The 1,080,500-nt window shown below is 40.9% G+C and overlaps 10 protein-coding genes and 1 pseudogene across 21 annotated transcripts; 6 read left to right on the top strand and 5 right to left on the bottom strand.

Moving 5' to 3' along the window:
• The first annotated feature begins 27,969 nt into the window (after positions 1–27,969).
• On the top strand, positions 27,970–68,608 carry NT5C3A (5'-nucleotidase, cytosolic IIIA). Of its 3 annotated transcripts, none has more exons than XM_082846821.1 (10): positions 28,085–28,147; positions 53,151–53,205; positions 59,271–59,369; positions 60,691–60,760; positions 61,753–61,799; positions 63,030–63,115; positions 64,576–64,665; positions 66,027–66,189; positions 66,783–66,983; positions 67,898–68,608. In XM_082846821.1, the coding sequence occupies exons 2-10, from the start codon at positions 53,170–53,172 to the stop codon at positions 67,997–67,999; spliced, it is 894 nt and encodes a 297-aa protein (XP_082702947.1). In that variant the 5' UTR covers positions 28,085–28,147; positions 53,151–53,169; the 3' UTR covers positions 68,000–68,608. The 3 variants fall into 3 exon arrangements, with proteins under 3 accessions (XP_082702945.1, XP_082702947.1, XP_082702946.1); XM_082846820.1 differs by lacking the exon at positions 28,085–28,147 and adding an exon at positions 48,969–48,984; XM_082846819.1 differs by lacking the exon at positions 53,151–53,205 and having other exon boundaries at positions 27,970–28,147.
• A 3,598-nt stretch (positions 68,609–72,206) lies between these two features.
• FKBP9 (FKBP prolyl isomerase 9) lies at positions 72,207–122,754 on the bottom strand. Its single transcript, XM_082846636.1, has 10 exons — positions 122,498–122,754; positions 108,500–108,645; positions 107,765–107,954; positions 107,353–107,498; positions 96,507–96,696; positions 91,705–91,850; positions 83,043–83,229; positions 78,263–78,408; positions 76,462–76,625; positions 72,207–73,587 (listed from the first exon to the last, which is right to left on the bottom strand). Exons 1-10 carry the CDS (start codon positions 122,728–122,730, stop codon positions 73,411–73,413), a joined length of 1,725 nt encoding a protein of 574 aa, XP_082702762.1. The 5' UTR covers positions 122,731–122,754; the 3' UTR covers positions 72,207–73,410.
• A 7,385-nt stretch (positions 122,755–130,139) lies between these two features.
• LOC309966234 (retinitis pigmentosa 9 protein) lies at positions 130,140–140,697 on the top strand. Its single transcript, XM_082846210.1, has 4 exons — positions 130,140–130,318; positions 132,725–132,755; positions 133,895–134,024; positions 140,572–140,697. Exons 1-4 carry the CDS (start codon positions 130,167–130,169, stop codon positions 140,574–140,576), a joined length of 318 nt encoding a protein of 105 aa, XP_082702336.1. The 5' UTR covers positions 130,140–130,166; the 3' UTR covers positions 140,577–140,697.
• A 33,873-nt stretch (positions 140,698–174,570) lies between these two features.
• On the top strand, positions 174,571–197,347 carry KBTBD2 (kelch repeat and BTB domain containing 2). Of its 4 annotated transcripts, none has more exons than XM_082846479.1 (5): positions 174,571–174,872; positions 175,947–176,021; positions 186,693–187,205; positions 192,268–192,433; positions 194,646–197,347. In XM_082846479.1, the coding sequence occupies exons 3-5, from the start codon at positions 187,036–187,038 to the stop codon at positions 196,179–196,181; spliced, it is 1,872 nt and encodes a 623-aa protein (XP_082702605.1). In that variant the 5' UTR covers positions 174,571–174,872; positions 175,947–176,021; positions 186,693–187,035; the 3' UTR covers positions 196,182–197,347. The 4 variants fall into 4 exon arrangements, with proteins under 4 accessions (XP_082702605.1, XP_082702603.1, XP_082702604.1 ...); XM_082846477.1 differs by having other exon boundaries at positions 175,947–176,049; XM_082846478.1 differs by lacking the exon at positions 175,947–176,021.
• Positions 197,348–208,522: 11,175 nt separating this feature from the next.
• Positions 208,523–211,856, bottom strand: LOC309966126 (V-type proton ATPase 21 kDa proteolipid subunit c''-like; annotated as a pseudogene). The gene has a single exon. The product of its transcript is annotated as a V-type proton ATPase 21 kDa proteolipid subunit c''-like (transcript).
• Positions 211,857–222,544: 10,688 nt separating this feature from the next.
• On the bottom strand, positions 222,545–291,434 carry AVL9 (AVL9 cell migration associated). The gene is made up of 18 exons (XM_082846116.1): positions 291,187–291,434; positions 272,736–272,856; positions 270,213–270,298; positions 267,531–267,602; positions 264,511–264,600; positions 263,747–263,813; positions 262,546–262,586; positions 261,393–261,431; positions 256,915–256,984; positions 249,356–249,894; positions 242,257–242,391; positions 240,411–240,630; positions 238,040–238,157; positions 235,596–235,649; positions 235,009–235,097; positions 232,357–232,687; positions 226,592–227,596; positions 222,545–223,168 (listed from the first exon to the last, which is right to left on the bottom strand). The coding sequence occupies exons 1-16, from the start codon at positions 291,277–291,279 to the stop codon at positions 232,572–232,574; spliced, it is 1,950 nt and encodes a 649-aa protein (XP_082702242.1). The 5' UTR covers positions 291,280–291,434; the 3' UTR covers positions 222,545–223,168; positions 226,592–227,596; positions 232,357–232,571.
• Positions 291,435–299,110: 7,676 nt separating this feature from the next.
• LSM5 (LSM5 homolog, U6 small nuclear RNA and mRNA degradation associated) lies at positions 299,111–302,738 on the top strand. Its single transcript, XM_082846209.1, has 5 exons — positions 299,111–299,164; positions 300,668–300,763; positions 301,040–301,067; positions 301,785–301,857; positions 302,476–302,738. Exons 1-5 carry the CDS (start codon positions 299,119–299,121, stop codon positions 302,506–302,508), a joined length of 276 nt encoding a protein of 91 aa, XP_082702335.1. The 5' UTR covers positions 299,111–299,118; the 3' UTR covers positions 302,509–302,738.
• Positions 302,739–344,216: 41,478 nt separating this feature from the next.
• On the top strand, positions 344,217–898,301 carry PDE1C (phosphodiesterase 1C; the record flags this gene model as incomplete). 5 transcript variants are annotated; one of them, XM_082846112.1, is made up of 20 exons in its annotated part: positions 344,217–344,526; positions 406,114–406,200; positions 512,651–512,701; positions 545,178–545,349; positions 790,706–790,819; positions 792,626–792,808; positions 793,741–793,807; positions 798,762–798,878; positions 800,810–800,950; positions 811,112–811,212; positions 813,721–813,849; positions 821,218–821,319; positions 823,023–823,143; positions 833,093–833,174; positions 836,863–836,983; positions 839,062–839,237; positions 847,255–847,485; positions 854,274–854,351; positions 880,595–880,663; positions 888,005–888,076. In XM_082846112.1, the coding sequence occupies 20 exons, from the start codon at positions 344,217–344,219 to the stop codon at positions 888,016–888,018; spliced, it is 2,466 nt and encodes an 821-aa protein (XP_082702238.1). The 5 variants fall into 5 exon arrangements, with proteins under 5 accessions (XP_082702238.1, XP_082702237.1, XP_082702240.1 ...); XM_082846111.1 differs by lacking the exons at positions 406,114–406,200; positions 888,005–888,076 and adding an exon at positions 898,132–898,301; XM_082846114.1 differs by lacking the exons at positions 344,217–344,526; positions 406,114–406,200; positions 888,005–888,076 and adding exons at positions 422,262–422,346; positions 898,132–898,301 and having other exon boundaries at positions 800,810–800,944.
• A 20,740-nt stretch (positions 898,302–919,041) lies between these two features.
• On the bottom strand, positions 919,042–930,906 carry PPP1R17 (protein phosphatase 1 regulatory subunit 17; the record flags this gene model as incomplete). 2 transcript variants are annotated; one of them, XM_082846041.1, is made up of 4 exons in its annotated part: positions 919,042–919,112; positions 925,300–925,452; positions 926,752–926,904; positions 930,825–930,906. In XM_082846041.1, the coding sequence occupies 4 exons, from the start codon at positions 930,904–930,906 to the stop codon at positions 919,042–919,044; spliced, it is 459 nt and encodes a 152-aa protein (XP_082702167.1). The 2 variants fall into 2 exon arrangements, with proteins under 2 accessions (XP_082702167.1, XP_082702168.1); XM_082846042.1 differs by lacking the exon at positions 926,752–926,904.
• Positions 930,907–947,231: 16,325 nt separating this feature from the next.
• On the top strand, positions 947,232–947,857 carry LOC309965987 (large ribosomal subunit protein uL22-like). Its single transcript, XM_082845861.1, has one exon. The coding sequence runs from the start codon at positions 947,254–947,256 to the stop codon at positions 947,806–947,808; it is 555 nt and encodes a 184-aa protein (XP_082701987.1). The 5' UTR covers positions 947,232–947,253; the 3' UTR covers positions 947,809–947,857.
• Positions 947,858–978,071: 30,214 nt separating this feature from the next.
• ITPRID1 (ITPR interacting domain containing 1) lies at positions 978,072–1,047,544 on the bottom strand (the record flags this gene model as incomplete). Its single annotated transcript, XM_082846832.1, is given in 23 exon segments — positions 978,072–978,334; positions 978,337–978,367; positions 978,840–978,902; positions 978,906–978,951; positions 979,725–979,852; positions 984,535–984,669; positions 984,673–984,840; positions 984,842–985,017; positions 985,020–985,131; positions 985,135–985,230; positions 985,232–985,484; positions 988,226–988,328; positions 1,020,875–1,020,926; positions 1,025,730–1,026,014; positions 1,026,017–1,026,133; positions 1,026,135–1,026,293; positions 1,026,297–1,026,304; positions 1,029,464–1,029,666; positions 1,031,084–1,031,170; positions 1,033,319–1,033,370; positions 1,045,445–1,045,488; positions 1,046,041–1,046,089; positions 1,047,390–1,047,544. Coding segments are annotated over 23 exon segments (2,772 nt in total). The 5' UTR covers positions 1,047,532–1,047,544.
• Between the last annotated feature and the right edge of the window lie 32,956 nt (positions 1,047,545–1,080,500).

Genomic DNA, 1,080,500 nt, shown 5'->3' with positions numbered 1-1,080,500 from the left:
TGGCCCCAGGATTTTCCCCTATTCTCCGGGAGTGCTAAGTATGATGAATTTTACTCTGATGATTAGATTATTTTACAAGCACAAAGAAAGGGAAATTATGTAGGTGTTCCTAACCAAATCATAAGAGCCCTTTAAAATTCCAGTGTTTTCTCTAACTGGTCACAGTATAGGGACTCAGATTTCAAGCCTGTGAGAGATTCCACATGCCACTGCTGACTTTACAGACAGATACAGATGAAATCAGGATTACAAGGTGAGGAGTGCAGCAAACTAATTAGAGGCCTCTAATAGCCAGCAAGGAAATGGGGAACTCAGTCCCAGTGCCAAAAAAAACTCAATATTGCCAACGCCAATGACCTTGGAGGCATAATCGTCACTAGAGCCTCAGGTGTGAGCCCAACCCTGCTGACATCTTGATTTTGGTCTTGTGAGATGCTGAGAACCCAGTTAAGCTTGCCCACACTTATGACCTACAGAATGTGAGATAGTAAATGGTCGTTTTCTTAAGCCGTTAAATGTTTGTGGTAATTTGTTATGCAACAACAGAAAACTAACAGCTCAGTCAGGTTTCTCTCTTCCTCAACCTGTGCTCTGGACCCCACCTGGCAGCCAGCAGTAGAGGTCAGTGATTAAAAGCACTGCCTCTGAATTCAGACCGCCTGGTTTTGAATCCCAGCTGCACCATTCGTGAACTCTCAGATTGGGCAAGGTGCGTGACCTCTCTATGCCTTCATTTCCTTGACTGATAACATTTACCCCATAGAATCAAGTGACTTGGTATTGTAAAGCATTTAGGACACATTTTGGCACATTTCAGTTGCTAAATGAATACTAGCTACTCCTGCTACTTCTTATGCTATCATCAACATCTCTTCCTGCTTTCTCAGGCATCTTCCTCCTTTCATTATCACATTTCCCATCTTCAGACTCTTTTTGACTGCTATGTTGCCCTCAGCATTTAAAAATTATTTTAAAATTATAAAATTAATACATGCTCATAAAAAGTTCCCCATTCAGGGCCATTATAAAAAGTGAGAGTCTACTTATAATGGTTTGATATAGCCTTCCAGATCTTTTAAAAAATGCATTACCGGGCTTCCCTGGTGGCGCAGTGGTTGAGAGTCTGCCTGCCGATGCAGGGGACACGGGTTCGTGCCCCGGTTTGGGAAGATCCCACATGCCGCGGAGCGGCTGGGCCCGTCGGCCATGGCCGCTGAGCCTGCGTGTCCGGAGCCTGTGCTCCGCAACGGGAGAGGCCACAACAGTGAGAGGCCCGCGTACTGCAAAAAAAAAAAAAAAAAAAAAAAAAATGCATTACCAAACACATAGGCACAGGGTTATTTTATTAGTTGAAAAAACTGAAGAACACTATGAATATTGTTCTATGATTTGGTTTCACTTACTATACCTTGGCAAACTGCTTACCACAAGCTGTATTTTTTTTAATTTTTATTTTATATTGGAGTATAGTTGATTGACAATGTTATGTTAGTTTCAGGTGTACAGCAAAGTGATTCAATTAGACATATACCTATTCTTTTTCAGGTTCTTTCCCCATTTAGGTTGTTACAGAATATTAAGTAGAGTCCCCCGTGCTATACAGTAGGTCCTTGTTGATTATCTATTTTATATGTAATAGTGTGTATATGTTAATCCCAAACACCTAATTTACCGCTCCCCCCCACCTTTCCCCTTTGGTAACCGTAAGTTTTTTTTAAGTCTGTTTCTGCTTTGTAAATAAGTTCATTTGTATCATTTTTTTTTAGATTCCACATATAAGTGATATCATATGATATTTGTCTTTCTCTAACTTAGTATGATAATCTCTAGGTTCTTCCATGTTACTACAAATGGCATTATTTCATTCTTTTTAATGGCTGAGTAATAGTCCATTGTATATATGTACCACATCTTCTTTATCCATCATCTGTGGATGGATATTTAGGTTGCTTTCATGTCTTGGTTACTGTAAATAGTGCTGCAATGAAACATTGGGGTGCATGTATCTTTTGTAATTACAGTTTACTCCAGATATATGCCCAGGAGTGGGATTGCTGGATCATATGGTAGTCTTATTTTTAGTTTTTAAAGGAACCTTCATATTGTTCTCCATGGTGGCTGTACCAATTTACATTCCCGCCAACAGTGTAGGAGGGTTTCCTTTTCTCCACGCCCCCTCCAGCATTTGTTTGTACACTCTTTTTTTTAACATCTTTATTGGGGTATAATTGCTTTACAATGGTGTGTTAGTTTCTGCTTTATAACAAAGTGAATCAGTTATACATATACATATGTTCCCATCTCTCTTCCCTCTTGCATCTCCCTCCCTCCCTCCCTCCCTATCCCACCCCTCCAGGCTGTCACAAAGCACCGAGCTGATCTCCCTGTGCCATGCGGCTGCTTCCCACTAGCTATCTACCTTACGTTTGTTAGTGTGTATATGTCCATGACTCTCTCTCGCCCTGTCACAGCTCACCATTCCCCCTCCCCATATCCTCAAGTCCATTCTCCAGTAGGTCTGTGTCTTTATTCCTGTCTTACCCCTAGGTTCTTCATGACATTTTTTTTTCTTAAATTCCATATATATGTGTTAGCATACGGTATTTGTCTTTTTCTTTCTGACTTACTTCACTCTGTATGACAGACTCTAGGTCTATCCACCTCATTACAAATAGCTCAATTTCGTTTCTTTTTATGGCTGAGTAATATTCCATTGTATATATGTGCCACATCTTCTTTATCCATTCATCCGATGATGGACACTTAGGTTGTTTCCATCTCGGGCTATTGTAAATAGAGCAGCAATGAACATTTTGGTACATGACTCTTTTTGAATTATGGTTTTCTCAGGGTATATGCCCAGTAGTGGGATTGCTGGGTCATATGGTAGTTCTATTTGTAGTTTTTTAAGGGACCTCCATACTGTTCTCCATAGTGGCTGAACCAATTCACATTCCCACCAGCAGTGTAAGAGTGTTCCCTTTTCTCCACACCCTCTCCAGCATTTATTGTTTCTAGATTTTTTGATGATGGCCATTCTGACTGGTGTGAGATGATATCTCATTGTAGTTTTGATTTGCATTTCTCTAATGATTAATGATGTTGAGCACTCTTTCATGTGTTTGTTGGCAGTCTGTATATCTTCTTTGGAGAAATGTCTATTCTGACTGGTGTGAGGTAATACCTCATTGTAGTTTTGATTTTCATTTCTGCAATAATTAGTAACGTTGAGCATCTTTTCATGTGCTTTTTGGCTATCTGTGTGTCTTCTTTGGAGGAATGTCTATTTAGATCTTCAACCCATTTTTTGATTGGGCTGTTTTTTGATATTGAGCTGCATGAGCTGTCTGTATATACCATATATACCACAAGATTTCTTTTTTTTTTAGATGTTGGGGGTAGGAGTTTATTTATTTATTTTTTTTGCTGTGTTGGGTCCCCGTTTCCGTGCGAGGGATTTCTCTAGTTGTAGCAAGCGGGGGCCACTTTTCATCGCGGTGCGCGGGCCTCTCACCGTCGCGGCTTCTCCTGTTGCGGAGCACAGGCTCCGGACGCGCAGGCTCAGCAGTTGTGGCCCACGGGCCCAGTTGCTCTGCGGCATGCGGGATCCTCCCAGACCAGGGCTCAAACCCGTGTCCCCTGCATTAGCAGGCAGACTCTCAACCACTGCGCCACCAGGGAAGCCCCTATACCACAAGCTTTAAATGGCCACAGAATTCCTTGGTTTGAAGGTGTTATGACTCATTTAACCATTCCTCTATCGCAATTCAGTTATTTCCTATTTCTCATTCTTCAATACTGTGATTTATAATATATATTTGATCACTCATATGACCAAAATATGTTTCTCAGATATACTTAGTCTTTGTCCACAGTTTCTGGCCCACAGCTCCCAAAACCCTTGGAATGTCATGCGTGGCAAGAGCAATGGGAGCATCTTTTGTTATATTTGGTCTCTTGTCCTCAGTTCATGACAGAGCCTGAAAGGTGAAATGGGTGTCTTGTTATTCATAACAAACTCCTTTCCACCACAACTAGGTTTATGTTCATAAGGTGACTTCTGAAAAGTACCTAAAGATGGGGGGAGGGGATGGTTGCCAGGAAAACTTAACTGAATAGAGTTGGAAATTTCAGTCCCACCCCCTGACTGGGGAAAGAGGAGAGGGACTGGAGGTTGAAACAATCACCAATGGCCGATGATTTAATCAATCATGCCCATGTGATGGAGCCTCCATAAAAACCCAAGGTGGGGTTCAGAGAGCTTCTGGGTTGGTGAACACATGGAGGTGCTGGGAGAGCGCTCCACAAGCAGAGGGTGCAGAAGCTCTGTGCCCCTTCCCACCTACTTTGCCCTATGCATCTCTTCCATCAGGCCGTTCCTGAGTTACAGCCTTTTATAATAAACCAGTAATACAGCAAATTAATCCAACCCAAACAGGGGGTTCCGAGACCTCCGATCTATAGCCAGTGTGTCAAAAGCACAGGTGAAACCTGGCTTTTGAGTAGAATCTGAAGCTGGGGGGTGCGGTGGCACAGCCCTTATATGATTGAGCTCTTACCATGTAGAATCTGATGCTATTTCCAGGCAGAGAGTGTCAGAATTGAGTTAAATCGTAAGACACACTGCTGGTGTCAGGATCTGCAAAGGAAGCTTACCGTACCCTTCCTACCCAATCCTTCGTTACCCCAAACGTTGCATTCCTATCTCCAAGATTCCTATCTTGAACTACCTCTGTAGTTCAATTGTCTTCTGATGGGCTTGGAATGCTAGTGGAGACAGGGACTACAGTACAAAATGGGTTAATCTTAAGTTAAAACTAAGCTATCCATTAAATACTGTACACTAAATGACAGTCTCTGTACAACTACTTAATGAGGATATTATTGATTATACAGCAAATCAGGATCAGCCAGAAATGTACAGTATGGTCAGGAGACTGACAGCTACTGCATTTCATTTGTCACGTTATGAAAGTGGTAACAGTACACTGATGACACATGAGGGTCACCTTATCCAGCCATGGGTGGGGATACAGGCCAGAACCACTTTCCAGATGTTACTTAAAGCAGGTCTGAAGTAGGAGTTAGTCAGGCAGTCATAGACCTAATAAGACCAGCTTTGCAAACACCATCTTTTGCTTGTCTCTGCTCATTGCTATCACTTTTTATAATCTCATTACACCAGCCAGAAGTACTGGGTTAGTAATAGGGAGTTATAAGCACAGCAAGGACATGCGCATACAGCTTAGCTCAGAGGGAACATTGGCCGGTCCCATCCATGTATCCCCATAATGACCAGACATTCCTGGTGGCACTCTCGTTGTCTCCCACACCTGGAAAACCATGAATTCTGCCATGCCACCTTCTTTCAAAAAACCTGTCTTCAACCACACAAACCTTTTGGGTACCTAGTCAGACCTAATCTGCACCATTTATTGGGAGATTGGTTCCACACATTGACCATCCAGGTCCTAGGGTCTGCGTATAAAGAAGTTTTACTTGCCTAAAGCTTCCTTTGTTTCTAGGAGTAGACACTAGATGCTAGTAAAGAACATGTGACAACCTACCCTTCCACATATCTATCAGGGACCAGGTATGTGCCTGGCCTGCGTTAATAAACAATGAGTCAGCATCCTCTCTATCCCCAGGATAGTTCCTCTTTATGGGGAATGCTTAAATCTTTTTATTCTGTCCTCAACTCCACCATCCTTTTCTCCTTATCCCAAAGTCCCTGGAGATGACAAGACAGAACTATTCATGAATGATCCAATTCTACTGGTGTCGTGAGTGTTGTGGCCACTTTGAGAGGGGAAGAAAATGCTTCAGAATCACACACTTTTGCAATTCAACTTACTTGCTGTTTTACAATTTTTAATTCCAAAGGCTTTACAATGTCACATTTTCTTGTTTGTTGGTATAACTTTAGTAGTTCAAATCAAGAAAGAGATCACATGTTCTAATCCATCATGATGATGCAATATTTAGCTCTTCTTTGAAGCTGGAACTCAGCAATTTGTTTCCTATGAAGTAACAATGTAATAATACAGTCATGTAACAGATGTGATATAGAGAATCATTACCAATATCTTGTTTCCATTTTTAGGATAAAGCCAAAGGTCTTGACATTTCGCCTGAGCTTAGTTATCATTCTTCCCTTTATGACCACTGCAGGGCAGAAGTGACATTTAAAAGGCCATTAGGGACTTCCCTGGTGGTGCAGTGGTTAAGAATCCACTTGCCAATGCAGGGGACACGGGTTCGAGCCCTGGTCTGGGAAGATCCCACATGCCGCGGAGCAACTAAGCCTGTGCGCCACAACTACTGAACCTGTGCTCTAGAGCCCGCAAGCCACAACTACAGAGCCCGCGTGCCACAACTACTGAAGGCCGTGCGCCTAGAACCCGTGCTCCGCAACAAGAGAAGCCACCGCAATGAGAAGCCCATGCACCGCAACTACAGAAAGCCCATGCACAGCACCTAAGTCCCAATGCAGACAAAAATAAATAATAAATAAATTTATTTAAAAAATAAAAATAAAAAGGCCATCAATCCACTGCTCCAGGACTAGGGGTTGAGGTGAGGCAGGGTTACCCAATGCCAACACTCAGTGTGAAGGGAAGCCTGTCAAGCTACTGGCTCCTAAAGGGAGATGCTAAGATTCCATTACCCAGCTCTAAACTAGTACACTAAGGGTGAAGCCACCAGGAAACTTACAAAATCCCATATAATCCACAATATATTACCATTACCAGCATTAGGAATTAAATGTGAAAACTAGGATAAAAATAATTCCACAGGGCTCAAGGATGTATTGTACAACATGGAATATAGCCAATATTTTGTAATAACTGTAAATGGAAAGTAACCTTTAAAATTCTATAAAAATAAATTATAAATTAAATAATAACAACTTCCACAGAATAGAAAAGCTTTGGTTCCAGTCTTCTTGTAAGCTAGGGTCTTACAAGGTATGTCTGTTACCCAGTTAGAACACTGCCATTTGTCATCTACCATAAGCAGTGTTAGCTTTGGAGGGCAGAACAGGCACCAAGTAGGAAACCCCAAACAAAATCCAAAAAGCAAATCATAAGACAAACTGGACACAGGACACATAACCAACCTCTAGAGCTGCTGGGTATTTCCTAAACTTTATAGCATCTGCCTCAAATCTCTGATACTTTGTAAGGTACCTTGGTTTTAGCTCTCTCATAGTTACCTGAAGGAAGGGATTCATACATTAAACAATCCAAGTGGCTTCAAAACCAAAGGGAAAAAACAATTCAAAAACACATCGTTCAAGAAAATGACCTATTTTTCACGATACAATTCTATGCCATTCTATTGTTCCTGGCAGTAAAAAATACATTTGGCAAAAATAATAGATAATCTAGAGAAGAGAGCCTTCAGCATGAAAATTAAAATCTTGACTGTGTAACCTGGAGCAAACTGAAGTTCCCATTAACTTCTTCACAGGAAGACTCAGTGAGACGTTCTTTCAGACGTGGTCAAAGGAGAAAGTGCTGAAAACTACTAAGCTACAGTATTAAAGGGGGAGGGGTGGGGAGGGGAGTAAATTTATAACTAGTGTCATTTCCCAAGATAGGAAAAGATTCACACACGCTCTGATGGGCAATGACATGACATGGGAATACAGAGGCAAATAAGACTGAGAAGACCAACGGTATTACGGCTGGTGTTTTAATTTAACTATTGATTTTACAATGTTAGACGTTATAAACGAGGGCTCACATCTGGAATGCTCACATTCATTCTGAAGTTTACAAAATGCTGCCATTTCTTATGCACGAGGGGTCTCTAAGCACAGTGGCCCAGATCATTTCTTGCCGTTTTGTAAGCAAGGACTAACTTATCAAAGCCAAAAAACCCTGCTTATATTGTAAAGGCAACGTGTTTTTTACAAAATCCCCTCCAAATCACTGAGCATGAATCAAAGTGACAACAGCCAAGAGTTTAAAATCTAACAATACCCTGACTTTTAAGTAGAAGTGGTAGGCTTAAGTATTTCTTGAGTCTAAAGGTTCTGGGACTAAGACTGGAACTTATTTAAACTTCTCTGGGGCTCTTATGCATCCCATTCTTCACTTACCTGCTTTGCTTCATTCTTTGCACCCCAGAGGTAATCATCTCCCAAAGCTCTCCTTTGGGCCCACCCTCCCTCCCCACTCCTGTCAGCTGTGCCCCCGCCAGTCACAGGATGGTCCAAACTCAAGCTTCAACCAGGTGTGGGGAGGCTGCTAGTCCAGTCCCTCAATCTCACCACTTCATGCCCCTCCCACCATAACCCACACAGCAAAGCAAAACAACTTCTCTTCCCAAGTTAACTCTTTTCCATGGATATTGCCATTTTTTTTGATGTACTCAAGTTCAAATTACAGTTTTGTTTTGTTTGTTTGTTTTTAAGATTGTGCTAGCCCTCTTACATGTCTATCTATTTATTCCCATGTGAGTTGGGATCCTCACCACTTGGTTTTGTTGAATTACAATACTTTTTATTGAGTAAAACTAACTTTATGGCTTTCATCCATATAGGCACTCTCCACTCTAATTCCTACTATAAAATACTACCGGTTGAAGACAAAGCACATTTTTGTCTCATTTCTCTACTCAGTCTGGATTAGCCCCTTTTTGCCTACAGGATAAAAATCTACAAGTGAAGAGAAACACTACTACTTTACCCCATTCTCCTTGGCCTATTTCCCAATTCCTCACAAGTCTTCCCTCTGGCAGGATAGTCTCGAGAGAAATCCTGCCTGAGCTCATGCTACTGTCTCCATTCCCACTCCAAACTTCCTCTTTTGTCTCCAAACCACAGCACCTAAAACTGTGTCGAAATTCTCTGCCTCCACATGGACTGCCCATTCTCAGCAATCCAGCTAGACTGATGTCCTATCTCAGCCCAACTCTCCTTACCACTATCACCCAGCTTTCTATCATCTTCTACTAGAGAACTTTGTTTCAAATTACACTGCAATTTCCTAGAATGCAGGAATTCTAACTTGGGATTCCCTTTGCAAATCCTATGAATGTGAGCAGTACAGTTTAAGTGACAACATACTTTCAAAATGAAGAGGTGCTATTGATTCACCTGGTAGGAAACCACAACAGACAACCAAATAGTAATATGAACCCCCTAGTCACTTACATTCCAATGATTTGTGAGAGGCTCTCCTGGACTGCAGTCCCTCTTCCTTGGCCATGGCGTATTTCCTTTGGAGCCTGACACCAGTGCTTTCATAGCCATCCTGTCGTTTCAGCTGGTAAACCACAGGGACGACGTGCTCATATTCACCACCAGCTTGTAATAACCTGTACTTATTTCTGGTGGGCCAGACCATAAGTTGGGGAGGGACAGAGCACTCAGGTGGCATCCTGATTATCCTTCCAGCCTTCAGATAAGACCTTCCTTTGGAAGATGTCAGAGGGCCCTGTGGACTCACTTCTTCAAGGAGGCATTCTACCTCATGCATTACATCTTCAGCTTCCAACTCAGAGTCTTCTGAATCCTCAGGAAGCACGATGGTCAAGGCAGCGCTTTTCTGCAGCAAATAGGCTGTCTTAACATTTGAGACGCTGCTCAGGTCTTTCAGCTTCCTGCCTTTCACAGTCTTTTTAGTCTCTGCACACCTTTTCAAGTTCTCTTTATGCACCTCCCCAATCTCATCATTCACCATCACTTCATCTTTGTCTGCACTTAATTTCCTATTTGTGACTGGCTTTCTCCATGACCCCTTGGTTTTGCAGTCTGGTGAGGTCCCTTCATCTCTGCAGGGCATTTGCTGGGGGGATTTCTCTACCTGTGCTTCATACCAACTCATGTCGCACTGGATGCCCTCTTCTACTTTGGTAAACTGGGCTGACCAGGTAGGGGAGGGAACGCGCCCCTCGCAGCCATTGTTCTCTACCTCACCAACTTCATCTTGGTTCCTGCTCCCCACTGACAGCTGCTCTGCTCCCTTTCTCCCACTTCCTGGTGAAGACTCAGGGGAATTCTCAGACTGTACCTCATACCACCAACTCATATCGCATTGGGTGGCCTGACCTACTTTGTTGAACTGGGCCAACCAGGTAGCGGATGGAACACCCCCCTCAGGGTAGCTATTGCTCTCTACCTCTTCCTCTGCACGCACATTCTCGGGGGAGCCATGGCTCCCACGACTGTTCTCTGGCATGCTTTCCCCTGCAGTAAGGAGCTCCTGAGATGCTGAATGTAGGCTCGGGTCTTTTACTGCTTCCATGCTGGCACAGGGTGGCCCTTCCTGATGCAGCTTGTTGATGTCTCCAGAAGACGGGTACGGTTTTGAGTTCAGGCTATTCTGGATCTCATCCCTGCCAGGTGGAGGTGGTGGGTTTTGGGAAACAGCTGCATATCCCTTCTTTTCTTCACTCAAGTTCATGTGGTCACTACCCTCACAAGGGTTACAGAGCACACCTCTACTTTCACAGGAACTCTGTGAAATCCCATTGTGCTGCGCCTCGTTCCCTGGCATGGCTTTACCATAAGCCACATCATACAATGGCATAGTTTCTTTTGATGTAATTGTAGGGATACTGGTCACCCTTCCTACATCAGGGCTGTCGCCTTCTGAGTGCACGTCTTGTTTTTCATTCAAGTTTTCAGCCTGCTGAGGTTCAGTGTCTGTTTGTGTGTCCTTTGTTTTCATTTTTTCCCAATAGCCACCATATTGTCGGTATTGTGCCGTGTTATAAAACACAGGGACTATGGGTCGTCGGTTAAGAGAAGTGGGCAACGGGGATTGAGGGACGAGGAAACCAGGATACTCATTGAGCACCACAGGATATGAAAAATACAGACTTCCACTTGTGAAACCTAGAAAAAGAAAGGGATAGCCGTTTTGTCTCCTGCAGCTGGTCACAACATTCAGCCAGTACACACCACACCTGTACAGCCACAACTGTTCAAATCCACCACAGGACTACCACTTAGTCTTCTGTTACCAAAGCCAAGGTCTTAAAGTCGTCCCAAGTCCTTACATGAATAACTACTAACTTTCTTAACCCATCTCCCACATATCTCACAGGTCTGTAATCCATTTTGCTTCCAGAACAATCTTTCTGAACAATCTGTGATCCTCACTTCAGTTACAGTATTTGAATGGCTTATCATGGCCTGTCAGGATAATAAGGGACAATGACCTTAGGATGGCATAAAGCACCTCATTATCTAGTTTCTCACTGTATCATCTCATTACATCCATTAAAATGTAGGTGGTCCACCAAGGCTCTAGCCATAGGTGCATTCCTCCACTAAGCCAACTTTGAAAACTTCTCTTTCGTTTTCTGGAACACCCTCCCTTCCCCTAATCATTTTTTTTAAAATCTTTAATGGAGTATAATTGCTTTACAATGTTGTGTTAGTTTCTGCTGTACAACAAAGTGAATCACCTATATGTATACATATATCCCCATATCCCCTCCCCCCAAAACATTTTAAAAATGGAATCCTGCCATTTTCAACAACTGCTGGACCTTGAGGCATTTTGCCAAGAGAAATCAGTTGGACAGAGAAAGGCAGATGCTGTATGATTACTTTTATGTAAAATCTAGAAAAGACGGCATCACAGAAACAGTAGAACGGTGGTTGGCATGGTAGTTGCTAGAGGGTGGGGAAATGGGGAGATGTTGGCCAACGGCAAAAAGAAACCTCTAATTCCACTTATTATAGAAAAGACGAAATGGAGGCAAAGAAAAGAGACAAATTTACCCCAAAAAAGAACTAATTCAGCTATTTTAATTCCACAGCACGGTGTACTGCATGTCCAATTAATATTTAAAAGATGGTAGGCTTCATAATTCTGGATATTCTAGAAGCTTGGAAGTCACTCAGTCCTACCAAAGTAAAAAGCTGAACAAGAACCAAGAATTCTCAGATCATTCACAGCAATGTAGTTACAGGGAAAACTGCTACCACAACACAGAGAGACATGTGAATACATTCACAGCTTACAGGAGCACAAACTCAAAATATCAAAACTCCATGGGAGGGACTTCCCTGGTGGAGCAGTAGTTAAAACTCCGCACTCCCGATGCACGGGGCCCAGGTTCCATCTCTGGTCATGGAACTAGATCCCACATGCATGCCACAACTGAGTGTTCATATGCCACAACTAAGGAGCCCTCCTGCTGCAACTAAGACCCAGCGCAACCAAATAAATAAATAAATATTTTTTTAAAAAAAACCTCCATGGAAACTCAGTGGGGCACGGAAATCTGAACTGTTATTGACAGAATGCAAGATCAGGTTGGATGGAGAAGTCTGAGTTCAAATCCTCAGAGGAACCCATTCATAAGGGGACTGCCCCACAGACTTTGTAAAGTTCTACATGCAGTAGTTCAACCAGTTTCTCACAGTAAATCTAGGAGAAAAATCCCCTGTCTGTCCTGCAGGGAGAGAGGAAAGGGAATCACTGTAACATACACCAAAAGCACTGTTCTGAACAAGGCTCATCTTCAAAATAAACTTTAACCAGAGCCTGACTGATGCAGGGGAATGAATACTTTTATCCAGCCCACTCTAGCCACCCTTCCCAACCCAATGGGAGGGGGAAGGTGAAGCATGTGTATTTTGCTGTCCAAAGGCACAATCACACTAAAAGACTGAGACCTAATCATAGTCCTTTCACAAACAGGACTATGATCCCTTCCCCACCTCCACAAGGAACACCCCATTACTAAAAGCCTATTCAGATCAGTTCCTTTTATCCAGTACAGAATGGCTGACAATCAAAAAGACATTATAAGGCATAAGTAAAAGCAAAAACTGTCTACAAAAAAAAAACTCACTTTAAATATAAAAACCGGGATTATACGGAAATGGAAGGAGAAAGGTGTACCATGCTAACAATACTATTCAAAAGAAAGTGAGAGAAGCTGTATTTATTTCAGACAGATTTCAGAGCAAGGAAAGTGGCCAGGGATATAAAGTGGGGCATTACAAGAAAAAGTCAGTTCTTCATTGAGACATAACAATCCCTAATGTGTATGTCCTTAACAGTGGATGAAACTATGTGAAGTAAAAGTCACAGAACTGCAAGAAAAATAGATGAATCCATTGTTGGAAACTTTAACACACCTATAGCAGAAATGGATAGATGCAGCCAGGTAAAAAAATCAGTAAGGACTGCTGAACTCCACAGCACCATCAACCAACTGGACATAACTGACCCCTACACATCCCCTCATCCAACGGAATATTCTTCTCACACTCACATAGAACATTCACCAAGATAGACCACATTGTGGGCCACAAAAAACACAAATTTAAAAGTATACTAATCATAACATGTCTGCTTAGACCACAACTGAATGAATGTAGAAAACAAAACAGAAGACACAAATTCCTAATATCAGAAATGAAAGAGGGTCCATTACTACAGATCCCATGGACATTGAAAAGAAATGAATATTATGAACCATATTCCCACAATATTTATTACATAGATAAAAAGGACCAATTCCTTAAGAGACAATTTGCCAAAACTCACACAATTAGAAATTGACAATCTGAACGGACTTCTACCCATTAGGTCCAAGATGTCTACCTTCCAGATATTTTCAAGACTTGCTTGTCATCTTCCTCCAACATACTTTTCTGACATCACCATAATAGCTTTTAGAATCTTTCAGGCCATGTCGAAAAATTACAGGGACTAGGAGCACTAAGGCACCTCTGGCCTCACACACGGGGGGACTTTGGTTGGATTACTCTGTGACCCTGGGCCAGTCACTGACTGGGAACCTCAGCTCCCTCATTTGGGGAGCAAGGATAGCAACAGTACCTAGCTCATGGGCTGCTGAGGTCAATGAGAGAACCTATTTCTAGCATTTAGCAGAGTAACTGGCATATAGCTAGAATTCGAATGTTTCCTATTAACCTGAACAACAAACGCTGCCCCATGCGCTGCTACAGTCTCTCTGGTGTGAGCACAGGGTGAGGAAAGGGCGGTAATGGACGCAGGTGTTAGAAACCTTCAGGCTTTGGCTCAGGGAGGGTCCCTAATCCCACTGAACCTCTGTGGGGATTCAGATTCCTTACCTGCCCCAGGAATGGAGAATGGATTATAGACAGCATTCTGGTACCAGGGACCCAGGTGAAGCTGCTGGGCCACGGGGTGCACATAAAAGAAAGGTCTGGAGTTACTGCCCTCAAAACTGTCGTTGTTTCCTGAAGAGTTCATTTCCCAGGCTGAAAAGCAGGTGTTTGTAGTTAGGAAAGGACAGCCGCACTCTGCCCTGTAAAGTGCTGTGAAGGAAGAAAGTCGTCCTCGTCCCCCATCAGAACTGGGAGCCTGGGTGGAGGTCCCTTACCTTCTCTTCCCGCTCGCCTGGGATGGGGACACGCGGGGGCTGCCCTGCGTGCGTTTCGACCAGGGGAGCAGCGCCCAGAGGCCCGGGCCCGCGTCGTGCTGAGCAAGTCTGGCTCCCCAGGCAGGAGCACCGTGGGGAGATGAGGCCTTGGAGGCGCGGGGTACCTAGTGCCGGGCGCCAAACGCCAGGGGCCGCGCCCCGCGGCTGCACTGGGAGATGCGGCCTAGGCCTCGGCTGCACCGCCCTTGTCCACAGCCTCTCCAGCCTGCCCCCCAGCCTCCACCCGGGCCGAACCCCTCCTCAGTCCGGGAGTCCAGGCCCCCGGCTCCGCGTCTCCTACCACCCCCCTCCCCACAGGCCTGTCTGTTCCCGCGACCTCCACACCCTGCACCCCCGCGCCCTGCAGGACCCGCGCTCGCGTTCGGGACACCAACCTGCTCTAGCTCGACGTCTGCGACTGGCAGCCTCTACGGTGGCACACGCGACCCGCGCCGACCCGACCTCTGTAGCCAGGTGAATCTACGCTGCCGGTGGCCGAGGCTCCAGCCTTTATCTGGGCGGCTGGAAGGCAGCGTGCTGCCTCTTCCGCAGGCACCGCCCCTGGCGCATTCCCTCCCGCGCATGCGCCCTGTCAGAGCTCGTAGGCCAGGTGGGTCGGATCGAAGGCGTTGGTGGAAGCCGGGGCTGAGACTTGGTGGAGGGGAGCGGCCCTGTGCACGCTGCTCCTCGGTGAACCCCAGTCCTCCCTTCTGCCCACCCTTGTGTGTGTGGGTGCCCTGGCCTTGACTCTTCTAGAGGACAGAGCCCTTCCCGTTCCCTTCGCTCTCCACGACTGTCCCCTCCTCTGAGTGTGTTGAGTGAGGTCGGGTCAGGCCGCTCCTCTGAGCTCCTCGTCTCCTCCTTCCTTGGGCCTAAAGCCGCCCGCTGACACTTAAGGAAGAGGAGGCTACCGAGGAGAAGGAGAGAGGAAGGAGGCCAACGTGGACGGAGGACAGACCTGAGAGGAGGAAGATTCACACAGGAGAGGTAAACAAGCGTGCTTAATGCTGCTGAGAGCAGCATCTCGCGGGGGCAGGGGCTTCGGCAATTAGGACGCTAGTGGTGGGGGGAAGTGGTGGGACAGGAAGGCGCTGGAAGTCTGTGGGGTGATGGATGGGCAGTTAGAAGGGGGAAGCTGGCAAGTACAGAGTACTCTTTGTACATGAGAGAAAGGAAAGACATAGGACAGTGGTAAAGTGGGCAGGAATAGTACTTCTAAGGAGCATTGAAAGTTTGGAATGACTGTGTTACCAGGTCACAATCGTGTTTGGCCAGAAATTGCAGTTGGTGAGACAGAGTAAAGGTTTTCTTTGTCATAAAAAGACTCTGGAGGTAGACTGCCTGAAGGCTGGCCTGGTGGCTTCTTGGTCTCACAAAGGAGTCCATCTAGTTCACTCTTTACCCAACATCCTTAGAACTGGCTTCTTTCTTCAACTTGCCTCTTTATCCAAATGCTTGTTCCAAGCAGAAAGCAGGAGGAAAACAAGGGAAATTGGAGGGGGGAGGAGGCACAAAGGACACACAGCAGCTGCTCGTCAGTCATCAGTCGTGTTCTTAAAGAGTTATAATAGAAAACACATGCAGCTTCAGATTATATCTCTTTGGTTACCCCCAGTTGAAAGGATGTGTGGGAGCTCTTGTCTTTGAGCTGGGCATATTGCCACTTGGAAGAAACTGGGATGCCGTGACTAAGAGTGGAGAATAGATATTAATTGGGCAGCTAACAGTGTCTGTTATAAGGATTCAGGTAATGAAAGAAACATTCTTCTTCCACTTCCCTTTACTCTTATTGTCCCCAATCATCATCCTACCTTCTTCCCTTCACAGCTAAATTTCTCTATAAAGGACCATAAACACTCAGCCTTCTCCACCGCCTGTTCCTCTACTCACCGCAAATCCAGATTTTGTTACCATTATGCCCACTCATTCACCCTCACCAAGGACACTAATGAACCATTTGCTGCTAGATGGCATGGAAACTTTCCAGTTCATATCACTAAACCTCACCTCCCAGGTACCAGCCTAATTGATTGACTCTCTACCTACCCTTCTTAAAGTCTTTTACTGGCTCTCTTCCCAAATTTCTCTCTTTAATGTTCATATTCTCCAGGTATGGTCTTAAGTTTTTCTCCATCTTATTCCACTGTCTCTGCATTTTCACCCATTCTCAGGGCTTACAATACAACCAGCATACTGCTCACACCCAAATCTCTCATCTCCAGTCTCTCGACTAGACATGTATATCTCAACAGAAGACTTGTGCTGTTGTTAGGACATGTGAAAATGATGTCTTTTGTTATTCATAATAAGCCCCTTTCCACCACTGCAGAATTTATGCTAATAAGGTGAGTAGGGTGGGGCCCCTAATTAACTGGAGGAAGGAGGCTGGTCACCAGAAAGACCAAACTTGTGATTAGAGTGGGAACTTTTAGTCCCACCCCTCAACCTCTGGGGGGGTGGGGGCGGCAGGGAGCTGGAGGTTGAGTTCAATAAAAGTCTTGAAATTGACACTGTTTATTAAGTACCCAAGAAATGTTAGTCATTGATGCTGTTTCCTTTTCGTGGTTTTCAAAAAGCAACATTCAAGGAAAAACACAAATATTCTTCAATGTGTAATGTGTAAAATGGTTAAACAGACTGTTATATCCATATCATGGAAAACAATTCAGCAATAGAAAAAAATGAAGTATTGATGCACAAAACAACTTAGATGAATCTCAAGGATATTATGCATAGATCAGTGGTTTCCAGTGGTTAAGTTTGGGGTGAGACTGTGACTATAAAGTGGTCATACAAGGGAATTCCCTGGCAGTCCAGTGGTTAGGACTCAACCTTTTCACTGCCAGGCAGGGTTTGATCCCTGGTTGGGGAACTAAGATCCCACAAGCCACAGCTGCTCGGCCAGAAAAAAAAAAAAAGAGGTCATAGGGCTTCCCGGGTGGCGCAGTGGTTGAGAGTCCGCCTGCCAATGCAGGGGACACGGGTTCGTGCCCCGGTCCGGGAAGATCCCACATGCCACGGAGTGGCTAGGCCCGTGAGCCATGGACACTGAGCCTGCGCGTCCGGAGCCTGTGCTCCGCAATGGGAGAGGCCACAACAGTGAGAGGCCCGCGTACCGCAAAAAAAAAAAAAAAAAAAGGTCATAACATGGGAACTTCTTTGGGGTAAAGGATCCTGTTCTGTATCCTTAAACTGATTTCACCTGACAAAATTTCTTAGAACTATATACCTACCACAAAAATAGTTCTTGTGAAAACTGATGAAATTCAAGAAAGATATATAATGGACTTTCTATATTGTACCAATGTCAACTTCTTTGTTTTGTAATCGTACTATGGTTATAAGATAGAGTTGTAAGATGGTACCTTTGGGGGCTGTGTGAAAGGTACATGGGAATTCTCTGTACTATTTTTGCAACTTCTATGGGAATCTAAAATTATTTCAAAATGAAAATTAAAAAAAGAAAAAAAAACACTGGAAAGAAAAGAATACAGGAAGGAGAGAGGGAGGGAAGGAAGGAAGGAAAAAGAAAGATGCCTCCAACCAAGGTATCTTGCTAAGAAGAAAGAAATTAGTCAGATTAAAAACAAAAGTTACTTCTGGAACTGAAGAAAAAAATACACAGCAGATAAATAAATTTATAATGAATTTAATATATGTGGAAGAGCTTATAGAAAAAAAATTTGCATCACTCATTATTACCAATTGCATTATATAACCTTACAAATCAGCCTATGATTACACTTCAAATCTGGCAGCCAGACTTAAATGCAATAAACCCTTTTATTGTACTTTTATTGCTTTTGTTTCATTTGAGAGGGAAGTTACAGTATTTAATAAATGACATATATTCTCATTTATGTACTCCAGAAGCATAGGAATACTATAATATGCCATACTATTGGACAACCAAAGATACATCATTCTCTTGCAGCCCAGATCAGAATGTTCCCCAGCTTCCCAGCCTGAAATACCACCTAGTCACTCTGAATGCTCTGAAGACCCAGAATCAATGTAGATATTCTCATAGTTTTCCTGGACCTTCTTCAAATCACCTAGGCTTTTTAGTATAGCTTCAAAGTGGAACAAGTTTCCAAACAAGGTTTCAGAATCTTGTGGCAACCAAGCTGCCAGTTCAAATGTATTCCATGACAGTAGCAAGTGTAGATATAAAAATAATAATAAATTGAGAGCCATTAGTTAAAGTAAATAAGGCAAGGCAGAAGTGAACTGAAGTTTAAAAAAAAAAGTAAATGAGATGAAAATTTAAGCCCACATGCCTTTTGATCCTACTTAAATCTGCATCCATATTCCATCAGGTTATTTTTTAGTGTACTGTTGAGTTACTATTGGTTTCTTTCAGATACAAGAAACTAATTCTCTAACCCATAAAAGACTACAATGGTAATTTGTATTCAAAAGAAAGATGAAGGGGAATTATGATCCCTACCTTTCATCCATCCATTCAGACCCAATTCCTGGCAATTGCTAAAATGTACCAATATGCTTTCTTCATTCAGTCAACAAATATTTATTGAACACCTGCTATGTGCCAGGTACAATTCTTTGTGTATGTACGTGTAGAAACTTTTTATTAAATTCAGGATCTTGGTCATGAGGGCTTAAAATACAAAGCAGTCGACACATACACATTTGGAAATATATTAAATGCTGTAGCTACACACACTCTACCACCTTCTGTTGTTGTTGTTATAGTTACTAGCTTTTTTTTTATTTTTTAGATTCCTCATATAAGTGATATCATACAGTATTTGTCTTTCTGTGTCTGACTTATTTCACTAAGCATTAGTACCCTCCAAATCCTCACATGTTGTTGCAAATGTCAATGTTGATGGACACCTGGATTGCTTCCATATCTTGGCTATTGTAAATAATGCTGCTATGAATGTTGGGGTGCCTGTATCTTTTTGAATTAGTGTTTTTCTTTTCTTCAGATATATACCCAGTAGTGGAACTGCCGGATCATATGGTAGTTCTAGTTTTATTTTCTTAAGGAACCTCCATACTGTTTTCCACAGCGGCTACATCTATTTACATTTCCACCAACAGTATACAGAGGTACCCTTTTCTCCACATCCTTGCCTACACCTAAAGAAACTAGAAAAAGAACAAACAAAACCCAAAGTTAGTAGAAGGAAAGAAATCATAAAGATCAAAGCAGAAATAAACGAAATAGAGACAAAAAAAAGTAGAAAAGATCAATGAAACTAAGAGCTGGTGCTTTGAAAAGATAAATGAAATTGATAAATCTTTAGCCAGACTCATCACAAAAAAAAGAGAGAGGGCCCAAATCAATAAAATCAGAAATGAAAAAGGAGAAGTTATGGGCTTCCCTGGTGGTGCAGTGGTTGAGAATCTGCCTGCTGATGCAGGGGACACGGGTTCGAGCCCTGGTCTGGGAAGATCCCACATGCCGCGGAGCAACTAGGCCCGTGAGCCACAACTACTGAGCCTGCGCGTCTGGAGCCTGTGCTCCGCAACGAGAGGCCACGATAGTGAGAGGCCCGTGCACCGCGATGAAGAGTGGACCCCGCTTGCCACAACTAGAGAAAGCCCTCGCACAGAAATGAAGACCCAACACAGCTAAAAGTAAATAAATAAATTTTAAAAAAAAAAGGAGAAGTTACAACCAAACCACAGAAATACAAAGATCATAAGAGATTAGTACAAACAACTCTATGCCAATAAAATGGACCATCTGGAAGAAATGGACAAAGTCCTAGAAATGTACAATCCCCCAAGACTGAACCAGGAAGAAATAGAAAATATGAACAGATTAATTACCAGTAATGAAATTGAATCAGTAATTAAAAAAAAAAAAACTCCCCCCAAAAACATCCAGGACTAGGTGGCTTCATAGGTGAATTCTACCAAATATTTAGAGAAGATTTAATGCCTATCATTCTCAAACTATTCCAAAAAAATTGCAGAGGAAGGAATGCTTCCAAACTCAATATGTGAGGCCAGCATCACTCTGATAACAAAACTAGACAAAGATGTCATACAAAAAAGAAAATTACAGGCCAATATCATGATGAACATAGATGAAACATTGTTGAAATTCTCAACAAAATATTAGCAAGCCAAATCCAACAATACATTAAAAGGATCATATATCTTTTAATGAATCTAAAAGGATAAAGTGAGATTTACACAGGGATGCAAGGATTTTTTCAATATCCACAAATCAATCAATGTGATACACCACATTAACAAATGAAGAATAAAAAAACACATGATCATCTCAAAAGCTTTTGACAAAATTCAACATCCGTTTATGATAAAAAAAAAGTCTCCAGAAATTTTGTATAGAAGGAACATACTGCAACATAATAAAGGCCATATATTATAAGCCCACAGCTAACATCATACTCAATGGTGAAAAGCTAAAAGTATTTCCTCTAAGATCAGGAACAAGACAAAGATGCCCACTGTCACCACTTTTATTCAGCATAGTATTGGAATTCCTAGCCACAGCAGTCAGACAAGAAAAAAAAAGGAAAGAAAAGGAATCCAAATTGGAAAGAAGAAGTAAAACTTCATTGTTTGCAGATGACATGATACTACACATAGAAAATCCTAAAGGTGCCACCAAAAATCATCAATGAATTCAGTAAAGTTGAAGGATACAAAAATACAGAAATCTGTTGCTTTTCTATACACTAACAAGGAACTATCTGAAAGAGAAATTAAGGAAACAATCCCATTTACAATTGCATCAAAAAGAATAAAATACCTAGGAATAAACCTACCTAAGGAGGTAAAAGACCTGTACTTGGAAAAGTAGAAGACACTGATGAAAGAAGTTGAAGACAACACAAACAGATAGAAATACATACCATGTTCATGGATTGGAAGAATTAATATTGTTAAAATGACCATACTACCCAAGGCAATCTACAGATTCAATGCAATCCCTATCAAAATATCAATGGAATTTTTTACAGAAATAGAATAAATAATTTAAAAATTTGTATGGAAATGCAAAAGACCCCACATAGCCAAAACAGTCTTGAGGAAGAAGAAGAGAGCTAGAAGTATCATGCTCCCTGACTTTAGACTATACTACAGAGCTACAGTAATCAAAACAGTATGGTACTGGCACAAAAACAGATACATAAATCAATGGAACAGAATAGAGAGCCCAGAAATAAACCCACGCATCTATGGTCAGTCTATGATAAAGGAGGCAAGAATATACAATGAAGAAAAGATAGTCTCTTCAATAAGTGATGCTGGGAAAACTGGGCAGCTACATGTAAAAAAAATGAAATTAGAACATTTTCTACCAACATATACAAAAATAAGCTCACAGTGCAGTAAAGACCTAAATGTAAGACTGGAAACCATAAAACTCCTAGAAGAAAACACTTTTGACATAAATCATAGCAATGTTTTTTTGGATCTGTCTCCTAAGGCAAAAGAAACAAAATCCAAAATAAACAAATGGGACCTAATTAAACTTAAAGCATTTGCACAGCAAAGGAAACCATTGACAAAATGAAAAGACAACCTACTGAATGGGAGAAAATATTTGCAAGTGCAATGACCAATAAGGGGTTAATATCCAAAATATATAAACAGCTCATACAACTCAACATCAATAAAACAAACAACCCCCCCCCCAAAAAAAAAACCCAGGACTTCCTGGTGGTGCTGTGGTTAACAATCTGCCTGCCAGTGCAGGGGACATGGATTCGATCCCTGGTCTGGGAAGATCCCACACGCCGCAGAGCAACTAAGCCTGTGCACCAAAACTATGGAGCCTGTGCTCTAGAGCCCGCGAGCCACAACTACTGAGCCCGTGTGTGCTGCAACTACTGAAGCCCGCGCTCCTAGAGCCTGTGCTCCACAACAAGAGAAGCCACCGCAATGAGAAGCCTGCACACAGCAATGAAGACCCAATGCAGCCAACAATAAATAAATAAATTTATAAAGAAAAACAACCCAATTAAAAAATTGTCAGAAGACCTGAATAGACATTTTTCCAAAGAAGGCATACAGATGGCCAACAGGCACATGAAAAGATGCTCAAATCATTAATCATCGGAGAAATGCAATCAAAAACACAATGAGGGCTTCCCTGGTGGCGCAGTGGTTGAGAGTCTGCCTGCCGATACAGGAGACACGGGTTCGTGCACCAATCCGGGAGGATGCTGCAGAGCGGCTGGGCCCGTGAGCCATGGCCACTGAGCCTGCGCGTCCAGAGCCTGTGTTCCGCAACGGGAGAGGCCGCAACGGTGAGAGGCCCATGTACCGCAAAAAAAAAAAAAAAAAACACACAATGAGATATCACCTCACAACTATCAGAATGGCTATCTTCAAAAAGACCACAAATAAGAAATGTTGAGGATGTGGAGGTAAGGGAGCCCTTGTACACTGTTAATGGGAATGTAATTTGCTACTTTTTTTTTTTTTTTTTTTGCGGTACGTGGGCCTCTCACCGTTGTGGCCTCTCCCGCTGCGGAGCAGAGGCTCAGCGGCCATGGCTCACGGTCCCAGCCGCTCCGTGGCATGTGGGATCCTCCCAGACCGGGGCACGAACCCGTGTCCCCTGCATCGGCAGGTGGACTCTCAACCACTGCGCCACCAGGGAAGCCCAGTACAGCCACTTTTTTTTTAATGTGTGTGTAATAAGGACACTTAACATGAGATCTATCCTCTAAATTTTTTAAAGTATACAATACAGTATTATTAATTATAGACACATGTGGCACAGCAAATCTGTAGAACTTATTCATCCTGCATAACTAAAATTTTATAGCTGTTGCACAGCAACTCCCCATGTCTCTGTCCCCTGGACCCTAGTAACCACATTCTATTCTGTTTCTTTCTATGAGTTTGTCTGTTTTTGACACCTCATTTAAGTGAAATCATGCAGTATTTGTTCTTCTTTGAAGCTGGCATATTTCACTTAGCATACTATCTTCCAGATTTATCCTTATTTTCACATATGATATAATTTCTTTCTTGTTTCTAGGTACAGTTCTAAAGCCAAAAATACATCAGAAAACAAAAATCTCTGCCATTAAGGAGGTTATTGTATCAGGAAGAGAGACACAATAAACATAATGAATGAATTCTATACTAGTCTGTCAGTCTGTTAGAGACAGTAAGTGCTATGGTAAGAGTGATGGGGATCAGAATTGCCCAAGGTGGAAGGACTGAAATTACATATAGTGTGGCCAGGGTAATGATCACTGAGAAAGTAACTTTTGAGCAAATATTAAAAGAAGATAAAGGAGACTATAGTAATACATATACTTACAGCCCATTGTGAGGACTTTAGCTTTTACTATGAGTGGACTGGGGAACCATTGGAGGGTTTTGAGCAAAGGGGTGATATGATTTGATGTACTGTGCAAAGGATCACTATGGATACCATGTATGGAACAGACTGTGAAGGAGCATGGATAGATTTTGGAGGGAAAATTTTTTAGAAGGCTACTGCAGTAATCCAGTCGAGAGATGATGGTAGAATAGACCAAAATGGTCGAAGTGGAGGTGAGAAGTTGTCTGATTCTGGATGTATTTTTGGATCCAGATGGTGTGTTTGAGAGAGAGGTCAAGGATGACTCCAAAGTTTTTTTTTTTTTTTTTTTTTGTGTGTGTTACGTGGGCCTCTCATTGTCGTGGCCTCTCCCGTTGCGGAGCACAGGCTCCGGACGCCCAGGCTCAGTGGCCATGGCTCACGGGCCCAGCCGCTCCGCGGCATGTGGGATCTTCCTGGACCGGGGCACGAACCCGTGTCCCCTGCATTGGCAGGCGGACTCTCAACCACTGCACCACCAGGGAAGCCCGACTCCAAAGTTTTGACTCGAGTAACTGTACAGATGAAATTCTATTATTGAGACCGAGAATACAGTGAGTAGCAGAAGTTAGGAAGGAAGGTATAATGAGTTCAGCTTTGTACACATTAAGTGTGGATGTCAATTAGACATCTCAGTGGAGGTTCCAAATAAAAAATTGGATATACCTGTGCAGGATGCAGCTCTGGGAAAGAGAGTAATCAGAATATACATGATACTTAAAGTCATAAAAACAGAAGGAGATCTCTTAATGACTGAGGTATAGAGAAATGAAGAGGCAAAAGGACTGGGCTCTAGGGTACTGTAGAGGTCAGGGAGAAGAGGAGTCACCAGAAAACTGAACAGGGGCATCTAAGGAGATCAAAGGAAAACCAGGAATGTTATCTGGAAGGAAGTGGGAAAAAAAAGTGTATCTAGGGAATTCCCTAGCAGTCCAGTGGTTAGGACTTTGCACTTTCACTGCCGAGGGCACAGGTTCAATCCCTGGTCAGGAAACTAAGATCCCGCAAGTGGTGCGGCCAAGAAAAAAAAAAAATAATACAAAATAAAAATAATACCATTGTGACCTATTTTTTTTAAGTGTATCTAGAAAGAGGGAGTAACCAGCTATATCAAATGCTGCTGATCCACCATAAATAATGAAGACTTGGGGGCACAAGCTCCATTTGGAGTCACAGCCAAGGACAGAAATCAATAGGCTAACCAACAAGTAAGTGATCCTTTGCACACAGTCTGCAGGAGCCAGTTCAAAAAGAGTCTCAAGGAGATAAAATAGGAAGGGAAGATCTGCCCAACATCTGAAGAGGTCTTACTGTCCGCTTATGCGGACAGAAGAGAAAACCTCATGCGCCCTGCCTAGAGAACATATAAAACACCCAAGCATTGGTGCAAGAGAATTTTTCTGCTTCATTCAAGGCTATTGAATGATATATACAAAATCAAAATGCTTAGATAAGAGACATGGCTTCTGTTTGAATTTAAATAACTTCAAACAAGAAGTAATTGTATCAGGTAAAAATAGCTGTAATGTGACAAAGGCCTTGAACACCTTCGTTAGTAAAAAAATTCCGTCAAGTTGCTAGAATGAAGAGAAAAATGTCTCCATTAAGCAAAACTAACTTTCCAACATTGTCTATATCAAACTGTAATTTCCCATGGACTTCAAACATAAAACTTGGGCTTCCTTGGTGGCGCAGTGGTTAAGAGTCCGCCTGCCGATGCAGGGGACGCAGGTTCGTGCCCCAGTCCGGGAAGATCCTACATGCCGCGGAGCGGCTGGGCCCATGAGCCATGGCCGCTGAGCCTGCGCATCTGGAGCCTGCGCGTCTGGAGCCTGTGCTCCGCAGCGGGAGAGGCCGCAACAGTGAGAGGCCCAGTACCGAAAAAGAAAAAACAAAAAAAACTGAAGATCTATTTCTGTTAACAAAATAACATTGGCAAAATTTAATTCCTTCTTGTTTCTCCTGTTCTATCAATTCTCTTTAGCCACCCCTCCCTCCATTTGTGAGCTCCTTAAAGTCTCTTAAAGCCCCCCAATCACAACTTAGTTCCTTGCTACTGAAAGTGTAGTGCCCAGACGAGGAGCATCAGCAACACCCAAGAGCTTGTTAGAAATGTGGAATCTTGGCCTCACCCCAAACAACATCCCCAGGTGGTTCACATTCACCCCAACATTTGAGAAGCACTGGTTGAAGTGACACTTGATTGCCTTAGGTGGATGTTTCTTTATAGCAGGACTTCCCTTTTCTTTTTCCTAGGACCTCTGCCAAGTTCCAGGGCATGAAAAAGACCATTACTTTCTAATCAAAGAGCTTTAATAGCTAAGAGGTGTCCAAAATCATTTGGTTTTTTCCTTTTGCAGGATAAGAAAGCAAAGCCTAGAGATATGACATTACTCCTCTAAGCACAGCTAATGGCAGAAGCTAGCTTCTGCCTGCTTTCTTCCTGCTCTTTAGTTTCTTGTATGCTGTCACCATCCCACAACTTAATATCCAAAGAAATGAGAGAGCAGGTGTCAGTGGTGTATTTTTAGTTTTGCTTTCTGTTGTTTTAATTTTTAACAGGAGTGTTAGTGTGAGGAGATCTTAAACCCACATCCAACAAATGGCTCTTCCTCACAAGAACACTACTTAACTACTTCAAACCAAGGCCAAGCCAATTATCCTATCAGAGCAAAGTGTAAGGTCATGCATAGCAAAATTCATAAATTTACATCAAATTCCTGCATCTTTTTCCCATGGTTCCTGCTGTCCCAAGTGGCATCATGTATCACTGTAGACAATAATTTACTGAAAAACAAAGATTTACATACTTAAAAAGTTAAAAACAACAAGAGAGAAACCAAACATATGGACTGATATTAGCCACCATGTGTTTCCCAGTTCTGCAAAAGACATTCATGCACCCAGTGGTTAATTCCAGACTTGTTTTCTTACCAGATGCCTGCTCAGGTGAGCTCTATCCCACCTTTCTACAAACTCTCCACAAATTTCCCTTTAAGCAGAACACCTGCCAGGGTCCCTGGGCTGGAATAACTAGAGCAAGAGCAGAGGATGCAGAGAAAACAACCCTTACTGCTCCCTCTTATTCTCCTGCTCCAACTTCTTCCATGTCCCGGGCAAAGAGAGCACCTCACCAAGTAGCATCACAGAGTTGGCGTGATTCCCCCCCACAAGTAGTTCCACTGCATCCCCTTCCTGTCATCCCCAGAGAAAAGCAGAGGAAACTGCATCCGTCCCTTGAAAGAGACCAGGAAGGTGAGAACAAGTCCTGCTACTCACAAAGAGAAAATGATGGAAGAGGTGATGACTGACTGAGATGTAGGAGAAAAAGGACGAACACCTACTTGTTCCAGCCTAACTTCAAGCCACCTTTGTTGTGTTGTCATAGCAAGTTTTTATGTGTGTGGCATAAAACGCATAACGTAAAATTTACCAACATAATAATTTTTAAAGGTACAATACAGTAGTATATAGGCACATAGTTTTGCAGCGGATAGGGTTCCAATTCTCCACATCCTCACCAACACTTTTAATTTTGTTTTTTTGACAATGGTTGTCCTAACTTGTGTGAGGTGATATGTCACTGTGGGTTTGATTCGCATTTTCCTGATTTGTGATATCGAGTATCTTTTCGTAAGCTTCTTGACCAATTGTCTATTTGAGGCTTTTGCCTATTTTTTAATAGGGTTGTTTTTTGTTATTGACATAATTTTTTAACATAATCTGGATACTAACCCCTTATCAGATAAACGGTTTGCAAATATTTTCTCACATTCTGTAGGTCACCTTTTTACTCCTTTGTTTTCTTAGCTGCACCCTGCAGTCTGTCACAGCACTTTACAGCCAAGCTACTGCGCAAGTCAGATAGCTGAGCCCGGATGCCTTCTGGGGGTTGTAGTCCTGAGCGTCAGAGGCGGGTGGAAGGCAAAGGATATTTTCTGAGTGATGGTTAGAATCAGATTTCTACTGGGCGGGGCTGGAATGAACCACTGCCTGCTCCTCATTAGCAGAGAGAGAGAGAGAATTAATTCCAAGTCCCCTTTTCTGTCCTCAGTCTCTCGGACCCAGGTTCTGAGAAGATCCGCTTCCCCACCTTCGCCGCCCACGCAGGCTAGTCCCTCCTCCTCCCTCCGGCTTCCCGCCGCTGGGCGCTCGTGGGTGGGGCTTTCCTGGGGGCGGGGCTCATGCAAGCAGGGCGGGGCGTCGGGGCTTCTTCACTAGCTGGCGTTTCCGAGGCCCGCAGCCACCTAGCGACCTCTTTTCTTGGAACGCGAGGCGCGGGAGGTCCCGTTCATGGACCGATCCGCGGTGGCGAGGGTGGGCGCGGTAGCGAGCGCCAGCGTGTGCGCCGTCGTGGCGGGGGCGGTGTTGGCCCAGTACATTTTCACCTTGAAGAGAAAGACGGGCCGGAAGACCAAGATCATCGAGATGGTGAGTATGGGGGTTCGTCGCTACGGAGCGCTTAGGGGGCCGCGGGTGGTCCGTCCGGCCTCGCCTTCACATGCCGACCGCTGCTGGAATGAGAGGGGCCCACAGGGGAGCCGTTCGCCCCGCGTGCGGCCACCCCGCGGCCAGGTGACCTGGTTTGGACCCTCGACGGTGGCGCTTGGCTTCCCATGGGCTTTGTTATGTCTCCATTTGAAACAAAAAGGCAGCAAAATAGGTGATTCGGAAACAAGCTGCCTCCCGCTGCAAAAACCCGTTTTTTCGAGAAATAAACGGACGTTTCTGGGCAGATTTCTCCTTCCCTCATCCCGCGTCAAACTGTTGCAACAATCCCATTCTGATGAGGGGTTTTTTTTTTTTGCATCGTGGGTAGGATGAGTTCGATTATGACAAGGTGTAACTTCTCAGTGGTTAATTAAAGGAATGCCAGTTAACCCAGCTGGAGTTCAAAGTAGTTTATTTTGTATTTGAATGTTATTCCTTCTTGTCTCAAACTGCTGGGATGTACCTTCGTGTTCATTTTTTCCCCGCAAGCCTCTTACATAACGTTTTAGAAATTTATTTCCAATTTTATTGTAAGACAGTGTTTGAAGAATTCCTCTTGAGGTACATTATAAGCAATATTTTCTCCAAAGTTGGGGATGATTTTAGGGTTTTGTTTTTTAATTAGAGCCCACTCGTCAAGACAGTTTTCTCAGTGAGTTGCATTCTAATATACTTCCTGGAGTGAAGAATCCCGTGTATACTCCGGATGAGGTACTACACGCGTGAACTTCTGGGGTCAAGTATTTTTGACAAGTCAGTTGACAGTTTACCGCTGTACTAAATAATATCATTTTAGGTTCATGTTAGAATACTTAGCCCAATCATATGTTCTAATTGATCAAAGAAACTTTTTGTCCCGTTGTTTGCTATTGGCCCTAGGTTGAATACTGAAATATTTTTCCATAATTAAAAGTAAAAAAAAAAAAAATGTTAATTCCCACATATCTCATATGCCAATAGTTTTGTTTATCGGTAGGGTTAAATTAGTCTTAGATTATTATTACATAGTCTTTCTCCATCTCTGTACTCATAGCAGCAAATGTTTTCATCTCAAAAATTTCATTTTGTTTATGTTGCTGTCCTGCATAGAAAACTTTGGTGGCTTCCTTTTGTTCCAAACCAAAAATGTATAATACAAATGTGGGGAAAAAAACCACATTGCCATACCTTCTTGTATGTACTTATACTGTGGATTAGTCTATCACTTCTCCTCGAAACCAGGTAGAGGTAAAAATCAATGCTTTCACAAAATCCACAATGAAGCCATTATAAGAACAGTTTGCCATCTTTGTGAAAATAATTAAGGCTCATTGTTTGTAGTATAGAAATCAGTCAGTCTTTATATATACATAATGTTATATTAATTCAGGCATAGGGACAAGTAGTCTTGTGGCTACAGCATAATATACAGATGCGTATTTGTTTTTGTTTTTTAATTTATTTATTTTTGGCTGCATTGGGTCTTCATTGCTGCGCGCGGGCTTTCTCTAGTTGCGGTGAGCAGGGGCTACTCTTGGTTGTGGTGCCCAGGCTTCTCATTGTGGTGGCTTCTCTTGTTGCGGAGCATGGGCTCTAGGGAGGGTGGGCTTCAGTAGTTGTGGCACGTGGGCTCAGTAGTTGTGGCTCACAAGCTCTAGGGCGCAGGCTCAGTAGTTGTGGCGCACGGGGTTAGTTGCTCCGCAGCATGTGGGATCTTCCTGGACCAGGGATCGAGCCCCTGTCCCCTGCATTGGTAGGCGGATTCTTAAATTTATTTATTTTATATTTATTTTTGGCTGTGTTGGGTCTTCGTTTCTGTGCGAGGGCTTTCTCCAGTTGCGGAGAGCAGGGGCCATTCTTCATCGCGGTGCGCGGGCCTCTCACTGTCGCGGCCTCTCCCATTGCGGAACACAGGCTCCAGACGTGCAGGCTCAGTAGTTGTGGCTCATGGGCCTAGCCACTCCACGACATGTGGGATCTTCCCGGACCGGGGCACGAACCCTGGTCCCCTGCATTGGCAGGCGGATTCTTAACTACTGCACCACCAGGGAAGCCCGGTAGGGGGATTCTTAAGTACTGTGACACCAGGAAGCCACAGATGTGTATTTGGAAGGAAGAGATGGGGAATGTGGGCAAAGAGGCCAAATTGTAAAGGAATCTTGTAAAGCCATTCTAAAGGCTTTGCCTATAGGGGGCCATGAAAGGTTTTTAAACAGGATAGTTGCATGTTCAAAACTATATTTTATACAGATCACTTAGACAAGATAGGGTGAAAGCGGAGAGCCTGGAAAGAAGGAAATAATTTAGGAGGTTGTTGGCAGTATTCATTGTGAAAGATGATTAGGGTCTAGACTAGGAGACGAGCGATCAGAGGATAAACATTTCAGAGGTAAAATCAGCAGGACTTAGTGGCACTACAAACTCTGGACTCATACAAACCTAGCTTTGAATGTAGGCTTTCTCATTTATCAAGCTGTGTGATCTTGGGCAAGTTATTTAACTCCTCTGAGTCTGTTTCTTCATCTATTAATTGGAAGATGGTAATACTACCTATTTCATGGGATAGTTGTGAAGATTACATGAAATAACACAGTGGACATAATTGCTATCATTTGTGAGCTTATCATTATTTATGATCATTAAATAAAGAGATTAATCACAGGGGTGGGGGGGATTACAAGCTAAATGGTGATACTGGCTACATTATTAGCCAAGATAGAAAGGGAGAAAGAAAGAGGAGGCAGGGACAATGTGGAACAATAAGTTCACTTTGTCCTGTTTAGCCAAGTAGAAATGTCCATAAATTAGTTAAAATAAGTAAAATGCTTAGAAAAGCATTTGTTGCCATATATTGGCCCATAGTAATATATAGTATATACATTACCTGTTATTATTAACAACAGCAACTGAAAATGTAGTGCTGGAGTTGCGAAGATAAACTGGGACTAGAAACTACTTTCTCAAGTGTCTAGCCTCTTGGCAGTAAATAGTGGAAATGATAATAATTTCTCACCCATAACTTTGCAGCAAAATGAAAAAAGAAAACTTGAGAATACTGACATATAGTGGATGTTCAGTAAAGAAAACAGAGATCTCAGAGATGGGGTAACAGGACATGTTTCCAAAAGAAGGGGCAGAGGCAGAAGTGTCAGTCTGCACAGATCAAAAATTAACTGAAAGCCTTGTGGGTTGGACAGCCACTAGAAGAACAATGGAGTGAAGAAGACCAGAAAGTGATTGTTGAGTACAAAAATACTTGTGCCGTCAGTGTACGTTTGGTTTGGTTTTGGTTCTGAATGGTTGGCACGTGACCATGTTGGCAGGCAGGATGGCAGTGAAAAACGAGTGCTTAAAGAAGTGAGAGAGGAGGAAGGGAGTTCCCTGGTGGTTCAGTGGTTAGCACTCGGCTGCCATGGTCTAGGTTCAGTACCTGGTTGGGGAAATAAGATCTCCCAAGCCCCACAGCTTGGCCAAAAAAAATGAGAGAGGGGGAGAGGGAAAATCAAGCTGAGTTCTAGAGGAGATAGGAAGGTAGAGGATAGAGAACACAGGTGGACAGATGCCTTTTTAAAGGAATAAGGAACATCCCTCTCTCTAAGAGTGAATAGTAGCCCCTCGCTATCCATGGGGGATTGGTTCCAGGACCCGCTTGGATACCAAAGTCCAAGGATGCTCAAGACCCTTTTATAAAATGCTGTAGTATTTACTTATAACCTATACACAACCTCCTATATACTTTAAATCATCTCTAGATTATCTCTAATACCTAATACAATGTAAATAGTTGTAAATACAATGTAAGTGCTATGTAAATTGTTGCCAGTAAGCAGCAAATTCAAGTTTTGCTTTTTGGAACTTTCTGGAATTTTTTCCCCCACATATTTTCAGTCCTTTGTTGGTTGAATCGCTGATGTGGAACTGACAGATATGAATGGCCGACTGTACTACTCACTGATTTATAGCATCCACTTATTTCTGCATATTTTAATTTACATTATGTCTTATTTTCAGCCCTGCACTGTCTCTACTTACTTTGTTCTTCTGTCCAGTTGACTTAATTTCTCCTACTAAATGGCACCTCTTTCCAATTTTTATATATCAACTGTTTTCTTTTTTGTTTCTTTTGTATTACCAGAATATATTCTGGTTTTACTTTTTACCAGCAGATTACCTATTTTTCTCCAGTAGAAAACTAATGACAAAAAAAGATGAGATGGTTTAATCTTATTCGGTTCTTCTCATATCCTTTATTAAAGGTACAAACTTTGTTATAAAATAAATAAGTACTAGGGTTATAATGTACAACGTAATGACTGTAGCTAATACTGCTGTAGGATATATAGGAAGGCTGCTAAGAGATTAAATCCTAAAAGTTCTCATCACAAACAGAGACTTTTTTTTTTGGCTTTCTTATTGTATCTATATGAGATGATGGATGCTAAGTAAACTTACTGCAAAATCATTTCACAATATATGTATGTAAAATCATTATGCTGTATACCTTAAATTTATACAGTGACATATGTATATGTATATATTGTATAAATACAATTTATGTATATTTATAGAGTTATATCTCTATAAATTTAGGGGTGGGGAATTCTCCCAAGGTGGAAGTATCTAACAAATGAAATAAAATGGAAGCACAAAACCAGAACAAATGTATAGTCTCAACACTATTCCCTAAAGAGCAACAAAGAGGGTGGAAATTATTTGGACAGCAGGAATAGGAGGGATGGAACTGTCACTGGAAGTTCCCCAACCAGTTAAAATTGTCATTTTTAATTTAAACACATGTCAAGTACTTATGGCTTCCTTGTGAACATCAGGAGTTATTCCTTAAATAGCTGGTGCTGTTTTTGAAACTTCAGTGTGTTTCCTTCCTGGAGATAAACTTCTAACAAAAACTTCTTCCTTTCTTCTAAGGATAATATCAAACGTTTTCTGGGTACTATTCTAAGTGGAAAGCCGACTATTGAGTCTATATTTAGATATATTTAGAAAAGGGAGGGGGAGAAACCAAGATTCAAACAGCTGCTTTAGTGGATCAGCACTATCACATAGGCTTTTAAAATATTTCTATAACTCAACTTTCATCTAATTTATATCAGTACAGAAATTTATGACCTTTTAGCACCTGTTTTGAGTTCTTGATTTGTTCTGTGAAGCATATTCCCTGAACTTCTGGCATTTCCTGATGATTTCTCATAATTTAGCAATTTATGTACTCTTATATTGTTTACTGTAATGTATATTCTTGAAGAGTCTGGATTGGTGCATAGTTCTTTGTCACCCTTTTTTATTAATTGTACTTGACTAAGAGAAACAGAGACCCCAAATCAGTGGCTTTATTAAACGGTTCAGATTTTATTTTTTTATTGTAACGAGAAGTCCAAAAAATAGGCAGTTGCTGGTGTTAATTAGAGGGTACAAGGATATGAAGAGGTCTTTGAAATGTCCTTGGCTTTTCTCATGGTCACAAGATGGCTATTGTAGTCCTGGCCAACATCTCCATCTTCCAGGCAGCAGAAAGGAGGAGGCAGGGAGGAGAATACTTATTTAATAAGCAAAACTTTCTTCTTGCATGTCACTGGAGGGAACAGTATCGTATGGTCATCCTAACTGTAAATGAAGCTGAGGAATTTTTTTTTTTTTTTTGATTGAGCAACTTGCCACCCTCTGACAAAATTGAGATTCTATTAGTAAGAAGAAGAGGAGGGTGTGTATTAGGTAATTACCGGTCTACCATACCACAGCACAGTGCCCGTTCTTTTTTCGTATCATTGACTATTCAGTAAATATTCAATATTTAATCAAATGAAAACACCTGTATATAATATAATATTACCAGTGGTCAGTAGGCTGGTAGAAAAATAGGGCATTCCAACTATTCCAAGTATTTGGTAATACAGCAGTAGAGAATACAAATTCTGAATAGCTTTGATCTTCTGTCCACCCCAAGAGTAAAGATTTATTCATTCACACCTGAAATATCTAGATCTTAAACAACTCCTGCACATGACCACTGCCATCATACATGCTAATGAGATTTAGAAGCTAATCTCCCAAATATGTCACAACTCGCTTAAAAGCTAAAGTCCTAACAGTACTTCTAGAATGAATGAATATAAATGTCTTGAGAGAGATCAACAGAAGGCTTTGTGGAGTTCAAAGGAACAGGAGATGACATTGGGTAATGTTCGATGGATGTGGTGGTATTTGAGGGGTAGCAATCATGATTAGTCCAATCTGAATAAAATATATTGTCAAATAAGGAAAATACATTAAAATCTTAACTTTGGCAAAGAAAATATCCAAGGTTATCTTGAATCTCCAAATTTGGAAGTATGGAAATGTTTCTACCAGGCATATGACTTTGTCTTTTCAAAGCACATTTGTCATGTTTCCTGTGTGTTATCCTCAAGCAGCAAGTTAACCACATTTTCAACTTCAGTGAAAAGTGTGATCTCTTATCTAGTGAGGCATTTTTATATTAGCTATAATAGTTCCTGAAAAAGTTTTAGCTTTACAAATTTTTTTTTGCTTATTGCTTTTGTTGTGAATTCATTTACATGACAGACAGCCACCCTTGAACCAGATACTAATATTTTTAATTTATTCAAGAATTTTGTTTTCTGGCTAAAAGCTGTCATATCCTTAGATCCTTTTACTTTCTTCATTTAACAAGCTCCCCCCCCACCCTACCCCACCCCATGATTCTGAGGCTTGCAAAAGTTTGAGAACCATTGAAGTAAACAATTCAAATACTTGCCTTCAGCAAAATTACAAATTTTACAAGTCACAAGACTTCCAAGTCTTGTGCTCACAAATAGTGAAAATTGGGGCTGCCAGAAATTACTGTGTGAAGAAGAGAAAGCAGAGTGATGAGGATGTAGAAAAATGGGCACTTTCATTTACTCTGGAGGTGGTATTCATTGGTTAAATAAATAACAGTGCATGGTTAAATTATGGTGCATTTGTATAATAAAATATTGTGCAGCTTTGGAAACAAAAAAGTAAATCTGCATGAGTTAACATTTTAAAAAGCTCAAACGAGTTGGCCAAGAGGCACATGAAAAGCTGCTCAACATCACTAATTATTAGAGAAATGCAAATCAAAACTACAATGAGGTATCACCTCGCACCAGTTAGAACGGGCATCATCAGAAAATCTACAAACAACAAATGCTGGAGAGGAAGTGGAGAAAAGGGAACCCTCTTGTGCTGTTGGTAGGAATGTAAATTGATACAGCCACTATGAAGAACAGTATGGACTCCTTAAAAAACTAAAAATAGAATTACCATATTACCCAGCAATCCCACTACTGGGCATATACCCAGAGAAAACCATAATTCAAAAAGACACATGCACCCCAATGTTCATTGCAGCACTATTTACAATAGCCAGGTCATGGAAGCAACCTAAATGCCCATCAACAGACAAATAGATAAAGAAGATGTGGTGCATATATACAGTGGAATATTACTCAGCCATAAAAAGGAACGAAATTGGGTCATTTGTAGAGACATGGGTTGATCTAGAGATTGTCATACCGAGTGAAGGAAGTCAGAGAAAAACAAATATTGTATATTAATGCATATATGTGGAATCTAGAAAAATGGTACAGATGAACCAGTTTGCAGGGCATAAATAGAGACACAGATGTAGAGAACAAACGTATGGACACCAAGGGGGGAAAGCGGTTGGGGGGGGGTGGGGGTGGTGTGATGAATTGGGCGATTGGGACTGACGTGTATATACTGATGTGTATAAAATGGATGACTAATAAGAACCTGCTGTATAAAAACTAAATAAATAAAATAAAATTTTAAAAAAACAGAGGCTCAAATGAGGGGGAAAATAGCAAGTTGGAGGACAGTTGTGGTTCCAAAAGAGATACATGTATATGCTTGTTATTGGAAATTCTTGAAAAACTATATTAGAAGCTGTTTATAGTTGTTGCTGGTGAGAGTCAAACTTGGGAGAATGAGACTGTGGAGGAAGCCTTCAACTTTTTCATCCTTTAACGTTTCATACTGTTTGAAAGAACATGAGCATGTATTTTATATATTTTTAAAAACTGGTTAGTTAAAAGAAATAACATTATAAAAAGTGTGTTGGGACCACATTGTAGAAGCATCTTTATTATCAGGTGTTTGTAATTAATTTGCTAAAGAGCCTTTGAGTTTGTTTTTCTAAAATAAATAAGATCTGGAATGTATTTTAGTATGAATAACCTGGTAGCTGAGGTACACTGAATTAGCATTACTAGGACCAGGAGGAGAGAAGTATAGGGGAGGAGAAAATAATTTTCCCTCCACCTTTCTAAATTCTCCACTGGGGACCCCATAACAAGACAAACTAACAAGAGAAAAACAAACGGAAGTTCATTAACCTGTACACATGGGCGATACCAGGGGAAAATGAGTAACTTCTGGATGCCTTAGAATTATACCATCTAAAGCTAAAGACAAAAGAACTGTGTGGGAGCCTGTTAAGAGTTGCGACAGAAGAGGAGTATGGCAAGCCTGACCTAGGGTTGATACACAAATTTAAGTGCATTCTCCATTAATATGTTTCTTGTGCTTACTCATCTTCTCTTCCTGGTACAAAGGGAGACACACAAATGGAGATGTCCTTCATAAATGTAAATTTCCATTACAAAAAGGTAATTTCTACTCTGTTTTCAGAGCTTCTCTTGTATCTGCTGTTTCTTTGAGATAATCATCTCGAAATAATCTTTATGCCAAAGAGGTACACCTTGGGGTGGCAAACCTGCCACTCTGGATGAGCAGGAATTAAAATAAGCCTGAAGTAAAGAGAATGACTATGCTCTCTAGACTGCTGTGGGAGCAGTTCAAAGAGGAGGACAGAAAGAGGATTGCAGAGGTGAAATCTACAGGATTTGAAAGGGAGCAGAATTTGTAACTCCAAAATATGCCTCCGTGGCATTAAGGATTATTTTAGGCTGATTATTTTTTTAAAAAAAACAGCTGACACAAGAGAAACTCTGAAAAGCAAGTTACCCTTTGATAAGAACAATTTACACTTATAAGGAAAATCTCCATTTGTAGGGGTGTCTACCTCTCTCTGTCAGAAAGAGGGCAACAACTGAATATATATATATTATATAAGACCTCTTAAAGGTCTTAACTCCACATGACAACCGTACCCTTATTTACTGAGCTTTGCCTGAAAACCTGGCTTTCCCCTGCCCAGCATCTTTTGTCTTTAGCTAGAGATGGTATTTAAGGCGATGGCTTGGGCCATTTTGAGAGTTAACTCAGTTTTCCTGGGTATCTCTCATGTATACAGGAAGTATACTGTATATGTTATTCAACTTGTTTTTCTCAATCTGTCTTTTATTACAGCAGAGTCTCAGCCAGGAACCTAGAAGGATAGAGGGAAAATCACTTTCCCTCCCCCACAGATTTTATAATTTTGCCAAGTGTTTTGAGTTATCCTTAATTTTTCACAGCAGTTTGAATGTTCCCTATAATTTATGTTAAATCATTTCCATATATTCCTATTTTACTTGTTTTTAAAATAATTATTAAATTAATAATTATTAATATTAATAATTATTATTAAATTAATAAGCATACAGAGGGACTTCCCTGGTGGTGCAGTGGTTAAGAATCCTCCTGCCAATTCAGGGGACACGGGTTCGAGCCCTGGTCCAGGAAGATCCCACAAGCCGTGGAGCAGCTAAGCCCGTGTGCCACAACTATTGAGCCTGCGCACCACAACTACTGAAGCCCACGTGCCTAGAGCCCGTGCTCCGCCACAAGGGAAGCCACTGCAAGGAGAAGCCCGCGCACCGCAACGAAGAGTAGCCCCCGCTCGCCGCAACTAGAGAAAACCCGCGCACAGCAACAAAGACCCAACACAGCCAAAAATAAATAAATAAATATATTTAAAAAAAATACAGAGAATCTGAAATCCTATTTTAATCTTTATTCTTCTTTTAATTATAGGTTGTAATTTATATCTTCATGTAATAACTAATTTGAAATCTAATGTCATGAACCTTTCCTGATAGGTTTTCACCCTTTAAAAAAACAGCCATCAGGGAAATTATACAATCCTGTTTTTCTGTCAGCAGGTGGCAGACTTCTCCCTCTGCTATGGCACGGTGCTACATTTCTAAACTATTTACCTTCCTTATTAATGCACTTTTATGTTTACCATCTATTTCTTAAACCTGAAGGGGAGCAGAATATGCCACCCCGAAATGTGCCATTTTGGCATGTGGATTATTTGGTGCTGAAGGCAGTCAAGACTCAGCAGACTCATGAAAGGCTTTTTGCCTCCTCCTGAACTGCCTAAAAATTTAGAAAGGGGTCCTGTACCAGGAAGAGAGCTATTACCAGAGATCACATTTTTCATCTGAGAGACTTATCTGCATAGCAGGACAAATATTTGTTTACCAAACGTTTGCTCTTCCCCTCTTCTGTGAATTGCCTTCCTCCCCTTTAAAGCCCCAGACTCCTACCTCTTTCTCCTTAGCTCAGTATGGTATGTAAGCCTCAATTGCCTGGTTGTCTTTGGGTCTCATATCTTCGTGGGAGCTCTTGTAGGTATGAAGAAATTTTTTTCTGTTAATCTGTCTTTTTAGTACGGGGGATCTCAGGCAAGAATCTAGAAGGATAGAGAGAAAATTTTTTTCCTCTCCTAAAAACCATTAACCTATGAAATTTAAACCAAGTATGACAGTATTCTGCCATTATAGATGTAAATGCCATTTGTCTACTTTTTTTCAACATATGTTCTTCATTTTCAAGGTGCTAATAGATTACAAAGTTGTTTAGCAGTTGATTGGAGGGTTACTTAATTTGTTTGGCAAGTTCCTGCTTATAATTAGGTGGAAGTAGACGGTCAGAGGTTTAACATGATGTGGGTTCCTGCAACATCCTTCCTGCCTCTGTTGTATCTCCTCTGAAGCCCTGTCGTGGCACAGCCCTTTCATTTACCTTACCTCAAATGTCCCACTCAGAGTCTGGGTTCCGAATACACCATCAAAAAAAATCATCATGTTATTATACAGTCAGTCTTCCCCCATGAACAGTTTGTCAGTTTATCTTGATTTCTCTGTCAGTCACACCATTAGCGTTCTAGCGTTCTCGCGTTCTCATTCTCTAAGGGAATGAGACACTTTGATAGAGGAAGATAGGAAAAGTTTGAGAACCTAACCTAGCTTTAAAGCATAGTGAAATGTTACAAAAAAGAAACCCACTGAAGTTCCCTAAGATAAAAGGGGGCTACACTGCATTAGAACTAGAAAACAATTAGAAACAGATTTGCATTTGGGTTAATTTGGCACTGCCTTGTTATCTTGTAACCAGGGAAAAGGAACTAAAACATTGAGGTATCTACTTATGTCCAAGTGTGCCCTGCATGCTTACCTAATTTAATCATTAAAACACAGTACAGCTGGTAGTTATTGTAATTTTCTATCAACTTGGTTAGGAACTTAGCTAATAAATAGCAGAGCCAGCATTCAGTCTGATTATAGCTCTCTCTGAAGCTTTTGAGTAAAGCATGCTTCCAGTTGGGAATGAGAATTACTTCTTTAGTAAGGTGTTGTGTTGCTGATATTTAAAAATTTTGTCTTTCTAAGCTAATTAAATAATTTATTCTATTTTGTCTTTTGTGCACAACTGTGTACCATGCATGATATTGTCATGTGTTCCTAGTTTTGGCAGGAGAAGGAACTCGATATCTACTGATCCATAATTATTGTTCTGTTTTTCTCTGCATAATATAAATATTGTGGTTTATCTAGTAAAGATACACAGTATTTTCTTTCTTTAACAAGTTATGTTAATCTGTGATCTGACCACTAGACAATCTTGTAAGGGAATGGGGTCGTGTAATAGATGTTTGAGTTTAGTAGTTGGTAAATCCTTGGTTCAGATCTCAGCACTGCCACATTCTAATGGTTTAGCCCTGGACAAATTTCACTTTTGTAAGCCTTAGTTTCCAGTTCTCTAGAGTGGAGAAGATTCACCTAAAAACTCTCCTGCCCCCTGTTTCCTTCAGGGTATCATATTAGAATATGTTCTGTTTTTGTGTTTTTATTTTTCATTTCACTTGTTTTAAATAATTACACTTTGGGAGAATTCCAACAGTATACTATTCTAATATCCACCTGGGTTATTAAGATTAAAAAAGAAATTATATACATTCAGTGTATATAATAAACAAAGCTATTCTTTTCCCAACTTTATTTTAGACATGATGTTCTCATATAGTATATTATTCATTTTAAGTAATACATTTAAAAATGATCTCTAAACAGTATTCCATTTGAGCCCTCAGATTTGGAGATAAAAACTGAATGACTAGTTTTATCATATATCTTTCTTAAAGTTAAAAAGAGAATGAGAAATGTCCAGCATTATGCCAAATTCTGAGCAACAGTTTTTAACCTGAGTACCTAGCACTCTAGAAAACAGTACCCAGCCCAATCCCTGCATGCCTGCTGTCATAATTGTAGATGGTTCAGCTGACCTGGGTAGCACACTTGGAGGCTTGGCATATATCATTTACAATTACTGAGATTTAATTTCACTAAAATTGTATGAGAAACATGAGTTATTGTAAAGGATAAAGCTGTATCTGTTTGACTCACTTTTGAGTCCCCTCTAGTATACTTAGAACAAGCACAGATCATGTGATTCATTATATATTTCAAAATTAACTCACGGGGTCCACAGGTGTGGATTTCCAATCATTTGATTTAGCTTTAGGGGAGTTTTGAAGATTAAGGACTCATGAGTACCTGAATTAAGATCCAGCTTTTTACAAGGGATTTCTCCATTTTTAATTATTTACCTATCTTAAACTTAATTTTCCCTTTGATTCTTTCTCTTTTTATTTCTGGTATAGTATATGCTGATATAAAATTAGAAAATCTAGATAAGCAAAAAAAAGTAATCTGCAATTTTCACCACCTAAAAAACCCCATATTTTAGTAAATGTACTCCTTTCTCCTTCTGTACGTATGACTATTAAGTATCATTTTTCCCAAAATGAGACCATACTATAACATTGTTCTTAACTTGTTAAAACAATGTTTAACTTGTTAATTTATTTCTTAATAATAAACTTATACTTATTTTAATGACTATATTGTCTTTGGTATTATATACGGATATCATTAATTATTTAGCAAGTTCTTCATTGGTGAACATTTAGATTGCTTTTCACTTTCTGTTATGATAAATAATGGATCAGTGAACATTCTTGTAGCATCTGTGCGTGTCCATGATTGTTTAAATGGAATTGCTTGATCAAAGCCTTTTGAATGTGCTGCCAGAGGTTACCCTCTGAAAAGGTTGTACCAATTTATATTTTCACCAACAGTATATTTAAGTACCTAATTCTGTATTTTCCTGGGAGTAGATATCTTTTTTTTTCTGATCTTTGCCAAATGATAGCTTTTTAAAAAAGTATTAATATTTCTATTACTTTTGAAGTTGAACTTTTTAAAAACTTGGTCACTTATTTTCTTCTTTTCTGAACCATCTGAGTTCTTTTTCTTGATTTGCAAGGGCTTTTATAAAATGACTTTCAGCCATGAGAGTATGTTAGAAATATATTTTTCCAAGTTTTTTTGTTTCACTTCCATTTTTGAGTAGTCTAAATTGACCCTCCTTTTCAAACCTTTAAATGGCTCATTAAGCCAATGACTAATTCTTTAGAATGTTTTACTAACCTTGATTTGCACATGACTCATTTATACATTATGACTTCATTCGATAGCCGGAGTAGGAGGAGAATATAGCATTAAATAGTTTGTATAACTTACTCACTAGTTTACCCTCCCAGCCATAGAATGAGGAAGGCTAACTACAGAAAAAAATAGGAAGGCATTATGATTTTGCTCCAATAGATAATTTTCATTTTACCTTCATAAATATTACTTAATATATGCCATGTTCATTTCTTCTAAAGATGTAGTAGCATTATACACACTTTCACTTTCTTTTATTTTGGGACATGTAACTTTTAAAAAATAATCTTTGTTTTCTTCTAGGTATAAGATATTATTCATTATAGAAAATTGAGAAAGTACCAAAGAGTATGGAGAAGAGAATACAATCACCTGTGATCCTATCATTTCCCTTTGATAACTATTACTTGATCTTTGGAATATATTTGATTCAGTCATGTCAGATGATTATTATACTATTGAATTTAGTTTGTTACTGGGTTGTTGTTGCTTTTTTCTGCTTTATAACAAAGTGGATCAGCTATACATATACATATATCCCCATATCTCCTCCCTCTTGCATCTCCCTCCCACCCTTCCTATCCCACCCTGTCACTGGTTTATTATTTAAAACTTTTGTTATGTGTATTCATAAGTGAAATTAGGTATCTTTTCTCTTTTTGTCTCTTTTTGAGAGACATTTGTTTCAGGGTTTTGTACTAGTTAGTTCATAAATGGGATTGGGTAGTTAACTTCTTTTTATGTGTTATAGTTTATCTAGCATGGGAGCTGTTAAAGTTTGAAAGAGCTCACAAGTATAAAACCTGACCACAAAGCTTTTTGAAGGTCATTTTCTAATAAACTTATTTTTATGAGTTCTGTTCTAATGAGCACACATTCCATTGTTGGTTTTGGTTTGGTTTATTGAAGTATAATTGATTTACAATGTTGTGTTAGTTTCTTGTGTACAGCACAGTGATTCAGATATATTTATTTATGGATAGATAGATAGATAAAGATATTCTTTTTCAGATTCTTTTCCATTATAGTTTATTACAAGATATTGAATATAGTTCCCTGTGCTATACAGTAGGACCTCGTTTATTTTATATGTAGTAGTTTGCTGATCCCAAACTTCTAATTTACTCCTCCCCCCCAAGCCCTTTCCCCTTTGGTAACCATAAATTTGGTTTCTGTGTCACACATTCCATTATGGAATGTACTATATGTTATCAAAACTTTTCTAAGATTAAATTAATTACTTTGGTTTACTATGTTGAGTTTATTAATATTCAGAGAGGTTTCGAAAGGGTTATATTTTGTGTTTTCTTCTACTTATATACTTTAAAAACTCAAGTTATCAACCGCTGATATCATCCATATAATTTCAAATAATTCTTTGCTACAAGTTATTAGTTTATGAACTTGAATCTCAGTAATTTTCTTCATTGTTTTCTTACCTTATTACTTTTTAAATGAGTTTATTTAGCATAGCAAGAAGAAGGGATAGTACGTTCTCTTTGTACTCTCCTTTTAGATATACTGGATATAATACATCAATAATAAAAGCCACTAATAACATAAAACTTTTTTACCATTTTTATTATAACCCATATCAAAATAGCAATCCTAAACAATACTGTTTCTTTTCAACATATAGAATGCCTACTTTATGATGTGGAAGGAGTCCAGAATTAAAACAAAAGTTTTTCTTCTTGTTGCATTTCAGGCACAGAAATCCAGATATAATAAAACAGGAACAATAATTTCAGTGCTAAGCATCTTGAAAGATCAGAACATAGTACATTTGAGAGTTAGGAAAGACTTCCTTCGTTTATGGTACTGTCTTACATCGGATTTTCTTGAACTTGACCAACTTATTGCAACACAAATGTCACTTCCTCTAAAGGAGTTTACAGAATTTATTACTTTTTAAATAAGAAAGTAAAAAGATATAGACTGTGTTCAAGAACTTCATTTGAGTTTCTGAAAATTAAGTTATTCAATCCTAGATTTTTGCGTAGAGTTTTTTTTAATGTATACATATCAACAAAGATGTATTTTTTTAAATATATACATTTATTTTATTTATTTTTGGCTGCATTGGGTCTTTGGGCAAGCAGGGACTACTCTTTGTTGCAGTGCCCATGGGCCTTCCACTGCTGTGGCCTCTCTCGTTGCAGAGCTCCGGCTCTAGAGCACAGGCTCAGCGGTTGTGGCATGTGGGCTTAGTTGCTCCAAGGCATGCGGGATCCTCCCAGACCAGGGCTTGAACCTGTGTCCCCTGCATTGGCAGGCAGATTCCTAACCACTGCACCACCAGGGAAGCCCTGCATAGAGTTTTTAAGAAATGTATTGAGATTAGAACCATAGGTTTTCCTCAGTTTATATATATGTGTGTAAATTCATAAATGCAGCAATCAACTTTGCTAACAGTCACCTAATAGGATAAGTCTTTGGAATTATTTTAAATGAGAGAAAAACTTATGAGAAAATCTTTACTTGCTGTTCATTTCCCCAACATATAATAATTAATTGTTTTCATCTCTGTTTTTGCTCCTTAAACATTTTAAACCGTATTCATATAAACATTTATATCACCTTGTTTCAATTTTATTTTGAACAGTCACACTTTTAAAGTTAGTTGACTGTTGTCTTTTTCCGAGAAGTTTTGAGAGAAGTCAAATGCCTAGACAGGTGTTTTGTATGATTAAATAAATGGTCTTTCTATTTACATCGTGCAACAATTAGCAGGAACAAATTTGGCAAGAGTCCTTATAGAGAGTATTACATCTCACCTCCTACTGAATTGTCTTCCTTTTATGACTTTATTGTTTGGTTTGGAATAACTTCCTAGGGTGTCAAGCAAGTTCAGAATGAAGTTTAAAAATACATTCCACAGAGAAATGGTAATTGGATTATGGTAAATTAACTGTGAGTTAGTAGTTAAGTCATAGATTGGATTATTGAGAAATAACTACATACCACAGGTGTTATGTGGGATTATGAAATTATTTTTTTCATATATAACAATTAATATAATACCTTTATTCCCTTTACTCCCTGCCCAAAGATTAAAGGCAAAATCAATTAATAAGTTATTAAGATTTAAACTGATAGATTTTCTGTGGACTTTTTTGTTTTTTCATTATTTCAAAATTTTGAGAAACTTTTTTGATGGCAAAATATGAAGTGATCATTTTTAGCTTTTCAAGTTAATTGAAAATTGACGGTATCTAAAAGTTCTAACAAGTTACTCTGAAGTACAAATGAGTATCCCTTTCTCCGTTGGTAAAGACAGGCAGTTTCAGTGTTATAAGGGGAGAAAAATCTGCCAAATATTTGAGTCCTGTATGATTCTTTGCTCTTGGCATATCAATTTCAGGTTTAGAGTTTGCATCAGGAGTGATATGAGTAATTTTTGTTTCTATGACAGTAAATAAAGAAACTCCAAGGCAACAAGGCCCAGTCATTGTGTCCAGAGATGAAAGTCCACTGTGCTGCTAAAGAGACTGCCTTTATGACTTCTTTTATTCCTGGATCCTTTATGTCTCCTCTCAAAAAAAAAAAAAAAGAGGATCCTAGAGCTATTTGAAACAAAATTCATTATCTTTCATTCAGTACTTGTGTCCTTGTTCCTTTTCTGTGGCACAGTTTCAAAACATTACTCTTATCATACACATCTTTAGCCCTCTCATGTAAGTGTTATGTTTATAATATTGCTGATCAAGTAAGAAAAAAAGTCTTCCAGCTCATGTATGTAAGTAACAAGTGACTTCTCCCAGACATTAGATTCCTTACCTATAATGAAGGGGGAAGTATTATCTTTCTCTTAAGGTTTTACTGATTAGATTACACAGGCATACCTCGTTTTATTGCACTTTGCAGATATTGCATTTTTTTACAAATCGAAGGTTTGTGGCAAACATGCATCAAGCAAGTCTATCGGGACCATTTTTCCTACAGCATTTGCTCACTTCATGTCTCTTTGTCACATTTTGGTAATTCCCGCAATAGTTCAAACTTTTTCATTGCTATCATATTTGTTATGGTGGTCTGTAATCAGTGTTCTTTAATGTTACTATTGCAAAAAGCTTTTGACTTGCTGGAGGCTCAGGTGATCATTAGCACTTTTTAGTAATACATTATTTTTAAATTAAGGTATGCGCGGTTTTTTAGACATAGAGGGACACCCCACGAGACACACAATCCCACCCCCACCACGTATACCCACCTACTAGATGGAATTGAAAGGCCGAAGAAGTCCCCTATATGTGGTCAGGAAACAATGCTCACATTTCCTCTCTTCTCCACTCTCCTTAGAGTAGCTGGACAGAGCACTATCAAAGCCAAAGTCATCTATCCCTTAGAGACCAAAACATCCCTCTTGATAAGAAACTAGCCATCTTGGTTTTCATGCTGTAAAGTATTTTGTTTTGTTTTTAGGGTAAACTGGCTGAATTCCTTGCTTCTGTCTCTACTTTAGAAATATTATTTAAAATAATCCATCCGTATGATGTTGACTGGTTCTGATTTTTTCTTAAACTTTCTTTTCCGATTATGGACATGATCGGTTCTACTACTATATCATTTTTAACAAGCCATTTTTTCCCCAAGGAACTCATTTATTTTATGAAGCTCAGAAAATAAAAGTGGCCCCTTAATCCCATTACTGACACTGTCTTATGTATTCTACTTTAGACTTTCCTGTGCTTATATAAAGATTTCTCCCCCAAAATTGGACTCTTGCTATAGATACTCTCATAACTCTTTTCACTCAATAGTAGATCATGTATGTCTCAGTATATATGTAAATATTAATCTCACAGAGCAGTACTGTATAGTGCTTTTTTTTTTTTTTTCGCGGTACGTGGGCCTCTCACTGTTGTGGCCTCTCCCGCTGCGGAGCACAGGCTCCGGACGCGCAGGGTCAGCGGCCATGGCTCACGGGCCCAGCCGCTCCACGGCACGTGGGATCTTCCCAGACCGGGGCACTAACCCGCGTCCCCTGCATCAGCAGGCAGACTCTCAACCACTGCGCCACCAGGGAAGCCCTGTATAGTGATTTATAGGCATGGATTCTGAAGTCACAGAGACCTGAATTTGAATCCATTTCTGCCACTTGCCAGCTACAAGCCTTAATTTATTCACCTTTAAAATGAGGATAATAATAGCACAAACCTTCTAGGGTTATGAAGATGAGATGAGATGAGATGAGGTATGTCAAGTGCTTAAAAGTATCTGGCACACAGTAAGCATACAATAAATTTTAGCTATTTAGAATAATCATGTTTGAGAACTGTGTAATTTTTTATGTGTTTACCCCAATTTATTCACCTCTCCAGTATTAATAAACATTTAGATACTGGGCATTTAGGCTGTTTACAGTTTCCCAGTATTACAAAGCAACCCTGCAATATACACCCTTGCAACTAAATCTTTGTGTACTGTCTTATTTCCTTAGGACATAAAATTGGTGTGCCAAAGGGAATGTATATTTCTAAAGCTTTTAATAGTATTTCTAAATACCCCTCCAAAAAGGTTATGGAACTCTAACTCCAGCATTCTTTGTTGTTTTTGTTGAAGATGATTTATCTGGAGTCATGTTTCAAAGAGATATCTTTAAAATTCTTATCATTGCTAACCATATTAATATATTAAAGGACAGTTAAGTCGTCACATTCATGCATAATACAGAGGTGTTTTCAAAATGGATCACCTGGTTGCCCTTGAGCCTCCATTACTAGAATATAAAAGATTTTCCTCTAAGAAATGTTATGTTGGCAATCTTCTCATCTTATTAAGACGGCAATGCCAATTTTTAACATTTGGTAGGATACCAAGTTTGGTTAATTTGTTAGTGGCCTTTTTTAAAAGCTATTTAAAAATTTTTTGTGTTGTTTGTAATAGAGAATGCCACTTCGCAAAGTTTGATTACTGAAATGTTTTGTGGGTTTGATTTCTCTTGAGCGTAGAAGAGAGAAGGCTGATATAAAAATTTATTTACGTAAGTGTAGCATAGCCATGTTTAGAAACATGTATAAGCATGATAAACATGATAAAGCTTCCCAGAGCCCGTAGCATAACTTACGTATCAGGACCTGCCACATGGTATTAGCATATTTAATCCTACTACTCAGGTTGGAAACAAGACTGATTTTTCTTTAAAGGTTAAAAATATTTTTCTTCACAACAGTTTGCTTTCATTTCCAGCAGGAAGGGAACTGTTTTCAATTTTTTTAACCATAAAAATTAGTTTTCATTGTGTTCAGATTTTTTAGTAGATCTATGCATGGTCTTGTTGAAATTTACAGTGTAGGAAAATATGAAGAAAAACATAAAAGTCACTTTAAATCCCACTGCCCTGCAATAAAGACTGTTAACATCTTACTGACCACACTTTTATGCATCATGTTTTTTTCACATGTCTTAAATGAACTAATCTTTTTAAAACTGTGAAACATACATAACAAAGTTTACCGCTTTAACTGTTTTTGAGTGTACAGTTCGATGGCATTAAGTACATTGACATAGTTGTGAAACCACCAGCACCATCCATCTCCAGAACTCTTTTTATCTTCCAGACTGAAACTCTGTACACGTTGAGCAATAGCTCCCCGCTCTCCCCTCCTCCAGCCCCTGGCAACCATGACCTACTCTTTTTCACTTTGAATTGAAATATAATATTCATACAGAAAAGTACACATACTACAAGTACGCTGATAGCCAAAAAACACATGAGGAAGAGAGTGTTTCAAAGTGTTACTGTTGAGGTTCCTTTTTTCTTTGCAGAGCAAGTTGGCAGTGCTCTACTAGTACAGATTTACGTTCTCTTAACTGCCACATTATTTTATTTGATCATGTTCTGTAGACTGACTGGTGACTAACTCAGAGCTAGCAAGCCTGTCACCCAGAGCATAATAAAGCACTGTGTAGTGATGCGTCACAAGACTGTTTTTGCATAGAGCTTATTAGCCAAGGCTTTTGGAAACGCCCTCAGCTGCACCTTGTTCTATATTAGTACTCCTCAGACAGGAAGAATTTTCTTTTGCTGCGGTAGCTTGTCCGGTTACCTTCAGGGTAAGTGTGTACAGTTCGTGTAAAAATGAGTTTCTCTTGTTTAACTTTATCTGATTCTTATTTGATTCTGTATCTTTTGAAATTTTAAGCATTTAAGCATCCAAATTAAGGAAATAAAAACAGAATGATCCTGTATAATGTAAAACTTCTTTATAGTTTGCAAAGATATGAATATGTAAAACTTTGCAGTGTCTTGAGTCTCAGAAATTATAATTTGTAGGATCTAATTTTAAGAGCTTATTGTTTAAAAAAAAAGAGCTTATTGTTTCACACATACATGTTAAAGAAAAGCAAAGTACCCTCAGAAATCTCTTTTCAAGGGGAAAAAAGATCCAATTTTGTTGTTCATTAGTTGTTGTGTGACTCAGTTTTGCTGATAGCCACATGCTTTGTGTAGCTAGGGTTAGGAACTATTTATTATGGCTAATAATAAAGATAATTAATTTTTATTTTGTGCCCATAAGCCTTATCCAGGATATCTTGGAATGGGTTTATACCGGTATGTTTTATAAATTAATAAAAGCTGGATTACTGTCTGTAAGGATTATAACACATTGTGTATTGAAAATTAAGATTCAAACATATATATCACCATAATAGCCTAGAATGTTGTAGTTAACTTAGATTTAAATACTTGAATTTACTTTATTTTTTATAGTTAGCTGATGCAGCAGACCATTTCGTAAAGTAGTTTACTTGGTTTTTATTGGCAGCCTATATCCAAGCCCTGCATCTTGGGATGCTGCTTACTACCTGTGCTGTTCTAGGACATATTCAAGGACAGAGGAACTCAGAGTACTCTAAGGGTGATCAGTATAAATTGCCTACTTTCTGTGTGCCTTGGTTTACTCACCTTGAAAAACACTATTAGCTATTAGGTTAGTGGAGATGGGGAGGATAGATGAATAAATTCTAAGCTTTGAAATTGTGTATTTTCATAAGTATCTACAAAATTCTGACTGAGAAGCCACATTTTACTATTTAAGAAAATTGGTATAAATTGCCAATTTTTAAATAACTGGCCTTTGAAATCTATTTTCTTTTCTTCTACCACCTTCTCTTACCATCCCACCTTTTGCTCTTCAGTTTCATTTTTGTTTTCTCTCTGTATCAAGAGAAAGTTTCATTTTCCAGTTTGTGTATTTTTTTTTCACTGCTGCCTTGAAAATCTAATTAGGGAGAACTCTTTAAATGCCCCCAAGAAATTGATTTTATAATGTTATACAAATGAGGAACTTATAGTTTGATTTTCCATGTGCTAATCACCCTAAAAAAGTGTCATTATTAAAAACCCAAGCTTAGGACAAGTAATATATGTTGCTGAAGATGTGCAGTAAGATATTTAGGACTGTTGCTGATACACTGTCCATACTATAGTAATGCATACCTTTTCTTATGTAAGTAGTATACAGTTTACCATTCAAAATTGCCTTAATTTATTGTGTAATTTAAATGTTTCTAAAAGTATCAAGCTTAAAGCAGAATCACAACTTTTTAAGCTAAGAATATCAATGAATTTAATCTTTTTTCACTTTCCCATAAGACAGTCAAGTGGGCCTTTAAAAGTATTCAATTTGCATTCAAATAGATACTTTAAAACTTGTATAAAGGCAAGTAAATTTTTTTCATGTAGATATAGAAATTTTCAGTCATTTTGATTTGTAAATAACTTCAAGGTGTAAAGAGAATCATCTCAATGAAATACCACGATAGCTAAAATCAGTTATCAAGTTTGTGCTATGCAAGTGAAGTTCTTACCTCTTGCTTCAGTCTTTAGCTTGGTCCTACATGTTCCTTGTAATGAACACTGTTACAGTAGAGACCTTAACCTCACAGTGAAAGAACACAAAGTAATTATTTTCCAGTTTCCACATTTTCCAGTCCACATATAAAGGTTCCAAATACTTAAAACTTCAGAACTTTCTTAGTAGAGAGTTCATAGTTCAAGGGTAATATTTTCTATTTTTGAACATGTCTTCTACACTTGATGTGTTTTTTTCAGCAGCTTTTCTCTTGAAGCATCTGCAACAGATGACTGCTGGCAAAGTAAGCCAGAAGTTTATATACCAAGTATAGGTTTACAAGCCTATTGGTTTAAAAATATCCTGCCCTAATTTTCAATGTCTTCCTTAGAATAGCGCCAGAATGCTGACATTTATACCTTAGTCTTTACACTTCTATAATGATAGTGATTCTATTAGGACTGCAGTGTCACTTCATGTGAGATTATCTTTGAGTAAGGATAAATTCTGGTCAGATTGCCAGTGAGGATTAGGAAGAATGAAATATCGTCATTGAAATTTGCAGAGTATCTAGTAAACTATTAGGTTTACTTATTAAAAAGAACGTCCTAAAGTTGGCCATTAGCAGATTTCTGATCACTCTTTGTTTTCTTTTGTATAAATAAAATAATGAAGAGACCATGAGAAAGATGATTAACTCCTTTACCTACTAACACTGGCTTGTTTTTTTTTTTTTTCCTTCTTCTTTCCTTTTCTACTAAACATGAATGAATGCTCCAAAAAGAGCCATACTTGGGGGCAGAGAGTGGAGAGGAATTGGGCCACTTGGCTATGTGTAACAAAAGACTTTAGATTCCCAGATATTAAAACGTATTCTTCACTACTTGAATTGTTTTCCTTTGAGCTTTTCAAGTGTTTCAGAGTATGTGATATTTTTGTAAACTCCACTGTACTTTTTCACATCCTCCTTCCTTTTTTTCAAGCTAATAAAATGGTTTTATTTAAATAGTGCCTTCTGAGAAATCTAGAAATCCTTTTCAGATATTAAATATTGAAGAAAAGCCATAAGCATTTAATATTTTACTCTTTGGATTCTATAAATGAAGAAACAGACTTGCCAGGCAGTTTTGATGACAGTATTTTTCAGATGTGAAAAAATGGAGGTATCTTACTATTTGGAAATACTGTTTATTCAAATCTAAGATACCATCAGTTATAAGATCATCAACTTAACTAACAGCCTTTCTGAGAGGGGTGGGAAATACTTTTTTAAGTAAGATATTTCCCAATTTTATATATGTACTTTAAGTGGAAGGGGGGATGGATTTTAGAATTTGAGAATTTTTTTTTATGTCTGCTACACACATTTTAATTATAAAGAACACAGATCTAATGTTCAACTTCTATTACTAGAGTTTAAGAAAAAGTCAGTTTTTCCCTCTCAACTAACTTACCCTTTTTAAACAGTGCTTTTATTATAAAATTTTGCTTACCTGGAATAAAGTAAAAGTAAAGTCATTGGGCTTCCCTGGTGGCGCAGTGGTTGAGAGTCCGCCTGCCGATGCAGGGGACACGGGTTCGTGCCCTAGTCCGGGAAGATCCCACATGCCGCGGAGCGGCTAGGCCCGTGAGCCATGGCCGCTGAACCTGCGCGTCCGGAGCCTGTGCTCCGCAACGGGAGAGGCCACAACAGGGAGATGCCCGCGTACCGCAAAAAAAAAAAAAAAAAAAAAGTCAAGTCATTGAGGAACAAAAATAAATAATTTTCCCTAAGATTTATACTGCAAAAATGAAACTTAGTATAATGATAGGGTATTTTTAAAACTTTTGGTTTAACAAATAGATGCATATAAATTTCACCCAAAACCCTTAAATGATCATTCAATTACATACCTATTTTGTGCCAGACACTATGCTAGATTCAAACACAAGTCAGATCTTAGTCACGTCATTTCACAAAATTAAAGATTTTAAAATGAGAAAATTGAAGAATAAATTTGACTTGTGTGGATTATGCTTCTCCTTACATTCTTATTCAGTAATAATAATGCATAATTTTCCCACAAACTTCACCCTTACATGTAGAGATGTTGATAAAGTGTTCTTGCAATAAAGCATTTTCTTGCAAATATACACTTCACTTTAATTCTATTCAAATCTTATTAACACCATATAAATTCTTATAGGAGAGCTGCAACTTCTCCATACACAATTTTAACCCAAAACTTTGTGAGATAGAGTAAAATCTTTGCTGAGCTTCTTAGGAAAGAAAAAAAAAAATGCCTTCAGTAACTCGGTATTTCAGTCAAACCAAAAGCACCTTCCAGATATGTCATTAACATAAAGGAAGAGACTAAAATGTATGTATGTCACTTGTACTTTTTTTCTCTCTCTTTCACTGTGACATCACCTGGGAAAATCCAGAAGATTGGATAACCGAGAAATGCCTAATCAAGATTCTGCTGTACATGTGAAAATGGTGGGTATTTGAATATTTCCAGTTCCATTTATTAATGGTGAATCTTCACCACTTTTACCTCTGTCTCTAACCAGATAATTAATTATGGGACTGTAACTGTATACAGATCTTTCTTCCCAATGTTAGACACACAGTAGAACTTCAAATGTTTGTTGAATTGAATTTCTTTGGAATTCTTTTTGCTTGAAATATAATGTGCATTAAAGTGTTTCTTGGCATATAAAATGATTACCCCGTTCCTTTTTGTGCTAAATTTTCCTTGCTCAGCAACAGCACACTTAAATCATACAACGTGAGATCTTTTCTCTTAGGCCTCTGAATTAAAATGACCAGCATTTAAGAATTTTTAAAAACTTCTTGAACAGCAGTAGCTTTCATCGCATTATAGAAATTAGGATGAAGTAGGGAAAATATAGGCTTTGGCATCAGAACTGGCTTCAGATCTTAACTCAGTCCTTGATAGCTGTGATACCCTTGAATGAAGGCAACCATCTCACCTTTAAGAAATGGGTGTGAAAGCACCAACCTTGTGTTGTTTTCATTCATATCTTTTCCCAGCTTTTTAAAGATATAATTGACAAATAAAATTACAAGATATTTAAAGTGTACAGTGTGATGATTTGATATGCATGTACATTGTGAAAGTTTACCCCATCTAGTTAACACATCCATGACCTCACAAATTTACCTTTTTTTTTTTTTTTGAGAACATTTGAGTTCTACTCTCTTAGTAAATTTCAATTTTGTGGTAGTGTTAAACATTATGATCACCATGTTATACATTATATCCTCAGACCTTATTCATCTTATAATTGAAATGTTCTTATACATATTTAATGAAAAAGTATATATAAAGTACCTCATAGCACATAGTAAGCACTCAGTGAATGTGAATCTCCTATATTATGTTAGTGTTTTAGCTCTGTAAGTAGCATTTATTTGTATGTGTGGGGAAAATTATGTCCATCCTCCTTATTCATAAAAATTTTTTAAATCACAGTTTCCGTCTTTTAAAGAAGACAACTGCCCCATGATCTCTTTCGTATTTTCTCTTTCTGTCCTTTTTGTTGTTCTTCCTCTTCTCTATTTTTTCATCCTTTTTCTTTCTAGTTTTCTTTTTCTGGTTTGAGCCTATAAACCAGAACATAGCATGCAAACAGCTTTATGTCACAATTAGTAAATCTCTCATTTAACTTTCCTCATCCAATATGTGATGGGAGGTTAAAGTTGACTCAAAGTGCTGATTACGCTTGTCATCAGTATACTTAGAGCTGTTAGGATAAAGCATGAAATTGCTGATTTTTTTAATACATCAAATATAGTCCAATATTGGCAGTTTTGTATGGTTCAGCCTAATACTTGGACATGATCTTTGCATCCATTGCATGATTGACATTTGATTCATTGGTACTGAGCGTGAACATCACTGACTTAAATCATTCTAAACTCATTTTCTTTCTTGAGTTGATTTTCTTTTTCTTTTTTTAACCAAAATGAATACAAGAGACATAGGAAAGTCTTACCATATAATTTGTTGTTACCTGGATCCTAGAACCTTCTAACATGTGTCTCCTTTAGAAGCAAGTAGCAATGTAGTTAACCCACAATAACACTATTGAAGGAAAACAAGCCAAAAGATGATATATACTTAAATACTTTTTACTGTCATTGCGTGAATTTACACAATTTTTACCTTGGGTTTGCTTTTCTAAAAACATTGATACATCTTTTAAGTTGATATCTCCTTAGGATGTTATTCTTAACTTCTCATGATCTGAGTCGAAATCTCTCCTTCCAGACTTTGCACATACTCACACTCTTCTCCATGTACACTTAAGTTCTAGAAAAACAGAGCTATTTATCTTTTTCCCACATTAGACCCTGTACTTTGACCCCTCCCCAGTCTCAGCATACCCAAATCCTGCTTCACTCTGAAATCCTAGCTCCATCGGCCCTCCCTCCTTTGACCCCAGCAGAAGTAATCTCAATTTCTTCTGTTTCTCTGGTATTGTACTTGGACATCTTGGCAATGTATTAGTTATTTGGGTTCCTGTATTATAATCCATGTTAGAGAACATGCATTTGAGTATAAGATGTATATCTTACTAAAACTTCTGTATCTTTTACAGAGCTGCTTAACAGAATGCCTTACAGTTAAAGACTATATGGTAAATGAAGGAAAGAATTTGGCCTACACTCCCTTAATGTGGAGACAGGCCAGATATGTGGTAGGCAGGAGAGACGGCTATCAATAAAATTTAGCAGTGCATAATCTTCAAAGTAAATCATAGAATCATCCAGGTATGTGAGTGAGTAAATGTACCAGTCTGAATAGGTGGTTTTAAAAATCTATACTTTTTATGTCATCACATAAAAATTGTAGTGCCCACTCCTTTGTACCAGTAATGAAGACTTTTGCTTGTACCATATCTGAACATTGGAAAACAAAGAAAAAATATTTTCCCTGAGAGCTTCAGACAAAGATTCTTAAGTAATTCAAACTAATTTTGATGTGGCCGTGTTTAGGAAAATTACAGGTAGACATCCTTAGGACAATTTTGTGACTACTATGCAGATATTCATTTATATCATCTCAGTGTATCCATAAGATAATATCAAACACTGTAATATTGCTATAGGGTTGTGAACAAAACTATATAACTTTGCAATCAATTTCTTTAGAAATCATGCATTCTGAATATGTAAGTAGACTAATAATTAGGAATTCATTTCATCTGTACAAATACGATATATTAAAGATCAGCCAGAATAAGTATATTTTAGGTTTTCCATAGTTATCTTTAGCATTGCTTCAGATTAGGCTCCAGTCAACCAGAATACCCTGATTCTTGTCAGGAAAGCTTCGCTCCCTCCCTAACATTTTATATTATAGCCTTAGAAAATGAATTGGTTTTCTTTTGCTCACAAATGATGGAAATTTTTAGCCCCTTATTTTTCATAAAATTGTATTATCAAATTGGAAAGTTTTCAAAAAATTTAAAATAACTTGCCCTTCAAATTTCAAGTATCATTATTTTATGTACCACCAAAGAGGAAGGTGTATTTTGTCCAAGAGGAATATGAGGAAGGGATTTGAGGAGGTAACAAAAGTATGTGACATATGATGAAATGCATACTCCTGTAGTGTGCTTCATCATGTTCTGATATTCTGATATTCATTGACAAATTTCATACATAAAATTGTATTTCTTAGGCTGTATTCTAAAATATTTGAGTAAAATGTCCAATATCTCAAGTTCCTGAGAAGTATTTATCATATACTTTAGTAATATTGTATGTGTATTGTGGAAAGGGGTGTGTGTGGTGTATTACCATATAGTCCAAGGCAAGTATAATTATAATTTTTTTTTATTTCTTACGCCGGTGTCCTCCATCCAGTCGTGTTCTCTGGAGAAAGTAGCTGCCCTTCCATCTGTTTTAATCACTGGTATTTCGCCCTAGTACTGTTTGAGTATTCGCTACTCATTTATCTGAAAACGAATGGTTATATTTTGTGCAGAAGCAGGGATATGAATGCCTCTAGCCACTGGTTCTCTTTATTTTCACTGTCAAATAAACCAATCTAATAGTTGTTTAGCCTAGCAGAAACCAGCCTACTTTGAAGTCCTGTTTAAACATGGCTTTTTAAAATTAAATGTATTGGGGCTTCCCTGGTGGCGCAATGGTTGGGAGTCCACCTGCCGATGCAGCGGACGCGGGTTCGTGTCCCGGTCCGGGAAGATCCCACATGCCGCAGAGCGGCTGGGCCCGTGAGCCATGGCCGCTGAGCCTGCGCGCCCAGAGCCTGTGCTCCGCAATGGGAGAGGCCACAACAGTGAGAGGCCCGCGTACCGCAAAAAAAAAAAAAAAAATTAAATGTAATATGTAACTTGCTTGAGGCAGGACATCTTCCTCAGTATCGACACACTGAAACAAAATGTCTAATTTTCTTGGCGAAAATACAGTAGGTGACATATACCCTCTATTGCTTTCATCAACGGGTTAGTTATCGAATCAAGCATATGCTGGTTGTTATGCATCTGCCAGTTAAGGCAGAAGTAAGAGCAGACTTTAGTCAGGGGATCATTTACTAGCTAAGGTATTTGTAAGGGAACAACAAAAGTGATATTCCAAAACAGCAGTGATTCCTAAAACTCAACAAGAAAACGGTATAAGCATCATGTCATCATATCTCTAGCTTCTCCTGTCTGACACAAAGTAGACACATGGTAAGTATTTATAAAACAAGTGAATGGATATTAATGAATGAAAAAAAGGAATGTAGGGACAAATGCCTATTGGTTTTTCTCATCTATTAAAAAATCACAATAAAATAGTGATGTATTTAGATGATTTAAATAACCTTCTTTATTCTTTTGAAACCCTTTAAAGTCCATTTAAATTAAAAAGATCACTGTGTGAAGGTTCGTTGCATTGCAGGTTATCCTATCCTATTTAAATACGGCTTTTTAAAATTAAGTGTATTATAAGTCCAGGTCTTTCATTCATGAAGAAAAATTTAATGTTCCCACTTCTCTTTCCTGTACTCTCTGTATTCATCCTCCAGTCTTAGGAAAACATTTTAGCTTTTTTTCTGATTTTCCAATTTTGTCCATTATGTAGCGACAACATGGGACCTAATAGACTTAACTGATCAGACTCTCTTGTAGCAGAGATACAAGGTCTGGGGAATTTTTCATAACTGTGTCCATAACACACATGAAATATGTTAATATTGGTGATAACACACCCATAATAATAGGATATAAAGTAAATAAATATTATCTGATACAAACCACTATAGAATCTTGATTTGAGGTTCACTTTCGTGTTATACTGTGAGCTGACTATTAAATGATTCATAGTTTCCTTCCCCCAGTCTTCTTGTACAGCTGTAAGAGCACTGTGCTGGTGCTGATTTTACTCTGATCAAACTCTGATCAATTTCATTATATCTGTGATATAGTAGAAAAGAGAAACAATATTTATATAACATTAAATTGTTGAGCAAAGTAAAGCCTGCATAAACCAGCCTAGTGGCAGCTTCTAAGCCCAGGTGGTCTAATACCTAGTAGGGTCTTAACTTGAAATAAGTCCATTGTAAAATTGATGCCAAGAACAATGAAGTTTGGGGGGATATAGTACAGTAAAGAAGCAAAGATCTTGAAGCAACTTTTCAAATTAAATACATTAATATTAATTTCAAAAAGCCATATGCAAGGACTTCCCTGGTGGTGCAGTCGTTAAGAATCCGCCTGCCAGTGCAGGGGACACGGGTTCAAGCCCTGGTCCAGGGAGATTCCCACATGCTGTGGAGCAAACTAAACCCATGTGCCACAACTACTGAGCCTGCGCTCTAGAGCCCGCAAGCCACAACTACTGAGCCCACGTGCCACAACTACTGAAGCCTGCGTGCCTAGAGCCCGTGCTCCAGAACAAGAGAAGCCACTGCAATGAGAAGCCCGTGCACCGCATTGATGAGTGGCCCCTGCTCACCTCAACTAGAGAAAGCCCGCGCACAGCAATGAAGACCCAACACAGCCAAAAATAAATAAAATATTTTTTTTTAAAAAAGTACTGTTAGAACTAAGGTATTTACTTAAAAAAAAAAAAAGCCAGGTGCAAAAGTGTGTAATGAGAATGAGATAAATTATGTGCATATACATGCATGATTGCAGTCATAAAAATGAAAATAATGGAAAATTGATTTAAATGTTTACTTGTTTATCCTTGGGCAGTAGAATTACAGGCAATTTTTATTTCTTTATACTTTGTTTTTTTTCTGTGGTAAACATGCATGACTTTTATAATTAGAAAAATTGCATTTTCTGATAATGTATTACAAATGTAGTTTTGCCTTAATCTTCTAGATGGAAACTACTGATGTGCTTTAAAATTTTTTGTATAAATGGCAACTTGATATGGTGGTTTGCTTTTTTAAAAATAATGCCCCAACATTTTTACATCTTTAAAGAATATAAGCTTTTTATATTATTCTGCTTAGTATCAAAGGAACCTGGGGAAAAAGGAATTAAAAATAGTTAATTAATTTCTTTGATTTTTAGATGCCAGAATTCCAGAAAAATTCAGTTCGCATCAAGAATCCTACAAGAGTAGAAGAAATTATCTGTGGTCTTATCAAAGGAGGAGCTGCCAAACTTCAGGTGAATAATTATCAAGAAGCCTTAAGTATTAAACCTTTATTTTTCATGTTCAAGCAGACTCATTCATCCTATGTGTTGCTACAATCTAAGTAAAGAAAGTTTCGATAGCAAGCTTCGCCCATCCTTTTGGAATGTAAAATCTAAGAGATATATCTAGAATTGGTCTAAAATACTCAGAATGACCCACTGGAAACAAACAAAATTAGTAGCCTTGAGATAAATTTAGCTTTTCTTTAATATTAAGTGCTAAGCTAACTAGTGATATGCATAAGTATTAAACCATCTTAAGTAAAATATTAATATTAATAATATAATATTCTTTAAAATGTGTACAGTTTCAAGTTGTTCTTTTAATTTAATTAATCACAGTAGTTCAGGACTTTCCTGGTGGCACTGTGGTTAAGAATCTGCCTGCCAATGCAGGGGACACAGGTTTGAGCTCTGGTCCGGGAAGATCCCACATGCTGCAGAGCAGCTAAGCCCGTGCGCCACAACTACTGAGCCCGCGCACCGCAACTACTCAAGTCTGCACGCCCTAGAACCCATGCTACACAACAAGAGAAGTCACCGCAATGAGGAGGCCGCGCACCGCAATGAAGAGTAGCCCGTGTGCCGCAACTAGAGAAAGGCTGCGTGCAGCAACGAAGACCCACTGCAGCCAAAAAAATTTTTTAAATAAAATAAATCATAGTAGTTCAAAGTAAAATGTAACTTTATTAGGAGATATATAACTTTTTTTTTAATTCTTTCCTTTTTTTTTAAAGGAATGTTTTATGTGTAAATTAAATCAACAGTCTGGATATTCAGTAAAAACTTACTCTTTTTTTTAAACATTTCTGAAAAAATATTTAGCCCAGTCTCCTAAGTTTCAAGAGTTGGTAAACTGTTGCTACGTATCATTCATTCATTGGTAGAGTTTACCTAAATAGACAAGTTAACTCAAGAATGTAACAGTTTCAATAACGAAAATCTTCATATAGTTTGCTTCCACTGCATTTTTGTACATTGACCAAGTAGGTTGAAATTGTGCAATGTTTTATTGCTGTCAGGAATAGTAACCATATTACCTGTGAGTGCAAATTCCTATACCGATTAGTCAGATTTTATTTGGCGACAGTGCTGGGGCACTTAAGGTTCACCTTGTAGTTATGGAAATTCTCAGGACTTGATATATGAACTGCATTAGAAATCTCAGTGTAGACCGAATAACCTACAGTGGAAGGCAGGGACGGAACACAGTCTTATGCCTCTAGGAAATGTGCATTAAGTGTCTGGCCTTGGTGGCTGTAATTTCATAATGCCTTTTTCCCTTTTCTTACAGATAATAACAGACTTTGATATGACACTGAGTCGATTTTCCTACAGAGGGAAAAGATGCCCATCATGTCATAGTAAGTGTGGCATTCATAAACAAATTTATGAAATTAATCATTATTTTAAATTCCTTTTCTACCTGTATTATCTATGAGATTGCTTGGGTTTTTTTCTTCTTTATGAACATTGAAAGTGAGGGAGCCTTATTATTTTATTATTATATTTTTAGGATTTGATTTCCCCATGTTACGTAAATGGCTGTTTTCCTGTATGGTTTTGGTTGCAAGAGGAATGAAGACTTCTGAAATTTTTCTCCCAAAGGTGGTCTACTCAGGAAATATTTAAATGAATTTAAACTTTGAATTAGCCTAAAGAAACAGATTTATCAAATGCTTTGTGTTTTCTAGGAGTGTTACTAAATTTTTGTGTCATTGATAAACTAAGTAAAAGAGTGAGTTACTAAATAAATATCCAGTTAAAATCTGTTGTTAGGATAATATACCTTTTTTGGTTTCCAAACTTGGCAGTGAGTTTTTAAAATAATACTCTTTAACCTGATATAAGCCCTCTCACTAACTGTTGGAACATGTGTAATTTGACAAATCATTGATAATTTATTTTTAAAAACTACTAAAAATTGTACCCTTTGGCCCAGTAATTCCTCTCTGGAGAATTTCTAATCAAGTAATCCCAAATGTAGGAAAAAAGCTTTAGATCCAAGGTTTAGATTTTAAAACGATTAGATTCTCTAGGAATGCCATGTGAATTACAGCACTAACACCAAAAGTTGTAATGACCATGCTACTTGACTTGGCAGTTAAGTTAAAAGTAATAAGTTATTTATAGAACTAGTAGCATCAGAGTATTTCTTTTCTTTTTTTAAATTTATTTTTTAATTGAAGTATAGTTGGTTTACAATGTTTAGTTAATTTCTGTTGTACACCAAAGTGACTCAGTTATACATATATATACATTCTTTTTTATATTATTTTCCATTATGGTTTTTCCCAGGATATTGAATATAGTTCAGAGTATTTTTTTTAATGCCTAGTTTGCTTTCTTTCTTTAGATGTCATTGACAACTGTAAGCTAATTACAGATGAATGTCGAGAAAAGGTAAACACTAACTATAATCCAGAGTTACTCAAAAACTTCATTACCCTTTTTGCTGAGAGTTTTTTCAGGTTCATTCATACAAACAAGAATGGTTGCAAAGTGTTTATAGCCATATCTGGCACATAGTAAACACTCACAGATCTTAGGTTTATTGTATGGACTATGTGCTCCCAACTTATTTTAATGAAAAAATTAACAGTAACTTTTTAACAATAACAATAAAACTTACATGAGAAACTTTTAATAGATTACCAAAATATTCTGGTGTCCTTACATTAACTGGAGAATTAAAACAAAAATACTGTGATGGGAATTCCCTGGCCATCCAGAGGTTGGAATTCCGAGCTTCCAATGCAGGGGGCACAGGTTCGATCTCTGGTTGGGGAACTAAGATCCCACAAGCCTTGCAGCCAAAAAAAAGTACTGTCGTTTTATGTATTTTGTCCCCTTAAATTGATCAGGAAACTGGCTCAGTTCTCTACTTCCTTGAGTAAGTGTCTATCTGTGTCTATTTTAACAAATAAGACTCCAAATATGAATCAAATTGAATACTTTCATAGGAGAACAAGAGTTTTTTGGTAGTGATAATTTGATTACTGGTTTCACCGAATTACTGACCTGAAAGTACTTTAAAAAAGCAAGGTAACTTTTTTTAAAATTATTATTTATTTTATTTATTTATTTTTGTCTATGTTGGGTCTTAGCTGCTGCACGCAGGTTTTCTCTAGTTGCGGCGAGTGGGGGCTACTCTTTGTTGCGGTGCGCGGGCTTCTCATTGAGGTGGCTTCTCTTGTTGCAGAGCCCAGGCTCTAGGCACATGGACTTAAGTATCTGTGGCACACGGGCTCAGTAGTTGTGGCTTACGGGCTCTAGAGTGCAGGCTCAGTAGTTGTGGCGCACGGACTTAGTTGCTCCGCGATATGGGGGATCTTCCCAGACCAGGGCTCGAACCTGTGTCCCCTGCATTGGCAGGCGGATTCTTAACCACTGCGCCACCAGGGAAGCCCCCGAAAAAGCAAGGTAACTTTTTGCAGGTATATTTAGTTATATGTAAACTAAGACCAACAAAGATGTCTTCAGTGGATCTATGCATTAGTTAGGCATGATCTAATCTTTACCATATAAAGCAGTTTGTGGAAAACACTTGCTTACATTGTTTTGCTTTCTGTAAAACTAAGCAGCTTAATGACAACTTTGTAGTCTTAATGATTGTTACTCACTTATTTCTAGTTACTGCAACTAAAGGAAAAGTATTATGCTATTGAAATTGATCCTGTTCTTACTGTAGAAGAGAAGTACCCTTATATAGTAGAGTGGTAAGTGTGTATTGGGTGATGGGAGGTTTAAAAATATAAAATAACATTACAGTTACAACTAATGGTTTTCCCCTGTACTGTATATAAATAGATTCATAGATTATCCAGTGAGTTAGAGCAGTGATTAAATATGACAAAATGAACTCAAATTCTCTAATCACTGCAACAGTCTAGAATTTGTTTTGTTACTATGAAGATCAGTGGGAATAAATTTAAATCCTGCACTCAAGCCTTAAATTAAAAAGAAGAAAAATTTTTTAAGTATATGGACAGATGTGGCTGAATGTATAAAGAAAAAGAATTAGGATTTAAGTTGACTCTGAACTTAGTTGGAGCCAGCAGGTGACATAGTTACTGAGAAATGAGCCTCTGATGTTGGTCGCATTAATCAAAATGCAGCATTCCAAGCAGACCACAGTGGAAGCATTGTGTTGAGTCCTGGGAGAATGCTATTAAGAGAAATGTTGACAAACTCAGTCTGTGTCAAAGGAGTCCACTAAGATAATCACAGGAATTGGAGCCATCCCATTTGAGGAAGATTTCAAGGAATAGAGAGGATGCTTTGATTTGAGAAGCAACAACTTGTGGTTTTAGTCTCAAGAGACTAGGAATGATGTTACTGGTTTTCATTATCCCATTACCTAACCTGAATACGTTGCACACTTAATTAGTGTTTATGGTATGAAACACTGAAAAGAGGTTAGACTTTACATGCCTCTCGAAACAGAACTAGACTTGGAAGGCTTAAGCCAACTGATTTCAACATGATGAAAGAAAGGACTGTCCAGCAATTAGAATTTTCTAGCAATGGTATAAACTTCCCTGGGAGAATGAGCTCACTAACATGATGGGAGCTGACTCAGAGAGGAGGGTCACTTAGGATTATAGGTGGATTTTTAGATATCAGCTAGAGAGGTTCTAAAGGCCTATTATACTGAGATGCTATAATTATAGGTGGTTTTATGTAATTACAAAGCACCTATATATAAAAATTTCCATAGCAAGAATTTTCTCCGGCTCACTAGGCAACATCTTCAGTACTTCGGCTCTTCATGAAAATTCAGACCACAAACAGGTGGGAAAAATGGCTTAGCTCTAATTCTCACTGCAATCAGAGAAATGATTTTGCCTCCCTAGCTTCAATTCAGTTTTATCTATAGACTGAGGACAGAGTTACACCTTGTATCCTTTCATTATCTTATTAACACATTTAAATTAAACCAGACTTTGAGAACTGGGAAATACAGTAAGAACATGCATATCACATTTCGAGACACGTGGGGTATAACATTCATTAGTGATGAATTTAAATCTCTAAAATTTAAATTCAAAATTACGATAAATGAAATGCTCATTTTCTCATACTGAAGAATGCTTTTTAATAAGGATAATAATCTTAATTTGCTTTAATTGATATTCTCTTTTTCTTTGATAATTGATATTCTCTTTATACTTTCCAGGTATACTAAATCACATGGTTTGCTTGTTGAACAGGCTTTACCAAAAGCCAAACTTAAAGAAATTGTGGAAGAATCTGACATTATGCTCAAGTAAGTTTCTCGGATGTTTTTTTTGTTGTTGTTAATTGTCTATGGACTTGAACTGTTGTTATATATGTATTCAAGTGTGTTTTTTTATTAAAATAATCTATAAAATATCACATATAAAAACATATCCAAAATATGCCACCTATCATAAAACAGTGGTAAGATAAGGAATGTAGAATGACATATTAGATAATTTCAAGACTAACTTAAAAATTTATGAAACCAAGACCATTTTGAAATATTTTAGCAAAATACTTTTGAAAGACATGAAATATGAAAGGAATGTTTATAAATCAACTTGAAAAGGATTTTAAGCTCATAAGTCTGTTTCTGTTACATGATCTGCCTTCTGAATTCTCAAACTCCCCTTGAAAACTACTATCTCTAGGAAAGGCGAATATGTTTTAGCAGGTAATAAAAATATCTGTAATATATGAATTATATAAACTTTCTTTTCTGTGGTACGCGGGCCTCTCCCTGCTGTGGCCTCTCCCGTTGCGGAGCACAGGCTCCAGACGCGCAGGCTCAGCGGCCATGGCTCACGGGCCCAGCCGCTCCGCGGCATGTGGGATCTTCCTGTACCGGGGCACGAACCCGCGTCCCCTGCATCGGCAGGCGGACTCTCAACCACTGTGCCACCAGGGAAGCCCTGTAAACATTTTTAAGCTTATTTTCAGTACTGTTTACCACCTCTTAAATTTTTCAATTCATTGGGTGAATATGATGATATTTCTTTTTTTCTCTTTTTTTTTTTGATGATGCTACATTTTAAGGTAATCTGCTTCTAAGGAGCAAAGCATTAAATTGTCAGAAAGAGTGTGAGGACAGCTAGTAAGTATTTCATTCCTTTGTAGGCAGCTTAACCTATAGTGCATTAAGAGTAAAATGAGTTTTGATTTTAAGATCAAGACATTACCTATGGCTGCCACATCTTAGGTAAGAGAGATGCCAGATGTAAAGAGAATACACCACTCTGCTTTTCTTACAATAAGGAGTAGATGAGCAAGATGACAAGCAGGAGGTCTTCCAGCTCACCTTTTGTGGGTTTTTCAAGGTGTGCTTCAATTATTTGCTGTAAAATGATATACATTCTGAACTGTAGGTTTATATCCATATTCAGTGCAAGTCTAAAATCATCTAATTTGTACTGTTAGAATTTATTGAAACGAGGATAAAAAGCTAACCAGTTTGAAAAACTTGCAGTAGTGTCATAGACAACAGTAACAGCCCTCTTGGGCAGTATTTTGAAATGAGAATATAAATGAGCCATAGAATCAAGTAGAAATATTTAGCTTTTATAACTTCTAGGTGAAAAGGAGATATACCTTGCTCTTTAACACTCACTTCTTACCTCCATCTTACAGGGAAGGATATGAGAATTTCTTTGATAAGCTGCAACAGTACAGTATTCCTGTGTTCATATTCTCAGCTGGTATCGGTGATGTACTAGAGGAGGTTATCCGTCAAGCTGGTGTTTATTATCCAAATGTCAAAGTAGTGTCCAACTTCATGGATTTTGATGACAATGTAAGAATAGCAAATCATTCTTCGTGATTAATTTTAGTATCAGAAAATATTTTAATCGTGTAAATGCATTTTAATTTATTATTTAATGTATATTCATTAAACTAGGCCAAGTTGATAGGCCTGCTCTGGAAATCATCATCTCTCCCAGGGTTATATCTATATCCATGTTTTAAAAATAATATACCAAAAATAATAATAATAATATACCCTTTTGTTTCTGAAGCTGCAGACTAATAATAAAATCAGTAAAACTTCTTTTAAAGTAATTTAATGCAGCAATTCTGAACACTTAATATCCATAGATGGGGAAAAAAAGTGAATTAGAACTGACATTATTTGAATGAGTTCTAAGAAAGACAATATATTATGACATACATGAAATGAGACCTTTTGGTTGGGAAACAAATGAAAAGTAAAAATTGGGTTTTCAAAGCATTGTGCTTTCAGTGGTTTTCAATGGTTTTCAATGCATTTAAAGTGGTCTCTAGGAAGTCATTAACTTCTCAGAGCCCTTCTTACCTATCATGAATGTAAAAATGCAACAAGTAGAACTTGCAGAACCTATTGTTTCAGAGGATTTATATTTTTAACAGGGGCTGCTCAGAGGATTTAAAGGAGAACTAATTCATGTGTTTAACAAACATGATGGATCCTTGAAGAATACGGAATATTTCAATCAACTAAAAAACAATAGCAACATAATTCTGCTGGGAGACTCCCAAGGGGACTTAAAAATGGCAGATGGAGTAGCCAATGTTGAACACATTCTGAAAATTGGATATCTAAATGATAGAGTAAGTATATAGATGTGATTTAATTTTCTTTAGGAAAAAAATTAGGATAAAACTTTATAGACAATCGTTACCAAAGGTGCCTGAGAAAGTAGTTATTTTAGAGACTTTTTCTTTTTTAAATTTATTTATTTAATTTATTTATTTTTGGCTGCGCTGGGCCCTCGTTGCTGCGCACGGGCCCTCTAGTTCGGCGAGCGGGGGCCACTCCCTGTTGCACTGCACGGGCCTCTCATTGCGGTGGCTTCTCTTGTTGTGGAGCACAGGCTCCAGGCGCGCAGACTTCAGCAGCCGTGGCACGTGGGCTTAGTAGTTGTGGCTTGCAGGCTCAGTAGTTATGGCGCATGGACCTAGTTGCTCTGCGGCATGTGGGATCCTCCCAGACCAGGGCCCAAAACCGTGTCCCCTGCGTTGGCAGGTGGATTCTTAACCACTGCACCACCAGGGAAGCCCCAGTTATTTTAGAGACATTTTGATTTCTCTTTATCCCTTTACTTTGGTGATGATTAAAGGAGTTGGTATGTACATATGCATGCTATAGGGGAGGGAGAGTGTACATTCTAAATGAGGCGTCTCTGGCCTCTCCCCACCAGAAGCCCATATCATTCCCTAGTTGAGAATCAAAAATGTCTCTAGACATTGCCAAATGTTCCTTGGGCACTATCTCCCCAGTTGAGAACCACTGGGCTAGAGAGAAATCATTTCAGATGAAAAGCCACCATGTAGGAAACTTCCTATGTCAATGAGTTTTAAAATTTTGAAAGTATTTCTTCATTTCAAAGGTTTTATGAAAGCAAATTAATTTACAACATTTTACCCAAAAGATTTAACATAGCAGTGAGATTTATACTGAGATTATTTACTTCTCCCCCCTGCATATTAATTTAATTTTTGTGATTTTTTTGGTTGTTGATTAGGTGGATGAGCTTTTAGAAAAGTACATGGACTCTTACGATATTGTTCTAGTAAAAGATGAATCATTGGATGTAGCCAACTCTATCTTACAGAAGATTCTATAAACAAGCATTCTTCAAGAAGACCTCTCACCTGTGGGTACAGTTGATGCAAGAGCTGCTCATCTGTTCATCTTGTTAAAAGATTTTATTTATAATATATTCTTGATCTTGAAGTTTTTCCTCTATATTACTGAAGTATTTTCAGATTTATTGAATCCATCAACTGGAAGCTCCTTTTTCTCCATCTCTCTCAACACACTCCTCACTATATTTTTTAACAGATTAAAAAAAAACTTAGAGCAAAAATTTGAAGAATAACTCCCTACATTTCCATAGTGAATTTTGTAGCTTAATGTTATTATGACATTTTTGAGAAGTCTTTTTACATTGGGAAAGTTTGTAGATGTTTAAAAAGTTTTATGAAATGGTGAAATAACGTGCATGATTTTAAGTGTTGTCATTTTTATAATTTGGGTGAATTATGCTGATGGTATTAACCATCTCCTAAAATTGTGTTACGTTTGGTTATTTTGTTCGGTGAAAATCGATATTTACCAAAAAATATTGGCATTTGATGTTTGAAAAAAAATCTATTGGTATCTACATGCCACTAATCATTACAAAATGTTCTATATTGAAGCACTGATGATAAAAATGAAATGAAAAGCCTTTTTAACTGTCAAGACTATTATTATTCATTGAGCAAAACCTGCCATGTTTTTGTGTGTGATGTATGAATCCTAATGTCCTTGTCATAGTGGCTATTTAGATTATTTTCAGATTTACACACTATAAAAATAAAAAGATTTTTGCAGAGAAAATTTAATCTGTCCTTCAGAAAATAATGGGGCCTAGGAAAGTTATTTTCCCCCATTGAAAATATTAGTGAAAGAAGTACTATATTGAAAGTCTAAGCGTTTCAGAAACAGCCATAGGCAGAAAACAAAATATAGCTGGGTCTCATGCTGACTAAAACAGAGTACTTCAGGGTTAGGAACTGACATTCCTCTGTGCAGTCTGACTTCCCATTCTGAGTTTTGGCTGCCCCATAATGGTTTACACAAGGCTTAGACTTGCCATTGTGATAATTTTTTTTTTAAATAAATTTATTTATTTTATTTATTTATTTTTGGCTGTGTTGGATCTTCGTTGCTGCGTGCGGGCTTTCTCTAGTTGCGATGAGCAGGGGCTACCCTTTGTTGCGGTGCGCGGGCTTCTCATTGCGGTGGCTTCTCTTGTTGTGGAGCACGGGCTCTAGGCGTGCAGGCTTCAGTAGTTGTGGCTCATGGGCTGTAGAGCGCAGGCTCAGTAGTTGTGGCGCACGGGCTTCGTTGTTCCACGGCATGTGGGATCTTCTTGGACCAGGGCTTGAACCCATGTCCCCTGCATTGGCAGGCGGATTCTTAACCGCTGCGCCACCAGGGAAGCCTACCATTGTGATAAATTTGTCCCTGACTTCTAGCCCTTGAACTGCAGAGTCTATTGGTTTTCTTAGCATGTGAGCTGTGATACAGACAAAGCATGATCCAGCTGGTTCTGGACATCTAGTGTGGTCAGTAATCTCTAGTCCGGTCGAATATGGTAGGGAGGCAAGGTCTTGTGATGCAAACCTTTTTCCTGCAGCCCATCCTTATCTTCCATCACTACTTCTCCTTTTTATAATAAACAGTGAAACAAAGTACTCGGTGGCACAAAGTAGACTGTTCCCTTCTTGGGTATTTCCAGAATGGAACTCAAAACCAAGTTTCTTGCTTTAAAGCAGATAGCATGGCATTGGGAGTATCAATTACCTGGAGGACTTTTTCACATAGAAAAAGTTGGGAATCCCTTATCTAATGAGAGCTCTTTACTCCTGTATTTGCTATTAGAGCTTGCCATATTGGCTATTTTCCAAAGGATTTGTAATATGCTTCCACAAATAAGCACACTGCATGGTGTAAGTGTAAAGAATACTGAAGTTATGACCTGCATTCTAGTCATTGCTCAGTCCTTTACTAAGACTATAGGTCAGTCACCTCCCTTTAAAATGAAAGCCATGAGAGCAGTCTCTACAGCCTCTTCTAGCCATTACCAGTTCAAAAATGGCAAAACTTGCTGTTGGATTAAACATGTGGGGTGAGAGAATAGGGTGACCCCAGGTGTCTGGTTTGAACGAATGGGTACAAGGGAAGAATGAGAGAGAACAGGCTTGGATGGAAGGTGCTGGGAAGGGAGTGGGAATATACATTCTATTTTGAACACACAGTTTGAGATGCCTGTGAGATATATAGGAGAAGATACCATAGGCAGATTAGGGCTCAGAGGAGAAATTTTGGGAACTATAAATCTGGATGTTGTCTGAATTTCAATGAGATTTAAATATGGCCACTGTAAGCTGGAAGGAATTCCCCTGACCTATTGAAATTCCAACATTAAGGATGACCACACAGAATCAAACACTATTTTAATAATATCTGCAGCTAGCAATAAATAATTGAGAGCAGTATTCTTATTTTATAAAAAGACTCCGGACCCTAAGATATCCAAGGGAAGAAAGCAGCTTTCAAAGAAAGCAGCTCTGTTCCTAGAAACCTAAGATATTAAAGTGCTTATGTATAATCTTGCAGTCGGGCCAACTTCCCTAACAAAATGCATATGTTCCCTTAGCAACGGAAAGAATGGAAGTGCCAGGCAGCACTCAGTAAGTCAAAGGTTTAGAAAGATAAATACTGCATGGTATCACTTATACGTGGAATCAAAAAATAATAAGTTGAAGTCATAGAAACAGTAAAAGTGGTTACCAGGGCCTGGAGGGTGGGGGAAATACAAAAAAGGATACAGACTTTCAGCTATAAGATAAATAAGGTCTGTGGATCTGATGTATAACATGGTGACTATAGTTGATAACGCTATCATATAGCTGAAATTTGCTAAGAGTAGAACTTAAACGTTCTCCAAAACAAAAGGTGATGGGTGATGTATGTGTTAATTTAAGTAGATGGGGGAATCCTTTCACAGTGTACATTTATGTCAAATCATCACATACACTTGAAATGTCTTACAGTTTTGTTAATTATACCTCAGTAAAGCTGAACAACAAAAGCCTGCAGGACAGAGACCCAAGAAGAGCCGAGACTTCAGTCCGAGTCTGAAGGCCAGAAGAGACCAGTGTCCCAGCTCAGCAGTCAGGTAGGCAGTTTAAATACAAAAACAAATACAAGCTAAAGTTTCCCTCCATTCTTGAAGCTCTAAGGCCCACAGTCCTTAATTTCCCCAGAGAAACTTATTTTTTATGCAGCCAACCTGTCTCCACCACTATAGAAAACAGCCAGTGAAGAAATTCAAACAGGACCATCTAAAGATCTAGCGTAGAGAACAAGCACAGGATGTTTATCTTCATGAAGATACGTAAGGTAAGCGTAATGAAGTGCTACAGGTCAAATGCATTCCAAAGAGCAGTTCAGTTTAGCAGATCATAAACGTATGTAGTGCCCTTAAGGAATTCTGTTAAATGAAAAGGCTGAGTGACTGTGTGCACCGTAGAAGAGGGTTAGGGAACAGACAGGAAGGCCATGGGCACCTCCTTCCCCTCCCAAAAGCACACAGAGTCCCTGAAGTTGCTTCTGCAAAGAGTAAACCAGAACATTTGCTCTTTAAAAAGCCATATATGTATAGTTTTTTCCCTATACTTGTGCCAGTTATTCTCCATTTGCTTCCAACCCAACCCCAACTGGTCATTCTCCACCTTCCTCTGCACCCCAAAACACTGATCCCTGAGAACACCAGCCCCTGAGCTCCTTGCCCTCTGGCTTCGGGTTGGCTTCAGCTAATGGGAGCCAGTGGCAGGACAGAGAGGATGGGTGTCTCCCCCCTCAGTACTCTGCTCCACTGCCAGCCACAGCTCTGGGAGTGGCTGCATCCCTCCACCAGCTCCTACCAGGCAGCCCCGCCCAGGCTCCCCTGGACCCTTGAGGCCCAGGGGTGGAAGAGCTTCCTACTGTCGTTGGCCAACAGCAGTCATGGGTACCTCGACATCCTTACTGGGCCCCCTGAGCCCTGCCCACGCTTCTGTAAAGAGTACTTTCATTAGCTTCTCTTCAGAAGCCCCACATGAGGGTATGTTTGCAGCCAGGACTCTGACTGATACATCCCCTTTATACCGTACGGCAATCTTCCACTTCTTCCAATTCAGTCCTGCTGAGTTTTTATCAAGGGGATTCTGATGGCATGGTGTATTCTCATGGGAAAAATGAGACTTCAGATAAAATACCACAAAACCTGATGATATAATTCAATATTTTATTTATGAAAAAGTCATCTTCCAACATTTATTCCATTGAGTGACTGCACAGCATTTTCAGGAACTATCTATCTCAGGGCTACATCAGTACAAAATAGTTTAAATTAGTAAAACAAAGCTGTTTCAAAAGGAAAATCATTGGTTACTGCAGGGTGAGTGCCACCACCACTTGGGAACAGAGGACATGAGGCAGCAAGGTGGTTACTGCATAACGTGGGGACAGGCCAGCAGGTACAGTGTCCTTCTCCTATGCAGAGAGAGGCTCCCAGGCCTTAGGGCACCTCCCTCTCTAGGACACGAATGAGAGGCAGAAATATGTCACTTTGTCTATGCTCACCTGTTGGGATGACATTTCCATCTTGGCCACAGTGAGATAACTCTGGAGCTAGGCTTAGCCACCAGCCCTATGTGTATCTATATCTGATCAAAGGATTCAGGGTGAGAAGAGAGGGTGCTATGGGATAGAGTGATGGGAATAAGCAAGAGTGAAGAAGATAATCTTATGTGACAAATGCAGAATCAAATTCTCTACTCATGGTCCAAGATGCCTTTTGTTTGGTCCACTGATTTTCTTTTTAACCTCCAAGTTACCTAGCCAATGGGAGGACCACAGTGAGGTGGGGTATGATTAACTAGAAGAGCACACCTGTGTGTGTGTGTGTGTGTGTGAGTAGAGGCATGGTGGAGGTTGGGCATTACCAGGGCCCGTACGGGCCATTGGGAAAACTTCTCTGGGGCTGTCTGGGAATCCTGCTGGGGCATGCCCTCTGTCTCTTCTAGCCATCTGGAGAATAATTTTAAACCACCAGCAAGTTAAAAACATTTTTAATCCTCTTTATGTAAATATCCTAGACACGTGTTCTTCTGTTCCCTCCAAGATGATTATAACTCCTGTATGACACTATTTTCCTTTCATAACAAAACTACCCAGAAGTCTCACAAAACTGCTGACAATGCAGCATTTTCAATATTCTACACAACCCATGCTAAGGCACCCGCACTGATTTTTTTAGTATCACCGGCATCAGCCTAAAATTCTCACCATGTGTATCAACCCACCCCGATGTATGTCCCAGGTACTATATGACCCACCTACTACTTGCTGACGATTCCCCTTCTGAGAGACCCTCGCACCCTCACTGCACATTCTGCCACAACAGGGGGCTTGGCATCACACAAGTGGCTCATATCAGGTTTAGAGTTCGTCGTGTTTTGCCTCCTGGTCTTTGAGTTTAAACTCCTCAGCCGTGACCTTCCCATCTCCATTCCGGTCCTGGTTGGTGAACATATTCTTCACAATCATCTCAGCATCGAATCCAGGGGCAAGTTTCCCTTTGCCAGATGCCACCTGGGCATGAATGTATTCTGAGAACTGGAGAGAAAGGGGCAGGACAGACCATGAGATACAGCAGCTGAGAACACCAAGCTGGAGCCTGAACAGAGCAGCCCAAGGGCGATGGGGCTGGAATTTGAGTCTGAGCCAGCAGAACAGACAAAATCTTCTGAGCTACACGACCCGGGTTTTCTCCTCCAGAGGCAGGTTAAAAAACCCCTGCCAAAATGACTCCAGGAGCCCTTAGGTCCCAGGCAGCCAATACAGAGCAACCACTGGAACTATCCCTTTTCCCCAAATCAACACTTAGTTTTCCACCAAAGGCCAATCCCCTAACCACCCTCGCCTCTCATTCATTCATTCATTCATTCATTCATACAATAAAAACTTACTGTCTACTGTGTGCTAAGCACCATCCTAGACCCTGGGGATATATCAATAAACAAGCAAAACATCCTGCCCTTGCAGTTCCAGCACATGCTCGTGGACAAGATACATGATCAAAAAGGAACATTTAAAAAGTAAGTAAACTACATGTTAACTTAGAAAGTAAAATGCTCCAGGAAAATGAAAAAGGAGAGCCAAGTACGGAAGATCCAGAGTGCAGTTAGGGGAACGGGTTGAAGTATCAACTTGGTGGTCAGGGTAAAACCCTAATGCGAAAGAGAGTCTTGTGCAAAGGCTTGAAGGAAGTGAGGGAACAAGCCCAACAGTTATCTAGCGGAAGTGTCTTCTGAGCTGAGAACAGCTGGTAAAAAGGCCCGGGGTGGACATGCCCAGTGTGTTTACAGGACAGCAAAGGGAGACTTGTTGGAGAGGAGGTTACGGCAAGCAGGTGGTGGAGGGCCTTTGTGGGCCATTGCAAAGACTTTGGAAATAGGGGGATGTATGGTCAGGCCACTCAAGATGGCTGTTCACTTGTCTTTGTACATCCCCTGTTTGACTAGTCTCTGCTTCACCTACACCCTACTCACAAGAACATGCTTGCCCCCTGCCCCAGCTAGTGATTGTTCTAATCCTTAGGCCAGAATGGCTCCCCCTGCTAGTTTAGTAAAGGGAAACCTCTGCCCTCGTGATGGTCATTAACCTGGGGCTGTGAGGGACATGCCCCAGCTGCTGGTTTCCCTGGTAACTGATAAGCCAACCTGATGTCAATTCCCTTATAAATGGTGGCCTTCTCCCCCAGGTAACGGAGATTCCTGTTATGTCCTGCCTCCTGTCTGCCGTACACAGTCGTAGTGGGTAGCTCCAGGACCTTTTGCTGCAGACTTGTATGATACCCCTGTCCAATAAGTTGTTGATGTCTCTGTCGCTGTCTCTAGGCTCTTTCTTCAGTCTCAAGGCTGGGCAACTACAAGGCTTTCAGGCCTGCGGGATGCAGCCCAACAGGAAGCTTCTGCAGGGTTCTGAGATGAAGCAGGCCATGCTCTGACTTATGTTTTAGAAGGATCACTCTGGCTGCTGTGAGGGGCAAGGGTGAGAGCAAGAAGACCTTCGTAGAGGTCCAAGCGGGAGGCGGTGGGCACTGGACTGAGATGCTATGGAGTAGAGGTGATGAGAAGAGAAGTGGGCAGCTTCTGGATATACTTTCAAGATAGAGCTAGAATAATTTCCTGATGGATTTATTCTAGCCTGTGAGAGGAGGAGAGGAGTCAGAGATGACTGAGCGCTCTCACCTGAGCAACTGGAAGGAAGGCGATGCCATCGAATGAGATGGGGAAGGCTTTGGGTGAAGCAAGTTCAATAAATGAAGATATCAAGTGGGCAGTTGGATACCTGAGTGTGAAGTGGAGAGAAGATGAGCCCGGAGCTGCCCGTCTGGAAGTCACAGGACAAGGATGGTAAAGCCATGGGACTGGAGGAGACCACCAAGGGTGTGATGTAAAGGGGGAGAAGAGCCCAAGCTCAGGACTTAGCCTCCACCCGAAGAGCCCAGGAAGAAGACTCCTGAGAAGGAGCTACCGGTGAGGTAGAAGGAACACAGAGAAACTGTGCTGTGGAAGCCAGGGAAAGAAGACGCCTCAAAAAGGAGACAGCTGTGCTGAAGTAAGAGTAAGTAAGGTTCAGCGCCTTAGTGAGACCAGGTTCAGTGGCGTGGAGGGATAAAAACCCAACAGGAGTGGGTGTGAAATGGATTAGAAGGAAAGGAATTGGAGGCAGGGAGGACAGACAACTCTTTTGAGGTTTTTGCTGTAAAGGGAGCAAAGACCTAAAAGAAATGGTAAGATGTATTAAGAGAAGGGAAAATAGCAGCATGTTCTCGGGCTAATGTGAACGGTCCAGTAGCTGGGGAAATGATGACAGAAGAGAGATAGGGGAGAAGGCTGGAGCCACGTCCTTGAATAAGCAGACGTGGAACAGGCGGAGAGCTGGAATTCCCTGGGGCTGTGACAAGACAGAGGACTCTATTGCCCAGTTCCACAAAGGGGTGTCTCGTGCAGGAGAAACAACACAGGATCCAGATGCTCCAGACGGGGATGTGTACAAACCGCTGGATGGCTGTGCAACCTTGGGGAAGTCATTTACCTTCTCTGTGCACAGCTGCTTCTTCTGAAAAATAGGGATGATTACAAGGCTGTTGTGAAGGCCAAGAGAGATAATATATGTGAAAAACACTTAGCACAGTGCAGGCCGCAGTGAGCACCCAGGAATGAAGAGCTGAATCCGAGCTGTGAGACCTGGAGCCAAGCCCTGAAGCTCTCAGGGCCTCGGTTTCGTCAAAGAGGAGTTGTGAGCTCAACTTAGAGACTGTGTGTGTGCAAGTGCTTGGTACGTGAGCATGAAGGTTACCAGCATCACAAGCAAGCACAGCTGTCCTCACTCTGAGAGGCTTCACATTCCGGATGGGTACCCCGGCCCAGTGAGGCTCCCTGAGCTCCTTGGGTCCCACTTCCCTTCAAAAAGGTCAGTTACCTCTTCCAGGAGGACTTCTCCATTGCCGTCCTTGTCAATTTCTTCAAAGAGGTTGGCTGACACCTCGCCGTTCCATATGAACATGTACCCCTCCGGCAGGCCGGCCACGAGCTCCAGCAGCTCGATGTCAAACACCAACACAGCACTGCCGGGCACTTCTCCATCTGCCGCAGCAACGGGAGGAGGGGGCGTTAGCGACGAGGCGGAGGGCACGCCCCTCTCATCCTCCCCCTGCCGGCCACCCCGGTTCTAGCTGCCTCACGGATAGAGGCATCTCTTGCAAAAGCAAGGAAGTTCAGCATCAATCAGTGAGTGGTTTTTCCAAACTGTGGGTAGTGAATCTCAAAATCAGTTTAGAGAATGGTGACCAATATTTTTTTAAATTAAGGGATAGAATAAAATCAGAGTACATTGCACATAGAAAGGATAGGTATTGTTTTATGAAACTTAGTTTTAATTTTATATATAAAATTAAATGGCTATGTATATTAGGTAAAATTGCATGCTTATGTGTAACACAGATTGGGAGATAAAATGTAGTTCTTACTGTGTCTTGGTGAAAAAAGTTTAAAAGCCACTAGCAGAGACTACAGTGGTGCTTGAACTTTTGAATCAATCTTACCGCTGAACTTTAAGAATAATACAGTATGCCTTAAAATCATGATCCAGGATATGATCTGTAAACACAAATTCTAGAACAGTATATGTAGTATGAGCCCAAAAGAACTTACAAGTATGTGACTATAAATAAATGTGCATTATTTTAAATTATATATTATAACTATAATCTATGCCATAGGAGCATGGTCACACAGGATATACAACATATTTTTTAAAGTGTTTCTTCTCCAACTGGGGGGATTAGCAGAGAGTATCTTTTACAATTACTTAAAAATTTTGAAAAAGAAAATCCAACGTGCCTATCACTTCTGTAAGTTAGCACTTCCCATCTCCTCCATCTCCAGACAGTAGGGGCATAAAAACTGAAAAAGAAGGGGTTCCCACCCACCCCCATGAGAAGGGCTCATTTTGGCCAAAATCATGAAGTAAACCGTAACAGCTGTGAGGGCAACGTAATGCCAGTATTTCCAGAACTTGAAACCAATCTCTTCCACAAGGAAATCTCCCTGGATAGCTTACAGGTTCAGCATTCCAGTGTCCTGGGAAACAGTTCCCCAAGAAAGCACCTGGCTCACCTAAGAGAAGTCACCTGGCAAGCCCTTTCAGGGACATTTCCCACATGTGGGTTTGAAGAGCCAAGGTTTATTTCACAGAAACCCCTGTTTAATCCCATTAATGTGGCACTAACACCGAATTCACGGGGTCTTGAAACAAAAATGCTATATACTTAAATAAAAGTCCCCGGGCTTCCCTGGTGGCGCAGTGGTTAAGAATCCACCTGCCAATGCAGGGGACACAGGTTTGAGCCCTTGTCCGGGAAGATCCCACATGCCACGGAGCAACTAAGCCCGTGCGCCACAACTACTGAGCCTGTGCTCTAGAGCCCGTGAGCCACAACTACTGAAGCCCATGCTCCTAGAGCCCATACTCCAGAACAAGAGAAGCCACGGCAATGAGAAGCCCGCACACCACAACGAGGAAGAGTAGCCCCCGCTCGCTGGAACTAGAGAAAGCCCACGTACAGCAATGAAGACCCAACACAGCCAAAAATAAATTAGAAAAAAAAATGTCCCACACTCTTTGGGTTTTAAATGGAAGAAGCATATTGTGGTTCTAAATAAGCACAAAATACAGACGGTGAATGTGCCCCAAACACCTTTTAACATTGTTGCATACTCACCCACACCAGCCTCCCCGTAGCCCAGGTGGGGAGGAATGATCACAGTCCGTTTCTCTCCAACGCACATCTCTCTGAGACCCATATCCATTCCCAACACGACTTGTCCAGATCCCAGAACAATATTATACGTTTTACCTAAGTTCCACCTAAAAATGAAACGGAAGAGTCCCTGGTTAGGCCATGAACCCACTGGTACTTAAGAGTATCCTCCTGAGAAGAACATATCACTTCTGTGATCTTTCTGCCAAAGATGCAGAACCCCTGTGGAATCATAAGGAAACATCACACAAGCCCACATTGAGGGACATTCTGCAAAACAACCAGCCCATAACCTTCAAAAGTGTCAAGGTAAAAATCAAAGGAAGACTAAGGGAGTTCGAGAGTTTGAGAGTTTTGGACATACTGGAATGGATCCTTTTGCTTTAAAAGAACTTATTGGAACATTGGCAAAACTTAAGTGGGGTCTGAGGATTAAAAGTAATGTATCAACATTAACTTCCTGATTTTAATTGAATTATGTAGGAGAATGTCCACCTTTGTTGGAAATACACACTAAAGTTTTCAGAGGTGAAGAGCCATCACAGTGGCAACCTTCTCACCAATGGTGCGGCGTAGCGGGGAAGTGCTTTGTACTGGCCTTGCAATTTTTCTCTAAGTTTTAGTCAGTGTTGTAGCTAGTCAGAAATTTTCATGAGAATTTTAAAAATATATAATGTAGTTAAGATCCTGGGATTTGGATTCAGCAAGACCTGAGTTTGAATCCTGGTCAAATTTAATTTGACCCTAGGAAATATAATCTCTCAGTTTTCCTCATCTATAAAATGGAGATAATAACAGCTATTGCACACGTTCCAAATAGTAAATAATATGCTTGGCACGGCAGAGAGCAAGCATGAAGAGCTCAATAAATGGATGGCCTTGAGAGTGTGAAGTGCTTGTGCCTGTAATAGCCTATGAGTCCAGAAAAATAACTGTGAACTTGGGCCATGGTGTTAATTATCCTTGATGCCCAAGGTCCCAGGGGAATCTAAACAAATAAAAGTTGGCTCAATCACCTCATTCATTACTGAAAGTAAATCTATTTCCAAATTGATGGCATTCCTATCACATCCTAAAGGCAAACAGTGGGAATGTTCTTCAATGGCGAGGAAGAAAAGCCTCCTGGATATCTTGGCGCCCCCTTGATGTCCATCACCAAGTGCTGACAACAGGGAAGGGACTGCCCCTGGTCACCTCCCCTTCTCAGGCTTCCCAGCCTCCCCTGGCCGCAGGGCCGCAGCCTCCTTCCCTCCTCAAGCTGGTTCCCAGGGCCAGGCTGGTTCTCTGGAGCTAGCAAATTAAAACCGCGTTTGCATTTGTCCTACCTGGGAGGAAGCAGAAACAAAGCCAATTCTGGCACAGGATGCCTTGGCCCCAGGCCTGCGGGAGGGGAGGCGGGTCCTCTGTCCTGCCCCCCACACAATCCCTCCTTTGTCAGCAGCACAGAGGCGCCCTCACACTGCCTCTCTCCAGGGACCGTGGGGAACTTCCCGTGGGACTACTGGGTTTCAAAGTCTTACAGAATATTTGAGAACTCATTTAGTTATCAAATAACAAATGTTTACTCTTCTCTGAGGCCAGTTTCAACATACATTAAAAAAATCCTCCAAGGGCTTCCCTGGTGGCACAGTGGTTAAGAATCCGCCTGCCAATGCAAGGGACACGGGTTCGAGCCCTGGTCCGGGAAGATCCCACATGCCGCGAAGCAAGTAAGCCCGTGCGCCACAACTACTGAGCCCATGCGCCGAGAGCCCGTGCGTGCTCCACAAGAGAACCCCGCAATGAGAAGCCCATGCACCGCAATGAAGAGTAGCCCCCGTTCACCGCAACTAGAGGAAGCCCGCACGCAGCAACGAAGACCCAACACAGCCAAAAATAAATAAATAAAGTTAAAAAAAAATCCTCCAAGCAAGAAATTTGTATTCATGTTGCATCTCTGAAAACCCTGCTAATTCTTTTTCCTCAAGTCATCATTTTATTTTTATTTTTTATTTTGCCGTTTTCTCTCAGACATTCTCCTCATTCCTTCTGTGCATTCCCGGCTTCCCATTCATTGCAAGTTTCCTGCTTCCTGCCTGCAGGCTGCCCCCTCTGGCTCTCCACCCACATTCCCCTCTATCCTCTCCATCATGGATTCTCCTAGCGCTGATGAACGAGCAGCAGCACCTGCCTCATTGTTTACAGAGCCCATGTGGGCTTGGGGTGGGACCAGATCCCCTCTTCCAGAAGGAGCTCCTCTCCCACACCCCGGTAAGCAGTCTCCTGCCACACTTCCCATTATCCCATTATTCTGAAGCTTCCACCCAGCGGAGACCAGCAGGGACGCCCAGACACTGCTCTTCTGTGTCAATTTACACGTGACACAAATGACTCAAGTGGTTCAGAATGGAGTTTCTGAGAAGAGGAAGGAGCATCACGTGGCTCCCGGATGCTCTGTAACAATATTGTGCATCCGCCAAACACACATTAGAAGCAGGAAGACTGATTCTCCCCACCCCACGTGAGAAGCGTATCCTGAACCCACAAGAGAAGAAATTCCTTTGTTCATTTCCCACCCCCACTTCCCTTTCCAAGGCCATAGGAGCACCAGACAAGAATATGAATGTTGGCCAGAGCAATGACAGCTAGCCATCGGCCTTACAGACTGTTCTAACCTAGTTTTCCCATGCATAAGCTCACTTGTTCCCAAAACAACTACAAGCCATGCTTCTTCCTCACTGTCTAATCATCAGTGCAAAGAGGTTTGTTGTAAGCCAGGTCCCTGTAAATCTGGGCCCCAGAACCTAGAACATATTTCCTTGATTCTATAATGCATATTTTTTTCACATTTTAATATCTCTTGATTTGGGATACATCTTACAATTGACATCATCTCATTGTTTTTTGGCAGTGTTCTTACTTTCTTGAGACACATAAAATGATGCTTCTAACAACCAGCACATTTTAGATCTCATGAAATACGTTAACTGCCTGAGAATACCGGATCTCATAGCACCAGAGAGAATGCTCTGAGGAGTATGTCCCTCAGGCTCTCCACGCTGGCTCTCCCCAGCCACACTCTGTCACCTGAAGCTAGAAGGCAGAGGTACGTGTGAGAGGGAAAGAAGACCCTCCCCATCTAGAATAAATGCAGTAGCACATATTTATATGAAGCCCTTCTTTCTCCTCAAGACTAAATTTGGGAATCTAAGTCAGGCTCAATACAAAAATGGGTGTACTTATATAGAGACATAAAGAAAGACTGAGGGCTTCCCTGCATGGCACCATGGTTAAGAATCCGCCTGCCAATGCAGGGGACACGGGTTCAAGCCCTGGTCAGGGGAGATCCCACATGCCGCAGAGCAACTAAGCCCATGCACCACAGCTACTGAGCCTGTGCTCTAGAGCCCACGAGCCACAACTACTGAGCCCGCGTACCACAACTACTGAAGCCCACATGCCTAGAGCCTGTCCTCCACAACAAGAGAAGCCACAACGAGAAGCTCATGCACCGCAACAAAGATTAGCCCCTGCTCGCTGCAACTAGAGAAAACCCACACGCAGCAACGAAGATCCAATGTAGCCAAAAATAAACAAATAAAATAAACAGGGACTTCCCTGTTAGCATAGTGGTTAAGAATCTGCCTGCCAATGCAGGGGACACGTGTTTGAGCCCTGGTCTGGGAAGATCCCACATGCCACGGAGCAAATAAGCACGTGCGCCACAACTACTGAAGCCCGTGTGCCACAACTGATGAGCCTGCACTCTAGAGCCCGTAAGCCACAACTACTGAGCCTGTGTGCCACAACTACTGAAGCCCACGCGCCTAGAGCCTGTGCTCCGCAACGAGAAGCCACCGCAATAAGCCAGCACATCGCAACAAAGAGTGGCCCCCGCTCACCACAACTAGAGAAAGCCCGTGCACAGCAACGAAGACCCAATGCAACCTAAAGTAAATAAAATTTTTAAAAAGGCCAAAAATGTTTCTTTCCCAAAGAAGAGAATAGTGTATTAACTTATAGATACCTCTGAAGATTCAGATACATAAGAAGGAAAGTTCCTTTTACCTGTATGATACTAGTATACACTGTTGATTCCTAGTAATATATTTTCAGATTCATCTCAATCACTTAACATTTATAAAGTACTCCCTTTGTGCTATGTTCTGGTCTAGGTGTAAGGAATAATATGAATAAACATGTTGGGTGTCTAAGGTTTTCAGACCAGCAACAGCGATAGAAACAAAAATAACTAAAAGGCAGGTAATACCTAAAACATTATGAGACTATGAGACTATAGAAATGGGAGCAGTTGATTCTTCCTAGGAATTAAGCAAAGATTTTGAGAAAAGGGAATACATTTAAGCCAAGGCAGAAGCTGGCCAGAAGGAAGGGTGTAAGCAGTGCACATCCTGCACCACTGCACATGGCACCCCTGGCGAGGCAGAACAGAGCTGACAAGAGAGCCTGATATGCCAGACTCTGGAGTTTAGATTTTATTTGTGGGTTAATTTTTAAAGACAGCAGGATAAGATAAGATCTGCTTTTCAGAAAGACAGTTTCACGGGTGCAGGATGAAACCATTCATAGGGAACTCTTGGAACAATGCACCGGAGTAGCGATGTACACTTGAGATACTCAGCGCAAAGGGCATGAAGATAAAAGCTCTCAACCAGTATCTGATGAAAAGAAAAGGAGGATTGTTGGAACACTGACTGTTATCTGCCAGGCTCACGCCCCACCGATCCCTGGCAGCCCTTACGTGGAATCCAGCAGCGTCCCATCCAGAAGCGAGGCGTTGTAGTGATACTTGAGGTAATCCCCCTTCTTACTCAGCACTGAACAGTCGGGGGGCTTATAGTGGGAGGTGATGCTGATGGAGTCTGAAGGGTTGTGAAAGTCAATCACATGGATGTCAAACACCAGCACGGCCGAGCCGGGGATGTTCCCTAAAGGACAGACAAAGGCAATTAGAGGGAACCCTCCAAGCAACAGCGCACGTGCCTCCCCAGTATCACCAGGTATTCCTCACAGACGTCCAGTGAGGAACACGGGGACCCAGCTGTGAAATCCTAGGCAATGCTGGAAGAGTGAAGCTGGAAGGGCCATTAGAAGTAGCCTAACCCAATTTATAGATGGGGAAACTGAGGCACAGATTTGTCGAGGGTCCACAGTCAGGAGCACACTTTGGGCTAAAATTCAAGACACGGTACTACTGCCCCATGGAATGGTTCAACCTGAAAGATTTATGGCTGAAGTTCATCACAGATGAGAAAACTAAAGCTCAACCAAATTAAGGCTTGCCCCGCTCCTGCTAGACGTAAGAGGTGAGACGAGGAGATCAGCTGTAGAATGAAAACCTCTTCAGTGCCCTACCACTGCTTAAGAGAAGCAAAACCAACAGAAACTGCACGGGGGAAATCACCCAGCCAAACTTGGCCCATATATGCCCCTTAAGATATACTACACCTAACAACTCGCAAAGGGCTTTACAACACATCCTGTTTGTTCTACACAAAATTATTACTCTTTTCCATTTTTGAAAACATTATCTCACATCCGAATAATGTTTTACAGTTTACAAAGCATTTTTCACACACACTCTCTCATTAAATCCCTGCGGGAACCCTGTTGGGTAAATATTACCATAAATGCAGGGTAGCAGGTCATCCATTCATTTAATGACAGCTTCTCAGGAGGGTATCGGTTGTTAACCACACCCCCAGATCATTTCAGAGAAGTTTACACGTAAAAAATGTGTAAATAGTGTTACTTAGAATCAAGGAGGTATAATATTTTCATTAGCATTTTACAGACAAGAAAACCAACTCAGATATAACTTGTTCAAGAAAACAACACAGCTACAGACAGAATTCAGTAGCGCTATGTGAACATCAACAGCCCCTCCCCACCCCCCATCCTCCAGATCACACCACCCCCACCCCACCATGTGCTCATCTGTTTCTCGGCTGCTGTCTCTCTAACACACACTTAATGGGTAGGTGCTTGTTAGGTACCAGGCACTCTTCTAAGTGCTTTAGATGTATTAGTTTATTTAATTCTCATTATAATCCTATATTCCCAACCTACAGATGAGGAAACTGAGGCACAGATTTTGATGGCCGCCCAAAGTTACCAAGGTAGTAATTAGAGAAGCTTGGGCTTTTACAGCAGCACACAGGTGCCTCATACTAACTAGTGATGGGGAGTTGCTGAAGTGAGTGGTTAACAGGGTCCGGGATCTTTCCCAGAGGAACCAGGTATTGCAAACTGCCATAGGAGGGTGCCTGGAACCAGGGCCAAGGGCAGCTCTTTGCGGGAAACAGCACACACTAACGGAGGGCAGTGGCTGTGGAGCCAGACAAGGGGTTTCTCAATCTTGGTTGCTCATTAAAACCAACTGGGAACGAACCTTGAAAACATTATGCTCAGTGAAAGAAACCAGACACAGAAAGACAAATATTGTATGCTTTCACTTATATGAGGCACCTGGAATAGGCAAATTCATAGAGACAGAAAGTAGAACGGTGGTTACCAAGGGCTGGAGGGGGAGAGGGTAATGGGGAGTTTGTGTTGGGGATGATGGAAAAGTTCTGGGTATAGACAGTGGTGATAGTTACACAACACTGTGAATATATTCAACGGCACTGAACTGTAAACTTAAAACGTGTTAAAATGGTAAATATGTGCATTTTACCCCAATAAAAAAATAAAATAATTCACCACATTCACAGAATAAAAGAAAAAATCATGATCATCTGAAAAAAACGTCACCTGGGCCCCACTCTGACATTCAGATGTAGCTCACCTAGTGCAGTGATCTCGGCCTTGGGCGCCATCAGGATGTCCTGGAGAACTTGGTGAAAACGCAAAGGGCCAGGCCCTTTCCCATGCAGCACCTCTGGTTCTGTGATCTTTAAGCTCTCCAGGCGATTCTTGCCTGTGATATGCCACAACCTTGCAGAACGGCTGGACTACAGTGGCACCAGGCATTGGTTTTCCAGGCGTTTCTAAGGGGCAGCCAAGGTTCAGGAGCGCTGTGCTAAATGGTCGGTAAGTGAGCAGCTGAGGATATTTAGGAGCCCCGCCTCTCATCTCCATGAGGAGGACCAAGGCGCAGGCCATGGTTGTGGTGAAGGGGATTGGTGGAAAAGAAAGCTGCATCCTGAGCAGCTCTAATAACCTCTCTGAAAAAAACGTGTGGACGGAGCCCAGAAAGGGACAAGAAACTGATGGCATTGGGCTGGTACAAACTTAACCTCCCCTTGCCAACTATATGGTTGGACCATTCAAGAGGGCTGTTTTCTTGCTCTCTGCACAGCCCCTGCTCAACCAGTCCCTGCTTCACTCACATGACTATCCAATTCTCTTAATCATAGCGCTTAATCAGTAACTGCCTACGTGCTTGCCCCCTGCCCCAGGTGCTGGTTTCCCTGGTAACTGATGAGCCAAGCTGACATCAGTTCCCCCTTTAAATGGTGGCCCCTTCTCCCCCGCAAGTAGCGAAGATTCCTGCCATGGACTGCCTGCTCTCTGCCGTTCACAATGGGGTGTTACTCCAGGATCTTTCGCTGCAGACTTGTAAGATCCCTTATCCAATAACTGGTTGATGTCTCTGTGGCTGTCTCTGGGCTCTTTCTTCAGCTTCAAGGCTGGGCAACTACAAGGCTTGCAGCCCAGCACCAACTAAGTGAATGTTGCTTGCCACCTGGATCTACAAGAATTCAGTCATTAGCCACTGCAGTCACTGACCTACAGCACACCTTGGAAAACATTCAGGGGGAAGATCAGGGATAAGGTACCTGTGCTCTGGGAAAACTGGCAGAACAGGCCTCCAGGTTGTTAGAGGTTTTCAGGAGAAAACTTTATGAACCCAGACTCTTGCATCTTCCTACACCTAGAAAAGCACTAAAGTCAGTAACTGAGATACCTACTCCCCGTGACTAGCAGTTACCTTCTACCAAGATGTGTGCTTTAGGGCTTCCCTGGTGGCACAGTGGTTAAGAATCTGCCTGCCAATGCAGGCAACACGGGTTCGAGCCCTGGCCCTGGAAGATCCCACATGCCGTGGAGCAGCTAATCCCATGCAACACAACTACTGAGCCTGTGCTCTAGAGCCCGCAAGCCACAACTACTGAGCCCATGTGCCACAACTACTGAAGCCTTTGTGCCTAGAGTCCGTGCTCCACAACAAGAGAAGCCACCACAATGAGAAGCCTACACACTGCAAGGAAGAGTAGTCCCCACTCACCACAACTAGAGAAAGCCCACGCACAGCAACAATGCCCAACACAGCCAAAAATAATAACAAATAAATTAATTAAAAAAAAAAGATGTGTGCTTTACTGTACATATCCTTCCTCCAAATTCACATATATACTGGCCATCCCCCTTACCTCTTTGGAGCAGTTCTTCAGAGCTATCTGAGAGGCTATCTCCCAGGCTAGTCCTCAGTAACCCCAAATAAAACTATAAAACTGAACTCACAGCTCTTACATTGTTGTTGTTGTTGCTGTTTTAATTGACACCCTCAAAGGTACATTCATGTGCAGGACTATCTTAGGGCACCAGGACTACCCCACGCCCCTGTGCTCTGATATCAGTTTGCCCAGCACTTTCCTGATAACTAACCCAGCTTCTCAGGCCCCCAGGATCCCAGGTCCAAGTATTCTGATCAGTGGAGAGGTCAATCACACCCTTTCAAGTAAGTATTCAATGTCCGGTTCTATGTCAGCTCCTAGGAAGTTAGCATGAGTCAGTCTACCAGGTGTCTGATTAAGGCACAAATGCACATCTACTGAGGCATCAATAAGAACGTAAGCTCTATGTGGGCTGGGAGTTTGTCTTTTTCTCTGCTGAATCCCCAATACCTTAGGGCAGTGCCTGGTCATGAAGGCACTCAATAAATTTTTGTTTAATAAATTTTATTTTTATTTATTTATTATTTTTGGCTGTGTTGTGTCTTCATTGCTGCACGTGGGCTTTCTCTAGTTGCAGCGAGCGGGGGCTACTCTTCGTTGCAGTGCGCGGGCTTCTCATTGCGGTGGCTTCTCTTGTTGCAGAGCACGGGCTCTAGGCGCACGGGCTTCAGTAGTTGTGGCTCGCACACTCTAGAGCCAGACTCAGTAGTTGTGGCTCATGGGCTCTAGAGCGCAGGCTCAGTAGTTGTGGCGCACGGGCTTAGTTGCTCTGCGGCATGTGGGACCTTCCCGGACCAGGGCTCGAACCCGTGTCCCCTGCATTGGCAGGCAGATTCTTAACCACTGCGCCACCAGGGAATCCTGGCACTCACTAAATCTTTGATGGACAGATAGATGGGGTTGCTGGGCCTACAAAAAAACCCAGACTAGACCTCAAGCCATAAGATCCCACCTGCCCCAGGCAGCCAGCACCCCTTCCACCCTCATTCCCTCTATCTGGCTCTGCCTTCTCCAAAGAATACACAGTGTAAAAATAAGTGCTGACCAGTGTAGGGGAGTAAAATTGCCACCCCAAAAATGTCTCTTCGACATGTGGATTATTTCAAGTTGAAAATAAACAAGACACAAAAGACTCAAAAAAAAAGAAAAAAAGAAAACCTTTCTTTTTACCTCCTTAACTGCCTAAAGAATGTAGATAGAAGACCTGTTGGGGCATGGGGGGAGCTATCACCATACATAACTACTGTATGAACTAGATGTGGAGACAGGAAGGAACCTAGCAAAGTCTGTTAGTTAAAATTTCTCTTGGTGTCCCAATGTCTGTGTGGCCCCGTAAACATTTGTTTACCAAACATTTGCTTTTCCATCTCCAGGTCCGAAACCACTACCCCCAACAACCTCTTCTGTCTTTAGCTAATGGTGGTGTTTAAGGTGAGGGCTTCAGACATTTTGGTGAGTTAGTCAGTTTCCCTAGGTCTCTCCCATATATACATGTCATTAAACTTTGTTTGATTTTCTCCTGTTAATCTGTCTCATATCAATTTATTTCTTAGACCAGCCAGAAGAACCTAGAAGGGTAGAGGAAACTATCTCCTCCCCAACACCAGTAAACAGGTGAAAATAATCCAACATTTCATTAGGCCCCAACACCAGCCTCCTCTCTGAATAAACCCTTAACCAATGCAGAAAAGTATTCATCAATTTTTCCCACTAGATAAGCCTCCTCAAGAAGAGACACAGGGCTTCCCTGGTGGCGCAGTGGTTGAGAGTCTGTCTGCCGATGCAGGGGACACAGGTTCGTGCCCCGGTCCGGGAAGATCCCACATGCCGCGGAGCCCGTGAGCCATGGCCCCTGAGCCTGCGCATCCGGAGCCTGTGCTCCGCAACGGGAGAGGCTGCAACAGTGAGAGGCCTGCGTACTGCCAAAAAAAAAAAAAAAAGAAGAGACACAGATGACAAAAAATAAAGCGGCCGGCCAACTGGGCCAGAAGGAAACACGGCAGCTCTTGGCAGCATGGGTTTCCTCTGAGAGCTCTGGGACTTCTGGTTGGAGTTTTCAGTTCTTCATATATGGGTATCAACAAGTCACAGCGTAATGGAAACTCATTCTTCCCCTCTGCCTATGACACAGGCAGCAAGAACCCTGGGTGCAATTCAACTCCATCACCGATTAGCTATTGTGGCCTCTAGCAAATGACTCAACCTCTCTGGGCCTCGTTATCTTAACAGAGAACTGTTTTGAGGTTTGAATGAGCTCGTACATGAGAAGTCCTTCACAGTGTGGGTAAAATATTAGCTTTCTTCACTTTCGAAAAAGAGTGCTTAAAAGGTCATGTGGAAGTTGGGGAACAGAAACTGAGGAAGTGATGCTGCCACAACCCTGCAGCAGAATCCATTCTCCACTTCAGGGCTGCAAACATCCCAACGCTCTAAATTCAGGGCTGTCCCCATGGAACAAAGCAGACAGCAGAAAGGGCCAGAGCCTTTACAGAAGGCCTACCCCCTCCCCTCCACCAACCCTGCAAGAGAAAATGGCTGCAACAAAATGAAATGCTGACAAGTCGGAAAGTCCAGCATTTCTTCCTTCCACAAATATTTACTGAATGCTTACCATGTGCCTGGCCCTGTGGTATGTGGTGAGAAAGCCACAGGCTTCCTCTGTGTCCTGATACCCTTCTAAGGTCAGTCCCTCAGTGATTAGCATTAGGTCCTGGGCAAACCCCACAAGGAGGCCAAGGGCACTCGCTAATCAATAGAACAGAAACAGACCCTGTGCAAGAGCAGCTGGGTGTTACTTGCCAGGGTGCCCCTCCCCCCACCATGGGAACAAATGATTCAGGGTGAGGTAGCCTCATGCCCAGAAAATTTATGAGACTTCAAATGTTTCCCAGAGCCTTATATAATTCTTTGCAAAACTGTCTCATACTTGTGAGAAAGCCAAAAGGAGAAATAATTTAAGCAAGTGTTTTCCATCAGTATATTCTTTTTAGGGAAAGGAAGAATTAGTCCTGAGGGCAAAATAAAACATGAATACGCTGAAAGTGTTTGTCTATTCCTGCATGTATTTGGCTAGAAGTAGAAATTTACATAATACAAAACAACAGAGCATCAAGACACTAGACAAATAGAACATGAAGCAAGGTTTGTTGAATGATCTTAAGACCTTAAGCTGTGATTGGTTGTGGCTTTATAAATCAGAAATTTAAGTCAGGAAAAATAATGTTTCTCCATGGTACAGCCTAGTTTCCAACCAACCTGATGATTCTTAGATCCTCCAAACAAATCCTACTGGGAAAATTCTGAAATCCACTGTAGCAGCAGAAGTCAGAAGCAGGTTAACGAAATGAATGTGTACAGCCAGCCAGGCCAGCCAGAATCTCATCAGCAAAAAGAACACAAAAGCAAAACAAATACTGTATCAACTCTTCCAAAGTAAGTTAGCAAAAAATGGTATCTGAGAAAAAAAATAATAAAGGAAATATGGTTTGGAATACTATGCAACCATTAAAATTCTATGCAACCTGTTGGCATAAAACATTGTTCACAACAAATTACGTAAAGAGAGAAATTACAAACTAATATGTATAGGTGATCCCACTTTTGTCAGTATTTATTGACAAAAAATACTGTAGTATTTTTTGTCAGTAGTGTAGATGGATATGTGTTTGTTTCCTTTTATCTACATAGATTCACATATACTCAAAAGTATAGAAGGACAGTCACTTCACAGTTATATGAGTTTCCTATTACTGCTATAACAAATTACCACAAGCTTGGTGGCTTAAAACAACATAAATTTACTCTCATAACTCTGGACTCAAAGTCTAAATTCAAGGTATTGGCAGGGATGTGTTCCTTTTGGAGGTTTCAGGAGAATCTGTTTCCTTGCTTTTTCCAGCTTCTCAAGGCCACCCTCCTTCCTTGACTTGTGGCCCTTTCCTCCATCCTCTAAGTCAGCAGTGCAGCATTTTCTCCTCTCTCTGGTCTCCTGCTTCCCTCTTGCAAAGATCCTTGTAAGTACATCAAGGCCACCTGGATGATCCAGGATAATCTCCTCATCTCAAGACCATTACCTTAATCACATCTGCAAAGTCTCTGAGGATTAGGACATGGACATCTTTTGGGGCCGATATTCCACCTACCACATTAACAATGGTTATTCCTGGGTGGTGAGATTATGGGAGATTTTTTTTGTTGTTGATCTCTATTTTCTTATTCTAAAGTCAACGTATATTATTTGTGTAACTTTTAAAAAGAAGTTTGCTGTTTGGGTGACAAATATTCTAAAACTGGATTAAGGTGATAGTTGCACAACTCACAACATTTATTAAAAGTCATTGTGTACTTAAATTGGGTGAATTTTATGGTATGTAAATAATACCTCGATAAAGTTGTTAAAAACAAAAACCAAAATCTAATGCACAGTACAGTGAATATAGACAACAATATTGTCTTATAATCATCAAACTTGCTAATTATCAATTATTCCAACCATCAAAAAGAAATGATAATTATGTACCATGATAGAGGTGCTAATTATCACCACAATGGCAATCACATTACAATATATAAATGTATCAAAATAACATGTATACCTTAAATGTACACAAGGTTATATGTCAAATATATTTCAATAAAAACGAAAAACAAAAAAAGGGGGGTTGCAATTTACTTTCAAATGGCTCAACAAAGAAAAAATGTACTGTAGTTATATATATAAAGCAAATATAGCAAGATGCTGACGACTGGTGAATCTAAGTGGAGTTCACTGTACAGTTCTTTCAACTTTGGTGTAGGTTTTAAATTTTCCAAAAGGAAAAGGAAAACGGGCAGGGGGAACAAGGAGTCATGACAGAGCATCTCTAGAAACTAGAGTTATTTGAGTATTCGAGTCTGAAGCTAGACTTTAGCTTCTACGCTTTGCCAGAGGCCCTGGTTCCAAGCAGCGTGGAAGCATCAGTCAGCGCCTCTCTAAGGCAGTCTTAGAAGGCAGCCAGCGCTTACCTCTTCCTTCCTCGCCATACCCCAGGTGAGGGGGGACCACGATCCTCCTCTTCTCTCCAATGCAAACGCCAAGTAAACCTTCATCCATCCCAGCAATCACGTAGCCCTGCCCAATGTACGTGTCAAAGGTGCGGTTCCGCGAGTAGCTGGGAAAGAGGAAAAGAGCTTGGTCACGAGGAATACCGCAGCAGCAGTGTAGTTGGTACCATGAGACAACAGAGCGCAGGGGCCTCTAGACTCCAGAATAGGGTGAACCCTAGAATCTGAGTACAAGCCAGGAAACACGCTCCCCTGAAATGATGAACAAGGATCCACACACTGCGTGGGAGCTGCCGCCTGCACAAACGCTCCCAGAAATGAGCCCTCCAGCCCTCTGGTTTGGTCAGGTTATGAATGGGATGCGGGTTACAAGAAGCAATCATGCAGAAATGTAGCTATAATGTAAATCGGACTTTACGCTTGTTGACCATGTCAGGTTAATGAAAAAAGCATCAAGGGGGCCCTTGTCAGAAACTAAGAATTTCTCTGTTATCTCTTGTAAAGAAACAACTTAGAAGTTCTAGAGTCTTCTATTACTCTAACATAAAGTTTCAAATGAAAGCCCAAAAAGGAAAAAAAAAAAAAAAGAAACTAAGAATTTCTCTAAAGAGGAGAGTATCTGTATATGTGGGACATGAATATTCAGATTGCCAGAAAAGTAGCATATATACTGAGAGCAATTTAACTCTGCAGTGAACTCACCCTACTGCAATCCATGCTCACCAAGCTACCACCCAGTGAGTACCTGAATTTCCCAAGTGCCTCTGGTAGGAGCCCCAAGCATTCCACTCAGTGGAGAGATCCAGCCTCTGTATTAATTGCCAATTGAGTCTGATTACTGAGTTTGGAGAAAACAAAGCCTGATGATTCCAGAATAAAATAATAAAACTTCAGGGCTTCCCTGGTGGCGCAGTGGTTGAGAGCCCGCCTGCCGATGCAGGGGACACGGGTTCGTGCCCCGGTCCGGGAAGATCCCACATGCCGCAGAGCGGCTGGGCCCGTGAGCCATGGCCGCTGAGCCTGCGTGTCCGGAGGCTGTGCTCCTCAACGGGAGAGGCCACAACAGTGAGAGGCCCACGTACCGCGAAAAAAAAAAAAAAAAAAAAACAAAAAAACTTCATTTGCCACTTCAGATACTGAACTCTGAACCACAGTGATCTGTAACCATTACCCACCCCCAGCTGGAGCAGATGTGGCAAAAAGCTGGTCCTGAGAAAGAGCCAGTCAGTCCCACTGTCACCTCATCAAACACAGCCCAAGGATGACTGTGTCAGAGAAGATGGTCAGCAGTGGGACCAGGGAGATGAAAAGGCAGAGCTGTGAGAGGCTCTTCCTCCTCAACACCCCTCAGGGACCACAAAGCCAAGGGGCGTGAAGAAATGATAGTAACAAATGATTCTCCTCATCCAGGAAGCAGATTTTCTACATAATTATCTGTATTTCATTGTATATGTATGGAAGACCTATGAAGTGCATAACTCTGGTTCCCTGTGAAGAGGGGAACTGGGTGATTGAGGGACAAGGATAGGTGAAAATTCTTCATTGTATATTCTTTTACACTTTTAGGATTTTGAACCATATCAATGTATCACAGTAGGAAAAAATGATGTTTAAAAAGAAAAAGAATATTCTCTATCATACAAACTAAAAAGTTACAATAGCTAAAGGTATGATTGTGGCCCAGAAATAGCTAGATCACTGGAAAAGGATAAAAATTCTAGACCAAGACCCAAAAGTGTATACAAGAATTTGGTACATGATCAATGTCAGATTTTAAATGAGTGAGGAAAATACAGTTATTCAATAAAGGGTGTTGGAAAAACTGGCTAACCATCTGGAAAAAACCATTTAGATCCTTACTGTCATACTGAACACCACAATAAATTCCAGATGGATTTAAGATTGAAACATGAAAGCATTTATAAACACTGAGAGAGCCTGCAGAAGCTTTTTAATATTTACTTCAAGTGGTGAAAATGGAAGGGGTTGATGTGAAATTATTACATTTTATTAAATATCTTTGCATTGTTTCACTTATACAACAAGAACATAATATTCTTTAAAATAAAAATTCTAATAGAGAATATTTTAAAGGATAAAATAATAAAGCCATTAGAAGAGCAGGAGGAAAATACAGGTGAATATTTATATACTCTAGGGGAAAAAAAACAAGTCCAGGGGCAGGGAGAGACTTTAGCAAGTTACTCAAGACAGAATATATAAGAATTTACATAAGAATAAAGGAAGCCATAAAGGAGAAATGGAATGTATTTAACAACATAAAAGGTTTATATTTAAACAGATCAAAAATCACAACAACCGAAATTAAAATGCAAATAAACAGGAAATATGCCTTCAACAATATGCAACCATAAAAGTGTTAATATCTTTAATGTACAGAGATTTTAAATTAATAAGAAAAGGACAAATACCAATATCCTCAATATAAAAACAGGCAAATACACAAACAGGTAAATCACAAAAGAAAATATCCAAATAGTCAATAAACATTTGAAAGAATTTCAACCTTAATAGCAATCAAAGAAATTCACATTACAATTATAAAGTTCTATTTTTCTCCTATAAATTGGCAAAGATTATTTTTAAATAATACCCAATGTTGCTGAGTTTGCAGGAAATGGGGTACTCTTAGTGATGTAAAACCTTCCTTGAGGACAACTTGGTACTTATATCAAAAGCTGTAAATATACACATAACCTTAGACCTAGAGATTCTTCTAGAAATTTATCCTAAGGAAACAATCATATTATTTAAGATTTAGCTACAAAAATAATTATTGCAGTCCCTCTTAGAACATCAAAAGATAGAAAATAATAAGGATTGATTACTAAATTAAGGCAAATCTATATAATGGAATATTACTTAGCTCTTAGGATGGATTAGACCCCAGTGTACTAAAATGGAAATCTGTTTGAAACCTAAGAAAACTGGTTCCATTAACATGAAAAGAAATCTGGTATCCACTAGAAAAATGGCTTTTCAACTAAAAATAAAATTCCAGGGAATAAAAGACAGAACCAAGCTCATATGTGACAAGTAATCACACGCACACACTCTCTCAATTTTTTTTAATAGAAAAAATAAAAACAATTCAAATGTCATCAATGGGGAATGGTTAGATAAATATGGTATATTCACTCAATGAAACACTACACAGACATAAAAAATGATTTCTCTCTACGCATTAATATGGAAAAATTCCAAGGTGAAAAAAAGCAAGGAGCAGGGGCTTCACTGGTGGCGCAGTGGTTAAGAATCTGCCTGCCAATGCAGGGGACATGGGTTCGAGCCCTGGTCCAGGAGGATCCCACATACCGCGGAGCAACTAAGCCCATGCACCACAACTACTGAGCCTTCACTCTAGAGCCCGCGAGCCACACTACTGAACCCACATGCCACATCTACTGAAGCCCGTGCGCCTAGAGCCTGTGCTCCACAACAAGAGAAGCCACCGCAATGAGAAGCCCACGTGCCGTAACGAAGAGTATAGCCCCTGCTCGCCGCAACTAGAGAAAAGCCCATGCGCAGCAACGAAGACCCAAGGCAGCCAAAAATAAATTAATTAATTCAAAAAAAAGCAAGGAGCATAATAGTGTATATAGTACGTAGCATTATGTTATCTGTGCATGTATATAATACACAATGTTATATATGTATGTATATAGTATTCTATATGCTATATACTATAAAGCGGAGAAAATAATATAACAATTGTATTTGCTTATATCTGCTTTAGGAAAAAAATCCACACATTTGAAGAACAAAAAAAGAAACTTATTAATAACAGTGGTTAACTCTAAGTGGCTTGGGGGGAGGGGGATGTGAGGTTGGCAGGGAGGGTCGGTACAACATATCTTAACGCATATTTTGTTTTAATTTTGAACCATGAGACTACTGCCTTTTTCCAAAAAAGTCAAATGAAAAATTTAAAAGATGGGATCCGCGGAGTAGTAAGAATGAATTATGCAAATAAAATTATACCGTATAAAAATTCTGTAATGTTTCTGGGTGACTAATTAAACGAGAAGTCTCTTACCTCAGAGAAACAGGTAGATTGCTGTCACTACTTGCTTGCTCTATAGGAAGCTAAAGGAATCCAAACAACACATGCCACCTGAATGAGCAACACATACCAAACACCTGTTGCCTGCTCACAACTGCAGGCTAAGCCTGATAAACAAAACAAAGCTTTGAATAACAACAGGCTCCGCCCAGCATCCAAACAGTCCCTGCAGCAGATAAGTCATGAAAGTTTGCAAAGTGCTTCTGCCTACCTTCTCTCTTTAATCTAACCATCTCTTTGAGAAAGGTGCTAACAACAGCGGAAAAAACTGAAGCTCAGGGAGGTCAAATGCTATCCAAAGTCACACATCTAGTGCACCACACACAGGGACTGGAATCCAGATCTCCCAGCACCAAGTCTGTTCTCTTCGCATCCTACCGCCTGGACCTGCCTCCTGGTCACTTCCCACCTTGGACCCCAGAGTTGGGTTTATACTTGGATAGCCGAGCACAGTCTAGAGGGATTGTGGGAGTCCAGGGTGAGCCTCCCCTGCTTTCCTGCAGACCCATCTCCCACAGGCCCCAAGGAGACCGTTCTAACAACCTCTGAAGGAATTCAGTATCAGAAAATAGAAACCTATACTGGAGATGAAAATACTAACTCAAAATCAGCACTGACAAGCTATAAACTATATTTAATAAGATGTTCTGGTAAGTGAAGGACCCTGTTGTTTGCTTACCTGGAATCAAAGAATGTACCATCCAGAAGTGTGCCGTTGTAATGATACCTGAGAAAGTCCCCCGTCTGACTTTGCCGCTCACAGTTTTCAGGAACTACCTTATTCTCAATGGAAATGCCATCCTTGGGGTTATGGAGGTCCAATAATGCAACATCAAACACCAGAGATGCCTGCCCAGGAATGTCTTTCCCTAGAGTGGAATGAAGGAAGATGATGAAATCAGGACACAAGATTTAGGAAGTATCAATACTTTAACTACAATTCAACACCCACTACGTTGGTGTTACACATTCCTTGAAGTTTCCCAGCCAAGGAAACAAATGTTCTTCCACATCTTGGGTGGCCCCCCATGGTGTCTAACCGTGCTATCTCACGTGGTGTCCAACCGAGGGCTGGCAGGTATAATTTGAAGCCTGACTTCCTCAGAAAAAGGAGCAAACCGATAATAATGACATGGAGAATACTGTGACCACATTTTCTATGCTTGTGCTTGCAAATCAAGGCTCTATGTGAGTGGTTATATACCCACATGCAAACCAAAATACATACCTCTGTGGGTTTCTGTTTGTATACAGATGCAAATCCATTCCACAGCTTGGATCTGGTTCTGGAGAACACTACATAGACTTGTTCTTTGGAACTCACAGACAATTATTTTAAAATTTATTTTATTGAGTACAGTTGTTTTACAATGTTGTGTTAATTCCTCCTGTACAGCAAAGTGATTCAGTTATACATATATATATATATTCTTTTTTTTTAATAGATCGTTCTTGGAGTATAATTGCTTTACAATGTTGTGTTAGTTTCTGCTGTATAACAAAGTGAATCAGTCATATGCATACATATATCCCCATATCCCCTCCCTCCCGAGCCTCCCTCCCATCCTCCCTATCCCACCCCTCTAGGTCACCTCAAAGCACCGAGCTGATCTCCCTGTGCTATGAGGCTGCTTCCCACTAGCTAACTAGTTTACATTCAGTAGTGTATATATGTCGATGCTACTCTCACTTCACCCCAGCTTCCCCCTCCCACCCCATGTCCATTCTCTATGTCTACATCTTTATTCCTGCCCTGCAACTAGGTTTATCAGTCCCATTTTTTTTTTTTTAGATTCCATATATATGCATTAGCATATGGTATTTGTTTTTCTCTTTCTGACTTACTTCACTCTGTATGACAGACTCTAGGTCCATCCACCTCACTACAAATAACTCAGTTTTGTTTCTTTTTACGGCTGAGTAATATTCCATTGTATATATGTGCCACATCTTCTTTATCCATTCATCTGCCAATGGACACTTAGGTTGCGTCCATGTCCTGGCTATTGTAAATAGTGCTGCAGTGAACATTGTGGTACATGTCTTTTTGAATTATGGTTTTCTCAGGGTATATGCCCAGTAATTGCTGGGTCGTATGGTAGTTCTAGTTTTAGTTTTTTAAGGAACCTCCATACTGTTTTCCATAGTGGTTGTATCAATTTACATTCCCACCAACAGTGCAAGAGGGTTCCCTTTTCACAACACCCTTTCCAGCATTTATTGTTTCTACATTTTTTGATAATGGCCATTCTGACTAGCGTGAGATGACAGCTCATTGTAGTTTTGATTTGCATTTCTCTAATAATTAGTGATGTTGAGCATCTTTTCATGTGTCCCTTGGCCATCTGTATGCCCTCCTTCGTGAAACGTCTACTTAGGTCTTCTGCCCATTTTTTAATTGGATTGTTTGTTTTTTTGATATTGAGCTCCATGAGCTGTTTGTATATTTCGGAGATTAATCTTTTGTCTGTTGTTTCCTTTGCAAGTATTTTCTCCTATTCTAAGAAATCAAAGATGAGAAACAGATGGAGAAATATACCATGTTCTTGGATTGGAAGAATCAATATTGTAAAAATGACTATACTACCCAAAGCAATCTACAGATTCAATGTAATCCCTATCAAACTACCAGTGGCATTCTCCACAGAATTAGAACAAAAAATTTTACAATTCTTATGGAAACACAAAAGACCCTGAATAGCCAAAGCAATCTTGAGAAAGAAAAACGGAGCTGGAGGAATCAGGCTCCCTGACCTCAAACTATACCACAAAGCTACAGTAATCAAGACAGTATGGTACTGGTATAAAAACAGAAATAAAGATCAATGGTACAGGATAGAATGCCCAGAGATAAACCCACGCATATATGGTCACCTAATTTATGACAAAGGAGGCAAGAACATAAAATGGAGAAAAGACAGGCTCTTCAATACATGGTGCTGGGAAAACTGGACAGCTACATGTAAAAGAATGAAATTAGAACACTACCTAACACCATATACAAACGTATATATATTCTTTTTCATATTCTTTTCCATTATGCTTTATTACAGAACATTGACTATAGTTCCCTGTGCTACACTGTAAAATCCTGTTGTCCCTCCATTCCATACACAATAGTTTGTATCTGCTAATCCCAAACTCCCAATCCATCCCTCTACTACCCCACTTCCCCCTTGGCACCCACAAGTCTGTTCCCAATGTCTGGGAACTCACAACCAACTTTTTTTTTACATCTTCATTGGAGTATAATTGCTTTACAATGCTGTGTTAGTTTCTGCTGTATAACAAAGTGAATCAGCCGTATGCATACATATATCCCCATATCTCCTCCCTCTTGCGTCTCCCTCCCACCCTCCCTATCCCACCCCTCTAGGTGGTCACAAAGCACCAAGCTGATCTCCCTGTGCTATGCAGCTGCTTCCCACTAGCTATCTATTTTACATTTGGTAGTGTATATATGTCCATGCTACTCTCTCACTTCGTCCCAGCTTACCCTTCCCCCTCCATGTGTCCTCAAGCCCATTCTCTACATATGAGTCTTTATTCCTGTCCTGCCCCTAGGTTCTTCAGAACCTTTTTTTTGTTTTAGATTCCATATGTATGTGTAAGCATACAGTATTAGTTTTTCTCTTTCTAACTTACTTCACTCTGTAGGACAGACTCTAGGTCCATCCACCTCACTACAAATAACTCAATTTCGTTTCTTTTTATGGCTGAGTAATATTCCATTGTATATATGTGCCACATATTCTTTATCCATTCATCTGTCAATGGACAATTAGGTTGGTTCCATTTCCTGGCTATTGTAAATAGTGCTGTAATGAACATTGTGCTACATGACTCTTTTTGAATTATGGTTTTCTCACGGTATATGCCCAGTAGTGGGATTGCTGGGTCATATGGTAGTTCTATTTGTAGTTTTTTAAGCAACCTCCATACTGTACTCCACAGTGGCTGTATCAATTTACATTCCCACCAACAGTGCAACAGGGCTCCCTTTTCTCCACACCCTCTGCAGCATTTATTGTTTGTAGATTTTTTGATGATGGCCATTCTGACCGGTGTGAGGTGATGCCTCATTGTAGTTTTGATTTGCATTTCTCTAATGATTGGCAATGTTGAGCATCCTTTCATGTGTTTCTTGGCAATCTGTATATCTTCTTTGGAGAAATGTCTATTTAGGTCTTCTGCCCATTTTTGGATTGGGTTATTTGTTTTTTTGATATTGAGCTCCATGAGCTGCTTGTATATTTTGGAGATTAATCCTTTGTCAGTTGCTTCATTTGCAATACCTTCTCCCATTCTGAGGGTTGTCTTTTCCTTTTGTTAATGGTTTCTTTTGCCGTGCAAAAGTTTTTAAGTTTCATTAGGTCCCATTTGTTTATTTTTGTTTTTATTTCCATTTCTCTAGGAGGTGGATCAAAAAGGATCTTGCTGTGATTTATGTCATAGAGTGTTCTGCCTATGTTTTCCTCTAACAGTTTTATAGTGTCTGGCTTTACCTTTACGTTTTAATCCATTTTGAGTTTATTTTTGTGTATAGTGTTAGGGAGTGTTCTAATTTCATTCTTTTACATGTAGCTGTCCAGTTTTCCCAGCACCACTTATTGAAGACGCTGTCTTTTCTCCATTGGATATTCTTGCCTCCTTTATCAAAAATAAGGTGACCATATGTGCGTGGGTTTATCTCTGGGCTTTCTAGCCTGTTCCATTGATCTGTATTTCTGTGTTTGTGCCAGTACCATCCTGTCTTGATTACTGTAGCCCTGTAGTACAGTCTGAAGTCCAGGAGCCTGATTCCTCCAGCTCCGTTTTTCTTTCACAAGATGGCTTTGGCTATTCGAGGTCTTTTGTGTCTCCATACAAATTGTGAAATTTTTTGTTCTACTTCTGTGAAAAATGCCATTGGTAGCTTGATAAGGATTGCATTGAATCTGTAGATAGCTTTGGGGAGTATAGTCATTTTCACAATGTTGATTCTTCCAGTCCAAGAACATGATATGTCTCTCCATCTGTTTGTATCATCTTTAATTTCTTTCATCAGTGTCATAGTTTTCTGCATACAGGGCTTTCTTCTCCTTAGGTAGGTTTATTCCTAGGTATTTTATTCTTTTTGTTGCAATGGTAAATGGGAGTGTTTCCTTAATTTCTCTTTTAGACTTTTCATCATTAGTGTATAGGAATGCAAGAGATTTCTGTGCATTAATTTTGTATCCTGCTACTTTACCAAGTTCATTGATTAGCTCTAGTAGTTTTCTGGTAGCATCTTTGGGATTCCCTATGTATAGTATCATGTTATCTGCAAACAGTGACAGCTTTACTTCTTGTTTTCCAATTTGGATTCCTTCTATTTCTTTTTTTTTCTCTGCTTGCTGTGGCTAAAACTTCCAAAACTATGTTGAATGATAGTGGTGAGAGTGGGCAACCTTGTCTTGTTCCTGATCTTAGTGGAAATGATTTCAGTTTTTCACCACTGAGAATGATGCTGGCTGTGGGTCTGTCATATATGGCCTTTATTATGTTGAGATAAGTTCCCTCTATGCCTACTTTCTGGATGGTTTTTATCATAAATGGGTGTTGAATTTTGTGGAAAGCTTTTTCTGCATCTATTGAGATGATCATATGGTTTGTATCCTTCAATTTGTTAATACAGTGTATCACATTGATTGATTTGCATATATTGAAGAGTCCTTGCATTCCTGGGATAAACCCTACTTGATCATGGTGTATGACCCTTTTAATGAGCTGCTGAATTCTGTTTGCTAGTATTTTGTTCAGAATTTTTGCATCTATGTTCGTCAGTGATATTGGCCTGTAGTTTTCTTTTTTTGTGACATCTTTGTCTGGTTTCGGTATCAGGGTGATGGTGGAATGAGTTTGGGAGTGTTCCTCCCTCTGCTATATTTTTGAAGACTTTGAGAACTCTGTAAAGCCTGTGAAGCCATCTGGTCCTGGGCTTTTGTTTGTTGGAAGATTTTTAATCAGAGTCTCAATTTCAGTGCTTGTGATTGGTCTGTTTATATTTTCTATTTCTTCCTGGTTCAGTCTCGGAAGGTTGTGCTTTTTGAAGAATTTGTCCATTTTATTGGCATAGAGTTGCTTGTAGTAATCTCTCATGTCCCTTTGTATTTCTGCAGTGTCAGTTGTTACTTCTCCTTTTTCATTTCTAATCCTGTTGATTTGAGTCTTCTCCCTTTTTTTCTTGATAAGTCTGGCTAATGGTTTATCAATTTTGTTTATCTTCTCAAAGAACTAGCTTTTATTGATCTTTGCTATTGTTTCCTTCTTTTTCCTTTATTTCTGATCTGATCTTTATGATTTCTTTCCTTCTGCTAACTTTGGGGTTTTTTTGGTGTTCTTCTTTCTCTAATTGCTTTAGGTGTAAGGTTAGGTTGTTTTTTTGAGATGTTTCTTGCTTCTTGCGGTAGGATTGTATTGCTATAAACTTCCCTCTCAAAACTGCTTTTGTTGCATCTCATAGGTTTGGGGTTGTCATGTTTTCATTGTCATTTGTTTCTATATGTTTTTTGATTTCCTCTTTGATTTCTTCAGTGATTTTTGGTTATTTAGTACCATATTGTTTAGCCTCCATGTGTTTGTATTTTTTACAGTTTTTTTCTTGTAACTGATATCTAGTCTCATAGCGTTGTGGTCAGAAAAGATACTCGATACAATTGCAATTTTCTTAAATTTACCAAGGCTTGATTTATGACCCAAGATACGATCTATCCTGGAGAATGTTCCATGAGCACTGAGAAGAAAGTGTATTCTGTTGTTTTGGGATGGAATGTCCTATAAATATCAATTAAGTCCATCTTGTTTAATGTGTCATTTAAAGCTCGTGTTTCCTTATTTATTTTCATTTGGATGATCTGTCCATTGGTGAAAGTGGGGTGTTAAACTCCCCTACTATTATTGTGCTACTGTCGATTTCCCCTTTAATGGCTGTTAGCATTTGCTTTATATATTGAGGTGCTCCTATGTTGGGTGCATAAATATTTACAATTGTTATATCTTCTTCTTAGATTGATCCCTTAATCATTATGTAGTGTCCTTCTCTGTCTCTTGTAATAGTCTTTATTTTAAAGTCTATTTTATCTGATATGAGAATTGCTTCTCCAACTTTCTTTTGATTTCCATTTGTATGGAATATCTTTTTCCATCCCCTCACTTTCAGTCTGTGTGTGTCCCTAGGTCTGAAGTGGGTCTCTTGTAGACAGCATATATACGGGCCTTGTTTTTGTATCCATTCAGCCAGCCTGTGTCTTTTGGCTGGAGCATTTAATCCATTTACATTTAAGGTAATTATCAATATGTATGTTCCCATTACCATTTTCTTAATTGTTTTGGGTTTGTTTTTGTAGGTCTTTTCCTTCTCTTGTGTTTCCTGACTAGAGAAGTTCCTTTAGCATTTTTTGTAAAGCTGGTTTGGTGGTGCTGAATACTCTTAACTTTTGCTTGTCTGTAAAGGTTTTAATTTCTCCATCAAATCTGAATGAGATCCTTGATGGGTAGAGTAATCTTGGTTGTAGGTTCTTCCCTTTCATCACTTTAAATATGTCCTGCTACTCCCTTCTGTCTTGCAGAGTTTCTGCTGAAAGATCAGCTGTTAACCTTATGGGGATTCCCTTGTATGTTATTTGTTGCTTTTCCCTTGCTGCTTTTAATATTTTTTCTTTGTATTTAATGTTTGATAGTTTGATTAAGATGTGTCTTGTCGTGTTTCTCCTTGGATTTATCCTGTATGGGACCCTCTGTGCTTCCTGGAGTTGATGGGCTATTTTCTTTCCCATGTTAGGGAAGTTTTCAACTATAATCTCTTCAAATATTTTCTCAGTCCCTTTCTTTTTCTCTTCTTCTTCTAGGACCCCTATAATTCAAGTGTTTGTGCGCTTAATGTTGTCCCAGAGGTCTCTGAGACTGTTCTCAATTCTTTTCATTCTTTTTTCTCTATTCTGCTCTGCAGTAGTTATTTCCACTATTTTATCTTCCAGGTCACTTATCCGTTCTTCTGCCTCAGTTATTCTGCTATTGATTCCCTCTAGAGAATTTTTAATTTCATTTATTGTGTTGTTCATCATGGTTTGTTTGCTCTTTATTTTTTCTAGGTCTTTGTTAAATGTTTCTTGTATTTTCTCCATTCTATTTCCAAGATTTTGGATCATCTTTACTATCATTACTCTGAATTCCTTTTCAGGTAGACTGCCTATTTCCTCTTCATTTGTTTGGTCTAATGGGTTTTTACTTTGCTCCTTCATCTGCTGCATATTTCTCTGTCTTCTCATTTTGCTTGACTTACTGTGTTTGGGGTCTCCTTTTCGCAGGCTGCAGGTTCGTAGTTCCTGTTGTTTTTGGTGGCTGTCCCCAGTGGGTGAGGTTGGTTCACTGAGTTGTGAGGCTTCCTGATGGAGGGGACTGGTGCCTGTGTTCTGGTGCATAAGGCCGGATCTTGTCTTTCAGGTGGGCAGGACCACGTCAAGTGGTGTGTTTTAGGGTGTCTGTGAACTTATTATGATTTTAGGCAGCCTCTCTGCTAATGGGTGGGGTTGTGTTCCTGTCTTTCTAGTTGTTTAGCATGGGGTGTCCAGCACTGGAGGTTGCTGGTCATTGAGTGGAGCTGGGTCTTAGCATTGAGATGGAGATCTCTGGGAGAGCTGTTGCCGATTGATATTACGTGGGGCCTGGAGGTCTCTGGTAATCCAGTGTCCTGAACTAGGCTCTCCCACCTCAGAGGCTCCGGCCTGACACCCGGCTGGAGCACCAAGACCCTGTCAGCCACACGGCTCTTTTTCTAGTTTCTGTCCGTTTTCCACACATATAGGTTTTTTCCTTCATATCATTCAGTCTTGCTAAAGTTGTGGGGTCATCTCAGAGATCAATCTGAGTCCCTTTAGTTGGAGGGTCTCCTGCAGAGGCAGGGAGTGGCTGTGGCTTATTGTGGGGACAAGGACACTGGCAGCAGTAGTTCTGGGAAGTACTCCTTGGTGTGAGCTCTACCAGAGTCCCTCACAACCAACTTTTTTTTTAATAAATTTATTTATTTTATTTTATTTATTTTTGGCTGCATTGGGTCTTCGTTGCTGTGCACAGGCTTTCTCTAGTTGCGGCGAGTGGGGGCTACTCTTCGTTGCAGTGCGCAGGCTTCTCATTGCAGCGGCTTCTCTTGTTGCACAGCACGGGCTCTAGGCACATGGGCTTCAGTAGTTGTGGCACACGGGCTCCGTAGTTGTGGCTCGCAGGCTCTCGAGTGCAGGCTCAGTAGTTGTGGTGCACGGGCTTAGCTGCTCTGTGGTATGTGGGATCTTCCCGGACCAGGGTTCGAACCCGTGTCCCCTGCACTGGCGGGCAGATTCTTAACCACTGCGCCACCAGGGAAGTTCCCCAATTTTTAAAGAGACAAAAATTCAATCCTTTAAGTTCATCCAAAACAAGATATAAGTAAAACTAAAGTTAGCTGAAATAAGAGGGGAAAAAACGGCACCCACAATCCAAAACATAAATAGTCCTCCAATCATTTCTATTTCACTTCAGGATGGTATTGCTTCTCATGGATATTCCTAACAGTGAGGATTTATTGAATATGTGCCACACGATAATCCACATGAAGAGATTATGGGGCACTAGCTCTTCCTGCAAAGATCAACACCAACCAATAAGTAACTCTAAATCCAGGACTCTGGGATAGAAGGAAGTTAGTTACCTGACAAACCACTTACCTCAACACTCTTACTTGCCATTTGTTATGTCATGCAAAGGAGAAGGCCTAGACAAGTGAACCACAGGGCATGCCAAGACTGTGCTCCTTCAACTGGCTCTTTGGCAGAGCCCACCCCTCTGTCTCCTTCCCCTCAGAGGAATGGTGAAATCTGCTGAAAGCAGGCTGCTGAGTCAGCCTCTGGATCGCTGGGTGTGGTTAATCCCTGAAATGCAGGTGTGGGTGTGGGAGGGTGTGTGATAGAATATTAATCTTTTTTATTTTTCTGTATCTTTTAATTTAATAGAAAACAGAAAGCCTTACGGTAACCCCAGGGTTTAAATTTTTCTAGCATTATTATGTACTACCTGAATATTGGCTTTTTTTTATAACAACTTTATTGAGATATAATCCCCATACTATACAATTCACCTGTTTAAATTTATACCTGGATAGCTGAGCACAGTGTCAAAGTATAAAGCATTTAAAAATAACTACTTTAAATAAACTATTTATTTAAAATATTTAAATTATTATTTATTTTAAATAAACTATGTATTTAAAATATTTAAATTATTTATTATTTATTTAAAATAAATAAATAACATTCATCACATCAGGCTAGGCATCTAGCTTTACTTCGTGCCTCATATGCATGTGGATGATGATAAAAGGATTTGGGAGACAAGGAGAATGAACTTCCATTAGCCAAGGATGAGAGAGTTTGAGTAGTGATAAGAATAATAACATATCTTGGGGAGGGGAGAATTAAGATATATTTGCGGCAGTTACTTTCAAGCTTTATTTTTCTTTTAGCAGGTTTTTAAAGAAACTGTCTGCAGATTCCCAGTAATAAAAGTGGAGGCCGACAGGAGAGAAGGCTCCCCTCTCCTCCTGCTCTGTAGACCTAGAACTCTCAGAAAACATAGCTTGGAAAACATTATATTAGGGGGTTATTAGAAGTCAGGTATCACTGTCAGTAAACTTCTTAAATAGCATCACATTTTCTTTCTTTTTCTCTTTCTTTTCTTTCTTTTTTTTTTTTTTGGCCACACGGCTTGTGGGATCTTAGTTCCCCGACCAGGGATGGGACCCACGCCCCTGCACTGGAAACATGGAGTTTTAACCACTGGACCACCAGGGAAGTCCCGAGATGTCTTACTTAAGAACAACAGTGAGGGTCAGATGAATTGGGAGATTGGGATTGACATATATACACTATTGATACTATATATAAAATAGATAACTAATGAGAACCTACTGTATAGCACAGGGAACTCTACTCAATACTCTGTGGTAACCTAAATGGGAAGGAAATCCAAAAGAGAAGGGATATATGTATACACATAGCTGATTCACTTTGCTGTACAGTAGAAGCTAACACAACATTGTAAAGTAACTAGACTCAAATAAAATTTTTTTAAATAAAATAGTGCTAGGTGGAAAGAAAAAGAACAACAATGACCATTAATAGGTGGAGATTTCTGCAACTTACTCATCAGACAGCAAATGATCTAGACTAGCACTGTCCAAATAGAACTTTCTGCAGTGATGGAAATGCTCTGTATCTGCCCTGTCCAGTATAGCAGCCCTCGGCAACAAGCAGCTCTGAAGTACATGAACTGTGGCAGTGTGACCGAGGTACAGTATTTAAAGTTTTATTTAACCTAATGTAAATGTAAATAGCTATATGTAGCTAGTGGCTACCATATTGGACACTGCAAGTCTAGACCAAAAGCTCTGGTGGATTTCACACGGTACGTTAAATTAACCACTGCAAAAGAAATCAAGACAGATGAGAGTGGCTCAAAGAATGAGAAGGACTTACCATCTCCATCTTCTCCATAGGCCAGAAAAGGAGGTATGGTGATGATGCGCTTTTCTCCCACACACATCCCCAGCAGCCCTTTGTCCATTCCAGGAATCAGCCAGCCAATTCCCACATATGTGTCATATGTTTTCATGCGATTGTGACTGAAAACCAACGAGAAATGGGAAAAGTTCCATACCATGAGGGCATTTCCAATTCATCCTTCAAAAGGTTTTTGTTACCCAAAATTCAGCTACCAATGAACTCATACCCATCCCTGGAGAAAAAGCATGTATACATCTTTGTTCCCAATCACAGAGCAGTTGGGAATGAATCCCTTTTCTGATTTCTCCATGGGCATAAAAAAGCGGATGAGAGAGAAAGAACTAAGGGGCATTTCAATTATACTACCATGAATGGCGGGACTTACCTCGAATCAAACAGTGTCCCATCCAAGAACGTTCCATTGTAGTGGTACCTAACAAAATCAGACACCTGGATGGTCCGAGGGCAACTGGGGGGCTTGAAGTAAGTGTGAATCTGAACCTGATCTTCCGAATTCCAAATATCCATCAGAAGTACATCAAAATGAAGCACTGAATCTGGGGGAATCACACCAGCTAGAAAATAAAGAGAGTTCACACTGAGAAGCTGCTGCCTTTTGGGCCAGACAAATAAACACCTAGGATGCTGCCAAGGTGAATGGAAGCCAAAAGGGCTCGAGAGGTCACATACAATTCCAAAATGAACCACATTCCCTCCTTTTTTCCAAATGAAAAACAAATTTTTCTGCCGCACCCTGTGGCTTGCGGGATCTCAGTCCCCTGACCAGGGACTGAACCCAGGCCATGGAATTGAAAGCCCAGGATCCTAACCACTAGGCCACCAGGGAACTCCCTCCAAATGAAATTTAAAGAAAAGAGAAAAAACACAAAAATTTCCTCTCAGCAAGGATAACATTCAGTACACCTGTGTTAATAACACTTCTTTCATAGCTAGAATAAATAAACTTTTAAGATGAGATTTTAGCTGTGTGTGTGTGCTCACAGCTTCTCATTTTCCCCTACCCGAAGCTTCCGAAGACTCTAGTCTGCCTGACTGAAGAGCCTGCAAATGTTCTGGTGGTTTCGGCAGATGTGTTTACAAGCACGGAACAAACACTTACAAACTCCTTCACTTCCATAGGCCAGCTTTGAGGGGATCTTCACAAAACGCCTCTCATTTACACACATCCCGACCAGAGCTTGGTCCATTCCTGCAATCAGTTGTCCTTTTCCCACAAACACGTTGAAAGTGGAGTCTCTGTCATAGCTGAAGACCCAAAAGGTAGGGAGAGAGAAGGGAAAGTATGAATAATCCTTCCCTTAATGAAACTAACCTGTAAAAATGTACCCATGGACAGAGTGAGGTCACTGCAAAGTAAAAAGCCCACAGAGAGGGCTTCCCTGGTGGCGCAGTGGTTGAGAGTCCGCCTGCCGATGCAGGGGACACGGGTTCGTGCCCCGGTCCGGGAAGATCCCACATGCTGTGGAGCGGCTGGGCCCGTGAGCCATGGCCGCTGGGCTTGCGCGTCCGGAGCCTGTGCTCCGCCACAGGAGAGGCCACAACAGTGAAAGGCCCGCGTACAGCAAAAAAAAGCCCACAGAGGAGTTACTGATGCAGGAAATATCTTCACTGGACAGTACTTGCAGGGTTGGAATTTTTTAATTACCTTGAATATTGCCAGCAAATCTAGTCAGATAAGCATCAGCATAACTCTCTCTAGAGAAAAATATATGTTGTTTGTTGTGAAATATCTACCAATTCTTCCATTAAAAAGAAAAAAAAACGTTTACTCCATTTCCATGTGATTGGTACCTAACAGCAATATCACAGATACTCATATGCAAATTAACACTAATTTTCGGTTTTTTTCTTTTAAGTCAATAAGTTAAACAAAGAGGCAGCGTGGTGTAGCAGGAAGTGCACTTAAACTCTCTTAATCTCAGTTTCCTCCACTGCAAAATGTGAGTGATGATAATAGCCATCACAAGATCCATACCATATAACGATGTGAAAAGTACTCTGAAAACCTAAGGGTATGCCAATATTACCATACATAATTATTGCAGGTGATAGAAAGTCTGATGTGGTCTTGAAATCACTAATACATGTGTTTTAAAGGCTGACTGGTGATGGCCTTAAGTAGGAAAATAAATAATGGAATCATGGCTATGATCCAAGCTCTCATCCTCTTCCATGTCAAACTTAGCAACAGCAAGGGGGTGCCAATTAGGATACTATGCTAGGGGCTTTGGGGGATATAAAAAAGTCCAAGGCATGGACTCTGCCTACAAGTACCTTACATACTGGCAGAGACACCTACAGAGTTTTAGACACTGTGTTTAAGAAAATGACTACAGAGCTTGGTTTATAATAACTAAACACTGGAAATAACTTACAAGTTCAAGAGTATGGCACTGATTACATATAAGGCAAGGACATAAAATAAAATGCTCTATGGCCATTTAAAAATAACAGATTTCTGCTATAGGGATGTAATGTATAGCATTACTATACATGACTATAGTTAATAATACTGTACAGTGAATATAGTTAATGGTGACTATAGTTAATAATATTGTGTTGCAGGGCTCCCCTGGTGGCACAGTGGTTAAGATTCTGCCTGCCAATGCAGGGGACACAGGTTCAAGCCCTGGTCCGGGAAGATCCCACATGCTGCGGAGCAACTAAGTCCGTGCGCCACAACTACTGAGCCTGCGCTCTAGAGCCCACGAGCCACAACTACTGAGTCCAAGTGCCACAACTACTGAAGCCCGTGCACCTAGAGCCCGTGATCTGCAACAAGAGAAGCCACCGCAATGAGAAGCCTGCACACCGCAAGGAAGAGTAGTCCCCGCTCGCCGCAACTAGAGAAAGCTTGCGCACAGCAACGAAGACCCAACACAGCCAAAGATAAAAATAAATAAATTAGGGCTTCCCTGGTGGCGCAGTGGTTGAGAGTCCTCCTGCCGATGCAGGGGACACGGGTTCGTGCCCCAGTCCGGGAAGATCCAACATGCCACGGAGCGGCTGGGCCCGTGAGCCATGGCCGCTGAGCCTGCGCGTCTGGAGCCTGTGCTCCGCAACGGGAGAGGCCACAACAGTGAGAGGCCTGCGTACCGCAAAATAATTAAGTAATTAATTTTTAAAAATAATAATAATGTGTTGCATATTCAAAGTTGCCAAGAAAGTAAATCTTAAAAGTTATCATTGGGATCTCCCTGGTGGCACAGTGGTTAAGAATCCACCTGCCTAAATTGATACAGCCACTATGGAGAACAGTATGGAGGTTCCTTAAAAAACTAAAAATAGGGGCTTCCCTGGTGGCGCAGTGGTTGAGAGTCTGCCTGCCGATGCAGGGGACGCAGGTTCGTGCCGCGGTCCGGGAAGATCCCACATGCCGCGGAGCGGCTGGGTCCGTGGGCCATGGCCGCTGAGCCTGCACGTCCGGAGCCTGTGCTCCGCAATGGGAGAGGCCACAATAGTGAGAGGCCCGCGTACCACACACACACACAAAAAAAACTAAAAATAGAACTACCGTATGACCCAGCAATCCCACTACTGGGCATATACCCTGAGAAAACCATAATTCAAAGAGTCGTGTACCACAATGTTCATTGCAGCTCTGTTTACAACAGCCAGGACATGGAAGCAACCTAAGTGTCCATCGACAGATGAATGGATAAAAAAGACGTGGCACATATATACAATGGAATATTACTCAGCCATAAGAAGAAATGAAATTGAGTTATTTGTAGTGAGGTGGATGGACCTAGATCTGTCATACAGAGTCAGGTAAGTCAGAAAGAGAAAAACAAATACCGTATGCTAACACATATATATAGAATCTAAAACAAAACAAAAAAATGGTTATGAAGAACCTAGAGGCAGGACAGGAATAAAGATGCAGACCTACTAGCGAATGGACTTGAGGACACGGGGAGGGGGAAGGGTAAGCTGGGATGAAGTGAGAGAGTGGCATGGACATATATACACTACCAAATGTAAAACAGATAGCTAGTGGGAAGCAGCCACATAGCACAGGGAGATCAACTTGGTGCTTTGTGACCACCTAGAGGGGTAGGATAGGGAGGGTGGGAGGGAAGGAGACGCAAGACGGAAGAGATATGGGGATATATGTATATGTATAGCTGATTCACTTTGTTATAAAGCAGAAACTAACACACCATTGTAAAGCAATTATACTCCAATAAAGATGTTAAAGAAAAAAGAATCCACCTGCCAATGCAGGGGATACGGGTTCGAGACCTGGCTAGGGAAGATCCCACATGCTGCAGAGCAACTAAGCCCATGCACCACAACTACTGAGCCTGCGCTTTAGAGCCCGTGAGCCACAGCTACTGAAGCCCACGTGCCTAGAGCCTGTCCTCCACAGCAAGAGAAGCCACCACAATGAGAAGCCCACGAACCGCAAGGAAGAGTAGCCCCCACTCGCCACAACTAGAGAAAGCCCGCACGCAGCAGTGAAGACCCAACAAAGCCAAAAAAAAAAAAAGTTACCACCACAAGAAAAAAATTTTTTGTAACTATGCATGGTGATGGATGTTAACTACGCTTATTGTGGTGATCATTTTGCAATATATACAAATATCAAATCATTATGTTGTACACCTAAAACTAATATAATACTATATGTCAATTATACCTCAATAAAAAAAATTTTAACATTTCTATTCATTGGCACTAGAAGGACATACACATGAAGAGAAAAGTGTAGGTTACAGTGCCACATATAAAATAATCTCATTTTGAATTTACATATATAGATGCATGTGAAAAATCCACAAGGTGACACGTGAAAATATTACCAACAGTAATCTATGGGTAGGAGATTTCAGGTGACGATTTGTCTTCTCTTTAATTCTCTCTTAATTTCAAAATGATCATGGAATACATGTTCACAGGTTTCACTTCATGGATTCGACCAACTGGAAATTGAAAATATTTTTTCAAATTTCAGATAGTTCCAAAAAGCAAAAACCTGAATTTGCTGAACACCGGCAACTATTTACATAGCATTTACATTGTATTAGGTATCAGAAGTAATCTAGTGATGATTTAAAGTATACAGGAGGATGTGCCTTGGTTATATGCAAATACTACACCGTTTTATATAAGGGACTTGAGTATCTGAAGATTTTGGTATCCAAAGGGGTCCTGGAACCAATCCCCCATGGATACCAAGAGACGACTGTACTTATGTAATAAAATGTTAAGGGCTGTTGGAATTTACCTGCCCTTCACTTGGTAAATTACTTCTATATTTTCCTCATTTTCCTTAATGAACAGCTTGGGAGAGCAGCACAGTCCACCTCACCACCTGTCAGGTCATCTTCCTCAGACCTGCCCTCTCCTTCCCTTTCTCCTCCTAGTTTTAGAGTCCATTTCACAGCCTTCCTTTCTCCAAGGTCAGTGAACAGAAAGCAAATGTCCAAGTTCTGGCTGACAAGCCAGAGAACAAAAGCACGTAATCAGCTTTGTGCCGAAGTCGGCTCTACGACTCCACCCTCTGTCCCCGGGGGACCGAAACCCACCCTGGGGAATGCCAGCTCTTCAGTTTCACTTGGCTGGGGCTTTGCCACACCCTGAACCATCATCAAACTGGAGGATTTATGGACCAGAATTCAGGCTTCGAAGACTTCCCAGGCACGGAACTTTATATTTTTCATCCACAGAACCCAAATTTAACGAGAGTTTTTAATAATAACTACTATTTAGAGAGCGTTTATTATGTGTCAGGCACAGAGGTAACCTAAACTTTTCTATACGCTATCTCATTTAATCCCCATAACAACACCTGAAGGTAAGTGCTGATACTCAGGCTCCTGGGAGGTGAAAAAATTTCCCAAGCTCACAAAGTTAGCCAAATGGGAAAAAAAGCTAGAATCCAGGACTATCTGACTCTTAACCTCCATGCACAGGGCCTCCCTAGATGATGTATAAAAACTGGTATGGCCTCGCAGCATTAATTTATGCATTTGATGACTGCCTAAGCAACATGCTAGAAACAAAAAACACCTTTCCGAAAGAAAATGTATAATTTACATACATGAGAAACTAACAAGCAAGGCCAGTTTTGTCTACAGCTGAAAACTCTGACCATCTGGAAAAATAAAGTTGTTCTCAGCAAGTCTGTGCTGATCAGTACTACTGGAACAAATTCATACACAGGGTCCAGCCAGGAGCTGGTCATGAAAATTATTTCTGCAAGTGCTGGAATTAGCCCTTATTCAGCCTGTCCCAGTATTGGGCTGATTTGCAGATGTCCCAGTCGAGGTCCTGCAGGAAAGAGATGATAGGCACAAACTAGGCAGCTCCAGGACACTTTAATAAAGGGGCCGTGTGCAGGGTGCAGAGAAACAATTAAGGGACAATGCAGTACCTCTGGGGACAAGAAGGGAGTGCTGTTGTCACACCCAGACCTGAAGGATCCAGGAACAGAGAGGGAGCTCAGAGCACCTGACAGAAGCTAAGCTAGGACCTTTGGTCTAGGGACACAGCCCATGTGATGACTCTATAGGCAGGGAGCCAGAGGAATAAATATCTCCACCACACTCTCCTCCCTCCCTCTGATCTCCTGCTGAGGCCCCATGGCTGAACCTAGCCACAAGCCGGACTACAAGAGGGTCACTGATATAACCCGTACTATGCATAGGTAGTCCTCCCAGAGCAAAAAGCAAGTGGAACAGGGGTAGAGTGGACCTAGAAAGGCAAATGGAAATTATCCAGCACATCCAACACCCCCTTTCCTCTCCACCAGCTTATTTTTTCTCCCCTGCTCATTCACTGCTGTAGACCCTTTGATTGCTGCCCCTGACACTTCTACCTTCCTCTGCCCCAAGGGGGGTATGGGAGGTGGCTGCAGCACCCTCCAGCGATGCTCTTCCAGCTGATCAGCTCAAGGACCACTACGACAGGAGACATCATGTAACACCCATCATATTCAACTCACTCAAGTTCAACTCACTCATCTGCTACAAACAAGCATACACTGTCTTGCGCTTATTCCTCAGGATAGGTAACTACCCCTGTGGCTGCATTCTTAAAGCATAAATACTGTGGCTCTACTTCTAAATGCAGGTTTCAACCTGCAGTGAGGATGAACTTTAAAAAGAACATACGGCAAACTGAACACACTCACTTCTCTAGAGCCCCCAAAGCCCATTCCTAGCCAAGCTCCTAAGCTCTTTTTTAAAAAAGGACTGAGAAAACCAGAGCAGAGACCCTTGCTGTCAAGAGATGGCAACATTTTGGAAGATGGAAAGGGAACGGAGGGGCAGAAACTGACCTAGAAGGGAAGAAACAGAATCTAGGTGTATGCAAAAGGGGATCTGGTCAAGGGTGGACGCCATGTGCCTCCTAGAGCCTGCGGAGGCCGCAGGGTAGAAGGAAACCTGGAGCATCAAAGTCCGAATTCAGAACAGCTACACCTCATCCCGGAGCCCCTTCCCCACTCTTAGCAGCCTGGTAACTATAATTCTAAGCTTTATGGAATTATTTAACTGCTTTTAAAACTCTGTGCATCTGTATTGTTTTAAAAATTAAATTAATTTTAAAACATTTTGCCAAAAATTGACATGCATGTATACTACTTGTTGCTGAGATTCTTCTGATCTCAGAGCCAGAAATGAAGTTAAAATGGCCATTACAAAGGGGAGAGAGAATGGCCCTATGGTCAGCAGAGCTTAAGTCCTGATCAACTATGAAAGGAAAAGACAGCTTGCTCTAAATGCCAATTTTAGGTTCAGTTTAGACAAATAATAACCGAATACATTACTCCCCCTTGTACCTTTATTGAGGTATAATGGACAAATAAAAAGTGCGTATATTTAAGGTGTATAACTTGGTGTTTTGATACATCGTGAAATAATTGTCACAATGAAGCTAATTAACATATCCATCACCTCACATAGTTACCATTTTCTTTTTCTTTTTGTAGTAAGGACACTTAAGAATTACATTCTTAGCAAATGTCAAGTATACAATACAGTATTATTAACTATATTCACATTGCTGTACATTAGACTGAATAAATTTCTTTTGAACATTAAAGAGACTGCCATATTTTGAGAATTCATAACAGGAGGGAAGCAAGTTAATAAAGAGCCAGTCAATTGGGCATGGGAACTGCCTTCTGGTGTCTCAAAGTTGGTCAGATGGCTGGCTTACATGGGACGTGCTTGACTTGAGGACTGTGGTCCTTGCCAAAGCCCTTGGTGAATGAGACCAGAACATTCATGAAACGCACAAAAGTAGAAACTCACCTCCTAGTTGGATGCCTAGCCCTGGGATGACACAGGTGAGATTCAACACACTCCTCAGGCTGAATTCCACTGCTGAGCTTGGGCCCAACTCAAGGGAGGGAGGCCACGTCTGATGTTTCTGCCTCCCACCTCCCTCCCCACACCTCTTGCTCCCAAAGGTGACTCTGGGCTTCCCAGACCCTTTGCCCAAGAGTATCTTCCTCAAACAACCACCTCTACCAGCAGCTAATGAGCCCTGGCAGGGGGTAAAGGCAAGCCATTAATGATCTGGCAGACTGCCTCTCTGCTACCCAGATGGAAAAATGAGAGGAAGAGAGAGAAGGTGAGGGAGAAAAGAGGAGCGAGTAGGAGTGCAGAGGAAGGAAAGGAGAGAACGCATCTATTCACACCTCCACGGAGAGTCAGACCCTGACATGCAAGCAGCTGGCTTGGATGGTCTTTGGTGCATTAAAGTATCATTAAAAGACAAGTTTTGCAAAGGAAAGTAAAATCGTTACATTGTTATTGTGGATTTTTGCTTTTAAGCAACTGCACAAGTTAAAATGTCAGCTCTCTATAAATAATTCTTATTTTACACAAGTTCTCAGCCCAGCAAAATATAGCCAACTTAAATAATCAATATGAATGTATAGTTACTTGCAATGACCCACAAATGAAAATTAAAAGCAATGCCATTAAGGCAGCGGTTAAGAATCCGCCTGCCAATGCACGGGACATGGGTTTGATCCCTGGTCTGGGAAGATCTCCCATGCCGCAGAGCAACTAAGCCTGTGCGCCACAACTACTGAAGCCCGCTCTCTAGAGCCCACGTGCCACAAGTACTGAAGCCCATGCACCTAGAGCCCATGCTCCACAACAAGAGAAGCCACCGCAAATGAGAAGCCCCTGCGCCACAACCAAGAGTAGCCCCCGCTCGCCGCAACTAGAGAAAGCCTGCGCGCAGCAATGAAAATCAAACGCAGCCAAAAATAAATAAATAAAAATCAATCAGTAAATAAATATTTTTTTTTAAAAGCAGTGCCATTAAGTCCTCAAAGGGGGCGTCATGTTGACCTGCCAATAAAAGAAGAACTTTTCCTAAAGTTAGCAGAACTGCACTGGGAAGCTTCTCTTTCTTTACATGGCTTTTCCGTAGAAAGTCTTACCATGCAGATCAACAATTTATATGCTTCCCGCCTAAGTGAGCAAGTCCTGACCTGAGTCTCTCTGCCGCCACTTAACCCTTCCGGTCCACCCTGACACTGTCCGAGGTACTGCCCAGCCCACCGGCTCTCTGAGATCCAGTCCTGCAGAAGGGATGAGCCATGATGCCCTTTCACTTAACACATGATTTAACACCCACGTGGTGGGGGGGGGGGCCGGGAACCTGACGCAAATGGGACCAATCAAATGGGAGAGATCCTGGGAATGTGGAATTGAGACAGATTCCAGTGAGTCAGCGTTACTGGACCCAAGAGGTCATGTATGTGGCATGGAAAGCCTGCTGGAGCTCTCTTTCAGAGAAGGGGAAAATGCGGCCCCTCTGCAATCCCTCAGAGAGATCCAGAAAGTCACTTCCATTCACGATTCTGGATCCTCAGGAGGAATTGGAGATCCTTCCAATAAATTCCCTTCCTTTCTTCTTAAGCCAGCTGTAATGGGTTTCTGGGCCCTCCCCATCCCCTGGCTTGAGGGTAGGGATTTTTTTGAATAGACTGGTTTTTTTAGAGCAGTTTTGAGTTCACAAAAAAATGGAACAGAAGATACAGAGATTTCCCATACACCCCCTAACGCCACCCACACACACACACACACACACACACACACACACACACACACACAGCCTCGTCCATTATCAGCAGAGTGCATCACCAGAGGGGTACATTTGTTAGAATCAATGAATCTACACTGACACGTCATTATCACCAAAAGTCCATAGTTTACATCAGGGTTCACTCTTTTTTTTTTTAAGTTTATTTATTTATTTTGGCCACACGGCACGTGGGACCTTAGTTCCCCAACCGGGAATCAAACCCGCGCCCCCTGCATTGGAAGCGTGGAGTCTTAACCACTGGACCGCAGGGAAGTCCCCCATCAGGGTTCACTCTTGGTGATGTACATTCTGTGGGTTTGGACAAAGGTAAAATAACATGTACCCACCATCAGAGTATCATACAAAATAGTTTTACCTGAGGGCAGGGATTTTTGTCTGTTTTATCTCTGCTACATCCCAACAACTAGAATAGTAGGTTTTCAATAAATACTTGTTGAATGAATGAATGAATATGTAAAATGAAGTTGACCTCTGTTACGAGTCTATGATTCTTTTAGAGCAATGGTTCTCAAAATGTGGTCCTAGACCACAGCATCAGCATCACCTGGGAACTTGTTAGATATACAAATTCTCAGGCCCCATCCCAGGCCTACCTAATCAGGAACTGTGTATAATAAGCTTCAGGTGATTCTGATGCATGTACAGTTTGAACACCACTGGGTCTGAGCATTTACAACTCTATATACCCAACAGGGCATGTAGTGGTCACGCAGTAATATTTATTGAATGTATAGACCTTAAAAGCCTGCAGACAGGCCTGAGACTGTGAATGAACTGACCAAGATGCTGGTTTTGCCTGCTAAAGATAACAGGAACATGTTAAACTTCAGTCCCTTACTACTAGGAATGCTATGGAACTCCTCAAAAGCTGAATCAAGAGTGGTGGACAAGGAGTTTCCAAGGACTAGAGAGTGAGAGCAGGAGCCCCCCCCCCCACAGAAACCTGCAGGCGGGAAGCTGCTGTCTTCTCCGTAGATCTGTAGCAGCAGCCACAGAGCATACTAACAAGCCCACGGAGGCTCCGAAATAAAATGAAACCACGTCCAAGCCAGTGACCAAGGGCTGAAGGGCTGGGCCTCCTGGCAACGGCAAATGCCCATAAGCTGAAAAGATACCAACTGCCCCCAAGCACCAGGCACAGAGGCAGGAAGAATGCTCTGTGGAAAGAAAGGCCCTTTGTGGTTTATGACCATGGTCAGAGCGACAGCTATCATTTTCTTCTGGGCAAAACCTCCGGATCAACAGCCAAAGCCCAGAGCATGCGGATTTCTCCTTCCCTAAGCTCTTTGTGCAGGAATAGCAAAGTAACACCCTAATACTTCATACATTCCCAAAGGAATAGAGGCCCTAGAAGGAAACTCATTTGAATGAATCACCTACTGTGTACCCTGCTCCCACCATTCCACTGTCCACACTGCAGCCAAAGGGACCTTTGTAAAATGCAAATCTGATCCCTCACGCCCCTGATTAACTCTTCAATGGCTTCCCATTGTCCCTTGAAAAGACCAAACTCCATAGCCAGGCAGAGGAGAGCTCTCAAAAGCTGGCCCTGCGCTTCTCTGGTGGCGCAGTGGTTGGGAGTCCACCTGCCGATGCAGGGGAGGCGGGTACGTGCCCCGGTCCAGGAATATCCCACATGCCGCGGAGCGGCTGGGCCCGTGAGCCATGGCCGCTGAGCCTGCGCGTCCCGGGCCTGTGCTCCCGAGAGGCCGCAACAGTGAGAGGCCCGCGTACCGCAAAAAAATAAAAAATTTAAAGAAAGAATAAAAAAAGCTGGCCCTGTCTTTCTCTCTGGCCTCCCTTCACCTCCTCTTTTAACCCCCTCTGTCACTCCTCTACTCCCACTCCAAGCTCAGGCTTTTTTTTTTTTTTTTGCGGTACACGGGCCTCTCACTGTTGTGGCCTCTCCCGTTGCAGAGCACAGGCTCCGGACGCGCAGGCTCAGCGGCCATGGCTCACGGGCCCAGCCGCTCCGCGGCATGTGGGATTTTCCCCGACCAGGGCACAAACCCGTGTCCCCTGCATCGGCAGGCAGACTCTCAACCACTGCACCACCAGGGAAGCCCAAGCTCAAGCTATTTTGAACAGCTTTCACATGCCCTCACTTCCAGGCCTCTGCATATGCTCTTCTCTCTACCAGTCACACCCTTTCTTCCGACCCCTACTCCCCAGCACTCACCCCTCAGCTCCTCCTGGTAAATTTTAATCTTCCTCAGGCTTTATTCCTGCTATCCCAGAGCTCCATCTTGACCACCCCTCCCCCAGCCCCCAACCCCTCCACACACACACACACACACACACACACACACACACACACACACACCCCATATAGTTAAGCCTTCTGGGTGCTTCCAAAGCTCCTTGCCGTTCTTCCATCATATACGTGGTGGACTACAGATCATAAACTTTAGACTCTGGCACTAAACTGCCTAGATTCAAAGCCCCACTCCACCACTTAGTAGTTAAGTAGTTAAACTACTTAGTAGTTTACTCCACCTTGGGTAAATTACTTGAATTCTCTGAGCCTCAGTTTCTTCGTTCGTAATGAGATACCTCCCTCACTGTACTGTGTGGTTAAAAGAATTCATTTCAGTTCCTGTATGTAAAGGCACATGGTAAGAACTACGTGTGAACTCTATGTGAGAGACAGAAGTGTGTGCTCTTATTCTTTCTGTACTTATCGCACTATATAATTGTCTGGACTATAAGCAAAAGGACAGGGAGGGGATACCATCTTCAGGGGCAGACACTGCATACACATTTGCTGAATGGATGGTAGCTCCTCTGTTTTCTTTCCACTGTCCCACACTGCCTCACAGTGGCTGCCATCCTAGAGGGTAGAAAGTATTAGACAATTTGTTCCAATGGGAATTATTAACATCAGCACAAGGAGGAAATTCTTACCTATTTTCTAATTAATGAAGCAAATTTAAAAAGATACACAAATGGCCAATAAACTCATGAAAAGATGTTCAGCATCTTTAGCCATTAGGGAAACATGAATCAAAACCACAAGGACGTGACTTCCCTGGTGGCGCACTGGTTGGGAATCTGCCTGCCAGTGCAGGGGACGTGAGTTCAATCCCTGGTCCGAGAAGATCCCACATGCCACGGGGCAACTAAGCCCACGTGCCACAACTACTGAGTCTGCACTCTAGAGCCTGTGAGCCACAACTACTGAGCCCACATGCCACAACTACTGAAGCCCACACACCTAGAGCCTATGCTTCGCAACAAGAGAAGCCACCGCAATGAGAAGCCTGCACACCACAACGAAGAGTAGCCCCCACTTGCTGCAACTAGAGAAAGCCTGTGCACAGCAATGAAGACCCAATGCAGCCAAAAATAAATAATACTTTTTAAAAAAATGAAGTGAAAACACACATCCACAGAAAACCCTGTACATGAATATTCATAACATCATTATTCATAATAACCAAAAAGTGTAAACAACTCAAATGTCCACCAACTAATGAATAAACAAAGTACGGTATGGAATATTATACAGCCATAAAAAGGAATGAAGTACTGATACATGCTACAACACGATGAACCTTGAAAACATTATGCTACATGAAAGAAGCCAGACATAAAGGCTGCAAACTGCATGATTCCATAAAGAGACAGAAAGTAGATTAGTGGTTACTTAGAGCTGGAGGGGAAGTGACTGACTGTTAATGAATCCAGCATTTCTTTTTTGGAACAATGAAAATGTTCTGGAATTAGAGACTTGTGATGATTGCACAACTCTGTGAATATACTAAAAAATAATGAATTGTATGCTTTAAATGGGTGAATTGTATGGAATTTGAATTATATCTCAATAAAGCTGTTCTTTTTTTAAAAAGAAGCAACTGAAACAATAGTGAGAATGACTATTTCTCAGCACTTGCTATGTGCCATGTGGCATACTAACCAGATTTTTTATATTGACTCCTTGTCTGGAATTTCAAAAAAGGCAAGAGAGGCTAAGAGTACTTTTTAAAAGATAACTTCAGGAATGAGCCTAGCCCAGCCTCGAACACAAAACAGCTGCTCAACAAACATTTCTCTTTACTTAGTCTGGTGTTTCACTTAAGAGATTATAGGGCACAGATCTAGGATTATAACAAAGTCTTGAGAAGGAGAGCAGCCTGGAGCTGGAGGCGAAGAGGCCTTGTCAACCCTAAAGCTAAACTGAAGAGAAGTTGGGAGAGGTGTTGTGATCTTGGGGCAGAGTTTAGGGCTGAAATTGTGGACACGGTGCACGGCCCCGTGTCAAAGCTGAGTGACTTGCTCTGGATTACCTCTTGCCCAGGGAGTTTTTGGTAAGGCAGTAAAGGAAGGGCAGTAGTTAACAGGCACAATCCTGGACTTGGATTGTCTGGGTTTCAAAATGATTCCGCTTAAACAAGCTTCTTAGCCTCAATGGCCTTAAGTTCCCTCACTGGCAAAATGAGGGTAATGATAGTTCCTACCTCAGAGAATTAAGAATTAAATGAGTTCGTTATATGGAAGGCACTTAGAACTACCCTGGCACACTGTAATAGCTCCATATATGTTAGCGGCTGCTATCATCACCTTCGTCAATATCATCATTATCACCTTTGAGAGGCATGTCTGACTAGACACTCAAGGGCCTTGCCCGAAGGAACAGTAACACATTTGCTCTTGGTGTCTGCTCGCGGGCTGACGACTTTACACCCATTTCGCCTGTGTTCATGCGCAGGGTGGAGAGGGAGGGCGTGATCTGTCCCGACCCAGCTGCTGCGCAAGGTCCTATCAAGATTCCCGCTGACCAGGGAAGCAAAAGGGCCGGGAAACTCGCGGCACCCCACCCCCACCCCCAGCCCCCAGCCCTCAGCACTCCAGGCTGAAGGGATGAAGGGTCTGGGAAGCTTTGGGGTGGGAAGAGGGAGAGGGAGGAGCGCGGGGCGGAGCTGGGGGAGGTCCGTCGGGAGGGAAAGGCCTGTCCGGAGACAGGGAAGCTGGGAGAGCGGGCGCTGCAGCCTCGGAGGTCGGGCCGGCACGCCGTGCGAGGTACCTGGAGTCGAACTTCTGGCCGTCTGGGAACATTCCCACGTAGTGGTAGCGCACGAAGTCGCCGCTGCGCACGGTGCGGGGACACTCGTCGGGCACGAAGCGCCGCTCGATCTGCAGCTCCGTGTCGGAGCCCAGCCCCAGGCCCGCCACGGGCGCCGCCTGCCCGGTCACCCAGAGCAGCAGCAGGAGCAGCGGCGGCGGCGGGGGCCGCCAACCCCGGGCCCTGATCGCCATCGCGGGCAGCGAGGAAAAGGGGTCGCGGCGCGGAGCTGGAGAGGCGCGCTGAGCTCGGGCGGCGCGAGTCGGGCCTGGGCGTGCGGCGGCGTTTGCAAACGTGGAAAAGACTCCCAGCCCTCCCCGGGCAGCAGCAACCACCCCCTCTCTCCCGCCCCCCGCCCCCAGGCCACATCCGAGGGAGGGGAGGAGCCGCGGCCGTGCGCCAGGACCCGCCTGCTGCGCCCTGAGACGCCTGGGCCCGCAGGGTCCGGTGGGCTGGCCCGCCCGGGGAAGAGGCGGGCCTTCTTTGGCTGGCGAGTTCAAAGGGGACCCGTCCCCAAGGGAGAAACCGTGAACTCCTCGGGACTGGGCTTCGGCCCAAAGTTGGGAGGGAAAAACTGTTACTACCCAGGCAAATCCGCTGGTCTCTGCCTGTCGCTAGAGACTCTCCGGATTTAGTGCCACCAGAGGCTTCTACGTGGCCGCGGATCCAATTACCCCTTGCTGCTTTGGGGAGGGAGGAAAACTTTTTTTTTTTTTAATTAGTTTCAAGGCTGGATTCTACGTTGAAAATGACTGAAACCGTCTTCAAGATTTTTTTCCAGGATTTTCTTTTAATACCCAGAGAAAGGGGGAGACATGAATTGTGAGACTCCCCTGACAGTTGTCCAGAGGAAAGTTTTAAGTGGCTACCAGTGAGTGCTACTTAATAGCAAACATCCCACGTGGTCCCACCCGCATGACTAAGCCGGTTGAGACCCCACATTAGAGGCTCAGATGCTGCGGGAAATTCATTAGAGTAGTTTAATGCATTCTTAGCTTAGAATTGGTTGTTCTCATTTATTGAAACTTTGGACTAGTGAAAGCAAATCACCAAAGGTTTCTCAACTCGTTTTGGAAGCAAACAATACCAATACCAAAACCTGGCAAAGGTAGCAAGAGAGAGAGAGAATGTGGGCGCCAACCTAATTTATAACTAGAAATGCAAAAATGTTAATAAATTGTGACTAAATTGAATCCAACAACTTATTAAAGAAAAAAAACACAATTATGCGGACTATTTAGGTGACCTGCAAATTGTCTGTGTCCTCTAAGATGAAGATAAAACGTACTAATTTTAAAAAAATGATAATTATTATAGATTTTATTAGATGCAGGATCTAATGAGAAACTACACATAGCACTAAAGAAATGTTCATTATTCCTAATTGAGCTTATTCTATTGAAATAGAAAACCTATTAATACAATTCATCCTAACACTGGTTATTTATAGGTGCTTGAATTTGGGGTGATCATTTTCTTCCTTCTATGTACTTTTCAGTAGTTCTTTATGGTTTTTAATAACAATGTCAGGTTTTAAACAGAAACAAACAAACAAAAAAGTCAACCTGGTTCCAGTCAGGAATCTTCCACTCCCTTACTGTGACTGTGGGCAACGCATGCCACCTTCTGGGCCTCGGTTTCTTCATCTGTAAAATGAAGTGGTTGATTTCTAAGACTTCTTCCAATTCTAAAATCCTATGATCCTGTGAGGGAGAAGACATTCCAGAATGGAAAAGAAGACAGATGTAGGAAGAAACAGGCCAGGTAGTGACCGCCACTTCCATTTTGCCTTGTAGTGCTTCCAAGTGGTTTGATTTCTTGTCATTCCTTTTATTTTATTTATTTATTTATTGGCCACGCTGAACAGCCAGGGATTGAACTCAGGCCCATGGCAGTGAAAGCACTGAGTTCTAACCACTGGACCACCAGGGAATTCCCTTGTTATTTCTTTTAAAATGTTAATTATCTGATCAAATAGTATGTGTGCTCTATAATGTCTCTCTAAATCCTAACAGACATTCTTTGAATTGGATTTCTGTAGCAATTTACCAAAGAGAAAATTTACCTCTTGGCATTACTGACATTATCATAAGAGCTAATTAAAATCAAGCTGAGATTTTAAAATAAGGATTTCCATTAAACTTCTGGGGGTGACTTTGTGAGGACTTGTCAAGTCTAAAAACTGTAAATCCAGTCAAGAAGAGTCAACAGTAGACTAAAAGCTTAGAAAGGTAAAGATGGGGGTAAGAGGTGAGCAGGTGAGAGACAGGAACCAGAAATAAGGGAAAGGTACTGGAATTTTTTTAAAGGAGCAGGGAGAGAAGTGAGAGAGAAAGCAAGAAGGGAAACATAGAAGAGGAGAATCAGTGAGAGAGAGCCAGAGAGCCAAGGAACAAGAGAACGTGACATAGTCAGAGGCGAGGACATAATAGGAGAAACATCCCAAAGGTCTGAGGCCAGGATGGAGGCGTGGAACAACATGGAGAAGGAAGCGAAGGAGGATCTGAAACAGGATCGGTCTGAATGAACGTCAGAGAACTAGGTTCTTTCTATCCACCTCTATACAGGAAGTTAGTGGAAAAATTACAAACATAGTCCGTCAAGTAAAGCAGGGCACTAAAGAAAGAATTCCAGTTTTCATTGAGCCTGAAATAAAGAACGACTCATGCATGAATCAGATCTTCCAAGAGCAGTAAACCCTGGAGGCTAAGCTTTGTAAGCTATTAACTTCAGCTTGGCACGCACTGAGTTGGGGATAAAGAAAAGGCCAGTATTAAGAAAAACATCCCCCCACCCCCCCACCCCCGCCAAATTCATCTGAGTTGACCTGAGGCAAAAGTGAAGTAGGAGAAATGTTTCCAGCAGTGTGTTCTCTCCCTCCCCAAGAGTTTCCAAGAAGTTCTCCCACCTTCAGTATTTGACAACACACCTGGAGTCACCATGTGGTTTGATGAAAAACCCTGGACTAGAAATCAGACCACCCTGGTTGTAGGGCCACTCATGCCCCTACTCTCTGAAACTCAATTTCCTTATTTGTAAGATGTCTTGCCTACCTCCATAGAGTTTCTAGGAGGATCAAGGGAAGCAATTTATGAGGGATGGAAATCTGCAAAGTACTGTGTAAATGTAAGGAATCGCATTTATCTATGAGTGAGAGAAGACCCAACTCAAAAATCTCTTAACCCATAGAGATGTATACTATCTCTCAGAAGAGAAAGTCTGGATGGGAAGCAGCTGCAGGTGTGGTTAATAAAGTGTCTCTAGAACATCCTCAAGGGCTCAGGTGTCTTCTCCTGTCCTCCTCAGGGGGTTCACTGCTCCCCCTCATGATTCCAACATGGCTCCCCCAGATCCAGCTACCACATGCAGGGAAGCGCCACCCTGAGGCACAAAAGGGATCTTTTATCTTTCCAAGTATCCTTTATTAAGAGCAAGCATTTCCAGAAAGCCTCCCTCCTACAGACCTCCCCTCATGTCTCATTGACTGAAACTATCCCATGCCCATTGCTAACCTATCAGTGGAAGAGAAATAGGATCACTACGATTGGTTTAAGACTAATCAAGATTCATCTCCAGAGAGCAAGGAGAGCCTCCTCTGAAGTAGATGGCTCCCTAAGCTTCCTGAACAAAACCAGAGTGCTGTGAGCAAGGAAGCGAAGCAGGAATGGCAATTGCTTTGTCAACCAACAGGTTTTGTCAATTACATTAGATGTCTCCCCTTTTCCCTCCAAGCATCAAGTAAAGCACATTGTCTGCAATTTTTCCTCTAATTCTACTGGTTACTAAATAGAATACCAGTTTAAATTATTAGAAATAATAATACGGGACTTCTCAAATGTTTCCACTGTGCTGCAGAGAGCTGTGGACATGGACCCTTGGGAGCTTAGTGACTACTTGACCAGAATTCTTTGAAGTCTGGTGTTTAGCAGGGGGGAAGGGGGGGAGACAGATTCTGCAGTCTACCCTCTAATCTAGCCATGATTCATTAGTATGTAATAGGGTGTGATCTTTCCCTTTTACTCATTTTTTTCCTTCCTCCATCTTCCCAGTGGGGAAAAGGTCATTGGTAAGTTAAGAACTAGTTTAAAAAAACACCTTGTGAGCAAAACAATGGCATCAAAGCTATGCTGCAAAAGCTGGTCAAGATAAGCAGGATCGGCCTTCCCTGGTGGCGCAGTGGTTAAGAATCCACCGGCCGATGCAGGGGACACGGGTTCGAGCCCTGGTCCAGGAAGATCCCACATGCCGCGGAGCAACTAAGCCCCTGCGCCACAAATACTGAGCCCGTGCTCTAGAGGCAGTGAGCTACAACTACTGAGCCTGTGAGCCACAACTACTGAAGCCCGCGCGCCTAGAGCCCGAGCTCTGCAACAAGAGAAGCCACCACAATGAGAAGCCTGCACACCACAACGAAGAGTAGCCCCTGCTCACCGCAACTAGAGAAAGCCCGCGCGCAGCAACAAAGACCCAACATAGCCAAAAATAAAGAAATTAAATTAATTAATTAAAAAAATACATATAAGCAGGAGAAAAATCTAGTCATTTGGGGGAATTCCCTGGTGGTCCAGTGGTTAGGACTCCATGCTTCTACTGCAGGGGGCCTGGGTTCCATCCCTGGTCAGGCGGTTGAGGAGGGGGGAAGAAGAAGAAAATCTAGTCTTTTTAAAATTGTTTCATTCAGAAAGGCTTCAAACCTATCCAGTAACACAGAGTCAGGACTAGCTGCGGCCACCCCTCTACAATTAGGCCAACACCAAGGCCCTCTGGCTGGCCTTGAGAGTGAATCTGCTATCTTAGGATGAAGCAGAGGGGCAGAAAAGACTGAAGCAGAGGATAGAACACGGAGGGAGGACAAAGAAGGCATCTCTCACTCACCTGGGCTAGGCGCCTGGGTAGAAAGTGAAGGGTGACTCCATGTGTATTCACAGTTGGGTAATAATCACTTTACTCTTTCTTTCTGGAAAGGAGCTGTACCTGCACACCCCTCCAGATGCTATAGGCATAAAGAAAGGGTGATGGGTAAGAAGAATGATTCAGAATCATAACCACCAGAGAAAGAATTCCTGTTTGTCTAACTGCTTACTAGATGTCACTACATTGAGTTTATCACAATCAGAAAATGGGGCTGAATTTGAAAGATGGTCCTGGGTCATAAAGAATCTGACTCCATTTTTTTATGTTGACCACTGTCACCCTTCAAGCCCTGCCTCCACTTTCCGCTTCCTCCCCACCTGTGGACAAGCTGATAAGAAAGCCTATACACTCCTTCCCTTGGCACCAGAGGAAAGTTCAAACCCCACAAAGCCTTGGCCTGTGTGCAGGAGTATTCACCCAGGTTCTACCTCCTAAACGTAATGAAACCCAGGGTCACTCACCTTTCCTTTGCTGAAGCTATTCTTGAACTGTCTTAGGTGCCTGACCTGCTCTCCCAGAAAGCCTCAATATGTGAATAATAAATTTCTCCCTACCCTCTCGGTGCGTATGTGGCATCATCAGTCTTGACAGCAAACGATTTGGGGTGGAGGAGAGTCCAGCATACTTCTGTGGAGTGACCACAACACCTTGCATATCATCCTGGATCGGTGACCAGGAAACTTCTCAATCTGGTGCCAAAATACATAAAGAACCCAAGCTCACATAAACAGGTGGATATAGCAGCAAAAGAATTTTCACTAAACAAATATTGTATGTTAATTCATATATGTGGAATCTAGAAAAATGGTACAGATGAACCTATTTGCAGGGCAGGAATAGAAAGGCAGACGTAGAGAACAGACATGTGGACACGGGGGGAAGGGGCGGGTGGGATGAACTGGGAGATTAGATTTGACATAAATATACTACCATGTTTAAAATAGATAGCTAGTGGGAAACTGCTGTATAGCACAGGGAGCTCAGCTCGGTGCTCTGTCATGGCCTAGTTGGGTGGGATGGGGAGGGGAGGGAGGTCCAAGAGGGAGGGGATGTGTGTATTTGTATGGCTGATTCACTTCGCTGTGCAGCAGAAACTAACACAATATTGTAAAGCAATTATACTCCAATAAAAAAAAAGAATTTTCCCTGCTTTATAAGCTCTAACAGGGTAATCATCAAAGAGAGATGCCTAGAATGCAGCTCAGGATGTGGTACTGGGTGAGGCTGTCAGACCACTGAACTGTACACCTGTTATTTTTCCCTGCCCAATATTGCTCTTCTCTTCTCCTTCCTCCTCCTCTTCTTTTTCTTCCTGTCTCTCTCTCTCTCTTCCTCTGTTAATAGCACCTGGATTTTGCTTTGAGGAACAACCCCTCCCCCTCTCTTAGTCTATATGGCTTGGATAAAGCTGATCCACCCCTCGGATTTAGGGTGGACATGTAACATAGGCATGAGCAGTCAGTGTTCTGCAGCTCCTTGACTACAGTGATTGTTTCCATGACAAGTACCTGACTCTTGCTAAGCCAATGAGTATAATACATGGAATTCTTATTGGAACTGAGAAAGAGAAAGTTCCTTCCAGCTGGGGCTGCTAATTTGTTGGCCATCTTTGGATTCCAGTGGCCATCTTTGCCCCCACAATGGGAGAAACTGCAAAGAATGAAGCAATACAAAGGAACGTGAAGCTTTGAAATTGCTGACTATAACATTTCAGCCCCTAGATCCAGCCATTCCTGAAGTTCCATCCCACGACATTTCACATATGTAAGCCCATAAATTACTTAATTTTTTTTCTTAGAGCAGTTTGATTTGGATTTTGGTCCAGTTTGATTTGGATTTTGGTCCATTGTTGTTTTCAAAAGAATTTTGACTAATACTTGCTAAAATGGAATTAACAATCCCTGGGTCTTCTTGCTGAGAGAGCAAATCACTATGTTAGACAAACTGACTTTGAATTGACTTCATTCAACTGCAAGTGAGAAAAATCCAACACAATTGCTTTATGCATATAAGTATATAGTAAAGTTTTCAGATTATTTGCTTGCATGCCATAAAGTCACTGGTTGTGGTTAGAAAATGTTTGTTGTCTTTTCTTTTTTCTTTTTTCCTTCTTCCATCTTCTTTTCTTTTACTTTAAGCACATAACTTGGCCGGCAAACAAAGCCTCCTCAGGAGGACAGGAGCAATTCTTGGTTGACGTGAGCCCCTTAAGATTTATCTTTGGCTTGCACCAAGGAGTCATCTGACCAGGGGTAGGCAGTGGGGTCTGACCTGACATCCCATTTTTATTGTCTCAGGGCCTCTTCATGTGATCTCTCCCCATTTGTTACCTTGGGCTTCCTCTTAGCATGGTGGCTTCTATGCAACTGAACAGCTTACATCCCTGAACGCTTCAGGAGGGAATACTTCAAGAGAACCAAGGGAAAGATCTGGCTCCCTCCGCCGCATCCTCAGCGCCGGGGCTCCTGGCCGCCGCCAGTGGGGCGCGCTCCGGCCTCCGGCACCCGCTGACTCCGCAGCACGGTTAGGACGCTCAGAGCGCGGACTTGCGGAGGCAGTCTGGCCGGCCTGTCGGGAGGCGGGGCACTGGCGGCCTCAGCCAGGACGTTGGGCCCGGCCCGGCGGGCCGCGGAGCGGCGGCGAGAGGGGGCCCAGCGGGGCAGGGCGGGCGCGGCGCGGAGGAAGTGCGGTCTTCGCGGCTCGGCGCGGGGCCGCAATGTCGTCCCGGCTCGGGCGCGACGACTCGGGGACCGGGGGCGCGCGGCGGCCGCGGGAGCCTCCGAAGCAAGAGCTGCAGCGATGCCGGGAACAGAGGCGGCGGCGGCACGACACGCAGCAGCTGCAGCAGCTCAAGCACCTGGAGTCCTTGTGAGTCCGTCACGCCAGCCCCCGACTAATGCGAGGAATGGGGTCGGGGCCCGGGGTCGCGCGGCGGGGCCCGCCCGGGGTTGGAGACCTGCGAGTGGACAGGTGGGCCCGTCCCCAGCGAGCCGGGTGCGGGATTTGATTCCGGGCTGCGGGACGCTGGACTCTCAGCCGCTGGAGGAAGAGCGGGGAGACTCCGTCCCCAGGCTCGTCCCGGGCGCGCGAGGCGGCGGCGGGCGGGCGCTTCCCTGCCGGAAACGACGGTTTTCTTCCTCGTGCGGCGACGTCGGTGTCGGTCAGGATTTGAATACAGGAGAAGTGCGGCTGCGCCCTTGGGTCCTTTCCCATTTCTCAGTTCAAGGGGCTCGCTCTGAACTGGGTAAAATCCCCATTCTTTTCATCTAGTGCTGTTAACTAGGGAGGAAAAAGCCCAGTCCCGTAACATGAGTGCGCGGTGAGGAAGGGAAGAATAAACGTGGGGTGAGGGCCTGGTCCCTGACTCTTCGGGAGGAGCTGTCAGGTAGAAGAGAGCGTGGACTTCTCTCTCGTCCCCAGGATTTTTTTTTTACCAGGGTTAAGGGTGGAAGCTACAAAGAGGCCAGTTCCAGCGCAACAAGAAGAATTAGGACCAGAGTCATAGATTCTTGGCGGTCAGCGTGGCCTGACCTACGAGGCACTGTACTCCCCCAGCTACCCGGGGATGGAGAGAGTCCAGATAACGCCTGAGAGAAGGGTTGGTTGTAAAGGAGGTTTAACCATCAGGTGGAAGGTTGGATTAATGACCCTTGCGGCTCTTTTCTGCGTTTCTGTCGTTCTGTAATCAGCTTTAGAAGTCTGACTTTACTAAGTTTGGTGTTCACTGAGTTATCTGAATTATTTGCTTTAGGCACTTCCCATTACCTACCTTCTCATGATTGCTGAGACAGTCGTGTAAGGAAAGGCCCTCATTAACCTTCTGGGAGCTTTGATACAAAGTGCATGCTTCCTTGGAGCCTGGCCTGCTCTTTTCAGTGTGGCTCTTGAGCTGGATTTCACCTCAGTGGGCCGTGGTTTGGAAACAGGTTCTGCATTGCTGGCATCCACAGTCCTGGCGTGTTCAAGGCACTCTGGGCTCAGGCAGGGCTTAGCCCCACCAGCCCTCTGTATCTTTAACTGTAGGATGCCAGGTGGTGGTTAATACTATGTGTTTATTTTGTAGCTCACAGAGCTTTTTCACAGACAAGAGAAAGTTGATAACGTTTTGTCGATGAGAAAATGGAGGCTCAGTGGTTAAGCCACTGACCTGGTTAGCCAACAAAATGAGAGCAGAATTCAGGAGTGTGATTCTCAGACCAGTGGGATTTTTCCAGTTTCACAGATTTGAAACTGGCTAGGCTATGGTCATATTTGCTTTTTCTAGTTCAGGGTTTTGTTTGATTTTAATTAAGTTTAATTCATACCAGAGTAATACTTGTATATAGCTTAAAACTCAAATAGTACTAAAAATGCTACCAAAAATAGCGCTGGGCTGCCCAACTCCTCATTTACCCCCCAAAGTAACCTGCACAGCCCTCCACCCCCTTCCCTCCTAACAAGGCCAAGCCTTCCATGTGCAGACTCTTTTAGTTTTTATTTCTTGGATTTAGCTGCACATTTCTAAGTTATATGCTTACAACTGGTTTTGTTGACTCAATAATTTTAGACATTTGTTAACTTCTTGTCATAGTAGATAAAGATTTAGTTCTCTTACTTGCCCTTCTTGTTTCCATCCTTCCAATATAGCGCCATCATAATAACTTTCCTAATCAATGTCAGTGTTAACATTGTTATAACTTTTTTCTTTTGGCTGCGTTGGGTCTTCGTTGCCGTGCGCAGGCTTTCTCTAGTTGCGGTGAGCGGGGGCTACTCTTCGTTGCGGTGTGCGGGCTTCTTGTTGCGGTGGCTTCTCTTGTTGCGGAGTACAGGCTCTAGGCATGTGGGCTCAGTAGTTGTGGCACACGGGCTTAGTTGCTCCGCAGCATGTGGGATCTTCCCGGACCAGCTCTCGAACCCGTGTCCCCTGCCTTGGCAGGCGGATTCTTAACCCCTGCGCCACCAGGGAGGCCCTCAAGGCTCTTCTTACCTCACATTTTCCCTGCAATCTCTTGCTTTCCCTTCTTCCAAAAATAAAATCGCTGTGCCAAGACACCAAGTTATGATTTCAGTGAATTTAAGTTCAACATCGAACAGGATGTGGTATAGCATCAGTTTATTTATATAGGACTTCTGACTGCTGGGCATATTTTATTAACTGTTTTAGTTATAATGTAGTTTGAAGTTTTTTCTAAAAAAAAAAGGCTTTTCATTTTGGTCTGCAGTTGCCTTTTGCTGATTGAGACGTGTTACATTCCTGTGAACATGGTTCATGACTGGTGTTTTCTTCCTTTCTAGTTATGAAAAACCTCCTCCTGGACTTATCAAGGTCAGTGTGAAGTTTGTACTTTTGGTTTTGCTCTGAGACAGATTTGACTCAGTGCTCAGACTCAGTCACTTATGAAAAACAGCTGCATAAGGTTTGAACCTCCTTTTATGATAGTTCTGTGTCTTCCCTGCAGATGGCAGTCGGTTCATGCACTTTGGGCTTTGTCACAGCCTGTGCCTTTGCAGAAATTTAATCAGCCTTGTGTCTGTCCCCTAAGAAACCACTGCAGGCTCCCCGAGTGTTCCTCAGCGCTCACTCCCATTCTTTCTGTCTCACTTGTGACTGCATCTCCTCAAAGCTCTCCTGCCCCATGTTCCTTCTGTGACCCCCCCCGGTGCTGATTTCTTGAATGTCATCAGCTCAGAGAACACTGGACTCTGAGGAGACGTGAAGCTCATCCAGTCCAGCCCTACCTGTTGCAGGAGTCCCTCCTCCAGCACCCTGACCACAGTGTCAGTGTCTTTCTGCAGGAGCGAGACTTAGAGGACTTAAGGCCAAAGTAGCCTTTTCTGTTTGGTAACTTTCAACTTAAAAAAAAGATTTTTAGAAAACATTCTTCCATTATAAATTTAATATTCGTGGAAACTTGAAAAAATCATGAGGTAAAAAAACAGCACCTTAATTATATAGTGCAGTTATTTGGTAATGAAAATACATCTCACTAATATGGCATGTGTGAGATTATAAAACATGACAGTGGCCTTCAAGGTCTAATAATCTATTTTACTCTAACACATTGTTCTTATTATTCCAGGAAACCTTACTTGTTTAACTCTATATTCTGCCTCATTCCACAAAGCTTTTAAGTTAGCAGAAAACCTTTTGTGATCTTAGAATCTAATTTTTGTGATCTAGAATCAGAATTTGGAGCTCACAGATCAATCCTATGTAAACACTAGTAACTCTTCTCTAAGAATAGCTACGTTGTTTTCATGGTATAGCTAGCTCTTCTAGTATAGTTACTTCCGTTTTTTCTGTCAGTTATGATTTGTCTTTCTTTCTAGCTCTTCAGAGGGTAACTTATGATGACATTGGGATCTCCAGCCCATGAGAAAGCCAGGCAGGGCTGTGTTCTCAGACAGGTGGGAGAGAGTTCCTGTGCTTTTTTGCCGCACAGCTTACACAGTTTCCTTTTTCAGGAGGATGAGACTAAGCCAGAAGACTGTATACCAGATGTCCCAGGCAGTGAACATGCCAGGGAATTTCTGGCCCACGCACCAACCAAAGGACTTTGGATGCCACTGGGGAAAGAAGTCAAAGTCATGCAGTGTGAGTGTGGAAGGGTTTCAAGTAACACCCTCAATACGTGCAAGTTATAGACCACTGTTTACAAATGAGTTCACTTCTTTTAGTTCATTCTCACCACAGCCCTGCTAAAGTCAGGGCATGATCTCTGTGCTATAGTTGAGGAAGCCGCCTTGCATATGTTATTAAGTGTTCTGGGGTAAGAGGCAGTGTAGTGCCTAGACTCCAGGGCTTCTGGCTGTAAGGGCAATGGTCTTCCACAGGGCCGTAGCTGCCTGCGGAGTATACGCTTCAGTAATATTCCTGTAACAGAAAGGATATTCCATGTAGAAATGCCATGGGGGACAAGGGATGCATTGGAGGGTGGTCCCTTGGGTCTTGGCTCAGTCAGTCGTCCTCATCAGAGGTGTTGAGGTTTTATCCAGGTAACCTGAGAGGAGCTCTGGGCCACAGAGGATGGGTCTGGAACAGGTAGACCTCTGTGTGCACACCCTCCACTGCACCAGAGCAGCAGCATCTTCATCCAGTGTAAGACGGCATTTGCAGAAGGGGTACTGCTGCCTTTAAAGACATTGTTGGTACAAAGATTCTTCACACACATAATTAAAATAGCAGTTTGCAGTCCCTTTGCCTCCATTCACACATCATCCTTTTTCCAGTACCTACGTTACAACAGTTAGCCTTCTTCAGGGTGGCAGGGAATACATGAGGGCATGCTTTTTAGAAGTCAGGGATTTTGGGGTCCATCTTTGAGACTGGCAGCCACAGTTATTGCTCATCATTAGGAGATAAAAAGTTGATTAGGAGCTCTAAGTGTGTGAGTGGGGCTTGCTGAGTTTCACTGGAGGGTAATCTTTCTAGGCCGGTGAACTGGGAACTTGTGAGGTCAGTACCTGTAGGTTTTTCTTCTTGGGGTGAGTTATATTTTCCTAGAGAAGAAGGCTCCTCCATGGAGGGTGAAGGCCAAGCTGCTAGTGTTGTGGGATCTTATTGGAGCAAGAAGGTTGGGAAATCTTGCCATTTACTTTTTATTTGTTCATGTAATCTTCTGTATTTACTGTGACACCTTGCCTTCACATGTATCTGATGTCATTTTGCCAGAGATCTATGCTTTACCTTTTTCAGACAATAAACTTCCTTCCACCAGGGCTAGTAATAGTTGCCCTTGGACTTTTCATCAATCCTCCTTATTTCAGCTCCTCCTTTACCTTTACTTTCAGAGGTATCTGGTGCTCAGAGCTCAATTCCTGAGCTCTTTGGAGGTGCTGCAAATAGAAATTGAGCTGATTCTCTGTTCTCCCCTCTGGTGGCTTAGAATTCAATTTTCTGGTGTCTGCTCTTCATTTAGCATTTAGTGTTTTTTTTTTTTTTTTTTGGCGGTACACGGGCCTCTCACTGTTGTGGCCTCTCCTGTTGCGGAGCACAGGCTCCGGAAGCGCAGGCTCAGTGGCCATGGCTCACGGGCCCAGCCGCTTCGCGGCATGTGGGATCTTCCCGGACCGGGGCACGAACTCATGTCCCCTGCCTCGGCAGGCGTACTCTCAACCACTGAGCCACCAGGGAAGCCCAGCATTTAGTATTTTTAAAAAATATTTATTTATTTATTTGGCTGTGCTAGGTCTTAGTTGCAGCACCCAGGATCTTGTTGCCGCATGCGGGATCTTCATTGCCTCATGAAGCCCCCGGCTTCTTTCTTTAAGCATAATATTTTTGAGGTTCATCTATGGCATAGCACATGCCAGTAATGCCAGTAGTTCATTATTATTATTTCCTCCTTCTGCTTGCCTTTGGTTTGGGTCGCTCTTTGTTTTCTGGATTTTTTTATTGAACCTGTGATTATTGATTTGAGAGCTTCATTCTTTTCTAATATAGGCATTTAAAGCTCTACATTTCCCTCTAAGCACTGCTTTATCTGCATCTCATATGTTATGTTTAATTTTCGTTCAAATCAAAATACTTGCTAATTTTCCTTGAAATTTCTTCTTTGACCCATGGATTGTTTAGAAATGTGTTGTTTAATTTCTACATATTTGTAGATTCCCAAAGTTTCCTACTATCATTGCTTTCTAATTTGTCTTCTTTGTGGTTGGAAAACATACTTTGTATTGTTTGAATCCTTATTTTATTTTTAAGTACTTATTTTATTTACTTATTTGGTTGTGCTGGGTTTTATTTGTGGCAGGTGGGCTCCTTAGTTGTGGCTCACCAGCTCCTTTAGTTGCGGCATGTGTGCTCCTTAGTTGTGGCACGTGGTCTCCTTAGTTGCAACTTGCAGGCTCCTTAGTTGTGGCATGCATGTGGGATCTAGTTCCCTGACGAGGGATCGAAACCGGGCCCCCTGAATTGGGAGTGTGGAGTCTTAACCACTGCGTCACCAGGGAAGTCCTGGTTTGAATCCTTTTAAATTTATTAATTCTTGTTTTATAGCCTAGCCTATGCTCTCTTCTGGATAATGTTCCATGTGGGATTCAAATAAATGTGTATTCTGTTCTTTTGGGGTGGTCAGATGTTCTACAGATATCTGTGAGATCTAGTTGGTTTATAGTATTGTTGAAGTCTTCTATTTCATTGTTGATATTCTCTCTAGTTGTTTTGTCCATTGTGGAATATTGAAGTCTCTAATTATTATTGTTGCATTATCTAGTTTTCCCTTCAGTTCTGTCCATTTGTGCTGCATCTATTTGGAACTTTGTTGTTAGGTGCATATATGTTTATAAGTGTTATATCCTCTTGATGGATTGACCCTTATATCATTATAAAATGTCAATATTTGTCTCTTGTAACAATTTCTGCCTTTGAGTCTGTTTTCTCTAATATTAGCATAGCCACTCCAGCTCTCTTTCAGTTAGATTTTTAAACTGAACTTTATATTATTTATTTGAGATCTTTGTTCTTTTCTAATGTTGGTATTTAAAGCTATAAATTTCCTGTAAACACTGCTTTATTTGTGTCTCTTTTCATCCTCCTACTTTCAGTTTAATTTTGTCTTTGAATCTAAAGTTTGTTTTACTTGGAAAACATTTTTTTATCCATTCTGCCAATACCTGCCTTTTGATTTTCATTCAGATTAATGCTAATGTAATTTCAATAGAATACAGAAACTTTGTTCCTATACAGCTCCATTCTCTCCCCCTCCTTTGTGATAATATTGTCATACAAATTACATTTTTATATATTATAAGCTCATCATCACTGTTTTATAATTATTTCTCTATGTAGTTGTTTTAAAATGAGATAGGAGAATAAAAGAATTACAGTAAATGTATTTATACTGTCTTTTATAATTATGTTTGTAGTTACCTTTACTGGTGCTGTGTATTTCATGTGGATTTGAGTAACTGCCTAGTATCCTTTCATCATTTCAGCTTTGTTATTTTTTGTAAGGCAAGTCCATTAGCAATAAATTTTCAGAGTTTGTTTATCTGAACTTTAAGTTCCCTTTTATTTCTGAAGGATAATTTTGCTGGCTGTAGAATTCTTGCTTAATAGTCTTTCTTTCAGCACTTTGAATATGTTATTCTACTGCCTTCTGGTCTCCATGGTTTGTGATAAGAAGTCATCTGATAATCTCATTGAGGATTGCTTATATGTGATGAGTTGTTTTTCTTTCATTGCTTTTAAAATTTTCTTATCTTTCGCTTTTTAACAGTTTGCCTATGATAGATCTCTTTGAACTCATTCTACTTGGAGTTCATTGAGCTTCATGGATTTGTAGATTAATGTTTTTCATCAAATTGGGGAAGTTTTTGGCCATTATTTTTTCAAACATTCTACACTCTCTAGCACTCCTTTCTTTCTGAGATTTTCTTTATGCGTATGCTGTGAATTTTGATGGTATCCCACAGGTCTCTGAGACTCTGGCCAGCTTTCTTCATTCTTTTTTCTTTTTGTTCCTCAGACTGGATAATCTCAGTTGTTACCTATCTTCAGGTTTGCTTATTCTTTGTTCTGCCATCTTAAATCTGCTGTTAAGACCTTCCAGTTAATTTTTCAGTTTGATTATTGTGCTTTTCAACTCCAGAATTTCTTTTTTATTTATTTTTATAATTTGTATCCCTTTATTAATAATTTCCATCTGTTATGACATCACTTTCATACTTTTCTTTAATTCTTTAGGCATAACTTTAGTTCTTTGAACTTATTTATAATAGCTGATTTAAAGTCTTTGTCTAGTAAGTCCAGTATCTGGACTTGCTGTTGCTTTGTGTGTTCTGCAGTTTTTTGGTGAAAACTGCCCATTTTAGATAATATAAGGTGGTCTGGAAATCAGATTCTCCCTTCTACCCAGGTTTTGTTATTGTTCCTTTTTGTATTTTTAGTGACTTTCCTAACTAATTCTGTAAGTCTGTATTCCCTGTAGTGTATGGCCACTGAAGTCTCCTCTGTTAGCTTAGAGGTCAGCTAATAATACGACAGAGATTTCCTTAAGTGCATTGATCTAAGAAGCCTTCTACCCTTTGCCAAGAGGTTATATGTGTGTGTTAAGACAAACCTGAAATGCTCATGTGGTTTGGTTTACATGTCTGCCTTAGCCTTTAGTGCCTGCTTGCACAGAGCCTTAACAGTGAGTCAGAAGTGAAAAAAAAGGCCTTCTCAGGCCTTTACTATGCATGCACACAGCCTTACACATGTGTATAGTCTTCTAGCTTCCCGGAATTATGTCAGAATTTTTGAGAGCCCTCTATGGACATCTCATTCCCCAGATCTTCCTTTTAAACTTTTGGCTGGGCTCTCGTTTACCCAGTGATATCACAGCCATAATAAGCTGTGATGTTAAACAATTGCAAGTGACTATTTTTGACAAATATCCTGGGGTAGGGCTTTTTCTGTAGAGCAAACTGCATGACTGGTCAGATAGCAATGATATCCTGCCAGCATGGCTCTGTGCTCTGAAGTCAGGGCTTTTTGAGGTGCTCAAAATCCAGTCTTCCCTCTTCAGTGGGTGTGACACTGCTGCTTTTCACAGCTGTCATAGTTGCAGGGCTGCTTGTTTTTAAGACTGTTGTGTAAGTAGGGGTTGGGAGTGAGCCCAGTTAAAACACCAGAAATCCTGCTGTTCCTACCAAGGCTCAGCAGGGTTTCTTTAATTAATACTCTTTAGATTGTGGCAAGCCTTTGGTTAATTTTCAAGGTTTCTGACAACTTGATTTGGAAAATTTGCAACTATTTCCAATGCTTCTATGGAGGAACAGATTTATGGAGGTTGTTACTTGGCCCTTCTTGAGATATTTCCTGGATTATTCCTTTTGAAAAGAATTCTCTTGTCATTTTTATAGAATCTCAGGAAGGAAATGAAAGGAGACAAATGTGTTTAGTCTGTCATCTTTACCCAGAAGTCTATGGCTTTTTTTTAAAGTTTGAAAACCACTGCTCTGTTTGATGAGGTGGTTAGTTGCATTTCACTTAGTATTTTATAGTTATTTGCATTGACTTGGAAAATAAAAGTTTGGGTTGGGACCAGATCCAGTTTTACCAAGAAGTAAATGAAGCTTAAGTTTCAGGGCCCCTCACTTGTGTCTTTCAAAGACCTGCAGGGACCATAGTGATGTGTTGATTATGGTCATAGGATTTTGTAAAATTTGCCAAGGCAAGATTTTTGTTTTTCCTAAAGAGCCCCCTCCATCCCCACCCCCACCGAATAATTTAAGCTCAGGCACCACAAAACTTGGACTCATTCCAAACAAGATATATATATATATATATATATATATATATATACACACACACATATGCATACTTTTAGTGATTTTAGTGATTGTAGTACTATCTAGAACAGTGGTTCTCAAACTTTAATATGTCTACACATCACCAATAAGTCTTTTGAACTCCAAGTATGTGTCAGTGTTTCTGGGGCAGGCCTAATACTGTGCATTTCTACCAATCTCCCATGTGTTGTTGATTTTGCTTGTGCATGGACCACATTTTGAATAGTAAGGATCACCTTTCCTTTAAAGGTAAGAGGGTTTTGAACACAAAGAAAGACATTGGTTTGAAGGAGTGTTATCCTCCTTTCCTGAACTTTAGATGTTAGGAGAGATAAAAACAGGGACAGCTCAGAGGCAGTCAACAGAGAACCCCCAAACTTCATTGTTTTTCAATGGTTTCCTGAGATCCAGCTCTCAAAATTATGTTCCCATACAACCATTTTGTTTTTCACTTTCAGTACAGTATTCAATAAATTACATGAGAAATTCAACACTTTATTACAAAATAGGCTTTGTGTTAGATGATTTTGCCCAATTGTCGGCTAATGTAGGTGTTCTGAGTGCATTTAGGGTAGGCTAGGCTAAGCTATGATGTTCAGTAGTTTAGGTGTATTAAGTGCATTTTCAACTTATAGTATTTTCAACTTATGATGGGTTTATTGGGATGTAACCCCATCATAACTCAAGGAAGATCTGTAGTTTCCCTTTGTTTTTTAGGATTTTACATGGTTCATTCACTGATTGCATTTGCTTTTAGAATTGGAGTTTAATGAAGAAAAACTTTAATATGATCTACTGATCCTTTGTCTTCATTAAAGGAAACTGTGTTATCTTACAGAAATATTTCCTCTTTTCTTTGTTTTCAGGTTGACGCTGTAAACGATATGGTCACCGAACAGGCGACAAAGAATGCCCTTTTTTTATCAAAGGCAACCAAAAGTTAGAACAGTTCAGAGTAGTAAGTAGAACCCCACCATATCAATTTACATTTATCAGAGATAGTGAATATCAGTTGATTAGGTACTAACAGTGAACTGCAAATTCACACAAAATACATTCCCAGAAGTCATTTGGCCAAAGTATCTGGTGTTAACTACATTTGTGTTAAATTACAGGCGTACCTCAGAGATGTTGCAGGTGTGGTTCTAGCAATATCTAGAACCTCAATAAAGCAAATACCACAATATAGTGAATGACATGAATTTTTAAATTTCCCAACACATATAAAAGTCATGTTTGCTCTATACTGTATTCTGTTAAATGTGCAATAGCATTCTGTCTAAAAAAATAAAGTACATAACTTAATTTAAAATACTTTCTTGCTAAAAAATGCTAACCATCATCTGAGCCTTCAGAGAGTTGTAGTACTAACATCAAAGATCACTGATCACAGATCGCCCTAACAAATGTAATTATAATGAAAAGTTTGAAATATTGTGAGAATTACCAAAATGTGACACAGTGACATGGTGTGAGCAAATACTGTTGGAAAAATGATGCTGATATACTTGCTCAACACAGTTGCCACAAACCTTCAATTTGTAAAAAACGTAGTATCTGCCAAGTACAATAAAGTGAAGTGCAGTAAAATGAGGCGTGCCTGTACAGTTGTGTGACAGATTAGTTCTTAACAAAAAACTTCTCATTAAGGTGTTATTCGCTTATACCTTGGGGATAGTGATTCTTTTTCTGAAGCAGACATTGTTATTTATTCAATCACTTTTTTTTAACTTATTGTATAAAAAAATCATGTTTCATAACTAAAATGAGGGTTTTAGTTTTCCAGGCTTTACCTGAAGATTATATGTCTTTAAACTATAAGCTAGAAGTGTATATATAAATTATATTTGCTCTTTACATGACAGTAAAATTATCTTTTCCTCACCTTATTTTAACAGAGTCATTTCCCAGGGGTGTAAATTCTCCATTCAGTAACTGCTTCTGTCAAGTGAAATATGTAGCTGTCTGGATGTACTGAGGTTATCAACATATATCAAACTGGAGTCAACAGACATTCTCCAGTTTTTGTTTTTGTTTTTTTAATTTTATTTTTTGGCTGCGTTGGGTCTTCATTGCTGTGCACGGGCTTTCTCTAGTTGCGGTCAGCAGGGGGCTACTCTTTGTTGTGGTGCACAGGCTTCTTATTGCAGTGGCTTCTCTTTGTTGCAGAGCATGGGCTCTAGGCACACGGGCTTCAGTAGTTGCAGCATGCAGCCTCAGTAGTTGTAGCTCGCGGGCTCTCGAGTGCAGGCTCAGTAATTGTGGTGCGTGGGCTTAGTTGCTCTGTGGCATGTGGGATCTTCCCAGACCAGGGATCGAACCTGTGTCCCCTGCGTTGGCAGGTGGATTCTTAACCACTGCGCCACCAGGGAAGCCCCATTCTCCAGTTTTTAAGACATTTTAAGATGTTGTGTTTTCATTTTAATAATCTGAAATAACTTATTTTGGATCAATCGTTCTACTTTTAGGTGGAATGACAATTTCTACAGATACTATAGAACATAGTTTGGCGATAAATCTCAAAAACTTTAAACATACTCATTTTGACTCAGAAATCCCACTTTAATTTACCTTAAGGATGTAAGAGAACATTAATATATACACAATTCTTTATGTATGTATAAGGATAGCTTTCATTATTATTTATGTGGTTAGAAAAATGGGAGCTAAAGAAAAATAGGAAACACCTTAATAGTCCAATATATCAACAGAAATTACTGTAACAGAAATTATTTAGCCATTAGGAATTGTGTTTTAGAAGAATGTGTAATATCATGGGAAAATGTTTATGAAAATACAACTGAAAAGTAATGGAGTTTTATATATAAATGGTATGATTATAATTTTTCATAAATTATGAATAACAATTTAAAAAGACCAGGGACTTCCCTGGTGGTCCAGTGGTAAAGAATCCGCCTTCCAATGCAGGGCATGCGGGTTTGATCCCTGGTCAGGGAGCTAAGATCCCACATGCCGCAGGGCAACTAAGCCTGCGCACTGCAACTACTGAGCCCACGTGCCTCAACTAGAGAGAGAAAAACCTGCACACCACCACTAGAGAGAAGCCCGTGCACCACAACGAGAGATCCTGCATGCCGCAACTGAAAATCCCACATGCCTCAACGAAGATCTTGTGTGCTGCAACTAAGAGCCAATGCGGGACTTCCCTGGTGGTGCAGTGGTTAAGAATCCGCCTGCCAATGCAGGGGACATGGGTTCAATCCCTGGTCCAGGAAGATCCCACATGCCATGGAGCAGCTAAGCCTGTGCGCCACAACTACTGAGCCTGTGCTTTAGAGCCCGTGAGCCACAACTACTGAAGCCCAAGTGCCTAGAACCCATGCAGTGCAGTGAAGAGTAACCCCCACTCGCCACAACTAGAGAAAGCAGCAACGAAGACCCGATCAAGCCAAAAATAAATTTAAAAAAAAAAGACCCAATGCGGCCAATAAATAAAAAGAGAGACCAGGGAATTCCCTGGTGGTCCAGTGGTTAGGACTCGGCGCTTTCATTGCCGTGGGTGCAGGTTCAATCCCTGGTCAGGGAACTGAGATTCCACAAGCTGTGTGGTGCAGCCAAAAAAAAAAAAGAAAAAGAAAAAGACCGAATGTTAATATTACTGTTATCCCTGGGTAGTGAAGTAGTAGATTTTTTTTAAAAAACTTGATTTTCTGATAATATCTAAAATTTCTGTAATAAACATTTATTCTTTTTTAAAATGAGATAATTCAAATACCATAACATTTCCCATACGTGTTCTTACTTTTAAGTAATTCAAATCATTTAAAATTATCTATACCTCCAGTATACTTCCATACTTTGTTTGGGATACTTATATATTTTTGCATACCTATAAATGTTTCATTGTTATATATAATTTTATATTCACTTGTTTTTCTTAATACTATTTCTTGATCATGTATCCACATAGAACAAAGAGAATTGCCTCAATATTTCTTCCTTGAATAGTTTTTCATGATTCTGCCATCGTTTAATTCTTTATAAAGGATATTTAAATTATATACTGTATTTTTCTCTTTTTAAAAAATATTTATTTATTTATTTATTTATTTTGGCTGTGCTGGGTCTTAGTTGCGGCACACGGAATCTTCGTTACGGCATGTGGGATCTTTAGTTGTGGCATGCAGACTCTTAGTTGTGGCATGCACGTGGAATCTAGTTCCCCGACCAGGGATTGAACCTGGGCCCCCTGAATTGGGAGTGTGGAGTCTTATCCACCAGACCACCAGGGAAGTCCCTCTTTTTTTGACCACTCTGCGTGGCTTGCGGGATCCTAGTTCCCCGATCAGGGATCGAACCCAGGCCCTCCGCAATGAAAGCCTGGAGGCCTAACCACTGGGGAATTCCCTTCTGTATTTTTCTAATTGGAAAATTATTTTTACAGCTTCAGGGAGTTTGCAGTTCTGGTGACCCTTAGGAAGGATTAGAACGTTTGAACAACCAAACTGGAAAAGAATAACTGGCTTTTAGTAACAGGGATTTAATGTTTAATTAACTAACAACCCATGAAGCCTAACCCAACCTTAACCTTTTCTCACCCTTAAGGCACATGAAGATCCCATGTATGACATCATACAAGAGAATAAAAGACATGAAAAGGATGTAAGGTGAGGTTGTCCTGATGATAACAATATCCTCTTAAAGTCCGAAATTATATAAAGTTGGAAACAACCATTCCAATATTAGAGAAATGGTTTAATAAATATGGTATTTTAATTGTGAAATGTTAGGAGAGCAGGAGTAATCCCTGAAGAGGCCAGTATGTGGGGAATGAGCAGGACAGCCTGTTCTACTTGGGTTAACTTAAAGCAGTGGGCTTTGGGACTTCCCTGGTTGCACAGTGGTTAAGATGCAGGGGACATGGGTTCGATCCCTGGTCCAGGAAGATCCCACATGCCGCAGAGCAACTAAGTCTGTGCACCACAACTACTGAAGCCCGCGCGCCTAGATCCCGTGCTCCACAACAAGAGAAGCCACCACAGTGAGAAGCCCGTGCACTGCAACGAAGAGTAGCCCCCTCTCTCTGCAACTAGAGAAAGCCCGCACGCAGCAACGAAGACCCAGTGCAGCCAAAAATAAATAAATAAATTTAAAAAAGAACCGTTATTAAAATTTATTAAAAAAAAAAAAAAAAGCAGTGGGCTTCGCCGGCCTACATTCTGTGGTCCATCAGTTAAGCCTGTTATCTCCCTTGACTTGTGTTTTTTCTGCCCAGCTTACCCAAAAGAACCTCAAACCAAACTCCTCCTCCTCTGTTCTGATTTCCAGACTGCTGAGCCCATAAAGCTGTCAATCAAATTCCTTCATCCTAAAACCTCTTTCCTCAAACTCAGTACTCTCTACTATTAAGGAAGTCAAAAGAAGCCACCAGACCTCCCTTTACAGAGGTATCTTATCAGCCTGCCATCATGGTTGTGGTAGGCGAAATTGTAAAACAGCCCCAAGGTTTCCTACCCAAACCTATAGAACTGTTACTTTAAGGGATTTTACTCCCATGATTAGATTATGTTAAAAGATAGTTTGGCCTTTTAAGGGTGACTGTTTGGGTGATCTGAACCAAATCACAGGAGATTTTTCTTTTTTAAATATATTTGTTTTATTTTTTTTTATTTTGGGCTGCGTTGGGTCTTTGTTGCTGTGTGTGGGCTTTCTCTAGTTGTGGCGAGCGGGGGCTACTCTTTGTTGCGGTGCCCTGGCTTCTCTTGTGGAGCACCGGCTCTAGGCACGCGGGCTTCAGTAGTTGTGGCACACGGGCTTAGTTGCTCCACGGCACGTGGGATCTTCCTGGACCAGAGCTCGAACCCGTGTCCCCTGCGTTGGCAGGCGGGTTCTTAACCACTGCGCCACCAGGGATGCCCTCGCATGAAAATTTTAAAACCAGCGTTTTTTTTCTGGCAGGTAGCAAAGTATGGCAGTGGTTCCCACGGAGATTTCTGCTCCAGTAAGTTTTGACTCTGTATCTGCCCATCTCTCCAATTTTTGGGTCAGCGGTTTGCCCTGTGACCTCAATTCTCTGATAGATTTAAGAAGATCTGATGATTAGTTTGTTTGGCTTTTTACTTGTTAGGACAGAGTGAAGACTTCTTATCTCTTTACATGCCAGACCAGAGACGGGAAGTTGATGGATATTGCTTTAAGCCACTACATTTGTGGTAATTAGTTCCTGCCCACATCTGGAAAATTCGTGAGGGCAGAGACCATCTCGTTTCATGTTGTGGTCTCACCTTCTAACACAATGTGTCACGCGTGGTGGTGTTCAATGGGAATTTATTAAAAGTATGGTTACATTTTCCATTTGGAACATGATTTGGAAGTTATAGTGGATGCTGTATTGTGCCACTTGTATTTGCCTCCTAACCCCTACACCTGACTTCAGGACTGAAGTATTTATTCTCCCAACTGCTGGTTAACAGCTGACTTCAGGTAACAGTTGCAAATGACCTCCACTTTCCAGGGATTGGTTGTTCTCGCTTGAAGAGAGCTACGCTATCCAAGGCCACGCCTCATTTCCAGGGGCATCCTGCATCACAGTGACTGGTCTATGCAGGGGTGTAAGATGTAGCCTCTTGCCCCAACTGGGACAATTCTGCAGGGTCATTACAGCTCACGAGCTCTCAGTGGGATTGGCCAAGGCCTTTGTTGTGCCTGCATCACACCCAAACTCCTGCTTAATCATGCTTTGTCCCCTCAGAGATGTTATTCCCTAAAGCACTCCCCATTAAATTTCTTGCACCCAAATCTCCATCTCAGAGTCTGGTCCTAAGGAACTCAACCTGCCACAGAGGTAAGATGGCAGGGAAGAAGAAGGGTAGGTATGGTCAGGAATTATTGTTCATTTTAGACTCCATTTTCCAAATTTATACTTAGCTTTTCATCTCCCCTCTAGGGTAAAGGCGAGACTTTGGGAAGGATTACGGAACAGGAAAATGTTCATTGGTACTCTCCTCTGTCTTTGTGCTTCCTCTTCCATATACTGGCATTATCAGTTTCCCCACCTTCTAGGGTCCAACCCACAAGGCCCAATTTGTTAATCTAATTAACACTAAGCCATTCATTCACAAATACCTGAATATATATGATGTCCCAGGATCTATACTCTTCCATGGGGATACTGCATTGGCTACACTAATCCATGGCCCTAAGGAATGAATACATGGTCTCCTTTGATGAGGGTAAGAATATCACAAGTCTCATCTGTCATGTCATGAAATGGGCTATGAAAGTTAAGACACAGGTGCTACTAGAACACATAGGAGTGTCACATAATCCAGCCTTGGGTGGGGACAGAGTGAGAGGTGTTTTCCTGGAGTATCTAAACAAAATCTTTAAGTAGGGTTAGATAAAGTCATAGGTCTCGTAAGACCAGCCTTGGAAACACTATCATCTTTTGCTTCTCATCTGAAAAAATGTAAAAAAAAAAATGTAAAAATGTAAAAAATGTAAAAAAAAATGTAAAAAAAAAAAAATGTAAAAAAAAAAAAAATGCGCTTAATCACTTTTTACCATCTCCTTAATCCATTTTGAGGGATACTTGGTTAATACGGGGAGTTAAAGGACATTTTTCTGTAGGACATTTTCATCACAGGGTTACTTAGAAGCAGCATTGAGTGGACACATTGATATGTATCAAAATACTGTCCATACTGTCACCCAGAAAGCCTTTCTTGGAGGCACCCCCATCCTCTCACATATGCTCTGTTCTTTCAAATAACCGTGGGAGAGCCTCCAATCACATAAAAATCTTTTTAGCACATAGTCACAGACCTAACCTGCACCATTTATTGGGAGATTGGTTCTACAAATTGACCACCTAGGTCCTAGGTTCTTAGTATAAAGATCTTTTGTTTCCTAAAGCTTCCTTTATTCCTAAGGAGTCTATACTAGTTGAAAGCATAAAACCTATGATTCTACAGGCCACCACTGGAAATATCCATCAGTGGACCTACTATGTTCCTGGCCTCCATTTATAAACAATGAGTTGGCATCCTTTCCGTCTTCAAGATGGTTCCTCTTTGTGGGGAATGCTTAATCTTTTTATTTTGTCCTGAAATCCACCATCCTTTTCTCCTTATCTAAAGGTCCTTGGAGATTACAAGACAAAACTATTCACGACAGATGGTGCTGTCATGAGTGATGTGGCCACTATGAGAGAAGAAAATGCTTACAAATCACACACTTGTGCAATTCAGTTTATTTGCTGTTTTACAACTTATATTTCCAAAGGCTTTACAATGTCACATTTTCTTGTTTTTTGATACAATGCTTTAATAGTTCAGTCAAGAGAGATATATGATGCAATATTTAGCTCTTCCTTGAAGCTGGAACTCAGCAATTTATTTCCTGTGAAATAATAATGGAATACATTTCCTTAAATTGGCGTGTAACAGACTCAAGATGTTATACAGACAATCATTACCAATATCTTTAGTTTCCATTTTTAGGATAAAGCCAAAGGTCTTGACATTTCACCTGAGCTTAGTTATCAGTCTTCCCTTTATGACCATTGCAGGGCAGAAATGGCCTTTAAGGGGCCATCAAGCCACTGCTCCAGGACCAGGGGTTGAGGTGAGGCAGGGTTACCCAATGCCAAGACTCTGTGTAGGGAAGCCTGTCAAGCTACTGCCCCTTAAGGGAGATGCTAAGCTTCCAGTACCCAGCTCTAAGCTGGGACACTAAGAGTGACACTGCCAGGATCACTTACAAAATCCCATTTTAACCCATGACATACTACCATTAACAGATCGGGAGTTAAGTGTGAAAGCCAGCTTAAAAATAACATTCCACAGAATTGAAAGGCTTTGGCTCTAATCCTGTCAGGTAGGGCCTTCTTTACAAGGTATGTCTGTTACCTGGGTAGAACTCTGCCGTTTGTCATTGCCCATAAGCAGTGTTAGCTTTGAAGGGCAGACCAGGCACCAAGTAGGAAACCCCAAACAAATAAAGTCCAAAAAGCAAATCATAAGACGAACTGGACACAGGACACATAACCAACCTCTAGAGCTGCTGGGTATTTCCTAAACTTTATAGCATCTGCCTCGAATCTCTGTTACTTTGTAGGGGAACTTGGTTTTTGATCTCTCACAGTTACCTGAGGGAAGAAGTGATTCATACATTAAATAATCCAAATTGCTTAAAAACCAAAAGGAAAAAATAAATCAAAAACACATCTTTCAAGAAATTGACCTGTTTTTCATGATACTATTCTATATCATTCTGTAGTTCTTGGCAGCAAAAAATATCATTGGCAAAAATAATAACAGACAATTTATAGAAGAGAGACTTCAGCCTGGAAATTAAAATCTTGACTGTGTGACCTGGAGTAAACTGAAGTTCCCATTATCTTCACAGGATGACTCGGTCGGACTTTTTTTTTCCCGGCTGCACCGTGCGGCTTGCAGGATCTTAGTTCCCCGATTAGGGATCAAACCCTGGCCCTCGGCAGTGAAAGCAAGGAGTCCTAACCACTGGACCACCAGGGAATTCCCCAGACTTTCTTTCAGACATGGCCAAAGAAGAAAAGTGCTAAAAACTACTCAACTACAATATTAAGAAGGGGGAGAGGGAGTAAATTTATAACCAATGTTATTACCCAAAATAGAAGAAGATTCATACACGCTCTGATGGGAAATGACATGGGAATTCAGAAGCAGATAGGACTTTGAGAAGGCTAAAGGTAAAGTTGCCGGTGTTTTAGTTTATTCATTTTACAATGTTAGACATCGTGATCTAGGGCTCACACACATCTGGAATGGTCCCATTCATTATGGAGCTTACACAGTGCTGCTTTCTTATGCACGAGGGGTCTCTAAGCACAGTGGTCCAGAACAGTCTCTCTTGCCATCTTTTATAAACAGGGACTAAACATACCAAAGCCAAAAAACTCTGCTCATATTGTAAAGTCACCCTATTTTTAAAAACCCCTTCCAAATTACTGAGCATGAATCGAAGTCATGACAACAGCCAAGAGTTAAGATGTGACAATACCCCAACTTTTCAGTGGAAGTGGTAGGCATAAATATGTCAAGTCTAAAGGTTCTGGGACTAAGACTGGAACTTATTTAAACTTCCCTGGGGCTCTTATGCATCCCATTCTTCACTTACCTGCTTTGCTTCATTCTTTGCACCCCAGAGGTAATCATCTCCCAAAGCTCTCCTTTGGGCCCTCCCTCCCTCCCCACTCCTGTCAGCTGTGCCCCCGCCAGTCACAGGATGGTCCAAACTCAAGCTTCAACCAGGTGTGGGGAGGCTGCTAGTCCAGTCCCTCAATCTCACCACTTTATGCCCCTCCCACCATAACCCACACAGCAAAGCAAAACAACTTCTCTTCCCAAGTTAACTCTTTTCCATGGATGTTACCATTTTTTTGGATGTACTCACGTTCAAACTCCAGCTCTTTCTTAAAGATTCAATTGCATTAGTCCTCTCACATGTCTCTCTTTTTTTTTGTATACATAGTTGTTAAGCAGTTTAAATTTTATTGACCTCCTGGTTTTTTTTTAAAAGTTAAATTTAAGGTCACACCTCTAAGTTTGATGCACTCTATACAGATCGTGTAGAGTATGACTGTGAAGAGATACAAATTAGTCCATGTGGAAAAAGATTTACTGGAGTACAGAATCATTTTCATAAATACATGTCTCTATCTCATACTCCCATGTGAGTCAGGACCCTCACCACTTTGTTGATTTATTGGGTTGCCAAAAAGTTCGTTCGGGTTTTCTGTAAGATGTTATGGTACTTTTTGGCCAACCCAGTACAACACTTTTTGTTGAATAAAACTGGTTTGGGGGGACTTCCCCGGCGGTCCAGTGGTTAAGATTCCACCTTCCAATGCAAGGGGCCTGGGTTCAATCCCTGATCGGGGAACTAAGATCCCACATACCACAGAGCCAAAAAATAAAACAAACAAAATGGTTTTCAGGCACTCTTCACTCTAATTTCTCCTATAAAATACTGCTGGTTGAAATTCCTACGGCACATTTGTCTCATTTCTCTACTCAGTCTGGATTAGCCCCTTTTTGCCTACAGGATAAAAATCTATAAGTGAAGAAAAACACTACTACTTTACCCCATTCTCCTTGGTCTATTTCCCAATTCCTCACAAGTCTTCCCTCTGGCAGGATGGTCTCGAGAGGAACCCTGCCAGGGCTGCCCATTTGAGCTCACGCTACTGTCTCCCTTCCCACTCCAAACTTGCTCTTTTGTCTCCAAACCACAGAACCTAAAACTGTGTTGAAATTCTCTGCCTCCACATAGACTGCCCATTCTCAGCAATCCAGCTAGACTGATGTCCTCCTGACGATCTCAGCCCAACTCTCCTTACCGCCACCATCCAAATCTTTATAATCTACTATAGCACTTTGTTTCAAATTACATTGCAGTTTCCTAGAATGCAGGAATTCTAACTTGGGATTCTTTTTGCAAATCCTATGAATATGGGCACCTACAGCTTAAGTGACAACATACTTTCAAAACAGAGAAATGCTATTGATTCACAGCTGCCTTTGCATCCAGGACTTGGTATGGAACCGCCACAGACAACTAGATAGGATGAACCCAGTAGTCACTTACATTCCAATGGTTTGTGAGAGGCTTTCCTGGACTCCAGTCCCTCTGGCTTGGGCACAGTGTGTTTTCTTCGGAGGGTGACACCAGTACTTTCACAGCCATCCTGTCGTTTCAACTGGTAAACCACAGGGACGACGTGCTCATATTCACCACCAGCTTGTAATAACCTGTACTTATTTCTGGTGGGCCAGACCATAAGTTGGGGAGGGACAGAGCACTCAGGTGGCATCCTGATTATCCTTCCAGCCTTCAGATAAGACCTTCCTTTGGAAGATGTCAGAGGGCCCTGTGGACTCACTTCTTCAAGGAGGCATTCTACCTCATGCATTACATCTTCAGCTTCCAACTCAGAGTCTTCTGAATCCTCAGGAAGCACGATGGTCAAGGCAGCGCTTTTCTGCAGCAAATAGGCTGTCTTAACATTTGAGATGCTGCTCAGGTCTTTCAGCTTCCTGCCTTTCACAGTCTTTCTAGTCTCTACACACCTTTTCAAGTTCTCTTTATGCACCTCCCCAATCTCATCATTCACCATCACTTCATCATTGTCTGCACTTAATTTCCTATTTGTGACTGGCTTTCTCCATGACCCCTTGGTTTTGCAGTCTGGTGAGGTCCCTTCATCTCTGCAGGGCATTTGCTGGGGGGATTTCTCTACCTGTGCTTCATACCAACTCATGTCGCACTGGATGCCCTCTTCTACTTTGGTAAACTGGGCCGACCAGGTAGGGGAGGGAACGCGCCCCTCGCAGCCATTGTTCTCTACCTCACCAACTTCATCCTGGTTCCTGCTCCCCACTGACAGCTGCTCTGCTCCCTTTCTCCCACTTCCTGGTGAAGACTCAGGGGAATTCTCAGACTGTACCTCATACCACCAACTCATATCGCATTGGGTGGCCTGACCTACTTTGTTGAACTGGGCCAACCAGGTAGCGGATGGAACACCCCCCTCAGGGTAGCTATTGCTCTCTACCTCTTCCTCTGCACGCACATTCTCGGGGGAACCATGGCTCCCACGACTGTTCTCTGGCATGCTTTCCCCTGCAGTAAGGAGCTCCTGAGATGCTGAATGTAGGCTCGGGTCTTTTACTGCTTCCATGCTGGCACAGGGTGGCCCTTCCTGATGCAGCTTGTTGATGTCTCCAGGAGACAGGTACAGTTTTGAGTTCAGGCTATTCTGGATCTCATCCCTGCCAGGTGGAGGTGGTGGGTTTTGGGAAACAGCTGCATATCCCTTCTTTTCTTCACCCAAGTTCATCTCCATGATAGATCCTGACTTAAACATCTCATGTCTTACAACATCAAGACACTGCTCTGACTGGACAGCTCTGTGTTCATCTTTATATGCAATGCAGTCTCCACCCTCATGAGGGTTACAGAGCACACCTCTACTTTCCCAGGAACTCTGTGAAATCCCATTGTGCTGCAGTATGTTCTCTGGCATGGCTTTACCATAAGCCACATCATACAAACCCATAGTTTCTTTCAATGATTTCCAGAATTTTATTATAGAGGATCCTTTGCCCTGTACTAGCCTCCTTTGCTCTTTCTCGGATACACAGATTCCTTGAGGTGCATCTCTATGCAGAGTGTTATTAGAAGGGCTCTTGCTATGTAGCTCCTTCTTCTGGGCAACAGAAGTCAAAGCCCCATCTGTTTCTTGATGAATGTTGTCAGTTTCAATGTCAATATTAGTAGCAGGGATACTGGTCACCCTTCCTGTGTCATGGCTGTTGCCTTCTGCGTGCATGTCTTGTTTTTCTCTCATGTTTTCAGCCTGTTGAGGTTCAGTCTGTGTGTGTTTCGTTTTCATTTTTTTCCCACAGCCACCATATTCTCTGAACTGTGCCGTGTTATAAAACATAGGGACTATGGGTCTTCGGTTAAGAGTAGTGGGCAACGGGGACTGAGGGATGAGGAAGCTGGGATACTCATTGAGCACCACAGGATATGGAAAATACAGACTTCCATTTCTCAAACCTAGAAAGAGAAAGGCATAGCCATTTTGTCTCCTGTGGCCAGTCACAACATTCAGCCAGAACACCTGTACAGCCACACCAATGCTTAAAATACTGAGTTTTCTCTATGTCAGTTGGTAAAGGCCCCCAGTTCCTCCCTGGACATCCACAGGAGTCAACCAGTGAAGGAGCAATGACTAGAACAGTGGGGCCTCCAGAACCCTTCTTCACACTAGAACAGCACTACAGTAGGCATCTGTTCCAACTGGTTGGTTCCCAAGCCATCAGTTGGTCAGCATATTAAGAATAGCACCCCCTACTTTGTAGCCTTTTAAAAGAGACCAAGCACATACCAGGCATAACTCAGGCTTGTCATGGTTGCAAAAAGAATAATATCAGGCCTTACAGAGCAAGAGGGAACAAAAGTTCTTTGGATTTAAAATCCTTTCTAAGCCTATGTATTCAGCCCTATTCATTCACACACATACACACATCTTCCCCCATTTCCACTCTTTAGGGATAACCACTGCAGTGGTGTCAATAATGCCAGACATATTTCCCTCAAACAAATGTATTTTGGGGAAAGGCATTTGACTTTGCAAGACAGATCTGTACAACTGACAAATGAAGCTAAGGTAAAACTTCTAATTATATAAAAGAAGGAACAGTCATATTCCAATCAGTGTTCATGAAGCAATTTAGCCAATATTGTGCAGTAGATCTTATGAACCCAGTTTCACTGTTGAGGAAGGTATCAGTGTGCCTCTAGTACTTGGCTAAGATACCTCTAGTATATTTGTATAACCATATGCATATGGGTATTTTCCTTTATTGAAGGAAAAGGAAATCTCAGCTTGGGTTTCAACATTGTCCTAAGAGGTTAGAAGCCACAGAAGAAAGTTCATCTAACTACAGAGACAGATAACTTCAAAGCCAGTCCATGGAGGGTCAGGTTTGGAACTCTTGTTGAAACTACTGGAAGAGTGGGCTCTTCTCTTGGATCACTAGCCATAGAATCATTACAGGCCTGGAAATGCTGTGACCATCTTTGCCACTTAGAAATAATGGCTGACAGGCCAACACAGAGAAAGTCAAAACCTAGAAATAGAGGGAAATAGACTAAAAAAATGGGTTATGTGTTTTGAGTCCCCATCTAGCCAAACAAAAGTGGCTTCACTCTTGGAATTCTATACATTCCTTTTTTCACTAAAATATGAATTATGTTGCAATTAAAAATACAAATTTTCTTCCTACTCCCAGCACCATCCACTTTAATTCCCCTAAACCACAACTATAAAGGATAAATAATTTAAACCTTAAGCTGAATGGTGTGGAAAAACCACAGAGGTATAGCATCTCAACCTGTTAATTCAAAGAATGTTTAAGATACAATATAAATTGCTTTCTCTTAGAACTTCCTACACTCTGTACTCACACAATTCCTGTCTCTGCACCATTTCAAAATAGCACTTCAATGTCTGTACTAATTAGGGAATCTCCAGAGAAACAGAGCCAAGAGTTTATATACGGTAAGATTTCTTGAAGGAGCTGGCTCATGTGGAGGTGCTAGTCCAACATCTGGCAGGTAGAGGCACAGTGAAGAATTGTAGGTCACAGGCCATACGCTGGCACAGGTCCCTGTTGCTCAGACTGAGACTACTATTCAGCTGGCAACAGTGGTGAATTCAGAAGCTCCCCTTATCACACCTAGTTTTCTACCTGGAAAAGCTGCATAATATTTACAACATGCTTTATCTCCAGCAGGATACTCAGAAGAGCAAGTTTAACATTATCTTTCCTACTGGGAGAGGTGAGATGGGAGAATCACCCCATGGATCCTCCTGCCTGCCTAAAGCCCCCTCCCCCATGTACTGAATGAAACACTAGATGTCCACCTTCCAAACATTTTCAAGTCTTGCTTGTCATCTTCCTCCAACATACTTTTCTGACATCACCATAATAGCTTTTAGAATCTTTTAGGCCATGTCGAAAAATTACAGGGACTAGGAGCACTAAGGCACCTCTGGCCTCACACACGGGGGGACTTTGGTTGGATTACTCTGTGACCCTGGGCCAGTCACTGACTGGGAACCTCAGCTCCCTCATTTGGGGAGCAAGGATAGCAACAGTACCTAGCTCATGGGCTGCTGAGGTCAATGAGAGAACCTATTTCTAGCATTTAGCAGAGTAACTGGCATATAGCTAGAATTCGAATGTTTCCTATTAACCTGAACAACAAACGCTGCCCCATGCGCTGCTACAGTCTCTCTGGTGTGAGCACAGGGTGAGGAAAGGGCGGTAATGGACGCAGGTGTTAGAAACCTTCAGGCTTTGGCTCAGGGAGGGTCCCTAATCCCACTGAACCTCTGTGGGGATTCAGATTCCTTACCTGCCCCAGGAATGGAGAATGGATTATAGACAGGATTCTGGTACCAGGGACCCAGGTGAAGCTGCTGGGCCACGGGGTGCACATAAAAGAAAGGTCTGGAGTTACTGCCCTCAAAACTGTCGTTTCCTGAAGAGTTCATTTCCCAGGCTGAAAAGCAGGTGTTTGTAGTTAAGAAAGGACAGCCGCACTCTGCCCTGTAAAATGCTGTGAAGGAAGAAAGTCGTCCTCGTCCCCCATCAGAACTGGGATCCTGGGTGGAGGTCCCTTACCTTCTCTTCCCGCTCGCCTGGGATGGGGACACGCGGGGGCTGCCCTGCGTGCGTTTCGACCAGGGGAGCAGCGCCCAGAGGCCCGGGCCCGCGTCGTGCTGAGCAAGTCTGGCTCCCCAGGCAGGAGCACCGTGGGGAGATGAGGCCTTGGAGGCGCGGGGTACCTAGTGCCGGGCGCCAAACGCCAGGGGCCGCGCCCCGCGGCTGCACTGGGAGACGCGACCTAGGCCTCGGCTGCACCGCCCTTGTCCACAGCCTCTCCAGCCTGCCCCCCAGCCTCCACCCGGGCCGAACCCCTCCTCAGTCCGGGAGTCCAGGCCCCCGGCTCCGCGTCTCCTACCACCCCCCTCCCCACAGGCCTGTCTGTTCCCGCGACCTCCACACCCTGCACCCCCGCGCCCTGCAGGACCCGCGCTCGCGTTCGGGACACCAACCTGCTCTAGCTCGACGTCTGCGACTGGCAGCCTCTACGGTGGCACACGCGACCCGCGCCGACCCGACCTCTGTAGCCAGGTGAATCTACGCTGCCGGTGGCCGAGGCTCCAGCCTTTATCTGGGCGGCTGGAAGGCAATGTGCTGCCTCTTCCGCAGGCACCGCCCCTGGCGCATTCCCTCCCGCGCATGCGCCCTGTCAGAGCTCGTAGGCCAGGTGGGTCGGATCGAAGGCGCTGGTAGAAGCGGGGGCTGAGACTTGGTGGAGGGGAGCGGCCCTGTGCACGCTGCTCCTGGGTGAACCCCAGTCCTCCCTTCTGCCCACCCTTGTGTGTGTGGGCGCCCTGGCCTTGACTCTTCTAGAGGACAGAGCCCTTCCCGTTCCCTTCGCTCTCCACGACTGTCCCCTCCTCTGAGTGTGTTGAGTGAGGTCGGGTCAGGCCGCTCCTCTGAGCTCCTCGTCTCCTCCTTCCTTGGGCCTAAAGCCGCTGACACTTAAGGAAGAGGAGGCTACCGAGGAGGAGCAGAGAGGAAGGAGGCCAACGTGGACGGAGGACAGACCTGAGAGGAGGAAGACTCACACAGGAGAGGTGAACAAGCGTGCTTAATGCTGCTGAGAGCAGCATCTCGCGGGGGCAGGGGCTTCGGCAATTAGGACGCTAGTGGTGGGGGGAAGTGGTGGGACAGGAAGGCGCTGGAAGTCTGTGAGGTGATGGATGGGCAGTTAGAAGGGGTAAGCTGGCAAGTACAGAGTACTGTTTGTGTGTGAGTGGAAGGAAAGTCATAGGACAGTAGTGGAGGGGAGTCGTGGGGTTGTAAGGAGGATTGTGGATTTTGTTTTGTTTTTGAAAGGAAGGGATTGAGGTATATTTATCCTGGGATGGACTGACAGGGAGACGTTACTGGTAGTGGAGAGAGAAGGATGTTAGGACGATGTTCTGAGAATGGGAGGGTAGCCAAGGCTGGTTACAGTGCTTGGCCTTGGACAGAAGAAAGTCCTTGAGGTTGGAGGGAAATGAAATCCTGAAGGCAGGAATTTAAGTGCATTAGCGTCTGATGACCTTGTTATTACTATATTTTCAGTCAAGAGGGATAAGAATAGTACTAACCATGTCTGCCATATTTCCCCATGGAATGGAAAGAGCAGTAATTTACAGACATGCAAAAAGAGCTGCTGGTAGAGTTGGGGGCTGACCTGGGGTGAGATTCAGTCATTTGTATTGGCCTTCATCTGAAGTATTATGTCACTTGCCTAATCATTTTCAGTTGCTTGGGAGAGACACAGTGGTTGGATGGATCAAGGACTGTGGTTTTGTAGGGCTTGTGGGAAGAGAAGTCAATGGTTCAGGAAAGTTCAGTGTAATGGTGAGAAGTTAAATACATCATGGCACATGACGTATACCCTGCACTTGTGTGACCCTGAGTGTGAGTGCCTCCATAAATTGTGCTCCCTAGGTACCTCACCTCACCCTACTTAGTGGCCTAGCATGTAGTCAGGAAGAGAAAGTAATGTCAGAGAGGAACTGATCAAGTTAAGAAGAAGTAATGGAGGTCTTATACTTGAGAATGAAAGAGCTAGAGAAGGGCGTTCGTGGTCCGAGAATGGAAATCTGAAATTTCGGCTTTCAGAGTTGGAGCAGTTGTAAGTTGTAACAAGGTCCACGGGGTGGCCATTGGTTTGCTGAAGTCCTGTGGGCATGAAGGTCATTTGCACTGAGAAAGGAAAAGATCTGGGAGGCTGGGGTTTTGTTTGAGTCACCCCCTCTGTTGCTGAACTCAAGTTTGTGTGCCAGACATACAGTGAGGGCAAACAAACTGAAACATCGGAGTTTGGAGCAAAGAAAGGTTTACAGTATCTGTTGAAGAGGCACCAACCCAAAAGATGGGAGACCTAGACTCATCTCCAATCCATCTTGCTGGCTGGCTGGCTGGGGTGCAAGGTTTTTAAAGACAGCAGAGGTAGAGGTTCTTTGTGATTTCAGCTTCCTGATAAGACCTCAACTGCAGACTTCCTGGCTGCCTGTGACTTGATGTGTCGTTGGTGACTGTGACTGATCTGTGTGTTCCTGCAAAGCAAACTAGTAAATCGCGGTCTTGTGATCCCTTAACTTCTTTCTAGGAGAGAGCAAAAGCAATGGTTGAGACATTTTATTCTGTACTTAGAGCCTTCATGATGGTTCAGGAGCTTCAGTTCTTAATTGACCCTCCAGGTGTCATCAATTTTAAGTCCGCTTGGGGCCAGCTGGTTGAAGCCACAGGACATTATCTTGACAGTTTGGGGTCATGAATCAAGGCATTAGTTTAAGCTAACAATCATGGAAAAGGTTATGTCGGGCTTGCTTTTCTTTTGTTTCTGCGTTCCCTCACTTCTCCAGTGAGTAACTGTTTGAATCTGCTCTTTGGGATTCAGGGAAAATCTAGGAGACTTAAACCATTTTCTATAAATGAGAAATGACAGACACAGGAAGGCTTTTGTACCCGGGAGGGCCCCGCTGCGCCCTGCTTCATTTCACCTCTTTCGTATTGTAGTCATTTAGAGGTTCCCATGTCCTCAGTGAATGTGGCAGAGTGACCAGCAAGGTGAGAGATAGAAACATCACAAGATGTTTGTATTCATAATGTGATGTTTTTCTTAAAGAGAGTTCCCCAAATTTTATAATCTTCAGTCCCCAGAAAACTTGGATCTGCCACATGCTAGTGGCCATGTCAGCCCTGGAGTGTGTGGAGAGTGGGAGAGTGAAGAACCTCCTTATGAGGGAACAAGTTTCAGTGACTATTCAGTAAATAGGGTGAGGGATATGGTGGCTTGTGCTTAGCCAAACAGGGCTTCCAGGTTGCAGTGGCTGGGAGAGTTGGTAGGTAGGTCAGCAGGGAGAAGAACTGGAATGAAAGTGTCCCAGAAATGCCAGCTAACTGGGAACTTTGAGGCAGTGCTGGAAGATGTCGAGAATGAAACATATAGTGGGACTACCTGGTCCATAGATTCCAACTAGACCACTGATGTAAGGATGTTTTTGTGCCAACTGAGGCATTTTGTGTTGGGTGGGGTGTCCGAGGTTAGATGGTGGTTGCTATTTTTGCATTAAGGTCCAGCTAGTAAACTGTGTGTTCTCTGCTCAGAATTCCAAATGGTTTTTATTATTATCATCTCTATTTTAAGATGAGGATATCTGAGATTCAGGAAGGTTAAATAATCTGTCCACATATATTAAGTTGCAGTCCTAGTTGGAAGGGGAGTGGGGTGAGGTCTTTGAATTCCCAGACCCAGTGCCTTTTCTACTGTTTGTGTGGTCAGTGTCACTCTCATTTTGACAGTTTGACAGTCTTCGTCTCCCATTAAAGCAGAGTAGTTTCTACTTCCCCCTCAATTGACATGCTGATCTCAGATAGAAGTTTTAAACACAAATGTAATGATAGTCTTGCTTTCCACACCTAAAAACCTCCTTCAGCCTCACTAATGATCCTTCATTTACTCATTCCGTTTACAAAATTTGAGTCCCTATAATGGTACCAGCACAATTTTAGCCCTAAGGAAACGGAAGAAAAACAAAATTGTAATTCCTAAGGAGCCTTCATTCTTGTGGTATTTGCAATGAGATGCCATTCACAGCTAACATATTGGGGAAAAAATGAGTCTGACAACACCAAGGGTTAAGGAGGAAGTGGAGTGACAGGAACATGTAAACATTACTCCTGAGAGTGTAAATTGGTAAAAATCACTTTGGAGAGCAAGTTGACAGTATCTGAAAAAGTTGAAAATGTGTCATACCCCATGAACCAGCAATTCTACCTCTCGAAATATCCTAGGGAAAAAACCTTGTATATACACACAAGGAGCTGTTTATTAAAAATGTTTGTTACCATAGCATTGCTTTTAATATATATAAAAAAAACGAAAACCACTTAAATATCCATGAAATAAGAGAATGGATAAATAAGTTGTAGTATAGATAAATTATGGGAAACTACATAGGAGTTAAATGAATGAACTAGAATCACATCTGTCTCCATGGATAAATCTTAAATATAAGGTTCTAATTTATAATTTCTTTTATAAATATCTTTTAGAGTTATAGTTTTTCTTGCTATTGAAAATGATTTATTTAAACTACACTTTCTAACTGTTGGTGGTATATAGAAATAATATTGATATTTACATATTGATTTTATATTCCAGCAACTTTGCTGAACTCTTTAGTTTCAATTTTTTGTGGATTTGACTAGATTTTCTGTGTGAACACTCAAATCATCTACAAATAATGAAGTTCTTTTAAAAATATATATTTATTTATTTTTGGCTGCGTTGGATCTTCTTCGCTGCGCGCGGGCTTTCTCTAGTTGCAGTGAGTGGGGGCTACTCTTTGTTGCGGTGTGCAGTCTTCTCATTGCAGTGGCTTCTCTTGTTGCGGAGCACAGGCTCTAGGCGCACGGGCTTCAGTAGTTGTGGCACGTGGGCTCTACAGCACAGGCTCAGTTGTTGTGGCACATGACCTTAGTTGCTCCGCGGCATGTGGATCTTCCCAGACCAGGGCTCGAACCTGTGTCCCCTGCCTTGGCAGGCGGATTTTTAACCACTGCACCACCAGGGAAGTCCCAATAATGAAGTTTTGTTTCTTCCTTTTCAATGAATATCTTCTCATTTTTCTTATTTGTCTTAATCTTCTAAGACCTTCAGCACGATATTCAATTTAGAACACTGATAGCAGATAGCATTGTCCTGTACTTAATTTCTAATGATACACTATAAAGAATTATTGTAGGTTATTTTCAAGATACTCCTTAGCAAGTTAGTAGGGTCTGTTATTCCACATTGGCTGGGAAGTTTTAAAATTTTGAATGAATGTTAAGTTTTAGCAAGTGGTTTCCTGCATCTTTGAAATAATCATATTTTTTCCTCTTTCTTCATCTTGCTAATAAAGCAGGTTCCTTACTAAATTTTTCTCTCATTAAACAATCCTTATATTTCTAGAATACACTCAACTTGGTCTTGATATATTTTAATATACATTGCAGGATTCCATTTGCTGGTATTTTATTTAGAATTTTGGAATCTAAGACTATAAATGCAATTGTTTTATAATTTTTAATTCTCATATTGTCTTTTCTTGGTTTCAAGATATCCTAGCCTCATAAAATAAGCTAGATAACTTGCCATTTTTTTCTGTTCTCTAGAGCAATTTGCATAAGACAAGGATTATCTACTTATTCCTTGAAGGTTTGATAGAACTTCCCTGAAAGAGTATGTTGTGTATTTTGTTTTGTAGGTAGACATGGCTACTGATGCAGTTTATCTAATGTTTATAAGTCTGTTTGGTTTTTCCATTTCTTGATTTGGTTTTGATGACTTGAATTTTTCTAGGAATTTGCCCTTTTTGTCTGAGTTTCCCAGTTTATAGGCATAAAACTTTTCATAATTTTTGATTTTTTAAAAGTGCTTGTGATATCTGTAAATATGTTCCCATTTTGATATTTAATGTTCTTTATCCTCTATATTCTTTCCTGATCAATGTGCTCAAAACTATATCCATTTCATTATTCTGATCAAAGACCCAACTGTTTTGTTGTTGTTCCTCTCTTTATTTCCTATGTAATAATTACTGTTCTTTTATTTCTATTCTTAAATGTCTTTGGGTTTCCTCTGTTGTTTGCTTTTCTAGCTTATGAGTTGGACATTTACCTAATTAATTTAATTTTTATTCCTTATACATATATATGTTTAAAGCTATAAATTTCCTTCTAAATACTTCTTTAGTTGTGTTTCATAAGTTTTGTTGAGAAGCAGTCTCATAGTCATTTATTTCTAAAATTTTCTAATTTCCACTCTGCTCCTTTTTCTAATTACAATATGCTTTCTGTCATGATCCTTGAATTATTAAGAGCTAGGTTTTTCAATTTACAAACATCAGATTATTTTGGTCTATGTTTTATTAATGATTTCCAATTTTATTGCGTTTTGGTCAAAATACATGATTTGTAAGTTACCAATAATTTGGTATTTGTTTGGACTTGTCTTATAGCCTTGTAAGTATTCATATTTTGTAAATGATTATAGTAAACTTGAAAAGAAGTTTTATCCACTAATTATTAGATGTTCCTTATTTATAAATATCCTTTAGATCTAATATTTTTCTGTTCAATTTCTCTATACCCTTACTAATTTTTGGTCTACTTGATGTATAATTTACTGAGTTACACGTGTTTGAAATCTCCCATCATGAGACAGATTTTTCACTAGTAGAGGAGAGAGTTAAAAATATGGAAAGGGGGAATGAATCCACTATTGTTGGATTGGAATCAGAGATGTTAGTGTGAACTCATGACATGTATATAGATAGATATAGATAGATAGAGATAGCATGTATGTATATATGTTGATATAAATGAGTGTATATACATGTAAGTATGTACATATATATGTGTGTGTGTGTATGTATGTGCTTACATCTGTTTTCTGGTTCTGTTTGCTGAGAGGGCCTAAAGAAATAATACCTTTGGGACAAGGAGCACACCTAGCCCTCAAATCTTGGTTTCTAAATGCCATTCTCCACTCAAAGGAATCAGAGCTTGGAGAAATGGCTGTTTCTAGGACAGGCAAATACAGAGAATCACAATTTACTGGAGAAGCTCAAGAGCAGCAACCTGTATGGGAACTAGCACTCAGTAGGGAAACCTGAACTGTAATTGACAAATTGCTGGAGGCTCGGTTTTGACAAGTCTGAGAAATAAAAACTCCAGGTAAGCCCAGTCATTGGTGGAGCCCCCACACTTTTATGAGTTTTACCTCCTGGAGCTCTACAGTTTTCTCATGGTACATATTGGAGAATAATCCCAGAGTGCTTTCAGCAGGGGTATCAGAAAAGGAACCATTTTAAAATATGCCAGATCATTCTGTTCTTCTTAACAAGGTCTGCCCTCAGGAGAAGCTGTTCAGAGCCTACCCTTCTGGGGTTTTATCAGAACCTAAACTACTTCTGGGAAGGAAAGTTCCCACTACACACACTCTAGCTGTCCTGTCCCACCTAAGGGTTGGGAGGTGGGGCAGAGAGACATGTGTGAAGTTCACAATCAGAGATTTAAGCTCACTAAAAGACTGAGACATAATCGTAGGAATATAGAACACTTGCCCTGACCCCATACCATACCACTACATTGCCAAGAGCCAATTTACAGCAGTTCTTCAGCCAGTACCCATAATGTACTTTACCCAGTGCATTATGTCTAGCTATCTAGAAAGAAATTACAAGATACATTAAAGGGCAAAGACCACAGTTTGAAGGTACAGAAGAGGTATCAAAATCTGACTCATATGTGGCAAAGATGTTGGAATTATTAGACCTGGATTTTGAAACAACTGTGATTAATATTCTAAGGGCTCTAATAGATAAAGTAGACAGCATGCAAGAACAGATGGCTAATGTAAGCAAAGAGATGAAAATTCTAATAAAGAATCAAAGAGAAATGCTGGAGATCAAAAACATAACAAAATGAAGAATGCCTTTGATGAACTCATTAATAGACTGGACACAGCTGAAGAAAATCTCTGAGCTTGAGAATATGAGAATGTAATAACAGAATTAAAAACTTCAAAAATTGAAAAAAGACTGAAAACAGCAGAACAAAATACTTAAAAATTGGGAAAACTGTAAAAGGTGAAACATAAACATAATGGGAATACCAGGAGGAGAAGAAAGAGAAAAGAAAAGAAGCAACATATGAAGGAATATATGACTGAGAATTTCCCCCAAATTAATGTCAGACACTAAACCACAGATCCAGGAAGCTCAGATAACACCAAGCATGATGAATACAAACAAACAAAAAAAAAGCCTACACCTAGGCATATCATTTTCTAACTATAGAAAATGCAAGCTAAAGGAAAAAATCCTGAAAGAAGTCAGAGGAGAAAAACACTTTTACTTATAGATGAGCAAAGATAAGAATTACATCTAACTTTTTCTTAGAAACCATGCAAGCAAGAAGACAATGGAATGAATACTTAAAATGTTGAGAGAAAAAAACCAATCCACCAACCTAGAAATCTGTACCCTGTGAAATTATCTTTCAAATGTGAAGGAGAAATAGACTTTCTCAGACAAACAAAAATTGAGGAAATTTGTTGCCAGTGGACCTGCCTTGCAAGAAATGTTAAAAGAAGTCTTTAGAGAGAAGAAAAATGATATAGGTCAGAAACTCAGATCTGACCTATAAAGAAAAGATCATTACAGAAGGAATATGTGAAGGTAAAATAAAAACTTTATTTTTCTTATTCCTAATCTGACAGATAAAAGTTTACTCAAAATAATAATAGCAATAGTGTATTCAATTATGTATGCTTTTGTGTATATATATGTTTATATATGCTTACCTGTAATTGAAATGAATGATAGTAATGATAAAAAGGTCAGGAAGTAGGAATTAGGAATTAGTAAGGTACTCATACTATTGGTGGAATCAGTATAGTGTTATTTGAAAGTGGACTTGGATTTGTTGTAAATGTATATAGCAATCTCTAGGGCAACCACTAAAAAGAGCAAAAGCAGAAGTACAACTGATAGGCTAAGAAAAAACAGAATCATTTAATATGGTCAGTAAGAACCACAAGAGGCAGAAAGGAGTGGAAGACAAAAATGGGGACAAAGAAAAAGGGCAAGAAGTAGAAAACAGTAATGTATATGGTAGATATTAATTTAACTATAATGGGTAATCAGTTTGGATGTCAGTGATCTCAATGCACCAAATAAATAAAATATGCAGATTGACATAATGGATCAAAAAATAAGATTCAACAAGAAATTGACTTTAAATATTAAGACACACAGGGACCAAAAGTAAATGGATGGAGAAAGATGTACCACACTAGGACTAATCAAAAGAAAATGGGAGGGAACTTTCCTGGTGGTGCAGTGGTTAAGAATCTGCCTGCCAACACAGGGGACACAGGTTCAAGCCCTGGTCCAGGAAGATCCCACATGCCGTGGAGCAACTAAGCCTGTGCGCCACAACTACTGAGCCTGTGCTCTAGAGCCTGCATGCCACGACTACTAAGCCCAAGTGCCACAACTACTGAAGCCCACACACCTAGAGCCTGTGCTTTGCAACAAGAGAAGCCGCTGTGATGAGAAGCCTGTGCACCACAACAAAGAGTAGCCCCCGCTCGACGCAACTAAAGAAAGCCTGCACACAGCAATGAAGACCCAACACGGCCAAAAATAAATAAATAAATTAATTAATTAATTAAAAAGAAAGAATCCACCTGCCAATGCAGGGGACACAGGTTTGAGCCCTGGTCCAGGAAGATCCCACATGCTGTGGAGCAGCTAAGCCTGTGTGCCACAACTACTGAGCCTGAGTTCTAGAGCCCTCAAGCCACAACTACTGAGCCCTCACGCCACAACTACTGAAGCCCATGTGCCTAGAGCCCATGCTCCACAACAAGAGAAGCCACCACAATGAGAAGCCCAAACACCGCAATGAAGAGTAGCCCCTGCTCACCACAACTAGAGAAAGGCCACATGCAGCAACGAAGACCCAACACAGCCAATAAATAAATAAATAAATTTATTAAAAAAAGAAAGAAAGTGGGAGTAGTCATATTTATTTCAGACAGAAGATTTCAGAGCAAGGAAAGTGATCAGGAAATAAAGAGGGGTATGTCATAATGATAAAAATGTCAGTTTTCAAAGAAGACATAATAATCCTTAACATGTATGTGCCTAACAACGAAGTGTCAAACTAAGTGAGGCAAAAACTGATAGAAATGCAAGGAGAAATAGATGAATCCACTATTGTAATTGGAGACTTCAGTACCCCTCTATCAGAAATGAGCAAATCCAGCAGACAGAAGATCAGTAAGGATACAGATGAACTCAACAACACCATCAATCCCCTGGATAAAATGGACATCTATAGACTACTTTATTCAACAGTAGCAGAATATACATTCTTCTCAAGTTCATGTGTAACATTATATTTAATGGTGAGAAACTTGAAGGCTTCCCACTAATATCTGCTACAAGGCAAGTAGCACTGCTTTTCAACATCATACTGGAAGTCCTAGCTAATGCAATAAAATAAGAAAATGATAATAAAGGTATACTAATTGGGAAAAAAGAAATAAAACTGTCTTTGTCTGCAGAATACATGATCTTCCATGTAGAAAATCCAAAAGAATGGGTAAGAAAACTCATGGAACTTAATACGCAATTATAGCAAGGTTGCAAGATACAAGGTTATTATTCAAGAATCAATCACTTTCACATTTACCAGCAATGAAAATTTTCAATTTGAAATAAAAGACACATTATACAAGCACCCTCTAAGAATGACATATTTAAGTATAAATCTGACAAAATATGTATAAGATCTATGAGAAAAACTACAAAACTGATGAAAGATATCAAAGAACTAAGTTAATGGAGAGATGTTCTATGTTCATGGATAGGAAGACTCAATCTTTTCAATATGTCAGTTCTCCCAAACTTGATTTCTAGATCCAGTGCAATCCCAATCAAAATCCCAGCAAGTTATTTTATGGCTATCTAGAAACTGATTCTAAAGCCTATATGGACAGGCAGACTTAGAACAGTTGACTCAATATTGAAGGAGAACAACAAAGTTAGAGGACTGACACTACCCAACTTCAAGATTTACTGTAAAGCTATGGTAATAAAGACAGTGTGGTACTGGCAAAAGAATAGACAAAACAAACAATGTAATCTAATAGAGAGCCCACAAATAGACCAACATAAACATAGTCAACTGATCTTTGACAAAGGAGCAAAGATAGTATTTTCAACAAATGATGCTGGAACTACGGGACGTCCACATGCAAAAAAAAAGAAGAATCTATACACAGACCTTACACCCTTCACAAAAATTAACTCAAAATGGATCATAGATCTAAATGTAAAATGATGCAAAATTATAAAACTCCTAGAGGATAACAGAAGAGAAAACCACAATGACCGTGGGTATGGTGATGACTTTTTAGTGACAATTCCAGTGGCATAATCCATGTAAGAAAGAATTGATAAACTGGACTTCATTAAAAATTAAAAACTCTGGGAAAGATACTGTCAAGTGAATGAAAAGACAAGCCACAGACTGGGAGAAAATATTTGCAAAAGGCATATCCGATAAAGGACTGTTATCCAAAATATACAAAGAACTCTTAAAACCCAACCCTAAGGAAACCAACACCTCAATTTGAAAAGAGATCACAGACCTTAACGGATACCTCACCAAAGAAGATATACAGATGGCAAGTAAACATGTGAAGAGATGCTCCACATCATTATATCACTAGGGAAATGCAAATTAAAACAACAGTGAGATACAACTACACACCTATTGGAATGGCCAAAATCCTGAACACTGACAACACCAAAGGCTACTGAGGATGTAGAGCAATAGGAACTCTCACTCATTGCTGGTGGGAATGTAAAATGGTATAGCTGCTTTGGAAGAGAGTGTGGCAGTTTCTTACAAAACTAAACATATTCCTACCATACAATCCAGCCAACTATTAAAAATGCACATTTTCTGCCACTGTGACAGTAGCAGTTTTGCTAGATAAAGTACTAAGGACTTTCATGACTTTTAGAATTACAGTACTTTTGAAGCCAAGATGAATTAAGCATAAGACAAAGTTATCTCATTTTAACATCACAATAGACCTAGGAAGTAGGTACTATTATTATTTTTCCCAATCTATAGATGAGAAAACTGAGGCTTGGGTAGATTAGGTAATTTGCTTTAGATCACAGATCTAGTAAGTGACAAAGCCAGGCCTCTTTCCAGTGTTTTCTTGTTGCTGTTTTGTTTTGTTTTAACCTTTTTTTTTTGGTAAAATATACAGAAAAATTATCATTTTAAGCATACAGTAGCATTAAGTACATTCACAATGTTGTGCAAGCATCACCACTATCTGTACTCAGAACTTTTTCATCATCCCCAAACAGAAATTCTGTATCCACTAAACAGGAACTCCTCATTTTCCCCTCCCACCAGCCCCTGACAACTACCGTTCTACCTTTGTCTCTATGAATTTGACTACTCTATGTACCTCATATAAGTGGAATCATATAATGTTTATCCTTTGATGCCTAGCTTATTTTGCTCAGCATAATGTCTTCAAGTTTTATCCACAATGTAGCATGTGTTTTCTTCTTTTTTTTTTTTGTTTTTTTTTTTCTTCTTTTTAAAGGCTGAATAATATTATATTCCCATTGCAATAATATTCCAATGTATATATCACATTTTGTTTCTCCATGTGTCTATTGATGGACATTTGTTCCTACCTTTTGGCTATTGTACTATTATGTACATGCGTGTACAAATATATGCTTGAGTCCCTGCTTTCGGTTCTTTTGGGTATATACCTAGGAGTGGAATTGCTGGAGAGTACAGTAATTCTCTGTTTAACATGTGGAAAAGAACATAATTTTAATTACTGTTATTTATTTATTAATTTAATTTATTTAGTTTTGGCTGTGTTGGGTCTTTGTTGCTGCACACGGGCTTTCTCTAGTTGTGGCAAGCGAGGGCTACTCTTTGTTGCGGTGCACGGGCTTCTCATCGCAGTGGCTTCTCTTGTTGTGGAGCATGGGCTCTAGGTGTGTAGGCTTCAGTAGTTGTGGCACACGGGCTCAGTAATTGTGGCACGTGGGCTCAGTAGTTGTGGCACATGGGCTCAGTAGTTGTGGCTCGCGGGCTCTAGAGCACAGACTCAGTAGTTGTGGTGCACGGGCTTAGTTGCTGTGTGGCATGCGGGATCTTCCCGGACCAGGGCTCGAACCCGTGTCCCCTGAATTGGCAGGCGGATTCTTAACCACTGCACCACCAGGGAAGCCCTACTGTTAGTTATTAAATGACTACTGTGTGCTAGGCACTTTACTTATATTGTCTTGAATCCTTATACAATCTTAGGTATAGTATGCCCATTTATTATATGAGGATATAGGCTTAGAGAGGTTAAATAACTTGCCAGGAAGATGTAGCTACTGAATGGCGAGTTGATAAAACCCAGTCCAGTGCTCTTCCTGAAGTATACTCTCGTTTACCATGTTGGTCTCGTGGATTGATTGTCTTTGTAGCAGGCATTGTTGCTAGTTTTACTAGTGGTCTCACCCACTTCTTCCTTGCTGGGAGAACCACAATTTTGTCCAGATAAAGAAAAGCAATGTGTTCAGAGAAAGTGGGTCTTTTCCCCCTCTAGCCCTATCAATGTCTGAAAGCCAACTACAGGAATCTCATTATCCTGGGCAAGAAGATATCAATATAAGAGGAACTTTGCTGAAGATTCTGGGAAATATTTTTCCTATCTGTTAATCCAAGAGAAGGGAGAAGAAAAATCACCTCCTTTTCCTTCCTGCTCATACTATTTAAACCATGTTACTGAGATAATATGGTAGTTCCTAAGATTTGAAGTGATACACGGAAGCAGTTGGCTAGGAGAAAAGAAAGCAGTAAAACAGAGTAGTTAAAATCATAGACACTGGAGCCAGGCAGCCTAGATTTTAATCCTGGCTCTGCTAATTTATTAGTAGTGTGATCTAGAGTGAGTTACTTAACTTCTTTGTGCCTTAGTCACTTCAATTGTAAAGTGGAGACAATAGCAGCAAACTCATATAGTTGTTGTAAGGATTAAATGAGTTGATATAAAGTGCCTAGTACATAATAAGTACTCACCAAGAGTTAGATTTTGTTTTGTTTTTATTATTATTGGTGTAGAACAAAGACCTCAGACACTCAGAGGCTGGTAGACATACTATCCCTTGAGTGAGACCTGCAGTTACTAACAGCCTAGCTTGCTTTCCTCTGCTAACACACAAACTACTCAGGTTGCATTTTGACTTTTTGGGACACTGCTACTTTTTGCTTCTACTCTACTACTTACTCTTCATACTGTCTTTCTACAACACAAAACTGATTCCACTGCTAGGTCCCCATTAACTTTAGGATAGAGTCCAAACTTAACCTATAAGCAGCTTCATGATATGTATCTACCTTTTGCTTTCCTCTCCAGATACCCTGTCATTCCCCCACAAATACTCCATGTTCTAGTCATGGCTAATGACCTTGTTCACCCAACAAATATTTATGAGTGCCTAGACACTCACTGTGTAAAGCATTGGAGAGTCAACAAGATATGAAAGGGGTTTCTGCATTCATGGAGCTTACATTATAAAAACATTTAATTATAACCATCAGAAGGGCTGTGAGTTAAAAATACTGTGTACAATGAAAACTTAATAGTGAAACCCACCAGCTCGTTTGTTTGAACCTCTATCCTTGATCCCTGCTATGTTCCTCTGCTGGTCCCCTTCTTTTTCTGCCTACCCTGCTCCACTTTTTCTGAAAAAACTTTCTTGAGCTTCTTGTTTTTCTTATGTACTCTTATAACACCAGTGTACATATTGCTTTCACAGAATTTATCCTACTGTTGATTTGCTTGGGTCTTTTCCTCCAACATTCCTATTCCTCTATGAGTCTTTTATCTCTGTATCCTAGGGTACTAAAGCAAATCTTTGTTGAATAAATGATAGCCACTTTCTAAAACTTCTTATCTTGAAATAATTATAGACTCAGAAGTTGCAGAAATAGTACAGAGAGTTCCTTGTGTACCCATCACCCAACTTCCTACAGTGGTAACGTCTTATATAACTATAGTACATTATCAAAACTAGGAGACTGACATTGGCACAGTGCAATTAATTAGACTGTAGGCCTTACTCAGATTTCATCACCTTTTATATGCACTTATTTTTTGGTAGGTGTTATATGTAGTTCTATTAAACTTTATCATATGTATATGTTTATAGTTATACCAGAATCAAGATACAGAAATGTTCTGTTACCATAAAGAACTCCCTTGTGCTACCCGGTAATAATGATGTCCATTTTAACTAGATTTTCTCTGTATATAATACAGGGAAGCAAGATGGAGAGGGTATACAGTTGACCCTTGAACAACATGAGGGTTAGGGGCACTGACCCTTCTCTAAGTACATGTACTTTATAGTGGGCCCTCCCTATCTGCAATTCCACACCTGCAGATTCAATCAACTGTGGATTGTGCACTGTCCCCCCTCACAGATGGCCTGGTAACTTCCTCCCCCAAATCCAAGGTTTTTAAATACGTTAAAATTAACATTAAGAATATTTTAGATTATCTTCATATCTTAAATGATTATGATGTGTAACATCAGAAATGGTTAAGCAAAGATTCAACTTTAGAAAATGTGTAGTTGCCTCTTTATTTTCCCAGGAAATCATTTCTGTTTTCTTTCTAGAATCATGACAATGTTTAAAATGAAGTCTTAGAAGGATTGTTTCATGGCCATTGGCACTTAATTGAAAGAAAATGCCTTATTAACTAAAGAGGAATGCTTAAAACAATGTCATGTGCCTAATTTTGGATATAGATCACATGGGAGCTACTTTACATTGTAAAAAAAAATAGTATAATAGCTAGAAAATACTGATTTATGATCTCCCTAAACTGGACCCTCAAACTAGCTGTGATTGTTCCACTTCCAAGCTAAGAGGTGAAATCTGTAAAGAAGTCAAGGTGCTGTTGATGCTCATAATGCCAAGCACCCTATAGTTGTTCTACCACAGCAGCTGCAAGGAGTCAGCCTCCTCTGACTGCAGTACGTGCTTCTTCCTGATTGTTCCAGTTCCCTCTGAGGATTTTTAAGGGGATGGCAACTTTGAGGAGAGAAGGAATGGTAAACAATTACAAATATTTGAGGATACATTTTCAACCTGTTCTTTTCCCAGTTAAGATAAAACACCAAAAAGATTGGCTTCTTTGAAACTCTAGAAACTTCAATCCAGGCTACCAGCCCACAGTGTTTTAAATGTTAAAAAGTGATGCTTTAAGTATTAACCAAGTAGCAGACTGCTATTTGTCTGACCCAAATAGCCTTTTGCTAGAGCTTGGAAAAACTAAGTCCTCACAGCTATAGTTGGCTGAAAGACAGTTCTAGAAAATGAGATGTATGTGAGAGTCAGCTGAGTTGGGGGTATGGAGTATTATCCTGAAAAAGCTTTTACTTTCCTGGAAAAAAAGAAAAAGAAAAAGGTGGCTGAAGCCACTCCTTTCCCTATCCTCCTGCCTTGAACAAGGGGGGTGTAAAGAGTAAAACTGCTGCAACCACCTTGCAACCATGTGAGAAATGTCAGGAGAATCACAGAAATTGTGGCTCTCCTGTTCTTGAGCTGTTGAACGAACGATAACCAACTACCTGCAGACTTAGGTGACTAAAGAGATGCTTCTTTAAGCCATTGCAATATAATGGTTTTTAATTCGCAGCCATATGCATTCCTAACTGTGCAGCTATTAAAATGACACCTTTTTAGTACTCTCTTTCATCCTCACTATTAGCTACTCTTCCTATAGTTACTGCTATTACTATCTAGTCACCCTAACTGGAAAACTCAGTCATCCTTCACTTATTTTCCCTCATCCTCTTAGTAACCAAGTCTTGTTTATTATATCTAGCTAGTTTCAAGTCCACCTCTGCTTCACTATCTTCGCTGCCACTACGTTAGTTTGGACTCTCTCTCCACCTCCTGTCTGGACTATTTTTACAGCCCCCTAATTAGATAGTATCCCCACATCCAGTCCAATATCCACCATGCTTCAGAATTATTTTTCTAAAACCTTATAAGATACTCTTCTCCTTAAAAATCTTAAATGGCTCTCAGTCCTCTAGAGGAGGAAAGACAAACTCCTTTTGTTGTTTCTGCCTTCTTGTTTAGGCTTTGCATCTCCAGGATCCAGTCTGGCCCAGAGTAGGAGCTCAGGTGTTTGTTAAATGACTGAATCTTCTGTATGGCTTCTTTGTTGTTAAATATCAAAACACGTAAACATTTAATCAGACTAAGCAGCGTGGTGGCATCCTGGATAGTCAATAAAGATTTGCTGAGTTAATCTAGTTTCTGGATTCTACTGTAAAATCCTTTATCAGTAGTCCCAGATATACACATCTTGCTGTGTATTCAGTTGATTTAATCTGGCCTGAAGAAAGAGGCTCTTCAGTAACGTGTACGCATTTAGTTTATAACTGGTCACGTACATCCTCCAGACTGGGCTTGTGCCAAGAAAGGAAGTTACGAAGGTGGGTGAAGAAGCCTATATGGGCATTTCTGACAATTTTCGATCTGTGAATTACTGCTATCAAACGAGAGAGTAAATCTACGACTTCCTGCAGGCTCGCAAGCCGTACCAAGTTAACCGCACCAGTGTGGGCCACAGCCTACAGCTGCTACAAAGGCTTTGCTTTGTGAAGCGGAAGGCTCTTCTTGGGAACTTACTGCGGGGAGCGGGGGGCCGCTGCATCGCAGCACAAACTAGCTCAAGGCTTCCCGTGCAGAGCTTCCCCAGAACTGCGGGCTCTTTCAGGTGCTGCTTCGAGTTTTTCCTTGGCCTAGAGACCAGGACATGAAGCCTCTCTTGATAAGATCAAGAAAACGGAGAGTGCTTTGATACGTGCAGAGCGTGTTTTGGAGAGCAGGGGTCGAGGAGACAAAGCCCACTCAGCCAGCCGCCCAACATCTCCCTTTCTTCCCTGGTCCTGTGTTGTCTAGTCCTCCTCATTTCCACTCCCCGACTCAGCCTGCAAATTTCTATATTTCAGGAGGGAAAAATCACTCTACGGCATAAAACCTGGTGCCCTGCTGGCCGCATTTCCTAGCACTGAATTTCTCCCGCCTCCCTTTTCGCCGGGCTTAGGCCTGAAGCCTTCACCGCCCGAACCCCCTGGCGTCCCAGGCCCGGGCGTCTCGGGGGCGACCCCTCCGCCGCGCACGCGCCCTACGCGAGACCTCCGCTGACCTTCTCCAGAAAACCCCTTCAAAAGCGTTTCCCCTTCACCTCGCGCCTTCCCCGCCCTTCCGGCTCTTCCTCCACGCGCCTGCGCGGACCCAATTGTTTTGGCTTTCCGGTGGGATCCGGCAAAGGAAAAGGGCGGGGGAACCGAGGGTAAGGGCGGGCGGGGTGGGGGGGGCGTCTCAAGAACCCGGGAAACTGCAAAATTGACGTTTGTGCCGCTAGACGCGGGCGAGCAGCGGAAAGGGAAACCTGGCGAAGGCTGGCCCACGGTCCGCTGTCCGCGCGTTCCCGGGCCTCAGAAGGGGCCCGCCAAGGGGGCGAGAGCGCGCCGCAGGGGCGGGGCGGGAGCGGCTAGCCGGGCGTTTCGCGGCCCCGGGGCTGACGAGGCGGCGCGGGCAGGCTGCGCGGCTCCCGTGGGAGGAGTCTGGCGGTGGTCGGGCCTTGTGGAGAGTGCAGCTGCGCCCAGAGAGGACGCTGCTTTCCGCTCAGGACGGACCGGCCGAGGGAGGGCGCGAGGGGAAACCGGAAGGAAGGGGAGGCGGCGGCGCCAGCCTTCCTCGGAGGGAAGCAGAAGCGAGACCCCGGCCCTAGTCGCGGCAGCAGGGCCACGCCCCCGCCGCCGCGCGTGAGGGGCCCAGTGTCTTCGTGGCCACCGGCCGCATCGGATCCCAATCCTCGGGACTGAGGGACTCGGGTGAGCAGGCGTCGCCAGCGCCGGGCGGGGGTACCCGGGGACGACCTGTGGAGGAATTGGGGGAGGAGGGCCGCGGCGGGAGGGGGCTCGGCCCTTTGTGGCTCGGCGGGCTGGGGGCGGCGGCGGCATCTTTCAAACCGGAGACGCTTCCGCTGCGGGCGGGGGAGGGGCGCGGGCGGCTGGCGCCTCCCTCCACCCCCGGCGGCGGCCCCTCTGCGGCTCTGCCTCCGGCCGGTGCTTAGGGCAGGGGCGGCGGGGCTTGCCACTCGCGGGGGCGTTTCCGGCCGCGGGTCTCCCAGGCGGCGCCCTGGCCCCGTCTGGCGCCCGCATTGCCAAAATGAAGCTGCTTCCCTTAAGGACTCGCGGCGTCTTCGCGAGACGGTGGGCAGTAGGAGGGCAAGACCTTCCTTGCATTTTTTTTCCCGGTACTTTTGAAGTAACCAAGAGATGTCTAGATTAAATGAGGCCCCATTGTGATCTACTGATGATTTTAAAAAGAAAGCAGAAACTGCCCTTTGAAACGGAAAATTCTGTACGTATTTACTTTAGACTGTGAAATCGCTAACTTATTGAACTCGACCACCTTTCTCTCCCTATGAATTGAGAAACCGTGAAGTGGAAGAATATCCCATAGTTTGATGTGGACCGGTTATTTTGAGTTAACAGGTTTTTTATTTCTCGTTTGTTGATCTAAGATCTCTTTTTATACTACCTCAAAGAGAGAATATACCCTCCACAGATCTCTAGAATTGTCCGATGCCACGATTGCCCCTTCAAATGAAAATAGAAAAAGAATCTAAAAATGTAAAGTTAACTATGAAAGGGTATGTTTGTGTGAAATATCTATCTTCTATATCAGTAGTGTTATAAAAACGTAAGGTACAGGACTGGTCACGTGTTGTTGACACATGAATCTGTACGTCTGGCTCACTTAGCATTCAGGCATTCACAGACAACCCTATCAGCAATGTGGTCTAACTAAAATTTTATTTTCTTCTATTGAGGCAACCAGTTAACTGGGTGGAATTAACAGAGTGGTTTTCTTTCTCTTTTCTTTTTTTTTTTTTAAGACAGGGTGTTCCCCCCCTTCCTGCTGTGTTGTGAATTTTTGCCTGAATTTGAGTGGTATGGACTTCAAATCTCGCAATTGTGAGTGACTGACTTTAGTTAACCTTTGGTAAGGACCTTTTTCCTGACGTTTTTTAGAAGGACTTTTTCTGACTGAAAGTAAATCGAAAAGTCAAACCAGTCAGTTGTTTTCCAGTCTTGATGTAGAATTTTCCTAATGTTAAGCTTACTTCTTCACTTTGATCTTTTGTTGGTCTAGTGTTTATTGAAGTCGCTTTAGATTGGGCCCTGAAATTCTCAAGAGGTTGTTGTCCTTAGTAAACAGTACGGGGCTATGGCATTTCTGTTGAGCTTGCTTTATAGTTCGTGCTTTTCCACATAGTTCTGTTTTCTCGACAGTTTTGTAAGAAGAGTTCTAAGTGCTATAACTCTTCTCTCCTTTTTGCTCTCATAAGCAGTACCATAAAATCTGTTAGCTTTGATCATTCACATGCCCTTTAAGGAGATGGGTGGGAATAAAGGTGTCATAGTGCTTTAGTCCACAGTTCTCCATATATTTTCTTCTGGTTAATGGAAATAACGAGCTGTCTCATAAAATCCAAATATTGAGCACTGAATGTGTTTAAAGTGGATGGTAGGGACTTCTCCGGTGGTGCAGTGGTTAAGAATCTGCCTGCCAGTGCATGGGACACAGGTTCCATCCCTGGTCTGGGAAGATCCCACATGACGCGGAACAAGTAAGCCCATGCGCCACAACTGCTGAGCCCACGTGCTGCAACTACTGAAGCCCACGCGCCTAGAGCCTGTGCTCTGAAACAAGAGAAGCCACCGCAATCAGAAGCCTGTGCACCGCAACAGAGTAGCCCCTGCTTGCCACAACTAGAGAAATCCCATGCGCAGCAACAAAGACCCAATACAGCCAAAAAAATGTAAAGTGGATAGTAAATTCATAGAAACCTGAATGCAGTCACAAAAGCCAAAAGATACTTTGATTTTCCCAAAGATTTTACTCATCTACTTAGAAAAGAGTTGTATTTTTTCTTGCTCTCGTTCTAAGCCCAGGAAAAAGGATTGGTCCTGCTATCATAAAAAATATGAATGAAAATGTCAAAGTCCTTCATTATATCTTAGTCTTATCATTTCAGTTTTGTGGAGTTTGAATAGAGCAGATCATATTTAAATAACTCAGGGTATTGGAAATGATAAGTTGATTTCAAGTAACTTTTTTTTTTTTTGCGGTACGCGGTCCTCTCACTGTTGTGGCCTCTCCCTTTGCGGAGCGCAAGCTCCAGACGCGCAGGCTCAGCGGCCATGGCTCACGGGCCCAGCCGCTCCGCGGCATGTGGGATCTTCCCAGACCGGGGCACGAACCCGTGTCCCCTGCATCGGCAGGCGGACTCTCAACAACTGCGCCACCAGGGAAGCCCTCAAGTAACTTTTTAAGTATATGAAGGGGTACTCCTGGTTCCCTTGCTGGTTTTTTCAGTACCTAGATTCCTCTGTGTGGGAAGAAGGGATTATTGTAGAAAATTTGGAGAAAATGTAATCATTTAATGAGAGATGTTTTTTAAAGTCTTCCCTTTTTTTTTTCAGCTCCACTCCCATACCTCTGACAAGTGGCAACGTGTAGTAGGTTCCATGATAGGCAGGGGATTCTGAGTATTCCTCAGTTTACCCCCCCTTTTTTTTAAAGAAACTGAGAAATTTAAATAGTCATAATCATCATTAAGCAGCTATGCCCTTAATGACCTCATGAATATATTTACTATCTGGGAAATATTTTCTTCTGCTGTTGTGATTGAAAAAAATCATTGATTTGGTGGAAAATGAAATCCCATTGAAAAGGTTAAGGTCAGTTTTGCTTTAGTCTATACTTCTCCAGCTTTCTTAAGTCTATGTAGAGCTGAGAAGAAAAGAGAAAAGTGATATCCAAAATAAAAGGACATACTACACTCATATAATTATTCTATCACAGATGGTGTCTCCTTTATGTTCTTGTTTAATTTTTTAAAAGTGAGATAACTTATTATTCATAATGTAGAACAGAAGCTTATTCTTGTGACCTGAATTTACTTAGGGTACTGAGCGTAACTAACTTGATGGAGCCATGTAGTTTTTCCAGTATAGTTGGAAAGGAGGAACACAAGGAAATAGACCTAGGCTCTGAATTTGATTAGAGTAGAGGAAGCTGTACTGAAATTTATCAAACTTGATACATTATTTAAAAGGCAAGGTGTTTGGTCTTTTTTTTTTTTTTCCTTTGGCTGCATTGGGTCTTCGTTGCTGCACACGGGCTTTCTCTAGTTGTGGTGAGCGCGGGCTACTCTTCATTGCGCTGCGTGGGCTTCTTGCAGTGGCTTCTCTTGTTGTGGAGAACGGGCTCTAGGCACGTGGGCTTCAGTAGTTGTGGCGTGTGGGCTCAGTAGTTGTGGCTCTCAGGCTCCAGAGTGCAGGCTCCGTAGTTTTGGTGCATGGGCTTACTTGTCCTGCGACATGTGGGATCTTCCCAGACCAGGGCTCAAACCCATGTCCCCTGCATTGGCAGGTGGCTTCTTAACCACTGCGCCACCAGGGAAGTCCAGTTGTTTGTCTTTTAATTGATGCTTGTCACGACTCCAAAAATTTCTGTTTGTGTAGTGGTTGACAATCAATCTGAAGATCAGGTGGTCTTCCAAACATTCTCAACTGTCAGGGTTGTTTTGGTAACTTGAAAGCAAAGTATTTCTGGCACCAGTATTTTGTCCTCCCTAAGGAGAAACCTGTTTTCTCACTGAAATGAAGAAAGGCTTGTTTTATGACTGGTATCATTTAGTTTTTCTGCATGGGCATCAGCCTTCTCAAGGTTAGTCTTTGTTGTACTAGTTTGTTTCATGATTTGTACCATCAAAATACTCCCTAAAATCTTTGAATAAATTTCTCTTATCTAAAATATCATTCACCCAGCGGGAAAAGAGAACTGTGTTTGAGTGTTGAGACCTTGTAATTGGGACCCTTAGACCTGTATAGGTGTGAAGTTTTGAAAGTCGGGAAAGTACTACAAAAAGCTTGACCAGTGAGTGCGTTAATAAAAGTAATTGCAAATTTTTTTGCACACAGTAGTACTGTTGTGTGTCAGGCAGCACAGTTCCAAGCTCTTCATAGAACTCCTTTAATTCTTAGTCCATTGAGAAGAATTCTATTTTTATCCCCCATTTTACAGATGAGCATACTCATGACAGAAAAAGGTCACACAACTAGTAAGTTGCAGAACTGGGATTTCAACCCAAGTAATTTGGCTCCACAGTTCACGCTCTTAATTTTTTGGCAATACATGAAATTCAGAATGCCTTGGATTCTTTCTAACAAAAGTTTTTGATCTTCTGTATTGAGATTTGTAGCAGTGGAAGATGGAGCATCACCTAAGTTAATATACAGCTTGAAAATGCTTCATACAGATGATAACCTGTAGCCCACTGCCCTTCCTTTTTATCACTGTTTTATCCTTACTGTGTAATTTTTGTGCAGTCCTTGTTTGCAGCCTCCTCTCCATCTTTTTATCCTTCCTCATTTCACATATACAGCTCAGTTAATTGCTGAGCAGTCTCATATTCACAATCAGTTATTTAATCCTTTATTCTTTCCTTTATCCTCCAGGTCTTCCCTGTATAACATTGGAAAAGCTTGTTTTGTATCTGTTTGAGTTTCTATAGCTACTCTGTGGAAGGGCACTACAAATGACACACCTGTGGGAATGAAAACTAGATTTCAAAGTGAAGTTAGACACATCTGCTTCCCCTAATAAAAAACCACTGCCATCAACCTCTGAAACCTGTGAAAGTATTTGGAATTATTTTTTTAAATTTTAATATTTCACACCTTTTTCTAATTAATCTTGATTCCTGTTCCTTGAATATCAGTATTTAGATCCTATAAAATGTATTATTACTATTATTTTTAAATTATGAGTATTATAGTAGCATTTACTTTGTGTAAATTTTCTTTGCAGATACACTTTTGGGCATATTTTAGCTTTTGCAGCCTAAGGACTTCAGTTTTTTAATAGGAAAGTGAAGTGAGGATTTCAGACAACCAACGTAAACTTCTGGAGTACAACTGACCCTTGAACAACTCGGGGTTGGGGCGCCAACCCTCCTAATACTAGAAAATCTGCATGTAGCTTATAGTCAGCCCTCCAAATTCTATGTTCATCCATATCTGTGGTTCCGCATCTGAGGATTCAACCAACTGCAGATCGTGTAGTGCTGTAGTATTTACCATTGAAAAAAACTGGACCTGTGTAGTTCAAACCCCTGCTGTTCAAGGGTCAGCTGTACAGGTACTTTGAAAGTTGGATTTTTCTACAGTTTGATTCTATGGTGAAAATGAAAAACAAGTTAGCTCTGTGAAAATTTACTTTATAGTCGAATTGATTATTCAAAGGGAGGAAAACCTATTGAAATAACTTTCCATAAGAGGTGTTTCAGATTTTTAAGTAGAATTGTATATATTGATATGGATTGTTGACTGATTTAATCCTAATGACCATTTAATAACAGAATGTTTGTTTTGAAACTGTTTTGTGTGGTGGAATTCACTCAGTAGAACCTTGGAGGCTTGGGTATCCTAGAGCAGCGGTCTCCAACCTTTTTGGCACCAGGGACTGGTTCCATGGAAGATAGTTTTTCCACGGGCGGGGGTGGGGTGGGGAGGCGATGGTTCAGGTGGTAAGGCTGCCCTCCTGCTGTGTGGCCAGGTTCCTAACAGGCTGGGGACCAGTACCAGTCTACGACCCAGGGATTGGGGTCCCCTATCCTAGAGAAAATGTTAGGATCAAAGTTTTGGCTTTTCCTTTTTTTCTCCCAATCTCAAGCAATTTATAAATTTTCTGTTCTTACAGGAAGCTCTTAGATTTAAAAATAAGTTGGTCTTTGTTCTGTACTTATTTGCAGGAAGTCGGTAAAAAGGAAAGGATCTCATCCTATGTATAGCATTCTAACCTTATTCATTGCTATTATTCTCTGCTACCAAACAGATCAATCAAAAATATTGAATTGAGCGCAGAACTTAGAAAAAAAGTAAGAATGTGCATAGTTTTAATGCCAGAGTACATTGTACTTTATTAGATTCTGAATTTTGTTATATTGTGTTTGTATGACTCCCATTTAATTCTTATTCTAGTTGGTTTTTTTCACTGTGGAATATGTTCTAACAACCAGCTTTAAAATACAGGACTTTAAAAAATAATAAAAAATAATAAAATACAGGACTTTTCTATTAATCTTGAGGTGCCTGGTACCAGGAAATGTGGCAAGTAATAGTGGTTTCCCAGTCTTTGGCCCTTGGTTCATCTAATGAATCCATGTGTTCACTAAATGTCTTTACACATTGTCTTGTATACATCTTCTATTTTTCAAATGTATGTAAATATGTTGTAGTTGATAAAAAAAAAAAGAGAAAGTGTTTTTGACTCTAAAATAGTTTTTTCTCATTGTGAGTTTTTCCCAGCAGATTATCTTTAGGAAAAAAGTCCTTTTTTTCTAAGCTTAATAAAGGATACTCACATTAGATTTTAAAAAAAAAAGTGTTTCAGAAGTCCACTGAGCCTGTAGTAAGTGGGGAAAGCGGTTGTGTGATTAGGTAAGAGACATTAAAATATTTCAGTTGAAACGTGGAATATATACAGGTTAGATTAAGAATTATATTTAGGACTTAACCTGGTGGCGCAGTGGTTAAGAATCCGCCTGCCAATGCAGGGGACACGGGTTCAAGCCCTGCTCCAGGAAGACCCCACGTGCCGCGGAGCAACTAAGCCTGTGCGCCACAACTACTGAGCCTGCGCTCTAGAGCCCGTGAGCCACAACTACTGAGCCCGTGCACCTAGAGCCGGTGCTCCACAAGAGAAGCCACTGCAATGAGAAGCCCGCGCAGCGCAACGAAGAGTAGCCCCCGCTCGCCACAACTAGAGAAAGCCTGTGTGCAGCAACGAAGACCCAACACAGCCATAAATAAATAAATAAATTTATAAGAATTTTATTTAATTCAACTTTCAAACATTTGAGGTTTGTGCGTTTTCCTTGTTCGTGTGATCTGAAGGGAAAACGATCTTCTAGGAAAAACAGCTTGAGATATGTATTTTTGTCACTGATTTTTTTTTTAATTTCTTAATATTTGATCAAGAAACAGCCTGAAGCAGAGATTGGTACATTTGGCCTGCAGTATGTTTTTGTAAATAACATTTTATTGAAATAGTCATGTCCATTTATTTACAGGTTGACTTTTGCTGCTTTCAGGCTACAGTAGATTAAGCATTTGGGACAGAGACCTTAATGGCTTGCAAAGCCTAAAATATTTTGTCTTTATGATGAGAAAAGAGAGTAGTATACCTTTTGAAAGTTTGGTTTTTTTAATTAAATAATCATTGCATATGTTAACAAAATTCAGAAGGTTTAAATAGGTCTTCAATAAGTTTTTCCTTCCTCTGCAATGTGAACCACGGTTAGCAATGGGGACAAGTGCCAATTGCCTCCTTTCCTCGTTTTACTTGTGCTACAATTGTTCTTATGGTAAAGAATAAAATTTTCTTGTATTATGTCTCTATCAAAAGTTTGGAAATGAAAGAGCACGACAGCTAGATTTTATTCATTTTGCCTGCTTCTTTTTGTTTTTGAGTTTGTCTGGAATAATTGGTTTTTAAAACACCCTGTTTTTAAATGATAATCGTGTTTTGGCTGTAGTAAGGGTAAATGCACTTGGTGTCTTGGAGCTCTAGTGGTTGGCAACTCTCAGTCTGAGTCCTTAGAGTACAATACAACGACCAGCCTTTAGTAAATACTCAAACATTTGTTGAGTTAAATTTAAGTAGCCATTAATTTATAATAGAAAATTAAGTAAACAATTTCATTCATACCTGAGAATTACTAAGCCTGAGGATGCTAAATTCTACAGACAACAGGGAGTATGACTTTTTTTTTTGAAACTAGTTTTAGGTATAACACAGAATGATATATGGTACAATATATTTATTAAAAAGGGAAAATTCATAAAATGAGTCAAATCATTGGTTATTAAGTAATATGGTACAGACATTGTGCAATGTTTCAGAGTATGTAGGATATTGGTTTTAAGGTTTTTTTTTTTCTGGAACAAGTTGGGAAATTAATTAAGTTTTATTTTTAGGAGAGAAGGAATCTTGTTATAAAAAATATGTTACAGGCATTTAAGGTGGTTGTTGTTGATCATCTTAAACTTTGCCATTTTTCCCCATTTTTATTTAATACATTTTGAAGTCTGTGTTCCCAGAGAAGGGACACTGAATTTTATTTTGGATTGTACTAGATACAGATCAGTTTAAATTAAGTTGACTTTATATGATGTCTGAATGACTTTTTCTGCCTATTTTAATATTACGATATCATAAATAAAAATTACTTTATTAGGAAGAAACGTACACTAGATTTCAAAGGAAAGGGTGGGAATAGGGTGTATAAAGCAGTGACAATGAGATTATATAAAGTTGGCTCGCCATGTAGTATTCTAAAAGCAGACTTCAGTTTTAATAGTTTTATGCATATGATAAAAAGAAATCAAATCTAGTAAAACTGAGACAAATTCAATGGGGCTCAAAAAAGTCACTGCAAAAAAATCAGGTCATAGTATGAGGTCAGAGAAATGACCAGAGTGAACCTGTACAGCTACCCTGCAAGGAATTCTGGAGTCTAATCTAAATCCATCCCTGCACTGGCCACCAGTTCCTGTCACCTGGTTTAAATATGGATGGAGGGCTTCCCTGGTGGCGCAGTGGGTAAGCATCCACCTGCCAGGGGACACGGGTTCGATCCTTGGCCCAGGAAGATCCCACATGCTGCGGAGCAGCTAAGCCTGTTCACCACAACTGCTGAGCCCATGTGCCTAGAGCCTGTGCTCCACAGCAAGAGAAGCCACCGCAATGAGAAGCCCGTGCACTGCAACGAAGAGTAGCCCCTGCTCGCCGCAACCAGAGAAAAGCCTGCACGCAGCAATGAAGACCCAACACAGCCAAAAATAAAGTAAAATAAATTTTAAAAACTAATAAATAAATATGGATGGGGACAATTTTGGGTCCTGCAGCTGGGGTTAGGACTTATAGTCTATTAATACATGCATTTCTGTAAGATAAATTTTTAGAGGTAGAATTGAAAGATTGAGGTATTAAGCATTTTCAGTGCCAAATATATCTTCTATAATACTTCATTTGCAATCTGAAATTCAAAAACCTCTTAAAATGAAGTTAAAAATTTTTTTTTTTTGCAAAACTTGACCTGAAGTAACATAAGACTGTATATAGTATTATTTTTCACAATGTGCATGTTTCCCTCAGTCAGAATAGTAGGGTGTTCAGTTCTGGAGCTCTGCCCCAGACCCTTTGTAATACATGATATATGTACCACATTACCTCTGTAAGATCTGAAAAATTCTAAATTCTAGAACACAGCTGGCTCCAAGAGTTTGTTTGTTTGTTTTTGTTTGTTTGTTTTTGTCTCCATTGGGTCTTCGTTGCTGAGCGCTGGCTTTTCTCTAGTTGCAGCGAGCGGGGGCTACTCTTAGTTGCGGTGTGTGGGCTTCTCATTGCCGTGGCTTGTCTTTGTTGCGGAGCACGGGCTCTAGGCACGCGGGCTTCAGTAGTTGTGGCACGTGAGCTCTCGAGCGCAGGCCCAGGAGTTGTGGCACACAGGCTTAGTTGCTCCACGGCATGTGGGATCTTCCTGGACCAGGGCTTGAGCCCGTGTCCCCTGCATTGGCAGGTGGATTTTTTTTTTTTAAGTTTATTTATTTATTTTTGGCTGCATTGGGTCTCTTTGTTGGGTCTTCGTTGCTACACATGGGCCTTCTCTAGTTGTGGCAAGCGGGGGCTACTCTTCGTTGTGGTGCGTGGGCTTCTCATTGCAGTGGCTTCTCGTTGCAGAGCTCGGGCTCTAGGCGTGCAGGCTTCGGTAGTTGTGGCACGCAGGCTCAGTAGTTGTGGCACACGGCCTTAGTTGCTCCATGGCATGTGGGATCTTCCTGGACCAGGGCTCGAACCTGTGTCCCCTGCATTGGCAGGTGGATTCTTAACCACTGCATCACCAGGGAAGTCCCAAGAGTTTTGATTAAGGGCTTATACGTATGTATCAACTTATACTCCTCTGTAAGAATGCTCGTTTCCCGACACCCTCACTAACACTGGGCCTTGCTGCATTATTAATATGTGAAAATAGCCAGTGATTTTAGGTATTATTAGCTTTAGAGGTTATAGTAGTAAACTTAGATTTATAGTGTAACTTTCAGATTTGGAAGAGCAAAGTCATTACCTTAAATGACCCAAAGTCTCTGCCTTTGCACCTATTTTAGTTACTTCCATATAGTTAACTTGGCTGGAAATTTGACAGTCTACGTCAAGTTTGCAGTTCATGTAATAGTATAGTTTGGCAGGAAGTACAATGTGATCTTCTCTGACATATGGATGATATTTTTGTGAGAAAAAGTATTAGTGGTTCCAGTGATGGTCAAATATATTTATAGGTTTCATGTCAACAGCACTTGACTTTCTGATTATGGAGCTAAGAGTCATCTAATTAGGAAATAGGTGATAGTTTTTAACTGTTATTAGCACTGTATATTCTATATGTTTTTCCTGATTTGTAATTCCTTTGCCATATGTTGTAAATACTGATTTCTAAATAACATTTTAAATTAAACTTTAATGCAGCTGGAATTTCTTTTGATGAATGGTATGCAGTATGACTAAAACTTAGGTGGGTTTTTTTTTCCTTCAGTGGGTAACCAGTTGTTCCAACGTTATTTGTTGAAATAACCCAATCTTCTAGTTTGAAATGACTTGTTTATCTTTATCATATCTAATGTTTTTTTTAACATGGATGTATTGTATTTACTTATTTACCTATTGTGTTTGTTTATTTTTGTTTACTTGGGTTTATTGTAGAATTGTAATACATTTTAATATTTGTTAAGAGTATGAGGAAAAACTTGTTTTTCCTTCCCCTCAAATATCTTGGCAGTATTTGTGAATTCTTCCAGATGAATCTTCTGCAAGTTGGATTTGTATTAAATTTACACATTTTGAGAACATTTATATCTGTATAGTATGAAGTCTTCATGTAGGAATACATTCCTCTATTTTATCATGTTTTACGTTTCATTTTTCAGTAAAATTGTATGTTCTTATAAAGATTTCTAGGAAGGAACCACTGTACAGAGAGAGATATGTTGTATTTATCTCCGTTACAGGATTGAGCTGCAAATTTTATAATATAGTTTATGCTTTGGAAATAAACAAATTCAATCTATTTATCATATAGTTTAAGTAATTTAAATATAAAGGCTGTGTGAATACATTTAAATTATACTCCCCAAATGAGAATCTCCTTGCAAGAGAAAGGGTTTTTTTTTTCTCTTAAATTACAGTCATGTATTGCCCCTAAACAAATAAGTAGGAGATTTGGCTTTGCTGGTAATTGAAATTATTTATTTTTAAAGAACTTTTAAAAAACTGTATGCTTATTGATGTGTTCCTTATTTTCTAGAATGTTTATATTTTGTATAGAAGGCAAAAAAATAACTTAAAAACCACAAATGTAATAAACTTGTTAAATGTCCCTTTTCTCATGTTTCATTTTTATGGTAATGTCTAAAGTTGAACTTCAAAAAATAATTCATATTTAAGTCTGCGATTTTAAACATTGTATTCTAAAAATGTACTGACCTAGATACTCTAACTGAACTTTTTTTTCTTTTTAGTTACTCCAGAGGATCCACAGAACATAGGATGTTGCCACAAAATCTACCTCGTGTGTTACTCTCTTTCACTCATGAGTTGAACAACAGTTACAAATTTGAGCAAGATATCTGCAGACTGTGTTGAAAAACTCTGAAGAACCTAATTAACACAGGATGACCTGGTAGTGATTCTAAGCCTAAAAAGATACTGCTCATTAGTGAATGTATCAATCTTGGTTCTGAATGCTGCAGATAACAGCAAGCAGAGTTTCTCCTTTCTTTATTTCTGAAGCATTCACTTGACCTTCCATCAGTAAGACTGATTTTTCTAATCTGTTCCTGGATATATTAATGGAATACAGTCATGTCCACTCAAGACGAGAAGCAGGTCAATACTGAATATGCTGTGTCCTTGTTGGAACAGTTAAAACTGTTTTATGAACAGCAGTTGTTTACGGACATAGTGTTAATTGTCGAGGGCACTGAATTCCCTTGTCATAAGATGGTTCTTGCAACATGTAGTTCTTATTTTAGGTAAGTACTGTAATCTTGGTTAGTTTGTAATTTCAAATGCAGAATGTTAGCTTGTTTTAATCTTTTAAACATTATTTAAAATTTTTAAAAAAGTTAGGTGTCTTAATGTTTTGCTTAAGTTTTCTATTTGGGGGCTTCCCTGGTGGCGCAGTGGTTGAGAGTCCGCCTGCCGATGCAGGGGACACGGGTTCATGCCCTGGTCCGGGAAGATCCCACATGCCGCGTGTCCGGAGCCTGTGCTCCGCAACGGGAGAGGTCATAACAGTGAGAGGCCTGCGAACCACAAAAAGAAAAAAGTAAAAAACAAAAAAATTTTCTATTTGGGTGATATAGTGCTTGTCAAATCACCTACTTGCGTGTGTAAGTAAGGGGCAGGTGAAATAAGTTTTTACAAAGGATTAAATACAAGAAATTTGTTGAAATTAACTAAGGTAAAGTTTTAATGATGGAGAGGCAAAAAGGTTCAGAATACTATTTTTTCATTGAAAGAAAGAAAAACGAATGGGGTAATTTTCACTTACTCTTAAGATTTTAAAATGTTACATTTAGAAAACAGTCATTGTTTATAAATTTAAGAGTTACAGGAGGCTTAATAATAACTTTTAGAAGATAATTGGTACTGTTTAGACATGTTAAGGACTTTTATTTCCTTTGCAAAAATGAGTTCCTTTACTCACTCTTGGTTTCTTTCATCATTTGTGCTATTGTTTTAGCCGTACCAGACTCCTTGCCAGATTGAAATAGTTAATAATTAATAATGTTTTTGTTCTCTGTGCCTCAGAATTTATAAGTTGATTTAGTTATTTGTTTGCTAATTACAAATAAATAAAGCTTAACTTTACATTTTTATGATCTTTTGCAACTTTTAATCTTTTTAAGATAGGTTTCCCTTTATTATGTGTTTCATGGGAGGAAAAGAATTAAGGCGTAGAAATTCCTATATTTGGTCTCTGCCCTTAGGTTGAATTTTTACTTAATATTTGAAAGGGACAGGGAGAATAAAGATGAATGAAATGTGGACCAGTATTTTCCTGCTACAAATCTTAGCTGGCATAAGTGAGATCAGCAATGAAAGTTACTTTCTGCTGCTCCTTAGTGGCAGCTGTAGACAGGACAGGTTTAATCTTGACTTTTCAAGGCTAACATACACGAAGGTGTAGAAACTTAACATTCCTTAGTATAACACATCTCATGATGATTCTAGAAGCTAAGGCCCAAATGTCAGTTGCCTTGCTCTGCCTGCCACTGTTTCAGGTTTAGCTGTGGATATTTCATGCAATTTCAGACATTGATTTTCTTATCTTAGGAAGCTAAGCATATTTGCAAACAGTGGTTCTAGAGAATTTAATGGATCTAGAGGATGCTCAGAATCCTCTTGTGCTTCTACAAATAGAGATTCTTGGATTTCAAACCTAGAAATTATGATTCAGTGGGTCTGAGTTAGAGTTTTAGGATTTGTATGTTTAAGAGCTTCCCAGATGATTGTGATGGTCAGGTTTTTTTGTTTGTTTTTGTTTTTTCATATTTATTGAGTTAGTAGATGGTGTTAGAAATTCAAGGTTATAGATTCAATCAAACCTGGGTCCATTAGTTCTCCCTTTTTAATGGTTATTAATTACAAATTGATTATCCATTATTGGAATGAGCTATATGCTTTAGTTGTGGATTTTCAGATTGATATTTGTAATCATAGAGTAGAATCTTTTGTGGTAATATTTTAGCAGTCATCTTGTGTAACTTTTAAACCTATGCAGAAAGTCTATCTCCATATTTTCTGAATTGTCATCATCTTTATCAGGAAGTAACACATGGGTTTATGGGTTAGGTATCTTACCTTTTTTTCTTCCTCGCTAAGTCTGTTTTTTATTGTATAGATAAAACAGTTCTTTAAATTCTCTAGCCCTGAGGTTATTATTTATCTTTAATTGGGTTGGAATTGGTTTTCCTGAAGACCAAGAAGTATTTCATTAATGTTACAATCTTAAAAACAACACATTCTCTTTAAGGCTGCTGTTATTAACTTATCACTAACTAGTTTCCTTTTTTAGCATCCTTGGTGTTCTGAGAGAATATATTCTCCCTAAAGCAAATCAGATACTAAGAAGTAGAAATAATAGTAGAAAGAGTAGTCCTATCCATGTTTGGGCTTAAAGCCATCCATCTTTAAAATCCTGTGTCTGGACCAGTTTCATAATCCACAAGACGAAGACACTTATATATTAATTTTCCCTCCCATATATATTCTCTGGACTGTGTAGATTATTGTTATTGTATATTCCCACAATAATAACCTGACTTTCTCCCAAGTGTTCTTCAACTGGATTCTGCTTTCAGGTTTGTAGATTTTGGTATCCTCACATATAATGTTGCTATCAATCTTTATCATTAGAAATTTACTATTAGAAATTTTGCCTTTTGAAACAGATACATTCCTCCTTTGTAGTTTACCAGTTCCATCCCACTAAGAATCAAAAGAACTTCTGAAATCCAGAGAACCTCTGAAATGGTAGTTTCTTCTTCTTGGTAACATATACACTTCATTTTAGACCCTAAATGAAGGGGATTACTTGAGAATTACTCAACACCTCTTCCACTATGGTAATTTAGCCTCCTATAATATTATGCAATTCAGTATTTACTCTTTCTTTAAAAAGTCTGTTTAAGATTTTTATAATCAAGTTGGCTAGGCTTCTACTAATCTTTGGTCTTCAGGAAGCATAGTTCCTTCACAGAAGTCCATCATTCTGGTGTCATAAACCATAGTCTAGAATAACCAGTCTCAGTGTCATCTGTATAGTCAGCTGTTCCCTTGCCCTACTTCCTCTTTCAAAGTTAACTACCTTCTACTGGCACAGACAGAAAAGCACATGACCCCTAAATCTTGCATTTTTATTCAGAGCTCCTATAGTTCTTTTCAGGTTGCTTTTGTTATTTCCCATTCTCCCGGGCCCCACAAGCCAGTAGCAATTGGTGTCTTTATTAGTTTCTTGTCACATCTTGGGTATTTTTCAACAGCACTTCCTAATCTCTGTTACTTAGTTGGGTTTATTTATGGCCATTCTGTATTCTTTGGGAGGAAGTTATCAACCACCCTGATCGATGTTTTTGCCACTCTTCCATTCCCTAACTGCCTGAAGTTTAGTTGCTGTTCTTACTGCTCATTCTGAGCTACACTAGAAATCACTAGTGCCTTCCTAATTGCTTTTGCAATGTTTGTTATCCTTGACTACCGTTTTTGACACCCTACCTCTCTTGCCCTGAGTAGCATTGTACTGACTGGCTTGTTCTTATTTCTCTGATGAATGTTTCTCAACCTTCTGTCATTCTTTTTTCTAACACATGTCATTTTGTAGATAATTCACAGTCTTCTGCATTAATGCCTGACCTTCAAAGTTCCAGTTGTATTAAATACTTAACTGATTATTGTATTACTTCCATTTGACTCAGCTGCTTGCACCTCAAACATATCTAAAATTTAACTCACCTTTTTTGCAAGATTAACTGTTTTCCTTGACCTTATAATTTTTCTCTCAATGGTTAACATTTTTTTCAGGTACTTGAAAATAAACAGCTTTGATTCTTTCCCTGTCTACTTCCTACTATAGTCTATTCCATACGTTCAGAAAATCACCAGATCTTGTTGGTTTTTTGTAAAAGCTTTTGTATCCATTTCTGCCAACCTAGCTCAGGTGGTTCTTACTTCTAATCTAGATTATTGCAGTAGCCTCAGAACCCTTTTTCCTATCTCCAGCCTTTGGCCCTTGAGGTCTGTCAGTACAAAATATTCATCCTAGAATACATTTTATTATGCTAATAAATCCATGCTGAAAACCCTTCAGTGAACCTTCTTCACTGTCTACAATAAAAAGCTCAGACTCGTATGTCTGTGTGTGTGTGTGTGTGTGTGTGGTTTTTTTTTTTTTTTTTGGGACATGCTGAGGGGCTTGCAGATCTTACCCCAACCAGGGATTTGAACTCGGCCCCGGCAGTGAAAGCACTGGGTCCTAACCACTGGACTGCCAGGGAATTCCCTCCTATATCGCATTTTAAAATCCCTCTGTGGGACTTCCCTGGTGGTCCAGTGGTTAAGACTCTGTGCTGTCCATGCAAGGGGTGCCACTTTGATCCCCTGGTTGGGGAACTGAGAATCTCACATGCCTCACGGCCAAAAAAAAAAAAAAGCCCTCTGTGATCTGACTGCCAGTTATCTTTCCGATGTTTTTCATGAGCCCTTATGTTCAGCAATGTCACTGGGAAAAACAGTTCTTATGTTCTACCCTGACTCACTATTTTATCCATTTTAAAGCCTTTCTCATCTTCTTGTCCTTGAGGTTGCCCAGGCTAGTTCTTGTGCTACCCACTTATGATCACTATAGGCATTTCTGTACATGCAACAATATTCTTTGTTTTCTTACCTCTTCCATGTATATGGGCATTTTACTTTGTATTCTCCACAACACTAATTGCCTTTCCAGCATATTTTCCTGCATGTAATTTTTAGGAAACTGTTCTGCATATTTTTAGGAAATCATTTGAGTAAATGAAATTTTTAACGGCTTTATTGAGATCAAATTTACACACAATTAAATGAATTTTAGTATCTTTACAATTTAATTTGAAACATTTCCATCACTTTGTGCCAATTTACAGTCACTCACTGTTCTTACCCACAGCCCTAGGCAACCACTGATCTCCCTTCTGCCTCTATATATTTGCCTCATATATATTTGTATACACATCATACAGTATGTGTCTTTTGTATCTGCCTTTTTTTCACTGAGCATAATGATTTTGAGGTTTGTGTTGTAGCACGTATAATAGAGTTCCTTTTTATTGCTGAATTCCTGTATGACTATAAGGATTAAATTAGTTTTGATGTTATCACTCAGAATGGCACAGTGGAGTAGTTTGGTATATCTTTGGCACTGGATTATAATTTTCTGTTGTTTCCCTTGAAAGCTTTCCCTATAAGTTGTCCATCAGCAAATACCCTAAATAAACATCCCATATTGTCTAGTTTTTCTTTTTAGCCTTACATTTGTTTTCCCCATCTCTACTATAGGGCCATGTTCATGAGTGGACTAAGTGAAAGCAAACAGACACACATACACCTGAGGAATGTGGATTCAGCCACCTTACAGATAATAATAACGTACGCATACACGGGTAACCTGGCAATAAATGACAGCACTGTAGAACAACTTTACGAAACAGCTTGCTTCCTGCAGGTAAGCAGTTTTTTCAGTCTTATAGCTATGTAATTTTAATGCAGATTTTAGAAGGTAAAACTCTTTAAAATATGTAAGGGAAAAACAATAGGATTTGATCAGCTAATAAACTTAGTTTTATGATGCGAACTTGACTAAAAAGATAGGTGAAAATTTCATATTAGTTTCATAGTCTGCCTAATATACCACAGGATTTAGATTTCAAGTAAAAGAAATTTTTAACAGCATTTGTTAAATTTAAGTGCTTCAGTTTTTTGGCTAGAAGCTTAGATGTGCTAATTTTTGATGGTATTTTCACAGAAAATGTCAAGATTCTTATGGAAGTTATCAAACATAAATGTTCATAATAGCCATGAGACCTTACTGAGCTATTAAGGAGAATTATTTAAACTAAAATAAAAAGTGATGATTGATATATTTACATATGATAAGCTATTTCACTGTGTTTCCCCTTCAACTTTTTTTCTTTTTTGGCTGTGCCGCGTGGCTTGCGGGATCTTAGTTCCCTGACCAGGGATGGAACCTGGGGCCCCTGCAGTAGAAGTGCAGAATCTCAACCACTGAACCACCAGGGAATGCCCCCCCTTCAACATTTCTTTTAATTTTAAGAGGAATATAAAAATATTTTCCTCATTTTTTCCAAAGGGAGAAATAAAGTTTCTCCAAAGGGAGAAACTTTAAAGGTTAAATTCTGGGAGTACAGTTCATGATACCTAGTAGGTACTTGATAAATGTGTGCTGAATAAATGTGAATGATGCCGGTCGAATGCCAGTTTCTGGGTGTAACTCTGGGAACCAGAACTCAGTCTGTCCATGCCTTAAGTACCTGTCTTCCTTTTTAGTTCTGTATTCTTCCCCCCCGCCCCATAAACGGCAGTGTCCTACTATACCTATAACTCTGGGGACACTGAAGCCATGGTAGTTTCCTGGTGCTTTAGAATGGAAGACATTCACATCCTAAATCCAAACCTAAAAGGGAGAAATGCCTACTGTAAGAACTGTCTTTCTTCCATAGCTTATATGTTTTCATTACCTTTTTAAATTTTTTAGCAATTCTAAAAGCAATTTTAGAATTGCTAAAAAATTGAGGAATTTTAAGAAATTTGGATTCCAGAACACTGTTATTATAGTGATACCTTTCCTTATAATTTTTTTCTATCATGTTAATGAAACCTATAGGCATATGTTTGGCCAAATGCAAAACAGCACTCTGCCTCTGGGAGTAAGTTGCCCTGGCAAGCCTGGGAATGTGGCATTTTATGACTACCAACATGGCTTTTACTATTAACCACATGAAATGATGTTTTTATATGCCAGGTTCTGTACTAATGCTTTATATAGGTTCTCATCTAATCCTTAAAATAATCACTTGTAAGGAAGGATTTCCCCATCCTACACAGGAGAAAGCTGAGGCTTAGAGAAGTAAAGCTACTTGTCTGATATTGTACAAGTGTTGACTGGTCAATCCAGGTGTTGAATCCAAGCAACCTGACTTCTTATCACAAACTGCTTCTAGTCAATCACTGTGACATTGAATAAGTATAGTAGGTAGCACTTCTGACTCGAGATCTACTGTTTCTTAAGAAACAACAAATCTAGGAAAGTTAGAGTGGCTAAGATGGGTCGTTTAAATGTAGGTAATTTGTAATTGCACATGAATATATTCTTTTTTTTTTTATGAATATATTCTTTTGATTGGTTATCCTACTGCTCCATGTAAGAAAGGCAAATAATAACTACTGTTAGGCATTGTGTATGATTTTCTGCTTCTATATGACTGTCTTGTCCATGTTGAGAAAACCAGATTCCAGCTTCTCAACAGTAATCATTTCCTATACTGATTTACATTGTTTTCATTTGGTTCTCTCAATTACATATTTTGCTAGGCTTTAAAAAATACATAACTTATGCATGAATTAATTTCTTTCCCTTTCCCTTTAAGGCTGTTTAGGTTTTTAAGAGCCTATTTAATGTTATACTACTGACTCCTAAATAGGGCAGTTAAGTAGGCCACTGGACAGGAAGATGAAATGCAAAACTATGCATAGTCTTCTAATTTTATTATTACTGGAAGATTGTCTCTTAGCCCAAACATGTGTATCTAAAAATAAAAACTATAGTATAGGGATCTGATTAATATACCTGTGTGTTACATAAAAATAAAATTTGTCTAGCCTGCCTTTATCAGCCTTTTTTTTCCCTTCTATTTTAGGTAGAAGATGTGTTACAACGTTGTCGAGAATATTTAATTAAAAAGATAAATGCAGAGAACTGTGTGCGATTGTTGAGTTTTGCTGATCTGTTCAGTTGTGAGGAATTAAAACAAAGTGCTAAAAGGATGGTGGAGCACAAGTTCACTGCTGTGTATCACCAGGAAGCTTTCATGCAGCTGTCACATGACTTACTGATAGACATTCTCAGTAGTGACAATTTGAACGTAGAAAAGGAGGAGACAGTTCGTGAAGCTGCTATGCTGTGGCTAGAGTACAACACAGAATCACGATCCCAGTATTTGTCTTCAGTTCTTAGCCAAATCAGAATTGATGCACTTTCAGAAGTAACACAGAGAGCTTGGTTTCAAGGTCTGCCACCCAATGATAAGTCTGTAGTTGTTCAAGGTCTGTATAAGTCCATGCCCAAGTTTTTCAAACCAAGACTTGGAATGACTAAAGAAGAGATGATGATTTTCATTGAAGCATCTTCAGAAAATCCTTGTAGTCTTTACTCTTCTGTCTGTTACAGCCCCCAAGCAGAAAAAGTTTACAAGCTATGCAGCCCACCAGCTGACTTACATAAGGTTGGGACCGTTGTAACTCCCGATAATGACATCTATATAGCAGGTGGTCAAGTTCCTCTGAAAAATACAAAAACAAATCACAGTAAAACAAGCAAACTTCAGACTGCCTTTAGAACTGTGAATTGCTTTTACTGGTTTGATGCACAGCAAAATACCTGGTTTCCAAAGACCCCGATGCTTTTTGTCCGCGTAAAGCCATCTTTGGTTTGCTGTGAAGGCTATATCTATGCAATTGGAGGAGATAGTGTAGGTGGAGAACTTAACCGGAGGACCGTAGAAAGATATGACACTGAGAAAGATGAATGGACAATGGTAAGCCCTTTGCCTTGTGCTTGGCAGTGGAGTGCAGCAGTTGTGGTTCATGACTGCATTTATGTGATGACACTGAACCTCATGTATTGTTATTTTCCAAGGTCTGATTCATGGGTAGAAATGGCCATGAGACAGACTAGCAGGTCTTTTGCTTCAGCTGCAGCTTTCGGTGATAAAATTTTCTATATTGGAGGGTTGCACATTGCTACCAATTCTGGCATAAGACTCCCCTCTGGCACTGTAGATGGGTCTTCAGTAACTGTGGAAATCTATGATGTGAATAAAAATGAGTGGAAAATGGCAGCCAACATCCCTGCTAAGAGGTACTCAGATCCCTGTGTTAGAGCTGTTGTGATCTCAAATTCTCTGTGTGTGTTTATGCGAGAAACCCACTTAAATGAGAGAGCTAAATATGTCACTTACCAATATGATTTGGAACTTGACCGGTGGTCTCTGCGGCAGCATATATCTGAACGTGTACTGTGGGACTTAGGGAGAGATTTTCGATGCACTGTGGGGAAACTTTATCCATCCTGCCTTGAAGAATCTCCATGGAAACCACCAACTTATCTTTTTTCACCGGATGGAACAGAGGAGTTTGAACTGGATGGAGAAATGGTTGCACTACCATCTGTATAGTCAGGAGTTCAGGGAGTGCACGCCTGATCTATTTGCTTTGTCATTTTCTTTGCTAAATGAGAGAGGCTATGAAAGGACTGAATATGAGTACATAAAAATCTATCTTTGATAAATTTTATTTTTATGCCCTACTTAATATTTGCATCAGTATAATATATATCAGTGAGTCTTAAGAAAGATATGCTTCCATAATATGAAATAGATTATCCAATAATTGAGAAACTTTTATGTGTATCATGAGCATAAAAATCTGGATTATCTAACATTGTTAGCCCTGTGTATGTACAGTTCCAAAAGTTCTCTTATTAAAGTAGTTTCCTGTTCCTAGTGTGGTATATCGCAAATTATGCTGAGGTTATTTTATTATATGTATTTCATTCCTGTGCTTCTGTTCTGAAGTCCTGGAATAGTTTTTTTCGGTGTAGTTAATTGAGCTGCACTTAACACTAATGTCCATGTTGGTATTAGAAATGTTGTCTAAATCCTATAGTTGAGGAAGATCTTCCATTTTATGGTATTGCACAGGGAAAGTATGACTGCAGGATCAGTCTAACTATTAGGTGCATGTATTCTCTTTTCACTAACTTATACTTGTCTATCTAGAATACAGGTCTTCCAATCAGCTGGTCATTTACCAGGTGTGGACTTAAGTTGCTGGGCTTGCAATAAGAATTGCTAGTCCCTCCATTGTGCGGGTCTGTGTGGAGCTTTAATCAGTAAATGCCTCCACTTTCTGTATTACATTAACATTGGCTCATGCATATAACTACCTGCTGCTGTCGTATTTCTCCATCTTAAAGATTTAGAGTGGGTTAACCAGGTCATTACATCTTAATTTAATAACAAACATTACTGTAGAGTGATTGTGTATAGATATTCGTTAGCTGTCAGGGTGTGTTTTTTTTTAACCTGTTGTGTGTGGGGGGTAGGATTAGAAAGGTGAACTGTTCAGGAATTCTCTGCACTAGCGGTGCAGAAGAGCAGATAACTAGTGCTGCTCTGGCATTAATCCCAGGAACCACTAGCAGTAGCGGGGTGCCGCCAATCTAACATGAGCACAGGTGCTTCATGACAAACATTACTAGCATGTTCAACTGCATAATGTTCTGGCACTGTATTTTGAATGACATTAATTTATTAAATAAATTGTATATATTCAATATCTGTTTTTCTTTTGTGATGGGAATTGTGTGCTTTTAGTTTTAGTTTTACAGAGTCAGCTTAGTTTGTGACAGGTGATTTCTTCAGAATTTTGTTGATTATATGATACTTGTCTGATTTGAGCCTTACTGTAGGAACACAAATTACATAAAAAGTAAGAGGCAAACCAGAGCCTAATGTTACAAAAAAAAAAGATTTTTAGTTATTTGAATGAGCCTTGTCCTCTTTCACATACGTTTTTTTCTGCCTCAAACACTCTTCCCCTTTGACTGGTTAGCTCTCAAGTGATTATACATCCTAGTTTGTACCTGTTTTCCCTTTCACTTTGAAAAGTGTCCCTGTTTGGATAGTAAATGATATGGTAACCCTGGTTGAATTCAGTTTACACTTCAGGTAACTTCCTCCAACTGGCTTAAAAAAAAAAATTCTATTGATACTACCATGGGTTCCCTTTGTTTAACTCTCAACTGTGGGATTTCCCTGGTGGCCCAGTGGTTAAGACTCTGTGCTCCCAATGCAGGGGGCCTGGGTTCCATCCCTGGTCAGGGAACTAGATCCTGCATGCTGCAACTTAAAAAAAAAAAAAAAAAAGATCCTGCAAGCCACAACTAAGACCCCGGTGCAGCCAAATAAATAAATAAATAATTTTTGAAAAAAAAAAAAAAAAGAATAAATCTCAATTGTACCCCATATTACCCAATACTCGTTAAACTATCTTATACTTATCGATTGTTTTCACCACTGCCGTGAGGGCAAGGGCTTGTGCCTACCCTATTTCTGCATCCTCAACATCTAATAATGCCTGGCACATAGTAGGCATGCAATAAAACCTGTATAAAGGCATGCATAGGTCACAAGGGGAATCTGAATTACAGTAAATCATTCAGACTACTATTTTGGAATTGCAGTAATTATTGGAGTATCTGACAGTATGGAAAAGGATTTGTCAGTAGATTAACATCAAATGAGCTGGCATTAAAAACAAAATTTCCGGGGCTTCCCTGGTGGCGCAGTGGTTAAGAATCTACCTGCCAATGCAGGGGACACGGGTTCGGTCGCTGGTCTGGGAAGATCTGACATCCCACGGAGCAACTAAGCCAGTGTGCCACAACTACTGAGCCTGCACCCCACAGCTACTGAAGCCTGCATGCCACAACTGCTGAAGCCCGCGAGCCACAACTACTGAAACCCATGCACCTAGAGCCCGTGCTCTGCAACAAGAGAAGCCACCGCAATGAGAAGCCCACGCACCTCAACCAAGAGTAGCCACCCCCCTTCGGGGCTTCCCTGGTGGCGCAGTGGTTGAGAGTCCGCCTGCCGATGCAGGGGACATGGGTTCGTGCCCCGGTCTGGGAGGATCCCACATGCCGCAGAGCGGCTGGGCCCGTGAGCCATGGCCGCTGAGCCTGCGCGTCTGGAGCCTGTGCTCCGCAACGGGAGAGGCCACAACAGTGAGAGGCCCGCGTACCGCAAAAAAAAAAAAAAAAAAAAAGAGTAGCCCCCATTCACCACAACTAGAGAAAGCCCGCATGCAGCAACGAAGACCCAACGCAGCCAAAAATAATAAATAAAATAAAAATTAAAACACAAACTTTCCAAAACAAACAAACAACAAAAAACCCCACAAACTTTCCAACAATATAAAAAGGATTTAACCAAGTGGGGTTTATCTCAGGAATGAAAGGTTGGTTTAACATCTGAAAATCACATAATATATTAACAGAATAAAGGAGAAAAATCATATCATTTCAATAAACACAGAAAAATTATTTGACAAAATCCAAGGACCATTTGTGATATATATATATATTCATAGAAGTACTAGAAGAAACATGGATTAATTCCTCTATAATGAGTAGGGAAAACTTTCCTAATAATAGCTCAAATTCCAGAAGTAATAAGACAAAATGTAATTTCACATACAAAAAAATAAAACTTTGGTATAGAGTAAGACACCTAGGCAAGACACCATAGGCAAAGTAAGAAGACAACAATACCAGAAAAAAATTTCAAGTGGTAGTATCTCTAATATCTTTAAAGAGCTTTTAAAAATAAAAAGGCCAAGATCTCTAAGAAATTGAGCTTCTGAGGTGAAAAATAAACCATATAATATATGCTAAGAGAAACACACAATAAAACCAACACTGAGATGCTATTTATCATGTATTGGCAAAAAATCCAAAAGTTTGAATACTGTTGGTGGAGAAACAAGCGCACCCATACATTCCTGATAGTCCTGCAAAATATGGTAGCTGTGGGAGATTTGACAATACTGGTAAAATAACCCTTTGATCACAATCCTATATCTAGGGATCTCTCCCAAAGATAAACTGGCAAAAGTATTTTTTAAATGTATGCACAGGTCTGTTATTCCTTACAACAGTATTTGTAATAGCAAAAAGGCCAGAAACAACACAAAATCCATCAGCAGTTGGTTAAATCAGGATTGGTTAAATAATGTCAGATCCATAAAGTAGATCTCCAGAATATATCATTAAAGGGCAAAGTGGAGAAAAGTGTGTATATACAGTAAAATGTACATTATTTACAAAATTTGCTATGTGTTTAAGCTAAAAAGATAAATATAAACATTTTTAAATGGTTAACTAGAGGGAAAGGAAAAGAACAGTATGAGGGTTAAAAATAGAAGTCTTCTTTGAACATACCTTGTTTTATAAATTTGACTTTGGAATTATGTAAATATTTTACATAATTATAAAACAAAATTAAAATTAAAGATTTTAAGATGAAGCAAAAGAATCTAAATTAGTATATGGGGGTGGCATAACCCCACAAAAAGGAAGTTTCAATCAACTTAAAACAGTAATTTGTGCATCCCTAGTGGAATAAACCCTAAGGAAAAAAAAGGAAAAAAAAACTTTAACTTTTTTTAGTCACATTATTAGTGGTAGTGTTGGTATTAGTATTCTAATACTATTGTGTGTGTATTGTGGTTAAAGCAAATGAGTAATAATATAACCTGTTATTACTAGAATCTTCTTAGAACTGGAATTCCCTGCAAAGGAGAAAGGAAGAGTAGAAGAGGATAAGTAAAACCCTGATAAAACCCTATACAAATTCATAATACATTAAAAAAAATTTTTTTTCTCCTTTCTGTTGAACAGGCCTCAAAACAGTCACCAATCCTATGGCAGTGAGCATCCTAGCCCATGGACGGTAGTCTTGAAATAATACTTCCCACTAAAGGAAACAAAGATTCTTGACAAAAAAAAAAAAAAAGGCTAATTCCAGATGTGAGACAAGAAATGTACAAAGGAGGCTATGAGTTAGAGATAAGATGGCAGAGTAGAAGGACTTGAGCTCACCTCCTCTCATGAAAAACACCAAAATCACAACTAACTGCTGAACAACCATCAACAAAAAAGACTCGAACCTACTAAAAGTGATAGTCTACATCCAAAGACAAAAAGAAGCCATGATGAGATGGTAGGAGGGGTGCTTTCATGATATAATCAAATCCCATACCTGCCAGGTGGGCAACCCACAACCTGGAAAATAATTATATTGCAGACAGAGTTTCTCCCACAAGAGTGCAAGTTCTGAGCCCCACATCAGGCTTCTCAGCCTGGGGGTCTTGCATCAGGAGGAGGAGCCCCCAGAGCATTTGGCTTTGAAGGCCAGCAGGGCTTGAGTGCCTGAGCTCCACAGGACTGGGGGAAACAGAGGCTCCACTCTTAGAGGACACACACAAGGTTTCACATGCACTGGGAGCTTGGGCCAGACCTACCTGTGGGTCTTGGAGGGTCTCCTGGGGGAGGCAGAGGTCAGCCGTGGCACACGGTGGGGGCAAGGACACTGGTGGTGGAGGCCCCAGTGAATATTCATTGGCATGAGCTCTCCTGGAGGTCACCAGTTTGGTACTGAGACCTGGCCCCATCCAATAGCCTGCAGTCTCCAGTGCTGGGACACCTCAGGCCAAACAACCAACTGAGTGGGAACACTGCCCCACCCGTCAGCAGACAGGCTGCCTGAAGTAGTCCTGATCCCACAGTTGCCTCTACACATATCCCTTGACACGGCCCTACCCACAAGAGGCAGGACACCCAGCTCCACGCACCAGTGGCCACAAACACAGAAAGTTAGACAAAAAGAGTCGGCAGAGAAATATGTTGCAGACAAAGGAACAAGATAAAACTCCAAAAGACCAACTAAATGAAGTGGAGATAGGCAATCTTCCTGAAAAAGAATTCAGAGTAATGATAGTAAAGATGACCCAAGATCTCAGAAAAAGAATGGAGGCATAGACCAAGAAGATACATGAAATGTTTTACAAATAGGTAGAAGATGTAAAGAACAAACAAACAGATGAACAATACAATAACCAAAATGAAAAATACACAAGGAGTTAATAGCAGAATAAATGAGGCAGAAGAACGAATAAGTGAGCTGGAAGACAGATTGGTGGAAATCACTGCTGTGGAGCAGAAGAAAAAAGAATGAAAAGAAATAAGGACAGTCTAAGAGATCTCTGGGACAACATCAAATACACCAACGTTTGCATTGTAGGGGTCCCAGAAGGAGAAGAGAGAGAAAACGGGCCTGAGAAAATATTCGAAAAGATAATAGCCGAAAAGTTCCCTAACATGGAAAAAGAAACACTCAAGTGCAGGAAGCGCAGTCCCACACAGGATAAAACCAAGGAGGAACACATCAAGACACATATTAATCAAATTCACAAAAATTAAAAACAAAGAGAAAATATTAAAAGGAACAAGAGAAAAGCAGTAAATAACATACAAGGGAATCCCCAAGAGGTTATCGGCTGATTTCTCAGCAGAAACCCTGCAGGTCAGAAGGTAGTGGCATGACATATTTAAAGAGAAGAAAGAGAAAAACCTACAACCAAGAATATGCTACCCAGCAAGGCTCTTGTTCAGAGTTGATGGACAAGTCAAAAGCTTTACAGGCAACCAAAAGCTAAGAGAATTCAGCATGACCAGGCCAGCTTTGCAACAAATGCTAAAGGAACTTCTCTAGATGGAAAAGAAAGGCCACAGCTAGAAACAAGAAAATTATGAATGGGAAAGCTCACCAGTAAAGGCAAACATACAGCAAGGTAGGAAATCATCCACACACAAATATGATATCAAAACCAGCAACTGTGAGAAAGGAGAGTACAAATGCAGGATATTGGAAATGCATTTGAAATTAAGAGACTAGCAACTTAACACAATCTTGTATATATATAGACTGCTATATCAAAACATCATGGTAACCACAAACCAAAAATCTACAATACATAACACACACACACAAAAGAAAAAGCAATCCAAACACAACACTAAAGATAGCCATCAAATCACAAAAGAAGAGAACAAAAGAGAAGGGGAAGAAAAAAGACCTACAAAAAAATCCATAACAATTAAAATGGCAATGGGAACATAATAGCAATAATTACCTTAAATGTAACAGACTAAATACTCCAATCAAGTCATAGACTGGCTGAATGGATACAAAAGGAGGACCTGTATACATGCTGTCTACAAGAGACCCATTTCAGATGTAGCGACAAACACAGACAAAGTGAGGGGATGGAAAAAGGTATTCCATGCAAATGGAAATAAAAAGAAAGTTTGAGTAGTAATACCCATATCAGACAAAATAGACTTTAAAATAAAGATTGTTACAAGAGACAAAGAAGGACACTCCATAATGATCAACGGATCAATCCAAGAAGAAGATATAACAATTGTAAACATATATGCACCCAATGGACTTCCCTGGTGGCGCAGTGGTTGAAAGTCCACCTGCCAATGCAGGGTACACGGGTTCGAGACCTGGTCCAGGAAGATTCCACATGCTGTAGAGCAACTAAGCCTGTGCACCAAAACTACTGAGCCTGCGCTCTAGAGCCCGCAAGCCACAACTACTGAGCCCATGTGCCACAACTACTGAAGCCCACATGCCTAGAGCCTGTGCTCCGTAATGAGAAGCCACTACAATAAGAAGCCCGCACACCGCAACGAAGAGTAGCTCCCGCTCACCACAACTAGAGAAAAGCCTGGGTGCAGCAATGAAGACCCAACGCAGCCCAAAATAAACAAATTAACTAATTAAAAAAAAAAAAATATATATATGCACCCAAAATAGGAGAACCTCAATATATAAGGCAAATGCTAACAGGCCATAAAAGGAAAAAATCGACAGTAACACAATAACAGTGGGGGACTTTAACACCCCACTTTCATCAATGGACAGATCATCCAGACAGAAAATCACTAAGGAAACACAGGCTTTAAATGACACATTAGACCAGATGGACTTAATTGATAATTACAGAACATTCCATCCCAAAGCAGCAGAATACACATTTTTCTCAAGTGCACATGGAACATTCTCCAGGACAGATCACATGCTGCACCACAAAGCAAGACTCGGTAAATTTACAAAAATTGAAATCATATCAAGCATCTTTTCTGACCACTATGCACTATGAGATTAGAAATCAATTATAAGAATAAAACTGTAAAAAACACAAACACATGGAAGCTAAACAATATGTTACTAATCAACCAAGGGATCACAGAAGAAATCAAAGAGGTAATCAAAAAATACCTAGAGACAAATGAAAATGAAAACAGTGAGCCAACATCTATGGGATGCAGCAAGGGCAGTCCTCAGAGGGCATTTTATAGCAATACAATCTTACCTCAGGAAACAAGAAACATCTCAAATTAACAACCTAAAATTACACCTAAAGCAACTAGAGAAAGAAAAACAAACAAAACCCAAAGTTAGTAGAAGGAAAGAAATCATAAAGATCAGAGCAGAAATAAATGAAATAGAGACAAAGAAAAATATAGAAAACATCAATAAACGAAAAGCTGGTTCTTTGAAAAGATAAACAAAATTGATAAACCTTTAGCCAGAGGCATCAAGAAAAAAGGGAAAGATCTGAAATCAATAAAATTAAAAATAAAGAAGATACAACTGACACCACAGATATACAAAGGATCATAAGAAAGTACTAAAAGCAACAATATGCCAGTAAAATGGACAACCTAGAGGAAATGGACAAATTCTTAGAAATGTATAACCTTCCAAACCTGAACCAGAAAGAAATAGAAAATATGAATAGACCAATCACAAGTACTGAAATTGAAACTGTGATTTAAAAACCTACAACAAACAAAAGTCCAAGACCAGATGGTTTCACAGACGAATTCTATCAAACATTTGAGGAGAGTTAACACCTATCCTTCTGAAACTATTCTAAAAAACTGCAGAGGAAGGAACACTCCCAAACTCATTCTATGAGGCCACCATCACCCTGATTACAAAATGAGACAAAGACACCACAAAAAAAGAAAATTATAGGCCAATGAACATAGATACAAAAATCCTCAACAAAATACTAGCAAACACAATCCAACAACACATTAAAAGGATCATACAGCATGATCAAGTGGGATTTATCCCAGGGATGCAAAGGTTTTTTAATATCTGCATATCATTCAGTGTGATACAAATTTATCTTTTTTCAAAAAAAAGTCTTTTAATTGTTCAAAATAGCACAAAATGACATCGCACTATGGTAATATTGAGTCACAGGGGTTACTCTACAATAGATGAACGGGCTTACAGTTTCCAGAAATGAGAGATCAAAGGGTGGTCGGGAATAGGAATGGGGGAAAACAATGAGACCAGGCAGTGGGCTCCAAGGTGACCAAACGTGACGTTTTCCACACATTAACAAACTGAAGAATAAAAAACATGATCATCTCAATAGATGCAGAACAAGATTTTGATAAAATTCAACACTGATTTATGATAAAAAGTCTCCAGAAAGTGGGTATAGAGGGAACCTACCTCAACATAATAAAGGCCATATATGACAAGCTCACAGCTAACAACATACTCCCAGTGGTGAAAAGTTGAAAGCATTTCCTCTAAGATCAGGAGCAAGACCAGGATGTCCATTCTTGCCACTTTTACTCAACATAGTTCTGGAAGTCCTAGCCATGGCAATCAGAGAAGAAAAAGAAAGAAAAGGAATACAAATTGGAAAAGAAGAAGTAAAACTGTCACTGTTTGCAGATGACAAGATACTATACACAGAAATCCTAAAGATGCTATACCAGAAAACTACTAGTGCTCATCAAAGAATTTGGTGAAGTCACAGGATACAAAATTAATACACAGAAATCTCTCGCATTTCTATTTTTTTTAACATTTATTATTTATTTGGCTGCAGCAGGTCTTAGTTGTAGGATGTGGGATCTTCATTGCAGCACACGGGATGTTCACTGCAGCATGTGGGCTTTTTTAGTTGCGGCATGTGGGCTCTTTTAGTTGCAGCATGCAGGATCTAGTTCCCTGACCAGAGATCGAACCCAGGCCCCCTGCATTGGGAGCACAGAGTCTTAACTGCTGGACCACCAGGGAAGTCCCTCTTGCATTTCTATACAGTTAACAACGAAGGATAAGAAAGAGAAATTAAGGAAACAATCCCACTTACCATCACAAAGAATAAAATACTTAGGAATAAACCTACCTAAGGAGGCAAAAAACCTGTACTCGAAAACTATGAGACACTGATAAAAGCAATTGAAGATGACACAAACAGATGGAAAGATAGACCACATTCTTGGATTGGAAGAATCAATACGGTCAAAATGATTATACTACCCAAGGTAATCCAGATTCAATGCAATCCTTATCAAATACCAATGGCATTTTTCACTAGAACAAAAGTTTTTAATTTGTATGGAATCACAAAAGACCCTGAATAACCAAAGCAATCCTGAGAAAGAAAAACAGAACTGGAGGAATCAGGCTCCCTGACTTCAGACTATACTACAAAGCTACAGTAATAAAAACAGTATGGTATTGTCACAAAAAGAAAATATAGCTCAATGGGATAGGACAGAAAGCCCAGAAATAAACTCATGTACCTATGGTCAATCTATGACAAAGGAGGCAAGAATATACAATGGAGAAAAGACAATCACTTCAATAGTGGTGCTGGGAAAACTGGACAGCTACATGTAAAAGAATGAAATTAGAACATTCTCTAACACCATACACAAAAATAAACTCAAAATGGATTAAAGACTTAAATGTAAGACCGAATACTATTTAAAACTCTTAGAGGAAAACTTAGGGCACTCTTTGACATAAATTGCAGCAATATCTTTTTGGATCCACTTCCTAGAGTAATGAAAATAAAAATAAACAAATGGGACCTAATTAAACTTAAAAGCTTCTGCACAGCAAAGGAAACTATAAATAAAATGAAAAGACAATCCTCAGAATGGGAGAAAATATTTGCGAACAATGCAACCAACAAGGGATTAATCTCCAACATATACAAACAGCTCAATATAAAAAAAAAAAAACCCCATCAAAAAAATGGACAGAAGATCTAAATAGACATTTCTCCAAAGAAGACATACAGATGGCCAAAATCACATGACAAGATGCTCAACATCCCTAATTATTAGAGAAATGCAAATCAAAACTACATTGAGGGCTTCCCTGGTGGCACAGTGGTTGAGAGTCCATCTGCCGATGCAGGGGACACGGGTTCGTGCCCCGGTCCAGGAAGATCCCACAAGCCATGGAGCGGCTAGGCCCCTGAGCCATGGCCACTAAGCCTGCACGTCCGGAGCCTGTGCTCCGCAACGGGAGAGGCCACAACAGTGAGAGGCCCGCGTACCGCAAAAAAAAAGAAAAACTACAGTGAGGTATCACTTCACACCGGTCAGAATGGCCATCATCAAAAAGTTTACAAACAATAAATGCTGGAGAGGGTGTGGAGAAGAGGGAACTCTCCTATACTGTTGGTGGGAATGTAAATTGGTACAACCACTATGGAGAACAGCATAGGGGTTCCTTAAAAAACTAAAAATAGAACTAGCATATATGATCCAGTAATCCCTCTCCTGGGCATATATCTGGAGTAAACCATAATTACAAAAGATACATGCACCCCGATGTTTCACTGCAGCACTATTTACAATATCCAAGACATGGAAGCAACCTAAATGTCCATCAACATAGGAATGGATAAACAAGATGTGATACACACACACACACACACACACACACACACACACAATGGAATATTACTCAGGCATAAAAAAGAATGAAATAACACCATTTGCAGCAACATGAATGGACCTAGAGATTATCATACTAAGTGAAGTCAGTCAGACAAAGACAAATATCATATGATGTCACTTATATGTGTAATCTAAACAAATGATACAAATGAACTTATTTACAAAACAAAAACAGACCTACAGACTTCAAAAACAAACTTATGGTTACCAAAGGGGAAAGGTGGGAGGGGAGAGGGATAAATTAGGAGTTTGGGATTAACATATACACAGTACTATAAATAAAATAGATAAATCGGGCTTCCCTGGTGGCGCAGTGGTTGAGAGTCTGCCTGCCGATGCAGGGGACGCGGGTTTGTGACCCGGTCCGGAAACATCCCACATGCCGCGGAGCGGCTAGGCCCGTGAGCCATGGCCAAAAAAAAAAAAAAAAAAAATCAACAAGGACCTGCTGTATAGCACAGGGAACTTTACTCAATATTCTGTAATAACCTATATGGGAAAAGAATCTGAAAAAGAATGGAAATATGTATAACTGAATCACTTTTCTGTACACCTGAAACTAACACAACATTGTAAATCAACTATACTCCAATATAAAATAAAAATTAAATTAAAAAAAGAATAACTTCAATTGCAAAGAAAAAAAAAGAAGAAATGTACAAGGAACCTAGAATATCTTATTATACCAGATATAAAGAAAGCTATCAGACAATTAGAGTCACGTTAAATGACTCTGCAGCCCACTAGTCAACAAGAACCATTGACCAGGCCTGACTACTGCTCCATGGGATGGGAGACACCTGGGATTCTTGACTGCTGGACCCACAAGGACAGCAGGCACTGTAACCACCATTCAAACCTCCTCGTCATTCGCATAGTGTGGGCAAACCTCTGGTCCCAGGAATATGGCCTGGTGGGCCACAGGGGCCTGACGCCCAAGGGCAAGTGTGCAAGAGCTAACTGCAAACGTGTGTTCCACTGTGACTCAGCATCAAGGCTCCCTGGAATCAGTTCTCAGGTCTGGCTGTGTAGAGACAGATGAGGCCGCAAAAAATTAAAAATGAACCAAAAACCACTGAGCAGAGAGAGGGCAGTATGAGCAACAGTAAGAATAAAAACTTCAACAAGAGGAAGATATATTAGGCTAGTGATTTGTTGAAAATTAAAGCTTCTGAATTATAACACATTTCCCTTTCACTTTTTCTGACCCAGACCAATACCATGTTTATTTCACAAACACTGGGAAGATGGGTTGGAGGTAGAGGTGGGACACCAGTGCAAAGCTGCACACAGTCATCAGCAGCCCACTCGCCACACTGAGGGTCCAGCCAGGCAGTGCCTCTAAGTCCACAGGCAGCAGAAGTGAGTGCAGGGAGGGCCCTGAACACCAAGCCCCCTGAAAGCCTAAGGGGCACAGCTCCAGCTGTCCCGGGAAAACCACAAATAAATAAGAGTGGGGGGTGGCCCCACCCACACAGATCATCTAATCACCCATCTTCACTCTGGAGGTCTGAAGGATTGCAACGATGACCCCAAAGAGGCCAATGGCACTGCCAAAGATCTCCACAATGAGAATCTTTACAGAGGCTGGGGTCCTGCACATCAGCCAAGGTGGCTCCACTGCCCACGATGCCCACAGACTCCACAGAAGAGGTTAGACAGGCCCACTGTGAGGCCAGCCCCAAACAGGGAGTAGCCTGCATGGTAGTTTTGATGGCCAATGGCCTTGGGGTCAGTAGCACTGCAAGGCTCAGCCCTGTTGCTAATGACAATCGCCATGATGATGCCGTAGATGGGCACAGCCTCACAGAAGATGATGCTGATCAGGTTCTTGGTCTTAATCCTGGGGGCCTTCACCCCTTCCCCAGTGATGCAAGAGCCAGTGATGCAGATGCCCCATGCCGCCCCAACCACAGACAGGGAGATAGCTAGGCCAATGCCCAGGTTTGACCACATGACGGGGGAAGTCTCCGTCAGGAACCATGCCACATCAAAGCGGGAGCCCAAGTCAAAACTGGCGTAGCAGATTCCCATGACAAGCAGGCAGGCCCTGAAGGCCACGAAGACCCCGGAGCAGAGCAGCACTAGGCCCGTCATGGTGGCAACGACGCCATGGGCGGGCGGGAGCTCAAACCGCGTCCCTGCATCCGCTGTCCACCCTGCAGCCTGTGGGCCCGCCCTGCAGTGTCACCTCCCCTTTCATTTTCATTGTGATTCCTTTTCCCTGTTATTTTTCATTGTACCAGTAACATTATTTTTAGAGGAAAAACATTGAAATACAAACATTAATATATGTATTTGAAAGTAGATATTTTCCCAATACTAAGCACATGCTGTATCATATATTTTCCATGTTGAAAATATTCTTCTCTGTGTGGGAGAGAGCCAGCTGTTTAGTGGTACGCAAAGGAACTTATTTTACTCTTGATCCACGGAAACTCCTAGAGGAACCACTGTAAAATATGTCAATGTTTTTTTTTTCCTGGAAATGGTCTACTAAATATTTAATCTCTTTTCTTTATTATCATCAGAAATTAAAACATTAGCAGGAAAAAGTTTAAAATTTCTTAATTATTTTCATTTGGGAAAAGTGTACTCATTAGAATATATGGAATATTAAACCCTAAATAAGAGGACTTTATATCAAAAGAAATATCATTAATCATCTAATATAATGAATGTCAAAAATTCTATTTGTGTTCCTGCCAAAATACAGAAACTTATTTTTAAAAACTGAACTATTACTTTCTTTGTGTGTGTGTGTGTGTGTGTGTGTGTGTGTAATTCAGATTTTATTGCTTATTATATCATTCCATACAATTTTAAGTAAACAGACTTTGAGAAAATATACTGGGAATATTAAACAGATGATGGCAATATTGATGAAAATGTTCAAGTGTTTTACATAAGGTAGTAAGAGGCACCACTGCCACCATCACCCTCCGAAATTTGTATGTTTCACATAAAATGAGTAAAATAGTTTATTGGCATTTAACTAGCATTATTCTTTGTAATTTATGCACCAAGATACACCTAAACAACTGCAGAATCTTCAGAGCAAAACAAAGCATTTTCTTTCACTAGCAGATATAGCAGTTTCAGTTTCTTTAAAAAACAAGCAAACATGGGCTTCCCTGGTGGTGCAGTGGTTAAGAATCTGCCTGCCAATGCCGAGGACACAGGTTCAAGCCCTGGTCCGGGAAGATCCCACATGCCACAGAGCAACTAAGCCTGTGTGCCACAACTACTGAGCCTGTGCTCTAGAGCCTGTGCGCCACAACTACTGAAGCCCGCGTGCCTAGAGCCCGTGCTCCGCAACCAGAGAAGCCACCGCAACGAGAAGCCTGCGCACCACAACTAAAAGTAGTCCCCGCTCACCGCAACTAGAGAAGGCCCACACGCAGTAACAAAGACCCAATGTACCCAAGAATAAAAATAAAATAAAGTAAATAAATTTAAAGACCAAAAAAACCAAGCAAACAAATCAACACAACTACACACACAACCCCCAAAACAAAAGTTGGCATATTTCAGTGGTCCTGAATTTTGATGTTTCTATTGTATTAATTAAAGGAATAAAATGTGATTCAGCATTTAAAAAATGAGACTGATCTTCTTCACCATAATTATACTTACTTTATAATTCAAACGATTTAACTGAAGCCGATGTTAACCCAGCAAAAACCATGGATACAACTCAAACTGCTCTTTGGCTAAGAAAATTTCTTTAAAAGTTAAATATTCTTTAAAAACTCAAACCCAAGCTGCACAGGTATAACTTTAAGAACCAACAACTGACCCTTCCAGAAACCACAGCAGTAGTTCCAAGTGTTTTGAAGCTGGGGAACATATACAGAATCACTGTAAATCGCACACACACATCAGTAACTTCCTGATAAAACTGTACTAATAGTTTCCTCTATTACTGACTAAAAAAATAAATCAAGCAGGTACTACAGTTCAGCATTTAAAAGACTTCTATGCCTATTTTTACAAAGATGCTTGGGCTGAGACATACATTTGTATACTTGAAAACAAACAAGGCTTGAAATGTGGTTTTATGTGAAACCACTTAGAAGAACTCAGTCATCAAAAAACTAAAAATACACAACAGATAAATAGGAATTTATTAAAACCACTGTCTCTAACAATATAGAAATTAAATATTAAGGCATCTTTTACTCTCATCTTGGTCTATGCAGCAAAGAGAAGTGTTTTAAATAGGAACCAGCACTTCTATTTCAAATGCTTTCTAACACATTTGGCAGATTTTTTTTCTTTCTCCTATTCCACATTCCACTGAAAGCTCTCATGATCAAACATCATGACCCAAACCAAAAGAAAAGTATAAACAGATATTGACTTATTAAAAAGCAGTTCACCCTTGAAAAATAAAAAGGAACTACAAAGAATATTCTGTATAGGGAATTTCCTGGTGGCCCAGTGGTTAGGACTCTGTGCTCTCACTGCCGAGGGCCCGGGTTTGATCCCTGGTCAGGGAACCAGGATCCCGCATGCTGTGTGGTAAAGAAAAGAATTATGCATAAAGTTCAAATACTAGTATTTAAATTTCTCTGAAGCAATTTGCGCTTCGGTAATTAAGAGAAAGAAGGGATGAAGACTTAAACACGAGAAGCCTATTAATATGGATCACGCTGTGGACTCGTTCACTCAGTAGTCTGCTCTGTTGAGAAGAGAATTTGAAAAGGGCTTCATACGCCCTTAAAAATCAAAAATCACATTCACCAGAATAAGATCACTTAAATTAACACTGATTATATATAATTCCCCATATCTGTCCACTTATGAAGCTCAATTTCTTCATAAAATATACTAAACAGTAACATTTTCACCTTTTATTAAGGCAAGTTTGGGACTTTTATGTTTGTAGAGTAACAGGCCATAGCATGTAATCTTGCCAGCCCTCCCGCCCCCATCAAGTGTGAATGTGATCAAGCCTCTACCCCCAGCTACCAACCTATGAAACTACAGATGTTAGAAGAACATGTTAAATTATTTATGCCTAAAGGATCCAATCAGCAAAATCCAGATCTTGGAAAACTGTACAGGACAAATGACCCAATAATACAAAGTTGTAGAGGAGGAATCTGTGGTCACTTGAAAGATTTATCAACTAATGGCCTTGTGTAGACTTTAGTTCAGTACCAATTCAAACAAACTAAAAATAAATATGGCTCCACACGAACACTTGTACATAAGCAATTATTCGTAAGCCAAAAAAATGGATAAACAAAGCCTGGCAAATCCATACAAAGGAATATTATTCAGCCACAACAAGGAATGAAGTTCCTTATTCATGTTACAACAGATCAACCTTAAAAACTTTATACAAGTGAGGGTGTTACCGAACCAGGTTTGTTCTGCCGGATGCGCAGAAAGTCAAAATGGTGAGACGCCGAGGTTTGCAGCAAAGCGAGACGGGAAGACAAATCTCAAATCTGCCTTCCCAAAGGCAAGGGGCTCAGGTACTTATGGAAAAAAGAACAAAGAAGCAGGGCAGTCTGAGGCGTGGAGAGAGAGGAAAGGTTATTGGAAAAAGGTGTGATAATTGTTCTGGGCAGGCCTCTCTGCACGTTCAATATGTCACAAGTGGATGCTCCCGTATGCCCAGCTGAAGGGTCAGTGGTCCTATCCAGTCCTAAGCAGCTCGGCTCAAACCAGACAGAGCTGACTCTTGGCTCAACTTGAAGCCGAGGCAGCTGACTCCAAGTTCCTGGAAAACACCTTGGGCAAACATACTGTTTAAGCTATGTGCTGCTTAGAGGACCTGAAAGTCTTAAAACCTTGATTAGTGAAGGCAGGTGACATGGATTGCACCATGGTTTCAAATGAAGCCAGACATAAAAGACCACATATTGTAATTATTCCACTTATATGAAATATCCAGAAGAGGCATACCCACAGAAATTAATTTGGAAATGGGTAGCGACTGCTAATGGATACAGGGTTTCTTCTAATGGATACAGGGTTTCTTCTAGGTGTGATGAAACTAGTGGTGATGATTGTACAACTTTGTGAAAATACTATAAACCACTGGACTGTACACTTTAAAAGGGTGAATTTTATGGCATGTGAATTGTACCTCAGAAAATACAGCATTCGTGGGACAAATGGAAATTTGAATACTGACTTGCTACTTGATAATATCATCAGTTTATAATATTAAAAAATACTTATTTTTTGAGACACAGTCTCAAAAACTTACAGATGAAATACGATGCTAAAATTCGCTTTAAAAATAATACAGAATAGGTGGGAAATCATTATTTTAAGTAAGGATTACATCAGGCAAGAATCATCAATGGATTCTGTAATGGTCCTAACATATGTCCACCAATTCTTTGATCTTCTCCCTTCAAGAGTTGGGACTTCAGGGAATTCCCTGGCAGTCCAGTGGTTAGGACTCGGCACTTTCACTGCCAAGGGCACGGGTTCAATCCCTGGTCAGGGAACTAAGATCCCACAAGCCGCGCAGTACGGCCACAAAAAAAAAAAAAAAAAAAAAAAAAGTTGTAACTTAAAAAAAAAAAAATTTGGAGCTAAATTTCCCTTCTCTGGAATGTGGGTTGGACTTGGTCCCTCACATCTAATGAGTTGACTGTAGTGGAGGTGACAGTGTGTGACTTCTAAGACTAGGTCACAAGGCTTTGCCCTCTCCTTGCCCTCTCAGGGATCACTTGCTCTAGATGAGGCCAGTACCATGCTATGAGGACACACAAGCAACCCCAGGGAGAGGCCCATGTGGCAAGGAACCGAGGCCTCCTCAGTTCCCACTAACTAAGATCCCACAGGCTGTACGGTGCGGGGGAAAAGAAAAAGTTCTAAAGAACACAATTGACAAAATTGGAATAAGAATGGTACAGTAGATAAAACTATTGAGTCAATGTTCAATTTACTGAGGTTAATAATTATACTATGGTCTATAAGAGAATATCCTTATTCTTAGGAAATACACAATGAAGTATTTATGGATAAAGGGTTGTGATGTATGTTACCCTCAAATTGCTCCCCCAAAAAAGTGTGTGTGTGTGTGTGTGTGTGTGTGTGAGAGAGAGAGAGAGACCTACAAATGAAGCAAATGCAATAAATATTAATAATAGATGAAAGTAAAGGGTATTTGGTTTTTTTACTATTTTCATTTTTGCAACTTATATGTAGGTTTGAAATTATTTCCAAATAAAAACTTTAGAAAATCATATGGCGGGCTTCCCTGGTGGCGCAGTGGTTAAGAATCCACCTGCCAATGCAGGAGACACGGGTTCGAGCCCTGGTCCAGGAAGATCCTGCATGCCGCGGAGCAACTAAGCCCATGCACCACAACTACTGGCCTGTGCTCTAGAGCCTGAGAGCCACAACTACTGAGCCCTTGTGTCACAACTACCGAAGCCTGCACGCCCTAGAGCCTGTGCTCTGCAACAAGAGAAGCCACAGCAACGAGAAGCCTGTGCACCGCAACAAAGAGTAGCCCCCACTCACCGCAACTAGAGAAAGCCCGCGCACAGCAACGAAGACCCAACGCAGACAAAAAAAAAAAAAAAAAAATCATACGGCAAAAATATTCTACGGGAGGGAGGAAAATAAGTGAGGGTAAAGATGAAAAAGATTGACTATAGGGGACTTCCCTGGCAGTCCAGTGGTCAAGGCTTCCAATACATGGGTTGTGGGTTCGATCCCTGGTCAGGGAGCTAAGATCACACATCCTCAGGGCCAAAAAACCAAAACATAAAACAGAAGTAATATTGTAACAAGTTCAATAAAGAGTTTAAAAATGATCCACATAAAAGAATCTTAAAAAAAAAAAAGAAAAAGATTGACTAAAATTGATGAGTACTGAAGCTGAGTGGTTTATTATAAAAGGCTTAGGAACTTCCCTGGTGGTCCAGTGGTTAAGACTCTGAGCTACCCCCAATGCAGGGGGCCTGGGTTTGATCCCTGGTCAGGGAACTAGATCCCGCAGACCTGGCAGAGCCAAATAAATATATTTTTTTTTTTAAAAAAAGGAAGTTTATTATACTCTCCTGACTACTTTTGTATGTATTTGAAAATTTCCATAATGAAGGTAAACAACACTGAAGCGACTGAACTTGAAGATCCCCTATGTCTCTAAGAGTTCAATGGTTTTTTTGAGCATGGTGGGTTATGGATGATGTGAATTTGAGTTTCACCTTCGTTCAAGTGTTTCCTCCAAAAATTGGGGATAATAATTTCTACTAACAGGATTATTAACTTTATATTACACATGTCAAAGTTGTTAGCACGTTCTCTAGCATATCCAATTGTTCAATATGTGTCAGTGATAATTATTACTATTGGATGAATAAGTGAAATATAAAGATTAATTTCCACTTGAGGTTAAAAGAAGTATTGTCTTCGGAGTTTGTTGTTAAGGGATTAGACCTGCATAACCACGACCATTATAGGCATAAGGTATTGGAATAGGTCCACCCTGGGTTCTGCGGAAAGAACAACGTCCTTATAATTAATTAGGTTAACTCTTATGCGTTAAGAAATTTTTTTTTTTTTTTTGTGATACGCAGGCCTCTCACTGTTGTGGCCTCTCCCGTTGCGGAGCACAGGCTCCGGATGCGCAGGCTCAGCGGCCATGGCTCACGGGCCCAGCCGCTCCGCGGCATGTGGGATCTTCCCGGAGCCGGGCACGTACCCGTGTCCCCTGCATCGGCAGGCGGACTCCCAACCATTGCACCACCAGGGAAGCCCAATAATTTTTTTTTTAACAGGATGTAACAGAGTCCTCTCTATTTACCCAAAATATCTTGTACAGAGCCCCCAGTAAAAGTACAAGACATAAAATTAGGAGCTTTTCCATCATTAAACAAAGGACTGGTGGAATCAAGCCTGCATTAAAAGTTGTGGTAAAACACACATAAAATTTACCATGTTAAGTAATTTTAAGTGTACAGTTTGGTGGCATTAAGTACATTCAAATTGTTGTGCCAGCATCACACCATACACCTCCAGAACTTTTTATCTTGCAAAACTGAAACTCTGTACCTATTAAACAATAGCTCCCCATTCCTCCCTCCCCCCAGCCTCTGGCAACCACCCTTCTAATTTCAGTCTCTGTGAGTCTGACTATTCTAGGTAACTCACACCAGGGGAATCAATACAGTAGTTGTCCTTTTGCAACTGGCTTATTTCACTGAATGTAATGCTCTCATGGCTCATCCACATTGCAGCATGTATCAGGTTTCTTTCCTTTTTAAGGCTGAATAATATTCCATTGTACGTATATGTATCCACCATATTTTGTTTATCCAGCGATGGACACTTGGGTTGTGCACACCCCGTGATGACTGTGAAAAATGCTGCTATGAACCTGGGTGGACATATATCTCCTCCAGTCCCTGCTTTCAATTTCAAGCTTGGATTTTTACAATTTGTGGGAGAAAGTTACATTTTAAATTCCTCTTACCATCTGGCATTTACTTTGTTTGATGTGTTTAAGTGACCGGTAAGGGGACAATGATAATGCTTTTCTTGATAAAATACTAACATGAATGGTCTTGACCTATTCATAACAGCTAAGCTTCCGTTTCGTTTCAGGTGAGTTCCTTCATGTGCAACACTACTCACGTGACTATTGGAAAGTTATTTCGATTGGAGGGATTTGAAATAGCAACGTTGTTTTAGGCTTTGGATGCTGGGTGAGGATGGGGAGAACTGAAGCTGGTCAAGTTCATGGGAAACGGCCTGGTTTCTCTTCAGCAAAAGTCTTCCTCTTTGAGGCCTGAGAACTGCTGCTACTTGCTCACGTTTGATTTTCCCCGTGCACCCCCGTACGATGGCATTTCTTCCCTCTTTCCTGGAGGGTTACATAATTATGCAGCTCGACATCGTGGGCCTTTTTCCCCCGGACAGTACTTTCTGGAACCGCTAGATTTCCAGATGAGAACTGTTTATTCTGGATCAGACTTAAGTTGGTCATCTGAATTCTCGTGGGTATGGAGAGTTTTTCTTACCCTTGGCCTACTTTTTGTGCTGCTAAATATCCTCTTACAGTTCCACCAAGCACTTTGCAAGACAGAAAGAGTTGAAAGCACTGCTCCTTTTGCTTTCTCAGTTCCTCTGGCTGTTTCAGTGCGTCAGTTACATGGCGCTTCTCTAGTAAGCCAGAACCACAGAGGAAGGAAAGGAAGGTTTTGTTCATGTCACAATGTAAATCAAGTGCCTACTATGTGCCGTGCTCCAGGCCTCATAGTTCATTACAAAACCGGAACAGTAAGGATGGTGATAGAAATACATCCAGGGCTCAGTTGGGGGAAAAAAGGCACTGAAGGCCTGAGGGCTCTAATTCCCATGCAGTGTGCTTGTATTCTGTGTCCTGGCACAGTTCAGAAGCAGAAAATCACCATTGTGTTATTGACCTCATATATCAACTCATTTTTCCATGTTCCCATAGCAACGTGGGAGAAACTGAGAAAAGATATAGGAAAGAGGAAGAAAAAACGCAGGGGAAGCAAGCTGGCCTCCTGCTTCCTCTGTATACTTCAGTAGATCCTGCATTTTCCTCTTCTCCTCGTTACCCCAGTTTCCACAGTGATTGTTCCGACAGCTGTCAAATGTGACAATGAACATCGCACTCACTAGTATAACACTGAAGCATCATAACTCAGTCCTCCTCTGTTGGTTGTTCCCAGTTTTTCATTTTTCACTATAATGAAAAATGCTATGACAAAGAACTCCATGCACATGGCTTTTTTCTTTTTCTTTTTTTCTTTTTTTTTGCCTTTTGGATTATTTCCTTGATATTAACTCTTAGGAATGGAATGCCAAGCAGGCTTGGGGGGGGCGGTTAAGTCCGTTTACATTGAGTTGGACGCTCTCCTGATGAAGGTACAGGGTCATAAAAATGTTCATGCCTGCATTTTCGACACTCCTTAAAAGTACATCTCGTTGAAAGCAATGAAATAAGCGTTAGCTTAACATTCACACACACTCAAAAAAGAACTCCGCTGGAGTGTGCAGGAACTCGATACAGTACAGGAAGCACTGTGTCGTGGAGACCTAAATAAGGGAGGAATAAACAGTCAAGTGCTGGGGAAGGCATCCTCTTCAGTCACATCATCCGGGAGGATTTCGCTGGAGTAGCTTCCCACCTAAGAGAGGATTTGAAAACCACCGATCTACCTCCTTTCTTTTATTCAGAACATAGGCCCAGAGAAGTCTTTTTTTAACATGCCCAAGGTCACAATAACAGGCTAGGACTGTATTCTGCCTTCAGCTTTTGGGGTTCTCTGTACAGACATCCTCTCCTAGTAAGTAAGGGAAACTGAGGTAGCGATTGGAACCCAAGGGAGGAGGCCCTGAGGGAGGCGGCCCACGTGCTTCCTTGGGCCTTTCCTCTCTCCTCTTCCCATCTCTCTCCCAGCCTAGAGGGATGAGAAACACCATCTTAAATCGGGTGGTGGAGCGTTCATCTTATTGTTTTCCTTTATACCCTATACATTGGATAAAAATTCATTTGAATCTCTTCAGTTGTTAATTTATAAAGAATTAAAAATTGTTGAAAGCAAATGTGTATTCAAAGCTAACTGCGTATCAGATACACTGCCCGTGCGTGTGCTTAGGAAATTCACACTTTCCTTTTATATCCAATTATGCTGTTCATTTCTGGTCCCCCCTCCTCGAACCCTAGGAATTCACACCATTTTCTTCATTTTCCTTTCACCTGTCTGTGGATTGTGACCTTTCACCTTCCAGTTACATGTATCTTCTCCCTTCTCCCAAAGTCACAAATCAGAACTGTCCATGCATCCAATGTTTACTAAGGGCTTACTACGTCCCAGGCACTGTTCTAGTCCCTGAAGACACAGGAGTGAATAAATCAGAAAGAAATCCCTCCTCACTTTCTATGGGGGAAGATGGACAATAAACAAATATGAACACAAATAAATGCATCGACAACACATTCGTCATCTAAACCCACTGCACCCATGGGAAACCCAAGGTTCAGAGATGGTGAGTAATAAGCAAGTGTGGGTGCTGGATTTCAAACCCAGGCCTGTCTACATCCAATTTACGAGATCCTAACTTGTAAGCTACAAAGCCCTGAGCAAAAGCAAAGACTGATGCTGATTACTGTTGCCAAAGTCTAGCAAAATGAAAATGCAGGCACTTTTTTTTGGTAATTTTCACTTGTCAGAGACACCAGCCTTTTTGGGTTTGCAGTTTTCTTGAAAGATGTGCCTGAAAAATGGAAACCATATTCCTTCCATTGATCATGCCTACCTAACTCCAGAAACAAATTACAGTTTGAAATGGTTGGGGTTTTTATGATTAAAAATTTTTTAAATGTGTCTTATGTGTACAATTTGATTTTAACTATGTATATACTTATGAAACCACATAGATCAAGTGAAATAGTTGATTTTAATCAACACTATGCTTGGCCTTGACATCTGTCACAGCTTGAAAGTGGATAAAGTATCTTTTGGTCCCCAAAGAAAACAACTTGATGTTTCTGTTCGAAATGCTTTGTTTTGTGAAGTTGATATAAAGGCAGTTGCACTTTCTAAAACTTTCCAGCTTACTTGACGGAAAGTATTTCATACTCCTGACCCTGGGAAGGCAGCTACCTCATCCAACAGAAGTTCTCAACATACAGATGACCCCTTACAGGTACTTCTTTTCCTTCCTGTATCGGCAGGGATTTCCCCCCTCCTCACTCTTTTCCTTAATCCTTGTATTCTCACCAAGAGTGATCTCCGGTGGTTTCTATACTTCTCAGGTTCCTTCTGGCTTTAGCATCCCCAAAGACTGTTCTCTTCCTTCTTTCTCCTCTGTCATCACTCCATAACTGTTCCTAGGCCTATACTCACTGACCTGCTCTTCTGCATCACAGGCCACAGGCCCCCCCTAGGGTGGACTGAAAATCTGCTCTTATCTTTACTGTCTCTACTCAAAATCTTAACCATCTTCACTCAAGGAGCAGTGTGAATGCCACCTCCTACAGGAAGCCTTCTCTGATTGTCCTAGCTGAAAGGACTGCCATGGCACTTTACTGGACCTCTCAAGACACTCATCACATTTTTCACTATCAAATTTTTTTTATCAGGTCTCCTCTTGTCTCCTGGAGCCCCGACAGCACCTCACCCACAGCAAGTGGTTTTGTGACTGAAACTTGACTTACTCCTGCTGGGGCTATGCAGACAGGAGCTATGTTTTCAGCTGTCAAGTTGTAAGTTACGTTCTTCTGTCTGTTGTGCGGAGCATTTCAGTTCTCTAGCACCTTCTACTACACTTCAGTACATACTCTGACTTTCTGACATGCAGGCTTTTATGAGCTGAGACACAGCTCCCATAAACAACACTGTCCATTTAGGAAACCCATTCTGCATTCCCTAAGAATTGTATCAGAAACCTTGGAAATACAATCTGCTCTTCAAGGGAGAATAGTCACAGAATTTAACCTGATAATTTAAAAGGAAACAAAAAAAACGTTTTCCAACCAGGAGTAGTGACTAGTATCCTTCATTTCCAAGGAGACCCAAGAAGAAAAATTCTAAGTATTCATTAAGCCCAGATGCTCAAAGGAGTGGAATTAATGGCACACAAAATAAAAATGTTTTAAACTTCAAGTCTCAAAATGCAGGATCTATCACTAATAGAAAAACACACTTTAAAAGTTGTAAAATATAAGATTTTAAAATTTCAGGGACTTGCCTGGTGGCACAGTGGTTAAGAATCTGCCGGCCAATGCAGGGGACACGGGTTCGAGCCCTGGTCCAGGAAGATCCCACATGCTGCAGAGAAACTAAGCCCGTGGGCCACAACGACTGAACCTGCTTTCTAGAATCCACGAGCCACAACTACTGAACCTGCACGCCACAACTACTAAAGCCCATGTGCCTAGAGCCCGTGCTCTGCAACAAGAGAAGCCACCACAATGAGAAGCCTGCACACCGCAATGAAGAGTAGCCCCCGCTCGCCGCAACTAGAGAAAGCCCACGCGCAGCAACCAAGACCCAACGCAGCCAAAAATAATTTATATGTATTAAAAAAAAGATTTTAACATTTCAGTCCTTATGCTTTTAAATGACCATAAAGTGGGTAACACACAAAAAATACTCATTTATCTTCATCTGTTAAAACCTTACCTGGAATTTCCATTTCTAAGGCATTTAGTGGGAGTGAATGATCTATCGAGGGCACTGAGGCTTTGGCGTTTCATGGATGATCTTGTACAAAGAACCAATTCAGGATTCCTGCAGCTGAAGACGGTGCAGCGTTAACTTCTGTCTCCGTGGTTTCTAGGAAGTGCTGCTGACTGACTGTTTTCTAGGGCAGAGCCAGGGGGCAGGTGGAAAGGCTACTTTTCAGATTCTCTTCTGTCCTACTTTGGGCTAATCATTCCTCAGTGCACATGGCTCATCTGGTAACGCTGATCAGAATAAAAATTCCATGGATTAGATCGAATATAAATGAAAGTCCGGATGTTAACTGCAGATGGACTTTTAGAACATACGAAGCATTCCCTTCCTGCTTGTAAACTTTAGGAAGAAACAGTGAGTTTCGCCCAGGTTTATCAACATGGTGGTGGCGGCATGGGTCTCTTGGGTCTCCCCTTTGCCAAAAAGAGTAACCTCAGCAGATGCTGAAGTGTCCTCCGGGCTCTCCCGGCACCGCCCACAATCACTTTAGAGCCGCTCCTCGTTCACAAGCCCCCACCCCCCCACCCCCGCTAGTCTAACGGCTGGAGAAATCAAAGGAAAACAGTTATTAGGGTGACATCAGGGTGACTGGTTTTTGACTGAGGGCTGGGTCCATAGGAGTTTTGTTCTGGGGCCCATTGTTTGGGGCAAATGGGATTTAAAGTTGGTACAAAGCTAAGAGATTGGGCCCTTGAGGAAAAGGAAGGCGGTGATGGCTGAGTTCAGAGAGACATCACTAGAGCTAATGGCTGTGCAAATGCAGTGGTGCCCAACCCAGAATGAACCTTCTCAAATGCAGCACCCAACCTGCCACTTGCCCTTGGAGAGCCCTTTAAGGTTTTCTTCCCCTGCCCTTTTAGATCAAGTCCACCCCCCCTCTGCCAGGCTGACAGGTTATCTCTTTTTCCAAACCTGGCCTTATCTTACAGCCTCATCTCTTGCCCATCCCCCCTTGCCATTTAGGTTCCAGTCACACCGAAGAACATTCACTGCTTCCCAGTCTTTGCCTATGTTGTTCTCCTAGGCCCTGAAGCCCTTTGTATCTAAACCCACCTCACTCCTAAAACTATCACTTAGCCTTCAGGGGAAGAAACATCTACTCACCCCTGCCAAAAAGGAGCTGGCCACCTGCTCAAACACACTGGGCTGACCTTTGACCCAGCCTCTTTACCCACTGTGGTAACCATCCATTCTCCCCCTGCTATGTGGGTGGCATGTACTGTGTGTGTACACAGTAGGCACGCAAATACTTGATGGGAAGAAGGTAGGGTTTAAAATGCAGTGTGAGGTACATGGGTTAGTTCTGAAAGTGACTTCCCAGGGCAAGTAGCCAAAGATGTGCACATCTTGGATCTCTGGAGGCCAGTGTGAGTCTCTGCTTCGGTGCTAAAAGTCCTTAGGGCTTGTGGCTGCCCAGGACAGTTCCGGACACACCGGACATTTATGTGATTGCTAGACTTGGAGAACATCAGCCCTTCAAAGTAAAAAAAAATTGGGTTCCCTCCTCTGTCTTCAAAGACTCATGCTGAGGCAAAGTTTTGCACAGGACCTGTAACAAAATGAGAAAAATAGGGACAAATTAAACTCATACAACACAAAGAGTTACTAATTTGATTTAAAGGATTCTCCTTTACTCTGACCCTATGCTCTTCCCATGTTTTGGTATTAAAACGTCTTTGTAAAAAGTGACAGTGATAAGAGAAAGACAAATATCATATGATATGGTTTATATATGGAATCTAAAAAACTGATACAAATGAACTTATTTACAAAACGGAAATAGACTCACAGACATAGAAAACAAACTTAGGTTACCGAAGGGGAAAGGGGAAAGGGGACAGGGGTGGGATAAATTAGGAGTTTGGGATTAAAATATACACACTACTATATATAAAATAGACAACCAACAAGAACCTATTGTATAGCACAGGGAACTCTACTCAGTATCTTGTAATAACCTATAATGGAAAATAATCTAAAAAGCAGTGCGTGTATATATATATTATATATATATATATAATATACATATATAAAACTGAATCACTTTGCTGTACACCTAGAACACAACATTGTAAATCAACTATATTTCAATAAAAGGTTTTTAAAAACCAATAAATAAATAATAAATAAACAGAGTCCTTACTTGGTCAAATAAGAAGTGCCAAAACTTTCTAGCCATATCGGGGAGGGGAGGGGGGAGTGGGGACTGGGAAAGAAATCTCAGGTGAAGAAAGCCCTAAATGTGAAGGGCAAAACTGAAAAACTCCTAGAAGATTACAGAGAATATCCTTATGACCTTGAGGTAGAGAAAAGTTTCTTAAATAAAACACAAAAAGATATGATTTCCTCTAATCATAAGAGGAAAGATAAATTTGACTACATTAAGAACTCTGTGCATCAAAAGAGACCATAAAGAATGAAGGTAAGTCACGGAATGAGTATCTGCAACACACATAATTGACAAAGAAATAGTATCCAGAAATCCATCTATCTATCGTCTATCTATCTGTCTATAGATTGAGGTATACACACATACATACACACTCGTAAAATTAAAACGCAAGCAAATAAGAAACAGATAACCTAACAGAAAAATGGGTAAAAGACGAATAGGCATTTCACGAAAGTGGAAATCTAAATAGTCAATAAGTAAATTAAAAAGTACTCAATTTTATTTGTACACAGGGAAATGCAAATTAAAACCCACAAGGAGATACCATCTTACACCCATCAAATCAGCAGAAATTTAAATTCCTGGTGATACCAAAGCATGGGAGACAATGTGGAACAATGTTGTTCTCATTCCCTGCTGGTGGGAGGGTAAAATGGTATCATCCCTTTGAAAAACAGGTTGGCATTAACTAAAAAGTTTGAAGAGATACATATTCCCATGACCCTGCAGTTTCATTCCCACATTTATACCCTAGAGAAAACATGCACAGGTGCACTGGGAGATGCATACTAGAAGGGTCAGAGCAGCACTGCTCTTCACATTAGCTTCAAACCAGAAACAGCCAACGCCCACCCATAGCAGACTGGATAAACTGTGGTGCAGTCGTACAGTGGAACAGCTTATAAAGCAGTGAAAGAGAATAATCTCCTAAAACCAAAATTAAGCGGAAAAAGACAATACGAATGGTGTGATACCGTTTATACAAGTTCAAAAACAGACAAAAAATAACAATGCTGTTTGGGGAACATACACAGGAAGGAGGAGGTCGAATTATAAGAAAACGATTATCTCAAAAATCAGAAAACCAAACACATCTGGAGAAGGAAGAATTATGATCTGGGAGAGACACAAGGGGCAGCGCATTTTAGGTGCGGGCAATATGCTATTTCTTGCCTGGGTACTAGTTGTGTATTGGTTAAGCTTAATGTATACATTTCTTTTCTGTATGTGTATTTCGCACTTAAGTTGCCCATCCCTTTCTTAAAGTTTTACTGGTTGAAAATCTCCAAGACAGAAGCACCTATTTGCATGGTGCTCAATCAAAGCTGAGTCCAAGTATTTTAGAAAGAACTCCGAGTAGCCCCAGGGGAGACTCTGAAGAGCAAGAGGGGCTGGAGCTGACCTTCAGTTAAGTGTCTATCAGGGGTTCTCTCAATAATGCTTCTCCAACAACTAGAGGGGTGGGAAAGCGTGACCACAGCAAAGGTGTCACTTAGCCAGGGGGCTTGTGGAGGCCAGGGTGTCAGGAGAGAAGTTTGGGATGTTACTATGTGGTGGACCCTGAGTGCCTGATTCAGGAATCTGGATTTAATTCTGTAGACAGTAAGTAGACTTGGAGGATTACCATGCAGCAAAGGGACAATTAAAAATACCCTAATGGGGCTTCCCTGGTGGCGCAGTGGTTGAGAATCTGCCTGCCAATGCAAGGGACACGGGTTCGAGACCTGGTCTGGGAAGATCCCACATGCCGCGGAGCAACTAGGCCCGTGAGCCACAACTACTGAGCCTGCGCATCTGGAGCTTGTGCTCCACAAGAAGAGAGGCCGCGATAGTGAGAGGCCCGCGCACCGTGATGAACAGTGGCCCCCGCTCGCCGCAACTAGAGAAAGCCCTCGCACAGAAACGAAGACCCAACACAGCCAAAAATAAATTAATTAATTTAAAAAAAAAGTAACAAATGTTCAAGTACAATTGGTGTCTTAAAAAAACCCAAAAAACCCTAATGTCTTAGGGAGATGATTCTGGGTGTGAGGGGTAGGGTGGACTGAAAGTAGAGAAACTGATAAAGGCTCAGGCATAATAGACCAGGAATGACGGAAGTGAAGTTAGAAAGCGATGGAACGAAGAAGAGTTACTGAGGAAGAACAGTAGGAACTTAGTGATGGAACAAACTTTTTCAAAAACTTATTTTCTGTTCTTTCCCAGCCCTTCCATTCTAAAGCTAACTCAAGAGAGATTCTGCTTTACAAGGACAAGTGACTGGAACCACGTAAGGTCAGAAGAGGACTAGCAGACACACTGATTTGATGCCGAGAGCCCAACTGAAGGCTTCAAAATTCCCTGCAACTACTTGAGAGTATTGCCAGGGTCGGGGGCCGGGGGGCGGGCAGGGAGGACACAGAGGGTGGAGCCTTTTCAGCAGCAGCAGAGTTGTTTAATGGCGAGCAAGGAGTTTTTAACTTTTCATTATGGAAATTCTCAAACATACATTGACACCAGAATAGTCTAGCAAACCCCTGTGTACTCATCTGGCTTCAACAATGATCAATATGTTATCAAGTGGCTTTCGCCATTTTCCCACCCTCCACATCAATGTGTCCCAGGAGGGAAGCCAGGTCTGGTGAAGGATAAAACATACACATATAGAAACATTTGAATCTTAGTTTTTGTGTTAGGCTGGGATGTCAGTGGTTCCAAAACAGGTATACATGGGCTCAAGAGCAAAGAGCACAACCATCTGGCTTTCCTGCCCCAGACACTCCCCGGCCTCTGAATCCATAGCCATACAAAGTGTGTTACCTGTGCTGGATGACTAGACCTTAGCCGCCTCGACTGGAGTTGGCTGTCGGTCACGCGACTGGAAGCTCCACTGGGGATTTGTCGATTGTGAACTTGGACAGATCAGTCCTGCTGCAGAGCGGTTCCCTAAGCCTGTGATTACCAAAGGAGGAGATGAGCCCTTCACAAAGTGTGGTTCCTTGGAAGAAACTGGCTCTATAATCCTGCTCTTTCCAGATGTTGCCAGGTTTGATCATTGCAACTCCCATTCTATCAGAATGAAGAGAAGGCAGCTCTGACCTGGGAGATGATGGGGGACCATCCCCTCACCACGGCAGAGCCTGAAGCGCAGCTGGAACAGGTCCTCGGAAAAGGGAGATGTTGGCGGTGTCGAGCTCTACTGCCCGAGTCACCTTGTCAGCTCCAGGCAGCAACAGTCCACGTTGTAAGAACACTGGTACCTTAAATTTAACCCTGTACTCAAGGCAGCGCACATTCCTGGGAACAAAGAAATTTGTCTCCTTCTTCTGTGAAGCTGTTTTGCAAAACAGCTATAAGGAAACCATGGTACATGGAAATACATATGTGAAAATGTGCTAGGAGTCCTCAGTGGAAATGTCAAGGTTATTCTGAAGCTCACCAGTACGGATGGAAAAATGGGTTGCTTGGGGCAATATCCTAGTCCCCTGGGGATTTCTGTCCGTGAGCATGTGACAAGATGTTACTGCACGACCAAACTCCGTTTGGTTGTACTCTGTGCAGCCCCAGGCACTAAACATTCTTGCTGCGAGGGTCACCACCTCACAAACTGAAGCACCACAAGTATTTTCAAAATGAGAGAGTAAAAAAAAAAAAACGAGCAATGAGTCCTTTAGTTCCGCTGGTTTCCTAATAAACGAAGCTGGCCCTTCTCTCCAACTGTGAAGCAGGCCAGAAACCACACTGACAACATGAAGGGTGCTTCTAGAAAAACAGGCCAAGTCCACTGTATGCAGGAGAAACAGGATAATTTTATTCTCATTTTTCCTTAAAATAAAGATACAGTAGAAGTTTTACAATTCAGTATGATTGGACGTGATTTATAATTTTAACATTTTTTAAAAAACAAACGACAACAGAAACAAAAGACTACCACAAATTATAAAACTACTAGAGCAAAGAGAAACTATCTTTCTAATCAAAACATGTACCACAGCTCTAAACTTCCTAAGAAAACTTTCTAAGATTTCTAAGCTAAACTTTCTTAGAATGGGGTTTGTGAAAAACCTTTAATCTCAAGTATTTAAACTATTCCTGTACCCACTAAATGCTTTCACCAACTTGTTAATCATATGCTTCCTAAATTTAGGAACCAGTGATCAAGTGGCCTGAAACAAGTCTTGATCCTCTATTTCCAGCTATAAATTACTAATATTTAAAGAAAACAATATATTTTCTAAGCACGTAAGTTTTCTAAAAACTTCAATTACCTTTTCTGGCTCAGTACCTCACTGAAATGTTCAAATATTCATATTGCACACAAAAAAATTTGAGCAGCATACTATATGAGTGTGAGAAGCCGATGAAAAATAAAATTGAGGAAAATCCCTAAGTTGTGTCCCATTTAACATGATTTAAATATATAGTTTCTATATCTTTAATTAATATAAGTAAAAAGGTAATCTTTAGAACAGCACAGAGATACAAATGCATTAGCGTTTTACAAAATATATTCAACCCCTTATACGTCCAACAATCTTTTAGTTTTGGAGCTGCCATACAAGGGAGCTAGTTTCTTCTCCTTCATATGAAAGCAGGAAGTCATGTGTACAAAGTTATTTATATGAGAAGAATAAAGATCCACATTCCTTTTCTTTGTCCTTGACAAATATTTATGGAATGTTGGAAGTGATGAGAAAACAATTCCAATGTTATGAAGTCCAAAGACTTGGAATGAAAAAACTCGTAGTGGCACGCTGAGCTACACAGCATGACAATCATCTTCTAGAAACTAGGGTTGCGTTCTCTATCGTGTTTAGAGGCTACCACAGAACTGGGTGGAAAGGCCATGAATGACGTGCCACCTCTGGTCAAACAATCAGAGCGTGCAAATGTCAATGCCATCTCAAGAGTCCCAACCAACTCCCTGATAAAATGACAGGCAACACTAACCGGCTACCAGCCTAACAGGCTACTTTCCCAAGCTGCTGAAGCAGATAAAAGTTCAAGGGGTTCAGGATAAGTCCACTGGCCCCTCACAGGGCTGGGTGCTCCTACACTCATCACCAGGCCTCAGGGAAAAGGACCACTGACTCTAACTTCCACAAAACAAATTAAAAACAAAAACTGCCCGCCAGGGAGATAAAGTTAAAGCCTCATTTTAAAACTCGTGGGCTTCCCTGGTGGCACAGTGGTTGAGAGTCCGCCTGCCGATGCAGGGGACACGGGTTCGTGCCCCGGTCCAGGAAGATCCCACATGCCGCGGAGTGGCTGGGCCTGTGAGCCATGGCTGCTGAGCCTGCGCGTCCGGAGCCTGTGCTCCGCAACGGGAGACGCCACAACAGTGAGAGGCCTGCGTACAGCAACAACAACAACAAAAAACTCGTAACTAGCAGATGAAAAATTTAAGTTCTTCATAAAAGAATTATTATAACCTTTAGCATATTAAATACTGCTCTCGGGCTTCCATGGTGGCACAGTGGTTAAGAAACAGCCTGCCAGTGCTGGGGACATGGGCTTGAGCCCACATGCCGCAGAGCAACTAAGCCCGTGCGCCACAACTACTGAACCTGCAAGCCACAACTACTGAGCCCACATGCCACAACTACTGAAGCCCGTGCTCTGCAACAAGAGAAGCCACCACAATGAGAAGCCCGCACACCGCAATGAAGAGTAGCCCCCGCTCGCCTCAACTAGAGAAAGCCTGCGCGCAGCTACAAGACCCAACACAGCCAAAAATAAATAAATTTATACCAAAAGAAAAAAAGATACTGCTCTCAACGTACTTTCATTCAGATTTTAAAGGACCTTGTCTCTTGGGTTTGCAACTTCTCACCTCTCCCTTCCTAATTTGTTTTCTCCTTGCCTTTCTACGTAAATTATTCTAAAAACAACAACAACAGAAAAAAAACAATGCTTAATATAGGACTTGGAAAGCAAGATAAGGTTGAGGAAATCACGCCATATGCTCTGGTTTGCTGCCCAAAGATACAGCTGCTGTGTTTCTTAAAGCAAAAAGTAGAAGAAAATTGTATTTTAGGGCCTGGGGGCTAGTAAATCAGTAACAGATTTGGGGATAGACTATTCATACTGGTTATATGAGCCAAATGCAGATGTAAAATAACCCTAAGCCATCCTGTGACAGGCAACTTTTCCTATTCACTTAACTCAGGACACTTGGGTCAGCTTCAACCCTCTTTCCTTTACCTATGTCGTCATTACAGTGCCTAGTAGGAATTAAAGCACACCAGGGACATTTTCCAAACACTCTTTTTAAGTCACCTGGACAGGAGCGAGGTCTCCACCAAGCTATGGATGCAGTCTGTGTTGCCTGGCACACTCTGAAAAAGCCTGGCTGACCCTAGCTCCCTCGGGCCTACATAAACGCACTCAGTCCTCAGACAAAAACACTGTGGCCAAGCAAAGCACACACCTTTTCCAGTGAGTTGTCCGAAGACAGCCACACCAGTGTTGGCTCCACTCACAGAGCCAGTGGCTAGAGGAGGCTACTGCTTCCAGGCTGGACGCTGGGCTGGAGCCAGGAACCCAAACTTGAAGCACGTAGGCTCCCGGGACCAGGGGCCAGGCTTCCTGCCTGCAACTGTGCTGGCTGCCCCAGGGCCCCCCAGCAGCAACGTAATAGCCTGCACTCCCTGAAGATGCCCATACCTTCTAGAACCTGAAGGAAATAGAGTTATGGTCTTTTGACCATTTCTATGACAAAAGTTCTATCTTCTGAAATACTCACTTTATGTTGAAAGCCAGTTAAATGACCACTGTAAGTAAGAGTTGAACTCTTAACCAGAAACATGAATAGAAAGTTCCATTAAGGTGTATATAAAATAGGGAGTGATACTAAAGCAAAGTTAAATTTTATGTAACTTGTTTTATTTCAGTGGGATTCCAAAGTGGATTGGACTTCTTGGAATAGTGAGAGATGAGAATTCACCCCAATCATACAAGCCATACAAACGAAAGGAGGAACCAGCAGCGTGCTGGCTGACCCCTCACAGCACTCTTAGCGCCGTGAACAGCCTGGCAGTCGAGAGTAGCAACTGCGTACCGATACACTATCACACTCTACTCAACAATGCGGCCTCACGAAAAAATAAGATGTTAGTCTCAGTGCAACTTTAAAGTACCTTTTAAAGTTTTGTTTGGTACTACTTTCTTCTCTTCAAATAGTATTTCCTGAGAAAGCAAACTTTCCTAGCAGAAGTGGAATTAATACAGTTCTCACAATAAGCCCTTTACCTTGAGTTATTATACTCAAAGGGAAGTACGCTTTTAGGTGTGCAGGACTTGTGTTAAAACACAAATTGGAAATTTTAGGGATATTTAGATTATGTCCCTATGTTCCGTTTCACATGCCCTAGTAGTGCTTTTTATACAAACATTTCTTAAAGGGTAAATCAAATATAATCAAGCGTCCTCCCTAATTAGGTCCCCGATTTTCTCAATACTCTTTATAGCAAATGTAGATTATACTCATGATGTATTTTCCAAGTATCTGAAAAAGCAGTCTGTCGCCTGTAAGTACTCCCTGAGAACACCCAGCCAAAGTCCCCTTGAAAAGCAAATGAGAGCTGAGCCTGGCAGCCACATGAGGTCTAGTTGTGTAAAAATCTTCAGTAGTGAGCACACCTGTGTCTAAAATGAACCCAGGTGTCCTTCATGAAACATGACTGATGTCATGGCTGTAGTTTTCTTCTCTTGCTTTTCTAAATGTGAGCCAAGATGAGATTTCTGTTTAATATTTACAGATCATCTTGCTTTTGGAAGGGGGTAGAGATTGATTACATGAGGATTTTCTATCAGGGAAGTAGGAAGGCCAAGCGCCCTGAAAAGCTTTATGAAGATTAAGACTAAGAAAAAACCTGTAAGTCTGTAAACACCCAATGGAAAACTGTTCAAAAGAAGAAATAGAAGGCACAAACTCTGGGTTAAAAAATGCATGTAAAGATTGCAACTTTACTACAGTCAATAGAACTAACACCTAGATCTTTAAAAGTCTTGCCCTAAATACACACTCAGTTAAACTGCTTGAACACCGCTATAACCATCACCATGCTGTTTCTTTGCACATCTACTCGAACAATTAGAAAAAGGAAGAAAGCACAGTGACCCTCCTTGACACCTCAAAGCAAGTGCTTAGGATTGGGAAAGAATAAATTAAAAGCACAAAACAAAACACTCCATCCTCAGAACTACCACCTCTGACTTTCATGGTTTCTAGGAGGAAGAAGTGATAAATGTGTTTTGTGGGTAGAAAACCAACAAACAAAAAATCCTCATATAACTCAGCAAGATAATAATGAAGGGCTGGATTATATGCCCCCTTACTGTTAAATGTAAGCACACTTTAGGGCCCACTTTAGAGAAATTAAAATAGTAATATAACTTAATCTTAGCACATATAAATAGCCATCTGGATATTCAAACAGCAACAACAGAACAAAATTTACACCAAGTAAAAACTTTTCTAAAGTAAACAAATGTATAATATCAGAACTCAGAATTCATTAGAACGTTCACTGTGTTTCAATCAGGCTCAGACTGAAATAAAAGTAGTCAATTTAAACCCCAACCTGGGAAGCCGTCCCTGCTACGCTTGTGGTTTCGTCTTTTCAGCATCCCGTGACATTCATTTACACAGAGGGCAACCGTCCCTGTAAACAGTTCGACCTATTGGTCCCTGCTGTGGACCTGTGGTCGATGAAGAGGAACAGTCTGGGAGCAGCAGACAGACAGGGGACGCTTAAACCTAAGAAAGCGACAGCAGCTTCTGGGTGGCTTGCTCCGCTCAGGGTTTCCCGTCAGGCAGCTCAGTGAGACTCTGTGGAGTGGAACTGGTGAAAGTAGAAAGCCATGAAGACATGGCTGTCTTTGCACTGGAAAAAGCTCCTCCAACTGACTGGCCTGAATGGAAAGAAGGGGAAAAACAAAAGGAAAAATGTCTTCACTTTTGTTAAGAGACACTGAAAAACCAATGTTAATTAATAAATGTTAATTAACTGCAACCGATATGTTAATAGTTACTAAAATACCATTTACACTTCTAGTTTCAAAATAATCCCTTACCATGGGACTGTCTAAGAGGAACCTGGAAAATGCCAGGGTGTAAGACCCTGCTCTCCTAAGCATTTTGAAAATCTTGAGCAAACTCTTTCCTTAATACCCACTGTGCCAGACCAGTGGTTCTCAGCACTGGCTGTGCAGCAGAATGACTTGGAGAGCTGAAAAAGTCCTATGAGCTCTCTGTACCCTAAATCCACGTTGATAACTAAAAACCACCTGCAGGGAAGAGTTGTTAGGCTGCTTAGGGAAATGTGTTTTTGTCATCTAAAATGATGTTGCATCAAATGAAGACCCACAGAGCTCTATCTGCCTGAGGTCTGTTCTGTTTTTAAGAGCGTTATCGCGTGTTAAAGTGAAATTATTTAAGCTGAATCATCCATACTCACTATTCTTGAAGAAGGGAGTGTGGAAGAAGAGAATAGGCCTTAGAATTTCAATATCAGCAGCATCACTAAAAATTAACTACCAACCGACATCATATAACTATGATGAAGTAGAATTTTCCTACTTTTCCATAGTGATGGGGCTATGTGCCTTGTGTTTCTCTTCTAAGACGAGTGTGTGGAGTAGTTCTCTCACCCTGTCTATCTCTGGATATACAGAACGTTAGAGCTACGAGGACCCCTGCACAGAGATCACTTAGTTCTGGGGCTTTTGAGTTGTGTTCAGTAAGAGTTAGTCAAGCTCTCTCAGGAGGTAAGAAAGGAGACGGGTCCTATTTTCAATACTGATATGACAAAGCAAACATAGCCAAATGTAAATAATCAGTGAATCTGAGACAACTGGGAGTTCCTTGTACACTGTTGCACAATTTAAGTTTGAAATAATATAAAAATAAAAAGTTAAAAATATAGAAAAGAGGGAACAAGAAGGTTCTTTACAAAGGGTGTGGAATAATCTTCAAAATATTTTAAGTGAAAAAAGGTACAGAAGGGTGTATACAACAGCATGCTACCATTTGCCTGGCTTTGGTATCAGGGTAATACTGGGCTAAGTAAATGAGTTGGGGAGTATTACCTCAACCACTACTTTCTGAAAGAGTTTGTATAACAGTAGCATTATTCCTTAAATGTTTGATAAAATTCATAAGTGAAGCCATCTGTGTTTAGATTATATTTAAAACCTTGTGGCAAGCTTTTAAATTTTAATTCAACTTATTTAATAGATATAGGGCTATTCAGATTTTCTATTTCTTTACTGCATTGGTTTTGGCGATTTGAGTCTTTCAAGGAAATTGTAGATTTTACCTAAGTTGTTGAAAAATTGGCATAAAATTATTCACAATATTATCATCCTTTTAATTTCTGTAAGATCTACAGTGGTGTCCCCTCTTTCATGCCCAATACTGGTAATTTGTATCTTCTTTTTCTCTTTATTAGTCTAAAAGGTTTCACTAATGCTGTTGATTTTTTCATAAAAACAACTGTTGGTTTCACTGATCTTCTTTATTGTGTGATACTACCTTAAAAGACGGCAGCTCCTAATGCCTACTTTATTATTATGGCTCTCTACTATTTATAAAGAACTGTGGGCTGGGACTTCCCTGGTGGCACAGTGGTTGGGAAACCGCCTGCCAATGCAGGGGACATGGGTTCGAGCCCTGGTCTGGGGAAGATCCCACATGCCGCAGAGCAACTAAGCCCGTGAGCCACAACTACTGAGCCTGCGCTCTAGAGCCCATGTGCCACAACTACTGAAGCCCGTGCGCCTAGAATCCGTGCTCTGCAACAAGAAGCCACCGTGCTCCGCAAAAAGAAGCCACCGCAATGAGAAGCCCGTGCACTGCAACGAAGAGTAGCCCCTGCTGGCCCCAACTAGAGAAAGCCCGTGTGCAGCCAAAAATAAATAAATAAATAAATTAAAAAAAAAAAAGAACTGTGGGCAGCTTAGGGAATGGAGGAAAAACTCCAGAGAAGCTTGAATCCTGGTAACAGAACAGACAGGACAAAATTTGCTAAACTTGGTTTGACATCATCTAGTGCCACAAGAATTGTTTTAATGAATAAGCCCAAAATTTAAAACAAAAACCTCTGTATTCGACCATCTTGCATTATTATGTGATACACAGATCTCTACAACTTTATGTTTTTATCAATGACATATTGAGGATAGAGAAGAGATGTGTTATGATTCCAATCTGTTCCTGCCCAAGACATCCTTACCAACAGCTTTTCCTGTTTGCACAACATTCCGACTCGTTGTGACCATGACGTTTCCAAGTTTTTTGCCACGTTCACTGTTTTGAACAGAACTGAGTAAAGGAGAGGAATGTTAAGTACAATTTTAAAAAATCTCTCAGGTATACATTCACCACTCCATAACCATCCCTCAAATCAGTACTGAGAAAAGAAGCTAAATAATGCATTGTTTGTTATGCATCAATTAATTTACTAACATTTTAAGCATGTGAATCTTCAGAGAACACTAAAAGAATACGCAGATGAGCCAAAAAGTGGTAAGGGCGTAAGGATGCATGCTTAACTCTTCCTACAGTCACAATATGCTAAAGTAACTTCACCAGAACAAAAATGGCAAATCTGGCTATTAGTTCACACCATTCTCCATGAAACAGCAGTGTTTTCACTTTGAAACATACACACTGCTGAGCTAGAGAATGTTATGCACATATTTGGTTACTATTTGAAGCACAAGTCTGTGAAGTGGAGAAAAACAATTCCCAATTAGCAATGAAACACATGGCATACATTCAGACGTAAGACTGTTCCTAGTATTTTCCCTAAATACTCACTGTGAGAATCTTAACTTCATGTCTGACACTGAATACTGGCCTTGGAAAGGATGGCTGTAAAACAAAGTTTGAGTTTAGACTATGAGTATTTCACCAATAAAGCTGCAACACAGTCATCACATGGAAGAATCAGGAAACCTCCCTCGCAGGGGTGACTCAGCCGGGTGGCAGTGCTCCAAATGAGATATAGGAAACAGGGCTTTGATCACAGCTCTCCACTTAACAGTTATGTAAGTCCCTCTGAGCTTATGTCCTTGCTTGTAAAATAGGTGTGCTTTTTTCCTTGGGTGGGGATGGTTTGTGTTAGTGCTGCCCTAATGTTCTGAGTTACCTGGTCTGGGGTGGGGCCCAAGCACCGACATTTTAAAATCAGGCAACCTGATCAACTTTACACTATAAATAAAAACTTTACAATATCAATAAATATTCAAATTCTTATCTCATACGCAGGGGTCTCTCTGTCAATGTCTAACAAAGAAAGTGACCTAGAGAAATTTGTAGCTGCTTATTGAAATATCAAAATGCTATTTATGGCTTTTCAAATGAAAACAAATTGATATATTGGCCATGTTAAGCATACGTTAACAATCCCTCTTTTTCTGGATTTCTGAATCTCCGGTTGGAAAGAATTGAGAGATTAGTTCATTATTCTCTATTCCTGCAAACGCTGTGCTTAAAGGATGAAACATGCCTGCTGCTTTTAAGGGAAGTCAGAGGACTACCTTCTCCGATCTTTAGGAGTTGAAGAAAGGGTTTCATAGATCTCAAACCTTACATTTAGTTTTGAATATTTCCAAATTATACCCCCTGGTGACAGTTGAAGACTATCATTTCTTGTTTTGAATTTGGTGAAAATATTGAAAATCTGCTGATGGTCATATCTGCATAATTTCCCTACCTTTTTTTTTTCCCTGGCCCTTTTCTTCAGCTTTCTCCTCAATCTAAGTAACCGCAATTTATTTACATATTTTTAAAAGTATTGTTTTTCCATTCCTTTAAAACACATTCCAGCTAATCCTCATATGGACCTGCAAGACAATCTGTCGAGCTGCTTCAAGTTAAAGGCACTACAGCAGACGCAGGGGCTGCGTAACGATCTGACCAGGCTAAGGGTCAGAGTACCGGGGAGGAGACCAAACTACGAACGGTCACTCCCCCAGCACTACCACAAGGAGCGCCGCCAGGCAAACAAACTCACATCTGTTTCTCCTTATTACTCTTTAGAACACAGACCTTGTGGTTAGTGAGGGAGAAAACTCTGAACTCTTAGTCCTTTCATTTAATAGCATTAAAACGCTTGTGCCTTTTAATTCTCTATGGTTTTACCACACCCAAATGGCAACATAGGTTTCTGCTACAGCCCAGTATGAGGATTAAATTCCCCCAAATCGGTCCTGAACCTAGTCATTGCTCTTGATAGGTACAAAATATCGGCAGACATGTTCTCCCAAACCCTGCTTCCTTACAGATGCTTCTGCAAGTTACTATGACATAATTCCTGGGTTTTGTATTTGTAGCACCACTTAAATCACATCCCAGTTGAGCTAAGTTTACCATAGTTCCCAAATAATATGGTAATCAGTACTAAGTTGATTTTTGTCAGATTATCACCGAGAAGTAAAGTTTAAAACACAAATGAAAACAAACGTTCAGCGTATACTTGTATTGTAAATAAAAAATTATATATTTTAATTTAGAAAAGCAGTTCCCAAGATGTACGCATTATATTAATTGATCTCCTTAGATGCTAATCTGCCATTCACATAGTATTATTTCTTAATGGCCCCACTCCCCAGCATGTTTAAATGTCTTTTACATGGGATAAAGTCTTTGCCCAGCAGTCGGCACTGTGACAGGTATTAAATTTTGTTGGATCTAGAATCTGATGTGGAAACTGCATCAGATTTGACTGCAAATTTAGGAGCTCAAATATTAACTTTAGTTGTTCACACTTCATATTTTAAAATAACCTCTCAGTTTAAAAAAATAAAAATAAAAATAAAATAAAATAAAATAAAATAAAATAAAATAATCTCTCAGTTTTAACCAGTGCTATTTCCCTCAAGGGTTCTGTCTTGTTTGACCATTCTGCTGAGGCAGAGATCCAGCGAAAGGGAGGGAAGAACCATGAGGTAGGAGGATCCTCACAGGCCAGGACTTTGTCTCCAAATCACGCTGGAAGCTGGGAGAAATGTTAGTGCTTCCAAAATGCCTTGTGCTTTGTGGGTAAGAAGTGTGAATAGGGAAGCAGTTTTCAGCTGCTTCTCTGTACTTGGGAGCCTTTTTATAAAAATCTACTCAGGGAGATTCTTGAAGATATTCACAATATCATCAGAGTTAAGATATGATTTTCTTTTCTTTTTTTAAAAAGATATGATTTTCTTTATGCTGGGGCACACTTAGTAAGTGAACCACCTCTATCAACCTTCAGAGGATGTGCTTACTTTGGATTTATTTCTGCAAGTGCTGGATGCTTGTTGCTGTTCCAGACCCTGTAGTTGTGAGTGTTCTTCCATGCTGTAACAAAGGTCGTCCCATAGTCTGATAAGATCTTTTCATTATCTGTCAAGTAAATATTTGAAAGTTGAGCTGGACTGTAGTCAGTCAGGGATGTAAAGATTAATAACCTAAACCAGTAAAGAAATGGCTTTAGCCTCCCTGTCCCCCTGCTTTCTTGGGGAGACAGCCTACCAGATGTTAGGAATCTTGGGTCTAATTCCAGAAATCCTGTTAAGAAGTGATGTGGCCTTTGGTAAGTCACTTACTAAGAATTTCATTTTTCTTACTAGAAAATAAGGAGGTTGAGCCAAATATTTTCTAAGGTTCCTTAAAACTCCAAAATATTTCCAAGTTCTCCTTACCAAGGTAAGGAGGCATAGTATTATTTATTAAAATCTATAGGCTGGACAGTGGGTTAAACATACTGATGTCTACACATGGAGCAGGCAATTAGGGTATCTTTTCATCTTTTCACAAATGCCATTTTTCTAAGAAAGGCAATTAGAATACATTAATTGCTTCTTTTTAGACACTATTTACTTTTCTTTGCCTCACTATTCAGTGAAACTTACTCTTGAGTTTCCATGCATTTCACAGTCAAAATACTTAAAATAACAAGGAGATTTTCATATATTTAATGCTTAAAACTATTTGGCTTTATCACTATCGAGGCGAAGCTTCAATGCAGAGTGTTTCTTCTACTTGGAAGGATAGAAAAGTTTTGAGGACTTTGAGGATTCAAATAGCTATTGCTTCATATGTTAACTTCAAGTTGCTTGCTTTGAGGGTGAAACATGTGACTTTTTTTGCTGGGAGAGGAAGAGAAGGACATAACACGGTTCTGTACGCAGCATAAGGAAGTTCTTTTAAGAACATACTCCTCAAACAGCTCATTGGTCTGAATTTCCTTTAAGAGCTTGGGCCTGAGCCAGACTTCTTGGGCTGAAGTCCCAGCTCAGCCTCTTACCAGGTGGAAGAGCAAACTATTTAACCTCTCTATCCCTCACTTTCTCTTCTGTAAAATGAGGATGACACAGTATCTACCTCTAGGATTGCCGGGAGGATGAAATGAGTTAGCAGATGTTAAGTGCTCAAAAAAGGCGGTGCTGCACATGTTAAACGTTCCCCCCAAAAGTTAGCTACTATGTATTACTCAGTGCTCACAGCTACCCGGGCAAATATTTTTAAGAAGTAAATTAATTACTCAGGAAGCTACATGGCTGGTGGAGACTTGGGTTTTCTTACTAGATAAACTGAATGATTCTGGGTTAGAGGATTTAATTTTGGGGTCTCAGCTGCTACAGCTATAGAAGAGGCAGACATTCAAAAAAAAAATCCCATTAGCAAATAAGGAGTCGCTCCGTTAGCTTTCCTAGCGAATGAAGAACATGCCCGAAGCCTGGGTTTAAAACTATATATATTATGTGAAGAATTAACCTGGGAGGTGGCAGTAGTGAGGTTGATTTAAAAATCTACTAACACAACAATGTGAAGGTACTTAATGTCACTGGGGAACGATACACTCATAAATGGTAATGATGGTAAATTTTAGGTTATGTGGATTCCACTACATTTTTTAAAAAAGCAACTGTGAAATAGTTGGATAATTGAAAAGAAGGAAAAACAAAAGCTCTATACTCTTTTAACACCACCACCACCAAAGCTAATGAATATATGCTAAGTGTCCAGGGTGGTAGGTGTCCATGGTGTGAGAGCTCATTGCAGAGCTTCATTTTCTCCTTGTATATATTCTTTTCCATGGGGAATGAGATAATTCTAACTCAGCAGTGATTCTATGTTTGCCTGTTCCATTTTAACCACTTAATAGGGATAAAATTTCTCAGAATGGGGGATGAATTTGAAGGTCTAATCACTCAGAATGTGATTTTCAATGATCTCTATTTTTTATATTTCTCTTTTCACCCATTATATATCTTAACATGTAAGCAGTGTTTATAAATAGCACTCAAATACTGATATACCCTTCCATATGGTGGAATACTACGGGGCCATGTAAAAAGTGACGAAAATCTGCATTTACTCTCTTGATAATATGTTTATGTTTCTATTATAAAGAAAAACTAAGTTATAAAAAACATGAAAAACGGGATCCATGTTTGTAAAAGGACTACCACAAAACTAAAATCCAAAACACAGGCTTAGAAAAAGGTCTAGAAGGATATCAAGTACTCAAAATGCAAAGAGTAGTTAAGTCTGTATAAGGGAGTGACAGGTAATTTTTCATAAACTTGTTTCTTATGCAATTCAAAACATCGTAAGAGTTACAAAATGAGCAAGAGGCTGTGAGCTCCTTACCTAACTGCAGTGTGGCGGCCAGCAGTGCATGGATGTAGACTGCAAACTGGGCTCGAATCCATTCGTCACCTCCCTCCCAGCCCGTGCCATCCAGGAAGACATCATCCCGGTTCTCGGTTACATGCCTCACTAGGTAATCTGCGAACCTTAGGTCTGCAGTGGTTGGGTTAAGCAGCTTCCTGAGTTCTGGATCATGGATCTGGATCAGAGCTTCTTCTACCTAGAGGGTACCCGGGTATAAGTCAGAGTCTGGGCATTCACGCACATATCCATGCCACACTTTAAAGAGTCACTACTGGGAAGTTGGAGCTGGAAATAAAAAATATGAATAACAGTGTTCTCAAAAGGTGAGCCTAAGAAAGAGACAGGTTTTTTACACTGAAGTTTATTTTTCTTTCACTATTTTAAAAATGCTCATTTTCTGTTCTTAGAAAATATATGCATAAATATTTAATCTTGAATTATAGAAGTAATTCACGTTGACTAAATATTTTGGAAAATATAGAAATGTATAGTTAAAATCACCTTTTTCATACAAACAGAAATGAATACAATTAAATATAATTCCTAAAAGTTTTTCCTTTGATTGCACAGACACTTTGGAATATTTTTATTATGCAATACTTGATACAGAAAGAAATATATGTAACTTACAGGTTAGTTTTAAAGTATAATAATAAAACAAATACCCATGAACTTGCCAACTAACTTCAAAGCTAGAATGTAACCAATAATGTTGAGAAAACTCTGTGGTCCTCCCATCTGTATCCTCCTGCCTTGGAAAGTATATGTATTTTTCTCCCTCAAAATTGGGATACATATAGCTTTGAATACCAGATTTTTCATTTATTGTATTATAAATGTTTTCCCAGGAAGCACATTCTGGTACTTTCTGTTAGAAAGTACAAAAACCTTAGGGTGGCCGAAATCACCCTCACACATTTGTAAAAATTACTTTAATTGTAAAATTGAACAAATTATTTAAATTTCTTATATATTAATAAGATGTCAAATATTTATCTCTAGTTCCTTCCTCTTGATATTGGGGCATATTAAACAAGCTAGAAGTATTTAAAATATTTATACGATAAACACAGTTTAATTGTGAGACTGTAGTAGGACCAGATTGCCTAGGTAGGAATCCTGGCTCATCCAGTTAGTAGCTGTCTGATCTCTCTGTTCCTTAGCTTCTGCAGGTGTAATACAGACAGTAACAATGCCTATTTCAAAGGTTTTTATGAAAACCAGACCAGTTCATATACCTAAGGCGCTTAGGATGCCTGGCAAAGGAAGCAATTATTACCACGATTAGTATTATTACTATGCCCCAAATTCCAATTAAGAAAGAAGGAATCAGAAAGAGAAAAACAAATACCGTATGCTAACACATATATATGGAATCTAAAGAAAAAAAAAAGATTCTGAAGAACCTAGGGGCATGACAGGAATAAAGACACAGACGTAGAGAACGGACTTGAGGACACGGGGAGGGGGAAGGGTAAGCTGGGATGGATTGAGAGAGTGGCATGGACATATATACACTACCAAATGTAAAATAGATATCTAGTGGGAAGCAGCCGCATGGCACAGGGAGATCAGCTGCTCGGTGCTTTGTGACCACCTAGAGGGGTGGGATAGGGAGGGTGGGAGGGAGGGAGATGCAAGAGGGAGGAGAAATGGGGATATATGTATATATATAGCTGATTCACTTTGTTGTACAGCAGAAACTAACACACCATTGTAAAGCAACTATACTCCAATAAAGACATTAAAAAAAAAAGAAAAACAAAAAGAAAGAAGGAAAACAGACCAGCGGTGTCAAGGACCACACTCATATGTAACCTACTTCCACAATGGCATCGCTGAGGTGTTTCTGTTGTCGAAAAAGGATGTTAGTAGCTCCAGCAACAAATCCTCGAATGGTGACATCAGAGAGAAGATGATGCTGCTGCAATGCCATATAAGGCAAACACAGATATCCCTGAATTACAAGAGTAATAGAAAATATTAGAAAAGTAATGGAACAGCCCATCTCTCCTCAAGCCTAGAGAGCTAATAGTAGGAAAAAAAACTCCCCATCTTTCCCCAACCCCACATCATTCCTAACACAGCTGATCTTTGACTCAATACAATAATATTCCAATAATAATAACCATAGGTCCGCATGAATGGTCAATCTTGGCAAAACGGTCTACCATGAAGGTTGTCTTACTTGACCACTTTGTTCCTCGGTTCAACTTAAAAGCCTCCACTGTAACTAACACACCGAATTTTTTTTCATTTAGGAAATGAAGTATTAAGCCCATTAAAAAGTATGTTGTTTAGTAGAAAGCTGTTTGTTCTTCCAGTAAAATTTTAAAACACATGCATTTGCACATAACCAGAAAAGTACTATTATAAGAAGAGCAAACACTGCATAGCAATTATTTTACTGTCCTATTGTTTAAAATTATGCAGCAGTATTTCAAGACACTTGCTACTAAATGTTTAAAGCACAAATGACAGTGGCAGTAGTGTATTTAATTACTTTCCATTTGAAAATTACTTTGCATTTGAAAATACCATTGCCCTGAAAATTATACTTTAACCACCAAGCCACAGCAGGGAGTTAAGTGTACAGAAAGCAGCCTATATCCTGAAAATAAAGGTGTTAGCACTGGAGTGATGCACTGAAGGAGGAAATGGAATTTCTGCTGAAAGATTCTATATCAAGATAGATTTCCAACTAGTGGCACAATCTGCATGTGAAGGCAGGAGGGAGGACTTGCTGAAACCCTGAATTTGTTTCAATCAAGTTTGATGACAGTTTCATTCACTTATTTTTTATTCTCACCTTCTTTTTTTAAGAAACACTGACTATAGTTATCTGGATAGTGTCTTGTTTCCCTCATGAGACGAATTTCTCGGAGGGCAGGAGACACCCCTTCTGCTACTGCAGGTCCTTCCACGCATCTACCATCTGCCTTGTACCTCACAGCTGGTTGTTATATACTTAACATGAAAGAAGACTTCCAAAAGTTGGAATATATGTCTAGAAACCTGGTTTTATTCTTCTTCTTGACAGTGTCTTCCTCTGCTCTATAAAACGCCAACTAATAGAAGCAGCAAAAATAAATCTATGTCTATGCATTAGACATACTGAGTATACAGTGCTTCTCAACCCACACCCTCTTGTGACTAAAGGTGGAAAGGACCCCTGGTCCTTAGGCCAAATCACTCAAACAGCTGGTGCAAGGCTCACAGGTCATGCTTTACTTTGTGTGCCATGTATTAAAAACAACAGGCTCCCTGCTCCCCAACTACCTGTTTCTAAACATAAATACTACAATATTGAATGCTCTTTCAAACTTGATATGGACCCCAGAATACCCTACTCCCCCAACTAGGCCTGAGAATCCTTCTTGATAAAGGCACCCTCAGAACTGCCAATTTTTACAAAGATTGATTTAATTGCTCATAGTATTGCATTTCATAATTGACTCTGTTAGAGAAGAAAAGTCTACCGTCAACAGTGGAATTCTTGGCTAAGTCTATAACAGCATGAAAACTAAGAATGTGTTTTTTTAAAAAAAATCAATAGTTCAAAGCTTTTTAAAAATATGAAAAAAAATTTCCCTAAAATATTATACATACATATATTCTTTGACCCAACATTTTACTTCTTGTAATTTATCCTACAGATAGACATGTTCATGTGTGAGATTTGTAAAAAGTTATTTATTGCAGCATTGCTTATCATTGCAAAAGACAGGAACCCTAACTATTCATGAACAGGGCAATGAATAAATGTTCTTCTATATGATGGAACACACTGCAGCGAGTGATGAAGTTCATCTCCAAGGAATATTTTGCTTAAAAAAAAAAAAAAGATATAGATAAGGTTGGTTGCCCTGGAGAGAGCAACTGAATAGCAGGGTATGGAATGAGAGAGACTTTTTATTATAGATGCTTTGGAACCTTTTGAATATTGAACCATGTGAAAGTATTACATATTTATAAAGTTATTTTAAATAGTAGATCAAAATGGCCTTAAAATTTTGCCATCATTACTTTTAATGATGGTCAATTTAGCCTAAATCTTTTAAAGGTCTTCAGTGTCTGGTGGCAGCAAGAGCCTGGGTACTTTCACATAGAGCAGCCTCTACAGCCAAACTCACCATGGCTTTCCACTTTTCTAGGATGCTTTAACTTCCACATTTGGAGCTGCAGTATATAATGGTTAAAAAAAAAAGAAAATTGAAGAGATATCTGCACACCTATGCTCACAGCCACACTACTCAAAATAGGCAAAAGGTAGAAGCAACCCATATGTCCATCGATGGATAAATGGATAAAGAAAATGTGGTATATACGTACAATGGAGTATTATTCAGCCTTGAGGAGGAAGGAAATCCTATCATATGCTACAACATGGATGAACCTTGAGGACATTATGTTAACTGAAAGAGGATAGTCACAAAAAGATAAATGCTGTATTATGATTCCACTTATGTAAGGTATTTTAAAGTAGTCAAGTTCATGGAAACAATGATGGGTGACAAGAGCTGGGGTGAGGGGAGAATGGGGAGTTGTGGTTTAAAGGTTATAGAGTTTCAGTTTTGCAAGATGAGAAAGTTCTAGACATCTGTAGTACAACCATGAGAATACACTTAACAACACCACTGAATTGTGCACTTAAAAATGGTAGAGATGGGCTTCCCTGGTGGCACAGTGGTTGAGAATCTGTCTGCTAATGCAGGGGACACAGGTCTGAGCCCTGGTCTGGGAAGATCCCACATGCCGCGGAGCAACTAGGCCCATGAACCACAACTTCTGAGCCTGCGCGTCTGGAGCCTGTGCTCCGCAACAGGAGAGGCCGTGATAGTGAGGCCCACACACCGCGATGAAGAGTGGCCCCCGCTTACCACAACTAGAGAAAGCCCTCACACAGAAACAAAGACACAACACAGCCAAAAATAAATAAATTAATTAATTAATTAAAAAAAAATGGTACAGATGGGGCTTCCCTCGTGGCACAGTGGTTAAGAATCTGCCGGCCAATGCAGGGGACACGGGTTCGAGCCCTGGTCTGGGAAGTTCCCACATGCCGCAAAGCAACTAAGCCCGTGCACCACAACTACTAAAGCCTGAGCTCTAGAGCCTGTGAGCCACAACTACTAGGCCCATGTGCCACAACTACTGAAGCCCGTGTCCCTAGAGCCCATGCTCCACAACAAGAGAAGCCACCGCAATGAGAAGCCCACACACCGTAACGAAGAGTAGCCCCCGCACAACAAAGACCCAATGCAGCCAAAAATAAAGAAAAAAATAAAAATAAATTTTAAAAAAATGGTAAAGATAAACCTTATGTTGTTTTTTTTTTAAACCACAATTAAAACTAAAAAAAAAAAATGTCAAAAAACACACCTCAGCTTGGTAAATCTGGCAAACCTGTTGTGAGCTGATCTGCTAGAGAGCTGCAAAAGCATAGTGCCTTCTCCATTGCGACTTGGGAAGGGCTACAATGCCATCAGGACCAACTGGCATTTTCTCATCTCTCCTCTGTTCAGGGATGATAAGCATGTTCATGAACTGGAAGCCTCCATACTGCAGGGATGTCAGTTCTCTACAAAATTTTATCTAGCGTTTAAAGGTAATCTCTCAAAATCTCAACCTGTGTGAGTGATAACTTAAGTTCTCCTAAAATTAATTAATGATCCTAAAATTAATGTGGAAATGCAAAGGGCTAAGAAACTCTTGAAGAACAATAGCAAGAGAGGAATCTCTGCCTGACTCAACATACATGGTAATTAACACAGTGCAGGACTGACGCAGGGACAGACAGATACACCAATGAAACAACAAAAAGCACAGAGACAAGACTCCCTTTCTCAACCATACACAAAAATTAATTCCAGGTAGATAAAACCCAAAATGTGAAAGCCAAAACTACAAAGCTTTAAGTCCCACAAATCAGTGACAACAAGGGAAACAACCCAGAAGCTTTGAACAATTACTACACAAAGGGAAATCCAAATGGTTAAGAAGAACATGAAAAGATGCTCAACCTCAACAGTGACTACTGAAAAAAATTACAAACTAAGAGCCAGAAGATACTATCAGATTGGCTAAGTATTAGGAAGTTTGACAATAACAAGTGTTGGTAAGAATGTGAAACAATGGGAACTCTTAACCACTGCTATGGGAATGGAAACTGTCACAACCACTTTAGAAAACAGTTTGGAATTATTCTAGTAAAGCTAACATACCCATTCCCTGTAATCCAGTATTCCCACTTCTAGGTACTGAATCCTAAAGAAATGCTTGCATGTATACAGCCAAGATTTCCAAATAAGAATTTCATAGAAGCATTATTTGTAGTAGCCAGAAATTGAAAACAATGTAGATGTCCATCCACAGAATTCGTAAGCTACAGAAGAGCCGAAAACAGAAAACTACAGAGGAATAATAATACACGACTTCATGCAAAATTACGGATGAACTAAAAGCAATGTTGAGAGGAAAAAAAATAGTATAGTGACACTTAAATAAAACTAAAAAACATGCATCCATTACTTTTTAGCTAGTCACAAGTTATCTGTAGGTTCCCTAAATTTGAATATGATACTCTGTAAGCAAGCAAACCAAATATAAACTCAGAAGCAATACATAAAGCAGTTTAATACATATGGCAGAAAAAAATTTTGGTTTCCAACTACATATACTTTTAATTCTTTCATATATTTTTTTTTTACTAAAACAGTTGCAAACTGTGGGCTTCCCTGGTGGTGCACTGGTTAAGAATCCTCCTGCCAATGCAGGGGACACAGGTTTGAGCCCTGGTCCGGGAAGATCCCACATGCCACAGAGCAACTAAGCCCGTGTGCCACAACTACTGAGCCTGCACTCCAGAGCCCGTGAGCCACAACTACTGAGCCCACGCACCTAGAGCCCGTGCTCCTCAACAAGAGAAGCCACTGCAATGAGAAGCCCACACACCACAACAAAGAGTAGCCCCCGCTCGCCACAAATAAAGAAACCCCATGTGCGGCAACGAAGACCCAACACAGCCATAAATAAATAAATAAATAATATATATATTTTAAAATATGCTTTTTAACCTAGTTCTTCTGTACAAGTATTTTTAACATCTTCAAGAGGAAAAAAAAGCCTAAAGGCAATTGACTTTTAAGTATATTCCATATCTGAAAGCTACTGACATGAAAGAATCAGCGATTGTATTTGAAACAAGTTAGATTTGATTGTATTTGATTGTATTTGAAACAAGTTAGATTTGAATCATCACACAATAAAACATAAAACCAAAAAAAAAGTTTAATTTACCATAATGATGGTGGTAAGCCCATCATATATTCAGTACTGGTATAATGGACACAAAAAGAATATTCTGCCAAACAGTTTATTAACAGCACACGGAACACATTAACATTGCTTTAATTCAGCAACCTGGCAGACAAAAACAAAATCCCTCCCTCTTGATATCTCCACAGTGATAAAAATTAGAGTGGGTGGGTGAAGCAGCAAAGTAAGGGCTCCAAAAAGTATAGAAAGTCATGACACTCACATATGAATTCAGAAAACCCACAATTTGCGTCTATTGAGTATACTCAGTAGTTTGAGAGCCCTGAGTTTTCTCCCCAGGCTCCTGAATCCCAGTTTTAAGAAAATGTGCATTAGTTCAATCATGAAACCAATTAAGATAATTTCAGCATCCCCTAACAGGTCACAAAATGAACAAAGACAGCATTTTCTGTTAACTATTCAGCAACACTGACTTGGGGCAAGTACTTATTTGTAAAACTGAATACACCCAGAAAGAATTTATCATATAGTGGAAATACATGTTCAAGTCAATACTATCCAATTTCTTTTACTTCAGGCATAAAGGAAGGTACTTAGGGAAATCATATAACATTGCTCTAATTACTGGACAGATGTATCTGTCTTTCATGGTAGATTGCAAGACCATGGTTGCAAGAATTTAGAACCTAGTACGAGCCTAGCACATAGGAAGGCAATAAATACTTTTTGACTAAAAAATGAAACATACAGGAGACACTGGTTCGATTCCTGATCCGAGAAGATTCCACATAGCGTGGAGCAACTAAGCCCATCTGCCACAACTACTGAAGGCCACGCGCTTAGAGCCCATGCTCCGCAGCAAGAGAACCCACCGCAATGAGAAACCCACGCACCACAATGAAGAATAGCCCCTGCTCGCTGCAACTAGAGGAAGCCTGCGCACATTAGTGAAAACCCAATGCAGCCATAAATAAATAAATAAATTTTATTATTTTTTTTAAAAAAGGGATTCTTTTTCTTCTGCTCCATTTTGAAAACTAATTCATGAATGGCAATAAAATAAGGAGTTTCTCCTGAGTAGAATGAAAAATCAAAAGAACCCAAATGTCGCTTCCAGAACCCTAAAATATTCCTGAAATTAAGAAATGATACCCTAGGACATAAGATACTGGCTCAAAGATTCAATTAGATTTACTACGTTGTGTTTAAGTTAAATCATAAATGCATTTTGAATGTTTTTTCATAAAAAGATTAAAAAATAGTTTTTAGGGCAAGTTAACCAAAACACTATATTATACCTATGAGGGGTACTAAAATTTACGTTAGCCATCTAAGCTTTTTTGTAGCTTTTGGAATTGTCATATTTTAATATACATTCATTTAATGTAATCAAGACTGCCTCCTCCTCCACCAAAGATAAACCTGAATAATTAAAAACAGGCCAAATACAGTGATTGGTGACCTCAAAATCCCCTGAATTAATTCTCTGTAGCCTTATACTATGGTCACAGATGCCAAAGCACTGTGTATTTTACAGTCAAAGAAAAATTTTCAGACTGAAAATGTGTTTAACACTAAAAGTTAAATTCTAAAAGGATTTTGTTATATCCTTAAGGGCCTTAATAAAGCATTTTAAACCTTACCTTTGTGAAGATGGCCAGGGGCATGCCATACTGGTCCTCTTCCAAACCAGAAATTATCCCTGGTATCAGGACTACCTGGCCTGTGTTAGCTTGAGGTTGTACAGTAATCGGAGGACTGTCTGAGGGCAAAGAGTCCTTTGGAAATGAGTTTGTCTGTTCTGATCCCACCTGTTCTCTTTCTTTCAAGGAGGAGTCCTCTAAGACACTAGGATCCAAGGTCTCCCAGTCACTTTCTGAAGACTCTGGAGATGGGCGAGAAGGAGGTTTCAAATATTGATTGCTGTCATTGGGTTCCTGTCCTTCACTGCTGTCATCATCTACCTGGAAAAAAGGCTCTTCAGTCTTCATGGCAGCATCTCTTCCATGGTTTCTCATCATGATTTTCTCAACAGTTTCCAAGTTGGTATTTGAAATGTCAGGAGCAGGCATAGAAATAAACTCATCTTCAGTGGGATTACTTTCTTGAAGCCCAACATCTTCAGACATACTCTTTCGGGGTCTATATTGAGAACTATCACTGAGACCATGTTCAATCATGCCTAAAACATACAATATTGGTGAACAGTTTGGCTCATAATAAGGTAAAGGAAAAACAAGAATTGTATATTCTCCTTTAAATAGTGGAACTCCCTTGAAGTAAGTCAGAAGAGACATACAAATATCGTATATTAACGTATATATGTGGAATCTAGAAAAATGGTACAGATGAACCGGTTTGCAAGTCAGAAGTAGAGACAGAGATGTAGACAACAAATATATGGACACCAAGGGGGGAATGTGGGATGTGGGGGTGGGGGTGGGATGAATTGGAAGATTGGGATTGACATGTACACACTAATATGTACAAAATAGATAACTAATAAGAACCTGCTGTATAAAAAAAAGAAATAAAAATTAAAAAAACAAAAACAAAAAAAATTAAAAAAATACAATCAAAATAGTGGAAATCTCCTATAAAAATTTTAATAAGCTATGCTTGCACAAATTTCAATGAGAAAAAAGAGAACAGAGAGCAGAAGCAAAAAGAACTACAATCCTGCAGCCTGTGGAACAAAAACTACATTCACAGAAAGATAGACAAGATGAAAAGGCAGAGGACTATGTACCAGATGAAGGAACAAAATAAAACCCCAGAAAAACAACTACGTGAAGTGGAGATAGGCAACTTTCCAGAAGAAGAATTCAGAATGATGATAGTGAAGATGATCCAGGACCTCGGAAAAACAATGGAGGCAAAGATCGAGAAGATGCAAGAAATGTTTAACAAAGACCTAGAAGAATTAAGGAGCAGACAGAGATAAACAATACAGTAACTGAAATGAAAAATACACTAGAAGGAATCAATAGTAGAATAACTGAGGCAGAAGAACGGATAAATGACCTGGAAGACAGAATGGTGGAATTCACTGCTGTAGAACAGAATAAAGAAAAAAGAATGAAAAGAAATGAAGACACTCTAAGAGACCTCTGGGACAACATTAAACGCAATAACATTCACATAATAGGGGTCCCAGAAGGAGAAGAGAGAGAGAAAGGATCCGAAAAATTATTTGAAGAGATTATAGTCAAAAACTTCCCTAACATGGGAAAGGAAATAGCCACCCAAGTCCAGGAAGCGCAGAGAGTCCTAGGCAGGATAGACACAGGGAGAAACACACCGAGACACAGAGTAATCAAGTTGACAAAAATTAAAGACAAAGAAAAATTATTAAAAGCAACAAGGGAAAAACGACAAATAGCATACAGGGAATTCATGAAACATTAACAGCCGATTTCTCAGCAGAAACTCTACAAGCCAGCAGGGAGTGGCACTACATATTTAAAGTGTTGAAAGGGAAGAACCTACAACCAAGACTACTCTACCTGGCAAGGATCTCATTCAGATTCAATGGAGAACTCAAAAGATTTACAGACAAGCAAAAGCTAAGAGAATTCAGCACCACCAAACCAGCTCAACAACAAACGCTAAAGGAACTTTGCTAAGTGGGAAACACAAGAGAAGAAAAGGACTTACAGAAACAAACCCAAAATAATTAAGAACATGGTCATAGGAACATACATATCGATAATTACCTTAAATGTGAATGGATTAAAAGCCCCAACCAAAAGACAAAGGCTTGCTGAATGGATAAAAAAACAAGACTCACATATATGATGTCTACAGGAGACCCACTTCAGACCTAGGGATACATACAGACTGAAAGTGAGGGGATGGAAAAAGATATTGCATGCCAATGGAAATCAAAAGAAAGCTGGAGTAGCAATACTCATATCAGATAAAATAGACTTTAAAATAAAGAATGTTACAAGAGACAAGGAAGGACACTACATGATGATCAAGGGATCAATCCAAGAAGAAGATATAACAATTATAAATATATATGCAACCAACCTAGGAGCACCTCAATACATAAGGCAACTGCTAACAGCTATAAAAGAGGAAATCAACAGTAACACAATAATAGTGGGGCACTTTAACACCTCACTTACACCAGTGGACAGATCAATCAGACAGAAAATTAATAAGGAAACACAACCTTTAAATGAAACAGTAGACCAGATAGATTTAATGGATACTTATAGGACATTCCATCCAAAAACAGGAGATTACACTTTCTTCTCAAGTGCGCATGGAACATTCTCCAGCATAGATCACATCTTGGGTCACAAATCAAGCCTCAGTAAAGTTAAGAAAATTGAAATCATATCAAGCATCTTTTCTGACCACAAGGCTATGAGATCAGAAATCAATTACAGGGAAACAAACGTAAAAAACACAAACACATGGAGGCTAAACAATACGTTACTAAATAACCAAGAAATCACTGAAGAAATCAAAGAGGAAATCAAAAAATACCTAGAGACACATGACAATGAAAACACAACGATCCAAAACCCATGGGATGCAGCAAAAGCAGTTCTAAGAGGGAAGTTTATAGCTATACAATCCTACATCAAGAAACAAGAAACATCTCAAATAAACAATCTAACGTTACACCTAAAGGAACTAGAGAAAGAAGAATAAACAAAACCCAAAGTTAGCAGAAGGAAATAAATCATAAAGATCAGAGCAGAAATAAATGAAATAGAAACAAAGAAAACAATAGCAAAGATCAATAAATCTAAAAGCTGGTTCTTTGAGAAGATAAACAAAATTGATAAACCATTAGCCAGACTCATCAAGGAAAAGAGGGAGAGGACTCAGATCAATAAAATCAGAAATGAAAAAGGAGATGTTACAAGAGACACCGCGGAAGTGAACAGACCAATCACAAGTAATGAAATTGAAACTGTGATTAAAAATCTTCCAACTAACACAAGTCCAGGATCAGATGGCTTCACAGGTGAATTCTATCAAACATTTAGAGAAGAGCTAACACCCATGCTTCTCAAACTCTTCCAAAAAACTGCAGAGGGGGCTTCCCTGGTGGTGCAGTGGTTGAGAGTCCGCCTGCCTATGCAGGGGATGCGGGTTCGTTCCCCGGTCCGGGAGGATCCCACTTGCTGTGGATCGGTTGGGCCCGTGAGCCATGGCCGCTGATCCTGCGCGTCCGGAGCCTGTGCTCCGCAACGGGAGAGGCCACAACAGTGAGAGGCCCACGTACCACCAAAAAAAAAAAAAAAAAAATTACAGACCAGTATCACTGATGAATATAGATGCAGAAATCCTCAACAAAATACTAACAAACAGAACCCAACAACAAATTAAAAGGATGTTAAGTGACCAACACCCCCATGATTGAGTGGGATTTATCCCAGGGATGCAAGGATTCTTCAATATATGCAAATCAATCAATGTGATACACCATATTAACAAGTTGAAGAATAAAAACCATATGATCATCTCAATAGATGCAGAAAAAGCTTTTGAAAAATTCAACACTGATTTATGACAAAAACTCTCCAGAAAGTGGGCAGAGAGGGAACCTACTTCAACATAATAAAGGCCATATACGACAAGCCCATAGCAAACATCATTCTCAATGGTGAAAAACTGAAAGCATTTCCTCTAAGATCAGGAACAAGACGAGGATGTCCAGTGTCGCCACTTATTCAACATAGTTTTGGAAGTCCCAGCCACGGCAATCAGAGAAGAAAAAGAAATAAAAGGAATACAAATTGGAAAAGAAGTAAAACTGTCACTGTTTGCAGATGACATGATACTATACAAACAGAATCCTAAGGATGCCACCAGAAAACTACTAGAGCTAATCAATGAATTTGGTAAAGTTGCAGGATACAAAATTAATGCACAGAAATCTCTTGCATTCCTATACACTAATGATGAAAAATCTGAAAGAGAAATTAAGGAAACACTCCCATTTACCATTGCAACAAAAAGAACAAAATACCTAGGAATAAACCTACCTAATGAGACAAAAGACCTGTATGCAGCAAAGTATAAGACACTGATGAAAGAAATTAAAGATGATACAAACAGATGGAGAGATATACCATGTTCTTGGATAGGAAGAATCAGTAATGTGAAAATGACTATACTGCCCAAAGCAATCTACAGATTCAGTGCAATCCCTATCAAATTACCAATGGCATTTTTTACAGAACTAGAACAAAAAATCTTAAAATTTGTATGGAGATACAAAAGACCCTGAATAGCCAAAGCAGTCTTGAGGGGAAAAAAACAGAGCTGGAGGAATCAGACTCCCTGACTTCAGACTGTACTACAAAGCTACAGTAATCAAGACAATATGGTACTGGCACATAAACAGAAATATAGATCAATGGAACAGGATAGAAAGCCCAGAGATAAATCCACGCACCTACAGTCAACTAATCTATGACAAACGAGGCAAGGATACACAATGGAGAAAAGACAGTCTCTTCAATAAGTGGTGCTGGGAAAACTGTACAGCTACATGTAAAAGAATGAAATTAGAACACTCCCTAACACCATACACAAAAATAAACTCAAAATGGATTAGAGACCTAAATGTAAGACTGGACACTGTAAAACTCAGAGGAAAACATAGGAAGAACACTCTTTGACATAAATCACAGCAAGATCTTTTTTTGATCCACTTCCTAGAGTAATGGAAATAAAAACAAAAATAAACAAATGGGACCTAATGAAACTTAAAAGCTTTTGCACAGCAAAGGAAACCACAAACAAGAGGAAAAGACAACACTCAGAATGGGAGAAAATATTTGCAAACAAATCAATGGACAAAGGATTAATCTCCAAAATATATAAATAAATAGCTCATGCAGCTCAATATTAAAAGTACGAACAACCCAATCCAAAAATGGGCAGAAGACCTAAATAGACATTTCTCCAAAGAAGACATACAGATGACCAAGAGGCACATGAAAAGCAGCTCAACATCACTAATTATTAGAGAAATGCAATGAGGTATCACCTCACACCAGTTAGCATGGGCATCATCAGGAAAACTACAAACAACAAATGCTGGAGAGGGTGTGGAGAAAAGGGATCCCTCTTGCACTGTTGGTGGGAATGTAAATTGATATAGCCATTATGGAGAACAGTATGGAGGTTCCTTAAAAAATTAAAAATAGAATTACCATATGACCCAGCAATTCCACTCCTGGGCATATATCCAGAGAAAACCATAATTCAAAAAGACACATGCACCCCAATGTTCATTGCAGCACTATTTACAACAGCCAGGTCATGGAAGCAACCTAAATGCCCATCGACAGACGAATGGATAAAGAATATGTGGTACATATATACAATGGAATATTACTCAGCCATAAAAGGGAACGATACTGGGTCATTTGTAGAGACTTGTGTGGATCTAGAGACTGTCATACAGAGTGAAGTAAGTCAGAAAGAGAAAAACAAATATTATATATTAACACATATATGTGGAACCTAGAAAGATGGTACAGATGAACCAGTTTCCTGGGCAGAAATAGAGACACAGATGTAGAGAACAAATGTATGGACACCAAGGGGGGAAAGCAGCGGGGGGTGGGGTGGTGTTGGTGTGATGAATTGGGAGATTGGGACTGACATGTATACACTGATGTGTATATAATTGATGTCTAATAATAACCTGCTTATAAAAAAATAAATTAAAAAAAAAAATCGAGAGAGAAAAGAAAATGTCAGACAAAAGAGAAAGCCCTGGCCAAAGTGAAAATGTCAGGGAACTAGATCCCACATGCCACAGTTAATAGATTCCCTCATGTCGCTTCCCTGGTGGCACAGTGGTTAAGAATTTGCCTGCCAATGCAGGGGACACAGGTTCGAGCTCTGGTCCAGAAAGATCCCACATGCCATGGAGCAACTAAGCCCATGCGCCACAACTACTGAGCCTGCACTCTAGAACCCGTGAGCCACAACTACTGAAGCCTGTGTACCTAGAGACTGTGCTCTGCAACAAGAGAATCCACCGCAATGAGAAGCCCGTGCACCACAATGAAGAGTAGCCCATGCTCGCCGCAACTAGGGAAAGCCCGTGCGCAGCAACGAAGACCCAACACAGACAAAAATAAAATAAATTTTTAAAAAATTAATTAATTAATTAAAAAAAAGATTACCCCATGTCTCAACTAAAAGATCCCGTGTGCCGCAACGAAGATCCAACGTGCTGCAACTAAGACCCAGTGCAGCCAAATAAGTAAATAAATATTTTTTTAAAAAATAAAAATAAATAAACTTCTGGAGAAAAAAAAAAAATAGAATGGTAACCCTAACCACTTTTTCCTTGAAAATTTTTATCATTCAAAGGTTCATGGACAAAAAAAAAAAAAGGTTCATGGACTTCTCTGGTGGAGCAGTGGTTAAGAATCCGCCTACCAATGCAGGGCACATGGAGTTGAGCTCTGGTCAAGGAAGATCCCACAGGCAGTGGAGCAACTAAGCCCGTGTGCCACAACTACTGAGCCTGCACTCTAGAGCCTGCGAGCCACAACTACTGAGCCCATGTGCCACAACTATGAAGCCCGCGTGCCTAGAGCCCAAGGTCTGTAATAAGAGAAGCCACTGGAATGAGAAGCCCGCGCACTACAACGAAGAATAACCCCCGCTCACCACAACTACAGAAAGCCCGCGGGTAGCAACGAAGACCCAATGCAGCCAAAAATAAATAAGTATACACACTAATATGTATAAAATAGATAACTCATAAGAACCTGCTGTATAAAAAATAAAATAAAATTCAAAAAAGTAAAAATAAATAAATATTAAAAAAAACAAAGTCCAGGACAGGGCTTCCTTGGTGGTACAATGGTTAAGAATCCGCCTGCTAATGCAGGGGACACGGGTTCAAGCCCTGGTCCAGAAAGACCCACCATGCCGCTGAGCAACTAAGCCCGGCACCACAACTACTGAGCCCATGTGCCACAACTACTGAAGCTCGCACACCTAGAGCCGTGCTCTGCAACAAGAGAAGCCACCACCATGATAAGCCCACGCACCGCAATGAAGAGTAGTCCCCACTCTCCACAACTAAGGAAAGCTCGCGCGCAGCAACAAAGACCCAATGCAGCCAAAAATAAATAAATAAATATTTTAAAAAAGGTCCAGGACAAATTATAAAAAGGAAGAGTAGAAACCGCTATGCTCTTACCTGGAAAAAGGGATAACACTGTCATCAGGGCACCCACCAATTTATTCACTGGAGAAATATAAAAGAGAACCTGAAATGGAGTCAATCAAAATTAAATCAGAAAATCCATGAGTCCACAATGATACTTTAAAACAAGAAAAAAGAAAAGAAGGGAGAGGGGAAAACTCTTCTTTACAGAAGTGTAACAGCTAAAACATACAGAATTTATGATAGAATCAGAAAATCACCAAGCATCTATCATGGTTCAGGTAAAAATTACCAATGGATGCTAAAACTATTGTGAAAGGTTGTTGGGCAACAGGATATCCACATATCTTCAAATTTATCAACCCACAGTTTACCTATTAGTTGCAAAGAGAAAAAACAAGTACCTAATTTAAAGAAACCTGGCAACCATCACCTGAATCAGATGATCAAATTTCACATTGCGAATAATAATACAAACAGTTATGGGGCTCCTGATGTGATGCCCTGAGAAGGACACACCACCACCTGTATTCTTGCCAAAAAAATTTAATCTGAAACTAGTGACAACAATCAGACAAATCTAATATTATAATGCAACTAATCTGGATTCTTAAAAAAAAAAAAAATTAAAAGGCCAATGTCATAAAAACAAAGAGAAACAAAAAAAGAGCGAGGTGGTGGCACTGTTTGAGATTAAAGAAAGCTAACAAGGCAATAAATGATCCTTGGTCTCCAGATTAAGAAAAGCAACCAGCTTATAGGACATTATTAGGACATCTGGGGAAATCTGAAAATGGACTGTACATGAGATAGCATTTATTATATCAATGTTAAATTTCTTGAATGTGATTTTTGTCTAGGTAGGAATGTACCCTTATTCTTAAGAAATATATCCAGGGCGTGTTAGGAATTGGGCTGCACAGCAGGAGGTGAGCGGCCGGCGAGCGAGGAAAGCTGCATATGCCACTCCCCATCGCTCCCCATCGCTCCCCATCGCTCGCATTACTGCCGGAACCATCCCCCCTGCCCCGCCTCCGATCCATGGAAATACCGTCTTCCGTGAAACTGGTCCCTGGTGCCAAAAAGGCTGGGGACTGCTGTCCTAAAGTATTTAGGGATGAAGTACCATGGTGTCTACAAATTACTTTAAAATTATTATGATTCAGGGAGAAAAATGAACACATATAAAACAATGTAATGCAAAAGCAAAATGTTAACAACTCATAAACACAGATGTAGGGTATAGAAGTGTTCATTATATATTACTCTATCAACTTTCCTGTAGGTTTGACATTTTTCAGAATAAAAATTGACAAAAATTAATCTGGAACAGGGTTCAGTTAGATAGTGCACTAAAACTAATGCTGGTGATAATTAAATTAGAGGAAAAAAAAAAAGCATGTAGTTGCTCAGGTGAGAGTTTTTTCTTTTTTTAAACCATTAAATCATTTAGTGGCACTAAGTGATATCCAGTAAAGCGTAACATCCATAATCTCCTGTGCTCTCCTTACACACTGCTTATTTGAATGCTTTGCAAGTACAGAGAAACCAAGACTGCATTAAAAGATGTCCTTACTTTATTAAATCAATATAAAAAGTGTGTACCTGTGATGTGCCACATTAAATAAAGTCTACTTGATCATAAATGCCACTGCATGCGGCTAGGCTAAATATTATTTTGCAAAATTTTGTTTCAGATACATGTATCCACATGTGCTCTAAGTTTCAATGAAAAACATTTTTTATTATGGGTTGCAATAAAAAGTTTGAAACCTACAACTCAACAACAAAAAAACAAACCTGATTAAAAATGGGCAACGGACTTGGATACACATTTCTACAAGGAAGATATGCAAGTGGCCAAAAAGCACATGAAAAGGTGCTCAACATAACTAATCATTAGGAAAATGCAAATCAAACCCAGGAGATATCACCTCATACCTATTAGGGATGGCTACTATCAAAAGACCTGAAAATAACCAGTGCTGGAGAGGATGAGAATAAATCGGAACACTTATGCACTGTTATTAGGAATGTAAAGTGATGTAGCTACTGTGGAAAAGATGGCAGTTCCTCAAAAAATTAAAAATAGAACTACCATGTGATCCAGCAATACCACTGCTGGGTATACACTCCAAAAAACTGAAAGCAAGGTCTTGAAGAGACATACATAGACCTATGTTCACAGCAGCATTATTCATGACAGCCAAAATGTGGTATGTACATACATGGAATATTATTCATCCTTAAAAAGGGAGGAAATTCGGACATCTCTTGTACATGGATGAACCTTGAGGATACTATGCTAAGTGAAATAAGCCAGTCACAAAAAGAAACACTTATGATTTCATTTATATGAGGAACCTAGAGTAGTCCAATTCATAGAGACAGAAAGTAGAAGGGTGGTTGCCAGCAGGTGGGAGAAAGGGAGAACGAGGAGTTAGTGTTTAATGGGTACAGTTTCAGTTTTGCACAATGAAAAGAGTTTTAAAGATGGATGATAATAGTACAACAACAGGAACATACTTAACACCATGAAACTGTACACTTAAAAACAGTTAAGATGGTTAATTATATGTTATGTGTATTTTACAAGTATAAACTATTTTGAAAGGTTGAAACACTGTACTAGTACATGTTAGTTTCATTCACTTTTTAAAAATTTACTTTTTTTTCTGTTTGAAGAAAGAATACATATTCATCCAGAAAGCTAGAATACAGAAAAGTGTATTTCCTTCTTAAAAATATAGCCAATATTCTCACCAAACTGTCGCTGTCTTTCCTCCTACTCTTTTCAATTAATATATATTTAATTATAAAATTGGAATCATGGGCTTGATATGTAGCTGGGCAAACTTTTTTCACTTAACATGCCATGAAACATCTTTACAACAATAAAAAAAAAACCACCCAGGGCTTCCCTGGTGGCGCAGTGGTTGAGAGTCCGCCTGCCGATGCAGGGGACACGGGTTCATGCCCCGGTCTGGGAAGATCCCACATGCCGCGGAGCGGCTGGGCCCGTGAGCCATGGCCGCTGGGACTGCGCGTCCGGAGCCTGTGCTCCGCAACGGGAGAGGCCACAACAGTGAGAGGCCCGCGTACCGCAAAAAAAAAAAAAAAAAAAAAAAAAAAAAAAAAAAAAAAAAAACCACCCAGAATCTTTTTTGTTGTTTGGAAATTATATACAAAATAAATCAATACTTACTTAGTCACTGATAATTCATTATTAAAAATGACTGAAAGAATCTCTTAGATAGAGCTTTGCATCAACTAAGATTAATTCTGGAAATTAAACCTCTAAGAGAACAATTACTGGGCCAAACGGATAAACATTTTTATGGAAACAAAATATACTGGATATTGTGAATGGCTGACTCTCCAATATCCATTCCACCCTACTTTACTGAGCACGGTAATACAGTGTATACAACTGGCCACAGATCCAGGGATGGCTCCTGATTACTCTAAACCAGAGGTCAGCAAACTTCTCTATAGAGGGTCAGATAGTAAGCATTTTTCATTTGTGGGCCATTTGGTCTCTGTCCCAACTACTCAACTCTTCCACTGTAATGCAAAAGCAGCCATAAACAATAAGGAAAAGAATGGCTGTAACTATGTTCGAATAAAACTTTATTTACAATAGGTGGTAGACCAGATTTGGCCCTGGGGCCTAGTGTGTAGACTCTTGGTCTAAAATCCCTCATCTAAATCTTTGATCTAAAATCACTGCAATCCCATCCCTTTGTACTAGAGAGTGGTCTGGAACCCAGGTTTAAGCCAATCAGTACAGGCATTTCTTTGGCACCAATTATTGGTTCTGGATAGGCACATGGCCTTATAGGCCCAAAGGAATTGACAGGAAGAATCCTTATTAAATGGTTTGCGAAGAGGTATTATCTCTGCCACCAGTTATAGCTAAGGAAGCACATAGTTCAATTACTGTTGGCAGTTATCCTACACTACAAGGGAAGTTAGGCTCAAGATAAAGCAAGCACTGTGGACCATAGAACAACGAGACGGAAAAAATCTAGGCATTTAAATACATTGTCAAACCATTCAGTCAATCCACTCTGAAGTCTGAAGCCAGCCAATACATTTCCTTACTTTTTAAGTCAATTTAAATTGAGTTTTCAGGACTTCCTTGGTGGTCCAGTGGTTAAGACTCTGTGCTTCCACTCTAGGGGGTATGGGTTTGATCCCTGGTAGGGTAACTAAGATCCCTCATGCCGCATGGCACGGCACGGCACGGCAATCAATCAATCAATCAAGAGAACTTTCTGTTATCTATAGTCAAAACCATTCTGATAACTGAATACTATCAAACTGCCCCCAGAAAAGACTGCATGAATTTACACTTCTATAGTAGTGGACAAAAATATGTGCTTTAGCCCACTGTACTGTACTTTTATGGCCAAAAAAGTCTTAATTTATACTTTATCATTAGTTTGATTTTTATATAGTATTTAAGAATTGTCAATAAATATTAAATATTCTAAACATTCAAATCTCACCTTCTTTTCAAGAAGAATTAGTTTAAACAGGATTAGGACCTGAAGAAAGAAAAAAAAACTATCAAAATAAGAAACTCAAGCCTATTTTTCATTTGCCTTTGCCTCTCCTCAAACATAACCATGTATCATTGAATCAATAATATTAAATAATTCTAGAGCTTTAAACACTACATTGAAAATTATGAACTTATACTGAGAAATTCCTGTGTCCTCTAAAAATGTGAATACCACTTAAATTGCTATCAAATTGCACTTTTCAGAATAAGTTGCGCCATTTTTGCTTGAAATATCTGCAAGCTCCTTAAAGTTAAGGTACTATTCATTTACTTCTGGATGTCCAGGGCATTCACAGAGCAGATACTCATTACAGCTGTTAAGTGAATGATCAATGTGTGTATGTCGCAGTCAACAGACGCCTTAAGAATAAAGATCAAAAGATATAAGCATAGATATTTTACTGGAAAATGTTTCACTCTCAGGGCAACATATAAAATACTCTGCAAGATAAAAACATGTTTCTTTTAGATGTGGTATACATATACAACGGAATACTACTCAGCCACAAAAAAGAATGAAATAATGCCATTTGCAGCAACATGGATGGACCTAGAGATTATCATACTAAGTGAAGTAACTCAGAAAGAGAAAGACAAACGCTATAGATATCACTTATATGTGGAATCTAAAATATGACATAAATGAACTTATCTATGAAAGACTCACAGACATAGAGAACAGACCTGTGGTTGCCACGTGTGTGTGGGGGAGGAGTGAATTGGGAGTCTGGGATTGGTAGATGCAAGCTATTATATAGAAAATGGATAAACAACAAGGTCCTATAGCACAGGGAACAATACACAACATCCTGTGAAAAAAGAATTTTTTTTCCACTCTGATTTCATGATATCCAAAATTACAAAAACCATAGAAAAAAGTATCCTATCCTGCACAGAAATAAATGACACTATTTGTATACTTTTAGAAATTTCTACCATATAAGCACTACGAACACTTTCAACTTTGTATCACTATGACAGCTGTCTCAGAAAAACTAAAACACAGTTATGCCACGCTCTGCATTAGACCATGCAGCTCATGGAATCTGCCCAGTTAAGTAATTTTAGTACGTCATAAATTAAATAACATATCATACCTTGTGTCGAAAATGAAGCACAAGATCTCGAGGAGATAGACCTATAATGTTAAAAAAAAAAAAAAGCTAATCTATGACTACCAACTACTGTTTTTGTCAAAGAAAGTTTTAACCTCCTCAAAAGAAAGGCAGGTAAAAGTAGGAATATGCAAATATTTAAATATTTATGTAATATCTCATTATGCACACACATAATCAGAATTTATCAAATACTGTTAACAGTCAAACAGCACTGCGATAGAACTTTGCAATAATGAAAATGTTCTAAATCTTCACTGTTCAATAGAGTAGCCATATGTGGTCACTGAGCACTTGAAATATGGCAAGTGTGACTAACAAACTGATTTTTAAATTTTATTTAATTTCTATTAATTCTAATCTAAACAGTCACATGTGGCTAGTGGCTCGTGTTGTGGTCATGCAGCTCTAACCCCTCCCCATTTTCCAGCCATCTTACAAATTACCCAAGTTTAGAAACTATGAAGCTTGTACTACTGTGGCAGTCAATCATTTAAACATGGTTTTTTGGTCACTACACCCCATAGGCTACTATTTCTGAATCACAATCTTCTCTGATCATCTGCCATAAGACAAGATAAATTAATTTAGAGAAAAACATATTCTCAGAATAGGAGCTTTGTAACCAGCTTACATTACACACAGGATTGCAAAAGTGAAGTTCCAGGGTTTGGCTACATCATGCTAAAATGGGAACTGAGCAAGTGTAAATCACTATGTGATCAACAATTTTTTTAAAACATGAAAAGGACATTTATTGAGTGCCTAACACACGAATGAATGTTCTGGGTTGTCAAAATAGCATAAAACCCTCAACTTGAAAAATCTTAGAATAGAAAAGAGCTAATAAGCAGATCTCTCTCTCCTGCTCTCCCTCTGTGTTATGACAGGGAATTGACCTGGTCAGCATTAATGTAAGGAAAACAAACTTCCATTCTTACTCTGAAAAGCAGAAATTTTCCTTATACAATAATAGTTGTAAATTTTGATACAAGTATGTTACAACCCTTCTTAATGCAAATACTGTCTAAGAAGATATTTAAGGAAGCAGCAGCATCAAATGTTGGAGAATTTAGATCCCATATAGAAACGTAATTCCTATCATGAAGTTTTACATGCAACTCAGCATGCCAAACAAAAAGAAATGAGGGCATTTCTTCTGATTTGTAAAAAAGTGACTTACCAAGATATACCTGGGATCCTTCTAATGAAGTTCCTCCCAGGGAACTATTCATATGTTCATAGAGCTCCTATAAAATAAAAATTCAGTTTAGAACACTTTACTATCATTTTAGACACTGAATTAGAAATAGGATGACCAAGGGAAAATTGGTTCTTTAACTGAGGCAATTTTGTCTCTCTGAAACTTGCCAGTTTCCAGCAATCCTTCCTTCTCTTCCTCTACATATCAGAGCTTGATTCATTTCCATGGTGGTACGGATTCCTAGGATAAATTTCCTCTACTTCCTTGCTAAATAACTAACTGTCCTACTCTCACTAGAATCCAGGAGAGATCCATGTTCTATACATCCATGGCAGCCTCAAGAAAACATATTATCCATCTTCAGTAAAGTAGGAATGTGATTTTTCTGTGCTTTTTAGTATGGGAGTTAGGATCCAGAAATGTGATATATAAACATACTGCTCAGTGTATTAATAACATAACAAATGTAGAGAAGAAATGCCATAGCGAAAGGGCTATTATCCATTAACAGAAACATTTATGTCATAGTCAACTGTCAATCATTATTTTCTAATAAAAGATGGTTTCATTAAGTTTAATAAGTATGAACTGTACATGCTGGGATGATCATTGGCTCTTCAATATTATTTTCAAACAAGAATGTCCTTCTTAAGCTAATAAAAGATTATCTCACACTATTAAAAATCTACTTGATTCATCAATCTGTCTTCACACACATCTATGGGGGGGGGGGATAAAGTTACCTTTAGAATGGAAATTTGGGAAAAATCCTTCTCTTCAAAATATGCATGCGTAATGAGTTGAAGTTTTGCTTGAAGTAAGCCATAGAGAGGCTTAAAGAAAAAGAGAAATTACCATTAGTTTAATGGTTAAAAAAAAAAAAAAAAACACCCCACGACTTTTTAACTTGAAAAGACCGAGAAGGAAAAAGTTACTGACAACTTTAGTATCTTATTATTCACAGCTGAACATTAAGTCACTGTTCTAGCTCCTGGACTGCAGCTGCAAAGTGCCTGACCCACTCAGAGCACCGGGGTTGAGAGTGAGCACAGACCTCCTGGGTCTTGCTCCAGTCACTCAGCCGCGTAACTCTGGGCACTTAACCTCTCCACGTCTGCTGACTGATGTGAACATGGGTATATGAAAAGACAGTACATCTTCTGGGGCTTTCTCATATTAAATAACACAGGTAAAAGCACTTTCTAGAGTATCTGGCATATAGAAAGCACTTAAATGCTAACCATCATTATCATAAAATTTAAAACGTATCGTAATCCTGCACACTGTTCTGCTAGCTTGTAGTAACGTTTAATCATCCTTATAGCACTAATTCTTATATTCAGTTGAACATTCATGATTAAATTTAATTTCATTTCCCCTTTTTTTGCCCTCTATAAAGGCTTAAAACAACTAGTCTGTGTCCTTTATAATATCCTATATAATATTCTTTTGTATATCTGAAAAAAGTTACTCCTTAATTCTTATTTCTCTATTTAAAACCTTCTTCCTACCATTTCCATCCTTTTATGTTCTGTTCTAGATGTTTTCTGGTTTCTGTGTCCTTTTTAGGATGCAGAGACTAATGCTGAATATATACTCTAATTAGTTAAAACAAGTAATAGTGGAATAGTTTTCTCCCCCAATATCCCGGTTAATATATCATTATTTCTATCTAAATATATTTTTATATATAGACTAAAATGCACTATGAACCACCAAACATTTTTGTGTGAGCTGTCTTATAAAACTGGCTTTTCACCCCAATTTTATCACATAGCAGTTACATGTTCATGAGAGTTAGACATTTTTTCTCTGAGATATATCTTTATTTGTGAAATGAGAACAATAAATACTTAGATCTCTCTTCTTACGAGGATTAAAATGACAACTATACCTAAAAAGTGCCTGGTATAGAATACTTGACATATAGGCACTTGATAAGTGGCACTTATTATTATTATTACTGTTCTTTGAAGAATTATTCAGGAAGCCTTTCAACATGTTGTGTTTATTCAATATCCAGCACTCCTATACTTTGGTCATCTGGTCCAGCATTAAAAAACAATAATTCACTGATGTATATTTTTTCAGGCTACCCTTCTAGAAACTGTGTACAGGAATCAGGTTAGCAATTTACCAATTTTCTGATATTGAGGTCTTTTATAACCATTCCTTTTCTAGGAGACTATTCTTGCCCTATATTTAAAATTACTTGGGACTTCCCTGGTGGCACAGTGGTTAAGAATTCGCCCCCCTATGCAGGGGACATGGGTTCAAGCCCTGGTCCGGGAAGATCCCATATGCCGCAGAGCAACTAAGCCCACGCACACAACTACTGAGCCTGTGCTCTACAGCCCGCAAGCCACAACTACTGAGCCCACGCGCCTAGAGCCTGTGCTCTGCAACAAGAGAAGCCACTGCAATGAGAAGCCCGTGCACCGCAAGGAAGAGCAGCCCCCGCTTGCTGCAAACTAGAGAAAGCCCGCGTGCAGCAAAGAAGACCCAACGCAGCCAAAAAACAAACAAAAAATTACTCTCTTGGAAGAAATATCCTGATCCTCAAAATCTTATTAGTAAGGTCCATAGTACTAAATTATTTTCACTCAGGATTTTTTTTTAAAGCTTAGTACTAAGCAAGCTACATTTAAATTGTCTGTGAATATAAGAAATTGGAACAACTGCAGAAGAAATAATTAAATAAAACCATAGTTTTTTTGGTGACTAGGCTAATGAAATATTCTGTTTTGCGTTAGGTTAACTGCAGAAACATTTGTACTCAGTAATCATATAGATCTAAGATAATTAATATGATAGATATCTAGATATTTTTTCCCACAAACAGAAGTGGTGGGACTATATTTTACATGTAGAACTAGGCATCTGGTGTTACTGGTAAAGGTGTTATTAACCCGTTAATAATACAAATGGGACATCACAAATGATTTAGTAGAGACAGCTATGAAAAATAAGAAATGCTATATATTTTCTTTTGAAAACTAAAAAGTTAAAATGATTATAAACTTGCATCTGATCAACCTGTACAGAGAAGAAACAATTTTAAAGTGTTGTTATAGTACAATTCATTATGTCATTTCCTTTCCTCAAACATTTTCAGTTTTTTGTGGTTTTTTTTTTGCGGTATGCGGGCCTCTCACTGTTGTGGCCTCTCTGGTTGTGGAGCACAGGCTCTGGACGCGCAGGCTCAGAGGCCATGGCTCACGGGCCCAGCCGCTCCACGGCATGTGGGATCTTCCCGGACCGGGGCACGAACCCATGTCCCCTGCCTCGGCAGGCGGACTCTCAACCACTGCGCCACCAGGGAAGCCCACACATTTTCAGTTTTTAAAGAGCAAGCTAGGGATACAAATTTCCACTGCAAAGAGCCATGCACTTTTGTATCATCAATAAAATCTGAGTAATTACGATACTTTGAATTTTAGTAAAATATTACTTATCTACAGTCTCGAGAACAAAACAAAGCTGGATAAATTAAATATATCAGATGCCTCATTTTGCTCACGTATCAACCTCCTTCCCCAAAACTGATCTATTAGATTTCCTCCCTCTTAAGTAGTTTTGGGCAGATGGGAAATGAGAGTGAACCTGCTGAAAGGCAAAGAGGAGATGCAAGAGCATCAACAATAAGCCTCTAATTTTAATATATCACTGTTTTCATAAACCTCTCCTCATTCTAATAATGCTTTATCATCAAATAAAAAGCTGCCATGAGTGTTTAACATTAACAGGTTATTTGGTCTCTTACCAGCTTGCTTAGAACACAGACACTTTTCTGAACGGTCTCTCTGGTGATATCTGCTTGCCGTACCTTCAATGCCTATTATAAACAAATAGTCATTATTAAAAATATTTCATGGACATATTTAAAAATAATTATTTTTCAATATAACACAGCAATCAGAAAAAGTATCTTACACTTAATTAAAAGCACTTATTGAGAATCTCAGAAGGCATTTATTGAATGAATAAGTGTCAGCCAGAGCACTCTGCCAGAATCTGGCGGGCAATGGGAACATAACAGTGAGAGACAATCTCTACTCTCAGGGAATTCAGTCTGGTGGAGATTACTCGATGTGTAAATTGCCACATCCATAATGCAAATCAGTCATCCCTGGTTCTGGTTTTAAAAAGGACACCCCTTTCGGAGATTAATGTTTCTGGTGAGAAAGGGACAGTTTAACAGCTTGTTTCTCCAGAGATGGAAGAATTGTCAGCAGTTTTGTTAAGCTGGTTATTCTACGTTACTGGAGTCTACCCTGGCACACCTGTATTGTATTGTAGCCCAGCCCTGAGCCGTAACTCAAGCCTCGGTGATTCTGAAGATGACTACGTGTGAGATATCTGCAGTTCTCTGCTAGTAGGAAACAGGACTTGATCAACCTCAGGTAAGGCTGTGAGGGCAGTAAGAATGACTCTTCCCCCCCAGTGTACTGCCTGACGTCTCCTTGGACCTGTCCTGAGGACCATGGGGTCTCAGTGTCTTCAACTGCCTGAGGACTGATGATTCGTCATTAGATTACATCAAGAGTAGAGCCTTTCCTCAATCTGTTTCTACCTCTTTACCTTGATTGGATTCATCCATCGGGTCTCAGCTTTGTTCAAAAGGAAAGGAAAGGCTTTCTCCTAGGCTCTAGGGCTCTCTGATATCTGCTTTATCTGTCTGGTTATCATATGAGGTGAGAACAACCTGGAGGAATGGGCAACCCCAATATACTCTGGAGTGGGTCAGACTCAGGAGGTGTCGGAGACACGCAGTATGAAATGCCACTTAAAGGCTGTCTATGTAGAGCATGAGAACTGTTGTTAATGACAACAGCATCAGAGGAATAATTTTACTAGTTGTTATACAATTTACAGGGGATAAGAGGTAGTGAAAGGAACAGATTTCCAAGAAAGGGCAGCAGCTCAATTCTCATCTCATCTAATAAGATGTAAGGTACATGAAGAAATCAAATGCGTAATTATTCGCAGGTTTCTTTATCTTTAAACTCAGTTATTCATTTGAACCACAAACATTTACTGGGTGTGTCCTATGTTCCAGGCCCTGCGCATGGAGGGTTATTTCACAGTAGTTTTAACTACTTTGGGTATGCTGGGATTTATTCGTGCAGTTTACTTTTAAATGCCTGAGGGAAACACACACACACACAGAGCAAATGTGGTAGAACATTAACAACTGCTGAATGTAGATGGTGGGTATACAGGTGTTTATTGTGCAATTCTTTTAATTTATCTGCATGTTTGCAACGTTCATTATAAAAGCTGAAAGAAAATTTTTAAAGACTTACTAAGTTAATTACCCACCTGAGGAAGCTTTTAAAACTTTGTAATTGCCTAGGATCTACTACCAGAGATTCTACTTCAGTCTGTAGAATGAAAGGCCCGGCAAGTATACTTAAATTAAAAAAAAAAAGTTTCTGGGGCTTCCCTGGCAGTCCAGTGGTTGGGACTCCGTGCTTCCACTGCAGGAGGCACAGCTTCGATCCCTGGTCAGGGAACTAAGATCCCGCATGCTGTGGCCAAAAAAAAAAAAGTCTCTTGGCCAAAAAAAAGAGTCTCCATGTAGTTCTGGTTAAAAACCATTGTTTTAGAGCAGCGGTTCATAGTCTTGCCTACATATTAGAATCACCTGAAAACTTTTAATACTCCTGATGCCCAGAACGTTAAATCAGAATCTCTGGGGTTGGGACCTAGTCATCCCAAGTATCTAAAGCTCACCAGGTGATTCCAACAGTGAAGCCGAGGTTGAAAAGTGCTCGCTACTTGAGAGTATTAATCATTTCATAAGAGGAAAGAGATCTTTACTCAGAAAGGGTATCCCCACCACAAAAAGAATGGTGCTGCACAGAAGCAAACCAGGAAAGGGGAAGCTACCCATCTTGATTTATTTAAATTTATTAATTAGAGATATTATAGTAAGTTAGGCATTAAGCGGGAAGGTAAGTTTAAGAATGATCAAAATCTTAGTTATATATAATTAAGATAACTTGCAAATAGTTTGCAGCTACTATAAGTACTTTCCATTACTTCTAGAATGTTCCTTAAAAAAAATACAACACTCATTACCATTCCATTTTTAAAAGTTACATACCAAACACTAGAAATAGAAAACTCAAGGACACCATGAAATTGACATACAGTATTTTGAAGACAAATGGATAATTTTGGTATCAATATCTAAAAACAATGTACAAAATATTATACAATACAAATATAATTAGTCGCCAATGTCAACTTAGAAAAACATTCATGTGAATTAAACTGGTACTATAGAGAAAACAGCTACATGGTTTATAAAACTTTAAAACAGTATCACAGGTACCACATGAAACATAAAGATTATGTATTTCCCCAAATTCTACATCTTAAGTGGCCAACAATTAAACAATTTTTTAGTGTTTTTTGGTGTTATTCATTTTAACTGTACCTTGGCTTCAATTTGTCGATAGCAAGAGATACCATATACAGTGGCTCCATTTCCATTTCTGGGTGGCAAGTGAAAAAACACAGTATCTAAGAGATATACAGAAAAAGGTAAATACCAAAGTGGACTACCCATATTAATAATGAACTTTGACGTTATTATAATGCAGTCACTTAAACAAAAACAAAGAAGTAACAAGGAACCCATGTCAGACTTATTTCTAGCATCACAACCACTGGTTTCTTAGAATTCCTCTCACTGCCTTCCAGTGTACACGCATGACAAAAAGCCCAAGAGGCTGAATCATAACAGGTCGAATTGAGACTACAATCACTTTTCTCAGAAAATACTTTATTATATAGGATTATTCCAGATAAAAAGAAATTAAAGAATCATACAGGGAATTCTCTGATGGTCCAGTGGTTAAGACTCTGCACTCTCACTGCTAAGGGCCTGGGTTCTACCCCTGGTCAGGAACTAAGATCCCATAAGCCGCGTGGCCAAAAACAAGAAACAAGAAAAAAAAAAAAGTTTATCCTTAGGGACTTCCTTGATGGTGCAGTGGTTAAGAAACCACCTACCAATGCAGGGGACACGGGTTTGAGCCCTGGTCCAGGAAGATCCCACATGCCGTGCAGCAACTAAGGCCGTGTGCCACAACTACTGAGCCTGAGCTCTAGAGCCCGTGAGCCATAACTACTGAGCCCGCGCGCCTAGAGCCTACGCTCTGCAACAGGAGAAGCCACCACAATGAGAAGCCCGCACACCGCAACGAAGAGTAGACCCTGCTCGCCGCAACTAGAGAAAGCCCGCATGCAGCAACGAAGACCCAATGCAGCCAGAAACATAAATAAATAAATAAATTTATATATATATATATAAAGAATCATACAAACCAAAGGCAACACATAAATTTTGAATAGATCCAAGAAATTCTTGGGACAACTGGGGAAATCTGAACATAGATTAGATATGAGATGGTATTATGGAGTTACTGTTAAATCTCTTAGCTGTGGTAAAAGAATCGAAAGTCATCCCGGGGAATGATCTTATTTTTACAAGATGCAGGCTGAAGTACTTAAAGTGTCATGATGTTTGCAACTGACTTTCAAATAGTATAGGCAAAACTGTGCACATATATAAAGAAAGTTTGTGGAATATTTACTATTCTTCCAACTTTTCTGTATGTTTAAAAGCTTTCATGATAAAAAGGTTAATAAAAGAAGACTTGTGAGGTTAAAAGTACAGCATTTTAATTTTATGTTAGAGACTTCCCTGTGGCGCAGTGGTTAAGAATCTACCTGCCGGGCTTCCCTGGTGGCGCAGTGGTTGGGAGTCTGCCTGCCGATGCAGGGGGCACGGGTTCGTGCCCCGGTCCGGGAAGATCCCACATGCCGCAGAGCGGCTGGGCCCGTGAGCCATGGCCGCTGAGCCTGCGCGTCCGGAGCCTGTGCTCCGCAACGGGAGAGGCCACAACAGTGAGAGGCCCGCGAACCACAAAAAAAAAAAAAAAAAAAAAAGAATCTACCTGCCAATGCACGGGACACGTGTTCGAGTCCTTGTCTGGGAAAATCCCACATGCCGTGGAGCAACTAAAGCTGTGCGCTACGATTACTGAGCCTGCGCTCCAGAGCCCGTAAGCCACAACTACTGAAGCACACGCACCTAGAGCCCATGCTCTGCAACAAGAGAAGCCAGGGCAACGAGAAGCCCACGCACCGCAACGAAGAGTAGCCCCCTCTCTCTGCAACTAGAAAAAGCCTGTGCACAACAACGAGGACCCAATGCAGCAAAAATAAATAAATATAAATTTTAAAAATTAATTTTATGTTAAACTGCAGAGTAATATTTGCTTCATTTCATACAAAAATTAGTAAATATTAGAAAAATAAGTAGCCAAACCAAGTTTAATCTTGTGTCTCTGTAGAGCCTCTAATACCATGATAAAGTATAGTATATTTATTTCTTCATTAAGCCATTCAAAGCACTCATCTATACGGTGATAGGAGACTCAGTACTAACTTCACAGCATTGCTTTCCTTGAGGGTGTTAACATGCTCCCCACGCATGCAAGCCAACTTTTAAGCAGAGCACTGTGATGGCAGTGCTCCAGAGGTGGAGAAGCAATCCCAGCTGGTTTCAGGTGGGCACTAGAGGACGAAGCTAGAGCTCCAATCAATCTGCAGCTGGTGCAGGTAAAGCTCCTTAGTTTGTCTCTGAGAGGAGTCTGAAGTTTAAATGCAGAAAGTGCTACCAGTAGCAGATGTCCTAATATGGCTAATTACTTACTTTGGTCGGAGCTCTTGGCAAAGGAGTGGCCAGTGTCCACCAACCATTACCAATATAAGCCTGGCACTTCTCTGCAGATCCTCTAGTATATGACTAACTAGTCATCTCCAAAGAAGCATTTAAATATTTTATGAATAGTCACAATAGGCCAAAGGTCTTTCATTACCAAAGTACTCAGACTCGTGGCAAATTTTTTAAAAAGCCACCTACTGATTGCTCCACTGTCTGTTTACATACCTTCTTGGTAGTTGTGTGCGCCATCTGGTAAGGCAAGGAATGGCAAATACTTCCATTCTTCAGGTAGAGTGTGACTGTCATGTCCATCTCCTGGAATCAGGGGCGGGTAAGAGAATTCAACCTAAAATGGTAAGGAATGTTAGCCAACAGGTTGATGATCAAAGGCAGCATTATATCCTGGCAGACAAAAATGCTTTCAAATTCTGAATGACAGAACTAAGGATAAGCCACACTTCTTGATGCCATTTTCAGCAAACCTATGGTATAGAAGAGGAAAAAGAAAAAGGGAGGAAAGCCACGGAGCAACTAAGCCCGTGTGCCACAACTACTGAGCCCGCGTGCTGCAACTACTGAAGCCCGTGCGCCTAGAGCCCGTGATCCGCAACAAGAGGAGCCACTGCAATGAGAAGCCCTGCAGCACAACGAAGAGTAGCCCCTGCTCGCCACAACTAGAGAAAGTGCGTGAGCAGCAATGAAGACCCAACACAGCCATAAATAAATAGATACATAAAGTTTAAGAAAAAAACCCTAGAAAAAAAGAAAGAAAAAATGAGGAAAAAAAAATTAGTAAGCCTTTTTCCCCTTTTTTATTTAAAGGAGTTTAACTTTGATGTGCACAAGGGTAGTGGGTAGTGGTGGTGGTGACTGGATTGGAGACGTACATGTGGGAGCTGTTATCAAATAGACGGTAACTGAAGACATGGAGCCCTGAGAAAAACCAATATCCTCCTGAACTGAGTAGGAGAGATCCAACAAAGGAGCCTAAGAAGTTGGGCCAAGTTCTAGATTTGCTTCCCATCAGTTGGCTCCCTTGCTCCCAATACTTGAAGCTTTGAGTCTATGGTTTCGATGGGTTGTTAGGGAGGTGAATGGGCATTAACCACCACTTTAGGTTATTTTTTTCCCAAGACTGAGAAGTGATCAATGAAGTCTCTCTAATACTGTTTGTCTTGTAGAAATAACAAAAGTTTTTAGTATAAGCCCACGGTTTCTGGCATTCCCTAGGTTTACTAACATTTTCCCTTTGCTTATGGGGTTTCTTTTGTTGTTATTTCAATGAGACTTTTGGAGAGGAAGGCAGAATTAAATGCTGAGGACTTGGGTTATCATACTGATGTAAGTTCTAAGTGTCTTATGTTTAATTTTCTTTCAAAGTATATTTAAGCAGGAATTTGCACTGCATTAGTAATAAATACACTGAAGTTGGAAAAACATAGGGGTAAGAATCACTTTTAGATTCCATCTTTAATGTGGAAAGACATGATGGCTCATTTCCCCACATCTCAAGGTAATCAAGGTGCCACTAGTCACATGAGAGCCGATTATAAAAGGACTTTAATAATGATTATTTTTAACAGGTGATCTAGTTCTATATTGAAAATGTTTAACTTTTCCTGTGCCCACCTCCAGAAGCAATCAACATTTCAGTTTGAAAGGATCAGTTACTTAACATCAATTAACTGAAGGCTGGGCATAAATAATCGCAAGCTACATTTCACATTTCTCTGTGTCTTCTCTATGATACCAGTTTTATATTGGCTAATCTTAAAAGTGTAAGGGAAGGCAAGGTGTGCCACAGAGGGAAAGACATAAATTCAAAGCCGATGCTATGAAGCTGGTAGTTACAGAGCTAAAAAAAATTCCCAACTCAGACTTCTTACTTTAACAGGGGAAAAAAAAAAAGAAACAAGAAAATTATTGTATTTTATGTAAACACTAAAGTCCAATATATAACACCTAAGAAGTACTGGTAATTATCACAAAATAATTTCTTTTGGAAAACCACTAATTTTTATGTACAGTATTTATTTTAAAAGTATTTAGTATGGAATAAACATGCTTCTAAATAAATATAAACATAACGGACTCAAATTCTCACAAATACTTCATGAAGTATGTTGCTCTTTAGGATCCAAAAAGTTTGCCAACTAAAACTTATCACTTGCAATCTGCCTCTACAAGGATTAGGTCACTAGCCACTGCAGTCACTGACCTTCAACACACCCTGAAAGGAGTTCAGGGAGGAGATCAGGAATGAGGCACTCTGTGCTCTGGGAAAAACTGGCAGAACGGGCCTTCAGATAGTTAGATCTTTTCAGAAGATTTGAGCCCAATGTCTTGCATCTTCTCATATCTAGAAAAGCACTAAAATCATTAACGGAGACATCTGCTCCTCGTGACTAGCAGCAACCCTCTGCCAAAATGTGTGCCTGATTGCACACATCCCCCTTCACCAACTCACACGTATACTGGGACTTCCATGGTGGTACAGCGGTTAAGAATTTGCCTTCAGGGCTTCCCTGGTGGCGCAGTGGTTAGGAAACTGCCTGCCAATGCAGGGGACACGGGTTTGAGCCCTGGTCCGGAAGGATCCCACATGCCGCAGAGCAACTAAGCCCGTGCGCCACAACTACTGAGCCTGCACTCTGGAGCCCGTGTGCCACAACTGCTGAGGCCTATGCACCTAGAGCCCATACTCTGCAGGGAGAGGCCACCGCAATGAGAAGCCCGCTCGCCGCAACTAGAGAAAGCCCGTGGGCAGCAACGAGGACCCAACGCAGCCAAAAGTAAAATAAATAAATAAAATAATAATAGATTTAGGGTATTTCCTTAAAAAAAAGAATCTGCCTTCCAATGCAGGCAATGCAGGTTCGATCCCTGGTTGGGGAACTAAGATCCCACATGTCGAGGGGCAACTAAGCCTGTGTGCCACAACTACTGAGCCCACACGCCGCAACGAAGACCCAGTGCAGCCATAAATAAACAAACAAAATCTCCATAAAAAAAAAAATCACAGGTATACTAACCTCTCCTGCTACTTCTTCAGAGCAGTTCCTCAGAGGTTTCTGAGAGGCTATCTCCTGGGCTATAGTCCTCATTTTGCCCCAAATAAAACTTAACTCACAACTCTCACATTGTGTGGTTTTTTTTTTTTTTGTATTCATTTGACAAGTTTAATCTAGAAAATTCCAAAATAAAGTAGTATGACAACACTCAACCTCTCATTTAATATTTATTTATTTATTTAGGCTGCGCCAGGTCTTAGTTGCAGCAGGTGGGATCTTCATTGGGGCATGCGGACTTCTTAGTTGCAGCATGTGAACTCTTAGTTGCAGCATGCGTGTGGGATCTAGTTCCTCAATCAGGGCTCAAACCCAGGCCCCCTGCATTGGGAGCACGGAGTCTTACCCACTGGACCACCAGGGAAGTCCCTCAATCTCTTATTTAAACACGGAAATGCAATTTGAAATAATAAAGTTTTTACTCATATATTGAAAAACATGAAAAAGATTATTCATATTTTGTGTTGACAAGAGTATGGGGCTTGGCTGTGGGACTGTAAATTGGTACAGCAGTTTGGATGACTATTTGGCAGTATTATCAAATCAACAATACACTGACTCAGAAATTTCAGTTTTAGGAATTTATCCCACGAATACACAGATACTCACACAGATAAGTACAAAAATACTCACAGAAACATGACTTATTGAAGCATAAAAATCGGAAACCTAAATATTCATCAGAAGATTGGTCAAATAAATTTTACATCAGTTCTATCCAGCTGTAAAAAAGAATCGTAGATTTATATTGATAAAGCAAGATAGGTATGGTATACTATATAGTAGGTAAAATAAGAGCCCTCCAGACATGTCCATCTCCTAATCCCTAGAATCTGTCAATGTTACCTTACAATGCAAAAGGACATTGCACATAAGATTGTCTCCAGAGGGGGATTATCCAGGCGGTCCCAATGTAATCACAAAGGTCCTTATAAGAGAGAGGCAGAAGAGACAGAGTCAGAGATATTTGAAGATGCTATGCTTCAAGATGCTTTGAAGATGGAGGAAGGGACCATGAGCTAAGGAATGCAGGCGACCTCTAGAAGTTGGAAAAGGCAAGAAACCTGATTCTCCCTTAGAGCATCCTGAAGAAACGCAGAGCTGCCAACATCTTGATTTTAGCCTAGTGAAACCCATTTCTGACTTCCAGAACGCTAATAAATTTGTGTTGTTTTAAGTGTGTTGTTTGTGGTAACAGAAGAAATAGAAAATTAATACATACTGTTAAATTTAAAAAGCAAGCAGGATATCAGTAAATATAGTATAATCCTACTTATACTGTGATTCCATTTATGCTAACAATTATACATCTTTGTAAATGGATTAAAAAACATGCTTGAAAAAACCTTTAATAGAGGTTTTATCTGTGGAGAGGTGAAAAGAGTTGGGGATTGGAGCTAAAGGAATATTCCTGTTAATTTTTTTCCATCTTTTTTTTTTTAATTTCAAACTTACAGAAAATTTGAAAGAATTCAAAAATCTTGTAACTTTCATCTATATTCACAAACTGCTAATTTTTTGGCCATATGTGCTTTGTGTTGCACGTGTATACAAATACTTTCTAAACCATTTGACAATAAGTTGAAGATATTATCATTTACTTTTAAGTAAATTGGTATTTATTTTTAAATGACTGCTTTTTAAAAATTAATTAATTAATTTACTTTTGGCTGTGCTGGGTCTTCGTTGCTGTGCGCGGGCTTTCTCTAGCTGTGGTGAGCAGAGGCTACTCTTCCTTGCTGTGCACGGGCTTCAGTAGTTGTGGTGGCTTAGCTGCTCTGCAGCATGTGGGATCTTCCCAGACCAGGAATCGAACCTGTGTCCCCTGCATTGGCAGGTGGATTCTTAACCACTGTGCCACCAGGGAAGTCCCTAAATGATTGCTTAAAAAAAAAATTTTTTTTTTTGACGTGGACAATTTTTAAAGTCTTTATTGAATTTGTTACAACATTGCTTCTGTTTTATGTTTTGGTCTTTTGGCCGCGAGGCATGTGGGATCTTAGCTCTGACCAGGGATGGAGCCAACCCGCAGCCCCTGCGAAATCTTAACCACTGAACTGCCAGGGAAGTCCCTAAATGACTGCTTTTAGAATAATTTTAAAAAAAGCAAATGATAACCACAAGCAGTTCCTAACTTCTGAAGGAAGTATTTCCATCCTATCCTTTTGGAGGCAAAGGGACATGGAGAGATCTATTTCCTTTTCGGAAGATTTAGTTATCAAATTACCGAAGGCCAGAGTCTAATATCTGATGCTATGTTATGTTCAATATATGATCCTGATTCTATTAAAGGAAGATCTGTTTTGAGTGACTCTAGTTTGAACTTAAAATGCAATCAACTCATAAAATTGTTATAAATATAACTGTAGATACTACATATGTTTGAAGAATTCCGTTGGGTAAAATAAGGCGGCTTTAGACTGACTTGCATCCAGAATACTTGTAACATTGATTCTTCAGGAAAATGTATTCAGAATTTCAAACAGCTAACTTTTTTGTGACACAACCTTTTCATAAATTGTACACCGCCTATATTGTGTTGGCAACTTTTTAGAATTCTTCTGCTAGTTTATTTGCTACAAACAAATCCTTGCATTTGGAGACTGCTAAACTTGCTAATCAAATTTACAATAGTCCACACAAACTCCTTTCTGCGTCTATACACATACAACAATTTCTATGGCTATATGGTGTTGTTTCATTATTTAATCAATCCTTTATTGTTGAACATTTTAAGGTTTTAAAAATTATTATAAGCTATTCGGTACAGTTAAATGTGATGTAATAAAAAAAAATAGATTTTTATTCGGTCTTTGTCCCTGGTCCTGACCCGAAGCTCCTAAAACCCTTGGAATTTCCTAAGAGATAGGAGCAGGCTTTGTTATTCATAATAAGATGCTTTCAACCATACCCAGGTTCATGCTAATGAGGGGACTCTCGGTGGGCATGGGCTAAATGGCTCCAGGATGGGGCCTGGTCACCAGAACCATCACGCCTTGATTTGAAGCTAGGAACTTTCAGCGCCAACCCTAAACCTCTGGGGAGGGGAGAGGGGCTAGAGATTGTGTTCAATCACCAATGGCTAATGATTTAATACGTTATGCTTATGTAATAAAACCTCCATAAAATCCCCAAATGATGAGGTTCAGAGAGCTTCCCAGCTGGTAAAGACACTGAGGTGCTGGGAGGATGCTGTGCCCAGGGACGGCACGGAAGTTGCATATCCCTTCCCACATACTTTTTGTCCTATGAATCTCTTCCATTTGGTTATTCCAGAGTAGTAACCTTTAATAAACCAGTAAGGGTAAGCAGTGTTTTCCTGAGTTTTACGAGTTGTTCTAGGAAATTTTAGAACCTGAGGGGTAGCGTAGAATAGAACTGAATTGTAGGATATCCGGTCAGTGTGTGGGGAAAAACAAAATAACAATGAATCTGTTATCTCCCAATTAATGGGATTTATAAACCTTAAGTTGTACATTCTTCATATTTTGAATACAGACTCAACACTCTATATGCCCCTTTTCCATACGTCCAAAATAATCCAGACAGACACACAATTCACGGCACATAGGTTTAAGAGGAATTCTCTTGGAGGTTACCTGAGAGTCTTATATAATACTCAGTTGAATCAAAACGCAATTTAAACAATAATGCCAATAAAACTAAGCAGTACCACAGAAAGTAAAGGTAGGTATAGTAGGCTGCCTCACTGTCCAACTCTAAGGGAAACCACCAACACTGCAGTTTACAAGAAGGGCTCTCCCTGCGGCTGTGCTGTGCAGGGTCTGCATACTGTACAGGGCAGCCCTCAGTATATATGAAAAATCACTGACAAAACCCAAAGTAAACCTTCAGAGATAAGCAACATTTAGAACGATGATCATCCAGTAAGGTTACTATTTTACCGTGAAAGTTCACAGCCCCAAATCTAAGTTAAATTTGGGGAGTAAAGGTGGTATCTGGGAGGGCATTAGCACAGACAATATATAACAGATACATCAAATGTTCCCCTATGATTAACTCACACAAATTTTAAGCAGCTCTCTCTCTCTCTCTTTTTTTTTTTGCGGTACGCAGGCCTCTCACTGTTGTGGGCTCTCCCGTTGCGGAGCACGGACGCGCAGGCTCAGCGCCACGGCTCACGGGCCCAGCCGCTCCACGGCATGTGGGATCTTCCCGGACCGGGGCACGAACCCGCGTCCCCTGCATCGGCAGGCGGACTCTCAACCACTGTGCCACCAGGGAAGCCCTAAGTAGCTCTCTTTTTATGTCAACCAACACTCATATGGTAAAATCTATTTTGATCTCAATTAGTAGTAATAATTTACATAACTACAAAAGAAGATAAAAGGAGGGAAAAAGAAGACAATGGCTGATTGCTAAGAAGGGAAAGCGGAATAAAGATGCTCTAATCACAAGGAATAAAAGGCAATTTTTCTTAATGCTAAATGAACTATGTAAGAAATGGTGACACACATATATATATATTTTTTTTTTTTTTTTTAATTTTTGGCTGCTTTGGGTCTTCGTTGCTGTGCATCGGCTTCCTCTAGTTGTGGAGAGCAGGGGCTACTCTTTGTTGTGGTGTGCAGGCTTCTCAGTGTGGTGGCTTCTCTTGTTGCAGAGCACGGGCTCTCGGTGCGTGGACTTCAGTAGTTGTGGCTCTTGGGCTTAGTTGCTCTGCGGCATGTGGGATCTTCCCAGACTAGGGCTTGAACCCGTGTCCCCTGCATTGGCAGGTGGACTCCCAACCACTGCGCCACTGGGTAAGTCCTGTGATGTATGTTTATCCGCCAGGAATGGTAAAAATTACAACCCCTTTCCGCAGTTCACAAGTCAAACTAGGGTGCTCTAATCAGATTCCATCTACTTTGTCTTCAGAAGCAAAAGACTGAAAAAACAACAATGAAAAACTACAAAAACAAAACAATTAACATAGTGTCCTGGTGTGGACTTTGGGTACTTCAAAAATATCCTTTGTTCACTAACAATCCACTCCACTGTCAAGAGAACCATAAAAGCCACAATGCTAAACAGCACACAAATTAAACACATCCTTGGACCCCACAGATATGGCTACAACAGGGCTTACTAAGGGAAGGAGAGGGCTTCCTGAAATTCTGAAGCAACTGCTCCACCTCTCCGCTCCCTTCCTAAGTACCTCAGGGATTTTACCTCCTTTATCAGAAGCACAGGGTACTTGTTTTCTTAACAGTCAAAACATTTTAGGCACCAAGGCTCTGTCATGATGTTTTTCAATTTAAATGAAACTTTGGACGTAGAAGACACATCTTCTCTGAGCTATATTTTCCCTCACAAATTTCTTGACGATTCAATACTAGAAAAGAAATGGCACTCTTCCTCATTAGTCTCTTACAAAGTTGGCAGAGCTGAAATTACAAAGAGATATTAGGAATACTGTATATAAAGTTCCTCTAATACAGGAGAGCTAGGAAGAGGATTTATAAAAAACATAGGGTGGAATGATGAAGACTGGTCTTCTGGATGAGATGATATAAATAGAACATTATTTATCCCTAGGCTATTGAGAATATATACAAAGATGATTATCAAAGCTACAAAAATTATTTTCTTGCAGGAGAAAAAAATTAGAAACTTCCTAACAAATGATTTAAATCAATTTGTTTTAGGGACTTCCCTGGTGGTCCAGTGGGTTCCCAATACAGGGGGCCCAGGTTCGATCCCTGGTCGGGGAACTAGATCCCACACGCATGCCGCAACTAAGAGTTCGCATGCTGCAACTAAGGAGTCCACATGCCACAACTAAGGAGTCCACATGCCACAACTAAGACCCAGCACACCCAAAAAGAATCAATTTGTTTTAATGAACTATACCCTAGCAATCTTTTACACATCTATCTATCTATCTATCTATTTATTTATTGCGGTACTCGGGCCTCACTGTTGTGGCCTCTCCCGTTGCGGAGCACGGGCTCCGGACACGCAGGCTCAGCGGCCATGGCTCATGGGCCTAGCCGCTCCGCAGCATGTGGGATATTCCCGAACCGGGGCACGAACCCGTGTCCCCTGCATCGGCAGATGGACTCTCAACCACTGCACCACCAGGGAAGCCCCATCAATTTATTTTTAATGTATTTATTTTTGGCTGCGTTGGGTCTTCATTGCTGCACGCAGGCTTTCTCTAGTTGTGGTGAGCGGGGGCTACTCTTCGTTGTGATGCACGGTCTTCTCATTGTGGTGGCTTCTCTTGCTGTGGAGCACGGGCTCTAGGTGAGTGGGCTTCAGTAGTTGTGGCTTGCGGGCTTAGTCGCTCTGCAGCATGTGGGATCTCCCCGGACCAGGGCTCGAACCCGTGTCCCCTGCGTTGGCAGATGGATTCTTAACCACTGCGCCACCAGGGAAATCCCACACATCAATTTATTTTTAATATTTCAATATTGAACTTTTACATGGCAAAAAAGATTCCAATTTCTGGGCATGCACCACACCCACAAAATAGAATCTAACAAATTACTAATATCACCTGTGAAAGCCATGGGGGCAGGAACAGGTTTCATTAACAACCCTGCAGTGATTTCCTCATATATTAATATATAGCTAGCATACCCTGTGACGAGTTGGATGAAGAAAACACAAGTGCAGAGGGCCATATTTCAAATCTAACTGGACATCCAAACATAGTTTATTCTGAAGTCAGACTTCTGACAATTTAATTACCTAGAACACTGCCAACTAGGAACAAGTAAGAAAAGCATCTATCAGCCTAACCAGCTGTCATGCAGCCCTGGATAATATACTAAGGAGAAGTCTTTAGGTCTTCTTTCAAAACCCATGACTCGAGTCATTTTATTTCATACACATTTAGTAGATGTGCCCTCCCAGTCCACTGAAGAAAAGAAGCAACATATGAGAAAGCAGGGAGGGGAAGCTGAAAACTACAACATTATGTTTCTGGTCAACACTGAGAAGTAACTGCTCACTGTTCCGTCATCTCCCTCTCTCTGTCTGGCTATCAAAAGCCCAGCTGAGTCAGAGGCATGTGCAAATCACTCTATGTTAAAATAAACCGATAATGCCATAGTACAACGAGTGACATTTGTTATGAAGGCAGAATCATCCAGACTAACTTAAACTGTGTTCAGTATATGCTGCTACAAAATCTATTTAAACAAGATCCCCAGTTAAAAAAAAAAAAGAACGAAAAGAAAAGATGACTTAGTCTCCACGCTTAGAAAAATGGTGCAAAGTCACAAGGATGTTCTTTGCTGCACTATTCAAAATAGCAAAAAATTGGAATGCCACCTAAGTGTCTAAAAAGGAGACCAGTTAAATAAAGATTTCTACAAAATACTACTTAGCTACTTTAAAAATGCTATAATTCAATACTTATCAAAATGGAAGGTATTAATGGTAAAATATTACATAAAAAAGGCAGGTCCTAAGATTTGTTTATAGTATGATACATTTTTGGAAAAAGTTATATATATTCATAAAAAATATTCCTCCAGGGATATTCAAGGCAGGTTTCTCTAGGATAAGGATTTTAAGCGCTAGTTTTCTTTTTTTTTTTCCTCTCTATATTTTCTGACTTTCTACCACAGTGAGTACATATTACTTCTGAAAAGAAATGTCATTTTTTGGGACTTCCCTGGTGGTGCAGTGGTTAAGAATCCACCTGCCAATGCAGGGGACACAGGTTTGAGCCCTGCTCCAGGAAGATCCCACATGCCGCAGAGCAACTAAGCCAGCAAGCTACAACTACTGAGCCCGCTTGCCACAACTACTGAAGCCCGTGCTCCTAGAGCCCGTGCTCCACAACAAGAGAAGCCACCACAATGAGAAGCCCATGCACAGCAATGAAGAACCATCGCAGCCAAAAATAAATTTATGGTTTTGAAGTCATTTTATAAAACAGCTGAAATATGATTTTAAAAATTGTCAGAAATATCAATTTAAATAACATCTTCTAAAAATACCCTAGGGAGAAACTGAGTTTTTAACCTGGTGGCATCTTTTTCTTTTGGCCGCACTGCATGGTATGCAGGATCTTAGTTCACCATCGTGCCCCTTGCAGTGGAAGGGGGAGTCCTAACCACTGGACTGCCAGGGAATTCCCTCTGATGGCACTGTAACCAAAGAATATAATAGGACCAGTCTTTCTCAAAATTATTAGGTAAGTAGGTCTTCATCTTTCTCTTGTAGTGCCCATCCATGATAGACCAGGGCCCTTCTGCAGTCTCCCCTTGTCTAGCAAAATCCGTGCTCAGCAAAGGATCTGCACCACAATGATAACAAAGAGAAGGCTACCCATGATATGTATTTTACTGGGGATCAAAGACTTAAGGCAAAGAAAGAAATTTATGCCTGCTGTATAAAAAAATAAAATTAAAAGAAAAGAAATTTATGTACTCTTAGGCACTTTCTAGCTACCTGGGGAGAATTATGAGGACAAAAGAAGCTTCCTGATACTTCTAAATTTCCATTACACAGGTTGACCTCCCACCCTGTTTAGCTGTGATGCCAAGGCCTAAAGGAAAACTATTCCACCGCTATTAAGTGTTAATGTTGCAGCCCTGCAAAGTCAGAGATTTTCATCATTTCAGCATAGAGGAAGCATGGCTAAAATCAGCAAAAAACCTCCACCCAAATATAAAAGTGCTATGGAGGGCCAGAAAATGCAATCTTCTTTCACGAGTTTTCCCGCATAGCTAAAAAAAAAAAATCCTTAGATTTTCCCATAACCAGCCCACTCAGACTTTTATTCTTCCCTAACCTCTAATTCTCCAAAAATTTGTTTTTTCTGTTCCAAAGACCTACTTATTCCAACAAGAATCACAAACAATACCTCCCCAATATTTCATCACTGTCACCACAAGATTCCATCAATAGCAGGTGCATAAACTTTGTATCTGTCAGCCAGCCTTCTGTCACAAAACCTGAATGGGTCAGGGCTTGACACTACCACCCTAACATAAACCAACCATCCCCTCAAATTTCCTCAACCTATTCCTGAATTTACCGTGCTACATCCTGCTACTCATGGAGATTTCCCCATCATCAGCCCACTCAGACCAAAAGGAAAATATACTGTTCTCTTCATTGCTTCTAGTTGCTTTATTCATTGTTGTAGCTACTCATGTAAACATGAGTTCTAGTGCTTTAATAATTCTACTTTTTAAAGAAGTACAGTCTGGTAAAACCAGTTTATCCAAGAATTAAAACTGCTAGTTATGTTTACAAAACCATGAATTCTATCAGAATAGTGGTCAAAATTCAAGTAATAATTCCAACTTTTTATGATATCACTTTGGAAAATAACTATTCCCTATTGAGTGTTTTAAAAAGTTCCACTCTATCTACGAAAGAACCAAAAAGTTTGATATACATTGATTATACTATTTTGCCAAACATTATGCAAATCTAACAAACACAGTTTATATATTTACGTCCACAAAGCAAATAAGGAACAAGCAAAACTCTGGGACACACAATCTGTAACAAGCAAACTACTATATAGAAGATGTCCATAAATTACCTCATGTCAATGAGTCTAACTGCAGGTGAATAAGAAGGAAGAAGAATTCTTTGCTAAGTGCTAAATTTTTAAAAATTTCAGGGAAAGAGTTGGAATGGATAAATATTTCAAAACCGTCTGAATTGTCATGGTAGTACTTTAGCTACCATGACACTATCACCCTAACATAAACCAACCGTCCTTAAAATGTTCTAAATGTTAAGTAGATCAATAAACTAGAATAATGACCACTAGAAATTAACATGGTATCTATAGAAGAATTCATTCTCATGAATTACCCAAATAAAAATGAAAAAATAATCAAATGATAAACCGATGTTCATTTTCATTTAAATGAAGGCATTTTTCATTTAAAATACATCTGGGGCTTCCCTGGTGGCGCAGTGGTTGAGAGTTCGCCGGCTGATGCAGGGGACGTGGGTTCGTGCCCGGGTCAGGGAAGATCCCACATGCCGCGGAGCGGCTGGGCCCGTGAGCCATGGCCGCTGAGCCTGCGCATCCCGGAGCCTGTGCTCTGCAAAGGGAGAGGCCACAACAGTGAGAGGCCCGCGTACCGCAAAAATAAATAAAAATAAATAAATAAATAAAATAAAATAAAATACATCTGAAGGCCTCAAAGGTAGAAAAAAATAGGAAACAAAGTGAAGGAATCAACATCTACATGCCTAGTTTGAGGATCTTCAACATAGATGGCTTTCATCTTGCCCATGTAAACCGACCTCTTTATCACAGCACTGTAGAGCACCTTTATAACAGAAGAGTCTACAAAGATTTAGTACATTCCCCTAAATAATCATGTTCAACCCAGCACACTGCTGAAAGGAGTTACTTTTTTTTTTAAAGAAATATATTGGTTTTAAAAAAATAATAATAAATTAATTTATCTTTTTATTTTTGGCTGCGTTGGGTCTTCGTTGCTGCGTGTGGGCTTTCTCTAGTTGTGGCGAGCGAGGGTTACTCTTCGTTGCGGTGTGCGGGCTTCTCATTGCGGTGGCTTCTCTTGTTGTGGAGCACGGGGTTCAGTAGTTGTGGCATGTGGGCCCTAGGGCACAGGCTCAGTAGATGTGGCACACAGGCTTAGTTGCTCTGTGGCATGAGGGATCTTCCTCGACCAGTGCTCAAACCCGTGTCCCCTGCACTGGCAGGCGGATTCTTAACCACTGCGCCAGCAGGGAAATCCCAGGAATTACTTTTTTAAGCAAAGGTTTTACTGCGACTCACTTGAATCTAAATATTACAAAGTACAACCAAGTATGGGAATCTTCTCTATGAATAATCTCAGTGTGTGGAATGAACTGGTGATCAACGTGACCTGCTGCATTTTGAGTACTTGGAAGAGCAGTCTAACAAAGCACCCCCAAACCACCTAAAACAATCTGAAGTCAGTTACAATTCAATGAGCCATATACTTTTAATCCTTTACACCTGGAAGTAAAATCTTAATGGTGGAGAAGGGAGCTGATTAATCCATCCTGAGGGAAACCTTACATAATTAGAAAGTCTGAAACACCTGATACACTACTGATTAACAAAGAATGGCAGTCTCTAGAACAGTCCTTCTGCCTAAGACTTGATGCATGTACTTTACAGAACATCAAATATATTTGGATTTTGAAGGGTTAAGAAAGCAGAGTTGGACACATGCACCACAATGTCCATTGCAGTACTATGTACAATAGCCAGGACATGGAAGCAACCTAAATGTCTATCAACAGAGGAATGGATAAAGAAGATGTGGCACATATATACAATGGAATATTACTCAGCCATAAAAAAGAACGAAATACTCCCACTTGCCGCAACATGGATGGACCTAGAAATTGTCATACTGAGTGAAGTAAGTCAAAGACAAATACCTTATGATATCAGTTATATGTGGAATCTAAAAAAATGGTACAAATGAACTTATTTACAAAACAGAAATAGAGTCACAGATGTAGAAAACAAACTTAGTTACCGGGGGGAAAGCGTGCGGCAGTGAGTGGGGGGTGGTGGTGGATAGATTGGGAGACTGGGATTGACATATACACAATACTGTATTAAAAAAAGAGGACCTACTGTATAGCACGGGGAACTGTACTCAATACTCTGTAATGGCCTATATGGGAAAAGAATCTAAAAAAGAGTGGATATACATAAATGTATAACTGATTCACTCTGTTGTACACCGGAAACTAACACAACACTGTAAATCAACTATACTCCAATAAAAATTAAAAAGAAAAAAAGTTGTAGGTCATCCAAAATCATTTGCAGAAGAACATCCTTTAAGAACTAATACGACATATACTGGAATTTTTAGTACACTTTGATATTTTAGAAAAACTAAGACAAAAAAGGGAGAAAGTAGGGCAACCAAAAATGAGAATTGTAGATGAACAAACTATTTACCCATCTTTTCCTGTACTAGTATACATCAATTGAACATCCTATTCCAGCTGGATGAACTTCCATGAATTTATGTAAATTATGTCTCCAGCAAAAGTTTGTTTTTCACTGCATTGACGTGTCAATTTTATCGATCAACTCAGCGTGAGAGCCTTTCATTCATTTGCTCTGTTGGCTGAGTGGAGTGGCTATGTTAGCAGCCCCCTGACACAACCTGACTACCACCATAGAGGGTTTCAAAGTTTTTTCAGATTATCAACTCACCAACCTTAACTCTCTTCAGAGTCGAGAAATCAGTGTCATCTCTCCAGCTAACCTCCATTAGAGGAGTAACAGAAACCAGATTACTAGTAAGCCAAAATGTTTCTCTGAGAAATAGTAATAGTTCTACTAAAATTATAAGTGTTTGAGTCTTGCAAAAGCTACAGAATACACACTAGTTCTATCTAAAAATCACCTACATTTTGACTTTGACAAATTCTAACAAATTCTTGTTTCATTTGCAAAACCAGGTTCTTAGCTCTTCATTTTCTGCTATGAGATGTAATTATAATTTTAAATATTTATGTATGTATGTATGTACGTATGTATTTATTTAGGCTGGGAATGGTCTGAGTTGCAGCATGCTGGATCTTCGTTGCGGTATGCACGTGGGCTCTTGCTCTCCGACCAGGGATCGAACCTGGGCCCCCTGCATTGCGAGCGCGAAGTGAGGTAAGTATAATTTTCAAAAGCTGCTTTCAGCCAGCAATAAGAAAATAACCCTGCGACTTCCCTGGTGGTCCAGTGGTTAAGACTCCACGCTCCCAATACAGGGGGCCCGGGTTCAATCCCTGGTCAGGGAACTAGATCCCACACACGGCAACGAAGATCCCGTGCACCACAACTAAGACCAGGCACAGCCAAATCATCTTTCATTGAATTGTGGCAGAACCCTTTGCATTCTCTTCAATTCTATCAACAACCCAGGTGAGCAGACACTCAACAAGTGTATGTATTCAAAAATAATTGCCTTAGTCTCCCTGAAGCACCTTGTGGATTACAAAAATATATATAAAAGGCATGTATTTTTTCCACTCTACTAAAAGCCTACAATCTAAAGTGCTACTAAAAGAGATACAGTTATGAAGACTAGGGACATCTGGGCTTTAATGTTAGTGCTGACAAAGAGGCTCTCCTTAACCAAACTTTAGTCAGGCTCCTCTGAACTCTCTTCTCAATTAGGCCCTGACTTCTGGGCTTCTGGGTTCACCTCCGCATTGTCCAATTTTAGCAAGAATCCTGTTAGACCGGTTTAGCTAGAAACCCCTGTTACCCCTGAGGTACTAATTTTCTTTCCATCCACTGGCCCCCACTCTGCTTCCTGGCTATAAATTCTCACTTTTCCTTGTTATTTTCGGAGTCCAGCTCTATACCGAGGTCTCTTTTTCAATGTTGCAATTGCTTTTCTGAATAAAACCTGCTTTTACCACTAGCTGTGTAAGTATGTTTCAGCCACTTAACCTTTCTGGGTTTCAGTTTACTCATCTGTAAATTTAAGGGAGGTAGAGTAGATGACCTCTAAGGATCCCTGCCAGGTCTAAAATTCTCATGACGAAATCTGGTAGAGGAAAATGAGGTACAGGAAAAATTAAGCAATTTGGACTTGCTGGAGGTCACAGAGCCGTGAAGCCAGGACATCATCCAGGTCTTCTGACTCCCACCCAGCACAATGTCCATTTTACAAAACCAGTCACCGGGAATTCCCTGGTGGTCCAGTGCTTAGGACTTTCACTGTCAGGGCCTGGGTTCAAACCCTGGTTGGGGAACTAAGATCCTGCAAGCCATGCAGCACGGTCAAAAAAAAAAAAAAAAAAAAATCAATTTCAATGCTGAAACCAAAAGGCAGACAAATCCAGAGAAAGGGCATACCCAGGGTGCTATTTCACCCCCGAGTTCTGCTTCATCTTAAAATCTGTTGTTCAGTACTCTTTAATCCCTAAGCAGCATTACATTTTTTTCCCATAAATCATTTTTCCTTTCTGGAAACATAAATTATACTACTTTTACCAATAAAACACGTAGAACACATAATAATTAACCTTGACTTTAGATGACAGCAACGATTAAAAGATTTTATTCTATTTCCTACCAATATTTCCTTCTGTTTTGTCATTAAAAGTTCCATTCAGTTTGGTTGTGAAGTGGGCCCCAGTTCTTACTTTACTGTAAAAGACTCCTAAATGCCACGGGGCTCAGCTGAAGGCAATTCTGACTCCAGCGTGACTTCAGTAAGATCGTTTTACTTCCTCCAAGTTTCAGTTACTTCGCCCATATCCAAGGTAAGTTATAAAAGACAACATCAAAGATGTGAAGTTTTAAGGTATTAAAAATCTAATGATGATGAACACTGTGATTACATGCCATGGTACAATCATCTCAAATATCTATTTTCATACCTCTAAATATAGGGAAACAGTTTTTTAAATTTTTTAAAATTAATTTTTATTGGAGTATAATTGCTTTACAATGTTGTGTTAGTTTCTGCTGTGAGGGCCACACTTTTAAAACTTATATTCTACTGCTGCTGCTTTGAATTTTTTAAAATACCATACTGAATAATGCCACTTCCTCCTTGGTATCTTTCTATGCCATTTTTACCTGAGGGACAAGGAATATGATATATTTTAAAGTTAAACCGGGAACTAGATCCCACACACGGCAACGAAAACACATACAAACATAACTATTTTTTCACGCCATCAGTTTTCTGTTATCATCCTCTAACGAACTTAAATTTTGCCAATAAAGGTCTTCTAAAATGTTACATTTTCTGTGAAATGCAAGAAACAAAATGCTACATTACCTAGTGGGTAGCAGTCAGTATTTTTAATACTTTAAGAATTTCAATTTACCGTTCACTAGCACATTATGACATCACTGCCTTCCAGCGTTTGCTCTCATTAAATAATCCTGTTTCTATCTTTGTTCCCTTGCCTTCCATACATAGACGGCAAATGTTCTATTGTTCCCGTTCACCATTTCAGTGAAGAAGCTTAAAAATGACTTTACATTTGCACGTTTCTTTGCTCGGTAAATACAGTTCCTCTCACTGCAGTTGAGCTGGAGAGGTCGATCTCTCACCAAAAAGCAAGATCTGGACAAAACTAAACAGCAAAACCAAGGCCGAATGGGAAGGGTGGGGGGTGGAGTCAGTAGTACACCAGCCTAACAGGGGTTCTAGGGCTTCCACAGATAAACAAAGGAAGTTGATTTCCCCACGGCGCCGCGTGTGCTTCACTCGTGTGGAGTCCCAGAGCTCATTACCTCGAAAACGCAGCCCAAGTGCTGAATTTTTCTAAAGGATCCCATTATAGGTGGACACCCAGAAAGTCAGCGGAGGCAGAGCTGGATGGGGAAGAGAGTGGGCCGACCTTCGATTCCTTCCTCCCACCCCACCAAAGAACCTAAATACCTACCAGCCCCAGCATACCGACACATAGCTCCTCAGCTGCTCAAGATACAATTTTCAGGGGCAGGAGAAAAACGGGAGCGTGGGGGGTGGGCTTCAGGTGGTGTGAGTGCGAGGAGCTGGAGAGAGGAATCAAGTTCAGAGGCGAAGCCGAGGGCACCAGAGGGAGGTCTAAGCAGAGCGGAGCAGCTTGGGTGCCGGCAGCGCGCGAACGCCCGAACGGCCGGGGGCGGGCACAGGCCCCTTCCTCACCTGGCAGCCCTTCTTGTGATGAAAGCCGACCACCGCGATGTGCAGTACGGGCCCACGGGGGGCGCTATCGCCGCCGCGCCCGTTTTTCTCCATGGGCGACCGCCGCAGGCCCGCAAGACGATGACTGCAACCGCCGAGAGCGGCAAGCCGAGCAACCCCGTGATCCCCAGGAGGACGGCGAGCAGTGGATTTCAGGTGTCAGCGAGGGCGCCGCATGAGAGCCTCGCAGGGAGCGAGGAGGAGGCCGAGGCTCCTGCAGCTCTGCACCGCCCCCCCCGGGCCGCAGCCGAGCTTCCCTCATCCGCTTCCGCTGCTTCCGGGCTGTCACCTGATGCGGCGGCAGACGCCGGTAAGGCGGGACTGGGCAGGATTGGGAGGCACCTGATGAGGCGGGGCCTGGCGGGGCCTGGAGAGGGGGAGGGGCGCCGGGATGGGGCGGGGCCTGGTTGGGTCGCCTGGCACACCTGTCCCCCGCTCACACCCTCTAGGTGCGAACTCATCCCGCTTCCTCCTCCTCTGTCCTCGTTTCTTCCCCCTTAAAATCTCCGCCCCTTCCCATCTCTTCCCTCAGCTTTCCTTTTTTTTACTTCACTTTCGGAGTATCCAGTTCTTTCACTTCCTTTCCTTCGCCTCTCTGGCCTACAGTCTCTCAGCTTTCCTTTTTTTTACTTCACTTTCGGAGTATCCAGTTCTTTCACTTCCTTTCCTTCGCCTCTCTGGCCTACAGTCTCTCTGTTCTTTACTCTTAAATTTTGATAACACGGAGACATATTGGTGCGGCTGTATATCTGTGTATTCAACCTTTAAATTACCTGCTTACTCAGAGTTTCTCATTTGCTTCGTTCTATGTTTTTTTTCCTTATTTAAATATTATGTGTAGGAGTTTGGAAGTGTTTTAAGGCCTGATGCAGAATATCCTTGAAAGTAAATTTACAGGGAGACCTGTAAAATGATCCTTCTAGTCCTGCTATTTTATTTATTTATTTATTATTTTAGTTCTGCTATTTAAAAAAAGAATTCATTCTATCTTTCTGGTTTTAGTACTCTGGTCAGCACAGAGTACTAAAATACATGGGGTCTGTTGTCACCAGGATTTTTTATTTCCTTACTGTTTGTACTAATTCAATTAAAAAAAATTGAAACTAATTTTATGTCAATTTAAAGTGAATAATGGAAATACTAATAGATTTAACAAGTCTTATCCAGGGCATTTTGAGGATAGGTACCTGCTTCAAATAGCATTCACAATTATTACAATAACGAGCTGTGAAGTTTATCATTACATGTTGCACATCCCTTAGTTTAGACAACCTTAGCAGCTGATTCCACTTCTGGCCTTGAAATTTAAGGACATTCATTCTAATATAAGTATGGCTGAGAAAAACAGTATACTCTTCTTAGAATATACTTTCTATGATTCAGTTGAACTGTTTTAATGCTAAGAAAAATACTGTAGAAAAATTTCAAGATGTTGCTACTATTTCTTTTCTGTATTACAAAAGTCTTGGCATTGGCTCAAAACTGTGTGAAACTATAATATTGCCTGTATACAGAATATGTTACTGTTTTGTTCCATCTGCCTTGACATTTAGGCCACAATTGGCCTAACTAAAATTGAAGTGAAATTGAACATCTTTTCAAAAGGATGTAAGGGCAGGACATCTTAGGACTATGTATCTACAGTGAATGCCAATTGTTTATTCATTGTGCAGGAGACCCAGTAATAACTTTATAAAAATCCATGTCATTTTGCATCCTAGGGCCTCCAACTAAGATTAAATCATTTATTCATAACCATTATGTTGGTTAAATGTTTAAAAATTATGTCATTTAAAATAATGCTATAAACAAAGAAGATATGTTACAGGGAAAATTGGAAAAGAAAGTAAACGAGTGGATTTCCAGAATTTTTTCCATCCCTAAATATACAGACTGGTCCATTTAACAATTTAGAATAACAACTTTTACAGTAGTTTTTTTTTAATATTTTTAAATTAATTTATTTTTGGCTGCGTTGGGTCTTCATTGCTGCATGTGGGCTTTCTCTAGTTGTGGCGAGTGGGGGCTACTCTTCTTTGCAGTGCGTGGGCTTCTCATTGTGCTGGCTTCTCTTGTTGTGGAGCCCAGGCTCTAGGAGCACAGGCTTCAGTAGTGTGGCACACGTGCTCTAGAGCACAGGCTCAGTAGTTGTGGCACATCGGCTTAGTTGCTCCGCGGCATGTGGGATCTTCCTGAACCAGGGATTGAACCCATGTCACCTGCATTGGCGGGCAGATTCTTAACCACTGCTCCACCAGGGAAGTCCTACATTAGTTTTTAATGAGTTGTATTAATATAAAATAAATTCATTAACAACATATTGTCTACAAGGACAAATATCTATTGAGGAGAAAATAGAAATTTCTCCTTTATTTTAAAAAGTATTGTAAGGAACAAGATTGGAAATAACAATTTGAGATAATGGAATACTTCCTGAACATTATTTTGTTTTGTTTTTATTTTTTTAAACTTTTTATTTTATATTGGAATATAGCCAATGAACAATGTTGTGATAGTTTCGGGTGCACAGCCAAATGACTCAGCCATACATATACATGTATCCTTTCTCCCCCAGACTCCTCTCCCATCCAGGCTGCCACATAACATTGAGCAGAGTTCCCTGTGCTATAGAGTAGGTCCTTGTTGGTTATCCTTTTTAAATATAGTTGTGTGTACATGTCAATCAACTCCCTAACTATCCCTTCCCTCCCCCCACCCCCCTGCAACCATAAGTTCATTCTCTAATCTCTAAGTCTGTGAGTCCGTTTCTGTTCTGAACATTATTTTGAAAGGAAACTTTTGCTTGTATTTTTATGATGACATTTATCTCCAGGGAAAAAATTAGAAATGCTTTTCTGAATATACATTACATTGAAGAGCTTCTTTTAATTATATATATTTTATGGTGAATTATAAATGCTACTTTATATCTGCTCTGTAAGTAAGAGCTAATGGGAGAAAAACCCTGGAGACATAGAGCTGTGACATGTTTTCAAATTCATTAAAAATAAACTCTTCATCTGGAATTGCGTATTGTTTCTTTTTCTGTCTTGCCTCAGGAAAGTACTCAGTAAAATAAAACCACTCTCTTCCTGCAATCCCCATTAACTGTACTCTCTAAACAAATTGTATCAACTTTTTCAGAGTATAAAGAGACTTTCTTTATTCTTCATCAATAATATTGAATATTGCTTATGTTAATTTGGTTTCTGTAATGGAATACAAAGTATTGACTTTCTTAAAGCATATTTTTCTGAATTTTAAACTCTATCAAGTAACCAATGCCTTGAATTTGGTCCCTACTCATATTATAGTATGGTGAAAATAAAACAAGAATACAGATAGGAAAACAAACAAACAGGAAAAGAAAAGGGCTTCACAACAAATTTGGTATTACTTTGTCTTTAGAATCATGTGAAGATTAAGGAGGTTTTTGATGGATATAAATGAAATAGAATGAGAAACAACTTAAAGAACTTAGACCATACCTGGCCACAATGCTTGCCCTTGAACAGATCTCAGTAATAATGATCTTAATGGAACAAAAGAACAAAAAAATGTTATCAGGTAAGAGAAGTAACAATAGCAAAGATAATACATCTGTCGTAAAGACTCCCAGTTCTGTTTCAATGATAAAGATTAGTCTGAAGCACTTTCTTGAGCTGTTTCGCTCAACTGTAACCTGAGGTTTGATGTTGACCATTTGTGACCCTCCTGCCTTCAACCCACAAAAACTTTGACTCTGTCGACCTTTGCCCCAATTCTGTGCTGAATTTTCTGCTCAAGCCCCCTCATGAATATGCATGTACCTTAGCTTAAAACTTCCCCAATTTTCCTGTTCGGAGAGATACTGTTTTGGGAAAGATCCCTGGTGTTATCCTTACTTGCTGCAAGTAAGAAATCCTGCCTTCTCTGGATCTTTGGCTTGGTTGTGTCTTTCAGCTAGACACCCACCAAGAGGCAAACCCAGTTTTCCGGTAACAAAATTGCTGCCTTAAAATGGCTTATGTCTTTAAAAGTAAGATAAATGTGAAACTAGCTACCTAGCAATGCTAGCTTTTGTAACGCCTACTCTAAACCAACCACCATATTAAATATTAGGAAACAAAGATAAATAGTAATAGCTCATATTTAATGAGTCCTCTGCTAGCTACTTTTCATGTATTATCTCATTTAATCTTCACAACAATCCTGTAAGTAGACACTATTATTCTGTTCTTTCCAATGGGTAACATGGGACTTGCAAAGTTTGAATAGGTCAAATAACTAGAAGGAATTGTGGTGGAGATGAGGTTTGAATCAAAGTAATTTAACTTCAAAACTAATGGATTTAATCATGCTTCTTCCCAAAATTCTTGACTTTGAGGAACCTTTTTTTGCAGGAATGGGGTGGGGTGGGATGTGTGTTACCCCCTGGCTAGATAATTATAAGAAAATGTTACCGAACACAAGTTTGTGTGACCAATGCACAGTGAGGCCAAACAGACCGAAACATTGGAGTTTGGAGCAGAGAAAGATTTAGTGAGGTAAGAGGGTGGTGCTCTAGGAATCTTTTTTTTTTTTTCTTTTTGCAGTATGCAGGCCTCTCACTGCTGTGGACTCTTCCGCGGGCCTCTCACTGCTGTGGCCTCTCCCGTTGCGGAGCACAGGCTCCGGACGCTGAGGCTCAGCCGCCATGGCTCACGGGCCCAGCCACTCTGCGGCATGTGGGATTCTCCCGGACCGGGGCACGAACCCGTCTCCCCTGCATCGGCAGGCGGCCTCTCAACCACTGCGCCACCAGGGAAGCCCTAGGAATCTTATGCTCAACCTGAAGCTACTATCCTCCGCCAGGGTGGGGGCCATAGTTCCTACGGAATTCAAAGATATTGTTATGTGTGTTCCTTGAGCAAGAACCAGGACCCTGCCCCAAGGCTGCACCATTGTTTCTTGATTTCTCCTCCCTTATTTCTGCATCCCCTCCCTTCCCTAATTAGAAACTGTTTGAATCTGCCCTTTGGAACTCAGGGAAGGTCAAGGAGGCTGAATGAAGCCTACTTCCTACAAACAAGAAATGGGGGACACAGAAAGTCTTTTGTGCCCAGGAGGGCCCACAGGGGAGAGCATTGAGAGCTATTAACATTGAGCATTGAGAGCATTCTGAGAGCTATTAACATTGTTGCAGGATAATGAGAGAGCCCAAGTCTGCAAGTCAGAGAAGCTTCACAGAGGTGGTCACATTTGAACAGGGTCTTGAAGGATGAATGGGATTTATTAGAACTTGGGGACAGAGCATCCTAAATGCAATAAAGTAAAATCACTAAGGACTGAGGTTATTAAAGGACAGCATTTAGAAAAGGGAGGGTTTTATGACAAACTCAGGGGAAGTATATAAGATTTAAGTTAAAGTGCAGCGAGAGATGTTTGGAGGAGGGCACATGCCAATTTGGAGGAGGGCACACAATACTCCCTCTACTTGGAATGCTGCTCTTGTCCCCTTTCTGCCTATCCAATTATTCATCCTCCAAGACTAGATTCCTGTCAATTCCTTTGTGAAGCTTCCCAAGCTATCTGTGTGGCCAATGGGCAAATTTAACTCTCTGAGTATGAGGAACTTTATCCAAATACCAGATCAAAGTGAAACCGCAGTCCTCCTCAGATGCGACTTGAACCCAGCCATACTTCAGATTGGGACTTGAACCCACAATACCAGACTTAGGAGGGGACTCAAACACATTGTCTTTTCATTGACACAGCTTACATGGTGTCAGGACTTACTGAAGGTCATGTTCTTTGGTCTCAGCACAGAAATAATTCAGTGTGAAGCAAAGTGATAGGCAAAGAGTGGGTTTATTAGCATAGGATGCTTGTGAGGGATACAAGTAGTCAGGCAGGGGAGCACAGCTCCGAGAACAAAGAGGGCTATATTTTTATAATCAAGGAAAAAGTGGGGAGGGGAGAAGACCAGCTCCTTCCTCATTTTTGGGTAGAGGTCAAATCTTACATCATTAGATCCTCCTTTGACCCTATATGGTCTAACCCAGACTGTAATGGCGCTATTTAAATCATATGTATATTAGCAAAAGGGTAGTGACATATACTAAAATATGGTAATTTATCTCAGGTTTCAGCACAATGTCCCCTTTCACCTAGTTTCTTTCCCCTTTCACCTTTATTCCTGTTTTGGCTTCTTGCAGAAATGCTACTCTTCAAGAACCATAACTCCCTGACTTCAGGTAACTAGATGTAGACCCCATATCTACTGTCTTGTGTTTTAACTATCAGGATTTGTGGTTTGAATGCACCTGGTATTCCTTCAAGGTAGAGTAAATTTTCTGCTATGTTACTGGATTCTTTTATTTTCTTTTAAACTGGATTGTTTTCTTGAATGGTCATTAGTTTACAACAGTCTCCCAAACTCCCTTAAAATTCTCTCTTTAATCCCCTAGTGGGATTTATAAACTAACTATTTAATTATCCTACTCTATCTCTATTAAAAAAGTAAATATTAGGAGTAAATGTATTTGTAAGTTTCCTGACACATATGAGGTACTCAATATTTCTGAAATGCAAAAAAGCCAGGATTGGCTTAGTATTAAGAAGGAGGTTGAATCCTAGGGGACTTTGAACTCAAGGGCCCACCTGTAAGGGCTTCTGAACCTCCTCACTGATGTTTGCCTTAAATCATACCTACTTCTCTAGGATCCCTGAAGCTAAAAGAGGACTTTTTGCTTTATATATTTCATATGCCTTCCACATAATGTTTGTTAATTGTCTTTCTCCCCTATTTATCCTCTGGCTCCTATAAGGACAGAAGACATTGTAGTTCTGTTCTTTACACTGTTTTATACTCAGCAAAATGCCAGACAGTGTGCAACTAAAGTATTTGTTCAATGAATGAATGATGGGTGCTTTACAGTCATTTGTTGTATGAATGAAGGATGTTCTTTCTGGCCTCTCCTGCTTAGGCTCTTTAGTTTTAAGTTCCTCAGACACAAACATAAAATATACTAAGGCAGAAAATTTGTTTGCTTTCTCTTTTCAAAAAAGAAGTGTAAAAGCATCAAGGTTTCCTAAATGTGATGTCATTAACATAGAGTGACATCTGGTGGTTGCCTGTTGGACAATGTGTTTGTGGAAGAAATAGTGAAAAAAGTCTATAGTAGACTCCTAGATATAACAGGATTTAAGAACGATAGTAGAAAGTAGGGAACATATTTAAAATCTCCCCCTCGCCCAGAAAAGTTTTTTTAAAAATGTTAGTTGTGGGTTTTATTTATTTATTTTTGGCCACACCATGCGGCAGGCGGGATCTTATTTCCCTGACCAGGGATCGAACCCATACCCCCGCCATGGAAGCACAGAGTCGTAACGACTGGACCAACAGGAAAGTCCCTTAGCTGTGGGTTTTCAATCCACTGGACTTTTAAAAGAATTGGTAGATTCCTTAAAAGAAACAAAAATAATAACAACAAAAAAATTTACGAAAATTACAACACAATGAATCGGTGGCGGGAAAATCAAATTTATTTATACTGGTCTGAAGAAAGATCCTGGGTTGAAATGAGATACAACTTGGGGAAGATAAGACGACTCAAAGGTTTCCGTTTGGCAAAGTCTTCTGGGTTAGAGGAATAATTTATTTACAAGGCGGGATAGTTTTAAAGTCTCTTGGAAATTTGGAGAGAAAAGTGAGTGTCTGTCGAGACCGCAAAACGTTCAGTGAACGGAAATATTTCCCAGGATCTCATTGCCGGGGAAGGAGTGACTGGGAGCGATCCTCGTGGACCGGACCGATCGCACTCTCGGCCTCAGATTGGTCGAGTCTGAACGGGCTGCCGAAAAAAGCGGAAGCGCGCTCTTTCAAACTCGCCTTCCCAACTTCGAGAGACGCAGACTACTTCCGGCGTAGCCATGGCGGCTAACGCTACCACCAACCCGTCTCAGCTTCTCCCTCTAGGTAACCGTTGTCTTGTTGGGGTGCCGGGGCGGGGAGCTGAAGATTAAGGTCGAGGCCCGAGGGGCAGCGCAGCCCCTGGCTGAGTGTTAGAAAAACGTATATGACCAATTGCTTTCTTCGCGGCTCTCCTCTAGGCGCCAAGTCTCTGCGGCCTGAGGCCGCCCACGTCTGTTCGGCGTGGTGGGGTTTTCTCGAGGCAGGGACTTTTGACTCCCCAGACCAAACCGTCACCGGAAGAGGTTCACGCTTAGTGAATAAGTCGTTGGTCTTCTTTGTTGTGAGCTCGCCCTTACAGTAGTGGATAGCAGTCCCGTTCCTCAACCTGGCATTTAAAATCCCCATCTGTTGCCTATCTGGCCGGCTGTTGAGAGAGGCACCAGGATCTGGACTGCGCCTTAAAAGAGGACTCTGGAAACTAGCTTTTCTTGCCGCTCATTCTTTAAACAGTTATTGCGCCTCTGTGCACTGGACACTGTGATTGGGCACTGTTCAACAAACTAAAATCACGGCCGTTGCCTTCAGATAGCATACAAACCAGTGTAGGAAACAGGATACCGGGCAAATAAACATCGTACCAAATAACGCTAAGCCTGCTGAAGAGATGTTCAAGCTGCTGTCAGACTACAGAGGATAGACTTTTGGGGGGTGGGGGAGACGTAGTGACGAGAAGGGATCTCTGGTGAAGACAGGCCTCTTTTTTTTTTTAAATAATGTTCTATATTTTTCTAAAATTTTTTAAATTAATTACGGCTGTGTTGGGTCTTCGTTTCTGTGCGAGGGCTTTCTGTAGTTGTGGCAAGCGGGGCCGCTGTTCATCGCGGTGCGCGGGCCTCTCACTATCGCGGCCTCTCTAGTTGCGGAGCACAGGCTCCAGACGCGCAGGCTCAGTAGTTGCGGTTCACGGGCCTAGTTGTTCCGCGGCATGTGGGGTCTTCCCAGACCAGGGCTCGAACCCGTGTCCCCTGCATTAGCGGGCAGATTCTCAACCACTGCGCCACCAGGGAAGCCCAGGCCTTTCTCTTAATATTTTGTATCTGAAGGGTGATTGAGCTAGTGGATGTGGCCGTGATTGTAAAGTGTCATGGAACAGACTCTTTTTGAATGATCAGTGTATGCCAGGCAGTGTCCATTGGGGATACACTGATGAGTAAAAACAACCACCATCTCTGCTCTCATGGACCTTAGAGTCTGGCGGGTGTGGGTGGGGTTCATATGTCAATAGGATAATCTAAAATAATATTAAGCCACAGCCATGATAAATTGTTACAAAGGAGGGGTAAGTGGAGAACAGGGAAAACTTTCCTGTTAATAGAATGATTAACAGAGACATGTAGTGTAAGATCTAAAGTTTTCGAGTGAATACTTTTCCTGGTTTATATTTCACCATATGCAAGTAATAAGTGCCAATAGGCACTCACATATTTGTTGAAGTAACGAATGGGCATAATAATCTTTTCTCTCCTCTCCCCCCCCCCTTTTTTCTTGTTAAAAACAAATCCATAGAGCTTGTGGACAAGTGTATAGGATCAAGGATTCACATTGTGATGAAGAGTGATAAGGAGATTGTTGGCACACTTCTGGGATTTGATGACTTTGTCAGTATCCTTTTAAAAGTTGGTAGTATGGTTTTTTCTTCGGTATTTTAAAAAAAGAACTTTAGACTACTTATGGATTTTTATAATAAAAATTAATTTATTCTCATGGAAATTGTGATAGTGTTTTAAGAGGTGCGTGTACTGGAAGAAGATGAAATTACTAATCACAAACATTTTGAATTTGAGCCATTGTGTTCAATGTTATAATTAAAACTGAACAAAGGCAGAAGCCAGAGTAAATTTAACTTGGTATATTTATTTTCTTAACACCAAATTTCAGATATGGTACTGGAAGATGTCACTGAGTTGTGAGTAGTGTTGAAAATTAAGGAATTGGGCAGGGGAACCTCTTTTTAATTTAAGGCAGTTTTAGTACTGTTGAGTCAGTAAAATGATCTGTTGAGTCAGAGAACACTGCCTATTCGAACTACTCTAAAGATAGAAGTTTTACCTACTGATGTTAGTAAAATTGGATTAGAGGATTATTACCTTTATGTAACTGTCACTAAATTGCTAGGAAATTAGTAGAGACAAAGCTTTAAGGTAAAAGGTACTAAAAACATCCAGGGATCTTAGGGCTTAGGTCAAATAAAGGAACTGATAATAAGAGCATTTAATGCTTTAAATTAATTATTCTACAACTTATATATAATAGAAAATGTAAATGATGCCTCAGTTATATTAATTATAAAGATCATGACCAGTAGCTCTGCTTTCAGATTTGAATTAATTACAGATTGGTATAATGGATAGGAATCAGTAGTAGATAATAGTAAAAAGAGTGAGGATAGTAAACATTTTAGTTCATATTTGATCTCCTTGGCAAGTTTCAGCTTTTTAGATGAAGATCAGCTCAGTGGATGTGGATCTTAGGCCAGTCAGTCCACTCTGTTGCCTTTGGGGAAGAATTTACATCACCCAGGGGTGATGTACATCACCCACTTTGTCTCTGAAAAGTGTTGGTACAGTTGCCTGACCTCATGTTCATTTATATAGAATAATTAACCTTTAATCTATTTGTTTAGTGAAATCACACCAGAAGGAAGAAGAATTACTAAATTAGATCAAATTTTGCTAAATGGAAATAACATAACAATGGTAAGACACAGTAAAGCTATTTTTATTTAGATGTTAAGCCATTTTTGTGGGGCAGGGATTACAGAACTAACTTGCTTGACTAAGTGCTCATGGGTCCAGTGGTGCTTAAGATGGGAAATGGGTGCTCTGGTGGTCAGGGCTCTATGGCCAAACTGTTGAAGATGACATTAGGCCTAAGATAGTTTGCTTGTGCCTTTTTTTTTTTTTTTGCGGTATGCGGGCCTCTCACTGTTGTGGCCTCTCCCGTTGCGGAGCAGAGGCTCCGGACGCGCAGGCTCAGCGGCCATGGCTCACCGGCCCAGCCGCTCCGCTGCATGTGGGATCTTCCCAGACCGGGGCACGAACCCATGTCCTCTGCATCGGCAGGCGGACTCTCAGCCACTGTGCCACCAGGGAAGCCCTGCTTGTGCTTTTTAATCATTTGTTTTGCTAGGAATCATTGTTGAGACACTAAGTATTAATTGATGATGTTGGAATTGTAAACAGCAGTGACATGGAGAAAATGGAAATATGGGGGAGGGGCAAAGAGGCGTGACTCTGATCAATGAGGAGCTCTCAGTAGGGGTTTTTAGATTATGTAGTTCTAAACTAAATATTAAACTTTTTCCTCCTTTGCAGCTGGTTCCTGGAGGAGAAGGACCTGAAGTATGAATGGATTTCCTTGACTTATGCTAGATTCTGTTTTGTCTTATAATGACAACAAAATAGAATTTTTATTTTAACCTTTTAATGTTTGTATTCTCTGAAGCCAAGTTTTCCGTTAAAGGGAAATGCTTTGAAGATGCATTGTAAATGCCTGTTTTTGTAAGTTAATCATGATTATGTTGGAAAAAGAAGAACAGTTTGTTCTTTGAAAACAAAAATAAAGGTGTTTTTGTTAACTGTCATTTTATTTATTATACTGCAATAGCCAGTGGTTGTAGTTACTTTGTCACTTGCTTTCCTGTCATTTTATGATTATTTGCTTCCTCATTTAGGTGACCATTTGATTCTCAAACAAAAATGGTTCCAAACAAAATGATGAGCTTTGATTTTGAACAGGTGCATTAAAAAAACCTGAAATGATTGCTTACAAAATTCAGTTCAAACTCTGATGCTTTGAAATGAGGATTTTTCTACTGAACTCAAGTTCCATTAACTCCTATTAAAAACAAAGAAGCAAAATACACAGGTAATATATGCACATTGTAGAAGTGCAGATAAAGTAAAAAGGAAAATATTAATCACTTTGCTGTATATTCTCTTAGACTTTCTTAATATACTCTCAGTACACACTTTATTTTTACAAAAACTTACTCTTCCTGAATGTACTGTTTTGTAGCCTCCAGATAAGACTTTTTTTTGAATTTAAATGGGGAGAATCTTTCCGTGTCAAATATTTTGGCAGCATTAATGTGTGCATAATATTTTATTAAATGGGTTTACCATAACTTATTTAGCCTATTCTTTATTACTGGCCACAGTAGTCTAACTAAATCTTTATACATTTTTATTTTTCTTAGAATAAATTCATAAATATGTAAGGTCAAAGGATAGATATTGTCGTGTTGCCAACAAAAAGTTTGTGCCAACCTACATATAGTTGTAGTTTTTCATAGTACCCTTCACACACTTAACAACATTGGCTATGTTCTATTTTCTCCTTTCTTTGCCATTGTGATAGGCAAAACCTGGTATGTTTAAATTTTTAAAAAGTAATTTTGAACTGATTTGTATTTTGTGAATTACTTATATGAGGGTTTTGCCATTGAGATGCTGTTCTTTTTCTTACTAATCTGTAAGAATTCTTAATACGTTACTCTTAATCATGCATTTTGCAATAACTTCCCCAGTTTGTAGTTTGCCTGTTGGTACTTTTGTTTGTTTGTTTGTTTTTATTTTTGGCTGTGTTGGTTCTTCATTGCTGCACACGGGCTTTCTCTAGTTGCGGCAAGCTGGGGCTACTCTTGGTTGTGGTGCACAGGCTTCTCATTGCAGTGGCTTGTTGCGGAGCACGGGCTCTAGGCACGCAGGCTTTAGTAGTTGTCGCGCGGGCTCAGTAGCTGTGGCTCGTGAGCTCTAGAGCACAGGCTCAGTAGTTGTGGTGCAGGGGCTTAGTTGCTCCGCTGCATGTGGGATCTTCCTGGACCAGGGCTCGAACCCGTGTCGCCTGCACTGGCAATGCTGTGTTCTCAAACAAGTGGGAGAGAGTTCCGGTGCTTTTTTGCCGCATAGCTTACACACTTTCCTTTTTCAGGAAGGTGAGACTAAGCCAGAAGACTGTATACCAGATGTCCCAGGCAATGAACATGCCAGGGAATTTCTGGCCCATGCACCAACCAAAGGACTTTGGATGCCACTGGGGAAAGAAGTCAAAGTCATGCAGTGTGAGTGTGGAAGGGTTTCAAGTAACACCCTCAATACGTGCAAGTTATAGACCACCGTTTACAAAAAAGTTCACTTACTTAATTTGTTCCCACCACTGCGCTGTTAAAGTCAGGGTACGATCTCTATTCTATAGATGAGGAAGCCGCCTAACATATGTTATTAAGTGGTACAAGGTGAGGCAGAGCGGTGCTTTGACTCCAGGGCTTCTGGCTGCAAGGGCAATGGACTTCCACAGGGCTGTAGCTGCCTGCAGAGTATATGCTTCAGTATTATGCCTGTAATGGAAAGGATATTCCATGTTAAGGTTTTATCCAGGTGACCTGAGAGGAGCTCTGGGCCACAGAGGGTGGGTCTGGAACAGGTAGAGCTCTGTGTGCACACCCTCCACCGCATCAGAGCAGCAGCACCTTCATCCAGCGTAAGATGGTGTTTGAAGAAGGGGTACTGCTGCCTTTAAAGACGTTGTTTGTACAAAGATTCTTCACGCACACAATTAAAATAGTGTTTCCCAGCCCCTTTCCTTCATTCTCCTCACCTCCAAGGGACCACCTCAACCTCTTTTTTTTTTTTTCAACCTCTTTTAAGAAGGTTATTTTGAAGTTTAGCTCTGGACTAAACATACCAAAGGCAAAAAATTTGCTCATAAACTCACCTTGCTTTTAAAAATCCCTTCCAAATCACCGAGCATCAATCAAAGTCATAATAGCCAAGAGTTAAGATGTGACATTACCCCACCTTTAAGTAGAAGTGGTAGGCTTAAATATTTCTTGAGTCTAATGGTTTTAGGACTAAGACTGGAACTTATTTAAACTTCCCTGGGGCTCTTATGCATCCCATTCTTCACTTACCTGCTTGCTTCATTCTTTGCACCCCAGAGGTAATCATCTCCCAAAGCTCTCCTTTGGGCCCTCCCTCCCTCCCCACTCCTGTCAGCTGTGCCCCCGCCAGTCATAGGATGGTCCAAACTCAAGCTTCAACCAGGTGTGGGGAGGCTGCTAGTCCAGTCCCTCAATCTCACCATTTTATGCCCCTCCCACCATAACCCACACAGCAAAGCAAAACAACTTTTCCCAACTTCTGACTCCAGGCTTCTTTTAAAGATTCAATTCTGTTAGTCCTCTCACATATCTTTTATTCCCATGTGAATCAAAACCCTCACCACTTTGTTTTGTTGAATGAAACTGGTTTTCAGCCATATAGGCACTCTTAACTCTAATTTCTCCTATAAAATACTGCTGGTTGAAATTCCTATGGCACATTTGTCTCATTTCTCTACTCAATCTGGATTAGCCCCTTGCCTACAGGATAATAATCTACAAGTGAAGAGAAACACTACTACTTTACCCCATTCTCCTATTTCCCAATTCCTCTGCCAGTCTTCCCTTCTCTGGCAGGATGGTCTCGAGAGGAACCCTGCTCTGACTGCCCATTTGAGCTCACGCTACTGTCTCCCTTCCCACTCCAAACTTGCTCCTCTTTTGTCTCCAAACCACAGAAACTAAAACTGTGTCGAAATTCTCTGCCTCCACATAGACTGCCCATTCTCATCAATCCAGCTAGACTGATGTCCTCCTGACGATCTCAGCCCAACTCTCCTTACCGCCACCATCCAGCTCTTTATAATCTAATAGAGCACTTTGTTTCACATTACATTGCAATTTCCTAGAATGCAGGAATTCGAACTTGGGATTCTTTTTGCAAATCCTATGAATATGGGCACCTACAGCTTAAGGGAAAACATACTTTAAAAATGGAGAAATACTATTGATTCACAGCTGCCTTTGCATCCAGGACCCAGTATGGAACCACCACAGACAACCAAATAAGATGAACCCCCTAGTCACTTACATTCCAGTGGTTTGTGAGAGGCTCTCCTGGACTCCAGTCCCCCTGGCTTGGGCATAGTATGTTTTCTTCGGAGGGTGACACCAGTGCTTTCATAGCCATCCTGTCGTTTCAGCTGGTAAACCACAGGGACGACGTGCTCATATTCACCACCAGCTTGTAATAACCTGTACTTATTTCTGGTGGGTCAGACCATAACTTGGGGAGGGACAGAGCACTCAGGTGGCATCCTGATTATCCTTCCAGCCTTCAGATAAGACCTTCCTTTGGAAGATGTCAGAGGGCCCTGTGGACTCACTTCTTCAAGGAGGCATTCTACCTCGTGCATTACATCTTCAGCTTCCAACTCAGAGTCTTCTGACTCCTCAGGAAGCACGATGGTCAAGGCAGCGCTTTTCTGCAGCAAATAGGCTGTCTTAACATTTGAGACGCTGCTCAGGTCTTTCAGCTTCCTGCCTTGCACAGTCTTTTTAGTCTCTGCACACCTTTTCAAGTTCTCTTTATGCACCTCCCCAATCTCATCATTCACCATCACTTCATCTTTGTCTGCACTTAATTTCCTATTTGTGACTGGCTTTCTCCATGACCCCTTGGTTTTGCAGTCTGGTGAGGTCCCTTCATCTCTGCAGGGCATTTGCTGGGGGGATTTCTCTACCTGTACTTCATACCAACTCATGTCGCACTGGATGCCCTCTTCTACTTTGGTAAACTGGGCCGACCAGGTAGGGGAGGGAATGTGCCCCTCATAGTTACTGTTCTTTTCCTCACCTTCATCTTCATCCTGGTTCCTACTCTCCAGCTGCTCTGCTCCCTTTCTCATTTCCCACTGGATGCCATCAACCTACTCTGTACAGGGTGGAAGGAGGGGAGAAATAATGACACTCCTCATAGAGGCTATGAGAGTCACCTCCAGAGGGCATTTGCTGGGGGTATTCCTCGAGCTGTATGCCCTCACCTACTTCATTCGGCAGGGGGAGAGGGGAAATTACAGGGGAATAAAAATACTCCTCGTAACTATCAGAATCATCATCATCATCATCAGTTTCAAAGAGGTCCCTGTACTTCCACCGTGGTCCTTCACTGCTTTCTGATGATGGCTCAGGCTGTGCATCATAGCACTGACCCATGGCACCCTGAGTGGCCTCATCTACTTTGTTGACCTGAGCCAACCAGGTCGGGGAGGCAATACCTCCCTCAGGATAGCTAATGTTCTCTACCTCTTCCTTTTCACCCACATTCTCAGGGCAGAATGTATTCACAGGGATACTGGTCACCCTTACTATGTCATGGCTGTTGCCTTCTGAGTTAACATCTGGCTTTTCATTCAAGTTTTCAGCCTGTTGAGGTTCAGTTTCTGTTTGTGTGTCTTTTGTTTTTGTTTCTTCCCAGTAGCCACCATATTGTTGGAATTGTGCCATATTATAAAACATAGGAACCATGGGTCTTTGGTTGAGAGTAGTGGGCAATGGGGACTGAAGGACGAGGAAGCTAGGATACTCACTGAGCACCACAGGATATGGAAGATACAGACTGCATTTGTGAAACCTAGAAAGAGAATGGAATAGTTAGCTATTTTGTCTCCTGCAGCTGGTCACAACATTCAGCCAGTACACACTACACCTGTACAGCCACAACTGTTCAAATCCACCACAGAACTACCACTTAGTCTTCTGTTACCAAAGCCAAGGTCTTAAAGTCCTCCCAAGTCCTTACATGAATAACTGCTAACAACTTTCTTAACCCATCTCCCACACATCTCACAGGCCTGTAATGCATTTTGCTTCCAGAACAATCTTTCTGAACAATCTGTGATCCTCACTTCAGTTACCGTATTTGAATGGCTTATCATTGCCTGTCAGGATAACGAGGAACAATGACCACATTTCTTAGGATGGCGTAAAGCACCTCATCATCTAGTTTCTCAGGGTATCATCTCATTAAGATGTAGGTGGTCCAATAAGGACCTTGCCATAGATGGGTTCTTGCACATAAGGCAACTCCTCTTTTCCTACCTTCCCTGCTACCAAACTGCTACGAAAGCCTAATCATTTTACAAAGGGAATCCTGCCAACACATGGACCTTGAGGCATTTTGCTAAGAAAAATCAGTTGGACAGAAAAAGGCAAATGCTGTATGATCACTTATGTAAATACATGGAAAAAGTGGAATCACAGAAGTAGAATGGTGGTTGACAGGCCCGGGGTGTGGGGGAACGGGGAGACGTTGGCCAATGGCAAAAACTCCTCTAATTCAGCTTATTATTCAGAAGACAACACAGGCAAAGAGAAGTTAAATATTTACTAAAATCAGCCCATTTTTAAGAACATAATTCAGGGAATTCTGTGGTTGTCCAGTGGTTAGGACTCTGCGCCTTCACTGTCGAGGGCGTGGGTTTGATCCCTGGTTGCAGAACTAAGATCCCACAAGCCTCAGGACGTGGCCAAAAACAAAAACAAAAATAACCAACCCCCCCCCACCCCGGTCCCCATAATTCAGCCCTCTCTTTCAATTCTACAGCACTGTGTACTCCATGTCTTAAATATTTAAAAGGTGGTAGACATTCTGGATATGTAAAATGCTTGGAAGTCACTTACTCCCAAAACAGTAAAAAAGCTAATATATCACAAACTCTTCTCAGATCATTCACAGCAATGGGTGTACAGGGAAGACTGCTACCCCCAGTATTGGAGAGACGTGAACAGACAATCACAACATACAGGAACACAAACCCTGTAGGGATCTCATCCCCATCTAGCCCACCGGAAGTGGCTTCACTCCTGGAATTCCAGGTTTCACAAGACAATATATCCTATAAATTTCTTTTCACTAAAATCTGAGTCATGTTGCAATTAAGAAAAACCGAGTACAAATCTTATTCCTACTTCCAGCACTTACCCCTTTAATTCTCCTAAACCACAACTCTAAAGGACAAATAAAATATTGTAAACCTTAAGGGTGTAGAAAAACCAGGGGTATATAGCAGCTCAGCCTGTGAATTCCAAGAATGTTTAAGATACAATATGGGGACTTCCCTGGTGGTGCAGTGGATAAGAATCCACCTGCAAATGCAGGGGACACGGGTTCCAGCCCTCCGGGAAGATCCCACATGCCGCGGAGCAACTAAGCCCGTGCACCACAACTACTGAGCCTGCGCCCTAGAGCCCGAGAGCCACTACTACTGAGCCCGTGCACCAGAGCTACTGAAGCAGGGTGTGGAGGTCGCGGGAACAGACAGGCCTGTGGGGAGGGGGGTGGTAGGAGACGCGGAGCCGGGGGCCTGGACTCCCGGACTGAGGAGGGGTTCGGCCCGGGTGGAGGCTGGGGGGCAGGCTGGAGAGGCTGTGGACAAGGGCGGTGCAGCCGAGGCCTAGGCCGCATCTCCCAGTGCAGCCGCGGGGCGCGGCCCCTGGCGTTTGGCGCCCGGCGCTAGGTACCCCGCGCCTCCAAGGCCTCATCTCCCCACGGTGCTCCTGCCTGGGGAGCCAGACTTGCTCAGCACGACGCGGGCCCGGGCCTCTGGGCGCTGCTCCCCTGGTTGAAACGCACGCAGGGCAGCCTCCGCGTGTCCCCATCCCAGGCGAGCGGGAAGAGAAGGTAAGGGACCTCCACCCAGGCTCCCAGTTCTGATGGGGGACGAGGACGACTTTCTTCCTTTACAGCACTTTACAGGGCAGAGTGCGGCTGTCCTTTCCTAACTACAAACACCTGCTTTTCAGCCTGGGAAATGAACTCTTCAGGAAACCACGACAATTTTGAGGGCAGTAACTCCAGACCTTTCTTTTATGTGCACCCCGTGGCCCAGCAGCTTCACCTGAGTCCCTGGTACCAGAATGCTGTCTATAATCCATTCTCCATTCCTGGGGCAGGTAAGGAATCTGAATCCCCAAAGAGGTTCAGTGGGATTAGGGACCCTCCCTGTGAGCCAAAGCCTGAAGGTTTCTAACACCTGCGTCCATTACCGCCCTTTCCTCACCCTGTGCTCACACCAGAGAGACTGTAGCAGCGCATGGGGCAGCGTTTGTTGTTCAGGTCAATAGGAAACATTCGAATTCTAGCTATATGCCAGTTACTCTGCTAAATGCTAGAAATAGGTTCTCTCATTGACCTCAGCAGCCCATGAGCTAGGTACTGTTGCTATCCTTGCTCCCCAAATGAGGGAGCTGAGGTTCCCAGTCAGTGACTGGCCCAGGGTCACAGAGTAATCCAACCAAAGTCCCCCCGTGTGTGAGGCCAGAGGTGCCTTAGTGCTCCTAGTCCCTGTAATTTTTCGACATGGCCTGAAAGATTCTAAAAGCTATTATGGTGATGTCAGAAAAGTATGTTGGAGGAAGATGACAAGCAAGACTTGAAAATGTTTGGAAGGTGGACATCTAGTGTTTCATTCAGTACATGGGGGAGGGGGCTTTAGGCAGGCAGGAGGATCCATGGGGTGATTCTCCCATCTCACCTCTCCCAGTAGGAAAGATAATGTTAAACTTGCTCTTCTGAGTATCCTGCTGGAGATAAAGCATGTTGTAAATATTATGCAGCTTTTCCAGGTAGAAAACTAGGTGTGATAAGGGGAGCTTCTGAATTCACCACTGTTGCCAGCTGAATAGTAGTCTCAGTCTGAGCAACAGGGACCTGTGCCAGCGTCCCTGTTTTGTAGGCCTGTGACCTACAATTCTTCACTGTGCCTCTACCTGCCAGATGTTGGACTAGCACCTCCACATGAGCCAGCTCCTTCAAGAAATCTTACCGTTTATAAACCCTTGGCTCTGTTTCTCTGCAGATTCCCTAATTAGTACAGATGTTGAAATGCTGTCTTGAAATGGTGCAGAGACAGGAATTATGTGAGGAAAAGTACAGCATACAGAGGGGGGGAGGTTTCTGAGAGGAAGAAATTCATATTGTATCTTTTTATTTTTAAAGATTTTAAATTTTATTTATTTCTGGCTACGCTGGGTCTTTGTTGCTGTGCGCGTGGGCTTTCTCTAGTTGCGGTGAGCGGGGGCTACTCTTCGCTGTGGTGCGCAGGCTTCTCATTGTGGTGGCTTCTCTTGTTGTGGAGCACAGGCTCTAGGCATGCGGGCTTCAGTAGTTGTGGCTCACGGACTCTAGAGCGCAGGCTCAGTCGTTGTGGCACACGGGCTTAGTTGCTCTGTGGCATGTGGGATCTTCCTGGACCAGGGCTTTTGCATTGGCGGGTGGATTCTTAACCACTGCGCCCCCAGGGAAGTCCCCCAAATATATTATTGATAAGCGTTGAAAACAGTGATGCCCATTAAAAAAATAAATGGATAAAGGTCTCACCTCTTTGACTAAGGACATATAGATTCTGATAAGGAAGAGTGCATTTTATTGTACTGGGTCAGTTTCAAGATTGAGTTTTTCCTTTTGTAAAGATAAAAATTATATCTATTAAGAAAAAATAATCCATACCTAAATACTGAGTCAGTGAAATATAGAAAGCAAGGATTAATGGTGATTAGGTGACCAGCCTGGTCCTGGTGCCCTGTGCTTCCCACTCACTGACATCTCTGAGTGGTGAAGCTGGCGGTTGATCTCAGGTCAGCCTGATGCCCAAATCTGCTGCTCTCTGTCTGCTCCAGTCACAGGAGTGTGAGGTCACTTGGCATTAGCCTGGAACAGAGAATGGCTGGTAAATACTGCGTCTACTTTATTCAAGGTTGTCCCTGACTGAATCTTAGGCTGTTAAAACATTTCGTTCCTGAACCTAAGAAAAATCATGCGTGACATCAGCTGGCCGCCGGAGGGCACTGTGGAACAGGCTAAGAGTTGCTGAAGCCAAGGGTGTTTCGTTTTCCCCAGATCCTGCATTCCAAATCAGGTTCTGGTTTTCTACTCTGCTGTACTTACTTTGGGATCACACCACAAGGGCAGGTAGAGGGTTGAGTCCATACTATTTAGCACTTATTTTTGAAAAGGAGGAATCTTTTCCTTCATATTTTCTACATGAGGTGCTGTAAAAAACTGTCTCTAAGTATATAACGTTGTGGATGAAAACATGGGCTCTAGAATCAGATTCACCTCGACTCTAGTCCCAATCAATCATTTATTAGTTGTGTGAGTGTAGGCGGCTACTTAATGTCTCTGGTTCCAACCCCTCATTTGTAAATTGGGAAAAATAACCACCTCTCAGGGTTGTAAAAACTAAGATAATACATGTAAAGCATCCAGTATAGCTTTCAGTCATATAGTAAGTGCTCAATAAATGGCAGTAGTCATTACTACTATTTTTAAGAGACCCTGGATCAACTTATTTTTATGGTTTTCCTGTCACAGCAATTCCATTTCAACAATTCAAGCTGTCACATAGTCCACAACATTTCCCCCAAGAATTGAGCCCTTTGTCCTCTTTGAATCTTCTACCACAAAGCTCAGTGCCTGGGCACAAGGGTTCATGTGATTTGTTGAACTAAGTGGTGTCAGTAAAGCTATCTTTTAAGACGAGCCCGAGAAAGTGGGCTTTATTACTTGGAAAATGGCTGAACTTGCAGAGCAGTTAGCTTTAAGGTTAGCAGAGGGAGTAAAATAAAGAGACAGGGAGCTTTAAAAATATTCATGTTTATCATGAATAATGCAGTCATTTACTGAGCACCTACTTTGTGTCTGCCCTCCGGAAGCTCACTGCCTGGCCGGGAGACACATCTCCCTAACTGTGATACAGTGTGATGAGTAGGTTAGCTTTTGGAGCACATGGAGAGAGAGGAATGGGTTCTGCTTGTGGTGGGAGTGGGAAGCTGGAATACAGAGTACTGCTGAAAATCGGATCTGGCTCAGAACTGAGCCCTGGCAACATCTGGACGGTGGGGTTAAGGTATTCCCTTCTCTAGAGGATCTGTTTGTATCCTCCAGTTTACAGGGAGGATGGGGAGTCTTTTGGAGGTTGTAGGTTCAGACCCATTCAGGCTTATCTGATGCATTTGGAAGAGAGGGGCTACATATTGGGTCGGCCAAAAAGTTCGTTCGGGTTTTTCTGGTGAAATATGGAAAAACCCGAACGAACTTTTTGGCCAATCCAGTACCAATACAGGTTGAAGGGAGGGATTTCAGAGGTCTTGGAATTTCATCAGAGGGGAACAAAGAGTCATAAGTATGAGGAAGTGGCTTCAGAAAGAAGCTGAGGATCAGCAAGAAGTGAAGGTCCTAGGAAACTCATCCTAACTCATACCCCCAGGGGTGCATGTCCTGAGGAGGGAAGGGAGTGTCTAAGAGAATGTAAGAGCTGTCTCTCCAAACTCTGTATACATTGTGGGCCTGACTTTTTCTCTTGAGCACTTTGATAGGAGTCCTGTGTCACTAGGACTATGTCAGTCACACGCAGGCAAAGTGGGCAGCTGAACAGCTCAGAAAGAGGCATGAATAAGGCCACCCTTGCTTTATTTGGGAAAGCAAATGATGACTCCTCCCTCTCTTCCGAGAGGTGAGGACCTCACCCAATGAAGCCTGGCCTCCTGCTGGCCTACTGACTGGTGCTTGGAGATGACACAAGCTTGCACTGAGAGCTGTGGTCTCTTAGAGCACAGGATCCAGAGTGTGATGAGTTGGAAAGGAGCTTCAGCACCTCTATGCCCAGTCCTGCACCTTATAGAAGAGGAGACCTAGGTCCAGAGAGGGGCATTGACTTGCCTACGGGACTTAGGGGCTGAGCTGGAACCGGTGCTTAGGTCATTGACACCTGGTTCAGAGCTCTTGGCTATGCCACTCCATCTCCATGACTGGATGGTGATGTTTGGGTTACACTGGATAAAATTACCCCCTCTCTCCCAGAAGCTGAACGAAATCGCTTGTGTCTGAGCACCTGCACTTCTCCATGTGTGTCTTAGAGATATGCATTCTCAGTTTATTTCAAAAGTACCATTTCTTCCCTGCAGGCACAGGATTAATTGTAGTAATGCCTCATCTGCCTCTGAGCCCCTGGTACCTTGAAAAAGGCTGACAGTCTGCAGCAGGAGCTAAAGAGTGCAGGGGCACCAGGAGGAGGGGCTTAGATGGAACAGGAGGCAGAAAGGAAGAGGGCCCAGTATGGAACTTAAAGGAGAAGTGGGGATCTGCCTTCTAATACTTGCTCTGTTGTGTGCAAATTTGGCAAATTCCAAAATTCCATTTCCTTCTCAGTCTCCCTTTACCATTTCCCAGTCTCTTTTCTTAGGCTAAGCAAGATGAAACCAAAAGATAATGCTAAAAATAACTCCATTCTTTAATAAATTACTTTTTATCTTTATGATTTTGATTATTCCTCATGGGTCAATGACACTTGATAGAAAAGTGAACTCCCCACCTGTGGCTTAAAGCCAAACCCAGGTTTCAGCTTTGAGGGGATTCCTGAGGGTATCCCATTAATAACCCTGAAGTCCTTAGGGAAGAATGAGATGCAGATTCTAGTCGGGATCTCCATCACTCAAGCAGGGGGACCCAGCCATTTTGTAAATCAACTAAGAGAGTAGGTGGCCAGGAATTCGGGAAACTGTGCTCACCTTTTCACTCGAGTGGTTCTGCAGGGCAGGACAGATGGGCACAACTCTCTACGCATTGGCAGATGATTTAGAGGGTGTGGTGTAAACGTCCTGCCCTTGCGGGCTTGTCCTAGCTCACAGCCACCAGCCAAGTGATCTTGAGTAGGTGACATTTCGTGTGGTTTTTGCTTTGTGTCAGACACTCTCCTAAGCACACTGCTCCTCACAATGACCCAGTGAGAGGGGATGTATTATTGTCCCCTGTATCAGTCAGGGTTCTCCAGAGAAACTGAACCAATATGCGATCTCTCCGTATCTCTATCTCTATAGATCTATTATCTACCCATTATCTATCTATCTATCTATCTATCTACCTACCTACCTACCTACCTACCTACCTACCTACCTACCTACCTATCTCAAGGAATTGGCTTACACAACTGGCAAGTCCTAGGTCAGTAGGGCAGATCAGTAGGCTGGGGCAGGAGCCTATGTTGCCAGAGACAGAATTTCTTTCTCTGAGAAACCTCAGTTTTGGCTCCTAAGGCTGTTCACCTAATTGGATGAGACCCGCCCACAATACTGAGAGTAGTCTCCCTCATTTAAAGTCAATTGATTGTAGCTGTTAACCACATCTACAAAATATCTTCACAGCAACACCTAGATTAGTGTTTGATTAAATAGCGGGGCACTACAGCCTAGCCAAGTTGACACATGCAACTGACCATCACAAACCCTTTTACACATGAGCAAACTGAGGCAGAGGGTTCATGTCCAAGGTCTGGGCTGGGATGTGACAAGGTTAGAATTTCAACCCAGGCTCCTCAGCTGTGCCCTTCCCCGTTGTGCTGCTCCATGGCCTAACTGATTGCGGTTTCCTCAAGTACAGATGAAGCTAATACTGCCTGCCTCTTTCTACTCACAGGATTCCTGTACTTACCTATGTGCTTTTATTCGCTCATTCCAAATTGGATTCAAGGAAGCTCTGAGAAATCAACAAGTGAATTCCCATAAAGGTATTTTGAAGACTATGATGAGAAAAAATAAACCAACACTGACCGTGCGCCTATATGTGCCAGACACAATGCCAGCGTCTGCACGTTTGTTGTCTAATTTAATACTCAGAAAAAATGCAAATCCTCCATTTCTCAATGTTCTTTGAGGGCAACTAGACCTTGCTCGTATCCTTGTTGCTTTTCACAGGGCTGGGAGCAGTGGAGATACCCATTAAATGCCTATGAATCAATGGAATTATTGCCCAGTGGTGAAACATGAGACCAAGGTGATGGTTGCTAAGAGCTTCTTGGGCGGGGCAAAGGATTTTATATGGGATCCAATCTCTTGTAGGAGCTGAAAAAATAATCCCAGCTCATGTTGCCTTGAGAGGGAAGGAGGAGTCTTCTCCAGAGACTCATAGGGGAAATCATCTGCAGGTGAACTTGCTAAAATTATCCACTCCTTTGGTGCAACACACTCCCCAGGCTGGAAAGCATGGCCGCATGTCACCTGGACTCTTTAAAGCTTGCTTGTCCTGTAGGCAAAGTCTCTCCACTTAATGAGTACTGAATTCCTTTAATCCCCAGCCCTGGAAAGTGTTCCCCTGGAGGGAGGTAACACGAGTAGGTTTCTTCTCTGGTTTGTTCTACATCAATCCCTCCTCATATAAACCCAAAGCAGCAAAATAGCTGGCCTGACATGAAAAGGGCTTTGTGTTACGTGGACGTGTCTTAAGGAGAGGTTTACCTGTAGTCAGGGTTTAGGTACTAATATGTTAGTATTAGAGAAGATATCCTGGCCAACAATCAGGTTTATTTCACCTTTGGCTCTGGGAGGACTGGGGCTTTCTGAAGTTCCCAAGAATGTAAACTTGGGTCTTTTGATCTAAGGGAAATGTGCTGAGAGGTGAAGAGGCACTGGCTTCTCGTCATGCGTTAGGAGGAAAGGGTGTGAGGTTTTGGCGTTAACCATGCGTGGTTTGAGTCTTGGCTCTGTCAATTCCTAGACATTTGAGATGGAGCAAGTTACCACCCTTTCCAGGTCTGTTTCCATATATATATGTATGTGTATGTGTATATGTGTATATATAAGTATATGGGGATGTGTATGTATATGTACAATATGTAGCATTGGGAGGACATTGTGAAAAACATAGGGCTGTTTTGATCATCACCATGAGACAATATATGTACAGAACTGGGCCTGTAGTAGGTACTCAGTACATGTCAAGTCTTACCCTTTCCAGAACCACTGCTGGGGGCTTGCCCAAGCCATGCCTCCCCTGTTGCTGATTGAATCTAGATGAAATCTAGTTAGAATGGACACCAGGAACATCTGAGAGGAGAGACTGTGGTTGAAGTGTGGAAATTGAGGGCCTGCCTGGGGAGTGGGTTCTGGGAAATGTAGTGGATGCTGTCAACGCCCCTTGTAATTATCCCCTTGGACCTGGAGGTCACTTGTAACTTGGGCGGAGTTTTCCATATCACACCAATGACCTCCTACCTCAAGCACATGATTCTTTCTGTTTAAAGGTTTTCTCTGGCCTGGTGAGCATGGTTTGTTCTTTCTCAGGGCTTTGTTATGTGTGGGTTTGAGGCTGGCACCTGCTGTAGCTATCTCCTTGCCAGTCTGAGAATGAAGCTAAGACATGGAGGAGGTCAAAGAAATGGAGAAAGAACCACCCTACTTCTGGTCTTGCAGTTTAGTGGAAGGAATGCATTCCTTATAATAATTTAAGCTAATTTGGGTTGGAATTTTCTATTTTATTGTTGTTTTGCTGCTGGAAGTATGCTAATCAATACAGAACTCTCAACCAATGAACCACAAGAATAATCTTGTTCAGATCAAGTCTTCAGTATCCGGAATCTGTCACCCCTCTTCCATTTGTCCTATGTTTTTCTCATTCTATTGGGATTAATCCCAGTAGATAGTATTCTTATATCAAGGCCTCTGACTCTACTTTTGCAGTTGTTTGCAAAAAGTTCATGTTTACTGCGACTTTCATCAATTGATTTCTGTTAAGGGTTGTTTCCTCTAATCTGTTTTGCAAAATGCTGAGGTGTTCTGTTTTTGCTTTTCTGGGAGTGGCTCTTATCTTTTTGCTTTGCTGAGAAGCACTCTCTCCATCTGATGCTTCGTCTGGTGACTGTTCTCAACCTTAATGAACTTTCTCTGCTTTACTGCTGTACTCTCTGTGGCAAGAAGAGATCCTTTCTGATGGGGGTCTTGTCTGGGCACAGAATGAAATCCCCACCCCATTGCATAACACTGTGACATTTCCTGTAATATGGTCTACATCCTCTCTGGCAGGAGTAGCACAAGGATGTGCCTGAACTCGAGGGCTCTTAGTACAGGGGCTAAATAAACACACAGGCCTTTTTTGTTTTAAAGGTTTTCCTGCTAATCATAGGGAAGGAGCAGCCAAAGTAACACATATGGGGGAAATTACAGTGGTTCAAGAAATCTCAGAAAAGTTCCAATAGTAGTGGTTTTATCGTCTGTACTAAATTATTCTCAGATCATTTTCTTTTTATGTTGTAGTCCTTTTCTTTGCTACTACTAATTATACTCTGAATTTAAAAAATTTTTTGACTTTAGAACTCAATAAAAAAACAGAGGGATGGGGCTTCCCTGGTGGCGCAGTGGTTGGGAGTCCGCCTGCCGACGCAGGGGACATGGGTTCGTGCCCCAGTCCGGGAGGATCCCACATGCCGCGGAGTGGCTGGGCCTGTGAGCCATGGCCGCTGGGCCTGCGCGTCCGGAGCCTGTGCTCTGCAGTGGGAGAGGCCACAACAGTGACAGGCCTGTGTACCACAAAAAAAACCCAAAAAACTAAAAACAGAAGGATGAATATTAAAGCATCAGATCACTGTTTTAAACCTTGGAAAATGGAATTCCCTGGTGGTCCAATGGTTAGGACTCGGCCCTTTCACTGCTGCGGCTCAGGTTCAAGAACTAAGATCCTGCTAGCTGCACGGCGTGGCCAGAAAAAAAAAATTAAGCCTTGGAACATATTTTTTATGGGTTTAGGAGAATGAATAGGGATAGAGGACCATTTGTTTTTTTTTGTTGTTGTTGTTTCCGGAGCACAGGGCTGGAACCCATGTGCCCTGCAGTGGCAGGTGCATTCTTAACCACTGCTCCACCAGGGAAGCCCGATAGGAAGTTATCTTTGACAACCTCAGAAATATGTAAACTCTGAATTTACACAAGGGGGGTTTATGTTACATAAGGAAATTATATAATTATATACAATTATATTATATGGTCGTCATCTCAAAGTACTGTAAGAGCAAAGGTAGAAGTTACCTGTCACAAGGGAAAATAACACAGACATTTCTTATTCAAGATAATTCAGTTAAAAACAAAACAGGGCTACCCTCGTGACGCAGTGGTTGAGAGTCTGCCTGCCGGTGCAGGGGACACGGGTTTGTGCCCCGGTCCGGGAAGATCCCACATGCCGCAGAGCAACTAAGCCCGAGTACCACAACTACTGAGCCTGCGCTCTAGAGCCCGTGAGCCACAACTACTGAGCCCGTGAGCCACAACTACTGAAGCCCGCACACTTAGAGCACATGCTCTGCAACAAGAGAAGCCACTGCAATGAGAACCCCGTGCACCACAACGAAGAGTAGCCCCTGCTCCCCACAACTAGAGAAAGTCTGCACGCAGCAACAAAGACCCAACACAGCCAAAAATAAATAAAATAAAATAAAATAACTTCCTGTTAAAGCACTTCGTGTACTTGTTCACATGTTATGAACATTTGAATAATTAGCCCTTTATTTTGAGTGACCATTAGGAAATCATGAAATACCTTGAATGTTGACTTTCAGGGTCAAATAAACAAGTTTAGCTATTTTGCTTAATTTGAACCAAACTCTATTTAGCTAAAAATGGCCAATGACTCATTTATTTTCTCATATGAATTAGAAAAATCAGGTGTGATGTAATTATAAGTAAATGCAGTTTTATGAATTGCCTCTAATTCAACTGGGAAATCATCGTAACTTTTTTTTTTTTTGCGGTACGCGGGCCTCTCACTGTTGTGGCCTCTCCCCTTGCGGAGCACAGGCTCCGGACGCGCAGGCTCAGTGGCCATGGCTCACGGGCCTAGCCGCTCCGCGGCATGTGGGATCTTCCCAGACCGGAGCACGAACCCATGTCCCCTGCATCGGCAGGCGGACTCTCAACCATTGCGCCACCAGGGAAGCCCCATCATAACTTTTAAACCACCACTTCTTAAAGCATGTGATAACTACTCACACTTACTTGAACTTCTAAATCTTAAAATTCCAGTTATGTACAACAGTAAAGCTACTTGCTTTAAACATCGTCAAATTGATGAGCAAATTCTGACTGTCTTAGTGAGTTGCAAATGGAAGTTGGAAGATGTACAGTATGTCCTAGTTCTTTGAGATGCATTTTAATATATCCTTCCATTTTGTTCATTTACATTGTATTTTTAGCTTCTACCCTTCCTTTTTCCCTCTGTAATTTTATGTTGTGGATTTCGCTCAAAATAAAGACTATCAAAATCCATTAGAATTTATCCAGTCTGATGCTTTATTTTGCTTTTTCATATAAGAAATAGATGACTTTGTTATGAGTGTCTCCAAATGCATAAACACTATCCCTTTTCTTTGTTTCTTTCTGTGTCTGATTAGATATGCTTTTGCTTTTTGTATTATGAAGTGGCAAGTCTCTTAGGAAAATGATTGTTTAAACTACCAGATTTTATCTGAAAAATACAGGTTGGAGAATGTCAAGAAAAAAGTACTAATAAATAAGCCTTAATTGTTTCATTAGGAAAATGTTCAAGAATTGCCCAAAGTAGAGGTGATGGTAGGGAAAAGCTCACTGTGGATTTTGTTATCCACAAGCTGGCAGTTCACAACTTTTTCCTAAGTGAGAAGCCATACTGCCTACACAGCTGAAGAGAAGGTTGAATTTTATATACAGATTGGCTGGATCTCCAACCTGAATAATTCAGATCAGAAAGAGAGGAGGGGATTTGCCTGGGTAGACAAAGCCTAGGAACTTTCATTCTGCCGAATCTTAAAAAAGGGAGAGAATACATTCTGATCTAAATTCTGTGAGTTGAAAATCAAAGCTATTGATCAAACAGATTTGAATAGCATTTAGAGTTTTAGACTCATATAATAGGTTAAAATTGAAGCTAGCAAGTAACAGTAAGTTATTTTGGCGAACTGGTATAATTTACTGCACCTTAAAAAAAGTTTTCAAATGAGAGCTTTATTTTAGTCTGATAACGATTACAGTACAACGACTTATATCTAGAAAGAATTGACTTAGCATGATAAAAGGACCATGTTTTAAAGCTATGTAGGGACTTTACTCATGCTCCAGTGGCTAAGACTCCTCACTCCCAATGCAGGGAGCCCAGGTTCAATCCCTGGTAGGGGAACTAGATCGCACATGCCACAACTAAAAGATCCCGCATGCTGCAACTAAGACCCGGGGCAGCCAAATAAATTAATCAATTAAAAAAAAAAAACTCACAAAAACCAAATATTTCTTTCAAAAAAAGAAGCTATGTAATAGTTATTAATTTTGAGAAATATATGAATTCTGCATTTGAATTTCTTTCCTTGAAGAAATGGAAATGTAGTTTTTACCTGTTTATGAAGACATCTTGACATGCAAATACAGACATGTTGGTGTGGCTGAAACCAGTTCATTTAGAGGTAAACGTTTTGCTTTGAGATTATTTAGAGTCTAAGAATATACTGAACTAGTTTTAAAATAATGATCATTGGGAGGGGTAGCTGCATATGTTGAAGGATACAGCCTGTGGAATTTGTACATTTTGCAAGGCTGAAATTATGGCAGGTCCAAAAACTGATGCCCAGTTCCATTTCACTGGTGTTAAAAAATATTTCACTGCTTTGATGGTCTTATCCTTCAAGTTAATATTTAAAAAGCCTCCTATATGTATATGTATAGCTGATTCACTTTGTTATAAAGCAAAAACTAACACACCATTGTAAAGCAATTATACTCCAATAAAGATGCTAAAAAAAAGAGAAAAGCCTCCAGCTGTGAAAGCAACATAAACAGGTTCTAAATGTACCTCATCTAAGTTCCTGTGCCTGAGGAAGCTAATGTTAACTCATCATGTGGTACTCAATTTGTACAATAAATTATGAACTTGGAAAAAAAATGATCCTCAGACAGAATATATGACTTAACAATCTGTACTGTTTTTCCCTGGCTTGAATTTATTTATTTATTTATTTTTTACATCTTTATCAGAGTATAATTGCTTTACAATGGTGTGTTAGTTTCTGCTTTATAACAAAGTGAATCAGTTATACATATACATGTGTTCCCATATCTCTTCCCTCTTGCGTCTCCCTCCCTCCCACCCTCCCTATCCCACTCCTCCAGGGGGTCACAAAGCACCGAGCTGATCTCCCTGTGCTATGCAGCTGCTTCCCACTAGCTATCTACCTTATGTTTGTTAGTGTATACATGTCCATGCCACTCTCTCGGTTTCTCACAGCTTACCCTTCCCTCTCCCCATATCCTCAAGTCCATTCTCTACTAGGTCTGTGTCTTTATTCCTGTCTTACCCCTAGGTTCTTCATGACATTTTTTTTTCTTAAATTCCATATATATGTGTTAGCATACGGTATTTGTCTTTCTTTCTGACTTACTTCACTCTGTATGACAGACTCTAGGTCTATCCACCTCATTACAAATAGCTCAATTTCGTTTCTTTTTATGGCTGAGTAATATTCCATTGTATATATGTGCCACATCTTCTTTATCCATTCATCCGATGATGGACACTTAGGTTGTTTCCATCTCTGGGCTATTGTAAATAGAGCTGCAATGAACATTTTGGTACATGACTCTTTTTGAATTATGGTTTTCTCAGGGTATATGCCTAGTAGTGGGATTGCTGGGTCATATGGTAGTTCTATTTGTTTTTTAAGGAACCTCCATACTGTTCTCCACAGTGGCTGTACCAATTCACATTCCCACCAACAGTGCAAGAGTGTTCCCTTTTCTCCACATCCTCTCCAGCATGTATTGTTTCTAGATTTTTTGATGATGGCCATTCTGACTGGTGTGAGATGATATCTCATTGTAGTTTTGATTTGCATTTCTCTAATGATTAATGAAGATAAGCATTCTTTGATGTGTTTGTTGGCAGTCTGTATATCTTCTTTGGAGAAATGTCTATTTAAATCTTCTGCCCATTTTTGGATTGGGTTGTTTGTTTTTTTGTTATTGAGCTGCATGAGCTGCTTATAAATTTTGGAGATTAATCCTTTGTCAGTAGCTTCATTTGCAAATATTTTCTCCCATTCTGAGGGCTGTCTTTTGGTCTTGTTTATGGTTTCCTTTGCTTTGCAAAAACTTTGAAGTTTCATTAGGTTCCATTTGTTTATTTTTGTTTTTATTTCCATTTCTCTAGGAGGTGGGTCAAAAAGGATCTTGCTGTGATTTATGTCATAGAGTGTTCTGCCTATGTTTTCCTCTAAGAGTTTGATAGTTTCTGGCCTTACATTTAGGTTTTTAATCCATTTTGAGCTTATTTTTGTATATGGTGTTAGGGAGTGATCCTGGCTTGAATTTATTGTTCTATCATGACTTAACATTACTTTTGTGGTTTTTTTGTTTTGTTTTTACTTTTGTGTTTTAAAGTATTTTATACACATTTGTGAATTAATTAGGCGAGATTTAGCATACTCAGGGGCCAAATTTTTACGGAGATTTGAGGGTTGCAATCCAACCCAGTTGATAAAGATTGTAAGCAGCAGGTCTCAGTGCTTCCCCATCTCTTGCTCCTCACTAATCCAGAATCTGTGAGCCCGACCACATTTCCTGGTCACATCTAACTCTGTTGAATGCAAAGAGACTCAACTTTTATCTAGCCAAATAAGGGAGTCAGGAAAATATGAACATGCAAAAGTCATTGAACCCAAACTTACATTATATCAACCAACTTACAGGTATTCATATTAGATTATATTATATGCCAACAATATCCAGGAATAATGGTACTGTCATGTCTGTTTGGAATACAATGTTCCTCCAATACCATGCTAAACATTTTCAATAAAATCATGTAGCAAACTGAAAACAAAACCATAAAGAAGAACATCCCTTTCTTCTTAAGAATATCTTATTTCTTCTTACTGGGGGTTTCTTGGAAGTTGTTCTAGTCAAGTGATCTCTATGAGCTGAAGGAGCAAAGAAGTATATCAAAAACAGTTGGGGGTCTTCCCTGGTGGCACAGTGGTTGGGAGTCTGCCTGCCGATGCAGGAGACACGGGTTCGTGCCCCGGTCCGGGAAGATCCCACATGCCGCAGAGCGGCTGGGCCTGTGAGCCATGGCCACTGACCCTGCGCGTCCGGAGCCTGTGCTCCACAACGGGAGAGGCCACAACAGTGAGAGGCTCGTGTACCGCAAAAAAAATACCCAAAAAAACCCAGTTGGGATTCACAGAAATTTATACAAGAATGTTCATAGAGCATTATCCATAATAACCAAAAGGTGGAAACAATCCAAATGCCCATCAATAGATGAACAGAAAATTAATGGTATATCCATACAATGGAATATTATTCAGCCATGAAAAGGAAAGAAGTATTGATACATGCTGTGGCATGGATGAACCTTGAAAACATCATGTGAAGTAAAAGAAGCCAGGCACAAAAGGCACATATTGCATGACTTCTTTTATATGATACATCCAGAATAAGCAAATATAGATTTGGGAAAACCTGTAGAGATTAGAAGTTATCAGGGATGAAGTAGGGGAGAATGGGGAGTGACTACCTAATGGGTACAGGGTGTTTTTTATGGGGTGATGAAAACGTTTTGAAACTAGAGAGAGCTGGTGGTTGCACAATGTTGTGAATGTACTAAACACCACTGAACTGTATACTTTAATATGGTTAATAGTATGTTTTGTGAATTTCCTATCCATTAAAAAAAAATGAGCAGGGAAGGTTTCTAAAAAATCTGAGCCCCTAGTTTTCTCAGCTCCATATATTTTTTTAAATGCTCTCTTTTCTTTTTAAATTTATTTTTAATTTTTTTTTGGCTGCGTTGGGTCTTTGTTGCTTCGTGAGGCTTTCTCTAATTGTGGTGAGCGGGGGCTACTCTTCGCTGAGGTGCATGGGCTTCTCATAGCAGTGGCTTCTCTTGTTGTGGCAGACCACGGGCTCTAGGTGCATGGGCTTCAGTAGTTGTGGCTTGCGGGCTGTAGAGCACAGGCTCAGTAGTTGTGGCGCACGGGCTTAGTTGCTCCATGGCATGTGGGATCTTCCTGGACCAGGGCTCGAACATTTTGTCCCCTTCATTGGCAGGCAGATTCTTAACCACTGTGCCACCAGGGAAGTCATCAGCCCCATATTTTGATTTGCATCCTAGGGAGCATATCGATGTGAAAGCTCACATTTTAAGAGATGTGTGTGAGGTGACTATCTGGCTTAGGGTGACTCATCATCGTTTATTAAGCAACCTGGGAGCTTGAGAGCAGTGCATTTCTGGCAGTTTGCTGATTCCTTTAGGCAATCTTAACGCTGAGCCCTGTGAGCAGCAAGAACTAGCATGTGATTAGAGCAGAAGAAATTACTCTTAGAAAAGCATCATTAATTTCAAAAGCTCTTGTCCTGAGCTATGTGGCCAAGTGGAGACAAATTAGGATGCTGTCTAGAGGAGAGAAAGTGAAGTTGTTTTCCCCTCTTTAGGACAGAAGAGAAACCTAAACTCATCTGTTCCAAGTAGTTAATTCTTCCTCTGGGGGGTGGGAGTGGTGGGTTTGGGAGAGGGTGGTGGGTGGAATGTTAGTCATAGGAGGCATGGGGTTTGTATCAACTCTACTGCAAGATGCATTGGTTCTTTGTTGCTTTGTCTCCTTGGTGATAAAAGGAAGCTGTTCATATTTCCCATTCGAGTCCATCACAGAATCTTTCTGGGGTCTAATTAGTAAGGTGGAAAGGGCAGTGGACAATTCTCAGGAGACCTGGTTTCTAGGGTCTGCTCTGGGGTCTCTTTCTTGGGCCTTGCTCTTCAGTAAGGTAGATCAGAGCAAAGCAGGATCATCTCCCAGGTCCTTATTTAGAAACAGATCCTGAAACAAACTCTTATTAACAAAGTGTTCAAAGCATTTGGACAGTGTACTCTTTTACTCTTCACTTTTTTTTAAAAAATAATTTAATTATTGATTTATTTATTTTTGGCTGTGTTGGGTCTTCGTTGCTGTGCACGGGCTTTCTCTAATTGTGGCGAGCGGGGGCTACTCTTGGTTGTGGTGCACGGGCTTCTCATTGCAGTGGCTTCTCTTGTTGTGGAGCACAGGCTCTAGGCGCGTGGGCTTCAGTAGTTGTGGTGCACGGGCTTAGTTGCTCCGCGGCATGTGGGATCTTTCTCGGACTAGGGCTAGAACGCGTGTCCCCTGCATTGGCAGGTGGATTCTTAACCACTGCGCCACCAGGGAAGTCCCTTACTCTTCACTTCTGAAACACCACTCAGACAGGATATAAAAACAAAACAAAACAAAAACCTCAAGGAATGCAATGGGTATTTGTCAAGATTATTGACTTGATTACCTAGGGTAGTAGTTGCTCTCTCGCTGAGGCTTTAAATAACACACATTGGGCAGATAGGATGTATTAAGCTTTGTACTGTGTCCTTTTATAAAGATTATGTCATCAAAAGATATTTCAAGGTATTACTATTCCAATTTTACTAAGGTCTAAAGAGATTGCAAAACAAGCCCCAAATCTTGTAACCAGGGTTTGAATGTAAGTTTTTGCCTCCATATCCAGTGCTTTTTCTCTATCGCAGTATAGCTGATTTTCTTTGGGGGATGACTTAGCCTACACTACACTTCCTCTTCCCATGATCCTCCACTTTCTAGCTCCACAGTAGAATCCGTATTCCTTCGAAAGAAAAAACCACAGCCAATCTCTAAAATTCTATACCCCAATTTTATTTTATGGCCAGAGTAATATGATTTCTGCTTCCATCTTTCCATTGAAACACTCTGCAAAGGGCAGTTTCTAGAACACATGGGCATATTTAATCATATTCTTATTGGACCTCTCCATGGTGGTTCCGTTGTTGACCACCATCCGACTTCCTCTGGTTGCCTGTCCTGGTCTGTCCTGATCCTACGCTTTCTCTGAATGTTCCTCCTCAGTCTCCTTTGAGGGCTCCTCTTAACTCAGAACGATGAACAGCGGAAATGTCTGTGTACTGCAAGGGAAGCCCCGTCACCACTCACAGTTACACAATGGTTAGACATCAGAGTATTTCCTGAAGTCCGGATGATTCAAGGTGAACAGCAGCACCCAAAGTACAATTCCCAGTCTAGGCTGGGACCTCGTCTGTTTTCTTCACTTCTGAATCCTCACTGCTTGGCCTATTATTGGTGTAGAAGGAAGTATATGCGGAATGAAAAAAAAATTATGGATAGATCTCCAAATAAAGATGGGTCCACTCCATGCAGAGGATGCAGAAAATACCCAGGAATGTGGTCAGAAGTGCTTGGGGCTTTCCAGAGTAATTGTGAGGAACACAGTATGGCTACAGTTTAGAGTGGAGGGCTAGAGGCACTGCTGCCAAGGCTAGAAAGTGTAAAAAAATTGTCAAAGACTTTGAAATAGGAAAGGAAAAGAAAAGATTACGAGGTGTCATATCAGTAGAATGCTGGGCATTGACTTGTGCCCTCTTCCGTATCATCTGGTTCTATAGTGTTCTGCACCTTGCAGTGTCTTTGACCTTTTTTACACATTGTAAGTTATGTAACTCTGATAGCAATGCAAATGATTCTTGTCTATAGAAATGAAAACGAATTTTGTCTGGCAGAGTTGCAATTGATTCCCTGCCTCCTCAACACCCCAAACCCTACAGTTGGAAGCATCTAGTTTTGCATCTGTTAACGAATTCCTTTCAGCATTTCTGAGTGCCTGTGTATGTGTCTGCTCTGTGGACACTCCTTTGAATTGGGTTTTAATGCCTTATAAGTTCCTCATTAATTCATGGCTAAGTAAAATCTTTGACATGTGCTTACTTTATATTTGTCTGAGTCATGATTTTATTCTTTATGAAAAATGATACTTTAACAGAAAATAGATGAGAGTTCAGTTCTGAAGGGCCTTGAAATCCACTTTAGAGGGTTTAAATTTTAATAGTGTCAGAGGTTCTCAAAGCAGAAACAAAATGGGATTAGATTTGTGTTTTCAAACAAACACATGTGTTTGGGGTGGAGAGACCAGCTATTGGGCCACTGCCAGAGTCCAGGTAGGAGAAGGTGGGAGATGGAGTAGGGCCCAGCCCAAAGCCTTAACATGTAGTGACGCCAGGTGCTTCATAAACACTTAAAGATTAACAAAATGGATGAATTAAGTACTAACTTAAGGAAAGGGGAGATCAGAGAAGCATTTCTGAAGACAAGTTTCAATTAGGCATACCCACTACCTTCCAGACTCAATAATTTAAAACTTTCTGGGACTTCCCTGGTGGCACAGTGGTTAAGAATCTGCCTGTCAATGCAGGGGACACGGGTTCGAGCCCTGGTCCGGGAAGATCCCACATGCTGCGGAGCAACAAAGCCCGTGCGCCACAAGTACTGAGCCTGAGCTCTAGAGCCCGCGAGCCACAACTACTAAAGCCTGTGTGCCTAGAGCCTGTGCTGCACAACAAGAGAAGCCACTGCAACAAAGAGTAGCCCCCGCTCGCTGCAACTAGAGAAAGCCCGTGAACAGCAACGAAGACTCAACACAGCCAAAAAAAAAAAAAAAATTTAAAACTTTCTGATTAAATGCTTTCGATTTATATTTTCACTGACCCTTATTAATATGATTTTTTTTGGTAGCACCGAGTACCTTTTTTTGGTAGCACCAAGTACCAAATCTTAACACATATTCTAAAATCCTCTTTAACTCAATTCTGTACTCATTGTTACAGCATTGTTTCTGTTGACTCAGAATCTTTAGCCCATAGGGTCTCACAATTGTCCCGTCTAGAAAGAGTATTATGCTTCAAAGAGAGGTAAGTACAGAAATTGGTGCTTTAAGGGTGTGGTAGACAGTTTCAACAGGGCCTCCAGTGAACCACTTGTGGAGTCTCCTCCCACACTGGCCCTGTGACTTTTTTGGCCAATGGGACATTATCAGGCGTGGTATAAGCAGAGGTTGGATACACGGTTGTGTGTTGGGGTTTGTCTTCTGGAACATTCTCTCTTGGAACCCAACTACCATGTGCTATTGAAGTCTAGTTTTCCCTGTTGGAGAGAGGCCACCTGGGAGGAGCCAGAGTTGGAGATAGCACATGAAAAGAAAGGCCATGTAGAGGAGAACTGGGGTTCCTGCCAGCTCCCAGCTGAATGTGGGCTGCATGAGTGACCTGAGACACAGTCTTCCAGACTTAGGAGAAATGATAAATTGTTATAATTTTAAGCTGCTAAGTTTTGCTGCATGTGTGCATGTGTGTGTTTCATACAGCAAAGGGAAACTGAAACTGAAATAGGGTGAGAGCAGCTTTCCTAGAGGGGAACCAGGAAGGGTACATCTGAGCCAAGTTCACTGTTTGAAAAATTCTCAATCAATGGCCCCAGCGATTCTGTTCAACCACAGTTCCTATTTTCAGTGAGGTAGCAAGTGCACCCCCTTTGTGAGCTGTCTTAGCATCAGCTCTCAGCTGACTAAAGTCAATAGTTCTTTGAGCACCTCATATACTTTATCCCCTGCCTGTTATGCCTGAATATCAACAGAGGGAAAGGAAACATGGCAAGCCCTAAGGCACAATCGGGATTCTAAAGAGATCCGAATAATTGGCTGTCTATGTAAGACAGATGCCTGTAAAATTGGTTTCACCATAGCAAGCTCTTGAGAGGTTTGGGGAATTGGGTCCATTTGGCTAATTTTTCTTTATATTTAACACACACACACACACACACACACGTATAAAAAAAAGTTTGAACATGAAATTAGGGCTAATGAAAATGAGGTATGACAACCCTAACTGACTTTGATTTGTTCTTGCTTTGGGTATATTTTTTTATCTCACAGAGCCAGGAATTTTTTTTCATTTTTATTGTTTAATATATATATTTATTTATTTTTGTCTGCATTGGGTCTTTGTTGCTGCGTGCAGGCTCTCTCTCTAGTTGCAGCGAGCGGGAGCCACTCTTCATTGTGGTGCGTGGGCTTCTCTTGTTGCAGAGCACGGGCTCTAGGCGCGTGGGCTTCAGTAGTTGTGGCACTCGAGCTCAGTAGTTGTGGCTTGCGGGCTCTAGAGCTCAGGACCAGTAGTTGTGGTGCATGAGCTGAGCTGCTCCACAGCATGAGGGATCCTCCCAGACCAGGGCTCAAACCTGCATCCCTCATATCGGCAGGCGGATTCCCAATCACTGCGCCACCAGGGAAGTCCCAGGAATTTTAATTGTAGAACTTAGCTACTCTTAGGTGACCTAAAAAACAAACACCTGCTGGAAGATATAACAGTAAATGCTCTCTTTGCAATATTGTCTATCAGAAATTACTCGGCTTAATCTCCACCCTTTATCCCTTGCTCTCCTACTCGTCCTACTTATCAACATCTATAATATTGAATAATTTTAATTGCTTTGCTTGACGAATAATATTTGGTTCCAAACCCAGGAATGGCTGTTGGGCCTTTGGCTAAGTGGATAAAGTGGGCTGAAGGCAAGAGAGACTACTCAGGGCGATTTCTGTGGAGGGTGTGTGAAGGAAGGGCAGAGGGGAGGTGGTGAGTTACCAGGGAGGTAGGTCTGGAGGGGTGTTTCAAGGGAGAATTGTTGGGGTGAATGGCTGTGCACTGAGGTTCTCCACTCCTCTGTGTCTGCTTCTATGGACTCTTCAGTGAAATGTCCATGACCAGGAAATTTGCTGAGGAACTGGTCTGTTTTGAGATGTATCAAAGTGCTGAGTCCTTGGGTGTGAGGGAAGCAGAGCCTTCCCATGGAGAGCCACACCACCTGGGTGCCACTGGTAATGTCTGTGGCAAGAACTTCTGTGGTATAGTTAGCAGAAACTGGCCTTCACACAAAGTGCCCCCACGCTCATTAAGAAGAGCTCTCTTCTTTTCTTCTGTGAGTAGGCCAAATGGATTTGATAAATCAAGGACTGACTTCTTGGGGAGTGGTAATGGGTAGGTTGGGAGTAGGAGATGGAGCCACTGCTGCTGGCCTAGTCTTGTTAAAAGAAGCCCGATTTTGTTTGGGAGGCGATTCCCAGCCCCAGGTGAGGAATCAGGTTTGGCTTAAGCTAATCATGGGATCTCATTTCTCTTTGCTAGTGTTTTAGGGAACTGGGCATATGACCTGGTGCTGGCCAGTGAGATGTAGGAGGGGACATTTGCTAGGTGATTTCTAGGGACAAGTTTTTTGCCTAACAAAAAAGAGCTATGTACTAAGAGAAGGCTCTTTCCCACCAGTCCTCTTCCTTCCTGCTTGGATTGTTATTATGTGACTCTGCAATGATTGGCGTTTTGGCAGCCATCTTGTGATCCTGAGAAGGCCAACACAAGTGCAGAAAAGCTGAACAATCTTGGGACTACCTATCTCCAGATATTTTCTTAGATGAGATAAATAATACGTTTGTGGTTTTGCTTTGTTTTACTTTTCTACATTAAAAAAAAATTTATTTGTTTATTTATTTTAGTTTTGGCTGCGTTGGGTCTTGGTTGCTGTGCACAGGCTTTCTCTAGTTGTGACCAGTGGGGGCTACTCTTGTTGCGGTGTGCAGGCTTCTCATTGCGGTGGCTTCTCTTTGTTGTGGAGCACGGGCTCTAGGAGCGAGGGCTTCAGTAGTTGTGGCACGCAGGCTCCATAGTTGTGGCTTCCAGGCTCTAGAGCACAGGCTCAGTAGCTGTGGCGCAAGGGCTTAAGTTGCTCCATGGCATGTTGGATCTTCCTGGACTAGAGATCGAACCCATGTCCCCTGCATTGGCAGGAAGATTCATTTTTTAATTTATTTATTTATTTATGCTGTGTTGGGTCTTCTTTTATGTGCGTGGGCTTTCTCTAATTGCGGCAAGTGGGGGCCACTCCTCATCGCGGTGCGCGGGCCTCTCACTATCGCGGCCTCTCTTGTTGCGGAGCACAGGCTCCAGATGCGCAGGCTCAGTAATTGTGGCTCACGGGGCTAGTTGCTCCGCAGCATGTGGGATCTTCCCAGACCAGGGCTCGAACCCGTGTCCCCTGCATCGGCAGGCAGACTCTCAACCACTGCGCCACCAGGGAAGCCCGGCAGGAAGATTCTTAACCATTGCGCCACCAGGGAAGTCTCTACATTTTTTTTAAATTAAAGAAAAATTCTTAAAAGGTGGTGGGAGATGAGGCAGTTGCAGCCACTGGCAGCCTGTTCTTGGATGAAACTTTGTTACGTAGGGAAGTAGGAACCCAGAGCTGCTATTACAAGGAGGCGCGGGGTGAAAGGGGACTTTTCCTTAAGAGGGGAGGAAACTTGCTTTGTCTATAGTTGGATTGCCAGGGCCTAGCATAATGCTGGCCACTCCTAGGGGGTCAATGAAGCTTCGAGGCGCCAGGCTCGCAAGATGCTGGAGCCTTTCCTTTTGGATAAGGCAGGGACAGGAAGGCTTAGCCTGATCGCCAACAGTGTAGCACCCTCCCCCTAAGCTCACCCACCCCGGCTGTGTGGGAACCTGGGCCGGGAGGAGGGGATGCTCCTGTGCCCCAGAGCTGGGGGTGGGTGGAGAAAGCAAAGCCCCGCCAGCTGACAAGCTTTTATCTCCAGTCTCTCGGTTCAATGCATTTGTGGTTAAGCAAGCCGCTGTTGGTCAGGTTTTCCTGTTATGCCCAGCTGATATAGAACCCAAGTATTTTCTCCAACTCTGTTCATGGGCTAAATGAAGTTGGATGCTTCACTGTCTTCACCTGCAGTGCAGAGTTGGAGTCTCCAAGTTGCAGCCTGAGACAGCTGCAGAATTGAGGTCCTGCTCTGGGGTCCTGCTGGGTTTGCTCTGGTTGCTAGGCATCAGACTGGGGTCTGGTCCCCACAGAGCTGTCTCTCTCCTTACTTTACCTTCATTTGCACTCGCTACGTCCTTCCTCTAAGAACTGCATTTGCCGGCTGGGGCAGCAGCCCCTAGCTTGGAGGGAGACCCCAGAGGCAGCTCATGCTCCAACCGGACCCGGGTGTGTTCCACTTTGGCTGAGATCCTTTCAACCTAGACAAGGTACCAGGAGTTCCCCACAGCTCATGGGTGTAGATGCAGTGTTCCACCTGCAACCACCCTGGTCACCTCTGAGGTATTCTCTGTTGTGTGGTCTGCCCCTTCCTTTCTTCCACTTCATGCCCCACACCTTAAGCTCTAGTACAAGTCCTGCTGCAGCATTTACTTAAAGGGTAAGTCATTTAACATGTCTATCTCACAGTTTCCAAGTTGCTGGATAATCACACATGTATTTAATTGTTACTGTGGGGACCAGAGGAAGTGTAAACGCCCTGGTCTCAGTTGGGCACTGCTGCTTCTCCTGCTTTGACCTCATGTCCTGGTTAGGATGCCACTGGGCACCCCCTGGTTGCTAGGGCCCAGCCCCCCTTCATACAGCAGAATTGGTGATTGGTCCTTTGTTTGTCAGGCCATGGCTTCATAGTCTGTTGTGACCCTAGTTCCATTTTAAATAAATAGCCCTTTGGACAAACTGGCAAAAAATGTTCTTCAAATGTTAAAAAATAGACAAAGTAAATGCGTACAGATCTAAAACAATTCTGTCATTTTCAAAATGCTCAGATTTGATAAATGGTGGGAGTTTGACATAGTACAGTGGTTAAGAACATGCGTGGGTCTGAGTCAGAAAGACCTAGATTTGAACCTGCATAAAGTTGGACAGGTAGCTTAACCTCCCTGAACATAAGATGGGAATAATCCAAGCTTGACCGCGCTGTTATAATGATGACATGACTATACAGTGATGACATGCTAACAGGTGTTGATATGTACTAGGGCCAGCATTTTATATAGAGATTTCGATGGCAAATTTCTTATTATCTTCACCCATTTCACAGATGATGAACCTAAAAAATAGGTGAGATAATCTCCTAACATCATACAGCTATTAATTGTGCAGCTGGGCTTTGAATCTAGGACATCATCAGAAGCCCTGCTCTGAACAATCAGCTAAGTGCTGCATTTAACATATCCTCCAACACATAGAAAGTGCTTAAGGAAGGCTGTCTATGATAATAATTGTTATTAAGCACATTGTCTGAAGACTCATTAGATGAATTTGTTTAAAATTCCTTAAAATGCTCCAAAGATGGTAAAATAAGAATAATACAAGCTAACAGATGCAAAGACATTGCAGAATGTTAAAAATTAGTTTTAGTTTATAACATAACTTGTAATCATATAAATTATTTTAGAGGAGAAGAGGCCCAACTTCCTGTTGTCAGATGTGGCCTGCCGGCTTGTCCTTGTTATGTATCAGCTTCTTATAGCCTCCCTGTCACCATTTTTGCCTTCCTGCTGGGGCCCACTCATGCCCTTGATGAAGCCTAGACAGGCCCCGGGGACTAGGCTCCTCCACCTGGCTTCTCTCTCTCCCAGGGCTGGGCACTGGGCCTGCCCCACACTGGCCGTGTGTAATGTCTCTCCTAGTTTTGTTTGTTCCACTTTCTGAGTTTCTGTTCTAATGCACAGGTGCATAAACTTCGTTTGAGAGTTCGATAGCCAGTCTGAAATAAGTGAGTTTATTATGTGTAATCGTTAACTACTTCCCAGGCATTAGCCCATTTAACTTTCACAATGAGACAGATACTATTATTAATTCTAATCTTGATACAGATGTTAAAACTCTTTAAGTAAAAAACTCTAGCCAGAGTCATAGGTTTGACATTAGCTTGTGCATGTGGGAGGAAAGGAAAGTGTCGTCAATCTTTTCCCAGCTTAAAGAAAATTTCCAAATATTTGTACCTTCCAGAAAACAAAATATCAATTTAAATATCATTACAAGGGCAATACATTATTAAGAAAGGAGATCAGACTTTAAGAGGTGAAAGTAAAATGATAGACTTTAAGAGGTGAAAGTTTACTTTCATAGTCGGGGTGTCTTAGACGACTTCTTTGGTAGAAAAACCACCTGCAAGGGAAATTTTGTGACAGAGTCCTCACTGCTTTTCTGCAGCTGGAGGAGAGGCCTAGCTTGTGGAGATTTCTGTCATCAGCAGGTGGGGCGGCATTTCTCATGGACATGACTGGTATTTTTCTCTACTTAGTACTGATAGGAACAAAAGCTGACCTGAGAAACTCAACCAACAAGGAGAAAGGGAAACCGGTAGAAGAGGATTATTAACAAAAGGCATATGCGTGCTGTTCTGAAGAGTCTTATTTTGTGCCCCCCTCTCTCCCCACCCCGGCCATCCACCTCCACTCTTTTTTTTTTTTTTTTAAACTTTGCTTTTAGTTTGTCGCCCCTAAGCAGATACCGGGAATCAGGGCCCAGGCTGGGGCTGCCCGGCTCAGCCAGCGAGTCTATACAGTGTGTGCAGGGGTGCCGTTCGCCCCCTGCAGGTACATGCAAGGACATGGTCGGCCAGGTCCTGGGGGATTTGGGTGAGATGGGGCCAGGCTGCAGGGCTAGTGGGTTCCATTAGGCAGCTGTCAGATGTCGAGAGAGGAAGCAGGGGACAGGGAGGGGGTTCGAGAGGGCGTAGTGGGCGCCGGCCCCAAGCCCCCAGCGCCCAGCACTCTGCCCTGTAAGCTGCTGGTGTCCTTGCCGCCCAGCGAGGCGAGGTGCGAGTCGTGCGTGAACTGGACGCTGGACACGTGACTGCCGTGACCCCAGTCCAAGAGGCTCGGCGCCTTGGCGCACGCGCACAGGTACTGGAAGAGGTCCGCTTGGCGGAAGTCGTCGGACGCAGTCACCGTACTCTCGTTGTGGGAGCAGCACAGGGAGTGATGTCGGTTCCATCTGAGCCATCTGGCCACATGCCATAGACATGGAAGTCGAGCACGCAGGTGTGGGTGGCCCACTCCAGTTCTCAGCTCTCATGGTGATTCCTCAGCAGCTTACAGCCTCCAGCCACGTCCCAGTAAAGGATCTCATAGTCCCAGAATTGGACATGATGAAGTTCCTATCCTTGGACCAGTCAGGGTGAGTGATGAAGCTGCAGTGACCCACAAAGTGGCCAAAGCGGCTGGACTTGGTACCACTACTGGAAGCTCTACTCTTCTTTATACTGCTCTGTGGCCTGGGATGTAGATGAAATACAGAAGGCCCAGTTTAATTTGAACTCTAGTAAACAAACAGGTTTTTAGTATAAGTGTGTCTCATGCAATATTTGGGACATACTTATACCAGAAAGGTATTTGTTGTTTATCAGAAATTTAAATATATCTGGGCTCCTGTATTTTTTATTTATTTTTATTTTATATTGGAGTATAGTTGATTAACAATGTTGTGTTAGTTTCAGGTGTACAGCAAAGTGATTCAGTTATACATATACATGTATCTGTTCTTTTTCAAATTCTTTTCCCATTTAGGTTATTATAGAACATTGAGCAGAGTTCCCTGTGCTATACAGTAGGGCCTTGTTGGTTATCTATTTTATTTTTTTTTTGGCCACGCCACGAGGCTTGCGGTATTTTAGTTCCCCGACCAGGGATCAGATCCGGGCCCCCTGCGGTGGAAGCACAAGAGTCCTAACCACGGGACCTCCAGGGAATTCCTGAGGTTATCTGTTTTAAATATAGCAGTGTGTGCATGTCAATCCCAAACTTCCAATCTATCCCTCCCCCTTCCCCTTCCCCCCTGGTAACCATAAGTTTGGTTCTCTGAGTCTGTGAGTCTTTCTGTTTTGTAAATGAGTTAATTTGTATCTTTTTTTTTTTTGATTCCGCATATAAGTGATATCATATGATATTTGTCTCTCTCTGTCTGACTTACTTCTTCACTTAGTATGATAATCTCCAGGTCCATCCATGTTGCTGCAGTTGGCACGATTTCATTCTTTTTAATGGCTAATATTCCATTGTATGTTATTATATTATTGTTATTATTAAACCTGGCAACCCTAGTTTGGGAGGCTGCGTCAACAGGCTCCTGTCCTCTGGCTTCCCATTGTGTTTGATCAGTGGGAGGCACTGGTGGGAGGAAGGGGGCTGGAAGAGGAGGAGGTGGAGGTATTGGCTGTGTGACTTGCTCTGGCCAATAAAATGAGGCAGAAGTGATGGATGCCATTGATAAGCCTCAGTGAACCCAGCAGGACTTGTAAGATCCCAGAACAGAGGAAGGGAGCAGCCCTAAGTACAGTGAGGAGGGAGGAGCAGGGCTCTAGGTAGAAAACTGGGATTGGGACAGAGGGCTATAACAATTGCTGATTGGCTGGTGCCATTCAATATTCAAGAATATGTTTCTAAAAAATCAACAGACTCGTTTTGGGAAGCTGGTGCACCTTAGCTTAGTCTAATTTTCACTTTTCTGGTTTGTGAGAGTGGAAGCAACAGTGAATCAAAGACTTCATTTGAAAAAATGGCAGAACTTCAATTTAAAAAAATGTTAAGTAAAGAAATTTCATGGATTTCTCATTTTGCTGGGTAAGCTTTGAGAATATTGTCTTGACACCTAGACAGATATGAAAACCATTTATTTCCTAACTCTAAGGGCCTTGCATTACCGTGAAGGCAGTGAAATTTCTTTTGGAGGGTTCTAGGTCAATAGTTCATTTAAGAAAAGCTTTAATTCATGTCTGCAAGAGATAAGGAGATGGACTGTTCTCCTAATAGGTTCTTTTATAGGCCCTCCCCCTCAGTGTAGGGCTGTGGCCACGTCCTCTTCATCTTTTTATTCCTAGCGTTCGATGCAGTTCCTGCCATGTAGATGATGGTTGTGTAAATGTTTGTGGGATTGAAGTGAATTTTAGTCTTTTGCATTTGACAGACTAATATACAAATAGACCATATATGAAAATATAACTCTGATTTTCTATCTACAGCAACGAGTCCAGAAAACCAAACAACTCCCATAGCAACTGGCCCAAAATGGTCAAGACTTGATTAATAAGTGACAGCTTCTCTAATTTTTGCCCCTACTTTCAACTTTGGACCGATTGGAGAAAGCCAGATATGCTCCCCTAACTAATCACATAAGGTGCTCCACTTCTAGTTAGCCTGCCTGCAGCTTCCCATGCCAACAGCCTTCAGTCAAGGGCATGCCTCAGGTCTTCCCTTTTTTCCACCATAAAGCTTTTCCACTCCTCTGCCTGACTTTGAGTCTCTGCCAAAACATGAGTGATGGTGGCTGACTCCTTTGCTAAAGCAGGCTCTGAAAATAATAGCCTTTGGAATATCTGCTTTATTTAATGAATTGAAATAGAAGATTTATTTTAATTAAATGTAACCAACCACTGAATGACCAGTATATGCCAGGTGTTAGGCTATTTGCTGTTTACTACTTAAAAAGAAAATGGTTGTTATCATAATTTTTAAAATTAAAAACTTAAATGTAATATTTTAATTAATAAAATTTTAATATTTAATATATTAATTAAAACAACCATTTGTATTTTGATATTTTATCAAAACATTCAGACCGATCTATTATTTATTAAATTGTTTTAGATGAAGATGTATTATAATAAAATTACATGGGTAAGTACAAACCCCAAGTTGCTTGAAATCTTACCTACTTTGGGATCCAAAATCGAGGTTTCAATGCTGAATCTGTAAAAGAAACTAAGTCCTGGACATGATCATGGCCACTTTCCCTCAGAACTTTTTCTGTAAATGGCCAGACAGTGAATATTTTGGCTTTGTGGGCCATTCAGTCTTTGTCAAAATGACTCGACTTGAGGGTTGCAGAGCAAAAGCAACAAGAGATAACGTGTAAAGCAATGAGTGTTGGTCTGTTCCAGTACTAAAATTTGTTTATGAACCCTGAAAATTGAATTTCATATACTTGTCACATATCATGAAAAATTCTTCTTTTTATTTTTTCCCAACAATTTAGAAGAAATAAAAAACATTCATAGCTCACAGGCTGTATAAAAACAGGCGACAGACCACATTTGGCTCGGGGGCCATTGTTTGCCTCATAACATAAAAATACTCTGAATATCTTTAAATATAACAGCTGGCAACACAGATGATATTGAGACTAGTCGGTCCTTTTCCTATGTATTTCTGCTGTGATTTTATATGTCCTTGTATATGGTATATGGTACAAGGTATATGTCTTTCTTAGTGAGGCTAGATTCATGCACACACATACACACACACACCCCACATACAAATTTCATATAAAATTGAAAGAATATTTTCACATACATATGTTTTATATATTATCGATAATTAAAAATAACATCATGATGTCTTCTCTGTCTTTGGCTTCCTTTAGAATTATGTTTCCTGTTTCTGTTTAGACTCTGGCTCAGAACTGGGTGGGAGGGAAAGAAACAGAATAACCAGCCCAGTAGGTGCAGATGTCCTTTAAAGTCTGAGGGAATTACAGATATTATGTTTCCTTTTCTAGCTTTATTTCCTACCACAGGGTAATGACAATTAAGAGCAATTGAACCACTCCCTGCTAACAGCCTCTAGATTTCAATCACAGGATCTTTGGCAGAAATTCAACCACAGTAAAACCCATGGCGCCTTGCTGGGAAATTAGTGGCATACTTGCTTCTCTCTCCCTACCTCTGTCTTTGACAGACACCTTAAATCTATCCCTGCATCTTCCCTGCTATGCCTTAACTGTGGCTCCAGATTCCTGCTAAACACAGCGCTGCAAGCAGCCACTACCAATCAAATGCAGGCACACTAAACAAAACTGATTTGCCATGTATGTGATATTTTTGTCTCAATCTTGATCTAAGAAAGCTCAGTTGTTGAAATTTATCATGTGAAGAACAGTTGAAAAGCTGGGAAGGGAGATTCATGTGACTTTCAGATTTGGTCTTTTTTTACTTAGACTATGAGATCTAGTGGCTTTTTATTTTTACTTTTTTTTTATTCTTTGCTTCTTAGAAGTGGTTCAGTTTAATTTAATTTAACACAGCTGAGGCAAGACATGAACTTAATTAGAATAGAAATATATTGAAAATTCTTCATTTAGGTTTAAAGGCCCATGTACCAAACGGGGAAAGAAGCTTGCCCAAAACGGGCCTGGGGTTTTAGTAGATGGCATTTTCAGAACACTTTGATGGAAGTCCAGGGTCTGCTGAATTATATAGGAAGAAACAGTCCCAAAGTATTTATTCTATCCTGATTAGACCACACGTGGATCATGGTCTTCTGTCTTGGAATTCAGCACCCCCAACCCCCAGCAACAACAACAACTAGAGAGCATTAAAAGGAACACAATGGAAGGGAACAAAGGGTCTGAGCAGCCTGTCACATGGGGATGAGCTGATGAAGCGGGCAGTTGGCTCGAAAGAGAGAAGGTTTGTGGGAGCACAATTGCTGTCTTCATATACTCACAGTTTTATCACCTAGCAGGCGGCACAGGTTGATTCTCTGTTACTCTGGGGGCATCTTTCTTCGTTTGTTTCTTCCTTTTAAATAATTGGATTAAAAAATTGTGGTTGAATACACATAGCATAAAATTTACCATTGTAATCATTTATAAGTGTACGATTCAGTGGTGTTATGTATATTCACATTGCTGTGCAACCCATCTCCAGAACTTTTTCATCTTGCAAAACTGACACTCTATACCCATGAAACAACTAACTCCCTATCTCTCCTTCCCTTCAGCCCCTGTCAACCACCATTCTACTTTCTTTTTCTATCAGTTTGACAACTCTGGGTACTTCATAAAGTGAAATTATACAGTATTTGTCTTTTGTGACTGACTTGTTTCATTTAGCATAATGTCCTCAAGATTCATCACATGATAGCATGTGACAGAATTTCCTTCTTTTTAAAGACTGAATAATATTCCACTGTATGTGCTTACCACATTTTCTTTATCCATTCATCTATTGATGGACATTTGAGTTGCTTCTACCTTTTGGCTTTTGTGAATAATGCTGCTACGAACAGGGAAATCTCTTTGAGACCCTGCTTTCAATTCTTTTGGGTACATATCCAGAACTGGTATTGCTGAATCATATGATAATCCTGTGCTTAACTTTTTGAGGAACTGCCATACTGTTTCCCACAGCAGCTATGCCATTTTACATTCCTATCAACAGTGCACAGGGTTCCAATTTTTCCACATCCTTGCCAGTACAAGGACATATTGTAAAATACAATATTTTATGGGGTTTTTTGATAGTGGCCATCCTATTGGGTGTGAGGTGATTGTGGTGAGGAATGTTTCTCAACCTATGGGAACCCATGCTCCTTTTGAAGAAAAAGAAAAATCTCAAGCCCTTTAAAAATGTTATTTGAAATTTTAAAAGAAACTGAATATCTTGTCCCCAAACAGATCTCAGCAGTGGTAAATGTGCTTTCCCAATCACACAGATCCGAAAACTTCACCAGGGAGACTTCCTTCCTTTCCACAATAAACTTTTTCATTAGAATATCTAGAGCAGGGGTTGGCAAACTATAGCTCACAGGTCAAATTTAGCCTGCTGCCTGCTTTTATACACTCTTAAAGCTAAGAATGATTTTTACATTTTTTAATGGCTGGGAAAAAAATCAAGAGAAGAATAATATTTTGTGACAAGTGAAAACTGTATGAAATTCAAATTTTATTGTCCAATTCAATTCTCAGGAAGGGCTGTATGCTGGCTCAGGCTGAGAGTCAGCCAAAATTCAGAGGCCTGGAAGAAAGAGAGAAGCTTAACCACAATTTGGTTAACAAGCATTTTGTCCAGTTGATCAGTGGGGATGAAACAGTTTAGCTAATCATTTATGAGGCAAAGAATGGGCATTTGTAGGGTCAGTGTCTACCCTTGTCATAGATAAGCAAAGGGACATCCTTGAGTGTTATTTAAGTCATCTGGGAAAGGGTGGGGTTTTTTTTTGTTGTAAGGTATTTTCCAGGACATGAAAGGACAGGGGATTTCTCTACCTTCACTGTTTCAGGTAGTATTCAACACTGTCAATGGTAGAACCTCCAAGATCCAAAGTCACTCAACTTGTAGCATGGGTGAATCAGATCTTTCCAAGGCCCCTCGACGCACACTCTGCTGACCACCCACTGGTGGAAGTCTGGCTGGATAGGAGCGCTCCTGCCCTTGATGGAAGAGGTCAGTGGCCTGGAAGATGAGAATGACATCACCTACAGCTGGCATATTCTCTAACAGCTTCCTCTAACCAAGCTCTAGTTTTCGATACATGGTTTGTTTTTTTGTTTTTGTTTTGTTTTTTAATGCAAGTAGAAAAGGAAACAGGGAAGATTGTTTCAGGCTCACCTCTTCCCACTTACAGGAGAACTGGGGAGAATCTGATTATCAGCAGCAGTGTCAACAACCAAACTCTTAGTTGAGTTTAGCTTCCCTCCTGGAGGAGGGTGTGTGTGTGTGTGTGTGTGTGTGTGTGTGTGTGTGTGTGTGTGTGTGTGTGTGTGTGTGTGTGTGTGTGTGTGTGTCCTGGGGAAAGGCTTAGGTCAATCAGTGTGGCAGAGGGCACTCTGAGGGTTTAGGGTAGCAGCTCTTTAGCATCCCATTCAAAAGTCTTATGTTTATGTAAGTATTTTCACAGTGGGTACAGTCAAGTGGAGTATGTACTCCTAAGTAGGTCCGAAATACCTCCTTCCTCACCTCCTCCCATGCCCACATTTACATTATTGCTAATGATGCCTATGTCAGGTTTGCAGGAAAATCAAGTCAAGGTACACGAATAGGAAATGTCTGCCCAGGGAGCTCCCTTTCTAAAAGGTCCTTTGCCCAGAGAGAGGATTTCTACTTGTCCGTCAAGTGAGCAAGGAAAGAATAAAAAGCACTTAAAGAAGTTAATATAGCCATGCACACCAATGGGTTGAGAGACACTGTTGCTTTCCTTCTGTGTGCCCTGAGAAGATGGGTTTCTGATGTTAGCAGAGGTGAGAGGGCACTCCTGATGGTCCTTGCATGGCATGGGGATTGTGGTGTGCATTTGCCTCCATGTAATGTTAGCTCAGGGCCTAGGACTTCAGCTTCTGCCCACTTCACGGGAAACAATGCCAAGCACAGAGCGCTGTGTTGGCCCTGCAGCTGTCCCACTTCAGTTAATCCTCTGATTTAAATGCCCGTTGAGCGTTCTAAAACCTTTTTTCCTCTTCCTCCCACCTTGGGGTTTGTCGATCTGGAAGCCACCTCCGTGATAGTACTACTTCCCGCATACTTATTTGTATGCCATTTCACAGATGACAGTGCCAAGAGTCATGTCAGTGCTGGGCACTGAGGGAGGAGGGGAGGTTGGATCCCAGGCCAGCTGAGGAATCCCTGATAAAGTCATTCTCCCTTCACACATTCCAACCTCATATGCTGTGTATTTCACAGTTGTCTTTTTTTGTGTGTGGTACGCGGGCCTCTCACTGCTGTGGCCTCTCCCGTTGCAGAGCACAGGCTCCGGACGCGCAGGCTCAGCGGCCATGGCTCACGGGCCCAGCCGCTCCGCGTCATGTGGGATCTTCCCGGACCCGGGCACGAACCCGTGTCCCCTGCATCGGCAGGCGGACTCTCAACTACTGCGCCACCAGGGGAGCCCTTCACAGTTGTCTTGATTCATAGTTCAGTGCCTGACACCTTCAAGATGGGGAGCAGGGAGGATAGGAGACTGGGTTTAGAAAGAGGAGTCCCAGACACAAGATCCAACTCCACTGCTACTAACTAAGTGGCTGTGACCTTGAGCAAGACCTAATACCTCTCTGGGCAACAGGGTTTTAGCTGGAACTTAATCCCAGGCTGCTCTTCTGGCTTCTGGATCCACATTAGGTGTCACCACCTTCTTATTGCAGTCAGAGAAGGGGTGGGGCCAGCAGGGCAGGCCCATTAATAGAGTCCCTGGCTGCTCTGGCTTCCCTTCATGGGAGCCCCCAGGGCTGCGTTCCTGAGGAGTACTAGCAGAGTTGCCTCCCCTTGCACCTTGGCTGCCCTCTCTGGCCTCCATCCCCCGTGGGAAGGGTGGGCATCTTCTTGGTCCCCACAGGGGGGAGGCACCCAGGATGAGGGGCGCGGGAGGAAGTACGCTGGGGAAGGGGATCGCCGAGCCTTCTCAGGGACAGCCAGGAGCCCAGCCGGGCTCAGCGGGAAGGCACAGCCTGGAAGAGTAGTGATATTGGCCCTAAGAAGAGTAACTGAGAAGAAGGTAGGCTCCTCCTCTGCCCTCGCTAAACCCGTCAATCTCTCGAGGAAGAGAGGAGGCCCAGATGTGTCGGAAGGAGCAGGAAGGATGTGCCAGTCCTTTGGCCCCAGGTGAACAAAGTGCAGAAAGTAGAGAAAAAAGCGGTATCCCTCACATAATGCCACGCCCTTTCCCCCCACAATCCCCAGTAAAATCTCTGGACAGTCTCTGCGCACTGACCCCTCCAAGTGTCCTCACCAGCCCGGATTATCGGACAGGCGCGGACACCGCCCGGGTTTTCCTCAGTCCCCGGCGTGGGCGCGCAGCCCTCCCTGCAGCCTCCTCCGCCGCCGCCGAGGAGGGGCTGCAACCCGCGGAGGCGCAGGAGGAGCAGAAGCTGGGGGCGCTACGGGGCGAGAAGAGAGTAAACCTTTGGCAGGCAAGGGGTGTGGGTCCCGCCGGGAGCCTTGGCCGCTCCGCTGGGCCCAGCCCGGCCCTCCGAGATGGGCTCCGTCTCCTCGGCGCTGGCGCGGTCCCGCAGCGCCTCGGTGCAGCTGGGCTGCTCGCCGCCGCAGCCCGAGGCGACCCCGGCTGCTCCCGCTGCTCGCGGAGACCCTGTCGCGCTCCCCAAGACCCGGAGGCTTGGACCAGGGCGTGGAGAGGCCGCCATCCGGCCCGCAGCCGGGGAGGCACAGCGGGCCGCGCCGAGCTCGGAAGGGCGCGAGAAGTTAGAGAGTTTGGAACTGTCCCCGGTGCTGAAGCGTGCGGCAAGTATGTCTCGGCCCCATTTGTCCGGAAGCCCCGGCGCCGCGGGTAAGTCTCCTTCTCTTGCGTAAGGATTGCGGGGAGCTGCTCCGTGGAGACCTATGGGGGCCCTCTTTACCGTCAGGGGGAGACATGAAGGCTCTGTCTCCCAACAGGATTTCGGTTTTCTTGTCCTCTTACCCATAACCTCTTGCCCATAAAACTTGCCCATTAACTTTCACGGGTTAAGACTCATTTCTGACTTATGTCAATAAGAGGTTATTTCATAAGAATCATCTTTCACAGGGGTTTAAACAGTAGCTGGTAAGGCAGTTTACACCCTAAGGATCTCTTTCGCCATCTCTGTACTGGTGTCGGCACCATGGGGAGACGTCTTCCTTGTTGTCTTGGAAAGACAAGGATAAAGGAGGTGCACCTTTCTCCCAGGGGAAGTGGGAAAAGGGTAGAGATTCCAGCTTGTCCAAGACTTATCCATGTGTGAAGAAGGAAACCAGTATTTGAGCTAGTCTCTTCTGAAGGGACTTGGGGGTGTGTGGCTGGGGAGGACATTTTAAGGGTAGGCAGCAAGGAAGAAGGGAAAAGAGCACATGAGATTTGGAGTCGGTGGTGGGTCTGGGTCTCCATCTCCTGCTTTCATTGTGGTCTTGGGCAGGATACCCTCCTTGTGCCTCAGTTTTATCATCTCTGACATAGGGATGATAATAATACATTTCTCACTAGGTAGCTGGAAAATCTAACCAGACATAGGGCATGCAGTAGTACGTTGAAACTGTCAAGTGCTGTGCAAATACTGAGTATGATGCCTGAACCAGATCTCTAAAACTCTTCAGCTGAAACTGAAGGGAATTGTGAAACGTTTCAATTTTTAGTTTGAGATATTCAAAGGTCCATTTCATAGGGTAAGTCCTGTTTTGTGTAAGTGGGAGGAAAAGTTCTCAGTTGGTACATGTAATTAAAAAAATCACACTAGAAAAGTTACCAAATACATCAGCTGGGCTTTTGGTCTCATACATGAATCCCCACTTCATCCCAAGCAAGGCTGTGATGCTCATTGCTATTGTCTGTTGAGTGTTCAAGAAGGATTCAGTAGATTCAGTGGGCAATATTAGTTCCCCTGAAGAGAAAGATGAGATTAGTAGAGAGGGGGATTGGCTCACACTTTGACTCATGAGAGTTAAGTATACATGTAACCTTATTCCCTTGAGAATTTCCTTTAAAAAAATAGTGTGAGTTTATCTATTAGCTTTTATTTGTTCTCATTTTACTCAAACAGCGTTTTAAAACAAAAATTAAAAGAAGATACATGTACATTATGCTTGCAAGGGGGGATTTATCATTATAAAATATGTTAGTTTTTTTGCATTCATAGGATATCTTGTGGTGTTAATGGAAAGAGAACCAGATTTGGAGTCAGGATATCTGGGTCCTGCTAAGGTCTGCATCCTAGGCCAGGAGACCTATATTTTCTAAGCCTGTACTATCAGCTCTTTTAAAATGAGTACAAATAGAGTTGTGCCATCTCCTATGCCATGAAGCTGAAAGGAAGTTATGGAGATAAAATTGGTTTGTAAACTATGAGTACTATACAAGTGTAAGGCATTATTAAAGTATCTGGAGACTTAATATTTTCTAATGTGTAGGATGGAAATTTCATTTTTATATAATCTTATCATAGTTACATTGGATGAAACAATTCAATACTAGATTGTGTGTGTGTGATATCAGTTGAATTACAAATATATAGATGTCTATGGAAGAATATTACCATATTTTTTCCTCATGCTTTTGATGATATGGACAGAAGAGTTGTATATTGCACTTAATTCACACATTTGTAATTCCTGAAAACTAGTTTCTAGGAATTTGCATTGAATTAATTTCTGTTCTGGATTTGATGAATACCCCTTGGAAATACTTTTAACTTTAACTTTTTGATTGTACGAAAATTCCTTTTTTCCATTCCCTCCATTTTATTTCATAAAGAATATCTCAAATTAAAAATAACATTCAGAGCTTTATGTCACCTAGGATACTTATACAAAGTTATTCAATTTCTATATTTTCCTCTTAAAAAAAAAGAATGGTATTTGAGCTTGAATCTTTGAAGTGTGGTGGGTTTAGATAGTTGGAATTGCAGATGAGGCTCAGTTTTATCATCTTTAAAAGTGAGGTGAGTTGCTCTTACCTGTGAATCTGGGTGGCCCTTTGTTGGACTAGGTTGGATTTCTCCAGATATTGGGTCAAATAGCACAGAACTTGTGAATCTGGGAGAAAAGTAGATATGCTGCAAACTAAAACTTGTACTTTACAAACCAAACTGAATATATACATGTGTGCTATGTGCCAGATGTTATTTTATGAGATGGTGGGATGGGTCCTTTAATTATCATTTTACAGATGAAGATATCAAGGCACAGAGAGGTTAAGTAACTGGTCACACAGCTAGTAAATGACAGCCAGAATTTAAACCTTGGTAGTCTAGTTCTGGAATTATATTCTTATCTACTTCTCTATACTACTTGTCTTAAGTGCTATGGGTTTATTTCCCATTTTCCAGTCCTTTACTTTACTAGTATTTAGTAACGTCCTTTGAAAGCTTTGTCTTCTCTGAGCTATACACAGGGGAACCAAGGGAAAGTACGTTGGTCCTGGGAGGAAGATGTCAGAGTATTAAGGAAGAAACAGTTACCTTGGATATTATTGTGGTAGTAATTAAAGCGAAAAAACTTTAAGCAGAAAGACTCAGTGCGCACAGTCAGGGCAGTAAGGCCAGCTGTTTCTCCTCATCTTCATTAAAGGCTTTGAGCCTCTGAGATTTTACTACGGATGGTGATAGTTCCCTACTCCTCTTTCATGATACTATTGTGAAGGTAAGGTATCAAAACCCAAGTGGGGACCTGGCTTATATTAAGCATGGGTGTTTTGTATGTTTGTTTTTTAGAGCTTTGCGGCCCTGCTCACTGGTAGAAAGTAAGGATCAGGTTGATCCATTTTCAATAAAAAGGTATCTCAGAATAAACCAATAACCAGATAAACAAAAAACCTTCCACAGCTACCTGTCTGTTGTGTAATAATCAGCAGTAGATTATCTGAGGCTCCTAGCTTTTGTCAGAAATTCCCCTGGATGGGGAGAGACTTTGACATTATTCATTAAGATGGTTTTTGGTTAATAATCTGTGTATTAAAATTATTGGGGCTTTTTCAATTTTTAGTTGTTATTCCCCCTGCCTTTTTTTTGTCCTGCTGTTTTAATGTTTGGAAAAGGTGTATCCTACAAGAGGTAGTTTCATACTGCAACTGACATTTGTCAAATTATGGTCTTGGAACATTGTCTTGCTGAATTTTTTTTTTTTTTGGCTAAGCCTCACAGCTCGTGGGATCTTAGTTCCCCGACCAGGGACCAAACCCGGGCCCTGGTAGTGAAAGCACCGAGTCCTAACCACTGGACCACCAGGGAATTCCCTGTCTTTCTGAATTTTATTTTCTGTTTCTTAGTTTTCATCTAAATCCTCTGTGACTCCTGAAAAGGTTACCGGGTGGTGGTCAAGGGCAGCTGTATTTTCGGGAGGCTCTGCTTAAGTTTAGAAAGTGTTTCTTGCTGTTGCTGCTGATCAGATGTTTTCAGTTTAAAGTAAACGTCAGACCACTTTGGTGGGCTATTAATCCCTTTATCACTGTTTGCCTCTAACTTCAGTCCTCTCATATGCTAGGATCAGTGGTTTTCAAATCTTGGTGTTTATCTTAATCACGCGGAGAGCTAATTTCCGAAGCCCAGGCTTGTGGGTATGAGATAGGGCTGGGGGTGTTAATTACTCTAACCAAATTTCCCAGGTGACTCCCTTACCACCAATGTATGTATCATAGTCACCTGGAGGCTGGCCAGAACACAGGCTCCTGGGCCCCAAATCCAGAGTTTCTGATGAGTAAGTCTGGCAAGCAGTCTGAGAATTTGCATTCATAACAAGTTCCCAAATGCTGTTGATGCTGCAAGTCAAGGGATCGCACTTTGAAAACCACTGGTCAATGCACAGAAACCACCTAGAAGGAACACTATTCTTAGATACATTGTGTTATAGCCATTATTGAATTCTTGATTTGGGATCTTGACAGATCCCCCAAAAGAGACTCTGGATCCTAGGCAGCTTTCATTTGCCCAGTCTCTCTGCTTCACCTGCCCAGCCCTTAGCAACCACTATTGCTAATTTCTAAAATGACAGGATAATTATGATTCTTTACCAGTGATGCTTTTAATTTGGGATTAAATTTTTTGGAAAATTTTTAGCCTAACTAAAAGGACTGATTAATATAAAAATAAAACAAAAGCTTTTATCATTTTTAAAGACCGGAGGGTGGATGGTGATGCCACTAGTGTCTTAATCTTTAACACTCACAGCATCTTCTAAGGTATTTCCCTGTTCCAAGTTAATTTAAACAGACACAAATGGCCTTCTAAAAGCTTAGGTTAGTGACAGGCAATACTGATGAGAACGGAGGTGTGATGGGCAAGTGCTGGACCCCTGTGGATTTGGCATTACCTGCAGGAACTGCCCCCACTTACACAATGTCTTCCCCGTAGGGAGGCCAGCCTGGGTCCCAGTGCCCTATCAAGGCTGAAAAGTCTCTGAGTCACTTTCCTTTGCTTCTCTTTCCTGGCAGTTACTTGAGTCATTGCTTGCAAAGCCAGTCTCAGCTTAGGGCAGGGTTGCGTAACCTGTTTAGCTCTGAGCCACCAGTGGTGTATTTGCTCCTGTTGGGTGGAGAACTTGGGGAAGGATGCTTCACAGCTGTACAGCACTTTACAGCTTAGAAAGGCCCTAGAGAGTCTCTTTATCTTTGATCTTCAGGACAGCTTTCTGTGGTAGGTGAGACACGTGGCCTTATTGCTGGCCTTTAATAAAGAAAGATTTAAATCAACTTTTATTTTTTATTGATGACATGCTTTATCCTAGATCACTTGCAGTTAGACTTTCAGGTGGCCCATTATTAATTCTTCCAGCAAGTGGGTACCAGGAAAATAGTCTCTGGAATCTTAATCCTTAGTTCTGATACATCCTGGCTATAGGAACTTGCCTTCTCTGAGCCCATTTCCTTATCTGGGAAATGGAAATGGAAACGGTATTGGTATTGACCTCACCTACACAAGGTAATTTATGCAAGGAACTTAGTACATGCCTTGGGACATGATAATCATTTAAATATTAATTATCTTTACAGATAAATAAACAATCGGAGATGTAGACTCTGTACATGTAGATGTACAGATATGGAACTCTTCCCTGGAGTCCCACAGCCCATGGACTGGCAGAGCTAGCCTCGAGATCTTTTGATTTCTAGTCCAGTTCTCTTTTCACAATGTCATGGTGATTCTTCTGTGGAAATAAAACAATAACTGTAGTGAGAAAGATAGGAAAGAGGAGGATGTAGAGCCAGAGAAATACTGGAGACAAAGGGGAAGAAAGCAAGAAAACACAAAGCCTTTGGTGTTAGGAGGCTGGGGCCCTCGATCACCTACTTCTGGGGTAAGGACATAGATCCCACATACATATGTCACCCTTGATGTTATATTGTCTGTAATTTACTCAAACTGTTCAGCCTATGCAGTGGTGCGTGTGTGTGTGTGTGTGTGCGTGCGCGCGCGTGTGTGTGTGTGTGTGTGTGTGTTTCAATCTGCTTTCTAGGGGCAGGTAGTTAACACCCTATTGAGAAATACTCAATAAGAAGTGTATTCCTACATTCTTCACCTATTCCTCCAACTGCTCCAATTATGTAATGCCTAATTGTGTTAAAGATTTTAAAATCATAATAAAGGTAATTGGGAATAATTTTTCATTGGTCACAATGAGTGATGTTGAAGGTATGCCAGGGAACTTCTGCCCTTGCATGAGCGAGGAGTAAGAATCTGACGAGTCCAGTGCGCTATATACCTGCCTGAGTGACACCCTAATCCTACGTCTCTGATTTGGGTGGGAGACAAAGGCTGAGGCTAGCTGATTAAGTTGTGCATATTGCTTATAATAACTGTTTTTAAAAACAGTTGGCCACATCAAAACAGCCATGTCAAAAAGAAAAAAAACAAAGACAAAAACCAAAAACAAGACAACCATGTCAAAATGGACATCAAAATGTCCCTTTGTTTCTAATGTACAGGTGTGGTGTGTTTCTTCGTAGAGAGTAGCCACTTGGCCAGATCCCTCCAAGGTTATATTTTGAGTTTCCTAGTGGAGTGGGGCAGGGGATATCTCCACCTCTCTTTCCTTTGCAGACCACACACTGAGGGCAGGGATTTCCCAGAGGCCCTTCTCACCCCTGCCCCTGAATAAATATCTAGGTCATTCCCAAGCACACTCTGAGCCTCTGCATCCCAGAGGGAGGGAGAGAGGACGGGAGGAGGGTTCTGGGAAGATCCTGTGATCTTAGATCTAAGATTCTCAGCATGTCCTGTCAGCTCAACCCAGACCCCTATTTATATATCAGCAACCATCAGTCCTGAGCGCCCTGACCCACTCCAAGTCTCCAGTGGCAGGTACTTGGGCCTCATCACACCTGAAGGCTGCAGGGGTGGTGAGGGGGTCCCACGCAGCGTGCAGCCCCTCTGCACTGCTGAGGGAGGGACGGAAGAAAGCTCTCAGCCCGCCACCCACTGCCCTGGCTTTTCAGAATTCTGAGGTCCCTTCCCTAAGAACCAACCCCTGCCCAACTCAGGGGGAAACTCTTCTTCTGCAGGGATTTTCACTCACTGTGTGGCTTGGCAATGACTAGCCTGTATGCCAGCCAGCAAGAGTTTTTGCTTTTCCTGCCCTGTCACTTTTTCCACAGCCATACTAATTGTGGCCTCCCCAGGGAGAAGGAAAGGAGGCGTGTGCTGTCTGCTCCAGCCCTCTCCAGCTTCCAGCCTTTTGCTTTGTTATGTCTTGAGATTTGGGCTCCACTGGGTTGGGAAAGGGAGAGAGGATGAGAGTGTAGGTAAGTAGGGGCCCCAGAACACTGCCTGCACCCCACATCGCTTTTCAAGCTGTCTCATAATGAAATGACCCCCAATACAAGGTGAGTCCTCTTTTTCCCCTTTGAGAAGATTCCTCAAAAAAAAATTTTTAAATGGCGTACTTGAACATACAGCCTTCGAGGGGACTAGAAAAAAAATCACATTTTTAAAAAAAAATTTTATTTATTTATTTATTATTTATGGGTGTGTTGGGTCTTCATTTCTGTGCGAGGGCTTTCTCTAGTTGCAGCGGGTGGGGGCCACTCTTCATCGTGGTGCGCAGGCCTCTCACTGTTGTGGCCTCTCTTGTTGCGGAGCACAGGCTCCAGACGCGCAGGCTCAGTAGTTGTGGCTCACGGGTCTAGTTGCTTCGCGGCATGTGGGATCTTCCCAGACCAGGGCTCGAACCCGTGTCCCCTGCATTGGCAGGCAGATCCTCAACCACTGCGCCACCAGGGAAGCCCCACATGTATTTTTAATATTTATTTTACTTTGTTATACCTATTTAAAAATCTGAAGAGGCAGAAAATACATTAGTTTAAAATATTCCTTTTTCCACTCTTAACATTTCATAAAACACTTTTTTTTTGGTTTTCCCGAGACCTGATTTATTCAATAACTTAACAGATATCTGCATGTGCGTTATGTGCCCAAAACACTTTTATTTACTCTTCTTACATGCCTTTTTATCACTAGTATTACTGTCTTTACTAAAGTCATTTTGGGATCATCTGACAGTTTTCATCTTCACCTGTGTCTAAGCTGTTTGTATGATCTGTGCGTAATGCTGTCTCTGGAACTTTTACAAGGCATGGCCTGACCAAGGTTTAGCTTTCAGACATTCAAATTCACTTCTCCTCCTCCTTTCTTGAAGTCTGACCTCTAACCTGCTAGAAAGGAGAGACTTGAGAGCTCAAGTTTCAGTGAGTCCCTCTATCCTGAGGGCTAACTTGACGCGCACGCATGTGCACGTGCACACACACACACACACACACAGTCCTTACTCATCATTTGGGCATACATGGCATTAATGAATCTTCATAGCTGGAAGGTTCCAGGGAGATCGTCTGGTAGTAGATAGTACCAACTTCTTTTAGTATTTTAGTATGAGTTGAAAATGGCATTATTGTTGTTATAAAAATAATACAGCTTGTTGCAAAAATGTCAAAAAATGTAGAATAGTGCAAAGAATAAAGCAGTAACAAACTATCAGCCAAAGATAACCACTGTTAACATTTTGCCAAACATCCTTCCAAGTATCTCTTTAGGCGTGCGTGTGAGCACACACACACACACATTTTACATAAATGATATCATTTTATACGTACTATTTTATAATATAATGCTTTCCACTCAATAATATTTTGTGAGCATTTTTCTTATCAATGTAGTTAAACATCATTGTTTTTAAAGGGTGATCTTCTGTGTATATGGTATAATTTACTTCTCACTCTCCAATTGATGGATTTTGGGGCTGTTTCCAGTTTTTTAAAAAATAAATGTATTTATTTATTTTTGGTTGCATTGGGTCTTCCTTGCCGTGTGTGGGCTTTCTCTAATTGCAGCGAGTGGGGGCTACTCTTTGTTGCGGTGTGCGGGCTTCTCACTGCAGTGGCTTCTCTTGTTGTGGAGCACGGACTCTAGGTGCGTGGGCTTCAGTAGTTGTGGCTCGTGGGCTCTAGAGCTCAGTAGTTGTGGCACACGGGCTTAGTTGCTGCACGGCATGTGGTATCTTCCCAGACCAGGGCTCAAACCTGTGTCCCCTACATTGGCAGGCGGATTCTTAACCTCTGCACCACCAGGGAAGTCCCTCCAGATTTCTCTTCTTTTCTTTTATCAATTTTATACACATCAGTGTATACATGTCAATCCCAATTCCCGAATTCATCACACCACCACCACCACCCTCCGTTGCTTTCCCTGCTTGGTGCCCGTACGTTTGTTCTCTACATCTGTGTCTCAATTTCTGCCCTGCAAACTGGTTCATCTGTACCATTTTTCTAGGTTCCACATATATGTGTTAATATACCATATTTGTTTTTCTCTTTCTGACTTACTTCACTTTGTATGACAGTCTCTAGATCCATCATGTCTCAACAAATGACCCAATTTCGTTCCTTTTTATGGCTGTGTAATATTCCATTTTATATATGTACCACATCTTCTTTATCCATTCGTCTGTTGACGGGCATTTAGGTTGCTTCCATGAACTGGCTATTGTGCTGCAATGAACATTGGGGTGCATGTGTCTTTTTGAATTATGGTTTTCTCTGGATATATGCCCAGGAGTGGGATAGCTGGGTCATATGGTAATTCTATTTTTAGTTTTTTTTTTTGTTTTTTTTTTGCGGTATGCGGGCCTCTCACTGTTGTGGCCTCTCCCGTTGCAGAGCACAGGCTCCAGACGCGCAGGCTCAGCGGCCATGGCTCACGGGCCTAGCCGTTCTGCGGCATGTGGGATCTTCCCGGACCGGGACACAAACCCGTGTCCCCTGCATCAGCAGGCGGACTCTCAACCACTGCGTCACCAGGGAAGCCCTATTTTTAGTTTTTTAAGGAACCTGCATACTGTTCTCCATAGTGGCTTATCAATTTACATTCCCAGCAACAGTGCAAGAGGGTCCCCTTTTCTCCACACCCTCTCCAGCATTTGTTGTTTGTAGATTTTCTGATGATGCCCATGCTAACTGGTGTGAGGTGATACTTCATTGTAGTTTTGATTTGCATTTCTCTAATAATTAATGATGTTGAGCAGCTTTTCAGGTGCTTCTTGGCCATCTGTATGTCTTCTTTGGAGAAATGTCTATTTAGGTCTTCTGCCCATTTTTGGATTGGGCTGTTTGTTTTTTTAATATTGAGCTGCATGAGCTGTTTATATATTTTGGAGATTAATCCTTTGTCCACTGATTTGTTTGCAAATATTTTCTCCCATTCTGAGGGTTGTCTTTTCGTCTTGTTTATGGTTTCCTTTGCTGTGCAAAAGCTTTGAAGTTTCATTAGGTCGCATTTGTTTATTTTTGTTTCTATTTCCATTACTCTAGGAGGTGGGTCAAAAAAGATCTTGCTGTGATTTATGTCCAAGAGTGTTCTTCCTATGTTTTCCTCTAAGAGTTTTATAGTGTCTGATCTTACATTTAGGTCTTGAATCCATTTTGAGTTTATTTTTGTGTATGGTGTTAGGGAGTGTTCCAATTTCATTCTTTTACCTGTAGCTGTCCAGTTTTCCCAGCACCACTTATTGAAGAGACTGTCTTTTCTCCATTGTATATCCTTGCCTCCTTTGTCATAGATTAGTTGATGATAGGTGTGTGGGTTTATCTCTGGGCTTTCTGTCTTGTTCCGTTGATATATGTTTCTGTTTTTGTGCCAGTACCATATTGTCTTGATTATTGTAGCTTTATAGTATACTCTGAAGTCAGGGAGTCTGATTCCTCCAGTTCTGTTTTTATTCCTCAAGACTGCTTTGGCTATTCAGGGTCTTTTGTGTCTCCATTACAAATTTTAAGATTTTTTGTTCTAGTTCCGTAAAAAATACCATTGATAATTTGATAGGGATTGCATTGAATCTGTAGATTGCTTTGGGTAATATTGTCATTTTCACATTATTGATTCTTCCAATCCAAGAACATGGTATATCTCTCCATCTGTTAGTATCATCTTTAATTTCTTTCATCAGTGTCTTATAGTTTTCTGCATACAGGTCTTTTGTCTCCCTAGGTATTTTTCTTTTTGTTGCAATGGTAAATGGGAGTGTTTCCTTAATTTCTCTTTCAGATTTTCCTCATTAGCGTATAGGAATGCAAGAGATTTCTGTGCATTAATTTTGTATCCTGCTCCTTTACCAAATTCATTGATTAGTTCTAGTAGTTTTCTGGTGGCATCTTTAGGATTTTCTATGTATAGTATCATGTCATCTGCAAACATGACAGTTTTACTTCTTTTCCAATTTGGATTCCTGTTATTTCTTTTTCTTCTCTGATTGCCGTGGCTAGGACTTCCAAAACTATGTTGAATAATAGTGGTGAGAGTGGACATTCTTGTCTCGTTCCTGATCTTAGTGGAAATGCTTTCAGTTTTTCACCATTGAGAATGATGTTTGCTGTGGGTTTGTCATATATGGCCTTTATTATGTTGAGGAAGGTTACTTCTCTGCCCACTTTCTGGAGAGTTTTTGTCATAAATCAGTGTTGAATTTTGTCAAAAGCTTTTTCTGCATCTATTGAGATGATCATATAGTTTTTCTTCTTCAGTTTGTTAATATGGTGTATCACATTGATTGATTTGCGTATATTGAAGCATCCTTGCATCCCTGGGATAAATCTCACTTGATCATGGTGTATGATCCTTTTAATGTGTTGTTGGATTCTGTTTGCTAGTATTTTATTGAGGATTTTTGCATCTATATTCATCAGTGATATTGGTCTGTAGTTTTCTTTTTTGGTAGTATCTTTGTCTGGTTTTGGTATCAGGGTGATGGTGGCCTCATAGAATGAGTTTGGGAGTGTTCCTTCCTCTGCAATTTTTTGGAAAAGTTTGAGAAGGATGGGTGTTAGCTCGTCTCTAAATGTTTGATAGAATTCACCTGTGGAGCCATCTGATCCTCGACTTGTGTTAGTTGGAAGATTTTTAATCACAGTTTCAATTTCATTACTTGTGATTGGTCTGTTCATATTTTCTATTTCTTCCTGGTTCAGTCTTGGAAGGTTATACCTTTCTAAGAATTTATCCATTTCTTCCAGGTTGTCCATTTTATTGGCATAGAGTTGCTTGTAGTAGTCTCTTAGGGTGCTTTGTATTTCTGTGGGGTCTGTTGTAACTTCTCCTTTTTCATTTCTAATTTTATTGATTTGAGTCCTCTCCCTCTCTTTCTTGGTGAGTCTGGCTAATGGTTTATCAATTTTGTTTCCTCTCCCTCTTTTTCTTTTTTTAAATTATTTATTTATTTATTTATGGCTGCATTCGTTGCAGGTGCATGGGCTTCTCATGGCAGTGGCTTCTCGTTGTGGAGCACGGGCTATAGGTGCGTGGGCTTCAGTAGTTGTGGCACATGGGCTCAGTAGTTGTGGCTCGCGAACTCTATTAGTGCAGGCTCAGTAGTTGTGGCACGCAGGCTCAGTAGTTGTGGCACACAGGCTTAGTTGCTCTGCGGCATGTGGTGCGTCAGTTAGGTCCAGTCCATGGCAATTTGCCAAGGGTAAGCAAATGGGAAGCCGGTGTTTGCTGGGAGCTTGGATGGAAGATTGATGCATTTTTCTCAAGAACCACTTAGGCAGAGTGAAGGTGGATTCTCAGAGTCATAGTGAAGAGCACAGATCATCTGGGTGACTTTGGCTTGATGTGTGAAGGTGGGAGCTTGCTCAGCAGTGACCATATCAGGGACATGGAAGGGGACCTTCTGTATTACGGCCCTACAAATACAAACGCTGTCTAACAGTATGTTCATGATCTCACTGTCTTAACATTTGTGATTTCATTTCCACTGTCTAGCTTGAGTATTTTTCAAATTCACTTGGAGCTATTCTGTGACAAACCTGTAAAACGTCAGAGCAGGAAAGAGCCTTGAATGCCTTTCTAGTTCAGCATTTTCCAGCACCACTAACTCCATGAGAAGAGAAAGGTTTCCATGGCCAAATGCATGTGAAAATTGCTGGTGAGACAAAGTTAAACAGGTTTGCTCACTGCTGGACTTCTCAGATGCTTTGTTCTAGAAATGTGCATTGTGACTCCAAGAGCAGAATCTAGCCTGAAGATTTCCCAGTATTCCCCCCTCCCTTTTTTTTTTTTTTTTTTTTTTTTTTTTGCATAGAGCATTTCTCCATGGGATACACTTAGGAAAAATGGATGAGGAAATTCAGATTTAGAGAAGGAGACTGATTTCCCAAAAGTCATGCCTTGAGTAAGAGGCAGATTTGGGATTAGAACTCAGGTGTCTTCATTCTCCATTCATGCAATTAAAAAATCATTCTCTGTGACAGACATTTCTGTGCCAGGTACCGTGCTATAAACCTGAGTAAGAAAGAATCTTTTTCTGTGGATGGCTTACACTCTTGTTGGGGAGACAGTTATAACACGGCGTGAATTTAGAGACATACGCAGCGTGCTAGGTTCCTCAGAGAAGGAAACAATGAACTTTCCAGGTTTAGAGCTCTATCTACTACATCAGGCTATTCCAGGACTTTAAAAAAGAGTCTTGTTCAGTTCATATAAGGATTCCACAAAGTATTTGCATCTATTATTCCATCATTCTACATCAGTGAGTTTAAGAATAGAATCCAATGTGCAGACAAGGCTTTAAGGACAAGCAGTGGTGTGTTAGAGATGGCTTGCCCTCTTGTAAGAACCCCTTGTGCACATCTCTGCCCAATTCCTCATTCAGTGACCTCATGAGGGTAGCTTGAAATCAGCCGTGATGAGAGTATTTACACCACGGAAGACACTACAAATCAGGGTCCCTGTCCCAGTTGTTAAATTTTTGCCAGCATAACGCTAAATAAGGATGTTCACTCTTTATAATAGTCAAGAATTGGATATAAATTGAATGTCCGGCAAGAGGGAATGTTAAATTATGTGCTGGTTATCTTCCAAACTCACCCTCTACTCTTCTCCACCCTCCTCTAGTCTGGGTGGTGACCTTTATTGTCTGCTTTTACCTTCTGACTTCTGTTTGTGTTGGACCAATGAGAAGCACATGCAGAAGGTTGGAGGGTGGAAGAGAGTCATGTCAGGTCATTTATTCCTCCAGCTCAATCCCTGCGGGGTCACCGTTGGCTGGCTGTCCCTCAGCTGAAGGTCACAGCTCCTATCAAGTGATCCTGGAAATCATTCCATGTCTGTTCATAGTGGTCTTCTCCCACCTGCGTTTTATAAAAATTTAAACAGCTCCAGAATCTTCTATCGTGTGGATGTCCCAGAGTTTATTCAACCACTTTCCCATCTATGGGCATTAGGTTGTTTCCAACATATTGCAATTACCAATAAACCTGTAATGAATAACCTTGGGCATTCATTTCGTATTGTTGTATTTTCATATTGTTGGAGGTATTATCATATTGTTGGAGGTATTATCTTCAGGGAAAGTGTCTAGAAATGAGATTGCAGAATCAAAAGCCAAATGCATATGTAATTTATTACTAAATTCCCCTCCATAAGCGTTGTACCAGTTTGCATTCCTACCAGCAATGAATAAGAATGTCTATTTGTCCCCAACCTTGCCAATAGAATATGCTGTCAAGCATTTTAATTTTCGTCAGTCTGTAACGTGAGAAATGGTATCTCAGTGTAGTTTTAGTTTGCATTTAAAAAATTATGGATGAAGTTTAATATCTTTTTGCATGAATTATCTGTTCATGTATTTTGCTTATTTTTCTATCGTGTTTCTGGTATTTCTTTCCTCAATTTTTAAGAATTAACAATAGATTAGGACATTAGCCCTTTGTGATATATGTTGCAATTGTTTTTTCTTTTGGCTTTGGTTTTGGTATTTTTTTGTTGTGTAAAAGTATGTTTCTATGTAGTCAAATTTATTTCTCCTTATTTTTTGTACCTGGTTTTTGAGTCATAGTTAGGAAACCTTTCCCTGCATTGAGGTTAGAGAGGAATTCACCCATATTTTCATGTAGTACTTGTTTGGTTTCATTTTTTACCTTTAGATCTCTGATCTTTTTGGAGTTTTTCCTTGTCTATGGTGTGAGATACAGATCTATTTTCATCTTTTTCCAAAGAGCTATCAAGTTGTCCCCAAGTCATTTATTAAAATGTCCATCTCTGCTTTAAGTGGTTTGAGATGCTACCTTTATCAAATATTAAATTTCCGTATTTACTGGGAACTATTTCTGGAATTTGTAATTTATCGTACTTGCTTGTGTGTCTATTCATGTGCTGGTGTGACATTGTTTTGCCATGTTTTTTTTCAGATTTTTTTCAACATTTTACTATACAATTTTTCAAACATACATAAAAGTTGAAAGAATTTTACAGTGAATACCTACTTACATACCAATTAGATTCTACCATTTCACCATACTTGCTGTGTCACATATCTATCCATCTGTCTGTCCCTCTGTTCATTCATCAATCCATCTTATTTTTTGATGTGTATCCAGGGGAGTTGCAGGAATTATAACACTTCCCCCCAACTTCAATATGCATATCAGTTTATTTTATTTTATTTTTTTGGTACGCGGGCCTCTCACTGTTGTGGCCTCTCCCGTTGCGGAGCACAGGCTCTGGACGCGCAGGCTCAGCGGCCATGGTTCACGGGCCCAGCCGCTCTGCGGCATGTGGGATCTTCCCGGACCGGGGCACGAACCCGTGTCCCCTGCATCGGCAGGCAGACTCTCAACCACTGCGCCACCGGGGAAGCCGTATGCCAGTGTTTTACAAACATGATCTTGTTTAATCCTCATAAGCATGGTATGAGAAAGGTGTGATTATCTCCATTTTACAGGTTAGGGACCTGATGCCCAGACAGAACTGACTTGTTAAAGGTTATTCAGCCTGGTTTAGGGATGGCAAATATATGGTAGAACTAGGACTTGAATGAAGGCTGTCTGACTTAGGGACTCATGCTTTTTCTATTACCCCTGGTATGTTTATATATATATATATATATATATATATATATATATATATGTGTGTGTGTGTGTGTGTGTGTGTGTGTGTGTGTGTGTGTGTGTATCTTGATATATCACATTCTGACCTTTTGATAAGACAACCATGTTTTTAATTTTCTGGGTTATTCCCAATTTAAAACATTTTGTCCTTGGTCATCATAACTATCCTCATACTTGATACATTCATATGCCCTGATTTTTAAAAATAGAACTGCCTGGGGGGTCTTCTCTTCTTGTTTACTCCCTGTTCCAGAATTATGACTGGAAGGTCATTAATCTGATCTGCTAGTGATAGATCTTTCCATGAATGACACCCATAGTTAACTTGTTATTTCTTAAAATATGTGTCTTTTGTTCCATCACGGAACAAACTGAACTGTGATATGTTTTGTAATTCATATAGCTGATTTCATGTTACTGTCATCCTTATAGTTCTGTCACACTTCGGATGGTTACAACTTTCTTTGTCTCTGAGGACGTTGGAACCTTGCATTATTTACTATATAGGAGACGAAATAGTAGCCTTATAGGGAGATGTGATAATGTTCTCTCCCTGTTACTATATTTCTGAGAGAAAGCATCTAGTAAGAGCCAAATGCAAGCTAAGGGCATAGATAGAAGTATAAATGAAACTTTCAGACCTGTGAGGGACCTTAGAACTCTTCAAATTCAAATCTATTTTTTTAAAATTGAGGGCTCAGAGAAGAGAAGGTACTTACACAAAGTCATAAAGCTAATAAATAGTGGTGCCAGAACAATGTTCCTTTACTTTCAATATAATGCTTTTTCCACCCTAACCCAGAGTAAAGTGTTATGGGGTTAATTGGGCCTCTCCTCTGCAGCTATGACAGCCAAATTAGGAATTATTACTGACATTTCTCAGGTTTCCCTTTGTGCTGAATGAAATAATATTGGGGGAAAATAGAAGATAGAACCCACAGAGCAAGAGAGAAGAGATGGCTCTAAGAGGGTGCTTCCCTGCTCTTCTCCAGGAGGAGATTTATGCCACATGAAAGGGAGGTGAGTACGCTAATCACCCGGTGGGCCTAGATAGGCTGAAATTCATATTTCATGTAATTCCACCATTTTTAACTTTCATTGTTAGGAGAAAAGTCAGCTGTCAGTCGAACGGTTGTTTGACTACAGATAATCAGCCTTTTCATTTTGTCTGCTTTTTAAGATTTTCTCTCTATATTTAATGATGTGTAGTTTAAATACAGTGTGTCTGGTATGGTATTTTTGTTTTCATTCTGCTTGGAATTTTCTGGTTAACCTGGGATCACTTTAAACTAATGTTTGAGTTGGGATTTTTTTGTCTCCACAGGTAGTGTAGATTCCATCTCTAAATCCATGTGAGTAAAGCCTTGTGATGAAGAGTTCTTTGGGGAGAGTCCCCCTCCCTGTTTTTCATACTTTAGCTGGAGTCCGGGTCAAAGCAGTCAAGATATCCACTGTTTACCCATACTGTGGGAAAGATTTTTTTAAAAAAATCTAGTTCATACAATTGAGGATGGTGCTTTTTTGGAGGTCCAATTTTTTGGTGAGAGCTCTACTTTAGCATTCCACCCCTTTTTGGTTCCAGACTTTATTTTCTGTCCTCTCATGCTCATGAGACCAATTAAAATCAGTCCCTAAGCCAACAGAGATTGACTGATTTCTCCAGAGAGAATACCAGTTTCAGTACTTGCTTATCTCTCTGGATTTATGGTTTCTCATTGTTCCTAACCTTTGAGCCTTTCTATAACTCTCATGCCAGCTCAGACGTGTCAATGAAAAGAGGTTTAAAAATGTTTTAGTAGCATTTTTGGTATCCCTGTGCCAGGAGTCTTTTTCCTTGACTTCCAAGTCTGTCATATTGTTGAAAATGAAAGTCAGTCTATTTATATTCAGCAGAAGAGTTAGACTATTACATTTGGATGTTATCTTGATATCACTCCAGCGCAACAGCCATATGGAACTCACAGTCTGTTGAAGGAGGTAGTCATTAAACCATTATACACAATAAATTGATATGGAGGATATGTTGGTCATCTATACAGGGTAAACGGGGACACAAAGACATGAACAGAGGGTCCAGGGGAGTCTTCTGGCAAAAGCTGACTTGAGCTGGGCTTTGAAAGGAAAGGGTGGAGAGACAAAGGAAAGAGTGGAGTGAGCTGAGTCAGTAAAGGTAGGGGGGGTTGTGAAATAGCATCTTTCCAACCCTACAGTCAGAGCTACTTGGTCACCCCAGTCTTTGAAACAGGTCCCAGTCTTGGTCAGTCCCAGTCCCACATCCAAAAAATCATTACCTAGACCAATATCAGGGAGCTTCTCCCCTATGTTTTCCTTTAGGAATTTTATGGTATCAGGTCTTCTGTTTAATTCATTTCAAGTTAACTTTTGTGAGTTGTGTAAGATAAGGGTCCTGTTTAATTTTTCTGCATGTGGTTATCCAGTTTCCCTACACCATTTGTTGAAGAGACCATTTTCTTCCCCATTGAGTATTCTTGGATCCTTTATTAAATATTAATTGACTGTATATGCGGGGCTTCCTCCTGTCTTTCTTGTTTCCTGTGCCTGTTCCTTTCTGGGGCTTATTTGACCTTCTGGGACTTAAGCCCTGCCAAGTTCTTGCTAGTCCTCCTGGACATGGTACTGCATGTGACTACAGCCTAGCTCCCTCTCTCCACTCTCTGCTAGTAGGCGTTATGCCAGACACCCTTCATAATATTCTCTTATTTCCTTTTCTCAAACAGTCTATGAAGGAGATTGAATTTGGATTTCAATAGGTAGAAATAAGGTCCCCTAGCCTCTGTGAGGGAGCACTCCTCTTCCTAGCAGGTTCCAACCATGTTTGCTTGTGGGGAACCTTGAGGGAGCAGTAGACAAGCTTAAGAAGGGGAGTGCCATGGAGCTACCAGCTACCTGCTCCCTGCCCCATTATATTGGAAGTATTTCAGAAGCTGCCAGAGGGAAGGAAATTGCAGCTCTAGCTTCTCTGGCATTTCAGAGAAGAGAAAAAAATATATACCTGCTGATGGCTCCCAGTTATACATCTGTGATCTAGAACTCTCTTCTGAACTCTCTATCTGTATATTCAACTGCTTACTTGATATCTCTACTTAAAATGTTTAGAGGAACCTCATAAGAACAGTGTGTACAAAGATGAATTCATCTTCTCTCCCGAACTTGGCTTTTCCTTCTGGGCTCCTGTCTCGGCAAATGCCACCTTGACTCACTCAGATGCCTAAGCCAGGAACAGCAACACCATCCTTGGCTTCTCTCCCCTGACACATCCTGTGATATTCCATCTCTGCTCATCTATTTCTGTTCCATTTGCCACTTCCTCAGCCCATTTCCTCACTATCACTTATCCAGCTGGTGTCCCTGTCTCCTTGGTTCTGCTCTCTTCCAATTCATTTATCAAAACTAGCTAGAGTGATCACTCTAAAACCTTGGTACTCAAAAGTGTGGTCCATGGACCAGCACCATCAGCATCACATGGGAGCATTAGAAATGCAGAATCCTAGGCCCCACCCCAGATCTGCTGAATCAGAATTTGCATTTATCAAGCACCCAGATGATACATACCTAAGTACACTGGGATTTGAGAAGCATAGCTCTAAAATAAATGTCTCATGATATCTCTGCCTTGTAAAATCCCTTAAAGGCTTTCTGCAGCCCTCAGGAAAATCCGTCCTCCTTAAATGAGCCCATAATGTCTTTTAAGATCTAGTCCCTATGGACCTAGGCAGATATGTCTCTTTTCTTGGTACTGTGGTGACCTCTGAGCAACAGTCACTGCCCTGCTTTCAGTTCTCTGTGTCTTTTCTCCAGGATTTGCATGTGCTTTTCCCTCTGCCGGGAATATTCTTTCTCTGCAACATTTCTTCCCCAAGGAAGCCTTTGTGACCTCCCATATCTGATCTTGGTTTCCCTTCTGTGTGTTCCTGTGGATTTCCCTTATCTTGCTAATTAATTCTTTTTGTAACTTTATCAAATAATATTTATACAGTACATGTACCTGTTTGCTCTGTGCTGGGATGCAAGCTGCTGAGAATACCCTGTAGATGCTGTGTTCGCCTCCATCTCCCCCTCTAGACTTGAAGCTTAATGTAGATGGAGGCCATGTGTATTTATTCACTTGTAATCCTGAGACCTAGCATAATACCTGGAGCAAAATGACACTCAAAAATGCAAATCAAAACTACAATGAGGTATCACCTCACACCGGTCAGAATGGCCATTGTCAAAAAATCTACAAACAATCTACAAACAAAATCTACAAAGAAATCTGCTGGAGAGGGTGTGGAGAAAGGGAACCCTCTTGCACTGTTGGTGGGAATGTAAATTGATACAGCCATTATGGAGGTTCCTTAAAAAATTTACAAATAGAACTACCATATGACCCAGCAGTCCCACTATTGGGCATATACCATGAGAAACATAATTCAAAAAGAGACATGTACCACAATGTTCATTGCAGCACTATTTACAATAGCCCCAGGACATGAAAAGCAACCTAAGCGTCCATTCACAGATGAATGGATAAAGAAGATGTGGTACATATATACCATGGAATATTACTCAGCCATAAAAAGAAACGAAATTGAACTATTTGTAGTGAGATTGATGGACCTAGAGTCTGTCATACAGAGTGAAGTAAGTCAGAAAGAGAAAAACAAATCCTGTGTGCTAGCACATGTATATGGAATCTAAAAAAAAAAAATGTTTCTGATAAACCTAGCGGCAGGACAGGAATAAAGACATAGAGAATGGACTTGAGGACACGGGGAGGGGGAGGGGGAAGGGTAAGCTGGGATGAAGTGAGGGAGTGGCATGGACATATATAAGCTACCAAATGTAAAATATATAGCTAGTGGGAAGCAACTGCATAGCACAGGGAGATCAGCTCAGTGCTTTGTAACCACCTAGAGGGGTAGGATAGGGAGGGTGTGAGGGAGGGAGACGCAAGAGGGAAGAGATATGGGGATATATGTATACATAGAGCTGATTCACTTTGTTATAAAGCAGAAACTAACACAACATTGTAAAGCAATTATACTCCAATAAAGATGTTAAAAAAAGATATATAAAGTAAATATATAATTAGGAAAAAAAATGACACTCAATAAAAACTTGTTAAATGGATGGGGAGCCCCAAGTATACTGATGATGAGTATGGAATATAAAGGACCCATTTGGTGAATTAAGGCGGGGGTGGTGACCAACTTTTACTCCCTTTAATCTGAGTGTGCTCAAAGAGGTCTATTCTCAGTCTTCTGGAGACTGGGAAATGGAGGCGATGGGAACAATTATTTCATTTTAAAGATGCAGAAACTGAGATTCAGAGAGGTTAACCAACTTGCCAAGGGTTCCACTGATTGTAAGAGTTGGAGCTGCGACTCCAACCCAGGGGTGGCTGACTCCAAAGCTGGGAACTTTTTCCAGAGTCAGGACCTGAGTAAAGGTCAGTTTGGCCACTCCAGCCCTGAATGAATGAATGAGTGAATGAGTGCATACAGGCATCTGTCCATCATTCTGATAGTTATTTTAGTATATCAGGCATTTCACATTCAAAAGGCCAACCATCTCTAATGTAGAACAGTCCTTTCTGGTGTTTTCCATGGACAGCAGACTCCCTCAAAGAAAACTTTCCTTTGGCCTCTACTGTGTGGGATCTGAAGCCTCTTTGCTTCTCCATAGAATGCCAAATGTAGAAGAGATCTCATTAGAATCCAGTTGGTTCCATCTCTCTTTTCATCAAGCCTCAGAGACACAGAGTGACTTACCCAAGGTAACACAACAAATAAGTGACTGAGCTGGAGCTCAAACCTGGACCTTTGAGTGGTCTGTTCAGAGCTCTATCCACTGGGCTTTGCCACCTCGTATGCAATAGGTGTTCAAGAAACGCTTGTTGATAGTCCTGTGATTGTTGCTCACTGCTGGGAGCTCTGGCAGTGACTCAGGCCTCAGTCAGAGGCAAGTCCCCAGTGATTTTTAGTAAGCAAAAGAGAAGTTCATGTCTTGAGCTATGATTATCTGTTCAAATTCCTTCAATTAGTGTCAAAGATAATAACTTGATTGTTATTATTAAATGTAAATGGGGATAGTCCTGAGATGCCCCAATAATTTTGAACAGAGACATGCACTGGCTGAGGCCTTGCCTCATGACTCCGAGAGAGAGAGAGAGAGAGAGAGAGAGAGAGAGAGAGATGGAGAAAATGAGTGTGTGTGTGTGTGTGTGCGCGCGCGTGCGCATGCACACATGCGTTTGAATGTAACACTCAGACAGCCAGGACAATATGTTTCAGAATTTTCTACCTGCTGTTGCCTTTGAGATGCACGAAGAGCAAGCAGCCGTGTCCGCAGGCTGGGAGAGAGTCTGCCCGGCGACAGTGAGGAGGAGGAGGGACAGCGCAGGCGCTGGAGTCAGATGGTCTGGGCTCAGTCCCACCCTGACCCTTGGCAAGTTTTTAAACTTTATAGATTTACAAAGTGGGTTTGATACTACCTATGTCACGTGGTAACATAAGGTAACGTGTGGGAAGTGCTGTACACAGCGCCTGGCACATTGCACGTGATTTAGGAATGGTTAGTGAACCGTACAGGAGTGACTGGTAAGGTTGGCTGGTAGGGGCTTGTGGACAGGCTTCTCCCCATGGGCTGGTTTTGGATGCAGTTACTACTAGGCTGCCAGCCATGTTCTGAGGGGTGAGCCAACTGCATGATGCTCCTGGGATGGGCTCTGTCCAGATAGCTGGATGGTCAGTGCCTGAAGGCCTCTTGGCCTATGCAGAACCAGAAGCCTTCTTGTCTCTGGGGAGGGCTCTTACAGGACCCGGTTCTGGGGACAGGGATTCTGGGCAGGTGAGCCAAGACAGAGACTTAGGACTCTTTTACCAAAGAGTAAGATGGAGATGAAGCTACCAGAATTGGGGCCCAGCTGTCAGCAGGGCAGAGCCCTGTGGGCAGAGCTGGGGCCAAGGTCAGAGCCAAGGTGCTGGATGTTAAGTCTAGGCAGGGTGGAGCCTCAAAATTCCTCCAGACTACACACTGAACTCCTTAAGGGAGGCGCATAGTGGTGGTTACAGAGCAGGTGCTGGGGCCAGACTGTCTGGATTCGAATCCTGGTTCTGCCATCTAACTAGCTGTGTGATTTTGAGCAAGATGTACCACCTTTCTGTGCTTTACCTTCTTCTGTGAAATGGGAATGCTAATCATATTGCTTACCTTGTAGTCTCTTTGGAGGATTAAATGAGTTCATTTATGTAAAGGACCCAAATCAGTGCTTCACATATGGCAGTGCTCAATGAAGATTTAGAGGCTCTTCTACATGCCAGGCACTGTTTCAGGCTCCAGGAATGTGGCAGGAGACCAAACAAGGTTTCTTCTCTCATGGAGCTGACATTATAGTGTGTGTGTGTGTGTGTGTGTGTGTGTGTGGCAGACAAATAATAAACAAATACACAAATACATATATACTGTTAAGGGATAATAGGTAAGGCAGGCTGAGCAGGGCAGAAAGATCGAAGGGGAGGAAGTATTTTTTCTTTTTTTAAAATATGTATTTATTTATTTATGTTTGGCTGTGTTGGGTCTTTGCTGCTGTGCTCAGGCCTTCTCTAGTTGCAGCGAGTGGGGACCACTCCTCGTTGCGGTGCAGAGGCCTCTCATCGCAGTGGCCTCTCCTGATGCGGAGCATGGGCTCCAGGCACGCGGGCCCCAGCAGTTGTGGCACATGGGGTCAGGAGTTGTGGCTCCTGGGCTCTAGAGCACAGCCTCAGTAGTTGTGGCGCATGGGTTTAGTTGCTCCGTGGCATGTGGGATCTTCCTGGACCAGGGCTCAAACCTGTGTTCCCTGCATTGGCAGGCGGATTCTCAACCACTCCACCACCAAGGCAGCCCTGGAGGAAGTATTTTGGATGAAGTGGTCAGGGAAAACCTCTCTGGCTAGGAGACTTGAAAAGAGGCATGAGTAATTGAGAGAGTTGTGTGGATATTAGAGGAGAGTAGCTTTCCAGGCTGAAGAAAGAGTAACTGGGGGGGCCTGAGGTGGAAGCATGCTTGGGCGTTCAGAAAACAGTCAGGAGGCCGGTGTAGCCGGAGTGGGGGGGAGCCAGCAGGATAGTGGGGAGTGAGGTTGGAGAAGTAATTGAGGCAAGTGCACATAGACCCAGGCGAAGCCACAGTGAGGATTGTAAGGGAGATGGAAGGCCATGGAGGGCAGGCAATTGAGCAGTTGAGCTGTCAGTTTCACCCAGGGTGCCTGAGTAGAGAATAGACTGATGTGGTGGGGAAATGGGGTAACCTCTGAAGCTATTGCAGTCGTACAGGCCAGACAGAGCAGTGGCTTGAATTAGAGAAGAAGTGGTGGGTGGTAAGGAGTAACCGCACTCTGATGTAGTTTGAGGGCAGAGTGGAGGTAGAGTAAGAAAGAGCGGAGTCAAGGATGACTCTTAACACCTTTGGTCTGAACGACTGGAAGAATGGAGTTGCTGCATCCTATCTCCTTGGATATAAAGAAGATGGGGAGGAGAAGGGGTTGAGGGGAAAACAGTCCTGCTCTGGACGTGTTAAGCTTGAGAATAGTGGGAGACGTCTAACTGAGGTTGCAAGGAAGCTGTTCAGGCGAGAGGCTGGAACTGGAGGTGTGGAACGGGGCATGGTTAGCATGTATGTGGGCAAGTCCCCTGGGGAGTGAGACTAAATAGAGAAGAACTCAGCCCTGGGGCTCCCCAAAGTTGGAGGTCAGAAGGATGAGGACAGTCCTCAAAGGAGGCTGGGAAGGAATGGCCAGTGAGGAGGGAGGAAAACCAGGAGCGTGGTGTCCGGAAGCCAGTGAGGTGCACGCTTTCAGAAGGGGATAGCGATCAAACGTGTCACAGGCTCCGGAGGCCCCATGAGGCGAGGCTTGAGGCTGACCGTTGATTTGGGAGCACAGAGTCATTGATAAGAGCAGTGCCAGAAGAGTGGTGGGGTGAAAGTGCAGCTGGGGCAGGGTCAAGAGGCTGGGAAGAGAGGAGAAGACGTGATAATTATAGACACGTCCTTTGAAGAGTTTTATTATAAAAGGGAGCAGAGAATGGGACAGTATGTGGAAGAGCGTGTAGTCAAGTGAGAGACGGTTTTCTTTTATGATGGAAGAAATAACAGATCTGTGTGCTGATGAGAATGATCCAGTAAAGGGAGGGACACTGAGAGTGCAGGAGAGAGGGGGCAATAGCAGGAGCCGTGTCCTTGAGTAGACAACCGGAGATGGACCTGTGTGCCCTGGGGAGGTGCAGGCCTTGCACAGCTGTTCACACCCCCAACGGAGCCCTAGGTGCTGACTGGGCACTTCCTGGGGGAGGGGCAGCGGTGGCACAGGGAGTCCTGCAGAGAATGTTGAAAGGCTCATTCCAGAGACCAACGCTAAATTCTTTTTATAGCTTCAGAGTTTTGGTCTTACATGTACAGTGAATTTGATGAACTTATTGCCGGAAAACAGACAGGGCAGCCTCTAATAGCAGCTGTAGGAAGTTCTTGGCTTCCGAATTATGCAGCTGTCCATCAACAGCTCAAAGCTCTCAGGCAGCAGCGGTTTGTCAGCATTAAAAAGGGTCAGAGTGAAACCCTCAGGAAAATTAATGAGATGCGAGTCCACCCGTTGGGCTTATTTTTAGATATTCTAGGCAACTCTCAAAAGGGTGGAATCTTGGGCTGCTTTATGTCAACGTCGCCGCGCCGGGAATTGACAATCTGAGAGGCTGGCCCTTCAAATAACAGACAACTTCCTGCAGCTGATGGGCAAACATCTTACTTTTTTACCCCAAGGCACAATTTCTTTCATTTTTTTTTTTTCAGGAATCCTGAGTTGTAGGCAGTCTCTATTTGCCAGCCCTAATTATGGCTTATAACCTTGCAAACTGGCTGGGGTAGCTTGTGGCATTGTCCTCAAACTGGGCATTTGGGGATTTTGCTGTGGCTGAGAGCAGTTCTGTCTCTGTTTCTGATGTTGTTTCTGTTTTTCTTCATTATTGAAAAGCCCAACCTTCCCTCTTTGTCCCTTTGGTTTGCAGCCCAAGTGATCGTCTTGGTTGGTACCTCTGATCTTTCTGTCCTTAGCTCAAGGGGTCTCCACCTATGCTGTCCTGAGCGGTGTCTTGTTGTCTGGACTTGGGCTCTGTCTATCCTACCTGCCTGCAGGTCTTGCCCTGTATGGCTACTGAGTTTCTGGTTGTCAGCCCCAAGATCTGACTGGCGAGGAATGGTGCCCGAGGCCCTACCTGAGCCCTGAGGAGATCCACCTGCCTGCCTGGACCAGCCTCATACCTATATTGATACTCTATGCTGGGTCAGGGCTATGCTTGGCCTTGGGGACTCAGAGACAATTGGGACATGCCCTCAAGGGTCTGACAGTACAGTGGGGAGACCAGCGGGGAGTCACCATCCTTTTCTCAGGGAACTGCAAGTCCTTCAGGGCTGGAGCTGAAGTGTGATGGGGCTGGAGCTGGGGACGTGGGAGGGCCAGAGCTGGGACTTCACACTGAGGGCAAGGGGGAGCCACTGAGGTTTTAAGAAGGTCAACGACATGTCATATTTGCATTTGAGATTTGCATATCTCTCTGGCTTCTGCTGCTGCTGTGAGGAGCACAGGTTGGAGGGGACAGGAAGACTGGTGAGCAGGTTTCGCTCATCTCTGCACCTGTCTGAGCCAGCTCGGCTTTAGAACACGATGCTGCTGAAGTTCCTTGCACACACCTGATTTCCTGATACAAACCCCTTACTCTCCCAAACATAGGGGCTTGGCAGTGGTGTGACTTGAAATACTGTTTCCTCCTCCCAGAAATATTCTCTCTTTGTAGAGACTAGAGGAAGGGATTATCTTTCTTGTGGACTCTTGTGCACCAGAAATTACAATCCCAGCATATGGACCATTGAGACCAAACCAAAGAGGAAACTCATGTGCTGTTCTCGCCTTCCCTTCCTCTGTTGCTGCTTTGTTTTGCTCGATGAGAGGTAACAGAGTATAGTGTTGGAAAGCACACATTTTGTAACTGGATTGCCTGGATTGCCTGAATCCCAGCTCCACCATTTACTGGTGACTCTGGGCAAGTTACTGAAGCTCCCCTGTTTCAACTTCCTCATCTCTAAAATAAGGATAATAATAGTAACCTATATCATATTGTTACTGTGAAGGTTAAGTGAAATAATACCTGTAGGGTACCTAGGCTAGGGCTTGGTCATAGTAGGACTTACTGCATCTTACCTATTTTTATTGGTGACTTGGAACGTTTGAGGACCAGAGGGCAAGGATGAAATGCTTTTCAGTGGCAAAGCGACTATAAAAAGACTCACCAAAATAGTCCTTCCCAACTGGGGTACCAAAGAGGCAGTGATGGGGCCCATAGACTATTTTAAAATAGCTAATAGAAAGTACACATTAATCTTTTTTAAAAAAAATTAATTGATTTATTTATTTATTTTTGGCTGTGTTGGGTCTTCGTTTTTGTGCGAGGGCTTTCTCTAGTTGTGGCGAGCGGGGGCCACTCTTCATCGCGGTGCGCGGGCCTCTCACTACCTCGGCCTCTCTTGTTGCAGAGCACAGGCTCCAGACGCGCAGGCTCAGTAGTTGTGGCTCACGGGCCTAGTTGCTCCGCAGCATGTGGGATCTTCCCAGACCAGGGCTCGAACCCGTGTCCCCTGCATTGGCAGGCAGACTCTCAACCACTGCACCACCAGGGAAGCCCCACATTAATCTTAAGGCAAGCTTCACAGGTGAATTATACTGCAATGCACTATGGTTACAATGTTGATATAAACAAAGTGCTTGGGAAAACAGAGTGATGCTCAACACTGCTTTTGGTGGGAAGGGTGTGGGCAGGGAGGGAGGTTACCAGGTTCCCGATTTCCTTCCCGGAGACTCAGCCTTACACACTGTGACTATCTGGACCACCCTGGGGCAGCTTCCACTTTGCTCAGCCACTGAATATCCTGGGAACATTGTCTTATCCTTTCCATTTCATTCTTAGATTGACTGGAGAGTGGAAGGGTAGGGGGAGAGGTGGCTGCAGTAGGGAACACGGTGATTCTTACCTGAGCCCCTAAAAGGGGCCCACACTCAGGGAATGGCTACAGGAGGATCTTTGAAAAGGGGAAGGCGTTGTAATTTTATGTTTATACAAAGAGATGTGGGCTTAGGAGACTCCAGCAAATGGTGATTTAGTCCACCCCGTGGTCCCTCACACCCTCAGACCACTGTGTCTGCTTTTAACAGGTCCCAGTCAGCAATGTTTTCTTTCACTAAGCAGGCATTTATCTCCTAATACCATCAAGGCAAGGTCATTGTAATTAACAAAGGGCAGAAGTTTTCTCTTTCTTTGTTGTCCCAGTGCATGGGAAACACTAAGTTTACCAAGCAGACATTATGGTGTCTTTGCCAGTTGACCAGTGTCTTGGATTTCCTGTAGTTCTAAAGTCTGAGGGTTAGCTAGAGCCTAGGTGATCATCTGCTCCAACATTCCATCCCCGTCCTCTGACAGACCATCCATTCATTCTCTGATGGAACGGAGAATTTTTTCCATCTGAAGTTGTTTCTTAGTTCCCCTAATGTCCACTTTGTGCATGGGTCAGATCCTGTTGTACAATCATCTTTCAAGATATTATCAATGGATTTCTTCTTCTCAATGAGGAACACATCCCAGTGAAATGAAAAATGGTGGCCAAGTGAGTTATACTTTACACTCAAGAGTATCGTGGCGGGGGTGGGGGTACTTTGCTGGTGGCGCAGTGGTTGAGACTCCATGCTCCCAATGCAGGGGGCCCGGGTTCGATCCCCGGTCAGGGAACTAGATCCCACATGCGTGCCACGACTAAAAGTTTGCCTGCTGCAACTAAGGAGCCCATGTGCCACAACTAAGGAGCCCGCCTGCCACAATTAAGACCCAGCACAACCAAATAAATAAGTAAAAAAGAAAAAAAAAGAGTATCATGGGGGAACTTGAGAATAAATTTATATCTTAGCTTAGATGAGGCCTTTGAGAAAAGCTATCTCTAATATTTATAAAACCTTGAAGCTCCTTTAGGAAATATCTATTTCGTAAAGTTGAAGTGATAAGAATGACTGCAATTCAATTCCATTTTAATTCAGCTGACATTTGTTGAGTACCTCCCTTTTGCCAGACCCTGGGATAAACCAGGAGGCTGCAGAGATAAATAAGGTCCCTGTCCCTGGGGAGTTCATGGTCTGCCTAGGATGCAGATGAATAAACAAATAACTATAGTACAGCACATTGGGAGATAACTTAGAAATAGGAACAAACTGCTAAGGGAACTCAGATGAGGGAGCTCCACACCTGGAGCGTTCACTCCAGGTGTGGAGAGGCAAGGAGAGCTATGACAGGTAATACTATTTATGATGGAACTTACTAGATCTTGAAACATGGGGAGGAGTTGACTGGATTTGGTGGAGAAGCAGAAGCAGTGGAAGAGAACTGGTGAGGTGGATACACATAGTAGGAAAGAGAACAGTATTGTGGCACTCTAAGGAATAAGTGCCATGATGCCTTTTCTTTGTTTCAGTAGAAATCCTTTCACCTAGTGAGGTGCTGCAGTGCATGCTTGAAGTCTGACTGCCTCTCCTGGGTGGGGGTTGTGTGTTTTCTTTTTATGGTAAGTCTGTGGTGAGGAATAAGGGAGGCTTGGCTTGCTTCAGGACTGGGCTGATCCCAGCAATCTTGCCTTACCTAGATTCTTTAGTTAATCAAAAATTCAGGGCTTCCCTGGTGGCGCAGTGGTTGAGAGTCCGCCTGCCGATGCAGGGGACACGGGTTCGTGCCCCAGTCCGGGAGGATCCCACATGCCGCGGAGCGGCTGGGTCCGTGAGCCATGGCTGCTGAGCCTGTGCATCCAGAGCCTGTGCTCCGCAACGGGAGAGGCCACAACAGTGAGAGGTCTGCATATGGCAAAAAATAAATAAATAAATAAATAAATAAAAAATTCAAAGCTCCCTTTTTAACTGCAAGTACAGTTTAAATGGTGGTGACTGGCTTTCACACTTAGGCCTCCCTTTACCCGACAGAGCCATCTCTGGCTTTCTGAACTTCTTTGTGGGTGAAGGAGCTGCGGTGAGTTGCCTGCGACCCTTTGAGCGCTGCAAGAGCCTCAGCGGGTTGGGAGGGCCTGAGAAAGACTTTGTAAAGAAGGTTTTAGAATTAAAAAGAAAGTCCTAAAGAGTGGTGAGGATTCTTAGACCTTGTAGAAATCTTCTAGCCCTGGGACAGCAAGTGTGTTTCCTCTTTTGTACTGTCTCTCATTGCATGGTGGTGGTTGTTTGAAAGGCTGGCTTGAGGATGTTCTGGACAAATGGGAAAGGGTCTCATGTGAGGTGAGTGGCAACGATGGAATCCAGATCTCGTGATTCCTGGGCGGGACTTTGGGACACATGGTGTGGCCGTTCTGAACCCATGGGGCATAGGCTCTTTCCACGGGAGGATTTTTACAACCTCATAAAAGTCAGAAAAATTCAGAGATCTCTGGGAGTCAACTAGATAACAGCATCCTGACAAATGTCATGAATGAAGAGAAGAAGAGGATTCTCCACGTTCATCTTCACTGGCCAGATATTTACATTTTATCAGAGCTCAAGGGGGTGGCCTGGGGTCTGGTGTATTTTATTCTCCTGAAATCATTTGGTAGTTAGGTCTTTTCTAAGATATTTAGATGTCATACTAATCAGGGAGGATTACAGTCTTGTGAAGGAAAGAGGACAGGTGAATGTCAAAGGAATGAATATGCCCAAGAATCCTGCCGTTGTTGTGCATTGTTCCCTGCACTGGGGCACTCTCTCAGTAGTTTTGGTCCTTAGAGATCCGGGATTGACTTTGAAGGGAGACAACATCTGACTTGTAGGATCAGAAGAGATTGTATTGATGTCATGATACTTAGTTGGGCACACTGGGAGTGAGGATACGAATGTCCCTATCTCAGCTCCAAAATGGACATTTCTAAAATAAGACTAATATGAGAAAGAGAAAAATATCTTCTTCTCTAAGATCATTTCATAGATTCCTCCAAGCTTCAGATCCTGTAACATAAGAAATTTAAGCAATCTAAAAGGCAACAAATAATACTCAACAAATTAATTGCATGGAAAATAAAGAATGGAGGTGATACCTATAGACTAAAAGAGATTTCAGGAAGTATCAGTCAAGTGCCATGGACAGACTTTAGTTGGACCCTGATTCTAACAAACTAAAAAGGAACACCGCAACCATTTGACTTCTAGGGGACAATTTGGATATTAGAACACTGAATATTTGATGATATTAAGGAATTGTTCTTCACTTGGTTTAGGTATGGTGATGCTATTGTGGTTATATTAAAAGAGAGCGACCTTTATGTTTTAGAGATACGTATTGTAGCATGTAAGATGAAATGGTATGACGTCTGGGGTTTGCTTCAAAATGATACTGGAGGGGGAGAGCTGGATGGAGGTGTACAGAGGACAAAATTGGTGGTAGATTGCTGGTAGTTGGGGCTGGTCAATGGGTACATGGGGGTTCATCGTATTGTTTTGTCTACTTTTGGGTATGTCCAAAAAAGACAATACAGAGGAATGCCACAAGGCAGGACAGGGTTATGTATCACGTAATTGTAACGTATCAGGCATATGAATACAAAATAAGGAACACACTGTTGTTCATAGAGTAAAGAAACTTATTGCTCACAGAATATTACTTTTTTAAAGATTTTTTACATTAATTTTTTTTGTTAAAAAGGAACTATTTTTAAAAATGGAAGCTTAGTTAATTTATAATGTGTTTCAAGTGTACAGCACAGTGATTCAGATATATATATATATATATATATATATTCTTTTTCAGATTCTTTTCCATTAAAGGTTATTATAGGATATTGAGTGTAGTTTCCTGTGCTATACAATAGGTCTCACAGAATATTCTAAATAGCTTTTTTGGATCCACTTTAATGAGTAGAGGAGACAGCTCTAATTGACAAACGCATTCCTTAATAGATGTTATAAAGGCCAGTTTTGAAAATCCTTTGCTCTCAGTGTTTTTAGAAGACAGTTCTCTAGAGAGTACAAAAGTTAACTTTAGCCCGTACATTTCTGGGTGAATTTAAATTGGATCTCCTCTCTGGTACAGGCAGTCCCTATTTCCCTCACCCCTCCTCACTCATCTGTGTCTTTATAGCTCAAGCATATTTGCCCTGTGCCATGGTCTGCCCTACTGTCCCAAGTTCCTTAAGAGCAAGGATGTGCCTCAATCCTACGGCCTGGAGCACTGTGGGGTTCAATAGAGATGAACTGAACTGAATTGAATAACATTTGGTCTAGTCTCTGAACTTTCTGCCATGTCTAGAGAACTCCCAGGAGGCCACAGGTCACCCTGAGAGCTGCCTCTGTGGAGGGGCTTGGAAAGGGTCCCTTGACATTTTCAGAGCGCAGGCTCCGGACGTGCAGGCTCAGCAGCCAGGGCTCACGGGTCCAGCCGTTCCGCGGCATATGGGATCTTCCCGGCCTGGGGCACGAACCCGCGTCCCTTGCATCGGCAAGCCGACTCTCAACCGCTGCGCCACCAGGGAAGCCCAGTCGTTGACCTTTGAGAATGAATTTGAAGTGATCCCTGTTTGAGGCGGTTCATTTTTTTTCTTTGATGGTGTGACTCCCCCTGGTGGTTCTCTGTTAGAATAGCTTCTTCAAGGAGCTGTCATTCACCGCTTGGGCTGTGTGGCAGAAGAGAATTTAGAATCCTTTGTCATAAATCCAAGCTGCAACTGGCAGCTCTTGTCATTTATTGCTCTTTAATGTAGGAGTGGCCAGTATAGGTAAGTCCACCTGCATATGCCAGGCCATTGGATGGTGCAAATGGGGTGGCCATGTACAGCTCTGTAATAAGAGCTTCAGGGAGTCACTGGCTTAAGGTACATCTTTTGCTGGCCTCCTAGGGAGTCCTCCTACCCTAGATAAGAAAACAAAGCTGGATCTATTGCCTCTAGAAGGTCACTGTTAAAATGCACACTGACATTTTGGGTTAGACAGAGAGGAGGAGTCTTCACATGAGTAAAGAGTAAAGTAACACTTAACTGAGTACCTGTTGTGTGCCAGATATTTCTGTAGGCCCTTTCACATACCTTCCCATTCTAAGCTATGGCAACCACCCATTCTGATGTTCATGGGGTAAAATTGATTTCAGACCCAGTCCCATTTCCCCTGTAAAGTCACTTGTAGTTCTCAGACTACGGATGCTAATATTCAGTTCAGTGAACACGGTTGCCGCACTTAGAGTGTACTCCCATGAGCACAGCAGCTCAAGTGCCTTGATGAGACGTAACAATCTGTCTTAGGGTAGGACAGAGTTAAGGATGCCTCTTTTGTATGGGCAATGAATATTTTTCTTTCTTTCTTGTTTACGGTAATGAATTACCATAAACATAGCTGTTGAAAGCAACATACATTTATTATCTCCCAGTTTCAGTGGGTCTGGAGGTTAGTATAGCTTAGCTGGGTCCTCTGCTGGCGAGCTCATGAGGCTGCAGTGAAGGCGTTGGCTGGACTTCATTCTCGTCTGGAGAAGTATCTGCCTCTAAGCTCCTCCAGGTTGTTGGCAGAATTCATTTCCTTACAGCCCTGTAACTGAGGGCTCCAGCTTTTTCCTGGCTTTCAGCTGAAGGCTGCCTTCAGATACTAGAGCTCACCCGCAACTCCCTGCCTGTGGGTTTCCTCGACATGCTGGCTTACTTCATTAAGCCAGCAAGGAGAATCCCTGACCTCGGGAAGAGCTCTCACCTGTTTAAACCAGGCCCACCCTTGATAATCTCCCTTTCGATGAACACTAAATCGACTGATTTGGAACCTTAATTACATCTGCAGTGTCTTCACCTTTGCCATATTCTACTGGCTGGAAGTCACAGATCCCACCCACACTGAAGGAAAGAGATTATATAGGGAATGACCACGAGGGGGCAGGGATCCATGGGGGGCCATCTTAAAATTCTGTCTACCACAGTAAGATTGTTCTTGATTCTTTTGTATTCCAGTATCACAGAAAATGCAGATTCCATAAAGACAGACTAGCCAATAGGGTTCCACTCTTCCTTGATTCCTTAAAAAAATTCAGTACCATGTACTACCCGGCTATCGGCTATACTGTTCCCACTCTTGGCAGAAGGTGGGGGGATTTTCAGTTGCCCAGGTGTTCTCAGCCTCAGGGCTGATAGTGTTTCCTTGGCTTTGGACTGAGGTATCCCTGTCCTGTGCAGCTGAGTCTGCTGGCCTGACCAGGCTACCTTACGAGATGTGTGGGTCAGTAGTGGGAAATAGGAGCGAGGACGTCAGATTCTTTTTTAAGCAACTTTATTGAGATATAATTTGAATACCATAAAATTTACCCATCTTAAGTGTGCAGTTCAATGAGTTTTAGTTTGTTTATACATTTAAACCAGCATCACAATCCAGTTTTAGGATAACTCCATTATCCTGAAAGTTCCCTTGAGCCTTTTGTACTCAATCTCTGCTCCCATCCGCCAGCCCCAGATAACCACTGATCTGCTGTCTGACTCTATAGTTTTGCCTTTTTTCCCCTAGAAATATTATATAAATAGAATCATGTAATATGTGGTCCTTGGTGTCAGCTTGTTTAATCAAGCAGAATGGTTGTGAGGTTCACTTATGTTGTTGTATGTATCATTACTCCATTCTTCTTTACTACTGCATACTGTTTCTTTCAGGTCTGGCTACATAACTTGTAGGCCCAGTGCAAAATGCAAATGCCAGTCCCCTTGTTCAAAAAGCAGGAAAAAGTGCCACTAACATTATTAAAATATAAAGCTTTTCCTTTTCTTCTGCGGTCTCTTTCTTAGTCTGCCATGGTGCTTTTTTTTTTTTTTTTTTTTGGTGGTACACGGGCCTCTCACTGTTGTGGCCTCTCCCGTTGCGGAGCACAGGCTCCAGACACGCAGGCTCAGTGGCCATGGCTCACGGGCCCAGCCACTCCGCAGCATGTGGGATCTTCCCAGACCGGGGCACGAACCCGCGTCCCCTGCATCGGCAAGCGGACTCTCAACCACTGCGCCACCAGGGAAACCCTGCCATGGTGCTTTTTATTTGCTATTTGGTGTTGTGTTTAGCACGTGGATACTTACCATGGCTCACTGTGTGCCCATGGTCCTCCAGCTGCTGGGTTGCCTTTCCCACCAGCCACTGGACTAATGTGCTGTGGCTTGGCTGGGGGTGTAGAAGTTGAGCCAGGCATCTCTCTTCCACATGGGTCTATTGCCCCAACCCATGGGGACAGGTAACCCCCAAAGGTAGTGCAAGCTTTATGCTGGGATGTGTTGGGAACCTAGATCTGTCCCGTGTCCCATTGGACTTCACTTACCAAACACAGATTCAAAGATAAACTTACTAAGAAGTTCAAGATGGTGACCACAGGGCATGAAACCCTATGTGTGGGGTCCTTCTGAGAGTGGTTCGTGTGCATCTACCCTGGCTGCTTGCCCATCAAGGTGGCCCGGATTCCATTGTTTGATACATCATTTTGTTTATCCATTCACAAAATGATGGACATTTAAGTTATTCTAGTTTTTAGTCATTATGAACGTTCATTTATGAGAGTCTTCATGTAGACATGTTTTCCTTCCTCTTGAGTGGATGCCTAAGAGTGTAATTGCTGGGTCATATGGAAAGTGTGGGTTTAACTTTTTGAGAAATCGTCAAATTGTTTTCCAAAGTGGCTGTACCATTTTACATTTCCCCTAGCAATGTCTGAGGGTTTCTTCCTATCCTCACCAACACTTATTATCTGTCTTTTTGATTATAGCCTTTTTGCTGGAGGAGTTGTGATGGTTTTTCGTTATGGTTTTGATTTGCATTTTCACCATGACCAGTAGTACTGAATATCTTTTCATGTATTTATTTGCTATCCATATATCTTCTTTGGTGAAGTATCTATTTAAATCTTTTGCCCATTTGTTTTAACATTGGGCATTGGGCATTGCTCATTGTTTTGCCCATCGGGTTGTTTGTCTTATTATTGAATTGTGAGACTTAAAAAAATGTTCTGGATACAAGTTGTTCTAGTTATATGATTTGTAAATATTTTCTCCTGGGCCATGACTTATCTTTTCATTTTCTTAATGCTGTCTTTTGAATAGCAAAAGTTTTTAATTTTAATGAAGTCCAATTAATCAAAAACTTTTTTCTTTTATGGTCTGTACTTTTGGTGACATCTGATTCTTTTTATTACTCTCTTCAGGGGAGAAATTGGGGGCCATGGTGAAAGGCAGTCACTGCTTTCTTATTTGTTTGGGGGCATTGAGGGACTGATTTATCTTGATTGTTTTATAGAAACACACGGAGAAAATGAACGTGATTTTTAGATGAACAGGACTTTTGCAGCCTCCCCTTGCCTTCCTCCCCATTGCAGACGTGCAGTACAATGTGTCTGGGGAGAGTCTTGTGGGGAGACTTAGAGGTGATGGAGAAGAGTCATAGCCTGACAGTTCCACTCTCCACATGAAAAGGGAAAACATCACATGGAAATTTAAGGCATCGTGGGATTCTCCGACTCTGCAGGAGGGATTTTTCCAGAAGATCTGACCTTGTGATTATGCTGGAAGTGGAATGGTTTGAAGCTGAAGCTCTAGTTTTTCTTTTTTTCAAAATCTAAGCACCATTCAAAGAGAATGATTAGCAGAAACCTCAGTTTTAGCTAAAACTGCAAATAGGATGATAGATGCAATACTCATAAATGGTAAAGAGACATTTTATGACTCAGGATATTTTTATATCATTAATATCTTTCAGTTAGCTTAAAAAGTATTTACTGAACACCCATTATGTGCAGGCACTGTTCTAGGCCCCCTTTGTCCTAAAAAGGACAAAGCAAACAAAAATCCTTGCTCTTGTGGAGCTTATATTCCAGGAGGGGGAGACAGACAATACATAAAAAGTAAGAAAAATGGGCTTCCCTGGTGGCGCAGTGGTTGAGAGTCTGCCTGCCGATGCAGGAGACACGGGTTCGTGCCCCGGTCCGGGAAGATCCCACATGCCGTGGAGTGGCTGGGCCCTTTAGCCATGGCCGCTGAGCCTGCGCATCCAGAGCCTGTGCTCCGCAACAGGAGAGGCCACAACAGTGAGAGGCCCGCATACCGCAAAAAAAAAAAAAAAAAGGAAGGAAAATGACACAGTATAATAGAAGTGACAGATGTTATGGGAAAACATAGCAGGGGATGGGGGGTGAGGGATGCTGAAGATGTTTCATATCATATAGGGCGGTCAGGAGAGAACTCACTGAAGGGGTGCTATTTGAGGTAAGGAAGTGTTATCTGGGCAAAGAGCAAAAAAGGAAGAGGCCCCAGACAGTGCAGAAGCTCCAAGGCGATGGTTTGCCCAGCATGTTCATGGACTCGTGTGGAGGTCCGGGTAGAAAGGGCAGGGAAGAGTGAAGCCGGAGACACACCAGAGAGGAAATGGGGCCGGATAATGTCGGCCTCAAAACCCATTAAGATCTGAGCTCTTACAGAGAGTGAACTAGAACACATTTTGTGCAACTGTGATATCCAAGTTTCTTTTCCATTCAGGTTTTTAACAGTTACATTTTCCTCAAATGATTTCCCGAAGAATACAAGGAATTCAGTGTGTGACTGAATAATAGTTAACTTTTAAAAGTGGCAAATGATGCTGTGTGGATAATAAAAGATAACAAGTGGATCTAAAATGTTATTATGGAGCTGCCAAAAAGATGAAAATACTGGCCTATGTACAAATGAATAAAATTTAAATATAAAAATGCATCTATTTTCTTTGAAATAGGTTTTAAATGGGTTATTAAAAATGGAGACTGGGAAATTACAAAAGAATTTATTACAAAGCAGGCTATAAATGGCAAAGTACAATGTTACAATGAAGTCGTAGATTTAAAAAGTGACTCACCAGAATATGCCATTTTTAGGTACAAGTAAGATGCACGCTTAAAGGTATTTTTACTTATACTTGAGTAATATGGAATAATATGGACAGTGATTCAATCAGAGTATCTCCTTGTGCACTGGGGGAAGAAAGGTACAGCATGAACCCACTAACTCCTTAGGGAGTGGGCTGGGCCCACCGTTGGTGGTTTGTGAACCCAGCTCACCATCTACGAGAAAGTATGCGTCTTGCAACCAAATCTACAAGTCGGGTGACAACGTGACTCTTAGAAAAAGGTGTGGGCTATGTGGCTTAAAACTCAAACAAATATCAATCATTTAGACCAGAAAGTTCTCCAAGCCGAAACTGGACTTTTAAATGTAAATAAAATATCCTGCCCCAGAGAGACTGGAGTAGACTCAGAAGTCAGTCTGGTGTAAATTGACCTGTTTCTGCCTTTCCTGGTGTTCATTTTTGCACAGCTTTGTCAGAAACCCATTGTTGGCGCCCTCTGGTGGCAGATTCAAGATGAGGCCTGGTGACTGGCAACACCTTGCAGTTACATGGCCTAACAGCCCTTACTTCATGAGAAATGACTGTACCAACTCACTGCTTGTAAAATCTAGCATTTCCCTTTGTTAGTGATGCATATTCCAGATTTAATAAAATTACTTGAACACTGATTTGGGCTTACAAATAAATAAGCACGTGGAATATTTCTGCATGATGATAGCTAGTACTTTTGGGGTTCTTACTATTCTGAGTGCTTCACGTTTATTAACTCATTTAAGTCATACAACAATTGTATGAGGTGTTATTATTAGTTTAAACATCTTTATTGGAGTATAATTGCTTAACAGTGGTGTGTTAGTTTCTGCTTTATAACAGAGTGAATCAGCTATACATGTATATATATATATATTCCCATATCTCCTCCCTCTTGCGTCTCCCTCCCACCCTCCCTATCCCACCCCTCTAGGTGGTCACAAAGCACCGAGCTGATCTCCCTGTGCTATGCGGCTGCTTCCCACTAGCTATCTATTTTACATTTGGTAGTGTATATATGTCCATGCCACTCTCTCACTTCGTCCCAGCTTACCCTTCCCCCTCCCCATGTCCTCAAGTCCATTCTCTAGTAGGTCTGTGTCTTTATTCCTGTCCTGCCCCTAGGTTCTTCATGACCTTTTTTTTTTTTTTTTAGATTCCATATATATGTGTTAGCATAAGGTATTTGTTTTTTCTCTTTCTGACTTACTTTACTCTGTATGACAGACTCTAGGTCCATCCACCTCACTACAAGCAACTCAATTTCGTTTCTTTTTATGGCTGAGTAATATTCCATTGTATATATGTGCCACATCTTCTTTATCCATTCATCAGTTGATGGACACTTAGGTTGCTTCCATGTCCTGGCTATTGTAAATAGAGCTGCAGTGAACATTGTGGTACATGACTCTTTTTGAATTATGGTTTTCTCAGAGTATATGCCCAGTAGTGGGATTGCTGCGTCGTACGGTAGTTCTATTTTTAGTTTTTTTTTCCATAGTAGCTGTATCAATTCACATTCCCACCAACAGTGCAAAAGGGTTCCCTTTTCTCCACACCCTCTCCAGCATTTATTGTTTGTAGATTTTTCGATGATGGCCATTCTGACTGGTGTGAGATGATATCTCATTGTAGTTTTGATTTGCATTTCTCTAATGATTAATGATGTTGAGCATTCTTTCATGTGTTTGTTGGCAATCTGTATATCTTCTTTGGAGAAATGTCTATTTAGGTCTTCTGCCCATTTTTGGATTGGGTTGTTTGTTTTTTTGATATTGAGCTGCGTGAGCTGCTTGTAAATTTTGGAGATTAATCCTTTGTCAGTTGCTTCATTTGCACATACTTTCTCCTATTCTGAGGGTTGTCTTTTGGTCTTGTTTATGGTTTCCTTTGCTGTGCAAAAGCTTTTAAGTTTCATTAGGTCCCATTTGTTCATTTTTGTTATTTCCATTTCTCTAGGAGGTGGGTCAAAAAGGATCTTGCTGTGATTTATGTCATAGAGGCCTCTAAGAGTTTGATAGTTTCTGGCCTTACATTTAGGTCTTTAATCCATTTTGAGTTTATTTTTGAGTATGGTGTTAAGGAGTGTTCTAATTTCATTCTTTTACATGTAGGTGTCCAGTTTTCCCAGCACCACTTATTGAAGAGGCATGAGGTGCTTTTATATTCCCATTTTACAGAAGGGGAAACTGAGGTGCAAAGAGGTCTCATTTGCACAAGGTCACACAGGTAGTAAGTGGGAGAGCTGGGATTTAAACTCAGGAAGTCTTCTTCCAGATTCTGTGCTCTTAATCACTATACTATACCATCGCTTATTTGGCTGGGTACACAGTTGGTTTTGTCAGTACCTGGTTCTCTAGCATTGACTGTCATTCTTCAAATACTTTGCTTTTTTTATTTATTTATTTATTTATTTTTATTAATTTTTTTTGGAGTATAGTTGCTTTACAGTGTTGTGTTATTTTCTGTTGTACAGCAAAGTGAATCAACTATATGTATACATATATCCCCTCTTTTTTGGATTTCCTTCCCATTTAGGCCACCACAGAACATTCAGTAGAGTTCCCTGTGCTATACAGAAGGTTCTCATTAGTTATCAGTTTTATACATAGTATCGGTAGTGTATATATGTCAATCCCAATGTCCCAATTCATCCCACCCATCCCCCGCCCTGCCTTTCCCCCTTGGTATCCATACATTTGCTGTTCTCTATGTCTGTGTCTCTATTTCTGCTTTTCAAATAAGATCTTCTATAACATTTTTCTAGATTCCACTTATATGCATTAATATACGATATTTGCTTTTCTCTTTCTGACTTACTTCACTCTGTATGACAGTCTCTAGGTCCCTCCACATCTCTACAAATAACCCAATTTCATTCCTTTTTATGGCTGAGTAATATACCATTGTATATATGTACCACATCTTCTTTATCCATTCCTCTGTTGATGGACTTTTAGGTTGTTTCTGTGTCCTGGCTTTTGTAAATAGTGCTGCAGTGAACATTGGGGTACATGTGTCTTTTTGAATTATGGTTTTCTCTGGGTACTTTGCTTTTTAAAAGCAAAGCAAGGTGAAATACTTGTATGTATTTTTACGTACACACAGTTAAAATATATATTAAGTTAAATATATCATTTAAAGACAGCTATATAAAAAGGAAGATTATATATATGCAGGAAGATAAATACATCGCTTTAACTTCAAACGTATTTGAATGTTTTTCTTTGTGGTGATGCATATATTCTGGTAACACTTCCTGTCATTTATTAATTCATGTTGTTCTTCAGATTGGGGTTTAAAATGTAAAGTTTGCATGTCTTAATCTCTGTTTCTAAGTTTCTTGAGAGTAGAATTAGGATATGATTTATCTTTGAGTGCCAGTAGTGGGGAATCTATCAATACTTATTGAATGAATGAATAATGGAGTAAATATATGAGCTAAACTTTATTCAAAGTAGTGAGTATTCATAGTATTGATAGCAAAGGCTCATATGCTGTTGATGATTCATCACTTTCCTTGCTACTTTATATGCACTAATTCAATCTACAGCAACCTTATGAGGTAGGTACTGCTATTACTCAACATTCTATAGGTAAAGAAACTGAGGCACAGAGGTTAAATAAGTTCTCCAAGCTGGTAAGGGCTCTGGCGTCCATGAGCTCAACCACCATGCTACATGGCCTCATGCAAACAGGCCTGAGTTGGCCTTGGCTATGATGAGTGTGTTTACAGAGCTGCAGGGGTGCACCCTGCGTGGCTTTTTCTGTGCTTAGTGCTTATGATGGAAAAAGTATTAGGCATGGACTCCTTTCCGCTCCGGAAAACTCAGATTTCACACGCCTCCCCCCACCCCACAACTTAACTCACCATGCCCTTCCCCCAGTCCCTAAACTCACTCCGCTTCTCTGCTCCCTGTCTCAGCAGGTGGCAGCAACAGTCTCTTGTCAGGGCTTCCTTTCTCCAGGGTTACCCCTGTCCCATCCATGCTCCACACAGCACTCCAGAGTGATTAAAAAAAAATAGACCATTTTTTTCTAGCAGTTTTAGGTTCACAGTAAAACTGAACATAAAGTACAGAGTTCTCATATGCCCCCTCCACACAGCCGGCCTCCTGCACTGGCTTCTGCCAGGAGTACGTTTGTTACAATTGATGAACCTATGTTGACACGTTATTGCCCAAGTCCATAGTTTACCTTAGGGTTCACTCTTGGAGCTGTGCGTTCTGTGGGTTTGGACAAATCTATAATGACATGTATCCACCATTACAGCAGCATACAGAGTAGTTTCACTGCCTTAAAAAACCCCTGTGCTCTGCCTATTTCATTCCTTTTTCTCCCCGAACTCATGGTAACTGCTGATCTTTTCTTTTTCCTGTCTCCATAGTTTTGCCTTTTCCAGAATGTCACATAGTTGGATTCATACAGGATGTAGCCTTTTCAGATTGGCTTCTTTCACTTAGAAATATGCCTTTAAGTTTCCTCCATGTCTTTTCACGGCTTGATTGCTCATTTCTTTTTAGCACTGAATAATACTCCATGGTCTGATGTATCAGTTTATTTATCAGAGTGATCTTTCAAAAACACAAATCTGATTGTAGTTCTCTCTACTTAAAATCCTTTAATAGCTTCCCTGTGGATAAAAAATAAACTCATTTGCATGTGTTCCAAAGTCTTCACAAAAATAGCCTTGCATTCTATCCATTACCTTCCCCATGGTACTCAGTTCTCCATCCTTAACGAACTTCTTTCTGTTCCTCAAAGTGACATATTCTCACTTACCCCAGGGCCTTTGCACATGCTGTTTCCCCCTTGCTTCACATCCTCCCCCTACTCTAGCTCTTTGTTCTCCTCCTATCTTGTCATTCTTCATGGTGACTTTAGTATCAATGTAGGTGGTCCATTCAATATTCTGGACTCTCAGTTCCTTGACCTCCGGCTCCAAAGACCTTTCATTTGACCTGATTAAGCCGCCTATTTGCAAAGTCATGGACAATAACTGCCCCACCTCTTAAATCTGGATTTCTGGCATCCTGCTCTCTGATCCTTCCCTCCTATGTCTCCAGCTCACTTGTTTAAACAGGACTCCCACCCAGGCAAGTCCCAGACCACAGTGAAGCCTCTATTTCTGTGCCCATCCCCCTCCTCATACCCTCACTTCCCTCTCTGTACAGCATAGATTCTATGGCCTGGCATTTAAGCCTTCCCTTGCAAAGTCTTATAAACCTCTTGCCTCTCTCTCTCCTCTATTGTCCCTGCCTGTAAAAAACCCTAACCTGGTTAAAGCCAGGTTAAAGCCACTAACTCTGCCCCTGCCCCTGCACAGCTGTGCTCTGCTGGAGAAAAGGCCAGAACCACTTGTTTCAATACGTAAGACCAGAGAACCCAAATGGCGGCACCATGGTTCTCCATGAACAGCCTTTAATCTTGCTCATCTTCACCCTGCCAGCCTTGACCCTGCCTCCTCCTCCAGCTATGGCCGCATCTCTGTGCTTCTGTTCAAAGCTAAGAAGTTTGAGAAGTCATGTGTCCTCACTTGCTTGATTTCCTCACCTCCTGGTCTCTCTCCTCCCTATGTTTCCACAAGGCTCCATAACTCACTGTACTGAAAGGGCTTTATCAAAACCTCCAGCGCCACATCTTGCCACAGACAGTTCTGTCCTCATCTTGTTCAACCTGTTAGTAAAATAGACTACTTATTCATTTTTCTATCCTTCAAAAAAATTAAAATTGTGGTAAAATACATGTGATACACAATTTACCATATTAACCATGTTTAAGTGCACAGTTCAGCAGTGTTAGGCACATTCACGTTGTTGGGCAGCCAATCTCCAGCAGTCTTTTCTCTGTACCCATTAAACAACAACTCCCCATTCCTCTCTCCCTCCAGCCCTGGCAACCAGCATTCTACTTTCTGTCCCTGTGATTTTGACTACTTTAAGTACTGCATATAAGTGGAATCATACAGTATTTGTCCTTTCGTGACTGACTTATTTCACTTAACGTAACGTCCTCAAGGTTCATGCATGTGGTAGCATGTGGCAGGATTTCCTTCTTTTTTAAGGCTGTAAAATCATCCATTGTATGTATATAGCATATTTTCCTTATCTTCCACCCGTTGATGGACATGTAGATTTGCCTCCACCCTTTGGCTGTTGTCAGTAAAGCTGCTGTGAACATGGGTGTACAAATATCTGTTCAAGTCCCTGCTTTCAGTTCTTTGGAGTATATACCCAGAAGTGGAATTGCTGGATCATATGGTAATTCTATATGTAATTTTTTAATGAACCTCCAAAACTCTTTTCCTTAGTGGCTGCATCATTTTACATCCCAATCAGCAGTGTACAAGAGTTCCAATTTCTCCACATCCTTGTCAACACTTGTTATGTTCTGTTTTTTTTTTTGATAGTAGCTGTCCTAATGAGTGTGAGGTGGTATCTCACTGGTTTTGATATTAATTTTTCTAACAATTAGTGATGTTGAGTAGCTTTTCATGTGCTTGTTGGCCATTTCCATACCTTCCTTGGAGAAATGTCTATTCAAGTCCTTCATCCATTTTTAAATTGGATTGTTGGGTTTGTTGTTGAGTTGAATGAGAATTCTTTATATATTCTAGGTATTAACTCCTTATCAGATATATGATTTGCAAATATTTTCTCCCATTCTTTAGGTTGTCTCCTCATTCTACTGATTGTGTCCTTTGACACACAGAAGTTTTAAATTTTGATATAGTCCAATTTATCTATTTTTTCTTTTGTTGCCTGTGCTTTTGGTGTCATATCCAAGAAATCATTGCCAATTCCATGTCATGAAGCTTTCCCCCTATGTTTTCTTCTGAGAGCTTTATAGTTTTAGGCCTTATGTCTACATTTTTGATCCATTTTGAGTTAATTTTGGTATGTAGCATAAGGATCCAAATTATTATTATTTTTTGCATGTGGATATTTCATTTTCCCAGCGCCATTTGTTGAAAAGACTCCACTTCACTTCTGAAACACTTGCTTTTCTAGTGCTCTGTGACTCTGCATGTTCCTGCCTTGCCTCTTACCTCAGTGACTGTTCCTTCTCCATCTATTATGCTGGTTCCTCTTCTTTCTGACCTCCAAATACTGGATCTCTATAAGCTCAGTACCTGTCTCTTTCCCCTCCCTTCCCTCCCTTCCCTAGGTGATCTCATTCAATTCCATGTCTTTAAATCATGACAACCCCCAATTCTCTATCTCCATCCCAGATCCTGTATTCCGGGCTCACACATCCACTTATCTTTTTGATATCTTCATTCAGATGTCTAAGAAACATCTTAACCTCACAGTATTGACTACCCCATCAAAGTCTGCTCCTTCCTTGTTCCCACCATCTCCCACTTTGCTGATCTTCTCCAAAAAAGAATAATCATTTTTTAACAGCAACTTTTTTTTTTTTTCATTTTACTGCACTGGTTTGGGTCTCCCAATTACCTGCTCTCATAGCATGTGTTCTTACCTACCAAAGGACTCATGACTCTAGTTTATCATAATTATTTGTTCCTAGCAATTGGCTGTCTCCTACACTAGACTATCACCTCCAGGGGTGTGCCTGCTTTGCTCAAGATAGAATCCCCAGCCCTCAGCGTATTGTCTGGGACATAGTAGGGGCTCAATGAATACCTGTTGATTGAGCGAATGAATGATCTGGCAGTGGAGTATGAGAGGTTTAGAGGTGAGGAGACTGGAGTTAGGGAACCCATTTAGGAATCTCTCTAAGTAGGAGGTGATAAATATCTGAGCTAGGAAAGTTGGGGTGGAAAGGAAGAGATATAGTTAAGAATCATGAAAGCTGAATCCATGGAATATGAATGTCTGGGGATGAGGAGGGAGGGGTGACTCAGAACTTGTGCAGAAAGTATGCTTCAGTGATGCGGCTTGGTACTTGATAAATCATGCTCACCAGAGTTGTTTAATATAATTTACTGAAATAGTGTTAGCAAAGAACTATATTAGGTAGTTTCCTACTTTCCTGTAGAGAATTCTCTTCTTCTGTGTAGAAAATTTCCTTTGCTATGGAAAGTTCTTTTCTATAGGCAGTTCCTGAAAAACTGTACAGATGTTAAATGTATGAAGGCTGCATAAGGTATTTGGATGCTACAAGGGGAACTCCGTTCTCCGAGAGCTAAGACACACTTCCCAAGTTACATCTTGTCTTCTAGGTGCAATCTTGGATCATCTGGTTTTAGAACCTAATCTGTGTTCTTTAGCTTTTTTTCTTTTTCTGTCACAGATATACACACATCAGCTTAAGTTCAGTGAACTCCCAGTTGCGAGAGTCCCTGATTCAAGCTCAAATGACAATTCCCATTTTTGTGTCAGCTGTAGTAAGGTTATGAGACTTAATGTGTCTAATCACTATAGTTCCAGTATGTCATTTTCCCATTGTCTACACCTTTATTTGACAATAATAAGGGCAAAATGCAGTAAAATATTCAAATAAGTGTGTAAACAATGTCTAATGGATAGAAGTGGGGTGCTGCTAAAATTGAACTATGAGCTGTTGGCTGGCATGACAGTTTGAACGGTTTGCTTGTTAGGTAATATACAAAAGATCCCCCATGCTGAGGGCACCTTTGTTAAGAAGTGCCCTGCTGTAAAAGGGTTGTGAAGAAAATGGAACGCTACTTATATTTCAGGAAATTTGCAGGTAGTTCTGTATAATACCTTTAACTGGACTCTCCTGCTTCTATCAGAACTAGTCTTTCTACTCACCATGTTCGTTTCTTTGACAGGAGCGTGTTATGGGCTGAATTGTCCTCCACCCCCTCCCCCCAGCTGAATTCAAATGTTGAAGTCCTAGCCCCTAGTACCTTAGAATGTGACTGTATTTGGAGATAAGGCATTTAAAGAAGTAATTAAGGTAAAAGGAGGTTATATGGATGGACCCCAATACAATATGACTTTTAAGAAGAGGCGATTAGGACATACACACACAGAGGGAAGACCATGTGAAGACCCAGGGAGGAGATGGCCATCTGCAAGCCAAAGAGAGAGGCCTCAGAAGAAACCAATTCTGCCAACATCTTGATCTAGGACTTGTAGCCTGCCGAACTGTTTGAACATTAATTTCTGTCGTTTGAGCCTCACAGTCTGTGGTACTTGGTTATGGCTGCCCCAGCACACTAACACAGAACTCCTTGACCAAACGCCACCAGCCTTGCTGAGACCCCTTGGACACCCTCTCAGCCTTGCAGGGTCCTCTGGGTCTTAGAGGTGGAGAAGCATTCCCTTAGGGCCCAAGCAAGGAACAGAGGTTATGAGTGGTAGGATGACTTGTCCAGAGGCACACACCCAGGAGGAGGCCAGATTGTAGACTTGAGTTTACTGTTCACCACATAGCCCCCTTAAGAGATTTGGACCTGTCAATTTTTAGTCTATTTGATAAAATGCTGCTTAAGGCATACCATTTTGAATACGTCCATGTAATCACTTGCAAACAGATGCTATCCTTCTTTAGATTTCATGATAACGTTCTTAAATGTTTCACACGAATGGCCAAAATGAAAGAAGTAGTAAGGGAGAGAGCAATGATGGGGGAGGGGAGATTATTACAAACCTACACTTAGATCTCTGCCAAGATGTAAAAAACACCAAAAAAGTAAAAATCAATTACAGGTCATTTTTAAAAAGAAGAATATTTTCTTATGTTATCATAAAAGTAACAAATATTTATGGTATAACATTTGCAAAAGGCAAAAGTTTAAAGAAAGAAACATGTATCCCTCACAATCTGACCATTCAAAGAAAACTCAGGAACAATTAAATAGCTGTCTTTCCAAAATTTTATTCTATGCCTATGCAAACATACGTATGTATCACAAAAATGAAATTACAGTGTACACGTACAATTTTATAGCATCTATTTTATCCGTTTGGAAATATATATATTTATTTATTTACTTAATTTTATTTATTTATTTATTTTTGGCTGCGTTGGGTCTTCGTTGCTGTGCGCGGGCTTTCTCCAGTTGCTGCGAGCCGGGGCTACTCTTCGTGGTGGTGTGCGGGCTTCTCATTGCAGTGGCCTCTCCTGTTGCGGAGCACAGGCTCCGGAAGCGCAGGCTCATTGGCCATGGCTCACGGGCCCAGCTGCTCTGTGGCATGTGGGATCTTCCCGGACCGGGGCACGAACCTGTGTCCCCTGCATCGGCAGGCGGACTCTCAACCACTGCGCCACCAGGGAAGTCCCCGTTTGGAAATATTTTATGGACATTCTCCCAAATCGTCAAATAGTCTTTGAAAACGCAACTCTTATGGTTACATTTTTAATGTCCATTATACAAATATGCCACTCTTTAATTAATATCCTAGTATTCAGGTAAAGTAAGTTCATTTTCTTCTTTTTTACCATTTTATTTATTTATTTATTTTTGAAGCATAAAATACATTTATTGGAAGAGTATTAGGTAGCTGACAGATTCAAAGGTGACCCTGTTGAATGAGGCTTGTTGAGGAACCGAAACCGGCAATGCTTGGGCAAAATTCTGCCACTGAAATAGTCATCTTGGAATAATGCAGCTGGCTCTTCAGCCCCAGGACCTTTTCACTGACAAGGCTTGGCTAGTATGTGGCCACTGGAAACTCACTGTGGCTCCCTTCTCCTCTTCACTAAGTTCATTTTCTAATCACAGATGTGGTCAAAATGTTAGTGGAATTATGTTGAAAAAATATAGTTCAGGAAAAAATTTTTAAAGGACATATTATATATTTAGTTACCCCCAAATTAAGGACTTTTATTTAGACCATTGCAATTGAAGTTATTCTTTCTCAGTAATTATGTATTGTCACTGTAGGTAGTTTAGTTTTACTGAAAGAAATTTGATTAAACTATGAAATTTGAGTAAATTTACTTTTATGACTTTTATTTTGAACCTTCTTTTCATTGAATCATTAATTGGTGTTTCATTTTATTTTATTTTATTTTATTTTCTCTGTACGCGGGCCTCTCACCTCTGTGGCCTCCCCCGTTGTGGAGCACAGTCTCCGGACGCGCAGGCCCAGCGGCCACGGCTCACGGGCCCAGCCGCTCTGCGGCATGTGGGATCCGCCCAGACCGGGGCACGAACACACGTCCCCTGCATTGGCCGGCGGACTCTCGACCACTGCGCCACCAGGGAAGCCCGGTTCATTTTATTTTTAGTGTAAGTGTGTGTACCTGAAATGGTGTCTGTTCCATGAATTCCAGTTTAAGGTTCCAGTGCTTTTCCTCCATGTATTTGTCTGCTTTTCTTTCTGAAATGACAGGGCCTGGCACGTTCTTAAACATTTTCTGAAAATGTCTATGAAGCAAGTTCAAAAGACCTGAACTTTTGTCCTCATTAAGTTGTGGAGAAAATAGAGAATGTTAATGTGTTTACTTTAAAATGAGTAGAATTGCAAGCTCAACTATCTGCTATGTTACTGCAACTCTCTAGCATTTGTCAAGGGCTTAATACATGGCAGGCACTTTCCTGTAAATTATTTCATTTAATTCTCACTCCAGTCTCACAATTTATGTAGAATTTCCTCCATTTTATATGAGCAGAAACTGAGTCAAAGAGGTTGAATCGCTTGTCCAGAGGCACATAGATAAGTGGTGGGCTCCAAAGCATGTGTTCTTTTTCATTACACAGCACAGTTTTTTGGTGACCAGGACAGCTCCTCAGATCGTTTTTGGACTTCTTTAATGGGCATTCAGTGGAAGGAGCATGCACAGATAGACCAGGTGTGATGATAAAATAATCAGACTCATTTTGTGGGTGGTTATGGGAATCATTCTCATTGTTTTATAGTCACAAACTTACATTATGTACAGTATATATCCTTGTGGGTAGTAGGTGTGTACATATATACAGGTACAAAAGCCTACCTTGAAAAGGATAGAATGATGCCTTTGTAAACCTCGAAAACCCAGCCAAATCCTATAGTCAGAACACAAGTTGGCAGCCAAATGCTGTAATAACAGTACATCAAGGCTCAGAAAATTAATATTTGAAAATAAAGAGGCTTTACTATTTATTAACTATGTTTTCATCCTCATTCTTTTAACTTGGTGCTTGGCACTGATTGGCTATGACCTTGGTTTACCTTGACTATGCTTTTGGTTATTTATTGCAGCTGTATTGCCCCTGGTTGCCATAGGCAAACACTCTTCCGAGATGTTTTTAGGGTACATTTTTTTTGATGTATAACATAAATATGTTTCAGTGTAGACAGATCACAAGGTACAGGTTGATGGATTTTCATGAAATGGACTCACCCGTGTAGCTGACACCCAGATTAAGAAAAAGAACATTACCAGCATGAGAGAAACCCCCCCATACCCAGTCTTAATCACCATCACCCCCTCCCCAAAGGCTTCCACTCTCCTGACTTTTATCACCAGTTTTGCCCGTTTTTGAACTTCATGTAAGTTGAATTATAGAACATTTTGCATTTGGTTTCATTTTTCAATGTTATTTTGTGAGATTCATCTATGCTCTTACATGAAGTATTTGTTTATCCACTTTCATTTCTACACAGCTTTACTTTGTCAGAATAAGTCACAATTTATTTTATTCATTCTCTTATGGATGGACACTTGAGTTTTCCCCGCTTTTTTGCTATTATGAATAGTGCCCCTAAAGACATTCTCATACATATCTTCTGATACAAATACATATGTATTTCATTGGATAAATGCCTAGGAGTGGATTGCTGGGTTATGGACTACATACATATTCAGCTTTAGTAGATGCTGCCAAACACTTTCTTCCAAAGTAGTTGTACCAATTTAAATTCGCATTCATAATATATGAGAGATTTTGCGGCTCCGGATCTTTGCCAAAAATCGATACCGTTAGTATTTTTCGTCTTAGCCGTTTAGTGGGTAGGCTCATTATGGTTTTAGTCTGTGTTTCTCTAATAACTAATGAAGTCGAGCACCTTTTCATATGTTTATTGGCAACTCGGATATCCTTTTTTTGTGAAATACTTGTTCAGATCTCTTGCCCATTTTCTATTGGGTTGTTTATGTTTTTTTTATTGATTGCAGGTATTCTCTGTATATATATATATCTCCCAGATAATGTAGCAGCTAGAGGCAGCATGAAAAGTCCTGGGATCCTGGAAGGTGTGGTACCGAGGCGAGAAGAACAGAAAGGAGGTTGGGGCCTCTGGATAAAAGCCCATTTGCTTCTCCTTTCAGCCCTGACATGGGAAAGGTATTTTAGGCGGCGATGCCTTTAGTCCCTGGTGGCTCTGTGCTTCACCAAGGGGTAGGCTGGCCCCACCTCTTGCCTACTGATCTGGATTTTGAAGCCCCATTGTCTGGGAATCTATGCATTATTCTAAACTCACAATTTCAGATGCTCTTGTCCAGTCCCAAACTTGGGTGTCGTCTCTGTTTCCTCAGCTCTCCTCCAAGCCCTCACCTCTCCAGTCCCACCAAGTCCTGGCGATTCTATGTCCAAAATATGCATCCAGTTCGATCACTGTGCCCCGCTTCTACCACCAGCACCTGGTTCAAGGCATGTCGCTCTTCCCGGAGGCCAATGAGATGGCTTCCAAATGGGCCTCCAACTGCCGCAGTGAACTGTTTTAAAACACAAAGTGAACCTTCCTTTAAGTTCTTTATTCTCCCTGTTATTATTCCTCATAGCCCCTCTTCTTTCCCTCTATCACAATTGGTAATTACATGTTTCTTTCTGCCTTTGTTTTCATGTCTGTCTTCTCCACTGACCTGTCAATTCCATGAAGGGATCAGACCTACTTTGTACACCAGTGCAGCTCAATAGCTGTTGCATTTGAACACGAGAGACTGAATGAACACCTCATGTCAAATCTGAATCAAGTCCCCAGTGCCCCTTTCAGGTGGTTATCCAGCCTCTTCTGGATACTTCAAGGGATGCAGTTCTCACTACCCCTGAGGCCACCTGTCCTGTATTTGAAAGAAAAGCAACATACCTAACTTCAGTGTTCAAAGAGGAGGCAAAGTGCGCACGCTGAAGGAAGGCTGAGGTTCCAGTAAGACCGGAAATAGGAAAATCTTCCCAAGGCACCAATGTTCTTGCTTAATTGTTTTAGTTGGAAAACTCCCCTTAGTCATCAGATGCAGTTCCTGGCTCTTTGGCCCTAACTCCCTTCCCACCCACAGTGTTTCTAGGGAACACAGTGCACTTCTGTTTTGGGGGCAAAACAAGCTTGGGGGGTGGTGTCGATCTTGTTCCCATGCTATGCCTCTGAACTCTTCCTCTGGAACTGAGGTCCAGAGTGCAACACATCATGACCTGGGACTCCAAAATGGGCCTCACCCATCTCTCAGTGGCTCAGCTCCTTACCCGAATGTGGATTACTGAACTCACTTTCATCAAAGGTGGTGGCAGGGAGCTAGATATCCAAATGCATTCCCTGAAAGAGACAAGGCTGCAGTTTGAAATTCTGGCTGTATTGAGGCCGTGTCCCCAGTGTGTAGTTAGTCTGTTAAGTAGGAATCTCACCCCGTGATGATCTCAATTAATTTGACGTTTTCCCCAGTTCCCTTTAGATAGTCTGTACTCAGCACTGTGGGTTCATGAGCAATTTTAAATCCAACACAGGAAAGGTCCTCCTTGTATTCCCACAGTTCACAGCCAAGGCTAAGTCTGTCAGTGTAGCTCAACAAGGCCTTGGAGCCAGAGAGAGCTGCGTTCTAGCTTGATCAAGCCACTTGTCAAGTGGGACCCCAGACATTCACTTACCTTGCTGAGTCTCAATGTCCTCATCTGCAAAGTGGAGCTAATTCTTATCTCCAGGGCCATTGTGAAGATTAAGTAAGTTATGGAAGGTGTCCAGCACTGTAGCTAGTATGACTAGGTGTCCTGTATGAGATGATTCTTTTTCCAAACAGAGTCTCCCATCTTCTGGGAAAGATGGTCTGATATGGCTTACTGAATCTATTTGGTTGTTCTGGGAGATAACTGCATTTACTCCTGATTCTAGGACAGTATTTGCCGAATTGCTATACTGCAAGGTACTGCCAGCCTCCTTGGCATCCTTGATGGGGAGACAAAGGCAAGGTGTAGAAGCTGATTTGAGCAAATGAGCTGGAAACAGGCCCAAACCCTGACGCTTTTAATAATCTATCTTCAGTTCATTCCCAATTAATTCCCACCAGCTATGGGCGTAGAGGACTTTAATTCCCTCCACTCCTAGCACAGGCCTGAATAATTAGAATCCCCCAAATGCCCTACTTTATTCAGCAGTTCCGGACATGTGCTCTTGTGAGCCTTTTGAGTAACGCTGACAGTAAAGGAAAAAAGAAAAAGCGAAGACTTGGACGAGATCTGCTGATTTTTCCTGGGTAGTAGAAGTATGGATGGTTATTATTTTTCTCATCTGCGTCCCACATTTTGTAAGAGATAATTTATTAGCATTATTATCAGAATCCCCTTCCCCCCAAACTTTCTGAGTTAAAACACCGGGCAAGTTAATTTAAACGCTGCTGCACTTCTGAAGCAAGGGTGAACCTATGTAAAGTGGTCAAAGCAGGGAGCAGCAGGCCCAGGGCACCTCAAGGTCATACATACTGGATTGAAAGCTCATCAGCATTAAGAGGGAACATGAGTGTGGTTTCTGTTGCAGAGTACAAGAGGCTTATTCCATTCGTAGTAGGTGCGTAGTAAACAGTGGCTAAGGTGATGAATGAACGATGCTTCTCTTCCGATGATCTCAGAACATTTTGCTCTCTCTATTTGCCTCAGTGAGAAATGCCTGCTTAGCTTAGATTTCCCCCAGATAAGGATACTATTTTTAAACCAACCAGCTGATAAAAATTTATTGAGTTCTTATTATGTGCCAGGTACTGGGTATGCAGTAGTGAACAAGAGAGTCACGTCCTTGCTGCCTTGGACCTCATAAGCTGGTGGAGAAGACAGAATGTGGTCAAATAAATAAAGAAATAAGATGTGTAGATGTGTAGGTGCTGCAGAGGAAATAAACTCTTGATAGGGAAGTCAGGTAAGAGTTCCCATCTAAGGAGGCGACTTGTAAGTTGAGACCTGAAGGATTAAAGCAAGAAGGTGGGGTGGGGGATGGAGAGTGGGGCTGTGTTCCAGGCAGAGAGGACAACGTACGCAGAGCCCCTCAACTGGGACAGAGCTTTGTGTGTTCCAGGCAGCGAAGGAGACGGGTGTGCCTGGAGCATGGTGAAAGATGGGGAGTGTGGTTGGCGTGAGGTGAAGCGGACAGGTGGGTAGAAGCCAGATAATGCAGGCACTTGGAGGCTGTGGTTATGTGTTTGGGTTTATTCTGAATGCAGTGGGAGCCTGCCCGCCCTTCTTCCCCCAAACCTACTTCACCTGCAGTTTTTCCATTTCAGTTTTTGGCAATTCCACCTTTCCAGTTGCTCAGGTCAGAAAGTTTGGCATCATCCTTGACTCCTTTTTTCCCTCTCAGACCACACCTGCCCTGCCAGCAAATCCAGCTGCCTCCTCCTTTAAGTTCTAATAGAATCTCACCAATCCTCCCCACCTCCACTCCTCCACCCCGATCCAAGCCACCATCTCTCTAGTCTGAATTATTGCAATCACTTCCCAGCAGCTTGGCTAAGAATGCTGTCACATTAATATCTCCCTCTTGTGGTCAAAACTTTCCAATGTTTCCCCATCTCAGAGTGAAAGCAAACTTTCTTACCATTGTACAATCTGGCCCCTTCCTTTACCTCTTAGATCCTGGGTACAAAGCCAGTGGGTACACACCGTTCAGAATGGCCATCATCAAAAAATCTACAAACAATACATGCTGGAGAGGGTGTGGAGAAGAGGGAACTCTCCTACACTGTTGGTGGGAATGTAAATTGGTACAGCCACTATGGAGAACAGTATGAGGTTCCTTAAAAAAACTAAAAATAGGGCTTCCCTGGTGGCACAGTGGTTGAGAGTCCGCCTGCTGATGCAGGGGACATGGGTTCGTGCTCTGGTCCAGGAAGATCCCACATGCCGCGGAGCGGCTGGGCCCGTGAGCCATGGCCGCTGAGCCTGCGCGTCCGGAGCCTGTGCTCCACAACAGGAGAGGCCACGACAGTGAGAGGCCCACGTACCGCAAAAAACAAACAAACAAACCAAAAACCCCCCAAAAAACTAAAAATAGAGCTACCATATGATCCAGCAATCCCACTCCTGGGCATATATCTGGAGAAAACTCTCATTCGAAAAGATACATGCACCCCAATGTTCGTTGCAGCACTGTTTACAATAGCCAGGACATGGAAGAAACCTAAATGTCCATCAACAGAGGAATGGATAAAGAAGATGTGGTACATATATACTATGGAATATTACTCAGCCATAAACAAAGAACTAAATAATGCCATTTTCGGCAACATGGATGGACCTAGAGATTGTCATACTGAGTGAAGTGAGTCAGACAGAGAAAGACAAATATATGATATAGCTTATATGTGGAATCTAAAAGAATGGTACAAATGGACTTATTTACAAAACAAATAGAGGCACAGATGTAGAAAACAAACTTATGGTTACCAGGGGAAAGTGGGGCAGGGAGGGATAAATTGGGAGATTGGGATTGTCATATACACATTACTATATATAAAATAGATAAGTAATAAGGACCTACTGTATATCACAGGGAATTCTACTCAATACTCTGTCATGGCCTATATGGGAAAAGAATCTAAAAAAAAGTGGATATATGTATATGTATAACAGATTCACTTTGCTGTACACCTGAAACTAACACAACATTGTAAATCAACTATACTCCAATAAAAATTAAAGAAAATATTAGATATGTGGACACCCCCAAAAAAAATGAAGCCAGTGGGTAAAACACGGAGGGGGAAATCAGTGGCTATAACCATTTATTCATTCAGTCATTACTTCAACAAATAGTTATTGAGAGCCTGCCATGTGCCAGGCACTCCTCTAGGTGCTTGAGACATGCTGGTGACAAATCAGATGAGAAGTCTCTGCCTCATGGAACTTACGTAGTAAATAACTAAATTACATAATTTGTTAGAAGGAAATAAGTGTTGGGGGAAAAACAAGTTAGGGTAAGGAAAAATCCAGAGTCTTGGGTCGGGGGGAGAGTGTGGTCTTTTGGTTTTTTAAAATTAAATTAAATTAATTAATTAATTATTTTTAGGCTGCGTTGGGTCTTCCTTGCTGCACACAGGCTTTCTCTAGTTGCAGCGAGTGGGGGCCACTCTTTGTTGCGGTGTGCGGGCTTCTCATTGCGGTGGCTTCTCTTGTTGTGGAGCACGGGCTCTAGGCACGCGGGCTCAGTAGTTGTGGCTCGCGGGCTCTAGAGCGCAGGCTCAGTAGTTGTGGCACACGGGCTTTGTCGCTCCACGGCATGTGGAATCTTCCCGGACCAGGGCTCAAACCTGTGTCCCCTGCATTGGCAGGCGGATTCTTAACCACTGCACCACCGGGGAAGTCTGAGAGTGTGGTTTTAAATAAGGTGGCCTTGCTGAGAAGGTGATATCTCAGCAAAGCCTTGTAGGAGTGGGGGAAGTTAGCACTGCAAGTGACAGTGGTAATGAGGTCTTCAGGCAGTGGCCATGCTGGGAGTGGAGCAATGGCTGCTCCCTCCAGAGTGATGCAGGCTGAAGCTGCCATGGAGATTATGCTACCCACAGCCAAGGAGTGGGAGTGGTGGTCATGGTTAAGCCAAATAAGTTAGGTCAGAACAATGAGCTCTCCATGTAGCCTTGATGGCAATATATTTGTCAGATCCCTACTTCCTTTAGAATCAGATTCCCAAAGTGGATTCTGAGCAACAGTTCTCAGCAGAACAATTTCATGGGCAAAGAGTTTGGTAAGTGTTCCTTGGAGTTTCACAGGGAACGTCAGCATCGTAAAGGCTTTGTGGGATTCTGCACTAAAGAAGCATGTTTAGCTCAACATTTATTAAGCTTATTTAGTTGTGGAATCCTGTTTTTTTTTAATGGAACTTCTAGTTAAATTCCATAGAACTACAAACTTGGAAATACTTACATAGACAGACTGGACCCAACCAATCTGGGAAGATTTGATTGGGTTCTCACTAGGAGCAAAGTGCTTGCAGGAGCTGGAAAATAAAGCTAGTTGCTAGGGTGAGTGGGGTCCTCCAACCAGGAAAGTCTAGATAGTTATGAGATTAAGAATGGCTGGGGGGCTTCCCTGGTGGCGCAGTGGTCGGGAGTCCGCCTGCTGATGAGGGGGACGCGGATTTGTGCCCTGGTCCGGGAAGATCCCACATGCCGTGGAGCGGCTGGGCCCGTGAGCCGTGGCCGCTGGGCCTGTGCGTCCGGAGCCTGTGCTCTGCGGCGGGAGAGGCTGCAGTGGTGAGAGGCCCGCGTACAGCAAAAAAAAAACAAAAACAAAAACAAAAAGAAAAGAATGGCTGGGAATGCATCTAGGGTCAAATAATTATTAATCAAACATTTGTTCAATGTTTCCTTTCTTGTGGCGTCTACGTGCTGAGAGTTGGCAAACTTTTTCTGTAAAGGACCAGAGAGTAAGCATTTTAGGTTTTGTGGGCCATATGGTAGTATGTAAGCAGCTATAGATAATACATTAATGAAGGAGCATGGCTGTGTTTCAATAAAACTTTGTTTATGGATACTGAAATTTGAATTTAACATAATTTACATGTATCATAAAATATTATTTTTCTTTTCCCAACCATTTAAAGTTGTAAAAACCATTCTTGGCTTGCATACCCTTCATTTATTTATTTATTTTTTAAAACTTATTTTATTTACTTATTTTTGGCTGAGTTGGGTCTTCGTTGCTGTGCGCGGGCTTTCTCTAGTTGCGGCGAGCGGGGGCTACTCTTCGTTGTGGTGCACGGCCTTCTCATTGCGGTGGCTTCTCTTGTTGCAGAGCACGGGCTCTAGGCGCATGGGCTTCATTAGTTGTGGCATGCAGGCTCAGTAGTTGTGGCGCCCGAGCTTAGTTGCTCCACGACATGTGGGATCTTCCCGGACCAGGGCTCGAACCCATGTCCCTTGCATTTACAGGTGGATTCTTAACCACTGTGCCACCAGGGAAGTCCCTGCATACCCTTTAAAAGCAAGTGGTGGGCCCCATTTGGCGCACTGGCTTGCCAACATCATGTGCTATATGCCGTCAGGAGCTCCCAGCCTAGTGGGAGACATCTACATGGGTAATTACAGTGTGTTGTGGAAAAGATTGTAGTGGAGGTCAGCACAGGATGCTCTGAGAGCCCAGAGGAGGCACTGGGAGGGGGTTGGATGGGTTTGGAGGGGAGCTAACAGCGAAGGCACTCTGGATTCTCTGCTTTGTCTTCAAGACCCGGTTGGATGTTGCCTGAAGGGTATGTCTGCCTGAACTCAGTGTTTCTTCTTCTGACTGGGCATTAGTGTTCACCTAGAGTCTCTTTTCTGGTGCTACTATTTTTCTTTTGCCTCCTTGACTTGTTTCTGTGGTTTTTTATCCTCATTTGCCCCCAGTTTACTTTGGGGGCTTTAACTTTCGAGTACCCTCCTGGCTGCTGCAGCCTTCTAGAGATTGAGCACGTGTTCCCTCCCTCCTGAGTGCCCTCGGCCTGTCTTCCTCGGGGGTGGTATTTCCCCACCCACCTAGTTCTCCACTCCCTCAGTTTCTGACACTCACTACAGGAACTTCACACAGTGGTGTGCTGGTGCCAGTGCAGATCGGCTCACGAGACCCAAATGTACACATCTCATCCCAAATGAGTTCAGTGACGTTTGGTTGGTAGCTTGAAATCTGCTGTGGTGGAAGTATTTACCCCATAGTAATTGGCAAAGAAAACCTGCAAATACAAATCAGCACTACCCGCCTCCCCATCCCCTCGGCTGTGGCCATTTCTGCCCAGGAGAACTGTTTTACCGGCACAGCACTCTTTATAAGCCCAGCCAAGATTAGTTTTTAGGATATTATACAACCCTACTCAGCCTGGGAGAAATTTGGATCTGGGTGTAGTGTCAATTACTAAACTGTTAAAAATGCCTGGAAGGTACCGCCCTCCTGTACCTTCCTGACACATTCCTACTAGACTCTCCCAGTTTGTGTTGCCCCTCTTCCTTGGTGTGTTCAATCATATCACACTTCTGTGTCATCTTCTGATTCTATGTGTGTCTTTCATTCAACTGTGATCTCCTGGAATGTGGGCCTGGAATAGGCAGCCGTAGAGTAGTGATTAATTGCCAGGACTATAGAGCCAGGCTGTCTGGGTCCAAATTCTGGTTCTATCACTTATGATCCGAGTAACCCTGAGCAAGTTATTAAGTAACTCAGTTTACTTCATCTGTATAATTGGTCAGATTTGCAAGGGCTAAATAATTTCATGTACACAAAAGCACCTAGAACAATATCTGCCCTTAGTAAGCATTCAGTGAATTCAGCTATTATTAGTAATCATTCTGTTTTCAATTCCCATCTATTGTCTGGCACATGCTGTATGGTACACACTTAATACATTTAATATGTATATTAAATACTAATTGTATGAGCAAAAGTACAAATAGAGGTAGAGAAGGGAGTGATCCTTGTGGGCTGTAGTAAGGGGATTTGAACAACTGATGGGGTTTGAAATAGGGCTTGAAGGGTTGGTTGAGTGTAGATAGCTGGGGAAAGTTAATGGTTAATTCAGTTGGCACTCCAAAAGTTAGGCCATTTGGTAAATATAGAAACTGAATGTGAAAAATAATTAGCATTAAGCTGATTTCATCTCAAGTTAGTAGCAGACCTGCTATCAAAATTTCATTTCTCTCCTCCCCAGTGTCTGCTGAGGTGTTACCAAGTGTTTTGCTTTAGGAATACAATAGATTTTAATTATTGAGCAATGCACTTGAAGGGAAAGCAGGAAGTCAGGAATGTCCTGTAACTCTGGAGCATCAATTTTATGCATTCTGGAGAAATTAACATAAGATGGTGACATTTCCACAGCATCCAAAAGTAATTTTACAATGACTGAGAGATTGTGACCCCTTGACCCTTTCCATTCTCACATGCATTGTCACTTTGCCGTTTGTGAATTATTTTTCCTTTCAGAACTCACCTGTGCTGTCTTTTGGCAAATCAAAGCCAAGCTAACTAATAATGCATGGCTCTGCCCCGTGATTGTGTTAAAAGAAAGGCTGCTTCCCCACAGAAGGGAGGGGTATTAATTTGCCTTTTTTAGGACCTGCACAGTGATTGAGGTTGACATAATTCTCTTTGAGGTTTTTATTCCTCTGTCATTGAGTAATTGTTCTTCAGCTGCTAGGAGTAGATCAGAGCAAAGGGATGAGGACTGCTGTAGACGAAGAATCAGGACTGTTGTGAAATTTATCCTTTGTCTTTCCCCCACTCCAAAATTCATAGCCTCTGAGGCAAGACAGATCTGGTTTGAATGAGGACTCTGTCACTTTGCAGTGAGTGATCTAGGACCTGTGATGCACCTTTTATTTTGAGCTTCACTTTTGTCTTCTGTAAACAGAGATTATGACACCTACCTGGCTGGAGGTGTGGGTTTCAGTGAGATGGAGCTCTGCAGTGACAGTATGAGGCAGAGCCCCAGTGGCTTAGTAGGTGCTCAAGAAATGCTTCTTTCCTCACATTTCAAAGTTTTTTTTCTCCCAGACAGTGTCCTATGAATGGTAGGATTTTCCTTAAACATATTTAAATTGACAAAGATATGTGAAAATGAACATCCAGATGAAACATCTATTGTGTGAATGTGTACAGGACTATGGGTATACATGTTTGTGTGTGTTTGCTCTTGGAGGGCAGGCACGTACAAGAGTGACACTATTTCTAGAACAATTACTTGCATACTACCTTCAACTCCACCTTTTTCTTCTCTTCCATCAAGAAAGCAAACCCATTAACAAAGAGGAACAGAAAAAAGTAGCAGACAGGTCTGAAGAGGCATCGGACAAGAAAACCCCATTCCATTCTTACAGAATCTTTGCTATTTGTGACAAGCATGATACTTGAAATTCACAACACACAAGCAATTGTCATTCTCAAAATATACTATACATTGTGTAGTCTCAGTGACACCCCAAATTTGTGAATTTTACGGCATGTCACCACAGACAAGAGCCTGTCAGTAATCTGCCAATTAGCAGGTTGAAGATTAACTGTTTGGGAAATTATCCTTTTTTAAAATGCTAAAATTATTAAAATGCTAAAATTATTATAGAATTGACTTAAAATCACAAGTTGGCTGGGTTGTGGGCAGGGAAGCTTTGCTCTGTGTCCAGGGCCATGGCATTCTGTATGGTCTTTTACCCACCCTGTTCATGAGGATTTGGGGATAATAAAATGTATAATTATGTTTTATTTATCTATGCTCAGGAGGCATAAAAACTATAGAAAACAGAGAAAATGCTTTGTCATCGTAAAATACGTGCAGTTAAACACCATCTTAAGAAAAATTTCTGTAGGAGTATTTTCACTTTAGAATGGACTTAACTTTCCAGCCTTCGTATTCAGAGGGGTGGCTGCGGAGAGGAAGAAAGTGCGCTAGACCTGTTGAAGACCCATGTTCAAACCCTGACTTGCCTCTATGAGCTCCGTGACCTTGAGCATATTACTCAACCTCTCTGAGTTTATTTTTCCACTTGAAAGATGGGAGTCATTCTAACTACTCACAGAGTTGCAGCAAGTGATATTCTATACTGAAGTTTGTCCTGTGTTCCTATTCCTGTCTCCTCTGGACCAGTGCTGTCAAGATGCAGGAATATATTTGCCTCCTCCAAAATGGTTTGTGGGGATTGTCCCAAGTGTCTGGAGGAAGCTTCTCTCACTTTTCCAGCTGGTCCCTTTCCAGGGTTGGTTTGCCCATTGCCCAGATGGCTCAGTCCCTTCCTGTGCTGGCTGAAGAGATTAGGAGTCAATAGCACCCGAGGGGGTGGATGCCGTCACTTGGAGAGTGAGAAGAGAAAAAGGGTCTGGAACAGAACACCAGTGTTTAGGGTGCAGAGGAGGGTCAAAGGCCAGCCAGGAGGGAGCTGGGCATGGGAGTGCAGGAAGACCCAAAGTCAAAAGTGACGGCAGAAGAGCTAGTCAACTGCAGCAGACACCCCAGAGAGGTCAGCGAGGATGGCCTCCTCTGGTTATCTTCAGGTGGCTGACAGGGCATGTTTCTTTTCTTTGCGGATAGAGGCAGGAGCCAGGAGGACAACCGTGGAAGAAGAGTGGAACAGCCCGGGGGAAACCAAGGAGAAACTCGAAGATGCGGGAGAGCAAGGTCAGCCCCCCTGTGCGCAACTGACTTGGTTCAGAATCCTCCAAACACTCTTCTTTCCTCAGCTCTTACAACAGCTTAAGGGAACACAGAAGTGGCCAGTACTATCAGTTTCAATGAAATGATGGAAAAATCGGAACTCAGAGTGCTAATGCTTTTTTTCCAGCCATGGAGAAGCTAGGTTTGAATCCACCTCTTCTGAACCTTAGTCCTCAGCCCTTCTCACTGAACCGGCCACGTCTTTCGGGAGTTTCCTAAGCGTTTACCAAAGCAGCAATGCAGCGCTTCCTGCAGGTCTCTTGGCCACGCAAAAGGCAGGACTCCACGCTGTCTCTCCCCATGGAAAAATATCCAAGCAAATGTGGTCCATCTTAGCATCCTCATGGCTAATCACTTCATGATTTCTCGCCTTTACTCCTGCTCCTGTGCTCACCGCCCTTCCCCCTGATCACTTCTGCCAGTTAAGTCGGGGGGAGGGGGGTCCCTTCGTCCCGGTGAGAAGAGACCAGGGGCAGCCCGAAATTGTGCTCGGAGTCCTGCCAGCACACAGGCGCCCCCCAGCGGTGCTGGCGGTAAGTGCAGCTGTGTGGACGGCGCCCTAAGGACCTGGGCAGGGGAGGGAGAGGAGAGCCTGTGTTTTCCAAAGTGAGGTTCCTGGTGCTGTGGGCTGTGGCAGTTTGGGGGATGTTGGACAGAGGAACCCCGTGAGACTTTGCAGGGATTTTTATCACACTCAGAAGGACATTTGGTTTGGATTCTAAGTATTCCCAAATTAACCCTAGGTGTGGGGTCCTCCAATCTGTTGAATGTTGACAGTCACATTGTCTCCTAGTGCCATTTCCCTCCTGTTTATGTGAAAATTAAGGCTTTTAAAGGAACTTTCATCTAAGAGCTCAGGGTTTTTAAAAACATTTTTATTGAAGTATAGTTGATTTACAATGTTGTGTTAAGAGTTCAGGGTTTTAAAACAATTTTATAAAGTGTTGTGAAGCGTTAAGAAATAACATGGGCTCTCAGAAGTTCTGGTTCCGGAACTGCGCTAACTAGTTGTTAGGACAACCTGCTTCCCTCTCTGATCCTGTTACTTTACCTATGACTTCCTACCCTTCACAGGTTACTACTGTGCAAAAGTGCACCGAAATGCATAAGGTGTGAAAACAAAGTAACAATGACATGATAGCAGCAGCTGATGTTTGTTGAGTGGTTACTTTGTGCTAGATACCGGTCTAAGCACCTTTCACGTGTTAAGTCATTTAGTCCTCACAGCAGTCATATAAGGAAACTGAGGCAAAGCCCAAGGGCATACAGCCAGTAAGAGCAGCACCAGGATTTGACCTTGGCAGGTCAGCTTCGGAACTTGTGCTGTTCATCGTTGATGTTTTACTGCATTAACATGAGTGAGGGAGGATGAAAATGAGTATGGTTAGGGTGAAAATGACACCAATATTGTTATAAAAAAAAAAAAAAGACAAACCGAAACCTTATCATTTTTGCTCATGTCCTTTTATCACTCTTATCTCAAAAAAAAGAGACTGGTGTGGACGTTATCTCCTCCAGGAAATTGTGGGCTGGACTAACGGCCCCATGCTGGGCTCCCCCCACCTCCTGGACGTCCCTCTGTCTATGCATCATGTTCAGTTATCATTTGTTCACTTGTGGGTCAGTCCCCCTAGACAGTGAGCTGCCTGAAGGCAGGGACGATGAGCCTGACAGATAGATTGTGGAGCTTGGACACTGGGCCCCTGGGTACTGTTGGCATTTTCTCCCCTTCCTCTCTCCTTGCCACTCCTTTGAGGCAACTAGATCTCCCTCCCATCTTCCCAGGAGAGTCCCTGTTAAGTGGTTTCCAGGGGCCATCTGGGTATCAATCAGGGAGGCAGGTCTGCAGTCCTGCTGACTAAGTCCTAAGGGGCTGCTGACTTTAGGTGAGTCATCTTCATGACGCTTGGGTTTTCTCACTTCCCCTTGTGTAGCAGGAAGCTGAAGGTGGTCAGTGCGGCCGGGGCCTGGCCAGTATTGTGGATGGGAAACAGGACCACATAAGGTACTTGGAGGATGGTCTGGAGGGGAGGCTTGGAGGTGGCTAAGGGCTCCTCTCCCAGGGACAGAAACCTCAAGGACAGCTCAGGGGCACAGTTCTGTATTCCAGGTGGGAGATGGGAAAGGAATAGGGCCTACTCTGTGGCCTCTAACTGGCACCTGTCTCCTCTCTGCTTATGTATTTCTTTGGACTTGATTAAACAAGGGAGAGGTTGAAAAAGTAAGAATGGGTGGAAGGGCCCACAGATGGGAGTGTCTGGAACTTTGCACCCTCTGAGAAGATGAAGACAGGCAGCCTAGCATGGTGGATGGAGGTCTGGGGAGAAGTCAGATTGGTCCCCATTTAGATGTCACATCCACCTTGCTGCACCTGGCCTCAGTTTCTTAATGTGCAACATGGGAATTGTTGTGAGGGCTAAGATTCTTTCTGGAGATGAAAGGGTCTGTCACAGTGGTTGGACCACAGTGAGGACCTCGACAAACAGGAGTGGAAAATGAGGACCCACTGACTCTTCTTTCAGTTTAATCACTGAGTTAACACATCATTTTTACCCTTTTTCACTTCTTATCTCCAACAAGTGGTCTTGATTTCCAGCATACTTCAACAATTCAATTTTCTTGTGATTTGCTTCAGTTGTCACACATTTTGAGTCAATCCCGTAACCATTCGCTGAATGCAGGCCATGTGTCAGTGACAGTGCTTCGTGGTTTGGAGGATATCTTCAAGATCACAGGGAGATTAATTAAGTCAAGAGGCAACTCGTGAAAAGAGGAAACCAAATTGCTTCCATTCTCTCAAATGCCCTTTGTTGGCCTGAGAGGCATTTTGTTAGAAATTCAGTTGCCAAATGTATGTGTAAGAATTTATCACAATTAAAAAAAATGCCTTTTGGTAACTTAAATACCTGACAAAAGCAGCTCAGCATTAAATCGTTAATACTCCCACCTGCTGCCAACATAACTGCTTTCTTTTGTCATGATAATACAGACTGTCTGATTCTCTGGTAGAGTTTTTGGGCGGCAGCATAATCAACATCTGGAAAAATGTGCTTGTGATTCTGAGATTTCAGTCATCTTGTCAATGTAGAGACTTTGTGCTTTCCCCACCCATGAAGGTTTTTATAATTTAAGATCGTAATTTAGAATTTCCACTACACAAGACTACAATCTCTTTCTTTTTGTACCAGGTTGCCTTGTATGGTGAACATGCCTAATATTTTGTAAAGTACCAGTAAATCAGGTGTCACTGATAATGCGGTAGCAGGACTTTTCCATTAAGTCCTGGTATGATGGAAGTATGAAATCTCTCCTGAGAAGAGGAGCCCAAGAGTTTTTAGACAATGAATACGAATTCTCCTTTACGCAGTTGGTGGTAAAGATGGACCATTTATCCTGATTCATGGAGGCTGGTTAGAGCACATCCTTGACTGAGAGGCTGGCATGTTAATTTCCATATTTCTTCTTAAAGCTACTGTCAGAACCAGAATATTCATTCAACAAGTATTTATTGACTGCCTACTCAGTGCCAAGATTGTTCTAGGTATTTGGACTACATCAGTGAACAAAACACACATAGCCCTCATGAAGCTTACAGTCTCGGCACGGGTCATTGATCTGGCTCAGGATAATTTACTTTAATATATTTTTTAAATCATAAAATTTTTAAAACAGGACAAATACAGGAAATAATTCAGAGACCCATGTTTGCATTGACAACTGACTTTTTATTTATTTTATTATTATTTTATTTTTTTGACTGCTCCTTGAGGCTTGCGGGATCTTAGTTCCCCGACCAGGGATTGAACCCGGGCCAATGCAGTGAAAGTGCCGAGTCCTAACCACTGGACCTCCAGGGAATTCCCGACAACTGACTTTTTAAATGTTTTTCTTTTTTTCTAATAATGGGCAGAGTAAAAAATTTGGAGGACACATTAAAGAAGAAACTAAATTCGACCAAGTTTCCTGGGCGGGAGGATAAGCCTGAACTTGTTGCCTCTGGGTAACCAGGTTACCTGTAACTCCAGCACTAGACTGTAATCACTATCACCATTTTGGGGTGTTTTCTCCCCGTCTTTCTGAAGTGCAGTTTTTACATAGTTGTGACCATATTGTATCATACTTTGCTCTTTTTCTTAAGTATAGTTTTTTACTCTCACCAACTATGTTTTTCTGTGACATTTTCTCCAAAACCCCAGCATCCTTATCATTATCATCAGCAGCAGAGACCACATCCAGGACACAAAGTGTGGGTGGTGTGTGTGTGTGTGTGTGTGTGTGTGTGTGTGTGTAGCTAGCTGTGTATATCTGTGTGGGTGTGTGTTTGCTGGTGATAAGGGACATGTTTGTTAATTCTGTTTGAAGTGAATCACTAAGCTGGAACAAAGTCCTGGATGAATTTAGCTGCTAGTGAACAACAGATGGGGGAGAAACTCTCTATTACAAGTCATTCCAACAAATAGCTGGATCCACTCTGGTGTCAGAAATCCCCTTCTGAGCTGCCTGTCTGTTCTCTTTGGTTCCAGTGTTCTTGGTGCTCTTGATGATTCTGTTGCAAGGTTGCCACTGAGAGGAGTTACCTTCTCCAGGGATTTCAGAACCACAGTAAGAAAGATTTTCGAACTAAATCTAACACCATAACTCCATTCTTTGTTATTGGAGGGCTTGAAATGAGATGCATGTGTAAAATACTTAGCACAGAGCCTGGCACATGGTGGCTGTTAGATCCCTAAGGCCACTATGTTAGACCCCTAAGAAACCATGCTCCCTTCCCCATGTTCAAGTGCAGGTGCGTGCTGACTCTACCTTTAACAGTTATCCATCTGGGACCTGTTGCTGTGCAAGTTGTAACCCTGGCTGCTCTGTATTTTTTCTAATCCCTATTCCCCAGAGCCTTGTCAGACATCTTGGATGTGGCAGATTTTGCTGGCCTACAGAAGATTCTTCACCGAGTTTCTCTCTGTTTTTCCCCTTGCCTCATAACATACGGACATTTTTGTATTTCTCTATATTTATGTTTTCTATTTACAGAAAGGAAAAAATCGTATGTCATAAGATGATGTAATTTTCAACTACTACTAATGAATTATTCTTTTGGCTTGCTTACTAAAGCCAGAGCTATAGTGTGCTATTGAAATTGTCTATACCCTTAAACCTTCTGTAAGTGATAATACCAACATCAGGCCACATGAAAAAGAGGTGTTCTTTCTGGGGCAAAGCTTTAATTTATATATCATGGCGGTAGGCTTAGGTACATTTTTCAACTTCAGACCGAAAGGTTACAGCTGTGATTTGGGGGCAGATTTTTCCCTCAGCCCTTGGCATACAGGTGTCCTATGTCTGCACCTGGTGAATTGGAAATTTGGTCAAAACGGTGAAGAGGGTAGGGTTTCAAATGGATCCACATGTGTACCAAACCCTCTTTTCTTTCCTAATTTCATTTCCTGGAGCCCCTCTTGCAGTTTGATGGGGCCATGTGACTAATTTCTGGCTAATGGAATGTAGGAAGAAGGGATATGTGTTTTCTTCCAGGCTTTTGGGGGAGGTCATCGAGGAGAGGTGACCACTGGTTGACCTGTGAGCTGGACCCAGGCAACTGGAGGCTCCCCACCACCTCCCCTGTCCTTGGCCCCTTGCCTTCGGCATTTTCAGAAGCTTCTCTAAGGATACAGCCTTAAGATAGAAATGTGGTGTTGAGACTATCTGGATGATATATGTGACTGAACCCAGCTGAGTCCTCTATATAAACTTTTAAGATTTGGCGGGTGTGTGCGGAAACTTACTCATTCGCGGCCGCCCAGGACAGGCCTGGTAAGAAAGTTCCCTTGTTTATTAAACCTGCCACCCACCAGTCTGGAGTGGTCTGCCTCTTTCTTCAATCTCTCCCTGCCCTCTGCATATAGGGCTTTGTAATGAGCAAGAAATAAACCTTTAAGTGGTGTCAGGCCACTGAGACTTTGGAGAGTTGTTATAGAAATTAGCTACGCAAACTAATACAGGATTTGGCACATGAATATTAGTTCAGTAAATATGAGTGTGTTTTTCTTTTGGTCCTCAGGAAGCACAGAATGTCAGAATCCTCTCAAGGAAATCTGAACTGAGAAGAGTTGATACGTCTAAGCAAAGCCCTTGAGAGAATGTCAGCAGTCAAGCAGGAAAGCCAAATACATCGCCAATGGCATACGGTGGGGTTTGCACCTGAGGAAGGCAGGGCTTCGGGCCAGGAGCCAGATAGGAACATCAGGATGGAAGTAGACCAGGAGTATTTGGGATGAATGTTGCAAACTGGCAGTGGTTCTGATCCTTGGCTTCTCCCTAGAATCATCTGGTGAGCTTAAAAAATACCAGTGCTTAGCCTCCCATCCCTGTTCAGACCAGTGAATCAGAATCTGTTTTGGTGAGCCCTGATGTCTATATGATCGACTCATTCCACAGGTGATTTCAGCATGCTGTTGTTGTTGAGAACCGCTGCCGTGAACAGTATTGAAGCATCGGTGCCTCATCTTTACTGAGCAGTGGATACTAGTGTGAGGCATACTTGGATGACCCAAAGGTACTGAGTAATATTATGGCATGTTAAATAAAGGTCAGAGATAGTTGCAGCCAGAAGAAATTATGGCTCAAACACACCGGGACATCTGTGACTTTTCCTTGGCATTCAGACCTCCCTTGAGGTGTAGAATATAATCCCTGCAGGTTCTCTGATTCCTGGGTCCTCTCAAGCTGCTTGATGGCCACCAGTATCCATTTCCCATCTTCTCCAAATTCCTTCTTATTACCTTTGTATTAGTCAGAGAAACAGAACCAGCAGGATGCACCCATCCGTCTGTCTATCAACCTGTCTGTCTGTCTATCTATCTCTCCAGAGAGAGGTTGGTTTATTTTAAGGAGTTGGCTCATGTGATTGTAGAGGCTTGGCAAGTCCAAAATTTGCAGGGTAGATTGACAGGCTGGAGACCCAGGGAAGAGTCGCAGTTTGAGTGCAAAGGCTGTCTGTTGGTAGAATTCCTTCTTGCTGGGGGGAGGTCAGGCTTTTTTGTAGTAAGATCTTCAACTGATTGGATGAGGCTCACCTACATTATGGAGTGTAATCAGCTTTCCTCAGAGTCCACTGATTTACATGTTAATCTCATCGCCCCACCCCCCACCCCAGATGTTCACAAAACATCCAGAATGTTTGACCACACAGCTGGGTACCATGGCCTGGCCCAGTTGACATAAAATTAGCCATCACAATCCTCTTGCCCCTCACATGCACTCTCTACCTGCCAAAGTGTGCATGAAAAATGAAACATCCGAATGCCCATTCTCTGGCTTATTCTCTGCAACTGTAGTTCGAGTCTTCTTTATACAAAGCAAATCAGATGACCGCAATGTAGCAGATTCTGTCACGGCCTGGTCTCTCTCTGTCCCATGCTCTTACCACTCCCAATTGCTGAACTGGCATTTCTTTGCTTGAAACCTTCATCTGTCCACCAGATTTTGCTCTGCTGCCATTTCAGCAGGCCAGGAATACAGTTCGTCTTCTGTTTCCACGGTTCTGCATCTGTGGATTCAGCTAACAGCATATCAAAAATATTTGAAAAAAAATTCCAGAAAGTTCCTGAAAAGCAGAACTTGAATTTGCCGTGCTCTCCCCTGGACCACTCCCAGTTCCCCCCAAGATTCTGTAGGGCCTTATGAGCCAAGGTAAGGAGGTGGGGTTTTTTTTTTTGTTGTTTGTTTTAACTAACTTTTTTTTTTTTTTTTTTTTTTGCGGTACGCGGGCCTCTCACTGTTGTGGCCTCTCCCGTTGTGGAGCACAGGCTCCGGACGCGCAGGCTCGGTGGCCACGGCTCACGGGCCCAGCCGCTCCGTGGCAAGTGGGATCTTCCCGGACTGGGGCACGAACCCGTGTCCCCGCATTGGCTGGCGGACACTCAACCACTGCCACCAGGGAAGCCCTTAACTAACTTTTAAGTGTTTATTCTGTTAGTTTATTCTAAGAGGTTTTACTTTGTTCTGAGAGTTTTTCTAGAGTGATGGGGAGTCTCTGAAGTGTTTCAGGCAGAGAAAGGACAGGACTAAATTTTTGTTTAAAAAGGTCGTCTTGGCTGCTGGTTAGACAAAGGCTTGGAGCAAGAACGTCAGCAGCTTGCAGGGTTAGGAGGCTGTTGTGACAGTTCACGTGAGAGACAGTGTAGCATGGACTGGGGAGGGGGGAGCATGGAGAGGGGTGGATGGATGCCAGACATTTAGGCGGTAGTTCTGTCAGGACTTAGTGGCTGTTTAGGTGAGGAGACAGAGGGGACAGTCATGACTCATAGGTTCTGATCCGATGGTAGAGTGCATGGGAGGACCATTTACAGAGATGGGGTAATTGGAGGTTAAGAGTGAGGCTTTGATGATATTCTGGAGGTATTATGGCGAGGAACCCCAAAATGCCTGAGGACTACAAGAACAGTATGGGAGCAACACTCAGCCCATGTCCACTCACCAAGCTCTGTGTTTGTCCTTGCCTGGGCTGCTTCCCCCAGGGGAAGGGGACCCTTTTCTAACTCTCACAGAGGTGCCGGGTGGCTCTTCCTAGCAGAGATCCTTGTTCTAGTGAGCTTGGACCGAGGAATGCCTTGGAACCCTAATCAGCCAGAGAAGAAATTTGAAGGAGGGTGATAAAGGTGGGCCTGGCCTGGGAAGGGGAGTAGAAGCATTATCCCCCTTCTCCAACACCCCAAGGGAACTCTGGAGGTGGATTAGGAAGGTGAAGAGTTCAGATTTGGATGAGTCGAGGTTAGGTGCCTATAAGACCTTCTGAAGAAAAAGGAGATACCCTGTTGCTTGGGGAAGTGATCTGAGCTGGAAATAGATACTTTAGAGTCATTAACAGAGCTATCAAAGTGAAGAGGATTGCTCAGTGGAGAGGGAATAGAGTGAGGAGAGGTTCCTGGATAAGAGCTTCTCTGGTTAACAACAGTAAAGGAAGTGGCTAAGAAAGCTAGAGGGAAAACCAGGAGCAGGTTGTGCCCTGGATGCCCGGGGAACAAAAGAAATCCTAAATGATGCAGCTGTGGTCCACAGAGTTAAACGCTGCCAAGAGGCCGAGAAGATGAAGGCCACAACATGTCCACTAAATGCAGTGATGCCTAGGTGACAGAAGTGTCGTGGAACAGGGAGGGGGACGGAGGCTGGTGGGTGGGAGAGTACCTGAGCATTTCCTGAGGGTGCTTTCTGAGCCAGGCCCTGTCCATGCTCCAGACTCCAGCTCTCAGGAAGCCCGTGGGTGTCTGCAGCTCAGTTGAGTGATGGAGGCTTAGAACCTCTGTCTCCATTGCTCATGGGGTGATTGATACTCTGGGGCCTTGGGCCCAGGGTGAGTGAGCTCTGAGCCTGTTCCTCTTGCCTCTGAGTATGCATTATCTCAAGCACTCTATGCAGGAAACAAGCACAAAAGGGACCTAGTGTCCTAGTGATGATGATGATGTTAAAAAATAACATATATTGATGGGAATTCCCTGACGGTCCAGTGGTTAGGACTCCACGCTTTCACTGCCGAGGGCACGGGTTCAATCCCTGGTAGGGGAACTAAGATCCTGCAAGCCGCACGGTGTGGCCAAATTAAAAAAACACAATACACCATATATTGAAAGTTTACTATGGGTCAGGTTCAGGGAACATCTTTAACTTATCTCGGTATAACTCACATATTCCCTATAAGGTAGTTATTACATCTCTGTTTTACAGAAGAAAAAATCGAGACTCAGAGAGGCTAAGCAACTTGCCCAAGGTCACACAGCTAGCAAACAGAGGAGCTTTTTGTTTTATTTATTAGTTTTTTTTAAAAACATCTTTATTGGAGTATAATTGCTTTACAATGGTGTGTTAGTTTCTGCTGTATCACAAAGTGAATCAGCTATACCTATCCATATATCCCCATATCCCCTCCCTCTTGCGTCTCCCTCCCACCCTCCCTAACCCGCCCCTCTAGGTGGTCACAAAGCACCAAGCTGATTTCCCTGTATTTATTAGTTTTAAATGTTGTTAACCTGTTTATTATGAGCTGGCTCCAAAGCTCATCACAGAGGAAAATAGAGGGTGAACGGAGAGAGGGAATGACTGAGAATGACTCTTCTGCCCCAGTCACGTCACTGGCTGGCTGTGCAGCATTGCATGTTACATCTGTGTTCACTCCTTAATTGATCAAATGTCTTAGCGAGGGCCTACTCTGTGCCAGGCACTGCTGGGGCTAAGATGGAAGACCCATCCCTGCTACCAGCAGCTTATATCCTTGTGGGGTGACCAGCGTGCAAACAAGCAGTGTGAGTGCAGTGTGATGCTTCTAGTATGGAGACGCGGAATGGGGTCCAGGGGAGGCTTAAAGTGGAGTGGCCTCCTCCCTTCAGAAAAGGCAGGCAGGAAATGCTTTCTGGAGGACCTGGGACATCAGCGGAGACTTGAAGGAAGAGGAGGAGGTCTCTAGGCAAACCAGGTGGGCTGAGGGGGGAAGAATAGTCCAGGCTTGATATTCAGGATTATGAAAAAGAAATTCAAGGCCATCATTTTGGTCTCTCCACCTCCACTGCAGAGTGTCTCCAGTTCTAAAAATCTCCTAACTGCAAAGGCTACCAGAAAATTCTCCCTAAATTCTTAGAGCAAAAAAGAATTAATTTACTCTAATTTGCTCCTGATGTTTTGGGGGAAGCATCGCTCAGCTAATATTTTTTGAGACATGGAAGGATTTTTTGAGACACTGAAGGCAGGTATAGAAAAATAGTCATTTTTCACGGATGCACTAATGATATGTAAACTTAGAAAAAAAGTTGAAAAATAAGCCGCATAGCACAGGGAGATCAGCTCAGTGCTTTGTGACCGCCTGGAGGGGTGGGATAGGGAGGGTGGGAGGGAGGGAGACGCAAGCGGGAAGAGATATGGGAATATATGTATATATATAACTGATTCATTTTGTTGTGAAGCTGAAACTAACATACCATTGTAAAGCAATTATACTCCAATAAAGATGTTAAAAAAAAAAGTTGAAAAATAGACAGTGGCCATTCCTATCACAAAGAAAAGTTGCCTCATTGTGCAAATAGAATTCTGTAATTTCCATCAGGGCTTTCGAGTCATCTTTCTGGGAACTTTCTCTGACCCTCAAGTGTGTAGGCACTTTGCTTTTTACTCTCTCTGTTTATTTAGATAGTCGCTGCCATCCCTGGGCCTAGAGAAACAAAGAATAGGCTCTAGGGAAGCAATAAGGTAGAAGCAAAATGAAACAGAGAAGGGTCTTAGTGACAGCTGAAGGGAGTCGCTTCCATAGATACAGATTTTCTGAGACTGCTCTCTTGTTTGGACCCCTGGTTCCAGAGACTGTTCTGGGACTTTCTCTTCTTGTAAAGTCCTCAAAGGCAGGGACTGTTTCTTGGTTAGCACAATGCCTAACATATAGTTGGCACTCAGTAATGTTGATTTAATTCCACCCTTTCTTTCTTTGTTTATTTTTTCCTTCTCTCCCTGAAAGGGAGCGTGTTTGATGGATTAGTTAGGACTCACGTTTGCAAGCAGCAGAAACTCCCTTATGCTGGGTCACTCACAAAAAAGGAATGTAGTATAAGGTACTAGGGCATCTCATAGAATTTGGGAGGAGCTGATTTTTAGATGCAGGCTGGAACTGGGACTGGAATTTCCTGGAACTTCCTCTTCACCTCTCACAATTCCTACTCGCAGCAAAGATACTCATTAGCCTTATCTGGACTGTACCAGTTACAGCCAGAAGAATAGGGTTGCAATTCAGAAACTTCATTGCCTGTAGCCGTTTCTGTGATGATGTGAACACAAGGGGGTCCTCTCCAAAAACTGCAGTAGTTGTCAGAGAGCTGAGGATGTCCATGAGGGGTATAAACAATGCTCTTATTGGGGCAACTTGGGTTTACAATTCTTGGGCCTTTGGCTGTTGGGAGAATTCCAAATGGTAGATGGCTTCCTATCTGAGAACAGTTGAAATGCATTAATGAAGTGCTGAGTAGCTGTCTTCTCTTTGGTATGACAAATAAAAAGTTATTTTCTTAGAAAATGGACTTTTTGGATAACACATGCTACACATATATATATGCTCATCTTTATCTAGAGGTTTAAAACCAATGAACAATAAGTACTTTCCACTGACACTCTTTCTCTTACATAGAAACAGTTATCAGCCCCTCCATAAGGAGTATCAAAGGACATGATATTAGCACCTGAGTCAGAGGAGTATCCTGCCAGATTAAAGTTTTTCCTTTATAGTTGTTATAGTTTGAAGGACATTATTTGATCCATGAGCTATGAACTAATTTAGGTACTGAATTCAGTTCCTATTCTGATTTCTTGGGATGAAACCAGGGTCATGCATTATCTTGGGAGAAATTAATTCTAACCTAATTAATCTTGGCTAATAACTGGATCAAACTATTATTATGTATATTGTTTCTTTCCTTCCTTCTTTCATTCATCAAGCATTTGTTGCTGTGCCTTCCTTGTTAGAATCCATTCCAGTAATTAAAAGCAGATCAATGATTTTCCAAACTTATTTTAAAGTAAATATAATAAAACTAGAAGTTGTCTAAGCCTGGGCAGGTGTAAGATATTTACTATAATCTAGGAGTCAGCAAACATTTTCTGTAAAGGGACAGACAGCCTTTTTTGGCTTTGTAGGCCATGCAGCCTTGGGCACAACTACTCAACTCTGCCTGTTGGTTTCAAAGCAGCCATAAACAATATGTAAATAAATGAGCGTAGTTATGTTCCAATAAAACTTTATTTGTGGACACTGAAATTTGAATTTCATGCAGTTTTAATGTGTCACATGTTTTTCTTTTGAATTTTTTTTTCAATCACTTCATCACTTCTTAGCTTGAAGACTACAAAAACAGGTGACAGGCTGGATCTGACCTGCAGGTCTGTTTGCTGACCCCTGCTCTAACAATAAGAGCATAGGATTCACCCATCTGCATGGATATCTTGATTTAGTTTCTTTACTTCACAGGCATTCTTAAAGGAGCATTTCTGAAAGAACAAGCAAAAGTAATGCTTCTGTTGATCTTAGTCTTGAACTCATTCTTTCTCGGCTTATATAACGTCAGCACTCGACTTCACTTGGTTTCGTGTAAGAGCCCCACACCGAGAAGGCTGCTTTCAGACTTTGCACTTGAAGCAGTGCATTCAGTGGTTCTGTAGGTGTGCAATCTCTAAAACCAGGGAGAGAGAGAACGGTTCTGGGGAGAAGCAATTTAAAAACAGTTCTAATTGTTCAGGCAAGTTATTTTTACCAGTCTTTAGGGGACAGATAAATGATCACATTGTTATTATTTTTATAGATTATATTTCAAAAAGCTTTTCTGCTAAGAGTGATTAAATACCAAGTTTTAATTTCACTCACTCAGGGAAAATTTTCCATCACATTAGGATTTTTTTTCTTGATAACTTAACCATAGGAGACTATAACTCAGGGCTTTCAGGATCCTCATTTCAGAACTTACAGTGCCAGAAAAGAAGGCATGTGATTCTGCTGAAGGTTTGGGAAAGTGGGAGAAATACAGGGAAATGAGAACGATAAGAAACTTTTGGGGGTACTATATTTAAAATACATTCTATATAATACATATAAACATTTTATGTATAAAATTTTCTTATAAAATTAATGATAACAGGGACTTCCCTGGTGGCTCAGTGGTTAAGAATCCACCTGCCAATGCAGGGGACACGGGTTCGATCCCGAGTCCGGGAAGATCCCACATGCTGCGGAGCAACTAAGCCCATGTGCCACAACTACAGCCTGCGCTCCAGAGCCCACAACTCACAACTACTGAGCCCGTGAGCCACAACTACTGAAGCCCGCATGCCTAGAGCCTGTGCTCTGCAACAAGAGAAGCCACCACAATGAGAAGCCCACGCACCGCAATGAAGAGTAGCCCCCACTCCCTGCAACTAGAGAAAGCCAGTGCACAGCAACGAAGACACAATGCAGCCAAAAAAAAAAAAAAAAAATTAATGATAACAGTAATGAAAATATATTATTGCTGTGAAGAATTTCCTGCACTGTCTACATAATGAAACTTGGGAGTCACCTGGTGATTGCAATAACTGAAGGCCCACTGCATGCCTAGGTTTCACCCATTTCCTCTTCTTAATTCACGTTGTAAGATGAGGAAAGCAGACTCAGGGAGGTCTAGCTTCTTGCTCAAGGTCATATAGCTGGTGAGTGGTGGAGCCACATTTCAGACCCAGGTCTCTTTGTTTCTAGAGCCTTTTTCATGCTTTTGTGTTGTAACAAGTTCCAGTCTCAAGGAGTGCCTCAGGGTTTGAAGCACTCTCTTACTTCCAAGCTGGGACATGCCATTCTGTGTGACACGGGGTCTGTGACATCCATTGCCTTTTGGATCAATTAATCTTGCCACTGACCTGAGAAAACGATTAATGTGGTTCTAGGTCTTACCAGAGAGAATTTATAATTGACGTTCCAACTACATCTGACATTAAAAAAATACCCATTTCTCTAAAAATATATGGTAAATTGAAGAAGATTCAATTCCTGAGATATTCACTAACCTGGTTGCCAGTGGGCTTGAGGGTTTTATGGGCCCCCTGAAATTGCATGTGGAATACTGCACATGTGTGTATATGTGCCTTTATTTTTTTGGAGAAGACTTATAATTTTAGTTAGATTCTGAAGACGTGTGGACCCACTGTTCTCTCAGAAACAACGAGGGATATACCTGATTGACTCTGTTAGTATTGACAAGTGTTTGCTAATTGTGTCAAATTCCATCATGACAAATGAGGTTAAATTAACTGTAGTCCCTTAATAACCTGAGCGTAGCACTGCCATTCCATGTGCTACACTGTGTGGACTCCACCAAGGGACTCAGCTCTGGTCTCATTACATGAGCTCCCCAGCCCCTGACACAGAACACTGCAGCTGTAAATCCTTAGCAATTGCTTGCTGGTTGGAGGGAATGATTTCCTCTGTACAAACCTTGCCTAACTCAAGTCATTTCAGGTACTGGAAACACCAATGATTGATTTGATGTCATAAAGTGAAACTCCTCTGTCCAAACGCTGCCACTTTTTACCTGTAGGATCTTAGTCAAGGCCCTGTGGACCTCAGTTTCCTCTTCTGTAACAAGAGGGGTTAGCTGTAGGATTGGTTAAATTTCTGCCACCTCCACAAATTCCAGGAATCTTTGCTTGGCAACACATTCCAGGAGTCTCTATTTGTCAAAACCAAATTGGAAAGAGCTTGGACAATTCGTTTGGAATCGACTAGAACTTGCACATCTTAGAGCCTCTGTGTGTAAGCGCTTAGCCACAAATATGGGTTACTTTGATAATTACCTTCTGGCCAGGGACTGCCGAGAAGTAATCTTACCGGGGTTCCAGGCCAGTTAGGGAGACAGCTGCTGGGAGGAAGTGGGCGTGGCGATTTTCCCGACTTCCTTGTTTGGAGCAAACTTTGGCAGTATCTGACCGGCTTAGATGTTTGCTTTTCCATCTGTTGATGTACTTTTTGGGAGCTCTCTTGTCCGCCAGAGAAAACATCTAGAAGAAGCCCGACGCCAATGTTTGCCATTCCCTAGAGTCCCCAAACCCCACCAGCCTCCAGAGAGGGGAAGGCGAAGCTGAGAGAAAACAGGCGTGCCTGAAGCGTGCCGGCTTCAGCGGCTCCCAGGGAGTAGGGTGGCAAAGACGGGGATTTCGGCACCCACCCACCCACCGGCCTGCATCCACGCGCACCGGTCCGCGTCGCCTGCCTTTCTTAGCACTCCTCTCGTGGTGTCTGGAACCTGGCACTGGAGATGGAGCAGTTGCGACGCTCGCTGGCTGCGCCGTGTGCCTAGTGCGTTCGTTAGTCGACCTCGCGGTCGCGGCGCCTGCAGCCGGCGCGCTCCGCTCGCAGCGAGCGACGGACCAGCGGGGACAGCGCGCGGAGCGCCGGAGGAGGGGACGCGGCCGAGCGCGGGGCGCCGGCGCGGGGCTGCGCGCTCCGCCGCGGGGGACCCCGCGACGCCGCCGGCCGAGCCATGACGGACGCCAGCAACAGGAAAGAGGGCTTCAAAAAATGCCGGAGTGCCACTTTCAGCATCGATGGCTACAGCTTCACCATCGGTGAGAACTTTCCGCCCTCTGTTGTTCTACTCCCGGCTGGGGCAAACCTCCTCTCAGGTGGCGCCGAGGGTCCTCGGGGTCGGGCTGGGCCGCGAGGCAAGGCGAGGCGAGGCGAGGCGCTCGCCAGGCGGGAGACCCGGGGAGGGGCAACGGGGCCGGGAAGTCGCGTGTGTGGCCCGGCCGCCTCACCGGGGCTGTCCCCGCGGTGCCCCTCCCGCCGCTCTAACCCGGCATCCCGCTGAAGCTGGTTTTTAGGGTCACAGCTTTTGGAACTGCTCGATTTCCTCTCAGCGATTTTAGTAACACAAGCCGGGACAGGAGGGATAGAGACAGAGATGGAGGCAGAGAGATGGAAATACTGGGAGAGAGAGAGAGTGACAGAAAGACGTGGGCATGACAGGCACTAAGACAGAGACACAGAGACACATAGAGAGACGGAATGACAGAGACATCTAGACAGAGACATTAGTAGAAACACGTAGACAGCATGTCAGAAATACAAAGTCGGAGATGCCAAGACAGAGAATGACTGATAGAATGTCAAAGACGTGGAGACAGTTATAGAAACAGAGAGGCAGAGGCTTTGAGAGACAGACACATAGAGAGATTCAGAGAAAGAGATTGAAGGGTAGGTTCTACAAAAATTGAAGCAAGAAGAGAAAGGGACACAAGGAGAGAGAGAGAAAGACAGGAAGGAGGGAGGGAGGGAGGGAGAGAGTGAAGATAAAGCAGAAAAAGAGGCACATTTAGAGAGAGAGAGAGAGAAGGCAGGGAGGGAAGGATGTATCATGCTACTGAAATATTTGAGAAAAACCTGTCTGCTGTCCTCTGGACTCCTAGTGGCTCCTTTCCCAAACCCTTTACCAAGAGGGGTACCAGAGGGGGCTGGGGGTGTCTTCATGGCTGTTCGAGGGAGCGGGACCACAGGGCTGACCCTCTGGAAGCTGAATTTGAGGAGATCAGTTCTTGGTGCTTTTACTGCCCATTCTATGCTGCACACCAGCTGGTCCAGGGATTGCCTCCTCATCTTCCCAGGGGATGGGCTAAGCCAGGGCAACTTCCTCTCTGGAATGTCAGAGTTTGGAGAATGGCAGGGCAGAGCCAGGTGTCAAGGAGCTGCTTCAGCATTTCTGCTTCTGTGTGTGCTCAGGTCACTATGGCTTTAAATCTGAACTTCACCCCGGAGCCTTTGAAAGTGAGGGGTGTATTAATGTGCTTTTTGGAAGTGTAGCAGGAATTTGCCAGGGGCAAGAAGAGGCTGATGGACAGGAGCTCATCTCTGGACCACTTTTGCTCCTTCTAATGAAGTGGCCCAAGATTTGGGGGGCATGGGCTGAGCAAGTATTACCAGAATTAAGTCTAAACTCCTTTGCCTGCTTCCCAAGCCTCTCAATTCTGGCTTGAACTTGCTTTTCCTGCCTCAGCTGTCACTTCAAACCTGTTTCTTCCACACACTCATGATTGTTTGCCCACATCCCACCCCTCGGCGCCTCTGCTCAGGCTGTGCCCTCAGCCAGGAACGCCATTTCCCCCAACAATGCACTGAGAAATCTTGTCTATCCTGGCTCTCACTTGCCACCTCCTCTGCTCTCCTTCCCCGTCAGAAAGAATTTCTCCCTCTGCACTCATCTCAGCCTCTTAGTCCTCTGTGAGAGCTCACACCCGGCCTTGAATCACTTATTTCAGCAACTATTCGTCGTCCTCTTGCATTACGGATTCCTTAAGGATGAGACTGTGTCTAATTTATCTTTCATAATGGTGATGGTGGGTGCTTGGGAGTTTTTGTAGGAATGAATTAAAGGTTGCCAAGGTCAAAAGTGATTCATTAAAAGGCCTTTGCCATTTTAATATTAGTTTTTTTGAATCTGATAAGGAAGCTCCCAAAAATGATTTTGAAGTTTTACCTGGCAGTTCCCTGTGAAATCTTTTTTTTTTTTTTTTACAATGGTGTGTTAGTTTCTGCTCCACAACAAAGTGAATCAGCCATACATATACACACGTTCCCATATCTCCTCCCTCCTGTGTCTCCCTCCCTCCCACCCTCCCTATCCCACCCCTCCAGGCGGTCACAAAGCACTGAGTTCCCTGTGAAATCTTATCTTCCAAAAAGTGTGGCTTCTAAAACCCAGGTTTACAGTGTAGCCCTCCCTGCCCCTCTTTTTGCTCCCATCCTCACTAGAGGAAATGGTCTGGCACATTGGTGTGGTCTGCTAGTCAGAAGGGACCTCAAAAGTGAGCAGGTCACTTCCTGGTGAGAGAGCTGCCAGCTTGTTTCAGACCTTTGGGCATTTATTCATTCACTCCTTTCCATCTGCCCTCCTCCTTTCCTCCCTTCTTCAAAAAATGCTTATTGAATTTTACTGTATTAAAAGATACAATTTAATACAATGCCTGCCATATGGCAAACATTCAATAAATGGTAATTGTTGTAATTATTCAAGGCCCTAAGCTAATATCATGGGGAGTTTATGATGATGAATCAGACTTAGAACCTAGCGTTCAAGGAATTTGTACTCTTGGGGTGATGCGATGTGTTCATACATAACATTTTACAAAGTAGAAGCTACTAAATGCCATAAGAGACATTTTAGAAGTTTTAGGCCAATACAGACATTTTAGCAAACACAGATATTCAAAAAGAAAGAAAGAAAATCACTTGTAATTTTATCACCCGATGCTAAACATTATTAATATTTCTTGTATAGACTTCCAGTACTTTTTATTGTATCTACACAGTTTTTTTAACAAATGCAGTCATAATGTTTGGTAATGTTATTAAATATCATAATAGCTTTGTTTCAAGCTATATACAAAGTTTTTATTTAAAAAATCTTCTATTGTTGGCTATTCAGGTTGCTTTTAATTTTTTACCATAATAGACAATGAAAACAGGCTGAGTCTTTGAGTACATCCATTAATACTTCTGAGAATAAATTTCTAGAAGGACGATTGCTTGGTCCAAGGCTATGTATATTTTTAGGGATTTTAAAACATTGCTCAACTACCCTCTGGAAATACCAGCTTACACTCCCATCAGCAACGTAGCAGGCGCTCACACACTCTCACAAGACTGGACACTATAATTTTTCAAAAGCTGTTGGTTTGAGAGGTGGAAGGTAGTATCTTACTTCCACATGTTATTTCACTTCTTTTGTGAAATTGCCATTTTATGTTCTTTTCCTGTATGTTTTTCCTCTGGGGGAATTTCATCATTTATTTTTAATTTGCAAGTACAGTTGACCCTTGAACAACTGGGTTTGAATCACGCAGGTCCACTTATCCGAGAATTTTTTTCTATAGTAAATATTACAGTACTATACGATCCGCAGTTGGCTGAATCTGCGGATATGGAATTGGGGATATGGAGGAATCACATATAGGAAAGGCTGACGATTAGTTATAATGCAGATTTTCAACTAACCATAACCCCTGAGTTGTTCAAGAGTCAAACTGTACTCTTAATGTACAAAATACATGTTAGTTATACATATAATCAATATATTAATTATACATAATATATAATTATAATCACTATATATTATATATAGTATATATAGTATATATATATAGTATATATATTAAGTATACAATATACGAATCACATAATAATTATATAATTAATATGTATAATAATACGCATTATATACAAACATGTATGCGTGTGTGTATGATTTGCAAGTGCTGTCTGTCATATACGTTATGTGACATTTTTTTCTGAGCAGGGGACTTCATATTACTGCAACGTCAGTGTGTGGCAGGTAGGACTTGATTTCAGGACATACAGATATCTTGTAGCCTGTGCCCATGGTTGCCAGCTTGTCCCATGGTTTCAGCAGGGTGGAATAGGTGGACAGTCCCCCGCCACGTGAGAGAAGAATCCTGAAGAGATCCTGGTGCCCAGATCACTCCCTTTTCTCAAGTGTCTGACATTCTGTCATCAAGAATCACCTTCTCTTCCAGTCTGTTAATTATGTAAAATTTCCAGGTCAAAGAACTTTACTAAAGGAATTTATGTTATGGTCCTGGCGAGTCAAGAGATTCTTACCAGGAGAGGCTTTTGAGGACAATGGGGGTCTTGAGGGTTCTTCAGAAGGGGAGGTGTGACCCACCCCTGTGGCAAGGTCAAGAATCACGTTTCCTTGGAGGGCTCCTGACAGAACTTCTCTCTGTTAAATGGATGTCTCTGGGATAAGAGGAGGCATCTGGCTCAGAGACTTGTGGTTCAGATTGGCAGGGAGAAGGCTTCAGCTGTGGTTCTCTGCCAGGAATGATACTCCCCAAGGGGTGTTTGGACACATATGGTACACTATTAGTAGTTGAGTTCTAGGGGGCTGGGGACAGGCTCTACAGACAGTGAGCAGAGATCAGAGGGGTTCAGTGTTCTGTAGTGTGAGGGCAGTCCTGCACAGTGAGGAATTGCCCTAAACGCCAGTGACACCCCCAGGGAGAAACCCTGTGAGGGTTTCCTCTGACATGGGAGCCTGGGGCTCCTGAGCTGGCCTATGCCCTGGCTGCAGGGACTCTGGGACACTGACGGTCAAGGCTGCACGAAGAACAGGCCCTGCCATTTGCCATGCATAGCTATGGGGTGTGGGCCAGGCACTGAACTAGGTGCTCTACTCTGCTCATTTGACCACCTTTCACAACGACTCTGAAAGGTACGTGTCATGACCCCCATTTTAGGAGAAGAAGCTCCTGAGACTCCGAGAGGAAGTAATCTGCCGGAAGTCACAAGCTAGGAAGTGGCAGGGTTGGGTTCAGACAACATCTGCCCTGACTCCTCAGCCCAGCGTTTGTCCCAACTGTGCTCCCTCCCATGGTGGACTTTATTTGTGCCTGAGCCTTGGGACCAGCCCATCATCCTGATAAGGACAGGTCAGGGAGTTTGCCAAGGTCTGATGAGCGAGCACAGGCTGGGGCAAAACCAGAAAAAGATGGACCATTGTCACAGGGAGGGGAGGGCTGCTCCTGAGAGGAAGATCAGGTTGAAGAAATAGGCTTGTTAATCCACCTCCCACCAGGGCCGCCTGTTCAGCGCTCCCCTCATGTACCTGGGAAATGGTCTTGTGTCCTCTCTGTATGATGTTCTCAGGTCATGAAATCAGGTATGCGATCAAGAGGTCTGGGAAACGAGACCATGAGCTTGAACACATGCCACATCCAGAAAGCACTACTGTCATCAGCCTCCGTGATTTGAGGGTCCCATCCCTAGGAAACCACTGAAGTTATGATTGTAGCCAACGATTGTAACTGTTAACATTAATTGAAGCCCATATGTAGAAGTTCAAGTGTAGCTTGACTGTGAACTCGCATTTGAATATGAAATGAATGGTTGTTGCGGGAGTTGCAGTATCGCTGGTTTCCAGAAGAACTTTCCTCATCTTCGGGGGCTTGGTTATATGTTTGGGTTTGTATTCAGTGGATTTGCAGTTTCTTACTTTCTTCATAAGGCTGTCTGAAATACAAGCACACACTTTCCCGCCAAAGTGAAGTATGTCCGCAGAAAACAAAAGCACTTTTTTTTTTTTTTTTTTCAGCTGCCTGAGGGGGCCTCCTTTGGTCTCCCTTGGTGCTACTCACCACTCATTTTATAGCTGAGAAAATTGGGCTCGGGGTATCCTCATTTCCCCTCTCCCCTCGGCGATGAGTGACCTCCAGGGTGTCAGAAGGAAGTGGGTGCAGCCATGGGCTGGGAGGATGTGAAGTTGGTGGGACGTATGGAAAAGAAGCTGCCTCCTTCAGAAATGAACCTGGTGGTGTTGTGGAAAATTCTAGGCCTGTACTGAAGAAGTGTTGCTAACAGAGGGATGTGTTTCCTGTAGCAGCTGCCACTGGCTCCCCTGAGTTTCTCTCTGCAGGGTTGTCCCAGAGGATGAAAAACAAGGGGCCCCTAGACAGCAATCAGAGGCCCAAGGGGCTAGGAGTGAGGGTTCCCTGTCCCACCCTGGGACTGCCGGGTGCTGGGAAGCCCTGCTAAGTGGGGAGGTCTGCTGGAGGATGCTCCTTTCACAGGGGTTCTCTGTGGGCAGGGCTCCGTGGGTGTCGGGGGTGATGGGGCTGCATGCACCGGGGGTGTGGCCCCTCTCCAGCCCAGGCATAGCGGCCCCTGGCCTCCCTTGGTGTGTATGGCTGGGGACTTTCTCAGCCCAGACCGGTCTCAGTGCTCTCTTGGCTGACTGTCACGTCTGCCTGCTAGTTTGTTTGGGTGGAGGCGAGACCTTTGGGCATTGTACGCCTGGTCGCGGGTGATGGTGGGTCGCAAGGAACTGAATAAGGATCCAAGGCACACTGTCCTACCGCCACCTCCCAGGGCCCGTTGCCCTAATTCCCTCCTTCTCACATCCCTGGGAAGACTGGAGCAGAGTGAGGTGAGGTGGTGTGTGGACTGAGGGCTCACGCAGACTGGGACTGCAGTCTGTACTCTGGCTCTCAGCTGCCCCCCTCGATCCCCACTCCTGCATCTGAGCCTCAGTTCCTCACATGTCAGATGCGGAGTGTGATCCTTAGTTACGGGATGTGGTGAGGATCAAGTGAAGATTTGCATGAAAAATGTGTTGGTTAACCCTGAAATGCCATTAAAATGCTTCTTGTTATTAGGGGAGACTTAAATACTGGTTAAAACTTGTGCACCCCTCTGCACAGCATTTGCACTTCAACAAAGGGAAGCTTGAGGAATGAGGCTCTCATGACAGGGTTCTGATTGTCAGCCAGCAATTGGAGTGCATAGTTTTAGGGATGTCTGTCAGCTGAGAGAGGGCATTTGTAGTGGGAAACCCTGCGCTTTGGAGTCACACAAAGACTTACTGTGCTGGTCAGGCAAGTCAGTTAGCTTCTCTGAGCCTTGGTTTCCTTCTTAGAATAAACGGGGCTAGTGACACCTTCCTCGTGCGTGAACGCGGCCTGGGGAGTGAAGTTCTATGCACAGTGCCTGCTGTCACACTGCGTGTTTGCTCAGCAACCCTTCCCTTCCCCTGAAATTATACTGACTAGAGCTGGCTCTGGCTGCGAGTAGGTGAGGGTCGGTGGTGTGATCCTGAGGGTTTGTGGGTGTGTTCTGGGGCAGGCTTAGACGTGGGTCACTACTGGTCTGTGCTGGTGCGGGAGTGGCCACCAGGAAACCCTGTACTGTATCCTGGCCCCTGACGCCAGATGGGAACAAGAGCAGAGTGGGCACTGGACACTCTCCTGCCCTCTCATGGACCGATGCACCTTCTGGGGCCACACGGTGTCCCTGGCATGTCTACCAAGCCTCATGGACCTAGCAGAGCAATGGGCACAGTCCACCTGGGGCCATGGGGACGTTGTGGGTAGTGGGGAGAACAGCACTGCAGGAAAGAGCTTCTGAACTTGACTTGGGGATTGGCTGTAGGACACAGAAAGAAAAGGGGACCGGGATGGTGAAATTGGACCTCACAGAGTCCAGAATATAACAAGCTCTGGAGTTAAGACACTTGGGGTTCAGATTCTGAACCTCATCTTTTGCCATGATCTTGGAGGGGTGGCATCAAATGGCTAAAGTTTAGTGTCTTAAGCTGTAAAATGGACATAATAAATATAGTATCTACCTTGCTGGGTTGGGCAATTAAATGAGATAATGCAAGCCGAGCTCCTAGGCATTACCTTAGTCCATTCAGGCTACCATAACAGAATACCATAGAATGGGTGGCTTAACAGAAATGTATTTCTCACAGCTGTGGAGGCTGGGAAGATTTGCTGTCTGGTGAGGGCCTGCTTCTGGTTCATAGAGGGCTGTCTTCTCTCTGTGGGCTGTCCTCACATGGCAGAAGGGGTGAAGGAGCTCTCTGGGGTCTCTTTTTTTTTTTTTTTTCGGTACGCGGGCCTCTCACTGTTGTGGCCTCTCCCGTTGTGGAGCACAGGTTCTGGACGCGCAGGCTCAGCGGCCATGGCTCACAGGCCCAGCCACTCCGCGGCATGTGGGATCTTCCCGGACCGGGGCACGAACCTGTGTCCCCTGCATCGGCAGGTGGATGCTCAACCACTGCGCCACCAGGGAAGCCCTGGGGTCTCTTTTATAAGGGTGCTAATCCCATTTATGAGGCTCCACCCTCATGACCTAATTACCTTCCAAAGGCCCCACCACCTAGTACCATCACAGTGGGGATTAGGTTACAACATATTAATTTTGAAAGGACACAAAATCAGTCTATAGCACTATTATTATTGGGGGTTAATAAACATTTGCTGAATATAGCACTGTAGAAGAGCCAGCGGAACCACAGGGGAAAAAAATTGCACAGTGTAGTGGAAAACATGTATCAGACTCAGAATTGAAAGTTAGGGTTAGTTTCTTCCTAACTCGCTCTGTAATCCTGGGCAAGTCGCTTAACATGGGCGACAGTTTCTCCACCTGTAAGTGAGCTGGTTGGGTACAAAAATCTCTGTGGTTCCTGCCACTCCAGGAAGGGAAGGCAGTGAGCTTTGAGTCCTGAAGGCCACCGTAGCTGTCCCAGAGCCAGAAGGTGCAGGGGAATGGCTAAGTTTGACACTCACAGGATTTCTGGTGAAAGAAATTTGCAGAGTTCAGAACAACGCAGAGGCAAATTGAATGTAGGGCTAGCAAAGAGCTGAAATTATTCTTGAAGTAAGTAGACTAGATTTTGTGTACACAACTTTGTATGGTAATTCACTGTACTCCCAGTGAAGTTTGATAACCGCTGAGCTCTAACCAAAGACAAGTCAATGTGTAGCTGCCTGGGCCTTCCAGCTGTTTCACCTTTGTGGTATCAAATCCCAATGAGAAATGGGGGGCTGGGTGGAGATTTCCAAGTGTTTCTGCTTGCCTGCAGGGTTAGCTCCATTCTGATGTGTTATGAAGCCTTCATGGCTTCCGTTTGTGTTGCTAGATTTGTTTGTAATGAACGGTAAATGTGATCATAGATAATAGTCATGGAAGCACCTAGCCTGGATCCTGCTTAATAAATGTTTGCTGTATTTGAGAGGCAGTAGGTGTAGAGGTTAAGAGTATGGATTCTGGAGCTTGACTACCTTGGTTTGAATTTTGGCTTCACAGTTTATTAGCTGTGTGATCACTGTGACCTTGGACACGTTACTTACCCATTCTGTATCTCAATGTGCTCATCTGTTAAATAGAGATAATTATATTACCTGTCTGCTAGGGTGTTGGAGGATTAAATGAGTTAATGTACATCAAGCACTCTGAACAGCACCTGGTACATAGTAAGTTCTCTATAAAATGTTATGATATTTTTCCATATTATTATTATAATATTCATACTGTATGTAGTAATAATAATAATAAATTTCCATAACAATATTATTAACATGAAGATAATAATAACCATCTCTGAGTCCTGCTTGATCAAACACCCATTTATGCTGTTCCTTGAAAAGCTGTAAGGATGACCTTGGTCTTCTGCTTTCTGTTGTTCAAAACTGGCATTTGCTGCCAAAAGGCATTCACTTCTGTGTGTTCTTGGACGTTGGCGTCCCAGTGCTGTACAGTTGTTCTTGATGAATCCATGGTGGACCTACAAATGTTCCCATCTTCTTAACCAGTTAATCATCTTTTAGGACTTAGTGTGTCACTTGTGATGGCTTTGCAGAGTGAGTCCCTAACTGCCAGGCCCTTTTTAGGTGGTTAGCTCTCCTAGGTCAGGATGTTATGTGGAAAGGAAGGAGAGGCAGAAGACCCGGGCTCTAGATCCAGCCCTGGGGCTTCCTGTCTCTGTGACTGTGGGAAAGAGCATCAGTCTTTCTGAGCCTTGGGTCCCTCATTTGTAAATGAGGATAACACTTCCTGCTTTGTTGTGTTGCTGGGGGAATTCAGTAGGATGGGCAACGATGGAACCCAGCATACTCTAGATGCCCAGTAATTGGTAGCTGTTGGTTGTGACTGTGGAGAGGCTCTGAAATCAGGGAGCGGGCAAGTCTCCCGGACCCACAGCTGCTTCCTTGACTGGTGCTCCCCGGCCTGCCCCCTGGCTGCCTCTCATAGCCCCCGACCAGCCACTTATGTTGGGTGCTGGCGTGGCTGCAAGGCTGTCTTTGTTTTAGTGTAGGATTTCCCACCAGGCCAGGGATCTGGAGCCCAGATGAGCGTTTCCAGCTGGCTCTGGGTAATTGGTGCCAGCTACTCTGGGGAGAGCTGCCTGGCGCTGCCTGTGCTGTTTGGCAGGCAGGCTCTGGAGTGTGGCAGCAGCTTGGCCTGAGAACCAGGCCTTCCCCAAGGGGTCTGCGGGGGTCTTGGAAGCCGAGCTGCTGGAAGTTGGTTTTTACCTGTTGGAGGCCAGTATCTGCCGGACAAAGGTCCAAACCACTCAAGACTCCATCTATGAGTATTAGTCCACTAACACTGCTGCCGAGGTTTGTTTCTTGGAGAGGAAATCACGTTAATTGATTTGCTGATTCCTGCCTTTTCGCTTTGCCTCTCCAGACAGCTGTGCTTCCTCTCTTCTTGATAACGGCATAGAGTGGCTCAGGTGTGATTCCCTGGGCTTGGAGAAGAAAGTAGGAGAAGGATCAGCTATGCTGGACTTGTGTCACTACTAACTACCAGCGTTTGTTTAACCTTTAAAAAGGGACCTCTAGGGACTTCCCTGGCAGTCCAGAGGTTAAGACTCCAAGCTTCCACTGCAGGGGGCACGGGTTCGATCCCTGGTCGGGGAACTAGGGATTGACTGTTTGTGTTTTTTTTTGCACAAACCAGAAGTTGAATTGCTGAGCTCTGATGTTCACCATTGATGAGATATCTGACTACAGTCTTCACCTTTCTGAATCCTGTAAAGTAGGAATAATAATATCTATGTTCAATTATGCCATTTATAAAGTGCTTGGCCTAGTAATGAGACCATCCCAGGTACTTATAAATCTTAATTCCTTTCCCTTCTCTATTCTCCTTCCTTAGCTCATGCCAAACCTGAAGGCATTTTGGCTGGGTTAGATGTTCACCTGTGATACAAAGGATGGGAACCCTCCAGCCCTTTGGAAACTTCATCTCTCTGAGAGGCCCCCGGAAAAAGCAGGCATTGATTTACTCCTGACTCCTGGGGATCCCAAATGAACACATGGGATTTAGGCAGCGAGTGGGAAAGTGGATGGATTTCTATTTTAAAGTCATTAGTTTACAATGTCCAAGAAAGACTTATTGTGTTTAGTGACTCATCTTTCTTTAACAGTTGGAAGTTTAGATTTTCAAAATTTGTCAAGTCAGTAAGTATTGAAGGGGAATCCAGCATCTCTTAAAGAGAGAACCGACAGCACTCTGAACCGGACCAGATCCCAGCCATGTGCTGGGCCCCAGAGAAACCCAACTTTTCAGATTTATTCCTAGGTATTTGTTCCGTTCTTTTAAAAAAATTAATTAATTAATTAATTATTTTTGGCTGTGTTGGGGTCTTCGTTTTTGCCTGCCGGCTTTCTCTCGTTCTGGCGAGCGGGGGCTACTCTTCATTGTGGTGCGTGGGCTTCTCACTGCGGTGGTTTCTCTTGTTGCGGAGCACGGGCTCTAGGCATGCAGGCTTCAGTAGCTGTGGCATGTGGGCTTCAGTAGTTGTGGCTCGCGGGCTCTAGAGTGCAGGCTCAGTAGTTGTGGCGCATGGGCTTAGTTGCTCTGTGGCATGTGGGATCTTCCCAGACCCAGGCTCGAACCCATGTCCCCTGCATTGGCAGGCGGATTCTCAACCACTGTGCCACCGGGGAAGTCCCCCAAGGAAGCTGTTTTCTGGAGGTGATTTTTTAAGCGGTTACCCCCATGTTGATGATGATAATAATAAGGTTTTACCATTTGTGAAGCACTTTCCCAAACAGCAACTCATTTGATTCTACCAATAACCCTGCAAGAGAGCTATGTGCAGCTGCATTTCAAGGGGGCTTCAAAAGTCAAAGTGACTTATTTCAAGAGCAGTGACCTAAATCCAGTTTCTGCATTTTGGAAAGCTCATGCATCTGAAGCAGAAATCTGGGAACCATCTTAATAGATTCCTTCTTCTGTGTCCCTATATCTAGTCAGTCATCAGGTCCTGTGGATTTTCTTCTCTAAGCTCTTTCCTCTTCATACTTTGCCCTCCATCTCCCCTGCCTTAGTTTAGACCCTCTTTTCTCTCCCCGAGTCTACTGCAATATTTCCAAGTGGTCTCCCCACCTCCCCAACTTGCCTCCCCTCCAAACGCCTCTCAGCACCACAGCTAGAATGTTCTTCTGGAACACACAGCTGATCCTGCTGCCCTGCAGTTTAAAACTGTCCAGTAGGGCTTCCCTGGTGGCGCAGTGGTTGAGAGTCCGCCTGCTGATGCAGGGGACACGGGTTCGTGCCCCGGTCTGGGAAGATCCCACATGCCACGGAGCGGCTGGGCCCGTGAGCCATGGCCGCTGAGCCTGCGCGTCCGGAGCCTGTGCTCCGCAACGGGAGAGGCCACAACAGTGAGAGGCCCGCGTACCGCAAAAAAACAAAACAAAACAAAACAAAACTGTCCAGTAGCTTCCCGTCACATGCAGGATCAAGCCCACATTCCCAAGTAAGGCTTGCAGGCCTTCTGTGATCTGGTCTTTTCTCTAGGCTCACACTTTGCAGTGTCTCTGGATGGTAATCATTCACTTGGCCTTTCTTTATGGGGTGCCCACCACATGCCAGCTATTGTGTTAGGCAGTAGGGATACAATGTGAGTCAAACTGACCAGTCCAGTGGAGCCCACAGTAGTGTAACTGTGCTCTGATGGAATGGCTGGGGTGCTGTTCCAGTGCCCGGAAATGGCATGGAACCTAGTCCAGGGGGTGTTGGGGTGGGCTCCCCTGATGAAGGGGGTGGGAGAAGGAGGTGGGGAAGCATCCAGATGGAGCGGGCAGCCCAGGCCCTGCGCCTGGAGGGTGGGTAGAGGAGGAATATGGGTTGAGAAGAGTCCGGAAAGGTGGGCAGAGGTTCTTGTGGACCAGCTGAAGGGTTTGGTCTTTTTCCCAAGAGCAGTGGGAGGAAACTAAGAGTTTTAAGCAGAAGTGACTTGATCAGATTTGTGTTCACAAATGCAGGGGCTGGCTGCACGGGGGCGAATCACTGTGTGAGTATTTGTTGACTGGTCCTGCTGCTGGGTCATAACGGGCAACTACTGTGCACATGGTGTTCCTCCTCTGTATCTGGGCCCTCCTATACCCTTCTGAGAATTCATTCTCTCTTCGGAGCAAACCAGAAAAACTTTCAGGCTGCCAGAGAGGCAGGTGGTCCGTGGGGGCAGGAGGCTTTCCTCACTTTCCTAATCACTTAATTCATTTTTTAAACACAATGAAGATGGGATTATTAATTTCATTTGCCTATAAAAATGATCCGTATTCATTCTGGGAACTCAGGAAAGAAAAACTCATTATCCAGAGATGACCTCTGTTAATATTTAGGTGAATCTGCTTCCATATTTTTTTGTCTTAAATTCACATAATATTCTATAGCAGTTTTATATTTAAATGGGATCATCCATGTTGTTCTGTTATCTGCATTTTAAAACTTAATTGTATGCATGGACATTTAAAATTACTCAGCTCCCTCTCTCTCTTAGTACTTTGGCTCTCTCTTTTTTTTTTTTTTGCTGTACGGGGGCCTCTCACTGCTGTGGCCTCTCCCATTGCGGAGCACAGGCTCCGGACGCACAGGCTCAGCAGCCATGGCTCACGGGCCCAGCCTCTCCACGGCACGTGGGATCTTCCCGGACCGGGGCACGAACCCGTGTCCCCTGCATCGGCAGGCGGACTCCCAACCACTGCACCACCAGGGAAGCCCCCTTGGCCCTCTTTTGCGCTGTTCTTGGCTTCTTCAACCTGGATACCTCACGAGCCAGGTGAAACTTATCTGAGCATCTCACAATGTGGCCTGTTTGGGCAGTGCTGTCTCACCAATTATACACACACACATTTTATGTACAAACACACACACACCACATACACTTATCTTCTCTCTCTCTGTGATTGAGCATTTGCTGTTCGCCAGGCAGTATTCTAAGGGCTTTGAAAGCACTAGCTCATTTAATTCCCCATTTTCTGATGAGGAAACGGACACTTGCCCTGGGAAGTGAAGAGCCCAGGGCTTGAATCCGGGGCATCTGAAGCTAACATGGTTGTGTGTGAGCCTGGCCATGCATGGGAGATGTCAGAGGAAGGGCCTTCTTACACCTGTGGCACATGCCTTTGGTAAAAATTCAAAGCACTTTTGGGACATCCAGCATCTCCTCTCAGCCTCCCAGTGAGAGGGTTTATGACCTTGAATGGGGGAGGCAACTGGGTATGAAGGTCTTAGGACCAGAATGTTTCTTAGAGTTTATTTCAACAGAAAGCTCGGTCAGCCACTCATTCCTTCTCTTACAAACATTTGCTAGGTGCCCTTTGACTGCCCTGCAAATCTAAGGAGATATTAGACAATTTTCTCATTCTTGAAAAGTGTGTGGGCTTGTGAGGAGACTGATAAAAAAATAACATCCATGGGCCAAGTGTTGTTTGAGGGATTTATGAAGAACGAGGGTAACACAAGCGCAGGAGGAGCTCACTGCCTGCAGGAGTTTGGACCCAGTTTTTTCCTGTCTTGTCTTGTCTACCTTTTCCCTCCCCCTTCCCTTTCATTCATTCAGCTTTATTCAGTTTTTATTCAATTTACATACCATAAAATTCACCCATTTAAAAAGTACACTTCATGATTTTTAGTAAATTTACAGAGTTGTGCAGTCATTACCATGTATAATTACTTAACTGTTTCCATATTTTGGCTACTACGAATAATGCTGCTATAAACGTTCACATACAAGTCTTTGTGTGCACATGTATTGTCATTTTCTTGGGTAGATTCCTAGGAGTGGAATTGCTGGGTTGTGTGATAAATTAATGTTTAACTTTTGATGAACTGCCAAACTGTTTTCCAAAGTGGTTGTACCATTTTACAATTCTACCAGCTTGTATGAGAGTCCCAGTTATTTTCTGTTTTTTTTTTTTTTTGCGGTATGCAGGCCTCTCACTGTTGTGGCCTCTCCCGTTGCAGAGCACAGGCTCCGGACGCGCAGGCTCAGCGGCCATGGCTCACGGGCCCGGCCGCTCCGCGGCATGTGGGATCCTCCCGGACTGGGGCACGAACCCACGTCCCCTGCATCAGCAGGCGGGCTCTCAACCACTGCACCACCAGGGAAGCCCGAGAGTCCCAGTTTTAAACCACGTTTTAAAGAAGTAGGAATTAGCTATATCAGTGGTTTTCAGATACTGCAAGGGCAGGGCTGGCTGCATACGAACCAAATGGGAGGTTGTTAAAGATTTCTGGGCCCCATGCTTTGGAGATTCTGCTTCTGTAGTTATGGAGTGGGACCTGGGCATGTGCATTTTTAGGAAGCCGTCTAAGTAACTCTGATGTGTGGTTTTGTTTGGGAATCATTGAACTGGATGAGGTTCAGGAGGGGATGGGAAGGGGAGAGATTCTGGGAAAATTCTGGGCAGAGAAAATGGCATGTGTAAGAACAGCATCATATGTGCTTGTAATGAATGGTTAGCAGTAGGAGTGGCCAGAGAGAGAGGCCAGTTAGGAGATTTTTGCCTTGGTCCAGTCAAGACCAATTAATTCATTGACCTATCCATTTAGTTTTCTGTGAAAATTTTTTAGGGGAACTAACCTTTTTTGAGTACCAGGCACTAGGCTCAGAGCTTTATATTTAATTTTCAGCAATCCTTTATAAACCTTATTATTCTCAGTTTACAGTTAAGGAAACTGAGGCTTCGGAGATTAAGTAGTAGGGTTGGGACTTGAAATCGGGTTTGTCTAGCTCTTTCCATTATAGCAATTTGCCCCAACACTGTGCAGATTGCTGTGTGAACAGGGTCTTGGGATTTCATATTCATTATAGAAGAATTCATTATGCATTTTCATATTACACTTGATTCTCCAGCTTGCTATGTGATCACTGCTATTTGCTCTTCCTTTCTGTGGGTTAGAGGTGTATTAGATTTTCTCTAATGGAAATGACAATATTTAAACATTCTAAACACCTTGAGACTTTATGTCTGCTTAAGTGAAAGTCCTTTGGCTGCTGCTTCTTTCCTGGTCCCTGTTGATCCAGGTTGCGTTTACTGACTGTGCCAACACTTGACCGGGATCTCTGGTGGCTGTCAGTCTGCGCTCTACAGAAGAGGGAGATGAAGCCCTCTGTGAATCAGGAGTTGGGAGTTCTGCGGTAGGGCTGTTTTCAGAGTTGGATGCATGGTGAGGGGAAACTTCTAGTAATTACCGAACAGATGCTCTTAATGAGGTCTCTGCTGGATTTCCAGCTGGCAGTGAGAGCTCTGCATTGGGACAGGGACATTGCAGTCACTGGATCATTATGTGACATCACATCCTCCCCTTGTTGTCATAGCAGCGTAATTATCCCACTGAAAGTGTCCCTCAGGGTGACGGGAAGCCACGTCTTTTTTCATTAATGGGAATTCATGGTGCTTTCTTCCATGATGAGGAGAAAAAGAACTAGCATATTAATGCTCTTTGAAAGGAGAATAAAGCTTAACGATTTTCAACATATTACTTCTATTGTTGTTATTATTTTAACAATTATTATGCAAGTTGTACATGTTGATTGTGGAAAAATTTATAAAATAAAGATTGGCAAAGAAAACACAAAATCCTACTTATAATATCAACACATACAGAGAATTACTGTTAACATTTTGAGAAATGTGTTTTCTGCTTGAGTTTTAACACATATGAACATTCATTATTATTTTTTTCAAATATGAGACCATTATTGTATTGTTGTTTACTTTTTTCCTCCTACCTAACAGTGTGTAATTAATATCATTTCATTCCAGTAGTCTTCCTCAACAGAGTTTTTAAGGTAACATGGTTTATTTAACTGGTCTCTATTGTTGGACGTTTAAGTCCTTTCTGCTTTCTTGCTGTCACAAATACTGCTCAGTGACTACCATCGTTTTTACATCTTTATAAATTCTTTTTTAAAAAAAATTTTAAAATTTTTGGCTGCGTTGGGTCTTCGTTGCTGTGCACGGGCTTTCTCTAGTTGCGGCGGACAGGGGCTACTCTTCGTTGTGGTGCGTGGGCTTCTCATTGCGGTGGCTTCTCTTGTTGCGGAGCACGGGCTCTAGGCGCACAGGCTTCAGTAGTTGTGGCACGCGGGCTCAGTAGTTGTGGCTCACGGGCTCTAGAGCACAGGCTCAGTAGTTGTGGCACATGGGCTTAGTTGCTCCACGGCATGTGGGATCTTCCTGCACCAGGGCTCGAACCCTTGTCCCCTGCATTGGCAGACGGATTCTTAACCACTGTGCCACCAGGGAAGCCCTATAAATCCTTTTTGCCTTAGGATAAATTCTTAGAAGTAAAATTGTTGAGTAGAAAGAGTTGAATATTTTTGAAGCATTTGAAATATATATTCTACCCCCGCAGTATTGAACCAGTTTACAATTCCACACACAAGTATGACTTTGCCTGTTGACCCTTATATTGGATCTCAACCTTTAAAAAAAAGCTATAATTTGGTAGGTAAAAAGTGGCATATAACCCTTCTGTTAATTTGTTTGATTATTTGTGAATTTGAACCTTTATTTCTTATCTGTTATTTCTTTTTATAAATAGCACCTGTATTTCTTTTATAAATAGCATACTCGTTTTTCTACTGGGGAGTTCTCTGATTTCTATAAACTTTTTATATATTAAGGCTATTTAAACTTTGGTGATATTTGCTGCAAATAATTTTCACCATGTGTAAATATGCCTTTTAACCCTTTTTTATGTTCAGACTTTAAATTTAAAAATAAACCAATCAGGTTTTTTCCCCATTTTTGGTTCATATTTATAAAAACCTTCTAAATTGAAGAGATTATGAAAATATGTATCACTGTTTTTCTTCTAGTACTTTATAGTTTTATTTTTATAAAATTTTTGATTGAAATCTTTGAATTCATCTAAAATTCATTTAATGTTGAGGTAGAGATTTAATTTTGTTTCCCCTCTAAATTTATCCATTTTTCTCTACACTGATTTAAAATATTAACTTTATAATATAATGTTACACTTACATACATACACACATTTGGGTGTCCCTTTGGAATTTCTATTCCATTCTTCTATCAGTCAGTCTTTTCCTATGCTGGTGTGATGCTCTTTAGTTATTGTAGCTTTGTGATACATTTTAATATACAGTATGGCAAGGCTATACTTGTTCAGCTTTTTCAAAAAGTTATTGGCTACTCTTGCTTATTTCTCTTCTTGATGGACTTTAAATTTGCTAGTTTGCATTTTAAAGTCCTTAGGATTTTTGATAAGGTTGTAGTAACAAGCATGAATTAGCAACTTCCCAGGTGGCCTAATTCTAAATAAACTTTTAAAAATATGCCATGGGTGCTGAAAAATGGAGGTTATTTTCTGTTTTCATGTGTATCATTCAATATATTTATTAAATTAATTTAATTATATTGTAATTATATAATCCAGACTAATTATCTAGATTAGTAATTATATTAATACTATTATTCAGGTCCTTCTATTTTTTTGGCTGCTTGACCTGAAGAAGACTACTTGTTTTTTATAAATTTCTCTTCATATTTTCAGTTTTAGCCTTCATGTATATTTTGGTACACTGTAACTTGTTTTGTAGGATTTATGAGAATTATATATTCATTGTCAATTTGTTCTTTTTCAGTGTAAATGATTCTCTAGATACATACCACTTAAGTGGTGTTTACCATTTTCTTTTTTCAGTTTACAGTATCCTTTCGTGTGTGTGTGTGTGTGTGTGTGTGTGTGTGTGTGTGTGTCTGTGAATATATTTCAGTATTAAAAATGCTAGTTAAACAACCCTCCCCCCGCCACTTCCAAAAGCACTAAACTTTCCCTAAACCTACTTCTGACATCTTGGTGAACACCCTTTATTATTCTGTTGCGTCTGTGTGCACATGAACACAGACATTCACAATTTGCCATGGGGTCATTCTGTATATGCTGGTATGAAATCTGCACTTTTTTTTCCACTTAAAATTTGTCGTAGTCATCTTTCTGTTGCAATGAACATTTAAAAAACCATTACAAATTAAGTTCTTCTTGGTAAGAAATGTCTGTATTTTTCATCAGATCAAGCAATTAGGCTTCTCATTTTTTGTCCTTTTCTTGTTTGTTTTACTGTGCTTTGTGTACAAAATTTTTTTTTTCTCCAATCTGATAGTTTTAATTTTAAATTGGGGAGACTAATATAAATATCATTACAGTATTTATAGTTGCTCTTATTCCTGTAACGTGAACAATATTTTCTACTGAAAAAAAATCCTGCGTTCTCTTTCCTATTTATTTTTTTGGTATATGGACTGCATTTTCTTTTATCTTTTCTAGTGTTTGGAAGGCATTATATTAATAGTTAACTTTCATTTTTCAAAAGTTTCTTTTTTTTTTTTTTTTTTTTTTTTGCGGTACGCGGGCCTCTCACTGTTGTGGCCTCTCCTGTTGCGGAGCACAGGCTCCGGATGCGCAGGCTCAGGGGCCATGCCTCATGGACCCAGCCGCTCCGCGGCACGTGGGCTCCCGGACCAGGGCACGAACCTGTGTCCCCTGCATCGGCAGGCGGACTCTCAACCACTGCGCCACCAGGGAAGCCCTCAAAAGTTTCTTTAATTAACTTTTTCAGATTGTCAGAGTCAAGTGTGAAATGGTACCTTTGGTGATAAGGTATTTGGCACACTTTTACTTGTCTTGCCCACTTCTTAGGCTATGTTGATATAACCTTGGCTTTGAAAATCCAGATGATTTTTATATTATTATTTTTAGCATTATAAAATTTTCTCTTTGGATACATTTTTAGATTTGATTTTTGAAAGCAATGTGATGGTTAATTTTATGTGTCAACTTGACTGGGCTAAGGGATGCCCAGAGAGCTGGAAAAACATAATTTCTGGGTGTGTCTGTGAGGGTGTTTATGGTAAAGATTAGCTTTTGAATTGGTAGACTGAGTATAGACCACCCTTACTAGTGCTGGTGGGCATCATCCAATTTGTGGCAGATCATGGGACTTCTTGCCTCCATGATTGTGTGAGCCAATTTCTATAATAAATCTCCTCCTATATATCTCCATATGAATCCTATTGGTTCTGTTTCTTTGGAGAATTCAGATTAATACAAACAGCTTTATCGAGGTGTAATTTACCATAAACTTAACCAACTTTAAGAATACAACTAAATGGGCTTGCCTGGTGGCGCAGAGGTTAAGAATCTGCCTGCCAATGCAGGGGACACAGAATCGAGCCCTGGTCCAGGAAGATCCCACATGCTGCGGAGCAACTAAGCCCGTGCACCACAACTACTGAGCCTGCGCTCTAGAGCCCAAGAGCCACAACTACTGAAACCCGCGTGCCACAACTACTGAAGCCTGGGGGCCTAGAGCCCATGCTCCGCAACAAGAGAAGCCACCGCAATGAGAAGCCCATGCACCGCAACGAAGAGTAGCCCCCGCTTGCTGCAACTAGAGAAAGCCTGTGCACAGTAACGAAGACCCAACGCAGCCAAAAATAAATAAATAAATTTATAAGGAAAAAAAAAGAATACAACTAAATGATTTTTAGTAAACTTACAGAACTGTGTCACCATCACTACCATCCAATTTTAGAACATTTCCATTACCCCCCAGAGAGCTCTTATACCCATTTGTAGTACTTGAATCTGGTTTCATAGCCAGCTTTCTGCCAATTGATTATCTCTTTAACTAGTTTTACTTTTAGCCAGTCACTTTTGTGCCATTTTGGAACTCTTGTCTTAATATTCAGATTGTTGGATTACAAATTCAAGAGATTTTCTAGAAGCTCCTGTGTGAGCTTAAGAGCTCACATACCTGAAAATCCCTTCCTAACATAACAAATAAATTGGTGGCATAAAATTGCTGCATGGTAACTTTTCTTCTTTAAAATTCTGTAAGCATTGATTCAGTATCTCCTTGAATTTAGCCTAGCATTGGGGAAATCTGCGGCCTGACTTATTTTTCATATTTCCTAGGCAAGCTGGTTTATCTGCCTGAGTACTTATGTATTTTTTTAATAAAAAAATTTATCCTTGTAATTAAATAGTTGTACAAACATGTGGGTAGTTCTGGGTTTCTTTTAATGGATTTTTTTTAAACATCTTTATTGGAGTATAGTTGCTTTACAATGGTGTGTTAGTTTCTGCTTTATAACAAAGTGAATCAGTTATACATATACATATATCCCCATATCTCTTCCCTCTTGGGTCTCCCTCCCTCCCACCCTCCCTATCCCGCCCCTCTAGGTGGTCACAAAGCACCGAGCTGATCTCCCTGTGCTATGCGGCTGCTTCCCACTAGCTATCTGTTTTACATTTGGTAGTGTATATATGTCCATGCCACTCTCTCACTTTGTCCCAGCTTACCCTTCCCCCTCCCCGTGTCCTCAAGTCCATTCTCCAGTAGGTCTGCATCTTTATTCCCGTCTTGCCCCTAGGTTCCTCATGACCATTTTTTTTTTTAGATTCCATATATATGTGTTAGCATACAGTATTTGTTTTTCTCTTTCTGACTTACTTCACTCGGTATGATAGACTCTAGATCCATCCACCTCACTACAAATAACTCAATTTCGTTTCTTTTTATGGCTGAGTAATATTCCATTGTATGTATGTGCCACATCTTCTTTATCCATTCATCTGTTGATGGACACTTAGGTTGCTTCCATGTCCTGGCTATTGTAAATAGAGCTTTAATGAACATTGTGGTATATGACTCTTCTTGAATTATGGTTTTCAGGGTATATGCCCAGTAGTGGGATTGCTGGCTCGTATCGTAGTTCTATTTTTAGTTTTTTAAGGAACCTCCATACTGTTCTCCATAGTGGCTCTATCAATTTACATTCCCACCAATAGTGCAAGAGGGTTCCCTTTTCTCCACACCCTATCCAGCATTTATGGTTTGTAGATTTTTTGATGATGGCCATTCTGACTGGTGTGAGATGATATCTCATTGTAGTTTTGATTTGCATTTCTCTAATGATAACGATTTTGAGCATTCTTCCATGTGTTTGTTGGCAATCTGTATATCTTCTTTGGAGAAATGTCTATTTAGGTCTTCTGCCCATTTTTGTATTGGGTTGTTTGTTTTTTAGATATTGAGCTGCATGAGCTGCTTGTAAAATTTGGAGATTAATCCTTTTTCAGTTGCTTCACTTGCAAATATTTTCTCCCATTCTGAGGGTTGTCTTTTCATCTTGTTTGGTTTCCTTTGCTGTGCAAAAGCTTTTAAGTTTCCTTAGGTCCCATTTGTTTATTTTTGTTGTTATTTCCATTTCTCTAGGAGGTGGGTCAAAAAGGATCTTGCTGTGATTTATGTCATGGAATATTCTGCTTATGTTTTCCTCTAAGAGTTTGATAGTGTCTGACCTTGCATTTAGGTCTTTAATTCATTTTGAGTTTAGTTGTGTATATGGTGTTAGGGAGTGTTCTAATTTCATTCTTTTATATGTAGGTGTCCAGTTTTCCCAGCACCACTTATTGAAGAGGCTGTCTTTTCTCCACTGTATATTCTTGCCTCCTTAATCAAAAATAAGGTGAACATATGTGCATGGGTTTATCTCTGGGCTTTCTATCCTGTTCCATTGATCTACATTTCTGTTTTTGTGCCAGTACCATACTGTCTTGATTACTGTAGCTTTGTAGTATAGTCTGAAGTCAGGGAGCCTGATTCCTCCAGCTCCGTTTTTCTGTCTTAAGATTGCTTTGGCTGTTCAGGGTCTTTTTTGTTTCCATAAAAATTGTGAAATTTTTTGTTCTAGTTCTGTGAAAAATGCCATTGGTAGTTTGATAGGGATTGCATTGAATCTGTAGATTGCTTTGGGGAGTATAGTCATTTTCACAATGTTGATACTTCAAATCCAAGAACATGGTATATCTCTCCATCTATTTGTATCATCTTTAATTTATTTCATCAATGTCTTATAATTTTCTGCATACAGGTCTTTTGTCTCCTTAGGTAGGTTTATTCCTAGATATTTTATTCTTTTTGTTGCAGTGGTAAATGGGAGTGTTTTCTTAATTTCACTTTCAGATTTTTTCATCATTAGTGTATAGTAGTGCAAGAGATTTCTGTGCATAAATTTTGTATCCTGCTCCTTTACCAAATTCATTGATTAGCTCTAGTAGTTTTCTGGTAGCATCTTTAGGATTCTCTATGTATAGTATCATGTCATCTGCAAACAGTGACAGCTTTACTTCTTCTTTTCCGATTTGGATTCCTTTTATTTCTGTTTCTTCTCTGATTGCTGTGTCTAAAACTTCCAAAACTATGTTGAATAATAGTGGTGAGAGTGGGCAACCTTGTCTTCTTCCTGATCTTAGTGGAAATGGTTTCAGTTTTTCACCATTGAGGATGATGTTGGCTGTGGGTTTGTCATATATGGCCTTTATTATGTTGGGGAAAGTTCCCTTTATGCCTACTTTCTGGAGGGATTTTATCATAAATCAGTGCTGAATTTTGTTGAAAGCTTTCTCTGCATCTATTGAGATGGTCATATGGTTTTTCTCCTTCAGTTTGTTAATATGGTGTATCACATTGATTGATTTGCGTATATTGAAGGATCCTTGCATTCCTGGAATAAACCCCACTTGATCATGGTGTATGATCCTTTTGATGTGCTGTTGGATTCTGTTTGCTAGTATTTTGTTGAGGATTTTTGCATCCATGTTCATCAGTGATATTGGCCTGTAGTTTTCTTTCTTTGTGACATCTTTGTCTGGTTTTGGTATCAGGGTGATGGTGGCCTCGTAGAATGAGTTTGGGAGTGATCCTCCCTCTGCTATATTTTGGAAGAGTTTGAGAAGGATAAATGTTAGCTCTTCTCTAAATGTTTGGTGGAATTTGCCTGTGAAGCCATCTGGTCCTGGGCTTTTGTTTGTTGGAAGATTTTTAATCACAGTTTCAATTTCATTACTTGTGATTGGTCTGTTCATATTTTCTCTTCCTTCCTGGTTCAGTCTCGGAAAGTTGTGCTTTTCTAAGAATTTGTGCATTTCTTCCAGGTTGTCCATTTTATTGGAATATAGTTGCTTGTAGTAATCTCTCATGATCCTTTGTATTTCTGCAGTGTCAGTTGTTACTTCTCCTTTTTCATTTCTAATTCTGTTGATTTGAGTCTTCTCCCTTTTTTTCTTGATGAGTCTGGCTAATGGTTTATCAATTTTGTTTATCTTCTCAAAGAACCAGCTTTTAGTTTTATTGATCTTTGGTATCATTTCCTTCATTTCTTTTTCATTTATTTCTGATCTGATCTTTATGATTTCTTTCCTTCTGCTTATTTTTGGGTTTCTTTGTTCTTCTTTCTCTAATTGCTTTAGGTGTAAGGTTAGGTTGTTCATTTGAGATTTTTCCTAAATTTACCAAGGCTCTATTTGTGACCCAAGATATGATCTATCCTGGAGAATGTTCCATGAGCACTTGAGAAGAAAGCGTATTCTGTTGTTTTTGGATGGAATATCCTATAAATATTAGTTAAGTCCATCTTGTTTAATGTATCATTTAAAGCTTGTGTTTCCTTATTTTTTTTCATTTTGGATGATCTGTCCATTGGTGATAGTGGGGTGTTAAAGTCCCTTAATTTGCATGTGTTACTGTCGATTTCCCCTTTTATGGCTGTTGGTATTTGCCTTATGTATTGAGGTGCTCCTATGTTGGGTGCATAAGTATTTACAATTGTTATATCTTCTTCTTGGATTGATCCCTTGATCATTATGTAGTGTTCTTCTTTGTCTCTTGTAATAGTCTTTGTTTTAAAGTATATTTTGTGTGATATGAGAGTTGCTCCTCCAGCTTTCTTTTGATTTCCATTTGCATAGAATATCTTCTTCCATCCCCTCACTTTCAGTCTGTGCGTGTCCCTAGGTCTGAAGTGGGTCTCTTGTGACAGCATATATACGGGTCTTGTTTTTGTATCCATTCAGCCAATCTGTGTCTTTTGGTGGGAGCATTTAGTCCATTTGCATTTAAGGTAATTATTGATGTGTATGTTCCTATTACCATTTTCTTAATTCTTTTGGGTTTGTTATTGTAGGTCTTATCCTTCTCTTGTGTTTCCTGCCTAGAGAAGTTCCTTTAGCATTTGTTGTAAAGCTGGTTTGGTGGTGCTGAATTCTCTTAGGTTTTGCTTGTCTGTAAAGGTTTTAATTTCTCGGTCAAATCTGAATGAGATCCTTGCTTATAGAGTAATCTTGGTTGTACGTTTTCCCCCTTCATCACTTTAAATATGTCCTGCCACTCCCTTCTGGCTTGCAGAGTTTCTGCTGAAAGATGAGCTGTTAGCCTTATGGGTATTCCCTTATGTGTTATCTGTTGTTTTTCCCTTGCTGCTTTTAATATTTTTTCTTTGTATTTAATTTTTGATAGTTTGAATAATATGTGTCTTGGTGTGTTTCTTCTTGGATTTATCCTGTATGGGACTCTCTGTACTTCCTGGACTTGATTAACTATTTCCTTTCCCATATTAGGGAAGTTTTCAACTATAATCTCTTCAAAGATTTTCTCAGTCCCTTTCTTTTTCTCTTCTTCTTCTGGGACCCCTATAATTCGAAAGTTGGTGCATTTAATGTTGTCCCAGAGGTCTCTGAGACTGTTCTCAATTCTTCTCATTCTCTTTTCTTTATTCTGCACTGCAGTAGTTATTTCCACTATTTTATCTTCCAGGTCACTTATCCGTTCTTCTGCCTCAGTTATTCTGCTTTTGATCCCTTCTAGAGAATTTTTAATTTCATTTATTGTGTTGGTCATCACTGTTTGTTTGCTCTTTAGTTCTTCTAGGTCCTTGTTAAATGTTTCTTGTATTTTCTCCATTCTATTTCTCAGATTTTGGATCATCTTTACTGTCATTGCTCAGAATTCTTTTTCATGTAGACTGCCTGTTTCCTCTTCATTTCTTAGATCTGGTGGGTTTTTATCTTGCTCCTTCATCTGCTGTGTGTTTTTCTGTCTTCTCATTTTGCTTAACTTACTGTGTTTGGGGTCTCCTTTTCGCAGGCTGCAGGTTCGTACTTCCCATTGTTTTTGGTGTCTGTCCTCAGTGGCTAAGGTTGGTTCAGTGGGTTGTGTAAGCTTCCTGGTGGAGGGGACTGGTACCTGTGTTCTGGTAGATGAGGCTGGATCTTGTCTTTCTGGCAGGCAGGTCCACATCTGGTGGTGTGTTCTGGGGTGTTGGTGGCCTTGTTATGATTTTAGGCAGCCTCTCTGCTAATGGGTGGCATTGTGTTCCTGTCTTGCTAGTTGTTTGGCATAGGGTGTCCAGCAGTGTTGCTTGCTGGTCGTTGATTGGAGCTGGGTCTTGGCGTTGAGATGGAGATCTCTGGGAGATTTTCGCTGTTTGATATTACATGGAGCTGGGAGGTCTCTTGTGGACCAATGTCCTGAACTTGGCTCTCCCACCTCAGAGGCACAGCCCCGACACCTGGCTGGAGCACCAACAGCCTGTCATTCACACGGCTCAGAATAAAAGGGAGAAAAAAAAAGAAGATAGAAAGAAGAAGATAAAATAAAATATAAGTTATTAAAATAAAAAATAAGTATTAAAACAGTTTTTTAAAAAGTAATAAAAAAAAAGAAAGAAAGAAAGAAAGAAGAGAGCAACCAAACCGAAAAACAAATCCATAAGTGATAACAAGTGCTAACAACTATACTAAAAAAAACAGAAAAAACAAAAAAAACCCAGACTGACAGAACCCTAGGACGAATGGTAAGAGCAAAGCTATACAGACAAAATCACACACAGAAGCATACACATACACACTCACAAAAAGAGAAAAAGGGGAAAATATATATCATTGCTCCCAAAGTCCACCTCCTCAATTTGGGATGATTCGTTGTCTATTCAGGTATTCCACTTCCACAGATGCAGCGTACATCAAGTTGATTGTGGAGATTTAATCCGCTGCTCCTGAGGCTGCTGGGAGAGATTTCCCTTTCTCTTCTTTGTTTGCACAGCTCCCAGGATTCAGCTTTGGATTTGGCCCCGCCTCTGCATGTCGGTCGCCTGAAGGCGTCTGTTCTTCCCTCAGACAGGATGGGGTAAAGGAGCAGCTAATTCGTGGCCTCTGGCTCATTCAGGCCGGGGGGAGGGGGAGGGGTACGGAGTGCGGGGCGTGCCTGCGGCGGCCGATGTAATGTTGCAGAAGCCTGAGGTGCACCGTGTGTTCTCCCGGGAAGTTGTTCCCGGATCACGGGATCCTGGCCGTGGTGGGCTGCACAGGCTCCTGGGAGGGGAGGTGTGGAGAGTGACCTGGGCTTGCACACAGGCTCTTGGTGGCTGCAGCAGCAGCCTTAGTGTCTCATGCCCGTGTCTGGGGTCTGCGCTGATAGCTGTGGTTTGCGCCCGTCTCTGGAGCTCCATTAAGTGGCACTCTGAATTCCATCTCCTCACGCACCAGGAAACAGAGGCAAGAAAAAGTCTCTTGCCTCTTCGGCAGCTCCAGACTTTTTCCTGGACTCCCTCCCGGCTAGCCCTGGCGCACCAGCCCCCTTCAGGCTGTGTCCACGCCGCCAACCCCAGTCCTCTCCCTGGGATCTGACCTCCGAAGCCCGAGCCCCACCTCCCAGCCCCGCCCACCCGGGTGAGTGAGCGACAAGCCTCTTGGGCTGGTGAGTGCTGGTCAGCACTGATCCTCTGTGCGGGAATCTCTCCGCTTTGCCCTCTGCACCCCTGTTGCTGTGCTCTCCTCCGCGGCTCCAAAGCTTCCCCTCTCCACCACCTGCAGTCTCCGCCCGCGAAGGGGCTTCCTAGTGTGTGGAAACCTTTCCTCCTTCACAGGTGCCTCCCACTGGTGCAGGTCCCATCCCTATTCTTTTGTCTATGTTTTTTCTTTTTTCTTTTGCCCTGCCCAGGTACGTGGGGCGTTTCTTGCCTTTTGGGAGGTCTGAGGTCTTCTGCCAGCGTTCAGTAGATGTTCTGTAGGAGGTGTTCCACATGTAGATGTATTTCTGATGTATTTGTGGGGAGGAAGGTGATCTCCACGTCTTACTCTTCCACCATTTTGAAGCTCCTCCCCAGAAATTACCAGCCAACAAGTGTTTATCGATCAACTCACTATGCACCAGGGAAAGACAGAATAAATTGATGAGCAGGAAATCATTCTATGAAACTATCCTCCAGAGAAAGTTGGACAAATTCCATTGTTTCTATCAGTGAGGAGTTGTTCCTTTTTCTTCTAGATCTTTGAAAATCAGAGTGAGAGTTTAGGTCTCAGGGTAGACATAAAAGTTGTTTTTTGACTTTCCACTTTAAACACTGGCATTGGAGGACTAGGTTAAAATAATAATAAGGGATATGAATCCTCGGGTGGTGACACACAGGCACGGAGATATTCAAGCAGAAATTCTGGGTGACCATCTATCAGGAATGAATTCTGGAGGCTGAAAGTCCAAGATCAAGATGCCAGCAGTGTTGATTTCTCCTGAGGCCTTCTTAGCTTGTGCTCATCATGTGGTCGTCCCTCTGTGCACGAGTCCCTGGTTTCTAACTGACTTTTAAAGGAATCCAAAGGCCCTTTTGATCTGCTAATGCAGTTTCTCTTCAGGTTAGGAATGATTTCTTCTATTATATCTTTGATTATTCTTTTCCATTTGTTCTAAATTCTTCTTCAGGAACATCCATCATCCCTATATTGACTTTCCATTCTCTGTTTTCCACAACTAGAATCACTTTAGGTTCCATGTTCTTCCCCTCTAATTCCTCTTTGATTTTACCACTGAATGGATTTCCTACAGCATCAATTCGTTTCTTTAACTGTTTCCAGTGTGTACATTACTTCTGCTATTGATTTTTTTTCTTGGAATTCTTCTTTCTCTTCTGCGTTTGTTTTCTTTGCAATTTTAATTGCATTTTAATTTCCATCTGTTCATGTTTCTACTTTTTTTTTTCTTTTTGCCATATAGTCTGATCCTCTTACCATGTTTGGGGCATGCTGGTGTGCATCACTCCCAGTACAGTTTCCTGTTTCCATTAGGCCATTACCTGTGAGTCCTGCTCTGTGAAGTGGCATCTTTTATCTCCTCTCATTGCCTGATTCTCTGGCACTCTGAGCATGAACAAGCCACAGTTACCAGCGTGCATTGCTATCAGGGCTCATCCTGATGGTACAATGCCTTTATCTAAGAGGTGTGTACTGTGCTGTCATTAAGTCTCTTCTTACCCACATCAATGTTGTACTTTCTAGGATTTGTGGTTTCTGCTTAGATTTGGAAGAAGTAGGGGGTGCAGTTGGGGATGAGGATAAGGCAACAGAACCTGAGACTAAGATGAAAGGGGAAGTTTGAAGTTTCTCTCTCTCTTTCTCTCTCTCTCTCTCTCTCATCTTTTGGTCTCTGTTTCATTCATCAAAGCCGCTGTGTCAAGAGCTGAAGTCTCAGCAGCTGTTGTTTTAATCCAGTGTCATCTATTCTATAATCCTCATCAGTTGCTCCCAGGTTCTGGTATTGGGCTGTGATCAATTTTAGTTTTGTTATGACTTTTTTCTATGCCTTCTTTGCTGTTAATGAGAACAAAGGAGCATCTGCATTGAGGACTTGTGCCTTTTCTACCAGTTTGGGCCAGAAGCATCGTATTTGATATTCTAAGACTATTGTAAAACTTTTAAAATGCCTCTTGGCAATTTGTGAAGACTTTGTAAAAGTGAGGTTTATAGAAGATTAAAAGAGATAACTATATCTGTGTATTGTCATATGTTGCTTATTGTGGGAAAACTTGGCATGGATGCAGTTTTTTGTTTTTTTTTTTTTGCGGTACGTGGGCCTCTCACTGCTGTGGCCTCTCCCATTGCGGAGCACAGGCTCCGGACGCGCAGGCTCAGCGGCCATGGCTCACGGGCCCAGCCACTCCGTGGCAAGTGGGATCCTCCCGGACCGGGGCACGAACCTGTGTCCCCTGCATCGGCAGGGGGACTCTTAACCTCTGTGCCACCAGGGAAGCCCTGGATGCAGTTTTTAAGTGACGTGGGGTGTAGGGATTTTTTTGTTTTTCTTTAAGAGTGTATCTAGGAACAGAATAGTGAACAGTTGCTTTATAGAAGCCAGGATTTTGTTCTTTCTATGCTAACCAAAGCCACATTTTCTAGTTCGTTCTTTCTCCAGTGGTGGTAGTAGTGGTAACTGGTGTTGGTTGAGTGGTTCTTGTGGACCAGGTACCATGTTAAGGCTTCACATGTAGTAGCTCATTTAATCCACACAATAACCCTGTGAGTTAGTTGTTATTATTTGTATTATTCCCACAGAAAGGTCAAACGATTTGCTTAAGATCCCAGAGCTTATAAGTGGCAGAACCAGGGTTGGAATCCAGGCTGTCTGGCTCTGGGGCCCCAAATCCTTACCATCACATAGCACAGTCTCTCAAAATAGCTGCCTTTCCTGTAGTTACTCAGCCCTCCTCCTAGATCCTGAGGTTCCATTTAACCCCTAACTGTATCATTTAATGACTTTCTGTTCTTGCATTAAAATGTCTCTCACTTGTGTTAACAGAAGAGCTGAAGATGATGTTTGGGATGTTTAAGCTTTTTCTCTACCATGTTTTTTGAGTCATGAGTAGATACCAATTAATATCTACATAGGAAAAGGCACATGTTCATTTAAGTTCAGTTTATACTTGTTTTTGTCAGTTCTAATATTTCATTTCTTGTCTTTGGCTCAGTTTTCTTTGCTGTAAAATGGGGCTAGTAGTAGTATCTATTTCTTAGGGTTACAGTGAAAATTAAAGAGGTAATAAATGTAGAGTGCTTATAACTGCTTGGTACATGGTAAATGATCAATAAATCTAGCTATTATTGATAATATTAGTAGTATTTTTGTAATACAGTTTTCTACTTTCATTATAGCCATTTATGCCCCAAGTAAGTGAAAATATGTTTGCATTTTCATAAACTGGATACCTTGCAGCTCATAATTAAGGTCTGCCAACTTGATGATTGTTCACCAGCAATTATAGGGTCTAACTAAGTGAGCATGAATCATGTATCATGTCATTATGTCAGTGAATTTGCTGGATGTTTTTACCCAAATATACCAGTTTTCTTGGAGACATCAGCAATTGTAAACATGTTAATTTATGTTGCAAGATTAGTTGTTTTTCTAGTGGAACTTGAAATAAAGCTTTTTCTATTATTTCAGTTTGTTTGAGATTGCAGGGTGAGTAGCAAAGCTCCTCCAGTTTGTTCCTACTGATAAGTACAAATCAGTTTTTTTTTTTTTTGGATCCTGTGTAGCCAGTACATGACAGAGAAATACACTGGATGCTGAAGTGGATATAACACATAACCATCATCCTTAACCCCCAGTTTGAAAATTTCACATCCAACAAAATAGCATCTAGTTGATCACATTTGCCTACTTTACAGTAAATATAAAAGTTTTCACTTTTAAATAAAATGATGATAAGTAAATACCATTATATCCATATTGGGGTTCTGTGTAAAATTCGATTTGAATAAAAGTTTTACTGTTAAAAATATTTGAGACATACTGGACAGTTCTAAGTGTCCTTCTATTCTAAAACCCTCTTAAGATTTAATGTTAAGCCTTCCTGTTGTTCTTTGGTATATGTTTGTCACTACACAATCCTCCGTTTCCCTCTTCTATGGTGAGAATAGTGCTCACATCATGTTTTGAGATCTCTAGAAAAGAGCCAGCAGCAGGAGTTGATATTCTAAGTGCATTATTCTCCTTAGGAACCCAATGAGGTGGTGCTACTAGGAATCAGCAGTTATCCCCTTAAATCTCATTGGCTAGAACTGGGTCACATGCACATTCCTAAGTGTTTTTAGATTTGGGGCACTTTCATATTTGATTTTTGTGTCACCGCAATTATGGTGTCTACACAGTTGATTTTGTTAACAAATCAGTTGGCTTCACACTGACTACAGACACAACTACGGCCACGGTGCTTCCACAAATTGGTTGTACTAGCCCTTGAAGGCAAAATTCAAACTTCATCCTCTGATTCTCAAGGGTGTCCTCCTCTGGTCATCACTACGCTCAGCTGTCCAGTCGACTGAGCCCTAAAGTGAATTCTGTCTTACTGTCAAGCAAATGCAAAGACCCAGTGGGTTTTGAAACTGAGTTCCAATTCTCACTGTGATAATTCTATGTCTGCTGTGGCTAAGGAAATAGTTGTGGGATGACATCTATCCTTTGCTGTAGCCCCAAAATACTTTCAGAAGCACTGTAATTACAGGAAGTTCTTGGTTTATGTTTATACATTGACTCAAAGCACAGGACCAAAACTTTATCAATTAATTTTTTATGGGTGGTTTTGCTTTCCTCTGATATGTTTTGCAGAATATTGGCTGCCTACTTCGCTGGTAGGAAGTATGGCAGGCTCTACATTATCAGCCTCTGACTGGGCACCTTTTGCCCTATGTCTGTCTTTGCTGCTACTGCAACTGTTGTTCTTTTTTGCAGCTAATATTGTTTGAGTGCTGTGCTGCAAGAGTCACTCCCTGGGTAAGCTCCAAGCTGAAGTAGATTTCTCCATTGCCGGGTGTTAGGGCATTTCCTGTTTAATAACCTGCCCCCCCTCATCTCCATTTTGAGGCTGATGCTACAGAGGTTACTGATTAATTAATTAATTACAGGTTAATTATTGTATATCTAATATCATAGGGTTAACTAAGCATATGGTAGATGCTTAATAAACACTTGTTAAAATTATAGCATGGGCCTGTCTTTTACCAAATGTATTCTTTTACATTGTTACATTTGACTTGTATGTCCAATTAGAAAACTTTTCAATTCTCAGCTTTTGTTCTCCAGCTCATCACTTAATAGTGGCCATATGACTGCCTCAGCAGTTATCCCCTTAAATCTCATTGGCTAGAACTGGGTCACATGCACATTCCTAGGCCAATCACTGGCTTAGTTGTCATTGTTCACTTAGACCAGTCATGAGTCATTCCATGGACTGGGTCCATTGCACCCAAACATAATCAGGATTCTGTTTGCTAGTCTTTGAAGGGAGAATGGCTTTTGGTTAGACAACAGGCAATCTAACTCTGAATATTTTTCTGGTTGAAAAGTCAAAGTTTTTGCTATGTAATAAATCTCACTGCAGGCAATGAACTTTGGCCTTGAGACTCTATTGATTTGTGCAAATAAGTGTTTAGAATTTTTAGAATTTACTTAAAAATGGGAGAATTACATCTTTGTTGGTTCAGTGTGATGTAACTTATTTTCTGAAATTTCCTTGTGAAACAGGTGGGTGTATGTATGTCTGATCTGGTCTGATGGGATGTTTGGAATGTTTGTGCTGGATGTGTGAGAATTTAGTCACTTCTTATTCTGGCTGCATCCCCCAGCACAGGTCAGTCAAGCTGGGTTATGAGGGCTCCCACTAAGTCTGGATCTCACCCTGCTCCACGTGCCTCATTATTCACTCCTGGCCCTGCTGCTCTTTCGAACCCATCTGTCTAGTCTCCATCCTCTTGACTGATCACAAGGGGCAGGGAGATCTGGCTAAGTTTCAGGACGCTACATTGCTACACTCTCCAATCTACTCACCCAAGCTAATGAGCATCTTTACTTCTCAGGCAGGGTCCTTCCCAGGCTATGTAATAAATGATGCTGCTGGGGTGAACAGGTGAGACAAAGTGGAGGTGATTTATAGGTACTTGTTGCAACTAAATCAGTGGAAGAAACAGCAGGTCTGCAGTATCCCAGTTCTCCAGCAAGAAGGCCCAGTTTATGTCCTCAAATTCTTCCCTTCATTGCTTCATCCTTTATTTGCAACAAAAAGCCCTCCCAGTTACCTCCCCAGATGTTCTCCGAGGTGGAGCTAGATAGACCACAGGAGGCTGCACCTCTGCCTGGCATTCATTTCATTTGCAAGCATTTTCTCATTTGTCATTATCCTAAGCTAGAGGCCCTGTTGTCTAGTCAGGAAAGGTTGGTGCAAAACCTGAGACAGGTGTGCCAGCTTCTTCCTGTTTTGCCTATTTGTCCATAAGGTCTTGTGGGACTATTAATTTTCCATATTTTCACAAGTAATTTATTTAAGTTCAACTAACTAATCTGATACCATAACTTCCTCTAATGTAATGGATTTCATTCTGATGAAAATTACCCATTTTATAGCATCATTCCTATTGCAGAAGTGATTGTGTTCCTGGATAAAAAAATTCTTATTTTTATTATTTTATTTAAACATTTTTATTGGAGTATAATTGCTTTATGATGGTGTGTTAGTTTCTGCTTTATAACAAAGTGAATCAGTTATGCATATACATATATCCCCATATCTCTTCCCTCTTGCGTCTCCCTCCCACCCTCCGTATCCCACCTTTCTAGCTGGTCACAAAGCACCAAGCTGATCTCCCTGTGCTATGCGACTGCTTCTCACTAGCTATCTATTTTACATTTGGTAGTGTATATATGTCCATGCCACTCTCTCACCTTGTCTCAGCTTATCCTTCCCCCTCCCCGTGTCCTCAAGTCCATTCTCTAGTAGGTCTGTGTCTTTATTCCTGTCTTTCCCCTAGGTTCTTCATGATGATTTTTTTTTTTTTAAGATTCCATATGTATGTGTTAGCATACGGTATTTGTTTTTATCTTTCTGACATACTTCACTCGGTATGACAGACTCTAGGTTCATCCACCTCACTGCAAATAACTCAATTTTGTTTCTTTTTATGGCTAAGTAATATTCCATTGTATATATGTGCCACGTCTTCTTTATCCATTCATCTGTTGATGGACACATAGGTTTGCTTCCATATCCTGGCTATTGTAAATAGAGCTGCAATGAACATTGTGGTACATGACTCTTTTTGAATTATGGTTTTCTCAGGGTATATGCCCAGTAGTGGGATTGCTGGGTCATATGGTAGTTCTATTTTTAGTTTTTTAAGGAACCTCCATACTGTTCTCCATAGTGGCTGTATCAATTTACATTCCCACCAACATTGCAAGAGGGCTCCCTTTCCTCCACACCCTCTCCAGCGTTTATTGTTTGTAGAAAAAATTCTTATTTTTAAACTTTTTCTCTTACAAATATTTCTTTAAAAAATGGTACCTCTTCTTGTTTATTCTAGAATATCATAGCATTCTATCCTCCTACACACTCATTCAAAGGAAGGGATGTTTACCCGGTTTAGCACAACAATATGTACTTAGGTTAAAAAAATCCGAAAGGATACATGCACCCCAGTGTTCATTGCAGCACTGTTTACAGTAGCCAAGACATGGAAGCAACCTAAATGTCCATCGACAGGGGAGGGGCTAAAGAAGATGTGGTATATATATACAATGGAATAATACTCAACCATAAAAAAGAATGAAATAATGCCATTTGCAGCAACATGGATGGACGCAGAGATTGTCATACTGAGTGAAGTAAGTCAAACAGAGAAAGAGAAATATTGTATGATATTGCTTACATGCGGAATCTAAAAAGAAATGATACAAATGAACGTATTTACCAAACAGAAATGGACTCAAAGACTTAGAGAATGAACTTATGGTTACCGGGGCGGGGGTAGGGGGAAGGGTGGAGGGAAGGGATAGTTATGGAGTTTGGGATTGACATGTACACACTGCTATATTTAAAAAGAATAACCAACAAGGACCTACTGTATAGCACAGGGAGCTCTGCTCAATGTTATGTGGCAGCCTGGATGGGAGGGGAGTCTGGGGGAGAATGGATACGTGTATATATATGGTTGTTGCTTTGCTGTGCATCTGAAACTATCACAACATCACTTATACTCCAATATAAAATAAAAAGTTAAAAAGAAAATTCCTTCCATGGGCACTGACTGAAGTTGATTAGGTTGTCCAGAGGGCCGGCATTGCGGAGGGGACTTCTCAAAGGTCATCTCATTGCACAATTCATCCGAGCCCTGTTTGTACCTCTATTTTGCATGTGAGGAAATGGAGATGTAGAGAGCAGTTAAAGGACTTCTGCCAAATGGCAAAGCTGGATCTGAATCTGGGTCCCAGCCACTCCAAAGCCTATGCCCCTGCACCGTGCAGCCCGTGTGCCAGAGGACTGTTGACTAGGATCTTGAGGGTCACGGCATCCAGGCTAGGGGTGCCTCAGTTCTCGAGGCCAGGTGGCACCTTGGCCGCTGTTCCTAACGAGCTCCTTATTTGTGGAGTTTTGAGTTTTCACCTATAAAGTTCTTTCCTCAGGTCAGGCCCCTGGAGACCAATTTCGTTTTCTAAAGGCCTTTTGGGGAACCTTGATGGGCAGCGTGGGCACATTTGAAATCAGCCTGACTTCCCGAGAAGTCTTTCATCTCTTTCCTTTCTTGACTCTGCTTGTAGATATATTCTTGCCTATTAATCCAGTGAGAAAGCCTTCTCCTTGGCCTCAGAACCTTTTGCAGGTTTCTTTCTTCCTCTCTCTCCCCCACTCTTTTCTTCCTCCTTTCCTCCCTCTCTTCCTCTCTCTCTTTCAACTCAAATGCTACTTGATTATTGTAAAAAGCAAAAACGTTAGAAAATACAGCTACACAAACAGAAGAATTAATTAAAATCACTCTAAAGTCCACCACCTGGAGATAAATACTGTTAGATTTTGTAGTGTATTATTTTAGATTTTTTACATGCAAAATTTGCATATAAAATAGAATTGTTATGTATATACTGTTTATGCTTTGCTTTTAAAACTTTTTAATCGGATGACCTCCTATTATTGCCTAAAAATATATCCTAAACGCCTGTCTGTATGAATATATGTATATCCACATCATCATTTTTAACAGGTGCACATTATTTCTGTATACACTGGTTATTGTGTAAGCAAGGCCTTGCTACTCAAAGTGTGGTTTGTGGGTAGCAGTGTTGTCTCATCGGGAAGCTTGTTAGAAATGCGGAATCTTGCTACAGCCAGGCCTGCTGGCCTGGAAACGACTCCCAGGTGATTCGTGTCACATTAATGCATGAGGAGCATTGGTTGAATGCAGTCTTCCTTGTGGAACATTCCAGTCTTTTAACTATAAACAACACTGTGATGAACACATCTTTAGCAGGCGTTTTTCAGGAGGTCTCTATATACTGCATTGTCACAGCTGTCATGACAACGTGAGTTCGGCACTTTCTGGCAACTTGTGTTTTATAACTCACTGACTCTTTGAGGCCTCATGGGGAAAGAATTCACAAGATTTGAGAGGTTCTCGCCAAGTCAAGATAAGTAATAATTCATCATCAGGGGTGCTAGCTGGTTCTGTTTCCTCTCTTGCCCCCTCCCTGACCAGCATCCAGGAATCCTTTCATGTGCATGAGTTTGAGGATGGGGGACGAGAGGTTTAGTTAAATGCTATTAATTAGTGAAAAGCTGCATGTTATTTGAAATGTTACCTATTATCCTCAGTGCATTTAAACACTAGACTATCTCTCCCCTTCCCAGTGAAAGGCTGGAATTCAAATCATAGATATTAAAAACAACCTAACGAATTTCACTGTAGGCAATTTTTCCTCATTTTCTCCTTGAGTCTCTCTGTGGGAGAGCAGGCTCATTAGTCTCTCTTTCACATTTACTCAGTCAAATATTTATCATGTGCCAGCTGCCTTAACTGTCTTTAGAACAAGGCAAGGTAGAAATAAATGTAGAGCCTCTACTTTTTTTTTTTTAACTGTAGCATTTCCTGTCTCCTCCAAGTGCTGTGCTTTATATATTGTTATTCAATCCTTCCATCATTCCAAAAGGAGAGATCATTAGTCTCATTTTTCTAGTAAAGGAACGGGGTGGGGGGGGGGCTGGAGCCGTTGGTGATTGGCCCATAGCCATGGGGTCAGTATTCGGTGGGGCTAGAGTTGAAACCCAGGTCTGTCTCCACTTCCCGCCCACCCCCAACAACCCCCCCCCCCACCCGCCTCTGACCCAATCTGTGCTCAGCAAGGCAGCCTCCTAAGCCTTTGGGGAAAATGTAGGGATGAATCCTTCAGAAACGTCGAGACCGAACTGAATTTAAATTCCTGACATCAGGTCTTACCCTCAGCACCTCAAGCCGAGGTCTAGGAAAGAACAACCACAGCTGGGGCTCCGCATCTGGCTCAGCCCGTGTGGCTGGGTTGGCAGCCCTGCAGGAGCCTGCTGCTTCCCCACCTCCCTGTGACCATATCTGGTGCGCTTGCCGCGTCCCCGGAGCACTGCCAACCTCTTTCTTTACTGACGGGCACATGGTATCACTCTTAGGACAGTTGTCCTCACTAAGCCTCTCTGAGCCTGTTTCCACTTCTGTAAAGTGGGGAGAATAATCCCTAATTCCTAGGAGTGCTGTGACGATTAAAAATAATAATGAACGTAAAGTGCCGAGTGCTCCGGTAGAGGAGGTATTGTGATTGCTGTTGTGGGTGGCCCCTGCTGGGTAGAGAAAGGAGACGGTGACCAGGAAAAAAAGAAGTGATTTTGGAGGGGATTTCCTCCACTGTGACATTATATCCCTTCCCTGCCAAGGGTGTGAGAAGAGACTCCACTTCGGGTGGTTGAGGGTGTCATTTGCTGGGATGTTAGGGGGAGAGAGACAGAGACAGTGACAGAGAGACAGAGAGAGAGAGAGGGATTTTTCTGCAGTTTGAGGGGAAAAGGCCCTTTGGCTCCCTCTCCTCCCAGAAGCTTCCCTGCCTCCAGTGCTTGATGGATGCCGCCCTTCCACCTGGCTCCTGTTTCTTGACCTGTTCCTTACATGGAGCTGCCCTGGGGTTGGGTCTCAGCCCAGCCTCTTTTCGCAATACACACTCTGAGGGTTCCCATCCACTTCAAGGTTGTGCCAGAGATTCCCAGAGCTCCTTCCCCAGCCCCGAGATCTCTCTCAAACTCCTGACCCCTGCTCCCCCCACCCACTGGACATCTCCACCCTCGTGTCCCCTAGACTCATCCCGCTCAACTTGCCCCAAACTGAACACACTCCCATTCTCCCTCTACCCTTAGATGAAGTCCCCTAACCCCAGCCTGTGGTCTGGCCTGTGCATCCCTTTCTGACCCCATCTCCACACTAGGCCTTGCTCACAGGGGATTTCCCCCTCACTGGATCTGTAACTAAGGAGAGTAACTGACCGAGGGCCTCTCTGCAGTGTTTAGTGGCATTGGTGCTGAGGATGTGCCTCCCAGGGCCTCTCCCAGCCAGTGACTGAGCTGCAGGGAGACCGAGGCAGACAGGTTCCCTGAGCTGAGCCAGGGACTCCTCTGACTGCTGACTCTGGCTCCGGTACTGCCCTGCCAGGCCTCCTTTAGACTGCTTGGTGGTCTAGGATACCTCCACCCAGCCTTCTCTTCCACCCTCCTCCCCTGGGGTCAAGCTCTTGCATTGCACAGTCAGTGGGCTCTTCCAGCCTCTCCAGCTCCTTCCCTCTCTTTACTTACAGGCATCTCATCTCATGATATTCTTTCCTGTTTAATCCCATTTTGCACTGAGGATTGAGCTAACACACTCATTCACACCCCAGGGCCTTTGCGCTCGTGGTTCCCTCTGCCTTGAGTGTTCATCCTCAGGGCCAGCTCATCTCCTCATTCAGGTCTCTGCTCAAATGCCGTGTCCTCAGAAAGGCCTGCTCTGACCTTTCTATTCTAAAGAAGAAAGAAGGCCACCCCTCACCTCTGGCCGCCCGACCTTATCTGTCACATCATGGATTTTAATTCCTTCACAGCCTTCCGAATTCTTTTTATTTGCCAAACTTGCTTTTGTTGCTACTCCTCTCCCTCACCCATCAATTGGAATGTAAGCTCTAAAAGGATAGGGATTTTGTCTGTCTTGTTCTCACCTGGGTTCCAGTGTAAGGAGCACTGCCTGCACGTGGCAGGTTCTCCAAAATGGTCTCTTGAATTGTTAATTTGTTCTTTTCCAAGTCTCTCTTCTGCTTCTGCTAATGGGGCCACTTGCTCACCCTACCTCTACCTTAATCAGAAAGTTGGTGTTCATCCTTGATTCCTCTCCTGGAGATTTTCTCTCTTACATATTCTCAAATCCACCCTTCTCTCCATCTCTACAGCCTCTTTCTTATCTGTGTTTCTCATCAGGATGCCCTGATTGGCTAGGCTTAAATCAGGTGACCACCCCTAGAGCTGAGGAGCTTCATCAAACCTCATCAAGTGAGAGGGCTTGAGTGTGTGCCCTGCCTAGATTTGCTCATTAGCTGTTAGTAGCAGTGTAATTATCGGGCTAAAGGGTAGTGAGACAGTTCAGCGCTGGTGAAATGAATTTCCTTCTCTCTTCTTTCTTGCTAATCTTACCTTCTCTGAGTGGTCCAGCTATTCTTTTTTGTTAACTGCTTAAACCCATTAATACTCTTTTTTAAAAAACATTTTTTATTAAAAGATTTTTTTATTGAGGTATAATTGACAGCATTATATTAGTTCAGGTGTCCAATGTTTATGACTATTCTTAATTTTATATATCTGAATGAGTTTTATCACAAACTGGACTATTGCCCATTTCTTGGCAAAGTCAGCCTGGATTCCAAAGGGAAATGTAATTTGGATTAAAGAACAATAGGGGGCATTGTAATATGAACTGGAGGAACAAAAAAGCATCTGTTTGGGCATTTTGGAAAAGCCTGCTTGAAAAGGGAGGGAGAAGTTCAGGCGGCTTCTAGGCAGGGCCTTTGTTAGTGCTGGATGGTTGGTTGTTTTCTAGCTCCATGATAGGCCTAGAGAATGTGGGGTGTGGAACACTCTTGTTTCATCAACGTTAGGACAGATAGGAAAAAGGATAGGATCAATGTGAGCACTGAATCCAGTGGATCCATTTGAATAATTCCTAGTGGACTTTTTTAAAAGAAAAATTATTTTATTTTATTTATTTACCTTTGGCTGCGTTGGGTCTTTGTTGCTGCACATGGGCTTTCGCTAGTTGCGGCAAGTGGGGGCTACTCTTCGTTGTGGTGCACGGGCTTCTTACTGCGGTGGCTTCTCTTGTTGTACAGCACAGGCTCTAGGCGCACGGGCTTCAGTAGCTGTAGTTGTGGCTGAGTTGTGGCTTGTGGGCTGCAGAGCGCAGGCTCAGTAGTTGTGGCACATGGGCTTAGTTGCTTTGTGGCATGTGGAATCTTCCTGGCCTAGGGATTGAACTCGTGTCCCCTGCATTGGCAGACAGATTCTCAACCACTGCGCCACCAGGGAAGTCCCTTCTTGGTGGACTTTATTGGCAATTCCTTGAGCATTGTACATGGGATGCACCCAGCCAGAGTCCTGGGTGGCATGGGGTGTTCCTGCCTGAGGTCTCCAACCCCAGTGGGCACAGTGTGATGAGACCTAACAGCTTGGATCAATTTTGGAGGAATCAGAAACTAGCCGTGAAAGTAGTAGTGTGTCAAAGGCACAGGCTTTTTTTTTTTTTTTTTTTTTTTTTCGGTACGCAGGCCTCTCACTGTTGTGGCCTCTCCCGTTGTGGAGCACAGGCTCCGGACGCGCAGGCTCAGCGGCCATGGCCCACGGGCCCAGCCACTCTGCGGCATGTGGGATCTTCCCGGACCGGGGCACGAACCCGTGTCCCCTGCATCGGCAGGTGGACTCTCAACCACTGCGCCACCAGGGAAGCCCAGGCACAGGCTTTTGAGTCAGGTGGACCTACATTAAAATCTCACTGCAGTCACTTGGTAGTTGTTTGACTCTGGGCATATTAGCTAATCCCTCTGAACCTGAGTGTGAATTAGTGAAAAAAATAAAAACACCTACCTCATAGGGTCATTGAGATAATGTATATAAAGGGCTTGAAAATAGTAGGTGCTTGATAAATATTGGCTTCCGTTCCTTCAAACGTTATGTTTTATGACCCCTGTAGTTTGCACATTAAATCTTCAACACCTGCCAGTGTTTTTGGAGTTCTCTACCTAGTGGTTCTCAATTGTTTGGAGTATAGTGGTACCCTAGAGACCTCTCTGTGGGAAGTGGGAGCATTTAATTATAATTTTGCAAACATCATAGTAAAGATTAGATCAGGCAAGAATCATCAATGGATATATACTAAATCTAGGGGCTTGGGTGGGGTTTTGATGAAGGATAGTTGCATGGTCCTAAAGTATCTTGCAGGGGAAGAAATAAAACAGTAGGGATATTGAGAAAAAAATCTGACGTCCCCCTTGATCAAGTGTTCAAAATTAAAATGACTTACGAAGGATAGATGGACATCACGTGCCTCTGACTGTGAGACCCATAGAGGGAAATGAATGTCTGTGCAGTGTTCTGGCTGAGAATGCAAACCTCAATCTAATCACAAGGAAACTTCAGACACGCAAAATCAGGAACATTCTCTTATAATAAAGAACAAGGAGGTTGGTTCAAGATGGTGGACTAGAAGGACATGCACTCACTCTCTCTTCTGAGAGCACCGGAATCACAAGTAACTGCTGAACAGTCATCAACAGGAAGACACTGGAACTCACCAAAAAAGATACTCCGCATCCAAAGACAAAGGAGAAGCTGCAATGAGACAGTAGGAGAGGCACAATCACAATAAAATCAAATCCCATAACCGCTGGGTGGGTGACTCACAAATTGGAGAACAATTATACTACAGAAGTCCACCCACTGGAGTGAAGGTTCTGAGCCCCACATCAGGCTTCCAAACCTGGGTGTCTGGCAATGGGAGGAGGAATTCCTAGAGAATCAGACTTTGAAGCCTAGTGGGATATGATTGCAGGACTTTGACAGGACTGGGGGAAACAGAGACCCCACTCTTTGAGGGCACACACAAAGTAGTGTGTGCATCAGGACCCATGGGGAAGGAGCAGTGACCTGATAGGAGACTGAACCAGACCTACCTGCTAGTGTTGGAGGGTCTCCTGCAGAGGCGGGGGGTGGCTGTGGCTCACCGCGGGGACAAGGACACTGGCAGCAGAAGTTCTGAGAAGTACTCCTTGGCATGAGCCCTCCTGGAGTCCACCATTAGTCCCACCAAAGAGCCTGTAGCCTCCAATGCTGGGTCACCTCAGGCCAAACAAACAACAGGGAGGGAACTCAGCCCCACCCATCAGCAGACAAGTGGATTAAAGTTTTACTGAGCTCTGCCCACCAGAGCAACACCGAGCTCTACCACCACCAGTCCCTCCCATCAGAAAGCTTGCACAAGCCTCTTAGATAGCCTCATCCACCAGAGGGCAGACAGCAGAAGCAAGAACTACAATCCTGCAGCCTGTGGAATGAAAACCACATTCACAGAAAGATAGACAAGATGAAAAGGCAGAGGACTAGGTACCAGATGAAGGAACAAGACAAAACCCCAGAAAAACAACTAAATGAAGTGGAGATAGGCAACCTTCCAGAAAAAGAATTCAGAATAATGATAGTGAAGATGATCCTGGACCTCAGAAAAAGAATGGAGGCAAAGATCGAGAAGATGCAAGAAATGTTTAACAAAGACCTAGAAGAATTAAAGAACAAACGCCTAGAAGAATAAAGAACAAATAAACAGAGATGAACAATATAATAACTGAAATGAAAAATACACTAGAAGGAATCAATAGCAGAATAACTGAGGCAGAAGAACGGATAAGTGACCTGGAAGACAGAATGGTGGAATTCACTGCTGTGGAAGAGAATAAAGAAAAAAGAATGCAAAGAAATGAAGACAGCCTAAGAGACCTCTGGGACAACATTAAGCATACCAACGTTTGCATTATAGGGGTCCCAGAAGGAGAAGAGAGAGAGAAAGGACCCGAGAAAATATTTGAAGAAATTATAGTCGAAAACTTTCCTAACATGGGAAAGGAAATAGCCACCAAAGTCCAGGAAGCGCAGAGAGTCCCAGGCAGGATAGACACAGGGAAAAATACACCGAGACACATAGTAATCAAGTTGACAAAAATTAAAGACAAAGAAAAATTCTTAAAAGCAGCAAGGGAAAAATGACAAATAGCATACAAGGGAATTTGCATAAGGTTAACAGTTGATTTCTCAGCAGAAACTCTACAAGCCAGAAGGGAGTGGCACTACATATTTAAAGTGTTGAAAGGGAAGAACCTACAACCAAGATTACCCTACCAGGCAAGGATCTCATTCAGATTCGACAGAGAAATCAAAAGCTTTACAGACAAGCAAAAGCTAAGAGAATTCAGCAGCACCAAACCAGCTCTACAACAAATGCTATAGGAACTTCTCTAAGTGGGAAACACAAGAGAAGAAAAGGACCTCCAAAAACAAACCCAAAACAATTAAGAAAATGTTAATAAGAACATACATATCGATAATTACCTTAAATGTGAATGGATTAAAAGCTCCAACCAAAAGACACAGGTTCACTGAATGGATACAAAAACAAGACCAATATATATGCTGTCTACAGGAGACCCACTTCAGACCTAGGGACATATACAGACTGAAAGTGAGGGGATGGAAAAAGGTATTCCATGCAAATGGAAATCAAAAGAAAGCTGGAGTAGCAATACTCATATCAGATAAAATAGACTTTAAAATAAAGAATGTTACAAGAGACAAGGAAGGACACTACATAATGATCAAGGGATCAATCCAAGAAGAAGATATAACAATTATAAATATATATGCACCCAACCTAGGAGCACCTCAATACATAAGGCAACTACTAACAACTATAAAAGAGGAAATCTACAGTCACACAATAATAGTGGGGGACTTTAACACCTCACTTACACCAGTGGATAGATCAGTCAGACAGAAAATTAATAAGGAAACACAAGCTCTAAATGACACAATAGACCAGATAGATTTAATTGATATTTGTAGGACATTTCATCTGAAAACAGCAGATTACACTTTCTTCTCAAGTGCACACAGAACATTCTCCAGGATAGATCACATCTGGGGTCACAAATCAAGCCTCGGTAAATTTAAGAAAATTGAAATCATATCAGGCATCTTTTCTGACAACAACGCTATGAGATTAGACATCAATAACAGGGAAAAAAGCATAAAACACACAAACACATGGAGGCTAAACAATACGTTACTAAATAACCAAGAGATCACTGAAGAAATCAATGAGAAAATAAAAAAAATACCTAGAGACAAATGACAATGAAAACACGACAATCCAAAACCTATGGGATGCAGCAAAAGCAGTTCTACGAGGGAAGCTTTTAGCAATACAAGCCTACCTGAAGAAACAAGAAAAATCTCAAATAAACAAGCTAACATTACACCTAAAGGAACTAGAAAAAGAAGAACAGACAAAACCCAGAGTTAGTAGAAGGAAAGAAATCATAAAGATCAGAGCAGAAATAAATGAAATAGGAACAAAGAAAACAATAGCAAAGATCAATAAAACTAAAAGCTGGTTCTTTGAGAAGATAAACAAAATGGATAAACCTTTATCCAGACTCATCAAGAAAAAGAGGGAGAGGACTCAAATCAATAAAACTAGAAATGAAAAAGGAGAAGTTACAATGGACACTGCAGAAATACAAAGCATCCTAAGAGAGTACTACAAGCAACTCTATGCCAATAAAATGGACAACCTGGAAGAAATGTACAAATTCTTAGAAAGGTATAAGCTTCTAAGACTGAACCAGGAAGAAATAGAAAATATGAACAGACCAATTACAAGTAATGAAATTGAAAAATCTTCCAACAAACAGAAGCCCAGGACCAGATGGCTTTACAGGTGAATTCTGTCAAGCATTTAGAGAAGAGCTAACACCCATCTGTCTCAAACTCTTTCAAAAAATTTCAGAGGAAGGAACACTCGCAAACTCATTCTATGAGGCCACCATCACCCTGATACCAAAACCAGACAAACATACTACAAAAAAAGAAAATTACAGACCAGTATCACTGATGAATATAGATGCAGAAATCCTCAACAAAATACTAGCAAACAGAACTCAACAACACATTAAAAGGATCATACACCATGATCAAGTGGGATTTATCCTAGGGATGCAAGCATTCTTCAATGTATGCAAATCAGTGTGATATACCATATTAACAAATTGAAGACTAAAAACTATATGATCATCTCAATAGATGCAGAAAAAGCTTTTGACAAAATTCAACACCCATTTATGATAAAAACTCTCCAGAAAGTGGGCATAGAGGGAACCTACCTCAACATAATAAAGGCCATATACGGCAAACCCACAGCAAACCTCATTCTCAATGGTGAGAAACTGAAAGCATTTCCTCTAAGATCAGGAACAAGACAAGGACGTCCACTCTCGCCACTATTATTCAACATACTTTTGGAATTCCTAGCCACGGCAATCAGAGAAGAAAAAAAAATAAAAGGAATCCAAATTAGAAAAGAAGAAGTAAAACTGTCATGTTTGCAGATGACATGATATTATACATAGAGAATCCTAAAGATGCCACCAGAAAACTACTAGAGCTAATCAATGAATTTGGTAAAGTTGCAGGATACAAAATTAATGCACAGAAATCTCTTGCATTTCTATACACTAACAATGAAAGATCAGAAAGAGAATTTAAGGAAACAATCCCATTCACCATTGCAACAAAAAGAATAAAATACCTAGGAATAAACCTACCTGAGGAGGTAAAAAACCTGTACTCAGAAAACTATAAGACACTGATTAAAGAAATCAAAGATGACACAAACAGATGGAGAGATATACCCTGTTCTTGGAAGAATCAATATTGTGAAAATGACTATACTACTCAAAGCAATCTACAGATTCAATGCAATCCCTATCAAATTACCAATGGCATTTTTTTACAGAACTAGAACAAAAAATCTTAAAATTTGTATGGAGATACAAAAGACCCTGAATAGCCAAAGCAATCTTGAGGGAAAAAAACGGAGCTGGAGGAATCAGACTCCCTGACTTCAGACTATACTACAAAGCTACAGTAATCAAGAAAATATGGTACTGGCACAAAAACAGAAATATAGATCAATGGAACAGGATAGAAAGCCCAGAGATAAACCCACACACATATGGTCACCTATCTTTGACAAAGGAGGCAAGAATATACAATGGAGAAAAGACAGTCTCTTCAATAAGTGGTGATGGGAAAACTGGTCAGCTACATGTAAAAGAATCCCTAACACTATACACAAAAATAAACTCAAAATGGATTAAAGACCTAAATGTAGGGCCAGACGCTATAAAACTCTTAGAGGAAAGCATAGGAAGAACACTCTTTGACATAAGTCACAGCAAGATCTTTTTTGACCCACATCCTAGAGTAATGGAAATAAAAACAAAAATAAATAAATGGGACCTAATGAAACGTAAAGGATTTTGCACAGTAAAGGAAATTATAAACAAGACAAAAAGACAGCCCTCAGAATGGGAGAAAATATTTGCAAACAAATCAACGGACAAAGGATTAATCTCCAAAATATATAAACAGCTCATGCAGCTCAATATCAAGAAAACAAACAACCTAATCAAAAAATGGGCAGAAGACCTAAATAGATATTTCTCCAAAGAAGACATACAGGTGGCCAAGGGGCACATGAAAAGCTGCTCAACATCACTAATTATTAGAGAAATGCAAATCAAAACTACAGTGAGGTATCACCTCACACCAGTTAGAATGGGCATCATCAGATAATCTACACACAAGAAATGCTGGAGAGGGTGTGGAGAAAAGGGAACCCTCTTGCACTGTTTGTGGGAATATAAATTGATACAGTCACTATGGAGAACTGTATGGAAGTTCCTTAGAAAACTAAAAATAGAATTACCGTATGACTCAGCAATCCCACTACTGGGCATATACCCAGAGAAAACCATAATTCAAAAAGACACATGCAGCCCAATGTTCATTGCAGCTCTGTTTACAATAGCCAGGTCATGGAAGCAACCTAAATGCCTACTGACAGATGAATGGATAAAGAAGATGTGGCACATATATACAATGGAATATTACTCAGCCATAAAAAAGAACGAAATTGGGTCATTTGTAGAGAAGTGGATGGACCTAGAGACTGTCATACAGAGTGAAGTAAGTCAGAAAGAGAAAGACAAATATCGTATATTAATGCATATATGTGGAATCTAGAAAAATGATACAGATGAACTGGTTTGCAAGGCAGAAATAGAGACAGATGTAGAGAACAAACATCTGGATAACAAAGGGGAAAACGGTGGTGGGTGGTTTTGGGATGAATTGGGAGATTGGGGTTGATGTGTATGCACTAATATGTATAAAATAGATTACTAATAAGAACTTGCTGTACTACAAAAATCAAATCAAATTAAATTAAAGAAACCCCAAAATAACCAAGTGGTATGGGTGGAGCTGTAGTCTTCAAAAATGTCAATGTCATAAAAAAGATAAGCAAAGACTATTGGAAATGTTCCAGATTGGAGAAGGCTAAGGAGGCATGACAGTTAAATGCAATGCCTGACCCTAAACTGGATCCTTTTGTGGATGGGAAAGGCCATAAAGGATGTTATTAGGTCAGCTGAAAAAACTGGAATATGGATGGTCACTTAGATAAAAGCACTGTCAGTGTAAATTTATGAAGGTGAAAACTGTATTGTGGTTATTCCTATTGTTAGGAAATATACCCATAAGCCTTTAGGAGTAAAAGGCCATAATGTATGTAACTGACTCCAAAATGGTTCAGAAAAATAAATTTATATATATATCCACAGCTACACCCACACCCATATATACACATTACATATGAATGAACATATACATATGGAGAGGGGCGAGAGGAGAAGGGGCGGCTGAGAGAGAGAGAGAGAGACGGAGAGAGAGAGAAAGGAAAGCAAGTGAGGTAAAATGTTAATAATAGGTGAATCTGGGTGAAGTGTTTATGGGTGTTCCTTGTACCACTTTTTGGGCAACTTTTTGCAAAATTTCTCAACAGTTAAAAATAATTCATCATGCTTTTCTCACCTTCCCTGCCCCCAGAGACCTGGAGCACAAAGGATGTTGGCGTGGTGGAGATGAACAGGTGTGCATAAGGAGAACTGTCAAGGTGATTCTGATATCCTCCCAACCATGCCTGATTGAAAGGTGGGAGCTGGACTCTGCGGGAGGAATCCCACTTGACATCTTAGTTCTTTAATCACGACTCAGTGGTGGTAAAATCAACAATCATAATTTTGCAGAGTCTTGAATGAAATGGTATTTGTGACTGAGGACTAGAGGATCCAGGACAGAAAGAGGGAATCGAGGCCGTAAGGGGCAAGGAGAGCCTTTGGGTAGAAATTTTCACCTGCCCACCTAGGTGTGCAAGACATACTATCTTTCTAAAAATCATTTAAAGCTTTATTCCAATCTCCTATCCCAGTTGGTTGGCAGGAAGTTCAAAGAGTCATTATGGGGACTCACCTTCCTAGGTCCTAGGAATGAGAGTGTCACTGGTCCTCACTGGGGACCATGGAGTTCCACACTGGGGACCGTGGAATTGCCTGGTTCCCTGCAGGTCCCACCCTGGTTGGTGGCTTGGCTGGCTGATTCTCCACCATGTTCAATACACAGGGAGTCTTTGGCCAGTCTGGGCACCTGTGTGCCAGGGGTGCTGCCATGCTGGGGGCCTATTGCGGTCACCCCTGTGAGGTCTTTCCACTACCACCCTGGTGCACTGCCACATGGCAGGGTGTGGGCCCCTGCTCCCCATGGGACCCCATCCCCAGTCTGGATTGTCTGCCTTTCCTTCTTCAGAACCTTCAAAGTTACACAGCACCCTCTGTGCCATCCTCCCAGACTAGCTACTCACCCATCAGCATAATTTTATCAGTGAGTTCAGGATTTTACAAAAGACAAGATGGGACCACAGACTTAGCCACCTAGTTACTTGCTTGGAATTGGGTGTGAGGTGGAGGTGGGAACCACAGAAAAAAACAAATGAATGTCAGAAAATATCTTGACACGTAACTTTTTATTTCCGGTGTATACGTAGTCCAATTTCAAATTTTAAACATATTCCCATCAATACGGGCAAATCAGGGGCAGTTCTGCCTGGTCTTTAGAAGCTGTTTTCTCACCAGCCACTAGGTGTCACATCTGAAAATCTCAGAGCAGCCCCAGGGGTGAACCTTCTGTTTTGGGGTCAGCACACAAGTTTATAAATATTTTGGTGTTCAGAAAGGAAGGCTCAGGATAATTTTAGTCCATCAGGGATTTTTTTTTTTTCACTAAGGACAATACTTTAAGACTGGTGGCATGTTAAAAGGAAACTCTACAAAGTAGTGATATTGAACTGATGTGGAGGGAATGAATGGTTTCAAAGTAGTGAATGACTTACACCCACCAAAATGTCTGTGTAGCTCTTTTGATTCCCACTGTTTTCCTGTCACATGACTAGACACTTCCTGGTAGGTTCAGTATAAAAATCACAGTTGACTTAAATTCTGGCTTCTGATCCTAGAGGCCAGAAGTGAACTCACCACGCAGAGATGGGAACTTTCTGGGTCCTCTCACTCCCCAAGGGGTGAGGAAGATGAGATCTCTCCCCAGAGAGAACCCATGGAGTGTTTCCCTCCACGAGCTGACCACTCTGCCCATGAAACAAAGAATTGGGGTGGGTGGAATTTGAGAGAAAAGTGACTCCTGTTTCATCGGGACCTTCTCTGTGCCACGTATTTTACTGATACGTCAACCCATAATGCTTACAGCAGTCCTGAAAAGTAGAGGTAATTACGCATCCCCATTTTGCACATGGGAACACTGAGGCCCAGAAAATCGCATGGCTTTTCCAAGGTCATGTAGCTAATGAGGGGTGGAGCCAGGCTTGCCTACCTCTCCACTGCTGACTGGTTAGTTCACTTACTTTCGGTTGGACGGTGTTAAATTCAGTTACGGCCCTTCCCGTCATTGCCTCCCTCCCCAACCTTGACTCTAATATTCACAGACTTCCTGCTTGGTGTCAGAAACTTGAAGCCAAAGTCCTAATCACTGAAGTCTCCTCTGGAGAGGTCACCCTCGTCAGTGAGCCTGGACACAGGAAGATCCACGTAGCATCTCTCAGGAGACTGGTTAGGCCCAGTCCTTGGGGTTTGACCACAGTTCTTGGGGAACAGCCCAATGTTTAGGTGGGACAGAGAATTTCTGGGCGCCCGTCCATGACTGGGTGAAAGAAAGGACACGCTAAGGGTTTGTTTATGGAGTGACTCTGACAGATGTGTGGAGCGGAAGTGTTGAGAAGTCAGCCTGCAGAATAAATCGACTCATCCTCTGTTTGAAGGCTGGAGGAGCGAGTTGGGGTGACAGGTGGCCTCTGTTGACAGTGTTCTCTATCTTTAGATTAATTGGGTCCACTTTGGCTACCGTAGCGCGATATCACAGGGTGGAAATGTGATGATATTTGCTCAAGGCGTTTCTCTGGGAGTGGATGAGAGAATAAGTAAAATCCTTCCTGAAGAGCAGTGTTTCTGCTTGTTTGTTTGTTTATTTTGCTTTTTAAAACTTAAGCCCAGTGTAGTGAGGAAACTGTGAGATTTTAAGTCAGATCAAGATTCAAGTCCCAGGAATACCTCATCCTCCCTGCGAGGACACAGGACACGTAGAGGTTTGAGAACTTGCCCAAGGTCCCCCTGCTGCTGAGAGGCGGAGCCCAAATTGGATGCACTTGTCCTGATTCCAAGGCAGTATCCTGTCTGGAGCAGAGACTTGTCCCGGGCCCACGAACATGAGGCATTTGTGCTGTACTTTTGGGGCACTTGTCCAGTCATGCCTACCTGTGCCAGTGCACGGGGGGAATTTAAGGATGCGCTGACGAAGGCAGAGAGGAGAAGGAAGAAAAAGGCAGGAGAGGGAAATTCTCCAGCTGGGGTCTCGCTACTGCCCCTCACCAGCCTTGGCCCTGTCATCCTCCTTGTTTAGAGTATGGGACAGCAGTTTATCCAAACTTCTTTTTGGCAGGATAAAAACGCTGGCGACCCCTCTGAGTCCGGGGAGTTGGGAAACACACACCATATGAAATGTTTAAAAATCAGGACTGTGAAAATGTCTTTTTCTTTTTGATAAACTTTTGCTGATTGCCTACCATGTGCGATGATCCATCGAGGTCCAAACCGTGGAGTGAGATAGGGGACCTGCTGAGGACCTCCCTGCTGGGCATGACGAATATGTCAGCTCCTTCAATCCCATAGTTGTTCTGAGAGGTAGATCCAGTTGTTTCCAATTCACAGGTGAGAAGACTGAGGCTCCGGGAGGGTCACTGACTTGGGCCTAGCAGGCCTTTTGAGAGCAAGAGCTGCCCCAGGAAGGAGCTCATCCTTTTGAAGAATTCTTTGAGGTTATGACGAAGGATATTCTTTGGCTTCAGTAAAAAAAATCACAGAAGGCTGCAAGCTTGGCCAGAATAAGGTTTCAGGAAGTTGACTGCCTTGCCTGAGGGGTTTCCTGGAGCTTCTGTGTGTGAGCAGGTCCCTCAGTTGAGTCACTTGCACTCACTGGCCTGGCTATTTTTTTTTTAAAAAACATGACGATTCCTCAGGGACCCCAAAGTCTTGAATTCCCTTGGCTGGCACAGGGTGTGCTCGGCACGCCAAGCTCGTTAGCTGAGAATTCGCCAAGGGGATGCCCTTGCCCTTGTCCCTCTGCACACCAGTCATCCCTGTCATGCCACGTGCAGGGACCCAGCTCTCATGGAGGAGAAGGGAAGCGCATGGAAGATGTGTTGCTGAGAGAGTCGTTGTCAGGCTTCTGTGTTTTGAATTGGCAGGTTAACAGACAAGGGCTGATATTCATACCAGATTCAGTACAGATTCCATTTCCTCTTACAGTTTGGAATGTTCTCTGATGTGCTGGACCTTGTGCTATGACATGATTTAATTTTGAGAAGTTTTTTTATCCTCATTATATAGATGAAGACGCATGGATTCTAAGAGGTTAGGGAAATTGCCCAAGGTCCCCAGCTGGTGGGAGGCTGAGAGCAAATTCGAATTCAGGGGCTTTTATCCTGTACCTTTGGGGCACTTGTTCCTTCATCTGCTGCCCCTGGAAACTCTGCAGAGCGGTGTGGTGTCTTTGAGTCTGTCTGTCTGGCTCCTTGGAGATCAGCCAACTTGCTGAGCACGTAGATGGGATGGATAGCACGTAGCCTGCTGAACCTGTCTCCTTGGCTGCAGGGCAGCCCTGTTTAGGGCTGGTCTCTGTCTGTTTCTTGCAGATGCATTGTCAGGTTGCAGTGAGCGTATCTGGTTCTGCTCCCAGAGACAGAATGTGGCCAAGCAAAGTGCCAGGCAGGGCTCTTCTGGTGTCTGGTGGGCTGGGGGCAGCCCTCCCCCGCCACCACCGGGGCTCTAGTCTCGCCAGGAACCTATGCTGGGCTCGGGCAATTGAGATGAGTGTGAACTTGAGGGCACCGTCTGTCCTGCTGCCCAAGAGACAGCCGCCACCTCTTCCATTTCATGATTGCTTAAGAATTGATAATAATAATAGTAATAATAATGATAACAACAACAATAATAAAAACACTCATAGAATGATTATGTTGCCAAGCACTGTTCTGAGCATTTTATAAATATTTACTCATTTTAATCTTCACAAACACACTTTAAAGTAGGTGCAACCATTATCTATCGCTCTTATAGATGAAGATGCCGAGGCATAGACAGGTCACGTAATTTGCCCATGATCACCCAGTAAATGATGGAACTGGGATTTGAATTTAGGGAGTTGGTTTCTGATGCATCATTTAAGCATAAATAAATCTTCATCGAGCCTCCCTGGTCATCAAACTCTGGCTGAGAGGCTTCTCTGTGGCTCCTGGAGGTCAGGAACTATGTGCCTAGTCATCTCAGCAGCTGCACAAAGCTTGATGCGTAAACTATTCTCGGTACATGTTTGTAGAACAGGGTGGTGGAGGGATGGACAGATGGACTGATGAATTGGCTAAAAGTGACAAACAAGAAGCTGAAACTAGGAGGCTGGGTTGGAAGTAGAAGGAATGGACCATTTACTGATTTGCAGATCAGAAAACATTTTTATATACATTGTTATATTTAATCCTCACAATAGCCCACTTTAGGGGTAGAGCAGATGCTACTGTTTCCATTTTACAGATGAGGAAACTGAGGGCAGGAGAAATGACTTGCCCAAGGTCACACTACTGTGTATCCAGTGGTTTTCCTACTGCTCCGTGGGACTGGCCAGACCCGGAGTAGGGCAGGGGTGCCAGGTGAGCCGCTGAGCACCCCTGTGGCCAGGTGAGACTGAGTGGGCAGCAGGAGTCCCTTGGCTAGGCTGGTAAAAGTGTCGGCAGAGGGAACTGGCTGCTTGGGACAGACGTACAGTCCCCCTGGTGAGTCGGCTGCCGTTCAGCTCATGCTTTGGAGGAAGGGGAGCTAGGATGTGGATGCCTAGGGCTTTGCCACTGGACAGCTGCCTTGGCACTCCCATTCTTGGGCCTTCCACTCTGTGCACCTGGCAGGACAGTCATACTGCCAGGTTCACAGGAGGAGCTCCTTATCTCTAACTCCAAATAGGAGGTCTACACTAAGCTTTCAGAAAGCTTCACTAAACAAGCTGCTTATACCTTGTACCCACTTGAGTGAAACCTTCTGGGAGATTCCATTTGTTAAAGTTCAGATGCTTAGGTCTCTGAGGATTAATTCCTTATGTGAACCTTGCCTTACATGAACTAATAAAACACATAGGAAGCAGTGAGTGCAAGTCTTGTGAAATGTCTTTCGGTTTCTTTCCTGCATCTCCTTCCCCATGTAATGACTCTGGGTCAGACTTTTGCCATCTTGCCTCCTGAAAGGTTTTCCTACTTCTAATCTTGGTCCTCCAGCCCACCTCCACAGTGGCCACAGCGCGCAGTCCAAAACACAGGTATGATTGTGTCACTTCTTTGCTTCAACGTTCAATGTGTCTTTATTCCCCTGAAATCCTGAGGTATTTCTCACCCTAGCCTACCAGGCCCTTCCTGTGTCTGAACTAGCCTCTGCCCCTCCTGTCATGCATACTTATGTGTGTCTGGACACACAACAGTATGAGCCAGTTCACTCCCAGGCTTGCCTTCTCTTGTCCCGCCTGTGCTCTTGTTTCCGCCTGGGGTGTCCTTTCTCCTCTTCCTGTGGATCCTTCAAGGCTTGTTGCAATGCACCTTCCTCGGTGAAGCTTTTCAAATTCTTTGCTTCCTTGGAGGCAGGACAAATATACTCTCTTCTTTGGTTTCCATAGCATTTCATACTATTTCCAATGTTGTACTTAAAACAGTGCATTTTAGTCATCTGCTTGTGCCTGGCTCCATGATATTCTCAGGGACAGGAGAGGGGGCCTGTTAGCTCAGTCCCCAGTGCCCAGCACAAACTGGGCCTCCTTCTGAGGAATGTTTCCTGACTAGATGATGGTGAAGCCAGAGTCCAGTAGGGCTGTCCTCTGTAGCTGCGTTCTTTCTTCTCAAGGAGAGGTAAACCTTAAGGAACCCAGAGATTTGATAATATTTTAGTAAATGAAGGGGCGTGTGTGTGTGTGCGCGCGCTCACGTGCATGCACGTGCGCAATACTTTATTTCTGAGATTCGGGCTTCAGGGCCCCAGGATTCCACTTGTATTAGTACCTTAGGAGCTTGTGGCTCTCTCGGTGCAAAATTCTAGATTCCATTTAAAAGTCTAGATTACATTTATGGAATGCTTCTTACGTGCTAGTCACTGAAAGACAGGTTCTCCCATGCGATGCCCATGGTGACTCTAGGTGACAGGTACTGTTATGCTCATTCAGAAGATGAGGAAACTGAAATTTCCAAAATATACAAACAGCTCATGGAGCTCAGTATCAAAAAAATAAACAACCCAATTAAAGACCTAAATAGACATTTCTCCAAAGAAGACATACAGATGGCCAAGGGGCACATGAAAAGCTGCTCAGCATCACTAATTACTAGAGAAATGCAAATCAGAACTACAGTGAGGTGTCACCTCACACCGGTTAGAATGGCCATCATCAAAGAATCTACAAACAATACATGCTGGAGAGGGTGTGGAGGAAAGGGAACTCTCCTACACTGTTGGTGGGAATGTAAATTGGTACAGCCACTAGGGAGAACAGTATGGAGGTTCCTTAAAGAACTAAAAATAGAACTACCATATGACCCAGCAATCCCACTACTTGGCATATACCCTGAGAAAACCATAATTCAAAAGGAGACATGTACCCCAATGTTCATTGCAGCCCTATTTACAATAGCTAGGACTTGCAAACAACCTAAATGTCCAATGATAGATGAATGGATAAAGAAGATGTGGTACATATATACAATGGAATATTAGTCAGCCATAAAAGAGAATGAAATTGGGCCATTTGTAGAGATGTGGATGGACCTAGAGTCTGTCATACAGAGTGAAGTAAGCCAGAAAGAGGAAAACAAATATCGTATATTAACACATATATGTGGAATCTAGAAAAATGGTACAGGTGAACCTTTTTGTAGGGCGGGAATAGAGACATAGACATAGAGAATGGATGTGTGGACACAGGGTGGGAAGGGGAGGGTGGGACGAATTGGTAGATTAGATTTGACATAAATACACTACCATGTGTAAAATAGGTAGCTAGTGGGAACCTGCTGTATAGCGCAGGGAGCTCAGCTTGGTGCCCTGTGACGACCTAGGTGGGTGGGACGGGGGGGCGTGGGAGGGAGGTCCAAGAGGGAAGGATATATGTATACATATAGCTGATTCACTTCATTATACAGCAGAAACTAACAACTTTGTAAAGCAGTTATACTCCAATTAAAAAAAGAAAACAAAAGATGAGGAAACTGAGGCCTAGGGAAGTTAGGTAACTTGGCACAGGTCACAGAGGTAGTAAGTGGTAACCCAGGGCTGCTCAAAATGTGGTCCACCGGCTGGGCTGCACTGGCCTCACCTGGGAGCTCAGGCAAAATGCAAATTCTCAGGCCTTCACCAGCCTCACTGAATCAGAAACTCTAGGGGTGAGGCTCAGGGATCTGTGTTTTAACAAACTCTCCAGGTAGCTCTGATGGACACTCAAGTTTAAGAATTTTAAGTATGCTGGCCGTATTTAAACTGAGGTATACGTATCTCCGAAGCCTTCTCCTTCCCTCCCTGTGTCTGCTCTCTCAGCGAAAAAAGGGAACGATGTGGGAAAGGACCCCTCTGGCGTAGAAATAAATCTGGGCAGTTTATGTTGGTGTCTCCCATCTGAGTGGCCTTGACCCCCGTTAACTCATCAATGCTCTTAACAGCTCTGCAAGGCGATGTCAGCCACCCTGGGTTCATGCTCTGGGCTCTCACCCACCTCTGGGAACTCTTGTTATCAATGTGGGTGATTTCCAAAACAGAGAGTCTTGGGTTTCATAGCTCTTCTGGGAACAGTTTGGCAACAGGAAAAGGTTGAGTTGTTTCAGTTACTCTAGAATGGCTGCTTTTGACAGACTTCTAAGAGAAAGGAAAGGTGTTTCTCCAAGTCAGATTTAAGAATGTGCATTTGACTTTCTGGGGGAGCCTTTATTTCCTGAGAGAATTACATCAGCAGGAAAGGCTGTGTTGGAAGCATAGAGTTGATTGTAGGGTCCTAGACCACTTTCTATGGCAGTCCTTCCTAGAAGTGGACAACTCCTCCTAGCGGGGGTCTCTGAGATGTTCTCTGCCCTCTCCTTGCTCACCTACACACGTGTGCACACACGTGCATGTACAGGCACTCAGACATGCACACACGTTCACATGTGCACACACATTACACACATGCCAGTGTACAGAGACATGCACATGTCTGTCCCCCGGCCACACACACATTCACCCACTGTGGATGGATTTCCCTAAGTAGATGCTATTACTGATGAAGAGTAGAGAGAAAAAGTCAGGATCTTTCTTTCTTCCCCATCTGCCTAAAAAAATAACATTTATTGATTGCTTTGGGAACCTGGTGATGTCACTGAAGGAAGCTGTTGTGCTTTCTGGCTACATTTTAAAGTTTGGAGGAAGGGTGAGCGTTTTTTCCTTGCTCTCTCAGGGGGCTGAGTAGAGAAAAGTTGTTCTTTCCCACCGGGCACCACCCAGAGTTTTGTACCTTCTTATGAATGTGCAGAGAACCTGAGTTTCCTGGATCTGTCAGTACCCGTGAGGTCACATTAGCAAGTCAGATGTCACTGGATTTTGCCCCAACCTGCATATCATAGGACTTCCAGCCCCCTCAGAGTCTCACCGTTGTTTCTGGAGGTATCCACGAAGGGGTGTCATGAGTACACAACCACTTTTTGGTGCTCTTTCAGCTATAACAAATAACGCCAAAAGTGACCCACGCTCAGATGTGGAGTCTGGTCCAGCCCAGATCCTCAGACGCGCTCTGTATTGTCTCATCTCATTGTTTCATTGGTGCACAAGGCCCTTTGTGATACCCCTGTCCTCGTCCTGCCTTATTCCTTTTCCCTTATTCCCATACTTTTTCCCGGTAGTGAGCTTCCTGTGGTTTCCAAATGCATCATGCTGATCTCGCTGCCCAGGATGGTGTTCTTAGGAGTGTCTGCTTGGGAGATTCCTTTCCCTGCTTTAAAGATCAGCCACCCCCTCATCCAGGAAGGCTTCCCTGACCCACTGTCCCCTGCCCTCAGAGTGGACACTCCCTTTTCCAGGTGTGTGTGTCTGTGTAGGGCATTCACCCTGCAGCATTGCCTTTTATTATTTACACATTGTCGCCCTGTGTCCGTAAGCTCAGGGTCCAGCTCAATGCCTGGCACATTGCTCGTGCCACAGCAATGTTTGTTTGAATGAAACTGGATCCATCTTTACATGAGCCCTGTGGGTGAGCCAGAGCAGAGATCATTGGCTCCCTTTTGTAGATGAGGAAACCAAGTCTCAGAGAGGCTGAGTGACGGGCATTGGGTCTTGCAGCAGATGCATGATAGAGGCGGGTCTCAGGTGCCTCCCATCTGTAAAGGCAGAGTCCTCTGCTCTTGTTCCTGAGCTGGGCTGCTTCTTGGCCCCCCTGAACCCTTCCCTTCCCCAGCTGCATAAACTCAATTGTCTCCTTTTAAAAGTCATCAGGACCTTTTGGAAATCCATCAGCTTAAGAGAGATGAGAAAATGGTGAAAAGCACAGCCCATTATAAGCAGATTCTCTTTCTACCTCTGGGGTTTCATTCATTGCAAGGCATTTGCATGAAGAATGGCAGCTGTGTTCTCTGGAAGGCTGGGTAATGCTGATGGATCACTGTGGGGTTTCAGTAAAGGCCAGTCGGCTGTAGATGGCATAGAAAGGCTATTTACAGAAGCAGCAATAAAGATCTTGTTATAAGGTCACCAATAAGGTGGCCCTAAGAACTGTATTTAAATAAGGCTTCAGAGAGCCTGGATTTACCAGGTTTTGGGAAATGTGAATGCTACTTCTGGAGATGACCTTAAATCTCACTTAATAACGAATGTTGATGACTCCTTTGTAGGTTATTGCAAGTGTTAAATATCATTCCCGCTAAGGAATATCATCTCTCACCAAGACACCTGCAAGAGCCCCAGTTGCCCCTCTGGCCCCAAAGGCATTACCCACACACCAGCCAGCGTGATCTCTGAAACCCAATTCTGAATTTACCTTACCCAGGCTTAAAGCCTTTGATGGCTTCCCATCCACCGTGCTTCTCAAAATGTGGTCTGGGGACACGTGCCTGCTTGTTACCAGTAAGCCCTGAGAAAGGACACACATTGAGAACAAGCATTTAGAAGCTCTTATAGTAACTGGCAGAATCATTTTATGTTTGTTAAATCTAATAGTGAAAAAAATTGGGCTTGTAATTTCTATGTCTTTTAATTTTTATGCTATTTTATAGAAGTGTCAGTCTGGGACACATTGGCAATGAGTCGTTTGAGCAGCACTGGCCTGCAAGGCCCGCAGTTCTGGCCCTGCCTGCCTCCCTGGAGGTCCTCTCACATCCTCCTTTGTGTTGCAGCCACACTGGCCTCCTCACATTCATTCTCCTTCCACGTGGAGATTTACAGACGCTGTTCCCTCTGCTTGGAATGCTTCTTCCCTGCCTGTCTTCCCCACAGATTTAATTCCCGCTTACTCTTCAGGTCTCAGCTCACTCATCAGTTTCCCAAAGAATTCTTCTCTTTTTCTTTTTCCCTCCAGACTGGCTAGTTATATGCTCTCCTTGCACCTGGTTCTTCTTTATAATACAAAATCATCCTCAAATAATTAATTGTATAACTTGTTTAAAGCCTATTTTCCGACTAGGTTATTGTTCCATGGAGGAAAGGGGCTGTTCCTGCTTTGCAGACTGCCCTGTAATCTTGGGATAGTGCACAGTGCCAGGCACCTAGTATATGCTCAATAAAGTTACTGAGTGAGTGAGTGCAGAATCAATTGGCAAATGTTCTTGGTATACATTGTTTATCTGATTATATTGGCTATAATTTTAAAACAAGAGAGCCGTTGCCTAAGAGTAGGCAGGTGAGAGAGGAGGGGATGCAGGTGATCTGTACATCACACGATTAGATCATCACCCCTGGAATAATTAGAATTTGCCTAAAATACTCATAATCCCTGAGTATAATAGAGAAATACAAAATGGAATCCTCCCTGGACACATTAGCCATCAGTTGGGTTTCTTTACAACCCCAGGCTGAAATCTGATTGATACAGTCAATCAGATGAGATCTCAGCTAAAAGAATTTCACTTTGGCTGGAGTGTAGAGTGGGATGAGGGAAGTGGCAAACAACATACGTGGAGCGATGACTATGACCAACCTTTGCAAGCAATCACAAGGAGTTTGGGCTTTATTTTAATAGCACGAGGGAGCTGTGAACGTTTAAGGGGTTTGGAGTAGAGAATGGAGAATGGGGGAAGGGCAAGAGGCTATAAATATTTTAATTAGGTCTTTGTTATTCATGGATCGATGGTTTGGTGTGCATATTACCCTCCTCTGAGCCAGGTACCTCCTCTGTGCAGGTGCTGGGGAGAGAGCAATCCACAAGACAGTGAAGAATCTTGAGGCAGGAGAGCAGTTAGGAGACGGTTACAGTAATCCTGTGAGGGAGCATAGCGGCTAGAACAGGAAGCTAGGATCATCCTGGTAGTGGTGGGATGGAAAGAGGCAGACAGACTAGGTAGAATTGACAGGAGTTGGTGATGGATTCGATGTGGAAGGTGAGGGAAAAGGAGCAAAGGATGGTGGATGACTAGGTGCCTGGTCAGGAAAGCTGGGTGGATGGTGGTGCCTTTCCCTGAGCTGCAGCTTTAGGCTGCTTGTGCTGTGCTTAGATTGGGCCAACCCAGGTTCAAATGTGCAGGCAGGGGTGGGTTGGCAAAGGACCTAAGGGGCTTAGCCTGGGTTGTTAGCCTTAGGCCTACGTGTACTTGTCTGTGGACGTGCCAGCTGCAGGTGAATGGATGCAGAAGAAGATCCAGCTGTGAGGGGCTGGGGACTGCAGAGGCCCGGAGCAGAGCTAGGCTGATGGGGAATCTGCTGCCACAGCTCAAAGAATTTCGCATTAGCCGTGTGTGTGCGTGTGTGTGTGTGTGTGTGTTTAATCCATCATTTTCTTTATCTGCATCATGCTTCACTAAAGCTCTTGACTTAATCTAGCTTGACTTGTACAAATGTCACCATCTGGCACTAGATCGTGTGCCTTTTCAATCAAAAAGAGTGGAATGATTCCATTCAGAAATGTAAGTCTATGACTGAATGCCTTTGTGGTGTGTTATGGCCAAACTCGAACTTGTAATCAGCCTTTGGGGTATCTTTTAAGTAAAAAGCTTGTTTGGATTAACAATAAAACAGACTTCATGCAGGAAAAGTTCTCACAGTTTCAGGGGCTTTACTCTGCCCTGAATCATTAAAGTAGACCCCGGGCAGCCGGATGTACTTTTGGAAGGACTCGGGGCACGTTGCCTCCGAGATGAGTGGTAAGAAGATGTGGCTATAGTATTATCAGTCATCATCGTCAAGCATTTTATTAATAGCCCTGACAGCACCAGGCAGACAGCACAAACATGTGGTTTAGTAGGAAGTGTATAAAGCAGGGAGTTAGAGCTTACAGCAGGATTTCTCCAAGTGTGGTCGGTGGTTTGTCCACACCAGACAGAATCCACTGGGGAAGGGAGCCAGGATTCTGAGTCCATTGGTCTGAGATGGACCTAGGAAACTCCATTTTTAACATTTTGCTCCCTAGGTGATTCTGATGCAGAATCACCTGATTTGAGAATCACACCTGTAAGCCCATGTTTTTGAATCATACAGACCTTTGGCTCCAGCTCTGCTACTTATTGGCTGTGTGTGTGACCCAGGGTCACTGCTTCCTCTCAGCCTCAAATGTGTCATCTGTAAAATGAGGATAGGAGCAGTGTCTACCCCATAGATGGGTGGTAGAGAGGATTCAATAAAATGCTCAGTGCAGAGCTTAGCAGGCAGTAGGTGCCCAGTAAATGGAAACCATTCAGCTCCTGCCAGGCTAGCCGACAGAGGGCAGCTCCTCTGTCTTAATACAAAGCTATAGAGTTTAATAGGCTCTGCATATGGTGGAGTGGTAGCATACGCATGCTTGATTTACAAAAACTTAACTGTACATGCTCAGTTTCCTCTCTTTTATGTAATTTAAGATTCTCCAAATTTATAGTTTGCACGTATATTCTTTTTTTTTTTTTTTTTTGCGGTACGCGGGCCTCTCACTGTTGTGGCCTCTCCCGTTGCGGAGCACAGGCTCCGGATGCGCAGGCTCAGCGGCCATGGCTCACTGGCCCAGCCACTCCGTGGCATATGGGATCTTCCCGGACCAGGGCACAAACCCGTGTCCCCTGCATGGGCAGGCGGGCTCTCAACCACTGCGCCACCCGGGAAGCCCCGCATGTATATTCTTTATACACACTCTACCTAACTGCATGCATTGATCTTGGGCACTGTTTAGGATTGTATACGTAAGACCAAAGAGACTCTACTTTACAATTGATTTAAGGGATTTTCAAAGGCAATCCTTGAGCACATGTGATTTTTGTCTTCTGAGCTAACTTTAGAACCTCACCCCCACGGAAGGTGTGACTCCGCTATACTTAAGACACAATGATTAGCTTATTTTTGTGCCTTGATTTTTTTCTTTTAATCTGCAAAATTGAAATCATCTCATGGGATGTTGGGTGGATACATGAGATCGCGGATGTGAAAGGTACTTATTTCTTAAAAAGAAAAAGTTTTAAATTAGTCCAAAGTAGAATTGACAAAAATAGTCACCAGTGTGGTGGGATGGCCCATTACGATCAACTCCCAGAAACTGATCTGGGGCATCTTTTGTCCCCTTCTCACAGCTGTGAATAGCATTTTTATTAGGCTGGTGTTCAAGGGGTCTTTCTCCTTTCCCCCAGCATCCCATGGAGGAACTGAAGGGACACCCTTGTTTACAGCACTAGTGCCATTTCCCACGGTCTAAGTAAGGTGTGGACGTTATTGTTGACCAGATCCTCTAATGTGCAGTTAAATGCCCACTTCTGTGGGCCTGCATTTACCCACTGTAAGGAAAGGAGAGACCCACCGCTGGTTCTCCAAGCCATATTTTGAAGTATTTAGAAGCACCACCTTCAGTGAAATGATCTAGATTCTTTGCTTAAGAACTATAAAACCTTGGGATCTTAGAAGGGATTTTCTGTGACATACTGGAATGTGCTCCATAGCGTCCCTGATAAGAGGCTGTCCAGACCCTGCTTGGACAATTCCAGTGTTGACAGGGAATCACTTGTCCTATTTTCACCCAAGGTGGCCCACTTTCTTCTGAATATCTTTGACTATTGGATATTTTCTTTTCTTTACAGTGTTTCATGAAACAGGTAACTCCCAAGAGCTTCCATCCATTGGTACCTTAGAACCTATGGCCAGTCCCTCTTCTGCATGACAGCCTTTCATACATTTGAAGACTGTAGATACTTCTCTTCTTGAGCATGAACAACTTTACTGCTGCTCCCACCCAGCGTGTCTCCTGCCTGTTCTTTACATATGTGCAATGCGCAGAAACAAAAGGAAGCTTTTCACAACGTCTTTCTCTCCAAGTGTTTTGTTTTCCAAGTGTTGATGCCATTTTGCCCAACGGTATGGTTAGAAGTTAATAAGATGCAACATCTGGGTCAGAGAGTATTTGCTGCAGCAGTGGGTCCTGGCATGTCTGTTTGATGAGAGGCAGTAGTGGTTATTTGTAGAGGTTGTATTTTTCTGTAGTGAACTTACCTGTCCTTCTAGGTCTCTGCTGAGCTTACCTCCTCTGGAGGTCTCCTGTCATTCTGTCATGTCATCTGGCTTTGTATCTATGTAATTCACTGTGTAGGCATTCTTCCAGGTCCTGGGAAATCCCTTCTGGGGCTGAATCAAGCTGTTGTTTCAATTTTACATGCTGTTTTCATTCTCCATATGTCTCTCTCTTGACTCCCCTGCTAGATTATAAGCTCATTTAAGGTCAGGATTCTGGCTTGTACATATGAGTATTTGTAGTCCATTGATTTTCACATTCTTGGTGTTCAGTGACTATGATATTGATTTGAAGAGGAATTGGTCTTCCCTTTAATACTAAATTCTTTTCCTTTGGAACCTCACCTGTTGCAGTGGTTTCTGTATGGATTCCCTCGTTGTCTATATCAAACCGCAGACCCATGCGTCCCATTGTCACCTGAATCTCTCTATTTATACATCCCCCAGGGACCTCAAATGCAACATATACCATATTAACTAAGTATCTTTTAAACCCTCACCCGGGCCACCCAAGCCTGTTCTGCATGGCAACATATCTTACTTCAACAGCCAGCCCTTGACCATACCCGTATAGTATATTCAGTTATTTATTGAGTTGAGGTAATCCAACTTTGGAAATGTCTGTGAAATCCATTCTCTCCTCTCCATCCCGGCAGTCATGCCTCCATGGAGGCCCTCCCTACTTCCATAGAGCTGACATTGTTTGGAGAGACAGGCAATAAATCAAAAATCCTGAGCTTGGCCAACAAGCCCTAGTCCTTGTTCCCTGCTCCATCTTATACAGCATCTCTGCTGGTCATTCCCAAACACACCATACTCATAAATGCTTCTTGCCCTTTGCACATGCTGAACTCTTTTTTTCATCTATTAACTCCTACTTCTCCTTTATAGGTTCAAGTGTCATCTCTTCTGTGGAGCCTTCCTTAATTTTCCCAAGGAGGTTAGCCACTCCTTCCGGATCTCCACAGCACTAACTTTTGTACTTCTATTATCGAACCTGTAAGGTTATGATTATGATTATTTGTTTACATGCCTGTCTTTTCCACTGAGTGCTTCTTAACGAGCATTTTAAAGAATTAATTAATTAATTAGGCTGCATCGGGTCTTAGTTGCGGCATGCAGGATCTTCATTACGGCATGCAGGCTTCTCTCTAGTTGTGAAGCGCAGGCTCCAGAGCTCGTGGGCTCAGTAGTTGTGGCATGTGGGCTTAGTTGGCCCACGGCATGTGGGATCTTAGTTCCCTGACCAGGGATCGAACTCACGTCCCCTGCATTGGAAGGTGGATTCTTAACCACTGGACCACCAGGAAGTCCCCACTGAGTGCTTCTTGAAGGCAGGCAGTGTGTTTTATTTATCTCCTCATCCTCAGCACCGTATTGTGCTTGGCACAGAGAAGTCACCCAGTTCATTTAATAAAAATTATAGCCATTGTTTATTGACCTCTTAAGTGCTGTGCATTGTGACAAGAAGTTATTAACACGAGTTATCTCATTTTGTTTTCATAGCGGTCTTCTGAGGGCGACATTATTATGAAACCCATTTACACCAGGAGAGCCAGAGTTGACCGCTCATCTCTTGGACTCCAGAGCCCCTGTTCTTCACCAGTGTGCCTCCCTGCCTCTTGCAATAGATATTTCTTGAACGCGTCAATGACAGGACTTTCCAGAAGTTATAAATTTCCACGTTTCTATACCACTGGCTCACTTTTGCCAAGTGCTGCTTCTCTGGGTTCTAAGAAGATTCCAAATACATAAACATGGAATAGTATGGCCAATAGCGAATTAGGGCTGTGTTCCCTGCAGGAGCTCTGCACATCCAGGTTTTCTTGGCATTATCTAGTTGGCTTTGGGGCAGGGAGAGTATACACCCCATCCCCTGCTCCTGCCTCTGACCTGCCTCTAAGGGGGCAAAGCCCTTCTTTCATCATGAGTTTGAGTCCATGCCTGATGCACTTGGAAGAGAACACAGGAGCACAGAATGCTCCGTGGGCTGTCATTCGCTGGTGAGCAGAGAGCAGAGGTGGGATGGCAGGGGGTGGGGGCGAGAGGGGTGAGTGGAAGGGGCTGGGCTGGACTAGAGCCAGAAAATGGCATTAGGCAGCAGAGCTCACAGAAATGAATTCTGCTTTCTTCATAAATGGACTTAGGATTAGCTTTGTGCAACCAAGGAGCTTATTATACTGCATAATTATTTTATAAATGCAAGGTATTTCAGGATTGGAAGGGGTCTTAGAGGTGTTGTTGTTTCAGCTAAAGCTAAGCCAAGAGAGGAGCTGTCTGTCTGTCTGCGTGAGCAAGACTGGGCAGCAGCGCCAGGATAGGGTTACCACGGCTCCCACCAATTTATTTATTTACAGGGAGAAATTCAACTTCCAAGGGCACTAGCACTACCGTGTTGAGGCCAGTGCATTTTCTCCTGCGGGGCACACATGGCAAAGGAAAGAGTGCAGCCTTTGGGTTCCCTCTAGCCTTGGCTGGATCCTGCCCTGCCACACACTGGTTGTGCAAGCTTGGCCCAGTCCAACAGCACGAGGAGAGAGGGCCTTTCCCAGGGTCCCCACGAGCTAACACGTGCAGAGCACCCAGCACTGCTCCAACAGGAGGCTGTGCTCAAAGAGGTTAGCTCTTCAGTTTGACAGTTTATGTGAAAAGCCACGTGACCCTTGGAAGTGTGCCTGCTGATATTAGAGTTCCCATTGAAAGACACACGCTTTTAATGGTTCCTCTTGTCAAGTTGTGACCAGCTGAGGCAGCGTGCTTCCACCTGGGAGTGTCCCTGCTGGTGGGACCGTAAAAATCCTTGGCTGTTGTCAAGGCCGTTTCCCGAAAATTGTTAGTGTTCTGGCGTGTAACTGACACCTTCCTTTTCTTGGGCTTCCTTTGTTGTTAGTCAAGGTGAATTTGATGCCATCAATTTCTGCTCTTGGTTTCTTAAAGTCATGCCTTTCCCCAAAACTCTTTGTGAACTCCATTTCTTTATGATTCTTTTTTTTTTTTTTAATTGAAGTATAGTTGATTTACAGTGTTGTGTTGTGAACTCAATAGTTTTGGAAATCCCGGGTTCAGTGGTTTTCAGACACAAGCATGGATTAAAATCATGTGGGGGAAGCCTGCTTAAAATGCAGATTCCTAGGACACCCTCCCCCCTAATTCTGATCCAGAAGGTCTGAGTGGACTTGGGAATGTGCATTTTATCAAGCTTCTTTTGTGATTCCAACACAGGAGGTAGGGTGATGACACACTGAGAAATATTTGCCCTACTCCCATTAACAACATTTTTACTCACAGTCTTTTAATTCGTGTGATATTTTTCAATCCATGGATTTATGGGAAAAATGGTAGTTTTGAGGAACAGGTGTAAAGTACCTATCCTCACAATGAGGTTGGTTAATGGCCCTAGATACTCATGTGACAATCAAAGAGAAACCTTAAAATTGAGATGGTCTTCACGATGCCTTCCTTCTAAGAGTATTCTCGGTTCAGTGAAATTGTCAATCTTCCCCTCTTCTGAAGTCCTATAACATCTTGTCTGTTCCTCTTTCATGATGCCAACATCTTTTAAAGAATCTTTGCATTCTTCGTGTTTATTTGTGGGATGAAGGACTTCAGAGTCTCCTCGCTTTTGCAGAGTCCAAATCTTTAGCTTAGGTCTGTTTGGTGGGAAGACACCCTTCCTGCATGGACTGACTGTCTTGCAGTGTTGGTATTCCATGGAATGCTCATTGGAAAACAGTGCTCCAGGTTGAGGGAGCCAGTGATCAGGTAGAAATAGTGAACACCCACAAAGGAAAAAGAACTAAAGTGGGTTCCATTTTCCATGTTCAATGTCAGGGCTCACAGACACCTGCTGTCAGAATGCTGCTTCAGTGCAGGACTGGCCCAAGTCAGGGCAGTGGGTTCTGGAATATTGAGTGTGCTCTGGAGGCCAGCTTCCACGTGTGATTTTTGGCTGCATGGCTGCATGGCCTTCAAGTGCACTGGAAACTTTAAGAACCAGTCTGGGCTCTTGTCTTGTTTCTTGTTATCTAGCACTACTACCTGTGCCTACTGCCTCTGTGCTCCTGCCTGGGGCCCCATGTGGCTACTTCTACATGTCCTTCTCCTTTCTTTTCCCCCATCTCTGCGTGAAGGAAAAACACAGCATTCATTCATTCATTCATTCATTCCACAAGTTGGGCGTGGAGGTGTTGCCTTCACATCCTGCTTCTAGGCCTTTTCCTCCTACATTTCCATCGATGATCAGAATGTAGAAAGAGCTCTCGGAGAGCAGGAGCATGATGTTATCTTGTTTTTGTAGAGGAAGTGAGTCTCATAGTGGCTTTTGTAAAATTTATCTCCTTGGAAACCCACTGACACATAAATGCTCATCTTGAAGGCTTTTGAGACGTGCTTCATTCTACAGCCAGTTCAGAAACTCTTGTGGCTAAGTGTGCTTCCTGATCAGCAACACCGATATTTTCTTTTCCTCTTACTCAGGTCTGTACGTCCCAGATTTCAGTGTTTCTTTCTGGGAAAGAAGGCGATAAAGAAAACTAGCACTGATTTAGTCCTGAGAGCTCAGTAGACTTTCTCTTCACAGCTACGCCCAAATGTAAATATCATTATCCCCTATATTTACATGGAGAGGAACTAAAACTTGGAGAAGTGACATCCCCCAGGAAGGAGGCAGGATTTGAACCCAGGCCTGCTGACTCTTACCTTCAGCTGTTGATTATTAGAAGGACTTTTCCAGGCCCCACTATCACCAACTCTCCCTGCAACCACAATGTTCTCGAAGACCCGACTCTCCTGCTGATCTGTGTGATGGAGGAGGACTGTTTTGTTATTTTTTTGTTTGTTGTTTTGTTTTTGTTTTTTTCCTTCCAGTTTTATTGAGGTATAATTGACATACAGTGTTTTGTTATTTCTGATGTGCAGTTTGAACGATTTTAAGTGCACCCAGAGCCAGTTCCCGTGACAGGTGGGTCAAGGGAAGTGTGACTCATTGAAAACCACAGATGATTTCCGCATTCCATTTTAAACTAGTGTCATCAGCTTCCTCCCACTCAAAAACATCACCCCAAGCTGCTGATCTTTAAGGACTCAAAGGGCTAATCTGAGCGTCCCTTGTTCTCTCTGCCTTGTAAGTAGTCTGTGCACGTCAACCCAGGAAGACAGGCACTGCCTGTGCGTGGAGCCGCCTCTTACGGCATTCGTATGTAAAAAGCTATTTGTCTTGGAGCCATTTCCCTAAAAAAATACATCATGCATGTGTTCACTGTGCAAGAGTGTGTAGTGCCCGTGTGATCCAGGCAAGCCCCACTCTCCCTCCTCCTAACTGTCCCCCCCGCCCACTTCCCACCCCAATCTGCCCAATAGACCATCTCTCCCTAGTTGTCCATTGGGAGTAACTCATTTGTATCAGGCACCCCAGGAAGTCAAGACTCTGGGTCATCCATCACCATCTCCTGGACACTCATCTCCATATGGCTCTTGTATCTTTTAATCGGACTAAATCTCTCTCTTCTCCCTGTTCCCTTAAACCTTCCACAGGGCCTATGGAACTCTCAGTATCTTATCAGTAAAATCCCCTGTGTCCTAAATCTTTTCTTTGAATGGCCACTTTACCTTTTTTGCTCCAATTTAAACTGGGCTGTCTTCTGAGGACATTGCTTCCACTGGCGGTTTTATTCTCCCATGCCCACCAGGCTCAGGGGCGTGTACGTGAACTTCTCACTCCTCATGGCCACTTCAGGCCGTTGTTCTTGCCTCCTCCTGAGAAGCCCCCAGGTCTTTTGAAGCTCCTGCCTCAGTTGGTACTGTCTACCACTCTTCCTCATTACAGTCATCTATAAACCCTCTCTAGTCATTCCTTGCAGACTGCTGTACCTGATTCACTACTCTTGTCACAGTTTTGGGTGGTTTGAAGATACCAAGTAGGTGATCCTCGATTTCTATTATTTTATTTCCTCACCTTGAATGATCTCGTCCTTTCTCAGCCACTCATTCCCTTGGGTATACCCCAGACTTTGTCGCTACCAATCCTTGTACTCTCCACCCCCAACCCATAATTCCATTAGCAATATCCCACTCGTTGACTGATCCTTTCCTTCCTTCCAGACCATTCCTTCTAGAAGCCCACCTCCAACAATTATTCAACCCCCGGCAACTCCAAACCATTGAACCTACTTTCTTTTCACTGGCCATTGCCCCTGTCAGATCATCAGTTTCCTTCTTACCCATCTCGTTTCCACGGGCCACCATTATAATCACTCCTTTGCCTACCGTTTCTACTTACCCTCTGTTTTACTTGCCTAGCACAGCCCCATAGCCAGGTAAGCCAGCAACCCTCCTCCTGCTCTCTGGCAGCTGAATGTGGCTGAGAAGAACATATAACCAGGCTGACTGTCTTATTTAAAAATTCATGACCACGAGATGGACTTGGAGGGTATTATACTAAGTGAAGTAAGTCAGACAGAGAAAGACAAATACTGTATGTTATCACTTATATATGGAATCTAAAAAATAAGACAAACTAGTGACCATAACAAAAATGAAATAGACTCACAGATACAGAAAACAAACTAGTGGTTTACCAGTGAGGAGAGGGAAGGGGCAGGCGATAGGAGTAGGAGGTTAAGAAGTGCAAACGACTATGTATGAAATAGATAAGCTACAAGGATATATAGTACAACACAGGGAATGTAGCCACTATTTTCTAATCACTATAAATGAAATATAACCTTTCAAAATTGTGAATCACTCTGCTGTATACCTGAAACATATAATATTATACAATAACTATACCTCAGTAAGAAAAATTCATGACCATGAATGAATCTCATATTGGACGCTTGTACTTCCTGGCAAATCTTAATACCTTCTCCCACTTGAGAGACAACTGTTTTATATACTCTCTTCTCTCCTCAAAATTTTCACTCTATCTCCTCCTCATTCTCTACCGATGACCTTGCTTCTTATTTCCCTGAGGAAATAGAAGCAATCAGAAGAGAACTTCCACACGCTCCCATTGCCACGTCTTCCACCCTCCTGCATCTGTACTCATAGACTCTGTATTTATGTCCTACACCTGCTGTTTCTCCCCACGTACTCTCTCCTGGTACAGCACATGGACTGTGTCTAAGGCCAACATCTCCACTTGTGCAGTGGACCCCATATCCTCTCACCTTCTCAGGAACTTTGCTCACAATAATTCTCCTCCATTTCTTCATCAATTTTTCTTTTTCCATGGGGTCATTCTCACCAGCATGCAAACATGCTCTAAAAGCTTCTGTCTTAAAAAGAAAGAAAGAAATCCTGTGTGAACATAACATTCTCCTCCAGTGATTGCCCCATTTCTTGGATCTCCTTGGTAGAAAAATTTCTCAGCATAATTTTTATACATGCTGACTCAGTTTTCTCTTTTTTTCAATTGAAATATAGTTGACATGTAGTATTATGTTTGCTTCAGGTGTACTACATAGTGATTTGACATTTGCATTCATTATGAAGTGATAACCATGGTAAGTCTGGTAACCATCTGTCCCCATACAAAGTTATTACAATATTATTGACCATATTTCTCATGCTGTATATTGCATCCCCATGGCTTATTTATTTTATAGCTGGAGGTTTATACCTCTTAATCCCCTTCACCTAATTTCTACCCATTCCTGACCTCCCTCCCTTCTGGCAACCTCATGTTTGTTCTCTGCATTTATGAGACTATTTTCATTTTGTTTGTTTGTTTTGTTTTTTAGATTCCACAAATAGTGAAATCATATGGTATTTGTTTTTCTCTGTCTTATTTCACTTAGCAAAATACACTCTAGATCCATCCATGTTGTCACAAATGGCAAGATTTCATTTTTTTGTTGGCTGAATAATATTCTGTTGTATATATATACCACATCTTCTTTATCCATTCATCTGTTGATGGACACTGAAGTTGCTCCCATATCTTGGCTATTGTACATAGTGCTGCAGTGAACATTGGGGTGCATATATCTTTTCAAATTAGTGTTTTTTGTTTTCTTTGGGTAAATACCTAGAAGTGAAATTGCTAGGTCATATGGTAGTTCTATTTAAAATTTTTTTTAAGTCAAATTTTCTTTTTCTTTTCTTTTATTTATTTTTATTTTTGGCTGTGTTGGGTCTTCGTTGCTGCGCGCGGGCTTTCTCTAGTTGCGGTGAGTGGGGGCTACTCTGTTGCGGTGCGCGGGCATCTCATCGCGGTGGCTTCTCTTGTTGTGGAGCACGGGCTCTAGGTGCGTGGGCTTCAGTAGTTGTTGCTCGCAGGCTCAGTAGTTGTGGCTCGCGGGTTGTAGAGCGCAGGCTCAATAGTTGTGGCACATGGGCTTTGTTGCTCTGTGGCATCTTCCTGGACCAGGGCTCAAACCCATGTCGCCTGCATTGGCAGGCAGATTCTTAACCACTGTGCCACCAGGGCAGCCCTATTTATAATTTTTTGAGGAACCTCCTTATTGTTTTCCATAGTGCCTGCACCAAGTTACATTCTCACCAACAATGCACGAGGGTTCCCTTTTCTACTCATCTCAACCACTGCGCCACCAGGGAAGGCCTCTACTCATTTTTTAATCAAGTTTATTTTTTTGATGTTGGATGGTATGAATTCTTTGTATATTTTGGATTAACTCCTTATTGGATATATCATTTGCAAATACATTAAAGTCCTTAATCCATTTTGAGTTTATTTTTGTATATGATGTGATAAAGTACTCCAGTTTGATTCTTTTGCATGTTGCAAAAGTTGAGTTTCCTCAACTTTTATTGAAGAGGAAACACCATTTATTGAAGAGGCTGTCTTTTCCCCATCATATACTCTTACCTCTTTTTGGACATTAAAAAAAAATTAATTTTTATTGGAGTATAGTTGCTTTACAATGTTGTGTTACTTTCTGCCCTACAGCAAAGTGAGTCAGTTATATGTATACATATATCCCCTCTTTTTTAGATTTCCTTCCCATTTAGGTCACCACAGAGCACTGAGTAGAGTTCCCTGTGCTATACAGAAGGTTCTCATTAGTTATTTATTTTATACATAGTAGAGTATATATGTCAATCCCAGTCTCCCAGTTCTCCTTTTTATAGATTAATTGACCCTATAAGCGAGAGTTTATTTCTGGGCTGTCTATTCTGTTCCATTGATCTGTGTCTGTTTTTGTGCCAATACCATACTGTTTTTTTTTTTTTTTTACATCTTTATTGGAGTATAATTGCTTTACAATGGTGTGTTAGTTTCTGCTTTATAACAAGGTGAATCAGTTATACATATACCTATGTTCCCATATCTCTTCCCTCTTGCGTCTCCCTCCCTCCCACCCTCCCTATCCCACCCCTCTAGGTGGTCACAAAGCACCGAGCTGATCTCCCTGTGCTATGCGGCTGCTTCCCACTAGCTATCTATTTTACGTTTGGTAGTGTGTATATGTCCATGCCACTCTCTCACTTTGTCACAGCTTACCCTTCCCCCTCCCCATATTACCATACTGTTTTGATTACTATAACTTTGTAGTACAGTTTGAAATCAGGGAGCATGAAATCAGGGAGCTAGTTTATGCTGCTGTAACAAGCAGTTCTCACATTTATTTTTATTTATTTATTTATTTATTTAACATCTTTATTGGAGTATAATTGCTTTACAATGGTGTGTTAGTTTCTGCTGTATAACAAAGTGAGTCAGCTATACGTATACATATATCCCCATATCCCCTCCCTCTTGCATCTCCCTCCCACCCTCCCTAACCCACTCCTCTAGGTGGTCACAAAGCATCGCAGCTCTCACATTTAAGTGGCTTAAGACAAACAAATAGATAAACAATTAGTCATGTTGCAAGTCCATTCATGGGCTGGCAGAGGCCCAGTCCAGGGTGCAGGCTGAGAGCATTGTTGTCAGTCATGCAAAGGGAAAGAGAGATGACAGATTGCATACTGACTCAAAGGTTTCTACCTACGAGTGACACCTCTGCACACACTTGCTTGGCAGAAGCAAATCACACATACTTGCCTAGCTTAACAGGGTGGGGAAGTGCAATCCTACTGTGTACTCGGAGGAGGGGAACTCAAACATTTATGAATAGGTCTAATAACTGTCACATTCACACATATAGTTATAGCCCTCTGTGAACCCCTTCCTGGCCTCATTTTTCCCTGTCTCTAGAGACTATCACTATGCTTAATTTGGTGATATCTCATTGTGTTAATTTTTATTTCCCTGATTATTATTGAAGTTGAGCATCATTTTATATTTATTAACTATTTTGGTTTTCTCTTTTGTGAGTTGCCTGTTTATATAAACATATATAATATTAAAAATTATATTATTTGTTGCTTTTATATTGATTTATTAGAGTTCTTTATGTATTTTGGATACTAGCACTCTGTTGGTTATTTGTTATAAATATATTCTACTCCATGGTTTATAGTACCCTTTATTTATGGAATCTTTTGAAACCCAGAAGTTTTAAAACACTTTATTGTTTACGTTTTAATCTTTTGTTTTATGGTTTGTGATTTTTGCATCTTGCTTAAGAAATCTTTTCCTACCCTGAGGAAATAATACTTTCTTTTGGAAGTTTTGCTTTTCAAATATAGGTCTTTATTCTACCTTGAGTTGAAAGTTGTACATGGTGTGAATTAGGACTTTATTTCTTCTCTAGTAAGGGTAATGAACAGTTCCAGCATCCACTAATTTATAATGCTTTTTCTCTTATATATCAAGTTTTCATATAACAAATATTCCAGGACTCTTTATTCTGTTCCATTATGCTGTGTGTCTGCTCCGGGGCTAATTAAAACATTCTTAATGGCTTAATAATTAAGTGCTAATGTCTAATAGAATGAGAATTATCCTTCTTCCCACCTCTGTTCTTCAAGATTGCTTTGGCTATTTTTGGACCATTGTTCTGCCTTAAAAATTTTTACAACAAGCTTGTCAAGTTCCATGGAAAGCCTTGTTGGAATTTTGATTTATTTGTTTAACAACAGTTATATATCACTTATTATGTGCCAGGCACTGTTGTAAATGCTTTACGAATACTTACTCAGTTAAAACGTATACTTTTATTTGGAGAGAATTGACATCTTTATGCTGTTGAGTCTTCCCATTCATGAACATGGCAAAGATCTGGCCTTCCTTAATATCTTTTAATAACATTTTATAATTTTCTCCATAATGATCTTGATTGTTCAGCTAGATTTATTCCTTGGCACTTTGTAAATTTTTATTGCTGTTGTAGAGGATATCATTTGAAAAATTAAACTTCCTAATTGTACATTGCTGGTGTAAAGGAAGCCAGTGCAAATAGATTGTTATTGTTAACCTTAAATCCAGCAACTTTGCTTAACTCTCTTGTTAATTCTAATTATTTGCCTGTGAATTCTCTTGGATTTCCTAGGTGAAAATTATAACCTCTACTGGTTAGGACTTCTGGTTTAGCAGAAGTGGTGACAACGGTCATCTTTACTTCATTCCTGACTTTAAAGAGAATCTTTCTCATTTCTCACCACTAAGGAGAAGTTTTCTGTAGTTGTCTGGTAGGTTCTTTTTAGCAGATGAAGGAAGTATCCTTATAATTTTAGTTTGCTGAGAGATCGTTGTTTTGTTTTCTTTTGAATTTTATTTTTTAACATAGAATTTTTTCTGGTGTATGGTTCTAAATATTTTAACTTATGCTTAGATTTGTATAAGCACTGCCAGTGAGTTTATAGAACAGTTCTATCGTCCCAAATACCTCCCTCATGCTATTCTTTAAACCCTCTCTCCAGCTCTAAGGTTTGGCAACCACTAATCTCTTCTGTCACTATAATTTTATTCTTTTCAAGAATGACACATGATTGGAATCTTACAGTATATAACCTTTGAGACTTTTTTCATTTGGCCTAATGCCTGTGAGATTCATCCAAGTTGCAAATATCAGAAGTTTGTTGTGTGGCTGAGCAGTAACCCATTGCGTGGAGGTACCACAGTCTGTTTGTCTGTTTACTCGCTGAAGGGCATATGGGTTGTTTCTGGGTTTTGATGATTATGAGTAGAGCTGTCGTAAACATTTGTATACAGGTTTTTGTGTGGCCTAAATTTTCATTTCTTTAGGTAAATACTTAAGTATATGTGTAACTTTGTAAGGAAGTGCCAAGTTATTTTCCAGAGTGGCTCTACCAGTTTGCATTCTCACCATGTTTGAGACTTTCAGTTGCTCTGCACTTTCACTAGCACTTCATATTGTCAAAGTTTTTTATTTTAGCCATCTTATTTGTCCTAAGAAGTGTGTAGTGATATCTCATAGTGGTTTTAATTTGTACTTCTCTAATGGCTAATCATGTTGATCATCTTTTTATGTGCTTTTTAAGCCTACTGTATATATTTTTTGGTGAAGTGGCTGTGTTTTTGCCCAGTTTTTAATTGTGTTGTTTCTTTTCCTACTATTGGGTTTTTAAAAATTATGGTAAAATTTACATAACATAAAATTTACCATTTTAACCATTTTTAAGTTTATAACTTAGTGGCATTAAGTACATTCCCAGTGTTGTACAACCATCACCACCATCTATTTCCAGAACTCTTTCATCAGCCCAAACAGAAATTGTACCCATTATATAATAACTCCCCATTCCCTGCTCCCCCCACTCCCTGGTAACCTCTGTTCTGCTCTTTATCTCTATGAATTTGCCCATTCTGGGTGCCTCATATAAGTAGAATCATACAACATTTGTCCTTTTGTGTCTGGCTTATATTACTTAGCATAATGCTTTCAAGGTATATACATGTTGTAGCATGTATCAATATCAGAATCCCATTCCTTTTTATGAATGAAAAACGTTTCACAATATGGGTGTACTACATTTTGTTTATTTATTCATCTGTTGATGGACATTTGGGTTGTTTACATTTTTTGGCTATTGTAAATAATGCTACTATGAACATTGGTATACAAGTATCACTTTGAATCCTGGCTTTCAGTCCTTTTGGGTATATACCTAGGAGTGGAATTGCTGGATCATCATTTTTGTTTTGTTTTTGTTTGTGTTCTTTTATTCATTAAAAAAATTGAAGTATAGTTGATTTACAATGTTGTGTTAATTTCTGCTGTACAGCAAAGTGACTCAGTTATATATATATATATATACACATTCTTTTTTATATTCTTTTTTCCATTATGGTTATCTCAGGATATTGAATATAGTTTCCTGTGCTATACAGTAGGACCTTGTTGTTTATTCTGTTCTTTTATTCATGAATAAGTATTCTTTGATTTTTTTCAAAGACTCTTCCTACATTTATGGATATGATTATTTTGTTTTCTTCTGTAGTTTCTTAGTATGCTAAATTATAACATTAATAGATTCTCTAATATTATTCTTACACCTCTGTGATAAGCAGAATTTGTTTAAGCTGTATTATAGAAAAAAGTTTTGCTTTCAGTTTACTAACTGGTGTTGGCTCTGGTGTTTTTTACTATTATTTCACGTATGTGCATGTTTATGTTAGTAACATGAAAATATTAAACTTTCCCATACTCTTTCAATGTGTTTCTCTTTTAAATAATTATCCCCACATACCGGCTTTAAGATTTACTTTGCCCCTGTGAAAAGATAAGCTGGTCTTCCTACTTTATAAAAACTGGACTCTAAGTGTAATGGAAGAGTGCTAAACTAGAAGACAGCTATACAGAGAGAACTGTTAGTGGTCACTAGACCCTTCTTCTAGGAGTTACATAAAAGCTTCTTCCAGCATCAGTTTGCAGGTAACTCACTAGTCTCTTCCCTCCCGGGCTGTGTGCAAGGTGTGGAACCTGGGAGCCTGGAGTCCTGGATCTTCTTCCTGCCTGGTTCCTAACTAGCTGTATGCTGCGTCAGTGTCAGTGACTCAAGCAGAGAATGGATGGGCCAGCTTCATGGAAGATGGCCGTGACTGTGTTCAGTGATGTCTAAAATGTCATCTCGTGAACGCTGTTGAGCCAGGAAGGACCAGCTCAGTGATTTCGAGCAGGTCATGCTGGCTCCCTAAGCTTCAGTGTCCAGGGGGAGTCCCCATGGTTCTAGAGGTTTTTAAGGCCTTCATGCTGTTTAGCTGTTAAGCAGTTTCAGGACTGCTACTTTTGTCCCCGCCCCCCTCCCAACTGATATGAATCAATGAATGTGATGGTATTTGGAGGTAGGGCCTTTGAGAGGTAATTAGGTCATGAGAGTGTAGCCCCCGTGATGGAATTAGTGTCGTTATATGAAGAGGAAGAGAGCTAGCCCTCCTTTACCCACCCCTGTCTCTCATCCACGCAAGGATACAAAAAGAAGGCAGGTGCCCTTGGACAAATTCCTTAACCTTTCTGAGCTTCAATTGCTTCACTTATAAGATGTAAATAATTATTATTGCCACCTCTAGAGAGTTCAGACCCTTTAGTATAATATTCAAGGACCGTCAGGACCCAGCCCCAACCTACCTTTTCAGTATCTTTCCTGGTACCTTGCACTCTGGCCATCTGAGATGCTCTCCCATTTCCCAAACACACAATCCCTGTGCACTCTCCATGCCTTTCCTTATTTTTTCCCCTCTGCAGGAAATACAGTGTTTGTCTCTTCTGGGCCTGGTGAAATCCTCCTTGTTCTTCAAAGCCCTGTTCTCTGAAGGTTCTCCAGTCCTTTCCCATATCAGTTATCTATTGCTGAGTAACAAATTACCCTGTAGCTTAGTAGCTGAAAGCAACAATGAACACATATCATTTCACACAGTTCTGTGGCTCAAGCATCTAGAATCAGATTAGCTAGGTGGGTTTTGGCTCAGGGTCTCTCATGAAGTCACATTCAAGATGTCAGCTGGGGCTGCATTCATCTGAAGCCTTGACTAGGCCTGGAGGACCTGCTTCCATATGGCCACTCACATGACTGGCAAGTTGACGTTGGCTTTTGGTGGGAGGCCTCAGCTCTTCACCATGTGGACCTCTCCACAGGGCTGCTTGAGTGTTTTCACAGCATGGCTGCCTGGTTTCCCCAGAGAAGGGATCCAAGGGAGAGCAAGGTGTGAGTAGCAATGTTTCTGTGACCAGGATTTGGAAGTCATACACCATCCCTACCCCAGTATTTTGTTGGTCCCTGGGTTACTACTGACTCAGTGTGGGAAGGGAGCACACAAGGGTGTGAGCATTAGGAGGTGAGGCTCACTGGGAGCCGTCTTAGAGGCCGATATCACGTTTCCCCAACAGAATTAAGTGTTCTGGTGTTCAGCCACATTCATTTATTTACAGGGTCTTTCTGTGCTATACAGTAGATACTTGTGTGCTAGTTTTATTTATTGGATGCATTTGATCTGTTCAGCCTGTAGGCAGCTGGTAATGATGCGGTGATTTATGGTGCTGGATGTAACAGTGCTGGCAGTGCATGTCTGAGCAATGTTTAGGGTGTGTGTACGTGTGTGTGTGTGTGTGGTGTGCTCGCACTCGTGCCCGGCACATTGGCTCTCATGAGCTCAACTTACTGCGAGGTGCTTGGAGAGAAATGGAGCAGCTCTGGTTAGTCGTGGCCGTGTGGTTGACCCGTACCCCGGATCTGAGGACCTCCTTGTTTGTTTCGGGCTTTGTGCCCTGCTGGTGGCTTGGCCAGGGTGGGCAGTGATCTTCTAGGTCAGCTGTTCTGTTTAATGCCTGTGGAGGGGGGTGAGTTTCCCTTGCCCTCTCTGCTTGGACCCTCCTTCTCACGTGCACACCCTCTCAGCATCTATCCTCAAGTAGGTTTCAAAGTCGTGCTGGGAACTGTTCTTTCTCACAGCATGGCTGAAAGAAACCAAGGGAATTGGACGTTGAATTCAATAGTGTGCATTTTCAAAACCACCAGGGGCTTGTCAGGGAGCTCTTAGGAAGTGTGCCTGGCTGTGCCTTTTCAAGGTGGGTTACGTCCTTCAACACCTTGCTTCTGGAGCAGTACCATCAGCGCCACCTGGGAGCTCGTTTGAGATGCAGAATCACAGGCCCCACCCGAAACCGACTGAGACAGAATCTGCAGTTTTAACAAGATCCCCAAGTGGTTTTCATGCCTGGGGAAGTCTGAGATTCAGTGTTTTGGAAGGCAGCCTTCTGGAAAATTCAGTCCCTTTGGGTGGCTCCTGAATGTACAACGCAGAAGAAGGTTCCCAGGCGCCCTGTGTGTCTCCTGAGAATCAAGCAAAAAAAGAGGCTTGGCCGAGGCGGTGGAGGTTTGGCTTCGCCTGGAGATCATTGTGGAAGTGAGTGTTAACCAGTGGGTTGCTGAGGCTTATTTAAAATAAAAACATCTCTCTTTTCTTTTGGCAATGATTTAAGTGATTTTACTTTTGTGGGTAAAGGGCTTGGGATATTTTTGTCAAATGAGGAGTGGATGGGGCTTGTCAGTCTGGAGAAGAGGGGGCTCAAAGGGCTGAGGCCGTGATCGTTGTCATCAAATGTTGGGAGGACCCTGAGGAGGAATGGGAATCAGCCTTGTTCAGTGAGGGCAGAAGGAAGACCTTCAGAAGGATTCCATAATCATGAAGATGACCTTGCTAAGGTTGCAGAACTAATTAGAGGTGAAGGGGGCCCTGTCTCCACAGGGGCTGAGCTGCCATCTGTAGGGACAGTCCAGACATGAGCTGGACCTGCCCTTGTTTGGGACGTTGCAGGGGGTCTAAGCAGGACATGTGGAGCTGGACCAGTTCAAGTCCTGTGAACTGTCGAGAAAAGAAAAGGGCTCACAGAACTGGGTTCACTTCCAGCTTTCCCATTTACTAGACCTGATTTGGGCAAGTTATTTAACTTTTCTAAGCCTCAGTTTCCTTATCTGAAAATGGGAATAATAATACTCACCTCATGGGATGGTGTGAAAATTAAATAAAAATTAATTATGGGTGTAAAGTTCTTGCCAGTGCCTGGCATGAAGTAAGGCTTAATACATTACAGGGTTTTTCCTTCCTCTTCTCTGTACTTATTTCCTTTGCCTTATTTGGGTTGGACTTAATTAGTTAACAGTTTGAACAGCTGGCTTGATATTGTATTTTAATCTTGTTCATTTCTGATTCTTGTTAACTGCTAGCCGTCCTGGTTTGCTCAACTGGGGTGTTTTAATGAGGCCAGAGTAGTAAGGTGGCCCCGTATGGGCACTGCTTTGGTCACTCAGGTGTCACCCTTGTTGTGGGCCAGCAGTCGTGCAGCCCGGGGTCTGTGGTTGTCACCAGGGCATCAGCCAGGAGGGCTGGACAGAGCCCCACAGGCTGTTACCATTGGGAAGCAGCCGGGTGCATGGCGGGTGGTGGTGCTTTGGAGTGACTGCTGACTCTGGACTGGTGTAGCAGCACCTGAATTTAGAGCATGTTTAGACATATCTGCTCTTGGATAAATTCACGTGTCCATCCGCAGATGTGACACTTTTGTAGATGGGAATAGGGAAGAAGGCAGAGTTGCAGTGAGAGGCATTTTATAATGTATCAAGAGAGGAGAGAGCTCTTTTCTCTGCTTTTTACTACCCCCTCCCTCAATTAAAAGCTTTTCTTGCCTGAGAAAGGGAGAGATTTAGGGTATGGTTGGTCCATCTCAGTCTGCTCCCAGGCCTTGAATGTACCACACTTCTCCCCTCTCCCTGGAACAGATCCCATCATCCTCTCCACCTCCCTGGCTCTCACCTGCCCCGGGTCTCCTAGAAGCCTTCTGTTCTCCTCACTCCAGACCACCACAGTCTCTACCTTCTGTGAACAAGGACCCTTCATTTGGCATTCAGCAGAGTTTAGATCATGTCATGTATTAATTTTATGTTTCCCCAACTTGGCCTCGGGCTTCCTGAGGTCAGGACCTGGTAGCTTGGCCAGGTGGTTTCTGCAGAAATACCAGGTACCGTAATAAATTTGTATTGCAATAACTCCAGTAATCTGTGTCAGGAAGCTCAGTGCCAGGCCTCTGGTCTCAGTGGACTCCTGCCCACCCAAGGACCAGTTGTATCCGTCCTTGAGTCCAGCAAGGCATGGGGAGGAAGGGGCTCAGGGAGTGAGTGCTCAGTAGAGGTTAATAGATTGTTTGATCTGAGTAACTGAAAGCCATGGAAAGTCAGTCTGAAACCTGGCAGCTTGGAAAGAGAGGCCAGGGAAAGGGAGCCAGGAAGTGATTGAAAAACGTAAAATTCACTTTTATTAATATCACACTTTGTTACATAAAGGATTGGTACAGAGCAAAATAGAAATAAAGTATAATTTGTGGAATGAGGTTGGATATAGATAAATAAACAAATGTATACAATTAGGACCAGGGAAGATAGAAATATATTACATGAGCTTTTTCATATGACCCCAATTCCTTCAAATTAATTTAAAAAAAAACATAAAGGGCAATCTGTTTCCCAAGCTGTCTTCTCAGGTTGGCAAAGACTTATTTGATTTTCCTTTCTGTCTGTATTTCATCGCACCCTGGGTTGAATGAGCTGGCGAGCCACTCTGCCCTCTGGCAGGCAAACCTTTCCCTCTGCAAGGATTTGCCCATTACTCCAGGAGAGAAGGGCCCGGAAGGTGCACCATCCCTTCCACTCTCAAATTATCAGCACTGATGAGTCATCACTACAAATAGGTTTTATTTTCTTTTGTGCAAGAGCCTGATTCGGAGTCGATTTGACAGGCAAATGGGCCCAAAAGGTATAATGAGGCATTTCTGAATAACGAAGTGGAGAAAGGAACAGGCTGAGGGGTGGCGAGGCCTTTTATGTCTCTGGGGCACACAGTCCAGTTGGACTTCAGAGCTCTGTTCTGTTTATGGAGCAGGAAAACAGAGTGCCTCCCTGTGTGGTGCTTCTGACCTGAGGCTCAGTGGAGGGGAGGCAAGGGGTTCTCCTGCCAGGGCTGGGTTTCTCGAAAGTAAGGCTTGTCAAACAGTACTGATACTCACATGCTAAAAGTGTGATGGGTAGCATGCAGGTTAAGAGCACTGGCTCTGGAATAAGGTGCTATTGGATTCAGTTTCCACATCTGCCATTCGCTAGTTGTTTCATCACAGGGAATTTACTTAAGTTCTCAAAGACTCAGTTTCCATATCTGGAAAATAGGGAAATAATAGTGATAACCTCAGAGAGTTGCTGTGAAGATAAAATTAGGTAATGAAGGAGCAGTGCTTAGTTTGGTCCTTAGTTATATAGCAGCTCTCATTTTAAGCAAGTCAAGTAATATATTTTTATATAAGTATTTAATTAATTCAGTTATCTCTGTGAATTGTCCATTTTTTGGACCCTATTATTTTATGGTCTATGCAACCTGGCAGAGATTTTCCCACATACCCATCCTACCTTCCCCCTCCAGCCTCTCCCCATCCCGCCCATGACAGGCTTTGGTAGTGTATCACAGACACATCTTGCTACACTCAGACTCAGCGTCAGAAAGCTCCCTAACACAGTACTCTGCTCAGCCATTGCCAATCAGAGTTGTATATGTTTATGTTTAAAACATATCCTGGGGCTGTCAAGCATCAATATTTATCAAACCCAATGGGGGCAAAGGAAACCAAGCCCTTTACTTTTACCCTTGACAGACCACTACGAGGGAGTTAAAGAGATGGGGTACATTCCCTTCTCTGAGAATGCTGGACTTGGAGCTGGAAGAAATGATATTTCCAACCCTGATGCTTGGCCTTGGTCTCATCTTGGACAAGCCACTTGATCTCTTGGAATGTCAGTTTCTTCCCCTGTTAAGAGAATAGGTCTTGCCTCCTGGGGGCTGGCTTTATGAGTTGTACTGTTTTCACGCGAAGATTTGATTCTAGTTCCTATTCCCTTGTTACTGTTTTCTAACTGTGGAAGATTTAATAGGGTTAGGGAGACACCTGGTAGCTGGGGTTCTTGCATGAATGTGGCAATGAAGCTCCTCTCTTTGTAACTAGATTCTTCCTCTTCTGGATCCTGTTATTGTGCGTCCTGGCCCCTGTGACCATCTCACAAAAGGGCCCCTCTCTGCTGACCACCTCCTGGTCTTGTGCCAGGTATGAAATCCCCAGGCAGGTGACCTCCCCCAATCTCTGGTACATGGCTCTCACTGGGGCTAGAGCCATGGAGTAGAGGGTCAGGACTTAGTGTGACTTTTCTCTAGGGGTAGCTCTGTCTGGAGCACAGCTCTTATCTGCCTACCCTTCTTGGAAGGCAAAGAGGCTAAATGGAAAGAACCTGGGCTTTGGAGCCAGGCATACCTTGATTGGGAATTCTGACACACAACTTTGTGGTCTTGGAAAAGTTACCTGACTTTTCTGAGTTCCAATGCCCTGTCTATCAAATGGGAATGACAGTCTTACTCAGTGTGAAGGCAGGGACCATGACTGATTGTTCAGGGCTTTATCTGCAATTTAGTCAATGTTTTATAAGTATTCCTGAAGGACAGAATGGATACTTAAAAAAAAACATATTTATCGGGCTTCCCTGGTGGCACAGTGGTTAAGAATCCGCCTGCCAATGCAGGGGACACGAGTTTGATCCCTGGCCTGGGAAGATCACACATGCCATGGAGCAACTAAGCCCGTGCGCCACAACTACTGAGCCTGCGCTCTAGAGCCCGCGAGTCACGACTACTGAAGCCCGTGCGCCTAGAGCCCATGCTCCCCAACAAGAGAAGCCACCGCAGTGAGAAGCCCATGCACCTCAATGAAGAGTAGCCCCCGCTCGCCGCAACTAGAGAATGCCAGTGCGCAGCAACGAAGACCCAACACAGCCAAAAATAAAAACAAATTTCTAAAAAATTTATTTATTTATTTATTTGGATGTGCCGGGTCTTAGTTGTGGCATGTGGGACCTTCGTTGCTATGTGTGGGATCTTCATTGTGGCTTGTGGGATCTTTAGTTGCAGCATGCGGGATCTAGTTCCCTGACCAGAGATCGAACCCGGGTCCCCTGCGTTGGGAGCGCAGACTCTTAGCCACCGGACCACCAGCGAGTCCCCAGAACGAATACTTATAGAACATTTAAATGCTCAGTGGGTGTTAATGTCCTTGTACCATCTTCTTATTCTACTTCCAGTTCTTGGCCCCCATCGCACTCTGCATGGTAGGACGTTGGTCATTGATTCAATACTGTGCCAGGCATTTAGGCATTAGGAATATAGTAGTTTTTTCATTGGCAGAGAATCTGTGCTTGTGTGGGGATTAGACTGTAGTGGAAGCAAAACGCAGTAAACCCAGTGAATGAAGAACAGAGCATATGAGAAGGTGATAAGTGCTTCCAGGAGGAATTGTGCAGGGAAGGGGGATGAGGCAGAGGGAGAAGGGGAGTCGGGAGCTGCGATCTTAATAAGGTGGTCATGGAACACCTTAATTAGAAGGTGACAGCTAGGTAAGCTGTCCCTCGATCTTGGACGGAGTCTCTTTCTCCCCAGTATTCCATTCGGTTTTCCTTGCTTGGGTCTTTGCAAGTGGAAGGCAAGATGAGGTGAGGCCAAGCATCTGTGAGCAATGCCGAGCTTCACCTTCTACAGAAACTAGGAGGGTGCCTGGAACCTCATTCCAACACCCTCTTCTCTGAAGTCCCTTGTGTGTGGTTTTCCAGCCAGCAGGCTTCCCAAAGGACCTCACCTGGAGGGGGTCCCTGGCAAGCCCCAGAGCTAGTGGCAGAACAGCAGCCAGCCAGCATGCCAGGTAGATTTCCTTGCAGGAAGCAAGGCTCTCCTGTGAACAGCTTACTCATTGTGTGTTTGCCCTGGCACCCAGCACCCCAGCTGCATTTATGCTCCCCCAGGTGCCAGGGTTTTCAAAACAAGGGTGGCAGTGTTTTTGGTGCTAGTTTTGGTTACAAAGCAGTGTGTACCTGCCCATGCCACCACTATGACTGTTTGGACCACCCTCCCCATCTTTTTCTGATGGCCTGGAATGTTTGTGACTCAGTTGGGGTTGGGATGCTCATTGCTCTGAGTTAACTTCCTTTCTCACCATCCTGTCTCACCTGCCTCTCCCCACTGGTCTCCTTTGGAGAATCTTTAAGATTTGTTTCTGGCCAATTTTCTGCCGGGGTGGGGGGGGGGTGGAAACATAAAGCAAACATACCAGGGGCACACTTCATTTAGAATGCTGCTTCTCAAACATTAAGTAGCAGTTGTTTAAATTCTAGAATCTTGTCTTCCCTTGCAGGATTCCATTTCAGTGGGTCTGGAATGGGACCAAGGAATCTGTATCATATCATCATTATCTTAAAGTCAGTTCCCTAGCTGAACACATTTGGATAAACCCAGATTGAGAGACATAGTTTACCTCCCTAACTTGCTTGTATGTCAAAGCTGAATGAAATCTACTGTTGCAATCCTCCCAGAGTTTAGCCCTGTGTTGAGCTCCCAGGTGGCTCTCAGTACACATGTATTGAAGGTTAGAGGCAATGTGAGGTGAATCCTTTTATAAAGAACCCTTCACAATGTGAAGAGTTGCCCACTAATTGATCTCCATAGTTATGTTTGCAGTCTTAACTGTTGAATTTTTCATAAAGCAGAGGCACGTCTCTGTTCAGGATTTTAATGACAAAACGATAGCCTCCTGAAAAGAAGAACTGAATAGGGGTAATTATTTCTGAAGGCATCTTTCTCCCTGAATGTTGCGTTGATAAAGGTGTCTGAAGTTACACCATTTGTTAGTGCTTCGCAGCCGTAGCTGCTCATTGGAATTATCTGGGAACTTGGAAAGTGTGGATGCTTGGGTCCCGCCCGCTGAGGCCCTATTTAATTGGTCTGGGCATCAGGATTTTTTAAAACTTCTCTAGTGATTCTTACATGTGGCCAGGGCTGCAAACCACTAACTAGGAAGTGTGGAACCCCCTGGAGGGGAGTGGGTGATTCATTTCTTGAGACTTATAGGGAGTCCCCTTGGACTAAAGATAGAAGGTCCCCTGGATTCTGTGATTCAAGACTGCTCTGAAATCTGAATCTGAAATACGTTTCATATAAATAAATATACATACATATATAATGACCCAAACTATATATAATAGTTAATTGATTTCTACCCCTTTAATACAAAATTTGTTTCTGATTATAAGGATGGCATGTGCTTATCCAACTGTTAGGTTTATGTAGAAAAGTATAAAAAAGGCTGATAATCTCCCCAAATGCCAGCACATGGAAGAAATAACTGTTACTATATCTGGTGCACATCCTTCCGCTCATTTCTTTCTGGCTAAATACACACGCAGCCAAGATATACAGTTCAGCACCAATGGAATTAGTAATACATACCGGTCTATGTGTTATACCCAACACATCTTTCGGTAAATCTACATAATAACTTTCCTTAAATGGTTAACTTTCCTTAAATCTACAGAATCATTTTTTATGAGATCTTGCCAAATTCAAGCTCTAATTGCACTTGATAAATGGAACATCTACTTCACTGTCGAAGCTTGCTAGATATTTTTTTAAAATAAAAGGCAAACAGCAGTGTAGGAAAGCCCCTCTGCTGGTCAAGAAGCCCCCGTGTGTCTGAGCCGGCCAGCATTGTGCTGGTGGACCATCGAACATGTCGGGGCAGTTTGTGGGCTGGGAACAGAGGGGCTTAGCAAGCTTGGCCACAACCACTCCTTGTAGTGCTGGTCTCTGTTGAGTCTTAGTTTCCTTCTTTAAGACCTTTAAGAGGTCCTGTTTTCACCTGCCTTCTGAACCCACGCCAAGGGTATAGAAGGCCCACGCCAGTCAGCAAAGAGCTGCCTCCCGAACATCCAGGAGCTGGACTCACCCATAGGGGGCGTCTCAGTGGTGACCCATTGCTGGCCCATGGGTCTGGATAGTTACTCAGTTATGGAGAGAAGCTGACAATCTGCATTTATATTTGAAACCCCTTGATTTTTAAATGCAGACAACTAATTGTTTAAAAATGAAAGACATTGTAGGGGCCAAGCAGAACACACCTGGGGCTTTTTAGAGTCCTCTGGAAGCCAATCTGAGGGCTCTCTCTACGGAGCCATCTGTGGCACTTGGTATGAATTTCAGTCTACTTCATTCAGTTCTAAAAATATTGATGGAATGCATTATTCTGCGTGCCAGTCACTGTTTGAAAGATTGGAAACAAAAAGATGAAAAGTTATGATCCTTGTCTCGGGTGGGGTAATTTATAGTTTAGAGCAGCTGTTCTCAAAATATGGTTCCCCAGACGTGCATTCTCAGTATCACCTGGAAACTTGTTAGAAATGCAAACTCTCGGGCCCCATCCCAGACCCACTGAATCAGAACTTGCGTTTTAAAAAACCCTGCAATTTATTTTAACAAACCTTCCTGGTAACTCTGGTGCCTGCGCGAGGCATTGCCGGTCCCACCACTGAAGCTTGAGAAGCACTGGTCTGCGCGGGGAGTGCGGAGCACGGGCAGAGGTCTGTGGACTGCAGAAGCCGTCTGGAAGCCAGGGGAGCTTTTCAGAAATGAACGGCTCCTTCTCAATCTTAAAGGATGAGCAGGAGTGAAGCAGTGGGGAGGGGTGTGTAAAGGGGAGGGGGCAAAGGAGCAGTAGCAAAGAGGACAGAGAGTATGTAGGGCGTGTTTGGGATTTGTCCATTTAGAGCGTGTGGCTGGGCCCTGAAGGAAGCGCTGGGAAGTACAGTGAGCTGAGAAGTCTAGGTGGTGCCAGGTTTTCAGTACTAGGTCAGGTTAGCTGGATTGCATCTTGTAGATGTTGGGACATCATGGGAGACCTTGGGGCACTGGGTCTGCATTTAGGAAAATAATGCTGCTAGCAGGGTTCAAATTCCTTCTGGGTAGAGACAACTCTCACTGGCCTAGATCTCGATTCCCGCCTCTCCTGGCGTGACTTGGATCTGGGTCAGCAATTCCCACCCTTGGATAGGGTGACGGGAGGGGAGGAAAAAGCCTGTGGGTGAGGAAGCAGCCATGGCTGCATGTGAAACTGTGACGGTGTCGCGACCACCCCTCCTTCTTCCCTCAGGGAAAACACGCGCTCTCCAAGCTGAACATTTTAGTGCTTGCTGGTGTTCTCAGCAATGGCGATGGTCTTCATATTCCTACTTTAAAAGCAGCCCGTCAGTTTCTGCAGCAAACATACCTTGCTCTATTTCTTTCTTTAGAGATCTGTAGTGTCCAAAGAGGAAACGATTTGAACTCAAGGCCAGGAAACTCACGTCAATAGCCAACTAGATCTTGCTCCGTTCTCCCGCCCTCCCTCTCTGTCTTCCACTCTCCATTTCTGTCTCTCTCTTTCCAAAATGCTGGGGTGTGGGAGATAATGGGAGCAGGATGCAATGTTACCTCCCCCTGCTGGTTGTTTTGTAGAATGTCTTGTTTGTAATACATACAGAGTGCAGACCGTGGGGCAATGCAAATGACAGAAGCACAAAGTAGACTGAGATTAAATTCATTAATTAAAAAAATTATGGTAAATTAAAAAATTTTCACCCCTTTGAAAGGGTGAAAGGAATTTTTAGACTCCCATTCTTTGCAAAATGATGTAATACATTTCTGAAGTAGCTACTTCTTTCGTCCTGTACTGCAAATTCTCATAGATGAGAATGATTTTAATGATTACATTGGCAATCTCCTTTATTCTGCATGTGTATTGGATGTTCTTTCCTAAACTAAAATGAACAGGTTTTTCCAGTTGATTGCTCTGAATGTTCATTCAAGTTGATCACGAATATCTACAAAACACCCAAGGTTATAGTCATTATGGGCATTAAAAGTGATATTTAAAGGGGATGAAACTTGTGTTTCAATTTAACAATTGATATCTTTTTTATCCATAAAGATGGTGTTCGTAAATATAGGGGATGGTAATTATGACCCTATCAAGATGATAAAATATATGGAGGCTTTTCAAAGGAGGGTGAACGACCCTGCTGAGAAGCGTTAGGGGTACGGTTTTCTAGGGCAGCTCTCCGGACCATTTTCTCGATCCTCCCATTGGTTAGACTCTAAATTTAAATATCCTTCTTAACAATAACCAACCTTACTATCTTCTGAAATCCCTGCCTTGCTTTGTGCCATGGACCAAGAAAATCAGACTGATGTCAGGTGCTTGGGGTGCATTTGTGTGCTGAAGGACATCCCGGTGAGAGGAAGCTTAAAGCAGAAGGATGTGCACTGGCTTTGAAGCCTGGTGTGCACGCCTCTTACTCAGTGCATGCAAGCCAGTTAACTCCTGTAAGCCTAGTAAACTAGGTATTGTTTAGGTCGTCTCCAGCTTAATTCACTATTCCAATCAGAATGATTAAGGCTCTTGACCTCGTTTAGACATTGAGAGCAGCACTGGAAATATAGAAAGAGAGGGAGTGAAGTTGCTTTTATCCTCTTACAAAGACTCTCAAAAACAGCGTAATAGTGAATCATCCAGAGGATTAGCTGTAGGTTGGGCATATTCTACGGACACATGTGCCTTGCTCTTAATTGTATCTTCTGTTTTTTTTTCCAGTTGCAAATGAAGCCGGAGATAAGACTGCCAGACCACTTGCCTGCTTCTCCCGTGAGTAAATCTTGTTTCACTCCTTTCCTGGGCTCCTTCAGAGCCTTTTTGCCTGTGTGGTTCACCCTGCCAGGTGTCAGTAAAACACTGCTAGTAAAAGAGTAATATAGGAAATGTCTTCAGTGGGTTATTACTCCATTTGAGCCCCACAACCAGTGAGTTATTCATTGCTATTGCCTTTTCAGTCCTTAGAATTGTGGTTTATCAAACCGTGTCCTGGGGCTTTGCTATTCGAAGTGTGGACCTGGGAGCAGCAGAATCGACATTGCCTGGTGGCTTTTTAGAAATGCAGAGCCCCAGGCTCACCCCAGACCTACTGAATCAGGGTCTGGATTTCAGCAAATCCCCAGATTCCTGTGCACAATTGAGTTTGAGAAACACTGCACTGGAGAATCCCCTCAGAGTACCTTGCCGTGGGGTGGGCTTTTTCTGAAGAATGAGTGCAGAAGAGTCTATGAAATGCTTGTAGCTGTCAAGGTCTGCTACCCGTGTGGAAGCATTGTCACCTCCCCATGTGGACTTAAGGGCTGGCTCCACTGGCTTTTCCTCGGTTTGGTGATATTTTGAAGCTCAGATGGAATCTGTAACTGGTTCTCCTTTGGCACGGGGATGTTTGTAAGGGCCTAGGCGCTCCCCATCAATTTCACTTGACTCCTTTGTCTCCAGGTCTTCATCCCAATGGGTGAGCAAGGGTCAAAAGCCTCTTGATGTTTTCCGTGCCAGAGTGGCCAGCAAGTAATACATTTGCGAGTTAATGCATCCCCTGGGATGAAAACCCAGATCCCAGTGAAGGGAGTGGAAATACCAAGGGAGATTGAGTAGGGTTGGGTGGAGATGCGCCCCAAATGGGCTGAGCATCCAGTGGAGAAATAGTGGAACTGTAAATCAAAATAGATGGATTTTCCCTTCCAGCGCCGTCACTACTTGCTGGCTTTCACTTAAAGGAATTTCTCTTATGCTTTCCGAGCCTCAGTTTTCCCATCTCAAAAACAGGAAACTCATACCCATCTTCTCTCTTTTATAAAAAACTTACCATCTTTCGAAGTGATGGCATGAGAGTCACTGCGTTGTTCACATAGGGCGGACAAAGTCTTGCGTGTGGATTCTGCCAACATAAGTCTTAACACGTAGAGTCTGAAGTATCATTTCTCTGTTTATAGGGCTTCTTCCAAATTCTGCCTTCTAGCTCTTTTGGTGGGGGGCGCTTCAGAACTTCGGGATTGATTCCTAAAAACGATTTTTATAGAACCGTAATAATATGTGATAATGAAAGAGCATTAAGTGCTCACATTTTAGAAACTGTAATAAAACACTTGCTTCTCACAGGCCCCCCGTTTCACTGCCCTCCTACCTGGAATCATTATTTCCAAAATAAGTATTTCATCCCACAGCTCAGTGAGGATGATGAATATGCTTTTAGTCCCTTTATTTCTTCATCTCCTGAGCAGTAGTCAGGCAAATTAATAAGCTGGGGTGGTAATCCGACCACGCTGTGCAGGCTGCACCCCCATGGGAGTTTCTGCCGCTTAGAGGCTCAGCATGCTTGCCTTGAGTGTTGAAGGGTGCTGCGAGTTCAACACCCTTGAGTGTTGAAGGTGCTGTTGAGGAAGGTGTGGGAAGCATGTCCCAGGCAGAGAGAACACATGGGCACAGAGGAGCCTCGCACGTTAGGGAAACTGGCTGGAGAGGCAGCCCGGGGTCAGGCTAAGAGGGGTCTTTGTGCTAGCCCATGGAGTGGACGCTGATTCTGGGGAAGCCTTTGAAGGGTGTCCTACTTGGCCAGCATCTCCCCCTCCTCCTGGAGCTGGAGGTGGCCTCAGCGGATCAGAGCTGTGTGGTGAAGGACTGGACCTCCCAGCCCAGCTCCAGACCCCAGTCAGGGGATGAACTCCTGGAGCCCCCTGACACTGGGCTCCTGACATTGGGACTGTTGGCCCTGGGGCCGGGACTCCTGCTCGTCCAGATGTCTGGGATGCTGGGAGGCTGCCCTCCAGCGCCAGCCCCAGCGAGCCCTCCTCTCTAGAGAGGTCTGTTTTATGTGTATATCTGTCTCCCATTAGACAGTAGGCTTCTGGAGGCCAACGGACCCCTGGTTGAGCATATATTGACTGTGCCTGGTTCAGGAACAGCTGCCTGTTGAATGAAGACTGAGTGAACTGCTACCCGGCCTGCAGCTGCCCCCACTCCTCCTTATCCTAACTTCGTGGACAGGGCAGCCTCTCCCACTGCCAGCACACACACTGCAGGATCCCTCTGGATCCAGGCCTCCCTCAGGGGGCTCCCATGTACTAACGTGAGGGTCCGCAGAAGCCACGAGGGACATGGGCTCTGCTGTCAGGCCTGAGTTTGCGTTCTGAGTCCAGGAATTCTGAATTCTGTGTGAACTTGGGCAGGTAACTTAATTACTCTAAGCAGGAATGAGTGCTAAAATGCTTAAAAACATGTGACGTGGTCACCGACCAATCAGGACAGATGTTGGCCATGGCTGATGTGAAGGAGGGTGCAGGAGGCCCTGATAGGCCAGTCACTGGGTGGGGTGGGGCAGCTGAGGTGGATATTGGCCCTGATTACTTGAGGTAAATAATATAAAGCGTAGTGTTTGCACACTGTAAGAGCTCAGGAAGTGTGGGTGATTGTCATTACGTATATTATTACCCTGAGTCATTTTCCTCTCCCCGCCTACCTCTCTCCCTCCCTGCCTACCTCTCTCCCTCCCTCCCCTCCTCCTTTCCTCCTTCCATTCCTCCCTCCCTTCCTTTTACATGTGTTTATTGAAGACTTTTCTCTGCTAGGCCCTGGGGGCACACAGATGAGTAAGTCTGTCTTCCAAGAGCTCACAGTCTAATCAGGGAGTTGGAGAGTTGGACAAGTAAGTGGCTCCAGTGCAGTGTGTGGAGGGAGATACGAGAGATTGGTACGGGAGCTATATGGGGAGGGCCTCATCTGGCCTGTGTTGGGGGTGGGTTCAAGGGAGTCTTCCTGGAGGAGAAAAGGATTAGCTGAGGCTTGGGGAGTGTGTGTGGGTTAACAGGTAGAAAAGGTAGGGAAAAAAAAAAAAAAAGAAGCGACACCACTCTTCAAGGAATAAAGGCCATGTGTAGTGTTCAGACATGGCCACAGTGTGGCAGGAAAAGCTCAGATTTGGGTGTACATCTCTACTCCAGAAGGCTTAAAAGAGGCTGCATGCAGTGCAATGGACAGAGCACCTTTTGAGAAGGGAGTGCACGGAATTGGAAGAGACTGTCCTGAGGGAGGGGTTGGCCCCAGAGCTTGTGTAGCTGGGCAGCTCCATCCTGGAGTTTTGATTGCTTCCCTAATTGAGGAAGAACAATTTCTCCCCTGAGATAAGTAATGATTGAAAAGAAAAGAATGGTGTCAAAAGCGGTAAGAAAATGGAGCCTAATTAGTAATGCCTGCAAATTTGGCCTCTTTTGCTTTGGGAGGTAATAATCCAGGTAGTGTTGAAAATAGATTATCCTATAAAAGAGCTGGAGTAGTTTTGGTGGATGGATGATAAAGCAAAGGGAGGTCGCCTAGTATTTTTATGTTGGGTGTATGATTGGGTGAATGATCCCCTTTCCTGGGCAGAGATGGGCAGGGGCAGGCAGGGATGTACAGCTAGGGTGGGTGCTGGGTGAGCCTAGTACCTATTACACGGTAATGGCCATTGTGGAGCCCCAAGGCAAATTCAAATCACGTCTGACAGAGCGCTCAAGTCCAGCCAGAGATTTTTTCTAAACTGACTGTCACAGCAAGGAAGGTTTCTCACAAGCATCAAGTTGGGGGTGGATGGGTTACAGAACCAGGATGATGAGAACAAGGATAGGATAAAATGGGTGGGAGTAAAGGCTGAGAAATGCCATGAGCAGTGGTGGGCTGTGGCTGTTGGCTGGGTGTTTAACGTTCTCAGGGGTGTGTACTATGAGCTAGAGCCATATAAAGGGCCCAGGACAGGGTAGGAAGCAGATATGGAGATTTCCTGGTTTGTCTTAAACAACTGTAACTATTTCCAAAATGTTCAGATCCTCTGTAGAGCTCCAGGTCCCACCTCAGTAGTATTCACAGACCGAGCATCTTCATTTCCTACTTGCTCCCGCAGAAAGTTACCTTCAGCAGTGGCAGCTCTAGGGGCTTAGGGGTAGCAATGCAGCTCAGTGGTCTTCAAAGTGGGGACCCTGGGAACTTGTTAGAGATATGAGTATTTGAGCCCTTTGCCAGATCTGCTGAATCAGAAACTCCTGAGGGTGGGTCTCAGCAATATGTATTTTTAACAGACTCTAGTGGTGATTCTGATGCGTGCCAGTATTTGAGAACCACTGCTGTAGTTGGAAGGACTATGTTATGGTGGTGGCAGAGATAGAGGTAGAGGTAAAAGGCAGCATGCAGGGCAGTACAATGGTTTTATTTAGTTTATACATTACAGAATACATTATACATTTTTATACATTACAGAATAGTACAACTAGCAGTTTTCGATAACTGCTTGTAATATGTAATTGCATACAGACATAAGACAGAGCAAATGTTAATTGTCCTTGTCAAAGAATAGTATATTATTATTATTTTATTTTTATTGGAGGAGTTTGTGGGGGCTGATGGAGGTTATGGGAAAATGATCTAAAGGTCCCTCTAATCCTCCCTTGTGACTGGCACTGCTCTGCATCATCTCTTGAATCTAATCTTCTTTTTTCTAAGATCATCTCCTACCTGGCCCTGACCTTTCCTACTCCACAACAAGGTCATTGTAAGAACTGCTTGGTTGGCCCCTAGCTTCTTGCTTGTAGCTTCAGATCACCCTCCACACAGTAACCTGTACCGTCACACTTTAGTTTCTGTCATGACATATTTGTGTTTCAGAACACAGGGAGTTACTCCCTAACTTGTGTTCATCCAAGATTTATCTGCCTGACCACAAGGGTCCCACTGCTTGTTCTTAACCCCCTTTCTCCATCCCTTTCATCAAATATAGTCGTTATCAGCCATGCAAATCTGCTTGGTTCAGGAAACAGATATATCAACCCATTATCTTAGATTTGAAAAATTTCAAGTTAGACCAGAACTTGCAAATGATCTAGTCCAAACCTCACTACTTCCTGTAAAACTCATCCTCTTTGTGACATCCCTGTTAGGGGGTCATGAGCTCTCTGAAGGAACCCATCCAGTGATGGAAAACTCACCTTGTCTTAGTGAGGGTTGATGGTAACGGTCATAGTGATGGACTGGAATGTTATGTGTTTGGGGAACTGAAACTCACTCTGCTTTTCTTTTTTTGAATGCGTTTGATTAAGTCTTTGAATACGTCCACTATATCACTTGGTCCCCAATATGTTAGTCATTGGTCCACCAGTGGATGGCTGATGATACTATAAGTAGCTTCTAGAAGCTTGTGGACAATATGTAACCCAGATGTTAGCTGGAGGCTCTTGGTCCATTGAGATCTAGTTAAATAGGCTCAGATCACTGTTGTGTGCCCTTTGGAGGTTCAGAGCAGACCTCAGTGTTTCCGTGAATATCTGGGATTGACTTAGTGTTCTTCTGGCCCTGATCTCCTACCTCTCTTGATTGTGTTCCTCTGTATGCTTCTGGCTCTTTTCATATCTGCTCTGACATAGACTCAGATGCAGGCCAAAGCCCCTTCCTCTTCTCTTCTTCCCGTGTAACCAGAGGCTATTGGTCAAAGCAAGACTTAACTGAAGATTAGGGAAAGGGAGATCACAATATGCAATTGTGTGCAGACAATTTAAAGTCATAGTTCTCTTCTCAACAGTTCTTTCACCCATCCCACAGCCAGTAATTTTTTTAAAGACCACGCTGCCCATGTAGCTCCTGGCCTACCACCCCTTGATCCTCCTCTGTCCACCGTCCTCCATTCTTTACCCTCTATTTCCACTTCTCTCTTAGGAATAAAAATACACTCCTCCCAGTCTCTCGTGCAGAGCTGCATGACCATCATGTTAGTTGCTTTGGTATTTGCTGACACCCTTGCCTTCACCATCTCTCCTTTATTTTCAACTTATTTCTCTTCCTCATGAAGGCCAGTTTCTTCTTCCTTAATGGGAATTGTGGTCCAACCTGTTGAGATACTAACAGATATTTAACTCCTTGCCACAAGTGTATAAGCTTACACCATTAAAAAATCTGATTAGAATATTTTTTTTGTGTGTGTGTGTAATGTGACCCCAGGGAGGCCAGGGAAGACATGGATTGGCTGTTGTATGCCAAGCACCTCCTCCCCTCCCCTCTCAATGTATACTCCTTTCAATAAAGTTAGGATAAAGTTTCTGATTCCAGTAAGAGGTGGACTAAGAAAACCTGAAAATCCTCCAATTTTTATAAGCCTGTAGGAATGCTGAGTAAAATATTTTTTTAAATGCCCTTAAATGCATAGTTAAACTTGCAGTATAGAAAGGGAACTCTGCAGGTGGTAGAAATGAAAGAGGAATTTAATATCAGTACAGCAAGCTGTAAACATGCCTGCTGATTCTGCAGCTATGCTGCATGGGGGTGGTGTTGCTAGTTCCATGGGATCTAGTAACACATGTTTTAACATCCACCTGGGGAAAGAAGTTAAGGCCTTGGCCTGTGCAGCCTGGGGAGTTGGATATGAGACTTCTGCCTGAACTTGACTCTTAAAACATATGGCAGATCGTGTTTTCCAAAAATATTTGCAGCTCTATCTCCCATCCCACATGCTCTTCTTGCAGAGTGATGTTGACAAGCCTCCCACTGAGATGTGAAGCCTATGTTCCCTCCCCTTGAATTTTGGTGACCTGTAACTGTGGCAGAATGTTGCTACGTGACTTGCAAAGTTACATCATCATAAGTGATGCAGCTTCCACCTGGGGCCAGTTGGGATGCTTGTTCTTGGAACACTGTCATCATGCTGTGAGGAAACAGAGAGGCCATATGGTGAGCCCACTGCTGCACCACCCATCCCAAAGTACAGGTTTGTGAGCAAAATAAATGGTTGTTGTTGTGGTTTGAAGCCACTAAGTTTGGGGTGATTTGTTATGCAGCAATAGATAACTGGAACAAAGGGCTACCTCCTCAGTGAAAGAGGGACCTGAAAAACAAAATACATCCATTAGCATAGGGAGATAACAAGGAAACTTGTTTGCCTCCTCTTGCTCTTGAGGAAAAGTCTCCCCTGGGCGATGGAAACTACCTGCCTGGTCCAGGTACCCTTTCAAACTAAGAAATTAGTAAAAATTGGTTCTGTGGGCTAGTAATGGCAGAATCAAATGGAAAAATGCAGTAAAATCAATTGTAAAAATATTCTGAAATGCAACCCAAGTCATAATGTATTTTCATAAAGAAAACAAGGAACACTAAATATCATCTCACAATCAAAATTTCGAAAAAATCCACAGGGGCAGCAATCCACCAGGATGAACAAGAGTCAGTGAGCACAATGAATAGAGAATTAGAACCCTAAGACCTCGAGGTAATATATTGACAAACTGAAAGAAAACATGAACTATATATATTTAAAAATAAAGATATAAAAAGAATTGAAACTCTAAGAAAGGAACAAAAAGGAAGATTTTTAAGAGAACCTATAGAACTTCCAGAAATGTGAAAGTTAACATTAACAATAAACAAACAAACAGACAAATAAGCCCAAACACAGTTTATCCACCTGTGTTGGGTAGGACTAAAAAGGGAAATAATGAACTGGAAGATATATCTGAGGAAATTATCCAGAATGCAGCACAGACAAACGTGAAAGAATGGTTAAGCAATATGGAAGATAGAAAGAGAAGGTCCAACATACATCAAATAGGGATTCTAGAATGAAAGACCAGGGGGAATATGGGAAAACTAGTAACTGAAAATCTAGTAGCTGAGAGTCCTGCAGAGTTGACTAGTGATATGAATCATCAGATTGAAGAATCATACCTAGTTTCAAGCCCGAAAATAAAAATTAACCCATTGCTAGACACATAATAATGAAACTGTAGAACATAAGCAATGAGAAAAAACTAAAAACAATTGGAGGGAAGAAAGATTACCTACTGTGTCTGAAACTGTAAGTTTAGTCCTTCTATATTAAAAGAACCTTGATTTTTTAGTGGGACCTATGTCCCCATCCCTCCAAATAGAGTGAATTTCTCAGGTTCTCTTGAAGCTAGGTATGATGATGTAACTAAGTTCTGGTCAATGAAATGTAAGCAGAACTGTTGGGGCAGATTTCTGGAAACTTTCTTGAGGGTCTTGTGCTCCCTTTTTTCCTTTTCTTATTTATCCCTTCTCCACCCTGCTGCCTGGAACACAAATGTGATACTGAAAGCTCTAGATGCCACCTTGGACCACAGGGATAATGGTCACACCAAGGGTTGGTAGTGTGGTAATATGAAGACTTTGTGGAACAGAGCTGCTATACCAGCCATGAAATGCTTACCTCTAGATTTTAGAGAGCTTAACATAAACTTCTATCTTGTTTGATATTTTGGAATTTTGAGTCTCTGTTACAAAGACATGTAGAATCCTAACTAATGCATCTACCAAGAGTAATAATTAGACTGACTGCATACTTCTTAATAGCATATTTAGAAGTCAGAAGACAAATTGAATATTTGTGAAATGATGAGGGAAAAGAACTGCCAACCTGGAATACTATACTGAGAGAAATATCATTCAGGAGTGAGGCCAAAATAAAGACATTTTTCAGGCAAAGAAATTCCAAGAGAATTTGTTATATGTATACCCTTGCACAGAGAATTATTAAATGCTATATCTCAGGAAGAAGACAACTGAACCCAGAAATAAGAATAAATTATGTTTAACAATTAGTTAAAAAGAATATTGGGATGTTTTTAGTTTTTTAAAAAACAGCTTTATTGAGATATAATTCATATACCATAAGGTTTCCCCATTAAAAGTGTACAATTCAATAACTTTTAATGTATTTGTGGAGTTGTGCAACCATCACCATAATCTAATTTTAGAAAACTTTTGTCATTCCTAAAAGAAATCTTGCGCCCAATAGCAGTCACTTTTCATTGAGACTCATACTCCTAGTCCTAGTATATCACAAATCTACTCTGTGTTTCTATATATTTGTCTATTCTGGCCATTGTATATATTATAAAAGGAGTCATATAATATATGGTCTTTTGCGATTGGCTTTTTTGACTTAGCATAGTGTGTTCAAGGTTCATCCATGTCGTAGCATGTATCAGAATATCATTCCTTTAAATTGCTGAATGATGTTCCATAGTATGGATATTCCACATTTTATTTTTCTTTTCATTTGAGTTGATTCCACTGTGAATAATGTTGCTATGAATATTTGTGTTCAAGTTTTTGTGTGGATGTATGTTTTCATTCAGCCTGGATGTATACCTAGGAGTGGAATTGTTAGATCATAAGGTAACACTAAGTTCAACATTTTGAGAAACTGCCCAGATCTTTTTCAAAGCGGCTAGACAGTTTTATATTCCTATCAGCAATATATGAGGGTTCTAGTTTCTCTAAATCCTCCCTTACACTTGGTATGGTTATTCTTTAAAATTTTAAACCTAGTAGGTGTGAAGTTGTATCATATTGTGGCTTTGATTTCCATTTACCTAATTACTAATAACATTAAGCATCTTTCCATATGCTCTTTGGTCATTTGTATATCTTCTTTGGAGAGCTAGTTAGTTTTTAAGACAAAAGGCAGCATTCCATTCTCTGATTTTCTAGTTGAAGGAAGTACAATAAAATGAAAAACAGTCATCACAAGGAAGCTGCCAATTATTTATGAATAAAAAGTGGAAGAAAACAGAGACCTCAAAAGCATCTGTTCCCACACTGTACTCATCATCTCTATACGAGTTCCTACTCCGGTGTTTCGTAACTGAATTGGTGCCATTTTATTCACTAGGCAATATCAACCGCAAACCTAGAAATCATATGTGCATCCCTCTTCTCCCTCACCAGTCACCAGATTATACTGGATCCATCTCCTGAATTCTGTTTCCTTCAGATCCTTTCACTCCATTCTCACTGCCACAGCTTTATTTTAGCCCCTTGTCATCTCCTACCTAATAGATTTCACCGAGCCTCCATTTTCCTCTGTGAAGTCTGTTCTCTTCCCTGCAAGAACAGTCTTCCTAAAGATAAAGCTGACCGTGTCATTCCTCTCCTTACAAGCCTTCAGATGTCTGCTTCTGGGAAGATGGAGTAGACACACTTTTCCCTATCACTCTTGTTAAGTACAACTGAAAACTCTGGTCATTGTATATAAGACAAGCAAAAAATAAAAACAAACAAACAAACAAAAGACTCTGAAAGATGAAGAGAAGAAGCCAGACCAGCTAGAGATAATTGGGACCTGGGGAATGAAACAGTGGTGAATTCTCTGGATTTTCTTTTTGCCTTATACATCCCATTCTTGGAGATGGAGAAGCCAGAATCCTGGAAATGCCAACAGATCAGACAACAAAAGGCCCAGCAAAACTGTGCTCTCTGTATCCAAAGGACCAGGGAAGGGACATTCTAGCAAGACAGAAAACATTTAGACAATAACTGGACACTCCACTCCAACCAAATACCACAGAAAAACTGGGGTCCCATCCTCACCCATGCCAACAATGGCTGGGTAGGGAAACTGAATGTCTAGCCTCACATGACTATGAGGTGCCCTAAGACCCCCACTGTGGTGGCCTTGGAGAAGGCCAAGTAGGGAGCTGGCCGGTAATGAGGTCTCTTTCCCACCATGGTATCAGTGGAGCACATGTGGGGAACATGGAGTTCCACTTCCAATTGGTAATGAGGCATCCTTCTTCTTCCCTGTTGAGGTGACGTCACAGGAGGACTAGTGGAGAATCAGGACTCCATAACTGCCAAATGGTACAGAGGCCAGACTCATCGGATGTCACTAGAGGTCACCTGGGGAGCTGAAATGCTCACCCTTTTCCAGCAGTAACAAATTTGCCTCCCCTCCTTAGGTGTCAAAGAAACTAGAATAGTTAAAATAATTTTGAAAAAGAAGAATAAGATGCAAAGAATCAGTGTATTTGATTTTAAAACAATGTATAAATAAGGACTAGGTGGTACTGGTGGAAGGATAGATCCATAGATCAATGGAACACAATAGAGAAGCCAGAAATAGATCCATACAAATATGCCCAACTGATTTTTGACAAAAGTGTAAAAGTAATTCAATGGAGATAATATAGTTAAATGTTATTGGAGTATTTGATCATTCATAGGCAAAAATTCAAACCTCAACCTATGTTTCAAAACTTATACAAAAATGGACTTCAATGTAAAATGTAATACTGATACGATGAAACTTAGAAAAACAAAACAGGAGAAAATCTTTGGAATATAGGGCTAGGAAAGAAAGATGTTATTGAAAACATGATCTATAACAGGAAAAAAATGGGTAAGTTGGACTTCATCAAGATAAAACCTTTCTTCTACAAAATACTCTGTTAAGAGGTTGAAAAGACAAGCTACAGTCAGGGAGAAAATATTTGCAAGTAATGCTGCTATCCAAGAAAGTTCTGGTATCTATAATTCTCAAAACTCAAAAGTAAAAAAGTAAACAATCCATTTAGAGTATGGCCAAAAGATATGAAGAGACATTTTACCAAAGAAGGGGTACAGGTGGCAAATAAGCACTTAAAAAGGTGTTCAACATCAGTAGCCATTAGGGAAATGCATAAAACCACAGTGAGATACCTCTATATACCTATCAGAATGACTAAAGTACGGAGAAAACCATGGTTGGAAAGGATACATGCACCCTGATGTTCATTGCAGTGCTGTTTACAATAGCCAAGACACGGAAGCAAACCTGAATTTCCATCGACAGATGAATGGATAAAGGAAATGTGGTACATATATATGCTATGGAATATTACTCAGCCATTAAAAAAATGAAATAATGCCATTTGCAGCAACAGGGGTGGACCTGGAGATTATCATACTGAGTGAAGTAAGTCAGACAGAGAAGGACAAATGTCATATGATATCACTTATATGCGGAATCTAAAAAAAATGATACAAATTAACTTATTTACAAAACAGAAACACTCACAGACTTAGGGAACGAATCTATGGTTACCAGGGGGAAAGGGTCAGGGGGGACAGATTAGGAGTTTGGGATTGATATGTACACACTACTATATTTAAAACAGATAAGGACCTACTGTACAGCACAGGGAACTTGGCTCAATATTCTGTAATGACCTAAATGGGAAAAGAATTTGAAAAAGAAGGGATACTTGTATAGATATAACTGAATCACTTTGCTGTACATCTGTGACTAATACATCTTTGTTAATCAACTATACTCCAATATAAAATAAAAATTAGAAAAAACAAATACACTATTTAAACATATGCAATTTAGTACATGTCAGTTATATTTCAGTAAAGCTATTTAAAAAGTCTTAAGAGAAAGAAAAAAGAATGGCTAAAATAAAAAAATAATGATCACATCAAATCCTGGTGAGGATACAGAGAAACCACATCATTCGTACATTGCTGGTGGTACAGCCACTCTGAAAAAGTTTGGCTGTTACTTAAAACACTAACATGCAACTACCATATGACCCAGCAATTGCACTCCTTGGAATTTATCCCAGAGAAATGAAGTCTTACATTCACACAAAAATCTGTACGTGAGATCTCACACCTATTAGATACAGGGGTTGGTGAGGATGTGGAGAAGTTAGAACCTCTGTTCACTGTTGGTGGGGATGTAAGATGGTGTAGCCAGTGGAAAACAGCTTGATGGCACCTCAAAAAATTAAAAATAGAATTACCATACGATCCTGCAATTTCACTTCTGGATATATACCCCAAAGAATTGAAAACAAGGACTTGAAAAGATATTTGTACTCTCTTCTTCATAGCAGCATTATTCACAGCAGCCAAGAGGTAGAAGCAACCCAATTGTCCGTTGATGGATGAATGAATAAACAAAATATGGTAAGTACATACAATGGAATATTATTTATTCATTCATGAAAGCAAAGGAAATTCTGACATGTTGCAACATGAATGAACCTTGAGGACTTTATGTTAAATGAAACTAGCCGGTCACAAAAAGACAAACGCTATATGATTCTAGTTGTGTGAGGTATCTAGAGTAGTCAGATACATAGAGACAGAAAGTAGGATGACGGATGCAGGGGACTCAGAGGAGGGGAGAATATTGTTTAATGGGTACACAGCTTCAATTCTGCAAGATGAAAAGAGTTCTGGAGATGGTTGGTGGTGATGGTTGTACAACCGTGTGGATGTACTTCATGCCACTAAACTGTATACTTATGGTTAAGATGGTAAATTTTATGTTTATTTTAACCACAATTTAAAAAAAACCTATACATGAATATTTATAAAAGCTTTATTCATAATAACCTCAAATTGGAAACAACTCAGATGTATTTATCCAGTGAATGGTTAAACAGACTGTGGTTCGTTTCTACCATGGAATGCTACTCTGCAATTAAAAGAACAAACTACTGGTACGTGCAACAACCTGGATGAATCTCCAGAGAATGATGCTAAGTGAAAAAGCCAACCCCAAAAGGTTATAAATTCCATGTATATAGCATTCTTGAAATGACAAAAATATAGAAACGGAGAACAGATTAGTGGTTGCCAGGGGTTAAAGAGGGAGTGAGGTGGGAGGGATGTGGGTGTGGCTGTAACTGGGCAACGTGAGGGGTCCTGGTGGTGATGGCAGTGTTCTGCATCTGTGTCAACATCCTAGTTGTGATGTTGTACTATAGTGTTACAAAATGTTACCATCAGGGGAAACTGGGTAAGGGTACAAGGGATCTTCGTATTACCTGTTACAAAGTTCTTGGCATATGACGAAATGCCCTTCAAAATCTGGCCCCAGATGACCTCTTCTGTCACGCTAATTCATCATTTAAGCCCCAGAAACATGAAAGTACTTGCCTGTCCATGCTGCTTCACTCCTCCGTGCCTTTGCACGTGTGTTTCCCTCTGCTGATCACCAAGCCAACTCATTCATCTCTCAAAGCTCTGGTCAGAGGGCACCTTTTCTATAAAGCCTGGTCTGACCCCCAGGACAAAATTATCACTCCCTCATTTGTTTGACATCTGTATATTTCTACACAGTTATATTATTACTTGCTTCATACTGTATTATAAGTAGCTCTTTATTGACTGTTTCTCTACTAGATTTTGAGTTATTTGAAGGCAGAAACTATGCCTTGCCAGTCAGTATATATAAATGTTCAATAAATGTTTGTTTAGTTGGACTGAAAGCAGAGTGAATGGGAATGTTCCACATCTGTAACAATTCCAGACAAGGGGAGGAATCCCACTCATTGACTGGACAGCTCTTAGGGATCCATACTCAGTTACCTAACTAGAAAGAAGTCAGATGCATTTTAACTTACAGGACTCCCATGATTTACGAGTCATAACATCCTGTGATGCCTGCTTTTCAACAACTATTTATGGAGCACCTATTGTGTGCCAAGTACTGTGTCTACTCCCCTCCTTGGAAAGGCAGGCAGGCCAAGGTGGTGCAGTGGTTCCTGCCATCATTGCATTAGGCCCTGGCTAAGTCTTGGATTGAAGCACAGGGTGGACACCTATAGTCCTGTAGGCTGTGAAATATGTGACTCCAAGGACATCATCCTACAAACTAAGCTATGAACAACTTCCTCTGCAACTGTACAGTCCTGGAGGCTCTGCTGAAATTCTCATGTTTGCAGGTGCAGTTCTTGAAACTTGTGAAAGAATTGCCTCGGTTCCAAGTCTGTAAATTTTAGCTTTAGGGAAGCTAGGTTCCCTAATATAGGGCAAGATAGGAAGGGAGGTCAAGATGTGAAGCCAGTTGGGTGAGAAACTGAAGAAAACTCATGCATGATACAATTAAAACACGTAGAAGAAAAGACTGACAAGAGATTCATTCATGTTTTTAATATTGGGTTACAGCCTCAGAAGCAGGTATCTTAGAAGCAGATAAAAAAAAGTTAACCTTGAAGGACATTTTGGGTGCAGGAGTATGAAAATGAGTAAATCACAGTCCTTTCCCCAAAGGAGTTTACTGCCAACAGATGATCCATTGTTCTTATTACCGGCAATGGCTAGTTTGGGCCAGAATTAGAAAGAGTTCTTCTCTGTGACTAATATATTGTCCCCAAAGCCTCTGTTTTTCTGGAACTCTTGATGCAAATCTCCAAATCTCCAAGCGATTACTTTCAAACACTTATATTTTTGATCACAGTATACATACCATTTAAACATGTCTAGGATGAATGTGGCACATTCTTCCAAGTGCTCAGAGCACTTTCATATAGACTATATTACCGAATTCATTCCCACCAAGTTTTTATAATAAGGTTAAAAATCAATCCTGGAACTTCCCAAAGGAATACTAGGCAGATTTACAAATGAATCATCCAGCAGATGGTAAGACTAGGGTTTTTGCATGCTTTGCAGACATTAACATACTTCAAGGTAGTTATGCATTGAAAAATTTTCACAATTATGGGGGAGGTGGTATCTGAATTAGCGATAGTCTAAGTTATAGAAAACTTAAAAAATACTATCTTCTAACTCTCAAGTACCCAACTTACGGTAACCATTAACGGTGTTTGTCAAGTAGATTTCACTCTTCGTAGGTAAAGCTTCTCTTTTAATTAGTATACTAAATGAATGCTGTCAAATTTCTTGAAAACAGTCTCCCTTTAATCTTGTCTACATCATTACTCTGCTGAACAGACTCATTCTTTTGATGTGTGACGAAGAGTAATCGAGACATTTCCTCTTGGAATTGATGGTCTCACTATATAGTGATCCACTGCACCAGATGAAGTTCTAAATAGACTTTGAAAATTATGTGGGAGCTGTGCCCATCAGTTGGGTAAAGACAGATGCAAGGCTTTGCTTCAAAGCAGATTGGGCACTGTTCTTACTGTTCTCTTTAGGCTTGGGTTATGCATTACTTATTGTGAAAACTAGCTGTTTGAATAGGAATGTCAGTCTTACTCTTGGTTCTTTCTGCTGAATTTATCTGGCAGCCGAGGTAGACAGTGAGTGAAACCTAGAGTGACTTACATACCTTGCCTTTCAGAAAACAACAGGCTCTGTATCAATCTTTTTGCATCCCAGAATGATTAAACTAGGGTTAAATCCAAAATAAAACTCCAAACAAAATATGAAGAACTAGGGAAATGAAACACTGTCCTGAAGACTTAGGGAATAGGTAGACTTCTGAAAAATGACCTAATATAGGAGCCAAAAGAAAAAATGTAAATGCTACTTTGCATTCTCTGTAAGAAGCAAAAAGACATAAACCCTGTGAGATAGGAGCAGAAAGCTGTTAAGAAGAAAAGCAGGTTGATTTTGAGTTGAGATGCAAAAAGGAACAATGCACAGAAAGTAAATATGAAACATAGGAATTAAAATCCTCACTGAAATATAGAAATGACACTGAATAGATTTTAATCAATGATTGGAAGACAAACTTGAGAAACAGTGTGTTAGACTATAGAGGAAAGTGATGAAGAATTGAAAACGCTGAGAAAAGATAGTAGGAGGTCAGAGAAGAAAGAACCAACACAAATAAATTAATCATAGATGTTCTGAGACTAAAGCCACACAGTTGGAACAGAAGCAGTAATCAAAGATAAAGTTGAAGGCAGCTTGCCAGAACAGAAAAAAGGTCTGAGTTTGCATATTGAAAGGGCTTGTTGTATTCCAGAAAAAAATTGAAAATCAGTAAAAGTAACCCACAATTACATATATGCCAGCAAAAGTTTTGAAATACAAAGATAAAGAAAAATGTCTGCCTACAAAGGGAAAAAACACTATCAGACTTGTTTCCTAATTCTCTTCTACAGCATATAAATAGCAGAAGATAATTGAGAAATTGTTCAGAGTTTAATGTAAATTCAATAAATCTGTCCCTGCATTGTTGTTCACGTGTATCTCATTAACCAACATATCATTCTTGGAAAGAATTATTCGAGGATATACTTAAGCCAACTGAAACATGAGTCAAAATAAATTCTGTAGAGCTGTTCTGTCCCATTAAATGTGGCTATTGGGCACTTGAAATGTGGCTAGTCCTAACTAAGATCTGTAAGTTTAAATACACATTGGGTTTTGAAAAAAAAAGAAAAATATAAAAATCTCATTAATAATTTTTATGTTGATTACTTATTTAAATGTAATATTTTGGATTTATTGACTTAAAGAACATAATTTATTAAAATTAATTTCATTTGCTTGTCTTTAATAAATGTAGCTACCAGAAAATTTAAAATTACACATGTGGCTTATATCTGTTCTGTTGGACAGTGCTGCTCTTGAAGATAAATTATTATGTTGAAGAACTGTTGAGCATCAAAACCAGGTAAATTTATCCTTAAGTTCAAATAGCTATTGGACATAAAGTTAGAAAACAAAATGTAATGTGAAACACAATTCTTAACAACGGAACTTCTTAATATTAAAATAACAATTTAGAAATAGAATTCAAAAATTCACATAACATCAGTGAAAGTGAATAGAGGAATAGGAAGTCTAGGAAGACTAATTTAATCATCTCATACAGGCAAGAGTCAATGGAAACTGTTGTTATTGATGTTGGCAGTAAGATAATAAGAGAAAGAATAGAAGAATGTATATTCTTAAATTTAAAAGTAACTATCATAGTGTTCCAATTATTACAACTATATATTATTTCAAAAGGCAAAATTAAAACAAAAAAATGATAAGCAAGAATGTTTCAGGTGAGTACAAAGGAAAAGGAGATAGCTGTGGCAGTATTAAACTTGATAAAATACAGAACTCAAGAAATAAAGAGCTGAGTCATTTTCAACTGATAAAGGATGTAGTCCACAATGCAGATACCTTGTTTTCTACACATAGAGTGAATCTTTTCTTTAAATTCAGTGCCCATGAAATAGTTATAAAAATTACCATGTGTTGGATGACAGATGACATCAATAGATTCCCCAAATCAATATTAGATCACATAGAACATAATCTCTGACTATATTGTTATAAGATCTAGAAAGTAAAAAGAAAAAATAAAGAGTTAAAGAAGGAAGGAAAAAAGGAAGGAAGAAAGAAAAAAGGAGAATGGAAGAGAGAAAGAAAGAAAGAAAAACTTAAGTTACAACAACCAAAAATACTTTAACCACTTGAAATATTTTTTCAGAAGTAGTCAACTTCTGGGTCAAAAAGGACATGAAAATTTCCATTGCAGTCTTCTTAGAAAGGATATTCAATGAGAAGTTGGCATATCAAAACTGATGACATGTATCCAAAGCCATAGACACAAATGCTCTGATTTAAAAAAATAAATTATGGAAAAAAGAGGAATATAAACTTATTCAAAGTAGGAGAATGAAAATATCAATCTAAAAGCCCAAACAAGTGAATTAGAAATGAGAAAAGCAGTAGAATGTATAGATTCAAGAGCTAGCTCTGTAAGGTAATAAAAATAACTTATGGAATAGCACTGTCCAGAAAACATTCTATGATAATAGAATGTTCTATATTGGCACTGTCCAATACAGTAGCTACTAGTCACATGTGTCTGTTAAACACTTGAAGTGTGACTGGTGCAACTGAGGAAGTAAATTTTTAATTTTATTCCATTTTTATTTTAGTTTATTTTAATTTTTAATTGAAGTATAGTTGATTTACAATGTTGTGTTAGTTTCAGTGATTCATACATATCTGAATAACTTGCTGTACACTTGAAACTAACACAACATTGTAAATCAACTATACCTTAATGTATATATATGTATTCTTTTTCAGATTCTTTTCCATTATAGGTTATTACAAGATATTGAATACAATTTTATCCAGTTTTAATTGATCTAAATTTAAGTCACCACATATGATTAATAGCTACCATATTGGACAAAACAGCTCTAGAAAGTAAACAGAGAAGAAAATAAATAAGTAAAGAAATACTCAAAACTATTAATATATAGGTGAAGATTAAAATACAAAATGCCATAGAAATCTGTGCCAACAAAATTGAATATCTCTACAAACTGGTAATTTCTAAAGGAAAATATTGACTCCAAAAGAAATAGATACTCTGAATGCAGCAATAACAAAAGAAGACATTGAAAAATTTGTGAAATGATTACTTTGCTAAAGATACTTTGGATCCTAAGAGTTTTATAGGCAACTTTATTCAAATACCAGGGAATAGGTTATTCCCATGATGATGACTACATAAGAGATGAAACTAATGGCTTATTTTCTTTATGAATATAACATGCAAAAAGTCTTAAATAGAATTCTAGCAATGCAAATCTCTAGGTATACTACAATAACAATACAACATGACCAAATAGAACTTATTTGAGTAATGCAAGGTGCCTTCACTATTAAGAAGCATTTTATAGTATAATTCAGATGTCGTATAGACATGACTTTTAAGACCTATGCATGGTTGTCTCAAATCCCCATCCCACATCAGTTTCAATCTCTAAAATTCAATCAGCGGATTTTTCAGGAGTTTCTCTAGGTTTCTTCTCATTATCTCTGGCTCTCTTTTCCTGAATCTGTTGAATTTCCCCCTACACTTTGCATCTCGCAGATGTTGATTTACTCTTTTCAGACAACAAACAAGTATGGGACACAGGCCATTCTTCATATTTTCTGAATCCTCTCCCCAATATCACTTTCACAAAGCAACCTGTGTGTGAGATCTTTACTGTTCTCGAGAGGTGGTTACATTGCAGTTCCACACAGCATTCAGTTTAAACATGGATGTCAGACTTATATGTTCTTTGAAAGTTCTTCACTTATTTTTGCCAAGTATGGTTCCAGTAGCTATATTGCTCTGCCTTCTTTCTCTCCTCTCCTTCTTTTCCCCTCTCCTTTGTTCTTGCCCTTCTCTACATTTTGTGCATTTTGTATGAAGAATAGTTTAACTCTTTCCTTGTTGTTTCTCTTTCCCTTCATCACTCTCTGTCATAACAAGATATTTTACCCACAAAGTTCCCTAGAGGAAACTTGATTCCATCTGGAAAATAAGTTTTTTTCCATTTTGCTACTAGTTTAACACATCAATAGGTAAGAGTGAGAGAGTGAGAGAAAGAGAGAGATAGAAAGATGAGAGAGAGAGAGAGAGAGAAGAAACAACACATGATCATCTCAGTAGATGGTAAAGCCATTACCATTAAATATTTTATTTCTTGCAACAATAACCCAAACAACTAGCTTATCAAAGGGAATTTATAATAATGCTACAACAGAAAATTTCAACTACATTTCACAAATAGAAAATGAAGTGAAGCCAGCAAAATGATAAGGTTGCTTGCTATTGGCAATATGGTTTAAAATTCTTCTGGAAGTTTTAGCAAATGCAGTAAGACATGAAACAGAAATAAGAGGCATAACTATTGGAACAGAGAATGAAAAATTATTATCGATGATATATATGCTTACCAAACTGAAACAAAGAAACAAGGAAAAATTCTTAGAAAGAGTAAGAGTTTAGTAAGGATCCAGACTATTAAGTAAATACACCAAATGAATAGCTATTTTATATTCCAGCAATAACAATTTAAAATATATAATCTAAAAATGTACTCTATTAATGAGTGACAAGCATATAAAATGCCCAGGAAAGAAACTTACTAAGAATTTTGAAAGAACATTTGAAAGAACAAAGAATTTTGAAAGAACTAAGAACGTTGAAACTTTACCGAAGGAAATTAAAGTCTGAAGTACATGGGAAGGCTTTTGGTTGGTAGGTGACAGAAACTCAACACAAACTCTCTTAAGTTCAAAAGGGGATTTGCTGGAAGGATACCATAGTAGTTCACAGACCTGTAGAAGAGCTGTAGAAAACTCATAGATCTGGCAATATAAGGCATTAGAACCAGCACATGCCACTATCATTCTTTTTTCTTCCTTTCCTTAGGCGACTGGCTTCATTTTCTCAGGCTCCTCCATGCATTGATTGGGACATGGTTGCTGGCACTAGCAATGTAAAGAGAAGGAAGTGACTTTCCTCTTTGGTTTCAGTATGAAAAATACCACAGGGAAGAACTGTGATTATCTGAGATTGGGTTGTATACCCACTCCTTGACTCATTACTGAGGCTAGGGCCATGGAATAATATAGCTAGAAAGCCCCCCAGACTCACATGGGATGAGTAATGGGGGAGGAGACATTTCCAAAATAAAGTGAGAGGGGCTGTTATAAGTAGGGAGGAAATGGTGCTTGGGTAAACAAATATGATAGATATTCCATACTGAAAGGACATTTTCATCTACCTGGATATGGACATGATATATTGTGAAGATGATAATGCTTATGAGAAATAAATTAATGAAACAATTAATTATACTTTTGTTAAATACCATCTCAATATAAATTCAGAAGGGAGATTTCTCTTTAGAAATTAAAAGAAGTGATTTTAACTAAGGTTTTCTTAGAGACTTAAACAAGTAAGAAAAGCTGAAAGAAAGGGGGAGGTGTTGCACTATCAGATATTATAAAGTTATAATAAGTAAATAATGTGATTCAGCTGTTTAAAAGGTTAATTTAACATGATAACTCAGAAATAAACCCTAACATATTTGAGAATTTAGAATATGTCCTCACAAATCAAGTTGTATTCTTATATTTTGCTAGCCCCCCCCCTCAGTGTGTATGATATCTGAAATGGAATTAAATTTTCAAATCTCTTTGAAATTGCAGGTAGCAGAATTTCTGAAAAGTTTCTAAAACCAAGACTTAGTATATTGAAAATAACAGAGCAGTACCTGTGTGACTCTTTTAAAGATATTCAAAACATTCTTGACACTTTACGTTCTGTACCATCATTATTGTTCTATTTTAGTCAGCATAAAACTCTTCATCTGGGCTTTATTAGGTTCATTCTGGACCTCTGTACCCAAGCCCCAATTTTCCTACCCCCTGGGAATTTTAGGAGCCTTATCCTCACGAAAAGAGAGAATGCCTATGAATGCCACGTCATAGATATTTTGAGAATCGTTGAAGGTTTCCAAGGTTTTTTCTTTTTTTTTACCTTTCTGGAGAATTAAGTCTCTTCTTTCCTTTGTAGAACTCTAACTTCTCAGCCTTCTGCCAGCATGATGCTTCTGTATTTTTTTTTTTTAATCAGGAACCCAGTTGATAAGTCACTTGTCAGATTTCAATAGGATTACCACATCACCTTGGGCTCCTCATGCCAGCTGTTTATCAGGCTGCCACCATTAGACATGCTTCAAAATGAATCTGTAGTTATTTCAGATTTAGATTCTTCTCATCTCATTTTCTTGCCTTCTTGTCTTTTCTTAACCCATTAAACTCATCTTGCATTACTCATTTCTTCCTGCAGCCTGAACCTCCTTCTTTAAAGGAAGCTGCAAACATGCAAGAGACTACACATCAAGGTTCTCTCTAGTTGCAGATGGGGTGTATCTTACTCCTTATGTAAAAGGATGTCTTTTTCATAGTAAAAAATTCAGAATATTTACTTGATCTACACTATGTGTGTGTTTATTTACTCATAAATAAAATACAAACAGTGTGATGTATCACCCTGAGTCCTGGATTAGGAGAATGAGAATTTGGGGTCAAAGCAATTTTGTGTTTTCTAACTCTATGATCTAGGTGGTTTGATCTCTTGGAGGCTTAATGTCCTAGTGTTCAATAGTGTTTCAATAATACTTACTTTGGAGGGTTGATGTGATGATTAAATGACGTAATGCAGATGAAGGCAACATGACAATGCCCAGCACATAGCAAATACTGAACAAATGTTGGTTCATCTGAATCTGAGCACTTGGTCTCCTGATAAGCTCAGTGATAAGGATGCTGCTACCAGAGTTTGTGACTCTGGAAAATTTATAATCAATCTGGAGTGTTCATAGAGTATACAAAAAGTTGTCTTCGTGAAGAGAAGAGAGAAGATTTATGGCAGGGACAGAGGGGGTGATAACAGCAAAGGTGAATGTAATGGGCATTTAGTGAGAGTCAGGAGGAAGTCAAAGGAGAGAGGAAAGCTGGGATGGGGAGGGGAGGGGAGTGGGCAGAAGCAGATGAGATGGAGTGGGCTGAATGGAGTTGCTCATCTCCTGCACCTGAGCCTCATTATTTTTGGTACCCTGAAGGCTTAGTTTATCTATGATTTCCCTCGTGGGATTTTTGATATTATTAAGAGAGACCTGTGTGACTGTTTCCATATTTTTGCTTCTACTTAGTCAGAAACATTTCATGCTTTCAAAGTCAAATTAAAATAAATTAGAGCAGGGGAATTTTTTTTTTTTTTTTTTTTGTCAGAACAGACCATTCCAGTGTCCCTGGATATTGCTCTGCCCACGTTTGTAGAGAATCGGAGGAAGAGTTCTTTCCCATTCTCTCGGATTTCAAAGAGGAGAGTGCCCAAAAGGCTCACATCAAATTGAGTTGGGATGAGCCGTGTCAGGGGGCTGTGATCCTCCTAAGGCAGGAATGAGTAGCAGATGGAATTCTGGTTGTATTCTCTAGGATCCAAAGACTGTGTGGAAACTCTATGAATTGGGTACCTTTTGAACTCAGTGTCACTCCTGTTGACCCCCTTTTAAAGCTCTAGCTCTACTGCGTTCTCTTTATTTCTGTCCCAGGCAGTCTCTGATGATGTGGAGGTGGCGCCACAGTCATGCACAGTAGACCCAGAGAGCTAGGGAATTAATACCCTATGGTGTTACCCTTATCCATGGGATGAGAGCCTGTAGATCAACGCTGTCTCTTCCATTCCTCGTGAGGATCATTCTGAGCGTCACCTACAGCTCCTCTGAAGATCTCTGACAGCAATAATGTAAGAGGTGGGAGGGAGGAGTTAGGATTATTTTGTTATTATAAGGCGCTCAAACTACCTGTGAAGGGGTATGGTATTATTTGAGAGTGAACTTGGATTAGCTGTAAATGTATATTGTGAACTCTAGGGCAACAGCTAAAAAAAGTTAAAAAAATAACAATAAGCAATATGCTAAGAAAGAGGAATCATGTAAGATGCTCATTTAAAACCATAAAAGGCAGAAAAACAGTGGAAGACAAAAATAAGAACAGAAAACAAAGGCAACAAAGAGAAAACACTAATAAATATGGTAGCTATTAATCCGATTATATAAATAATCATTTAAATGTCAGTGGTCTAAATTGACCAATGGTTTCAATGTACTGATTAAAACGTGGTTAATAACCAACCATGGTGATAGCTCAATATTGCACCTGTGTGCTGGCTTTCCCTTGTTGTGCCCTGATTCACTCTCTCTGTCCTCCACTCACTCCTGCTTCCTGAAATCACTACCAAATAACCTACTTGCCACGAGCCCTTGTCTCAGGATCTACTTTCTAGAAGGAAACTAGGCCACGACCCTACCTTGGAAGCAATTCAGGATGGGCTAAGAAAGGCCCTTTTCTCTGGATATGGTGGTATTCTTTGTTTCACTCTTAATATGTTTCCTGTGATATATGTTTTACTTAAAATTGTTGAAACCAGTCTGTTCACCTTTTGCCTTAAAGGTTTATTTTATTTTATTTTATTTTTTTTGCGGTACGCGGGCCTCTCACTGTTGTGGCCTCTCCCGTTGCGGAGCACAGGCTCCGGACGCGCAGGCTCAGCGGCCATGGCTCACGGGCCTAGCCGCTCCACGGCATGTGGGATCTTCCCGGACTGGGGCACGAACCCGTGTCCCCTGCATTGGCAGGTGGACTCTCAACCACTGCGCCACCAGGGAAGCCCAAAAGGTTATTTTTTTAAAAATAGTCCGTCATTACTAATTAATTTACTTAGCAAACATCTCTTCAAGGCCTGTTGAGAACAATCATAAGTTCATACTAATAGTTCTGATTCAGATCCTAAACGACAAGATTCTTCTTCACATTCTCCTGTTGCCTACTTGTATTTTCCTTCTCCCGAAGTGAGAACTCTGGATCCCTGCACCCTCATGACAGTTGCTCATTTGCTCTTTCCTACGATATGTATGACATAGTTTAGATTACTACTTTATGATTACTGCTGACTAGAAACCTGCTAATGGAAGTTCAAGGTTTCTTTGCAGTGTATATGTTTGTGTGTGTGCCCTTAGAATTGGTCTCTGAGGATGTATAGTTGGAGTACGGTATTCAAAAGATATTTAAATTAATTCTTGTTTTCCATTATGGTTATGTTACCAATTTGATATACAGTTAGATTTGATAGTTTCTGTTTGTATTCAGTTTTAGGATTTCTTTATTCCTTGCTGATTTGATTTTCTTTTTGAATATTAAAACATTTGCATAGTTCAAAAGTAAAAACTATCTGTAAATGTGAAGTCTTTCTGTCATCTTTAGTATATTCTGCCTACTCTCAACCCATTCCCCTGTAGATAACCATTTTCATGGTTTCTAGTCTGTTATTCTTGTTTGTCTTTTTTGCAAAAATATGCAAAGACATTTCCCCTATCTTTTACTCCAGAGATAGCATAATACACTATCAAATACTAGATAGCATAATATACAACTCACGCATGTTGCTTTTTCCCCACTTAGCATACATATTGGAAATCACTTCTCATCAGTTTACAGACTTTGGGATATTAGTAGCTCATTATATATATGTAGCATAGTTAATTCAATTGACTAGTATGGTTAGGTTAATTATAGGAATTTCTCAAGGGGTGCAGCAAATATTGGTTATGGACAGCATGAGGTCTTTGGTATTGCTAAAGGATAATTTAAAAAAAATCATAAGAATCCAAAGTGAATATATGTTAAAGATCTTATTTAACTCATTAATTGATGAAGAAACCAGTAAGATGTTACAACTGGTTTGAAGGAGAATCCAAAGAGCAAATATACAAATCCGTCAGGAAGGCTGAGATGAATTTGCTTATTAGATGTAAAACTGGCAAAATGCATCATATCTACAAGGCAATAATCAATTGCATTCCATGGGACAACTTTACATTTCTAAAACCAAAAATCATTTGCATTACTATTAGTTTTCTCCAATTTTCAGAACTGTGAAATAGCTACAAGATAATAGAAAATGGAGATAACTGAGATGGGTGAGTTAGACAGGATATTCACTAAACTTTTTTGTCCATTTCAAGTCTTTAACCATTTTTCTTAACAATGTTTATGGAGGGGATGGGGCTGAGGGGTAGGGGAAAACAGATTTATTTTTCCAAAGACTGGCTCTAGTCTGAACCACTCAGTAGTTACCTTGCATTTTTCTGCCTCTCCAAAGTTTCTTGAGGGCAGGGATGGTGTAATAAAAGCTTCTGTATGTCTTGAAGGATTCAGCACAGAGCTCTAAAGTGCTCTGCACTGTGCTAGAGTATTGGGGCCACAATCGTAAATCCCCTTCTGTTGATGGTTGGCATGTATCAGTGGACTTATGCCCCAGTCATATCCACTATTCTTGTCTTCCCATTTTGTGCTGTGTTGTTCACGTACAGCAGACTGTTGTCAATAATTTACCTTCTGAAAGAGATTAAAACAGAAATAGCAAAATTCTTCTTATAATACTTCGTGTTATGCCAGCTTCCTGGATCTCTCTCGGGTTTGTGCCTTAGGCCAGGTTATAGGTGATACAGTACTAATGAGCTGTTATAATTAGATCCTTGTGGATGGAGCCCAAGTTCTACTTAAATTACAGCTTTTATCAAGTCAGATAATGGCTGGAACACTCCAGGACAGGGCTGGGGCTTTGATATTGCCCTTCTTTAAAACATTTATTATTATTATAGTTTTTTAAAAACTATTGTTTGGGTTCAGTGAGAAGGGTAATTTATTCCCCATTTTATCCTGCTGTGAAAAATTTTCTTATCTCAGTCACGATAGAAGTGTTTGCTGAAATAGAATATTCTCATTTGAATCATGTATTCATCATCTGTGTGCTTCCTCTTCATGAATATGGAGGGGATCTTTGCTTATATTTTCTATCTTGAAATACAACTTTTCAGAGCATGGTTCAACTGCAGGCCCACGAGCTGCTCCACCTCCAGCATTTTCTAACGGCAACACAGTCTACCTGGCTGCTTAACCAGAAACCTCAATCCATCTTGCCACTTCTCTCTTCATCGTCTACACCCAATCAGTTACCAAATCCTACTGATTCTACTTGCATATCTCCTAAATCCACCTGCTTCTCTCTGTCTTTATCATCACTGTGCTTTTCCAGACCCCTCATTTTCTCACGGCCAATTTGCCTTTTGGTTGATCACCCGGTTCTAGGCTCATGCACACCTCCCAACTGGAACATCCTCTGTATTGCTGGTTCCCAACAATTTTTTGAGCAAAGACCCCGCCCCGCCCCCCCCCCAAGTTAAAAAACAAAGCAAAACAAAAACCAAATCAAAGACTATCCCATGAGACTGATGGTTCTCTGGGTTCTCAAAGGTCAAGAGAACCAGGCCATTTCCATTTTTTGAGTTTCCCAGAATATTAAAAAATGTGAGGAAATGCCAAAATAAGCTATAAAAATTGTAATGTGTTATAACTGTTTGCATTTAACAAATTAATAATTTTAACATGAGAAAACTGTGCAGTGTAGTTATGCCTTTCACAAGATAATTGGAGGATTTATTAAAATGTCAGTTCTTAGTACTTTATAGAGGGTGTATCATTTGGATATGGGGAGCACCTTTATGTTAATATGCTGAGCACACATATAACATTTAGGAAAGCATTTGGCTACGGACAACCAAATACCTAAGAATGTAATAAGTCAGTATTCATATGTCTCACATCTAGAAATCTGGAGATGAGGGAGACCAGGGAAGCTGTTCAACTGTGTTGTCGGGGATTCAGGTTCTTTCCACCTTTATGTTTTTCCATATGCAAGGTGTAAGCTTTTGTCATAATGCTTGTCACCTCATGGTCATGAGATGGCTGCTGTAGCTCTAACACACGCTCACCTTCCAGTAAGAAGAAAGAAAAGCAAAAGAAAAGCAAAGAAAAGCAAAAGGAAAGGCAAAATTTAAAGGGACAAAAATGTTTTTCTCCTGTTGAGACTTTACTTTTTCATTGGGACAGAGACACCAGCCCCAGGGATTTCCACCTACATTTCATTGGCCAGAATTATAACATATGGTTAGCCATAGCAGTAAGAGAGGCTGGGAAATTGAGTATATTGTTTTCTAGCCTCTTCAGAAGAGGAAGGCAAGTAAAAAGGGAGTTGGGAATGAATGTTGAGTGAATCCTATTTATAGCTTCTGCCACAGTTGTCTTCTTTTTTTTTTTTCTTCCTTTTTATATATTTTTTTATTGAGGTGAAATTTATGTAACTTAAAATAAACCTTAAAAATTATTTTTATTTTTTTAAAACATCTTATTGGAGTATAATTGCTTTACATTGTTGTGTTAGATTCTGCTGTATAACAGAGTGAATCAGCTATACATATACATATATCCCCATATCCCCTCCCTCTTGTGTCTTTCTCCCAGCCTCCCTATCCTACCCCTCCAGGTGGTCACAAAGCATCGAGCTGATCTCCCTGTGCTATGCAGCTGCTTCCCACTAGCTATCTATTTTACATTTGGTAGTGTATATATGTAAATGCCACTCTCTCGTTTGTCCCAGCTTACCCTTCCTCCTCCCCATGTCCTCAAGTCCATTCTCTACGTCTGTGTCTTTATTCCTGTCCTGTCCCTAGGTTCATCAGAACCTTTTTTTTTTAGATTCCATATATATGTGTTAGCATATGGTATTTGTTTTTCTCTTTCTGACTTACTTCACTCTGTATGACAGACTCTAGGTCCATCCACCTCACTACAAATAACTCAATTTTGTTTCTTTTTATGGCTGAGTAATATTCCATTGTATATATGTGCCACATCTTCTTTATCCATTCATCTGTCAATGGACACTTAGGTTGCTTCCATGTCCTGGCTATTGTAAATAGTGCTGCAATGAACATTGTGGTACATGACTCTTTTTGAATTATGGTTTTCTCAGGGTATATGCCCAGTAGGGGGATTGCTGGGTCGTATGGTAGTTCTATTTTTAGTTTTTTAAGGAACCTCCATACTGTTCTCCATCGTGGCTGTCTTCTTTTAAACTTGCCAGTGTATCTTTGTAGCTGCTGGTACAACTTCTGAAGGTGTTATTGCATGTCCATCTGGGACCCCTGATGGACAGATAGCTTGGATCACATGACCTTCTGATTCACTGACTGAGAAAATGAAAAACCTATTATGCATTCATTAGTGCTTTTACATAAATTTCTAGTTTATTAATCATACCTATATATACTTAAAAATTAGTCATATATATAGACTTCGTTATTCCATCTACAGATACAATGGATTCACAGACCTCTTCATATAGCCTTGCTAGTCCCCACGGGTTCACTTTCACTACTCTACAGCACCCTTGTTTCCTTTCAGAAACAGGGAAATGGTCATGTCACCATAACCTTGGTTAAAAATCTTTAATTCTTTTTTGCCTACAGAAGAAATTCTAAAATAATTAGCATTTTATTCAAGGCCCTCTACAACCAATCTTTGGCCTTATCCCTGGTCACTGTCCTCTCTCTCGAGCTGCTTTGTTCTGCCACGGAGCCTTTGCACATGCTATTTGCACTGAATGCTCTTCTCTCTCTTCTCCATCTGCTGAAGATCTGTTCCTGCTTTAGACCCATATCAGACGTTACGTTTGCTGTGTGGCTTTCCCCAGGGCCCTGAGGCAGAGTGGGGAGCTCTCCTCTGCCCCTTCTAGCACTTCTTTGTCCCTTAGTTATGGTGCATTGCCCATTTATTGTGATTGTTTATAGGCTGACTCATCCCAAGGGAACCAGTCTCATTCATCTGTCTATTTCGCGAGCCCAGAATGGAATCTGGCATATTGAGGGAATTCAAAATTTGTATATTGAATGAGTAAATGAAAGAATGAAGGGAAATAGGCAGGGAGTTTATTGTAAGGTCTTCGCTTAGATCAAATCTAAGAAAACAGGCTGCTGCTTTTGTCTTCCTCCTAGAACCAGACCTTCGTTAACACAAAACCAGACTTTCATTAATAGGACCAGATCTTATTAAGATATGTGTTTAGGACTTTGAAAAAGCTGTCTTGCATTTCAGGAGTTGGAGGGCTCTGTTTTCTGCTCTTAATGTGCCTTAATTTTCTCTGGATTGACACAAAAGCAGTTTGGATGTGGTACACCTGCAAGGATCATTCGTGACTGTGGTCATTAAAAGAGTTGTTTTCGGAGCCATGGGTGTCCTTGGTGAAGGTTCAGGGGTCCTCATGAGGTGCTCCCTTTTGTGTGTGAAGTTCTTTTGATCTTAGCTGCAGAGACAACCTTCAGGCACAACAAACTACAGTGATTTCTTCTGTTGTGGGCTGTGGATGGTTGATCAGGGAGGCATCCCCACGAGCATACGAATATGTTCTCTACCCACCGATCACATGCATGTGCATTAGCTGGCACTGCTCCTTACCCCTCCATGCCCACCTCCTCATGCCCCACAAAGAGTCTTTGTGTGAATTAGAAAAAGGTCCTCCTTCTGCACAGATGGGATAGAAAAACCCAACCTCCTCTGGATGGGCAGAGCTCCATGGGTGCATGACTCAGAGACCTGACAGTATATCTGAGCAAAGATAAAGGCTTCCTTTCCTCTGGGAAGAGGATAACCAGCACCGGCCAATGGTAACTGGGTAATGATAGTGGTCATACCCTCAGTCTCTACCTTAAAAATATAACTTGCTCATAGACATTTAAAATAATAACTATTTTTATTACTTATTTTTAATACTTATTTGTATTTTTATAATAACTCTTAATTTTAGAACATTTTTAGATTTACAGAAAATTTGCAAAGATAGTACAAAGAGCTTCCAAATACCCCATTCCCAGTTTCCCCAATTATTAAGCTTTTATATTATTATGGTACATTTGTCACAATTAATGAACCAATATCGATATACATTATTATTAACTAATGTACCTTATTGAAATTTCCTTAGTTTTTCCTAATGTCCTTTCTTAGTTTCAGGACCCCATCAGGATACCACATTTAGTTATCATGTCTTCTTAGGCTCCTCTAGGCTGTGACAGGTTTTCAGACTTTCCTTGTTTTTTGATTGCCTTGATGGTTTTGAGGAGTACTGGTCAGATGTTTTGCAGAGTGTCTGTCAGTTGGGATTTGTCTTTTCCCTATGACTAGACTGAGTGTTTTAATGGGTTTTATTATTTTTAGGTGTGGTAAGGCCAACAGATCAGGGGATGACTGCCATTGAAAAGATAGTTTGTTAGTGTTCACAGATCCCAAAAGAGGGGGTACACGTCATACCACGGAGGCCACGCTGAGAAGCATTGGGGTTGTTGTGAGGTGGAGGGAGGGAGGAACTGTGGGCAAGAGTCTTTACTGTGGTTTCTGCAGGAAGGAATGGGTTCTGCCAGGTAAGCAGGCTTAGGATTGGCTAGTTTGAATAATTTTAGTGCGCTCTGGGGCATAGGGGCTGTCCCTAGATGTCTGGTACCTGTCTGGGGTTATCAGGGCAGGTGGAGAGTGGCTCAGGATGTGAAAGCTTGGTGAGGGAGGTGTTGGGGTGTGGTTGCTGGTTTGGTTGGCTGGTATCTGAAAAGCATGCCCCTTGGAGGGGGGACTCTTCCTGAGGAATGGAGGGGAGGGAGGAAGGGGGAGGTGATGGAGGCAGGAGGCCAAGGCAAGATGACTCAGGGGTATTTTCTGGTTGTCCAAACAGGGCATGTCTGGGATACGCATGTAGGGCAGATGTTAAAGTATTAAGTTTACAGAAGATGGAAACATGCTTAGTACTCTGGGGTTATAGATTTTGGGGAGAAAGACCGTGGAGGTAAAGTGCCATTTTCATCACATCGTATCAAGGATGTAACTTATCACTGTTAATATTGACCTTGAATACCTGGCTGATCAGGCCCTATTTTGTGGCACCATATCTACTTCACGTCTGCCTTTAATGTTCATCTCATATGTTTGAAGTGTTTGTAGGGTAGGGTCTTGGTAAACATCCAGTGTAGTTTTCCTTGAATCTTGATCTTCCAGAAGAATGAACCCGCCTGTAGTGGGTTCTAGTTCTTAGACGGGGGGCCCTCTTTGGGGTGGGTGTCTCCACAGAATATAGTCTTGAAACTTGGGCCTTAGGCAAGATGAGTTCACAGGGGAGACTTGTGTCTGAATATCCTGCTGTTCTCTAAAATGGTCGTCCTTTGTATACTTGCAGTTGCTGAATAAATACTTCAGTAAATACCGACAACTCTGTCAGGAGTTGGAGTTGATTATCACTGAAATGAGACAGGATATATATTCACAGTACTTAGCTGTGAGTTAAAATGCTCAGAGTACTAACCTATTTTTGTATATAAATTTTAAAAATCCTGGTTACTCCATGAGTTGCCTGACCAAAACCTTTTGGAGCCCTCTCACGTTGGTGGAGATCATGAAAGATATGTCAGTGTTCCTGCTCTGCTTTTGAAAATCCCGAGTTGGGCAAGGCAGGCCATGGAGTTGGTTGGTAACTCACCTGCACCCCTTTTTCCCCCTCATGCCTCAGGGTCTAAGTCGCAGAACTGTCTGTGGAACTCCCTCATCGACGGTCTCACAGGGAATGTCCAGGAGAAGCCACGGCCGACGATTGTCCATGACCCCCGGCCACCGGAGGAAATCCTAGCTGATGAATTGCCTCAGCTCGATAGCCCGGAAGCCTTGGTGAAAACGTCCTTCAGGTTTGGTGGATTGCAACTCAGTTTGTTCCTTCTTATTTGCTTGTGGAGTTATTTCAGTCCAGTTGGATGCCACGTCAGCGTGGCCAGCAAATTACCTCATTTCTCTGCACGAAGTAAATTAGAATTGATGAAGTAGTGTCGGAAGTAATGCCGCTAAACTTCTGGCTGGATTTCCTGAATGTAGTGAAGACCATATCAGTAGTTAAGTTGCTGTTGGTATTTAATTGGTATTGGCATTTAAACGCTGAGGCAAAGGATTTACTGACATTGGCAATTTGAATTGGATTAATGAGTCTTTTGCTTCAAAGGAGGATGATGCAGGGAGATAAGTGCACAGGGAAAAAGCACGTGGTGGGAATTAACTCAGCCCCGTGCCTTTAGAGTTCCTTGCTGGGGGAAGTTTTCTAGTTGTAAGAGAAGTGAGAGCTGCTGCCTCCTGAAATGAAGTGTGGATCTTCTTCTGTGGTTTCCCAGGTGGCTGTTGACTCTGTTCTCGTTCATTGTTTAGTCCTGCGTTTTCCCGCAAAGTTCTCTGGTGTTTTCTTTTTGTATTATACTCCACTTTCATCATGAGGCGTCTCCTTACCTTCTCACCTGTATTAAATAAAAATCAGTCTGGGTATGGATGCGGTATAGAAAAGTGATTCTTTTTTCTGAATGGGTCTTTCAAACTCACTTCTGAAATACGCAGTCGTACTGGTATCAGAAATTAAGGGTTAATGATTTTGCCAGCCTGCCTCCCTCCCCTCCTTTCCCCCTGTTATTCTAATTTTACTTCTTTCATTTTTCTTTCCATTATATAAGACTTTCATACTCTTCACATGGCTAGTAGTACATGTAAGCTTCCCTTTTCTTCCCTCATAAACAAATCAGACAGGATTTGGAGTCCAGGAAATATACTTGAAAAATGTGTTCTCTTTAGCATCCAGGTGATATGTGTAATCGCCCAGTAAAAGCCATTTCATTGTGTGACGGTTCTTAGTGTGGACTGAATTATAGATGAGTTCTGAAAAGGAGTGATGAATAGGGGTTTGGATTTCTTTATATAATGTGACTGATGCAGTGGTGGGACCAGAATTGCAAGGCAAATGCTTTTCTTATTCCTAGTAAGGGTTTACTGCATTCCTAGTAAGGGTTTACTGCATTGTGGGGTTTAAATAAAATAAAAACCACTCAAGTAGAGAGAAGTACATTCTATGAACCTGTGATTCTCTGCAAGTGACTGTGGGGGGAAGAGGGGAGGGTGAATGGGTCTCATGGTCTGTGTGTTCTCATCTGCAAGTGTCTCTGGTGGAGTCAACCCCTTCATATACTGTCTTCTGGTAATTACACCTTCCATCTCAAACCAGGTTCATCGTCTTCTTCAGTGAATAGCTAAAGAGCTGCTCCCATGAAAAGAACATCGTATTTGCTAGCCCGACTCCATTACCATCATCCCTTCTCTTTGCATTCCCTCTGTGCTCTTTAATAGAGATAAGGTACTGATGGCCATGAACTTCTTTTGCTCTGCTAGTTGTATTATGTGCCAATGTCTTGGTTCCAGAAAGAGATTAATTTATAAGTTTGTTAAGGTCAGGATTTATTTCTGATTCCTTGTAGCACTTGGTGTGTAGTGGGAGAAACACAGTAGGTGTAAATATGCCAGTCCTATAGCAGTGGAAGCCAGAAATGTATTGGCATTTGTTGTTCATTTACTGGTCTCCTTAATACAATTCTGTGCTATCCTGGAACCATCCTTTCTTCCAAAGAAGATAGTTGATTTCAACAGCAATGTTAGAGGGTAAATATTCTCTAATGCAGTTGTCCTTAATTGTGGTAGTAACGTCAGTTGTGAGATTTGTTGCAGATAAATTATTATAAGCAAAATGTGGGAATAGCTTACTTATCAAGAAATAATTTAGAGCAGAATCAAGGTTGCTCTTGTAGCAGAAGACCTAAATAGACATTTCTTCAAAGAAGACATACAGATGGCCAAGAAGTACATGAAAAGCTGCTCAACATCACTAATCATTAGAGAAATGCAAATCAAAACTACAATGAGGTATCACCTCGCACCAGTTAGAATGGGCATCATCAGATAATCTACACACAACAAATGCTGGAGAGGGTGTGGAGAAAAGGGAACCCTCTTGCACTGTTGCTGGGAATGTAAATTGATACAACCGCTATGGAGAACAGTCTGGATGTTCCTTAAAAAACTAAAAATAGAACTACCATATGACCCAGCAATCCCACTCCTGGGCATATACCCTGAGAAAACCATAATTCAAAAAGACACATGCACCCCAAGGTTCACTGCAGCACTATTTACAATAGCCAGGTCATGGAAGCAACCTAAATGTCCATCGACAGATGAATGGATAAGACGATGTGGTACATATATACAATGAAATATTACTCAGCCATAAAAAGGAACGAAATTGCGTCATTTGTAGAGACTGTCATACAGAGTGAAGTAAGTCAGAAAGAGAAAAACATCGTATATTAACACATATATGTGGAATCTAGAAAAATGGTGCAGATGAACCGGTTTGCAAGGCAGAAATAGAGACACAGATGTAGAGAATGAACGTATGGATACCAAGGGGGGAAAGCAGGGATGGGGGTGGTGGGATGAACTGGGAGATTGGGATTGACATGTATACACTAATATGTATAAAACAGATAACTAATAAGAACCTGCTGTATAAAAAATAAATAAAATAAAATTCAGAATAAAAAAAAAGGTTGCCCTTGTAATAATACCACTTGTTTTCTAGATGCCTTTTGGATTGCAGAGAAGGAATGAGTTATAGCTGGATATTAAATAATGTGATAGGAATATATCACAATGTGTTCTCCCCTACCTCCCTTTTTACTCCAGGAGTGAAAAAACCTGGTAATTGCTGACTCCAATATTAGTGACTCTGGAAAATCTAGGACGACCCGTGCATTATGCTCCTACAGTTTTAAACTTCAGGGGTGCCTCCATGATCAGCGCTCTCAGTCCCTACTATGACTTCTTTAACCAAGCAGTACAGTCATCCCTTTGCTGAGATTGAGGTGTTGGGTTCTTTTTTCTGACTCTGAAATTCAGTCTCTCAGCCACCGTGCCGTGTGTGTGTGTGTGTGTGTGTGTGTGGACACACTTATACACAACCCCACACACAAGTAAGGGATCCAGGCATGTGACTGTGAACATCCTGCCCTTTGCGGTTCTGCAGAGTCTTGTTTGCTGCGGAGGAACACATGGTTCTCGTGAATTGGCATCCTCTGTCCTCATAGCTCCTCTGCAGGATCGTTACCACCGAGCAACAGGGTAGAAGTGATAGCTTTGCCTACTCCCTTCTCTTTCTCCTTGTTCACACTTGGAGGGCATTTGGAATTTGGGGCCACAAAATATGGTCATCATTTTTTTTTTTTTGATTGGGCAAGGAAATGCCTCTTTATTGGTGCTGGAGCTGTTCCTGAGGCAGTCAGACCATGGGACCCTCATTGGGACCCTTGCCCTCAGCTCCTTCCATCTGTGGGAGATACTCTGTCCCAAGGACACCTATTATATCAGCTTCTGTAACTGATGCAGAAGTGGGCGTGGTAGGTGGGGATATCCTTCCGGGCAGCAGCTGGGGACGCACGTGCAGGTAGCGCTTGGCAGCCACCTCCCACTCCTCCACGCCTTTGAGCAGATACACACAGAGTGAATAAGATCAGACTTGGGTTTTGTGGGTCCAGGTGCAGACACTGTGGGCTCTGAACGCTCACAAAGCCTCTGACATGAAAAAGTCTGCTTTCAAAACCCGAGACTTTTGAAAAGAGGAAAGTGGGGACCATAGCTAAATAAAAAGGCTTGAGTGTCTCAAAAGTAGACACTTCTGGGAACTGTATCCAGGTGCCTGTTTTCTTTGTTCCTCACGACCTGTCCCTTTGAACCTTGTTCTGCTCAGGTTTTTCTTAAAAGAGATGAGAGAATATGCTGAGCCTGAAGCTTAAGGAAGATAGACCAGTCCAGCCAGTCTGATTAGTGACCCAAGAGAACAGGAAAGAGCTGGCTGCTGAGAACCCTTTATCTCCCCAGCTTCTAGTGTGCACATTTGCAAAGGTGAGACCCAGCCCAGATTGTACTGAAAGTCAAGGAAACCAATGTTTATTGAGCATCTGCTATGTCTAGGAACTGTACATTCATTTACTCAGTCTCCCCAAACCCTGGCAAGGTGTGTATTGCTATCCCAGTTGTGCAGGTCAGGAAACTGAGTCTCAGAGAGATCAAGTAACTTACCCAGAGCCACCCAGCAAGTGGCAGAGCTGGAAATTTCAACCCAGTCCACCTGGCTCCAAAGCCTTACCTGTCCACCATGTTCTACCACCACATCACCTTGGCTTTCCTGCTTCTGGGTTTGCTGTTGGTGAAATAAGATAGCGTGATTGATTCTACTAATCTGGATGTGCAATTTGGATATATAGTTTGAGGCTTATCCTATGAGACTGACCCTGTTCTATTGCACTAAATCTTTTTTCTAGTCTAAACTTACGCTTTTGATCCACCTACCCCTTTCTGGTAGGAGCCCATTAAGGTAAACTTGATGTCCAATAAATTCGTTGAGGGATCCTGTTAAATGCAGACCCACATTCAGTAGGTCTGGGTAGCAGCCTGTGAATCTGTGTTTGTAACAAGCTCCCAAGTGATGTGATGGTCCAAGGACCACCCTCTGAGGAGTGAGGCGTGGGCTTTGGAATACCACAGGCATGAATTTGCAAATGCTCTTCTTAACTGTGTGATCTTGAGTCATGGTTTTGATTCTCAGTTGCCTCATTTAACAAATGGAAACAGTGAAATAACAGCAGTGGCCTTGGGTCCTGTTGCTAGGATTCAGTGGGCGATGAATATGGCAGTCCCTAATTCCTCCTCTCCCAGTTTTTCAAAATCCTGTTTAGGAGTGGATTGATCCTCTGCACCTTGACCCCTTCTTCTGTGACTGGGCTGTGCCATGTGCCCCAGGCTGGGAATACGAGCCCAGTAGGTACTTTGTGAGCAAGGCTGGCCTCTGGCCTGACCTCCTTGGGCAGTAGTGGAAATTCTGAAGCCATCCAGCACGTTGGCCATCTCAGTTACTTACCTTGAATTGTGTGACTCAGCATAGGTTTTGATCATTTTGCATTTGGAAGAAGAGTATGCTCACTCCCTGGAGAGTCACTGGGGGATTGATGAACTTCTCTTCCCACACAGAATGGACTTATTTGGGCTTTGGCAAAAGCGTTCCTGATTCTATACATAACTTACTAAGAATATGTTCCAGAGAGCAGAACTGCATTGAGCCAACACCCTCGGCTGCAGATGAGATTAAGTCCCTGTCAGATCCCACTTAATGGATTGCGTTTTCCACGCAGAATTAAATCGTTGAACTCATCCTCATTTTGGCTTTTGGCATTCATTTTTCGACCAACAGCTATAGCCAAGAAGCCAGTTTCTGACTTGATTACTTTCAGGAAATGTGCAATCTGGCTGATGATAGGGCTTGGTGTGGGGTAGCGTCCCCTGCAGCTTCAGACCCCACCCCGGAATGAGTCATGGGTTAAAATTCCCAATTAGCTCATGGGAAGTCTGGTCACATGTCTTTCTCTATCACCATATGTTGGTCACCCACCGGGAACTTTGGGGGGCCCCTACTTCCGTGACTTAGTGCTGTCTCCCTGGAGTTGACATTTTTCCTTTCTAGTCTTCGCTAATCCAAAGCAGTAGAGTTTTGCTCAGGTCTGTGAAGGGGAAAAATGAAAGAATGAATTCTGATTTTTTTTAAAACTCAGAAGAGTTTCTGTTGCAACTTTGGCTTCCCACAAGGGAAATACTTAGGCTTCTCTTTGCAAAGCAAGTTTTTATAGACAGATTTTCCAATGTTGGAAATTGACAAAGCATATATCATGCAGACACTGTTCCGTTTGCATTCTTCCTGGTCCTTCCACTAGTATTTTGGGAAAGAGGGAGTTTGTCTCTGTGGTGGCCATGTGAATGCACCTCTCACATCTCTGACCACACGGAATGTACTTGACCCATGGCCCCAGCTTCTGTGCGAGGATATTTGTCCCTGGGATGGCTCTGGCTGTGTTTCTCAAGGGTACTTTCAGCCAACGACTAAGAGTGCCAGGGATCCTAAGGGTGGCCATTCCTGGGAGACACAGGACTCCTCTGATGGTGACTTCAGCTCGAGGACTCCAAGTTCCTTGGTGAACTTTCTTTAGAACTGCACTGTGATCTAAGACGCTCCCACCCAACCTGCCGTCCTTCTCTCCTTCACTGGAAGTCAGACCTGCATCTCGCCTCTCCCTGCCTCCTCTGGCTCCTTCCCCATTTTCTCTTTCAGATGTTCCCCCTGATAAATTTCTTGCATGTCTAATCCGTCCTTGGCACCTCTTCTCAGAAGGCCCCGGCTAACTCAGTCTCACACCATGCTGCGATCCTCTGCTGGCCCACCACTGCCAGCTCTGTGCTGTGGGCACGGCTTCAGCTTCAAGGCTACTGGTCTAGAAATCCTGGGCCAGTTTTCTGTGCTTGATTTTATATTTCATGCTGCATCTTCCCCGTGGGCTCTAGTGGTGGGGTGAACATGGGGCAGGCCACAATTCTTTTTAGTCTTTTGTACTTTTATTGCCCACTGGAGACTTTGCTGAAACAGTGAGATTAACTAAAGAAACTACAACATGAGAAGGGAGCATTTAAAATCGTACCCCAAATATAATTGTTTCCTTTGTACAAGGGAAATGCTAAAGAATGTTGGACATTGTACAGCTGGTTTGAACACTTTGGTTGCCAGCCAGTGGACCTGTCACCAAGGCTAACTTCCCCTTAAGAGCGTATCCTTTGTCAAACCAGACACATTCTCATCAGGCTATTGGGGAAGCCAGGGTTCTACCCATAGGAATGGCACTCATCCGAGGTGTCCTCAACAACTTGGTATATGCCTAAATCAGAATAACTGCTAGCAGCACATTTTACAAAGTGTGAGTGAGTCATCCTAGGAGAATCCCACAGGGAGGAGTGGGGAGCTTCAGTACTGTCAGGTGCGGGATAGGCTCGGATACTCCTGGAGGCTTCATCTCCATCTCTCTGTCAGTGTGCAGCGTGGGTCAACCTCCCGTGCTTCCTGATGAGCAACAGGAACTTCTGTCCTTGGTCACACAGAGACCTGAAGTGTGCTAGGAGTCTCTGAAGTTCTCTGTAAATGAAGGCAGGCCTCCCATCTCTCTATGGCAGTGCTTTGCATCCTATCGAGGTCTGGTCATGATTCTCATGTGCTTCTGGATCAGATGGTCTGGCCTTTAGCCCTTGGGTACTTTGTCCCCATGTCAACCTCATGGGCCAACTCCCCAAGCACAATCCCTGGTAACTTCTGAGGTTCAACCTCGGGAGCTTGTGGGAACCTCTGGGGCCTGTCCAAACCACACAGAACCCAAGAGATAACTCGGGGAAGCTAAAACCCAGCCTCCTTCTACCTGACTCTACTGGCCACAGAGTTTACTCAGATGTGGACCTTCTGGTTTATGGGTAGATGTCCCTCTAGAAAGAGAAGAGGAAGTCTCGCTCCTGCCCCGTCTGCCTCGTCTCCCTATAATCCCCCAAGTCCGAAAAGCTGGGTCTCTGGCTTCCTGCTTCTCCTACATTATATCCTCCTCTTCCCCAGGACCAGGCCTTGGGCTAAGTCTTAATGGTGGATGAGGTAAAGAGACAGATTGGCCTAACTGATATGGGACCCTACACTGGGAAATAACTCAGAAGCACCATATATGTTATGCCTTAGAAACTTTCAGTGATAAATGACTTTACCTCATTGGTTTTTCTGCAGTAAAATTAAGGTTCCCTAAATAAAAATAGAGCAAAACCCTTTGAAATTGTGCCCTACGGTCATGCAAGTCTGGATATCCCTTGATTGGTGATTGGTCCCTGTCCTCAGCAGTGGGGGATCCCGGGTTATGTTATGAACCTCACGATAATGTTACCTTGTGTTTTACTCTGTAGAAATTTTTGTCCCCACTTGCAGCCTTAAGGCAGGGTTTCTGCCCTTGCTAGCAGGAAAGGAGAGATTTCCTTCTTATTGAATCTTTCTAATAACAGATGCTCTCTTCCCATTCAAGTGCTCAGTGCTTGTTCTGCAGTCACATCCCATGCCCGGCTCTGGAGCCACTTGAGGTGAACTGGACCAGCACATACCCTTGCCCCTGGACCTCACATGGACCTCACATGGATCAGTGAATATGTTGAATGACACTTGGTGTAACCATTGAAACAGGCCAGACTGGATCATGGTGGACATAAAAGGGAAGCAAAAGGAATGGCATTAGCCAGGGTCAGGAGGCAGGAAGACACGGCATATGTTGAAGGAACTGTTGGATTTGTGTCTAAGGCATGTGAAAGTGAGGCAGTCTTGGAAAAGTAAAGTTGAGACCAAATATGGCAGGGCGTTGTTTGCCACGAGAAGAAGATTCACTTTTATTCCATAGGCAGAGATCTTTGGAGCGTTGGGAAATCTTTGGGGAAGCAGAAAGAAGATTGCATATTTTTTTCTAATTAAATTACAGAATTAGGATTTATATTTTCATACCTCTGCCCTCTATACACAGAACATCAAGACTAAGGTTTTTTGCCCGGCAGCAGAGATGGAATAATGGAGGTGGAGAACAGCATGGAATTTAAAAATCTATGGAGGAAGAGCATGGACAATCAGGGGAAGACACCTGTGAGAATATGTCTTCCCACATGGATTGGAACAGGGACCATTGTTTTTTCTATTACTTCTAAATGTAGTAGCAGCTAATGGTTATTGAACAGACAGCCCCATGACTGTAGTCTGGCTGCTCCCCATTTATTGATTACTGGTAAGTGCAGCAAGAGTTGAATTTGCTAAGATGAATTACCTCTAGACCCCAGAGGCCAGCTCGGTTGGGGAAGGATGGTTATTTGAACAAGAGCTGTAGACATGCTAGACATGCTTGTCCTCCTTTGGAAGGGATGATGATTCTGGCTCAGGTGATGGGGTCAAGTACTCGGAGGCAGACACATTGCAAACTGCCCGAGAGTATAACTTGTGCACACTCTGCAAAGCCAGAAACAGGAGGATGTGAATCAAATAGCAAACTTGGATTCCGGGATCCAAATCTTGATCTGTACATCAGTTTCATTCTTTGAAAATGGTCCGGATTGAGAATGAGAAAGGGGATGTATGCAGGGGGCTGAATTATATTTATTAAATTTTGTGTTTCTCTGTTGTTTTGATAATTATTCTATCTTCGACCCTGTCTGGCCCTGTCGGGGCTGAGTTTCGTTGGTCATTAGGTTTCCACGGGTAGCACTGAATCAGGCTTTTGTGTCTAGCTCTAAGCCAACTGGTAGGTACCTACATTGTTTTTCAAAAAACTATTTTGACAATTTTTAAACCTTCAGAGAAGCTGTAAGACTAGTAAAATGAACAACTGTCTATCTTCCACCTAGAGTCACTTTTGCTTGCTTGCTCTCAAATCTAGCATCTATTTATCTTTTTTTTTCCAAATCTTTTGACCTTAAGTTGTAGACATCATGACCTTTCAGCTTCAGCTTGTATCACTTAAGAGTGAGACCACTTTCTTACACACACAGTATAATTACCAAATTCAGGAAGCTTAACTTTTATATAAAACTATTATCTAATATACAGCCCACATTCAGATTTCACCAAATGTTCCAATAATGTCTTTTATGACAATCTTTTTATCTGATCCAGAACCCGTTCCTGAAGCACACATTACATTTACTTGTCAGTCTCCTTTAATTTGAAGCAGCTTTTTAGTCTTTCTTTGTCTTGCATGGCATTAACATTTTGAAGCAAACGGGTCACATGTTTTGTGCTGCAGAATGTTCCTCAGTTTGGGATTGTCTGATCGTTGCCTTGCGATTTGATTCAGGTTATTCATGTTGACAGGAATACTATTTAAGTGATGTAGATGTTGCGTCCTCCATGCAGCACTGGAAGAGGGCTGTCGATTGTCCCATTACTGGTGATGTTAGCTTTGATTATTTCATTAAGGTTGTTTCCCCTAATGTGTCCCCTGTAAAGGTGCCGTTCTGCCCTTTGTAGGTAATAAGTTATCTGCGGGGAGATAACTTTGAGACGATGAAGATAATCTCTTCTTTCTTTCTTTCTTTTTTCAACATCTTTATTGGAGTATAATTGCTTTACAATGGTGTGTTAGTTTCTGCTGTATAACAAAGTGAATCAGCTATACATATATCCCCATATCTCCTCCCTCTTGCGTCTCCCTCCCACCCTCCCTATCCCACCCCTCTAGGTGGTCACAAAGCACCCAGCTGATCTCCCTGTGCTATGCAGCTGCTGATAATCTCTTTCTTAACAAACTTTTATGCAATGGTTTTAGCGTCACTTGATGATTCTTGCCTGAATCAATGGCAATTTCTAACTCTATTATTCTTTCTCCATTTATTAAATGACATTTGATGGTAAATAAGAGCTTTCCCTTTCCTTCCTCTCTTGCTCCCTTTCTAGATTGTAGTGTCAGCATGCACTCTGGATTTTTCTTTCATCCATTGTTTTATAAGCCGTTATATCTTCATCCTACCTGGAGCCCAGGGAGGGTGTTTGTGAGAGAAAGGACACAAAGAAGGGTGGTATGGGCAGTCCTTTAGTCTAAAATGCATCAACCCTAATGGGCAGAAATAAGTTTGACTTGGAATATGAAGAAGTGTATCAGCAAATCCAGGCTCTAAATAATCCCCTGTCCTGCAGGTAGGGGCTCCGTGGGCTGCCGTAATCTGGTGGAAGGCAGTATCTTGACCTGAACCTGGTGGTGCCACTGTAATGATGGGAAATTGCAGAGTGGCAAGAGTGACATGGAGTGGGTTGGGGGAGGCATTACTTAGCCAGAAAAAGGAGTGTGAATGTATTGTCTGGACTTTTTTTTTTTGCAGTACGCGGGCCTCTCACTGTTGTGGCCTCTCCCGTTGCGGAGCACAGGCTCCGGACGCGCAGGCTCAGCGGCCATGGCTCACGGGCCCAGCCGCTCCGCGGCATGTGGGATCTTCCCGGACCGGGGCACGAACCCGCATCCCCTGCATTGGCAGGCGGACTCTCAACGACTGCGCCACCAGGGAAGCCCTGTCTGGACTTTTAACTGGGTCTCCAAGTCTTTTCTCCTCTCCTCTTTCTGCCATGTAGCACTGCTCCCTGCTCCCACTCCTGCCGGCCAGTGTCTGATGTCTGTGCCCAACCCCATGGTCTGAAGACTTGCCTACATCTTATCACTGACGGGTATAGCGAGAATGCCTGAGCTCTGGTTTTAATCCCAGCTCCACTCCTCGCCTGCTGTGTGACCTTGAGCAGGCAGTTGAACCTGAGCCTCAGTTTCCTCAACCGTTTAATGGGATGAAATCTTCTTTTCCTCGAGGGATACCTGTGAGGAGTCAAGGGGGCTCTGCATGTGGAACAGTGAGCACAGTGTCTGGTACCAGCAAGTGCCTTGTAGTCGTAGGTAACGCGATCCCGCGTCAGCATCCTGCTGAGTGCTGCTGGTAGATGTACAGTTAGCTGTAGGCCCGGTGTTGTGTGAAGGAATTCACTTTATCTGGCTGTCCCTCAGGTGTGTCCCTTAGTACTGAAAAGCCACTCTGACACCAGGGACCTTTGAGGCACCCTCTCCCTCTCTCTAGTTTCTAGCGTTTTCCTCTTAATCCTTGTCCAGTCACGTTGTGTGTAATAATAAGATTTTAAAATTTTTATTACTTTAAATTTACAGATGGAGAAACTGAGGTGTGAAGTTAACTTACCAAAAGTCAGACCACCAGTTGGTAGGTGTGGGTGGGATTTAGAGCCACACACTCTGGCTCCAGAACCCACATATAACCACTAGAACACACTTCCTCCCTGGCCTAGCATGGACGAGGGGGTCTGTGTCTTCTGGTTTGGTTGTTGATGTGCATTTGCTTTCTAGCTAGGCTCCTGCTTCCTGCCTGCTTCCCAGTGAAGTACCCGCAGCAGCCTACTCTCTTCATTTCCTGCCATTTCCTCGTGCCCAGGATGGACTCTTACTTCATCGCCTGCTGGCCTGCTCTCTTGGGCTTCGTCCCCTGCCTGCCCCTTCCTCCTGCAGAACATAGCTCAGCCTACAAATGCCACTTTAGCTGCTGGGCAGGAGAACTAGAAGGCCCTTCTTAAGACTTACTGCTCTCCTGGCTGTGACCTCACACACTTGCTACCCACAGGCCTCTCCTACGAGCTTGTCACCAGCATCACCCTGCAGTCTTGCTAGAGCCCTTTGTCCCCAATGGCCATGAACCATGGAGGGGTGTGTGTGCAATACAGGGACCTGGTAGAGGAAGGTGGTTTAGAACTGGAGCTTGGAATCAGGCAAAGCTGAGTTTCTATCCTAATCCTGTCTGTCACTTACCACCTTGGGAAAGTTACTCAGCTTCTCCTGGCCTCAGTTTTCTTTTCTGCAAAATGGAAATAGTAATGATGGGAGGATAAGATGAGAAAGTGTATGTCAAAACACTTAGCATAAAAACTCCTGAAATCTGAGTAAGGTCATAGGCTAGGTACTTATACTGTGTCAATGTCACCTTCCTGGCTTTGATAACATACTGTAGTTGTGTAAGACATTATCATTGGCAGAAACTGGGTAATGGGTATGTCGAAGCTCTCTGTACTAGTTTTGTAACTTACTGTGTGTCTACAATCATTTCAAAAAAAGATTTAAAAAACCTTTAGCATAGTCCCAAATCTCAATTAATTGTAGTTTTTTAAATTATAAAATATCACCAAGAATTCAGTTACTTGGCTCAAGTTCAACTTTTTGAGGTGTGTGTATTTGTGTGTGTGTGTGTGTGTGTGTGTGTGTGTGTGTGTGTCTGTGTGAGAGAGAGAGAGAGAGAGAGAGAGAGAGAGAGAGAGACCTAAGATAAAGTAGACCAAACAATTTCTAAAATTGTTTCCCTTTTGTAATGGATAATACCAGTGGCATCAGCAGCAACCACAGGCAAATTCCCTCCGTGCTGTAGTTTCATCTTCTCCCAGTTGAAAACCTTGTCTTTTACTTAGTAATCTCTATTCTCTTCAGATTTATTATTTACCTTATATTTCAGTGGTTCTTAATCCGGGCTTCACAGTATACTCACGAGTGATTAAGTAGCGCCCGGAGAGCTGTATGATTTGAAAGCTTCTTTGGTTTGTGGAGTGCAGCAGGCCTGAGAACCACGGTTCTACCTGCATTGCAGGCTCCCCTTCGGCCCTTTCTCCCTTCCCTCCTTCTCCCACATCCACATTGCCTTGGTGTGTGCTGCTTCCACAGGGCACCATTCTTCTAATGACCATCAAGGCCTTTCCTGACCGTGGTTCCCGGATACAGACGTTGCTCCCTTTTCTTTACAGCATTTATCTGGAGCGGATGTCTGGAGTTTTGGAATCATCACAGAATGAGCTCTCGCACCCCTCGAGATGCCATATGTCCGTGCCATTTTAGATAACTGAAGTGTCACCAAATGTCCCTTATGTTGTCTTTCTCCAAAAGCCAATTCAGCAGAATTCAGGCGACGTACATGTTTTCTTTTGAGAATGTGATAGGTGGAAGTTTTCAGAAGGCACTGACTACTTTTGCTTACAGTTTCAGTGGCTGACGTATTTTCACCACCTTCTGGATAAACTCACTTTGCGACATTTCCTCAGTTTCTTAGTCACCAGTCCTCCTTTATTCATCTTTTACAAAATGAGATTTTGTCATAAAAATAATATACTTATCTTGTAGAACATTTGATAAAGGGTAAAAGAAAAAAGTCCTGAATATAATCCCTGCTGTCATTTTGGCATCCTTCCTGAAGTCTTTATATCTATGACTTATTCTTACAGTCATAATTACAGTGTGGATACCGTTTTGTATTCTAATTTTTTTTACTGAATGTTTTATCTTTTTTAAAAAATTAATTAATTAATTAATTTTTTATTTTTGGCTGTGTTGGGTCTTCGTTTCTGTGCGAGCGCGTTCTTTAGTTGTGGCAAGCGGGGGCCACTCTTCATTGCAGTGTGCGGGCCTCTCACTGTCGTGGCCTCTCTTGTCGCGGAGCACAGGCTCCAGACGCGCAGGCTCAGTAGTTGTAGCTCACGGGCCTAGTTGCTCCGCGGCATGTGGGATCTTCCCAGACCAGGGCTTGAACCCGTGTCCCCTGCATTGGCAGGCAGATTCTCAACTACTGTGCCACCAGGGAAGCCCTGAATGTTTTATCTTAAGCATTTTTCCAAGTTGCCACATAATGTGCGTGTGTGTGTGTGTGTGTGTGTGTGTGTGTGTGTGTGTGTGAGAATATATGTTGGACATTTAGGTTGTCTCCAGTTTTTCATTCTTTACAGGAATGCTGTGATAAAAATCCTCATGCATCTAGATATTCCCATATTTTAAGCTGTATCCCTAAGAGTAGGTAGCTAGAAGTGGAAACACTGGCTCAAAGGGCATCTTGACCCTTAATAAACTGTACCAGAAGAGGAGCCCTGGGTGCTCTTTTCAGTGGGGCTTCTTCCAGCAGTTCCAATCAGTGCTGAACCCCTTAGGTTGAGTGGGATGGTGCTCATACCTCACAACTTTGAATTGACTGTTATTAGTATTTTTTTTCAAGATAGCTTGTCCTTTCTTAAAGCTGTGTAGTGCCAGTGCTGATGATTTTTGTGTATTTTGCTGACATACTGCTCACGGGAATAGTATAGTCACTTTTTGACCTGCTACTGGTAGATGTCAATATCATCCCTCTTTTATGTATGAGCAAAGTAAGGTTCAGAAGAATTAAGTGACTTGCCAAGGGCACACAACTGAGAAAGAGCAGAACCAGGAGTTAAACCTGCACCATTTTGGCCCCAAAGCCTGTGTGTTTTCCACCCCACTCCACCCCACCCCCCAATCTGGAAACAGGGCACAGTCATAAATTGTTCCTGGGGGGAGGAGTTGGAGGCAAAGGAGAGGAGAAAATATCTGCCTAGGATAGACTTCAGAAAGGTTCTTGCCCACAACGAACCTAGAGTTTAGTGGAAGAAATATAAGTAAATCAATAATTGGGACTTCCCTGGTTGTGCAGTGGTTAAGAATCTGCCTGCCAATGCAGAGGACACGGGTTCGAGCCCTGGTCCGGGAAGATCCCACACGCCGCGGAGCAACTAAGCCCGTGCGCCACAACTACTGAGCCTGCACTCTAGAGCCCGGGAGCCGCAACTACTGAGCCTGTGTGCCACAACTACTGAAGCCCACGCGCCTAAAGCCCGTGCTCCGCAACAAGAGAAGCCACCGCAATGAGAGGCCCGCGCACCACAGTGAAGAGCAGCCCCACACTGTTGTGGCCCAGTGGGAAGTGGATCTGCTGGAAGCCAGCCAGAGTACTTCGGGAATATGAGCAGCTCTGCTGTGAAAGTTGAGTGCGTCTGTGGGCTGGACTCCTTTCTGCAGAGCTGTGTGACCTTGGGCATCAAGTTAGACTGTGGCCCTGCAGTTGTCACATCCTTCCAAAGGGTGATGATAGTTCTTGACTCAGTAGCTTAGACCAACAATTCAGAGAAAAGGATTAACTCCTTGATTACAAGTGGAAGCCCATTTTCTAAACAAAAAGTAGAAGAAACTTTTCCTTTATTTGAGCTTCATTATCCATGGTGAGGGATGGACAAGGGGGTATTGAGACGTATTTACCTGTTTGTTTAAAGCTTTTTTTAAAAAAATATGTTTCTATTATAAATGTGATAGTGCTCATAGAAAAAGGAAAAGGGAAAATGTTACCCATTATTCTTTCTTTGCAGATTGCTAAAATTTGATTTCCTCTATGAATATGTTTAACTCCTCTTTAATCTCACAGTATCATGTTCTAAAACTTAACATTATGACCCACCCAACATTTCTCCATGTTTAAACTTTTATGAGCATCAAAAACTCTTAAATTTAGTCACTTAGTGGATGTACTATAGTTTAGTAAACCATTTTCTGATATTTGAAAATTTTCCAGTGTTTTGCAAATGTAATATAAACAATGCTGTGAGGGACATCTTTGTGTAAATAGATTGTTGTAGATTTAGGATCATTTACCTGGGTTAGATTCTCATACCTCAGGCAGATTTGTGGAACTCCCCAGAAGCACAGTGTGGTCAGAGATAAGAGGTGCTCCAGCTGTCAATGCCTTTGATGTTCTTCTTTAGATACTGTTCTAACTCTCCTTCCCTTGGCATTTTCTTATCAAACAGGTATTAACTGTAATCTCTTGACTTTTTGTCAAGCAACCATATCTTCCGCTAATGGATGCACAAGATCTATGTAATTTTGATATTCATATTATCTATTGATACAGGACATTGGAGAGAATCCTTTCGCAGCTGTACTGAGCATTCTTTGTGCACTCTGAAGTGTTTAATTCAATTCTACCTACGTTTGTTGATCACTAAAGAGCAGCTGCCAGTGAATTTGAAGGAGTGTTAATTGGGAGTCAGAAAATGTAGGTTCAAAATTTGGCGCTGCCCTTTATTAAGTGACCTTACACACAGAGACTAAGCTTGTTCTAGTTTTGTTTTCTGCCTAAGATGTGGAAATAATATCTCTCTCAGTGGGTATTCATGAAGATGAAAAGATGATGACCTTAGTAAACTGTGTAGTGTTATATAAGTAAGAGGCACAATTATTGTCATACATGGAAAGTGTTCTGCTCAATACTGTGGGCGATACTAAGAGAAACCATTCATGCATTCATTTATTCAACAAATATTTATTGAGTAACTACTGTGTGCAGTGCAATGACCTGAATGCTGGGCATACAGTGGTGAACAAGGCCCTGTAAACCATTGAGGAGTTTATAATCTCGTAGTATAGATAGCTGTCCAGTATGATGGCCATTTCCTACATGGGGCTAATGCCAGTGAGGAACTTAATTTTTAATTTTATTTAATTTTAAGCTATTTAAATATAAGCTTGAAAAAAGAGATCATTCAGTAACCGTTATTGGAAAACTAATGTTTTCCATTGAGAATTATGTCTGGAACAACTTGAGTATGTGAATCTACATTTTAAGCTGTACATTGTATAAAATCTAAATACAATCAAGGATTTCCAGTGAAAATTTAGCCTCCTCATTGAGATATGCTGTAAGAGTAAAATCTACACTGATTTCTAAGACTTAACATATACAAAAAAGTGAAATATTTAATTAATAATTTCAATATTGTTTATATGTTCAAATAATATTTTGGATGTATTAGGTTAAATAAAATATATTATTAATTCACCTACTTCTTTTTACTTTCTTAAATGTGGCTACTGGAAAATTAGGCATGCAGGTTGCATTATGTTTCTACTGGCAGCACCAATGTAAGTAGAGACGAGTGAGCCACAGTGTGAGCTCTAGTGCAGGCTGCACTGAGGTGCAAAATGCTCTGGGAATTTTGGAGGTGGAGAAGAGAAGCATTTCACCGGCGGGGGGCTTCAGCAAAGCTTCTTGGAACAATGTCATTTGACTGAGCCTTGAAGGCAAACTATATGACTTTTTTTTTTTTTGCGGTACGCGGGCCTCTCACTGTTGTGGCCTCTCCCGTTGTGGAGCACAGGCTCTGGACGCGCAGGCCCAGGGGCCATGGCTCACGGGCCCAGCCGCTCCGCGGCATGTGGGATCCTCCCAGACCGGGGCATTAACCCATGTCCCCTGCATCGGCAGGCGGACTCTCAACCACTGCACCACCAGGGAAGCCCTATATGACTATTTTTAAGGTTAGGTTTTATTAAGGAAGAGCAAATTCCAGTAAGAGGAAGCAGCTTTCACAAAAGTATAGTGGTCAGAGGATTTGGGGCCTGTTATTAGGAAGTATAATGGATTTTTTTTTTTAATGTTATCCGCTTCTACTCTGCCTTATTTGGAAGCCTCAGGGTTTTAAAGTTCTCTTATGCTGAGCTCTGCCCAGGTATCCTGCAATGTCATCCTGATCCCCCAGGGGGTGATAGAAAATATATACTCTTCCCAAAAGCACATTAGCTGGGGCATTCTGGACATAGGTCTGTAACAGAAATACAGACAGGTAGTTTCTGGGGCCATAGTGACTTGGGGACAGTCTTGTGGTGCTCTAGTGCCAGAGTGACTTGGAGACAGGATTCTTGTGGGATCTTTAAGACCAAACCACTTGGCAGCCACCTGCCATCTGCCCTTAGGGCTGAGTATTAGCTTCTACTTTCCCCAAACTACCTATACCTCATTCCTCCTGATTTAAATGTTCTTTTTGGGCAAATGTAGCTAAAAATCTAAAAGCTAAATGTTGATCCAGTTCTCAGACTGCGAATACAGTTTTTATCTATTAATTTTTACTGCAAATAATGAGGACCAAAACCGAGTGGAAAAATCATGGTCCTAGGAATCAGAAATCTGGAGTTTCAACCCTGCCTCTGCCACTTATCTGTTGTATGATTTTGGGCAAGTCACTCATTCTGATAAAGTTTGTGTAATGGGATCAATAATACTGGTTTCAGAATTATTGTGAAAATGAAATAAATGGAGATAAATAAAAGTATAAAGTTGGTAAAGTGCTATAAATCATAAGGCACTGTTTTGAGTTGTCAGTAATAATAATTGTGTGATAATTGGCAATTACAATTATAGGTATTATTAGCAATGCCCACACAATCGTTAATAATCACATAAAATCACCAACAATTATTGTTACAGATTATAATTTGACTATATTTTAAAGTACAATTAATAAGCAGTTATGAAGGAGCACTCTTTTGAACCTGAGAGGAAGAACTTTGTTTAGATAGGAATCTCCATATCTGCTTCCCATCATTTGCTTTTTTTTCCCATGTGAATGTTATAGTTGGGAGGCAAGTGAAGAGTGAAGGGGAGGAGGGATGAGAATGGATGGTTTGGAAGCTGTCAGCTAAACCTGAAGCATCCTCTGTTGCTGCTCTCCATTTAGTAAGTAGTTACATCCTGTGCAATAGCTCTGTAATTCGTTTCTCCTTTTCCATTCTCTCCAGCTATTAGTTTGGCTCAAGTCCTTGACACCCCTCACCTTTCTACTCTAATAGCCTCCCAACTGGCCTCTTTGCCTTGAGCATCTCCTCATCTGACCCATCCTACATTTAAAAACCTTCAGTGGCTCCCCATTGCCTACAGCATCTGTGCTCATCTGAGGCATTGGGAAACATTGTTGAATCAAAAGTCTGTGAATAATTTATTCTCTTTTTGTTTTACTCTTTAAAAACCCACTAGAGCAGGGTTCACTGTATCATTCTGTCTAGCGTGAGAGAATAAGGGTGGAATTGGAGCCAATGCATGAAAAAATCACGAATAAACCCCAGATATGCCTGCAAGATGCTGCCATCCATCATTATGTTATGGGAGAAAATAGTTGAGAAATGATAGCCTGAAGAATAAAATCCGTGTTCCTTTGCGTATCATGAAAATGATCCATGGTAAGTCCTTATTTCGTCTTGATCCTCCGCCATTCCCCCCACCTCACCACTCCTGCCATCCTTACCCGCTGTGTTATTCCCCAGCCATACCGGTTGCGGTGACCTTTGTTTCCTAGCCAGCATGTGTTCTTTCTTCTGTGGGAACAGCAGCCTCATTCCATTTAGGGAAGCTCTGTTCCTCTACCTTCCACCAGCATGGCTTGGGTGGGGCTGACCCCAACTTCAGCCTCCTGGATTGGCCCTGTATCTCAAGCCTGCCTGGCAGAAGTACAGGATTCCTCCAACCATGGGGATTGGCTGGAGATGGGCAGGTGCCTCTAGCTGGGCCAATCAGAACCAACCTGTGGTTTTGTAGGAAGTATTGGGAGTGTGGTGCAAAGCTGGTAGAATGTGTCAGGTCCTTCCAGGGGCTATGTTGCTGCCTGGGGAAAAGGCTATCTGGGTATGAAGCTGACACAGAAGATAGGAACACTGAGAGAGAAGTGGACACAGACTCTTGGCGGCATCCCTTGAGCTCCTGGATCCACTTGAAGCTAGATAAAGCTTGGTTTTATGAGCCGATTTAGTGTCTGTCTGTCTGTCTGTCTTGCTTAAGTCTGTTTGAGTTTAGTTTCTGTCATCTCAAACTGAGTCCTGACCAATATACTAGACTCCTTACCATCTGCAATCTTGACAAGCTCATTACCATGACATGTTTTTGCTCATGGCCTGGAATGCTCCTCCCCCTTTCTCCGCCCAGGTCAGGTATCCCCACTGCCTTCGCATCCTGCCTGGGGAGAATGAGTCTTCTCTGTGAGTTCCTATAGCCTGGGGTCACACAAGTCGTTACATTTTGTCTTACAGTTGCTACACGTGCATTGCAATTTCTGACCCCTTACTTATGAGATACTTATTAATTTCAGACACTTTCTTATTTAAATGTATGTCCCGAACACTTTGCATAGCTTCTGTGAATAAACAATAAATATTTGTTGATCTGAATTTAGTAGAAAAAGAGAAATAATAAAAGTAAGAAAGAAAGAAAGAAAGAAAAAGAAAGAAAAAGTGCACTTTGCCCTTTAAAATGTGAGTCTTGGTCTTGGACTGTGGATAAAGGAAGATGGGAACAACTTGTTGAATAACAAGTTAAACCTATTTAATCTCTTTCTGTGAAAACTGTTTGTACTTGACAGCTGCAAAATATTTGGTAGCCCGAAGATGGGAGGAATTTAGCCTAGCATACGGGGATGGTAAAAAGAGAGGCTGAAGAGATGATTCTAAGTTACATAAAGTCACCGTCAGTGATACTGTGTCCTGCATAGCTGAATAACTCCTACCAGCTGATGGGATGTCAACTCTGGAATGTCTCTCAGGACTCTTTCCTTTTCATATTCCCTAGTTCAGGCCGTCCCTGAACACTGGACTACTGCAGAAGTCTTCTCACTGGGCTCCTTGCCCACCTTCTTTCACACATAGTTCATCCTGTATGTGGGGTCAGAATGATCCTGTAAATCTGCCCCTGTCACATGGTTGCTTGCAAGCTTTAAGTCCCTAAGATATCTCTTTAAAGCATCACTTAGGACTTGCTGTGGTAGGGCCTGAACTTCCTTTTACAGGCTCATTTTCCAGGACTCCCATTCTTCCCTGTAGTGTTCCAGCTAAAGTGAACCATATGCCGGTCCTGACTGTTGACCATGCCCTGCTGTTTTCTGTTTTGGTAGTTCTCTTAGGGAGACCTCTCCACCTGGAATATTCAATTCCCAACTCTGCAAGACCAATAGCTGTCATCCTTTGATGCCACAGATGAATGCCACCCCCTCCCTTTTCTGCATTTGGAACTACCCTAGAATGTTTTAGTCATTAGGGTCATTTGTATATACATTCTGTATTAGGATAGGCTTGCCACTGTAATAAACAAGACAAGCCTCAAATCTCAGAGGCTTAACACAATAAAACTGTATTTCTCACTTGGCCACCATCCTATGCAGCTTGAACATCTCTTCTCTCTGGCCACCTCCAACTCAGAAACTCAGGAATCTGGGCATCTTCCATAAGGTGGCTTTACCATCTCAGAGACCTTAGCTTCCAACGGTCTGTCTAGAGAGCAGGAGAGAAAGAGAGAGAGGGTGGTGGATGGTGTGAGATGTTTTAGAGGCCAGACTGGGAAGTGGCACATGTTATTTCCATCTACATGCCACTGGCCAGAACTGAGTCTTATGGTACCAGTCTAAAAGCACGTGTGGCTGGGGAATGCAGTTTCCGTGTGAACCCTGGAAGAGGAAATGGAATCGGTGAGTCACTGCCAGCTTCCTACTGGAGAAATTTGTCTCATCATTTCTGCACCCTTTGGCATTTCTGAACAAAGGGCCCTAAACATATAAGGTGACAGTGAAATTGAGACCCATGAGGACCTGTGTACGGGCAGCACTGCACACATTATCTTTTGCTACTTTATTTTGCCTTCTTGCTCCTGAGCAGGGATAAAACCTTTAGTGCCTTCACTTTATACCTTCTCCCCCCTTCTCCTCCCCCTTCTCCTCCTCCTTCTTCTGTCTACATTTTCCTCCTTATTATCTAATTTTTTCCTATTCTCTTTGCCTTCTCTTAACCTACTTTAATTATCACCCAAAAGCCAATTGCAAAAGGCGTAAGTGTACACAGAGTCAGGAATGGATATGTTTGTGTTCTTGGGCAGGTAGAAAAGATGCGAACCACTCCAATTCCTTCTATTCTTTTTTTTTGCGGGGTGGGGGGAGGTGTTAAATAAACCTTTTATTTGGGAATAGTTTTAGATTTTCAGAAAAGTTCTGAAGATGACAGAGCATCTCCATATACCCCTCACCCTGTTTCCCCTAACGTTAACATCTTATATTTATGGGGTCCTTTTGTCAAAACTAAGAAACTAACATTAGTACAGTGCTATTAACTGAATTCCAAACTTTATTTGGGTTGTGCCAGTTTTTCTACCCATATCCTTTTCCTGTTGCAGGATCCCATTCCGGGTACCACATTGCATTTGGTTTTCATGTCTCCTTAAGTCTCATCCAGTCAGTAATAGTTTCTCAGTCTTTCTTTGTTTTGTATGACTTTGACACTTTTGAGGCGAACTGGTCAGATGTTGTGTAGAATGTCCCTCCATGTGGGTTTATTTGATATTTTTCATATGATTAGTCTGGGTTCTTGAGAGGAAGACCACAGAGGTGAAGTTCTGTCCCCATCACATCATATCCAGGGATAAATGATATCCACATGATATCACTCATTATAATAAACTTGATCACTTGTTTAAGGTAGTGTTTGCTAAATTTCTCTACTGTAATGTTACTGGTTTCTTCTTTCCATACATTTATTCACTGGCTACTACTCACTAAGTCCGGCTCAAGGGGGAATGGGATTAAGCTCTGCTTCCTGAAAGGGAGAATATCTACTTAATATTATTTGGAGCATCCAATTCTTTATGCTTCTCAACTTAAATGCTTTCAAAGCCCCTATAAATAGATTTGTGCCTCAATGGCAGACATAAATCACAGCCTCAAAAACTATCTCTCTGACAACTAAATGAAGAGCCTTGCAAATTCTTATCCCATAGATAAGAGGAAGAGTCCATCCTGAGGAATCAAAACAAAGCGAGCAAATGAACCTATTAGCATCTAACCCTTCTGTGAAGTAGCACGCCTTGGAGTCAGCTAATGACTGCAAAACGCTGCTTGACTCATCACCGCCTCCATTACTCATGAATGCACACGCTCACTCTTGGGTGAAGTGGTGAGGTGCCTAAGCTTTCCAAAACTGCTCCCGTTCTTTGTGACAGGCTAAGGTGCTGAGGTGTTCTGTTCGTGGGCAAGGGAAGTGGGCAAGAGGGTGCATTTTGCTGCTGTAACAGCCACAATCATGCCCTCCCTAGCTAGCTAAGAGCATCAGGGATGTCAGAGAGGAACCTTAGAATGTTTGATGGGAGGTGGGGTTTCTCGCTTCAAAGCCCCCTTTCTCAGCTGTCAGGAAAAGTGTGAAGAGAATGCTTTTGAAATAAAAATTGAAATGAATCACCGCTCTAATTGTTTTCCATTTATAATCATAGTTGGGTGAGATCATCTAGATGGATCACTTTATTCTACATGTAAGAATCTACAGATGTGAAAAGTAATGCAGCTGAGTGCAGGAACCAGGCCACCTTAAGACGTACCTGCTAATTCACTTGCTCACTGGGACATACAGTTCTGAGAGGCAGGAGCTGGAAGAGAAAGAAGAATGTGGGTTTTGGCATCAGGCACACCGAGTTTCAATCTTTTTTAAAAAATTTATTTTACTGAAGTATAGTTGATTTACAATGTGTTAATCTCTGCTGTACAGCAAAGTGATTCAGTTATACATATATATACATTCTTTCTCATATTCTTTTCCATTATGGCTTATCACAGGATGTTGAATATAGTTCCCTGTGCTATACAGTAGGACCTTGTTGTTTATCCATCCTATATATAATAGTTTGCATCTGCTAATCCCAAGCTCCCAATCCATCTCTCCCTCCCCCTCCTCCCCCTTGACAACCACAAGTGTGTTCTCTATGTCTGTGCATCTGTTTCTATTTAGTAGATAAGTTCATTTGTGTCATATTTTAGAATCCACATACAAGTGATATCATATGGTATTTGTCTTTCTCTTTCTGACTCCACTTAGTATGATAATCTCTAGGTCCATCCATGTTGCTGCAGGGAGCATTATTTCATTCTTTGTTGTGGCTGAGTAGTATTCCGTTGTATATATATGTACCACACCGTCTTTATCCATTCATCTGTCATTGGACATTTAGGTTGCTTCCAGGTCCTGGCTATTGTAAATAATGCTGCAATGAACATTGGGGTGCATGTATCTTTTCGAATGAGAGTTTCCTTCGGATATATGCCCAGGAGTGGGATTGCAGGATTGTATGGCAACTGAGTTTCAATCTCGACACTGCCATTTATATTAGTCAAGTCACCTTTGCAACTTTATCTCTCTTAAGCCTCAGATTTCTCAGCTGCCAAGTGGAGTTACTGAAATTTTCTTAGGATAGTTGTTGCAAGGATCAAATGAGGAAATACCTGTTATGTACCTACCTGGTATTTAATAGATGGCAGCTGCATCAGAATGCTTTTGGTGCAAATAACAGAAAATCCAACTGAAAATGGACAAAAGAATATTTACGTTATTTCACATAAATAGAAGAATAGTAGTAGGATTACTCCAAGATTGGTTGTTTCAGAGGCTCAACATTGTTAACAAAGTCCAGGTTCTTTCCATTTTTCTGCTCTGTTGTCCTCAGCAGGATGGGTTCGTCTTGAGAGTAGCTCTCCTCACAGTCATAATGTGGCTGCTGACTTCCAGGCATCCCGTTCATAGATGACACCCCAGAGGAAGATGAGGTATCTCTCCCAGTGTCTTTCTTAAGGGTGAGGAAACCATTTTCAAAAGCAACCCATCCCCATTCTTCCTTTCCTAGTTGACTGCTCTTCACATCTCATTGATGAGAACTACACCACAGATTTGTGTCTGAATCATGGGTCACCATAATTGGTCTAGACCAATCAGGATCCACTCCTGGGACACTGTAAGACACTGTAATTGGTTAGACCAATCAGGATCCATCCTGAGGCAAACGCTGGTCCAGCCTCCCTGATACGTGAAGAAAAATATGAATACTGTTAAGAAGGAGGAGCATCTGAATATGTCAAAACTTTTGCAGGTTCAGCAAACAAGGTTATTGCGGTAATTCATGAGGATGGACATTGACCTGATTGATTAAAATGTAGATATCTCTTCCTGCCCTTTAAATTGGTTCACTCTTTAATATGGTAGAATGTCAGAGTTTGAAGGAATCTCTTTAAAACATGTCTAAAGAATGATTACTTCCTTTTCTTGAACTCCCACCAGTATACAGGAGTCTGTCCCTGAAGCACGGATGAATGGCTTCTGGTGAACCAACCTTGTCTTGGTCTGCCCAGTACTCTGCATTTCCCAGCTGTTAACATCTTCATCAACCAGAAGATGGGGAAAGGAGAGTGTATTGAATTCAAATAGTGAAAAATTACAGCTTGTCAGTGTCTTGGGTGGAGGTTTGGTGAGAGAACACTGGTTCAAATAAGGAGTTTGGACCATCTGTTGAATTAACTATATACTGGTATTATTACTAATAGTACCTTATATAGGCATCTCCCTTTCACATTTTTTATTTCATTTAATCTTCCTGTAAGTTATTGTATTATCCTCATCTTCATACAAGAAAAGAGACTAAATTACTATTGTGTAATGTGGTATATTAGTAGGGGTTAATGTTTTTTAATTTTATTTAATTTTATTTGAATTTGGCTTAATAAAACACACACTGAATACACACACACACACACACACACACACACACAGCATGTGTTTCAAAAGGTTATAAAACTAGAATTTGAACACAGAACTTCTGATTCAAAATTTGGTGCTATTCATATCTGTGGCTGCTTTCTTTGTTCTTTTCTATACTTTGTACCTTTCCCCTTTGCCAGAGATAATTGACACATGGCCATGCTAAACTCTCATAGGAAGTTGTGAAATACAAAATAAAGGGACTCACTTCATAAATAATCATGAAAGAACTTGGGGATCTTGACATGAAAGGTATGCTGAATTATAATTATATAGAGGTACATAGATTATAATAGAATTTCCTTCTTCAGTCAGAGATGTAAACACTTACGGGTTGTTGCAAGCCTCTTATTCACCATAAGTAGCCATTTCTAGGTACATGCTGGGATAATGTCAAAGAGAATGGAGAGTAGGAGTAGGAGATGGTGAATTGAATGGACTGACATGTCTTTCTTCTCTCATGTGTTCTCTGTTAATATTGTCTCCAGAGAGGAAACACTGTTTCAACTGATGTAGACAAAACTTGAATAATAGGTCGAGTGAACTGGATAACAAATATTGAAGTGGAAAATGGTTATTGGATCTTTTCATTATTTAATCTGATGATGAACATCCTTTGTCACCTCCCCTTCTGTTTCTTATCCAGTGGACAGAGGAGATACAACAGCTGGCAATGAATCCATCCCTCACCTGGTTGATTATTCAATTTTAGGACCTTTATTTAACTGTGGTTGCTAATCAGCTTTTTTCCCAGGCAGTCTCCACATTGCTTTTTAATAATGGTGGCACCCAAGCAAAGCATGTGACAGGGATTAATTTAATTGTGTTGTCCAGGAAATGGAGCATGGGCTCTAAGGATGCTGCAGTGGTACAGCCCTTGAAGAACCAGGTGATGCTGACATTTTTCCTAATGGGGAGGGAAGATGGGAAGTGCTGGGGCTGGAGGTGGATCTTGGTTTACTTTTAGATTGCTGTGGATTACTTGCTGTGCGTCTTTGCTTGCAGCAGGAAAGCTGATTTCTGGAAGCAAACTTCTCTTCATAATACATATTGTGTTTTGTATCTTGCAGGGTCTTTATTGAACCAGACCCTTACTCTGTAAAAACACTGTGATATTCTCATGCCCCATCATAGATTGCTATAAACAGGAATAAAATGGATGAATGGATGAATGAATACATGACTCTGTGAGTAGGGGTGAACTACATAAAGAAATTGCAATGCTTTATAACTACTGAGTTTAAAAAAGCCTCTTGGGTGTAATTGCTTCCTTCTTTTTCTACTAAGGACTGCTAAATAAACAACCCCAAACTACTTCCAATTAAACAAGTGAACTCTGCATGCCTTTTCACATGAAGGCAACTAGGCAACTTTTTGGAAAAGGAGGCAGACATTTTAGATTCTCTGAGGCTCAGACACTTCCTCTGTTTAATTATGATGCAGTAGAGATTATTTAAACTGAAATATAATTGACATATAATTTTATGCGTGTTTCAGGTGTACAGCATAATGCTTTGATATTTGTATATATTGTGAATGATGCAGTATAGATTTATCCCGGGAACAAAGAACTGAGCTAAAGCCTCCTCAACATGGATCATCATCTCAGCAACTTTGGCCTGCTGTTATTGATACACGCTTATTTTGGCCCCTCTCTCTTTGTAACTAAATAATCATTTTTATCAGAAAGAGTCCTTTGATGAGAGATAAAACCAAGAGAGAAGTAACATTGAGCACTCTGAATCAATTCATTCTTTCAACAAATATTTATTGGGCGTTTACTATGTGTTAGACACTTCTGGGCACAGAGGAAGCAAAAACGGATGAATGAATTAAGGTTAAGTTAGCAGAGTTGACCATAGAGGGCTATCTGTGCTTCCTTCAAAATTTACTTTGAGAGGTCTCCCTTCTCACCATCACTGCCCCAAAAGGTCTTTTTCAAAGTATTTCCAACAACCTACAGGATTCGCTATGAGAGGAGTTCTGGCAATGTAATTTTCTCTATCGTGTCACATTTCCCATGATGCTTTAGTCTTCCTTCTAGATTGGCATGTTGGGAAGCAACACCTAAGACTCTTAATCTGCTGTGAACTCTTTTTGGGGACGACTTTAGATCTCCGTATGCAGTTCACTGAATGGTTTTGCTTAGGAGCAAGGCATAATGAGTTTTGCATTTAGAAGGAGTTCTCTATCATCAGAGTGAAGGATGGAAGTCCTTGCCTCTCTTCTTTGCCTTCCTTTCTTTCTTCAACCTCTTTCTGTTGCACTTTTCTCTCTATCCCTTCGTTGGGACTGCTCTTGTCTAGGTTCCTACTGATTCCCACGTTGCCAAATCTGATTGCAGCTTGTTTGCCTTCATCTCATTTGGTCCATGCCAAAGGAATCAACCAATTCCTTCTTCTTAAAACACTTTTGCTCTTGGCTAACGTGACCACCCTATTCTCCTGGTTTTTAAAAAATACCTCATTGGCCATTTTTTTCCTCAGTCTTCTTTACGAGCTCTTCATCCTCTATTTGACCTCTCCATCTCAGATGATCTGAGGGCTTCCTCTTCAGTTTCTCTAGGCTTACCTTTGCTGATTTTATCTGTCCCAAGTCTTTATCTTTTGTTTCAACACTTAGACTATTATGTGCCTAGGTGCGGTTTTCTTGAATGTGCTCTTGAGTCTGTACATTTTTGTTTTTTTACTAAATTTGGGAAGTTTGGGCCATTTTTTATATTATATTTTTTCTAGCCCAATTTCTTTCTCTTCTCCTGGGATTCCAACTACCTTTATGGTGGACCTTTTGAAATTTCCCACAAGTCCCTAGGCTCTTTTAATTTTTTTCAGTTTTTTTCCTTGTTCTTCAGATTAGGTGATTTCTATGACATCTATCTTCAAATTCACCGAATCTTCTTTGTCTGTCTGCCCCTACTATAAACTTAATGAAGTTAGGGTCCTTGTCTATCTTGGTCACTGCTGTGTCTTCACTATCTAGAACACTGTCTGGCAAGGAAAGAAGGTAATGTCTGTGGTCTAGAGTGATACAAGGAGAAGCTGAACTAGGACACTGGCAATCAGGAGGAAGAGAAGATAGACCCAGAGAGGTATCTTATCATCAGTAATATTATCAGATCAGTTTGAAATTCAATTCAAGCAAATTATCCTAAGGCAGAGATTGAGTGAATTAGGTTTAAATAGATCTCATTGACTCTAATGAGGTGGCTTCACTAGGGCTCCTAAGGGTCACTAATTCATTCGTGGGGGCCCAAGGCTTGGCTCTGATGTACAAATGACAGAGCATTTGCTTCTTTCTAAACATTTAAGGATTTAAAATTTTCAGTTCCTCCATCCAAGGAACCAATCATCTAACCAACAAATTATTACCCTTACTGAGAGTTGGATCCTGGGCCAGATCCTGTGTATACAGGGGTGATTATGTATGTACCTTATAAGACTAGTAGAGTCAGAAGTTCAAAACAGTCAGTGTCATCCGGCATGATAAAACGCTCTATACAGGGTATGTGCCAGGGCCTGTCACTTTGAGAATGAGTATGAAGGGTTCAGGGAGCATTTTGAAAGGAGATGCTTGAGTTGTGCCGTTTGAAGGACAAGTAAAACTCCTCAGACACCAAGGGAAAAGCTTGTGTGCAGATCCATGCAGAGAAACCATGAAGAGGTCCATAACCAGTGGGAAAATTCCAGCGCCCTCTGGTGGAATGTGGCAGTCTTGATTCACATAGCTTTATCCTGACCCCCTCAACTTGAAGAAACTAAGAACATGAAGCAGGGATTAGGATCCAAAATGCCCCAAAACAGTTTGCAGTAATCATGGCACTTATTAGCATTATTAGTACAATGGGGGCTGGGCAGAGATGAGCTCAGGAGGTTCTCCTGTACTTCTTGTCATCACTTGCCCAGTTGGGAGGTAGTAAGGGCAGAGAGGCTGTCATTTTTCAGGGTCTTACTTCTCTCCTTTTCCTCAATATATCAATAATATTCATGGCGATGCCATCTAAGTACTTCATTATCTCTTGCACCAGAGTTGATCAAGGAGGAGAGAGAGGCACAAGGGAATCTGCTTTCTACTGGTTAGGTTGCTGGTGAATGCTGCAGGGCCAGAGGAGTTTGGTCATAAGTAGTTGGGGAAGTAAAGGACTGTGATCATTTTGCAGCTCAGGAACAGGGGGTCTAATGAGGGAAATCCATTATGCTGAGATTACAGATATGAACAATGGCCATACTAGGACAGTAATACCCAGGTATTCTAACTCCTACTCAGGTACTTTTCCTCAGAATACCACAGGGAAGGGAGGAAGAGAGAAAGAAAGGAAGAGAGGAGAGGAGAAAAAGGGAGGAGAGGAAGAAATCCTTAATTAATATTCATATTTTGACCAAGTTTGCAATGTACTTTCCTGGTCTTAGTTACTTATCTTCTGTACTTTGTAATAGAGAATTGTTAGTTCGTATTTATTTCAGGAAAAAACTGTGGTATTTTTCCTTTGGAAGATAGATAGATACGTAGCTTCTGTAATGAGAGAGAGAAAGAGTTGTTTTGAATGTGAGTGAAAAACTGTTCCTGTAGGCTCTGCCTTTCCTATTTGCACATACTAGCACTATTTTCTGAAAATAAGAACAAACAACAACCAGAAAGAGAAATCTATATTAAAACTATTTAATCTAAGTAAGTGGTCAGCTTCGTTTTTGGACTTGTGTATTGGAAATATTCTTTCATTATTATTGTATGAGGTATGTCGTTTCCAGGTAACAGGGAAGAAAAAGCTTGGAAGCTCAGAATCACAATTTTATAATTCTCTAACTTTGTAAAGTACCATATAAGAGAACTTTAGGTTTAATTATATTGGAACAATGTGTGCTTATTTTAATCCTGAACTGAGATAACAGAGTCCTTGGGAAGATTATTTCTGTCTTAACTTTGGAGACGAAGAAAAAAAATATAAGCCCATTAAAACAACTTAGGTCTTTGAATGAAAGCAGTAAAGAAGTTATACTATTACGAGACTGTTTTTGTGTGATTTCAAGTTAATGTGGAGTGACTTGAAGAGATTAAATGCAAAAAGCTTTGAATCTGAGGAAAACCATTTAACAGCAAGGCAATTGAAAAAGCAAGAGTGAGTTTATTAGCATTGTTTTTTTCTTTTGATAAATCGCTACTAATGTAATGCCTTGATAAAAAGAAACTTGAGAGCGACTATTATATTTTAACAAATTAAAAATAATTTGTTTACCTGTTACTAAAGTATTATGTCACATGTTCACTAATATACTGAATTTGGTAAGCAAGTAAGTATACATTAGACGACCCAGCAATCACACTACTGGGCATATACCCTGAGAAAACCATAATTCAAAAAGAGTCATGTACCACAGTGTTCACTGCAGCACTATTTACAATAGCCAGGACATGGAAGCAACCTAAGTGTCCATCGACAGATGGATGGATAAAGAAGATGTGGCACGTATATACAATGGAATATTACTCAGCCATAAAAAGAAACGAAATTGAGTTATATGTAGTGAGGTAGATGGACCTAGAGTCTGTCATACAGAGTGAAGTAAGTCAGAAAGAGAAAAATAAATACTGTATGCTAACACATATATATGGAATCTAAAAAAAAAGAAATGGTTCTGAAGAACCTAGGGGTGGGACAGGAATAAAGACTCAGACATAGAGAATGGACTTGAGGACATGGGGAGGGGGAAGGGTAAGCTGGGACGAAGTGAGAGAGTGGCATTGACATATATACACTACCAAATGTAAAATAGATAGCTAGTGGGAAGCAGCTGCATAGCACAGGGAGATCAGCTTGGTGCTTTGTGACACCTTGAGGGGTGGGATAGGGAGGGTGGGAGGGAGACGCAAGAGGGAGGGGATATGGGGATATATGTATATGTGTAGCTGATTCACTTTGGTATACAGCAGAAACTAACACAACATTGTAAAGCAATTATACTCCAATAAAGATGTTAAAAAAAAAGAGTATACATTAGTATATTGAAATTAGTATAAAAATAATAAGAAAAAATTTAAAATGTAATTCCAATACCCAGATATAACCATTGCACTGTCTTTTACTGTTTTCATATGTGTTTCTCAAGACCAACTTTATAATTTAAATTTATAATTAGATTTTATTATAAATTATAATTATAAAGCAAATTATAATGTGTTCTTTGCATGAACACTATATCAGGGGCATCTTTCCATATCAGTAGATGTGCATCTTCAATACAGTGGTCTCAACCATTTTGTTTTACTCCGACATAACTGAGGAATTAAACACAGTATCGATAGCGGTATTCTGTCAACTCTTTTTTTTTTTTAACATCTTTATTGGAGTATAATTGCTTTACAATGGTGTGTTAGTTTCTGCTTTATAACAAGGTGAATCAGTTATACATATGCATATGTTCCCATATCTCTTCCCTCTTGCGTCTCCCTCCCTCCCACCCTCCCTTATCCCACCCTCTAGGTGGTCACAAAGCACCGAGCTTATCTCCCTGTGCTATGCGGCTGCTTCCCACTAGCTATCTATTTTACGTGGAACTCTTTTTTTAAGGGGTGAGGAGATGGGGTGGAGAGGGGGGAGGAAAAATGGTCAGTTTATGTCGAAAAAGCTCCACGTGACAAATACCTATCTGTAACATCACTTTTAATGATTGTATAAATTATAATGTTTTAAAAACAAATTCCCAATTGTTGGCCATTTAGGTTGTTTCTAATTTTGAAACATTATGTGTAATATTGTGATAAACACTCCTCCCCACCCCCATCTGATTATTTCCTTACAATAAATTTCTAGGCATAGAATTAACGCTATCAAAGAGCCTTTCCTGCACTAGCAGTACCTTGATTTTAGGCCCAGGACCTGCATTTGCCATGCCAGTGACCCTGGAGAGTCAATGTTATGGTTCTAGTACAAATGCTGACAGGCTTGAGACCCAGGAAGGGTAGTTTGAGTCCGAAGGCAGAAAAGAACCAATGTCCTCGCTGAAGAAAGTCAGGCAGGGGCTATTCCCTCTTACTCACCAGAGGGTCAGTTTCAGGCTGTTACGAAAACTGGAACCTTTCCTGTTAAGCTGTTGCTTTTCTGAGACTCCTCTGTCAGCTCTCAGTAGGAGCCTTAAGTGAGCCAAGGTTAGACTTGCATTTAAGACTTTGGCTTCAGCTGGGGCTTTTCAGTGTCATCCTGTATGTTTCCAGTTGACGGTTTTGGCTTACTAGCCTGAGTGTTTGCAGTCTCCCTTCATTTCTTCCAGTTTCCTGAGAACCTTCCTGAGCTTTTTGTAGACTTAGAATTTTAGTGTAAACAAAGGATGTCCAAATATATCCATGGTCATTGTGAAAGGCAGGGATTCAGTGAGGGAGGGAGAAAGAGAAAATAAAAACTGACCTTCAGTTTGCCATTGAGGCTGGTATTTTTCGGCCCCTCAGTCCCCATGCCTTGGTTACCCTCTCACACATTATTTGGCTTGGCATTGGTGCTACTCCCGCCTTCCTGGAGGAGTCATTATAGAAGAAATTCTGGGTCAGGTCAGAAGTCAGCCATATCATCATAGTATCACAAAGAACACAGAGCGACTGCAAAATGCTTTATGACCTCGAGGTACAAGTACTGTCATGTTTTATTTTTAAAATAAAATCAAACCTGGCTTTAAGCGCTGCTAGCTTTGGTGGGGGAAGAATCTAATGTTCCTTTTTATTGGGGCTCTCTTTCTTGTCTACTGAATCATGCAGGGACCTCAGAAGTTATATGTGCCTCGTGAAATGGAGGAAGGAAATGGCCTGACGTCCACAGTGGTCAGCATTATCAGTATCCTTCCATCTGCTCCTACGTGCTCCACTTGACACCTGGTCCTTCATTCTGTCAGGCTCTGCTTCTAGACTTGCATGTGAGGATGCTCACAGGATCCCTTCCTACTTGACCATGGGATGCTGTACAACCCCCTCACTTCCTTCTCCCTACCCCTCACTTCCTAAAACATACTCATATGACTTCCCAGGCTCTGGGAATCCAACCCTTAGGGAAAGGACAAGTCTGTCTTCCTCTTGTTGCACCAGTGTCTATCCTGTTCTCCTTTGGACAGTCTTTCCTAAAGTATTGTCTTGTTAACTTTTCCCTGAGGGCAACAGAAACCAGCCTTTAAGGACACAGACCCGAGCTCCCTCTTGAGTGGAGAATGCAAGAATAGCTTTTGTTCTTGCAGCTAATGAATTCACAACAACATCCTGGCCCTGCCCCCCTGCAAATTAAAAGCATGGTACCAATTTAATTTTTCAATAACTTACCCAATTCCAGAATTTTTTTAGACATTTAGGGGAGAAAAGGTGAGCAGTGCATTTTGAACATTCCTGGCCACCACCTATGGTAACAAATAGACCTATCCAGGCTGATCAAGAAAATAAGAGAGAAGACAAGTGGCTAGTATCAGGAATGAAGGATGGGACATCACTATAGATCCTGGTACACATACATGTATTAGTGCCACGTGTGTGCCCAGTTATGTGGTGAACTAACTGTTATAATAAACTTGAAAGACTTAAGACACAAAGAGGTGAAAGAGTACTTACCATGCTGGAGTTAGATGTCTTATGTTCCTGTTATGTCTCTGATAATTTTTAGCAAGTCTCTCAACTGCTATGGGTCTCTGTTTTATTATCTATAAAAGAGTGTAATAAACCTGTACTCACAGACTCTGAGACCCAAAAGGAATCACATACAGGAAATCACCGTACAAACTGTAAAGTTCCATTTACACATGAGATAGTTTTCTTATAGTTGTTATTATTATTAGCAGAGTTTGGTCAAATAACTCTTGGTCAAATAGTTTGGAAAGCCGAGCCAGACAAACAGCTTGAGATGAATAGTTTTCTCTTGACCTTTAAAACACAATCTCTTTGAGGGGTTGAATAGAAAGAAAAGTTGATCATGTCAAGGGGATGAGAAATTTCAAGGCTGTTTTCCCTCTGATGGGCTTGCAGATGCATACCAAGTAACAGTTTCGATTTCTGCATTTTGCATCTGCCTACTCCCAAGAGCAGAGAAGCAGAGATTTTCACTTGCATTGCTGAGTAATAACTTGCAAATAGGAATGCTCTTTCCCATATGGTCCAGGAAGTCAAGTGAGATGAGGAGTGCTAGCACTCCATTTTAATGTTTAGTTTATTGCCATGAAATGGGCTATAGGGTGCTGTTGATGAACTTGTCCAGAGATGTGACTGAAGCTCTGGACGGAAATAACTATGTAGCTGTAAGGGGCACAAGTTTTATAATTCTGTAGTTTTATGGTCCAAAACAATAGCAAAAGAGGACCCAAATCACCTAACAGGGAATGTGGACTGAAAGGTCAGATCCACCTCTCTTGTTCTGGCTTCCTCTCCCTCTCCGGCTCCCTCAGCTCCCAGCTTTCCAAGGTTACTGCACCTTCTATGTTTCCAATAGCTCATCATCCTTCTCACCCTAGGTGGTGGAATCAGGAGAAGAAAGTACAGGTGGCAGAAAAATTCTGGCACCTTCTCTTTTGCGTTTTACCTACGTATGTGCCTATTATGAGCAGCCCCCCTGCCATTTGGGGAGATTGTCAAGGTGTTTACGTGGAATAAACCTGACAAACCCCGCCTGCTTCTTCGTTATTAGGATGCATCAGCTTTAATCAGGAGCAGCAAGGACACGATCCTCGCATCCCCTGAGAATAGCAGGTGTATTATCTTCTGGGGTTTGCTGAGCCTATTAGGAGTGTCCTTTGGCAATGAGGTAGATACAGCTCTGTGCTAGGAAGAAGAGAAGTATGCCAAATCTCCTACAAACTGAGTAGCATATGAGCACCCCATAGCAGACGTAGATGCAGGAATAAAAAGGGGGATGATTGACTAAGATGATGCTTCTAAAACACCCCCTCAAGTTTCAAAGCACCCTATAGTTCCATCCCAGGGAAATGTCACATTTAAGGACAAAACTTTCTTGACTTACATTTTTGTAATGTTTCAGGGATTTTAAAGGCTTGGTCTAAGGAAACTCAATTAAAAACCCCTCATTCTGTCTTTATTTTTTATTGAAGTATATTTGATTTACCATATTATATTAGTTTCAGGTATACAATAGAGTGATTCAATATTTTTATAGATTATTCACCATTTCATTCTCTCTTTTTATAACCCCGATCTCCTGGGATTTCCTTACACTTTTCCTTGAGCAGACCTCTTTCATCCATGCCATTTTGTCCGCACCAGCTTGGTCCCTTTGCATGATGGACTTCTGAGAAGTCGCATCTTTCCACTGTGCAGAGCATTCGGGAGGTGTAGTTCTTCCCTCTGATGGCTGTTCTCTTCAGAATCTGCCTGTGCAGCTGTCATCCTTTCTGTCCTCAGAGATCTGGTGGCAAGGGGGAAGGTAAGAGAGCAAAGAAATTGAGGAAATATGGTAAAATACCCCACATTTATAATTGTATCTTATAAAGATTAAGTTATCACACTTGTTGACCAACTATTTGGCGGGTTGCCTAGACTCATTGGCTTTTTTGGCTTATTTTTCCTCATTAGGACTCTTTAGCCTCCCAGAGTTTAGAAACTGGGAGATTTACAGTGAGCTCCACTTTGCAGATCTTGGTTATAATTTTTCTTAGAAATTGTACCTCAGAGGCAACTACTGGCCAATCTCATTTCTGAATACAGACGTGAAAAATTCTAAGAACATTATCAAATTAAGTCTAGTAGTATAATGACCAAGTGAAGTGTCGACCAGAAATGCAAGGATAGTTCAGTACTAGAAATGCATTATATTACAAGATAAATTGACTTTATTTTTTAAAATTTATTTTTGGCTGTGTTGAGTCTTCGTTGCTGCTTGCGGGCTTTCTCTAGTTGTGGTGAGCGGGGACTACTCTTTGTTGTGGTGTGCAGGCTTCTCATTGCGGTGGCTTCTCTTGTTGTGGAGTACAGGCTCTAGGCTCATGGGCTTCAGTAGTTGTGGCATATGGGCTCAGTAGTTGTGGCTCACCGGCTCTAGAGCACAGGCTCAGTAGTTGTGGCGCATGGGCTTAGTTGCTCCGTGGCATGTGGGATCTTCCCGGACCAGGGCTCGAACCTGTGTCCCCTGCAATGGCAGGCAGATTCTTAACCACTGCGCCACCAGGGAAGCCTGATAAATTGACTTTAAAAGGCAATATCCGTTTCTTTTCTTTTTTTCTGTTATTTTAAAAAATTGTGGTAAGAACACTTAACAAGAGATCTACCCTCTTAACAGATTTTTAAGTGTAATGTTGGCAGTATCCATTTCTAAGTTATCTCTTACAAAAGTAGAATAGAAGGATAGTTTTTTTTTTTAGAACACAAAAAATAGTAATGGAGGAAGATTTTCACTGTTAGAAATATGTATTATAAAGCTATAATGATTAAAGTGCTGTGTACAGATTCAAGTGTAGACAAACAGAGATGATGAAAACAGAGTAAAAAGTCCAGAAATGGACCCAAGTATATATGAGTTTTGTGTGTAATAAAGAAGGTTTTTTAATTGGTGGGTGAAGGATAGCAAGGTCAATAAAATATATTGGGATTACTGGCAAAACATTTGTTAAGAATGAAGTTGGAGCACTTGTCATTCATACAATAAGTTTTAGAAAGAAAAAAATATAAAAAGAAGAAGAGGAAGAGGAGGGAGAGGATGAAGAAGCATGAGGAGGAGGAGGAAGAAGAGGAAGACGAGGAAAATAACCTAAGGAAGTGGGAGAAAGCGTAGAAAACATCGGTTCTGAGGTGAGGAAGACTGAATGGGGGGCTCTTCAGCAGCCTGGGGTAAAGACCTGAAATTGTGGGAAGATCCATGAGAGGCCTCATAGCCACCTTGAGGGAGGCACATTCTCTTTTAAAACAGAGATTCCCTTATGATTCCCAGGGTGTTTAGAAAGTTTAGGTTTCTGATGACTCATCTTTTGGGAACAGAGAATCTGGTTTCATGATTGAAGGGTAATATTACAGCCATGAGGGAGTTCAAGCAGTGTTGGTAGAAGATACCAAGATGAGGTTGGGAGCACATCAAGGAAAATCAGCTTTATTTATTTTCCATTGATATTTTCTTGTAAAGTAGGCAGGCAAGTAACTTATAGGGGTTTATTACTGAATCTTGTTCTGTCTACCCTTCTGCCCCTATGCCATTCATGACCTGACCCGTAAAGGTGAGGTCCCAGCCTTTAAAGAGTGGTGGTACACCTCCCTCATTCCCAGGCTGGTCTTGTTCTCATCCTGTCTCCTTAGCTCTGACTTGTTCCCCTGCAGTTCTGATTGTTGCCTGATTGTGGCCCGAAGGTCTCCTGGCCTGAACCTCAGTCTCCCAAACAGACTTTGATTTGGGGGGGCTCATGGCTCCTACCACTTCTGTGGCAGAAGAACCCACCCCCCAACTCTGGTTCTACAGTCTCAGGCTAATTGGTTGTGACAAAGCCATCCTTGCCTGCTCCCTCACTCCACCTCTAGTCCCTGCACCACTTCCCATGATGAGAGAGGCGTTCCAGCAAGTTAAATATGACCAACACCCCACACTCATACACTTTTGTGTCTTTAAAATGCTATGAGTGTGGTAATCGTTAGAAGATTTCAGGGTCTATAATCAAATGTACCATCTTTGGTGTCGCAGAAACATCCTTATTGTCACTTCACACCTGCCTTCTCTGCTCCAAGCTTGAAAATCTAGAGACTTGGAACTGGTCATATGTAGTTTTTGAAGCTTCTGATTACATTTGCTTACATTTTTTCGAACTTTTAAGAGGTTTCATCCTTTTGAGCCTGACTTTGAGAAGACTCTTGAGTTGGCTGCGGGACAGAGAAGATGGGACAGCAGCCTTGTTTTGCCATCTGGCTACAGCCCCCTTTTCTTGCTGCCGTGTGTGTGAAAGGCCTCACAACACGAGTTTAATTCGTGTCAGTTCACTCCCTCCCTTGCCTCTGCCAACAGCAGCTTCCAGCTTTGTTCACTTAATGAGAGTATGTTCGACGTAAGCTGTCTTATTTCTAGCAAATGTGTAGCAATGCTTGGAGGCGCTCTGGAGGTTTTGAGATTTCTCTGGGGAGTTGAAGGAGATTTCTAGCTTCTTCTCAGGCAGTTAAAGTTGTCTTCTCATAAGCGGAGTTGTTACGTCCCCACCTGGTTCCGAGACTTTAAATGCAGTTGTTTAGAAAATACCACCCATCTCTGGGGTTTAATCAGATGGCAGGCTCTGAAAGGCTGCTGGGTTGGTGGCCGCGGTACCATCCTGAGGGATGATGACTCAGCGGCATCATCATTACAGTGTGTATGGAGTGAGGTTAGTCTTTCACTTTAAATTAGGCAGAGAGAGAGGGAAAGGGCGGGGAGGGAAAGGGATGATGACAGAAAAGGACCAGGGAAGTGGGACTTGGTGAGACCACTGTGTAGCTACCGCCTTCTTTTGGTCAGTCAAGGGAAAGACCCATTCTTCCTTAGTTGCCATGGTTTCTTCAGGAGAGGCATCAGGACTTTGTCATGAAAGTGATGCTGAATTATGTGCTGGGCACTGCTCTAAGCTCTCAATGATAGATATCATTTTGGAGAATGTTCACGGGCTTTGAAGACAGACACACCTGGATCTATCACTTGTGTGTTGTAATTCTGGGAGAGTGACTTTTCTAAGCCTTGGTTTCCTCATCTATAGCCTTACTCTGAAGGGTAGTAAGAGAAGGTGCTGTAACACTGGCCGGTGGCAGGCCCTCCATGGCAGTTTTGTTTCACGATCCTTCATTGATTCTTCTTGACCTGGGTGTGGTACACCTCATCTCAGCCCCAAACATGTCCTCATCTTGCTGCTGTGAAATATCCTTCCCTCCCTTTGTGCATCACCTAGATCTGTTACTCCCCATCCATGTGATGGTCTAGTGATTTTGTTTGGCCGTCCATCCCTCTGTCCTGTGCACATTCACGTGTCTGTCTTGAAAGTGAAGCCCTGCAGAGGGCAGTGGTCAGCTCTCTGCTGCTGTCTCCCTGCTGGGCCAGGCTGGGGCCAGCCACAGCTAAATAGATCATGAAAGTGCCGTGACAGCTCTCTCAGGGCTTCATGAAGGTAGTGGGTGAGAATGCCTACACACTTACCCAGCCAGAACCCACTCTCTGTGGCCTCAAGAGAGCTAATTCATGCGCATGTACGAGGGTATTGGGAGGAACATGTGTGCCCCTGCTGGTGAATTTGCGTGCTTGATATTCAGGTATTTATTTAGAATGTTGGCATGTGCCAGGCACTGTTTTAGGCACTGGGCGTACCGCAGTGAACACAACAGACACAAGTCCCTGGTCATTTTTAGCTCACATTCTATAGCTAGTAGTAAATAACTAAAACACCGAGTGTGTCACCTGGATAAGGGCTACGGGCAAAAAGTCAAAAACAAAACCAAACAGGGAAAGGAGTGGGTGGAGAGTGCTGGCGTGGGGAGAGGGGTTACAGTGTCAATTCCGGCCTCCCTGAGAAGGTGAATTTGAGCAGAGACCTGAGAGAGGTGAGGGAGTGAGTCAGGTAGACCTGTGAGAGAGAACGTCATGCCAGAGAAAGGGCCAGTGCAAAGGCCTGGAGGAGGGAGTTGGTTGAGGAACAGTGAGGAAGATGGCGTGTGTGGGCTGGAGCAGAGTGGGGAGCGTGGAGGTGGAAGACGTGAGGGGGATGTGGGGGGACTAGAGGGTCATTAGAGATCCCTTGCATCTCTGAAATTCTGCTATTCACTGAATGAAAAATCATCTCTATTTCAGGAATATCTAAGCATGGACATTCAAGGTCCAAGCACAGAAATAGTACGTTTCATTTTGGGTTTATCAACAAACTCCACTGACCAAGGTGAGTTCTTTGTTTCAACTTGAATATGCAGTATTTTAAAAATATTAATAACTCCTTAAGAAATACATGTTTAAGCTATAAAAATCTGAAGATACCTCAGAGGACAACCTCACTCTAAAATGAAGAAAAGACGAATCACCTGTTATCTCACCAAGCAGAGACGGCCATGGTGAAGGCTTGCTGACTAGTAAATACCAAAATCTACACTGTGTGCCCTCTAGGCTTCTTCATTTAGGGCAGCGATTCTCAACTGGGGACAGTTTTGCTACTGAGGTACATTTGGCAATGTCTGGAACCATTTTGGGTTGTCACAGCTTGGGAGTAGCTATTGGCACCTAGTGGGTGGAGTCCAGGGATGCTACTAAAAATCCTGCAACGCACAGGACAGCCCCACAACAAATTGTCTGGTACAAAACATCAATAGTTGTGAAGCTGAGAAACCCTCATTTAGACCTATTAGATGTGCTCTCTGTACTTTTATTAAAAAACAGAAATGGAATCAAAGGTATATATTATTTTGTAGTCTTTTCCCTCACATAGTGATAAACATCTATCCTTGTATATAAACCCATCTCTCTGTTATTATTAGAGTCTGTGTTATCCTTTCCTTCGTATGGATGTGCTGTGACTTAAATAACCACTTCTAAATTTTCAGCTATTTGGGTTATTTCCAGCTTTTTGTTTTTGATTTTTCTGATCATAAACGACAGTATGAGGAGAATTCTTGTACATAAATATTTCTGCATTTTGTTAAATTTTGTACCCCAGTGACTCACACTGTGCCCAGAGAAGGGTGGGAACTTGATAAATGTATCCCAAGGCTGAACTTCCATCTCTCTCAGTCCTCTGCTTCTACAGTATTTGTGTCCAATTCCCTGCGTGTTCCTTTGGCCCAGGGTTCTTATTTTATGTAAAGTCCTGGAGCGAGGACCAGATGAATCAGAGTATGTGTGTGCCAGGGGTAAGGTTGAACTGAAGAGAAGGCACGAACATTGGAACAGTAGCATGTGGTAGCTGGAGTTCTGCACCGAGTGACTCAGATTCCATTTCAAATCTCCAAGCTCTGGCACAACCCATAGGCCTGGTTCTGTGGGCCTAGATCAGGCCAGGGAGGACCTTGGTTGATATTTGACAATGTGGAATACAGGAAAAAGACATGGCCAGATTTTCTAAATCATGATCATTTATGCTGTGAATCCTATATGCTTATTAGAACAAGGAGGGAGCAAATTGATACAGGTTTGGAGCCAAATGTTGATCTTTGTCATGGTACTGGGAACATAGTAAGTGCTCAGTAAACACTTAGGGAAGGATTGGGGTTGTGTGTCTTGTATCTCTATAATTTTCTTCTGGCATCATGGCCTAGGCAAATCCTTTGAGCTTTCACTTTCTTCTGAATTGATCCTCTAATTTTCTCAGATTTTCTATTTCTGCTTCTGCATTTTTTCTTTTTTGCTCTATTCTGTGGAAGGATTCCTCAACATATATTATGAGCTTTGATTGCATTTTAATTGTGCCCAGTTCGGGGAAATGTGTGGTATCATTCCTCTGATCATTTTTCCCTTCCGTTTTCTCTTTATCCAGAACTCTCCTCTGTGAGGTGTTGGATATTCTGCATTGTCCTCTCATTTTAAAAGATCTTTTCTAGGATTTTCCATGTCTTTTGCTTAGCTTTATATTAGATTTTTCCAACCTTATCTTCTATCCTTTGTGTTGAATCTTTTTATTTTTTCTAACATACTTTAAATATTTTATAGCTTTCTTGTTCTCTTTCTTTTTATTTGAGTAGCATCCTATTCTTGTGTCTTGCCTGCTATGTTTCCTTATATCTCTGCCGATATTATTGTTTACCTTCAGAAGTTTCTTCTCTTTCCCTCGTTGTATTGATTACACCCCCTCAAGTTTCTTTTTGTTTTTAATTCTTATCATGTTGAAGGATTTTCTTGAATATATGACAGTCCTTGTCTCTCCGTTCATATTTAAGAGCACTAACAGCTGACGGCAAGCCCTGTCTACATGCTTAGGCTTGTCAACTGTTAGGCTTTACTGTAGGGTAAATGCGCAGGTTTCTGGCTCATCATCTCTTTTTGGGGAATCGCATCTTACTACCTAGTGGTATTTTCTCTGACGCTCTTCCAATTCTCAAGAAAGAATTTTCCAGTCTCCCAGCTGGGCAGAAGTGGGTGGGAGATATCTCTCTGGCTGCCAGCATCCTGGGGATAAGAAGTGGGCTAAGACTTGTGTCCTCAGCCCCATCCTCATCCCTACCGTTCTACTGAACAGTTCTACTGAACTCGACTTCTCAGATTTTCCCAGTGTTCTGCAGGATGAATCAACTCACTCTTCTTTTAGATTGTAGTGTTCTCTGCTCTGGTAGCATAGCCAAACTTTATCTTTAGCCCTCCAATGATTTGTTGGAATCTTTCACCCTCTGGTACCTCCTCCATATTCTTTTTGCCCTTTTTTTTTTTTTTTTTTTTTGTGGTACGCGGGCCTCTCACTGTTGTGGCCTCTCCTGTTGCGGAGCACAGGCTCCGGACGCACAGGCTCCAGTGGCCATGGCTCACGGGCACAGCCGCTCCGCGGCATGTGGGATCTTCCCGGACCGGGGCACGAACCCGTGTCCCCTGCATCGGCAGGCGGACTCTCAACCACTGTGCCACCAGGGAAGCCCCTTTTTGCCCATTTTTACTCTTGTGGGGTATGGAGGGGGAGAGGTGAGATGATAAAACCCTGAACTTAATTGATTATATTTAACCAGCGTTCCCTGGACCTGTGCTTTTAGCCCAAGCAACTCTCTGTTACTTGTAAGTGACTGCTGAGTTTCAGCTGGCCTAGGCAGAAACCTCTTTCTTTATGGAATAGGATGTGGTTTTATGTGGCTTGTCACATGCTCCTCAGTCACCTGGAGAAACCCCTCAGTCCTGACTTCTCTATGAGAAGCAGTCCCACTGAGGCCCAGGGAAGGCTGAGAGGTCTCCAGGTATACATTGCAGAGAGCAAGACACCTGTGATGAACCCTCTCCTCCATGGCCTGCCCTTGGCAGCAGGTGAGTGGCCAGTGTCTCTGGCAATGGTCTCCAGGAGGCCACACCAGAAACACAGTGGCTCAATAGCAGTCACCTCAAAAGTCACCCTTTGCCCCCCGTCTTCCTTTTGGCAGCGTGCCATGCTGTGCAAGCAGTTGTCACTCCAGACCCTTCAGGAATGAGTGCAGATTTTCCTGGACAGTTGCCTCCTGCCAGATAGGAAAGGAAGGAGGGAAAGGAATTGACATTGACTGAGGTTGGCACCATGCCAGGTGCTTTATATAGGCTTGCTTACCTCATTTTTGTAACAATCCTTTGAGAATAGGATTGCTACCCTCATGTTATAGAGGAGGAAGCTGAGATTCAGGGAAGTTAAATAGCTTGCCCAAGGGCATGTTCGTTAAGTGGCAGAATGGGGATTTGAACCCCAGTTTGTCAAGCTCAAAACTAGTAGACCTTCCATAGATCACTGTGGATCATGGTGAAAAAGGGGGCCTCCCTTCCTAGGAGACCTCAGAGGAACCATATTCTGTTAGGTGTGTACCCAGGAGGTGCTAAGTAAATGTGGTCCAAGTGAACAAATGTGATGGGAGGGCTTTCCTTTTCTAATTACTTTTAGAGCTTTAACAATACCTGAAATGATACATTATTGTTTAGAAGAATCCAGAAGTTTAAGTGCCCAACCAGCTTTCAATTGTCCTTGACCAAAGAAATGTATATTGGATATCTGAGAATACTCAAATCAAATTTTTATCATTACTTTCAAGTAATTCCCTCTGTGGAGAATTCATTATAAGAATAACTTTGTTGGTTGATGTCCCATCCCTATGTTTGAGAAGTAGGTTGATCTCCTTTTTGTGATAGTTTTTGCAAGAACATTTAAACAAGTAACAAGGAAAAAAACATATTTGGGGGGCAAGAGGATTTGGATTTGGGTCATGTTTCTTAATTTCCAGCACTATGGTCCTATGTTTAGCCAGGGATCCCAGTGTGAGAAGTGACATCAAGTGTGACCAAAACATTCAGTTGATCCTGTCTATTGTGCCATGTGGAAATTCCATTAGTTAGAACAGGGTGATGGTGAAGCAAGTCAGTCAGTTCTTAAGGGCATGTTTGTCCAATTCTTTCTTTTTCTCCAGCATATTTGTTCAAGTGCTGGGGAGAACATAGGAACACCAGGTCTAGTCCCAGGTGGGGACGTTGGGACTAAGTTGCTCAGCAAAGAGAAAATCAGAAGCAGGAAAACAAGTGTGTGTGTGTGAGTGTGCGTGCGTGCACGTGCATGTATTTGTACATGCTTGTGCATGTGTGTGTGGTCATCTCAGGCATTGCTTCACATACTGTTTGGAGTTTGGGGCTCACCTTTCTTATTCTGGCAAGTAGGTGGGTCATGAATGGGTCAGTCTAGATTAAAGGGGAAGGTCAATGTCTAACTAGAAAAGGCATTGTATATTGCTTTAACCAAAACTGCAGTATTTACGTGGCTTTCTGAAAAATTCAAGTAAAACGTCGTCTTTGCTTCTCCTTAATTTAGTAGAGATTGGCAGCTCAAAGCATATGGCATGAGTGTGTAATTTAAGAGAAAGTAAATTAATGTGCCACCAGGCAGGAGTTTATGGCGTTGGGTGACTAATGGGAACAACCAGAACTATGTACTTATTTTCCTATCAAACATAGCAGAATTTATACCACTTATTTCCTCAAATAAGAAATTCTTCTTCAGGAATGTCATAGTGAAACAGCCTGAAGTTTGATGGGACATCCAGAAATGTTGCCTGCCTCCCTCCCTCTCTCCTTCCCTTTCTTCTTTTTATTCTGTCCACAAAAACTCAGAGGTGACCACATGCCACCTGCTGTGCTAGGCACCTGGGAGTGGAGTGGGGTCTGAGGGGCGGTTCCTGGGCACAGACTCGTCACCGAGGAAATGGGCATATTTAAAAAAAAGTGCATCATGAGTACGACTGATAGTGGGATGTAGAAAATGGGGATGCATGATGTTTACTAAACTTACTGTAGTTATCATCTCACAATATATACATATATCAAATCATTATTTTTTATACCTAAAATGAATGCAGTGTTGTATATCAATTATATCTCAATTAAAAAAACAAAACAAACAACAAAAACACAAACAAACAAAAAATAAAGTAGAGATGCAGAAGGTAGAACAAACTGCTTTTATGTTGGTGGTGAGAATGATGAAGGTGGGGGCCTGAGAAGGTGAAGGTCCCAGAAGACGTCACCGAAGAGGTGACAGTTGAGTTGGGTTAAAGGAAGAGTCAGGGTGAACTGGGGGAAGTGCACCCAAGTTGTGAGGGGAGAGGAGGCAGAACGTGGACTTCTAACCAGTGGAAAAGAGCATACTCGACGGCAGGTGGGTGGTACACTTGAGAAGAAGCCATGACTGTAGCCTATAAAGTGTAAGAGTCATGGGAGAGGAGGAGCTGGAACAGCAGGCTTGCAGGGCCTTACTTGCCATGCCCAGGAGCTCAGGATGGATTTTGCAGACAAGAGGGATCCAGCAGACATTTTGGGGTTTTTTTTTTTTTAGTCAATTAATTTCGTATTTATTTAACCATGTAATGTATAAGGACTTGTACAAAATACACCAAGTATTCCACAACTTATGAAAATGTTAGAGTTGAGAAGGACCTGAAGTATCGCTCAATCTGCCATTTTTCTTCCAGATGACAACAGAACACAGTGGAGGTGAAACACACATGAACACAGTGTTCTGCAGAATAGCACACAGATACTGAGTATAAATTTTTAGAAGCAAAATCAGATTTCCTGATTCAGTCCAGGGCTCTTTATAAGGCCGAAGATAACATTTTCTCCCTTTAGGTTCTTTCTTCTATTGAAACCAAGGAATCTGTGAACAACTTTCTTTTGTAAAGACCTATGCCTGTTTTTTCCGGGGGGTGGTGCTATTTAATGTATTTTACTTCGTTTTTTTCATGTTTATGTAGAAATATTAGTGACTCTCTTTAATCGTTCTATCCTTTTTGTATATTGTTAAGAGCCATTATTGTTGCTACAGCAGTTTTTCAGAATAATTCACCCCCACAGCATTTACTTAATTAATTATACTGTGATAAGGTACACATAATATATATTTTACCATTTAAACTCTTTAAGAGTGTACAGTTCAGGGCTTCCCTGGTGGCGCAGTGGTTGAGAGTCCGCCTGCCGAAGCAGGGGACACGGGTTCGTGCCCCGGTCCGGGAAGATCCCACATGCCGCGGAGCAGCTGGGCCCGTGAGCCATGGCCGCTGAGCCTGTGCGTCTGGAGCCTGTGCTCCGCAACAGGAGAGGCCACAACAGTGAGAGGCCCACATACCGCAAAAAAAAAAAAAAAAAAAAGAGTATACAGTTCAGTGGCATTAAGTACATTCACATTTTTGTGCAAGCATCACTGCTGTCCATCTCCAGATAGATTTTCACCTGGATCTGATTTTTCATCATCTCAAACTGAAACTCTCCCCCAACCTCTGGCGCCCTCTATGAATCTCCAATATTTTTAGTGAAAATCTTAAAATATATAGTTTAAGTAATAGAATTGTGCAGAGAACATCATATATCTACCACCTCGACTGTACAATTAACAATTGCTATATTTGCTTTCCCACAAATCTCTGCATCTATCCATCTCTCTGTCATTTATCAATCCATGTTATTCTCCCCGCTCCACACACACGTTATTTGTTGATGCATTTCAAAGTAAGTTGCAGACATCAGTATCCTCTCCCCTAACGCTGCGGCAATGAACATCTTTTGAGTTCCACATTTGTTTATGGCAGTAAATAGATGTTTTTCATTTCAACAATAGGGGACTGACTTGTTCAGAAAAAGTGCTCTGAGCCCATTCAGTAGAAGAGATAAGAAGGGAATGATCTTAGGGGAAATTAAGGTCTATCGCCCTAGAAAGGCCTGAAGGATGCGAAAGCAGAACAAAACAACAAAACAAAAACCTAATTGAGCAATTCTCTCTAACTTAATTAAGTAAAAGGAGGAAAAGCTTTAGAATCAGATAAATCTGGATTATCGTCCCAGATGTCCTATACATTCATTTTTCTACTCATCCTTCTACTTTGATTCAGAAAGGATTTGATTGTGGCTTATAAGAACACAAGAAAAAAAAATTGAAATTAAATAAAATCCATAAGCAGGGATTATATTAAGATCATTTGAATTTGAGTTTCATGGCATCTTTAACCAAGGGGTGAATACAATCATTTATATGATTCTCATTGTCCATAAGGAGAAAGGCTCTCCAAGGTCGTATAACCTTGGGCAAGTCACCTAACTTCTGTGAACCCCAGTTCTCTCATCTATAAAATGGGGGAAACAAATGCTTACCTGCCTCAGGGTGGTGTTGAGAATTATGTGGGTCATTGTCTTTAAAGGGCTTGGCACATTGCCTGCACATCAGTGCTCAGCAATTGTTAGTTCCTGTTTCCTTTCATGTCATGTTACCTTGTGACTTGTGTTCCTACTATAAAAGTGAAGTGTAAACAATGTTCATTGCAGCCCTATTTACAATAGCCAGGACATGGAAGCAACCTAAGTGTCCATCGACAGATGAATGGATAAAGAAGATGGCACATATTACAATGGAATATTACTCAGCCATAAAAAGAATCGAAACTGAGTTATTTGTAGTGAGGTGGATGGACCTAGAGACTGTCGTACAGAGTGAAGTAAGTCAGAAAGAGAAAAACAAATACTGTATACTAACACATATATATGGAATCTAAAAAAAAACAAATGGTTCTGAAGAACCTTGGGGCAGGATGGGAATAAAGATGCAGATGTAGAGAATGGACTTGAGGACACAGGGAAGGGGAAGGGTAAGCTGGGACAAAGTGAGAGAGTGGCAGTGACATATATACACTGCCAACTATAAAATAGTGGGAAGCAGCCGCATAGCACAGGGAGATCAGCTCGGTGCTTTGTGACCATCTAGAGGGGTGGGATAGGGAGGGTGGGAGGGAGACGCAAGAGGGAGGAGATATGGGGATATATGTATAGCTGATTCACTTTGTTATAAAGCAAAAACTAACACACCATTGTAAAGCAATTATACTCCAATAAAGATGTTAAAAAAAAAAAAGAAAAAGTGAAGTGTAAAGAGCCTAGCAGAATGGGGTCTTAGTTGGAGTCTCACTAATTGAGACTTTAGTGCTTGCAGCAACTGTTCTTCCTCTTTACCCGCCCATTTCCCAGTGGCAGTCTCATTGTTTCAGGGCTGGCGGAAGTTTTCTGGGATGCTTCATTGTTTTTTTCTTTTAATACACACCAACAGGGTAGGGCTATATGATTTAAAAAAAAAAAGACTCATTGCTCTCAGTGCAGGATTCTTTGTTTGATGGCTTAGAGCATTTTCTCTTTCGTTTATGGTTCTCTAAGTGTTGGCATTGAAGTTGGAGCCACAATCAGCGATCTTTGGGGTCAGTCAGGGGACAGCATGTAAGATTGTTAAATAGTTCATTCTAGCTATTTTTTTTTAAAGGATTCCTTCAGTTATTTAGGCATCTCAGCCCTGGAGTTGGGTTGTCATTTGGCATTCCAACTTGCTGCTTGGCACTGTGGTCTCCTGACAGCCCCAAATCCAAGATTTACTCAACTTGGTTAATTTGTAGCTGTATTTAGATTTTGTGATGGTTAATTTTATGTGTCAACTTGATTGGGCTACGAGGAGTCAAGACTTTTGGCCAAATATTATTCTAGGTGTGCCTGTGAGAGCGTTTCTAGGTGAGATTAGCATTTGAACTGGTAGCCTGAGTAAAGCAGATTGCCCTCTGCAATGTGGGTGGGCCTCATCTAATCAATGGAAAACCTGAATAGAATAAAAAGGCTGAGTAAGAGGGAACTTCTCTTGTCTGACTGCATGATAGGAGACACTGTTCTTTTTCGGCCTTTAGACTGAGGCTGAAACATCTGCTTTTTTGGGTTCTCAAGGCTGCTGGCCTTCAGACTAGAACTTATACCACTGGTCTCCAGCTTACCAGCTGCAGATCTTGGGACTTCTCAGCTTCCAGTTTGCATGAGCCAATGCCTTGTAATAAACCTCTCTATCTCTATCTCTCTATCTCTGTCTGTCTATATATACATATCTCCTATTTGTTCTGTTTCTATGGAGAACGTTTACTACCACAGATTTGTCCTGTACCAGGACATATACCAGAGCTTGGAATAGAACCATCAATTCTTTATAGATAGAGCATATGTTATTTGCATTAAGACATTGTGGGTTGTTTTCCATATCACAGAAAAATAATAATTTTAAATCATGTATTAATTCTTTTTTTTTTTTTTTTTGCGATACGCGGGCCTCTCACTGTTGTGGCCTCTCCCGTCGTGGAGCACAGGCTCCAGACGCACAGGCTCAGCGGCCATGGCTCACGGGCCCAGCCGCTCTGCGGCATGTGGGATCTTCCCGGACCGGGGCACGAACCCGTGTCCCCTGCTTCGGCAGGCAGACTCTCAACCACTGCACCACCAGGGAAGCCCCTAATTCTTTTTCTGTTACAAAATGGTGTTCATTATCTTACTGAATTCTCACAACAGCCCTACAAGTCAAGATTTGAAAATAGATGTATCTAATTCCCAAACCTGTGCTCATTCCACCATGATGAGGATTGATAAGATGTCAGGGGAAATGAACAGTTTATTCTCTTGACAATATTTGATGCTCACTATGTCTAAACTGAGGATTAAAAAATTTTTGTTTTGGAGATCCTTTAACGTTTTCTGTTTAACATTCTATTGTTTAAATTCACCCTGTATACCTCTGATGAGGGCTTTAAAGAACATCTTCCAAAACCATTAATGCTTTCTTCCTCTGGCTTTGGGTGATGTCCCTCACCTGCTCAGTGATTGAATGAGTTCATGAGGCTAGAGCTGAATTCCCAAAGTTATGCAGGGAGAGCAGCAATGCCTTAAGATGATGCACCAGAGAAGGAGGTGGTGAGGGTTCCCATGGGAAACACTGCATACTGTACCCCATTTTGGAGGTTCATAATACACCTTAGCGTGGTAAAGCTCTCAAGTGTCCTCCGGTAAAGACACCCTCTTCATATTTTGTAACCCAGCATTTCCATAACTTATTTGACCAAAGGCCATTTTAATGATGCCAGTTTATAATTCTTTGCAACATAATATTATGGGAAATATTGACCTAAGCATGGGGTAGGTGTTTGCAGTGGCACCTGTTGAGACTGGGGAGGGGCCAGGTGTGAGGGACATTGGCTTGTGCTATTCTGTAGGCACTTTACTTAGGGCCTGGTTTGTTTAGGTCTTATTTGGGGTGAAGACCTGGAGGATATACCCACATTTGCATAAGGATAGTCTGATGCGTCCAGTTTCTAAAGTTCAAAAAGCAGAAAGAAAAGCTTCCCTAGAAGCAGTGTTCTAATTCTGCAAACTGAGTTGATGAGGAACATCCATGCTAGAAGCAGCATATTGGGTATACTAGAAGTATGTAGCAAAGCTGCACATACGTTTGAGAGCCAAAGTGGGCTGTACAACTGTGAAAATAGACACTCATGTCCTGCTTGGGATACCTGACCCAGGTCAAGGCCAGTGTGATTGTGGCCAAGCTGCATACACAGCAGCAAAGGGCAGGCCAGTCCAGCTGAGGAAGTCTGCTGGGAGTGACACATCTCAGATGCCATTGTCTGGAGGGAAGAAACTGAAGATAAGGTGGGATTTCCTGTGCACCCATAGAGGGGCACCAGATCTGCCCATCCTGGGAACACAGTCTTTGGTTGTTGTCTGACTTCAGCCTCATCAGAAATACCTTGGCTGGTTTCTTTCCTAAGGAGATTTTCAGTCTTTAGGCAATCTGAGCACAAAAACTGTTCTTCTTAAAGAAACAACAAGATGATTGAGCAAACATTTATTAAATTTTTCGTATATGTTCTGGAGGAAAAATTAGTCCTTGCCTTCAAAGAGTTTATTTAGTATAGAGGGCTAGACTGTCTTTTAAAGAAGTAAGGACAATAAATGAGTGGAAAGATGCGTAATGCTGAGTGAGCAGTACTAGCAAATCGTGCAAGCCAGGCTCTGGAGAATTCTCCAAGTTCTAGGTTCTAAGCAGCTGACTCTTATCCCAGGCAGCTGAATTCATTGATGTCCCCTTAGCAAGATATTGGGCCAGAGTCCTCCGGTAAATTAGTCAAGGATATAAATTACAATGACCAGAGCAAGAGATCTAGTTGACATTTTGCAGCAAACAGATGCAAAACGGAACTGGATTTGGGGAACATACATTGTCAAGCTTGCTTTGGGAGTCAGCTGGCGGAATCGATCCCGGTAAAATGTGTAGGAAATTGGGGATTAATGTTCTGCAGCAAATTCTCACCAAGGACTCCAGTCTTATAATTGCAGAAGACTGGCTTTTAACTGGGTGGGAAAGAAACCTGCTTTCCTTAAAGGTGAACCCCATAGGAGCACATACTTACCTTGACTAAAGGTGTTATTTATAACTCTCTCAATGATGTTTTTAAAGACTTCAGTTATTCTACTGAATTGTCTAGGTATTTGTGAAATGACTGCATTTTACATGTGCATATTTTCAGTTAACGAGGCAGCTAGGGTGACTCTCTGGGCATGGTTTGCCCTACATTTTCCTGCATTTAAAACTGAAAGTCCAGCATCCCAGGAACCCGCTCAGTCCCAGGCACATGGAGACTGTCAATCACCCTAGAGGCAGTTGTGGTGAAAGCTCTGCTTTGAAGTCGGACATCTGTACTGACTAGCTGGATCACTTTGGGCAAGTTGCTTAACCTCTCTTAAACTTTCCTTCTCAGAAAAATGGAGAAAATTATGCTGACTTCTCAGATGTTGTGTAGATTCAGCAACACAGTGCTTTTAAAAAACACTCAGCACTGTGCCAGGCACCTAGTAGGCGTGCAATAAACTTTTCCTTCCAAAAATATAGTTTGTCTATCATCTTGGCTTTTCTATTTTAGCATTTTGAAAAGCAAACCCTCAAAGGAAAAAGTGGGACACTTACCCTGTGCCAAGTGTTCAGCACCTTCTGCTCTAACTTCCTGTGGAGTATCTCCGTGGCTGGGCAGCGTGGTCTGGAAGCGAGCTCCAGTTTCACTCTTGATTGTGTCCAGAGCCGGTGGCTCAACGTTTGCCTGGCAGCCTAGCCTAGGCTAACCAGGAATGCTGGTGGGGGAGAGACAGCCCTGACTTCCCACTCTTGGTGTCAGATTCAGGTCACCCGGAAGTCAGCGTCTGTCCAGAGCTCCCAGTTTCAGAAAGCTGTTTGAAAGCACCGGCGTTTTGTGGCCAGCAGAGGTGTGTCCAGGTACTGACCTGGGGTCTAGCAGAGCAGGAGAGAAGATTTTGCAGCCTTCCACAGGAGAGAGCATTGTGCAGGCTTAGACATGAAGGGAGGGAGTAAGACAAAGGAAACACTTTCCAAAGCTTGCTTTCCAAAACTTAAATCAAGTGAATAACATACACTTTTAAAAGAATTCCTTCCTGCCTCTTGTCACAGGGCTACATGGAGTGACATCTCTCTTATGAAAAGAAAAAGGGAAACATCTTTGGAAACTTTAAACATCATATTATTTCTCCCAGGTTGATTTTGAGGCTTTGAGAATAAGACAGCAGGCTTTTAAGGCTTGCCTTCTTAGAATATAGGGATGAGCCTAAACAGATGTCAGTTTTGTTGCTTGGGCCAAAAACCTTAGAGTCATCCTTAACTCCCTCTTGCATATCAGGGATATGCGTCTCTCCATCTCCACTGCTACCACCTGGCCAAGCCACCGTCATCTTTTGCCTGAATAACTGGATGTGGCCTCCCGCCTGGTCTCCCCACTCTTGCCCTGGCCCCTGCTATGCTCTGGCCTTGTGCCAGCAGCCAAAGACATCTTTGTAGGCTGGAAGTCAGATTATGCTCCCACCCTGCTCTCAGTCTTGCAGTGAGTTCCCATTTCACTCGGAGTAAAGGCCAGAGTCCTTGCAGTGACTGACACATGGTCTTTCACAGCCCCCTGTTACCTCTCCGCGCTCCCTCGCCTGATTCTGCCACGCTATAGCTCCTTGTTCCTTGAGCCACCAGGCATGCTACCGCGTGGGGGCCTGGCTCGAGCTCTTCGCTCGAGCGTCGAGCTGTTCCTCTATGCCTCTGCACAGCTCACCCCTTCATCTCCTTCAAGGTTTTGCTCAAATCTCACCTCTGGAGAGGCTGACACTCACCACCCTGGTCAGAACTATAACCTGCCCCTCCCACATACTCTCAGTCCCTCCTCCTTGGCTTTTCCTGTTTCCCACAGCACTGGCCTCCAACACTGTATATAATTTATTTGTGTTCATGTCTTTGCTTTAGTCTCAGAGAAGATCACATCAAATGTTCGTCAAAGTGCAGGGGGAAGGGGGCAGACAGATCTGAGTTCAAATTCCACCTCTACCACTCATTCCCTGTGTGATTTGTGTAAGTTAATCTCTCAGAGGCTCTGCTGCCTCATCTACAAATTAGTAATAATTAATTCACTCAAATACTCAGTAAGCACCAACACTGTGAAAGGCACTGGGGACAGAGAGGTGAATATGAAAGACACCGTCCTTGTTGTTATACAGTTGTGAAGCGGATTAAATGCAAAAATGCATGTCATATGCCTGGTAGAGAACTCAACATATATTTGTTGCTCATTAAGTACAGTTCCTTTTTTTTTTTGAAGACCTTGAATATACTTTTAATTTTCTTCCCTTTTTAGTTCATACCATTTTCTTTTGGTGCTATGAAGAACACACACACACACACACACACACACACACACACACACAACACACCCCATGTTGTCATTAAGCTACAGCAGGATTTTTTTTGATTTTTATTTTTTGTGGTACACGGGCCTTTCACTGTTGTGGCCTCTCCCGTTGCAGAGCACAGGCTCCGGACACGCAGGCCCAGCGGCCATGGCTCATGGGCCCAGCCACTCCGCGGCATGTGGGATCTTCCCGGACCGGGGCACGAACCCGTGTCCCCTGCATCGGCAGGCGGACTCTCAACCACTGCGCCACCAGGGAAGCCCTACAGCAGGATTTTTGGGAAAGGGGGCTGGATGAGCTCTGGGAGGGTCAAAGAGCCTCCTAAAAATATACGCAAATCATGGTATACACATTTTATTTAAATAGATAGAAACAAAGTCTGTAACTTTTATCAGTTTCTCAAAGGGTGCCCTTGATCCTTAAAAGTTGAAAACATTTCCAACACCCAATGATTGGTCTGCTTTTCTGGGCTTCTCTAAACAAAGATTTGTAATGGAAACTCCAAAATGATGATTAATTCCAGGGTGGAAGATAGCTTTTGTCTAGTCTTGGTGCTAAGCTTCATGGGTGGTGAGAGGAGAGCCTGTATATGTCAAGGTCATTGCCTTTTGAATCCCTGGTACCACTGGAATTTAGAGGCTTGCTGCCACGCAGATGAAACCACCCCTGAGATGACTGGGATGACAGTGCAAGAAGTGTAGGCACAGGTGTTATGAATGCTTCATTAATCTAGGTTGAGTACAGGTCACAGAGGGCAGAACCCCTCCAGCCCTCAGCGTAATTCTGGGCTGTGATTTTGGGAAGTCTGAGAAAAGGACCATCCCAAAGAGAGTTAAATGCAGAAGCGTTATTGCTTTATTATGACTGTTATTTATGTTACTAACAGTAGGGCTGCCGGCTCACTTAGCCCCATGCATTATTTTCAGCTCTGTAGCATTTAATCCCAGTTCCCATCATTCTGTCTTCATTTACATGTATCATTCCAGGAAAACATTTTGTGTGATTTCTTGCTTCTTGCAAGAGAAAAATTAGATGAAAGGAATGAGAGGAGTTTAAAGGCAAGAAAATGATACCAAGAAACTGCTTTGCCTTGCCTTAATGAAGCAAGCAAGTAAAATTTTTACTGTGGTCTTCTCTCTGCGTGGAGGGTAGGAAAAATGCTGCCAGGCAAAAGCAAAAACCGGAGTGGGTGATGGAGGAGTTTCCCGGGAGATATGGGGATATATGTATATGTATAGCTGATTCACTTTGATATAAAGCAGAAACTAACACACCATTGTAAAGCAATTATACTCCAATAAAGATGTTTAAAAAAAAATGTGGGATATATTCACCATGGAACATTACTCAGCCGTAAAGAAGAATGAAATAATGCCAATTGCAGCAACATGGATGGACCTAGAGATTATCATATTAATAAGTGAAGCAAGTCAGACAGAGAAAGACAAATATCATATGATATGGCTTATATGTAGAATCTAAAAAATTATACAAATGAACTTATTTACAAAACAGAAATAGACTCACAGGCATAGAAAAAAACTTATGGTTATTAAAGGGGAAAGGGCGGGGGAGGGATAAATTAGGAGTTTGGTATTAAAATATACACACTACTATATATAAAATAGTTAACCAAGAAGGACCTACTGTATAGCACAGGCAACTATACTCAATATCTTATAATAACCTATAATGGAAAAGAATCTAAAAAAGAATATCTATCTATCTATATACACACATATGTATATATCACTTTGTTGTACACCTGAAACTAACAGAACATTGTAAATCAACTATATTTTAATAAAAATTGAAAAAAATTGCCAAAAAAGAGATTTACTCTCTTAGCAGTCCAACAGAGAGTAGCAGAGAGTAGGATAGTGGTTGCCAGGGGTGGGGGGGAAGGGGAAATGGGGAGATGCTGGTCAAAGGGTACAAAGTTTCAGCTATGCAGGATGAATAAGCTCTGGAGATCTAATGCACAGCATGACAACTGTAGTTAATAACACTGTATTGTGTACCTGAAATTTGCCCTCAAGTGTTCTCACTGCAGGCTTCTTGTTATTCCAGCACCGCCACTGTCTGCAAGTGTGGCCTTGGGCTAGCGATCTCTACTGTACTCATTCTTGTTTGTACAGCTGCTTAAACATGGCTTGAAGTGATTGGTAACTGCAAAGTTCTGGTACCGTCATCAGAAGGCTTTGGGTCAGAGGGCTGTTAGTTGTTCAGACACAGAGAGTTAGCCTCCCAATTTATACAAAAACCCCGACGTCTGAGAGAACCCATAGTGGGGCAGGTCAGTGACAGCCTTCAGTTAAAATCCAGTTCTGCCCCTTACAGTGTGACCTTGGGCAAGTTAAGTGTCAGTGTGAGGGTTTCATGGAATATCATACTTGCAAAGAGGGAAGTACACACATACATACAATAGAGAGTAGCCATTATTATTACTATTATCAACTGTACTACTACTGTTACTGTTACTACGCATGTTGGGAGCAATATTTATGTCTGGGGAAAGAAGAGGGATTGGATAGGTCCTCTAGATATCATCCAGGGTTAAACCTGCCCTTTCAGTAACAGTGATGGCTTTGTCCACACGTGGCCTTTTAGAGCTGTATTTTGACCACTGCTCAATTACCCAGATAGCTGAAAAATGTCAGCCATGGGTCCCAATGCATTATTGATGTTGGCCCTTTTTCTTCCAGCTGCATTGCACGCTCCTTGTCTGCCGAGAACAGGAAGGGTATTCTCTCTCTCCTGTGTCCCTTGGAGGCAGGCCAGGGTGGAATCCTGCTCCAAAATGTTACTTCCCTCCAAAGGTGAAAAGCGTGAGTCACATCTGGTCGTCCCGGTGGGTGATTTCCGCGCAGCCTTTCCTCCGCGCAGCTTCTCTCCTGCACCATTTCACGGGTGATTAAAGGCAGGCCAGCGCACCCCGCTCCGCTGGAGTGAGGTCAGAGCCCGACTTCGACGATGCGAAGAGGGATTTTCCTCCCCTTTGCAAACACCGGGCGACGTCACGCGAGCCTCGGGGGCGCTGTCAGTTGCGGCGGTGAAAGCGCAGGCTGACGGAATATTGATTCGGTGCGAGGGTTCGCAGCAGCTGGGACAAATGGGTCCTCCTCGCCGCTGCGGGGTTCCGGCCGCCTCTGCGACCCAAAGACAAGAAAAGCGTGGCCGAGTGTTTGCAAATGCCAGGCGGGATGGGCTCAGCCAGCGGCACGAAATGACGCGAGCTAGGCTACAGCCAGGATGCCCAGAATAATGCGTTCACGTGTACTTTTGCAGAGCAAGCTCAGATAAGCTCTCAAATGTAAGCACCTGCTTAATTGGTTTAAAAAAAGAGAGAAAGCCCAGTCACTACATTTTCAGAAGTCCTTTTGCCTTGAAATATTCCGTAGCTTTTTTAGGAGTGGTTTTTGTTCCTTCTTTCCTTTTTGTTTTTCTCCTTTCTTTTGTGTTATAAATGGTTTATGATGATGCATTTGTTAGTCGTGGCCTCCAGGGCTAGATAGTGACCGTGGAAGGTAGGCTGTCACTGAAATCCTAATCAAAATTTATAATCGAATTGAATGGTGTAAGTCTCCCTGCCAATATTCTAACATAAACACAGTTTCATTTTGATGGGAATGTTGTTTCTAAAAGCCAAAGTTATCAAATAAAACTCCCGAGGTTACCAGTAGTAAATGACCAGCCCTCTGTCAATAAACCCTTAACCAAGTTTAGCTTTGCTATGGGAGGTGGAGGGGTTTTGAAAAGGTCATGCATTAAAATTTCCTCTCTGACCAGCTGGCTCTGGCACACACAGGCAGATAAATCCTGCAATAAATTAATAGGAAAAGTGGTCCCAAGTCTCAGGCAGTGGTAGCATCTTGAGGAATTGCGTGGAACTGATCTGGCAGAAATGGTTGGTTTCTGGTGGATTGAATCATATACTATAGAATTGGAGTACATATGTGGGAAATTATTATGAACATTAAAATTCTGATCATTAAAATTCCAACCTCCACGGCAGATGAGACTGATTTCTGCACAGGATGCAGAGGGCACTTCTGTTATGTTGTATGGGTGAGTGAGGTGGGGACTGATTTTCACGAATGCTCTCTGTGCTTGGGTGGGGAAAGGGAAGTATTAAATGAAGTCTTTCTTATTTAGAGACTAATTGATTCAGAAGGCTCTGTTTGGTTTGCCCATAGTGAAAGCAGAATGGCTTCTAATTGACTTACAATTGATCTTAATTGACTTGATTGGAGGTATTTTCAAGGACTCAGCACTCTTCCCTTTCAACGCTTTAGTTAAAATTCTCACGTGCTTCCTCTATCCCATTGAGGAGAGTAATTTTCATGTCTTCATCTACATTAGCCCAGGCTGTGGGGAAGTCACATAACCATATGTGTGAGGGTCCACCTGGTCCCATGGTGGTAATGGAGGCATCTAGCACTTTTAGAGTCTTTTGCTAATTTGCTTTGCATGCTAACTACTTTTAAACTGTGTCCATAAGTTTCCATTCCTCTCCATAAACCAAGTCCCACTCCCTACTTATAGGAGTCTGTTTATATCTTAGAAGTAGAAATGTAAGCATATATCAACTTCTGATGGGTCTGACAATCTGTAAGTGTGAAGGATTATGGGCCAAATCAAGGTGCCTTCAGGGTCTTTTTTATTAGCCTGAATCTGTCAAAAGTGTGTGGGTGGAAGGCATTCATGGAGCTGTTGTTCTTAACTCTCCTGGGTCTTAAAAATCCTTTCACTTCTGAGAATCACAGGGACTAGAATGGACCATTTAGATGTACCCAAGGATAATTTTGAAAATACTGTCTGGAGTAGTTGATATCCCTCATTCCCCTTGTGCGCTGAATCACACAGAAAGTAACATTTCACTTCTCTGGAGGTACAGCTGCCAGATTATTGAAAGTTAACATTTTATGCACCAAAATGTAACCTGGGCAATGCCTTATTGCCTTTCCCTGGATAATCCCACATTGGCTTCTGGTCATGTTGAAGGTTCATTTGTTTCCATGTCTCGGGTTTGCTCTTTGAATATAGTTTATATGGCAGGAATCATCTTGGACCATAATGAAATAAATTTTACAGTCCTTCTCGGAGAAGCCCATTTGGTCATTTGTCATTTGGTCTGTTATGCACTCGAGGGACAGTGATGAACAAGACAGTTGGGATCTCTGTCCTCCAGGAGAGTAGTCTAGTGAATCCTGTAGTAACCCTACCAACAGGGAAATTAGTTTATCATCAATGACGAATTAGTTCTGTATTGTGGATTTTGGATGCTGGAGCTCATGTGTCTAGAGTCTGTCCTCAGTTCAGGTCACTTCTTGAGATCATTCAGCATCTTTGATTAAGCCAGGGGACATTCTTGCTCCTTTCCGGCCATTCTTCACATAGCAACCAGAGTGATCCTTTATGAACACACAGCTCTTGTAATCCCTAATGATTTCCCATTGCACTTCAAGTGGAAGCTGGTCTGTAAATCTGCCCTCAAGTCTCTGCTGTGGCCCTAGCCACCTGCGTCCTCCACCTAATCCCAGACCAGTCTTCCCTTTGCTGCATCCCTCCAGTCACAACTTGCCTCCTTCCAGTTCCTTGACCCCATCAAATGGTGCTTCCTGCCCCAGAATCTTTGCATTTGCTGTTCCCTTTTGTCGGAAATGCTTTTCTTCTGCTTATCACCTGGATGACTCCTTTACCTCCTTCAGGTCTTGCCTCAGATGTCACCTGCTCACGGAGGCCATCCCTGACCACCTAGGTGGAGTAAAGATGGCTGTAAAATCTGTGTCACTTCCACCCTCCCCTCTGCCTTGAGAGGTGGAGTTGATTTCTCCTGCCCTTGAATCAGAGCTAGGCCATGTGGTTGCTTTAATCAGCCAAATGCAGCAGAAATGATGCTGTGCCAGTTCTGGGCCTGGCTTTTAAGATAATGGCCGCTTCTACCTCCTCCCACTTAGAACGCTTGCTCTGGCAATGAACTTGCCATCTAAAGAAGTCTCAGCGTGGCCATCATCAAAAAATCTACAAACAATAAATGCTGGCGAGGGTGTGGAGAAAAGGGAACCCTCTTGCACTGTTGGTGGGAATGTAAATTGGTACAGCCACTATGGAGAACAGTATGGAGGTTCCTTAAAAAACTAAAACTAGAACTACCATACGACCCAGCAATCCCACTACTGGGCATATACCCTGAGAAAACCATAATTCAAGAAGAGTCATGTACCACAATGTTCATTGCAGCTCTATTTACAATAGTCCGGAGATGGAAACAACCTAAGTGTCCATTTGATAGATGAATGGATAAAGAAGACATGGCACATATATACAATGGAATATTACTCAGCCATAAAAAGAAATGAAATTGAGTTATTTGTAGTGAGGTGTATGGACCTAGAGTCTGTCATATAGAGTGAAGTAAGTCAGAAAGAGAAAAACAAATACCGTATGCTAACACATATATATGGAATTTAAGAAAAAAAAAGGTTCTGAAGAGCCTAGGGGCAGGACAGGATTTAAGATGCAGACGTAGAGAATGGACTTGAGGACACGGGGAGGGGGAAGGGTAGGCTGGGACGAAGTGAGAGAGTGACATGGATTTATAAATACTACCAAATATAAAATAGATAGCTGGTGGGAAGCAGCCGCATAGCACGGGGAGATCACCTCGGTGCTTTGTGACCATCCAGAGGGGTGGGATAGGGAGGGTGGGAGGGGGATGCAAGAGGGAGGAGATATGGGGATATATGTATATGTATAGCTGATTCACTTTGTTATAAAGCAGAAACTAACACGCCATTGTAAAGCAATTATACTCCAGTAAACATGTTAAAAAAATTAAAAAAAATAAGTCTCAACAAACCACATGGAGACCATGTGGACAGAGGAGAGGGGAGGGAGGGGGGAAGGGAGAGAGGGGGGGTGGGGGAAGGGGGGAGAGAGAGTGAGATGTCCCTGCCAAGGCCCCAGACATGTGAGTGAAACCATATTGGTTATTCTAGCCCCAACAGACATCTGACTGCAACTGCATGAGAGATACCAAACAAGACCAGCAGAAGAACTTGCCTGGTCAACCCACAGAATCATGGGCGATAAAAAATGGTTCTGCTGTTGTTCTAAATTTTAGCCACTAAATCTTAGAGGGTCGTTTGTTACATAGCAATAGTTGGCTGAAATGCCCAACTTATTTATAAATAGGTCCCACCCCCATTGTTTTCTGTACTGGAGAAAACAGTTTATGTTTATTTTCTTTTCAGCACTTTTCACAATTGATATTGATGTATTTATTGTTTTATAATCTGTTTAGCATCTGTTACCCTAATTAGACTGATGCTCCATGGTGCAGGCACTGGATTTTTTATTGACCACTGCATACCTACTATCACAGAGTGCCTGGCACATAGTAAGCACTAAGAAAAGGTTTGTTGAATGAATGAATGAATGAATGAATTTAAAAGTTTCCAGCATTTATTTGTGAGATTGTCTCCCTCCACCCCCCACCCCCCAAATACAGAGACAAGCATCTGCAAATCTTTTCTGGGGGCGGTTCAAAAACAATTTTTAAAATTTCTTTTTATCTTTCTTTTAAATCATACTTGTTAAATCACAATTCTACTTTGTATCTGCTACACACCTGCTCAGCAGATTTTGTTGATTCCCTATTGGCAATAGCATAAAAAGACGACGCTTTCCTATGGCAGTTCAGGCCCACCTCAGTCTGCAGATCCAGCCTTTCTCCACTGTCCCTTTCTTGGCCCCCTTACACCCATCACTCCTGGTTATGACCTGAGCCACCACACACATTTCCACTTTCCTGGAGTCTCTCTTCCTCTAGTTTTTTCCTTCAGGAAACCTTTGCCAGTGGCCTATGGTTTTAGTGGGCATTTCTTCTTCTCATCTGTGAACAAACCCTTGAATGAAATCCTCAGGTGGAAGCAGGAGCTGTTCTTGAGACCCGGGAAGGAAGTTCAGAGATAAAGGAGCCTTGGGCTGGGGGTATGGGGACATGGATTCTGGTCCTGGCTTTGCCAACATCAAGCGCTGGGCCATGTGCAGTTATCTAACCTGCTGGGGCTGCCCTTTTCTCTCAGTAGAATTCGGAGCTTAGGTAAAGGGATCGCTGAGTTCCCTTCAGCACTGAGGTTTTCCACATTCAAATTTGCTTTCTAGTGACAGAAGAACAACCTGCTGATTTATGTGCATTTGGGTCAGAATTTGGCTGACTGCAGCATCAGCAGTTTTATGTGAACAAAATTTTCAATTTCATTAGTACAGCCAAGTTAATTTTGCTGGGTTGTCAATTTTTCTGAGAGGCAGAGTGACCACTGGGGCCAGGAGTCAGGAAAGCCTTGTGCTGTCGTGTTTCCCAGCCACTAGCTGGAGTGTAAGCCATCCAGAGGGCACCGAGAGTCCTCTTGGATCTCATCCACTTCCTTTCTAAACTGGGGATAAAAATAATATGTGTTTCATTCACTCTAGGGTTGTTCAGAGGGGCTAATGTGTGTAATATGGCAATGCTTTGAGAGGCCATTATCAAAAAATTATTGAAACACAAGTTTTTTTTAAAGATTTGATGTAAGTTCATAATAATGCAATTGACAAGGAAATTTAGTTATTTCTGAGATATACATTTTAAAGTAATAACTAGTATGACTTATAACATTATACCTGAACATACAAGATTTTTAGAAATTTCATGTAATGTCTGAAACATTTATATTAACATATTTCCATACAAATAACCTAAAGAAAGTTTAGTATTCGTTGTTTTTGTTTGTTTTTTTATACTGCAGGTTCTTATTAGTCATCAATTTTATACACATCAGTGTATACATGTCAATACCAATCGCCCAATACAGTACACCACAATCCCCACCCCACCGTGGTTTTCCCCCCTTGGTGTCCATACATTTGTTCTCTACATCTGTGTCTCAACTTCTGCCCTGCAAACCAGTTCATCTGTATCATTTTTCTAGTTTCCACATACCTGCGTTAATATATGATATTTCTTTTTCTCTTTCTGACTTACTTCACTCTGTATGACAGTCTCTAGATCCATCCATGTCTCAACAAATGACTCAATTTCGTTCCGTTTTTATGGATGAGTAATATTCCATTGTATATATGTAGCACAACTTTATCCATTTGTCTGTCAATGGGCATTTAGGTTGCTTCCATGTCCTGGCTATTGTAAATAGTGCTGCAGTGAACATTGAGGTGCATGTGTCTTTTTGAATTATGGCTTTCTCAGGGTATATGCCCAGTAGTGGGATTGCTGGATCATGTGGTAATTCTATTTTTAGTTTTTTAAGGAACCTCCATACTGTTCTCCATAGTGGCTGTATCAATTTACATTCCCACCAATAGTGCAAGAGGGTTCCCTTTTCTCCACACCCTCTCCAGCATTTGTTGTTTGTAGATTTTCTGATGATGCCCATTCTAACTGGTGTGAGGTGGTACCTCATTGTAGTTTTGATTTGCATTTCTCTAATAGTTAGTGATGTTGAGCAGCTTTTCATGTGCTTCTTGGCCATCTGTATCTCTTCTTTGGAGAAATGTCTATTTAGGTCTTCTGCCCATTTTGGGATTGGGTTGTTTGTTTCTTTAATATTGAGCTGCACGAGCTGTTTATATAATTTGGAGATTAATCCTTTGTCTGTTTATTCATTTGCAAATATTTCTCCCATTCTGAGGGTTGTCTTTTCGTCTTGTTCATGGTTTCCTTTGCTGTGCAAAAGCTTTGAAGTTTCATTAGGTCCCATTTGTTTATTTTTGTTTTTATTTCCATTACTCTAGGAGGTGTATCAAAAAAGATTTTGCTGTGATTTATGTCAAAGAGTGTTCTTCCTGTTTTCCTCTAAGAGTTTTATAGTGTCCAGTCTTACATTTAGGTCTCAAATCCATTTTGAGTTTATTTTTGTGTATGGTGTTAGGGAGTATTCTAATTTCATTCTTTTACATGTAGCTGTCCAGTTTTCCCAGCACCACTTATTGAAGAGACTGTCTTTCCTCCATTGTATATCTTTGCCTCCTTTGTCATAGATTAGTGGACCATAGGTGCGTGGGTTTATCTTTGGGCTTTCTATCTTGTTCCATTGATCTATGTTTCTGTTTTTGTGCCAGTACCATATTTTCTTGATAACTGTAGCTTTGTAGTATAGTCTGAAGTCAGGGAGTCTGATTCTTCCAGCTCCATTTTTGTCCCTCAAGACTGCTTTGGCTATTTGGGGTCTTTTGTGTTTCCATACAAATTTTAAGATGACTTGTTCTAGTTCCGTAAAAAATGCCATTGGTAATTTGATAGGGATTGCATTGAATCTGTAGATTGCTTTGGGTAGTAGAGTCATTTTCACAATGCTGATTCTTCCCATCCAAGAACATGGTATCTCTCTCCATCTGTTTGTATCATCTTTAATTTCTTTCATCAGTGTCTTATAGTTTTCTGCATACAGGTCTTTTGTCTCCCTAGGTAGGTTTATTCCTAGGTATTTTATTCTTTTTGTTGCAATGGTAAATGAGAGTGTTTCCATAATTTCTCTTTCAGATTTTTCATCATTAGTGTATAGTAATGGAAGAGATTTCTGTGCATTAATTTTGTATCCTGCAACTTTACCAAATTCATTGATTAGCTCTAGTAGTTTTCTGGTGGCATTTTTAGGATTCTCTATGTATAGTATCATGTCATCTGCCGTGACAGTTTTACTTCTTCTTTTCCAATTTGTATTCCTTTTATTTCTTTTTCTTCTCTGTTTGCCGTGGCTAGGACTTCCAAAACTATGTTGAATAATAGTGGTGAGAGTGGATATCCTTGTCTCGTTCCTGATCTTAGAGGAAATGCTTTCAGTTTTTCACCATTGAGAATGAGGTTTGCCATGGGTTTGTCGTATATGGCCTTTATTATGTTGAGGTAGGTTCCCTCTATGCCCACTTTCTGGAGAGTTTTTATCATAAATCGTTGTTGAATTTTGTCAAAAGCTTTTTCTGCATCTATTGAGATGATCATATGGTTTTTCTTCTTCAATTTGTTAATATGGTTTATCAATTGATTGATTTGCATATATTGAAGAATCCTTGCATCCCTGGGATAAATTCCACTTGATCGTGGTGTATGATCCTTTTAATGTGTTGTTGGATTCTGTTTGCTAGTATTTTGTTGAGGATTTTTGCATCTATTTTCATCAGTGATATTGGTCTGTAATTTTCTTTTTTTGTAGTATCTTTGTCTTGTTTTGGTATCAGGGTGATGGTGGCCTCATAGAATGAGTTTGCGAGTGTTCCTTCCTGTGCAATTTGAGAAGGATGGGTGTTAGCTCTTCTCTAAATGTTTGATAGAATTCACCTGTGAAGCCATCTGGTCCTGGACTTTTGTTTGTTGGAAGATTTTTAATCACAGTTTCAATTTCATTACTTGTGATTGGTCTGTTCATATTTTCTGTTTCTTCCTGGTTCAGTCTTAGAAGCTTATACCTTTCTAAGAATTTGTCCATTTCTTCCAGGTTGTCCATTTTATTGTCATAGAATTGCTTGTAGTAGTCTCTTAGGATGCTTTGTATTTCTGCGGTGTCTCATAACTTCTCCTTTTTCATTTCTAATTTTATTGATTTGAGTCCTGTCCCTCTTTTTCCTGATGAGTCTGGCTAATGGTTTATCAATTTTGTTTATCTTCTCAAAGAACCAGCTTTTAGTTTTATTGATCTTTGCTATTGTTTTCTTTGTTCCTATTTCATTTATTTCTGCTCTGATCTTTTTGATTTCTTTCCTTCTGCTAACTTTGGGTTTTGTTTGTTCTTCTTTCTCTAGTTCCTTTAGGTGTAAGGTTAGATTGTTTATTTGAGATTTTTCTTGTTTCTTGAGGTAGGCTTTTATTGCTATAAACTTCCCTCTTAGAACTGCTTTTGCTGCATCCCATAGGTTTTGGATCGTCGTGTTTTCATTGTCATTTGTCTCTAGGTATTTTTTGATTTCCTCTTTGATTTCTTCAGTGATCTGCTGGTTATTTAGTAACATATTGTTTAGCCTCCATGTGTTTGTGTTCTTCCCGTTTTTTTCCCTGTAATTCATTTCTAATCTCATAGTGTTGTGGTCAGAAAAGATGCTTGATATGATTTCAATATTCATAAATTTACCGAGGCTTGATTTGTGACCCAGGATGTGATCTATTCTGGAGAATGTTTCGTCCGCACTTGAGAAGAAAGTGCAATCTGCTGCTTTTGGATGGAATGTCCTATAAATATCAGTTAAATCTATCTGGCCTATTGTGTCATTTAAAGCTTCTGTTTCCTTATGTATTTTCATTTTGTATGATCTGTCCATTGGTGTAAGTGAGGTGTTAAAGTCCCCCACTATTATTGTGTTACTGTTGATTTCCTCTTTTATAGCTGTTAGCAGTTGCCTTATGTATTGAGGTGCTCCTATGTTGGGTGCATATATATTTATAATTGTTATATCTTCTTCTTGGATTGATCCCTTGATCATTATGTAGTGTCCTTCCTTGTCTCTTGTAACATTCTTTATTTTAAAGTCTATTTTATCTGATATGAGTATAGCTACTCCAGCTTTCTTTTGATTTCCATTTGCATGGAATATCTTTTTCCATCCCCTCACTTTCAGTCTGTATGTGTCCCTAGGTCTGAAGTGGGTCTCTTGTAGACAGCATATATATGGGTCTTGTTTTTGTATCCATTCAGCAAGCCTGTGTCTTTTGGTTGGAGCATTTAATCTGTTCACGTTTAAGGTAATTATCGATATGTATGTTCCTATGACCATTTTCTTAATTGTTTTGGGTTTGTTTTTGTAGGTCCTTTTCTTCTCTTGTGTTTCCCACTTAGAGAAGTTCCTTTAGTGTTTGTTGTAGAGCTGGTTTGGTGGTGCTGAATTCTCTTAGCTTTTGCTTGTCTGTAAAGCTTTTGAATTCTCCACCGAATCTGAATGAGATACTTGAAGGATCGAGTAATCTTGGTTGTACGTTCTTCCCTTTCATCACTTTATGTATATCATGCCACTCCCTTCTGGCTTGTAGAGTTTCTGCTGAGAAATCAGCTGTTAACCTTGTGGGAGTTCCCTTGTGTGCTATTTGTCATTTTTCCCTTGCTGCTTTCAATAATTTTTCTTTGTCTTTAATTTTTGCCAATTTAATTACTATGTGTCTCGGCGTGTTTCTCCTGTATGGGACTCGCTGCGCTTCCTGGACTTGGGTGGCTATTTCCTTTCCCATGTTAGGGAAGTTTTTGACTATAATCTCTTCAAATATTTTCTCTGGTTCTTTCTCTCTCTCTTCTCCTTCTGGGACCCCTATAATGCGAATGTTATTGCGTTTAATGTTGTCCCAGAGGCCTCTTAGGCTGTCTTCATTTCTTTTCATTCTTTTTTATTTCTTCTTTTCCGCAGCAGTGAATTCCACCATTCTGTCTTCCAGGTCACTTATCCATTCTTCTGCCTCAGTTATTCTGCTATTGATTCCTTCTAGTGTAGTTTCCATTTCAGTTATTATATTGTTCATCTCTGTTTGTTTGTTCTTTAATTCTTCTAGGTCTTTGTTAAACATTTCTTGCATCTTCTCGATCTTTGCCTCCATTGTTTTTCCGAGGTCCTGGATCATCTTCACTATCATTATTCTGAATTCTTTTTCTGGAAGGTTGCCTGTCTCCACTTCATGTAGTTGTTTTTCTGAGGTTTTATCTTGTTCCTTCATCTAGTATATAGCCCTCTGCCTTTTCATCTTGTCTGTCTTTCTGTGAATGTGGTTTTTGTTCCACAGGCTGCAGGATTGTAGTTCTTCTTGCTTCTGCTGTCTGCCCTCTGGTGGATGAGGTTATCTAAGAGACTTGATGGGAGAGACTGGTGGTGGGTAGAGCTGACTGTTGCTCTGGTGGGCAGAGCTCAGTAAAACTTTAATCCACTTGACTGTTGATGGTTGGGGCTGGGTTCTCTCCCTGTTTGTTGTTTGACCTGAGGCGACCCAACACAGGAGTCTTCCTGGGCTCTTTGGCGGAGCTAATGACAGACTCTGGGAGGGCTCACGCCAAGGAGTACTTCTCAGAACTTCTGCTGCCAGTGTCCTTGTCCCCATGGTGAAACGGAGCCACCCCCTGCCTCTGTAGGAGACCCTCCAACACTAGCAGGTAGGTCTGGTTCAGTCTCCCCCGGGGTCACTGCTCCTTCCACTGGGTCCCAATGTGCACACTACTTTGTGTGTGCCTCCAAGAGTGGAGTCTCTGTTCCCCCCAAGTCCTGTCGAAGTCCTGCAATCAGTTCCCACTAGGCTTCAAAGTCTGATTCTCTAGGAATTTCTCCTCCAGTTGCCTGACCCCCAGGTTGGGAAGCCTGACGTGGGGCTTAGAACCTCCACTCCAGTGGGTGGACTTCTGTGGTATAAGTGTTTGCCAGTCTGTGAGTCACCCACTCAGCAGTTATGGGATTTGATTTTATTGTGATTGAGCCCCTCCTGCCGTCTCATCGTGGCTTCTCCTTTGTCTTTGGATGTGGGGTATCTTTTATCGTGAGTTCCAGTGTCTTCCTGTCGATGATTGTCCAGAAGCTAGTTGTAATTCTGGTGTTTTCGCAAGAGGGAGTGAGAGCACATCCTTCTACTCCGCCATCTTCAAAAGTAATCCCTTCAATGCTGAAACACAATTTTTGACTTATCTCTTTATCAGGATAATAAAGTCTCTATATTTATCTTGGGTGCTCTGCATGACAAGGTTCCTGTACCATTTTCCATCTTCCCTTCCTTCATGTGCTGTTGGACGGGTAAGATGGGGGAGGAACTACTGTCTCACGAGAGCCTTCAGGGTTTAAGGCACTGGTCATACATGTTTTTTCAAAAAATTCCTTACAGTAGTCCTCTAAGGGAGGAGTTGTATTAGTTAGGATTCTCTTAGTCGTCAGTGACAGAATTCTGATTCACGCTAGTTTAAGTGAAAAAAAAAATGGGAGGGGATGGAGGAGATATTTATTTTGTTTATATAACTTAAAAGTCCATGGGTAGTTCTGGCTTCAGGAATAGCAGGATGAAGGGGCTCGAAAGACCCTTTCACATTTTTTTCTTTGTCTTTTTAGTTCTTCTGTCTGCCTTTCTCTGTTATCCCAGAGAAAAGACAAATAGACCTCCTCTCTCTTTCCCAGGGACCACATCGAATCTCCCATAAGGAACTGGTGTTGGATCTGCTTTAGTTACATGTCACCTTCAGACCAATCACTTTGTTCAGAGATAGGAGGTGAATGGCTCTGATTGGCCAACCTAGGCCATGTTTGTTATAGTCAAATCTAGCCAGGGGCTAGACTCCAGGTTTTCCTACAGTTTTTTTGGGTCAGTGAAAAGCTTGGTTAGCTCAGATCAGGCTGAAGGTTTTGAATCAGGGTATGTGAGAGCTGGGAAAAGATCCAGAGGTCACTGAGCCGAACCCAGCCATGGCCAGAGAAGAGAAGAGAAGCATCTTGTTCTGGGTCACAGGCGATTCAGTGCTACTCCTAGTCCTTTCCTTTTCCTGTATTTACCTCCACTGGAAGGGTTACATGAACTTCTCCTGTCAGAGTAACTGAAGGATCCTTCCAGGGTAGGGGGCAAAAACTGGATCACATGCAGGTTACATCAGACCACCCCTGAGCTGGGACTCCATCCTGTCTCTCCTCCCATCTCCTCTCCCTGCCTCGCTGGGCTACACTCTGGATAGTTGAGCCCCATTTCACATGGGGCTGAGAATAGGTCCTCAGGGCTTTGTTAGTCCACTGTCTCTTTTTGCATCTTTTTTTTTTTTCCTGGTGGAGGTAGTTCCTAGTATAGAATCTGCCCCAAACTATGAAACCAAAAAGAGAAGACATCAAAGGGAAAAGCAGTGTGACTGTCACCAAAGATGCCCCTTGCTGGAAAGAAACGCCCATGGGAGAGAAGAGCCTGTGATGACAGTGTGTCCTGGGGGCTGGCTCACACTTGGTGTGGGCAGGAAGGAGGGGCTGCTCTGCTTGATGGTGCTACTTCCAATGTCCTAAATGCTTCTCCAGAATTTTCCCGTCAAAAGACTCTAGATGACGCCATTGCCAAATTATGAAAAATGTATCAAGGACACTGGCTTGCTTCATGGAGGTCAAAGCAAGCAATCATAATCTTGTAGCTAGAAGATGGGTGTTCATGGGAGATAATGCTGTGCTTTTTCTGATTTTGTCTGTTTTCTTTGTCTAGCTCTTCCTTGGTAAGCCGAGGAGCTTGTTTGCATTTGGTAGTTGGATTCCTCTTATGGAGCCCTGGTTATCATTTGCCCCATGGTTGTTGCATGGTCCTGAGGCAGGTTCCCTGAGCTGACCTCAGTATATGATGCATATTCAGGCAGCAGGTACCCTCCACATGTGACCATGCTTCCCTCTGCCTAGAGCCACCCATAGCTCCCTATTGTCTGCAGAAGAGAGCCCAAACTTCTTCCATGACCACACAGGTCTGGCTGACACTGCCAGCATTTTTCTCCTGTTCTTCTTAGTCATGCACTTATAGTCAAGCCACAAAATTGTTTGTGGGTCACTGGCCACTCCACCCCTTCTCAGGCTTCTGTGTATCTTCCCATACAGTTCCATCTTTCTAGAATCACCTGCCTCCACCCACCTTCCACCTTCAAGATCCAGTTCAGATATTATCTCCACTACATAGCTACTGTAATTCCCCCGCAGTTTTCGGGACCCCTCATATGTGCTCCTGCAGCTCCACCCTCTCTGTTATATACCTTTTAATTTGTCTTTTTATGTGTCTGTAGGGAAGAGATAATAACAAAGGGAAAAGAACTTTGCACTATGGTCTTGGTTTAAAACCTGGCTTTGCCATTTTAGCAGTACGTCTTTGCAAAATTGATCTGACTTTTGGGTGCCTCTTCTGTCTTTACTTGTAAATGGACATAATGAATTCTTCTGAAGTGTTTTGTTGAGGGTGAAAATGAACCAACCTGTGATGTGCTTTTAGCATGGTGCTTGGCACATGGTAGTTCTCAATAGCCAGTAAGGGTAGTGGTTGTTTTTATTGCAGTTATTATTGAATTGTGACATTGTGGTGATGAAAGGGAACTGAGGGGTCACTCTCATGCCTGTGAAGCCTGATTTCTGCTCCCTTGTCTGATAGTCATGCAGCTTCTCCTTGAACTCTGCCATGTACAGGGAGTTCACTTTCCTTCTGATCTTCTGATACTTAATGCTGATTATGCAGAGGTTTGATAGTACTTAGGCTAAGTTACTCTTTGTCTATTTGGGGCACTATTTTACTTTATTTTTTTTCTTGAACCAAAGGTTTTATTTTTGTTTTCAGTTTTTATACAATTTTAAAGGTTATACTCCACTTCACAGTTATTACAAAATATTGGCTATATTCCCTGTGTTGTATAATGCAGCTCTGTAGCCTATCTTACACTCAATAGTTTGCATTCCCCCTCCCCCATCCCTATATTGCCTCTCCCCACCTCTCCCCACTAGTAACCACTAGTTTTTTCTCTATATCTGTGAGTCTGCTTCTTTTTTGTTTTATTCACTAGTTTCTTGTATTTTTTTAGGTTCCACATATAAGAGAGATCATACAGTATTTGTCTTTCTCGTGTGACTTATTTCACTTAGCAGAGTGCCCTCCAAGTCCATCCATATTGCTGCAAATGGCAAAATTTCATTCTTTTTTATGGCTGAGTAGTATTCCATTGTGTATATGGAATATACACATCTTCTTTAGACATTCATCTGTTGATGGACACTTAGGTTGCTTCATACCTTGGTAATTGTAAATAATGCTGTTATGAACATTGGGTGCCCATATCTTCTCTTTCTTTTTTTTGGCCGTGCTGTGCAGTTTGTGGGGTCTGAGTTCCCTAACCAGGGATCAAACCCATACTTCCTGCAGTGGAAGTGCCCAGTCCTAACCACTGGACCACCAGGGAAGTCCCCATGCACATATCTTTTCGAATTAGTGTTTTTATTTTTTTTCTGATACATAGCGAGGAGTAGAATTGCTGGGTCATATGGTAGTTCTATTTTTAGTTTTTCGAGAAATTTCCATAATGTTTTCCACAGTGGCTGCACCAATTTACATACCCACAAACAGTGTACAAAGATTCCCTTTTCTCCACATCCTCGCCAACATTTGTTATTTGTGTTCTTTTTGATGATAGCCATTCTGACAGGTGTGAGGTGATATCTCATTGTGATTTTGATTTGAATTTCCTTCATGACTAGTGATGTTGAGCATCTTTTCATGTGCCTGTTGGCCATCTGCATTTCCTCTTTGAAAAAATGTCAATTCAGTTTTTCTGCCCATTTTTTAATTGGGTTGTTTGTTTTTTTGATGTTGAGTTATATGAACTGTTTATATATGTTGGATATTAATCTCTTATTGGTCATATCATTTGCAAATATTTTCTCCCATTCAGTAGGTTGTCTTTTCATTTTGTCAATGGTTTCCTTTGCTGTGCAAAAGCTTTTAAGTTTGATTAGGTCCTGTTTGTTTATTTTGCTTTTTTTCCCTTTATTTTAGGAGACGGATCCAAAAAATATTTCTATGATTTATGTCAATGAGTGTTCTGCCTGTGCTTTCCTCTAGAGTTTTATAGTATCCAATCTTAAATTTAGGTCTTTAATCCATTTTGAGTTTATTTTTGTATACAGTGTTAGAGAATGTTCTAATTTCATTTTTTAACATGTAGCTGTCGAGTTTCCCCAGCACCACTTATTGATGAGACTGTCTTTTCTCCATTGTATATTCTTGCCTCCTTTGTTTAGATTAATTGACCGTTAGTTCGTGGGTTTATTTCTGGGCTCTTTATCCTGTTCCATTGATTTCTGTGTCTATTTTTGTGCCAGTACCATACTGTTTTGATTACTGTGGCTTTGTAGTACTGTGTGAAGTCAGGGAGCATGATTCCTCTAGCTCTGTTCTTCTTTCTCAAGATTTTGGCTATTCAGGGTCTTTTGTGTTTCCATACAAATTGTGAAATTTTTTGTTCTGTGAAAAATGCCATTGGTAGTTTGATAGGGATTGCATTGACTCTGTAGATTGCTTTGGTAGTTTGATAGGGATTGCATTGACTCTGTAGATTGCTTTGGGTAGTATAGTCATTTTCACAATGTTGATTCTTCCAATCCAAGAGATTATTTTAACGACTTGTTTTGGGGATACAAGACAGAAGTATGATCCCCAAATGGAGTTTGGCATGTGGGATCTTCCCGGACCGGGGCACAAACCCGTGTCCCCTGCATCGGCAGGCAGACTCTCAACCACTGCACCACCAGGGAAGCCCATTAGTGGGATTTTGATCAAGTCAGAGAAAAGCAAATTTTGAAAGAAAAAGGAAAAGAATAGCCTTTCACTTTAAGTAAGCTAATCAGAGAAAGAGAACCAAAAATAGTCTTTAAAAATGTTTGTAAAACATGATTTTGTTTCATTTTAGAAAACTTAAAAAGTAAACATGTATGAGAAAGTTAATAAGGATATAACTTTTCTTTATTTTAGAGCCATAGTAGTTTTTGGAGCTGGAGGAACCTTAAAGATAATCTAATTTAGACATCTTCGAATTTCTTAAGCAACAGAATATTTTACTTCAAATTAACATCTTATAAGGGATTCTAATGCCTACCTCAGATTTTAAAAGTAAAGAAAGAGATGCTCTGGTTGAATGAGGAAGTGGAGTACTTAGTTCTCAGGGTCAGAGTCCACCTCTGCCTTCTCCATATCCCATCTCTGAGTGACCAGTGCTCCCACTTCACAGATGAGAACACTGAGGCCAAAGTACCACAAAACACCACGGGATTCCTTGCTTCTCATTCAGGGTTCTTTCTAAACTACATTAGGAAGAGTTTGCCTTCTCTCCACCAACAAAATATTACTACTTTTAGATACACCATGTTATTATGTCATATGGTCAGCTTATTTTTGATAAAGGAGGCAAGAATATCCAATGAAGAAAAGACAGCCTCTTCAATAAGTGGTGCTGGGAAAACTGGACAGCGGCATGTAAAAGAATGAAATTAGAACACTCCCTAACACCACACACAAAAATAAGCTCAAAATGGATTAAAGACCTAAATGTAAGGCCAGAAACTATCAAACTCTTAGAGGAAAACATAGGCAGGACACTCTATGACATAAATCACAGCAAGATCCTTTTTGACCCACCTCCTAGAGAAATGGAAATAAAAACAAAAATAAGCAAATGGGACCTAATGAAACTTCAAAGCTTTTGCACAGCAAAGGAAACCATAAACAAGAGGAAAAGACAACCTTCAGAATGGGAGAAAATATTTGCAAACAAATCAATGGACAAAGGATTACTCTCCAAAATATACAAGCAGCTCATGTAGCTCAATATCAAGAAAACAAACAACCCAATCAAAAAATGGGCAGAAGACCCTAAATAGGCATTTCTCCAAAGAAAACATATAGATGGCCAATAGGCACATGAAAAGGTGCTCAACATCACTAATTATTAGAGAAATGATTGGCTATCATCAAAGTATCTACAAATAATAAATGCTGGAGAGGGTGTGGAGAAAAGGGAACCCTCCTGCACTGTTGGTGGGAATGTAAATTGATACAGCCACTATGGAGAACAGTATGGAGGTTCCTTAAAAAACTAAAACTAGAACTACCATATGACCCAGCAATCCTACTACTGGGCATATACCCTGAGAAAACCATAATTCAAAAAGAATGATGTACCACAATGTTCACTGCAGCTCTGTTTACAATTGCCAGGACATGGAAGCAACTTAAGTGTCCATCGACAGATGAATGGATAAAGAAGATGTGGCACATATATACAATGGAATATTACTCAGCCATAAAAAGAAAAAGAAATTGAGTTATTTGTAGTGAGGTGGATGGACCTAGAGTCTGTCATACAGAGTGAAGTAAGTCAGAAAGAGAAAAACAAATACCATATGCTAACACATATGTATGGAATCAAAAAAAAAAAAAGGTTCTGAAGAACGTAGGGGCAGGACAGGAATAAAGACGCAGACGTAGAGAATGGACTTGAGGACACAGGGAGGGGGAAGGGTAAGCTGGGATGAAGTGAGAGAGTGGCATGGACATATAAATACTACCAGATGTAAAATAGATAGCTAGTGGGAAGCAGCCACATAGCACAGGGAGATCAACTTGGTGCTTTGTGACCACTAGAGGGGTGGGATAGGGAGGGTGGGAGGGAGACGCAAGAGGGAGGAGATATGGGGATATATGTATATGTATAGCTGATTCACTTTGTTATAAAGCAGAAACTAACACACCATTGTAAAGCAATTATACTCCAATAAAGATGTTAAAAAATAAAATAACATAAAATAATCTCTTAAAGTCCAATTCCATGAAGTCACAGTTTCGCATTGGGTGACATTGGGTTGGTAAATTGGTTTCCTCAGGTAAACAAACTTTATCGTAAGATGTTGACTGCTTAATGCTGTCTTTGCTTGAGAGTAATGCTTTAACTCACTGGAACTGTATGTGCTTCCAGAAAATCCTTAAGGACTGACTTTAATGAGATGACTTCAGCTTGTGTGGTAGGTGAGTGTGTAAGTTCTTTTCAATCAAAAAGGTCTGTCATCTCACCTTGAGGCAGGTACCTTCTCCACTGCAATGGATGGGGCTAGCCATGCCATCCTCATCACTCTCATCTCTAATTTCTGGAAAGTAAATGCCCACTTCCAAATGGATGAGCATTTAGGATTTAAACACTGCTTTAAAACTTTCTTTATCAAGGCCACTTGAATGGAACTTTACTTGAGCAATGGAGAAAAACTAGTTCTCACCTTTAAGTTTATCTGAATTTTGAGAAGCAGGCAAGTATCTGATGGATAGAATAAGAATGCTGGGAGTGTGACTGAATCATTAACTGCCAATGAGGGACAATACCATTATAGGGCAAGCTGCGTCCTGAATCTCAGGAGCCCTGAGTCCCAGGTTTGAAATGGCCGCTGGGAAGTGGGAAGTGGTGGTTGGCTGCATCTGGAAGGGAGCTTGACCACCAGTTCCTGTGATGTCTGGGCCTCAGTCAGCTTGAGCCAGGATCTTTTCTTTCTTTTCTTTTTCTGTCTTTGGTCTTTCTTTTAATCCCACCTCTCTCCTCCCCTCTTAACTGCATTACCTGGTCCCACTCTGCCTGAGCATTACACTTTATTGACATTGTGAATGACCTAGGGGGACGCAGGTACTGAGTTGTAGCTTCGTGGAGCTGAAACTCCTCTCCAGTGTCAACATCTGCCCAGGGACCCTTTGAGGAGTCTGTCCTGAATCAGTGGAAACTCCAACTTCCTTACTTTTGTTTATATTTTCCTTTTTTCACACCATTTTGGGGGGAGAGAGACAGAGAGAGAGAGAGAAGACAGAGAGAGAGAGAGAGAGAGAGAGAGGGAGGGAGGGAGGGAGAGAGAGGTGACTCCCATTAGCAAGAACATATCGGGACTTTCTAAGTGTGATGTGTCGTTACTTTAGTCCCTGTCAATTGCTGTAATATTTCAAAATGGAACCGCCTCTCTGGCGGGCGTGGAAGTGAGCGCTGTGAATGAAAGCTCCAAGCACAAACTCCGCGGAACCTCGCCGTGGCTGTTTGCCCCACCGGCCCCCTGGGAGGACACGGACCTCGGTTCCCTGGGATTTCCGCGAGCGGTGCCGTGCTATTCATTTTGTGCGGGCTTCGGGAGCCATCGGCGCGCCGGGGCTGGGGGCCCTGCGCTACGGCGGGCCGCCCTGGCGCGCGCGGGTCTCCGGGTGCGGGGCTGGAGCCCGGCAAGCGTGTGCCCTGCCGCCGGCGGTGCCCGGCGCGCCCCTCTCTCCGCGCCCGCGGGTGCCAGACCAGACGCCGGTCCCGGCGCGCTCGCAGACGACTGTTCTCAGTTGTCAGTTTTCTCGCTTGTCAGCAGAGCTGCTGGTAAGTGACAGAAAACAGAGAGGGGGCGGGACGGCAGCGTGGCTGGGGAGAGAGCGACCGGGAGGGGGAGCCGCGGGGCGCCCCAGGGCAGGGGGCGCGGGTGGAGCCTGGGTGCACGGCCTCCGGGTCGGACCGCCCAGCCCCGGACCGCCCAGCCCCGCGTCGGCTCCCCCTAGGCTCACCCCCCTCCTCGGTCTCCCCTTCTCACTTTCTCCCTCCTCGCCGCCTCTCCTCCCTCCTCGGTCCTCCCTTTCCCCCCCCTTGCAGTCCTTCAGCTGCCAAACTGTTCGCTTCCTTGGCTTTGTTTGAGGAAAAAAAAAAAAAAGAATCCGAACAGGTCTGAGGTGTTTCCTCCTAAATCAGGAGCACAATTCCTACCCTTGGCATTAGCCCAGGAGCATGGCTGGTTCCCGCAGCTGCCTCCGGGGAGCACCTGGGTCCGGGGTCGCCGGCCCTCCGGGCCCGCCTTAAGCCATGATTTGGGGGTCGCAGAAGGGGGAGCGCACGCAGAAAGTGACAGGCAGACGCGCTCGCCACCTGACTGGGGCTCGAGGGCAGGGCTGGGCAAAGAGGCGGGAGAGGAGAGCCCAAAGTCTCTCAGCCTCACTCCCAGTGATAACCTGCAGCTATGGAGTCGCCAACCAAGGAGATTGAAGAATTTGAGAGCAACTCTCTGAAATACCTGCAACCAGAACAGATCGAGAAAATCTGGCTTCGGCTCCGAGGGCTGTAAGTAGATCTGTTTACTTCTTTCGCCCTATTTCCCTCTCATCAGTATTTTACTACACAGCCACAGTCACGACTGCTCACCCCAATTCCTGCATGACCCTTAAAAATACAACGCTAGAAGTTCCACAACCGCTTCTCTGTTAATTACAGTCACTGCTACCTTCCTTTCAATAGCGAGACTTGTCTTTCTGGGTGCTTCGGAATGCCTTGCTGTTTCCAAGTCATGCTTTCTTTGGGGAAGAGGAGATGTCCTTAGATTTCAGTTATAGTAGCTCAGTATTCATGGAGATATTTCTGTTTGTTTGTTTGTCAGGGGAGAAAAGTTTGGGGACTCAGGTCACAGACTTTTAATCAAAGGAAGAGTTATTCTCTGCAGAATGCTTGCAGACACCTTGGCAGGTGGTCCAAGAACTTACCAACAGTTCAAATTCAGCATGCATTCTGCCTGTTAGATTTTCCTCTCCCTCTCCCTAGCCTACTTCAACTTCTGATATTTTCTTAGGATTCTTTCTAGCAGGAAAAGAGTTACTGAAAGGAAGGACTATTTTTGGAGAAAGTAGGGTTCAGAACCAATATTGGAGTTTCCTAGTAATATTTGAACAGTGAAATAGGGCGTTTGCTTTCAATACAGTGACCAGAATTCTAGTTGGACTGGTGAACAGAGATCTCTGAATTTCATCCACTTCATTGGGTGCTGTCTGTTTTTGGGTACTGAGGAGAGGTGACCTGAAAATATGTGTTATTTTCTGTGAAAAGATTTCATAAACAATGAACTGCTGGTTATCCCAGTCAGGAAGCTGTAGTGACAGCTGTATGGTTACAGCTTGCTCCTCAGTTGACCAGGCAGGTCCCAAAGATACCTTCCATAACCACCAGATACTCATTTCCCAGATATTTGGCATCAAATATCTAGTGCAGATAAAAAAAAAAAAAAAAAAAGGTTATCTCCAAATATATTCTCCAGACCTTCTGTTCCTACCAAGGGCAGTGATGGGAAAACCAGCTCCTTGGCAGTTTGTTTTGCTGCAGTTATTGTTTTTGAAAGCACACACACACACACACACACACACACACACACACACACCCAAAACAAGTCAGAAGGGCACTGATCTAAGTTATCTTTATCTTGGGGGAGACCACATTCCAACCAGGATATTCACAGTTTCTAAAGGGAAGCAATAAGGTAGGTGTTTCTTCAAGGTATCCCCATTTAAAGTGCAATTTATAAAAGCCCTTCCATCAATAATCAAAGTGAGTTTCATTGCCATTGATCTAAATGGGAAACCCTGCCAAGTAACATGATTTTGGGGTTGTCTGGCTGGTGCAAGCAGAGGCTGTAAACTTATTTGGAAATCTTGTCTTTCTGGCTGGCAGGTTCTTCCAACAGTTGAGATGCACGCAATGCAGCACCTCTTTCAGAGAGGTGTTTACAATAAGCTCATGTTATATGTGATGAACACTCCATGTGATCATATTGTGGTGCACACAGAAAGTATGTTGCGTCCACAAAATCTGGGTCCAAAATATACAATGTCAAAGTGTTGTCAAGCTGGTCTCCTTGACATCCCGGCTGGAGGGACTCATGTGCACACACTCAGGAACAGCTTCTCTCAGGCTGCTTTACAATTCCAACCAACTCCACAGAGCAACTCAGGCTGGGGAAGAGTGTTTGGGCAAATCAGCCAGGTTGAGGTGGGAAACTTGTGTGAAAAAGCATTCAGAGCTTACAACACACTGTCTTGTAGCTTCATCTGTTTCATCTGTTAGGCTTCTCTCCCCAAATTGTTGTCTGCATTTTTGTTTTCAAGTCTTTTGTGTTTACCTAGCACCCTGAACCTTTGAACATAAAAGGTATGGGTTGATTCTTTTCCAAATGTGTGTTTTTGAATCCTTCTCTTTTTACCCTTCCTACTGAAACACCCTGCCCAACAGCAGTCCCAGGAGATCTGTAGCTTCACTTTCTGATTTGAAAAAGGACATGTTACTATTGTTATGACATTTTTTTTTTTTTTACTACTGTTATGGTTCTTACTACCACTTTTTTTTTTTTTTTTTTTAACAAAACAGTAGTGCTATAATAAGTAGCTAAAGATTCCGGAAACCAAAGCGCATGCTTTTTTATACAACTTGGAGTAACACTTTTGCAGTTAACAAAATAGAAACCTTAGGAGATGGAAGGGTGTGTGTCTCTTTGCTCCCACAGTGGATTAACAGTAAGAGAAAGGAAGCTGTTCTTTCAACATTTTAGAAAAACTCAATAGCCAAAATTGAATTTTCATACCAATTTATTACCATGACACCTGTATAGAAGGGGCTTTACAGGTGACCACAGATAGTCAGGAATTTGGTTCACCTTGTTTGAGAGCCATCTAAGTTTCAGGACTTGGTCATCTCATGCTTGGACTATTTAGTGGTATTGTCAGTATCTTGCCTACTTAATCTATCCTTGAATTTTTCATCTCCTCCAGTAGAATGTCAGTTCCTTAGGACAGACACTTTGTGTGTCTTGCTCACTGCTGTACCTCCAGTGCCTAGAACAGGGTTTGGCACATAGTAGATGCTCAATGAATAGGTGATGAAGGAAGCATAAAGACCCAAAGATGAACTTTCCAGTATTCAAAATGAAGGTAAATGTGTATCTGGGTCAGCTTACAGGCCACGTGGTACTATGAACACAATATTCCATGAACTAGATGGGAGGTGGATTTAATTAACATCATTACCCAGGTTGGGCACAGGAATCTAAACTGAGGTGGAAACTGGGCAAGATGTGGCAAAGCCACGACCCAGGGCAGGATCCCACTCTTAGGTTTACCCAGGTTCTCTCTTTTCCTCCCCTTTTCTGCACTTGCCTGGAGTGGTCTTTACCAGCAGCAAGAGGGTCGTTGCCAAGAATCTACAGTGTGGAGAATATAGGGGATGGTCCTCTCTATATTACAAGCCCCACACATCCCCCTTTCCACGCTTTCCTTTTTTCTCTAGCACATTTCACTGTCTTAATACTATATATTTAATTTATTTATTATGCTTATTGTCTGTTTCCTCCAATTAAAATAGAAGTTCCTTGAGGAAGGAGCCTCTTTTTTTGTGTTTCCATTTCCTCAGTTGTCCCCCAAGTGCTGTTGTCCTTACTCTATCCTCTGTAGGAGTGGGTGGAATTGTTAAGAGCCCCTCCCAATGCCTGTTTTGTTAGGGAATCTTCCAGCAGGGAAAACATGACGACTGCACTTGCTTCCTCTGATGTTGAGGGGGAGCCTCACGGCTGTATGGTTTTGAGTCATAATTTGTACCCTGGGTCCTGACCAAGAGTTTTTCCTGTTATATGATGACGAAAGGGTGCTTCTATACTTTTTTTTTTTTTTAATTGAGAGCAAGAGAACAGGTTCCACTTATTTCTTGGCATTTATTGTCACAATTGTAATTGAGCTTTTGTGTATCTGTTTTGCCCAACTATGAGATAATCAGTACAATAAGCTTTATGCTTTTATAACACTCTATGAAGATGCTTTTTTTACATGATCTAAAATAGTATTATGAACATAAACGGAGATGTGGTTTATTATGTTTATTGTCTGTTTCCTCCAACTAAAATATAAGTTCCATGAGGACATAGTTTTTTTTTTTTTTTTTTTTTTTTGATCTGTTTTGGTTACTGGAGTATCCCCAGGTGTATGGTTATTAGGGTCACAGACTGGGATTATTGTTTCTGTCTATTCACCAAGCTTTCCCATCCCCCTTATTATGGCAGGAGAACCTCCCCCCTGCCCCCCAGCCCTCCATGGGCTCAAGATCCAGGATTGGCCAATCATAGAATTTCACCATTCTGGCAACAGTGGTTGGTCTCAAGTGTGGCACAGAACCCAAGCAGAAGCAGTAGAGTCCTCCACTGAGATTTTCTGTTGGCTGGGGGAGAGCGCTGCTTTCTCTTCTGGGTTTTCCTGGTGGCTGCTGCTGGCTCCATTTCTTACTGCGTGGAGCAGAGCTTTCAGTGACAGGAGACAGGCCAGAACTTACAGAGAAGCAGAGGGGAGAAGATGGAGTGGAAGTCCCTGGGTCTGCTCCCACAAGCCCCAGTTCCTGCAGTTGTTTCTCTGATTCTGTCTGCTGTCCCAGCTACGCGAATCCGTCAGGCTGTGTTCCTGCATGGGCTACTTCGAGTCTGGTGTCTCTGAAAGTCTTCACTAATACCCCCACTCAAGTACAGAGAACTTAAGTGACTTTTCCAAAGTATACATCAAAGGCGGGGGGAAAATCCAGAGGCCAAGAAGCCTGGATCTTTGGTTTTGTATTTCTTATTTAATAAAGACTTCTCACTCTGTACTTTCTTTCTACTATGCACTTTCTTTCTACTCATCTGAAATTTTTAATAGGGCCATCAGTGTTCAGGCAACAGAAGTTTAGTCAGTTAACATTTGCTGAGTGTCTGTTATGTGCCGGGCACTTTGATAAACTCTGTGCAGAAGTAGATAATCCATAAGGCTGTAAGATATAAGGCTGTAGCTAAAGAGATGAACACCCGGAAGTGTTGACTGTAGTTACAGAGGATACACGGGGAGCTACCTCTGCCTGGGAGGGCCCGAGAAGGTGTGAGCAGTGAGCTGCAGACTTACTCGGAGCAGAGTCCTTAGAGTCACAAGGAAGAAACTTGCACAGATTTCTTTCATTCATGTCAGCCTTCTGCAGAGATGTGAGGAAAACAAGGAGTCATCCAGTCAGCACAGAGTACATCAGCTCAGAATTCTGAGCTGTTTTTATGGACAACTGGAAAAGCTGTGTCTACTTAACTAGGAATATAGCTTGAGTCTCAGTGCCCTTCCCTATGCTCACCTCTTACCGGTAATCCCAAAAGAGAGGGTGTGGTTGGGTCTAGCTGCTGTCATTCAACATGGAGCTATTGGACAGAAATCTCCCAGGTCACCTCAGAAGCAGTTGGCCCCTACATTGGTCCCTGGTCCATCAGCTGTACAGGTAACAGGGTTACCTTCCCTGACAAACCCATCCCCAGAGGTCTTAGATATTCTCCTTAAAAGGTAGTTGTGAGGTATCCTCTTGCAGCTCATCTAGTGCAATATTGAGGGATAGATAAAGCTAGTGAATGGAGGTAACAGTGTATAAAGGTACAGAGGTATGGGAGACATTGGCACATCAAGGAGGAATGAGAGATAAAGTTGGAAAAAAAGGCATGGGCCAGGTAGTGATCCATGGAATTTTAAAAAATTTACTTTTTGTTTTATTCAAAACTATACATGCTCATAGTTTAAGGAGGCAGGTCTTCGACCACGTTACACACACACATACAAATGTGTTCCAGACACTCTCCATTTATCCTTCAGGGAATCTTTTTTTGAATGCATGTAATTTTAAGGAGTTTACACTTTATCCCTTAAGTTCTAAGGAATTGTTAAAAGACTTTAATCTAGAGAGTAACACAATGAGATTTGAATTTTAGGATGGCTATTCTGGAAGAAGTATGGAGGACAGATTGGAGATGAGACTTGAGGCCTGGAGATCAGTTGGAGAAGATTCTTCAGTTATGGTAGTACCACTGAGGAGGAAAAAATAAGGGGCACAGTTGACATTAGAATGGAGCAGACAGAAAGAGAGAAGGAGAAGTTGTCTTCCAAGCTTGTTTTGTCTTGGATGTATTAGTGAGTTTGGTGCCATTTGCCTTGTTAGAGACCACGGAGAGAAGTGCAGGCTTGGATACAGCAGAATGATAAATTTGGGTTTAGACGTGCTGGACTGGAGCAGCCTCTGGAAGGTTCAAGTAGCTGGTGGTGATAGCAGCCTGGAACTATGGAGAGACCTTTGGCCTAAGAGCCTCGGGTCTGAGAGTCATGGTTCTGAGTTAAAGCCTTGTGAACAGATGACCCAGGGAAGAGGGGCTTCACCTGAATCTCACTAATAAAGCAATTCCAAAAGAATAATTTTTAAAGATTGATGTTTATTTCCCCCAGATTACATATTTTAGGGTGTTAATTGGGCCTTCCACTCTCCCGTTTAATTGCAAATGTCAGATGGTTCAGCATAATTTTATTGGGCTCTTATTATATACCGGATATTAGGAGCTTCAGAAGAGAAATGAAAGTATCAGGAGAAAAGCTCTGCTATCAGGAAACTTAGAGTCTAGTTAGGGAGACAAGATAATTCTTTATAGAAGTGAAAAGTTATAAAACAACAATAAAAGTATGGGCAATAATTAATTGCTAGGTAAATGACATTGACACAATGCCCTAGGATTTAGAGAAGGAAGACGTTTGTGTTTGAGGGATTGTTTTCGAGTCTTTCTTTTCCTAATAAAGGCCAGTTAAGTCTCCCTGAATTATGTTCTTAATGTATATTGAAGGGGAGAAAGAGGTGAATATCAAAAAGGGTTAAGTAGATTCTTACATTTAGAATGAAATTTTCTTTACTTGAATACTAATGTCATATATTAGTACATCATCACTTGCTTATCAGAATTTGGTTGTGCTAATTTATTAGCTAATTACAACTCAGTATTTTGCAGCCGTTTATTATTTTGGCTAAGTTTTACAGCCTCTGTCGGTAAGCAGCCCTAAGCAAAGAGATTTCTTCATTTCTAGCTCCATTTTCCGTCTTTAATTTTCTTTGGTTCATAGAAAACTACTTTCCTTGGTTCCAGTTTCCCCATATGGAGGGAAAGTGCTCACATGACCCACCTCATAGCTTTTTGAGAGATGACAAGAAAAGTAATGATTAAATGTGAGACACATAATGTAGTCTGTAACAGCTTTGAGAATGACCATCACAATTTCCCATGAGTAATACGAATGAATTCTACAACAAATAAAATACTCTATTTCTGGAGAACGTATACTGAATCCATGCAAAGTGCTATATTCTTCAGGCTTATTGGAATGTACTCTTTATTTAAAGACCTTTTGACAGCTCTTATTAAATAAAATAAACGAGTATAAGAAAAATCTAGATGTTCCTAGGTTGTGAAATTATGAAAAATCTTAAGAGAATAATTCAGTCAAGAAGACATCATTCATAACTATAGGTGATGAGTTTTATTTATAAATTTGAATGAATACACACTCATCTATATGCAGGAATCTCATCTATCACTCATTCACTCAGCAAACATTTCTTTAGCACTTACCACGTGGCAGGCACTATGCTAGGCACCAGGGATACAGTGGGAAACAAGACAAATGTCCCCTCCTTTAGGGAGCATTCAGTCTACAGGTAGAGGCAAATGTTAAACATCTAATTCTCCAAATAGATATTTACTGTGATGAGTGCCACAAAGAAGTACAGGGTGCTGTGGAAACATATAAGAGGGGGCCCACACCAGGTCTAAGAATCAGGGAAGCCTTCTCTGAAGAAGTGAGATTTAAGCTGAGATATGAAGAATAAGTAGGTGTTAGTTAAGAGTTGAGGAAGAGTGTTCTGAGGTATCCAAGGCCTGGGAAAATAGCAGGTGCAAAGAGCCAAAGGGACATGACGCCTCCGAGAAGACAAAAGAAGGCCAAGTGGCGGCAGCAAAAGCAGTGTGGAGACAGGAGGCTCAAGGCACAGCTGGAGAAAGGGGCAGATCTTGCCTTTTCTTTTAGACTAGGGAGCCTTAGCAATGGGAAACCACTGTAGGTCTGTGGGGATGGATTTGAGAGATTTTTAGGAGATAGACTCAACAGGATTTGGACTTGGCATGTGAGGGAGAATTGTGGAATTTAGAATAACTCCCAGGTTTTCAGCTTGAATCCACAGGTACTATTTACTTAGATCGGGATCACTGAGGGGGGATCAAGTTTGCAAGTTTGGTTGTGTGTGGCAGCAGAATGAATGCGGAGTAGAAATCATGAGCTCAGTTTTGGACATATTGAATATGAGAGGCCTATAAGACGTCCCTGAGGAGACATGAGCAGTTGGATAAGAAGGCCAAGAGATTTAAGGAAAGGTCTGTGTTGGAGATATAAGGTACAGCCCAACAAAGTAAGAAGAAAAAATTATATATATATATATATATATATAAAATAATGATACAATACATATTGTAAATAATATATATAATGTGTATAAATATGTATATGTGAATATGTGTATTCATGTCTGTGTCTGAATGATGCTAAATTAATATTCCTATAAAGTTTACAAGTAGAGAGAACATAGTTTAGTGTGACCTCTCTAAATAGTCTGACGGAAGATGCCAGAAGACGATGAGTTTATATATACTTGCTCATTGGCATTTACTTGTTCAACATTTGGGAAAGACCAGCTAGTAGTCAATCTACATGGCTTTGCTTGGAACACTTGTACTGACTGCTTGGTGTCAAGTCCACCACAACATGGGTTTGGAGCAAAGATGGAAACCTGAGGGCTAGGCAGGGTCATTTCCAGTATTCCAGATGCAGAAAGAGACCATGACCCAAGAAGCTAAATGGAATGAGGCCCTCATCACGGACCTTGTGGGGACTGTCAGGCATGAGCCAGGCAGTGAGACTCGGAGCTTAGAGCCCAGCCCCCTGCAGAAAGGTCTGGTGCAGCTTGGCTGGGTGGAGGCTCCCTAGACCCTGCAGGAGGCTGTCCTGTTGTCTAGGCTCGTCCAGTGGGCGCCACCTCATGCTGCTGCTCCCAAGGTGTCCTACGTGCACACACCGGGCCTCTGTCTCTCGGGGCATCCACAGTTCTGCCATAGTGCCCACCCTCCACATCAGCTCTGCCTCATTCATGGCCTTTTCCCCGGAAGCTCTTTAAGGCCTTCCAAAAATGGACCTTCCTCCCTTCTTTTCCACTCCCTTCCAAAGACCTATTGCAGGGACCCAATATTCAATATTCTGCCAAAATATAGCTTTCCTTTCCCTTAAGGGCAGTAGAAGAGTGAGAAGCAATGTGAGGATGTGTTTTGACTGAAAGTCACTATTAGACATCCAAAGACCATTAAATTCTGTTTATCCAGATTCTAAACAACCAAAATTCTTAAATAAGCAAGACTTTTCCTACACTCTAGAGACACGGAGTAAATCTGGTAGTGAAAGATTAGTCTTTGAAAGCTACTTCCAGGTGTGTTTTTAGGAGTAGTTCTAATTCAGATTAATATCCCACCCCTTTTTTTTTCTCTACGTCTCTGAGTCTTGTCTGAGGATGACTCTAAGGGGTCTTACAATATCTTTAAATTAACCCCCCCAAAGTATTTTATATTTAGTGTACTACTCCAGGTTGTTACTTGGAACCCTGTCTCCTAACTATGAGAAACTATAAACACTTTCATGAACAGGGTCCTGCATAGCTCATTTGTGAAATATAAGGATGAATTACTGTAAATCAAGCTTCAAAAATGTTTAGAACTGCCATTCTGTCTATAAAACTACTAACTGAAATTAGTCATGGTTAAACAAATGAAAGAATTGTTCAAAGCACCCATTTGTGGGAGTCTTGGATACTTTCAGTGAGGATAACTGTAGCTGAGGAGAATCTGGTTCAAATGCTCAACTGATTCAGTTGACAGTGGCGCTCAAAATGGTCCCTAGGAGTGCATCTGCTAGCTGAGTGGGTTGGTCTTTTTTTCTGTATTTTGGGGATCGGCCTTACTTTTGCCATATTTAAATTGTTGAAACGTACTGAGCCTATGTCCGGAGAAGAGCCTTCTATAGATGATTCTATTGTGAGAGAAGATTTGAGAGGAAATAGGAAGGACATCTGCTTTCAAGGAGCTCTTGTATTGACTTACATTCACCTGGAATTGTAAATGGCCAATAGCTGCTTTCTGCCGGGAGTAGGTTTTGATAACAAGTTGGGAGGAAAGGTGGAGGAGAGAAGGAAGGAGTTACTACTTGGGGAGATAGGAAAGCCTTAAAAACATTAGACTGGTCACTGAAGTTAAACTTGGCAGAAGATACAGTTTTTGTTCTGGCTAAATCTACATGGGGAAAACAGAGTAGAGAATTCAAGCATCTCTCTGGATAATTCAATTAAAAAACCTGCCCCTCCCCTAATTACAGGGATATATCTGTGAAGAGTGAGGTTTTGTCTCAGTCCTTTGGATTTATCTCCACTCTGGCAGTGTTGTCACAGATATTAAGAAATATTTTTGTTTTCAGCCTTTCTCATTGATGTTTATCGAAACCGGAGATAGGCTCCCAGGAAGGAGGTCACAAAGATCTCTTCCATTCCCACCCACACAGTTTTATTGTACTTAGAACACTGCAAGTGGTTGTAAATATGTGAATGGAGGGATAGATCATTTATGCAAGAAAGGTACTACTTAGACTTCTACAAGCATGACATTTACTTTGTTTTCTTTAACGACCTTTCCAGTATATTTTCATTGGTGCCACTGATTAGCTCACTGCCCAGCTTTAAGCAGTAGATTTTAAGCTAGAGGGAAATGGTCCTTGGTTTGCTCAAAAATAATGCTTTTCAGAGGAAGATTTCAGTTTTTTGGGGGAGGGGTCCTATTTTGGGGCCTGTTAGACAGTAATCTGAGTGCTGGAATTTTTAACCCAGGCCCAGGAGAGAGACAAGCATGAACAGGAGATTTGGATTTTTGTGACTGGCCAGCTGTCTGCAGCTAGAAGAGGGGTCTGGGGAAGGGGAGCAATGAAGACGCAGCCCTGTGGGAATGTGGGCGCACCCAGCGTGGGGTGGATTGACTGTGAGTTGGTGCCGGTCCAGGTGGGGCTTCCTGTGGGGTTGTTTAGTTTGAACTAAACCTTCTCCTCAAGGATTTCTCCTGTTTCCACTGCCCAGCCGGCATTAGATAGAAACACATTTGCTTCCAGAAGTGAGTTAAACATTGATCATCTTATTTACAGCTGTGTTTCGGATTAGCATTCTCTCATTTTTCTGATTTACCAATGCTCAACCCCAAACCACACTCTCGAAGGCTTCCTTCATTTGAATTTGATCTCATCACTTTGGGTTAAACATATTGGAATTTTGTACTTTGGGAGTTGCTGTCCCCAAACATGATCTTCCTTTTCTAAGAGCCCTAAATGAAAGGGTGGGAATCTGTAGGACAATTTTCCCCAATAGACAACCTGGCAGAAAAATTCTCTAGAAAATTTAAGCAAAAACAACTCCTTCCTAATTATTGGGTTATTCCAAGTAAAAGTGAGTTTATATTATTTCATTATTTTGTATTTTTTGTCCTGTCTTGGATCTTTGGCCAACCAGGAAAATAGAATTGTTGCCCATATGGATTTTCATTCTGTAGCTCATCAGTTAAGAAATATTTGAGCTAGTAAGAGAAGTTTCTCATTTTCTCTAATATCTTTCTTCTCCCCACCCCTTCCCCAAATTGTCTGCTGGAAGGTGCCAGGAAACCGCAATTTATATATATTTTCTCATTGGCATTTACTTGTTAAAAATATGGGAAAGGCCATAAAGCAATCAGTATATATAGCTTTGCAAATCTAGATTTTAACATGGGTATCATGGAAATGAAATCACTGGGAGAAATGAGAAGAAATGTACAAGGGCCTTCCATTCTCAGCAGCATCTAAAGTAGTCCATACAAATGATTTAAGACAGATTCAGTGGAAGTTTCTAGCGATATCCAGTTTTGTTCAGTCGGCACCCCATATGCCAGTAAAAAACAAAACCAGAGGATCATTCAGATCCTCGATCATTTCACAGATATTTGTGGCATTTTATCTCAGTCCACTTTCCCACGAGTGAGCCGCATGTGACCTGAACTCGTGAGAACATGTACTTAACTCCCTGAGTTTTGCTGTGCACTTTTTTTTTTCTGAGCCTGTCCCCCAATCTCCTCTCCCTTGAGGGAACTGAAGCCTGAGAACCAACATTTCCAAAGCTATCTGTGCCTCGGCAGCAACAGTGACCTCAGTAAGGAAGGATGGAGACGGGATCTGATGGGATCTGGAGCAGAGTGAGTCATTATTGCCCAGAAACCCTGGAGAACATTGCAGACAGAACTGGACTTCTCACTGTGTGTGTGGAGCTGTTGCATATTCAACTTCCCAGACCAGAAAATCTTCTTGTGCTCAACTGGGAGGTATCTTGCTGTCAACTTAGAGACTAAGCACAAGTTTTGGTTTTTCTAAGCCCGCTTGTTTGAATATTAAGCCTATTTATAAACCTCATTATTGCAGCAACCATATGGCTCTTACTCAAAGATACTCACTTTAAAAAAGTGAAAGACTGCCAGGTGCTTCATGATTTAGCCTCAAAGCTTAATTGACTCTCACTCACCCAGGCTATCAGGAATGATTCCCAAGTCATCTGTTTGACTTTGGAGTCTGTGAAACTTACATGTGATTGTGGGTATGCCCAGTACTTTGCAAACTGCTAGCCATCAAAAAGCAAACAAAGCTCTTTAAAAGCATCCTGCATCTGCCACACTGTTGTTTCTTTTTTGCTATTTCCTTGCTGTCTCCACTCTGCCCTTAGGTCTAGGTGTACTGTGGCCAGAATCACTCCTTATGCTTGCTTAGTTTCCTCCCTTCTCTCCCAAACTGGGGCCAAGAGAGGTAAAATGAAGTGCAGGGTCTTGAAGTTCAAGGTGTAGATGACACAGCCATGGACAGCTTTGGGGAACCTTTTTAGATATTGGGGGTCAGTGCTCCTTGCTCTTTGATGATACTCCCGTCTCAGTAGCCACTTGTCAGAATGTGATCAGCTGGACATAAATGGACTGAAGCCTTCCAGGGGAGATTTTTCCAGCTTATCACTTCCCCTGTTCTGTACACATGCATGCACACATAACACGTACACACTATTTGATACTTCTTGGGCAATCCACGATTTCATAGACACATTCCAGAGTTAAACAGACATGGATTTTCAGTGAAGACCAGGAGTCTTTTAATGTGCCTAACAGGTAAGTGGATGTGGTCAAGCAATAATTCTAGTTATAGCATGATATCTCTGTGCTGAGTTATAACTTCTAGAGGATGCTTAGGGATTCTGTGTAAGCAACTCACTGGGCTTCAGTTTTTAGGGAATTATCGATAAAAAGGCTTTTTCTTAAAGATAATTTGAGATATTTCTAAGGATTATCATGGTGTCCAGTTCCTAAATATCTATTTTTACTTTCTTTTTTTCCTGCTTTCTGAGCAACGACCCAGCTTTGACATTAGAGAAAAGTATGTGGGTCTGCTAGGCTAACAGGGATCACTGCTGGGTGGGTGTCAGAGTGTATACAGCCTGCAGGCTCCCTGGGGCGTGTGGGGAGCGAGGAGAGCTGGGCAGAGTTTCAGTTCCTCCTCTGCTTAGTAGGACCGAGATTAGCACCTGCTTTCTTTGTGGCTCAAGTGTTCTAAGATGAGGAGAACTGAGAGTATTCAATTTTTCTACTTTAGAAAACAATCTTAAACTTCTTTTTAAAACTTTTTTAATCAATGAAAGCCTTTTTTTTCAAACAAAATTTGGAAACCTATGGAATTATAATACCATTATTACTTAGGCAGTACTATTGTTATAAATACAGTAGCTGACTCGTTCTTGAACGTTTACTGGATGCCCAACACTGTGCTAAAACTTTACATTCATTATTACGTCCAACTCTCACATCAACCTGTGAAGTGCGTATTACTGTTAACCAAATTTTACAGATAAGGAAACTGGTGGCTGGGAAAGTGATGTAAGTTGCCAAAGGTCACATAGCTTATTGGACACAGTAAGTTGAAGAAGGGATTTAGCTTAGGTAAGTGATCCTAAACACTATACTGTAATGCCTCTCTTTAAAAAACAAATGAATAGACAAACAATGCCGTGTGTGTGTGTGTGTGTGTGTGTGTGTGTGTGTGTGTGTGTGTGTGTGTGAAGGGTAGAGGGCATTCCGGGGAACAGAGTTTGCAAAGTGCTCTAGGCTTTCATCCATGCGGTTTCCTCAGCCTGGCCTTGTGAAGATGGCCTGCCTTCTGCCTCAGTGTGCAGGTGTGCTCTCTCCATCTCCCACACTGCCGAGATACCAGAGCACAGCAGCTCCTGGTCATTCTCTGTGGTCTGAATTAGCTCAGTCTAGCTACATGAATCTTGAGACTTGTGATGTATTGTTATAAGTTTCAAAAAATTATAAATTTAAAGTAAGTTTGAGAAACCAAAACAGAAGATTTAAAAACATTCCCTTTGTCTTTAAGGTTATGAATCAGGGGCAAATTCTGTTGAAGTTCTTAAAAACAGAAGGCCAAGAATAAACTAGGTTCTTTTCTAGCTCATTTCCTGCGTTTGGACGGAAAGAGCCCAGTATGTTCTGTGGTTGGTTTTGTTTGTTTTTGTCGAGTGTCTAAATTTCCTCCAGGCATCCTTTGACTTCTTTGACTAATTTCCTCAATTTTCTTTGAGGGCTTCAGAGTTTGCTTTCTGTCTCAACCAGTTCAAGGTTCTGTATCCTTAGAAAAGTTACTTAACCTCTCTGAGCCTCATTGCCATCAAGTATAAAGTGAGGTAAACCTCCTAGGGTCTGTAGGAGGTCAAAGTGAGTTAATTTATGTAACAGACATGGAACAGAGGAGATGCTCAACAATTGTGAGCCTCCTCTCCAGCTTCCCCCCGCCAGCCTTCTCTCATTGCATTTCTTCTGTGTGTAGAAAACCATGACTGTGGTAGATGGCCTCACTGCTTGTAGTAACTCATCACTAAACAGAAAAAAAATGAGTAGAAAGAAAGCATTTTGATCAGTGTCTTGATAAATTCACTCATTCACGCAACAGCAGTATATTGAACAGCTGTCATTTGTCAAGCACCATGTTAGGCAAGGGAGAAATACTAGCAGATAGTGGACAAGCTATCGATCTTGCCATCAGCATAACAGATGAGCTCTGGCCACCATGGAACACACAAAAGGGATGATCCAGTTTGGGAGGCCCTAGAAGGTTTTCGGGAGAAAGTGATGACTCAGCTGAAAGCTGAAGGATAAGTAGGACTCAAGCCTCACCATCTTGCCCAGTCAAGATGATCTGTGAGTAGGATCTTGAGTAGAGTAATTTCTATGGATCTGTATTTTCTCTTGTGCTTTAAGTGCTGACCTTCCAGCTCCAGTGTAAGATGACACTTTGGGTTGGGTGTCTTTGGACATGGGGGCTGTCTGTCTAAATGGGACAAGATGGGAAGGGACAACTTCAGAATCTGTGAAGTCAGGAATGCATCTGTGAAGGTGGGGAGTGAATGTTGGGAAGGTGAGTTGGGCTGAAAATAAGATTTTTTGGTCTCTCTTTTTTGGGTCTACCAAATGCACAACCCATGTTTTGATATGTGTGGGTGGCAGCTACAAATGATGTATTTACTTTGACAACAGACATTTGTTGTGTACGAACCATGTGCCCGTCGATGTGCATGCCATTGGGATAGATACAGAGACCCATATGACAGGACCCCTGAGCTCAAGAAACTCAAAACAAGGCAAAAGGGTCCTAAACCTTTTAGAATTCCCCTTACATGGCATGCATGGTACCTGGCAAATTCAGTGCATTGTGTTCTCTGAGATCATTCCTCCCATTTTATAGATGTGGAAGCTAAAGCTTGCTTTAGTGTAGAGCTTGTCTGAGTCTCACAGCTAGAGAGGGAGAAGTTGGATTTTGAACCAGGTTTATCACATTCCAGAACCCTATTGTCTTTCCACAAGGCAATGCAACAGGTGACCCCTTCTCTCAGGTGTCATCTTTTAAAAAAAAGTATACATTTTATTACATTTCTTGATTAGCTCAGTACTTTTTAGCCTTAGAACCTGCTCTCTGCCTCTGAATCTGTCTGGGCTGAACTGGGCTGGTTTGAGGTCATTAGGCATGCCCTTCTTACCTGCTTGCCCACGTACTTACGTATTCCTCCTTGTTGAACTCCTGCCCATCAATCAAAGATACAAAGCTTCCTGAGCCACCCCTTGTCTTGGTTGTTATACTATAACACTTTTGGTAACATGTATTAATTTCCTTTTTTAGGATTCAGATTCTTTCAGAGAGTAGATCTTAGTAGAGTTATTATGAGTATTAGTGATGTATGTTAAGTGATTGTTACTAGTAGGTGCTGAAATTGGAAGCTATTCTTATTTTTGTTCATTTTGATGCACTCAGCATTCCCAGCAGTGCCTTTTTTTTTTTTTTTTTTTTTTGCGGTACGCGGGCCTCTCACTGTTGTGGCCTCTCCTGTTGCAGAGCACAGGCTCCGGACGCGCAGGCTCAGCGGCCATGGCTCACGGGCCCAGCTGCTCCGCGGCATGTGGGATCTTCCCAGACCAGGGCACGAACCCGCATCCCCTACATCGGCAGGCGGACTCTCAACCACTGCGCCACCAGGGAAGCCCCCAGCAGTGCCTTTTTATGATCCTTGGCAAATGTTGGCAGAATTCTGTGGAAGCCAATAGCAAAGGTTGTCTTCTTCTGGCCTCTGAAGATACACTCTGTTGACAGAACTAGTTGAGTTTCTGGGTGGGAACCAGGGGCATCCATCTGCCCCAACTGCCCCCTTACCTTTGGCCCTTGCACACTCTCACTGGGTTATTTTCCAGTCTTGCCAGAGACTCCCGAGCCCGGTTCATTAGACAGCAGTTCTAACGAGGGCCAAGGGCATGGGTCACACCCACAGCTCACTGTGGTCTGTGCCTGTGGATGAAACCTCTGCCTTTGCTACTGCCTAGAGCGTGTGAGCTGTCACTGCTGGGGTGGGGGGGTGGTCCAGGATGGTCAGTGCACACCCATCACAGCTTTTGGAGGGCGTGCAAAACACTGTTTTAAGCAGTGGGATACAGTGGGGCAGCATACAAAGAATCTGCCTTTGGGGAGCTGACATTCAGGTGGGTTACCTCATTTATTTCTCACCACAAGGTCTTGAAAGAGGTGCTCTGATTATTCCCACTTTACAGATAAAGAAAGTGAGGCTCAGAGGGGTTGAATCTCTGGTCCAACACTGTAGAGCTGAGTGCCACAGCCAAGATCGGAACACAGGTAGTTTGCTCTCAAGCCCAAGCCCTAACCCATCTGTTAGTTGACCTTCCTCCCTACATATATGATATAATTCAAACATGTAAATATCTCTGTATATTCTTCCTATAGATGTGTATATCTGTATATGTGACTGTATATGAATATTTTATAAATTTTTATAATTATTCTAATTATAATCATAAGGCTCATTTAAAATAGAAAATATAGAAAATTCATACAAGTGCAAATAAAAGTCATGATTCATTAACCTACTACCCTGGGCTCATGATTATCACCCTGGTGTTTTTCCTTATAGATAAATAGGTATCAGTACCTCTCAGGTCGCGATCACATTGCGGGTTCAGTGCCGCATGCTCCTTACTTCACTTAACATGTCACACTGCCATGTATGTTTTCATTTAAACAGAGATGTCACAGGTCATAGGGATTCTGAATTTGAAACATCTGTGCCTTTCTGTAAAGCATGTGTGACATGTAGCTCTATTAGCAAATCAGTAGCTTGGCTTCCTGGTGCAGTGACTGTAATGGGAACGTCGGTGTGGAACCAAGGACAGCTGCATTGCCCTTCCCGGAGATGCTACCGGGAGATGCGTTTTCCTCTCCCAGCACTTCCTTTCCTTTAATCCCCTCCATTGAAGAGTCTTTTAAAACTCTTTTGAGGGTCTTCAGAGCCTACAAAAGCTGACACAAATGTGAAAAACGTTGGGATACACTGGAAAATAAACTTTATGGCCGTTTCCTCCTCGAAGGCCACTGTGACCCAGGTGAGATTACCAGGGCCGATGTGACCTCCATTTGATAGATTAAGAAGCCCTGCACCCAGTAGATTTGCCCAAGGCTAAGTGAGGACTCTGAATAGCAGAGGTGGAGTAGAACTCCAGCTACTTGTGCTTCCTGGGGACGTGTTCTTCCAGGGGCCTGAGCCCACAGCTTAGCCAGTAGCAAGTTCCTGATTCTGCTCTCACTATTTTGCTTCTAGACTTTCTCATTGTCCCTTTTCTCACATCTTCCTTCTCTGAAGACCTTATGTCTGGTCTTATGGTTTAGTTGCATGATTACACATTTACATTTTAAAAGGCAGGTCTTTAAAGGGACTTCGGTGCTAGCTGATGGGGATAATAGTAACAGTAATGACAGTACAAATAGCTAAGAGTTGTGGACCATTTAATATGTGCCAGATACAAGACACGCTTCACAGCCTCTGCCCACTTACTCCTCAACAACTCCATGAACCTGGTGAATGAAGGGCTGATATTTGAACCTGGATCTTGCTGTCATTAAGGTCTGATCTCAACCAAGATGCTACAGTGCTCTCGGAGGGGAAAGAGCAGAATATCGGGGGCAGAGCCATTGAGCTCTTGGGATGCTATGTGTAGCTGATAAGACTATGATTCTCTGCATCCAACTGCAATGTAACACAATAATCCAAAACTTTTAAGTGGGTTTTGAGACCCACAAGCCTCACAGAGAGAACTTTCTACAAAGTGTTCACCTCTGCGTCCATCCCCGCTGAAGCTATCTTTTCTAACCTACCACCTGCCGCAGACTCTTTTCTGATGTGTGTTTATGCTTCTTTTCCCACAGGAGGAAATATAAGAAAACGTCCCAGAGGTAAGAGCGTCCCTCTGAGAAAGGGGAACTGGTTGGTTGACTCCTTTGTGTCACAGCTCTTCGCAAGTCTGGCTCATGGTGGACGTTCATTGTAATAAACAGTCTCTCAGTTCCTTCTCAGCGAGTTGCCTGCTTTATCTTCGAGTCACTACTGTTTCTGTAATTAAAAATTGATTGCACGCATTTAGTGTGGCACAGTAAGTGTACACCTTCACATGAGAGTGGATCCGGTGGCTTAAAAAGCTTGTTACTGCTAAGTTATCTAGTGATTTTATTAAAACCTTTGACCAGAGTGGGGCTGGGCTGAGGGCATGTGTAAAGGATTATAGGTGGAGCAGAAAAGGTTTGCAAATGCACATTTAGTGTTTGGATTCTCCTTTGCCTGATTTGCTGACAAAATGCTATTGAGCTCAAAACATAGATACAAATTCCTTTAAGGGAAGTCTTTTGATTTCACCATGGAATGGGTAATTTAAAGTAGAATATCATCTGTCTTCACCCTCCATTACTCTGTTTTATTGAGAAGAGTTTGGAAAGCACATTTCAAAGAAATAGAGTTGCTTAGACCTTCTGTTCGCCAAGCAGCAGAAGACTACGGCTCAGTCTAAAAGCCTAGTGTCTGCTTTTCATGGATTGACTTTGGTATTATGGCTTTAAACAGATTATATGAGATCAAAAATTGCTGTTGCAATTAAAATCTTCCAGTAGGTTTCAACAATGGTACTTTCAGTGACGACTTTAATCTGACCTCTCCTAGTGGGTCTCATCTCATCGTAGAGGCTCCTATGTCCTATGGTTTCCAAATAAAGTCAGTAATCCAAAGTAGTGGTGTCATTGTTTGATGTGCAGTGTGGAGGTGCACAAATCATTGAGAGAAAATGAACTAAAACTTTAAAAGCTTCCTAGACGTTGCTATACTTTTCTAAATATAGTGAGCTTATACAGACGGCTGCATAATTCTGTCTTGTTCAGGTTCATCAGGCTCATGGTAGTAATTGCATGTGAACCACTGAGCAGGGCGTAAATTAATCACTCAGATTAGAGGGCATAGTAGTCTTTAGTAGTAAAAGGTAATTTATCATTTTCACGTGTAGTTAACTTGGGGTATGACATGTTTCAAAGTTGCCTCAATCTTATTTTAAGGGGAGATAAATAGACAGGTAAGAGGGAGTTTCTCAAGAGAACTGCTCAAACCTGTCAGGTTTCAAATTACTGTGTCAATTTTTTGGGAAAGCATATTTTTGCATATCTGATGTGAAAGCTGTTGCATTTTTATGTCGATGTAAAAAAAAACTGGTTTGTATCGGCTTTATTGAAGTCTTAAAAGTGCAAATTAATAGAGGCTTGGTGTGAGCTCTTCTGCTTTTAATCACATGCATATTCTCATGTGAAATATTCCATGTCTACTAATTTATCATTGAGTAACAAACCATTCCCACACTTATGGCTTAGAACAAGGGTTTTACTTTGCTCATGATTTTATAGGTCAGGAATTCAGGAAGGACTTGTCTGAGTGGTTTGGATCTGACCCACCTGGTGTCAGCTGGGGCTGATGTGGATGGAGGATCCACTTCCAAGATCGATTCTTCACTCGCGTGTGGGGGGCTTCGGTGCTCCTTCTTTCTTTCTCTCTCTCCACATGGCTTTCATCCTCCAGAATGTCTCCAGGAGTTTGGGCTTCTACTGCATGGTGGTCTCAGGGGTGTTGCACTCTTAGCTGGCTTCCTAGGCCACGTGTTCCAAGAGAAAAGGAGTGGACGGTGCTAGTCTCCCTGAAACTGGCTTAATGTTACTTCTTCTGTATCTTATTGGTCAAGCTATTGCAGAATCCACCCAGAGTCAAGAGAAGGAGATATAGATTACATTTCTTGATGGAAGGGTATTAAAGAATTTGAGGCCATTTTCATGTATCAAACCTTCAACCTTTATCAGAATGATCTTGCTTGAGACCTTTTCCAGGGATCTGTAAATTTGGAGTGTGTGGATACCTCATTTGATGAATGGTAGACACTTTTAAATACATCTTGATACCCCGTCAGATGCTGGTCTGTTTGAATATATGCTTGTCTATTGGATGATTCATTTGGACTGGGAATAGCTGTGGTTCCTTTTTCATGTTAAGGACAGGTGTACTAGTGTGGACTCAACTGGTTAGTTGAATTCTAAGTGCGGTTATTTGGATTCAGTCAATAATTAGTCAGGTAAAGCTGGTGGCTTCATGTAGGAAAACTAAATGACACAAATGCTACATTAAAAAGCTTTAGGTCTTGTAGGTTTGCTTTGGACATAAGGGGAAAAACAGCCCAGGATACAAAATTAATCTACCTTTGTTTAAACTTTTCTTGCTAAGTTTCATTTCGTTTTACTCATGTATTTATATACCTTCTAAAGCCATGTTAAAGAAAAAAAAAATTGACTAGCTTTCAAAGTCATCATTATCCCACTACAACTCAACTGAGGTAGATATATTTCTTTAAATATTTCATAAAGTACTAGGCAGATTTTAGTAACCCACAAGAATATTTTTTTAACATCTTTATTAGAGTATAATTGCTTTACAATGGTGTGTTAGTTTCTGCTGTGTAACAAAGCGAATCAGTTATACATATACATATATCCCCATATCTCTTCCCTCTTGCGTCTTCCTCCCTCCCACTCTCCCTATCCCACCCCTCTAGGTGGTCACAAAGCACAGAGCTGATCTCCCTGTGCTATGCGGCTGCTTCCCACTAGCTATCTGTTTTACATTTGGTAGTGTATATATGTCCATGCCACTCTCTCACTTTGTCCCAGCTTACCCTTCCCCCTCCCTGTGTCCTCAAGTCCATTCTCTAGTAGGTCTGTGTCTTTATTCCCATCCACAAGAATATTTTGATGATAGTGATTCTACTGAGTCTCACTTTTAGTGTTAAGGGAAATGTACTCATCTCTTTCACGACCAGAATTTCAACAGAAAGAGTAATGTTATAAGTACTCTTTACTGGGTTAGCAAGGGCACCTGTAGGTAGGAGGTAAGCTTCTCCCTGCACAACTTTATTAGATTGGGCTTTAAATAAACACAATTAAGGGGAACCATCCTTTTGCTTTCTGAACGGGGCTTGTCCACGAAGGCCAATCATTTCAAGAGATTTGCTGAAGTGGTGAAATGGTAATTTGAAAGCTAGAGGGGATTACACCGGAAACCTGCTTCCCCATAAAATTCTCATCAGGTTGTTTTCAGTACAGCTGCAGCTTCAAGTTATCAGGTCTGGCTCTGAGAAGTTTGTATCTTTGAGAAAGCATGCCAGACCATGTACAAAATAATCACAAATATCTATAAATAATCTGATATTTCTGGGCTGCCCCTGAAGAAAAGAATTTCTATGAGGGATGATGTTATAAGCTGAGTCTATATTAGAAGATCTTCCAACACACACACATGCACACACACTCACTCTCTGTTTCAATGTGCTAGGGAATCTGTGAATGGTCAGCACAATTAGAGGCAGATGTACCAATAAAGACATATCCACAAACCTGAGGGACCTCCACAGACAATTATTCTGTTTTCATATGTGTGGGCAGTGGAAATACTTTGGTCAGGATGGCCAGGGGTTGGAGTTTTAAGGCCACCAGATAGCAAAACTCTCAGTGGCATGAAGGTTTTTGTTGATTTGTTTGTTACTGACCCTAGCTTTGTTAAGATCATTTAAGTAGAAGTTCTGGTCCTGACTCTATCTGATTTACTCATTTTTTAAATCTAGACATTTCTGTGAACAGTTAACTTTAGCCAAAGTTGTCTCTCTTTTTGTTGATAATCATATTAGATTGATAGTCACACGCATAGCACTTTACAAAAATCTCCGATTTTAACAAAAGTTTACTGAATACTTACTGTTGCCATACACTGAAATAAATACCGGAAATAAAAAGATACATAAAAAATAGCCTCTGTGAGGGGGTACACAGGCTTGTAGGTGTGACTGTGAAAAAATTATAATAAAATTTGGTAAGTACTATAATAGGTGTAAATACTGAATGTCACTGGGAACAATTAGATCTTTGGGGAGGATTCTTACATTATCGCCTGCTCTTCTTTCACTAGATCACAAAAGAGAGCTGACAGTGTTTTTTATTATTCATGGTGCTTGAACGTATGGGCGTATTAAAGTCTAATGGGATAGTTGAGAATTTCTTTTCTTCATGTTTTCAGTTATTTTAAACATGTATGTTTTGCTGATTCTTTAGGCTTTTTCTCAAAGGGGCAAATGGCTCAAAAATATTCTGGACATTAGGAGGAAGACAGCCCAGGATACAAATGTGTGGAAGTAATTGACAAAGTGCGTCTTGCACATGTAGATAACAGAATGGCCTCTATCTGTTGCAAGGCATAACAAGGAGTTATATTTTTCCCTCAAGTGTCTAATGCCTTCTTTTACTTGGATTTTTATGTGGCTCAGTAATCACACTTGATAAGCCCAATAATTGATTAAATCCAGCAAATGATTTCTTTAGTCAGGTCTGCCCATGTCGTCCTTCATGAATCAGCATACTTAATGAGTCATCAGCAGAACCTCCACCTTTGCTGTTAGTAATAGATTGTCTTGTGTGGGCGGGGATGGGTAGGAAGGTGAGTGGATATCACCCTTTGGCAAAGCTGTCTTCCAAGCACTCGTATTCTTGTGTTAGCAGGTGCATCTTTTGCTGAACTGTGTCCCGTTTCATTCCGGACATATTAAGACTCATTGGTGAATTCTGAAGCTCTTTTGGCGTCACTGACATAGACTCAGTGGATGTTGTCCCCTACCTTTGTGGTAAAGAAAGACAGTCAGATAACTTGTGGGGGAAGTTGAAGGGGTGATAGGGTATATCAACGCACATATTTGTGCATGCTTATGGATAACCAATCTTACACACTACTACTTACTCAGTAGTATTGACATTTAGAGCCCAAGTATTAGTGGTGAAATCAGGGACAAGAGGATCTTCTAAGAAATAAAGTCCTTTAAAAAATATTTTCCAGGGCTTCCCTGGTGGCGCAGTGGTTGAGAGTCTGCCTGCCGATGCAGGGGATGCAGGTTTGTGCCCTGGTCTGGGAGGATCCCACGTGCTGCGGAGCGGCTGGGCCCATGAGCCATGGCCACTGAGGCTGCGCGTCCGGAGCCTGTGCTCCCCAACAGGAGAGGCCACAACAGTGAGAGGCCCGCATAACGCAAAAAAGAAAAAAAAAAATTTCCTATATGTAAAATTCTCAAAGTAGTAGGAATGTGTGCATCAGCTATGAGAATACGTCCAGTTTACATTCCAAGTTTGCCAGCTGAGCCAGGGTGACTTTACAATGAATGGTGGCAGACAGAATGCTAGAGAAAGGAGCAAAGTGGTCTGGTTAGGGCACAAATCACAGATGGACACTGAGAATTAGCCACAAAGGCTAATGCCCAAGGGAGTTAACATGGGAAATAGCCTACAAGTACTGTGATTTCAGGTGAAACAGCCAGGGGAGAAAGGAGGGTGATGGAGGGTCCACATAGATAGTTTGGTCAGATTTCAAAGTATCAGGCAACTGCCACTCATCATCCCTCACTCACTCATTCGCCTTCTTAATAGATCAGCAGGAGTCTGGGCAGCACAGGTGCAGGGATCTAGACTCAGAGTCTGTGTAGCAGGAGTTGGGAACGAGGTATGGCGAGAGGGTGCTCTCTCCCTCAGAGGTAGAGTGAGTAGCTCCGGCACTGAGTCTGGGTAGTATACGTAGACACTAGTAACAGGAATGACCTTGGCATCGAGCTGTCATTTTCTGAATCAGGCGGATTGTCTAGGCACAATTCAATCTTCTTTTCTCTTCCATCTTCAGGTCTGATGATTACTAAGATTCTCCCACTCACCCAGGATCAACACTTTTGAGTCCTTTTATATGAGCTTCTGTTGTGTGTGTTTCTTCAACTTTTCCCTTTTGTTCTCGCCTTTCACCTGTGATACATGGGTCTCTAACAGGCGGTGGGCTTTTCCTCCGCACTATTTTCATTCTCATCATCTCGGTCCAGTCTCATTATCCATCTCTTAAGGTCTTGAGTAGCCTCCTAACCACTCTTGGTCTTCTGGTTTCTTCATCTCCGTTCTGCTTACCCATGTCTGATTCCTTTTTCCACAGTGTCTCTGATGGTGTCACATCTGTTTAGAAAAAAGCAACAGTAACTCAACAGCAACAAACCTCCGCTGGCTTCCTTTCAGCTAGTAAAGACTATCTTCTTGTCTGGGATTTTAAGAGTTTCTTCATCTACCTCCATCTCAATTTTCCTGTTTGTCTCTGTTATGCTCTTTCATTCACCCTGAGTTCCAGTCAAGCTCAACTCCTTGCTGACGGTCATATTTGCCTTGTGTTTTCTATCATCCCTTCTTCATTAACAATCTTTCCTTACATTTAGTCTTTAATCCATTTTGAGTTTATTTTTGTGTATGGTGTTAGGAAGTGTTCTAATTTCATTCTTTTACATGTAGCTGTCGGGTTTTCCCAGCACCACTTATTGAAGAGCCTGTCTTTTTTTTTTTGAATTTTATTTTATTTTTAATATAGCAGGTTCTTATTAGTTATCTATTTTATACATATTAGTTATATATGTCAGTCCCAATCTCCCAATTCATCCCACCACCACCACCCACTCCCCGCTTTCCCCCCTTGGTGTCCATACGTTTTTTGTTTGTTTGTTTGTTTGTTTTTGTGCGGTACGCGGGCCTCCCACCGCAGCGGCCCCTCCCGTTGTGGAGCACAGGCTCCGGACGCCCAGGCCCAGCGGCCATGGCCCACGGGCCCAGCAGCTCCGAGGCACGTGGGATCTTCCCGGACCGGGGCACGAACCCGTGTCCCCCGCATCGGTAGGCGGACTCTCAACCACTGCGCCACCAGGGAAGCCCTGTCCATACGTTTGTTCTCTACATCTGTGTCTCTATTTCTGCCTTGCAAACTGGTTCATCTGTACCATTTTTCTAGATTCCACATATATGTGTTAATATACAATATTTGTTTTTCTCTTTCTGACTTATTTCACTCTGTATGACAGTCTCTAGGTCCATCCACGTCTCTATAAATGACCCAATTTTGTTCCTTTTTATGGCTGAGTAATATTCCGTTGTATATATGTACCACATCTTCTTTATCCATTCATCTGTCAATGGGCATTTAGGTTGCTTCCATGTCCTGGCTATTATAAATAGTGCTGCAGTGAACATTGGGGTGCATGTGTCTTTTTGTTGTTGTTGTTTTTTAACATCTTTATTGGAGTATAATTGCTTTACAATGGTGTGTTAGTTTCTGCTTTATAACAAGGTGAATCAGTTATACATATACATATGTTCCCATATCTCTTCCCTCTTGCATCTCACTCCCTCCCACCCTCCCTATCCCACCCCTCTAGGTGGTCACAGAGCACCAAGCTGATCTCCCTGTGCTATGTGGCTGCTTCCCACTAGCTATCTATTTTACGTATGGCAGTGTATATATGTCCATGCCACTCTCTCACTTTGTCACAGCTTACCCTTCCCCCTCCCCATATCCTCAAGTCCATTCTCTAGTAGGTCTGTGTCTTTATTCCCATCTTGCCCCTAGGTTCTTCATGACCTTTTTTTTTTCTTTCTTAGATTCCATATATATGTGTTAGCATATGGTATTTGTTTTTCTCTTTCTGACTTACTTCACTCTGTATGACAGACTCTAGGTCCATCCACCTCACTACAAATAACTCAGTTTCGTTTCTTTTTATGGCTGAGTAATATTCCATTGTATATATGTGCCACATCTTCTTTAACCATTCATCTGTTGATGGACACTTAGGTTGCTTCCATGTCCTGGCTATTGTAAATACAGCTGCAATGAACATTTTGGTACATGATTCTTTTTGAATTATGGTTTTCTCTGGGTATATGCCCAGGAGTGGGATTGCTGGGTCATATGGTAGTTCTATTTTTAGTTTTTTAAGGAACCTCCATACTGTTCTCCATAGTGGCTGTATCAATATACATTCCCAGCAACAGTGCAAGAGGGTTCCCTTTTCTCCACACCCTCTCCAGCATTTGTTGTTTGTAGATTTTTTGATGGTGGCCATTCTGACTGGTGTGAGGTGATACCTCATTGTAGTTTTGTTTTTTTTTTTTCCAACATCTTTACTGGAGTATAATTGCTTTACAATGTTGTGTTAGTTTCTGCTATATAACAAAGTGAATCAGCTGTATGTATACATATAACCCCATATCCCCTCCCCTAAGAGTATATGTTTAGAAAAACAGAATTCCAAAGAAAAGTCCCATGCACCCAAGTGTGCCCGGCAGCACCATGTACAATACCCAAGATGTGGAGAGATACAAAATGTCCATGGACAGATGAACAGATAAAAACCAAGTGATATATGTACATAGTGGTATATGACTCCGCTGTGTGAAAGAATGAAATCATGTCATTTACAGGAATATAGATAAACATAGGTAAAACATAAACATAGGTAATCATACTAAGTAAAGTAAGTCAGTCAGAAAGACAAGTATTATATGCTATCACTTATAGGTGGAACCAAAAAATACACACCACTGAAATCATTGAGAAAACATAAACAGACTCAGGGACGTAAAAAACAAACATATGGCTTTCCTGGCGGCGGGGACGGAGGTGGGTGTGGCGGGTCCGCGCGGCCTCAGGGCTGGAGCCGGAATCCCCGCCAGCCCCAGCGCCCGCCGCCGGCCGAGCCCCGCGCTCCGCGCCTCCGTCCTGGGTCCCGGTGGCCGGAGCTGTGCCCGGGTCCGCGGGACAGGCGGGCTCAGAGGTCGCTTGTGTTGGGGAAGGGTGCGGCGAGGTTCCGGCGCCTCCGCGGAGCATCGCGGGTCGGGGGCTAGGGGCGCCGCCGCTTGCTATGCTCTCCACCCTTTCCCGGCTCTGAAGCCGCGGCTGTTGGCCTGTGAACTATGTACAAGAATTAGTTGGGTGCATGTCATTCTTCTTGGCATCGTTGTGATTTTTTTTTGAGTAGGCACTATGCTCCCCCAAAGCATGATGCCTTGGACCTGATTAGTATTTATTAGTGTGGACTGAATTTATGAGTGTATCAGATTGGGATCCTTCATGTATTTCGACCATGGGTCAGAAGTAGAGCCAGAATTACCAGGTGGAACTGCGGGTAAATAAGCTCAGATTGATAAATGATTCATACTTGTAGATCACCACATACTCCCACGCTCAGGCTCTATTTGGCCCTCACACTGGCCAGGGTGGGGACCTATGAGGTCAGCAAGCCAGATGGCATGCATGGACAGGAATCAAACCATATGCAGTTGCTTGGATCATTGACTCTGCTTTTCTGTTTAAGTTCTTTCAATATGGGCCTCTAGCTTTGGGTGGAAACTCAGAGTGTTTTTGCTCTACATCAGTACTTCAGTCTCTACCTTTCCTCCATCCGAACCATTAGTCCTGGAGATGTTTAGTGCAGTGTCAATGTATTTGTTTGTGGTGCATTATTCTGAATATTTGATAACTGTGTGGTGTGCATCATTTGACTGTTCTGTGGTGTTTAGAGAATCATTTTCTTAGAGTGCCTCATAAGACCTAAGTGCTTCTTTAAGACTTCAGCAGCATTCATGCTGGGCATGTCACTGTGCTTCAGAAGTTAAGCCCAGACTTTCAGTTGCCGAAATAGGCAAGTCTATAAATCCCTCCTAATCCCAGTAGCCTTCAATACTAAAGAGGCAGAATTAACTTGATTGATTCAATCATTGGTGAGAGCTTCCAAATTGGGACCAAGTCCAATCCCAACAGCAGCTTAAGAGGCAGCTTTTGGAGTATCGGGAGACACTGGGTCCACTAGTGTAGATCAGAGTTTCTTAACCTTGGTACTATTGGTGTTTTCATTGTAGGGACTGTCCTGTGCATTGTACGATGTTTTGTAACATCCCTGGCCTCTACTCACTAGATTCCAATAGCAAATCCCCTATACCTAGTTGTGACAACCAGAAATGTCTCTTGGGGGGCAAAGTCATCTCTGGTTGAAAACCACTGGTATAGATGAAAGATTAAGAATCAGACTTGTATTCTGTCGCTAGTTTAGCTTTTCAGTTTACTCCTCTCTGATCTCAGTGTCCTCATGTATAAAGGGATGAGGTTGAACACAAGAATTTCTGTGGTTCCTTTTGGCTCGAGAATGATACTCTCTGATTCTAATTACTAAGGTTTTCTACAGGAAAACGGAGACCACCAAACAACCTTTCCAGTGATGACAAGCACTCTGTGACTTATAACTGAATCACTGGGGAGGAGCAACATTGCTGATTAGCATGGAGATCATTGGGCAGGTAACCTGGTCTGGCCTCATAGTGATGGTCCTTTGGCCACCAGCCAGATTACCCATGATTTAGATACTTCTAATTTCACCTAAATAGTGTGAACTAATCATGAGAAGGACATTAAAAGGACAAATGCCAAAACATAAACTTTGGCAAAAACATAGATATGTCTAAAAGGCATTTTATTGATTAAATTTCTTGTGTGTTTACCACGTGGCAGGGCTTCACATGCATTGTCTTATTTAATCTTCACAGTGATCCTTTTACAGATGAAGAACCCAGGGAAAATAAGTAACTTGACTGATGTCACAAAGCAGAGAAATGGTTGGGCTAGGGTTTAAAGGCAGGTATTTGAGATGCTAAAAATGTCTTGTTTTTTTTCCATTCCGGTGGTTTTATAATTTGTTACAGCTGTGGAACCTCCCCGCCCCCAAATGAAGCAGCTTAAAGCTGAATAAAATCAAAGGGTCAGAGAAATATGCCTTTTGGAGTTCATTTCCCTACTCTGCCAATTTTTATTTTCTCATCAAGACATTTTACATCTGAAATTTTTCATATTTGGCCTCAACCCACAAGTTGAAGTTCTCAGGAAAATTCAATGAAGACTTAAAAAAAAACCCAACAAGCAACAGTGATATTTAAATAATGTGATTGAAAGGGGAAAAATCCTTCACCTCTACCACCAGGTTTTTTTTCAAAATCGTCTATTTTAGTACATAACTGCTTAAAGTGCTTTGGAGCAATGTAATCAGTCATACATGAATACATAACTCTTTATGCGTAAAAAGTAAACAGCAAAATAGAATCAGATAAAGGAAAATTTGTCCTGTATTTTTCTACCCTCTGATTTAATATGATAATGCCTTTTCAAAACTCATGAGATCACTGCTTGAATTTTTCCCTTTGTCTCTGCACAAGTAGAGTGACTTTCTGCACTGTATTGTTTATTCCCATAACTTTGAGGAGAGGGAACCTGCATGAAAATTCCTGAGCAAGCTGGAGGGAGTAGACTGAGCCGAGAATGTGCTTTGGAAGAGGCATGTCTGAAGTCTTTGCTCATCCATGAAAGGAGGGCAGAAAGTTGGGTCAAGAGCAGGAGTTTGGAGTCATCCATTTCTAGATTGAAATATGAGTACTTACCAGAACCTTTGTTTCCTGTAGGTCAGGTGAAAATAATGATACTTCCTAGGGTTCTTGGGAGCCCAGAATGATATAGTATATGTGAAGCACAGAGGAAGGCTTTGGTACTTGGAAAGTGCTTAGTCACTGAAGGCTCGGGGGATCCCTCAGAGAGAAACCAGCATTCAGTGGCCACTGTGCAAATGGCTTGCACTATGAGACAGAGCACGGTAAAGTAAGGGAACTGGTAGGAAGCAGATGGCCCTGCTTTTTAGGGGCAGGGATTGTGTCTTTCTTACTGAAGAATGGAATCAGCCTTAACCAAGTGATTGGTGACCATCTTTTGGAAAGAAGGTTGGAGTAGGTGGGGTAGGGGAATCCTATGCAAGGTCAGCAGCCACTGGGACATGGGCCTTAATTAGGAAAAAAAACTTGGAAGGGCCCAGTTGGGGCCCTTCCAACTGGAAGGAAAATCTTTCCACAGGAAGACACTCATAGTTCATCTTCATATTTAGTTTGCTTTTTTGAGGGAAAATATATGTCCTTTAAACTATCACAGAGTGAATAGCACTATGTTATATTGGTTGATGGCATGCCTTCTAGACTCAGCATGCCTGGCTTCTAATCCCTGCTCTACTATTTTAAGTATATGACCTTTAGTAAATTCCTTAATTTCTCTAAGCCAGTGGTTTCTCAAGTGGAGGCGATTTTTCCCCCAGGGGACATTTGGCAGCGTCGAAGATATTTTTGGTTGTCACATCTGGGAGTGGGATATACTACTGGCATCTGGTAGATAGAGGCCAAGGATGCCGCTAAACATCCTACAATACACAGAACATCCCCACCATAACAAAGAATTATCTGGTCCAAAATGTCCACAGTGCCAAGGTTGAGAAGCCTTGCTCTAAGCCTTACTTCCTTCATCTGTACAGAGGGAATAATAATAGTACTTACCTCACAGGGTTGTTGTAAGGGTTAAATGAGATAAAGATTAAACACATTCAAGTGCACTTGCTGGCTTTTAGTAAGTGTAAAGAGTATTTTTGCCATTATTATTAACATTACTGTTTTGACCTATGATTCATTGTTTATGTAGCAGATTTATGAATTCTGTTTCATAGTTTATGGAGCTGACATATACAACTTTACAGGTGTTTAGATGCATTTAAATTTTATAAGGAAAAAATTTTGAAGTACTTTAAATCATGCATTAAAAGACATTTTGAAGTTGTCTTGAAGGGATAATATTGTTTGGCTTATGTATACTCTGTGCTGAAACAAATCAGAAGTCATAAGTTCTACATGCTGTTATAGTCTGTTAGACCTAAAGTCGCAGATCTTAAAAGAAATAATTTGATATTATTGCATATTGTTACATAGGCAATAAAACGGAACAAATTTACTGAGAAATCAAGTCCCATCTCTTACATGCGGGGCTAGAGAAAGTTAATTATCATAGTAATCTGAGTGAAAGCTGGTAACTACAAAGTGAACCTCAATATAAATTGGGATGGATTCCTACTTAGTACACAAGACAACAAAAATTGATATTCATACAAGTCCAGAGCCAGTGCAACACCTCTGAAAGCTTGGCTCTATCTGGAGTCACAGGGCAAGCTCCTCTCTGCTGTGAGTTTGTGAATTGCAGCGCTTAGCCGCTAGGGGATAGGGTTGCCCTTGTTGTTTTGTTGCCCTCTGATATAAATACAAATGGTTGACTTTTTAATAATCAGCTTCTTAATCTTTAAGGTACGTTTTATCATTTACATCATAATCAAGAGTTTCTGAGAGTTAGCACAACAATTAAATAGCTTAAGAAAAGAATGTGGTGTGTGCAACGTGGACCGTGAGGTGTGTGATCACCTCTGCTGGTACGCCAAGTCCATAATTCCAAATACCGTTGTCATGATTTTGTGATAATTTTACTAATTCTAGTGTACTATGTTGTTAGTAAGAGTAATATATTTGCTAGCTACCACTGCTCACTCATGACCCATTATTAAGAAAGATCGAAAATTAACCCTTTTGGTAATGCAAACAGTGCCTGTTTGATGGGTAAACAGAAGCCTCGTTCGTTAGAGGTCATAGTGCTCCCCCTTGGGAATGAAGTTACTTTATAATAACGATACCAATGATGGTGATGCTGGTGGTGACGGTGATGACGATGGTGGTGGTGATGGTGTTGGTGGTGGCCCACGAGCACAGCTATTCATTAAGACTGTAGCTTATGCTCGTTAGATCACACTAACTTCATACTTTTGCCTGTTTGCTTTACATTTGCTCCTTTCCCCTGCTGATTTCTCTGCATTGAGAAATGTGTTCCGACAGCATGATTTAGGGATTTGACAGATGAGGTTCTGATGAAGCCATTGTAAAGCTAAATTGCTTTTCATTTAGCACGATTATTTTGAATAGAAAGAAAATTTCCTTAAATTAGTCTCTTATGTGGAAAATGAATCATGTTTAAAGGGTACTTTTGATCTTTAAATTGGTGGGGTGGAAGGTTCTTCCTCCTTGATATCAGTGACTTACTTCTGCCATTGGTTTGCATGGGACCTTGTAGGGGCATAATTACACCAAAAGTCTCTAAGCAAGACAATACAGCATTGGCACTCAGAGCATAGATTTGGGGGTCTGAGAGGCCTAAATTTAAATCTCATTTTCACCCCTCCTTAACTTTGTGATTTTTCAGCTGGTTAAACATAAATATTCTCAGGGTATGGGCTACTGATAGTACCTAACTCATAAGGTTGTTGATAAGGATTAAATGAGACAACGTATGTATCGTATGTGACCCAGTTCTAGGTATATAGTAAGTGCCTAATAAACATTAGCTGTTAATATAATGCCCTGCCTTCCAATAAAAATTAACGGCTACAGAATGCCATTCTTCATCATAATTAAGAATGAGACCTTGCATGTTCTCTGCAAAACTTGACCTCCCTCAAGGACTTATTCTACTTGCACAGGAGATGAATTCTTCATGATCGCATGTGGCAGAGGAGTAGTTGGAATGGCGCCAGCAAATTATGGGCAGGGAGGGGAGAAGTTGCCGCCTTTTGCTTCCGGCTGATCCACAAAGCGTGAAGATAAAGTACAGGTCTGTAGAAAGAACCTAAAAGAAGGAATCCAGCCATTTTAGCCAGGGATTCTAGGTGTCTTCTGTTCACTGCTGCTCTCTTGGTCCCTGTATTCATTCTCAAAGAGGTCCTGTAATGCACAGGTCAATGGGCAGACACCTAACACACCCACCAGAGTTTTTAGAAAGGGAGGTCAAGTATGCAAAATGAAAGCCAGTCCACGTGGTTTGCATCGGCAGTGTTATCGAGAGGTTGAATGAAGAGTACATGAGAGGTGTTTAGTTTTAAAAATGAGTTCTACCACAAGTATTGAGTAAAATCAAGTTAAGCATATTTTATTTATGGATGTAGACTTTGGCCTGACTCCACTTGCGGACTCTTTATTTCACTTCATGTTTACTGAGTGTCAGGTATGTGATGGTCAGGTACTGTGAGACATTCAAAAATAAATAAAAAGAGTAAGATGTGGTTTCTACCCTTTCTACCCTACCCTTTACTGAACCCAAACCCTGCTTAGTTTGGGTTCAGTTAAGGCTTTTGCTGGAGGTGATGCCTGAGCTGAGACTCCAGGATGAATAAGCGAAAATAGGCAGATGTGGAAAGGTCGTATGGGTATTTATTTAGAGGGAATAACATGAGCAGATAGTCGATTTTAATCAGTTTTGTCATCTGAGCTCCAGTGTCTGCTCTGGCTTGATGAGGTTTGGTATGACAGCTTAAGGCAGGGTCACGGTGCTGTGGGTATCCTTGTGGGTGAGCCTCGAGCCTTAGCTGCTGCACAGAGAAGTAGATAATCACTCCTCTCAGGGCTGCAAGAAAAGGAAAGAAGACAGTTCATAAAGACTTCTCTACTTGAAGGCACGCGGTGTGGCCACCTGGGCACTGTGGACCTATTGTCTCTCAGAATGGCTCATCCCAAAGAAACTAAGAGTCACTTCAAAACAAGAATCAAAGGGCGGATTTAAAAAATCTCCTACATCTTCCATAAGGGAGTAGAACTTAAAAGTAATGATGAGAAGTGTTCTCTCCTCTATTTTCTCAAAGAGTTTTTGTAAGGCTGGTATTTTTCTTTTTTCTGTGTCTGGTAAAATTTATTAGCCAAAACCATCTGGGCCTGCATTTCTTGTGGGAAGATGGTATTCAAGCAATTCTCAAATGGTATCAGGATCACCAGGAGAGCCTGTTAAAACACAGCTTGCTGAGACCCCCAGATTCTGATTCCGTAGGTCTGGAGTGGGGCCTGAGGATTTACCTTTCAAAAAGTTCCCAGGTGTACCTGATGGTGCCATTCTGGAAACCACGCTTGGGTAACCACTGCCTTAATAAGAATAGGGCTATTTGGATTTTCTATTTCTTCTATGTCATTCTTGATGAGTTGTATTTGTCAAGAAATTTGTTCATTTCATCTGTGTCGTGATATTCACTGGTATAGTGTTACTTACCATCTTTTTAATGTTTGCAAAATCCGCAGTGGATTTCATTCCTGGTATTGGTAATTTGTGCTTTTTTCTCATTATTTCTTGATCAGTCTCGCGGCTTGTTTATTACTTTTGTTAATGTTTTTAAAAACCTAACTTTTTCTATTGATTATCTGTTTTATATTTCATTGCCTTATGTTCTTATTTTGATTATTTCTTCTGTTTACTTTGCATTTAATTTTCTAAGTTCTTAAGATGAAACTTAGAGCATTGATTTTAAACTTTCATCTTTTCTAATACAAGCATCTAAGCTATAGAGTTCCCTCTGAGTTCTGTTTCTCCTCTGTACCTCCCTGGTACCTCATCCGTACTTGTAGTGTTACAATTGTCAACTGAATTCTTGTTTCTCTTCATAACAGTCTGATAAATTCCTTCATAGAAAAGACCCTCCTACTAATTTTTGTCTCCCTAATAAACTCATAGGATGAGTATGTTGCAGCAGGTGGATGTGTGAATGTGTTCGATCTGGTGGCTTAGATGCTTCCTCCTTTGTTCTTGTTTCTTGCATGTGTGGTTGTCAGACAAAGGAACACCACTTATAGGAGGAAAAGTCATTTCTGAAGCAAGCTATGTGAGAGTAGAGCTGTCCTTGTTTTGAAAAACTGTTACAATAGGTGTCAGTAAGGCCGGCCTGGCACTCAGAGAACACGGTTCCACTGCCTGAGTTGGTTGTTGGTTGAATTTTCTCTGAGTTTCCCCGCCTCTGGCATTTCCTTGGAGGCCAGGCTACCCTTCGTGCTCAATGCCAAATGGAGTCAAGATGAGATTTCTCTCCATTCAAGTCGGATTTCACAATTGACCAGGTGCATTGTAGCTGAAAAGTGGGGTTGCTTTTCCCATTTCCTCAGCAGCAGCTGGTATCTGTGGCTGTGAGAGGCACGAACAGCCCTCTGCTAATGTACTCCCATCCTAGGGCAGATGCGGAGCCATCCTGTTGGAATTTCTAGCTCCTGGCTCTTCAGAGATAAAAACTCTCAAGTGCGTGGATTTTCTGACTTTTGGCAACTCCTTTAAAGGCAGAAGAATTAGGGTGTTTGTTTCCCAGGGGAAAATGGGAACTTCTCTGGGGGATTGAGTTTTGGGACCCATCATTGTGCAATTCATTTACAATAAACAATTATAACAAAATATTCTTTTTTATTCTCACACTTCAAAATCTACACCAGTGGTATAGATCTCAAAACAAACAAGCTAGGCTGAGGAGAAGTCAAACTTTGATTTGAAATGCTAATGACTGTGATGGTAATAATAATAATAATAATAGCCATAATAATACATGATAATACATGATAGTTATTATGTTCCTGGCACTGGGTTATGTGCTTTCCACGTGTATCTCATTTAGTTTTTGCTATAGCCTCCAAGGTAGGGGCTATTACTGTCCCTATTTTATGGGTGAGAAAACAGAGTCTTAGAGAATATAACTTTCTCAAGGTAGAAAATAATTGGACTTGGTTCCAAATGATGTTGGTTTGGCTCTTGACCCCAAACCTTTAAGCCCTGTGCTATCCTGCCTCTGTGTTTGACTTTGGGGACATTGGGATATGGTGACAAAAGCAGGGTTATGACTTGGTGTTTGCATTAAAATTCATCGTAAGTGCTGATTACAATCATTCTGATGTAGATGATTCAGACATCTTCTTAATGCCTCTGTTTAGTTTTCCTGTGCCCTTGTGAGTGGGGGCTACCATGAACATACCCAGGGCAGAAAAGGAAAATAATCTTTGTACAGAACGAGGACCTTAATGAAAACTCTGTTGAAGAAAAGGATCTCCGCGTTGTTGAGGCTTTCTTTTTCCTTCTACTGCTAAGGGAAGTCCACACGCCGGATTGGCACCTCTGTGCGAGGCACAAATCTGTGAAGAAAAGCACAAATCAGCTTTTCTTCCTTTTAGTGAGGTTTATGAGATGTGGCTTCTGATTGAGCTGTAATTGGAGGAGGGGACGGAGGAAAGAGGGGGGTACCTAGAAGCTCCAGTCCCATCTGTCTGGCCACAGGAGGACTTGATTTCTTCCTCTGTCTGTTTATAGAAGCTTATTATATGAGGAAACTGGTTTTTCCTGTTCTCTTCCATTATTCTTCCCTTCTCTTTTCAGCAAGGGGCCAATCTGCAGGTGCTGTAAGGCAGCAAGTACCTTTCTTGCTTACTGTGACCCACAGTGAAAAACACGTGAACACACACTGTGGCTCAGTGTGTGTTCATACTCATACACACACATATGCTGTCACACACACACACACACACACACGGAAATAAAAGTTTTATCTTACTACCGGTGACTACATCTGATATTTCCTATTCTATTCTGTTTTATTTTTATTTATTTATTTATTTTTGTAGAAGGTGAAAAATAATACACCATCATTTCACAGCTTTTGGTACAGTGCCTGGCACTGAGATGGAACTCAATTCATTTTCTTTTTAAAAAAATTAATTAATTAATTAATTATGTTGTTGAGGTATAGTTGTTTTAGAAAGTTGTTTTAGTTTCCACTGTACAGCAAAGTGAAGTAGAGTTTCATGTGCGATACAGCAGGTTCTTTTTTTTGTTAACATCTTTATTGGAGTATAATTGCTTTGCAGTGGTGTGTTAGTTTCTGCTTTATAACAAAGTGAATCAGTTATACATATACATATGTTCCCATATCTCTTCCCTCTTGCATCTCCCTCCCTCCCACCCTCCCTATCCCACCCTCTAGGTGGTCACAAAGCACCAAGCTGATCTCCCTGTGCTATGCGGCTGCTTCCCACTAGCTATCTGTTTTACATTTGGTAGTGTATATATGTCCATGCCACTCTCTCACTTTGTCAAAGCTTACCCTTCCCCCTCCCCATATCCTCAAGTCCATTCTCTAGGAGGTCTGTGTCTTTATTCCTGTCTTACCCCTAGATTCTTCATGACCTTTTTTCTTAGATTCCATATATATGTGTTAGCATATGGTATTTGTTTTTCTCTTTCTGACTTACTTCACTCCATATGACAGACTCTAGGTCCATCCACCTCACTACAAATAACTCAATTTCGTTTCTTTTTATGGCTGAGTAGTATCCATTGTATATATGTGCCACATCTTCTTTTTTTTTTTTTTTTTTTTTTTCTGCCATACGCAGGCCTCTCACTGTTGTGGCCTCTCCCGTTGCGGAGCACAGGCTCCAGATGCTCAGGCCCAGCGGCCATGGCCCACGGGTCCAGCCGCTCCACGGCACGTGGGATCCTCCCGGACCAGGGCACGAACCCATGTCCCCTGCATCGGCAGGCGGACTCTTAACCACTGCGCCAGCAGGGAATCCCTCTCCATACATATTTTAAGATGTTTTGTTCTAGTTCTGTAAAAAATGTCATTGGTAATTTGATAGGGATTGTGTTGAATCTGTAGATGGCTTTGGGTAGTATAGTCATTTTCACAATATTGATTCTTCCAATCCAAGAACATGGTATATCTCTCCATCTGTTGTGTCATCTTTGATTTCTTTCATCAGTGTCTTATAGTTTTCTGAGTACAGTTCTTTTACCTCCTTAGGTAGGTTTATTCCTAGGTATTTTATTCTTTTTGTTGCAATGGTGAATGGGATTGTTTCCTTAATTTCTCTTTCTGATCTTTCATTGTTAGTGTATAGGAATGCAAGAGATTTCTGTGCATTAATTTTGTATCCTGAAACTTTTCCAAATTAATTGATTAGCTCTAGTAGTTTCCTGGTGGCATCTTTAGGATTTTCTATGTATAGTATCATGTCATCTGCAAACAGTGACAGTTTTACTTCTTCCTTTCCAGTTTGTATTCCACTTATTTCTTTTTCTTCTCTGATTGCCGTGGCTAGGACTTCCAGAGCTATGTTGAATAATAGTGGTGAGAGTGGACATCCTTGTCTTGTTCCTGATCTTAGAGGAAATGCTTTCAGTTTTTCACCATTGAGAATGATATTTGCCATGGGTTTGTCATATATGGCCTTTATTATGTTGAGGTAGATTCCCTCTATGCCCACTTTCTGGAGAGATTTTGCCATAAATCGGTGTTGAATTTTGTCAAAAGTTTTTTCTGCATCTATTTAGATGATCACATGTTTTTTATCCTTTACTTTGTTAATATGGTCTATCACATTGATTGATTTGCGTATATTGAAGAATCCTTGCATCCCTGGGATAAATCCCACTTGATCATGGTGTATGATCCTTTTAATGTGTTGTTGGATTCTGTTTGCTAGTATTTTTGCATCTATATTCATCAGTGATATTGGTCTGTAATCTTACATTTTTGTAGTATCTTTGTCTGGTTTTGGTATCAGGCTGATGGTGACCTCATAGAATGAGTTTGGGAGTGTTCCTTCCTCTGAAATGTTTTGGAAGAGTTTGAGAAGGATGGGTGTTAGCTCTTCTCTAAATGCTTGATAGTATTCACCTGTGAAGCCATCTGGTCCTGGACTTTTGTTTGTTGGAAGATTTTTAATCACAGTTTCAATTTCATTATTTGTGATTGGTCTGTTCATATTTTCTGTTTCTTCCTGGTTCAGTCTTAGAAGCTTATACCTTTCTAAGAATTTGTCCATTTCTTCCAGGTTGTCCATTTTATTGTCATAGAATTGCTTGTAGTTGTCTCTTAGGATGCTTTGTATTTCTGTGGTGTCTGATGTAACTTCTCCTTTTTCATTTCTAATTTTAATGATTTGAGTCCTCTCCCTCTTTTTCTTAATGAGTCTGGCTAATGGTTTATCGATTTTATCTTCTCAAAGGACCAGCTTTTAGTTTTATTGGTCTTTGCTCTTGTTTTCTTTGTTTCTATTTCATTTATTTCTGCTCTGATCTTTATGATTTCTTTCCTTCTACTAACTTTGGGTTTTGTTTGTTCTTCTTTCTCTAGTTCCTTTAGGTGTAAGGTTAGATTGTTTATTTGAGATTTTTCTTGTTTCTTGAAGTAGGCTTATATTGCTATAAACTTCCTTTTTAGAACTGCTTTTGCTGCATCCTGTAGGTTTTGGATCGTTGTGTTTTTGTTGTCATTTGTCTCTAGGTATTTTTTGATTTCCTCTTTGATTTCTTCAATGATCATTGGTTATTTAGTAATGTATTGTTTAGCCTCCGTGTGTTTGTGTTTTTTACATTTTTTTCCCTGTAATTGATTTCTAATCTCATAGCGCTGTGGTCAGAAAAGATGCTTGATATGATTTCAATTTTCTTAAATATACTGAGACTTGATTTGTGACCCAAGATGTGATCTATCGTGGAGAATGTTCTATGTGCACTTGAGAAGAGAGTGTATTCTGTTGTTTCAGGATGGAATGTCCTATAGATATCAATTAAGTCCAACTTGTTTAATGTATCATTTAAAGCTTGGTTTTCTTTATTAATTTTCTGTCTGGATGATCTGTCCATTGGTGTAAGTGAGGTGTTTAAATCGCCCACTATTATTGTGTTACTGTCGATTTCCCCTTTTATAGCTGTTAGTATTTTCCTTATGTATTGAGGTGCTCCTATGTTGGGTGTGTATGTATTTATAATTGTTATATCTTCTTCTTGGATTGATCCCTTGATCATTATGTAGTGTCCTTCCTTGTCTCTTGTAACATTCTTTATTTTAAAGTCTATTTTATCTGCTATGAGTATTGCTACTCCAGCTCTCTTTTGATTTCCATCTGCATGGAATATCTTTTTCCATCCCCTCACTTTCAATCTGTATTTGTCCCTAGGTCTGAAGTGGGTCTTTTGTAGACAGCATATATACGGGTCTTGTTTTTGCATCCATTCAGTGAACGTGTGTCTTTTGGTTGGAGCATTTAATCCATTCACATTTAAGGTAATTATCGATTTGTATGTTCCTATTACCATTTTCTTCATTGTTTTGGGTTTGTTTTTGTAGGTCCTTTTCTTCTCTTGTGTTTCCCACTTAGAGAAATTCCTTTAGCATTTGCTGTAGAGCTGGTTTGGTGGTGCTGAATTCTCTTAGCTTTTGCTTGTCTGTAAAGCTTTTGGTTTCTCTGTTGAATCTGAATGAGATCCTTGCTGGGTAGAGTAATCTTGGTTGTAGATTTTTCCCTTTCATCACTTTAAATATATTGTGCTACTCCCTTCTGGCTTGTAGGATGTCTGCTGAGAAATCAACTGTTAACCTTATGGGAGTTCCCGTGTATGTTATTTGTTGTTTCTCCTTTGTTGCTTTAAATAATTTTTCTTTGTCTTTAATTTTTGTCAGTTTGATTACTGTGTCTCTTGGTGTGCTTCTCCCTCGGTTTATCCTGCCTGGGACTCTCTGCAGGACTTGGGTGGCTATTTCCTTTCCCATGTTAGGGAAGTTTTCGACTATAATCTCTTCAAATATTTTCTCTGGTTCTTTCTCTCTCTCTTCTCTTTCTGGGACCCCTATAATGCGAATGTTTTTGTGTTTAATGTTGTCCCAGAGGTCTCTTAGGCTGTCTTCATTTCTTTCATTCTTTTTTCTTTAGTCTGTACTTTATGGCAGCAGTGAATTCCACCGTTCTGTCTTCCTGGTCACTTATCCATTCTTCTGCCTCAGTTATTCTGCTATTGACCCCTTCTAGTGTATTTTTCATTTCAGTTATTGTATTGTTCATCTGTGTTTATTTGTTCTTTAATTCTTCTAGGTCTTTGTTAAACATTTCTTGCATCTTCTTGATCTTTGCCTCCGTGCTTTTCCCAAGGTCCTGGATCATCTTCACTATCATTATTCTGAATGCTTTTTCTGGAAGGTTGCCTATCTCCACTTCATGTAGTTGTTTTTCTGGGATTTTATCTTTTTGCTTCATCTGGTACATAGTCCTCTGCCTTTTCATCTTGTCTATCTTTCTGTGAATGTGGTTTTTGTTCCACAGGCTGCAGGATTGTAATTCTTCCTCCTTCTGCTGTCTGCCCTCTGGTGGATGAGGCTATCTAAGAGGCTTGTGCAAGTTTCCTGATGAGAGGGACTGGTGGTGGGCAGACCTGGGTGTTGCTCTGGTAGGCAGTGCTAAGTAAAACTTTAATCTGCTTGTCTAATGATGGGTGGGGCCGAGTTCCCTCCCTGTTGGTTGTTTGGCTGAAACGACCCAGCACTGGAGTGTACAGGCTGTTTGGTGGGGCTAATGGCGGACTCTGGGAGGGCTCATGCCAAGGGGTACTTCCCAGAACTTCTGCTGCCAGTGTCCTTGTCCCTGCGGTGAGCCACAGCCACCCCCTGCCTCTGCAGGAGACCCTCCAACACTAGCAGGTAGGTCTGGTTCAGTCTCCTATGGGGTCACTGCTCCTTCCCCCCTGGGTTCTGGTGTGCACACTACTTTGTGTGTGCCCTCCAAGAGTGGAGTCTCTGTTTCCCCCAGTCCTGTTAAAGTCCTGCAGTCAAATCCTGCTAGCCTTCAAAGTCTGATTCTCTGGGAATACCTCCTCCCATTGCCAGACCCCCAGGTTGGGAAGCCTGATGTGGAGCTCAGAACCTTCATGCCAGTCGGTGGACTTCTGTGGTATAATTGGTCTCCAGTTTGTGAGTCGCCCATCCAGCGGTTGTGGGACTTGATTTTATTGTGATTGCGCCCTTCCTACTGTCTCATTGCACTTCTCCTTTGTCTTTGGATGTGGGGTACCTTTTTTGGTGAGTTCCAGTGTCTTCCTGTCGATGATCGTTCAGCAGTTAGTTGTGATTCTGGTGCTCTCGCAAGAGGGAGTTGAGTGCACCTCCTTCTACTCTGGCATCTTGAACCTATCTCCTCTATTCTGTTTTATTAACATACAAAATGTTGACTGTGACCCAGCAAACTGATGTTCTTATTCACTGATGGGTGGCACCCCATAATTTGAAAATTAGTGATAGCAATTGGTGGGAACTGAGTATAAGAGCATAAACTGTATCCTTTTGTGGATCTATTTGAATGTCCATGTCCAGCCTGAGTGCATTAATAAACCCAGGTGCCATATTTTTTTTCTGTGGCTAACTCAGTATCCTTCCTGGAGTCTCTAGATTTTCCTCTAACCTGAATTAGATGCAAGTCATTTGAGCACCTCTCTAAGGTCTGTGGGTCAAGCCAAAGGAAGTAACCCACAGAGAACGAACCAGTTGGAGTTGCACAGTGAAGGCCCAGGGCCCTTGGCCTTCGCCTGCCTACATGGTGCAAGGTGAGGGCATAAGTTATGGGAGTTGACTGTGTCTTGGGAACCACTTCTTACTGTAATAAGCCCTTGACAATCTGCGTTCTTTGGGACTTCAGAGTAGATAACAGCAATAATGGAAAGCAATTTTTGTTTTTTTTTCCTTTGCCAAAGTACTGACGGGGGAAGGACATTTATCCCTTTAATGACAAAGGGAATTGGGCTTCTCTGATGCACAGGGTGGCATGACATGCTTGCTGCTAACATATTCCATATGTGTTCTTCACCCTGCCTTCCAGACTGTAAGTTCGTTAAAACTACTGAATGAATTCCAGGGTAGGGACGATTAAGCTGTAATTTACTATATTTCATGGCTCGCTTCTTCCTTTTCTTTAAGCTCATTCAGCTGTGGCTGAGTCACAAAGAGACAGCAAATTCACCACAGTGCATCCCGCATCCTAAGACAGCTTTGGGAACTGACGTTTGCTTCTGCTGGGATGCAATCAGGAGAGATACAGCCCCTCCCCTCTTGCTTCTCCCTGTCTGTGGGTTCTGTCCTCAGTTCACCGTGGGAAGGTCTTAGAGTTGTCAGCTGGTCTCAGTTGAGGATGAGTTTGGAGAAGTCACCTTCTGAATGGATTATGCTGGTAACAGAGCTGCTGTTTTCCAGTCCATGGCCTGGTCTTCCCCATCTCCCATCTGTTTGCTTGTTAGTACTTTGTATACCCATGCTTTGCTGCCTCATCACTCCTAGACACTCTGCAAGCAGCACTTCTCAAACTTTAATCTGATCATCTGGCAAGGTTGCTACCATGCAAATTTTGATCTAGTAGGTCTAGGGTAGGGCCTGAGACTCTTAATTTCTAATGGATGATGCTGGTGCCCCGGGTCCTTGGCCGTTCTGTGAATAGCGAGACTCAACAGGTTGGTGTGTAGATGGCTGAGAGGACGCTGTCTGTGTGTGTCTTTATCGTTTTCATAACGATATATATGTGGCTATGGGGTGGTAGCTTTTAATCTATGAGAAGAGAATCAGGACTGATCATTCCTTCTAGGTAGAGTTGCTCTGTACCCTCCAGTCTGATCACTTCTCTTTATGCATTCATCTTGTATTTCACATGTGCCTTTTGGGAATAAAGGTCCTGTTTCCTGGCAGTGGCTGTCTCCACACACCCTTGGCAGTGAATGGATTCGCTGTGACCCCGATTCTTGCCTTGCAGTTGTGAGGAGCATGATATGCCCAGGTGGCAGAGAGATGGGAAAACTCTCAGGGTGTGAGAAATTCTTGATAGTGACACATTAACCCAGAAAAAAGCAGCCTAGCCTTGTTGTGAAGTTCCTGCTGATCTGAGACAGAGCCTAACACTCAGTGGAGTGACAGCAAGTAGCTTTGTTTTCCTCTTTAAGCCCTGGGGTTTCCACTCCTCTTCAAAAAACCCCTCAATGCAGCCTGTTTTCTCCAGGACAGCACATGGCTTTTCTAACTAGTTATGGCATCCTGGATTTCTGTAACGCATGCAGTTATAATGCAACACACCACCACCATCAATTTAGGAGGAATCTTAAGTCTTATCTGTTCTTTTGACCTTGCTGTAGCTTTGGTCCTAGAAGGAATCTTAGATATCAGCTTGTTCAGCCTCAGGTGAGGCAAAAAGCTCATATGGTGAAGGGTTGTGCCCAAGGTCATACAGCCTTGCATCTCATCTCCTGACTTCTAGGAAAGTAGAGAGCTCACTTCACAGCCTCTTGGTGTTCTTCCACCAAGCAGAGCTGCTCCTCCAATACACACCTGTGGCTTCTGCCCTTTGGTGCCTCTGACAACGTCTGGATACAGAGCCTCCTTGCCCACCTCCTCCCACCTTCACACCCCCTGCTCTGTACCTGCCCTTGGACCTTGTGGTGATGGTGGTGGGGTTTCCCTTTTTTTGCCATACCACATATCCACACTGTGCCCTTACGTCTGTTTCCTGTGTCCTGCCAACTCTATTGATTCTGCTTATCCATCAAGACCCTGGTCAAATTCAACTTCTTCCTTGAGCCCAAGATCACTGGGCTGGGTGTCAGGAGCCCTGAGTTCTAGTCTCTACCCAAAATAAGCTGTGTGGCATGCACAAAATCTTTAGACCTTTGTGCCCCAGTTCCCTCCTATGACAAAGGAACTGGACCTTGATATTTCTCTGATTTCGCGATATTCCAGTTCCACACTAATCACTCCTTTCTCAGAATAGTGGCGCTTCTCTCAACTAGACTCGAGTTTAGATTTCCAGCTCTACTATTTATCACTGTGTGGCATTATGCAAGTTGTTTAATCTCTGGGTCTCCATTTCATCATTAGTAAAAGATGGGGCTGTTAGGAGGATTAAATGCATAGTAAAATTATCTAACGCATATTAACACTGTTAAGATAATTTTTTAAAAAAGTAAAATTATAACTCATTCATAAGTAAAATAAACGTGTGTTAAAGATTTTCTCATTAACTCATTATTAATGAGGGAACTGGTAAGAAGTTACAAGCAGTTCAGATGACAATCCAAAGAATAGACACATTTATAGATTAGAAATGTGCAAATGGCCGGGCAAAACTTCTTCCACCATGGAGGAGGGAAGTCGACTGATTCTCCACCAGACAGAATGTAATTGCATGTCTATAGACAAGGATTATTTTGTATTATTATCAGTTATCCACAGTTTACAAAGTTGTAAAGTAGCTCAAACGCTGTGTGGGATGTGCCTCTTGTGGTGAGGACAGAAGCAAGAGAAAGACAAACCACTTGGTCACCTTTAAAGCTTTTGCTTCCTTGCAGTGTATGTCATGACTCACATTCCTTTGGATAAAACAAATCTTACGGCCGAATCCAACATCAGTGGATGGAGGAGTGTAGTCCTCCCGTGGAGGGAGAAGAGGTCCATATTAGCAAATGACAACAGCATCTTCAGCAGTTAGCATTTATTTTATAAATTCTTAATCAGATTTATTATAAATTCTAAATCGGGTTTATTATAAAGTTGATCAAAGATGATGAAGAGCTGTGAATCACAGTTGCAATCTTGCACCAAGCTCATCTGGTTTATTTCTCCATTTTATTTTTATTTCATAGTATCACCAAGACCCTGATTCATACACAGATATGTAGAAGCATACTGATGTGTTCAGTTTTACGTGAGAAGACTTGCAGAGATCTGAATTTTTTAAAATAACAATTCAGAGGAACTACTTCTCTGTATTCAGAATCCATCCACATGTTCAAATACACACACAGATATAGTGGGAGAAGCTTTATTCTTAGGTGAGCACAAACAGCTAAGCATGAGTATGGTGGGTTCTAATGTATTAAATTTTGATTTTGGATAAGCACATTTGAGAGTGTGCCTTGTTGTTTTAAATTCTTTTTTTTCTCTGCAAGTAAAATATGAATACATTCTCTATAAAGAAATTAAAATATTGCTGAGAAGGCTGAAGTGTCCAATCTCCTTTGACTCCCTGTCTGTCCCTTCAACCATCCTTCTCCCAGATTCCTCCTCAGTATAACTTTCATCAGCATGGGATGTATACATATTTTATATAATAGGTATTTTTCTGCAACTTGCTTTTTCTACTCAATGATATCTTGGAAAGTTCTATATGTCAGCTCATAACAATTTACCTCTTTAAAAAAATTCATAATATGGGTAATCATAATTAATTGGGGTGTTCTCCTAACGATAGGCATTTAGGTTGTTTCTGGTTCTTTGCTGGGATAAGTTATGCTGCAATGAAATAGGAAGGCCCATTATGTGTTTATTAAGCGACAGTCTTTAAAATGCACAAATGCAATGGCTAAACTCTGCTTTCTTGTTCTTGCAGATGTATTGGCTTTCTTGTTCTTTCAGATGTATTGGTGCATGTAATTAAGGTTCATTGCTCTGAAAACCCCTTTTATAACATTTACACAGTTTTTTAAAACCCAGGTCACATTACCTGTTTGGGTGAAAGTCATTCAGTATGAATATCCTGCTCTTAAACTCTTGATTCCTTGAATTTACTTGTATGAAATGATGTTATATCTGCCCTCCACCTCAGCTTTCTCTCCTCTGCTCCTTTTCTTTCCTCTCGCCTCTCACTGCACTTACATCCACTTTTTATGCAGGCCCCAAACAGCATTGCACATGATATTTCTTTTTCACAGTACGCGGGCCTCTCACTGTTGTGGCCTCTCCCGTTGCAGAGCAAAGGCTCCGGACATGCAGGCTCAGCGGCCATGGCTCACGGGCCCAGCCGCTCCGCGGCACGTGGGATCCTCCCAGACCGGGGCACGAACCCGTATCCCCTGCATCGGCAGGCGGACTCTCAACCACTGCGCCACCAGGGAAGCCCCCTGCACATGATATTTCTTGATGTATTCTGCATCTTGAAAATCTGTAGATTATTGTTAAGACAGAACTATGTACAACAACACTATGAATCACAAAGATAAACTTGAGAAATTCTTTGCTTTTTCAAACAACATGGGAAGAATATGAACTGGAAATAAAATTAATAATAATAAAAATTGAAGTTGAACTGGTTTTCACACTAAAATAAATCTTAACCTTTTTTTAAGGTTTGCATAGATTGAAGCAGTGACTTAAGTCTATTACTGCTTCCTCTGGTGAAGTCCTTGTAGCAAGAATAATGACGTATGAAGAAATTCAATAAGTGTATTTGAATGAATAAATTAATATTTGAGAAGGGGAAGCTTGGGACCGTTTAGGTTTCCACTGAAAGTCAAAATATGTGCCGTTCAATATGGTAACCACTAGCCACATGTGGCTATTGATCCCTTGAAATATGGCTGCTGCTGCCACATATTGAAATGGTAAACATTTGGCTACATTGAGTTAAATAAAATATACCATTAGTATTAATTTCATTTGTTTATTTTTTAAAATGTAGGTACTAGGAAGTTTAAAATGCCGTATGTGACTGGCAGTATCTGTCTATTGGACAGCACTGCTCTAGCTGTTAACTGACTAGGACTGCTTTTGCATCACCCTCTTTGTTAAGGACATACTTTAATTCTAATCCTACCTTTAGTCCCTAAAGGTGATTAAGTCAAAATCCCAAGAAGACTTGCTTATTCTTTCTTTCCGATTAGTTTTTGAAGATTTAATTAATGTGGTTTCAGTGTAAGACTTATTATATCATATTTTTGCTGCTCTGAAAATGTAAAGTGAAGAATTTGAGGAAATGGTAATCACTACATTAGCCTAACAGATAAAAAGCAATTCCTTTTCCAAGTTTTCCTGCAGTAGTTTGTAATGCAGCTCATAGCAGTGAGGCTCATTTTGATAGAGAATCAGAGTTGTGGTTTTTGATTGATAAAAACTCCCTCCTTTAGCCTCTTTACCATTTTTTTATGGGCTCCTTTGCCTTTGCAAAGAAAACTGAAGCAGTTGCATTCATTTCTGACCTACTTGAAGTCTTATAGTTTGTCACGTCTGGTAAAACCAGCATTCCTTTAGAGTGCTATAACTTAGTATCTATTCGAACACACACATAAACAGACAACACACCACTAATTTTGTATGTCAGTATTTTTGTTTTTGTTTGGCTTTGTCAGTCTCTGAAGTGTTTTTTTTTTAATCAATAAGCTTTATTGTTTTAAGTGAGTTTTAGGTTCACAGCAAAACTGAATAATGGAACACACAGGGAGTTCCCACATACCCCTACTCCTACGTACACACAGCCTCCCCACTCTCAATCAAGGAACCTACACTGACACGTCGCTATCATCCAAAGTCCGCAGTTTACATTGGGGTTCACTCTTGGAGTTGTTTTTTCTATGGATGTGGACAAATGCATAATGACATGTATCCATGCATTACGGTATCATATAGAGTAATTTCACTGCCCCCCAAATCCTCTGTGCTCCGTTTATTCATCCATTCCTCCCCCAACCTCTGGCAGCCACTGATCTTTTTACCATCTTCATAATTTTGTCTTTTCCATAATGTCATATAGTTGGAGTCAGACAGTATTTAGCCTTTTCGGATTGGATTCTTTCATTTACTAATATGCACTTAAGTTTCCTCCGTGTCCTTTCATGACTTGATAGCTCATTTCTTTTTAGCAATGAATGATGTTTCATCATCTGGATGTACCACAGTTTATCCATTCACCTACTGAAGGACATTTTGCTGCTTCCAAGTTTGGGCAATTATAAATAAAGCTGCTGTAAACATCTGTTTGCAGGTTTTTGTGTGGACGAGTTTTCCATTCATTTGGGTGAATACCAAGGAGCATAATTGTAAGATGAGTATATTTAGTTTGGTAAGAAATTACCAAACTGTCTTCCAAAGTTGTTGAACCATTTTGCATTCCCACTAGCAATGAATGAGTGTTCCTGTTTCTCCACATCCTCTCCAGCATTTGGTGTTATCAGCGTTCTGGATTTTGGCCATTCTAATAGGTGGGTAGTGGTGACAGTTGCTTTAATATGACCAGATCAGTGAGTGATTCGGTTGGAATTCTGTTGTCCCAGCAGAATGCTGTTCTTAGAAGGATGAGGTATGTTCTTGATGTTCTGAGTTGGACAGTGAGTCCCTTCTGTGGTGGCTGTTGAGAGAGAAGAGAAGGTGGCAGACCAGAAGACGGGGCTCCCACATTTCACCCAGAATTGCAGGTTGTGGCCACCTCTGCTCTATGGGTGAACATACGTATAGCACAGGCTGTGGACCTGGCAAAGGAAAAAGTGGGAATTCTGAGTCTAAACTGGAGGCAGCCTTTGTTCTATTTGGTGCTGGGTTCATTCTGACCACAGTTTCTGGATTGTACCGTTGTGTGTGCGCATGTGTGTGCATGTAGGGGAATACTGGCTACTTCAACATGCAGCTTTTGTTTTCTGAGAGCAGCTTGTATAACCAGCTGTCGGTTGGAGGGGTCTCATTAGTGGAGCAAATTCCCGGGAAGTTATTACAAGGAAACACACTGCCAGGGCTTGGTTGGCCTGAAAAGACACAGCTATGTAGGTGTTCTGATCCTACCCCTTCTGATCAAAAAGAGACTGAAAGAGAACGTGCTCCCCTGTGAACAGATCGGTGGAGGGGGGCCTCCACCCTGACTGTGTGACCTTTGCCTGTAAGAGTGGATTGGGAACTGCATCCGTAACATGGGTGCTGAATGAGTAATTACAGGCAAGCCAGTCTGAGTCAGCCAATAATTGACCTTAACCATCCTTTCCCCACTGTGGTGAAATCTCACCCATGGCGAACCTACCTTATGGCTCTGCCTCAGTTCTGACGCGATTAGAATTGGCTCACCTGGAGCTGCTGTTCCCACTCTCCCAGGCACCTCCCACTTCTGCCAGGCTCCTCTGGTTGTCTGTTCCATCTTGGAAGCCTCAGCCAGCCCTGCTGGCATCAGCTGCTCGTGCTCTGAGTGGTAGCAGGCGGCCGTCTCAGTGATGTCTTCACGCCATGAATACATACACGCCCCTGCTTCCTGACTTCATGCTCCTCGGTTTCTACTGAGTGTCCCTCCCCACTCCCTAGTGTTGTACTCCACCTCCTCTCCACCCCACTGGCCCCTGGCCTTGGGTTTCAGTCTGTGCTTGTGTCTGACCTCTCTCTTATACTGTCTTTTTGGTGTCTAACATAAAATTAATGTAAAGAAGTAGGCACATTTAGAGATAGGAAAGTGTTTTCTGAAAAGATGGCAACGTGATACGAAGATGACTCTCAGTGTGCTGCCCATTTTCTGCTGTGTCTGCTTTGACCCTTGAGGTCAGCAAGGACCCAGTGACCTTGGGATATTTGCCTCTCTGTCAGCTGATCCTGGTACCATTTCCTGCTTTGCTAGTCCTTGACCTGCTCGACTGTGACATTTTAAGCCCCCTGGATGGATTCCCTCGTTGGGCGGGTACTTGAAGGCATCGCTTTTCTAGTGTTCTGTTTGCCATCTGCGCAGGTTATAATAATTCACTGAAAGGAAAAAAAAGGTGAGGGGAGATTATATTCACTGAGAGAAGGGGAATTGCGGTTACCTTGGGAAGAAGACAGAGGTAGAGAGCTTAGGTGTTAAATTGTTCAAAGCATGGCTCTTGTTAAAGTGCTATAACGTTTCAGCCCCGTGGCTGAATTGTGTATGGGATTCTGTGCTTCTGAGAGCTTATAGAACTGTGACTCTGTAGTTCAGTGATTAAACTTAGGCGTACTTATAACAGATGTGCCTGGATGAAATGAGCTCTGATTTTATGTTTAATCTTTGCTGTCTCTGATGGTTGTTGAAGGAAGAAGAAATAATTCTATCAAGAAATAAGGTCATGCAATAAGAGAATAAGGAAAGAAGAATAAAATGATGGAGAATTTTCTTTTTCTTTTTTTATGCTTACTGGAAGAGAGTGAATACTTACTGATTCCCAAGCTCTTAGTAAATGCCATGGATGTTTCTTTAATTCGCACAACTACCTTACAAAGTTGATGGTAGTGTCCCCATTGTATAAAGGTATACTGAAAACTTAGGACAACTTTGTAACGTTCTCCAAATCAGGTTTTCATCAATTTTAGATCTGCTAGGGATGTTGTACATCTTCCTCCCTTTTCCCTCTCTCCCTTCCTTTCTTCAAAAAGCATTTACAGTCAGCCCTGCATTTCCGTGGGTTCTGCATCCATGGATTCAACCAACCATGGATTCATCCCACAGATGCAGAACCCGAGGATACAGAGGGCCAACTGTACTACATCATGTTACATAAGGGACTTGAGCATCTGCAGGTTTGGTATCTGTGGGCAGGGGGGTCCTGCAATCAATCTCCCCTGGATACAGAGGGCTGCTGTATTTTGTACCTTAATCTGCGCTCAGTACTGGATTTAGTACTGTTGGAGTTCAGTAGAAGTGATCCTCTGACACATTCTGATATGAATTGACCATATATTTTAAAAATTTTTAATTTTTAAATAATAATAGATTCATAGGAGGTTATGAAGAAATGTACAGGGAAGTCCTGTGCATCCATCTTCTAGCCTCCCCCAGAGTTAACATCTTACATGACTATAGCATGATATCAAAAGTAAGAAATTAACATTGGTGCAATCCATAGAGCTTATTCAGATTTTATGCGTGCGCTCATTCACGTGTGTGTGTGTGTAGCTCTATGCAATTTTGTCACATGTATAACCTTGTGTAATGACCCCCACAACCAAAAGGCTGTTGTACCATTACTATGAGACTCCTTCATGTTATTCCTTTGTAGCTATATTCATCTCCTCTCCTCCATCTCTCATCCCTGGCAACTACTAATCTGTTCTTCATCTTTATAGTTTTATTTAATGAGGATTCCATAAATGGAATCTTACAGCATGTATCATTTTATGACTGGCTTTTTCTCCACTCAGCACAGTTTCCTTGAGGTTCATTTAAGTTGTTGTGCATGAGAATACTTCCTTTTTATTGCTGAGTAGTAGTTCATGGTATGGATGGACCACAGTTTGTTTAATCATTCACTCATTGTAAGATGTCTTGGTAGCTTCCAGTTTGGGACTATTACAAATAAATCAGCTATGAACATTTGTGTACATAAAAAGAGATTAAGTTCTTCTGATGCATGTTTAAAATTTTATTTGAACTGAGGCATGAAAATAAATCGTCATGTTGTATAGGAAGTTTGACTCAGCTATGAACATTTGTGTACATAAAAAAGAGATTAAGTTCTTCTGATGCATGTTTAAAATTTTATTTGAACTGAGGCATGAAAATAAATCATCATGTTGTATAGGAAGTTTGACGTAGAGTGAAAACTCCGTTAGAACTTGATAGTGGCTGAGGTTGTTTTTCAGCAAATATAATCTTTTTTTTTTTTTTTTTGCGCGATATGCGGGCCTCTCACTGTCGTGGCCTCTCCCGTTGCGGAGCACAGGCAACGGACACGCAGGCTCAGCAGCCATGGCTCACGGGCCCAGCCGCTCCGTGGCATGTGGGATCTTCCCGGACCAGGGCACGAACCCATGTCCCCTGCATCGGCAGGCAGACCCCCAACCACTGCGCCACCAGGGAAGCCCAGCAAATATAATCTTTAACAAACATCACTGTCAGAAGAGATTTCCCCCATTGTAAGCTGTATGTTAAAGCTTTCACTAATCTCACCGGCTTTTATATGATTTTGCTTTATCCATCTTACTCTAGAGTCAATATTTCTGCCAGGACCAGTTGTGCAGCGGTGTGTCCTATTTCCTAGTTGTTTAATAGAAATAACTCAGCCATAAAAGCCAACAGGAGAAGTACTTAGTTGACCCATTGGTTGGCCAGTCTTTAACGTGTACGTGTAATAAATGGTGGGGAACAAACAGGCAAGTGGAAGAATAGGAACAGAGCCTTTTTTGTTGACTTTTAAATGTTAGAAAATATCAGAAATAAAAAGAAAGGCACGGAAAGCAAACTCACACTGGATTTCTGTATTGGTAACAGGAAAATAACAATCTATTTCATATTGATTTCCCATATCCTTGGGATTCAAATAAAATGGCATGCAAATGTGAAATAATTAAAATTGTCATTCTTTTTTATTGTAGTACAGTTGATTTACAATGTTATGCTAGTTTCAGGTGTACAACATAGTGATTGAATATTTTTATAGATTATACTCCATTTAAAGTGATTATAAAATAATGACTACATTTCCCTGTCTTGTACAATATATTCTTGCTGCTTATTTATTTTATACATAGTAGTTTGTGTCTCTTAATTCCACACCACTGTCTTGCGCCTCCCTCCTTCCCTCCCCTAACTGGTAACTACTAGTTTGTTCTTTATATCTGTGAGTCTGTTTCTGTTTTGTTTTATTACTTTGTTTTATTTTTAAGATTCCACATATAAGTGATAACACAGAATATTTGTCTTTCTCTATCTGACATTTCACTAAGCACAATACCTTCTAGGTCCATCTATGTTGTTGCAAATGGCAGAATTTCATTCTGTTTTATGGCTGAGTAATATTCCATAGTATATATAGATCACATCTTCTTCATCCATTCATCTGTTGGTGGACACTTAGGTTGCTTCCATATCTTTGCTATTGTAAATAATGCTGCTATGAACACTGGTGTGTGTGCATCTTTTTGAATTAGTGTTTTCATTTTCTTTGGGTATATACCCAGCAGTGGACTTGCAGGATCGTATGGTAGCTCTGTTTTTACTTTTTTGAGGAACCTCCATCCTGTTTTCCATAGTGGCTGCACCAATTTACATTCCCACCAATAGTGTACTAGGGTTCCCTTTTATCCATATCCTTGCCAACATTTGTTATTTGTAGACTTTTTGATGATAGCCATTTTGACAGGTACAAAGTGATATCTCATTGTGGTTTTGATTTGCATTTCTCTAATAACTAGTGATATTGAGCATCTTTTCATGTGCCTCTTGGCCATCTGTATGTCTTCTTTGGAGAAATGTCTGTTTAGGTCTTCCACCTGTTTTTTGATTGGGTTGTTTGGTTTTTTTTGATATTGAGTTATATGAGCTGTTTATATATTTTGGATATAAACCCCTTATCAGTCATATCATTTGCAGATATTTTCTCCCATTCAGTAGGTTGTCTTTTCATTTTGTTGATGGTTTCCTTTGCTGTGCAAAAGCTTTTAAGTTTAATTAGGTACCATTTGTTTATTTTTGTTTTTGTTTCTTTTGCCTTACGAGACAGATCCAAAAAAATATTTCTGTGATTCATGTCAAAGAGTGTTCTGCCTATGTTCTCTCCTAGGAGTTTTATGGTTTCTGGTCTTACATTTAGGTCTTTAATCCATTTTGGATTTATTTATTTATTTTATGTTTCTTTGGTTGCGTTGGGTCTTAGTTGTGGCAGGCAGGATCTTCCTTGAGGCATGCCAGACCTTTTGTTGCAGTGCGGGCTCAATGTTGCAGCGTGCAGGCTTCTCTCTAGTTGTGCCATGTGGGTTTTCTCTTCTCTAGTTGTGGTGCATGGGCTCCAGAGCGTGTGGGCTCTGTAGCTGTGGCATGTGGGCTTAGTTGCCCTGCAGCATGTGGGATCTTAGTTCCCTGACCAGGGATTGAACCTGGGTCCCCTGCATTGTAAGGCAGATTCTTTACCAGTGGACCACAGGGAAGTCCCTTGAGTTTATTTTTTATTTTATTTTATTTCTTTTTGCAGTACGCGAGCCTCTCACTGTTGTGGCCTCTCCCGTTATGGAGCACAGGCTCCAGATGCGCAGGCTCAGTGGCCATGGCCCATGGGCCTAGCCGCTCTGCGGCATGTGGGATCTTCCCGGACCGGGACACGAACCTGCGTCCCCTGCATCGGCAGGCGGACTCTCAACCACTGCGCCACCAGGGAAGCCCTATTTTTTTATATGGTGTGAGAAAATGTTTTGATAAAATTTCATTCTTTTACGTGAAACTGTCCAGTTTTCCCAACACCACTTACTAAAGAGAGTTTCTTTTCTCCATTTTATATTCCTGCCTCCTATGTTGTAGATCAATTGACCATGAGTGTGTGGGTTTATTTCTGGACCCTCTATTCTGTTCCATTGATCTGTGTGTCTGTTTATTTGCCAGTACTGTGCTGTTTTGATTGTAGCTTTGTAGTATAGTCTAAAGTCAGGGAGTGTGATACCTCCAGCTTTGTTCTTTTTTCTCAAGATTGCTTTGGCATTCATTTTTTTAAATTCAAGTAGACCCAATTTGATGGAAGAAGCCTTTCCCAAAAGATCCCTTACAGAGAGATAGAAGTGTAATTTGCAATTGACATCAGCAGATTTATAGTAGAAGCCATATTCATATTCCTCGTTTATTGTTAAAGTGCCAGGCCTAACCTAATTCATTTGTTTATTCATTTGTTCACTTATTCATTTCCTTACTCATTCAAATGGTCTCCCAAATCATTAGTAATACTTCTATATCATTATAAGCCTGGATACTAAAGGAACTCCTTTCCGTATTCTATACTCCCTGAAAATACTTTATTTCTCATCCTGTGATTTCTCACATTCATGACTTCTGCTTGGATTACATTTTCCCCTTATGATCACTTGTCTGAATTCTACCTGTTCTTCAAGGCACCTCAAATGTTTTCTCTGTTGACTTGCTCCTGATCTCTCTTATCTAGAAATTACATAACTTTCTTTTGATTTTCCTCAACATTTTATCTGTAGCCCTTTAATATTTTCTACTTTGTATTATGATTATTTATGTACATTTCACATCTTTGCTACCTACTGTTAATTGCTTGAATGCTGAATTCATGTTTGATTCTTCTTAGTATTTATTTGTTCTTTCCTTCTCTCCCTTTCCTTTCTTCCTTCCTCCTTCTTGCTCTTTCTTCTGCCGTTTCCTCCATGTCTCCCTCTTCATTTTTTTCTCTCTTATGGGTATTCATTAAATATTTGCTTACCACCTGCTATGTGCCAGAGACTATAATAGGGGTTTTGGGTGGAGAGAATAAAAACAAATACTAGGTCCCTGGGTTAACTTGATTATATATTTAAGTTACACATTAGGAATAAAAAAAATCTGATTGGTATATTGAGAGATCAGGGACATATTAAAAGAGAGAGTATGGAATATTCCTCTTCAGAAATTTTACACAAAGGTAAATTGTTTTTTTCCTGAGAGAAGGGCATGTAAATGTAGTCTTCCTTAAATAGGACGAATTTCACTCCTAGATTCAGGATTCTGTGAGTTTAAGAAAAATTATTGTGTTCCTAAGTTTTGTTGACAGACATCAGGAGAGTGTCAGCTGATGATAAAAATTGAAAATGTCAAATAAAACATGACTGGAATTCAAATTGTGTGTTAAAATAACTTTTATTGGTGCATAAAATGCTTCAGCCAAGCATTTTGGAAGCTCTGAAAATGTAAAAAAGATAAGAGGAAGTAGAGAACAAGCATTTGTTTTGCTTATCACTTACCTGTATGGTATCTGATGTTGTATCTTGTCCCCGATGGAGGTGCTTGATAAATGGTAAACAGGAATTGTGTCTATAACAGGTAGATGTGTTTTCCTCATGGCATCCTCTAACTCTTCTCTAAAAAAGTTACTGTGGAAAAAACATACCCCAAACTGAGAACTTTCACTGAGTATAATTTGTTTAAAGAGAAGTCAGCAAGGTAGGGATTTCTAGGGAAATGTCTGCAAAGCTGTCAGAAGTTGAGTGCCCTGGATTTCAAGAAAAAAATTGTAAAGAGACTGAATAAGTCCATTTCTAAACAACAAAGTCTCGGGGAAATGTTCCTTTCAGTGAAGCTTGAGGAAGGCCTATGGCACGATGAATGTGGGAATCTCAAGGAGATGGACTGAGAAAGTGCAGATTCAGGGCAGCCTTTGATGACTGGCTTCATTCACATGGGATAAAATGGACAGTGAGGCTACCAGTATAACTGGATCATAGTGCAAGATAGGAAGGAATGTAGAGGGATGGATTGAGGAGCTCTTTCTAAAATTCACTTATATGTCCTCCTCCGATGTTAGTTTTGTGGAGTTTTTCTTCTGCGGGTAATTGGCCTCTGTCCAGAGCAAAGCATTTGGCAGCAGAGAAATATAGCTGCCCCCCCCCCATCGCTGGTCATAAGAGTTTTACCAGATCGAGGGTACAGAAATTACTGCAATGCAAAACATGACTTTGAATTTTATGTTCCTGGCAGTCACGAGGAAAACAAACACTATAGGATCTGTACTTTGTCAGGAAGATTTTGATTTGCTCCCCAGAGTCAAATTTTAGATTTGTGTAAAATTCGTACGACACAGACTGAACTCTTTTGGGCCTTGTTTGAATACAGTCTATCCTTGTACAAATTGCCTGGATTTGAGGCTCTGGTGTGCTTTTCAGAAAATGTAACTGCAGTTTTACTCTAAATGTTTTTACTCTGTAAAACCAAGAATCTGTGTTTTTTTTCTGTCTTTATTTTAAAATATCTCCAAATTTCTGTGCTTTTAGATCTATGGGATTTGTCCTAAGTGTCCAATTTTGAGAAAAGGATCTATTAAAATTTTGGTATTTTGGAAGTCCTTGTATCACTGTATGTGCTTACTATTTCAGAAAAACAAATCCAGAATTTATAAAATTAAATTACCTTCTTTTGGTTTTTGTCCACAGAAAAAATATGGGGAATTTCTGTATGTTTATTTTTGGTTATTGTTTTAGGTATAATGAAAAGGTGCAGAAATTGTAAATGCGTTGGTGGATAAGCTACCTGGGAGATGTTGGTCCCCTTTTGGCTAGCACAGCTGCTCCTTGAGTTATTAGAATTTCTACGAGTGTATTCACATATAGCAAAATGATTATAGACTAACATTTGTATTGCACTTTTGAAAGGCGCCCTAGTGAGTGGGACCTGGGTCTGGCTCATGGATTAGGATTTTCCTTTTTTAGTGCTTGCTTTTTAAAAACACAAACCTCATCAAAGCACTATCTGACTCAACATCCTTCAGTGATTTCCCCCTTCTTGAGATAAAAGGATTTCTTCACTTGTGCTTTGAGCTACAGCCATTCTGAAATACTTGCATCCCCTAAACGTTTCTGGGTGTGTTTTACTTAGGTGTGTTTGATTTCTCCCCTTCCTCTAAAATGCACAGGCTGGAAGCACTCTTTGCTGGGACCTGTCTGTACTTCCTGAGTAGAAGTGTGCTCTTCCTGTGGGTGTGGCCCTCACTAGAGGCACTTGCCACGTGGGCCTGATGTCACTTACATTCTTTTTGTCTCCCTGCCCAACTAGGTGTTTTTATGGCAGGGGATCTGTTGGTTTCTTTATATCCCAGCACCCAGGACAGTCCTTGGCACATAGCCTCGCTTAATATTCTTGGGGTGAAAGCTCATCGAAGAAGCACAAAGGGCTAGGATGTCTGTGGGCTAAGGAAGGAAGAGCAAATCCTTCAGTGGTCAGGCCGTAAGTGCCCAGGCTGACCAAGCTCACCACTGTGGTCTTTCGTGTTTGGCTTCTTTCAGTTAGCATAATGTCTTCAAGATTCATCCATGTTGTAGCATGTATCAGTGTTTTATTCCTTGTTATTGCCAAATAATATTCCATCTAATGGATATATCATTATCCATTCATCAGTTGATAATGAAGACTTTATCCATTCATCAGTTGATAGACATTTGGGTTGTTTCCACATGTTGGCTATTATGAATAATGCTGCTGTGAACATTTCTCTGTAAGTTTTTGTGTGGACTGTTTTTAATGTTTTCATTTCTACTGAGTATATAAGTAGGTGTGTATTTGCTGGGTCATGTGGTAACTCTACGTTTAACATTTTGAGAAATTTCCAAATAGTTTTCCAAAGCAGCTGTATAATATTACATTCCTATCAACAAGGAATGTGGATTTCAATTTCTTCACATTATCAACAACACCTATTATCTGTTTTTTTGGATTGTTGCCATCCTAGTGGTTGTGAAGTGGTATCTCGTGGTTTTGATTTGCATTTCCTTAATGGATAATTATATTGAGCAGTTTTTCGTGTGCTTATTGGCCATTTGTATATTTTCTTTGGAGAAATATCTATTCAGATCCTTTGCCCATTTTTAATTGGGCTATTTGTCTTTTTAATTATTAAGTTTTAAGTGTTCTTTATATAGTCTGTATACAAGTTCCTTATCAAATATATGATTTGGAAATATTTTCTTCCATTCTGTTTGTTGTCTTTGTATTTTCTTGATGGTATTCTCTGAAGCACAAAGGCTTTCAATTAGTCCTGTTTTTCAGTTTTTTTGTTTTGTCACTTATGTTTTTGGTGTCATATTTCAGAAAATGTCTAATCCAACTTGAGATTTACTCCTATGTTTTTTACTAAGAGTTTTGTAGTTTTAGCTCTTACATTTAGGTCTATAATCCATTTTGAGTTGATTTTTGTGTATAATGAAAGGTAGTAGTCCAACTTCATTCTTTTGTGTGCAGATATTCAGTTGTTCCAGAATCACTTGCTGAAAAGACGTTGATTTTCTCATTGAATTCTCTTGGCATTCTTCTCAGTGTCCAGGTATTTTCGTCTTACTTGTTCTCAATGTTATTATTATTATTATTTATATAAGTAATACATGGCAGAAAGCGGTAATAATAGTTAGCATTATTAAGTTTTTACTAGGTATCAGGCACTGTTCTAGGAGATCTACCATTTAGTCCTCATGATAACTCTGTGAGATAGGCACTGTTATCCCCATTTTACAGATAAGGAAGCATGGGAAGGTTAAATAACTTGAAAAAGGACACACAACTGGTAAATGTTGGAGCCAGGATTTGGACACAGGCAGACTGACTCTACAGCCTGTGTTCTTAACCATTACGCTTTGTCTGACTGTGTCTTGTTCTCAGGAAAAATAAAAATTTAAAACAGCCAAAATTCAATCTCCAGAGTACCAATGTTGACATTTTCATATACATCCTTCCAAACTTTGTTCAATGTAAAAAATGTTATAACAATGGGATTAGACTACATATACATTATTGAGGTGGTTTTATTCAGTTTATCAATATATTATTACTGACTTTCCTTGTCCATAAATCTGCATCTAAAGCATCATTCTTAATGGCTGCAAACTATTCTACCACATGTCTGCACCATCATTGATTTAACCAATCCACTGTTGTTGGATGTTTAGGTTGCTTTCAGTTTTTCACTTCATAAAGTGTTCTGATGCATGTATTCATTTATGTACTTTTCCACTTTTTTTTTCTTAGGATAGGGGAAAAATTCCTTTAGTGGGAATTTAAGGAGTATGAGAAATCTGTAGGGCTTTTAATACATATTGAAAACTTGTTCTCCAAGAAGTTTCCATATGCTTACCATTGATATTTTATATTTGATAGGTGACTCTGATCCTACATTGCTTTAGTGTACATCTTTTCTATTATCGGTGAGATTGAACATGTATCAACGACTGTAATTTTTCTTTTGTGAATTACCTATTCAAATTTTATTCCTATTTTCATCTAAGAGCTCTTTATATATTAAAAAATATTAACCCTGTGTCCTTTTTTTGCATTCCCCTCTAGTTTATCATTGTTTTTAAAATTTTTCTCATGACTTTTTTGATGTATAGAAAATTAAATTTCTTAGTAGCAAAACATGGTAGCAAAAATATATTAAGCCTTTCCTTTATGGCATCTTTGTATTTAAAAGTAAAGTGTCAAAATACTGTTTTCACTGTCTGGCTTCCATGAGCTGGGGCAGGATATGAGAAATAGTAATTTTCCCTTATATTTCCCCAGCTTGTTTTATTTTAAACATTGGTTATCTATATTCCTTTAGCTTATAGAGAAAATAAACCATCGATTTAACCATTTGGCATTAAAATGTTAGCAGTGAGACAGGCTGGGATGGAGAACTCGGGTCTCCTGTAAATTGCATGGTGTATGGTTTTCGGCAGTATTTTAACTGCCCGCTCCGTGGTGTGTACTCATTTAAGTTTGCTCCTAGCATTTAGACATGATATCTTAAAACTCAAACAACTTAATTTGTATGAGAGAATGTGGACTTTCTTAGCAACATAGGTTAGAAGAATCGCATACTGTCCAGCCGTGAGCTTCACTCATGCGCCATCTCAGTTAGCATAACACGGAGATTTGGGATCTTCCGCCTGAGTCAACTGCTTATTCTTCAGGCAGTGGAACAATTTCCTGGTCTCCTAATCTGATTTGCGGTTAAGATGATGATGGCAAGCAGATTGATTTCACACAATTGATTTAGAAAATGCATTTTTTTTTCACTTTAGTCTGGTTTGCGCACATGGATGAAATACACTGCTAATTTTCTCCCAGCTCCATTTCAGATTTATTCTCTTTCAAAGGGTTTAGACAGAGGACTGGAAATGTGCCTGCCTTAAATAGAAGCTAATACTAAGTACTTTCTTCTGCAAAGCACTGTTGAACACTTTATCAGCTTTATCTCATTTAATCCTCACAATAAAAATATGCTATTTTTATGCCGGTTTTGCATAGGAGGAAACTGAGTGAGGTCAGGTTAAGCTGCCCAAGATCAAAGATCTAGGAAAAAGTTCTACAGATTCAAATCCAGGTCTCCAGAGTAGGGCTGTGCAGTAGCACGTAGGGGAAAGGAGTTAGATAACAATTTTGACTTTAAGTATAGTTGAAACCTTACACATATGGAGATAAACTTTAGTGCCTGTATATACTAGAAACCCATTATTATTATTTTATCTTAAATTCTTTTTTTAATGCACCCTTTTTATTTTTTTATCTTTTTAAGATCTTTATTGGAGTATAATTGCTTTACAATAGAAACCCATTATTATTATAGGTGTTATTATATCTGTAAAAACCTACAGACTAGAGGGCTACCATTTGTAAATTTTTTTTCAGTTTTTTAAAATTGAAGTATATAGTTGATGTACAATATGATATAAGTTAAAGGTGCAAAAGGGCCACCATTTATATTGTCATCTAAGCATTTGATTCCTCATTTTTTGGTCATTTGTTCACTAATGTTTGTTTTGCCTCTGAAAGTTATAAATATACACACCTAGAAAGCTAGGCTTTCAGCAGCATACATATAATTGAGATTTCCGTGCAGGGCTGTAGACCGTGTCTTTTTCTATGAGCTTGGAAAATATGTGCTAGGAATAAATGAGTACTTTATAATCTCAGAGTTACAAAAAAGACGTTAATATATTTCTTAGAGATTCAGTAGATAAAAGTTCTTGAAGGTGTTTGTTCCTCAACAAACCAGATCTGTAGGCATTAAAATGTCATTGCTTTTTCATTATCCATGGCTGTGAAGTTGTGATCTTTTCAGTCAGATTACACCAGAGGTTTTTGTTTTGGTTTGTTTTGTTGACTGTATAGGTTTTAAATGTTTTCAAACTATCTTCTTACTGGCTTGACATTTTATGCCTTTTGCATATAAATTTTCCTTATTTTATTTTCCAAAGTCTCAGCAAAGTACTTGTGTATCTTGCATTTTTACTGAATTATTGCAGTGCTAAGGGCATCTTTCTAGGCTTGGTCTTCCATCCACATAGTATGAGGACATTAATCAGACCCGTTTTTTCTCTTTGCACAATCCCACAGGCCTACCCACCAGTCTATGGGAGAGAACAGCCATCATGCATGCTTTTTTTCTAGATGGTCTAAACCGCACATGTGTAAAAAGACCTTTAAAGTTGAACATTTTGATATGTGTCTGTGTGCGTGTGTGTGTATTTGTGTGTGTGTGTTTAAAACTTGAAATGTGGTTTTGCCAACTGCAATTGAAGAAGGATTACATATGTATGAAAGAGTGTTATTTTGCTGAGACTGTATAACCATTTATACTAAGGTAGGTCACAACTCACAATCCAAAAAACACACTTTTGACTTTCTGCCAGTGCACCTTTGATTTAGCAAAATTCACATTAGCACTATCTGAAACACTGAAGAAAGTGGAGAAGACTCAGCTTTCTAGGTTCTAAAAATACGGGCTGTATGTCTTATCTTTCACGTTAGCTTTTATAGGAGATTAAGTAAGAATGGGTAATGTTATTATTAATAATAGCTGCAAGTTATTGAGTAACTCATGTTTCACTGAGTTAGTTATCAGCTGACATCTGCAATAACTGTGGAAAATAAGTATTATGAATTACCATTTTTACACTTGGACAGTGTGAGGTTCAGAGATAACTTGTTTGAGGTAACAAAGCTGGAAAGAGATAGAGCCAGGACTTGAAACAGGAGGCCATCTGAATGTGAAATACACATTTAAAAATCAGCTTTATTGAGCATAATTCACATGTAATGCACTGTACTTAAAGCACACAATATAAATTTTGACATATGCATACACCCGTGAAACCACTACCATGCTCAAGAAAGAACATATCTATCACCTCCAGAACGTTGCTCAGGACGCTTTTTAATGCCTCCCTCCAGCTCCACCCTGCCCTTCTCTCCCCATAAGCCCATTTCCAGGCAGCCAATTATCTACTTTCTAGCTCTGTAGATTATTTGCATTTTCTAGAATTTTACATATATGGATTTACACAGTGTGTGCTTTTAAAAAACTGGCTTCTTTTACTTACTATAACCGTTTTGAGAGTCATCCATGTCGTTGCAGGCATCAGTGGTTCAGTCCTTATGTTGTGAAATATGATTCCATCGTATGGATTATATGCCACAGTATTTTATTCGTTCACTGTTGATGGGCATTTGAGTTGTTTAAAGCTTGGGGCCGTTACGAAGTTGTTAGGAATATTCATAGGCAAGTTTTTGTATGGACATAGACTTTTATTTCTCTAGAGTAAATACGTAAAAGTAGAATGGCGAAATCATATCGTAGCCACATGTTTAAAGTTTTAGGAAACTGCCAACGTGTTTTCCAAACTTGTGCCAGTTTACGTTCCCACCAGCAGAGTATGAGAGCTCCACTGATCCATATCCTTGAAGCACTTGGTATGGCCAGTCTTTCTGTTGTTGTTGTTGTTAGTTTCTGCTTTATAACAAAGTGAATCAGCTATACATATACATATATCCCCATATCTCCTCCGTCTTGCGTCTCCCTCCCACCCTCCCTATCCCACCCCTCTAGGTGGTCACAAAGCACGGAGCTGATCTCCCTGTGCTATGCGGCTGCTTCCCACTAGCTATTTTACGTTTGGTAGTGTATATATATATGTCCATGCCACTCTCTCACTTTGTCCCAGCTTACCCTTCCCCCTCCCCATGTCCTCAAGTCCATTCTCTAGGAGGTCTGCGTCTTTATTTCCCGTCCTGCCCTTAGGTTCTTTATAACCATTTTTTTTGGCCAGTCTTTTCAATTTTAGCTGTCCTAATAGATGAGCAGTGGTATCTCATTGTCATTTTAATTTGTATTTCTGTAACATCTTATGATGTTGAAGCTTTTTTCATGTGCTTATTTGCCACCTGAATATCTTCTTTGGTAAAATACCTGTTCCACTCTTTTGCTTGTTTTAAAAATTGTTAATTATTATTGCTTTTTGAGAGTCTTTGTATATTTTAGGCATAATTTTTTTTATCAGATATGTGATTTGAAAATATTTTCTTGCAGTCTGTGGCTTGCTTGTCATATTCTTAACACTGTTTTTTAAAGAGTAGATGGTCTTACTTTTGATGAAGGCCAGTTTATCAATTTGTTCTTTTTATGGATTGTGCTTTTGGTGTTTATTATAGGCAGAATTATGTCTCACCCCAAAAAGATATGTTGGAATCCTAGCCTTTGTACCTCAGAATATGACCTTATTTATACCTACTGAAGATAGGGTCTTTACAGAGGTAATCAAGTTAAGATGAGTCATTAGGATGGGTGCTAATCCAGTCTGACTGGTATCCTTATAAAATGGGGAAGTTTGGATACAGAGACAGATACGCACATAGGGAAGACGATGTAAAGAGACACAGGGTAAAAATGACCATTTTCAAGCCAAGGAGAGAGGCCTGGTACAGATCTTTTCCTCACAGCCCCCAGAAGGAACCAACCTGTCAACATCTTGACCTCAGACTTCTAACCTCCAAAACTATGAGACGATAAATTTCTGTTGTTTAAGTCACCCAGTTTTGTTATGCCATAGCAAACTAATACGGTGTCGCAAAAATGTTCGCCTGTATTTTATTTTAGAAATTTTATAGCTTTAGGACTTATATGTAGGTCTATATATACATTTTGAGTTGATTTTTGTATGTGGTGGGAGGTATGGATTGAAGGTTAATTTTTTTTTAACATCTTTATTGGAGTATAATTGCATTACAGTGTTGTGTTAGTTTCTGCTGCATAACAAAGTGAATCAGCTATATGCATACGTATATCCCCATATCCCCTCCCTCTTGTGTCTCCCTCCCACCCTCCTTATCCCACCCCTCTAGGTGGTCACAAAGCACCGAGCTGATCTCCCTGTGCTATGCAGCTGCTTCCCACTAGCTATTTATTTTACATTTGGTAGTGTATATATGTCAATGCTACTCTCTTACATCGTCCCAGCTTACCCTTCCCCCTCCCCGTGTCCTCAAGTCCATTCTCCACGTCTGTGTCTTTTTTTTTTACTAAATTTATTCAATTAATTAATTTATTTGGCTGTATTGGGTCTTTGTTGCTGCGCCCATGCTTTCTCTAGTTGCGGCGAGTGGGGGCCACTCTTTGTTGTGGTGCGTGGACTTCGCGGGTTTCTCATTGCAGTGGCTTCTCTTATTGTGGAGCACAGGCTCTAGGCACGTGGGCTTCAGTAGTTGTGGCTTGTGGGCTCTAGAGCACAGGCTCAGTAGTTGTGGCGCACGGGCTTAGTTGCTCCGCAGTATGTGGGATCTTCCTGGACAAGGGCTCGAACCCATGTCCCCTGCATCGACAGGCGGACTCTCAACCACTGCGCCATCAGGGAGGCCCTCTGTGTCTGTGTCTTTATTCCTGTCCTGCCCCTAGGTTCTTCAGAACCATTTTTTTAAGATTCCATATATACGTGTTAGCATACGTATTTGTTTTTCTCTTTCTGACATACTTCACTCTGTATGACAGACTCTAGGTCCATCCACCTCACTACAAATAACTCAATTTCGTTTCTTTTTATGGCTGAGTAATATTCCATCATATATATGTGCCACATCTTCTTTATCCATTCATCTGTCAGTGGACACTTAGGTTGCTTCCATGTCCTGGCTATTGTAAATAGTATTGAAGCTTAATTTTTTGCACATGAATATCCAGTAGTTCCAGCCCCATTTGTTGAAAAGACTATCCTTTCTCCACTGAATTGCTATTACATCTTTGATTAAAATCAGTTTTCATGCATTTGTATGTCTGTTTTAGGACATTCTGTTCTGTTGCTTTGTCTATCTTTATGTTAATACCAAACTAACATTATGATAAGACTTGAAAACAGGTTGCAGTAGTCTTCTATCTTTCTTCTTTTTCATAGTTGCTTTGGCTATTTTAGGACCTTTATGTTTCCATATGATTTTTAGAATCAGTTTATCCATTTCTACAAAACGTCACTCTGTGATTTTGATTTCAGTTGTGCTGAATGTATAGATAAATTTGCGGAGGCTTGACATCTTAACAACATTGAGTCTTTTGACCCATAAGCGTGGTCCATCTCATCATTATTTTAGGTTTTCTTTAATTTTTCTCAGCAACATTTTGTAATTTTCTGTATTCTGGTCTTGACAACCTTTTATCAGATTTATTAGTGTTTCATATTTTTGATATTATTATAAATGGTAGTACTTTTTTTAAAATTAATTTTTATTGGAGTATGGTTGCTTTACAGTATTGTGTTAGCCTTCATTGCACAACAAAATGAATCAGCCATACACACGCAGATATCCCCTCCCTTTTGGACTTCACTTCCATTTAGGTTACCACAGTGCATTAGGTAGAGTTCCCTGTACTATACAGTATGTTCCCATCAGTTGTCTATTTTATACATAGTATCAGTAATGTATATGTGTCAATCCCCATCTCCCAATTCCTCTCACCCCACCCCTTTCCCCCTTGGTACCCATACATTTGTTCTCTACTTCTGTGTCTCTATTTCTGCTTTGCAAGTAAGATCATCTATATAAATGGTATTACTTTAAAATTTCAACTTCTGATTGTTCATTTATAGTATATATAAATACAATTGATTGTTGTATGATGATCTTGTATCCTGAAAGCTGGAAAACTGATTGATTAGTTCTAGTAGCTTTTTGGTAGAGTCCATCCGGTTTTCAATATAAAAGATCATGTTGTCTGTAAATACAGTTTTACTTCTTCCCTTCCAATCTGTATGCCTTTTATTTCTTTCTCTTGCCTTAATGCACTGGGTACAACCTCCAGAATAATGTTGAATGGAGGTAGTGAGAGGGGACATCCTTGTCTTGCTCCTGATCTTAGGAGGAAAGTGTTCAGTCTTTTACTGTTAAGTATGATGTTAGTCAGGAGTCGCCAATTTTTTTCCTGTAAAGAGCCAAATAGTACATTTTTGGCTTTGAGGACCACCTGGTCTCCGTTGTAACTACTCGACTCTGACATGGTAGTACAGAAGCAGCCGTATCTTCCTCACATATATGCACTGACATTACTTTGCTGCATACTCAGGTAGGAGTCTCTGCAGATCTCTGGTGTTTTCTCTTTGCACAGTTCTTCTTTCTCAGGTAGTGTTTCCTGCACGTTCTAGCTGCCTTGGTCTCTCTGGAATCTCAAATCCCTCTCCTAACTCAGAGAGTCCCTGGGCCTTCCGCTGGGTTACCCCTCCTTGCACTCAGCCCTGTAAACTTTCTCAAGGCTGTAAGCTGTGGCAGTCATAGAGCTCCCCTTGTTTGTTTCCTAGTCTTAAATACCACTCTTCCTTACCTGTTCTTTGTTGCCTTGATGTCCAGTGGAGTAGCGGATTGGGCCCATTGATCGAGACGGCACTAGGAATATCCATGTTTACCATTTTTTATGTCTAAAAACCATACACGAATTGCTATCAGAAGATTTTGTTTGTAGAAAACATTCTTCTACCACTTATCTTGGAAGTTTCCCTGAAACCTATTATTTAGTAATTTTCATATTATATGAGCTTTTACTTTTCATGACCTTCTTTTTAGAGAGAAGATCTCAAAGAAGTATTAGATCTGACCATTCATTCAACAAATATTTTTGAGCACCTGCTCTGTGCCAGATAGTGTTTTAGGGATGGAGGGTAGAGAGGTGAAAATAACCAAATTGATTTTTTTCAAGCTTCCATTTGAATAGCATGACACATGAAATGAAGAAAGTAAATAAGTAAAATATGTGGGACCACCAGTACTATGGAGAAAAATAAGGCTAGTTGGGACTGGTGATGATGGTGGTGGTGGTAGTGGTATTGGGGTGCAAATAAAAATAGTGAGGCGGGGTAAGGCAAAGACCTGAAGTGGGGGGTCATTATTTATATCATTAGCTATTTCGATTATTTATCTTGTGGTAAACCTCCATGATATATTCAAAATAACAATTAAAATCATTTTTCAAGCTCAGTTCTTTTCAGTAACCTCCTTTATTCATAATCCTGATCCTAGCCCAGGGAATCAGGAATACGGCAGATCTGATTTACAGTATTCTAAAAGCCACTGGGCGGGGGCTTTGTTAGGAAAAGAAAAAAGTCGGGGGGTGGGGCGTGGAGTTCCTTGGCAGTCCAGTGTTTAGGACTCAGCGCTCTCACTGCCAAGGGCCCAGGTTTAATCCCTGGTTGGGGAACTAAGATCCTGTAAACCGCATGGCGCAGCCCAAGAAAAACCCAGAAAAACAAAAAAACAGAAAAGTATGTGTGGCAGGCCAATACGGTAGGTGTGCTGAGGTGACTGTTTGGGGGAAAGAATTAATGGGGCATATGTGAGGGTAAAGCATGTTTCTGAGGCCACAAGGCTTAGGTACAGACAGAAGTATTGAATAGACAGTGGCATACAATTAACTTTGACACAGGTAAGTTCTAGTTTTAAAACCTCTCTGGGTCCTGATAGAGTTAATTAGGCTAATTTAGTGAAAAATATGTTGCTATGGGCTTTCAAATTCTGTACTCATTAATTTAGTCATGGTACCTGTGCTTGAATATCATCAACAATAAGATAAACCTTGGAAGACATGGGACTTTGATTGTACAAAGGACCATCATAGAAATTGGGTGGGTTTTTAAATTAATCTTCATACTGTTCTCCATAGTGGGTACACCAGTTTACATTCCCACCAACAGCGTAGGAGGGTTCCCTTTCTACATCCCCCCTCCGGCATTTATTATTTGCAGACTTTTTTTTTTTTTTTGGGGGGGGGGTATGCGGGCCTCTCACTGTTGTGGCTTCTCCTGTTGCGGAGCACAGGCTCCAGACGCACAGGCTCAGTGGCCATGGCTCACGGGCCCAGCCGCTCTGCGGCATGTGGGATCTTCCTGGACCGGGGCATGAACCCGTGTCCCCTGCATCGGCAGGCGGACTCTCAACCACTGCGCCACCAGGGAAGCCCTGCAGACTTTTTGATGATGGCCATTCTGACAAGTGTGAAGTGACACCTCATTGTGGTTCTGACTTGCATTTCTCTAATAATTAACGGTGTTGAGCATCATTTCATGTGTCCGTGGGCCATCTGTATATCTAATTTGTAAAAATGTCTATTCAGGTCTTCTGCCCATTTTTTGAGTGGGTTGTTTGGGGTTTTTTTGATATTGAGTTTTATGAGCTGTTTGTATATTTTGGATACTAACCTACTGTTGGTCGCATCATTTGCAAAGTCATTTTGATCTACCATATGATTCAGCAATTCCACTCTTGGGTATATCTGGAAAAAACAAAAACTCAAATTCAAAAAGATATATGCAGCCCAGAGTTCATAGCAGTACTGTTTACAGTAGCCAAGACATAGTAGCAGTCCAAGTGCCCATTAACAGAGGATTGGCTTAAGAAGATGTGAGATATATAAATGTGTGTGTGTATATATATACATACATGCACATACACAGCGGTATACTACTCAGTCATGACAAAGAATGAACTACTGCCATTTGCAGCAATGTGGATGGATCTAGAGAATATTATGCTTAGTGAAATGTCAAATAGAGAAAGAAAAATACTGTATGATATCACTTATATGTAGAATCTAAAAAATAATACAAACATATACAACAGAAACAGACTCACAGACATGGAAAACAAACTTATGTTTACCAAAGGGGAGGTCTTGGAGGGATAGTTTAAGAGTGTGGGATTGACAGATACGAACTACTATATTTAAAATAGCTAAGCAACCAGGATTTACTCTATAGCATAGGGAATTATACCCAATATCTTGTGATAACCTATAATGGAATATAATCTGCAAAAAAAAAAAAAAAGAATCGTTGTGCTGTATACCTGAAATTAACACAATATTGTAAATTAACTATACTTCAATTAAAAAAAAAGAAGAAGAAAGTGAGTGGGGCGGAGAGAAAGGGAGACCAGTACCACCGAAGTGTTGATGTGCCAGGCATTGGACGCTTCATATTCTTGTCTTGCTATTTGACAGTGAAGCTGGAGTGTAGCAGAGCTGGGACTTAGACCTACCCTGGCTGACTCCATGGATCGAGCACTTTGTGTCATGGCTGCCCCTTTTTTCTGATTATATTTGGTGGCTCCAGGGCCCACAGCATCATCTTCTTTCTTATGTCTATTGGCCCTAAGTGCACCTCATTGCCAGTGTCAATCATGTATCTTTTCCACACCCAACCTACCCATATATGGAATTTCACCATGTTTTTGTTTCCTGCTGTGCCTCTGGGTAGAATGAAAGCATTCCAACATTGAGCGCTTATCCTCCTATGGAAAATGTCACCAATCTCCTGTACGGCCATCACCAGTGCGTTAAGTGATGGGCCTGGCAGTGGAGCACAGGGCTTCTGATCCAGGACACCCATCTACTGGTGTCTGAAAGATCTGGGACCCAGGCCATGGTGTATTTCCCCTGTAAACATCTACTACTGTAGAGGCATTTCTTTTCTTTTACTCATATCCTCCACCCCCTTGACTTGTATAGTGTGGGAGAGGATTTTGTATTTTAAGGTGAAGAAGACAATTTTTCTGCATTGATCAGGCAAGGCAGAGAACGTTAATTCTTCTGAGAGCATCTTTCCTATAAAGTGAAACTGCTTCGCCAATTTAGCATGCCAGGAGAAGAGAAGAGTCATTTCAGGCAAAGAACTAGAAATCAATTACCTGTAAAAATTTTAAAATTCCTTTTTTAGGTGAATTTATTTATAGATTAAATAAATGAAACTCCTTACCTTTTCCTGCCTGATTGGTTTCAGTCAGAACCAGTGGAACCAAGAAAGTGATAATAGTGATATTGATCTGCAAAAAGAAAATGCCACCAAAGAAAGGCAGTAATGACATTTTAAAGAAGTGACTTTTGAAAAAAATTTTTTCTTCATGAATACTTTAAGCTATCTCCTCTTGTTGCCCTGGAAAAATCTGATTTAAGTCTGGCTTGAGTATTTCAGTGTGTCTGCAGATCTCTTTAAAATGACCACTTTCAAAGATGCCAAATCAGCAATTGGCTAGAAGCAATGCCATAAACTCTGGCTCCATGCTTAGTGGTAAAGTGTCGGTTCTGAACTATACACCTTTCAAATATACCAGCCAGTCTGGTATAGTTCCTTGCTGGTGTGATTGGAGGAACTCCTTGTATACATTATGGACAGGCCAGTGAGGGGCGTGGGGAGAACACAGTTGAAATTTTGGATCTGGAACTCGCTAGTTGTGAGGTTTGGGTGATTTCTCAGAATCTCCACTTCCTTGCTCAGTGTGCAGGTGCTGTGTGATGAGGAGAGTAAGGCATTGGTGGGGACTCAATAAAAAGGCCCACGGGGCTTCCCTGGTGGCGCAGTGGTTGAGAGTCCGCCTGCCGATGGAGAGGACACGGGTTCATGCCCCGGTCCGGGAAGATCCCACATGCCGCGGAGCGGCTGGGCCCGTGAGCCATGGCCGCTGAGCGTGCGCGTCCGGAGCCTGTGCTCCGCAACGGGAGAGGCCACAACAGTGAGAGGCCTGCGTGTCGCAAAAAAAATAAATAAATAAAATAAAATAAATAAAAGTTAAACAGTTGATTAACATACTAAAAAAATAAATACAATTTAAAAAAAGAAAAGAAAAAGGCCCACGTGTGGGGCAGTGGTGAGAGTTCATAAACTAAGGATTTGGATGAATCTAGTCTGATTCTCTGCACCTGCACTTCAGTGTTTTAGAAGTGCTCTGTATCCTAGAAAGCTCTATGAATTAGTAAAGTGTTAGTGATTGTGATAGACTATAGGATATACACTTTAAGGCCAGGGAAGCAATATTGTATACACTTTCAGCCTCTGCAGGAGCTGGCACCAACAGGGACACATAATATGTGCCAAATAAAGAATTAAGGATTAAGAGAAATCAGAAGAGACCTCATTTTTCTCTTATAACAAATGGCTCTTTGGATATATTGAGAGGTGTGTTCAGTTCTCAATAATTTGGTATTAAGGAGAATTTACCTATGATATGTGTTTGGACTCTTTCTGTGGCATGCGATTAAAAAAAACCCATCTTCAACTAGAATAGGAAAAAAAACCAGATAGTTAATTAACCAATGATTTTGAGAGTCTGAGAACCTACTGGATTTAAGTGTGGCTCGATCCAAGTGCTCAGATGAAGGCATCTAGGCCCAGTGCCTCACTCTATCTTCCCACATCCTGTTCCACAGAGGCTCTGTTCTCTGCCAGGCTTACCTGTTGCAACGAGGCCTCACATACCTCCAGGTTCAGTCCAGCAGAAAAAAAAGTTGTCTGTAGGAACTCTTACAAAAATCCCAGGACTTACGTGGCCTGGAGAAGCTTGGGCCACATGCCTGTTGCTTGCCAGTGCCTGTGGAAGGGAGGGGATTCAGGAATACCTCCCAGTGGCAGGTCTGGGTGAGGCATGCCTGCCTGGAGCTGGGAGTGGGTTCCTCTGAAAGCAGGTGATCTGAGAATGGGGGATGAAAGAGTGAGCTACTGCCAGAAGACAGGGAGAGGGGACACCAGGTGGCCAATATACAGCCAGTGTTCACTCCATCTGTGGACCCCTTGGTTGTCCTCTTCAGGCCTTTGTAACCCATTCCTGCTCAAGTAAAGTTTAGAGAAGGGATATCATCCTTAACGAGGTAGTGACAATTCAAATAGTCTATTTTGTTTTATGATTCCTATCTGTTTTCAGGTATCTTGGGGGTCATTTAAAGAACAGAGGCTTTCCCCAAATGTCTAAACTACACTTAAGGGTCTGACATGATCTCTCTAGGGATCCAGAGATTTTGGTGCTTGGAATTGAGTTCAAGTGTTCACAACCCATCTTAGCTGTGACTTTCTGGCAAACTGAGCAGTAGCTCCACGGAAGCTCCACGGAAGTATGAACAGAATAGCCATGTTAAATTCTGAGCAAAGGGCAGTTCTTTGCATGGATGGCCCTTTCTTGTCATCCATATTTCACTTCATCGGAAAGGCCTTCCTGATTCTTAACAATACATCATTATCTGAAAATAGCTTTTGTTTTATTTTATTTATTTTTTCTCACTAATGTTAAACTCCATAAGAGCAAAAAAATTTTTTCCATTTTGTTTTCTTCAGTAGCCATAGCACGTGGAACAGTGTATGACACATAGTAGGCGCTCAGCAAACACTAGGACATGAATAAGTGGCTCCTACAAACCACTCTTCTACTGCCTCACTAGGCGCGAAGTGTCCTCTGTAAATGAGGTTGGCTGGAGTAAATACAGTAGCTGAATCCAGCTATAACTATGTTGTTATAATGGATGGGCCATGTAATATAGTGAAGTTATTAACTCCCAAAGTTTGTACTTTATCCAAAAGACATATTACTGGCTTTAGGCAAGGAATGAGTCTGGCCTCCATGATAGATGGGGCTTACACTTCAAGACAATAAGCGTTGTACTTGGGACTTTTTTTATCTTGAACGACACAATTGCATCTGAGGACGAGCATGATTGACTATGTAGAAATGGAATAAGGTTTGTTATTAATGCAGTCTTGGAGCTCACGGTCTCACAATCTACTTAGCAGAGATTTCTAAGTCGTTATCCACAGAATTTTACCGTAGTGCCTGGAAGTGAGTTAGAGTTTCCATTGTTAATTCCTCCACACATGCCTCCCTCCTCCCAGCAAGCCGTGAGAAAGAGAACTGATTCCAGTGCCTGCACTTGGTAAAGGGGGTCTGCACTTCCCCATTCTAGAGAGAACCTAGAGATTGGATCTCTGTGTAGGTTCGTGGCAGGCTGGGCTCCTTGACAGATTGGATTCATTTGGTCAAATGTGTTGGCTTAAACTTTGCAGAAATGAAGTTGAATGGACGTCAAGAGAAGCTACAGGGCTGATGGTGTAGCACATTAGTGGACCTCAGAGTACAAGTTAGCTTTATTTATAGGTACTGCTTTTATGGTGAACTAGCTAAAAAGACATCAACAAAATGAAAAGAAACTGAATTTCAGTTCTCAGAATATTGCTTGTAGTCATCACTCTGTGAGTCTAAATGTTTCAAAAATTTTCTCTCCATTTTGACATTTTTAACGAACATATATGAGCACTTTCCAAGTACTAAGCACTGAGGATATAAATTTGAATAAGATAAATCTGTTTTGGTTTCAGAAAAACACTCAGTCTAGAAAGGAGAGACAGATCTGCACACACCTAATTTGAAAATCTATGGTAAGTAGTATGAGAGAAGTCTGTGCAAAATACCATAGGAGGGGGCAAGTAATTCTTCCTGGAGTGGGGTGTGTGTGTATATATGCGTGTGGTATTTATGCCCTGCCTATGGCTTTTTATCTCTAATAATAATGGAAACAATAAATACACAATTAACATTCATTGAGTGCTTTTTATGTCAGGCGCTGTTCTGATTACTTTATACCTATGATCTCATTTAATCCTTGTAGTAGCTTCTATGGAGAAGGTATCCGGATCTTCCTCATTTTGCAAAAGAGGAAACTGAGGCTCACAGAGGATCAGTAACTTATTCAGGTTCATGAGGCAGAGCCTGTATTCATCTAGGTGACTCTTGTTACCTGTGGCCTCCCAGCACCGCTGAACCCCTTGCTTCCATGCTAGTTGACAGGAGTCTCCTGGAAGAGAGACTCTGTGGATCCTAAGAGGATCCTAAGAGGTTGTTTCCTTCCCGTACGTATGGGTTACTCTCTTCCTGTGTGGAATCCATCATATGTGTGTGCCTCTAAGGTGACTTTACTAATGTGATGGTTCATTTTGTGTGTCAGCCTGACTGGCTATGGAGTGCCTAGATTAAACATTGTTTCGGGATGTGTCTGTGAGGATGCTTCCAAATGAGATGAGCATTTGACATGGTAAACTCAGTAAAGTAGCTCGCCTTCCCCGTTGTGTGTGGGCATCATCCAATCCATTGAGGACCTGAATAGAACAAAGGGTGGAGGAAGGAGGAATTTGCCTCTTTTTTCTTTCCCACTACTTGAGCTGGAACATCTCGCCTTATCTTCTCCTGCCTTTGGACTGAAATTTCTGCCATCAGCTTCCCTGGTTCTCAGGCCTTCACACTTGGACTGAATTACACCACCGGCCTTCCAGGGTCTCCAGCTTGAGAAGAGCAGATCATCAGTAATTGCGTGAGCCAATTCCTCGTGATAAATCTCCTTTTATGTGTGTGTGTATGTATACATCCCCCTGGTTCTTTTTCTCTGGAGAATCCTGACTAATACAGCTCATGTCAGGGGAATATCTTAACTACATATGTGTGCAATGAAATGACATTGTTGGTTTGTTTTGGAAAGCTCACTTCCTAGTAGTCCGAGCTGTGGTTCTCACTGAGTTCTCAGTATTAGTCTCCAGCACTGAGTCCAATCTATTGTGTTTGAATGTGCCCACTACTGCTGATAGAAAGTTCTGCCTGGAAGTCTTGGGGACCTAGATTTTTCTGGAGCTCCTCTCCAGAAACTTTTGGCCATTCACATGACTCCACTGGACCTCAGTTTCCACATCTGCATAATGGGCATAAGGATGAATTTGCTCCCTCACCCAGGGGCTGTGGGCAGGACATTTATGCCTGTGTGTTGGTTCACTCAGCTAGTCTGTGATGACAATCTCATGTGTGGGAGACACTGTGTATCCTGTGCGAGTACAGGCAAGTCCCGACAGGAGCTGTCCCCATGGAGCTCACAGCCTCACTGGGGGAATCTGATGCACATAACTGAGCTTGAGCACAGTTATTACTGTACACATACTTATCATCCAAATAATTATTCCTTACTTATTAATTATGCAATGGTTCTATACAAATAATAATGGTAGTGCAACAGGCAGCTGCCACTTATCAACAGCAGTTAACTATGTATCAGGAAAATGTACTTTTATTTAGGCATTAGAATCGACTTCTGATGTGAGATTTCTTGCTTGTTTCTTAAAATCACTTAAAAATTTAAAATAGGACACATGCGTGGTATAAAATTAAGATACAAAAGTGCATTAAATGAAAGGTTTGTCTCTTTCACTGTAGATTTCTCAGTCCTACTCTCCAAAGTAAACTCATTGTAAACTTTTTTTGTATCCTTCAAGAACTCTCATTCAGGTACTGGCAATATACTCATATCCATTCTTTCACACAGATGCGACCATATTGTGTACAATTCTACATCTTCTTTTTATACTCCATGCACTTTCTTTCTGTCTCTGCCTCTGTCTCTCCCTCTGTCTGTCTCACTACACACACACACACACACACACACACACACACACACACACACAGTCACACACACATGTACACAGAGAGAGGTCAATCTCCACCTCATTACTTTTGATAGTGATTAGTTCTCTTTCTCGGTGAGTCAGTAGGTTAAAAAAGTCATATCATGTGAAGGTATTCTGTAACCGTAAAAATATAAAAGAGTAAACATAACCCCTAAGAACTGGCCGGGGTCTTGGAGCTCGAGCTAAGTGGCATCATGAAAGGACTCTTGTTCTGGGGCGGCTCACCTAAGGAGGTGGAATGTGGCTCTGTGGGCAAGTGGGTGGATGTGGAGAGAGTGTTGCTGGGCAGTGTGTGTCCAGGGCTCATCTCAGGCACCTGCTCTGTGGGGAAAGCACTGATTCCCACCCCTCTGGCTGGTGGCTGAGGCTGGTGGGAGGGTGCTGTGCTGGTCAGGGTTGGCTTGGGAACTGGGTGGGACAGTGCAGCTGTCCTGAGAGGGAAAGGGCTGCCATCTTGGGCCCCAGGCCTCCCAGACCACTTTCCTGGTCTGTTCGCCTCAACCCCTTTCTGCATTTCTACTCCTCCCCCCACCCAGTCTCTCACCAACCTTCCCTGGTGAAATCCTACTCTTCCTTCAAAACATTCCCCTGCACCTTCATAGCTCCCTTTTAAAACACTGGGAGTGTGGGCTTCCCTGGTGGCGCAGTGGTTGAGAGTCCGCCTGCTGATGCAGGGGACACGGGTTCGTGCCCCGGTCTGGGAAGATCCCACATGCCGCGTAGCGGCTGGGCCCATGAGCCATGGCCGCTGAGCCTGCGCGTCCGGAGCCTGTGCTCTGCAATGGGAGAGGCCACAACAGTGAGAGGCCCGCGTACTGCAAAAAACAAACAAACAAACAAAAAAACACTGGGAGTGTAGCAGTGGTAAGAGCTGAATTGTTCCAAGTTCTCACTACATTCCAGACACTAAGTTCTTTACATGAATTTACTCATTGAATCCTCACTACCACCCTATGAGAGACTCTTATCATCCTCATTTTTATAGATGAGGAAGGCTGAGACACAGAAAGTTCACACATTTAATCAGTGGTGAAGCCCAGTCTCAAATTATGGCAGTCCAATGAACTGTCTGATGTAACAGCCGTAATTGCTACCATTTGGCCCTCACAATGACCTTGATGTAGGTGTGGTTATCTCCATCTTTACAGATGAGGAAATGGGAGCAAAGCAACTTGGCAAAGGTATGCAGTAGTAAGAGGCAGAACTGGGTTTTTTCCATCTGGTTGTCATCTCCTTTCCCCTCTAACTTGCTGTCTCTGCACATACACCTAGGGTACTAGAGGCCCTTGTGCCTGACGTACTCACTGCTACTGTAGTCTTCTCTCCCCCAGCAACAGCCATGCTTGGCACTGCTCCTGGCATATAGCCGATGCTCAGTAAGTAATTGTTTCATGACCAGTCTTTCTGTTGGCTGTGTGAGGGTTCTTACCTTACCTAAACTGAAAGGCATGTCTCACTGCAATCATTTTGAAATTATAGATGGAAAAGTGTCAAAACCTGTGATGGCTTAATGTTGTCATGTCACATGGAGTTCATCTGTATTCTTTTTTAATAGATTTATGTATCTATTTATTTTTGGCTGCGTTGGGTCTTCGTTGCTGCACGCAGGCTTTCTTTTTAGTTGCAGCGAGCGGGGGCCACTCTTCATTGCGGTGCGCAGGCCTCTCATTAAGGTGGCTTCTCTTGTTGCAGAGCACAGGCTCTAGGCACGCAGGCTTCAGTAGTTGTGGCAGATAGGCTCAGTAGTTGTGGCTCGTGGGCTCTAGAGCGCAGGCTCAGTAGTTGTGGTGCACGGGCTTAGTTGCTCCATGGCATGTGGGATCCTCCCGGACCAGGGTTCAAACCCGTGTCCCCTGCATTGGCAGGCGGATTCTTAACCACTGCGCCACCAGGGAAGCCCTCATCTGTGTTCTTGCCCAAAGGCGTTTTTACATCCATGTGGGAGTGCCTTTCCTTCCACATTCCTGACGTTGCATGAAATCAACAGATTTAATAATTTATCAGTGTCACATGGGGCTTGTCCTGTGAAGTGGCTTCAGCGTCCAAGAGCTGGGGGACCACAGGGATTCCTGGTGCTTCTTCCGGGTTCTGCTGTGCTCTACTGAGGGTGTTTTACACAGATCCCCTGGCCAAACCCACATACACCTGCCTGTGCAGACCCTGAGATGGGCGTTTGGATCGAGTTGTCATAGAGTGTATATCAGTTATGTTGGGTCAGTTTCCCAAGTGCAGCCTGAGCATGTTGAACAGGTGATGTGCCCTTATGAAGAGCATATTTGCATATTAATGTGCCTGCATTTTGATTCTAGGCCCTTTACTTCCTTAGGACTGTGCCACTGAAGTTTGTGCTTAGGTCTGAGAATATCTGTAAGTTCTAGCAGAGCCAAGCCTGTGTCTAATGTAACTCTGTCCCCTGGCAGAGTACCTGGCACACAGTGAGCTACCATAACGTAAATATTGAGTGAATTAATGGTTGTGTCTTTAGGGAGGTGAGAATGGTTCTGGGTGGGAAAGAGTTTCTGAAAACGCTGCAAGTATCAGTTCCTCTGTTCCTGAACCCTGACGTTTCCTTCATGTTTCTTTACTTGCAAATGATTCGTGATGTTTCTGACCACAGCCATTAGGAGGTGGCACAGCAACCTTGGCTGGAACCTTCTTGGTGCGTTGGCTTTTGGACAGAGAGTTGCTAAAATTAAACTGTTGCTTTGGCTTTAGTGCTGTTGACCTGTCTTCATCATTTGAGAAAAAGTGCATATATTAGAAAATTTACCAGGGCCCAGAATTTGCCTACGGAAATGAATTTCAGTTAATCCCACCTTTAACTAAAGAACTTTTAGCCATGTGTTAATCAAAGTGTTAATTATGCTCAAAGCAGTGTATATGATGACTAAATTACCATAATTTTGCTACTAATGGTCATTTTCTGCTTCCGTCCCTTCAGTTGTATTATGGACCGTATACACAATCAGGTAGCATTCTTTAATTTAGTTTAACAGTTCTTTTATGAATCACTGATATAATCTTATAGTTGTACCTAGATGTGTACAAGCGTGATTAATGATGATAATCCAGTGTATTACGTTTGTTTTCCTGTTGCTGGAATTAATTGAAATAATATACATGCAAAGGCCTAGCACAGAGTGAGACATATGGTAGAGGATCGCTAAGTATTTAGTCATCTATTTAATATGCATGCATCCATTTTCCCATCTAGTGGTAGTGCTATTAAAATATTTTTTAGCAGCCATATAGGGGCATTTTATTTTTTGTTGTTTTTTTAAAGTAGGTCACATTTATTCTTAGATATTCCAAGTTCAAATTATTGCTGCAGAGATCTATGATACAGAGTTCTAGAATCCCAATTCATTACTGTCTAAGCATTTGACTGGTTTACGATATATATTTTCTCTGAGACAAAGAATTAGCTTTGTCTGTAATCATGCCTATAGTCAGCCCTCTATATGGAGGTAGGATGGCCCACTATCTGGATGAGACAGTCCAAAAGATGTTAATCCCACCACTTGGCAGTGAGTCTTGCAACAACTCCCTGATTGTGGTTGAGACCATTGTCAATCTAAGAGACAGACCAGCCACCATTTCTTTAGGTTCTCTGTTGTCGAGCCTAACAATTTATTTAGCCATTGTAATATCTACACTTTGAGTGGAATGTCTTCAGGGGCATTAGGTCTCTGACTTTTGTTCCATTCATACAAAGACCTGAATCTAACCATTGTGAGTGGGGGCAAGGGATGGAAGATGGAACCGATATTTTGTGCACCTGCTATTCAGGTACTATGTAAGATCCTTTGCCTGTGTTATCTCATTTAATCCTCATGACAACCTTAAGAGGGAGGTACCATCGCCTCCATTTTAGAGATGAGGAATCAGAAGTCTCATGTGCTTATGTAGCTTGACCAACGTTCTAGTTACTAATTTGAACTCAGGTTTGTCTACTGCAAAACCCATACTCGAAAGTTCTATGCTGACTTGCCTCATGTAACACTGTTTGTTGTTATTTAATGTTTTGTTAATACTTGTCAACCTATCAATTCATTCTCTACATTTTCATGCAGTAAATTTCTCCTAAATTGTGTGCCAGAAAGACTGATCTTTCTATAAGCTGATGATGCTCCATTTTATTAGATCGTGAGGGTTATTTCACTTCTCATAGTTTCTTTTTTCTTGACTGGAGAGTCAAGTTGAGTGCTCAGTTGTAACAATTCTCATCTCTGATTTCTGGTACAATTATCCCCCCCTTTCTATCTAGAATTTTCTATCGATCTTTTTCTCTTATTTTAACTTGCCTCTTAAGCTTCCAAATTATTTCTTAAAGTATAAATTATAAAATCATCATAGTATTTTTCAAACATTTAAACAGCTTTACTCATCTTGGAAATCAGCTTAAAAATGTTCAACAAATAGGGAGATACTGGATCCATTTAAGCAATAGCTTTATATCTTGTCCTTTCACGCACAAACGTGTGCACGAGTATATCCATGTGGATGCACACACACCATTAGTGGGACATGCCTTTTGAGTCTCCTGCCCATGGCTTGCATCTATCTGTCTCGTGTGGCATTGGTTTCACTGACCCTATTCTCTGGTCTCCTGATCTGACCAACCACACAGTGTAGCTAAAGGTCATCCATCCAGAGGACACTCCCTCTCACTCCTCTAACTCCCTCTTATTTTTATTTATTTATTTATTTATTTTTTGCGGTACGCAGGCCTCTCACTGTTGTGGCCTCTCCCGTTGCAGAGCACAGGCTCCTGACGCGCAGGCTCAGCGGCCATGGCTCACGGGCCCAGCCGCTCCGCAGCATGTGGGATCTTCCCGGACCAGGGCACGAACCCGTGTCCCCTGCATCAGCAGGCGGACTCTCAACCACTGTGCCACCAGGGAAGCCCTAACTCCCTCTTATTAAAGCTGTTTAAAAGAGACAATTTCTGAGTATTTGAAGACTTTACATAGATCTGTGACCTTGAAATTTAGTTTTGGACATTACCTTGGATGATCTTTAAGTCTTTCAGGCTATAAATTACTACTCTAGCCTGGGGGCTGTGGCTGGAGTGGAGCATGAGCTGGTGAGGCCCTTGTCCTCCCAGGCAAGGACAAGTCTGTATAGTAATCATGGTGGTTCTTCATTGTTCAACATTTAATGTTGCAGCTTTTCTCTCCAGCTTGGGTTTCATACCCAGTCAATGCATAGAGGAGTGTGTGTGTGTGTGTGTGTGTGTGTGTGTGTGTGTGTCCCGAAGCATAAAGTGGCAGATGGTTCTGAAGGCTGGCACAAAGTGGGAACTTCCTGCTGAACAGCTCGCCCTCTTGGGGTAATGCCGGCTGCCCAACAAACCTATGTTTTCTGGCACCTAAACCCATTGTCAAGGATCCTTCCTCTGCATAGGCAATCTGCACCTCAAGTAACATGAACAAGCGCAAAGGCCTTTGTTTGGCCTGAATGCTGATAACAATTTAGAATTGGTGCTTTTTATTTGTTTGTTTTGGTCCTTGAATTTAGTGCTTTCTGCTAGGAGACCAGTTGGCCTTTCAGCTCTAAGCAGCACTCCCTCTGTATAGATATCAACTCTATGAGATTCTTTGGGGAATTTAAAAGTTGAGTAGATAATCAATTCTTGCTCCCAAGAAGGTTGTGAGCCAAACAATTTTTCCCATGCCAAAATCTAAGGGAGTTAGGGAAAAAAAAAAAAACGCTTTAGTGCAAAATTAGACATGCAATATGATAATTACATTGTAATTTTAAAAATGGTTTACTATTGAATAGATTTAGTTGCAGAGTTGGAAAAATGGAAAAATGCTGAAGAAATATTCTCTACTATAGAACAGGGCTTCTGGGCATTGGAGGTGTGGTGGAGAATGAGTCGCTTCAGATGGGTGTGTAAGTTTGTATTTCGGGTCCTCAAAAGTTGCAGAATGGACTATCTTGTCCATTAAGTATTTTACAAAATAGACCTCCGACCAAGAGGGGCCTCGCTGGCTCTCTTCCTTCCCCTTATCTTTTCACTATAGTTTTAGGAGGACCTTGCTCAGTAAGTATACCTGTAATTACAGGCATTACAGGGGGTACTCAGGGGAAAGAAAAAGCTGCTTTTTTGAATAAGGAAAAATATCCAAAATAGTATCTAGAAACAAGAATAACCATGAAATGAGCAAAGATCATCTAGGATTATTTGGGCTTCTCTCCAGGATGGTCCTGTTTAGGATACAGGATGGAAAACATTTCTAGAAAGCGTTATCATGGTCCAGTCAGTCAGTCCTGACAACGTGGGTTTTTGTTCCATGGGTGAAGACCCATATCATTACAGACTAGCTCTTGCTACATGTTGAGTGGGACCAGGGATTTTGCTGTAATCGTTGGTAAATAAGCATTTGCTAACCCCTCTACTGCTGTTGTTTTATAAACCAGTAAAGAATGATGGCTAAACAGATTCTGACAAGAATCAGTTACTCTTCCTAGATTCGCATAAAGCTATGAACCTTAGGTTGAATTTACTTCCTTCGTAGATGTTCTTTCAGTTTCTGAGGATCCTGAAGTTCCCTGTTGCCCAGTTGTTGGACCTGTGAAACCGAATGGCTAAAGGAGAGTGGGAAAATGGTCATTAGGTTCCTTCCGATTGTGATGAGCTATCAAGAGCTCACTTTTTATCGCCTGCTATAGTTCAGAGAATGCTGTGCATTTCATAATCTCATTTGAATTTGGCAACCTTGGGGTGGACAGGGAGGATTTTACAATTTGCCCTTATTAGATGAGAAAACTGAGAGAGAGAGGTCAGGAGGTCATCCAGCTCATTGATAGTAAACCTGCTATAAATCAGTTTTTTATTCCAAGTTCAGTGCTGTTTCCATTAAGCACATTAGCTCTCAAAACTAGTCGTGCTTTCTATTCTTTAATGCTTTGATTTTGAATATTTTAAAAATATTTATTCTTTTGATGACAAACGTAGTTTAGATAATATTAATTACATATCCAGATGAGAAAACTAAGGCATAAGGAAATTTGGGGGCTTACTCAAGGTCATAAAATGAAATTAGAGGCGGAGCCTCAGAGAATTTGGCCTTTTCTACCGCACATTGCGATTGTTGTTTGCCTTTGTGTCCTGCTTCCTCTGGCTTGAAGCACTTGCTGCTACTTGAGATATTGAAGAAATACAGGAAAAGGGGACTTGGGTATCTGACACGGACTGTGATTCAGCAGCATCATGGAATTTCCACTTTCTAGTTTCTCTGCCTTGGAGGTTAATGATGTATTCTGTCTTCTACATAGGGCGATTGAGAAGTGGGTTGTATGCTTTTTTACATAAATATTGTCCAAAAAGGGAAAATGCAGGACTGTTACATTTGGCCAGCAACAAAAGAGTTTTTTAGTTTTGTTTGTTTTTAGGAGATCACTTTTGTCCATCATTTTTTTTTTTACTGATAAGGAAAGAGACTAAGAGAGGTGAAAAGACTTGTTAAGCTTACAGACTTTAGCACCAGGACCCAAGACTTCTCATTTTCTGTTCTATTCACTTTTTACTCTATTACATCTTGTGCATATGTTGGCATGCAAACTATTTGTTATTTAATAATATTTCCTACTGTTTTGTAAGATATTATGAGACTTCTCCCTCCAAAATTTCTTCCTTCAATTTCCCATATCCAAAGCTTTTATATCTCTAAACGATTATGTTGTGTAATAGGAAAAAAATAGACTTATAAAGGGTATCCATTCATCCTCCTGATTTCTAGTCGATCACTTAGGAGATTTGAAAATATATGCCCCGCATCCCTATGTTTCTCTTTCTTGTTCTTCCCAAGTTCCAGTTCTGAATGCTTGCCAACCAGGCCCTCCAGCACTCTGCATTTGCCCTCCTCCCCTCATTTCTAGCTCAAACTGTGATCCTTTGTGTATGTTAGAATGCTTTGCATACCCCAGAATACCCTTATATCAGCCAACTCAAGTATTAGCCTGGAAAACAGCAATTATTTATTGGGTTAAACATTCATATTGAATGATCACGAATGATCATGTTCTAGTTCAGACAGAGAGTAAGGTCACAGCTCTTCTCTCTATGTCAGACATAGCTGAGGCATATTCACAACATCGTTTTATAGTATCTCAGTGTGAAACCACTTAAATATTAACCAGTATGTATTGGCAAGTATTGGAAGACACCAAAAGCATAATTATTTTTTTTTAGATTCCATATATATGTGTTAGCATACGGTATTTGTTTTTCTCTTTCTGACTTACTTCACTCTGTATGACAGACTCTAGGTCCATCTACCTCACTACAAATAACTCAGTTTCGTTTCTTTTTATATCTGAGTAATATTCCATTGTATATATGTGCCACATCTTCTTTATCCATTCATCTGTGAATGGACACTTAGGTTGCTTCCATGTCCTGGCTATTGTAAATAGTGCTGCAATGAACATTGTGGTACATGACTCTTTTTGAATTATGGTTTTCTCAGAGTATATGCCCAGTAGTGGGATTGCTGGGTCATATGGTAGTTTTTTGTTTTGTTTTTTTAACATCTTTATTAGAGTATAATTGCTTTACAATGGTGTGTCAGTTTCTGCTTTATAACAAAGTGAATCAGTTATACATATACATATGTCCCTATATCTCTTCCCTCTTGCATCTCCCTCCCTCCCACCCTCCCTATCGCACCCCTCTAGATGGTCACAAAGCACGGAGCTGATCTCCCTGTGCTATGCAGCTGCTTCCCACTAGCTATCTAGTTTATATTTGGTAGTGTATATATGTCCATGCCACTCTCTCACTTTGTCCCAGCTTACCCTTCCCTCTCCCCGTATCCTCAAGTCCATTCTCTAGTAGGTCTGCATCTTTATTCTCGTCTTGCCCCTAGGTTCTTCTGACCATTTTCTTTTTTTTTAGATTCTATATATATGTGTTAGCGTACAGTATTTCTCTTTCTGACTTACTTCACTCTGTATGACAGACTCTAGGTCCATCCACCTCACTACAAATAACTCAGTTTCGTTTCTTTTTATATCTGAGTAATATTCCATTGTATATATGTGCCACATCTTCTTTATCCATTCATCTGTTGATGGACACTTAGGTTGCTTCCATATCCTGGCTACTGTAAATAGTGCTGCAATGAACATTGTGATACATGACTCTTTTTGAATTGGGGATTTCTCAGGGTATATGCTGGATCATATGGTAGTTTTAGTTTTAGTTTTTTAAGGAACCTCCATCCCTTGTAAGAAATGTTCCCAGAGCAACTGGCATAACTAGGACAGGTGACAGGTTCAGAAAGCAGGGGAAGGAAAGGAAGGGAGCCAGTATGTACTGAGTGCTGCCCTGCGCCAGGCATCGTGGAGGTGTAGTGCATGTGTTACTTTACTTAGTCCTCATAGCTATTCCCATTTTGCCGGTACAGATATAAAGACACAGAGAATGTAATTTGTCAGTGGCCACAAAGTTAGTAACTGATAAATGTGAGATTCCGACCCTGGTCACAATCAAGACAAGAGCCGTGGAGACCTCAGTTAACTCTGTACCCACTACCCATTTCCAATTTTTGCTTCCGACACCCTAACGTTATTTACTTTGTCAGAACCAGGGCTCAAAGCCTCTGAATTTGACCATTGCCCGTATTTTCTCCATGGAGGTGTTTGATTTGGTGACCAGATGCTATAGTATAACAGACTTTTTTAAAAAAAATTGAAGTATAGTTGATTTACACTATTATATTATTTTCAGATGTACAGCAGAGTGTTTCAGTATTTTTGCAGATTAGCGTAATAGACTTTTGAGGGCTAGCCTGGAAACCTCAGCACTATTAAATATCATTTCTATAAGAAAATGCATGTCACATTCCAATTAAACAACTTACAAATAAACTTTGAATATGTAATAGATATTCAAACATTTATATATAATAAATAAACTTTGAAAATTTGTTAGTTGGCTATACACAGCATTAATTGAGTTAAATTTATTAGAAAAAAAGAGAACTATCTTCTTCAGTGTCCATCACCCTCTTTCGTGGTCATGTGTGAGAACTCTAGGAGCCAGGATGGGGACAGCTGAGAGTTGCTGGTAAAAGTCATATAGCAGACTCCCTGATATGAGAAGAAAATTCTTGTGGTTTAAACATGAAATAAATAGTAAGATCACAATGATGTATTGAACTTTTAAGTGTACTTTTCATTTAAATGAATTTTTCCCCTATATCTTGCTGCTCTAAGGGAATCTCCAGTAGAGGAACAATTTAATTTTGAAGCTGAATTAAGTTCAGTAGTCAGCCTCAGAAAAGCAGAAAATTTCTCTTTACACACATAGAATTCAAGTGAAGTTGTATTAATTTCAATTGAGGAAGGCATCTTTTGGCTATTGCCACCGTGACTGATATTGTTTCCATAATTCTCAAAATCAACCAGATATTAAGGGCGTTTTTTTTTTTTTTTTTTTGCGGTACGCGGGCCTCTCACTGTTGTGGCCTCTCCCGTTGCGGAGCACAGGCTCCGGACGCTCAGGCTCAGCGGCCATGGCTTACAGGCCCAGCCGTTCCGCGGCATGTGGGGTCTTCCCGGACTGGGGCACGAACCCGTGTCCCCTGCATCGGCAGGCGGACTCTCAACCACTGCGCCACCAGGGAAGCCCTGAGGGTGTTTTTTAATCTGTCTAATTCTACTTAGCATTAGGGACTTGGTTTAGTGGCCCCTTCTTCTGGGAAGTCCTCTCTCATCCCTGCCCACCAGCCAACTGGAAGACACCCTCCTGTGTGCTCCCACACAGCCCTGCACTAACACCCGTCTTGTTCCCAGACCACACGCACTGTAGTGGTCTTTCTGTTCCTCTGGGCCCCCACCAGACTGCAGGCTCCTTGTTGGAGGAGCTGCTTCAGATCCACCCCTTCCCTGTGCCCCGCACAGTGTCTAACCCTCAATAAGCGGTTACTGAATAATCAAATCAGTGAATGACTAAATGATTCCCATTTTTTCCTGGTTGGGGAAAGCAAAGCTCAGACAGGATAATTGACTGTGATTGTATAAGTAAGTGATGGAGAAAGTGCCTGCCCAGAAGAAGGCTAAAGACAAAGACACAGCTGGTCTCTGGAGTTATCATAGCCAGAGAGACCAAAGACAGTTCACCCATCAGGGGCTAACTACGGCTGTAATGAGCAACATTGATGGGGTCTCGTTAAAGCAAAAAGGGAGAAAGTAAATTTTCTCTTGGAAACACTGAAGCGACACTGAGGAGACAGAGACACTGAAGAGACACTGAAGTATAAGAATGTATAAAGTGTTTGGAAAACTACTTGACCAAAGGTGGAAACTTTTTTATATCTATCTCTATCCCTATATCTATATTTGTATCTGTATCATCTATCTACATGTATATATGTCAAAATAGAAGAGGAAAAGTTGATTTAACAAGAAAAATTCAGTGTACAGTGTGTATGTGGATATAGAAGATATAATGTATGTATGTAATATATAAAAACCTGCTATGCATGTTTATGGAAATATTCTTGGTTTCATGGTGATTTATGATTGACAGTACCCACCTGGCTAGAGCTTATAGCAACAGCACACATTTATTGAGTATGTGTCTGGCACTGAACTAGGTACTGGCGTGGGAGGAGATATAAAAATTAGGACTATTTTGTCATTGATCTTAAGGAGTTATTAGCCAGAGAAAGGGGATTTGACCTGAATACAAATGAAAATAAAGCAGAATGAGGAAAAATACCGTAAGTAGAGTCCAAAATAATACAATTTTAAAAAACATAGAGGCCCAAATATGGAAGAAACTGTATGCAGTTAGAAAATGTGTTAAAAGGTGGTTCTTGAAGCATGGGCAGAATATCAACAGGTGGAGGTGGAATGGAGAGAAGGCAGGTAAGGTGAAGTCAGTCATCTTAGGAGTTGTTGCGATTGTTTATTTGAATTACATGGACATATTCAAAATAGGCGTACAGATGTTGGCATTGTTACTTATCAGTCCTGGTTCTGGCTGGAAACCAATGGCACATCTAAGGGTTTAACTCAGGGCCATTTAATGAAGGTACTCTTTACAGACATGTGGGCAGAGTTAACAGAACCAAAAGGAATGGTAAGGCACCCAGGGACTGGCAATAGCAGGAAGTTGTCACTGCCTGGGCCTGATGGGGCAGGGGGAGGGCTGGAGACAGCTCAGAGCTGTGTGAACAGTGACAGTTCCACCTGTCACTGTTGGAACAATAGTGATCTCGGGATAGGTCATGTCATAAGTACTTCAGCTTCCTTCTCTTTCCACTCTCTGATCTTCTACTGGCGCCTCCAACAGAAACTCAACAGGGAGTGGAGGGCCAGAGTGATGCACAGGCCATGGGAGTCTCCCCCATAGGAGCTGGCAGAGGATAACCAGCACAGATACATAGTATTTTCTACAGATTCCAGCTTTAAACTGAAAGTTCATTATAGAACTGTTTGCATCAGAGAACTCAGAAAAATAGCTCCGTATTGGGTATCTTTCAAAGAGATTTTATTACTGAAGCTACCAGAAATAACCTCTTTTAAGTCTACTTTGCATGCTAATGAAGCTATAACATGGTTCTCCAGGGGAAAAATTGTAATTATGCTTCAATAAGTTAGTTTTATTAGGGAAGGGGATATTTTGTTATCCAAGACCCTGCCCCTTCATTTCATCCTGGTACTTTGTAGAGATGAGACTGAGAGAACAAAGCCCTGCAAGGAGACTGTAGCTGGAGACATTTTCCTGGTTTCAAAGCTCATTTTTTCCCCTTTAGGCCGGGTGTGTTTTTCTCTTTAGGCAATATTAGAAGTTCCAGATCTCTGTAGTATCTTACAGTGCTCCTGAGAAGGGATTGAGGAAGGATTTAATTTAGAGACATTTTGAAAGAGTGAGATGGATGCAAGATGAGCTCAGCTGGGTGGAGCCACCCTGTCCTGGTTCCTCAGCGCCACTGGGAATAAATGCTTTCAATTGCACATCTCTTTGTTTACTTTTCTTAGTCTCCTCAAGAATCCTTAGTGCATTAAGAGCTGGTTGTTTCTTTAGCAGGGATTTCCGGATAAACAGTTTAAAGTTCCCTTTTTAAAAAAACACTCCACTAAATAAATAAATACATGAATGAATAAATAAATAAAGAAAATAGTAGCTTAATTCTAGTCCATCCAAGAATGCTTTTTTCCACTCAGCTGTTTAAGGCACAGATTCAATGAAATTTAAATCGCTCTCTTATATTCCTCTGATATAATCCGTGTTGATATTAAATTATATAAGTTTGGATTTTTGTCTTGAAACAGATGTATTTCCCCTTCTCTCTTTCCTTCCTTCCTTCCTCCCTTCCTTCCTCCCTTCCTTCCATTTTTCTTTTGGAAGATGGAAGCTCGAGTAAGTGTTGCAATAATTAATCTTCATCAAGCTTTCATCCTCCCAGTTAGTTCCTAGGGCAGCTGCAATAAATTGCCACGAACTTGGTGGTTTCAAACAATAGGAATTTATTCCCTCACAGTTCTGTTGGCTGGAAGTCCAGAATCAAGGTGTTGGTGGGCCATGCTCCCTCTGAAGACTCTAGGGAAGAATCTTTCCTTGACTCTTCCAGCTTCTGGTGACTCCATGTCTCCTGGTTTGGGGGCTGCATGGCCCCAATCTCTGTCTCAATCTTCACTCTGTGTTCTGTCATCTTCTTAAAGGGACAGCAGTCATAAGATTTAGGGGAAACCCTATTCCAGTATGCTCTCACCTTAATCCTTAACTAATTACATCTGCAAGGACCTGTTTCCAAATAAGATCACTGTAATGGGTTGAATAACGTCCCCCCAAAATTCATGTCCACCTGGAACCTCAGGATGTGCCTTTATTTGGAAATAGAGTCTTTGCACATGTAATTAGTTAAATTAACATGAGGTCATACTGGATTAGTGTGGACCTAAATCCAATGACTGGTGTCTTTATAAGAAGGGCAGAGGACCCAGAGAGAAGAAGGCATGTGAAGTAGGAGGAAGAGATTGGAATAATGCACACAAGCCACAAGCCAAGGAACATGAAGGGTTGTTGGGGGCCACTAGGAGCTAGGAAGGGAAAAGGAAGGATTCTTCTCAAGTCTGCAGAGAGAGCGTGGCCCTGCCAAAACCTTGATTTTGGCATTCTGGAGACCAGAATTGTGAGCGAATAAATTTCTGCCGTTTTAAATCACCGAGTTTGTGGTTATTTGTTATGTGGTCCTAGGAAACTAACAGTCGCGCTCTGGCTTTCCAGGTCAGCATGAATTTGCCGGACCCTATTCAATCCACCATACCTCTTTCGCCTACTCCTCTTCTTTGCCACTTTTTTTTTGTTTGTTTGCGGTACGCGGGCCTCTCACTGTTGTGGCCTCTCCCGTTGCGGAGCACAGGCTCCGGACGCGCAGGCTCAGCGGCCATGGCTCACGGGCCCAGCCGCTCCGGGGCATGTGGGATCTTCCCGGACCGGGGCACGAACCCGTGTCCCCTGCATCGGCAGGCAGACTCTAAACCACTGCGCCACCAGGGAAGCCCTCATGCACACTTTGACAAACCCTGGACTACGTACACTACATCCTCATCAGTGAGGAGATGCTCTGCATAAGGACTGGGAGGAGGGGAACATCAGCTTTAAAAGTGTTACTTTCTCATTTCCTGCTCTTGCCATGAAGTGATTCAACCTAACTTCACTTTGGTCTTGCTCATCATCTGTTCTTCCTCCCCTTCCCTCTTTCCCAGTTTAGGGAGCTGGAAGCTCAACGTATGATTCTGCTGTTAATTAGCTCTGTGACATTGGCTTGGGAGCATCACCTTTGTGGACCTGAGTTTCTTTAGCTTTAGAAAGGAAGGGGCTGAATGAACTCCGTGCTCTATACTTTCCTTCCAAATGGAAACAATTCCATGATTTTGTTGACATCTCCATGCCAAATTTGCTGTTTTCTCCTCATGTTTTGGCTTGGTACCTTTGTTTAACTTTATCTGCTGTTATTTCCAATATGTAAATGACTTCTGTGAAAAAGATGTGGGAAAAGTTGACAGGTGCATCTTAAGTCACTCATATAGCACTCGGATGAGGGTACAGCATTTGTTAAAATGTTCATACTGACGATAGTGAACATTTGTTGAGTAATTGCTCTCTGCCAGGCATGGTTCCTCCTGTAGTGGCTGATTGCCGTGGGTCTGGCACGGGGAGTGCAGAGATAGACAGGAGGTGGAGCTCTGATAGCAGAGGTGTCAAGCACATGCTGGGTTCTCTGAGTGTGTGCAAACCAGGTAGGGTCTGATGGGTATAGGATTCCCATGACATTTGGTGTGGAACAATGAGCGATGCTTTGATGTGGAACACATTAATTAGATGGCAAAGTGAGCTACGTTTTTTTTTTTTTTGCGGTACGCGGGCCTCTCACTGCTGTGGCCTCTTCCGTTGTGGAGCACAGGCTCCGGACGCACAGGCTCAGCGGCCATGGCTCACGGGTCCAGCCGCTCCGTGGCATGTTGGGATCTTCCCGGACCGGGGCACGAACCCACGTCCCCTGTATCGGCAGGCGGACTCTCAACCACTGCGCCACCAGGGAAGCCTGCGAGCTAAGTTTTGACACATCCAGGTGGACTCATTCATTCATTCGTCCATTCGGTTGTTCACTTACCCATTTATCAAGTATTTATTTTTTCCTGCTATGTGCTAGGCAATAACCCAAGAGCTAAATAGGGGTTGGCAACTGGAAAGATGAATGTAAATAGAGAAGCATCCTGACAAAAAGGATGAATAGAGTGTGCATGGAAGGAGGCCCAGATGACGAGGAAGTGTGGCTTAGGTGGCCTCATTCTTCATGGGCCCATCTGACTCCAAAATCTTCTGATGGCATATCTCTCTAATAGGAAGGAATTTTATAAGCATAACTTAATCCACAGTGGAATGCCCTAGCATCTGGGACAAAACCCAGCAGCTGTGTGGCCGTGTGGTGCAGTGTACAGGGCAGGGAGTTGGTAAAAGTTATGCCTCCAGCTGACACTGCAGCTGGGAGTTAAGATTGGCAGAATATACTCACTGAAAGTAGCAAGCCGCCAGGTTCTCAGAGCTCATGCTCTGTGCCTGCCTCGCCAGCTTGTTGACGACCAGCAATTGTCAAGACCACTCTTTTACAGCTCCATTCCAAAATGGGAAATTTTCAATGATTCACTAATAATGTGAGGTCACTTGCAAAATTGCCTCAAGTCATCAAAACTGATTACAGTCATGTGAAACACTGTGGCACATTACTTTGAATGTTTCATCTAATGTGCCTAAGCTTCACGCAGCAAAACTCCACCAAAACAAAAGCTATAAAAAGATCTGCAGAAACAGCAAAAAGGAAACACTGAAGCAAACACAAATTTGAGTCTTTGGAAACATACACTACGCCTCTTTTGGATATTGCATCCAGTATCCCTTGAGCTTGGAGTGTACAAATAAATGCCCATATAATGACTCTTTAACTGAGTAATTTCATGCTTCTTCATGCCCTGGGGATTGATTAGCAATTACACATGGAATTGCTAGGGGAACAAAATGAGACCTGCTGAAGTGGTTTCTGTCAAGTGGTAACTGAACATGGTTGAAAATGATTGTTTGCAAAATGACTCTGGTGGTTATTTCGATAATGATGGTTTCCAGAACTTGAAGTTTGGGATAAACAGTTTTCAGGACCTGAGAAAAACTGTGTTGGCTACAGCTGGGGAGTCTTTCTCAAGATTCTATCAAGAGTCTTGGTCTTCCTTTTTCTCAGAGTAAAGTCATATCGACATTTCACAGAAAGAAAGCTGGATTGTTGTTGGTGCCGTGTGTGGGACTGGGTTTGGACCAACCTGTGTAACTGTGGTAGGGCTTTAGGAATTAGATAGAGAATGTTTCCAACATCATCAAATCACCAAATGGGTTTTTCTGTAATTGCTAGTTTAACAATGCTCCTCTCCCTTCTAAGAATGGTTATTTAATAATATTTGGTCATTTATAAACTTCTGCTGTACTGTAAATTACCATTGGCAATGAATCTCAGTGGTAGCTGGGTCCCTCACTTACTAACATATGAATTTTGAGTTTGGGTATTACAAGGGGTTTGGCAGGGAGCAGGCTCCAACTCAGATGGTTCAACAGATTTTTAAGGAAGCGCCTACTTGCAAGCATGGGCACAGGGTAAGGGTATTTGTGTTCCCAGAGACTAGTAACAACGGGAAGCTGTTACTACCCTTAGTTCTGAAGGCACAAGGAGAAAATTAGCATTACAGGAAGCCAGTGAGAGACAGGAGCTGGAGTCTCGGAGGGCCACAGACAGTGCCAGAAAGTGTAGCTCACTGGAAGAAGACGGTGGGAGGAGATTCCTCAACTTCCCTCCTCCTGACCTGACCTCTAGTTAGTGGCTCCCATTGGTCCTGTCCAACCAGAAGCCTGCCAGTAAGGGGGCTCTGGGTAATGTGTCTTTAGGAGGAAGTCTTAGGTCATAGAACAGGGCAGAAAGGCAGGAGGATGATCCAGAGTGGAGGTGAAAGCAAACAGAAGAATCCATGCAGATCCTAGTAATACTGGCACAATCGTCAAAGTGGTCCTAGACCTTATAGTACTCTGTATCCGTAATTCTCAGTGACTGTAGACCCTCACAGTACTCTATATACATAATTCTCATAGTGAGGCTCAGACTAGTTATAGCATAAGTGAGGCATATACACACAGGCTTGGGAACATAAAACTAGGGTTTGAATATCAGCTCTGCTGTTTACTAGCCAAAAAAAAGTTTTCCCCCCTTTTTATTAATGAAGAAACTAAGCCTCAGTGTGATTAAATAACTCTCAAGATCACACAGCTAATAAGAACATATATGAAGAACAAAACCGTAGTTCTTTATTGAGAGAAGCTCTGAATAAATTGGCAAATATTTCATGTTTCTGAATGGGAAGACTTCAAATTTTAAGATAGAAATCATTTCATCACTCAATAAGTGTCTAAGTGCATAACAACAAACAAACAAACCAGCAAATATATGCTGCACAATATAACCATGCGACGCAGCACGGCATTTGGTCTCAAATATCTATAAAATAGGCTTCACAACATTTTTCCTTTCCTTTTCTTTCTTTCTTTTTTTAAAACAAGTTTTACCACGAGGATTAAATAAGATAGTATTTGTATGCTTAATAGGGTGTCTGGCATATAGTAATTGATCAATAAATATAGACAGTTATACTTTTTTTAACATCTTTATTGGAGTATAATTGCTTTACAATGGTGTGTTAGTTTTCACAAAGTGTATCAGCTATACATATACATATATCCCCATATCTCCTCCCTCTTGCGTCTCCCTCCCACCCTCCCTATCCCACCCCTCTAGGTGGTCACAAAGCACTGAGCTGATCTCCCTGTGCTATGCGGCTGCTTCCCACTAGCTATCTGTTTTACGTTTGGTAGTGTATATATGTCCATGCCACTCTCTCACTTCGTCCCAGCTTACCCTTCCCCGCCCCCCACCCCACCATGTCCTCAAGTGCATTCTCTATGTCTGTGGCTTTATTCCTGTCCTGCCCCTAGGTTCTTCAGAACCATTTTTTTAGATTCCATATATATGTGTTAGCATATGGTATTTGTTTTTCTCTTTATGACTTACTTCACTCTGTATGACAGACTCTGGGTCCATCCACCTCACTACAAATAACTCAATTTCATTTCTTTTTATGGCTGAGTAATATTCCATTGTATATATGTGCCACATCTTATTTATCCATTCATCTGTCAGTGGACACTTAGGTTGCTTCCATGTCCTGGCTATTGTAAATAGTGCTGCAGTGAACATTGTGGTACATGACTCTTCTTGAATTATGGTTTTCTCAGGGTATATGCCCAGTAGTGGGATTGCTAGGTCATATGGTAGTTCTAGTTTTAGTTTTTTAAGGAACCTCCAGACTGTTCTCCATAGTGGCTGTATTAATTTACATTCCCACCAACAGTGCAAGAGGGTTCCCTTTTCTCCACACCCTCTCCAGCATTTATTGTTTGTAGATTTTTTGATGTTGACCATTCTTGATGTTGACTGGTATGAGGTGATACCTCATTGTAGTTTTGATTTGCATTTCTCTAATGATTAGTGATGTTGAGCATTCTTTCATGTGTTTGTTGGCACTCTGTATATCTTCTTTGGAGAAATGTCTATTTAGGTCTTCTGCCCGTTATTGGATTGGGTTGTTTTGTTTATTTTTTTGTTATTGAGCTGCTTGTAAATTTTGGAGATTAATCCTTTGTCAGTTGCTTTGTTTACAAATATTTTCTCCCATTCTGAGGGTTGTCTTTTCATCTTGTTTATGGTTTCCTTTGCTGTGCAAAAGCTTTTTAAGTTTCATTAGGTCCCATTTGTTTATTTTTGTTTTTATTTCCATTTCTCTAGGAGGTAGGTCAAAAAGGATCTTGCTGTGATTTATGTCATAGAGTGTTCTGCCTATGTTTTCCTCTAAGAGTTTTATAGTGTCTGGCCTTACATTTAGGAGATAAAAGACCTATATGCAGAAAACTATAAGACACTGATGAAAGAAATTAAAGACGATACAAACAGATGGAGAGATATACCATGTTCTTGGATTGGAAGAATCAACACTGTGAAAATGTCTATACTCCCCAAAGCAATCTACAGATTCAATGCAATCCCTATCAAACTACCAATGGCATTTTTCACAGAACTAGAACAAAAAAATTCACAATTCGTTTGGAAACACAAAGACCCCGAATAGTCAAAGCAATCTTGAGAAAGATAAATGGAGCTAGAGGAATCAGGCTCCCTGACTTCAGACTATACTACAAAGCTACAGTAATCAAGACAGTATGGTACTGGTACAAAAACAGAAATATAGATCAATGGAACAGGATAGAAAGCCCAGAGATAAACCCACACACATATGGTCATCTTATCTTTGGTAAAGAGGCAAGAATATACAGTGGAGAAAAGACAGCCTCTTCAATGAGTGGTGCTGGGAAAACTGGACAGCTGCATGTGAAAGAATGAAACTAGAACACTTCCTAACACCATGTACAAAAATGAACTCAAGATGGATCAAAGGTCCTTCTTGTCTGTGTCACATGGCTTGGCTTTAGCATGGATACAAGGTAATTTACCCTGCAGATGTTTGCATAAGAAAACATTGTACAACATTAACTTTAGAACAGTTTGTAAACCAGAAGAGGCTTTTTATTTAATCACTGCAGTATATTCAAGGTTTAGAACTCCTCAGCGAGTGGAAAGCCAACTCACTGGCATATCCAGCATCCCATGTGGGGCCAACTGGAGAGCCTTGGCTAGAAACTGTGCTCTTAATAAAACCCAGTTGATTTTTAGTCATTTGTCATATGAATGGAAATTTGTTGAAAAATATAAAGCACTTCATGTCCTGGTTGCTGTGCAGTGACTTGATAGAGATGATGTTTTCTACTTGCCCTGTCCTCAGCCTCCGGCACTGCCACCGGTAACCAAAGCCACGCCTGGGAAGTGAACTGATGAGAAAATACATGTTTGCTAAGCTACTCAGGAAGGGAACACCAGTGTAGGTAATGCTGCATGAAAACTAATGTGGCCAGTGTTTCCCACTTTAAGAAAACGACAGTGCTAATAGCAAAAGGAAGAATTCTTTTGTTATATCTTACAGAGGACCAGTCTAAATGTGCCAGTGATGGCACAGCTCCCAGATACTGAGTCATTTCCTACTGTCCTCTTGCTCTGCACCTTGACTGTTAGAACCCAGTGTATCAGTGAGGGTTAGGTGGTTTGTTCTGTCCGTACAAGAAATGGACTACCTAGATTCTACCGTCTGTAGCTGTTTTCGAGGACCACATAGAAAGACACATTTGAATGACAGAGTTGAGTGATGCCAGGGTTACAGGAAGAGGTTTATATTTGTGCCTGAGCCACAGGTTAGCTAATGTCCACAGTAGAAGAACAAATGAAAAACTGACGTTACCTTATGCTTGAAATGCCAAATATTTGGTTGCATAAAACTTCTTTATGTCAGCGTCAGAGGAGTTAACTGACTTGGCTGTTAATGAAATGAAATGTAAGACTCGGGAAAATCATATACATTTTAAAACTTCTATTTTAGGGACTTCCCTGATGGTGCAGTGGTTAAGAGTCTGCCTGCCAGTGTAGGGGACACAGGTTCAATCCCTAGTCCCGGAAGAGCCCACATCCTGTGGAGCAAATAGGCCCGTGCGCCATAACTACTGAGCCTGTGTTCTAGAGCCCACGTGTCACAACTACTGAGCCCGCACGCCTAGAGCCTGTGCTCCACAACAAGAGAAGCCACCGCAGTGAGAAGCCCGTGCACCGCAACGAAGAGTAGCCCCTGCTCACCACAACTAAAGAAAGCCTGCGTGCAGCCACGGAGACCCAAAGCAGCCAAAAATAAATTTTAAAAAAAAGAAGCTTTAAAAAAAGAAACAAAACTTCTATGTTAATGGCACTGTGGCTTTAATACAGAGCATTTCTTTTACCTCCTTAAACAGGATTATTACTGAGTTTTCCAATTTTTATTCCTTATCGTGCACATATTAGCCAATTTTGCCTCTGGCACTGGCGTACGTTTAGATTATGACCTCTTTGTAGAGAAGTAGGTGGGCTTAGGAAGAATATTTGTACTCCAGGAGAAAAATCTCTTCTGCATAATTGGACATGTCAGTTTATAAAAGGGTAGCAGAAACCTGTACAAATATAAATTGGTTTCATTGTTTATCTGCCCATGATTTTGACTGATAGAGTTTCAATTTTCTGTTTGTGGATATTTTGAAAAACTCTTATAGTTGTGATAAAGGTTAGGAAGTTTGATTTGGTTGTTGAGTCTTTGATTCTTGGAAAACAAGTGAGTTGGATTTTAGTTTGGGTTTTTTCTTGATTAACTCATTCTGAATGTTTTTGTCCCTGAGTGGCTGCAGGTGACGTGGATCAGTAGGTTAAATAGAAGCAAATTCCAAGGCAAGATTCCTGAAAGGGCAAGTTTGAGGTGACTCACACATTGACCCTGTGGTGGGAAAGAGAGAAACTTATTAATTACAAGTCACTTCCATTCAAACCCCATTTAAGAAATTTTTACCTAGCTTAACTTATCTCTGCCTACTGAGAGATGTAGATAGCACATTCTCCCTGACAAGAAGGCTTGTGCACACATGTGGAAGTTCATGTTATTTGTAAATCTGTTATTGATCACACTATGACCATACATTTAACTCTGTGTTTTAAATATTAAAATATTAAAAGTGTAAATATTAAAAGTTTAAAAATGTTTCATCTTTCATGACTTGCCGTCCAAGTCAAATTGATCATCTTTACCTTTAACTTGGGAAAGTATAAGCAAAGACAGACTTTTGAACTAATTCACGTGGGGACAGTTCCTTAAGCCTTCAAATTCCCATCTAGGGGGTTCCGGGAAGATGGCGGAAGAGTAAGACGCGGAGATCACCTTCCTCTCCACAGATACACCAGAAATACATCTACGCGTGGAACAACTCCTACGGAGCACCTACTGAACGCTGGCAGAAGACCTCAGACCTCCCAAAAGGCAAGGAACCCCCCACGTACCTGGTTAGGGCAAAAGAAAAAACTAAACAGAGACAAAAGAATAGGGACGGGTCCTGCACCAGCGGGAGAGAGCTGTGAAGGAGGAAGTGTCCACACACTAGGAGCCCCTTCGCGGGTGGAGACTTCGGGAGGCGGAGTGGGGGAGCTTGGGAGCCGCGGAGGAGAGCACAGCAACAGGGGTGCGGAGGGCAAAGCGGAGAGATTCCAGCGCAGAGGATCGGGCCAACCGGCACTCACCAGCCGAGAGGCTTGTCTGCTCGCCCGCCGGGGCGGGCGGGACTGGGAGCTGAGGCTCCGGCTTTTGTCGGAGCGCCGGGAGAGGACTGAGGTTGGAGGCGTGAACACAGCCTGCAGGGTGTTGGTGCGCCTCGGCTGGCCGGGAGAGAGTCTGGGGAGGGGTCTGGACCTGCCGAAGAGGCAAGAGACTTTTAGTCCCTCTTTGTTTCCTGGTGCACGAGGAGGGGGGATTGGGAACGCTGCTTGGGAGAGCTCCGGAGACGGGCGCGAGCCGCGGCTAAGAGTGCAGAGCCCAGAGACGGACATGGGACGCTAAGGCCGCTGCTGCCGCCGCCAGGAGGCCTGTGTGCGAGCGCAGGTCACTAGCCACACGCCCTTCCGGGGAGCCTGTGCAGCCCGCCGCTGCCGGGGTCCCGGGATCCGGGGACGGCTCCCCCGGGAGAGCGCACGGCGCGCCTCAGGCTGCAGCGACACGCCGGCCTCTGCCGCTGCAGGCCCGCCCTGCACTCTGTGACCCTCCCTACCCCCCGGCCTGGGTGAGCCAGAGCCTCCGAATCAGCGGCTCCTTTAACCCCGTCCTGTCTGAGCAAAGAACAGACGCCCTCCGGCGACCTACACGCACAGGCGGGGCCAAATCCAAAGCTGAGGCCCTGGGAGCTGTGAGAACAAAGAAGAGAAAGGGAAATCTCTTCCAGCAGCCTCAGAAGCAGCGGATTAAAGCTCCACAATCAACTTGATATACCCTGCATCTGTGGAATACCTGAATAGACAACGAATCATCCCAACTTAAGGAGCCCTGTGGATGAAAGGCTCTTGGTGCTGCAGCCAGGACTCAGTGCTGTGCCTCTGAGGTGGGAGAGCCAACTTCAGGACACTGGTCCACAAGAGGCCTCCCAGCTGCACATAATATCAAACAGCAAAAATCTCCAAGAGATCTCCATCTCAACGCCAGCACCCAGCTTCACTCAACGACCAGCAAGCTACAGTGCTGGACATCCTATGCCAAACAACTAGCAAGAGAGGAACACAACCCCACCCATTAGCAGAGAGGCTGCCCAAAATCATAATAAGTCTACAGACACCCCAAAACACACCACCAGACGTGGACCTGCCCACCAGAAAGACAAGATCCAGCCTCATACACCAGAACACAGGCACTAGTACCCTCCACCAGGAAGCCTACACAACCCACTGAACCAACCTTAGCCACTGGGGACAGACTCAAAAAACAACAGGAACTACGAACCTTCAGCCTGCAAAAAAAAAAAAAGGAGACCCCAAACACAGTAAGATAAGCAAAATGAAAAGACAGAAAAACACACAGCAGATGAAGGAGCAAGATAAAAACCCACCAGACCTAACAAATGAAGAGGAAATAGGCAGTCTACCTGAAAAAGAATTCAGAATAATGATAGTAAGGTTGATCCGAAATCTTGGAGATAGAATGGACAATAGAATGGACAAATTGCAAGAATCAGTTAACAAGGACCTAGAAGAACTAAAGATGAAACAAGCAACGATGAACAACACAATAAATGAAATTAAAAGTATTCTAGATGGGATCAATAGCAGAATAACTGAGGCAGAAGAACGGATAAGTGACCTGGAAGATAAAATAGTGGAAATAACTACTGCAGAGCAGAATAAAGAAAAAAGAATGAAAAGAACTGAGGACAGTCTCAGAGACCTCTGGGACAACATTAAACGCACCAACATTCGAATTATAGGGGTTCCAGAAGAAGAAGAGAAAAAGAAAGGGACTGAGAAAATATTTGAAGAGATTATAGTTGAAAACTTCCCTAATATGGGAAAGGAAATAGTTAATCAAGTCCAGGAAGCACAGAGAGTCCCATACAGGATAAATCCAAGGAGAAATACGCCAAGACACATATTAATCAAACTGTCAAAAATTAAATACAAAGAAAACATATTAAAAGCAGCAAGGGAAAAACAACAAATAACACACAAGGGAATCCCCATAAGGTTAACAGCTGATCTTTCAGCAGAAACTCTGCAAGCCAGAAGGGAGTGGCAGGACATATTGAAAGTGTTGAAGGAGAAAAACCTGCAACCAAGATTACTCTACCCAGCAAGGATCTCATTCAGATTTGATGGAGAAATTAAAACCTTTACAGACAAGCAAAAGCTGAGAGAGTTCAGCACCACCAAACCACCTCTACAACAACTGCTAAAGGAACTTCTCTAGGCAAGAAACACAAAAGAAGGAAAGGACCTACAATAACAAACCCAAAACAATGAAGAAAATGGGAATAGGAACACACATATCGATAATTACCTTAAATGTAAATGGACTAAATGCTCCCACCAAAAGACACAGATTGGCTGAATGGATACAAAAACAAGACCCATATATTTGCTGTCTACAAGAGACCCACTTCAGACCTAGAGACACATACAGACTGAAAGTAAGGGGATGGAAAAAGGTATTTCATGCAAGTGGAAACCAAAAGAAAGCTGGAGTAGCAATTCTCATATCAGACAAAATAGACTTTAAAACAAAGACTATTAGAAGAGACAAAGAAGGACACTACATAATGATCAAGGGATCAATCCAAGAGGAAGATATAACAATTGTAAATATTTATGCACCCAACATAGGTGCACCTCAATACATAAGGCAAATACTGACAACCATAAAAGGGGAAATCGACAGTAACACATTCATAGTAGGGGACTTTAACACCCCACTTTCACCAATGGACAGATCATCCAAAATGAAAATAAATAAGGAAACACAAGCTTTAAATGATACATTAAATGAGATGGAGTTAATTGATATTTATAGGACATTCCATCCAAAAACAACAGAATACACATTTTTCTCAAGTGCTCATGGAACATTCTCCAGGATAGATCATATCTTGGGTCACAAATCAAGCCTTGGTAAATTTAAGAAAATTGAAATTGTATCAAGTATCTTTTCTGACCACAACGCCATGAGACTAGATATCAATTACAGGAAAAGATCTGTAAAAAATACAAACACATGGAGGCTAAACAATACACTACTTAATAATGAAGATATCACTGAAGAAATCAAAGAGGAAATCAAAAAATACCTAGAAACAAATGACAATGGAGACACAACGACCCAAAACCTGTGGGATGCAGCAAAAGCAGTTCTAAGGGGGAAGTTTATAGCAATACAAGCCCACCTTAAGAAGCAGGAAGCATCTCGAATAAACAACCTAACCTTGCACCTCAAGCAATTAGAGAAAGAAGAACAAAAAAAACCCAAAGCTAGCAGAAGGAAAGAAATCATAAAAATCAGATCAGAAATAAATGAAAAAGAAATGAAGGAAACAATAGCAAAGATCAATAAAACTAAAAGCTGGTTCTTTGAGAAGATAAACAAAATAGATAAACCACTAGCCAGACTCATCAAGAAAAAAAGGGAGAAGACCCAAATCAATAGAATTAGAAATGAAAAAGGAGAGGTAACAACTGACACTGCAGAAATAAAAGAGATCATGAGAGATTACTACAAGCAACTCTATGCCAATAAAATGGACAATCTGGAAGAAATGGACAAATTCTTAGAGAGGCACAACCTGCCAAGACTGAATCAGGAAGAAATAGAAAATATGAACAGACCAATCACAAGCACTGAAATTGAAACTGTGATTAAAAATCTTCCAACAAAGAAAAGCCCAGGACCAGATGGCTTCACAGGCGAATTCTATCAAACATTTAGAGAAGAGCTAACACCTATCCTTCTCAAACTCTTCCAAAATATAGCAGAGGGAGGAACACTCCCAAACTCCTTCTACGAGGCCACCATCACCTTGATACCAAAACCAGACAAGGATGTCACAAAAAAAGAAAACTACAGGCCAATATCACTGATGAACATAGATGCAAAAATCCTCAACAAAATACTAGCAAACAGAATCCAACAGCACATTAAAAAGATCATACACCATGATCAAGTGGGGTTTATTCCAGGAATGCAAGGATTCTTCAATATATGCAAATCTATCAATGTGATAAACCATATTAACAAACTGAAGGAGAAAAACCATATGATCATCTCAATAGATGCAGAGAAAGCTTTTGACAAAATTCAACACCCATTTATGATAAAAACCCTGCAGAAAGTAGGCATAGAGGGAACTTTCCTCAACATAATAAAGGCCATATATGACAAGCCCACAGCAAACATCATCCTCAATGGTGAAAAACTGAAAGCATTTCCACTAAGATCAGGAACAAGACAAGGTTGCCCACTCTCACCACTCTTATTCAACATAGTTTTGGAAGTTTTAGCCACAGCAATCAGAGAAGAAAAGGAAATAAAAGGAATCCAAATCGGAAAAGAAGAAGTAAAGCTGTCACTCTTTGCAGATGACATGATCCTATACATAGAGAACCCTAAAGATGCTACCAGAAAACTACTAGAGTTAATCAATGAATTTGGTAAAGTGGCAGGATACAAAATTAATGCACAGAAATCTCTGGCATTCCTATATACTAATGATGAAAAATCTGAAAGTGAAATCAAGAAAACACTCCCATTTACCATTGCAACAAAAAGAATAAAATATCTAGGAATAAACCTACCTAAGGAGACAAAAGATCTGTATGCAGAAAATTATAAGACACTGATGAAAGAAATTAAAGATGATACAAATAGATGGAGAGATATACCATGTTCTTGGATTGGAAGAATCAACATTGTGAAAATGACTTTACTACCGAAAGCAATCTATAGATTCAATGCAATCCCTATCAAACTACCACTGGCATTTTTCACAGAACTAGAACAAAAAATTTTGCAATTTGTATGGAAACATAAAAGACCCCGAATAGCCAAAGCAATCTTGAGAACGAAAGAAGGAACTGGAGGAATCAGGCTCCCAGACTTCAGACTATACTACAAAGCTACAGTTATCAAGACGGTATGGTACTGGCACAAAAACAGAAAGATAGATCAATGGAACAGGATAGAAAGCCCAGAGATAAACCCACGCACATATGGTCACCTTATCTTTGACAAAGGAGGCAGAAATGTACAGTGGAGAAAGGACAGCCTATTCAATAAGTGGTGCTGGGAAAACTGGACAGCTACATGTAAAAGTATGAAATTAGATCACTCCCTAACACCGTACACAAAAATAAGCTCAAAATGGATTAAAGACCTAAATGTAAGGCCAGAAACTATCAAACTCTTAGAGGAAAACATAGGCAGAACACTCTATGACATAAATCACAGCAAGGTCCTTTTTGACCCACCTCCTAGAGAAATGGAAATAAAAACAAGAGTAAACAAATGGGACCTAATGAAACTTAAAAGCTTTTGCGCAGCAAAGGAAACCATAAAGAAGACCAAAAGACAACCCTCAGAATGGGAGAAAATATTTGCAAATGAAGCAACTGACAAAGGATTGATCTCCAAAATTTATAAGCAGCTCATGCAGCTTAATAACAAAAAAACAAACAACCCAATCCAAAAATGGGCAGAAGACCTAAATAGACATTTCTCCAAAGAAGATATACAGAGTGCCAACAAACACATGAAAGAATGCTCAACATCACTAATCATGAGAGAAATGCAAATCAAAACTACAATGAGATATCATCTCACACCAGTCAGAATGGCCATCATCAAAAAATCTAGAAACAATAAATGCTGGAGAGGGTGTGGAGAAAAGGGAACCCTCTTACACTGTTGGTGGGAATGTAAATTGATACAGCCACTGTGGAGAACAGTATGGAGGTTCCTTAAAAAGCTACAAATAGAACTACCATATGACCCAGCAATTCCACTACTGGGCATATACCCTGAGAAAACCAAAATTCAAAAAGAGTCATGTACCAAAATGTTCATTGCAGCTCTATTTACAATAGCCCAGAGATGGAAACAACCTAAGTGTCCATCATCGGATGAATGGATAAAGAAGATGTGGCACATATATACAATGGAATATTACTCAGCCATAAAAAGAGATGAAATTGAGCTATTTGTAATGAGGTGGATAGACCTAGAGTCTGTCATACAGAGTGAAGTAAGTCAGAAAGAGAGAGACAAATACCGTATGCTAACACATATATATGGAATTTAAAAAAAAAAAATGTCATGAAAAACCTAGGGGTGAAACAGGAATAAAGACACAGACTTACTAGAGAATGGACTTGAGGCTATGGGGAGGGGGAAGGGTAAACGGTGACAAAGCGATAAAGAGACATGGACATATATACACTACCAAACGTAAGGTAGATAGCTAGTGGGAAGCAGCCGCATAGCACAGGGAGATCAGCTCGGTGCTTTGTGACCGCCTGGAGGGGTGGGATAGGGAGGGTGGGAGGGAGGGAGACGCAAGCGGGAAGAGATATGGGAATATATGTATATATATATAACTGATTCATTTTGTTGTGAAGCTGAAACTAACATACCATTGTAAAGCAATTATACTCCAATAAAGATGTTAAAAAAAAAAAAAAAAATTCCCATCTAAAGTAGGAAGAAGGGTTTTCTCCCTCCTTGAGCAGGGCCCTTCTGCTTGTTTTGCATATGGGCACTTCCATATATATGAGTTGCAGCCTTCTTTTTTTTTCTTTTTTTTTTTTAACCAGAATCCTCTCAGTAATGATCAAAGAAATAGATCAGTCAGAAGGGGCTTTCCCTACTGTAATAGATTGTCTGACTGGATGTTCAGTCAGACAATCTACGTTCAAAAAAAAAAAAAAAGGCAGAGACTTGCTGAAGCCACATTCAGTGCCAGGACAGAATGCTCCATGGGTCCCCATCACATCCCCCAATTTAGGTCCTCTTATTAATCCCATTTTACTGCTGGGGAAACTGAACCTCAGTAAGGATGTGACTGGGTCACGGTTACTCAGCTTGAATCAGGTCATTATTTCCCCAGAGCTCTCAGCATTGTCTGTACTGCCTCTAAAGGAAGATGGTTCAGACAGAAGAGGAACTCTTATCTATAGTGAGCTTCTGACACCAGAGTGACATGCAGTCAGGTGAGCGGGAGTCGCTTGGCTGTTAACTCAGTATGTTCCTTCAGTGACCATGGGCAAGTCACTTAATCTCCTGGGGCCTCAGTTTCCTTACTTTTAAAATGAGACAGTTGGACAGAATGCCATCTGGGCTTGATAATATTCTTTAAGTGTCCAAGTATGTATTTCCATAGGTTAAATGTCCGGTCTGGAATACTTCAATTACTTATTGAGAGTGGGGGATTTTTCCATTTTAAGACAGCTAATCAGTATAACCTTCATACTGCCCCACTCCATTTTGGGCACAAGGAAATTTGTTTTTGAACCTGCCCTCTGGAAATTGCCTTCTGAAGGCCACGCTTTTTGACTTCTTTGTTGCACTAGCTCACACTTAACGGATGGTTTCAGCATGTGGTTTTGATTTGAGGGTGAGTAGTTTTACCAGTGAGGGTGAAACTTTAGCCCTATTTCCTTAACTGCCAGAATAAGGAGGAGGAAAACATCTGAAATGGGTATCCATGAATGTGTCCTGTTTCAGCGAGAAGGATTTAATGACATGGGCCTGGTCGACATCAGCTTGACAAATAAATGAGCAGCCACATCAAATTGTACACAACATAATCCAAACTGGGGGTGGGGAGGATTGTCAGGATAAACCTGCGTCAGATCACATGCGGCTGCTTCCAGATGTGCTTCTCATCTGTTACGTCAAACGAGATTCCTTAGTACCAGAACTATTGCCAGGTCTGCTGGGTGATGATTCAGAGTTAAAGAAAGATATGTATGAGACCGTGTGGGGACTAAGTGAAAAGTTATCTCTTCACATTTTGAGATGAGAGAATGAAATATCAAAAGAGAGATAAAATGTGTTATTGTCCTTTTACAAAGGAAGAAACTGAGGCTTGGCGAAAGTAAATAATTTGCCCTGGTTACCCAGAATCAGCTGTTAAACTTACATCTATACACTACACTACAGCTCTATTTTAATCACTTCCATCACATAGTAGTAGTGTGGTATGGTAAGCCAAGCTGCTACGGATGAATGGAGAAAATAACAGATATATAACTATTTCAGTAAGCCAGAGGGACAAATTCTTGGCAATCCACGCTACATAAAAGCCAGGAATAGATCAGAGAATCGAACTGTTAGTTATAGAGCAATAGACTCATTAAAAGACACGTCAAAATGAAAAGTTGTTTAATAGGTAGAAAACTAAGATAGCAAATTGGACCAGTTAGGGTAAAGCGAGCTGCGTAACAAACACCAGACTGTCGGTGCCTCAGCGTTGCTGAACTTTACTTCTTGCTCTCACGTTCCTGGTCAAGTGCGTGACCACCCATCTAATCAGTGATTAGGGTACGCGGGCTCTTTCTGTTCCTTGTACAGTCTGTGAAACCTCTGCATTCGGCAGAGAGTGGGGAAAAAGAGTGAAGGTAGGGCAGTTGCTCCTTAATATTCCTGGTCCTAGAGTGACATACATCACTATCACTCAAGAACTAGTCCCATGGCCTCCTCACCTCGGTGCAAGGGGGGTTGGGAAATGTAGTCCCTGACTGTGCAGCCACTTCCCAGAAACAGCTCTACACTATGGAAGAGGCAGCATGAGTCTTTGGGAGATCATCAGCCACTTGGCTACACAAATGGGCCTTCTAGACCTCCCCTAAATGAGTTTCACTTACTTGTCACAGCAGAGGATTGAATTGGAGAATATATTTGGGAAAGGGGCAGCATGGTGCTTAACTTCAAATGGCGACGTTTCCAGTCATCACAGTTTAAAATATTCCCATCAAAATATTGTGCACAAGGTCCTAAGATACCTATTTCTGTAGCTCTACTTCTGTTTTGTTGTTGTTTTTTTCTTAACATTTTACAAACTCAAAAGAACAGGACTTACTGCCTTTTTTCTTTCCTTTCTTTTTTCTATTTTTTTCATGCAAGAGATCATGAAATGGTTTCTGAGTTGTAGCTCTCTAAACTCAGAGGCTTGCCAAGAGTGTTTTTAATGGCATCATCTGTGACATTTTCTACAGCTATTCTGATGCGTCAAAATGCATTTCTCTTAGCATGGAACTCCTGTGTCAGAGTAGCTGGCAGGATGAATAGATATTTTCTCTGGAGAGACTGGTTTGAAATGAAAGCAAAATCTGAGCTTATTGAGAAATCTAGCAAAGACTCTTTCCTAGTGAAGGTGTTCTTATATAGAGCTGTCAGGTACCCTGATTGTTACCAGTTTCCAGTTTTGGCTCTTATACTTTCAGTAATTTTGCTGAGAATCTGTCGATATCAAACTTACACAGTGGGGCAAATTATTTTGCATTTACTTGGAGACTAAAGAGTCAGAACCTTTCTCTTCACTCCCAAGGTTCAACCCCTCTGCCTTCAGAATGGAGTGTGGGGTCCCTTAGCTATGGAAATGGGATATAAATGGTGGAGTCCATTAAGCCAAGTTATGGGTAGAACCTCCTTCGGTTACTAATTGAATCAGTGCAGTTGCAAATCTGTGTTCTTGTAGGCCCGAACAGCTTTAGGCATGTTGGTCGAAGATGCAATTAGTAAACAGGCAGTTAATTTTTAAATACCTTTTAATCTGCTGTTTTAAATGGCTGCCAGTCAATACCAGCTTTCTGGCTGTGACAGTAAATATACATATTTATTATCAGTTCAACCACATGATATTTTTTGAATATCTATCATATGGAAAGCATGCAGGGCACACTATTGGAAATATTAAGAATAATGAGGTCTTCCCTGGTGGCGCAGTGGTTGAGAGTCCGCCTGCCGATACAGGGGACACGGGTTTGTGCCCCGGTCCGGGAGGATCCCACATGCTGCAGAGCGGCTGGGCCCATGGGCCATGGCCGCTGAGCCTGCGCATCCGGAGCCTGTGCTCCGCAACGGGAGAGGCCACAACAGTGAGAGGCCCGCGTACCGCAAAAAAAAAAAAAAAAAAAGAACAATGAGCAAATATAATCTCCAAAATTGAGGTATTTATGGTTCATCCATGTTTCTAGATAGATGCATGTTAATAATACCAGCTGTGGCATTTGTCTTAGGGCCAAGAGAGTGAAACAAACTGAATTCTTAGACGACTTTGGAGGAGGGAGGGAACTTGGACGGCTAGGATTGTTATGTCAAGGGAGATACCATGGGTAATGGTATTCTTCCTTGGATTTTGATTAATATAAATGACTTAAGTTTATTTAACTTTTTGATTGACTATTTTCCTCAAAACGCATTCACATGCAGCATCTCATTTGTATTGTTTCAGCTGTTTGTAAATGTGAAGAGCAGGTATTATTGGTCTGTTTTCCAGATGTGGAACTTGAAGCACAGAAAGTCATAGCAGGAGCCCCACCAGGGATCCAGAGTGTGTGAAATCCAGGACTAAACCAGAAGTAGTATCTTTTCTATGAGACTTTTGTACCTCCCTATATAATAAGCTTTTGCTAAAAATAAATAGTTCCCTAATAGAGGTACATTCTTATACCTAAGTTGGTAGAAAATTTACGCTTGAGTAAGCAGGGAAAGATAGTAGATAAAGCTTGAGTGTTGGAAATAAAGGGATTAGAATATTCACTTTGCCATTTACTAGATATATGATCCTGGGGGAGTTACTTAACCTCTCTGAATCTCACTTCTGTAAATACTTGGATTTGTTGAGAGGATTTGCAAAACAATATAAGGGAAATAGCACAGTGCCTAGCAAGCAGTAAGCACTCACTAACTAGTACTTCTTATTTTATTTTTAAAGTATTTTTTCCAGTTTTATTGAGATATAATTGACATACATCTCTGTATATGGTATATAGCCTAATGGGTCGACTTACACATAGTGTGACATGATTACTGCAATAAGTTTAGGTCGATTCATCATCTTATATAGGTATAGTAAAAGAAAAGGCAAAAAGAGCAAAAAATGTTTTTCCTTGTGGTGACAACTCTTAGGATTTACTGTCTAAACAACTTTCGTATATAACATACAGCAGTGTTCATTATATCTGTCTTGTTGTACATTACATCTGTAGTACTTATTTATCTTAAAACTGGAAGTTTGTACCTTTTGACCACCTTCCTCCAATTTCCTCCCTCCCACCCCTGCCCTTGGATAACCACAAATCTGATCTCTTTTCCTGTGAGCTGGTTGCTTTTTTTAAAGATTCCACATATAAGTGAGAAAATACAGTAGTATATATAGCTTGAAATCAGGAGGTGCATTCTATTCCAAATAGTGTATGGATTTCATAACAGTGGTAGGGCAAGCGGAACTGTAAGTTTGTGTCTCCTTGTGGAAGATCAAAGGGAGGGTGGGAAAGGTTAGTGCACCAACCTTTCCATGGAAGGCACAGAGAGAGAGAGAGAGAGAGAGAGAGAGAGAGAGGCCAGACTAGCTCTCTCACACACGTGGTTTAGGCTTAGCTGCCATTGGGATCAGATATTCAGCCAAGTAAAACAGAACTGTTCTCCACGGAGAAGACCCATGAGGGTATGCTGGATAAAAGAAGGCCCTGCCATCTTGTGGTTAGCTATGAGGGGAAAGTCTCAGCCTACTGAGGGATGCCCACAGTTGGGAAGAAAAACTGAGAATTGTGCAGTAGCAAGTGAAATAACTGTTAGTTTCACCATTTCTCCTTTGCCTCATTGCTCAGACTTACTGGCTACCAATAAATGTTGATAGCAACCTCCAGTGAGACAGAGCAAACTTGGGGAGGGAAAGACAGCTTAACTGAGAGCTGAAAAGTTTAGGAGCTAGTGGCTGAACTACCACATGTAGTTGGTAGGTTCCAAATCACTTAATAGGTTTGGAACCTACTTTTCTTTGAATCTATTCTTGGATAACTTCTGGGTCAGATGGCTCTTACATTAATAGGAATAATAGCTAAACTCCTGGGAGGTTATCATGCAGTCAGGATACTCTGTACCTTGGTGAAGATACTGAAATATCTAATCTTCTTTAATTCTATTTCAAGTTGAGGTCTTTATTCTTTTTTGATATGTAGCATTTACATGAGATTAGAGTCTCTGGGTAATGTCCACTGTGGATTGATCTTGTGGGGTGTCACAAGTAATTTGTTACTAATAGGAAAACAGTAAAGTTTGTGAATGATTCACTTAAATTAATAAGTGGACTCAAGGCTATTCCTGTAACCCTTACTTTCCTTCAAATATACTTTTCATGAGTGAGAGAGAAAGGAAGTGGAGTGATAACAGGAACATACTTAGAACATACAAGAACATATGTGTGTGCATGCTTAAACTCACACTCACGTGTACTGAAAGTCTCTGCCAAAGAGATCCCTTATCTGACATGTGGTTAGCAATTATGGCAATAACAATTTATTAGTTCTATTCTGCTCTGCATATTTTTAGGGTGTTAGGGAAGTTGGGGTGAGCTATGAGAGTATGCTTCAATTTAGTATTGACATTGGGGTGGGCTATACAAGTGTGTTTCACTTTATCAAAATTGGGATGGGCTGTGAGAATGTGTTTCTCATGTTTTATATTGATTAATGGTCAGCCCTTAAAAAGACCTCTGTTTTTATGTCACACTCTCTCGGACCCCTTGGGAGAACTTTGCATGCAGTGCTGATTGATTGCAGTGCCAGAGAGATTTATAAATATTTAAGTGGGAATTTCAATTTTTTAACTTGCAGAAGGATAGCTTAAGGACTAGGTTAGTTAACTGTTACCAAAATAAAGCAAGAGAAATGGGCAAGGAAAACTGTCTGCTCTAGTATAGAACTTTTCTTTATTAAGTGAGAATAGAAAGACATGTACATTTTTTTAATGTGGAAGCTGAAAGCTTATACTTTCAAGCTTATGAAGCCTTCAGACCTCACTAGAGCAGGTCTTTGAAGACACAGGAAAGTCAAATACCAGTTAATCAGGAAAAAAGAAACTAGAAACCGTTTGTGATAACAGTTGGCTGCTTTTTTGGGCGCTCCGTTTGCCTAAGTATATAGTTCATTTATGATCAGGCATCTTTGGAGAACAAAGTGCTCCATGTAACATAATTTTCTAGGTTACCCCTTTACGTCAAATTAAGAGATAAAAATGCTTTATCTGAGGTGAAAATTCCTGTAAAGTATTGAAAGTACTCAATCCAGAGGACAGTGAAGCCAGTTCAACCTTTTAATGCATATTAATGACTTCATTTCTTCTATTGTAGATTGTAAGATATATTCATTACTGAATTTCATTAAAGGAAGGAAACACTACTATGTTAAAGGAACACATCAGTTCCAAGACTGATTTCAATTTCAGAAACATTAAAAAGTGAAAACGTAGAGGAAAATGATAGTAATTAAGACCAAACTGGATAGGGCTATTGAAAATGGTTCATCAGTGTGAAAGACCCCAGTCTTCCTTGTTTGAGCAATTTTGTTTGCTCATTGTAGGTTTTCTCATGCCCGGTAAAACCTCCCACTGGAGACAGCATGTCAGCCTACTGCCTTTGCCCACCCCTTAGGTTTGCAATTTCCAATATGCTTGGGAGTGGTGAACCAGTTGTTACACAGTTAGGGCTATCTGTAAGATTAGGGGCCTTCCAGAAAACTGCAGAAATTTGGGGGCTCTCTTTTTGCTGTGCTCCAGCTTGGGGCTTGTCATGGATCTTAGCTGCCAGATTTGTGACTGCTATTAAACTGTGATCTGTAGCTTTAACAAAACATCTCTCACCTAGATGATCAGGAAAGAGTACTAGGTGTTAGGATGATAATTAAAAAAAAAAAAAAAAAACCAAACAGATACGTCACTCCCTGCAAAGGTATAAGTAATACTAAAACATCCAGGACATGGAAAAGTAAGGAAAGAAAGTTAGGAGAAGGAAAAAAGTCTAGAGAAGATGTCAAGAAGTGGTAATTTTGAACATCACTTTATTTTATGCTTAAAATCACAAGAATATGGTTCACAACCTTCATGGAGCTAAGTGAATGTAAAGGAATGAATCATTTCCAAATGATATTAATAAAATAAAATTCACCTATCACTTTAAATAATTGTTTTTAACCTTGAGATGATATTTTCTCAGCTAGTATCTAGACTGCTGTATTAAAGGTAAACTGAACTATACTTGTGCAGAGTTTATCATTTACAGCTCCTTTTCCTGGTTGCCAGTCAGCTAAGATATCTATGTTAACTGAGTAAGAGAGTTCCTATTAGTCAGGTCCAAAGTACACATAACTGTATTGATAAGGGAGGCACTCTCAAATGAGTCCCTAAAAGTGACATCTCTAAGGGAATTGGAATGTTTCTTTTGTTTGTTTTTTGCGGTACGCGGGCCTCTCACTGTTGTGGCTTCTCCCGTTGCGGAGCACAGGCTCCGGACGCGCAGGCTCAGTGGCCATGGCTCACGGGCCCAGCCGCTCCGCGGCATATGGGATCTTCCCGGACTGGGGCACGAACCCGTGTCCCCTGCATCGGCAGGCGGACTCTCAACCACTGCGCCACCAGGGAAGCCCTATGCTTTCTTATTACTGCCTCTAGACAGTAACTATCACTTGCCTCTAGAAATAAGTGGCTTCCAAGAAGAATGATCTCAAGTTACTATCTCAGATCCTTCTAATATTTTGCATTGCTGCTTACTTGTACAGCATCATTTATTACCTATGAGACAAAGGGTAGCACACATCCATTTTAATACCCCTTGGATCAGTTTCAATCCATGCCATTTCTAGGGTGTATTTCTTCTGGGAATTCAAATGGCTTTGACATCATTTTGCCAGGTTTATAAATTATTGAGGGTCATAACTTAAAAAATGTACCCTTTTCTGGGGCAACACTGGCAGCATGAGGGAATTGGGTTATGATAAAAGGCTAGTTTAAGGGCATAAGTTGGGAGCCAGCAACCCTTAAACTGATAACTGTTCCTGGAGAAGTTTGGAGGGGGTCATGATTCAGATTGACACAAAACACAATGCTTGATACAGCTTATGATTTCCCTCCTGAGCTTGGAAATGAGGTATCCATGGACTCTTCCACTTGAGTCTGTATCACACCAGGCTCTTAGTGTGGTTTCCTCAGGCTGCTCTTGAAGGAAAAAAATGGGCTTTTTTCTTTATTCTTAGGAAGATGTTTAGTTATTGTCTTTAGAGGTGAATGTAAAAAGAAAACCCAGAAAGGTTCTCTACCTCCCCTCTATGTATTCACATGAGTAGATATCTGTTTCACAGATATATACCTGATTCTCAGCTGGAAGAATATTCCTTGTTTCATGCATCTTTGCATTTTTAATTTTAAGTATCAACATCATTTCTATCTGATAAGACCACTCAAAATACCACTAAATTGTGATTAACGGTTTTCAAGGCACTTTCATACATCATCTTATTTGGCCAACATTGGAACCCTGAGAGGCTCACATCATCGTAAGATTACAAATGACAAAGTCCTTGATGTAAGAAGGTAAGGGATGTGCCCAGGTCACCGGGTTAAAGAGCAGTAGAGATAAAATTAGATTCCCTGTCAGGTTCCCTGACAACTTTAGTCCAATGCTGTTTTCTCAAAATGTCTGAAAGATTTCGATTAGGGTTGACTAACGGAAGGAGGATGTTGGGAGGGCAACAAAATCCTTGATATTTACATATTAATTTAGAGTACCAACATTATTTGGTACCTCCTCCCTGGATCTGTCAAGATCTCAGGAGCAGATATACCCTTTGATTCAATTCTGGGAGTGGGGCCGTTATTAAGGAAAATAAAGGTTACTTGAACACAAGCACTTTGATACCATGATTGTTGATCTGATAACCCAGATGGCTACTAAGTGACTAATAGGTGGTATATGCTAGATGAAGTGATGATTCATGTCCTGGGCTGGACGAAGCAGGATGGGGTGAGATTTCATCATGCTACTCAGAATGGTGCATAATTTAAAACTTATGAATTGTTTATCTGGAATTTTCCATTTAATATTTTCGGATCACATTTGACTGCGGGTAACTGAAACTGTGGAAAGTGAAACGGTGAATAAATGGTGGGGGGAACCACTGTGTTCATCTTTAACAGCCCTTCCATTAGAGAGTGTGTTGTTTCTAAAAGCACACCGTTTGGAGAGACTAATGATCAGTTCTTTGAGAAAGGGTAGGCATACTTTTCACTACTTGACAGATGAAAAGCTCAAGGACCAGAGAGCACAGATACAGACCTGGGAGAAGGACAGTGGTTTGTAGACTTTTATTTCTAAACTCTCTTTCTAGAATCCAATGTCCAGTGTCCCAGACAAACATACCCCTGGGAGTAGCTACATCCTCCCCAGGCTGGTGGGTCTGCTTGGTGCATTCTAGGATGAGCACTTCCCCAGAGTAAAGACATTGCTTTGAAAAATTGGGCCTCCCACTTACAGGACCACAGTCATACCATCAGGGCTCTGTTCTTCTTCCCTTCCTGTAAGAGCTAGTGCCCCTTGTCCAGGGGTTTTTTCTCTTCCCCCACTCTGCTTGTTGTATTCCACATCTTCCTCTTTCCTAGATTCATTCCTTTTACTAATCTTTAATTCTTTGAGAGATGGTCTGTGGAGATACATTCTCTGAATTCTGGAATGTCTGAAAAATATCTTCCTTTGCCTTTCTATTTGAATGTTATTTTGATGGGGTTCCAATTCAAAATAATATCTTGTTTATATTCAAAAAGAGTGGTCCTTTCTCTCTTAGCACCCGATGTTGGCAAGAAGAAATTTGATGTCAGTTTGTACCTTTGTAGGCAATCTGTTTCTTCTCTTTTTAAGCTTGTATTATTCTCTTCCTCGCTAACTTTGATGTTCTAAAATTTCCACAGTATACAATGTGTGGTTTAATTCATCGTGCTTGGCACTTGATGAGCCCTTTCAAGTTGAGTCTTGAGTTTTTACCTCTGGGATTTTTTTTTCCTTTAAAATTCTTTCACTTCTTCCTTTGTTTTTCCTCCTTCTGAACACCTATTGTACATATATTGAAATATCTTGCTTGATCCTCCATGTCTTTTAACTTTTCTTTCATATTTAGGAACTCTATATTTTTTTGTTCTGCATTCTGGGAGAGTTCCTTGACTTGTTCTTTCAGTTTCCCAAGTTTCTATTCAGTTGAATACTATCTACTTTTTAGTCCCTCATTCGGTTTTCTTCCAGTGATTGAAGTTTTAATTTAAAAGATCTCTAGTTAATTTATTTATGGTTATAATATCAACTCCCATCTCTTGAAATAAGTAACTATATTTATTCTAAGTTTATCTTCTCTTTGCTCTATTTCCTCAGGTGTTAGTTCTGTTGAGTTTGGCATGAGTTTCCTAAAACATTTGATGATTCTTATTTATCTCTTTGTCTTTGTACTTGAAAATCCCTGTTTTCCCTACCATACTGTATTTCCAGTTAATGTGGAGAGGATTAGGACATTCTCTGGGAGATGTTTGCTGGTAACTTGTCTTTTGGGTGTCAGCAAATTGCTGTCTTTCCTAGTTTTCAGTAACTACTCTGCCTCTATGACCCTAGCTCCACATCCACTGCTTTAGCTAGTGGTCAGTGTCCCTGCTGTCTGTTGCTTAGCACAAGAGAGACAGTAGTGAGGGGTTAAGTGGCAAGAAAGTACAAATCTAGTTTCCTAATAGATCACTCTGATGAATACCCCAGGGGCTTCTTCTATATCCTGCCTCAGTTGACCTTGAGTGTGGCTTTCCCCGAACATTTCTACTTTATAAGCAGTTTTTGCCTCTCTGGGTTTTGGGGTGTGGTTTCTTTCTGGTTTTGCTTCTGAGTCGAGCTGATCCTGCCTGTTTCTGATCTTTCCTTAAACTCTTTGTTTCATCATGGAACCCTTTCTTTGTTTGCAAGGATGTTTCACACGTTTAAAAATACATTTTTAGTTATTTTGCGGGGTTTTAGCTGGGAGATAGGGAAGATTTATGCGCTCAGTCGGTCATCAACCTCCCCCTCCCATTTTTCTCATGCATGAGAGAAACAGCCTTTAAAAAATTTCTCTTTGATTGGTTACATCACACGTTGTAACATCAGTGAGAAATCTCATTAGAGCTAGAGGCTTATCAGAGTGTAGCAGAGCAAACTCTTTTTGAGGTGGGAAGTGGTAGAGGGTCCTCTGAGGTAGCAGGATAAATGTCTGACAGCAGTGTTTCTCAGTCTCACTCTCTAGTACAGAGGTCGGCAAACGTTTTCTGTAAAGGGCCATATAGCAAATATTTTAAACTTTATGAGCCATATAGTCTTTGTTGCAGCTACTCAACTCTGCTGTTGTGGTGTGAAAGCAGCCATAGACAGTATACAAATGAGTTAGTGTAGCTGTGTTCAAATAAAACTTAATTTTCAAAAACAGTCCTGTGGGCTAGATTTGACTCAAGCCATCGTTTGTCAGCTCCTGCTGATTCAATTTGGGGTCTAGAGTATTATTTAGAATATAAGGTATTTCTCAGACCAGAATATTAGGAGAAAGTTGATCCATCAGGTAGATCCCATGTATAGAATTTCAATATCAACATAATTTTTAAAATGTCATTAATCATTCTGTTTTTGCCTTGAATTATCTCAAAGTCAAAGAACACTTATTATTATTGGAGAGCTTAAAAAAGGTTGTGGTCTGGGTCACGTCTGAAAATATTCTGATGCAGAATTTATAGATGTAGGAGAGAGCCCTCTCATAAATACTCAATTATGAGTTTCTGAAATGAAGAAGGAAGAGCCTCCTTCATGTCCCATGAATAACCTTGGTGTAGGGAGATGAGTAGGTATCAGCTGATGGTGATGTAGAAATGGTGGTGATGTAAATCTGCTGATAACTCAAAAGACTTTGATAGGACCAGTGAAGATGAGAAGCTACTTTGGAGGAAGCTACCTGAGCAAGAAAATAGCTTCCCTATACTGCAGAGGAGTTTGTGTAACTTCCGGGCTCTTCACTTTATTTTTACAGAATAGAAAGCCATGCCTGAGGTGATGTAGGTGAATCAGGACTTGGAGTGAGGGCTCTGGTTTCCCAGTTTGTTGTCTGTTTCATGACATGTAATATCAGTAGATGCCAAGAGATAGCTTTAGAGAAAAAAGTCAGAAAATTGTTCGAGAAGATGAATTCCAAACCCCCTATGGCTGTGGTTTCTTTTCTGTCAAACGATAGGAATGAAAATCATGGTTCTCAGCCCTGACTTTGTATCAGAATCACCTGGACATTTTAAAAATAATTTCTGTACACAGATTTAACCTGAATCAAATGAATCAGTCTCTCCAGGTGGGTCTGGGCATCGGTATTTTTTAAGTTCCCCAGGCAATTCTAATGTGCAGCCAGAGCTGGATACCATCGGTCTGACATTTCTCCCATGTACATCCCCCAGTTTAGGGGGAATATCCTAGTTTCAGTTTCTGTTTTGCACATCTCTTTGTGATGATGGGTGACTCATCCTTTCTCCAGGCTGTGGACGGCCAAACATGTTTCCTCTTTATGAATTTCAGTTGGTCCTAATTGGAGTCTTCTTTGGGCATTGCTGATACTTTTTATCTGTCTAGATGGCTTCTTTTCATTCTGCATTGACCTTTGTCATATACTGTCTTGTGTCTTCCCTCGTCTTTCCTTTCTATTATTTTGATCAGTTTCTGCCTTATTTTATTAGTCCATTCGGTATAGAAGAGATAAAATGATTTTCTTTCCTGAGCATGGCCTGATGAGTTAAGCAGAGTGAGAACTGTTCTTGCATGTCCTGAAGCTGCGGTTTTTTTTTTTTCCATTCCTCATCCCCTCCCCCAACACCAAGTCTTTCCCCCTTAAAAATCCCTTGCTTTTCTCAACTCTCAGATGTATTTCTTATTTGTCTCATGTAAGATGCTTGTCAATGTCTCTTCTCCGTTTTCTGGCATTATGGCAAAATAGTAATCATATCATTAAATATTAAAGAAGATCATATGACTCAATATTAAAAAACAAAGCACTAATTTTTCCTTTTTTTAATTTGTTTATTTATTTTTGGCTGCAATGGGTCTTCGTTGCTGCGCGCAGGCTTTCTTTAGTTGTGGCGAGTGGGGGCTACTCTTGGTTGCGGTGCACGGGCTTCTCATTGTGGTGGCTTCTCTTGTTGCAGAGCGCGGGCTCTAGGCGTGCAGGCTTCCGTAGTTGTAGCTCACAGGCTCTAGAGCACAGGCTCAGTAGTTGTGGCGCACAGGTTTAGTTGCTCTGGGGCGTGTGGGATCTTCCTGGACCAGGGCTTGAACCCGTGTCCCCTGCATTGGCAGGCAGATTCTTAACCACTGAGCCACCAGGGAAACCCTAATTTTTCCTTTTAACTCTTGTCAAACTCTGTCAACTTTATGAATATCAACCTTGAAAACTCAGTGAGTCTTGTCCACCCAAGTGTGTTACACATAGGTTAATAACCATGTAAATGATTTAGCTCCTTTCTTTACTCTCTGTATGTGTATGTCTTGAAAAAATAAAAAACAGTTTAGCTACCTAAATAGTTTTGTCCCCATAATGCTAGAGCAATAATATTGCTAGAGCAATAATTTTAAATTAAATATTTTGCTGGTGCTTGGGCTTGTTTAATTTGGACTCTCTTAAAGGACTTGGATAATGTGTCTGAATTTTTCTGTGCGATACTTAGAACATGCCACTAGGAGCTAAAAATACTTTGGTGTTGGTAGTGGTGTTGCTGAGGGCTCGACACAATGATGCTGTATCCTCAGTGCACTATAACCACAATTAAGATTAGAAATATACCATTTGCCTTTGTGTCACTGGGACCTGTAAGATAAACCACTCATTCAATTTTTCATTCTACCAAAAATTTAAATTATTAAATACTTATATGTGCTAGGAACTAATCATGATGTATGAAGATTTTAATAAAATTTTACAGTAAACTTTTGTCAATGTTTTTGGCATTGGTGAGGGAGAGGCAGATAATTATAGCACTGAACACATGATTAAAAGGGAGGTATTCTAAGAGTAAACATTACATTAGGTATAAAGGGTTTTTTATCACTAAAATTGATACTGGCTTTAAGCTGTTTGGTCTGTTGATCCCCACTTTATCCAGTTGGCCTGCTCTTTTTTGAGATATTTTGCAAAACAAAAGCCACAAAGAAACTATTTGGGATTACCAAAATTTGTGAATAATTTTGGAAATTGCAAATTCTAGACCTCTACAAACCAATTTAAAATGTGTTAGATGCCTATTGATTTTTTTCAGGACACTTGATTAATAATCATTATTGAATCAGAAATGGATCCATCTTCCAAAATGGCATTCTTGCAAGAATTTCAAAGTTGCTTGCAAAACCTATAATAGGCATTAGATTGTATCTACACAATATAAATGTGTGGGAGTAATTAGCCAGAGGGCTCAATCAATATAGATTTCTAATCTGGATGATTAAGGATAAAAAAGGGCTTTTTCTTCATCATGAGGGGCTTTTTAAAAATGAGTACAAAACACCTAAGTAAAGCAGTTTTTTTTCCAGTTTTATTGAGGTATAATTGATATACAGCACTATATAAGTTCAAGGTGTACATACATCATGAAATGATTATCACAATAAGTTTAGTGAACATTCATCATCTCATATAGATACAAAAAAAGAAATAGAAAATTTTTTCCTGTGATGAGAACTCTTAGGATTTACTTTCTTAACAACTTACATATATAACACATTAATTATATTTATAAATATAAATTATATTTATCATGTTGTACATTATATCCATAGTACTTATTTATCTTATAACTGGAAGTTTGTACCTTTTGACCCACTTCATCTAATTCCCCCTCCACCTACCTCCTGACTCTTGTAACCACAAATCTGATCTCTTTTTCAATGAGTTTGTTTTTGAAGTATAATTGACCTACAACACTGCGTTAGTTCCTATTATATAACATAGTGATTTGGTATTTCTATACATTTCAAAATGATCACCACAGTAAGTCTAGTTACAATTTGTCACCAAAAATATTACATAGTTATTGACTATATTCCCCACACTGTACATTTCATACCCATGAATCATTTATTTTGCAGCTGGGAGTTTGTACCTCTTAATCTCCATCACCTCCTTCTTTTTTCCCCCACCCCCTTCCCATCTGGCAACTACGTGTTTGTTCTCCATATCTATAACTATTTCTGATTAGTTATGTTTGTTCATTTGTTTTGTTTTCTTAAAAATTATACAGTATTTGTCTCTTTGTGACTTATTTCACTTAGTGTAATACCCTCTGAGTCTATCCATGTTGTTGCAAATGGCAAGATTTCATTTTTATGGCTGAGTAATATTCCATTATATATTTACATATACCACGTTTTCTGTATCCCTTCATCTATTGATGGGCACTTGGGTTGCTTCTGTACCTTGGCTACTGTAAATAATGGTGCAGTGACGTAGGGGTGTATATATCTTTTCTAACTAGTGTTTTTGTTTTCTTTGGTTAAATAGCCAGGAGTGGAATTGCTGGATCATATGGTAGTTCTATTTTTAATTTTTTGATAAGTTTCATACTGTTTTCCACAGTGGCTGCATCAATTTTCATTCCCACCAACAGTTCACACTAGTTCCCTTTTCTCCATATCCTTGCCAGCACTTCTTATTTGTTGTCTTTTTGATAATAGCCATTCTGACAAGTGTGAGGTGATATCTCATTGTGGTTTTGATTTGCATTTCCTTGATGATTAGTGATGTTGAGCATCTTTTCATGTGCTTGTTGGCCATCTGTATGTCTTCTTTGGGAAAATGTCTGTTTAGATCCTCTGTCCATTTAAAAAACTCAGGTTGTTCAGGGGTTTTTTTAAGTTGAATTGTATGAGTTCTTTGTATATTTTAGGTATTAACCCCTTATCAGATATATCATTTGCAAAGGCCTTCTCCCATTCAGGAGGTGGCCTTTTCATTTTGTTGGTAGTTTTCCTCACTGTGCAGAAGCTAAAATTTGATATACTTTCATTTGTTTATTAAGACCAATGTCAAGGAGAGTACTGCCTGTATTTTCTTCCAAAGTTTTATGGTTTTAGGTCTTACATTTAAGTTTTTAATTCATTTTGTATTTATTTTTGTGTGTGGTGTGAGTAGTCCAGTTTGCTTCTTTTGCATTTAGCTGTCCAGTTTTCCCAACACTATTTATTGAAGATTGTCATGGATTAATTACCCATGTAAGTGTTGGTTTATTTCTGGGCTCTCTATTCTGTTCCATTGGTCTGTGTGTTTGTTTTTGTGCCAGTACCATACTGTTGTGATGACTGTAACTTTGAGTATAATTTGAAATCAAGGAGCATGATACCTCCAGCTTTGTTCTTCTTTCTCAAGATTGTTTTGGCTATTGTTTGGTCTTTTGTGTTTCCATACAAATTTTAGGATTCTTTGTTCTAGTTCTGTGAAAAATGCCCTTGGTATTTTGATAGGGATTGCATCAAATCTGTAGATTGCCTTGCGTATTACGGTCATTTTGACAATATTGATTCTTCTGATTCATGAACGTGCTGTATCTTTTCATCTGTTTGTGTTGTTTTCAGTTTCTTTCATAAGTGTCTTATAGTTTTTAGAGTACAAGTCTTTTACCTACTTAGATTTATTCCTAGATATTTTATTCCTAGATATTTTATTCTTTTTGATAAAATGGTAAATGGGATTGTTTCCTTAATTTCTCTTTCTGATAGTTCATTGTTGGTGTATTGAAATGCAACAGATTTCTGTATATTAATTTTGTCTCCTGAAACTTTACCAAATTCATTGATGACCTCTATTAGTTTTTTGGTAGTGTCTTGGGGATTTTCTATGTATATACCATGTCATTTGCAAACAGTGACAGTTTTAATTCTCCCTTTTCAATTTAGATTCTTTAATTTCTTTTTGTTCTCTGATTGCTGTGACTAGGACTTTCAAAACCATGTTGAATAAAAGTGGTGAGAGTGAGCACCCTTGTCTTGTTCCTGATTTTAGAGGAAACTCTTTCAGCTTTTCACCATTGAGTATGATGTTAGCTATGGGCTTATCATATATGGCCTTTATTATGTTGATGTATATTCCCTCTAATCCCACTTTATGGAGAATTTTTATCATAAATGGATGTTGAATTTTGTCAAAAGCTTTTTCTGCATTTATTGAGATAATCATATGATCTTTATTCTTCAGTTTGTTGATGTGGTGTATCACATTGTTTGATTTGTGAATAGTGAACAATCTTTGCTTACATGGGATACATCCCACTTGACCATAGTGTGTGATCTTTTTAATGTATTGTTGAATTAGGTTTGCTGATATTTTGTTGAAGATTTGTGCATCTATGTTCATTAGTAATATTGACCTGTGATTTTCTTTTTTTGTGATATCTTTGTCTGGTTTTGGTGTCAGGGTGATGCTGGCCTCACAGAATGAGTTTAGAAGCATTCTTTCCTCCACAATTTTTTGGAATAGTTTGAGAAGGATAGGTGTTAACTATTCTCTAAATGTTTGTTAGAATTCACCTGTAAAGGCATCTGGTCTTGGACTTTTGTTTTGGGGGGATGTTGTCTTATTATTGATTCAGTTTCATTACTGGTAACTGGTCTGTTCATATTTTCTATTTCTTCCTGGTTCGGTCTTGGGAGATTGTACGTCTATAGGAATCTGTCTGTTCCTTCTAGGTTGTTCATCTTATTGGTGTGTAATTGTAGTAACCTCTTATGATCCTTTGTATTTCTGTGATGTTGATTATAATTCCTGCTTTTTCATTTCTGATTTTATTGATTTGAGCCCCCTTCTCTTTTTTTCTCTATGAGTCTGGCTAAAGTTTTATCAATTTTGTTTATCTTTTCAAAGATCCAGCTCTTAGTTTGATCTTTTCTATTTTTTAGTCTCTGTTTTATTTATTTCTACTCCTATCTTTATGATTAATTTCCTTCTACTAATGTTGGGTTTTGTTTGTTTTTCTTTTTTTGGTTCCTTTAGATGTAAGCTAGGTTGTTTATTGGAGATTTTTCTTGTTTCCTGAGATAGACTTGTATCACTATAGACTTCCCTCTTAGAACTGCTTTTGCTGCATCCCATAGATTTTGGATTGTTGTGTTTTCATTTTCATTTTTCTCCAGGTATTTTTTAAAAATTTCTTCGTGATTGATTGGTTGTTTAGTAGCCTATTGTTTAGCCTCCACGTGTTTGTGTTTTTTGCATTGTTTTCTTATAGTTGATTTCTAGTCTTACAGCATTGTGGTCAGAAAATTGGCTTGTTATGATATCAGTTTTCTTAAATTTACTCAGACTTGTTTTGTGCCCTAGCATGTGATCTCTCCTAGAGAATGTTCCATGTGCATTTGAAAAGAATGTGTATTCTGCTGTTTTTAGATGGAATGTTCTATATATATCAACAAAGTTCACACCGTTGTAAAGCAATTATACTCCAAAAAAGATGTTAAAAAAAAAGGAAGTTCAATTGGTCTAATGTGTCATTTAATGCCAGTGTTTCCTTATTGATTTTCTGTCTGGATCATCTGTCCATTGATGTAAGTGGGGTGTTAAAATCCCCTACTATTATTATGTTACTGTCAGTTTCTCCCTTTATGTCTGTTAATATATGCTTAATATATTTAGGTGCTCCTATGTTGGGTGCATATGTATTTATAATTGTTGTATCTTCATCTTGGATTGATCCCCTGATTATTATATAATGTCCTTCTTTGTCTCTTGATACTTTTTTTGTTTTTTTAAAGTCTGTTTTGTCTGATATAAGTATTGCTACCTGAGCTTTCTTTTTATTTCCATTTTCATGGAATACCTTTTCCCATACCCTCACTTTCAGTCTGTGTATGTCTTTAGATGTGAAGTAAGTCTCTCGTAGACAGTATATATATGGGTCTTGTTTTTATATGCATGCAGCCACTCTTTGTCTTTTGATTGGAACATTTAGTCCATTTACATTTAAAATAATTATTGATAGTTATCTACTTATTGCCATTTTGTTAATTGTTTTGGGGTTGTTTTTGTAGTTCTCTTTTGTTCATTTCTTCTTCTTTTGTTCTCTACCCTTAAGATTTGATGACAGTCTTTAGTGTTATGTTTGGATTCCTTTCTTTTTTCTGTGTGTATGTGTCTATTATAGATTTTTGGTTTGTGGTTACCATGGGGTTTATATATAGTAATCTCTCTCTATATATAGGTGATTATTTTAAGATGCTGATCTCTTAGTTCAAACGCATTTTAACAACCCTGCATTTTTAATCCTCTCTCCCCAATGTTCACAAATTTTGACATCATATTTTACATCTTTTTGTTTTGTGTATGTCTTAACTACTTATTGCAGATATAGATGATTTTTACTATTTTTGTCTTTTAACCTATATATATATTTGCCTTTACCAATGAGCTTTTTCCTTTCATAATTTTCATGTTTCTAATTGCAGCCTTTACTTTTTCAGTTAAAGTAGTCCCTTTAACATTTCTTGTAAAGCTAGTTTTGTGTAAAGTGGTTCTGTCTTGTGTGGAATGGAATTATAGCACCATGGGTATGGTTTGTTAGATCGTAGTGTTGAGTTTCCTTTCTGAGTACTTTTTCTTCAAAATTTCTAGGAAATAAATCTTAAATTTTTGTCGGAATTAGCAGAAACAATCCTTCTAGTTAGTTTTTTGGAGCATTAGCGTTAACATAATTTGGATGTGGTGAAACTTGTTAGTGTCTATCCCAACACATGCAATGAGTTTTTATGGGCCATTTCTAACTAATAGAAGCTATTTGTCAAGTATATAGCTATATGTGATTTAGTCTTTAGGTCTTTAAAGCTCTTTATGCAAATATACTTAGTTTTTAATTTGAAAAAAATGGATCTTTTTCAGACCCCATGTCTCAATTTTTGGTCTGCAGTACATGGTCACTGTAGAAGTAGATAATTGGAAATAATTGAAACCTGGATAGAGGTTACTGCTTATATCAAATGGGAGGTATTCTCTCCTATGTTGCCTCATAGGAAATGCGGTGAATCCTTCTCCCTCTATCAAACTGTGAGAAGTGGGAATAATAGGCCTTATTGGCCCTACCTCTCCCCAACTCATGAAAATGTAGTGAGCGTTTCAGAAGTGCTGATACTGCTAGAATTGTCTTTCTTCCCTACTAGTTGTCCCATGCAGGTGTTTGCACTAATAAATAGGATACCCCAGAGCCAATTAGGCTTTAGTGCAAAGGATCCCAGAACTCTATTCTTGGGACTACCATAGCATTTTATTTATACTGCTCTTAGCACATGTGTCTTAACTTTAATTCATTTTATTTGTTCCTGACCAGATTTTAAACACCTTGAGACAAGAGACTAAGTCGTATTTGTCATTATATTTGTGTCCAAGGCCTAGTACAGGGCCTGCCACAGAGTAGATGCTTGTGAATAAATAAATGAATAAATGAATGTGCCCTTGTATCATTGGAATCTTTCTCTGACCTTGACACTACTGTTTTTTTATTTGTCCCAAGAGCTGATTTATAGGTTTTCCTTTCGGGGATGTGAACTTCAGTGTGAAAAGCAAGAGCCAGAGGCGAATGAACTTGTGCCCTGAAATCAGTGAGAGGGAAGTTCTGTAATAGAGTGAGTGTGGGCCTGGGGCATGGGACAGATTTGAAATAACTGACTTGATTTGTTAAGGAATTGGAGAACAACCAGGGCCCAGGGTTGTCAGCCAGAATTTTTTTAAAAGTGTTGATTTCAATTAAATGAAGGAGTTTGTGTCAGTATATGAAACTTTCTTTCCATCTACCAAGGATGCTTTCTCTTCACTATTCAATGTCTTGACATTTTAGAATTTATAGATCCATGTATTGAGGGTAGCTTGATCTGCTGGCTCTTATTAAAGAAGGCACTTGAGTTTTTGTTGCCTTTGTCATAAGGGAGGGTTATATGATAAGACAAATCCATTAACTTGACCTTTTAATCCTTACATGTGTGTTCCAGAAATGAGATTTTTAGTTTAAAAATACAGTATTATCATTGTATTTTGAAAATGAAATTGGACATAATCACTCACTCTCTTCCATTTTTTTTTCCTGAAATCAAGTGTTTGTATTATTGGAAAGAGAATTCAGTATTTGAGGACCTTGTTTCTTGTAGAATCAGACCTTCATGGTCTTCTGGCCCACAGTGATCCTACAGAGAATGGAAGTCAAGCCTGTCCATCAGTCACCTAAGAACAACAAGTGCTAAAAATGACTTTTAGCAAAAGTTCTGGTCACACATGGGCCCTTAAGAGAATGGTGGCATAAGAAAAAATTACTCTTCCTCATCAGTATTACAAAATTAGATAACTTTTGAGTATGAGTCAAACAGTTTTACTGTATGAAACCAACTGGCATCAACTCATATAAGCGAATGTGAATTTTTATCTTGGTTGTGCTAATTGAACTTGCTGGAGATGATTACATCACAGATTGTCTGCAATACTTCAAAGAGGTTGTGCTGTGAACCTAAACTAGTTACAATGCAAAGCACGTTACAAAGAAAAAGGTGCCACTGGAATAAATGACAGAGATGACATTAATTATTTTGTTGTTATCTGAATTATACCTACCAATAAAAATGTTGTTAATGAACTAAGGCTAAGAGTCTTAGAGATCTACACCAAAAACATTTGATTATAGTAGGTGCATTGTGAAAAATTGAATCATTTTTGAAATTGGTATAATTCTATAAAACAGCAGAGATGTGCATCAAATATAGCATCATTTTTCACGCTCTGAAAAGCTGCTCTTAAATCAGGGGTGTCCTACATTTGATGGTGTCTTAGTGTTGTGGCAACCAGAAGACATAAGGTTATGGAGACTCCTGGTAGAGACCTGGGAGTTAGTGCTTAGCCTTCTTGAAACAACTCTTTTTTCCCATACCATGGAAAACCATAAAATGGTACAGCACATGTTTAATTGCCTTGAAAAAGTAAAATTCATTCTAATAAATGCTATTCATTTGTGTCATCCTCAAACTGCTACATGCTTTTTTAACATAATGGGCTGTATTGGCTGCGCTTGGCATAAAAACCTGTTATTTAGATGGTAAGTTTCTTCTAATACGATAATTGTTGTTAGAAGGCAAAAGCCTCCTCAGTTCTGGAAAATGAATTAGAAACTATTCTTCAATGACAGCATTCGCTGTAGCATCACATTCAGAAATAAATACTTGGGCATTTATCCCTATCCATGTTTTAATTGTTTTAATAAATTGAAAATGCTTTATTGATAGATTTACTGTTTTATCCAATGAAGGAGAAAAACATCTAGTGAACTACTCAGAGTTTCCATTTTCTAACATGGCTATTTCTTTCAGAGGTTAGTTTCTAAAATGTTCATATGTTGGCATTCACTTTCAACATATGTATCCAGCGTACTCATATTCCACAAATATTTATTGAGTGACTGCTTAGTTCTAGGATCTGAGTTAGGAGCTCTCACATGCTGCAGTTTATCTAACTCTCATGACAGTGCCATATGTAGGCTTGACCATTAGCATTGTAAATCTTCCAGCAGGAAAATATTTTATATCACAGACCAGTGAATGACTCACTGAGAAAGAAAAACCATTTGAGGACCCACAGTTGAAAAATACACGAACGTCAGGCTGTATATGTGTGTGTATAATCCTGTGTGTGTACTTGCACATACAGGCATGTGCGTAGGGTAGATACAGTGTTTTCTAGTCATCCACCATGACAGTAAAACATAAGATTCTGTTTACAAGCTGTAACATGTAATAACAGGAATACTTGTGTCTTACATTATAGCCAGTTTGAGAAGAATGGCAGCCTTGTATGGGGGTGGGCTGGAGTGGACAGGAAGAGAGAAATTTGAGACATAGGGCACAGAATGTACACATATGCACACATGGATATCAGTGTTCATGGTGCTGACAGACACAACTTGCACCTTTGCCAAACCTCTAATCATTTATTGAATACTATTTTTTCTTCAAAATATACATCCCTTAGGTATAAAATTTTTGAACACTAGGCAAAATTATGCAAACACATGGTTCTTTGAAATCGCTTTTTTCATTTTCAGTGAAAATGATGTCTACTTTAGAAAGTGGTGCTGTGACTTAAACATTTACTTTTTAATTATGAAATATTTAATACATCTGTACATGGTAAAAAAAAAAAAATGTAGTCACGGTGATGGAAATTGAGTTTCCCTTCCACCCAAAGGCACCCCATTCCCCAGAGATTGTCAGTGGTTTCTTGTCTATTGTACCAAAAGTCGACCATGTAATTAAGTGCACATACAAATACAATTATAAATAATTAAAAAATGTAAATGAAAGACTGTTTACATGATCATCTTTTCTTTCTTTCCTTCTCCTCCTCTCCCTCCCCCTCCTCCCCTCCCCCTCCTCCCCCTCTCCCCCCTCCTCCTCATTCTTTTTCCTCCTTCTTGTCCCCCTCCTCCTCTTTCTCCTTCTCCTTCTTCTTCCCCAAGCATCTTGTACAGATTTTCCTCATTCTTTTTAGACTGTGTAATTTTATTGTATGGATGACCCAGTGTCTTAACTAGTACCTCACATATGATATACACTTGGTAAATATTTGTTGACTTAATAACTTTAGTAATTTATTTCACTACCCCTCCCAGTGATGGAGAGGGGTATCTGACTGATAAGAGACATATTCAAGGGAAAAATAAAAACTAATAATGAGGTTCAAGTCAGCATTACAAACCTTTATCTCTTGGAGTCTACTCAGTGTTGCCACTGCTTAAAGAAATTCTTCAGCTCTGATCTTGGTAGTAATGAATTTCACACACACATATAAAGACATGTCCGTGCCTAAAGAGCTGCTTCAAGTATATGGAATAGATTTTTTTAAATAAATTTATTTATTTTATTTATTTATTCTTGGCTGTGTTGGTCTTCACTGCTGCACACGGGCTTTCTCTAGTTGCGGTAAGCGGGGGCTACTCTTCGTTGTGGTGCGAGGGCTTCTCATTGCGGTGGCTTCTCTTGTTGCAGAGCACGGTCTCTAGGTGCACGGGCTTCAGTAGTTGTGGCATGTGGGCTCAGTAGTTGTGGTGCACGGGCTTCGTTGCTCTGCGGCATGTGGGATCTTCCCGGACCAGGGCTCGAACCTGTGTCCCCTGCATTGGCGGGTGGATTCTTAACCACTGTGCCACCAGGGAAACCCTGGAATAGATTTTCTACCAGATAATTTCTATAAATCTGACCGACTGAGCCATGTATTTGGGAATTTTACATTGATGTCTGAGTTGACTGCTCTTTCTGCTCTGCTGTAAAACCTCCTTGATTACTGTAGTTAGGTTGTGTTTGATTGAGCCCTGAAGTTCTATCTTCTTTTCACTTCTCAGAAAGGTACAGTTCTTACTTAGATCCATGATATATCACCTTTCACTCATTCATTTGTCTCCCATCTTTAATATATTTTGGCATTAGGTGGAATGTACATCAGCTGACTTGGTAGATGTAATCTGAATAAATTATACTTCAAAAAGAATGGACTTGAGGACATGGAGGGGGGAAGGGTAAGCTGGGACAAAGTGAGAGTGGCATGGACTTATAAATACTACCAGATGTAAAACAGATAGCTAGTGGGAAGCAGCCACATAGCACAGGGAGATCAGCTCAGTGCTTTGTGACCACCTGGAGGGGTGGGATAGGGAGGGTGGGAGGGAGATGCAAGAGGGAGGAGATATGGGGATATATGTATATGTATAGCTGATTCACTTTGTTATACAGCAGAAACTAACACAACATTGTAAAGCAATTATACTCCAATAAAGACGTGAGAAAAAAAAAAGTGTACTGTTGGCATGTAAGAGTTACAGTAGTCTAATACTCTTCTCATTCTTTGCTGATGGTCCTGTGTTTGAACTTCACTCTTTTGGATCCTAAAATTATTTTAATAACAGGAACATATTGTCTCCATAGGCATCAACATTTTCCCCCTGAGGAAAGTGCAATGCTTATACTTTCCAGTTAGTTCTAGCAGCAGAGCAGAGCATGGACCGCTGCCCATTTCCTTGAATGGGGAAGGCGTCAGAGTAAACACTGCTGCAGTGTCCTCCTTCTGAACTCTGCCTGTATATAAAAGCAGGGTCCCCAAAAGGAAGGAGCAGCTGCTGGATCAGTGGAGGAAATGAAAGGCTCTTTACATAAACCAGGTGCCTGTGGCTCTCATTGATTTGTTGATCAAAGCTGTCTGAAACGCTGCAAGGCAGGGATTTATCAGTGCCAGTCATGTGCCTGCAGGCCACAAGTGAGTCCTTTAGGTTCCTTAGGTTGAATTCCAAAGCTGATCCCATGGGAGGAATGGGAAATGCTTGTCAGCTCAGAGGAGTCTTCTATTCAGCTTTGCTGCAAATTAAAATGGGTGCTTTTACTTACTTGGGCAGAGACCCTGTATTACCCTTTTCTATTGAAAGTACCCAAAACAAATAGTGCTAACCAAGATTATAGGAACCCTCACACTTGGATTTTAAAACTCAGGTTCCTTGGGACCCTGTGCAATAGAAAAAAAATTCACCTTAGGAAGTTGGGACTGTTACACTCGCTACTGGAGAAAACCTTGGTGTAAGCACTGGACTTGGGTGGACCTCACCCTAGCTTTGCTGTGACCGAATCCCACTTCTAATCTCATGCAAGTTTCTAACTTTTCAGTGTTTAAGCTTCTTGCAAGTATACTGTGAGACACAGACAAATATAGTTGACATAGAATATTTTCATTTATTCATAGGCAGTGTGTCATTTAAATTTTATAGGATATGAAATTGAAGACGACACAAACAGATGGAAAGATATACTGTGTTCATGGATTGGAAGAATTAATATTGTTGAAATGACCATACTACTCAAGGCAATATACAGATTCAGTGCAATCCCTATCAAAATACCAAGGGTATTTTTCACAGAACTAGAGCAAATAATTTTAAAATTTGTATGCAAACACAGAAGACCCTGAATAGCCAAAACAATCTCAAGAAAGAAGAACAGAGCTAGAGGAATCATGCTCCCTGACTTCAGACTATACTACAATGCTATGGTAATTAAAACGGTATGGTACCAGCACAAAAACAGACACGTAGATCAATGGAACAGAGCAGAGAGTCTAGAAATAAACTCATGCACTTTTGATCAATTAATCTATGACAAAGGAGGCAAGAATATACAACGGGGAAAAGACAGTCTTTTCATTAAGTGGTGCTGGGAACGTTCATTGCAGCATTATTCACAATAGCCAAGACATGGACACAACCTAAGTGTCCATCAATGAATGAATGGATAAAGAAGATGTATAGATATAGATATATACAGAATAGAATAGTATTCAGCCATAAAAAGAAGGATATCATGCCCTGTGCAATGATACGGATGAACCCAAAGGACACTATGCTAAAGGAAATGAGCCAGACAAAGAAAGAAAAATTCTGTATGATCTAACTTACATGTAGAATCTAAAAAAAGTCAAACTCGTAAAAACAGAGTAGAATGGGGGCTACCAAGTGTTAGGCAGTGGGTGAAATGGGGAGATGTTGGTCAAAGGATAAAATCTTTCAGTTACAAGATGAATAAGTTCTGGGAATCTAATATATGGCATGCTGACTGTAGTTAATAATATTGTACTGTATTGTATACTTGAAATTTGCTAAGAAAGTAGATCTTAAGTGTTTGCACTCCCCCCAAAATAGATAACTACGTGAGGTAATGGTGATGGATATGTTAATTAGGCTGACTGCAGTAACTATTTCACAATGTATATGTATCATCACATTGTACACTTTAAATGTATATAATTTTATTTGTCAGTTTTACCTCAATAAAGCTGGGGGCGGGGAATAAGTGATGCTGGGAAAACTGTACAGCTACATGTAAAAGAATGAAATTAGAACATTCTCTAACACCATATACAAAAATAAACCCCAAATGGATTAAAGACCTAAATGTAAGACTGGAAACTATAAAACTCCTAGAAGAGAACATAGGCGGAATACTCTTTGACATAAATTGTAGCGATATATTTTTGGATCCGTCTTTTGAAGCAAAGTAAATAAAAGCAAAAATAAACAAATGAGGCCTAATTAAATGTAAAATCTTTTGCGTAGCAAAGGAATCCATCGACAAAATGAAAACACAACCTAATATATGGGAGAAAATATTTGCAAATATTTGCGATAAGGGGTTAATATCCAACATATATAAACAGTTCATACAACTCATCATCAAGAAAATTAACAACCCGATTTAAAAATGGGCAGAAGGCCTGAATAGACATTTTTCCAAAGAAGACATACAGTTGACCAACAGGCACATGAAAAGGTGCTCAACATTTTTAATCATCAGAGGAATGAAAATTAAAATCACAATGAGATATCACCTCACACCTGTTAGAATAGCTGTCATCAAAAAGACCACAAATAACAAATGTTGGCGAAGATGTGGAGAAAAGAGAGCCCTAATACACCATTGGTGGGAATGTAAATTGGTGCAGTCACTGTGGGAAACAGTATGGAGGCTTCTCAAAAAGTTAAAGTAGAACTACCATATGATCCAGCAATTCTACTCCTTGGTATATATCTGAAAAAACTGAAAACACTAATTTGAAAAGACACATGTGCCCCAATGTTCATAGCAACATTATTTACAATTGCTAAGATATGGAATCAACCTAAGTGCCCATCAAGATATGAATGGATAAAGAAGATATGGTATATATATATATATATATATATATATATACACACACACACACACACACACACACACACACAATGGAATACTACTCAACCGTAAAAAGAATGAGATTTTGACATTTGCAACAACATGGATGGGCTTGGAGTATATAATGTTAAGTGAAATAAGTCAAACAGAGAAAGCCAAATTATGATATCACTCATGTGGAATCTAAAAAATACAACAAATTAGTGAATTTAACAAAAAAGAAACAGACTCACAGATACAGAGGACAAACTATTGGTTACCAGTGGGGAGAGGGGCAAGATAGGGGTAGGGGATTAAGAGGCAGAAATTACTATGTATAAAATAAATAAGCTACAAGGATATATTATATAACACAGGGAATATAGCCAATAGTTTATAATAACTATAAATGGAGTATAACCCTAAAAATTGTGAATCATTATGTTGTACATCTGAAACATATAATATTGTACATCAACTGTACGTCAATAAAAAAAATTTTTTTAACTAAAAATGTTTTTATTGAGTGCCAGCTGGCCTCTTCCATATTACTTCCATTTTACTCAATCATTAATCATCGAATAAATTTTGCCTTCTACTGACCCTGAACCAGTGGTTCTCAACTCTCGCTGCTCCTTAGAATCACCTGGAGAGCTCTTAAAAATGCCGATGCCTTGGGACACTTCATCCACCTCCCCTCATCCCCCAGTAGATTCCAATTTAACTAGTGTGGCTGGGACCTGGGCACTCATGATTTTAAAAAGTCCTCTACTCTACCTAATGCACTGTGGTAACCTAAATGGGAGGGAAGTCCAAAAGGGAGGGCCTACCTGCCTGTGTGTGGCTGATTCATTCTTTTGTGCAGTGGAGGCTAACACAACAGTGTGAAGCAACCATACTCCAATCAAAAAAAAAAAAAACAAAAAAAAGTCCTCCAAGCGATGCTAACACGCAGCCACTGTGCCTGAATCCTACTGTGTGGCTCAGGCGAGAAGCAGCTCAATCCAAAATCAGGACATTTTAGAGCATCTGCCACTGGAATTATTGATTGGGGGCTCACATTTAAAATCCCTGTAGCTTTCTCTGTTTAGAGGATGTTATTAATGCATGTTGCTTTGATCTCCCTACTGTGCTTGAGCATCAGCTGCTCTGAGTACTGCCCCCCGCATTTCTCTGCCCAAGTCGATTCAGCATATGCCATTGGTCTATGTTTCGTTATAGCTTCCCAAATGTACACTCCAGATATGACGAAAATGCACCCAAGCTGACAGAAACGTCTTTATGTAGAGAGAGATAGGAAGAAAAGAAAAAAGGACAGAGGCTCTCAATTCTGGAATAGTGGACCCACTTTCCCAATTACATTGTCTTTTACATCCTTTCAACGACTTTTGTAATGAATTTTTTAAAAATAAAACTCATTTTTGACTCCACACTTTTATCCTGAAGATTAATATCCTTTTTCCCCTTTTGCTTATAAACCACTGAGTGAATAATTGTATTTGCTTCTTCAACTGTTTCTCTGAGCAAAGCTGTCAGCTATACAATTGTAAAAATGTTCCATAACAGGATGCAGTTCGTACATTTTGTCCACCCAAATCACTTTGTTATATCCTCATTTGCTTCCAATACCCAAATGTAATTTGGTTAACTGTAAGAGAAAGATATGCCAGGGAAGTTTTATGACAGCCTGTGCTTAGATTAAAGGCTTTGGAATACATTTTACCTCTGGAATATGCTGCTTAAAGAAAGTAAACATTTATACTCATTCAGAAAAATAGGCATACAGAAAAGTTAGTAGGATTACAGCCTCCAGATTGACACTTTCAGAATATAAATTCAGAATTGAAACTCTATAAAATCTGTATCACTATGCAAATGATGGAGAAAAAAGACTATTAAATTATAAGAAAATCTGGCTCTAATTTCAGAAAGCATTCTTGCTTGGGGCAATGAGATTTTATATTTTAAAAGCTCAATTCCATTGGCGTTTCCAGAGCATTTCCCTAAGATTGTTAACAAGTCTATCCAAAATAATCTGAAGTATTTATAAGAGGGGCCAAGGACATTGTACAATAAAGTATTTAAAGAAAACAAATATTATCAGTGTAGCTTCTCTTTTCATTCTTCATGTTATGGAATTTCACAGCATACTAAGGTAGTATAATAATGAAGTTAAGAGGTGAACTTTGTAGGCTGACAGGATCCAAACTGTAGTTCTACCACTTATCTGTACAACTTTGGCAAATTATTTATTGACTTTTCTTAATTCCAATTTTCTCACCTATACAATTGGTAATTAATAATATGTATCTCATATGGTTGTAAGGATTAAATGAGTTAACGTACATCAAACACTTGGCATAATGGCTGAAACAAAACACATGTTCAAAGGAGTTATTTAAATTGTTAAATATTATAATTATTAATAATAGAAGCAGTATTGAGTCTGTTGATTCCATTTTCACAAAGAAAAAAATAAAAATCAGACTCGAGAGCAAGATGGTGACACAGGAGGCTCCTGGAGTTCCCTCCTCCCGTGGACTCACCAAATATACAGCTACACATGGATCAAGTCCCTCTAAGAGAAATCCAGAAACTAGTCGTGTGATTCCTACCCATTAGGAAACAGAGAATACCCACATTAAATCGGGTAGTAAAGGCTGAGACATGCTCTCGCCATAAACCCCACTAATGGCACAGCACATGAAATTGAGAGGGAATCCCCAACTCCCAAAGCATTTGGACCACACGTCTAGCACCCCAACTTTTAAGGCTACTACCAGAAGGACAGGACCTCAAATCACATAGCTCTGAAAGTCAGTGGGGCTTGCATTCATGAGTCCCACAGGCCTGTAGCAAACAAAGAAGCAGTTGTTAAATGGACATATAGCACAGTGGCTATACACCTGGGCTCAGTGCAGAGGGAGGAGACAAAAATGCCCATCTCCCAGATTCTCCCTGGAAGGGGTTTGACTGCATAGTTTCCCAGCTGCTGCCTGAGGCTCTGCCTCCTGATCAGCCTGCATCTAGGTGCTGACTGTAATCCTCCCCTTTGGGGTACTGATGAGTCTTAGCACACCCTCAACTACTGCAAGCCACTTGGACACTCACAAAGGTTTGAGAGGCAGATAGGCTGTGCTGGTTGATGAGGTTTATCTCCTACACAAGACTACACAATCTGTCAAAACTGGGAGAGGTGGCTGTTTTATCTAATGCACAGAAATCAACACAGAGAGTCAAGGAAAATGAAGAAATGGGAATGAGTTCCAAACAAAAGAATGAGATAAATCTCCATCAATCTAGCTTAATGAGACAGAGCTAAGTGATTTATAGAATAGAGAGTTCAAAATAATGGTAATAAAGCTGCTTACCGGGGTCAGGAAAGCAATGCATGAACAAAGTGAGAAACGCAACAAAAACATAGAAAATATTAAAAAATACCAGGCAGAAACTGAAGAGATGAAGGATACGATACTCGAACTGAAAAACTGAATTGAGAGGTTCAACAGCGGACAAGATCAAGTGCAAGAAAAGAAGTGTTCTCTTATCATGTCATCTTTACTTCATCAACCTCGCACTCTTTTTACTTCCAATATGACCATACTGTATTTAGGGCTGTATGAGTTATCCCGACACCATGACTCAGCTACTTCTGTTGTCCTGAGCATTCATTCCTATTTTAAATATTTTAATAAGATACTAATAATTATCCAGATACTCAAATTTGAACTTTGGAATTTATCTGTAAGTCCCAGCCTAATATAATTTATTCATAGCAGTGCAGCTGCTGATTATTATTTGCACATAACCTGATCCATGGAAACAGAGGATCAGGAAAGAAGAAAAGGAATGCCATTCCCTTTATTTTATCTTAGTCCGTTCCACATTAGAAGTTGGTCATCTTGAGCCAAATAGATCTAGATTGGAGTGGTATACTGTGTATAGTACAGTGGAGACTTCTGGCAAAATATGGCAGATTAAACACTTGGGTTTACCTCTGCTCCTTTATAAAACTCTTCCATGTGACAGTAAAGCAGTGAAGAAGGCATAAGTGTACAAGAACAGAAGGGGAGAGGAAATGACAGAAGAAAAGAGATATCAATAAAAAATTGAAAGCTGGGAATTGCCTGAAAAATTTGAAAGCTACTGGTCACTGTCTTAGCAGACTGGACACAGCAGAAAAGCCTTCAGAAAGAGAAGGTGACAAGAAGCAAGTCCCTTTTTGCTGCATAACAACAGAAAGACTCAGGACCTGGGGGCTGAGGAAGCTCAAATGATGGTTCAGTCTTCACAGGGACAGTTGGACCCCCAAGTCCCCTCTGCAACATGCCCAGCTAAGCAACTCTCTTCTTTTTACTCTGGGATGAAGAGAAGTCACTTGGGTTTTCATGAGCCTACAGAGCTGGCCTGGGCATACATGCCTGATATGTATATATACAAAAATGAATAACGCTTTGCCTCAGAGTTGGCAATTTGATGCAAATTTTGTTTGTCATGGGATATTCCATTTTCAAAACTCTGAAGCCAGAAGGGGAGAAAACTGTGACACAAAATGTCCCCGTTGTGCTTAACTTGAGACCAGGACACTGGAACTACAGGTGAGGTGGGGGAGTCTGATTCATATTTTACTAATACTGCTCATTGAAATCGAAAATGAACACATTAAAAAAAATCAGTAGCTATTCATGGATCTGTTTGATACAGTAACTCAATAAATGAATTTACATTCTAATTAAGGAGGTCTAATCACCTTGACCTCTTGTAAATCTCCTGGGGCTGGTATTGGAAAGGCCTTCAGTACTAAATATCTTTGACGGTCTTTGATATATGGGGTGTGGGTAGCACTCAATATTATTTACTATCGTATTATTATTTCCACAGGGTTTAAATCAGGGCAGTGATTTGAGTCTAAACTATTCAGTACAGTATTTCTAGGAGAGGCTTTCCTAGTGCAGAGGTATAGATATTTTTAACGGGTCTTTTAGCAAGGCAAGTTGATTATCAGACATCATGATTGAAGATTAGTGTCGTACTGAAGAGTATGGTTACTTGGAAGAAACACAGAGAGTTATGACGAGTAGATCAATAGCTTGCCAGGTCCTTCATGTAGGTTTAGTATACTAATTCAGGTAAAAATAATATTATTGATTGTCCCTTATGGTTTTTCGTGTGTTTCTTGTTAGGTTTGGTTTTTTCACTCAGTTGCTATATGAAAAAGCAACTTACCCAAACCCAGGATCAAGGCAATTAATGTCATTAAGCAAAATATTTATTCGGCAGGCTTATTCGTAGAGCTGAAAAATTAGAACTATTCTACAAAGGCTTGGTTTTGGCAGTGTGATGAACCAAAATGCTCAGAGACTCATAGGTCTGACTCACTTATATTTAGGTTGACGTTAATTCGCTTTAAAAAGCAATGCCCAGCTGTGACTGTTGTGTTGGTAAAAGGTCATGAAATCTTGAATGTGCCTCAAAAACCTTAAAATGAAATTGATGACTGTAAAAATCTTCTTTTTCTTTAAAACAGTCCCTGGAATCTTAGATCAGATAATCTAACATAGCATATCTTCTATTTGTAAAAAGAGAATTATCCCCACGAAAATAAATTCTCTGTTAATCTTGTGGTATTTGAGATGGAACCTGGGTCAGGATTGGGGCCAGTTACTTCTCCACCTGTGGCTGAGTAGAAGTGATGCCTTTCCCATGCAGGAGAACTGCCTTACTTGGAGCTGCTGGGCCTTCCTAGGGGCCACTTAACATTTCTGTTCATAACTGGTAGTTGGGATTCTTCTCTAGGTAGGTTGTAAAGTATATACTTTCAGCGCAGGGATTGGCAGCAAGATAATATTGCACTTCTCTCAGCATCAGATCAATACATTTCCCTTCACCGACTGAGTGTTGGGGAAAACTGGTCCAGTGGCTTCTAGAAAGGGATATGAATAAATGGGACATAAGCTGATATTATCATTACAGGTGATGCAATGGAACAGTCCCTCAATATCATGTTCCACACTTATCACAGTTTGATATGAAGGAATGTTTTGTTTGTATAAACTCCCTCTCCCTCCTCCCCCCAAATGTTAGCTCCATGAGGCAATGCTTTTTGTCTGCTTGGTTTACTGTAGGCTCCTTATACCTAATATAGAGTCTGACACAGGACTGCACAATAAATATATGAATGAATGAACAATGCCTAAACCACCCTATGCCATGTCCTTGCCTACGCAGAAGTAAATTTACATAAGACAAGGTTGGAGTAAATGCATTAGGTCTCCTATCACGAGAACAGCATGGTGTGAAGATGGTGTGCGGAACTAGCAGTGTGGGCTTATGAGTATCTTGCATTCTTGGCTATTTTGGTGACTTTATGTCCTTAAGTAGGTTCTTGGATTTCTATGGTCATACTTTCTACAGCTATATGATAGATATAGTATTTCTAGATAGCTTTGTAAAGTACTCAGTAACTCAGTTTTACTTGAAACCACTTATTGCCTGAGATATGCAAATCACCCTTTAGGTCTAAGGAGTTTTAAGAATGAAAAAGACAGTCCCTATCTTCAGAGATCCTACAGCTCACTGGAGGAAGTCAATCATAACTGTAATAATAAAGAAGTCAATCATAACTGTAATAATACTAACACTTATAGAGCATGTATTATCTTCCAGGCTCTACTGTAAGTTTCTATGTTTTATATATTTATAAAACTTATAAAGTATATACATTTAATATACTTATAAAATATATAAATTTAATCTTCATGGTATCCTCTGTGGTGGATACTAGCATTATTTCTCTTTTACAGATAAGGAAACCAAGGCATAGAGAATTTAGTATAGACATTTAACGCTAAGCATTCCTGGAGAATAATTCCATGGATTCAATAAAATATGAAAGCTAAGTGGATACCATTAATCCCCCATAATGCATAAGTAGCATCAGTCTAGGCCAACTTTGTTAATATCAAAACTGGAGGTAGGGGCTTCCCTGGTGGCGCAGTGGTTGAGAGTCTGCCTGCTGATGCAGGGGACACGGGTTCGTGCCCCGGTCCGGGAAGATCCCGTGTGCCGCGGAGCGGCTGGGCCCGTGAGCCATGGCCGCTGAGCCTGTGCGTCCAGAGCCTGTGCTCTGCAACGGAAGAGGCCACAGCAGTGAGAGGCCCGCGTACCGCAAAAAAAAAAAAAAAAAACTGGAGGTAGTGTAGGTTTTCATGGTGAGGTAACTCAGCTGCAGGCAGCAGGCATAGCAGGCAGGCAGGGATTTTTAGGAAGATATAGCAATATCCATCCAAGACCTAGATGGAAGGACTGTAACTCAGCAGCTGAACCTTGAATATTGGAAACACTGGAGAGCAAGGCCAAGCCTAGGTCTGGGGCTGCTGGGAAGCATCTGGGTTGAGCTATTGTGACAGAGATTGGGACATGAAAGCACAACTCTCATTGGGTAAGGTAGGGTCTTATTGAAGGACACAGGCTCAGAACCTACAGGTCAGTGTATACACAGGGATACGGCTGACTTTCGATTAGATTCTTTGGGAACCTTAAGTCCCATCTCGGCTAGCAAATGGATTGGTTCTAGAGGGCTAATAGAATGAGTGAATATCTGAATGAATGAATGAATGAATGAATGGACATCGTCTTGGTGAGGCTAAGTAAATAGAACTAAATGAATTAGACATATTTAGGGACAGACAGACAGATGCATCGTTGTCACGTAAGTGGTTTTTCTGTGATAATGGATTTATTCTTGAGCAAACCCTCTCGTAGCTTCAGAGGAATGGTGACTGTATTTCTTAACTTGAGTCTTGTCTTCCAAACTGTTTTCAAATGGACAGGAATCTTTGCTATTATAGATGCTAAAAGGCAGCATTTATAATAGAAGAAAAAACTTGAAGTAACCATGAAGTTACATTTGTCTATGTAGCATGAACATCTATTACCAAAGTTCTTATTGAGGTAATGTCTTTTTATTTATTTGATAGCTTAATATTCAACCTTTGTGATGATTGAATAAGACATCTTGTAATGGGGGAAAGAAAGGAATCAGTTTGCTTTATCCATGTATCCTTGCCCCGAAAACATGTATTTAGAGTGGGTTGACTATAGGTAAAATGAGAGGTATTATGTTAGGTCTACTATTTTCTTTCACTAGATTCCTCTTATTATCAAGCCAGTGTAAGCATCCCTATTTAATACACAAAGAAAAAGCAAGGCGTGTATTGACATTTGGATGTAGATGGATCAAGTTGGATATAGAATTGCTAAATTCTTCCCTGAACTCCTTGTCATAAAGTTTTCCCTTCCAGCCCATGCTTATTCTCACACATGTAATCAGAACGATTACATTTGTTTTGATGTGATAGGTTTTTCCCAGTGATAATCTCTACATTCTCTAAAGTAGACTGTATTTTAATTAAGTTCTTGGCCTTTGATTTCTTTTATAGCTGTTTTGGAGAATTTGTGTAATTGATTTATACTTGGTACAGAACCAACTTTGAACCTGACCTGTAAATCAGATTGGAGCTGCTTAAAAATCATCTGAGTGATTCTGAGACAATTTGTGTTATGTTTATGTGAATTTATTTTAGCTAGTATATGCTTTTCTTTGCCTTGGACCGAATTCAGACTCACTGTATGGAGTGTCAGTGAGAAGGAATGAAGATAATTGCTGGTTTAAAAATATAGCTGTTGGACGTAGAGAATGGACTTGAGGACACAGGGAGGGGGAAGGATAAGCTGGGACGAAGTGAGAGAGTGGCAGTGACATATAAACACTCCCAAATGTAAAATAGCTAGTGGGAAGCAGCCACATAGCACAAGGAGATCAGCTGGGTGCTTTGTGACCACCTAGAGGGGTGGGATAAGGAGCGGGGGAGGGAGACGCAAGAGGGAAAATATATGGGGATATATGTATATGTATAGCTGATTCACTTTGTTATACAGCAGAAGCTAACACATTATCAAAAAGTTATACTCCAATAAAGATGTTAAAGATATATATATGGCTGTTGTAGATTGAACTGGCATACAACCCTGAGACGTAGGCGGAAGGTAGTAAGCTGAAGGGAGATTAATGAAGTGGACTGTGCAGGTTCTTTTTGAAAAACTCTCCTCTTTGTGCTCATGAACAGAGATGGCAAACCAGCAATGCAAATGCTGCTCGATAGCCACAGCTGAACTGGTCTTATGAGGCTAGGATTGGAGAACTCCGTGTAAGGATGAATCCTGGTTAGCGCTTGGTCCTTCAAAAGGGGTGCTGATGCCAGCATCCCTTTTGAAATTACTCCAGACTATTCTTGTTTTGGCCCCAGACCACAAACCCCAGGCTTGATTTGATCACTTGGGCTGCCTTTAAACCTCAGATCAGCCCCCTGCTTGCCCTAGTCCTTCTGGTGTCTTTCGTCTGCTATTTCTCTGCTCATCCACAGTCGCATCTTTAATCTGACACCTGCTGCATCACTCCTGCCCTTCTGACTCCAGACTCTGGCTTTGTCTTTCTGGTCCAATGTTAATTGTTACCTTTAGCCTCCCTCCTTCTACATGACCCCAAGTGGCCACCACTTATTATTCAGGGTGCTTTTCTCCCCAGTCCACTGCCTTATAAAATGGCGCTGGACACAGCTGCTGCACAGCATTGGCTTGTACCCTGGGGATTGCTTTTCTTTTAAGCAGCATTGCAATTTCACTGAAAGATTTTCATTGCACATTCATGTGATTGACTGTGTACAACATAGAGAGGTAAAGTGAAAGTGAAAATAAGGTTTATGAATTTTAAAGAGTGTGGGATAAAGTATAGCCCCAAGTGTATGAATCCGTTAATGACGATGATGATATTGAACCCTTACCACCACCCCTTTTCAGGGGAGAAATCTGAGGTCCAGGATGTTTGTGTCCTCGAATTTATGTGGTAAATCAATAGAGCTGGGAAGACATCCTGGGTCCTGGGCCCTAATGTCTCTTGATCACCAAAACTACAAGTTGAAGTATGAAACACTTGGTCTAGCCAACTACTTGGGGTCACGAAGATAAAAATAAGTCCAACTATGTCAGCAAACAGTGGAGTACTAATCTATGAAACAAATCATCCTCAGCGATTACCTGTTAAACATGTTTGTGTGTGCAAAAAATAAAATGTATTTTGCATATAATTTCTAGCCCACTAACTGCTGTCCTTCTTAAAAACAGCCCTATTGGATGCATCCTGCTGTTTTAAAGGGAACTAACTCCCTGTCTCAAAGGCCAAAATACTTTTTATTATCTATGTTTTAATATACCATGATATGAAAATAGTACTTCCTGTCCCCCAATAAATTTCATTATAGAAATACATGTTTACCCAAATAGAAAGATATCTGTATGCCAAGTCAAAATATACTGACTATTTCTGGTAATAACAGTGTGGCTATAAGACCATAAGATTAACTAGATTTGAGGTAGAGTTCTTTGTCCTTATCTATTGTTTGAGAATTAATAGGTTTTATTGATTTTTATCCTCCTTTTTATCATGGTGACTTTGTATAGATAACTTTTGGTCTGTTAACATTACTTCTATCTCTGTAGAGTAACCCTTTGCTCCCTGGAAATTAATGGACTTAACATTTGATTCAAAGAAAACTAACCCGTTGAATTTAATACCACCTGCCTTCACAGGGAAAGCGGAGAAGATAAAAGCTCCTGTGACACCTTGGGTAGAAGGACATGGAGTGGTGGAGGAGAACAAAGGAATGAAACCAATTTGCTTCCTCAGGCGGCATAGATAACAGGCCTTTATCTTTAAAAGAAGAAGGAATCTCAGTGGCTGGATTGAGATACAGGCACAAGAGTTTTCACTTGTATTACTTAGTTGATTTGAGGGAAAGTTATTTCTCTTTTCTTAGCTTCAGTTTTCCCACCTGTAAAAGGAGCATAATAAAAGTGTAGATGGTTACAAATGCATAGATGGTTGTGAAAGTTTTCCGTGACATGAGCACATCTGGCTCATAGGAGGTGAAAGGGATTTATTATTTACTATTTTAGAGGGAACCAAGGGGCGGCGTCGCTGGCTACACACCTCATGGGTGGGAGGAAGTTCCAGGGTGCGTCAGGGAAGCTGATGCAGGAATGATGTTAGGGAGATTAGCGGCAGGTGCTACCTTCTTTGGAGATGAGCTCGCAGGATGAGGTTTGCTTCCTTAGTTAAGACAACTCATATAAAATACTGCAGTCAATGTGGATGGCTCTGAGGGCCAGCTGAGAGGTTATATGGTTACTCGGCGCCTTGAGATTGTCCTGTTTCTGGGGTTACCCACCAGGCAGAAGGGCCCAGGTAGCACCATAAATACCATAGGGGCCACTCTATTTTCAAGGATTAAGTTTCTGTAAAGTATATAGATATTAATATTGAAACATCCCAACCATTATTTAATTTTTGTGATTCAGAAGGCACTTTATGATTTAAAGTCATTGTTTTATATCTCTCTCTATATATCTATTATAATAACAGGCACATGCCATAGTGTATTATATCAGATATTCAGAAGTGATGGTTCACAGAAAACTGGTAATTTTTACCATTACTAGCATTTTATGAGTTCGTATATATATGTGTATAAACTAAATCTCAAATGATAGCCAAAGTCTGTTATCCTTCTCTGAATATATGTAATATATTTTACATATATTTAATATATTTTTAATATATTTTTTAAATTTTTTATTTATATGTATTTAAATGTAAATAAATATACATATAAAAATATATACATATAAATTATACATTTATATGTATAATAAAAATATGTATTTTATATGTATTATTTTATTTATATGTATTTTTAATACATATTTTTAATATATTTTACATAATATATGATTTTAGATTTAGTATTTTGATGTGAGTATTCTATTCAAAAATTAGGCTGATTGGGCTTCCCTGGTGGCGCAGTGGTTAAGAATCAGCCTGCCAATTCAGGGAACAAGGGTTCGAGCCCTGGTCCGGGAGGATCCCACGTGCCGCGGAGCAACTAAGCCCCTGCGCCACAACTACTGAGCCTGCGCTCTAGAGCCCGCGAGCCACAACTTCTGAAGCCCACACCCTAGAGCCCGTGCTCCGCAACAAGAGAAGCCACCACAATGAGAAGCCCACGCACTGCAACGAAGAGCAGCCCTTACTCGCTGCAACTAGAGAAAGACCACGTGCAGCGATGAACCCAACACAGCCATAAATAAATAAATAAATAAGTAAAAATTAGGCTGACAAATTGGAGACCAGCCTGTCAAGCTAAGCAGAAAGTGCACCTCAACTGTTTTTAGCACCTCAATTGTTGGGTCACTGATAATCACAGATAATTCTCTGGTGTTTGCATGGGCCAGGCACTTTACTCTTCCAAGTGTTTTACTCACTTATTTTCCACAACAACTGCATGAAACAAGGGCTGTATTTCCCCCTTTGAAAGAGGAGTAAACTGAGGCAAATAAGATCAATTAGCTCAAGCTCACCCAGTTTCTAAGCGGTGGAGCTGGGATTGAAACCCAGGCTCTAGAAGCCATGCACTCAGCTTACAGGCTCCTGAGACAAGATGGGTTCTCCCATCAGATCATATTATGAGCAAATCATATTTATTTGCCGGGGTTTCATCATCCTACCAACTTTTGAAAAGCCTTTGTTTGGTTTCCTCATCTTCTGGGGTGTGGGGTAGAGCTGGTACGAGGCAGCACCAAGGGAGCAGGGGAGGCGCCACCAAGATTGTTCGTGCCCACAAAAGGCAGGTAGAGGGACAGGGGAGCGAGTGCTGTCAGCGCTTCCAGAGTGGCTCTTCCAAACTGAAAGTGGAAACTAAGTGAACAGAAATGCAACATGGAAAGAAATCTACCTGGAGGATTGTGCAAAGCTAAAAAGGGGGAGGACAGTAAGGGTAAAAATAAAAGAAGAAATCAGGGAAAAGGACCATCTTAAGGGGGAAATGTTAAGCTAAGGGGTGTTCCTGATTTCTGCAGAGGACCCAACTTATTTCTAGCTGCAGTGCAAGTCAACCTGGGCATGTCTTCATTTTTAGGGAAGAATATATATTGCATAGGGATTAAGCATACTCTAGAGCAGTGATTTTTTTTTTTTAAGAAGATGTTGGGGGTAGGAGTTTTTTATTAATTTATTTATTTATTTTTGCTGTGTTGGGTCTTCGTTTCTGTGCGAGGGCTTTCTCTAGTTCTGGCAAGCGAGGGCCACTCTTCATCGCGGTGTGCGGGCCTCTCACTATTGCGGCCTCTCTTGTTGCGGAGCACAGGCTCCAGATGCGCAGGCTCAGTAGTTATGGCTCACGGGCCTAGTTGCTCTGCGGCATGTGGGATCCTCCCCGACCAGGGCTCGAACCCGTGTCCCCTGCATTAGCAGGCAGATTCTCAACCACTGCGCCACCAGGGAAGCCCTAGAGCAGTGATTTTTAATCAGAAGCAGTTTTTGTCCCTCAGGGGACACTTGGAGACAGGTGCTACTGTCATCTAGTGGGTAGAGGCCAGAGATACTGTTAAACATCCGACAATGTATAGGCAGCCCTCTATAACAAAGAATTATCTAGCCTACAACGTTAATGGGGCCAATTTTGAGAAACCCTACTCTAGAGCTAGACTTCCTGGTTTCAAGTACTGGCTTTGCCACTTACTATTTGTGTGACTGGGGAAAAGAGTCTGCCTCTGTGCCTCAGTTTCCTCATCTGTAAAATGGGATGATGGTAAGACCCTATTTCATATAAAATAAATAAAGGTACACCTTCATTTTATAGAAGACAAAGCAGTGCCAACAGGAAGATCAGCTCGGTGCTTTGTGACCACCAAGAGGGGTGGGATAGGGAGAGTGGGAGGGAGGGAGATGCAAGAGGGAAGAGATACGGGGATATATGTATATGTATAGCTGATTCACTTTGTTATAAAGCAGAAACTAACACACCATTGTAAAGCAATTATACTCCAATAAAGATGTTTTAAAATCACACACACACACAAAAAGAATTGCCACATAAGTCATGATATTCTATGGGTTGTACAATGCATCTCTACTTCAGAGATAATAAATGTGAAAATAAATAAATAAATGTCTTAGAATTGATAACATATGGTATGACCTGTTTAATAGGTTTTCGGAAAGATTAAATGGATGCGTTTTCTTAGTTCTTGGCGCACACGGTGCTATATGAGTTTTAGGGGCAATGGGAATGAAGAAGGGAGGTTTCCTTTTCCTTCTTCCCCCTCAGTTCCCTGTTTGGTGTTAATGAACCTAGGAGAGCCAGTGCCCCGGGACTTTATCTATAACAGAGCATATATTCTGGATCCTGGTTAACAGCTCCAAGTGCAACCAAATAAAAGAGCCAAATATTGAAGCCTTAGAGAGTCCAGGCAGTTGATGGTCCCAGGTGTGATAGGAAGGGTGGCTGCAGTCATTCCTCAGATGAGAGGGCATGGAGCCTTATTTAGAGTCTGGTGGCATGTTTATGGTACTAGAGGATATCCAAGGAGCTGTGTTTTCCTCTGACAATGATTTGACTAAGTCACTGATAACCAATGTGTAGAAATAGCCATGGTGGCCAAAGCCATTTATTTACCTAGTTATAATTGGATACTGACATCTGAGTAACCATCTAAGAGAATTTAGGTTACATTTTTAAGAAGTTTTCTGTCTTTGGCTCGTTTTCCTATTTCTCAGTGATGATAACCACATTTTTATATTTTAGTGGTTATTCCATTAGGATTCTGGGTGAGAGAGTTATACAATTTGTGGGTGCAAAATACTGTCTTAAAATAGGAAATTCATGTGGAACTTCTGAAGAATGAAAAGCTCTCAAGCAACTGTTTTATCAGGAGCTATAGTTTCTGTGCTAAACTTTTGCATCCTTTCTACCCCAAATATTGCAGTGAAGAATCAGAGAGAAATTTAGCACAAGAGAACTGCCAGCCGAATCAACTCATTCATTCACTCAGTTACTCATTCGGTTGTTTATTCACTTATAGGACATTTGTTAAGCACCTACCATGTGTTCATCACTGGAGTTATAAAGATGAGTAAGAGTTCAGGGTCTTTATTTAAAAATCCACATAGCCGTATCTTGTTCTTTTTTAAATTTTATTTTGCTTTAAAATGGTGATAGGAACTCCTGCTGTTGCTAAGTTTTAAATTGCTTCCAAATCCTGTTTGCTTCTTGAGTAAAAGCTGATAAATTAACTATAATCACTACAACTCTGCTATGTAAGAGTGCAAAAGAGTAATTGTATCACAGGAAAATGGAGGCAGTAGGAGATGTATATTAAGAAAGTTATTGCAAGGAACAGGATTACTCAGTTCTGGGGGCTGGCTAGGTAAGTCCAAAACCTACAAGGAGGGCAGCCTGGAACTCTCAGACACAGCTGAAGCTGGTGTCCACAGGCAGAATTTATTTTTATTCTGGGAAGCCTCAGTTCTGCTTTTAAGGTTTTCAAACTATCTAATGTAATTTACTTTATTAAGTCAACTGATTATAGACTTTAATCACATTTACAAACTACCTAGATCAGTGTTTGATTGAAAAATTAGGGACTAGCCTAGCCAAGTTGACACATCAAAGAGACCTTCACAGTAATGTTTGAAAGAAATTTGTTTTAAATTGTATATTTAAATGAATAAGCAATAGCCAGAGTATATCCATCCACTATTAATTTTCTAATAGTACTTTGACATTATTACATTATTTGAGCTGTATTTATAAAGCATAAGTTAATTGATAGAGTCAATGAAATGAAAAAAGAAGATGCCTTTTTGCATCAGTTTGGTCAGTTTATAAATTTAAGTTTTAAAATGTATAACTCGTTGTGTCAGCATTTTGAGGACACAGTCTCTGGCTGCCAATATATCTCTTCTTCACGTCAGTTCATTCATTGGATGGCAGTGTTCATAATACTGGGCATGGTCTTTGGGATCTAATTTTAACTTGGGAAATTTACAAATCAAAATTTAAGAATATTCTATCTCAAACTCGAGAAGCTAAATAAGAATATGATCATGGTGTTTAGTTTATTTTAGTATGTCTTATTCATTTGTTTAGTCATTTGTTAAATCATCCAATCTATATTATTTGTTGAATAATGATTTAAAACACAGGCTCTGGAGTCAGATGCCATCACTTTCTAGGGGTATGACCTCGGAAGAGTTAAACTAAACCTTTTTTTTCCATTGTGAAATAGGAATAATAATATTAGCTACTTCATAGATTTGTTTTGAGAACTAAATGAGGTTATCCTGCAAAGTCAGAGTAGTTACTTCTTCGGGTCATGGAACTGACTTTCAGTCTTTGTATGTCTTGGCATGGCACAGAGACTGACAAAGTCATACAAACTGACCATTGCAACACACTGTGATGTGCCCATTAGTGGTGGATGTCCAGAGTGTGGTGGAAACACATTGGAATGAGAATCCCTGCGTACTCTTACTGCACAGGGACGTTTTGGCCCTCCACTTGCCACACAGAGAGTGAACCTTAGCACCACCTTCAAAACTTGGCATTGAGATTAATGACATGATAAAAGAGGAACTGTTTCATCAAGAAGCAACAGTTAAAGAAAATGGTATTGAATCTTTGCATGGAAAGTCAGGTCCATTACCTCAAGAACTAAATTTAAAGATCCTAAAGAAATTTCTAGGTTATAGAGCACTATTATGAAATAACTGAATATCACTTTCTTAGGGATTTACCTACTGAGAGTTGTCAAATGACATCAAGATTATACAATAGGTGTCCTGTAATTAAATCACTGTGTGGTTACTGGCTTCATTTTAACTTCGTCTTTAAATTATTGTTTTACATCTTTCTCTCTTCCCTACCCCACTTTTCCCCTTGCACTCATCTATTTTTTTCATAAGGTTTTATTTTGCTCTAGTTATTTGGCTGTATATAAATACTTCTTACTTGTAGGAATAATTTTCACCTGTTCCCCGGTGATTTCTGATATTGAAAGTAGTAAATGACTCTGTCAAGTATATTTTCAAAGAACTTGTGCACAGAGACGTTAACTCACTTTATGAATGCCTTTGTGTAAGAGATATTTTCCAGCTATGTATAATAAATCTGCTTATATCTTTGGGATGTTTTTTCACGTTCATAGTTTTTATTGTTTTTTATTAATTTTTACCCTAAAATAAATTGCCTGCCAATGAGTTGCAATACATTAATTTTCAATGAAGAATGAAATGAAAGGGAGGAATATAAAATTATAAATAGATGTATAAATGGCATTATTCTAACAACAGGAGACTTAACATAGTCTAGTCTGTGGGACATATGATTACATTCCCATCGTTGTTCACAGGCTGAACAGCCTCACAATAGTTCATATAACCCTTTTCATTAGGCTCGTGTTCCATAAAATGGGACTCAAACACCTGCTTCCCATAAAGTTTTACAGGTTCAAATTTATTAAATACCTTTTATGCTTGCCGACTTTTCTTGGTGCTAGTCTCTGTATAGAAGGAGTTATGAGTCACAGTCAACCCTATCTATGGAGGCCTGTATGGTTCGGGAAGGGAAGAATTGTGCACAGGAATGCAGAGGAGGCTAGATTCCCACATACGATTACTAGGATGCCACTTTTCTTGCTCTTTACTTCCTTGGAAAAGGATATTTATCTTGCTTTTACCTGTAGGCTCAGAACTTCTCACTCTCTGAGGTTATTTTTGACTACACACACACACACACACACACACACACACGCATGACATTCGTGACGTATCTATTAGGAGGTGGTTGGCTCACTCTCAAAATCTATTCTTGCTCTTCAGTTTAGCCCTCTCTCATTCTTTTAAAATTCTGCCTTGCAGCATAGTTATTTATATACCTAGCAGAGTACCTAGCACAAAGTATACACACACATGCACACACAGCAGCTACTGAGGGTTTAAAAGCACTGTGCTGGACTTCCCTGGTGGAGCAGTGGTTGAGAGTCCGCCTGCCGATGCAGGGGACATGGGTTCGTGCCCTGGTCTGGGAAGATCCCACATGCCGCAGAGCGGCTGGGCCCGTGAGCCATGGCTGCTGAGCCTGCGCGTCCGGAGCCTGTGCTCCACAAGGGTAGAGGCCGCAACAGTGAGAGGCCCGCGTACCGCAAAAAAAAAAAAAAAAAAAAAGCACTGTGCTAAACTCTCTACATAAGTTATTTTATGTAATTATCACCTAAGCTATGACACAGATACTCTTGTCATCCCTATTTTACCAAAGAAGAAATGGAAATATTGGGAGTTTGAAAAACTTTGTTCAGGGTTATACAACTAGTAAATGGAAAAGCTAGGCTTTGGATCAGAAGGCTTTATACTCCGAACACCACATGCTGGACTGCTGGACTATCCTTTCTCTTGTTCACTCACTGGTGCATGAGTCAACGCTTGTCTCCAACACTCAACTGGAAGCTTCTTGCATCTTTTCTCTCTATAGCCTATATGGCATCTGGCAACATGGCACATGGACTTGGCAACAACAAATACTGTTGACCCAACAGTACCCTTGGCCAAGGGCATGGCGATTTCTGATCTACACATCTTCCTATATCAAGGCCAACCAAAAGAAAGTGCATTTCACTGTACAGCTAATATATTTAAAGCAAAGGCAAAGACAGCATTCACAGATTGATTGCCATCCGAGTAAAAACTTACATACTGTAATATAAAAAGTTAACATGCTCTTAGGAATTATTAAGAGAGGTTGACATTTGAGAGATAATAACTAATTAGAAACTCTTGATACTAACACTTTGAAAAGAGCCTGAAGAAACTAGAAGATTTGTGTAAGAATGAGTGAGATGATTAAGGCTGTTAAATGTGGTATTTGTGAAGAAATGACTTGAGAATATTTAACATAAACATTAAAGAAGGTTATGGTTACATAATGACTTCAAATATAAGAAGATTTAAAAAGAAACTGATCCATTTTGTATTCAATTTACACCCAAGAGAAAATGTACTTAAAGTAAAATGTTTGGTTTCACATTTATTATTCATCCAACATAATTTACTTAATGTCCACTGTGATCAACCACAAAGGCTTTAAAAAAAGATAAAAATTAGTACACATTAAGTTATATGATTGCAACTGTCCGTTGACATGGCAAAATGTTTCCTGGCTCTAAAGTGTAGACGGAAGTTATTTTACAGATCCTTGCATAGCATAATTTTGCAAGAAAAGGCATAACCTTTTCAATAGACATTTTTTTAAAACATCTTTATTGGAGTATAATTGCTTTACAATGGTGTGTTAGTTTCTGCTTTATAACAAAGTGAATCAGCTATACATATACATATATCCCCATATCTCCTCCCTCTTGCATCTCCCTCCCACCCTCCCTATCCCACCCCTCTAGGTGGCCACAAAGCACTGAGCTGATCTCCCGGTGCTATGCGGCTGCTTCCCACTAGCTAGCTATTTTACGTTTGGTAGTGTATATATGTCCATGGCACTGTCTCACTTTGTCCCAGCTTACCCTTCCCCCTACCCGTGTTCTCAAGTCCATTCTCTAGTAGGTCTGCGTCTTTATTCCCGTATTGCCCCTAGGTTCTTCATGACCATTTTTTTTTTTTTTAGATTCCATATATATGTGTTAGCATATGGTATTTGTTTTTCTCTTTCTGACTTACTTCACTCTGTATGACAAACTCTAGGTCCATCCACCTCACTACAAATAACTCAATTTCGTTTTTATTATGGCTGAGTAATATCCCATTGTATATATGTGCCACATCTTCTTTATCCATTCATCTGTTGATGGACACTTAGGTTGATTCCATGTCCTGGCTATTGTAAATACAGCTGCAGTGAACATTGTGGTACATGACTCTTTTTGAATTATGGTTTTCAGGGTATATGCCCAGTAGTGGGCATATACCCTGAAAACCATAATTGAGGGAAGGCACTGCATTGTCCCCCTTTGTATTCCTGGAGCCTATCACAGTATCTGCATTCAGAGAGCACTCAGTCAATGTTGAAGGCATGTTTCAAGTACCACAATGTTAATTATAGAAACAAACAGATCTCCAGAAAAATATTCAGATGGCATCATTGGGTGACATTAAAACATAAGCTTGAAATCCCATTTGGAGGAGTTGTTTCAATTTACTTTCTATGGCATTTAGGTAAGTGGCAGGGATGGGAGTGACAGAGGAAACAGGTGTGTAAAAATACACAGAGACACCTTTGCCTTACAAATACACGGATGTGATGAACTGAGATGGTGATTTTTTTTATTCAAATGAGTTTTTAGGACACATGATTCATTGGGACATGTACGGGAAGTTCTGTAAAGGATCCAGTTCCCTTTGACATTCTTTCAAACTAACAAAGCCTGTCTGAGACAACAGCTGTTGGCGGCCACACTGGCATTTTAGGAGCTGCTTATCCATTCTCAGGAGGAATAACCTTGGGCAGAATGGACAGATATAAGAAAGTTTGTTTCATGACTCTTTATTCCAGTTTATTTTTGCTTGTTCTTTTCTGATTTCATTCCAGCTCAGCAAATGTATGGGCTCTCAAGGCATGGTGTTGAAGGGTTTTTGGGACCTCACTTGGGTAGGGAATAATGCTGAGTCCATTGTAGGGCAGTTTCCTAAGTTAAGAAGTTGAGTCCAAAGGTTGCTTCCTAATAAAGTCAACCCCGTTGGTCCTAGAAATTATCTTTGTGGGAAAAAAAGAAGACTTTGTCTCTTCCACTCCAACAACCTTTCAAGTTCCAAAATACAGTGTGTGGTCTTGCCTCACTTAGTTTCTCTCTTCCAACACTTTTCTACATCCCAAATAATGACATAGTTTCCAAGCACCTCAGCGTCCATCCAGGACTTGCTCCAGACCTGAGGGCACTAGGAACTGAAGTGATGCAGCATTTTATCATATGCCTTGTAGCAAAGAAGCCTAGAGAAAGCAAAGAGTTTATGTGGAGAAATGAAAGTTTCGTGTAAAGATGCAAGGGCTCATCCACAATGAAATTATACACTCTCTTCAGAGAAAGACATCTTGCCAAAGTTTGAAAGTGTAAGCTATTCCTAAAATGGTGTTGTGCTTCTATACTGGAACTCTTATCTGGCAACTACAGTGACAGAAATGGATGGAGTGCTGGAAACTATGAATGTTCACTCAGAAGAGAAACTCTATTATTATTTTTGTTGTATTATATGTTTCCCTTCTCCTTCCCTCACTCCCTTCCTTCCTTTAGGTGCCCAGACCAAAAATCCTTTTGAATAGTATTAAAAAGCTAGATGTACAGACTGCAACTTACTGTGGGACCTGTCCTTGGGGACATTGGCCTTTTAGGTAAATGAATTCACATAGAAAAACATCCAGACAGTCTTTACTAGGAAAACAAAGGGAAGCATCTGAGCCTTCCTGCTTAGCTAGTCTTCTTCAAGTTTAACAAAAATACTTTGTAGAATGGGTATGAAGGATCTTGGCTATTTTTAGACAACCCTTCTTAAGATGGATTGAGATCTAGGGCACACCTGCAGTCTGATGGCTTGAGATCCAGGGCAAACCTGTACTAGGGAAGGGTGCCTCCTTATTCCCAAAACTTTAGGACATTTTTCAGTTTTTGAGACTAGTTGGTGACTAGTGGTGAAAGGCTAATTTGAAACTCTTCTGCCCACAAAGCAGCAATTTTACAAGTGGTAGATGGTAGGTGGCAGAGTGGGGTGAGGGTCAAGGCAGGATGTTGCAAGGAGGATAAAGGATTGGAGGAGAGGAGAGACTGAGGGGCCATTGGAGCAGCACCCACCTGAGTGATGCCCTAGAACTCAACAATATTTGAAAATAGGGACATCTGGAATTTCCTAGGGTTTGTGTGCCAGCTACATAGAGCAGAAAGCTGGCAGCTGTGTGGACAGGGACAGCTGGAGCTTATACCTGTGATAGGTGCCAGTCCAAATAGGAGCTGGGTATATAAGAAGTTGGTCACTTTTTTAATAAAACGTTCCTATAGTCTTTTTATTGTCATGTTTTGTTTCTTTTTCATTTCTTCTCTCTCAATATGTTCACTTTTATTACATTATGATTTCAGCTTTCACCTTCGTTTCAAAGATCTGTTTTCCTGAATTTTATTGAACACAAAGCAGATGCTCCCTAAAATTTACTTGTGTTTCCTTTAGTGAATCTTCTTTTGAAAAGTGAGTCCTTCCTCTGCATTTTGAAGACTATTCTCCACTTTCTTTATTGCTGAATCTTTCTGCAGATATATTTTTTTCCTGTTTAGTTGTCCTTGAATAAAGAGAGGTGAATGTTGCTGGGTGTTTTCCATAAACTCTGTGGATGTGTTGTCCTAGGCTACCTTCATGTCTGCCAGGGTGTTAGTGGATCTTCTGCTCATTTCATTAACTAGAGAGACGGGAGTAGATGTGAATTTCAAGTATGTCTTATGCATCCCGAAAGTACTTTATTCTGTGTCATTTCATCTCTGGCTTTGTCGAAGCCACTGGGCTAGGGGTTTGCTTCTGTTTATAGCTTTCTGTTAGGTCAGACTTTTGCACTGGATAAATAAATGTGGCCGTGCCTAATGTCTGTCAGGCACTACTGGTGACTACATCTCGGGAAAGCCCCACACTGCTGATTTTCTGCTAATTATGGCATAAAGTCTGGGACTTTCCGGGGGAGATGATTTTCAGCTGCTGATCTGAACTGCTGAGTGGGAGTCCAAATGATGCTTTCCCTGAGAGCACTACTCCTGCTCTGGCCTAAGGTCCTGGATGACATATTGCAGAATGATATGAGGCTCTTCACAACTCAGTTCCCCCAATATTGTGCTTTCCCTGGAGTGGGACTTGTTCATAGTAATGGCTATAAAGTGATATTCCATATAATGTTCTTAATAATTTCAATTGTTTTCTGAATGATTATAATTAATTTTTAGTCCATAAAAGTGACATAGGAAACATTTACACTAGGAATAGGAGCTTGTCTTAGGAAAAGAAGATGTATCAGCCATTTTCATGTGTAGTTGTCCTTGTATAGTTAGCATTATATTTCATCTACCACTCATTTTTAATCTTTTTAAGCTACTTTTCCATGTTGTTAAGGTTGGCTTTGTTAAATCTTGGTCATGAGTCAATTTATTTATTTTTAACATCTTTATTAGAGTATAATTGCTTTACAATGGTGTGTTAGTTTGTGCTTTATAACAGAGTGAATCAGTTATACATATACATATGTGCCCATATCTCTTCCCTCTTGCGTCTCCCTCCCTCCCACCCTCCCTATCCCACCCTCTAGGTGGTCACAAAGCACCGAGCTGATCTCCCTGTGCTATGTGGCTGCTTCCCACTAGCTATCTATTTTACATTTGGTAGTGTATATATGACCATGTCACTCTCTCACTTTGTCCCAGCTTACTGTTCCCCCTCCCCTTGTCCTCAAGTCCATTCTCTAGTAGGTCTGCATCTTTATTCCCATCTTGCCCCTAGGTTCTTCATGACCATGTTTTAATTTTTTTTTAGATTCCATATATATGTGTTAGCATACAGTATTTGTTTTTCTCTTTCTGATTTACTTCACTCTGTATGACAGACTCTAGGTCCATCCACCTCACTACAAATAACTCAGTTTCGTTCCTTTTTATGGCTGAGTAACATTCCATTGTATATATGTGCCACATCTTCTCTATCCATTCATCTGTTGATGGAAACTAGGTTGCTTCCATGTCCTGGCTATTGTAAATAGAGCTGCAATGAACATTGTGGTACATGACTCTTTTTGAATTACGGTTTTCTTACGGTATATGCCCAGTAGTGGGATTGCTGGGTCGTATGGTAGTTCTATTTTTAGTTTTTAAGGAAAATCCACACTGTTCTCCATAGTGGCTGTATCAATTTACATTCCCACCAACAGTGCAAGAGTCTTCCCTTTTCTCCACACCCTCTCCAGTATTTATTCTTTGTAGATTTTTTGATGATGGCCATTCTAACTGGTGTGAGATGATATCTCACTGTAGTTTTGATTTGCATTTCTCTAATGATTAATGATGTTGAGCATTCTTTCATGTGTTTTTTGACAATCTGTATATCTTCTTTGGAGAAATGTCTATTTAGGTCTTCTGCCCACTTTTGGATTGGGTTGTTTGTTTTTTGGATATTGAGCTGCATGAGTTGCTTGTATGTTTTGGCGATTAATCCTTTGTCAGCTGCTTCATTTGCAAATATTTTCTCCCATTCTGAAGGTTGTCTTTTCGTCTTGTTTATGGTTTCCTTTGCTGTGCAAAAGATTTAAGTTTCATTAGCTCCCATTTGTTTATTTTTGTTTTTATTTCCATTTCTCTAGGAGGTGGGTCAAAAAGGATCTTGCTGTGATTTATGTCATAAAGTGTTCTGCCTATGTTTTCCTCTAAGAGTTTGATAGCGTCTGGCCTTACATTTAGGTCTTTAATACATTTTGAGTTTATTTTTGTATATGGTGTTAGGGAGCATTCTAATTTCATTTTTCTACATGTAGCTGTCCAGTTTTCCCAGCAGCACTTATTGAAGAGGCTGTCTTTTCTCCACTGTATATTCTTGCCTCCTTTATCAAAGATAAGGTGACCACATGTGCGTGGGTTTATCTCTGGGCTTTCTATCCTGTCCCATTGATCTATATTTCTGTTTTTGTGCCAACCATACTGTCCTGATTACTGTAGCTTTCTAGTATAGTCTGAAGTCAGGGAGCCTGATTCCTCCAGCTCCATTTTTCATTCTCAAGATTGCTTTGGCTATTCGGGTTCTTTTTGTGTTTCCATACAAATTGTGAACTTTTTTGTTCTAATTCTATGAAAAATGCCAGTGGTAGTTTGATAGGGATTGCATTGAATCTGTAGATTGCTTTGGGTAGTAGAGGCATTTTCACAATGTTGATACTTCAAATCCAAGAACATGGTATATCTCTCCATCTATTTGTATCATCTTTAATGTCTTTCATCAGTGTCTTATAATTTTCTGCATACAGGTCTTTTGTCTCCTTAGGTAGGTTTATTCCTAGATATCTTATTCTTTTGGTTGCAGTGGTAAATGGGAGTGTTTTCTTAATTTCACTTTCAGATTTTTCATCATTAGTGTATAGGAGTGCAAGAGATTTCTGTGCATAAATTTTGTATCCTGCTCCTTTACCAAATTCATTGATTAGCTCTAGTAGTTTTCTGGTAGCATCTTTAGGATTCTCTATGTATAGTATCATGTCATCTGCAAAGAGTGACAGCTTTACTTCTTCTTTTCCGATTTGGATTCCTTTTATTTCTTTTTCTTCTCTGATTGCTGTGTCTAAAACTTCCAAAACTATGTTGAATAAGAGTGGTAAGAGTGGGCAACCTTGTCTTGTTCCTGATCTTAGTGGAAATGGTTTCAGTTTTTCACCATTGAGGACGATGTTGGCTGTGGGTTTGTCATAATGGCCTTTATTATGTTGAGGAAAGTCACTCTATGCCTACTTTCTGGAGGGTTTTTATCATAAATCAGTGTTGAATTTTATCAAAAGCTTTTTCTGCATCTATTGAGATGATCATATGTTTTTTCTCCTTCAGTTTGTTAATATGGTGTATCACGTTGATTGATTTACATATATTGAAGAATCCTTGCGTTCCTGGGATAAACCCCACTTGATCATAGTGTATGATCCTTTTAATGTGCTGTTGGATTCTGTTTGCTAGTATTTTGTTGAGGATTTTTGCATCTATGTTCATCAGTGATATTGGCCTGTAGTTTTCTTTCTTTGTGACATCTTTGTCTGGTTTTGGTATCAGGGTGATGGTGGCCTCGTAGAATAAGTATGGGAGTGTTCCTCCCTCTGGTATATTTTGGAAGAGTTTGAGAAGGATAGGTTTTAGCTCTTCTCTAAATGTTTGATAGAATTCGCCTGTGAAGCCATCTGGTCCTGGGCTTTTCTTTGTTGGAAGATTTTTAATCACAGTTTCAATTTCAGTGCTTGTGATTGGTCTGTTCATATTTTCTATTTTTTCCTGGTTCAGTGTCAGAAGGTTGTGCATTTCTAAGAATTTGTCCATTTCTTCCAGGTTGTCCATTTTATTGGCATAGAGTTGCTTGTAGTAATCTCTCATGATCCTTTGTATTTCTGCAGTGTCAGTTGTTACTTCTCTTTTTTCATTTCTAATTATATTGATTTGAGTCTTCTCCCTTTTTTTCTTGATGAGTCTGGCTAATGGTTTATCAATTTTGTTTATCTTCTCAAAGAACCAGCTTTTAGTTTTATTGATCTTTGCTATTGTTCCCTTCATTTCTTTTTCATTTATTTCTGATCTGATCTTTATGATTTCTTTCCTTCTGCTAACTTTGGGGTTTTTTTGTTCTTCTTTCTCTAATTGCTTTAGGTGTAAGGTTAGGTTATTTATTTGAGATGTTTCTTGTTTCTTAAGGTAGGCTTGTATAGCTATAAACTTCGCTTTTAGAACTGCTTTTGCTGCATTCCATAGGTTTTGGGTCATTGTGTTTTCATTGTCATTTGTTGTAGGTATTTTTTGATTTCCTCTTTGATTTCTTCAGTGATCTCTTGGTTATTAAGTAGTGTGTTGTTTAGCCTCCATGTGTTTGTATTTCTTACAGATTTTTTTCTGTAATTGATATCTAGTCTCATAGCATTGTGGTCAGAAAAGATCCTTGATACGATTTCAATTTTCTTAAATTTACCAAGGCTTGATTTGTGACCCAAGATATGATCTATCCTGGAGAATGTTCCATGAGCACTTGAGAAGAATGTGTATTCTGTTGTTTTTGGATGGAATGTCCTATAAATATCAATTAAGTCCATCTTGTTTAATGTATCATTTAAAGCTTGTGTTTCCTTATTTATTTTCATTTTGGATGATCTGTCCATTGGTGAAAGTGGGGCATTACAGTCCCCTACTACGATTGTGCTACTGTCGATTTCCCCTTTTATGGCTGTTAGTATTTGCCTTATGTATTGAGGTGCTCCTATGTTGGGTGCATAAATATTTACAGTTGTTATATCTTCTCTTTGGATTGATCCCTTGATCATTATGTAGTGTCCTTATTTGTCTCTTATAATAGTCTTTGTTTCAAAGTCTATTTTATCTGTTATGAGAATTGCTACTCCAGCTTTCTTTTGATTTCCATTTGCGTGGAATATCTTATTCCATCCCCTCAGTTTCAGTCTCTATGTGTCCCTGTGTCTGAAGTGGGTCTCTTGTAGACAGCATATATATGGGTCTTGTTTTTGTATTCATTCAGCCAGTCTATGTCTTTTGGTTGGAGCATTTAATCCATTTATGTTTAAGGTTATCAATATGTATGTTCCTATTACCATTGTCTTAATTGTTTTGGGTTTATTATTGTAGGTCTTTTCCTTCTCTCGTGTTTCCTGCTTAGAGAAGTTCCTTTAGCATTTGTTGTAAAGCTGGTTTGGTGGTGCTGAATTCTCTTAACTTTTGCTTGTCTGTAAAGGTTTTAATTTCTCTGTCGAATGTGAATGAGACCCTTGCTGGGTGGAGTATTCTTGGTTGTAGGTTTTTCTCTTTCATCACTTTAAATATGTCCTGCCACTCCCTTCTTGCTTGCAGAGTTTCTGCTGAAAGATCAGCTGTTAACCTTATGTGGATTCCCTTGTATATTATTTGTTGTTTTTCCCTTGCTGCTTTTAATTCTTTCCTTTGTATTTAATTTTTGATAGTTTGATTAATATGTGTCTTGGCATGTTTCTCCTTGGTTTTATCCTGTATGGGACTCTCTGTGCTTCCTGGACTTGATTAACTATTTCCTTTCCCATATTAGGGAAGTTTTCAACTACAATCTCTTCAAATATTTTCTCAGTCCCTTTCTTTTTCTGTTCTTCTTCTGGGACCCCTATAATTCGAATGTTGGTGTATTTGATGTTGTCCCAGAGGTCTCTGAGGCTGTCCTCAATTCTTCTCATTCTTTTTTCTTTATTCTGCTCTGCAGTAGTTATTTCCACTATTTTATCTTCCAGGTCACTTATCCGTTCTTCTACCTCAGTTTTTCTGCTATTGATCCCTTCTAGAGAATTTTTAATTTCATTTATTGTGTTGTTCATCTCTTTTTGTTTGCTCTTTAGTTCTTCTAGGTCCTTGTTAAACGTTTCTTGTATTTTCTCCATACTATTTCCAAGATTTTGGATATCTTTACCATCATTATTCTGAATTCTTTTTCAGGTATACAGGCTATTTCCTCTTCATTTGTTAGGTCTGGTGGGTTTTTGCCTTGCTCCTTCATCTGCTGTGTATTTCTCTGTCTTCTCATTTTGCTTAACTTACTGTGTTTGGGGTCTCATTTTCGCAGGCTGCAGGTTCATAGTTTCTGTTTTTTTTGGTGTCTGTCCCCAGTGGCTAAGGTTGGTTCAGTGGGTTGTGTAGGCTTCCTGGTGGAGGGGACTAGTGCCTGTGTTCTGGTGGATGAGGCTGGGTCTTGTCTTTCTGGTGGGCAGGTCTACATCTGGTGGTGTTTTGTCGGTGTCTGTGGCCTTATTATGATTTTACGCAGCCTCTGTGCTCATGGATGGGGTTGTGTTCCTGTCTTGCTAGTTGTTTGGCACAGGGTGTCCTGCACTATAGCTTGCTGGTCGTTGATTGGAGCTGGGTCTTGGCGTTGAGATGGAGATCTCTGGGAGATTTTCACCGTTTGATATTATGTGGAGCTGGGAGGTCTCTTGTGGACCAGTGTCCTGAACTTGGCTCTCGCACGTCAGTGCCACAGCCCTGATGCCTGGCTGGAGCACTAAGAACGTGTCCTCCACATGGCTCAGAATAAAAGGGAGAGAAGAAAGAAAGAGAGAGAGAGAGAAAGAGGAAGGAAGGAAGGAAGGAAAGAAGAAGGTAAAATAAAATAAAGTTATTAAAATAAAAAATAATTATTAAGAAAAAAAATTTTTTAAGTAATAAAAAAAAAATGGACAGACAGAACCCTAGGACAAATGGTAAAAGCAAAGCTATACAGACAAAATCACACACAGAAGCATACACATACACACTCACAAAAAGAGAAGTAGGGAAAAATATATATATATTGTTGCTCCCAAAGTCCACCTCCTCAATTTGGGATGATTCATTGTCTAAAGGCGGGAAGGAAGGAAAGAAAGAAAGAAAGAACAAAGGTAAAGTATAATAAAGTTATTAAAATTAAATATTAAGAAAAAAATTAAAAACCATGGACGGATAGAACCCTAGGACAAATGGTGGAAGCAAAGCTATACAGACAAGATCTCACACAGAAGCATACACATTCACAAAAAGAGGAAAAGGGGAAAAAATCATAGATCTTGCTCTCGAAGCCCACCTCCTCAATTTGGGATGATTCGTTGTCTATTCAGGGATTCCACTGATGCAGGGTACATCAAGTTGACTGTGGAGATTTAATGCACTGCTTCTGTGGCTGCTGGGAGAGATTTCCCTTTCTCTTCTTTGTTCGCACAGCTCCCGGGGTTCAGCTTTGGATTTGGCCCTATTTCTGCGTGTAGGTTGCCTGAGGGCGTCTGTTCTTCGCTCAGACAGGACGAGGTTAAAGGAGCCGCTGACACGGGGGCTCTGGCTCACTCAGGCCAGGGGAAGGGAGGGGTACGGATGCGAGGCGAGCCTGCGCGGCAGAGGCCAGCGTGACTTTGCACCAGCCTAAGGCGCGCTGTGCGTTCTCCCGGGGAAGTTGTCCCTGGATCCCGGAACCCTGGCAGTGGCGGGCTGCACAGCCTCCCCGGAAGGGAGGTGTGGAGAGTGACCTGTGCTCGCACACAGGCTTCTTGGTGGCGGCAGGAGCAGCCTTAGCGTCTCATGCCCGTCTCTGGGGTCCGCGCTGGTAGCCGCGGCTTGCGCCCGTCTCTGCAGCTCCTTTAAGCGGTGCTCTTAATCCCTCTCTCCTCACGCACCAGGAAACAAAGAGGGAAGAAAAAGTCTCTTGCCTCTTTGGCAGCTCCAGACTTTTCCCCGGAATCCCTCCCGGCCAGCCGTGGCGCACTAGCCCCTTCAGGCTATGCTCACACAGCCAACCCCAGTCCTCTCCCTGCCGACCGGAGCCTGAGCCTCAGCTCCCAGCCCCGCCCGCCCCGGCGGGTGAGCAGACAAGCCTCTCAGGCTGGTGAGTGCTGGTCGGCCCTGATCCTCTGTGCGGGAATCTCTCCGCTTTCCCCTCCGCACCCCTGTGGCTGAGCTCTCCTCTGCGGCGCGGCTCCAAAGCTTGCCCCCTCCACCACCCGCAGTCTCCGCCCACGAAGGGCCTTCCTAGTGTGTGCAAACCTTTCCTCCTTCACGGCTCCCTCCCACTGGTGCAGGTCCCGTCCCTATTCTTTGGTCTCTGTTTATTCTTTTTTCTTTTGCCCTACCCAGGTACGTGGGGAGTTTCTTGCCTTTTGGGAGGTCTGAGGTCTTCTGCCAGCGTTCGGTAGGTGTTCTGTAGGAGCTGTTCCACATGTAGATGTATTTCTGATGTATTTGTGGGGAGGAAGGTGATCTCCACCTTTTACTCTTCTGCCATCTTGAAGCTCCTCCGGTCATGAGTCACTTTAATTGGAGATTCATGAATCTATCCTCCTTGAAAGATCACTGTCCCACAGTTGGCCTTAAAGTTTTTTTGTTTTTGTTTTTATTTTTGGAAAAGCATATTAATGATGAAATCTTGAGCTTGTCCACAACTGAGAATGTATTTGTTGGCTTCACATATACATGGCAGTCCTAGTATACATAGGTAGATATAGATATCTTGAATTATACCATATTATTTTCAAAAATTGGTGTTGTTATTAAATTGCTTTTTGATATTTGGCATGGTTGAAGTCTTATGGCCAGCTTGAATTTTTGTTACTTTGTGAGTAATATATTTTTTTCTCAACAGTTTTCGCCTTTTTTAAAAATTCTTGGAGATAAAAAATTACAACTGCATATGTTGGATTTCTTTTTCTGGTTTTATTTGATCCCTTTTCATCTGCTTATAAAGGTTTTTCTTCAGTCTAGGAAAACTTATTTGATTAAAGCTGCTTCTGTTTGTTTATTTCTTATTTCCCTTTTGTAGGAAGATAGAATCATCTGGTTCTTACTTCTGTTAGTCTTGTAGTTTCCGTCATCATTTTTTATGTTTTGTCTTCTCCTCTCAGGTTTTGAGAGCTGAGATGGGTCCTATTAGGGATTCATGTCAATTCCTGGTAGAATCTTTAAGCCCCAAATCAAGGGAGAACATTTTTAGGAAGTTTAAACTTACCCTCATTTTTCCTTGCCAGTGGAGAGTCAAAACAGGCTGGGGGTAGTTGGGCTTCTGGAGGTGAGAGTCAGAATTGGAGGCAGACTTAGCCAGGAATGTGTTTTGCTAAAGAGCTTCCATTTCTTATTTGGAACAACTCTCAGGCTTGCTTCTGCAGTCTCCCCATTGTTTGGCAGGCTGGCTGTCCACTGTGTGTGAGGGACTTGATAAACCCTTCCATGCCAACTCCCTGTCTCGCACTGCCTTTGAAACCAGAACACTTCCTAGTGCTGCTACTGGGATCCACAGGCTAACCCTCACCTCCAAGCCTGCAGAGGCCTCTGCTGATTTCCTTTGCATATTTCCCTTTTGCATGTTGGAGATTCACAAGTCAGGTAGCCACTACCCTCAGTCTAATTTCCTCTGTATTTTACATCACTGAAATTCCTGGGAATTTATTTTGTATGGCCGACCCTCTTGCCTACTTTTTAAGGGTGATCCTGAGTTTTTCCTCTTTCCTTATTGTTGATCATTTTCATGTAGATCTGGAGGGGAATAGTTTATGCCTTGCAGAGATGTTGACCTGTGCTCTCTTATAAATGCAAATCTGAGGATATTTTGAAGTCAGGAAAGTGGGAGCACCCTTGGGAAATGGAGACTTGATAATAATCTTAAGTATCCTGATAGCATGTTTCTCTCTGGTTACCTCTGATGACCAAGGTCACTGAATAACAACAATGACAATAATGATAACAAATGCCTTTTAAAAAAACAACGGGGAAATGGGGGAAGTTGTTCAGAGTACAGACTTACAGTTGTAAGATAAATGAATTCTGGGGATCTAATGTACAACCTGGTGGTTATAGTTAGCAAGTACTGGTTTTAAGTATTGTATACGAAAGTTGCTAGAATAGTAAATCCTAAATGTTCTCACCAGGAAAAGAAATTAAATTTATGAGGTTTTGGCTGTATTAACTAGCCTTATGTGGTAGTCATTTTGCAACATATATGTGTATCAAATCATCATGTTGTATAAGGACACAATGTTATATATCAATTATATTCAGTAAAGCTGAAAAAAATTACCAATCGTAGGTCACATGGTTGATGTGACTACATCAGTATCAATTTGATTGAATCTTTATATCAACCTAGGAAATTTGGTGGTTGCGTCTTCATTTTATAGCTGACATTCAGCTATTGCCTGGGATTGCAGAGCTAATACTATGTGATGTACAATTCAAACCGAAGGTTGTCCTCAAAGTTTCTGTTCTTTGCTGGCTGTCAAAGAGCCTGAAGAGTTGTCCAATCTCCATATCTCTGTGGTATTTACAGTGTTCCCAGTTGCTGGTCTTTGATAATCTGTTGGCATTTTATTGCTCTCATATGTACCGAGTCCTCCTCTGTGGGGATAGTGTTCATATACATAAGAGGAGAGCATGTTTTATTGTTTCTCTTTTACTGTCTGGAACTCTTGACTAGCAGTGGAAAAGGTCTTGTCCTCAGTACCTTGGTTCGTCATCCATCCTCCTTAAAAAAAACAAAAAACAAAACTAGGGTATTTATCTGCTCCTAGAGGAATTCTTCCTGTCCAGTAAAAGTTTGTCTTCATGTATTCCTTATGGAACCCTCTGTGGTCTAAGTCTCCTCATCTGTCTTGGAACATGTGTGGGCCATGGGACTGCTATTCTCTATGGTCACAGCTGAACAAAGTACCTGCAACATAGCAGGATCTCAAGCAGTGTTTGGTGATGTTGTTGCTGGTCATGCTTTACTACATACAGTTAGGACCAAAAAATACGAAAATCAGAAGAGAAGCAAAATCACTGATAATTTAGGAAACTCTTAGCAAGATAAAAGGTAGTTAGAAAGTGTTAGGGGCTGTCAGTGCCTGGTAGATGAGAATATTTTTGTTCTTGATTTAGAGTGGAAAAAATGTATTTATTTTATAACTTGCTTCTTTGAGAAATACTGGTCAGTTCCATCATTAGGTTTATATTTTCCTTTCAGATATATTGGGATAAATAAAAATATTTAATGGCTGTAAACTGTGTCCCTCTAATTGTAGGATTATCTTTGGTTTCCTCTAATTGTTTTTCCTCTATTCTAATTGAATCATGTCTTTTCCCCCCAGGTTACGATCTTTGGTCAAACAATTAGAAAGAGGGGAGGCTTCAGTGGTAGACCTTAAGAAGAATTTGGAATATGCAGCCACAGTGCTTGAATCCGTATACATTGATGAAACCAGGTAAGCTAAAATGACAAGTTGATGTGGTAATATAAATTTTCTGTTATATGGCTTTTCTGAAACGTCCACCATGGCATGTAGGAGGTAGCATTCAAATGATTGGTCTTGGAGCTTTAGTTTTCACAAACAAATGGGGTAGATTTGGATATCACATATCCTCTGTACATGCTCATTTATAAAAAGGAGCTAATAGAACTTACCTCTCACATGCCCGTTATGACAGTGAAGTAAGAAAATGTAAGAGGAAAAAAAGTGATTTTAAAAAATCTTACCAGATTTTTAATCAAATGTGAAGTTCAACTGGAATTATTGAATATTATTCATCTCAGCCTAAAAATTATGTTCATGTTTTAATTCACGTTATCTATCTGTAAATGGAAGCTCCTGAAGGGATGGAGAAGCATTTGTTCTCTTAAACACCCAGTATTCCTCCCTTAATCCTTAGGTTTGTTATTGATTTACTTAGCAGACCCTCTCCACTTGAATTATCCGTAAATACTAAAGCACTTCCGGTTACTATTGTAAAATGAATTTGAAAGTAACAAAATTGCTTTTCTTTAGAAAAATGGGGAAATGGTAAACATGAAAGGCTTTCTTCTTTTTTCTACTTCAGACAAGCTTCTCTGTTAGTATTTGTGTTGTATTACTTTGCTATGCCAAATTCCAATCCAAAAGGATTTCCCAGTAATCTAAGAATCGTGTGGCTTGGTTTTCGGTGATATGCTTGGTTCCTAATTTAAGGAAATTTGATACCGTAGTTTTTTCCCAGATGTTACATTTTTCTCCCCTACCTCTCAATTGATGGGTCTAAAGAGAAAAAAAACAAAACAAAATTTTCCATTGACACCTGTTTTTACTGCTTATTTTTAGTAGTGCTTAGTGTAAGTATAAAATACAATATTCAGAGTTTTATTGTAATTTATTACTACTTCTGTTCTAGCCTGACCTATGAACACATTTGAAAAATCTGCTGAGCACACCTGACAGATGACTTAAATCACTGTGCTCAAATAAAGAACTGCATTGTTTTGGAAATTTTGCTTAAATTTAGACATTTAAGTTTCTGTAATGTCCTAACAAACTAGAGAGAATAGCAGTTGATATTATTTGGGTTCATTACTTCAGAGGACTGGGTTAATGTGATTTGGATAATACTTTGCAAAATCTTTCTTTTTCTTTTTTAAAATTTATTTTTATTGAGATATAATTGACATGTAACACTGTATAAGTTTAAGGTGTACAGTGTGTTGACTTGATATATTTATATATTACAATATGATTACTACTGTAGCGTTAACTAACACCTAATTATTATTTTTTGTGATGGGAACTATTAAGATCTAGGCTCTTAGCAAGTGTGAAGTTTATAATACAGTATTGTTGTCTATAGTTTTTAAGTGCCATTATTTTTAAGACAAAATAATGCCACATGGCCATCTATGAAATAAACCTCCTGGTGAATGCATTTTAAAATGGAAGGTTTAGATTCCATTCAAATTCCACAAATCATCTAGGAATAAAGATACTGGGTGCTCCTGAGTGCAGTGTGTCTCAGACCTACGAAGCCTGAGATAAAGTATCTTTGACTTTCTCTGATTCCTTTGTTCCTTTGTCCAGCCTGAAACAAACAAAGGGTGGGCTTTCACAAGCCGTGTCTAAAAGGTGCTGGATTTTTTTGTGGCCAATTTATTTTGGTTTCTTTGCACCTGTGTATGCAGGTGGGGTGGAGAGTAGGAACAGCTGCTTTGAACAGAGAGCTCTAAATTCAGATTTAATCTGTGTCCTGGTTCTGTTTCTTGGGTTCAGGAGACTCCTGGATACGGAGGATGAGCTCAGTGACATTCAGTCAGATGCGGTGCCTTCTGAGGTCCGAGACTGGCTGGCCTCCACCTTTACACGGCAGATGGGGATGATACTCAGAAGGAGCGAGGAGAAGCCGCGGTTCAAGAGCATCGTCCACGCAGTGCAAGCTGGGATATTTGTGGAGAGGTAAAGATGGCTGTCATTCAGTGACCAAAGCAGCAAAAGGGACACCAGTTTCTAACAACCAAAGGCTTTGCTTTGATGTAGTTTTGGTATCTTTATAAATGCTGAAAATTCTGGGTGGAAACAGGCAGTCTTGAATGAGAGATGGCAAAAACATATCTCCGCAGCATCGTTAGGACAAGCTTTTGCCTTTGCTTTGAATTCTTTTTGTTAATGTTAACTAGAGAAGATTTAGTTTGAGTTGAGTCTCTAATTTTTAAAGAAGGACGTCTCATCCATCATCATTTGACACATGTGGATGATCTCTGCATTTGGAACAGGTCAGGGATGCTTTGTTGAGGGTATTGAGCCAGGGAGGAGTTCATTCAAGGTGTTTGAGTTCCCCATGACACTTTCCAATTTTGTAAGTCACTTTGCTCTCTGAAATTAAATTGCCCCCCTTCCCCAGAAATGGATTCCAGAAATCGATTTATTCTTCCTACAACCCTTATCACACAATTACACATTTTAGAAATGCCATGGTCAGCTCGAAGTTCTCTCTAGTTTTTGACAGTTCTAAAGAACAAGCTCTTCTAAATAGGTTGCCCATAGGAGTTCTTTTTCAGGTTAAAGTACTACACTACATACTGTCCGTGCTATACTGTAATTCACTTCCAGCAGAACAGGAGACCCATTTTAATAATTTAATTTCCAATTTGGGGCACATAGACTTAATTTTTTTTATTTCCAATGCTGTACATGTTTGGGATTGCTTTCATTTCATCTCATAGGCCACTTGAATGACTATGAAAAAGGTTATAAAAGAAATTTTAGGTTCCGTGGGTCCATCAGATGACATGACTTCTTGTTATTTGTCAATACTGGTATAAGTCTGTGGCCTGCTAATTCTTCTTTGTAAGACATAATATTGCATTTTTCCCTTCTGACTTTGCCAGAATGTATAGACGAACATCAAACATGGTTGGACTGAGCTACCCACCAGCTGTTATTGAAGCATTAAAGGTAATACCAAGGAAAAGGTCTTACAATGTTCAAGGTACCTTATAAAAAGTACAGTTAAATTTCTTGTTAGAAAATAAGAAATTTTCATTTACAATTCTATTTACAGTTTTCCTAGTCATTCCTGACTTTTTCCCTTCATTATCTTTTTGCTATTCGTTCTAACAGTATCACTATCTTTTCAGCCTTTGTACTGCCAAATTTTTAAAAAATTGAACTCTGTTTGGTTTCATTTCTTTCTACTCTCTTGGAGTGGTTTAGTGATCTGTATAGTGATCTGGCATTATGAGACTCAGTCTGACTTCGGCCGTAGGAGATCAAATTTGTCCTGGTTATAAATATTCAACATTAAGAGGATCTTTGGTGATTATAATTCTACCATTATCTGCTTACCTGCTCTATATCCATTTTATAGATGAAGAAACTAAGACTCAGTGAGACTAAAAAAAAAAAAAGACATAGAGACAGAACTGAGGTTTGATACCAGAGTTCCAGGCACGTAGTAAGCTAAGTTCTCAGTAACATATTACTGTATGAAAGTATGTCCTCCAGAGCCCTTGTCCTCTTCATATATCCTACTGTCTTCCCAAGCCCCTCACTGAGCCCAGAAGTTCCATGGGAAGTCACACAGATGCTTGAGTTTAAAGGGGCTAAATACTGCAAGATGACTCCCAATCAGACAAGCTCTTGGAATTGTATAGAGTATCTCTAAGAGCCCCCAAGTAGATGTATTCCTGTAGAAGTGTGTTCATTCAGACCCATTGGTCTAAGGATATCCGAGCTGTGCTGAAGCTGATTTGACTTCTGGATTTGAAGGAGGGGCCGTGCTAAGGTTCAGGACCACAGAACTGGTTGACATTGCCTGGTGCCTACACAGGGAGCTGTGTCAACTTGCTCAGGGGCATCCCAGCATTCCGACTCTTCTTAAAGCTATTTTAGTCTTTCTCTGAAACCTGAAAAGTGTATTCCTGATGAAATTTTCAGAAGATAATTTAAATTCCCTTTTCACAGAATCAGAGGTGGGAGTGCTTCTTGATCAATTTAATGTCAAGAGAGGGCCCTTGAGGGTCATTTTGCTTTATATTTCATAGTCCCTTTCTCTTGACTCAGAGACATTCACTAGCTGAATTTGGGAGACCCTATATATTCAGATCCTCAGTTCTCCATTTTATGTTTCTTCTTAAGTCATCTAGCACAGCAGTCCCCAAACTTTTTGGCACCAGGGACCAGTTTCATGGAAGACATTTTTACACGGACGGCGGGTAGGGTGGGGAGGGTGGTAATGCGAGCGATGGGGAGCGACGGGGAGCGGCAGATGAAGCTTCGCTCGCTCTCCTGCTGCTCAACTCCTGCTGTGCGGCCTGGTTCCTAACAAGACGAAGACTGGTACCAGTCAGAGGCTGGGGGTTGGAGACCCCTGATCTAGGACAGGTAGGATGCTCAGGAAGGAAACAGCAAGAAGACACATGTTTTCTCTCCCTCTTCTTCAACCCCCACTCTAATGCCGAATAAATTATTGTGTAATTTACAGCAATGTTTCCCATTTAATCTGTGAAATCACTTCATGAGATTTGATGTTTCATAACACCCACTATGAAGTTGCATTGATTTTCATAATTGAACCGGAAACATTCAATGAAAATCTTGGGAACGTTAAAAGCATCTTTTTTTTTTTTTTTCGGTACGCGGGCCTTTCACTGTTGTGGCCTCTCCCGTTGCGGAGCACAGGCTCCGGACGCGCAGGCTCAGCGGCCCTGGCTCACGGGCCTAGCTGCTCCGCAGCATGTGGGGTCTTCCTGGACCGGGGCACGAACCCGTGTCCCCTGCATCGGCAGGTGGACTCTCAACCACTGAGCCACCAGGGAAGCCCTAAAAGCATCTTTTATCCTTAATTTCTTCCTTTATCATGAACATAAATACAGGTGGTTATACCAGTACTAAGAAATTTATGAAAATATTTCTTCCAAATTGGAGCATCTTTTCTATGCAGAATAATTGAAGAAATGTGGAACAACCTGTGATGTGCATGAATTGTTGTTTTATGCTTAGGGAAAAGTAATTCTCAGAGGCACACATGTTGTCTTTCTGAGGGGAATGTTACCTTGATGATTCAGACAAAAAGTAAATACTCTCTGAATTGCTATCCTTCTCCACACTATTGCTGATATGTACAGAAGGCTAAAGCTGTCGTTTCTCTTGGTTGTATGCTCTGTTTACTGCAGAAGTTCAAGACCTTTTTACAATGTAATATTTTTCTGCATCCCTAGACTCCAGTTTTATTTTCAGTGGATTGGAGGTGAATTGGAGATATGACGTAGATTCTTTTTTTATGTAGTGCCTGTTAGAAAAAGGTTATTTTCACTCCAGTGCCAGCAATTTATATGGAATCACTATCGTTTTCTTCTATTACAGACAATTTCCCTAAAGCCTGAGAGAATACAAGTCAATAAAATAATCATCATGCTACTGTCATGTTAACCTTTGTGATTAATGTAAGAACATGGCATAAAATAACATTTAAGTAAAGAGAATACTTCACCACCACCAATTCCTAAATTTTAAATATGTTGCAGTTTTGTTCTTTTTATTTGTTTCCATGCAATGAATACTCACTTCTAATTTGGGGTGTTTTATCGCTAACCTTCTAAGGTGGGGTTATTGGAAATGTAGAATTGTGCTGTTGTTTAGAAGGGCATCTGTTGTGTGACTCAGGAAGAGACACTCTGGACAGACTCCAGGTTTAAAGAGGAAATGAGGAGGTTCAGGCTTTCTTCACTTTAGACTAATAGGAAATTCATGCAGTGTTTCCACAGGAATGGTGCTTGGGCCAAATTTGCTAAGAAAGGAAGAATGGTTTAAGGTGCTTGTTAAAATGCAGATTCCAGGCCACAAGCCAGGATTCTGCAGAGCCCTCCACCAGATTATCGGCATTTTCTTCTGAGTACCCCAGGTGGTTCTAAAGGACACTGAAATTTGAGAATCACAGCTAAGCCTTCTCAAAAATGAGGGGCTGGAGTGAATGTCTATCTCATTGTCTGTATTTACTCATCCTTCTGTTTCTCTAAGACTTAATATTCAGATAAATCTTGACTTTTTACTATGATAATCTCTTGATTTCCAGTGTTAGAGAGCTTTTCTCTTTTTCATTCATTCCAGTGAAGAGGATTAAAAATTGTCAGATATGACAAAGGGTTTTCCTATCTACTGAGTTGTCAGTGGACTTTTCTTTAGGACTATTGGCTAGACAGTGGCTGTCATGACAATGCCAATTACAGTAGCCAAGATGAAGCTTTAGGTCTTGGATTAATCTTAAATGACCCCACTGTCTATGGCCTAGGCCCTATTGGGGTATTTAGGGCATGAGGCTTGGGTCACAGCAGGTATTCATTGAGTTTACAATGTCATTTGTCAGTAATGGTATCACCAAGGGGTGTCAGTGGGGTTATTACGTGGTTCTGCTACCGGTTGGCATTAGACACTTCATCTCTCTGAGGTTGCCATCTGTGAAACTGGCGAAAGTGATACCCGTTTCTAGAGTTGTGAGGGTTTGCAAATGTGTATCAACACTTCCCACTGTGCCTGGCACAGAAAATGTCCTTAATACTTGTAGCTATTTCTTTAGTTATTATAATGGAGGAGAAATTATTGAAGGCTGAGGTGAGGTTACCACCAAGTGTGAATTGAAACAATCTATTTGAAACCCTTTTGGAAATGTTTGGTTTCACCTATATACAGTTTGGTTTTCCTGTGCCCTGGCATCCATGAGAGAGACTGACTGTTCATGGTCTTGGGGTGATCTTGATGGTTGGGATATTTGGAGAGGGGTAGGATTGGGATGGATAGATGATGTTGGAATGCAGTGAGGGCTGAGGTGGGAGTCACTGGATCCAGCAGTTCCTGAGAGCCAAGGTCTCTTCCAGGGGACCATCTGACACGTAGCCTGAACTCAATGTGGTCTCATATGGGTCCTTATTGTCACACTCATGGCAGCACACTTTTCTTAACCACTGAAAGGGAGACCCTTGGTACACTGAGAAACCAAATGACTATTGCTTAAACGCATCTTTGTTCATAACACCCACAAGTAGCTAGTTATAAGTCAAAGACACATCAGACAGTGTTTTGGAGTCGCTATTTATGGACAAATAAGGCTTTGAACTTCAGGAGCAGTGTGTGAGGAGTGTGTTCAGCTTAGCTCTTAGTTTTACTTTTTCAGTAAAGTGACTTACAGATTTGAGGGCTCAGTCCCCAGATTAGTGACTCCAGAAGTGGTAGCATTTTTCCATCCCGTGAAATGAGGGCTTTCTCCTCGGTTTCAGCTCAGCAGTTTGGATTGTTGAGATGACACATTATTTTGTGATCTATATGCATGTTTCTGAACACTTTTAAGTGGGTTAGCATTCTCAATGGTAGACTAAGAGGAAGTCAGTAGTTAGTATCATGGGGCTTGGGAGAAGTTTAGAGTAGGGAACACCCTAGGTTATTGTGAAATCAATTAAAATTTTGGAATTCGGCAGAGATAGTAGAAGGTTAATGGAAAGAGCCTGAGTTTAGGCATCAGTTGAACACGTGTTCATGTTTTGTCCTTAGCACTTGCTTGCCATGGGTCTTAGGGAAATTAGGTAACTTCTCAGTTTTCTCATCTGTAAGATGTGACTGATCATACCTACCACTTAGAGTTGTCTTCAGGAAAGATTACATGTTTATCACTGATCAGAATGGTAGGTACCCAATAAATTATAGCTATTGTTATTACTAGTAAAACTAGTGAATATTTTATCAGTAAATGCTATTTAGGACTGCCATATTGGAAACAGTTTGAGAGTGGAAAGGGTATTAGAGTCTTAGGCTGTGAATACCCAGGTGAGTGCTGTGGGCTAACTCCAAAGTAGGGAGATTAGTAGCTGTGTCAGTGGCTACCAACTAATGAATTATTTCTCTCCATCCTCTCCTGTAGGATGTGGACAAGTGGTCCTTCAATGTCTTTTCCCTCAATGAAGCCAGCGGGGATCATGCACTGAAATTCATTTTCTATGAATTACTCACACGCTATGATCTGATCAGCCGTTTCAAGGTAAGTGTCTAATTAAAAAAAAAAAACTGCACACATTTGTCCATACTTGCATGATTTGGGGGCTAAGACCAAGAGAATCCTTTTAATGTAGACTGAAAACTCTCTGGGGTGACTTGGGAAGCATCATCTGGACAGCCACTGCCATGAACTCCTCTGTGGTGGGATCTTTTCATTACTCCCTTGTCTGGTGGGCTCATCAGCAGGGGAGAGGCTGGAGCTGCCCATTCAGATCCCAGTCATCCTAGAAGTATGGCTGGAAGCCTGAACCAGCAGAGCTCCCCTGCCAGCTCTGCCCACAGATCTCATTTCAGCGAGACTTCGTGTGCTAATGACCACCACCAGCAAGGAGACAGGAATGGAGACAGTGCACGTCTGTTATCTCCAAAAACTTCTCTTTCGGCCACTTGGCTCAAATTCACACAGCTATTCTCAGTTATCATCTGTGACAGATCATTGGTATTTCCCAGCCATTCATGCTTCAAATTAATTCTTCACCTTTAAGTAAAGAGCATGAATCGATTCCAGTGTTCCACCTCCTCGGCCTTCTAATTCCACAGACTCTGGAGGTGGCGTCCGGTTCTCCAGGGAACTTGAGCATCATCTGCTGGCGTCTGTCATATCACGCCAATTACATTTCTCTCATCATGTGGATGAGTCTCCGTAAAATGCAGGTCTTTTTCTGTATAACATATTGATTTCTCTGGGCAGCATGATTCTTTATCACTTTCCTAAGGACTGCACATTTCAGGATATCTTTCTTACATAGCCATAAGCATTTTATGGCCATGGTCCTTAATTTCTTTTGCATCAGAAACCTGCTTGAAGATCTGATGGCTCCTCAAGACCTCAGAAGAAAGTTCCCGTGCACATGCACACACCTTTACGTAGCATTTCAGTGGCTCATAGATCTCCAAAGAACAGCCCAAAGAACCGAGGTTCATTGGATCTTCATTTTTTAAAATGATAATGAATTAATCTCTCACATCTAAAAGGCTATATTTAAAAATCCACAAATAGTAAATATGGAACAGTGTGCCCAAGGGAGAACATGGTATGGATTGTCATGAAGCACTCTAGTAGTATTTTCCTCATTTTTTCTTATGAATGTGATTTCTCGTCTCCTGGAACATACACTCTCTCCTTTTCCCCCAGTCTTGTAATTGATAATTTACCCCAAACCAAGGAATTGATCCAGAAAACTATACAATGAATGTTTTCCGAGGCTCCTTATTTTGTACAGGCATTCTGCACTTGCTCACTTTCTGCCAAATAGGAAACGAAGGTGTGTGTTATCCATATTTGAGACAGAAAGCGGCTAGGATAACTGGAAGTATTTTTCCAAATTGCAAGGCACCAATAATAAATTGCCAAGTAATAAACACAAGAACACAGCTTGTTTCTGTTATAGAACAGACTATCACTTGTGTTATGGGTTTTTTTTCTCACCTGTCCAGTGTACTCATCACTCCTTCTAAAGTGTGCAGTTTTCAGAAGGCGGCAGCTTGTGTTTGTTTGCAATCATTTTATAGCTTAAGATCTTTGTGTACTTCTGTTTTCCCACAAGTAAATGAGATGCAGCATAGTATGTGTTCATTTATTTCTCAGGAAATAAAGACTTGAGCCTTTGCCTGAGAAATAAATGAGCACCTACCTTTTTGCCCTCAATGTCCTTGAGATGATCCTGTGTCATTACCCTGGGCCTCTGAACTGGAGAACAAAGAACAATTTGCAGGGTGGACCAGGGACGTCCTGTTAGATTTTCAGATTATCCAATACTTTGTTCAGTGACTTTTATTAACTTAGAAAAGTTCTAATGTCCTCATATGATATCTTACGCCTTCAGAAAGAGGCAGCTAGAGTACCTTAGACTTTTGCATCGTCACTCAAAGCTGCTAAATCACTAGCTAATTAACCTTGCCGCTCTCTTTCAGATCCCCATTTCTGCACTTGTCTCATTTGTGGAGGCCCTGGAAGTAGGATACAGCAAGCACAAAAACCCTTACCACAATTTGATGCACGCTGCCGACGTTACACAGACTGTGCATTACCTCCTCTATAAGACAGGAGTAGCAGTAAGTACAGATAGAAACTCTTGGATTACACAAAAGATGTGATAATGATTTATTTTGAATTGGAGGCTGTTTCTATTCTGATGAGGTTGAACCCACAAGAAGTGCATTGTTTCATGGACTTCCTGTTCCCCAATAATTATCTCACCAATCGTGGAAAGTCTTGGGGTTCCTTATTAACTTTGAATTTTTCTCCATCTTGGACTTGATGAAAGAAATATCTGGTAGTGCCTTGTATCCTTACTAGGCTATGGCCAAACTAAATGTAATTTCTATAACTAAATATGTATTTCCAGATATGGAGAGTGGTACTATTAATCTCTTGCTATGGTCAGTTACAATGATATCCATGCATATTGAAATCGTACTGAGTATACTTGGGAACCATGCTGTACACAGTTAGCTTTTGGTTTAAACCAGTAGATCTTTTTCACAAGGACTCTGTTTATTCTCATTTATGTGCATTTGATTGTTTTGAACCTAAGGATTAGTCTTTCCCTCTAACCATTTGGAATTTTCATGCTTGTTTTGAACGTTTTAGCTCTTTAGCTATTTTTGAATCTCTGTTCTGTAATTCATTGCATTAACAGACCTACTCAACTTGGGTATCTGTGCCTTTGCCCTCTTTACCTTAATTTAAGCCATTCATTTTAAATGTATAACTGTTAGTGACAAACAGCTGGGTCTCTATAGTAAATAGAGACTGTGACTTTTTACTTTGAAATCTTCTGAATTGACATGGAGATAGACATTTTTCGGGGGTGTGGTTATTAATTAACCCATAAACCCAGTACACATTTGTTATCTCTTTCTGCTAGGGCGTGTTGAGAGGCTTGGTCTAATATCTCATATTAAATATGGAATAAAGTGGGAGGAGTGTGGGCTCTAGAGCTAGATATAGTTGCATATAAATCCTTGCATAATTACTTATTAGATTTTGTGACCTATGATAAATTGCTTGAATCTCTGAGTCAGGATTTCCTCATTTCTAAAATAGTGAAAAATATTCTGTCTGTAAAAGTACTGTGATGGTTAGGAATAAAGTATCAAAAGTGTGAAGTGCTCTGTCTCATAAAGGAAGCGCAACAGTTAGGAATTGTTGTTATTAAAGATTTCCCCCAAACCTCTCAGCAGTTTTCATTTTTTCCTTATTGTAAAGCTGATTTCTTAAAAATATTGCTTAAAGAGCTGTTTTTTAAATTTTAGAAACACTACATAGGAAACCTGTTTAATATGATAGTTTTTGCCCCAAATTTAGAGCAAACGTCATAGTTAATGGTGGTTCAATAAAAGCGTGGAGCAAAACAGGGATGCTGATATTAATATTGCTAGTGAGCATTTTTCTGGAGATCTCAGTCAGTGCAATATGGTATCTACAAAAGTTGAAGAAGCATCCTATGAAAATAATTTGATCATCTCTTTTAAAAAAACAACAAAAAAAGCCAACTATAAATTATTAGATCATATAAAAGGCCTCAATAAGATATGGATAAAATAGCTGTCTTATACACTGGAAATTAACAAGTATAGTAGAAAAACATACATTCCCAACAGTTATTAAAAAACCTGTAAATTACCCATGAAGAACTTCAAAATTAATGAAAAGGAGACTGTAAAACTAAATTAAGGGTACAAAAATAATGTTTAAATAAGTGAAGAAATACACCATGTTTTTAATGGAAAGCCTCAGTATTAAATAGAAGTCGATTTTCCTCAAACTAATGTTTATAGATTCAAAGCAATACTAATAAAAATTCCAGTAGGGTTTAACATGAAACATGATAAGCTGAGTCTAAAATTTATGTAAAATAGATATTTAACAACCTTAGAAAAAACAGTTTTGAAAAAGACAATGTGTGTGGTGGGGTAGTTCTTACTCTAACTAGATGTTAAAATATCTGCTGAAGATATAGTAATAAAAACAGTGTGGCATTTGTGCAAAAATAGACAAGTATATCAATGGAATTGATTGGAATTTTAAAAACTGAACCCAAATATTTATTGAACACTTTTTATGTGCCAGGTACTTCTTTACAGGATGAAGATACATTGGTGCTCTTACAGAACGTGCATTCTAGTGAGAGGTTACAGATAGAAGACAAATGAAAAAGTAAACAAGAAAATATCACTAGTGTTCTGCAGAGTATTAAAATAGGGCACCCGCATAGGGAAAACTGGGAGTTTTATTAGATAGTCAGGAAAGGCATCTTTCCAGAAGTAATGTTTAATCTGAGACAGTTGTGATTTTAGGCTTGAGCCATGCTAAGAACTGAAGAAGGTATGCCAGCAGAATTAGTGCAGGATTAATACAACGTCCCTCATGACTAGAGGGAGTCAAAATGTATACACTTTCATTTATAAAATAGACAAGCCATGGGGATGTAATGTACAGTATAGTGACTATAGTTAATAGTACTGTATTGTGGATTTGAAAGCTGCGTAGAGAGTAGATCTTAAAAGTTCTCATCACAAGAAAAAAAATTCTATAACCATGTGTGGTGTGGAGACTTACTGTGGTGATCATCTTGCAATATGTACAAATATTGAATCACTGTGTTGTACACCTGAAACTAATGTAATGTTGTACGTCAGTTATACCGCAACTTAAAAAAAAAAAAGTCCCTCATGAGAGAACAGCTTTTCTACATTCAAGGAGCAGTAATAAAGTTGGAGGAGAAAATGGGAGTCAGACCAAGTCAGCTTTGTAGGCCTGGGTAATGAGTTCCAGTGTTATTCTAAGTACAGTGTGAGGCAACTAAAGGGTTTTGACAATGGATTGAGCTGATCTGTTAAAGACTAGACAAGGATTACTGTGGAGAATGGATCTTGAGGTGGCTTGTTAGAAGAGATACTGGTGAGATAATGGTAGTTTGGACTAGGAAGGACATTGCTGGGATATAGAGACCAAAAGTTCTGTTTCTGAGGTAGAGTTAAAAGAATTGGGCGGTGAATAGGATTTGGAACACTAAGGAGAGGAATCAAGAGGACATCTTAGATTTTGGGTTTGATAAACAGGGTTGATGAGAGAACCTGGTAGCAAAGCAAGCTTTAGGGGAAGGGAAGTCAAGAGTTTTGATTCAGACATGTTGAGTTTAAGATCCTTATTAGATATCATTGTGGAGATGTCAAGCAGGAAGAAAACTAAGGAGTCTAGAGTTCTGGGGAAGGGTCAGGGATGGACATGGAGATTAAGCATTCGGGGCATATCAATATTATTTAAGAACGTGGAACCAGATGACGTGATATAAAGAGAGGGCATAAATAGAAAAGTAGAGGGACTCTGAAGTGAGTCTTGGAGCAGTTCTAAAGTTTAATATGAGGGTAAAGAATTAGAGCCAAGCCAACAATAATAACTAAAAAAGTATGGCCAGTAACATTGTACAAAACCCAAGAGAGTGTGGGGTTGTGGACACCAAGGAAAGAAAGTGCTCCAAAAACAACTGTGACTTATGTGGAACATGCTGAAAGGTCTAGTGGGATGAGGACAGAGAAGTGACCACTGCCTTTGGTAACATGGAAGTCATTGGTGCCCTTGTCATGACCAGTCCCAGTGGTTTGGTGGGGATGGAACATGGACTGGAGTATAAGGACAGAATCGCAGGTGAGAAGGTGAGGACACGTCTATAGAAAACAATATTAGAGGGAAAATTACTCAGTTCAAAAAATGTTTGGGGGACAGTTCATTTGGAAAAAACATACTGTTTTTGTCCTACTTGAAATCATTCACCAAATATCAGACAAATGAATTAAAGATGTGAGCATAAAAATTTGATTATATTAGAAGAAATTATGAGGATATGTGTATAGCCTTGAAAAAGGAAATCCTTAAATAAGCCTCAAAACATGAGTTATATAACAAAATATGGATTATTTTGAGTACATGGAAATTAAAACCTTCTGTAGAATAAAAAAAATCACCATAATGAAGTAAGTACTTGAAGAAAATACATAGAGAGCAAGGATTAAGATCCAGATTATATAAATAAATCAAAAAGAAAATGGCACAAATTCCATGGAAAAATAGGAGGAAACACATTGACAGAGTTAAGATTCTCCTATCGTAAAGTCTCTGGCATGGGCTGAATTTTGTTCCCCCTCCCTCAAATTTATGTGGTGAAGTCCTAATCTCCAGTGCCTCAGAATGTGACTGTATTTGGAGATAGAGCTTTTAAAGAGATAATTCAGGTAAAATAAGGTCATATGGGTGGGCCCTAAACCAATATGATTGGTGTCCTTCTAAGAAGAAGGGATTAGGACACAGACATGCATGTGTACTGAGGAAAGACCTTGTGAGGATACAGAGAAAAGGTGGCCCTCTGCAAGCTGGGAAGTGAGCTGTCACCACAAACCAACCCTCCTAAAACCTTGATCTTGGACTACTAGCCTCCAGAACTCTGAGAAAATAAATTTCTGTTGTTTAAGCTGCCTAGTCTGTGTCATTTTGTTATGGCAGTTCTAGCAAACTAATACAGTAGCAGAGCCACGATTTGGTTTCAGTCTAATATTTAAATACAAAATATAAAAATTTAAATATTTAGCCATGCTTCTGCAATGCTGGTGGCAAAAAAGAACCCCTTATATTCTTACACCTCAGTATCCTCATGTGGTACTTCAAAGTACTGTGGTGAGGATCAAAATGGATGTGAAAATGTACTTTGAAATCATCTGTTTGACATATCTTTAGTTAATACCTACTGTGTACAGTGTACTATGGAGATATAAAGGTGAATCATACACAGCCTTTTTACCCCCTAGAAAAACTCTCAAGTCTTTATACTAATGCAAGTTATCATTACATAGATGTTATATCATAGCAGCCAATGATCATGACGTACTGCATACTATTCTTAAATGAGCTCATTTGCCATTGAATTTTCATTATCAATTCAGGCCGTATTCAGAATAATTCTTAAATATAGAAACTACTTCCCGCCCACTCTCTCTTGGAAACGCAGCTCAAAACAAGCTTCTTTCATTGCAAGCTTACGAAAACAGTAGGAAGCATTCTGATGAATGGAGAACATATTGTTATGCTAACCTTTCATTACAAACCAAGCGGGGGAAAATGCTCGAAATCATTTCAGCTTTATAAACTGTAAGACACGTAGGGAATGAAAATATCCCATTGATAAAGTGATGCCTGGGCTTCAACATCAACAGTATTACTCATTGTAATCTGTTTATATTACTCATTATTGCTTAGCTAAGATGCCTAGGAGATGCTTGAATCTTTTCATAATGATTTTGCTCACGTCTAAGAGAAAATCCTTGAACAGAATTAGATTGAAGAGTTGTTGATTGAATAGATATGAATCAGACTCTGAGCTCCAGTCTGCTTTTGAGTTAGGTCAAAAGATTCCAGACTCCAAACCTGTCCTCTGGCCCTTTCATTGCTTTTATCAGGCAAGGTGCTGTTAATTTTCCCTTTGCTTATTTTTTTTTAGAAGGGAGAAGCTGTGTATCTTATTCTTTTGATCATATATGACATCATTGTATTTACAAGGGAAACACTAAGGCCATTTATCTAAATGGCATCTTGGTGCTAAGTAATTTTATAAAGGTTGTGGTCAGTAGAATTTTGGCCCCCATGACCTTTGCCCTCTGATGTCACACTTGTGAATAGGTTACATTAGATGGCAAAAGGGATTCTGCAGATACAGAAGTTTGCTAATCAGAGGGCCTTAAACTAGGGAGATTATGCTGGATTCTTCAGGTGGGCCCGGTATAATCACATGAGTCCTTGAAAGTCAAGAGATGTGACAGAAGAAGGGTGAGCAGGACTCAATCGGCTGTTGCTTGAAGATGGAGGACCCAAGTGGAAAGCATGAGAAGGAAATGAATTCTGCCAGTACCCTGAATGCACCTGGAAGCGGATTTTCCACAGAGCTTCCGGGAGGGACACAGCCTGCCAAAACCTTGTTTTCAGCCTTGTGAGGTCTTCACCAGAAAATCCAGCCTCATGGTGCTGGCTTCTGACCTAGAGAACCGTGTGCCAGTAAATGGGAGTGTGTGCCTTACATTTATGGTAATCTGTTAAGAGAGCAAGAGAAAACCAATAAGAGTTGGAAACAGATTACTAAAGAAACTCTATCATTTACCCATCGAAGTCAGAACTTGCTAATAATGTCTCCACTAGCAATGGGGAATTATCCGTGTCTTTTCCTTCAGGTTTTCACTGCCCACCACGTGTCCCCCCACAACCCACATACATGCACAGCTTGCTCTCCTGAGTCATACACAGCAGAATTCAAAGTCTACCTTTACCAGTTGTCAAGGTATCCCTGTCATTGAATTAGTTGTGACACTCATATTTTGTAGGTAGGGAAATTCTGGATAGGATCTGTGACTTGTACTTGTCACAGTTTGATAAATCTTGAATAAAATTCTCAGAGGACTTAGATTTCTGACATTTTATGGATGGTCATAAAACCTTCGGGGTTCATAGTAATAATGAATTTGGAAAAGGCAAGGAAATCTGAGCTATATTAAAATATTAAATCCCATTTCCCTCAAAATAGCTTCTCCCACTTTCTCTGTTTCTATTAATCCTGCCATCTAATGCCACCCACCATTTTTTCTTTCTGCTTAGGCTAGGAATGTCACAGTCATCTTGAATGCATTGTTTTCTTTGACTGCAACCTCTTCCTGCCCCTCTGCATTCAGTGAACTGCTCAGCTGTAAGGATTCTACCTCCGTACTGTCTGTACATTCTATAAGGACTTTCCAGTCCAAAAGTTCAGCTCTTATTTCTTTCCTTTGTGCTCTCTGCTCTTCTTTCTCCCTTTCAGTGGCATGCTGACCATATTACTCTCTTGCATGTAAACTTCACTGCCTAATGAACCTGGTTTGTGTTCCTTTGGCTTTTAATGCCTGTCATCATAGGGCCCTATTCAACCCTCATTCCTGCTCCACTAAAGGGAATCATTTCCTTACTGGTGATGAATCAGCTTTTGCCACTGGGACTTGCTTCCTTGTTCATTCTGAAAATGCCCAATTCCATTCTTGCTCAGTCCAGTCTTCATTATGGTTTTATTGTTTGTTGTATGTTCATTTAATCATCTGTTGGCTTTGGTTTGTTAGAAGTAAGTTACACTTAAGATAGGATTTTGTCAGTATATTTGGATAAGGACAGGAGTTACAGTGCTGTTTGTGAGAACTGTGATTATGTAGTTACTTAGACACTTTCTGCGGGCTGGGCTGATGCTCTGTGATTCAGATTTATTTAGATGGTACACTGTCTCCCATTCATGATCTTATTTTAACATGTTAAATTAACTTGGCATGAACTTGGAAAAAGAGATACATTGGTACTTGGGAGTGGGTAGAGGGAGTTGGGGCAGATGGATGGGGACAGGGTGTTGGGGAAGAAAAGCAAAACATTGCCAAAATGAGAAAAGTACATATGAATGGAAAATATCAAGAAAACTTGTAATATAAAATCATACCTATGTAATTTTATGAAGAATTGAGTAAACACATGAACAATGACCCAAAGGAAACGTGACTTAAAAATTATAAGTAAGAATTCTGGAGTCAGAAGGTGTGGCTTGTCTCAGGACTAGCTCTGAGACCTTGGGTAAGTTACTGAACCTCTCCCAGCCTCAGTTTTCTCATCTATGAAATGTGGATGACAGAGTACCTACCTTTATGGAGTTGTATATATTGTATGAGTTTCTATGTATAAATAAGCCGACACAAAGTGAGCTCCCATAAGTGTTAACCCTGATGAGGATGATGCCCTTCGCTGCTTTCAGAAGAGTTTTTCAGTTTTCTTGCAATCTGCACTTATTTGCCCATCTCCTTTTAATTTAATTCTGTTGATTTTTTTCATCTTATTCTGTTTTCTCCTTGTGTCTTTCTGCTCCTAGTAATACATCAATTTGTATTTTGTGACATATTATCAAGGATTCCAAAACGTTTCCTGACATTTCATGCTATGCTAGACTCTGCTAGAAATCTTTTTTGTTTGTTTGTTTGTTTTACATTTTCATAACATTTAACACTTAATAGAAGCTATGTACAATAATTTTTTTATTGTATCTACATAAGATAGCCACTACAGAAATTTACATTGGTAAGAAGTAAGATGGATGGTTAGGGAGGGCCCAGTCCTGTGAGCTATTTTCTCAGAGGCTATAGGTCAGAGTTCATTGAGGGGAGGGGCTTCAGATTACCCAATTAGGTGAGAGGTGAGGAAAGGCTAAAACACAGGCTGCTAGACAGAGTTATCCAGCCATTGGGTCCATCAATATCCCAAGACTTGGGAAATAGCATTACACAAATCTCTCTCCCCTTAAGTAAGCACAGTGCCAAATACTCTCAATCCCAGCAGCTCTGACAGGAATCACCTATCTCTCTTCCTTGCCTAGAGTGGGAAGACATCTACAACTTTTAGACACTATTGGTCCCTTCCCCCAACATTTAGTTTTGACTGTAGCACTTGATAACCCAGAAGAAAAACAAGGTAGTCTGGGTTGTCCTTTAGTGAGAGACGGTCAGAAATACTTGTTTATAGAATTTGAAATACAAATCCTCCAAAGTCAACTGGCTGCCGAAACAAGCTATCAACTGACAGAAGTGGGTTCTGGCTTCCCATCTGCAGTAGCCACTCCACTTTGAGGCAATGGCACAGAGGCGTTCTCAGAATGGAAATCACTTCTTTAAATGTAGTTTTCTTCCTGAGTTATTTCTGTGCTCATTCTTTCCTTAACTCTGAAGTCTTTTTTTCATAGGTTGTATGTAGTTTATTTATTTTTCCCTTAGCCATCTTCAAAGAAGGTAATAATTTCAGCAAGTTTCTTAGATGAAGATGAAGATTAGTAGTAATTGGAAAAAAGTTAAAGTGAGAATTATTAAAAATTGACCTGTTCATTTTTAAATCATTTTGTTAACTTAAATCAAATAAATATATTTTATTCACTAATCTTTAATTCAGTACCCAGGCTGCTTCCTGAATTCTTCCAATTTAGGTACCCATGTTTGTCTTGCATTACCCCTGCTCCTGTCTAAGACTTCTAGTTTCATTTCTTTAAAAGGAAATGGGAACTTAAAGAGTCTCATGAAGAAAACTGAGTGCAGAATCTCCCTAAATTTTTATAATTGTTTTCTACTGTTTCCCAGTTGTCACACCTATTATGATACCAGTTCTTTTAGTGACTATGCAAAGCATTGAACTTCTATGGACATAACTTTTTGTATTCACATTTTATTGGTTTAGGTTATATTTTATTACATAATTATAATAATAACTGCAATTTGTTAAAATTGGGTTTGGGATAAACCACACTGAAACTTGGAATCATTAACTCAACTAGTACAAAAATAAGCAGGGATACCAAAGGGTGAGGTGAGAGTGTGGAAGCTCCATCCTGTGGGCATTGAGCAGTGTGGTTTACAGAAGGGAGGGGAGGCATCCATGAATCCATAGTCTCTGAAATGGAAGTCGGTTGAGGGAGCTTCAAACACAGCCGTGGTTCTCAAACTCCAGCGGTATCAGAATTATCTGGATGGCTTGGTAAAACAGATTTGTGTGCTGCAACCCACAGTTTCTGATCCAGTGGGACCGGAGTGGGGTTTTGCATTTCTAACAACTTTTCAGCTGATAATTAACACTGTGGTTCCAGGGAACACAATTTGAGGACCACTGAGCTACAGCCAGTTTTGGTGATGTGGATGGGGACAGGTCTCTTCAAACGTCAGCTTGCACGAGGCAGAAGACCAGATGTTATCTTTCCATCTGTCTCTACCTATCCTCCTTCTAGTGGATAGGCATTAGGTTTTCTGTTACTCTTAGTTTTTGGTATTGTGTTGAAGCAAATTCTTTTTTTTCTCTGTCTACTCAGGAACTTCATTTGGAATTTGGGAGAGGATGCAATGAGGGCTGTTAAAGTTTTCATGTTCATTGTTTTTTGCTTCTTTGAAAAAATAAAATAAAAACTACTAGTTAGCTCTTTCAACTGTGCTGGGCATGCTGTTTTCAAATCACACATCCTCCGGTCTCCCTACAGAAGGAAAAAAAACCATTTCTGTCTGTCAGAAAATGTGTGTTTGGCAATAGCTTGCCAGCTGCAGAGAGGAAAGGCAGCAATGTGGGTGTGTTGTCAGCAAGCTGAAGACTTTGAGAAGGAGACAGATTATCTGATTGCTCTGTAATCTCCCTTTCAGAACTGGCTGACAGAGCTGGAGATCTTTGCTATAATCTTCTCAGCTGCCATCCATGACTATGAGCACACCGGAACCACCAACAATTTCCACATTCAGACCCGGTGAGGATGTTGAAACCTTTGGAGAAGAGGCGAGAGGGGGCAGGGATAGAGTGTTGAAGTCAGAGGGGTGCAGTCACCTTTCTTTTGCATGGTGGCTCTATTTTGAGTTTCTGAAAAACTGAAATTATAAATAAGAGATTAGCCCAGTCCGCTTCAATCACAACTTAAAGAAGCCATTTGCTCCTAATTCTCCTATGTTATTCACATTAAATATTGATATCCTTTTCTTCTCTATTTTAATGCTAGCTATTTATGTATGTATGTACTATGCATACTCTACCCATTTCTGATAGGAGGTGGAACAGTTTCCATAAAGGTGCAGATACCGTGTAGACTAAATCACTGAGGACGGGCAAGGATTAGAGTGAGTCTGTTGACATTAACAATGGCAGAGCCATCTTACCATCTTACCTCTGGAATTCTGGTGATGCTCTTCTCATCCTCCCTGATTTCATCTCTGCTCTGTTCAGTGCATTTGTTATTACCTCGCACAGGGCTTGGGGAGCTAGGTTGTCTCATGTAGGCCACTTTGCACCCTCCGTAAGGAACTTCACAGGTAGACACAAACCTCTGTGGGGGTATTAAATACAGGTCCAGTTGCCTGCCTCTGAACCTCTTGACTGTAACAGGCATCACTAATTGATTTTGGTATTTTTTTTCTTAACAAACTGCAGATTTATCCTTAGTATTCCTCTCAGCACAGAATTCCAGGCGAGCAGTACAGTCAGCTGTCATTTCCATTTAGGATGAAACCTTATATGTCTTCTCCGGGTCTAAGAACTTAGCTTCTCTTAAGACAATGATGTGGAACTGGAGAGACTCTGACAGTAGGATTAATTGGGTCTTGAGGTAGGAATCAAAAGAAGCTAGAATTGGAAAAAGGTGGTGAGACACAGAGAAAGAATATAATGGGGAGGGTTGAGAGGCTAAATAAATACTTGCTGATTTCACTTGAAAAAAGCAGGTGCGCACTCCAGATAGATTTGTGTTCGTTAAGTCATTCCATACATTATTTAAGGAAGCCAGCACTTAATTATGGGGTACACGAAACAAGACGATATCGACAACATCGTCTGATCTCTGCTCAGAAGGGGATTTCAGCAGAATGGAAGCGGACAAAAGGACCTAAGCCACATGCTTCATCTTCTGCCTCCTCCTTCCTCACAGAGTAGTTTTGGCTGCTGTGAAGCAGCCTTCTGTAGTTCTGTTGCAAGGTCTTTGAATACAGGGATTCCACAGAGCATCTCTGTTTAATGGATATCTGCCAGTGGAACCTTTGCTCTGAGGAAGAGACAGCCGTGAATAGCACCTGCTGAAGGAAGAGAGGTGGCTGGAACAGAGTTGTACATGGATCTTGGCTGGAGACCAGTGTCAAAAGTAGTCACAACTCAGGGGAAAATGGCTTAATTACAGGAGTTGGAAAATAGCTTAATGTCACAAAATACACATCAGTTGGTGCCTTACTTACTCAGCGGATATAAGATTAGATCCTTCACCTCGGGATTTGCTTGTTTTGTGTTACGTCCATTGGAATGGAAAAATGCCAGAGGGTTCAGTTGAACTTGCTTTGGAATGAAATTTAAACATTCGCCTTCTTTAAACTGAATTTTATCCAAAGCATCTCAGCCTGTGAGATCCCTGTTTAGGAAACTAAATCTGTGACCTAGTTCTTTGCCCTTTGATGGACAGACTGTTAAGCCTAACACTTTAAAGGTATGCTAAATATATCCCAAAGTTTGGCCGATGACAGGTGGAAGTTATCTTGGGGAGAAATGGCTCAACTGTCAGAAGACATTACCTTCATCCCAACGCTGCCACTTAGCCACTGTGGGGCTCTGTGAACTCTCACTTTATATCTCTGGGATTTAGCCTTCTTGATGAGAAATGAATAAGCTCTAACAATCTAAGGTTTCATTAAATTAAATATATTAAAATAGTATACTTCCCTATGTTTGGTGTCATTCAGCTGTTTGAGAAAGCGACTAACAATTATCATATAACCCTTCCTCAATTTCCCATGTATGGCTTCTGCATGGCAAAATTTTAAGGTCAAGCCACTAACGGAAGAACTTGAAAACTGTACCTGCCAGGTGGTATGTGTTCAGAGAATTACAACTAAAACAAATATAAACACATTCCCTCATTGAATAAAATAAAAAGTCATTCCAGAAAATATAAGGACGTTTGACATGACCCACATTTTTTAAATAATCACCTTTGCTACTACTGCAGGTAGTTGAGATCTGCTTACAGAATAGTTTTTAGAGAGTTCTCAAGTTGGATATCACATGTGAAATGACATCCACATATTGACATTAAAATACTCTATGTACATCTATTGATAATTTGTAGTGTTGATGTTAGCTTTTTGGTCGATATAAACGGCATGGGGGCAAAGTTAATTGCTAAAATAGGATAAAGAGATGATGTATTCTACCTTTAGGAGAGTTACCTGAAAAATCTCAGCTGTTCAACATCCTAAATTATTTTGCTTGGCTTTCCTCTCAGGTCTGACCCAGCGATTCTGTACAACGATAGGTCTGTTTTGGAAAATCACCATTTAAGTGCAGCCTATCGCCTTCTACAGGAGGATGAGGAAATGAATATTTTGATTAACCTCTCAAAGGATGACTGGAGGTAAGGAGGAGCTAAGAGAGAGATTAGGAGGCTAGGAAAGGAGCCGTGAGGATGGACGGAGCATGCATCTTTTGAAGAAATAATACTCTGTTTGAAATTGTTATTGCTGTTTCTTTCTTTCTCTATCTCTCTTCTCTTGCTTGACACAGATACTCAAATATATTGTAGGCACCTTGGGAATATTTGCTGTTGGTTACCTTAGGAAACTTGTGTTCTTTTTATCTTACCTTCTTAAACGTAAATTTCATCAATTAACTTTTTTTTCACCTTATATTGGATTGGACTTCTTAAAAAAATCTTTCAAAATTTGCTAAGGAAATTGACGCTTTAAAATAATCATGGGCACTTAATTCTGTCGCCTAAGTGGCACTATGTGTCTTTGAATTTGGGCAGACCTGAGTTTGAATGTGAACACAATCATTTACTAGCTGTATGATATTTAGGAAGTTACTCAACCCCTTTACACCTTTTTAAAATTTAATTTCTAGAAAATAGATAACATTTAGCTTCTAATTTGGTTAGGGTAATAATACATGATATAATATAGGATATATAGGGTAATAATACATGATGTAATCCATTTAAAATGCTTAGCACAGTTTGTGACACAGATCCTTGTAGCCTGCAGATCCGTAATATAGGTGAAGGTGTTTCAAAGCTTGTAGGCAAAATCACTTAAATGCTTAAAAACTTCTGAATCTACTGTGATGCAAATAATACTTATATTTTAATTAAATGATCAGCTGTTTATTGAGTATCTCTGTACCATTATGCAAGGATTCAGAGAAATAAGCCATTCTGAACAACAAATCTGAAACTGATTTTCAGTAAGAGTTGGCTATTAGTTTCCATGCAACTCTAGTTCATTAAAACAGAGAGGACTATTTGGCTTGAATTTTGTTGGAAAATGTTAGATTTAAGCAGCATCTAAAAAATGCAGAGCATTTCAGTTAATCAATGCAAATCTTGTAGAAAAAGGAGCCCTCTATCCAATTTAAATGTTTGTAAAAGTGTAATAAAAGATTTGAATATGGCAGAGAACAGCTTTACACATATTCAGGTATATCCCTTTGATCCCAGAGGAAGGAGAGAGAGAGGGAAAATTGGGTAGAAGCATCCTAGATCTCCGTGCATCCTAAAAAGTGTTCAGCAAGGCTGTCAGGAAATTCTTGAGACAAAGTTGGCCATCAGAGGAGTCCCATGTCTCCCAGGAAGGGATGCCCTCAGTCATTGGCTTGGAGCAGCCCATGGGAAGCATGGCCTTGGGCAAAAATGGCAATAGTTTTCAGAATATAGTAGCTGAGGCCCATAGCCAATTAAATTCCTGTAGTTGGTGGTCTGTGTGGTATGTTCTCATGGCCACTGTCCCATGGTAATTAAAATATGATATTAAATGGCTGTATAATACTCCATCTGTGGAAGTCCCATAATTACTTTTGAGTGTGTGAGTATGGGTGTGTTCGTGTGTTTTGGTTATTATAAAGAATCCTGTAATGAACATCTCTTTAATGTATGTTTATGTGTAGAATTAATGGATCAAAGAATGTTTGTTGTTTTAAGGCTCTTGTTGAACTTTGGCAAATTGCTTTCAGGTAATGCACTGATATTGCTGGCCTGTGGGATTTGTGAGCACATGGGATTTATGGCTGGATGGGCATAATTGCCTCTTAATCTATTTTGAAAGCATAGATATGCAACCTCTGTTATCTATATTTTTGTTAAGGGTTTTCTATTTCTGCTTAACTATACATTTGTCAAAATTTAGCGTAGATGACTTGTGTTTCCACTCTGCTATGATCATAAGCCTCGTTCAGTCTGCTACTGTGTTAGTGAGGCTGGTTTCGGCAATATCTAAACCCAGAATCATTGCAACAGACCAGAGTATATCAGTTCACACTGGAATACACTGATATTCACCAGTGCAACCATCCTAATTATGTGTCATTAGCTCTGCATTCTTATTGGTGGGTATTTGTGAAGTACTAGTTTGAATAATTTGAATACTACCTCTGACCAAAGCAAGTTGTAAAACTGAGTGATCCAGCAAAACTTAAGTGAATTTAATATAAAAAAAGTCAAACTAGTTACTTGAAAAATATAGTTTAATGAAATCTGTTTATGTACTAGCCTTACATATTTGTGTTTTTTATTCAGCACTATCTTTACTATCTCAAAGAGAGAGTGAAATGTAATTGATTTAGAATCATGGAACATCTCAGGTACAGGAACATTCTGATTCAGTGGAAACTTTATAATTATAGCCCATAGTGCCATGCTTTTTTGCTACTCCTGTTTTTGAGGATTCTGTAGCTTAAGAAAAGATTGTAGTTGATGTACCTTGAGTTACATAGATTTAGTGTTCTATTATATTTTCATTTAAGGACAGTTTTTAAAATATTGTTTTATTATTTTATCATATTTTATTAATGTTGAGCTACATTGCTCTAAGACAGTGGTATTATCTCACAAATAAAATATTAACTTATTATTAAGTGCTCTCAGTTAAGCCCATCAACCCAAAGACAACATATGTTTTGTATCCTATGTCTTTCTAGGAAAGCAATTTAATATCTGATAGATTCTATTTGGATACATAAGTGCATTAGACTTTTAGGACCTTTATAAATGAATGTATTACCAGGTATTTACTGCATTTCAAAGTGGAAAAATATAGAATTCCACTTTGGGCAGGCCAAATCAGCTACTGATAAAGCAATTCTCCTGCAAATAAAGCTATAAACTATGGACAAAATACAAAGACACAAATAAGCACAACCTCCAATGATGTGAGAGCTGTAGAGAGTAAACAAAATCACACAAATTTTGGAGATGTGTTAAAATTTGGAGAATCTGACAGGATGAGGTGAGTGAGACGTTTTGTGTCTTTACTCTGAAGGCAGTCTCAGTCAAGGCAACACTGGATGGATAAAGCTATATTTATACAAAAACCTCCACTATGTTTCTGGCTAGAGAAACCAGTGTAGGAACTACCAGAGCTGCTAGCAGGTGAATTAGAACCATAAAAGAGATTGCCAAATAAGGGAAAACTTAAATTCTGCGACAGTCTCAATGACAATACAAAGAACAGGAAAATGTGACTTGTTTGCAAGGGAAAAGACAATCAACAGATGCAATCTCCAAGATGAACTATTGTTGGAATTATCAGACAAGAACTTTTAAAGCAGTTATTGTATTTATGCTCAGTGAGGTAAAGGAAAATTTGCTTGTAATAAATAAAATACAGTAAAATTTAACCAGTGAACTGACAATATAAGCAAGAGCACACAGAAATCTTAGAATTGAAAAAGTAAAATATCTATATTGAAAATTCACTGTATTGGCTTAGTAGCAAGTTGGAGAGGACAGAAGAAAGAATTCAGTGAGCTTGAAAAGATCAATCCAAATTATCCATATTGAAGAAGCAGGAGAAAAAAAAGATTTTAAAAAATGAGCAGTTTTAGGGACCTATGGGACACTTTCAGGTGGTCAAACATAGGGACAACTACAGTCTCAGAAAGACAGGAGAGAGAGAGAGAGAGAGAATGAGACACAAAAAATATTTGAAGAAATAATGGCTGAAAACTTTCCAAACATGGTGAATGAGATAAATTTATAGATTCAAGAAACTCAGCAAACTTAAACAGGATAAATTCAAAGAAAAACATACCTGCATGCATATTATAGTCAAACTGCTAAGAGTCAAAGATAAAATTAGAGAAAAACGACACATTATATTCAAGGGAACAATTTGATTGACTTTGGACTTTTCATCAGAAACCATGGAGGCCAGAAGGCAATGGAATAATGTCTTTAAAGTGTTAAAAGACACAACAACAAAAAAGTTGACACAGAATGCTATGTCCCATGAAAATATCCTTTAAAAGTGAAGGTGACATAACATTATTTTCAGATGATGGAAAACTACAGAAATTTGTCACCAACAGAGCTGCATTTTAAGAAATGCTAAAGAGCTACATGATGACAGTATTTCGCTTAATTTATTTAGGTCCTCTTTAATCAGCAGTGTTCTGTAGTTTTCAGTGAACAGGAGTTACACTTACTTTTTAAAGTTACTACTAAGTGTTTTATATTTATTTTATTTATTTTCCAATGGTTTGCTGCTAGTCTGTGTGTGTGTGTGTGTGTGTGTGTGTGTGTATGTATAGATATATATCTATATATCTATATCTGTATCTCCATCCAAGGCAGTCAATGGGGAAAGGAAAAGCTTTTCAACAAGTGGTGTTGGAACAAATGGATATCAATATGAAAAAAAGTTTGAGTATTACCTCACGCCATACTGAAAATTTACCTTGAAATTGATCATAGACCAAATATAAAAGATTAAAATGGTAAGACTTCCAGAGGAAAACAAAGTCCTTGGGGTAGTTGGAGGTTTCTCAGATAGGACCCCAAAAAGCATGAAGCATTAAAAAAATTGTATTAAAATTTAGATTAACATACAGACACTATTATATATAAAATAGATAACCAACAAGGACCTGCTGTATAGCACAGGGAACTCTACTCAATATTCTGCAGTAACCTATATGGGTAAAGAATCTGAAAAAGAATGAATATATGAATAAGTATAACTGAATCACTTTGCTGTACACCTGAAACTAACACAACATTGTAAATCAGTATACTCCAATGAAATTTTTAAAAATTATATTAAAATTTAAAACTTTTGCTCTTTGAAAGACTGTTAAAAAAAAAAAGCAAGGTAGGAAGTAGAAGTTATTCACAACTCATATATCTTACATATGATTTGTATCCAGAATATATAGTGTACTTCTACCGCTCAATAAGAAGAACACAAACAACTCAAGTTTAAAAAGGGTAAGGACCGTGAATAGACATTTTGCAAAAAAGACATACAGATGGCCAGCAAGCATATGGAAAGATGCTCAACATTGCTAATCATCAGAGATGCAAGTCAAAACCACAATGAGATATCACCTCACACCTATCAGAATGGCTATCATCAAAAAGACCACAAATAACAAATCTTGGGGAGGATGTGGAGAAAGGGAATCTTTGTACACTGTTTGTGGGAATGTAAATCGGCGCTGCCACTGTGGAACGCTGTATGGAGGTTCCTCAAAAAACTAAAAATAGAATTACCATATGACCCAGCAATTCCACTCCTGTGTATATATCCAAAGAAAATGAAAACACTAATTAGAAAAGATACATTCTTCCCAATGTTCATAGCAACATTATTTATAATAGCCAAAATATGGAAGCAACTTAAGTGTGTATCAACAGACAAATGGATAAAGAAGATGTGGTATATGTATATAATACTACTCAGACATGAAAAAGAATGAAATCTTGCCATTTGCGACAACATGGATGGACCTGGAGGGTCTTATGTGTAGTGAAATAAGTCAGACAGAGAAAGACAAATACTGTATGATATCACTTATATGATAGAGGTAGGAGATTAAGAAGTACAAGCTACTGTGTATAAAATAAATAAGCTACAAGACTATATTGTACAACATAGGGAATATAGCCAATATTTTATAATAGCTTTAAATGGAATAAAAATTTTGAATCCTTATGTTTTACACGTAAAACTAATATAATATTGTAAATCAATCATAGCTCAATTTAAAAAAAAGGGGGGGAAGGGTCTGAAAGAGGCATTTCCCTAAATAAAGATATACAAATGGCCTATAAGTACAAGAAAAGGTGCCTGACATCATTAGTCATCAAAGAAATACAAATGAAAAACACACTGAGATACCACTACATATCCCTTAGAATGGCTGAGATATAGAAAATCTGGAACTTTCATACACTGATTGTCAAAACATAAAGTGATACAAACCACTTTGAAAAATGTCGGTAGTTTTTTAAATAAAGTTAAACACTCATCTATCTTATAAACAAGCCATTCTACTCCTAGATATTTACTCAAAAGAAATGAAAACATATCTACACAGTGACTAGTACATAAACACTCACAGTTTTATTCATAAGGGCTCCAAACTAGAATCGAATAACCCAAATGTCCATCAGCTGGTGAATGGATGAATTAATTGTGGTGTCCTCGTATGATGGAATACCATTCAGTAGTAAAAACAAATGAACTGTTGATGAACAACTATGTGGATGAATTGCAAATCATTATGCTGAGTAAAGAAGGCTAGAAAAATAAGAGTACATTTTGTATTTTATATGTGTGTGTGTGTGTGTGTGTGTGTGTGCGTAGGCAGATACATATAAGTGTGTATACCTACTGTCTAGTTTAATATATATGTGCATGTACCTATGTACTCTACATATATGTGTATATACACATGCACATATATATCTGCTTTATGCCTCTCTAGTTTGCATTTTCTAGTTATATATATGTATGAGTACATACACACACACATATATAATAAAACCAGAAAGACATAAAGCAAACTATCTAGACATAAAGCAGATCAAACGTTGCCTGGGGCCTGTGGGTAGAGGAAGAGGTGAGCTGCAAAGAGGTTTGAGGGCGATGGAGATGTTCAGAACCATGACTGTGGTGGTCCTTCCAAAAGTTTTACTCAACTGTTAAAACTAATTGAAATGTGCAACTTTTAGGGAAGCGGTTTATTCTATGCGAATTCTACTTTAATAAAGTTCTTATAATAAAAAGATCAGTGTTTGGCAGGGGTTCAGGAGCAAGAGGAATGAATAGGTGGAGCACAGGGGATTTTAGGGTGTTGAAACTATTCTGTCTGATACTGTTAATGGTGGGAACATGCGAGTATGCATTTGCCAAACCTCATAGAACTGTGCAACATGAGAGTGGACCCTCAGGTAAACTATGGACTGGAGTGAATGTAAGGTATCGATATTGGTTATCATTTGTAACACATGTACCGCATTAATGTAAGAGGTTAATATTGAGGGAGACTGCAGTAAGGGAGAGCGTATATGGGAGCTCTCTTATACTATCTTCTCAATTTTTCTGTAAACCTAAAACTGCTCTTAAAAAGTCTATTAAAAAAAGTGAAATACCTATATCCAACATGTACTTTGGATTATCAGTCCCCCTCCTAGGATTAATTTCAAATTAATTTTTTCATAAAACTTGAATTCTTAGAGAAAGGAATGCTTTACTACACTTTCAGTTTCTTTGGAATTTTTCCTGTGAGTTAATTTTCTAAATGATATGTGCATTCCACATATTATATTCCTAATAAATGATATCCTTAATCTTTAAGCTTCCTTTATTCCTCATAAAAAAAGACTCAAGTCATATTCGAAATGTCACAACCAATTAACTAATTTTGGTTAGAAATGGCAAAGAATAAACTAATTTTTCTTTCCATTTTTCACTTCTATCCTTTTTTCTCCATGGGGTGTCCTTGAAAGGGAGTTTCGGACCTTGGTAATTGAGATGGTGATGGCTACGGATATGTCCTGTCATTTCCAGCAAATCAAAGCGATGAAGACTGCTCTGCAGCAGCCAGAAGCGTGAGTGGGCCTGTGACATCATGTGTTTTCATAGGTGTTTGACCTTGTCTTTGTGCATGTCACTGTACCTTTAAATTTTATCTCCTTCAATATGACTTTATTGAGTGATCTCATAAAATAATGATGCTTGGAGGAGAAAGCATGAGAATTGTACCTATCAAAGATATATTCTCATTAGGGTTGAAATAACAATTTGCCCCAGTAACAATTTGCCCCAATTAGAATTTAAAATATTTCCGTCAGAAACGAAATTTTGGAAGGTCCACTCAATGGAGAGGCAACAAATAAAGGTCAATGAGTGACTCTTGGATTCTTGTTGTCTTTTTAATGATGGCAGTCATTCCAGAAACGGTTTTGAGTCAGTTTCTGAGGTGTCCAGTTCAATAAACATGGAGACCTTGCTGATGAAAATCCCAGTTGTAGGATGAATTGATGGTTTTCCCCTAGTTCAGCTGCAGTGGGGTTTGAGATGGGAGAATGGAAGGGATTTTATGTTTTTATTTTATTTTTTTTAATTTTTAATTTTATTTTATTTACTTTTTATACAGCAGGTTCTTATTAGTCATCGATTTTACACACATCAGTGTATACATGTCAATCCCAATCGCCCAATTCATCCCACCACCACCACCACCACCACCTGCGGCTTTCCCCCCCTTGGTGTCCATACGTTTGTTCTCTACATCTGTGTCTCTATTTCTGCCCTGCAAACTGGTTCATCTGTACCATTTTTCTAGGTTCCACATACATGCGTTAATATATGATATTTGTTTTTCTCTTTCTGACTTACTTCACTCTGTATGACAATCTCTAGATCCATCCACGTCTCTACAAATGACCCAATTTCATTCCTTTTTATGGCTGAGTAATATTCCATTGTATATATGTGCCACATCTTCTTTATCCATTCGTCTGTCGATGGGCATTTAGGTTGCTTCCATGACCTGGCTATTGTAAATAGTGCTGCAGTGAACATTGGGGTGCATGTGTCTTTTTGAATTATGGTTTTCTCTGGGTATATGCCCAGTAGTGGGATATATATACCCAGTATGGTAGTTCTATTTTTAGTTTTTTAAGGAACCTCCATACTGTTCTCCATAGTGGCTGTATCAATTTACATTCCCACCAACAGTGCAAGAGGGTTCCCTTTTCTCCACACCCTCTCCAGCATTTGTTGTTTGTAGATTTTCTGATAATGCCCATTCTAACTGATGTGAGGTGATACCTCATTATAGTTTTGATTTGCATTTCTCTAACAATTAGTGATGTTGAGCAGCTTTTCATGTGCCTCTTGGCCATCTGTATGTCTTCTTTGGAGAAATGTCAATTTAGGTCGTCTGCCCATTTTTGGACTGGGTTGTTTGTTGTTTTAATATTGAGCTGCATGAGCTGTTTATATATTTTGGAGATTAATCCTTTGTCCATTGATTCGTTCACAAATATTTTCTCCCATTCTGAGAGTTGTCTTTTCGTCTTGTTTATGGTTTCCTTTGCTGTGCAAAAGCTTTTAAGTTTCATTAGGTCCCATTTGTTTATTTTTGTTTTTATTTCCATAACTCAAGGAGGTGGATCAAAAAAGATCTTGCTATGATTTATGTCAAAGAGTGTTCTGGAAGGGATTGTAAAAAATGGTGATTTGTTAAAAACTCTTATTGAGGTTCTGTAAGTTGGTCATCATGTGTTTGGATCCTTTGGGTTTACAGAGTTGAAAAGCCGAAAGCATTATCCCTGATGTTGCACACGGCAGACATTAGCCATCCAGCAAAAGCCTGGGAGCTCCACCATCGCTGGACGATGTCACTCCTGGAGGAGTTCTTCAGACAGGTACCTTGTTGCTCTGCTAACCACGCCCCCACTGCTGTCATCCATGGACATATCCTGAATTTTATATTTCAGCAACATTGTGATAAAGACTATTGTGATTATAGTCATCTTCTTTGTGGAGGGAGGGTTCACAGCTTTTTTTTTTTGGTCTTCTGGTCATGTGATATTTGAATCTCACCTAAATTCTGATTCTCGGACTGTTATGGTATTTCTATCCTATGCAAAAAAAAAAAAAAAATGCATTTCCTTGTGGCAGTCTTTTGTCAAAATGTCAGCTGATGAATGCTTTTACTTTTTGAGGGGGTGAATGACCAAATGGCAGTCGCTTTAACTCGCTTCTCTGTTATAATTGGCTGGATTGTTCCTTTCTAGCAGACACACCCATGTTGTCAAGTTCCAAAGCCGGGTGGGGCAATTTGAGGTCAAGAAACCACTAGAAGCTACTGTTCCAATTATATTTAAACTTAGTACATCCTAAGACACAGGGTTGTGTTTTCTACAAGAATAGTGAGAGTCTTTAATGAGGATACATTGCTTTGAATTTTTTTTAAAAAAAGGTGCATAGAAGTAGAGAAATAAAAAGGTAAATAAATGCATAGCCCAAGACTGCTGTCTTCTCAAACCCAGACATGTGTGCTAAGCTCATCTCAAGAAGAGCTGCCATTAAATATCTGCTTTGAGATGTGAGGTCCTGAGGTTGAAGGCAAGATGACATGTAGATTATGGGACCTGAATTACAGTTAATTCATATTAATACAGTTAATTCATTAATTCTTGTTAATTTACTGAGGGCGGTTACAGTATGGATTCAGAGACCTCTGAGATTCCATAAAACACTACATATTAACACCAGTCTCAACTTTGTCCTCTAAACTGACAAGACATGTACTCTTTCACTGGTTACTCAGATTTTTGGAAGCAAATTACTCTTATGATTACTGTTATTCTTATGATTCTAGTTTGAATGGAGAAATTATAGAAGGCATTTCTGTGTTTGTTTTTTTCCTTCTGAAGCTGCACACAATATCCAGTAACAATGTGGGACTAGAGTTAACAGCATATTAGGCAAAGTTCAGAAGGCCCTTTATTGGAATTTTTATTCCAACGGTTTGTGGTCTGGAACTAATGAAATCACTCCTCTGGTTCCCAGTGGTCTCATCTGTGATTTGTCTTTTGGAAGGTGGGAGGATTTAAAGGAAGGTTGAACCAGATTTTTTCCTTAGTGTCCTTCCCACATTAAATGTTCTACAATTCCTTCATTCTGTCCAAGGGTGCACATCAACACGTGTGCCCCCTTAAGCTGTTCTATGAATACACCGGCAGGTACCTTATTCAGCATATGGCTGTTTCCCTTACATGTTCATTGCTTGGCCTCACAGAGTAGTTCTCAAGGGGAACCGAAGGGCGTGAGAGGAACTAGAGCTGTACACGTGTGGCCATGCTGTATATACAAGAATGACTACAGAATCATCCTTAATCGAGGGCTAATTTTGAGCCATTTTTCCAGAGGTTACTTTTCTAATATTAATGAAAGAATTTTCTCCAAATCTCTACTTCCCTTATCATATGCTTTTTTTGATTATTGCTTTTGTAATAATACTCCCTATAACTAGGAATATTTAATCTATAGCCAGAGGTAAATCATCACTAACTCATATAAGTTTGAGGTATTGAAGTGATTCCTTTTTTTAATTGTGAGAGAGTGAATATGAGAAATTACTTAAATATGTGAACATTTTTTCCCATTAAAGGAAAGCTTGTTTGCACAAACATAAGCTTGAATTGAAAGAAAATGTACCAGGGGCAATGTGAAAATAAGCATATTGAATTTCTTGCCAATTGGGAATGGAATGTTCTCTCACTGGACTGGAACTATTTTTTAGCAATTATGATTCAGTAAATTATTTTTATTGACTTAATGTTTTAACCCAGATGCCATAAGCCATGGTAAGTAACCCACGTAGGAGAAATGTTGCCTGAGTTCTTAACTATAGATTTTAAATTGGACAGTTCAAATGGGAAATCTCAATGGGACTGTAGAATCGTTGAAAAAATTACATTTAGAAATTGGGTTATATTTCAGAATAAGGGCATATAGCCTCAGTGCTGATAGACTAGACCTTCTATGCTTTGCTAAAAGAGTAAGTTACATCTTCAGTTTTACAACCATTTTTTACAAAATCCAAGCCACTGCCTCAAGTCTTTTACAATGAAATATTGACTTTAAGGAAGTATAAGTTTGCCTCTTTGGTGAATACATTTTGAGATTCATTTCCTTAGTATTGCTGTATATTTTTCAAACATCTCCTATAATTCTTTCAATTTCCTCTGTGTTTGTGGTTGTTTCCCCACTTTTATTTCCTATATCAGTGTCTTTTTCCTTTCTTCTGTATGAAATTAGCTAATCATTTGATTATTTGCTAATCTTTAGCTAATCTTTTTTATTTTATGATGTCAGTTACTGTTTTCATTTTTATTAATTCATTTCTTCTGCTTGAGTTTATTTTGTTCTTTTGCTAATTCCCTGAGTTGGATGCTCAATTCAATTATTTTCGTTCTGCCTGTTTGATATTAGAAAATATAAGGCTAGGAGTTTGTGTTATCATGAATCTCGTAGGTTCTAATATGCAGGTGTTCACAATCCTTCTTTTCTAAATATTCTGTAATTTGGGTTTTGATTTCTCTTTTGCCCAAAAGTTGCTTCAGATGGAGATGTTTGTTTATGTAATTTTCCAGTGGTAGTTTCCTTTGCTTTCTACTTTTGCAGTTAATTTGTGGCTTATTGAAATTTGATCAAAGGATTGTTTTCATTGTTTGGATCTTACTGTGAAACTCGTTTGACACCTACTTTACGATCAATTTTTGTGAATGTTCATGGCTCTTGAAAAGTAGGTTTATTTTCTACTTACAGGGTATAAAATTCAAAGAACACCAAGCACATCCACCTTATTAATTATGTCATTTAGGTATTTTATATATTATTTTAAAAATTTTGATCTATCATGGGCTGACAGGTGTTTCTATTATTTTCATTTTCTATGTGGTATAGTTTTTGCTTCATGCATGTTGATTCTGTGTTATTTGTGTTCTTGGGTATTCATAACTGTTAGATTTTCATAGTTTACTGTACCTTTATCATTATAAAGCCCGCTTCTTTGTCTTATCTAATGCTTTTACCTAGAATTCAAATTCGGCTCATTTTAAGAAGAGACTCTTGTCTTTGCACAACTTTCTACACTAACCTTTTCAGAGACGCTTTGATTTGGGTGTGTCTTTTAAACACTGTATATAATTGAGGTTTTTCTATGAGTCAATCTAAGATTCTTTTATTATTTGAAACCAGCCATATTAACATCTATTGAAATGACAGGCATCCTTTTTTTTTTTTTTTTTTTAACATCTTTATTGGGGTATAATTGCTTTACAATGGTGTGTTAGTTTCTGCTTTATAACAAAGTGAATCAGTCATACATAAACATATGTTCCCATATGTCTTCCCTGTTGCGTCTCCCTCCCTCCCACCCTCCCTATCCCACCCCTCCAGGCTGTCACAAAGCACCAAGCCAATATCCCTGTGCCATGCGGCTGCTTCCCACTAGCTATCTACCTTACTACGTTTGTTAGTGTGTATATGCCCATGACTCTCTCTCGCCCTGTCACAGCTCACCCTTCCCCCTCCCCATAACCTCAAGTCCGTTCTCTAGGAGGTCTGCGTCTTTATTCCTGCTTTACCCCTAGGTTCTTCATGACATTTTTTTTCTTAAATTCCATATATATGTGTTAGCATACGGTATTTGTCTTTTTCTTTCTGACTTACTTCACTCTGTATGACAGACTCTAGGTCTATCCACCTCATTACAAATAGCTCAATTTCGTTTCTTTTTATGGCTGAGTAATATTCCATTGTATATATGTGCCACATCTTCTTTATCCATTCATCCGATGACGGGCACTTAGGTTGTTTCCATCTCCGGGCTATTGTAAATAGAGCTGCAATGAACATTTTGGTACATGACTCTTTTTGAATTTTGGTTTTCTCAGGGTATATGCCCAGTAGTGGGATTGCTGCGTCATATGGTAGTTCTATTTGTAGTTTTTTAAGGAACCTCCATACTGTTCTCCATAGTGGCTGAACCAATTCACATTCCCACCAGCAGTGCAAGAGTGTTCCCTTTTCTCCACACCCTCTCCAGCATTTATTGTTTCTAGATTTTTTGATGATGGCCATTCTGACTGGTGTGAGATGATATCTCATTGTAGTTTTGATTTGCATTTCTCTAATGATTAATGATGTTGAGCATTCTTTCATGTGTTTGTTGGCAGTCTGTGAAATGACAGGCATCTTTGCTCTTAGGTGCTGTCATATTTTATATTATGATTTCTGTTTTTGTGGCTTCTTTTTAAATCTTTCACTATATTGGTGGTACCTTCTGCTTTGTTATGTTTTTATTTCTTCTGATGACTTGAAAGTTGTATATTATGTTCTAGTGGCTAACGTGATAATGAAAACTTTACATCCTCTATTTATTTAGATAGTATCTATTTTCTCCCTGCAATAGTAAACTTCTACGTCCTCTTGCTGCTTCCCCAACACATCATTGTAACTTGCTTAATTCTTGTAGTCTGTTCCTTTGTTATTTAAATAGAGCTCTATTCCTTTATATATCAGGTTTAAATGGTATATTTGCACCCCCATTTTTAACGCGTAAGAAGGACAGCACTTATTCATAACTCCCAACACCTTTCCCATTTTCCTTTCGTAATATAACTAATTCCTTGTTACTGTTTGTTGGCTATATTATTTCTAAATTCTTATTATTTTCTAAGTGAGCATTCTGTCTCATGTACTATATGCTGTTTACAAAAAACACACCCAAAACAGTGTGACCCAGAAAAGTGGAAAATAAACAAATTTGGCAAAGGCATAATTCTCCAGTTGTTCTTGTCCTGGCTCTACTCAGTGCTGCCACTTCGGCCATGGTTGATCCATTCATCTATTGGTTGGTCAAAGTTGTTCCTTGAGTGGTTTCTTCTAGAAGTGCTAAAAACCACATTTTTGTGTGTTTGCAAGTTTTTCTACTGCTGTTATAGTTGGGTCACAGTTTGTCTGGGTAAGACATTTTTTTGAATCAAACCTTCTTTCCCTGAGGTCTTTTTTAGATTTTGTTCAAATGTCTTCCACCTATGAATGTTGTTATGGGGAGGTTGGAGGCCATGCTAGAATTATTTCCACGTCTAGGTGATATATCTTTTTGCTTATGTGCCCTAAGGATAATTTCTTTACCTGTGAAGCCCGGTGACATTACTAGGATATATTTCAATAGCGAGTGTTTTATAATAGCTTTTCTTGGGACCTGGCGTGCTCTTTTTCTGTATAGATTCAAGTTACATTCATTAAATTTTTAATGATTTCCTTTTCCATTTGTTTTTGTTTCCTTCTTTAGGAAAAACAGTTATTCATATGTGGCCTCTCTTGTTTTTCTTCCATGTCTGTTATTTTCCTTTAAATCTTCTTTAACTCTCTGATCAGTGGTATTTTGTTCAGTCCTGAACTCCATGTCCCTTACTGTGTTTTTATCCAGAATAACTCTCCTTTGTTTGGCTTCCAACACAATCTTCATTTATATGATGGTTCTGTTTTTCTTTTCCATAGCTTCCCTGAGCTCTGCTAGCTCCTGGTTCCCTAAGCCCTGGTTCTTGATAATTTCAGGAGTTTCTTTCGGATCATGGCAGTATGTTTGGTCATCACTTGGTGGCACTGTTTTTTCTGGTGAATGTTCCCTATCTGTTATTTTTATTTTTCTGTTCCTTTATTTATTTTTTTTCTTTTCATGTGAAGTAACTTTTCATAAGTTCTTTTTTCCTGGTATTGGTGATAGTGCTGCCTCCTCTTTCTCTCCCCCCTCTTTCTCCCCCTGCTCTTTCTACCCCACCTTTATCCGCCCCCTCTTCTCATTCTCCTCCCTTCTTCCTTCTTCTTCTTCTTCATTTTATTATTATTTACCATCTTTGAGTGAAATGCATTATTTTTTGACCAACTATTTGCAGGAGATATGTGCCAGGGAGAAACTGGAACAGCAATATTCTAAGTTCCATGGTTTATTATAAGGCTTCTATGACATGTGTGTGTGTGTGTGTGTGTGTGTGTGTGTGTGTGTGTGTGTGTGTGTGTGTGTGTGTGTGTGTGTGTGTGTGTATGTGTTAGCCTTTACTTCTTCCTGGTCAAACAGTAGGCAACAGTTGTAGGACGGCTCACAGTTCAGTCTCTGTCATCCACCCACTTTCTTGCCATGCTTGTGTGTTTTCTCATTCAACATTTTCTTCTCTACTATTCCTTGGAGCTAAATAGGGTGCAGAGTAGCTCCTCACACCAGCGCTTACTGTCTCTCTGGTTTTCCCATGTAATGGATGTGGGGTACTTTTCCTGTCTGAGTGAACTTTGGAAACCTCTATTCTTCAAGCTTTATCTGAGATCTGCAGCCATAGCCTTCTTATCTGGGCATCTTACCTCACCCCTCCCGGATATTCACAGCATTTTGCAGCCGTTCCTCACGTAGTTTTGATTTGAGATTACAGATTTCTCCTAATATTCATTTGTGTTTCTGTTGTTTGTCATTCTCCTGTTTTGAGAAGATAATTTCTGAGAGGGAAGGGCAAAGATGTCTTTACTATACTTATCTTAAATCCAAAATCATAATAATTTTCTCATACCTCATATTTGTAACTTCTTCCTCTGGGAAAGAAGAATATATATTGCTGCATTTTGTTCAACTTGATGCTTTTGTTGCCTCCCCAATCAAATACCTTTTCTTCAGTCTACCTGGAAACACTCGCTTGAGATATCACCTAACAATCTTTTGAAGCTCTTGCATTGAGAGATGCCATCTGCCCTGTGAACTTCCAATACAGAAAGAACCTTTGTTTCTCTTAATTGGCTTGCTGTTTACAGATAGCTGCTGTAACAAACAAACACCCACATGTATAACAGTACACATAAAATGGAATTTTATCACCCACTCATGTGAGGTACCGACAAGTGTTTCTTGATTGGCAGGTGGTTTACAATAAGCAGTGATTTTAGATCCAGACTCTACCATCTACATGGCTTCCATGGTGCTTATCTACATCAAGCAAGCAGAAGAAGGGAGGACATAGAAACATAGGCATAGGTGATTTTATAGGCCAGAACTGTGGTGGAAATACATCCCCTCTCCTCCTGTTTTATTATCTAGCACGAACTGGCACAGATTCTGGGAATCGTAGTCTAGCTACACGTGGACAGGAAATGGAGGCGGGGGGGGGGGGTGGTTTGTGAACAACTAACTACCTAATTGCTCTCCCAGCTTGCTTGTGATAAATGTCCAAGTGACCAAAGGAACTTGAGTGTTTCTAACCAAATTCATCTTTTCATTCGTTCAACTAACATTCCTTGTGTTCCTTTTGTAGATTGATTCTGTGACCTTATCAGTCAGTTATCTTAACCCCTACCACAAGAATGATAGTTATTTATTTTCTGACACTGTCCTGGAAGAAAAAAAAATGAGTTCCTTTAAAAAAAATCCTTTGTGCTGACTGAGACGTTCCCCCTTTTTTGAAAATATTGACCTCTTTGACAAAGAGGAAGGTGTATGAATAATTCCACAAGGGCCAGTAGTTAAAGAGTTGTACAATATTTTATCAGTCAAGTTGGATTCGCCTGTAGAAGTACATTCTTCTGTATTACTTTCCACATATTTTTTCCAATTTATAAATGTATCTGTCCTCCAGAGGGAATTCAGGGACCACTATCTTAAAATAGGTTTTTAGTAGTTGGTAGTAATAGTTAATTAAATCCAAAAGATGTAAGTGATGTGTGAATGTGGGTATGGACAAGTCCATGGGATAAGAAGTTGCTTAATATCATGTACTTTTTCAGTAATAAAATCCAAATTAATGCATACATCTTAATAGTCAAGTGGTTAGTGTTCTTCTAAGCCACACCCATTAAAATGCACCAACAAAACAACTTATATCCCTGCTTCATAAGGAATAAGAGTGGGTTTTATTTGTGTTAGCTGAGCTAGCCCACTAAACCAGCTACACAACAACAATTTATGTTATAAATACTCTTCCTTCTCATCATACTGCCCAAGTAGAAATAGCTTTGGAGTAAGTTATTTTCATCATGCCACTTGAGAGATAGAGCAGCCCTCAGCAAGGCATACTCAGAAACAGAGGGACGATTGTGTCCCATGGGCTGTTCATACAGAAAAGAGTACAGAAGGAACTAAGCCACTTCAGGACTGTTCCTGAGACCCTTGGATGTCCCCAGCGCCCATTGTGACCCCCACTATTCAGCTTCCTCAGACGCCCATTCCTTTTCCTTCTTTTCAATAGATCTTAAATGTGCATGTGAACTAGCATCCTTTCTCTTTGGTAACATGCCTTAGAAAGAAAAAGCATTCAGTTTTTGAACTTTGATTGTCGAATTAGGTTATTACTCTTTATTTACTATAGGTTCCTTGGCGATATTTATTATAATCAGAGTGTAACAATTAGATGTAACAAGTTCACTAAAAGTTTCTCAGATCTTCACTTAGATGGTAGAAATATCTACTGGGAAACAATAATTGTTTTTTTAATTTATTTATATACATTTTGTCACTTAATCTTCATCGTTATTTGATGACATAGGGATTATTATCCCACATTTGAATTGAATGTGTGGGGCTTCCCTGGTGGTGCAGTGGTTAAGAATCTGCCTGCCAATGCAGGGGACACGGGTTCGAGCCCTGGTCCAGGAAGGTCCCACATACCGCGGAGCAGCAAAGCCCGTGCACCACAACTACTGAGCCTGAACTCCAGAGCCCGCGAGCCATAACTGCTGAGCCCGTGCACCTAGAGCCCGTACTCCACAACAAAAGAAGCCACCGCAATGAGAACCCCGCGCACTGCACCGCACCGCATCGAAGTAGCCCCGCTCGCCACAACTAGAGAAAGCCTGTGTGCAGCAACGAAGACCCAACACAGCCAAATAAATAAATAAATAAATTTATTTTTAAAAAAATTGAAATGTGGAGAGGGAATATAAATTTCCTGTGATCACACAGGTGGCGAGAGCAAGGCCAGATTCAAGCTCAAGTCAGTAGCCATTAACCTGGGCAGATTCTTTTCTGTTAAATTGAATCAGCACAACTTTGCGGCTCTCAGAAGGGTGACACATTTTCCCTTTCCTCTGGGCGTGTGACTGAAGTATTGCGCTCTGGTTCAGAATGGTTTTTAAAAATCATCTCCATCACTATTTAGACTTTCCATAGCACTTGCTTATTATAGTCTTGTTTTTTGGTGAGATTGAGAACATATTGGCCAGAGAATCATGTTTTATTATTGTCTAACTTGATAAACACAAACAATTACTTACTTTGCTTATTTTTCATTCTACTTTTCATCATCACTGAGCCCTGCAGTGAAGACCCCAGAAGCACTTACTCCAGCTGTTTATGGCTTTAGGTAGCACTTGGAGAATGAGTCCAAATCAGTCCAATTAGAATTGGTGTCTTAGACACTCCCCACAACTGGGAGGGGCTTGCTGGCTCAAGAAAGGCCAGCACAGGGCAGGTCAGCACAGGGCAACTGGAGAGCACGCAAGAATTCTGACTGCTGTGCTGGCTCTAGGCCACAGGACACGTTGCTGTTCTTATTTTCCTTGGGGGACCTGTTGCTGTCTGGTGAGGCTTTCTATACGACAGCATGCACCTTTGCAGTTGGATGGAATGATTGGATCCCGGAGGGCTTCAGCCTCCGGGTGTCTTTTATGCAGAGGAGCAGGTCCCAAAAGGACATATTACATAATGTAACGGGAATAATTAAAATAAAGACCAGTGGCCTTTGTGGCAGCTGGAGTTGTGAAATAAAATCTGGGCAGCTCAGCCTGTTGTTGTTAATTTACTTTGACTTCCTGTTTTTCTAGGGTGATAGAGAAGCCGAGCTGGGGCTACCTTTTTCTCCTCTGTGTGACCGAAAGTCCACCATGGTTGCCCAATCACAAGTAGGTACGTGTTTGCCAATCCATTGGATGGAACGAGAAACCAGAAAGGAGTGTCTGGAAGTAAGCGCAGATGCTCCCAGTGGTTCTTCAGCTGGGAACCTGGCTCCATTCTGCTTGCTGTGCTCATGGCTTTGGCTGGTTGGCCTGATGGAGCAGCTCTCCCCATCCTTCTCCCTGGAGTGTAGCTGGTTCCCAGGAAGATTAGACAGTGACACTCTGCTGTCTCCATCATTCCCTGCCAAGAGAAAAAGGGACCTTAACACTAAGGCAATGACAAGAATTAGTGGTGGGAAGCCCATGCTATTTCAGTCTCTCCATTCTGCATGCAATACCAGAAGTTTCCTCAGTGATGCTTCCTCTAGCCCTGTTTCCAGGACAGCACCATTTCCTGGGTGACCCTACTTCCAGGAATGGCTCTTTTAAAATGTTTCCTTCCCCTTCCTCTTTCCTCCCTTCCTTCCTCCTCTTTCCCTCCCTCCCTCCTCCCTCCCTTCCTTCCTTCCTTAAAAATAAAATTTAGCACTTATTTTTTTTGGTAAAGATAACTTTTACACTGCTAATAACCATAATATATGGGCATTACAGAATTCTTCAGGTGTGAGGGAGGGTACCAGTGCCAAACATAAATTAAACGTCATCAGTGATCTCCACCTTGGAAGAGTCTGAAATCATTCAAAAAATAAATTCAACAAAGATTTATTGATTTTTTTCTACTTGTGTTTTGGGGACTTATTAATTTTTTTCATATTAATATATTGAGTTCCTGTTAGGTGTAGGGCACTGCTAGGCACTGTAACAGATGTTATAAAAAAAACAAAGACAAATTATACATGGTGTCTGCTTCCAAAGACATTGAACCAGTATTGGGTGGTAGGCAAGAGACTGAGAAAACAAAATCTATTAGATTGTTACAATGCTAAGGTAGAGATTGTACATGGTACAATGAGATACAGAACAGAGTGTGTGAACATTAGACCCAGAAAGACTTGTTTAAAGGTAATGTTTGAGTTGAGTCCTAGGAGATAAGTAGGCAGTGTCTAGGCAAATGGTGGTATGTGTTAGAGGTGGATAGGGGTGGGTGGAAGGAAATTGCAGACAAGGATCAGCATATACTAAACAAGGAAATTTAAAACAGTATAGTATTGTCAGGGAATTAATTACAAATAGTTCCATTTGGCTGGAGCAGTAGGTAGGGAGTAGGATGTGGTGAGGGACATGTTTGGAGAGAAAATCAGGTCCAGGTTAGGAATAGCGTGTGCTTATACTTTCCTGTAGGAAATGAGGGCACAGCTAAAGAATTTTAAGTAAGGTTAAAACTATATATAAATTGATGTTTTAGAGTAAGAATCAGCAAACTATAGCCTGTGGGCCAAATCTGTCCAACTGCTTGGTCTTGTGAATAAAGATTTATTACAACACAGTTAAGCTCATTCATTTACATATTGTCTGTGACTTTTGCACTACAGTGGCAGAGTTAAGCAGTTGTATGACAAACTCCTTTGTTTAGGTTTTGTATGTGGCCCACAAAACCTAAAATATTACTATCTGGCCCTTTACAGAAGAGGTTTGCCAATCCCTGCTTTAGAAAGATTTCTCTCTCAGTAGTATGGAGGATTAATTGGAGGGTTTTGAGTAAGACTAGAGGCAAGGGCTCCAGCTGGTGCTTTCTGCAATGTTACAGGGAGGAGATGTTGAGTATCAGAACTAAGGCAATACAGGAGAGAGGTAGCATATAAAACATTAAGGCTTCAGCTGGATGCAAGGCTAAGATAAAGGCAGCAATCTAGGTTGAGTGGTTGAGCCATGTCCTATTTACAAGGACTGGAGGGAAAGCTGATGAGTTTGTTTGGGTTTGGACATGTTGAATGAATTTAACTTGTGAGAAAAAAAAAAAGGTGAAAATACTGTCATCAAACACTTCAATTTCAGCTTAAAATTATACTGCAATTAACTGCAATTCAAATTTGGCTATCAGTGTTTCTTTATCAGGACACTATTGGTATTTGCTTGGGACAATTCTTGTCTTACCAATTACGTTACAGGATTTTTAGCATCCTTCACTGCTGGGCATTGAATGCCAGTATCACTTCCACCTTGGTCACTGTAAAAACCAAATAAGCATTTGTATGTTTCCAAACACTATATTTCCTTTGACTGTTCTCTAGTTTCATGTGGCTGTGTAATGAGTTATCACCCTTAGTTCCAGATTCTGTATTTTCTCCTGATGTGTCACAGAACACTGGGGTATTTTTGAACTGTTGAGATAGTCAGTCTAGCCCAGCATCAATTATCTCCCCAGCATGGTGATCTCTCAAAGGTATAGTTCCAGATCTGACCCTTCTCCTAGTTTCCAACCCTGTTTCTTCCAATTCTTTTGACCCTCTTCCATCTGGATAGGTCCCTGGTACCTCAAGTCAGCAAATCTAAGATCAAGCCCACCATCTTCCTCCCCAGTCACATTCTCCCCCGTTGTCCCTGTTCTCTCTGCCTTCCTGTTGGAAGTCTCTGACAGATCCCACCTAGAGGCAGGACCGCCTCCCACTGTGCATGTATCTGTGCCTCCACCACACTCTCACCTTAAAATGGCACTGGAGGGCTTCCCTGGTGGCGCAGTGGTTGGGAGTCCGCCTGCCGATGCAGGGGACATGGGTTCGTGCCCCGGTCCAGGAAGATCCCATATACCGCGGAGTGGCTGGGCCCATGAGCCATGGCCGCTGAGCCTGCGCGTCCAGAGACTGTGCTCTGCAACGGGAGAGGCCACAGCAGTGAGAGGCCCGCGTATCACAAAAAAAAAAAAAAAAAAAATGGCACTGGATCCTGCCTTCCTTACCTTGCCTTTGAGCTATTGCAACAGCTTCTAAAATGAGTTTCCCAGCCTCAGCCCCTATTGCTCTCTCCCTTCCCATCCATCTTTCCAGATTAACTTTCCCAAATAACATCAGAAAAAAATCTTATTACAATGCTGCCCAGACATCTCAAGGGGCTCCTAGTGCCTATCTAAATCCTAACCTTTAGCCTGATACTTAAGAACCTCCCTCCTGAGCTGATAATGACCTGCCTCCCCAGGCTTTCCCTTTCTGACTTCAAAAGAATCCCTAAGCCCCAGTCATTCTCCAGACACATCCTGCACTTTTCCCTATCCTTGTCACTTTGCTTATTTCACCCCCTGCATCTAGAATGCATACCCTTAAGGGCTCAGCTCAAACATCACAACCTCCATGATGCTGTTTGCAGTCTTCTCGGTGCAAGGGAAAATATCCTCCCTCCCTTGCCTTCTCAGGAGCCTTTATTTGGGCTTCTCCTTTAGCCCTTTCCATTTTTGTGCTCATTTAATTCCTCCTATAACCTTCCTAGGGCAGGCAGGTTGTGTTACACATCTTAGTCTTTTATGCAGCACCTATTACATCGTTTTTTTACATAGTAGATGTTGAACTTGCATTTTTAAGCACTTTATTGAACTATCTCCTAAAAAGTTATAGGAAGGTTATGTAGGGAAATGGAACTGACTCCTGATATTCAAAGCAAGGAATATATTAAATGATTAAGACCAACCTAGTCTCTCCTAATCCGATCTGGCGCTCCTATGAAGATGAATTTTAAAAGAAAGATACAACCCATCAGTTGGCATGGGAACATATGGAAAGGCCCAAGTTAATATGCAGTTCCTCTGAAGTTTTGCTGTTTCTCTTCAGGCTTCATTGATTTCATTGTGGAACCCACCTTCACTGTGCTCACGGACATGACAGAAAAGATCTTGAGTCCACTAATTGATGAAACCTCTCAAACTGGTGGGACAGGACAGAGGCGTTCAAGGTCAGTGCTGAATCTTGAAAGCTGGGGGTCAGCGTGGCCTGTCCATGGGGATAGACTTCTTCTGGAAGGGATGGGGGTGGTACTTCATAATTATGTTCATCCTACCTCCTCCTTATAAAAGATAAAAGGAGGGGCTTCTCTGGTGGCACAGTGGTTGAGAGTCCACCTGCCGATGCAGGGGACGCGGGTTCGTGCCCCGGTCCGGGAAGATCCCACGTACCGCGGAGCGGCTCGGCCCGTGAGCCATGGCCGCTGGGCCTGCGCGTCTGGAGCCTGTGCTCTGCAACGGGAGAGGCCACAACAGTGAGAGGCCCGCGTACCGCAAAAAAAAAAAAAAAAAAAGAAGATAAAAGGAAGACTCAAAGTTGTACTCTCTGTACTCTCCAGGCTGGCCTGTAAGGGGATGACCAGGGTCTAGGTGATGACCAGCAGGTTCCCAGTACCAACCCCCCACCCCGCATTCTCTCTTTTGGCGGTTTTGCTCTCAACAGCATCAGTCACTGCACTTTACCTGCTGTGCCCAGAGGGTCCTTGCTCCCCATACTCCAAAAGGAAAGTACCACTGATCAGAGTTATCACAAGAAATGAAACTGACTTTCATTTCTAGGTTCAGGAAGAAAATAGAAAAAAAACTGAAATTTTAAATCACCTTCTGCCACAACTTCACTATATTGAGGGTAGTTTAGTAGTCAAATAGCACAGCCTCTGGAGTCGCAATCCTGGCTTAAACATCCTGATTCCATTACTTATTAGCTGTGCCATCTCAGGCAAGTTGCTTCAGTTTCCCCATCTGAGAAAGCATGGATTCTACTCATAGGTTACTGGGAGGATTAAATGAATTATTTAATCTCCGTAAAGCCCTTATAACAGGGTCCAGCACAGGGGAAGTGTCAGCTACAATAAAGCTAACGCTCCGTCTTTACTAGTCGTATTACCAGTAGTACAACTGTCCCCTCCTCCTCGTCCATGCAAAACCTTGGACTTTGTCATAAAGGAGAGAAATGTAATGAAGAAAAAGAAGAAAAGAGCAAGAGAAGGAGTAAATAAGAGGAAGAAAGGCAAGAAGAATATTAGGACAGTGGGACCCCAGGGATGCTTAAGATGGAGGGACCCAGTCAAGGCTGCTAACAAGGAGGACAGAAGCCCCCTGCCAGAGTCCCACAGCTCCACAGCTCTGCCGGCGCTGGGCTGAGACCTGCCCTACTTATCTAGTCAGTCTTGGTTGTCATTCAGTGGATTTGCATTTGCGTCAGTCACTACTGTAGCTCCTTGGGAGTGTGTGATACTTTAAAGTTTCCCAGAAGGATGGTACTTTCTATATTATAATGTTATATATATTACTGTATTCCCTATGTTCAAAGCTTAAAATGATACCATCTTTAAAAAGGTCTCCTGCATGACCGATCTCCCACAATCTCCATGCTGTCTGTGCCTCTCCACCTTCCCCAGGAACATAAGGAAATCACCTTACTCGGGCCTTGGGGATCCTGAGATCAGAGGATCTTGACTTCAGGGGGAGGGAGAGCTGGAAAGAAAGAGGACCAAGTGACTGGGTAACTTGGAAAAGTGGTCAGTGTGGAGGCAGGTGGGTGAACTGTGGAACCAAGTAGAAGTCAAGTTTAAATGCATTGATTTCCGAAAGTCAAAGGCAGAGAATTCTTGTGTGGGGGGACCTAGTCATATGGAAAAAGAACATCTGAACTATGGGGACTGTGGGGACGATCAATAGTCATGAGGCTGAAATCTTGGGGTTTTGTTTTCCTGCTGAATATGGAGACTTTCCCAGCTGTTGAATATGGAAAATAGGAATTACAAAGCTCAGGCCCCAGGAATTTCACACAGTGAAATTGAGTGTTAACTGAGTGTTAACCACTCTTCTCTTAGGCTTGTTTATCGGCACACATTTTCCAAACACTAACCCTCCTCTTCCATATGTTGTGGGGGTTTTTTGAATTTTTTATTTTATTTACTTTTTTATACAGCAGGTTCTTATTAGTTATCTATTTTATACATATTAGTGTATGTATGTCAATCCCAGTCTCCCAATTCTTCCGTATGGTTTTTTTTTTGTCCTCCAGTTTGAACAACATCAGTTCGGCAGATGCAAAGCGATCAGGTGTCAAGAGCTCTGGCTCAGAAGGAAGTGCCCCAATCAACAATTCGGTCATCCCTGTTGACTGTAAGAGTTTTAAAGCCACTTGGACTGAGGTGGTGCACGTCAATCGGGAGAGATGGAGGGCCAAGGTGCCCAAAGGTAACGTGCTGCTGGGGAATATTATCCAGACCACTCAGACCCGCTTACAAAGCAAGGCACTGCCGCCCCTGATTTATAGGTGTTGCAAATGAAGCACAAACTCAGGATATAAATTCAAATTGCTGAATGTTAGGATCGACCATCTTTTGATCTTCATTATATCGAACACTCAGTGCACGAGAGAATGAGGCTGGCCACCAAGCTTCCCGACAGCGTGACCTTTGTGCTATATGACCAGACTCTTCTTGAAATGAAGATTCTACAGAGAATGGGTGTTGCTATTTCTTGGTTTCTGCTAGGCCATTTTGTCATTCTTATTTCATGTCATGCAGCACATTTATGAGGCCTTTATTCCTTCTTTTATCTAAATGAAGCCTAGCCAGTAGCCCCTTCGGCCATTATGTTGGGATAGAAGGGGCTTTAATCTCCTTACATGCATTTTTATCTTTCATGTTCTCAATTTCCCTTCAGCCATTACTCAGGCTAACCTTCTAAGATGAAGGTAATGTGCAGGTTAACAGAAATTTGAAGACAGAAAAGTCATCACTCTTGATACTAGAAACAAACAAACAAAAAAACCCTGAAATCTGTTTTTCTGAAATTCATTTGCTCATATGCATGTTTGTGTTTATTGAGCATGTGCTACATGCTTCGTACATACTGCATGCTCATGCTATAGTCTAGGTAGGAACACATCCCTGAGGTAAGTCTTAGGAAGCTGTGATGCCTGATTCCAGAGAGGCCACAGACGTGGATGGCTCTAGAGCCCAGCAAGGAGACTGATCTCAATGGGGTTTGTGGAGGTGAGCCTTCAATAACAGTCAGTTTTCGCCAACATCTATTGAATGCCTACCGTATGCCAGGCTCTGTACTCTGTGTTATTCACAGAGGTGAATAACAGACATCCTTGTCCTCAGAGCTCACGGTCTCCTGGGTGAGGTGGGGAGGCATTTGTACAGAGTTTCTTTCAAAGTAAGAATGGGAGTTCAGTTGAAGCTTTGCACTCATCGCCAGCACCTACTGGCCCCGAGCCCCAGACACTCATTATAGGCAAGGAAAGTTTTATCTCCGGTCACAGCATCCCACACTTGTATCCACCCAGTGTCTGCACAAGTGAAAAGAAGAGTAGGAGTAGACAGGCACAGCACGTTCTGGCAGTCTTGGTCCTCAAACATTGGGGGCAGGGGGCTGCTTCTAGTGTGGAAGAGATAAGACCTCACTGCTGGAATTATTCAAAGGCCAGCACTGTGTCCTGTCCAAGTGGCTGTTCAGTTCAGGTGGGGCAAAGGGTTTATCTTTACGACTCTTTTAAGGCATAATTGGGCCCTTATCATTGGGGAACAGAGGTTGCATCCTGAGCTCTGGAGGGAGCCAACGCCTCTTCCATATTTTAGGTGTGGCCTCTCACAGTCTATTCAGATGCTTTAAACATTGAAATCCTCCCTGTTGGCAGGCACTGCAAGCAGCAATGGTAGCTACTGCATCATTTCAAAGAAGCACTCATCTTTTTTGTTTTGTTTTGTTTTTTTTGCGGTACGCGGGCCTCTCACTGCTGTGGCCTCTTCCGTTGTGGAGCACAGGCTCCGGACGCGCAGGCTCAGCGGCCATGGCTCACGGGCCCAGCCGCTCCGTGGCACGTGGGATCTTCCTGGACGGGGGCACGAACCCGTGTCCCCTGCATCGGCAGGCGGACTCCCAACCACTGCGCCACCAGGGAAGCCCCCAAAGAAGCACTCTCTTATAATCAATTACACTCATTACACTTGAAAATTCAGTTCCTGACAGCACGCAATTGACAGTGGTACTTCAAAATAATTTGTCTGCAATTGTGTGGCTTACTAAAATTACCTTCTGAAACTAATCACCTGGGGGAGCATTAGACAGTTTCTTTTCTAGGAGAAAATTGGCCCTTTAAAAAGAACAGATAAATAAGCACTAATAGTTTTTAAATATGTGAGGTGTGCTGATAGAGATAGTCTTAAGCTAACTTGTCCCTAACCTTGGTCGGGGTGCTTGAGAAGGCATCTTGTAGCTAGGATTTGAAGGATGCCTGGGGTTGAGCCATGAATTTGGAAAGGGAGAACAAGGAAAAAGGGGTAGACAAAGGCACACATATATTTCGTGGGAGGATAGTTTGGGTATCAGAGCAAAAGTTGGGAAAAGAGAGAGTTGAATCCCTACTTGCCCTGTGCTCTTTGGCAAATTCAGACAGAGTCTTTGAGAAAAATTCCCTTTGGGGGATGATAATAGACATCGCAGAGTTGATGAAAAGAACAGAAATTACATATGTAAAGCACTGAGAACAGAGCCTGCACATGGTTAGTGCCTGATAAGTAGTAGCTGTTATTTTGAAAAACTGGAAAAGAAAGTTAGAAGTTTGAATGCAAAGTTAAGAAGGTGGTGGTCAAAATGCCCACCTATAATGAATATTTTATAACATTTTCAGCTTCCCAATAATGCCGTTGGCTGGTTGGCTGGTATTAAGAAATTCAGTTTGCATCTGTTTTTCCATTGGTGGTTGGTTTGTGCTATGCTATTCCAGGCTGTTTTGCTCATGATTCTTTTTTACCAGAAAACCCTGATTTCAGCAAAGGCTGCCCTGCATGGGGCACTTAAATATATGTTGTTATTAAATTGATCAGAAATGGCATTGGATCTAAAGTTTTAGTTTTATTAATCAAACTGATTTACAGAGCTAGCTAGGCCAGAACGCATAGTTGTTAGGAAAAATTGAATCAGTATTTTTTTTACAACTCTTAGGGCTGAAAATCATTATTCCCAAACAAAGATGTGTAGGTATAACAGTTTGCAAGTCTGATAAATATTGATCAGTTTCCATTCAGCATTCAATACTTTTTAAACATTTTTTTCTGGTGTAAGAATAGTAGGTGTTTAGGTTACCATGCTGAAATATAAACAAAATATATAAAGAAGAAAATAAAAATCACTCATAACCTCTCCAGCCAAATATAACTACTGTTGAAATTCTGATGTAATTCTTTTTAATTCGATTTTCAATGCATATTTATAAGTAAAAATTTCCCCTTAAGTTGAGATTATAGTGTATGTAATACAGTATTTTCCTTCTCTATTTCTATTTTGAAGATTTTATTCTGATACTGAATATTCTTAGAAAATATGATGTAAATGGCTACATTGTTTGGAATACCATAGTTGAACCATTTCTCTGTTACTGAGCATTTTGGTTTCTAGTTCTTCATTATTGTATATAACATGGTTATGAACATACAAGTTCAGCAATCTTTGAGCCTACATCTGATTATTTAGGGTAAATTTCTAGATATGGAATTCCTCTGTCAAAGTAGATGAAAAATTCTAAAGCTCTTAATGTATATCATCAAATTTCTTTCAGGAAAGTTTTTTTTTAAACCGTGTTCTCTTTCAGTGGAAGTGTAGTGAGTGCCATTTCCCTATATTTTCCCCCTTTATTTTTCTCATTGGGATGTTTATATTTTTATTGCTGATTAATAATAACTTTTTATATATTAAGAATAGTAACTCTTCAGTTGACAAACTGTCTTGCAGTTTCTGCCCTGCCTCTGTCCAGTTAGTTTGTCATATATTATACCTTTTAACTTTGTTTGTTTTTTTAAAATATATCCTATTTTAATTTTACTACAGATTATCTTCATATTTTTTATTGAATTATGTCTCTATCAAGGTAAATATGAAATAGTATATAATGATACTCCTTTGCAAGTGCTGAGAAGTTTATTGAGTTTTTAAAAATTTCCTCCATTGTCACTCAGTTTTTATTGAAACAATAAAAGATTTTCAACCTAGGTGATTGTAAGTAAATTGCAATTTTACAATTAACTTATTCTTTAATATTATTTTAAATATTTGCATCAAGTTTTATATCTAGCTTAACAATTATTTTTATTTAACACTATGATGTACTGGTTTTACTGTGCATCAATAACATATTTTCCTCATTCCGAGTTATTTTTTCTTTTTTTTTTTTTGGCCACGCTGCGTGGCTTGCAGAGTCTTAGTTCCCCAACCAGAGATTGAACCTGCTCCCTCGGCAGGGAAAGTGCAGAGTCCTAACCACTGGACTGCCAGGGAGTTCCCTCATTCTGAGTTTTTAATGTTGATTGAATTTTTCTGTCAGCTGAAGCACTTTTGCTAAAATTTTTAGAAAGGTCCAATGGGAACATCTTCTGAGTCCTGAATTAGCTAGGAGTACCTTTCTGTTGTTCTTGTATATAATCAAAAGTTGACTACTCAGAATTCACATAGTGCTTGGTTGTCTTTATTAAGTTAGTTTCTCTCCTTTTCTTTCTTTCTCTCTCTGTTTGTAGGTGGTTTAGGTAGGCATTTCAGAGAATTATATTAAGGAATACTTAGCCCAATATCATTTTTAACCAAGAGCCTATAGTATCATTATTCAGAAAGGCAAATGAAATGAAGAAATCAATGTATTTCTCCAAGACTGCACAGACATTCAGTGTGGGATAGAACCAGCTCTCAGGAGGAATGTAATTTATAGATCATGAGGGCTGTGCTCTACCTTAAGTCTTTAGCTCCTTGCTTTTGGCCATTTTCATAATGATCACATCACTACAGATGGTGTGAAATGGAAAGAAGAAGGAAATGAGATTGAACTACAGTGTTTGCTTTCTACTAGTCTAGGAGCCTAGGAGTTCCATGGATGTTAAATCTAAAACCTGAGAAGGTCATTCTTTGTATATATGTCATCTCTGGAACTGTTACCGTATACAAATTAATTGTTCTATCACCTACTTTGTCTCATAGTAGGAAAGATTTTATGTATATTAATATTTCACCTTGAAAATATAAGAGGATTGGATTACAGTGGAACAGATGTTCCTTCTGTCAATTTATTTTCTCTTTTCTTATTTATGTGTTTGCTTGTTTTTGTCTACTTATTTTGAGTAATAGTACTGGATGCTGATGGCTGATCACACTAATATCAGATATTTCAGAGATACAAAGAAGAGATAGGAGTAGAGTAGAGAAGTTGTAGAACATTTCAGAGCCATCCATTGGAACATGCCTGCTGCAGAGAAAGGAATCATGTCGAATCTGATTATGATGTCATAAGAGCTACCATTCACTAATTTAAACATTAATTGCCTACTGTCAACTGTAGTTGAGCCCAAACAGACTTGTTTCTGAAATGTACCCCCCGGTTTTTGGGGGGAGGTTTGCTAGATTTTCCATAGAAAATTGGTCTGACTCAGTTGTCAAATGAATTTTTCTTGCTTAGATAATATGTTGCACTCTTGTAGCAAAGCAGAATTTAATACCTTCAGCTTTCATCAAAATTACTTTTAACGGGGATATTTTGAATGTTGAAAGTTTGCAGTAGATTCAGTGGGGATTCTGTGAGAGGATTATACATTATTTTACCTGATACCTGAGAATAAATGAATTCTCTTCCCCCTTGGCCCTCTTTCCCTCTCTGTGTAGTAAGTACAGTCATCTTTTTACTTACCTATAGTCAAATATAGTCAAATGGCTAATTTTTTTCAGGATAGGACTTTAGGGTGTGTATAGTTCCTGTATTTTATACTGGTCTGGATTGCTGATGATGGAATATGAGTCAGGTTCATTGGCAGATAGGGTGAATCACACCCTCTGTGTACATTTCATTTAGTCAACAAATACTCCATGAGCATCTGCTAGGTGCCAGGCGTTATACCAAGCACTGGGAATTCAGTGATGGAGATGACATTTGACCTTTGTCCTCGGGGCATTACAGAAGGATAAGAGGAAGTCTGGACAAACATTCTAGGGAGCCTTCTGTGGGCCTGCAGCCTACTTGAGAATGCCATCTCCCTATCTTCTGCAAGGGCATTCTTTTACTCTTTAGTTGTACCTTTCTGTAGGAGTCAGAAGACATATTATACTATATATGCACATAATTATGCAGTTTTGTTAAGAAATTTTTCCTTACCTCTTCACTGTAAATTATAAATACATCCTGTTGGGAAGTAGAATATCATGAAATATTGAATGGCAAACATTTAAAATTTAAATCAGTGCTTATCAATCCTTATTGCATGTTAGACTCATCTGGAGAGCATTAAAAATATCCTATTTTTGCCTCTCTCCCTCCAGAGTCTGATTTAATTTGTCAGGGGTGAGGCCAGGGTATTGGTTTGGATAGGTGGTTGGATGAATCGATGAAAGGATGAATGAAAACTTCATAAAATATTAAGGAGGACATCTGAGCCAGGCAAATGTAAGGGCAGGAAGAGTAAAATGAAGCCAGAGGGCATAGACATGCACAAAATACAACACCATAAAGCCCGGCGAACGTGTGACCCTGGAACCAAATCTGGGCTTTGCGCTCTTTAGCAGCTGAAACAAAGGGAAACGTGATCACATGCATAACCACTCTGGTGCCCATTAGATTAAAATTTCACCTGTCATCTATGAAAGCCATCTGTTTTCAGGACCAGGGCTAACCAAGGGAAGTAAAGAAGACCCCTGGTAATGAGGTGTGGGACATTTGTAACACATCTAGAGAAAAAAATGCAATAATGCTTTTCATAGTGGAGGTTGGAAGCCCTTTTGAGTGAATTGAATGCTAGACAGTGAGTCTGTAGACCTTAAGGGAGGACTGGTTTCTGTTAGGTGCCTTCTGTTGGTCTCTGTAGGTTACTTCCTACAATCCAGCTCCAGTTCATTGCCTCCAAGGCTCTGCATGATCTCAACCTTGCATGTCCTTGGTCACTTGACCACATCATCTGTCACTAACTCCTTACTAAATTTGCTTTAGCCATACTGGCTGACTCATTGTCCCTGGAACATACCAAGCTCATTCCAGTCTTATGGCCTTACACTTTTTATTTCCTCTGCCTGGAATGCTCTTTTTTATTGATTATTGCATGGTCAGCAATTCGTCATTCAAGATTTGGTCAAATGTCACCTACTTCACCTCCTTACCTAATGCCACCTCCTTCCCTTATGCCCATCGCGTTCCACCATATTACTCTGCTTTACTTTTTTGTAAAGCGCTTTTCACCATCTGAAATTATCCTAGTGATTTGTTTGCTTAATTATGGTATTTTCTACTCTATAAGTCTTCTTGCTTGCTGCTGTATTCCCAGTGCCTAAAACAGTACTTGACACTGTAGCTGCTCAATAAATATTAGTTGAATGAATGTATCCATTTTTTCATGAATCCTTGACCATAGGCAATTACACTATGTTTTTGATTAAACACAGAGCCAGACCCTTTCACAGTCAACCAAATTGGAAATAAGGCTGACATCCTCTCATTAAAGAGGAAGACACAGACCAGCATCCCTGGCCAAACTAAAGGCCACCTCTCACCCTGTGGACATTTTGAAGACCATGTTTTTTGTGAGGCCCAATTACACTCCTCCTACTTTTAAATTCACAGACAGTGGCCTGCAACAGTATTATTCTAGTGGTGTTTATTTTCCCTGTATTTTGGTTTTGTAATCCGTGTTTTTATGTTTGAACTCCAGTTCCTAAGCAAATCTACATGAAACTTCAGTTTTTACTGGGCTGTGGGAGAGCTTTGTAATGTCTTTGAGCCTCAATTCCACGTTTGTAGAATAGGGTTACAATATTAGTAGCTGCCGTACGAGGTTGAGAATGAGAGGAGGTAATCCTTGGAAAGCACGTAGTATAATACCTGGCATAGAGGACACACTCAAGAGAACTTATTGATGGTAATATTAATAATGCCAATTACAGTATCGGTTTATTAATTATTATTATCCTTATTATTACTTTCTCCCCATCCCCTTCTTCTAACCCACTGTTTTCAGAAATGACATCACCATGAACAGATTTTATTGGTTTCCTGAATATACATACCAATCTGACTTGAATTAACCAAAATTATACCCCAAACACACAGTAAACACCTTAGGTCATTTTAATGCATTAATTCCCAATGCAAACTCTTGCTTTTGTTCAAAGAGGCAATTCTCCTAATGGCATGACCTCTTTTTATATTTTCTCCACCTTTCCTGGTTTGTTCTGGATGCAGAGGAGAAGGCCAAGAAGGAAGCAGAAGAAAAGGCTCGCCTGGCCGCAGAGGAGAAGCAAAAGGAAATGGAAGCCAAAAGCCAGGCTGAAGAAGGTGCATCTGGTAAAGCCGAGAAAAAGGCATCTGGGGAAGCTAAGAATCAAGTCAATGGAACAGGAACAAACCAAAGTGACAGCCCTTGTGGGAAAAATTCCAAAGCTGAGAAGTCATCAGGAGAAAAGCAACAGAACGGTGAGTAGGATTGCGCCGGTGAAAGGCTCTTTTCAGGGTGCTAATGATGTGATGAATGGACGCTGGCAAAGAACTGCCCCTGTGAGGACAGGTCACAGAGCAGGGCTGCCCTGGCCATCCAGCTGCTGCTGATCATACCTCCCTAGGCTGTGGATTCTATTAGGATCCCATCAAAAGCAGCCAGAAGCTTGCTTAGGCCATGCTCTCTGGGGAGGTTTATATCTTTTGGGCCCTTTCCAGCTGGGTCGTTTTGGAGACTCTGGCCAGCACCTGCCTACCAGCAGGGGAAATTCCTATTAGCAATCCCAGCACATTCCTGAGTGCTTAACGCAGGAATGAATGAATAGAAAGGCAGTCTTCTGTAGGTACCATCCCCCTGGCAGGGCCGGCACTCATGTCTGCCTAAGGTCTATTTCCATAGTATTGTCTATATATCTGTAGGTGAACAAGTATATACATTAGGATGACCAGTCATCCCAGTTAGCCTGGGAATGAGCGGTTTCCCGGGATTCAGGGCTTTCAGTAGTAAAACCAGAAAAGTTCCAGACAAGCCAGGATGAGCTGGTCACTGTCGTGTGCATACAGTTGATGATTTCTTATATTTAATGCAGCAAATATTTATTGGTTAACAACTCCGTGCCAAGCACTGCTCTTGGCACTGAGAATTTAGAAATGAAAAGGCCACAAGAAGTCCACAATCTCCTAGGGGATATGGACACCCTCAGAATTAATTCTGAGCCAGTAACAGTAGTGGTATGGCAGATAAAATACCCAAGGGCCATATGCAGAAAAGAGTAGCTTTGTTGGGTCTGGGGATTGCAAGATGTAGTAAATGTCAAAGAAAGCTTCAAGAAGAGGTGATGTCTAAGCTGCGTTTCAAATGCTGAAATTTGGGGGGACACAGGGACTTCTCAGCCAGAGAGAATACGATGAGCTAATGCATAGGGGCATGGAATTGCTTACCTTGTTATGGAAGAGCAGGAAGTTCAGAGTCACTGGAGCTTTCAAGTGCCAGGTTGTGGCATGGTCATCTGGCAGTCAGACAGACCTGGATTCAAGTCACAGCTGTGCCTCTCACTTCTTGCTGGCCTTGGCGAGGTTACTTAACCTTCCATTGTCTCTGTAAAATGTGCATAATAGTAACTGCTCACAGCTTGGGCCACTTGTGAGCTTCCAATAATAATAATGGTAGCAAAAGCAGCAATGACAATAAAACAACTAGCATTTATTGATTATACACCAGATGCTGTTTAAAATTCCCTCTTGGGAATTTCCTGGTGGTTCAGTGGTTAGGACTCGGCACTTCCACTGCAGAGGGCCCGGGTTCGATCCCTGGTTGGGGAACTAAGATCCGGCAAGCCACGTGGTGTAGCCAAAAAATAAATAAAAAATAAAAGACCACCCTTTAAAAAGAATAAAAATAAATAAATAAATAGATAAATAAATAAATAAATTCTCTCTTTACATATTCACTCTCTCACCTGCCTGGTAGGTCCAGGTGATCTCCTCTGAACCATGGTCTAGCTATTATGCTACACAGCCCAAGTAAATGAGAAATACGTAGAAAGTGCTTAGCACAACACTCTCCAATTATTTTTGCAATTGACATATATAACATATATAACAGAAAACAATGTTTTAATACATGTAATAATGATAAGAGCTCATGTTAGGACTTTTCTGGTGGCGCACTGGTTAAGAATCTGCCTGCCAATGCAGGGGACACGAGTTCGATCCCTGCTCCCGGAAGATCCCACATGCCACGGAGCAACTAGTCCTGTGTGCCGCAACTACTGAGCCTACACTCTAGAGCCCGTGAAGCACAATTACTGAGCCCACGTGCCACAAATCCTGAAGTCCTCGCGCCTAGAGCTCGTGCTCCGCAACAAGAGAAGCCACCGCAGTGAGAAGCCCGCGCACCGCAACGAAGAGTAGCCCCGACTCGCTGCAACTAGAGAAAGCCCGCGCACAGCAACGAAGACCCGACGCAGCCAAATAAATTAATTAAATAAATAAATAAATAAAATGAAAAGGTGTTTAAAAAAAAAAAAAGCTCATGTCGTGTTCCAAGAGCTTTGCCTAAATTCCTTCAGGTAAGCCCCACGAACACCCCAGGAGGCAGGGAAGGCCATCATCCGACTTGCCCAGCCTCTCAGCAGCCAGGTTCTGGAGACAGCTCGTAACTAGTCTACTTTGTATTCAAGCGCATCATAGGTCAGAAAATATGTTCAATTCAATAAGAATTTCTAATACAACTGTTGGAGTTTTAGAGAGCAATGCAAAACACCCCTGTTTTTCCGTACTGAGGGTGGAACCAACTGAGAGGGAGAGACCAGAATCAGAAAGTGATCACAATGTTAGCTCCACTGCAACTGGAGCTGAACTGGAAAACACAGACTTGATCTGCTGAGCACATGGGCTTCTGCACACATCTGCCCTGAACTGGGCATGGCCCACGGGACACTGGCAGAGCAGGTGGGATCAGGCCTCGTCCCTCACCCCCCACTCTGCACCTAAGCAGGCTGCTTCTGCAGTAACAGAAAAGGTGTGTGTCTCATGGAAAACGCATCTCAGAGGGGGCTGGGGGCTGGAGAAATGGGTGGCTGAGCTGAGCTGTGCATACTCAACTCTTCCTTCTAGATGAGTCTCTCCTTCCCAGAGGGGGAATATGTAAGGACTGGTGAGAAAGGCAAGATGTGTTTCTTCCCTACTTTTTTTTCTGTTAGGGAAGTGGGTTTAAAATGTCTTTCTCTTAATAAAAACAGCCATTATTATGTCAGTAACAGTTATGGAATGTTTAGTATGTGCTGGACACCGTACGTGGGATTTTACATACACTAAATCATTTAAAAATCCTAGCAACTGTATGAGGTAGATATACTCATTTCCATTTTGCAGATGAGGAAACCGAGACTCAGAAAGATTAAATCACTTGCTTAAGGCCAAGCAAACATTAAGTAGAGATTTCAGGTCAGATAGGAATATGTGAGTCCAAATTCTGTATTCCTTAACCAGCATGCCCTTATTTGCACAGTTCAGTGCTGTTGGTGAGAGTAGGGAGTAGGAGGAATATTGAGACCCAGCTACTGTCCACAAGAAGCTTATAATCTGTTTATTCCAGGGGTTGGCACACTCTTTCTGTAAAGGACCAGACAGTAAATTTTATGCTTTGCAGCCCTACAGTTTCTGTTGCAACTACTTAACACGCCTGTTTTAGTACAAAAACAGCCACAGATAACATGTAAACAAGTGAGCATGGCTATGTTGCAATAAAACTTTATTTATGAAAATTTAAATTTTCACGTGTCGTTAAATATCCTTCTCTTTTTTCAACCATTTAATAATATTAAAAACTGTTTTCAGGTTGTGGGACCTATATGACCAGGCACTGGAGCCACGTTTGGTTCATGGGCCATAGTTTGCCAACCCCTGGTCTGGTCAGGGAGAGAAACCAATGAATACAAACATGCTGGTCACAAAGGAGGTTATACATTCTACGGGACAGGTATAAACAAATACCCAGAGAGGGCAGAGGTGGCAATAATTTATTTTGAAGATGGTTAGGGGACAGCCTGAAAGAAAACAGGAGCCTGAGCCTCCAGCTAGGCTGGATTGACTCACAACTGCGTTCATTTCCCAAAGTAAGCAGTAGTCTACCATTTCCCTTAAAAATTAAGCATTAAATGAGAGGTGGGAAAAGAAATCAATTTTGAGCAATAATAATAAAGGCTAATGGTGGTTCGGGACTTGGTTGCAGCAGCCTAATTAAAATGATTTATAACTGCACAGAAAGGCTCTTTTGTTTCCCCCTGTTTATTGAATAACAGCTCACATCAGCCGTTAGTCCATATTCAACCCATGGGAAATTACCTAATGGATTCTGTTCAAGGAACATCATCAAACAAACATGTGTCACTTTCCCGGCACCCTTCTTTGTGGTCGCTCAAGATAACTTCCAGGATGGAGCTGAAGGATATTGGCTAATTGTGGTTCTAGACATTTGGTCCCCTATCAGCAGTCATGGGAACCCCTAAGCTTTGGTCTCCATCAAGGTACTTTCCCCTTTAGCCTCCCCAACCCTGACTGAGGAGAAGGCAGGCTTCCACAGGCTGCTGGCTAGCATCCAGCACATCAGACGCCTCCTCCTGACCTCTGGAAGACACCCTGGCCCTGCTGCAGCTGTGGGTAAAGCTCCAGTCCAGGGCAACCCTGAAACCTTAAAGTATTGTGCATTAGAGGTGTGAAGTCTCATTGAGGAAAGAAAGACCATTTTTCTGTAGGGAATTAGTTTGACTACAAGACTCAGGATCATCCTTGAGTTCATTTCTGGCATCCTTAAAACAGGGAAAAGCAGTGCTTGAACTGTTCCATGGGGTTTCCAAAGGAATTCATCTGTTTTGGCCATTGGTGGTGGTAATGTGCAATGACCATGTGCTTCACTCACACTCCTCCTGCTGGCACTGTGGCCAGAGTTGACTCCCCTTCCCTCAAGCTTAAAGTTTGTCAAATTCCATTAAAACTACTTATTTTGTAGAATGTAACCTAAAATGGTCTTGAATTATCCTTGGGTAACCATTTCTGTATAAATCTATAGGCCAAAGGCATTTAAAAATGGCAACAGTAAATGGAAGTCTGAAATCTAGAACTTAAGCCTCATTGGGAAGTTGCAAAATACAGTATTTGAGAGCTTGGCCTCTAGAATCAGACCTATCTGTGTATGTTATGGTAAATTACTTTATCTGTGCTTTAGGTTCCAGAGCCGTAAGATAGAGATGATTCTGTGGGTTTTTGCTTAAGACTATTTAATATTTAAGCAAAATCACTTTGTAGAAAGATCAGTTGGTCATTTGTCAGATCAATGGCTTAAACCAGATCTAAAGTAGCCAACAGGAGCAGTTTTGCTATAGCAGCAGACACTCTTGCAAAGTTTGGGGCAGAGATGCAGCCTGAGAGTGTGTGAAACACATTCAGGGGAGCAGTCCACTGCACTCAACACAGCTGGCCCGACCAGCGTGTGACAGAGTGTCCGCAGTGAAGTCAAGGAAAAACTCAAACTTGGAAAACATCCTCAATCATTTGGTGATTCAGCAAATTGATCACTTAGTGAATGAATCTTTGACGAATTTGTCTACTTTCAATAATAGTACCTTCATAATGGGGTTGCTATGAGAATTTAATGAAATGATGCATGTAAAGCATTTAGCACGCTGCCTGGCACAAAGAAAGTAGAAAAGATAAATGTACCCTTCCCGCCTTGGGCCCTGCTCCCCGCTTCCTGGCTGCAATAATTATTAGGGTCTTTTTGCTTTATTAATGCCAGTAATTTAGTAGTAATCTGTTCTTGGTTTTATGCAGGCTAAAAAGAAAGCTGCCATCAGTAAGATTTGTAAGAAAAATATCCGAAACTTGAGAAGAAATCTGAGAGAAGAAATACCATGTCCTTTCAATGTCACACTGGCATATTGTCAAAAAAGACCTGCCCAAGGATTATTTAACTGTCTTAGGCAGGGGTCAGCAAACTTTTTCTGTGTAGGCCCAGATAATAAATATTCCTGGCTTTGCATGTCTCTACTGCAACTATTCAACTCTACCATTGCAGCAGGAAAGCAACTACAGACATTATATAAATGAATGGATGTGGCTATGTTCCAGTAAAACTTTATTTCCAAAAATGATAACAAGCCAGATTGGCCCACGGACAATAATTTGCTGACCCCTTGTTTTAGAAGAACATGACTATGTTTAACTTTGTCATTTACTATTTGCTCAAGCCTAGGTACTGTGAGGTTATGTACTAACGTGTAGATTTTTGACTACTAGAGGAGATAACCCCAACAGTTATAGTTTTATTGCCCTGTAGGACATAACCAGTTTCGTCTCTAACCTAGCAATCTTATTTTAATATATTTCTAAAATACTTAGAAATATCCATGTCCTTTTTTTTTTTTTTTTTGGTACGCGGGCCTCTCACTGCTGTGGCCTCTCCCGTTGCGGAGCACAGGCTCCAGAAGTGCAGGCTCAGCGGCCATGGCTCACGGGCCCAGCCGCTCCGCGGCACGTGGGATCTTCCCGGACCGGGGCACGAACCCGCGTCCCCTGCATCGGCAGGTGGACTCTCAACCACTGCGCCGCCAGGGAAGCCCCTATCCATTTCCTTAAATGCTCTTGGAACCATCCTTACTGTCTTCCTGGTTCCTTCATAAATGAATTAAATAAATTTTTGACACATGTTCACTCTACACTGGTGTGCATAGTGTTTTTTAACTTTTACATATTACATTTCAACAAGCTCATTAATTAAAGTACCATTTACAGCTCAGTTTTAGAATAACAGCTGTCATTGAGTGATGTGCCAGATAGCACATTCAGTACCTTAAATGCATTTATCCTTATATTATGCCTATAAAGTAGGTATTATTATCACCATTTTGCAGATAAGGAAAAGCACATAGAAGTTAAATAGTAGCTATTAATTGATATAACTTACAGTAACGCAGGTTTTTCCTCACTCCACAGCCTAATAGTAAAGCTGAACTGCCTTCCTTGGAAAATAACGCCATTGACTTAAGTACAATCCTGTTTAACATGAACTTTCAGCCTTAATTTCCAGATCATAATCCAATTTCCAGGGCCTAATCCAGTTTCCTGATATTTACACTCAGACATGTAAACCCTCACGACTAAAATTATGTGGTTTTTTTCTTTTTTCACCTTGACAGGTTTAAAGATATTTATAACTTCCCCGTTAGCTTTACACATGTACTGTTTGTCATGTTTATTACTTTCAGGTGACTTGAAAGATGATAAAAATAAGACAGACAAGAAGGATCAATCCAATGTCAGAAATGATTCAAAGAAAACAGATGGTAAGAGCATAATTCCCATTATATTTTTCCATAAATTGTGCAATTTAATGCAAGCTTGTTAGATTTACACATAAAGTTGCAATTGTGTGGAATTGTTAATATAGTCTTATACCCTGAATAAAAAAACATTCACTGCATTTAAAGAGTACTATTATCCCCTTTTCAATAATTTACAAATTATTGTTGTATCTTTTCCCTTCCACCATACTTTCTCCATCACAAATGAGTTCTATACTCTTTCTTTTCCCACTTGCCATTTTTCATTTTAAACTTTATGAAAAGGTGATTCTGGGCTTGCTGATTATAATGGAATGGAATATAAGTCTTTGTGAATTATGCAGCATAAATGGGAAATGTTCCATGTTTCCAGTTTTCAATTTTTTATACCTTTAATGAGTTATTATTTGGGGCAAGAACAAAAACAGAAATCTGTTCAGTGTTATCAGTATGTTGGGAGGCCCACATACTGGAGAATGTGCATAGCTGTAGAATACAGTTTGGTCAGCAAGAGTACATCTTAAAGGCAAGCTTTGGATGACAATCCCAGACCAGTTAGAATGAACCTACATTGTGATGGGCTTCATGAGCACTGCTTTTACTTTGCATAAATAGCATTCCATTCTTTATAAAATCTGAAAGTTCAAATTATATTGCCCTCCAAACTTTGGACCATCAGATTGAGAAAACTACTCTCACCTTTTATATAATCCTCCTGTTTCAATTATAACATGGGCTTATTCCTAGTTATCCCCCCATACATATAAGTGATATTAAACTAAAAATGAAAGTTTTAGGAATTGGTTTTTGTTAGGGTCTCAGACTCTTTGAACCATACCTCCCTGCAGACATTGTATTAGATGCTAAGCTATTCTTTGAGTAGTTTGGTTAGTCAGAGAAGAACAAATGCAGGGTAATCAGGTTGAGGAGTAAGAAGAAATTTGAATACAACTCATACATCTGTTAAAAAGAGAGAATTGCCTTTAGTTTTCATCTCTAAGCCATTGTGATATGCTCTCCTTACCCATATGCATGAAATCAGTTCTTTCTTTGAAGATCATTCAAATAACTCACCCCAGGTGTCTTATCACATAATATCTGGGGAACACACATGTCCAATTTTTTTACCAAATTGTTTATGCAAATGGAAACCACTTGCTTAATACATACCCTCCTTGAATAATTGTGACTAAGACATGAATTACATGGAGATAAAATAGGATTCAGAATGACAGTCTCTTAGCCAGACTCTGTTATGGGTAAGGTTTGTTCAAGTCCCAGACATCATTAGACCCAAGTTAAGGTAACACAAGCCAGAATATGTACAGTAGAGGAGAATGCTGTTAGTTATAAACCCAGCACCTGGACACCTGACCCATCCTATATCCAGTGACTGACCCATCTGGATTCCTACAACATAAAAGCCCAGAATAAACCAATTCCCAGATCTTTAACATGGGGTCTTGAATCTTGTTGTATGTTTGTATTGTGCTATAAATAAGTGTTGTAATGTATTCATGTGAGCATTGTAGGTTAAATTTTATCACCTTCATTACGCCCTTTTATTTTACCTGTGTCTTTTTTAACTGAATTATCACCAGTATTTTAAATAATTAAACTGTTCTTTTTTTTTTGGTGGGGTGAAGTGATGAAATAGATATTTTGTTCTATGGAACAAATAAGCATAAAGCTTGATTATTTAATGAACAGGATTCTTGATCCCATAGGGCAGTGAACAGGATGCAGTAAATAAAGAAGGGACATTTTCTGATGTCTGTCCTTTTTCCCTCCATAACTCCAACCTTCCACTGATTCAAACTGAGTCTGGTGTGTCCATATACTTGTAAGTCTGGGCATGAAAAACTTTGTATTTTAATTTCATTGATGGGCTAACACGACATCAGTCATTATCATTGCTTTGGTGTCATCAGGACTTAGATCATTGGGCTTTAGTTACTTGTGTTATCTTAGCCCCAAATCCTATCAGCACTAAAGTTATTTCTTAGTGGCATGAAGTGGAAAAGAATTTGATCAGCTTCATATACCCCTTCTCCTTTGCATTAAAACTCTCTACTTTAGAAAAAATTTTAAATGATATGCATATCAGTAGATATATTGATTTTTAGAAACTAGCTAGTAACAAACAGATACTTTTTGAACATTTCTTTTTAACGGATCTTATTACATCTGATGACCAGAGGGAGTCAATTTAACTATTTTTAATGCTCCTACCCTTAATCCAACCCCTGGGAACCTGCTCTAATTTTTGAAAGGGAGTATCCAAGCACAATTTGGTGCCCAGTGTGATCAAACCCACTATGTTTTGAAGTTTAATATTCTATGCATTCAGAAAGAAACTCAATGGAAACTAGACTACAGTTGGCTATTCCCAAACTCCAATGAGCTGAGGCACACACAGAAGGAAGGAACATGTGCTGAAAGGGTAAATTACATCCTGGCAAAATGAACACATTGCAGTTGTACATTATCTCTGTCAGGCTACTAAAGTACTGTTTAGTACCCTGCAGCACTAATTTTCTAACTGACTTCAAAGAATGAATGCTCTTTGAAAATACCTTGTTTCTTAGGGAGAAATGTACTAACATAAAAAGATCTAGGTTTCTGAGCCAAGATTCTCTCAGAGGCTGTTTTTACACTGTCATTGGGAGACTTGTGGGGTGCCACATGAATGAATTATTTTCAGTGTGTTTTTAGTCATGTTTGAAACAGCATAGCTATACTTTTTGTAGTTGCCCAGAAATATGAATTTGCCCTTAACTTTATGTGACTACATTAACAGAGATATAAGAGATAGCCACTGTTTGTGTCTCTCAAATGATTCTCTATAATTAGGCCCTGCAAGGTTATTTACCAAGTCCCAGGGAGGGAGTTCAGCAGGAATTTTTCCTTTATTGAATGTTCTGGGAATTGGAATGTTAAAGATGTCAGTTCATGAAATGTAAGTCAGTTGTGAAGAGTGGAGTGGACAAAATACAATCCATGGACATCTGCTTCTGCAAAGAGCGCTACCAAGAATTAGGTTTACCCTTCCACCTGAAACAGTTTTTAAAAAAAGACAACATAAGTGGAAGAATGGTTTTTCAAGAAATGAAGACATCAAGAAATATTAGGCATCAAGAAATGAAGACAGTGCTCTCTAAGAAACAAATGAAGTAAGCCCAACGATTGCCTCAGCTTATTGCATTGAGAGGGTTTCCAGGCAGACCTGATGGATTCCTTGTGTTGAGGAGTTGACTAAGGATCCAAGGATACCAAGGCAGCTATAATTAATGGGATAAAACACAAAAGAGGATAGAACTGAAGAGAGATAGAACTCTAGAAATCTGAAGAGTATTCATCAGAGTACTAATTGACTCTCAATGAGGAAACCACCTGAGACCAGGAAAGAACCATTCAAGAGGTTTAGAAAGAACAGTCCTGATGTTCACACTTCACACAGAGCAATAAAAGCGCCTATTCCTACTAGCCAGACTAGAATACCTCATAATTTAAAGGGAATTGGAATTTAAAGGGAATTGGGTAGAATACTCATAATTGTCTTGCCTTAGCAGGGGAATAATTAGTTGTAGGCTAAATGTTGCTTTAGGTTCATGTAACAAATCTTAAAATCAAGATATAAGAGGATCAAAGTGTTTCCAAGTAACTGCATCCCAGGATAAAGCATGCGTGTGTGTGTGTGTGTGTGTGTGTGTGTGTGTGTGTGTGTGTGTGTATACACACTCCCAGCAAGCTAAAATTCACAATATCTAACATCCAATCAAAATTTACTGGACATGCAAAGAAGGAAGAAAACACTACCAATAATAAGAGGATAATAACAACCAATTGAAATCAACCCAGAACTGAAACAGATGTTAGAATTAGCAGACAAGAGCATTAAAATAGTTCTTACAGTTCTTACAACTGTAGCCCATATGTTTAAGTAGAGACATGAAAGATATAAAAAAGATCAAATGTCTAGAGATGAAAACTACAGTGTCTGATACGAAAAATATACTGGATGGTATTAACTAAATAATATTGTATGGGATTAATGATAAACACACTGGATATGATTAGACATTTTGGAAGAAAAGAGTAGTGAGAATTAGCAGTAGAAACTATCTGAAATGAAGCACAGAAAACAAGAATAGAAATTGTAAAGAGCATCAATGAGTTGTAAGACACCTTCAGACAGCCTAATGTATGTGTAATTGGAGTCCCTAAAGTAAAGAAGAGGGAAAGGAGGAAAGAATATTTGATGAAATGATGGCTAATATTTTGCCAAATGATGAAAACTGTAAGTCCATAGACTTAAGAAGCTCAATAAAACACAAGCACAAGGAATATAAAGAAAATTACACCAAAAGCATATTATAATCAAATTACTCCAAACCAGTAATGAAGAGAAAAATTTTAAAAACTGCTAGAGAAAAAAAAAAGATACATATGGAGAGATGAACAAAGATAAGGATAACAGTAGATATCTCATCAGAAACAATGCAAGTGAGAAAACAGTGGAGCAACATCTTTAAAGTGCTAAGGGGAAAAATTCAACCAAGAATTTTATACCCAGCAGCAATATCTTTCAGATATTAAAAACTGAAAGAATTCATTACTGGTAGACCTACACTACAAAAAATGTTAAAGAACAGCAGAAGGATGGATATGCCAGATGGAAATATGGATCCACACAAAGAAATGAGGAGCACTAAAAATGGTAACTAGATGGATAAATATACAATATTTTTTCTTATCATTTAAATATCTTGACTATTTAAATAATTGACTATTTGAACAGAATAATAATATATTACTGAGTTTATAGCATATATAAAACTAAAATGTATGACAGCAATAGCATAAAAGTGAGAAGGGGAGAAATGTAAATATGCTATTGTAAAGTTCTGCTATCATACATGAAGTGATATAATATCAATTGAAGGTATTGGATTGGCCAAAAAGTTCATTCAGGTTTTTGGCCAACCCAATAGATTGAGATAAATTAAGAGCATATACTGTAAACTCTAAAGCAATTACTAAAATAACAAGATAATGACATATAGCTAATAAGCCAAAAGAGATAAAATGGAATCATAAGAATAATTAATCCAAAAAAGGTAGAAAAAGAATAAGAAGAGAACAAAGAATAGATGAGACAAATAGGAAACAAATAGCAAGAATATAGACTTAACACTAAGCATATCAGTTATCACATTAAATGTAAATAGCCTAAACAGCCCAAATAAAAGGCAGAAATTTTCAGATTGTAAGACCCAAGTATATTCTGCCTTCATATTAAAAGACACAAAAACCCAAAAATAAAAGGATGGAAATTGGTGTGCCAAGCTAACAGTAATCAGAAGAAAGCTTGCATGATTATATTAATACCTGATAAAGTAGATTTCATAGCTGTAGCCTTCTAAGGGTAAGCTTTGACAAAGTGAGAGAGTGGCATGGACATTTTGTCAATACATAGAAGGCTACAGTGACAAAAGTAGGTCTATTTCTTTAATGAAGGAATTGCCTTCCGCATGAGAATCTAGGATCCTTATGGGTTATTTTTCATGAGTGTACAGGGACCAAACATCTGGAGTGCCCTGGGTCCCAGTTAAGATAAGTCATCATAACAACACATGTTCTGATTAATATCCCATTTCCCTTAGCCATTTGTCCATGAAAACTCTTGTGACCCATTTACTTAACATATTTATATGTATCAACACATGGAGCATCAACAGTGAGTACATGCTGTGGTTTAGCAAGAAAGAGGCATGGACATATATACACTACCAAATGTAAAATAGATATCTAGTGGGAAGCAGCCGCATAGCACAGGGAGATCAGCTATGCCTTATTTTCTCAAGTAGTGTGATAACCCAAGTGTCTTAACCCTCCACTGCAATGTCCCTGTCAAAGGAAAACAACAAAAAGTTGATAAATGTATGAGAGAATTGCAATATTGTTTCTAGATGCCTGTTATTCTTATGCATCTAGATAAGATCCCCTAATTAGATTCTAAAAGGTTTTGTTGCTTAAATTTTTTGATTTATATACTTCAGTGCCATTTTCTAATTGATTTTTGAAGCCATGCTGTAGGTTGACCCAACAAGGGTTGTTGTGAGTACAGCAATACTGAAACCCAATATAATTTTTTGGATGGATTTTGGGGGAAACTGTTAGCCAATCCATTATACGTGGGTTGGAAGTGGTCAGATGGGGTGAACTCAGAAAATCTCTTTGTTCCTTTTTGCTGCGGATGATACACTTGAGAGCATGGAGGTACAGAAGCCATTGACATCCACATGGTTCTAGCATTGATGAGTCACAGTGAATCAGAACAGTTAGCTCTTTTGGTTACGATCATCCATTTCAAACCAATGTGTTTTTAGTATAGTTTTAGGTTCAGTGAATATCCTTGTGCTTTTTAAGGAGGGTATATAATACATAGCCTCATGGTGGATTATAAAGGAACAAGGTGACATGCAACAATTATTATCTTCCTGTAGGTTTTGTGTTATTGAAATTCACATTTGTAGTATCAAACAGCAACTGAAATTGTGTGTGTGTATATACATATATATGTATGTATGTATATTGTGTATATATATACATATATATATGTATTGTGTGTGTATCTATGTATATATACATATATATAATACAATGTAAGATTGGGGGGTTTAAAATAATTAAATTGTGTTCTACTAAAGAAAACTTCTAAAGTCAATTCATGCTTTTCACGTAGCTGTTTAGATTCCAGTCTCTTACCAAATAACTACATAGTAGAAATGTCACATAAAACTATATTGTGTACTCTTTGTTAATGACGAAATTAATACTTTTAAACAACTTTTCCCTTGCAATTATTGGTGTATAAGCTTTCATTGTTTCACTCTATCTTCTAGACATTTCGTTACACTCTTAATGTACCATTGTATTTTTTTTTTTTTTTTTTTTTTTTGCGGTACACGGGCCTCTCACTGTTGCGGCCTCTCCCGTTGTGGAGCACAGGCTCCGGACGCGCAGGCTCAGCGGCCATGGCTCACGGGCCCAGCCGCTCCGCGGCATGTGGGATCCTCCCGGACCGGGGAAAGAACCCGTGTCCCCTGCATCGGCAGGCGGACTCTCATCCACTGCGCCACCAGGGAAGCCCCCCCATTGTATTTTTTTTTTTAAACATCTTTATTGGAGTATAATTGCTTTACAATGGTATGTTAGTTTCAGCTTCACAACAAATTGAATCAGTTATATATATACATATGTTCCCATATCTCTTCCCGCTTGCGTCTCCCTCCCTCCCACCCTCCCTATCCCACCCCTCCAGGCGGTCACAAAGCACCGAGCTGATCTCCCTGTGCTATGCGGCTGCTTCCCACTAGCTATCTGCCTTACGTTTGGTAGTGTATATATGTCCATGCCTCTTTATCGCTTTGTCACCGTTTACCCTTCCCCCTCCCCATAGCCTCAAGTCCATTCTCTAGTAAGTCTGTGTCTTTATTCCTGTTTCACCCCTAGGTTTTCCCCATTGTATTTTTTAAAGGAACCTGGTTTGACAGAGAGGATTACAATTTTTGAACTACTGGGGAAATGTGATTTGTCTTTTTTTTCTTAATACTGATGTTCAGGATTAAAATTAACTTTTTAGTATTCATGAAATATTTATCTGTTCTCCCCCTAGAAAAATTGTATTTTGTCAGATTCTTTGCAAGTGATTGGAGAAACACAAGTAACGATACACTTGTCAGAAGAAACTCTATTAACACTATAAAAAAATTCTTTAAAATAACAGCCGCCTTTGAAATACGTGCCAAAACCAGGAGCTAGAGATGTCTCCATTGTTAAAGCCATTTTTTTTCAGTCGCCCACAAGCTAGGAGAGCTGTTAAAAATGCAATGTCAAGCAAGTATTGAAGCTTCTTCTTTGTGTTTATTCTTAGCCTTTTCCACCAAAGGACAGCCTGATCTCCACGTGATGATATCTGTATTTCATAAGTATTAGCCCTCTACAATATATGCCATTTTTATTCTATACCCTGGAGCTGCAGTGAAAACATGAGAATAAATGTTTGTTTTTTTCTTTCATTCATTTTGAATCTTTTATTGTTTTTCTTGAACTAATAAAATAGAGAAGAACACGAAGAGCAGTCAGAATGTTTCAGACCTAAAATCCCAGCCTCACTTAACTTTCTCAGAAGGACTTCCTTAATCTCTGGTTTCTTGTTAGCTTCAAAAATAGCAGATTCAGGGCTTCCCTGGTGGCGCAGTGGTTGAGAGTCCGCCTGCTGATGCAGGGGACACGGGTTCGTGCCCCAGTCTGGGAAGATCCCACATGCTGCGGAGCGGCTGGGCCCGTGAGCCATGGCTGCTGAGCCTGCGCGTCCGGAGCCTGTGCTCCGCAACGGGAGAGGCCACAACAGTGAGAGGCCCAAGTACCACAAAAAAAAAAAAAAAAAAAAAAGTACTAGGTTCTTAATACAGAGAGGAATGGCAGTAAAATACCTTTGGACAATGTAGGACAGAAGAACGGAAACATTCACATATTTTAAGTTTGGAAAGAAAAGCCATGCTACATAAAGGAAGAGAGGAGCCAGCAAAGTTAAAGAATAAAAGTTAAGAGGATCATTATTCTCAGTGATAGCACAGATTCCAAGGATCAAAAGAAAAGATGAAGAAAAATCACAAAGGTTGAACCTAAGAACTACTACCCTTTGTACAGTACTTATTCTTTATATTTGGATCCAATGGGCAAATTTTAGGAAATGATGGCATAGGCAAGGTTTCAGGAAGTTATATTCCTACAAATTTATCTATCATCTATTTATTCTATCCATCCATCATCCATCCATTCATCCATCCAACAATCCACCCATCTTAGCAGGGCTATAGCGCTGGTATTATATGCAGTAAAATTAATAGAGAATAATCCTAATATAATCATATCCTCTGTCATTTGGGGCAAGGAGAAAGCATGGATGCATATGTTGGGGTATTTGGTGGTAACCATTTAAAATACCTGTCTTGCACTTATGACCTAGAAGAGTGAAAACAATGCCTGGGTAAATCTTAACAGCTATCTCTCAGACAATGTTTGTTTTTTTGTTTTTAGTATTTCCTCATTATTAAGAAACAAAAGCAAACCAAGACCTGCTTATAAGCCCCACAGAAATCCTACTACTCAGCATTTAAAATTGGGTTTGGTTTTACCACATTTATTCTTCCCTGGGTTTTTTTTTTGTTTTTTTCCTATTTAGCCTTTTACAACTCTTTCTGTTGCTTACAGTATCACTTTGTTGTTTTCGTCGAAAGTTGACTCCACAGAGAGGCAGCTCTGGAAGGGTTTCTGGGACTTGAAAATCTGATTTAAATCCCAGCTCTGTGCTCAGCCAAGTCAGCTTACTTTTGAGCTTGGGTGATAGTTGAATCAGGCTGTAAAAATATCAAACCCAAGACAACGAAAAAGAAAAGTGTTTACAGATGTTTTTAAAACCCAGTGCCAGATTCTATGAGGCCTGCCTCACAGATGGTCAGCTTGTGATCTAGTAATAAACATTATGATTGCTAAACACATTTTTAGAGTCAAATCAAACTCGAACTTTAAGCCTCTTTTTAAAACAACTATCTTTAAACCGAATGGTTTTCTGTAGCATCTCCACTTACCTTCAGGAGTAGCCTGAGAAGGGAGGAGTAAGGCCACATTGTTGTAAGTCTCCATCTCCTATTTTCTAAATTAAGTTGCTGGAACATTCTTGGCTCTTCATTCCCTTAGAGTAAATACATTTCTGTGAATTCATACACCACACACTTCAGGCTTCAGAGCCCCCATGGCTACCCCTCTATGAGATGTGAGAAGCCTTTCTTCCAGGGGCAGGTGAGGAGGTAGCGCTTATTTAGATATTTTCTTGAATTTTCTCAAGTTGGGTGAAGATAGTTTCCATTTCAGTTCATCAGTCACTCTTAAAAAGATGAGGGAGTTTAACCACTTTTTGTGGCCAAGCCAACATAGACTTACAATCAGTGGAATTCAAAGCCGCTGTAACAAAAATAGTCGCGTAAATCGGATCAATACAGAGTGACTTCTCACATTTTGTTTTTAGATCCTCATTTTTATATGCTTCGTAGTCTTACCCAATTTTTGTTTTAAATGCTTATGCAATTTTAGTTTACATTGAAAACATATACACGAAACCAAAACACAACAGAGCAAGTCTATGCCATTTGAAGTTGAGGAGAGGAAGTGTGGAGTGAGGAGATTTACAAACCATGTCAAAGCCACCTGGGTGGCAGGTGCTCTTTTCTCTGGGAGCTTAGTCCCACAAAGAGCCATGCACTTTTGGGGCCATTTCTTCATAAGGAGTATACATTTTTGACGTATCATAATTTGCTGTTGAATAAATTGTAAAATCAATGTAATTATGATTTCCTTTTTACGTCACACTATGAAAGTCGGGATTAGAAAAAGGTTGGAGAGAGACTTCCTATTCATCATTACACCTTTATCTGTCCCATCCACTTCATGCTTATTCAATTCACTTCCTTTCAATGAAAAACTAATGATTTGTTGAGCATATGCTGTGTGTCAGGTATTGTACTACATTCAAGAGGAGTTATCAAGATAAATAAGGTATTTTCCCTGCCCTCAAGGAGTCTACGGTCTGAGGTAGAATATCTTCTTGCAGATAGATATGATACTAGCCACCATAGGGATGAGTGCCCTAAGAGGAAGTTTTTTAGAGAAAGCGTGTGTTTGGGAAGGCTGGAAACAGTCACTCAGGTCACAGACCCAGCTGCAGAGTATCTGCCTCTTGTTCTTTTATGTTGGTCGTATTTAATGACAGTGAACACAGGCACAGCTTAAATATACAGGCTGCCTTTATTTACCCCTTTTTGCCACTCCTTGACCAACTCCTTTCCTCTGTCCCTTGACCAGAAGGCCGAGGAGGGGCGGGTAGAGACCCATAGCCGGCCACTCCACCATTTCACCCATAAGCAATGACTAGCAAGGGAGGAAGATCTCCTCTCAGGGGCCTTTGGGTTCCATTCACACACCCTGGATGTACCTCTTCCATCTCTGGGACACAACAGTCTGGACAGCGGGCCTCTGCTAACCCAGGCTGTATGACACAGGAGGTGCATCACTTTCCTTCTTGGCAAATTGGAGCTCATTGGGTGTAACAGTGGTCCTTGTCAGCCATCTCCAGCTATCCGTCCTCACTTCCTTCCGACCAATCTACCATTTAGTAAAAGATTAACCTTATATCATCATAACAATATATTGGGTTTTATATGTGAGGGCCTGGGGACATCTCTTAAGGTGATTAATACTATAGTGACCATCTAAAAGGAGTCTCATTACCTATGACCCCAAATTGATAATGACAGGGCCAGAGCACTAAGAGGCCCTGTCTTGCAATTCCCTTGTGGCCCAGACTACATAGAGACAATCAGAAACAATGGAAAATTTCTAATCCATGATTTCAGCTTTTGTTTCACCTCTCTCCCTCCCTGGCAAGTTCCAACGAGGCAACTGGCAACTTCCCTCACCAATCCTACTAGAATCAGAGTAAAGTGATTGGCCAGAAGTTTTTCCTTTTTCTGTTATTTCTCCCAAATGGGTGAAGGTGCTAATGGAGAGTAAACACTCACAGGACCAGAATGAAGAAAGAGGGACCACAGGAGGTCTGGGCCAGTGGCCCCTGAAAATTTGAGAATTGACCGTAATTACAATAGATTGGAAAGGGCTCTCCTGTCTCCCAACCGGTTTGTACCTAATTTCGACCAAGTCTTATTTAGGAGAGTGTTAGTCTTTAAAGTTGAATGGAAAATTTCCTTGTCCTCTAATGACTCCTAACATTTCTGGAGATGATGATGTTATTCTTTTTAAAGTCTCCTGTCCCTCTGGAACCTTGCGTAGGAGGGAATCCTCTCTCACTCTGAGGCATGCTGACTTGGAGAGCACACAGCACTTAGGGGAAGCAACCGTAATCATAATAATTTATGTTTGTTTGCTTTTCAAAAATCCTGTCCAAGTCTGTTGAGGTTACATGTTATCGAATAAGCCAGGTGAAAAGAAAATCCAAGGTGGTTTATTTCCATTCATGAGTCCTGTTTCAACCTTGGTCCTCCACCACCTCACTCCAGGCCCCGTAGAGACTTCAGGTGACTTATCCATTCGCACAGTGATTTCAGCTGGGGCGCATCTTGCCTTGAATCTCTTGGGAAAGCATTTGTTAAGCATATGCTGTGTGTCAGGCATTGCACTACATGCAAAAAGAGTTATAAAGATAAGATATTTTTCCTGCCTTCAAGGAGTCTATAGTCTGGGGCAGAACATCTTCCTGCAGATAGCTATGAATCCTGATAGAGGAACGTTGCTTTGGTGTGGAAATGATTGGGATTAGATGAATCCAATCCCACTGACCCCAGAGGCAAATTGACCAGATCAGATCTGGCAGTCACTGTCATCCTGATTGCAAAATAAGACGTCGTAAAACCCATACTGCATGAACCAAATATTTGATGCTTTAGTTTAAAGCAACTATTAAGGCTTCCAATGTAACCAGTGTTTAAAATTCTCCACTGAGATTTCCCCTTTATGAATAGAAGGATTGGGTTACAAAGGAGACAGCAGTGACTAGCATTGAAATGTGTAATTGATCCCTCTTTTTTTTGTCCCTCAGATTTTCTTCTCAGACCTGGAGGGTTGAGAAGGGGGTAGGGGGGAAAGGCAGCATTGACACTTTTCTTTTTCTTTTTCTTTTTTTCAGATTCAGAAGAGTAAAACACACCTCATAGACAATAAGAGAGGCTGCCAATGTCTTGCATCATTTTAGCTGAGCTTCTTCATTCTCTTCTCCTTCCACAAAGACCTGTATCTGGGGAAGGTGTACAACTTTCAGAAACAAGCCCCACCCCTGCACTTGGCCTTCTCTCATGCCATCTCCTCCCAGGAGATGACTTTCTTGGAGCTGGTTTGAGGGCTTAGAACTCTGGGGGAATCCCCCCAGCCCAAGCAAACAACACAACTTCCGATTTTTGCACAAACAGAAACAACACATGAAGGGACTTCCTCAAAATCCTTTGCTAATGCCCTGGCTTTCAAGGCACCTGTCTGGCCTGATGGGAACGGACATCCTGGAAACGCCGAGAGAGGCCTGAGAAAGCCACACACACACAGGAATTGCCACTGTATTTCTTTATGTGTCGTTATTTTTGCACTGGTTGCTGATGGTGGATGCAGCCAAGCTGGCCTTCATCGCAGCTAAGATGATGATTTCAGTCTCTGGTTGTTCCTTTCCTGAGTCAGGAACGTTCTTTCTCTCCAGTTTTCTTTCAGACTTAGAAATTGTTCCCATGCTTTTCTTCCCATTTATATAATATGAAATACTTTCTGTTTTATAAGAAAGGAGATTTTCCTCTTCTTTATTTGATGCTTAATTTACCTGTGCATTCATTAATACAAACCTGAATGTTTCAGCTCGTGACCATATCGTTCAGGTGGGAAACCCAGTGTTTTCACTGAGTAGCATCCATGACTAAATGGTTACTGAAATTTTTACCACTGGCTGGTCCTCTTCTTTTGAATATTTATGGTTTGATCTAATTGTTCTTCTTTCTATTCAGGGAAGTGCTAAGGGAATTAGTATCAGAAAGATATGTCCAATAATTTTTTTTCATTTTAATGAGCCTTTAGAAATGCCAGATAGGAGATGATTAATAGCACGAGTCAAAAATAAGAATAGTGGATGTCACAGGGAAAGAGACAAAAAATACAGCCCCCTGAAACCAAATCAAGAGTGGGATCCAGCGGAGTGCAAGTCAAGGAATTTTGTGGATCTAAGTGGTGTGATTTGAATGAAACTGATTCTTAAAATGGCATTGTGGTTCACAGAGGAATCTTTGAGTCCTTCCTAAGGGTAAATCACATGAATAGGCTGGTGATGGAAGAGGAATACAAATAGGAAGAGAGAGAGAGCTGGACAGTAGGCTTAAGTGTATTCCTCGTTGCAGATGTAATTTCCACGTGGAAAACACAAAAGCAAACATTTAAAAACTCCTCTCAGTACTAAGGCAACATGTTGGTATTTCTTCAGACAGAAAGGAGACTGTGTATGTCGTCTACCAGGCCTTTTGTCTCACTGAAATATTCCCCAACAGAAAGATCTGGAGAACTCTGTGGTGTGGAATGCACAGTCGTGTACTGATATTTGAGCAGGGTTCTTAGATCAGATTTCCATTTTGCTTGGTAATAACAGATTTTTCTGTTGCTTCTCCTGTTTTCCTAACAGTGACCACAGGAAGTCATGTGGTCACAAATTCAAAACAGGAGCTCAGCAGGTCAAGTAAATGAGTACAGCAAGCTGTAATATCAGAATGATTGCGATAAATGGTAATTCATCGTGGGCCTGGGTATCAGAGAGCCAGTGAGGAGCAGTAGGGGGGGAGTGGGGAGGGCATGCACTGCCCCAAGGGGGCAGTGGCTGGCAGCTACGGGATCAGTGCTATGTGGGAATGAGGGTCCTAGATACCTAAGATTTTATGTAAACCCCCTCCAAATTTTTTAATATTGGCAACTAATTCAGAAACTTACAAACACAGTGCTGGCCAAAGAAAACATCCCTATGAACTAACTGCATTCAATGCATGGGCCATCGATTTGCAAACTATGCTCTTTGAGGTGGTTTTAAATAGAAGTGAAATACAACCAGTGCATGTCAGTTCTTGACCTTGGAACCTGAACTTTTGACCTCACTTCAATTCTGTATTTTTCTATGTAGAGCTTTGCAACCAATCAAACTAGAAAGGTGCAGCTTCCCTTTTATACTCAATCAAGACTAAACAATATTTGAAAAAGAAATAGGAATATAGCCGTTTTTTCTAGCACCAATAAAGATGGAAATGTTTTACATTTGCTTTAAGTCATTAATTTAGCTGGAAAAAGGTGGGAAGAGAATTTTATTCAGGATAGCACTCTGCTTGGAACTCTCAGCGTGGAAAAACAAAAGCATCATGTAACTCTTATTTTTAAATCCTTAGAAAGTGTTTTGAAGGGACATTGAGTAAAAAAGCAAAATTATCTATTTTTTTAAATAAAAAACAATGTATTACTGTGCTATAAATTGATACTGCAGCTGGTAAGACAACAGTATTGACTGGAAGAACAGTATTTCCAGAGCTCTAGCTCACTTGCTGTGGTCTTTCCATTCTCTTGAAACAGCTTCCTCCAAGTTGAGCAGTGAAGTGGAAGACAACATTCTTCCATTGCACGGATTGTGACACCTTACTCTGTGTTCCATTGTCACTTAAAAAGCAAAGGCTTACACACCTGAGTTAAGAATTAACTGGTATGTGGGGAAAGTACTAGGGATATTCCCACCATTGACAAACCACCAGTTCTACATGTCCCTGAGTAGAAAGTGACAAATGGAGTTAGCCCTTGAGTTTGGGCCCCCATGTCACCAACTAGCTCTACAGCCAAGTTTTGTTGATGCAGTATGTTTTGCTGCCATAATGACCGAACCATACGCGGGTCTTTGTTCCAGCTTTTATTCACGCCCACCTTTCTTAGGTTATGAGCCCTAGTTGTTTATGGCAGCAGGCAAGAGACTCATTTCTAACCCATTAAATTCAAATGGATTTTCTTCCTATGTCCATTTCATTCCTGGAGCTTTTAAAAAGCATTGAAGACATCTGACAGTATCCCATTTAGGACCTGATATACTTAAACAATAAAATGATATCTAGACATCTGAGAGCCAAAGAACAATCTAGTGCATCTGTTCATTTCATTTGCAGAATTAAAGCCATTATATTATATTTTCCACCTGAAATGATGCCTCTAGTAAATATGAAAGATAGAAAGTAAAGAGCATTATTATCACAAGATGTGAGACAGCAAATAAAAAGATGGAGACCAATTTTGTAATCCATATTTTAGGAGTAAGGTTGCTGGTCTTTTAATGTCACTTCTGTCATGGATCAGTTTTCTTTAGATAGATAGGAAGAATATGTAATATGTTTTCTTCTATTCTTAACCTTTCAGCAGAGACTTACATGGCAGAAATGACTTCATAACATTCCCCATGGAATAAGGAGGAAAACAAAAGAAAAAAGGCACAAAATCTTTTTCTCATAATGAGATAGAGAAGATTCTGAGATTAAAACCTATGTATGTAGCATTATGTCCCCCATAAAGGGGATTTTAGGAAATAAACTTCATTCTTATTGCAAGATTCCCACACATCCCAACAGGATTTGCACCACTGGCCCACCACAGGGCCTGGCATACAGTCAGCGTTCAGGAAACACATGCAGAACCGTCCAGCTGAATTCCACTAGCCACCTGTGAGTGCAAAGTTCAAGTTTACCTGAAAACACACTCAACGTCTTCTGTATGTCAAGTGTATTGCTAAAGGCTTATCTTCTAAGTATGTGCAGACATACCCTAGTGACACAGAGAGCTTATTATAAGGGACAGGAAATTGCAAGTAATATGGGGGAAATTAGCAGTGCCAAGTTTATGAAAATAAAACTTCTCTATGGTTTTTGGGTTTAAGAAAAACAAACAAATGAAAAAACAGAAACAAACCAAAACAGGATTTATATGAAAATTCACTTCCAAAAGGAATGATGACACGATTACCAGTGGATTGATTTATAATCCAAGTTGTAACATTTAAAATCCAAAATAGACTTTCTTGAAGCGAGTAAAAGCATCTATATGTGCAGCATGGGGAATCAGTGCTCTGCCAACATTATGGTCGGTATAGTACTGAACCACAGCAAAGTTGGATGTTAAAGAAATAACGTTGCAATAATGATGTTATATTGGCTCTTCTTTGTGAATAAGTGGAAAGTAATATTTGTAATTCATTGATAGTGATCCATGATTAAAGGCCTCGTTATCATTTAGAAAATGAACTTGAAAAAATTGTAATGAACAGCACAATATTTATATAAAATATCCCTCTGAGAACCAAGAGACACATTATCTGCCAAGACCAGATGTCCGTTGTTAAGGTTTCCTCTCATCAGACACACTGGTGGGCACAGAGATGATGGCAGAATTAGAATGGTAACAGCCTGTAGGACATTAGACAGGGTTCATCTGATAAGTGAATTTGGCGTCCAGGGAAGTTTAGAAAATGGGAAGAAGTCCTCTGGATGTTTTCATTGGACATTTGCAAAAGCCTGGATGCTCCTCCAGGAAATCTGCAATAAACAACGATTGTTTCATCAAAAGAATATCTTGTTTTTACATTGAACAAGAGTGGGGTGCCATGGGAGACCTGGACTGAAAGGTTCAGGAAAGTCAATTTCAACATTATTAAGTCCTGATTGTTTTAACTAATGCCCCTCCACCTCATCCATTTTTTTCTTTAAAATATTGGCAGACATATTTGAAATGAATTGACATTTATTCTGGCTTCTGTTCTCAAGCAGAAATGGATTGACACTGACAATGGCTGGCTTCACTAAATGAACTTGAACCCAGCCTAGATAGCCATCCACTGAACCAAGGGGTGGTGTGTGGGCCCTTCACCTCACTCAGGGCACACTTAGCCTCCATTGGGGAGATCTCACCATTTCTGGGGCTTAATGCTTGCTGTAGTAGGCCAGTCATTGCCATCTTGGAAGCTGTCAGCTTTGGTCAGCTTCAGTCATGTTTGCTGAACCTCACCCATGTATCTTCATGGAAGCTGGCTTTTGGACAACAGAAGTATTTCTCTGTCAGGTTCCAGTGCAGGAGAACTCATTTAAAATAAAGCCCATTAAAACCCAATGGCTGTGGAATGGCTTGTCAATACATTGCCCTGGAGGCATACCCTTGTACAGTTTTTGCTTCTCTGTGGTGATCTGTCTTGGGGTAGGTATTTGTGTACTAGTGTCCTCGTCTTTGAGTGGATATATGTGTGACGATACAGAATATAGTCGCACACCAACAAGCATAGATTGATAGTAAAAATCTACAGCCATAGGTATTGTCCAGTAACCGATTCTAGAGATAGAACTGTATAAATTTTCCTTTTTTCTTGCTTTGATGGTATTTTTATAAAATTTTATATGCTGTAAAAAATTTTTTAAAATATTTGCTATTTTCATTTGTAGAGCTCGGTTAGGTTTTTATCAACTCTGGCGCCCGCGGTACAGCCAGATTCCTCCCTCCACCTAATCTAAGCATTCTCGCACTTTTTCATACTTTTTCTCTCTCCTTATTTTCTTCGCTCATTTTTATACCTTTTGCAAATTCCTTCTTTTGCCTCTGTCCAGGCAAGCCATTCTGCTTGCAGCATCTTTTTAGCACATGGAAACACAAAATAATGGAAAGAACAAAATTATCTTGTTCCAGTGTGATCCACATGAGGAAAGGTTGTGGGCCAGGGATGGGGTATGAATAGATGGGGAGGAGGGAATAGTTTGGGGAAAGGAAGCAGGAAAAAGGAAATCCTCATGGGATATCCATTACCCAAAGTAAGGTGACTCACTTTGAGCCTAACATAATGCTCTTATTATCTCTTCTCAGTCTACGGCACACTTTTTGTACAGGGTTTTTCTCCTTAGGATGTTAAGCCCTCACGTGGGCCTCTAGACCTTTCCTTACTAGGGCACTGGCCACCAACTCAGCTCATCTCCCCAGCCTGAGATCTTGCTGCTGTTCAGCTGGATTTCGGGAAGATGTCTGGATTAAAATCAAGACTGTTTAACAGGACTCAAAAGAGGGAAGGCAAGCAGAATCAAAACCCTGAACCTCAATCCAAATCATGCCGAATAAATAGTTCTTTTCAGGAATAAGGAAGGTATTTCTAGATATGTTCTGAGAAAGCTCTTCCAAAAGGGAAGATGATAAAAGGGACTTTGTATTTTATGGCAGTGATAGAATGTACTTCCATGATGTGAAATATGTTTTTAGCAGATAAAATGCAGGTTGCAATTTGCAAGAGAATGACCATCCATTTTAAGAAAAGTGTTTTGTTCCCTGTGATGCTGGTCTGTACTAAAAGAAACTATTCAAATGCCATAGCCTCACATCTCTAAATGCAAAAATAAATCATAGGGATTCATGTAAAGCAGAATATGCTAAACTGCTCTCAATAAATTATGTGTTTATTGTAAATCTTTTTTGCACAGATGAGGCAGACAGTCCCTCAATGTATAATTTCCCCCCAGCATCTAGTAATGAATAAGTACTTGTATGTTCTTCTGATTACCAAATAAAAACAATGAGTTAACCTCTCTATTGAAATTTGAAAAATGAAAAGGCTGTTTTTCTTCACTTTAATGTTTTTCATTGTTGTCAATGTTCTGTCCCAGATAGGAGGCTGTCCAGACTCACTCAGCCATCTGTCTCTTTTGTATTCTTCCAAATGCCAAGCAATATCCAGGTACCAAGTGCTTTTGCCTGCACACTGAAGATATACACAGTGTATCGCGTCTCATATAATCTTTTTTGAGGGATGAGTGGATGGGCTATCAGAAGCTCCTTGGAGGCATAAGAAATGTCAGTGTTCCAGGAATTAGGCTGGCTTCCATATGTTCAGTTTTCTTCTGGGTACCACGATACGGTTTTACATTCCTACGATGCTAGTTTTTGAATTCCAAACATTTTTTCCTTTTCCTTCTCCCTCAGGTAGAAAGGGCTACCTGGCAATATTTTCTTTCTCTCCAGCTACAAACATAGGGAGTCTGACGAGGGACTAGTCATTACCCCTATTTGTGAGCATACATACATAGTTTAATATAGTGAATGGCGTCCAGCCTTCAAACCAGCCACTAAGAGGCACCCCTAGTGGTGATGGTGCATATTACACAAGTACCACCCCGTTATCTGGACCACCTCTGTATTTTGTTCCTCTGCAGTAGCTCCACTGGGTTATTACTGACTAAAGAGGCTGGGATGTTCCTCCCAAGCGGCCATGCATTGAAACACTGTTTTTTCAATTCCTTTTTTTTTCCTGAGAGCCAAAAACAGAACTTATATTGAAAAATATAGAGAAATATAATAAAATTAAAATCACTTGTAATACCCCATTCAGTGTCAGTTCTTTACTTCCCAATGGTCTCTTGCTATGTGTTTTTACACAGTTGAGGCCATACAGTACAATATATTTAATTTTGTATTATGGTTTGTTCTCATAACATTGGATTGTAAGCATTACCCATTTAAAAAAACTCTTTACTAATATAATTTCAGTTGCAACATAATTTTTCATTTTGTGGCTCTAGTGAAGTTTACTTAACTGCCTGTCTGCTGTTGGACAATTAAGTTATATGCTTTTATTTTCTGAAGTTGTAAATAACAGCAGCGGGGCTCTTTGTACATAAGGCTTTGTCGCATTTCTGAATATCTCCATTGGAAGAATTCTTAGAATACAGGGTCAAAGGTCGTGGACCTTTTTTCAGACTCCTCATTCATATACCCAATCCCAAGGCATATTCAGATATTAAAACGGCCATGTTTAAATAGCATATAACGTTGCATGTCTGAATAGCTCTTATGTTTTTGATCATTGTTCTTTGTGATGAATAGAGATCAGGTCACACAAAAGAAAGCATGGTATTCATGTATTGTGGAGGAGAAATGTTATCAAACACTCTGCCTATGCTGCTCTAGGTTATACACTGTTGGAAAACAACTCTTAGGAAAGTACAGGAGGTGGGCTTGAAGCCCTCCAAACTTTCAGAGATTCCACAGCCCGAAGCAGAACGTGGACTTCTCTTGATGCCCTTTTGTCAAGGCTGCAAAGGGGCAAAGATAACGATTCATTTAGCTCGTTGATCTCTGCCACCCCCTAAATGGAACACAGAGAAAATGTTGGTGGATGTGCTCAGTAACGGTTATCAAATGTTGTGGGTATCTAAAGGCAAACACTGCAATAGGCTAAAAGAAAGAGTGAAAATGCACAGTAGACTGACAGATACTTTTCCTACTTTAGTCCTTCAGCACCCACTTCTGCCTTGGGACCTGCTTGTGTTGTAACAACATTGCTATTGTTGGACCCTTACTAAGGATGACGCTAGGTCTCAAGGGCTTTTAAATCACCTTTTCCGGCAGGCTTGGGCCTGGCCGTGCTAATCTTACGTTGCAGAGGGAAATTAATTGAGGTCAAGTTGCCGATCATTGGGTTTAGTGCTACCCTCACGTCCTGAGTCTTAGGTGTGTGTATTTGCCCCAAGGCAGGCAGCCTTGGTTGTCACTTTCATCCTCTTCTCCAGACTCCTGATGAATTGGATTTGTTGCCCTTTAGCTGAACCAACCAAGGACATTAATTTGAAATATCTGAAAGCTATTCGTTTGTCAAAAGATACTTCCAGTCACACAAGCTGCTGTGTTGACATCTCTGCCCCGAGCTGACTGATTGGGTTGTTTACTCCTTGAACATTCACATGCTCTGGGTCAAGGACGATGTAATGCGTGACCTTAAAGTGCTTCTCTCCCAAAGATGACATATTAGCTACTGTACACACACACACACACACACACACACCTTTCTTTTGAATATAAACTGATAACACACACTCTATCTCACTTCAGTTTGCTAAGTTCTCTCACTTGGTCCTCACAATGACATCCTGAAATTGATGTTTTTAAATTTTTATAGATGAGGAAAATGGAACTTAGCACAATGTCAGCACTGATGTAGTTGTTTATTCATGTTTTTATTTTCCTTACCTCATTTACAAAATATTTCAGAAGTCTAAAATCACATAAATATAACCAATTTGCTTTTAAAAAATGAAGGCTGCAGAATAAAACCAGAGGCAGGAAGTCAAGCTCGTGTAGATTGAGTCAAACAGGGCAAACGTTAGTGTACGGTCATGCAGGCTGAATAGGCCTCCCCAGTTCCCAGCATTAGATCATAAATTGGGTCTGAGTTTCCGGGAAACCTAAATAAAAATGAAAAGAAACCATTTACAAGATTCACATCATTCATGAGGATAAAGCACGCCAGTTCCTCAGAAGAAAGAACACTTCCCTTACAGCTGAAAGAAATGTCTTCCACAGGTATTCACTGGGTACACTGCTTCTCACTCCTGGCTGCAGACAGGCTCACCCGGCCCCCGGCCCAGATCAGTGAAACAGCATATCTAGGGGGAGGCCCAGGTATCAGCATATTTTCTTTAGAACTCCCCAGACCATCCTAATGTGGAGCCAGGATTGAAAAGCACTTACAGAGTGAATTCTGAGTCACTCACAGAGCAGCATCCCAGGTAGATTTCTATAATAAATCCCAGAGTGAGGTTTATGTGTCCACCAGCCTGGAACAGTAGGGGTCAGTTTGAAAGCTGATCTGAACATGGATCTTCCAGCTCAATTTCTGATGTGTTCCCTGGGAATGGGAGCAAGGGAGGGTGAAGGGTTTTAGAAAATGAAACTTAGATAAGCTGAGTATTATTCCCACGAACGGAACTTTGAGTAAAGTGATAGGTTATTTGGTGGCTATGGAGTGGAAGATGATTTCAGGGACACAACCTGACTTAACAGGGAGCCCATGGGAGGCTGACTCAGAGCCTAACCACCCCCAATGGTCCATGGAGCCACCTGATGGTCTGGAGAAATTGCCAACAGGTTTATTTTATGCGTCTCTGCCTGCTACCTGTTTGTGACTCACGATTAGGAGAGGTGCACGTGGTTTCTCCCTTTTCCTGATATATTGGGCATTTCGTCAAGCATGCAGAGAAAATAATCGCATTGGTAGAGGGCTTGCAGCTCTGCTTTTCCACTGACCCACGGCCCCCAGAGTTTTCTGTCTCATTCACTATCTGCAAAGGAGACACCAAGGGAATGAAAAGCTGCCCCAAGAAAAATCCATCAAGCTTCAGGCTTTGGGAAGCTCATGATAGGTCATTAAAAAAAAAATTATTTATTTTATTTGTATTTATTTTTGGCTGCGTTAGGTCTTCATTGCTGCATGCGGGCTTTCTCTAGTTGCGGTGAGTGGGGCTACTCTTCGTTGCTGTGCATGGGCTTCTCATTGCGGTGGCTTATTTTGTTGCAGAGCACGGGCTCTAGAGCGCAGGCTCAGTAGTGGTGGCGCACGGGCTTAGTTGCTCCACGGCATATGGGATCTTCCCGGCCCAGAGATCGAACCCTTGTCCCTTGCATTGGAAGGTGGATTCTTAAGCAGTGCGCTACAAGGGAAGTCCCTTGATAGGTGACTTTAATTGCGCCAAGCATTTCTATGAAATAACCTGGCAATAGTGACTATTTCTACAGGTAACACCATTAAAAGCTTGTCGTCATTCAGTGCTTTGCAGTTTTTTAAGTGCTCATTTAGGTCACATTACATTTGATCTCTCAGCTTCATGAGGGTATCTGTGGAAAGCAGAGTGCCCTATTTTCCAGCAGTTAAAGAAGGAAATTTCTATCACATAAGGTTTTCCAAGCCTCCCTGAAGATCAGAATCACCTGGGACACTTGTGAAAGATCCACGCCCCTCCAGAAATGCTGGCTCACTAGTGCTTGGCTGGGCTAGGGGATCTGGGGTTTTTTTCCTTTTTGTTAATAATCCCAGGTAGTTCTTATGTGTAGGCAAATTTAGGAAGACGGCACCTGAAGGAAACCTGGATAACGGATTGGTCTAGAAATAGCAAGAGTCATTGGGAAAAGTTTCTCTAGGTTTAAACTCTGAAGGATCTTGGCTTAAATTTTGCCCCCCAACATTCAGTAACTTTGTGAAAATTACTTACACTTTGTCTCCAAATTCCATAAATTAGGAATCATTCTATCATCAGAGAGTTAGTATCAGAAAAGATAACTAATGTACGTTTAATTGTCCATTACTAATATGGTGCCTAGAACATGGTAGCTGCCTGATATGTGACAGTGACTGATGCTAATGACCAAGTGGCCAAATTGTGAGTCACACCTCTGAATAAAAAACCCTAAACTCTGCCTCCTTCCTAAAGCAGTGGTTCTTAACGGAGGGCAATTTTGTTCCTAGGGGACATTTGTCAGTGTCTGGAGGACATTTTTGATTATCACGACGGTGGGGGGCTTGGTGGGGGGGTGAGGAGGGGTTTGCTGCTGACACCTAGCGGTAGAGGCCAGGGATGCTGCACAGGACAGCAAAGAATGATGTGACAAAATATCAGTGTGCATCTGTCGAGAGAAACCCTATCCAAAGGGGACAGTGAGACAAGTGAAACATCCCGTGAGTGGAGGGATAAACACTTTGAATCATTGGCTTCCCCACCGTGGAGGCGGATCCAGTGGGATACAGGTTGTTTCTGGTGGGTCAGGAACGGCTATGGATCTGCACCCTGGTAGTGCCCTTGATCGGGGCTGGCTTGGTACATACTCAGGTCCAGCATCCTTCCTGTAGGGTACAGTATGAGTGGCACCCCCTGGAGCTGGGCAGTGAGGCAGCCCTGGCCCGGACCCCACTTATCACTTTGGGTAAATCTTTTTTTTTTTTTGCGGTATGTGGGCCGTTCACCGTTGTGGCCTCTCCCGCTGTGGAGCACAGGCTCCGGACGCGCAGGCTCTGTGGCCATGGCTCACGGGCCCAGCCGCTCCGCGGCATGTGGGATCTTCCCGGACCGGGGCCGAACCCGTGTCCCCTGCATCGGCAGGCGGACTCTCAGCCACTGCGCCACCAGGGAAGCCCTGGGTAAATCTCTTTACCTCTAGTGTCTGAGCACCCCGTTTGATGGATGATCATTAGGCTCACCTGGGGTACGTGTTGACCTGCAAACTTGTGGCTCAATTCCCTGGAGGTTCCCCTTCAGTGGGTCAGCAAAGGACCCTGGAAGCCATACTTATAAAAATCACCCAACTCTTACATTCAGGGCATCTATAAGATCTGGAAAATGAAGACCTAAAAGTTCTGCCAGATATCACTTCTCTCACCTCGTGCAAATTAACAGTTTTTGTGGGTCTGAGGTGTTTGGATTAATTTCGTGTTCTCTATTATTACTACTATGACTAACACTATTAACGGTACTTCCACTGCTAATAATAATGATAATAATAATAATAATTAACAGTAACACAGAATGTCAAGGGTAGTACCCTGTTCTTTAAGACTAAAATGGAACAGTCTCAAACACCATCCCTATGTATATCTTCACATCTCACCAGGTATTCTGGGGTTGGGAAAGCTTATCCCTCGCCTGGACCCCAAGTTCCTGCTTCATCTGATGCCGAGATCAGTCAGTGTGTCCTCTTGTTATCTTTACCCATGACTGTGTTCACTCAGACTAGCACAACCTCCACTCACGCCAGGCCTCTGCATGGAAAGTAGACTTTACAAAAAGTTTGTGTAGGTTCAGGGGACTTGTGACAAATAACTTGACGTTAAATCATGCCTACCCTCTGCCTGAGAATTCTGTCTGCTTTTCTGCCAGCTCAGACTCCAGGCATTTGTCATGTTGCTGGATTCTGGCCTTCAGGCCTCTTTTGCCCCACTCTGTATGGCCAAATAAACGAAGAAACGAATGAATAAACAAATAATATTTGCATTTATAGATAAAATATATATGTATATATGTGTATGTGCATTTTATGTGTATACATATATTGAGGTATAAAATACTATATACGTGTATGTGTGTATAGGCATATATTATATATATACAAACACACACACACACACATATGTGTAAATGTTCTTTTGCAGAACAATTCACCTCGCTTCCTTTATTTCTCTCCAGAACACTTGGATGTAGTTGTTGTCATTTCCCTCGTTTTGCAGATGAAGACTTCATCTTCACAGCTCTTCAGAGGTTCCAGAGAAATCAAGTTTGTTGCTTGAGGTCCAATAGGGAGTAAAGGCTATAGGGACAAAGCAGACAAACCCCTGACTTCTCACTTCTAAATCCAGAACTTTCCCTTTCACAGCAGCAGTTCTCCACTCTGGATGCACATTAGCATCACCTGGGGTGGGCTTTGAAAATCCGGATGCCAGAGCTCCAGCCCGGTACAATGAACACAGAATCTCTGGGTGTGGCGCTCAGGTAACTGCATATTTAGAACGCTTCCCTGGTGATCCTAAAGTGCACGCCTGCTCAGACCAGTCTGGAGACCGAGAACCATCACACGCACAGAGGTAAAGGCTGTGCTCCTGGCTTTTCTGGACCATGGACTATGCCCTGCTTTGCTCCCACACCCTCACCCAACCTTCTTCTCAATGTTGTCTTCAGACCCAAACTCATGGATCATTTGATAACATTGCACGTGAGCATTTACCGGTCTGAAAAGTCTGTCCACAATCCTATTCTTTCTCATCCTCTCTTTCCTCTTTACAGGCACAAAGCAGCATTCTCATGGCTCACCAGCCCCAAGCACTAGCTCCACTAGTCGCCTTACCTTGCCAGGTGGGTAAATATCGTTGCTTCATGATCTTAGTTGATCACAGACAGCAGAGAGGACCCGTTTCTCAGGAGTTGAGTTTAGCAGTTGATAAGTGGGGAATCTGGCCCCTTGTGTATCCTGTTGACCCCATGTTATCAGAGGGCTTTGTCTCTGTCATCCACATTTGTAAGGTTCTCCCAAGAATGGACATAACATATTCATAGTTGGTTCACAATCTCTCCTGCTCACTGATGGAAAGAGTAGAATCTTGATCTTCCTTAAGGTTCATCGGGACATGCTGTGCAAGTATTTCTTTGAGAGGCAGGTGGCACAGGGGGAAGAATGAATTTTTGGTGAGAGAGAGAGACTTGGGTTCAAATCTCAGCTTTGCCGTGTTCACACTGTGCAGGCTCACTACACTTATTCAGCTTCTTGGAGCTTCTGTTTTCTCATCTGTCTGCATGATAATAAGAATTAGAAACAATACTCATCAATTTAACATAGTACTGACTCATAGAGGGTGCTCATAGCGAGTATCTACTATTGAGAAATAAGGAGGTCATGGACGATCTGTACTGGATCCTATCTAACATTTACTAGAAAATTTTAAGCATTCATGACAATCCTGTGTAATCACTATTTAATATGAGAGGTACCTATTGGTCACTGTCTCCACGCATAGGCTTACATCCTCTATGCAAATTAGGTTCCAAGTAAAACTTGGAAAAACACATTTATTTGGAGGGAAGGAGAGATTATAACAGGTAAATATGGACGTTGTAGAAAAATCGAAAAACAATACAAATTAAAAGAAGGAAAGATGTTGCCAAAATGCTACCACTCAGAGCTAATCAAGATTACCTCTCCTTCCAGTGTTTCTTAAATACCTTTTTTTCCCTAGATTGAGATTATACTCTACATGGAGTTTTGTTTCCTCCCTTTTAAAATTTACTATTACATTATGAGCTTTCCCCCATGTTATTAAAATATTTTAAAAATATTTCAGCGATTGACTAACATTTCATATGATTATGCCACAATTTATTTATATACAGCATCCATGGAATTGGTTTCAGGACTACCCACAAATACCAGAATCCATGGATACTCAAGTCACCCACAGTTAACCCTCCATAACTGCAGGTTCCACATCTGTAGATACAAGGGGCCGACTGTATTCATTAATAATCTGACATTTATATAGCTTGCCTTTTTTATCATTAATAACTTTACGTTCTTGTACATAAGTCGTCTTCTGAGTCTGTAAATATGGATTTAGGACAGATTCCTGTAGGTACAATTACTGACTCAAAGAGTATGTACATACTTAGGTTCTTGACCCATTATTGTCAAAGTGATTTCCAGAAAAGTAGTATTATTTTATACTTTTAGCAATGAGTTTGCCATTTCACTTTGCTCTTGTACTGCTAACATTGATACTTCACTAATTTGATAAGAAAAATTATATTCATATTTTGTTTGCATTTAGTTTATCTTTAAAAGACTATGTTTTCTAATGTTAATTTATCTTTTACATTGTTTCTTTGGGGAATTTCCATGTTTCATCCATTCAAAGAGGGACAGTGACTTGCATTGTAGCTACTCTGAAATAGGAATGTTTTGCAAGCAATGGGGTGTTATAATTGAATTAACAGCATTTTTTTCTTGGTTGTACATGAAATAATATTTCACTTTATAATCAGTGGCATCTTAGATTAGCTGAAATATAATCTATGTCCATCTGCCTTTTCAGCCTCAACTTAATGCAGTGTCCCTACCCCAGTCCAACAGCTGGACTCAGTGTCCACTGAGTAGCCCCTGAACTTACTTGCCTCTCACTCTGCCTAGAACAGTCTTTACCCTTTTCTACCCTGGTTAATTTCTCTTTGCAGTCTCTCCAAACTATCTAGGTAGAATTAATGCTGACGTATAATTATTTGCTTATAAGTCCTTTAACCATTGATCGGTGGCTTTTTCAAGGGTAGGGACGGTCTTATTCTTTTTTGTCCCAGTGCCTGCTGAGGTGACGAGCACATATTTTGTGCTCATAAATGTTTATGAGGCCGGGTGCCCTGGTGTGTGAGTGAGCATTATCCAATTTAATTTATGACTAGATAGAAAGCAGCCGTCCTCAGAAGAAGGCTCATCTTGGAAATTGGATTTGTATCAACTATACTAACTTACAGCTATACAACTATAACTATACAACTATACTGACTGTTTTTTAGTACTGAGTAGACCTTGCTCTGTAGTCTCTGGAAGCCCATTTCATCTTGTCCCTGTTTGTGGTTATTGTGCTCTTAGGATTATAGTCATCATGAGGAAAACATTTCTAAACCCAACAACTTCAGTGTGTAGTGATGGTGTTTGCTCTTCTTTGTAAAGTCATAACATTCCTGGGTCAGGTGGGACCACTGACATACTGGACATCTGCACGAACATGCAGACCTAACCTGGTTCCCCCCTGCTATGCCAGGGACCTATTGCTGGCCTGCTGGGATTCTAAGACCTCTGAGTCAGAGTCTCAGCCACCCTGTCTTTGCCCTTAGTTTTGCAGTCTAAAGTGGTCCCAAATTGGGTGTCAGGATCTGAGTTCCAACCACTTGAAAGCCTGTGGAGGTGGAGTGGGTCGTTCTCAAAACACTTGACATAATAAACCATGCTTTGTTTAGCAGACGCCCTCCACGTCATTCGTAATGACAGCCAGCCCGCTGTTTCTCCTTGTGACCTCACGAACGCCACACGTTACCTCCCACAGTGCACATGCCTCTACCACAAGCTCTTGGTGCAGGCTGTCAAGCGACTTAAAATATGTCTTAGGATACTCAAAGAGCCAAACGGAGGAATAAAAATCCTTTAAAACCAATAAAGGAAAATTATGCTGAAGCCAAACAAGAACAGAGATATGCAAAAGAAGCAATCCAAAATCTGAAATGTTAAAAAGCAAACAAACAGGGCTTCCCTGGTGGCGCAGTGATTAAGAACTCGCCTGCCAATGCAGGAGACATGGATTCGAGCCCTGGTCTGGGAAGATCCCACATGCTGCAGAGCAACTAAGCATGCAAGCCACAACTACTGAAGCCCGTGCGCCTAGAGCCCGTGCTCCACAACAAGAGAAGCCACCACAATGAGAAGCCCGTGCACCGCAACAAAGACCCAATGCAGCCAAAAATAAATAATAAATTAATTAATAATAATTTTAAAAAAGCAAACAAACATATAGTCATTGGGATTTTTTAAAAACAAAGAAAAACACATTTGGTGGTATAAACTCAAGGTAGAACACAGCTGAAAAGAGAATTAATGTTGAAGGTAGTCCTTAGGACTTTATACCAAACATATTGTACAGATGGAACCATATAAAAAAAGAAAAGAAAGAGCTTGAACCATAAAACTCTTAGAAGAAAATATCCTTATGACCTTGAATTAGACAACGGTTTCTTAGATATGATACTGAAAGCCCAAGCTGCCAAAGAAAAATTAATAATACAACTTCATCAAAATTAAAAATGTTCCATTATCAAGAAAACTAAAAGAAAATTCATGAATGAAAGAAAATATTTGCAAACCATAAATCTGATAAGGATTTAGTATCCAGAATATGTAAAGAATTCTTATAACTCAACAATAAAAAGACAAACAAGACAATTAAAAAGTGGGCAAAAGATTTGAAGAAACATTTCTCCAAAGAAGATAGGCAAATGGAACGTGAAAAGATACGCAACATCATTAGTCATTAGGGAAATGCAAATCAAAACCAGAGTGAGATACCACTTCACGTGCACTAGAAAGGCAAGAATAAAAAAGATGGATAATAACAAGTGTTGACAATGATGTGGAAACATTAGTACCACCATACATTGCTGATGGGAATGTAAATGGTGCAACTACTTTGGAAAACAGTTTGGCAGTTCCTTAAAATGTTAATCATAGAGTGACCATAACACCCAGCAGTTCTGCTCCTAGGTATGTTCTCAAGAGAACTGAAAACATATGTTCACACAAAAACTTGTCCACAAATATTCATAGCAAGATTACTCATAATAGCCAAAAACTGGAGACAACCTAAATGCCCATCAACTGATGAATATATAAACAAAATGTGGTATATCCATACAATAGCTTATTATTTGACCGTACTAAAGGAAGAAAGTACTGATACAGTCTACAACATGAAAGAACCTTGAAAACATTTTGCCAAGTGAAAGAAGCCAGACACAAATGGCCACATATTGTATGATTCCATTTATGTGAAATATGCAGAATAAACAAATCTATAGAGACAGAAGGTAGACTAGTGGTTACTAGAGCCTGGGGAGGGAGAAGAATGGAGAGTGAATTCTCATGGGTATGGGATTTTTTTTAATTGGTGAAGAAAATGTTTTGTAAACTGTCACTGTTTGCCGATGACATGATACTATACATAGAAAATCCTAAAGATGCCACCAGAAAACTACTAGAACTAATCAATGAATTTGGTAAAGTTGCAGGATACAAAATTAATGCACAGAAATCTCTTGCATTCCTATACACTAACAACGAAGATCAGAAAGGGAAATTAAGGAAACAATCCCATTCACCACTGCAACAAAAAGAATAAAATACATAGGAATAAACCTACCTAAGGAGGTAAAAGAACTGTACTCAGAAAACTATAAGACACTGATGAAAGAAATCAAAGATGACACAACAGATGGAGAGATATACCATGTTCTTGGATTGGAAGAATCAATATTGTGAAAATGACTATACTACCCAAAGCCATCTACAGATTCAACACAATCCCTATCAAATTACCAATGACATTTTTTACAGAACTAGAACAAAACATCTTAAAATATGTATGGAGAGGGATTCCCTGCTGGCGCAGTGGTTAAGAGTCCGCCTGCCGATGCAGGGGACACGGGTTCGTGCCCCGGTCCGGGAGGATCCCACGTGCCGCGGAGCGGCTGCGCCCGTGAGCCATGGCTGCTGAGCCTGCGCGTCCGGAGCCTGTGCTCCACAACGCGAGAGGCCACAACAGTGAGAGGCCCGCGTACCGCAAAAAAATAAAATAAAATAAAATAAATTGGTGATGATTGCACAACCTTGTGAATAAAATAAAAAGCACTGAACTGTACACTTCAAATGGTGAATTATATGGTATGTGAATTATATCTCAATTTTGAAAATGAAAGAGCATGGAAGATAGATAAACAGCTCCAAAGGCTCAAATTCCTAGACAGTAAATGCACCTCACTTGCCATACCTAAGTAATACCAAACACATACCTAAGTGCATTGTGTGAGATTGTTCCAAATTATGTCAAGGGTGAGAAAATATTAAATGCTATAAGAAGCTGGTTATGTTCAAGGGAGCTGCGAGCAGGTTGCCTGTAATAAAATGACAACCAACTGACAGCAAAATTTGCGTTAGCAACAGCAGATGCCAAAAGACAATGAAGATATATCTTTCATAGGCTGAGGGAAAATAAAGCATTATATAATAGCTAAAATAGCTAAATTATTAGTTATGAATGAAGGCAAAGTAAAAACATTTTAGGTTTACCATGACATAATTTAGCACTCCAGACTTCACTAAAAGAAGTATAAGGGACATACCTCAAGAGGAAGAAAGGTGAACCCAAAAGCAAAGTGTGAGAGACAGGAATTAATGGTGAGCACACAAGTAAATAAAGCATGTTGGTAAATGTGAGTAACTAGTCACCATAAAAATAATGTCCATATTTTTTGCGTTAAAATAGGAAACAGAAGCTATAGATGGAAGAGGGGATATTTAAGAGGGAGTTAAGGAATGCTAAGATCTATTCTGTCTTCGGGCAGAGCTTTGTAATTTTGTAACTTTTTTTGCAACACAAAGGATCATCAGTAAAAATAATAGAAATATAACCTATAGCATCTAAGTCAGCAAATGAACAACAACAAAGAAAGGGAATACAGAAAATGTATCTACTTGATAGAAGGCAGAAAGGAAAAAAAAAGAAGCAAGGAATAAAGAATGATTATAAAATTAGAGAGCAGAATCAAGTCCAAAACTATCAGTAATAAGAATAATTGCAAATGGCTCAAACTCTGCTCTTAAAATACAGAAATTTGGATAAAAAAACCAAAATCCAACCCTGTCCTTCTTTTAAAAGAAACACTTTTAAGAAAAACTCCCAGAAAGTCTGCTAATGTATGGCAGAAGAAATTCCATGCAAAATATAAAGCTAGTTCTTTGAAAAGCATCATCCAGTTTAACATCTGTACAATATCCTATTATATAAATGTGCCACAGGATGTTTAATCATTTTTCTGTTGATGGTGGTTTTCCTCTTTTTTGCTATTGCAAACAATGCTCAACATAATGTTGGGCAAGAAAAGCAAGTTTCAATAAGATTTATACCATCTAACACAATTTGTATTATCTTTTAAAAACAAGCAAAAATAAAAGTAGATATTTTATGGTTGCATAGAGATGCAATAATTGAACGACTATATGAACAGGAATAATAAACATCAAATTCTGGATGTTTTTTTGTGGGGGGAAGGGAAGGGTATATTAGGTACTTAAATTCTACCTTGATATTTAATCTCTTTAAACAAATTTTTGAACAAATATGCAAAATGTTAAGATCTGCTTAAACTGTATTGAGAGAGTACCTGGGTATTTGTTATATTATTAATTATAGTTTCTGTTTGCTCAAATATTATATATTAAAGAATTTCCTAGTGAAAAATCTGTGACTGTCTTCCGAGACAGTTTTGTTTGTCACATGTGTCAGTCCTGAAGCCACCAGAGACCACTTCATTAAAGAACTGCTTGTGTGGTTTCCAAAATTATCAAAGCTTTCTCCTGACACGCCAGCACCAGGAAACTGCTCTGAGGACATCACCTTGATTCCTTGCACGCCCATAGCAAAGTGACTCTTAGATGGTAAAGTAATAGCACCTGCAGACAATTTTTTTCTAGTGCCAACTTCAAGTGTGCCCTATGAGGTTTGTGAACGCAGTTAAGCTCATGGGCGGGCCATAAATGATGGAGAGCTGAGCCAATGTTGGCTCTCGCTGGAGGAGTGGCCCAGAGCTTTACTTCCAATCATGACTTCTAACGATGGAGACTAGTCAGTGGCTTCTGAGCAGATGCCCCCAGCGCCTCGGTCACGTCACTTTTCCGAAGTGATCGTTAGATGGAAAGGTACAGTACCGTAGTCATTCGCTGTTGCAGATAGCGGATTGCTCCTGTGTGTGCAGCTTCTGGCTTGCACGGTAGTGTTGGCAATAGATGCAGCTCTGCTGCTAATCTCCGTTGCCTGATGTAGAAAGAGTTGGTGCGTTGAGATGCCAGCTGGCTTGCAATGACATTTTTTGTGTGTCCTGTTCTAGGGGACTACGGATAAAACATCCATTCAGAGGATTCCTCAGAAGAGAACTGACCAGCCCTGAGGTCTGAAGACATTAGGAAGCTTATGTTGCTTTTACAAAAACAAAATATTATGTGTATTGTAAGTTACTGAGTGATTAACTTCAAAAATGGTAACTTCTGATCTTCCTAATACAGGTTTTTAACAGTAAATACTTTGGTATGTATTGCACATCTATCAAATATCAGGGACAATGCTAGGTTCTTCACACGTATTATCTCGTTTAATCTTCACAACAACCCTCTAAGGAAGGTACTGTTATCTCCATTTCACAAATTAGGAAACTGAGGCATACTCAGATAAATAGCTTGCCCAAAGTTAGCAGGTGGCAATCCTGTACTCTTTGCTCGAGTTTCACTGTCAGGGGTAAAGACTGATGTCAAACAGTCCACACTGGAACAGCCTTTCTTTCACAGTTGTACTCTGCCTGGGGTAGAATACAATTATGCAGGTACCGATTTCAGGCACAACTGTGGGGTGTGGAGGGATCCTGCATTGTCTTAATTTTAAGTAAAGATTCCCACGAGTGGTCTCTTTGCAATTGCCTTCTATCTTGAGTTCAGTTTAAGGGATGCCAGTTGTCATTCTTACTATGGACTAGAGCAAAACACATTTGTTATATGTGATTTAGCACTTCAGAGCTCTAGAACCCTAAAGAAATTTAACTTTACAGGCTTCTTCTGGCAGAGGTCATAGTTGGTGTGAGCAAAGGACAGAGCTACTGATTTGGCCTTACACTCCCCATCTTCAGATGCACACGTGGAAAAAGGCACACACGGATGAAAAAAATCGAACAAAAGACTTAGCTTGCGTAATCTCCCAAATATTTTTCTCCTTTGAAAGAGCATGCCTCATGTTCTTTGTGCTTGCCAGGAGAAACAAAATGAAAACAAAGAACTCAATTGAAGATGTTCCTCTCCTTGAGGGAGGGCTTTCTTATTCTTTTTTATTAATTAAAATAATATTTTTATTAAATTAAATGATTAATCATTAAATCATAAGGTCGCAGGGCATTTAATAGCTAGCAGTTGTTTGAATAAGAAAAGAGCTTATTTTCCAGCCTTACCTAATTGCTCCTGCTCTTTCACCTGTTTGTCAGAGAGACTTGAAAACCTGCCTCAGCCTCTCCAGACAGTAGTAAGACCTGAGTTGAGGTGATAGCTTTGGTGTAAAACAAAAGTGCTCAGGCCTCAAATTTGAAACTTCAAAGGAAAGGAGCTTGTCGACATTCTTCTTTGAGCAAACACAGGCAACAAATCTAGGTGTCAAGGCATTGCTGATGCAAAGGAGAAGTATTAGGTTTTGTAGATTCTAGTCAACTGTGTCAGCTGGTGTGTATTCTAAGTGATTCCCCTCTTCTTTAGTAAATGAGAGATTTATGAAGGTTACTGAGTATGATGCCGAGTAGTTTACTCATTCATTAAATATTTTTCGGCACCAACTGTTATCAGTACCGGGATTAAATTCTGGGGATGCAAATGTGTATAACACCCTGTCCCGTCCTAATGAAGTTTATAGCCAGGATCAGTGATCTGTAGGGTGAAGCATACGGAAGAGGTATCTCAAAGACCAGGGAATCAGTGGTTCGAGAATGGCTTCCAATGAAGGTGACTCAAAGAATTATTATGCCCCAATAAAGATGTTAAAAAAAAAAAATAGATGAGGAACAAGGATATATTGTATAGCACAGGGAATTATAGCCATTATCTTATAATAACTTTTAATGGATTATAATCTGTAAAAATACTAAATCACTACATTGAACACCTGAAACTAGTATAATATTATAAATCAACTACACCTCAATAAAAACGAATAAAAATAAAACAGAAAAAAAAAAAAAGAATTATTATGGCTCAGCACAGTAAATGCAAAGAGTCTTAAGAATCAAAAGTCATTTGTTTGTCATTTTCCTAATTACGTCAAGATTAGAGTTCAGGGACTGAAACTCCTTCCATCCTGGTTGGGTATCTAAGCCACACTTCCCATCTGGGGGTTCCAGCTCATGGTTAGGAATAGCCCAAAGTGATTGAATGAGGCTCAGTATTTGTACATGGTATAAATAGTTTAGAATGTGGGATAGATGATTCTGCTTTGCTTAAAATGGCACTGGGTTTCAGCAAAGTGTAGGTAGCTGAATGGAAAAACAAACATATATATATATATATATATATATATATGTAATTTTCCCCCACAAATGCCCATTTTGGATAATTAGCCTTTTGTGAATCACAGTGGTGTGTTCTCTGCCAAACAGTCACAAATAAATTCATTAAGTTCATCTCTTCGTTGTGTGCTGAGGTCTTTCATGTGGTAAAATCCATTTGTACGGGGAATGACATGACTTTTCTATACTATAATAAGAAATCCACCAGGGAGGCCACCATTAAAAGGCTCCTTGTGATGACCTTTCATCTCCTGTGCTGTGTAATGATGGTAGCCACATACCAAGCACCTACGACATACTGGCACTCCGCGAGGTTGCAAGGTACAATACCTACATTATCTCAGTTATAGCCCCTTTAAAATCCTCACAACAACCATGCAAAGAAGTTACCATTTTCCCCATTTTACAGAAAAAAACAAAAACAAACCCAAAACCCTGAATCCCAAAACAGATTATCTCCTTAGGATCTCACAGCTGGTAATAGTTTAATCCAGTTCTGTGACACCCCAAACCCACGCTTCTCTCACAACACCACACCACCTCTCCCAAAAGTAGATCTTCGTGGATTTGATTCTTGTCACAGATCTTAGCATGTGGCCAAGGGTTGGCCACTCCTGTGTGCAATGACCAGACCCTGTCAGCTGCCCCAAGCATCCCTGGAAACGTAAGGATAAGCCGACATATTCTCAAAACAAACTCGGCACCTAAGCCAGTGGTTCTCAACCTGGCTACGAGTTAGAACCACTGGGCGTTACAAACATACTTGCTTGGGCTTCACCTTAAAATAACAGATTACTTTCAAGACTCTTGGAGGTGGGGCTTAGGAATCAGTAAATTTGAAGCTTGCCAGGTGAGCTGATGGGCATCCAGGGTTGAGAAATGCAGGTGGAAGCAAACAGCTTCAGGTTGGATGAAGGGCAATAAAACTATGTGGTTTATTTTTTTCCCTGTGGCCATGTATTCCTCTGGGGACCTGGAAATGCTGCTCAGGTGATCTTTCCACACTAGGGAGTGGTTTGGTTCAGGCAGTGTCAACTGGCCTTTTTCTGGATAGCTTCTCAGACAGCAAGCTTCCTGTCTCCTGTGCTTTTTGCTCTGTAAGCTTCAGATATGGAACCAGTAGATTAGTTAGTATTCCCATTTTCTTGAGGAAGAGTCCTTGGAAAACCAGTCTTTTCCAATGTAGATGCTGGGTTTAAGTATTCTAGTTTTAATATAAACAACACCTTGAAGAGTTTAAGAATAGACCCTCACCTTAGACAGCACTACATCTAATGTGCATGGTTTAAGAGTAATTTTCTGGCTGGCTTCATGTCGCTAGATTGTATTTCTGCAAAAGGAAGGAAGACCTATCAGCGTGGCCTTCATGTAACGCTTTCATGTCTTGAGGAGACAAAGCAGTTCCCTAGCTGGGAAAGTATTCTGCTGCTGAGTTTTCCTGGCAATTGCAAATCTTCCAGATAATTCCTGAAATGTAGGATCTGCCTCTGAGGAGAGGGATGGAAACTGATACTGGGTGAACGCTGCCTACGTGTCAGCGCTGTGCTGGCTGTTTCTAATACGTTGCTTTCTTGTCATTCTCAGGCCTCTGCAGTGAGTGTTACTATCTGTTTTTTTCTTTTTATGGGAAACTGAAATTATGTGTCCCAGTCATATGGGGACAGAGAAAGAACTGAATCTGACTCCCTTCCAAGGATGGGTGAGGGGCGACTACAAATGAGATAATGGATATAAAGACACTGAACTGCGCAGAAGACAGGCCATGCTACTGGGCTCCTTAAACAGCAAAGCCCCGGGTTCACAAAAAGTTGTTATACTTCACTTTCATTTTTAAAACTGTTTGCTGGGAAGCCTAGATATTGAACAAGGACCAAGTCTCCTGTTCTGGTGAGACAAATGAACATCTTCCACTTGCCCTTTAAGGAAAAGACCAGCTATGAAAACCGATTCAGCCAAACTGCTAATTTTAAAGGGTGTGTTTCTTCCTTCGGGACTGGGATGAACCCGTCTTGATTCCACTCTCTGTGGAGCTGATGTTAGTGAGAGGAGTCTTTTGGCTGATTGCGTGTCTTCCCACGAGCTTATCTTCAGAACGCAGTTAATTCATACCAAATGTGCTAGCGTGGCTGCCTCAATCAGAAACAGGTATAAGTCGGGTTTGGAATTCCAGATGCTCTGAGAAGTTGTCCCAGGAAGAAGCTAGAAAGAGTCCAGAGAGAAGACAAATCCAGAGGGTGAAAGTGATGTCAGGCCGATTCTCTAAAAAGGGCAGAAGGAGTGAACAACATCCTTTCCACCAGCTCAAGATCGGCGCTGCCGGGGATGGTGGCGCCTGTCCCAGAGTCTTTCCAGAGCTCCCCTTACCCACCAGCAGTTCCCCTGGACATGGTCACTGTCACTACAATAATAATAAAAGTTGCCCTTAACTGAAGGCCTTCTTTATGCCAGTCACTGTGGTTCACATGGTTCACAAGCCCCATCTCACTGAGTCCTCCCAAGAAGCCCTGTTAAGTGTGTAACATTGTTATTCAGAGGGGAAAAGTGACACTTGGGGGGGGGGGTGTTTGCCTAAGACTAAACAGCTGGGGGAGGTGAAGGAGGCTTTAAAACCAGGTCTCTCCGACTTCAAAGCACCCACTCTTGCTCTCACGCCTTAGTCAGACACCAGGAACATCCTCTTGGTCTTACTCGTTGCTTTTCCAAGTGCTCAATATATTGAGGAAGGATCGCTGACTCTGAGTGTTGCAGATTTCCTCACAATCCTCAGGTGATAGCATCAAAGTTGTTTTTTCCAACAGAAAGAACATTTGTTTCTTCATTTCTCAGAGCTTTTGTCTTCATGTTAGACCCAACAGGAAGAACAAACTATGCGGGTAGGAGAGAAAAAAAAAAACAGCCTAATTTTGAAGACCACAGGTAACTTTAATTGATGCATAAAGGACTCCTCACCAGCCAGGCAGTTCGTTGTGATCAAACTATAGCAAGAGCCCTGACTAGCTCTTTACAATTTATAGAACACTTGCAGTATGTGCAAAATATTATCACTGTCGTTCCCTTTGTGAAGATAAGGAGGGGGAAGATTGGCGAGACTGAAACGGTAGTTTGCAAACTCCGGCACAGTGGAATTATCTGAAGGGCTTTAGAAACTCCTGAGGCCTCAGCCCAACCCCACACAGATTCTGCTTTCATGAGTCTGGGGTACCCAGGAGTTTTAAAATCTCCCCAGGTGGTTCTCATATGCAGTGAGGGGTGAGAACCACCAAGTTAAAAATTTCACCCAAGACCCTGGGGCTCCCCTGACTTGTTTGCTTGTCTCTGGTGCTTAGACCTCTGGAACACCTGTTCCATCCCAAACCCACGTAGGTGAGGGAAGAGACAAAAGCAGCTATTTAAGAGACCTGTTAGCCACGATGTTTATGCAATTCCTTCCTGAGCCATTACCACACAAATTGTATTAAGGAGGAATGATTTGCTTTTGCTTTGGGGGAAGTATGATTATGGCTACTAACAATGGTATTCAAGAATCCCATATATCACAGATGTATACTCAAATTATTGATAGTATAAATGAATTACTATTTTAACTTATTATGGTAGTTATTAAAACTTACTCTGAACTTTGGTCCTGGGTTATTTTAAATATGTGAGGTCTGAGGCTAGACCACTTGGATGTGAACCCAGAATCCAGACTTCCTGCAATGCTAGCTGTGTAAACTTTGGCAAGTTACTTAAGCTCAGTTTCCTCACTCAAACTTTGGCAAGTTACTTAAAAGCCTCAGTTTCCTTATTCAGAAAGGGGGTGATCGGGGCTTCCCTGGTGGCGCAGTGGTTGAGAGTCTGCCTGCCGATGCAGCGGACACGGGTTCGTGCCCCGGTCCGGGAAGATCCCACATGCCGCGGAGCGGCTGGGCCCCTGAGCCATGACCGCTGAGCCTGCGCGTCCGCAGCCTGTGCTCCGCAACGGGAGAGGCCACAACAGTGGCAGGCCTGCGTACCGCAAAAAAAAAAAAAAAGGGGGGGGGGTGATAACAGTGCTTGCCTGTTGAATTGTAGTGAAGATTAAAGGCTGGTTCACATTAAATTCTTAGCATTGTGCCTAGTACACGATGTATGTCAGATATTATCATTATTTTACCATCACGGATCCTGAAATGAAAATCACAGGCTCAGTTCTTGTATCATTTTATCCTCGTGGAACGGATGTTGACACATCAATCACTTGCAATTCAAAACTCATGGATGATTTTTGAGCATTTTTATAAGGACTTTGCATCAAATTTCAGACAGATATCAATAGACACTATTTTAGAAATGGAATGTATGGCAGTGGGATTTTGTTCTTCACGTAAAACAACATTTATGAGGCAATAAATGATTGTTTTTTATCTTGTTAGTGTATGTGTTGTGTTGTATGTGTGTGTGTGTGTGTAAATGCAGTTAGAAAATATCTACATGTGGAAATGTTTTTTCCAAAGATCATGTTATGGCATTATCTTTGAAAGAGAAGAAAACACATGCAGAACACTTTTGTTTTTTTTTTTAAAGGTGCCAATATTAGAATTTATTCAGAAGCTAAGAGTAAATCAAGTTTCTGCCTTTGGAGGCAGTCCTCTACAGCAGAGATTCAGAAATTTCCCAGTTGCTGCTGCTGTGCAGTGGCCCTGCAAGATCACACTGAAGCCGTGGGGGATTGAAGACACAGATTTGGGTTCTAATGCAGATCATGGTTTACTGCACGGGAATTAGGGTGCACGTAGACTAGTCGAGCACTAGTGACCATTCCTTCTGCCTGCTGTCAGTGCAAACAACAGGGCACACCGAATTAATAAGATACAACATGTTATGACATGATAACGACAGTGATAATGAATTAAACCAGTCTTTCCGAAAGTGTGACATGCTCCTGATAAAGGGGGTGCCTTGGCCTAATCAAAATGAGAAAAACACATGCTGTTGGCTGTTCTTAGGGATTCATGATACATGTCGCCATCCTTTAGGTCTCTGAGAAGTCCTGCCATGGACATACTAGTTTAACTTTAACACAGTTACATTTGATATATGAATAAATCGCAGTCTATTTTCTGAAGAAGAATAAGTCTATGCATTATTTTCCTATGGGAAAAAAAAGTCGCCACCAAGCAAAGTGGCCTCAGAGAGAGAGAATAAAAAGTTGGTGATGGCAGACGAAAGGGCGAAAGTCAGAGACACCTTTGGGAGAAACTGCGTTTATGAAAAAGATAAGATTGAAACAAATGAGGATTAAAACTCCTAAAAGAGCGTTAACGTCTATGAAAAACAAACATTGTAATTGTGTAATAAAGGATGATGATGTGTCAGCTTTTGTCTTGAACTTTTCTTTTCCTAAGCACATTTGAAAGTAATATAGAGAATGACTTTCCCAAGTTCAGGCTCTGTGCAGAGAAACGTGTCTTTGTCAAATCTTCGTTAGCCAATGAGATCGTTTTCTCCAAGTAAATTGCTCTAGGAGACAAGAGCAGACTTTGTGAACGTGTCTCCAAGAGGAAAAGGGTCCAACTTGTTGATAAGCATATGAAGGGGAGGGGATTCTGTTCCCAATTTGGTTCTTCTCTGCTTGGGGAGGGGAGGGGCTTGGGTTGAGGGAGCAGAAGAGGATTGTAACGCTACTGCCTGGGTTCAGCTGTGGGAGGTACCCAGTCATCGAAAGGGAAAGGGCCAGATCTCCTTCCAGAAATATCTCAGGAATCGCCAAAAGACAAAGGAAAGGGTCCTTAAGCGGCCACAGCACCACCCAGGAAGAAAGGTCCTCCGTGCCCTCATCCCAGGTGCCGCTCTTTTGCCCTGTCATCATTTCCTGTTCCCCTGTAGAGGGGAAAGGCAGTCAATGCGTACAAACAGCACTGTGTGAATTTTTATTTTTTCCCACATTTTGAGTGAGGGTGACAGCAGGCATATAAGTATTTCCGCAATCTCGGTGGGGAGCCAATCTCTATCAGCGGATTCAACTCTATTTGCAGCGACTCCAGTGGCAAGGAGAGCTTCCGTTCTGACGATCAGAATTCTAGCAAACGGTAAATGTTTCTTCATGCTGAGAAGTGGGAAATTCAATAATACTTTGGCTGGGTTCATGCTGAGTAGTGAAAATAGAATGAATATGGAGAGGGACTGTGACTTAAAGAGCAGTAAATCAGCTAGCCCAGAAGTGTGGGGACCATCAGCTTTTAATTCGAAGCCCTCGCATGTTTCTACTCCATTCTCCAGGGTAACGGGACTGTTTTTATATTTGTTCCTAGAGTGTTTTGTGCTGCAATCCCTTGTTTACCCCAAGAAACAGAACTAAACATTCTGAGATATTTTTTAAAATCTGCATATACATTATTATGGCACTACAGGACCATTTGCTGAAAATCTTAACTTATGTGTTAGCCTAACTCCAAAGGCAAAGTAGGTGTGGATAGTGTAGAGCTTGTAGTAATAGCATTACTTATTATGATTGAACACTTTTTCTTCTGTAAGCAAGTCACAGGTTTCAGAGGGGGTTACTGGAATGGAAGCCCCACGAGGGTAGAGGTTTCTGCCTGTTTTGTTCATTGTTGTATCAGCAGGACACACAGTTAAGTGCTTTAACAAGTCGGTGAATGAATATTGATCTCTAGGCTGCGAAAAGTATACTCAGCTGTGAGTGCTCTGAAAGGTCTCGGACTAAAGTGCAGAGTAAACTCAGTTTTCCTGACTTTCCATTATGTATAGTTTTGTAGAATAGCTTCGATACTTGATTCTATGGAAGAAATTTTTAGTAGTATGTTTCTTTTTAAAAAGTTACATCACTAAAACTTGATCATCATAGAAAAAATAGAAAGTGTAAACAATTAAAAAGAAATAAAATTGCCATGTTTTTACTACTCAGAGATAATCACGGCTATGGTTTAAATGTATGTTCTCCCAGATTTTCCTATGCACACAGTTATATGTTTTTATAATATTAAGATTAGATGTATATATGCTTTTTTTCATTCAGCAGTACTACATCCTAACAGGTGTGTAGTATATATCACTGTTGTTTTAATTTTCAGTTCCCAAGTGACAAAAATTGTTGAGCATCTTTGCCTATGCTTTTTGGCCATATGTATATCTTCTTTGGCAAGGAGTCTGTTCAGATCTTTGCATATATTTAAATTGGGTTGTTTGTTTCCTTTTGTTGGATTTTAAGAGTTCTTTCCATATTTTGGGTACAAGACCTTTATACATGTGCTTTGCAAATATTTTCTCAATGATGTGCTTCTTATTAGCACTCCGGGATTGTGTGCCACTTTGCAACCCTAAAAGCTTACATACAGTGCTAAGTGCTGATTAATGAGATGGCTGTGCTCACCTGTGTTTGCTTTATTTCCCAAAGTGACGTCACTGCTCCCTCTCACTTCCTTAACCCCATCCATTCATTGTCAGAGAACCTTCGTATTCTGGGGTCATCATTGTCTATCTGTAGGAATTTTTTTTTCCTAGACATTTGTCTTTATTTATTTTTGTTTGTTTTTTTTTGCGGTACACGGGCTTCTCACTGTTGTGGCCTCTCCCACTGCGGAGCACAGGCTCCGGATGCGCAGGCTCAGCGGCCATGGCCCACGGGCCCAGCTGCTCCACAGCATGTGGGATCTTCCCGGACCAGGGCACAAACCCGCGTCCCCTGTATCGGCAGGTGGACTCTCAACCACTGCGCCACCAGGGAAGCCCTATCTTTATTTATTTTAAGTGAATGACCAAAGTGATGATGTGCTTATTCATCTATTTGCAATAAGATTTCTAGTGAGAGTTCAACCCTGTTTGTTTCCTGGTTTTAAAGAAAACAAACAGGTCTGGGGGCCAGGAAGTCACCCCCAGGATTTAGGAGCACTGTGTCGTGGGTGAGGCTAACCGTTGTCTGTCTTCCTTTGCATGGCCTGCAGTCACCAAGCCTCCTCTGCGTCATTTTAAATACCCTGCTTATGCATCTAGCGCCTACGCACCTTCGGTCCCAAAGAAAAGTGATGAGCATCCTGCAAGGTACAAGATGCTGGATCAGAGGATCAAAATGAAAAAGATTCAGAACATCTCACATAACTGGAACAGAAAATAAATCAAGGGGAAGAGGGAGTGAGGGAGAGGCCCACCCATCTGCCTCTGGGCACTAACCAGCCACAGTGGGATATGTCTCCAGAATGAAGCCTTCAGGGCTGGTGCTATCATTGTTGACTCCACCAAGGCACGGTGAAGCCTATACGTGAGTTTCCCCTTTGCTGTTCTGTTATAGAGCCATCAGTCACAGGATTTGGAAGTCCATGCAGCCTCTAGCAGCAAACCAGTAAGAGGGTTGTCTCATGCGGCTTTTATTGGTATAGATCTTTCAAAGTCTAAATTGGACCCAAGTTAAAATGATGCTACCCGTTCAGAAAAAAATGAAATTCTTCCCATTGACACTTTTTTCATCCCTGGAAACTGACTTGCCCCAATGAGAATATCGGTTTAATAATAATCATTATATTTAAGAAATGCACTTCTAAAAACAGCTTTTCCAATTTTTAATACAAATATTTACTATTCAAGTAAACATGGAACTTTCAAATTCATTGCATTCCCAACAAAAGTTGTACTTCTTTTTTTTTTTTTTTTTTTTTTTTTTTTGTGGTACGCGGGCCTCTCACTGTTGTGGCCTCTCCCGTTGCGGAGCACAGGCTCCGGACGCGCAGGCTCAGCGGCCATGGCTCACGGGCCCAGCCGCTCTGCAGCATGTGGGATCTTCCCGGACCAGGGCACGAACCCGTGTCCCCTGCATCGGCAGGCGGACTCTCAACCACTGCGCCACCAGGGAAGCCCAGCTGTGCTTTCTTGACTGTGCTCCTTGGTATTGGAAGCCATGATCCTGAGGAAGAAAGTTGACTCCTTCTGTATTCTTTTATCCCAAGCTGTTACTCTTCAGCCTTTGCTAATTTTTAATTGAGCAAATGTACAAGTATTGAAATTCTGCATTGCTTGTAAAATGCCTACCATGATTTTTTGCATGATGGGTTGTATGGACAGGCCAGATTATATTCTTATAGCAAATAAAGTGATGCTTTTAAGGAACTTTCCTGTATGTGAGTCATCTTTATCTTCTGCAGAATTCTGGGATTCATAGGAAAAGAGTTAGATTTCCCTTATGCTTGGCACTGTTCAGTCCTGAATATCTTGTCAAGATGAATAGGCTAACTTACCCTTTTCAGCTTGCTTCCTGATTGTATAGGCGAAAGATTTTTTTAAAAAAAAAAAAACCTCCTCCTCCCTACACCACAAACCCAGTAAGTTAATTTGTTGAGTAATAATAGCAGCTAGTCCATAGGTAAACATCCGTGTTAGCAACTCAGTTTATATCATTTCAGACGAAGGTGTATAGCTTAGTCTGAAATCTCAGTGGATTCAGAAAAAGGAATATATGTTTGAAGATGAAAGTGCCACTATACTTTTCTTTAAAAAAAGAAAAAGCGACTTTGCTCTTCATATGTGTCTCTGTTTTATCTTTGGATTCAAAATTCCTAGAGGAGAAAAGAATACAGCTTTAGCCCTTAGAGCCTCACCCTTAAAAGTAGGTAGTTTGCCTAAGCCATTCTGCCCCACAAACATTTACCCATGGAGGGCCCATATGATCCAGAGTTGTGGACACAAATATCAAGGTGTGAACTCATCATTTCCTAAAATGCCTTGGGTGATGTTGCATTAGACAACACAGTTGTGTTTCCAGTAAACAATCTCCCATCTGAAGAGAATTTTTATGTTAATAAGCCAAATGAAATGTGTGTCACCCAAAGGGCATCATGCATAGCTCATTTCTGGAAAGGAGGTTGAAACCATGATGAACTGGTGGCACAAGGATCTGGATAAGGCACACACTTAAAAATTATATTTATTTATTCAATTTGATGGAATCAAGGTATGGATACAACTAGATCCACTCACTTCTTACGCTGCACTGCCACCTGGTGTCTCTTAGAGGCATGAAATGTTTGCTGAGTTCCCCGGCATCTTTTTTTTTTTTTTTTTCCCTTTATAAAAGGAAGTTTTATTGTTAATGATGATAGTTTTTAGCTGGATGAATCTTGGAATTTAAAAGGGCAGGTGGCTGTGGAGAAAACCATTCTCATTCTCATAACAGTGTTGCTCCATTTCTGAATAGGTTTACTCTGCTAGCAAACCCAGGTCCTTGAAGAGTCCTACTGTTTAAAAAAAGTAATAATACACACATGAACACACTAAGAAATCTTAATCTATGGAGAAAATAAAATAAAATCGGGGGACATATTGGGAGACAAATTGCAGAAGTCCTGGTAAATGTAATAGTGACAGAATGCTAAATAAAAGACAATACCTGTGACATTTAAAATATGGAAATAAACTATTTACAACACCATTTAATTAATTAATTACCATTTAATTACAGTACCATTACTTTACTAGCCCTAGTATGCTCATATGCTCACACAATCTCCATTTCTAAACCCTTTCCTTTTCACCTGTCTCTCCTGGAGAAGCTGTAAAAGTTAACATTCAATTGCCCAGTTTTCTTACATGTAGGGGCAGCCATGTGACACAGTTTCAGCTAATGAGCTATAAGCTGCCTTTTCCAGTTCTCCTTCTTGCCTGGAATAGAGACTTTAGCCTGGATGTGCAGCAGCCATCTTGGGTCTGTGAGGTGTTGATGAGCATGGAAATAAAGTCCAACATACTGAATGTAAATGGAGCAGAAAGCTAGAAAGAGCCCATGACTCTGATTATATCACCGAACTGCTATACCATTCCTAGACTGACTCCTTGAGACTTAGTGTTGTGTGAGAAAAATAAACTTATATTTCTTTGAGTAACTGTTATTATTTCTCTTGCTACCTCTGAAGCCTATTCCTAAGTAAAAGACCTTGCTTCCCTAAAGTTCCATTAAGATGCTTACATTTTAGTTTTTTTTTAAAAAAAACAGAATTTGTGTGTGTGTGTGTGCGCGCGCGCGTGCGTGCGTGTGCGCACACTGCGTTCTCTGGGCAATTATCCAGCGCTGATGTGATCTTATGATTTCAGTTTGTTGACACCATTGAAACTACAAGCTACTGTTTTTTCTCATGCTCCTGTTTGCTTCCCTTTACCTTAATTGCTGTAGGGGAGCAGTTCTCAGGCATCTGAAGGACGGGTAGAAATTAAGAAACTAAAAAGTGGGTAGAAGAACATTCTAACGAGGAGAAAGAGCATGAACAAAAAGCATACACAATCTGAAAAAAGGCCCATATTATAGGAGCATTGTGACCAATCGGGAGGCTGGCGTGAGGTGAACCTCTTTGGACAAGCAAGGGCTAAATCCTGGAACGCTTGTAGAGCCATATTGAGGATCCTGGACTTGATTTTAAGTGTAAGGGGAAGGTGCCAGAAAAATTTAGCAAGTTTCCAGTGGGATAAAATTTGTATTTTTACAAAAATCATCATGGCTGCCCAAAGGAGAATGGATTAGAAGGGGTAAACAGAAAACTAAGAAGCCAACAAGGAGACCACAGAGGTTGGGAGGAGTCGAGGCTGATTAGGAGTGGCACTAGGAATAGCGAGGGATGTAGAGTTGATAAGAACTTGGAAAGTACAATCAGCAGAACTTGGAGGGGGCTGAGGGAGGAGTGTGTGCATGAGTGAGGGTAGATTAAGGCGGCGGGTCCAGAGATGGAGAGCACAGGGGCAGGGGGTGGTGCAGGATGGAGCAGGTGGAGAGGGAGGGTACTGGGGACAGAATGGAAACCAATTATTCTGCTCCACACGTGTAGAGTTTGTAAGACACACGATTAGCCCTTTGATTTGCTGGTCAGGAACTCAGAAGAAGCTTCCAATTTGAGGTAGACGTTTCAAGAGGACCACACCCCATAATGTCCACATGTTCAGAGGCTACTTGCCCTTATCCCCACCTGCACTTTGCATTACTTTTGGTGGTCTGGGTGGATTCAGTGAAATGAAGCTTTGAGAATCTGGAAAGCCAAGATCTCAGAGGGGACCAATGCCGTGTTCCAGTGAAAGGAGACTGGGGAGTGAGTCTTGAATCCAATTCAGTAGTAACCCTAAAGCCCCAATGCATAGGAAACTTGTAGTTATTAAAAGAACAGAAACTGTAGAGTCTAGAGTACTCTCATCAAATAAGACCTTAGGAAGGTGTTGTCTTATTAGTTTATGTTCAGAACCGATTAATAGCAGGAGAGAACAGGGCCTCGGGATTTTTTGAGCAAACAGAAGTCCTGTGACAAGACTGTTCTTTGTTTTCTTAGTTGAATGTGTAGGGCGTGTGTTATTGTCCATGAAGGTACATACATGCTACGCCATTTTCATTTTCTTTGCTTATGCCTCGTTCCTGGCTTTGAGTACCATTCATTCACTGTTTTATTGACCACTGGTGGTTGAATCACTTCACTGTGCTGTGTGCTGGGAACATGCAACAGTGATTAAGATGCAACCTTTGGTCTCCAGGAGCTCTCATCCAGTGGGGAGGTAACTTTATGAACAAACAACATGATGAGGGCTGTGCCTGAGCTGTAAGTAGAAAGAGAAAAGGCAGAAAGTGTTGTTAAATCTGGGGATGCTTTAGACAGAGAATCAGAGTGTATATGATCTGGCCCCTCTTTCTCTCCAATATTGCCTGCAGCCATTTCCCACCCCAGATCCCTTCCATTCCGGTCCTAACAAGTTTCCTGTCATCCCTAGCTCAGCTCATTCCTCCTTGGCCCTATGATGAGCCACATGCCAGGCGAACATATGCATGACCTCCGAGAAGGAAGATAAACAATTCTGGTTACAGTCAGGTAGAATGTAAACTGGTATAAAACCAGCCACCTGGTGAGAAGAATCTTAAAGAAGATGAAAATGGGTGAAAATAACTGAAGATACACTTGAAGCTACTAATTAAGAATAAGATATGAAGCAGTTAAAAACAGAGTAGAATACAATTTAGAGAAAAATAAGAACTCGAGAGACCTTATTAATAAAGGAATAAAGAAGCTAATAATATTGAAAAGAACTAAAGTTTCAATAACTAATATTGAAAATAACTAAAGTTAATTTCAATAATATTGAAAATAACTAAAACTAAATAACTTATAAGGTAAGATAGATATTATAAACTTAAAAGAGATGTAAAATTAAGATAAAACCAGTTAATCTAGTTACTATCACCTCATGTAAACTCTCCGAATTTCTCATAATTAATGCCCAGGAAAGATAAAACATAAAGAAATATAAAAACAAGAGATAGGGACTTCCCTGGTGCAGTGGTTAAGAATCCGCCTGCCATTGCAGGGGACACGGGTTCGATCCCTGGTCCAGGAAGATCCCACATGCCACGGAGCAACTAAGCCCGTGCGCCATAACTACTGAGCCTGTGCTCTATAGCCCGCGAGCCACAACTACTGAAACCCGCACACCTAGAGCCTGTGCTCCGCAACAAGAGAAGCCACCGCAAAGAGGAGTCAGCGCACTGCAACGAAGAGCAGCTCCCACTCACTGCAACTAGAGAAAGCCCGCACGTAGCAGCGAAGACCCAACGCAGCCAAAAATAAATAAATAAAATAAATAAAATTTCTAAAAAAAACAAAAGATAAAAAGTCACAGCACCACACAATCCGGCACTAAAAGATATTTAATCACAGAATCTAGTAGAGACTGTCCTTAATTACAAGGATTTTATAAAACTGGGACTAGAACAAATAGATCAAAACAACATGATTATATTAGTAAACAAATTATTGACCTTTTAATGTACAATTATGATGGAAATGCATTTCTTTTTTTTCTTTTTTTTTTTTTATTTGCAGTACGCGGGCCTCTCACTGTTATGGCCTCTCCCGTTGCGGAGCACAGGCTCCGGACGCACAGGCTCAGCGGCCATGGCTCACGGGCCCAGCCGCTCCGCGCCATGTGGGATCTTCCCAGACCGGGGCACGAACCCGTGTTCCCTGTATCGGGAGGCGGACCACTGCGCCACCAGGAAAGCCCAACTCTATTACATTTTTACCTCTGATAAAAAAAACTTCACAGAGCAAAAAATAAACCTCAGTCTTGTCTAAAGGATCACAAAAATCTGAATATTGCAAATCGACGTTTGCTGAGTATTAAAGGCACTAACAATAGACAGGAAACTGCAATGTGACAATTTTTCCAGCAGGTGGCGATGCTGTGCAGGAAGAAAAGCTACCCTCAGGCTAGAGGAGAATGGAGGCTGGCTGGGGACAACCATCAGCCAACACTAATTGAACATTCCTAGTTTCCAGGCACTGCCCTAGGTGTGCAGTGAGTCCAGTAGGAGTGAGGCAGTGTTCCTCAGCTTTGGGAGCTCACAGTCTTAGGCGAGAATGTGTCTGTCAGGCAAGGTCATTCATTCATGCTGCTCGGAAAAGAACTTAAAAACAAACCCCACACCTTGTGCATTGTTGGTAGGAATGTGAAGTGGTGAAAAACAGTAAGGTGGTTCCTCAAAAAATTATAAACAGAATTACCATATTATCCAGCAATTCCACTTCTGGGTATATACCTAAAATAATCAAAAGCAGGGTCTGGAAGAGATATCTGTACACCGTGTTCATAGTACCACTAATCACAGTAGCTAAAATGTGGAAACGGCCGAAGTGTCTATAGATGGATGAATGGATAAAGAAAATGTGGTATATTATACAATGGACTACTTATTATTCAGCCTTAAAAAGGAGGAGAATTCTGATACATGCTACAACATGGATGAAGCTTGAGGGCATTATGCTGAATGAAATAAGCCATTCACAAAAGACAAATACTCTGTGATTCCACTTTTATGAAGTACTTGGAGTAGTTGAATCCATAGAGACAGAAAGTAGAATGGTGGTTGCCAGGGGCTGGAGGGAGGGGACTTAGTGTTTAGTTACAGAGTTTCAGTTTTACAAGATGAAAAGGGTTCCAGGGATAGATGGTTATACAATATGAATATATTTAGCGCCATTGAACTGTACACTTAAACATGGTTAAGATGGTAGATGCTATGTTATGTGTACTTTACCACATACGCACTACCACCCCCGAAGCAAATTCTTCTCTGCCTGTTAGCCTGTCTGCAGTGTTTCCCCATATTGTAGGGACACAGGGAAATCTCTAAGGCAAACCTACACACATTTCCAGGCCGCACTCCTTGGTTCAAGACCTGGAGAAGGTGTGTTTACGTTTGCTTGGTTATCATAGTAGGTGTGGTCATCAATCCAACGACTGAATATGAAATTTGATGTCTCCCTCCCGCAGTTGTGACCTTTCAAAGGTGTAGAAAAAGAAGACGGTCACCTGTCCTAGAGCTGCAGACCCAGGAAGCAAAAAGAAACCACAGTTTATTGTTCTACTCTGGGCCAGGCATTCTACTTTGTAAGCATTATCTCGCTTAACCTTTATCTAATCACCTCAAAGAGACAGGATCAGCCATCCTTCTCCCTTGGCAAGTAAGGAAATTGTGGCTCAAAGTTCACAATGTTACCCAAGCTCCATAGCTAGTGAGCGTCAGGGGGGCAGGATCTGAGTTCTGACTGCTCAAATGGAGGCTCTCTGTGTGGTCTGATAAGGAGATGACAGGTGTGGGCCGTTTGCTTCTACTGCCCTTATGATGCTAAAATGCGGTGCTTTCCAAATGTGAATCAAGTGTTAGGGATCACCGGTGTCCCTTGTAAAAAATGAAATTCTGATTTGGCTTCAGCAGGGGACTCTGCACTTCTAATGAGCTCTTAGGGGATACCAAAGGCGCTGGTATCACTTTGAGTAGCAAGACTTTAATTTGCAGAGGTTCCCAAACTTTCTCATTGTCTCAGCAGCTTTTGCTCAGGACTTTGGTTCAAAAGAAATTCCTATTCTGTTTTTTAAGTTGTTAGTTCCAAACAACTTACTAAGTATTATGTTCTAACAGCTTAGTAGCCATTAAACAATTATGTATATGTAAATTGAAGAAAACTGTAATGTTTTGATTTTATTCTTGAATAAGCACAATTACTTGCTAGTAGTGAGGCTGGAGCTAGATGGGCCCCAGGCTGAGCAGCTGGAGTTTGTCCTCTGTGGACGGAAACTACAAAATAGCAGGAGGGGGGAGAAGCCGTGCCCTGCCTAGATAAGAGATAGAAGACCACGTATTCCTCATTCTCAAAGTCCAGGAGACCTTCCCAGCTACACACATGCAGAAAGGTTCCTTGAAGGTCAAAAAGAGAGGAGGCACCACCGCATAGTAGAAGATGTCAACCTACCCATAGGCTTCTTTGCTAGAATCCATCTTGGCTAAGAGATACACACGTACACGTGGGAGGACCCTGAGATATACCAAATATGGACTCAGAACCAGGCAAAGCAATATGATTTGCCAAAGGAAACCCTAAGGAAATGCGCCATAAAAGTGATTCAAACTACCACGAAGGCGCGACTCTCTGAGCCCGCCTGTGCATCTATCCACGTTGTACCCTTTCTCCCCCTAATAAACACTTTCCTTGTTTCACTACTTTCCGTCTCTATGTGGAAATTCATTTCTACACAGTTGATGGGCCAGGTCCTCGTCACTGGCCACTGGTCCCTGGTGGTCTGGGGGCTAGGATTCAGCGCTCTCACGGCCACAGCCTGACTTCAATTTCTGGCTGGGGAACCAAAATCCTGCTTCAAGCCTCTGCCGGCTGAGGCCACCCGAGATCAGTAGGATATATGCATACCCCGCCCCTGCACAGTTTCTCAAACCTTGGAATCAGCTTGGACGCCACCACCCTCCTCTCCTGTTCCATATTGATCTTTTATGATACTTGCCACTTAGGACAGCAATTGTCAAAAATCCAGCTTCCAAAAGCTATGACATCCTCAAAAGAAATTCAGTGCGTACTGAAACTGTGAACTACCTGGAACTCACCTTTCACACAGAGGCTCACAGATATCAAGTACTGCTGGATTTCCCTCTGAAACTTAAAACATCCCGAGGCACCCCAGAGCTCCTTGGTGCACAGTTTGGGAACCGTGGCTTTAAAGCACTCTGGCTTGTATTAGAGAACAGCTGTGTGGAGACGCAGACTAGGAGCCAAGAGACCCTTCCACTAAATTACTCTGGGACTTCAGCAGGTTGCCAACGTCTCGAGGCCCTTTTCTGACTCGAGAGGGTACCATGTGAACTGACCTTTAACATTCAGATATAATATCTGTGATTCTAATGATCTGTACACATGTCTCAACTCCCCCATAAGATTAAGCTCTTAGAGGGTGGGGGCTGAGTCTCATTCAGCATCAAATCCCACAGCATCTTCCTCATAGTAGCTGTTCAGTAAAGACTTGTGCGATAGGGGGCTTCCCTGGTGGCACAGTGGTTGAGAATCCGCCTGCTAATGCAGGGGACACAGGTTCGAGCCCTGGTCTGGGAAGATCCCACATGCCGTGGAGCAACTAGGCCCGTGAGCCACAACTACTGAGCCTGCGCGTCTGGAGCCCGTGCTCCGCAACAAGAGAGGCCGCGATAGTGAGAGGCCTGAGCACCGCGATGAAGAGTGGCCCCCACTTGCCACAGCTAGAGAAAGCCCTCGCACAGAAACTAAGACCCAACACAGCAAAAATAAATTAATTAATTAAGAAACTCCTATCCCCAACAACTTCCAAAAAAAAAAAGTTGCATATTCTATTAAAAAAAAAAAAGACTTGTGCGATAAATGCCTTTCGAAAACATCTTAATCAGTTTCCAGGGCTACAGGGTGGCGTGGGGTGGAGGGAGATTTTATCAATTCTTTAATATCCAAAACATTTTTATGTACGATAGAAGCATTTTAGTGGCCAGTGTTTTAGCAGTAATTTTAAAAGGATACATGCATAGGGGAGACATTTGTACCATGGAATTCCAGAAGGGCAGGAACAGAAATAGCAATTGAGGAGAACTCAATGCAAAAGCCTGGACTCCAGTTCTAGAACACCTGCTTACTACCTGTGAGGATTTAGGCAAGTGACTTGATTCCCTGTACCTCAGTCTCTTTATCTGTTTAATCTGAATCATAACATCTCTGCCTATAGGGTAATTAAGACTATTTTAAAAGGTGCCGCGAGTGAGTGTGCTTGGTGAGTTAGGCATCCTTGTCATCCCACCACAGTGGGATCCCACCCCTCTCACCATCCCTGCCACAGAGGGGTGACTACAACTGTCCACTGTGTCCAGCAAATGACAGCAACTTCCAAAAACCATAACCAGGAGTAGAGATCCCTGCCCAGCATCACTACTTGAATTATGGGGCTCAGATGTGATCCAGGTAATCGGAGAAGAGCCGAAAGGAGAAGACAAAGAGGCACTCAATCTCTATCCTTGTGAGAGGTGACAAATGAGGCATCGTAAGTCAATTTGTTTCATAAATATTTATGTGTCCTTTGAGACAGACCCTTTCATCTTCATCTAAGGAATAAAAGAAAATGGACATCAGCAGAATGCCAATCATTCTTATTCTTTCCTTGGGACAAATCAAGCTATGGAATAGCTTTCCCTTAAAAATGGAAATTGCAAGCTCAGAACCCGATACTTCTCCCTAAAACGATAGAACCATCTTCCAATCTCACCTCAGTATCAAGATGAATCACTTTTTCCACCCACCTAAGCCGTCCTCCTGTCCCCTAACTGATGAGACCTCAGGGTTCTACTAACCCTTTCTTTTGAGAATCAGATCCAAGAACACCCACCAATTAATCCAAAAGGTGTCCCTTGGGTTTACAGTTCATCATTATTGATTTTAGCCATATTAGCTATTAAACCTAAAATAGACCAAACATATTTTGTGGGAATGAAGAACTCTATGTGTGTGGGTATATTCATCAGAGTTATTCAGAGAAACAGAACCAATAACACACACACACACAATGAGAAAGAGAGATCAAGAGAGAGAGAGAGAGAGAGGTTTTGAGGAATTAGCTCATGCAGTTGTGGGGTTTGGCAAGTCTGAAACCTGTAGGGCAGGCTGGAAGCCTGGAAACGCAGACAGGGTTTCTGTTTTGCAGTCTCGAGTCCAGATTTCTTGCTCTTTGGGAAATCTCTGTCTTTGTTCTCAAGGCCATCAACTACTAGATGAGGCCCAATGCTTTACTCAAAAGTCTACTGATTTCAATTAATCACATCTAAAAGTTACCTCACAGCAATATCTAGACTGGTGTTTGACAAAACCAGTGACTATGTTAGCCTACCCGAGTTGACACAGAAAATCAAGCCTCAGAGTTGGTGCCTAAAAAATGACTGAGTCCATCCAAAGCAGCCTAAAATCGGCTGCTTATTGTAATTCAACTGGTACCACCATAAGGTGAGTAAAACCAGGCGGGAGTAGAGACTCAGGATGGAGAAACTTTCCCAGGTAAATGTCTTAGGAAAATGAAACACCAAAGTCCCTCCTCCAACAGCCCGTGTCTGGGCTTCCTGGCTCTACACAGTGAACGGGAACATCTGGGTGGGTGTGGAAACACCTGCACCGGTGTGTTCACTGCAAGGCAATCAATCTTTGGGTTGATGTACCCTTTTCATCAATAGTTTCTCCTCCACTGGGGCGAGTCCTTTCTGAGTAGCTCTCCGCTTTATCAGATCCAGAGGAGGGGTGGAGCTCTGGGAAAATAAACAATGCAAAATCGTCACTCAGGGAAAGTAATGTCCTCCTACCCATCTCTTCCCTCTCCCTCGGCCAGAACGTGAGTCAGATCAGCCTGGTGGCAAGAGGTTAACGTGTTGGAAGGTTGGCCCATGCCTGGAGTATTGTGAAAAAGGTATTCCTAGAAGTATTTTGTCTACTTATTAAAAAGTATAATTCCCTCCCTCCCACCCCCCAAATGATGTTGTGTTTAGTTGTATTAGGAGGTGATTTCTAGCCAGTGATTGGCTGGAGCTTCCGAAAAGAGCTAAACTCACTCACCCATTGATCCTCAGGCTCCCTTTCCATACTTAGGGTCCTGCAGGTTTCCGTGATCTTGGCTTGCTGAGCTATGGTTCCTGATTCCCTTACCTGCCTCCCTCAGGGACCAACTCCCAATCCACACCCACCCCCAACCCCCATGCAGCGAAACACAAACCACAGTGTCACCCCTTCCTGTAATGTCCGCTCCATGGCTGACTGCTGATGGGACGATGAAGGTCCACATCCTGTGCATGTCCTGCAAGGCCCTCCGTGGTCTGCCTCCCTGTAATTTTCTCATTTTCCCTAATCTCCTTGCATTTTCTGATCTAGTCATTAGATTTTCTGACCTACCAGGAGATTTTGGGTCTCCTTTACTTGTTGCTTCCTTCTTCCCTCTGCAGTGTCATTTTCTTTTCTTGTCCATCCTATTCTTTTTTGCCCGGTGAAGGGGCTGAGGAGGAAGTAGAGTGAAGGGAGCAGAACTGCGATTGGAGATCAGTGATCCTGAATTGTTTTGATTGAGCTGAAAGGATGACATCAGTGTGTGTGTGTGCGTGCATGTATGTGTTGAACGTGCACTTTGTGCAGCACAGTATCTGTTGGTGAACCACCTAAATGATGTAAACAAGGTCTCAGACACTAAGAGGAAACTGATGGGAAAGAGAGGTGAACTAAGATTGAATTAATGTCTAGGGAACCAGAGGCTTTCAATGCATGATCTCAATTACTTGTCACATAAACCTGGAAAGGCGGTATAACCAAACGGTTTTTACAGACGAAGACATCGAAGCTAAGAGAGGTTCAGTAACTTGCCACAGAGGCATAGCTAGCAAACGACTGAGCTGTTAGTGGTACCCCACGGGTCTGGCTCCAAAGCTCCTCGTCGTACCACATACCCTTCTCAGTGTGTATTTGTGTTCTCAAATTATGTTTGCATGCTCTCTATACAGAATTGTCCTGAGGACAGTTTAAAATTTTTTGCATCCCAAAGGTGGCTCAATCAGAAAAACGTGTCTTATGTAGCTATATGGATCCCGGATTATAGGGAGAAGAGCTTTCGAGATCCTTTTTTGAGCCCAGGCATCCTTCACTTGCCAGATCCTGTTTTCCTTACTGGACTGAGCTTAAGATTTGGACGTGGCCTCTCGTCAACAATCTGGGTGGGAATTATCTGGGTGGTCGCCCTCCCTTTCTCTAATACCCTTGGTGTGAGCCATTCTTCCCCAGTGGAAACAGGTGTGTCACCTGCTGGGTGCTTTAGATTCAAAATCCGCAGGTATTGCTGAGATTAAATTTACTGCTATTGTTCAATTTTAAAAGTATCATGCAACAGAGAAAATCTTCAAAAATGCAAAACATATCACACTCTTTTCTCCCACTGGTTCCTCACCAAGTGTCTACCCTGTGAAGACTTGTGGTGTATCAGGAGTTGAGTTTTTATGAAATTTGTCATTCCTGCCAGAGCAAATCCTTCGAGAAGGAACAAATGGAATTCATTCAACCCAAGGTAACCCCAGACAAGGCCTGTCAAGTGGTTCTCTGGGCCGGGGCAGCTGTTTCCAAGAAAGGCCCACATGGAAGATGAGCTGTCCAGTGGAATGAAGACAGAAAATTAACTTTGTCCCTCCTTCTTGCCAGGATGAGGACTAGAACATTTCACAAGTGTTTTTACATTTAATCCTCACAAAAACCTAACAAAATCTCCATGTATCATTTGTTTTTGCCAATGAGAAAGCAAGACTCTAAGGAGGTAAAGATGCAGGTCTAAGGTCAAGTCCCAAGTCAGTGGTGTGAAGCCTGAAAGCAAACCAAGTCCACCTGATCACAAGGTACAAAAGTCAGGTTCTAGGCAGAAAGATTTATCCCCACAGGAGGTGGAATAGATTCTTTTGCTTCCACCCTGCTTTGCTTTCATTCAGGTGTCCTTAGGTCTGAAATACTCCCTCCTTTCCATCCTTTTTCAAAGCAAGCCCAAATTTCACCTCCTCTGTGAATTCTCCTAAGACCTGCCTGACAGCACTGAGCATCCCCTGCCCCACAGCTCTTCCGGGCTCCCGGACTGACATTTGTTCAGCACTGAACATAGTGGGTCATCAATATTTGCTGGCTCCCTCCAGGATGGTGTGAGCTCAGGGAAGCCTGGGACTGTGTCTGATTTTATCTCTGAACCTCAGTGCTCAGAAGACAGTGGATGATCCATAAACACTTGAGGAATGACAGAACACATACATGAATGAATTAACATAAATTCCAGAACTTCAGAACAGAAAATTGACTACAAGGACTGTGAAATAACTTCCAAAACAAGACAGTCAAAAACAGATCAAACAAATGCTGCATCTCTCATACTTTGGGGATTTGGTTGGCCTAGAATGACCCTTATTAGCAAATGGGAGAAACAGGCTGGTGGCCTGTGGGCTGGTGGGTTGTGCCTTGGGAGATCTGATTGTCTTCACCCCAGAGAGAAGTGCTGGCTTATTTTCTTTCCTGGAGGACAGGTGGCAGCTCCAGGCTCCCCTGGGCCCCATGTCCTCCATCAGACTGCTTGGATGGTTGATTCTATTGCCAACCACAGCCTCCTGAAGTAGAGAGGTTAACATTCCAAACCTGCATTGCCCAATACAGTAGCCACTACCCACATGTGACTGTTTAAATTCTTCAAAATTAAGTAAAATTAAACATTGAGTGCCCTGGTTCATTAGCCACATTTCAAGTATTCAGTTGGCACAAGGTGCCCACCATATTGGACAGCACAGACCTAGAACATTTCCATCATTACAGGGAGTTCTATGGTCAGCGCCGTTCCAAATAATTTGGTGTTGTTTCCTAATTTCATCACCATAATAAATGAGCCCCGTAGTTGGGATCCTATCATCTCTGAATGACAAACATAATCTTTGCTCTAGAATTCTCTTTCTGTTGGCTTCTTCCTCTACTCCTCTCAGTCAGGGTTGAGATTGAAATGAAATGGACCCCAGAATGTTCTGCCTCTTGACAAGCCATCGTGTGCTTGGCTTTGGTTGGAAAGAACATTTGGGGTTGAGACTTATATGTGTACACTCAGATACACATACAAGCATTCTACTGGGGATTTGGTGGTGGAGCCTGTGTCTTTAAACCTCTTGGGAGAAACCAAGAATACTCTTTTCTCGCTAAGATTAATATCTCATAGACTGATAGGAATTTTTTTCAGAGGCAGGGTTTGGTCAAATCAGGCATTGATTCTCTGGAACTCCACTACACCTGAAATAATGCTTTTAAACTACTAAAAAAATATAAATATTTGTACTGTTGGCAAATGTACTTTGCTCTGTCACCAAATACCCAAATGCAGAAGAAAATAAAGGCTTCCTTTCTGTTCTGGGTCATTAGAGCAAAGCCCTAGGAGGGGATTTATAACTACACAATTACAAATTATGAATGTGCATTTGTTCAAGAACTACACCCTGTTGATTTGCTATTTAGTTTTCTTATTGCTGGCTTTTTGCTTTGCTCTGTAGGAGAGCGACTGCAGATTTGGCTTCTGCTCAGACTGAGGAATCGCCAGGGATGCCGCCAGGGATGTTGGTCCTATTCAGAAATGCACAGGGTATATCAAAGACGGAGCTTGCAAACGTGCATATTAAAACTCATACATTACCCACACAATGAAAACCCTCATCCCACTGGACACGGGAAGCTTGGGGCTGAGTGTGAACGGAGGCCTCTCATGCTGGAGGCAGCTGAAGGAATGCTTGGCCTCCTTAATTATCTAGTTACAGGGCTTCTGACTCTGCCTGGCAAAGTCCTAGTGTTTCCTTAAAGGCCACCAAAGGAGGTGATGGGAGGAAGAAGGAAGGAAGGGGTGACCATGGGGCTTCCTACTGTACTCCCACTCAGTTCTTCAGATTTGATGTGTTCTACATACTAGCCTTTTCAGTATGATTTCCCTTCAACAAAAGGATCCCCCAAACACTGGGTAATGGAAGCAAGGAGCTTTCCTATGGGATTAAGGGGCTTTGGGAGGAGCAGGATTGGCCATGGTACTTGTTTTCTTTCTGGGTAGAAGGCTTAGAGCAATGGGTATTGGCTGGTATGCCTCAAACTTTCCTATGTGTGATGGCTCATTTCAATGAATGTGTGGGATTCATTCTTGTTCCAGCTACTGCCTTTCAGATGGAACACAGAGCCATGTGGTCATGCAGTGGGATGGGGAGGGAAGGTAACGTGCGGCTGGGGAAAGGATGGAGGGATCAAGGAAAGAGCTATGTTTCCCGGGACAAGTGAGAACTCAATACCAAGAAATTATAATAGCATTGACCAGGGCAGTAAAGAGCTGTATCGGTCACTCAGCATTGAAGGACAACCTCGTCAACCCTACAAGAACTCTGGGAAGTCTTCTTTTTTGAATTTCCTGAAACGGGTACTCTTATGTTATTAATATTCACCTTTTCATTCCAGCAATCATCCTGCTAAAAAATCTGGTTAATGAAATTGTGTGGTGAATATATACTGTTTGAGAAACACTGCAAAAAAGGGTGAAGGAAACAGGTGGCCAGACTTGCTGAGACTCATAGTAGGGGCAGACAGCTGTCTCTTGCCTGCTAGGGACCGATTTATCAAGGAGTTAATAAAGCTTAAAGTCCAGGGCCCCTCACTAGCATGTGCCCTCCTGAGTTCTGGGGATAGCTGGGAACCACAGAGTGTTCAGGGAGCCGTCAGAAAATATTTCTGGTAAGTTGCTAAAGAAATTGCAGAAGAAAAGCACCCAGATATTCAAGATTCCAGAGCCTGGATCTACCACTGGGCTCAACCTCTCCCCAATCCCTCATCCTCCCCACCCCATCTCCAGGTTTCACACACCTTTCAAACTCCTGTCTCTTAACCTGAGTTTGTCTGTATCGCTGCTGCTGTTTGGCGGCCCCGTGCTGGTAACTGAGGGTCAGTTTGGTATAAAGCCTCTAGTTATATAACCCCAGGAGGGGCACAACCTTGACTCTACTTATACCAGAGGATGTTTCAGACACTTTCCCCCTAAGGCGATCCCAGGACCTGTGACAAGCCGGTAGGAACTACCCTGGGTGCCCAGCAGCTAGGAGCTGCAGAAGGTTGTACACAGCAGTCATTCCTCCACACCCAGCTGCCAGGATCACAGCACTCATGAGTTCGGAGGCGTGAGTTTACATCCTGGCTTCTCCTCCAAGTCAGTTTCCTTGGCTATTTAGTTTTCTTACAATTGCTTTCGAGGATCAAACGAGGCGATAGAGGAAAAGGATTGAACAAATGCAAGGGCTGAGAGCACGCTGTTCTTTTCATGAAGGGCATTATTTAAGTAGTGATTAAACAATACATTTTAAATATAGATTATACATGATTTGATGGATAAATATTGTTTTTCTGGAGCGCTAACACATAATCGTAAGGATGTGAGGATCTGTGGTTCGCTGTTCTTATGCAACTCTCAAAATTCCCATTTGGCGCCAGATGGGAAGAGTGACGTTGGTTCAGAGGAGCTCAGTTATCTTCCATTTTCTGCTGCTTCTTCTCAGCAAGTCTCCTGAAGAGGAGGAGTCTCGCGTTGTTGGAAGGACCTGCTACTGTAGGTTAGGAAATACCTATCCTTTCTTCTTGAGAAAAATAAACTGATATCTTGGATTTTTCCAGGACAGACCACATTTCAAATACTGCATTGTTTTCCCTGTAAATACACTTATCTGTGGAGAGTCTCCTGCCCTGATTTTTGGGAGTCAGGAATTACGGTCATTATTGTGTTCTGAACTTCTGTGAAGATGATACCTTAAGGCCAGTTCAAAGGCAATCCTGTGTCCAGGAGACCAGGAGGAGGAGATTTTCAGTCCATCTATTTTCTCTGCATTCATTCACTGCCTTGGGGAGTTTCCTGAGTAAGTCTTCCACACTTAGAAATTACAAGTGACAAGGGAGTCTCATTTACACAAGATGACAGAGAGTCTACACAATCCTTCATGTAACTAGGAAAAGGAAGTGCTCGATCAACCTATTTTCACAACCACATGTCATCTAAGTCTATCCTTGTTTTAAGAAAACAATGTGGACAACACAGGCTTGGGAGGCCTGCAATTCATTTAATTGCATTTAAAAGGAAACGCTGCTTGAGTCCTTTCCCAGCACCGGCTCCGGCCTCTCCAGGTGATAATTAAGCATTAGAAGCTGGCGGTGTGATCTCAGGCAGCAGCTTTTAAGGAGGATCTGGATTTAAATGAAGCCACCAGTGCTACGTGCAGCTAAGAGTCTCATGTCTAGCGCCTCCTCTTCTCAGGCAGCCTGGGCTTGGGGTAGATGCCATCAGAATGAACAGATGGCCAACCGATTTGCCAGTTCTGTTGGGATGCCTTTAGTTGGGGCCTTCTTTCTGAATGGACTACCATGTAATGCTCTTTAGTTTCTTAATATGATGATTATTTAGTTGGAGGGAAGTTATTCACAATGTATTGAAAACTACTTTAATCCGAATGTAATCCTAATCATTAAATGTCTAATTTACCTGTCTAGAAAAGGGCTACATGCGTCAAGGGAGGTGAGGGAGACTTGGCTTCGATCCAAATCGCCCAGTGACATCCAGCGTTGGTTAGACATTCTGACTGGCTTTGTCCCTCACCATTTCTGTGAGTGCTTCTTTGAGGCTGGGAGAATTACAAAGACCATCTTCCTGGAAAGAGGAGGGCTGGTCTTTCAGTTAAGGCTATGCAAGTGACTCCCTACTTGAAGTATTTCTTCAGAGGCTCTGATTCAATTCCACATAATTGCTACTGATTTAATACCCAGGCAATGGGGATTTGGCAATAGAAAAGGCACAGTCCTCACTCTGAAAATGTCTTAAAATAATCCTGTTACAGACGAACAAGGCTTTTAAGCTTACTACACCCTTTGCTTTATATTATCTCATTTAATTCTCAGACTGTGAAGGCAAGGTGGGGATTACTAACCTCATTTTCAAGATAAAGAAACAGACTCAGAGAAATCCAGGGACTTGCTCAGTGTTGCACAGTTGGGGCAAGAACCCGAGACCTTTGTCTCTTCAACAGCCCGTCTACTTTCCACCCCACCCCAGGAATCAGAAATGAGGAGAGCTTTTCTGAGCACCTGCGAGTTTATTGAGAACAACCGGTGGGCATGGCTGCAGGTACACCACGCTTGTACGGCAAAGCTGATAGAACGAGAGTTCATCTGTGTTTTCTTACTGAGAATCCCTTGGTGGTGAGGTAATCCTATTTTCCACATACGTGTAATTGCATTTGGCTTCTTAAAGACTTTATGGTGGCCAGTTTCACCACTTTAGGCTTCAACCAGCAGCCTGGCCACAATCTTTCTCCCCTCTTCCCAAAGCTGTGATTGGGGCCACCACTAGGAAAAGTGGAGTGGGATCAAAGAAGGAGAGATCATTAGGGACGCAAAGTATGGGTCTTCAACAGAGGTTCCAAACTCCAACGTGAAGGCTGGAGGGTGAAGTCAGTGGGTGAAATATGCCAGGGGGGGCAGATGGAGCACTGGAGAATGCATATTTCTCCTAAAAGGGCATCTGGTACTCAGTGCCCGCTGATGGTCGCCACGCTTCTAAATCAGGCTCAGGTTGCCAGACCTTGAGATGGTTTCTCAAGAGAATCTGGAAATCTAGGATTTTATGTAAATTCTCCTGACTAGATTATTAAATATTAATGTTGATTCAAACATTTTTAAACCTCTGTGGGTCAAAAACAAACAAAACAGTCCTTGAGTCTCTTTTGCAACCTCTTCTCTTTATAAGTGTAATATAGGGTATTTATAAGTGTAAAATAGGGTATTTTTAGGAGAAATGCACCCAGACATAGCGATGCGTCTTATTACCAGAAGCATCTTTATTACTAGCAGGGTCCTGTATCTTTTCCACATTTGTGAGAAGGACAGAAAGACAGAAGGGATTAACAAACTATTGGAGTCAGGGTGTATACAGAGCTTCCAAATTATCACTTAGGCAGGATCTGTTTGAATATCCACCTTTATACCTTTGAACGACAGCTTTCGTTTTTCCCCATGTCCATCACCTGATAGATGAGGCCCTCTTGCAAAACCTTCTCATGGCACTCACAGACGGCAGGCTGGGGCAGGGGTCATACACAGACTCCTGCTCACTAGCTAATGTCACATCTTTCCCTCGCATCCAGGAAAGCATATTGGGGTCTAAATAAGCGAGATTGCTAAAAGTAGAGGAATGGGCTTCCATTGATCTTAATTAAGTTTTTAAAAAGTAAATTCATTACAAACATCGGTATTATACCTATCATTAGTGATGGTCATTTGTGACACAACTCACAAAATTTCAGGACAACATAGTTAAGAAACATTTTAAAAAATAAATGGGGTATATTGCTAAGCTTCCCAGATAGACCAGCACCCTCTACCTGTGGTGTTTTCAGTCCAGGCATGGTTGGTTGGGTTGACTCCCCCAGCTCACATATTCGCTTTTAGGGTAACAGTTACAAGGGTCTTACTTAGGTATATCACAAGAGACACTTGGACTCTTAAGAAAGGATAAAAGAGATAAAAGACCATGTTGTCCAAAGCAATCAGTGAGTTAGAACCCAAACATTCTCATTTCCCTAACTGGCAACAGGGAGCCCCACGTTATCCATGCTCTTTGCTCCACGAATGGATCCAGAAGATGCAGGTGCTGAGCACTAAAGCTTTCCCTGTTATCTCCCAAGTTAGGATGATCTGCTTCCTTTCCACTGCATCAGAAAATGAAAATTCAAGAAGTGGGAATAGAAACCAGATTCAAAAAAGAAGAGGAAGACAGAGAGGTGACTGGCAATCTGGTATAGTATGCCTCCTGGGGAAAACGTGTCTGGATCTTAAAGGCGGACTATGACAAAATGAGAGCAGAAACAAGTCTATTTTTTCTAGGTCGCCATAGGGAACCAATCTAACCTATTTACAGGTGGTCTTAGGGGAAATATCTTTAAATAGCTATTTGTCACCATCTTTTTCATCATCTTCCATGATCACTTTGGGTCTCTCGTCCCTGAGCAGTGTCACACCTGCAAAACAAAGCACAGATCTGCAATTAAGTGCCTCTAAGTAAAATATTAGACGACCTTACAGCATAGACAGTACACAGGAGCATGGCAACGCAGAAACGTTTTAATGTCTGCAAAGCTAATGTCTGCAAAGCTAAAGGTGCCAACAGAGAGAGAGGGAACTGAGGGGCCTTATTTGGCCTTCCCAGAGGAGCTGTGGCTCAGTGAGAACACCGTTATGGTTATAAGAGATGCTCAACCTAGGTGTCAGAGGCAACTCTCACCCCCTTCTCTACATTCTACATTTAAGCTTACAGCAGTAGGATGGAAGCATATGGATTTTGGAGTCTAACTGCTTTGGACCCAGTCTGCCACTCACTTAATCTGTGTTGGGCCAGATAGTACCTTCAGGCCTAAGTTTTCTTGTATGTAAAATGAGGGCATTAATATTTATATAAAGGGTTATTGTGACAACTAAATGAGAAGTATGTAATAATTCTTAGCACAGTGCTACAGCCATGAGCAACTTAGTTCTTCCTTTCCTTTCACAATTTGCTTGTTTATTTTCCCTTTGAAAAGAACTGGTAAGCCTCATGAAGTCAAACTAAACATATTTTACTAACATCTGGGAAAATATTGAGCTGAGACTCTGAACATGCTGCTTCTGAATGTCAGTGCTGGTAGATGATAAATTTTATGTGGTTTAGAACAAAACGAGAAAATAAGGAAAATGCAGTGAATTTTTTTCATACAGCTATATAGCTATAATTCTGTCCTTTATTTTGAGATGATTCTTTTTCTTATCTTGGGGATTAAAATATCCTTTCTTCTATGAAATTTTAGGGGTGTTAGATGGTTGTTTTGTCAGTATCCTTACTAGGAAAAATTCGAAGTTGCTATCCCTATGTTAGGCTCACAATATCTTGTTTTTAAAAGTTTACTAGTCGGTGGAATTCAGAAGCCTGAGCACCATTTTCTGGACTGATCAGCCCAGAAAAAACTATCCAAGGAGGTCTGGACGGTTCTGCTTATCCTGTGAATTGTGAAATCGGTTGTTTTAATAAAAGGAAAGGGAGCTGTGATTCAGGGCCAGTCCTCCATGGTTTCTGTCATCCCACTCCAGTCATTCAGCTTTGCTTACCCACCTCTGCCTTGAATCACTCCCCACCTTTCTCAGAATCAGAGACCTTTCTGTTCATGAAGCATTTCATAAAGATCTAAACTTGAGGGAGGAAAGCTGTGCACCCCAAGAGGCCTTTCTACAACACTGGAGTCCATTCAACAGTGGCAAATTGACGAATACTATGTGTTGAGCTTAATGACTATTCCTTTGATTCAGTCCCTCGTTGGTTCATATGGGTTCTTTACCCATTAGCTGATATTCATTGGAGGAGAAAAACAATTTCAGGAGTCTGGCTGAAAATAAGGCTTTTGCATAAATCACTTATGAAGCAAAGTGGGAGATATTTTCTCTTATACCAGTTGCACAGAGGTTTGGATTTTAATTTAGAATTAAGGCTATCTTGATAGAAGAACACAGAGTTAGCTATGCTGAGCCCCCAAGCATACCATCCTTCCTTCCTTGGTATTTCTTCACATTATACCAAATTTGGGTGGATTCAATGTGGACAGGAGCCTTTAAATTCCCAGATCCTAGTCAACTTTCTGGTTATTTTAAGTATCCTGGACACCTAGTTGTACAAGTATCTGGGCCAAGAAAAAAAAAAAAAATCCTGGGATTTCAGGGAAGGGAGGAGGCTGTTAAATCATCAAGGTCAGCCCTTCCCAAAGTGGGCTAGGTTTCCATAGCGACACAGGAGATACTTTCAAGCGGAGGTGAACTAGTATATTAGTATACTATTATACTATTATATAATAGTATATAATATAATATATAATAATATATATTATATATTATATATAATAATAGTATACTATTATATTAGTATAATTAAGCATTAGTATAATCAAGCATTCATTTTAATGTCTTATAATTTAAAAATATATGGTAGTTTATCAAAATCCTGATTTCATGGATATCATTGCTTAGGATGAGGCTTAAATCAGCAGCACCTCTATGTCGTCACCGTGTGCTTATCCTTGACGCTTCATATCATTGCCTTTGGTTATTCGAAGATGAATGAGATTTAACAAACACTCGTCTATCTGATTTAACCCAGTCTTGATCCTCACATTTTCCTGTATAAGCAGAGGTGTATTATTGGAGAAATGTGCTCTAGAGCCAGAAAGCTTTCCCTTCATTGGCCACTGAACTTGGAGCAGGTCACTTAACCTGTCTGAGCCTCAGTTTATGCGTCTGTAAAACGGGAGGAAACATAATTTGTATCTCCCACAGGGGGTGATCCCGCCAAGATAGATTTAGCCCAACATTCTTTTATGCTTCAATCACACCTTACACGAACCTCTGTTAAAGTACTTGACACGTTGTAGGAATCATTGGACAAGACATCGTCTCCTTACCAAACTATGAGATTCTCAAAGGATATCCTAACGTCTAGCCCAGGACTTGGAATGTAGTAGGGATTTAGAAAAATGTCACTTCTTTCCCTCTCACTCTCTATGTAGAAGAGTTTAGGGCACTCGGTTGCTTCTTAGAGCTTGATGTGTTTTTAAGGCCAAAGCTGTTAGTCTAAGGTCTCCAAAGGGTCAATTAGCCTTGCAGCAAGCTGTTTTAGGCCATGATCCCCGCCAGAGCACCATCTAAAGCCAGTCACCTGCATTACAGATGTGTGCAGATCTAAGGCAGCCAGAGCTAAGACACCACCCCTCCTGGTAAACCACACCAGAGAGAGCACTCTATTCCCGGCAGGACAGAAGAGGTGTCACTTTCAAAGGACACATCAGGCTCCTTTCTACAAGTACCATATTGAGCTTTGATCTCCAAGTGTTTACAGCTCATAGGCCAATTTTTCAGGAAGTTTCTCTTCAATGCTTGCAGCCTCATTATTCATTACTTTCTCCAGTTCCTTTTGCCACAGACCTCAACTGAAGACTTCGCTTCCTCTTAAGCAGGTCTCGGCTACGCAGATCTGACCAATCCCAAACCAGTTCTCCCTGCCCTGCAGTTCCTTGGCCCTGGCAACTGTGGGTCACATTGAGAGCAAAGCTTGGGCTGGCAAGGAAGCCTGAGATGACTCCTCACTGCTCAGAGGAGTTGTCTGATGGTTGGAAGCTGTCAGAGAAGCTCATTAACCTCAGGGAATGAAGGTAGCTAGCTAGAGATTTAAAGAAGAGAGTGCATCCCTGTCCAGCCTTCACTTGCCAAGGGCTAATGAGAGGAGATGTCTCCAGAGTGCATTTTCCCGTGAGTTCCTCTCAAGACCCTTATTAGAATCAGTGTGTCTCTCTGAACCTCTGCTGAAGGCTCCATTCTTATCAGCCTAACTAGCATTTCGATTACTGCCAAATCTTTAGATACTAAAAGGCTCTTCAAAAATAAAGTACTTCAGCTAATATGCTAATGAAAGCTAGAATCATAGAACACTATCTATAATTGCAAATACTTGCAACCCAAAGATTTGCTGATTCAATGAATTCCATAATGTATACAGGCCACTGCTCCAACTCTTGTGTACTTTGCACTGTTTGATAAACATTTTTTATTTGTCCGGGAAGCTGCTCTCTTAGGATGTCGATATTGGGACGTAAGGAGCCTCCATTCCCAGAGAAATAGAGCTTAACAGTTTAGGAAGTTCCTTGAATGAGCAGGGTTCTATGGAGAGGTAAAACACTGTGACTAGAAAAATTCTCACCTTTAGAAATGATTTAACTTATCTCAAAGAATATAAGGTTCTTGAGGACACGGGGAGGGGGAAGGGTAAGCTGGGACAAAGTGAGAGAGTGGCATGGACATATATACACTACCAAGCGTAAAATAGATAGCTAGTGGGAAGCAGCCTCATAGCACAGGGAGATCAGCTCGGTGCTTTGTGACCACCTAGAGGGGTGGGATAGGGAGGGTGGGAGCGAGATGCAAGAGGGAGGAGATATGGGGATATATGTATATGTATAGCTGATTCACTTTGTTATAAAGCAGAAACTAATACACTACTGTAAAGCAATTATACTCCTATAAAGATGTTAAAAAAAAGAAAAGAATATAAGTTTGAAAAGAGATAGAGGTGAGCTAACATTTATTGAGGACTTTCAACAAGCCAGGAACTGTGCCAGGTGCTTTATATACTTTATTTAATTGTGTTAACAACCTTGAGAGACAGATTTTATGGTTCTCCTTTCAGAGATGGATGAAATGAAGGAGGCTCTTGTGGTCTGTTTCCCAAAGTCACAAAGCTAGAATGGAGCAGAACCAGAGATCAAACCTACACCTGTCTGATTCCAAAGCCCATGTTCAGTGCTGTGTACTAAGATAACTCTCTGACCGTCAGTATTTTTGTTCCTCTACTAAGTCTTCCCCTAGAAGGACTTCAGTAAAAACAAATACAAGAATGAGCATAAAATAATCAGTCTCCTAATGGAGAACTTGAAACTGCTAAATCATGATTGCCGAATGGAATATCTAATGAACAGATACTTATTGAGCATGGCTATAGAGGAGGGACTGGACCAGATATCAAGGTGAATACCAGCAACGCAGGGCCATCCCAGGCCAATTCTCATGACTTCATTGAAAAAGTCTTTGATGTAAGTCAATTTAAATAACAACTACAACAACAGCAACAAAAACAATAAGGATAATACTAAAAGAGAGGGCAAAGTCTTGGTACTTGCATGCCCAGCTCTAATACAGAGTTAATTCAGAATAAAAAAATATGTATTTTGGCCTTGGAGGGGTCTGTTGGCAGAGACTTTAAACTGGCTGAGTCTTAAAAGGTGACTAGAATTTGGACAGAGGCAGAGCTTGGAGGAAATGTGTGATGGGTTGAAGGATCAGTATAGGTAGGGATGCATGTAACCTATGAGAAACATGGCCGAGGCAGGTTCAGACCCTCCCAACTGGTCCTTGGTCCATTTCTCCAGACAAGTGCTTCCTCATGCTCCATTCCTCCTTGCCTGACTCTTCTCAGAGGTCAGTAACCCTGTCTGCTCCCCTGACTGTCTTTCCATGATGTGTTCTGAGCCGTCTTTCAATTTTGTTATTAGATGCAATAATGGGAAAATACAGTTTTATAATAATGACTAAATCTCATCTCCTCCCAAGTGTCCCTTCTGGATTGCTAAAATGCTACCAGTCCAAACCATAGCATGGTGCAATGAAAAACTGCTCACAGATGAGACAGACCTGGACAGCAGCCCCAGCTCTGTCATGTAACAGTGTTTGAACGTGAGCATAATTTGACCCATTCATCAATCGTTCTAATCATCCCACCATCAATTAGCCAATCAGCCATCCATCCATCAGTTTCATCAACAGAAGACTTTAGAGTAGCTAAGTTACTTAAATTCTCTCTCAATTTCTTTATCTGTAAAGGGAGATAATAGTTACTGTGTTATTCAGTTGATTTTTGAAAATCCACAAGACATGTAAACTCAGGAGCTAACGTTAAGTAGGGTTTCAATAAACATTAGCATATTTTCTCTTCTGCCATTCTCCCACCCCCAACTACTATATAAAACAAACACGCACTCCGTCTTATACTCTAACCGTGATTGTGTGTCTTTCTCCCCAACTTGTACATAAAATTCTCAGGGACAAGGCTATACCTCACACGCTGACTGCCCTGCCCTGTAACGTGGGGTTGTGCACATAGTTCAGCAAGATTTTTTGGTTTGATTTGACACATATTAAGAGAGCTATCATTATTTCTGCAGCTCTCTTTCTCTCCCTTTCGCTCTCTCTTTCTCTTCTTTTGAGGATTTGGTAACTATATCCAGGTGTCTTGGGAGACTCAGCTGTCAGCCATAGAATGCAAGCTTCCTGGAAGACTGGGGAGGAGGGTATTTAAACGACCCACTGACATTTCTATTTCATTGGCTCAGTGAATTCGACCAGTTCTGCTGAAGCATGAGTTATGCTCTGATCATCACCCAGCTCCAAGTCAGCCCTGGGGGAGCGGCCAATGAAGGTAAACCTGAAAGGCAGCAGTAAATGCTGTTCCTCCCCTGGGCCCTTCTTTGAGACACAGATTGCTGGGCCAGGACAAAGGCCATGCCTCTGGCACGTCCAGATGTTAAGCCTGTTGACCTGTTTCCATCACCCCCTGAAAATGCCCTGCACCAGCTCTTTTACCTGCTGCAAAGGGGGACACGTGCAGGGCAGGTGTGTCTTTTCTCCGTGGCTTTTTCTGTTCCAGGTCAGTGTTATGAAGAGCTGGACTCATTTTGCCTTTTGGATGTCTCTCTTGGACATCATATCTTTTAATTAAATGTTCTGAAAGCACACCTGCATAATTAGGGGAACAGAGGGAGAAACAGGGTCAAATACATGCATCTATATTTGCACATACACCTGGTGATGGTAGTCAATAGATCTTTTCAAACATCTTAATAAAAGCAGTTTCTTTAAAATAAGAATTAGTATTTACTGAGGCTACACTAGAGAACATCATTTGTGCAAAGGATTTTACATGTCTGCTTTCATTTTAGCCTCACAAAACCCTGAGCAATTTAATATTACTACCACCATCCACTCGCTGAGGAAAGTGAGGCAAAGACATGTGCCTGAGGAATGGAGCCCAGGTCTGTCTGCTGTCAAAGTCCACCCGCATTAGAGCGATGGGGCCTTTGCTGTTCCGTAAGCCACGGGCTACACTCTTCACTGGCTTAATTAGTCCTCTACTTCCACCTACCTGCCTACTCTCCTCTCTTCTACGCGTGAAAGTTCTCTCCATCTGTAGAATGGAGAAAACTCTCTAAAAACAGCCTCCTCTATAAAACTGTCCACAATTCACTGCCCACACTGAGCTCCCAGGGTCCTTATCTGAGGACCTCCGTTATGATGTTACTTCTTGCTGTATATTTCAGCTGTTTATGTGTTTCTCTTATTTCTTATAAAACTGAAAGAAAGTTCCTTTTCAGAATGCTCTGTGTTCTATTTGTTTTGTATTCCCCTGAGTGGGTTGTGAATAGAGAGGACATTAAATAAATGGCCTGAAGGGAAGGGGTAAAGGAAATAAGACAAAACAAAACGTTTGGAAACAAGAGAGTGTCACATGCCACACGCAGGGTTGTTATAGAGACGCGTTAGCTGTTCACCAGACTGTTTCGCTCTTCTGGGCACACAGCTGGGCTGCATTTCTCTGCCTCCCTTGCAGTCGGGTGAGGGTTGTGACGGAAGGAAGTGTGTGTGCCACTTGCAGGCTTGCCAGTCCTCCACTCTGTCTGCCCTGGGCCTGCTGGATGCCTACAGTGACTTTAGAAGCCGTGTAGTGTTGATGTCCATTGACTCAAGTCCCTGCGGGACTGTTTGAAGCACAGCCTGCCTCCCCCGTCCCCAACTTCCACTGATGAGGGAAAAGTAAACCTGTATTGTGTTATCCACTAATATTTTGGACCATATATATATATGGTATATATATATATGTTATAATGGCTGGCCTTATCGTAACTAAGACAAATGTAGAGATTGCAACAATGATTTAAAAACATCCAAATATTTAAGGAAAAAATTGTAAGACCAATGTGATCTAGAGGCGAGCAGTTCCCTTTTACAGATGTGCAAACTGACCTCACCGTCCGTTACCTGGTATGAAAGGTGGGATGTGCAGGGCCGGTGTATCTTTTCTCCTTGGTTTTTTCTGGTCTGACTCAACATTCAGGGTGACTTGTACATTTTTCCCTTTTCTTGGCTTCTTTTTGAGCTCACAGTCCTTAATAAACTGGTCTGAAAGGTCATCTGATTTTGACAAGATGCAAAGAAAAAAAGAATATTACATAAGTGTCCAGTCATGGACTGGTTGGATTCCAATTATACCTGATGATAGGAGTAGAAGTCGTTTGGTCTGAAAAAGAAAAGTATTTATTTATTGTGGCCTCTTCTACAGCGGACTTTACATGCATAAATCATGTAATAAAACTAGAATTCTGTAAAATTCCAAATGGAGAGAGCTTAAATGGGATGGATAATCAAGGCAAAGAGGAATTTTAAAATATAGTTAAGCAAGGCACAGAGTGGGTTTAAGTTACATTTCTGATGGGAGAACAGGTGTCAAATGCTCCTTCCCAATTTCCTTTGCTCAAGCCTTATTCTCTTTGGAGAGCCCAAGGGCCGGTACGGCGCCTTATGCCCTCTTTGGTCTTGTAGTTGGGTTCTCAGTCTGTTCCTCACTGCCTTCATTTCTATGACTGGCCAAGTCACACCAGTGATTCACACTTACACTTCAGCACTGCTCTTTTTAAAAAATTTTTATTTTATATTGGAGTATAGTTGATTTACAATGTTGTGTTAGTTTCAGGTGTCCAGCAAAGTGATTCAGTTATACATATACATATATCTATTCTTTTTCAGATTCTTTCCCCATATAGGTTATTACAGAGTAGTGAGTAGAGTTCCCTGTGCTATACAGTAGGTCCTTGTTGATTATCTATTTTATATATAGTAGTGTGTATATCAGCATTGGTCTTTACACTGCCCCCTGGCTTTGCAATTCTCCTATTTGCCCATCCTAACCCCAGGTCCTCGTGTCTTCTTATTCATCTCTTTATTTTCCTCAGTCCCCTGCATTACCTCACCAGAGCTTTTTTTTTTTTTTTTTTGCGGTACGCGGGCCTCTCACTGTTGTGGCCTCCCACGTTGCGGAGCACAGGCTCCGGACGCGCAGGCTCAGCGGCCATGGCTCACGGGCCCAGCCGCTCCGTGGCATGTGGGATCTTCCCGGACCGGGGCACGAACCCGTGTCCCCTGCATCGGCAGGCGGACTCTCAACCACTGCGTCGCCAGGGAAGCCCTCACCAGAGCTTTTGAAGCCTCGATTCTACATCATGTCCATCAGATGTCATTGTATGTAATTAATTCGATCCGATCACCCCTTGCCCATTAAAGTATTCTCTCTGTTCCATTTTACTCCTCTGTGCTTTGGTTTATGTTGCTGTCCTTTGAGCTCCTCTGTCACTGTTCTAGCATTTGTTCATTCCGTAATGATTTATCTCCTGCTCTAGATAGAGCCTTCTTGGAGATTAAAGATTATATATCCTTTTGATAATTTTATTCTTAATTGCCTCTCCCACCAATAAATGCTTGCTGAATGGATAAATAAGTAGAGTTAGACTGATCTAAGTTCAAATCCTGACTCAGTTTCTTGTTAGTTCTGAGAACTTGGGCCATAATTTCTTTTTTTTCCCTTTTTTTTGGGGAGGGCTTAATTTCTAGGAACTTTAATATTCTCTCAAATTTTAAGGTGAGGATAATATTAAATGTGTGTGTGTGTGAGAGAGAGAGAAGAGAGAGAAAGGGAGAGAGAGAACTAAATTTGTTAAGGATGGTAAAGCATTTGATACATTTGATATATTTCATACCCTCAAAAAATGTTCACTCTAGCCATTGCTTACCTCCAATACTTTCCCCAAGGCTCAGAGGAAAACCAAACCCTCCCACTCCCACCCCATCATTGTCTTTTCTTATTAACCTGAGTCCTGGGTGTCCTTTCTCAGTTTCTAAGTATCCACAGCATTTTTACTCATGTTAACACCTTTAAAGGTGATCTAATGATTACTTATGCATATCTTCTTGGCCCTCTTTTATGACAGGTGTCTTGTATTTTATCTCCTTAGCAACAATGAATAAATATTTGTTGAATGTATGCTTGAATGAATGAACTCAAACAGATTATGGATAAGGAGCTATCCCGTTAGGATTCAAAGAAGGTGCAAGGCAGGGAAGCTATTTGTCTCTCTGGAAACTCACTATGGCCTGGATACTGTCCAGCTAGATTTACAACTATGAAGGATGTTGGGGAAATTCAGAGAGTAATTGGATTTTTTTAATCCCTCCCTCCCTCCCTCCCTCCATTCCTTCCTTCCTTCCTTTTTTCCTTCCTCCCTTTTGTTTTTCCTCTCTTTCTCTTTCTTTTGTTTATGAAAATATTCAGGTCACTTTTTAAAAAAATATTGTGGATTAAATGTGCCAGACCTTTTCACTTCACTTTTGTGGGTCTAGACATAACCTGTGTCATTCATTCATTTATTTATTCAACAAACATTGATTAAACCTCTACTGTATATGCCAGCAAGGACTAAAAAGAAAAGTAAGAAATGGACCTTGCTTCCAAGTTACTTATGGTCTATTGGACGTTATATCTGGATGATCCTTTGTTTTAGAAAACCCAATACATGTGAGGAACCAACTATCAGAACTATTTAGTAACTATCATTATGCCTGCCTCATCAGAAGATCATAATACATAACCAAAAAATCAAACAGCATCATTCTTCAGCCACATTTAATAGTAATAAATATTTCCTTTTATCTGGGAGATTTTAATAATTTCATCCAATCATTTCAATTTAATAAGCATTGATTGAAATTGTACTATGTGTAAGGCATTGGACTATATGATTTTATGTTTACATGCATGCAAAAAAAGGAGATGAGAAGGGGACTTTATTGAGTACTACTTATGTGCTAGGTGATTTCACCTCATTTTAGTGTGTGGGATGGACCAACACCTTTTCTGATTCGTCAATGCCTGTGTTCTACCAGACGTTAAATAGTCACACCATCCTGAATATATTATCTCATTTAGTTCTCACACCACGCCCACGAGGAAAGGTACAGTTATCCCTAACTTGCAGATGACTGAGGTTTAGAAGGCCAGCTAAAAGGCTGAAGATTCCACTGCTGTCAGGTTATGGCATCAGGATTAAACCCAGGCTCTTGAGTCTATGTATCTTAATGCCGGGCGGAAAATGTAATTTTAAAAATGTATTACCACAGAGCACAGTTCATTTCCCCCCATATTATCCATACCATAGACATTTGTTGAATGAATTAAAGTGGCTCAGAATGAGTGCTGACCAGCTATGGGGTCTCTGGAAGTACAGGCTGGCTATGGACCAGCCATGCGTCACCGTTCAACCCCAAGAAGCGATTCAGGGCACCGTACAAAGAGCAAGACATTTCCTTCAATTTTGACTTTTATTTCAATTGCCTTTTCTCCCATGTTTGGAGAAATCCTGAATATAAAATATCTTGATGGTAAATGGGGAGAGGGGAGAGGCAAGGGGAGTCATAACCAAGCGAGGCATAAACAAAGGCTATGAATATGCAAAAGGCCCACCCATCAAAAGTCTGAGTGTCTCATTTTTAGAAATGGGTAGAGGCAGAAATGTTTCTGGTATTTTCATTACAAATGTTATGCAAAAAGTCAGTTCTGGAAAGGAAACAGATTGACAATAAAGCAGAAAAAGGCTATTTAAAATTCTGTCTTGATAGGCAAAGAGAGATATTTGAAATATTTTATTGGCACTGCACGTGGGGTGTAAGTGTGCCGGGAAGGACTGGAAACAAGCTATAGTGTCACATTCCATTTATTGCCTCAGAAATGCTCTGCCTCGGACTCTGTCAGACCCAAAAAAAAGGACAATGCCTTTCCCCTCCTTTTTTAATTCTAATGAACTTCTCTACAGTGCTTCAGCTAATATTTACGTGGCAGACCCCACAGACCCACGGCTATTTGCCCATCCATCTGGTGTTGGCTGTCATCAAAAGTCACAAACTATCAGGTTTCAGGGGGCCTCCCTCTGACTTGCTTGCAAACTGAATGGCAGGGATGCCCCCTATCTGACTTTCACCATTGACATTCACACTGGAGCATTTACCTAAGTGGCCACAGCGAGGGTCAAGCTTGTCCAGTCTGTCTTCTGAGAGCTCCAGTGGCTGCATTTGCTCAGTGGACATCATCAAAGGAGGGCCCGTGTGTGGGTTTCTTCTCCAGCACCACCGAAGTATAGAAACAAGTCCATTAGTACCTCTTTCGTTTATTCACTCACTTGTTAAATAAGTATATCTACTGAGCACTTACTACTATGTTCTCCATTCAACCCTATTTTTAAAGTCTGCTTCTTCTACTTAGCTACTAGAAGCTCCAAACTTAAGATTTAAGCCAAAATAAATGAATCACACACACACACACACACACACACACACACACACACAGAGAGATTATCAGTAATTGTCACATATCAAATGTTCAGTATTTGCTGTCTTTCAGAAGCACTGTGGGAGTTTCAAGAATGAACACTTGTAAAGTCTGAATTAGAAAAGAGTTAGCTGGGAGTTACAGAAAATCTTGATTAAACCTTGCCTGTATTTTTTTCTGTTGAGTTCTGCAAAGTAAGATTATGCCTATTTCACAGGTGAGGAAACTGAGGATCAGAACATCTAATTAAGTTATTTAGTCACACATCTATTAAATAGCCAAGCTTGGATCCATCTCCATGTCTGAAGACTTCCACTAGAGACCCAAGACTCTTAAAACAGTGGCTCCTTTGAATCGAAATTGAAACAGGCTTCTGGTTTCTACCATTACATGCTTATAACTATGAAGTAATGAGACTTCTTCCCCATCCATATTACAACAGTCGTAGAGACGTGGTAGGAAAAAATCTAGGTCTTGAAATGGATCTTTATTATTTTCTCCCTAGAGATTTCTGACGTTATAGCAAATCTGTTTCCTCTTCCTCCTCCCACCATAGCCCATTTTTCCTAAACCGCAAATCCATTGAATTTTTCAGAGCTATTAGTTGTAGCCATGGTCCAGAAGGAGTAGAAATTCAGAATGGACATGTGTCAGGTCTGAATGAGAAATGCATTAGTTGAGATTTATAGGAAATCGTCATTAGAGTCTGCCTATATTCTGTTTCTTTTAGATAATTTATTACTCGTGTCCTACCATAGCAAGAATGGTTGGAGAGCAGTAAGATTAAAATGACCCAACTGGTCGTGTTTTCTTGAGATTCTTGGATACTGGCATGCAGAGGAACACACAGACCAATTGTGTTAACATTTCAAGCTCACAGAATTAGTTCAACTCAGTTGTCTTCTGAGGAATAAGCCAATGTTCTCTGGGAAGGCTAGAGGGCCTCTCCTCCTCCAAGCTGAGATCATTGTGTAGCAGATGGAGACATTAACGGATTACTTGAGCCAGCTTTTAGTGTCATTCTGAGCAGACTGACTTCACTGAGTGACTTCAGCAGAAATCAATTCAGACCATTGCTTTTAGTGTTTGTATAGAGACTGCCAACTCCCTGGGACCATAGGAAGTATGCTGTTAACTTGGGTGGCCGGCCCCTACCTGCTTGCGTGAAGAGGAAAGCTATGGGACCATCATTCAGGACGAGTGGGCTCAGTGTTGGGGTCTGGAGGCAAAGTCATTCAGATATGGCTGTGTACCTACTCAGTCTTTCATCTCTTTGGGCAGAAAGTCATGGGCCCTGTCATTGACTTTGTGCTGAACACCACCCCATGCAGGAACTAGTTAAAATATTCCTTCTCTAGAAGAAGAGACTGAGACTCAAAGAGCTTAACATGACCTACAATTAGTTACATATTTAGAGTCAGTCAGCGTTTGAACTCAGGCCTCTTACCTTCTGCTCTAGGTCCTCTCTGGCAGGAGTACCCCTCTCCTTCTCTCCAACCTAATGTAAGCTGGTTTTTGTACTTGGATTATATGGCTGCTCCTATGTGCTCCATAGCTGGTTTATTTAATTTGAATCTGAGCTTTCAAGTCAAAGAGATCTAGGTTAAATTTCAGCCCTTTACCTAAAAGCAGTAAGACTTTGATGAAGTGGCTACATCGTCATGAGGTAGTGAGGATAGATGGAGCCCAAGTGCAATATAATCGTTTTTGCTCTTTCTGCCTACAGTCTATTGCTGCTGTGGTAGAATGTGCCCAGGCGAGCATCTTCCTGGTGCACCCACAGACTGGCAACCGGGGACATATGGTCCTCTCTGCCCCCATTCTTAGCCTCAGTTTTCTTATCTGTAAAATAGACTTAATAATAACTATCCCAGAGTTACTATGACGATTAAATAGTAGCTATGTGCTTTGCACATTGTAGGTATCGAGTAAATGTCAGTCATGTAACATTGTCTATACCTTACTAGATAGCTGGCTAATGAAGACCAGCTAACGAACTGAACAATTCTAAAAATCATTGACTCTTTCATTTTCCTCTAGATGCTGACCCATGGGACAGCCAGCCAACATCCGAGCAAATTGGCTTTCACAGTACTGGACTTGAAAGAAAGGAGGCTGCCCTTGAGAGACGAGCTGTGCAAGTGTCAGAAGTCCACGGACAAGGTAAGGGTACCTGGTGATTAGTCACAAAACTGACACATGCCTCCTCCCCAAGGTAGCACCTAGTGTCTATGGGGGACACATCACTATTTTAAATCAGTGTGAGGGAAAAAATGATGGTAAGCCTCTGTTTACTAGGAGGCTGAGAGATGGTTTTCACATTTGGGATTTTACTTTACAAAAATACTCCATGCTGGGCAGGGATGCATTTTGCCCGTGGGATTAGAAGCTACGTTTACTATGGATGATGTCACTACAGTATTCTTGGCTGTAAAAAAAAAAAAAAAAAAACCTTCACACAAAGAAAGGAACGAGTACACGGAGGAGAGAGGTATTTGGAGTTTAGCATCACCTTATTAATGATCGGCATTTTATCTGCCTGTTGAATCTTAGTATAAGATGACCCCGTCTCCCTACCCCCTCTGCATTTCTACCCTCAGTGAGAAGGGGTGCTCAGGATAATTGAGCCACTGTAAGTCAGGAGCTAGTCTAATTCTTGAACTAGGAAATGGAATATTTCTACTTCATATTCCTGACTCTGCCCATGCGTTTCTCTCTTTAATTCAGTCTCCACCCCAAGCACAGCATATGGGTGTTGCTTTTGTCATGCTGCCCAGGGAATGTTTCATCATCTCCCTCAGCAGCTCGCTGTAATCTGGGAAATTTCTGAAGAATCAGCTCTTTCTTTCGTACCTAAACACCTGGTACCCTGGGTCTTCAGATTCCAACCAAAGGGCTAGGGACTGAAGAGACGCTTTGGGCGTATTTTATAAACTATTTTCTAGCCAAAGATTTGTGATCCTTCAGCATTCTCTTGCCATTTATTGGTTCAGTGTGGTCTCTGAATTTGAATACTCACACAGTGACGGCTGGGACCACCACTGTGACTGTCAGTATTGGCCCTCCCAACCTCTCCTGAAAAGCCTGGGGCCACATGTATGGTGGAAATCAGGATATTTTTATTATGTAACACCTCCAGAAGAGTCTCAGGAAGCTCCACAATCACAGGCATTACTTCTGTAGCAAAAATATGAATATTCACACTAAACCACATAAATAAAGCCTACAAAATGATTCATACCTTTCATGTCAGGTTTAGCTACCAAATGAATTTATGTTGAACCTAACAACAACAAAAACTTTTGGTTTTCAGATTTTTCCATGAGAGAAGAAAGAGCTGTGGGTCTGCATTACTTTTCTCATTGTTGTTTGAAAGAATGTGGGTGTTTTGTTGTAGCACGTACAAGAGACCAGGTGATGGCATATCAGGGGTTTGAGGAGGTTTTCAGGATCGTGACACTAAACTCTCGTAATTCCTCTTGGTAATTCTTACATTCCTTTTCTCAGAGAGACACTTGTAAACACAAATACCACTGAGAGAGGAGATACGTTAACTGATGTCACAACACACAGGGGTTATTAATGACAAAGGTCTCTTTCTCTTTTGAGAACAGGAGAGGAAAGGTCCAGGGAGCTGGGTGCCAGGGAAGGAAGCTGGCTAGGTTGCAGGGCAGAAACGCCAGAGCAGCCTGCTGAAGCCGAGGACACCTTTGAGGGAGCCTGTCTCCACTAGCTCAGAGCTGGTTCCTATTTCAGGAGGATAGTAATGCTATTTCTGCAGCTACAAAAGATTGGTCAGTTCACTTTAAGGTCAGAAGCTGCTCTGGGCATGTTGTCCTTTCTCTTAACACTGAGTAGATTTCTCCGTTGGGTGTTAGCATATGTAGTTTAATTCATAGAAAATTCCTCACTGACTGTAAGCATTTGGTGCTGTGAGGTGATATAAGGTAGAAACAAATGCTTGGTTGCTTGTCCCACTCTCTAGCTGGGTGAACTTGGGAAAGTTATATGTCCTCTTGGAAACTTAGTTTCCACATCTGTGAAATGGGCACGATAGTGGCTCTTCTCCAGGGTTGTTGAGAGTATTAACAGTACCATGTGTGTCAAGCTCCCAGCCCAGATCCCAGCACATGCTACCATTTTAAGAATGTCAGTTGCTTTCTTGGCTCTTTTAGTCCTCTGCTTGGAATTACAACATGTACATCTAAACTGAACCATTTCCTTGTCCCATCTCTGGCCTTTTCTGAAGCTAATGATGAGATAAGAACAATCCAACGTACAAACCAACTGCAGAACACCCATTTCCAGGCCTTGGGGACATGCTAATACTGATTCTCAGGAGCGAGCTGACACTTAGCCGAGTCACGTGGTATTCTAAAGAATTTCCCCAAATTAGTCAGACCTGGATTTACTTGATGGAATAAAAAGTTAGAAGGTTATGTCCACAGCCCAAGGTGGTGTCTGGTTAAAGTAGCCTCTGCTTATGTAAAAACTCACATCTTTTGTCAAATCTCTTTTTAACCTGAGGACTGAATTCAGGTTAAAAGTACCACGTTTTTAAATCAAATTTATTCATTTGGAAGGCCTAAATTTGCAGTATTCCTCGAGGAATGACTCTTCCTTGAAGTAGGACAGAGAGGGGATTTTTTTGATTAGGACACTCTCCTCAGCCTTGGAAGATAAGCCTCCCTACACTGCTGTGCGAATACGCAGATATTCCTGTGTTCATTATGAAACTTCGCAATTTAATCTGCGGGGACTCTGGTTCTTACAGAACTCAGGAGTCCACCTCCCTTGGAAAAAATAACTTGCAAGTGGTGACTTTCCCAGCTCCGCATCTAATTCCGGCTTAGTATCACTCCAGAAAGCATCGCCATCTCCCACGCCCCCTGTACCCCCAGCTGCAACCTTCTTTGTCCCAGCAACCACAAAAGAGCTGTAACTTATTGGAAGCTTGCTTTTCTCACCATAAAAGTTCTCAGAGTAAAAATCCGAAGCACTTACCAGTCAGTGCAGGTGCTGAGATGAGAAGGCAAGTGATGGGGAGGAAGTGTTTCCTCTCTGAAGCTGGGCCGGCTCCTCAGTGGCAGTGGCTGCTGCTGCCAGGCTTCAGCTCCTCTTATCAAGGGACCAGCTGCCGCTGTTGCCATGGGGATGCTCTGTTTCTCAGGCGCCAGGGCAAGGGGGATGGAGAGGGAAAGAGGACTCATCTCGCGGCCACTGCTCCCTACCGTAATAATTGTCCATTACAAAAACAATGCACAGAGTAGTACTTTGAGGGCCTGGTGTGCAAGGCTGGAGTAGCCCAGACAAACAAGCTAGGTCCTTTAATCCCCATAACAACCTTATGCAGTAGGATTTTTTTGGCCTGGCTTTGCAAATATGGAAGTTTAGGCACAGAGAGATTAAGTGACTTGCCCCAAAGGTGCCACAGCTAATTCTGACCCTCAAATCCATTTGAATTTAAATTCAGAGTACTCTCACTCACCACTGTTGCCTCTTGGAGTAGTATGCTGATGAGAAGACGAATAATAGTAGCAATCGCTGACATTTACACAAGGTTTCCCTCATGCCAGGCGCTCCTCTTTACACATATCAACTCTTCAACCCTCATAACAGCTTTGCAGGATAAGCTGCTGTCATCATGCCCATCCCACTGATGTGAAATTTGGGGCCCAAGTTCTCACTGCTAGTAAATGGTGAGGGCAGGGTTTGAACTGGGCATTGAATGTTAGAGTCCATGCTCTTAACCACTTTACGGTCCTGCTCACCAGTGAGAGCATTTTAGAAAGAAATAAAACATAACAAAGAATGCAGCCCTCACCATATAGGTGGGGTATGGAGGGCAGGAAAAATTTGCTCCTTCAAAGGAACTAAACCAGATGTTCTAGTATTAGGAATCCACATGCACTCCAAGAAAGGCTTAGTGTCAAAGGGTATTTAAACAAGTTGTGCGGGAGGTGACATGCTGTCAGATGGAGAGGAAGGGTCCATGTTTCCCGTTTGCTCACTGGAGGAAATGTCCTGTGTTGATTGGAGGAACAGACGTTTGTAGTCACTGGTTTGAGCATCAAGAGCAGGGAGGTCAGTCTGGGAGATCAGGTAGGGATCAATAAAGGCTGGAAGGACTTGAGATCCCTGAGGGTAATCAGGAGGCTACCCACCAATACTGCCCAAGAAATGGGTTCTCCCAGAAGAGGTCTGAGCGCTTTCCATGCATGTTGTTTTCTTTCTTCCCTGAAGATGCAGGCTGTGCAGGTCCTAAGAAGCTCCTCATTGACCTCAACTACCAGTTAGTTCCCAGTATTGAGTTGGTCGATGCCTCCTTGACATTTGCCAGCATCTCAGTAATAGAGCAAGAACTCATAATAACAAGCTCATCCTGAGGTTGACCCCAAGGGTTAGAATTTCTTCAAATGCCGTGGTAGTGAATAAGTAGAGAGTAGGCTTCCCTGTTTGATCCACCTTGTCTTGGTCCTTATTGGAAGCTCTAGGACAGAGATGAAGGCTGCCAAATGGTAATGCTCCTGGCTAGGAAGGGAAACGCCTGCATGCTGAGGCAAAGTCCCTAAAAGCGGCTCTCAGTTCCAAACTGCCTGCTTTATCCTCTTACCAGCAGCCTTGTTGGCCAACAGGTTAGCAGCATCTTCATCTCCAAACTTAGGTGGAAAGAATATACTTTCTTCCTAGACTTCTCAATTCTTTTTTAAAATTAAACCTTATTTTTTTTGTATAACTGTAGACTCACATGCAGTTATAAAAAATAATACAGAGAAATCACCTGTAGCCTTTAAGTAATTCCTTCAGTGTTACCATCTTGCAAAACTATAGTAAAATATCTCAACCAGTGTACTGATATGGATACAGTCAAGATACAGAGCAGTCCCGTCATCGCGAGCCTGCCTCATGTTAGCCCTCCCCCCTACCCAACTCTTCCTGCCCTTACCCACTCCTTAACCACAGCAACCACTAGCCTGCTCTCTATTTCTATAATTTTGTCATTCCAAAAATGTTATGTAGCTGGAAATGTACAGTATGTAACTTTTTGAGTTTTATTTTTGTTTGTTTGTTTGTTTTTAACTCGGCATTGTTCCTGGTGATTCATCCAAGTTTTTTCATGTATCAATAATTTGTTCCTTTTCATCACTGAGTAGCGTTCCACGGTATGCACCAAAGTTTAACCATTCATCTGTTGTAGGACATGGGGATTGTACCTGGTGTTTGGCTATTACAAATAAATCTGTTATGAAAATTGATGTACAGGCTTTTGTGTGAACATAAGTGTTCATTTATCTGGAATAAAGCCCAGGAGTGAAATTCCTGGCTCCTATGGCAATTGCAAGTTTAATTTTATAAGGAAGAGCCAAACTGTTTTCCAGAGTGGCTACACCGTTTCATATTTGCACCAGCCATTTATGCGTGATTCAGTTTCTCCACATACTTGTCAGCATTCGGTGTTTAATTTTTTAAAAGTCATTCTCATAGGTGTGTAGCATTATCTCATTATGGTTTTGCTTGCATTCCCCCATTGAGTAACAATGTTGAACGTCTTTCCATGTGCTTGTTTGCCACCTGTATATTTCTTTGGTGAAATGTGTTTTCTAATTAGATTGTTTGCTTTTTGTTTTTACTGTCGAGTTTTGAAAATTCTTTATATATTCTAGATACTAATCCTTCTTTACCAGAAATACATTTTTGCAAACGTTTTCTCCCAGTCTATAGCTTATCTTTTCAAACTTTTAGCAGAGTCTTTTGTAGAGCAAAAGTTTAAAATTTTTATCGTCTCATGTATCATTAAATTAACTTTAAAGCATAGAATGTTGAGATTATTTCTGGGGCCCTTCAGAGAAGCTGAACAGTGTTAGGAATTCTAAAACACTCTCGTCACAATTTCCCAAGTTCAAAGGGAACATTTTCAAAGAGAGAAGAGAGTATGAATTCTTTATTTCCCCTTTGGATAGACATGTACTTCTCCGAAGTTCAGGTTGTTGTGGTGGTGTTTTTTCCAGGGCTTTCTATGTGCACTTTAATTGATTATGCCCAACCCCCCTTTTAAGACAGATGTAAACAGCAACTGTGATGGCAGATGGTAATGTAAACCTATACCTCAGAGAGTTCTAAGTAACAGCCACATATGTGCAGTGTTGAAGTCATGGACCCTTGGCCTACAGTGTTCCCAGTGTAAGAGCAAGGAGCCATTGTGTACGTGACATGATTTGTAGGTCCAAGAGCCCTCTGATGAGTGGCTGAATTGGCTTCCGGCTTCATTCCTGATGGATGCCTAATGGTAACTAGCTTTAAATGAACGTATTTTCATTTTAATCACAAATATTCAATCTTTATGAATAAGAATGATCACAGTGATAGACATTTTCAGACAATTTATTTCAGTCAGTAATCGATAAAGTGTGCACTTGAAATATTTGCCTTCCAAAATCAATCTAAGGCAGTTTCTGTGTTGATGGGTGATGGGGCTCCAGCTTTTCAATTAAGAAAGAGAGAGAGAGAGAGAGAGAGAGAGAGAGAGAGCACTGAATATTTGTAGGCTGGTTCTTATCCCAGAGATCTTGCTGGATCACTTTGGTTACTTGCTTCAACACTCAGAGAGGAGAATTACGGTTCCAGATCAATATCTTCTGGTAAATAAGTGTCTCTGTTTTGCTTTGGGAAGCTTTGAAAACAATTTTAGCTCTTTATAACAGAGGACTGTTTGACTTTATCTATAAGAAATTCTGATATCATTTATTCACATCTAATTGAAATAAAAATATAGAATATATTTAACCTTCCAGAAATTGTCAAATACTTAATAAGTGCTTATGGAAATAGGAAGTAATATTAATTCACTTCAGATAATTGTAGATTCACATGTAATTATAAGAAATAATATAGTGAGATAGAACCTTTTCTGTATTGTGCTCAATTTCCCCCAATGGTGACATTTTTTAAGACTATAGCACAATATCACAACCGGTTATTGATATCCATACAATTCACCTATCTTATTCTGATTTCTCCTGCTGTGTGTGTGTGTATTGTTTCATACAATTTTATCACCTGTGTGGGTTAGTGTATCTACCACCACTGTCAAGGTACTGAACATTTCCACCACCAGAAGGATCCCTCATGTTGTTCTCTTATTTATTTATTTGTTTATTTATTTATTTATTTATTTATGGCTGTGTTGGGTCTTTGTTGCTGTGCGTGGGTTTTCTCTAGTTGCAGCAAGCAGGGGCTACTCTTTGTTGTGGTGCACGGGCTTCTCATTGCGGTGGCTTCTCTTGTTGCAGAGCATGAGCTCTAGGCTCGCAGGCTTCAGTAGTTGTGGCATGTGGGCTCAGTAGTTGTGGCTCGCGGACTCTAGAGTGCAGGCTCAGTAGTTGTGGCGCACGAGCTTAGTTGCTCCGTGGCATGTGAGATCTTCCTGGACCAGGGCTTGAACCCGTGTCCCCTGCATTGGCAGTTGGATTCTTAACCACTGTGCCACCAGAGAAGCCCCCATGTTGTTCTTTTTTTTGTGCGTGTGGTACGCAGGCCTCTCACTGTTGTGGCCTCTCCCGTTGCGGAGTACAGGCTCCAGACGAGGAGGCTCAGTGGCCATGGCTCATGGGCCCAGCCACTCAGTGGCATGTGGGATCTTCCCGGACCGGGGCATGAACCCGCGTCCCCTGCATCAGCAGGGGAACTCTCAACCACTGCACCCCCAGGGAAGCCCCATGTTGTTCTTTTTTAATCACAGCCACCTCCCCACCTCCCACTCCTGTATTCTTTGCCCCATCATAACCTCTGGCCCTCTGGCAGTCACTAATCTATTCTCCATTTCTATAATTTTGTCATTTCCAGAATGTTATGTGAATGGGATCATACAGCATGTAACCTTTGGTACTGGCTTTTTCCACTCAGCATAATTCTCTGGAAATTGTTGCCTGTATGTTCTTTTTTCTTGCCAAGAAGTTTTCTATGGTACGGATATACCCCAGCTCGCCTAACCATTCACCTGTTGAAAGATATTTGGGTTACTTTCAGTTGTCATTTATTACAAATAAAGCTGCTATGTACATTTATGTACAGGCTTTTGTGTGAGCATAAGTTTTCATTTCTCTGGGATAAATGCCAAGGGGTACAATTGCTGTTCTGTATGGCATTTGAATGTCTAATTTTTTAATATGCAACACCTTTTATTCCAATCGCCTCTCAAAACAGGTTTCAATATGGTGACAACTAAGAGAACACATACACGGGAACGAGGCGGTGGGTTGTTTAATTTTATAAAAAATTACCAACCCAGTTTCTAGAGTGGTTATATCAGCTTACATTCCTGCTAGCAACGTGTGAGTGACCTAGTTTCTCTGCATCCTCACCAGCATTTGATGTTGTCACTAGTTTTTATTTTAGCTGTCCTAACAGGTTTGCAGTGATATCTCACTGAAGTCTTAGTTTGCATTTCGCTGAAGGCTAATGATGTTGAACATCTTTTCATGTACTTAGTTTGCTATCTTTATATCCTCTTCAGTGAAGCACCTCTCCATGTCTTTTGCTCATTGTCTAATTAGATTGTCCAACTTTTACTGTTAAGTTTTGAGAGTTATTTATATATCCTAGATATTAGTCTTTTGTTGGATATGTGGTTTGAAAAGATATTCTCATAGTATGTAACTTACCTTTTCATCTTCTTTACATGGGTTTTACAGAAGGAAATTTTTAAATTTCATTAGTCTTATTTAATAGAGATTCTCCATTGAAACCATCTGGGCATAGACATTTCTTTTGAGAGCTTTCAAATTACACATTCAATTTCTTTACTGGTTCTAGGTCTACACAGATGACTTATTTCCTGTGGGTTAAATTTTGGTAGTTGCTGGTTTTCAAGGATTGGTCCATTTCTTCTAAGTTATTGAGTTATGAGCATAATGTTGTTTCCTTATTATCTTTTAAGTGGCTGCAGGATACATAGTAATATCTCTTACTTCATTCTTGATATTGGTGATTTGTATCTTCTCTCTATTTTGGTAAGTCTTGCTAGTGGTTTATCAATTTTACTGATTTTTTCCCAAACAACCAGCTTTTTGTTTCATTGATTTTGCTCTACAGTTTTCCTATTTTCAGTTTCCTTGATTTCTGCTCTTATCTGTATTATTTCCTTTTTTCTGCTTGCTTTGGATTTATTTTGTCCTTCTTTTATTAGTTTCTTGAGGTAGGAAATTCGGTTATTCATTTGAGACCTTTCTTCATTTCTAAGGTAAGCATTAATGACATAAGTTCCCCTCTCAGAACTGCTTTAGCTGCATTCCACATATTTTGATGTGTTATATTTTCATTTTCATTTAATTCTAGGTATTTTCAAATTTCCTTTGAGACTTCCTTTTGACACGTGTTAGGTACAGCAGATACAATAGTGAATAAAATACAGTGTCAAAGTCCTTTGCATGGAACATGGCACGGGCAGATGGCCAAGGACAGTCACATTTTGAAAGTTGGAAGATTGCAGCAACTATTTACCTACCCTTCTGAAAAAGAACAAAACATTACAATCTTTCTGGAGGGACAGTGTTATATCATTTTGAGAACTGTCAAATTTTAAATGAAACTTTGGATTATTCCTGATATTTTGGTCTCAATGATAACATCTACCCAGGAATGTGGGTGACTTGGCTTTAAACGGCATGGGTGTCCCTACTTTGTGATGTCAGCTGACCCGCCTGAATGTCTCAGGGGATGCGCCACTCGCCTGTCAGGACCTGACATTGCAGCTTTCCTACGGCGCTTGACTGGATATTTGATCTGTGATACATCCTTGTTTTCCACACATACCTCACCTTTTATCTCACCTTCATCTCTACCTTGATTTTCTCTCATTTCCTACAGCTGATTCAATTCCAAGGCTTGCCCCACCTACATGCATTTCTATCTAGTTTCCAGGTCCTGGCCTATAATGGTTTGTCTTATCCAGTAGAGATCTAGAACCATGAGGTCTTTGAGCATCATTCTCACCAAAGGGGCCATAGTCCCACTGGCCTCAAGTGCATTTTTGACCCAGAGAGTCCCAATCACACTGACTGACCTTGAGCACCATTCTGACCCAAACAGCCATAGTCACCCTGACCTAACTACCTTTTGTTAAGTTCCCACTTCAGTCTAAGTATGTTCTGGTGAATTCTCATCACAACCCATCAGGTATATGTTATTTTGTGTTACAGGTTTAAAACTTGATTTTCAGAAACCTAGATCACTTGTCAATGTTGAATAGCTGCTAAAGAGCAAGGGAGTGGTTTGAACCCACAATCTATCTTCTCCAGAGTCAATGTTCTTCCCTTTATCTTGCTCTGTGATGCATGTGACACTTTCCCAGTTGTCTCTGCATTGGTGGTCTTCCCAGGCTTCATGCTCTTCTATTCTCTTGCATCAGTGAAGCAGACAGATCCGACCCATCCTTTGCTCCCTCATGGAAGCCAAGCTGACTTCATTCTTTTTGGGTAACAAGCTCTCAAAGCTGGACATCTGGCTACTGTATAAAATGGCGATCACCACTCAGCAGAATAGCAAGGGAGCCATGTGGCTTTTCTTCGGTTACTAATCCAAAGCTTTGCTTGAATATTAGTTCTATCATGGCTTCTCTGATGCCCTATTACGTAAGTGTACTAAAGATGAGAAACATGCTGAAAATATGCTGACTAATGCAGCTGTAAGTCATTAAGGGCACCCAAATGCTCTCTGGTCACTGGTTACCTCTCCAGCATGCGAGTTTGAATACACCTGTGGAGAATGAATTCATTGCCCTTTCCCATGCATGCTGCCTTCTAGCTAAGCTATTAGAATTTTCCACATCTGAGGCTTGCCTGGATTCTGAGAGATCGCCACCAGAGGCAACACAATAAGGGAACTGAGCCTAACCCCCACGGCGTCACCAAAGCCTATCAAATGTTACTGTAAGCGTTCATATAAGGCTGCCTTGTTGGAGGAAACCAGCGAGGGAACTGATGTGAGCTACCAGATGGTAATAGTGGCAGACACGACACATTGTTTATGGGGGCTTCTAAACACAGAGGGAGCAAGCACATATATTTTCCCAAAAGGCACACAGAATTTTAAGGTATGTGCAATGCAGTTTAAAGCTTTTGTTGCTCAGAGAGAAGTAGTTAAATGAGGGGTTGTCACATTTGAATCATGCTACGAAAATATTAAGTAAGTTCATTAACTTTCTATGAGCATAAAAAGTGTTGACTAAGGTTTTTATGCTATGGAAAAAAATCTTATAAAGTTGTAGGACTTTGCCTCTTTGGTTTCAACTGCATGAAAAACGACACACAATTTAGGAATATGTGAAAGCAAATTTTAAACTCAGCATGTGTTTAAAAGAGCGGCTGTAACTTCTGCACTTGATTTCAAGGAAATTACATGCCTCATATTACTACACGCATAAAGCCCAGAGGGAAACTCTCTTGCCATTTGCCAGTGAGAAGTTCAGCTCCCTAGTTTCTGGCAGGGCCTCCATGCAGAATTTTGGCTTCTCCTCCTGTCTAGTACACCCTGGCCTGGAAGTAGCAGCTCTAGAATGCCTACATAGGAGCAGCCCCGGGGTGCACTCTGGTTGGAAGGGGAGGTTAGAGGGTCTGCCTCAAAGCTGCATTTGCAAAGCAAGCACATGGTTATTACTAGATTGTATATTCATTTGTGTTTGGATTGGTGGTACACACTATGGGGAGGCTAAGTCTACCAGCCCTTGTCTCTGCCAGTGCTTCCAGAGAGTTTTTCTTACATTCCCATCACAATCCAGGAAGTTGAAATGATACCAATTGCCTTTAAGGTCAATTTTAAAGATCTATACCTAGAATCAAGGCTCACTTGATTTGATCTTTTCTTACCTCTCCAACCTGGTCATCCACTACTGCCTAAATGATTTCCTCCCTGTTCTCCAACATTCTTGTCTCAAGCATATAATATACTGGAAAAGAAAGCACAAGGTTTGAAATCATAGAGAACTGGAGTTAAATCTGTATCATGTCTAGTTACACTCTGGGTGATCACAGACAATTTAATCTCTGAGACCTCATTTTCCCACCTATAAATGGTGATAGTAATACTTGTCTTATACAGTTCGGATAAGTATTAAGAGCGATAATACCATAAAAGTATCTGATGCAGTGCCTTGGCTCAGAGCTGTCGCCTAAGAAATACTCATCCTCTTCCATTGTCCTTTGCTTCATTTTTTAAATTCTCCCAACCCCCAAAATGATAAAATCAAATTTAATTTTGTCAAATAAGAACCTCCTGGATCAACTTAGACAAAATCTGTATTCGGAGGGTCAGTAGAACTTGGAAAATCATGTATGAGAACAACTAGTAAGAGGTAATAGCTCCATGACCATTCAAAACTATGCTCATTAAAATCAAATCTGGGGAGAGACTTCTGCTACCAGTTAGAATATAGAGACTTCTGCTACCAGTTAGAATACAGAAAATTGGAAGATCCTCACAAGATCTTGAGCAAGATAAGCAAGATATCTTATACAAGCAAGATAAACCACAAACATCGCAGTTTTTTAAAAAAAAACTAATCGGAGAGTTGAGGATTCATAGAAAGCTAAATGAGCTAAAAGTCAGAGAGAGTGACTATTTTTTCCAGGATAAAATAGGCTTATGGCTGCCTTTATAGCTGGTGAGGTAAAGGAAGAAAAAGAATTCATTGTAGATAAAGATAAAAAATAATCTTAATGTCTGGGTATGAGCTGGAATATGGATTAAAATCCTCAAGAACCCTGGCCAGAGTGAATCTACACCTACTTGCTATTACTTTCCTAAGGGTTTTCGTTGAGTGCAAGAAGTTAGGTAGTATGCTGAGGCTGGGGCAAAGCAGGAGCGCTGAAGGAAAGCAGAGATATCCTCCTCGAGACTCTTAATGCCTTCTCCAAGTTAAGTGTAGTGCATTTCACTGAAGACTGTGCGCAGGGCAGGAGAACTACAGGAGAATCCCCTTGAGGCATTTCAGGTCTTCACTGAATGCAGGGTGGGAACCATTGAATGCAAGGATTAGAGAAGAAAGCCAAGGGAAATCACTCCAAGGCACTCTGGGCCATCACTAAGTACACTTTAGAGATGGTCAAAGGCTAGAATCTGGGCAAGAGGATGGAGAAAGATCTCCCAGAAATGCACAGAAGAAGGACTAAAGAGCAAAGAGAAGACCTCAATCATCAAAAAACTGAAAGCAGGGCTGTCAAGCAGAGAAAGATACCCTATGGTGCTGAAAACAGCAGCTGGAGAGTGAATCTTAAAGAGATCTTGAAATCCCTAATATATGGAGTCCAAGCCCTGCTGAAGGGGAAGTCCTTATCCCACCCTGAAAATATTTGGAGCCAGTGGTGAAGTGAATCTAATGAAAGCTATAACAAAGCCCCAACCCAGCTTAACTTCAGATTAGATTTATTCAGTCTCTCATGCTAGTGCCTGACAGAAGAATCAAAGTGCCCTTTTCTGGGGGTAAATATTATTCACCTCAGTCTCTACAGTTCTTTTGCCCATGTCTGCATACAATAAAACATTCTGAGACACGCAAAGAAGCAAGAAAATATGATCTGTGGAAATGGTAACTGTGAATACACATAAAATACTTTTATTTTTCTCATTTCTTAATTTTTAAATGATAATTGGATGCTGAAAACAAAAAAAATAATAACAATTTATTGCGGAGATTATAGACAATATAAGACAACAAAAGTTGAAAGGGAGGTAAAGGGAAGCAAACTGTTGAAATGTTCTTAAGTTATATGTAAAGTGACATAATATCACTTGAAGCTAGACTGTAATATGTTAAAGTTGCATACCATAAGCCATACATAGGGCAACAACTTAAAAAAGAAAACACATCAGTATGTCTAATAAATCAAGAGTGGTGATGAGATGGAATCCTAAGAAATACTTGATTAATTCAAAAGAAGACAGGAATTGAGGGAAAATGGAGCAAAGAACATATGGCATAGAAAATATTAAGATTGTAGAAGTAAAACAAACAATATCTGTGATTACAGTAAATGTGATGGAATGAATATTAAAATTAAAAGACAGAGATTGTCGCTTTTTTTTTTCCGGTCAGCGGCCTGAGGTGACCTCTAACAATGGTTCGCTATTCACTTGACCCAGAAAATCCCACAAAATCATGCAAGTCGAGAGGTTCAAATCTTCGTGTTCACTTTAAGAACACTCGTGAAACAGCCCAGGCCATTAAGGGTATGCATATCCGAAAAGCCACTAAGTATCTGAAGGATGTCACTTTAAAGAAGCAGTGTGTGCCATTCCGTCGCTACAATGGTGGAGTTGGTAGGTGTGCCCAGGCCAAAGAGTGGGGCTGGACGCAGGGTCGGTGGCCCAAAAAGAGTGCTGAATTTTTACTGCACATGCTCAAAAATGCAGAGAGTAATGCTGAACTTAAGGGCTTAGATGTAGATTCTCTGGTCATTGAGCACATCCAGGTGAACAAAGCCCCCAAGATGTGGCGCAGGACTTATAGAGCTCATGGTCGGATCAACCCATACATGAGCTCTCCGTGCCACATTGAGATGATCCTCACTGAAAAAGAACAGATTGTTCCTAAACCAGAAGAGGAGGTTGCCCAGAAGAAAAAGATATCCCAGAAGAAATTGAAGAAACAAAAACTTATGGCCCGGGAATAAATGCTGCAAAAAATAAATGCAAATGAAAGTAAAAAAAAAAAAAAAAAAAGGAGACAGAGATTGTCCAATTGCATAAGAAAGAAAAGCCAAACTATATGCTATTTATAAGATACACACTTTAAGTATAAAGACACAAATAGGATAAAAGCAAGAAAATGGGAAAAATATGTCAGGCAAATAGTTTAAGAAGGCTCAAGTTACAATATTAATATGAGACAAAGTAGACTTCAGGATAAGAAACATTACCAGAGATAAAGAGGGACATTTCATAATAACAAAAGGGTCAATTAATCAAGAATGCATAAATCATTAGTGTATAGGTACATAATAACAGAGCTTAATAAAACAATAACTGACAGAACTAAAGGAAGAAATAGAGAAGTTCACCATTATAGTTAAAGATTTTAACACTCCTCTCCGTAATTGATAGTACATGTAGAAAAACAATCAGTAGCAATATAGAAGATTTGAATAACAATATCAACCAAATTGAATTAACTGATATTGTAGAACATTCAACTCAACAGCACAACGTTTTCAAGGGCATATGGAAAGTTACCAATATAGACCATATGCTGGACCACACACACACACACACACACACTCACACACACACACACACTCAATTTTTAAGGACTGAAATAATACAGAGTATATTTTCTGGCCTCAGTGGAATAAAATTAAACATAAAAAAACAGAATGTTTGGAAACTCCTCAAGCAGTTGATAGTTAAGACATACTTCAAAATTTTCCGTTAATCAAGAAGTAAGAATCAAGGAGGGCTTCCCTGGTGGTGCAGTGGTTGAGAGTCCGCCTGCCGATGCAGGGGACACGGGTTCGTGCCCCAGTCTGGGAGGATCCCACATGCCGTGGAGTGGCTGGGCCCGTGAGCCATGGCCGCTGAGCCTGCGCGTCCGGAGCCTGTGCTCCGCAACGGGAGAGGCCACAACAGTGAGAGGCCCGTGTACAGCAAAAAAAAAAAAAAAAAAAAAAATCCATTCATGGTTCAAAAGAAGGTACAGGGTACAAGGCCAGTACAACTGAGTTATATTTCTGTAATAGGAACGCACATTTGGGAAATAAAATTAAAAATACCATTTACATAGAATCAAATAATGTGAAATAATTTGAGGTAAATTTAACAAAATATGTGCGAGACTTCTACCCTGAAATCTGCAAAGCATTGCTGAGAGAAATTAAAGAAGTCCTAAATAAGTGGATGGTTCTAGCATGTTCATGGATTGGATGACAGTATTGTTAAGAAGTCCATTTTCACTATTTATTTAAAGATTTACCTGAAGGCAAGTCTCATTCAAAATTTCAAAATTTGAATAGCAAAAGCAATCTTGAAAAAGAAGAACAAAGTTGGAGGACTTACACCACCTGATTTCAAGACTTACTATAAAGCTACCATAATCGAGGCAGAGTTATATTGACGTAAAGTGGGGTTTCACACCTTGGCACTACGGATATTTTGAGCTAGATGATTCTTTGTTGTGAAGGTTGTCCTGTACACTGTAGAGTGTTAAGTAGTATCCCTGGTCACTATTCGTTAGATGCCAATAGCAGCCCCCTCTAGGAGTTGTAACAAACCAAACATGTCTCCAACCATTGCCAAATACACCCCCTCAGGGGTGGGGCAAAATCACCTTGGTTGAGGACCACTGGTATAGAGATAGTAGAGACAGATAAACTGATCAATGAAACAGACCAGAGAGACCTACACTTATATCACTGGTTGATTTTTGACAAAGCTGCCAAAGCAATTCAATCGGGAAAGAAAAGTCTTTTCAGCAAATAATGCTGGAACAACTGGCTATTTACACAGAAAAAAAGCAAACTTTGATCTCTACCTCACACCACACAAAAGCATTAATTTATGATGTATCATAGACCTAAACAAAAAATGCTTAATCAATAAAGATCCTAGAAGAAAACAAAATAGTTCCTTCCAGAAACTTGAGGCAGAGAAATATTTTCTAGAAAAGATCCAAAAAGTATTAGCCATAAAATCGGTATTTGATAAACCATACTTCATCCAAAGTAAAATCTTTTGCTCATCAAAAGATAACATCAAGATGGGACTTCCCTGGTGGCACAGTGGTTAAGAATCCGCCTGCCAATGCAGGGGGCACAGGTTCAATGCCTGGTCTGGGAAGATCCCACATGCTGCGGAGCAGCTAAGCCCATGCGCCACAACTACTGAGCCTGTGCTCTGGAGCCTGTGAGCCACAACTACTGAGCCCATGTGCCACAACTACTGAAGCCCACATGCCTAGAGTCCATGCTCCGCAACAAGAGAAGCCACTTCAGTGAGAAGACTGCGCACCGCAACAAAGAGTAGCCCCCACTCGCCGCAACTAGAGAAAGCCTGCACACAGCAAGAAAGACCCAATGCAGCCAAATATAAATAAATTTATATATAAAAAAGATAACATCAAGAAAATGAACAGGCAGACCACTAACTTGGAAAATATATTCACAAGATTTACCTATGACAAAGGACTCATATCCAGATAATAAAAAGATCTTCTATAAATCAATAAAATGACAAATAACTAAATAAATTGGGCAAAGGACTTGAGTAGAACCTTTACCCAAAAAGGTAGGCAAATAGCTAATGAGTATATAAAAATGTACATACGCAACAATGAAATATCACTACACATATTAGAATGGCTAAAATTTAAAAAAAGATGAATGACAGAGATGGCAATGAGCTGGGGCCAATGGAATGCTCATATACTATTGGTGGGAGTAGAAAATAAAACATCCATCTTGAAGAATATTTGTTAGTTTCTTATTAAGTTAAATACTCATCTATCCTTTGACTGTAGAATTCCTTTTCTAAATATTTACCTTAAAAGCAAAACTAAAACAAGAATTTTCAAGCAGAAGAAAAAATTTCAAACTAGAAACAACCCAAATGTCCATCAACAGGAAAATGGATGAAAAAAATTGTGGCATCCTTACACAGTGGAATGCTATATACTAAAATGAAAAGGAATAAACAACTATAACACCAACAATGTAAATGAATCTCAAAACATTTTGTTGAGTGAAAAAAAATCCAGATAATTATTGCATGATTATATTTACATGAAATTCAAGAACAGAAAAATATAATTTAATGTGAAAGAAATCAGAAGAGTAGTTGCTTGTGCTAGATAGTTAACTAAAAATAGGCACAAGGGAACTTTCTTGGAGTGATGTAAATATTCCTACATCATATTTGGGAAGAGATTCTTAGAAGTGGCATAATTAAATTAAAGGGAGAAAACATATGTCATTGTGCACTTTTATATTCACACTGGTAGTGTTAAAAGACTGTCTGTTTTCTAATAGCCAATAACAGAATAGTTGTCAAACTTAACAGATATTGCCAAAATGGTATCTCAATGTATTTCTAATTTCTTTCGTTTAAGTGAGGTTGAAGATTCTTTCATATGGTTAAGAGCCAACTGCGTTTCTTTTCTGTGAACAACATTCGTATATCTGATCCTTTTCTCAATAGCTGTTATATGTTAGAGTTATTTCTTTGTCTATGATAGAAGTTACACATACTTTTCCCAAGCTTGCTATTTATTTTAAAATTCATATTTTGCTATGCAGAAATTTTTTAAAAGTTATATAGTCAAATATATCATTTTTCCCTATTGCGTCTGGAATTTATATCATAGAAAAGATTCCTCCACTGCCACATTTCAGGGGAATTCGACCATGTTTTCTACTATTTTTATGGTTTCATTTTCTGACATTTAAGCATCCGATTCATTTAGAAACTGGTATATCCTAAAAGAAACAGATTCAATTTCATCTTTTTCCATATGACTATCTAGTTATTTCACTTATTTAAAAGTCCACTCCTTCCCTTCACTCTGTATTTTGAGATGCCACTTTTATCATATTCCAAATTTCTATTTGCTTTTGGGTCTATTTCTGCACTTTATATTCTGTTCCATTGGTCTGTTCTGTCTATTCAGGCACTAATACCACACTGATTTAATAATAGAGGACTTATAATACGCTATAATATATGGTAAGACTATTCCCTTCTCTCATTGTTTTTATTTTTCAGGGATTTTCTGGCTATCTTTCCTTCAAATCTGCTTATTTTTTTTGTCCTTCAGGACTGCCTTATAGTTTTTCTCACTTAGCTTTTGAATATTCCTTGTAAGTTTGTGCCAAGTTTGTGACATTATCTTATTTTTCCTATTGTAAATAAGACCTTTTCTTTCGTTATGTTTTCTAGCTAGTTTTTGTTTATACGATGAGAGCTATGATTTTTACACATTGATTTTATAATCTGCTATTTTATTAAACTCTTGTGGTTTTTAGCAGTTTTTTCATGATTCTTTGCATTTCCCATATATATATATATATATATATATATATATATATATATATATAATTATCTCATCTATAAGTAGAGCTAGTTCTACCTCTTTCCTTTCATGTATCTCTGTTTTCTCTTTATTAATTGCGTTGGCTGATACAATATGATAACAATGCTTAAGAGTTGAGGAGACACTGGGCATTCTTGCTCCTGACTAGAGGGACAGTCTAGAAGTTTTCCAGTATGGAGGGTACTATACTGGCTATTGGGTTGAGTTATTAAGAAGGTATCCATTAATTCTTTTATTATCTAGTTTTTTATATAGGATGGCTTCTGAATTTTATCAAATACCACTTCTGCATCTATGGAAGTAAAAATATAATCTTTCTCCTTATTTTTATTAGTATGCTGAATTAATTTTAAAGCCTTTCTAATATTTAACAAATGTTACATTCCTAGGGGGGGCACTTAGTATATATTATTTTTCATTGTGCCATTGAATTCTATTTGCTAATAGTTTAAGATCTTTGTATTGATGTTCATAAGTGAGAATAGTTGTATAGTTTTCTTTTTGGTGTAATCTATTTCAAATTTTGGTGTCAATCTACTCTGTTTGCAAACTGAATTTGGAAGGTTTTTTTTTTTGCTGTGCTCTGGAGTAGTTTAAGTAATATTAGTATTATTTGATTTGTAAAAAGTTTGGTAGAATTTCCCTGAAACTTCCTGGTCCTGGTGCTTATTTTGTCGGGAATCCATAAAACTATTTTCTTTTTATCTTCTATGGTAATTGTCCTGTTTAGACTTTCTGTCTCTGCCGTGGTTAATTTTGCTTCTACATTTTTCTACAAAATTATTCATTTTAATTTGTTTCCAAATTTATATACAGACTTGTGCAAAATTAGGGTAACATTAAAAATCATTTTCCAGTTGAGAGCTGGAGCATGTGATAACTGGATGGGATGCTGGGACCACAGGCATAAACTGGCCTGGATAAGGTGGGACTAATGGTCGATCACCCTCGGCAAAGTTGTTTCTTATGATTTGTTAAAAGTCCCTGATTGAGGTTATTTCTCCTTCATTATTTCCTTATCTTGTCCTTTTATTCCCTTTAATTAGTTGGCTTATTGTTTGTCTATTTCATTTATTTTATTAAAAGAAACAGCTTTTGTATTGATCTAATTCTAGTATTTTTCTGTTTTTTAACTCATTAAATTCTGCTTTTGTCTTATTAGCTCCTTCCTTTGGCTTTATTTTGGTTTACTTTATTCTTTATTCTAGTTTTTGGAGTTGGCACTTAGTATACACACACATTTGTATACGTGCATATTTACTTATGTCATACATATATATATATATATATATATATATAATTTTCCTCTCATTAGTACCTTATCACAGCTTCTGATGTGTAATATTTTCATTTTTGCTACTTTTAAGAAATTTTGTAATTTTGTTTTGTATTTCCCTCTTGACCTAGGAGTTGTTTAATAGTATGTGTGTGAGTACATTTCTTAAAACTATTATGATTTAAAATTTACCTAGTTTTATTCCATTGGAGTCAGGGAATGCTCTTTGCACTATTTCTATCCTTGGGAATTTATTGAGGTTTTCTTTGTGTCCTAAGAAACTGTGGCCAATTTTCCTGAATGTTCCACGTGCACTTGAAAAGAAAACATACTTTCTGTTGTCAGTTTTCAAAGTTTGCGCTGGATGTGTCTCGGACTCTGGTTCACAGTCCCTATTTCCACCCTTTTTCTCTGACCGTTTCTGACAGCCCTTGGCTCTGCTGCACTGGTTGTCTCTGGTGCTCTGCCCTTGGCTTCTCTGCCACTGCCCTGTGGAGCATCACAGGGGCCTCCTCAGCTGCTCCGGTGCACATGCTGACCTGAAAGCGTTATGGTATTAACAAGGCATTAATATCTTCTGAGGCAACTCTGGGAGACGGTAACCAGTGGTTAAATACTCTCTTCCATGTCTCAGGTAGTAGATTCTGAGATATATTGAACATGGCTCTTCAGATGGATACCTCATACCTGTTTTGTTTTGATGTAGATGTTATCAGTGGGTTTTGGTTTTGTTATCCTGTTGCCCTGTCGGGTCTTCTTTTTTTTTTTTTTAATGGGTCATTTAGTGAGATTACACTTCCACTGCTGACATTTTCCCACAGTTTTTCTTTATAAATTTAGCATGTTTTTTCCTTAACCAGTATATTGTTTTTGTGTATTTGTGAGACTTACATAAGTGTGATTATAATGCTGCAATTTGCCTTTAAAAAACTTTTTTTTTGAGATCCACTTGTGAGGTATGTAGTTGTGGGTATCAATTAAGGACCAGTCAGGAAAACAAACACCACTCTGGGTACATACAAAAGAAATTTAATACAGGGCAGTGCTTCCATGGAGAATGAAAGATCGGAGAAGTCAGGTAGAGGAGGATGAAGCAAGCTAGCCATTAGCAACAGCACAAGGCACTGCTACCATTAGGGCTGAAAGGACATAGGAGGTAGTCTAACCAGAGACCTAGCCGGGCCATCTGATGTGACCTAGAACCACAGCAGGAACTGGATTCATAGAGAAGGAATTGTCTGGTGGAGAATGGCAGAGATGTGGCCTACACTGGGAGAAGTCCACGAAAGCAGAGAAAAAAAGGGAGAAATACCTTGGATTCTCCCTTCCTCCAAGTCCTCAGCCTTCAGGCTGTGTGTCTGATTGTCCAGGATGCATATCTAACCAGAAGTCAGTTGTCAAGGGAACCCAGAAAATGTAGTTTGCATGAGAAGGATAAGGAATAGATCTGAATAGATCTGAGAGCAAACAAACGAGGATTAGCTGTAGTTCGTTCATTTTTCACTGCTGTAGAGTATTCCATTGAATGAGTACCCCAGGGTTCATTTGTCTATTCTACTGCTGATAAACATTGAATTATTTCTGATTTTTTCCTATAGAAGTAATGCTCCCAGAAACATTCTTTATTCTTATCTCCTGATGCATATGTACAAGATTCTCCCAAAGATTTACTCCTGGCAGCTGAATATCTGTGGTAGAGTATGTCCATGTTGAATTATTCTAGGTAATACCAGACTCTTTTCCAAAGTGGCTGTAGCAGAATATATTCTCATTAGGGGTGTTTCAGAATTGTGTTTTTTCCATATCCTAATATAATTTTGTATTATCTGCTTTTTAAAAATATTTACCAATCTGACGGGTATAGAATTTTATCTTGTTGTTTTAATTTGGATTTTATTGATTGCCAGTGAGGTAAAATACAGTTTCATGTGTATACGGGATATTAGCCCTTCCTCTTGTTTGTATACTTTGCCATATTTTAAATCCTCCTCCTTTCTATTATTGATTCATATTAGTTAAAAAAAATCTATTTCAGATCCTAATATGTACTAAGTATATGTGTACCAAATATCATCAACTATTTTGTGAATTTTTTCCTCTACTTATCGTGTCTTTTGCTGAACAGAAATTAAATGTGAATTACTTTGGTTTATGGATGTTCAATATGTGTTCTGTTTAAGAAATGCTTTCCCACAAAAAAGGCCATAAGGATATTTTCTAATATTAGAAAATATATTTTCTAATATGCTAGGGTTGAATGTAGGCAACATAATCTAGGTATTTTAATGGAAAGGAGTTCAATAGAGGGAGTTCTAACAAAATCTGGAGGCAGTATCAAAATGAAATCTATGATCTAGGGTGAAAAAGCCATAATGACAAAGCTGCCGTGGTCACAAGTCAAGCACAGCTTGTCTGCTCTGAAGCTGGTGACTGAAGGCTGGAACAGAGCCCAGCTACTGCTACCATCGCAACTGCCCTTCACGTCAGATGGGCAGGATGCTTGCTGCATTTTCCATCGTCTTGCTTGAAGCAGAAAACAGCCCAAAGCAGCAGGTGGGTGGCCTTGGCCTCATTGCCACCTTCTAAATCCCATGTGAGCACACCTATTTGATGAAACCTAATTTGTATCCTGGGCCTTAGCTACTGGGAGTTTGAGAAATGTCTTTTTTTTTTTTTTTTTTTAAGATTTCTGCAGTGTAGGGATACACATCAGAAGAAAGTAGAAATGGATTCTGAGCATTGGTCGACTGCATCTCACACCTCCTCTAAAACTTTCCCAGCTCTGCCTTCCCATTTAAGTCCTTAATTCATCTGGTTTTATGTTGTCAGGAAGAAATCTTATTTTATTTTATTTTTTCCACACGGATAACTGATTGTCCAAGTACTGTTTCCTGAAAAGGTTGTTGCTCCTCCACTGATATGAGATGCTGTTTCCATCATAAGTGCAGTTTCTGCATACTTATGGGTTTGTTTTGGGGTTCTTTATTCTGTTTTTTGGGTCAGTTTTTCCATCTCTGTAACACCACATGGTATTGATTAGTATATCTTTATATTTTTCTTGATATCTAGCAATATTCCCCTGATCTTGATCTTCTGCAGAAGTGTTTTAGATCTTCTTTGGGTTTTTGCTTTTTTTTTTCATTCTAACATTTTGTTATGTAAATTTCCAAACATAAAAAGTTGAAAGCATTTTACAGGGAATAAACATATAACTACAACCCAGGTTTTATCATTAACATTTTACTATACTTGCTTAGTGTATACCTATCCATCTACTCATCCCTCTAACTTTTATTTTTGATGTATTTCAAAGTATGTTGTAGACGATAACAGCCAAAACTGATGAATGATGGAAAAAAATCAAAACAGTGATTGCTTCTGTGCAGGCTGGGGCAGGGCTGACTGGGAAAGAACATGAGGGAACTTCTGAAATGATTGTGATGTTCATTATCTTGAGATTATCTTGAAAATATCTTGCGTTGCACAGGTGTACCCATTTGTCAAAAGTTGTTGAATGGTATATTTAAGATTGATACATTTCATGATATGTTTAAAGGAAAAAGACTGAACACAGCTCTTGTGAATGAGATGCATACCCCTACAACAATTCGTTCTGGATTTTCTTCTAACTGCCCACAATGGTGTTTACTCCCTGCCCTTCCGGCACATCAGACTCTTACCTTTTAAAGCTCTGTGAGGCACTTCACAAGCTGAGAGTGTAATTAAAACTTCAGAGCCTGATATTATTATTTAATCAAAACCAAAACTACCGGTGGGAATGTACTGATGGGCAATGAATGGATTTTTAAAATAAGTGATGTTGAGGCAACCACGTATCAGTTTGAAGAAAAAGAAAACTAGTCTCCTGCCACCCACCTTACACCAACATAAATTCCAAGTACATTAAATGTTTAAAAAGTACAAACATAAGAAGAAAATGCTGGTGAATATTTTATAATATTTGAATGTGAAAAAATCTTTCCAAGCTAACTAAAGCAGAGGCTATGAAAATAAAGGTTTATATAAAATTTAAAAACTGATGTAACATAAAAACTCACAATCAATTTGCAACATTTATGTCAAAGATTGAATCTCCTTACCCTATAAAGAGTTCTTACATATTAAAGAGAAAGAGATATTTTCCCCTCCCCAAAGACTGAATATACAAACAAACAACATACATTAGAAATGAAAAAAGAACTCTGACCCACAGTCTCTGCAGCAATCAGCACAAAATGGCTGTAAGTTGATAATTACTGTCAGCTTTCCTAATTTTTACCCCCGTCCCAACTCAGGACCAACCAGAGAAAGTTGACTATTCTCCCCAAACCAATCATATGAACTAGCTCCTTTCCAGTTAGTCATTTCCAGCTTCCCCATGGCAACAACTTGCAATCACGGCATTCTTGAAGCCTTCCATTCATTTCACTATAAAGCTTTCCCACTCCCCTGCTTGCCCTAGAGTCGGCCAAACACAAGCACTGCTAGCTGACTCCACTGTTTCAGCAAGCTCTGAAATGAATAGTCTCTGCTTGTTCTCAGTTGAGTGCTCCTCACTTACTTCCGCCCTCCCAAACATGTGCAAAGTATATGAATAGGCAATTAAAAACCAAGAAAGAAAAAAAAAAGAATAAAAGAAAAAAAGTCAGAAGTATATGTAAATACGTTTGATCTCACTAATATTCAGATAAATGCAAACCAAATTCATTTATCAGATTGGTAGACTTAAATGAATGATAATGATTTGTGAAGAGTATGGAATAAGGGTCATTGTTGATGAGTTTACCTTTATGTTGAAACTGGGATAGTTTGGCAATATGTATCTAAATCTTTAAAAATGTTCACATTTTGACCCTGAAATCCCACTTTTATTAATTTAATCTACCAAAACTGTCTGACCTGTGTAGATACCTGACAAAGATATCTTTTCATTGTTAATAAAAAGGAAACACGAGAAGCTATCGATGTAACAACATGGGGAATTAGCAGTATTGGAAAACAATTATAACAGGCTGTGATGTAGTCATGAAACAATGTTCATGTTTGCAATTGTGTAATGTTTTGAAAGATCATACAATGTATTTCCCTTCTTGGTAAAGTATACCTCCTGCCCCCTTGCCAAGCAGTTTTTTTGACATGAACACTTGGTCCTGAGTCTGAGGCTTCTGGCCCCAGGAGAGGGGAGGCCTGATAAAGCTTAGAACATAGAAGTCATAACTCAGCTTTGAGCATTTTAAAGTCCCTATCAAGAGAAAAAACATAAAAACAGGGCTTTAGGAAAGAAAAATAATAATTTTCCAGAAAATTCCAAAATTTTTTACAAATCAAGGATCAATCCTCGGACCATGAAAAAATGGAGGTTATGATAAAAGGAACATTCTTATCACACAAGCAAAAAAGCCCTTGTGGAGTCAGGGGTAGGAGAAGCTAAGAAAGAGATAGAAGGAGGGAAATATTTTAGTTTTAGTGTGGGTTTTGTGGCCTAGTTCTGTGTGCTGCTAGATCCTTGTTAGATCTCTGGGATTCCCTGACAGAGGTATGAGAATCCCAGAGCGAAGGGGAGTCATAGCATGCTTCCCATCTGAGCTTCTGGTTGAGCATCTCTGTGTCTGTCCCATGGCTATATGGGGTGGGCATAATAGAAATGCCAGCATGGTGGACTTAGGTGGAGAGAGGGTCTGAGACAGGGTCCCATGATTCCCCACAGCCTGGGCACGATGTTGAGGAGAGCTAGATATTCCAGTGGGCCCCAGTCTGGCGATGAGGGTGGTGGTGTGGAGTGGGGAATGCACAGCAGATAGCTGACTGTTGAGAGCCAGTGGATCTGTGAGGGTATCACCATGGCACAAGGCAATGAGTGACCAGTGAGGTACAATAAGATTTTGTAACAGAGGTAGTTGGATAGTCTCATAGCAGTTTATAGACAGGGCTTGAGCCTGAACTTCTAAAGTTACCTGTGAGTCTACTTTAAAGCATAACTTGAATTTTCTAGAATCTAAGCTGTAATGGGACAACAGTTACCAGTTAGAGAGATTAGGAGCAAAATATCACAGGGAGATATGCAGGATCGTAAAGGAGAGAACATGGAAGAAAATTGCACTGAAGCAGGGGCAGGTTTAGAATTGATAAACAGCCTCTGAAATGATCGTTACAGTCACCAGTGCATGGGTATGGCTCAGTTTTATGGAGAAGTGGGCATGTGGTATATGAATGTTTGGAGCTGCCTGAAAGACAAGGTGTCAAATCACTTTCAAGGTTGATTGGCTCCTGACATAGAAATATCTGGGTCAAGCGAAAGAGATACCTTGGGACCTGTCACGGGATGGGAGGAGGGCTGGAGGAGTCCCAGATGAGAGTTACACATTCCAAGGTTGAGCACAGTTCTCTGCTGAGCAAATCTCTTCTGTGAGAAAAACTGATGAATTTGAAAGGATGGGGGCTGGAGAAAAGAAGGGGCGTTTTTAGGCTTTTATTTTTAAATTATATTTGCTAATCAAAACGTCTGTAGGCTGCAATTTAGCCCTGAGGAAAGTGCCCATTGAAAATTGTGTTGAATAGCAGACCTCAAATCTCATTATGTGAGTAATGGTCTAACAAAGCCTGCCTATTCTTTACCACCCACTTGCTCGAGGGCAACAACCCCTAAGGCAAGAAGAGGAGTCTAATGCAAACGCTGTTTTTCTACAGATGCCTTATTGTTCCTTTGCCAAATATATCACTGAAGACTAGTTTGTTTGTGACGTAGGAAAATCATTTGGCTGCTGTGAGCTAGAAAATTGGTGTGGCAAGAGTTGTCATGGACAAATTAAGTGGCCTATGTTTAACTTTGACAGTGCTATTTGGAGTGAAAAGCGGGTTTCCATACTAAATTGGGATAATGCCTTCTTTATAAGGATTAATTATATAAGAGTTTAAATTTTTCATTATTAATAGATTGCTCTCTTGTGAGCAGTGACCGTATAGCTTGTTTGAGGTACTAAAGGTTAACAGTGGGTCAAATATTCTGGATAGTAGTCGTTTTCTGGGGCAATTCATGAAAATTGTTCTGCTAAATATAAAGTGACCTTGCTGTTTATGATAAAGAGAAAAGAAAGGAAGGGAATGGAAGGGAAGGGAAGGGAAGGGAAGGGAAGGGAGGGGGAAGGGAAGGGAAGGGAAGGGAAGGGAGGGAGAAGGGAAGGGAAGGGAGGGGGAAGGGAAGGGAAGGGAAGGGAAGGGAAGGGGGCGGAAGGGAAGGGAAGGGAAGGAATCTGACATTTCTGAGTGTCGCTCAAACTGCTATGATAGGTCCTGGCAGGTCTGCCTGCTTCCTTTCGCTCCCCCTGAGTCAATAACCCACAAGATAGCCAGACTAATCTTCTTAGTATGTTTTGCATCCTGTCACTATCCTACTTCAAACCCTTTGATGGCTTTTCATTACATTCAAAACAAAATTTAGAAAGATCCTACCATGGCTTGAGACCCTTCTGACCTGGTCCCTGCTTCTCCCTCCTGGACTGGCTCCAACCTTACTTTCTCTCTGTCCCCTAAACAGCGCAAATTCATTCCCAGCCACCGTGGTGTACTTGCTGTTGCCTCCCTGGAAACACTGCCTCAGGTATTCATGATTACTTTGTTTTTATTTATTTATTTTGCTTTGCTACCTTTTTAACACTTCATTGAGTAATAATTTACGTACAGTTAAAGTGAACAATTTAATGGTTGTTAGTATATTTACAGAATTGTGCAACCGTCACCATAATTTCAGAATATTTTCGTCACCCCAAAAGAAATTTCGTTCGCATTGGCAGTCACTTTCATTCCCCTCCCCTGCCACCTCATTCTCCAGCTCTAGATGACCACTAATCTACGTTCTGTCTCTATAGATTTGACAATTCTGGGCATTTTATATATACAAGATCATATTGTAAAATATATGGTCTCTCATGACTGGCTTCTTTCCCTTAGTGCGATGTTTTGGAGGTTTATCCTTGTTGCAGCATGTATCGGTACTTCGTTCTCATATTGTTTTATTGATTGATTACATAAATGCACTTATTTGAAATTTCATTGTTTCTACATATTTGTTTACTAGTCCACTGTCTATTTAAAGGGCACATACTCCCACTCAAGAGCCCTTTCATTTGATGTATGTAGATAAACATACTCAGCAATCCCAGGGGGGTGAGTAGGTGGAGAAGTGAAAATCTGACAGATAATTTATCTCTGTGGAGGACTCAGGCATATGTGAACAAGCTCGGATGAGAAGCCTTCCCCTCCTCCTCCACTATTGTATCTAGGAAAAAACCTGAAGGTTAGGGAAAAAAAACCACTTGGATAGGGTGCCCCTTGTTTGTAGTTGTTAGGACCTTCTTTGTCATGCTGTGGGGGGGGGGGGTTGCTCACCCAACCCAGGTGAGGGTCATTTGACTCTTTGGTAGAAAGTACATAGAAAGTATGCTTGTTGGACTTATATCGATTAGGGCCATGGGATTTAACAACTCTCTACAGTTAGATGTAAGTTTATCAGAATCTGATAAAATACAAATTATTTTATATCCAATAACAAATTCAAATAATACTTATCCAGTAGAGGGACTTCCCTGGTGGTCCAGTGGTTAAGACTTCGCCTTCCAATGCAGCGGGTGGAGGTTCAATCCCTGGTCGGGGAGCTAAGATACCACATGCCTCGGGGCCAAAAAACCAAAACATAAAGCAGGAGCAATATTGTAAGAAGTTCAATAAACACGTTAAAAATGGTCCACATCAAAAAGAAAAATTTATCCAGTAGAGAAAATAACCCCCCAAAATATGATTTATTGCTCTGTAAGACATTACCAGTCTTTTACTTAAAGTAGAAATTTTATCAAGTATTTATTTGTCTTACACTCATTATATAAACAAACGTTTCTCGTGTTACTATTTATTGTTTTTTGTTTTTTTTGGCTGCACTGGGTGGCATGCGGGATCTTAGTTCCCGACCAGGTATCGAACCCACACCCCCTGCAGTGGAAGCACGGATTCTTAACCACTGGACCACCAGGGAAATCCTCGTGTTGTCCTTTAAATAAACTCTGTCATCTTCCTAGTTCCCTCCTTAATGAGTTCAACAAAACTTCCACAAATTTTCATTATGTATTTGAATGTAATGTCTTTTTTCTATAATCTTTTGGAAAATGACACACTTCACACAATTAACTTAAGACTGTAGTTTGTATGGATACGTTTGATTGCACTAAAAGAAAATCAAGTTTGGCATACAGACCTGATTTTGTTCTTTGGAAGGACACTAACTGCTTTTTAAAGTATGGTTATTAAGGTATAATTTACATACAGTAAATTCACCATAGTGTGGTGTGCAATTCTATAAATTTTGACAAATACATTGTCATATTCCATCACTACAAGTGAAGATAATAGAACATTTCCATCACCCCCAAATTCCCCACTTAGCCTTTTTGGTAGTCAATGCCCAGCTTTCAATCTAGCCCCTGATAACCACTGGTCAGTTTTCTCTCCCTATAGTTTTGCCTTTTCTATAATGTTATATGACTGGAGTCATAAGAATATATAACTTTTTCAGTCTGGCTTCTTTCAGAAGCATAATGTGTTTGAGATTCACTCATGTTCCTTTTTATCGCTGAGTGATATTCCATTGTATATATTTATAGTAATTTGCTTTTCCATTTACCGACTGATGGACATGTGGCTTTTTTTTTCTAGTTTTGAGAGATTATTAATAAAGCTGCTATAAACATTAATGTGTAGGCTTTTGTTTGTATATTTGTGTTCATTTCTCTTGGGTAAATACCTAAAAGTAGTAATTTCTGGGTTGTATCATAAGTGTATGTTTAATGTTCAAAAAACTGCTACACTGTTTTCAAAGTGGCTGTACTAGTTTGCATTCCCATCAGGAATGCATGAGATTTTCAGTCGCTCTGCATCCTTTCCAGTACTTGGTAGAGTCAGTTTATTATTAGTATCATTGTTATTATTATTAACACCATCCTAATAGGTGTGTTATAGTTTGTCATGTGGTTTTAATTTTTTCATTGTAGTTTGAATTTGTCTTTCTCAATACTTTTTTTCATGTGCTTATTTGCATTCATATGTTATTTCACTGAGGTATCTGTCTAAATATTACATCTTTTTGAAAAATTAAGCTGTTTGTTTTCTTATTATTGAGTGATGACAGTGCTTTATATATTCTGGATGCCAGTTCTTTATCAGATATGTGTTTTCTAAGTATTTTCTCCCAGTCTATGGCATGTCTTTTCATTTTCTTTCTTTTTCTTCTTATTCCTCTTATTTTTATTTGTTTATTTTAAAATTTTATTCTGGTTGGGTGCTAGTATTATTCTCTTTTTTAAAAAAATAAACTTTATTTTTAAGAAACATTTTAGATTTATAGAAAAATTGTGAAGATAGTACAGAAAGTTCCTATATGCCAGAACCCAGTTTCCCCTATTATTAACAGCTTACGTTAGCTTGGTATATTTCTTAAAATTAATGAACCAGTGTTGATACATGATTATTAACTGAAGTCCATACTTTATTCAAATTTCCTTAATGTTTACCTGATGTTCCTTTTCTGTTCCAGCATCTCATCCAGTATACCATGTTTACACAGTCATCTTATTTCCATAGGCTCCTTTTGGCTGTGATAGTTTCTGAGACTTTGTTTTGATATTCTTGACAGTTTTGAGAAACATTGATCATACATTTTGTAGAATCTCCTTAAACTAGCATTTTTCTGATGTTTTCCTCATGATTAGATTGGGGTTATAGGTGGAAGGAAGACCACAGAAGTAAACTGTCATTTCCATCACATCATTTAAGGCTATACAATACCAACTTGCCTTATCACTGTTGAAGTTGATCTTGATCACTTGGCTGGGGCAGAGTTTGTCCGGTTTTTCCACTGTAGAGTTATGTATTTTCCCTCCTTTCTGTACTGTGCTATTTGGAAAGATTTTATTATGCACAGTCCGTACTTGAGCATGGGGGAATTACTTGAGCATGGGGGAATTCTTTGAGGATGGAGTATCTACAGACATTATTTGAAACTCTTCTACATGGGAGATTTGTCTCTTCTCCCCATGTACTTACATTTTAATCATCCACTTATATCAATGAGGACTCATGGAAATTTAGTTCATACCTTGAATAATAATCCAAGATGACTTTATTTTGTTGCTTAAATCGTTCCATCTTTTGCCATTGAGAGCTCTTACACTTGGCTCCTGTGTCCCTTTGACATAATCCCTACTGGATTGTTTTTGAACTTCCTTTCTGGCATTACAAGTTAAGCCAGGCTAAGCTTGTATATTTCCTACCCCAGTCCTAGAATCAGCCATTTTTCCAAGCAGTCCTATTTTCTTTTATTTGAGGGTGATGTTAGAAACTAAGGTCTAAGTGCTAGGTGTGATTGATGCTACTGCAGTGTCCTTACTTCTAAGTCTGTTCAGCTGATAGGGCAAGAAAATATGTATATTTTCATGTACATTTGTAAGGTATATTAATTGGTAGTTTTTCTTTTGGAATATCTTTTTAAAATTTTGATATCAGGTTATAAAGTCAATACATAAACATTAATAGCCTTCAATATATATAAACAAAAATAATTTTTCTCCCAAGCTCTGTCACAGGGAGACATTCCTGTCTCTCCTTGGGGTGAGGTGAGAGGTTCTCTCTCCTCAAATTTCAAGTTACCTGGTTGCCCTGTGATCTCAGCTGTATGATAGATTTACAAAAATTATGATTTTTATCTAGCTTTCCTCATTGTTCATTAAGAGTGGTCCAACTCTATACAGTCTAAGAAGAAAGGGATCTCTCAAAAGTTAATCTATAATGTAGTTAGTTATTTTTGAATTCAGCCATTTCATAGGAAAATGAGTTACAGGCCAGGGAATAAATTCCTCCACCTCTCATTCTCTACTGCATCCACAAGACTAGAGCAGAGGTCTGCAGGATTTGGGGGAACACCAGGGTACAGGTCAAGACTGAATAATGCAGACTTGGAGGGGAGAGAGGATCCTTAGGTGATATCAACATCTGTAAGTAAGACATGTGATTTCTTGAAAAAAGGTACTGCAAATTCTCATGAAGAAGGTTTGAATGAGGCTCTGCGTGAGAAAAAAATCAAAGCCTGCGGGCAGGTGGGCAAGGATACCACCTGGAAGGCATCCGATGAAGGGACCTTCTAAGAAGTGCCTAACTTATGAGGTGCTTCTCCTTTGGGCTAGAAGAAAAGTTAAATTCAGCATGCATGTTATATATTTTCCTACAAATATAATTCTCTATAGATTACTTATACTAGTAGTTCCCAACCCTGTGTGCCTATTAAAATTACTTGAAGCACTTTTATAAAATGTCAGTGCCCAGGCCCCATCCTATACCAATTATATAAAAATTTTGGTGGGGACTTCTCTGGCAGTCCAGTGGTTAAGACTCTGCACTTCCACTGTAGGGGATGCATGTTCGATCCCTGGTCAGGGAACTAAGATCCCACATGCTGAGTGGTGTGGCCCCAAAAAAAAAAATTCTGTGTTTTTTCCTAGGCAATGGCAGCTTTTTGAAAATTCTTAGGTTATTTTAATGGGCCTCCAGATTTGAGAATCACTGACCTAGATGATTTACTATAATCTGAAAATCTCATACAGGCATGGGATTCAAAAGTAAAGGAAACCTGTCCATACGAAATCCTGATTCAAAGGAGGCCCTTGGGAGGAAGTAGCTTTACAATAAGGTAATGAATTCCATGTGCTGGTGAAGCAAGCAGGGGCTTGGGGTGGAGGAGAAATCTTTTTTTTTTTTTGCGGTACGCGGGCCTCTCACTGTTGTGGCCTCTCCCTTTGCGGAGCACAGGCTCCGGACGCGCAGGCTCAGCGGCCATGGCTCACGGGCCCAGCTGCTCCGCGGCATGTGGGATCTTCCCGGACCGGGGCACGAACCTGTGTCCCCTGCATCGGCAGGCGGACTCTCAACCACTGCGCCACCAAGGAAGCCCGAGGAGAAATCTTTGAGGGGGATTATATAATTTGGATCCAGGTTTGTGATTCTCCAACCAAGAGGCAATTCCTTTAATTTAAAAGGAGATGTAACCCTGAAGTAAGAGGAAGAACACTGTTACTTGGGTTGCATTAAAGACTTGCCTTGTTGTCCTAATATTTTTTTCTCAATTTCCCCGCTGTCTGGTACAAATGATGATCCCAGGCCCAGAAACCCTGCTGTTAATAGGGAATTTTTGAAAAGTATAAATAAATAACATAGACAGGTTGTTAGCTATATGTTTTTTCCTCCCCAAACCAAAAATTCCTTGACGGATTAGACTGTGTCTCGTCTTTGTTTATCCAATGTTTATTAGTGTTGATATATTGATTAGTTAATTAGCTAATCAACTTTCTTGTCTATTCACTCATCAACTTCTTTTATGAACTGATATCACGCCAGGCAGTGTTTTAGACCTGGAGATAGGATATGGAAAGATGACAGACAAGTCTCTTCCTTATGAAGCTTACATTCTAATAAGGGAGATAGCCACTAAACAAATAAAGTAATAAAAATCCAGGTAATAAATGCCATGAAGAAAACAAAGAGGATAAGTGGATAGAGAATATACAGGGATGTGTGTAGGAAGAAGCTCTATTTTGGATAGGGTTGTCATGGGAAACCTTTCTGTAGAGTTTGCATTTGAACAGAGATTTAAATGGGAAGGCACCAGCCATATGAATATCTGGGGAAAGTGGACGAGCAAGTGCAAAGAGGGAACAGCAAGGGAAATGCCCTTGAAGTGAGAATGACCTTAATGTGTTCAGGAATTAGCAAGAAGATCCATGGAGTTGGATCATAGTGAGAGAGGCAGAGAGTGGTATGAAATGAGGTCATAAAGGTATGCAGGGCTGGGTCATGTGGAGCTTTGTATATATTGGTAAGGAGTTAGGGATTTAATTATAAATATACTGAAAGCCATTGAGATTCTTATGCAGAGAAGCAATCCATCTGATTTATGTTTTTAAAAGACAATTCTGGTTATTGGGTGGTAAGTGGATAACTTCAAGAAGGAATTAGATATTATTATGATGTTCCATTATGAGAATAAATGTCTTGGTTAGGTGAGGTAAATTGAGTGTTCCAAGACCCAGAATGGAAAAATATTCCATTCAACTGTAGCTCTGGGATACCATCATGATCTAAAAGGACTCAATTAGTCTCTCTGAAAGGAAAAGTTCCTTTGAGAGACAATTCCTGTTGGATGATGTCCCATGTTATTGGCAAGAGTTTATAAAGCATCTTTCCTTCAAACCATCTCAGACATGGTAATCCAGGAGGATTCAGGTACTGCATCTTAATTGATGTCATCATAAACAGTTGCATCTGGTTGCTGCAGAGGCAGACACATGAGTCTGTGTTCCATACCTATGGTAACTGGAACATCATTTTCTATTATGTTCTATTTTGTTCTGACAGACAAATGATTAATTAGCACAATCAGCATCTCTCCTTGAAAAGGGCCATGGATCAGCGTGTTCCCCTCCATCATGTAATTGAATCAGGGCCCACACACCTGTTTCCACTTCCTTTAAACAAACACCTGTCCAATAACCAACACAAAGCAATATTAAATCTCAACCTGCCTTGTGCATAAGTACATCTTTCAACTTGACCTAATCAATGCTGAAAGCTAGGAAAACATGGGTCTCAGAGAAGACTGCTGCCTGATCCTCACATGTAATCAGAGCATCTGCAGCTCTGGCCCCACTCATAACTACTTTGCGGAGTGATTCTGGAATCAGACCAGCCTAGGATCATATCTGGTTTTCCAGTTGTGTGACACTGAGCGATTCAGTTAACCCCTGTTAAGTCTCTATTTCCTCATCTTTAAAATGGGGTTAATGACGTTTATCACAAATGTTTGTCATTTTTCTATACGTAAGTCATGCAAGTAAAAGGCTTAGCACAGTATTTAGCACATAGTAAGCAAGTGTTAGCAATTTTTACTATAATAAGATAATATTAAAAGAAATTAGGTTGAAATTTTTCAGTTCTGGTTAAGATAGGGTAAATGCATGCCACCTTCTCTTTTCCACTGATTACAACTAAAAGTCCTGGACAGAATATATGAAGCAACTATCTGAGGACTCTGAAAAGTATACAACAGCAAGTTAACTGGGGAGGAGAAAAAAGCCACGAAGAACAACAGCTATGAAGATGAGTTCCTGCTTCTTCTTTCCTCCCATACTTGCAGGCATAGATTCAAGGACTGCTTGAATCTTGAGACTGTACAACAGGTACTAACAGAAAAAGTTGCATGAAAAGTCCTCTCTCTTGGGCCAGAGGGCTGGGAATGGGGCCCATGGGAAAGAAAGATTTTTTACCTCTCTAAGCCCTACTTCAGTAATGAGGTGGCATTCCCATGGCAGTGGGAATTGCAGCAGCAGTGGAGGTGGCATCATGGGTAGCAGCTACAGCAGCAGGATTTCTGGAGGCTCCTTTCTCTTGCTACTTTGCCCTGAGGTAGATCCAGTTTCAGGAAGTTCATTATAGTATATGGATGCTAAAACCATGGTTTTCTAGGCAGAGCCATGAAAAGGAGCCCATAGGAGTCAGAGAATGTGGGGGGGATTCATAAGGAGGAGGTAGCAGGAGAAAGGGATCCTTTAAATCTGTGTATAACGTTTGGGCTCATCATGAGTTGTGCGTGTATAGAACTTGATCATAAGCAACATAGCAAAGTCTTTGAGAACTGAACTACAGTGTAGACCACCACCCTGGTCTCAGACTGAACCTGGATGGTGCATGCACAGGTAGGCCAGATAGTACAGAAAGGCTATGAAAACCGAATTCACAATAGAGCTACAGCCTGCAGGTGGGTCAGGACTGTGGTCTCAATCTAACTAGGTTAATTGCCTACTAAAGAAAACAAACAAAAAAATAACACTCCTCAGAAATTTTTTAACATATCCTATATTCTCATAGCATAATATTAAAATGTCCAGGATATAGTCCAAAATTATTTGACATACAAAGCACCAGGAAAATGTTAACAATCTTCAAGGGAAAAAGTGATCAACAAATGCAAACTCCAAAATGACCCAGATGTAGGAATTATCAAATATTTCAAAACACCTCTTATAGCGAAGATTCATGCAGTAAGGGTGAATGTTCTCAAAATGAACAAAAAGAAATAGAAGGTATGCCAAAGAACCAAGTGGAAACTTTTGAACTGACAGATACAATAACAGAAATAGAAAGTCCACTGGAGCACCTCAAAAGCAGACTAGAGATGAGAAAAAAAAGAACCAATGAGCTTGAAGTTCGATCAATAAAAATTATCCAATCTGGAAAACACAGAAGAAAAAAAAACGTTTGATAAAAAAATGAACGGATCCTCAAAGAACTGTGGTACAATATCATAAGTTCTTATATACTGTGATTACAGTCCTGGAAGGAGAGGAGAAATAAATTGGTGCAGAAACATATGTGAAGAAATAATGGCTAAAAATTTTCAAAATTTGGTAAAGGCCATATATTTGCAGATGCAAGTTCAGCAAACTTCAAAAAGAATAAACTCAAAGAAAACCTGCTCTTACTCATCATAATCAAAGGGCAAAAAACCAAAACAAAGCAAGAAATCTTAAAAAGACCATAGAAAAACAATACATTAAAAAGGGATCAGTGACCCAAATGATGGCAGATTTCTCATCAGAAACTATGGAGGCAAAACAAAAAACAAAAACACCAGAGGAATAACATTTTTTAAGTGCTGAAAGAAAAATACTGTCAATGCAGATTTTCATGCCCAGTGCAAACAGCACTCAGTAATTTAGGTCTGAGAACAGGTCTGGTACTTAAAATAATTTTTTTTCACCAAATGTTCCTACTATGTTCTAGGTATAGTGCTCAGTACAAGTGATTCCAGAAAGATCAACACTCAGCTACGCCATCAAGAAACTTACTCTGAAGTCCAAGATAGGGTGGAAATGTGAGCAGTTAAGTGCCGTGTAAACACTGGAGTTAAGGGTGAAGTCCATATAAGGTACTCTGGTGACACAAAGGAGGAGGTAGTTGTTTCTATTCAGGTAAAAAGAAGGAACCAGGGGCTTCCCTGGTGGCGCAGTGGTTGAGAGTCCACCTGCCGATGCAGGGGACACGGGTTCGTGCCCCGGTCTGGGAAGATCCCACATGCCGCGGAGCGGCTGGGCCCGTGAGCCATGGCCGCTGAGCTTGCGCGTCCGAAGCCTGTGCTCCGCAACGGGAGAGGCCATAACAGTGAGAGGCCCGCGTACCACACACACACACACACAAAATAATAATAATAATAAAATAATAATAATAAAAAGAAGGAACCAGGCATAGTTTCAAGAGGAGATTATGTTTGACTTGAATATTCAAAGGTATATCCCAATGGGTAGAGAAATTAGTGCAGTATAGTAGGTACTCTGTAACAGGCAGAAACATGAATACACCCTGCAGTGGTTTGTTGGTATATTTGGGCAACTTTAAGTTTTTTAGTTATTATAGCACATATACCTCTGAACACTTATTTTTCACTTTCACCAAATTTCCAACTTCCAGTTCCTACGGCATGTTGATTGAGGGCTGGATCCAATTCTTCTTGCACACAGAGCAATCTGATTATACTGGGGAATTAACGCTCCAGGGGCAGATTTCAACAAATGACTGATGGGAGTTGATGAATAAATACCCCAGCCCTCATATCCCTTGGACAGGGTAACTCTGAAGTACTGGGGTCTCAGATTTCCCAGTGGAATTTAGTCCTGTTTGCCCACTCTTGTTAACTTGCTTGACAATGCATACATTATTGATTTTCATCCATTCCCTCTCCTGCTTCCCCACTTGCCTTAGTAGTGTTTTTAGGGATAACTTCTCAAAGAAACTCTTTGAACTTGTATCCTTGTTTCAGGATCTAACTCTGAGATAACTGAAACTAAAAGAGTTTCACAGATTAGGTTTCCAAGGAAGCAGATTCTGAAATGGAGATTTAGAATTTATTAAGAGGTACTCTTGTAATTAACATCTGTGAGATAAGAAATCAGGATTGGACAGAGGGAGGAGTTGGGCTGTAGTTACAACAAAAGTCTCAAGTAACCCCATGGAGAGCTCTGAAGCTGGAGTGACTCTTTTTTTTTTTTTTTTTTTTGCGGTACGCGGGCCTCTCACTGTTGTGGCCTCTCCCGTTGCGGAGCACAGGCTCCGGACGTGCAGGCTCAGCGGCCATGGCTCACGGGCCCAGCCGCTCCGCGGCATGTGGGATCTTCCCGGACCGGGGCACAAACCTGTGTCCCCTGCATCGGCAGGCGGACTCTCAACCACTGCGCCACCAGGGAGGCCCATGAGTGACTCTTGAGAGCTGTCCCAAGTTGAGGTGAGGGGTCTTGGCTTACATTCCTTCATATCAACCAGTAATTAGATGCACGTTTAACCTTAATTACCTCCTATAACATCCTATCTCCAAATACAGTCACGCTGCAGGTTAGGGCTTCAAGATATGAATTTTGGGGGATACAATTCATCTTATAATGTGTGTCTTTATGAAGAGAGTGTTATATGATGTAGCGGACTGTGACTTTACATAGACATATGTATAAGTATGTCTCACCTTGAGCATAAGTGAAGAGAAATCCCTAAACCTTGTTTTATACAAAGCAAGGCAGTGTTCCTTAATTTATTTCAATAAGCATTTATAGAGAAGTGACTATGAGCAAGACACTGTTATCAGATGTGAAAGATACAAAAGTGAATAAGATTACGTTAGAAGTTCTTACTGTAATTTTAAATGACTTGAATATTTTACAAAAGGACACACAAATTATTCTTGCAAACTAAAGCTTTTCAGAAAGCAGACCACTCAACCAGAAGAAAGGGAACCTATTACCTTTCTAAATTTCAAAGAGCATCCCTATTTAAATAAAGAGTTTTCAGGGGAAGCAAATGTATGATTCATTGCTCTACAGTTATTCAGATTAAATGAATAGTAGAGAGTTGTTTTCTGAAACAAAATACATACACATAAAGTGACCAAGTGCCAGACAGATATCCTACTCTACCACTTGTATACCCAGCTCTGGAGCCTCCACTGTGTACTGAAGAAGAAGCAGAGGGGTTTCTGGAGGTTGAGGCTGTAGAGAACAGATAAGTGGTAAGACTGGGCAGGAATGAGAGTTGAACAGGGCAGGGAACCTCCCCCTGTAACGCATCAATGTTATGCACTCATTAAAGCAATGGGAAGTTCGCAAGATTCAACAGTTTTCAACAGTTCAAGAAAACTGTGTCAGTGGATAATAAAAAATAAAAGTAAATTTTATTTTATTCATAGGAATTGCTAACAGAGCAATGCAGTTGACAAATGCCTACCCATTTCCATAGAAGAATACAGATGGTCCAAAGCAGAAACATGTAACTTTTTTTGAATGGGTAAATACTTGGCTTTTGGGAAAGAAAATGCTGGACATCTATTATATTCCTTAAGTCTTAGAAATTATATACTTATAAAATATCCCAAAATATTTATTTATTATTTTTTTTCCAAAATATTTATTTTTAAAAAGAAAAATATAGATGTTCTATGACTCTGGTACACTGTCATTAGCAAATAAGCAATTATTGAGTGATAATGGGAATGAAGAAAATGTAGGTGCATTTAGGAAGTAGGTGCATTTCTTTCACTTCTATTTTCCTGGTGAGTGAATTCAGAGAAGGACTGGCTCTGACTGTTAGAGTGGATTACCAACACTGGATAGCACTGAACTCTTGAAGTACCCAAATGGGAAAAGTCTTCAATTTGATTCTAATGATTAGAAATCATTTGTGCCATGGAAGTCTCTTTCTTTACATAATTAGGTTGACTCAGAGAGGGAGCATCTCATACTAAACTTCTGGTCTACTAATGTTTGAAAATTAGACTATTAGAACCTGAGTCTTGGGTTAGAGAAAGGTGCTACCAATATTTTGGCTTCTGTTCACATTCTCTCATTTTCAAGAAAGACAATTTGACATCATTTCAAATAATCTACAGTCCCTACAAATTATGGCTGTTCTTTGTTGTTCAAATTAAAATTTGAAATTAGATCTGCAAACCCACTATCGCACAATTAAACATTTTGAAACTTTTCTTCTCAAAAAACCTTTAACCTTTAATCTCTGCACAAAGGTCCTATTTTATGACCTCTGTTATACCACAGAAATTATTTCTCAAAAAGAAGAAACAGTTATATTAGACCAGATTTTCAAGTCATTAGAACATATTGTGACTTTATTTTTTCTACTTTAGCAAAATTATTTTCTTTTGAAGAAAAGATGATTCTGGATCTGCAGACAAAAATGCATATATAAGGGAATATCTGTTAAACAAAATCTAATGGGATTCTGTGGAAATGTTTTCCCATGGACTGAAAGATGGATATCCTTATATAAATCTACATAGCCTATGCATATGCTGTGGTTCAGAGCAACCTTCAAGGTTTTATCCTTTTGTCTCCATCGTGAGTGAAACCTGGGTCTTCACTCGTGCATAACAAAACCAAGGAAAATATATAACCCGAGTTTCCAAGTGTTGTTTCTCAACTCAGTTTTCTCTATTCACACCTTTGGCTTTGAATATTGGAATGAAATCTGGATGGAATAAAATTAATACAGGAAGGGACCCCTGTCCTTCGATGTAAAAGAGGTTAAATTGTTCCCTTGCCAACTTGTAAATTTGAAAATGATCAGGTGGTATGATTTTTATTTTTTTTCTTCTTTTTTGTTGAAATGGAATGACTCTAACCCCGAGCTGGGTTTCACAATTAAAAGGTTTTCTATGTTATTAACTTTGTACAAATATTTATTGCAATGATCTCTGATTTCAGATATGTAGTCTGGATTTTCCTGAATAAAGTCAACTTGGATAGGTTAACTTTGAAAAAAAGAGAATGCAGGATCTTGGAACCTGAAGATAGAACAATGAGATTCCCCAGAAAATCATTCAGGGACTGCAAAGGAACTCTTGCCATTATTCTTGGGCAATGGGACAAGCAGTAGTAAGCTAAGCGTTGCTAGGATGGTAGGTTCCTGAGGAGTCTTTGCGGAAGAAGTCATCTCTTTACATGAAAGCAACTCAGAACCTGCCTTTGACTGCAAGAGTCATTTGTCATTAACATAGTACAGTGCTTTCCAAACTTTTATATAGAGTGAGATTTTTTTAAAGGAAAATCTCTGCTAAAGCTAACTAGATAATGCAGACAGAAGCAGGGTTACTTTGGTTGGTTTGGACCTATCCGCGGGCTGCACATAAGCCCCAAGGCTTGGCAGAGCCATAATGGTGAACCACTGGCAAAACATGGAATCAGAGAGTCAACTCAATCCCTTACTAGTTGTTGGAACTTAGACAATTTATAGTCTTTTTGAGCATGTGTGTGCACATGCATATGTGCATGTGTGTGTATTAATTTTTGCCTCTCAGGATTGTTGTGAAGATAAGTGATATTGCATATAAAGTGCTTAGCCCAGTACCTTGCATGTAAGTAGATACTCAAACATGGCCACTACTCTTATTATCATCATCATCGTAATCATAATGAGCTGTACTCCATACGGAATCATACAGGAACCATGTTCCAGGCTTGCTCTAAAGGGCTATATACGCATTAACCCTTGTAATGTACAGATGATGACACTGAGGCTTAGAAAGGTTAAGCAGTTTATCCAACACAGATGGTGGAGTTGGATTTAAGCTTCTGGATTTAACTCTAGAGCTTGAGTCCTTAACCCCACTGTACAGTTGCTTCTCATTAATAATACAGCACAGGACTCAGTGTCTACCTGTGGAGATCATCCTCTCCATCTTAGCTTCCTCCTATTCAAATGGGGAATTACTTCCCTTAACACTGAGAGGCTCAAATGAGGGAAAGTCTGTCGTGTCACACGCAAAAGACTTCTATTTTTATATGGCAACTTATATGGTCAGTTCTTTTTATGCAGTTTGATTATATGAAATAACAACCATCAAATCTTCATTTGCATCTGTTTTGTGTAGAAGCAACTCAAGTCAAAAACAGGTCTGAACTTTATCAACACTCCAAACTCCAAAATGGAACTTATTTAGCTTTAAGCTAGGTTCTCAGGAAAAAAAAAAGTTTTCCATGTCTAATGAACAGTTTTGCTGTGGGCTGCTTTTGAGAATAAGAGATTGTCATATAAGTACTTGGCATGGGGCATTGTGTATCACACAGAAATAAAAAGATAGATACTGAGTGAGATTTGGAAGCAAGTCTTCCAGCTGAAACTATCTTGTGGAGAGTAGAAAATGCTGGATGGGAATTCTGGAGAGAGCTGGGAACTGGGCTTCTAGAGTGAGTGTGTATATTGAGAAAGATGGTGTGGGGAGAGAAAAAGAAGAGAATTGAGGACAGAAGAGGGATGTCCACACTCTAAGGAAGTATAGTCAACAGAGGGAACTGCAGGGTGGTCTGAAGGGTAGGAGGGCTCCCATGAAGCCAAAGGGTTTCCGCAAAGCAAGGAGGATGAAGAACGGAAATAGGCTATGAGATGGGTTCTAGTAATGGGTAGCTTCAAAAGAAATAGCTTCTTAGTTTCCTTGCTGGAAAGTAACCACCACTGGCCCATCTTACATAAATTATACACTTCCCTCAAGGAGTTACTTTTCCATGAAGTTTTTCTGACTGTTCCATTCTTTATGCATCCCCCGCTCCTGAGAATTCCTGTAGCACTTAGAGACCGCCAGTGCACTCAGCCCTGGTGTACACCACCCCACATTTCACTGGCAAAGGGGGGTGGAGGGCTCACAAGCCTCCCCAGCTGGGTGGAAGCAACTTGACAGTTTTGCTTCTCCCTTCAGGGATTACACCAACTGCCTTCTAACGGGAGCTCCTGCACAGCTGTCAGTCCCCAGTGGTACATTTTCCACAAGGCAGTCAGCGCGACTTTTAAATGTAAAGCAGATCACAGGACAACCCTGCTTAAAACCTACAATGGCTTTCCACCACACTTGGGAAAAACTCAGGCTCTCGGACTCCAGCCTACAGTTATCCCGAAGCCCCACCTCTCAGACTTCCACTCCCTCCACTCCCCTATCACTCACCCACTCAGCAATGCTGGCTGTTTCTGTCTCAGAGCCTTTAAACTTCCCATTCCTTCTGCTTTATTTTTATTTTATTTTTTTTTAGAGAAGGGCTCTTTTTAAAAAAATAATTAATTAATTAATTAATTTTTGGCTGTGTTGGGTCTTCATTGCTGTGCGCGGGCTTTCTTTAGCTACGGTGAGCAGGGGCTGCTCTTCGTTGCGGTGCGCAGGCTTCTCATTGTCGTGGCTTCTCTTGTTGTGGAGCACGGGCTCTAGGCATGCAGGCTTCAGTAGCTGTGGCACGTGGACTCAGTAGTTGTGGCTTGTGGGCTCTAGAGCGCAGGCTCAGTAGTTGTGGCGCTCGGGCTTAGTTGCTCCGCGGCATGTGGGATCTTCCCAGGCCAGGGCTCGAACCCGTGTCCCTTGCATTGGCAGGTGGGTTCTTAACCACTGCACCACCAGGGAAGCCCCCTTCTGCTTTAAGTGTTCTTTCCCCAGAATTTCACATGGCTCCCTCTTCCTCACCATTCGTGTCTTGCCCAAATAGCTTCCCTTTCGCAAGGCCAACCACTCTGATGAATGTGGTAAGCTTTTCACCCCACGTCACTCTCTACAGTATTATCACACGGTCTTCGCCATGGTGAGGAACTGACGTGATCTTATATACTTGTTTGTTGGTGCGGTGGTTGTTTCTCACCCTTCGTCCGATGCTTTGTTGAGTAGGAGCTCTGTCTCGTTCACAGCTCTGTCTCCAGCACGAGAGGAGCTGCTGACACCTAGTGGGTGCTTCTTCAATAAGTCTGGCTTGCCGACCAACTCAAAGCTTTTGGACAGTCGGCTACCTCTCAGGCCTGGATCTTCCTTCCTCCTGTTGTCACTCCTTCAACCAGGCCCTTCTGATACCCTGACCTAAATCAGCCTCCCTGTTATTCTCTCTTTCATAAAACCCTGTTATTTCCTTCAAGGCCCTTTCACAGTTTTCAAATTCATACCTATTTATGTGTTTACATTCTGTATCCCCCAACAGACTGTAAGTTTCAGCAGGGCAAAGACTGTACACCATATATACCTTGAGGGATATATATTATATACATCTTGGCACTGCACCCTATGCCTGGCACATAGTAGGTGCTCACTTATTCTGTATCGACTGAGTATTAAAATATTCCTCCCAGGTTTAACCATAGAGTAGAATATTAAAAAATAGCTGAGGAAGGATTGATACATACTTCTCCTTGGGGAAAATTTAGATATTCTTTTTTTTTTTTTTTTTTTGCGGTACGCGGGCCTCTCACTGTTGTGGCCTCTCCTGTTGCGGTGCACAGGCTCCGGACGCGCAGGCTCAGTGGCCATGGCTCACGGGCCCAGCCGATCTTCCCAGACCGGGGTACGAACCCGTGTCCCCTGCATCGGCAGGTGGACTCTCAACCACTGTGCCACCAGGGAAGCCCTAGATATTCTTGCTCTGGGTAGAATGTGCTTTTACATCTTGTAGAAAGGTCAACAAACCTGCCCTGATCTAGAGGAAGACATCTGTATCCTTTTCTCCAACAGGACAATTTGACAGAGAGGCTGGATCTGATTCTGCCCAAGCTGGAGGAGACATCCTGGTGCTTCTCCCGAAGGTGGATGGAGGAAAGGCAGCTAAATGGGTCACACTGCAGCATGGAGCCCGCTGGCCATCACTGGGAGGAAAGGCAGCCCCAGGGGCCATGGAGGGGTGGATCTTAGCACATGAAGTCTGGCCATTCTTTTCTTCGGTCCACTTATACTGATGCAGTATTGTTCAGGTGGTTTCCCTGTGAGAAGCTCAAGCTACTAAAAGGAAAACAGGAACAAAAAGTGTGGACAACTTCCCATATTTACACCAAGCAGCTAACTCAGACTGGTGGGAAAGGCACTGATGGATGTGAATTCTCTAGACTGGGCTCTGTGCGATGGCAACAGATCCTGGCAGTGACTTAGCTCATATTAGGTCAAAAGCCGTGTTTCTTGTTCTCATTTGGAAAATGGGCTACTAATACTTATCTCTTGTTTACAGGGCAGAGGAAAAGATTGGCATGAGGGTGAGGTGACCCAAGTTCTAGTCCTGAATCACCAGCAGCTAGCTGTGTGGCCTTGAGCAAACCAATGTGCTTTTCTGGGCTTCAATTTCTTTATACTTAAAATGAACGTGTTGGCACCTAATCTTAGAATCTGGAATGACTGTACAATCAGGTTTCTCACTTAACGCACCCCTGCTATGATGGGCAGGATCTAGTGAAACCCCACACCCCATCGCCAGTACCGACAGCATCCCTTCTTGAATTTGCTGAGCCTGGTCTCCCAGTTGAAACTCTAGCTCCTCCAACTACTGCTGCCGGGCTTCCAGTAAAGTTTGCAGTTGTTCAGTCTCCTCCCTGCAGGTAAATAATAGAAAACAACCAAATTTCACAAGCACCTCCAGGTGCAATCTTCCATTGTCTCTCTCAAAATGTAGGTCACTCCTTTGACAGGTCTTAAAAGAGACAGTCACCATCTTTATTTGTATCAGTTGCAGGCATAGGTTTATTAGGAGGGCAGGTTTCCTTTTTTCTTTTTTTTAAACAACTCTGTGGCAGAATAATTTACATACCATAAAGTTTACCTATCCTAAGAGTACAACTCAATGATTGTTAGTAAATCTGCCAAGTGTGTAACTACCACCACCATTCAATTTTGGAACACTTCCATCTCACCAGTAAGAAACCTTGTACTCCTTTATAAATTAATCCCTATTCCTGCTCCCAGCCCCAGGCAATGACTAATCCACTTTTGGGACAAATACTTTTAATCTATGTGAAAATAGTACAGATTTCCAAAACTCTAACAACCGCCAGTATTCGTATTTGCGTGAGCCCCGTTCACATTGATCAAAGATATCCTGCTGGGTAGCCCCCTCTTCCCAGCTGCTGCCTATTTCCTGACCTCAAATAGCCCTGGCCTTGAAGAGTTAAAAGTGTTGCTATCCGGCAAATGGCTCTCACAGACTCCCACTGAGAAAGTAAGAATGGGAACAGGAAAGCAAAGGGAAAGCTGGTCAATTTCTCGTTAGCCCTGCTCCGTGGTGCTCATCTGTCCTGCCCTTGAATACCTTTTCTTGCTCCAGATGTGTGGGCTGGTACTTACTTTTATGGCTCCCTTAGATAATTATCTTTTCTCCTCTGACATGCTCCTGGAAAAGAGTGCCTGTTGTTTTCTAAGGTGCTGCTCAATTTCTTCTAAATGCTTCCGGAAACTCTGGCAGACCGTCCTCATTGTTTCCATCTCAGGGACTGTGCACTGAGAACAATTAGAAAGAGCTGAGAAGGAAGGTCTTTCTGAATCACTGCAAGAGTTCACCACAGTGGCACCTGCCTTCCCACCTGGGCTTACCTGTTTGCGACAAAGCCCTGCTGCTAATGTGTCAGAAAGAGCATAGGGAAAGCCCAGCCTTTGGCTTCGTCAAGCAAGTAGAGGCAGTAAGTGGCTGGGACAGAAGGGCAGCCATTGTTGGATGGCCGTTGGAGACATTATGTCCCAGAGACAAGAAGGCGCTCTGGAAGACTAGGGGGAGGTAGGGTGCGAGGATGTAGACAGGAGAGGAGGAGGGAAGGGCCAGAATAGTGCGAGCCTGTGCTTAGAATTGTTGAGTTTTGTTTAATCTTGTTTCACTTTGGTGCTGAGTACTGCCTCACTCTGAATCTCAGTAACACTGAACATGTTTGTTCGGATGGTACGTATTTGATTAGAGAAAGTCTGCTTAGAATAATTTTTATTAGCCTTAGCTTTGCTTAACCACAGTCTCTGGTGGTTGAAATCTGTAGGATCAGCCCCACCCAGCTGACAAGCCCATTCAGAGTGAGGTAGGCATAGATTAGGCATCCCATCCTCCATGGACTGGAACTGAAAATTGAACTCTGTCCTTCCAATCCTGCTTCCCATTGTTCCTGATGTGAATCAATCTTTAAATCTTACTTTCTCTGTATGACGATGCTGTTGCCTTGGTTTCCTTATTTAAATATCTTCTTGCAGCCACCAAGCCTGGTCTATTTGTCAGGCACTCTGCTGATTTGCTGAGTTCTTACCAGCTATCCTCTTTGTTTTCTAGCCCTAGTTGGATCATGCTTTGAATAGATCCATGATCCAGAACCCCAGAATCTCTACCCATCTGACTTTGAGTAATATTAACGCTAGCTGGACCCTAATGCTAGATCTACCAGGTCCTCCATTTTAAACTCCTCCCTGATTAGTGTGTAGTGTCTGGTCATTGCCTACTCACCATCTCTCCCTCCTGTATTCATAATTACAGAATTCTAATATCTTAGGGGCACTGAGCATTTAACTAAAAACCTACATTTCCCAGTATCCCTTGCAGATAGGATGGCAATGAGATGGAAGTGGAGATGGTGGAGTGGGGCTTCTGGGAAACTCTTTTTTTTTTTTTTTTTTTGGGGAAACTCTTTAAAGGAAAAATTTCAATGGCAGGATGCTTTTAACCTTTTCTTCTTCTTCCTCCTTCCGTGGAGACCAATCTTTCAGCTATGTTAATTCCTCCCACCCCTTTTTCTAGGAAGTCCCAGATTTCTTACCTTTCACCCCCAAACCACATGGCCATGCTCTTAGCAACCAGATGGCTATTTTTACTGGTATTGTCATAATGGAAATACTGTCCTGAGTGATATTTTGATATTGAAACTCTCCATCATTTTGCTTTGAGAGTTCGGTTTTGATTCTATCCTCATTTTTATACATGAACAACATTTTACAGAGCAAAACTCTTCAATTATTGTTGCTTCGGTGTGAGTGCATTTGAACCAGTTAGAGGAGTATTTGAAGGTTATTGATGTTGGCAAGAGTGCTTGAAAGGTGACTACAGTTATGGTTCTTAAAACTAGAAAAGATCATACAGACCATGGAGGACTTCTTTTTATAGATAAGTGTTCTGACACAAAGAGCTAACTAACTTGTCCCAGGTCAAAACATGGTAGATTTCAAACCCAATTCTCCTGATTCATTTCTTTTCTTCTCAAGATCTAGCTGAGTCACAGCAGGGACTACAGTGTAGCTAGTCATATGGAGAAGTTATTTGTCCCTAAGGAATGAGCCCATTGGTCTTAGTAGATTCTTACAAGGTGACCAAGTTCTAGGGACTGTGAGGCCAGGGCCATGGAAATATGGTGCTCAAGTAGGCTGAACGTTATAAACGTTGAAATTTATGCTTCATCTAGATATTTTGGGATAACCCTTTGTGATTGGAAGGCATGAGGGCTGGGATTTAGGAATAACTGACGGTGTGTAGCTCCCTGTGAAGGGAGCGATGTGGAAGATTCTGAAATGCTGCCATCTCCCGGTCACTTGGAAACACTGAAACTATCAATACATTTCTGCTTTAGAACAGATACAGAAGTTTCAGAAAAAAGGAAACCTTAGGCAAGCAAACAAAAAAAGAGGCTGTTTTGAACTCTTTTTTTTCCAATATAAGGGCTAGGTTATAACTCAAATACAATGCAAGGTCTACTCTACTGACCCAACCTGGGCCTTAACACAAACTTTATCTTCAATAGGGAGAGCAACAATATTGACCCTTCACTTTTGAATTGGTTCATATGACTTTTCAGTGGCCATGGCTCACGGGCCCAGCCGCTCCGCGGCATGTGGGATCTTCCTGGCCCAGGGCACGAACCCGTGTCCCCTGCATCGGCAGGCAGACTCTCAGCCACTGCGCCACCAGGGAAGCCCGGCTCATATTACTTTTTAAAATTTGTATGATTTTCTTTTTCTTTAAATCTAAATAATAAACATTATAGATGGATCTTCTAATATCCAAAACTCTTATTTCATATACAACTCATTTTCTTTTCTGGAAAGATTTTATTTCGAATTAACAAATTATTGTGAAGAAATCACTTATTTATAAGAAATTAATCATATCAGTAAACCATTATCATAGATAACCCACGAGAGCACACCCTCTCTGTGACTTTCTTCTGAAGTTTTAAACACAGTTTTGGTTTTTTATACTTTATTATTTTAAACAAAATATAAAACCAGCTATGGTTTAATTTATATTTCCTTATGAAATTTATCTTAAAAATGTAAATTAGAAAAATAATATTTTTTCAGGATATGTTAGATCAATAATCTCGTTTTTATCATGGAAACTGGAGTACCTAACTGTAGGATTTAATATTTTTCCCCTTATAGCCTCTTAAAATGTCACCTTCTCCAGCTGTCTTTCATCCCTAACATTTGCCTACATGAACGATATGGTCAAGTAGATGTTTATTCCCTTAGAGCTGAGTTTTTCAACTTCGACATTGTTGACATTTTAGGTCAGAGAATCCTTTGTTGTGAGGGATGTCCTATGTATTGTAGGATGTTTAGCACCATCCCTGACCTCCACCCACTAAATGCCAATAGCACCTACCCCAGTTAAGACAGCCGAACATGTCTCCAAACATTGCCAAATGTCGCCATGGCTGGGGTAAAATTACCCTCAATTGAAAACCACTGCATTTACAATCTCTCAACTAACATCAATGATGATGATGACTCCTACCATTCTCCAGGATTTGAACTTTGGTCTTTTTACCCCAAAGGACCCCAGCTATACATTAGCTTTTGTTCTTTTCTCTCACTGAAACTTAGCATAATATTATACCTAGAATTGATCTCAACATCTTCTTTTACTAGTTCAACCCTTATTTTATCTTTCATATAATCACTTTCTATATTCATATTACATTTGTATAGATTTTTATATCTTGAAGGACCAGGTAGTAATTTGCCTTATCTTTCAAGGAATCACTTTCTCATGTTACTATTACACTTACATAGATTTAGATGTTTTAAAGTTGGACACATCTTTGGGGTGGATTGTCCAAGGATTTGGTGTCAGCTAAGCTTGAATGTGACTCTGGACTTAGGAGTTGTGGGAAGTTGGAAAATTAAACTCTCTCAGTTCTCGTTTCCTCATCTGTGAAAGAGGGAGGACTTGGCACATTTATGGCATGGATGAAAATGGGGGGTATTTGACACAGCAGAAATAAAGTGCTTGGTATAGCACTCAGTAAATATTTGTGGAATTAACAGAATGGGAAGGTAACACAGAAGGCACCATATAGTAGGCACCCAGGAAATCGTAGTTGCCTTTCATTCTCCTTTGAACAGCTATAGTCCTACGTTACATGTGCTACCTTGTTTTTCCACCCTGTCTATACACGTAGTTTCATGTTTGATACTCTTTAATTTTTTAAATCAATGCCTAGCCTTGATAGCCTAGATTATTTCTGACCTTGAGAATTGCTAAAGAGGTTCATTGGAAGGACTCACTAAATGCTTGTTGATTTACCAGGAGCTGAACAGGGCTGGGGGTCCTTCAGTCCTCAGTAACCTCGATGTTCACTTTTAAACAAGCTTAGCAAAGGAAGACCAAAAGTTCCTCTATTTGACATGAGAAGTTCTATATTTAAGACCTGAACAATAATAAAATAGTAACAAAAATCGGTAACCACCGATGCTCTCATTTAATCCGAAAACGATCCTGCATCGATGACATGAATAGTCTCCCTATTTTACAAAGCAGGAACTAGGCTCAGAGAGATGAAATGGCTTGTGCAAGATTATACAGCTAAGTGAACACGAGACAGAATTTTCAGTTAGACTGAACTGAAGAGGAGGTACAGGTGCATTGATGCTTAGAACCTTACGTATGAATGCACTGTCCTCTACCCCTCTGTAAAATGGGGGTGGATAATAAAATGTGCCTTCCTTCCTTCATAAGGTGACTGGAAGTATCAAATAAGAAGAAATTTGTGAGAATATATTTTAAATAATGAAAGAGTCTACAAATATTAGTCATGATGTGAAATGGACAGGTATGTCCTGAGAGCTCACATTCGGAAGGGAAGGCTGAACTTTATCCCTGAGGTATTTGTCGTTGCTGCGTCTGCTTCTCCATCTTTGCAGAGGTAAATACTGACAGAATACAGCTCCCTCACTGGGGTGTCCTGAAGGACTTTCAAAGCCTTGCTGAACTGGGCTTCCAGATGGTTATGTGAGTATGAACAGGGCCTACAGGCTGAAGACACAAAGCTGGGGCTTTGCCTTGCCTCGTGTCAGGGGAGATGGTGGTGACAGCAGACACCACAGTGGGCAGGCGCAGCTTGGCAGGGGCCCCCTGGGTAGATACCAGGGAAACATGTGTCTGCAGAGACAGATTTGGTGAGGGGCTGGGCCCTGTTACTTGGAGCTGAACAGCAATGCCAGGGCCTAGGCTCACATGTGTTAAGTCTGAACAGAAACATCATTGAGCTGTCTTGCTTCTGTTCCCAGTCCTGGTTCTGCTGTGGTAACAGGGTCACACGTAGTGCATTCTAAAGTTGCTTCTCTAGAATCCATTCCCAAGACCACAGCACTCTGAGCAGCTGATGCCAGTTTGCAGAACATCTGGATTGTCACAGACTTGGAGCATTTACGTTAGCATCTGGAGGGAGGTTTCCCATCTCAGATTCTGCCCTAGGTGGTATTTGACCCAAAGCACTACACCTTGGCCTCACTTGGGGAGTATCGCCAGCCACTTAATCTAGATGGGGAATGGACCTTCCAGATGTTTGGACAAGGTCGCCTGTATAGGGCATGGCTTCACTGGGCTTGGGGACGTGCTGTGGGACACTTCTTTTGCATCAGTAAGGCGTTGTTAATATCAGGACAGAGTTTACCGCCTTCTGTTCCTCTTGGGGCCTCCAAGTCAACATGAAAGGACTTGACTTGAGCACGATCAATTCCAGGTGATCTCTGACACTCACAGTGGTGGCTTTGTACATATACTGCCCCAGCTTGCTCGGGCCTCAGGAACCCATCCTTCACTTCTGTGATGTGCATCACCATAAGACCCAGAGGGCAATCAGTGTAAAACTGAGTCACTGGTTTCCTGTTACAAGGAGTAAAACATGAAACAAAGGAAGAGGAATGAACATCTCTTAAAACGAAATAACAATCTGATTGTGAGACGCATCTTCACTAAGGGGAAGAAAATCCAGAAGGGAATGCATATGCCTTAAATGCCACACTAAGAAAACAATAAACACCACAATTTATACATCTGTGTATATGTACTGCAGTGGACAGAATGTTACATTCCCCTTCCACCATGCTATGTAAACATTAGGAGACCCAAAGATTCAACAGAAGGGTTGAAACTCGCTGAAGATGGACAAAACAGACTTTGCAACCTCTCACTTTTTCTATATTTGTTTTGGTGCAAGATTTGTGCCACAAGCTGTGAAGGACTCCCAGTACATCATTATTCTTTACAATTTCCAGATAATGTCTAAGCAATTACTATTCTGGAATGTAAGCTTCATATAAAATGGTTGCTATTCCCTTTCTTATAACTCTGGAATGAAATTATACGTTAGAGCACTAGAACAAAATTATCGGTTAAAGCCCATTTATTCGTATGCTGGTAGGTTCAAATGAAAATAAACAACCACCAACATAAAGGGTCCCTAAAAAGTAGAGAGAGTGATTTCCTCTAAAAGGGATATAGTTGTATTATAACTGTTACCTTTAGTTAACTGTACTTTGTAAAGCACAAAAAAACCAAAAATAAACAAAAATAACCTCTGAAACTCATTTAAATGAATTTGTGAAGAAACCAGATTATGAAAACTTCTCTTTGATGGTGAGATCAAATGGTGGAATTGGGCATATTTCTCTCAGGAGTAGAGCCTTATTTATCTAGTGTTTTAAAAGCCAAATACATGCATCTGAATCATTTTGAGCAAGTCGCCAAGAAGATATGGTCCAATTTACAGATGGTTTCGTTTCTTCAGGAGGCCAAAAATCTTTCCTGCCTATAAACCACCTTTTTGACAACTCGATAATAGACTCTCAAAATTGAGTTTGCAAATTCTCTTTTTAAAATAATTAATTAATTAATTAATTTTGGGTTGCGCTGGGTCTTTGTTGCTGTGCGCAGGCTTTCTCTAGTTGCGGTGAGCAGGGGCTACTTTTCTTTGCGGTGCACAGACTTATTGTGGTGGCTTCTCTTGTTTCGGAGCACGGGCTCTAGAGCTCAGGCTCAGTAGTTGTGGCACACGGGCTTAGTTGCTCCATGGTATGTGGGATCTTCCCAGACCAGGGCTTGAATCCGTGGCCCCTGCATTGGCAGGCAGATTCTTAATCACCGCGCCACCAGGGAAGTCCCGGGTTTGCACATTCTAACCATTCTCTTAGGGTTGTAGGAATTACATGATACAAAGGATGAGACATTGCCTAGTCCAGGATGGCTATGATAGATGATTAAGCAAATAGACAAATACAAAGGTGCGTCGTTTAGCACTCCCACACCCTCACACCTAATATGTAATATGAAGGTTGGCATGACTTAGGGGAAGACAATATGGCCTCTGGCAAGAGTAACGGACTTAGTACCTGCACCCCCAGGCCAACCCAACCCAGTTCCTGAAACTATCGAGGCCAAGACAGGTAGAACTTCAGAAGCCTCATCACCTCCAATAGGATTTTCCCTATGCACTTAATATGCACAAGGAGCCATAGCTCTTCCTTACTCCACTAGACTGGGGCCTTGGCTTACCCCTACCTTACCCCTTACCCCTACCAGTCCCTTTCCCCTAGCTATATCTTATTATTCAAACCCTTGCCTCCTGGGCGGATCCTGTACCAAACCACCACGAATCCCCTCGTGAGTGTGTCATGCCCCTTAGACTGCTGATTCCCTCATTCTGCCAATCCTGTAGCTCGGGGTGGGGGGTTAATCTCTCTAGAATGTATGCTACTAAGATCCAGTTTGCTCCCATAGCTGAGTCATCTAGAAAATCTGGAGCCAAGACTACTGGGTTAAGATTCTGACTCTCCTACTTACTAGTTGTGTGGTCTTGGGCATGCCACTTACACTCTCTGTGTCTGTTTCCTCATGGGGAAAAGAATAAATATGCTGATGATATTGTTTGTGGGGTTGCGAAGAGGATAATATCCAATAATACATACGTGAAGAATTTATGTACATGGAAAAGATGATGTAATTATATATACATTTTTACTGCAGAACATCATCTTAATATTATATTATCTTTCAGAATTCAACCATTACTAATGTTATTAAATATCATTAATAAGTGTCATTATTAATATTTACTAGAAATTACCTTTCCTAGCACAGGACTGTCCTCACAGAGTTAAGATTTTACTCTCCCAATTAGGTAGACCCTGCCCCGGGGAGTTTTGCTTCACCATCTCACGGGTGTGAAACATTTCTGCCTGGGAGGAGAGTGATGCTGCAGGCACTTTGTCCAAACAGTCACCAGGTGGCAGCATTACACCAACCACAGCACAGAGGAGTCAGGGCCCTGACAAGAGTCTCTGGAATGGCTGAAAGCAGTAAGAGAAGTCAACCTGAAGGGTGGCTCTTCTAAGCTGAGTTAGTGATAAAAGCTCTGAATCCTAAGTGGAAAGTTTTTACTTAATGTAGTCTGAGTTCCTAGAGGCTCAGGAAAAAAAAAAAGCCTGTGGAATTGAAACATAAATGAGGGGAGGGAGAAAAAGAAAAGGAATCTTTAAGGGTGTGATGTATGCTGGAGTTGTGCAGAACAAAAGAAATGGTTCAACCTTAGGCTGTTTGGGGTTCCCATCTTCCCTGAGCTACTCTACCTTTTTGCCAAGTTCTTCTCTCTTCCATTCTCCAAGGGCAGAAAATTCTGTGACAGCTCCGTGGTGAACTTACATCTCAGGGGAAAATTATCTTCGAATTGGACTGGACATTACAGATTATGCCAACTCGAATGCCTTTAGGAGCTGGGCAGGTCGCATAGATATGTGAAGCAGCAAGATTCAAGACGATAGGGAGCCGTGTGAATAGTTTGGACTCCAGAGTGTGTGTTCCCCCAAAGGCATTTTAAAAAATTCATTTGTAGGGCTTCCCTGGTGGCGCAGTGGTTCAGAGTCTGTCTGCCGATGCAGGGGACACGGCGGGTTCGTGCCCTGGTCAGGGAAGATCCCACATGCCGCGGAGAGGCTGGGCCCGTGAGCCATGGCCGCTGAGCCTGCGCGTCCGGAGCCTGTGCTCCGCAACGGGAGAGGCCACAGCAGTGAGAGGCCCGCGTACCGCAAAAAAAAAAAAAGAAAAAAAAAGAAAATTCATTTGTAGAACAAATAAAACCTCTCTATGGGCCAGTCAGTCCCCCATGTTGGAAGCCTGCATGGTGCATCCTACCATCCAGTGCAGGAGTACCTTCTAGAACATTCCTTATAGATGGTCATCTAGCTGGTGTTTGCCCCCTTGTGGTGACACAGACCTACTCTTGTGTACTCAGAGGGTATCATACCTTTTAGAAAATGCCTTTTCATATTGAGCCAAATCTACTTCAGTACTTTCCATCTGTTGCTCATACTTCACTCTGTGGAGTAATACTGGGTGGGTCTAACCCATTTTCCCCTGGACAGCTCTCTTGTACTCTCCAGGCCTTTTCTCCTCACCTTAAATCTCCCCAGATCCCCTTAAATCAGCCCTCAGAGGGCAGGGTCTCCAGGCCATTTATGTTTTATATTTTGGAATAAGCACTTACTTAATAATGTTTACTGTAAAACTGGGCGCCCAGAATTCGATTCCGTGACTGGGACATGGTCTGACCAGCATGGAGTGGAGCAGGACTGCCTTCTTCCTTCTTCTCAATATTTCTCTTCTGTACACACAGCCTAAGTTTAGTCTAGTCAGAGGCTGTGTTTGCAGTGTTGGGTTGTACTGAGATCAGTCTCTATTTTGTATTCTCACAAGATTGACCTAGCTAGCTTGGGACCAGGTTTTCATCCAGTCAGGGATGATTTTGACTTTCATTCTGAAAGCTATTTGTGTTATCTATGGCTTTGAAACACATTCTTGCTGTGGGCCAAGTCACAGTTAATATTCTGAAGAGAACAGGCCATGAGACAGAGCCAGGCAGGGTGCTCTACTGCAAACCCCCCTTCTTCCGTTGAATGCATGTTCACTGGCCCTGCAGGGCCCTGTGCTGCTCCAGAAACTCCATGGACACAGCAACAAAAGTACCTGGCCTCACACAGCTTATATATATATATATATATATATATATATATATTTTTTTTTTTTTTTTTTTTTTTTTTTTTTTTTGGTGGTACGTGGGCCTCTCACTGTTGTGGCCTCTCCCGTTGCGGAGCACAGGCTCGGGACGCGCAGGCTCAGCGGCCATGGCTCACGGGCCCAGCCTCTCCGCGGCATGTGGGATCTTCCCGGACCGGGGCACGAACCCGTGTCCCCTGCAAAGGCAGGTGGACTCTCAACCACTGCGCCACCAGGGAAGCCCAACACAGCTTACATTTTATCTTGACTGAATTCTATAACTCAAGAAAGGCTGACAATATTCGTGATTGTGGCAGGTACACCTGAAGAGATTTAATTTTTCCTTCTATGCCAGCAGGCTGGAAGCAGAGGAGTTTCTATCCCATAAAGATTTCTACATAAGGATTTGATAACTTCCATTAGCACCCTGCTGACATTTTTGTTTCAATCTCTTTCTTACAGCCTGGGAATCCTTACTTTTCCTTTTTCCTTTTTCCTCCTACTCCCCTCCCTCTCCCTCACCTCCTCCCTCTTTTGTTTTTTGTTTATTAGTCCAGGTTTAGCAATTTCTCCTTTGTTCTTTAGTCAGAATAATCTTCCTTCATCATTCCAAAAAAAAATTGCTGCTTCTCTAAAATCAGCTTCTTTTTGGCTTAATACCATTAGTTATTTTTTAGCATTATAGAAGTAATACATAGCAGTGAAAAAAATTGGAAAGTGAAAAAACATAAAAAAGAAAAGAAAAATTACGTATAATCTAACCATACAGGAAAGTTACTATAATATATATCTACTTCAATCCAGTACATTTTCTTTGTGCACATGTATATTTTATAAAATAATCATCCTAACATACACAGTATATATTCTGCTTCTTTTCACATAATATATTGTGAATTTTTCTCTATCAAAAATTCCTTATAATTTGTGTGTGTGTTCATATGTGTGTATTTGTAACCACATGAATTTCTTTTTCAGATTTTGACATAATGATTGTGATACTTGTATAAAAAAAGAAGTAGATAGGTTTCTCTTTTTTTTTCCTATGCTCTCAAGCAGTGTAGAAAGCTTAGGTAGTATCACGTCCTTAAACTTGTTTTTTTTAAGAAGATGTTGGAGGTAGGAGTTTATTAATTAATTAATTTATTTTGCTGTGTTGGGTCTTCGTTTCTGTGCGAGGGCTTTCTCTAGTTGTGGCAAGTGGGGGCCACTCTTCATCACGGTGCGCGGGCCTCTCACTATCGCGGCCTCTCTTGTTGCGGAGCACAGGCTCCAGATGCACAGGCTCAGCAACTGTGGCTCACGGGCCCAGTTGTTCCGCGCCATGTGGGATCCTCCCAGACCAGGGCTCGAACCCGTGTCCCCTGCATTAGCAGGCAGACTCTCAACCACTGTGCCACCAGGGAAGCCCATCCTTGTACTTTTTAAAGTGCTCAGCCATAAAACCACTGATCATGGTACATCTTAAAAGATGAATTTCTTTGACAACTTTTAATTTCTACAATAGTTATTGACATTTTTGGGTTCCCACTTCTTGAATTAATGGAAATACTTTCTTTTTCTTCCTTATTTTCTAATGTTGTCAGTCAAATAAATCATTTGTTTTCATTCTACAGTCTCTAAAAAGAACAAAGGCTAAGTTTCTGCCTCTTGTCATAGCTTTGGCTTGATTTCATAAATTTTTGTATGTACTTTTTTTTCTTGAATTCTACTCTATCTAATAATAATAATGTTGGAATTCCTGTTTTCTTTTTGTTTACTTTAGCATACTTTTTGGTATATTTTTGCCCATTCATTTTTCTTTTAACTTTTCTGTGAGTCTTTATTTTAAATGTTGTTAAATTATTTTAATGACTTTTGAGTCTTTTCCTTTGTTAGATCCATTTATTATATCTATAACCATTTTCATAAAATATGATCTTGGTCTTATTGTTCATAATTTTATGTTATCTACTTTTATAATTGTGATTGATGTAGTAAGCATATGGCATACTTGATGCAAATCTTCTCTCTCTCTCTCTTTTTTTTTTTTTTCACGGTACGCGGGCCTCTCCCTGATGTGGCCTCTCCCATTGTGGAGCACAGGCTCTGGACGCGCAGGCTCAGCGGCCATGGCTCACGGGCCCAGCCGCTCTGCGGCATGTGGGATCTTCCCGGACTGGGGCACGAACCTGTGTCCCCTGCATCGGCAGGCAGACTCCCAACCACTGCGCCACCAGGGAAGCCCTCTCTCTTTTTTTAAAAATAGGCATCACTAATAGTCCATGCTGGTCTTTTCTGCTGAGCTGGGATTCAGCCTCAGAATATTTATCAGTTCAACATTACTAAAGGCTAATACTAATCAATGAGAATTGGGACATAAGTTATAATCTATGTGCTATTCTTATTGTATTAATAAAGACCATAACTTCACATTTAAGCTGACCTGATTTCAAACTGCATCATAAATAGCTATCTCAGAGACTTAATCGAGGATTAAAGGAGATAATGTAAAACACTTAGCCTAGTGCCTGGCACTCAATATTTGTTAGTATCATTAGTATGATTAATTTTCAATGATTATTCTTTTGCCAGGTGGACTCTATTTTCTTAGGTTGCTTTTTTCCTCTGGTAATTCATAAGGCATATAGTGTGTTTCTAAATTTAATTAGTGGTAACTTAAAAAGTTCAAATATATTTCACACTGCGATTTTCAACATCAAGAATTATACATGTCTATTGACTGCCCAGTTAATCAGTATTTGTTGATAATTTTATTTTCTTCTGCATTCAGCTTTCTTTGATATGATCTAGGATTTTAGATCTAGAATGTTGTTGTTAAATTATTTTTTTCATGTGCCTTCTTTTTAAGAATTTTCATGACATTTGGATTCCGTCTGTATAATTTACACTTCCTTCTACTTTGCCTTGCCCGTCCTCTTAAACAGGATTTCCTCATTCGGTAGGCTGGTGTACATCTTTGAGAAAGAAAATGTGAGTGCTCTACTTCCTGAGAGTTTGCTTATCTGAAATGTTGCTTCACAATTATATGACAACTTAAAAAGGTATAAAATTCTTGAGTTGCAAAATATCTACTTTAAAATGAAACTGATGTGCTCTTATCCTCTGGTTTCTGCTGAGAGGTGAGTGTGAAAAACCTTCTCTATTGGTCTCATGGTCTGACCATATTTTAAAATATACATTGCTTCCTCTGGCATCTTTTCATACCACTTTTTTAGAAGCTGTCATGTAACACACTACCTAAACAATAGTTGAAAAGGACATTTTAGAGTAATCAGAGGGAGTGACTTATGTTTCTGTGCTCCCTCCTCCCCCCACAAGCTATGTTTCTACCCATAAGGAGAAGAGGCCAGTGTGCCTGGAGCTAAGTGGCATAAAGTAATCAGGGGATTGATCATGAAGAATCTTGGAATGAAACAAGGTAATTTTAATCAATTAAATTATTTCTGAAACAGAACATTTATATGAATCTATAAAGATTATATTGTTTCAATACACATATCTTCTTTGTCTACATAGATACTTGTTTATTAGATATTCTTGAGAAAAAAGGAAGGGGCACAGAGCCAGTTTTGAATTGTAAACCTGCATTCATCGTTCGGGAAGAATGTAATGAAAATTTTTCATTCAGAACCGGTGCTTGTCTCATATTTGAAAATAGGAGAATAGAAGTTTCCAGGGCTAAATGAACAACGTCGCCATGACCATTTGACACAATAGGTGGATTACAAATTTTGTGATACCAATTTATATGAAGCTTTTAATTTCTGTACTGATTCAACTACCATAGTTGTGAAGACCACTGGTCCAAATGTTTTTTCTCTTGCGAAGCTGTCTGGGAGCAACATTATCCTTGCTTGACTTAACCAGCTGATGGGCGGCTGATTATGCCAACTGCTCAGACAGCAAGAGGCAACAGTCCGTTTACACGGTAGCCTACTTCATCAAAAGTAACAATTTAAGTATCCAAACTGCATCTATTTTTCTTACAATTATAAGTAAAAACTGTTTATTAAAAATACAATTCTTAAAAATGTAATAATCCAGGATGAAAAAGGAAAAAAAGTTTGGAGACACCAAGCTGGAGAACTAAAATTTTCATCAAGGATCAGGCTTATGATTTTCATCTACGTACATTCTAGGGGACAGATGTAGGAGTGGTGGCTACATCGGGGGCAAAGGGGAAGCTCTCTGGGAAGCCACTTGTGTGTTGGTTAGTCTCCATTTGCCCTTCCTTACTTTCACTGCTGCTGCTCCAGTCATTTTTTGCCCTGTCTTTCCTCCACGTTTTCACTTGTGTTCAGTCAATGGGAGGAACTGGTAGAGATTGAAGGGCAGGAGAAAGAACACTGAGTACTTACTTACCACCACTTCCTTCAGGGTACTATTTGAAAATAGCTGCACTCCTTTATGGTGAGATCTCCAGGTAAAGTGTTTTCCTTCTAAAGCTTCCACTTTTACCAGGCTCCAGTAACATGGTTCTTTCCCACTGTTTTTTCAGACTTAGGAGTGGTAATGGCTTTCTGCTCTTCCTAGCCTAGGGGTGCTTCCCCACCTCTTATTGGTTCCTTGAATTCAGCCCACCTCAGTAAATAGTTCCTTTTCAAACCTCTCTTCAGTTAAACATTTTTGAATATGGTATTGCTTTTCCGAGTGAAACATCCAGGACAATCACCCAGATAACTAAAAATGCTTTGCCATGGCTAACCTAGTATTCTCATAGCATTGCATCTTTTTATTTTATTTAAAATTAAAAAAAATTATTTATATATTTATCTGGCCATACTGTGTGTGCAATCTTAGTTCCCTGACCAGATATCAAACCTGGGCCCTCGGCAGTGAGAGCACAGAGCCCTAACCACTGGGCCACCAGGGAATTCCCAGTATCTTTAAATTTTAATCCTAATTAATCTTTATTTATTTATTTTTTTAAAAAAAGGAGGTTTGTGTTTTTAGGGACCTTAACCCACTGAAGCTTGTTGGAAAGATGGACAGAGGATTGAGACCCTGCCCTCCGTATCTGTCATATTTAATCCCTTTCACCTCTTTGCCTTGCTCATTTTGATTTTTCTCTAAAGAATGTCTTTCATGTCACTCTTTGTTTTTTGCACTACCAATGTTATTTTTTACTACTTCAAAATCATTTTAAATTCTGGTAAAAATTATTTTATATATTCTCATTCATTTACTTGACAACTCTACTACTAGTTGGCTACTCTGTGCCAGGCATTGGATGAATAATGGAGAGACCTGAAAGACACAGACCAGGCTTGGAGGAACTTGTCTAGTCGACAAGGCACAGATTATGGGTAAAATAGATGGTAAAAAAAAATGCTAAAAGTGCCTTTTAATTTAATTTGATAGCAATAAAAAATACCCCCAGAAGATCTTTTCAACATATGTTTTAGAAATACATAATTTATAAGACGTGCCTCCTAAGCAATGAAATAAAATAATTTGAAAGCTGATGACTAGCCACCATCTAGAAAATAGCTTGCTATATTTATTTATTCATTTCTAGAAATATTTATCTATTGAGTGCTTACTGTGAGTTAGGCAGTGTTCTAGATTCAGGGGATACAGTGGTGAATAAGATTGTGTCTCTCCTCGGCAGAAGTTCAGTCAAATGTTCTGAGAATGAACTCTGAGGACGTTGGTAGCCCTTACAAAGAGTAAAATAGCCTTATAACAGAGTCTTTGTACACTTTAAAGACTAAGTCCTTTTATCTGCGGCTCCAGCAGCACTGGCTCCTCTTTAAAGCATGGTTTCACTGACATGTGTAAACTATTTGGATTCAAATGCTAAAAACTATTCGGAAGAGAAATCCTGAATACCTACTACAGGGGGAAAAATCAAGTGAAGATGCTGTATGCAGTTTTGTGATATTCATGATAGCAAAGGGAAGTATGATAACAAATGAGAAATATAATCATGGATCTATAAATAGTGAAATGCAAACACAAGTATATTAGAAAAACTTATTTCTACCTAGTAGCACCAGATAAGTGATGGCAACTGAAGTATGATTAATGGTGGTGCTCAGAACGAGGTTACACACCCAAACTTAAAGCATGATTGTGGTCACAAGGTGGCCTATTTCAAATTGACTTTTCAAAAGGAATTATATACCTGGCTTAATTTCAAACAAGCAATTTTAATATCTTTTGTCACACAAAGTATATTCCATTGCTTTATGTGATGTTATCATTCTTTTTTCTGGTCTTTGCTCTTACAAAAGGAAAACCAGAAGATGCACAGCAGTAACAGATTTTGAGGCTGAATTCTTTTTTTCTTAGAAGGACATGTTTTTGCCAAGTTTGCAACCCACTTGAACTTCTGTTTGTTCTTTGATTTTAGAATAAACTTGGGTTCCTTTTAACATTGGGGAAATTACAGATTTTGCCATAGATAAAGAAGTCTAACAAAGTTTACTCAAGATTTTTATCATCACCAAGTATCTGTACGTAAAGAACCTTCTTAATACAATCATTGTAGCTGAATCTGAAATATAGTGTCTTAATTTAAGGTGAAACCATTTTATTTTCAATTAAGCATTCATAAAATAACTTTGTAAAGGAAATATTTTTTCAAAGATATTCTAAGAAAAGCTTACTCTAATTTTTAACTGTTTGAAGAAGAGCTTGCTTTATTTAAAAAACTACTTGATCATTTGTTTCCCCAGCAAACATGAGTATTTGCTCTGTGCTAGGCACTGAGGTAAATTCTGGGGATTGAAAAGAAATCAGACATTATTCATGCCGTCAAAATGCTATTACCTGCTTAAATTTACCTTTACACATATCGTTTAAACAAAGAATAATTTGGGAACATGTTACACAGAGAACTGGTTAATCATAAAATAATCAGAATTGAAGATTCAGAACTGAGAGTCTTGGGTCTGGATTTGTCACTAATCATCACTGGCATTGGAACAAGTCACTAACCTCGTGGGCCTTTCTTTCCTCATATGTAAAGTAGGAGGGTTGGCCTAGAAATGGAGTCATTAAGCCTTCCATTTTATAATGACAACAATTTGATTGCCTGAAATAACCATAACCTCATGCCCACCCCTAAATGTCTGAGCATGCATATTGGCTCAACACGGTCCACCAAAGCCTACCAAGACATGGAGAGGGTAACTTGCATGTATTTATAGACAAAGAAAAGGAGGGAAGACTAAATCTATTTTTAAAAATAAATAAGTTATTATGGTTAATATATACAGATTACAGGTAACATGGGCATATTTTAGAAATGATAAGAAGATGAAGGTGAACAGGGAGTCAGAGAGGAGAGCAGAGAGGATTTCCTCTCTCAGACATACTACAAGGTGGTGAGCAATCAGGTTTCACAGAGTGAATCCTGAAAGGCTTTGTGTTACCCACTCCCTTATGACACGTGTGATAAAACATTTTATCTGCTTTGGCTTCTAATGAAATGCAATCTGCACCAGCAAGACTCATTTTGTAATAAAGTTACATCCCAATAGGTTATTTGCAGCACAGAATTTGGACAGGGCATTCCAACTGGAGCCAGAGAAATCTGGGTTTCGTCCTGAAGCCAACACTCGCCAGTTGGGTGAACCTGAGCAAGTGACTTAACTTTTATGAGTCTTGGTTTCCTCATTCACAAATTAGAAATAATTGTAGGTAAGTCTTTATACTCAACTATAATTATGGGGTACTACGTTGTAGCCAAATTAAGGAAGGGAAGTTTCTGAAATCTGCCTTTGGCCTTTCTTGACTCCCTTTTACTTTCTTGCCTCAAAGCCTTTTCTAACATCATCTCTACCTTCTCCAAGGAAAAAGGAGGACCCCACTTAGAAGTATTTTGTCTCGGAATTAGGCTATGGAACAGCGAAGAAACAAACATTTGTGAAACTTGGGTACAAAGAGTTGGCAAGACCCAGATGCCTCTAGCAGTGTTGTGTATCAGAAGCAAAGGGCACGGGAGGGATCCCCCAAAGAATAATGTAAACTTGCCTTCTTTCCATTTCCCCATAAACAGCCCTATTATTTGTTATGGGATACTGGTCATACTGGGGAGAGGGGCAAATTGGGTGGTGATTGGAGAGATACACATAAAACAGAAAAGTTCTTACGTTTGAGGAAATGGTTACACCTTTGGTCTGGATACAGACTTCAGAGTCCTTGCTTCCATAACACTAACGGGTACCAAAAAGGCATATGAGTCCTAAGGGTCTGCGAGCCAGATGTCTTCTGTCTTCTCCAGGCTTCCTTAGAATCCCAGGGAGGCCACAAGTACCAGGAACTGTCAGAAGAGCGTGTACAATTTCTCTAACAACAGTCAATATGGTGTTTCTGAAATTATTTCCCCACCATTTCCCTTGCTACAAATAGAAAAGGAACTTTATTTTCTTTACCTACAGTGATTTGTGCTAGAAATAAATTTAAGCACCTTTCTTCTGAAGTTAAATATTCTTTTCTGAAATTCAAATACTTTATCTTCGCTTTGTCAACCAAGTTTACTGAATTTATTTTAGGTCCCTAAAGTACTGTGGGAGCAGGAATAGGGCACAAACATAAACCAGAAAATTACAAGAGAATATGGTGATTGTTTTCCTTAGAAGATGGGACATTGAATTATTTGTAAGGTAAGGGACTTGTCTAAAGAGTGACTGTTAATGGAGTCCAATCAGAATATGTTTCCTCTGAAATAAGTTTGTCTAAACTCTGTTCTTTCCACTTACAGTGAAGTTTTCTTCACAAAAAGCAAAACGATTTTGATTTTATACTGATACACATTTTCTTTTAAGTAAACTGTTGGAGATATTTGGTTATATCTCAATGCCCCCTCTTGTGTAACTTAGAAATGCTTAATATTGCATGGAGGTATGATACCTTGGCACTCTGAAACTTAAGGCTAATTTTATTATAGGTTATCAATGAAATACTTGCTATTGAGAAACTCCTTTATGTAAATCATCCTCTCTGCACGGGTCTATCACTTTTTAATTGTTGGTGTTGTCTCCATTCTAATTAGAGCAGTGCTTCAAATCTACTGAGGTTATAGGATTACTAATAGGATTTTCCCTTCTCTAGGTTTTTCTTCCTGAAGGATGCCAAGTGCTTTAAAAATTGAATAAGTTGATAGACAAATTATACTGGGATGAGCACACCTACCAAGGATGTGCAACCATCTCCAGGGTAGCTCCCTGTAGCTGTTTACTACCTGTTTACTAGTAGCTGTTTACTACAGTGGTGCCTAGGAGCAGTTGATTAAAAAGGAAAGAAGAATGCCACTTGGAACATAAGCAACAGGGGGTTTGAGGGAGAGCAAATATAATTATCTAGATTGGAATGTGACCAGGACAACCACACCATATATGCAAACTACTAAGCTTAAAATAATTCCTTTTATTGATGGAGTAATCAGATTTGGAAAGGCAAAAAGTAGGCAGGAGAGGTCTGGGAGTCCGACAGTTGTTTGAAAGACAAGCTAGTGTTTTTACACTGCCAACGTATGCATTTTAGAAACATTTTTGGTCTTGTGTTTTTTGTCTTATTCACTTGTACTAATCCTCACGCTGTTTCTTGCTTTGGGCACAGAGGAAATCAGAAAAAAGTCCATTGAAAACTACTCTCCCAGCTATCTAGGGAATCTACTATGTGATTTAAGGCACTAGCTATTTTCAAAGCTAAAATAACAGATAGTGCCTGTGGAATCAGAGAAGATGAAAAATTGGACCTTTGTCAGTGTGTGGAAGGGGTATGTTAAAACGTGTATTACCTCCTTCAGTTCCTAGACCCACTCCACATTCCCCTGCTGTTTTTCCTTGGAACACTTCCTAATAAATCACTTTAACATGAAACTTTTACCAAGGACTGTTTCTGGGGAACACAGTCTAAGATAAATGGTAGGGATGATTCATAAGTGAACTCTCGAACATAATGTTAAAGAAATCTAGTTATTGAAAGTCCAATATATGTAAATATTCATCACATGCCCTGAAGGGCTTATCATAAATAGAATAAATGAAAAAGAAGTAAATTAACAATAATTTACATTTTAAAAAACCAAGAAAGAGCCACAATTGAAAACCATGATCGATTCAAGGTGATGTTACTAATATGTTGATAACAAACCATAATTCTTGAAAATTCCAAAAATTTACATGGTTGTATGTACAGTAGGCATCTTATAACGTTGTCACAGCATTGTGTAGCATCCAGGCCTCTTTATAGAAAACTGAATTAGAATTCTCAGTAAACTCGAATGTACCACTTGTATGAGCCCTTAATTAGTCACTTAGTATGTTACTAGTAATAGTCTGGATCATATCTGAAAATGAAAGTCTGTGTAATTACACATACTTTCCTTTTAAGAATCAAAGAAAAGACTTCCATTTTTTAAATCAGTTAATGTCTCATTTTTCTTAAGAGAGTACTAAGGACTATCTATTGATAATCACTTATCATGTCTTCATATCTTTCCATAGAAATGACAGAAGAGGGTTTACAAATGACTTTCAAGATGAATCCACAGTAATAACTACAGTGCTAATAGCCACTATTTATTGCTCACCACTACTGTTTGTGATATTCTGTACACATTGTTTCTGATCCTTACAACTGCCCAGTTGGGTAGATTTCATCAGGCCCATCATAAAAATGGAAACATTGGGGTTTGCAGGCCTCAAATAACTTACCATAGGTCACACAAAGAACGTGACCTGACCTTATGTTCATGCTTTTTCCATTAAAGCACACATATCAAATCTTTGGTATTTCACCAGTCAGTCCTGTATCCATGTCCAAAGAAGGAAGGAGAAAATATTGGCATTTATTTTCTAAGGGCTAAATTCTGGATTATGGTGATTTCTAGAGTTTTGCTAATCAATATATACTTTCCAGAAGCCACTCTTATGCTCCTTAAGGAAATTAATATAAAATCAAGCTGAACTAAGTAACATTCTCAAGCTTACAGCTTAGAGTTTAAAAAGAAATAGCTGTTTAGTCTCTTGGCTGATGGTGATACAAAACGTCAGCAGTGGACCCGAAGTGAGGTCCAGTGTTTATTCCTGCCATTCTACTTCAGGGAATAAGAAACGACATTCCAGGGTTCCTTGTGATTTGAAAGTATAAATGGAATTTCTGAGTCAGGAGTTTTCTCAGTGGTTGTTTCTGAAATAGGTTTCAAAAAAGACGAGCAATGAATATTCTAAAATCAGATGACAAGGGTGTCCAATCCCTTCTCCTCAGAGAATCTTTCCTACCCATCTAACCAAATATAACTCCCTGTGCCAGGACATTCTATACTCCATTGCTCCATTTTATTTTTTCATAACCTTTAAAAACATCTAAGATCACCTTATTAGTTAATTAATTAATTATATAAATGTATATTTATTGAACACCCATTATGTATCAGGATCTGGGTATGTCCTAAGGAACTGGGCATACAGTATTGTACAAAACAGAGAAAATAACTCTATTCATGAGATGTGTACACCTATTAATTGTATGTCATCTCTTCCTTTCGTGGAGACTTTGTTATTTTTAGCTCTGGACACATAATAGGTACTCAATAAATATTTGTTAAATTACTAGAAAAAGTATAAACCTGCAAACTTGCATGCAGTTATTTTTTAAAATAAGCTATTGAGCTAAAGTTGAGTCTCTCTTCCCTTCCATACCCTGCTCCCCACCAAAAACAAAGATAACTAGCCCTGCTCTTCTCTTATAAAGCATAATTTTATTGGAAATGTTTATGAACTGACCTCTCCATCCCCCTTACTTTAGATGCTTAAGAAAATATTGGAGGTTATGTAGGTATTTTAAGCATTGGATGGTTTGGACTAAATAACAATCTGAAAGTCCATGGTACCTGGAGTCGAGGACACTGGATGGTTATAACGAAGAGGTCTCTAAATTTTAATACAGATGACCTGAATTCAACTTCCAACCTTGGTGCATACTAATTGGTTGTTTTGTGGCAAATCACTTAACTCCTCTGAGCCAAAGTTTAGCATCTGAAAAATGGGGATAAGCCTGACTGCTTAAACTACTATACTGGTGACTGTAAGGAAAAAACTTATGAGCTAGAAAAATATGAAGCTTTTATTAATGGCAAGAATAACACAAATGTAACTTAATGTCATAAGAAGCCATCTCTCAAATTCAGGAAGGTTGAGAATGCTGTCTGGTATACAACATAAATATAAACATAACCACTGAATCTAGCTTTACATGGAAACAAAACAGACTGCTGATCATATGGGGATTTAAAAGAAGGATGGCCTTAACCAAGAATATCTTTGCTTCTGGTGTGTCTTACTACCTGATATTCTACTAGTAGAAATGTTTCAATCCATTGTTACTGAATAATAAAACAAATGTAGACTCTGGACTAAAATGGTGGAATGAACACATATAATTTTTTTCTTTGCAAATATCTTGCTAAAACTGTAGTGAAGAAATTTGTTCATATAGTAGCATCTTGGACATGGAATTGTTAAACCATCTTTGAGAAATGTACACCAGGATTTGTTCATTAGCTTGGCAGCAGAGGGGCAGAAGGAAGTATAAAAGGGAGGGAAGTATGTGGAAGTGTTCCTATTTATAAATATATATATATATATATATATTTTTTTTTAAATGTTGAGCCTTCTTTTAATTTATTTATTTTTATTTTTGCTGTGTTGGTTCTTCGTTTCTGTGCGAGGGTTTTCTCTAGTTGTGGCAAGCAGGAGCCACTCTTCATGGTGGTGCGCGGGCCTCTCACTGTCGCGGCCTCTCTTGTTGCCGAGCGCAGGCTCGGTAGTTGTGGCTCACGGGCCTAGTTGCTCTGCACCATGTGGGATCCTCCCAGACCAGGGCTCGAACCCGTGTCCCCTGCATTAGCAGGCAGATTCTCAACCACTGCGCCACCAGGGAAGCCCCCTATTTATATTTTGATGATAACCATTGATGTGTGTGCATCTCTTAGCTGTACTATAGGAATATATTGTTAAGTAATTCAAGGGAAACATACCTCCTTGCTAATACTTTAATAGTTTAGATCAGATAATGAATCCTCTTTAAAAAAAAAAGAAATTTGTTTTATTACAAAGACATAAAAGGAGAGAAGTACTTCTGGAATAATGGAAAAATAGCCTGCCAAACCCCATTTCTACATAAAAGCAACAAGAACACTGGCAAAAATGGTCAATATTAACTTTTTCAGAACTCTAGAAATTAACTCAAGGCTTGCAACAACCTAAGGAGCATTTATTCAAGGAAAAAAAAAAAGCTGGATATAAATAAGAAGAGTGAACTCTGTGGCATTTTAACTTACCCTAATCCCATCATCCTTTCCCCAGCTCTGCATGAGCCTTGAAAACCAGCAGCCTTGGAACAACAGTAGCTGTGAAAATCAGAAGACTTAGCAGTGAGTGGTAGAAGCAGAAAAAGGGTGAACCTCCCAGAAAAGCCCATCCCTGGAGAACTGTCACTAGTTGACCTGGCTGGCAGCTCTCTGACAAAACCCCATTCACTAAGCCTGTCTTTATTTGATTTGACTCACAGGTCCTTAAGTGAGGAGAGCCACATCTTCAGGGCATTTGTCAAAAACAACCAAAGATAATTGTTTAACATTGCAGCTACCTGAGATGGCGATACCACTTGGGGCAAACATGAAGCTGACTAATGCCCACAGAAGACTTTGAAAAGCTCCAATATATTCCTGTGGATCTAGAAGGTTGTACACATGTGCAAGGTTGTGTGCATGACAGGAAAGATCTGAGGAGACCCCAATCTTTCACCTCGGGCTGACCTTGAGGCTCTGAACAAGGAGGAAGTGAAGACTAGGCTGAGTTGTATATAGTTGGAGCACTGAAGCTGTGCTCCAACATATGCACAGAAACCATCAGCAGTGCGTGGGAGATTTATTTGTTCAAGGCACTTAAAAAAAAAAAATCTGCCCAATCATTAACTGACCACTAAGCTATCTGAGTAGAGACTTCAGTGACTGCACATGACAAAGAAGACAGACTTCACAGAATTAATCCAGGGAAGTCACTTTAAAACCAACCAACCAGAAACAACAACAAACTATCATAACAATAAACCATAGGGAAACTCAATAAGATTAACAGTTAACTTCCCATCAGAGACCATGAAGACCAGAGGCTGTGGGATGACATTGCAAAGCACTGAAAGAGAAAAGAATGCCAACCGAGAAATTCTATATTCAGCAAAACTGTCCTTCAAAAATAAAAGACAGTTTAAGACATTCCCAGATAAACAAAATTGAGAGAATTTATCACTAGCAGACCTGCCCAATGAAAAAAACTAATGGAAGTCCTTCAAGTTGAAGTGAAAAAACACTAGAGGGTTGGTGATGCTAAGATATCCTAAAGTGACAACTGTGCATCAGGCATTAAGCACCACCATCTTGTTGATTAGAAAGGCACACTAAGAACAGAGTTTTGTTTTCTGATTATATATCTTTTTAATCTAATGAAATCACTGGGGGATGTTTTCTGAAAAAAAAAAAGGGGTACCCAAAGAAATAAATGAGTTCTAGGAAAAGGATAATCCAACCCAAAAAGATGTAGGAAAAAGAAGGTGAAGGAAAATCCCTGAGGATGACAGTTTCATAGCAGGCTTAGAAATCATTCTATCTAGAGAAAAAAAAAGGATGGAAATTACCATAAGAGTAGATGCCAAGAGTAAATTTAAATGATTAGATTTGTTAGTTTACCTGGCGTAAAAATTTATTTTATGAAAAAATATATTGAGAAGGTATTGGAAAGTGTAGGAAGAGCTGGTAAGGTACATAAAAGAAAATAAACAAAAATGCCTTGCCCAAAATATCTTGGTCCATTCTTCTATTCAATATCTCCATGTAAACTTTCAATTTCTCTGATAAAATCCCAGTTGATATATTATTTGATACTAATGCTTGAAAATAATAGTCTGATGGGCATAAATTTTTTTATTCTTCTAAATTCAAAGCTTTTTATCATTAACAAGTCAACAGAAGTCCATACTACTGCACTACATTATCTTTGCAAAAATTCATTTAAGTGACATTGATTTTATTTAAGCCTTTAGAGCCTGGCCATCATAAGTTTCTCCATCTCTCTCTTTCTCTATCATATCATTGCTCTATGAAAACATTTAGATAGGGGCTTGATTTTTGCCTTTTTATCAAAGGCAGGGATACAGCTCCTGAGAAATCTTTGTTGTCTCATTCATCCATTGAAGAAATACTTTCTGAGCTTCGAATAGGTGTCAGATCTCCCACTAGATTACCAAGGTATGCATGTCAGTGTCTTTGGACTGCTAGGAAATCACAATTTATTCACGTTATCATTAACAAAGAGCAAATACTGGTTTTTGAAATAGTCATATTTTTCAGGAGGCAAGAATTTATACTAATAATATTGCCTATTAATACAATAGGAACAATAATGATAGAAACAGAACTTTGAATTTCCCTGTAGACTGCATATTTTTAAAAGAAAGTCATTTAATGAAAATAGAATATTTACAAGTTCATATCATGTTATAGTTTATTAAATAAATTTTAAATCCTATTGGTTAGTGCATCAGACCATGACCAAGGTGAAACCTGTGCAATTGCCATGCAAGTGGGCAAACTGCACCTGCTGAAGGAAACAGACCATGTCAGATATCATCCTTGAAGTCTGTGTGGGCACCAGAAGCAGACTACAGTTGGCAGCAGAAGAAACCAATCAAATTCTCAGCTGCTCTAGCTCTGAGCCACTCTCTAACCTCTCTTTCCAGGGAGAAGAACCAGCCTCACCTCTGGTTTCAACTTTCCCAGGGAAGACTAAGAGGGGGAAATGCCAACTCTCTTTCCAAAGTGAGGAGAACAGCCAGAATAAGATCAGATATGTAAGGAAAAGCCCTAATACTCAAAGCCTCTTCTAGTACCAGTTTCCTTCTCATTTGCTCAAACTTTTCTAGAGCCTTGTGCTTACCATACAGGATAATGTTTGCTACACAAGACAAGTACTGGGATCTTTCTTCCAACAGATTCCTGAAAAGAAGGTGGGAAGCTATGATTTTCCCCTTGCACTCTCCTAAGCCATCGATCTTCACATCGATTTCATACTGCCTGGGACTTTTGGCAAAACACAAACTCCCTTATGAATGGCCTAGTTTCTTGATGCAATATTCACCTTGAATGGTTTTATACTAGCACTTGGCCAGTAATTAAAGGAACCTAGAAAGGAGTGGGGGAAAAGTGGTGGGGCTGAGCTGGGCAAGAATAGGGGATAAACCGTATGATTAAAAACATCTGAAACATGTCCTGTCCTCTTTACCTTCCCTTTCTTCCTCTTTTTTTTTCTTTTTTTGCCTAACGCTGGCCTCTCACTGTTGTGGCCTCTCCCGTTGCGGAGCACAGGCTCCGGACGCGCAGGCTCAGCGGCCATGGCTCACGGGCCCAGCCACTCCGTGGCATGTGGGATCTTCCCGGACCGGGGCACGAACCTGTGTCCCCTGCATCGGCAGGCGGACTCTCAACCACTGCACCACCAGGGAAACCCCCTTTCTTCTTCTTTGGTGGCTTCTATCAACCACCCTTGGCCACACCCTTCATTCCTTTCATAATCACCTCTCCAGGCTCAAAAAAGGGCCTGTGAGAGACCGATTTTCTAATCCTCTTCCAAAACAACCTGTTAGGCTAAAACAAAATAAAGAATTCCTGGTTTCATATCTGATATAAGCTATCCTCTGAACAAACCCTGAAACACATCTCGTTAAACAAAAAGTTAATTTTTCTAAGGGGCATAGAAGAGCATGCTCTTGTTCATTTTCATCTAGCATAGCTCTGTGGGGATTTATATAATAATAATAATAACTGTTATTATTAAGCCTGAATTTAAATAAACTGAACCCCTAGTTAAATCATAAACTTTGGTTTGCTCCCCCTTTTTTGGTGTGGTTTATTTCAACCATATTAATATACTTTGATTTTAATATTCCCTTAGAAGTACAACAGTGTTTTCTCTGTTGAATTATAAATCTAATTCTACCTACATTTTAACATTAGGGTGGTATCTTGACTATTCTAACATAACATTAAAATTTTTGTTAGGGAAATAGAGAATAAATGTTTTTGCATCAGACAGATCTGTGAATCCTAGCTCAGTCACTCAATAGCTGGGTTACCTGGATCCAATTATTTATCCTCTCTCAGCCTCAGTTTCCTCTTCTGTAAAATGGGGGTAAAATCCACTAATTCCTGTGGTTGTTTTAAGGATGAGTTAAGAATGTAAAGCGCTGTGTGTGATGCCTGGCCTATAGAATACTCAGTACAGGTTTATCCCCATTCTTTAAGCCCATTTTCCATGCTAAGTGCTCCACGGATGTGATGCCAACCCCTAATCAAGACATGGCTACAAAGACGTATGCAAAGAATCCGTAAAAGAAATACCAATTTAGTTAGAGACATATGTTTTGCACCAGCTAATTATAATTCAAGGCAAACTGTGTTCAGGCCTATAGTAAACGCATATCAAAATTTATGGGAGCACTGAAGAAGGGGTACTCCAGGGAAGAGGGTTGTTGGAGAAGATGATAGAAGAGGCAATAGCTGAACTGAGACCTTGAGGATGGATGACTTTTGGCATGTAGAAAAAGAAATTGGAAGTGGATTCCATGAAAAGGCAGCAAGGCAACTACAAAGATGTAAAAGTGGGAAGTGCTGAGGGATGCAAAGCAACCCAAATACATGCAATTTGGGCTGTGGGAAAGGAAGTGAGACTGTCAGGATGTACTGAGGCCAGAATGGGAAAGACCTTGAATTCAATCCTAAGGATATATCCAAGTATAGACAATTAGGAGAAATGAAATTCAAAAAACAATCATGAACGAACAGTAGAGCATTCTTATGGAAGTAAAAGCTCCCAAACAAGTGTAGGGTTGTAGCTATAGAACTTAGCATCAAGCAACTGCCCCTTTTATTCGATAGTGGATAATCCCAGCCTTCATGCTAATGGAACATACTCAGTCAATTAAGAAAAGTACTGATTGCCGGCTGCAAAACATCCCCATGGTGCCAAAATGTCTGTGGAGTGGGTGGGGAGGGGGAGGGAAGGTGTGATAATTAAAAGAATTGTTACTTGCAATGTCACAGGAGCCAATGTGTTAACTCTGCATGCTGGAAGCTAGACTGCTCCCAGCTGCCACAGGGAGGGAGGATGTGGTTTGATCCCTGGCACCACTCCTTGGGACAAGATGAATCACAAATGTGTTAATAGTGAGGTTCCATGTCATAATGTGCCAGATGGAGGTGGTTACATCTCTGATTGATTGCCTCCTGGCCAAGACAGGGGTTTTCCAGAAGGCGAACGTCTCCAAATTGGTGTTGGAGCTCTAGGGATCAGCAGGTCTTTATTTTGGTCAACGTGGACCTGACATTCTTGACTTTATGAAGTGTGGCTTCCCCAAGACACAGGCAGCCAGAAACAGCACGTGGATGAGGAAAGATGTGATGAGGGTGTGATATATGGAAGAAAGTTTTGCGCTGGACTAAGCGTGGCTGTTAGTGAATCTATGTATGCACTGGAAATAAGGGGGCGGCGTGGGGGTGAGGAGATGCACTAGACACCCCGCCTGTGAACGAATTAAATAACTAGAGAGAGGAAAGGAAAGAAAAAGAAGAGAAAGAACAGGGAGGAAATGCTTCCCAGCCCCAGACACCAAATCCCCACAGCAGCTGAACCCGGATGCCAGGCTGAGGCCACCAGGCAGAACTACAGAGCAGAGTAATGCTGGGTGACCTTCCCGCCTGTTCCGTTCCTTTCCATTCACCCCAACTATAACCACCCAGCCCTTTGTTGTTGTTGATTTTTCTCCCCAACGCAAGCTTCCGACTATAAACAGCCAACTACAAGGGCAATAACTGTGGCATCCTACTGGGAGCTAACGCAGCCTCTCGTGCAGGCGCTGGGTCCTAATACAGGACAGTGAATAAAGCTTCATTACAGAACAATGGAGTTAGCTGCCAGGGCCTACAGATTTGAATAAACAACAAATAAGCAACATCTGCTCCAGCATATGTGTATGGTAAAAAAAAAAGTCACAAAATAAAAGAATTTGTAAATGCCAAAAGCAACATGAAACTGGCAGTGCTACTGTAGAGTGAATTTTTAATTGCACATGCAAAGAGGCAGGCTGTGGGTATTAGTCTCACATATGTCTTGTTGCTGCCAACCTGGGAGTATAGATGAATTTAATTAAATAAGGATTATCCCTTCTCCCCAGTACAATTACTTATTTATAACAATGATAAAATTGCCTAATAAAAATTGTAATATTTCAAAAACAAGCCTAGAAAACACCCTGCTTTCTGTAAGTCGTTCAGGGCTGTTTGAGTTGGAGTGTGTCTTTTAAAATGAAGTCTTTGCCTACTGCCAACGAAGAAAACAACGAACAGTAACCCTTATCATAAAGCCCATTGCAGTTAAACAGCCAGAGATGGTATTATGGAGAAATATAAAGAAGACGCAGAGCAGCATGGGAATTGGCTTTCGTGGGGTGTGCAGAAAATTAAGCAATTGGACTCAAATTGAGGCCAGGCGACTGAGACAAGGGACAGAGCCACTGAGACTTGTGCTCCACCAGTGTACTGGTCCTAATCTGTCTTGTGAACAGGCAGTCTCAAGTGATCAGTTCCCCTCATTCTGGCTATCCTTTTCCCTGTGCACTAATTCCCCCCAAACAAGTAACACTACCTAGGCCGAGCAAACAACCAAAGAGGTGGGCACTTCTGCTCCTCTTCTCATTGCCAATGGAGTCCATTTTTACCTTCAAGTTAGCAAATCACACCATCGGGGAGGTCAGTGGTAATAATCCAGGTATGAAGCCATAAACACCAAAGTAGATTCATGTGTAGGAGGTTATTATAGAAATCAGTATCTTCTGAGTCTCATGATCTAAGTTTGTTTTATATTTGAGCAATGTTGTTGTTTCAATAGACTTTCTGCACTAGGGTTTAAGGTAAGCGCTAAGAGCTCGTCACCACAGGGATTCTGTCAGTGCCAATTTAGAAGGCAACCAGAAACAAAAGACAGTCAGGGGCTCTGAGATGTGTGGCCATGGGCAACCACACAATCTCTATACATCAGTTTCCTCATCTGTGCACTGGGAATGATAATCATAGAATCCACCTCCAAGGGAGGATTCAATGAATTAATAGATGGAAAGTGTCTGGAAGTGTGCCTGACACAGAGTGAGCACTCAGATGTTGCCAGGAAGTTAAAATGATGCTTTATCAAGGCACTTAAATCTGTACTTGGCTCTTTCCGGGATGTTAGCAGCTTTCAATTCATCTTTTGCTTTTTCCCCTTGACCCTTATCACAATTGTACATTAATAATTAATTAGTTTCTCCTAAATCTTGTAAGCTCCATGAGACTAGGCTCTGTTTGGCTTCCATCTGTAACCCCAGCACCTAGAACAGGTTCTTGTATGTATAAGTGCTCATTGAATATTTGTTGAATGAATTAATTCAGTATGGAAGGAGGACAAGATCCTGGCTTGAATTTTGGTCCTTCCCTTGGCCAGCTGTGTACACTTAGTCAAGTTAATTTATTGATGTCTTATCTCTAAAGAGGAAAGAATAGTGTGATCATTACATTAAGTAATATAATTAAAATTGCTTGGGACACTACAGATCTGTGTATTGATGTAAATTGTTAATTGACAAGGAAATGCTCCTTCATAATAATTGTAATTGATTGGAGTATAAAGTTCAGCAACAGATTTCACACATATTCTGATAAACCAGATTTCTGAGAGATGTTGCTGAAATGTGTATAAAAGTGAAGTAAATTGTCTACATTACTTAGTACTAAATGCAACATGAATAAAATGAAGGAGCAATTCACAGATTTGAAAGGTATGTACAAATTGGATAAATTCCTAATTTACATATATTGAAATCTATGACAGTAAAACCATTAAAAAAAAACATGCACTACATTTTAAGCTAGTCATTATACTCCGCCCGTAATGCACTGTTGCAACATTAAATCACTACTGATGAATTAGAATTGGGAACTCTTTTGGTTAAGACAAGAGAAGCCCAGCAGGCGACATGACCAATGTGGGGAGGCAACATGTATGTATGGGATTGCCTGATGGGTCAGGCACTGTGCTAGGCTTACTGGGTAAATAGGACAAGATTCCTACCCCTAAAAGGAGCACTGTTTGGCACAAGAGAGCCAGGTTACAGTTTCTCCAGTAAGTCCTGTGGAGGCGTCATTCACCAAGGGCAATAATAGCAAAAGGAAGCGGGTATAGGTAGAGAAAGTAAAGGAGGAAGAACAGCAGGGACTACGGAATTTGTCTGCCTAACAAAGGAAATAGGCCATTTTTGGTGTTACCTAAATTCGAATACCAGCCTCTCTGAAATAACAAAGAAAGAAGAAGAGAGAGGAAGAGGCAGAGGGAGAGGGAGAGAAAGAGGAGGGGAGGGGAGGGGAGGGAAGAGAAAGGAAGGGAAGGGAAAAATTGAGAGAGAATAAACGATTCTAGTTTAGTGGTAACTGATGAGGAAGAAGACCAACCAGGAGACAGGATATCAAAGTTATCTCTTCAAAGTTCTCTAGGTCCCCAAATATACTCAAATTGTAAAAATTAACATTTAGGATTATCTTCATTGAATGATTATTCTGTGTAGACAAATTAGAAAATACAGATAAGCAAAAGGAGGAAAAACCAGATGTAATTCTATCATCTGGAGATTGCCATTGTTAATACTGTGACCTCTCCCTCTTTCTCTCTCTTGATTGATTGATCAAAGGATTGATTTTTGTTGTTGTTGTTGAAAATGTTTGAAACTTGTTTCAAACATTTTCATTTGTACTGTATAAAATGTAAGAAGGGGAAAGACAAAATATTACCTGAAACTCATCGCCATGAGATGGTCACCAAACTATTACCTGTAGTTTATCTCATATGTAATTTTTATGTGTATTATATAGATTAAATATGTAATTTTATATAAGCAAATTGAGATATTTTTCTGTAGGAACATGAGTTTTATTTTGACTTGTTTTTATCTCCTAACTCTAAGTCTTTAACCACTGTGGCATAAAATACCAGTTGTGTTCTCATTAATCACTGCGTGATATGCAGCATTATTTATTTAAACAACCTTTTACGTTGGATATCTAGGCTAGTTCTGATTTTTTTTTAATTTAATTTTTTTGGATTATTTTTAGTTTTCACACCTCTTTTATAACTGTTTTAGGATAACTTTCTAGAGGGTGCGCACAGCTCAGAAGGTAAACCATTTGCAATATTTCTGATACATGTTGTTATATTGCCTTTGGAAAACAATGTGTATACTTGACATTAGATTATATGATTTCTTAACCCTCCATCAATTTAGTAACTCATTTGTCTATTTTAGTGTAATTTAAATTTATATTTCTTAGATTACTACTGAGGTTGAAATTTGCTTCATTTACATTATTTTGAATTTATAGTGTTAACTTTGCATTTTCTGCACTTTTCTATAAGGTGGAGGACTCAGTCCCTAAGTCTTGGATTTGGTATTTTGCTTTGTTTGGAGGAGGAAAGTGTCACTTATACTTATACTTTTTTATTGAATTCAAACATTACTGCATTAATATCTATGGCAAAGTAGCCTATACATTATGTGTGAGTGTGTGTGTGTGTATAAGATATAAATGAAATAATCTTTGCATTATAGTTTGTTAGATATTTTAATAAATATTCCAAGAACACCAGCAAGGAATACTTATTTCAATATTCTTCTATTAAAGGCACATTATCAATATTAATATCTTTTCTATCATATTTTATTATTTCATGTTTGACCTGTAAAAGATTAGAGGAATAATAAAATCTCTCAATTTGAGTGGAGATGTTGGTCAAAGGGTACAAAGTTGCAGTTATTCAGGATGAGTAAGTCTAGAGATCTAAGGTACTGCATGATGACTATAGTTGGTAATACTGTATTGAATATTAGAAATTTGCTGAGAGATTTCGGGTTCATTCATTACACACACACAAAAAGTTAACTATGTGAAGAGATGGCATGTTAATTAGCTTGAGTAGTCATCATCATAGTAATTATTTCACTGTGTATATGTACATCAAATTATCACATTGAACACCTTAACATACATAATTTTTATTAAAACAAAATCTCCCATTTTCATTGTGTCAATTTCCTATAGTATCACAGAGTTTATTTTGCTAAGTAGTGTTATGAAAATAACATATACACATGGTTACATAATAAAAAGATGCCAATTAATTTAAAACATGTGAGTTTCCCTTCTGTTAAGGTACTGCCATTAACAGTCCCTTATACATTCTTTCAGAAGCATCCTGCACATACTTTCCTCTCTCAATATACTCTTTCAACACAAAGAGGTATGTATATAGACTCTTTTGCACGTATCTTTTTCCCCCTCCTTTAGCAGGTGTATATCTTAGAGACCTTTCCGTATCAACATATAAATATCTGCCTCATTTAAAAAAATAGATTTTAATGTCTATTGATGATAGATGAATAGATTTTAAATGTCAGAATGTACAATAATTATTTGAAGCAAACACATTTTTGGCACTTAGGCTGCCTCTAGTTGCTTGTTATTATAAACATTTTTATAGTAAAAAATCCTTGCGTGTACATTTGAGTCTATTGGTAGGTCAAGTTTCAGAACTATAATAGTTGCACTAAAGTTACATACATTTAAAATTGTGCAACATCAACAGATTATACTCCAAATAATTATGACAATTTAGCTTCCAACCAACATTGCGTGTTTGTTTTAAATTTTTATTATCAATGGGTATTATATAAATCTTTAAATATTTGCTAATATGGTAGGTGAAACACATGTTATCATTATTGTTTAAGTTTGTATTTCTTTAGTTACAGGAGACATTGATCATGTTTTACCATTTTTATGGAGCTTGTATATTTCTTCCCTGGACTTTGTATCTATTTCCTTTCCTCATTAATCTAATAAGGTTTTGTTGTTGTTCTAATTGATTTCTAGAGGCTTTTTACAAATTCATAAAATCAGTCTTTATATATTAGATGTTAATTATTTGGTATGTAATGATTCATAATTTTTAAATCTTAAATGTGGTTTATAATTTTGATTAAATTTTTAAAGTCTTCTTTTTAAGTTTTTTTACCTTGAAGTATATTTTATTAGATTTTAATATGATAAACCCTAATTAGTTTTTGTCTTTATTTCTCTTTTATCCTATTTCCAATCTTTCACAGTAGTTTGTTATAATAAAATAGAATTTAAACAGATTATTATTGTAAATTTTATTTTTATCCCAAGTTACTTTGTAATATTTTGTTTCAAAAATTTGACAATAATTAATTAACTTTGTATGTTTAGTTGGTTTTTACTTGAGTTCACTTTTTCCATACCCTATTTGAATTATTCTAGAGTACTTTTTTTTTTTTTTTTTTTTTGCGGTACGCGGGCCTCTCCCTGTTGTGGCCTCTCCCGTTGCGGAGCACAGGCTCCGGACGCACAGGCTCAGCGGCCATGGCTCACAGGCCCAGCCGCTCCGTGGCATGTGGGATCTTCCCGGATCGGGGCACGAACCCGTGTCCCCTGCATCGGCAGGCGGACTCTCAACCACTGCGCCACCAGGGAAGCCCCTAGAGTACTTTATTTTTTTTTTTCCTTGCAGGATCTTAGTTCCCTGACCAGGGGTTGAACCTAGGCAGTGACAGCTTGGAGTCCTACCACTGGACTGCCAGGGAATTCCCAGGACTATGTTATTTTGAGTAACATCTTAATCAGTCAGGACATTGTCCTAGAAGGGTAGTGAAGGGAATACTTCATGAATCTTCCTTTGAGAATGACTTTAAGCTGCCCTTGCATATAGAAAAAATATGAAGGGGTATAAAATCATTGGTTCACATTTTCCCACTTCTAAATTATGTGTACATCAGTTTACTCCCATCTGCCATTTAGTGTTCCTAATGACATGTTGGAACGTTTTCACTTGTAAGTAATCTGTACTTTTCTGTCTGGAAATTTGTGGATTACCCCTTTCCCCACCTTATCATTTTATCTCATACATTTTACTGTGATATTTAGGTTTCTCATTTCCTTCATGTACCTAGACTTAATAAAAACTATTTTTGTTGCAATATTTATTTATTTATCAAAGGTAAGATTTAGCTAATTTACACTGCTACTGTACTCCCTTTGTCCTTGTATTTCTATCATCTATCTATCTATCATTATCTATCATCTATCTGAACATTTCTCACTTTCGCAGTCTATCAGCTTTAATCATTATCTTGCCAACCTTCTATTTAAGGTAAAGACATTAGTGTACTGTACTGAATGTTTTCTGTTTGCTCCTCCAGATCTAGTCTCCTTTCTTCTCTACTCTTTGTGTCCCTTATTGACCATATCAACGAGCTTCCTTGATCTCTGGCATCATCTTGGGTTTGGCCATTGGAGATTGGAGGATAGCGAGAGAGGGAGTTTGGAGTATTTATTTTCCCACCTGCCTCCTTGCTGGGTCATCCACAGCTTGGCTGCCTCACTCTACAATATGCCACAGCTTTCCGTACAGCTGTTCACCCCCCCCCGGTTTCAGCCACTACTCCTTCCCCTGCCCCTGCAGTCCTAAGAGTAGTAATTTCTCCCTAATATTTCCAAACCTAGGATTTGGCACCATTCATTGCTGGGTTTAAGCTTGTTCATACGTTTATGGAAACTACTTCTCAGTCGCCCAGGTTGGGTGCTATCTGTTTTCTTCTTGGATGAAAGTCCCTGTTCTTTCCTCCACCTTTCTTCCAACGTTTCATCTACCACTTCCCAACAGCTATAATTCTACCTTCAAAATGTTTATGTGACCAGAATTAAGTCTCTGTGTTTGCCTATTTGTTGATTCTCGAAGCTGAAAACCAATCAACAGCGTTCACATTGTTATAGCTGTGTAAATATGATTCAATGCAGAGTCTGTAGTTTGGTCAGGTGGCATTCCCTTTTCTTTATGCCCATTGCCATCAATTGGTATTAGATACCATTAATTTAAAGATTTCTATTATTTATGTACCACTAAAAAAGGAAAAAGCCCTCTGCCAATTAAATTATGACCTGCCATCAATTGTAAGATGTATCTTGATTTCAAGGAAAAACTGTTCATCTTATAATTGATGAAATACAGTGGTCAACTCTTCCCTTGCCCTCTTGACTTGTCCTTGAGCAGTTCTCAGCCTGGAGTCACAATCCATTTCACAGCCTGCATTATTTTTCTCATTCACCAACCACATGTCTTCCAACTGCAGAGGAGTCATTTCAAAGTTGTATGGTGTAGTATTTAAGAGTACAGACTCTGGTGCTAGATGACCTGAATTTGAAACCTGGAACCACTTTCTACTATCTGTGAGGCCATGGGAAGTTACTTAACCTCTCTGTGCTTCAGTTTCTTCATCTAATAATTAGAAATAATAATAGTGCCTAACTCAATGGTTTATTTTGAGGATTAAAAGGTGTAATGCATATGAAGTACCCAGAACATGTGAAGTACCGGTTACACTGTGACTGTCCTTGTTAAATATAATGAAATTGCTCTGTGAGTGGTCTCCTTTAAATGCGCCTTACTGCTTGGGTCTCAGAGTAGCATCCCCAGTCCTCCTCCAAATGGTAGAAAGGCACACAACAGGGCATTACTTTTCCCCAATTAAATATCTTCACCAGTCTTTTCTTTCTCTCTGCAACTTGTCCCCTCTTTAAACACACAATGAGCTCAAGAGTTGTGGAACTGAGTCCTACAATTTCCTTAGAAAAGTTGCATATACGGATTTGTCACATGTTGACTTTGTATCTGATATCTTTTTTAGAACCTCAGTCAAAACTAAGACGGGAAGAGTCCAACTCTAACCACCTGTTAGGACTATGTAATATACTCCTTGGATCTGTCTTCCTTGACATTTGGTTTATTATATCCATTTCATTTTTCTACTTGATTCTTAAATAATTTCTCACACATGTCTCCTACTTTTTAAATTCAGTTATTTTTCTGCAGTATTCAATCTGTCACTTACTGCCTTCATTGTACTTTTTTAAATTATAATTTAATTTTTCTATCAGCTTTTTGCTATACCTCTGTGATTTTTTAAAACTTTTTTTTTATACAGCAGGTTCTTATTAGTTATCTATTTTATACACATCAGTGTATACATGTCAATCCCTATCTCCCAAGTCATCCCACCCCACCCCCACCCTGCTTTCCCCCCTTGGTGTCCATACGTTTGTTCTCTACATCTATGTATCTATTCCTACCTTGCAAACTGGTTCATCTGTACTATTTTTCTAGATTCCACATATATGCATTAATATCTGATTTTTATTTTTCTCTTTCTGACTTACTTCACTCAGTATGACAGTCTCTAGATCCATCCACATCTCTACAAATGACCCAGTTTCATTCCTTTTTATGGCTGAGTAATATTCCATTGTATATATGTACCACATCTTCTTTATCCATTTGTCTGTCGATGGGCATTGAGGTTGCTTCCATGACCTGGCTATTGTAAACAGCGCTGCAGTGAACACTGGGGTGCATGTGTCTTTTTGAATTATGGTTTTCTCTGGATATATGCCCAGTAGTGGGATTATTGGATCATATGTAATTCTATTTTCAGTTTTTTAAGGAACCTCCATACTGTTCTCCATAGTGGCTGTATCAATTTACATTCCCACCAACAGTGCAAGAGGGTTCCCTTTTCTCCACTTCCTCTCCAGCATTTGTTGTTTGTAGATTTTCTAATGATGCCCATCCTAATTGGTGTGAGGTGATACCTCATTGTAGTTTTGATTTGCATTTCTCTACTAATTAATGATGTTGAGCAGCTTTTCATGTGCCTCTTGGCCATCTGTATGTCTTCTTTGGAGAAATGTCTACTTAGGTCTTCTGCCCATTTTTTTTTTTTAACATCTTTATTAGAGTATAATTGCTTTACAATTGTGTGTTAGTTTCTGCTTTATAACAAAGTGAACCAGCTATACATATACATATATCCCCATATCTCCTCCCTCTTGCATGTCCCTCCCACCCTCCCTATCCCACCTCTCTAGGTGGTCACAAAGCACTGAGCTGATCTCCCTGTGCTATGCAGCTGCTTCCCACTAGCTATCTATTGATTTGTTAATGGTTGCTTTAAATCCTCAAAATTTCACAGTGTACTTTATTTTCTTTTATTAAATTTTATTTATTTATTTTTATTTTTTGGCTGCATTGGGTCTTCGTTGCTGCACATGGGCTTTTTCTAGTTGCGGTGAGCAGGGGCTTCTCTTGTTGTGGAGCACAGGCTCTAGGTGCGCGGGCTTCAGTAGTTGTGGCATGCATGCTAGTAGTTGTGGCTCGCGGGCTCTAGAGCGCAAGCTCAGTAGTTGTGGCTCACGGGCTTAGTCGCTCCGCACATGTGGGATCTTCCTGGACCAGGGATCGAACCTGTGTCCCCTGCATTGGCAGGTGGATTTTTAACCACTGTGCCACCAGGGAAGTCCCTCGTGGTGTACTTTAATATTGTACCATTTCACATAAGATGTAAAAACTTTGAGCTATATTGATCCATTTACCAACCTCCCCTTCCTCCATGCTGAAAATGTCATATGTATTACATTTATGTATGGTATAAACATCACAGTTCACTGTCTATCATTAGTCTGAAGAGCTTCCTTTAGCATTGTAAGTGCACTGTAGAACTATACTAATGAGTTATGGTCATAATTTCCAAATGAATCTAAGTTAACTCTCAGATTAGTCAAGGCATACCTTTCCTGTCACTGTAATATCAGCAAACACAGAAAAATTACCACAGTATCTAGCAGTTCACAATTAGAGGCTATTCCAAAAATGCCCACCAATAAAAGAATGACTACAAAGAATCATTTGGAATCCTCAGAAATGAATATTTTCAGTGAGATGAGAATTGTTATATGTTTCCTTCTTATATTTATATTCCCTCGTCATTCCAGTGATAATTTTTCAGTGATAAAGGGAGGATGGTACATTTGTGGCCTTGGGTCCCCATCTTTCATAAGAAGAAATTTTGCTCAAATTCACTTAGGGAAATGCTTAAATACACTTTTTCTGCTAATATTCAGAGTATTGTGCTTGAGTAGATGAAATAGTCTTTAGAATATCTTCAAGTTTTAGAGGTGTTTGAAGTGTTCATCACATGCCTTCATCTATTTGTATGTATATATGTGGCTTAAAACTACAATTCATTATTACTTCCATGGTTCTGTGGATTGATTCGGCTTAGCTATGTGGTTGTCGCTTGGATTCTCTCAGGCAGTTGCAGTCTGATGGCCTCTGGGCTGGAGTCATTTGAAAGTTTGACCGAACTGGGTAACTAAGATGGTTTATTCACAGGTGAGCTCATTCAAGGCTGTCCCACCAGAGTGATCACATGTGGCATACCCACATGTTGCACTTTTCACACAGAATGAGCTAGGGCTAGGTTCCCAGAAGGAATGTTCCAAGAGCAGGTATCTCAAGAAACAGGAAGCAGCCAGGTGGGTTAAAGGATAAGCTTGAAAGTGGCACAACATCATTTCTGCCACATCCTATTGGCCAAACAGTCCATGTGCTTTCATCTTTTGAGTAAAGTCATCTTTTGAACTTTGTGTAAACATTCATTCATTCATATGTGCATATATTTAATATGTACATATATAATTCATATATATGTAATCCATTCATATATATCAATCAAAGTAATAATTTTCCCTTTCCCTATTAATCAAACTAGTTTTACTTATTTTTTCTCAGTCCTATTTTTTCTTGGGTTAACAACACTGTTTTTGAAAGTAATAAAATCGCATTTGCTTTACTATAATTCAGATTTTCTCCATTAGGCCAACCTTCACCCATCTTAATTTGTTCTATGAATTTGAGATTAAATGTAAATTAGTGCTTTTGCCTAACTTCCCAAATCATTTTTTGGAATGACTGGGGAGACTTACATGGTATCAGCAGACCTCTTAATTGAATGTCAAGGAAGGCAATTCCTATTGGCAAGGGGACCTCCAGCTTCACTGAGAAGCGTTCAATTAGATGGAAAACAGATGCTTATTTTTGTCTTATAAACCTCAGTGCAGGTTAGTGGTAATTACTTCGAAGAGCAGGATAACAATTTATGTAATCAGCAGGACCCTATAATTACTAATGCATAATTTCTAAACAGCGTTTAGCAAAATGAGGCCCGTACATACACTTTGTAATGAAAAAAATGTGTTTGACACCACACTAAATTAAATTTTAAATTTGCATATTTTCTTCTAGGAAGCACGCGAGCTTCATCTGCTTTACTTTGCTTCACTAACCCCTGTCTACTTCTAGCTCTTTTATAGCATCGTGGAAATGCTGAATCACAATGATGGCTGAATGGCAGCCTAAGAACCAGCAGTGGAGAAAGACTTCCTTCTCTGTTTTCTAGGGTAATACAACACCAGTCTAAGAGATGATTTGGAATGTTACATCTAAGCAACTTGTTTCCACTGTGAGATTAATATGATGGTCATAGAATCACTTAATGTAGACTATAAGTGCCAGCAGAGAACTTAAAAATTATCTGTACTTATCTCTTTATTACAGACGGAAAAACTGAGGTCCAGTAAAATATGACTTGTGAAACAGCAAGCAGTTGGCAGTAGGAGTAAGAAAGTATTCACTCAGTTAGTCCCAGGTCTGTGTAAAATCCATTTCGTTAGCCTATTTGGGCCATATAGAGTTTTTTTTTTTTTTTGGCGGTACGCGGGCCTCTCACTGTTGTGGCCTCTCCCGTTGCGGAGCACAGGCTCCGGACGCGCAGGCTCAGCGGCCGTGGCTCACAGGCCCAGCCGCTCTGCAGCATGTGGGATCTTCCCGGACCGGGGGCACGAACCCGTGTCCCCTGCATCGGCAGGCGGACTCTCAACCACTGCGCCACCAGGGAAGCCCCATATAGAGTTTTTGTTAGACAATAACACATACTACATTAGCCCCAGGGATACTGGACATTTCTGTAGTAAGTATTTTGAAATTTACATGTACATATGCACTGCTAGCAGGTGTTTAATAATAGTAGGTCGAAGTAGTAGTAATAGTAGGTATAGCATCTCTTGAAGATAATTTAAGTTCTACATATTAAGAAAATTGAGCACTAGCTATTGACATTTTCTTTGTGAAAGACCATTGATGAAATTGTACACCTTGATGAATTCTTACCTACAGTTCCTGAGGTCATGTCGAGAGGATTACCAGCCTCTTCTTCAAAGCTCTGGACCTGAGACACCAAAGTGCATCAGTCTCATTAGAAATGCTTTCATAATAAATTCACTTCATTTATTTAATCAACATATAATGAATACCTACTGGCTACTGCCAAGAGGATTAAACATGATTTCTGAACTCAGAGAGCTAACAGTCTGTGGCAGGCAGGTGGTATGTACAAGGCACTCATAACAAAGATTCAAAGAACTAAGGGAGTTAAGAAGAGGGAAAGGGAAAGATCACTTCTGGATGGAAGGAATAGAGGCCCTGCCTGGAAAATGTGGCATTTGAACTAAACTTAAATAATATTATTACTAATAACCTAGAAATATTTCTTTTGTTCCTAAAGAGCTTTAACTATATTTGGAGCAAGCAAGTTATTTCCCATATTTAATTTTAGCTCTCTAAGGGATTTATTTACAACTTGGTAAATTTGTGGAGAGCAATTCAGGAAATTTCATAACTCAGTTGCTATATAAAGCTTAGAAAGCTCAAAGAAAATTTGATTTTCAAATTGAGAGAGTAGAATTTATTTCAAAAATTCTTTTAAGGAATTAATATTACCCTATTAATGAGAATAAAATTGTTAAAACAAAATAATAATTATTTCTTTAAAAATAATAACAGCTTTCTATAGAAACTTGATAAATATAAAAAGTTAAAGAAGGTAGGAAAATGGTTACTGTTATTATTTTGGAGCATGTCTTTGCAGGTTTTCTTTTAATACATTAATTCTGGATATAGTAACGTAGTCAAATTTTCATCTCAAAATTTGGAGGGACCTTTTTTCCCCATATCATAAAATTTCTTTGAAAACACCATCTTCAATGAATGCACAATAGGCCATATTTTGAAGGTACATTAATTTACTTAATGATTCTCCTAATGTTGGAAAGTTTTCTAAATTTTGCAAATAGAAATGATGCTGAGATGAGTATCTTTGTACATAAATCTATTTCTACATGTCATATTATTTATTTGGGATTCATGTCTGAATATTGAAGGCTGAATCAAAGGATGAAAACATTTTAAGCATTGTGGTACATACGGCCAAAAATTACCTTTAACCCAGGAATAAACAGAGGACTATGAGGATATAGCTCAGCAATGTAAGAAGAAATATTTATTCCCTCTTTTTAATCCTTCATCTCTTTTTTCACAGAAGGTACTTTATACTTGTAATTGATTAGACATACTTCTTAACATTTTTACTGGTTTTGTAACTCAAACCAGTGTGCACCATATAAATTTTTCAGTATAATAAGTAAATTTTTTCTCTGTGACTGTTATCCTGGAGAAAAATCCACTTAGTGCAATGTAAAGTACCTATTCATCTATTAAAGAAAAGAAAAACAAAAAATTCCCAATAATGTAAAATGGAAACCAGGTGTATTCCTGGGTTATTCCACCTGGGCCCAAGTTATTAAAAAAAAAAAGAAATAATTATAACATTTGAAACATTTCTCACCTAAACAAGATGCTGACTGGCATTGTTTAATACTATGGGTAACATTCTTACATAGGAGTTCCACAGAGCAGGGTCCTTGTATGTAAGCCAGAGGGAAGGTTAAAGATGTTATATTGTAGATACAAAGAAGCATCCTAAAGAGAGTCTACAGTTACAGAAGTTTCATAAGTATTAAATTCTCATAATATATTTGGGAATTAAAAAAAGAAAGGAACAGACTCAGTTTAACTCAGTAAAATTAAACACAAAAATGTTGATTTTTGCATTAAAAATCTATGTACAACTTGGCTGGAATCATAATTTTGAGAAGTGAGCCAAATATTACCATATTCAGCCTTTAGTAGGACTTTAGGGAAAACATCATAGAGTGATCTGGAGGCAGAATTTGGCCAATCAGAGTTGAAATTCTGATAGGTAGATATTTAAGTACATTGGTTTATGTTTTAACTGCCATGAAAATCTGCCAATTTCACACATAGTTTTCATTTCTTATATTTTTAAATTTGCCATTAAAAAATGACTATTAAATCTGGCATTAGCTCCTGTTTAAGCTACAACCTACCCAAGTTTCATTTACTCATACATTGGTATTGAGTGAAAGAAATATTTTTCTCCCAGTCTGTGTGATGAAGATTTAATATTTTAAATATACATTTTTAAGAAAACAAAGTTCGGGACTTCCCTGGTGGTGCAGTGGTTAAGAACTTAACGAGATCTCGTCTGGGAAGATCCCACATGCCGCGGAGCAACTAAGCCCGTGCGCCACAACTACTGAGGCCCCTGCGCCTAGAGCCCGTGCTCTGCAACAAGAGAAGCCACCACAATGAGAAGCCCGCGCCCACAATGAAGAGCAGCCCCCGCTCGCTACAATTAGAGAAAGCCCACACGCAGCAACAAAGACCCAATGCAGCCAAAAATAAACACATAAATAAATAAATTTATTAAAAAAAAGAAAACAAAATTCAAATAGTGAGTTTTTAAATATCATTTTGAAGGCTCTCTCTGCCTTATATATACATATAGCCTCTTACACAAATCTGGGCAAATATTAAAGAAACACCACAAAGAAAGTTGGCTTCAAAGTTCAACAGAATATTTTGTTTTTATACGGAAGCCACTCACAGATTAAATTATCAAATACTTCTAATATTAATTTACTCGTTTATGAATATTTACCAAGTTCCCACTATGTGCCACAAAACGTGAGGTTTTTATTTTTATTTTATTTTTATTTTTGGTGTCTGAGTGTGTTCTCCCTTACCACACCTATATATACTAATACGTATTGCTTTTCCTTGAATAATTGCCATATAAGAATATTTGAAAGTTTGCCATGCAAGGACTAACATTCTTTTCTTAGCTCTTTATGTTGAATATGATGATATTTATTTCTCCCTGTACTCTTACATATAGATGACATACAAGGAACTTTGTTCTCCTCTAAGTCAGTATAGTTTGATGCAGAAGAAGCTTAGTAAGGGGACCGTGGAGTCTAATGAGGCTTGTCAACAGGCTGGAGTTGGGTGAATTTCCTGTTTGGATCCTAGGAAATAGACAGCAGACTGAATAATGACTTGCAGATTGTCTTTATAGTCTTTATAGTAATTTAACTATTAGTTTGGTAATTAAATAATTTTTACAAGATTGAATAAAAGAAAATACTTTTTTTTTTTTTTTTTTTTGTGGTACGCAGGCCTCTCACTGTTGCGGCCTCTCCCATTGCGGAGCAACAGGCTCCGGACGCACAGGCTCAGCGGCCATGGCTCACGGGCCCAGCTGCTCCGCGGCACGTGGGATCTTCCCGGACCGGGGCACGAACCCGCGTCCCCTGCATTGGCAGGCGGACTCTCAACCACTGTGCCACCAGGGAAGCCCCGAAAATACTCTTTTTTAGTGCCACCTGCGATTGTATTCAAATCACGGCACTTGACCAAAGCTCTGTTTTTTCTCCATTTATAATTTTTATTCATTTTTATGCTACTGTTTTAAAGTCAGATTAATATTTTAAGGTTCTTAAAATAATTTTTGACATAATACATATGCATACAAAAACATATACACATAGATGTTAGGATCATTAACAGCTATATATTTTGAGGCAATTTTTCTCTCTTTGTGGGATGGGGAGACCTACCAATAGGCATTCTTAGACTTCTTTTCAAGTTATTGTTAAGTTTTAACATCCTACGATTTCCTTGATTGTCTCAGCCCCCCGGCTGATTAAGAGCCCCTTTTCTTACTCCCCAGATATCCAAACTTGTCTCTTTAGTGACATGAAAGTTTATCAGCATAGCTGTCACTCTCCCTACCATGTTATTGGTTTTTGTGCTTATCCCTGCCACTACACTGTGGTTACCTTGAGGGCAGAGTCTGTGTCCCAGAGCCTCACATGTAGTGGGCTCACGTGTAGAGTGTCTCACATGTAGTGGGCTCACATGTAGAGTGTCTCACCTGTAGAGGGCTCGAAAGAGAGTGGCCTGACCTTGGGACTGGCATATAAATATCCTACCCGACTTCTAAACAATTTACATGAAAAGGGGGAAAAAGCCTTGCTCTTCTATACTTTCTCTGTAATTAAAGAATAAAGAGATGAGTGGAAATGTGTATATATTTTTAAAAAGACTTTGAAGTACAGTTGGGTATGCCATCTAAATGACAATGAAAATTAGCACGTGTGAATGAAGGTGGGATGAAGAGGCAAAGAGTATGTGTGAAATGGAGGTCAAGCTATGTGAGTATCACTAAATCCCAAAGCAAGCAGGCAAATAAAATGCTATCAAACCCAAGTCCCTACTTTTTTTGTCCAAGGCCCTGCATTAGGTGTTGCAAGGGAAATATTCCCAAGACATATTCCCTTGAGGATAAAACCTAATCAAGGAGCTGAAAGTCAGCGGGGGAGGTGTAATCAACACACACACACAATCTTTACTGTAACAAGCTCTCCATGCCAAGGCTACGAGAATACAGAGGAAGAGTGGTGCGCTAGCTTCACTTAGTGGGAAGTAGTTGAACTGACCCTCAAAGAAGGTGAAACATGAAAAGTTAGAGAGTAGATGAAAGTATACTGAGATGCATAATAAAATGTTGAGGAAAAGCAAAGTGAAAAATAACCTGTGGATTCAGTTGTGAGCAAAAAAAGGAAAAGAAATGGGAGAAAGCAAAGGCTGGCTTCATACTAGTTTAGTTCTGACTGAAGTAACTAGAATGACCTTAAATGTCCTAGATTAAACAGAAGTTTGGAATAAGATGTAATGCTGAAGGGCTGAAAGATGAAGGGGTTAAATGAGGGGTGGAAGGCAAAAGATGCCTTGGTGGGAGATACTTCCCTTAGAAGTTGAGTACACTGACCTCTTCCATTTCGAAGGAGTCTGTTGCTTTGCCTGCAAGACAAGACAAGCTCTTGAGTTTGTTAGTCTGAAGTGAGTTCTCCTTTTGAGTTCTGTCCTTGACTAACCCCTCAGACACATAGGAAGGAGGAGCCTGCTTGGCCAGCATGGATGAGTGAGGACACTGCTTGCTCAGAAGAGCTTGGGGAGGATCACAAGGTGTCAAGTCATCACAGGCCTGAAGAGACCAGTGCTCTGCTGAAAGAGACAAATGACTCTGGTCGTGTTTGTTTGTCATGGCAACTCTGCTCCACACCCTGCTTCTGCAGAGACGATGGAAAATTTGTTTCTCATCTTCAGTGACTGTGGTGCTCCCAGGCTATAATCCCTTCTAGCGTTCTGCTTTGAACCTATCCTAAAAAAGTTCACCCATTCTTCTTCGATGCTCTTTGGCTTCACTCACTGAGGTTCTTTGCACGCTTTTCCCTTCATCTTCCTCTTTAGCTTTGTTCTGCAGGATGTTGACATCATTCAGCAAAGATGAGAAAGCACTGGCCACATGATCCAATATTTCCAGCTGTTAGAAACAGCCTGAACAATACAAGCAACACACAATTTTTAGTTTCAACGAAACTGCATTCATGTGGTAAAAACTGAAGAGATTTGTTAACTCATGTGATTTTCAAGATGGGAAGGACTTTAAGTTTCTGAAACTCAAGTTTTCCTTAGTGTGTGCCATTGATTATCATGGAGGAGATCCCCCTACATAACAAGGTATCACTGTATTATAGGGAAAGAGAATGCCTTTTATATTTAGTTGAATATGCATGACTATATAGATTCATATAGTCTTTATGTGTTAATCTATAAAAACTATAGGCAAGGCTGAATCTTGAGATTAATGTCATGTGTTAAAGTAAATGTCGAAGAGTGAACCCAGCTCTTTCATATGAAGTGAGCTTGGAGATTCTTCCATTCTTCCATAGCTTGAGGCAGTCATCGTCCTCATCATCACCTCCATCATATCCATCTATACCCTTCACCTGAGAGTGTGGAAAGATCACGACATATGGAATCAGAAGGCCTGGATCCAAATCCCAGGTCAACCAGTCACTGAAAGTGTGACCACAAAGTAAATGCATTGAGAGATTCATGGTGCTTAATTTTGTGCCTGGCACATAGTAAATGGCCCGTTTCTTCATCTGGAGAATGAGATAATAATACCAGTCTTACATATCTCTCACATCTGTTGTGAAAAACACAATGCTACATACATATCAGTTAAAATAAATGTGCACAACTCAGGAAGGGAATGTATTGTCTTCAGTCTTCCAAGAGGTGATAGTCATTAATGTGAAAACCCATTTACCTTTCCAAACAAACCAGCTCCTCAACTTGTAAGTCTTTCTGAACCACCTGGCCTCACTCATTCGGGCAATATGCAAGAATTGGCTTAATTAGTATGTGGGAGAGATCTAATGTAGCAAGAGCTATTTTGGGGATGCACTGCCACTTTGAAAAAATATTTTTGGTATCTCCAGACAGTATAACCACAGTAATGGAAACAGAACATTTTGTTTTTATTACACAGCCTTCTCTCAACCCCAGTGATAGCATGAAGGGTTGCATAGCTAGCTCATCAACGGCCAAAGGCCCATTGGTGTGGAAGGATGCTGTCCTCTGTTCTGTTGTTTGCACCATCTGTAGCAATGCTACAGACTCCTCCATGAGCAAATCATTATGCCTACCTGTTTTCTTCACCTGAAAGTGGAAGATATTAACCATTCATAATTCTACTCCAAAAAAATGTGATGGGTGTCTTATGGAGGACTGTGATATTCTGTCAAGACCTAGAGGAACTCTTGGGTTCCAGATGTTTTCAGAAATATTCTGATTACGCTTCCCCCTTAAATTTAGTTGTAAGCTCAAGAGCATGATTGAATCGTAATTCCACTTTTACGATTGTCTTAGTATCCTTTCTATAGCAGATTTTTATACTTAGACTAACATAAAACCTATCAGTTTAATTGGTTCAGGCAATTCAGAGAACATAATAGTGTGAAGTGTTGGATGGGGGGTTTTGTCTGTTTGTTTTGCTTTGAGGCACACTGAACAATGAACCAACTGATTCTCATCCCTTCAAGTTGGAACGTTTTGTACTGACTTTGAAGGAGACATACTTTTCCACTGTCTATGGGACAACCAACTAATTTTACTATTGCTTCTTTTACATTTGACTTTCTCAGTTTCCTCGAGTTGAAAGTGTACTGTAAGTGTTGAGTCAGAATAGTTACCGTGCTCTATTAGCACAGGTCTAAGTGGTGGAAATTAGAGGGGGCCAGCAGTCACTGGATCAGGGGCCAACTCCTGGTTTCCCTATAATCCATGTGTCAATTTCATCTGTGAAATGTTTACTTCACAGATCTGCTCAATCACTCCTCAAATATTGGTAAGTGTTATTATTCTCCCCAAATAAATAACTGATCAAAGATTTTGCATCTCTGTGGGGCTTGGAGGAGGAGCCCACAAAGAACGGTATTAATTTCTTCTAAAGGTAAAGAAACATTACATTGCAACACCTTCAGTTTTGCATACTCTTTTTAAAAAATGTCATTGCTGAGATTTCTGAGACCCATTTCACCCATATGAAAGCAGGGGAAACAGAAACTGAAATGAAAAATCTAAGTAAAACCTCTGTTCCTGATATTTGTTTGAGAGAAACACTTCATCTCACTTGACTTTCCTTTCAGGGAATTTATTTATTTAGAAGAATTTATTTAACAGAATTTTGGCATGTTCCGCAGTCCAGAATTCTGCAAACTCTATTCCACGGAGGAGATGTTCTTTGATGCTCCTCTAAGAGAGGTTCTGTACTGAAATGATTTTGAAAACGCTGCACTGCATCCCCTCTAGAAGACTGAGAGTGCACCTCAGCATATTAAACAAATCCTGCAGTAAATAAACCTGCTTAACTGTAAGCCATCTTTCTCTCAAATTATTTGAGCACAGTACACATACTCCAAGAATATCCTCAGTAGTGTCCTAGAGAAAAGTATTCCATTGACCATCAGTTGGAGAAAAATTGCAGCATGCATGATAACTATAAGATTTAAGCACAGTTAATCCACAAATCTGAAGATATGACAGATTTATAACTACCAATTACAGCTTGGGGTGGAAATAAGCAGTGTTCTCAGCCTCACAGATGAGAAAATTAAGGTGTCACTTAGTGACTCATGAGCCAGATCCTGGTTGCTCTGACCTCTGGGTATGTGGCTATGGTAATGTATCAGTGCTGTTCACCAGTATCGTCTTCCTTCTGGGCATGCGGTACGACTGCACATTGTCACCCCTTTGGAGTTAAGTGTGGCCACATGATTTATTTTGGACAATGAAGTGAGCACACTTGATACGTGTAAGTTCTGAGCAGGAGGCTTTAAGACCCAAGTATCGTTCTCTATTTCCACCTTTTCTCTGTCATTACAACCAGTGATGTTCCAGATAGTTGAGCCAAGTCCATGGATAAGGAAAACATCATGGAACAGATCTTTCTTCCTCCCAAAATATACACCAATCTGCAGTGGGCATGGAGAGTGATCACGACATAAACTGGTTTCTGTTTGAAGCCACTGAGATATTGGGGTTGATTGCTATTGTACAGATCTCCTGGCCCATCCCTCCTAATACTGTGGCTCATCTGACTGTTCATTGCCATTGCTGAGGTTCTGACGCCACGCGGTCCTCACTTACTGTACGAGTCAGGGTTCTCAATGTCCATTCGCTGCTTTTGAGCTTCGAGGAAAACACGGATGTTGATTCCTCTGGCTGCTGAGTCACAACCCAGGAATCTGGCTGGGATTCGTGTGTAGATGTCTGGCTCGTCAGCACCAAACCCCAGATCCAAGAGAATCTCCACTGGATCTTTTTCCCAAAATTCCAGCCATTCAGGAATGCTGCAGTAAAAATATGAATATCTTTATCCAGTAACAGTTCACTTAACCAAAAGCCATTTTTTTCCCTAGTCACCTCACCCACCCAATCTTCCAGAAATTGAGTAAAGGAGGAATCTGAATAGACAAACAGATGGTGCATTTCCTAGAACTCATATATACGTCCTAAAAGGACAGTCCTTCACCCCCGCTCAGGGACTGCTTGTCTGTACTTTAAAATGAGTTTACTTAACAGGTTTTCCATTTCACAACAGGCAGGTGTTAAATTAGATATGGCAGGGAGATTGTGGGACAAAAACCAGAGGCAGTGAAGTGATAACCACAAAAAATGGTAGTTGATGGCAATATGAAACAGAAGAAAAAAAAATCAACCCTGAAAACAGTAGACTAAAAAAAAGAATATTTAAAAAGAGTATCAGTCTGGGGCGTCCCCAGTCACGCAGATTTGTTGAGGATATCACTAAATGGAGACTACAGGACTAATGTTCACAAATAATGACTTTAAGTCCCTAGGTGAGGTTAAAATATGTTCTGTATTTTTTTGGACTTGGCTGAGAAACAAGAAGTACTTTTTTCAACTTGTTTTATTCAGTGCTGGCACTTAAAATGATACCCTGCAGTTATGTGGAAATTATATTTATATATACCAGCTCACTTCCCCCTCACTGACTACCCATTTACACAAATATTTATTGAACGTCTGTCATGTTCTAGGCTCTCTGGTAGGCACCTATGGCACAAAAAAGAACAAAAATAATATAGTCCTGCTTTCTAATGGCTCACATTCTCACGGCCAAGAATATAATTATTGATTGATTTGTCATTAAAAATACTTTCAATATTATTTACTTTTTTAAATCTATATTTAATCAGGTAAGAAAGACATAAAATACACTCACTTTGTTAAAAATTGTAATGTCCTACATAAGGGTCTCTCTCCCCTTGGCCATTACCCCTGCAAATCCTGACTGCCTTCCTACTGAATTTATGTGTATCCTTCCAGACATTTTTTTTTTTATGTAGTTACATATATGCTTTATAGTTTTCACTTGTTGGCTTTATAAGCAGTAACACATTCTATGTATCTTTCTGCATCTTGATTTTTTTCCTCTTAAAATATGACTTAAAGATCATTGCAAGTTAGTATAGTTATCTCTGCCTATTCCTTTTATCACTGTATAGAATTCCATAAAGTGGGTGGGCCAATAGTTTAACTGGCCATTTCCCCATTGACAGATATTTAGTCCACCTTCACTGAATCTTTTACATCGTTCTTGCAAGTTGGGGTTCTGAAATCCTTTATTCATTCTCTCATCCATCCATTCAACAAGTATTTCTCAAGTGCCTATTTGTAATTTCATGAAATCCATCGTTGAAGAGAATGATTTTTCTGGATGAAAAGTGCCTGGAAATCACGTACCTTTGTGGTATACTTGCAGCAGAATGGCCAGAGTTGAAACTGGTCCCTCTGGAGAGAGTGGGAGTTTCTAAACACTGATGCAGAGATCTGCAGTCGGGGGAGGGGGGGGGAATACCAACGATGAGACGTGTTGATTTAGATAGTGCCCTGGGAGGTCACTGTGACTCTTTCCCTTCCAGAGCAAACATTTGCATTTCCTCTTTATTTCTAATAATCTCGTAATGGCCGCACCTTTGAAGAAGAGTGAGTGTGCAGCAGAGGAACTGCTCCTCTCTTCAAGAGCGTTGTGTTACAGAAGGTGTAGGAATTTAAGTGTTAGGTGCCCACAAGTACTCATTATAAAGGTGACAGAATGTCTCACTTTGGACAGATGGCAAATCATTGGGGAATCTTTCAGGAATACAGCTTTGCTAGGCACCAACTTTCAGGAAAAAGTTAAAATTCTGTGATGAAAGAGGTAGAGCAAGCAACCACTGAAGCAACTCTGCATGAATTCTCGTAGTGGTGGAGGGTTTCATACTGCACGGTTACCACTCTCTAAGTGCTGTCTCCTGTGGTCATCCATATGCAACACTAACAAGCTCCTTTCTTATGGCAAAGGCAAAAAAAACCACGAGCATCTCTCTCTGCAAATAGGCCTGCAATGCAAGTCATCTGAAAGGGTTTCCAAACAGAATGGAACCCTGTTATAATATAGTTCACTTTTATATGGCTCAGATATACCATAACATATCTAGCCTCATCAAATATAACAGCAAGTGGGCACAAAATTGGAATTTATCAAAGAATACAATGTTGATATCAATTCTCCCAAGGAGACCAAGTTATTTTACATGGGCTCCTGAATTTGCCTTAGCCTGGTCCACATTTGGTAAGAAGAGCTGGGCCCCGCCTCTTCTTTGTTTAATTGCTTCTCTGTATTAAGGCTGAGAAAATGCACGTTTCTCAATAATAAAGATTCTGTTTTAGCAGATGACTGAGCTGGCTGAGAGCCTTGGAAGGCGGGAAGAAGATACCTTTCACTTACTGCCTCCCCTCCGTTTGCATTAGGTTTGCCATAATTTTTGTTTCACTCTGTGTTTGAGATTCACACTTTATTTTATAATGTTCAGCAGAGCTACCCAGAAACTGCCCTGACCTTGGATCCAGGAGAGTCCACGTACAGTCACAATTCCAATCAAGCTGTAGGAGCACGGGTGAGTCACTGACCTTAACTTGTCATTTTCCTCTTCAACAAAACGAGTTGCCTGAGAGATTTCTGTGGTCCCCACGCCTCTATGATTCTGTGAGTAGCAAAAACATCTAATCTTCTAAGAGGGAAAAACTATGCCAAAGTAGCATTTTAGGTGTGAATCGGTAGGAGGTAGAGGGATACAGTGTTGAACGTTCGGTTTTCGACAAGTTCGAATTATCCGGAGAAGGCAAGAGTGACTAGAGCGTGGGAAGCAGAGTTCCCAAGCCCCAAAAGCACACTGTCTGTTCCGGTGGTTCTTATACTAGAGTGGGCCTCAGAATATTTGAAGGGCTTGCAAAAACACAGATTTCTGATCCCTACGTCCAGATTTTCTGATGTGATGTGAGTGGGGTGAGGCTTGGAAACTTGCAGTTCTACTAAGTTGCCAGGTGATGTTCCTGCTGCTGTTGAGACCCCTTTGGGACCTAGTCTCTCTCCTCATATTAGGGACACTCAAAATGCTTTCTACCTAACAGTGGAAACCGTAGGCATTCTTGGCCAGCAAATATGGTGATAATAATGGACAATATGGAAACACAGATGTAACTACTTTATGAACAGGTCCTCATGAATAGCTGAATTTTAGTAGAATACCATTTACACAGATGCTTTAATTAAACTCCTGACATTGGAAACTGTAGGCATTCTTGTCCAGCAAACAGCGTGATAATAACGGACAATATGAAAATAATGAATGTAACTACTTTATGCACAGGTCCTCATGAATAGCTGAATTTTAGTAGAATACCATTTACGTGGATGCTTTAATTAAACTCCCCCCAAGCCAGCATTTGCTGAGTTAATCTGCACACTCCTTTATGACAATTAAAGAACCTCTATCTCTCTCGAGGCTGGTACAAATGGTTTAGGCACTGTGGCTAAACCAGTGACAAGATCCCAAGATCCATGGCATTATAAAGAGACGTCCTCACTTCCACTTCATTTATGAAAGACGTGGCTGTAAAATCCTGCAGTGAAATAACAGTGACTCTGTCACCTACCTCCTGTAGTCTTTCACAGTCATTTGAACCATTCCTTGTTCATGAAAAGGAACTGCAACAAAAAAGAGGAGATGAGCTTAATTTCCTTTTTTTCTAAAGGAAGGTTTTCTCACCTTCCAACAAACCAACATGGCATTGATTTCCATATCCAAGACTGTATCAGCCTGAGATAAAAGGCATCTCTGTAGTGAACAAGACAGAATGTAATTAATGGCTAAATTGTGTGACAAGCACTTGAAGAAATGTGGTATTTGCTCAGTGAAGGGGGAAGTCAGTGGCAAATGAAGTAGTCAGCAAAGATTTCATGGAGGAAACAGTACTTGTCTTGGATTTTTAAGAATGGGGAGAATTTGATAAATGGAAAAGAGGTGTCATTATGAAAGAAGAGTGTCTACAGCAAGCGCCAAGCACAGTGATAGGGCTATAGGCTGATTAGATCACAAGGCATTTTGGAATGCTCTCTCCTGGTACAAAAGGTTGAGGAGCAAGGATGGGGACAGGCAAAAGAATACATGAAGAACCCAGCATTCACGGAGCAGTTTCCATTAATTTGTATCACCTAATCCTTACAACAGTCTTATAATTTAGGACCTATTCTTATTTTTCAGATAAGGAAACTGAGACTCACAGAAGTTGAGTAATGAGCCCATGACCACACAGTCAGAAGTAGCAGATCCAGGAATTTATCATTACATTTATTATTGATTATAACAATAATAGTTACTATTTATTTAACATTAAGTTTGTGTGAGGCAATGTGCTAAGCATGTTACATGCACAATCTGTTTATCCGTGAAATAGGTATCATTCATGCCCACTTAAAAGAAATAAACTGAGGCTCAGAGTAAATAAATTTCCCATGGCCAGTAGGGTGCCACAGCTTATTTTTATTTGTTGCTGTTGTTTCTTTTCAAGACACTACGCTGTCAACAGATTGTCTTGTTGCTTATTCGAAAGCTGGAAAGAAGAGTTTATTATGTACGTGTTAGGACATGGAAAACAATAAAAAGTTTTTGAGCAAACAAGTAAATGTGAGAAGGACGATGCTGAAAGTCCATCTGCCTGGTTAGTGGTGCTGAGGACAGAATAGAAGAGCTACATATTGGATGTCAGAGAGGCCTATTCAGGGGCCGAAGCGGTACTCAGAACCTGTGTCGTGAGGTAACGCTGCGGTAGACATCTGCAGAAGGAAGCGTTCAGAAGACAGGCAGTTCCTCAGAAGCCCCCCACTCCATCCCCAGGGCTTCCAATTTCCTCTCACTGTGGCTCTCCTGGGCGCAAATGTGTGACACGTATCAAACTGGAAGTATTACCACCCAGCACTTCTACGAGAATGTAAAGTTCTTCACCATAAGAAATATAACACAGGTTGGGAGAGATTTTGGAAAAACAAGCTTAAATGATTGAAACATACATAAAAAAGGAAAATAATAAAGGGCTCTTCAGTCTGGAGCCAGAGTTCCTCTCTGGGTAGGGGGTCTCTGAATAGATCTCAAGGTATCTGGGAACTTGTCTCTGAATACCAAATTTTGAGGGTGAAGATAAGAATACTCATAGTTTTCAGCTGTTTTTTTTTAAGGTTCAGTGACCCTGCCGAATGGAAAAGGGCAACTGGTCTAGAAAGATAAAGACTAGAGGTATATTACTGAGGTGTGAGCAAATAGTGGATTCTTAATTAAGTCCGAAATACATAACTACAATTTTAAAAGGTAATGAGAAAACAGATACAGTAAGTTCTGCCCTACAAAACAAATGGAATTCTGTCACCACAAGAGCTATATAGGGTGAAAAATATTAATCTATGATAAAGGTTTAAAAATAAAGTATATATATCTCCATGCTACCACTCTCAATCTCACTTTCATAGCAGACATCATTAATCAATGACACCACTTTCTCATAGAGCCTAGATAGGCTCTCAAAATTGTCAGGAATTGAATGAGATGAAGCTTTTATGCCATTCTTTGTGTAGAGTAAACTTCATGAGTGGTTTTTTTTTTTTTTGAATAAACAAACTTCACCCTTTGTTTAGAATAAACTATGAGTTTAGAATAAACTGCTTCATAGAACATTATAGGGAGCCACTACCAAGGATGGAATATCAAGGTGAATGGTCATTATTATGATACAAATGTGACATTTATTAAATGTGCTATGTGATATCTGGTGACAGTTATTCATGTAAGTTAAAATATCGGACTCAAACTTACGCACCAATTTAGAAATTAGCTTAGAATCCAAACTCCAGTCTTTTGCCCATTACCTCAGTAGTTTTAAAACTATGGGTTTTAGTGAGGAATTCTTCTGCAAATTTCTAGTAATTTAAATAGATAAAAGGCGTGCTGTTCTGGGCAGAGTGGCCTCCCATTTAGCTCTTCCTTCACTCTGTCAGTCACCTCCACAATCCAGAGTTTGAAAAACTCATCTCTTCAACACCAAATTGCTCACCTAGGCAGGCACTGCTAATCCACTGCAGCACTCCTGCTCACTGAACTCAGTCTCAAACCTTCTCACATCATAAAGCCAATGCCAATTGATTAAAGTTGTCACATGGGAGAAAGCCTATTTGCCACTTTATTAATCATGTTATAGATGCCAGCGCAGTGTAATATTTTGGCAGTCATGTTGTAATGACTTGATGAATTACATAATAGGTTGCCCAAAATGGAAGGTTAAAATAAATATTTTCAGCAATCTTTTGTCTATTTCTCCCTGCCCCCACCATCTCCATCTATTGCTCTGCATGTATCTCACAAAGGCAGGCTCCATTTGTGCCTAGTTAGCTCATCCAGAGAATTCTGGAATTTCTGAGCAGCTCTTGCATAAAATACTCTGGGGTTCTAGGACATTTGGCTTCATATTCTGCCAGTACCGCCACTCTTGCCACTGCCTCAGTCTTTTCTGGTTGTCTGCTATTGCTCTGGATTTCCTAGAACATGTGAACGGATGTGTACGTCCAGGCCAGGGGTCTGGCATTGTGGCCACGGTGAATTGCTCAAACTGTCAGATAGGAAATGAACGATTTTCAGATACTGATGAAAAGAGTTAGCTCAGCCTTGTTGAGTTTTCAAAAACCCTAGCCCCACAGAACATCCAAGTCATCCATAAAATTCCACATCCCTTCACTCAGGGCTTCTTCATGAGATTCTAGTGCCCACACAGATCTAGTAGCCACATTCCACGGACCACACACGCTGCAGCTCTGCAGTCCAGGTTCAGGAGCAATCTGGTTGCCAAGAAACCAAGGGCAGCCCCAAAGGGGAAGGAAGCCCCTGAAAGAAACATATTTTCTAAGGAACGTGCAAAGTGGACCTGGCTAGTTCACCGAAGCGTTGTTTTCTGGTCTGATGACACACATGAAAGCCTTACACAGTTTTAGCATCAGCGGGCCCTGTAAGGCCCCGCCGTCGCTGACAGCTAGGGGCTGGGCAGGATGTTTGACCCCCCTCACCTGAATCTCGCACTTACTGATATACAGATATAGCTTTTACATCTTTTGTTAGACTCTATACTCTTTCTTTTTGATCTTGTTTAAAATGACACAAATGTCTATCTCTATCCAATATATTCAGACACATAGCCTTCTCTGCTGCCAAGCTTAGATTCTGGAGAAAATGAAGCCAGGGAAAATCGATATAATTTTTGAAACTCACAAGACAAGCCTGATTTTTAAAATTGTAATATAATTATCAAAAATCAATTAGCTTCACTGCTTCATTTCCATTTTTCACTCCCTGGACACCCTGAGTCCTGGGAGACCAAGGGGCATTTTTAGCATTACTACGTGTTTACTTCCTGATGACTGTGGAAACAGGAACTGGCCTTCCCAGTGTTGGACGCTGACAGTTGAGTCTTGCACAGGACAGTGTGAAACTATTATTCCTTGCCTGTTTGAGTTTTCTCTGGTTTTACTTTAGCTTTTTTTTTTTTTTTTTCCACTTTGTTAATTTGTAAGGTAAACTTCCTGGAACCTGAGGACAACCTGGTCAGGGTCAGGCCCTTGCTTCTTTGCCTGTTTTCAATAATGAACCTGAAGCTGGTAGCCCAGTTCTCAGCAGCATTGGTATTCCCAGGCTTTTGTTAAAACCCACAAGATCCAGCAGCCCTGGCTCAGGTCTCTTCAGGGCAACATCTGCTGGAGGTGATGCGCCCTGCAATTCTCTGCAGTCTCCCCGCCTGCTGGTTCATTAGCACTCACCTGCCTGGCTCACAGAAGCATTTAAGTCTGTGACCTCTGATCAGAGTACAAATTTGACACCTAGGGAATGCCATCATGGGACAAACAAGCTGCTCCTGTTACCCCAGATTTCCCCAAGCTTCTTCAGGTAGAAGGTGGGACCCTTACAGATGCACCTGTGTTCACCACATAAGCCTGCCCGCTAAGCCTGCTCAAATCCACACTGGCTTCTCTGGGTGCTTGACTCTGATATTTTCTCCATTTCTTTGTCCTCCCAAGATAGCACTCTTATTAGGTTTTTAGAGCCAGATTTTACTCTCTAAAAGCATTGAGGGAACAAAGAAAGAAAGAAAAAATTCAAGTTCTCCTATCCTCAAGATTCCTAAGGGTTGGTCTGAAGGAAAATTAAAGTGAGAAAAAAAAATTCCCTGCTCTACTCAATACATCCCATTGCATGGGTTAAAACGCCAGTTCTGATTCCCTTTTAGATACTTGAGTCTCCAGCCACCCTCCCTACTGTTAGGTGGACTTCTGCCATCTGAAGCAGCAGACACTGCACTTAACCCTGCAAAATGTATTACTGGAGAAGATGTAGTGAGATATGCAGAAGGCACTAATTAGCACCTTTATTGGCTTGGAAAGCATTTTTTATTTTGGTTTTCCTAAGCATTTCTGACTGATTCATGGAAGACATTTGGTTCTTTGGAATATCGTCCAATAGACTAATCAAATTGCATTTTCACAGGCCTCTAAAATAATAGCATTCTGCAGCTTTCTGTACATTTAACTCCTGCATGACCAAGACACTTAGTAGAGGCAGTCATCAGGGTTTGTTTGTCTCAGTTGGCAACTTATTAAACTATATTCTTATAAGAAAAAGAGACTCTGACATTCTCCCTGACCCTCATGCTCAGAACTTTAAAGCCAGTTGTGATGCTTTGCTCTTCTTAACCCAGATAGCTGTTTATTTTCCAGATGCTGTGGACACTTCTCTATTCCTCTGCTGACACCCAGCCCAAGCTCTCATCACCCCAAGCCTGAGGTCATAATAGCTTCTTCCCAAAGGGTGCACCTTCTTCCCATTGCCAGGATAAACACTGGAATCTGTCATCTCTCTTCTTAGAAACCATTCATAACTCATTACAATAGAGATGGCAAATGTGAAACACACCTGCTTCAATTCCCCAACGCTGCACCTGTGGAGTTATTACTTATTATTCATGACCCTCTATCCAGGTGAACAAAGATATGGCTTCACAGTTCTACTCAACACAGACCCCAGCTGTAACCACCCATCCTTTGGCTGGTACTTGAGATGACACTTCTTTGCCATCCCTGTCGTAAGACGTCAAGCGTGATTCCCTCTTTCTGCATTTTAAGGCATTTATAACCTGGCCACACCCTATTTAACAGAAACATGTCTCCCTTTGCTCCTTAGCGTGAAACCTTTTCTCTAGTCTTATCACCCTATATGCTTTCCTGCACACATTGTTTGCTTCTCACTCTGTGCCTTTATTCAAGCTCCTATTGCTTCCAGGAAATGACATCGACTTGCTTTGTCTCTTTGTTTTTTCAAAACCATATCTCTCTTTGATTGACTAGCTCAGGTCTCACCTTTTTTTGAAGACTGCCCAATCTGACTAAATCATGTTTATTATGGATGAGTTTTACTAAGATCTTTTTGTTGACTAGCTTTAGGGAAACCAGATGTGTGAGAGAGAATTCTTGCCTCAGTGGCCTTTACAGTTTTGTTAATGAGGCCTATCATATACTAATAATTTGAGGCAGCACAGACCAAGTGTCATATGGGTAGAACCCATGATGGATGTCACTGATGTTCAGAAGAGAGACTGAGTCTCTTAGTGCAGATGTCAGGGAGGGCCTTACAGAGAATATGGGACTTGGGTAAAGTCTCAAAAGAAGGGCAAGAGGTAAACGGAACAGGAAAGACTTTAAGACAGGAGGAACTGGATGAAGAAAGAGAAAGAACTAGGTATAATGAGAGGAGATAAGACTAGACAGTCTTGTAGAAAATTGGAACAGGTTATATTCACATTGTAATGGTCCTGGAAAGTCAGAGTGACATACTTGAGGGCAGGAGTCATATACTCTACATCTTTGCATCCTCCACCTTGCATAGTTCTCTGCTTTGAATGTTTTCATTTGATAAACATTATGCTTTCATATTATAAACATTCTTATAATATAGACAACAAATTTAGAACTTGATCTTGTAAGTTCTTATTATTTAATAGTTTTTTAAAAAATTAATTTATCGATTGATTGATTTTTGGCTGCGTTGGGTCTTTGTTGTTGTGCGTGGGCATTCTCTAATTGTGGCGAGCAGGGACTACTCTTGGTTGTGGTACTCGGGCTTCTCGTTGCGGTGGCTTCTCTTGTTGTGGAGCACGGGCTCTGGATGCGTGGGCTTCAGTAGTTGTGGCATGTGGGCTAAGTAGTTGTGGCTCACAGGCTCTAGAGCGCAGGCTCAGTAGTTGTGACGCACTGGCTTAGTTGCTCCGTGGCATGTGGGATCTTCCCGGACCAGGACTTGAACCTATGTCCCCTGCATTGGCAGGCACTTTCAGTCTGTATGTGTCCCTAGGTCTGAAGTGGGTCTCTGGTAGACAGCATATATATGGGTCTTGTTTTAGTATCCATTCAGCAAGCCTGTGTCTTTTGTTTGGAGCATTTAATCCATTCACGTTTAAGGTAATTATTGATATGTATGTTCCTATGACCATTTTATTAATTGTTTTGGGTTTATTATTGTAGGTTCTTTTCCTCTCTTGTGTTTCCTGCCTAGAGAAGTTTAGCATTTGTTGTAGAGCTGGTTTGGTGGTGCTGAATTCTCTTAGCTTTTGCTTGTCCGTAAACCTTTTGATTTCCCATCGAATCTGAATGAGATCCTTGCTGGGTAATCTTGGTTGTAGGTTCTTCCCTTTCATCACTTTATCATGCCACTCCCTTCTGGATTGTAGAGTTTCTGCTGAGAAATCAGCTGTTAACCTTATGGGAGTTCCCTTGTATGTTATTTTTCCCTTGCTGCTTTGAATAATTTTTCTTTGTCTTTAATTTTTGCCAATTTGATTACTATGTGTCTCGGCATTTTTCTCCTTGGATTTATCCTGTATGGGACTCTCTGCGCTTCCTGGACTTGGGTGGCTATTTCCTTTTCCATGTTAGGGAAGTTTTTGACTACAAATTCTTCAAATATTTTCTTGGGTCCTTTCTCTCTCTCTTCTTGTTCTGGGACCCCTATAATATGAATGTTGTTGAGTTTAATGTTGTCCCAGAGGTCTCTTAGGCTGTCTTCCTTTCTTTTCGTTCTTTTTTCTTTATCCTGTTCCGCAGCAGTAAATTCCATCATTCTGTCTTCCAGGTCACTTATCCGTTCTTCTGCCTCAGTTATTCTGCTATTGATTCCTTCTAGTGTATTTTTCATTTCAGTTATTGTATTGTTCATCTCTGTTTGTTTGTTCTTTAATTCTTGTAGATCTTTGTTAAACATTTCTTGCATCGTCTCGATCTTTGCCTCCATTCTTTTTCTGAGGTCCTGGAGGATCTTCCCTATCGTTGTTCTGAATTCTCTTTCTGGAAGATTGCTCATCTCCATTTCATTTAGTTGTTTTTCGGGGGTTTTATCTTGTTCCTTCATCTGGTACATAGCCCTCTGCCTTTTCATCTTGTCTGTCTTTCTGTGAATGTGGTTTTTGTTCCACAGGCTGCAGGACTGTAGTACTTCTTGCTTCTGCTTTCTGCCCTCTCTACAATTATTTTTAACTAATAATATTTAAATCTTCATTATGTACCTCAAGTGTAAATGAAACAAGGTTTTATCAATACAAGAACACCCTTAAATGGAAGTGTCCCTTTTTGCCATCCAAGCTTGGCTCACAGAAATAAGGAAAAGCTAGGGATAAAATTGATGGCCATGGATTTACACCAGTATGCAGTATATTGGTTTCTGGTAAAAAGAGCATGAACTTTGAAATCAAACAGAATTCAAATCATGTGTCCACCTCTTTGGCTTTATGTGGTTTTAGGTACATCTCTTAACTTCACCGAGTCTCTGTTTCTTCAATATTTAATGAGGTTAATCAATCATCTTGTTTGAGAAATACTTCACAATATTTTTAAAATATGCAACAGGCACTCAATATATGATAATTACTAATTATTACTAATTATAAGTTTGAGACTGAAATGTATAGGGATCAGAAACCTCAGGAAAAACCTGAGTGAACCTCAGGAAAAAAAAACAATAACCATGGAATTTTCCAACTCTTAAGGGCTAGTACCTCACTCATGTCGATTTTCCAAGAGTTTAGTTTCTTATAATTTAAAATTTCTGGAGTTAAGGTAGAATGGGCTTCTTATGACTTTCTAGAAAACTAATTTGATGCATCTTTTTTATTTTAAGATCCAGATGTGGCCATTTTTCATTTCTACGGATACTTGACTGATATTTAAAAAATTAGCATTGTCCTACTTCAAAACATTTAAATTCATGAGGACTGAGTTGTGGCCGTAAAAGCTGGTACACAAGAGTCAGAAGACCTGGAGGGAGAAGTAGATGCCAGTGAACTGACCCACATTGTTCATGCTTTGACTTTTCTAGCAGGGACACTGATGCAGAGCTTTCCTCCCAGGATACTTCCAGGAGTGTCCATGCATAACACGGATGGTAAATTATACTATAGTCCTCTAGAGAGGAAACGTGGCTGCAGAGTCAGACAGACCCATGTTCAAATCTCAACTCACTTATCTACTAACTGGGTTACTTTGGGCAAGTTACTTAACGTTTCTGAGTCTCATTTTCCTCTTTGCAAAAGTTACTAATGATAATATCCACTACAGAAGATGGTTCTGGTAAATGAGATAATATACACAAAAAGTACCTAGACTGTGTGCCCTCCACATGTACTAATTTCATTCCCCTCTGGGAGCTCTACCTGGCATAATGGTGGTGAACAAGATAGGCCAACCAGATTCCAGTTTAATAAAAATTAGACTTAAAAAAAAATTAGACTTTAGGTAGCTGCAGAGCAGCATGAAAGCCAAAAAATCGCCATTAGAAGCGAAGACCTGACCTTGGCCATCTCAAGACATGGGAGGAAATCAGCAATAGGGCCACTGAAGCCTTATTCCACCTCTTCTTTTTATTTGAGGTCCACTAGAATGCTTTCCATGGGAGGTACTGGGTCCCCTGGAAGATGAGCAGGCACTTGGATATTGTTACACTTTAATGTATAAAGCCTCAGAACGATCACTGAGGGAAACCAGCCTCAGAGTGGTTTCTACTTGTAGTCAGTTGAATAGTATCCCCCTCAAATTTCATTTCAGTATCTGAAATTTCATATCAGAATGTATCCTTTATCTGGAAATAGGGTCTCTGCAGATATAATTAGTAAAGGTGAGGTCATACTGGATAAGGGTGAGCCATAAATCCTAAAGCCAATGACTGGGGTCCTTAAGAGAATAGAGAAGACTCACAGGGAAAAGACAGCCATGTGAAAACAGAAGCAGAGCACGCAATGATGTAGCTACCAGTCAAGGAATGCCAGGGTTTGAAGGGAACCACAAGAAAGAGGCCAGGAAACATTCTTCCCTTAGAACTTTCAGAGAGAGAATAACCTGGCTGACACTTTTTTTTTTGTTCTTTTAAGGTTTTATTCTCTCCATTTTCCCCTTTACTTATACTACAGACAGCATTTAAAATCTTGTTGCCATAGTTACTGATATTAAAGCACATACAAGAGAATCAAACCTGAAACTCTAAGAAAATATACTTGAAATAAAAGAAAAATCACTACAGTGAAACATACTTATATATAATAATTTCCCACCTGACACTGTATTATTTTTCTTCCCTTAGAAGATATAATGATTGAACTATATCGTGCCCCCAAAAGGTTGCAGGATTTAAAGAACTTTAAAATGTTTCCCTAAAAGAGAACCTTGCTGACACTTTGATTTCAGACTTTCAGCTTTCACAACTGTGAGAAAACAAATTTCCGTTTTAAGCCACCAAGTTTGTGGTAATTGGTTATGGCTTGCCTAGGAACGAATGCACCACTCTACACCATACTGAGATTGTGGGAGCTTTCACAGGATTTTCCCTCCAGCAGAGAATACTTTTCTTTCTCTTCTTCAGTTCCTTTTTGTTCCACCACAGTTTTCTCTCTGACACACCCCTCATGACCTTCAGGTCTCCAGTTTCTGCTACTACTGTTATAGTTTCCACTTCCTGGTGCGGTCCTTGGCTTCCCTAAACTCAGGGTGCCTTGAGCTCATTGCAGCAAAACCAGCACACAGAGGGGCTGAGAGCATGCCCAGCCACAGGTCCCTCCACCCACCTCCAACCAGCTGTAACTAAAAATCGTGGCACTTGACCACCCAGATTCTCCACCTGCAAACACAGATGAACACCAGCCTTGCTACCACACAGGTTACTGAGTTTAAAATATGATAGATGAGGAAGGGCCTTGTAAAAGTGAAGGCTCAATTAAACTTGTAAGAAGCTATTCCATTACTATTAAAAACTTCACTAAAGACAAAGGACCTGGCAGATAGAAACTGCGCATGTCTGATCTCAGAGTCATCTTGTTACCCTTCTTTCCTCCAACTCTTCACCTCATGCTTTTACTTCATTGACTTGATTCAAAGGAGGAAGGGCCATGATTTGTCTTAATTTCTGGGAAGTGAAGCTTTTAATATAGTTACTGACAACCCCAGAACTGGTGCCAGGCCTCCTACTATAATCTGGGCAAGATGAAGTATCAGAGGGATATGAAATGCTGGCTATATTTCTTAACTTCCTGCCTTTTCATGAGAATAAACTGTCAGGAACAAAGGTACTTAAATTCAATTTATTGGCAAACATCTTCAGAGATTTTTGGCATCATGGAACTTTTATATTTAAAAAAAATAAAGAAGCTTGGCAAAGGAGGAAATTTGAACAATATACCTAGATTTTTAAAGTAAAAATTCCTAAATTTAAACTGGTTTGTAGCCAATGGTCAATCTTAATTTAAGTGGCAGTGAAGGAAGTGAAATAATTAAAACCAGCCAAATAAGTAGCAATTAGACTAATAATTTTCCCTCTAATCATTAAACTCCTTATTTATGTCATTTTTTACATGCATTATTTAGGGCATTACATCAATTTTAAAACACACTGTTTTCACATTTTAACATCTATGAAATCAGGATGTGTCTAGTAGTCAATGTTGCCTACTATAATGCCTAGTTATAATTGACAGGGATGACAAGGATGGTTGTTTTATTTTCCTATTGGAGTGGTACTTAAAATGTGGGTGCGTTTTATGATTGAGGAGTCTTACATTCTATGAAATACCGTATTTGACTTAATGAAGATGTAAACTGTGAGACCTGTAGTTAAATTTCTTTTTCTTCTTGTAATGTTCTTATCAAATCTCAGTGTAACAAGTGTGATACATTTTCTGCCTCGGAAATACATATTTGTACTGTTTGCTATAGAATTCAGTCATTTGTTGTTTTTGAGAACAAATGCATCATTAGAAAGAGAGGATATAATTTTAAGACTGAAGAATAGAAAGAAACTAGATTTAGAAATAAAAGTACAATACAGTGTCAGGAAAAATTAAACAATTTCATTTTCATTTCCATAACTACATCCTTGCAAAATGTCTTCACAGACCCAGTGAGTTTTCTGTTAGAGTCTGAGCTAATGATATGGCAAGAGTCCTTGTTTCTAGCCCCCAACCTGCTGCTGGATAATACCTATCTGTTCTGAGCTTGTCTTAAGTATTAAAGAAAGTGATTGAGCTGAATGGTTTCTGAGATTTTTTTTCCATTTCTAGGAACCTCTGATAATTCTCATTTTTAGATTTATTCACACAAACATTTTAATACATCTACTCAGGTCCACAAAGCATAACTGCTTCTGGGTTCTCTGGTCTTACCACTGTGGTCGATGGCTGGCTGAAGGTTTTCATTTACAGAGACACTATAAAGAAACAAAAGTATTGTGAGTCAAACAATGTGTGTAAATAAATTATGCTAAATTGCTCCTTAATTAAACAGAGTTATGCAGTTAGGCTTTATTATAAGAGGACTTTTGGAAACCAATGAACAGCTGGGGGCTGAAATAATATTATTCTATTTTGTACTTTTTTTTTTTTTTTTTTTTTTTTGCGGTACGCAGGTCTCTCACCGCTGTGGCCCCTCCTGCTGCGGAGCACAGGCTCCGGATGCGCAGGCCCAGCGGCCATGGCTCACGCGCCCAGCCTCTCCGTGGCATGTGGGATTCTCTCTGACCGGTACACGAACCCGTGTCCCCTGCATCGGCAGGTGGACTCCCAACCACCGCGCCACCAGGGAAGCCGCTCTATTTTGTAGTTTTAAACCGATATATAACTTTTGCAATAACAGAGTAATCCTTCAAACACCCAGTTAAAATGAAAATCCCTACATGTCACACCTGTCCCAGAAGGATTACCCATAATGTTTTCATGGATCTTTGCAAGAAGGATGTGTAAGGGCATAAAGAAACACTTACAAGAATCCAGAGTCCAGCCAGTGCTGAATACTTTCTTGTTTGGAATCTTCTACTAATGAGAAACAGACCAGTTAGTCAAAGCATAACCAGCTAAAGTGATCCCACCCTGTTATTCAGCCACCACCTAACAGGTCTGGTTCCTAGTATTTAGTCACATGTTTCTATAAGCATATTCATTTTTTCCCCAAGGCAAAACTTCTGGTTTTCCATAATCAGCTTTTCCTGAAAATGAAGTGTAAACTTGCCAAAGGACTAACTTAAAAAAAAGAGAGAAAGAAAAAAATGTGAAAAGGAAAAAAAAAAAAAATCACCAAAGAGCAAGAGATGTTAGAATAATTTTTAAATTGCCTGGTGTGAATACAAAGGGTGAAAAAGCATAGGAGACTTTTGCCTTTCTCTAGTTGGACATAAGTCACATGGAGCCTCTCCTTGCTGAATCACATTTCCATAAGGCAGCTAGCCAGTGATGTTCATTTGCAAGGAGTTCTCTGCCAGGTTAGGAACCAAATTTGCATTCATTCCAGGGGCAAATTGCACTACAGTCCCAGAATTGCCACAGGCACCCTGTGTTAAAAGGCATCCAGTCTTTTAAGGTGGATCTTTACCACTGGCTCAACAAATAGTCAACAGGCAAAAAGGAAAGGATATAAAAGCAGTTTTCCTGTAAATATTTGTTTCCATTCTGGTTGGTTACAGGTTACTCTGGGCTTATTTTCTTTGACTTTATCCTACGAAGCAGTGAGGTACCTGAATTACCCCCTCACAAGGTGTCTGGTGAACCAAAAAGGCCAAGTGGACATGGGAGGTGCTTAGTTTTCAACTGAGATACTGTGAAGGGATAGAATAAACTGGTGGTGGGCAAAGAAGAAAAGCCATCAGTTACATCATAAAAAATCAAACAAACAAAAAAATCACAGTGAAGGGAGAAGTGTTTTCTTACTTATTACTCTTTAAACAATTAAAATTATTATCAACACCTTGTGCAAGACCCAGCAAATAAAAGCCTTTCAATAAAATGTTTGATGTCCTCCGAAGCTTCATGTCTCTGGCATGGACTCCACATAGCTTTATGATCCTGGGGACTTAGGATGAGGGGATCTTGGAGTGGAAAGGAAGCAGAGTTCATTCGTTAGTTGGTCTGTTTCCATCAAGAAGGTCTGTGGCTTAGGTGTCTGTAGGGGAAGTCAGATGTGCCCATTTCATAGAAGTTTCTGGTATCATGCCAGGACTACTGGTATCTTCAAAGTCAAATCTTTGTTCCAAAATCATTTGCCCCCAGCCCAAAACCCCCATATCCCTCACCACTCACAGTAGGTTGGATTCAAATATCCCTGGGGGCCCGTTCTCACCCAGCATGGGGGCGGTGAGACTGTGGCTGTCCTCCTCAGAGCCAGGGGGCGGCTGCTCATCCAGGGGAGCCCATGTCCTCTTGGTGGACCTCAGGATGTCTCTCCTGCTCTTTTCCTGGTCTCCTTGAGACTTCTCCGCCATCTTTAAGAGAGTAATTCAACAAGCTAATTAAAAACACACACACAAACAGATCAGACACAAAGAGCTCAGCTTTCAGGCTAGGCTCAGTGAGAGGGAGAGGACGACAGGATTCACAATTCAATGAGTGGACCCAGCTTTACAATTTTTGGGAGCCTGGCTCACCTACCCAAGCAAGGTCCCTGTCTCAATGAGATAACTGTTTCTTTCTCAATGGAGAGGCAGCTGGAGACTAAGGACTAACGTGGTCTCACCCTTCACCAGGCCACATCCACACTCTGGAGGATTCAATCTGGTGGTCTGGGATGTGGATGGCAAGCAAAGAAACTGGACTGGAGGACCTACCCAGCCAAGGAGAAAGTTTAAAAGCATTGATTAACATAATGTAAGTATCTTTCAAATTCATCCAACAGTTACATCTATGACAATATGTTTAGAGACCCAAAATGTAAAAAATAAGGGCTTTGGCTGAGCCTCATCTCTGCAATTTATTGTGTGGCCTTGAATAAATTATATAACCTCTCTGCATTCCCTTATTTTTAATTGGGGATCAATTGCACTGAATTTTAATAACTGTTAACCTCAGCAGAATACTTATCATGTGCTAGATTCTATGCTGAATTCTATAATCCGTTATTTAATTTAATTGTCAATGAAGGAAGTAATCTAATTGCTTTTTTTAATGAATTTATTTATTTATTTTTGGCTGCATTGGGTCTTTGTTGCTGTGCACGGGCTTTCTCTAGTTGCCGCGAGCAGGGGCTACTCTTCATTGCGGTGCGCGGGCTTCTCATTGTGGTGGCTTCTCTTGTTGTGGAGCACGGGCTCTAGGTGTGCAGACTTCAGTAGTTGCGGCGCGTGGGCTCAGTAGTTGTGGCTCACGGACCCTAGAGCACAGGCTCAGTAGTTGTGGCGCACGGACTTAGTTGTGCTGCAGCATGTGGGATCTTCCCGGACCAGGGCTCAAACCCGTGTCCCCTGCACTGGCAGGCGGATTCTTAACCACTGCACCACCAGGGAAGTCCGGAAGTAATCTAATTGTCACAATTTTGTAGTAAATCTAAGAGCAGTGGGGTTAAATTGCTTACCCAAAGTCACACAACAACCAGGATTCAAACCCAGGCTCTGGACTCTAAGCATGTTCCCATGACAATGAAGCTGCACTACCTGCCCTGTATGATGGTTGGGACAATTGGGATGTTAATAAATACGTTATTTACATGGCACAAGAAATACAGGCTGTCCCCATCATCTCATTTGACATTTATTAATATAGTTGTGAGGCTCACAGAGTAGGAAAGGAGACAGAAGTTTAGAGAAGCTGTGTAAATTGTGTAAACTCCCCAGACTATCAGCACATAGAGAACAAAGGCCTCCTTCTTACTGGTTGATGTGTCAGTATTTGATTGGATTCTCAGCATAGAGTAGGTGCTAAATAAATATGTACAAAACTAAAGTAGCAAAGCTAGAGTTCAAAACCACTAAACCGTGACTGAATTCCTTCCATGGCATCTACTTGAAATTGCATTAGTTTATTCTTCAAGTTTAGAGAAATGACCCAATAGTCAAATACCTACTTCAGCAGCATGTCTTGCATCCCTGAACTTATGCATAATCACTGATCACATGACATGTAGACAATCATTTCTAATCAGCATTTTAACAAGTCAAGTTGTTCAGATTTATTATAAACATTTGAATATTTTCATTTAATTACAGATGAGCATTCCAGGTGCAATTGTCAATAAGGGTCTTCCTATATGATTTATATATTAAAATTCTGTCATTCAGTTGAACTATAAATATACAGTTACTGTTGCAATAATAAATTACTGCAAAAATTAATTGTAATGACTGTTAATTTTATGTTTAAAACAGCAATTATTAAGAAATCTCAATTAATTAAAATTTAAGGCAAAGGGTGGATAGTTAATATCTATACTAATGGTAGGTCTTTTAGCCAGCTAACTTTAGAAAGTTAACTTTAGGAATATCTTCTGGGAGCAAATAAATGTTTATAAAAATTTCTATGATAACATAAGACAAAAATCATACAGAGATGATTATATTTCTAAAATTTACAGAATTATTTCATATGCTAGAATTCATAACATGGCAAAATAAAGTTTAGAAACTACATTTAATTTTTAGTTGTTTAATTTTTGAGTAAAAAAATAGTCTCTTTGGTAATGCCTTGTATCTTGTATGTGTGAATTATAATAAAAGCATCAACTCTGACAGTACAAAATCTCACAAGGAGGAAACCTCCAAAATGCTCAACAACATTCATGAAATATCAGACTCCATAAAGGATCAGGGCTTGAAGGAAAGAATAATGTATTACAAAAAAATAAGATTCCCCCAGTAATCTTGCTCCTCCACTGACCTCAGCTGAAAGTCAGTTTCTGTTTAGCACGAAGATTTTGCTTTGTAGTGGCAGCAAGGACTGTCAAGCAGTTCAGTCCTCAAATTGCTGCTTCTGTACTATAATGTTGAATTTTCACCTAGCTACCACTTTCTCAAACACAACACTGTAAAAGTCATCCAGATTTTAGATAATGGTGCCGCTTTATTCATATATCCCCAAACTTCCATTCTACAATGGCATGTGTGTGACCTCAGCCACCAGCCTTGCACAGCCAGTGAGGATACGCTCCCTGCCTGCTCAGCTGTACTTGGCTTTAGAGCAGGAAAAAGCTTGCCAAGGAAAGTGGGAACCCTTGCTAAAAGCAAGGGTCAGGGACAGGTTTGTAAAGAAAAACTCATTTGTTCCCTCTGTTATAGTGGATGCCTTCCCAGTTAGTAAACAAATCTGCTTCTGGAAATGTATTCTCTGATGCTTGAATGACCTTGCTTTGGCATCCACTGGCTTGACCCACAGAGAGTCCTTTGGAAAGGGACACAAATCAGGTGGCAGGCCCAAATAGTCCAGTGGACTGACAGGGCAGAAGTTATGTCATGTGGCCTCTGCTGACTCATCTAGTTAACCCCTCCCCAGGACCACTTGGAACCTAAGTCTTGCCAGCTCTGACTTGGCCCAAAGTGAATCCTCATTCTGGATTGCGTTGCCTCCTGTGCCTGAGAGGCCCTCCTCTCTCTTCAGTTCCCTTGTATTATGATTACTATGTCATTAATCGTTATGTGTATAAAGAACTGCCATTAACACGGGAAATTTTTTATATTATCTAGTTTAACTGAAAAAAAACAAGAGGATGTGAAACTATATACGCATCAAGAACTCAATTTTGCAAGAACAAAACAAGACCGAAACCAATGTATTGAAGAGACAAAAAGTAACGTACTGAAATGTTATCAGAGTTTCAAAATTTTTTAAATAGTCAAAATGAGAAAAAATTGGCTTTGTTACATTAATATTACATCACATTTTCTTTCACTTGAGCAAATTCAACCATACATGATACTCAGAGCAGTGGTAATGATTCACCTTTGTCCTCTGGAATTAGTTAACTTTTTGCACCTCTACGCAAACAGGTTGTCTTGCCAAATTGGTAGTTCATACTGCGGAACAGAGATTGTGCTTTATTTACCTCTGTATTTCTCATAGATCCCAGCACAGCATTTTACCCAGAGTAAATAATCTTTAACTATTAGTTGCTTGCTTGGTTATTTGGGAAAGGAACGTGCAGTTGGCTTAGCTAGTATTCTTGGTTGGTATGTGGTTAAAAGAGCAAGTGTTTTCAGATCAGATAACTCCAGGTTTTAATCAGCTCTGCTGCTTTTCTGACATCTCCTTGGGGAAAATGTCAAATTCCTCTGATAATCTGTTTCCTCATCTCTGTAACGAGTATGAAATAGTAACTTCATAGGGTTGTTGGGAAAATTTAATGAAAAATGTATATAGAACAATCAATACCCATATTGGTCAGTTTTTTTTTTTTTCTTTTTTCTTCTCTTCTTTATGTTGCCTCTTATTGTTCTGGCAAGAACTGTCAAGTAAAGAAGATGAATCAACAACCAATGCAATAGTTTTTCTCATAGGAGATAAATTTGACACTTATTTTGTAGATAACCCACGCCATCTTGAGATTACTTGTTTGGGTTACTGAGAAGTAGATATATTTGGGGAGTATGAGAATAAAATAATTCTGTGACCATGAGAATGCAGATTTCCCTGAGACTAGTTAGAGGTTCATATCAGAGTTTGGAAATTCCCTTAACTATGGACTTAATTTCAAGGTTATAACTACAGGCTGTAGCTCTAGCCTTGGCTACCACTTCGGAATGAGCCCTGTGGTCAAGAAGAGAACTTCATAATGAAAGAACAGCTCCAAGGCATTCTGGGTCCACAAGGGAACTCACGATCTCTATGTCTCCCTCTGGATTCTTGTTATCACAGCCTTTGTTCAAGCCTTCGTAAGATCTCACATAGTATCCAGGCTTGCCTTTCTCCCCTCCATCTTCCATGTGTAATGCCTTCCCTAGTAGCAGGATTTAAGAGAAGTCATGGGCTCCAGGAAGACCTGTCCCTTTTCCAGCTGTAATGCCATTCACAGACATTTGAAAAGGAAGCCCGCAGAGCTCCTTATATTCTCAAAAAGATAATTACCATGAGCCTCAGTACCACTCACCTCTCTTCACAAACTAAGAGATCAGTACTCAGAGGCTGACACTCAAAGAGAACTGATTTACACTTCTTGCCCTAGGAGACCACAGGATTAATCCCATCATGCCCTAGAGCCATGTTCATATGGCAGTGAATGTTGCCTCATCTGGCCCAATCTCCCACCCTTTCAGGACTCTCCTAACCCTTGTGCCCTCTGGAATTTATGGATTAGAACCCACCAAATCCCCTTTATCTGAAGCTCTTCACTGAATGTCCCTTCAATTCTTTCTCTAATTAAAACCTGGACACAGCTTCCTTTCTCACTGTCTCAAGTTGTGGCTTTTTCTTTTTTGCCCACTGAATTAGGAACATAGTCTTGAAGATGGTGTAAATTTCCTTCATGTTCTTCATTGCTGCTTTCAGATCTTGTTTCCTCTGTCCTTTGAAGAGCACGCTATCAGACTATGTAGGACATCTACATCTAGGACATTTGCCCCATTTACTGAAACTTTTAAGATGGTATTTCTGTCATCTTTCTGGAAGATTTCATTATCAATCTAGATGACTTATCAACAACTGAGCACTCAGTTTAATAATCTGTCCACTTTTCATATCTGGAGAAAACCACAATTTGAAAAGAGAATGTACCCCAATGTTCACTGCAGCACTATTTACAATAGCCAAGACATGGAAGCAACCTAAATGTTCATTGACAGATGAATGGCTAAAGAAGATGTGGTGTATATACATATAATGGAATACTACTCAGCCATTAAAAAAGAATGAAATAATGCCATTTGCAGCAACATGGATGGACCTAGGGATTATCATACTAAGTGAAGTAAGCCAGACAAAGACAAGTATCATATGATATCACTTATATGTGGAATCCAAAAAAAAAAAGATAGAAGTAAACTTACATGCAACACAGAAACAGACCCACAGACACAGAAAACAAACTTATGGTTGCCAAAGGGGAAAGGAGGGGAGGGATAAATTAGGAGTTTGGGATTAAACATATACACTACTATATATAGAATAGATAACCAACAAGGACCTACTGTATAGCATAGGGAACTATACTCACTATTTTATAATAAACTATAAGGGAAAAGAATCTGAAAAAAAATACATATATATATTATATATATATGCATGTATAACAATCACTTTGCAGTACACCTGAAACTAACAATATTGTAAATCAACTATACTCCAATTAAAAAAAATCTGCCCACTCTCAACAATCCTTCACTCTACTTGATTCTCATACTTCAACATTGTAAATGAACATCCTTTTAAATCCCAGTTTCAAGCATCCCCTGTCACCACTATTCTGCTCACATCTTTGCCTGGGCACAATCCCCGGGTCATTCCCTTCAGCTTACAACATGGTATAATGTTTCCCATCTTAAAATAATCCTCCATTGACCCTTTCAATTCAACCGATTATGATTCCCAAATTCACGTTTCCAAATCTGGTCCACAACTTCAGAATAAGGTCCCTGAGACTCAGAATGGGGTATTCCCAGTTACGTGACATCTCCACTTGGATACTTATAGACATCTTTAATTTAATATGTACCGCACTGAATTCTTCGTTCTTTCCTTGACTTCTACATGACCCTCCCACGTACCTGCATCTATTACAGTGTCCGTCTCAATAAATAGCACCGCTATTCAAGTAGTTGCTCAGGCCAAGAACTTCTGAGTCTTCCTTGATTCCTCTGTTCCTTTCACATCGCATATCAAGCCATTAAATTGAGAGAGAGAGGCAGACAGACAGACAGACAGACAAAGGAGCCCTTGCAGTATATCTCAGACCAAACACCTTCACTGGTATCAACCTGATGTGAATCAGAACTTGTAGTTTCACGTGGATCATAGCAAAGATTCCCATCCACACCTCCCATTCTCTTTATAACCCATTCAAATCAGCATAATAATGGTCAACTATCAGTTCTTATCATTTTAGAATTTTCAGCAGCATTTGATATAGCTGACCCCTTCCTCTTAATGGAAACATAGAATTTTCAGCAGCATTTGATATAGCTGACCCCTTCCTCTTAATGGAAACAGTCTTTTCATTTGTTTAATACCACAATTTCCCAGGTTTCCTCCTATCTCACTCAAAGCTTTTTTTTGTTTCAAGCTCTTTTGCTGGTTTTCTCCTTTCCAACCTCTAAATTATGAATGGTCTATATCACAGTCCTCAGCCGTCTCTTATCCTTTCTATCTAGTTGCTCTCACTACATGAGTGCGGCTTTAACTGCTACTCTCTAATTCCATAGTTCAGTGTAAATCACTATTAAAGTATTTTTACATTGTTTTATAAGTCTGCTTAATGTCTGTTTAACAACTCTGCTTAACCATCTCTGTTTTTCAGGACAGAGATCTTAGCTCTCATATCATAATTATGTGGAAAAGATAATGTATGTTTGTTGATTGAATGAATGAATGCCAACAAGGGATTGAGAATATCAAAGAAAATCTGGTTATGAAATGATTAAGAATGGTTTGGTATTTAGCAGTTAAACAACTTATCAGAAGGTGCAACTTGCCAGGAATAGGTATACAGAATCAGGGAATAGTGCACTGTGGATCTGAATTTTAAAAGTGATAAGATTTTATATATATATTCATATATACACACACACATGCATATATATATATAAAACATCACCATTTTGAAGCAGAATTTTCTGTCATCACTTGATGCCCACTTCTGCCATTTTGACCAAAACTATCTAAGTAGATAACTTTTTCTACTCTTCTCTTATGAGCCTTCCAACAGCTAACAAGCAGATGAAAGATATTAATTCATCACCAGGGAAATTAATCAACAAATAGTTAATTGGTATATGACATTGGGCATGTAGTTTCAAGTTGTCTTGGGATGTAATTTCTTCTTGCATGATATGAGAGAATTGGATGAGATGAGATAATTCCATCAGTTGATTATTCAATTTCTAGCCTCCACACAAACTGTTTAATAGTTGACCAATGGAGCTCATATTTAAAAAATATTTTAAAGCTATATTCATCAAAACTATAAAAGTGAGAAGAATAAAACACTGTTCCTATTACTCACAAGTTTGGAAGACCACTCAAAAACTCAAGCAACAAACCCAAGCCAGGAATGCCCTTCTGCTCTTCCTACCTATCCAAGTATCAAAGTCCCACAAATGATTCAGTGAAGTAGAGGGAATAGAGTGTTCTGTCATCACTCTGCTGGGAGGAACAAGCAGTCTGTGATGACTTGTTCTGTGGGTGGTTTCCTCCCACCAGGAAATATGTGACGGGTGCTCACTCCTGCCATTTAGGAGCAAGCTGGATCTAAAGACAAGGCAGTTGTGCCCAAGTTGGAACCCAAAGTCAGTTCTCTTGGACTTGGAGTTTTCCTCTTTTGCTGGGGAAAATATGCAAAATATTATTATTTCAAGAACCTTATATACAGCTTCCTGGAAACTTGAAATGACTCTGAGGCTGGTAAAGTTGGATCGAATGATCCATCTACTGCTAGCTCTGTTCCAATCCCTTTCCAGCTTTAAAGAGATTTTTGTTTCTCAATGATCCCCTCCTTTGTCATCATTTCTACTCTTGTCTTCTAAACATTTGCTTTGCTTCATGCTGGGGGGGAGGATGAAAGGATGTGGGGCCATCTATGCACTACTTCCGGTCTCCCATTTCAACATAATTGCAGCCTAGGTTCCTTCATGTACATCATATTCTGGATACACAGAACTACTTGTTCCCAAATGTGCCCTCCTCTCTGATCCCACTGGGTACAGATCCTTCTATAGTGCTGCCCCTTCTCCTTACTGGATACCATCTCACTGAGTTCAAACAGAACTTATTCTGTAGAACTTTTTCTCCTTATCACTCTCCACTCCTGCCCCAGCCTCCTTCTGGAACTCACAGCAAACTGTGTGACCCCTTATTGTAGCACTCTTCACACTCAAGTTAAGTAGTTTTTTCACACTTCTGCCTTTCTCACTCATCTAAATGGACTTGTTGGGGACAAGGACCATGACTTCCTCATTTTTGTATCCATGATACTTAGTCTAGGACATGGATAATGATAGGTGATTAGCAATAACTGCTTAATGAATGTATAATTACTTCTGACCCTGGACTCTGTCTTTGCTCAAAATTGTGGGAATTGTGAGTTACTCATCTTTGTACTCTTCATCATTTTAGGCAAGGTACTGTACACCTGTAGTTGCTCATAAAAGCACATGGTATAAATGAACTATAAGTTAAATAAATTCAATAATGATATCTACTAATTCAATTCAGTTCAGTATTTTACTGTCTACTGTGTACAAAGAAACTTTGAGGAGCTTACAGTATAAGAAATAGCATTTATTAACTACATATTGTGAAGCAGAATATGCATTTTAAAAGAAGTACAACTGTTCTCAAAAATTAAAAGAGGAAAACGTTCTTTTAGGGGCGTAAGAAAAGGCTTCTTGGAAGCGAAAGTATTCATTCTGGCTCCTGAAGATAGGATAATGGGTAGGCAAGCATTCGAGACAAGGGGTTCAAAATACATGTAAGCAATGATAGCATAAATTTTACCAAAGGGCTATTAACCGGTGACTGCAACAATTAAACAGATGTTCTTCAGTGTTAACTTACTGAAATCTTGTGTCATCTTATATGATGGTGTGATGATTAATTTTATGTGTTCACTTCACTGGGCCACAGGGTGCCCAAACAGCTGGCTAATTATTATTTCTGGGTGTGTCTGTGAGGGTGTTTCCGGAAGAGATTAGCATTTGACTCAGTAGATTGAGTAATGCAGACTGTTCTCCCCACTGTGGATGAGTATCATTCAATCTGCTGAGGGCCTGAATAGAAGAAAAAGGTGAAGGGAAAGTTGTTTTTCTCTGCCTGATTGATTGAGTTGGGACATGAGTCTCCTCCTGCTTGGAAGTCGGATTTATACTATTGACGCTCCTGGTTCTCGAGTTTTGGACTCAGATGGGAACCTCACCACCAGCTTTCCTGGGTCTCCAGCTGGCAGATGACATATCATGGAACTTCTCAAGTTCCGTTATTGTGTGAGGCAATTCCTTACAATAAATCTCTCGACAAATAGATAGACAGACACATAGATAGGTGGGTAGAGATATTTTTTCTCTGCATATATCTATGTCTGTATCTATCTACATATCTCTGTATCTATGTTCTGTTTCATTTCTCTGGAGAAAGCTGACCAATGCAGATGTTTATTTCTCTCTCTTTTTAAAAACATCTTTTATTTATTAAAAAAGATTTTTTAATAGATCTTTATTGGAGTATAATTGCTTCACAATACTGTGTTAGTTTCTGTTGTACAACAAAGTGAATCAGCCATATAGTTGGGCTCTATCACACTTTCCTTCCATCTACCTTTCCTAATAACCTTTGCAAATGACTGGTCCAGCAATTTGCTTTAAGATCTTTAGGTGCATACATCTCAAGTTTAAAAGTATACTGTTACACAATAAAAACTGCATCATATTTCAGTTCAACAGGAAACTAACACGATGGTAAAGATCTTAATTATATAAATGAGAAAGTATTCACAAAGAAATAGCTGATAGTGAAGAGAAGAGATCAAGATTTAAGCCAACTCTTGTCCCTAAACACGCTTTCCTCCTAGACTTCTTACAGAGGCAAATTCTAGCAGTATTCTTTACTCCTTTGGTATCAGAGATGCCATCATTGTTCCCTTCCCACTGTGATCATAACCATAAAATCTCAGGGAATGTAGCAAAGGGAACAGATCTTATTCATTATAAATGATCTTAAGAAACTGTCATGATATTACAGCTTCGTACCCACTGACTGTGTTGGGAAGACAAACTCTTCCCGGATAAAATCTGCATATGCAGAAATAAGTTATGTATGCATTGTGAAAAAGATTCCTGCATTAAGGCAGGAAGACTTTGTACTATTTCTTACAACCAACAGTATGTGAATTTACAATTATTTCTAAATTAAATGTTAATTAAAAAACAAAAAATAAAACAAAAGAAAAAGAGTCCTAAACAATTCATCAAAATAAATTTCAATAGTGTTAATGATTTAATGTGAAAAAATGAAATACAAATAGTCCTAGAATAAAATATTGTATTTTTTCTAATCTTGAGGTTGTAAAAGCCTGCAGAGAAATGACACCAAAGGCAATGAAGGGAAATCATGATGGATTTCACCAGATAAAATTTTAAAATTTACTGTGGCAAAAATAGTAAACATGTCAAAATGTTTTAAAAAATGTAAAAATATTTGCAGTATATGTGACATTAAAAGTTTTCATATCCTTAATGTATGACATGCAATTACAAATCAAAAAGAAAAAGATACATGGAAGTAGAAGCAGTGTAATGATCAGGCAATCCAAAAATAGAAAATCTATGAATGACTAAAAAATGTAAATGTAATGTCATTATTATTTAAGAACAGGAAAACTAAAAAGAGAATGAGTTACCATATTAGATTTTCAGATAGAAATTCATTAGCGTGAGAACAGCTGACTCATTATGATTATTTTTGACCATTGCTTCCTCCTTTTAAGGTTTGAGTCCCACTATTAAATCATTTCCTAACATAATAAGACTGATAAGTAGGTGATCTTTTGACGGAACTTTATAATGAAAGGTTGTTTTTTATTTCAATTAATTAATTTATTTACTTATGGCTGTGTTGGGTCTTTGTTTCTGTGCGTGGGCTTTCTCTAGTTGTGGCAAGCGGGGGCCACTCTTCATCGTGGTGCGCGGGCCTCTCACTATCGCGGCCTCTGTTGTTGCGGAGCACAGGCTCCGGATGCACAGCCTCAGCGGCCATGGCTCACGGGCCCAGCTGCTCCACAGCATGTGGGATCTTCCCAGACCAGGGCTCGAACCCGTGTGCCCTGCATTGGCAGGCAGATTCTCAACCACTGCGTCACCAGGGAAGCCCCGTGAAAGGTTTATAGTGAGAAAAATGCATACTTTTTTTTTTTTTCCTTACAATTCTTCAATTTTCATCCCTGGATCAAATTGCCTGGCTTGTCAACTAAAAAATACAGGGTGTTCTGTTACATTTAAATTTCAGGTAAAAAATAAATAGTTTAGCGTAAGTATGGGTCATACATTATTTGGGACCTATTCATACCAAAAAATTTTGCTGTCTGTTTAAAATTCAAATGTAACTGGGTGTCTTGTATTTATCTGGCAAGCCTATCCTTGAATCAGCTTTCTCTTCTCTTGCAAAAGAAGTTTTCACTTCTACAGCAGTTTCCACTTGTACCGGAAAGCCCACATGGCCTGAGCACATCAAGCTCAGTTTTCATATTTAGTGAATTAACTGATTAGTTAAAAGCCAAAGAGTGTAACTCTTTTACTTCATCTTAATAAATTAGACTTCCTTCAGATAGTAAGGGAAAAGTGACACAAATGATCCAAGATACAAACAATAGACACAAAAGGATGGAAATATAATTTCTGCATCTCAGAAACATTACTTGAAATAATATTCACAACATAGAAGAAATAAGCTAACCATTTTGAGCCTAGAGCATTCCCATTCCCTGTGTTTTAGACCTTTCTGTGTTAATGGCAGCCACCCAGGCAGTCACAGGGATGCTGAAATCATCCAGGCCAGAACCCATGACGATTAGATTTCTTACCTTACTGCTAATAGTCTCTCTTCCTAGGAATCACTCCGTCACACAGCTGCAGGTAAAAAAAAAAGTTTCAGAACATGCCACAGCTGCCCTTTCATTCCAACTGAGAGAAAATGAGAACAGAGAACTAATATCCCCTCCCCCACAACAAACAAACAAACAAACAAATGATAAAAGTTACTCTACCAGAAGAAAGGAATCTCAGCAGAGAAGTGGCCCTTGTACTTAGTTTGCTGTAGTTGTTCTCAAAAAGTGTTTGTAGTGGTCTTGGATGCTTTCCTGTCTCCTTGAGCATCACAGCTGCTAACATTAAAAAGCCTTTGTGACAGAACTGTGATCTAGGTTTTTATTTGTGCCTATTTAAAAGTTAGTCATAGAAAGCCAGGACAGTCTGCTTGCAAAGATCCGTGGTCAAGTTGGGGATAAAGATATGTAGTGATTCCCTTTACCCTCCCTTTTAAGGAAAGAAAGCAGCAAGAAAGTACAAGTTAGAAATAGCAGAAGTTATTAGTACGAAGTCCTGGACTCAGAGGAATGCGTAGAGAATGGATACAATGGTTCCAGTTGTGTTTTTATTTCTATGAATCCTCTTGCTGTCCCTTTAATGCCCTCTGACCTGTTGGCAGTAGCAACAGGTCTGAATGCAAGACTGGGAAGCACTTCACTGAGGAAGTAAAGCAAACCTGTCTTCATTTGGTTACCATGGTTATGGTACTGTGTGTTACCAACCTGATGATTTGCATTGCAAACCATCACTGGAAATGAGGACAGTGGAACTTGATATTCCAGGTGGAGAGGTTCAATTCACAGGAACTTCTACTGGAAAGTTCAGAGCAAACAGAACATAAATATACACACATACTCCCAAACCCATGAAGAAGAGGACCAGGGCTTCCCTGGTGGCGCAGTGGTTGAGAGTCCGCCTGCCGATGCAGGGGACACGGGTTCGTGCCCGGTTCCGGGAAGATCCCACGTGCCGCGGAGCGGCTGGGCCCGTGAGCCATGGCTGCTGGGCCTGCGCATCCGGAGCCTGTGCTCCGCAGCGGGAGAGGCCACAGCAGTGAAAGGCCCGCGTACCGCAAAAAAAAAAAAAGAAGAAGAGGACCAAACTGTAAGGGCTAACAGTCAGTCTTATCCTCCATGGAATTTCAGTATCTATGAAGTATTTTAGTTGAAAGATCAGACAATTTCATTTTAGAAAGGTAAATAAGCACATTATTGGCCTCATTAAAAAAAATTAAATTTCACAGTCACATTCAGCATGCATTCTTGTGAAAGACATAATGCTAAAGCACTCCCTAAAAATTATTCTATCCTGAGTCACGCATGCCAACAAATAGCCTTCATTTTGAAAAGCTTCATTAGCAGAGTTTGAAATGATGGAAAAGATCGTGTGCATTTCAACTTATATTTAACTTCAAACAAACAGGAACCCCAATATATAAAAGGAGAGTGCTGAGGTTGTCTTCAAGAGGAATGAGTGGAAAGGGCCTCATCAAATCTTCCCTCTCCCTCTATGACAGCTAGTGAGGTTCCTCTGCAGAGCTCCTAATATTAGTGGGTAGAATGCTAATGGCCCTATAAACTGGCCTGAAACCTATCCTGGGAGAAACTCTTGTCTTTTAGGCTTCTCTCACCTCTTCACCACCAGGTTCTAAAACCCTCACTCTCGGAAGCCCAGGAGTCTCTCGAGGCCTGAGATAACACCACAGCCACCTTATCCTCCTGTGGCATCCACAACCCACTCAGCCCTAGGAAGAGCAGAACTTTTGTCTTGGACAAAGACTAACTGGCAAAGCATACTTTAACTGAAGTATCACGTGCAGAACTACACTTGGAAAATGGAGTCCATAGTTTAACAGTTTTCATTTTAATAAAAGTGATTTTTTTAATGCAAATAGACATTCAATTGCACCCACAAAGGAATCCTCAACTAGCCATATTTTAGTTGCCTATTAGTTATACATGTATTATTTATGTAGATCACTTATTGGGAAGTTGCAGTACACGATGGATTGAAATCTGCATTAGAAATTAGGAGAATAGGACCCTATCTTAACTCAGTTCCTACTAGAATGGTCTTGGGAAAATAAATTCCTCTTCAGAGACATAGCTAATTTGGAAAAATAATGTGTACATTGCTGAATTTTTAAAAAAGCTCTCTGCATGAAAATTAAAGATATCATATTGTATCAAAGTCTGTGAAACAAGGGAAATTGATAGCCAATACATTGTTATTCTATGAACAGTCTTCCAAATAAAACACCTTCCTTCTAGTTCTGTGCCCTAGCATGCAGAATAATTTCTTCCTTAGTAATAAAGAAATACTTAAAGTTGAATGAGTTCACTCCCTATGGGAGAGGTAATAAAGTAAATCAAAGTGACAATAGAGTTGCTAAATTTTGGGGGGTAAAAGGAGAGGGTTCTATGGAATCTCATAGTTAGAGTCCTCAGCCCAGGTTTGAGGGTTTGGAAAAAGCATCCTGGAAAACATGGAGTCTAAGCTTGATCCTAAGGGAGATCAGAAGTTAGTCAAGGAGGTGAAGAAGAAGGGAAATAAGCTAAAGGGGGTGCTCCAATCAGTAGAGAGATGAGGGTAGGGCAAAAATGCGACTGGAAAACCCATATATTTTCCATATTTTCAATAAGTGTATCATTCTCATAACCTTGATCTCTTTGGAAATTCTGTAATACAATGGCAGGGATAAGGAAAGTGAGACCCAGAAAAGCTAAGTGATTTGAGAATATCACAAAATGAATTTTTGGTATATTACGCCCTGGAATTAAGGTCTCAGGAATCCCTTTCCTAATGCTTCTACCATTAATGGGTCGTCCTGGGAAAACAGGCTAAAAGAAGAGGCACAAGTTTAATGTCTTTCCAATTAACTGAGTTTACTTGTGGTTCCATTTGTCTGGGGTAGCCTTCTTAAGAATGCCAGTAAGTAAACATAAGCTCCTATCCTCTGAATGGGGTGGGGAGAAGGAGGGCGATCCAGGCAGAGGGAACAGCATGTGCAAAGGTCTGGGGGCCAGAGAGAGAATGGTGCACTTGAAGAATTGCAAGAGTCTAAGTATGGCTACTGCATAATATATGAAGAGTCAATGTCAAGTGATACAGCTGGTGAGAAAAGGAGTAAGCAGATCATAAAGGCTTTGCATTCCATTAAGAGATTTGAACTTTATTCTGAGGGTAGTGAGAAGTGACATTATCAGATTTATATGCTAAAAAAGATCCTCTTGCTTTAATATGGAGAATTCAATGAGTGGAAGGAACATGACTAAAGACAGGAGGCTGGGGACCGGGTGAGATGCAATAGTGACTGCAGCCATAGCCCCACGGTTAAAGACATGAGTTACTTTAGAACCATGTGTGAGAAAAAATCAGCAGGTCTTATTAACTGATGCACTCTGTGGGGAAAGACAGTGGTCAAAGATTTTTCTCAAGTATAGGTTTATAAAGGGATCCAGTGTGTTTTGTTTGCAAATATAGAGTTTGGGGTTCCCATGGAAACACCAAGGGGAAGTATCAGTATGCAGTTTGGATACATGAGTGTGTTCAGTAATGAAGTCTGGGTTTACATGCATGTCCAGTAACAAAATAGCTTCTAATTGAAGCCTAGGGGACAGGTGAGTTCACTACAGGAAGGACTATGGAGTGAAAGTAGGTCCTAGACCAAGATGGAGAACAAGATGAAGGGAAGAATTAAGAGTGCCAAAATCAGAGGCGGGCTTTTAAGCTCTGGAGAACTGAAACCTTTGATCTACATGAGAAGCCAAGTTACAATCATCAGGCAGCTTGATGAATCTACAATAGAGTCAACTGTATTGTTGAAATGTCTAATGGGTTCAAACTATCAGAAGGAGACACAACAGACAGTTGAAACTTTTGATTCAAAGTTTCTCAAACCTAAATGTGCATGGAAGTCCCTAGTGCTAGAGATTTTAGTCAGTAGGTCTGGGGTGGGATGAGAAAATATGCATTGTTACTGATAAGTTCTCCAAAGCAACTCTGATGTAGCGTGTCCCAAGGGAAGAATTTCAGAATCATTGTTTCTGGTTAGTGCATCCTTTCTCCTGATTGGCCAGTTTTGCTTCTTGACATTGTTCTTCTACACACAAATACTCACCTTCTACTCTTAAGCATTTGAAAGATATATTGATTGTTGAGCTATACATGGAGCTTGTGGTTTCTAGTACATTTCCAGCTCATTGGGAATGTTCCCACTTTTACTCTTCTCACTTTTACCCTGTGAAAACTTCACTTACAGAGAACATGTGAATGATGGTGGTGGTGGTGGTTTTTAATGATCAGAGGCAGAGCCTGGGGGAGGGAGACAGACCTTCAGCCTCCCTAGAATCTCATCAGACCCACATTCTTTAGTAAGATCAATTGAAGTGTTTTCCAAATAGCTCTTAATGTCCAGTAGATGGACATTGAGATGGTGTTTCACTTTAGTAAGACCTTTAATGATGCTTATTACTGTTTTTTACCCCTTTGAGTTAGATTTGTCATATCATGCATGCTATTCGGTATTCATTCTTATCACAATAAGTCCTGCTAGGTCAATTTAATCTTTCTACAGTAAAGATCCAAATCAAATGCTGCCTCCACCGGGAATGGAACTCCCCTATTTTACTCTCATTTTCCTTATGCTTGTCATGGAGCACTTACCACATTGTGCCTGCTATTAGACCACTGATTCTTAAATGGAATTTATTTTGCCCCCAAGGGGACCTTTGCCAATGTCTGAAGACATTTTTGGTTGTCACAGTGGGATGGATGATGTTACTAGTGTCTTATGGGTAGAGGCCAAGGATAGTGTTAAGCATGCTATAATACACAGAGCACTCCCCCCGTCACAAAGAACTTTTCAGTCCCAAATATCAAGAGCATTGAGATTGAAAAAAAACTCTGTATTAGACAAAGGAAAGACATAAATTGCTTAGGACTTAGAGCCACAGGTGCTTAGTTCCAGCTCTGGCTCCAATGTTTACTACCTGTGAGACAACGGGCAGGTCTCAATTTCTGAATCTGAGTATTCTCATCAGTAAAATGTAGATACTTACTTTACAGATGCTCCTTTCACAGAAATATTGTACGGTTCATGGCAATAATGCCTAAAAGTGGCCTGTAAACTTAATACAATCATCATTGGATGCTTTGAGATTGTATGTATAATGATGACTATAATGATAATAATTATGCAGGGAGTTTGGATATATAGGTCTAGAGCTCAGTAATGAAATCTAGGCCGGATTTCAAATTAAACTGGAATCTTACTCATTTTAATTTCATCTCAGTGAGTATTTATTGAGCAGGCTCTCTGGGCTGGCATTCTTCTAGGTACTATAGATATAAAAATGAGACATTCTCCTTGAATTAAGGGCTCTTTCTTAGGATGGAGATAGAGATATAAACAAAAATTAAAATATCATGTAAAATAGCCTAAGATAACAGAGAATAGATGAATGAAGTTTTTTTAGAAAAATAGCAATTCAAGATATATTTTAAAAGTTTATGGGTTGCATTATTACTGGCAACAAAAAAACTTTCTTTACTACCTCTCTTTACTGATCCCCACGGGGAAAAATATACATTCTAATGACTTAGATTACCCACTCTTCAGAGTAGATGAAAGTCAGTAAGGAACTGAAACTGCTTTTTAACAATGAATATGTTAAATCTGACCATATAGAAAAGTAACAAAATGGAGGCAGCTCTCTAGTCTTTAATCCTAAAATGGGACCACTAGCCATGACTCAAAACAGCGGCGTATGCTGTGCATTGCTCATTGCTCTAACTGAGGCATAAAATGCCCTCGGAATGCAAACTAATGGTATTTGGGGAATGCAAACTAATGGTATACTTGAAGTTTTCGAGAACACACCAGGCAGCTGGACACTATTCCCAGTTATCTTGCTCATAGGAAATAAATAACTGCTCAGTAAATGTCCAAAAAACTGAATAGGATTACTTGACAGTAATAGAGGAAGTGGGTACTGATTTTGCCCCTTTCTCTACAAAGCCCCACAATGTTTGGTTGTAAGGGAGAGTACCAAATACCCAGGGATATCTCATTGAAAAGAGTGAGTGGACTCATTTGTCTCTACACTGTCTTGGGTACTCAACAATTTCAGCATAACTGAATAGTTGATATATTACTAACATGTACTTCCTACACTGTCCATTGTCATATTCCCTTCATGGATCTCCTAACCTAGAATGTACTCAGTATTGCCTAGGCTAATAGCTCCAAGCCATTTTAATCCAAAGGGCTACTCAGTAGCTCAAGAAGAACCAACACCCTTACAACTACCATTTACATCAACAAACCTTATAGAGTTAGTAAGTAAGAAACCCTACTATTCCACACCATGAGCACAGTGAATATGGCACAGCTGGACAGCACCTAAGATCTCTAAGGGATGCGGTCCAAGAGAATCTCTCCCATTTTTGTGAACTTTACCTTCAGGAAACCCAACAGGTTCTCACAGTGAGGATGCAAGAAAGAGACTCTCATGGCTCTGGGAGCAGTAGGGGAAGAGTAATCATTGTGAAATATGCTCAGATCCTTCTCCATAACAAAGGCCTGTTCTCCAAGAGAAAATATTTTGCCAGAACCTCACCCCAGTTGTGGAAAAGCATTCCTCCTACTCTAGACCACTTTAGATTTCTTGTCTCACCTAAGAAAAAACATAGTCAATAGGGGTCAGGGCTTCAAGGAAATAGATTGGGAATGCTGCTGCCAGGTATGGCAATAGGAGCAGGAAGGAAGAAGCTATACTATTGGAGAAACACTTGTGAAAGTCTCAGCCCCAACACAGAGACCCACTAAAACACTGAGATCTAATCAGAAGACTGTAGAATGCATCCTCTCCCCCACATTCTACGAACATACCAACAGAGTTCTGATATAATCATAGTGGATTACAACTTAAAAATCTACAATCTCTCTCTCTCTTTCTCCCTCTCCTCTCTCTCTCTCTCTCTCTGAGGAGTACTTGGGGAAAATCAAAGTCAAGATGGGAGACAAAAAACCAAGACACTAGAGGAATTTGAAAGCCTCTGGCATCTATAGCCATAGCTAACATTAAATACAGCCCAATCTCTGGTCAAATAACATAAATTCTTACACTAAAGGCTATTTACTTCAGTTCTTATTACCTGATACAACATGTATTACTTTCAACAAAAAATTACAAGGGAAGAAAAAACACAGTCTAAAGAGGTAAAACAATTATCAGAACCAAAATCAATGATACAAATGTTGGAATTATCAGATAAGAAATGTAAAATAACTATGATTAATATGTTAAGGGTCTAATGGAAAAAGTATATAGCATGCAAGGAAAGATGGGTAATACAAGCAGAGAGATGGAAACTCTAAGAAAAAAATCTAAAGGAAAGTCTAGAAATCAAAAATGCTATAACAAAAATGAAGAAGACTCACACAGCCATGAAAAGAATCAGTGACCTTAAAAATAGGTCAGTAGTGGGGCTTCCCTGGTGGCGCAGTGGTTGAGAGTCCGCCTGCTGATGCAGGGGACACGGGTTCGTGCCCCGGTCTGGGAAGATCCCACATGCTGCGGAGCGGCTGGGCCTGTGAGCCATGGCCACTGGGCCTACGTGTCTGGAGCCTGTGCTCCACAACGGGAGAGGCCACAACAGTGAGATGCCCGTGTAGCGCAAAAAAAAAAAAAGGTCAGTAGAAACTTCCCAAACTGAAAATCAAATGAAATAATGACAGACTCCACAGATTTACGACATTTAGAAAGAACTAAGTAGGATAAATACTAGAAAACCATAACTAGGCATATTATTTTCAAATTATAGAAAACCAAAAACAAAGAGAAAAGTTTGCAAGAAGCTGGGGGGCTTGGGGAGACATACTTATAAAGAAACAAGGATCAGAATTACAGTGGACTTCTCACCAGCCATAAAAGCAAGAAGAGAGTGAAGTAAAATATTTCAAATATTGAATGAAAACCTCCCATCAAATTAGAATTTTATAACCAATGAAATTATCCTTCAAATGTGAAGAAGAAATAAACGTATTCTCAGAAACACAAAAATTAAGAGATTCACTAGAAGGACTACCCTACAAGATATGTTAAAAATTTTTCTTCAGGTAGAAGGAAAATGCAACAGGTCAGAAATATAGATCTACAAAAGAAAGAAGAAACATTGAAGAAGGAATATATACATGTAAAGTAAAATTTTTTATTTTTCCTATTCTTAATTTATGTAAACTATAACTGCTTGCAGTAATAGCACTAGCAATGTATTGGATGATTAAAGTATATGAATAAGTGAAATAAAATATAATATCAAAGGATGGGAGAGAGGAAGTGGGAATACCCCATTGTAAGTTACCTGCATTGCATGAGAGGTGACATAATGTTATTTAAAGGTGACTTTAGATTAGTTAAACATAAGTAGTGTAAACTCTAAGGAAACCACTAAGTATGTTTTAAAATAAGTATACAACACGCTAAAAGAGAAAATAGAATAGTCATATAAAATGCTCAATAAAACCAGAGGAAGCAGAAAAAAAGAGGGGAAAAAATTAACAAAGAACAAATGCAACAAATAGAAAACAATTACAGACATAGTAGGCATAACATAGACACATTATGCCAATTATATCAATAATCACTTTAAATGTGAATGTTCAAAATACAGCAATTAAAAGACAGAGATTGGGCTTCCCTGGTGGCGCAGTGGTTGAGAGTCCACCTGCTGATGCAGGGGACACGGGTTCGTGCCCCTGTCTGGGAAGTTCCCACATGCCGTGGAGCGGCTGGGCCCGTGAGCCATGGCCGCTGAGGCTGTGCATCCAGAGCCTGTGCTCCGCAACGGGAGAGGCCACAACAGTGAGAGGCCCGTGTACCGCAAAAAAAAAAAAAAAAAAAAGACAGAGATTGTCAGAGTGGGTTAAAAAACAACCACCCCCAATTTGATGTTATCTACAAGAAATCCATTTTAAATATAAACACTCAGATAGATTAAAAGTAAAAGCGATGGAGAAAGATACACCACACTAATCAAAAGAAAGCTGGATTAGCTATATTCACTTCAAACAAAGCAGACTTTAGAACAAGGAAGATTATCAGGGGTAAATATCGGCATCATGTAATGATAAAGGTATAAATTCTCCAGAAGACATAACAATTCTAAATGTGTATGTGTAACAGAGAACAAATCTGACTCCATATTGGCTCAATTCCTTTAGTTCTAACCTTTGTGCTCTGTTGTCTGTGCTTAGTCATGATGGCTCTGCACCTTTCTCTCTTCAAACAGTAAAAAAATGTTGCCTATAGCCTGGAATATACATAATAACCCTTTCTCAAGGCTCTGCCTCCCAGGCTTGACCTTTAAAGGCATAACACTTTTCATTCATATAGAGATAAAAAGTTGCAGAACAGAAAATAACATTTGTCTTTTTGAAGGTTTTTAGGAACATTGTGATCAGACCTATGTGGGCAGCTGTAAGAACAAAGAATTATCACATCCCCTCCAGAGACTGGCTGGCACCAAGATGTCTGAAACAACCAGCCACACCCTCTCCTCTTTTAGTATAAAAGAAGCCTCACTTCTAACTCAGGTGAGATGGTTCACTAGTCCACCACTTTCTCGGTCTGCTGCCGTCCTAAATAAAATCGTTATCCTTTGCCCCAACAACTTGTCTCTTGATTTATTGGCCTGTCATGCAGTGAGCAGTAGAGCTTGGACCAGGTAACATATGCCCTTAACACAAGAGCATAAACATACACGAGGTGAAAATTGATATAACTGAAAGGAGAAATAGGCAAATCCACTATTATAGTTGGAGATTTCACCACCCCTCTTTCAGTAATTGATACACAAAGCAGGCAGAAAATCAGTGAGGGTACTGATGACCTGAACAGCACTATTAACCAACTTGATCCTGTTGAAATGTACAGAAAATTTCATTCGACTATAGGAGAATACATATTCTACTCAAGCTCACATAGAACATTCAACAAAGTTGACCACATTCCGGGTCATAAAATGTACCTTAATAAATTTATAAGACTAGAAATCACATGAAGTGTGTTTTCACGCCACAATAGAATCAAACTAGAAATCAGTAACAGAAACATAACTATGAAATCCCAAAATATTTGAAGATTAAACAACACAATTCTAAATAACACCTGGGTTAAAGAAGAAATCTTAGGTTTAAAAATATTTTGAACTAAATGAAAATGAAAATACAACTTACCACAATTATCAAAATTTGTAAGACGTAGCAAAAGCAGTGCTTAGAAGGAAATTTATAGTATTAAATACATATTTTAGAAAATAATAAAGATCTATAATCTAAGCAACGTAAGCTTAAAGCAAGCAGAAGAAAAGAAATAATAAAAATAAGAGCAAAAATCAATGAAATTGAAAAACAGGAAAACAATAGAGAAAAATCAATGAAACCAAAAACTGGTTATTTGAAAAGATCAATAAAAGGGATAACTCTTTAGCCAGGCTAAGTGAAAATAAAAGGGAAAAGAAACAATGTGAGAGCCAGGTTTCTCACAGTTGGAGTGGAAATTTACAAATAAACAAGGGGAAGAGGCTAGAACAACCCAGGTGGTAATGGATTAGAGTTGAGGGCAACAGTATTAACTCATGGTTAGCTTAATATACATACAGATAGTTACATATGGAAATATTTATACATATGTTTATATAGATGAGTTAGCATACACATATATATTTCCTCCTTCTGACAGCTGAGAGGGCCTAGAAGCAAAACACCCAGTAGTAATAAGCATGTATAGTTCCCAGATCTTGGTTTCTAATATATCATTCTCCTGTAAAAGGAACCAATGCACCTTGAGAGACTGTTGAACTATAAATGATAAACTCGTAACATCTTAAAGTAATGAAGTGCTAAACACACACACACACACACACACACACACACACGCGTGCACACACACACACACAATGATGTGGTATGTCAAAGAGATACAAAAGCCAGCTGAAAAAGCTCCTAACGGCCCAAGCTGGTACAATTTGAGCACACAATACATAAAGCAGTATTGGATTATAACCCAAAATTTAAAATAAATATCCACGAGTCCATACTCATATAAATAAGTGATTTATATAAATAAATAACTGTGGGAGAATAGACAAATCTCCTGTGCAGAAGAATTCCAAATAATTTATTTAGATACTACACTTTCTAACTTCTTACTCCTTGAGTGTGGGCTTAGCATAGTGACTCTCTTCCAAATAATAAAGTATGGAAAGGTGGGAGGGAGTAACTTTACAGATAAGAAACCTGACAAACAATACCTGAACCAGGTGATCGAGGCTAACATCAACAGTCATGTCATGTTGATAGTTTGCACCCTTGATACAATGCGATGAGAATGCTACTTTACCTCTGTGACCTTCCTCCCTCACGCCCATAACTCCAGTCTGATTATAAGAAAAATACCAGACAAATCCCAGCTGAAGGACACTCTACAAAATATTTGATCAATATTCTTCAAAAATGTCAAGGTTACCAAAAACAAGGAAAGTCTCAGAAACTATAACAGTTAAGAGGAACCTAAGAAGATGTGAAAACTAAATGCAATGTGGTATCTTGGATGGGATCATGGAACAGAAAAAGAACAGTAAGTAAAAACTAAGGAAACAAAGGTACAGACTGTAGTTAATAATGATGTATCAATATTGATTTATTAATTGTAATAAATTACCATACTAATGTAAGATGTTAATAATAGAGGAAAGTGGATATGGGGAACTCTGTACTATCTTTGCAATTTTTCTGTAAATCTTAAACTATTCAAAAATTTCTAAAAATTATTTATTTGGCAGTTGGACAAGATGGTATTTAGTATATTTATTCTAACTCTGATATTCAATGATTTTAAAATAAGATATTTGTGATTTGCTAAGTGACAAATAGCAGCAGCATGCATATATATATACATTAAAATTATACATATATTGAGCGAGACTAGACATATATACATATATGTATGATTGTGTGTATATATCTATGTAGATGTAATATTACTATATTAGGATATATAAGACAATGTTAAGAATAGTTATCTCTGGATGATATGATTATGGACAATTTTTACTTTCTTCATTTTATTGACAGTATTTTAAAAACAACTGACTAACGACACAATTACTTTTGTAAAATAAAAACAAGTCAGTAAAAGGTTTTGTTTTACAAATCAATGAGTATCCATGATGGGTGTTGCCCGTCTGGACTATGTGCCCCTCCTCCAAGCCTAACCAATTCTTCATGCTTACTTCTATCATTGTATTTACAAAATAAATTGTATATGTACGTTATTTGTCTGTCTTCCTTCCTAGATTATAAAATTCTTAAGGACAAAAAAATCTGTCACTTCTGCATCAGTACTGCCTAGTACAGAGCCCAGTATGTTGTGCATTTAGGGGCACAGGCAGAGGGCAATGCAATGTGAAATCTTGGCAAGCAACTGAAGTAACTAATCCAGTTTTCTCATACATAAAATGAGAAATCTGGGCTACTTTCATCTCTGGGGTTCCTTCCAGATTTAAGATTCAACATTCTCTGCCTGTCTCAATGAATTAGGCATAATTTCACAAAATAAGAACTCCAGGGAAATTATGTGACTTGCCCAACTTCTTCTTTTGCATCTTCTGGAAGATGATGGAAGATTGAGATTCAGGAAATGTCTGCTCCGTGGGAATTGGTTCAGAAAGCCTTTTTCTGTAGGTTTTAAATAATTTATTATTTGCAGTTAAATCTGTCCTTGAAAATTTACAAAGGTTTGAGCAAATCAGAGTGGTTAAAATACGGAAGGATTAAATACAAGGATAATTATTTCATTAAGGCCTTACTGAAATTATTCTTTAAAAAATTTCTGCAATATGCAGAAAATACTCTGTGTGATAAAGTGAACATATTGCTACATGTGTGTCATTCTGATTACACTGCTTTTTCCTTGGGCCTGAGATTAAGGAAGAATGATGAAAAAGGACAAGTCACCATCCATACATCTTGAAGTCAAACTCTGAGACCCTTCCACCATCAGTGGTTCTGCCATCTCTTAATCAGCAACATTTTCCAGTTTTCCTACTCCTATTCCCCACTGACACTGATCCCTTGAAACATCAAGTTCACCTAGAAGAGCCTATTACAATTTGTTTTAGTTTTCTATCAAGCTGCAACAAAGTTACTACAAATTTAGTAGCTTAAGACAACACAAACTATATTATAGTTCTAGAGGTCAGAAATCCAAAATTCGCCTCACTGGACTAAATTAAGGAGTTAGCAAGTCTGCACTCCTTTCTGAGGGCTCTTGGGAAGAATCCATTTCCTGCCTTTTCCAGCTTCTAGAGGCTGCCCACATTCTTCAGATCCTGGCCCCTCCTCCAGCTTCAATACCAGCAGTACAGCATAGTCCAATCTCTCGGACATTGATATTCTACTCCTGCTATCACATCTCCTTTTCCGACTCTGATTCTCCTCCCTCTCTCCAATAAGGACACTTACAGTCACGTTGGGCCCACCCAGATAATTCAGGATAGTCTCCCCATCTCAAGATCCTTAATTTATTCATATCTACAAAGTCCCTTTTGATATGTAAGGTAGCATATCGACATCTTTGGTATGGGGGCCATGTTTCTGTCTACCATGTATCTGTCTTTCTCTCAATATCCAACAGAGTGGACACCTCTATTTTCGTGGCAATCTCTGAGTTAGGCACTTTTTGGTACCAGTCACATCTTGTCACAGAGAAGTCACTACTTTGTCAGTTCTATAAGATGACCCTTTTAGAAAGCGTAAATGGATATGTGAGGCTCTAATTAAAGCATGCAATACTTTTCTATTCAGATAAAATTTGTTTTTTCTTAAGAGTATAGCTTTGGTGAGATAGACTCAGATTTAAATCTGGGCTATATCATCAATTATCTGTGTCACTTAGAATAAACTGCTTTCTTTTGCTGAGTTTGCCATCTCTAATTCAGCAACATTTTCTACCACCCAATTAAAGACCCCACCATCCCTGAGATTTTTTCTTTGATGTGAGATTTGAAGGATATACAGGGTGTCTTAAATTATACAGTAACAGTCATAATTGAGCTTCATAGACTTATTAGAAATAAATGAGTAGAAAATAAGTAAGATCTTATAATTTGGGTGGGCTTTTTACTTGAAACATCAAGGTTTGATATATTCATTCTCTTCTCTGAAAATATTTTCAATATCTATTCTCTAGAACCTATAAACACATGCCAAAAAATCTTAGAAAAACCACCGAAGTGTCTAACAAGACACCCAGGTGATGAAGTATTATGCAGATTATAAGATATGATGTTTATAAAAAGAGTTTTATTTTTAATCTCCTGGTCCCTTCCTCTCCTAGCCCAACCCTTGTGTCTCTGTGATTCTCTGAAACTTGTCCAAGTTTCTCTGCATGCCCTATGGTTCTGGGAGTCCAGCTCTTTTTTCCTTTTTAAAAAATTAAACTAAGTTCCCAAATGTACCCTCCTTCCTTCCCCAGTGCCCCTCTTTAATAAAATTATATTAAACCTGCTAAAAGTTCAATGTTTAACTAGAAACCTAGTATATTATTAGCAACATAACTTATTCAGGATGACTCAAAATATATAGACTATTTACTTCCCTAGCACAATATCAATGGCATCTTCAAACATGACAGAGAAAATCATTAGTCCTACCTGTAAAGAGTGTCACACCTTGATCATATTCTTGGGATCTGTGTCCTGCTTCCTTCATTCTCTTTTCTCATTCTCTCATTTACATTCCCACCTTCAGTCATTCTTTCTTTAAAAATGTACCAGTCTGGCTCATTGCAAACATTTTAAACAATACATATTAAACAATATAATGTGTATAAAATGAAGTGAGAAATGTTTCCCACCTTCTCAATCTTGTGAAGTAATTATTATAAAAAGTGTTGCCAATCATTGTCCTCCATAATTTTTCACTTATGAACACCTGCTGGACATCACACCACGTCCAAGCACATAGATCTGACTTATTTTTGGTGGCCACATAGCAGTCATTGAATGGACATACCATGATTTGTTTCTCTCTAATGCTCTCTTTATTGCTGCTGCAGAAAGCAGGATGTGTCCCTTGTTGCATTTATCACTGCATGTAATTTTCAGTGGAGAAATACCAAAAAATAATGAAAAAAGCCGTCCTTAAAAATATCTTTCCCCCTGAAATTTCTCACTTCTGGATCTTTGGCCTTGGAGGAGTTTGGGGAGTGGTCTGGTAAAGTTATTATTTAGCTGCACATTATTAAACATGAATAGACAATTACTAGAGCCCAATTCCCCCTCTCTTGCCAGTTCCTTAGTGATAGTGATTGAAATGGGCCATTCTCATGTCAGAACCAGAAGTGAGAGGGAGTCCTGTGCTGACTTAATAAATGTATCTGCCGAAAATACAATTGTTTTTATTCTACAGGGGGGCAGACAGACAGACACATATATGTGTGTGTATATATAAACATAGATATAGCAATTGTATTTATATATGTTGATATATAAATATATATCTTTAAATATGTTCTACTGTCTGACTGGAACATTCAATTTCATCAGTATTTAGTATGTTTCATTAATTAACAACTTATATTAAAGATGAGGTACTAAAATACCATTCTGATTATGGCATTTTGAACATTCTTCTGAATGACATCCTCACACAGAAATATCACTATCTGGAAACCAGAAATGGAACATCATGCTTATAAGTAGTTCTCACCTCCCGGACTTTCTCTCTCTCTCTCTCTCTCTCCCTCTCTCCCTCTCTCTCTCTCTCCCCCTCTCTCTCTCTCTCTCTCTCTCTCCCCCCCGCCACACACACCCCTCTCCTTCCCTGGAATTAGCTATCTCTCATGACCACACATTTATTTGTCAATTCTCAGCCGCAACTCTAGATTATCATTTTGATTTACACCCATCCACAGAGAATTACTTCTTCTTCTGTGTCTTTCCCAGTGAACTCTTCAATCCCCTCATCATCAATGGCATTTAACATCATTCTATTTGTTTCTAACAGCTGAAGTCCCCTCAGTTTCACCTGCATTCAACTCAAGTCTGTCAGCTTAGTTTCAATCAAAAGATTCTTACAAATAGGAAGGAGAAAGGAAGCTGATTTCCTGTGTCTCTCCTTTTAACGATCAGGGAGAGCAATTAGGTTGCTATGGCACAAAGAAAAGGTCCTGATAAACAGTCTTACCTCCTCCAGTTGGAGTGAAGCTCAGGGACGAGCAAAGTTCATCCCCTAAAGAAGCTGACTGTCATAGTCCCATCCACCAGCCCCATCCACCTGCAACAAAAGCTTCACTGCTGAACTGTCTGAAAGTTGTATACGTGGACAGTTCCTGCAGGAAACAGCGTAGCATTTGCCTAATATTGCATAACATTTTCATAATCCATGCCCATTTGTCTTAAGAAAAAACCTGTTTTCCTGATATTTTATATCAGGAAGCATTTGAAACAGGGGACTGAGACAGTGAGGCTCCTTCACGCAAATGAACCAGACTAGAGGAGACTTCTTGCATTCCTTGGTCCCACAAGATTTTTGGAGGTCTACTTTGTGCCAGACCACGGGCTAGGAAAAGGAAATGTGAACATGAACAAATCATTCTTCTCTCCCCCAAGAAGCTTGTAGCCATTTGAGGGCCACAGCCAGTAACTCCCAGGGAGGAACAGTGAGGGCAGAGAGGGAGAGGGCATGTACTATCTAATGGAAATTTGGGAAGGCTTCACCAAGGACATAATGCATGCCATGAGTTTTGAAGCATGAGTAGGAGCTTCCCTGATGAACAAAGATTGAACTAGGCTTGAAGCTGTGGGGAGGATGCATATACAAAGGCACAAAATTATTGAACGGATGATACCTTTGGGGAACTGCAAATTGTCTGCATGGCTGAAGCACAGAGTATGTGGTGGCAAAGGGGAGAAAGGAGGCTGAAGAAGAAGGAAGCCTCACCTGGTGGGCTGACTTATGACTTAGAAAACTGTGAATTTAGCTAATTATAATGATTCTACACTTTAGTGTCTGAACTTAGCATATTATTTGTAATTGTGAGAGAGAAGCATTGAAGGCAAGAGTTCAATATATATTTAGTTACTCAGTATACTCAGAAAATGAGTGATTTGTTTGAGCAAATGATCTAGTTTGAATTAGGGCACTGAATACCAACTTCCAATTAATTAGAATAATTAAAGTACATTAAATATTAAAGCTGTCATTAGTTCACAGGAATATTCCTTTGACATTTCAGAAGGTTCTTCAAGGCTTTAGAAAGGGTCGGGCCTGTGATCAGGATGAGTACCACTCTGTGCGAGGGCCAAGGTGATCGCCCCCAAGATCTGCTGGGGAGGAGGTGAGCTTAGTGTTCTCCTATTCTAAAAATCACTTGCATTTAGAGTATTTTTACACCTTTGTGTTCTGTGAAGCCTCCTGACAGATTGAATTTGGGTCAGCATAATAAATGAAGCACTGCACTAATAATGTTAATACAAACAAATAATCAGAATAAACCACATTTACCCACATGATCTAACAAACATATAGTCTTGTGGTTGAAACTTGGCAAGTTAATTGTCATAAGAACCCTGAAAGGAAGGTGGAATGAATTGGCAATTTTATCCCTAGGTCAGACCTCCGTTCTTGATATTTCCCTGTTCCCACTGAACGGCAAACCCTTGAAATAGCAAGCACATTCTATTGTTAACATTTCTTCCTCTGTGAAATCGAATTAATGATTATAATTTGCTCCATTAATATTGGCTTTACAGCTTCATTAAGTGCTTTCACATGCATTATTTTACTTTGTTTCTAAAGATTTGTTGGATACCCAGGGCAGGAAAGTTGTTGTTTTTTATTGTTTTTTTTTTTTTCCCCTCCTACATTTAACATGTAAGAAGCTAAGACTCAGAAAGGTGACTTGCTTTGTCCAAGGTCACATGACCTGAACCACAATGCTTGCTTCTGTCTCCAAGTCTGAATACCCTTTTGCAATCATACTGCCTCGAGGACATTTCCTTAAAAGGGAGTTGCGCACGGTTAGTAACTTCTACTGCTTGGATGGTCTCCAGGACTCCCGACCATTTTCCAGAGCTCCCAAGTGATTTACATGGCACAGTGTCCATCTTCCCTAGCCGCCTTCAATGTCCTGACCAGGACATCGCCTCATAAAAATTCACTTGTTTCCTTCCACCTTGTCTTTGACCACTCTTGTACTCACATGGTTTTCCCAGGTTCTGTCTCCTGCCTCTACTTGGACTCTCTCTCTGTCTAGCATCTTAGGAGTTTCACATCTCTTTTGAATGCCTGACTGTCCTCAATTTATTTCTTTTATCAATACTGCTCTTTTATTGTTTCTATGAGGATGCAGGACTGCAGATGATAAAACAAGTACTGTCTCAATTTTATGTCTGTCCCAGTTCCATGCTCAGCATCTCAGACTTCCAATTACCTGTCAGGGAGGATGAGTCACTGAGGGGTATAGGCACGAAATTAACTGCCCCCAGAGAACAAGGGTGGGTGAAAGCCTCCTCCATTCCTCAGCGGAACCAGAATAGGCGTTCTGGGACAGGTCAGTCCAAAAGGGTTACTTACTCAAGATAGATTGGGTGGATGGCATAAGAATATAAATTTGGTCAAGAGGAAACCAAGGCCATGTCTAGAAATATAATGCAGAAGTTCAAGTCTGAGGATCAATGAGTTTTCAAGACTAAGATTCTGAGGAATGAGGGAGTCCTATGGTAGAGGTGAGATTTGCTACTACAAGGTATGTTGGATAGGAGATGTTTAAGCAACAAGGATTAACTTGATTTTGCCTTTGGGATTAGTTACAGGATGCAGGCATGAATACAGAGGGGCAAAGTCTTAACAAAATACACAGATCCATGAATAGCCATCGGCAAGATAAAGACAGCAAGCAGAAAAAGGAAAGGACTTGAAAGAGAGAAAAGGTGATAGGCAGTGGAAAGAAGGATGACGAAGAGTAACAGAGTCTGATTTAATAAACCAGAGCTTCATAGGGCTCCAGTCCCTTTCCAGCACTGTCTACCTCTAATACAAGACATAAATAGAAACCTCCAGCTACATGGAGCTAGTCAAATCTCCCCAGACCCTCAACTTTATCTTGCCTCCATGACTTTGCATATGCTTTCCCTTCTCCCTGACATCCTCCTGGTTAGTCCACTTGAAAAACACCTAAGCACTTATCAGGGCTTGACTTACAGATGATCTCCTTTATAAACCTCTCCTTGATGCCTTACTCACCAATTTATTTAAGCACTGTTTGAGTTCCCAACATTGTTCTAATGAAAACCTCACATTAACCCTATGGCATAGATGCTAATGTTATTCCCATTTTGCAGATGAGAAACCTGACATGAAAAGGTTAAGGAACACATTATCTCAAAGGAAGAATTAGGAGTCAAACCCTGGTGGTAGTGGGTTCCAGAGTCTGTACTGTTAACTACTATTGATACGCCTCTCCAAGGCTGCTAATCTCCCCTTTCTGATGCCATTACTGTACCTTGAATATATTACTATAATATCCTAGTCTATGTGGCTTTCTTACCCACTAAACTTGAAGATTCTGTACAGCTGAGCCAATGACTTATCTTTGTTCATAGCCTCGCACTTGTTAACTCCAGAAAATATTCCTCTGTCTTTCTTTTTTTTAAAAAAATAGATCTTTATTGGAGTATAATTGCTTCACAATACTGTGTTAGTTTCTGCTGCACAACAAAGCGAATCAGCCATATGCACACACGTGTCCCAATATCCCCTCCCTCTTGAGCCTCCCTCCCATCCTCCCTAGCCCAGCCCTCTAGGTCATCGCAAAGCACCAAGCTGGAGCTGATCTCCCTGCGTTATGCAGCTGCTTCCCACCAGCCAGCTATTTTACATTTGGTAGTGTATATATGCTGATGCTACTCTCACTTCGCTCCAGCTTAGCCCCCCCACCCCATGTCCTCAAGTCCATTATCTATGTCTACCTCTTAATTCCTGCCCTGCAACTAGGCTCATCAGTACCATTTTTTTTTTTTTTAGATTCCATATATATGTGTTAGCATATGGTATTTCCTCTTTATGACTTACTTCACTCTATATGACAGACTCTAGGTCCATCCACCTCACTACAAATAGCTCAGACCCAAGTAGATGCTGCTTCCTCTTTTGGCATAAACTTCCCCTACTTCTTTGCCTATACAGTTCCTACTCATCATATAAGACACAACACAATCAATTTATTTTACTTATCCATTCCACCATTGATAGAACCTCAATTGAGCTCCAATGCTACCTAATCACCTACAATTAAATTATGTGCTTTCTTATGGGAAACAAAAATAAGCAAATGGGACCTAATTAAACTTAAAAGCTTTTGCACAGCAAAGGAAACCATAAACAAAATGAAAAGACAGCCCACAGAATGGGAGAAAATATTTGCAAGTGATGCAACTGACAAAGGATTAGTGTCCAAAATTTACAAACAGCTCATGTGGCTCAATATCATAAAAACAAAAAAACAATAAAAAAAATGGGCAGAAAACCTAAATAGACATTTCTCCAAAGAAGACATACACATGGTCAAGAGGCACATGAAAAGATGTTCAACATCGCTAATTATTAGAGAACTGAAAATCAAAACTATAATGAGATATCAGCTCACACCAGTCAGAATGGCCATCATCAAAAAACTTTA

The sequence above is a fragment of the Leucopleurus acutus genome (assembly GCF_964270905.1).
Source record: "Leucopleurus acutus genome assembly, chromosome: 9".
NCBI classification, from domain to species: Eukaryota; Metazoa; Chordata; class Mammalia; order Artiodactyla; family Delphinidae; genus Leucopleurus; species Leucopleurus acutus.
Note: the sequence above shows the minus strand (reverse complement) of the source record. Positions and strands in the feature narration are given on the sequence as shown.

What these genes read in the sequence shown, in the direction of transcription:
- LOC309965987 (XM_082845861.1), top strand. Translation starts at nt 947,254, where the DNA reads ATGGTTCGCTATTCACTTGACCCAGAAAATCCCACAAAATCATGCAAG.
- NT5C3A (XM_082846819.1), top strand. Translation starts at nt 28,010, where the DNA reads ATGGACCGATCCGCGGTGGCGAGGGTGGGCGCGGTAGCGAGCGCCAGC. An exon ending in GAGGAGCTGCCAAACTTCAG is followed by an intron (nt 59,370 to 60,690) that starts GTGAATAATTAT and finishes CTTTTCTTACAG; the next exon opens with ATAATAACAGACTTTGATAT. An exon ending in CAGATGAATGTCGAGAAAAG is followed by an intron (nt 61,800 to 63,029) that starts GTAAACACTAAC and finishes ACTTATTTCTAG; the next exon opens with TTACTGCAACTAAAGGAAAA.
- FKBP9 (XM_082846636.1), bottom strand. Translation starts at nt 122,730, where the DNA reads ATGGCGATCAGGGCCCGGGGTTGGCGGCCCCCGCCGCCGCCGCTGCTC. An exon ending in CTATGGAGAAGATGGAGATG is followed by an intron (nt 96,697 to 107,352) that starts GTAAGTCCTTCT and finishes ATTCCACTCTAG; the next exon opens with GGAAAGACATTCCTGGGCAG. An exon ending in GTATGGCGAGGAAGGAAGAG is followed by an intron (nt 83,230 to 91,704) that starts GTAAGCGCTGGC and finishes TCTGTCCTTTAG; the next exon opens with GGAACATCCCCGGCTCGGCC.
- KBTBD2 (XM_082846478.1), top strand. Translation starts at nt 187,036, where the DNA reads ATGTCCACTCAAGACGAGAAGCAGGTCAATACTGAATATGCTGTGTCC. An exon ending in ACATGTAGTTCTTATTTTAG is followed by an intron (nt 187,206 to 192,267) that starts GTAAGTACTGTA and finishes TCTCTACTATAG; the next exon opens with GGCCATGTTCATGAGTGGAC. An exon ending in AAACAGCTTGCTTCCTGCAG is followed by an intron (nt 192,434 to 194,645) that starts GTAAGCAGTTTT and finishes CTTCTATTTTAG; the next exon opens with GTAGAAGATGTGTTACAACG.
- AVL9 (XM_082846116.1), bottom strand. Translation starts at nt 291,279, where the DNA reads ATGGAGAAAAACGGGCGCGGCGGCGATAGCGCCCCCCGTGGGCCCGTA. An exon ending in ATCACAAGAAGGGCTGCCAG is followed by an intron (nt 272,857 to 291,186) that starts GTGAGGAAGGGG and finishes TTACCATTTTAG; the next exon opens with GTTGAATTCTCTTACCCGCC. An exon ending in GCAAACAGGAAAAGCTGTTG is followed by an intron (nt 232,688 to 235,008) that starts GTAAGGATGTCT and finishes CTTTCCATTCAG; the next exon opens with GCCAGTCAGTTGGAGGAGCT.
- LOC309966234 (XM_082846210.1), top strand. Translation starts at nt 130,167, where the DNA reads ATGTCGTCCCGGCTCGGGCGCGACGACTCGGGGACCGGGGGCGCGCGG. An exon ending in CTCAAGCACCTGGAGTCCTT is followed by an intron (nt 130,319 to 132,724) that starts GTGAGTCCGTCA and finishes CTTCCTTTCTAG; the next exon opens with TTATGAAAAACCTCCTCCTG. An exon ending in CTCCTCCTGGACTTATCAAG is followed by an intron (nt 132,756 to 133,894) that starts GTCAGTGTGAAG and finishes TTCCTTTTTCAG; the next exon opens with GAGGATGAGACTAAGCCAGA.
- LSM5 (XM_082846209.1), top strand. Translation starts at nt 299,119, where the DNA reads ATGGCGGCTAACGCTACCACCAACCCGTCTCAGCTTCTCCCTCTAG. An exon ending in GTCTCAGCTTCTCCCTCTAG is followed by an intron (nt 299,165 to 300,667) that starts GTAACCGTTGTC and finishes ACAAATCCATAG; the next exon opens with AGCTTGTGGACAAGTGTATA. An exon ending in ATGGAAATAACATAACAATG is followed by an intron (nt 301,858 to 302,475) that starts GTAAGACACAGT and finishes CCTCCTTTGCAG; the next exon opens with CTGGTTCCTGGAGGAGAAGG.